Genomic DNA, 975175 nt, shown 5'->3' with positions numbered 1-975175 from the left:
CCACCATGGCATGTGTATACCTATGTAACAAACCTGCATGTTCTGCACTTGTATCCCAGAAATTAAAGTATAATTCAAAAAAAATTTACAAAGACATTTTCAGGATGCTTTATGTTGCAAGTAATGGAGACCAAACTCAAACCAGCTAAAACCATAAAAAATGTTTTTGGTTTACATAAGAGAAAGTACAGCAAAAAGTCAGATTTCAAGAATTGACTTAATTCATCTGTGAATCTCTTTACCTAAATTTTCTAATTCTCCCCTCTACACAGTGTTGGCACCATCTTCAGGCTTTAGAGGAGAGATTAATTCCTAGAATAAGATGGCATCCAAGGAAAACAGTGTTAGCTTTATTAATCAGGAAGATTATTTTTCAACAAATATTGATCTTTTATTATTGATCTCAGTTGGATTACCTATAAAAATTCGAATCAATCAATGTGAAGGGAGAGGAATTACTTCTAGACCAATCAGACTCACCCCCAGATTTGTGGATGGGTTCACCCTGAGGTGTGTGGGTAGGATTGATACTTGAATAAAATCATGGATCTACAAGGATAGAGGAAGAGAGAATAGATGCTGGAGGGAAACCAATAGTCTACTATATGTCATAAAATGAGAAATACAGTACCTAATATCTGTATTTAACATTTACTATATATTTTCCCTTTTTATTTTATTTGATGCTCATGACCATTATTGATGGTTTTTGGAACAGTTACTTATTTCTTTCAAATCTTTCAACTCCTTTAGGCCCACCCTGCATTTATCCTCATTAAAAAAAAAAAAATTCCAATAGAAGCCCATATTCCATTCCTGAAGACAAAATCACCTTGCTCCTGTATGCTTTTCTCTATCTTTAAGGCACTTCATTTATTTATCTTGGAAGTTCTATTGATTTTTTAAGACATTTCTTAGCCCTTCTAACTGTAATTTGTCCCTTTATCATATTGGTCTCAGTGCTTTGTACATATTTCTGTAATAGCATTTTACAAGTTTGTTTTATACTTACATATTTATGTACCTATTTCACAGCTATGATGTGAATCTGGAGGTGAATGGGCAAGGAAGGAAGGGATCAAGGACCTTATTTTAAATATCTTTGCATTTCTAGTAGCTAGCAGTTCCTGGAAGACAGACATTCAATAATCATTAAATGAGTAATCAAGGCAGAAGACTCATAGTTGTGTAGCTTTGGTAAAATCCATATATTTGTCCTTTCTTCACTTTTCAAATGGCAAAAATGAAGTTAATATGGAGAGTGTATAATGAGCATTATTTTCCATGTTTATAAACTTAAAATGAGATGTGTGAGAAAATCTTTTGCAAAAGGAAACTCATGGAGGTAAAATGTAATACTATTATTGTTATTATCATTCATTCACTCTCTATATATTTATTGTTTATTCGGTCTCAGGTGCAGCACATGGAACATACTGCAACCTGAAGGAAATGGTCGCTTACTATTTCTTTTAACATCTCTGCCCCTATTGTTAACTGAGACAAAACAATCATTTGGAGTGTTTTTGTTTTTGTTTTTGCTTTCATTCACAGATGGACCTTCTCCTACAAGTCTTATCTTTGAAGTCTCCAAAGTCTTGGCGTTTTCCAGGCCAAAGACTTAAAGGCCAAGTGGACCCTAGGGGAGATCTAGTGTCCCATCCAGACAGCCAAGCTCATGCATCCCTGGATTTGGATGGATGGTTTCCCATGGGGCCTTGGACAGATTGGACCCAGCACTGGCACAGGGTTGACTTGGAAGAATAAGCTCCTGGAAACCTCGATTAGTGTTTGGTGTATGAACATTAAACAATACTGAATCTGGAAACAATACATCACACAGCAGGTCCAAGGAAATAAGCAGAAGGCTGGCAGCAGGCCAGGGCCAGGGGCCAAATCGCTCCTCAAGGACAATTCTTCATGGAGAAATGACAGCAGGCTTGAGGACAGCAGGTATGACCTAACAAGATAATGATATTAATTACATTTTGAAAATGGAAAGAGGACAAAATGAAAGTGGTTTTTATTTTGCCTATATAATAACAGATTTTACTTCTTTTGCCCAGCTATCTTGAGTCTGAAAGAAATGGATTTAGTTTTAAAAAATAAGGCCATATTAACTTATACTAAACATTATTGCACCCCAGACACTGTTATATTTGTTTGTTTTAAATGTGTATTGACTTAATACACATAAATAACCTTTGGAATGGGTAGAGTTATTATCACCATTTTACAGGGAAGAAAAAGGGAGACAAGAGAGGTTAGGCAACTTGCTCTGGGTCACACAGCTAGCAATGATGGAACTAGAAATCAAACAAAGGTAATGTGGTCCCAGAGACCACTCTTTTAAGCATGATGTTGTACTGCCTCTATATTCTGTCATAATTTAAGAGAGGGTGAAATTCACCTGGATGGACAAATAACCCAATGAAACATAAAATTGAATTCAGAAACAGGCTCTTGCACATACATACTCTTGCTATATGATAGAGGTGGAATACAGATCAGTCAGGGAAATGATTTGACTCTTTAATAAAAAGTGATAAAGAAATTGGTTTTTCATTAGGGAAAATATAAATTTAGGTGCTTACCTCATGCCATGTGCAATAATTAAACCTAAGACTGAAGAGTTACATGTGAAATGCAAAGCTTTTCAACTATCAGAAAAATGTATTTATTGCATTTGAGAACAGAATAATTTTTTAAAGTATAAACTATGTAGGTATTTTAAAAAGAATTAAGTTATAATTTAAATTTTTAATTCAACAAGATACATATTTTAAAATGAAAATACAAGTTTACAATTATAGTAAATATTTGCCACACATGAAATCAACAAAAAATTTGAATCTAGAATATGTAAAGCACTTCTATGAGTCAAATAAGTAAATATATATACAACTTAAAAACTGAAACAAACATATAAAGAGATTTCACAGAAAAGGAAACATTAATGGACAACAAACATGAAGTAATTCTCAAGCTCATTATTAATCAGGCAAATTCAAACAAAGCCATAAAAGCTTTCATTTCACATTCAGCATTTCGGCAAAAGTTAAAATTTATGACAATGTCAAGAGTTGGCAAAGAGGTGAGACAGAGGTGAATGTTATAGACTGCTCTTGGGGTAGAAGTGTATGTTTGCATAATCTCTCTATGAAATAATTTGTCACTACTTGGTAAGCTTGAAGATGTCCAAACTCTAAATTTGAAAGGACAGTTTTCTAACCTCTCTTGTATCTCCGTGTCTTCATTTGTACATTTTACCTAACTCACAAGGCTAGTGTAACGATTTAATGAGTTATACATATAAAGTGCTTTGCTTGGAGCTTGGCATGAAATGAGCAGTGTTATTTTTTTTTTCTGAGATCTTAGTTTGCACATGTCTGTACATCTTAATTGAGATTTAGTAGTCATAGCTTTTAAAATATTCTTTAAATATGGTTTCTTTGTATCACTTGATCAGGATTCCCTCATGTCTATTATATCAGATTGGGACCTTCAGGATCTAGCATATCATCTTTATAGGAGTATCCATTCAGTGGATTTTATTATTAGCTGAAATTTTAAGTATTAATTGACTTAAATTTTCCTTTTGGTATTCCTGTATCTGGTTACTATGAATGGTCTTTGTGATAGAGGATTGCTAGGTGGTTACTTTAGGTTGGATAGTTGAAAAATAGGAAAAGAGCATTCCAGATGGGGAAAGAGCTAATGTAAAGGATCTAAGGGCTCAAGGTGAACTTGTCAAAAAACAAAACAAAATAAAACAAAACAAAGCCAGTGGCTAGAGGGAAGTATATAATCAATTTGGAAAACAAGAACGGGATCATGTCACACTACGTAAGTTTATGTTTTCTTTTGTACAGGTACAAATCCACAAACAATTTACAGCAGAGGTCTATCAAAATATGATTAGCATTTCACAAATACTTTCATGACTGCTTTGTGAAGAATAAATTGCAGATGGACAATAGTGAAAGCAGAGCGACCAGGCAGAGCAATACAGTGATAACCTGGGCAAGAAATGAAGGTGGCTTGAACCAGTAGTTACGAAGCTGAAAGGATTGAATAGATTTGAGATATGTATTGCTGGTAGTCAACAGACGTGCTTAATGATTGAGATATTGGGGAGAATAAAAACAGAAGACTAAAGGATAATGCATAGATTTTTGGTCTAAACACTGGTACCATCTAATAAGATTTGACAGCCCAATGTACTGTTGGGTAAGAGCAGAGGATGGATAAGGAAATCGGATTTTATTTTGGCATGTTAAGTTTGAGATACAAAGTAGATATTTAATTAAATATGTCATGAGGGCAGGTAGATATATGAGTTTGGTATCCAGTGACAGGTAAGGGCTGAAGATAAAATTGAGGAGCCAGCTGATTTAAACTTATATTTTAAATATAACTTGAACTATATTTTGAATCTATGAGTTTAAGTTTCAGTTTTCTTATTAGGTAACTTCCAGAGACATTTTTGAGAGTCAAATGAAGTAACAAATAAAAGTGTTTTGCAAATTACCCTGGGTACAAAGAACAATGGATTAGGAATTAGAAGATAGGAGTTTTAGTCATGGCACTTTCATTGGCTAGTGTTAGCACTTGAGCCAAGATATGTAATTCATTTGGACTGAGTTTCCTTAGTTATAAAATGATGAAATTAGAATCATAAACTTACTGTTCTCTTTCTTGTCTCATATTTGAAAAGAAAAACTTCCCTCTATTGTTGTTAGTTTCCCTCCTTCACTGAGAAGAGCAGGGCCTATAATTATTTAGCTGCAAATTAATTACACATGTAAACTTTATAATCACTTTATGGAAAAAACATTAAGCTCCTAAATGGAACATTACAAGAACATCTTAACTTTGAGCCAGAGAAAGGACCCAAGAAGCAGACTGAATTCAGTGTCTGTGCAATTTTGTACTGAAAGTAATCTTGCTTTTCTTATCTTGATTTGCAATGGCCAGTTAATTTAGGCAAAGTGGATCTGGGAGTGAGGATAAATAATAGTAAGAAAAAGAAAAAAAGTATTGGATAGATCTTTTTTTAAATCATGAACAAACAGAAGTCTTTATTTCTATAGTTAAGCAAAGCCTTTATGGGTGGAACAAACATTTTAGAAAGCATAGTTAATTTTGGCTGCATTCATATTTTTCTGTGACCTTGACATTTATATAATCTGGATGCAAATTTGTTATTAGCTTAGAGGACAGGTGAGTATGAACTGGCTAATGGGCAACAGTTTAGAGACCACACAAAGATATTACCAGTCTCTAAGTTCTACATGCCATGCACAGAATCACAAATTTCCAAAGACTAGTTAACTTAGAGCTCAACTTCTTTCCTTTAGGACCAATTATAGATGGCCTTGAACTGATATCTTATGAAAAAACGGATACTATTTTTGTACAATTCTAAATGATAGGTAGTCTCTTTTTCTTCCTTGCATTCTGTTTTTGTTCTTAGAGAAACAAATAGACAAAGAAGTAAACATGTAAACTTATTTGAATATATTGGGTCTTCTGAGAGCTATCTATTCATCTTCATGTTCTTCAAGTATTTGTTATTCAGCTTTCTGCAATACCTCATTAATACAGTTAATCTTTTTATGCATGAGTTCATTTTAGTATTTTACATTTTAAATATGTTAGCCAGAAAGAACTATGATGACTTAGATATTTAATGACAATTGCAGAACTTCGTGGAATGCACCACCTTCAGGATTGACTCAGTGAGCTTGTGTGATTAGAAAGTCCCATATCTTTCTCTTAAGACTGTTGAGCCAGACATTACCAATTGTACACTTTTATAAAGTTTGAACTTTTTTCAGACTTAAATTTCGTAAGTTTCATATATGGCATTTCCTTCAACCTGACCTGTCTCTTAAAAGCTCTGTGTTCATTTGACTCCCATGATCACTAGAATGCAAATCTACTCTTCCTATTCTTTGTGTTGATGAGACTACTGATGGCCAGCACAGTATTCAAGTCAAGATGTTTTCATTTCAGGGCTTGTCATCAAATACCATTGTGACATATAGTGTCTTTTAATTCTAACCAAACACAAATCAAGCTTTTAGGCTTATTATTTTAATGCATGCATGAGTCGAGTTTTAGAAAACTCTGATCCCTGACAAGCATATTTAATTCTTATTTTTATAACGTAATAATTCCTGTAGTATTGATATCTACTCTTTTTAAAATGATAAAATTTACATTTTCTATGTTACATTTATCCTGGTTTATTTTTGCCTAGGTTCCAGCCATTATATATCATTTGAATATACAATCTGACATCTGTTGTGCTAGCTTGGTCGGTTCTTAAAGTCATACTAAAATGTCTTCTGTCAATCCTTAATGAACTATATAATGAAGAGAAAGCCAAGGAGAGAATTCCATTGACTGTTGAGAGACTTGTCCTTTGCTACTTGGAATCTTTGCTTATGTTCTCAATCCTATTTCTGGATCTTATGGCAGAAGATCCTCGATTCTATGCTTCGTTTTCTGGTTTCATGATGTTATTGTGCAGACACTCTGCCTGGATATGGGTAAATTTACCTGCATATCCCTGAGGTACCATAGGGTTGCATCTCTGATGGAGACTCATTTCATAATTCTAACCATTGAGGAATATCTATCTTTAGATAGCTTTAGGTAACTCCCACCCTGCTCTTTTATTTTCTGTTCCCAGCCAGTAACCTTATGTTTAAAGCCTACCTCTCCTTCTGTGACTAGTGTGCTAGTCTGTCCCGTCATATAGTTCATGCTTGATATTGCACCTTCTCTGATGATACATGAAGAATATGGATACTATTAAGTTGTTATTGTTATCACTTCTTTATTTCTAAAAGATTCAGTCTTATTATTAACATAATGTTCATAATAACATGATTACCATCATCAGCTTGGTAGTAGTAACAGCATCAAAAGGTTTAATTAGAGCTATTATGTTTGCTGTTTTAATGACATGATGAGTAAAAATCACAAATACTAAGCCATTATTATCCCATCTTCTTCAATGTCAAATGAGGCCTTTCTCAAACCAACCATGCCATGTCCTCCATTGATTAGCATCACCTCTAAAGATGGTAATTTATTTGAAATTGATCGGTCATTAATTTAACATTTTTAAATGCCAAGATTTAAATCTGAATACTGAGTCAGGAGGCCAAAAGCTGCATTCATGTATACTGGCTTCTTAAATAAGGTTTACAGATCCCAGAAATTCTCATATTCATATTAGTTGACCAAAACAGGCTTAACTGGCCAATTTGACTTTTTCTACTAGAGAAGAGCATTTACATTTTAAAACTGCTTTCATTGCTTCAGATGCTTTGTCTGTGCTTAATTCTCATTACAATTATATAATTGTATATAATTATATAATTGTTATCTTCATTTTGTAGATAAGGTAACCAAAGCTAAGAAATATTAAAGAGCTACACTAAGGAAATAAAGAGCAGAATCAAGGTGTGCATAAATACATCTGACCTCAATGCCTGTTTTCTTTTTCTATTCTGCCTTACAGGAAGAAAATTTTCCTAGCACTTCACTAGGTATATTATCTTGAAAAACTTCTTTAATTCTCCTAACTATAACATGGGTATGAGAATAGTAACCATCCCTTAGAATTGCCTTGAAGATTTAATATAAAGTTCTTATTACAATTTATATCATGTAGGTGATTAAATATACATTATATGATAATGATAAAGATAATGAAGATAATTCTTGCTGTAGATTAAACCATTCAGAAAAATTCCAGAGGAAGTTATATGGTGTTTTAGAAATAACACTTTATTAGGAATGTACTCAAGGAAAGAAAGTACTACAAGGTGCTTCTAAGATTTCAAGCCTGGTTGAGGGAGAGAATTAGAGTGTCAGTATAAAAGAGAGAAATAATAAAAGTAATGATCTACTTGGGAGTAAAAAAAGATGGGCTTCGTTATTGGCACACAGAGTTCCATGGAGTCTCTATCAGACTGTCAAGATGGGGATAGCCAACTTGGAATTGCATCAGTGGGAATCGTGATAAGGAGAATCATGAGAGCTAAAAAACTATGTCTGTGAGGTCTCTGCATGCATCTCTGTGGAAGCTAATAGAGTCAATAAAATAGATCAGAATGAGAATTTAAAGTGTACAAAGAAAAGAAATGGGAACAGAAACCTCATAGCATCTACATTAAGACCAGAAATAAAGAACACATTTACCAGCAAGAAATGACCGAGGCCCAGGAGTACCTACATTTGTTGACTATAAAACAATCAGAGGTTTTTCTGGGGGGTAAGTGGGGGTGGTGGATAATTATAACTGACTTCTTGCTTGTTGTTTAACTCAGTCATCAAAATACCCCTGCCTGTTTGAAACAAGTTGTGAAGACACTTTTGCCTCCTCAACTTTTTGTCCATACCACAGAAATTTGAAGCTGCAAATTGAAGAAAAAATGACTATTTTGTTTTATTTTCTGCTTTTTTATAGCATCAGGGTAATTTCTGTATATTCCCGTTAACTTTCTTCTATTCAGACACTGCAGATATTAGGACAGAAAGCATAGGGCTGGAAGACTGAGGTAGGTAGTAGATATTATAATCTAGCAATAGTCTTCTTGACTGACGTTAAGTTGTAACTCTACCTACTTGACTGTAAATTTTGAGGACAGAGAATATGTTTTTATATATAAGCAATCAAATATTGTTCAGCAAATAAATACATAACAAATGAACAGCTAGATAAGGGATTTTCACAGATAAATAGCCTTGCTTAGAATTCTAGTTTTTCATATATTTTAACCATTTAGAGAATGAGATAAGCAAGCAATGGGAAGTGAAAAGAATATTACCTTAGCAATGCTGAACTAGATAAATGAGTACTTAGCAGTGGGATTTATAGAGAAAGCTTTGCAAATCTAGCTGTCCTCTAACTGTGGTTCTGGAAAGTGGATTCCTCTATTACCTAAATAGTTGGTGAAGAAAGGCAGGACAAATCCATATGCAAATTCTCTTTCTTTCCTCAGTCCACTGCCAAGTGTCCTGTCATATAATCTTACTTAGATTCAAGGCAAGTTTGAAATGCAGTGTTCTTGTGCACTCACAAGGTTAAATGAGATTGGTGAACATTTAGCTACTGTTCGGTTTTTCAACCTCTGAAACTCAGTAATTACGTGACCTGCTTTAGCAAATATTTTGCATTTAACAAGAATCTCCCCTGGACAAATCTGCTGTATCTCTTTCCTGTCAACTGATGCTAACTTCTAAGCAAATATCAGATGCTTTCGAATTTTGTTTCACTGGTACCTCGGTTTTGATACTAATTTTTGGATTAATTTCAACTATTCTGCAGCATCAAAACACTCCCCACCCCCCAAATCTCATGACTTAACTCAGTTAAAAACTGTCATTACCTCATGTCTCAGTGTGCTATAGAGAAGGAGAAGAATTTCCCTGCTGACACTTCCAAGCAGGGACTCAAGGACTTCGGCTCCTTTTCTAGAGTGGTACCATTATCTCATGCATGTAGATGAGGAAAAGTGAGTAGATGGAAAATCATGAAAGATAGGTATGATCAGTTTCTTTTTGGCTACTGTGTGGACAACTAGGCTCTAAAAGGTAAAGGTAAGGAAGGCATAGACTGGTTGGGAGACTACTGGAATAATCTAGATGAGAGCTGCTGATGATCGAAGAGGGGAATTAGAGGGGGAAGTAGTGAAGAGACAGGATAGTAGATAAAAATTTAGAGTACAACCCATGAGTCCAAGTTATATGGCTAATAAGTAGCAGAACCCAGATTCAGTTCTTGTCTAATGTCTGAGTTTATTGCACTATTCCATGTGGCTTTAACTTTACTCTTCAGCTTATGTGTGGAATAAGCAAATACTTAACAGTCTTTTTTTGTTTGTTTGTTTTTTGTGTCTCAAGATACACAATTCTCCCCTGCTATGATGGATCCTGACTAGCAGGTTCACAATCTAGTCATTTGTGGGCATGGGGAGAGGCTCTCACCCATTGAGACTGCTCATACTTCTTGTTAATGAATAAGCTACACTACTCAATTGCTCAGTCAAGTGTTTTTTTTCCCCCCACAATCCTCGTGGATTTGCTTGTTTCATCCATTTTCTTGTTTACCAAGAGGCAAGTCAGGTGGTCTGGGATTGCTGCTTTGCCTCTAGCTGGCTTCAAGTTGAAATGACTGAATTCAACACCATTGTTGAGACAATGTACAACCCTTGTTCTTTAATTACTCCTACTTACTTTCACCACATATTGTGATTCATTTGCTTAAAATCACTGCAATAGTTGCTGCCATAACAAATGCTTTCCTGAGAGTCAGATTAATGTTCCCCTTTGTTTCCAGTTTATCTGCAGCCTGTCTGCAGTAATATACTCAACCCAAACAAGCGTATTTTTCACTCACAGCCTGCCTTTTATGCGTCCCACTGACAGTTCCTTAATAAATAATGCATTTCTAAATGTTCCTAAGCTTTTCTCCTTATTAATAATTCCAGTAGCTTTCCCATGGCTGAGGGGTTTAATTTGGTCACTGACTCGATTTTATTCTTGCCTGTTTCTCTATATTTTACTTTTTGAAACTAGTGTCTGGACAAGAAGGAGGTTAAAACAGTGCTCTATCGTAGCTGGTATTCAATAATTGTGAGTTAGTACACACTACGCATTCACATGTATAATGGAGACTTTCTTGGGTGTTGTTTTTTGTTTTGTTTTGTTTTTTTGTACCTCTGGTCCTTTTGCCATGAGAACAAAACAAAATCCTTGAATCCCATTGAAAGATACCTTCAGGTTGATTCTCTGGAGACGTATTTGTCACTATGTTTGCAAAATGCATTCAAATTAGCATGTTTAGGTATGAGATGTTTATTTTTGGTGTTTTCAGCAAACTATCTTTCTTTGTGTTTATCTGTAATAATGTGGAATTGTAACTAATGCCTAAAGGAAGTCTTTGATCTTTGTTACAAAAAAAGTGTTGGTTCAATGCATAAAGAAACAAAAATAGTCAATTTGAGGAAAAGAAGAATAAATTCATGTAATTACTCATTCTTCACACTATGTTTCTCTGTTCTGATAACGCTAACTGGGAATGTCCGTTCCATTCTTCTTCCATAAAGCATTTTCTTCATAGCTAAGATCCATGTCTCCCTATTCTGAAATCACCAGTTTATGGCTACCCAGTGGATGAATTTTTAAGTACTCCCCTGTAGTATTCCCTACTGTTTCATCATTATTATTTCTTCCAAGCATATTATGAATTGAAGGAGGTGGGAGCAAGGCTTTGGCTTAGTTACATAGCATTTCATGTGAGATTTATCAGAGAAAGGACACTCAATATATGTGTTATAATTAATTGATTTATTTACTTCTATTTACATGTTATCTTTTGTGTGTGTTTTGTATCTTTTTTTTTTTGTATGCTTGTCAGGAATTGTCTTTTGTGGAAACTACACAAGCCAGCAATTATGTTTCAGTTTTTTTTTTTTTTTAATTTATGCTGACAACCAGATTATTCTACATATAGTAGGAGTTAATAAATGATGATGTACTACAAAGAAAGAGACAGAAAATTTCACCATAATAAGAAAGTTGTTGAGTAAATTCATTTTTCTAGAAAAACTAAACAGTTTTAAATACTAACTGTAACATATAATTTGCTTGATTCCTTGTGCTGTTGTAAAACCAGTTTAGCTCCTACACTATATATACTCAGGTTTTGAAAAGAAAAGTGGTGTTACAAATAAAGGTAAACAAGTTTGGATTCTAAGAAATTTTGATTTGAAAAACAATTCTGATAATCCTATTATGGCATGTAGAACCTCACAAAAGCATTCAGTCTTTGGAGGGAATACACTGTCAATTTCCAACCAGGATTCTCTAGTCCTATCTTTTCAATGCACACCAATCAACTTCCAACTGCTGGCACCTGTGCTTTTTACTTGAACACTTTCTCTTGTCACAGAAATCTCTGATTCTGCACTGGTTGGGTGGAACAATTCTGAGTTGTGTGCCCTACCTCACTCCTACAATTTCCCTGTGGGCTTAATCTCTAGTCTTCTATAGTGGTAGTTGGTTTCTCATTTGCCTTTTATTGTTTACCTTTACTTTGCTGTGCTTCCCTTCCCTGTCCCAATTCCCCACTTCCATACCAGCATTCCTGTCACCCTCAAAATACAATCCTCACACTTGAATTCTTGAATTTGTGTCTATATCTGGGGGAACTCAAACTAAAACACTGAGGTATGCTTCTTATTTCAACAGAAATTTATTTTTTATTTCAATTATTTGAATTTATTTATGCTTTACTGACTTTTTTTAATGGAAACCCACTCTGGACAAATATAGAATTCTTCATGTGATGGCCCTAAGATTGCATGAATATGTACATTTCACTTGAGAAATAGGAAGAAGCACCCTCTTGAGGAGAGCCTGCTGAACGAGCTTAACCTAAATCCTCATTAAAGCATATAGTGTCTGTATTAGTCTCTTCTCATGCTGCTAATAAAGACATACCCAAGACTGGGTAATTTATAAAGGAAAGAGGTGTAATTGGCTCACATTTCAGCATGGCAGGAGAGGCCTCAGGAAACTTACAATCGTGATGGAAGGGGAAGCAAACATGTCCTTCTTCACATGGCAGCAGCAAGGAGAAGTGTAAAGTGAAGACGGGGAAAAGCCCCTTGTAAAGCCATCAGATCTTGTGAGAACTAACTCACTATCACAACCACAGGATGGGGGAAACTGCCCCATGATTCAATTGTCTCCACCTGGTTCCTCCCATGACACATAGGGATTATGGGAACTACAGTTCAAGATGAGATTTAAGTGGGGACACAGCCAAACCATATTGGTGTCATTCGCAGGGATGTTGAGAAAGGCAAATAAAATCTTTGGTAACCAGCTCATATTTGGAAGAAACACTCACTTTGAAATAAAAGGGAAAATTTTAGTTTTTATGTTTAAAGGGAGTACAAAGAAACCAAAGTTCTAATACCATGAGCATAGCAAAACTGAGATAAAAATGCAAACCTATTGATGTACTCACAGTCTCACATCTCGGGTAATGCTCTAAAGTTCCTTCATTTCCATCTGATGGCTAATCCAAAGACGTTGTTTCTCAGGAATAGCTGATTGGTTGTCTGCAAATAGTCAGTCCCTGAAACTACAGTTTGGATGTGAGGCATTGGCTCAATGAAGCAGAGAGATGGCATGAGGTAGCCTGGAACTGATTTTCTCTTCTGACTGCATATATCAGAGCCTGATTTACCACTCGTTTATAATTAGAGTATTGATCAGTGTGCCGATTCACTAAGAACACAAGTTAACATATTATATGCTATCCAAAACGTCAATTGCAAATTCTTATAGCTTGTATTTGGGGGTCAAGTAGTTTTAAGTATGATTTTGTGTGTTGTCCATACACCAGTTCAATTTCTGTAGCTTTGCTTGTGATGTGCCTTCTACCACACACCCTCCTGTTTTGGTATCTACTGAACTTTATTTGCATTGCAATGCCCGAAGTCACATGGAGTCAGATTTCATTGCCCCACAAAGGCTTGTATTATATTCCAAGTTCTTCTGCAGTTAATGTCAAAACCACTCACTGGTTTCTCTTTTGAGGTAATTATTGTTTCATGCCTGCATGCACGTCCTTTCTGATATGATAGTAAGATAGTAAACAACTTGAGGGTTTTAACTTGCTTTTATTTTATTTTCATGATGTCTACCACTCTTTGGGCACTTAGCTTTTCTCTCTCTCTCTCTCTCTCTCTCACACACACACACACACACACACACATTTTTCTTAAATAAATGAACCATTCATTATTTTAAAGAAATTGGTGGATACTTGCTAACATTTACCCTTGCTTTTACTTTCTGTGAACATTCTCTTTAACAATGAAAAATGATTTTTGAAGTGTTCTCAGTCTCCTGAAACCCTTTCGTTAACTTCTACCCTGTTCCTGCCAGTGAGAATCTTGTCTTTAAGTATTTCAAAAACGTTGCTACTAAGAGTGGTCTTCCTGCCCAATATATACAGACATACTTTCATATGCATCCAGAGATCAGAAGTACAGTTCTTCTCTAAAATCAGAGAATGAGGTGCTCAACAGCAACCTTTCCACCTGTGCATTTGGTTCTATGACTGAGTCTCTCATGTCTTCAACTTTTCTAACTGTATTGACTTCCTGTTCAATCCAGACACACTTCTAATCTCTCATTCTATTCCAACTACATACATTTTCTGTCTCTCATTCTCTTCACCAATTACTGGAATCTATTATTAACCCCACTTCTGTACTCATTCTATGAGGTTCTCATCAAAGATACTGAGTGCCAAATGCAGGAAGCATTTTTAGTTCATGTATTACTGGACCTCCTCTACTATATTTCATCTTGTTCATCACTTTCAATTTCATAAAAAATTCCCTTTTTTACTATTCTCCTGCATAGCTCTGTTGCCTAGTTCTGAAAGCTTCTTTCTCTCTGGTGATCCTTTCTCCTCAGTGTCGCATCCCTCACAGATCTGCCCTCAGCTAATTCCTCTTCTCTATGTGTGTTCTCTTCATAGATTATTTCACATTTCTTTGTATCAATTAATAGCAATATGCTGAATCTCAATTACTACCTCTACTAGAGAGCTCTACTTTAAGCTTTAGGTCCACATATTTGATTGCATGTTGGGTACCTTCACAGATATTCTACATCCAACAAGTCCAAAATGTACTCACTAGTTTTCACCTTAATGAAATTGCCTTTTTATCAATCAACAATTGATATAGTTATTCTCCCAAATATCTTTCTAGTCCACTTTGTCTTCTCTGTTTGTGTAATAATTCAAGCTCGCCATCTCTCAGTGGGGCTGCTGCAGCCACCTATCAATTTGTCTACATGTCTACAGGACTGGTTCTTCATATCCAATGTCCTCTTTCACTGAAGCAATTTTTCTAAAGCGTAAATTGGTTCATTTTCTTCTGCTGAGAAAGGAAACATTTGCTCTCTTCCATAATAAAGTGTAGCTTACTTAATGCAGCTTCTAATGATCCACACAGTCTGTTGCCAGCCCATCGCTATAGTCTTATTTCTCTTAACTCTTGTCCTAAACTATTATAGGAACATGGAACTCACTGTAGCTTCCCACATACCTGTCTAGTCATATCTATCTATCTATCTATCTATCTATCTATCTATCTATCTATCTATCTATCTTTCTATCTTTCTATCTTTCTATCTATCTATCTATCATCTATCTCTCTCTCTTTCTATCTAGCTATCTATAAATCTATCATCTATCTACCTATCTATCATCTATCTTTCTATATATCTATGTATTTTGTCCTCACTCTGAACTTTTATTTATTTATGTACTCTGACGTAAAATCTCCACCTCCTCCACCTCACTTAAGCACACTTATTCTCTACTTTAAAAATAGAAATATTTTTAGAGCAGTTTTAGTTTCACAGTAAAATTTTTAAAAAGGTACAGAGATTTCCCATATACTCCCTGCCCCCATAGATACATAGCCTCCCCATTGTCAGTATCCTATACCAGAGTGACACTTTGTTCCCGATGAAACTACATGGCACATCATTAGCAACAAAAAAGCATAGTTTACATTAGAGTTCATTCTTGGTATTGTATATTTTGTGGGGTTAGACATACATAAAATGACATGTATCAACTGTTGTAGTATTATACACAATATTTCACCGCCCTAAAAATCCTCTGTGCTCTGCTGCTTCAGTCCTCTCTCCCTCCCTCCCTTCCAATCCTGGCAACCACTGATATTTTTACTGTTTCCATAGTTTTAACTTTTTTAGAATGTCATATAGTTGGAATCATACAATGTGCATCCCTATTAGGTTGGCTTCTTTTACATAGTAATATGCATTTCAGTTTACTCTATGTCTTTTCATGGCTTGATAGCTTATCTCCTTTCAACACTGAATTATGTTACCACAGTTTGTATAGCTATTCACTTCCTGGAGGACATCTTGGTTGCATGCGAGCACTGGATATTATGAGTAAAGCTACTATAATCATCTAGGTACAGGTTTGTTTGTGTGGATATATATTTTCAACTCCTTTGGTTAAATACCAAAAACTTGATTGATGGATCATATAGTAAGGGTATGTTTAATTTTATAAGAAACGGCCAAACTGCATACCAAAGTGTACCATTTTTTATTTCTACCAACAATGAATCCTGTTGCATCACGTTCTTTCCAGCATGTCAGTGTTCTGGATTTTGGTCATTCTAACAGTTGTAAAGTATTGCCTTACTAGAGTTTTAATTGGTATTTCCCTGGTGACATATGCTATGGAGCACCTTTTCATTCCCCCTTTTTACTTATGTGCCTTCTGTATGTTTTTTATGGTGAGATATCTGTCAAGCTCTTTGGTCTTTTTTGTCTTCTTACTATTGAGTTTTCAGTGTTTTCTCTTTATTTTGGGTAAATATGCTTTATTAGATATGTCTTTTGCAAATATTTATCTCAATCTGTGGCCCGTTTTTTTCATTCTCTTGACGGTGTATTTAACAGAACAGAATTTTTTTACTTTAATGAATTCTAGCTTATTATTTTTTCTTTTATAAGTATGTTGATACCATCATACCTAAATTTCATCACCAAACCCAAGGCCATCTAAATTTTCTCCTATGTTTTCTTCTAGGAGTTTTATAGTTTTGCATTTTTACGTTTAGGTCTGTGATCAATTTGAGTTAATTTTCATAAACCTAAGATCTGTCGAGATTCATTTTTTATACATGAATCTCCAGATGTTTAAGCACAATTTATTGAAAACAAAAAACTGTCTATACTTTGTTGTGTTACCTTTGCTTCTTTGATAAAGATCAGCTGATTATATGGGTCTATTTCCAGGGTCTGTATTCTGTTCCATTGTTTTGTCTATTATTTCACTAACATCACACTGTCTTGATTACTATAGCTTTATGATAAATCTTAAATTTGGGTAGTGTCAGTCCATTCACTTTGTTTTTCTCCTTCAATACAGTATTGCCTATTGTGGATCTTTTACCTGTTCATATAATTTTAGAATCTGTTTTATCAATATTCACAAAATAATTGATGAAGTTTGAATTGGGGATGCATTGAATCTATAGATCAAATTGGAAAGAACTGGTATCCTCACAAAATTGAATCTTACTATCCATTAACATAAAATATTTCTCCATTTATTTAGTTCTTTGATTTCTGTGATCAGAATTTTGCAGCTTTCCTTATATAGTTATTGTACATATTTTTATTTTGTGGAGTGCTAATTTAAATCACATTATGTTTTTAATTCCAAATTCAGCTTGTTTATTACTGGTATATAGAAAGGTGATTGGCTTTGGTATATTAATATTGTATTGTACAACCTTGACATAATCATGTATTTGTTCTAGTAGGTTTTTCTTATTGATTCTTTTAGATTTTCAACATAATTAGTGATGTCATCTGCAAAGTTTTATTTCTTTCTTCCCAATCAGCATATTTATATTTCCTTTTCTTATCTTATTGCATTAGGTAGAACTTTCAGTACAATGTTAAAAAACAGGTGAGAGGAGATATCCTTGCCTTCTTCCTGATCTTATTAGAAAGGCTTCTAGTGTCTCATTAAGTGTGTTGTTAACTGCAGGGTTTTTGTAGATTTTCTTTCATAAGTTGAGGAAATTTCCCTCTATTTCTACTTTACTGATAGTTTTACTATGAGGAAGAGTTGTATTTTGTCAAATTTTTTTTTGCACAACAGTAAAGTGTTCATTGAATATTCTGAAGTTTATTTAGACATGTTCTTTTTTTCCAGCTTTTATCTTAGATTCAGGGGGTACATGTGCAGGTTTGTTATATGAGTATATTGTGTGATTTTGAGGTTTGAGGTGTGTATGATCCCATCACCCAGGTAAGAGAGTAGTATCCAATAGTTAGTTTTTTAACCATTTCCCCTCCCCCCACTTCTAGTTGTCCCCAGTGTCTACTGCTGCTATTTTTATGTCCATGAGCACTCAATGATTAGCTCCCACTTATAAATGAGAACAGATGGTATTTGGTTTTCTGTTTGTGTGTTAATTTGCTTTGGAAAATGGCTACCTACTGCATCCATGTTGCTGCAATGCACATGATTTCATTCTTCTTTATGTCTGCATAGTATTCCATGGTATATGTGTACCACATTTTCTTTAGCCAATTCAACATTGATGGGTATTTAAGTTGATTTCATGTCTTTGCTATTATGAATAGTGTTTTGATGGATGTGCTAGTGCATGAGTCTTTTTGGCAGAACAATTTATTTCTAAGTTCTTTCAGAAATCTCCAAACTACGCTTCACAGTGGCTGAAGTAATTTACATTCCCACCAAAAGTGTATAAGACTTATCTTTTCTTTGCAATGTTACCAACATCTGTTATTTTTTGGTTTTGATATGAATTTCTCTGATGAGTAGTGATGTGAAGCATTTATTTCATATGTTTGTTGGGTGCTAGTATGTCTTCTTTTGAGAAGTGTCTTTTCACATCCTTTTCCCATTTTTTAAATGGGATTATGTTTTTTGCTTATTCAATTGTTTATATTCCTCATAGATTTTTAATATTAGGACTTTGTTAGATGTATAGTTTGTGAATATTTTCTCCGACTCTATTTGTTGTCTGTTTACTCTATTGATAGTGTCTTTTGCTTTGCAGAATGTGTTTAGTTTTATTAGGTTCCATTTGTCAATTTTTGCTTTCATCACAATTGCTTTTGAGATCTTAGTCATAATTTCTTCCCCAAGGCTAATGTTGAGAATGCTGTTTCCTAGGTTTTCTTCTAGGATTCTTACAGTTTGAGATCTTATATTTAAACCTTTAACCCAAATTGAGTTAATTCTTATATATGGTGAAAGGGAGAGGTCCAGTTTCAGTCTTCTACATATGGCTAGCTAGCTATCCCAGCACCATTTATTGATAAGGAAGTCCTTTCCCCATTGCTTATTTTTGTCGACTGTGTCAAAGATCTGATAACTGTAGATGTGCGACTTTATTTCTAGGTTCTCTATTCTGTTCCATTGGTCTGTGTGTCTGTTTGTGTACTAATACCATGCTGTTTTGGTTACTATGTAGCCTTGTAGTATAGTTCAAAGTTGGATAATGTGATGCTTCTGATGACTTTGTTATTTTTGCTTGGGATTACTTTGGCTATTTGAGTTTTTATTTTATTCCATATGGATTTAGAATTGCTTCTTTTCTAGTTCTATGAAAAATGACATTTGTTGTTTGATAAGAATAGTGTTAAATTTGTAGATTGCTAAGAGCAGCATGGCCATTTTAACAATATTGATTCATCAAATCCATGACTATGGAATGTTTCTCCATTTGTTTGTGTCACATATGATTTGTTTTGACAGCGTTCTGTAGTTCTCTTTTTAGAACTCTTCACCTCTTTGTTTAAATATATTCCTAGGTGTGTGTATGTGTGTATGCCTATCATAAATGGTGTTGCTTCAGTTTTTTTCCTCAAATTAATCTATTAATTTAATTAAAAATTCTAATAAATATTCAAGCACTTTTTTTGTAGCACAGGACACAGAAACCACATATTAGAGTAAAAAGAAAATCAAGAGCAACTAAGACAACCTTTAAAAACTGAGAAAGGAGAGGAAGCATGTCCTGTAAGGAGACACGAATTATTATAAATTGTAGTAATAATATCTATGTGTATTGGTACAAAGTTATACAATTTGGCTCTCAGCTCGAATGTTCTTGGTGTATAGATATGCTACTGATTTTTGTACATTGATTTTGTGTCCTGAAACTTTATTGGTCATTTATCAGTTCCAGGAGCTTTTTGGTGGAGTCCTTAGCATTTTCTAAGTGTAGAATCCCATTGTTCCCAGAGAGCTAGTTTGACTTCTTTTCCTGTTTGGATAACTGTTTTTTCTTTTGCCTGATTGCTCTGGCCAGCACTTTCAGTACTACGTTGAATAGGGGTGGTGCATTTTTCCATTTCTTAAGAGGAATGCTTCTAGTTTTTGCCCATTCAGTATTATGTTGGCTATGGGTTTGTCATAGACGGCTTTTGTTATTTTGAGGTATGTTCCTTCAATGCCTACTTTCTCGAGTGTGTGTGTGTGTGTGTGTGTGTGTGTATCATGAACTGTTGTTGGATTTTACCAAAAGCTTTTTCAACATTTATTGAGATGATGATATGGTTTTGTTTTAAATTCCGTTTATGTGCTGAATCACATTAATTGATTTGTGTTTGATGAATCAACTTTGCATCCCATGAATGAAGCATCCTTGATTGTGGTGATTTAACTTTTTGACGTGCTATTGATTTCAATTTGCTGGTACTTTGTTGGGGATTTTTGGGTCTATATACGTCAGGGATATTGCCCTAGAGTTTTCTTTTTCTGTTGTGTCTTTGCCATGTCTTGGTATCAGAGTGGATTCTGGTTTATATAACAAATTAGCAAGGAGTCCCTCCTTGCTATTTTGATTTTTTGGAATAGTTTCAGTAGGATTGGTACCAGTTCTTCTTTGTATATTTGTTACAATTTGGCTGTGAATCTATCTGGCCTAGGGCATTTCTTTCTTTCTTTTTTGGTTGGTAGGCTTTTTATTATTGATTCAAATTTAGAACTCTATATTGGCCTCTTCGGGATTTCAATTTCTTCCTGATTCAAAAATGGAAGATTATTTGCTTCCAGGAATTTATTCATTTCCTCTAGATTTTATAGTTTGTGTGCATAGAGCTGTTTATAATTGTCTCTCAGGGTATTTTATATTTCTCTGGGGTCAGCTATAATGCCACCTGTGTCATTTTTTATTCCACTTATATGGATCTTCCATTTTGTTCTTCGTGAATCTAGTTAGTGGCCAGTTAATCTTGTTCATTTTTTCAAAAAACCAACATTTAGTTTGTTGATTTTTTTTTTTGAATGTTGGTCTCAATCTTGCTTATTTATGCTCTGATTTTAGTTATTCATTTTCTTCTGCTGGCTTTGGGCTTAGTTTGTTCTTGTTTTTCTAGTTTCTTTAGGTGTGATGTTAGATCATTAATTAGAGATCTTTCTAACTTTTGTGGTAGGGTGCTATGAGCCTTCCAGAATCTTAACACTGCTTTTGCTGCATCCCAGAGATTTTGGTATGTTCCGTCTCTGTCTTCCTTCATTTCAGGGTTTTTTTTTGTTTGTTTTGTTTTGTTTTGTTTTTGCTTTTTGCTTTAATTTCACTGTTTACCTAAAAGTCATCCAGGAGCAAGTCGTTTAATTTCCATGTAGTTGTGTGGTTTTGAGAGATCTTTTTGGTATTTATTTCTGTTTTTATTCCACTGTGGTCTGAAAGTGTGATTACTATGGTTCTGATATTTTGGAATTCATTGAGGCTTGCCCTATGGCCAAGCATGTGGTCAATCTTAGAGTATGTTCTGTGTGCAGATGAGAAAAACGTATATTCTGGGGTTGATGGGTGGAGTATTATGTAGATGTCCATTAAGTCCTATTGGTCAAGTGTCAAATTTAAGTTTAAAATCTTTTTATTAGTTTTCAGCCTTGATGATCTGTCTAATGCTGACAGTGGAATGAAGCCCTCCACTATTATTGTGTGGCTAAGTATTTTCATAAACCTGGAAGGTCTAGTTTTTTGAACCTGGGTGCTCTTATTTTGGGTGCATATATGTTTATGGTAGTTAAGTCTTACTGTTGAATCGGTTCCTTTATCAGCATGTAATGCTGTTCTTTGTCTCTTTTTACTGTTGTTGGTTTAAAGTCTGTTTAATCTGAAATAAAAATAGTGATGTCTGCTTTGTTTGTTTGTTTTGTTTTCTGTTTATGTTGTAAATCTTTCTCCAGCCCTTTATCTTGAACCTGTAGGTGTCATCATGTGTGAGATGGGTCTCTTGAAGACCATAGCAGATAGGTCTTGCTTTTTTTCATTCAACTTGCCACTCTGTAACTTTTGAGGGGGGCACTTAGACTATTTACATTCAAAGTTAATATTGATATATGAGGCTTTGATTCTATTGTGAAGTTGTTGGCTGATTGCTTTGTAGTTTCTATTGTGTGGTTGCCTTACAGGGTCTTTGGGCCCTGCACTTAAGTGTGCTTTAGTGGTAACAGGTATTATTCTTTAGTTTATATATTTGGAACTATTTGGAACTCTCTTAAGGATCTCTTTTAATGCTAGTCTAGTGGTAATGAATTTTCCCTTAGTGCTTGATTGTCTAGAAAATATTTTATTTCTCATTCACTTATGAAGCTTAGTTTGGCAGGATATGAAATTATTGATTAGAATTCCTTTTCTTTAAGAATGTTGAAAATAAGCCCTCAATTCCTCCTGACTATTAAGATTTCTGCTGTGAAGTCCACTGTCAACCTAATGAGGCTTTGTACATGATCTGACCTTTTTCTCTAGTTTGCTTTAAGATTTTCTGTTTAGTATTGACCTCGGAGAGTCTGGTGACAATATGCCTTGGTGCTGTTTGTTTTGAATAATATCTCACAGATGTTCTCCGAATTTCTTGTATCTATATGTCCACCTCTCTAGCATATTCAGGGAAATTTTCTTGAATTATTCTCTTAAATATGTTTTCCCGGTGGTTTACTTTTTCTCCCTCTTTCTCAGGAATGCCAATAATTGATAGGTTTGGTCACTTTACATAATCACATATTTCTTGACTTATACACAAAGTATTTCAATTGTATTTTGAAATTCGTTAAGTGAGTTTTTCAACTCCAGAATGTCTGATTGATTTCTTTATAAGATTTTATCTCTTCCTTCATTTTCTGCATTGCTTTAGAATTTTCCCTGTGTTAATTTTCAACCTTGTTTTTGAGCTTGTTGAGCTTCTTTCAAATCCATGCTTTGAATTCTTTGTCTGTCATTCCTGAGTTTCCATTTTGGTTAGGAACTGTTGCTGGAGAGCTAGTGCAATCCTTTGGTGATGCTTTCTCACTCATATGTTTCATGGTGCCAGAATTCTTGTGCTGAATCTTTGTCATTTGGACACATTTGCACTTTTAATTTTTGCAATAATTTTTTTCTGCGTAAATTTTTTTTCTTTCTTTCTCAATATTATTTTCTTTTCCCTTTGCCCCCCTCTTTAGGGGGTGTAACTGTAGAGCATACTGGGTAGGATCTTTCGGGTTAGCTTCCATAAACCCATGCATTTCTTTTGGCAGGTTTTATATAGGATTATGCAGTTCAACCTACAAGCCAGTAGATGGCACTTATGGGTGGGAGCCTGCTTGCTGCGCCGGCGTGGCTGGGTACACACTTGATCCATGTTTACTGGGAGCAGCTCTTTGTGGCGCAAGCTGGAGTGTAGTGGCGCCATCTTGGCTCACTGCAATGTCCGCCTCCATGGCTCAAACGATTCTCCTGCCTCGGCCTCCCGAGTAGCTGGGATTACGGGCATGCGCCACCACGCCTATCTAATTTTTGTATTTTTGGTAGAGACGGGGTTTCGCCACATTGGCTAGGCTGGTCTCAGACTCCTGACCTCGTGATCTGCCCGCCTCCGCCTCCCAAAGAGCTGGGATTACAGGCGTGAGCCACCGCTCCCGGCCAGTGAGCTGCTCTTAGAGTGCATAGTGATTTGAGCTCCCTGCTCAGTCCTGGGAGGAGATGGGGACCAAGATAGATGGAGCCAGACCTGACAGTTCTGCCTACAGGTCCACCAATGGCAGGCACAAGCACCAGCGCCAAGAGAAAATCCAGTGCGTGGGCACCGAGCATCCTGAGTGTGCCTAGGTGTGGAGCCAGGAAACCCTCTCAACCACAAGTTTTCTGCACAGGGATGGGAGATGGCCTAAACTCCTAATCCAGGTGAGAAGGTGCTCCAGATGCCTGGAGATTTGCCTCGGCATGCAGAAGAGAGGCCCCCACAGCACTGTGATCTATGTCCGTGAAGCGGGGGCACAGCTCAGGCCGTTGGTCCAGGCAAGTAGGTGCTCTAAACACCTGGACCTGTGGCCCGAGGTGGAGCAGAGAGGGTCCTGCTGCACTGCAACCTCAGGGGAGCAGGCTGGGGCAAACAGCAATAGGACGCACAGACGGATTACAGGTTGCCCAGGTGGCCCTGGCTGCAGGTCTCACTGTTCAAGAGAAACTGTAGCTGTAGCAACTCTCCTCCTAGGGAGCGCACAATTACAGCAACTACTGCTGAAGTGTTTTCCAGAGTTCTGGCTGTGGAGACCCTTATCTTCGCTCCAGAGCAGGTGCTCCAGTCTCTTGCCTGATACTAAAATGCTTGAATGGCCCTGCTGAAAGGTTGCCAAAGGAAGGCTAACTTTGTATATGCCCAGATTAAAAATAATGTCCTGCTTTTGGTACTGGGTCTGCAAAAACGTCAGCAGCTTTTCCAGTGTCTTTCCCTCAGAGCATTTCTAAGCCTCCCTTCAAGTTAGCTCCAGACCTTGGGAGAAACAAAGTTCTCTCCCTCGGCCCCGGTTGCTCAGGTTCCCAGTGGAAAGGCAAATCACAGAGCGGGGCTCTGTGCTTCTCTCACGTACTGGAGCTTCACTCGGTTTTATCAGCAAGACAGCATTACAGCGGCTGTTTGCCAGCATTCTCGTCCCTGGGATCATGAGGTATCCTTCTTGATTGCAGTACATTCCCATTTTCCTTCTTGAATTAAAGCTCACAGAGTATAGCCACTTGTTACTTCCAAATGACTGAGGCACGCTAAGAGTCTCTAATCTGCCAATTTGGAAAGGAAAAAAAAAGCAAAACCCAATTGCTTTTCTTAATCTATTAGCATTATTATGCAATTTTTCTTATTTAGCCTGTTGTGATGGATTTATCTGGGATAAATGCCACTTGTTTGGGTTTCATTCTATACATTGTTGAATTTTATTTGCTATTATTTTGTTGAGCATTTTCTGTATCTATTGTTTATTAGAGATACTGGTCTGTAGTTCTCTGTAATTGTAATGTCTTTGTCTGGTTTTGATATTTGGGTGATACTGGCCTCATGGAAGGAGTTAAAAAAGTATTTCGTCTCCTTCTATCTTCTGAAAGAGATGGCAGAGAATTAGTATAATTTCTTCCTTAAGTGTTTGGTAGAATTTACAAGTGAATCCATCTGGGCCTCGTGTTTTCTTTAGTAGATATAGACATATTCAGATAGTTTTTGACTCCTGTGTAAGTTTTAGCAGATTGTGACTTTTAAGGGATTGATCCATTTCATCTAGATTTTTAAATTTGTGAACATAGATTTGCTCATAGTGTTTCTCAATACTAAGTCCTGAATGTTTGCGTCTCCTCCAAATTCATATGTTAAGATCCAAATGTGCTAGGCAGTGCTATTAGGAGGTGAAGGCTTTGTGAAGTGATTAGGTTATGATGACAGAACTCTGATTAATGGGATTATTGCTATCATAAAAAAAGATCTAAGGGAGCTCCTTCACCCATTCCAGTACATCAGGAAATTGGGCCACCCTTACTAGACATCAAATCTCCTGATGCCTCCATCTTGTACTTCTCAGCCTCCAAAACTTTGAGAAACAAATTTCTGTTGTTTATAAGTCACCCAGTTTACAGTATTTTGTTACTGCAATCTGAATGGACTAAGATACTTGATGATCCTTTTAATGTGCATGGGCTCTGTAGCAATGTTCACTCTTTTATTTCTGGTATTAATAATTTGTGTTCTCTCCCTTTTTTTTCTTAATTAGCCTGACTAGGTGCTTATTGATTTTATCTGTCATTTTACACAACCAGCTTTTTATTTCATTGTTTTTCCCGTATTGATTTCCTGTTTTCAATTTCATTAATTTCTGCTCTAATTTTTATTTATTTTCTTCTGCTTACTCTTAATTTGCTTTTCTCTTATTTTCTAAAATGAGAATGTAGATTATTAATCTTAGCTCTTTCTTCTTTTCTAATATAGGTATTCAATTCTGTTCCTTTTAAGGAGTAGCTATTTCTTTCAAATTTACTTTTGAGCATTGCTTTTGCTGCATTCCAGAAATCTTGATAAGCTATGTTTTCCTTTCTACTAAGTTCAAAAATATTTTTAAAGTTCTCTTGAGAGTTATTTGACCCATGTGTTGTTTACACATATGTTGCTTAATTTCCACGTATTTGGGGAAATTTCCAGTTATTTTGCTGTTATTAATTTCTACTTTAATTCCATAGTGGTCTGCGAGTAGACACGATATTCTTTTAAGTTTATTAAGGTGTGCTTATGACCCAGAATGTGATCTAGCTTTGCCAGTGTTCCATGTGAACTTGAGAGGAATTTGAATTCAGCTGTCACTATATGAAATAGTATACAGATCTCAGTTTTATCCCAGTTGATTGATGGTGTTGTTAAATTCAACTGTGTCTTTACAGATTTTCTGCCTGATGCTTGTGTTCATTCCTGATAGAAGGATGTCGATGTCTCCAACTATAATAGTAGATTCATTCTATTTCTTCTTTCAGTTCCATCAGTTTTTGCTTCACATATTTTGACACCTACTTATTAAGTACATACATGTTAAAGATTGTTATGTTTTCTTGGAGAATCGATTCCTTTCTTATTATGTAATACCATTCTTTGCAGTCTGCTCTGTCTGAAATTAATATAGCTGCTCCCACGTTCTTTTGATTACTGTTGACATAGGATATCTTTCTCCATTCATTTACATTTGATCTACATGTGTCTTTATATTTAATGTGTGTTTCTTCTAGACAATATGTAGTTGAATCTTGTTTCTTTAGTTCATGATGATAACTTCTGACTTTTAACTGATGTATTCAGACCATTAATGTTCAAAGTGATTATTTATATACGTATTTTATGTATTTTATCTTTGTTATCTTTGTTCTTTGTTCCTGTTTTTGTCTTCTTCTCTTTTTCTGCCTTATGTATGTGGTTTTAATTGAACATTTTATATGATTCTATTTTCTCTCCTTTTTTAGCATATCGGATATACTTATTTCCCCCACTTTCGTTAGTGGTTTCCCTAGAGTTGGCCGTATGCATTTATAGCTATCTGGAGCCCCCTTTCAGAAAACACTATACTATTTTACAGGTAGTGTGAGCACTTTATAATAACTGAGTTAAATTATCAAAGTACATTATTAAAATTGATTTAACCTGTTTCTTTTTACTCTTTTCTGTGGCTTCTAGACAACTTAAAATTACATGTGCCACTCACATATTTATTCTGGATAATGACGGTCTCAAGTATGCTTCCACTTGGGGAGAAAAAGTTATCTGTCTATCTAATCTATCTATAGCTATCTATATAAGCTAGATAAACAATGAACATTTATTTTTATTTCTATTTTTTTTTCTGAGTTTTATATTTGGTTCAGGGAGTACAGGTGCAGTTTTGTTACATGAGTAAATTGTGTGTTGCTGAGGTTTGGTATATGAATAATCTCATCACCCTGGTAGTGTGCATAGTACCCAGTAGTTTTTCAACCCTTGCCCCCTCCCTCTTTCCCCTTCTGGTAGTGCTCAGTGTCTATTGTTCTCATCTTTGTGTCTGTATGTACCCAATATTTAGCTTCCATTTAAAAGTGAGAAGATGCAATATTTGTTGTTGTTGTTGTTTCTATGTTAACTTGCTTAGATAATATCCCCTGGCTGCATCCATTGTTGTGGCAATTGAAATGAGTTCCTTCTTTTTGTAGCTGTGTAGTACCCATGACGTATATGTACCACATTTGCTTTAGCAAGTCCACTGTTGATGCACCTAGGTTGACTTCATGTTTTTTCCATTGCAAATAGTGCTGTAATGAACATACTAGTGCATGAGACATTTTGATAGAACGATTGATTTTCCTTTGAGTACATAACCAGTAAAGGGATGGCTAGGTAGAATGGTATTCTGTTTTAAGTTATTTGAGAACTCTCCAAACTGCTTTTCACAGTGACTGAACTGATTTCAATTTCCACTAACAGTGTGTATAATGTGTTCCATTTTCTCCACAACCTCAACAACTTTTTTTTTTTTTGTACTTTTAAAAATAGCCATTCTGACTGATGTGAGATGATATCTCATTGTGGATTTTATTTTATTTTTTTAATGCATGGAATATATCTGGAAGGACATACAAAAATCTAGGTAACTCCGGGAAGGGAAACTGGGAAGCTGTAAGTCAAAAGTAGAATGAAGATTAAGTTTTAAGCCCTTCTGATTTGTACCCTTTGAATTTGTCTTCCATATACTCACAACCTATTAAAAGTGAAAATAATAAACATATGTTTTTAAAACTAAGATTCAATCCTTATGAAGAGCTTTAAGTGTCCTTCCCTGAGCGGCTTCTCTAATCAAGTTGAAGTGTCCTTATTTCTTCTGTAATTCCCAATTATCACTAACATTACACTTACTGGATTGTTTTATAATTTCCATTTGCATCTTTATTTCACATATACTCTGAGCTTTTGATGCACAAGAACAAATAATTTTATTAATCTTTGCAATCTCACTACCTAAACTAATGCTATGTATAATTCTTAGCAAGAATTTTTTTTTTCATAAACAAGAGAGAATTAACAAATATTTCCTCTTTTTCTCCATTGACCGTAACCCTGATATTCTATGGTCTGGAACTAATGGAGAAAGAAGGCAGAATTTTTAAAGTGTGAGAAAAAGAGAAGTTGAAAGAGGAAAGAGAAGTGAGGTTGCAGGTGGGAGGGAATTTCACTTTCTCATCACTCTCCTTGCTCTGTGGTCACATTATACCCCTGTAATGTCACATTCTTGACTTAATTTATATAAAAGAAGACTAGGTCATGGATGGGCCCACACTCACTGTGGTCTGCTGGGCATCAGGCCCTGGAAGATCCGGAACAAATGCCAGGGGAGGACTGATCCACTCGTTCCCTGGCCGGCTACCTCACTTGCTCTTTCACCTGCAACTCTACCTGTTGGCCTTTTTTCTATTCTGTTTAGCCATGAAGGCCCCATGCAATTTTCCTTTCATAAGGTGGCCCCTTGTACATTGACGAAGTTACTTTAGTTGAAACTGAGAGTTTGGTGGGCTTCCTGAAAATCTTATCCTACCTTCACTTTCAGCCAGAATATAGAGTCTTTTATTTAACTTCTTATAGATAGTTGACCAAAAAGAAAAAGTCTAGCTTTGCTTGGAAGCACTTACCTTATATAAAATTGAAACACCTTATTAAAATATATTGACCTGTGGCAGCTAGAGGCTGTGGTGCTAAAAATATTGTTAATAAAATGAATCACATTTCATAAGAGGACTGGGACAGCTAAAATTCTGAGAGAAATGGCAACTGTTTAAATGCAGACAATGTGTGTGTATGTCTGTATATGTGTGTGTGCACATGTGTGTGAGTGTGTGTGTGTGTGGTATGCTCCCCCCTTGAAAGCTTTTATCATACTCTGGAAACAAATTGGCCCCAGGTCTGGAACCTGTTAACTACCTTTTCAAGCTAACGCAGTGCTAGAAATGTGTGTCATTCTATTTTACTGAGGCAGGGCAGTATATCTTACAGCAAGAATTATGAGTGCAAAATGCTCTTCAAGAAGGATTGTGTTCTCATGGTAGGCTAGGATTAAAGATCGTTAGAAAGAGGTTATGGTTTGTGTCCTACTTGGTCATTGGATGCCAGGTCTTTTGCAGCATAACCCAGTACCTATAATATTCACATCTCTTCCTCTCTCTTTACCAAACTTAGAAAAAAAGGTATCAGAAAATCTATTGTATTGAAGCCAAAACCCACATTTTGTGCAATAGATTGATTCATATTACATCAAAATGCTGGTGATTCTTTTAGACTCAGAAAACTACCATGTGGGCAGAGATGAGAGAACTGTTAAATCTATAACAGACTCAGACATTCTCTCCATCACATCCCCATTTACCGGCCATTCAACTGCTCTTGAACAACCTCACAGAGACAGCACACCATGCTTTAGACAGATCCAAATCTTAAAGCCATTTTCCTTTAATATACCTACATTCTGCTTCCCTGTAGTTTCTAAACTTAGCCTTTGTTTTATTCTTTTGAGCTAAGTAGAACAACTTTAATCTCTCTTTCTCATGGTGTCATGGTGGTCCTTCATACCCTAGGAAAGTTACTTATGTCTCTTTTCTTCAATTTTCTCTTTTGAAAATTGCGGATTAATATTAGTATCAAGTTCTAGCTTCGTGACTGCTACTATCAGTAGAATAAGAAGGTTGTTAATGCTATTACTAAATAAGATCATATGTATAAATAGTGTTTAGTGCAGTGCCTGGAACAGAGTTAGCATTCAATAAATGTTATCTGTTTTTACTATTACTATTATTTGAAGACAACTCTATAGTAGCATTAAGTCTTCTCTTCTCTAGAATACATGTTTTTGTCACCCTCATCTCCATATTAATTTTCTGGAAGGTAGGTATCCTTTTTAATAGAGCAACCAGATGTGAACACACCATCTTGGTTGCAGCTTGAATAACAGTACAGAATGCTTCTAGAAATGCTCTTCTGAGTACTGTAACTCTAGCAAACTGCTTTAACCAACTTTACACTTTTAAACAGTCACTGAATTCCATAAAGCATCCTTTGAATTGAAACTCCTGTCTTCTTCATATCAGCTTCACGTGAACTATTGCAAAAACTGCAATTATGTTTGCACCAACCTAATAGTCTCTAATTTGTACCCTTTGCTGGTTTGTCCTGTAACTTAAGGATACAACTTTGCATTTATTTCTAATAAAGTTCATCTTATTTGATTTCATCCATTATATTTTTCAAATAGTTAGATTTTGGTGTGTATGTAAAAAAGGAGGAGATGAGCATGTGACTTATTTCAAGCATGTATTTCAAGTAATTTTTCATATAAACAGAACCTAAACAAAAGACTTTGAATTGTTTTTGAACTGTGTTCTCCATGACTGCCCTGTTCCTGTGCTGACATGAGAATTTGTTCAGCTATCCAGAGATTGAATTCTTTGCTTCACTATTGGCAATATTTACTGGAATATTGTCAATATGAGGTGTAATAGGTCGGTCTTGACTTTGTAACTTTGATCAATCCATGCTAGGAGCTTAGAATGAAGCAGAAATCAAGAACAAATTATTGATGTGTCCTGAAAGGGGCTCAACCTTGTGTATCAGGGTCTACATTTCTACTTTCTAGGTAATGTGATTTGACCCAGCACTGGGAACTAGGAACACCTGAGTGTAGGTACCAATTTGCTGCAAACACTTTAGTGTCTTCCACAGGAAAATTTGGTTTTTCTTTATATCTACTTTGTATCATATTTTAGCAAATAAATGTCTCTATGCATGCTTGTCTCTAGTCTGGCAATTCAGCACTTAAATTGATTTGCCTTTTTTAAAAAAGAAAAATTTCACTGGGAACAAAGGAAGCGATCAATTTTATGTCAATGAAAGAGCTAAGGTTTCACCTTCTAGTTGGATTATGTCTGCACATCACTTTTGAAAAGGTAATTGGAAAATTGTGCACTTAGGTGGTTAAAGACTTGTTCAGTGATGTGCTCAACCAAAAAGAAATATTTAATACTCTGTCTTTTATGCAAAGAATTTGCTAGAAATTCAGAGAGAGTCTGGCATTGGCCATAGGGATTTAGAAGAAGTAGCTTCTGAAGAGGTTAGGAGAGGAGGTGAATCAGGCCTAGGCCTGGAATTTCTTACTTTGTATGTGGTATCTGCTATAGCTAATTTTTCTCAATTTCTGCAATAGAAGTGAAAGCATTGTAGTTTTAAGAATAAAATTTTCCTTTCATTCTCATCCTTTTCTGCTCTGAATAATGGAATAGCATAAAGATACTACAGTTCCACACCCTGACAGCTCCTCTTGTATGACTGAGCTTTGTAATATTTTATTTCAAGAAAATATTCATAGTTTAACAAGTGATCTCAGAAACTAATCTAATCAATTTATCTCACTCAGCATTTTTAATTGCCTAATAGATCCCCAGACCTGGTATGCGTTTAATACATGCTAGAAGTATAATAATATTCATAGATTTTTCAAGACAGAAAATATTTGTAATAGATGTTATCTGTGTCCTGGTTGAACAACCAAGGACACTCAACAATTGATAGACTCAGCAAGTCTTCACATTGCACTGGTAGAATTTACTCGCATCAGATGCATAAGTGAAATACATGGATTTTATTGAGCAGTTGGTAGGAGAAATGGAAGAGCACTTTGCTTGCCGTGCCCTGCAACATAGTGCCTGATGAATCGCCATTTGCCTAGCTCTTCTTGCCAGTTTTCCCCATTTCCAAGCCAGTAGCCTTGCCTCTTTTTTGTTCCTCCTTCCTCTTATAACATATAATCTTTAGATTTCACTCCAACCTCTTTTTTATGCTAGACACTCAGAAAACAAAGAAACCTGCAGTGACCATTCTTCTTAGAAGTCTGATGAAAATTATTAAGAATAAAAAAGGTACCACAATGCATTTTTTTTTTTTTACATACAAAAATAGAAATTTATGAGATGGTTAAAAATCAAGGTGAACTTATCTAGTTAGAAAGCATTTTAAACCATATCACTGAATTATCACTTTCCCTTTGCAGCCTTTCCACTAGACTTAGTGCTGCAGGGAAAAGGAGAATAGATATCACTAGGTAAATTATGCCATTGCTCAGATATAAATTTCCAACAAGACAGCTTAGATTTTCTAATAAAACAATTGTTTTGGATGCAGGCTTTTATTTCCTGGGAATTCAATACTGAGCTTTTACAGATCAAGAGTAACTACTGGAGGTTTTACCATACCATAGCCAATGCATAGGAAGGACAAAAGAATTAATCATAAATAAGCGGAGGTCATTTCACACAGGGGAAGGGCAATCTTTCCTGTTGTGGGAAGAGATGCCAGGAGAGAGAGGAAGTGATGGACAAGAGGCCAGAGACAGGCCATGTGTGGTGGTTCGCGCCTGTAATCTCAGTACTTTGGGAAGCCAAGGTGGGCGGATCACTTGAGGTCTGGAGTTCAAGACCAACCTGGGCAATATAGCAAGACTGTCTCTACAAAAAGTACAAAAATTAGCTGGGCATAGTGCATGGTGGCACACTCCTGTAGTCCCAGCTATTGAGGAAGAAGGGTTGCTTGCAACCAGGAAGGTTGAGGCTGCAGTGAGCTGTGTTCACGCCACTGCACTCTGGCCTAGGTGACAAAGTGAGACCCTGTCTAAGAAAAAAATGCTGAGAGTTTGGGAAGAATCAAGGACATCATGCCTGATTCTTAGCTTCTCAGGTATAACCAGGGGAGATTTTATACTTCTAAAAAGGTCCCTATTTAGTAACTTGGTATACACAAGCCTATCTATAGCTAACTAAAGTTGAAGCAATTATTAAATTGGAAATGAAAGACTGGTCATTGACTTTAGCAACAGCCTATATAATGTCATGCTCAAAGACCAGGTGGAGCCAGCCATAGCTCAGTGATACTAGTTAAGGGTAATATGGATGGGGTGGCTCAGATGGCACCAAATGCACACAAGAGCCTGAAGGAGAGTCCAGGATCCCTTTAGTGTGATTCCCTCCAGAGTCAACGATTTGAGTCTCCCTCTAACCTCTGAGCTGTAGAAGTTTCTCCTTGTTAAAAGATGGCCCTATTCTTAGAAGAGAGAGAAGAATGGAAACGTCTTAAGAGGATGAGGGAAATCCTGAAAGGTCAAAGAATTTTCCAAATAAGAGCACATTATAAATTGTAAAATGGAGATAACTTGAATTAAGATGAGAGTGGAGATGAAAGAGATGGATGTGTTTAGACAAATAGCTTAATTAGAAAGTATACTTTTACAATCTGATTTATAGTTTATAAATTTTGATCCTGCCAAAATGCTTATAGTTAAGAGTCGAAATGTATTGTCAAAAGAAGCTATTATATGAGCTAGGAGTAAACATACTTTGACAAAACGGAGAAGTAGAGACAAAACAAGGAGGGGAATTGTGAGCTTGAGTTGTCGGTCAACTAAAACTACAAACTCAAAGCACCAGAGAACGTCAGAGAGAAACAAATTAGAAGTCAATACAATGAAAGCAGCAACAAAGTCATGTGAGAGGAGTCAGTGGTTGATTTTGCAAAAATCTCATGAATTTTTGAGCTTTCTTTTTCTTTTGTTTTCCAGGCTTGGATTATTACTCAACAAGCCAGGAAGAAGATTTTTCTTTTGTCTCACTCTGTTGCCAGGCTGGAGGGCAGTGGTGTGACCTTGGCTCACTACAACCTCCGCCTCCAGGGTTCAAGCAATTCTCTTGCCTCAGCCTCCAGAGTAGCTGGGATTACAGGTGTGCTCCACCCCACCCAGCTAATTTTTGTATTTTTAGTAGAGATGGGGTTTCACCACATTGGAAGGATGGTCTTGATTTCTTGACCTCGTGATCCACCTGTCTTGGCCTCCTAAAGTGCTGGGATTATAGGCGTGAGTCACCATGTCCGGCCCAGGAAGAAGACTGTTAAAGCAGCAAGGCCAAGCTTGCTTGAAAAAGATGACCTCACATGAAAATGCCTAACAATTGTTTGTTCTCATCTGTCAAAACGTGGTTCCTTTTCAAAATAAATTCTACTCAATTGAAACATAAATTTTATGTTTCACATTTTCCTCAGTGAGAAGAGTTCTTAAATCATCAAGGCCAGGCCAGGCGCGGTGGCTCACGCCTGTAATCCCAGCACTTTGGGAGGCTGAAGTGGGCGGATCACGAGGTCAGGAGATCGAGATCATCCTGGCTAACACGGTGAAACCTGGTCTCTACTAAAAATACAAAAAATTAGCCGGGCTCAGTGGTGGGACCTGTAGTCCCAGCTGCTCTGAGGCAGGAGAACGGCCTGAACCCGGGAGACTGAACTTGCAGTGAGCTGAGATCACGCCACTGCACTCCAGCCTGGGCGACAGAGCAGACTCCGTCTCAAACAAACAAACAACAACAACAAAAATCATCAAGTCTGGCAAATTTCCTTTAGGCTAAATAGCTTACAAAATATTGAATTAGTTTCTTAACAGTTCTACATAATTGTGTAAAATTATAAGTAATTTATGTGTTAGAAAAAGTTTCCCAAAGTAGGGCTTGTTCAAGGTACTAAGCTGAACAAACAATGGAAAACTATATGCTTGAAATCAAACTAAAAATTGGATTTTAGTCTGCTGACAATGATCATATAACTATATAACAGATTCACACCAAGTAGAAATATGACTCATTTTGTTCACTGTGTAAGTTGGTTTTTGTCACATTGTATCATAGTAATTTCTCCTAATTCTAAGAGAATTGGTCCTTTAAAAATGAGATTATTGTTATATTCTTCATGTTTTTTTTTTTTTTTTTTTTTCCTAAGCTGGTGTTGACTTAGATTGCTGTTGACACTCAATGTACTACTCTCCAAACATAACTGAGTATTCTAGAAGAGCTATTACTGAATGGCTCTCTATCACCAATGGCCACTGTTATCTCACTCTGAGTTTAGCCTTTAGTCTTTGACATCAGTAGCTTTTCAAAATTACCCACTCAGGCCCATTCCCCCCAAAAGGTTTTTATTTTACATTATGGAATTCAAAGGATTTTGTGTGGATTTGTAGGTCTTTGTTCGTTCGTTCGTTCTTTCTTTCTTTCTTTCTTTCTTTCTTTCTTTCTTTCTTTCTTTCTTTCTTTCTTTCTTTCTTTTCTTTCTCTCTCTCTCTTTCTTTCTTTCTTTCGTTCTTTCTTGCAGTAATTACTTTCTTTTGTCTGCTCTCAAGCTGGTTAAAGAGGGTCTTACTTTTTACTGCAAATGAAAAATCAACTCATTTATTTTAGCCATGTCATGGTAGTTTGGTTCAACGGTTTTTCAGAATGATTAATCAATCAATGAGTTGTTGAGTGATTCAACAAGTATTTATTAAAGACTTCCATGTACTACAGTCTACAGTGCACCTTCCAGGGGGAACAAATCAAAATTGAAGCACAGTTTCTGCCCTCAAGGTTGGAAGACCCAAGACTTGCAGTGTTATTATTGGATTGAGACCCTCAGGAAGTAGTTCTTGAAAAATATTTAGGATGTACAAATGTAGAACGGATTGATCATCACAAATTTGGTGACTAGCATGAATAAAAGATTAACTGAGTCTAATGAAGGTTAAGAGTGATGAGAGTGACCTGCAGAAAGTAAAAAATCCAAAACATGTGTTAAATATTGAGGTATGTTAAATATGCATATACATATATGTATATATGCGTATATATGTTTATATGGGGGTGTGTGTATATATGTGTGTGTGTGTATATATATATATATGTGGCTCCCTAACAGATGAACTTTTCTAATTATTCAGACTTTGCACCTGTTAATTCCCTATTGCTACTTCAAAAAAATTACCAAGAACATGGTGATTTAAAATAGCACACAGATATTCTTTACAGTTCTGAGTTCTGAAATCAGTTACACTGGGCCAAAATCAATATGCCAGCAGAGCTGGGCTTTCTATGGAGGCTCTCGGATGGAACTGGTTTTCTTGCCTTTTCCAACTTCTAGAGCAGCAGGCATTCCTTGCATCACTTGGCTCATGACACCTTTCTTAATCTTCAAAGCCAACAGCACAGCATCTTGCCTCAGTAGTTATACAGCTTTCTTCTGTGTCAAATCTCCCTGTGCCTCATAAGGACACTTGTGGTTGTATTTATGGCCCATCTTGATAATCCAGGATAATCTCCCCATCTCAAGATCTTTCACATTGGCAAAGTCACTTTCACTGTGTAAAGTAACATTGTCAGGTTTCAGGGATTATGGTATCTCTGGAGAAATATCCTTGTGGGCCATTCTTCAGTCTATCACAGACTTCCATTGAAATTACTTCATGTTATAGCAGAAAATACTGAGAAAGAAAATGGATGGTGCCTCTTTTGGAAAGAGGTGAAATGTGAGAAACTGTATTCAGATCTGGAAGTAGAGGAGTGGATAATTCAAAATGCATTATGAGAATGTATGTTTGGCCTCCTGTTTATCTCACAGACGCCATTTGTTGCTACCACTGAGGTTGTATAATATTGAGTCTACATATACATATGTGGATCCCTGGGAATACCCTGAAGGCATGAGCTCAGGCCATCTGAAGAGGTTTATTCAAGGAACCACATAATGTCTCTATTTGGCAACAGGAGCTACCTCCTTTGCCGTCACAATGGAGTCCACCAAGTCACAGGGCCATCTTTAGCACCTGGCATGCTGCTCCTTGTCTGTGTCTCCAGGAGTTAGAATAATCTTAAGATCTAGAATTTCCATTTAAACAGTCATTCACTCTGCCTCCTGGACACATACTACTGTTACTACTGTAAATTATTATTTTTTTTTTTCCATGCTGCAGTCTAATTCATTCTCAAAGTGCAGTGCATCATGACTTACAATCTAATTCTTAGCAAAGTGCATCCACGTGATTTTCTTTTTTTAGATGGAGTCTTGCTCTGTCACCAGGCTGGAGTGCAGCGGCACGATCTCAGCTCACTGCAATATCCACCTCCCAAGTTCAACCAATTCTCCTGCTTCAGCCTCCCAAGTAGCTGGGATTACAGGCGCGTACCACCACACCCAGCTAATTTTTGTATTTTTAGGAGAGACAGGGTTTTACCATGTTGGCCAGTATGGCCTCTATCTCCTGACCCCGTGATCTGCCTGCCTCGGCCTCGCAAAGTACTAGGATTACAAGCGTGAGCCACCACACTGGCCATGTATTTTTAATCATCCAGAGCCAGTGACCTATCTTCATTTTTCCATACATGGTATATCAACTGATGGCACCTAAACTGCCACATGCTACTCCTATGATTTCTTATTCATCACTGCTTTCCCATTCCCAGGACTCTAAAAAATTGTAAGTCCTTCAAGTGCAAACATTTTTACATTATATTTTTATGTCTTTTTAGCTACTGACAACCACTTCATAACACCAAGCTGAATGTCACTCCACATCTTTGTATTTCAAATGAGCACCATTGTGAACAGAAACCCAACCTAGGACTTATGTAAAATTTCTGCTGTGTTTAAACATTGCTGTGGGACCTTTGATAAATCATTTTCCCACTTTGAGTTTCAATTACATTATCTGAAAATTCTCCATTATACCTACTGTCCAGGGTTATGGTTAGGGTCAGGGAAGGCCATGGTTGAAAAGGCATTTTGAAAGGTAATGTTAGTGTAGGGTATTATTAGCACAGGAATTATCACCATTAATTAAGTTATATGAATCTTATGAAATACTTCTGTATTAGTCCATTCTTATGCTGCTATGAAGAAATACTCGAAACTGGATAATTTGTAAAGAAAAGAGGTTTAATTGACTCACAGAGGCAGGGCTGGAGAGACATCAGGAAACGTATAATCATGGCAGAAGGAGAAGCAAACATGTCTTCCTTCACATGGCGGCAGGAGGGAGAAGTGCAAGCAGGGGAGATGCCAGAAGCTTATAAAACCATCAGTTCTCCTGAGACCTCACTATCCCCATGATTCCATTACCTCCCACTGGGTCCTTCCCATGACACATGGTTATTATGGGAACTACAATTCAAGACGAGATTTGGGTGAGGACACAGCTAAACCATATCAACTTCTTTAAGTTAAATCACAATACTGTAGCTTTGTATGAGTATTTATAAATGAATAGAATTGTTGAGTAGGAAAGGATCGTAGGTATATGGTCTATATCCCTGAAGAAATAAGATAGCTTCACTATGGTCACAGTCTAGTTAATGGTGAATCTGGAAATGAAGTCCAGATTTTTTTAGTTTAGAGCAATGGTATTCAACCATTCCATAATACTTACAATAAAAATATGGTGACTTCTTTATTTGTTATGCCTACACTCTATGATTAGTGCTCTATCTTTGCTAAGTTTATTAAAAGTTATTAAAGTTTATTACTATTTTATTTCTAAGACCAGATTACTTTGTTGCTTTGCCTTAGCAAATTGCCATTTATAAGAATGTCTGCTTCAAAATCAGGATGTTGTTGTTGTTGTTTTAAAAGGTCAGTTTGTTTGTTTCTTTTATTTGTAATATGTGCGGATGAGAATCTTGAAAATATAGCCTATGTTAGATTTCTTTTTCTTTTGCTTTTTTATTTCATTCATTTAGATTATTTTTTGTTTTTCAACTTTTATTTCAGGTTCCAAAGTTACATGTGCAGGTTTGTTACATGGGTAAATTGTGTGTCACTAGAGTTTGATACACAAATGATTTCCTCACCCAAGTAGTGAGCATAGTATCCAATGGGTAGTTTTTCAATCCTTACCTTCCTCCCACCCTCTACCCTCAAGTAGACCCCAGTGCCTATTGTTCCCCTCTTTTTATCCATGTATATTCAATGTTTACCTTCCACTTATAAGTGAGAACATGTGGTATGTGGTTTTCTGTTCCTGAGTTAACTTGCCTAGGTTAATGGCCTCCAGCTGCATCCATGTTGCTGCTCTAGACATAATTTTATTCTTTTTCATGATTGTGTAGTATTTCATGGTGTGTATGTTTCACATTTTCTTCATTCATTCCACCATTGATGGGCATCTAGGTTGATTCCACATCTTCGTTATTGTGAATAGTGCCGTGATGAACATATGAGTGCATGTGTCTTTAGTATAGAATGATTTATATTCCTTTGGGTATATACCCAGTAATGAGATTGCTGAGTTGAATGACAGTGCTGCTTTAAATTATCTGAGAAATCGCTAAACTACTTTCCACAGTGGCTAAACTAATTTACATTCCCACTAACAATGTAGAAGCATTCCTTTTTCTCTACAATCTTGCCAATATCTATATTTTTTCTGACTTTTTAAGAATAGCCATTCTGATTGATACGAGGTGGTATCTCATTTGGTTTTGCTATGCATTTGTCTACTGATTACTGATGTTGAGAATTTTTTTCAAATGCTTCTTAGCTACATGTGTGTCTTCTTTTGAGACATTTATGTCCATCACGTATTCTTTAAATGGGGTTGTTTTTTTGCTTGTTGATTTGTTTAGGTTCCCTATAGATTCTGGATATTAGAGCTTTGTCAGATTCATAGTTTGCAAATATTTTTATGCTCATGGATGGGAAAAATCAATATTGTTAAAATGGCCATATTGCCCAAAGCAATTTACAGATTCAATGCTGTATCTGTCAAACTACAAATGTCATTTTTCACAGAGTTAGAAAAACTATTTTAAAAGTCATGTGGAACCAAAAAAAAAAAAAGAAAAAAAAAAGAGCCTGAATAACTAAAGCAATCCTAAGTGAAAAGAACAATGCCAGAGACATCACACTACCCAACTTCAAACTATATGACTAGGCTACAGTAATGGAAACAGCGTAGTACTTGTACAAAAAGAGACACACAGATCAATGAAACAGAATAGACAGCTCAGAAGGAATGAGACACACCTATAACCATTTGATGTTTCACAAAGTCAACAAAAATAAACTGTGGTGAAAGGACACCCTATTCGATAAATGGTGCTGGGATAACTAGCTCGTAATATGCAGAAAATTGAAACTGAACTCCTTCTTTTCACCATATAGAAAAACCAACTCTAGATAAATTAAAAACTTAAATGTAAGGCCTAAAACTATAAAACCCTTAGAACAAAATCTAGGACATCTCATTCTGCACAGAGCCCTTAGCAAAGATTTCATGACAATGTCTCCAAAAGCAATTGCAACAAAAACAAGAATTTATAAATGGGACCTAATTAAACTAAAGAGCTCCTGCACACAGAAGAAACTATCAACAAAGCAAACAGACAATCTACAGAATGGGCAAAAATATTTGGTTTTAGAACTGATGACACCAAATTGTTACTCTCAGGTGACTGATTATATACACAGGGAACACCAAATAATTTGGATATAGGACACCTCATTCTCTCAAAAAACAACATTTTTATATGTCAGAACACAAAAGAATGTAGGGGAAATATTACACTTAGCAAAGAGAAAATAGTAATACAAAATTTGCAAGTGACAAGGAAAACATAGTTCTTATGGTCATTTTTGTAAAAGTTTGAGTTCCCACCTGGAATATAATAGCAAGATAAGGGGATGGGCCTCAGCAGGCAGTGCAAACTGATCTCACTGCAACTTAATGCATAATGAGAGTCTTCATACCTCATTGGTCTCATCTGAGGTCTGGTTGAAACAATAATTGTTTATTTTCATTGCTGACTAGAATTCCACAGGATGAATACGCATTGATGGAAGAATGGGCAAATAGGCTGTTTTGTTTTTGTGTCAACTTGGTTAATATTTAGGATTGTGAGGACACAGATAGGTGTATAATGCCCAAAATTTGAATCTGTCTAATCTCCTCTATTGCACAGGATACTTAGCCTAGGTTGAATGATTTGTTTCTTGGGCTCTGTGGCTGCATCTCCTCAACTGAAGTCATGAAATCATGAATCACAGATTCTGAAATGTTGTTTAGAGACTTAGTTAATTAATTGCGGTAATACTTCAATCCATTTGTGTATCAACATACCTAGAAATCCCTACTTCTCTACCTTAAAGACCATACATTTGAACCTATATTTGAAAAATTGCAGTGCCAGGGAGGTGCTAAGTTGTATTATTAGGTCAGAAACATATTTGGGACTGGTGTAAAAATTGTGATGATCCCAGAGTCTTTCAAGGAACTGAGGGGAATGGATAGATCCATTTTTTAATTGGTTTGGACAGCTGTCTACACAGCTGCATCCTGGCTATTTATCTTCGCCCAGTCACATGGTCCAGGACATCTGTCTATGCTACTTTCCACCCCTGAGAAAACTAATGAGGTCGTCAGATACGCACTTTAGCCAGAGCTGGAAAGGATCAGCTAACACTGGGATGACTGCTGGTCTGGCTTTTCATGACATGGTAGGCACATGTTTTGTAAAATATCTCATTATTTTTAGAGGGGCAATTCCAGAACCTGTGACACAGGACACATCTTTTATTTGGAGTGAGCACAACATTTGTTTCTCAGTTAATCTCAAATGCTGGCTACTGCCATGTGAAAAGCTAAATGTTGACAATGAAAGCTGTTGGCTCTCCATCTACTCCTGTTACCTCTACTACTGGCCTTACTCCCTAAGCCTTTCCTGTCCAAATCCTGTTCATTTTAAAATAACCAGTCAAAATGTCATCTCCATTGTTAAGCCTTATTCACTCCCGAAGTTCACATTCTCTTCCTGCAGAGTTTCCGCTGAGCTTTGTTTTTATCTTGATTGGTATTTGTGTTCTGCATGTCTACTTTTCTTATAAAAACGGCTGAGATAATGCCATATTTATCTTTGTGTTTGGCATGTTACAGTATGATGAGTAACAAGGTCCTGATCTTTGTCGAATTATTTTATATTTCTAGATGAGTTATGGGGAATCCACTAAAATTATTAAGGAAGTCTTTTTGTGAATATCCTGAATAAAAAGATAATTAGTGTTGGAGTATCCTTGGGCAGAAGTACACTAAATATTATTGTCTGCAAAATAATTGTATAATTATTATAAACCTAACAACTTAGTATAATATTACTTTATGAATACTGGGGATACATTGCAGACTTAGACCGGGAAATAGGCTGAAAAGGCAAAATTCCAAAGAATATTTATGTAGAATTACATATTCCTAGAGACAAGTTGCAATCCAAGCAGTGTTACAAGGGCAAGATGTTATCGAAAGGTTTCCTGTAGGTGTGTTTTTCTATTCATATGTGAGTTTATTTGGAAAAATTTATTCTGATGGATCTTTTGGTTCTGCACTGGTTCTCTGGAATGGAGTTGGTGTAGAAAATGAGACACTAATATGCACTTCATAATTCTATAAAAAGCTGTCATCATTGTAGCAGGGTGACATGTCAGTGGACTCAGCTGTAGCATAGCCTTGGAGTGGGCTGAAGAAAGTACAGTGAGGTAAGGGAGATTTACCTCCTTACTGGAACTAAAAGAGGTTTGAGGACCTATATTCAGAGTGGAGGAAGAGGTGGTCAGACATACTTCCATCTGTCAAAGGTAAATTACTCCCTCCTCCCAACCTCTCATACATGCATAAAATATCAAACTATGTGGTGTTGAGCAGGAGGATAAGCAAGGAAAAGGCCAGGAGGAAGGCTTTGGTAGGGAAAACCATGGCCAATAGACTTGGGAACTATATATATACACAGATGCCCAGTTGGTTTCATTTTCTTGCATTGTATTTCCCTTATTCCATCCTCAAACCTTTAGAAAGTTTTGCTAATATTTCAGTCTTGTGTTTGCTGTTTTGGGTAAAATAAAAGAAGGAGTATGTGGTTAAGTTTTCAGTCTGTTGTTTGCTGATCTGAGTAGATTAAAGGGAGGAGCTTGGAGTGAGGGGACAGGGGAGAGTCACAGCAATGTGGAGTAGGAAGGCAAGAGTGAGCCAACAAGAGAGGCCAAGTAGAGACACCAAAGACAAGTAACCATACAAAAACTCTGTTATTTAGTAGGAGTTATATCTTGTGGTAACTGGACATACAGTGGCCTGCAATGATAGTTCTCGGATGTTAAAGGTAGGATAATCTGAAGGCTGGAGATGAACTCTGGGAACACTGAGTTCATTCACTTCTTTTCTCTTAAATAGCCAGGTCACAAGTAGGAAATATAAGACTAGCCAAGAAGGAACTAATGTAATAGTATGAACTGTTGACTTCAAGAGGGAAGGTGACATCATAGTGTATATTACTTTGAAAATGACATGGAAATAGACTGGAGTATGGAGAAAAGGGGAAAATGAGAAATATCTTTCTTTCTGGTGGGTCAAGGATAGCACTGGGTGAGCTGCACGCCAGTGAAAATGTCTCAGCCCTTTTTATCACTACAACATGATGTGAAAAAACAAGTAAACCAAAAACAATTTAAAAAACATCAAATATTTAGTCAATAGATGAGAAGATCATTTGTTTCCTTACTGCCTTGCTTTGAAGGATTATATATTTTATTGTTTTAACTAAAGCAGCAGGATTCACTCAACTAGGTAGGAAAATCTCTGATCACAGACTTCCTCCTGACTTCTGTGGAAGCTAATAAGATCATTTACTTCTTTATTGTCCTGTTTTGGGGGATTTTTTTTTTTATTGTTTGACCTGAAGCAGTTGGATTGGCTCAAATGGAAAATATCCAACCGCAGACTTCCTCCTGGATCCTATAGCCCATGTGTGAGCTTTGCTGTTGTATTGTGGAGCTTCCAGAACAGGCCATGGCTGGGGCTTGTAGGCACAGATGCTGTCCCCTGAAAGGGCTTAGAAACATAAAATGAAGGTGGGCCAAAGTAAGAGGCTCCTGGCTCGGCACATATGATGAGCCGGATGGAGGTGAAAAATTAGACATAATTGCCTCCATGTCATCCAAACTAAATGCCATTTAAAAAACTGCATATGGATTTTGTTTCCCTTTTGATTGTTATAATTTTTAGAGACATCTGTGAGCACTTGTGGATATGGAAAGCAGGATGCCAAGGGTGCAGTTTTGTAAAGGTTTTGTCTTACAGGAGAGAAAGCACTGAGTTTGAAGTCTGGATTACCAAGAGCTTAAATGTTGGGTTAGAGTGCCATTTCTACTTAGGAAGTGTGTTACTGTTGACCAGTTTCCATAATTCTGAACTTCAGATTCCACAAATGTAACACAAAATAGTAATACATTTTATAAAACCAACCAGCCCTACTGCTCATGTTCTCATAATTAAAATACTTCAAGACCATCAGGCACCTCCCTGCCTGCAGGACAAAGTCTGATGTACAACACTGATTAATGGGAACTCTCTGGTCCTCCATATCTCTCTCTAATCATATTTCTCACACTTCTTCCACTCTGACCCTTTACAATGCTTCCTTCCCTCCAGCCATCCTTGCTACTTGCATGTGACACTATTGTGCCAACCTGTCTCCTGTCTCCTTGCTTTTGTTTTCTAAAACCAAAAGTCTGTGTCTAAAATGGTACTTTGCTTTCCTAGTGAATTAACCAACTGAGTTTTCCCAGGTCCTTTTTGGAGCTTCAAATGTTAATTATTTTATGTAATTAGCCTCCCATCTTTAAAAAAAATTCCAGATAGAATTAAGCACATCTCTTTTGAGTTCCTTGAGACTTCAGAGTTTTTATGTTCCTAGCATGTAGCATGCAACTTAATATACATAAAATGCTTAATGCTTTTGTTGAATGGATGGACCAGTGAATGAGAAATGAGAAGTCATGAGATTGTATATTCATGATGTGGAAAGAAGCTATACTGATCACCAGTTTATGTACCACCCTCACGCCCCAGCCTTCCACACTCACTATAGCATTTCTATCAAGATTAGAGGTCCAGCACCATCAGAAATGCTCAGAGAAAATTTGAGGCTTGAGTCAGATTTTGAAGGGTGGTATAGGTACAGGGGAGATTTGAGGGAGAACTAGCCAGAGATGACAGCATGAGTTCATGTAAAAAGTCACATAATTACCAGTCTGGTTTTGCTCTAAGGAAAAATTTTGTTTTACTGACAGCTTTAGCTGCTTGGACGTGCCCATCAGAGTTCTGGCCTTGGATAAGGAGTGCAGAGTCTATCACTCACAAAACCCTATGCCATTCAAGCTCTTACCTTTTTCAAACAACCTCCACCTACTCTTCTCCATTGTGGGTAGGATCACTTCTGTTCCAAGCAAACTTCTCCAATACCTGCTTCTACAATCCCAGCTCACTGGTCTAAACTTTAAGGTACATAAATGTATTTTCCTCTGCATGGACTATGAAAATAACAAAATATTTCTCTCCTTTAATTGTGGGAGACTACAAGTCAGGCCAGAGGTAAGCACAACAATAGTGGGGGTGAGAACTAAATAATGCCTGCTACCTACGTATTTTCCCCTAATCCAATGTATATATATGCATCCATGTCCTGCTCACTTTAGGGTTATGTGTTGCCTTCTATGCTTTTGCTGAAGGGGTGGGCCAATTAATGGGAAATGAGGAGTCATGGGATCATATATTCATGATGCGGAAAGAAGCCATACTGATCACCAGTTTAAGCACCACCCTCATGTGCCAGCCTTCAACAGTCGCTATAGCATTTCCATCAAGATTAGAGGGCTAGCACCATCAAGAATGCTGAGAGAAAATTCTTCAAGGCCCAAGAAGGCATTGAAGAATTTGTTTCCAATTTAGAATTTAAAGATCTGAATATTGTCCTTCCAAGGAAGGAAAGAAGGTTGGAGAGGAATAAGTGATAGACAGAGAAAATGAAATTTTCACAAGAACAAAACAAATTGCAAATGCAATGTTCTTGTTACCATTTACACAAAGTTCAAATATATCTTTTTGAAATATAAATTGAAATGTTACAAAACTCCTGGTGCATTTTTTTAGAACTCTAGAGTTTAGATATTAAAACTTAAAATCCAGTTATTTATACCATCTCACCAAATTGAACTCCTCAGCACTTCAGAAACAGACCAATGACAGTGTAAAGCCCTCTCTTCCAGTTGACAATTCCATTTTCTAGGATTTGAAGCAAGTCTTTGTAAAAACTAAGGCTATATTTCCACAAAACCAAAAACAACAACAACAACAACAACAAAAAATAGAAAAAGCTAGTCAAGTTAATTTCCCAGGAAGTCCCTTAAGATATTTACCTAATGAATTAAAAAGGCAACTTTTGATGGATATATTTGAACCCCTCTATCAGCCCTTTGTGTGTTATAAGGACACATCCTTAGGAATTGCTATGTGTGTGAGTTAAAAATTATGCCTGTAGCACCAAATATCAGATCAAGATAATAGTGTCAAGATTCCTGACCTAAAAATCTAGTCAAACCAGGAAAACAAATGATGCATGAAGCACAGTGAATTCTCCAAAGATCTGAAGTATTTGGAAGTATGACCTTGCGTGACCCAAGTCATACTGAATATCTACTGAGGCAATGTACACTTCTTAGTTTTATTTCTGATATTTAGAAAAGAAGAACACAAATCCATCTCTTCAAATGCAAAAATCAGTCATGTAAATAAGACAGCTACTTCCATTACCAAAGTTCACTGTTCTGTTTAGTATGTTCAATGAAAAAATCTTGACTATATTTCAAATCACAATTGCTCTTACAGAAGTAAAGACTGACATGCTTCCATTCAGACTTGGGTTTGCTTTCACATGGTGAGAATACTTTGTTTTCCTTTTTTTTTTAAAAAAAAAAAAAGAAAAAAAACGTGAGCTCCAATGCATGCACACAGCAATTTATTTTGGTTAGGTCCATTTGCTTGTCATTCTTTTTCCTTAAAATGAATGATGCCAGGGATTCAGACCACATATTTCAAGCTGTAACCAGGTTTCACTATGCGACTTTCAGTGGCCTGACATAGGCTATGTGCACACTTCAGTTTTAAGTGACTCGTTTCAGAGTTGGAGTGCCAGCTCGAATACCATAAGTTTCATAGGTATCTGTTAGCCTACTATGGGTAGATAACACTGATATTTTTTATTTACTTGAAGAGTAAAAACTGGCTTTGTGTAAATACTAAAATCTAAGGCTACAAGCATGTTTCATTGATCTTTTATTAGTAAAGCAGTTAGGTGTCAGAGGTCCCCAATAATCCTCTGAGAGGAAATTCATTTAGAGAGGAAGAGGGCATTTTATAATTGTCTAAAGCTGGATATTCCATAAAGAATGGGAATTGCTTTAAAGGGCTGATTGGAAATCTTCATGTCACGGGTTAAAAGACTTAAAAACTAGAGTTTGGTAAGAGAAACTCTACGCCTGGTGAAATGTCATCCTATTTCCTATTCATCTCAGCTACCACTAGGAGCCAGAGCTCTTATCTCTGAGTGGCTTCTGTGTTCTGTTTTTTTTTTTTTTTTTTTTTGATTCCTTACTACTGTGTTTTAAAGTCTTAACATTGAATCTGATTGCCCAATAAAGCTCTGTGGGCTATATGAGTTTTACTTCTGTGTGTAGTGGAAAAGGTACGAATTAGGACTGCAGAGCCATGCTTTGACAGTTGTGTGATCTTGAGATATTGCTCAATTTTTAAAAATAGAGATGTCATAAGATTCAAATAAGCTAAAGCACATAAAAATGCAGCCTACAGAAAAGGTAGAAAATATTTAACATCAATATTTTAGATTGCAGCACCCCATGATAGAAAATGGATAAAGTCCAACAAGGTGACACAGAAAGGAGGCATAGTCAGTGACTTCAGAAATGTGGGATATGCTTTTTCAGGCAACATTCAACTGAAAAGTTGTTCTTTCAATGCCAAAAGTCAAAGCTGTGAAAGTGCTTTTCAAAATATAGTCCACATCTAGTAGTATCTAGACTGGGTAGTATGGCTATCCTAAATGGATGTCAATAGTACAACTATTTCTATTTACAGGGGTCACTTGTTATAAAAGGACATTTAACACCATACACCTCCAAAAACAGTGTACAATGGGATTAGAATAAACATTAATGATTTCATTGAGTTGTAAGCCAATGGTGTTAATCTACCTCCTAGCCCTTCCCTAAAATAAGTACATGCTTTTAAGAAGAAATGTGTTATGAATACTGAAGCATTGAAAATATGATTGCATTTTTTCCTTCATTTTTTAAAATGATTATTTTCAGCTAACAATCTTGTCATCTTTGCATTTCTCACATTGACTTGACTTTTCTGGGAGAGGAGGTGTGCATTTGCGTCAGTGTAGGTGGAACAATTTGCAGGTAGGGCTCCTCAAGATGGTTCATCACTTGGGCTACAGTGGGGCTACTCCCTGTCTACCTTTGGGTTTACCTGCACAACTGGGCAGCCCCTCAGTGGTGATGGTAGGTATTCTATCATTTACTCAGAAATAAGTCTAAGAATGGTAAATTTCAGAGCTCAATACTGTAAGGATGAGACTCAGCTGCATCAGACAACAAAAGGCTGCTTTTGTGCCAGAGTGGAGTCAGGGAGTGGCCATTTCACGGTCAGGCTGCTCCAGTTGTCTTAACCACTGAATTGTGACCAACTTGCAAAGATAAGATGAATTGCTAGGAGGCTGACTTGCAAATAGTCAATTCAGTCAGCCATATAGACACAGGCAGTATAAAATGGAGGTCAGCTATGCACACTCAGCTGGCAAGCGATGGAGGGTTTTGCACCTTGAGGTCATTTATATGAAATGAGTCCCAGGCTGAAGAAAAGAAGAAAATTGCTTCTTAGTCAAGAGCACTGAAATCTGGAGTTTATTCTGAAAAGAGGCTTGGAGAATATCTGGTCTAATCCCTTTCTGTTATATAAGTAAATTGAGGCAAAAGGAAATTCATAAATTGGCCAGTATTACTAGAGTTAAGGAGAGAGCCAGGATTAAAATTCAGGATTCCAACCTCCATTTTAGTGCTTTTTACCGTACCCAAGGGAAATGTACTCCATATTTCCTTTCAAAATGCCTTTCCAAAAAGTTGCAACAGAGGGTGTCTTATATTTTACCCTACTCTAAAGCTGGTGTGAATTCATGAATGGGTACATAAAAGGAGGGAGGATATCAGACTCATTCTTATGATATCCTTGGGATAGAAGGGCAGAAGAGAGACGTGGGGAAGAGTGTCCTCCTCTTTATGATGGGGATGTTTAGTTTTTATTTTATAGTTTAGAATTAGACACTGTTGTACTTCTCTTTCTGCAATTATATATGTAGAGGCTTTCTTAAAAATAGTTGGACCCATGCTTCAAAAGTACAGATGCAACTATTTTTAATATAAGGAAAACAAGTCTTCAAAAGTATCAGGAATGTTATGCTGTTTTTATTTTAATTAAAAGCCACCTAAGTGATATTTAAGTGCTAATGATATTTCTGAACAGTGAATTTCATGATATCCTGTAGGTAGAATTGGGAAGTAGCTGGTTCTGCTCTTTCACCAGGACAAATTAGAAGAAGGAACATTCTTTCCTATTACAAGTCATAGTACATTTATCCCCATAATATTCAACTTGCTTAATCAGCAAATAAGAAATATAAACAAAATGAAACAAACAAAACAAGTAAAAGTTACATACTATTGTCCATGTACCTTTCTTTGGTTATTATATAACATCTACAAACTTCCTTAAATTTTTTAATTGAAAAAAATTGTAAAACATGAAAATATTTGAAATTGCATTTATTTTTATTTACTTTTAGTTTTGCAAAATCATTGGGTGGAACAGATATCTTTTCAACTTCTAACAGCCTATGACTTTTATAAAGCTAGTTCCTCAACTGTATTTATGTTTTTCACTTGCCTAAGAACCTTAATTAAATGTTTACTAAGGAATCAGAAAAATTGATGAATATCTGTAAGAAGAAAGTTCATATTGTCACGTAATAACTACTACTCTTAACTTGGGGTTTTAAGAAGGAAAGAACAAAAAACAGAACAAAACAAAAATCAAGAATATCTTTTATAGTTGTGCTGCCATAACTATGTTTATCGTTAAGTGTCAGAATGCTATCAGTGATAACGTCTTACTGAATAAGCAGGTAGCTTACCTGATCTCCATCTCCACAGCACCTAATAGATATTGTGGGAACACAGATAAATCTCATTTTATGTTCTGCTTTGTCACAAGAAAATTAGACTGTGTTCTTCTAAGGAGCATGAGGATATATACATATTCATTGTAATCATCCATAAAAATTACTTTAAGTTGAGCCACTGTAAGCTTTTTGGGCACATGCAAAATCTGGATGACATGTTTTGGCTCATTTCACAGTGACTTGAAAAAAAAAAAAAACTATACTTTTGAGTGATTTGCCACCAGACCTTTAGAAATAAGACAAATTTGTGGATTTTCTTCCTCAGAAGCATATTGCAAAAGAGAAGTATTGATTTTATTTCATTCAGGCAAAATTGGTTATTTATTTTTACTTATGGCCATTGTAAAATAGAGCTGAGCGGTCTTGTTATGATCAAGTAAGAATGATCTATATTGTTTTCCTGGATATTGAGTAGAATCCAAACCATATTGAGGTCAGCAGTGTTAGACAATTTCCCAGCCTTGAGAGGTGGCGATAGGATGAACGTAGCTTGTGGACAGCATGTCTGAGTCAGAGCAATAAACTCTGGCCGTGCATGCACCTCTATTAGGAGCACAAAAGAATCAGAAGTCTCATTTCAGACATGATAATGATGTAGACTTAGATGGCCATAATAAACGTGTAATTATTTTTCAGTCAGTTGGTTTATTTGATGATCCTGGAATGAAACACTCTAATGGCTCCACATTTAGCAGACACACACATACAGGCACAACTAAATAAAGCAGCACGTTAGTGCCAAATGCCTTTGCCTTTTGATATCCCAAAGGACAACATATCTAAAACTACATAAAAGTAAGTTGCATACATATTCATCAAACATTTGTAGAATATCTGATTTTATAATTCAATACCCTAATATATAGGATGATGAAACTGAGGCCTATTATTATGTCTATTATTTTTTCCTAAGTTCTAAATCAGTACTTAAGCCACTAGGCAGCACTGGTTTGTTCATGGTTCTATTAGAAATATTGTAGGAAATGACTTAGGGCATCTTTATTCACATTGCTTCCTCAGTCGGGTTCAGTATTACTCTACCTTGTTCTCTCACTTCAGGGCTCAGCCTGAATTATACCCCTCAGAAGGAACTGCACTGCTAACCTTGTCATCCTTCTGTCTTTTACTCTCTATTGTGTCACTCTGCCTATTTTTCTCCCAGCATTTAGAAAAAAATTCTAATTATTTTGCTTATATATTCATCTGCAAGTGTATTTTAATCTTCTCATTGTTACGAAAGCTACCCCAGGTAGGGTCCTCATCTGTGTTGTTCGTCACTCCCTTGTTAGAACACGAACAGTGCCAGGGGCAATGTTGTGGCTCCATTCATATTTAATAGTTGCATAAAAACGAGGGAGAATGGGGAAAAAACATTAATAATGTTTAAAGTTCAGAGGGGAAGGAGTCGAGGAAATTAATGGATGTAATAGTAAAATATTCGTGCACACTGTAGAGACATTAAAAAATGCTTTGGGGGTCAACAGGTGGTAGATTGAGGAGAAATTTAGAATGTTTGGAATAAATCAGAAGAGTTTGATAAAAGGGGGTTTGTGGTAGGTGGAATAAATAGCTCTCAAAGATGTCCACATCCTGATCTCTAGAACCCGTAAATATGATGTGACTTTCATGGCAAAGGGAATTTTGCAGATATGATTAAGTTAAGGATCATGAAATAGGAATCGTATCCTGGGTTATCCAGGTGGGTCATCCAGGTGGGTCCAATGTAATCACAGAGGCACTTACAAGAGTAAGGCAGAGGCACGGCGCGGTGGCTCATGCTTGTAATCCCACCACTTTGGGAGGCCAAGGAGGGTGGATCACCTGAAGTCAGGAGTTCAAGAACAGCCTAACCAATGTGGTGAAAACCTGTCTCTACTAAAAGTACAAAAATTAGCCAGTCATGGTGGCATGCGCCTGTAGTCCCAGCTACTCAGGAGGTAAGACAGGAGAATTGCTTGAATCTGGGAGGCAGAGGTTGCCGTGAGCGCAGATCGTGCCACTGCACTCCAACCTGAGCGACAGAGCCAGACTGCTCAAAAATAAATAAATAAATTAAAATAAGGCAGAGGACAGTGAGAGAAGGAAATGTGATTATAGAGGCACAGATTGGAGAGAAGAAAAGAGAGAGACAGAGGGAGATTTGAAGGTGCTACCCTGCTAGCTTTGAAGGAGGAAGAGGCCGTGAGTCAAGGAATGTGAGTAACCTATAGAAGCTGGAATAGGCAAGAAAATGAATTCTTGTTTAGAACTTCCAGAAGTAATATGACCCCGCCTATCTACTTTGGACTTTTTACCTCCAGAACTGTAAGATGACAAGTTGAATTGTTTAAGCCACTATGTTTGTGGTAATTTCAGCAATAGGAAACTAAGATTACTCTTTAATCCCAGTACCCAGAGAAATAAGTACTTCTTGACATTTAACATTATTTGTTTCCTTTTCATAAATGGACTTTTGATCAATGAAGACAGTGAAAGAGAATATTAGAGCTGACACTAAAAACCCTTTGTTATATTTGAAATAAATAGTTTATTTCTAAATTGCAAGTCATATTTAATTTAGCATTATATTCTTAGCTCTAAATATAATAGAAGTTAGTGTGATAAAGAAAAAGTATTAGGGCAAGCCCATATCTACTGCCCTCTTGCATATTTGGATAAATTTCTCTTTCTAAATTTCAGGGACAGCAGAGATGGCATTATCTGCTTTGGTCACCTCATCCTCATGTCCAGTCTCAGGGAATGTGGTGAGTACCAGTCCAGAGTTTCAGAGTGAAGCCGCAGGCTTGGCGCTCAGCTCTGTCTCTAACAATCTATGAGACTCACAAGTCCTTTCTCTTTCCTGGTTCTCAACTTATGCATAAAATGTGTGTTAGCTTATGCTCAAGGCCCCTTCCAGCTCTAACTTTCTAGGCCCCAATTTAAGCTCTCTAAGAACTTGTGTTCTTTCCATTTTTGTTAGCCTTGTGTTGTTTTCAAGGAACTATAATGAACATTCATCCGTTTCTCCAAATCACATGGTAGGTGGATTTAATTTCTCAAGGAGTTATAGAAAGAAAATACAACTTTCTGGGAGACATTGAGGAGTCTCTGAAGAAAGAAGGTATACCACATATATTTGTCAGAGCTGACACTTTCATCTGATTATGAACTGGACACATTTTCAAGTAATCTTTCTGTTTTTATGATTTTGTTCAGAGAGTCAAACCAATGTCAGGATAAATGTTGAATTTAGTAACATTTCCTTTACTTACTATATTACTTAAGTTTACAAATGTGGGTGTGGCAAAAGAAGTGTTAACCCACAAATCATTCAGTCTTCCAGTCTTATCTGCGGAGGATACAATCCAAGACCCTCAGTGGATGCTTGAATCCATGGATAATAGCGAACCCTGTATATGTTAATTTTTTTCTATCCATATATACCTTTGATAAAGTTTAATTTATAAATTAGGCACAGAAAAATATTGACAAAAATAATGGTTAATAACAGAACAGTCATAACAATATGTCGTAATAAAAGTGATGTAAATGGGGTCCTTCTCTCCCTCTCTCAAAATATCTTCTCTTACTGTAGTCGCCCTTATTCTTGTGATAATGTGAGATGATAAAATGCCTACATGATGAGATCAAGGAGGTGAATTACATAGGCATTGCGACGTAGTGTTAGGCTACTACAGATGGTTGCCAAACATATGATAATATGATTTATGATTTTTTGACTTTAACATAGTGCAAAAGCTATATCATTCAGTAGAAAGTAGTATAATACTCTGTAATGCGGAACAGCAGCAGTGAGACCCAGGTTCTAGTCAAGCATGCCCTCATGAGGCAACCAAAACTCGACAGGGTGCTGTGTTGTCAGATGATTTTGTAGTCTTATGCAAGTGTTCTGAGCATCTTTAAGGTAGTCTAGGCTAAGCCAGTAAGTTAGATGTATTAATGCATTTCAACTCATGATGTTTGCAATTTGCAATGGGTTTATTCAGAAGTAACCCTATCTTAGGTTGAGAAGCATTTATATTGACCTTCTGACGATGTGTCAGGAGAATTATCTGCTTTAGGTGATCCTGGATCATCAGGCCATAGCTATATAAATAATTGAATGTCAGGAGCAGACAATGTTTATGGTTGGGGATCCATGATAGTTGAAAGCTTTTTGCCAAAACCTTTTGGAAGGACATTGTAACTGAACATTGTTCTCTCTTTTTAACTTGTCAAAGTGCTGCTTCATAAATTGTAATCTTGTGATGATCATAAAGTTGACTTTATTGCTGTGCTCCATTGGAAGATTGTATTCCAAAATTTTGTCCTTTAATGTCAGTGCAATTCGAACCACTTTGGCAAATTTTGGTAACGTTCACTTTACTGGTTCTCCTTCGGTCTTTTCTTCTTTATCTTCCTCTTCCTTTGCAGATGACTCAACAGTTCTCTTTATTACTTATTTGTTAACCATTCTTAATGGCCTTCAATACGTTCTTCCAATTCTTCATCAGACATTTTGACAAATCCTTCTCTACCAACTTGTCTTGCTGCATGAATGGCTTTTCTGACTTCTTCCTTGATTCCTGGGAAGCCTTTAAAGTTATTCACAACTTTATAAGTTCTTTCAGCAAGCACTCACAATTTCTGGTTTTATTTTATCCATTGTCACTTTAATGAGTCATTGCATCAACAACAGTGAAGAATGATTTCCAGCACTACCTTATGCCAGCTCAGGCTCTGCATCAATTGCTGATCAAATCCAATCAAATAGATAGTGTGGGGGCAGGGAGAGGGCATACATGGCCTTGAGAAATTGAATGTTGCCCTGGTGAAGGAGGTAAAGTAATGTGGTTGTATTTAAAGATAAAAATACAACCTTGACATTTTTATTTTCATAGCAAACAGATTGAAGATGGCCAGGTGCATTGTCTGTTATTAATACAACTTTAAGTTCCAATTCTTCCCCTTCCAAGTATTTTATTTTTAACTTCTGAGATGAAACATTGGTGGAACATAAACAAGATGGCTTTTACCGATGTTTTCTGATTATATTGCAAGGACACAAGGCAGATAATTTTTGTTTTTGTTTTTGAGGGCTTGTGGGTTCTTTGTTCTGTGCACTACTCCAGGCTTTATTATATCTTCACAGTGTTGCCACATAGTACCAGAGTTATTTGGGGCCTTCCATGGTTTATGCTCTGGTGCCCTGTTTGCACTTTTATTTTTTCTTTTTAAGCAACTATAGGTTCTATTGGATATCATTTTCCACAGCAGCCTCGTTTAAGCACAGTTCAAGACATACTTTGTATGGTATTCTTTCTCCTTAATCGAACTCTTCAATTTTGGCAGAAATATGGCAACAGCTTCTCATTGGCAGATGCAATCTCTCCATTAATTTTTATGTTTCAGTCCAAAGTTATTCTTGAATATGTGTAACCATCCCTTATTTGCAGTAAATGGTTTGGTGTCACTCAGTTCAGGGAATGCCTTCCTGAAGTCATTGTATAGGCACAATGCGTCCTGATGCAACACAACGCCATACATCTGGACACACTTTTCTGTTCATGTTTTTCATGCGCAAATGTAATGCCTTTTTCATCTTCACCAATCACCTGTCACACACTGTGACTGTAACTATTGCAGTTTAAGGTGTGACAGCAAAACTAACACAAATTTCTTTTTTCTTTTTCAACGATTTCATGGCTAGAAGATTTGTTCTTACTGTAGATCTTAGCAACTTCACAAAATGTTTTTTCTTACCTTATTAAGCCAAGGACTTCCACATTTTCACTTAAAGAAAGCACTTTATGGCTTCTCCTTGGCATATCTGAATCACCAGCATCACTTCTCTTGTGTTTTGGTGCCATTGTTAAGTGAAATAAAGTTTCCTTGAGCACAAACATTGCGACAGTTGATCTGATAACTTAGATGGCTACTAAGTGACTGATTGACATGTAGAGTGTATAGTGTGGATGCATTGGAGAAAGGAAAGATTTATGTTCTTGGTGGGACAAAGCAAGGTGGTGTGGAATGTTATCACACCACTAAGAACAGCACACAATTTAAAACGTACAAATTGTTGATTTCTGGAATTTTCTGTTTAATATTTTTGGACTGTGATTAACTTCAGGTAACTGAAACTGCCCAAAGCAAAACCATGGGTAGAGGGGTACTACTGTACTTGCTTTTACCTGGGTTCCCTAAAATGAGAACTCCCAATGTAGATGGCCCTAAGCTTCTAACTCACATTCCAAGTCTACAAGGATAGAGAGAAATTTGAGAAACCAAACACATTTAGGTTGTGTCCACATATACAAACTGGTTTTGGGAGAACTAGTGATGAAACTAAGTTAAGCAATTATTTAGAATGGGATTATCAACATTTAATTTCTTACTACTGGAACTTGCTGAATCAACTCCTCCTTCTCCGAATTCTGTGTGTGCAGACTGTGACCTTAAAATTAGTGCTAACAGCAAAACCCCTTTACCCCTTGCAGATTTTCCTCTTAAGTCTTTCCTGGGAGAAGAATTGCTCCCATGGTGTGGCAAAAGGTAGATGAGTGTTTTGAAGAGCCATTCAGTTCATTATTTTCAACAAGAATTGAAACATTGAGTTGAATAGTTTAGAGACCTGAATGAATCATCAGATTCAAAATCAGAATCTGAACAGCAACTATTTACAATTGGAACAACCCTAAGCTTCAAAATTTCTAGCTTGACTGGGTAAACTAGGGCAAGTAAAAAGTTGAAGGAGTGATACAGCTATTGGGAATAAAATATTTAGAAATCTGAGAGATATTCTTTGAAACACAGACTTTTATTTCATGGGTAGATAGATAGATCAAGGATACTGCTGTTTGGGAAGAAAAAAAATTCCCTTGAAGTACAAGAAGGACTAACTTACATTAATCATCTTCTTATATTGAACGACTTAACAACCACAGCACTGGATCAGTACATCTATGATTGAGTTTTGATGATAATGCTATTATCTGTGTAAGATCAGAAAAAAAATGACTTCACTTTTCTTGTTTGTACAATGGGGATAATAGTAGCACATGATGGTCTATTCCTGGAAAGTTTTTGGGAGGATGAAATGAGATAATGCCTGTGGTTCTTGAAAAACACTAAGGATTCAGTGATGGTTAGCTCTTTGTATTATTAGTAGTATTTATAAAATATGTCTTAAGAAATTCTTCTAGGCTAGCAGTGAGCTAGAATTTGAAGACAGAGTGCCACTGAGTAGCTCATAGTTTAATGAAACAATAGCCACATAATAAATAAGAGCATTATAATGTGACAAGAAGCAAAGACAGGCATAGGTAAGGTATATTGACTGTATGGAGGAGGAATTAAATAGTGACATCAGGTAAATTTAGAAAACACTGTTTATGGGAGGTGATACTTGAACCCCAATTCATATGATAAATTGAAGTTTCCTAGGAGGGAAAGTATTGTGAGAATGGGTTGTCTGGCTTTTAGTTTTAACTGAAGCTGAATTTGAGAGTGCTTCAATGTAATTTTGTGATCAATTAATGGTACATGATTTTATTTATCTAGTTGTTACCATTCATGGATGTGGGAGCGGAATATAAGGGTATCCATTTGGACAGGAAACAAGTGTGAGATTTTGAAAGACATAATGTAGCACTCTCAGGATTTCGGATTTAATCTTTTAGCCAACAGTCAGCCATAGAAACTTTAGAAAACTGAGGCGTAACATGATGACATATATTCTGACATTTTAGACAGATCACTGTAATAACATTGTTGAGAAAGGATTTTAGGTCAAAAAGACAATATGTAAGGGGAATGCATAAAAGAGTCTTAACTTTAAGTCTATATAAGAAATGGAAGGAGTTTTACCTAAGACAGTAAAAGCATGATGGAAAGAAAAATGTAAATCTAAGAGGATGAAATTTAGTTTCTTGGAAACATGTGAGATATAAAGGAGACACAGATGTCCAGAATGACCATATTGATGGTTATAAATTGAATTAGCCTATTTAAATACTGACACTGTTGTTACAGGACAGGGGTCCTGATCCAGACCCCAAGGGAGGGTTCTTGGATTTCGTGCAAGAAAGAATTCAGGGCAAGTCCGCAATGCAAAGTAAAACTAAGTTTATTAAGAGAGTAAAGTAGCGAAAGCTACTCCATAGACAGAGTAGGAAGTTCCCAAAAGTAAGAGGAGGAACACATCCATCCTAGTTACAAAGCTTGTATATGCGGAGAGATATGTTCTGCTACAAGGGTTTGTGATAAAGGATTAATTTTCTGAATGACTATATTTTGCAAGAATCGATGTTATTATCTTTAAAGCAAAATTAGGAAGGCTTTTGTTCTCCAGATATGAGGATATTTGGACACTCCCAAGTCTGGGTCTGTTTAGTAAACATTATTAATTTGTTCCCTTCACCATAAACATCTAGAGGGTAGGAATGCCTAACTTTCTGAGAATGCATCCCAGTAAGCCTCAGCCTCATTTTTCTAGCCCAAAGTGCCCAAATGGAGTCACTTTGGTTTGAAAGCCTCTGACACTATTAATAAAGATAGGGTATACAGATGTGGCTCGGATTAACAAGTAGAGAGAGAGATTATATTCCATTTTGAAAATGATAAATGTGAGGTGCTTAGCTTACCTTGGAGTAGAAAGTCAGATGCCAAGTGTTATAAATGAGAGACTGAGGGGAGAGGTCTTGCATGACCATGCTTGCCTGGGGGTTGTCGGCCTGCAGGAGTTAGAGGAAACCTAGACAGCCACTGTACTTCCCCAGAGACAGACTTGAAAAGAAAGATTAAGGAGTGAGCATTATCTTTACCCTTAACTCAAAGGGGGTGCCTAGATGCTCCACCTACGTTTAAACAAACAAAAGAGTTAAGTTGGTGAAATGTAAAACAGTTGATGAATCTCCATAAAGAGCACACAGGAGCTTCTTGTACTATCCTTACTTTTTTTTTTTTTTTCCAAAGTTTAAATTATATCAAAGTAAAAATTTTATCAAAAAAGTCTTTGCAACTGTGTCAACAGAAACACTATTAAATAATTACTCTAAAAATTGGTGTAGAATGAAACAGATTGACAGGGTTGATGAGATACTTTTTAAAATTAGATTTATTAATTATTTTGCTAATGTTACTAGTATAAGACTTTTACTTCAATGTTAAGTTCTCTGATATGGATTAATAGAAATTTGCCTAATTCTGTGATACTGTGAAACTTCCTGGTAATCCATAGTGAGGAATTAAGTGAATGTGTTATCATTCCCATCAGTGGGTAACAACCGGACCAGAATTCTTCATGAAAATGTAGGAGGGAATAGAGGGGTCAGTTATCCAGGAAGTGCAGTTATAGGAATCCAACTTCAAGGCTGTAAGTTTGACATGTGGGATGAATGTTCATATTAACAGAACTCAGATAATTTACAGTCTCTGACTTGGGGCTCTTACTTGGTGAATGCCATAAAAAATGACATAGTACATTTTTATTTTGGTAACACTTTCCCATTACCTTTATCTTGAGAAAATCTATCGAAGCCCAAGGGCTTAGAAAAACACCATACTCTTATCTGTTTTTTGGGGGAGGATATGTACAGAAACAAGTTATTTTAGTTCCTTGAATGTGGTCATAATGTACCAGCCAGGAGGGCTTTTTATGAGTCTTCCAATACAAGATAGAGTGGATTTTGTTATTAGAATATCAGTTCCAGTAGAGATACCTCCTAAAACCAGCCATTTAACGGTGTCTCTGACATTTGGCTTTTAAATGCAAATATATATTTGAAAAAAAAATCCACAGAATTAATTTTTAACGATTTAAAACATCCAAAAGAAGGCTTTCTTTTAAACTAAGAGTCATCAAAGAAAATTTTGATAATACAATTTTTATTTTATGTGAAAAATATTTATATAATTTACATTGGATCTTACCTTTCTTGTCAATAACCTTGCTGTTTGATAATTGTTTTGTGTACAGTTTTTAGTGACATTCGAAGGTTGCATATACTAACAGTGTTCTCTTCAGCTACATGACCTTGTGTGAGTTATGCTACCGTTCTAAACCTCAGTTTCCCCAAAATGAAGATAATAACAGAGTATTTATCATCTGCTTATTATAAATATCAAATGAGATAATGCATATGAAATGTTTAGCATGGTGCCTTATCTATTCTAAGTAGTCAATATATGTAAGCTATTATTATCTTAAGATGAAAACTTTAATCATTTTGTTCTTTTGGACTAATGTATCTATTAGTCTATTGGCACAGAAAATCAAAACATTCATATTCATTAGTGGTCTGAAATGATCATTTGTTTTTTATTATCTGGTCAATTTAATTAAACTCCCAATGTCATTTTGTATACTAATCAATGAATTATATAGTCAGTCAATATTTGTTTTTGAAAACTTACTGTATGTCCCCTGTCTTAGCCATTGGAGAGGATACAATATTTATACGTCTCCCCAGGGTTATTCTTTAGCTAAATACTGAAAGCATGCCTAGTGTTTGGGTGTTTGTGATGAACTTGTACCTCTTAGTTATTTCAATTCTGTTTAATTTAACAAATAGACCCTGCTCTACTTTCACAGAGGAAATACACAGATTATACAGATAGTAGGGAATATACGGATTACAAGGCTCAGACTCTATCCTTAAGAATCAGTCTAGTGGGTAAAACAAATGATCATAGTATAGCGTTTTATTCAGCACAATAAGTGTTCATAAATGATAAAATGCTAACAGACAGTAATGGAGAAAAAAATGATCAGTTATATCTAGCAGGCTTGAGAGGACTAGATTGAAAATGGAAGCTTGAACTGGGATGTGAAGGATGAGTACACACTCAGTTTAAAATTCCAGGCAGAGTAAGGAGCCTGGAATACCTGGAAGAATGAAAGAGCTGGCATGTAAGAAAGAATTACATGTTATTTGGTTGAAGAAGAAAAGAATTAAGTGAAAGAAGCAGAGGAAGTGGGAATAAATGGTATGGGCAGAATCACATGATACATCTTGGTTATTTCAATTCCTACCACATTTTTCATGGGAAATCTAGTTCCCCCTTCTCTTTGGGCTTAAAATAAAATTCAAATGTATTTCCGGTATGTTATTTCCTTTTCCATGTGAGATGATAATGTATATATTTCATCATGGGTGATTTCCTTGCGTGAATAAATGAGAAACTGGAAATCTCAAAACAATAAAACATTTTTTTCCAAATGTCTCACTGCTGATCCTTAATGGAACTTCCTTCCATTATTCCAAGAGCTGTACTGACTGCTCCTACAGGACCCTGAGGGTTTCTTAGTCCCTTCAACAGCACCAAGTCAACTCTTGATTCTTCCTGAAGGGGTCACTGAGGAGCCCCAGGTAGCAGCTGCCTGCTACCTGTCACTTTTTGAGAAATTATTCAAAGTCTCCTATTCTTGCCTCTGGGAAATAGGCCTATGAAATAGCCCATGCTGTCACACTTCTTGTTGATTTTTAGGGTTTTTTTTTTTTTTTTTTTTTAATTTCTTGGCTGTGTTTCCAGTTAGGTCATTTTACTGCAGTAGCTAAGGGAAAGTTCTAAAGTTTTCTAGAAAAACCTGCTGAGATGACTTCTTGGCAGCAAAAAATTCAGTGTTTTAGAGTGCCTGGCCAAAGCACAAAGTTCACTTGTAAATAGTAATCTCCCCATTCACAGAAGGCAGATGGTCGCCTGTGTAAATACCTGGAGTAATCCTCAGTTTTCCTAAATTGGACAGGGAAACAAGGGCAGATTTCTGGACCTCATTCTTTCCTGACTGAATCAACATCTCAAGTGAGGGACATGGGATCTGCCTTTTAAGGCAGTGCCTATTCCATAGCAACTTTTTTTCTCACTAAAGTTTTAAGAGCTTTGATATAAACTAAAACATTTGAAGACACTGAAGGATTTTGAAAGTTGTGCTGCGGGAAGATTAACCTACTAGCGTAGTACAAGATAGATTAAAGCAAGGAGAAATTGGAGGCCATGATGTAGTTAGAAAGTTATTGCACTTCTAAAACAGGTCGAAGGGCATGAGGACAGATATTAATCTGGTATTTGGGTGAATGTGTGGCTGTAAATCATGGTAATATGTAGAGAAGATTGCAGTATAAATGTTTTCTTTCGATGTGCTTAAAAGACATCTTCTGGCATAACAAACTCTGCCTCATCATTAAGAAATAGTGAAGAGATGGGCATGTGCTTTAACTTAAAAGGGCCAAATGTTCTCCGTGAGTGTTGACATGAAACTGGGAATTAAATATGACCATCCAACTTCTCCAAGAAAGACATGCACTGAATTAATAAGCTTGAGAAAGCTTCATCTCGCCCTAGTTGTGAATGTAACCAGATGGCCAGTCACACATGCCACTGAGAAACACTGAAGTGGTTTTGTCTTTTTTTAAAACAAACTAGGTTTTGATTATTCCAAGATGAAAGCTATTATGGAAAATGTTCATTGAGATAGGACAACAATGAAGCCGACAAAAATAGCACAAGAAACAAATAAAAATGAGAGGTTTTGTGGGGACAGGCACAAAGCAGGTTTCCAATTCTGCTTTAGTTACTTAGGTAAATGGAATTTTATAGTAAAAGAGCTGGACAGGACTACTGAGGCTCCAGTGTTCTTCACTATACAAATGAGGAAACAACAATTCAGAGATGAAGACTTTCCTGTGTCCTTTAACCTACATCACCAAAGCATTTTTATTTATTTCAAAACTGATGCAAGTCATGCCAAAATAAACACATGTATGTGTGCTATCTTACTGATTTTTAAAAAATAAACTTCTTTTTAAACTGAAACATAACATAGATTCAGAAAAATAACACTCACATTGTCAATATTCTAATTGATGAATATTTACAAAATGAATTATGTAAAAATGATGCAGTAAAGAAATAGGACATTATCAGTAACTCAAAGTTCCTCTTATCCTCTTTCCCATTTACTATTTACTCTAAGCTTATGAGCTCAGGTTGTTTTAAGTTTAAGTCTATTAAAAGCAATGCTATTTTGAAATATTTTTGTGCATGTCTTTTATAAATATACATGCTTTCCTAGAAGTATAAATCTTAGATTGTAATACATGTATACAATTAACTTATTAGATTTTACTAGTTTCCTGGCAGATACTTGCATATGGACATTAAATTTAAAATCAAATTAGCACTGTCAAGCTTGGGGAAAGAAGAGTCTGTTAATAAACTTTGCTAAAAATAATTAGATATATATATATTTTTTAATGAACCTTGATCCCTACCTCACAATATAGACAAAAGTCAATGGCAGGTGAATTGTAGTAAATATTAAAATTTGAAAAATACAGCTTCAAGAAGTTATATTAAATAATATTGTCATAGGCCGGGCGCGGTGGCTCAAGCCTGTAATCCCAGCACTTTGGGAGGCCGAGACGGGCAGATCACGAGGTCAGGAGATCGAGACCATCCTGGCTAACACCGTGAAACCCCGTCTCTACTAAAAATACAAAAAACTAGCCGGGCGAGGTGGCGGGCGCCTGTAGTCCCAGCTACTCCGGAGGCTGAGGCAGGAGAATGGCGTAAACCCGGGAGGCAGAGCTTGCAGTGAGCTGAGATCCGGCCACTGCACTCCAGCCCGGGCTACAGAGCAAGACTCCGTCTCAAAAAAAAAAAAAAAAATAATAATAATAATAATAATAATATTGTCATATACTCTGATGACTTTTGGGCAGAGAAAAAAAAACTTTTTATAAATTGATGAAATGGAGCCACATTATCTCTAAGACTTTCTCTTAAGAAATAAAAAGGTAAACAGAGTGAAAGATACTTGCAATACATGCAACTGGTAAAGGGAATGAATTCAGAATATATAAAAATCTCATACAACTCAAAGACAGCCCAGTAAACATTGTGCCAGTCTGGAATGGGCATTTTAGGAGATAAAATATCCTAATGACCAATTAAAATAAAAAATTAGCATTAAACTTAGAGTTAAATACTACCACACACTGAGTTGGTTAAAATTCACTGGAGAGGAAGACAAACACTGGGTTTTCTCACACACTGCTAATGGGAATGTTAATTGCCACACCTATTTTAAAAACTGTTCTACATTATTTATTGAAGTTATAAAGACTCTCCTGAGTTTACACCCAACAACATATATCCCATGAGACAAGTACTAGATTACTCACAACAGATTAATGCATAATATCCCAACATGAAAACAATACAATATTTTATCCAAAATAGAACTGATTATTAATGTTATATATCAAATTATGGAATACAATAATTAGTATGGTAGGGGTACGCAAACCTTTTTTCTAAGAGAGAATAGGGAGTGGTGATAAAGAAGAAACATTGTTCAGAAGGTATTGGTGCTCTGCTTTTTTCCCTGGATGATGGTTATCCAGTTGTTTGCTTTGCGATTATTCATTGAACCATTCACACATTTTGTACACTATTCTGAAATACATTTTTATTTAACAGTAAGAAAAACAGAATCAACCAAATTTGATAAAGAATTCTTATACTAGAAATAGAAGAGGAATATTGTGGGGTAAAAGCTAAAAAAAAAAAAAGAAAAACGTAGCTCCAATATTAATCAGAGTCTTTGGTTAAATTTACATGGTATTTTCACAGTGCCTTAAAGAAATCATTATAGCACCCTGATGAAGTAACAAGATTGGAGGTGGGAGCTCTCTCTGCAAAAGCCCATTTCTTAGTAATAACACAACTTGTTTTAAACAGTTGTGGGAGCTCTCTCTGCAAAAGCCCATTTCTTAGTAATAACACAACTTGTTTTAAACAAGGGATTAGGGGCCAGAGGATCTTTTTGAAGGGAAATTCAAAAGACTAAGATTATTTGAGGTTAACTTTTCTAATGTTGACATGTCCCAAATTGTATTTCCTCTATTTCTTAAGGTGGCAGCTTAAGTTAATAAAGTGGGAAAATACATGATTCTTATTCAGTATTTTCAGAAGGAATATTCTTATTCAGTATTTTCAGAAGGAATATTCCTTCTTGTATGGAATGCTCCTCCTCCTCTTAGGAGTGCTGGATCTACTGCTGAAGGTCATTTGCATATGAGATAGTCTCATCCAAAGCTGGCTGACTAGTATTCTAGGAGGATTGCAGTTGAGACTGGGGCAGAAGAACATTTAGCATCAGGAACTATTCTTGCTGTGAACTTTTCTGGAGCCATCAGTATCTCTGATTCTTTCTGCTTCTGGAAATACCTTTACTGATTATTTTAATAAGACTTTCTACCATTCATCTTTCTCTGCGGTCGTAGACTGTTTTCATGGACAATTGACTACTTGACTTGCTCTCTTCACTATGTAGCCTCATCCTTATTGTTTTCATATTTGTTTACATGAACTCTGGTATGCTCATTTTGTGTGTACTCAGCTTCCTGAATTTGACTTTTCACTTGATCATTTAAACTTCTGTTTCTTCTTACTTAGCATGAGCACTGTAGATTAACATGGATATGAATGTGGTAAACATGAAGTTTGAAAATAATGATTTTATAATAAACAGCAGAGAGAGAGAGAGATAGGAAAGAGACAAGAAAGGACTGGGGAGAAAAATAGCCAGAAAGGCATGTGAATAAATAATGAAACAAGTGAAGAGATATTTTAAAAGGAGCTTGCTTAGAGATGCAATGGAATGAAGAATACTGAAGAAGTGTTGCTCACTAGAGTAGCTACAGGAGATGAAAAGAGGAGCGAGTGTTAGAAAGGATAGTTTGCAGAAGGGTAATACATACAGCAAGCATTTAAAGATGAATAAATTGGTGTAGTATAAAGCCAGGTTCAATATCTATTAAGAGCAAATAATCTACTTTTGTCCTAAAATTCCTTGGATTTGGGACCCAGAAGTAAATGGCAACAAGTCTTCAAATACTAGATCAAAGCATCATTTCATTGTATGATGTGTGTTAATAAACTGATTTAAGTATATGCTGTCATGATTTTACAAACAATAATAGGAGTTGCGTGAGAAGTGCAGAGCAGCAATTTGATAGAAATTGTCCGTTGGTTAGGTGGTGTGAGAAGTCCTGCTGAAGATGAAATGAAATAACAGGTTGTGGACTGCTCATGCTGAGACAAATCTAATAATCTGATTGAAATCAGTGTGTCACCGTTGATATCCCCAGACCTCATGGGGAGTAGTCTTCATTCACTTCCCTATGCCATCACCTGCATGACTCAACATCCCCACCATTGTTGCTTTCTCTTTTTCTTCAACAAGTATAAAGCTCTGCAATTAGATACACACAATGACTAAAAGCATGGAACTTGCAGTCAGATCTAATGGTGACACAGAAAACAAATATGTAGTTGGTCAGTTAATTCTTTAAGTAAGTGCTATAAAAGAGAAATGCAGCTTGTTAAGATAGTGTACAATCAGGGTGGGTGTGGTGGCTCATGCCTGTAATCCCAGCACTTTGGGAGGCCAAGGTGGGCAGATCACCTGAGGTCAGGAGTTCGAGGCCAGCCTGGCCAACATGGTGAAACCCCATCTCTACTAAAAACACAAAAATTAGCTGGGTGGGGTAGTGGTGCCTGGAATCCTAGCTACTTGGGAGGCTGAGGCAAGATAATCGCTTAAACCCAGGAGGCAGAGATTGCAGTGAGCTGAGATTGAGCCACTACACTCCAGCCTAGGCGACAGAGCAAGATTCTGTCTCAAATAAAAAACAAAATAAAACAAAAAAACTAAAACAAACAAGACAGTGTGGACTCGGAATTTGAGAAAGGTATTTATCCACAAGTAATGTTATTTATGCTGAAATAAGCCTACTTTATGCTTTTGGCATACGCAGAGTTACCCCCTTCTTTCACATCTCACCCAGTCCTTGCCCTTCCTGTCCTCTACATGAAATTCTTCCCAGGGTTCCTCATGGTACATTGCCTGGTAACCGTTTTTGAAACGTTTGACTATACCTAAGGCTTTGAATAGATTGGAAAGGCCCACATCTAAGTGTTTGTTAATATATTCCCTAAGAACACACCGTTTACTGTGTGCTCTCAAATATATCACATAACATTAGAGTAGAATGTTTTAGTCAAAAAAATAAAATATAAAAGCTTGTAACATACAATTGAAGACTTGAAGACTTGAGGTGGAGAAGATTGGGTATCACCTGTCGCAATCATCAATGTGTGGTCTAAATGACTTTTAATTTAATATAATAGCTGCAGCTAATGTAACTAGCAGTGAATTTTAAATATTTTCTCATTGAAGACTACTTAGCAAAATTTTTCTGTTCTTAGCATTATAGTGATTACTCAACAAGACTAAAGAAACAGCATGTGTAAAATACAAGGTTGAGCACAACATACTCAAATGGTGCCAAGAAGACTCATTTTGGCTGACATGGGGCACTGTCTCACTACAAGGAAAATAGAAGGCAGTATGGTATTGAAGTTGGGAGACTAGGCTTTTGATGCTGGAAACTGAGTTAAATTCTGGCTCTTTCTCACACTGCCGACATAAATGTTCATAGGTTACTTATTCAGTCTCTGCCTCAGTTTCTTCATTTGTAAAATAGTGATACATATTATATCATCACAAGATTGCTTTGAGGATTTAATGGAATATTGCAAGTGTAACAGCTCAGAACAGGACTCGACTAATACAGAATATTACTGCTACAAGTGATTGAAGCCCAATTTAAGTCGGCTGAAACAAATAAACAAATAAAATATATTTTTGGCTCAGATAAAAGAGAAGGACGGGGGTGGGGTTGAACTTCAGGTCTAGCGAATCTAGGAAATCAAATTACCTGTCTCACCTTGTGCCATTGAGTCTCAGCTTCATTCTTTCCTACTGCAGACAGATCTCTTCTGCTTTTTGGAAGACATGACATGGATTCTTTTAGACTTAATCCCATCTTTCCTTGTCAGTTGTTAGGAGTGGCTTATAAATGTCCATGCTTTAGCAATATATAGATCTCCAGCAGGATTTTGTTTCCCCAATTTTGGGTCACAGGTGCACAATTCTGGTGGAGGAGTTTAGACTGGAATCCCTAGCAAAACAATTTACTGAAGTGGAGAAGGAGTAGTATCCCCAGGAGGAGCAGGAAGGTATAGTCCTAGAGAGGAGAAAGCAGGAAGATTGATAAGTGATATAAAGTGCTACTAGAAGATGAATGTTGAATAGATGTTGAGTTTCTGTTATGGCACAAATGAATTACAAAGTTTGAGGATCCTTGAGTTGGCAAAATGGGACTTACGGATGACTTCTTTGGATTAGAAAGGAGGAGTGAAGGGAGAAATTTCCAGCCAGTTCATCCATCCCTCATTCTCATTTCGTAATTCACAATTTCCCCAAAAAGGAAGGGTGAGAGAGCACATCTGTGGTAGGCAGAATAATGGTTTCCCCCAAATTTTTGTTTCCTAAATTCTTGCAACATATGCATATATTATGTCTCAGGGTAAAGGGACCTTGTAGCTGTGATTAAATTAAAGACCCTGAGATGGGAAGATTATCCTGGATTATCTGTGTGATGCCATATAATAACAAGTGTCCTTACAAGTGAAAGAGAGAGGCAAGGATTTAGACTCAGTAAAGAAGATGCAATGAAAGCTGAGGTAGCAGTGATGCAGTTGCTGGCTTTTCAGATGGAAGAAGGGGCCCCAGCCAGGAAATGCATCTAACCCCTAGAATATAGACAGGGAAAGGGAATAATTTCCCCCTAGAGACTCCAGGGGAAGACATACTGCTAACACATTGATTTTTACCCTTGTGATATTCATTTTGGACTTCTGATCTTCAGAACTGTAAAGTAATATTTTTATTGTTCCAAGCCACTAAGTTTATAGTACTTTTTCTACAGCATCCATAGGGAACTAATACAACATTTATACACTTACTCTAACTTCTCTGTTCCTTCTCCCACTCTCCTTCTCTCTCACTCTCCCCAGTTTGCTAGTTCTTCTTTGTAATTAGTGTGAAATTCATTGACTTGTATTCCCCTAGAGATTGGGGCAACAACTTTAAAATATGACCTCATATTTTAATATGAGGTCCTCAGAATAAACTGCTCTGTTGTGCTGTTTTACTTGTAGCACCCAGTAGTGGTGGGCTTCTCCTCCTTGTGGTAAACATCTCTAGACAGAGCCCAGGTTAAAGGCAAGTCATAGTTGACTTTATATTATCAGTTTATATAGCTCAGATAGGTAAGTTTATTTTGAGTTTTCATGCAAGTGTATCTAGAGATATCTCAAATCATAATTAGTTGAAATTTTTTTTATTCGACTTGCAATTGGCTTCTCTAGTAGCAGAGGAACTTGTGGGAAGGAAAGGATGGTCTGCTACTGGCAGAAGAATGAGAAAGAATCACACTGGAAAGAATTACAAGCAGATGTGGATGACGTGGGCTATTCTTCACCTTCATCCATCTCAAGCAGTCTGCTCTCAGAGCAACCCTTAGATCCCTTCAAGCCTCTGTTTTCTGTTACTCATTTGCACGTAACTGGTGTATTGAACAAGCAAGGCTCATTAGAGCAATCAGAGTACGCATTTATTTTCTTTGCCCATTGTCCCAGTTACTTTACTTATGAGATAGGGAGCTGTTTGGGTTTTTTTCCCTTACTCTGGAGGAATATTCAAGGCAGACCCATAACTTTTCTGATTTTTTAATGTATTCAACATCCTACAGTTAATTTGAGTCACAAAATAGATATCTCAGCACTCAAAATGTTCAGTTCCATGGAATCGTCAGATTTATTCACAGTTACAGCTACTTTACCTACTTTCTCAGCTGATGATTACTGCTGTGGGTGGCAGAGGTATGGCAGCTTCTTATTTCTCCCCTCATTGCTCCTCCCAAACTTGCAATTTATGAGTCTTTCAGGGTTGACTCTTAGTAAAGGAGAAATATTAAGGGGAAAATGTTTGTACTTGGGGCATACAGTCACATATGGATTTTATGCTGAGTCTTGCTAGTGTCCAATGCTGATGTGAGTTTGCAGAGAGACAATGCCCAGTTACATTTGAGTTTTGGATGAACAGCAGATTTGTTTGTTTGTTTGTTTGTTTGTTTGAGACAAGGCCTCACTTTGTCACCCAGGCTGGAGTGCAGTGCTGCAGTTATGGCTCACTGCAAACTCAACCTCCTGGGCTCAAGTGATTCTCCTGCCTTAGCTGCCCCCAAGTAACTGGGACTACAGGTGTAAGCCACCACACCCAGCTGATTTTTGTATTTTTGGTAGAGACAGGTTTCTCCTTATTGCCTGGGTTTGTCTCAAACTCCTGGGATCAAGAGATCTGCCAGTCTCAGCGTCCCAAAGTGCTGGGATTATAGGTGTGAACCAGCAAGCCCGGCCAAACAGCAAATTAAAAAAAAAAAAATACGTAATGTCTCATGCAATATTTGAGACATATTTAGACTAAAAATTGTAGATAAATTTTTTACTTATCTGATTTATTTATCAATAAATTTTTATTAATGGGTTCTTTGTATTCTGACAGAAATACCTTGAATATGTTGCTGGGCTCTATCTTGCTAGCCTTTGTAGTACCTTATTAGATAAGATCTAAGACAATGCCACATTATTGTTCTATCATGCTTAACCCACATTTGAGCTATAAAAAATGCTTGTGCAATCTTTGTCCTGGTTAATGCTGAGAGTGTAGGTCACCAATTTCCCCACCTCGCTTTGTTCCCACTATTTGTCTCTTGTCTTTAGCATTTTCAGTCTGTAGTCTGGCATGAGTTCACTGCACTCTTTACCTGCAGGTGACACATATTACATATTCAGAGAAGTCATATTGGATTTACATTCTCCAAGCCTGAGGTAAGAAGCAGACACTCTATCTCTACCCTTAGGAGAAGAAATTCTCAGCAAGGAAACACCTCCTTCCATGAAAGTGTTCTCCAAATTCTTTCCATCTCCAAACCAAATCCTTCCATTCTCTATACTCCTTTGATTTTTTTTTTTTTAAATTTGCATTGTGTTGGGAAGCTCACTTTGGTGCAATTTATCTGTTCTATCTTGATGCTTTCAACAAAGTTCCTAACTTAATATCCTGTCCATATGAAATAACACATTAGAATACATAATCTCTAAAATGTCTTCTTTCACTACTTTTCTACATTATCTGGGACAGCTTTCTCCTGTTCTGTTCTGAGTGATTTTTGTCCCCTTAAATGTTAGATGTCTCATTTTTGCTATACAAATTTTTTCTGGTCTTGAAGTTTATTTGCAAATATTCTTATTGTAACATCAGAGGAGTTGTCACCTAGTAACTATAAGATCTACAAAGAAACACAATTATTTTAAAAATATACAAGAGCATGTGTATCCACAGTGGATGCATCTTTCTAAAAAGCCATTTTAAAAAATATAACCTTCCTTAAAATTCTCCAAGAACCCCTATCGCTTACCAGATAAGGTATAAAATGCTAAATAGGACATGCATACATTCCATGATGTTGTCCTTGCTTATTTTTCTCAGTTTTACCCTTACCCCTCCTCAGTGTGTACCTTCTTTGAGGCCATTATATTTAAATGCTTTAAGTCACTCCATGACTCCATGCCTTTGCTTACTCTGTTTCATTGTCTTAAATGCCTTTCTTGGTCTTATTCAAGTGACAAAACTAGGCAGATTTTAAAACACAAGTTGAAAAATCATCTGTCCTAAATAACTTTTGTTGAGGTTCTGTCACCCCCTCTCTCAGAGAACTGTAGCCCCCTCTTTTCTGGTCTGTGGACCTCATTGATTCCTGCAAACACTACTGGGATGACTTTAAAAAAAAATGACTTTAATTATTACTTACTTCTATTTGATTATAAATGTCTATCTTCCTCTATCGGACTCTTAATTCTTTGAGCCAGAATCTATATAATTTTTCTCTGCAACCCTAACAGCTAGTTCAGTATCTTGCACATGGCATATGCTCATGTAATGTTGTTCAGAGAGTAAATTAATAGTGTGTGGGATCCCCTTCCATGTGGTCACTTTGGGATGGAACATCATGCTTCTGCTAATGTGCCAGTAGCCAAACTATTTGGGGAAATTCTATTTTGAAATTCAGAGCCACTTCAGAGCCATGCAAGAAAGCAATGTTGGTCTTAGATAGCTTTTTGTTGTTGGAGAGAAAACAAAATATACTAAAATAAAAAAAAATCAAGTCCACCTAGAAGGTAAGAATCGACAACCTTTAAGAAGATTCAAGCAGGCATTAAACAAGAATTGTTTGAAAAGGAGGAAACAGCAGAGATGCCTTTAAAGACAGCACCCCACATTATATAGTGGACTACTGAGAATGGTTTTCCAATGAAAAGAGCAATATTTGTTTCTACAATTATAGAGTACTGATTTAATTTTGTTTTCTACATTTTTTGAGTAATGTTTGAGAATATCTTAAAAGGTTACATCCATTTTCCACTAAGTATTATAGGATCTGAGTGCATCTTAATATATTACCATTTGCTTCTTGTGGAAATAATAAAATCAACTATAATTTTTTAATAAAACTTAAAAATATTGTATTCGTATTTTATAATCTCAATATATGAGAGAGATTGAATATAAAAATGGAATAATAGCCAGACCACATACAAAACTAGAACTCTGACTCATTGCCTGCAGGAATCTGCCTAGGAAACCAACCCTTTATCTACAATAAACAACCAGAGAGCCAACCTGCTATAAATCAGACTTGCAGGTAGCCAGATTGCTATCACTAGCAACAATACAGGAAGCTAAACAATGGTATCTATAACAATCAGCCCTGAATGGCCAGTCCTTGATTAATAACTGACAACTTCCCTGACTTTTGTCCCTGCTTCTAACTTAGGGCCAATCACAGAGAGCCATATATGTAGCTCCAAGCAATCACGTAGGTTGGCTCACGTGTATTTGGCCTGCATACAACTTCCCCATGCCAATAGCTTCCACTGGGGCACACTGGAAGCCTTTCCCCTTGTTTCACTATAAAGCTTTCTTTCCCCCTCTTCTATCTGCCTTTGAATCTCTGCCAAAACACAAGTAATAGTGACTTACTCCCTTGCTATAGCAAGGTCTGAATAAATAGACTTTGTGTTTCTTACTTGGTTGGTTTTCACTTATTTCTATATATATGATGTTCATATTTTTTTTCTCCTTCAGAACGTGACAAATATTGGACAACTTATGATTATTCTACACATTTTTGTAATGAAGAAGTGTGTGGAAAAATGACCACAATTAATAGAATGCTTCCTTTATTTTTAGACTACAGAAAATTATATTTAGAATCTGGTTGGATTCCGATTTAACATAATAGCTCTTCTCAGTTTCTTCTTTTGTCTTTTCACTGCTCCTGATTATCTACTTGCTAATTACAGTTTTAATTATACTCTCATCTCCAAGGATCAGGAACCTTTTTGACAGAAGGAAAAAATAATAAGAGTAGTTAATATCCTGTTCACAAGTGAGCCTCAAATGTGTTGCATTTTTTTGTGAATCAGCAGTTACCAGTTCTTTCTTTCCAGCCTACATTTGAAAATTTACCTGACAGATGAGGAAACTACAGTGAAGAATATTTTAATATGCAAGACACTAGTGCTGATCGATGGGAAATTACTGGGTAAACTGCTGTGATTTGCAATCCGCAAGCAACAGCAGAATAGAATGCCATTCTGGCTTAATTGTTCCCCTTGGTATATGGTGTCCGTGGGATGCTACTCTAGCTGTTTGAAATCACCTTATTCCTGGGAATTATGATCATGAGATCTCTTCACAGCTAGTCTGCTGACTTGTATATCATGTTTGATCAAACAAAATGCTGTAAATGCTAGCTAGGCTGGGGACTCCAGGCTGTTTGTACTCAATTACAAATGCTATATGAAGTTTTATTTTTCTTTCTGAGAATGTACTTAAGAGGAGATAAATACTCTTCGAACTGGAGTTGTGTAGCTAAGACCTACTATGGTGCTTAGATTATACTTCTATAGGTTTGGCCCTTGAGAATCTGATGTGGGCTATAGTCAACAGATTTTATATAAAAAAAGAAGTGAAAGAAGAAAAAGAAAAGAAAGAGAGAGAAAAAGAAAGAAAGAAAGAGAAGAGAAGAGAAGAGAGGGAAAGAAGGAAGGAAGGAAGGAAGGAATTATTTATTTTGAATCAACAATAATTTTCTAATTCCATCTGTCAGTGTGCCTTTTTGCTATGTCAGGTCATAAAGGAATTGAAAAAAGTTTATTCTTTGAAGAAAGTCACCTGCAAATGAAACAAAGATAGAGGGCTGTATGTATTATATCTTTATGCAGTCTCCCCTCTTTCATTTTGACTCTTTAGAACACCTGCACATGCCCTCCAGAAACAAGCACCTCTCTCTCTTGAGATTTTCCCTTCACTGTTCTGGCAACTGAGTCATTCAGTACCCTGACCACAGTGCTCCCTCTTGGGCAAGGCACCAGACACCAACACGTTTTTTCCTTCTCCCCGAACCAAAACTTAACTCTATTCCTTTGGGGGCATCTCCTCATGAATTTACTTACAAATCAGTTTATACTTAGGTGTTTAGAGATAATCCAAGTTTTACTCATTATACATTAATATATATTTTAACAATGGACTCTGGAGAAAGGCCATGGTTCTTCATAATGGGAATTTAAAGCTCTATTGAAAGCCAGAGAGGGAGATGTAAGAGGCTGTTGGCCTCCCCTGAAATGACATTTTGATGGGCCTTCTAACTTACCTGTGCAAAGCCCACCCTTGACCATGATGTCATAAAGAACCAAATATGATTCCAGAAAGTTTGAAGCTTTATTCTTCAAAACATAACCTGCCAAAAAAAAAAAACAAAAAAAAACAAAAACCAAAAAACAAAACAAAAAAAACCATCGAATACCCGCCATGATGCTTTGATGTGGTCTTATTCTCTCTGAGTTGTTTTTTCTATCTCAGGTACTCCATCTCTCAGTACTTCTTCTGAAGATAGGAAATCGTTCCAGATAGGGACTCCCTACACACCCTCAGCAGGAGCTAAAATCATGTGCGTTCTCTGTTCCCAACACATTTGAGAGAGCTGAGGCCTTGGTTGTAGAATTAGGATTCGATTTAAGTGTTTCTGTTTTTGGTCCATCCCTGCTATTTTTGCAGTGTGTACTGTACAGGAGACTAAGAGGAGATTTCAGATGCCTCCTGCTCTGGCTCTATACTGTTCTTTTTTTTTTTCTTGAGACGGAGTCTCGCTCTGTCGCCTAGGCTGGAGTGCAGTGGCCCGATCTCGGCTCATTGCAAGTTCCGCCTCCCAGGTTCACGCCATTCTCCTGCCTCAGCCTCCCGAGTAGCTGGGACTACAGGCACCCACCACCATGCCCGGCTAATTTTTTGTATTTTTAGTAGAGACAGGGTTTCACCGTGTTAGCCAGTATGGTCTCGATCTCCTGACCTCGTGATACGCCCATCTCGACCTCCCAAAGTGCTGGGATTACAGGCTTGAGCCACCGCGCCCGGCTATTCTGTTCTTTGTGCTTTCTATTCAGCACCAGGTCTATGGGATGCAAACCTTCCTTTTAAGCTAGGGTTGCTGCCATCTGCCTTCCTATCACATAGGGCTTTGAGTTACACAAAATTGAGATCTGCAGGTTCATGGTGTCACCCTGGCTAGTAGATTGCTTAAACATTTTCACCACTCTTTTGTTTTTATTGTTGATTTTCAAAATGGAGCTAACAATAGCTACTTTATAAAAATCTTTGCAAAGATTTAGAACATTGTAAAATGCATAGCCTGGTATATAGGCTTGGTGCTCATTAAAAATGTGGCCCTCCTGGCTCTGCTTTTCACCTTGCTAATCTCTTTGATTCTAAAGACAGATAAAAATTAACAAAGCATCTTTCTTATGAAACTAAAAGCACATAAGGTTTAAAAGTGTTAAGAAATTATAAAACCAGGTCAAAGAATTACTTCAATTTTTCTGAGTCATTACTGAAGGACTTAGGATACATGAATATGCTATGATTGAATTCATAGTTGGCATCGAAAGGATACCTGATCTTGCAAAAATGACCAACTATGTGTTGAATTTTGAGGAGTAAACATTAAACCACTAGATGTGAAGTTTTTCCTTTACTGATTGTGAATCAGCTAAAGTCAGGAGTCGGTAGACTTCTGACTTACTGACTTCAAAGTTATGGAATTGGTGAAGCTTGTCTTTGGTATCTCTTCCTGATTTCTTTTCTCCTGCTACTCTTTCTGTTTTTTCATATGTACAATGGCCTAATCTCTCCTCTGTTTCTCCTTAAAATCTCAAAAGAAACTGATAACAGTTACTCAAATAGCAGTCATCATAAATCACTAGTTTTCATCACTCAAGGACCTTTACATTTTCAACATTATACATGGGAGTAGAAAGATTGGTCCCTAATTGAAGGAATTTGAGCATTTTCAAGTACAGTAAGAAAATACTTAGAATAAAACAGAAGCCCTTTCCCAAATTCCTGAAATAAACCACCAGTAATAATAATATTTGATTTTTCTTTTTTAAAAAACACTGATCTTTGAATCTGTCCCATTGAAAATATTAGAAGATTTGAATACAAGCATGGGCGCTTTAAGATCTATGCACGTCCCTGAAAAGATTTAGAGAATAAAGTCCAGGACCTGTAAAAAGAACATACTGTTATACACAGCATGTCCAGATATAAAATAGCACAGTTATGTAACAGTTTCAGTAACTGTAAAATTAGGGTAAAATTATTAAATATAAAAACATAGGACAAAAAAAGGGGATATGCTTTAAAATCATTTCACGTCTATGGGACTGAAGCAATGGAGATTTCATGAATCAGATATGAGCATGTCCAACTCATATGTGGACTTTTCAGGACATAGGAATAGCTCTTCCATCTTTTCACTTGAAAGTAAGTAAAAAGATAGTAAGCTTGTGTTTTTCTTCAATAAATATTATTTATTTGGTAATTTATGTAGTGAAATTACACAGTAACAATAATTGCTCTAATGACTCACTGTCATTGTTTTGACACAAAGAAATCAATTGTTTTCAATAAAAAGAAATGCATTAAATAGAACTCAGTATTTCTAGATGAGCTCATTTAAATAAATTTGTATACAATATTTAGAACAAACTACACACACACACACACACACACCCCACATCAGTTTTTGTCCAGGATAAAGTTTGTATGACTGAAATGATAAATCCTGAAATATGATTGAATTGGATTTCCTAGTTGATTTAAGGCCTTACTGTTGGTTTAAGTACAGTCTTTTACTTTGATTGGAATTGTGCTTATATGCTTATATGGACATATCTGGTGCATATGCTTTTAGGTAGGCACACAAGTCTTAAAAAACTAAATTATATTTCAAAAATGCAGAAGTACTTTTATTTATAAATGTATGTGTGTAGCAATAAGGCAAAGTTTCTTAAATAGATAATTAGCCTAGGAAGTGGATATGTAAGAATATGAATATTTATATTAAATTTCTCACTCTTTCTCTGCAATAGACAGTTGGCCACTAGCCTTAGATAGCCAAGACTATTTTTATACTCTATATTCTATACACCAAAGAGGTGCAAATATGGGAATCTTGAATTTAAGACAGCAGGTAAGGCTACTTATAAACCCATGAGATTTTAAAGATTTTACTCTGTAATTATACAGACTTCTCCACAAGTAATTGTTTACATAAAGAGAGAGTTTCTTAGTCCATTCCTGCTGCTATAACAACATACCACAGACGGGGTAATTTATAAGCAACAGAAGTTTATTTTCACAGTTCTTGAGGCTGGGAAATCCAAGATCAAGTCGCCGGCAGATTCAGTGTCTGGTGAAGGCTCCATCTCAGCTTTTTTAGACAGCTCCTTGTTTCTGTGTCCTCAGATGGCAGAAGGCAGAAGGGCAAAAAGACATAGCTAGTTCCTGCCAGCCGTTTTATAAGAGCGTTAATCCCACTCAGAAAGTCAGAGCCCTTATGACTTAATCATCTCTTAAATGTTTCACCTTCTAATACAATCACTGTGGGGCTGAAATTCCAACATAAGAATTTGGAGGACACATAACTTCAAACCATAGAAGAGGGTTAGTTATTCACTTACTCAGTATGTGTTGAACATGCTATGACCCAGGCACTGTGCCAAATATTCAGAAGTCAATGGTGACTAAAAATCCAATTCCCAACAATAAGGAACAGGATTTAGGGAAAGACTGATGAGAAAGCAGTGGTTACGGAAGAGATCAATGTTCTGTGATGATAAATAATGAAACATATAATACAGCTACTTTAGGGAGTCATTGAAGACATTCAAGAAGAAACAAAGGATAAAATGAAAAAAGAATATGGTAGAGGGGTGGAGCAAGATGGCCGAATAGGAACAGCTCCAGTTTCCAACTCCCAGTGCGAGCGACACAGAAGACAGGTGATTTCTGCATTTTCAACTGAGGTACTGGGTTCATCTCACTAGGGAGTGCGGCACAGTTGGTGCTGGTCAGCTGCTGCAGCCCGACCAGCGAGAGCTGAAGCAGGGAGAGGCATGGCCTCACCTGGGAAGCACAAGGGGGAAGGGAATCCCTTTTCCTAGCCAGGGGAACTGAGACACACAACACCTGGAAAATTGGGTAACTCCCACCCCAATACTGCGCTCTACCAAGGATCTTAGCAAACGGGCACACCAGGAGATTTTATCCCACACCTGGCTGGGAGGGTCCCACGCCCATGGAGCCTCCCTCATTGCTAGCACAGCAGTCTGCGATCTCCCGGCAAGGCAGCAGCCAGGCTGGGGAAGGGGCACCCGCCATTGCTGAGGCTTAAGTAGATAAACAAAGCTGCTGGGAAGCTCCAACTGGGTGGAGCTCACAGCAGGAGTCCTGCCTGTCTCTGTAGACTCCACCTCTGGGGACAGGGCACAGCTAAACAACAACAACAAAAAAAGCAGATGACATGATTGTATATTTAGAAAACCCCATTGTCTCAGCCCAAAATCTCCTTAAGCTGATAAGAAACTTCAGCAAAGTCTCAGGTTACAAAATTAATGTGCAAAAATCACAAGCATTCTTATACACCAGTAACAGACAAACAGAGAGCCAAATCATGAATGAACTTCCATTCACAATTGCTTCAAAGAGAATGAAATACCTAGGAATCCAACTGACAAGGGATGTAAAGGACCTCTTCAAGGAGAACTACAAACCACTGCTCAGTGAAATCAAAGAGGACACAAACATATGGAAGAACATACCATGCTCATGGATAGGAAGAATCAATATCGTGAAAATGGCCATACTGCCCAAGGTAATTTATAGATTCAATGCCATCCCCATCAAGCTACCAATGAGTTTCTTCACAGAATTGGAAAAAACTGCTTTAAAGTTCATATGGAACCAAAAAAGACCCCGCATTGCCAAGACAATCCTAAGTCAAAAGAACAAAGCTGGAGGCATCACGCTACCTGACTTCAAACTATACTACAAGTATAGTACAAGGCTACAGTAACCAAAACAGCATTGTACTGGTACCAAAACAGAGATATAGACCAATGGAACAGAACCGAGTCCTCAGAAATAATACCACACATCTACAGCCATCTGATCTTTGACAAACCTCAGAAAAACAAGAAATGGGGAAAGGATTCCCTATTTAATAAATGGTGCTGGGAAAATTGGCTAGCCATAAGTAGAAAGCTGAAACTGGATCCTTTCCTTACTCCTTATATGAAAATTAATTCAAGATGGATTAGACACTTAAATGTTAGACCTAATACCATAAAAATCCTAGAAGAAAACCTAGGTAATACCATTCAGGACATAGGCATGGGCAAGGACTTCATGTCTAAAACACCAAAGCAACGGCAACAAAAGCCAAAATTGACAAATAGGATCTAATTAAACTAAAGAGCTTCTGCACAGCAAAAGAAACTACCATCAGAGTGAACAGGCAACCTACAGAGTGGGAGAAAATTTTTGCAATCTACTCATCTGACAAAGGGCTAATATCCAGAACCTACAAAGAACTCAAACAAATTTACAAGAAAAAAAAATCAACCCCATCGAAAAGTGGGCAAAGGATATGAACAGACATTTTTCAAAAGGAGACATTCATACAGCCAACAGACACATGAAAAAATGCTCATCATCACTGGCCATCAGAGAAATGCAAATCAAAACCACAATGAGATACCATCTCACACCAGTTAGAATGGCGATCATTAAAAAGTCAGGAAACAACAGGTGCTGGAGAGGATGTGGAGAAATAGGAACACTTTTACACTGTTGGTGGGATTGTAAACTAGTTCAACCATTATGGAAAACAGTATGGCGATTCCTCAAGGATCTGGAACTAGATGTACCATATGACCCAGCCATCCCATTACTGGGTATATACCCAAAGGATTATAAATCATGCTGCTATAAAGACACATGCACACGTATGTTTATTGCAGCACTATTCACAATAGCAAAGACTTGGAATCAACCCAAATGTCCATCAGTGACAGACTGGATTAAGAAAATGTGGCAGATATACACCATGGAATACTATGCAGCCATAAAAAGGGATAAGTTTGTGTCCTTTGTAGGGCCATGGATGCAACTGAAAACCATCATTCTCAGCAAACTATCACAAGAACAGAAAACCAAACACCGCATGTTCTCACTCATAGGTGGGAACTGAACAATGAGATCACTTGGGCTCGGGAAGGGGAACATCATACACCGGGGCCTATTATGGGGAGGAGTGACGGGGGAGGGATTGCATTGGGAGTTATACTTGATGTAAATGACGAGTTGTTGGGTGCTGACGAGTTGATGGTTACAGCATGCCAACATGGCACAAGTATACATATGTCACAAACCTGCACGTTATGCACATGTACCCTAGAACTTAAAGTATTATAATAAAAAAAAAAGAAGAAGAAGATGGTAGAAACAATAAAGTCATGAAGAAGACTTTAGGCAGAGAGTGAGGATATGCTAAGGCTCTGAGAATTCCAGGGGATCCCAACATACTGAATAAATTGTAGAGTAAAGGGCAGGTGGTAAACAGAGACTGATGAGGAAAATAAGGGCAGGGTCGTGGAAGGTCTTTACACTGACCTAAATAATTAAGATTGCATGCTGTGACAATAGAAACCATGGAAAGATTAAACAGGAAAATGATCTGACAAGGCTGGACCCTTAAAAGATCACTCAAGCTACAGCTTGAAAAATATTATTGAGAATCAGGAATTGGGGTGGAAGATACGCTACTTTGAGATTTTGTAATTTTCAAAAGAGTGTTGGTAGTCTGAAATCATTTTACTTGTAGTGAAAGAAATGCAAACATTTCAGAGGTACTATATATGGTGGTAGATTCAAAAAGGCTCTGAGATATTAAGTGAAGGGAATAAAAAATGGTAAAAGTGAAAACTGATGCCCGTTTTTTTGATTTAGGTAATTGGTTTTATAGTGGCATTGTTTAATGGAATAGGCGGGATTTTAACAGATACTATTTATTAGTCAGGGTAATTAATACTAGCTGCTTATATTAAAAAAACTTAAAGTCCAATTGCGTAAGAAAATTGAAGACTTGTTTTTGCTTATCTCATAGTTTTGATAAAGAAGACAGAGTTTTCCTTTGGCCACTCAGGAAACTTGGCTCCTTTCATTATTTGCTTATTCTGTATCAGGAACTTTTGATTCTATTTGCACTGGGGAAAGACAGAGAAAGAGACATTTTAAAAATACTTTTATGCCACTGTTTTTTAAACAGTATATATTGTTATCCTGACTAATATAAAAGTGAGATCCTGACTAATATAAAAGTGGGATCCTGACTAATATAAAAGTGGGATGATACCTTTGAATAACACTTTAAACATATGACAAATTTTAGTGATTAGGGAGCAAGCAGGAAGAAATGTGGCATCAGATTTTGGAAAAAAAAATGCCTATACATGTTATACAGTGGCAAAAAGATTGGGGAGAATCAAACATATTCCCTTCAATAATGTGAGAAGTGAACCATATGCCACAAGTAAACTGGCAGCTTTAGGTAGAGTTTGTTACATAGAACCTTCCTTGTATACATTTGTTGTCTGTGGCTGCCTTGAACAAGAATGTACAATGCAGAGGAGACCTCAGGAGACGCTTGGCCATGTTTTAAAAAGAGAGAGAACAGAGAAAGACCAGTAATTTGGGGGCTTGCAGGGTTGAAGAACTTGACTTCTTATAGACCCCAAATAATAAGACATGGAGTTTTAAATGGTATTAGCAAAAAGGACTAGTTATATTTCTCAAGTGAATATTGAGGGTCTTAGAACAAAGGTAAAACTAAAGATTTGTACTGCTCACTCAAGGCTAATATACCCTCAAGATGGTCACCATTATGCTAAGAGAAATACATGTAGTCAACAAATCAAAGATATAAAGCCGATCTTAGAACTATGTTTTAAAAAAATCATAAACTGAATCTAGCAGTGCATCACAAAGCTAATCCACTACAATCAAGTAGACCTTATTCCTGGGATGCAAGTTTGGTTCAACATATGCAAGTCAGTAAATATGACTGTAAACATAACTACAAACAAAAGCATACTGTCATCTCAATAGATGCAGAAAAGGCATTTGATAAAATTCAACATCCCTTCATGTTAAAATCCCTCAACAAACTAGGCACTGAAGGAATATACTTCAAAATAGCAACAGCCATCTACGGCAAACCCTCAACCAACATCATACTGAATGGACAAAAGCTAGAAGCATTCCCCTTGAAAACCAAAACAAGACAAGGATGCATTCTGATGCCACTACTGTTCAACACAGCATGGGCATCCTGGCCAGAACAATCAGGCAAGAGAAAGAAATAAAAGGCATTCATATAGTAAGAGAGGATGCCAAACAATCCTCATTTGCAGACAATATTATTCTACACCTAAAACTACTAAAAAGCTCCTTAATCAGATAAACAACTTCAGCAAGTTTCAGGATACAAAATCAGTGTACAAAATCACTAGGATTCTTGTACACCAACAATATCGAAGCTGAGAACCAAATCAAGAATGCGATCTCATTTACAATGGCCACAAAAGAATAAAATACCGTTGGGCGGAGCAAGATGGCCGAATAGGAACAGCTCCAGTCTCCAACTCCCAGCGCGAGCGACACAGAAGACCGGTGATTTCTGCATTTTCAACTGAGGTACTGGGTTCATCTCACTGGGGAGTGCCGGACAATCGGTGCTGGTCAGCTGCTGCAGCCCGACCAGCGAGAGCTGAAGCAGGGCGAGGCATTGCCTCACCTGGGAAGCGCAAGGGGGAAGGGAATCCCTTTTCCTAGCCAGGGGAACTGAGACACACAACACCTGGAAAATTGGGTAACTCCCACCCCAATACTGCGCTTTAAGCAAACAGGCACACCAGGAGATCATATCCCACGCCTGGCCGGGAGGGTCCCACACCCACGGAGCCTCCCTCATTGCTAGCACAGCAGACTGTGATCTACCGGCAAGGCAGCAGCCAGGCTGGGGGAGGGGCGCCCGCCATTGCCGAGGCTTAAGTAGGTAAACATAGCCACTGGGAAGCTCGAACTGGGTGGAGCTCACAGCAGCTCAAGGAAACCTGCCTGTCTCTGTAGACTCCACCTCTGGGGACAGGGCACAACTATACAACAACAAAAGCAGCAGAAAACTCTGCAGACGCAAACGACTCTGTCTGACAGCTTTGAAGAGAGCAGTGGATCTCCCAACACGGAGGTTGAGATCTGAGAAGGGACAGACTCCCTGCTCAAGTGGGTCCCTGACCCCTGAGCAGCCTAACTGGGAGACATCCCCCACTAGGGGCAGTCTGATACCCCACACCTCACAGGGTGGAGTACACCCCTGAGAGGAAGCTTCCAAAGCAAGAATCAGACAGGTACACTCGCTGTTCAGAAATATTCTATCTTCTGCAGCCTCTGCTGCTGATACCCAGGCAAACAGGGTCTGGAGTGGACCTCAAGCAATCTCCAACAGACCTACAGCTGAGGGTCCTGACTGTTAGAAGGAAAACTATCAAACAGGAAGGACACCTACACCAAAACCCCATCAGTACATCACCATCATCAAAGACCAGAGGCAGATAAAACCACAAAGATGGGGAAAAAGCAGGGCAGAAAAGCTGGAAATTCAAAAAATAAGAGCGCATCTCCCCCGGCAAAGGAGCGCAGCTCATCGCCAGCAACGGATCAAAGCTGGACGGAGAATGACTTTGACGAGATGAGAGAAGAAGGCTTCAGTCCATCAAATTTCTCAGAGCTAAAGGAGGAATTACGTACCCAGCGCAAAGAAACTAAAAATCTTGAAAAAAAAGTGGAAGAATTGATGGCTAGAGTAATTAATGCAGAGAAGGTCCTAAACGAAATGAAAGAGATGAAAACCATGACACGAGAAATACGTGACAAATGCACAAGCTTCAGTAACCGACTCGATCAACTGGAAGAAAGAGTATCAGTGATTGAGGATCAAATGAATGAAATGAAGCGAGAAGAGAAACCAAAAGAAAAAAGAAGAAAAAGAAATGAACAAAGCCTGCAAGAAGTATGGGATTATGTAAAAAGACCAAATCTACATCTGATTGGGGTGCCTGAAAGTGAGGGGGAAAATGGAACCAAGTTGGAAAACACTCTTCAGGATATCATCCAGGAGAACTTCCCCAACCTAGTAGGGCAGGCCAACATTCAAATCCAGGAAATACAGAGAACGCCACAAAGATACTCCTCGAGAAGAGCAACTCCAAGACACATAATTGCCAGATTCACCAAAGTTGAAATGAAGGAAAAAATCTTAAGGGCAGCCAGAGAGAAAGGTCGGGTTACCCACAAAGGGAAGCCCATCAGACTAACAGCAGATCTCTCGGCAGAAACTCTCCAAGCCAGAAGAGAGTGGGGGCCAATATTCAACATTCTTAAAGAAAAGAATTTTAAACCCAGAATTTCATATCCAGCCAAACTAAGTTTCATAAGTGAAGGAGAAATAAAATCCTTTACAGATAAGCAAATGCTTAGAGATTTTGTCACCACTAGGCCTGCCTTACAAGAGATCCTGAAGGAAGCACTAAACATGGAAAGGAACAACCGGTACCAGCCATTGCAAAAACATGCCAAAATGTAAAGACCATCGAGGCTAGGAAGAAACTGCATCAACTAACGAGCAAAATAACCAGTTAATATCATAATGGCAGGATCAAGTTCACACATAACAATCTTAACCTTAAATGTAAATGGACTAAATGCTCCAATTAAAAGACACAGACTGGCAAACTGGATAAAGAGTCAAGACCCATCAGTCTGCTGTATTCAGGAGACCCATCTCACACGCAGAGACGTACATAGGCTCAAAATAAAGGGATGGAGGAAGATTTACCAAGCAAATGGAGAACAAAAAAAAGCGGGGGTTGCAATACTAGTCTCTGATAAAACAGACTTTAAACCATCAAAGATCAAAAGAGACAAAGAAGGCCATTACATAATGGTAAAGGGATCAATTCAACAGGAAGAACTAACTATCCTAAATATATATGCACCCAATACAGGAGCACCCAGATTCATAAAGCAAGTCCTTAGAGACTTACAAAGAGACTTAGACTCCCATACAATAATAATGGGAGACTTCAACACTCCACTGTCAACATTAGACAGATCAACGAGACAGAAAGTTAACAAGGATATCCAGGAATTGAACTCATCTCTGCAGCAAGCAGACCTAATAGACATCTACAGAACTCTCCACCCCAAATCAACAGAATATACATTCTTCTCAGCACCACATCGTACTTACTCCAAAATTGACCACGTAATTGGAAGTAAAGCACTCCTCAGCAAATGTACAAGAACAGAAATTATAACAAACTGTCTCTCAGACCACAGTGCAATCAAACTAGAACTCAGGACTAAGAAACTCAATCAAAACTGCTCAACTACATGGAAACTCAACAACCTGCTCCTGAATGACTACTGGGTACATAATGAAATGAAGGCAGAAATAAAGATGTTCTTTGAAACCAATGAGAACAAAGATACAACATACCAGAATCTCTGGGACACATTTAAAGCAGTGTGTAGAGGGAAATTTATAGCACTAAATGCCCACAAGAGAAAGCAGGAAAGATCTAAAATTGACACTCTAACATCACAATTAAAAGAGTTAGAGAAGCAAGAGCAAACACATTCGAAAGCTAGCAGAAGGCAAGAAATAACTAAGATCAGAGCAGAACTGAAGGAGATAGAGACACAAAAAACTCTCCAAAAAATCAATGAATCTAGGAGTTGGTTTTTTGAAAAGATCAACAAAATTGACAGACCACTAGCCAGACTAATAAAGAAGAAAAGAGAGAAGAATCAAATCTACGCAATTAAAAATGATAAAGGGGATATCACCACCGACCCCACAGAAATACAAACTACCATCAGAGAATACTATAAACACCTCTACGCAAATAAACTGGAAAATCTAGAAGAAATGGATAATTTCCTGGACACTTACACTCTTCCAAGACTAAACCAGGAAGAAGTTGAATCCCTGAATAGACCAATAGCAGGCTCTGAAATTGAGGCAATAATTAATAGCCTACCAACCAAAAAAAGTCCAGGACCAGATGGATTCACAGCTGAATTCTACCAGAGGTACAAGGAGGAGTTGGTACCATTCCTTCTGAAACTATTCCAATCAATAGAAAAAGAGGGAATCCTCCCTAACTCATTTTATGAGGCCAACATCATTCTGATACCAAAGCCTGGCAGAGACACAACAAAAAAAGAGAATTTTAGACCAATATCCCTGATGAACATCGATGCAAAAATCCTCAATAAAATACTGGCAAACCGGGTTCAGCAACACATCAAAAAGCTTATCCACCATGATCAAGTGGGCTTCATCCCTGGGATGCAAGGCTGGTTCAACATTCGCAAATCAATAAACATAATCCAGCATATAAACAGAACCAAAGACAAGAACCACATGATTATCTCAATAGATGCAGAAAAGGCTTTTGACAAAATTCAACAGCCCTTCATGCTAAAAACGCTCAATAAATTCGGTATTGATGGAACGTACCTCAAAATAATAAGAGCTATCTATGACAAACCCACAGCCAATATCATACTGAATGGGCAAAAACTGGAAAAATTCCCTTTGAAAACTGGCACAAGACAGGGATGCCCTCTCTCACCACTCCTATTCAACATAGTGATGGAAGTTCTGGCTAGGGCAATTAGGCAAGAGAAAGAAATCAAGGGTATTCAGTTAGGAAAAGAAGAAGTCAAATTGTCCCTGTTTGCAGATGACATGATTGTATATTTAGAAAACCCCATTGTCTCAGCCCAAAATCTCCTTAAGCTGATAAGCAACTTCAGCAAAGTCTCAGGATACAAAATTAATGTGCAAAAATCACAAGCATTCTTATACACCAGTAACAGACAAACAGAGAGCCAAATCAGGAATGAACTTCCATTCACAATTGCTTCAAAGAGAATAAAATACCTAGGAATCCAACTTACAAGGGATGTAAAGGACCTCTTCAAGGAGAACTACAAACCACTGCTCAGTGAAATCAAAGAGGACACAAACAAATGGAAGAACATACCATGCTCATGGATAGGAAGAATCAATATCGTGAAAATGGCCATACTGCCCAAGGTTATTTATAGATTCAATGCCATCCCCATCAAGCTACCAATGAGTTTCTTCACAGAATTGGAAAAAACTGCTTTAAAGTTCATATGGAACCAAAAAAGAGCCCGCATCTCCAAGACAATCCTAAGTCAAAAGAACAAAGCTGGAGGCATCACGCTACCTGACTTCAAACTATACTACAAAGCTACAGTAACCAAAACAGCATGGTACTGGTACCAAAACAGAGATATAGACCAATGGAACAGAACAGAGTCCTCAGATATAATACCACACATCTACAGCCATCTGATCTTTGACAAACCTGAGAGAAACAAGAAATGGGGAAAGGATTCCCTATTTAATAAATGGTGCTGGGAAAATTGGCTAGCCGTAAGTAGAAAGCTGAAACTGGATCCTTTCCTTACTCCTTATACGAAAATTAATTCAAGATGGATTAGAGACTTAAATGTTAGACCTAATACCATAAAAATCCTAGAGGAAAACCTAGGTAGTACCATTCAGGACATAGGCATGGGCAAAGACTTCATGTCTAAAACACCAAAAGCAACGGCAGCAAAAGCCAAAATTGACAAATGGGATCTAATTAAACTAAAGAGCTTCTGCACAGCAAAAGAAACTACCATCAGAGTGAACAGGCAACCTACAGAATGGGAGAAAATTTTTGCAATCTACTCATCTGACAAAGGGCTAATATCCAGAACCTACAAAGAACTCAAACAAATTTACAAGAAAAAAACAAACAACCCCATCAAAAAGTGGGCAAAGGATATGAACAGACATTTCTCAAAAGAAGACATTCATACAGCCAACAGACACATGAAAAAATGCTCATCATCACTGGCCATCAGAGAAATGCAAATCAAAACCACAATGAGATACCATCTCACACCAGTTAGAATGGCGATCATTAAAAAGTCAGGAAACAACAGGTGCTGGAGAGGATGTGGAGAAATAGGAACACTTTTACACTGTTGGTGGGATTGTAAACTAGTTCAACCATTATGGAAAACAGTATGGCGATTACTCAAGGATCTAGAACTAGATGTACCATATGACCCAGCCATCCCATTACTGGGTATATACCCAAAGGATTATAAATTATGCTGCTATAAAGACACATGCACACGTATGTTTATTGCGGCACTATTCACAATAGCAAAGACTTGGAATCAACCCAAATGTCCATCAGTGACAGATTGGATTAAGAAAATGTGGCACATATACACCATGGAATACTATGCAGCCATCAAAAAGGATGAGTTTGTGTCCTTTGTAGGGACATGGATGCAGCTGGAAACCATCATTCTTAGCAAACTATCACAAGAACAGAAAACCAAACACTGCATGTTCTCACTCATAGGTGGGAACTGAACAATGAGATCACTCGGACTCAGGAAGGGGAACATCACACACCGGGGCCTATCATGGGGAGGGGGGAGGGGGGAGGGGGGAGGGGGGAGGGATTGCATTGGGAGTTATACCTGATGTAAATGACGAGTTGATGGGTGCAGCACACCAACAAGGCACAAGTATACATATGTAACACACCTGCACGTTATGCACATGTACCCTACAACTTAAAGTATAATAATAATAATTTAAAAAAAAAAAAAAAAAAAGAATAAAATACCAATGAATATAGCTAACCAGCAATATGAAACATCTTTACAATGAGAATTATAAAACATTGTTCATATAAGTCAAACATGACACAAACAAGTGGAAAACATTTCATATTCATTGATAGGAAGAATCAATATAACTAAAATAGTCATACTGCTCAAAGCAATTTACATATGTATTGTTATTCCTATCAAAATATCAAAAACATTCTTCACAACATTAGAAAAACTATTTAAAAATTCGTATGGAACCAAAAACGAGCTAGAATAACCAAGGCAATTCTAAGCAGAAAGAACAAAGCTGGAGGCTTCATGTTTCCTGATTTTAAACTATACTACAAGGCTAGAGTAGCTAAAATAGCATGGTACTATTACAAAACCAGATACATAGACATATGGAACAGAATAGAGAACCCAGAAATAATGTCAGACACGTAGAACCATCCAATCTTCCAAAAAGTCAACAAAAACAAGCAATGGGGGATAGGACCTCTCATTCAATAAATGGATCTCAGATAATTGGTGGACCATACGCAGAAGACTAAAGCTGGACCCCTTTCTTTCACCATATACAAAAATGAACTCAAGATGGACTAAAGACTTAAAGGTACAACCTAAAACTATAAAAACACTGGAAGATAATGTAGAAAATACCATTGTGGACCTAGGGGCTGGTAAAACTTTCATGACAAAGATGCCAAAAGCAATCATAACAAAAACAAGAATTCACAAATGGGACCTACTTATACTAAAGACTTTCACACAGCAAAAGAAACTGTTAACAGAGTAAACAGATAAACTACAGAATGGGAGAAAATAATTGTAAACTGCACATCTGACAAAGGTTTAATATCCAGAATCTATAGGGAACTTAAATCAACAAGAAAAAAAAATCTAATTAAAAAGTGGCCAAAGAACACGAAGAGACACTTTTCAAACAAAGACATACACACAGCCAACAAGCATATGAAAGAATGCTCAACATCACTAATTATTAGAGAAATGCAAATCCAAACTGCACTGAGATACCATTTCAGCAGTCAGAATGGCCATTATTAGAAAGTCAAAAGATAACAGATGCTAGCAAGGTTGCAGAGAAAAGGGAATGTTTATACACTGCTGGTGGGAATGTAAATTAGTTTAGCCATTTTGGGAAGCAGGTTGGTGATTTCTCAAAGAACTCAAAGCAGAATTACTATTCAACTCAACAATCCCATTATTGGGTTTGCTGAAGAATTAAGGATTATAAAAAGGAATACAAATTATTCTACCATAAAGACACATGCATGTGTATGTTAATTGTAGCACAATTCACATTAGCAAAGTCATCAAATCAACGTGAATGCCCATCGATGGTAACCTGGATAAAGAAAAAATGTATATCTGATCTAATGATTTTGCTGTTGTGAATGGTCATGTTGTGAATATGTATTGTGAATATATATACACACATGTATATTGTGTGTGAATATATATTTGCTATTGTAAATATATATACACACACATATGTATCACATGGTGTGTATATCTATATATAGATACATATGTCTATGTAGATATCTATATATAGATACATAGACATATGTATCTATGTGTCTATATATATACACACACACATAGACATACACACCATGGAATACTACAGAGCCACAGAAAGGAACAAGACCATTTTTTGCAGCAACATGGATGTAACTGGAGGCCATTATCTTAAGTAAACTAACATAAGAACAGAAAACAAACACTACATGTTCTCACTTATAAGTGGGAGCTAAAAACTGAGTACATATGGATGTAAAGAAAGAAGGGAACAACAAATACCACGGGCCACTTGAGAGTGGAGAGAGGGAGGAGGCTGAGGATCAAAAAACTACCTACCAGGTACCATGCTTATTACCTGGGTGGTAAAATAATCTGTACCCCAAACTCATGTGGCATGCAATTTACCTATATAACAAACCTGCACATGTATCACTGAACCTCAAAAAAGACAACAAAAGAAAAATATTTGGGTATAATTATTGGTACATGGAGCAGACATAAAGCAAATTAATCAGAAGCATAGTACATTTTTGAGATAAATGTATTGACAAAGAAACCATAAAACTAATATGAAAAACAATCCGCTTGATTGTTTGAAACAAAAAATGATCTTTAGGCTTTCTACTTTCCAGAAGAAGGCAGGCTTTAAAGTCCATACAATATCCAAGTATGTGTAAAAGGAGGAACCTTTTGGGCAGACAGAAAAAAACGTATTTCTCCTTCCTCATTGCATCAGAATGGGACCACGTGACTGAGTTCTGGCCGCTGGATTGTGGCCAGAAGTTGTGTCTGCCTGTGGCAGTCTAATCGCTAGAATGTGCTACATGATGTTTAATGTGTGTGCTCTGACTCAGTTGACCATGTGACAGAAACTAAAAGACCACAGGATGGATGAAGCTTACACTGGGAGAGCATTGATGTACATAAGAAAAAAAACTTCCAAGTGTTAAACCACATGTATCAGAGGTTAGCTGTTACCCTAGCATCAATCATTTTTTTCCATCAGTGTAGGCTTAAGAGAGAAATGATGCTTTCAGTTTAAAATATTTTGACTCAGCCACCCCTTTGGGATGTCTAGAGTCTGACATTTAGGTCTATTAGAAATTGCAGGAGTAGAAAACATTACCCAGGAGTTGAGTATGTGGTGAGAAGAGAAGGGAGCCATGGGTCTTACCCCTGAGGAACTCTGTCATTTACAGATGGTCTGAAAAGGGTGGTTACTAAAGGAAGCTACTAAGAGTTGATCATACATATAGAATGAAATTTAGGAGCCTGTATTGTCACTAAAAATACAAAAAGCAGGTGCTTCAAAGAGGAAGCAGTTCACCATGCAATACTGTGCAGAGACATTAAAAAAAGATAAGGGTTGAAAGATACCCATTGGGGTCTCATTGATGATTTTCAAAACCAGCAGTTTTATAGGAGTAGTGAGTGTGGCTCCAGATTTCAGTGGGTTGGAGCCTGAGTTGAAAGTAAAGAAGAAAAACGTGTGTAAGTGATTTCCAAGAATCTTGGATGAAGGTGAAGAACAAGATAATAATGTAACTAGAGGAATGTATAGGGTGAAGGCAGGATTTTAAGACATAAGAGGATAATAAATGGGTGAATGATTGACAGACAGCTATTCATCTCTACTGGTGATTACAGAGAATCCCATCTGACACACATTATAGCTCCACTTCTAATTCCAGAACAATTTCCCGACTTTTCCTACATTCCTGTGAAGTTAGATTGTAAAGTTCTTCAAGTCAGGGGATGTCTTTTATCTCTATGTTTTCTCCAGGGCTAAATGGACATTGAGCGCATAAGAGTGTCATAAATATTTTATTGATATTCAACCACAATAGATATTGTCACTGCTAGATGAGAAATCAGATTCTGAAGAAAATTCATGGTATTACATTTCAGAAATAGGAATAGAATAGGAATTAGAAGAGAAACAAGATCCAATTTTCGAGAATTTTGATGGAATTTACTAGGGAGTTTTCAGAACATTCTTCTGTAAACATTTTTAATATTAGTTTGCCACTAGCAATTACTATAGCTTCAAATATAAAACTGCATATGTATGTTATAAAATACTTACATATTCCTATAATTGTAGTTTTAATGTGACCTTTCAAATTTTTGTTTCATTTATTAATCATATTAATGCTAATAAACTACTACTAATAAACGCACCTTCACTTTTGTCTTATTTAACTTTCACGTTAGGTAAATCTAATCCTGATGACATCTAGGAAGGTAGGCTAGAAGATATATTTCTTTCTACTTCGTGACAGATGGGATTCGAATTCAATTTCTTTACTTCCCAGTCCAAGGATTTTGCGCTATACAAGCTCAATACATGCATTTTTGATATTTATGTCTCAAATATTTGGCTGCATACACCTAGTCAGTTTTTGTGTCTACCTTCTTTTCCCTGGGTTCTTTGATATTTGATATGTTTGAAATGAAGGATAATTATTTTATTTAAGTTGAAATGACTGTTTAACACATCCATCAAACACATGTTTGTTAGATGACTTATAGATCATGAAGATTTGAGGACTACCTCCATCTGAGAAGCCCATTCAGGCTGCTAGAAACCTTTTTCATCTTACCGGGCTGGCACTTAAGATCTTGGCTCTGTATCCAATCTTAGGGTACTCAGAGAACAACAATACACTTGCTCGAATTCTCCAACTCTTATTAATAACGTTGCTCAGTGGATAAGTAGAAACGAGCAAATAGGGTAAGAATATTATCTGTGCCTTTGAAATAAATTAATGCTTTTTGTTATCCATAACCATCTACATGTGAAGGTTATTCTGGCCACAGTAGAAAACTGATACCAGTAAAAGCAGTGGATCAGGAATGCAAATCACTTGAAACTACAGAACATTTTAATGTTTAAAGATTATCTCAAAAATACATTTAGTTTAAAAAATGGCAGCTCATGCTACTAGCTGAAGTTATAATATGGTAACTGCACTGTGATTATCTTAGCAATGGTCAATCCACATTTTAATTGTCTCTTTGTCAAATTGCAGTTAATGACCTTTCCTTCTCATGAAGATGGAATAAAATATGCCTTTGGAAACAAACAGAAGGGAACATAGTCTAATGAGAAATTCAAATGAGTGATATGAAGCTGCCGAGCTTGCACCTAGTACTGTACTCTGAATGGCATGTTCTTAGTAATCATATATTTCTGAAAATTATTTTAAAATTATGAAAAAAGATAATTAGTTGTCAGCTGGAGACATTTCAGAGTTTTGCAAGCCAATTTTGAACTAAGTTTTATACCCAACTTCCAAATACTTTGAAACTGTGCTTAAATTGGAGAGTTAATCTCTCTGAGAAAATATTATCATTAAATTTCCAAGGGAAGAATGCCCCTTAGAAATACAGACATGGTTTCAGTGAAAGAGATCTGGACTGATTAATTGTGCATTTTATGATTAGGTTCACCAACAGATAGTTATATATACATATAGATATTTTGTAGACAAGCCATTTAACTTCTCCATATGTTAGTTTTTTTCCACTTATAAAATGGGAGAATAATACCTGTGCTTTTTGCAGTAATTCTAAGGTGTAAAATGTGTATATCCAAAGGAATAAGTATTTAGAAAATATCTATCATTTAACAATGCAAGGTTTATCATTAGTATATCCTAAATTCTGTATAATACTATAATTCGCTAGCCATTGTGGACCTATAGTACTTCAAAATATGATACGCTTTTCTTTTCTTTCCTTTTTTTTAGATTCTATTTTCAAAATTGGCTCACAGCTTGGATATATTTGAGTAAAGCAGCTCTTCCTTATGTCCCCAATCATATGGCTCTTGAGCATATAGGAAAGAGTGTGAAAGGAGAGGGTGGGAAACATTACATTAAAGATTCAAACTCCAGAGTTTTTTTGATTTTTAGGATCTTTACAAAAAAAAGGGGGAAGAAAAAGAAAAAAAAAAACAGTCTATTAAGGCATCGTCTATGGTCAGATATATCTCTCTATTTTTTTCCTTTTTTTTTTTTTTTAACTTTCAATAAGTGCCACTAAAAAATTAGGTTCAATTAAACTGTATTAATCTCTGCTGAATTTTGATTGAGCGTATATATATGTATACACCTAGCTTAAAGCAGGTATCTGCCTTTAAAGATAAGAGACCTCCTACATGCTTTCTTTTATTAGTTACCCTGTTTCAGATTCAGCTTTGTATCTATATCACCTGTTAATGTGTGTGGACTTACGTAAATGATAATTGAGGGAACGCACCCTGTTTGGGTGTAAGTAGCTCAGGGAAGCAAACCTAGCAAGTAGCATTTGGTTTCCTAGATAATGGTGCCATCTTTTTGGCACTGATGGAGACAATGAAATATTCATGAGTTTCTTAAAGCCTTTTGGAAAGAATGTGTGCTGGAATGGAACATTAATGAGCCAGTTTCTTCTGGTTTCATGCCAAGCAGGGGCTGTTAAATAATTAAGGTGTGACAAGCCAGAGTCTACACAGGAGGAGGTGGGAAGAATCAGTCGCTCAGCATTGGAAATGTTCCCCTGCCATCTTGAAATGAACACCCATCTGGTCCAAGTTATCTTACATTCCTTCGGGTATTCTCTTTAAAAACCTTATGGTATCCAATGCATTAAATTGTTTTGATAAAAACCTGCTTGAGGAACATTGAACTACTTCTAACATGTTTGGAAATCATTTAATTAGCCTTTATTGAGTGTGATCAGCATTGTGTTAGGCACTGGAGAGAAAAACGAGACAATTGTGCATCAAGATTCCTACCCTCTTGTATCCCCAAACTAGTTGAGCAGCTATGGAAAAAGTTACTCTGTGAGCAACTGTTTAATTTTTTAGAGGTTGCAATGCGTTAGGGAAAGATGCATTGACCGTTGAGTCAAGGAAGTTTTCATAGAAGATGAATGAGCTTGGGCCTTAGTGGAGATATTAGACATCCACGAGCAGAGGAGAAAATAAGGTTTTATCTTAAGAAGAATAAGCAAATGAACAAAAGTATAGAGGAAGAAATGCACAAAAGAGGAAGAGCAAAAATATTGTGTGATGGCGTATTAATAGCCCTACAGAAAATAATGTCCTTGTTCTTCACACACTAAAATATATAAATGGTACAAGCGTATGTTCTACAAAACGTTGACTCCTCAGGATATACAACCTCTGAAAGCGAAGGTGGGTTCCCAACAGAGATTGCTTTAGTCTTTCAGTAAAGTAGGCAAACTGAATTCTGAGGAGTTTTTATGTGTACAGATCTCTTATATCAGTTCATGAAAACAGACATTTTCACAGTCTTGCATTAAATATGCAAAATCTCATGGTTCTTTCATAATAGAAAGTATTCATGCTGCTTTCCTTGGTCATTCATATGTTATCCCCAGAATTGTCAGTCTGCGGCCTTCTCTGCAAGGCTGGGCTTTGCAGATCTTTAATGACTACATTTGCCTGTTTGTATTTCTGCTTTCCCTTAAGCAACTGTTACTAAGCACCCACTGTGCATAGAATAAAAGGTTTTAAAAATGGTCTCTCTCTCTCTGACTTACAATCTAGTTTAGAGGAAAACACAAGTAAGAACATTTATAAACAGTCACCCAGAATCTTATCAAATAAATCTTAGCTAATATCTTTATGAATTTTCACTTAGCCTTTTAATCCTATATGGCATGTATAGATTATTTGTTCATTTTCTAGAATTATAATTCTGTCATATATACAGTTGATATCCTAATTTAGCCCCCTTTGTGGTAAGTTAAAACATATCCTATTCGCTTGTAGAATCTGCTTTTAAAATATTTTTTGAGTCAGGGTCCCTCTCTGTTGTCACGCAGGCTGGAGTGCGGTGTTAACATCATAGGTAAGATCATAGCTCACTGCAGTTTCAAGCTCCTGGGCTCAGGTGATCCTTCAGCTTCAGTCTTTGAAGTGGCTAAGACTGTAGGTCCATGCCATCAAGCCCAGCTAAGGTTTTTTTTTTTTTTTTTTTTTTTTTTTTTTTTTTTTTTTTTTTTTTTTGAGACAGGGTCTCACTATATTGTCCAGGCTGGTCTTGAACTCCTGGCCTCAAGGAATCCTCCCACCCTGGTCTGGCCTCCCAAAATGCTTGGATTCCAGGTGTGAATGACTGTGCCTGGCCTTTATTTGTAAAATAGACTTAATTGCCACATAGCATAATACAATTTATTAAAGTATTTCTTATTCTTGCACATTTACATTGTATGTTTTATTACTATAATTAATGCTTTGATAAACATTACATAAATCTATAATTCATTCCTTATATTCACAGGGTAATTTCCTAGATGTGAAATATTTGTTTCAAACTCTATCAGCATTGTTCGTGATTTTGGCACATACTACCAAACTTTCCTAAAAATACCAATTTATTATTCATTCAATATATGAGAAGGCCCATTTAGTTCATAAACAATTCCTTGTCAATTTGTATATGACCTTTTAAAAAGGTCTTTGTCTATTTCATAGATGAAAATCATGACATTGTTTTTACTTGTATTATGTATAAAGTTAAAAATTTTCTCATTTATTTAACGGATACTTATGTGGGATTTTTACTTGTGTGTGTGAGTTGTTTCATTATAACATTTGCCCACTCTTTTATTTCTGTAAGTAAGCTTTAGTAACTACTAACAACAATAGTTATTTTTAAATTCTTCATAAAACTTTTAATAATTATAAATTTTATTTGAAAATTAATAAAAAATTATAGCCAGGGCTTGTTTATACCAAATGCAAGTATAGAAAGAAAATTGAAATCTTATGTCATATTTAAGAATAGGTTTAAATTACTAGGCATGAGCTTTAGAGGCTGGTCATTTTCTTCTAATAAGTATGTCTCATTTTCAAACCTAAGGTCCACTTGTTAGCCTTCATCACTTGATAACACACAACCTCCTATGGGGTAGGAGTTATTGAAAATCAGACTTGGATTCTCAGGAGATGATGTAAAGAGATCAAATGGTATATTTTATTATAAAGGGTAAACTTATCTTTAAATGCATGGGAATATTTGCTAACCATTGTTCCGATTTGGGGTTTTTGAACTTGCTCATTTATCTCCCTGGTTTCTGCCAGCCAGAGGTAATAGCATCATTCTTGTTAATAAGGTATAATTTCACTCCTCCATTACATTCTTCTTATTTTCCCATCGTCTTCCATAGCTGCAGTCCTTTTTTTTGGTGCTAATCCTCCCATGTAAAAATCATGTTACTTGTTTTTTATATATAACTTGCAGCTTTAAAAGTATTATTTCCTCAAAAAAGAGAAAAAGTGGCTCTGCCCTCAAAATACTTTGCACAATTTTTAAAAATTTAAGAACAGCTAATTTGTAGAGTTAGGAAAAGGGAATCTTATTATTTTAGAATGTGCTGAATCATTCAATATAATGCAGCACAGAAATTCCAATTTCACCCTCAGACTAATTGTCCAGAAAGAAAAATAAATATACAAGAAAGTTAGCTATGTACAAAGTGCCCAGATGGTTAATAGATAAGAGAGGCATTTGGGAGATGATGTATTTATCTGTTCTTACCCCATCTCATTCTATTAATTGAGGCAACTTAGAATAAGAGAGTGACAGCAGTAGTGAAGGAAAAAAAGATAAATAGAAAACAAGACTAGAAAAGGATGAAATTAGTACATATAACTGCAGGCAGGGGTTACACATGTAGCTTTAATCATCTAAATACTAAAAGCAAAGAGGGAATACAGATCAGTTTAAGATTCACAGTGTCCGTGGCAGCAAACAAGCTGATCCAAGAAGGAGGGCATTTCGTGATACTGAGATGTACACACTCTATCCTGATGGATTTCATTGAATATATATTTTTAATATAATAACAAAAACACTTGAATAAAGGGAAAAGATGCCAGGAGGACACACTGATCTCAGGCAAAGTAACTGGGAATACTAGTATATGATTTTCTAGCATTCCATATTTTTCCCTATCAAAGACTTTTACACTATAAATTCTTGCATAGTTTCCTGTTTTCCCTGCCACGTGGTATACTCAATGATAGTTATTCAACTATTTTATTCTCATTACCTGGTATGTGGTATAGCAGCAATAAACTTTGAGAACAAAAATATAAATACATATATTTTTTCAATGAAAGTAAAGACATTTTAGGACCTGGATTGAGACATGGTACATATTGGAGCTGGCTATAGTGACCAAAGAAGGTCTGCACCAGGTTTTGTTTAATGATGGGTATACCTACAAGTTGCAAAGACAATAGAGGTATATTGAATGAACCTGTCAATCAAATGACTTTCTGTTCTGTATTGCAAGTTGCGCTAGCTCAAGGGCAGTTCTAGTTCTAAAGGTTAGTACATTGACATGAGAGAACTGAGTGCAGGAGTTAAAGTCAATAAGCATTGTTCTTAAATTATGGAATTCTTGGGCTCATTAATGTGTTCATGTACCTGGTTGGTGCCTATCCTCAGAAACACTGCCTTTGGGCCTAGAATGGGTATCTGCATGCCAACTCTGAATTTTGTCCTCTGCCTCTCTTGAACTTTGGTTACCTTCTTTTATTATTCCTTTATTGAGAACCTACCTTTTATCAAGCATTTCCTGAATGCTTGGGATAAAGTGGAAGAGAAATCCCCACCCTGCTTTCACATAGCTTGAATTCATAGGGATATAGACATATAAGGTTGAAGAACTGAAGTGTTCCTATAGTATATGGGATAATTTCTTTGGAAACCTAGCAGTCGTCCAGCCCTTGCCACCGTACAAGGATATTTTGTTTTCCACTTTGTGTTGCTAAGTCAAACCGGAGTCTTACTTGCTTGCATTTAAACTTGTCACATCAGGTTCTTGAATACTCATCGTGGGAACCAACCCCCTAGTCAGGTGTCCTACCAGTCCGAGAATCAGTTCATGCATTCCAACCACTGTCCTAGTCTAGGTTATTTTCCAACCCTCCTGGCCTGCTCTCTTCTATTGTTGCAGAAGGCAGTATGGTTTACTGCATTTGAAAGCCAGGAAGAATTCAGAAGAATTCAGCTCTGATACTCATCAGGAGTGTGACCTTGCAAAATTATTTAACCTTCTGATCCACAGTCTGTGAATAGGAATAATAATGCCTTTCTCTAAAGGTTTCTGTGAAGGTCAATGCAGATGAAATATTATTCTCTCTCAGTGTCTGGCGTGACAGCCCTTGTTTCCTATCTTAGTTCCCGAGAACATAGGTATAGCCAGTAAACTATGCCTGAAGGAAGGAAGTAGAAGTCTAGGAAACTGAAAAACGATTCAATGAATTTATAAGTTGGGATGATTTCCCTTGACAGTACCCTTAAATAATCCATTGAAAGCTGTAATTTATTAGTAATGTTTGGGATAAAATAACTTATCCTTTGGGAAATGTAAATGATGATGTGGTTCTCATAATCATTGTTGTTTATTATCTTGTATTCATTTCACACTTCAAAATATGGTGAGTTAACTCTATGTAGAAACAAAATAACAATAACTAAGAATCCTCAGGATAGGTAATTGTTTTGTATTCAAATCTGTTAAGATGTTTATTATCTTATCTTTGCATGGAACTTTTTAAAAATATTTAGTGATTAAATTAAAAACTTCAGAAAAAAGTTTGCTGTAAAGGAGAAAAACATAGTTTCTCTCATTTTTTGCAATAATGCCAATTTGTGTGTGTGTGTGTGTGTGTGTGTGTGTGTGTGTGTGTGTGTGTAGTTTTGAATAGCAGTAAAGTTTAGAGTGTCATTGTACTTTCTAAGTGTTGATTTGTGTTTTAAATCCTCCAGCTGGTCTAGTATAAAGCGGCAATTTAGTTATATTTTTATTCAGTCAATCCCCCACACCTGCTCACACTTGCTCACACTTGCTCTTCCTAGGGCTATGAGCCTTTATTAAGGTTATAAAATGCTTCGACCTTCATCAAAGGCACAGTGACTTCCCTTGAGGTCCAAAGCATTAATGATGAGGTAAAATGCAAAATCATTATCTGAGGGCAGCATCTCTCCTACCTCAGTAGCTATTCAAATCATCCAATTGAAAGGCAAACCTATCCAAAAGCTAATAAAGAATTCTCCCTGGCAGTTGAAATATTGGACAAATTGCTTTTTAACTCATGATAGGATGTTAACTGGTTGACAGCCCAATGCTGCTTGTTCACTATATTCCACCTCTGTAAGCTGGGTAATTGATGGTCTTTAGGTCTAGAGGTCAATAGTTGCTGTTGAGTTTGCCATGAGAAACTTCACCATGGAAATGGGCCAGTGGTGAATGTTTATGACTTGTCATTGTTTCAGCATCAAAGTCTCTATGAAGAAAGCCATACTCATTCAGGGGTAGTGTCACATTTGCATTTGACAGTTTATGAAAACTTGTAAGTGTATTGGTGGAAAATTGAATGCTGACAACATGAGAAAATGTTATTTATGTGAAAATCAGTTTATAAAGACTGGATCTCATTCCCTTCCCTTCAAAAACAAAGCAGTTTGCACCAAAGTATGTAACACTCATGGGTGATAGTGGTGACAAATAAGTGTCTCCAGTAAAATTAATCTGTTTATTTCATCCCAGATTTGAAGACTATATTAAAAAGGCTCATGTATTTAAGAGCTAGAATAAATCATGAAAGTTCATCTTGACCAGTTATTATCCCACTTTCCTATATATAAAGTTACTCATTAGTTACATGGTTAAAACATAGGGGAGTTCTTTAGGAATATATCAAAATTTGGACTCCTTACAATGATCATATTTATAGTGAGACAGGTGTTCTTGGGCTTCGATTGCATAATGCAACCATTTGATGTATACTATCAGAAAGACAAAATATGTCCCAGTTAAAAGGGATCTAAATAATAAACTAGTTTAGGAGTATCCATCTAGTTCCTGTGTCCACAGAGAACCTGGATGTATATAGGTGAAAATGTAAGTTGATAATTATTGTCAACACATCATAATACTTGCTTGAAATAATACATTTACTGATAGATGTAAAGATCAAATTTATTTGCTTTTGATTGTTTTGACATAAACAAAGAGAAACAAGAGAGAAGCTATAATTGGGCTAAATTTGAGCTAAAAGCAAGAATCAGAAAGAGTAGTTCCACTCTAAATCTGAACACTAAAAATGTATCTTGGTAGGTCAGAGCATACCTAAAAGTAAAATGAGTTGTGGAAAGTATATAAAATCTCAACTTTTGGTTAAGGTTAGAGAACTAAATTTAACCTCTAATGTTCGTGTAGGTCTTGGTACTGCCACAGCATTTCCTCATATAAACTAGGCATTAGCACATAATACACAGAGCACTGGACTGAGAATCAGAAGACCTGGCTTCTCAGAATGACTCAGACAATATCCATGACATACTTAAAATGTTATTTTATTTGCCAAGGTCCTTAATTTTTTTATGATACCAGATAATCTTTAAGGCTTCTTCTAGGTTCAAACTTCATGATGCATGTACGTTCATTACTGTTAAATGTGTTGTACACAAGAAATCCATTAGGCCAGTGTGACTCGAGTTACGTACACTGGGACTTTGGGCATCTTGAAGGCAGGAGGTCTGCCTCCTAAAGACTCAACCATCTGTTTCCTCACTTTTGGAGGAGGAAACATTTTTAAGGTAGCAACTGAAAAAAAAAAAAAGTCTAATAAGGAGAATTTTAAGGTAAATTTACCTTGGACCTAGTTAGCCTAGTTAGGACCTAGGTGCCCTACATAGAGTTAACTTCAGACTGGGCAGCATTGGGTAACGCCTTCTAAAGGCTACCCTACTCCAGACAGTGTTTGGACTCTGGTTTCTCATGGAAAACAGGAGTGAAAGGAGCAGCTGAAGAACTAGTGGAACTTGTGTCTGTGTCTTCAGTATTTCCTATAGATGAATACAGAAAAAGAAGCAAGAAACAAAACTACGCCAAGCAATGCATTCAACATACTTGAAGGTAGAATATGGCTTAATTTTTAAATAATTGTAATCACAAAAGAAAGACAAATGAAAACAAACGAGAAAACACCAAACTCTGGGAAGTTCTTTTATGAGCCTGCACATGGCACAAGACTTTGAGATCAAACAAGAGCAATCTGAGGAAAAGCGGAGGGAAGAAACAAGAGGGAAGCTGTGATTGGGCTAAAGTTGAGCTAAAAACAAGAATCAGAAAGAGTAGTTCCACTGTAAATCTGAACACTAAAAATGTATCTTGATAGGTCAGAGCATATATGGTAGGGAAAGAATTTAACAGTGCATGTCACTTGACATGGCAGTCCCCCAGAGCTCCCGACAAAGAAAAAGACCAAAAGTGAGAGAGAAACATCTTTCGTCAATTAAGTGGCAAAAGAAAAAGCAAAAGGGGAGATAGCAGGGCTATGCAAGATAAAAGAGGACAAGAAAACAAACAAACTGGAGGACACCAATTTTTCCCTCAATTGTAAAAAGTAAAATGAAAATCACTAAAGATTCTAGATTTCGATACCGTGACAGAAGAATATGCCATTAAAAGTATTAATCTCATAAACCACCCCAAATGCACAGAAAAAACAGAAGACAAATAAATCTATACAAAATTACTGTAACATATCAGAAAATATGTTTTACCACACTTCAGCTGATAAAGATTATTTTTTTCCCTGTAGAAACATAAAGCAGGACTTACAGTCTACATTCTGGCATGAAAGAAGCTTGGAAGTCACTGCTCAGTTCTAACAAGTAAAAAGTTAAAAAAAAAAAACAAAAAACTGAAAAATCAACTCTTCTTAGATCTGTAAGGGTGTTAAGGTCATAGGGCAAACTACTGCTCCCAAAATTGGAGAGACAGACAGGCTGGATACAGAAAATCACAACTTATTAGGAGCAGAAACCCATGAACAGAAACCTCCATTGAAACTAGAGCAGGGGTAGAAAAGCAGGAACTGTAACTGATGAATTGCTGGAGGCTGAGTACTGAAGTCGAAAGTAGAATAAACTTATTGATTGTTGTATAGGCAATAGGTAGGATTTAAAGTGTACCATTAAAAACCAACAAACCAGAGAGTAAAGTGTTAAGAAAGCAGGGGACAAAAGAAATAAAATAATAAAAAGAAGTTAACAAGTTAGATTATATGAAAACAGAAGTTGCATGTGTGTATGCGTGTGTGTGTGTATGTGTGTGTGTGTGTGTGTGTGTGTATTGCCTGAGAGTATATTGGGGCATACTTGTAGGGGGTGGTTCAGTGAGACTGAAGCAATGTCTTCCTTCAGACTTGAGAAAATGCTGTTGAAAGCACAGGTATCACTAGTATAGAAAAATATATGAGTGTATGTGCACATATAAGTATATATACACATATATAAATTTATCTCTGCAATGCATTGCTTTTCAACTTGGAATTGAGAATGTATGTGATTTTTATTACATGAACTGTTGTTGCTTTGACAGAAGTGGCAAGTGGAACTAACACTGTGGAAAGCCTAAGCACAGTTGCTGTGTTTATCTCTGTAAGAGTGATAATATGATTAAGGGAATACAAAATATGTAGGATATGGACTAGCCACAGTGCTGGTGGCAAAAGGGAAAGAAAGGACATGCTCTTGAGCAAATGAGAGATATAGTCAGTGTCGGATTTCTTCTGGTATGTTTGGGTTTTAGAATTATATTCTTATAGCTTTCTTAACACCCACTATTTATTAAAATTCTTTCAGAGGAAAAACAATAAATAAGCCTGAAACACTTACTTTAGCCTCACACCCTCTTTTCCATGAAATGCCTTCATAAAATGTTTTATTATCAAAACAATTGCATCTTAGCAGAATAAACATTTTAATTGGATGGGTTGACAAAAGGTGACTCATTATCTTGCAGAATATTTTCCCAATCAGAGTCTGTGAACAGTTGCTCTTAGGGTTGAGCTCTTCTCTTACATATCAGAGCCCAACATATTGCATACTTTCAAAATAATTACAAAATAAGTATACAAAAGTGTGAACTATTTTTTATTTTTAACAATTTATATGCAGATCCAGTTTTCCCTCTTTTAGACACATTACAGGTTGTCAATTCCCTTTGTTGTTTATAGCTCCATAAAATTTCAACCCCCATGAACAAAGGAATATGCTAGTCTACAGAACTAAGCTTAAATTATTTTGCTCCTACTCAGAAAAGTAGTTTATTTCATAAACTTCCCTCATTTAAAACGAATTTATTTTGTCTTTGATGCTCACTATAAATTGCAACCATGCTTCATTCTAATATATTCTATTTGGATCCTCAGAAGATTTAAAGGATGCCAATTTCCTGTACAGTTTATCAGAAAATATTTAGCAATTCTGTTCAGAGCAAACTTACAAAAACACAAGTAACAAAAGATTTATTACATTGTTTGCATTTTAGCATGTTTTCAGAATTGGTAACCTAGTTCCTTCTTGGTTCCTTTTGACAAGAGTAAGTTTAAAATTAAATATTAACCCTCCTCTCCATAAAAATACACATATATTATTTATTTAGGATGCACCAGTTATAAAATTATTGAGAGATTTTCATATTTTTCTGCAATGCCTACATAAGGATTATCCTTCCTTATTTGATTTGACTCTCTTTCCTCATCAATTTTATTTAGTAGCCCCGTCACCTACTCTTGTCTAAAAAGAAAATGAAAGACACTATTCCGTGGGTAGAAGAGGGAGGGTTAAACTTTCTTCTAGCATTTCTTTTTTTCCAAGAAAAAGGTACCTAACTAATCTGGTGGATCGAATCCCAGAGCATTGACTGGACCACGCACACTCAAGTGTTAAGTTTCTGTGTGTTAAAAGGCCATTCATATTGTGATGGTCAATTTTATGTGTCAACTTGACTAAGCCATGGCGCCTAGTTGCTTGATCAAACAATATTCTACATGATACTGTGACTATTTTTCGGTTTGAATAACATTTAAATCAGTAGGCTTTGAGTAAAGCAGATTACTCTTGATAAAGTGAATGGGTCTCAGTCAATCAGCTGAAGGCCTTTAAGAGCAAAGACTGAGATTTCCAAAAGAAGGAATTCCAACTCAAGACTGTAACATCAGGCCGGGCGCGGTGGCTCAAGCCTGAAATCCCAGCACTTTGGGAAGCTGAGGCAGGTGGATCACGAGGTCAGGAGATCGAGATCATCCTGGCTAACACGGTGAAACCCCTTCTCTACTAAAAATACAAAAAAAACTAGCCAGGCTTGGTGGCGGGCGGCTGTAGTCCCAACTACCGGGAGGCTGAGGCAGGAGAATGGCGTGAACCCGGGAGGCGGAGCTTGCGGAGAGCCGAGATCAGGCCTGGGCAACAGAGCGAGACTCCGTCTCAAAAAAAAAAAAAAGAAAAGAAAAGAAAAAGAAAGAAAAAGACTGTAACGTCAATGATCAATTCTTAGTTCAATCTCCAGCCTGTCAGGAGCGCTCTCAATCTCTCTCTCTCTCTCTCTCTCTCTCTCTCTCTCGTCTCTGGAGAGCCTTGACAAATGTACCTGCTAGTGGGTCTCTCCTACCCATTTTCTCCTTGTGTTTGTCTGGTGGAGTCTTCTAGGTACCTGGCTAACACAAAGTGATCCTTCCCCTAATGTGTGCGGCTCCCTTAGGACCACAGATAAAGCCAAATATCATCCAGTATAATAATAAATCTTACCTAATACGCCAACATATTCTAATGCCTAAATTTGTTGGAGATCGAGAGGGAAGCTCTATGTTGTCTGAATCTGTCTAAATCTTGTTCTAACATAATGTAGAACCACTCTGGGCAGAAGATAGAAAAAAGAGTGGCACAAAATCTCATCTGTTGAGGTCTCACTTTGCTTTCAACCCAAGGCATTTGTTTTACATTATTATATTATTTAACATCATTACATTCACACCATAATCCTGTGAGGTAAACATTGTCATGAGAACACTCAAGATCACAGAGCCCTTAAGTGTCTGAGCTGACAGCCACTCCAATAAAGGAACACCCACTCTCATAGCTGTTACTGTTTGCTCATCTGCTGACTAAGGTGATAGAGGTCCGTAAACCCACAACAGAGGAGAGGAGTGGCCTTAAATGTTAATTTTCTGAAGGTATTTAAATTATATTCTTCTATAAATTTTATTCTAACCACATAATGAAGACTGTTGTCCACCAAAATCCATGTTCTTTCACAATTATGGAGTTGGACTAAGAGTCAGCTGTCTTATTGCAGACTGCATATCTTAGCCCTCTTAGCAACAAAGCATTGCCATGTAAATGAATTGACATGTGGCCTTTCAGATTTTGGATATCTTGCCATACTCTTTTTTCTCTCCCTACTGGCTGAGATGACCAGGGCATGGCCAATCATGAAGTCATTTTCTGCAGATGGCAATGCCACTGTCCACCTCTGTCTCTGCATCATGACAAAAAGGGAACAATCCACTTGCCAAGAACACCTACCCTGGACTATTACATGAGTAAGAAACAGACTGGTATATCTCTTAAGTCACTGAATAATTGTTTGGTGTCTTATTGCAACAGAATACCTTAGTCTATCCCAACCAGGCATATTCTGCTTATATTTTTAGTTATTTAGTTAGCATATAACATTTTACTATGTAAAAATATAGTACCCTAAAATATTTCATTGGTGAACTCATTGAGATAATTATATAAATATATTTATGCATGACCAAAATTAACTGTCAAGTGAATCAATGGGGGAACAAAGAAGATTACGTCAAATTGGTTGAAGGTCCATGTATTAAAAAACAAAAAAAAGTAATTGGTAATATTTGACTGTTTTTTCCTTTCCAGTGTATTTTAAAAGTAATATGTAGATTCAATGCCATATCAGGTGTGTGCTCACTCTATCATGCAGGAGTATTTTTATTTCTTTGCTGCTCTTCCTTATAGCTATGTCCTAAGCTTATCTCAAGCAAATTGTATTTTCAAAATCATTAACAACAAAAAATGAAGACAGTGTCTCCACCATTTGCTTGTTCATTTAAATGATATCATTGACTCAGCTTCTCTGATGTCTTTTAATATGGCAGACCTTTATTACAGATGTTTGGTGAAGTCTTACTGAAAATTGGGCAATGGGATAGATGAATTCTCATAAGCATTTCTAACTTCCTATAACATGGTTACTTTTATTAAAAAATTATTACAGAAAGATGCCTTTCCACACTGACTAGTTTTTACTTCCTTAGATAACAGATCAATTTAGTGTCCTAACAATATGCTTCAATTTGTTTTCATGATCATGGAACAGGTGAGCACATATAAGAAATGTCAAGATTCATCAGTCTGGCTGAATATGGATGTTCCATGTGGTGATTTTCAACATGGTAAAGGGAAGAAAAAAAATTGATCTAGCAACATAGCAAAGGCAGTACTAGATAATTTCAGTCTTCATATCCCACCTTAGCCCAACTATAAACTTTTTTCTCTTTATTCATATTTTCTACTCTTATCTTTCTATGGTCCCTAAATTCTCATCTGTGAGATATAATTTATGAAAACATGCATTGGGTCCTACAAATATTTTTAATAAAAACCCATTACACTTGAGGAAAAAAAATACAAAATCCTTAACTTGGCTTCCAGTGAACACAATTTTTCCCCTGCTGGCATGACTTCCAGTTGCTCTATATATTTTCATCATTCCTAAGCCACAGTGACCCTTGTGTTTTCACTGTTTTTTAAAACACTGAGTACTTTTTTCCCTTAAGGCTGTCTCACACACTGTGTCCTTGGCAGGAAAACTTTTTTTATCCAGTCTTCTTTCTGCTTTAAGTTAAAAGACACTTCCTCAAAAAGGCCCTTTCCAACCCAGCTTCTGTGTTATAACTTAGCACATACCGGAATTGTAATTTACTTTTGTGTCTGATATTAATTATAGAAAATCTGTCAATTTTCTGTAGTGAATGCCTATTGGTCTGCCTGCTTAGTATTTCTTCCTATTTTCTATGAGTAGAAATATCTTTCTGGAAATTTCTTTCTTCACTCAGCCTTTGTGAGATATCTCCTAAAGATGTCTTTTCTGTTATAAAATTGTAGCCATCAACTACAATTTTCTAGTAGAGAAATGGACACCTAAATATAAGACTTTTCTGCTAGTCACAATTGATTGAAAAAAGACCAGAGTTTTTCCATAGGATTTTTAAAACATAGTTATCACAGTCAATCTTCTCTCAAGAACAACTCTGGTGCTCTTAGCAGCCTTGTTTCTACAATTTGAAGAAATACTAGATGTCTACAATAGAAGAGAATGAGGCTAATATGCAGAAATTAGATATGAGAAGGACACTGAGAGCAGCAGTAAGTGAGTTCCTGGGACTAGTTCTCCCGGAAACCAGGTTATAGCACTGACCTTCTTACAGATGGACTGATTTTATGAGGCACTCCAGTGTCTAGGTAGCTTAAGTTGGACTGCTGTTATTGATAATCAAGATTGCCCCAGGAGCTGTACACTTGACAAAGTCATGGTGTGTCTCTCTTAAAAGGATGCCCAATCTTTCTCTTTTCTTTGAAACAGATATATTTGCATAATTTTACAAAGGAAGCTCTATCTGTTAAGGCCTATTACACTACAAAGGACTCACATACTAATAAGTAGGTTTCCTTATTTCTATTTAGACCTTCAAAGGTTGTGTGAAGGGCTTTCATTTTGTTTTAGGTTGAAATCCGAAAAATGTCCGAAGTTTGGAACTTTGTTTAGTACCTTAATTAAAGCCAACTATTCTAGACTTTTTTTTCCCTATTATGTTCCTTTCTTTCTATTCTCCCAAAACATAAACTCTTATTTAAAAATGTATTTAAAATTGTATTTTTTTTTTTTTTTTTTTGAGACAGATTTTCGCTCTTGTTTCCCAGGCTGGAGTGCAATGGTTTGATCTTGGCTCACCACAACCACAGCTTGCCGGGTTCAAGTGATTCTCCTGCCTCAGCCTCCTGAGTAGCTAGAATTACAGGCATGTGCCACCATGCTTGGCTAATTTTGTATTTTTAGTAGAGACGGGGTTGCTCCATGTTGGTCAGGTTGGTCTTGAATTCCCGACCTCGGGCGATCTGTCCACTTCGGCCACCCAAAGTGCTAGGATTACAGGCGTGACCACTGCACCAGGCCATAAAAATGTACTTTTAATAAAATGTATTTATCTGATTTGTAGCATTTAAGACTTCCTATATTTGGTTAGCTTAGGTATGGTTGGGGTTGGGAAGGAACGCAGCTATTTTGGTACTTTTTCCTGAGACTATTTTGCTAATGAAGGTTCCATCGATCCAACTGAGTGGTGATGTAAAAATGTAGGCTCCCTTTGTCTCTCAAAATTCCCACCCTGGGACCATACTCTTGCCACCTCACCATATACTTAGAATATTTCAGGGAGTAAAGTCAAGTTGAAACAGCATTTCCTACTGTTTCACCATGATTGTTTGTACAACAGATGCAGGCAATCCATCAACGCCAGGAGGAACTGAAGGGAAAATGTTCTCACGACCATAGACACCAAAACACAATCTTAAAATGCTGTTTTAAAAAGCAACAAAGAGCAATATTGGGCCCTTTTTAAGAAATAAGTATATTGTTAATATTAAAATATTTAAGTGATCCATTTGGAAGTAGATTGAACACAAGCCCTATGGAAATACAGATTGGATAATTGGATAGGTGAATAATTGCAATAATGACAATGATAACACATAACTAATTGTAGATTACAAAACGCTCTCTGAGCCAGGCACGCATTTAATGTGTACAGCAGTTCACATGAGGCAATGTTTTTAGAGATGAGAAAAATAAAATGTAGTTAGGGGAAGTGATAGAACTAGTGTTGTCAGATGAAATACAGGGCATCCAGTGACATTTGAATTTCAAATTTTTTTTAAGTTTAAATGTGTCTCAAATCTTGCGTACTTATCTGCATTCAAATTTAGCTGGGTGCCCTGCATTTTTATTTCCTGAATCTAGTAACCCTAGATACGATACAACAAGATCACACAGTTAGTAATTGGTGAAGCAGGTAATCCTTAACAACTTTAGCTGGGTGCCCTGTATTTTTATTTCCTGAATCTAGTAACCCTAGATACAATACAACAAGATCACACAGTTAGTAATTGGCGAAGCAGGTAATCCTTAACAACCAGTGGAAAAGTAGCTGACATGAACTTTGAAGTCTGTAGTGTACGCTCAGGTGGAATTATTGTCATTGGCAGGGCATTGCATGAGACGTGACTTCACACCCCAGATTGCCAGGTGAGAAGCTAGTCTGAAATTGTCCCTGACCAGGCACATATTCTATTGAGCCTTTTTGAAATATGTGTGGTATGTTGACACAGATAGGGATATACATTAATTATAAAGGTTTCTTCAGTGACTACCACATCCACCAATTGTTGAGGGTTGAAGATCTCTTCAAGTACCGTGTGTGCTCCGAGATATTCATGAAAAACTAGCACATAATTAAAAAAATACTAATCAATGGGTTTCAAGTCTGAGCTTGGACTCTGTTAGGAAATAGATTCCAGAAAGGACATTTTGTGGACAATATAGAAACAAGGCCCTCCACTTTTCTGAACTTGTCAAGAATCACTGTGGCAAGTCAGTGAAGACTTTGGTGGGCTTCTTGATTCAATCTTCAAGGCAGACACTTATGGATCCTACTAAGTACTATGTATTGTTCCACTAATCACAGTTTTTAGGTTCTTGAATCTACATATGAGTGCAAAGACAAATAGGTAAGAAACCTATAGATTTTGTCAATAGAAGTTCAAAAATTTAAGTTGTTTCAGAGTGAGCAATCAGAAAAATTTCAGAAATGTACATATGATTTTTTTCCACATGTGGCCAAAACAAGAGTTCTATAGCTTATTTTATAAAAAATAAAATTTAGTTAGGGGAAGTGATACAACTAGTGTTGTCAAATGAAATACATATCAAGCTAGACAGAAGTAGTACATATCAAACTAGACAGAATTGGATAGTGGTAGCTGGTTAAGTTAACTTGACTGTAATAAGATGCAATTTATAGGTTTGGGGTTAGCACAAATTTTTTTCCAGTGGACATATCTATAGAACACTAAAAATAAGTTCCCCCATAGGGAGTCAGAGTCATTAAGAATCCTAAGAAATGGGATCTTCTCCTATTTAGGCAGCAGAGCTGAATTCATGGTGCTGTCTCCTAGGAGGAGTTCAGTTGAAAGTTATATAATAAACTAGTACTACTCTGTTACATTTTGGATATAATCGCCCATTTGAGTATTTCTTGACTAAAGTGGCCTTCAAGTATCATTCCAGGAGTATGCCTCCAGTACCATGAGAAATGATGACATAGACTTCTACTGTGGAGTGAATTATACAAATGGGGGATTCAGCAAGCCCCAATCTGTATGTGTTCAAACTAGGCAAAAAACATTAAGAGGCTTAACACTTGACCACAACGACAACACTAAAAAGCCATAAGCCGCAGTATTGTGTTCCAAGGCAATGTTAAAATGTATAGATTCTTTTAAAATATAAACGTATCTGAAAGGGAGAACACCACTTATATCTAAAGGAAACAGCCCCTATAAGTGATGATGGAAGAGCAGATCAAATTCCATATAGAAAATGATGCAGATTTAATTAAGGAGAGACACAAACATCACTGTCATAAGAGTGATACGGAAAGTTTGGGGAAATCTCATTTGAGCCATAACTTTTAGAGATTTGGCCATGTGGGTGCTTTTCCATCTTCCTAGAACAACAAGATCAATAAATTATGACCTTTTTTGGAATCAAGTTGCTGTTTATTCTCCCCAAATTGTGTACAGTGCACTATGAGATAATGAATAACATTTAAGCAACTTAAGCTTAAATCTTCTTCTTTTAGAAATTGAGATTATCTTTTTGATGCGGTGCTGGATTCGGGTTGCCAGTATTTTATTGAGGATTTTTGCATCAGTGTTCATCAGGGATATTGGTCTAGTGGGCTTCATCCCTGGGATGCAAGGCTGGTTCAACATATGCAAAGCAATAAATGTAATCCAGCATATAAACAGAACCAAAGACAAAAACCACATGATTATCTTAGTAGATGCAGAAAAGGCCTTCAACAAAATTCAACAGCCCTTCATGCTAAAAACTCTCAATAAATTCGGTATTGATGGAACGTATCTCAAAATAATAAGAGCTATTTATGACAAACCCACAGTCAATATCATACTGAATGGGCAAAAACCAGAAGCATTCCCCTTAAAAATTGGTGCAAGACAGGGATGCCCTTTCTCAACACTCCTATTCAACATAGTGTTGAAAGTTCTGGCTAGGGCAATCAAGCAAGAGAAAGAAATAAAGGGTATTCAATTAGGAAAAGAGGAAGTCAAATTGTCCCTGTTTGCAGATGACATGATTGTATATTTAGAAAACCCCATCGTCTCAGCCCAAAATCTCCTTAAGCTGATAAGCAACTTCAGCAAAGTCTCAAGATACAAAATCAATGTGCAAAAATCACAAGCATTCTTATACATCAATAACAGACAGAGAGCCAAATCATGAATGAACTCCCATTCACAATTGCTTCAAAGAGAATAAAATACCTAGGAATCCAACTTACAAGGGATGTAAAGGACCTCTTCAAGGAGAACTACCAACCATTGCTCAATGAAATAAAAGAGGACACAAACAAATGAAAGAATATTCCATGCTCATGGCTAGGAAGAATCAATATTGTGAAAATGGACATACTGCCCAAGGTAATTTATAGATTCAATGCCATACCCATTAAGCTACCAATGAGTTTCTTCACAGAATTGGAAAAAACTACTTTAAAGTTCACATGGAACCAAAAAAGAGCCCACATTGCCAACACAATCCTAAGTCAAAAGAACAAAGCTGGAGGCATCACACTACCCGACTTCAAACTATACTACAAGGCTACAGTAACCAAAAGAGCATGGTGCTGGTACCAAAACAGAGATATAGACCAATGGAACAGAACAGAGCCCTCAGAAATAATACCACACATTGACAACCATCTGATCTTTGACAAACCTGACAAAAACAAGAAATGGGGAAAGGTTTCCCTATTTAATGAATGGTGCTGGGAAAACTGGCTAGCCATAAGTAGAAAGCTGAAACTGGATCCCTTCCTTACTCCTTATACAAAAATTAATTCAAGATTGATTAGAGACTTAAATGTTAGACCGAAAACCATAAAAACCCTAGAAGAAAACCTAGGCAAACCATTCAGGACATAGGCATGGGCAAGGACTTCATGTCTAAAACACCAAAAGCAATGGCAACAAAAGACAAAATTGACAAATGGGATCTAATTAAACTAAAGAGCTTCTGCACAGCAAAGGAAACTGCCGTCAGAGTGAACAGGCAGCCTATAGAATGGGAGAAAATTTTTGCAATCTACTCATCTGACAAGGGCTAATATCCAGACACAAAGGGTAATATCCAGAACCTACAAATAATTCAAACAAATTTACAAGAAAAAAACAAAGAACCCCATCAAAAAGTGGGCAAAGGAAATGAACAGACATTTCTCAAAAGAAGACATTTATACAGCCAACAGACACGTGAAAAAATGCTCATCATCACTAGCCATCAGAGAAATGCAAATCAAAACCACAATGAGATACCATCTCACACCAGTTAGAATGGTGATCATTAAAAAGTCAGGAAACAACAGGTGCTGGAGAGGATGTGGAGAAATAGGAACACTTTTACACTTTTACAGTGGGACTGTAAACTAGTTCAACCATTGTGGAAGACAGTGTGATGATTCTTCAAGGATCTAGAACTAGAAATACCATTTGACCCAGCCATCCCATTACCGGGTATATACTCAAAGGATTATAAATGATGCTGCTATAAAGACACATACACATGTATGTTTATTGTGGCACTATTCACAATAGCAAAGACTTGGAACTAACCCAAATGTCCATCAATGAAAGACTGGATTAAGAAAATGTGGCACATATACATCATGGAATACTATGCAGACATAAAAAAGGTTGAGTTCATGTCCTTTGTAGGGACATGGATGAAGCTGGAAACCATCATTCTCAGCAAATTATCACAAGAACAGAAAACCAAACACCGCATGTTCTCGCTCATATGTGGGAATTGAAAAATGAGATCACTTGGACACAGGAAGGGGAACATCACACACTGGGGCCTGTTGTGGGGTGGGGGGATGGGGGAGGGATAGCATTAGGAGATATACCTAATGTAAATGACGAGTTAATAGGTGCAGCACACCAACATGGCACATTTGTATACATATGTAACAAACCTGCACGTTGTGCATGTGTACTCTAGAACATAAAATATAATAATAAAAGAAAAAGAAATTGAGATTATCTGCCATTCAAAATGTAAGTTCCCTTAGCTAGTTGAGTGGAGATTTATGTCTTTGATGAGAAAATTTTTGATAGAAAAGCAAAAGTTTTAATAGGGTTCTGCCAAAGGTGGAGGTATAACAGGAGGAGAAAGATTGTGAAATTTTACCATAGCTTCTCTACTCTTTATCCTATAGGAAGTACAAAGACATCCTTGCCATTTGTTGGAATGCTGTGCTGCTGAAGGCCATGGACACTGGGGTTGTTTGTCCCTAATCACAAGGGAGCAATACCAGATCTATTATCTCAGGTTCAGAGAAGTGAGGTGTCTGACCTTCACACAGGATCAAATGAAGAGTAAAATAATTCCAAATATGGTCTGGTCATTGCATGTAATACAGAGTAAAAGTTATTGTAAGACACTTTCACCAGTTTCTGTCACTTGGTTCCTCAAATGTTTGGTTCATTCTAATTACATAATCAGCCTTCTGATTCAATGAGACTGATAGGATTGCTGACTTGCCACCCTGGAGTTGGCAGCAAGTAAGGGAAAAGGTGAACTGCATGAACAAGGTTTAGAAGCCCTTCTTTTCTTAACTCTTTATAAAACAGAGAAGATGAGAAAGGAGAAAGGCACTGTCATTAAGCTCTTAGCCAGGAAATCACACATACACACACGTGTGTGTGTGTGTGTATGTGTATATCACTCAATGTACAAGGACTTCTCAGCCCATAGCTCCTTTGAACACATTGTTTATCCCCCATAGCATGAAGGACTAAAGTAACCGGAGATTTCATAATCTCTGGCCTGTAACGTTTCTGCTGAAATATCTGCTGTTAGTCGAATGGGGTTTCCTTTAAAGCTGACTAGTCACTCTTCTTTTGCTAATTAACTTTTTTTTTCACTTTGACTTCAGACATTCTGAATATAATATGCCATGATGAAGCACTTTATGCAATGTATACTCCTGAGGATTGCTGGGCCTCCTGCAAATGGATATCTGACTCTCTTGCTAGATGTGGGACGTTTTCATCAATTATTTTCTTAAACAGGTTTTCTAAGCTTTTAAATAATCTTTCTTTCCCATCAGGAATACCAATAATTTCTAATTTCAGTCACTTTATGTAGTCCCAGACATCTCAAAGGCTTTGTGCATCCCCTTTTATTCTTTTTTGCTGTTGTTATCTTTGTCTTACTGGATTATTTCAGAAGACCTATCTTCAAGTTCTGAGATTCTTTCTTCTGCTTGATCTACTCTGTTATTGAAGCTTTCAAATACATTTTGTATTTCCTTCAATAGATTTTTTTAGGTTTAGAATTTCTTCTTTTGCTTTGTGAGATACCTAGCTCTTTGATACATTTCTCATTAATATCCTGAGTTAATTTTCTAATTTCTTGAAGTTGACCTGAGGGTGGGATGCAGCCCAGTGTTAAACTCTCAAAATTGTACCTTGGGCCTGTGACCAGAGAGAGCAGGTTTCTTCTCAGGTAAGTAGCATAGAAAAGAGAGATCCAAATAAACACAATCATAAATGAAAAAGGAGACATTATAACTGATACCACAGAGGCACAAAGATCATCAGAGACTATTATATATAAGTATATGGTCACAACCAGAAAACCTAGAGGAAACTGATAAATCCCTGGAAGCATACAACCTCCCAAGATTAAAGCAGGGAAAGCAGAACTCTTATACAGGCCAATAATGAATATTGAGATTGAAACAGCAATTTGAAACTCTCACAACAACAACAAAGCCCAGGATGAGGAGGATTCACAGTGAAATTAAACCAAACATGCAAAAAGATCTACTACCAGTCCTCCTGAAAATTTTTCCCAAAATCTAGGAGAAAGGAGCTCTCCCTAGCTCATTCTACAAGGCCAGTGTCACCTTATCCCTGATGAATATAGATGCAGAGATCCTCAACAAAATACTAGCAAACCGAATCCAACAGCACATCAAAAAAAAAAAAAAGGTACACCATAATCAAGTGGATCTTATCCCAGGGATTCAATGAGGGTTCAACATACACAAATCAATAAGTGTGATATATCACATAAGCAGAATTAAGGACAAAAATCATAGGTCATTTCAATAGATGCAGAGAAAGCATGTGACACAATTTAGCATTAGTTTATAATAAAAATCCTTAACAAACTAGGCACAGACAGAAGATACTCAACATAATAAAGGCAATATATGACAAATCTCCAGTCAACATCATTCTTAATGGAAAAAAGTTGAAAGGATTCCCTCTAAAAACTGGAACAAGTCCAAGATGCCCACTTTCACCACTTCTATTGACTATAGTTCTGAAAGTTCTTGCCAGGGCAATCAGGCAAGAAAAAATAAAATAAAATAAAAGGCATCCAAATTGAAGAAAAGAGGAAGTCAAATTATCCCTGTACAACCTCTACAAAAATACAATATGGAGATTTTTCAAATAACCGAAATTAGAACTAGTATTCAATCCAGCAATTTCCCTACTGGGTATATACCTAAAGGGAAAGAAATCATATCAAAAAGATAACTGCATTTTTGTGTTTGTCATAGCACTATTAACAATAGTAAAGATATGGAATCAACTTTTGTCCATCAACAGAGCATTGGATGAAAAAAAGGATATACATGTATCATGAAATACTACTCAGTTATTTTAAAAAACGGTGTATATGTACAACTTTTTTTTTCCATCTTATTGTTGGACATTTAAGTGGATTCCATACCATTATTATTGTGAATAGTGCTTTTTAATAGAACAATTTATATTCCTTTAGGTATATATACCCAGTAATGGGATTGCTAGGTTGAATGGTATTTCAGTTTTTAGGTCTTCGAGATATCACTACACTCTGTTCCACAATAGATGAACTAATTTACACTCCCACCAACAATGTATATGCATTCCTTTTTCTCCACATACTCGCCAGCATCTGTTAGTTTTTGACTTTTTGATACTAACCATTCTAACTGGTGTGAGATGGTATCTCATGGTTTTGATTTGCATTTCTCTAATGATCAGTGATGTTGAGGTTTTTTTCATATGATTGTTGGTTGATGTATGTCTTCTTTTGAAAAGTGTCTGTTCATCTCCTTTGTCCACTTTCTAATGAGGTTGATGTTTTTCCTGTAAATTGGTTTAAGTTTCTTATAGATGGAATACTATGCAGCCATAAAAAAGAATGAGATGTCCTTTGCAGGAACATAGATGGAGCTAGAGGCCGTTATCCTTAGCAAAGTAACACAGGAACAAAAAAACAAATACCACATGTTCTCACTTAAAAGTGGGAGCTCAGTGATGATAATACATGGACACATAGAGAGGAACAACACACACTGGAGCCTATTGGAGGGGGAAGGGTGGGAAGAAGGAAAGTATCTGGAAAAACAGCTAATGATTACTAGGCTTAATACCTGGGTGATTATATAATCTGTACAATAAGCCTGTATAATGTTTATACAAATTTACTTGTGTAATGAACCTGCACATATACCCCTGAACTTCAAATAAAAGTTTTTAGAAAACAAGAATGAGAAAACTTTCTCTGTACAACAAGGAAAGATTCCCAAGACATACTGTTAAGGACAAAAAGCAAGTTACAAAACAGGTTATATAATGTGCTACCTTTCATGTACATGCATATGAGAGGAGTAAGAACACGTATTCACATTTGTTTTCATTTACATAAAGAAACACTGGACAGATATATAAGAAGCTATTAACGAAGATATATAATAAAGAGCAGAGTTTCTACAGGGTAGACCAGTCAGGAGTGGAAAATAATACTACTCAACCTGCACCTTTCAGAATTTTTTTTCATGTTTTTAATTTACCTTTACTACCTATTTATTTGGTTCAGGATTCCATTTCCTTCACTTTGAGACCAAGTAATCAGGCTTCAGACTTCTTACTTCTGCCTGCCAAAGTCACTAACCTCATGACAGCCATAATTTAGGTTAGAAGAATACCAAAGTTCTTACTCAACTGTTTCCTTAGAAAAGAACAAACTGATAAAACATGTGGGCCCCTAAAATTTGAACATCATCTGTAAGACTGAGTTAAAATGTGTTATAAAAACATCTTCTAAAAATGTAAAAACAGAGGAATGACCATTTGCTAAAAAAAATACGGCCGGGGGACACTATGCTAAAAAATATGTGTGGAAAAGCAGTATGGAGAGTGGTCCTCCTTCTCTACTCCTTCTATAATTTTGATTTCATTCTTGAGTTTTCATAATGGATTTTTGTAAAGAGGGGAGATTTGCATTCAGGTCTAAGATTACAAGTATTTTAAGGCCACTTTGAACACAAGTATTTTTTTTTACTAATCACTTCTGTGGTTCCCCTGCCGCAGACAAGAAGAAAAAAGAGAAATGGAAAGGGAAAGCTACGTTCAGGGCATGTAAGGGTTTTATCTAGCTTTAAGGGTTAAAAGAATTGGCACAAATTTTTAAAAAGTTAAGCCACTTGTCTAAAAAAATTAAATAAAATCATGTCTTTTGCAGAAACATGGATGCTGCAAAATGGAGGCCATTGTCCTAAGTGAAATAACTCAGAGACAGAAAGTCAAATACTTAATGTTCCTATTTACAAGTCAGAACTAAATATTGGGTATACATGGACACACAGAATGGAATAATAGACACTGGACACTACAAAAGGTGGGAGGGTGGAAGAGAGATGAGGTTTGAAAAAAATACCTGTTGGGTAAAATGCTCACTGTTAGTGTGTCAGATACACTAAACGTCCAGATGGCACCACTACTCAACATATACATGTAGGAATCTGCACTTGACCCCCTAAATATATAAAAATTTAAAAATAAAATACTCAAAAATAAAAAAGATATCTGGCATGGACAGTGAGATACGTCTATTAGTAGTTTAAGTTTCAGCTGCAGGACTGGTTAGCCTCACTGAGAATCCACACTGCAGGGGTGGTAGCCAACAATGTATGAAAAAGTCCAAATTCTAGAAGCGGCTATGCCAAGGTATATTGATCTACACCTCATTTTATGCAAGTTACATTGGTGAGTGGTAGAAACGTTTTCATTAAACAAATTAGTTCTTCGGTAATTATGCTGGTAAATAATAAAAATAGATGTTATGGGTAAAATTGCAAGGTATTCAAAGTATATGGTTAACCAAAAAAATATGGAATCACTTCCCCTGTTTAAAAATAGAGCATAGAAATTCAGTCAGAACGATAGTCTCTATGTTAGGAAAGGAACTGGAGGCTATTTGGTTCTGCCATTAGTTTCTGAAAAGGGATAGTTACCTGATGATGGTGATAAGAGTAACAGAATCCTACCTCTGGAAGGATGTGTGTGTTGTGTGGACCTTTTCAGGCAAGCTGATAGAATATCACAAAGAAAGTGAGGAACTGCAAATTTACAGAACATGAAAAGGAAATAGTGTGTGCCTGCTTACAAATAAAGGAGTTTTTGTTTTTTAAATAAACATTGTTTATGTGGCAAAATTTGGTCTATAATTGGTTCTCAATGTAATTCTGATTGAAAGGTTCTGAGTGGAGCTAACTGTCACAGGGCATTACATAGTTCAGTAGCTCTTTTTGCCTCCAAAAAGAGCCCAAGAGTTAGACACAATCAAATTGGCTTGAGTCAGTTTTCAATGCTTAGGAATAACTTTTAGTGGCTACTTTTAGCACTTTAGCTGACCAAGAGAAGAGAGATTTGAGGAAAGGGACCAATTTTTGATGCTACTTAGAGAATGAAGCCAGTGTCTTAAGGCATGTATCCCCAATGTGTACCAGAGCCCCCACTAAAAAGGTTACCTTTCTTCAACAAATACGCAGAGTTGAAGATGGGAAATTTAAGGGAGGTTACTGAAAAAAAAGAGATGTTATTAAATGAGAATATGGATTTGAGGTGATAACAGTAAAGTGCTTTGGAAGCACTTTTGAGAAGCTCGTTTTTGTAGGAGGAATATCAACACCTGGGAAAGTTGCATTAAATAAATAATGCTGCCAAAAGCACACCAGGAGCGTAGATGCGCTATGAACACAGAGACACAGAGCTGAATTAATGAGGACATCTTGTATTAAATCATTTGAAAACCTGGATGCCATTTGTCACTGAAATGCAACTAAATATACATTTTATATACTGTATAATGCTCACTTTCAGATAGAGTGTATTACAATGTGAATATATACACCATGTGGATGGATATATTTTTCTTTGCCTAATTCCCTGTGGGGATATGTGCTGTCAGAAGGATGCACCCTTAGATGCTGGGTAGGGAGGGCAGAACAATTATAGGCCTCCTGCAAATGGCACCTGGCAAACTGCTAAAGAATTCATACTCATGGGAAGGCCAGAGGGCTTTTGTGGAATGTGGAAACACTTTAACTCACTCCCTCCTCTCCAGGGTCCATCAGTACACTGTTGCCAGCTTCATCTTCTTCAATCTCCAAATTTATCATATCTGTCTCTGATGTATAACCCTTAAAAAGTATTTATTTCTCACAGATGAAATCCAAATACCTACACTTGGCAGTTCAGATCTTGCAGGGTATAGCCTATGGAAAGAAATCCTGCTTCGAATAAGCTGGGGATTTTCATGTTTGCTAGACTTACCTTAAACTAGATTGGCTGTGCTTTTCTCAAGCTTTTTCACTCTGTTTGCGTTGCCAAATTTTATTCTGAAAAGAATCAAAGGTTTTGTGTTTGGGGGAAAAAAGGGTGGGGCTCTGTTCCCAGTTGATTCTGTAGGTAGTTCTAGGGAAAAAAGAAAGAGCACAACAATAAAGCCTTCCTTTCCATGAGAAAAGATTGCTTGCCCACAAACTCTGTCTAGGCATTCATAAGCAATTTACATAATCAACGTGGATTCCAAGTATCTCTGCACTTGACTGCATTAGATAAAAACAGTTTGTGCAATATAAATTAACTTGGCTTTCCCAACTTCCTATTTATAGTTAAGGAAACGCTCTCTTACCTTAAATGGAAAGAGGATGTTCTAGGATCAGAAACTTGTATCAATGTGCCAAGGCAGTAACACTGCAACTTGCCCCTTCTGAAATTATTACTTCTCCAGGCCTTCATTTCACCACTGGAGTGAGAGGCATCTAAGGAAAGTATTAAAAGAAAGAAATGTCCAAAGAGTGGAGCAAAAGAGATTTGTGTAAGCCCAAGTGCAAAGGAGTCTGGCCCTGTGCCCCATGCCTGGTGCCAGTCATCCCAATCCTAATTGACAAGTTTGTTTTTTAATGTCTTGTCTGCTGGTGTCTTATCTGACATCTCTTTGCTTAATCACATCACAGAATATTGTCTTATGTTTTCTTCTAGAATTTTATGATTTTACTTTTTATATTTACATCCATGACCTATCTTATTTAATTTTTATATAGTTTAAAAGGTATAGACTGAAGTTCATTTTTTTGCATGGAAGGTTTAATTATTCTAGTATCATTTGTTGAAAAGAGTTTTCTTCTCTTCTAAATTTACATAGTTATTTTTAAAAGTCAGTTGTACATATATGTGTAGGTGTGTTTCCGAATTTTCCATTCTGTTTCATTTATCTATTTATCTGTCTTAATGGCAGTATCACACAATCTTAAAAATCTTGAACTCAGGTGATGTTAGCCCTCCAAGTTTGTCCTTCTATTTTAAAGTTTTTAAGGGATATTCTAGGACCTTTCCATTTTCATATGAATTTTAGAATCATTGTGTCACAATTTATACAGAAAATGTCTGCTAGAATCTTGATTAGGAATATGTCAGTTCAATATTACAGGTCAATTTGGAGAATATTTAATATCTTAGCATTATTGAGTCTTCTGACTCATACAGAAGGTTGCTTCGTTTATTTAGATTTTCTTAATTTTTATCAGCAATGTTTTATTATCTTCAGCATGCAGGATTATCACTTTTTTATTTTTTCTAAATATTTCAAATATGTTGAATTTATTATACATAGTTTTACTTTTAAGTTTCAAGTTCTGATTGCTTATTGCCAGTATATAGAAATCCAATTGAATTTTTATGTAGCCATCTTGTATTCTGAAAATTTTCCAAATTTTCTTATTGGTTCTGGCAGCCTTTTAATGGATTCCAAATAGATAGATATGGTGTGTGAATAGATAGATAATAGATAAACAGGTCTCTAAATAGATGCATAATATTGTGTGTGAATAAAGAGAGTTTTACTTCCTTGATTTCATTCCTGTTTCCTTCCATTTCTTTTTCCTACCTTATTGCGCGGAATTGACCCTCCAGTACATCTTTGAATAGAAGTAAGGAAAGTAAACAACCTTGTCTTTTTTCTGATCTTAGAGGGAAAGTATTTACTTTACATTATGAAGTATGATAATGAGTGTTGATATTTTTGTATGTGCCCGTTATCAGGTTGAGGAATTTTTCCTACATTTCTGGTTTGCTATGTGGTTTTCTCAGGAATAGATGTTGAGATTTGTCAAATACTTTTTCTGTGTTTATTAAGACAACCATAATGTTTTAAAATCTATTAATATGGTAAGTTGTATTAATTGATTTTCATATTGCAATCAACCTTGCATTCCTAGGATAAACCTTACTTACTTTTAATCATAATATACTTTTTACATATTGTTATATTCAAATTATAAAATTTTCTTTGGAATTTTTTAGTTAATTTCGTGGGGATCTTGGTTTATAGTTTTCAATATAATAATGGCTTTGTCCAGTTTTGGTATCCAGGTTTTGTGGAATGAAAGGTGATCCTCAAAAGGATATATCTTCATTCTAATACCCAGATTTTATGAATAGCATCTATACAGTAAAAGAGTGAATAGCACCTTTTATGGGAAAAGATGATTAAGTTAAAGATCTTTAGAAGTGATGCTTATCTAGGATTATCTGGTTTGCTCTAAATCCAGTGATGAGTTTCTTCATAACACAGAGGCAAAGGAATATTTGAGACACACAGAAAAGTGAAGGCAGAGACAAAAAAAAAAAAAAAAAAGAAGAAAGCAAAGTCATCACAGAGGCAGAGATTGAAGGGATGTGGTCACAAGCCAAGGAAAACTTGGGAACACCATAATTAGAATTGAGATTTCAGGAAAGACACTAGATAATGAATCAGAAAATAAAATGAAGTTGTTGCAAGAAAAATCAAGCACCTTGGATAGGGTAATGATGAACTAGAGAATCCTTCTGACATGTGACTGTAATCATCACCCCACTAAGAAGAGAGGCATACTGTGGACATTATCCCTAGGGATTGTGGAAGACCCACAGAAAAGCCTAGACCAGAAATTAGAAAAAAATATCCATAGGATTTTTCCACAATACTTTTATAATTGATTTCATTCACCAATTATTTCTGTCTACGTATTGGAGTTTGCTAAGTGGTTGACATGTGAGGTTTAAAAGACAATTAACTAAGAAAATCGAATTCAATTGACAAAGTTTTAAGTATTCTATAATGAAGTCTTTTATGAGAGTATGAAATGTGTTTCATGAAAAGAAATAAAAACTTTGAAATTAACCATTTCTTCAAAAATCAATGGTCACTCTGAAATTGATTGTTTAGGGTCTTTCTTTGGTCTTAGATATGCTACAGTCTATGGTTGATTAAGCCAAGACCTTGCCTTTTTCACGTGTTCTTAAATATTTGTCTACTAGAATACAAACATGTCATGATAGACTAATGTAAATGGAAAGCTTCACCTTGCCAAATGGATTCATTGCATGTAAATTGCTACCCCTGAATTCTTATAACTGATTTTAATTCTCAGAAAAAAATCCTGGCTTCATAGTTTAAAAATGATAAGCTCCTAGAAACATTAATTTTAGTTTATTTTTTTCTCAGCTAATTGAGTCAAATGACCCAAGTGTAAAATTTGCCAGCAGCATTGATTTTATTTAATATAAAAAGCTTTCTTATCTACAGAGAACAGCAAAGAAAGCCTTGGGTATGCACATTTGTCTATGAAGCAGCAGTATCTTCACAGGCCTTGGCCTTTGGGGTGAAAAAAACGCAAAGAACAAAGAATAGTCATCTTGAATTTTGAGTAGATAGACATTTAGTTGCAGTTGTAGATTACCTACAGGCAGTCTATAATTCTTTCCCGTTATAAATTCTAATTTGTCCTCCTGGGATTAAAATAAGAACGGATTAATGAACATTTTCAGGGAAAAAGACCAGACATACCCACTTAGCATCTTTCTTTGACATCTCACATATCCTCTCAGCATCTTCCTCATATTTCCTGTTTAATTTAACGTGGTAATTTTTATTAAGGACAAAACCCACTAGAGAAAAATGTAAATAAAAGGTCAGAGCTCAATCTACTTTGTTATAAAGCCATTTTTATGATTTATTGTTTTTTGAGGGCATTCTATTCTCTCAAAATTTAGTATTTAAGTTTTGTCTGTCTCCATAGAGAACAAATATCCTGCATTCATCTCTACAAATGTTTATTAAGTACCTATGTGTACCAGACATGTGCAAAATTCTGCAAATACTAAGATAAATAAGACATAATTCATTTCTTCAAGAAGTGCTCATCCCAGTTGAGGTGACAGATATGTTTACCATTAACAAAATACAGAATAGAAAGAGCAGTGTATGTAGTGTGAAAATTACTGTGGAATCTCAAAGAAACACTTTTCCTTTGCAATCTTTGTATTGCAGTTCACCACCACTTAACAACAACAACACGAAATCTCATGAGTAATGAACTTGAATGTAAAAGACGGCTTCAGAGACAGTGAGTGGCTATTTCACAATTTGCCCTAGGAAGGTACCCTAAGTTTGATTTATCCATATTTTGAAAATACAACCAGCCAGCACAGCCTTGACAGATGCTATAGAGCAAGCGCAGTGGGAATCTGAAGTCAGCCTCAATTCTAGGCTGAAACATGTTTTTTTTTCTTCACACATCTTTGCACCTACATAACTTGGTGCAATTTTAGAAAATTTATTATCTGGACATTATCAGTTTTGCTCTGAGAAGAAGTTTACTGTGAGTTTTTGAGAGAAGAAGATATCGCAATTGATGACAAATGACTACAGAGAAGATTTTAATCTACTTTATTTGTTTCTTACATATCCTTTGGTGATGGTTACAGAAGTCAAAATGCAGGTGAGCAAACGTACTTTTTTGATGTTCCTTTAGTTTTATTGATTTTTAAAGAAACAGACAAGAAAGGAAAACATGGCTAGCTAATGAATTATTTGTTTCTTAGGTATACTTCTATATACTGCATTTAACCTATTTAAATGCATCTAATTCAGATTTAAAATAACAGAGCAATTTGTCCTCTATTTATGTGGGATTTATTGATGAGTGGAGTTTTACATAGTTTTGGAAGGCATTAGAGTAAGGGTTCAGGGTATAACGGCTTTTATAATAACAAATGCTCAATACCTTACAATGATTGATATTTCTGTGGTTGAAACAGCAGTAACAGCAGAAGGTTTTTATAAGAATTCCATTTTAGCTTCATTAGAGATCCCCAAATTATTAGAAAGTGATAACAACTGCTTCTGCAATTGTTATAAAACAGATTATTCTAGCAGTTCTCTTTATTTTAACAATTTATTTGAAAAGAATTTCAAATTCACAGAAAATCTGCAATAGAACATAGAGCCTCTATATGCCCTTTACATCGTTTCCCTCAATGTTAACATCTACCAGATTTGCCTTAGTGTTTTCTCTGTATATTGCACTTTTTCTCTACCATGTGAGAGTGAGCTGTGGGCATGACACACTATTAGCCCTCAGTGCTTCAATGTATACTTGCTCAAAAGAGAGACATTCTCTTCATGATGAGAGTACAACCATCAAAATAAAAAAATTATCAAACCAATGTTACCATCTTTTCAACTGACCCCGTTCAAAGTTTACCACTTCTCCGAATTATATTTACAATCTCCTGAATCATGTGTTGCATTTAGTTGTCATAAACACTTAATCTCCTTTGTCCTTGAATATTGCCTGCCTTTCCTTGTCTTTCACGAACATTGATGTAGTATATGTTTTATATACTTTAAAACAGTATAGGCCTGTTTTAAAGAGTATAGGCCTGTTACTATGTAGACTTTCCTTCAATTCACATTTCAGTGGGTTTCCTCATACTTTATGCATAACTTATATGTAAACAAATAAAAAATTGGGAGAGGCAGCAATTCATTACAAGTGATGCTATGTTTTCTTCATTGCATTATATCAGAAAGCACATGATGTCAATTTGTTCCATTACTAGGGATATTAACTTTTATTACTTGGTTAACATAGTGTCAGCCTTGTGTCTCCACTGTAAAGTTAATTAGTAATAAGTATGATAAATTATTAATTAATAAGTGATAAGTATTTTATGAGAAGATACTAGGACTTATGCTGTAAGGTAGAGCTGTCTCTTCTCCATTTATTCAATTTTATTCATTTATTGATATCAGAATAAAATGGTGGGTTCTTATCATGTGAAACTATTTATATATATATATATAAATACAATAAAGCCTCACGTGTATGACGTTTTTACATATATATGTACTTGAGGTTTTATTTTGAAGGCTCAATTTATTTTTGTTTTAGTCAATACAATAAGAGTCCCCTTCAAGATGGCTCCTTTGTCTTTTAGGTATATGCCCATCATTTTCTGAGTACTTTCCTACTATCTGGTACCATTTGTTCTGGACTAATCTGCTATTTTTTGTGGCCTCAGTTTTGGAGTCAGCCATATCTCCAAGGACCTTTTTTTTTTTTTTTTTAAATTTATTTATTTTATTTTTTAGTAGAGAAGAGTGTTTAGAAATCAAACACACACACATAAACACATACATATATTTGTTTCATCTATTTATCTAGTTGTCTATCTGTCTGCCAAATATAAGTTCACCCCACTCCCCCTAATTTCAACTCAACATCACAGTGCTTATTCTAGTATTCACCTTTTCATGTTTGTATAGTGAGGAGTCTAGATGAAATAATTATCACAGTTTTTATATATTTGCTAGTTCTCCCCTGTGTATGAACAGTTTAACAGCCACAGAATAGAAAGTTCAGTGCTGGGCAAGCTTCATGACCTGCACTCTGGCACACCTTTCAAAAAAACATAACCCGGAAGAGGAGGAAGGGAAAGAGAAAGGAGGAAAGAAGAAGGAGGTAGGGAAAGGTACCGTACTTATTTTTTTACATTAATGTATGGTTTGTATTTATGTTATTTAGTGTGTGTGTGTACATACACTAAATTATATATACACACACACATATATATATTATATATATATACACATATATATTTTATATATATATATAGAGAGAGAGAGAGCCAGTTTTTAAACACAAGATCAATTAGGAATCAAACCCAGGGAGTGGTGGTAAGTCATGAACAATGAAGAACTCAGTAGATTTTTGTACTCTATGCAGGCAACAATACAGATTGTATCAATGTTTTAGATAGTCTATGTATGTAACTATATATATATATATATATATATAGACAGAGAGAGAGAGAGAGAGAGTCTCACTCATTCTGCCACCCAAACTGAAGTGGAGTGGCATGATCACAGCTCACTGCAGCCTTGAACTCCTGGGCTCAAATGATCTTCCCACCTCATCCTCCCAAGTAGCTGGTACTACAGGTGTGCACCAACATACCCTGCTAATATTTTTATTTTCGTTTTTGTAGACATAGGGTATTTATGTTATTGAAGCTATATTTGTGGTACTTAATGTCAGTAACAGTATAGAGTATGGATATTTCATTTAAATTATACTCACTTGACCCACTTTTATAACCAAATATTGTCATCCTGGAAGATAAAAAGAGGGTATCCATGTTATGCCATAATTCTATTTGGTTTACCCCAATATTTTATAATTTGTGTACAAATTATAGCATATGTAAGAGGTAAGAACTACTACAGAGAGAGAAGTAATCATGTGATGATAGTGTGTATGTGTGTGTGTGTGTGCTTGCATGCATGAAAACATTTTTTATTTTTCATTTTTTAAATTTATTTTTATGAGACAGAGTCTGGCTCTGTCATCTAGGCAGGCGTGCCGTGGTATAATTTCAGCTCACTGCAACCTCCACCTCCCAGGTTCAAGCGATTCTCCTGTCTCAGACTCCTGAGCAACTGGGATTATAGGAGTGTGCCACCACGCTTAAGTCTTGTATTTTTAGTAAAGGTGGAGTTTTGCCATGTTAGCCAGGTTGGTCTTGAACTCCTGACCTCAGGTGATCTGCCTGCCTTGGCCTCCCAAAGTGTTGGGATTACAGATGTGAGCCACCACACCCAGCGGAAAACAGTTTTTATTAATTGTTGAGGAAGGCTGACTGACCTGGCTAATTGAGTCATGAACAATAGCACAATCTTTTTGGTAAAAATAAATACTGGTAAAAAGCTATACATAATTTAATAGCACACCTTTCTTCTCCCACAACTATGGGGAAATGCAGCCTCACACTAAAAGGTGTTTTATTAGCTCGGAGGTACAAAGTAGGCATATAACCTCTTTGTTAGGCACGATGAAATCTCAGATCTGGTTCTCTGTGAGTTCTAATGGCCCTTATTAAGAAAAGTGAACTTAGAGTAAATGTGACAACACATTAGGGGCAAGTTGCAGCTAACCATAATAGTTACCAACAGCCAGTTTTTAAACACAAGATCAATTAGGAATCAAACGTAGGGAGTGGTTGTAAGTCATGAACAATGAAGAACTCAGTAGATTTTTATACTCTATGCAGGCAACAATACAGACTGTATCAATGTTTTAGATAGTCTATGTGTGTAACCACCGTTAATTTCACCAAAAAACTTACACATTTTACATGTTTATGCTAATTAACAAGTTGCTAATTTTACTAGTGCAAAGATATTTCTAGGATTCATTATTCTAACTCGAGGTACAACAAATACACATTTTAGCTAAAATACCAAATGACTGAGTGTTAAGATATATTTACCAAAAGCCAAAAGTGAAATTGTATCATTATTTGTGGTCAAGAATTAAATCAATTGACCACATTGCTATGTAAGACCAAAATGAACACCAATCTTCCCTTTCCACACATACTAATGCCTATGCCAAAGTATTTTAAATAAATTTTAAGCCAATTATAGTCATAATAAAAATTCATCCTTAAATATTTCAGGGTGTTTTTCTACAAAATAAGTCATTTTACATGGATAAAATGATAGAATCAACTTAGCAACAGTAGCACTAATTCTTCAACAACCTGATAACTAATAAAATGCCTCCCTCTGTCCAAAGATTTCCTTTGTTGCTCACCTCTCCCAGTCATAATCCAACTCAAACTGTGCACTACATTTTGCTATATACAGTAAGATTTTTTTTTTCAATCTTCAACAGTCTTTAATGCAATGTCATTCTGCTAATTGATCTGTAAATTGCTCATTCTGGTTTTTTGTGATTACTTCCTTGTGGTATCATTTGATGTTCTCTTTATCCTTGTATCTCCTATAAAGTTAGTTCTAAAGAAAGTTAATTCTAAAGATTCAATTAAATTCAAGATTTTTATGTTACATAAGTATCAGAGGTAATTTTATATCTTGCATATTATTTTTCATGAATTTGAGGATCCTTAGGAACGAATTACCTTTCATTGATTCAATACATTTCAATCAATACAATCATTCTTATCTTTTCAGTGTTCACATTATCACAACATTATTCTATGAAACCTCCTTCAAGCTAGCACCTTTGTTCTTTTGGCATGATCAAATGATGATTGAAAGCTTTCCTCTTTTTTTTTTTTTTTTTGCGCAAGGTGTACCATACACCCCTTCTACTATTCCTGCCTTACACATGGAAACAAGACATTTTCCCCAGGAACCCAGTATTCTTTTAGTTGAAAATTATATTAGAAACAAACGTCTAGATGCTTAGGGTATATATCAACTTTGGATAACATAATAGCTCTTTGTCAATTTTGTTGGATTAGTAAAGATGTATTTTTTTCAAATCATGAGTTCAAGTTGCTATTTCTAAGTCAGCTGTAACATCACAGTGTGGGTATGATTAGGAAGTAGAGTTCCTTAAAAAAAAAAAAAGAGTTTTCAGTGAAGTCCTTCTAGAAAAAGTGACATGAAAATTGTTAATACAAGCTAATGTATTCATGTTAGCTTCCTGGGAAGGACATTCTAGTTAGATGGAGCAGTACGTACAAAAACCCTAGGTAGAAGCTTGCTTAGGGTAAGGAAGAATGAGAGATCTACTGTGGCTGGAGTAAATCCCAGTGAAAGAAGAGAGAAACCAAAGAGACAAAGTCAGCATGGATGTGGAGAGTGGGGAGATGGAGGACAGCATTGGAAGTATTTGAAGGGATTTGCATTTTGTGTTAGGTAACATGGATGACAATAACAGGACATTTTCTTTTGTTTTGAGATAACCAAAGGTTCACTGAACCCTGGAAAATGTGAGAAGAAATAACAGCTTAAGCACTTCTTTGTACGTTGGGAAGAGTGTTATTTGCTCCGTATTTCTAGATAAATTTTTGGTAACATGCATTAAAAGCTGAAATGTATTCACTCTGATTTTCTAAATCAACTTGCAGGATTTTTTCTTAATAAAGTAGTAGAACAAGTATTCAGAATAATTTACAATAAGAAAAAATGAGAAGCAATCTATTAGAGAAATTATTATAACTATGCTAAATTATTTTAATGAAGTATTATACAGCCATTAAAAGAATGACATGAAGCTATATTTTTTTACGTGGTGAGTGCTATGTCATGTACACTCAAGGGAAAGAACAGCAATAAACTAGGAAAGATAGGAAGAAAATCATAAACCACTTCTTTGAAAAGATCTCTTAGTTCTTTTAATCTTAAATAGATAAATTTTTGATAAGAGAAATAATCAGAAAACAGATGTAATTAAAACAAAATTTAAAAAACCGGTTAGGTATAATAAAATGTAAAATATAATAAAATATATGAAAATGAATTTCCCAGAAAAAAAAATAAATTACAAACTACAAGCAAAAATAACTTAAAAAATGGCAAATTGGCCAATAACTTTTAGGGATGGTGACATTTTTTTATTTAAAAAAGCTACTTTCCTTCCTTAACCAAATATAAAAATTCTTGGCCTAAATAGTTTTGACACGCCTTTTACCAAGCTTTTAAAGAAATAGATATTTTATAACATATAATATTTTCCAGAAAAAGAGAAAAGGAGAAATGATTATTCAGTTGTTTTGAGGTTTGTATAAGTTTTATTCCCAATCCATTATACACAGGATGAGAAAATTAAGTGTAAAACTTCAAAAGACAGTATTATCTAATAAAAACATTATGATTAAATAGGATTTTGCCAGTTTTCTAGATGGTTCACAATAAATTACCATAATAACTCTTATCATGGCCTATAAACTTTGCATAATCTGGCACCTGCCTATGCACTTCAGCTTAATGTGTGTCTTTCTCCATTGTTACTAGATTATAACCTCACAGATTTCTATTTCTTTCTATGGAGCATCAAGCTCTTAGTTGTCTCACAGCCTTTTGCTTATAATTTCCTTTTCCTGGAATTATTTTTCAAAATATTTCCTATTGACTGTCTTTTCCCTCTCCCATCTCAGGTTGAAGACTTGCCCCTCAGAGAGAACTTTCTTGACTACCCTCTCTCAAAGAAGCCCCTCTGTCTACCTTCCTTTCCAGCAACTATCTGAATATCTTACATGCTATTCATTTATTTGGGCATCAGTTCCCACTTACTGAAACACAGGCTGCTGAAGGCAGAAACCTTCTTTGGAATATAGGGCTGGACCACAGGACTCAGTACATATCTTTACATAAACTTCACAAATCATGAAAGGGAGCATGAAAAACATATTTGGTACCTCAGTTTCCTCATCTACTACTTGGCCTGATAATCAGTGCCCTACTTACCTCAAGGGATCTTTATGAGAATTCAGGAAGATATAGAAATGTGAAAATGTATTCTGAAATGGGAATAGATATTATTTTTATTACTATTCTTGCTCTATTATCTTAGCTGTTACCACCATTTGAAAAATAATCAAAACTGCAAAATAAATTTTTCTCCTAGTTCTCGTCAGCATCATTTATGTGAGGTGGGTCATACGGCAGCTGGATGTTGTAATCATTTCTAATGTCCTCTCTTCAGGGATAGAGATATACCATTCACTACTTGCCTGAAAACCAAGATTATTACTGTCGTATTTTTCCACCACTGAGCTGTGCCAAGGATGTTTATGTCTGTTTTGTTGCCTTGTAAACAGATGAACAAGATCCAAAAGGAGAACCACGGTGACTGTGCTGGGATAAAGGGCTGGCTTGCTTTTTAAAAGCCATCAATAAGAAATATGGGGATGCATGAGGACTGGTTGTAAATGGAAGACATCTATCTGAGACAGAAGCAATCAGTCCATGAATGCAGTGGGCTTTCCCTAAGCCAGCAATAAGAAGAAATGGGTGTAAGGCACAGGCGACACATCAAAACATTATTTTTTAAGAAAGTTGAAAAAAAATCTCATCTTTAAAAAGGATTCCCAAGGTAGAATTGTTTTCAAAATTTTCTATTTGGTCAACATTGCATGAATTTCTCATGGACTAATTATTGATTTAACTTGAAATATTAATGGGAGTACTCAGTAGGTACCATGGCTTGTTCTGGAGGCCAAAGTATAATCAACCATACTTCAAACTTCAAGTACGGAAAATGGCACAAAGCTATTGCATATACCTTTAGGTACTTTGTAGTTTAGCAAGTGGTTTTGTGTGCATTACCTTATTGAACTTCCAGAATAAATTCTGCAGTCATATAAAACAATCAAACCAAAGTTATCTAGGCAAAATGACTTCCTCAAAGTCATTCAGTTAATAGATGGTGTAGCCTAGATGTAAATCAGGTCATCTGCCTCTTAAATCAGTGCTCTTTTCACTCCATCACTCAAGTGCTTGTTATCTCAAAGTGGGTGGCATTAGTAGCTATAACAGAGGCCATGATGTAGTGTTTGCTGTGTGACAGCCACACATCAAATGCCGGAAGAAATAAGAGGTTACCTGGAGGAATGAAGTAAGAAATTACCTGGAAGGCATGGCATTTCTACAAAGACCAAATATATGAAACAGAATTTCTGTCAAGAAGGAGCTCATGACCTTCTTGGTGCGTATGATATAGTTGATATCTGAAATCATTGTATAGCTGTCAGCATAAACAGCACTAGGAATACAGAGAAAGTAAGGTGATATCTGAGAAAGTGCCAATGACAGATACAGTTAATAAATAAAGAAAAATAAGCAAAAGCCATAAACAGGAAATCTTCATGGCACTGTAACTTGGAGAACTGGCCACTTGAATTGGAAGGTTGTCTGTATTATAGGATGGGCAGCAGCATCACATGCTGTCAGATCTAAGGTCTCGGGGATGAGCAGAGACTTGAGTGGAGCAGAAACTGAATTGAGGATTAATAATAGCTATTTATTTAATTATCATTTGGTTTCTCCTGAAATAACCACGCTAAAAAGAATTAACCAAATAAACTTTATGATACTCTAGTGTGAGGCTAGATTTAATTACTGCATTTTAATGGCTTTTCACTTTGTCAGGTACCTCAGGCTGGTTTTAATGCAGTCAAGTGGGAATTTATAATGGATAAGGTCTTTGGATATTGTCAAGTTTTCTCTGAAGATGCTACTATCTAGGTGGCTATGTGAATACAGACTATAGTCAGTATTTAAAATATTATTTGTTTCTTCTAAATACAAAATAAATAGATGCCAATTATAGAGAATTTAGATAGCACTGACATTAAAATGCTTTGTAATGTTAAATTTTGGATATAAAACCCCACTGTTAAAATTTTAAAGTACTAAGTTTTAAATTGTTATTATTTGTATACAGTATTTATATACTTATTTGTATTTTTATTATTATAATTATATATGACATATGTCATATATACATATATGTAACATATATATCTAGGTATACATATATAACATATATAAACGTGTAACACATATGTGAGGCATATGAGACACATGTACAAAATTATTTTATCTGTCATATAATTATAATCATGTATATACAACTTTATGTGTAGACAAATTACCTATTTATATATAACATGTATATTGTGTGTGTCTGTGTCTGTGTATACATATAAGCAGAGAGACAACACATTTCACTTACATTGCCATTATACTATGTATACAGTTTTGTGTTCCGCTTTTCTCCCCACTTAACAATTGTGAAAATTGGAGTGTATTATGTAACCCTGTATATTAACCTCATCTCTTTCATCAGTCACCTTCTCTCAGGCATTTGTGCAAAGGATGGTTTGCCAGACAACTGTGCCTGAGTCATTTCACTTTGCAGATGATTTTTGCACTGCTTGCCGCCCTCTTGGTGCCACTGTTTTCTCTATGGAGGCTCAATAACTGGGAATCCAGGGCAAATTCCCCCGATCCAATTTAGCCATCACTGTGCTGACCTCACCAAAGGGGTCATGCAGAGAAAAGTATACCCATCGATGGCCCTATCTACAAATTTTACTAAACATCACACAATGAACACTGTGCATGCTTGTACAATCCACTTTCCTAAAGGATGGAGAATGATCAGAGGTGATTAAGGCTCAGGGCACGAGAGGCAGGGTGGAAAATCACCTGGATGCTGAATAAGGCAATTCCTGGAATCTAAGGAAAAGAAAGAAAAATTAAAAGCTTTCTGCATCCTCATTGCTTTGATTTGCTGTACTGTCTTAAAAATACACTCTCTGACCCTGCTACTTCCTCTAAAGGACACAATACTTTTGAAGCAGCTACAGTTGTCTGGGGTAAATACCCAGGGTTCGTCTGGTGCTAGGAAAGTTTAGGACAGGGACACACACGAGTTTAGGAGCGGAGGTTTAATAGACAAAAGGAAGAGAAAGAAAAACAGCTCGCTCTCTCTAGTGAGAGAGAGAGGGGACTTTCAAGAGGAAAAGGCTGGCTGGTGGTGAATGTGCTGGATTTCATGGTCAGGTTTGAGGAGGTGGTGTCTGATCTGCATAGGGCTCACAGATTGGTTTGATGAAGTGTGACGCTTGCATAGGGCAAGGAAGGCTGGTCACCCCACCTTGAGCTGATTATGCAAATAGACTTTCCCAGGCCTGTGCCATCTTGTCTGCTCCTTACTGTACCGGTGACTGACAGAGAGAAGAGAAGGTGGAGCCGCCATCTTGAGCATGTGTGGTCCTTAGTTTCTGCCGGCATTCACCCGTGCAAACTCCCAGCTTGCTTGTCTGTCTGCAGCTCAGCTTTACAGGCTGCTCTTTGTTAGAAAATGATTTGAGTCTGCTTTTCATTAAAAGGAAAACCTTACCGAAGATTTCCATACCCTCACTATCTGCCTAAGTAATTCTTCTTAACTCCTGTGTCACCTTCAGACATCATATTTCCCACAGTCTGTGCTGTGTGTTTTCAGAAATACACACTTTGAAGTGGTTTGAAGGTTCAGATGAAGAAGGGCTGGTGTATGTTTCTCAGAAGACCAGCTCTGCCTCAGGATAGTGAAGGCCCATATTTGGTACACTGTGAGATATTTACCAGTGTGAAAACATAAGCCTTTGCCTTTCTCATACTTCTGCAGTCTTCATGTGGGAAAAAATTAGATGAAAGTCACCTTGATACATTTAGGCACATGGACACATATACATACTCTATACAAATAATAATTCTCACATCAAGGACAAATCTAAATACATTTTATAAGAGGCCTTTTTTTTCCTAATGCAAATAATCCGTACAGCTTTCCTTACTCGATATGTAGAAAAAGCTTTCCATGGTTCTGTAGAAAAGTATCAGATATCGTCTCTACTTTTTACATCTTCCTCTACTTCGAGACATATTCAAGGCCTACTGATTCATAAGAAATGAAGTCTAGTAACTATAAATGTGAAACAATTGGTGATACCTCCTGAAATTTCAGTTTTTCTTTACCTTGAGATAGAAAAATGTCTTAAGCATGGTATGTTTCCTTTCTGAGTGCCACTATTTGCTTAATTACTCCACAATTGTTGACTCTTCATGTTTTTATCTATCTTGTTTATAAACCTATCAACCTTTAAGGATCCTTTCACTTGCTTCACAAAGAATCAGACATGTTGGAGTGTATAATAAGCTAAATGGCAAGAACAATGAACAAGCTTTCAGCAAGTCTATGTTCTGATCTTTACTATTTCATTGATGACCTCAGGATCACTGGACAAATCACCTAAACTTTATGTACTCCAGGCTTGCTCTTTTCAAAATTATGGAGAAAAGCAGAGCAGTCTTTAAAATCCCTTCAAACACTAATCTATGGCTCCAGAAATATCTGAATCAGTAATTGCTAGCTCTGAGCCAGATTATTTCCAAATGCTTTCAACTATCTCTGATATGTAACAAATTATCAGCCATAAAAGGAATTGTTTTTGATTTTAAGTAGAATGGCATCTGTCGGGGTTATTTAAGACAAATAATAATTGTTTAAAGTAAAGAAAGGGGAGATAATTGTGGAAAAGTTGGTTATCAGTGAGTGTCTTACTGACCTCGGTCATTACATAGACAACGCTCTGTAGGTTTTCCATCACTTAACATTCATTATTGAGCTCCTGTTATAAGCTAGGCACTGTCTTAGCACAAGGGATCCATTAATAATCAAAACATAATGGTCTCCATGCCAGAGATGTTAAATTTGAGGCTTAATCATTACAGAATAGACCAAGAGCCTTGTCAGTGGCAAGCTAGGGAAAGTATAATGCCCTCATGTGGGGGGAGGTGTGAGAGTTTAGTCCTTATGTGGAGCTTGAGGGAGGACAGGGTGCAGAAAAGAGGAAAAAGATTCTTTCTATTAAAACAAAGTAAAAACTTGTCTAGTCCAAGCCTGAATAGATTTTATACTGCTTGCCTCGTTTTGGGCAACAAGATACCTGGCCTGAGCGATCTCACCTCTTAAAATATCTCTAAGTTACTCAACTTTTTGACTACGTCCTAAAATTCTGACTAATGAACTTTGGCCTCTGTCACTATTTCTTCCTTAAAAGCCTTCTAAGTAGTTCTCAGATTTCATTCTGAGAGAAGTAATGCTAAAAGCCTTCCAACATGCTAAGCTTTCATTTTCAGCTACTATCCTCTCCCTCAGAGCAAAGGTTACATAAGATACAGCACTCATGTTGAAATCCAGACTGTGGATGTATGCTCCAAAACAAAGTGTAGGTGTGCTATCATTTCTATTCAATATTAAACTGTTTCCAGACCACCATTGCCCTCGCCAAAAATGACACAGTAGGAATTATAGGAGTAATAGATTAAATTTAAAATAATTGCGATTTGAGAAAGATGAAGAAAGAAATGAATAGTTAAAAAGCACATGAAATGACAATCGGATAAAAGTGAAACAGATGCAGATCCTAATATCTAGTCAACTACTATTACCACAGATTGGGTAAATTGTGTTACATCTTTGCACTTTAGTATCTTCATCCATGAAATGAAACAGATCAGAAAATCTCTAGGGTCTAAATATATCTTTCTGGTATAGTTTAAGCAGTCTTATTGAGAGCAGATGATCCCTTGACTTTTCCAGAGCCACAATCCTCTAATTCTTACATTTCCTAGGATGTATTAATTCTAGAGATAAGAAAGCTAAGATGTGAATTAACCACTTTTTTAAAGGACAGGAAGTACTTACATAGTAAATACAGGATTTTTTTCAAGTACCTGAGCAAGGAAAACATGGTCTAAGCTTTTGAAGCAGGAGTGTCTTGGTCTCAGAGAAAAGAAAAGGGTTGTCAACAAAGATAGTTAAGAATATAATAGACAAATAAGAGTCTTGGATGGTTATTATTCATCTGATATAAAAGTATATATAGGGAACTTCTGATGATTAAAAATTAATATTTGATACTCTTACCTTCAAGAATAGAATATGGCAGGATTTATGGTCTCTTCTTATTATAAAAGGTGAAGTCTTTCTCTCTCTCTCTCTCTCTCTCACACACACACACATACACTCTCTCTCTCTCTCTCTCTCTCTCTCTCTCTCATCACCTGTTCTAAGGGATGCCAGCTTCTATGCCAAAACTGAGCTATAGTAAGGTCCATGTGATAAGGTGCTGAATTTGTCTCTGGCCAAAGGCCAGTGATGAACTGAAGCTCTCAGTTCAACATTCAGCAAGAAACTGAAGTCTACCTACCAGCAGCCTCTTGATTGAGCTTAGAACTGAACTGTTTTCCAGTCAAGCTTTCCGTTGAGATTGCAGCCCAGATGACAACTTGAGTGCAACCTCATGAGAAACTTTCAATACAAATCATCTATGTAAGCAACTTGCAGATTCCTGACCTATAGAAAATAGGAAGTAAAAGAAAATTATTTTTATGTACTAAGTTTTGAAGCAATTTGTTATGCAGGATTAATACCAAAGTGAACCACGGTCCCTCTCGAAGGGGTCTTCCACTTCTTTGGTATCTCCATTTGCTACAAAGTAAACAGACATTTCCAAGTCTGATCTCCAAAGTCCATTTTAACCTATTTCTTTCAAGCACAACACATTTTATACAACACAACATTTCTGTACATATTTCCTGAGTTGCAGTCTAACTGGAGCTAGGCTTTTCAATGGAATTATGCTTTTAGGATGCTGAGGCTTGGTATGTGGATTTTCCATGGATTAAAGTAAATAAAGAAAAACAGTCAACCCTTCCCACCAAACTATTCAGCTTTTAAAGCACATCCCTTTTGCAGTATAATTTCAAGTTTAAATATACTGAGTCTGTCTGAAATGGAACTTTCTGAAATTGAGTTTGAGTTCTAGTTCCACTCATTAAAGTTGTGTGATCTCAGGCATGTAACATTCTCACTTCTAAAAAATGTGCGTCATATTTCGCTACATTAAAGAATTAATATATGGATTAAATCAGACAGTATGTGTGAAAACACTTAACAGTGCTTGATGTGTAGACATTAGATAACTGTTTCTTATCATTATTATTGTTATTCTCTTCCTTATTCATAGAAGATCACTGTGTTTAATTCAGATACACTCTCTTCTTTTTAAAAATCTAATTGTACCTTTTTTGTTCTTCTCTAAGGGCACTTATTATATTTATTTTATTACAGTTCTTTCTACATTCTAATCATTTTATGCAGGGATGCTATAGTTTCTCTCTTCCCTGAACTGCCTTACATATAGCACAAAACTATAAGGAACACCACATGTGTTTGTTGAATCAAGTCAAACTGTAACCTTTAAAATAGTTTTTAAAAATAATATTGGCTTCTAACTTTTTTCCTAATATCTACAACTCAGATGACTCCAGGTAGATGGATATTTACCATATTCTTAATATCTCCATTGAAGGATTTCTCTGTTCCTACTAAGAGTAATGGGCATCTTAGGCTTCATAGTTAGATGTGATCTAAATATAGAGCACATCAAGCCAGTCCACTAGTTGAGCTCAGTTTCTTCACCTTTATTTCGAGTCAAGATATTGAAAATCCCTTCCAATTCTAACTTCTGAAAGACACACTTTCCTTATGTATCATTCGTCTTTTGTTTGGGTTTAATCTACAGGTAGACAGAGAGATTGACTTTTTAGTACTCCAGTCATTATGTACCTTTCTGGTCTGTATAATAAGAAGGCATTTCCTTTTGGGCCAAATAAAATTGACTTTTTAAAATACTTGATTTGGTTTCTTTCCTTCGATTTTACAACTTGAGAAGTCTGATGTGAATTTAATGATTCACATAAAAGCCTAGTGTATTCATACAAAAACTACTTTTATGTGTGTTCTGGTTCCTGAGAAGACTGAAAGCATATGTGCTAGTCTGAGAAACAAAGAGGAAAAAAATGACCAAATGAAAGGTAGTAAAGGTTTATTTTACATCCTAGTTGCATTTATGCCACTAGCTGTGATTACCTTAAAATCTTTATTTATATATATATATATATATATATATATATATATATATATATATATACACATACACACACACACACACACACATATATATGAGATAATAAAAAGCAAAGTAAAAGTGTTTTTTGTCCCTAGCAAATTGTGATGTTTATTAGCCACATAGGTGTATTGATAAACTATATTAAAATCATAAATTTTTTGAGAGCTAAAAGAGAGCATGGGAATGATCTCATCTAGTCATTCCTAATCTGGGGTTCCTAAAGAGCTACTTTCAAATATTTTTAAAACCTAATATAAATTATCCAATGATCTATGATATAAATACGCAATAAATTATTTCACAGAATATTCAGATCAGAGGAGTGAAAATAACAGTAGATGTTTGAGCTGGTACTTTCTTGCCCTGTTTTTTTTTTTTTTTTAATATAAACAAAGAAAATGAACCTTAATGGTTTATTTTCTCAGGGTGACTCAGAACGCTGGTGTCAGGACTCATAAGCCCTTTGCAGATTTCCATTTAGTATTCTTTTCATCTTACCTTCTGATTACAAATCATTCTGAGACTGAACTAATTGTCTGTGGTCTCACTGGTAAAAGCCGTATGGCTCTATCTATGGGCCAAATTGTACCCAGGTAAAAGCTTTCAGAGAAGCAGACTCTTATTTTAGTTGCTGGCTTAACACTGTCATTTTTGAGAGTCTCTGTGATGGCCACTGCCATCTATATTTTGGATCTGACTTCTTTGGAGCTCTGTGTTATACCTGTGCTTTCTGTGCAATTAGAATCTGTCCAGTTTTGGTCCCACTTACTCACATTAAAAATCATTTTGACAATATTATTGTAATAACATTTACTGAGTATCTACTATGTAATAGCTATTTTATTAAATACATTAGACATATACTTCCTTCAAAGCTAATACCAACTCTGTGAGGTTCCAGTAAGTAAGATTTATATAATTATAGTATTTGACCATGCTCGCTTAACTTCTAAGTATCAGATCCAGGGTTATTATTCAGGCATTATGGTTATAAAGCTGATGTATTCTCAGTCCAGAATGCAAAAACTTGGATGTCAAAAAATCGGTTTTTTTCGCCCAAACGGGAGCTGCAAGCTAGTGCTGCCTCCTATCTGTCGTCTTAATCTCATTGTCCATTTGTGTTTATATAATCAAGATGAAGTTTCTTATAATTAAAAAATAGATAAAAATTATTCTTATCATTTTCTCACTCAGCCTTTCCTCCTCTTTTACTAATTTACTGTCCAATATATGAGGACCTTGTCTAAGCAATGACCTACCTTTCCATCATGGCTTATCTATTTATCACAGCTTTGGAAAGATGCTCATAGAGCTGTCAGGTTGAAGAGGATCCAACAGTTTAACAATATTTATCAATGGTTTACCAATTAATGGCTTACAATAACTTCATGAACATTTCATGAAAGGTTATTTGTATGTTAAAAAGGGTAAAACATTAACTCAAAAGCATGACTCAAAAATAATAAAATTTGTGGGGGATAAAATTACAGAAATTTATATTTCAAGTGGGGGAAAATAGTTAACAGTTAACCCCAAGTCACATGATATAGGCAGTTTTCTCATTCCTGCTTACAGCCAGATATATATGAGATACTGGGGAAAGAGGTATATATGAGGTGCTAAGAGAGTTTCATCGCATGGTACTATGGGTCCATATTCAGATTATCTGGGCTGTGGAACTTAGGTTTTATTTTTTGTTGTTAATTCATTCAATAATCCGACGTTGGTTGAGAAGCTAATAATACACACAGAGGAACCTTAAAAGTCTATAGAGAGAAGGATGCAGTCACGACCCCTGTGCTCATAGAGTATACAGATAGTTTCAGGTGGAAAACAGACTGACTGCACACTTACATGTTAAGTAACTCACAGTTACACTTGTCAAATGAGGGGCTTTGAAAAGATAGACCAGAGGAACTTATCCTAGCCTAGGGTGTCAAGGAAGAGGATGGGAAACCACTGAAGGGTTTGACTGAATGAGTGACAAGAACCAGATTTGCATTTGATTTTGGATGTATCTTCTCAACCAACACCCTATTTACCCTCTTCTCTTTGTAGCCAAACTGCCTTAAGATTTTTCATTACAAAATAATTTTTTTCTTAATTTTCCATTTACTTTGTAAACATTTCATACTATGAAATATACCATACACACAAAATGTATATCAAATCCACATACAATTTAAAAGTGAACATGGTTAAGATACATTACTATACCATAAGATATATTACCGAGATTACCCCCACTTTGGGATACTACAGTATTTTTGCCCCTCTACTTCCTACTTATCTCCTATATGAAACAATTCTGAATTTTATAATGAATCATGTCTTGCTTTTCTTTATTCTTTTACTAAATACAACTGCTTTCATCAGCAATATGTTGCATATTATTGCCTATTTGCAAACTTTGCAGATGTGTGTGTCCATGTGTGTATATAAACACATGTCATGAACATGTATATGTATATATAGCATATACATGAACATATATAGCCATGGGCAATACAACTCTAAAAGAATTTAACAATTTGAAATAATTTTGCATCCAGATTACTTTGCAAGTATCTTTTAGTTCTCATGCCAATCCATCAATCCATGATCTTCTTTTAGAAAAAAGATAAATAGAATACATCAAAGGTTGGTAGACAAATGTCATATATGTGTATATTAATTAAAATATTATGCTAGGCATGTGTGACTTTTTAAATACACTGGTTTAACCAATGTTTTAACCTAAGTTACCAACTATCGCATGGGATGAAATGTGCTCTATTATAAATGAATAGAATTATTAGCAGTGTGTCCATTTACCTTAAAACTAGTGCATACATTTGTGTTAAATTGTTTTTATGTTATGCCATGTAATATCATGGTACTAAAGTGCTCATTTTTGATCTTAGAGTTACTTAGATCAATTATTACCAGATTATTTTTTAAAAAATTCTAACTAATATCTAGAGCAGAGTAGAAGTTCATTTGTCTAGAAATCTATAGACCAACTTCAGGATGGCCCTGAACTGCATGAAGTTGTTTACGTACATGCGTAAGTCTATCTGTGGGTATAGTTGTAAGTGTAGTTGTGGAAATGAATATCATTCTTGCCACTCACTCTTTGTTCTTCACTCCATTTCAGCTCATTCTTAATCCTTGTAAACACTTTATAATCATTTCTCCTTCCTGTTCCTCCCCTCAAAAAACTTGCTTATCAAGGATTATTATGCATAATAATTAGATATCCAATCAATTTCTCATAATCTGGGCCCTGATTGCATGTTTCTTCTGTAGTAATAATTGCCTCTTGGTGTTTCTGTCCATTTCTTCTCCTATAGTGCTGTCATCTTGCATTGGTGTCCACATAAAATTCTTGACAGGTTATATGAATCTAAAGAATATGATACCAAATTATCCATGAGATAACTTTTTTATTTTATTTTGTGATAGGACCTCTCGCTCTATCACCCAGACTGAAGTACAGGGGCATGACCACAGCTCAGTGCAGCCTTGAACTCCTGGGCTTAAGCGATCCTCCTGCTTCAGCCTCCTAAGTAGGTAGAACCACAAGCACATACCACCACACGTAGCTATTTTTTAAAAATATATATTTTTTTATAGAGATGGAGTCTCACTATGTTTCCTAGGCTGGTTTTGAACTCCTAGGCTCAAGTGATCCTCCCGCCTTGGGCTCTCAAAGTGCTGGGAGTATAGGTGTGAGCCACTGCACCTGGCATATATTATTTTTTACCTCGTATTTGTTCTCTCATTTGATCTTCACAACAAGGAAATTGATAAGGGTCACTATTCCCGTTTTTACAAAGAGAAAAACAAAAGCCTAGAGAAATGTCAAATATTTTTATGATCAAAAATTCAATTACTGATACATCAGAAAATATATCCACATCTGTTACTATTAATCTAGGCCTAATTGCAGGCTTCTACTTAGCTTAGTGACTACGTAAAACCAAGTAAATCTCTAGTACTAGAAAAAACAATATGCTTGTAATAAGATAATCTAGATTTAAGTCTTGCTAAATACTAGATTTGTTACTAGCATTGCTAAATACTAGATTTGTTACTTTATTCAAATAACTTCTCTCTGGATCTTATCTTCTACATTTACAAAAAGTAAAAATAAAAAAGATGAAGGGAGAGGGTCATGTTTGAGTTTATCTTGTCCCTTCATGCTCTAAAGTATGTAATGGTTTGTTATTTATTGGTAATAATCATGCACACTGTATGAATAACTCTATCCTGCTCTCTGGCATGGTGGGTAAGAGCACTTGTAGTTCCTTGAAGGAAAGAAGGAAAAATCTCCTACAGAATGCCTCTAGGACGGATTATAGCCTTAGGCTCATAGGACCCCAAATATAACAGCACTCAGCTTTGTAAGGAGCAAAGGAAACCAAATGACTTGGAACAGGATTTTGACATGCCTGTCTTCGCCAATCCCTGCTAAACTGCTGATGCTGTTTCTCCTTGTGAATCACTCGACACTCACTCAGTTGTGCCATCACCAACTGCTCTTCTTGGCAGGGCTCTCTGAGGGCTTCGCAGGCCACTGCCTATGATACAGTGCCAAATGGATTGTGGGATGGATGATTGACGATCAAATAAGCATCCTGCCTTGTGGCAACACAAAACGTAACTGTTATTATTACGTATGCAGCCTTTCAAAACACCATGTTAAATAGCCCATGTGAAAGGAAATTAAACAAATTACTATTAGGAGTTACTTTTAAAACAGATGAATTGAGGGGCCAACGATGCTCACTTCTAATCAATCACAAAGGTTTTTCTCATTTCCGTCTTTTTCATGCCTTGTTTAATTCAGTTACTCACCATTTAGTCATTAACTTGCTGCAAGAGCCTTCTTACTGGACTTTTTGCTCTTAGTCTTGTCTGTCTCAACCCATTGTTCACAGTACTGCTTTTTTCAGGAAGGTTCCCTATGTCCTTTACAACAAAATCCAGCTTGCTTGGCATTGCATAAAATAATTTTCCTGGAATAGACCCTTCCAGGCTCTCTAGCTCCATTCTTTGTCACATATCACTGCTCACCTTATGTGTAGCTCTGTCAGCCTATTGGTAGTTCTTTTGACAGAGGCATCCCTATTAATGATGAATACTTAAATGCAAACTTTTAATGAAATAAATCATTTACCTTGAAGAATGACAACTTTCTGATTGCTGCGAGGGTTATTTTTGGTAGAGCCTGAATGTTTGCAGTTGCTCTCAAACATGGAGCACATCTCAGAAAGAAATAATACATATTGAGTACGGCATTGGGCCAAATGATAGCCCTGCAAAAGATATGTGCATGCCCTAATCTTCAGAACCCCTGAATATTATCTTATTGCAAGAGTAAATATTTCTGTATGCCTTCATTTGGGTTGCTGTAACAGAATACCATAGACTGGGTGGCTTAAACAATAGAAATTCATTTCACACAAGTCTGGGGACTAGAAAGTCCCAGATCAAATTGCATGCAGAACCACGTCTGATGAGGGCACTCTTACCGGTTTGCAGAAAGCCATCCTCCTGTTGTATCTTCACATGGCGGAGAACAGAACAAGCAAAAGCCAGCTTTTGTGTCTCTTTTTATAAGAACACTGGTATGGTCTGAATGTTTGTGAAGCCCTCATGAATGGGATTTGTGGCTTATTAAAAAAAAAAAAAATAAGCCCAAAAACTTGCCTCACTTCTTCCACCATGTGAAGATGTGAAGATGCAGTTAAAAGATACCATCTGCAAAGAAACAGGCTCCCACCAGACACTGAGTCTGCTGGAGCCGTGCTGTTGGACTTCTTATCCTCCAGAACTGTGAGATGTCAATTTCTGTTGTTTAAAAGTTACCTAATCTATGTATTTTGTTATAGCAGCTTGAACAGACTAAGCCAGGCACTAATCTCATTCATGATGCCTCTATCCTAATGACCTAATTACCTTCTGGAGACTCCATCTTCTAATACCTTCACAGTGAGTATCAGGGTTTCAACAAATGACTTCTGCAGGTAGGGTGGCACAGATATTCAGTCAATAACATTGTATATAGTAAAAGATGTGATTAAGATGAGGATCTTGAGAGTAAGATCTTACTTTGGATGATCCAGGTTGACCCTAACGCCAATAACATGCAAACTTGTACAACAGAGGCACAGGGAGTTTTGAGATGAAGAAAAGAAAGCAATTTGCCTATTGAGGCGGAGACTGGAGTAATGTGACAAGCCAAAGAATTCCTGGAGCCAGGAGAAACTGGAAGAGGCCATGAGTTCTCCCCAGGAAACTTTGGAGAGAGCAAGTCTCTGCTGACACCTTAATTTCCAATTTACAGGCTCCAGAACTGTATGAGAATAAATTTCTGTTATTTTAAGCCACTGAGTTTGTTGTTACTTGTTACAACAAATTAGTGGCCACAGGAAACTAATACAAGCACTTTAGTGAGAAGCATAGGTAGCTAGGAGTGCACAGAGTCTAGCAGGCAGGATTAACTGAAGACTTGCAAAGCATATAAATAAGTGATTTGCCCAATGTCAAGTCTTCATCTTTACACTAAAGGTAACTAAGAGAGCATTGAGTCACACATTTTGTCTGGTAGATAGGAAAGCTGAGGACCACTGAGGTTCCATGGCTTTTTACAGTGCGTGTGGAGAGTGACAGGGCCATGGTGAGAGTTTATGTATCCTGAGAACCCCCAAAGCTCTCTTCATCAGTCATCAATGCCTGTCTGTTGGAAATGGCGCTTTATTCACTGTAACTTTATTTGTAATCATAAAATGTTGAAACATGACTAGGTCTCCACAACAGAAAATTGGTTTAGATAAATTATATTACATCCAAATGATGGGATACTGGTAAGCCATTAATATATTCCAGTTATTCAAATGGATACTGTAGAAATTTAAGAATATATACTGAAACAAATGTATGATATATATCAGAGAAAACAAGGAACTCACAAAAGACTATCGTGAGTACAATTTTCTTTTTATAAAGAAATCATTTAAAAATTTACCAAATGTAGACTTGAAAGGTCATACACCAAAGTGTTAATTGTAGTTGTTTGTGATAATAAGGATTATAGATGACTTCTTTAAAAAAATTTTTATAATTTTTCTGTAATAAATACATATTGATTTTACAATTAAAAGGATTTTTTTTATTTTTTTTGCTTAAATTTCAAAGAACAGTCATTGTGTGCCAGTCCCTAAGGTGCTGTTCAGGTGACCAGACACAGATATCTAATCTATATTGTAATTAAGAACTAGGTTAGGAGTTTGGGATTCAAGGCTATCACAAGGCAGAAAGTACAGTAAGAGTGAACAACAAAGAAGCAGGAAGAAATGTGGATGGAGACAGTGAAAAGGGGATGCAGATGCAGATACACTGGCTAGAGGATGGAAAGTTTATAGATAGACTTTGGATCTCTACTATGTTAGCTAGCTTAATTTTATGATTTGCATTGCCATTATTAATTGTAACATATGGATTATTTTGAAGACTCAAAGTTTTCCTCAGTGTGAGATCTCAGACAAGGCAGTCTGTGGAACATCTGGGCAGTATAGCCTGAATATCGTAGAGATAAACTTTCCATTAAGACTGGAGTCAGCTGAAGCCTGACCTACTAGAGAGGGAATGCCTGGTGATGAGAGTGAAGAGTTAGGAGAGATTTAACCTGAGAACAGGAGAAGATTCAGGCAAAAAGCAGGGGTGTGTATAAGTCTATGTCTCTATTTGTGTGAACATCAGTCCTGAACAATCCCACTGGTCTTAGAAATTTAGGGAGATTAATTTTTCAGTGACAATGGACTTTTGAACAAAGAGAGAAAAGAATAAAAAACTGCCCTATCTGACACTAGAATGATAAGAAAAGTAAATCTTTTAAAAATTAGTGATGTTTTATATCTTGTCCTGTAACAAGTTCTAGCTGTGGTTACAGATGAAACATCATTATTCATAGCACCTTTTGGGGAGTATAAATTACTATAACCTTCCTGAAAAAAAATTTGACACTTTTAATAATTTGTCCTAAAATCTTGAGGAAATAATTTGAAAGGTAGCAAAAAAATTGTGTATAAATATGTCATTCCTGTGGTATTCCTAATATTGAAAACCCAGAAACAAATTAAATGTCCAAAATTAGATGAATGATCAAGTAATATATAATACATACATATGATAGACTATTCTGTAGTCATTAAGAATCATATTTATAAAGAATTGAGTGAAAAAGGAAAGACATTAAATTGTAGATACATTACATTAACTATACATAATTTATATACATACATGAACATTTTACACACACACAATACTTTGAAGGACATTTTTCATTCTGCAAATTTTAAAAAATAAATTTATGCATGTCACTTTTCAGGAACATATCTACTATGTAATTAGATATATCAGTACTGTCATATACGTCTTTCTCTTTGCAAAGTAATTAACATCTTACTTTCTTGATATCAAAAGTTTAAATTATTGCCTTTTAGATATAAACTATTTTAACTGGGATGAGATAATAACTCATTGTAGTTTTGATTTGTATTGCTTTGATGATCAATGATGTTGACCACCTTTTCATATACCTGTTTGCCATTTGTATGCCTTTTTTTGAGAAAAGTCTATTTAAATACTTAAAGGAAATCAGTATATCTAAGAGATATCTGCACTCCTATGTCTGTTGCAGCACTGATAGCAATAGGTAAGCTTTGGGAGCAACCTAAGTATCCATGGGATGAATGAATAAATAAAATGTGGTACATATACACAATGGTGTACTATTCAGCCATAAAATGAAGGAGATCCAGTCATTTGCAACAACATGAATGGAACCGGAGATCATTAAGTGAAACAAACCACACACAGAAAGACAAACATCACATGTTCTCACTTCATTGTGGTCTGTAAAAATCCAATCCATTGAACTCATGGACATAGAGAGTGCAAGAATGGTTACCAGAGGCTAGGAAGGGTAGTGGGTAGTTGTGAGGGAGATAGGTATGGCTAAAGGGTAACAAAAATAGACTAAATAAGACCTCCTATTTGACAGCATAATAGAATGACTATGGTCAATAATAACTAATGGCATATTTTAAAATAACTTAAGAATGCTATTGGATTGTTTGTAACTCAAAAGGTAGATGCTTGAAAGACAGATACCCCATTCTCCATGATGAGCTAGTTTCACACTGCATGTCTGTATCAAGACATCTCATGTACCCCATAAATACGTACACCTACTGTGTACCCACATAAACTTAAAAAAACCAAAAAATTAGCAACTTCAGATTATATAGAACATATAGATACAGACTAATTGGAAAATTGGGGACCAGAAAATATTAAAACAATATTTTTTATGTATGAAAACAATGGTGTGTACAGATAGACCTCACTTGTTTCTTCTGTATTTTAGCAGCACATAGAATATTTAGTTCATTTATAGGTAATTTTCTGAATGGTAGAGGAGTTCACTGTTGTTCTGGATCCATGAAGAGATAAGAAATAAAATTCACAAAGCTTATTCACCATTATCAAGTCAACTTTATCCCTGGGATGCAAGGCTGATTCAACATATACAAATCAATAAACATAATCCATCACATAAACAGAACCAATGACAAAAACCACATGATTATTTCAACAGATGCAGAAAAGGCCTTCAATAAAATTCAACATCCCTTCATGCTAAAAACTCTCAATAACTAGGTATTTATGGAATATATCTCAAAATAATAAGAGCTATTTATGACAGATGCATAGCCAATATCATACTGAATGGGCAAAAGCTGAAAGCATTCCCTTTGAAAACTAGCACAAGACAAGGATGCCCTCTCTCACCACTCCTATTCAACATAGTATTGGAAGTTCTGGCAAGGACAATCAGGCAAGAGAAAGAAAGAAAGAGTTCAAATGGGAAGACAGGAAGTCAAATTGTCTTTGTTTGCAGTTGACATGATTGTATATTTAGAAAACCCCATTGTCTCAGCCCCAAAACTCCTTAAGCTGATAAGAAATTTCAGCAATGTCTCAGGATACAAAATCGATGTGCAAAAATCACAAGCATTTCTCTTCATCAATAGTAGACAAGCAGAGAGCCAAATCATGAGTGAACTCCCATTCACAATTGCTACAAAGAGAATAAAATACCTAGGAATATAATTCACATGGGATGTGAAGGGCTTCTTCAAGGAGAACTACAAACCACTGCTCAAGGAAATGAGAGGACACAAACAAATGGAAACAAATTCCATCCATGCTCATGGATAGGAAGAATCAATATCATGGAAATGACCATACTGCCTAATTTATAGTTTCAATGCTATTCCCATCAAGCTACCATTGACTCTCTTCGCAGAATTAGAAAAAAACTACTTTAAATTTCATACACAACAAAAAAAGAGCCCATATAACCAAGACAATCCTAAGCAAAATGAACAAAGCTGGAGGCATCATGCTACCTGACTTCAAACTATACTACAAGGCTACAGTAACCAAAACAGTATGGTACTGGTACCCAAACAGATATAGAGACCAATGGAACAGAACAGAGGCCTCAGAAATAACACCACACGTCTACAACTATCTGATCTTTGACAGACCTCACAAAAGCAAGCAATGGAGACAGGATTCCCTATTTAATAAGCTGGGAAAACTGATTAGCCATATTCAGAAAACTGAAACTGGATCCCTTCCCTACACCTTATACAAAAATTAACTTGAGCTAGATTAAAGACTTAAATATAAAACCCAAAACTACAAAACCCTAGAAGAAAACCTAGGCAATACCATTCAGGACATAGGCACGGGCAAATACTTCATGACTAAAACACCAAATGCGATTGTAACAAAAGCCTAAATTGACAAGTAGGATCTAACTGAACTAAAGAGCTTCTGAACAGCAAAATAAACTACCATTAGAGTGAACAGGCCACCTACAGAATGGGAGAAAATTTTTGCAATCTATCCGTCTGACAAAGGGCTAATATACAGAATCTACAAGGAACTTCAACAAATTGACGAGGAAAAACAACTCCATCAAAAAGTGGGTGAAGGATATGAACTGGCACTTCTTAAAAGAAGACCTTTGGAGGTTCCAAGATGGCTGAATAGGAACAGCTCCAGACTGCAGCTCCCAGTGTGAATGACACAGAAGACGGGTGATTCCTGCATTTCCAACTGAGGTGCTGGGTTCATCTCACTTGGGCTTGTCAGACAGTGGGTGCAGCTCATGGTGTGGGGTGGGGCATCATCTCACCTGGGAAGCACAAGGGGTCGGGGAATTCCCTTTCCTAGCAAAGAGAAGCCATGACAGATGGTACCTGGAAAACTGGGACACTTCCACCCTAATACTGCGCTTTTCCAATGACCTTAGCAAATGGCACACCAGGAGATTATATCCTGCGCCTGACTTGGAGGGTCCCATGCCCATGAAGCCTCGCTCACTGCTAGCACAGCAATCTGAGACCGAACTGCAAGGTGGCAGTGAGGCTAGGGGAGGGTTGTCTGCCATTGCTGAGGCTTGAGTAGGTAAACAAAGCAGCCAGGAAGCTCGAACTGGGTGGAGTCCACCGCAGCTCAAGGAGGCCTGCCTGCCTCTCTAGACTCCATCTCTGGGGGCAGGGCATAGCTGAACAAAAGGCAGCAGAAACTTCTGCAGACTTAAACGTCCCTGTCTGACAGCTTTGAAGAGTAGTGGTTCTGCCAGCACAGACTTTGAGATCTGAGAATGGACAGACTGCCCCCTCAAGTGGGTCCCTGTGCCCCGAGTAGCCTAACTGGGAGACATCTCCCAGCAGGGGCCAACTGACACTTCATACACCTGGGTGCCCCTCTGAGATGAAGCTTCCAGAGGAAAGATTAGGCAGCAACATCTGCTGTCCTGCAATATTTGCTGTCCAGCATCCTCCGCTGGTGATACCCAGGCAAACGGGTCTGAAGTGGACCTCTAGCAAACTCCAACAGTCCTGCAGCTGAGGGTCCTGACTGTTAGAAGGAAAACTAACAAACAGAAAGGACATCCACACCAAAACCCCATCTATACATCACCATCACCAAAGACCAAAGGTAGATGAAACCATTAAGATGGAGAGAAACCAGAGAAGAAAGGCTGAAAATTCTAAAAATCAGAGTGCCTCTTCTCCTCCAAAGGAACACAGCTCCTCACCAGCAACGGAACAAAGCTGGATGGAGAATGACTTTGATGAGTTGAGAGAAGAAGGCTTCAGATGATTTGTAATAACAAACTTCTCCGAGCTAAAGGAAGATGTTCTAACCCATCTCAAAGAAGCTGAAAACCTTGAAAAAAGATTAGAGGAATGGATAACTAGAATAAACAGTGTAGAGAAGTCCTTAAATGACCTGATGGAGCTGAAAACCATGGCACGAGAACTACGTGATTCATACACAAGCTTCAGTAGCCAATTTGATCAAGTGGAAGAAAGGGTATCAGTGACTGAAGAATGAATGAAATGAAGTGAGAAGAGAAGTTTAGAGAAAAAAGAATAAAAAGGAACAAAAAACCTCCAAGAAATATTGGACTATGTGAAAAGACCAAATCTACATCTGATTGGTATACCTGAAAGTGATGGGGAGAATGGAACCAAGTTGGAAAACACTCTTCAGGATATTATCCAGGAGAACTTCCCCAACCTAGGGAGGCAGGCCAACATTCAAATTCAGGAAATACAGAGAATGCCACAAAGATACTCCTTGAGAAGAGCAACTCCAAGACACATAATTGTCAGATTCACCAAAGTTGAAATGAAGGAAAAAATATTAAGGGCAGCCAGAGAGAAAGGTCGAGTTACCCACAAAGGGAAGCCCATCAGACTAACAGCAGATCTCTCCCAGCAGAAACTCTACAAGCCAGAAGAGATTGGGGGCCAATATTCAACATTCTTAAAGAAAAGAATTTTCAACCCAGAATTTCATATCCAGCCAAACTAAGCTTCGTAAGTGAAGGAGAAATAAAATCCTTTACAGACAAACAAATGCTGAGAGATGTTGTCATCACCAGGACCGCCTTACAAGAGCTCCTGAAGGAAGCACTAAACATGGAAAGGAATAACTGGTACCAGCCACTGCAAAAACATCCCAAATTGTAAAGACCATCAATGCTAGGAAGAAACTGCATCAACTAATGAGCAAAATAACAAGCTAGCATCATAATGACAGGATCAAATTCACACATAACAATATTAACCTTAAACGTAAATGGGCTAAATGCCCCAATTAAAAGACACAGACTGGCAAATTGAATAAAGAGTCAAGACCCATCAGTGTGCTGTATTCAGGAGACCCATCACATGTGCAGAGACACACACAGAATCAAAAAAAACGGGCTGGGGAAGATCTACCAAGCAAATGGAAAACAACAAAAAAGCAGGAGTTGCAATTCTAGTCTCTGATAAAACAGACTTTAAACCGACAAAGATCAAAAGAGACAAAGAAGGTCACTACATAATGGTAAAGGGATCAATTCAGCAAGAAGAGCTAAGTATCCTAAATATATGTGCACCCAACACAGGAGCACCCAGATTCATAAAGCAAGTCCTTAGAGTCCTACAAAGAGACTTAGACACCCACACAATAATAATGGGAGACTCTAACACCCCGCTGTCAACATTAGACAGATAAATGAGACAGAAAGTTAACAATGATATCCAGGAGTTGAACTCAGCTCTGCACCAAGCAGACCTAATAGACATCTGCAGAACTCTCCACTCCAAATCAAGAGAATATACATTCTTCTCAGCACCATGTCACACTGATTCCAATATTGACCACATAGTTGGAAGCAAAGCAAATGTAAAATAAGAGAAATCACAACAAACTGTCTCTCAGACCAAAGTGCAATCAAATTAGAACTCAGGATTAAGAAACTCACTCAAAACTGTGCAACTACATGGAAACTGAACAACATGCTCCTGAATGACTACTGGGTACATAACAAAATGAAGGCAGAAATAAAGACATTCTTTGAAAACAATGAGAACAAAGACACAACGTACCAGAATCTCTGGGACACATTTAAAGCAGTATGTAGAGGGAAATTTATAGCACTAAATGCCCACAAGAGAAAGCAGGAAAGATCTAAAATCAACACCCTAACATCACTATTAAAAGAACTAGAGAAGCAAGAGCAAACAAATTCAAAAGCTAGCAGAAGGCAAGCAATCCTCAATAAAATACTGGCAAACCAACTACAGCAGCACATCAAAAAGCTTATCCACCATGATCAAGTTGGCTTCATTCCTGGGATGGAAGGCTGGTTCAACATATGCAAATCAATAAACGTAATTCATCACATCAACAGAACCAATGACAAAAACCACATGATTATCTCAATAGATGCAGAAAAGGCCTTCAACAAAATTCAACAGCACTTCTTGCTAAAAACTCTCAATAGACTAGATAGTGATGGAATGTATCTAAAAATAATAAGAGCTATTTATGACAAACCCACAGCCAAAAGTGTACTGAATGGGGAAAGACTGGAAGCATTCCTTTTGAAAACTGGCACAAGATAGTTATGCCTGCTTTCACCACTCCTGTTCAACATAGTGTTGGAAGTTGTGGCCAGAGCAATCACACGAGAGAAAGAAATAAAGGTTATTCAATTAGGAAAAGAAGAAGTCAAATTGTCCCTGTTTGCAGATGACATGATTGTATATTTAGAAAACCCCATCATCTCAGCCCAAAATCTCCTTAATATGATAAGCAAATTCAGCAAAGTCTCAGGATACAAAATCAATGTGCAAAAATCACAAGCATTCCTATACACCAATAACAGACAAACAGAGAACCAAATCATGGATGAACTCTCATTCACAACTGCTACAAAGAGAATAAAATACCTAGGAATCCAACTTACAAGGGATGTGAAGGACCTCTTCAAGGAAAACTACAGACCACTGCTCAACGAAATTAAAGGACACAGACAAATCGAAATAAAAGAGGACACAAACAAATGGAAGGACGTTCCATGCTCATGGATAGGAAGAATCAATATTGTGAAAATGGCCATACTGCCCAAATTAATTTATAGATTCAGTGCCATCCCCATCAAGCTACCGATGACTTTCTTCACAGAACTGGAAAAACTACTTTAAAGTTCATATGGAACCAAAAAGAGCCCACATTGCCAAGACAATCCTAAGCCAAAAACAAAGCTGGAGGCATCACGCTACCTGACTTTAAACTATACTACAAAGCTACAGTAACAAACAGCATGGTACTGGTACCAAAACAGAGATATAGACCAAGGAAACAGAGTAGAGCCCTCGGAAATAATACCACACATCTGCAACCATCTGATCTTTGACAAACCTGACAAAAACAAGAAATGGGGAAAGGATTCCATATTTAATAAATGGTGCTGGGAAAACTGGCTGGCCATATGTAGAAAGCTGTAACTGGATCCCTTCCTTACACCTTATACAAAAACTAATTCAAGGTGGATTAAAGACTTAAATGTTAGACCTAAAACCATAAAAACCCTAGAAGAAAACCTAGGCAATACCATTCAGGGCATAGGCATGGGCAAGGACTTCTTGACTAAAACACCAAAAGCAATGGCAACAAAAGCCAAAATTGACAAATGGGATCTAATTAAACTAAAGAATTTCTGCACAGTAAAAGAAACTACCATCAGAGTGAACAGGCAGCTTACAGAATAGGAGAAAATTTATGCAATCTACCCATCTGACAAAGGGCTACTATCCAGAATCTACAAAGCATTTAAACAAGTTTACAAGAAAAAACCCCATCAAAAAGTGGGCAAAGGATATGACCAGACAGTTCTCAAAAGAAAACATTTATGCATCCAACAGACACATGAAAAAATGCTCATCATCACTGGCCATCAGAGAAATGCAAATCAAAACCACAATGAGATACCATCTCACATCAGTTAGAATGGCAATCATTAAAAAGTCAGGAAACAACAGGTGCTAGAGAGGATGTGGAGAAATAGGAACACTTTTACACTGTTGGTGGGACTGTAAACTAGTTCAACCATTGTGGAATACAGTGTGGTGATTCCTCAAGGATCTAGAACTAGAAATAACATTTGACCCAGTCATCCCATTACTGGGCATACCCAAAGGATTATAAATGATGCTGCTATAAAGACACATGCACACGTAGGTTTTTTGTGGCACTATTCACAGTAGCAAAGACTTGGAACCAACCCAAATGTCCATCAATGATAGACTGGATTAAGAAAATGTGGCATATATACACCGTGGAATACTATGCAGCCATAAAAGAGGATGAGTTCATGTCCTTTGTAGGGACATGGATGAAGCTAGAAAACATCATTCTGAGCAAAATACCGAAAGAACAGAAAACCAAACACCACATGTTCTCACCCATAGGTGGGAATTGAATAATGAGGATACTTGGACACAGGGTGGGGAACATCACACACCGGGGCCTGTTGTGGGGTGGAGGGAGTTTGGAGGGATAGCATTAGGAGATATTCCTAATGTAAATGATGAGTTAACAGGTACAGCACACCAACATGGCACATGTATACATATGTAACAACCCTGCATGCTGTGCACACGTACCCTAGAATTTAAAGTATAATAATAATTTTTTAAAAAGCTCAGATAGGAAAAAAATTAAAAATAAAAGAAGACATTTATGTAGCCAACAAATATATATAAATAAACTCATCATCACTGGTCATTAGAAAAATGGCAATCAAACCCACACTGAGATACTACCTCATGACAGTTAGAATGGCGATTATTAAAATGTCAGGAAGCAACAGATGCTGGCAAGGCTGTGAAGAAACAGGAATGCTTTTACACTGTTGGTGGGAGTGTAAATTAGTTCAACCATTGTGGAAGATAGTGTGGCTAGATTCCTCAAGGATCTAGAACCAGAAATACCAGTTGATCCAGCAATCCCATTACTAAGTATATACCAAAGGATTATAAATCATTCTACTACAGAGACATATGCACACATATGTTTACTGCAGCACTATTTATAATAGCAAAGACTTGGAACCAAGCCAAATGCCCATCAATGATAGATTGAATAAAGAAAATGTGGCACATATATACCATGGAATACTATGCAGCCCTAAAAAGAAATGAGTTTATGTCCTTTGCAGGGACATGGATGAAGCTAGAAGCCATCATTCTCAGCCAACTAACACGGGAACACAAAATCAAACACTGCATGTTCTCACTCATCACTCATAAGTGGGAACTGAACAATAACACATGGACACAGGGAGGGGAACATCACACACTGGGGCCTGTTACAGGGTCGGGGGCAAGGAGAGGGAGAGCATTAGGACAAATACCTCATGCATGCTGGACTTAAAACCTAAATGACAGGTTGATAGGTGCCGCAAACCACCATGGCACATGTATACCTATTTAACAAACCTGCACGTTCTGCTCATGTATCCCAGAACTTAAAGTAAAATTTTAAAAAAATCAAATTTCCCCACATAAACATATACAGTTACAATGTGTCAGGAAAAAAAAAAAAACCCACTTATAAAAAAAAATAAAATTCAAAAACACCATAGCTGATATTCCCAAGAAGCTTGCCTTGGGAACTGGGAGTTTTGTTTTTGAAAAGTCACAAAGTCAACTGGGAAAGTTTTGAATTTGAGATGCAATTCCCTGAAGTTCAAATGATGATTTGTATCTTTACCTTCTCATGGGGTCTACCAGGCATATACCTGGCATATAGAGGGTATTGCAGCTTGTGTCTGTGGCCTACTCCAGAGACATACTCCACACTTTTGTCCCCCAACACCTCCTTGCTAAGACAACTTTGATTTTATCAGCTAACCACTCTCTTCCACAGGGCTCTGTGCTTTTTACAAAAGTCTGAACCAGTAGACAAATCTCTATTTGTCTAAATTAATCATTGTAATAACATTAAGAAAGGCAGAATAAAAGTTCAAAAGTATGAGTCCTTCCAGACACATTCGAGATACTGAATTAACAAACCCAGAGCCACCTTGAAGCAATCCTACCTTGTTTTACTCTTTGTTATATGCAGTAACAAAGCCCTTGTGTGGTTTAAATCCTTCTGAGTTGAGTTTTCTGTTACTCAAAGCTGAAAACATTTCCATTGATAGAGAAGGTAAAGAAAATGTTTGTTGAATTGAATTCACTTAGAAATACCATGTGAGATTCATAATTAGACACAAAGGGCTAGAAGACAAGGTAAGAGACTTACTCAGGGGCCTGGTCATGCAGAAATTTAGGATCTGCATCAAAGCTTTGCAGTGATGAGAAGCTTTCAGTGATTTTGAACAAGGAACTAATAATATTTCATTCTACCATTTTAAATTCATTTTTTATGCCTTCAACATTGTTTCCTCTACCCTATTACAAATAATTCTTTATATGTAATAAAGCTGTTTTGCTTTCATTCTTTCTATCTTTTCCCTTAGCCATTTGTCTTCTTATTGATCTTCTACAATTCTTATGATTTTAACATTAATGCTATTAATCCAGCTCTGAACTTTTGACCTTCTTTCTCTTCTGTGTTTTCTTCTATTTGCCCCTTGGCTTTGTTTTATGCTTTTCAGGGCTTTTAGTCTCTCCAAAAAGAAAACTCTTTTAAATGTGTGGAGTTGGGGCCAGGGCTACTTTTACTGAAGTGAATATAAATAAAATTGAAGAATCTCTTTGCAAAGTAAATCATTGGTCTTGAATTAATATTTCAGGGTAAATTAAATTTCCATACTTAAGATAGACATTTGGAAAGGCTGACCTACAAGTAAATATGTTGTTTCCCATTATCTCTTTTTAATAATGTGGAACCTTTAGATTTTTCTTTGAAGGTATGAGTTTGCTAGTTTTGCAGTTGAGTGAAATTTGGAATTTGGGTAAAATATAATTTATTTGAAATTGAGATGCCCTTTCCCATCCATTTTCTTTCAATTATGCTGTGATTTATCTAATATTCTCCAAAATATGCCTGCTTAAACATTTAAGCAGTGTTTATCAAAGACTTTCTAGACTTCATTTCTTTGATCAATTGAAATATAATTGTCTGCATCACATGAACATTTGGTTTCAAACTTGTTAGCTATTCTATATTTGGGAAATTATAAAATTGTGTTGTTGAATATTAGTTGAATTATAAGGCATTCAATAAGCATACTGATGTGATAATATCAGTGGGAGAAATCCTTTTCCGTGAAGGCTTTGATTTATTAAAGTTCAGTGACTTGATTAAGAAATGAGACACAGGAGACAATGACCTGACTTTTAGTGGACTAGGATGTACCTTCTTATCTTCAAATACTTTATTGTCCTTTTTCTGACCATGAGGTTTTAGCAGTGGTTCTTTCCTGTAGTCTGAAGTGTTAGTGGGAGAACGATCCTTTTTAACATTTTTTTCTAGACTGCAAAGGCAAAAATAACAGTTTTCTTCTCTCCTTATTTTAAGAGTCATAAATTATCTTTGTTTTGTTTTATCGGAGAACCCCCTGCTGATCAGCTTCCAGAAGATAGAAGGCAAATGTTTTCTAAATGAATTCATATATTCTCTGCTAAAGTACATATCAGTAGAGTTATAGTAAGATTGTCCCATCTTTTCCTTCTTGTTTTATTTATTTACTTATTTATTTATTTATTTATAATGAAGTCTTGCTTTGTCATCCAGACTGGAGTGCAGTGACACAATCTCAGCTCACTGCAACCTCCACCTCCCAGGTTCAAGTGATTCTTCTGCCTCAGCCTCCCAAGTAAGTGGGATTACAGGCACACACCATCATACCTGGCTATTTTTTGTATTTTTGATAGAGACAGGGTTTCACCATGTTGTCCAGGCTGGCCTCGAACTCCTTAAGTGATACACCTGCCTCTGCCTCCTAAAGTGCTGAGATTACAGGCATGAGCCACCACACCTGGCCTGATTGTCCCGTCTTTTCTAGGGGAAGCCCAGAGCACAGTTGTGTTACTTCCACAACACAATATGTTTATTCATTTACTTACTCATTGATTATTCACTATATAAGACCCTGTGATGTATTTTAATGTGCCTAATCTCATTTATACTTTATACCAATTTGTGAAATAGGCCTCACTGTTATTCCCATTTTACAGATTAAGAAATGAGAAGCTCAGAGCTCAGAGAGATTGTAGCTTGCGTAACATTTTACTGCTTATTTGGTTGTTTAAAACCATTCATTCTGAAACCAAGGAGCATAAAGCTATAGGCAGTTTTGAAAGAACAAAATGAAGGGCACCTTCAATAGTATTAAAATGATGAAGAAAACACACAAAATGGAGGAAGGAGATAAGTCCCCAGGAACATTGATTTTATTATCTTGCCATGCCCTAGCTCATGAAACAGGCTTTTCCAAAAGCCATGCCCTGTGCAGTCTTGTGCTCAGAGAAAACGGTACAACTGGGAAATCGACACACATAATTTTTCCCCTTCACTTCCATACTATCACCCTAGACCACACTTGCCCATCTTCGTACCAAGGTTATAGCTGGTACCTGTCAAATTAACATCTAGCTATCACTGTTTTCTCATCTCAATCCATCTTACATTTAGTTGCCAAATAAAGTTACTCTACGTCAAACATCTGAAATACTGCTTTTAAAGAAGTCTGAATAACTTCGTGGCCTGAATAAAATACTTGAACTATTTGGAGAAGGGCTTTGTAAAATTTGTTGTTAAGTAGAAAGAATGGGTCATCATTGCTAGTAATGTAGCCTCACATTTCTCTTAAGTGACCAATTCTTTTAAATTTTTATTCAGTCCTGAGTAAAGTATAGGTATTAGATTACATAATTGCTCATAAATAAAATACAATTATGGCAAGCTCTTTTCTCCTTCCAATCATTTCTCCAGAGCAAGAATTACCATTTTAAAAGGCAAATACTTGTTATTTCATCCCACTGTTTAAATTCCTTTAACAGCCTCTGGTTTCTCTCAGCTCTTACTCAAATGGACACACATGGTCTCATTCCCAACTTTTCCCTCCTGTCGCATCATTTCATAGATTTTTTTTTCTTTCGTTTCCTGTAATATTGCTCTCCATTACTTACCATTCGCCCAATTGCCACAGGGATGATGCCCATGCTGATCTTACTGCCAGAAACCTCTTAATACCTTCCCTTTCCTCTTGGTCTAGATAATTGTTGTTCATTCTTTATATGACAACTGAATCCTCCTATCTTTAGGGAAGCCCTGACCTCCTCAATTAGATCAAATTCTCCTATTATGGACAATATTTATGTACTCAAACTCTCCTTTATTACATTGACTGCAGTCGCAAATTTAGAATTACAAATGTAACTATTTCATTGCCATCTTTCCCTGATTAGACTATAAGCTCAAAGACAGCAAGGACCGTGACTGTTTTAGTACAATTTTATCCCCAAGCTTAATGCAGTCCTTGACACAGAATGGGTTCTCAGAAAATGTTTTCTCACCATATGGATGAATGGTTTGGCTCACTGTGTTGATTACTGAGGGGTTAATAAACAATGCTGTGTAGAGTGTGTTGCACACAAGAGTTCAAAATATTAGTAACTGAATGAATACATGAATAAATTGAATGATTTGTGAGCCAATTATCTACTTCTGAATTTGTGGTTCACGTATCATTTTAGTTTGACTGTTGAAACCATACATTTACTACCTTAGAGGTCCGCTTTCTTTCCACTGATAACTGAAAGGATATGAGTAATTTCTATTGTTAACCTATAAAATCCTAATGAATTCAGAAGATATGATATATAGTGTATTATACAATATGTTCCAGAGGCCAAGCTAAAGCATTCAGGGAATGTCGATCTTTCTATATCCTAATTCCATTCCCACTTTATATAGTAACTGCTTAGTGCTCAGAGAGGTGAAGGACTTGACTGACCCAAAGTCACAGAGTCTATGATTCTGGCACGAGGCAAACAGAAAGCTCTTGAGTCTATAACTGATAGAGTTTTTCAGCTTACTAAACATCTGCAGGGTACTGACACATTAACAGTGCTTTTATTTCTCACTTTACCTGTTCTACATTTAAACGTATAGTCTAATTGCTGTAAATACAGCATTTCTCACCAGTAATAAATTAAAAACCTTTGGCAAACTTCTCTTAATTGATGCTTTCACTCCCTTGTCTACTGTACTACCCTGAAGGGAGTGACTTTCAATAGCATTGCTTTCAGTGTCTTATTTGTCTTACCTAGAAAGGAAGGCAAACAGTCCTCATATTTTTAAAGGAATTTAGATTTTAAAGAGACACTATGGATCTGTTCCAGAAGCCATATTTTAAAACGTATTTATTATATGGCTTTAATTACACCTCCGGAGAAGACTGAACAATGCAACACAGACAGTTCACAGCATAAATTATTGTTACAATCTTAATGGCATAACAGGTGCACAAGGAAAATATGGTTGTTCCTTCTTTTGAGATTAAATTTACTAAAATATCTACTTTTGAGATTATATTTACTAAAATTTTACTAAAATGGAAAATATAATAATCTAAAGTCATTCTAGCAAAATTTGATGTCTGAAGTTTCACTCAAGCCTAAAGTTGTCACGTCTTCTTTCCATTTGCCTCTTCCTTGAGTTTTTCATCACTGGCATTTTTACACTGGATTTTGCCATATTAAGTCCCTAAATGGCAGTGAAGTGTACTTCAAGGAGCTTGACTGACCTCACATACCTCGGGACTTTCCCTTCCTTGGGGCCTCAGTTTCTCTCTCTATATGGGAAGACTGGGTTGAAATAATTTATGTGGTTTCCTGAAACACTGTTTATCTGTTATGTAATTTAACTTTTTCTTTAAGAAACAAGGTTAATTTATATGGAATATTAAAAAAGTGGATGGGATACAAATCACATTGACATTATCATTAAAACTATGCACCAGTTTTTTACAGGGCTAAAATGTTGATTTATTAATGTACTCTTTTGTCCATAAGAATTTATAATTTGGGCAAGTATTTTTGAAGGAAGGCAGAGACACCAGGTTTCATATATCGTGGGGAATTAAAGGTTGAACTAGACTGAAGCAAATGGATGAAAAAAGTAGAATATGGTAAATCCAGGTGTGTTTTGCATTACATTCTTACTTCCCACCCTGCTTTGTTGTTCCTCATCCATTTATTCCTCTTAGTAATCCTTTTATCCTGTGGCCCCTGGTTACTTTGTTCTATCCCATAAATCCAAAGTCTTAGGTACAATAGATGATTTATACCTATTACCCACAAAATGATGAATGGTCTACGTTCCCTTTCTCATGTTCAAATTTCATGTGTTCTTTGATCCTTCCACCATAGGCCCCTTTGCTCAGTTTCCAAAAATAGCAAGTAGATCCTATGACAAATATATTTATGTTGTTGATATTTTAATGAGATGGCTAGATTTACTATTTTCTTAACATTTACATTTAATAGTGGGTCGGTGGGCTGAAAGAATGGCTGCACTTCTGCTATCTAACCCCAGATAGAAACTCTAAGAGAAAAGCTTCAGGCCAAGTAGAAGTGTTTAAGCACAAGCTGAAAATGGAGGATTTAAGGTAGGTAGGTTTTAGGGCTCAGTCTTAAATCATGTAAAGACTCACATCAGAAGAGCTATGACATTTTACACAAAGTTGGTCAGAAGGCTTAGTCTTTTTTTTTTTTTTTTACCCTTTTTTTTTTATTATTATACTTTAAGTTCTAGGGTACATGTGCATAACGTGCAGGTTTGTTACATATGTATACTTGTGCCATGTTGGTGTGCTGCCAACTCGTCAGCACCCATCAACTCGTCATTTACATCAGGTATAACTCCCAATGCAATCCTTCCCCCCTCCCCCCTCCCCATGATAGGCCCTGGTGTGTGATGTTCCCCTTCCCAAGTCCAAGTGATCTCATTGTTCAGTTCCCACCTATGAGTGAGAACATGCGGTGTTTGGTTTTCTGTTCTTGTGATAGTTTGCTAAGAATGATGGTTTCCAGCTGCATCCATGTCCCTACAAAGGACACAAACTCATCCTTTTTTATGGCTGCATAGTATTCCGTGGTGTATATGTGCCACATTTTCTTAATCCAATCTGTCACTGATGGACATTTGGGTTGATTCCAAGTCTTTGCTATTGTGAATAGTGCCACAATAAACATACGTGTGCATGTGTCTTTATAGCAGCATGATTTATAATCCTTTGGGTATATACCATTTAAAGCAGTGTGTAGAGGGAAATTTATAGCACTAAATGCCCACAAGAGAAAGCTGGAAAGATCTAAAATTGACACTCTAACATCACAATTAAAAGAACTAGAGAAGCAAGAACAAACACATTCAAAAGAAGGCTTAGTCTTAAGTGTGACATATGCAATGGAGATCTATCTGTCATCTATCTGTCTGTCTGTCTGTCTGTCTATCTATCTATCTATCTATCTATCTATCTATCATCTATCTTTTTGTTTGTTTGTTTGAGACAGAATTTAGCTCTTGTTGCTCAAGCTGGAGTGCAACGGCAAAATCTCGGCTCACTGCAACCTCCGCCTCCTGAGTTCAAGCGATTCTCCTTCCTCAGCCTCCTGAGTAGCTGGGATTACAGGCGCGCACCACAACACCCGGCTAATTTTTTTGTATTTTTAGTAGAAGTGGGGTTTCACCATGTTAGCCAGGCTGGTTTTGAAATCCTGACCTTAGGTGATCTGCCCGACTTGGCCTCCCAAAGTGCTGGCATTACAGGCGTGAGCTACTGTACCCTGCCTATCTAATCTATCTATCTATCTATCTATCTATCTATCTATCTATCTATCTATCTATCAATCATCTATCTATATCTATCTATGTATCTATCTGTCTGTCTATCTATCTATCTATCTATTATCTATCTATATCTATGTATATATCTGTCTATCTATCTATCTATCTATCTATCTATCTATCTATCTATCTACCTACCTACCTACCTACCTACCTACCTACCTATTTAAGATGAAGTCTCGCTCTGTTACACCCAGGCTGGAGTGCAGTGGCAGAATCTGGGCTCGCTGCAAACCCCTCCTCCAAGGTTCAAGAGATTCCCCTGTCTCAGCCCCCGAAGTAGCTGGGATTACATATGCATGCCACCATGCACAGCTAATTTTTGTATTTTTAGTAAAGACAGGATTTCTCCATGTTGGCCATGCTGGTCTTGAACTCCTGACCTCAGGTGACCCACCTGCCTCAGCCTCTCAAAATGCTGGGATTATAGGCGTGAACCGCCACGTCTAGCCAGATCATTATATTTTTAAATTTTTAAAATGTGTTTCCATATCTTGAAAGTTGTATTGACCCATCATTGTCTCTCTCTCTCTCTCTCTCTATATATATATATATATATATGTGTGTATATATGTACACACACACACGCATATATTATATATATGCATATATATACATACACACACATATATATATGTTTTTTAAGATATATAAATATATCTTTATATATATTTAGTGCTTCAGTGGAAGAACAGAAGCCCCCTAAAAAAGGGCATCATTTCACTACTTTGACTACTAAATTCTGTTTTGTTTCTTATCAGAAGAAGAGCAATCTTGTCAGATTACTTAAAAGAAAAGTTCGAGCTTGCAGTGAGCTATGATCACACCGTTGAACTTCAGCCTGGAAAACAGAGAAAGACCCTGTCTCTAAAAAAATTAAAAAAAATAAATAAATAAAGCAAATGGGTCACTCACCAGAATCTTCTTCTTAACTCACCACTCAAAGTCTTTCAGGCTGAATATGGTGTGAGGTTGCTTTGGGAACACTGGAGCTACTGACAAACTTCCTCATAGCCGTGAGCACACACAGTATTTTCAGGCAACCTCCATTCCCATTGGTCTGTGCTTGTATATCACTTTTGCCAAGGAATATTAGGAATAAACTGGACTCCTTGGGGCATCCACACATGGGCTAGACCGAGGGGGTGCAGAGAGCTAGAATAGCCTCACTGAAGCAGTACCCAGGGATCACAGTGCCCTCTTCGTGCATGCCAGGGATCCAAAAGGGAGGCAGAGGTGCTGGGCAAGGTGGACTAGAAGGACCTGGGTCAGAATAAAGACACTGTGTTGGAAAGGACCTTGAGACCCATGGAAAAGGGACAAGATCATTGGCTCCCGTAGAGACTGGCTGTTTTTCATGACACACTTTCCAACCCCTGACATACCTCACAGTCAGCCCAGTAAACAGAGTAAGACAAGACCTTGAGTTTAAAAGATCACAGAAAATACGGGGGATACCACAGGGCATAGAAGATAAGAGAAAGAAACTACTACCATGAGGTCACTAAAGCCACACCTTTCTCCTATACTCAGATGCAATTTGAAAAGGAGAATAAACAGAGAAGAACTTTGAATAATCAAACAGTGACCCAACTGCACACAGCAGAGGTTGGTTAGTTAAAGAAATGCCTTAAATTATTGTCTCAGATTAGCACTAAATTACTGGCATGAGCTAAAATTTAGTCCCATCTACCACCAGCTCCCCATTAGTCAGGGGTTCATGAGAAATAACATATGAATTATAGGGAAATAAAGCAGCTATCTGTTCCTTGTGCATCTGAGCATCATACAAATGATGTGCAGCCCAACTGCCCATGTTTTTTCCTCATTGATATTTTCTACAGAAGTTTGCAGGTTCAACTAGTGCTTCCTGAACAAAAAATATAACATCTTAGGCTCTCATCTGAAAAGTTATTTAATCATGTGTGTCTATAAGATAAATTAATAAAGAAATACTCTAACATAGGTAAATGGTACTTTTCTGAGGGGCAGAGATTGTATTCAGAATTTCCCAGTACCTTTTCACCAAATACACACACACACACACACACACACACACACACACACACACACACACACGCAGTATCCAGAAAAGTTTTTGGTACCTAGTAGGCATTTCATTGCTATTTGATAAATTGTGTGGGGTGACTACACATTGGCCTACAATGAACATTTATGCATATTGGGCAAAAGCTTTCAGAGACTTGCTTGGCAATGAAGGCGTATGCACACTGTAGTTCTCTGAGTTTTTGGAATTACTTAGATGTCCTTAGTCTGGTAAGACATTTTCAGGGATATGATTAGAAACAAAATCTTGATAATTTGTCCTTACACAAATTATCAATATCAATAGCCCTTGGCATAAATATCTAGGTTTTATTATGGGACACTTTCTTTTGGTTCATTCTTTTGAAAGAAAGACTGGTTTAAAATAATGCTCAATGTCTGCCTGTCTCTGCTGGTGATAATTACCTTATATTCTTTTAGCATGTGGGTTATAATTTATAGAACTCCTTTCTACTATAGAATAAAATGATTGGACTTTGTATTTGTTCCCCAATCCAAGCCTCACTGACGATTTCTAAGCTACATAAATATTTTCCAGGACTCTAGAAGCATAAGGAAAGAGATAGAGGAAAGGAGAAATGAGCTATAGAACTCTAGAGCCAAAGGCAGAAGAGTTGACAATGAAAGATAAAAGTTAAAATGTATGAAGATTTGATTGTGCTAGAAAATGTGCCAAACACTATCATTTATGTATAAGGCAATCAACAGGTTTTCAAAAATGCAGGCTTATCATTGGAAAATAGGTGCCAAGTATTATTTCCTAGATTGCATCTTCTGGTAAACAGGAGAGTCACTGATGGAGGGCAGGATTCGTAGGGCCTTCCCAGGTTTGGAGGGTTCTGGGGCCCTGTGCTGCAAAAGGCAAAGAATGTACTGGAGGTGAGTGTGCCCGTTTAATGGGACAAAAGCAAAGGATTAAACAATCCAAGGCCAAGAAAGGAGAAAACAATGACCTAAGACTGTAAGAAAGAATCTTGCTATCTTAATGTCTTCATGTTGTCTCCATGTTTGTTATTATTATTTTTTTGGCTTTCCTCCTAATACAGTGGATCTGGTTTTAGTGGCAATATAAGATGTGGTAATATAAGATGGGGAAAACTTGATTAGTTTGTGCCTCACTCCTTAGAAGATGTGGCTTGAGTAAAACCCTAGGGATAAAGTGGCAGTAGTTACTAGCATAAGTACATGAAAATGTCCTTGATCCCAGGGTCTAAGAGAAAAAAAGTGAAGTCTAAGTGGGTTTGAGAGACAGCTTTGGCCTCAAGCAATAAAAGGACCTGTAAGTACAATATCGTGAAAGGCTAATTTCCAGTTCAGCATCTAAAAAATGATATTCCCTAAATTCTCTTTTAGCTGTATCTGTATCACAATGTAAAATGTCTTTTTCTTGTCTGAGAATTTGTAATCTCATTGTTCTCTCAGTGGAGTGAAACTCATAGGTAAATGTTAAGCTACAGGGCCCATGTTTGAGTGATTCATTTCTGAATTCTCAGAGTTTAGCAAGTACCAGAGGCATTGTGAATAATGAAGAAGAAGTGAATGAATATTGAATGATAACTATGCCCCTCATCTCTCTTTTTCCCTAATTAATGATTAAAAACAGTCCTCAACCCATGAAGATGGGCTTGATAGATTCCATCGCATGCTTAGCTTTATGGTTTTCCTCTTCACGCTTGCCTATTAAACATTCAGAACTGTGCTCTCTGGTAGTGTATTTTCTGAGCTTGAATTTAATAAACCCATCCACACTATGAGAAAAAAATGAGTCATTGGGCAATTTCATTTTACATGATGAGTCATTGTAAAACAAACAAGAGAAAAGCCTCTGGTAGCATTTCATGTAAGGGAAGAGAGGAGATTTTGGCAATATAGGGAGCTCATAGGGTCTCTGGAGCCCTCAAGTCTCATACCGTGCAAATGGTCCTGATGCGGGTAAAGCAACCCTAAGAAGGACTTCTCAATGAGGGGAGCAAAGCGTCTTTTAATGAGCTTATGAACCACCAAATTCATAGTAGGTTCTCTCTTCCCACTACAGAGACAACATCCTTTTGCCACAGCCCAGTGCCTTCACTGTGATAATTTTGCCACAACTTAACTGGGGCAGAGCACTGTAAATATGTAGATATTTTATTTCAGCTCTCCAATGACCCAAAACCAGTTCCTATTATTAATAATTCCTGTAAGGTTTATCTCTGGAGCATTCAAGAAGAAGCACCATGACTTCTACAATAAGAAAAGACCAGGCTGCAGATTTCTGCCCTGAATTATATCCTGAGCTTCTTCATTATTTACTGAGATTCCTGAAATGCAAACAACCAGAGTGTTATCAGGCAAAGGCAGATCCCCTGAGCCTTTTATCATTCTAGCTGCAATTTTGCATATTTCCTTTATAACCAGACAGCATACCAAATGAAGCTAGACTCTTTAAAGGGAAATGAGGCAATTGGAATGTCAATTTTATTTAGTAATATATTGTAAAAACTAAACAGCATATCCAGCTGATTGACAAAATCCATCCAACTGTTAAAGGCAAAACAAAACTATCTCAAGAGGTACAGTTATGCAGATCTTGCTTTTACCTACAGGCAGATATTTAAAGAGAGAGAGACACACACACAGAATATTGAAGCAGAATGCTACATATGGAATTGTCCAACTAATAAAATTCAGAGAGAGTGAGGAACTCAAAAGCAGGGATATCATGTCATATTTTCTCTCTTCTTCTTCAAAGAGCCTTTTAGCTTCTTCCACAGGCTGTCTTTTCTCTTCAGTTTCTTTTCCATCAAGGATGGCATGGACTCCTTCTTGCGAATTTCCCTCACTAAGCCATGAAAAGCATCATCAATACAGAATCTGAGGGCTGCGGAGGTCTCAAAAAAACCACAATTATATTCTTGGGCCAGATTCAAGCCTTCTTCTGTAGAAACCTAAGGAAAAAACAAATAATATTTAAAAGACAGAAAGAGAAAGACTCTTCAATTAAAAATATGTTCTCTACTAGAGCTGTGGACCCCAGTTACATTTAAAATATATAGCAATGTGAGAATTTGTTTTAAGAGAGAATCCTAGAATTTTAGAATTTGAAGGACAAATGAGAAGTTAGAATCCTTGAAAGGATGGCTGATTTAAAAATTGAACTAGAAATTAGCTCTCTGGAATTCAAAAAAGCAACATAGCAAAGTGGTCAAAGAATAGCTTTATATTAAATCTGCTTTGTTTCAAGTACCAGCTGAACTACATTTCAGCTTTGCAAACTTGGGTAATTTTTTTGACTTTTTCCTCCCCCGATTTCCTCAGTGTAAGATATTAATATCTACCTCAAAACCTCTTTGTTAGGGTTAAGTGAGATCATCTAGAAGAGGCACATGCTGGGCACATGTGTAAAGCTCTATAAATGTTAGTTGTTATTATAGTCCAGAGCTTTCACTTAAGAGTAAATTGAAGAGATGGAGTTATCATAAAATTTAAAAAATAATAATCTATCAAAAGAAAATGAAAAGCAAACACCACCATTACGGGTAAATAAGCCCCTCTCTAGCCAAATATTCTGGAGCAGGTTTGACTCTCCATAAGTTTTGGTGGCACTTATCCAGACTGTGGTTCATGCTGTTGTAATGGATCTCTAGAGATCATAGACTGACTGAGGCCAGGGACCATGTCTGTCTCACTTGTCATTCCTTTAGTATCTACTACAACTCCTGGTGCCTACATCACCATTAGAAGTATTGGAAGAGTTTAAAGAATGATCAACAAAATTACCCAAGGTTGAATAAATATTAAGTAAAATATAAAGATAAATTATACACATATATTAGCACAGTGGATTCTATGTTCCTGTAGCTGGTACTAACATTCCTACTCAAAATTTAGTGCTCCCATGAAGCCCTACCAGATTATCAGTCCAGAATCCTGAGTTACCAGGACTCTGAATAATAAATAGAACTCCTAACTCACCCATTTTGGATGTGTGGTATAACTAAGAAAAAAAAAACAAAACAACACACACACACACACACACACACACAACTTTATTCTTTTAAGTTGTTGACATTTTGCGATTGTTGCAATCAGGGCAGAAACCAACTTTTAAAACTGTTACAACACATCATATGGTTAGTAAGTGGCTGAGCTGGAATGTAAAAATCTATCAAGTTTATCTGATCCCAAAGACAGGTTCTAGATTGATCTCACTACTGGCTGTTAATCAGAGATGAGTAACTTGTTACATTTTAACCCTATGAGATAAAACATGTCTGGATTCTCTCTCTTTTTAAATTTTTTTTCATTCCTGCTGGTAAACATACCAATTTTTTTTAGCTCATTTCTATCTTAAAATAACTTAAGAAATGCAGTGAAAACAATCAACTAAAGCTAATAACATTCTGAATTGCCAGCAATTAGGCAAAGTTGTTTATTAAGTAACTTCCCTGATTTTCAAGTTATCACAAGTGATAATCTTACCAAATGGTATGACACTGTATAATGTGGGTTACCATTTATTTTCAGTCACCTGTAAGAATTTTCCCCACCCAGAAGCTAATGATGCATATTTTACGTTTTTTTATAGCAACACAACAGTTCTGGAATTATTTTCTATATTTATTGGCCTTCATTAGGTTACACTCATATTAATACAGCCTAAATGCCTCTGTGACTTGCAAAATATTTTTTGTTTTGTTTTGTTTTGTTGCTACACTGCTTTCTAGCAGCCAAGGAGTAGATTTTTGACAGCTCAGCTCCAGGCTGTCAGGTGGGTTCTGGTGTATTCCTCTTGTCCTCTTATTTTGGGACTCAGGCTAAGAGAGACCCTCTTATCTTGGAAATGATATTCCAATACTATAGAGAAGATTCACAGGAGGCAGAAATTATTTTACCTATATCCCAGGGGCCAAATGACACATGGAGAAACGTAAAGTCAATGAGGCGGGACATATGCTCAACTCACATTGAAGCATGGCCAGAATGGAGAGAAAACACAGAATTTCAAAAGAATGATTCAATTGATCACAGTTAATATAAATGCATTACAGTCTCCAACTTTAAAAGACAAAGACTGTCCAACCAGATTTTACAATAATCACTTGCAGTTGCAGTACATTATATGTAAAGATATAGAAAGTGAAATTTGAATGGAAATTTACACATGAAAAAAGCTACTGTAGTTTAAATATCAGACAAAGTAGACAGTAAGTAAAAATAGAGCATTATTTGAGCAAAAGGGAAATATTTTATAATAGTAAAGGAAGATATTATACTAATTAATTATTATGTACTAAAAATATAGTCTCAGTTTAAATTTTAACAGTTGACAAAATAAAATCCAAAAGTTTAGTGGGATATTTTAATGTATCTCTCTCAGCAATTGAAAGAACTGGTAACAATCCTATTGACACTACTCCACAAGATAAGGAGAGAATCCTCTCTCCCTAAATCATTCTATGAAGCCAGTATCACTCTAATACCAAATCCAGGAAAGGACATAACAAAAAAAGAAAACTACAGACCAATATTCCTGATGAATATAGATGCAAAAATCCTTAACAAAATACTAGCTAACAGAATCCAACAGCACATCAAAAAGAAAATCCACCACAATCAAGTGGGTTTCATACCAGGGATGGTTTAACATATGCAAGTCAATAAATATGATACACCACATAAACAGAATTTAAAACAAAACTGACATGATCATCTCAATAGATGCAGAAAAAACATTTGACAAAATCCAGCATCCCTTTGTGGTTAAAACCCTCAGAAAAATCGGCATAGAAGGGACCTGCCTTACTGTAATAAAAGCTATCTATTACAAACTCACAGCCAATGTAGTACTGAATGGGGAAAAGTTGAAAGCTTTCCCCCTGAGAACACAAACATGACAAGGATGCCCACTCTCATCCCTTCTATTCAACATAGTACTGGAAGTCCTAGCCAGAACAATCATAAAAGAGAAAGAAATAAAGGACATCCAGATTGGTGAAGAGGAAGTAAAAATGTTGCAGTTTGCTGATGATATAATTTTATACCTAGAAAACCCTAAAGACTTATCCAAAAAGCTCCTAGATAAATGAATTCAGCAAATTTCAGGATACAAAATTTATATACACAGATCAGTAGCTCTGCTATACACCAACAGCAACCAAGCTGAGAATGAAATCAATAACCCGTTTTACAATAGCTGCTAAATAAATAAATAAAATACTTAAGAATATACCTAACCAAGGAGGTGAAAGACCTCTACAAGGAAAACTACAAAACACTGTTGAAAGAAATCATAGATGACAGAAACAAATGAAAACACATCCTGTGCTTGTGGATGAGTAGAATCAATACTGTGAAAATGACCATACTGCCAAAAGCAATCTACAAATGCAGTTTCCATCAAAATACTGTCATTCTTCACAGAACTAAAAAAAAAAAAAAAAAAAAAAAAAAATTCCTAAAATTCATATGGAAGCAAAAAGAAGAGCACATAGCCAAAGAAAGACTACGCATAAAGAAGAAATCTGGAGGCATCACATTACCTGACTTCAAACTATACTGTAAGGCTATAGTCACCAAAACAGTGTGGTACTGGTATATAGGCATATAGATAAATGGAATAGAATAGAGAACCCAGAGGCTGGGCGCGGTGGCTCATGCCTGTAATCCCAGAACTTTGGGAGGCCAAGGCGGGCGGATCACAAGGTCAGGAGATCAAGACCATCCTGGCTAACATGGTAAAACCCCATCTCTACTAAAAATACAAAATATTAGCTGGGCATGGTGGCGGGCGCCTGTAGTCCCAGCTACTCAGGAGGCTGAGGCAGGAGAATGGCGTAAGCCCAGGAGGTGGAGTTTGCAGTGAGTCGAGATTGTGCCACTGCACTCTAGCCTGGGCAACAGAGTGAGACTCCATCTCAAAAAAAAAAAAAAGAGAGAGAATAGAGAGCCCAGAAATAAAATCAAATACTAACAACCAAGTGATCTTTGACAAAGCAAACAAAAACATAAAGTGGGGAAAGGACACCCTGTTCAACAAATGGTGTTAGGATAATGGGCAAGCCACGTGCAGAAGAATGAAACTGCATCCTCATCTCTCACCTTATACAAAAATCAACTCAAGGTGGATCAAGGCCTTAAGTCGAAGACCTGAAAACATAGAAATAATAGAAGATAACACTGGAAAAATCCTTCTAGACATTGGCGTAGGGAAAGACTTCATGAGCAAGAACCCAAAAGCAAATGCAACAAAAACAAAGATAAATACTTGGGACTTAATTAAACTAAAAGTTTCTGCACATCAAAAGAAACAATCAGCAGAGTAAATGAACAACCCACAGAGTGGGAGAAAAGCTCTGCAATCCCACAGAGTGGAAGAAAACCCACAGAGTGGAAGGAAATCTCCACAATCTATCCATTTGACAAAAGACTAATATCCAGAATCTACAAGAAACTCAAAGAAATCAGCAAGAAAAAAACAAACAATCCCATCAAAAAGTGGGCTAAGGACATGAATAGACAATTCTCAAAAGAAGACATACAAATGGCCAACAAAAATATCAAAAAATACTCAACATCAATAATGATCAGAGAAATGCAAATCAAAACCAGATGCAATATCACCTTACTTCTGCAACAATGGTCATTATCGGAAAATCAAACAATAATAATAGATGCTAGCATGGATGTGGTGAAAAAGGAACACTTTTACACTGCTGGTGGGAATTTAAACTAGTAAAAACACGGTGTAAAACAGTGTGGAGTTTCTGTAAAGAACTAAAAGTAGAACTACCAGTAGATCTAGCAATGCCACTACTGGGTATCTATCCAGAGGAAAGTAAGTCATTATACAAAGAAGATACTTGCACATGCATATTTATAGCAGCACAATTCACAATTGCAAAAACATGAAACCAGGCCAAACAACAAGTGGATAAATACACACACACACACACACACACACACACACACACACACACCATGGAATACTACTCAGCCATAAAAAGGGACAAAATAATGGCATTTGCAGCAACCTGGATGGAATTGGAGACCATTATTCTAAGTGAAGTAACTCAGGAATGGAAAACAACCAAATATTGTAATTCTCACTCATAAGTGGCAGCTAATGCACTATGATAATGCAAAGGCATAAGAATGATACAATGGACTTTGGGGACTCAGGGGAAAGGGAGGTGGGGGATAAACAGCTACACATTGTGTCCAGTGTACACTGCTCGGGTGATGAATGCACCAAAATCTCAGAAATCAACATGATAAAACTTATTCATGCAACCAAATACCTACTGTTCTCTCAAAACCTATTGAAATAAAAATAAGAAATAAAGAAAAAATTAATAGGCAAATATTCAGTAAGGATATAGGAGACTTGAACGAAACAAACTCAACTGATCCAATTGACATATACAACATGCTATAGCTAACAAATGAAAAAGTCACATTCTCTTCAAGTTAACTTGGAACATTTATAAAAATTGACTTTATCCTAAAGTGAATCTCAAAACATTGCAAAGAATAAAAATTACAACATAGTCCAAAATAAATGAAAATGATCTAGAAATTAAAAAATAAACTCTACTAAATTCCCAAATATTTGAGAAAAAGTATATATGTAAATAGTCAATAGGTCAAAAAAGAAATTACACAAACATTTTCAAAATATTTGAAACTAAATGCTAGTGAAAATGTACTGAATCAAAACCTAGAGGACTATCTATAGCTTTATTCATAATGATGCTTATAGCATTACAAGCATGTTTTTAAAAAGCATAAACACTCAAGTTTAATGATCAAAATATCAACTACAAAAACTAACCAGAAAGCTCAGCAAATTAATTTAAAGAAAGCAAAATCAAAGAAATGATAAACATAGAAATAGTTAAAAAAAAACAAAACAATTATGCAATAGAGAAGACAAAATCCAACATGAATTCTTTTTATAAAGATGTCAAAATTTATAAAGCCCAGGCAAGACAGATTAAGGGTGATGAAGAAAAATAAGTCATAAATAAACAATATTAAGAATGAAATAGCATATATCACTTCAGATACTACAAACATAAAAAAGATAACATGTGAACATGATGTTTGTCTCAGTATATCAGAAATATTCGGTGAAGGAGTAATTTCTACCAAAATATAATTTTCAAAAGCTTAAATACAAAAAAAAATAGAAATTCTATATTGTCCTAAACATTACACAAAAAATTAAATTTGTGATTAAAACCTTTCCTACAATTTAGTCTCTATGACCAGAAGCCTTCTTCAATGAATATGTGTAGATATATGCAACAAAGACATGCAAATTGTTTACAGTAACATTATTCACAATAGCAAAAGCAAGCAAACAAAAACACTGAAAGCAACACAAACCTTATTACCAGGAGATTTGATAAATAATTTGCTATATATTAATACAATGTGATGCTGTTAAATGTAAATAAATGACATAGTATTATATACAACTTACATAAATCTTACAAACATAACAATGCTGAGTGAAAGAAATCGGACCTAAGAAACGTTGTTAGTAAATTTTTAATTTTAGTATAGTTTTCTATTTACAGACTATGGCAACATATAATTCCCATTTACCCCACATCTAGTTCTCTCTATTGTTACATTAACACATTACACAATTACATTTTTCGAGAGTTTAAAAACAGAAAAACTATTGTTTAGTGTTAGGAGTCAGTATAGTGTTTCCTTTGGGAGGAGATACTAGAAAGTTTTCTGGGCGCCTTTAATAATCTTCCATTATTAACCAATATGGTGATTTTAGGTGAGTTCATGTTGTTGTAATTTATAAAGCTCTATAGTTATAATTTGTCTGCTTTATATGAAATTGCAATTAAACACTCAATTAAATAAATGCATTGTAAAACATGCAGCACTCCCTTTGAATTTGGAGCATAATTTTGTACTCTAGTATAGTAATATTTCTGTAGCTAAATATTGCAACATTCACAGCAAAAAGGATATGTAAGATCTCCAAATCAACTCAAATCACATCAAATCATGCTTTGTCACAAAAATTAGTTGGGTCTGGTTAGGTTACACTAACAAATACATTAAGAAAAACTTTTATTTATCATATTAGTTTGGATTTTTATCACAATCTAACCAATCAGATGACAAATTGTAGACTTGTATTAGTTTTGGGTGCGAAGGTTCAATATCATAAAGATAATAAATCATTTCAAATTAGTGTATAATTTCAATTAAAATACATTAAAAGCCTGAAAACTTTTGAATCATAGGATGTCATACAATGATACTAAAATTCATAGAGAAGAATAAAGGCACAAATAGAGAAGAAATATTTGAATTCTAATAAGAAGGAGGTAGGAAGAAGAATAGTAACAATAATGTTGGTCTCACCTGATTAAGGCCATCTGTAAACCTATAATGGTTCAGGCAGCGGGGCATTAGTTAAGGGTTAGACAAATGATCTTATTAATGCAATAGAGAACCTGGAAAAAGATCAACATATCTATGAAAGCTTTTCTATTATTAGGATATCATTCCAAATCAGTGGAGAAATGAAGATGCTCTCAATGGCACCCTGACATTGAGTTATCATTTTGGATTATTTTTGACCAAGACATATAGAAGTTATTTCTATCAACATAGAAAGGTAATTTTTCTTTAAGAAGAGTAGAAGTAGAGAAGGATTGAAGTTAAGTCTTTAGCTAAATCCATAAATTTTTTAAGTATTTGAAAAAGGTATGTTTAGTTGTATATATATAGTACATATATAGATATACATATGCATATTTTATACAAACACACACTTACATTTATAAAATATGTTCTAATGGTTAAAATGTAAGCATCACAAATAAATCATTAGGGACTTCAAAATTCAGTTAAAATTCCAATGTGATAATCAAGCTCGACTAGAAATAAAATTAGTAAACAAATCCCATGCAAATGTTCTTGTTGGAATGATATACAGCAAAACAGCACCTTTAATAAATGATATAACTGAATATTTTATTTTTTGTAGGAGGCTGAAGTATATTTAAACTGTGCCTACCCATTACTTTGATACGTAATGTAGCAATCATGGATCACCTAATTCAAAGCATAAAATGTAGTTTGCATATGATCTTAGATTTATTATCAAAATATTAATTCTGTGTTATCTAATGGAAGAATAACATGAATTTTCACATTTGCTATAATATCTAAATGGAAATTAAACTTAGTAAAACATTTAATCTTTTCTATATTTCCTTAAAAATTATTATTAGATCAGTGACCTAAAGTTTTTATGTTTTAAGAAAAATACCAAAAGTGAAAGCATACTTTAACAATAAAGTTTTATGTTTCAAGAAAATACATTTTCATGTTTTAAGAAAATTTCATGTCATACTAATACTGACAAACCATACATTTGTCATACCTATCTTTGACCTTGAAATTTATAGGCCATAAATTTAATGCAAGAATTTGAGTTCAAACATGTCAAAAAAACAAGCCCCAAAATATTAATTTTTACATATTTCTGGGTTTTATTCTTTCTATTATGGTCGTTTTGAAGGTCCATTTGTAGGCCATATTGTAACAGCATCATAGGGAATAATTTTTAGGACCACAACAATCCACTAGTGGTGGTCTGACTGGTTTGGAACTAGAATGTATTACGAGAAGTAACAGCTTCCATATTAGAATTGAAAACTAAGGTAATTAACATATTCTTTTAGCATAAGATATCTTGTCTATCTGAATTTTAAGTAAAATTAAATTTTAAGTAAAATTAAATATTGAATATTCATCAATATTCATCTACTTGATATAGTAACTCCTAAGAAAGAAGCACAATGGTAGAAAGGACTTAAATTTTCTTACTTTTCAAATGAGGAGTTTCAGGCTCAGAAAGGTTAAGCAGTGGTTAAGAAATGGTTCAAGGTCACACATCTAATTAAGTAAAATGTCCATCAAGTTCTACTATCTTCCATTAAGCACCGCTTCCCTTCTTTCTTGCTGTCTCTCATGGGGAAACCTTTCCAGTTCCCTGTGCTGAGATTCTATACATATTTAGTTGATCTGATGTGAGGTTTTACAACTTAAGATCATTCTTAAATAGTAAACAAATGGCACACAATATTTTATATTGCACTTACATGAAAAGTTAAATTTTAAATAAATATAGAAATGTGGGGGATGGGGAACAAATGTTGCAGAGAGATTATTTTAGGGGTAAGAAGCAATTGATGCAGATATCATTATACCACAGTGCCCCTCAATTGTAAAGAAGGAAAGTTTTTGATTTAATGTGCCACCTGGAGGCCTTAGAAAGCAATGGCAGAAAACAAAGAATAAAGAAAAATGTCTCATATAAGTAATAGAAAATTTCAATAACCCAGGGGTGCCATCTTTTTAATATATATGACCTTTTTCACCAAAGAAGATCACCATGTAATATGCCAGGCACTCCCTGAAATGCCATTTCCCATCTGCCAGAGGAGGCATTAGAACACAGCCACAGCTGCATGGGGGGTTGATGAGATCACTGGGGCAAAAAGGCAGGCAGAGCCTGTTCTAGTCCAGCCCAGCTGCTAGTGGGAAGCGGCAAGCATCCTGGCCAATTAGACTTTCAGTCCCAACAATACGCTGACTTTAGGAGCTTTCTAGCTCTCTGCATATTTTTATCTTTTACCCGAGCTCGGTAAAAATAAAATACAATAAATTAAATTATTGTGAAGGTAGCCAGAGTAATGGTGGTTGCCTCATCAGCGATATAATTCTTAGCAACACAAAAGGAAACTCTGACACTGCTTTGCTATGATTGCTAACCTTGAGTGAAGGAGATTGGCAGAAAGATGGGTCTGGCTCCTCCAACAGAAGCTTTGCAAGCAAAAATCTTAGTGGTTATGCCTACTGGGTGCTGTTAAAATGCTTAGTGCATACAGCAAACTCTTTGGGATTTATTTTATATTTTTAATATCTTCTTGTAAGTGTTTCACTCCATTATTTCCCATGGAGCTATTAATTTTCATTATGCAGCCTACATTGTCAAAGTAGCAGGAATCAAAATTTCCTGGGAAACACATCTTATTTGCTAACTTGAAGGAAAAGTGGCCTGAACTTGAATTTTTCTATTTTAGTTTGTGTATAATTGATTTAGATCAGTTTTAATGATGTTAATGGCCTTGCCAGTTTTGGCCAGTTGTAGTGAAAGTGCTTTTGATTTATTAAACTTGATTTATTCACTTATTTAATATGAGAGTTACTTTTTTAAAAAAGAGATCATCTTCCGTTTAAAGGTAAGTGCTTAGATGTCATCACAAACTCCTTCCGGGAAAAGCAAAACAAAGCAAAGCATTGGCAAGATGTCCCACGCTTAGCTGCAGTCACTGAAACATGGAAAACCATTCTTGACAGCTCAGAGTGTGCTCACACGGTGTTCCTTCCAAGAGTACTCTATCTGCTCTGCTATTTTTCCCAATTATCTTTTTTAGATGGGTGAGCAAGTCTGCAAACTAAGCAAAAAACTCAACTGGTGAGGAGATGTCTGTAACTTCTTAGCACATCCCTCTTTTAGGAGGGATTATGTTGGAGTCTCCTTCTCTTGTACTGTAAATGAAGAGGGCAAGAATCCTCCTTCCCTTCTTTGCTGCAGGGAGAAGGAAAAGAACTCCTGGTCTTGGTATCAAAAACTCAGATTTCCACCTGGGTTCTTAGACTGGGAAGGGGTGTGGATTGTGGAAACGCAAGGGTAGGAGTCAACAGAGGCAGTTTGGTTGTGTGCTTGTCTGTAGGTCTCTTTAGAATGTGGAGTACATTTTACACCATAGAGCCCATCATTCCTCAACACATATTTTTATGTCTTTACATATGGCTTTTTTTCCCCCATCTGGAAAGTCTTTCATTTTTCTTCTCTCTCACTTCTTCCTGACCTACTCAAGGCTTTACAGACCAGTGCAGTCAGTCGACGGTGACCTTGGTGGCCTCTGCTTTGCTGTGCAGCTTATCTTCCTTGAGGGAAGTTCATAGGCCTTAGTTGTTTTATCTCACCAACAAAACTGCAAGGCAGCTGGACAGAAATATTTTGTCTTATTTTAATCCTCATTGTGCCACACATTAAGCAAGCCACACACTTTGCAGTGGCGGGTGCTCATTAAATATTTAATTTGGATGATGATGAAAATGACACCAAATAAACAGTCACTGGAGACCACAGAGTCCATTATAATGAGATCATAAAATTGAAATTTCAGAGGCCAGGATATTGCCCTCGACTGTATTTTTGCTATATTGTGGGCTTCAGCAAATGCCTACAATTATGCTACACTGGGTAGGTTCTGGAATCAGATTACCAGGATCCAAATGCTGGCTACACCACACTTTAGCCATAAATTCTCAGGGAGTTGCTTAGACTGTGGTTTAATTTCCTCATAAAACTCTACTTCATAGAATTGGTAATAGGATTTAATGAGCTATTACATGAAAGGCACTTATATAGTTCCTAGTATACTGTATACTCCCAATAAATATTATTTTTGATTTGTCTGTTTGTTCACTGTCTGAAAAGAAGACAGGAAATTTTAACTTTTTTCAGACCACATTGTAGCCCGTTTATAATTTTTTCTACTTGTCACCATGACCTACAAATTCTACACGATGTTATCTCTGTCTGTTTCCCCAAGTCCGATTCATACCACTCTCCCTCATTGATTATATCCCATCATATTTGATACATGCCCAGTACAAAATCTTCTTGCCTTCAAATATTTACAGTTGTTGTTTCCTCTGCCTGAAATGTGCTCCCCTACAGGTCTCCTCCTGACTGTTTTCTTCAAGTCCCAGCTGAAATATCAACTCCACTGAGACACCTTGCCTAACCGTCCTCTCAAAAGCATTCTCACACATCCCCACTAATGCAATCCCATTACTCTTATTTTATCGATAGGAAGGGTATTTAATTACTATCAATAGTAATTAGTGAGATGATCTCACAAATTTGCCTATATGTATTTTTCATCACCCACCAGTATAAAATAAGCTTAGTTATTGCTGAAAATGTGTCTGTTTTGTTCACCTCTGTACCTGATCTCCAGCAAAGTGGCTGGCACTTAAGAGGGCTCATTATTTGTGAATGACATCACTGGAACCCAGGCCATGGGAATACAGCTGAGGCTACAATAAACAGAGGAGTTGGTTGTCGATTGAGACAAATAGATAAATTAAAAAGAAATCTCAGATCAATGACAGTGTTCAGCACAGGGTACAGCACTGTGGTGGCATTTACAAGTAGTGCCCAGCCCTGTCTTAGTGGTTCTCAGCTTCCTGAGACAGGGAGCCTTAATCTTAGACCTGAATGGCAAGTAGTAATTATTTAGGTTGGTGAGGGGAGGTGGGATGTTGGGGGAACAGGAAGGAGTCTTGGTAAAGGGACTAAGAAAGGCCTAAGGCAAAAGTGATCATGGTGCTTTTGTGGGATCATCAGTAGTTAATATGGTTTAGACCAGAGCACAAGGGAGAAGAAGTGAATAAGAGCACAATCAGAGGAAATTAGTGAGTTTAGATGTCTAATTTATTCAGATCTGTATGAAATATATTAGGAACCCATCAAATAAGTAATTTTTAAAAAGCCTATTTCTTGAGTGCCTACTCCGGAAATGTAATAGGTTTTCTCTCTCTTGCTGTTCTGGAGAAATATTGATTGAATGGAAAGAAAAGCAGGACATAATAAATTAAATGGTGTAGCCAGTCGTTCTGAGAAACGGGATGGTAATGGCTCTAGGGTAAAGGGTTTTAGACTGCTTTGTACAGGAGACATTTGAAGTCTCAAAGGCCTTGTGCTTTTCATCCCAGAAGCTCTGGTGTGCAGGGTGGAAAGGTTGCCATGGCAGCCAGTAGTTGCCATGAAGGGAAAAAAGAGAAGGTTGATGCTAAATATTTTGCTAACAGCAATATCTGCCTTCTTTTTTGAATTTTTCTCCTAAAGACTTTGCTTTTAAAAATACCTTGCTAAAAATACAAATCAATAAACTTGGGAGGTATGTGCAATATATATAAATGCAGGACTATGCACGTGTAAATATACATACATGTATGTGCATGCTTAAGGATATCTTCACGTGTTTGCACTAATAAATAAATGTGTGTATTTGACGTATATTAAATCAATGGCTCTTCTGAACCTTCAGGGGATTGGTTATTATGAATAACTAAATTTTCCATTTTAACATGGCCTAAAAATGTACTCTTTAAAGACCAAAGAATTTTATTATTTAATCTATTATGTTAACAAATTTGTATTAGGTAAAAATAGAAGAAAAAAAGTTATGTATTATACTTGTAACACATAGAACAATTATAATTAAATAATAAATTGTATAACTCTACAATGTCTGGATCTCCTGCAGAATATAAGACCAAGAAGGCAAGGGATACTATATTGCCAGCAACACCTCAATGCTTTACAAGTGAACCATGTTCAATAAACACCTTTCCTATCTCTTCACTGAATGGAGACTGAATAAATGGATAGGAAGCTGAGCAAAGAGGAACCAACCAGTTACTACAGAAGAAACTCTCCGTGAATTAACTAAAGAATTGGAAGCTAAAATCTCACTTGAATTACTTAAGGTTTTAACTTATTTTCATTAACATGTCTATGCAATTCACTTAAAGTGTCAAAATCCTTGATTACATATGTTGTCAGGTTAGAACATGACCCTGCAGAATCTCTGGACAGAAAAATAAGAAGACCGGGTCTTCACGCCTTCTTGAATGAAATCTAGGGACCACAGTAGCAAATGACTTTGATGAAGCCTAGAGGAAAGCTCAAGCCTCCCCAGAGGTATCCTGGGCTCCTTCAAGCTCACAATCAACTTGTATATCTTTTTGGATTATATTTGGGTAAAGCATGCCATGAAAAGAAGGATGAACTAGAACAAAATAAATTTTACAAAAGTTCTAACCCCAGTATCTACAGAAAACAAAACTGAACCAACATTCTACATTTTCTGGCCTTACACACAGGGAGCCAGGTATTGTTTGAAAATGTAGGTGCCTGTGCTTATTGGTACCACTATACATTTATATTTCAATCTTAACAGAGTCATCAGTGCTCTTGTCAATCGTTCTACTTATTATCAGCCAGTTCCCTTTCCTATTTCTCATTTAGTTCTTCAAATCCTTCATTTTTTGTCTCAGGTCTCTGACCCCATCCTTATTTTAAGCAGATGCTCTCACCCTCCTATTTCACCTCAGTGAGGAAATAAAAGCATCCCAAAAGTATGATTTCAACATCCTGGACTAGCACCTGGAAACTCATCTGTATTATTAGACATCTTATCTTACTCTTGTCTTTGTTCTCTCAGGCAAAGAGAGGTTACTGATTCTTGTCAAGTTTGATACTGCTATCTGGGCTGAATAACCTTTTTTTTTTTAAATCTATTTCAATCCTGCAGTACTAGTTGTCCCACCTTTTTCCCACATTTTCAGTCTTCTTCTGTAACAGCCCCTTTGGTTTCAGAAAAATATTCAAGTCTCAACTATTTTTAGTATTCAGTTCATTTACTCTCTTATATCTGCCCTTTTTATAAGATTATACAGAGAGAGGATAGGGCTGGGGAAGGAAAGGGTTAGAAAAAAAAAGATGTACAATTTCAAAATAAAATACATTATAGGTTTATGTGCTGGTTTATCTTAATCACTTCTAATTTTCACATTAATGTTCACAATCTGTATTCTATTTAACCTCATTCTTCTAACGTGGTTTTGCAAAGGTATCATTCTTACTGTCAAATCCAATACATGCTTCCAGCCATTTTTACCAACTGCAATATTTGACAAATTGCCTTCCCTTATTTCAATTTTTCTCCTTTGAATTGATGGTTTCCTCCTTTCTTGATTTTCTAGTCCTTTTTTTTGATAACCCTTATTTTATTGTTTTTTTATTTTTATTTTGAGAAGGAGTTTTTCTCTCATCACCCAGGCTGGAGTGAAATGGCACAATCTTGGCTCACTGCTACCTCTGCCTCCTGGGTTCAGGCAATTCTCCTGCCTCAGCCTCCCAAGTAGCTGGGATTACAAGCATGTGCCAGCGTGCCTGGCTAATTATTATTATTATTATTATTATTGTTGTTGTTGTTGTTGTTGTTATTTTTGTATTTTTAGTAGAGACAGGATTTCACCATGTTGGCCAGGCTGGTCTCGATCTCCTGACTGCAAGTGATCCGTCTGCCCAAAGTGCTGGGATTGCAGGCATGAGCCACCATACCTGGCCTGATTACCCTTTCTGAATATTCTGTCTGAATATTCTGATGTTTGACTCTTCACTCAGGCTTTTCACAATTATGTGCCCATTGATTCTGTCCTTGATTCTGACCAGGACTTAAATCATCAACTCCTACAGTTCCCATGCCTTCAGGTTGGACTGGAACTATATAAATGGCTTTCCTGAGCCTCCAGCTTGCAGATGGCAGATGTGGGACTTCTCAGCTTTCGCAGTAGCATGACTCAATCCTTCATAATAAATCCCTTTCACTGTATCTCTGTATATCCTATTGGTTCTGTTTCTCTGGGGAACCCTGAGTTATACAATCCTAAAAGCAAAAGAATTCAGGATTGCAATAATCTTAAGGATCATCTTTCAGGCCATTAAAACATTACCTATGTCTCTTCCACGTCTCTGTTAATGACTGTTTAGTTTCTGGAGGCACGCACTTACTGCACATTCCTCTGTAAAATGACCATTTCCGTCAATGTTTCTTACATGTAGTCAGAAGAAGATTTGAATTTCTGAGCTAAAATTGTTCCTGGTCATCAGGTACTTCAAATTCCATCTTCTATGAACTGAAAAAATGAAAACAGTTTGGGAATACCTAAATTTCCAAGATAATATAGTTCTTCAATATTGGAATTGGCATTAAAACCCAGGACTCTTTTTATTACCCTGTCTCTACACAAAGATAATGCGGTTAAAGAGATGGTGCATAAGACAAGAGCATTTTAATATAGAGTAAAACGAAAGAAAAGGTTCAGGAAAGAGAATTCCTGGGGCAATCAGGCTTGCATTGAGATGTGGGAGACAAGGATTACAGGCTGCTGCCAGTTTTTACAGTTTTTGTCAGAAAGCAGCTGAAAACCTTAGACTGCTAGAGCTGGGGCTTTCACTTTGTTAAATCAAAATATATATACATATATACACACATATATGTATATATATAACATGAATATGTATACTATATATGGTATATATAACGTATACATATCTCTATATACTATATATGTATATATAACATATGTATATGTGTATATACTATATATGTATATATAACATGTGTACATGTGTATATACACATATAGGTATGTATATATACTATATACGATATATGTATATGTATAACATATGTATATATGTATATATACTATATATGTATATATAACATGCATATATAGTATAGATGCTATATATACGTATGTATATATGTATATACTATATATGTAAATATAACATGTATAGAGTATATTTACTGTATGTATATATCATGTATATAGTATATTATATGTATATATAACATGTATATATGTGTTATATACCTTATATATAAATACATATTATATATGTATATATAACACTTGTATATGTGTGTTATATACCATATATACATACTATATATAACATGTATATGCATATATACTATGTATGTGTATATATACATGCACATATATAGTATATATACATATATACATATGTTATATAGAATACATATACACTACATATTATATATAACATAGTATATATGTTATATAATATAGTATATATACTATATTACATATCTAGTATATATAACATATATACTGGTATATAACATATATACTAGATATGTTATATATAACATGTATATATAGTATATATAGCATATGTATATATAACATGTATATAACTATATATAGTATACATGTGTATATATACTATATATAGTATATATATGTGTGTGTATATATATAATTTTTTTTTTCGAGACCAAGTTTTGCTCTTAGTTGCCAAGGCTGGAGTGAAGTGGCATGATCTCTGCTCACTGCAACCTCCGCCTCCTGGGTTCCAACAATTCTCTCACCTCAGACTCCTTAGTAGCTGGGATTACATTCATGTGCCACCATGCATGGCACATTTTGTATTTTTAGTAGAGACGAGGTTTCTCCATGTTGGTCAGGCTGGTCTTGAACTCCCGACCTCAGGTGATCTGCCGGCCTCGGCCTCCCAAAGTGCTAGGATTATAGGCATGAGCCACTGCACTTGGCCTATACTTTTAAAATGTACATTCTCTGTCTTGATAATAGACTATATGTCTGCAAGTCTCTATCCCCTGGATTTTCGGAATATTATATGTAGATCCAAGTGACTGCACAGATGACAGCTTTTAACTGTTGCAAGAAATCCCTCTGTGGCCTTAGAAACTCCTTTCATTTGTTGCTTCCCAAGCCTAGTTGCTTGATCATTCTTCGGGTGAACAAAATGACCTGCCTCAGTGGCCGGACACACAGCATGCTGGCGTAAGGAAGGTAATCTTGACAAGTTTGTTAAGAAGCAGCAGCCTGAGACTGCATTTCTAAGTCAGTGACACCTGTTTTCTCTTCCAGATTCTGGTCATGTCAGAGCACCTGGCAAACAACACTATCACTGCAATGGCTTGTCAGCTCACTGACATTATCTGTGCTTTATCCTCTACAGAAGCAGCTGAGAACATAGTTTGTGTTAGTCAAAACAGTAAGTCTCACTGAGATACAATGGAAAAAAGCATCCTATTTAAGAGGATGGTTGCTGAAATCAAACGGCCTGGGTTCTAGTCCCATTTCTGCCACTTACTAGTTGAGTGACCTTAATTGAATTACATATAAACTCTAATACTCAATGTCCTCATCTTAAAGTGGGTTAAGAGACATGATTGATTTAATAAACAGAAGGCCATTTGCTTATTGTATACTAAATGTAATGATATAGGGACTTTTTGCTTGTTTCTTCATTTAACGCATGGCTTGTCTCCCTGCATGCATCATGCATCCTGATATGAGTGATGAGTTTGATTCTTGTTTTTATGACCACCATGAGAGGGTGAGGTTGGGACTCCTATGATTAGATATTCTAATATAGTTGACTTTATTGCCATATCTGTCCTCATAGTAGTAGACTCTTCCTTTGGGCATACTTTACTGAATCAGACCTAAAAGCATTTTGCTAAAATCACAAGTCTTCGTTTGCAAAAGCAATCACAGTTATGTTAATCAATGCAGGCTAGAGTCACTTTTCTCTTCAATCTGTTGAGAGACATAGATATTGTTTCAGTTTCCTAGTTGTTTTCCCACACTTTTCTTCCGCATAGTCCTGTAAATTCCTTGTTTTCCTTCATTATCCTGTTTTATCACTTTAGCTTTTCTCCTTGGACTTGTCTTTTTTTACATCTTCACTAGTCGATATCCTGCTAATCCTTACAGGTTTTCTAAAGTAACTCTCAGTCTCCACTTCAAGAAGTGTTTGTTGATCTCTGAGACTAGGTATAATTTTTTTTTTAAATAAAGAAATCCATAAGCATTTGCTGCTTATCACTTGTCTATTATTACAAGTAATAATTTTTTCTTATTCTTTTTTTTAAATTTATTTATTATTATTATACTTTAAGTTGTAGGGTACATGTGCATAACATGCAGGTTTGTTACATATGTATACTTGTGCCATGTTGGTGTGCTGCACCCATCAACTCGTCATTTACATCAGGTATAACTCCCAATGCAATCCCTCCCCACTCCCCCCTCCCCATGATAGGCCCCGGTGTGTGATGTTCCCCTTCCTGAGTCCAAGTGATCTCATTGTTCAGTTCCCACCTATGAGTGAGAACGTGCGGTGTTTGGTTTTCTGTTCTTGTGATAGTTTGCTAAGAATGATGGTTTCCAGCTGCATCCATGTCCCTACAAAGGACACAAACTCATCCTTTTTTATGGCTGCATAGTATTCCATGGTGTATATGTGCCACATTTTCTTAATCCAATCTGTCACTGATGGACATTTGGGTTGATTCCAAGTCTTTGCTATTGTGAACAGTGCTGCAGTAAACATCCATGTGCATGTGTCTTTATAGCAGCATAATTTATAATCCTTTGGGTATATACCCAGTAATGGGATGGCTGGGTCATATGGTACATCTAGTTCTAGATCCTTGAGGAATCGCCATACTGTTTTCCATAATGGTTGAACTAGTTTACAATCCCACCAACAGTGTAAAAGTGTTCCTATTTCTCCACATCCTCTCCAGCACCTGTTGTTTCCTGACTTTTTAATGATCGCCATTCTAACTGGTGTGAGATGGTATCTCATTATGGTTTTGATTTGCATTTCTCTGATGGCCAGTGATGATGAGCATTTTTTCATGTGTCTGTTGGAAAAAACTGCTTTAAAGTTCATATGGAACCAAAAAAGAGCCTGCATCTCCAAGGCAATCCTAAGTCAAAAGAACAAAGCTGGAGGCATCATGCTACCTGACTTCAAACTATACTACAAGGCTACAGTAACCAAAACAGCATGGTACTGGTACCAAAACAGAGATATAGACCAATGGAACAGAACAGAGTCCTCAGAAATAATACCACACATCTACAGCCATCTGATCTTTGACAAACCTGAGAGAAACAAGAAATGGGGAAAGGATTCCCTATTTAATAAATGGTGCTGGGAAAATTGGCTAGCCGTAAGTAGAAAGCTGAAACTGGATCCTTTCCTTACTCCTTATATGAAAATTAATTCAAGATGGATTAGAGACTTAAATGTTAGACCTAATACCATAAAAATCCTAGAGGAAAACCTAGGTAGTACCATTCAGGACATAGGCATGGGCAAAGACTTCATGTCTAAAACACCAAAAGCAACGGCAGCAAAAGCCAAAATTGACAAATGGGATCTCATTAAACTAAAGAGCTTCTGCACAGCAAAAGAAACTACCATCAGAGTGAACAGGCAACCTACAGAATGGGAGAAAATTTTTGCAATCTACTCATCTGACAAAGGGCTAATATCCAGAACCTACAAAGAACTCAAACAAATTTACAAGAAAAAAACAAACAACCCCATCAAAAAGTGGGCAAAGGATATGAACAGACATTTCTCAAAAGAAGACATTCATACAGCCAACAGACACATGAAAAAAATGCTTATTCTTTACTAAAGGTAACTTTCATGGACATTAGAGCAGTGTTCCTTTTATCTCTATGTCTTTTGCAAGTGGAAAAATCATCAAACTGACTTGAAAACCTGACCTCTATTTCCTAATATTAAATATTACTGAACTCATTGTTTATAAAATCCTTCTCTTCTTCCAATTAACACAACTCTTTCTTTAGTAATTTCAATTCTTAGTTCATCCCCCTCTCATAATATGTGAGTATCAAAGCGACCTGAATTTGCAGTTATTTTTTAAAAATTATTATTATTATTATCATTGAGACAGAGTCTAGCTCTATTGTCCAGGCTGGAGTGCAGTGGCACAATCTTGGCTCAGTACAACCTCTGCCTCCCAGGTTCAAGCGATTCTCCTGCCTTAGCCTCCCCAGAAGCTGGGATTACAGGAATGCACCTCCCTGCCGAGCTATGAATTTGCTCTTGAGATCAGCAATTAATTTTTCTCAGTGACACCTAATTCAGCAAAAGTACCAGTTCCTTTGACCAACTGTAATTTGTTTAAGTGCAAACTATGCATTGAGATGGAGGAGGCAGGGATTAGAGGCTGCCTGGTAGAGATGTAAGCCAAGAAATCATGGAATCATTGTCATTAGAGACACTGCCAGAAATAAGTTTATTCACATGTGAGAGAACTCCAGGCCATTTGTATAGGTCTCACTGGGAAGAAGTTAATAATATTAAGAGGAAAATAATTATCTGTTAATTTTATATCTTTTAGACTTATGCCTGGCGTGTATAAACAGATCCAGAATAAACCCCTCCCATTTCCTTCTGTACAATAACTCTTCTAATATGGAAAATATAGATCATGTCTTCTATTAATTGTTTTACCACTGAACTGTATTCAAAAGACTGTTTTGTCTTATTTTCAGAAGACAGACTTTAACCTGCAGAATCTTAAACAAAAATGACGCAGAGAGAAGAAAAATGAGTATATGGTTCTCTTTCTTTGTTCTTATAGCAACCAAAAATAAGTATCCACAGAACAAATAAATATCAACAACAACGATGAAATTTTGGTTGCAAGATCATTACATTTCTAACAAAAAGGATGCATAACTGCTTGACCACACCAGATATTAAAGGTTTTTAAAACTATGGTTGATACTCCCTCTGATTGGATAAGAGTAGAATTTCAAGTCTTAGTTTGTCCCCCTCTCATAATATGTGACTATCAAAGTGACCTGAATTCACTCTCAACTTTTTAAAATTAGTTTTTAGTTGAACCACTGCACTGAAATTTATTTGTCATATTAGAACTTTCTGCTTTCTAGGAAATAGCTTCCTTCAATGACCTATTCCAAATGCATTTTCCCTAGCTTGCAGCCTCTTAGGAACATTGGATTAGCAATGTTTTTGTTGATCTCAAATCAACCAATGCAGTGTATACGTAACTAGTAGACCCTCCATAAATATTTTCTAAACTCTAATCATTCAGGTGAACATTAGCAAGATGAGTTTCATAATGCTGCCATGCGTCACTTAATGATGGGGATACATTCATGAGAGATGTGCCATAAGGCAATTTCATCATTGTGCAAACATCACAGACACAAACTTAGATGGTACAACCTACTATATACCTAAGCTACATGATATAACCTATTTTTCTAGGCTGCAAACCTGTACATCATATTGCTATGCTGAATACTGTGTGCAATTGTAGCACAATCGTAAGTATTTAAACAAAAGAAGGTACAGTAAAAAATCAATATAAAAGATTAAAAATGGTACACTGGCCAGGTGCGGTGGCTCACGCCTGTAATCCCAGCATTTTGGGAGGCTGAGGTGGGGGGATCATGAGATCAGGAGATCAAGACCATCCTGGCTAACACAGTGAAACCCGTCTATACTAAAAATACAAAAAATTAGCTGGGCGTGGTGGCAGGCACCTGTAGTTCCAGCTACTCAGGAGGCTGAGGCAGGAGAATGGCGTGAACCCAGGAAGCGGAGCTTGCAGTGAGCCAAGATCACGTCACTGCACTCCAGCCTGGGTGACAGCGCGAGACTCCATCTCAAAAAAAAAAGGTACACCTGTATGGGACGCTTACCATGAATGAGTAATGAGTCAATGTGAAGGCCTAGGACATCTCTGTACATCACTGTGAACTTTCTAAACACTGTACACTTAGGCTACACTAATTCAATAAAAGCATATTTTTCTTTCTTTAATATTAAATTAATCTTAGCTGACTGTAGCTTTGTTGCTTTATAAACTTTTTATTTTTTATAACTTTTTGACTCTGGTAATAAAACTTAGGTTAAAACACAAACACATTGTATAGTTGTACAAAACATTTTATTTTCTTCTATTTTAAGTTTTTTCTATTTTAAAGATTATTTTATTTTTGATTTTTAAACTTTTCTTTTTAAAAGTGAGACACAAACACACACATCAGCCTAGACCTACACAGGGTCAGAATCATCAAGACATTACTAAGTGATAGGAATTTTTCGGCTTCACTATAATCTTATGGGACCACCATTGTAGATGCAGTCCATCATTGACCGAAATGTTGTTTTGCAGCACGTGATGGTATATCTGCTTTTCTGGGTCTAAGATGAGTGACACTGAATTGTTGAAGGATGAGGAAGATGTTCTGGATCAAATAAATAATGCTGCAGAGAAGATTAAACCAACAGAACTCAGAAACAACTGTTACACGTGAGTTTCATTCCAAAAGAGATAAGCTAAGTTAGTGTTCTGCAAAGCAACATCGTGGTCACACTGATTTGGACACTACTTTTCTGACCTGTAAGATCAATGGAGAGGTCTAGAGGATAACTGAAGTTACTTCTACTCTCAGCTTTTAATGATTTCTTAAATTTGTTTTTCTTTGCCTCCCTCCTTGCCTGCCTATCCTTTCCTCTTGAATCAATCTTTCTATGTTCCATTTCCAAGAGTATAACCAACATTCACCCAGATGCTAACCACTTCCCAACTTCCATATGCTACACCCTAGCTACTTAAAAGTACTTGCACATTTTAGAATGTATCATTACCTCTACCTAGATGCATTTTCCAGGAACATACCCCATCTCTTGAAGGTTCAACCTCCACTGTCTTCGAAGTGAGCCATTATCTTTATCCCTTAAACATACATCTTTCCATGTATCTTATAGATTAGATGTCCTCTTTCCTCCATAAATAGCAGTTCTTGAGGAAGAAACTATCAAGTTCACCTTTTATCCTCAGAATTTAACTATAGCAGAGTTTTAATAAATATTTTTTGAATAAATTGGATTCACAAATAAAGTCACAGCATCACATCACTAATGTTATCCTCTCATCGGCTAACCTTATTTCACTAAGCATGTGCCATCTCTGAGAAAGCTATGAAGAATTAGCATAAATAATTAAAACAAAAGTTTACTTTAAAAACTAATTTGTGATACAGCCTTATTTAGTTTGTAGTGTTTACTTGCCAGCTGATTTGACACATTTGAGAGTCCATTTATCTAAGCTATCTTGAAAAGTCACGGTGGCTTATTGAAGCCTTCATATTTAGGCACTCAGTGTATCCTTCATCACTAAGCTTCTCTGAGGCTATATTTTCTTCTCAATGGGGCTTGGAATATCCATTAATTTTGCCATTAGTTTCTGTAGCTGATGCTTGGAAGGCGTAATAAATACATTTGCAAATTGGTAGGGTGAATATTTTGCAATTATAGAAGCAATTAATATTTAGTTGTGTAAGAAAAAAATCTTTTAAGAATCATGCATCCAATAACAAGAAGTGTATGCCAATGCCTAAGCTTTAACTATATGTAGAGAGAATAATATCAGAACAATAATGCAAATGACTCAATTCATGGACAATTTAAGAACAATACACTTTAACTTGGAACATGTCATTTTCTTCTCTGAGACTTGTTGACATACAGCCTGTCCTCATGAAAGAGGAAATATTTACCGTCTCCACAGGTATTTTACAACATTAAAATTCTATTTGTGGCTTTCTAAACCTCCCTGGAAAATTACAAGTGAGATTAAAAGAAACTCTGACAGCCTAGGGAAGAATTGATAGATGACCTGCCGTATTTAAGACAGCCAACTTTCTGCTAAGGTCAGCCCTCACATACTGAGAGGACAAAAGCAAAACACAAGCCCCAGGGAGACCAGAGAGGCTGAAAGAACAAAGTGTGTCAACATCAGTGACCTCTAGCCTTAGACTAACAGGAAAGACTATTCTAATATGTATGTTTATATCATAGATGCATAAATGTTTACTTTCATATTTTTATGTAGACACATATAATACATAATATGTTTTGGCTGAAACCCCACCCAAATCGCAACTTGAATCGTATCTCCCAGAATTCTGATGTGTTTTGGAAGTAACCCAGTTTTAGGTAATTGAATCATGAGAGCTGATCTTTCCCGTGCTATTCTTGTGATAGTGAATAAGTTTCATGAGATCTGATGGGCTTATCAGGGGTTTCCATTTTTGCTTCTTCCTCATTTTCTCTTGCCACCACCATGTAAGAAGTGTCTTTCACCTCCTGCCATGATTCTGAAGCCTCCTCAGCTATGTGGAACTGTAAGCCCAATTAAACCTCCTTTTGTTCCCAGTTTCAGGTATGTCTTTATCAGCAGCATGAAAACTAATATAGTAAATTGGTACCAGTAGAGTGGTGTGTTGCTGAAAAGATCTCCAAAAATATGGAAGCGACTTTGGCACTGGGTAACAGGCAGAGGTTGGAATAGTTTGAAGGGCTCCGAAGAAGACAGGAAAATGTGGGAAAGTTTGGAACTCACTAGAGATTTGTTGAATGGCTTTGTCCAAAATGCTGATAGTGATAGACCAATAGAATCCAGGCTGAGGTAGTTTCAGACGGAGATAAGGAACTTGTTGGGAACTGGAGTAAAGGTGACTCTTCCTATGTTTCAGCAAAAAGACTGGAGGCATTTTGCCCCTGCCTTAGAGATTTATGGAACTTTGAACTTGAGAAAGATGATTTAGGGTATCTGGCAGAAGAAATTTCTAAGCAGCAAAGCATTCAAGAGGTGTCTTGGGTGCTGTTAAAGGCATTCAGTTTTATAAGGAAAGCAGAGCATAAAAGTTTGGAAAATCCACAGCCTGACTATGTGACAGAAAGAAAACCCCAGTTTCTGGGGAGAAATTCAAGTCAGCTATGGAAATTTGCATAAGTAGGAAGGAGCCTAATGTTAATCCCCAAGACCATGGGGAAAATGTCTCCAGGCCATGTCAGAGACCTTCAGGGCAGCCCCTCCTATCACAGGCCTGGAGGCCCAGGAGGAAAAAGTGGTTTCCTGGGCAGGTCCAAAGTCACTGTGTTGTGTGCATATGAGGGACTTGGTACCCTGTATCCCAGCTGCCCCAGTCATGGCTGCAAGGGCCAACTTAGAGCTTGACCTGTGGCTTCAGATGGTGGAAGCACCAGGCTTTTGCAGGTTCCATGTGATGTTGTGCCTGTAGGTACACAGAAGTCAATAATTTAGGTTTGGGAGCCTCCGTCTAGATTTCAGAAGATGTGTGGAAATGCCTGGATGCCCAGGCAAAAGTTTGTCACAGGGGTGGGTCCCTTATGGAGAACCTCTGCTAGGGCAATGTGGAAGAGAAGTGTGGGGTTGGAGCCCCCACACAGAGTCCCTATTGGGGCACTGCCTAGTGGAGCTGTAAGAAGAGAGTCATGGTCCTCCAGACCCCAGAATGGTAGATCCACTGACATCTTGCACCAAGTGCCAGGCAAAGTCAGAGACACTCAACACCAGCCCATGAAATAAGCTGGGAGGGAGGCTGTAACCTGAAAAGCCACAGGGACAGAGCTGCCCAAGACCATGGGAACCCACCTCTTGCATCAGCATGACGTGGATGTGAGACCTGGAGTCAAAGGAGATCATTTTGGAGCTTTAAAATTTGACTCCCTCGCTGGACTTTGGACTTGCATGGTCCCCATAACCACTTTGTTTTGGCCAATTCCTCCCACTTGGAATGGCTGTATTTACCAATACCTGTACCCCCATTGTATCTAAGATGTAACTAGCTTGCTTTTGATTTTACAGGCTCATAGGTGGAAGGCACTTGCCTTGTCTCAGATGAGACTTTGGATTGTGGACTTTTGAGTTAATGCTGAAATGAGTTAAGACTTTGGAGAACTGTTAGGAAGGCATGATTGGTTTTGAAATGCGAGGACATGAGATTTGGAGGGGCCAAGGGTGGAATGATGTGGTTTGGCTCTGACCCCACCCAAATCTCAACTTGAATTGTATTTGCCAGAATTCCCACATGTTTTGGGAGGAACCCAAGGAGGGGTAATTGAATCATGAAGGCCAGTCTTTCCCATGCTATTCTCATGATAGCAAATAAGTCTCATAAGATGTGATAGATTTATCAGGGGTTTCCACTTTTGCTTCTTCCTCATTTTCTCTTGCCACCACCATGTAAGAAGTGCCTTTCACCTCTCACCATGACTTTTGAAGGGTCCCCAGCCATATGGAACTGTAAGTCCAATTAAACTTTTTTTTCCCCCAGTTTCAGGTATGTCTTTATCAGTAGTGTGAAAACAAACTAACACAATATATATGTATATACATGTATATATGTAGTAATATATGCATAATATAGTATATAGCATATATATAGCCTCATGAGAATAAAAATAAGATGCAGGGATTTTTTAATATCTTTGATTTATCATTATAGATTTCTGCTTCTCACCCTCACTGATCTAGTTATCTTTCTGAATAATTTTGTCAGAATGATACTGGGATCAATGCAAGATAGATTTTGATGAGGAGTTACGCTTAACAAAATCATCTAAGTCAGGATGGCAGGCCCAAGTGCTGGTCTCAAGGTAGCCAAGAAATAAATTACCCTCTGGGTGCCTGAGCCAACCAACCACCAGTCAGCAGATGTTCAAGGTTTCCATGGATACCTCATCCTGGGCACAGGTGAAGCGATAACTCTTCAGAAGCTCTTTGCATAACTATGATGGTGGAGAGTTCAGTGGAGGTTAGCCTAATTAGTTACCAAGGTGAAATTAGTTTCTATGACAGTTTCTAGAGCCCACTTTAATCACAGGACAAATAGAAATGAAGAAATGTAATTGTAAAAGAAAATAGAGATTTAAACTTATATCTGTTTTTATTGTTCCTCTAATATTATTGAATGATTTCCTGTTGCTTATAACAGAAATTCCCAAATTTATGTTTTAGGAAAGTTATCCCATTTCCTAGCTGGATACTAGATGTTTTATGAATTGCAGGATATACGACCATGACCAGATTTCTGTTTTTCATGGATAAGGTATATTTTATAATTTGGAGTAGATTGGGCTGGATTCTACATACATTTCAATGATAGATTTTTATCATTGCCTGCCCCGAAGGCCTTCTCCCACATGTTTGAAATGATATCCCAACTTCCCTTTGGATCAATACACTTCTGTTTCTCAGCTCAATGGTTTTTATGGAGTTGACCCTATTTCTGGCTTCAGGGGTAGGCAAGTAACCCAGGCCAGGCTATTCAGAGAACTACATCTCTCTATCCAAATACTGGTTCTGTGATTAGCATCTAACCTAAACAGGCTGATATGATCCCTCTGTGGGAATTTTGCTAGCATTCTTGGGAAATCATCATGTCCTTTGATAGTAGAAGCTAAGATTCTGAAGTGTTTCTACCTAAGAAAAACATCAATAGAAAGGTAAGAAGAAGAAAGAGAAAGATATATTCTGATAACATCATTAGGGGCTCTGAGTCTACTTATACCTGAAGCCAACTGAATTGGATTTCCCGGTTATAGGAGCTAATACATTCATTTTTGTGACTTTATTTTTTTAAAACTACTACATTGGTGTTCTGTAACAACTGAATGGGTCCTAATATAGTTATCAAGGGTTTTTTTCCAGCAAATAATATACAATTATGTAAGCCATTGCCTGGGACTCCTTTCTCGTCATCTGGGGTTGCCAACTACTATGTAGATATTACTGTGAAAAGATCCCACAGTTGAAAACAAGATAAATTTTAAATGGCCAGGTTCAATGGGAGCCTGATACCCTTTACTAGATCTTCATATTTTGTACCAAATTTCAAGAATTGGTTATGTATTGTTTGAAACATAGATGTTTTAAAATAGGCTAAAAGCAAAAACAATTTTTTTTTTTTTTTTTTTTTTTTTTTTTTTTTTTGCACACCAGAAATTGGTGAGCAGCATACTATCACTTCCTCTCTCCATCTCATGGGACTCAGAGGGCCACTCTATCTATGATTCCCTGTAGAATGTGATTATATTTATAAGAAAGATGTCTTACTTCCTAACTGGATATTGAATGTTTTCTGAATTGCAAGATATACCACCATGCCTAGAGCCACTGGACAATGGGAGAATGAGTGAACCTTAGGAAAAGGGCAGAGTGTCACAGTGAGTTGGAAGAACTCCAATATGGGTTTCTACAGATCCAAGACAGTCATGGTTGAGATTCCTAGGTTTTTTGGTAGCCTAGGCTGGGTTTGGAAAGAAAGTGCAGTTTATGACCGTCCACCCAGAGACTGCTTCATAGGGCCAAGAATTGATGCCTGGGGTATGCACAGAGATCACTGAATCAGGAAAGGAAGAATGTGGAATTGTCCTGTGGTTTCTCCAATGTCACAGATCATTTGGGTCACCTAGGCACTGAAGGACAAGCTAATATATCACAGCTTGGACCGCTGTCACTGCCAAAGACCAGTTGGTAGGATAGTCACACCCTCCAGAGTCAGCAGAAAAGTCACAATGACCTAGATGCATAGCTTCCTATCTGAGTAGAACATAACAATCCTCATGTCTCCCTCCATAGACTACACACATATATACCTGCAGTTTCTGCAGTGAGAGAAAGTTGATGGAACAGGAAGAGAGAGTGAGAGGAAAGTGAATTAGTGTTCCATTTCCTTGGCATGAGTCTCATTCTAGTTCTCTGAAAGTTCAGCCCAAGCTCTTGAATATGGGACTCTGAAGCAGACAGTGACAAACAGTAGCAACTAGACTTTGTTAAATATTTACCAGATATGGGATAGCTGTAAACTGGAAAAGACTGAAAACAAAAAGGCACAACTGATACCTTCTTGGTAAAGGATAGAGATGTTGTTGTTCGGCAATATTACATTTTCTACTTTTGCATGCCAGTTCACAATGGGTTGGAACTTAAAACAGCAAAATATATTTCAGTTATGTCTCAGAGTCGAGACTGTTCAATACAATCTATCCGTTGATACTCAATGAAAGAACAAAGAAAAAAAGGAAAGAAGAGAAGGATGGAGAGATGAAAGAAAAAAAAAAGGAAGGACTCAATCTATTACTACCATCAATAATTATAGTATCAAGACAGATATGAAACATTAGTTTCATTGTGATGCCATTTTCTCTAATGTTTCTTGTACCTTCTTCTATGGTGATATTTATCACATTTCTCTTTAATATTTGTTTTTATGTTGATATATTTTACTTAAAATTAAGCTCTTTGAGGGAGAGGAAGAAGTATACAGTAATAGTTAAAAGCATAAATTATTATACTTACATATCTGTAATGAAACCTCATAATCATGAATTCAAATCCTATGGGGCATCAGGCAAACTATTTTACCTCTCTGAGCATCAGTTTAGCTGTTTTTGTAACTTTTTTTCTCAGAATTTGGTATTACCATACAGTATATATGTAATACATGTTTGATTATTACAATCATGAATGAATTGATTTGAACAAATACATGGAGGGTGTTAAGACAGCCTTCTCCTTTCATAAGGGAAAGAAGTCACTAAACAATTTAGATTTTTTTCTAGTTTATTTTCCAGATAATTTCTGTTATATCTGTTGGGATGCAGCCTAATTAACTTGTTTGGTTGCTTATTGACTGGCAATGTTATTCAGGGTATGTTTCTTTCCTCAAATATGAGCAATAGAGTAGTTCAAAGAGTTACAGTGACCTTTCAAGTGAGGCAGGAATTAGAAATTTTGCCATGCTGCCCTTTGCAACATTTTTGATGGCTGTCAGTCCATGCATGACTTGCTGATATGACATTTATCCTATGTCCAAAAAGATAAAGAATCGCTATAATAGGGTCAGGGTAATTGAATAGTGATGGCAGAAGCAACTCAGATCTGCTTCTTGAGTTGGCAAGAAGGGGGTTAGTTAAAGAATTAGAGACAAATATAGATGAGAAGTTATCCAATGACAGAAGTTGGGATCTCCAGAAGTTAAGTGACTCATCCTAGGGTACAAAGCAAATTAATAATAAAACTGGCATGAACCCCCAAGTCTTCTGACACCAAATCAATGCTAGAATGACATGGTGAGTGCTTCCTCTTCCTTCAGAATTTCTCTTTGAAAGCCATTGTCTTTGGATGCATAAAATACCTGACATTGGCACACACTTGCCCGCTGTTCTCAACGGCAATATTTTGACCTTAATAGTTTTTATCTCAAAGTAAGCATCTTTCTCCTGAATTCACTTTCTTTCATTCCAAACATAAACCTCTAGCTTAATTTCATTAAGAATTCCCTCAGCAGTGCCTTCAACCCTCCAACCTTTTGTTCTCAAACACATAAATCCAATAAACTTCTAGGTCTTCCTGAAGTATAGGAATCAAGGCTTTTACATTGTGACATAATAAAAAATGTATATTTTGTCTCTCCTACCAGTTCCTGACAAAGAGCTACTAAAACCTTTGTAATTTCTTGAGCAATTAGGATGCTAGGTACACCTATTTTTCTAATATTTGCTCTTTGACCATGGTTCCTGATGCGGAGCTCCTAATAAAATGTTCTCGGTGATAAAATTGTCTTTTGCTCTAATGAGGTGACTTTTGATTTTCTTGGGCTCCTGGGTGAGAGCTGATCACCAGAAAGGCCAAACCATGATTAAAAACTTGAACTTTTCAGCCTCACCCCCAAAACTCTGGGAAAGGAGATCCTGGGGTAGTTGGAAATGATTTTTGCCCTTACCTTTGGGAAGCTCTTTATACATGCTGCTGCTGCACAGCAGGTCTAGCGAAACCTTGGAGAGCCATGGGTCTGGGAGAAGGGTCAAGAATAGAGAGCAAACATGTGTTTATTTAAAATTCTCCTCTCATTTGAGACAACTTACCTTCCAATGAGAGCCATAAACTTAAGCTGTATTAAAAAGGCTTGTTTCTTTATTCATCCACGGAAAAATAAAATTGTTTTTTACCCCCTTCTGTGCAAGGCAAAGACTAAATATTGGTGTTTTCTTAATAAATATTTATGTGTATGTAAATAAAGTGAAAGTCTTTAAAACTCCTGATAGTTGTGAACTGATCATAAAGTTTGATGCAGAACTAACATCTCTGACTGTCTGAGAAAACAGATTGAAAGGAAGTCAATTCAAACCAAAAGTAATGGAAGGAAGCTCTTTGTACATGCTCGGAATAAATAATAAAGCCAGAGTGATAGCCTTGAGAAACAATTTAAGGTAAGAATATCGGGAATAGAAACTGACGAAAAAAACAGTTTATTTTCTAGATCATGGGTGTGGCAAACTAAGGTTATTAACATGGGTGTGGCAAACTAAGGTTTTTAACAACAGTGGACTTGAATAGTCAGCCAGTACAGAGACCAGAAGACTGAAATTATGCCCTCCTTTAAGCAAATTTGTTTTAAATAATTTATTTGGTGGTAGGACTGTACTACATGCTGGGTGAGCAGTATCTAACATAGTCTCTGTCCTCAATTTCTGAGTGTATATTTTAGTACTGAAATGCATAGTAATTAGTCAATTTAATATACAATAGCAATTACAATAAATGCTATGAAGGATAATTGTATGAGGAATTAATGAGTATACAAATTTGAATACATTCAATTAAGGAAGTCGGAGAAAGGATCCTCAGGAAATAATAATTGATCAGAAAGATGACAGAAGAGTTGCCATTAATTAGATTTACCATGTCTATCTCTATAACACAAAAGCTGGACCCTTCCTATATTTTATTCTTTAAAATAGTAATTATTTAAAATGACTAAAAGGAAAATATTTTCCTCTTTAATTTACTTGGTTTTCCTCTAAATTCTAAGTGCTACACAAAAAGGTTTGTAGAAAATGTTGGACTAAACGTGAATGAGAGCAATGGAATTGACAGTTTTACCAATGCTGTGAAAAGCAATTAATCAATGTCACTAGGGGCCAGTAGGTTAACACTTCTTTTAAACAAAAAGTATTTTCACATCTGTAAAAGTTAAGAAAAGGAAAGCAATTCAGACCTTTTAAAAAATGTTTATTTTTCCTCTTCGAAGTCTCACTGTGAGACCAGTATTATTTTAATGACTACATATTTAAATGGTAGACTCAATGGTGGCTTCTTTGCTTTGCTTTGTTTTGCTTTGCTTTGCTTTTTCCCCTCCTCTCCTCCCAACTTCACAGGCGATTTTTCCAGACAGGATCTAGTAATTTAACTATAGGGGGAAAGTCTCTAACAGGCAGAAAACCATGAAGGGTAAATCCACTATGTGTCTTCCTTGGAGAATGACATACTCTCTCATTGCTGCCCCACAAGTTGACTGTATCAGTGTATCTATGAAAGACCTGTCCTCAGATAGAAAAAGAAGAAAAGGTAAAACATAGAAATATTATCTATCATTTCCCCAGACAGTATTTATGTAACACAGAGAAATCAGGTCAATCAGGTAGCCAGGCAATTTTTTTTTTTTTTTGAACATTATCAATTGTTCAAATTTACTAGACATTTTTCTTAACTAAACCAAATGAATAATTTGACACCATGGAGAGATAGCCTTACTCAATTTGTTTATTTATTTTAAATATTAATATTATTGTGAAATATTAGAAGGAGAGCTATATCTAATGTCTTTTATTCTTATCTTAGTTTTCCCAAAAGTAAAACATTTTTTGAATGAGAAGTTTATACTAGATTCTGAAATTCCATGACCTTTAATACATAGTGATGGAAACACGAGGATGACCATGACCACCTATATGTTCTTCTAGTGACACTTCATACGCAACAGTGTGATAGCAGAGATTGAGACTTAAAATTGTATTATGCTTTTGAGCACATTACACCTTATCATCTATACTTTTCTCATTGCAAAATAAACAAGAGGAGTAGAAAATGATATTTCGTTGAAAAAGTCAACTTATGTGTTTATCAGTTTATATTGATATAACAGGGAGTCCAAGTCTTAGTGGCACAACATAGCAAAAGTTTCTAACATACATTAAATTTATTTCTGACATATGCAATCTTCACCACAGTTTGGCTGAGGGTTCTGTTCATTGTAGCCACTCAGGAATCCATTGTATTGTAAGAGCTGCCATCTTCAATAAGGCTAATCACTATGCTAGAGAGAAAAGACATTTCTGAAAAGCCTTGCAGTAATAATTAAATATTTGGGCCCAGAAGTGACATACATCATCCCACTTACAATCTACTGGCCAGACCAACCACATGGCTTCACACAATCATAAGAAAACCATGAAGGGTAAATCAACTATGTGTCCAGAAGGTAGAAACCCAGAAATATTTTAGGTACCACATTAATAAATGCCATACCCTCTTAGGAGTAAACAGTGATGTCAGGACCAAAATAGATTGCTCATAGCCATCTATGGGTTTCCTCTTTGCTAGATTTCCCCAAGGCAGTTCTGAGGGCAGAAGAAACTAACACACACACACACACACACACACACACACACAGAGATGTAAATACACATATATACACACTTTCATACTTTCTTTTCTCCTTCCCAGTACTATTCAGTTTAAAAAAAAAAAAAGTATCTTGCTTAAGGCAATAAATTGATGTGATGAGATCATGAGAAATGCTGTAAAAGCTCGAAGATGGGTTCAACTTACTTTGTAATAAAAGTTGGCAGCTGCAAGTGGTCTGGATTTTGGCTCAAGAGTGTCACAGTGTAGGAAAAGGGCATAAACACAAAGGGAAGATACAGTGATAGGAAGGATAGAATCTGAAGAAAAGTATTTCCAGGTCTTAGACAAATGGAAATATATAAACAATTGGAAAATAGATGATCAAAAGAGCAAAGACATCTGAGAATAAAGATAGACGACAATTTTATTAGATTCATTCATTCACTTATTTATTCTTTCAGCAATTACTAACTGATGGCTGACACCTGCTAAACCTGTAGTTGGCTCTTGATACAGAAAGTACAAGATCAACACAGTCATTCACTCCATGGAACTCATAGGCTTACACATAAAAGGGTAATATTATTATCATAACTAATTTTTAACCTTCACTGAGAACTACTACAAACACATGAACTCTGTGTTCATTGGAAATTATACCAAAAAAGTAACAAATGTCAATTTTACTTGCTTCTTAAATCTATCAATATCAAAAATCTTATTTTTCAGCCTGCTTCTTAAATTTATCAATATCAAATATCTTATTTAATTTTAATAAAAACAAACTTATGAAATAGTACTAGTATCATGTCCATTTATGAACAAGGACACTGAGTCTCAGAGAGATTTAACAACTTGCCAGAAGTTTTGCACTAGAGCCTAAATTCAAATTTGAGAATTGTGACCCTGTTTCTCACACTCCCAATTATTGTTCAACAACAACAACAAAATAATAAAATAAGTCACATGCAGGAGATTCTGTGCAATGAGAAGCAATGGGAAGGGCATAAAGAAGGGAAATAACATTATCAGAGTTAATTTTCAAAATGTGATGGTCAACATGTATCTAAAATAGACTGTAGAAAGTCTAGAGTAGAAGAAAAAGGAAAACAAAGAAATTTATTGAAGTATTTTAAAGACATGAAATTGGATTAGGGTGGTGGTAGAAAAGGTGGAGGAAAATGGTCAGATTCTGCAATACCTTGAACATACTGTTCCCAGATTGCATGTGGGTTTAGGAAAAGAGGAGAGAAAGTTGTTCTTAGGTTTGTGTCCTGATCAGTTGGGTGAATAATGTGCTATTTACTGAGATGGAGAAAAACATAAAAGTTTGGGGGCAGGAGAAATAAAAAATTCTGCTCAGAAATCTTTCAGTTTGAAATAACATATTAAGCCTTCCAGGGGAGAAGAAGAAATGTCGGTCTGGCCATTGGGAATACATGTCTGGACTTCCAAAAAAAAAAAAAAAAGAGAAACAAACAAGACTGGAGGCACAAATTTGGGATTCAATAGCCTACAGATGGCATTTAAGTCATAGTCCTGGATGTCTGAGTATAAATAAATCTCTGGGACTTTCAACATTTTCAGGTCAGGAAAAGGAAGAGGAACCAACAAAGAAGACTTAGAAGCAGCGGCCAATACAACAGGAAAATAACCCGGGGAATGTAGAATCCTGAAAGCCATGGAAGGAATGCCTCCAGGTTCAAAGGAAAAAGGTGATCAACTGTGTCAAAAGTTGCTGCTGATATGTCAAGTAAAATAGTGTTTAATATGTTGGAGTTCATTGTCAGTATACATATTGTCATTTAGATTCAGGTCAATCTTCACTTCTGATTTGTTAGAGATTTTAGTAACATAGCTGTAGACCACAGTTTTATTTTTTCTTTGGAAGCTACTGTTACCAAAACTTGAATTTTCAAGGCTTACTCCATTGAAGAGGCTAGTTGTTTTCTCCTAAAAACCTATGTTTAACTTAAATAGCTAGTATCAGATAAGCAGTAGTGTCTGGAACTTTTAGCCAGTATAAACCATATAATCTCTTGCTACATGATAAAATAATCATATATATTTAAAAAACATACTCATAAAATGATCATCAATAAGTAAAGAACAGTTGCACCATAGTAACTCCAATTTGGCACACCATTTATCCTATTGGTCCTCTTTGCATATTGGTTTTCAGGAAAACTTTTTTGTGTGTGTTCTGCCCTACAACTGCCATTTGGAAATTTGCTGTTCAAAGCCCTCTTGCTGCCTGTGGCTGGCTGCTATGCTTTTAGAGCAAAGGCACAGAGTAGGACTGATCTATACAAGTACTCTAAAATAGTGTCATTAAGCCCCTTAGTTAATTAGGTCTGGACTGCTCCCTTCTGCAATCAGAACAGGAATTATATGCTCATTTCCTCTCTTACAATGTCACCAAAAGAAAAAAAAAAATCTTTACAGAAAATATGGCAGCTCCAGATGGTGACTTTCCATCAATTAAGAAAACAGATAATTTTAGTTAACCCTTGGAAATCTTACTGTCATCATTTTTTTCTCTTTTTTAAATCTATTAACTCTATAAATGATCTTACCATATGTTTGCTAATGATTAATTATCTATAAATACTGGACTTTATAAACACTTATGCTCCATATAAAGTTAAAAATTAAGAAAAACCAATACATTTTCCTAGTTAACACATTAAATATATTTTAACAGAAAAATGATAACCCATGTACATGGGATTATCTGTCATTTTTAGATGTCATTCTATTGTTCACAGCACCAGGCACCCTGACAGCACCAGGCCAGCAACTCTGCAGTCACCATTACCAGCTCTATTACCCACCACATGATGCCTCTATCCTTTCTCTTGAGCTCTAGCTGCTAAGAATTCCATGTAGATTAAAACATTCCAAATGTCTATATCTGAACAGCTAATTTCTTATTTTACATATTTTCCTTAGCTATTTTGCAAGCATCTAAATGCTCTTGAGCACTTCCATCCCATAATGGGCAAAGACAGCACACACACAAAAAGAGGCAATCCATTTGACTGCTTGTCAGTTGCAGTTCTGAAAAATGTATTTCCCTCTGGACAAGAGATTGGTTATGATTCATTAAACTCATTGACTTACTATGAACTCTTTTCGATTTCCCTAGTAACCCCCTTCCCCAGAAAAATGGTAATTGAACCAACACATTATACAAATCAGAAGTTTCACTAAGATCTTTTTTGATTCCAAAAAATAAATTTAGTGAAGATACCGTGATTTTCATATTGACCAAGATGTCCTTAATATTGTCCTCAGCTTAACTGAGTTTTAGACAGGCTTCTTCCTGCCTAGAGGCCCCTGACCTCCCTTTACTTAGAGCACTTATTTTATTAAACTTGCCCTTGTTTTTTCTTTTCTCCTTTGAGATGTAAATCTTCAACGCAGGAATACTTTTTTAAAAAGAATTTGTGAGTCATCCCATTGAAATGTAATTGTCAAAAAAGATAGAGCCCTGTCTCTCTTCCTCTATTGGAGGGTAGGAGGCTTTTTTTCAACAAGTGATCATTAACAAACACACAACCTGACCACATGGAGAAAATTCCCTCATAACATCCTGCAGTGCTTTTCCATTAGCTCACTCCAGTGGTTAAAAAGTCTCCCAGCTTTTTTTGCAGGGGGATTAAATTCAATCTCTCTCTTCTATTGCAAGTCTTGACCCTTACTGCAATAGTCTTGAATGAGATCTTCCTTTCCATTTTTAATAAGTACCTGGTGCAATTATTTTTTATAATATCATAACAGGAGCTGTGAGAGCTGTGGTCACAATATAAATGTAATTCTCATCCTACAGAGCTCACAGTCTGTTCAATAAATAGAAATGAAAATGCATGAGAGAATTACTGAAAAAGTCAGGGGAATAGAGGTTCTATGAGAGAAGTCAATGTGATTTGGAAATGGCCTACAAATAAGATCGTTAGTTAATACCTGTGTGAACGCAAAGGTAATGCTGTTCAAAGAGCAACTCTGATTTTGCCACTAACTGCTCTGTGACCTTGAGCAGGTTACTTAATATCCATGGATCTTGGATTTTTTCATACATGAAATTGAGACAATCGTTGATTTTGCTAGGTGATGAAAGTTAAAATTAGCAACTATGATATGATAGTTGTAAATTTCTAAATTTTTTATATATATTAAATTACTCGTTTATATATTTATATTAAATCTTTAAATCAAATGCCCGAGTCAAGTCTCAATTTAGAGTTGTTTTTTTTGTTTTTTTTTTTTTGGCCAAGGTTAGGGATCATGGCCCATGACACAGTCTCAAGGGGTCCTAAGAACATATACCCATGGTGTTGGGTTACAGCTTGATTTTATACATTTTAGGGAAGCAGAATTTATAGTCAAAGACATAAATTAATACATTGGCTTGGTATAATTGGTTCAGCCCCAAAGGCAGGACATCTGGAAGCAGGGGGCTTCCAGCTCATAGGAGGATTTCAAGATTTCCTGATTGACCATTGGTTGAAAGAGTTAAGCTCCGCCTGAAGACTTGAACTCAGCTTGAGTTAAGGTAAGGCACGAAAGGGTTGTGGAAGCCCAGGCTTCCTGTCATGTAGATGACACCTCCAGGTAGGAGACTTCAGATAGAATAGATGTAAATGTCTCTTCTCAGATCTTAAAAGGTGTCAGACTCTCTGGAAAAGACCTAGTAAGAGAAGATTCTCTACATAATGTAAATTTTCCCTATAAGAGACTTTTGAAGGACCATTTCAACATATGTCAAAGAAACATATTTTGGGGTAAAATACTTTTATTTCCTTCAGGGTCCACTGTGTATCACATGATTTTATACCAAAGACAAGTTAGAACTTGGTATCTTCTTTGCTACAAAGAATTTGTTTTGTCAGTCTTAATATCTTTCTGCATTAATGTTGATGCTGGTCAGTCGTGACTGAATTCTAAAGGGAGGAGAGTGTAATGTCTGACTCTCCCTTTCCCTCATGGCCTGAACTAGCTTTTCAGGCTTTTTTGGTTTTTTTATCCCATTGGCCAAGAGGTTGTCCAGTCAGTCAGTTGGGGGGGCTTAGAATTTTATTCTTGGTTCACACATTCAATTCTCACAACAACGTTAGATGGTACTATTATCATCTCTATTTTATATATGAGGAAACTGAGGCAAAAAGAAAGTAAATATCTTGGTAAAAATAATCATTTCCTTTGTGGTTGACCTGCAGTGAAACTTTAAGCACTATACTTTACTGTTTACTTCACTCAAATAATATCTGTGAAAGTGTTTTCAAACTGAAAAAAAAAAAAAAATCAAATGCACTGAAAATAAGTATAAAAAGAAATCCACTCTGAAAATAATGAAAATTGGTTCACCTTTAAATTTCTGATTTTATGCATTCTAGTATGTAAGGAGTAATAAACAGAAACTCTGTAAATGATGTTTTCCTGATAATTCTTTTCAGTTTCTATATTCTAAAAGATCAAATATTTGTCTTCCTCTTTTGTACTTATTTAAAAAATTCTGCTTCAATTTCTACATACCTAAATCAGCAGCATAATCCCTTGATAAATGCTTTTCTTCATAATGCTAAGGACAGACTGAAATTGATGCTTTCTCTCAACTGCAAGCAAGGGAGAGAAAATCTAAGAGCTGCGAACTTTCCCTTTTGTTTATTCCGCCTGGCTAACCACCCAAAGCAGCCTCTCTCATCTGCCTTAACTGCTGCTATTGGGAAGGTCAGAATTGTGCTCCACACATCTGTCACCATATTCCTCATGACTTTTAGGCACCAGAACCCAGAGGAATGGTAGAATTGAGCTAGGTTATTGATAAATATTGAATTGATAGCACGTATTAAAACATACTAGTGCATATTGGCTAGTTCTGCTATTTGGGGATTTTTGTTCTCTGACTGTCCTTGATCTTGCCCGTTGCTTTTCAATTATTTTCACACTTGCGTTAATGTATTCTGAGACATAAGCAAGGATAAGGAGAGTAATGCAAACTTAAATGAATCCCTTCCATTGCAGTTGTAAGCGAAAGTCTGATGGGGTAGAGCTGAAAATGACAGACATTTGCCATGTGACTTTCGCTCTTGGGAAAATGGGTAATTTCATCCACCTTTTTGCATTGCTCTATTTCTGGCATTTTTTCCTACTGAGAAAAGTTTTCTTATGCAACAGCAAATAAAATAAATATTTATAATAACTCCTTGAAAATATATTAAAGATTAGCTTCAAGTTTCAGAAAAAATGTAACTCTTCAATGTCTCTCAAAGCACAGGAAAATGTATAGTTTCTTTGTGTGTTCAGCATTGATTCATCTGGATGTAAAGACTGGCTCAGCCTTAAGAGTCTGGGAGACAGCTAATTAACAATCCATTCAACTGATATTTAGTTGGGCTGCTCAAAAATTGTCCCTTGCTACGATAGCTAATTTATAAAATTAATAGTTAGAGATTAGTGTTCATGTATTTTTGAGTAGAGTATTTATTGAATAACTGCTATGCTCTTATTCCTTAGTGTTATATAATATGTTATTTGGCTCTTTCTAAATTGTTACACCGTATAACAGGCAGCAGGATAATTTGCTTAAAAAATAGAGATGTTTATAATATATTTACACATATCATATAAGATATTTATAATATATGATGTGTTCATTTATGCACATATTTGCCTGACTAGCAAGATGATTAGTAGAAAGATAGATGGATAGATTAATAGATATATAGATAGGTAGGTAGAAAGATAGGTAGATAGATGCAATATAAGACAATAGTGCTCTGAAGTATAAGACAATTTAGACAAAGAAAAGAATAGCATACAAAACATTATACAGGCTAGAAAATAAATGCTCTAAAAATATTGTAAGAATTCTGGAGGTCAGTTTTCATAAGGAGAATCATAGAAACTGAAAAAGCAGATATGCTTTAGTAATTATGGTTTTAAGCCCAAGCTTAATGTGGCCTAGAATCCCCTTGGTGGGGAATCTAAATGTTTCAATGACAAGACAGAGAGCTCTAAACATGGACAACAAAGGCAGAATCTTTTATCTACTGGGAAAATTTTAAGTTAAGTGCCAGAGACAGGCAAAGAACAAGCAAGATCATTTCTAGGGAGTCTGGAAAGGTAATGGTCTTAAGAATCCAATAACAGAGGAAGGTGAGAAACAGGATAATCGTTGATAGGTACAGTTACACATGCACAACCATAGGCTAGTGGACCTACCAGGATATTCCAGAAACTCAATTTGTACTACAAAGTCTACAGATGCTGTGTTTAAAATACTTGTAAGTCTAACTTATGTTATTGTAAGTATCAGTGTCTTACCAAACATGTTTGTGCAGATTCTGATGCCATGAATGGAATTAATTGTGTAATGTGTATATATTTCACTCAAAATAATAAGGAAACTGAGGCAAAAGTGAGGATAGTGAGGACTGGAGTGGCTACAGAAAGCCACTCTGAAAAATGGAACCTAAGCTGGTCATTGATACGTGGGCAGAAATGGACAGGCAGAAAGTAGTAATGGAGAAATTAGGGCAGAAAATAAAGGTATGGGAGAAGTAATGAGAGGATTTCAAGATAAGTGGAAGGAAATGAAGATTTTACATGAGTTGGTCCAAATTATATTTAGCCTGTGCAATGTTAAATGCAGTTCTGAATACCAGCTTCAGGAGTAATAAAAAATTAGGTGGTTTTCAACTGAAATAACACTTAAATTTTTTTTCTATTTTAAACAAAAATGTTGATGTTTTTTAAGTTTGTAATTTTAAAACAAGTTCCAGAGGACACAAGGGGGCACACAGCCTAAGTGAGAGCTGCATATGAAATGTCTATATTCATAGTTACATTAAGCACTACTTAATTCTACTTAGAGGAGTGAGTTGTGAAGAGAGAGAAAGGAACATTTAATAGCTCATTTTGCCTGAGTTTCCCAATCAGGTAAGTACCGTGGACCATGACATCATAGTTATCAGTGTGGATCTCACTTTAAAAATAATTTATTTGTAAACATTTGGTGGACATGAGAGCTGGATTATAATTCTAACAATCTGATAGAAAGTAAAATTTGTATCAATTCCATTATGGCAAGGTCATTTATTATTCCTTATTGGGTAACATATTACGTATATTTTTTTTCTGAAACCTTCAATTAATCACCATAATTCAGCACTCATGTACTTCTTGATATTAAAGGAAAACTTTCAGGGGAAGAAATTTTCAAAGAATTAACAATGGCAAAACCATGCTTTCCTTGTTCACTAGTTATTTGGAGTGAGTATAGTTGTACACACTTCTCATTCTCCTACCACAGTTCTACCATAGTTCTATCATTTTATTCACAATATATATTTGCCCATCTCTCTTTTACATATCTAAATTGTGCATATTTTTCTTTTCTTTTCTTTTCTTTTTTTTCTGAGGCAGAGTTTCACTCTTGTTGCCCAGGCTGGAGTGCAATGGCACAATCTCGGCTCACCGCAACCTCTGCCTCCCAGGTTCAAGCAATTCTCCTGCCTCAGCCTCCCTAGTAGCTGGGATTATAGGCATGTGCCACCAGGCCCAGCTAATTTTGTATTTTTAGTAGAGACGGAGTTTCTCCATGTTGGTCAGGCTGGTCTCGAACTCCCGGCCTCAGGTGATCCACCCGCCTCGGCCTCCCAAAGTGCTGGGATTACAGGCGTGAGCCATGCACCCGGCCTAATTGTGCATATTTTTCAAGGGCAAACTCAAAATATGGTAGCTGCATAAACCCTTCCTTGATGATTCTAGTCTTCATTCATCTCTCCCTGACACTTAAAAGAAATTAATCTTAAAATGAAATGAAAGATAAAGGCAAAAGAATGCCATGGTTGATGAACTAAGATTTGAAAATACTTGGGTTTCAACCACTGTGCTACTATTTTCTTTTACCTGTCAGGCAAATTACTTACTCTTCATTTTCCTCAATTTCTTCTGTTGTAGAATGGGAGCAACAGCAATGTTCAGGGCAGTTACAGGTATTGAATGAGAAGATTTTCCAACATGCTTTACATGGTACTTGATTGTAAATTCTCAGTAAATGTAAGACATTTCTGCTAGTAAAATATTAGAATTATTATTATTCCACCATCAGAGAAATTTTTAGAAATGGAACAACTCCATATTTTGTATTCACAGCAACTGCTATGTTTTTTCTGTCAATAAAAATCTTAACTAGCCTTCTATATTCAGTTCAAATCTTATATCTATCATTAACACTGTCTCAAATACTTTAGTAATCATTAATCTCATTTGAATTACCCTAGTATTCTTAGGGAGTTACATAATACTTTAACAACATGATTTATAGAACTTTGAATGCACTTTGAATTCAAACAGACTGAAGCTTAAATCTCTTCTCTGTCATTTCCTTGCTATGTATCATTAGACGTGTAACTATAACTGATCAAAGGTAAGGGATTTTACAAGTTCCATATAAGAAGATCTAAAAGAATTGTTCTATTTTCCAACTATGTGTCACATATTTAGATGTAATATTTAATTTTAAAATTTGGTTATACATAAAAAAGCATTTGTTAAACAACGTATTAATTTAGATATAGCATTTTTTCATATTTCATAAAAATTATTTATCCATTCATCATCATCTTTGGTATCAGCATCTCATAAGTAAGTCATTTCTAAGGTCATCAAACCCTATTTTCCAGAGCTAGTTGAGATACTGCATTTTTGAATTTCTGAAGGATGCTGTCTATGGACATTTTACTTTAAGTCTCAAGTTTCATTTGCATAACCTTGGCATAGTTGATTACTTTTTTCATTTGCTCTGTAGGAATAGCTGTGATCCAAATTGTTTACTGCTTTGGGCTTTTAAATGACTTTAAAAGTCTTGTTTATAATCATCCCAGTACATGGAGGTGAGAGATTATATCTCCCAGGAATCATTATTAAATCCATGTTAAGTTTCTTGGCCTCTCTTTTTTTTTTTTTTTTTTTAATTTAAATTCTATTTCTAGAATCATCCAACTCCAGCTATGACTGAGAATGTTTCAAATTAGGATGTCTCCATCTTACGCTATTTTATTGTATAAAATAAGGTAACTGGGGGTAGCCCAAATTTTGAGCAGTACTAAAGGACTCAATCATGAGGTTATTCTGTTGATGAGGGATAGTTTTGTATTTGAGCATATGTGGAACTCATCCCCTTTGTGTGTCAGCAATCTCACTTATAAAATAGTATTGTCTGTGTATATCTACAGTTACAGAATTGTGGGGATGGTGAACTAAATGAGACGGCAGGGAGCACATGGGGTATCGTGCCTAGCACACTTTGCATCTTTCATACGTTTTACAGTTAGAAAGAGTCACTAAACTCATCAGAGAATACTGATGCCAGGGTAACTTGCCCAAAGCAATGCAGCTAACGTGAATCTGTACACAGTTTATCCTTGAGTAGGCAGTTAAAAATACCTTTCTTAAATTGAATATACTATACTATATTATGGTATATTATAATTTCTTAAATTGAATACACTATAGATGATAGTAAAAAACTTCAGAACTAGATGAATAGAACATTAATTCATAGCAGATTTAAAGGGTGAAAAAACGAGGTGAATGGCTCAAATTTTTGGCACATGAGAAAAGAAAAAAAGGAAATAAAAATCAGTGACTGGAAAATGGTCCTAGAGATATAACTGTCAAGGAGGCTCAATGTATTGACAATTATGTTTTCCAAATTAAGACTTTTGGTTTGGTAGTAGATTGGTTCATATTAGTGTGAGTTTTAACTTTCCTGTACACAAAGGGTGTGAATTTATTCCAGATAGCTGTCACTTTGTTATCTATCTTCTACTTTCTGTGTGTACTCTTATTTACTCAAGGCATTTAAAAACTGACACAACACATTGTTATTCATGAAGTGAATATATTTATAGAATAATTTTATATCACTACCATTATACCTTTATAACTACTTGGTGTATTTGTTTTTGATAGAAATTAAAATAAATTCACTTATTAAAATATATATGCAACTATTAAAACACAAAGATACTGAAATACAAATGTATACTTACTTAAATGGCTTTGCCTTTCTGTTAGTTCACATAGTACAGTTTGGAGCACAGTTTGGCAATTAGATAATCTTAATGCTTGGGACTGACAATCATCTCCGGTTTCATCCTATTGTCACAGTGGTATTTTTCACTTGTCTTTTATGCGAACTCTTTGCTCCAGTCACCTAGTGTGCCTCATTTCCACCCACAGACCCTACATAATAAATCTCAATGCTGTGACTTCGTGTCACACCAGAAAAACCCATCACCTTTCTTCCCATTTATCAAAACTCGTTTCTCCAGATCCAGTCTTTTTGCTCCAGAGAACTTCCCCGTGATCCTATGTTGTTTTATCCTCATCCTGTTCAGAATTTCTACAGCTCTGATTATCATATTAGACCATCGTAGAATTTCAGAAATACTCAAGAGGTGACAAAATTTATAGACAGGAAAAGTGGAGTCTTTCAAAGAGCAAATGAAATCTCCAGGAAAAAGAAAATAACATCAGCATGCTTCCAGGAAAGATGAAGAGCTTCCTTACAGAAACTCCATTATGCAATCTGCCATAAAGAATATAATAAACACTCAACGCAGAAAGAAATATTTCTCAGTACTAAAGAAGCACCTATAAAAATCTGGAGCTCAAGCTATGTTTTCCGAACACGAGTTAGCAGGTTCAGAGTCAATGCAGTTGCTCATTTATGGTAAGTTCTTTGATACCATGCACTTTTGTTTAATGAATGTGAGTGTATCTTGTCTCCCAAATTAAATCGGCTTATAGGAGACAAACATATGTCTTTCCTTAACTATTTTTATCATTATCATCTGAATACTCAGTAAAAACTTTTAGAATTATTAAACATGAATCCTAATGGTTTAAAGCAAGAGTTTTCAAACATTTTAGATCTCAAGATTCCACTCTTAAAAATTATTGAGAATTCAGTGGATCTTTTGCTTATCTTGGTTACATGTGAATATTATTTACTTATTAAAAATTAAAACTGATACATTAAAAATATGTATTCATTTATTTTAAATGAATTTATTTTAATTTAGTAAACTTTAACAATTTAAAATATGAATATTAATAAAAGTTTAAAATTTAAATTATCAAATTTTAACTTGAAAATTTGATAATTTATTAATTAATGTAAAATAGCATTAATATGCCTTTTATATGTTAACATAAATAACTTTTGAAAAAAGTAATTATAATTTGCAATCAAAAATATTTGTTGAGAAGAGTGTCAGTTTTATATTTTTCCAAATGCATCTAGTTTAATACAAAACAGCTAGATTCTTATATCTGCTTCTTAATGAAATATTTGCTAATATATTGTTTAGTTAAAATATATGAAGAAAATCTGAGATCACACAGATACTTAGTTGGGAGAGGGAAAAGTATTTTAATAACTTCTCCGGGTAGTTTTGGATATTTTCTTTTGATACTACACCAACTATCATACACAAGATGATCGTTTTCAAAAGTTCGATTGCAATGCAGAAATCCAGAACCAAGTTAATAAATGCTCCACATTTTGTTACACTTAGAATTCATTGGTCAATCTTGCGATTTGAACAAATCTTCTTCCATGGATTGTTTTGAAAAATCCTGCATTCGTCATTTGAAATCATGGTTTACTCTCAAGTGAAAGTTTTAATGTTGATGTGTTTTATTATGTAATATCAAAAATGAGATTCACTAATATCACCACCAATTTCATCAGAACAATTTTTAAGTATTGGAAACCTGTCCAGCTCCATGTGGTAGATGTAAATTTCTAAAATTCTAATTACTATTTGAAAGTTTGATGATGTTGTCATTTATTCTTCAAGTAACAAGCTAATTCATTCCTTTCTGAGGCAACATCTATCAAATACCCAAGTTTGAAAAGTCATAGTTTGTCAGTTGGTCATTATAAATAAAAAACAGTACTCTAAACAAAGTGGCTAATTTTGCATGCTACTCAATTGCCCAAGTGCTTTTCCTGTGGACAGCCACGTAACATCAGTATGGGGCAGAACTGTTGGCTTATGTATATTTACCATTTCTTCATACAGAATATCATAGAGCTATGTAGTCAAGGATAGAGATTTAATAAAATTAATAATTTCTAAGAATTATGCAAAGACATTTTTTGAGTTTTGTCACTTTGTCAGTGTGAATCAAAGACATTCTTAAGTGAAACTGGCATATCTTTACCGTGTGTTGTGATCAATGATAAAATGCCTGCTAGTAGAATTGGGTGCCACTATGTTTATTCATTCCAATGCACCAGCAATTTTATCTACCATAATTTCTGTAACATCAGTACAAATGTCAACAGAGTGAAAATGTAAAAATGCTCTTAGTTGTATTATAAAAAGAGTGTTGACATTGTAGATTATTTAAACAGGTCTTGATTATCACCGTGGTCCGTAGGCTACACTTTGAATCATTGGTCTAAGGTTATATCTAGGTTGGACCACCAATGCCGATATTTAGGCTAAACTCTTTTCTTCCTTTGCATTGAATCTATAGATTGCTTTGAGCAGTATGATCACTTTAACAATATTAATTCTTCTGGTCCATGAGCATGTGAAGTATCTTTGTTTGTGTTATCTACTATTTATTTCATTCATGTTTTGCAGTTTTCCTTGTAAAGGTCTTTCACCTCTTGGTTAAATTTATTCCTAAGTATTTTTTTAGAGATACTGTAAATGGGATTGTCTTCTTTTAGTTTTGTTCTAAGCAATATCACTATTGGGGTGTAGAAAGGCTAGTGAGTTTTGTACATTAATTTTTTATCCTGAAATTTCACTGAATTCGTTTATCAAACTTAAGAATTTGTTGATGGAGTCTTTAGGGTTTCCTAGATTTAAGATCACATCATCAGCAGAGATAATTTGACTTCCTCTTTTCCAATCTGGATGTTTTTTCTTTAGTTATCTTGCCCAATTGCTCTGACTAGGACTTCTAGTACTTTGTTGAATAGGAGTGGGGAAAGTAGGCATCCTTGTCTTGTTCCAGTTTTTAGAGGGAATGCTTTCAACTTTTCCCATTCAATATGATAATGGCTATGTGAGTTTATAATACATGACCCTTATTACTTTGAAGTATATCCCTTCTATTCCTGGTTTATTGAGAGTTTTTGTCATGAAGGGATCCTGAATCTTATCAAATGTTTTTTCTGTGTCTTTTAAGATGATCATATAGTTTCTGTCCTTAATTTTGTTTATGTGATGTAACAGATTAACTTTAATTCTTTCACAAAAATTCTTTACAAACTAATTTACACATCCTCAATTTCATATTTCTTAGCCCCACTCCCACACATTTATAATTTCCCTACAATTTGAAAACCCTCAATTTAGACAACCTGAGATATAGCTAATCTTTCCTCTTGTATTTCCTATTCAAATAACATCCAACTGAGCAGATGGATCAATAAGCACATACATCTTTGCCACTAAACACGTTCCTCCTGCCTATTTTAAGGATGTAAGGCCCTCTAGTACAGAAAAAACACTGGATGAGAAGACCTACCTACACCAAAATGCCTTAATTTACTTTCATTTATTTTTATTTTTTTTGAGACAGTCTCGCTCTGTCGCCTAAGCTGGAATGCAGTGGCGCCATCTCTGCTCACTGCAAGCTCCGCCTCCCAGGTTCAAGCAGCCTACCCAGGAGCTGGGATTTCTGGCGTCTGCCACCATACCCGGCTAAGTTTTGTATTTTTAGTAGAGATGGAGTTTCACCATATTGCCAGGCTGGTCTCCCACTTCTGACCTCAGGTGTTCCACCCGCCTCGGCTTCTCAAGGTGCTGGGATTACAGGCGTAAACCACTGAAACCGACCCTTACTTTTTTAAATCTCTAACTTAAAGTTTTTAAATTCTTTTTATTTTGATAATGTGCCTACAGGAAGAAAAGTTTAATGATGTGTTCTCATTTTACAGATAAGCAAACTTATGCTCAAAGAAGCTGAGACATTGTTGACTCTCTTCTACCTGCCCCTCTGGTCTGGCCCAATCTTCCCAGTGATAGCAAGAACAGAGACAACGCCATCAACAAGCTTCCTGGGTGATTCCATTCTTGGCTGCCCATCAGACACAAATCTAGGGGAATTATGCTCCACCCTTTCCTGGCCTAAGGGTTTCCTCCCTACATGTCTTTTGTTGTTAGTAGAATAAGCAATCTAATGTGACAATAAACTTAAAATCTATATTAAATAAACTTGGGAAGCAGCAGGACTGTAGGATCCCAAAATTATTAAATATGCATGTTTGAATTAATATAGTCATATAAGATAATCCAATTTTCTTTTTTTAATTACATAATTTTTACTCGATATGTTTGTCAGCTGACTATACCAACCCCAGACAAATCCTAAAGTGTTGCCTTGACCAAATTAGATATGTCTTCAATTATTTGCTTTGTCATTTAGTTACAATATATGGAAAATGAGTTTGTGTCCCAGACTATTCTGTACGCGACTGGGTAGCTCACCTTCTTTTGTCAATAACCTTAGTAACTGTTTTTGTTGTATGTTAATGAAATTATATTATGCTTTCATAATAAAACTTTTGCAAGTAACCAAATATTTACTTCATTGCAGTAGCTTGTTAAGAGCTATCTATTGGTATCCCACTGACTTGTTTCATTATTTTTCCACTTCCTTTATACAATTCATTGTATTTTGGTGAAGTGTGTTTTTCTAAGATTGTTAAATCTTAATTTTGAAAAGCTAAACTAGACTTAGAAAATATGAATACATTTTATTGACAAGTTCAATTCGTATTGTTTTAATCTATTTTTGTGGTAAACATTTGCTGATTTCTGCTCTTTTGATCTATTCCTGTTTCTTTTCTTAACAACATTTTCCTCAATGGTTCAATCTTTCTTCTGTGCTTGGCCTCTGCCATTATAGTACTGTTTATTCCAGCTATGATTTCAGGGGCACTTATCAGACTCCAGCATGACCAGTCAGAGTACTGCCTTCTACTGGCCACAGTAATTTGTCGAAAGATTGGAATGTGACCCAGTCATAGCTAATAATACATTGTAAGGATTTTGGTAGACTGCTGGAGAAGAAAAATGTGTTCTTTTTCGCTGGCCATGAACTTGGAAGGATATGACTTTGGATCTGTTGTAGTTTTCATGACATCGTGATGGAAAAACTGATCCGAAGATGGAGCCATAACATAGAAAGTAGCAATGGATAGAGAAAAAATAAATCTCATTGATATATATTTAACATTGGTTCCATCTATATAAAAAAATCTCATCTATGTCTTGCAACTTTTGTTTATTAATTCAATGAATTTACCTCCCCCACTGTTCTCCTCTCCTTAATTCAGCTTTACTTGGGTGCTCTTTGATTTGCAGCTGATGTAATGCATACTTGGACCAAGTGTGCATGGTACTCATGACATAAATGCTTAAAGGCATCAGAGCTTAGTACGCGGGGGAAATAACTTAACTATAATTTAGTCAATTTAATTGACTTCTTGCTATTTACAATATCAGTCATTGCAAAGTAACTAGGCTCAACTCACAATCCCATTGCTATTTTCCAATCTGTTCTAGTTGACGTATATATGATATTATTTATAATAATAAGAGTAACCAAGTTTCACTTCCATTTGCCTTATATTTTATATATATCAGAGCATTTTCATATTCATTCTCTAATTTAATCCACAGAGAATTCAATGAAGTAGGGTAGGTAGTATTTACATTTTACAAATGAGAACAATAAGAAATGTATAGATTGCATGGTGTGTCGAAGCTCATATACCAAGTCCATAGTGAAACCAAGCAAGACCCCATTTCTAGTTGAAGAGCTTTTTCATTTACTGTACTATTCCACAGGTTGACTTTTTTGTTTAACCATAAATTCATTTGTAAAATAAATACAAATGCATCCCAAATCTATCTATTTTTAGTAATATGTCATTGAATAATTGCCTCACTAATGTCAGCTTTACTGAATGGTTAGGTTCCACTCTTTCTGCTCTCCTGTGCAAAACTGTAGTGAGTCATGTTTTGTTAACTTTATTTTTCTCTCCAAAGTAATAGCTGATTTGCTAGTATTCTTATCCAGATACCAAGGGAAATATTGAAAGTTAGAAAATGCTCCCTCTTCACAAGCACTCTCACTGTTAACCCAGAGCCCTCAAAAAAATGTGTGTTTCAATAATAATGTATTTATTAGTTTTAACTACTTTTCTTTTTTTTTTTTGTTTTGAGACGGAGTCTCGCTCTGTCGCCCAGGCTGGAGTGCAGTGGCCGGATCTCAGCTCACTGCAAGCTCCACCTCTCGGGTTTATGCCATTCTCCTGCCTCAGCCTCCCAAGTAGCTGGGACTACAGGCGCCCGCCACCTCGCCTGGCTAGTTTTTTGTATTTTTTAGTAGAGACAGGGTTTCACCGGGTTAGCCAGGATGGTCTCGATCTCCTGACCTCATGATTCGCCCGTCTCGGCCTCCCAAAGTGCTGGGATTACAGGCTTGAGCCACCACGCCCAGCCTTAACTACTTCTTAAAATGGTTTGAATGGACTAATATAAGACCTGCTAGTAGTAATACAAGTGGCTCTGTTAAATATGGAGGATATAGGAGGAAGCAGCTATATGTAAAATGAAATTTCATCTTTTGAGTTTAATTTTTATCTATAAAATGATACCAGTCAAATTTTCTAAGCTTTTTTCCCTATGCTGCCCAACAGAAATTATTCATTTAAACTTAACTGTTTCACTTCTTGGTCTGTTGAACAGTACACGGGCATTTTTAATCATCCCTCATACATCTACTCTTCTTCTCTAAGAACCTATTCTATCATTTTAAATCAGCTCAGGTTCCATATAGCTATTACATAAATCCTATTCTGACTTCTCAGTCAGTCATCTTTCTTACCTGGACTTTTTGTTCTTGTTTAAGGAAAAGGTCTCATTAAGAGAAATAAATTTGGGGAACTTCAACATATGAATACCAAATAAAGCATGAAACTGAATGAGATCACCCAATAAGTGAGTACAGTTAGAAAACAAACAAACAAACAAAGAAGCCTGAGGACTGAGACCTGGGCCATCCAAATTTAGAAGTTGGAGAGATAAAGAGAACCCAAAGGGAAAAAAAAAAAAAAAGACTAAGAAGGAGTAGACAGAAGGTTCAAAGTAAACATTCAAGTGAAAGCAAGAAGTATTCTAAGGAGAAAAGAGTGATCCACTGTGTCAAATACTATTTTTGAATCATGATTAATTTTTACTTCTCTACTTCTGTTGTTTATTACCTGATAGAGGAAGATGGGTATCAAGATTAACCAACAAGTTTCTTGACGTTTTTCTTTTCACATTTTCTGGGACAGCCTAATGACTTTTGGAAAAGCCTTCTCTCATATCCAAACCCCTTAGAATTTCTCATTAGCCCCCTACAATTAGCACTTTTTTTTTCCTGAGACTGTCGTATACATAAATATTCTGTGCTCCCCAGTTCAGTATTTAACTAGAGTATAAGAAAGAATACAGTTATCTCATAAGCATACATTCTATTTTCCTCCAAGAAAACAGTTCACTCTTTTTGGTGAAAGTAAGGCCAGGCATTCCTTCTTTTCCTCCTTCCAGAGTGCCCCACAGGGTGCTAGGCCACACACTGCCTAGCAGACACAAACAATCAGAACTTCCCCAGGCATAAGTAGTGCAATGTTGTAGCCATGGTTCTTCCCTGACTTGGTAGCATCAGACAAGCCACTAATCATTTCAATCATTGGAACCTTCATTTTTAAAGTAGGAATATCAACCTAGGCCAAATCAAATCAGTCATTTATATGATACACATTGAAAGGTATAGATCATTGGATAATCCAGGTTTGACTAATTAGTAAATCAGTTTTGCATTAATTCTAATGCTTGCTTCTACAGTACGTCTTCCAAAATTCTCCTAACAGTGCTCTTGATTACAAAGCTAGAAGCATAAGCAAACACGAGCTTACTTTTTTTAAGGTTAATACAGATAGTTAGATCTCAGAGACACAGTTTATATCTCTGATTTCTACTTCTGATTAAAAAATATATTTCACATGGATGTCTCTGTGCAAACAGCTGAAATAATTTTTTTTAAAACCCTCAGAGCTAATAAAAGTGATGGAATTATTGTGCATATTTATTATAGGAAACAGTTCATATTATGCAGTAAAAGCTGATTTATATCATGTTATTTATCAAAAGAGGAACGAGAAATCTTTGAGGACTGCCTTGCTAATTTTTCTTTTAGCCTGATGAGAAATAATACACAATAAAAATGATAAAAATAATTGCCAGGGGGGCGGAGCAAGATGGCCGAATAGGAACAGCTCCAGTCTCCAACTCCCAGCGTGAGCAACACAGAAGACCGGTGATTTCTGCATTTTCAACTGAGGTACTGGGTTCATCTCACTAGGGAGTGCCGGACAATTGGTGCTGGTCAGCTGCTGCAGCCCGACCAGCGAGAGCTGAAGCAGGGTGGGGCATCGCCTCACCTGGGAAGCACAAGGGGAAACGGAATCCCTTTTCCTAGCCAGGGGAACTGAGACACACAACACCTGGAAAATCAGTTAACTCCCACCCCAATACTGCGCTTTAAGCAAACAGGCACACCAGGAGATTATATCCCACACCTGGCCGGGAGGGTCCCACGCCCACGGAGCCTCCCTCATTGCTAGCACAGCAGTCTGCGATCTAACCGCAAGGCAGCAGCCAGGCTGGGGGAGGGGCGCCCCCCATTGCTGAGGCTTAAGTAGGTAAACAAAGCCGCTGGGAAGCTAGAACTGAGTGGAGCTCACAGCAGCTCAAGGAAACCTGCTTGTCTCTGTAGACTCCACCTCTGGGGACAGGGCACAGATAACAACAAAAGCAGCAGAAACCTCTGCAGATGCAAACGACTCTGTCTGACAGCTTTGAAGAGAGCAGTGGATCTCCCAACATGGAGGTTGAGATCTGAGAAGGGACAGACTGCCTGCTCAAGTGGGTCCCTGACCCCTGAGTAGCCTAACTGGGAGACATCCCCCACTAGGGGCAGTCTGACACCCTACACCTCACAGGGTGGAGTACACCCCTGAGAGGAAGCCTCCAAAGCAAGAATCAGACAGGTACACTCGCTGTTCAGCAATATCCTATCTTCTGCAGCCTCTGCTGCTGACACCCAGGCAAACAGGGTCTGGAGTGGACCTCAAGCAATCTCCAACAGACCTACAGCTGAGGGTCCTGACTGTTAGAAGGAAAACTATCAAACAGGAAGGACACCTACACCAAAACCCCATCAGTACATCACCATCATCAAAGACCAGAGGCAGATAAAACCACAAAGATGGGGAAAAAGCAGGGCAGAAAAGTTGGAAATTCAAAAAATAAGAGCGCATTTCCCCCAGCAAAGGAGCGCAGCTCATCGCCAGCAACGGATCAAAGCTTGACGGAGAATGACTTTGACAAGATGAGAGAAGAAGGCTTCAGTCCATCAAACTTCTCAGAGCTAAAGGAGGAATTACGTACCCAGCACAAAGAAACTAAAAATCTTGAAAAAAAAGTGGAAGAATTGATGGCTAGAGTAATTAATGCAGAGAAGGTCATAAACGAAATGAAAGAGATGAAAACCATGACACGAGAAATACGTGACAAATGCACAAGCTTCAGTAACCAACTCGATCAACTGGAAGAAAGAGTTTCAGCGATTGAGGATCAAATGAAGGAAATGAAGCGAGAAGAGAAACCAAAAGAAAAAAGAAGAAAAAGAAATGAACAAAGCCTGCAAGAGGTATGGGATTATGTAAAAAGACCAAATCTACGGCTGATTGGGGTGCCTGAAAGTGAGGGGGAAAATGGAACCAAGTTGGAAAACACTCTTCAGGATATCATCCAGGAGAACTTCCCCAACCTAGTAGGGCACCAACATTCAAATCCAGGAAATACAGAGAACGCCACAAAGATACTCCTCGAGAAGAGCAACTCCAAGACACATAATTGCCAGATTCACCAAAGTTGAAATGAAGGAAAAAATCTTAAGGGCAGCCAGAGAGAAAGGTCGGGTTACCCAAAAAGGGAAGCACATCAGACTAACAGCAGATCTCTCGGCAGAAACTCTACAAGCCAGAAGAGAATGGGGGCCAATATTCAACGTTCTTAAAGAAAAGAATTTTCAACCCAGAATTTCATATCCAGCCAAACTAAGTTTCATAAGTGAAGGACAAATAAAATCCTTTACAGATAAGCAAATGCTTAGAGATTTTGTCACTACTAGGCCTGCCTTACACGAGACCCTGAAGGAAGCACTCAACATGGAAAAGAACAACCGGTACCAGCCACTGCAAAAACATGCCAAAATGTAAAGACCATCGAGGCTAGGAAGAAACTGCATCAACTAACGAGCAAAATAACCAGTTAATATCATAATGGCAGGATCAAGTTCACACATAACAATATTAACTTTAAATGTAAATGGACTAAATGCTCCAATTAAAAGACATAGACTGGCAAACTGGATAAAGAGTCAAGACCCATCAGTCTGCTGTATTCAGGAGACCCATCTCACACGCAGAGACATACATAGGCTCAAAATAAAGGGATGGAGGAAGATTTACCAAGCAAATGGAGAACAAAAGAAAGCAGGGGTTGCAATACTAGTCTCTGATAAAACAGACTTTAAACCATCAAAGATCAAAAGAGACAAAGAAGGCCATTACATAATGGTAAAGGGATCAATTCAACAGGAAGAGCTAACTATCCTAAATATACATGCACCCAATACAGGAGCACCCAGATTCATAAAGCAAGTCCTTAGAGACTTACAAAGAGACTTAGACTCCCATACAATAATAATGGGAGACTTCAACACTCCACTGTCAACATTAGACAGATCAACGAGACAGAAAGTTAACAAGGATATCCAGGAATTGAACTCATCTCTGCAGCAAGCAGACCTAATAGACATCTATAGAACTCTCCACCCCAAATCAACAGAATATACATTCTTCTCAGCACCACATCGCACTTATTCCAAAATTGACCACGTAATTGGAAGTAAAGCACTCCTCAGCAAGTGTACAAGAACAGAAATTATAACTGTCTCTCAGACCACAGTGCAATCAAACTAGAACTCAGGACTAAGAAACTCAATCAAAACTGCTCAACTACATGGAAACTGAACAACCTGCTCCTGAATGACTACTGGGTACATAACGAAATGAAGGCAGAAATAAAGATGTTCTTTGAAACCAATGAGAACAAAGATACAACATACCAGAATCTCTGGGACACATTTAAAGCAGTGTGTAGAGGGAAATTTATAGCACTAAATGCCCACAAGAGAAAGCAGGAAAGATCTAAAATTGACACTCTAACATCACAATTAAAAGAACTAGAGAAGCAAGAGCAAACACATTCAAAAGCTAGCAGAAGGCAAGAAGTAACTAAGATCAGAGCAGAACTGAAGGAGATAGAGACACAAAAAACCCTCCAAAAAATCAATGAATCCAGGAGTTGGTTTTTTGAAAAGATCAACAAAATTGACAGACCACTAGCAAGACTAATAAAGAAGAAAAGAGAGAAGAATCAAATAGACGTAATAAAAAATGATAAAGAGGATATCACCACGGACCCCACAGAAATACAAACTACCATCAGAGAATACTATAAACACCTCTACGCAAATAAACTAGAAAATCTAGAAGAAATGGATAATTTCCTGGACACTTACACTCTTCCAAGACTAAACCAGGAAGAAGTTGAATCCCTGAATAGACCAATAGCAGGCTCTGAAATTGAGGCAATAATTAATAGCCTACCAACGAAAAAAAGTCCAGGACCAGATGGATTCACAGCTGAATTCTACCAGAGGTACAAGGAGGAGCTGGTACCATTCCTTCTGAAACTATTCCAATCAATAGAAAAAGAGGGAATCCTCCCTAACTCATTTTATGAGGCCAACATCATCCTGATACCAAAGCCTGGCAGAGACACAGCAAAAAAAGAGAATTTTAGACCAATATTCCTGATGAACATCCATGCAAAAATCTTCAATAAAATACTGGCAAACCGGATCTAGCAGCCCATCAAAAAGCTTATCCACCATGATCAAGTGGGCTTCATCCCCGGGAAGCAAGGCTGGTTCAACATTCGCAAATCAATAAACATAATCCAGCATAGAAACAGAACCAAAGACAAGAACCACATGATTATCTCAATTGATGCAGAAAAGGCTTTTGACAAAATTCAACAGCCCTTCATGCTAAAAACGCTCAATAAATTCGGTATTGATGGAACGTACCTCAAAATCATAAGAGCTATTTTTGACAAACCCACAGCCAATATCATACTGAATGGGCAAAAACTGGAAAAATTCCCTTTGAAAACTGGCACAAGACAGGGATGCCCTCTCTCACCACTCCTATTCAACATAGTGTTGGAAGTTCTGGCTGGGGCAATCAGGCAAGAGAAAGAAATCAAGGGTATTCAGTTAGGAAAAGAAGAAGTCAAATTGTCCCTCTTTGCAGATGACATGATTGTATATTTAGAAAACCCCATTGTCTCAGCCCAAAATCTCCTTAAGCTGATAAGAAACTTTAGCAAAGTCTCAGGATACAAAATTAATGTGCAAAAATCACAAGCATTCTTATACACCAGTAACAGACAAACAGAGAGCCAAATCATGAATGAACTTCCATTCACAATTGCTTCAAAGAGAATAAAATACCTAGGAATCCAACTTACAAGGGATGTAAAGGACCTCTTCAAGGAGAACTACGAACCACTGCTCAGTGAAATAAAAGAGGACACAAACAAATGGAAGAACATACCATGCTCATGGATAGGAAGAATCAATATCGTGAAAATGGCCATACTGCCCAAGGTAATTTATAGATTCAATGCCATCCCCATCAAGCTACCAATGAGTTTCTTCACAGAATTGGAAAAAACTGCTTTAAAGTTCATATGGAACCAAAAAAGACCCCGCATTGCCAAGACAATCCTAAGTCAAAAGAACAAAGCTGGAGGCATCACGCTACCTGACTTCAAACTATACTCCAAGGCTACAGTAACCAAAACAGCATGGTACTGGTACCAAAACAGAGATATAGACCAATGGAACAGAACAGAGTCCTCAGAAATAATACCACACATCTACAGCCATCTGATCTTTGACAAACCTGAGAGAAACAAGAAATGGGGAAAGGATTCCCTATTTAATAAATGGTTCTGGGAAAATTGGCTAGCCATAAGTAGAAAGCCGAAACTGGATCCTTTCCTTACTCCTTATACGAAAATTAATTCAAGATAGATTAACGACTTAAATGTTAGACCAAATACCATAAAAACCCTAGAGGAAAACCTAGGTAATACCATTCAGGACATAGGCATGGGCAAAGACTTCATGTCTAAAACACCAAAAGCAACGGCAGCAAAAGCCAAAATTGACAAATGGGATCTCATTAAACTAAAGAGCTTCTGCACAGCAAAAGAAACTACCATCAGAGTGAACAGGCAACCTACAGAATGGGAGAAAATTTTTGCAATCTACTCATCTGACAAAGGGCTAATATCCAGAACCTACAAAGAACTCAAACAAATTTACAAGAAAAAAACAAACAACCGCATCAAAAAGTGGGCAAAGGATATGAACAGACCTTTCTCAAAAGAAGACATTCATACAGCCAACAGACACATGAAAAAATGCTCATCATCACTGGCCATCAGAGAAATGCAAATCAAAACCACAATGAGATACCATCTCACCCCAGTTAGAATGGCAATCATTAAAAAGTCAGGAATCAACAGGTGCTGGAGAGGATGTGGAGAAATAGGAACACTTTTACACTGTTGGTGGGATTGTAAACTAGTTCAACCATTATGGAAAACAGTATGGCGATTCCTCAAGGATCTAGAACTAGATGTACCATATGACCTAGTCATCCCATTACTGGGGATATACCCAAAGGATTATAAATCATGCTGCTATAAAGACACATGCACACGTATGTTCATTGCGGCACTATTCACAATAGCAAAGACTTGGAATCAACCCAAATGTCCATCAGTGACAGACTGGATTAAGAAAATGTGGCACATATACACCATGGAATACTATGCAGCCATAAAAAAGGATGAGTTTGTGTCCTTTGTAGAGACATGGATGCAGCTGGAAACCATCATTCTTAGCAAACTATCACAAGAACAGAAAACCAAACATCGCATGTTCTCACTCATAGGTGGGAACTGAACAATGAGATCACTTGGACTCGGGAAGGGGGACATCACACACCGGGGCCTATCATGGGGAGGGGGGAGGGGGGAGGGATTGCATTGGGAGTTATACCTGATGTAAATGACGAGTTGTTGGGTGCTGACGAGTTGATGGGTGCAGCACAGCAACATATGTATACATATGTTAGTATACATATGTAACAAACCTGCACGTTATGCACATGTACCCTAGAACTTAAAGTATAATAATAATTTTAAAAAATAATAATAATTGCCAGATAAGTCGACACTGGTGAGAGGCATACACCATTTACTTATGGCATTTCTTTTCTGTGAAAAAAATCTTTAATATGTCAGACAGTAGAAAAATTGACACTAACATTTTAAATGTTTTTCTTGTTTTGAAACTAAGGGGAGAGACGGACAAGAAGGCCCCCATCTGCTCCTGGTCGCACTGAGCTGAGTGCTGTGCCCAGGGTTTTACATCGGTTTTCTTGTGGGTCAACTCCCTTTAGGCATTCCTGTGAGATGGACAGACTAATAGTAAATTCAGCTGAAACTCTCCCTTAGCCCTGGCATTTTCTTTTAGTAATTTTCCATCCACCACCCTCCACTGCACGTCTTGGCTATACATTTCTACCTGCCCGTGCTGTATTTGGAATTGAGCCCACTTCTATACTGAGGTTTGTTCCCACCATGGAAGAGTTTCTGAATAAATCTGATTTCACCACTTTCCTGTCCAGCTCTGGTTTTCCTTTGACAGGTCTTCCGGAAGACTCAATTACCAGAACTGCATTATAAATTCAGAATGGAATAAATTGCAAATATTACTTAATACCTACCTATAGTTCCTGCTTCCTTAATTAAAGACAGAAAAAGGACATCAGAATAGTGAAGTAATTCACTTGGTAAAAACAATAAAAATAAGTTAAAAATCCTCTTTTTCCTGAATTTACCTGCTAATCTTAGATGTCTCTAAATCTGTATGTACCAATTTGTAACAAGGAATAAGAACTTCATAAGATTATTAAGAGAATTACATAAAATAAACTGTGTCTACGGAAAGCATCTATACACCAGGCCCTCAGGAGATGGCCTGAGCAGAGGAAACCATAAATATTAGTCTCCTTCCCTGCTCCTTAGCTTACTTTGTAGGAGAAATGAAAAGCACTGGAAATCAGGCATATAATCTAAAAAGAAACTCAAAGTCCTAAGAAAGGTCATTTAAAAAATCAGAGAGTCCATGGCTGTGAATTGTAGTACTGAAGAGGAGGAAGAGATGTGTTTACTCTTGTGGTGGTCACGCTTTTAGTCACTCAAAGCACATGAAGAGCTTACATTTCCATGTGAAATTCTGGGCTCTATGACCAAAAGTTTCTCTCTTTTTATCTTTAAAAAAAAAAAAAAAATCAAAAGACTCACCATGAGAGTGATCATATTATGCAGTTTGATTAAACTTTTCAATTTTATTTTGTTAAAAATAATTACTTGCAAACTTGGGCATGTTACTATTGTTTGTTGCAAAACATGAGAAAGGGACCTCACAACTAACCTCAAGCACAGGCAAATGCAAGACCCCGAAGATCTAGGACCATTCCCTGAGTCACTATTAGGGCTTGAAGCAGTACTGCCTCAGAAGTTTTCATAATATGTTTTCCTCGTTAGCCGAGTTCCATAATCATTACCTTGCTATGAGCTGGATTTACATGGATAGAAAGCATGGAAAACAACATATAGGTCACTAGTGGGAAGAGCTAAGGCCTTAACTTATTTATAAGGCAAATTTAAATGTTTTACAAAATACTAAAATGGCAAGGTATACAAGGGAATACAAGACATACAATGCCTACAAGATGACAGATAAATAAAGGGAAACATGCCACTATTCTTGGCTGATTCTCTATACCCTTATTTGCCAAATATCAGGTTTGTGTCATCCTCTCTATTTCCTTTCAGATCTACAAATTCTGTTATTCTAGATCATGAAGCTTAACTTCTTGAAGATATGCAGGCTATCATATAATAGCATGAAATATATAATTTTAATTTTCTGATCTTTTAAGCCATTATACCAATAGAAATTTTGCCTGCCTTTTCAGCATATATGCATTGAGATTGTGGTGTTTTGTTTTCAGTTATTCAAAATTCATCACTGAGTAACCCCTATGTTTCAAGAACCATTCTGAATTTAGAAAACCCTGAGCAATTATCTCAAGAAGTTTTCATTCAGATCCATTTATGTTAATTCTGGGAAAAACAAAAAGGTTTAGGATTTGTGAACTTAATATTAGGGGAAATGTTACCCCCACAGTCATGCAAAGTTAAAACTAAAAGCATTTCTGGCAAGCAACCGTCTCTCTTTGTTTTTTAAGCATTGAGATTATGTATATTTGATGAAAGCTAATTCACTTTAATTCAATTTCCAATAGTTTATAATAATATTGCCTTTTCCCTCCTAATGTCTATTGAGTTAAAGTGTTACAAAAACAAACAGAATACAGCACAGAACCAATAGATATTAAATTGGAAAGATAATTACACATCTTCAATCAGACTGTCCCTTCTGATGGGACTATAGGGAAGTAAACTTGTCAAGGGACATTACATTGCACCTTATGTTCTATTCTGGCTTTCTTCCCCCCAACCCCTCCTTTCCACCATTGGCATCTGGCCAGTCAATGGCTACATTGCATGTTGAAAATTGGGTTGCCACTAATTTCCAGACAATTGCTTCAGAAAAGGGTTCTGTCTGTATTCACAAGGACTTAATTGAAAATCTCTTGTCTCTCTGTTAGAGGAAGCCTGGTGATAACTCTGGTGCAGATGGAGCCATAAAGAACCCTCCCCTCAGGATCTCAGCATGCTGGAGAATCATTCCAGAGGCTTTTCACAGGTCTTTAATCATAATCAACCCAAGGAACTGCAGCCAGTCTCATTGAATAAACTGTTTATTTTAGTTTTAGTGTTTGTTTGTAATTACTTGTTATCCTCAACTACTGTCACACTGTCAACATATTAACTTCAGCAGTTATCAAGAGGGAATTATTCTGAAAAATAAATAGGGCATCTCTGTCAGGACTTCAGAGATAGAAAATAGAAAAGTAGAAAGAACCAAATGAAATTCTTTTCCCTACCCCACAGCCCCCAGTGGAGTTGGAACAATGGATTCAAAGGCAATCCTTTCATGAAATTGCAATATAAGTAGCTGCAAGAGTGTTACGGAATAATAAGATTATAGAATTTCTTGGAATGGGCTTTAGAAATAATCTAGTGAAACCCTTTATCTAAAGTAGAATTTCTCACTATTGCATTTCTCATAAATAATCATCTTTCATATCCATTTGAATGCCCAAATAAATAACTCTAAAAATATTTCAAATTAACTTATTAATCTTCACCGCTCTTCCCATAGCCCAAGCTACCAATGTTTCCCAATTGAGCTATTGCCATCTAAATAACTCCTAAATGTTAGTTTTTTTTCTCTCTTTCAGCTTCCTTAATCTATTTTCCTTTCAGCAACTGGAGTAATCTCCTTAAAGAAACAAATCCAGGCCTCTTCTTTTCTTCAATGACCACTTTCTTATAATACAATGAAGACTAAAATCTCACAGAGCCCAGCATGAACCGGATCCTGCAAAACCTTCTAGTTTCATCTAAGAACATGCTTCCCCATATTTTACGTCTTCATCCATATTGGTTTTACTTTACTTTCTCATTTACAATGAGCAACATTTGTATTTAAGTTCCCTGATTCTGCACTTTCTTAGCTTTTCTTTTGACAATCAGGTCTCAGCTAGAGTTCACCTCAACACCAAGCAGCCTTCTCAGAACCTCCCAGAGTAATCGAATTCTCCCACTATTATTATAGATCTTGCACTTTTCTTTCATTGATTTTATTATAATTGGAATTTAAATAATTATTTGTATATGGATTTTATGTCTTTTCCTCCATGAAGCTATCGGCTCCATAAAGTTAGGGAATGTGCCTGTCTCAGTCACCACTATATCTCTGGCACTTTGAAAAGCAGTCTGGCTCAATAAACATTGGTTAATCAAAAGAATGGATAATAAATGGCATTTATTTTTTTTAAAAAAAATCATTATTAACTACTATTTTGTGAGCCTGTTCATCCCGTGAATAGGACTACAAATTCAATCATTTCTTTCTTATTTTGCTTCTTTGGAGCTGTACACAGCTGGTCCTATACATGTTTGAGGACAGCACATCTCCCTGAAGCATTTATTGTTATTTTTTAAGATGATATTGATTTGTAACTTTATTCACTGTATACAGAATCCGGTTTCAATCTTTAGCTGCCCTCCTCTAGATCTCTAGATTTCTGTGCTACTTCAGGGATTAATATTTAAACCATTATACATTTGAACCTGCTCAATTCGCATGTGGAAGTAAACATCAGAGTTGATCTACTCTTAAGGTAACTGTTCCTCCATTTGTTTGAAGCGCATTGCATTCTTTCTTCTCCTCCAAACTCTCTTATGTTTTCCCCTTAGTTTCCTATATTGGAATTATTACCTCTGACTGCGTCCACAATTCTGTTCTCTACTTCATGCTGTTAATTTTGCATGTATTCCCTTGGTAGTTTTGTTTTCTCCCATAGATTTCCGTAGCACTAATTTTTTAAAATTTACTATTAGTCTTTAATGGAAAGTAGAAACAATAAAAAAAGCAAACTCAGCCTCATGTGTCATGATTTGTCAGCTATAAAGCATCATACAAATGTATGTTAGTGTTGATGATGATGAAGTAGTGATGATGGTGATGGTGAAGAAAAAGAAAAAAACAGTTGTCATATCCGCAGAGAAGCACCAAGCTTCACCTCTAGTCTTTAATTTTTAATTACATAGACAATCATCCTTGACTAATCCCAAACTAGTTTTGGAAATGTTAGAGTATAAAATGGCTGGCTCCTTGGTCTGAAAGTGTAAGCTCCTGACTGAATGTAAGCTGACCACATACATGTATTCTATTGGATTAACAAGAGCTCAGTTATGTATCTATTCTCTGATGTTGAAATTTATTGAAAGGCAGAAAGATCCAGAATGTCATGAACTCTAACTGGAGATACCCTGGGAATAACTTGTTCTTTTTTCAAGCATAGGATACTGACAACATCTGGGTCCTTTTCAGAATCAGAATATCCAAAACCTTGCCGTGATTTTAGCCAGGTACAAAATGTGAAAAATTTGAATTCAGATTTAACCCATTAAAGATTTCCCACCTGAAATTCTGCAGCAATAGTGAAAATAAGCACTAACTTATGTACCTCAGGCCTAGAGGAAATCATTCCAATATTCTACAAATAGCTAACTCCGGTTTCTCCTTTAGTCACTAGCACCAATTACTGATGACTGTCATTCCTTCTTTCTTTCATACCCATCTCCTGAGTTACAGAGGGAATATGATGTATTTAAACAGCTATTTGAAAGTGTTTCCCATGATGCTGTTTTACAATACACAAAAATGTTAACTGGATGCTAGTGCTACCAGATGTTTCTGCGGTTTGTTGAACAATGTACTCAGAGCATGGAAACTGGGCTTCTGTTCAATGTCGTTTTGGCCACCCAAATGCCAGGAGTCATGGGACTTTTTCTATAACCACACTGATAGCCCTATTTATTTATTTTATAATTTTTATCTGACTTATTAAAAGATTACAAAGCAGGCATGAAGACAATGCAAGAAACACAAATCAGGAAGCCCGAATGCAGAAAATATAGGATATCATAGTCAGAATTAGACAGAGTTGAAAATAGGGTCAGAATTAAAAGCATGAATTTTAATTAGGATTATAATTAGGATAAATGTGAAGTCTTTTACTTGGGTCCAAACAATCAGTAAAAATGCCAAGATGCTTGAGATTTTATCTGTAAACCAGTTTATACAAAATGGGAAAGCAGTTCATTAGATTGCACGCTCAGTATGAACGAACAGTGATATGGTATGGTAGTTACAAAAAGTAAATGCAATTTTGAGCGGCATAATAGAAAAACTAAAAATAAGAAAGTCAGAAATTGCACTGTTCTTGGCCTTGATAAGATAACATCTGTAGTCTTGTGCGCAGTTTTAGGCATTGTGTTTTACGGAAAATATTTATGGAAGGATGCGCTGATATAGAAGACCAATGAGCAACATTGCCTAGTATCATCATTTCCTGTTTGCACATTGCCAAGATAAAAAATGAAAAACTTTGTTAAAAAGAATAATGGCTAAAAGGATGGAGGCATTATTTATTTTGTAAACAATTCCTGGGACTTGGGACATGATTTTTCTTAAAGTGGCTCTTCAAACCACATACGAAAGTCTTCTTGCTGAACCATCTTTTTCTTTATTCGTTTTCAGGATTAATTCTACTGATACTGCTGATTACATGAATATTTTCATACTTCCTCACTTTCTCTATATTGGGTGTCCTAGAATCTCAAAATCATGCTATTGTCAGGCATTTTGGAATGTTATGCCCTGTTTATTTACAAAGCAAAACAAAATAAAAATCTCTAACATTTTATTTCCGGCTTTTGTGTGTGTGTGTGTGTGTGTGTGTGTGTGTGTGTGGCAGTATACTATATGTGTTGGAGTGAAACAGGCTTTAGAGAATAATGGCTCTGCCCTCTACCAGAAACTGGCCCTGGGCAAAGCCTTTACCTTGCTAAATCTTAATTTCCACTTCCGTAAGTTGGAGACAATAGAGCCACTCATTCCTTCATTCACATATAATTTTAATTAAATATTCATTAACAACCACCATAGGCATTGTACATCTACCAAGATAAAACATCAGCTTATCTGCCTATCTATCATCAGTAAATTCCAATGACTTCATCATCCCAACCTATTTTTTTATTCAAATATATTGGTGTTTTTGTTAAATGAAACTGAATATGCCAAATTTTCTCAGTCTCATATTATCCACAGAAAGGAACTGAGATCTACCTTATTTAATACTAAAATGAATTAAGAATATGAAGTAGAAGTTTGTTATTTGGACCACTTGGAGCTCTTATATTTGTTTGAGATATCTGACCTGGTTTGATTTGATATTGTTTGTCACTGAATACTATATGATGATGTGAGTGTTTGATCCGATATTGTTTGTTCCTGAATACTATATGGCCATGTGAGTATGTTTGGGGTGGATTGTAAATAATGGGAGATCTTCATTTCTGTCCAGCTTTCCTGTTAGTTTTCTGTAGGTGGAGCAGATATTTAGCATGCATTCTTTTGACTATTGCGGTATTATAGGATGCAGGGGTTTCCATGGCAACTCCACCTAATTTAAGCAGTATAAAATAATAGAGCATGTTTTGTGGGGCAATTAATACATGTTTTGGTACATTCGAACCTGATGCTGTTTGCTGCCCACGGTATTTATTAATAGTCCTATAAAGCATTTTGCAAAGAACATTGCTTTGATAAAAATAAAACATTAATTTAAAAAATTAAATTCCAGCAACAACTCTGTTTTAATTAACTTTCAAAATATGTTTCCTCTTTAAGAAACAGAATCTGTTATATTGGCTAGCATAGAACTGGATCCTGAATAGAACAAAGTACAGGTAAGTATTGAGATGTTGTGCCACTGTTAAGAAAGCCTGTTAACATCTTAATTTTTTTTTTACATTCAAGCCCAAAAGGAAAACATGAGCTGAAAGGACTTGATACATACTTATTAGTAAATGAATCAAGCCATTTATAAGTGAATTGAAGAATAGAGCCACATCTGGTGGAGTATAAATCACACACACACACACACACAAATGAGAATAAGTTTTTAAAGTCAGGAAGTTTTTACAAAGCATCAGCACTTTCAGGATAACAAAATACAGATCAAGCATAAATTGTACAAGAAAGACTTGTACAAAGACTTGTGGATTAAGACTTATTTTCTTAAGAAATTAAAGAGGCTGGGTGTGGTGGCTCAAGCTTGTAATCTCAGCACTTTGGGAGGCCAAGGCAGGTGGATCACTTGAGGTTAGGAGTTCGAGACCAGTCTGGCCAACACGGTAAAACTCCGTCTCTACTGAAAATATAAAAAATATAAAAATATAAAATATAAAAATTAGCTGGGCATGTTGGTGAGCACCTGTAATCCCAGCTACTTGGGAGGCTGAGGCAGGAGAATCCCTTGAACCCAGGAGGCGGAGATTGCAGTGAGCTGAGATCGCGCCACTGCACTCCAGCCTGGGCGACAAGAGTAAAACTGTGTCTCAAAATTTAAAAAAAAAAAAAAAATGAAAAAAAAAGAAATTATAGATAAATCCTTCTACGTATCCCCAAGGGTTTTCCATATTTAACACGATAAATGATTAACTCATGGCCTTGGTCCTGAAAGTAGATGTCAACTGTCACAGCCCACTGTGACTGTGACCAGAGTATGCTGATTCAACTCACTTGAGGGTCTTCACCGTCATCAGCTTACCAGAACTGATAACCTCTAGTTCCTGTTTTAATTTGCGGATAGGGACAAATTTTAAAACCTGGATTTTGTCATTCTCTGTTTTCCTAGATATTCCCTAATCAGGCACACATGAGATAGTGTGCAGGGCAGTGTCGGGCCACTGGAAAGAGAACAAGGATTTTTAATGGTGAGGCTTGAAGATGATTTCAGTTTTCATCAGCAAAAATTCTTTTAAAAAGCAAAAGCACGGTAAAAAGCAAAAGAAAACACCCACCTTTCTCTGAATACAAAAATTTAAGACTAAAGACCAAGGTTCTAGACCAGTGGTTCTAAATAGTTTATGTGAATTACATCTATTGACTTTTACCATATTAAAAACTAAAATTAAGAATTTTTGTCACATGTATTAATTCATGTTAAAATAACAATTATAGATCTGTTACGAGTTAACATAAATAACTTTATGAAAAATATATTTTCCAAAACAGAGCAAATTTGTGAGAACAGTATTGCTTTACATTTCTTCAAATCTCGTTAATATCTGACCCAACATAAGAGAATTGGAGCCTGATTACCTATTTTTGAAATGTAATATGTTGCAAGACATTATTTAATTGAAATACATGAAGACTATCTGAGCTCACAACATTGAAAAAGAGAGTATTTCAACAGCCTTTCCAGGTGAATGTGGATATTCTTTTTTGCTTTTATACCAAAATTGACTAAAATACGTTTTAATGTAGAATCTAAAATCATATGAGTAAATGTCATATATTCTATTACATTTAAATTTATTTCTCTAGCTTTCATTTCAAATGAATCTTGTACTGATGCCTGATTTTGTAACATCACGTATTCATCATTTGGAAAATACTGGCTCACTGAGCTATGCTGATCTTAAAAATGTTAACACATTGATTATATAATATCAAAGAATCACATTTATTGATGTCACTACCCAGTTTATAAGACAAATCTTTATGTGTAGGGAGGCTGCAAAGTCAGGATGTGGATAAAAGCTTTCAAAATTTCTAACTATCCCTTACTCAAACGTTATTGCTGACTACAAATACTGCTTGTGCTTTCCCTTCAATGGACAGGCTTGCTTTAATAAAATTTTGAGAAACTGTCTACCGTCTAAAAGTTAGACAGTTTGAGAAACTGTCTAAAAATACTGTCTACTACTACTTTGTACTTCATGTCACAAAAGTGTTTTAGGTGCACCTCTCATTTCATTGACAGGTTAAAGAGATAGGTAATCAAAAGTGGAGATTTAATAAAATTAATATATATATTACATTATTATATTATTTTATAATATATATTATATTATATATATAAATATATATATATATACACACACACACACAAATCCATTAAAGGCATTTTTAAATAAAACTGACTTTTTAAAGTTTATTTTGGCCAGGCACAGTGACTCATGCCTGTAATCCCAGCACTTTGGGAGGCTGAGACAGGAGGATCACTTGAGGTCAAGAGTTTGAGACCAGCCTGACCAACATGGTGAAAACTCATCTCTACTAAAAATACAAAAAATAGCCGGGTGTGGTGGCGCACACCTGTAATCCCAGATACTTGAGAAGATGAGGCAGGAGAATCACTTGAATCTGGGAGGCAGAGGTTGCAGTGAGCCACGATCATCCCATTGCCCTCCAGCCTGGGCAACAAGAGCAAGACTAGATCTCAAAAAAAAAAAAAAAAAAAAAAAAAAAAAAGTTTATGTTTACTTTTATTTTTTTCAGGCCTGCATGACCATGAAGAACACAATGACAACAAATGCAACTTGTGGCACTGCATCGATTTGTGCTGAGAGGCCACAACTTTCACCTCATTTGCTTTTATGTAATCAGCTTAAATGTTCACACAGTGAAATAAGCTAGTAGCAACTTACTATTATGAAAATAGTTTTGACTTCATAAGATCTCAGGGGTCTGTGGACCACACTTTGAGTGTAACTATTCTAGATTAACACTTTGCAAAGCAATCAGCCTAAATTTGCTTGACTTTAGAAAGTAAATGATTACTGCATTTGCAAAGGCAATAGTTATAAAATTTTTAATATTTCTCTAATAGCTGAGTCCATACTTAAGCAATACTGAGAAAATTCAGGAGAGTAAATTATAAAGAGGATTTTCTAGGCTAGCAGGTTAGAAGAATTATTATTCTCTGAAGGAAATAATTTTTTATCATGGTAACTTTAAAGAATTACTGCTGTGATATATTTATGAAGAGTGCATAGCTTTAAATTATATATTGTATTAATTGTAACTGTTCATATTTTCTTTCTTTCTTGTCTGGACTTCATTATCCCTATGGTATTGGCCTTTCAAATTACGTACCTTTGCATCTTTCAATTTATAAATTTGTTGCCTTAAATTTCAAAAAAGAAAGCCATTTTAATCTGGGTAATTTCTTCCTTTCAATATTCTTGACAAGACATGGACCTTAGGCTCCTCTGTTTTCTTGGTGAATAGGTCATTCATTTCATACATTTTAAGCAGCCTTGAATAAAGTCTTGTGTTCTGAGAACACTTCTGATATTTTAAAATATGGTAGGCTGGGTGCAGTGGCTCATGTCTGTAATCTCAACACTTTGGGAAACCAAGGCGGGTGGATCACCTGAGGTCAGGAGTTCGAGACCAGCCTGGCCAATGCGGTGAAATCCCATCTCTACTAAAAATACAAAAATTAGCTGGGCGTGGTGGCAGGTGTCTGTAATCCCAACTACTGGGTAGGCGGAGGGAGGAGAATTTCTTGAACCCAGGAGGCAGAGGTTGCAGTGAGCCAAGATCCCACCACTGCACTCCAGCCTGCACAACAAGAGCAAAACTCCGTCTCAAAAAAATAAAGTATCTGAAACTGTTAATCCTGAGTGAGAATAAAAGCATAAAACAAAACATTTATAGTCCTTGTACTTTTGTTATTTACGAGAACCCTTGTCCCTTAGAAGCACGGAGCCCTTGTCCCTTAGAAGCACAAAGTCTAGAGGCAAGATTACTTTAATACAAAGTGAATGTGTGTGTGTGTGTGTGTGTGTGTGTGTGTGTGTGTGTGTGTGTGTGTGTAATCTGAAGGAAAAGAAATTAGATGTGAGTTTTCTTGAGAACTTCAGCAGGTAATGGTGTAGGTAGCAGTCAATGCTAAAGATGTTAAACAAGGCTTTCTGATTATCCTGGCTTATAGAGAAATGAAAAGCAATTCAAAGCTGGTTCTTTTGGCATATGTGGATGATGTGTTCGAAAGAGCCCCACAGATCCTAATGAGCTGTCGGTTGGCCAGCTAGTCAAAATTCTCAGTATGCCAGAATAAATACGAACAAAGGATTAATGAATTCCTAGAAGACTTAGCATGGCATCTTTCAAGGTTGTTTTGCTCAATGGAGCAAAAGCAAAATCATTTAGCATCCATTCTCTCGCCTCAGAGTTGCACGAGATAACTAAGAAGAGTGAGTTACCACTGAGAAGAACTAAAATATTAACATGAAGGTCTGTATCACAGATGCTGGATATTTACCATACTCAGAGGTCTGCATTCTGCTAAAACACATCAAGAGGATCTGGAAAATGATGTGCTTCATAGAAAAGAGAGATTATGCAATCATGCAAAAAATACACATAGAGGACATGTAAAGTCATATTTTTTTGTAGAGATTTTACTCCCCCATCCTACTGTTAAAGGGAAGATCCACAGTTCTGTCTTTAAAGACAAAACCTGATTCTATATCTTATTTCAGTGTATATTTCATGATATAAATGTCTAAAATTAAACAAGTAAACATCATTTGAATTAATAAGTTGGCAAAAAAAGAGAATTCAGGTGTTTTTTTTTCATGATGAGTAAGAGGGAAAGGAATAGTTAACACATTATCAGTTAAAAGTTTGATTAAACTGAAAAGTAGGTCATCTTTGTTCAGCAGAGTTTCCTCTTTAAACTACTTTTGCCTTATTTTGTAAATATCAGAAAAAAATGGTAGGACATGTAATTTGTTCACGTAAATCATCACTGTGTGGAACAATTCATCAAAGACTGGGCTCAATAAAAGATCTTAGCTCTAAAAATAGCCACAATATAATTATACTGCTCTATTTAGACAGTCTCTCTACCAGTAACAGTTACTAAATTTAAAATAATATTGATACCAGAAATGCTGGCCTCAAGCTTTACAGTAAAGATCTGGATTTCCCAAGCTTTCTAGCGATGTTACAATAAAAAGAGAGCTTTAGAATATATGTACATTGGGTGAAATTTTGGATTAGAACTGGTCTTGTTTTCAAGGATTTCATCATACTGTTGAGATAGGATAGGCAAAACAAAATGTAAAGGTCATAGATACTTATTGCATTATGTGATTAATAGAAATATGAAATTCAAGAAATTATTCTGACTATATTGTGTTTTGAAAATCATCTGATCTAAGTCATAAAATTTTAGTGAGGGAAGGAAATTCAGAGAATATCACAACCAAATGCCCTACTCAGATTAAGAAATAGGGGCACGGTTAAAAGACTTGACCAAAGTTCTATAACTATAGCAAGATTTAAACTCAAGCTTCTGATATCTCAGTATTATTTGCTCTCCACCACACTAAGCTGCCCAATCATATGTGTTGTGTAGTTTCGTTAAGTAAGTCTTCATTTTGAGCCATGAAACTGGGGAATTTCAAATAAATTCCAAAGTTACCCTGAATATTTTTTTTCTACTTAGTCATGAAGAGCCAGTTCTAAATGAAATCTTGTAGCACTTACCCACTTGGATGAATGTTCAACCTTTCCCATCTCACCTGTATGAGGCTACTTTGTAGAACTGATTTCTAACAGACTTGAATACAGTTTTGTATGAATAGATGTATCATAAAATAACTATCTAATATAAGGTTTGCTAGAAGAAATAAGACCCAATGTTAGATAGATCAGTAGAATGACTATAGTTTACAATAATCTATTACATATTTCAAGAGAGCTATAAGACAATAATTCGAATGGCTCTAGATTAAAGAAAACACACATATTTAATGTGATAAATATCCCAAGTAAACGGATTTGATCTTTATAACTTATATATGTATTAAATTATCAAAACTATGTATATCTATTATGTATCAATTTTTAAAAATCCAAAAAAACTCAAGAATAACTGTCTAAAGAAAGAGATAATAAGAATTGTAAGGTAACTTTTAATGAGGTGTTTTGGGGCCATATTAATAAATAACAGGGCTCATTGTTGTGGGCTATTACCAATACTGTCAAAACTAGTAACCCACAGAAAAGTAATCACTACTTGCCTTTATGGTAGTACTCCTCTAACGCACTTGCAAAGTAATCTCAGAAAGACATGCTCATTAGTGGCTCATTACTTAGCTGTCTAATTGCTGTTCATATCAGCAACACAAATCACAGAAAAAACTTATTAAAGTAAGCTATTAATTTTTTTTTCCTGAAGAGCTTCATTATACAGTATCTTCTCCTAATTAATGTAATCAGCACCATAAAAATCCAAGATGAAAGAGAACCATTAGGTCATCTGCATTCAACTACCTGGAAATAGAGAGGCTATTCTCTACAATGACCAGTTCATTAATAATCTCAAGCAAGGAATCTCACTGACCTCACTATAAATAACTGCTTCCCTTTTAAAAACCCCTACCTATGACGTTAAATTTCTTTACTCCATAGAAACTTTTCTTGGCTTTCTTTAAGAGGAGAATAGGTGCTAAATTTCAGAGTAATTTCTCTACATGAACCTTCTAATGCCTTCTCACTAACTCCAGTATGAAGCCCATAAACCTTCAGATACAAAATCTAAACTTTTTATTTTGCCTGGTTTTACACATTGTGACTCCAGACTGCTTTCTAGTTTCAGCCTCCTAGCATTGTCTGCTCTCTGAATCTGAACTTTAAACTGCAGATAAATCTCTTCAATTTTTATCTCTCTAAAAAGTGGTATAATTTTCCCTATCTTTGCCTTAGTTTCTGCCATTCTCTCAGTTTGGGATGACAGACTCATTCCTTTCAACTTTAGGAATGCACAGAAAATTTTAGATTTTGTCTGAAAAGTTAGAGTAGATGACCTCAAACGCCTCTTTTAATTCTTAGATATGGTTGTTTCTTATTCATCCCTGAGGGATCACCTAGCATTAAGCTGCAGATCAAATAAAAGATCTAGAAAGAGATGATTACCACAGACTTAAAATTACTTAAATGCTATTCTTGATTCTTGAGTATTATCCATAGTTTTCCACTGAATATTAAATTGACAGCACCATCTAAAGCCAATAATAACATTTTTTAAGTGTACAAATTTTCACATTGAAGTCATATTTGTAGAAGATATGTAGATGTAAGGATATGTAAAGTAGGGTCACAGCCAGAAAACAAAGGACTACACTAGTGTTGAATGGTTTTACAAATGACCAAGATGAGAGAGAACCATATGTTAGTGATCCAGGAAAGTCTCCCAGATTGTAAAGACCTGACAAGAGATCCAAACTTACATATTGTCAAATGGTTGAACTCCCTGTTTAGCTTCCTTAATAATGAGATCTAAAGTTGTTTTGAAAGAAGTAAATTTAAAAATAAATAAAATTATAAATATCTAATAAATAAAAATAAATATTGCTGCATTAAAAAATCCATGTATTGTCATGTCTTAGTTGAAAAACATGTCATGTCAATCCAAATATTGTCATGCCTTAGTTGAAATGGAATGGAAGGATTCATTTGCAAAGCATGGCAAGGTGCTAGAATGTTGAGTATATAATTACTGATTAAAAGACATCAAAGCCAAAAGAACATATATAAAATGATGAAGAAATAAATGAGCAAGTACCATGAAAACTAAGTTATTCAGAGAATGCAAAGCTCTAGATCTATCGCAAGTGAGCATTGGGTGAATAAAGTAAATTTGAGCTACTTATGTATGAATATTGAATCATTCTTCATAAATATGAGAGTCGTGGGGAAACAGTACATAAAGAAGATACTTGGAAGCAGAAGAAAACACAGCTACCTGTAAATATGCAAGATGTATGGTAAGTGAGATAGGAGCAACTCTTCATAGTAGATTGAGTTGGTACAGAAGTTATTGGTGCTGTTCACCGACTATTTCTGGCTCTCTAAAACCAGGACATAACAGTATTATACATCCTAGAGACCTTTGAAAACAGCTATGACTATGTGACTCACTTTGGTCAATGACATGTAAGTCGCATTTTAAGGGCTAGTGAACAAGTCTCCATATTCTGATTTTCCTGCCTTGAACATCACAGAAGTCCAGAAAGGGAGCTTCCCTCAGTTTGTGTCTCTTAGTGAGGATCATGGGAAGTAGAATTCTCTGCCAACTTAAGATTGACAAGAGAATAGACAAATAATCAAGTTTTGTTAAGTCCTTTAAAGTCATTATAAGAACATTTTCAGCATAAATTGGTTCATACTGAATGACTAAAATGGCACCTTTGGCTTGGAGAATTTTGTTAGAATGTCCCCATTTCTTTACTATACCTCTCTTACGCGGTAATACAGCAAAGTGATTGATTTTAAGTGTTCTACTCCTAGGAACTTTCCTCTCTCAGAGACAGAATGCATATCTTTATTTTATATCCTTAGGGTTTAACACAACTTCTGACAGTTAGCAAGATCTTCAATGTGTTTTGTGGAAGGAGAGAAAAGGGGAAAGAAAAGAAGAAATTAAAGAAAGGTGGATTGATGCAAGTCTCCCAGGCCGTCCATGCTGATTGGAGACACTGATTTATTCAAGAATTTGTGACTTATATTTATCCTGCCCAGAGACAAATCCACTCTTAAAAAAGCCCTTCATTAGCTTTAATGTTGCAATCATACAGAGTATTTCTCAAAAAGTAAATGTTGTAATCCTTTCGGCCTTTTCACAAGTTTTACAAAAAATTAAACTATTAAATTTCCAATGAATGTCAATACGTGCTTTAAAGCATATTCCGTTTTGCTTGTACAGCCACCTCAATGAATATTAGATCCTGAAGTTAGTATCTGGTTCAGTCCACATGAAAGTAGCTTTATGGCAAGAGAAAGTATAGACGAACAGAATTAGTTTTTGTTTGGCATATACAAACTTGCAAAAAATCAGTGGCAGATAGTAGCTTAGTAAGAATAAAGAGAGAGTTTTTACTAAAGTTTATTTTTACATACTCAGTATTTTCTTTTGAAGGTGCCTATTTAATAGGTTCTCTTATTAAAATAATCACCATTGGTTGAATTGACTTTATTGTTAACAAAGAAGAATTAAGAAAACAATCAATTGAAAGAATTCCAATAATAGGCCATGCACTTTGAAAGAAAAAGAAAAGTAGTGGTGGAGTTATAAGTGTAGATGGATTTTTCTAGTATCAACAGCTTTAGAGAAGTACCACTGTCCATTATTTTGAATTTTTTGGCATTACAGTTTTATGTTTTATTCCTTTAATAATAATACAAAAATTAGGAAAATAAAAATTCATGTCTAAACTTATATTTGTACATATTTTCAATATATCCAAAACAGCCATATAAGTCAATACTGAGCCATTTAAGTCAATACTGAGCATCTACAAAGATAGTCTCTCTTTAGAAAGATGCTATGTATTATTCAAATTTGACAGAAATGTTCAGTAAAAGAAATAAATTCATTTAGTAATCTTCTGGTGAAAGTTAGTACTCCAAAAATAAAAATAAAAGTCAAACTAGTGGGGATCAAGATTAGATTGCAGCTCTCATGGGCGGACAGAGCAGCGTGTGGAGGCTTGCATCATGATATTTTGCTACAGAAAGACTGTAAAAATAAATCAGGACACCCAAGAGGACCCACAGACCCTGAAGGAAGCAGATTGCTCCTGCAGGACCAAGAAGACACCACAATACTGTGAGTGCCCAAACTCTGGAAGTGGGAATGGGAGATCGTCCAGTCCAGAACACACATACCCACTGGGGAAACTGAAGGTCTAGATTATGGGAGAAGATTCTAACCCTACCTGGAACTGAGTCAATTGAGAGAGCTGAGTGAAATACAGGGGTAGAGGAAGCAGCGGGGTAAGGCCTGTGAGCTCACTGTGTCTCCTAGCAAACCATTTATGCCTGGCCTTACAGGGGTCCTTTGGGAGGGCAGTCAGAGGCACTGGGAAAAGACCACAGGGAAAAGGAAATCTCCAGCTGAACTTCGTAATAATTTGAACTGATTGAGAAATCTCCTATCCCGAACTTAGGGGAGGGCATTAATCTGGTGTGCAGACTCCACAGGCAGGGGAAGAAGAAAAGTCACACTTGCTATTGCAGCTGAGAGGCAAGTAGCCTGGGACAAGTTCTCAGCCCTGCTCACCCACTGCCTGGAAACAGACTCGGTGCTATTGGTGGGGGCACAGTGGAAGTGAGATCAGCCCTTTGGATTGTGTGGGAGCTGGGTGAAGCCTGTGACTGCCAACTTTCCCCCACTTCCCTGACAATCTGCATGACACAGTAGAGCTAGTCACAATCCTCCTGGGATCATAACTCCAGTGACCTGGGAACTTCACCTCCATCCCCTACAGCAGATGCAGCAAGACCTACCCAGGAAGAGTCTGAGTCACACATGCCTGGTCCCGCCCTCACCTGTTGGTCCTTCTCTACCCACCATGGTAACTGAAGTCAAAGGGCACAAGCTTCTGGGAGTTCTAGGGTGCTGCCCACCGCCCGTTCTTCACCATACTACCATAGCTGATGCTCTCTGGAAAGCTCCACCTCCTGGCAGGAGGCCAACCAGAACAAAAAGAGTCCATTAAACCACCAAAACTAAGAACCCTCACAGAGTCCACTCCCCTCTCCCCCTGCTACCTCCACTGGATCAGGTGCTGGTATTCCACCCCAAGTACCAGTCTGGAGCCTGGTAGACTTGCTAGGTGGCTAGATCCAGAAGAGAGATAACAATCACTATGGCTCAGCTCTCAGGAAGTCACATCCATAGGAAAATGGGGAGAGTAGTACATCAGGGGCATGCCCCGTGGGAAAAAGAATCTGAACAACAGCCTTCAGCCCTAGACCGTTCCTCTGACAGAGCCTACCCAAAATAGAAGGAACCAGAAAACCAACTCTGGTAATATAGCAAAACAAGGTTATTTTACATCCCATAAAAATCACACTAGCTCACCAGCAATGGATCCAAACCAAGAAGAAATCCCCGATTTACCTGAAAAAGAATTCAGGAGGTTCGTTATTAAGCTAGTCAGGGAGGCACCAGAAAAAGGCAAAGCCCAATATAAGGAAATTGAAAAAAAAAATGATATAAGAAGTGAAGGGATAAATATTCAATGAAACAGATATCATAAATAAAAAACAGTCAAAACCTCAGGAAACAATGGAGACACTTACAAAATGCAAAATTCTCTGGAAAGTATCAGTAATAGAATTGAACAAGTAGAAGAAAGAAATTCACAGCTCGAAGATAAGGTCTTCAAATTAACTCAATCCAACAAAGACAAAGGAAAAAGAATAAGACAATGTGGACAAAGCCTCTAAGAAGTCTTGGATTATATTCAACGACCAAACTTAAGAATAATCACTATTCCTGAGGAAAAAGAGAAGTCTAAAAGTTTGGCAAACATATTTGGAGGAATAACTGAGAAACATGTTGCTCTCTATATCCAATATGTGTACAGAATTGAGGAAATTGACATGTTCAAAGAGTGGAGAAGAATGAAATAAAGTAGGTAATTATTTGATGAATTTTAGTAAAATAGCCCTGTACTAGTATGAATATAGAAATTAATAAGGTTGAGGGTAAGGCCTTTCTTATGAAGGGGGGAAATATACTTTTCAGAAAGTTCTCCAGGGTATCCAAGGCAATCAGAAAAATACAAATCACTCAAAATCCAATTATGTAGCAATCAGGGATATAATAGTAACTACATTTTATTTAACACATTAAAGTATGTTTAAAAATCTAAAAATCTTCATGATAGCAGGGGACAAACGTAACAACATTAGACTATACATGTTGAAAACATCATTAATTAACGACAAGAGACAGTTGAAAGACTTGGCTTTAAGAATCCAGTCTACACAGAGAGCATGACAGCATAATCTTTTTCCAAGAACGGCTTCAACTTTGATCTTTGAATCAGCTGATACGTCCTTTGGAAATAGCAAGCTAGTCAGGACAATGGTGTGCCAGTAAATATTTAATAATCAGACTTCCAAGCAAAAAAAAAAAAAAAAAAAAAAAAGTTTGATTTGTAGTTTGCCAATTTCCATGGTATAAATACCCCCACTATGGCTGATTTCAAACTGCTGATTTCATGATGTCACTGAACACAGACTTGGGAAGAGATGCTTGTGCACAATTGGCTCTTGAGAGTTAACACAAGTCAGTGGGAGCCTACTCCAACACACCATGGAATCAGGTGCACTCTCATGTCCTTCTGCATCTAGGGGAATGAATTCACCAAATGGTTCACCTAGGAAGGCTAGATATTACCATCATTCTCAAATAGTATTGTTATTGAAGTGTGCATAGATAAGTAAAATGCAACACTGGGAAACAGAAGATTTTGAGTTGAGATGTATTATCTAGTCCTTTCTCTGCCAATAACTGCCTGTGATACTTAAGCAAGTCTGCTCAATTCTTGGAGCCTCAGTTTCTTACGTGTAAATGAAAGGCTTACATAACATTGTTCCCAAGAACTCTTTCTATTCAAAAATATATAATCCCACACAATAACACAATGTAAACAGCAAGGCAAGGCCCTATGACTACTGTATCTAAGCTAACAAGGAATGATAATACATCTGATAATTAATTTTCAAAAGGCTGTACATTCGAATCAACTCCATTGTCAGATCAAGGAAAACCAACAATAAAAAAACAGAAGACCCTGATTTAGCTAGGAAGAGAGGGAGAGGACCCTCTTTATTTTGGTTCCACTGCTCACTATACATCAGATAGTATCAGCTAGAGAAGTGCCTCACATACTTTGGGTGCATAAAAAATAACTGGGGATCTTGTTAAATGCAGATTTGGATGGAAACATTCTGGGGTAGGGTTTGAGAATCTGCATTCCCAACAAGCTTTCAAGGGGAAGCTATACTGCTGGTCTGAGAATCAGACTTCAAAGAGCAAAGATTTAGATGGAAGTAAAACTTTTTTTTTTTTTTTTCAGTTTCTCAGACTCCAATCTGGCTCTGGAAGAATTTCAGGGGGAAAAAAGGGATTTGAATCACATCAGCTATTTAAACAGATCTGAATTCACTTTGGGAGACAGAACATCCACTATTTAGTTGAAGCTAAATTGATTATTTGATTCACTGTGTTCTCAAAGTTGATTCTCTTTTAATATTTTTCATCTAGTTAAAAGGTTTCACAGAATGTAAGACAATGGATTAGATTTGCAGAGTTTTGTTGGCATAATGAAAAGAAAGTCCATTTTGTGACCAGTCTGATCTGTAATAATTAGTTTCACAATTATTATCCAACAATGTCTTTGAATAATTAATTGGATAATGTTCATGTAGGTTTGAAATTACTTCCATCAAAAGGTTAACGTTTATTAGATGTCATAATTATGATATGTACTAAAGGAGTTTAAAATAACAGATTAGCATAGCTTTTGAAGGCAATTGCATTATAATGGAAGTAAAACTGTATTGTAATTCAGTCTATCTGCATTGAATTTTTGATGAGTGTCGCTTATCTTTAAATGGAGATGGAGAATTGGAGTTTGGTCCAGGGGAAGGAGGGAGGACTTTAGGGCCAATGAAATTTGGGTTTGAAATTTTGGTTGGCCAAGTAATAATTGTGCAACCTAAGACAAACCACATAACTTTTCTCTGCCTCAATTTCCTAATACATAAAATAGGGAAACAATATTTCTCTTTCAGGGCTGTTGTGAAAATAAGTGATAATATTTATAAAGTACCTAATAGAGCACATGCACAAACCAAGCATCCAATGAGTAGACATTTGGAATCAATAATTTTAATGGCTATTGAAAAATTATATTATTTTTGTGCTATATTTTCTGTTAATCATAATATACAGAATTTATTTAGAGATACAAATTGCATTTCTTCATAACACACATTAGAGTAGGTATTATTAGAGTAATATATTTGTCATGTTATTTTGATTTTACAAGATGAATTTTTATTAAACAGAGTCATCATATCTACTAATAAGACATCTACTTAATATGCTTCATTGTTAACATAAAGTGAAATACCACATAGGAGACTTCTTTGAAAACAATAAGGTATATTATAGATATGAGTTACTAAATATTCCACCAGAGAAAATGATCATGCATTATCTGACCCCCACAGTTAAAATACTGAGGCCTAGAATGGGCAAAATTAAGCAAGATGGATCTGTAAAAGACCTTCATAATTCCACTTTTCCCTGTTTGTGCTACCCATTACAACTGGTACTATGGAAAACACTTTAAATGTATAAAGTGGGATGCTTTTCCTCTGAGAAACTGAAAGATAGGATTCACACATGAAGCAATTAGAACCTTAAATGATAGAATGTACAGTGCTAACCCTTTCTATATGTAAATATTGAGAAAAGAATGAACTCTGGATAATGGAATCATCAACTAAGTCTTCGCAGAGGTCATAGATTCTAATTTTTTGACCTTGAATGTTAGGTGGATGTGGAAAAGTTGCTACAAGCATTAATGGATCACGTTCACTTAGCTGAGGATCTCAAGAAGCACAGAAACAGAGCAATGAGCTTTGAGCACAAAATCCTGTATGCATGCTACTAACTGTACTAAAAAATGAATCCTCAGAAGACATAGTCAATACAACTGGTTAAGTAGAGATGCGTAAATTATGGAGCATCTGGACTACAATACAGCAGCATTTGAGAACAATGTGGTAGGGTGAACAGTGACATAATACAGAAAGTATATCCAGTTAACAGTTAGAATTTTTCTAGGCAGAAAGAACTGAAATGGAGAAACATTCAAAGTAGAAAGGATATAGTTGTCTCCAAAAGGCTCATATATATTGAGTCTTTAAAATATGTTCCTATTCCTTATATCTGTTACAAATGCTAAATGTTATAAACATATAGCACAGAATTAAGGAGATGACAGATCAATGCTATATCAAAGTTTAGATCAGAAAAGTCATTTGCTCAGGAATATGAAATACAAATGAAGGCAGCGGTGGTAAGAAACCCAGCTTGTGAGCAAAAGTGAGATACTCTTATCTAAAATAAATATTTCTCTTTCTGCCTTATATAATGAGATGTTACAGTTGAAATTGGAGGAACTGATAGCATCCAAATCATTGGAGTCACCAAATTTGTATTCACCAGGTAATAGGATTATGCAAAAACAATGTAAATGCCACAGTCCTTGCATTTTTATCATAACACTTAATACTGAAAACTCTTAGTTCCATTTCATTAAAATCACCAGAGATTTGAAATAACATGTAAGCAATATGTCAAACATAGAAAATATTGCCATTCATAAACTGTTCATTTCCAAAGAATATTGTGTTGAATCCTTATTATTTTAGGTGTGGTTTTGTTTTTTGTTTTTTCCTTCTAAAGCAAGCCTGACTGTGTCCTGGTGATGTATTCTCCAACAAAGTGGGTTTTATTGTATGTTTTTATATTTAAATAAAGTACATCTTTATGTGTATCTCATTGTACTCTACAAATATCAATTAATTTACCCTGCTTATGTTATCCCCAATTCTTAAAAGACGGAGTGCTTGCCTTTCATTACCTAGTAAAACAATGACTTTACAAACATGTACAACTGTTCCACCTGTATTCATTATCCCATTTTATTCGCCTGTTAAATGCATTCAAGTCAACAGAGAATTCAGTAAAAACAGCAGTAAAAACAAAGATCAATATGTACAAAAAACAATGGATGTTTTCTATGTGCTACTAATATGAGTAGAGTACACTCGTTACCATACCTGTTAACATACAAAGGATTCGTTTCAGGATACCCTGTGGATACCAAAATCCACAGATCCTCAAATCCCTTATATAAAAGGCCAGAGCATTTGCATATAACCTACACATATACTTTTGTATACTTTAAGTAATCTCTAGATTACTTACCAATATAATGTCTACATATCATTTTATTCATGTGGATTCAATACAGTACTCAGCACAGAATAAAGTTAAGTTTCGCTTTTTGGACCTTTTGGAAATTATTTTTTCCCCAAATATTTTGATCCACTCTTGGCTGAACCCCTGGATAATGAACCCACAGATATGAAGTCAATTCCATTTTCATTTCACTACTGGCATTCACCTTTAGTTCAGCATTGACTGAGAAATACTCATTCATTTGATCACTACATTTAAAGCATCAGAAACTATTCTTGGAGCTATAGATATACAGATGAACATCATCATGACCCTGACCTCAAACAGAAAATGAGTGTTTAGGTAGAAGGCAGAAACAAACCAGTTTAAAAAAAAAAAAAAAAAAAAAAAAAAAAAAAGGGTGAACTGAATTATCTTTCATTCATGGCTTTACATTTAATATTCTTCTCTGGTCTCTGTCCCAGCAGTTTGACCTGCAGGGGCTACATCAATAGGCTTTATAACTCTCTGCCCTCCTGTAAGATTCAGCCAATGCGGAACCATGAAAGGGATTGGAATGAAGAAGGGTGACATCACACTTTTTATTCCCCTGGCTTTCTTCTTAATGGTTCACCTTGGTTTTGAGAGACAGGACTAGCCGGATTTCCTAGGCCAACTGAGAATCCCTGAGCCTTGCTGGGAAGGTGACCACATCCACCTTTAAACACAGGGCTTGCAACTTAGCCCACATTCGACCAATCAGAGAGCTCACTAAAATGCTAATTAGGCAAAAACAGGAGGTAAAGAAATAGCCAATCATCTATTGCCTGAGAGCACAGCGGGAAGGACAAGGATCAGGATATAAACCCAGGCATTGGAGCTGGCAAAGGTAACCCCCTTTGGGTCCCCTCCCCTTATATGGGAGCTCTGTTTTCACTCTATTTCACTCTATTAAATCCTGCAACTGCACTCTTCTGGTCCGTGTTTTGTTACCGCTGAGTTTTCGCTGCTGTCCACCATTGCTGTTTGCAGCCACCCTCACAGACCCACTGCTGACTTCTATCCCTCTGGATCCAGCAGGGTGTGTGCTGTGCTCCTGATCCAGCAAGGCGCCCATTGCCACTCCCCATGGGGCTAACGGCTTGCTGTTGTTCCTGCTCGGCTAAGTGCCTGGGTTCGTCCTAATTGAGCTGAACACTAGTCACTGGGTTCCATGGTTCTCTTCTGTGACCCATGGCTTCTAATAGAGCTAAAACACTCACTGCATGGCCCAAGATTCCATTCCTTGGAATCTCTGAGGCCACGAACCCCAGGTCAGAGAACACGAGGCTTGCCACCATCTTGGAAGTGGCCCACTGCCATTTTGGAAGTGGCCAGTTACCATCTTAGGAGCTCTGGGAGCAAGGACCCCTGGTTAAAAGTTTGCCTAGGCCCTTGTGCTGAAAGTCACAGAGCCTATTAAGGTGGGTCTCTCTACAAGATTTCTTGCCAGATTCTGCTAACCATTTCTTCTCTTTATCCTTTCAGGTCTGGAGATAGAAAAAACTATGATATATTAACCATCCTTTCTACACTCTGCCCACCTTTGTATATAGTCTTTTTCTCCTTAACTGATTGCCCTCCATTTCCTGCTAGGACACTGATATAGTTTGGATGTATGTCCCTTTCAAATCGCATGTTAAAATGTGATCTGTAATGTTGATGTAAGATCAGGTGGGAAGTGTTTTGATAACAGGGGTAGATCCTTCATGAATGACTCTCCCCATGGTATTGAATTAGCAGGAGAGCTTCTTGTTTTAAAAGAGTCTAGCTTCTTTTTGCTCTCTCTCTTTCCATGTGACACACCTGTTGCCCCTTCACCTTCCCCCATGAATAAAAGTTTCCTGAGGCCTTCGCCAGGACCAGATGCCAGTGTCATGCTTTCTGTACAGCCTACAAAACTCTAAGCCAAAATAGGCCTTTTTATCTTAGTAAATTACTCAGTCTTGGGTATTCTTTTATAGCAATGAAAAACGGACAAATACAGACCCTGACTGATAGAGAAGACTTTATGTAACTAATGGGAATTAGAACCAGACCCTGTATAACAAAGAGGATTTGAGGAAATGATGTAGCATGGTGAAAAGATTTAAAGAAGGGGTGATGAACAAAAATACCACCTTAAACTGTGGCATCAGGATGGTACAAGGTGGATTCACATGACTGTAAGTGGTTAGTTTTGATAGAGTAGACAGTTCATGCTGGGAAAATATGGATGATAAGGCTGTAACTGTTACTTTAAAGCAGTAGTTGTCAACCAGGGGTAATTTTGCACCCAGGGGATATTTGGCAATCAATATCTGGAGACATTTATGATTATCAAGACTGGAAGAGAAGAGGAGGTACTGGAGGTGCTACTAACACCTGGTGAGTAGAAGGCACAGAGCCGTAGACATCCTGTAATGCACAGGTAGCCTGCTCTTAACAGAGAATTACTCAGCTTAAAATGACAATAGTTTAGTTTGGAATATGTGTACTATCCTTTGACTACTTGCCCTTCCATTACAATGCTGGCAGGCAGGGAAGTTTCATGCATTCATTTAGCAAATACTTACTAATTACAGATTATCTGCATAACACTGGGTGAAGCCCTGTGATACAAAAGCATATAAAAAGGAACACGGTGCCTAACCTCACAGAGCCTGGAACCAAATGGAGAAAAAAAAACACATTAATCAAACTATTAACAAAAGTTCATGTAAAGTAGAAACTGGGTAACTGTGGCCATTGAAAATACAGGAACTTAAAATGGGAGAAAGGGGAGGGAGTTGTTCTATATAATGAGATCAGAAAAGACCTGATATAGGACCCTAAAATAGTTTGGAAGTGTATCCCCTCCTGCAGGAATCCAGTAGGAATTAGGTAAGGCAAGAAGAAAGATAAATGCAGAGGAGACAATATGTGCAGAACTTGGAGATACGAGACGCTGGCTAACTCCATTCATGCTTGTAGAGTATTTTTACTTTAGGATTGCATTTGTGTTTGAAACTGTTTTATTTTTCCTCCAATTAAAGAATAAGTAGTTCAGAACTCAGAACTGTTTTCTATTCCTTTTAAAGCTTCTACACCTGTAGGGAATGCTTTATAAATGACCCTAATTATACTTGGCTCAATGGCTAATCATGCATAAAACTTGAGATCCAAAATTTAGACCCTGAAGTTATTTGGCGATTTCACTCATGTTGAAGAAAACTTATGCACATGTTGTTGGCGACAGTTGATGGTGGCAGTTTAAAAAAGAGCTGCCCAGGTCTCTTTAGATTTTCTACTCTAGTAAGTTTCATCTGCAATGGTTGGTTCCAATACATTGTTGTACAATATTAATAGACACCAGAAATCACGGCCTCAATCTGGCACACGGGTTGAAAGCACACTAAATGGAGAGTCAGGGGACCCGCACCGTGCTTCAGCTCTGATCTAATTACTCCACAATAATCAGAACCTTCCGAAAACTATGCATCCTGTTTCTTTCTGCTAAAGGTTTATCAATAACATCTTTATTTTACATATCTGAAGAAACAATGACACCATGTCTTTGAAACCACACAAAAAATATATAAGGTACTAGGCAAATGTAAAGACACACACACTTTTTGAAAATAAGAATTGGGAACTCATAGCATAAAAAGCATCTGCATGAAATTCAAAATGCAAAACGCTGGCCAACATCCAAAGAGAATAACAACTACAATAAAGTTGGCAACCAAGGCATGTGCCCTTGAAAGCAGAGTTTAGGCAGGAGAAATAAACTAAGTGATTCCTACTGTTGATACTGTGCCCAAGAAAACTATGGTGGAAAGCCTATCTGTGGAGCATCCCCAGAGGTTCTAGTAAATAAATCAGCACTGGGGGGCAACAAAGAGGCATGAAATTCCTGATGTGGCTGATAGCCTCAAATCAGATAACTCTAAGCCTGCTTTGTGATGGGTAAAGACAAAAAATACCCATTTTCATTTTTAGTCAGAAAAATGTCTCTGAGTGCTCCCTCAGCTGTGGTATTTTACAAAAATAAAGCCTCCGAGCCAGCCAAATTTCACTGCAAGGATATTCATCACAAAATATTTCACACATTTGTTTCAAAACTATGGAGATGGATATGGCCAATCCCTAACTGATTATTTAAGTTTACCTTTATCCAGCTTGGATAAAAACTCAGTGAGAGGAAAATGACCTTGTTATTTCCATGCATCTGCATTCCACAAGCATTGATCAAATGCATACTTGCTGCAGTGAACTTTGATAAAAACTGTGGAAGCAAAGATTAGGTGATTAAATAACTGCTAATATAAAAAGCATACTTAGGTGTAAACGGCGTTACAGGAGAATCAAGAGATCAAGCTTCTGCTTTTAAGTTCTGCCTAATATGATTGTACCTGTGGCTGGCAATTTATCCCTGCATACTTGTTTCTAATTATAAAAAGAGAATGTGGATTGGAATAAAATAATACTAGTAAGCACATCTGTAATTTATTATATGTCTGTTATGCACCAGTACTACACCAGAAGTTTTACATTCACCATTTTATTTAATGTTTACAGAAAATGTTTGAGATAGATACACATATTTAATGGATAAGAAAATGGGCTCAATTAACAGAGTGAAGTTAATAAATGAGAAAGAGGCAGACCTGAGATTGAAGCTCATGTTCTCCCTATCAGCTTATCCTTTTCCTGTTCAAGCATGGGGAAGTTGTTTGAACAAGATGTGTTCAACCTTACTATTATCGGGAAACACTCTTCACATGTACGGCATAATTCTGTGTAAGTCGTCATCTTTTCAAATGAAGACTTTTGGTTCATCTTCAGACAGTTTCCACTCATTTTCTTGTTTATTTAAATCAAACACTTATTCAGTAAATGATGGTTAAAAAGAAACATGAGAAAATATTAATTTCACTATTACTAATGGTTCTAGATGCATGAGTCTATAACTTTGTGAGAAATATTTGAACTTTCAACTCTTCTTCAAAAGGTACCATATTTTTAACCTTGAATGTTATACACTGAAAGAAGTGAATGTTGAGTTGATAAATTCTCTTGGTTTAATTTCATACATTTACAATTTAAAAGCCAAAGAACAAGGGGAAGGTTGTAACTGACACAGTAAGTCAATTAGACTGTTACAAAGATTAGTCATAAACAAGGAATGACTTATGGAGATGTGTTCCACTTTCATTACCATTGTCCATTCTTTCTTGGAATTAAGTCAATATAAGAGTGCAATATTCATAGCTATTTTTGACACTCCATTGACAATTTTAACACTATGCACAAGATTCATTTCCGTGCTACTTTTCAACCTTTTTTCTCAAAGATGCATAAAATTATATGGTAATCTAAGTATTAAGCTGAAGAGATAATAACTGACATTTCAGATCTAATAATGCATGGTTATAAATCAGATAATTTTATATCTCTGCAGATATATTAATCTAAAAATCCATTTGAAGCAGTGGGATTTTAATAAGGATATTCATATCAAATTATTCTCCTAGGCAAATCTCTAGCTATAAGCTAGTTTAAATCCTGTGTTTGTGTGTGTGTGTGTGTTTAAATTATGAGAGAAAAAAACTAAGGAGAAAAATTTTGATAATGAAGAAAAATGCAGAACACATACTATCAAGACTTTATTGATAGAATTTCAGCAAGTTATTCTATGCCTGATAAAAGGTCATATTCAGAGAGCCATATTCATGAAGTTGAATTAACTTCTATTTTCAAGCTAACAAAATACTAGATTGGACCATTCCCATCAACTCCATTAATTGCAGGAATTTGACATTTTGCACATATAATCAGTTCTACAATTTTGGCTGAATTCATCAATCTGTTTAGTCAAATAAATTTGATAATTTAGTCAAACTTATGTTATTTAATTTAATGAAAAATAATGGTCACCTCGGGTTTTTTAATAACTGATGAAAATTATTTCCATTAATACACATAATCTCTAAAGACAAAATAAATATTAGTATAAGTATATGGAGAATATGGGACAAAGAAAAGAGTAGAAAAAATACATGAAGACAAATTCATTCCATAATGTATTCAATATAGGCTAGAGATAAAGAATTTAGTTCTAAACTTTTAACAGATAGTGTTAACCAGGAGATAGGACCAGCCACATAATTCAATGTCTTTATGGTGTAAGTTAATTGATTGCCTGATTAAAACAAAATATTTCTAGTACTAGGACTAATAACAATTTTTCTTAAAGGAATAATGCATCCATAATGTCCCCCAAAACATCTTTAAAGTATACATTTTTTGTATACTAGAACATACCTGATTTAAAAAATTTGTAAACTAAGCATTTTACACAAAACTATAGCACAATTTTACTAATGTACATAGATGTAAAAATGTGACATAAAATATAAGCAAATCAATTCTAATAATATATAAAATAATATCAACAGGAATAACAGTAGCAAAGATTTCATGCCTGGTACTGTTCTATGTGTTTTATGTATATATGTATATTAATTTACAATAATCTCTAGGAAAAATTATAATCAGTTTTAAATGGATCAAAAAATATATTCGGTATGTTCAATTGAGAACCAGGGTTTAGCTAGTATACCCTTTGAGCTTAAGTCCTCTGTGCAATCTCTATGCCTTTCACTCTTTTTCAGCTATTTTACAACTCTGTAAGTTGTAGAAAACTGATAACAATGCAAATAATTCTTGACTATATAAATGCATAAATTTCATCGGGTGGAATGCAATTAATTATTGCCCTGTGGATAGACTCATTTGACATCCCTTTGTAAATTAATTTCTGCCTTGCTTGTTGTCTATATGTGGAGCACTTCTAACTCTCCTTTGAATCAGTTGTGACATCTTGCTAAATCCCTCATTAATTAGTCAATTAAAATTATTGGCAAATGTTCATTGGATATTTATTTGAGAGTGAGAATTCTACCTTTTTCACACACACAAAAAATCCTAATTGGGTTTATACATATTTAATCTCCAGGAGAAGCAGGCACACTCTTACATCCATTTTACAGAAGAGAAAGCTGAAGCATATAGATGGTAGTAACTTTCCCAAGACTGTTCACGTAGTAAGTGGCATGGCCAGAATATGAACATCTGGATTGTTAGGTTTATCTCAACATGATAATGTTTAATATTGTAACTGATAGAGAAACAGATTAAGAGAGAACAAAGATTTAATCACTGCAAGATATGCAAAAAAAATTCCATAAAATTTTATATTTATATCTTCCCACATCAATCAACCAAACAACCAATCTCTCCCAGCAAATGGAGATAAAGAAACTGGGAGCTAGCATCATGTTTTAATGTTTACATATTAGAATTATTTCATTAAGTAAGAATGTATCAAAATCCTACCATCACACAAGTTGACATTATGCAAGAATATACAGGCAGTACATTCAGATGAAAAAAATAATTTAAGGGTTGGAATAAAAATGTTATTTACTGACAATTTGAGATCTACATGGACTATTCTAAGGTTTTTCAGAAATATGATGTAAGAATTAGTAGGCGAGTTCAGCAAATGTGACAAATACAAGGTACATTTTCAATAATTAGTAGCATTTTTAAATATAAGTAATGAAAATTAGAAAAATAAAATACTAAAAGCTAAAATCTATGTTAGCAAAATAAAATACATACTTATAAACAAATCTAATAATAACATCTGCCTCTATTAAATTACCAAATATTGAAAACATAAAAAAAAAAAATCCAGGTTATTGAAGTTATTTGGTTACTTAAAATATATGTCAGTTCTCTAAATTCATGTGGAAAAGTCCAAAAATGAAATTCTTAAAACAAACAAGCAAACAAAAACAAGGAGAGAAGACTTTGCCTAATGTGTTTGAGGTTTTGTGTAATGCTATTTTTTCTATAGTAATGAGAACCATACAGTATTTGTGCAAGAAAGAACAGAATACAGGGTTTAGATGCTGACCAGCATAAGACTGTGTTATATTTTAGAGGAAGTATCAGAAATTGCTGAGAAAAAAAAGAATGTTAATAAATATTGTTGAAGTAATAGGTTTTCTATCTGAGAAAAATAAAATAGCATTAGATATCTTCATTAAATCACATACAAAATAAAGTAAAACTGTAAATTAATTAGTAGAAAATATGAAAAAGACTGACTTAAAGACCTCAGGATAGTAAAAGATTTCTTAAATCAGGCTCAAAAGGCAAAAATAATGCACAAAATAATGAAGATATTTGTACAAAAATAATACACTTTTTTTTTTTAAACAAAAGACTGCAAAAATAAAGTCGAAATTCAAAGACAAGTAAAAAAACTAAGGAAGATATTTCCAGCATAAAAAAGAAAAAGGGAATGGGCAAGGAACTCACATAAAAATCAGTACGAAAAGGTAATATGGCAAAATATAAAATAAACGTAGGATATGTCTAGGCAATTCACATAAGAATAAAATGGAATGGTCAATAAACATATAAAGATGTTCAATGTCAAGCATTTAGAAAAACGTAAAATAAAACCACAATGAACACCACTTTATTCTCTATCAGGTTGGAAAAGGAAAGGAAGAAGTTTGACAATAATAAGTGCTGCCAAGGATATGCATTGACAAGAAACTCTCAGACTCTGCTGGCAAGATCATGAATTTTTACAACCACTCTGGAGAAAGATTTGTCAATATTTTGTATGTAATACATATGCAATTATCAATTCAAAAAACAGTTATAAAAGATTCAGTGAAATTACTATCGAACACTTACATTCATCATTAAAATGAAAATAAACCTCATAGTTGAGTAACGATAGAATAATTCACTGTGGCCACTACTTGGAGCATCAGCATAGATAATTTGTTTGTAAAACATCCACTTAGGTGACTACATTGTTTAAACTACCTGTCGATTTTGAAACTACCATTCAGTTACATAATGCAAGGCTATTATTTAGTGATAACTTTGGTTTTAGAATAGGTGGCATGCAGCCCTTCATTTTTGCAGAAAATAATTAACAAAGTCAGTTGGCTGTTAAAGCAATTAAGTTGGTTGAGTTAATATAAGAGAATCAGTTAGGTTAGGCAATGGTGACCCAAGACCTTTCATGGAATGAAAATTGAACCTTGGTGGTAACTTGAAAGGAGACTCACCATTAATTCCAGGGAAAGAAATATGGAAAGTCAAGGGAATTGTCACATGGCCTGGAGTGTAAAGATTCATAGTATCTTCTGTTCTCACATTGAAAGTAAGCAGGGGACTGACTGAAAAGGCTTAGACTCAGCCTTATCATGCTTCTCTTGTTGCCTAAAAACTAAATTCATGTACTGGAAGTAAAAATTAGCATCCCAGCCAGGCGCGGTGGCTCATGCCTGTAATTCCAGCACTTTGGGAGGCCGAGGCGGGCAGATCACGAGGTCAGGAGATCGAGACCATCCTGGCTAACATGGTGAAACCACGTCTTTACTAAAAATACAGAAAATTAGGCGTGGTGGCAGGTGCTTGTAGCTGAGGCAGGAGAATGGCATGAAGCCGGGAGGTGGAGCTTGCAGTGAGCCGAGACCTCACCACTGCACTGCTCCCTGGGCGACAGAGCCAGACTCTGTCATAAAAAAAAAAAAAAAAAAAATAAGGGGCGCTTCGGACAGGGCACAGGTGCTGCCCTAGACTAGTTTTCTGACTAGTTTGTACCCTTTTCCGGCAGGGCACAGGTGTTGCCTCCGTGACCTCTCACCGTTGTCTATGAGTAGTGGAACACTAAGAGAAATTCCTGGGATCCTTCCTGGATCATTGGAAGAACCATCTGGACAGGTGGAAATAAGTATATTTACAAATGGATTTGAGCCAGAAGCCTGACTATCCTCTTTACATGGTTCTTTTTTGTCTTATGGTTCATGAGTACAATTAGAATAGCTCATCCAAAATCTGATGCTGATGTCTAATATATATATATTAGATGATCACCTTATATATATATAAGAATAATATATATATTCTGATGTCTATCTATATATATTAGATGATCACCTTAAAGACATATATGATTATCATGGCTTTTTCAAACATGATTTTGAGAACCAGAATTACAAAAGTAAAAGTAATATTAATGCTATAAAACACACATCTCTTCATATAAAATCTGGAAAGTATGACACACCAGAAAGTAATACTTTTACAAAAGGTTAAACTCTACTACCTACACAGTAATAATTATTTCTAATTGGAGGGTGGCTCTGTGAACTTCCTGTGTCTCTAGGTTGAGCCTAAATTGCAGGGAGATGTTCGGAGGGACAGGAGGAGAGCCAGGTGTGACGTCCAGTACTGGAGAGCATACAATGGCAATTAAAGGACAAAGAAAAAGTCCATTACCATCTGTTGTTATTGGGATTCTCTCGAATTAACACCACCTTTCTGGCTATGTTTCTTAAAAGTCAGCATAAAGGGTAATCAAATTCAAAGAAACTTAAGAAAAACTCAAGGATAACAAGGAGCAGAGAGAATATAAGTAGTGTGTGAGGTTAGGAGATGCAGATTAAAAAGTAATTAAAAATAAAATAAATAAGAGTAGAAATAGCAAAAGCAAACAAAATGTCATATAATAGATATGTTATAATTTAGAGGATTAAAAGAACAGAAAATAAATCAATGGTAAAGTTGAAATGAAAAAGTTAAATATAAAAATAAGTGAATGTAAAGATCCATGGCAAGGATTTAAAAGTATTAGAAATAAAGAGGATTGAGGAAAGCTGTATTTAAATTATCATTCAAACAGTGGGAAAATGAGATACATAGATGACGAAAACAGAGAAATAAAAAGATTACCAGAAGCAAACAAGGAGTGAGAATTTCTAAAAATTCTTGCAGCTGTCCAGTTGTTTTTCTTGACAGATACCCTCACCCCTAATGTAACGGGCAGAATTTAGAGACCATAACCAGCCAGCTGCACACACTGAACTATCACTTCCTTCAAGGTCAGGCTCATAAAGTCACTATCTGAAGTGGTAAGAACATTATGTTTTTAATACAAAGCCACAGGTGCAGTTTCTGGGTTACAAAAGCAACCATCAACAACTCAATTTGGTGTTGCCTGGTCTTCTGTGTTCTATTCACAGTAATTATTTGGAATGGCAGTTTGAACTGCTCTTTACAATAATAAGATGGTCAACATGGTCAGGTTATCACATGACTCACAAATATAGACAGCAGTGAGAACGCCTTCCTGAAAGGCTTCACTCAGTTGCTGAGCAATTTTCTAGGGAGGAAAAGCTTCCATGAATAACCCAGGGGAAATTATATGCTCCCCATTCAACAGACTTGCTGGATTAAGAAGATTAAACTTTGGATCCATAAAGTGTATAGACCCAAGATCTACAGGAACTAAATAAAGACAGAAATTTACTAATCATCTGTAGCTGAAAACAGGGGTGCCAAATCAGACTAGAACTCAGAGGTCCTTCCACATCACTCTTTCTATACTGTCTGACTGCCTTGTAAATATAAAAACAATAGATGCTACAGGAATTTAAGGCAAGATAGTGAACAAGTTCTGCTTCAATCATAGATAGGTTTATAACAAGTGCTTTTTGGTGGAAGGAATCTGTTCCTTTCTGAGACCATTAAATGAATCAAGACTGATCAAGGTCTCCACTTAAAAACAGAATCACTGGGTCACCAATTTGACTTTCTTCCCTAATTGGTAGAAACGGATTCTTCTTCCCATAGAATTTTCGAATTTACTCTTCTAAATACAGGCACAGAACAAAGATGTGGGAACTGAAAGTGCTTTTTCTTATTGCATAATGAAATTCAAGTGTGTTGACCTCCTGACCATGATGTATAAGTCTAATGATTTTAAAATTACTTTTGCCTGCTGAGTTGTATATTCTACCCTGGGACTAACTAATTATCATTTTAAACTGAACAGATTATGTAAATGAGTGTGCTTGATAGTTTGTTCTTTTCTTTGTGTATACTATGAAAGGCAGGAATAGTTTCTCAAATAAAATGAATTAAACAGCTGTGCTTAGGATCGTCTCAGTGTTAAAACACTTGTTTTCTCATAAAGATAGTTTTATATCTAGACAAGCAAATACTTCAGAGGAAGAGTAATTTGAAGGATGGTAGGAAACTCCCATTCTCCGTAAAATTAGCTTTGGTTTTTATTGCTTTCTTTTCTACCAGATTTGTCCTTTGTTGCTCAGAATATTTTTCATTATTATTATTATTATTATTTTAGTTTAAATCCATTGATAATTTGGGCACATTTGCCTTGGCAGTGTGGTCAGTTCCTTTAATCAAAACACAGATAGAGGTGTGGTCTGTGTGAGGATGGACATGGGGCTTGTTTGAGGCCTTAAAGGAGAGTTCCAAAGAGCAGAAAATGTGATGGAGGGTCTAGGAAGAGGAGAGAGAACTGGAGGCAGAAAGAACTGTCATGAGGCTGACATTTGTGAATAAGAAGTTCTACATTTGATCTAATTGTTGCAGGTATGGAATGCAGGTAGATAAAACATACACTTAACTAGGAAATGGATGTTCAAGTAAGATTGACTATTGTTCCTCTCCCACTCCCTAGTGTCAAATATACATCAAGGTCAGGGAAACCACCTGAGTGATTAACCCTGCTCCTAGCCCTCCAGGCCTCTTCCCTTCCCTGCAATGGATGTGACCCTACATTAATCCTCTAGCTTCTAGAGCAGTTACTTGGAAGATCAAACTTTATATCCACTAGATTTTCTTCCAATCCTACAAACATTCACACAAACCCAAGCCACAAATGATCATGTCTACTGTTTTTATACTTGATTTGCTATTCCTAGGTTAAAGGCAGACTCACAGGAGAAATCTTCAGGGCAGACAACAACCAGAGGAAAAAATTTACAAAATAGGCTGAAAATGGGAAAGAAATGAAGAAGCAAGACGGAAATCGATAGAGAGGCAGCTTATGGTCCAGGGTGTGTCACTAGATTTGGCTTTTAATCATTTAGTATATGGTCAGAGTTAAGATGAAACCAACCATTACATTTAATCTTGAGCCTGTAGCAGTAGTGAATAGCTAAGTGGTATAATAAATATGTGATTAGTTTCCAAATACTGTAAATACCAAGTGAAAAGTGTTGATGAAATAAACGTGTAGGCCAGTCAGTTGATCCCACCAATGATGAAACCATGAATTTTTTTTCTTAGATTATTTCACACAAAACCTGATTTCCAAGCAATTCCCACTGTCAGAATATACCTAATAAATCATTCTGTAAAAAGACCCTGAATGCAAATCTTATCTTTTATTTATTGCTATTGATGTACAATTTTTGTACATATGTATGGAGTACACATATTTTGACACATGCATAGACTGTTTAATGACTAAATCAGAGTAGGATATCCACTACCTCAAACATTTTTCGTGTATTTGTTTGAAAGCATTTCAAATTTTCTCTTCTAGTTAATTTGAAATATACAATATATTGTACTTAATTATAGTCACCCTATTGTGTTATCAAACATTAGAGTTTATTCTTTCTGGCCAGGTGAGGTGACTCAGTCCTGTAACCCCAGCACTTTGGGAGGCCAAGGTGGGCAGATCACTTGAGGTCAGGAGTTCGAGACCAGCCTGGCCAACAAGGTGAAACCCCATCTCTATTAAAAATACAAAAAATTAGTTGGGCGTGGTGTTGCATGCCTGTAATCCCAGCTATAGGGAGGCTGAGGCAGGAGAATCACTTGAACTCCAGAGACAGAGGTTGCAATGAGCTGAGATCCCGCCACTACACTCCAGCCTGGGTGACAGAGTGAGACTTCATCTCAAAAAAAAAAAAAAAAAAAAAAAGGCTTATTTGTTTTATCAAATTGTATGTTTGTACCTATTAACATATATTTATTCATTTCTCCTCCCCCAACACACACCCTTTTCAGCCTCTAGTATCTATTATTCTACTGTTTACCTCTATGAAATCAATTTTTTCAGGTCCTGCATATGAGTGAGAACATGTGATATTTGTCTATTTCTGACTTATTACACTTAGCATAATAACCTTCAGTTCCATGTTGCTGCAAATGACAGAATTTCATTCATTTTTATGGCTGAATAGTATTCCATTCTGTATATATATTACATTTTCTTAATCCATTCCTCTGTTGATGAACATTTAGGTTGTTTCCATACCATTGCTGTTGTGAATAGTCTTCCAATAAACATGGGAGTGCAGATATCCCTTTGATACACTGAAGGTCTTGTCTTTTTAAAAGAGAGGATAAACTCTATGGGCAAGAAAGCTGCTTTAATCTGTACAGCATTTTACATTACAAATACATGTATATATACTATCTCATGTAATTGAATAAGTAAAATAACTTGCACCAAAGATCAAGTAACTTCAAAGTTACAGATGGACTCAAACTAATTCTCTTGAGTCAAAATCCCAAGTTATCTCCATTTCCTATTCAATTAGAGGAATGACTTGTTCAATACCTTTGTATTGGTTGATTCAGATCAAACTGGGTAAATAAAAAACAAGTATTTATTGAGCACCAACTCTGTGCTCAGCCTTTGGTACGTATGGATAGGAAGAAAAGCAAAGAAAAATAAAATAAAATAAAAGACACAGTATTGTTCTCAGGGTACACTCTTCCTGTGGTGGAAAGGATTAGCTTTGTGAAGAGGGGAAGGAGAAGAAACATTATGTTGTTATTATTGTCTGTTAAGTATGGTGCTATTGATTTTAGTCTTTTCAATAACCACTAAAAATACAGATTGCTTCTGTTTTACACAGAGGACTTCAAACAAAGAGACATAAAATAACTTGCCCTCTCCCCAAGCTGATGTGGAGTGGACTCAATCAGACTGAAGTCTTTCCCTACCATGCTTTCCTCCTTCCCAGGGATTATAAAGAAACAAACAAAAGGCAAAAACTCATTTACCATGAAGTTCACAAAGAGAGGAACATAGGACTGACTGTTTTGTCCAAGATTCTTGCCTGGTTTGTTCATGGTATAGTTTCAAGTTTTGTAGACTGAGAATCCAAAAGTCTGCAGTCTAGATTTGTACTTGCTTTAAACTCATTCTGGGGACTTGGACAATTCATATAGACTCCAAGAGCCTTTATTTTCTTACCTGTAACTGAATGGAATAAGACAAGCACAAAGTTTTGTCTTATTTCCAAAATGATGATTTGACTAAGTTTGATCTACATTAACTATATGACTGGATATTTGAAACTCCATTATTTACACATGCAATGGTGGGGGTCGGGTAACATTTTGTTATCATTCTCTCTCTGTGTCTCTCTCTAACACACACACACACATACATACGCACACACACACATACTTCTACAATAGTCTTGAGTAGTTTCCAAAATGTTTTGCAGAACTAAAATAAGGTTATCTATATAAAAATTAATTTTTACTGAGTAGCTAGGGAAATGAATTCGAATTACATGAATAAACATTTTAAAACAGTTGAAAAATATTTAAATATGCAAGTATACAGTGAGGCACTATACTGCTTTTTCAAACAATATCACAGTCCAATAAATACATTCAATATTTTGCACACTTAAATATGTACCTACAAATTAAGCTAAAAGTAGGTCATGCCAGAGTGAATTCATTGCATCCTTTAGGATGTTTTTGACATGCTTGACATAAATTAGTCTCATAACAGACATGATTGTTAAACCATGCAAGCACAAAACAAAATACATTTAATTTTGCTGAATGAGCTGGTCAAGCAGGAGTCCTCAAACTGTCCTCACACTGCCCTTTGACATAAGAAGTCAAATGTTTCTACTTAAAGAATCATACACTTATAACCTGTGAAGCTTCCAGTTACAATATTTCACTTTTAACTATTTCTAATTAGAGTGAGATTTCAGGTCAAAATGTTTCAGACAAGTCAAAAGATATATTGAACAATATGAGGACTACTGTTAATAATTGTATATTATATTCAGGATTTTTGCTAAATGTGTAGATTATGGCAGCTCTTGACCCAGCTATAAAAAATGTATAGCTATGTAAGATAACAGATATATTAATTTGTTCCACTACAGTAATCATTTACACATACATACACACAACTTATAACATCATGTTCTGCACCTTAAATATACATAATAAAATTTATTGTAAAAAATATTTCTGGAAACCTATGTTCTACATTGGCCACACTCAATGCCCTTGTAAGGAGATTTCTCCAAAGCTTACATTAGTCCATTCTATTTATATAATATTATCTTCCAAAAACTTCTCCTGCTACTTGTTTATTAAAAGATTTATTGATGCAATATTTAATAGCTATTATAGCAGGATATGTATAAATGATGTGCAGAGAAGTACACATAAAGTTGGAATTGTACCTCAGAATGATAATCTTTAAAGGTAAGGTTTTCAATGTAAATAAATTAATGCGTGTGAAGGCAGGAATCAGTTTTAGATACCATGAGCACCAGATACTTTCAGAATAACTGGAGATTAAATAAGAGTTATAAATAAATAGATATAAATTAAACTCTTTAAAGAGTTATACATTAATTTTACTAAATAAAATAAAAGTTATAAAATCAGACTGTTTTCTCAATATGACATCATTTAAATAAATATAGTAAATTGGTATTTTCCAAATATAAAATTGTTTATCTCATTATCAACAACAATGCATTTGTTTATAGTAAAGTATCCAAATCATTTCACTTCTTTGGGCTTCAGTTTTCTACTTTGGAAAGTGGAAAATGAGGTAATCTTTAAGTTCCCTTTCTAGATGTGAATCTTATTTCTTATTTAAGAACTTATTTCTTACACACTTCCTACTCCCATTTCAAAGTTGTGGGAAGAAAGAAAATTTGGACAGTAATAATCCATAAGGGCAAATGTGACACAAACTTTCATCAAACCAAACCAACCAATATTAAATAAGAAATCTTTCATCTCATACTTGACTTTCTTTTTTTTTTTTTCTCGAGTAAGTGTCCTTCCTTTCTTGTCTTGGAGGTCACAGTGGGTTTAACGCTCCCTGGAAATAAAGATCTACAATAGATTCTGTATCTACTTCAGATATAGAATCATCAGTGGCTAAGCTAGGCTGAAGGAAATGACACAGAGTAGGATGGGGAGAGTAAAGCCGAAGTTCCTCCACTCTACCTCTGCTTAGGAGCCCACCTGTGTGGAATACTCAACATACTAGAAAAGCAGCATGAAAGCCCTGGACATGGAAGACCGGAAGGCAAGAAAATAGCAGAAAAAAAGGAGGTGAGCAGGCAAAGCAACCAAATTTTACTTCTTTAGAGCTTTATCTCAAAATGAGAGAGGAGAGGCTTCGTTTGGGAATACTAACATACCTTTTCCTCATTGTCGGTTAATAAAGACAAAGAAAAGGAACATTAAGCCCCATAGAAATGATATGAACAGTAATAGAGAAGAAAAATGCCACCAGCTCTTTTAGCCTCTGCTGAGTAATGTTCACTTTACTTTGAGATTACCAAAATATTCAGAAATGTTATATCATCCTGTTTCCCATCCCCCTTCAGAAGGAAAAGAGCTCTGAGTTAAGTACATCACAGTTTTTAAGATGCTTTCTGATTTGCATAAGAATTTAATTAAACCTTTCCCCAATACAAAATCTCTAAAGAATACAGCTCCTGATTGATATGATGGGAAGGACTCTAGTTGTCTTTACCAATATCAGACAGACCTAGTGGGTTCACTAATGCATCGTTTTTCAAACTATCTATGGAGACAGCTGTTTGTTTTCTTTTCCAACTGTCATACCTGGATACACAGTCCTAATGTACACCCACACCAAGCCCTGTTTAATAAAACAATTCAACTGATTATGCCCTTGAATATCATAGTAATGTTAAAGTGCTACAAATTTTTCTTTTATTTCTTTTATTTATTTATTTATTTATTTTGAGATGGAGTCTCGCTCTGTCACCCAGGCTGGAGTGCAGTGGCGTGATCTCAGCTCACTGCAAACTCCACCTCCCAGGTTCATGCCATTCTCCTGCCTCAGCATCCAGAGTAGCTGGGACTACAGGTGCCCGCCACCACGCCTGGCTAATTTTTGGTATTTTTAGTAGAGAGGAGGTTTCACTGTGTTAGCCAGGATGGTCTCGATCTCCTGACCTCGTGATCCACCCGACTCGGCCTCCCAAAGTGCTGGGATTACAGGCGTGAGCCACCACACCCGGCCTCTTTTTTAAAAATGTCATTTACTTTCAAGTTCTATACTTATCTCATGCTAATCATACGCAGTTTATGGGCTGGCACCTGTTTAGGGAACTACTTTGAGCAAAAATGCTATTCAAAGCTGCTAGGAGGTTCGCAAAAGAATATAGCCAAATCCTTCTCCAATAACACAGTTCTTTAGATAAGACAAGCAAAACTACATGACAGAAAGATGAGCAAAGAAAGTATTGGGATTTGGGGTAAAACCTGGTCTTTCCATAGTCCCAGTTTGAGCCATTAAGCCAATTTCCCCAGGTTGTGTTGTTTATTTTTGTTGCTTTGTTTTTATTTACATGTAAATTTAAAAAATCTTTTAATTTATATTAAACCAGGCATTTTGGAAGCAGAACATTCTCAGTTTCTGTCTACACAGTACCAAGGAAATTAGGTAAATATAGGACTATAGCAGTAAAACATGAAGTAGAAAAATAAATGAAGCATATGAATTAATATTTTCCAGGAAGGGAAATACCTATATAGTGAATTTTTGGGGAGAAAAAGATGTCATGGCAATATAAAAACCTGACCAACTCGACCCTGATTAACTCCTTCTTTAAAGTGCTGAAATTCCCAGATGCCACTACAAAATCGGATTCTTCATTACACATTCCACTGCACTACTCTTTAATTGCTTTATATATTTTATTGCTTTTTCATTTCTCCAAGCGGATTAAATAAGCTTACCAAAGGCAGAGTTTGTGCAATATGGTTTTTTTTTTCCTTTATATAACTGCATAGGACTTATGTGAAGTTCTTCTCCACAAGAAAGAGTAAGGTTTCCAGAAATAGCCCTTCTACTTTTTCAGGCTTTTTGGAAATACTTCCCCAAAACTTTATTCTGCAATATCATTTTTGGTTAAAAAACATGATGGACTGGAGTCCTGATGGATTTTTTAAATAACTTCTAGAAGTTCTTCTTCATTTTCTAATAATAATTATAACAATGAAAATTACTATTATTATTAGTGTATGTTGATGCCAAGATCCCTGGCTATATGTCATGTAATACTACCTCTAATCTTCCATGGCAATTAAGGGGCATGAAGCTTAAATTTATAGGTGAGAAAACTGAAATTCAAGAAGGTCAAATAACTCTTCCCTGGTCACATAACTACTAAGTGGCAGCATTAGTACAAAGCATCAAAACAGCTTTGTCTCAGTCCAAAGCCCCTTTTCTTCATATTGCTTTCTTTTTCCTATAGACATGTTGCCATTTTAGGTTTACAATATCTTCTTGATTACATGCCTCAGAATTTGAAAACCAAAATCTGTGGGTTTACTTTGATACCCTAAAGCCCATGAGTCCGGATTAAGCACTAGAAAGTTTGCTTCAGCTGTTATTTACAACCGAAAAGAACAAGCATTAGAAACAGCTACATATGGTATTGAAACTGGCATGCACAATTTTCTCTCACTTGAGAAGAAGGAGCTTGCCAGAGCTAGTGCATGCCTCACCTTGCAGAGCAACTTCCGACAACAAGACGTTCAAGCCAGATGGGTCCTGGCAATCGGCATCACAACACCCAGCCCATAATGACAAGAGAAACGCTAACATGACAGAAAGCTAGTAAACATATTAAAAATCTTCCCTCATCCTAAACCAATCCTTTGCACACTGGAAAATGAAAAGAGCAAAATCTCAATAAACCAAATTAGCAAAAATTAAGAGAGGGCGAAGCTCCATGTCTGACTTCAGCTGACCTCCATTAGAGGGCCATTTCTTTAGGATCAATACCCCTAATGCATAACTATAGACACCCATCAATCAATGGGAAGTGATAAAGGAAGCAGAATCAATAAACATTAGAAGAGCTAGAGAAAGCGAAGAAAGAAAAAAAAATACAGTGAGAATACTGGACTTTGCTTAAATGAGATGTATGGGAATTGCTTGAGAGCCATGTGTTTTCTCACTAATCTAAACTATTTCCCTCAACTGAAAAAGCTTATATCTTGGCCTGAGTTGACTTTATGTGCAGATGGTTAATATCACAGTGTGATGTGAGGGCTTGATTGACTTAAATGATTTCCTCAAGAAAATTCCATAGTATGAATCATATGAAACTATAATGTGATACTGTAATGTAACAAAGTCCTGTCTTCATGGTCTTCTTATAAAATGTAAGTGCTCCTAGGAGACTAATACATCATGTCATTATCACTGTAACATCAATTATGTAGTATCTACCATTTAGCAAGTACTTAATATTACTGTGGCCAGATAAAATTCAGAAAACCATGCAATATTTAAGACTGAGAGAATGAACATACAAATGGACAGTGGTCAGACCATACCTAAAAATAAAATGCTGACCCACAACCTTCCATAACTTTCCCAGGAAACCAACTTCATATCTATAATAACCAGTCCAGGAAGCCATTCTGCTCTATGTCAGACTTGCAGGAAGCCAGACTGCTATCTCCAGAAACAATCCAGGAAGCCAAACAATAACTTCTTTAAAAATCAGAATGGTTAGGTCTGGGTTAACAACTGAAAGTTTCCCTAATTTTCGTGTCTGCTTTCAACTAAGGGTCAACCAAAAAAGGTTAAATGTGCACTCTTAGTCTATCACATAGGGTGTCCCGTTCAGGTTAGCCCGCCTACAAGATTCTGTATTGCAAAAACCTTCAATCAGGGCAGAGCTGAATCTTTTGCTTGCTTCCACTATAAAGCTTTCTCACTTCTCTGCCTGCCTTTCGGTCTCTCCCAGAATACAAGTGATGGTAGCTGACTCTCTTGCTATGAATAAATAGCCTTTTCTTATTCTCATTTTTTTCTTTCATTTATTCCCACAGGACATAAAATATTAGAAAATTATTTACTGTTTATCTAAAATTTAAATCCAACGGGGCATCCAGTGTTTTCATTTGCTATTTCTGGCAACAAATGTCATATTTACTATATGCCAATAACTTACTATACGGCAATACTTACTGTATGCCAAGAACTTACTGTATGGCAATACTGAGAGTATGCCAAGAACTGCCATAAGAGTTAGACACACATTGCTTTTAACTTTTTTCTTTTTTTTTTTCCCAAAGACGGAGTTTCGCTCTTGTTGCCCAAGCTGGAGTGCAAACTGCGCAATCTCGGCTCACCACAATCTCCGCCTCCCAGGTTCAAGTGACTCTCCTATCTCAGTCTACTGAGTAGTTGGGATTACAGGCATGCGCCACCGTGCCCGGCTAATTTTGTATTTTTAGTAGAGACAGGGTTTCTCCCTGTTGGTCAGGCTGGTCTCCAACTCCCGACCTCAGGTGATCCGCCCACCTACGCCTCCCAAAGTGCTGGGATTACAGGCGTGAGCCCAGCCTGGCTGCTTTTCACTTTCACAATATTCTGAAGTAGATATCATTCCTAAATGAGCATCTGTGGCTTAAAGACATTTAGCAATTTGCTTGAATCCTAAAAGGGCTCAAAACCATGACTGTTATATGGTAAATCCCATGCCCTTTACCACTAGACTACCTTCTGAAGTTAGGACTGGCATTTCCACAGAGAAATTTGCACAAAATTTCTGTTTGGCAAAACCTGAATGCTAACCTCTAAGCTAGCGAGCGGGCAGAAATTGGTACCTAAGGATACTAAGTAGAAAGAACACAGAAGATGTGCTAGATTACAGAAGGAAAGAAAATGAGAAAGAATGAATGATATCAATGATACGTTTCAGTAAATGCTTTTATGAAAAACCTCATCTTAAAAAACGCAAACATGCATGATCATTATAATAGGTATATCAGACAAGCTCACAGATATTTTCCTTTCTCTCCAATCCCTTGTATACCATAAACTGTTAGAAAAACAGCCTTCAGTTTGCATAATAACAGCTTTTCATCCATAAAGCTTAAACTAAATAAAATTTGAGGCTCCTTTTTGAAAATGTGCAGTTTTAAAGTTATAAAATCATAAAATGTTACTGCTTTCTAATTTTTCTTCTATAAAGAGCTATGATAAATAGGTGAAATTCAGTTTCTAGAAAAGAGTATTTCCTCTTGATGGTTTACTTCTTTCATCTAACAATGAATATGTACCACCCATAATTTTTCATTTTTATATCCTGGAGACCTGAAATTAGAGTCAATATTAAGACATTTAAATGTTGCTTTCAGTTTGCATACCCTAAGCTTACATCAAATTCTGAACTTCTCTGTATACTTCTACAGCTACCATTCAATAACTATATTATACCAGTGAAATACGTTTATTAATTTAGGTTGTGTCATGCTTCCTATTTGTGGATGTTAATTTTTACTTTTAATATTATAAATAAGTATATGCTTCCATGATTGTACAAGGGAATTATCTCATTATTATTTATTAATCCAGCCCAGAATTGTCCAAGCTCTGAAGCAGCTTATGCCATAGTTTATATTGATCTCTCTTCTCACTCAGCCCTCAAGATCTTTGTCATAAAGCTTATGCTACCCACGTCTGGCACATTCTACATCCTGCATTCACATAATGGATTCTTTTAGCCATAAGTTGAAGACATCACGTTATTTTTCACAAAAATTCTTTGGTGGTATTTTCCCATTGTTCCAGACAACCTCCAACCAGTTGAGGGAGGTAAAAAATTTGCTGTGGGCTGATATGCAACTAATTTGCCTATTAATGATATTTCTCCCCAGGGGAAAACATTCTTTTAATGTCTTTGCCAGGCTCACCTGTGTTGATGCAGGTCTGATTACCATTTGTTAATTTTATTTGCATTCATTGATCCATTTATATCAGTCACAATTTGACTTAATTTCCATTTGGCAGAAAGCATACATGGATGTTATCAAACTGTCTAGGAAATAAAATAGCCTTGATCCTCGTATTATCCAATGTCTGTCATTTTTAAACAAAATATATAAATGACCTGGTCTGAAATAGAAGGTGCAAATGTAAATTACTAATGTAAAATATTTTATTTCCACAAAGTATAATTTTATTGAATATAATAAATACATTCAATGTATTTTTCTCAGTATACAAAAATGTATTAATGTAAATATACATTATAGAAGATGGCGGGTCTAGAAGTCTAACAAATATGCTTCTCAGATATTTACCAAACACCATAAGCAGAGCTAAGACTTTAATAGGACACTAATCTGTGTCTTCCTACCTCAAACTGAGATAAAGTTCATTACAGATTGAGCATCCTAAATCCAAAAATCTAAAATTCAAAATGCTCCAAACTTTGAAACATTTTGATGTACCAACATGATGCCACAAGTGGAAAATTCCATACCTGACCTCATATAATGGGTTGCAGTCAAAACACAAAAAATTCAGTCATCCCAGAGGAAGTGTGATCCAGAAATAGAGTAAAGCAGGTCCTGATGACTTCAGCTGAGCCTCTTAGCCTTATCATTTTTCAAAGCTGAAATAAAATTAGAAAATAATCTCTTCCAAAATTCTTCTACAGAATAGAGAGCTGAGGCCCAAAATTGTTTAGTGATTTTATCAGATTCCTATTGATTTCTAAAGCCAGTAATATTTCTATTATTATGTTTTTGTTAGAATCAACTCAAGTCGACATTTTTACCTAACACCTGCCTTGCACTAGATATTCTTCTAAGCATTGGGAATATAATGGGGAACAATGTGAAGTCTTTGTAATTAAATAGCCATGACTAGCAGACAAAGCAGTAGGTAAACACTCACCTCACATAGAATGTGATGAGTGCTACAGTTGGGGTGAAAAATGGCTATAGTGATTCCAAGTAGGGACACCATACTTGTCTTGTGGAGCATTATTCCAAAAAACTCCATATATTAATGAGTATATGGTTCAAACCCATGAGTTTTAAAACCTGCTATGTCATCCTTTGAAAAATCTCCAGCTGCGTCTAGGCATCTCTTATAATTTCCTCCTATTTCCCTACTAAGATATCAAAAGAAAGCAATGAAATACTGATCTCAGGATCATAATTTAGAGATCATGAAATACATACTTATAAAACTCTGATGCTTTGGCCAAGATCCCTTCCAGGGTGTGACCACCTGTCTGGAAATTTGGTGCACAGGACTCAGACACATAGAGCCACAAAAGGTAAAAATCAAAGTAGGAGATTTTATACCTCTCTCCAGAACTCTGGATTCAAAGCACAAGTCTGTTCATTTATCATTTTATTGGTCTTAGTGACATTGGAATAAAGCAAGAAAGCTCAAGGGAGTTCTCAATTTAGACAGTTATTGTGACCTATTTCTATAGATTTTTGGCAAGTGTATAACAGACTTGGATATCAGAAAAATGTTGATGTTTGTAGCAATGACTGGAGAGATAGTGATGAAACAGGGTCTGTCAGCTCAAGAGAAGTCTCAGATTGATTTTCCCAGAGAAACTGATATCTAAGGAAACAATTGAAATACAATTAAAATTATTTTGGTGAAGACAAAAAATAAAAAAATAAAAACATTTGGGTAAGAGAAAATATGTTACCTATTACAGGAATAAAGGAAAGAGTAACTTAAGAAATACAAAAGAAATAGAGTCTAATTGATAATTAAAGTGATGCAGGATTTTCTCAGACCCTTTTTGGACTCGTAACAGGGGCAAATGTTTTCTCAGCCTACCATGTTCGACTCCTTGTGAGAAGGAGCATGTGAGCAGGTGAGTGTGGGACTCCCCCGGCCTCTCTGGGCACTGACATAAGAGTAAGCTCTGTGTGACTGCCCAGATGGGGATGCCTGCAACCCCAAAGCCCCTGGGGCATGTTATAGTACTCTCTTAGCTCCACCGTCCAAGGACAGCAGTGTATCAGCTCAGTTGGCCACTTGCATTGTTGCATGGGGCAGCTGCCCTCCACCGGTGAGGGCAAAGGGACAATGTGACAGACTCTTCTGGGTGCCTGCACATGGTGGGTCCACAGCTCTTGTCCAGCATCCAAGAAGAATGAGGTCACATAGACACTTGAAGGATGATGAAGGCAGAGAATTTTATTAGGTGATGGAAGTGGTTCTCAATGTTGAAGGAAGCTGGAGAAGGGATGGGATGGGCAGGTAATCTTTCCTGAACTCTGGCCAGCTCATGAAGTCCAGCAGGCTCTTCCCTGAAGTCATACTGTCTCGCTGAAGTGAGGCTGCCTCTCTGAAGGAAAGCTGCCTCTCTCTCCCCTACTGACTGAGTCTGGGGTCTTTATAGGCTCAGGATAGGCAAGGGCAGGGCAGGCAGTCTGTAGTTTTGGAAAAGGCAACATTTGATTGGTAAAAAGACATTATTTAGGAAGAACCAATCAGGAGAGAGTGGGCAAACAGGAATGGAAGTTCTCACTTTGGGCCTCAGATTTCAGGCTACCTTGGCTTGAAGGTGGAGTTTTACAGGGGACATGCTCCTATCTGCCTATAATTTCTCTGCCTCCATCCTCTATTAAAAGTAGTGCCAGATACATAACAGGTATTCAAGAAATATGTGATTATTAATTGTACAAGTGGACAATGAAGTAATCAAGGGTAATATTTAAGCTTTGGGGTAGGGCATTTTATTAGTGGACCATTATTGCCATAAAAATCTAAAAATGGGCCGGGCGCGGTGGCTCAAGCCTGTAATCCCAGCACTTTGGGAGGCCGAGGCGGGTGGATCACGAGGTCAGGAGATCGAGACTATCCTGGCTAACACGGTGAAACCCCGTCTCTACTAAAAATACAAAAAACTAGCCGGGCGTGGTGGCGGGCGCCTGTAGTCTCAGCTACTCGGGAGGCTGAGGCGGGAGAATGGCATGAACCCGGGAGGCGGAGCTTGCAGTGAGCCGAGATCACGCCACTGCACTCCAGCCTGGGAGACACAGCGAGACTCCGTCTCAAAAAAAAAAAAAAAAAAAAAAAAAATCTAAAAATGAGGGCAAATGTGTTCAGTTTTGAATGCCTTAGAATATCAAAATTAAGAAGTTGAGTATATGGGATTGTAACTCAGTGAAAAAAATCTTGATGATAATACAGATTTAGTAGTAATTGGCATATTGAAGACAACTGGAAAAAATAAAATGGAAGAGATTTTTCAGGGGTCATGAGTAGAGAAAAACAAATGAGGAAAGTCAATGGGGTAGTAAAAATTAAAGGCCAAAGTGAAGAGATTACAGATACTAGACAGTAGTTAAATTTTTCAAAGAGTGGGAAGAGGTCAAATATGTTTCCAAATGAAGACAGTTGAAATATATAGATTTGAGGAAAAAATATATAGATTTATATGTTCTTATATATGTATAAATTACCTATATATTTATGTACCATATAATCTTATTTTTATTTAAGGGAAAAATATATAGCTTTATATAGACAGTATAAATACAGATTTGAGGAACATTATTGACAAACTTGACCTAATTAGTATACATTGCAGTCAATAACTGTAGAATGCACATATTTTTCCAGTACATGTGAAGCAATTATAAATATTGGTCATATATTTGCATAATGCAAAGTTTCTTACATTCCAAAGAATTTAAATTATAATAGAAATATTATATATTATATAAATATTGCAGAAATTATAGAGTATATTGTCTCACAAATGTCCAATTAAGCTAGAAATCATTAAATACAAAAGGTAATTGGAAAATACTTTTCTATGCAGAGACTAATAAATAGTTGTATAAAAAAACAAAGTATTAAAGAAGAAATCATAATTAAAATTAGAAAATACTTCAAAATATTTAGAATTAGAAAAAAATATTATATCTTCAAACTTGTGGGTTGCAACCTAGAGGGAAATTCAAAACTTTTTTTAATGCATGTATAAGAAATAAAGTTTTAAAATCAGTATGCTACGTATCAATGTTAAGAAATTAACCAAACAACAAAAAATTCTGACTAAAAATGTAGTAGGTAATAGGAAGAAAATAACAAACATAAGAGCAGAAATTAGTCTAATAAAAAGCAAAGCAAAACAGAAGCTCTTAAAAAACAGCGATTTAATTGTATTAATTCCTGGACATACGGAGCAAAAAAGAGAGATAGCAGAGAGTAACTAAAATCAGGAAGAAAAAAAGGGGTGTAATGTAACTTCATCAGACACTGAAAATATCATAAGCAAGTACGATTAATTATAACTCAGCAAACTTTACATTAAATAAACTAATTCCCAGAAAAATAATACATAAATGCCATATACAAAGAAAAAAATCAGAATAATCTTTTTTCTTTTTTTTTTTTTTTGAGACAGAATATTGCTCTGTCTCCCAGGCTGGAGTGCAGTGGCCCGATTCGGCTCACTACAACCTCTGCCTCCCAGGTTCAAGCGATTCTCCTGCCTCAGCCTCCTGAGTAGCTGAGACTACAGGCGTCCACCACCACCCCCGGCTAATTTTTGTATTTTTAGTAGAGACGGGGTTTCACCATATTGGCCAGGCTGGTCTCGAACTCCTGACCTTGTGATCCGCCCGCCTCGGCCTCCCAAGTGCTGGGATTACAGGCTTGAGCCACTGCGCCCGGCCGTAGAATAATCTTATAATTATAAAATAAATCTGTAACTAAACACCTCTGCAAAAACAAGTTTTTCAAATCATGAATTTGAGTATTTATTACAAACATAATCTTACATAATTATTCTTGCTTGGTATGGTATCAGCTTTGATAAAATTTAACAAGAGAGTTATCACAGTAGAAAATCAGAGTCCAGTGTCACAAACATAGATGCCAAAATCTTAAATAAAATAGTGGCAAACCAAATCCATCAATATAGAAATGAACATTAAATCACAAACTGAGGTTATTCTGAGAATTAAAATTTGGTTTAATATTCAACAAAAAACCAATGTAATTACTTTTGGGAACAGAAGAAAGAAGAAAAAGTACACAATTATATCAATAGATGCAAAAACTTCAATGTTATTATACATTAATATAAAAATATTTAACTAACAAAGGATAAAAGGGAACTCTTCAAAGTTATAAGAAGTATTTATAAAAAATCCAGAGCAAACATCATACTTCCATTTTAATGTTAAAACTTTATTTTTGAGGTTAGGAAAATGTTATGAATAGCCACTGATAACACTGATATTTAATATTTTACCAGAGTGTTAGAACACTTGATATCTTGAACTGAAGTGCAATTTTATGGGTTTTCACTCTGGTGTAACCTATTGAGTTGTGCATTTATGTTTTGCACTTTGCTGTATGTAGGTTACATACTCCTCTTCCTCCTACAAATTCAAATGTTGACAACAAACTACTATTGTTTGCCATGCGGTAAAAGGTCTTCAAAAAACCTATATTGAACTGTTCCTTGCTAAGGAAAGTGGTCAGTACTTGTTAAATTCAATTGAAAAAACCTGAACTAAATCACGATTTTTAAAAACAAAGCATACACATTTTAACTTGAGTATTAAACAAAGAAAAATGTGGTATAAAAAGGTGTTGCCTTAGAGAAGCAACTTATTAGACTATAGGAAATAAAGAACTAAAGAGAAACAAAGATATCCTGACCACCATAATCATTCATGTCCTGGGGCTCTACTTAATGCTCTTCCTGACTATATCTCCATGCCAGGAACACTGCAGAACTAAGTTGTCTTACTTGAAGCAATATTCTCTATCATTGGATCAACACTCAGACTCCACGGGAAGTCATTTTAATTAAAAAAAAAAAATAATAAAAGTAGCAAAATTACCTTCACTTTAAATATCTTTTTCTGCCCTAAAAAAATTCTAGATAGTTCTTTTAATAAATCTTCATGCACCTCAAGATGGTTGCATCATCTGTCATTCTTCATGTCTCCAGTCCATATAACGATAATTTCTAATCTTTAAAAACAGTTATCTTTTATTAAAGAGATTTAAGTCTTTTACATTATATTTTTACTGCTGGAGAGATAGTTGGAATTATTTGTAGCTACATTCTAGATAGGCCTTTGGGGAATAACAATTATAGTTTGCAGTATAATTTTCAGTGTTTCAAGAAGGAAGACTCAATATACATATATTTTAAAAATAAAGTTAAATAAAGGATAAGAGCATTAGAATTTGAATTAACAGATTGCTATAATTTTTGCATAGTCAGTTGGATCAAGGTAAGACAACTAGATATGTTACCAGGCTGGCTACTAGATGATAAATCTAATGTATAATGAATTTAGTAAGTATTATGACAGACACTGTGATAGGCCTCCTAGGTCCCCCTATAATAAGAGACATTACCTAGCTGCTGGAAATGTAGTAGGCAGATAGTGTTCAGTTGTCAACTCCTTTAGTCATTGCCTGTCTTCTGGGAGCTGCCTAGCCAAGCTCATTCCAAGGGTGGTTTTCAGCAGAAACTCTTCAATGTTGGCTATGTTGACATGTTGACCCAATACAGAACAATGCTGAAAGGCAGTTCTATCTCCAAAACTCTTTCCTAATAGATTTGGCTGAGACTGTCATTGGGTTTGCATTGCAGAGCTGAACTTCATTTTAGAGTCTACATCCTACAGAACACAACCTATTACAAGGCTCACAGACTTAAAAGGACTATAGCAGTATAACATGTTCAAGACTATGAAGCCTAAGTGGTCTTTCTCAATACAAGTTAAGTGAGTAGATATATCAGTGTACACCTATCTTCCTGTAGTCACAGGCTTCAGTAGTCCTAATTGAAACTTGGCAGTTAGCATGGAACAATAATGTAGCTACAACTTATACAGCACTTATTCTGTGGCAAATTTCTGCAGGTTTGTGTATGTATTTATTCCATAAAAAATGTTGTGAAGTAGGAATTATTATTATCATAATTTATTTTACAGAGAAGAAAATGGATATCATACATACTGACGAGCTAGCCTGGGTTATAAAGACAGAGAATGACTGACTCAGGTTCAAGCTGCTGCTTGGCTACAGAGTTCTCTCTCGTTAGCATAAACGGCATGTCATTTACAGAAAGCACATTGTGAAGTTTTCTTTTAGTGAAAATATGTTTGAAGTACTGTTCTAAAATGGTTATTCAACTTTAGGAGTTTATTAGAATAGTTTGATGATTGAAGCAATGTTTTGGTGCTTGAAATTGTCTAATTTTAAGAAAATGTCATTGATTATTACGGTTTATCTGAGATAGATCTGTAAACATATTGATCACTATTTCTAGGCCTTCTCTCCACTTCTACTTGTGAAACTAGATCACAAGAAACCAAAAGGAATAATTTAAAAGAAAACATTTTATAGGCATTAGTTTATTTAATCCTCCTAATACTCTTTGTGTTACCTGCTATTTTCAGATGAGGAAACAGACCTAGTGAAGTAAGCTGACTTGTCTACAGTCACATAGCCACAGGACATCTAGTGTAGAGCTGAGATATGAACCCAGGCCATCTGGGCCCACATCTGAGTGCGTAACTACTCTATATACTGCCTCTGAATATGATCCAGTCTAAAATTCAATATTTATAGGCCAAATAGAGATTCTCCATCCAGACCACAACAATCCCTACTATATAGCACCTAAATCTCCTCATACATGTTGTGCGCCAATAGGAATATTTTTTGATTTAGTGTCTATGTTTGCAAGTGCATCTAAATTTATTTTAGAGTCAGATGACCTGGGTTCAAATTTCAGTAGTGTCACTCATGTACTGTAAATGACTCAACTTGTGGAATCTCGGTTTTCTCATGGGTAAAAGTCAACTCATAGTCTTTTTCAGGCTAAGTGTGAAGATTAACTGAGATGATGCAAATAAAGTGTTCAGTATAGTGCATGGCATATAGTGAAGACCCAATATAGTCATTGATTATTATTAACATCTGTATTAGTACAACTGAAGCACCAAGTTATCTTCAAGTTTGAGAGTGGACTTCAACAATAAGAAAAATGTGAAAAACCTTCTATTCAGAACTTTCTAAATTATGTAGTGAACTGTGGAACATTTATTCATCATCACCTCATATAAACCTAAACAGAACAATACTGTATGAATTAACTGTTTCTGACCTAATCCAGCTTGATGAGCTGGAAAACCCTAAGAAGGCAGGAAAACCCTAGGGAGCTGTGCTCTCAGCTCAATCAGCAAGAGCTGTCTGACAAGGGAAAAGCCATGTCACCCTCTTGGTCCTCAATTTTCTCATCTATATAATTAGGACTGCATTAGATACACTCTAAGTTTCCCTTAAACAATAATAGTCCACAATTCTTATGCTAAGTCTAACACAAAGGTCCAAAGTTCATGTCCCTCCAATTTTTAAATACACTAGAAAGTATAATTTTAATTTAAGAAAAAATTACACGTGTGTGTGTGTGTGTGTGCGCGCGCGTGTGAATATATATAACAAGATTAATAAAATGTTAATGAATCCATTCTGGGTCCACACAGGGACATTTAGGGAAGAAAAATATCTGGCAATGATAATTCTTTGGAATGCTCCCCTCTTTATCTCTTTATGTTTAATTTGCTATCACAACAATCAGTTAACATCTGGACAGGAAATTCAAAACGCCACCAGTTTTGAAACATTTTTCCCTAGGGCATGGCTATCACTCTGTTTCACCATTACCCACATTATCTAAATTGCTTGAACATGTTTATGCACAGTTAATGGATTGTATTGTAAAGAGCAAAGTTGGCCTGGACATAAATCTGGTGGCAGACCATATTTGATGATGACTGTGTTAATAGCCTTTACGCATGAATTCCTTTTACGCATCAAGCTGACTCACTGACAAAGATACTCCTGAAAGATGGAGTGATTTCAAAGGCTTGGGGAAGACTATTGAGAATGGATGGAAAACACTTACACTTGATTTTCTAGTGAGAAAATTCAATGTTTATGGAAAATGTTGAAGATATGTAAATAAAGAAAAAAATATTTCATGAAAGCAATATGTAGAAGATGCAATATTTACCTTATTATTTTTCTTTGTTTTTCATGCAAAATTCTTAAGAGTGGGGTTTTCAGGGCCCAGACCTATTCTTTAGTGTTGGCTGCAAGTCCTACTTTGTCCAAAGTGCTTCCCTAACTCCCGGTTCTCATACCTAGTGAGCTCATCCATTTCTGAAATTACTGTCACAACATATTAGGCATTCTCTTTATGACTTTGTTCTGTCACCATCACATACGTTGTTTTCTCAACCTACTCTATAATTCCCAGAGGCTAGGAGCCAGATGTTATATATATTTCACATCTTCCACATTGCCTTTTACAGTGAAGTATACATAAGAGGTGCTCGTGAGAAAATAAAGTTAATGAATTATAATGAATTAATTGGCAGTGCCAATGACCAAACTTTACTTAATCTTGTCAAACTGGTGCCACTTTTTCATTCAGATGATGCCAAAAGTCTAGCCAAAGGAAATTGCTATTACTCCAAAAACCCTATTTTGAGGTGGATTTTTCTCTTTTCCATCTCTGCAGAGCTACTTGATACTTTACATTTGTGGTGTGCTTATCATTTTAAATGTAACTTTTCACACAGAATCTTGTCTAATTTTGACAATAAGCCAGTTGTGTATTCAATAATTTAATTTTGCTGATAGATTGTTTTAGAATCAATTACTGAATAGAACATCTAGAGATATGTGTTTAGGAAGCAAAACAAGACAAAAACAACAAACACAGAAAAATGTGGAGGATTCTCAAAATATGTGCTCAATGTTGCCTATCACATCTTATTTCTAGAAGCAGTCATAGGCATAGGAGCAAAAATTGAAAGGCAAAGGTTTTCAATATTTTTTTAACCCTTAAACTCTTAAAAGATAGGTAAAGGGCCGGGACCGGTGGCAAACGCCTATAATCCCAGGACTTTGGGAAGTCGAGTCAGGTGGATCACAAGGTCAGGAGATCGAGACCATCTTGGCCAACATGGTGAAACCCTGTCTCTACTAAAATACAAAAAATTAGCCAGGCGTGGTGGCATGCACCTGTAGTCCCAGCTACTCCAGAGGCTGAGACAGAGGAATCGTTTGAACCCAGGAGGCGGGGGTTGCGTTGAGCTGAGATTGCTCCAGCCTGGAGACACAGCAAGACTCTGTCTCATAAAAATAAAAAGTAAAATATAATAAAAGACAGGTAAGGGTTTCGCAGCAGTGCACTGTAACTCCCATGGGTAATATTTGCTCTCTGAGGTATCTGCAGAGGCAACAGGTTGCAGGATACATGGGATCCCACAGATGCCTGCAGAGTCCTCCCTGATTTTTGTCTGCTTCCAGACACCAGGGTAGTGAATCTGATCTCCAGTTCAAAGTGCACTACAAGGATATAAAAGTGCTGGTCACCATCTATTATCACCCTCAAGACTCGACCATAAAATTCTGTTCTCTAAATTAAGCCATTAAGTCCTGAAGACAGCTATTAAAATACAAAGTGTGCCTTAACACAATAAAATGGTAGCAGATTATGATATAATTCTCTCTCATTTATAGTTTAATACATTTAGATGAATTAATCAGGTTCTTTGCTGTTGCTTTAAAATCTATGATTACAGCTTTAAAACTTAGGAAAGGTCAGTTTTGAAACAAATTGGAGGTAGTAAGAAAGGCAATAATGAATTTAGCATATAGGGAATCACAGATAAATGTCCTATTGAGTTAGGATACACAATAAAATATTAATAAGGCCCTGATTGAACTGATGTGTCTAAATGTGAGATTTAGGATGGGTTGATTAATTGGAATCTTATTTCATGGTATTCAGGCTCTGGGACTTTTTCCTCACTTTTACCATTTATTTGTTCCTCGGAGATGTTGTTGAGAGACAGGGAATAGAGTCAAAACTAAATGGAAATGGAAGTCCATTTCCAGATGTTCTCCTTTGAACAGATTTTGCCCTCTTCTATGATCACATGTCCTTTATAACCTTGTCACCTCTGCCTTTATAGTTTCTAATTTACATGTCTGTAAAATTAAGTGAACTCAACTTAATTCTCTTCTGAGACTTTCTTTTCAGAATTTCTTTTCTTTTTTTTTTTTTTAGACAGAGCCTTTCTCTGTCTCCCAGGCTGGAGTGCACTGGCGCAATCTCGGCTCATTGCAACCTCTGCCTCTCGGGTTCATGCAATTCTCCTGCCTCAGCCTCTCAAAGAGCTGGGATCGTAGGTGCCCACCACCATGCTCAGAAAATTGTTGTATTTTTAGTAGAGATGGGGTTTTACCACATCAGCCAGTCTGGCCTCGAACTCCTGACTTCAGGTGATCCACCGGCCTTGGCCTCCCAAAGTGCTGGGATTACAGACATGGGCCACCATGCCTGGCCTCTTTTCAGAATTTTGTAATGATTTGAAATAAATCTGTGATATCTGTCTTGTATGCATGTTTACAATTAGTTACACCTTCACTATTGACATAAAAATGATAAAAAATTAGGTCTATCTGCTAAGCCATTTGGCAGTATTTAATGAGAGTTGAGTTGTCACAATTGACACTGCACAATTTTAATAACAAGCTACCCTATATCTTTTAAAGTCTGACTACGTACAAGTTAAAATCCCATCCTGGTCATTGGCATAAGCTCAGACTACGTTGAAACATAGCAACTGAATTCATCATTTGGAATAAATTAATAAAATATTCCTTGCAGAATTTCTAACATTTTGTCATGTGTGTTTATTTTCTAGCCTTTGCATGTTAAAAGCATAAAACTTGAAATAAAGACTCACAGAATATTATAAAGGCTGTAAGTATTGGAGGATATAGTTCTCACATATAAATTTATATTTTTGGCTTCTTTATTCATATTTTAAGCTATTATTATAATTTTAATTTGGTCTCTACAGCAGAATTTCTCAGAATCTGAGGATTTGCCCTTTTAGATCTCTGTCTCTCATTCAGCCTAGTAAACTCCTGTGTACATGTTCAATAATTTTCAGTAATTGTATGGATTTTCCAGCTATTTTAGGTTCTACAAAAAGGCAATTCAAACATTTGTTTTCCTAAATCTCTGACCTGTGTCAAACCTAAAAATAAGTTGCAATATATGTTTAGAAAAAAACTCTGGGTTTATGTTCCAATCAAAGGATTAAACTTATTCTATTCAAATAAAACTTATTTTCAGCTTGTAAATTCTGTGTAAACTAGATTCAAGGGAGATAATCTATTCCTTCTCTGCCTTCTCTTATTTCTTATTACTGGTAGCTTATTACATTGCTTGATCCTTTAACTGTTATCATGAAATTAGTAATTCATTGTGTAACTTTATTATTATTCTTTAAACATTAGCTCTGTCTCTGTAAATATGATGTGAACTCCTTGAGGACAAGGACCATGTCTTACAATACTTTGGTTCTCTGCATTCTATAGCTAAGATTAGCACAAAGTGGTGTAGTACATGTACCTTTATAGTTTTATTACTTAATAAGGTTTCCAATTCTCTAATCAATAGGTCAGAGAAGATGATATAACCTTAGTTTGATTGTCAGGGGCATATGTATTATTCACATTATATTCCCATAGCTCTTTGCCTTGGATCTTTAAGATAGTAAGCTTATAATAAGTAACTAGCAAGTGGGAGATCTTGCATGATTATCCAGGAAGGCAAGTGAAAGGCAAAATTCCACCTCACTTTTCCAATTAGCAGAGGGTGAAGCATTCTTGTGTGGGGAGGTTTTTAAGCCTCCTTCCGTACCCATGATGCTCTGTTGTTAGTTGAGCCCCTACCTTTCTTTTAGGGTCTTAAGAGTAACTGTGAACTTAACTTGACCTTTGGAGCTGAAACAAACAAGTTTTATTTCTCTGCATATTTCTCTATCTGTGAGACCAGGCATACAGTTGAACAATACTGAGAATTAAAAACAAATAGCTGAAGTACTTGTTCTAGGAAATATTTGCTCCTAGAAGATAAGACTGTGAACCAACTAAAATAGCTTTATATCTAGATTAACAGCTTGATCATAAAAAATTACATTAAGACCTTGGCCTTGCTGTATCCATCAATCTAATACTAGTATGTCATAAATACGGAGTAATCCCAACCATTTGCCCTTCCTGCAGGACACACCTTAAAATCACACAACTGCTACCCAGACCCCAAATCCTACAACTACTCTTCTCTAATCTCCTCCTTTTCAGATGCTACTAAGAGGCTATAAAAGTGGTATTCTCCCTTACTGGAGTAGGTATAAAAAACTTGGATTTATCTTATTAATACATTTCTATGATAAAATTTAGGGAGAGTCAACATCCAACAATTTTCTAAATCAGGTGGAAAATCAGTCATCAGAATTACATAGTATAAATGTTCTCATTTCTAAAAACCAGCAAAATATTTTGCACAGCTAAGACATATCTCTATCAAATGTTATTTGATGAGATCAAAACAGTTTTTACATTCTTGAGATAACAAGGCCTGGTGGGATCTTGGTTTTTTTTTTTTTTTTTTTTTTTTTTTTTTTTGAGGTTAGATTATTGTATAGAAACTTTTCATCAGGGAAATATTTTCTACCCTTCTAATGATTTTACTTAAGAATTACCATTGTGAAATTTATAAGAGATTAAGAGGTAAATTTTTATTCCAGAAGCATTTTGAAAGGGCAGAATAGTCACTCAAGATATACAATTATAAGAGAGGTTAACCATCTCTGCTCACTGCTATAATTCACTAAATGTATCACACAATAAAATTCTGTGATAACTCACTTTTCCTGACAAAACCTGTAATGAGAACAGAAAATGGAATAAATTCATCTATTCACTTGACCCAACCTGTAAGTAGAAAGGGGGGAAATGCCACAGAATTATACCTTCTAAAAGTCACCATCCAGCTGTAGTCTATGGTTTTCCTTAGATTACTTAGCTATATATCTTTTATAAATCTTACCTCTCATTTCAAAAGTTCACAAAGTCTAGTCAGCATTTTAGGTAATAATTATATAATGTAACCTAGAAAAACATTTTGAATCCTGTTTTTTCTATTTTTGTATAGCATATAGCTTTCTAGCTTGCCTCAGAGTTACTAATTACATCAAATGCTACAAAAGGATGATGATATGCAAACATTTGATAAACATCTACTATACATAGGTAACTCTGCTAGCTGAATTTTAGTATTTTTTTTAAAAGGCACTATGTCTGTTCTGTCTTTATTGAGAGTGATGTTGGGGCTCAAAAAACACCCCAAAATGAAGCCCTCAGGAGCAGCCTCAGAAGTAAAAGTTTTTATTTGACTTTCTTCTGCCCTCCTGTTTCTCAGGCCCATTCTTTCTTAGGACTAGCCATAGAAACTAGAATCCTTCTTTCCAAAGGTGGATCATAGAGACCAGAATCCATTTTCCTCAAACCATCCATAAAGCCTAAAGATAATATTCTAACTTTTCCTCACCTTTCTATGTCAAAACAGTCCAAAAGAAATTGTATGTTATCTACTTTATTTGACTATAGGTCATAAGACCTTTGTTCAGGAGAGAGTCCTATCTCATACCTAGAAGGAAGGAATGCATACTCAGAGAGGCCAAGAAGAATCTAGGTAGACACGCATTGCTGGTTTACCCTACTCCATCTAGCCGCATTAGATCATACCCTTTTTGCCCAATCGTATTTCTATACAGCTATCCATACTTTGTTGAGCCTAACATAAAACTAGACAATTTCTCTTGAATCTTTTCATTATGAAGGCTTCTGTGTATACACATTCAATACATTTGTATGCCTTTTCTCCAACTAATCTTCCTTAGGGGTTTGATTTTTCAGTAAAACTTCAGAAGGCCAAGGAGAACTATGACCCCTATAGTGATATCAAGAGGGACACAAGACAGTCACAGTACTGTTCTAACTGGATTCTGCCCTCAATTCTTCCAAGAGCAAGCTCCTTAAAATCATCCATGTTCAATTTTTCTTCTGAACATGAAGGGATTAGACTAAAAGAGTGGTTCTCAAATAGTAGGAGAGGGGAATTTTTCCCATCTTTCCCAAGAAGACATTTGGCAATTCCTGGAGACGTTTTCAATTATCACAACTGGGGTTAGGGGAGATACTGTCATTTAGTCAGGAGAGGCCAGGGATACTGTGAAACATCCCACAAACTACAAGGTCACTTTCCACAGCAAAACATTATCTGTCCTAAAATATCTGTAGTTTCACAGTTAAGAAATACTGAACTATAATGTCTCTAAGATCCCACTTCAAATTCTATAAATCTTTGTCTAACTCTTTTTTGTCTATGTGATTCTTTTCAGCTCATTTTTATATGAAATACACATTTATGGACAACAGCATTGAGTTATTTGTTGGAAGATACAAATTTTAATTACCCTGGTATAATTTTTTTCCTGAACTAGTCTAATAGATCCTTAGCATAAGAGCTTATAATTGAATACACAAACAATTATACAAATAAATTACTAAAAATAAATTATTATAGAACAAGATAAGTCAAGACATTTTTGATAAAAGAACTGAATCCTGCTGGTGTCATTTACAACTACATCCCACACACATCATAGCCAGCCCCTGAAAAGGGCCTGTATACATCACAAAGTAAGAATTGTGCAATGGTGGCTATGCCCTGGATGTTTTTGCATACATTGATATGAAGGGGATCTTTATTTCTGTAACTAGATTGTACAGGATAATTTGATCTGGGACAGGTTGCATGCCAAAAGTGATTTATGGAGGGAATTACATGGTACTTGGTAATTCTCAAGAGCTAGGTACTGGAAAAGAGTCTTGGGCTACGTAGGTAAGACCAAAGGTGATTTAATAACATTTGCAGATGACTCAACTTCCCCTTTTCTCTTTTGCCTTTTAGTCTCATTGGGTACTTATTTCAGACTCTCTAATCCACATCTCTGTCATGACATCACCAACTACTCCACCACTGTATGCCCCATGGGAGGCAAGCTGGTTCTCAATGAAATATTCACATGACAGCAAAGTCTAAGGATCAGAAATATAACAGAGACCCCATCTCTTTCTGACCATGCTGTTCCACTAGATTAACAATTTGATACTCTTCTTATGTTGGGTTTGGGTCATCCATTTTGTTAAGAGATTCTGCAGAGCAATATTCTTTTAGAGTTTCCAAAAATAAATACATCAAGAGTCTATCTGTCCTCTATTTTCATCAAATTATCCAATACACCTCCTCTTCTCCCTTTCACTAGGCCTATGCTAAACAGGGGCTAACCAAACCTAGAACACCTTATCTCCTTTAAATACGACTGACTTTTATTCGTATTATTTCTGAGCATACTATTTAGAGTGCCACGAAATTTTTAGATCTCTCTGTATTGTGACTATCACAATCCTAATCCCACCTTCTCCCCCGGATGTTTGATATTTAAGCCTGACAGAGGAGAATATCTGGTATATTGAAAAACAAAAGAGAAAAGCACTCTACTTTTTTCTACTTCTTAAAAATTAATAATTGATATGGTTTGACTCTGTGTCCTTACCCAAAATTCATCTCAAATTGTAATCCCCATGTACCAAGGGAGGGACCTGGTAAGAGATGATTGGATCATGGGGGCTGGTTCCCCTATGCTGTTCTTATGATAGAGAGTGAGTTCTCATGAGATCTGATGGTTAAAAAGTGGCACTTCCCCCTTCACTGTCTCTCTTCTGCCACCATTCGAAGAAGGCCCTTGCCTTCTCCTTGCCTTCTGCCATGATTGTAAGTTTCCTGAGGCCTCCCCAGCCATGTGGAACTGTGAGTAAATTAAACCTTTTTCATTGTAAATTACCCACTCTCAGGTAGTTCTTTTATAGCATGTGAAAATAAACTACAATAAAATACAATAATATTACACACATCTGTAATATCACCCAGGGAGACAAAAAGATGCTCTGACTGATGAAGCCAAACATATTGCATTATGGTAAATGTTATTTGATAAAATCACCTTTATCCAAAAGCAGAAATCAATAATTTGAGGTTCCTGGTTTTAAATAATTACAGTGCCAATTTCATATTTGTGAGTCAATTAAAACTTGAGCTAATTCTCACAGGTTCTCCCTTTATACATTTATTACTAATGTATTTTATTGTGTGCTATGCATCATGCATTATACTTCACAACTCAGCATACAAACTGCCTGAACTGAAATATATGTTGGTTAACATCAGTGTTTCAGCCTCCTGACGAAGTGTCATTTTTCATTGCAATTCAACTGTCTATTGTGGATTTATATAACCTTCCTAATAAGATTATGAAACTCCTGAGGAGAGAGAACAACTCTCCCAACTTTTTGTATTTTCACTGATGCCTATTATTAGGTAGAGGATAATGTTGGGAAGCATAAAACACATACTGAATAATCTATTAGTACTTACAATCTTTGAGTTCCCACAGATACCAATTTAGGATTCACATGCTTCCTGTTTTTATTTTATTTTTTCTCTGTCTTCACTGTTGTACCTCCAACAACAAGATGAGGCATTTTATCCAATGAATAGAGCAGAAGCCTCAAATCTGGTAATGATAGACTAATGTTTATAAACTGTGATCATCCTCTGGGCACAGATTATAGAATTTACTGTGTTGATATGCCAGCAAAATAAACTATCCATCACTACTGAAAACTTTTAGACAATCATATCTAATTTGGCAGAATCTTCCTTTTGTTGGCTTTTGGAATTCAAGGGTATGTAGGTGTATATATGCATTTATCTTAGACTTCTCATCATTCAAAAGGACACTTTGAAAAAGCTTGACAAAATCAGAGGACCCTTAATCTTAATGATCAAAGCTTACCTCTACCATTATTCTTCCATTAAATATACCAATATTTAACTCTCCCTGATTTTCTTTGTGGTATTTTTACCAGTGAAGAAGAAAATTCTCCCACTACATCTTTCCTGGTATATGTAGTCCACTAAAGAAAAATGATCTAGATAAGAGTAAACAATGTTATTGAACTTCTTATAAGCAGTAACATAAATATCTTTCCAATTAAACTTGGATGCCACATATGCTTTCTTGGAAATTCCGGAAAATGAACTCTCCAATTCTTTCTTTGAATTAACTTCTAGTATATTCAGTGGAACCTTTCTCATTTCCTCAGCCCTGTTTCCACTAGTGTCAGGTGAAGTATTCTAGCAGTGCAAAAGCTTTGAATATGGCTACAGAACACCTCAACCCGAATCTCAAGCCATATTACAGAAAATTCTAGAAAATCCCTTTCAAGTGGTCAGCAAAGGGTGTGTATTTCAAGAATAAATCTAAATAAACTAGTCAGAACTTGAAATAAATAATTGGGGCACTGAAGCCAAACTAATTGCATCAGATACTGGGTCTGTAAAAAAAGAAAGAAACAATGATGGGATGTCATTAAGAAATTGTTCCAGGGAACTAGCAACTCTATTCACAAATTGAATAACAAAATTGTATAAGGAAGTGGAAAAGAAACTATATGATGTTGATACTGTTAAACAGAATCAATCAGCTCTTCCAATAACTTCCTGACTCAGAACACACGGCATAACACTTTCCTATCAATCACTCACATCTACCTGTTGGTTGCCATGCCTTTCTCCTTTTTGTTTGGAAAGTTTAAATCATCACAGGAGAAGTTGAACCAGGTATCAACATTTTAAGTACTACACCATTAATGAGATTTTCAATTTTCTTTTCAATTTCATCTTTTTCCACATTATGCCCCTGAATAATTGAAAACAAAGTTTTATAAATTACAAATCCACATGAAACCTCTGTGTACAATAGTCATTTAATTAGTCAAGCCTTTCTGTTGTTGTTACCGTTAATAGAGTAATTGGTGTTTCTACTGCATGTTCTGCACTCTGGTGTACTCTGACGGGAAGTCAGAGCTGCCGTTCTTTCATGGGAAATAGCCAGACATCTGGACACTGTCTTCTAACGAGAACAGCACAGGAAGGGAATTGAAAATTCTGTCTTCATTATTTTGGCAGTTTTCAAAGAGACTCGCTCATATTGAAATTCTTGAGTTTTTAGGGAGAAATTCTGTGCTATTTACACCATGCCACTCAATCTGTTCTTCCATTTATCCAATGTAAAGAACCAGATCCTTTTTCACAGAGCCTGAGTTACACTACTATCTTCATTTCTGCCTAGCAAGAAATATGCCTGACCTTAGTTCCCTCTCTGGCATCTCCTGACTGATTTGAGCAGCAGCAGCAATCTATATTTTTGTACTCTATCACAGAGCCTGAGTTACACTACTGTCTTCATTTGTGCCTAGCAAGAAATTCCAGTGACTTCAACACACAAGCTTAACAATTTTCAGTCCTCCACTAAGCCTTGCCAAGGCAGGTTAATTTTTAAGAGGCTCCATATACCCTGAAAGGTGGGGATTGCTATAGACCCAACTCACCATGTGCCCACAGTCTTTGCCTATGTATGGAAATGTATGCCTTGTATGAAATCCCAACCACCTGCCTTACTTACTAAATGGACATTCAGCTGCTCTTTGGGAACCTGAGCTTCAGTCTGATTGACAAGAGTCCATACCTTGTGACTCATTCTTATCAGCTCTCATTCCCAAGAGTTTAGACTCTGTACTTCACACCCAGAACTAGTTATAGCCCAGTTACTGACTCAGCATATCACCTCAGCCATGAGCATTATTATCTATTCTTTGTAACAATCCCTCAAAATAAACTCTGGCATTCTAATGCAATCCAATGCAAGCTGATCCTAATCCATTGCAAGTTTTGATGACTGATTGTGCATAGCTGGCCATCCCAATGTGTCCCTGGGCACACTATGCTGGGCCTCAGTCCCTGAAGACCTGATATGGAGTCCCTGTGCTCTGCAAATCCAAGCCTATCTTCTATTGTGATTATCAGCACAGATAGATTGAATTTAATTCTTTGACCAAATCTGGGCCTCAGGTCCACTTACTTTCCTTGAGGACCTGATGTGGAGTCCCTGTGTTCCACAAATCTGAGCCCATCTGCTATTGTTATTACCAGCACAGATAGATTGAATTTAATTTCTTGACCAAATTTCCCTTTGTCCTTCACATGGTATATTATGGCATCTCAAATAAATAGGCACATGGCAATGTATAAATGTATTACCTTGAAGTCTAACATAAGAGGCTCTCCACAAATTTCTTATACTTTCTAGATATGAATCACTCATTCACTCAATAACATTTTCCTAGGCCCTTTAACAGGAAAACAAGCAGCAAAAATATCAAGTATTCTATCTTCCAGTATTGGATTTAAAAAATACGAATAAGAAATTGTAGTTTTAAGAAGAGAAATGAGACATTTAGTTTTATGAACTTCAGAATTGTCTACTTGAAACTTTGGTTATGCAGATTGCTTGGGTGACTGCTAATATGTTGATGGTAGAATTTAGAAAGACTAAATCTAACTCTGAGCCTCCCCCACCATTCCCCCATGCAACTGCAATACACTCTGCGTATATTCCTAGCCCCATGCAATCTACATTCTAGAAAAACCAGATCACATATGTCTTCCCAAATGTTTTACCAATGTTTTCAGGCTGCATCCTCTGCCTGGAATGTTCTTTCCATCAATTTCTACCTAGGCAAATTTTCTCCTGGCACTTCTTTTTCTGTGATACCATCACCTCATAGAGGCTTATTAGCAAATCCAGTTCCTCAAGCTTGGTAAAACCAGCACCATCACCTATCTATTTCTTTTGTGTAAAGCCATCTCACAATACAGTCCATAGATAAAGCAATTGACAGAAGATGCCCTGGACCTGGGTAGGTGTTGATTATGGTTTTGAAACAGTTGACATGAGAAGCTGGTTGGTTATTTTCTTCCATCTTCACTTACTTATGCATTCAAGTTACTAATGGATACCTTAAACTAATGCATATGTCTTGTTACCAATCCTTAAGAAATATTTAATGTTCAAAAAGGAACAAATGTACATTTATCCCAAGACACCTATAATGCTGATCAATATTTGTAAAAGAAATGAAAATATACTCTCTCACAGACAAGTGGTCTGTGAACAGAATCAATGCTATACTAGATAATAAAGAAAGAAAAGATTATATTTCTCTCTCTTTCAGTCTCTCAGTTTTCCATTAAAATGCCTTCCCCAAGCTCTGATACCTCTCTGATCTATCACTCCCGTAATCAGGCATCTATTCCTCCATTATTCCTACTGAAAATGGCAGAATTATTTTCCATGTGCTAGGTCTTATGCCCTTGGGAATTGGTCTTCAGTGTCATTAACTCTGGCAATTATTTCAATATTCGTCTCATCAGGAAGAAAAGAAAAAAAGAAAAAAAAAAGAAAGCACCCTCTTCTCCTAGGGTCACTCTTTTCTTTCAGATATTATATGAATGTTATTTTTAGCAGTTCTTTAGAAAATACGTCAATCCCACTTTATTCTTAATATTTAACCTCAGTATTATTTAGCTCCGTTCAGTATGAAATAATATTTAAATGGCTCTGTTTTTGGTATTTAAACATCTTTAGACAGCTCAAAAATTCTCATTATAGAGTCATAGTTTTGCTATTTCTTACATGGCTTTTGTTCTATTTTGTTTGATTGCACCTAGTTCTCTGTCACCAAAGGGCACTTGCTAATTGAATCTCCTGCTTTAAGTTTAATACCTTCCAAAGTGAGTAAGCTTTAAAAATCTCTATTTTATATCGGCAAAATTGAGCCATCATTTGTTCAATGTGAACTATTCTTTACTGTTCTTCTTAAGACTGCTCTTTACCTTAATTGGGAGGGAGGGTTCTTTATAATCTCCCACTGATTTGCTTTGACTTTTTTTAGCACTGTCAACTCTACTAACATGAGAACATTAATTAAATGTGGCTGGTGACAACAGGCTTTGTGGGGATTCTGTAAAATTCATATGTCCTATGTCAATGATTGACAAGTGAGAGTGCATTAGAATCACTGAGCAAAACTCAGTTTGCTGGGCCCTATTCCTGTATTTCTGATTTGGTAAGCCTGGATTTGCTCTAAAAAGCTGTATTTCTGACAGACTCCAAGCAGATGCAACTGGTCTGGGAACCACACTTTGAAAACAAATGTCCATAGAATCCAGTTTCAATACACTCTAATTAACTAGCCCAAGAGGCAGTCAATATCCTAAAGAGTGCAGGTGACTGGGAAAAAAAAAAAAAAAACCTATTGGAAGGTCATAGTGGCTCATGCCTATAACCTCAGCACCACTGAGGCGAGTGGATTGCTTGAGCCCAGGAGCCTGGTGATTGCTTATGACCAGCCTGGGCAATATAACGAGGCCCTGTTTCTGCCAAAAATTAAAAAAAAAAAAAAAAAAAAAAAAAAAAAAAAAAAAAAGCCGAGTGTGGTGGCACAAGCCTGTAGTCCCAGCTACTCAGGAGGCTGAGGTGGGAGGATTACTTGAGTCCAGGAGGTGGAGGCTTCAGTGAGCCAAGATTGCACCACTGCACTACAGCCTGGGTGGCAGAGCAACACCCCACCTCTATGGGAAAAAAAAAAAGTGCTATCACTTCCTTCATGATTCTCAGCAATTTCTGTACACTATAATAATCTGGGGGAGCTCTTAAACCTCTGGAATTCCCAATCAATTAAATCAGAATTTCTGGGGTTGAAGCTCAGGCATTAGAAGTTTCTGAAATGTGACAGGCAACTCCAAAGTGTAGACAGTGCTGAGAACCACTGCCTTACTTTAAGGAGTATTTTCCACAGGTAAGTCAAATCAGTAAGTTTGGAAGTTGAGGGGCAAGTTAGTGTTTGTCTTAACTTATACTATGTGATTTACCAATAGAAAAAGTAGACAGAAGCATATTTTTCTATACATGCTTTTTTAACTGCTGGGAAAGTAGATCCATCACTTTCCTGCGAATTCATGCACATTGAGAAATGTGATTTAAATCAATGGTCCATTCAATTGTCTATTACTGTCTTTTCTTCCTCAGTGGGATCTCTCATAATTGCTCCTTAGTTTTCATTTCCATACTCAATAAATTATTAAAAATGATAGCTCATATTATGCTGGTCTTATGGAGGAGGGAGAAATGGCTAGGTTCAGCTGTGAAAACCCAAGTTTAAGCAAACTGAGGAAACCAAACCTGGCTTATCAATGTTACATAATTTGCTCAAGATCTCATGGCTAGTACATGATGGATGAAGCCAACATTATTTTTAATTTCACACATTATTTCATTACTGAAAATTAAATGAGTGCTTTTTATATGCTAGGCAGCAGTGTAGACACTGTGGATGCTCTTTACTAAATCAAAAAATACTTGTTAAATAATGCTCAACTCTATGGAGGTGGAATATGCATGAGACTCATGCAGAAATGGCACCACCTTGTTAACATCAATCCAAAGAACGTGTACAGTGAAGGTTCACCAATGACTTAAAGATTTTCAGGCACAAGAATGCCAGTCTTTAATTCATTATTTAATTTGTTATTCGTAATATTCAAGTGGAAATTGGAATATCAGAATCATCATAGAATCAGGAACCTCAATGGCTTTTCCCCCAGCCTTTCTCCTAATTTAGTACAGCAATTATAAAACGTCTGTGACAGATGAAAGTTCGGACTGGGCTTGAATACCTTGAATTAAGGGGTTCTCACTTCTGTACTAGACGGACTGTTACATGACTGGAAGCTCTAGTTGGTGAATTCTGCACCAGATGGAATCTCAAATATATTTACATGCAAATTTTTTCTTTTAAATTAAGTTCTAACATCGTTTGTGGAACAAATTGCATTATTTCTTCTACATCCGTAGTCCCCAAACTTATTGGCACCAGGGACCAGTTTCATGGCAGACAATTTTCTACGGATGGTGGTGGGTATGGTTTCAGGATGAAACTGTTCCACTTCAGATCAGGCGTTAGTTAGATTCTCAAAAGGAGCACACAACCTAGATCCCTCACATGCACAGTTCACCACAGGGTTCGTGCTTCGATGAGAATCTAATGCTGCAGCTGATCTGATAGGAGGTGGAACTCAGGCAGTCATGCCTGCTGCCCCACTGCTCACCTCCTGCTCTGCAGCCCGGTTCCAGGCCACGGATCAGTACAGGTCCATTGCCTGGGTTTTGGGGACCCCAGTTGTGCATGACAGTATTTCAATTCTGATTTCTTAGATAATAACTGCTCAGAGACTACTTGCCTCAACACTTCACTAAGTATTGGAAAATATTGTTTCTCTTTATATGGTCTTGCCTTTATCATCTTGTCATAAATTTTTATTATAGTTGCTGCACCAACATTAATTTTTAGTCCTGATATAAAAGTTGTTTGAACCCCAGTTGTACCCTGTCCCCTTTGGTCTGGTTAAAATTTTCCATCCTTGTGTGGTTGTTTGGGATATAGCCCATTTGTCCCTCATCCCACACACCAAAAGCCCAAAACACTTCACTGCTGCTGATCACAACAAAACTTGTAATTAACAACAGAATCATGTAAATAAGCTCTCCCCTTTGTATGTGTTTTCTTTAAACTAGTGAATCCACAGTCATGAGGAAAAGCTTAAAGGATAATGTTCTTGGACCTTAATAAAGGTATCATCCCACATATCCTTTCTCTACTCTCTGCCTGTTGGTTGAGTTCCCTGCCACCTCCAGACTTCCCATTGACCCTCATGGGCACCCCTCTTCTCTCTGGGATCTGTAAGTAATATTTTTCTTCTGTTTTATTTGTTAGTTTTATCTTCTTATTGTGCCTCACATGGCAAACACACACTAACCTAACTTTCTCCCTGGACATTGGTATCTTGGAAAGTGGCTACTTGTCTCGTTTTATGGCCACTCATAAAGATATCAAAATCAAATTAAAGAAAAATCACAACACATCTGGTTCAGATTTATATATTAACAAAACTTAGATAATTAGAACTCTTCTTAATAATAAAATCAGCTGAGTTTCTTCTGAAGCTATTGTAATAAAATAACAATAGCTATTGTAATAAAATAAAAATAATAAAATCAGCTGAGTTATCTTCTGAGGCTATTGTACCCTTTTTTTATTTGAGATGCAGTCAGTGCAGTGGTGCGATCTCGGCTCACTACAACCTCCGCCTCCCAGGTTCAAGCAATTCTCCTGCTTCAGCCTCCCACGTAGCTGGGACTACAGGTGCATGCAACTATGCCTGGCTAATTTTTGTATTTTTAGTAGAGACAGGGTTTCACTGTGTTGGCTAGGATCTGCCTGCCTCAGCCTCCCAAAGTGCTGGGATTACAGGCGTGAGCCACTATACCTGGCCTGTACCTTCTATAATTCTTTTCTAGGATTGAATTTTGTTACCTAATAATTAGAAAGCAACATTCGCAAAAGGTATGAAAACCTTTTGAAACAAGGACTCATCTTTAAAATGCTACTATTGAAGATCCTATACGTAGGGAAATTCTAGGCAAGAAAACAACCAATAGGCCAAGAAGCAACGGCATGTCACTGCATTTCATGTGAAAGGTTTCCTATAAAGTTGGGCAATATGGCAGCCCTGCTCAGATGATAAAAAAACAAAAAAACAAAAAAACAAAAAAAAACCTTATGTGATAAGAACATTCAGAATAGAAGTTTGGCCTTAAATCTTAGGAAATTCACTTTTAGCAGTTTTGTCAATATACCTTTCAATAACTTTATAGTACACAAACATTTCAAATCCTTAACAGCTTAATTTCCTACAAAAGACTGAACATTTCACTTTTGGAGATTACCTTTCTCATCAATAGGAACAACTCTGTTATTATTATCACCATTATGATGTGGACTGCAATGCCCTCAATTATTGACTTGTGGTCTATGTTCTGACGGTGATGACCTACATCGTGCACTGGGCCACTCTTGCAACAACTAACTCATGTTGAGATATTATTATTCAGTTCATGTTTGTAAAACATCTCTAAGATTAAGTCTTCTATAACTGCTATAGCTCATATTCATCACCTAAACTCTCTTAACCCTGTTGCATTCATCAGCAACATATGTTTTAACACTTAATATTTTCTAATGTTTCCTTGTCTGGTATGATTTTATATCTCAAAAACTACACTTTAAACTATATTTAAAACATTCTGTAGAAGTCATAATCATTTACATAGTCACGTAAAATCATTTACGTGATGTGAATTTAAGTGTGTGTGTATACAACCACTGATTTATTATGAATAAAGTATAAAGTAACACCTGGACACACAACTAATCCATACTGAATCTGTTTAAGCCAGATATTATTTGTGCCTCTAGATAACCAAATGTCATGGACGCATACTACTGAGGAAAACTTAGAATTTGAGCAATAAGAAAGCAAACACAATCACCAAAACTCATTATTCCTCAGCCTGGGCCAACCAAGTGTGGATATTCTGTATGCCTCATGGCCAAAGGTGTAGAAGGGTAGAAGCTGCCTTGGCCAGTGTGCTGGGCTTGCAAGTGGAAGTACTCTGAGGGAAACAACAAACTTTATCTTGTTACTTTACAAAATATTTACATGTCAACTTAAGAGTGGCTAAGAAACACTTAGCTTCTCTAAGTAACAAGACTTATTTCAAATGATCTGGGGACACAGGAACCATGGTAGGGAGTGTGTACAAATGCCCTGGTAACATCCTATATGCCAGGGATGTGAACATTAGCCAATGGCTTTGTCCCATAGACTCACTCAGTCTCACCCTTTGCCAGGCTGCCAAATTGCGGAGGAAAGTGAATATCCAGGGCCATCCCCTTGTCCTTCATCATCGTGCTTTAAAAAGTAATTCCTCTATATGTGAATTTTTATATTAAGAAAAAAACAAAACAAAAAACCAAAAAGGATTTGTGGACTTTTTTCTTTTACTGTAACACTTTATTTTAGTTACGAGTGACAGGAAACCCTCTCAAACTGGCTAGGCCATTGAAGAAAATTGATTGGCTGATATGGCTTAAAAGTCCAGAGACAAAACTAAATCCAGATATGTCTTGTTTGTTGCTCAGATGTGGTCAGACCTAATTTTTCTCTCTTTCTTCCTGTCTATCCATTGAAGGTTCATCTACATTGTAGACCTGTGCAGATTCAGACACCACCTCATGATGTCAAAATTGTTGCCACAGGGAAAAGGTCTTCTCTCTACAACAGTTGAATGGAAGTCCTAGTCCTCTCATTGCCTGGATTTGCATCCTGTGCCCAATACTGAATCAATTGCTGTAGTCCATGGAATCCTAAACCTTCTCTGTTCACAGCAATCTGGTGTCTCAATAGTCTTTTTCATGATATCTTAGGTCAAAATAAATGCTTTATTAAGTAATTAGGTCCAAACAACTTGATAAGCATTCATACCTTAACAACATAGTAGCTGCTTGAATATATACTACACACACACACACACACACACACACACACACATATATATATATTTAAAAACACTTTTATTTTTAAATAAATTTAATTATCTAGTAATGGGATATGTGGGCTACGGCAAAATTTCTCAAATATTAGAATCAGAATAGACACTTCCACTCTTATTTCTTGTTCCACATTAATTTTTTCACATAGCACTTGTTGTTTTTATCATGATAATAACTGAAAAACCAGCTTCACAAACATATGATATCATTTGGAACATCACACAATCCAATGCTGTTTGTAGTGTACTATAGATGTATGACAATGAGTATCACCGTGTGTGAGTATCACCGTGGCTCTCTTAAGGATTTACAGTATCTCATGATCCACACTCCGAAAGCCAAAGATGTCATTAGAATGATGGAAGATGCTGCTTGGACTTAGCTGTCCTAACCTAGTCCTTGACCTGAGGGTGAGGCTGACTTCATATGACTGGGTGTGGAGACATTCTCCAAGGGGAATTCAAGATGCTGTTTAATAAAATGAACTGAGAATGTTCATTTTATTAAAATGGCTGGGCAGTAAGATCTCCATTATATCCAATTTGTTTCTCCTTATTATTGAAATGTGACTATATTTATTTGCTTTTTGGGTTTTATCTATTGAATGAGACTTAAAGTTCCCTAAGGGCAGAAGCCTTTCTATAGTTGAAAAACATTTCAAGTCTATACTTTTCATATAGTAACATGCATTAGGTTCATATCATTAGTTCCCCTCTGAGTAGAGAAATGACAGTCACATAAAAGATGATATTTAATAAATGATTATTGACTGGTTGAGAATGTGAGAGAAAATTTTATGAGTAAAAACATAGAAGACACATCTAGGAACATTTTTTTTCCTAAGTAATATTCCCCGTATTTATTTTATACACTTTGATTTTAGAGTTATTTAACAGTTCTAGTAATTTTACTCCCTTTTGTTCTTCTCCTCACTGTTCCTTGATGAGTTTTTAATTTTAAAAAAGATGAGAATACATCAACAAGCAAGAAAGAGCATTTTTCTTCTGCCAAACAGAAGGAATATTCAAGATGATAAAAGTAGATATCAGAAACTTGTTAAAGCAAGTCATCAAAAAGAAAAGAACGCCACACTCCTAAAATTCATTTATTTTCAGGAAGGAGGGGGTACATTTTCTAAACTTACATAAGAAAATTAACTTCTCTGTCCTTGGAAATAGTTTTGGAGCAGAGAGAGGCTACATGGCATAGTGTAAACAGTACTGAACTAGGAATCAGAGAACTGGGAATCAGTGAACTGTGACCCTGGGGAAACACAACATCACTTTCTTGCTGATATTTCCTGAGTTTAACGTGGAGAGCACAGCTTTAGATACAGAATGGGAAATAAAGGCTGATTCTCCATCACAACATCATTCCACTGAGAGATGGAAGGGAACAAATTATGAATCAACATAACCCTGCTCCCATCCCTGAATTATTGAGTATGAAACTAAAACCTTGGAGAGGCTTAAACAATCTATCAGCTGCTAAGCTTTCGTTAGAAAATTAGCTCATGATATGTAATGGTCTTTCTTATACATTTTAATTCCTTTTAACAGTTTAAATAGAGCTTGAGTAATAGTTTCTTAATGTTCACTACAGAAGGTAACTAAATCTTTAATGGACTCCTGCTACAGCCTGCTTAATATTGTAATTTAATTGAGGTCTTTGTAAAAGAAGTTTTCTTCACTTTTTTATGTATTTATACTTGCAGATTTGCTGAGGATCCATGTTTCAGTTAAACTGTTTTGCATAAACACAACTAGTATTTGTATGTGACTGACATGGAAATCTTTACAATAGAAGAAATTTGTTTACATCTGCATTGTTGAAATCTTTAGATTAGAAGATAAATTTTAATTGAAAAAGTAAGAATTGGCCAATGCTTAATTTCTATTTATGTATGTGCAGGACCAAGGATCTGTCTTGTGTTTCCCAACCATGTACTGTGAAACCACCATTGTGCCTGTTTCTGATATGTCCCTTTAATGAGGTTCTGGTCTCAGAATCTTCATCATACCATGTTACGAATCAAGAGAAAAATGGAAAACCAACTTCCCTTTACTAGAGGATTTGACTTTTTTTTAGGCACCAACATGTTAAGCTGAAGGTCTAATGATGTAATTTTGCACAGTTGTCCATAGCTGGGGAAAGGGAGTGAATCCATATGAGAGATGGTTTGCAAGGAGTCCAGATAAGGTTCACACAGGGCTTCCTGGTGCCATGAGAATCATACTGCAGAACCAGGAATCTATTCCTCTGAAATTGAACTAATCATGCACAGGCAGCATGTGGTTTAAAGTTTATTTACATAGTTTAAAACTAAGCAGGGAGAAAAATTGAGAACCAGAATAGTCAGCATGTCATGGTGACTGGCACCCTCATCTTTTCTACATATTGCTTTCCTGTCTCTCAGCTCTCCCTACTACTAGAGTGTCTGCCACCTCTTTTCCCCACTTCCTGCCATTCATTTAGTTTTTCATCCCATATTTTCCTTTATTCTCTCTGTAGTTTTAGCATGACATTCTGGTCTTTTGAGATAAGTAACAATGGATACACTCTTGTGTTTCATTTTGTCTCAGATTTTGACTTTACCCCTTGGGCATGTTACTTTATATTTTCTAAGTCCCAGTTGCCTTCTCTCTGTCTCTCTCTCTCTTTTTTTTTTTTTTTTTAAAGGTAATGTACCTACTTCACAGAATTATTGTGAGGCTGGAATGGGAGAAAATATAAAGAGGATAGCACTTTCCATAGTGTAAAGTACTAGTAAATTGTGTTGTATTGTTGCTGTTTTTATTTCTCCATGACTAGCAAACCTTTGAACACGTGGAAACAGAGATGCTTGGTGGTATGCAGGCAAAATCTTTAGTCAATGCCAGATCTGCCCTCCTTATTCAATATGCTGAACTATGGTTTAAAAACATGTTTTAGGAGTTTTGCAAATAGAATATAATTGGAAACCAGGAATATTTTTATTACCAGTATAAATAGCTTCAGAAAAAAGGAAAATGTAATAGACCTATCAGTGAAGCCAACCTTTTTGTTTTCTTTACCCATCTCCACCCAAATATTTTTATCCCGTGTTTTTCCTGTCCTTCTTTCTGGTGAAGAGGGTGATCTGATCTTTTTAATTTTAACAGAGTTCTAGGGATACAGCACATTGACTGGCTTAGCTGTTTGAATGTGAAAATAGCATAGAAGGGAAGAATGCTGTACACAAAGGATTTAATCTTAGATAATGTCATTTATCACCACAGAGTTTGTGAAGGAGATGGTTTGGAAAGGACTTCCCTTAACCTATAATACCTCCTAAAGCATCAACAGATTTTTTAATGGAGGGGTAGGATTTGTGAAGGTCAAATCATAAATCCAAAAACAGAAAAGTCAATTCATTATTCAGTTAGTCACTGAACTTGAACTATACACACTCAGAAAGTTTAGAGCTAGAAAGGTCTTCACAGATCATTTGGTAGTTCAGCGCTCTAACTTTTAGTATAGAAATTAGATCTCAAAGAAGTGAGGTGATGAATATATTTCTCATTACAGTGACCGATATTACATAATTCACGTATTCTCTCCCCCAGTGAAGATATTTTTACCACATATTCAAATAATATTAGTACATTCTGAAACCGAACATTAAACTGTGCCTGAAACTTTTTTTTCAGAAAACTACACTGATTAGTTGAGAAAGTATGTTCAGGTGGAGTTATCATTTTTAGGGGCATAGAAAGGGAGTATCTAAGATGAGACAGAAAAGGAATGAGGTCTTAAATTAACTTTGTTTTCAATTTCATGCCTCTTTGCTCTCTTTGGTCTCCACCACTTGTGAGAAAAGTAATCACATGCGATGAGAAAATAAAAGCAAAAACCATGAATAACATTATTACTGAAATCGTAAAGTTAGTAAATAACACTAGAAAACACGTTCCCTGGTAATTTTGAAAAATGTATCCTTTTGTGTTCATGTATTTAAAGATTCATATTAATTTTAGTACAGGTTTTTTTTCTAATAAGTAATAGCCAAGGAGTAATAAGTAATAGCTAAGAAATACATTGTTAAATGCCAGCATTATGCTCCTATGGGTGCATTTAATTCTTTGTTCCCACATAATTTGATATTTTGTGAAAATGAACTACTATCCCATGGTATTAAGATATTTGACATTAAGTTCTTATGAAATTCAGGGATGTCGATTTTTTAAAAATCCTGCTATCCCTGGTAAGAGTAGTGGAAAATCCAAATCCTCACAGTTTTAAACTCCATTTTCAGTAGATGGACTACTCCCTGTACTAAAGAATGGCATGGGGAATTAGCTACAGAGAACATTTATTCTAGTTTTCAATGTTCTGCCTCTTCTTTACCTTCCACTACCCTTGGGAAATACCATTTTTATAGTTTCACTTTCTGTGACAGACACTGACATTTTTGAAACTAAAGAAGAAAACTACCAAATTATTAAAAGAATCAAGACAGCTCAGATATAGGTAGAAGATATATGGTTAGGGTATATATTATATAAATATTCACATAAAATTTAAGTATTCAGTTATGTTTTGATTAATGTTTTATTCCTGCTCTATTTTTGACCTGAGAGAGATCTTTGTTATTTTCAGGTGACTTTGAAACTGTAAATATTTTTTGTTGTTTTTGTGGTTATCTTATGAGGATAACTTTGTTCTGCTAATTGCTGTTGTTATCTTTCCATCAATATTTTTTAAATTTCCTACTTTGTGCTAGGTTCTGGTCTAGATTCTCACCATTCATGAGTAAACAACCAAAAAAAGAACCCTTATCTCTGTTTTGTGTTTGTATACACTATATATATTTATATTATATATGCATATACACACATAGATACATATCTATATACAAATAAAGATATATGTATATATGCACACACATATGCATAGATAAATATGTATGTTTATATACAGCTTGAGTATCTCTACTCTGGAAACCTGAAATCTGAAATACCCCAAAGTCCCAAATCTTTTGAGCACGAACATGATGTAACAAGTGAGCAATTTCACACCTGACCTTATCTGACAAGTTGTAGACAAACCACAGTCAAAATTTTATTTCATGCACAAGATTATTAAAAATATTACATGAAACTAACCTCAGGCTATATGTATAAAGTGGATATGAAACATAGGTAAATTTTGGGAATGTATATTCACGGCAAACTAAATCTACGTCTCTTGAGTTGCAAGAAATATTTAAAAAATAATGAATTCTGTGTTTAGACTTGGGTCTCATTCCCAAGATATCACATTATGTATGTGCAAATTTTTCAAATTTCAAAAATCACTGAAATCCAAACACTTCTGGTTCCAAGTATTTCAGATAAGAGATATTCAACCTGTGTAAGTATATTCATATACATATATATATTATATATATAAATACATATATATATATAAAAATATATAGTTGACCTTTGACCAATGCAAGAGTTAGGGCACTGACCTCCTGTGAGTGGAAAATCTGTGCAGAACTTTTGATTCTCTAAAAGCTTAACTAATAGCCTGCTGCTGACCAGAAGCCTTGTTAATAGCATAATTAGCATGTATTTTGTATGTTATATATAATATATTGTATTCTTATAATAAAGTAAGCTAGAGAAAGAAAAACATTATTTAAAGAATCAAAAAAAGAGAAAACATTTGCTATTTATTAAATAGAAGTGAATCATCACAAAAGTCTTCATCTTGTCTTCAGGTTGAGTAGGCTGAGGAGGAGGAGGAAGAGGAGATGTTGGTCTTGAAAGAGGTGAAGAAAAAAGTGGATCCATGCATTTCAAACCCGTGTTGTTCAAGATTCAACTCTGTGTGTGTGTGTGTGTGTGTGTGTGTGTGTGTGTGTGTGTGTGTAAGTTATATAATCAAACACTACAATTTCCTGCCTCTCTCTCCATCTGCTTCCAAACTTATTCCCCATTGGCAACCACTTTCAAAACATTTAGTTATTCTTTTGGCGTAAATCTCCATGTCACTACGAACCATACTTACATTGCAACCTCCTGATTTTTCTATGTTAGGCATTTCTCTTGACTTTCTCTGTGGAAGGTGAGAATTTAGCTTTTTGTACCACCCCCCCCCCCCACCACCAATTGTTACTCCTACTCACCTATTTTCCTCACATCTTTATGGCGTATTTTGACTAGAGTACTATGTGCTATTCTAAGTAACCCTTGTAATTTCTCCACTACTTAAAAAATCTTCCCTAGGGTTTATAACTATTTTGGTCTTTGTTTATGTTTCTATGTACTTATCACTAATTCAATGTCAAAATCTCTTCAAATTACTCTCATTTTCTCTCAATATATTTAAATACATCAGGTATTTTACCAAGTCAATTTTTTTACAGAATCCTCTACTAGAAACTTCTGACTGGTTCCAATCTGAATGACTTCTTTCCGAACCTGTGAACAGCTTTCATCATGGGACACTATCACCATCTTCCTAGAAATTTTCTCTTTATTTTGAGTCAAATCCCTTGTTGTCTGAATATTACACTTTCTCCTGTATTGTTCCACTCCTTCATTGTAGCAGAGAATATCTTCCAAAAGTTTGCTAACAAAAAGTACAGGGATGAAGTATATTTGATATCTTGAATTCTGAAATATCAGTCTTATTTAATAAGTGAGCTGGATATGAATTTTACTGGGATTTATCTTCAGAATTTTTAAGGCATTGCTTCACTATTATTAAAATTCATTGTTGCTATTATGTCACAAAGCAGAAGCTATTTTCATTTACGATCACTTGCATATCACCTGACTTTTTTGTTTTATTTGTTTTTGTTTTCTCTTTCTGCAAGCTGATAAACTGTATTCTTTATATGTTCTTTTCATAATAGTACATTTTGTTACATTTTTATTTTTGAGTTTTTTCTTAAGTTTCCTCCTCTATCTCCTCCAAATTATATTTTAAGTGTTGTTTGTTTTGGTTTCTAGTTTTTCTAGTTTTCATGTTCCTCAAATGATAGGTCATCCAATATTGTCTGCTCATATTTAAAAGTGAAGCATTAAAAAATTTTCAAAGTTAATAAACCTTAAGTGGTTGGGCAGAACTTGTCAATTGCAGGCTTCAATTGTGACAATTTGGGATTTGATGACTGAGTTTTAATCTTAATGTATTTATAGGTATTGCATTCTCATAGGCTGCTAATTTTCTTCTGGAAACACTAACTCCAGTCTCTTTATCTGACGGCTGGATTTCTGGGAGCTTAGTGAAAGAAGAGGGCTGGCTTGTAACATATAGTCACCCAATGTTCACTTAATTTCTCTCTGTTGAGTTTAGATCCGTTTCCCTTAACTGATCTAGTGTCCCTGCTAGAGACACAGTTTCCTCTTTCCAAATCCAATCTTTTCATACCTGGGAGAGGGATACTAATATAGTTGTGTGGCAAAAAGGACTGGATCTCGTACTATAGGTTCTTCTTATGCAGACTTCCCAGCAACTCTCCTGTCTGTGCCCTACCCTGACTCCATCTCTGGAAATACCTGGGGCTGTTCGGGACTTCTAGAGCATAAATCAATTTCTTTATCAGTTTTCTCTACTGCTAGCTGAAGATGTGCTTTCCAACTTCTGTTTTCTTGATTTTTGTTTTACCTCTTAAAAAAATCCCCTTACTATTGCTTTAGTGGGGTTTCAAGAGAGTTGAAAATATATATGTATATTCAATCTACTAACTGTAGCAGGAACTAGTCTGTTACTGTTGAAACTTTTGTTTTGTTTTGTATTTGCCTTTGCTTGTGGCATCTGCATTATTGTTCTTGCCTTGTTCTTATCTTTTACATATGTAATCTTTCTCATTTTTTCTACGTATTTATGCCTTTTTTGTCCCCAACATAATTTTATTCCTTAGAGTTTCCTGTCTCCATATCTTTTATCCCTTCTCCGTAACTTCATCCTACTTTAAATACTTCATATACATTGATTACTTTGAAATCAGAATCTTGAACCAAGACTTCGCCCTTCTGTTTCAGAATGGTGATTTTAACAGCAGGGGCATGTGTTCAAAACAGAATTCTTCCTCTTCCTACCTCTTTTTTTTTTTTTTTTTTTGAGACGGAGTTTTGCTCTTGCTGCCTAGGCTGGAGTGCAATGGCATGATCTCGGCTCACCGCAACCTTCACCGCACAGGTTCAAGTAATTCTCCTGCCTCAGCCTCCCGAGTAGCTGGGATTACAGACATGTGCCACCAGGCCAGGCTAATTTTGTATTTTTAGTAGAGACGGGTTTTCTCCATGTTGGTCAGACTCATCTTGAACTCCCAACCTCAGGTGATCCACCTGCCTCGGCCTCCCGAAGCTCTGGGATTACAGGCGTGAGCCACTGCACCCGCCCGTCTTCCTGCCTCTTTTAAACATCCCACATCCTGCTGCCTTTCTGCCATTTGGAAACTCACTGTTAATGGTATCACAACCTAGCCATTAATTTAAAACAAACAAACAAACAAACAAACAAACAAACAAACAACAAAAAAAAAGAGGTTGTTTAAACATCTGTCACTTGTTTTCCATATCCAATTGGTCAATAATTCACATTTTCTTTGCTATCCCAATTCTTATTCAACAATGCTCAATTTTTGCATGTCTTCCCTTATTCTAATAGTTCAGATTTTTACCCCTTCAATTGATTCTTTATTCAACCTTTAAAATCATATTTTCTAACACATATATACAACTAAGCCATTTCCTTGTTCTAAACATCCAGTAATACCTCCTTGTGTCGATTCCCATGGAAAAGTACAAGGCTCTTTGTGATCATGCATCTTAGTCATCTTGGCTTCCTTGCTGTCCTCGCATCTTCTCCTCTCCGTATGCATGAGGTGTTGTAGCAAATGACTTGAGATTCTCGAAATTGTTCATGCTTTTTCCCTCCTCTGCATACTCTGTTATCTTTATATCTTTATCTGTCAGCTCTTTCTTAAAATCTCAACTCAGATCTAAGAAGCATTCTCAGCATGGTCATGTTGGTTATGTGCCTCTCTTCTGTGCTTCCTATTTATAACTATCACTCAGCACTTTCAACATTATGCTCATTATGGCCTATTAGATCAAGAGTTTTCCAAGGTTCAGAATTATATCTTATTCATGTCCAGTAGTAACACCTAGATAGTGGGTAAAGAATGTTTATTGGATTAATGAATTCCTGTGTTACATTTTTAATTGTTATCTCAGGCAAAGAGGTGGATCACTCCAAAGCATATTGCTCATTTAAATTTAACTTTTTCCACATGATTGTACAAATCTTAGTCTTGCTTTTCTATAGAATATAAGCATTTCATGCTTTTTTCAAAGTAGCCTCTGGTTATGGTTTATACCTCTTTATTTCACATTGGGCTCTTGCTTTCCACTTGATTATTTTTTAACTATTTATTTTCTGCCACTCAAGTTTATAGCTGGGTAGTAAAATACAGGCTTAATGGATCAGTATTCAATGATGGAAAATCATCCAGCTACGGAAGCACTGAAGATATCAAATTAGAGGCAGTGCTGGTTCATTCCTTCCCCATATGATATCTGCCTGCAAATGCTTGCTGGCTATAACATGAGGGGTCTGGATCTTAGACTGCATCATGCTACTACATATCAGGAGGATGATAATTTTCCATTTTTCTGTGTTTTCTGTTTAAAAATAAGTTATCTTTGTAGCAGTCTTTGCTAATTTCAGTGATGACCAGTTATTTATATCTGACTGGCCATACGCTTTAAAGACTTTGACCTAGAAGGAACCATCAGTCCAGTTAAGCAACTAGTATTTCACACTGATGCTTTACACTAAATCTACTGGTTAGCTGGTGGAACTGACTAGGTAATTCAGTCAAAAGAGGTGAATTTTTCATGTCAGCATAAAAAGAGGTCAGAAGTTGGTATCAAGATCACTGGGTCTAGTCACTGTCACTTTTTAAGTGGTTTGACATGGGTCAATCAGTGAAACTCTAAGCATTGATTTCTGCTTCTGATAAATGGGGTAGTAGAAGGAGTATGGTCTTCTCCAGAAGAGGACCACAATAAAATATTAAGAACAGAGCTCTATTTGGATGATTTCCTCTGGTCTTGGAATTGCTCCTACAGACTATACGAATGCTGCTTTGTAGTTATAGTAAACTATGAAAAATTAGGCACATTTGTAGATTTATGATATGCCTTCCCCCAACACTTACATAATGTCTGGCAGTAAGTAGGTAGCTTGATAGCATATAATGATTATATATTCCATTATATATTTTTATATATTATATATTTATATTAACAAAATCTTTAAGAATTAAAGAAAATTTCTCACTGTATATCTAACAACCAATAGATAAATGTTTACTAGTTACCAAATAAAAACACTTTTGAATTGCAAATAAAGAAATAATTTGGAGTTTGAAGTGGTGTGTGTGTGTGTATGCACAAGATTGTGTGTGTGTGTGTGTGTGTCTGATCATATTTCAGAAGCCCAGGCAGACCTGGTGTGCTAGCATATGTAAAATTCTAAATGCTGCGCAAAACACTACTAAGGCTAAGTTAGTTTTGTTCCTGACAACAAAGCCAGGAACAGAGGAAGCTGGTGATCTAATATTGCTTAATGGACTATTGCACAGTGCACAATGTCATTGTAATTGCTCTGTAGTTAATTTGTGGTACTCTGTATTTGTTCCATCTACGACTGTGTTAATTTTCTTGCCAAACATTATCATAATTCATGAGTAAATCCTCTGTTGAAGAAATTGGACATTAGAGACTCAGCAGGACGCAGATTTCAGATAGCACTTTTGCAAATTGGTTACTCTAGGTGAATGCTTCGGGTTTCTCAGATTTCCTTTTGCTTCATCCAACATATGAGAGGACAGGCAAATCTTTTCTCTCAGTGGGACGCCCCCATGCTATTTTCAGAAATATATGAATTTGTGATTATGTAAATAATCCTTTGAAGTAACATTTTATGATTCTAGATATATAAAAATGGAAAAGTTTCTCTTCAAATCTTGGGTAACTCCAGCTATGCAGAAGTTTGACTTATCAGAGTTCCTCTGTTCAGATGACTGATTTTTCTTTTTAAAACAGATACTACTTCTAAAAATGAGTCTTGAAGATCATGAGTCTAACTACTATTATTTTCTGATTAGAATCCCAGAAGTGTTAAATGGCAACCCTAAAAGGATATAGACCATTAGCAGCTGAACAATGTCTTCGTAATGCTATATGTTATAAAAGTTTGTGGGTTACTCAGCCTTAAAAAAGCTTAAAACATTTGCAAGACAATAAACTTCTATGTAATAACCCAAATAAACCCAAGTTATAGATGTCACAACATTAAGGTTTGCCATATGCTAAGAGTTAGCAACCTAGAAAGATGTGCTTCAGGAGAAAAAGTCTGTCAGTTTGAAAACAGAGCATAGCAGTGGGTCTCAAAGGCTTTTCTAAGAAGATGTGAGTAACCCAGGAACTCAGCAGTCTCTCCCAGGAGCTGACAACTCTTGAACTTTAAATATATTCTAAGGTTGCCTGTCCCCTTTTGGATTCTCAGTTGATTTCTCTTAGCCCGGAAGGTTTAGACCCTCAAAGGAAATTACTCTCTCTCTTTTCCTTAATGTCATCAGTTAAGGTCATAGCTATGAGAAACCCTTTCACTATGATTGATAGATTTCTATCACTTTTTCTCCTCATCATGGCTGTTCATGTTATATAGACCTGTTAGTTGTGTCATTCCAGAGATGCCAGATAATTCAATCACCCTCAATATTCATTCTCCAGTACCACTTTCATTATTAGAGGTGTCCGTTTGAACCCACTGGAGAGTGAGTGTATTAGTACGTTACCTTGAGTAATAACCTGGTAACTTGCTATTATCCATAGATCACAGGTTAATTTGTCAATTGAGAAACTGCTACCTGACAGGCATGGGAAAACAGAATGCAGAATAGATAAAACTTTAAGTGAAGTGAGAGAATTTTAAAACTTACAGGGAGTGATCCTTGTTGGTTATAGAGCAATTAGTGGATATCACATAAGGCCACCACCATTGGTTTCCACCTCTACTATTTTCCTTCATTTTCCAATCAACCTTCTTTAAAGGTTATTTGCACTTAAAAAATCCACTCTGTCACTCTGGTTCACTTTTTAACCACTTACAAAAAGCTTCTACTACAGCTTCCCAGTGAAACTGTTTTCACCAAGGTTACCAAAGTGAAAGGCTTGATAGTTGTCAGCTTATACCGTTGGACTAACTCAAGTCAGTTTTGATATTAAAATGCTTCTGTCGTGAATTCATCTTAAATCAAGGTAACAACTGGCTCTCAAAGGTATCGCTGGCAGCAAAATAAAATGAGAGCATTAGAAATAAAGAAAACTCAAAAACTTTATGTGCTACTTCTGTAACATTCATTTCACAGATGATAAATTAAAATCAGTTATACCCCTAACAAAAACACTGATTACTAACAGAAATATTCTCTAGTTAAAGAATAGTCAATTAGGTTCCAAAATATACTGGAAATAGTACAAATATATTTTCATGGATCTTTACTATTAGAGGAGAGGGCTGGTGGAATAACAGTAATATCTAATTAGTTTTCATATTGTAGGACTTTCCATATGGATATTACAGACCATTAACCAAAGTCACTTAAATGCAAGACATTTTCAAAAGGTTTAACACATATTTGCATATATAATTTCTGTGATTCTGATTTAAAAATTAATCCAATAAATGTATGATATTAAAGCTCCTATTTTTTATTAAATTTCACAGATCTGCAAGGGCCTAGTCATAGAAGTATACTGATTACATTCATTCTCTGACATAACCATGAAGGGGCCTGAGTCCAACAGCTCAGTGTCTTTTCCTTAGGAAGTGATTTATTAGTAACCAGGATGTGTGATTATATTAATTCAGCAATTGTTTTTCTTCAAAAGGAATTCTTCTCAATTTTTTCCTTTAGATGAATTGGGAAATAAAGGCCAAGTGATAATATTAGACTTACTGCGGTCTATGATTTTCAATGGTAAGCTGCTGATTAAAGTATACATTTTTGAAGTGTAAATTTTGAAATACATTTCTACTTCTGTCAGTTTTATATTTGCTTCCTATCAAAAGCATCATAAAATCTTCATCAGACACCAGAGGAATGAATACTTTAAACAGAACTTGGAAATTGTATTGTGTGCAGAATAACAATATAAATGAGCATAATAACAATTAGTAGGGTATAAATCGATTGATAAAAATTATGCTAGACATGTTAGATATGCTAGAGAGCACAATGGGAAGAACTAGAACATTAATAAATTGAGATAGTTGGATTGTATGAACTAATAACTCAACTGCTTTGTTTCTGGTATGGAATAGAGAGATTCCAATGCTAGATTTCTTACAGTCTTTCATGGTCAAGGAAGTCTGCCAGAACATTTGGGAAATTATGCAAACTGGTGTAAGTCTTAGAAAAGTGAAGATAACTGGGCACATAAGTTGTACTGCCTTTTCCATAATTTGATGACATCTGTATGTTGTGTGAGAGGATTGGCAGATTATTTTGTAGCACATAATGAATGCTAACATAATTTGGGGCATGGAGTATTAATATAATAAATAAACCAACACAGAAAATGACAGAAGGGAAACGTGAAAATTAAACAGAAATGATAGTAGTAAGATTGGCTGTTTTCTGATTATGAGATAAGAGGGATGCCTTGTTGCCTCCAAAATTCTTTGGATTAGATACAAATTATCTAGAAAAGCTCATAACAGAATTCTAATAATTTTCTTTTGCAAGACCACAATGCTACTTTCATTCAGGAAGGATGACAGAGTTGAAGTTCCAGGTCATGTAAGATTGTTTCTAGAAAGAATAAAATAGAAATTGGAAGGCCAAAGTCCCCCCAAATTATGAGGTAGATAGAGTATTTTTAGTAACAAAATAAATCATTTGTTTAAGAACAATTCTTTGTTTCATTTAATTCATTTTGAGGTGTGACTTTGGAGATAAAGATATGCTGTTAAAATAAATCAAACCTAAAAATATATTAGGCTAAATAAAAGTACCCAAGACTTTAAAGGTCAATTGTAGGAGTTATTAAGAAGATAAAATATACAAAAAGTAAGTAATTAATAAATATCCCTTAGTTATCAAGAGAGAAAGAAGTAGTTTGAGAAAAAATAAAACAGTACTTTCAAAAAACATCATGTTATCTAAGATTTTATACCGACACAATGATTTGCATATGTGATTTCATGGTAGGTAATCTCTCTTGGAGTTTGACAAGTAGCATGAAATAGAAAATTTCAGACTTCAGGCTTTGGTAATGTATCACTCCATACATAAAAGAATTGTGAAAATCCAAAACACTGACAAAAACAAATGCTGGCAAGGATGTGCAGCAACGGGAATTCTCCCTCATCACTGGTGGAAGACGGGGGAGGATGCAAAATGGTACAGCCACTTTGGAAAACAGTTAGGCAGTCTCCTAAGAAGTTAAGCACACTCTTATCATGCAACCCAGCAATCAAGCTTGTTGGTATTTACTGAAATGAATTGCAAATTTATTTCCACACAAAGACTACCTACAAATGTTTACAAAAGCTTTGTTCATAACTTCGGAAACTTGAAAGCAACCTAGTTGCCTCACTCAAACTGAGGTACATTCATACAATGGAATAGTATTCAGCATCAAAAAGAAATGAGCTATTAAGTCATGAAAAGACATGGAAGAAGCTTAAATCTCTATTACTTAAGGGAAAGGAGTCATTCTGAAAAGGCTATACACTGTATAATTCTAACTATGTAACATTCTGGAAAAGGTAAAACTATGGAGACAGTAAAAAATCTGTGGTTGCTGGAAGTTAGAGGAGAGAGAAGAATGAATAATCAGTGCACAGAGGATTTTTAGAGCAGTTATATTATTCTGTTTTATGCTACATGAATTATGCTACCATGGATTTGTCAAAATCCATAGGAAGTACAACACTGAGAGCAAACTCTAATGTAAACTATGGGCTTTGGGTGGTAATGGTGCATTAATGTACGTTTATAGATTGTAACAAATGTACCACTATGGTGGGGGATTTTAATTGTGTGGGGGAAGGCAGAAAGTATATGGGAACCTTCTATATTTTCCACTCAGTTTTGCTGTGAACCTAAAACTTCTCTAAAAAAAACAAAGGATTTTGTTTGTTTGTTTGTTAGGTTGTTTTTTGTTTTTGTTTTTTCCCAGTAATGGTAATGCTAGGTTGAATGGTAGCTGTTTTAAGCTATCTGAGAAATCTCCAGACTGATTTCCACAGTGGTTGAATTAATTTACATTCCCAGCAGCACTGTATAAGCATTCCCTTTTCTCCACAGCCTCCTCAGCATCTGCTTTTTATTTTTATTTTTCTTTTATATAATAGCCTGGGTATATACCCAAAAGAAAATAAATCACCCTATCAGAAAGACACACGCAGTCATATATTCATTGCTGCAGTATTCACAATAGCAAAGACATGGGATCAACCTAGATGTGCATCAATAGTAGATTAGATAAAGAAAATGCAGTACATATACACCATGGAACACCACAGAGCCATAAAAAAGAATGAATTCATGTCTATTGCACCAACATGAATGGAGCTGGAAGCCACAATCCTAAGTAAATTAAGGCAGGAACAGGAAATCAAATACTGTATGTTCTCACTAGTAATTGGGAGCTAAGCATTGAGCACATGTGGACATAAACATGGAAACAATAGACACTGTGAACTTCTGGAAGAAGGAGGGAGGAGAGTGGGTTAGAAAACTACCTACTGGGTACTATGCTTAGTATCAGGGTGACAGGGTCAACACTCCAAACCCCACCATCATACAATATTCTCATGGAACAAATCTGTACATGTACCCTTCTCTTTCTAAAATGAAAGTCAAAATTTTTTAGATTTTTTTTTAATGTAAAAACATTGAAAAAACTAAAATGGATTTTAGTATAATGGACAATATTTTGATCAATTGTATCTGTTATATAAATAAGTTAACATATACTGTTTTAAAAATAAATGACATATCCTCTTTACAAACCACCCAGGCTATCCAGCTTTCCTCAGGTATTCAAATATGAAGAGATTCTGTTGATCCGACATTACTTAATGTATCCACCAACATATAGGTGTAGTATTTAAAGGGATATAAATTACCTCTTTAGAATAATTCCTTATCTTTACCACATGCTAAACTTTCTGATTTCACTCCACCTTAGATGAATTATATTATATATATAACTATAGGAAAATCGGGTTGTGTTGCTTTCTTGCAAGAAAATAAAGTAGAATTACCATTGACTATTCAATATCATAGATATTTAATTTCTTGACATTTCTGTCATGGTAACAGACTTATATTCCTAGATATTTTAATTAACTGGGGTTTCTAACTGAAGAAAGAAGCCAGTTTTCTAAACTGAAAAATCAGTGATTTTTTTTTTTTTTGGAATGGTTTAGTGATGGCAAATATGCCCTAAAGCTAAGGAGAAAAGTCATTTTGTGATGGACACATTATTGACAAGCTTCCTTTTAAAAATGTATACCACTATCAAACATTTATACATATAATCACAGAAGATAAACATACATACTCTATCTCATGTAACATAAGTAGGCATGTGTGTTGACAATGAAGGTTCAGAGAAATGCAGAAAGAACATTAGATTTTTTTGCTATTTATAATCCATTACATCAAATACTTTCAAGTAGGGATAAGAATCATCATTCATTTAACCAGACTTGTCCTTGTGCTATGAATTTGTTTAGTTTTGTTTTTCACAAAGGACATGCATTAAAGAGATAAAACCCCCTCCCATCTCCTACAAATGTTGAGCCTCTTTGAATGACTAAATATATTTATATGTTTAGGCAGTATTGTATTATGCATTATGTTGTGATATAACAAGCTGGATGATTTGGGCATCATTTCTGGCTACCACTGAGATGACCTTAGGAAAATCATTTGACTTGAGTGGGAGTTCAATTTATAAAATGAGAGTTTCAGGATACTTTATAACTATATTACCTTCCAATTCTGTTTCTATATTCTTTATGGAGGATAAAACATGGTTACTCTTTATTTGGACTATTCCTATCATCATCCTATTATTAAAAAAAAAAAAAACCCAAACAGAAATTGTCATGAAAGTTATCAGTAGCAAAAAAGCATTCAAAGATATAACCAAGAATGAGAATTTTAAAGTAGTTTTTATCTTGTAGATAAAATTTTTAATACTATCTACTACACAGCTTGAACTCTATTTGGCAAGATTCTTAATTTTTTCAGTTCTTTAAATGCCACAGAAGGAAAGAAGGAAAAGAGGGAGGGAAAGAGGGTAAAGAGGGAGGGAGGGAAGGAGGGGAGGAGGGAGGGAGGGAAAGATGGAAAGGAGGATGAAAGGAAGGAAGTGAAGATGGAAAAGAGGGAGGGAGGGAGAGAGAGAGAGAGAGAGAGAGAGAGAGAGAGAGAAACAGGGAAGAAAGAAGGGAGTGATGAAAGCATAGACGTCCTAAGAGCCAACAAAAAGGTCCAGAATAATCTTCTTGTTAAATTTTTAGTAAGTAATGGCCAAGGACATTAATGTAGCCTGCTTTTAGACCCATTTAATTGGTTTCACATTCTTTCAGCTATGTTGCAAAATCTAAAAAAAAATTATAAACACTGAAATAAAAGAATAATAAAGATAAATCAACGTACCTCTGCCTTATTAAGCTTCCATAAACACAGAGCTATATTAGGGAATAGGACAGTTGCTTGGCGTAGAATTCTAGGAGCAATGCTAAACTATCACCGGAAATAGATACAACAAAGAAATTTATATTTACCGGAAGTTATATCAGGGACTATTTAGTTTATAGTTGAAGAGAAGGTTTTGATGAATTATTTGGGTGAAGGAGAAGTTTGAATCCTCCAACAGACATATTAAACTAAAAATAGATCATCATTTAGTGACTGAAAAAGAGGAAGTTCTGCATAATTCCAGAGCCTGTATTTGTTGAAATCCAGAATATAAGGACAGAGCTGAACAGAGTAGAGATGCAACCCTAACCCCAGCAATTTTTCTTCTCTGCCTTTCCCTAATGGTGCACTCAGCTTCAGTCCTAAATAACTACTGTTCTCATATTTTAAAAATAGCAACTTGAAGGTACGTCAAACCATCTAGATATTCACATTCTTTCACTGAACTGTCATATAGCCTTCCATCTCCATATTTAAAACATACAAATGATTATTATGATCTCTACACAAGTTTCTGAAGTTATTAACATATTTTCTCTGTATCTTATTTATATAGAAAGTAAAAATGCTATTCAATGTCCACAGAAAAACCTGCACACAGATTCATGGTTGCCAAAATTTGGAAAGAACCATGATGTCCTTCACCAGGTAAATGAATAAACAAACTACGGTATATCCAGACAATGGAATATTTTTCAGCATTTAAAAAAATGAGCTATCAAGCCAGGGTAAGGCATGGAATAACTTCAAATTCATCTTATTAAGTGACAGAAGTCAATCTGAAAAGGCCATATGCTATATAATTCCAACAATATGACATTCTGGAAAAGGTACAACTATGGAGACAATGAAAAGCACAGTGGTTGCTAGGGGTAAAGGGCGAGGAAGGGATGAATAAGCAGGGCACAGGTGAATTTAAGCAGTGAAACTATTTAGTATGACACTATAATGATAGACATATGTTATTATCTTTTTCAAAACCCAGATAATGTAAAACAATAAGAGTGAGCCCGACTATAGAACATGGGCTTAGGGTAATAATGGTCTGTCAATGTAGATTTATTGATTGTGACAAATGGACTATTCTGGTGAGAGCTGTTGATAATGGGAGAGGCTTTGTGTGTGTGAGGGCAGGGGATATGTGGAAACTTCTGTATTTTCTTTTTCAATTTTGCTATAAACCTAAAAAAACACACACTCTAAAAATTAAAGCATATTAACCACAACAAACCTGTCCAGGGTAGAAGGCCCAGGTCAGTGTTACCTTCTGCCAAAGTTCATGTTTGCCTCCTCTAATCTACATTATAATCTTTTGCTTTTGAACTCTGTAGCACTTCTTACCTGGAGTACTAATTCAGCTCTAAGTATGCATTCTCCCTTGCACTCAAAAAACCTTTCATATGTGTAGGCCCCATTTTTCCAGCTTAAGTGAATGTCTTTTCTTTAAAATTTGTCCCAGAGCTGGACTTACTATGATTAAGAAGTTCTCACAAATTAATGTATTTTAATACTACCTTAATTGGGGTGTATTGTATTATACAGATTCTTAAACTATGACTAAAAAATAATAAACTCTGTTCTCAGAATATCTTGATGCTTCAGAGGAAATAATCCTGCTTAAGAGGCTGAGGTCTGCATTGCTAAATTGTTTTGCCCATATTAAATCTTATCTGACATTGTGCTGCCTGATTCACGTTCAGAATCTGGAGTTGCTTTGAATCTATGCAAAACACAACACTTGAAAATATAGTTGAAGAAAATACCCCAGTCATTTGACAAATAAAGCAGATTTAAGATTATGTACATGTACATAAAACACGTGTTAGTGACAAAATGCCTATAAGAAAACTAAGAATATCTATTTTTCTTTGAGTTAAAAATGGATAAGCAGAATTACCTGAAATCCTGGTGTCTTATAGAAAGATCACCTACCTACTGCTCTTTGCCTGGGAATGAGTCTGAACACTGAATTCAATTCACAGTGTTCTGTTAGCAGTTCTCTGGATGGTCCATTTCCAAAGTGGTCTGAATTAGGTCTACTGAAGTGAAAGAACTAACACTTTCTCTCAACCTCTAACCAGCTTTGAATCGAAAAATTATTACTAAAGCATGGAGGCCATTTTTGGAAATTATATCACAATAGATGGTCAGTAGGTCCTAAGATCCAAAGCCCACAGGAATTTGGAGATCAGTTGATCATTTTAAAAGCTAACTCTCCTGGGCGTGGTGGTACGTGCCTGTAATACCAGCTACTCAGGTGGCCAAGGCAGGAGAATCGCTCAAACCATGCAGGCGGAGGTTACAGTGAGGCAAGATCGCGCCACTGCACTCCAGTCCAGCCTGGGCAACAGAGCAAGACTCTGCCTCAAAAAAAAAAAAAAAAAAAAGCTAACTCTCTGAGTCCATGCTGTGCTGCTATAATAAAATACCTTAGTCTTGTTAATTCAATATAATAAATATTTATTTCTCACAGTTCTGGAGGCTGGAAAGTCCAAGATCAAGACATAAGTAGATTTGGCGTCTGATGTGGGCTTCCTCTCTACTTCTAAGATGCCACCTTCTTGCTGTGTCCTCAAAAGGCAGAAGGGGTGAACAACTCCCTTAAACCTCTTTTATAAGGGCACTAATCTCATTTATAATGGCAGAGAGCCTTGATGACTTACTCATCTTCTAAGGGCCTCAGTTCTTCATCTTTTTACATTGGAGGTTAGATTTCAATAGATATTTTGGGGGGACACAGAAATTAACACTGCAGCACTTTCTAATTTTAGGATCTTAAAAACATGGAGTTGGTCATATTAGGACATGAAACCCGTAAATGAAACACCACCTTTGAAACAGTTTTTTACATGTTCCTGTTCATATGAATTTCCAAGTATCTATAATGAGGATAGAAGGCAAGAAAAAAAGAGGGAGTCAAAAATAGAACCACTGACTTCATTCTATCATGGGCTGGTATACCCCTCATTCCTTTGATTACTCTTTGGTTATTTTTCACCCTTAGTTAAAACTCATTTTTTTTTTAAGTAGTTTAACTCACAAGATTAAAACAATTGAACTGAAATGTGAATGAACAATAGAAGTAATCCCTTCACAAAATTATTACCTTTAAAAGATCAAATTTTAGTAAAAGTAATTTACCAATTGAGAGACTGTAAAGTGTATTCAGGACAGCAAGCATGATAGAGGTCTTTGTCTATGTCAGAATGCTGATGGCGCTCAGCAGAAAGAGCCAGCTTAGCTGATCCCTTGCAGCTGTACATCACTCCTGTCACCTCCCTGTATATCCTGTGGTGGCAATGACACATGAAAATAGAAAGAAGACAGGATGTTGGCATAGTCAATGCAGTGAGTGCTTTGAAGGCAGCTGGTGAAACAAAAAGATTGTCCATAAAACATGCACTGATGTCACAAACTATGAGTTTCTTGGAGACCAAATTCTAGCAGAAATCAACAGAAAACTGAATCCAATAATCAGCAAGACTCACAAAACATTTCAAGCATCAGTGAAGAGAAACTTATCTAAGAGGCAAAGAGTATATAGTGATCGTAAAAGAATCTCACTAATTCCTGGATGGATAATGAAAGAGCAATGTATTTAACAAAATAATTATTAGTAGAACAACACTTAATGTAAGTACATTTATAATACTCAAAAAGTAGCAGTCTGATCAGTATAGGCTATGCTATGATAATTAAAGGCTATGCTATAATCAGTCAGGCTATGATAATGAAATAAATAGATCTTGATATGTCTGATATTGGTAAATAGTAGACTGTGAAATCAACTTTAAAAAGGAAATAATGAGAGCAGTTTATAGAGTCAAAATTGAGACACTTTACAGCTACAATTAATTTATAATTAAAATTAAATTGTGCTGTGTGGAAGAAATTATACTGTAGTAGGATAGGCAATCACATTGACTGACTTTTCTGTATATAGATATACTTTTGAATAATTTGTAGAATTCAGTCTGTCTGAAAAAGTTCAGCACTAACCATAATTGCTCTATGCATAGAGAAGTAGTTTTAGCAGAGGGATTAAATGCCTTTGGACTTTGCCCCTCCAGGTAAATATGATGAACATAAACGCAGGTGTTAATTTAGTCTCTTCTCAAGTTATGAAGAACCTAGTTTGGAAGTGGAAGCCTCAAGTATTAGTAGAGGGAGGAAGAGGGCGAATTTCCCTCTTATCCCTAATTAGGAAATCTGCAGATAGTTTTATGATAAGAACTCAATTAAACTTTGGCATTTTAATCTTATGCAATCAGATATAAGATATTAATTGGAAACTCCTTTCAAAACATTTTATCCTATCAGTCTTTGTTTTTCTTCTAGCAATTCTTGTAGTGACTAAATTGCCCTGTGCCGGATCTCAGCTCACTGCAAGCTCCGCCTCCCAGGTTTACGCCATTCTCCTGCCTCAGCCTCCCAAGTAGCTGGGACTACAGGCGCCCGCCACCTCGCCCGGCTAGTTTTTTGTATTTTTTAGTAGAGACGGGGGCCCTGTTTTATAATACTCAGAGCCTCAATTATAACCTTTTGCATAGCTTACAATGATTACTAGTCATTACCAATTAAAGACTTCGGATCAAATAGAAAATGTTTCCTATTTTCTGACATTGAGAACAATACACATGTATTTTAGATTCATGGTATTAGACCAGAATTCTCTGAAAATGAAACATTTTATAATTCTTCCACATAACAATCTTAAGAATTCTCATTAAATTCCTTTCAAATACGTATTCTTGTTTTTACTTCCTGTTCTATCAATCTCCAAATTTGAATGTTTTGGGGGCAGTAAGACATGTGAGCATAGACTTCAACATTAAAGTTACAGTGCTCACGGTCAACACCAAAGTAAAAAGGCCACTATGTAAAAATGTGATTGGATTAACTCGTTTGAAGACATATGAATTGTAAATGGTTTTAAGTGAAATTCAAGAAAACTGGACTATTGTCCAGGATTTTCACTCAATAGTTTTGTGATCTTAGGAAGTATTCGGTAAGACACTTTCCTCTCTTGCATAGAGTGCAAAATCTGACATCTCTATTAACGGACATAAAGGGATCTCTCAGTCACAATGCAGAGCGGAAGGAGCAAGTTGCACAGCAATGCGGGCTTAGTAAAGCATGAATAGGCATTCAAAAATCTATAAGGAAACACATCAAACTGATAACAATGGTTTTCTCTGGGATAGAAACCAGGAAGATGGGGGATGCGGCAGGTACAGTAGAAGGCAATCAAAGGCAGACTTTAGATTTGCTGGTACAGTTTTCGTTTTTCATGCCTGTAATCTCGGTACTTTGGGAGGCCAAGGCTGGCAATCACCTGAGGTCAGGGGTTCGAGACCAGCCTGGTTAACATGGTGAAACCCCATCTCTACTAAAAATACAAAAATTAGCCAAGTGTGGTGGCAAGTGCCTGTAATCCCAGCTACTGAGGAGGCTGAGGCAAGAGAATCATTTGTACCTAGGTGGTGGAAGTTGCAGTGAGTTGAGATCGCACCATTGCACTCCAGCCTGGGCAACAAGAGTGAAACTCCATCTCAAAAAAAAAAAAAGTTTGTTTTCCTCTATTACTTGTGAGAAGGTGTGGATTCAACTTCCACTTCAAATTTAATCTGTAGAGACAATGACAGAAATTTTTCTTGCATTCTCTTGTACAGTATGTCTCTCAGTGGCCATTTTTCAGAACATTATCCTGACTAACTGATTTTTTAGAGAGAGGAAAGTTAACTGCCCATCACATTTTGAAAGAAGTTTATCAATATTGTTTAACGTGAGTGTGGTATTCTCTTTACTTTCTGTTTCAAACTATGTCCCTCTGTCCACTCTCTCAACATTGCAATACAATCTTGGATTCTTCTTTGAAAAATGTTTTCTGTCTTATGGTTAAGATTCTGCATCCTCTTTTCAGTCAGAGGAATGTGCACATATTAATTTAATCTATTGCGCTAAGAAGTCTAGATTGTCTGGAGGAACTGATATTATATCAGAAAGTATTCAGTTGACTCAGGCTTTTACACACTAAACTACCTTTGCTGATCATGGTGACCTCCGGTATGTTTAATTATTATTTACCGTGTGAATACAACATCATAGAGTGAGAAAACCTGTTAAGTAAATGCCATTAGATGGGTATTCCAATCCTGGCTTAGGTAACAGTTTTGTGACCTAAGGAAATTGACCTTACTATGTGATTTTCTTTCCTTACTTGAACTTGGCTTATCTGGTTTTCTTCACCAGGCTTTGGCATTTTTAATGATGCAGTCCTCTTCAATGTACTCAGACAGGTGTGACTTCTTCTCTATACCCATCATAATTCTCTATCTTTTGTGAGACCAGCCTGTCAACCATATAATCACAGCAAGGTTCCGCAAGTACTACACAGTCATTGGAAGAAAGCAAAGAGACAATGTATCATTTCTCATTTCTTTTACTTCTTTACATAAATCCCCTGATAACTTACTCCGTTTTTGCTTTCATTATCCACCCTTACCTCCCAATACACTAGTTACAGTGTCAGACCTGAGAGAGAGAGACTTGCTGTGTTAGATTCTGATCTGATGGCACTGGGCAGTGTCACAACTGGCAGCTGCTTGACAGTGGGAAAGGTTAGTCTAGGGCAGGGGTAAATGGGTTTGACTTGGTGCCCAGAGAGACTGGGAAGAACAGTGAAGGTAAACAAAGTAGCTGAGAATGCCTTATAACTTTACGATTGAGAAATGTAGGGAAAGAAGAATAAAACATTTGCATAGTTTACCACATGCATTCCTAATGCAGTGACCCCAAAGGGAGCAAAAAGTTGATTTTAGGGGGCTAAAATGTCATCCTTTGTTTATGTATAAAGCACAAATGTATAAAGTACATAGCACATAAACAGATACAGTATACCTATGATATTAAAGTTTCATGGTGGATGTAGTTAGGGAAAAAATGTGTAAAACTCCTACTTAGGGGAATTAAAATAAATTCAAATATAAGTATAAATTAAAACTCAATAGATATAATTAAAACTCAAACATAATATAACTAGACATATAATTTTTTTAAAAAAAGGATTAGAAACACTGGTCTAGCATCATTCAAAAACAGGCTATCAAGTATAGAGATGCCTGAATGTAAATAATTAGCCTTGGGGATGGAATGAGATTCCTGAAGATAACTTATGTAAATAAATAAATGCTTCAGTCTTTGGGTTATACCACAAGTAAACCAAAGTTTATACAGTTAACATCTCTGGCAGTAGCTGGTAATTGTGGGTGAAAGATGGAATTAGAGGCAGAGAAGGGTGAAATGGTCAGGATTTCCTATTGAGACTCCAAAGAGAAAGAGGCCAGGGTTCAGATTCTGTCATTGCTTTGTAGGCTCCCTAACTTGGGAGGAGAGTATTGAAAAGTGTGGGCGGCTGGGCACAATGGCTCATACCTGAAATCCCAGCACTTTGGGAGGGTGAGGCAGACAGATCACATGAGGCCAGGAGTTCCAGACCAGCCTGGCCAACATGGCAAAAATCCATCTCTACTAAAAATTAGCTAAGCATAGTGACGGGTGCCTATAGTCCCAGCTGGTTGGGAGGCTGAGGCATGAAAATTGCTTGAACCCGGGAGGCAGAGGTTGCAGTGAGCCGAGATTGTACCACTGCACTCCAGCCTGGGTGACAGAGTGAGAGTGACCTAAAACAAAATCAACAACAAAAAAGAGAAGTGTGGGAAATTGTATAGTCTTCTTCAGAAAGATTACAGGTTTAAACATTGAGGACCAGGAAGTCAAACCACGAAAACAAAAGAAGCAAGCATGACATTATTACTGTAACCATGTAATAACAAACTCCAAAATAACTTCGAGTGATAAGCACTAAAATAATGAATATTATGTTATTATATAATTTGTTCAATTAATATAGAGTCCATATTCAAATTTCACTGTTTGTCCCCAAAATGTCCCCTAAACATTTTGTCCTGCTCCAGAATCCAATTCTGGTTTACAGATTCCATGCAATCATCATGTCCTTTTAGTTATTTTCAATCTTGCCTGTCTCTTGGTATTTGTCTATTATGATAGACAAATTGTAAAAAGGATGACCAATTAGTTTACAAAGAGTCTCTCAATTTAGACCTCTCCAATGTTTTCTTGTCATTAGATTCAAGTTATGTACTTTTGAAGAAGAATACTACATAAGTGATATGTCCTTTTCAGTGCCCCTCATTGGAGCACAAAATATTATTTGTCTCATTACAAATGATGCTCACTTTTATCACTTGGTTACAGTGTTGTCCTTTAAGGGTCTTCACTGTGATAATTAATACTTTTTAAATAAATAATTAATTTGTTAAAAGTTATTTTGCGACTACATAAATATCCAGTTCCTCATCAAAATCAAACATTCACCAAATAGTTTTAGCATCTATTGGTTATTCTTTTTAAAAGTAATTGTTTTACACTTTGAAATATGTACTTACTAATAGAGAAGTTACTTCACTACATTGGTAAACTTACAAAATCATTCGATTCAAAAACTATTTTAAGAAACATAGTCCTCGTAATTATTTGAGGAAAAAACACTAAACTGCTCTAGACGCCAGAAAAAAAAAAAAAAAAAGAGACACAAATTGAGATTGTGCTGGATAAACTGAAGGACACAATTACAGTAGATATACATTGAGAACAAGAAGGAACCAGAACAAGTCAAAAGTCACTTTGATGGAATCTACAGTAAGGTGTATGAAGTCAAAAACACCACGATCAGTGAGTGGAAGAAAGCATTGTAAAATGTCACCCCATAGCAGTTAATTCTGCAGTTGTGAATGCAACTAATTTATGAATAAAATTTAGGTCCCGCTTTTCTTATTTTTTAACGTGTTCATAGGGCTGCTGTAACAAATTACCACAAACTTTGTAAATTAAAACAAGAAAATCTCTCACAATTCTGGAGGCCAGGAGTCTGAAATCAAGGTACAAGCAAGGGTCTCTCCAATGACTGTAGGGGAGAATTCTTCCTTGACCCTTTCAGCTTCTGGTGGTTGCTGGTGTTCCTGGGTATGTGGCAGCACAACAGAATCTCTGCCTACATTTTCACATGGCCTTTTTCCTCTTTCTGTATGTTTCTCTATCTTTGTCTCTTTTTAATAAGACATCAGTCATTGGATTTAGGGCCCATCCTAAGTTCAGAATGATCTCATCTTGAGATGCTTATTTATGCCTGCAAAAACCCTACTTCCAAATAAGGTCACATTTTTAGGTATTTGGAATTAAAGCATTAACATATATTTTTGTGAGAAATTATCAACCCACTACAAGATGTTTGACATCTAACCAACCAAAAGATAGGTTCAGTTGTTCATGAAGGAACTTAAGCCTTTGTCAGTACACCAAGACAGTGACAAAGAATAAGCAGTTGAGTGAGTAGAAGGTGAATAAGAAAAGATCAAGTGACTTAATGGGACATAGAAGTTGACAGGCTGGTTAAAATGAAGTGGTCAAGAAGCTCATGAGTAGAACTGCGGTGCTGAGTCACAGCATTTAACGGTAAGTCTGACTGGGTAGCTATTGATTCATAGATGTAATATTGGTCAAGTTTGAGTTGCGCAATGTTTCTCAAAAATGGTTCATGGACCACCTGCATTATAATCATCCTGAGTGCTCGTCAACCTACAGATTCTGGAGTTTCCCACAGACACAATTAATCTAAATATTTGAAGATAAGGAATAGGACACTTCAAAATGAGTGTTTTCCTTGGTTAACTCTTATGCCCACTGAGATGTGACAACATTCAACATAGTTGAAAAATAAGATGATTCAATTATTGAGATCAGTGAGTGAAAGAAACTCAAGGGAAGGGAGAGATCAAGAGTTGAGATGTCCTGTGTGGCAAGTGAGTCTTTATTGTCTACAGTGTCCCATATGTCACCTCAGTCATCCCTGATGTTTTTTCATTTGTCCATTTACTCACTGTACCTGTAACAGCTTTTCTCTAGTAGCTGCTTATGAAAAGGCCTCCCATCCTACAAGTCTTAGTTCATATTGGTTCTTCCTATCAGATCTATAGTGATTACCTTTATTTCGATTCATGTCAAAGTGTGAGGTAATGCAAACCTGAGGTGCATTAAAAGCTCAGCTTTGGGACATTCATTTCCTTCTGAAAATATGCATTCAGTCACTAAAAATATAAATGTTTAGCATGTGATTGGCTGAAGCTCAGCTGTAGTAATTGACTGAGCTGTAGTAATTTTTTTTATTAAAAAAATCAGCTTTTTTTTTTATAAAATATCCTGTTAGACTTTAAGTTTGTTTATGTATTAAATAAACTTGTAGTTCCTTACCTGAGGAATCAAGGTAAAGAAGCAGCCTCAGGCCAAATTTAGTTTAATTTAACACATTTTAAAAATCTTCATAAAAGTACATACTTTCTCAACATTGTATTACATGTATAATCTCATATATTATTAAATTGAGCAAGTTAGTTTAATAAGTATAAAACCATATAATTTAAAAACAATTAATAAAATTTAATTAATGAAATTAATGAAAATGAACCACCAGAAACTAATTATTAACTAACCTCCAGTAATAATACTTAATGTCAATTAGAACTTAGAGTGTGCATTATATGTCTTAATTCACCTAAATTGAATGTATGATTAAGAAATTTAAGATTATTTTTAATAAGGTGTTTTTCATTCTATAAAATTTAATGCTGTATAATTTTTGAAGAAATTTCTGCTTCTCTTTGGTGGAAGATATTATTATAAAACCTCACATGTGACAGATATTGTATAGACACTTAATGAGTTTTAAAATTAAAATAATGTCTCTGGGGCTTTTGAGAAAACCTACCTTAGAGTCAGGAATATAAATGAAAAGTCAGGTTATGAGTCCATTTCATGACAGGCAGACACAGTCACTTGTTAAAATGAAGTGAATCCCCATCTACAAATAATTAGATTTAGGATATGCCAGGTTAACACTGTATAGCCTCATTGTACTATGCCTTTTTAAAAAAGAGAGAAGCTAAAGAGTGCACATGAAAATACTTTTAGTCAAAGAATTTCTTTTGATGGTATTGGCTATATCTAAAGTCAAAGTATAATACCATCACAACCCTGACTCCGTCTTCTAATATAGGCTTCCCTAAAAAAATAAATGTACCCTTAAATAATTCTCTCTCTCTTTTCATTAATATCAGTGTTGATAGCACTTTCAGTAACAAGATATGTGAGGGATAACAGAGATTCAGTTTTGTAGGCTGAGGTAGAAGGGCTTAAGAGGAAAAACTTCTATGTTTGTGAAAGGGGAGAAATATGAATTATATCACAGAGAAGATAGTAAGAGATGGAATCTGAAAGCAGGTAAAGCGGGGGTGAATCTTTAACGGTGGCTCTCAAAATGTGAAACACAGAACTCTAGGCATTACCAAGACACTTTTAGGAGATCTCTGAGGTCAAAACTATTTTTATATCACTGTTAAAATTTTATTTGGCCTTTTCTACTGTGCTGGCATTTTTACTGATGGTGCAAGGGCAATATTGGATGAAACTGACGGTGCTTTAGTATGAGTCAAGGTAGTGGCATCAAATTGAACTAGTACTTTTCTATTACTTGCTGCCAACTGCTCACAGTATACAGAACGGCAGTTTAAGAATAAATTTGATGACACAATAAACATTATTAATTGTATTAGATATGGATGCTTGAGTTCATATAAGTTTAATATTATGTATAAGGAAACGGGAATGATGCTTAAGGCAGTTCTGCCAATGTACAATTGTTGCCTTGGATTAAAGCACTTGCACAATTGTTTCAGTGAGAAGTTGAACTAGCGATGATTTTATGGAACACCACTTTTGCCTGAGAGAATGATTAACAGACAAACCACAGTTATTCAGACTTGAGTACCCAGCAAACATTATCTTGACAATTAAAGAAGTAAAGCTTTCATTGCAAGGGGAACTGACAATACTTGTTGCCAGTAACAAAATTTGAGCTTACATGCAAAAATTAGAATTTTGGAAAATGTGCATCCTCCACCATGGGCTTAAAATCTCCCAGTTATAAAAGACTTTTAGATATATTGGAGTAAAATAAATGAATATGATATTTTGATATTGTACAAGTAGATGTGTCACCATTTAAAATATATATATAACTCATTGAACCAATATTTTTTAAAAGTCCAATGCATGATATTACAAAACCAAGCTGTTTTGCTAAAAGGTCAATTTAAAGTGCAAGATAGCCCAATAAGTTTTGATGTAGGCGAATATAAAATTTTATTGATGTGGCTTTAGATAGCAAATTGTAACTATTTTTTAAGCAAATACCACTTGTTGAATTTTGCTGTACTGTCAAAGGAGAATATCCAAAGTTCTCTGGAAAATATATTAAAATATCTCCCCTTTTCTGAAATCAGATTTTTTTCATATACTTTAACCAAAACATGTCTGTTGCAGATTGAATGAAGGTGCAGATATAGGAATCCAGCTGTCTTCTTTTAGACCAGGCATTAAGGAAATTTGCAAAAATTATAAAACAATGTCACACATCACTAATTTTGAGATAAAATATAGGTATTTCCCATAAAGGTCTGTTACTAATATGATCATGTAATGAGTTCATTGTTAATTTAAATAAAATATAAATATCATTAATAAATTTAAAAATTATACTTTCATTTTTAATTTGATAAATGTCAAAAGGTATGAACAGATAAACAGAAGCTCTTTGGGGGGTTCTCAGTCAGTTTACAAATGTAAAGGGGACGTTCAGAATTACTAGTATTTATGTTTCTTGCATATAACATGTTTATTAATTTGTTATGATGGTGATTAGTATATTGGCATATTGTAAAACCCTAAACTAAAGCAAATTATTAAGAATATAAATTCAGAAAAGGACAACAGATTGCAACCACTGAAAGTCCCATAGGGAGATTCACAGTTATTGAGAATATTCTGTTTCTAGGGTATAATGTTTACATGTGGTCATTCTATTACTGTGTACTTTATAATTTACACATAGTATTTTATATATTGTTTAATCAAGTATTTCAAAATTTTAAAAGGTGCAAATAGAATTCTAAATAATAATTTATTGGAAGATGGGAATGGAAACAATTGAAGGGCCATTGAGGTATACAAATTCATTATTTGTCAAGATAAAAACACCTTCAGAAATAAAACAAATATGTTTGTGGAAAACTGGAGGCTAACATAATAGAAATATAAACTGTAACTTTCAAACAACAAGAGAGATAAAAAAGAAACAAGGAATTGTTAACTAATATCAGAAATTAATTAAAAGAAAAAATCATGAATAGGAAACGCCAAATAAATATAAATGTATCAATAATCAGAGGCAAATGGATTAACATTGACTTTAAGTAATTTCATAATATTGGATTTTAAAATTGAATTCTATAAAATTAAAACAAAATTTATTTATATATTACTTACAAGAAGCACAATTTAAATAAAATGACAGAAGATAAAGGACTAGAAAAGATAAAAGAAAAAAGTCAAAAAGATGGAGGAGGCATAAAAATAGTAGAAAAATAAGTAATTCTGGATATTCAAATATAATATACTAGTGTGCTTTTAACAAAATCATAGTGAATATGATACCAACTAAGAAAATTATGAGGAAAAAATGGACAAATTTTCATTCACACGAAGGTGTTATATTTTAACGTGCTTCTTTCAGAATCTGATACCATAAATAAGCCAAAATAAACTCTATGTAATACATTTATTGATAGATAAAAGAAAACAGGTTAATAGGTTGATAGATAGCTACACTTGTTTCTAGAGCCCCAAAATATAGAAGATATTTCATTCTTAAGCACACAAAACATTTTGCAGAAATCAATTATCTAAGAGCTGCAAAGCAATTTTCCATTTTAAAGAGCTGATTTCACAGAGACTGTCTTGTCTGACCACAATACAGCTTAATCAGAAATAAAATATTTAAGTATAGATATAGTATAAATGTATGTTTGCAAACTAAAAAAAAAAACTCTTGACACAATTTGTATACTATTTAGATGAACATATGACATTTATTTACAAAAATATAAATTATCATAATTGCCTCTGGAATAGAAAACCCTCACCTCAGTCCATGACTCCTACCACTACCCAATCCATACCCACAAATAGAAAGATAAATCAAGTCCAGAAACTCTTACAAACCTTCATGAAACAGATAATGCTATCTATCACAGAAGCACAGATCAAGAAGGAAGGCTACTAGGCTTATTTTATAAGTCATTCTTACCTTGATGCCAAAATGGACAGGAAGAATACAACAATAGAAGTATAAGCAAATCTTACTAAGGCATCCTAAGTGAAAAAGCAAGCAAATCAATCAAAGCATTTTTAATCAAAATCAAAGACGAGTTTTTCCTGAAACTAGGCAAATTAATTATAAAATGCATGTGGCAGAAGAAACGTTCAAGAATTTAAAAGACAATAATAAAAATTAGGAAAGGATATGTGCCTACAAAATAGCAGTATACATTGTAATGCTATATTATTATAATAGTATATAGGAAGATAAATAAAATGTATAGTGTTCCTACAAATAGACCTAGGCACACACAAGAATTTCTTTGTATGACAGTGCCAATTAATATCTAATATTTGATCAAGTAGATTTACATAATGGAAAAAGTACTCTATTTCTATGTTGCATCGTACACAAAATAAATGATTAGATAAGGCTTAATTGTCTAAATCCAAAGTTTGAGAGTATTAGAATAAAATATAAGAGAATATTCCTGTGGCATCAAGCAAAACCCTTATCAGCAGACACACTATGGGTAGCAATGAGTCAGGACAGATGCCGGCCATGACACTGGAATAGGGTCCCATAAGTCTTTGTGGTGTCAGATATTAGTCCTAAGCTACTGGATCTTTGGGAATTTAGGCAATGTCCCAGGGAGGAGCATGAGAGACTAGAGCAGCAGTGGTCACTTGAGCAAGAAGGAGGCCTGAGGTCTGGGAGATAACTTTAAATGAGAGCTACAAGAGCATTTTATAGTTTAACAATGGATGTGCTGTTTCAGTGTGCCCTAACTACATTAGTTCTGGTCTACTGAGGAAGAAATTTGTAGGCAAATAACAAAATACAACTCACGAAAGGAAATTGAAATAATAAAGTGGATAAAATATATGATTGATTGGCATATACATATTTGACATACAAATAACAAATAATTAGCTGGGATATATAAGAAATTTGTATTCATCAATTCATACACATAAAGCAGATAATAATAGAAATTTGGGCAAAATATGTAAATAGACAATACACAGAACGGGGTGTCAAAAGAACATGAAAAATTGTCCCACCTAAGTGGCAATCAGAAGAATGAAAGTCAAAACAGAAGGATGTGATAAAATTTAACATTAGCTGGATAAGCCAAAATTGTAAATTCAACAACTAGGACATAGTAAGATGGATTTTTATTTATTCCAGAGGATGTATACAAAAATTAGTGAAATTGTTTTGGAATAAAATTTGCCAATATTCCATAAAGCTTAAAATCTTCATGCCTTCACACAGTTTAATTTCCCTTCAAGCCATGTCTACAAGGGAAGCTTTTTCACTTGTATTTGAGGAGATGTGCACAGAAACATTCCTAATGGGATTGCTGGTAATGCAAAGAACTGGGGAGAAAGTTTAATAATAGATCAATAGGTAATTTTAATATATTCATCATTTGGAATATTATTGTATGGTCATTTAACAAATAAATTAGATTTGTATATGTTAACATAGATATCAAAATTATAACAATGTGTAAAACAAGAGCATGGTAAATACATCTATATGGATATACCTGTATACCTGTAAGACTTGCTGTATATATGTGATGTATTTAAATTTACTTAAACATTACAGTAGGTAAAACATTCTGTATTATATCTAAGTTTACATGCTTTTTAAGTACAGAAAAACATGTGTTTTTTGTTTGTTTTTTGTTTTTGAGATAGAGTCTCACTCTGTCACCCAGACTGGAGTGCAGTGGTGCAATCTACACTCACTGCAACCTCTGCCTCCGGGTTCAAGCGATTCTCTTACCTCAGCCTCCCAAGTAGGTGGGATTACAGGTGCCCGCCATCATGCCTGACTAATTTTTGTGTTTTTAGTAGAGACAGGGTTTTACCATGTTGGCCAGGCTGGTCTTGAACTCCTGACCTCAGGTGATCCGCCCACCTTGGCTTTCCAAAGTGTTGGGATTACAGGCGGGAGCCATCGTGCTCAGCCAAACACATGTATTTTTGATGTTGACTATATCTGCTCTAAACGAACCAGAATCTAGGATGATGATAAAACTGATGAGATAAAACAGAGGTGGCTGGATTTAGCAGAACTAGGGATAAGTGCTAAGGAGGAAAGAAATACTTACAAGCAACATTTTCCCATTTATCAATTAAAAGTAAGTGAAGCAAATTAAAAAAAAAATATATATATATGCCTATACACATATTTTTCCAGCAATCTTTTCATTTTAAGCCTTATATCTCTCGAATGAAAGTTTGTTTTTTCAATATTGAACACCAATTTTAAATAGGCTGGAGAGGATATGTTCCTCTGTTTGGGGCACCCAGCCATCTTGAATTCCCAAGATATATGCAATTATATGTTCTGCCCATTATTATGACTTTATTTGCCATATGGCAGCAACAAAATAATACAAATTTTCTTTTCTTCTCAAAGTAAAAACCAAATCTATCTCTCACGGGGTCTCATATATACAGACATATATCATACTGAATATGCAGCAAAATAGAATCATAAAACTGCTTAAATCATATTACATTAATGTTATTTATTACTATGCAGTTTTCTTTATAAGAAATGTTCCCTTTGATTACAATAAAAGGGTCTTTTTTCTTTGATCCCTTCTAATTCAAACACATTTTAGAGGGAAAAAGGGTAATTCTTAATTTATAAAGTAGCATGATACACTTAAGACACTCTGATGATGCTTTGGAAATTATTGAATTCTGAGAGAAAAGCCACCTTCTACCCAGCTTCTGTCCTGCTGTTCCTAACGATAATTTTAATGGCAGATTATTTTCGTTTTTGGAGCATTACTGACAGATTGGAAACAGATGACATACATCATTAATTTCCATTTATGGAATGCTGCATTTCAAAACCTGTCTTGCCTGCCCCAGATTTGTCTGATAATTATGAAAATAGCTTTGTTTCCCTTATTAAGAGAACCAGTAATGAAAACAATACAGCTTTTTCTATTATTCCTTGTCTTTGTACACAACACTCAAGGCCTAGGCTAGCCAACCGTCCTACCTATTGTCTTTCTCTCATTCCTATCATCAACTTCAGAATCTGATGCCATAGGGGAGGCACTCGATAATTTTTGAATTGCCTTTTCCTAGCATGGTGATGTTCTGTGGGGTCATTATCTCAAACTTGTTGTTTTGCTTATACCTCCCTCAGTGTGTGTTTCATAACAAAAAGAAAAGCAAATTATGTCTCTATCTACTGTTTTTTTTTAAATCTTCTTTTAGAAAAGATTTGTTTCTGATTTTGTGTAAGCTAGTTTATCCCTTAATTAAGTGCATACACTAGTCGTGTAGGCAGATGTGTCAACAGATGAATACAGTGTGAAAAGTGCATAAGGAAAATCATTGACAAGTGTAGAGGTCACAAGAACAGGGCACACCAATGTTTGATATTCAGTGACTAGCAAAAGGTACAGTATGGCGATTGTTTAAAATTCAAAGGGATGATAATTAGTAAAATCACTTGGCATGATGGAGATGGACAAGGGTCATGCTTAGATAAAAGAAGACATTGTAATTTACTTTGTAGACTATTGAGGGGGTTGAGCACAATGATAAAGACATTTTCAGTTTTTAGACATGCATTTGGAGAAAAACAAGCACAAAGCTCAAAGCAGAAACCTACCAGCGGTGCTTAACAGAGGCTGGGAAGAATCTAGCATAACCATTATTTCATCTGAATGACACTGACTCCATAGTGTTGAATTCATAATTTAAAAAACTTTACAACAAACAGTAGGCCCATAAAAATTTACCAGTGAGTCTATTCCAACATTTTAAGTAAATAGTATCATTCTTACATAAAATATTTCAGAGAATAGGAAAAAAAAAAGTTCTGAATTTTTTTTGAGGCCATAGTAACATTGCCTCAACTAACAGTTGACCAGGATATAACAAAATATTAATCTAGGTCAATCTCATTCATAATCAGAGATACAAAAAACATCCTAAACAAGGTAACTGCAAACTGAAACTAGCAATATGGCATCAAGACTTGAGTTATTTTCAAGGAAATATCTGGTAGACTTACTTCATGAGTAAAAATTAATCAATAAAATTCCCAATTTAATAAGATAAATTGATGAAATTCCTAATTATAAGATAAATTGATGAAATTCTCAATTTAATAAGATAAATCTTATGATTCTATCAAAGGAAAATCAAAAATATTCATAAAATGTAATATTCTTTTATGATAGACACTCTTAGCAAAGAATGACAAAAAAATCAATTTTATAAAAGAAGTGTCTGTCACAGTAAACATAGCTAATGAATACATATTTGGAGCTTTTTGTTTAAAATCAGGAATGGGGAAAAGATGCCCAACTTAATTTACCTTTTATATTTAGATCTATAATTCTATTGAACACTGCAGGAGAGAACTTAGACATAATTCAAAAAAGAAATGAGATAGGATTAAAAAGTAGAAAGGAAATAAGATAATGTTCATTATTTATAGATGACATCAGTGTGTATATAGAAGATGCTAAAGGTAAATCATCAAAATTAATGAGTGAATTTTTTAAAATTATACTTCAAGTTCTAGGGTACATGTGCACAACGTGCAGGATTGTTACATATGTATACATGTGCCATGTTGTTTTGCTGCACCCATTAACTCCTCATTTGCTTTTAGTGAGGTTTTTGGATGTGGCAGATTGTGTTTTCTAAGATGGGTGCAACAAGATCTTCCATCTAGCGTGTTCTTATTATGGGATGGTGACAATCCTCCCATTGAGAGGTGGAGTTCACATTTCCTCTTCTTCAACCTAGACAAAGTTGTGACTATGGAGAAACAATGCTATAGGACTGGGTCATCATATGTGATTCAGCTTCTGTTTGGTCCTCTTGGGTTGCTCATTCTTGGGGTTCAAGCTCCATGCTGTGAGTAAGGCCACAGCATATGGATAGAACAAACGGTCTCTCTCATAAACAACTGCAGTTGATACTTCAGTCAACAGCAAGCATCAACCACCAAACAGGTGAGTGGGGAAGTCTTAGATGACTCTAGCCCCAGAAGCCATTTCATCTCAACCAGATGGGAAATTTGAACAATAACTGCCTAGATAAACCCAGTTAATCCCTAGAACCCCAAATAAGTAATAAATAAGAAAATAATTATTGTTTTAAGAAACAATAATTTGAAATGATGCATTGTGCAGCAATGAATAGGTAGGTAAATATATACAAAAAATAGAAAATAAAATGTAAAAAATGATTTAATCCTTCAAAATTGTGAAAAACATAAAACTTAATGAAAGATGTACTAGTCTTCCTTTAAAAAACTCTAAAATATGATGGAAAATACTAAAGATTAAATAAATAGTATTTACAATGTTCATTGATTAAAATATTCAACATTGTAAAGTTGTCAGCTCTCCCTAAGTTATTGACTATAATTCAATGAAAATGTGGATAGGTATATGTGTGTATCTATTTGCATGTGGAATTGACAAGCCAATTTTAATATGTTTATGAAAATGGAGAAAATCAAAAATAGAAAATTTCCAGGTAAGAAAAATAAATTTGAGGCCTTTCACTACCATATGTCAAGTCTCATTACAGAACTACTGCAACTGGGATATTATGTTATTAGAGTGGTTGTAGACAGACAATGGAACAATGGAACATATGAGAGAGTCTCCAAGTGGACTAACACACACATGGTCAGGTGCTTTATCACAAGGGTGACCTTGAAGAGTAACAGAGAAAGCAAGATCTCTTTCACAAATGGCACTGGGTCACACTGACTCTCATATGCACAAAAAAAAAAAAAAAAAAAAAAAAAAATTCATCCTTACCACAGGAATTCTAGTAGGACTACAGGTGTAAATACATAAGGTAAAATAAGTAATCTAGAAGAAAACAAATACAACTTTCACAAGCTTAGGTAGAATAAGATTCCTTAAAATAGTTTCACAGAAATCACCCACTATAAAACAAAAGACTGATAAACTGTACCACAATAAAATTAAGAATTTCTTTTAATGAATGGTATACTCAAAGAATGATAAAAACAAGCCAAGTGGGAAAAACATGTACAACATGTATTTCTGACAAATGACCACATCCAAACCAATTGTCAGGACTCCTACCTACTACTGGGAACAATATAACCTAATAGAAGACTGGCAAGGGACTTGAATCAGACTCTAGTGAAAGAGGATATGGAAATTACCACTCTGCATTTGAAAAGAGGCTCCTCTTCACTAGTATCCAGGGAAATGCAAGAAAAACCACAAGGAAATATCATTACATGCAGAATGGAATGTTTAAAATTAAAAAGACTGACAAGTTGGCGAGGATTCAGAGTAGACGGAATTCTCATACACTCCTGGTCGTAGTGTCAGTTTAAACAACCACATTGGAAAACAGTTTGGTAAAATCTACTGAAGTTGAATATATGCACATGTTATGACCCAACAATTCAACTCCTAAATATAGAACCAGTAAAAATAATGAATATGTGATTCAAACAATAAGAGAAAGAACATTAATAGCAGCAGTATTCATAAATGCCTCAAACTGGACACTATCTAAGTGTTCATTAATAACAGAACAGATGAATAAATTGTGACATATCCTAACACGGGAATATTATTCTATTATGATAATAATAAATGAACATGTAAAACCATGGATGAACCTCATAAATACACTATTGACTGAAGTCAGAAACGTAAGAATACTCTCATAAAATTTCATTTATGGCTGGGCACAGTGGCTCATGCCTGTAATCCCAGTACTTTGGTAGGCCAAGGTGGGTGGATCATGAGGTCAGGAGTTCCAGACCAGCCTGACCAATATGGTGAAACCCCGTCTCTACTAAAAATATAAAAATTAGCCTGGCGTGGTGATGGCACACACCTGTACTACTTTGGAGGCTGAGGCAGATGAATCCCTTGAACCTGGGAGACAGAGGTTTCAGTAAGCTGAGATCGTGCCACTACACTCTAGCCTGGGCAACAGAGTGAAACTCTGTCTCAAAAAAATAAAATAAATGCATAAATAAAAAATAAATTCTTTTATTCTAAGTATAAAAAAGGGTCAACTTGTCTGATGTTAAAAATCAAGGTAGTGGTTTTCTTAGAAGAGAAAGGGGATCATTTATATAACACCCTTCAGAGGAGTTAAACTTTTAATGTGTCAGATTCTATTTCTTGACCTGTGTGGTGGTTATACAGCTATATTCACTTTTTGATAATTAATTAAGTTGTACACTTATTATTGGCATACAAATCTGCATGCGTGTTAATCTTTAATACAAAAAAAAAGTTTCAAAATACATTGTACAAACCTAAGACAGCTTAAAAAGAGATTACTCAAGAGTCTCTAATGAATACTTTCATTCAGAATTTCTTATAGATGTGGCAGGGTGCAATCCTCTTTAGCGGGCCAGATTTGGTCTCTTAATTGCACAGCTATCATTAGTCTCCTCCCCTGTCTTCCTGTTGAAAAGGAGGTGTAGTGAATAAAAGCATATAAAAGGGGTCCCCTTTATAGAGAAGAGGAGGGTTTTGTGGGAAATATAGCGGAGTGATTGTTGAAAATCCTGATGAGGATTACTCTCCTTTTTGCTCTTAGCCATATTTTGACTCTGTGTCTTTTCTACCTCTTGAATTCTCCTGTTTAAAATGAGGTGGTCTGGATTAAATTATAGCTGAAATCCCTTCAAACTCAAGCTCTTGTCTCTCCCTCAGAGTTGTTCTGTGCATTTTGATAGATTAAAAGAGGTCAGCACCACCTGAACCTCACTTTGCAATCAATCAATCAATGGCCATAAAATACCCCATATATACCCAAGACAGTGCTGGAATGTGTGAGGGATTTAAGAGAATTAAAATAAAGAGAGACTGATTTTGAGGGACTTATAGCATAATTTAGAAGAAAATAAAAAATAAACATTCCCAGAACAAACAATAATTAATAGCATCAAGGTGAGGCATTTGATATATATTGAAGGAAGTCGTAAAACAGAAAATTCTCTCCAGAATAACTTTGGTGAAGTCATGAAAGAAAATGCATGTTTTAACCCGGGTCTTGAGGAATAGAGAAAAGTGTTGAGACTAGGAAGGCATATTTAGTTGTCCAGTGTGAGCACAGGCAGGAAACATAATGAAATATGCATGGACAAATGTTTGCTAGAGGTCGGAATAGCTGCCTTCTAGTGATAAATAAAAAGTAAAAATATTTATTAGCTGAAAGCCCATTGATAGGTGTACTCATTTTACTTCTGACCCATTACTGGATTCTACAATTTGGAAACAGATTGGCCTTAAAATGAGATGGATACAAAATTTCAGATAGGAGAAATAAGTTCAAGAGATCTATTGTAAAACATGGTGACTTTAGTTAGTATATTATATAGTTAAAAATTGCTAAGAAAGTATGTTATGTGTTCTTACCATGAAAATGATAAATTTGTGAAGTAATACATGGGTTAATTAACTCTATTTAGCTATTCCACAGGATAAACAAATTTTAAAACACCATGTTGTATATCATGAATATATACAATTTTTATTTGTCAATTAAAAAGTGAATATTTATTATTTATTTATTTATTTATTCATTCATTTATTTATTTATTTTTGAGACAGAGTTTCGCTCTTTCACCCAGGCTGGAGTGCAGTGGCATGATCTCGGCTCACTGCAACCTCCACCTTCTGGTTTCAAGCAATTCTTCTGCCTCAGCCACCTGAGTAGCTAGGATTATAAGTGCCCGCCACCAAGCCCAGCTAATAATTGTATTTTTTAGTAGAGACGGGGTTTTACCATGTTGGCCAGGCTAGTCTCAAACTCCTGATCTCGTGATCTGCCTGCTCGGCCTCCCAAAGTGCTAGGATTACAGGCATGAGCCAACAGGACCAACCGTGAATAATTAATTAAAAAAAAAAAGATATAAACCAAGCTCTGACCTGCGTGAGTAACAACAGCAGAGAAACTCCAGCCATTCCAGTCTCTACTTCACATGTGATGCAGTGGCAGGCAGAACAACCCACTCTCAGAGCCAGCATCAGCAGAACCCTGCATCCTCCTGGCACCAATGGACTAGGAAAGTTCCTATTACTACTGCAGACAACTTCAGAGGTTGAGCAGGAAGCCCCAAAGGCGTCAAGGAACAAAACAGACTAGAAAACATTGCAAGGAGAGGAACAACTAAATCATTATTGGACCCAAAGCCCACAAAAAGTAGTCCAGAACTCACATACAAACCCTAAACAGAGCAACTTGCTGCCAAAACAGAAAACATAAGTAGGATTAAGAGTCTCCTAATGTAATGACTAAAATGTCTGGGATGCAGTAAAAATCACTGGTACCAAAAACCAGAAAAAATCACAATATGAATGACAAAAGACAATCATTTGATACCAATACCAATACTATCCACATGTTGGAATTATCTGTTAAAATTTTAGCCAGGCATGGTGGCTCATGCCTGTAATTCTAGTGCTTTGGGAAGCCAAGGCAGGAGGATTCTTGGAGGCCAAGAGTTCCAGACCAGCCTGGGTAACACAGTGAGACCCTATCTCTATAATAATTTTAAGAACTAGTCAGGTGTGATGGCACGTGCCTGAAGTCCCAGCTATTTGGGAGACTGAGTCAGGAGAGTTGCTTTAGCCCAAGATACAGAGGTGGTAGTGAGCTATGATCATCACTGCACTCCAGCTTGGGTGACTGAGTGAGACCTAGTCTCAAAAAAAAAAAAAAAAAAAAAAAAAATTAAGGCAACCATCATAAAATACTTCGATAATCATTATAATTTACTGTAAAACAAATTTAAAAGACATGGAAAATCTCAGGACACAAAAAGAATATATAAAACAAAAAGAATGAAATAGAAATTATGGAAGTGAAAAACAAAATAACCAAACAAAGAAAAAAACAAGCAAAAATTTCATTGGATGTTATCAACAGCAGAGTGGAAAAGACACAGAAAAAATCAGTGAAATTGAAGACAAATTAATAGAATTTATTCAGTCTGAACAACAAAGAGAAAATAGACTAAAAGAAAAAATAGGCCGGGCGCGGTGACTCAAGCCTGTAATCCCAGCACTTTGGGAGGCCGAGACGGGCGGATCACGAGGTCAGAAGATCGAGACCATCCTGGCTAACACGGTGAAACCCCGTCTCTACTAAAAATACAAAAAACTAGCCAGGCGAGGTGGCGGGCGCCTGTAGTCCCAGCTACTCCGGAGGCTGAGGCAGGAGAATGGCGTAACCCGGGAGGCGGAGCTTGCAGTGAGCTGAGATCCGGCCACTGCACTCCAGCCCGGGCTACAGAGCAAGACTCCGTCTCAAAAAAAAAAAAAAAAAAAAAGAAAAAATAAACAGAGATCAAGGGATCTGTGGGACAATAACAAATATCTGACATTAGAATCATCATAATTTTGATGAAGAAGAGAAATGGAGAGGAGCTAAGAAAATATTCAAATAAATATTGGCTGAAAGCCTCCCAAATTTGGCAAAACACATAAAGCTATGGATTCAAGAAGCTGAGTAAAACTCAAGTAGGATAAACCTAAAACTACACCAATCACATTATAATTAAACTTCCGAAAACTAAAAACAAAGAATAAATCATTAAAACAGAGAAAACTGCTGCATTTTCTATAAAGAAAAAAGCAAGTTTAATGACAGAATCTGCCATCTGAATCCACGGAAGACAGAAGGAAGTGGTACAAGTTTTATCAAGTACTGAAAGAGCAGTCAATCCCGAATTGTGTATCTGGTGAAATAATCCTTCATACTAAAATAAAGACATTCTCAGTTGAAGGGACACTGAGAGAATTTGTTGCTAGCAGATTTATCATTAAAGAGTAGCCACAGGACTGCTGGTGGGAATGTATAGGTAGGTAAGTTGGTGCAAAAATAATCATGGTTTTGCATTGCTTTAAATGGCAAAACCCACAATTACTTTTGCTCCAACCTAATAAATTAGTACAACCACTATGGAAAATGGTATGGTGATTCCGTAAAGAACAAAAACTAGAACTACCATTTGATCCAGGAATCCTACTATTGAGTATCCAAAGGAAAAGAAGTCATTGTATGAAAAAGACACATACCCACACATGTTTATGGCATCACAATTCACAATGGCAAGCATATGGAACCAAACTAAGTGCCCACTGACTGAGGGTATAAAGAAGATGTTGTATATGTACACCATGGTATACTACTCAGCCATAAAAAGGAATGAAATAATGTATTTTGCAGCAACTGGGACAGAGCTTGAGGACATTATTGTAAGTGAAATGACTCAAGAATACAAAACCAAATATCATATGTTCTCACTTATAAGTGAGAGCTAAGCTATGAGGATGCAAAGGCATAAGAGTGATATAATGGACTTTGAGGACTCAGGGGTTGGACTGTTAGGAGTGGGGTGAGGAATAAAAGAGTACACATTGGGGACAGTGTACACTGCTCAGGTGACAGGTCCACTAAAATCTCAGAAATAACCACTAAAGAACATAACCAGGTAACCAAAATCCACCTTTACCTAAAGATCGCTGGAATACATTTTAAAACCCTCCAGTTTTCAAGTTTATGTTTCGCAAATCTAAAAATCAAATCACCCTAATACAATAAAACAATTTACTTTCTTAAAATACAGATAGCTGAAGGAAACTCTAAACTAAAAAAAAATTATAAAAGATGATGACTGGGATCTTTAGAAAGTAAAGAACAGAATGAGTAAAAATTGCAGTAAACATAATAAGACCATCCTTCATTTCATGAGTTTAAAAATTATATTTTATAGTTGGAGTAAAGATGAACACCATCTAACATGGTGTTCTATGTATGCAAAGGAAATGATTGAGACAATTATACCTGAAAGCGGTTAAGGGGACCTAAATTGAAGAAAGGTTTTTATACTTAACTTGAAGCGGTAACACAATGACACCAGCAGGCAACTACTAAGAAAACTATATAAACAGCTATAATGAAAAACATAAATACATCAAAATAGAATTCTAAAACTATTTTCAAGTTATCCACAGTTAGGCCAAGATACATACAGACAAACAATGGATAATTGAGAAAGAGAAAGTGAAAACAGAGAACAAATAATAAAAAGGCAGACATAGGCTCTAAGCGATCAATAATTATTTAATTGTAATAATCTAAACCAATTAAAAGGTAGTGATTTGCATAGTGGAATTAACAAACAACACCCACTTATGTGTGGGCTGTAAGAAATCTGCTTCAAACACTATTGATATAGACAGGAGGCAGGGAAATACTGGGTAGAAGAGGTTGGTTTCCTGGCAAAGGCTCCGTTCTCAAGCCTGGAAACCCATAACCCTAAATGGGAACAGGCATTCCTTTTTTCCTGCCCAAATGTTGCATTTTGACCCACAACATCCCGCTAACCTGTACATATATAAACCCCAAACACCAGGCTCCAAGAGCAGATGACCAGAGGAACAGAAGAGTGGCAAAGTGGCAGAGCAGCAGAGTGGTGAGGCAGAGAAGGAGAGAAGAGAAGCAGTACCTGAATGTTGAGAGGAGTTCAGCTGGGGACAGTTGGAGAGATTGGCTATGGGATGACCATACTCCGGGGGATGATCATCTTCCCACTCCATCCCCTTTCCAGGTTCCCATCCATCTTACTGAAGGCACGTCCATCACTCAATAAAATCCCCACATTCACCATCCTTCAAGTGCAAGTGACCTCATTCTTCCTGGATGCTGGACAAGGATCCAGGAACCAAGAGGGGAGGGTGTAAAAGACTGTCATCTGACTCTCCACTGAGCTGGTTTAACACTTAGTCATCTGTGGATAGCAACTGCTAAAAGGGCATTAATTGTAACACACCCCTAGACACTACCGTGGGGCCAGGGTCCAAAAACGCTCATCCTTGCTCCTGCACCTGCCTATCTGCCTGCTCCCCTTCCAGTAAGGGATTTGAGCACATGGTGGCAGAGCCACATCCCTGTTGCAAGTCCCAAGAGGGGTCAAGGAACTCTCCTGTTTCATTATGACACAGATAAGTTGAAAACCAAAAGATAGAAAAGATATATCAGGCAAATATTAATTTTTAAAAAGGAGCAACTATAATAATACTAGATCAAGGAGACTTAAAAGCAAACAAAATTACTACAGACAATAAGGACATCACAAAATAATAAATGGATTAATTTGCCAAGAATATAGCAATCCTAAATGTTTTTGGACCAAACAACAGAACTTCAAAATACATAGAGTAGAAACCATTAGAGGAGAATGAGAAAGAAATCCATAATTATAACATGGGTTTCAAAATCCCATTTTAAACAATTGATAGAAATCAGCAAGGAGAGCGAATAATGAAACATTAATCAACAAGACCTACTGTCATTTATAGAACACTCTAACCATCTACAGCAGAATCCATATTCTTTTCAAGCTTACATGGAACATTCACCAAGATAGACTATATCATGGTAATAAAATAAACTTTAACAAATAAAAAAAACATAAAATCACACAGAGTATGTTCTCTGACCACAATGTATCAAAGAAGAGTATACCAATAACAGAAACTCAGGGAGAAATTTTTCAACACCTTGGGGATTAAAAATATACTCCTAAATAATGCATTGGTCAAATAGGAAATATCAAGGGAAAATAATACATAGAGTAGAATAAAAATAGACACAAAATATATTTTTAAGAGACATAAAGAAGAACAAAATAAATTCAAAACAAGCTGAATTAAGAAAATAATACAGATAACATCAGAAATCAATGAATTTGTAAACAAGAGAATAGGAAACTAATAAAACTAAAAGCCAATTAATCTACAAAAATCAATAAAATTGGTAAACTTTTAGCAAGATTGACAGACATAAATTGAGACAAGACCCAAAGCATAAAATCAGAAATGCAACAGAAGACATCTCAACAGATCATCACATGGGTAACCATATAAGATAGTGGATATGTTAATTTGTTTCACTATAGCAACCATTTTACCATATATACATATCTTACAACATTATGTTATATGCCTTATATATATGTGAAATTTTTATTGAAACAAATTTTTAAAATGATTACAAGGAAATATTATGAATAACTTTACATTCATCAATTCAGTAAGGTGGAAGGAATAAACCACTTCTTGAAGACCACAAACTCCTCAAACTCAGCCAAAATCAAATAAATAGAATAGTTCTATAACTATTGAAGAAATCAAATTTTTATTTTAAAAGCTTCTGCTCAAGAAATTTCCAGGCTCAGATGGTTTCATAGGAAATTTTTCCCAAATATTCAAAAAAGAATTAACACAAAGTTTACACAATTTCTTTCAAAACCAGAAAAGGGAATACTTCCTAATTCATATTATGAAGCCAGTATTAAACTGATACCCAAACCCAACAGGGATCACATGAAATGTAAAAATTGTAGACCAATATATCTCATTAACTCAGAGGAAAATAATTCTCAAAAAAATTTTATCAAAATATTATAGAAAAATATATATGTATAATAATGCATTATGATAAAATGTGATTTATTCCAGGTATGTGAGACTGGTTAAATATTCAGAATATATTAATGTAGTCCACCACTTCAATAAGCCAAGGAAAAAAACTTATCATATCATTTACTACAGATAAAGCATATTAAATACCCATTCATGAAAAAAAAAATTCACTTTCAATACATTAGGAATATAGATGAATGTCCTCAAACTTATAAAGAATACCTATTATAAAAACTACACCAAGCATCATAATGGTGAAAAATTGAATGCTTTGCCTCTAAGATTGGGCACAAGGCAAAGATGTCTTTCCTTACACTTACAGAAATAATCCTGGAAATTTTAGCCACTGCAATAACGCATGGAATGGAAATTAAAGATATACAGATGAGAAAGCAAGAAGTAAAACTCTCTATTTGCAAATCGCAAGCTTGTCTGTGTAGAACACCCCAAGTAATCTACAAAATACTTTGAGAACTAATAAGTATCTCTTGTGTTTAGTAAGGTTACAAAATACCACATGAATACACAAAATGCAAATGCATTTCAAGATACAGACAAGAAATAATTGGAAACAGAAATGTAATAGCAAAAATTTAATACCATTTTCCATTACTCCTAAGAAAATTATATAGGTAAGAATCTAACATCGACAGTTTTTGCATAATTAAATTTATAAAATGTTGATGAAGAAATCAAAGAAGAGCTAAATACTTGGAGAAACATATTCATAGATTGGAAAACTCAACATAGTAAAGATGTTAATTCAACATAACTTAACCAATAGGTTTAATTTAATTTCTTTCAAAATGTCATTGCAGTTCTTTGTAAACATAAAATTACTCTAAAATTAACAAAGAAACATTAAGCATTAAAATAGCCAAAATATGTTTTAAGAAGAAGAAAAACAAGGGAGGAATTATTGATGCTAAGACTTATGTATGTATGCTGAACTAATCAGGTCAGTCTGGTAGCAGCAGAAAGATAGACGGATCAAAGGAACAGAATAGAACATGCAGACATAACTCCACATGAATATGCCTAATTAATTTTTTATGAACGTGTAAAAGCACTTCAATAAATAAGGAAAAGACTTTTCAATAAATAATGCTGAAGCAATTAACCATCCATCAGCCAAAAAAAAAACACTTTATACAAAAAATAATTTTCTTTTTTTTTTTTTTTTTTTTTTTTTTTTTTTTTGAGACGGAGTCTTGCTGTGTCACCCAGGCTGGAGTGCAATGGCCAGATCTCGGCTCACTGCAAGCTCCGCCTCCCGGGTTCACGCCATTCTCCTGCCTCAGCCTCCCGAGTAGCTGGGACTACAGGCACCCGCCACCTCGCCCGGCTAGTTGTTTTTTTTTTGTATTTTTTATTAGAGACGGGGTTTCACCGTGTTAGCCAGGATGGTCTCGATCTCCTGACCTCGTGATCCACCCGCCTCGGCCTCCCAAAGTGCTGGGATTACAGGCTTGAGCCACCGCGCCCGGCCACAAAAAATAATTTTCAAAATGGATAATTGATATAAATGTGAAACAAAATGATAGAATTTTTAGAAAAGAACATAGGAGAAACTCATGTGTACTTACGACTAGGCAGTGTTCTTAGATTTGATACCAAAATCACAATTCATAAGAGGAAAAAAAATCAATACATTTAGTTCATCAAAATGTAAAACTTTTACTCTGTAAAAGATCCCATTAAAAGACAAACTACTGACTAAAACCAAATATTTCCAAGTCACATATCTACAAAGGCCTGGAATCTAGAATATGCAAAGAACTCTCATAACTCAAACTTAAAAAAAAAAACAATCCAACCAGAAAAGAGTCAATGGACACAGCGAAAATGAAAATAAGCATTATCTTGGTGAAATAAGCCAGGCACAGAAAGACAAAAACTTAACGATTTCACTTATACATGGAATCTAAACAAGTTGGGCTCATAGAAAAAGTAAAAAAGTGGTTACCAAGGACTGCAGGGAGGGGTTGGTAAGATGGTAAAAGGATACAACACTTCAGCTAGTTAGGAGTAATAAGGACAGGTGATCTATTCTACAATATGGTGGCTATAGTTAATAACAATATGAAATTCCTTGTGAATAACTAAGAGTAGATTTTAAGTGTTCTCACTACAAAAAATAAGTATTTAAGGTAATGCGTATGTTAACTAGTCAATTCAGCCATTTCATCATGTATAATTTTACAAAACATCATGTTGTACCTGATAAATATATATCATTTTACGTCAATTAAAAAGGTAAATAAGAAAATAAAATGGTCAGAAGTATGTACAGATACTTAACTGTAGAGGATATTTAGATGACAAATATACTCATGAAAATACGTTCAATATCGTTAGTCATTAGACTAATGCAAATTAAAATCATAATGAGATATCACTATATGCTGATCAAAATGACTAAAATGAAAAATAGTGATAATATCTAATGCTGGCAAGGGTGAGAATATAAAATAATAGAGCCATTCTGGAAAATACTTTGGCATTTCCTTTCAAAACTAAAATGGACTTATCATAAGTTCTAGCAATTGTGTTCTTGGGTATTTATTCCAGAGAATTAAAAGCTTATGTTCACACAGAAACTTGTCTGTGAATGCCCATAGCAGCTTTCTTCATCATAGCACCAAACTGGAAATTACCCAAATGTCCCTGAAAGGGTGAATAAACAAATTGTGGTATATCCAAATCTGAATGCTATTTGGTAATAAAAAGAAAACACACTACTGATAACAAACACTTGGACATAATTCAGGAAATAATGCTGAGTGAAAAACAATCTCAAAAGGATGCATATTAACTCATTTCATTTATATAATAATCAAAAAATAAAATGATTATATAGATGAAAAAATGACATGGTAGACTAGTAGTTGCCAGAGGTTAGGGGTTGGGATAGGAAGGGGATGGACAAGGAGCAACACGACAGGCCTCAGAGTAAAGGCAGAGTTGAGTGTTTGATTATGCCGGTGGTTAAGGAGGCTACACATGTGACGTAATTGCATCAAATTATACATATACACACACACACATGCATGAGTACGTCTATAACCGGTAAAATATGAATGAGCTTTATGGATTGAATCAATGTCAGTTTATTATTTTTCATATTATTCTAGAGTTGCATAAGATGTTAACATGGGGAATGCTAGGAGAAGGATGCACAGGGTTTTTATACACATTTGTTTGTAACTTCTTGTGCATCTGTAATTACTTCTAAATAAACAATTTGTAAAAGCTGGATTATGTAATTCCCTAAGCACGTGGTTGAGTTAAAGTAAAAAAAAAAAAAAAAAAAAATAGTACTCCATGAACACACAGCTAGTGCTCCTGATTCTGAGTATCTGTAGTTCAATCTATGGATATCATTCTTTCGGATTTACAGTATTGTCTTGAATTATCTAATGCACCTACAGCTATACTTATAACTACACACACACACACACACACACACACACATACATAAACACACACCATACACTTGATTATTAAGTATAGCCAGAGTCTGACTGCTGAGTGTTGAGGAAATTTTCCACTAATGTTAGGGTTTGGGCAGGCAAGGATACCTACGAAAGGGAATAGAGACCTGAAATCTTAGACAGGATCATAAAAAATTAAAAAAACTTTACCCACTCAGTATTTATTTCCTTTTTGGCATCTCTTTTAAGTGATTGGTTTTAAAATTTACAAAAGATTAGTTAAGAGTGGTATTGTAATACTGGATTTCATTTCAAGGAACCAATCCAATTCCCTAACAGCTTTGCTTTCTTTCTTTTCCTTAAAAAGAAACAAGCTTATTTCCCAAAGCCTTTTCTGGCTTGTCAATTTTACAAATGCAGTCAATGATCCATGAAAACCAAACAATTCAGTGAAAGACAATTTAAATAAAGAGGGAAAGCAAACAGTTACAATGTCAGTTCAATCTGAGGAAACACAAGCTCTGTTCCAATGGATCATGAAACTATCAAGTAGAAGTCTATTGAGGTGTAGATGTGCAATATAAACAGTGAAATTTAGATTTTTCTAAATGACAAATTTGCCTGGAAAACGACATTGAATCTGTAACACTTTCAACATTGTTGTTTTTAATATAAGCATTAGTTAATTTTTATGTTTAAAATTATTTTATATTTTAAACATTTGTATACATGCATGTGTATATATACATATGTTTGTATATATGTGCATATGTAATATATATATACACGTATTATTATGTATATATTACACTGTATGTGTATATATATTTTTTCTTTCAGGTCTCAAATATTTCATTTAAGGTCTTTAAAACACTTGTAGGTTCTATGCTCTTATAGTGTCCCCAAATAAAATTATCCTTCATGTACTTCATTTTATATTCTAGCCCACTGGCTCTCTAACTTTAGCATACTATACTCTAGAATCACCCAGACAATTTGTTAAAATAGATTGCTGTGCCCTACCCACAGAGTTTCTGATTTATCAGAACTTGGATAGGGCCTGATAATTTGTATTTCTAATGAAGATCACAGGTGGTACTATCTCTTTTGGTTTCAGGACGTTTTAAGAACCACAGTTTTCGTCCAAGATGAGTTTTTCCACACATTTAAAAATTAGTTTAGGTTTTCTGGAATGGCCAGTAATCTTTTGTGTCTGTTCTCTAGCTCCAGATTACTTGCCTTTACTTAGCTCATAAACTACGCAAAAAAGCAGTAATTTCTTCAAGGCTCTCCTAGGCAGATTTCAGTTATTAAAGAATTGCTACTCTATTTTACAGCTGAAAAGTTGGGAAACAATTTCAAAATTAATTTTGCAAAATCCATGCGCTGAAGCCTATATCAGAAAGCTCCCTGAGCCTTCACCCAGATTAGTTACTCTTACTTTTCACACAATTCATATGCACTTGATTAGCTACTTTCTAATTTGTAAGAGAGCTTATTAGAAGAATACTAACCCAAAGACTATTGCAATAATCCAGAGGAGCGACAGCGATAGTAGCACCCAGTATTTATTGAGGCGCTGCTCTGTGACATACACCATGCTAGATAACCTATTGACATTATCTCATCTGTCCCACCCAAAAAAACTATGACAGAGATACTATCATCCTATTTTACAGAAGTAGACACTGAGACAGAGTCTGAAGCACAAGATGTTTATTAGGAATCAACATTTGTGAAAGGAAGGAGAAGGAGGCAGGGTTGAGCAGAGAGAGAAGTTGAACGTTAATGCAAGCCCAACAGAGTCTTTACCAAACTAGTGGGGGCTCTCTAGCAAGATTTGCCTGTCAGTATCTCACATTGGGCTGAAATGGCTGGAAATATATGCCCACACTTAACTTGAAATGAGTTTGCCCAGAAAGGGTGTGACATCAGTAATTACTATGAATTATATCTTCCCACCCCTGTGCTGGGCAGGAAGTACTTCTCTGAAGAACTTACGTACGTATCTTGTGTCTGTTACTGATTTGTCCAAGGACACAGAAATCATCTGAGTAACAATTCAAACCCAGGACTATCTGATTCTTTCAATTACATAATCTGTTAGTTTCTGTATGCTGCGTACATTTCTTAACAATGTCATGAGGACTCCATCATGGACACCCACTGGATTGTGTGATAAAGCAGTGATGACCTCAGGTGCCACTGAGGAATGTAGAAGATTTTGTTGCTACATGAAAGGTCTCTAAACCTCACTATAATCTTGTCACTTGCCATCCTGTCAGTGTGCAGTATGAGTATGGAATTCGTGAACAGTTAGCACTATCCCTTTCACTCAAGCTACCATCATTTCTCATTCTGATGACTGAAAGAGCCTCCAAATGCATCTCACTGCTTCATGGTTGCTCCACGCAATGTCAAGACTGACTTAATAGAAATGTATTCATACCACAATTCTGCTCAAATGTTTTAAACAATTGTTCACACCTAAATAAAATCCGAATTCTTACCGAAGAACTTTCAAGCTCTGTATAACCTGATGCTGTCTCCTCACCAGCTATTATGGCTCTCAAACATGCTAAGCTAAATCCAGCCATGAAGATTTTGCAAGTGCTGTTTGTTCTGTCTGGAATGCTCTTCATCCAAGTCCTCCCCACACTCTAGAGTTGTGCTCAATGCCATCTTTTCAGAGAGATCATCTTGACCACCCTAGAGAAAATACAGCTCCGATTCTTACACTCCACATGCCAACTCCTTCCCTTGCTTCATTTTTCTCCTTTGCTCTTTTCACTGCTCAGAATTGTGCAAATGTGTGTATGTATGCATGCATATTTGAGTATGTATAATTTTATTCCTAGTATCATTTTTGCATTGTGCAGTTAGAATACACATACCCATACTCAAATTGTTCATTATCTGTCTCCTCCACTGTAACTTCACATTATTACCTATAGAGATTTTAGCTGTCAAGTTCATCTGTGTACTCCCAGATTCTAAAAGAGTGCTTGTTACCCATTAGGAAAATTAATTAAATTTAAAAAATGACAGTAGTGAAAACATATATGTGTAAGCTAAGGTAAGTCAAATTCCAGTTCTACAACCAACCAGTTTGGATAAATCATGTGAAACTCTAAGCTTTGTTTTGTTTTGTTTTCTGTCTCAACTGGAGTTAATACATTCACATTTATTTTATTAAATTTAATAACATATTACAAAATGCTATGGAAAAGATAAATTGGGCTAATGAATAGTTAATTGAATTTGAGTATCTATCCCAAAATAATGAGTAAATTACTGAAGCTTTTTTTCTCTTCAAAAACTAAGCCCTCATCATTTAGAAAATATGTTTATATAAATTTTCCAGTGCACTGACAATGAAAGATAATGAAGCACTACTCTTTAATTTTTAAATTTGAGTGGTATTTGCAATTAATTACTGCATTATACTATATCCAATATGCTCTGCTACATATTTATGCTTTGCCTTTGATTACATGTGTCTTTAAGGGAGACTCTATGAAATTATGCTTAGGATGCTTGATATGTGTGTACTAGGCAGACTGATCTTCCAAGTTTCCCACTGATCACTCTACTGCTTGTGTACACTCATAAGACCCAAGGTTTCTTCCTTCCAGCCTAGATTGATTCTTTTCAGTCCTTCCTAAAATAACTGTCACCATTCACCTTATCTTTCTTACTTGGTCAAGATATTCATTCATTATCTTTGTTCTTCAAATGTGCTACCCATATGGGTCTTTCCTGGTTTTCAAAAAGCATTGCACTTATGGATTGTGCCATATTGTTCAACATTTACCTGTGTTGTTTAAGGAGGCTTTCTCCCTACATCATATGCACAGATCCTGAGGAGAAGAGAAAGTTCTTGAGGACAGGGACTGGATTACTCATTGCTTTACTATATTCCGAAACCATCACCACTCTCCAAATATAAGTAGATGCTTGATATAACTCTAAATAGATAGTATGCTTTTTTAAATCCAGTAATTCCTAATTCTCACAATTCCAAATACCCCCTAAGTAAAGAAACTATTTTAATTAGATATCTCACTAAAGAATAAATAAAGGCGTTTCATGATTTCAACTCAGTACTTCAAGAGTTATGTAGACTGTGGGAAGCACAGTTTCAAGGCCTAAAGCTGAGAATTATGCTGCAATTAGGCTGTTGGGACCAAAAGGTTTGTCTACGTTCAGGATAAAACAGTTTGGCCGGGCGCCGTGGCTCATGCCTGTAATCCCAGCACTTCGGGCGGCTGAGGCAGGCGAATCACCTGAGGCCATTACTAGAGACCAGCCTGGCCAACATAGTGAAACCCCATCTCTACTAAAAATACAAAAATTATCTGGGCATGGTGGTGGGCACCTGTAATCCCAGCTACTCGGGAGACTAAGGCAGGAGTTGAACCTGAACCGGAGAGGTGGAAATTGGCGTGAGCAGAGATTGCGCCACTGCACTCCAGCCTGGGTGACAGAGTGAGAATCCATCTCAAAAAAAAAAAAAAAAAAAAAAAAAAGTTTGTGGTCTGCAATTGACGTAAAACTTTCTAATCTAGCTCGCGGATCCCTGAAATTTACTTCATTCATAGCCTACTTCTGCTTTGCACAGCCGGTCAGGGTTTTGGAAAAAGAGAAATCGGGGATTATCTCCTTCTACTCTCCAGTGGGAAGACAGAAGCCTGCATGAATAGGGACAAAGACCATGGGAGCTCAAGGCCCTCATGTTGTTCAGGAATTAAGACAGGCTTTAGAATAGCCTGGATAAACTTTGGACAGAATTTTTTGGCTGTTATAAAACAGAACTTTCCAGTAATTTTGAAACCCATTTCCTTACTTTTATTTTTCCTCACACCAAAAGGGTAAGGAAACCAACTTTGGGCTATTACTGGCTTGTCCATGGCCTGGAACTGCCCACTCCAACCCCAAGAATTATTATCCTGATTCTTCCTGCTCCTCCTTGTCCATAAGATGCTATTGCTCTGAGAAGCATAGTATCTTGAAGCTGACATAAAAAATAAATTCATGATAAAATGACGATGGTTTGTAGGCCAACCATAAGACATAGTGAGATTTCAAGCCAGAACACACTGGGTTTTGTCTCTCAACTCTAAGTACCTGTGTGACCTTGAACAAGTTATTGAATGTATTAGAGATTCAGTTGACTCATACGTAAATAGGTATACAGGAGACTACTTCATGGTCTTGTGGTGAGGATTAAATAAAATCTTATGTGTTAACGTGCCCAGCACAGAGCCTTGAAAACACTAAATGTATCCTCAGTAATATCACCATCAAAATGAATATTGACCACAGATTAAATACTATCATTTGAGTCCTTCCACATTAAAGCTCAAGGAGGTGAATAATGATAAACACATAATACACTAAAACTCGTTGTCTCTTTATTTTTTATCTTTTTTAGAAAGGGCTCTGGGATTTCCCAAAATGCATTAAGAATACAGGCACCTATTCTTACCAAATATGAAAAGAAGCAGCTTCAACCATCAGAATTCTTTCCTTCCAAAACTCTTTCAGGGTAGGGTGATAAGGAATAAGAGTTGCTTAGTGAGAATCCTACTCCTTTGCCACCACTAAACAATAGCACCAGCGTAATTTCACCTTTCAGAGTTTAACTTTATCACTCTAGGAATCCTTACAGAATTCTTTTGAGCTGCAAACCATCTAGGTGTCAGCATTTTTATTTTTCTTTGAGTTTCCTTTTTTTTTAATGAAGAAATAGAGATGTAACCTTTCAAATACTGATGAACAAAAAGAATACAATGTGATAGTGTTTTAGTCTTAATTTTGTCACTAGCTGCAATAGTTTAGTAAAGTCAATTGCTATCAATATATTCATTTGTCAGATGTCCTCATTCTTCAAATGATTGGCTTACAAATACACAGGGCAGTTGCAAGATTAAAATAAAGTACGAATTGAAATCATTTTGCTAAGAAAAAACCACTCTGCAGTTTTAAGAATAATTATTGCTATCACAACCACAGCCAGAAGCCAAATTTTTACATCAACATTTCATTATTGGAGACAGTGGTACACGAACATTTTTACAAAGATTGCAATTTGTGTTTTCATGGTTTTTGCACTTTCTGTGACTATCTTGTTTACAGTACTTGCTTTTATCTACAAGGAAAAGACTATCAAATCTGCAGTTACACATCTTAATATCTTTTCCTGGGTTTTTATTTCAGTGACATTTGTAATGCTTGTGATTCACTTCACTGCTAATCTGAAAGGAGCAGCTAATTATCCAGGCTGGGATAGGGGTTCTGATAAACATGCCTTTGTGAGATCCTAAGGATCACCTTTGAGCCTGGTAAGACAGGGCCTGGAGAGGGAGGGAAAAGTAAATGTCAGCCAGCTTTGGAGTCATGAAGAGTAATCATTGTAGAGAAAGTTTAGTTGATTTTTCGCCTGAAAAAATGTTACCTGAATGTTTTCAAATTCACTAGTTTTTCAGAGTCACTTGTAGCTTTCCTAACTGAAACCCAATCAGAGGTTTTTGTTCTCCAGGAATTCTTAGAAGTGCAACAAAATGGGCATATGTTCACTTGATGGTACATTTAGGGTGCTTTGTCACGCTAGTTCCTAGAGGCCCTAAGAAAAGTAGAGCACTAGCACTCTTCAGAGGAATATAGGAAAGGTTCAGCTACTAAGCCTCCAACTGTCTTCCTTTGTGCCAAGTATCTAAGAATAGATTCATATTTAACTGATGAGATAAACTTGAATTCTATCCCATAGAAATGCAACCATATTATGCTGAACATGTCTTTGGACAAAGAGAAACAGCAAAGTAAGATAGCAGAACAGTTGCAGAAGAGATGAACAAATAGTATAGTTCCTAAAACAATAATTAGCTGCCATTTTAAGATGCTTAGATTCTCAAGTAGAATATACAACAATGTCATCACAAAAATGCATTGCACTAAATCATAGAAATACGTTCCCTGTTAAACATCAACTTGTAAACATGGACTCTGTATGAGATCTTTTCAATTTAAGAAAACTTAAAACGTATTAGGCATGAAAATCCATATTTATAATATCCTTAAGATAGGAGACAACTATTTGTTTTAGTGAAGATTCCTATGTTAGTAAAAGGTTTTACTAGTTGACTACTTTAAATAGGCTAACAATAAATCATTAACTGGAATAACATGAACTATTAAAAGCCAGTTTAAACTTAAGGTCAATGAAAAGAAAGATGAAGCATCTCAATTTATAACAAAGCAACTCAATTTACAGAATTAGATTTACAAAAATTTGATTTGCATGCCACTTCTCAGTAATATTACTTTGTACAATGTGAGTCATGGGAGTGGAATTGTGATATGATTTGCCTGATTCTTGAAGCAGGGCAACTGATTTATCATTACTATCTTGAGAACTCAGGGAGGAAGCCATCATAGTTCGATCATCTGTTATTGCCCAAGAAGTAGTGTCTGACCAGATGAGAATAAAACATAATGAATGAACTATGTAAGTTATGGTAATGAATCTCAATCTAAGCTAGACATAGTTTCTTCCTTATCAATTTTGTTTGTTTGGAGAAGTTTTGAGACTGTCTATTGATCACATAGATATAGCAGATGCAGCCTGAAGGAAATGGATGGTATATAAGAGTAATTTCTGATGCAACCTGAGAAGCAGTGGCTTGTTGTAATTCTGGAAGGAGGGAAAGATTCTGTTTTGATCATCTATTGTTGCTTGAAAAATTACCCCCAAAACATGGTAGCGTAAACAATTTCATTTTATTTGCCACTGATTCTCTAGTTCACAAATCCAGACAAGGCTTACCTGGGAGATTTCCTGTTCCATGTGGATTGGCTTGCTATCTTATGAGGTTACAGTTATATGGCAGCTAGTGCTGAAACATGCAACGTGTCTTTGCCCACATGTGTAGTGTCTTGGCAGGGACAGCTGTGAGCCTGAATCTCACTTTGTCCACATGACTATCTTCTCATGGTTAGCTTGGGCTTCTTTACTTGTACTCAAGGGTGAGCAGTTAAGTGACAATGGCAGAAACTGCAGAACTCTTAAGGCCACACTTCAGAAGTCAACAAGAATCACTTCTACTATATTCAGTATATAATCCCAGATCCTAGGGGATGGGGCACTAGCAAGGACACTCTACAAAATAGCATATGTGATCAAATATATTATGGAGGCCAACACAATTTACCATGTGACCACCATGACTTATTAGAAAAATCATGTGCATAATTTCTTTCTCATAATTCTCGATGTGAACCTTGGAAAGCAGCCATATTTTGTACTATGTATTCTCAGAGCAAACGACAGAAGCTACCAGATAAAATTGGCACTCACCTGGCGGAACTGTTCCAGGTCAATTTTGTTACCCACCAACACCAGGGGAATTTCATAGGTATGGCGGACCTGAAAAATGAGCTCTTTAAACTTGGCAGCCTCCTGAAATGATTGACGGTCAGTGACGGAGTAGCAGATAATGAAGCCTTCCCCACCTCGCATGTACTGCTCCCGCATGGCTGTGAATTCTGCCTGCAGGAAAAAAAAATAAATTTAGTTATGGGCTGTCAACATAGCTAATTAATAGGAGGTTTAAATGTAATCATTATGAAATTTGAATGTTTTAAACTATTAAGAATATTGATATTTAATCATAGGAGATTTCATTTATGAGATCTTAGAAAAACATATTAAACAGCAATTTTTACTCATGGACTCTTAGGGATTGTATAAAGATGATATATATATATATTTTATTTGTAGTGACCTCACTTTAAAAAAATGAATCTAAATGTTTATACTCCAATCATTACATTTATTTGAACCCAGGCTAGATATTCTTTAAATTACATATTTCAGATATTTTTGGAACCAATTTTCTTTTCTAGAAACATTGAAGAAAAAAGCGTATTACCTAAGGAAGTTGGCTTCACTTTGCAAATGAAAGTAGGTTTGTATAGGGGATTTGCCATAAGTCTGCCAAGGAATCTGGGGGAACAAATTTTTCTACTCAAAAATATGAAAATGAATTAGAGTTAGACCTTGGTCTTCCTTGTGAATGGAAAAAGTTATTAGCATTGATAATTCCAGATCCAGTTATTTATTTGGGTGTTAGATTTGTCTCATGAAGGTACATAAACAGAAGGATCTAGATTGCTGAGGGATGGATCAATTTCTACATTCCGCTGACTCTTTCATCTTCTTTCAACTACAACTTCTCGGTGACTGAAAATTCAATATTTGGTCTGAATTACAATTTGGAAAGTTCCTTTAAGTCTAAAATATCTGTTTTTATTCACTTTTATTCTGAAACTACTGTTAAAATGGCAATGGCTACTTAGATAGAAGCAATGGAAAATATAAAATTTAATTTCTGTCTGTGGAATAAGCAATGAAAGAACAAAAGAGCATATTGTGACTTGGACAATTCGTGCTATGAGTAATCAAAGAAATAAAATTTTTGGTGGGTTTTAACTGTGTTTGAAGAATTTGAGAAAATGGGACTTCTTTACCTAGTAAAATGTTTATAAGAACTCACAAAATGCCCCACTCAGAGTAATTGTTTAAATAAATGTTATTTTGATTTAAGCTAGCTTGAAAGATGGGAGCATTTACGTAGATCCAGGAACGTTGGAGAATTAGGGTGGTTGCAAGTCCAGAGACTGATAAGGTTAATACATTTCTGAGTTAATAAGTGAATTTCACCAATCATTTTCAGTAAATATGGAATAAATGTAAACAGTGTTTGCATCAGTTTCAGCAGTCATTTCTAAGTTGCAAGAACTGGATCACAGAGAGGACAAGAGACTTGTCCAAAGACCGACAACAACATGATACAGAGTTGGTTCAAAAAACTCATGTTACCTGACTCTCACTATATCAAATTACTTAGCATTAAATTTTATTTTAACTCAATCCTAAATTTCACTATGTGAGTGAAATGTACTAATTTGGGAGAAAAAAACATTCTATTGGATCCATGTTTCATTCCTGAACCACGATTGAGTAATAAAATATCTGAGATCCCTCATAGTTCTGATATCTGATGTTTCTCAAATTCATAATTACATTTCTTTGGGAAAAAAATGATAGGATCATCTTAGAAATATGTTTGATCTTTAGGAAAACATAATTTGATCTGTTATATCAGTTGTGTATGATTAAAATAATAAAAATGCAAGCTAAATTGGAAAAGATCTATTTTACAATTTAAAGTTTATGCTATTTTCTGATTATTATTTTCAGTACTAAAGTTTTTGATTTTCAATCGTCTAGTCCTTTTTGAAAATTAACAAATACAAGTGTTAGCAAAATATTTAAATGGTACAGATGTATCTAGTACCAATTTAGTTTTCTTCCCACCTCAAACTTCTAGTTTTCCTTTTCAAATGCATCAGCTAATAGCTTCTTTAACTTTACACTACTGTCTGTGTACATACAAGCATATACATGTTCCTTTTTCCTTTACATATCATTCTAAACTCAATGGGGAAAAAATATATATCTTTAATTAAAATGTAATAGCCCTACTATACCTTGGAAACTATTCTATATAAGTATATATAAATATTGCTTATTCTTTTTTATAGAGACATCATAATTCTTTTTATACATGTACCATAATGAATTTAGCTACTTATCTATGAACAGGCATTTAGATGGCCTCCTTTTATTCTTATTACAGAAAATACTGTGATATATATGTTCTTAAACATTGCACAGATTTATCTATACCTGAGAAACAGTATTTCTAGACCAAAAAGAACATATATTTTACTTTTGAGAAATATTGCCAATCTCAATGCCAAAGACATTGTGTCAACAATACTTTCTCCAGCGTTATATAAATGTGACTATTTATCCTCATTTTCAATGATGCTGCTTATCAAATTGTTCTACTTTTGCAAATCGTAGAATTGAAACATCATGTTCCTTTTATTTGTATTTATTATTTATGTGTTATGATCAACATGTCCTATGTTTTATATTCATTTGTATATTGTCTTCTACATATTGATTTTATTTTGTTGTGAAGAATGTAGTAGTTTTCTTTGAAGGGGGTTGGTTCTTTTTGTTGTTCAATTGTAGATTGTTTCTTAAATTTGAACTGAAGGAATATATTTCTATGTGAGACATAAGAAAAAGAGCAATGCATTTGACGACTTCAACAAAAATATGCCATAAAGAAATGACTAACAAATTTGATAAAGCGTAACAACCTGTTAGGAAGATAAGCAAATTACAGAAGGCAAAATTCACAGAGAATATTGGATGATTGAATGAATAAAGGTCCAACAGTGCTTGTTAACCAGATTCAAAGTTGCACACATATCACATTAAAAATAGATATGTCAAGGAATAACATCTGATCTAAATTGGAATCTCTAGGTATAAAGTTCCAGCATACATACTTTAAAATTTGGATGATTTTTGTTTTGCACCTATCTGTATGAATACATAACTGAATGTATGCTCTAGAGTGGTCTTTATATTCTAGAAGCAGAGAAAGGTAGTCATAGTGCATGACCTCTAGGACTGCTACTTAAAGCATGTCTTCTGACATGTCACATAACCTCTCTGGGCCTCAATTTCTCCTTTTGTTAAAGATGGATTAGGACATACACTTAACTAGTCTTACAGGGCAGTAGAAAAGCTCAGATGAGAGAAGAGATGTGAAAATGCTTTGATGAATTTTTTAAATACAATACAAATCAAGCCTATTATTATCTCTGGTACAAATCTGGCAGAATAGAAGCTTTCACTGGGAAAACAGGCATGAAATCTTCTTTTAGCTGCATTAAATATAAATGTGGCAGTGTTTTTTATATAAGCTTCATCAGAAAAGTATTAAGCTTTTTTTTTTTTTCCCCAAACAGAAAATCTTTCCACCAATAAAACAGATGTAATGAAGCTATCATAATGAATGGGGAGGATGTTTTATCTTAAATGACCTTTTCTATACCAACTCTTTACACAACATGTACACAAGTTTCTGTGTGGGGGGGTGTGTGTGTGTGTGTGCGCGCGCGCGCACGTTTTACTAGAAGATGCAGTAAAGGCTGATGGGACACAGAGATTTGAACAAAATCTCTTTACTATGTATTAACTTAATAATATATGATAAGGAAATCACTTTAAAAGGAAAAATGCCGTGTTCACCATGTTGCTTCCGCCTTCATTCACCCATGAATTAAAGATCCCTATACTTTCTGTTTGGTGTATCCTGAATGTTAATACCTTCTTCGTTTGCTTCCTGCTATAAATGAAACTTGTTGGTTAATTATTCAGGAACATTTCTAGATTCCATCTGCTATCTATAAGTAGCAACATATTTATGTAATAGACCCTTTGTATAAAATGCTACAAATATAAGCATTTCTAATATTTTCAGAGCTATTCTGAGTACAGCATTCCAGTTTGATCAGTTGCCTTTGATATACTCCCTTGTACTAAAATTGTGTGATAATCTTTCTATATTCAGAAAATGAATACAGAATTTTTGATGAATCTCATATTCCAGCTTCTTGATTATCAGAGTAAGAATTTTAAGCAGGTATTAGAACATGTAGGAATTGGGCCAGCTCCCCACTGCATTCAAGTAGCAGTACTACAAAGATACGAATGCCTCACTATATTTAAAAAGCACTAGCACTATATTCAGACCAGCTTATTAACCACTCCCAGTAAGGGCACACAGATAGCATTACATATATTGATCTGAATCCCTTTTGGCCATCTCTTTAATGAACCACATGTCCATATTTGTTCTCCTTATGGAAAAAAAAAGTAAATTAAAAAGTCAGTCATATACCTAACACTGTACCAAGTGGTAGGAGATATATATATATATATCTTCATTGGAGAAACACAACCAAGCCAAGATAAATTGAATGAATAATAGTTAAGATCTAAATTAACCTTGGGGTTGAGAAAATGGCAGGAACAGTTTTCAGAGGGAAGGCAAAGAGGGCTTGGTAGGGAAAAGGATGTGATGTTCTTCCTTAACTTTATTATTTGTACAGAACTCCTCAACTTTCGGGTAACCTCACTTCCAAAGATTATGTATTCTCACTCTTAAATAGCCTTTCATAGTCCAAATTCATCATTTGCATAGTAGTTAATCATCTAGGACCTGCTTAGCCTTCAATAGCTGAATTTTTGGAGGGTGGCATAGCACAGAATCATGTGATTGTTGTTTCTTTTATTTGCATCTTTTTAATGAAAGTATAGAAACAATTCTAAAGGATTAAAGTCTAGGTATCATAAATTTACTATAACTTATGCAAAGCAAAAGGATTGCAATAAGTAGGAGTGGTGGTTTCTCAGTCTCAATCTGATGCCTTAAACTGGTTATGTCAACTGAAATGAAAATGAACAAACAGATTTTATAAATGCCGATAATGTGAGGTCAAAGATTGTGCCTAAAAGTCAAAATATAATTAACAAATACCATTTTACAGTTTTCAGAGAAGATAAGCTATCATTTGTTTTTTGGTATTTGACACATATTTTTAGGAATGCATTTTATCATGGAATACTGCTTGTGCTGTGCCTAACTCATTCATCAAATATTTATTGAGCACTTATATATGACAGTTGTGTAAGATTTGAGATTGGTAAAATAAATACATATAATAAAACTAAAAAATGGAGATATATATATTTTTATTTGTCATTTATATATATATGACAAATAAAAATTAGAGCATCAGAACCAGGATAGAGTGAGGAGACAGAGTTTGATTTACAATTTGACTCTGAACATCTAAACAACCCAAGCTACAATGAAAACATGATCAATTATATCACTTTTGTTATCAATAACAACATATTAATTTGACACAAATCTCCCCTAAGCACTGAGAGCTGAAGGCAATTTCTCTTCTTGGGGTTGAGATAAGAGACAACATCCCCAGTGTCAACCCAACTAGATCTGTAGTATCAGGTTCTCTAAGACTATTCTGTGATTGTGTTTTTCAATGTAAGCCTTGTCAAACATTTCATAGTCATACTCAATAATACTGATGGAAGCTTCAAGTAAGATAATAGAAAATTATTCCATAGAAAATGATTAGTGTGTAATAATTGATAATGATGTTTAAAATCTTTTTAGTTTAGTTGTTGGCATTGAAACTGGAGGCTTGAAGAGTACTTGGAATCCAACTATAATGATGACTCCTGGAAAACTCTTAACTAAATACAATTTGAATAAGCATTAAAGTTGTAATGCAGGAATAGCTGCATAATTTGTAGATCTCCATGCAAAAATGAAAATGTGAGGCTACTTGTTCAAAAATAATTAAGAATTTCAAGACAGCAAGAGTAATACATTAAAACAAGTGCAATGCACTTCTGGGCTTGGGACCCTGGGCAGCTGCAGCAATTGCCGGCTCATGAAGTCAGTCCCATTGCAATGAGATTAGCACAAAATAACAGCCAGGAGCACATGTGAGCGGAACTAGAACTCAGGAGATTTTTGTCAGGAGGAAAGTAACAAGCAGGCAGCCTTATTGTAGTAGGATTGGTTTGGCAATGGTGAGAGTCACAGTGGAGGAAAGGGCCATTGAGAGCAGGGAGAAAACCATGAAGGCTTTCGCAGTAATTCTGAAGTGAGGTTTCACAAAAGGAGAAAGAAAAGGGGGGGGGGGAATTCTTGAATGAGAGGTCACAATAAAGAAAAACGGAGAGAAAGGAATTATCAAAAATGACATGAAAAACATATCTCACATTAGATATAAAAAAAAAGTATAGAGATATTAAATGAGATGGCCGAAGTCCTGGAGCTATCAAGTAGAAAATCAGAGACACATTGATACCACTGCCTCGCCGAGGAAAGAAAGAATTAAATTAAATTAAATATGGTTCCAGTTTTTGTAGCCCTGGATCTGGTGGTTATAATGACAGAGATCAGCTGATTGAGAAAGTAAATAACTTAAGAGCCATCATGTCCCACACAGAGTTCTACTTGTCTAGTTAATATTAGACATCCAAATGGAACTATCCATAGATGATAACTGGAAATACGGCTTAGGTGAAAGATTAGAATCTAAATGGGGTAGTTGTGACAGACTCAGGGGACAAGCCTTTTGGATTGAATATGTGAGTTGGAAATAGGGCACAAATCAATTAGTCTGGATCAGTTTGGGGGGACAAATTCTTTTTATCCCTTCTTTTTGAGAGCTGGAGCTTTGCCTCCATTTGAAGTATTTTATCTATTTTAAAGGAGATTTTATAGAAATGGTTTCTGACAGCTTTCTTCTAGTTTTGTTCTCTTTTGCCAGGCATGCTCAGTACTGAACTGTCCTCAGATTTTGGCACTTATGCCTCTTTCTTTTATTGTAATTACGTGTGTTTTATACACATTCCCATCACTAGACTCTAACCTACCTGAGCATCATATTCTCCAAAGCACTAGGGACAGTGTCTGGATCAAAGCCCAACAGATAATTATATTATCACTTGGTTAATTACTTACTTTAAGCTAAATGTTTTAAAATATGTTACTATTCCCTGGATGATATGCACTTTAAGGGGAGTGAGGATTGGGGGCAGGAGGATGAAGATAAAAGGGAAAGGGAATCAAATCCTTAAACTAAATGGATAAAGCTTTTAGTTACTTATTCATTCCTGTACATGTAAGGCCAGCTCTAGTTTAACTTTTAGATAAACCTATATCCCATTGAAATCCACAGCAATTATAAAGCAAGTTAATGTTCCTTATTTCATTGTCTAGCATTAGTCATTTGTCTTACGCTAAGAAGGGAGGAGGAAAAAGGAATCTTACTGTATTTGGATCAAATTTTGCACCAAAATTTCTTTCCCATAGAAGTCTGTTTGCCTTTCCTCCTTCTATTTGACTTGTATTTTGTCAAAGATTTAAAGTTTCATGATCGCCTCTGGGTGGTACAAATCCACTAAAAGATATTTCTAATCACAGCTGGCTTCCTGTTTATCCTGGAGGTCACTCATACTGGGAGCTGTTTTCCTGCTGATAAAACCTACAGGAATGAATCTTGGAAGAAGTCAGCATAACTGTGTTGTGAAAGGATTTCATCTACTGCAGTTTAGTCATTCCCAATGTGATACTGAAAGGATGATTTCAACAAAAATAGAGTGAAATAAGAAACTTCACATGACAAAGTTGCAGTTGCTAATTGATTTAGAGTACCTGATAGGATACTACTATAAAAGAAAAATGATATGGGACTCATGCACACACAAACCCACACATGCTTTCTCTAAAAAAGCTTCACCATCCACAATGAAATTCATATTTCTAAATATTAAATAAAAAATTACTATTTGGTTCCTCCTTCGGTAAAAACCAAATAATCTTGTTTTGCAATATAAAGAATAATTTGTCTCCAGAGAATTACAAAATTTTAGAATTGTATTGACAGTCCAACACTCCCTCATCATACAAGTGAGGAAAGTGATTATTGGAGCAGATGTTTGTCCTCTATGACATCAGAAGTACAACCAGGAAGAGGTTACAAGGTTCTTGACCATCATAAAGTGCTGGATATACTTCATCCTCCAGCTTAGTTATACCTCCTGAGTGGCTGCTCTAACCCCAGGGTCTCCCTTTTCCAATCAATCCATCAGTGGGGGGAAATCCATCCATTTCACTATCTGATTACTCTTCTTTAAGTACTGCATTTATTCTGCAGCTCTTCTGTCTCCAAAGGTCCAGTGGTTGCACATTTACTTTCACATCAAATCTATACTCATCAGCCTGATTTTAAGACCCTATATAATCTGATATCATGCTACCAATCAAGCTTTGTCTCCAGTTAATATTGAATATGCCCTCTCTAATGGGGTCACTTCTCTCATGGCCTGATCATAAAAGTTGTCTCTCTTACCATTGTGCTTTCATGAACATTATTCCTCATACTTGAACCTTTTTTAGGGAATCAAGAATTTAGTGATTATCAGGTGCAAACTTTTTACTTTGCAGATGAGAAAATCAGAGCCCAGAAAGGTAGTGATATCATTTTCTCATAGCTAATTAAAACACAGCCAGCTCAGAAAGCCCAGTTTTCTAATCCCTTCTACGTCACATGGGTAGCTTTCTTTCCTTTGCTGTGATCTGAATCCTGTGCATGCTTCTAAGTCGATTATATTCTTCCTGTGTTTTTTTTTTTTTTGTGTGTGTGTGTGTGTGAACCCATACCTAACAAATCCAGCCTTTATTGAGAATTATTTTTTGTATATTTTCATCACTTATGAACTTAAAAAATTAGCAATTAATTATATATTTCTTATTTTCTTTTTATTCAAGGAATTAGACTTGTGTCACCAAGCAAATGTTAAACATTAATTAGAGGACAACATCTATGCTTAAAGTGTTTTTAACACTTATGTTGCACTTATATTGCTTCATAGATTTTTAACATTAAAAAATTCAACTAAATTGCTGCCATTTGAACAAATAAATGCCATTTAGAAAAATATTTTGATGTGCTAACTCTATGATAATGTATGTATTCTGGAACACAGACATAATAAGCAAGCTTCTAACAGTAAAGGAGTTTGTGAGTACTAATAAGGAAAATCATCCTAGATAAATCTTTTAAGATAATTGGTAGAAGAAAGTTTTAAAATTTATATTGTTAAGGGACATGCCTGTACCATCAAATTCAGCAAAATTTTTGTTCCCAAGTCAGTCAATATCTTTCTCTCTTTAAAAAATACATTTGTAATCTTGTGAAATGGTTTGGCTGTGTTCTGGCCAAAATCTCATCTTGAATTGTAGTTCCCATAATTCCCACATCCTGGAAGGGACCTGGTGAGAGGTAATTGAATCACGGAGGTGGTAACCTCCATGCTGTTCTCATGATAGTGACTGAGTTCTCCTGAAATGTAATGGTTTCATAAGGGGCTTTCCCCCGTTTTGCTCATTCTTCTCCTTCCTGCCACCATGTGATGAAAGACGTGTTTACTTCCTATTCCACCATCATTGAACACTTTGTGAGGTCATCCAGCCACACTGAACTGTAAGTCAATTAAACCTCTTTCCTGGCCTGGTGCCATGGCTCACGCCTGTAGTCTCAGAACTTTGGGAGGCCGAGACGGGCAGACAACGAGGTCAGGAGTTCGAGAGCATCCTGGCCAACATGGTGATCTCTACTAAAAATGCAAAATTAGCTGGGCGTGGTGATGCATGCCTGCAATCCCAGCTACTCGGGAGGCTGAGGCAGGAGACTCGCTTGAACCCGGGAGTCAAAGGTTGCAGTGAGCCAAGATCACACCACTGCACTCTAGCCTGGTGACAGAGCAAGACTCCATCTCACAGAAGAAAAAAAAAAAAGAAAACCTCTTTCCTTTACAAATTACCCAATCTCAGGTATGTCTTTATTAGCAGCATGGGAACAGACCAATATGCCTTCCATCTTGCATAAAAATATATTAGGAAAAAATTTAAATATATTGAAAAAAAAGTCATTGTTTGTTCCATATTATTTCAACTCCCTGCAGTAACTGTGGTCAAATAATTTGGTTATTCAAATATAATTGTGTTTCATTACACTTTTAAACTCAGGTGAGCTGTTCCATAATACAAAAACATCATCATATCAGTTTGGTAATTTTGGAATCATTTTGATCTAGTTATTTAAAATATAATAATTTTAAAATTGCATATTCGACTACATTGGAAAAAATAGGATTTCATTATTAGGTTAGGGCCAGGAAAAATATGGGGATAATGGAGAATGATGAGATAATGATGATATTTGAGTTTTAAAATTATCAAGGCTGGTTTCTATTATGGTATTGTTTGTGAGATGCCTCAAGATGGATTCACTCTGGAAGTTAATAGTTTTTGAAATTGTTAGTAAGTTGTAGTAAATATAAAAAGTATGGATATATGAATATCATATTAACATAGAGCATAGATATTAACATCATAAGATATCATATGCATACATATAAAATATAAGCACATATATTAATATTGTATAGCATATGTTTTATTATTTTAAAATGTATTTTGGTGGCTAGGACATATGATAATTTTAAACAATGCTTTTCTTAAACCCTTTCCATTGCAGCAATATTTTAAAATCAAAAGCTTCCTGTTCAAGAGAGTGGGCAATTTCTCAGTCTCTTGCCCCTCAAAATGCAATTGAAATCACAGAACTATTGTTATTATTTGATATCTATACTACCATTGGAAAACAAAACGATAGCAACAGTAACTCAAAATTTCTGGAAAATTAAAAGTGAAAGTAGAAAAAAACGATAAATAGAAAGAGTCCTAATGAAGTCTTGGGAATTGTCAAACACAACATCATCAACAAATAGAAAAAGTCATAGTGTCTGCAGGTAGTGATCAGGGTAATTAAATAAAGAAACGGCTGGGATTTAAAAAAAAGAAAAGAAAGAAAAAAGAAACACCTTTCCCCTACATTATCAGTTACTGCCTTTACCACTTGTTCAAAAACCCTGCAGACCGTGTTGAGGAAGACACAAGGTCTAACTGTGGGATAATCTGGTGTTAGTGTTGGGGCCTCAAGAGAGAGAACTGAGCAAATGCTGAGATGATTCCGAATTGCTTCACTAGAGAGTGGAGTGGGGCAGGGCTGAATGAATGCACAAGGACACTTCTCAGTTAGGAAATGTGCTAAGGGAATCCCCTGTGTCACCCTACAGCAGAGACACTCTCTCCTTCACGTTTTGTGGCAGTCTTCTGCCTGCAAGTCTTTCAGATTTTAGGAAACACGGATACTGCAGGGTTGGTTAACAGCCACGAAGCTCTGGACTCATCCACCCAGCCCTTGTTAGATGGTGTCAGTGCAGTTACATGGGGTGCCCCTGCTGGATCCTAAGATCAAAGAGAGCCGGGAACTTGTCTAGTTCATCCTTATACAGTCTTTGTACAGTGTCTGCTATAAGATATTAGACATATTGTTACCAGAAGGCAGGCCTAGAGTATGAGATGTCCAGGTTCTTGGCATGTTGAACAAAGAACTGAACAAAGTGCACAAAGTAACAAAGGAACGAAATGGTGAAAATAAGGATTCATCGAAGCTAGAGAACGCTCCACAGGGTGGGAGCGGGCCCCAGCAAGCAGCTCAAGACCCCGGTGACAAAGTGTTCTGGAGTTGAAGTGCCCCATTTTGAGGTCTGGATTGGCTATAAACTACGTGGATGAAGGATTTGGCCTGTGGCCATTTAGAGGCCAGAGTGGATTTGGTGACCTATGCAGATGAAGGAATGGCCTGCACTTGGCCCGTGGGCAATCAGAGGCACTTTCCTTTTACATTCGAGATGCCGTGGGAAAGGGGGTGGTACAGGGAGTAGTTTTGGATACTTTGTTACTGGGGCTTAGCGAGAGAGGGATTTTCCTTTCCCTCCAGTTTTAGGAAGTGATCACAAGTTGGCCTTAGAGTGCCTGCCTCCAGACCCAGGTGTTTTCCTTTTTGATCTAGCTTTAGGAAATTAGCTCCAATTGGCCTTCAATTCCCTGTCTCCAGACCCTGTTCTCCTGCCTCAATATCATATGCTAAAAACCAAATAAATAAATACACTTTGTGTATCACAGTATCAGGTGCACTATCATTTAACTGGTGAAATTGCCAGAACACACACACACTTCCATTTCCTAACCAGCTTTTGCCATAACAAAAGTAGAACCCAAACTTCCGTCACACTGGACAATGTTAAGTTTCCATTTGAGTATGTGAAACAACACAGAGAAGTGCAAGAGGTTGTTGTTAACGATGTTGTTTCAGTTTCAGAGAACTCATAAACAAGAACCAATCTGAGAAATGTTGGACTACTGAAGTGAAGAACCAGAGACATTACACATTTTTCTAACCACTCAGAAACTTTTCCTGACTCCTGCTCATTCTGTGTTCTCTATCTTTTATGCATTATCATACTTAGAACACCAATTTAACCCTTAAGTATATATACTACATATGGCATTCTTTACTCCTCCTTCATATCAAGGTGAGTACATGTGATGTAATTATGACAATGTGGGCCAGGCACGGTGGCTCACGCCTGTAATCCCAGTACTTTGGGAGACCGAGGCAGGTGGATCACTTGAGGTTCAGGAGTTCGAGACCAGCCTGACCAATATGGTGAAACCCCGTCTCTACTAAATATACAAAAAATAGCTGGGCTTCGTGGTGCATGCCTGTAATCCCAGCTACTCAAGTAACTGAGGCACTGAGGCAGGGGAATCGCTTGAACCTGGGAGGTGGAGGTTGCAGTGAGCCGAGATCGTGCCATTGCACTCCAGTCTGACAACAAGAGCAAAACTTGACTCAAAAAAAAAAAAAAAAAAAAGAAGAAGAAGAAGAGAGAGAATGTGACTTGAGGGAACCACAAACATGACATTAGATCTGCTGGGCAAATATCTTGATTTCTCTGGCCATCTATTTTCTCATCTGGATTATGGAAAATCAATGCCTTTCCAGTATCACCAATGTGAAGATTAAATAATATAATGTATGAAAAATGCCTTCCTCTATGTTGGTTCTAACATGGTTTGCCTCTGAAAAATACTAGCTATATGGTTACTGTCATTTTTTTTATTCCTATCCTCATGAAACTCACTAAAGTAAAATCCCTAACTGCAATTTTTATTCTTGAATAATTTGGCCAACAATTTAGTCTTTAAATGTCCTTAAAAACATGCCTGCTTCTATGCAGTGCCCATGAAAAGAGTACTCTATTATCCAAGTGATTCAAAAATTATTTTTTATGCTAGTTGAACCTCAGAGGTACAGCAGAGAAGGTGGTAAACAGGATAGTAACAACTTGACTGTGCTAGCAACATGGTAAGTAGGGCAGCATGCATGGTTCCTATTTTCTATTATTTCAAATAGGAAAGAAAGAGAAAGGAGATGTGCTCTGGAAAGCATCAAATGCAACTGCAAAACTGGTTTAGTTATCAGCTAACCACAAAGCTTCCTGATCTATATTGTCTCAGGGCTGGATCTCATTTGCTCAAATTTAGATTGACTGGAAAAGACAGTAAATAAGACAGGGATGGAGTATTTCTGGGAGTTAACGTAAGTTGTAAACAACAGAGATAAAATTCAATGGGGGAACATAAAAACTAACCCAATCTTATCAAACTGAAGAACTCGGAAAATAATAATTGCAACTATTTAGGGAGATAAGAGGATAAATACAACTCTTCAGGAGGCAAGGGATTGGCTATTGCTCTTTGAGAGACAAATGTAAGGTAGGGTCAGGGCACTGGTAGTTCTCTCCCTCTGACTGAGGACTCCAGTGGCTATGGGGGATTACCTTGAGCTAAGGAAACTTCAGCCTGAGGCAGAGTAGATAAATAGAAGGATATTCAAATATTGATCACCAAGGTATTCCAAGGATTTTTGTAAAGAGGAAATATGATATCTAAGAAAGAAAAGAGAGTGGAAGAGTAACTACATTTCACTTGATTCAACAGATGTTTAAAATTGGGTATTTGAAAGTTTTAAGTGAGAAAGGAAATAAGCATAAAATAGTATTGAGTGTGGCCAAGGGGATAAAATAATGGCATAAAACAAAAAAAAAAAGGGACTGTCAAGCAATGGATGCAGAAAGCCTGGTGGTAGAAATGCCAGTTCTGGAGATATCCGCAATGAGACCGAACAAGTTCGAACACATCTATTTCAAGAAATTTTGGTCTTGAATGAAGAAGAAAGAGCAAAATGATACAATAAAATAATTCCTTCTCACCTAATTTTTAAGATTCACTAAAGTTTAAGACATATGGTGCATACTGCCAAAATTTGGTACTTCCTTTCCTCCTCTTCCCTAAAAACATTGTCCTTCAAAGCTCTTGAAGGAAGACTTCACAAGATAACCAAGTTTCAACTTTAAAATATGCTTTAAGACATAATTTTGCTTCCAAAATAGCAAGCTGCCCACTCCAGTGTTAGAATTGAAGAAATATTCAAACATGGAAAACATTCTATTTTCATTTAGTCCAAATGCTCAAGAATTATTAACTTACTCTGATAAGAGAATTAGTAGTAATAAAATTATTAATATAGCACACATAATACACTACTTTTTTAAGAGAGAGCATCTTGCTCCATTGCCCAGGGTGGAGTAGAGTGACACAATCATAGCTCACTGAAGCCTCAACTTCCCAGGCTCAAGTGGCTCTCCCATCTCAGCCTCCTGGGTAGCTAGGACTACAGTCATGTGCCACCATGCTCAGCTAATTTTTTTTTTTTTTTAATTTTTGATAGAGATGGCATCTCACTATGTTGCCCAAGCTGGTCTCAAACTCTTGGGCTCAAGCCATACTCCTGCCTTGGCCTCCCAAAGTGCTAGGGTTATACTGGTGTGAAGCACCACCCCCAGCCAATAGACTACTTATTTACTTAGAAGACATTAAACAAAACAACCAACTTAATAGAATTTTTCAAATACATTTATTGAGAACATAAGAAAGCGGATGATTTGAACATGAAAACTGTCAAAGAGTTATATCGGCAAGAGGCTGGTGAGAGGGATTAAGCATGGGGTTCTGGAGCTATACTGCCTGGGTTTGAATTCTGACTCTGCCACTTCATAGGTCCCTAGGATTCTGCTTTTTCATCTGCGCAAAGCAGTTAAAAAGAATACCTACCCTATAAGGTTGTTGCAAGACCAAGTCTGTTATTACAACTAAAGATGGGTAAAAATTTCCTCCTGTAACCAGCTTCCAAGACTACCTGGACATAGTAAGAACCAATATACTTTAGCAACTATAAATGTTGCTTTGTTTACTAGGTCTGTTTCCTCTGCTTAGCTCAAGATAGAACTAATAGCTCTATTTGTCATAAATGATCAGGAATGAGATGTGGAATTGTGGTTTGGACTTGCCCCTTTTAATCACCTTTTGTTAGGCTGACAGAGCTACAAATAAGCCTAAAGCCACAGATAATTACCCACAGGAAGAAATTCTACTTATCTCCTGAAATAGTTTACTAATGCTTAATCTGGTATGACTACTAAAAGAAAATACCTATTTCAAGTTTTAAAATTTTGTTCTTTATTCCAAGTCAAAATATGCCTACACAATTTTTTTGCAAAAAAAAAAAAAATTGCTACTGAAGTAACATTAGTATTTATATCTAAAACTTGGACTGCAAGCCTGATTGCAAACATAGGTCTCCCTTCCAACCTAATACTAGAAAACAATATAACCCTTGATAGCTCTTGGCACATCATATAATACAAGAAACAAAATAAAAATATGCCATTTAAAAAAATTATAAGTACAATAATAGTATGCAAATAATGACTAGAGCCAGAAGGATTTGCTTGAGAAAGTTTCATACATGTACACGTCAATTTGCATTAATGTGACCATTCCCCTATTGCTCGTCTACCTGAATGAAGACCTGATAGGGATAAATCATATAGATTAACACCTGAAAAGCAGCCAACACTGGTGTTTTAATGTAGCCAAAGCCGAATAACAATAGTCCAGGAAAGATACATTTTATGCCCCCATGCATTTGTTTATGCGGCTCCCTGTGCCTTAAATTTCCTTTCCATTCGTCAAGGTTCAGTTTAAATGTTGCAGGTCACATCTTCTCCTACTTCTCTTCAAAGGAAAAATCCTCTCTCAAATTTTGAAAGGCTCATTATATATATATATACACACACACACACACACACATTTCATATATATTAATATATTTAATATATTAATAATATACATTATATACACAATATAAATAACATTATTATTCACTAACATTATATATAGTTAAATATATATAATGTGTATATCTACACACACACATATATAGACACACACACACACATTACACACCCTCTCTTCACAGGGGCACTGTGTTACCCTTGATGTCTACTTGTTGGCCTATCACACGGTACGGCTGGCTTCCAGGTCAGGTGCTGTATCATTACAATGTAAGTAAGAACGTATTAGCGGAGGGCTGCACACAGCACTTAGTAGGTCCCCCACAACTATTTGTTAAGTGAATGAAAAAACACGTCATATAAAGTCCTTAACAATGTATATGCCTCTTTTGTAAGCTTCATTTTATTTTTCAAAATGAATCGTATTGAAAGGCATCACTATTTCCAATTTATAAATTAGGAAAATGAAACTCAGGAATATTTAATATTTTGACCAATGTCACACAGTTAGTGAATAGGGAGATGAGACTATTAATTTAACTCCACTTAACTCTTAATTCTGATGTACATTCCAAAATAGCATGCTGGTAAGTTTTCTGACTCTTAGAGCAGCAACGTCATTTGCTTTATGGTACAAAGTCTTCCTGGTCTAGGAATTTAAATGCAACTGCTCTGATAGTATAAATGAAAGTCCTATTTATTCATAGTTGATATCTTGGAAAATTGTGTTTATTCTGTCAGGCTTGACACTCAGGCTTCTAATACATGTTATTTGGCTTTCTGACATTATTCAGCAGAAGAGAGGCTTTAAACAGCATTTAAGGGAAAGGAGCAATAGTTTGATCTTGAATGGGGCAAAGAAGGGATATCCAGACAGAGACTTTACAAAGGCAAAAAGAAATGAGCAAATGGTATATATCATTTTAAGCAGATTTGCATGACTGGAGCCAAGAACTACTGTCAAGGAAGAAAATAGACTGGCTGTACATAGAATTGGGATAAGAAACTGTCAAGATAGTATGATTTGAGGAACACTAAAAGCTATTCCCTTGCCTAGAAGTACTTTCCCTGCTGACCGCCCCCCGCCCCCCACCAATGCCTAATATTACTTATTTTTCTGAGTTAGAGCATCAAAAATTTCTGTTCACAGTCAAGTCTGTTTTCTAGGAGGGATGAAAGTTTCATTGTTTGCTGTCCATAGATACAATGTGAAATGGTTGATCAAATTACCCAAGGTTAATAAATTCCTTAAAACAATGCAAGTAAATCCAGAATAAGGCATGTAAACAAACATTTTCTAGAGAAGGTGATAATAATCCCTATTCCCCTTACCAAATAGTGTTGTTGTGGAGTAGAATTAATCACATCAGTTTTCTATGGGGAAAAATGCCAGATACTTTAATGTATTATTATTTGCTTTAATATCTAACATGATAAATTTAAGTAGAATTAATAACATTGATTTTACAGCGCTGTTGGTTAAGTATTGTTCTGTTTCATATATATGTATATATATTTGTATGTATAATTAATATGTATATTTTATTCCAGTTAATTTTATGAACAACCCTATAATGAAGAGACTAAGGAACTAAAAAGGAGACAAACTAAGGAACAGAGAAGTTAAATAACCTGTCCAAGATCACACAACTAGTTAGTTGTAGAACTGGGATTACTGTGATAGGTAAATTTGTTTAATCTCTGTCATTTCCATTATAGCAGTTTATGCAAGGATAAGTGATATTCAAATTATCAAGGTATCACTTATGTATGACTCATCAAAAAAGTTGTTTTGTAGTTGTTATCTTAACTGTTCAAGTAAAAAAAAAAAAAAAAAAAAAAAAACAGTGAATATGTCAAACACACTGATTTGCCCTTTGCCTTTTCACAGTAGAAATAATCCCTTAGAACTTAGAAATAACAATTGATCACCCCCAAACCTCTGCATATGGCTTGGCATAAGGACTGCTTTTTTCTGGCACACAGAGTGGTTGCTTCTGCCAGGACTCAACTTCTATAATTTTCAAATTACTTGAAGGCATGCATGTACATTCACCCTCTGGACAGTGAAGGAGAAGTGGACTCTCAGTATCGGAAGTCTCTCTCCACTCAGGAGTCCAGTGTCTTGCCTCCTGGAATATTTAACATTAAATCAACTCTCACAGCTACGTGTGGTCTTCCTCTTCCTTTAACTGTCACCTTACCTTCAACAGTAGGTCACAAATAAAATCATTTTTATCAACGTTGTTTCGTTACACATTGATGAGGAAAAAATATCAGGCCACTGTCTGCGTGGAGTTTGCACATTCTCCCCATGTCAGCGTGCATTTTCTCCGGGTGCTTGGGCTTCCTTCCATGTGCCAAAGCTGTGTCCATTAGGTGAATTGTTAGGTTTAAATAGCTCTATCCTGAGTAAGTGTGGGTGTGAGTATGGCCTGCAATGGGATGATGTTAGTACAGAGTGGGTTCCCACCTTGTACCCTGAGCTGTCAGGATAGGAAAATGAGTAAATGAATGAATACCAATTACTGTAAAATAAAAATTCACCAAATCTGCATAATCATATAAATGTATGACAATAAGTGATGTGACAGGAAAGTGCCCATCGAGCCTGCCATGCTGGTGATTGATGATGTTTGAACTGCATGGTGCTAGTGTGTCCAGAGTTGGTTTCTTCCAGTGGGTTGACAGTCTCTGACTTCAAGAACGGAGCCACAGACCTTCATGGTGAGTGTTACAGCTCTTAAAGATGGCATGGACCCAAAGATTGAGCAGCAGCAAGATTCACAGTGAAGGGGGAAAGAACAAAGCTTCCACAGCGTGGAAGAGGACCCAAACAGGCTGCCACTGCTGGCTGGTGTGGCCAGCTTTGATTCCCTTGTTTGTCCGCTCCCATGTTCTGTTTCTGTCCTATCAGAATGCTCTTTTTTCAATCCTCTCTAGAATTGGCTACTTTTAGGATCCTGCTGATTGGTACATTTTACAGCGTGCTCATAGGTGCATTTTACAATCCTCTTGCTAGCTACAGAGAGCTGATTGGTGTGTTTTTGCAGAGCACTGATTGGAGCATTCTACAATCCCCTTGTAAGATGAAAAGTTCTCCAAGTCCCCACTGGACCCAGGAACTTCAGCTGGCCTCATCTCTCAGTAGGAGGTACTCCTGACAATTTTCAATTTGCAAATACTTATTGTTTGATTTAACCCACCATCACTATGACCGTTGTCACCCCTGAATCACCACAAATTGGGTAAATAATTCTTTTACATGTTTTTATTAATCTTTCCTAAATGTATGCATATCTCACATTTATTTCTTTATTTTTAGAAGTGGTTTGGGTCTTTATTTAGAAGTTTGATAATTTTTTGCCCAGAAATAGGTCATAGGAAGTTAATTCTTGTTTATAAATATTAGCTTATGGTAGAATCAGTTTTGTGATGTCATTTTATGTAAAATCAAAGTGTCCAAGAACTTGTCAATGGCATTAGGACATTAGGTGAGGACTTACTGTACTTACTTTTGTCCTAAATTATGGGGTCATCCTTCTTTTTTATTCCCACACCTCACATTGAATCTATTAGCAAATGTGGCCAGTTCTACCTTCAGTGTATCTCCAGAATCCAACTACTTTTTTCTTTTGGAAAGGACACCACATGGTGTAAGCACCACCCCATTCCCTTACTTTATTGCAATAGACTCCTAGCTGCTTTTCCTGCCCCTACAATGTCTGTTATCAACACAGCATTCAGACCAAGTCTTTGAAATGTAAGCCACGTCAGGTCCCTTCCCTACTTTGAACTGGCTAATGGCTCCCAGGTCCTTCAGTGGAAAATACAAAAAGTCTTGACAATGAGCCCTGGGGCCATATGCAGACTGCCCCCTACCCTAACTTCTCTCTTCCTGTCTCTTACTGAGCCTCACTTGGTCATCCCACTCCAGCCACACTGGCCTTTCCTGTTTCCTAAATGTGCCAGGCAAACTCTCACACTTCTTTGTTTACTTTTTCATTATAGTTCTTATGCCATCTAGCAGACCATCAAGTTTGGTTGTTTATTTATGTTGTTTATTGTTTGTCTCTCCCACTAAAATGTGAGCTTCATGAGGTCAAGGATTTATGTTTCCTATATTTGCAGCAATGTCCCCTAGCCTGAGGCATGCCTGGCACAGGACAGGTGATCACTGAGTCTTGGGAAGGACTGATTGGCCAGATGGGCCCCCGTGATTTCGAGAGAAAGTGTGCATCTCAATGAGGTAGCCTCTATTCAGCTGCAGTGCACCATTTTCACATGGGAGAGAGGGCCAGGAATATGAATTTTTATCAGGTATCTCCCAATTCTCTCTAAGATTGAGAAATAGTTTTAAAAATTCCATTGTTGTTGTTGATGATGATGTTTTGATTTTAGGTCTTCAAACTAAGCAAATCATGTTGGTAGGGACAGGTTTGTCTACAAGTCATTATTTTGGGGCTCTGTCCTGAAACTGTGAGATGCTAAGAAATTTTTAGATGTAATACTCAAAGATTTCCTTAAATTCCATTTTCCAGATCACACTTATTTCCAAGAAAATGTACAATTTATAAGAGCCAATGTTTTCAGCCATCCTAGGAGAGAGATTTTATCACTTCTGGAAAGTCTTTCCCCATTGAGCCATCTAGGAGAGACAAGAGGGCAGTTGCAATGATTAAAGGAGTTCCGAGGGTGATTATTTTAATTATTGCATACTAAGAAAACTCAAACATTAGTTTTTGGTTTACATTCTCTTTTGTTTATAAAATAATATTTCTCAAAAATTTACTTAAAAATTACATTAATGACATAAATTAATTACATTAATTTCTATCCAACTTTATGTTACTCTCAAATATAATTTATTTATGTCTGATAACTTTAGCACTTGTACTTTATGAGATATTTTACAGGTATATTTTGTCATTGGCAATTTAGCATTCAGTTAAACTGCTCATTGATGTTTATTCCATAAGAGTCTTTCTGCAAAGGGCAATTACATTCTACAAATATGCATAGGCAATAAGTACATCTAGCTATTTAAAAAAAAAAAAAAACTTCTTTATTCATCCCATGTGAGTGAAAATGTTGAGTTATCAGTTTAATATTCATTTAGGCACAGGGATCTTCTCTGAAAAGGCAAAACATAGACTGGCAAAGATCCATTCCGTTAGAATGTCACAGGCTGAACATGCCTCCAAGACTGTGGGCACCAACACTGTGAGAATTTGGTGTAGGTTTTTGATGCATAGGCAAACATTATGGGTGTTGTTGTTGAGTGTTTACCCATGACAGAGGAAGCATTAGCTTATTTCAGTTAGGCAGTGATAAGGTTACATTTGATTTGGTTACTAATGTCATCATTTTGTACTGGGTGTGGTCTTTTTTTAAACTTCTGTTCTCTTATCCTTTTTAAAACATGCATGCATTTTATTTCTTTCTCAGACTTGTGCAAGGACACATCATATCTGTGAAGGCTTTTATTTACAAGATGTGCAAGCTACGCATATCAAATCCAACAGTCAGACAAAATCACCTTATCAAGAAATAACAAAAAATACTAAAACCAGTATCTGATAAATTTTAAGCTAGTTTTATCATTTGAAGTATTTGCATGAGGAAAATAAGAAAACAGGAACATCAGATCAATGGTGTTGGTTGAAGAACAAGCACTAATTGGTTAATGTTTTTTGTTGTTTAATTTCTATTTTTTTAAAAAAGGTCATACAAAGGCAAATTTTAAATGCTGTGAATACTTTGGGTGCATATTTTAGGCACCTGTTTGCTATCTTTTAATACAAAACTAAAATTTCTCAAATGTAAAATTAAGTGAACTAACCATAATATGTACACCCTATGAAAAAATAGTTTAGTCTAAAGGAATACAAACCTGCATGCTAATACAGCATTTTTATTAAAAAAAAGTTGCACTTGTAATAATTTCTTAAGGTAGGCCAGTGGTTCACACAGGTTGCTGAACCTCTAAATTTGCATTTCTAACAAGTTCCCAGTTGATAGTGATAATGCTGTTCTGAAAACCACACGTTTAAAATCATGGGTGTAGCTTATGTTTTTCTTCATCTCTCCTTTGTGGTAGGTCTGCTACAATTCTATTAAAAACAACACAAAATTCTTGTGTTCAGGAGGCAGTCTACACTCTTTTAAACTACAGTGAATCTAATGTTTCCTATCAGTTAATAAATTACTATACAGGTATATTTTTAAAATATTCTAATAATATATACTATACCTACAATTCTGAGAGATTTCAAGGATTAAGGAGTAATTACTTTTCTGATTTGCTAATAGGAACTAAACAGTATATACTATCTAAACTTTGTTAGAAGTTATATTATCTAAATCTTGCCAACTTTGTTCTTATTAAGGGTGCTATGAAAGACCTAGAAACTAGGAATTATCGAGGGTAAAATTATATTGCCTAAAATCTCAAAAAAATCATTTTTGCTACAGGAAATTTAAGGTAAAGTACTCTCCTATTTCAGCAGAGATGTAAATGAATGTGAAATTTAGTGAGTTAGCATCCAAAGATAGTAAAGAAAAAAATATGAAGGTCACTTTCAGCTCTGAAAATCTTATTCATGGTAAATTACCAGACCTAAGCTTTTAGAAGTGCAAAAGATTTTTTTTTCTTTTCATCTTGGTTCCAGAATTTCTTTGCCTAGCAAGAGATACTATGGACCAGTAGCAAAATGGGTCAAAGAAGAGAAGTGCTATCTCTCTTTTCTTTTTTACACATCTTAGATGAAAATTATAACTATGAATATGTGGATACACTATAGAATTTCCAACTAAGCAATTGGCAAATGATTCATTGAAGAGCTAGATTTGTGTTAGTTCTTAATCCAAGCATTTAGACATATGGATATGGGGAAAACTGACCTTCAAGAGCACATAAAACTATCAGGAAAGAGAAGGATGTTGGAAATTGAGATGCAAACATAGTGAATAGCTAGCGGTTCCATTTGGAGAGAAAGTTTAACTGAGAGTGGACTGAATTCCTTTGTCTTGAAAACACAGTTGACAGCTGGATTGATTAATTCATTTGTGGAGTCCAGGTTAAATTGTTTGTGGATGTTGTGATCAGTCGATTATTTACAATTCAATGAGTGAATCTTTCATTGCCCACGACTGAGCACATTAAGAAAATGGAATTGAGTTCCTTCAGTGTTTTGCTCTGGATTTCCTGTATTAACCTTTGTTACTGCCTGTGCTATTTCATGTCTCTGATTTTGCAGCGCATATTAGAGGGAGCAAGCCTTCTTAGAAATCACTTGATAAGGACTGAACTTAATAAGGACTTTAAATGTTACAGTTATAAACGTGAAGGATTTTTTATACAGAGAATAAGGCCATGAATCAGCAACACTGCTACTATCCCAACATAGTAAGCATAAGGTGGGCAAAGGAATTAGAAATGTGGGTCAGTAGCACATGGACTATGAACAGCTTGAAACAGATCAGCACAGAAAACTGCAGAGGAAATGCGTATTGATATAGAACATCCTGCTCAATGTTCATAGTAGCTGTATATAAAATAGATTTAAGTCAAAAGAAGAAGAAAATGTATATATTTCTTCCCCTAGAGAGTAGGTGCTATTACTTTAAGATATATTTTATGCTTTACCTAAAGATATGAACTAAAAAACTTCTCCAAGTATAATTTATACATATTTATATCTATGTATGTAGCTGTATGGATTAGATGGATTGTACCTAAGTAAACAAAGTTAGCAGAACTACTTTTGGAATGCAGTTTTCAGCAGACTTATTTCTGTTTCAGTATGATACACCATACCTCCTACCATTCTAAATGTGGCACATATAATATGCTTTTAATTGGAATGAATTACATTTAATCTTATGCAGAGGATACTGAGACATTTGTGACATCTTTAAGCATAATGAGGAATGGAAAAGAAGGAGTGAAAATAATTTTCTTAAATAGTATAATGTCCTGACATGTTGTTCAAATGTTCAAAGATATTGGCACACTGAAGTAGTTAGAGGAGAGAGGGGAGGTGTGGCGCTTCCAAGTTGACTCCCAGGGTCTGATCTCTGATATTTGGTCTTCCTCAGTGACACTCTGAGTTCTCCAGGAGCAAGGAGGAGTTTATGATTCAGGGTAATGTACCAGTGTTCATCCTGGGGCCAGAATGAACACATGTCTTGTTATAGAATCAGCAGTCTAAGAATGGGACACATCAGATGGGATGACAAGAATTGAAGTCAGGACATAAAATACAAGTTTGGAAAGTGCACATGTATTCTAGAAAATGGACCTGAGCAGAATGCAAACCAGGGAACCTCCCAGTTTGCCCAAGGAGTCCTAGATGATATCTGACTTGCCTGAGGTATTTGTTAATACATCCTTATCCTCTGAAAAGTGTCCTATTTGAATAAGTTGTATGATCATCTTAATTAGAGGAAACTCAAAAGAAATAAACTTCAGTTGGGGGGCATTACTCCCTCAGCTGGAGCAAACGCAAAGCATGCAAAACCCTGCGATGGCAGGACCCTACTCCCAAGTCACCCTCAAACCACCCACTTTCCTCTCCATTATACCCCAAGAAACAAGTTAAATCCCAAAGTATAGGAAAGGAAATGAGAAAGTCAGAGAATCCTGCCCACCTGGGAGCTTAGAACTCTCCGAGCAACTCTGCTCTTGTTAAAGCTTCATCGGTTTTTCAACTTACTTTTCAGTCCTTCTGATTTCCCACAGCTCTACTTCCCATCTGTGTTTCAGCCAGTCACACAGCTGGGAAGAAATTAAAATAGAGAGTGCTGCAGCAATGCTTACAACTTGGAGCTCTAATTAGATGCCCTGCCACATAGACCATGGCTGCCAAGCCAAAAAGCTCTGAACTATACCACATATCTTCCTGCTCCAAAAGGGGCACATGTGTGGTGCGGGGTGCCCAGTGAAAAGCCAATAATTCCCTATTGATGTGAGGATGACGGGGAACTCACTGAATAAAGGAGTCAGCCTAAATCACAATAGAGAGAGGCTCCCTAACAGAAATTTATTTGGAAATAGGGCATTACAATGGACATATGCATACCATAGTAAATTACGTGTATATTCAGGGAGGCAAAGGAAGACAAAGGTTTTCAAATGAAAAAATGAGGAACATTACATAAATGTTTTAAAATAATTATTCTTGGCTACAAAGATCAATAACAGGGGTGATGCCAGTCTGTGGTTAGACAGGCAATTGCTGGGCAGATATCCTTGCAGAAATATGTTTTGTGTAATGTCATGATGGCCTTTATGCAAGGTTGTAGTTTTTGCAGTTTTTTTCAGTATCAGCTATACAAGTATGAGAAATCTCTCTTCATAGCCTTCCTCAGCTCTATTTAACTATTTATTAGTTGATTCTGACAACTTTCACAAAGAATATTCAGAGGGACAGAATTACATGGGGATTTGGGATTAATAATCTGAGACCTGTCTCTCCAGTGATGAAAACAACTAAAGAATAAATATGGTTGAATAAAAAAAAATAAAAGTCTCAATGAATCTGTACCCCAATTGATCTGCATTTTAATATGTTCCTGAAGGGAACACCTTTAGGGCTTGGATGTTACATACACAAGAAAGAAAGAATAAATATCGCTACTCATTTATATCCACATAATGGGAGAATCATCTCTTATCATCTATAAGATTTGACTTTGTGACAATTAAAACAGCTCATGCACAAGATATAACATATTAAATCATATAATGAGGCTTGTACCCAAAACTAGAAGTTGGCTATTTTACTTCTTCCAACAGTTTGTGCTTCTGCATTAATTTTCAGTCAATTATTCTACACTCAACTGCTTATTTACTTCTAGTTATTTAAATATATATTTTATATATTATAAAATAATATATATTTTATATATTATAAAATAATATATATTTTATATATTATAAAATAATATATATTTTATATATTATAAAATAATATATATTTTATATATTATAAAATAATATATATTTTATATATTATAAAATAATATATATTTTATATATTATAAAATAATATATATTTTATATATTATAAAATAATATATATTTTATATATTATAAAATAATATATATTTTATATATTATAAAATAATATATATTTTATATATTATAAAATAATATATATTTTATATATTATAAAATAATATATATTTTATATATTATAAAATAATATATATTTTATATATACACACACACACATACTATAAGGCTACAGTAGCCAAAATATTATGGTACTGGTACAAAAACAGACAAATAGACAAATGGAACAGAATAGAGAGCCCAGAGATAAAGCTGCACACCAGCAGCCATCTGATCTTCAACAAAAAAATAAACAATGAGCAATGGACTCCCTATTCAATAAATGGTGCTGAGAGAGCTGGATAGCCATCTGCAGAAGAATAAAACTGGATCCTCACCTTTCACCATTAAAAATTAGCTAAAGATGGATGAAAGATTTAAATGTAGGACCTCAAACTATAAGAATCCTACAAGAAAACCTAGGAACACCATTCTGGACATAGACTTTGGGAAATAATTTATGACTAAGTCCCCAAAGCAATTGCAACTAAAACAAAAAATGACAAATAGGAACTGACTAAACTACAGAGCTTCTGCACAGCAAAAGAAACTTTCAATAGAGCAAACAGACAACTTATAGAACGGGAGAAAATATTCACAAACTATGCATCTGACAAAGGTCTAAATATCCAGAATCTATAAAAAACTTAAATAACTCAAACAAGCAAAAAACAAATAACTCAATTTTTTAAAATGGGCAAAAGACATGAACAGACATTTTTTTAAAAAGTTATAGAAGTGGCCCCCAAACTTGTGGAGCACGTGAAAAAAATGCTCCACATCACTCATTATCAGAGAAATGATGATTATCAGAGAAATGCAAACCACAATGAGATACCGTCTCACAACAGTCAGAATGGCTATTATTAAAAAGTCAAAAAAAATAACAGAGGCTGCAGAGGCTACAGAGAAAGGGGGAACACTTACACCCTACTGGTGGGAAAGAAAATTAGTTCAGCCACTGAGGAAAGTCCTTTGAAGATTTCTAAGAGAACTTAATATAGAACTACCATTTGACGCAGAAATCCCATTATTGGGTATATATCAAAAGGAAACAAATCATTCTACCAAAAAGACACATACCCTTGCATGTTCATCATAGCATTATTCACAATATCAAAAAGTCATGGAATCAACCTAGGTACCCATCAGTGGTGTAATGAATAAAGAAAATGTAGAAAATGTAGTGTATATATACCATGGAATATTATGCAGACATAAAAATGAACGAAATCATGTCCTTTGCAGCAACAAGGGTGCAGCTGGAGGCCATTATCCTAAGCAAATTAACACAGGAACAGAAAACCAAACCGTATGTTCTCACTTATAAGTGAGAGCTAAACATCAAGTACTCCTGGACATAATGATACCAACAATATATACCAGGGACTGCTAAAAGAGGAGGGATGGACGGGGGTAAGCATTGAAAACTAACAGTTGGATACTATTCTCTGTACCTGGGTGATGGGATCATTCATATCCCAAACCTCAGCATCACATAATATACCCAGGTAATAAACCTGCACATGTACCCACTGAATCTAAAATAAAAGTTAAAAAAGAAAATATGTGTATATATATAAACATTATATGATCCAGTAATTCCACTTCTGAGTATTTAACCAATAGAATTGAAATCAGGATCTCAAAGAGATATTTTCACTCCCATATTCATTGCAGCATTATTTACAATAGCCATAACATGGACTGTAAATAATGCTTCTACTAAATGTCCATTCATGGAATAATGCAAATAGGAAATGTCGTTTATATACATACACTTTGTATTAGTCTGTTCTCATGCTGTTAATAAAGACTTCCCTGAGACTAGGTAATTTATAAAGGAAAGAGGTTTAATTGACTCACAGTTCCACATGGCTAGGGAGGTCTCACAATCATGGCTAAAGGCAAATGGGGAGCAAAGTCATGTCTTACATGGTGGCAGGCAAGAGAGTTTGTGTAGGGGAATTCCCCCTTTATAAAACCATTGGATCTCCTAAGATTTATTCACTATCACAAGAACAGCATGGAAAAGACCCACCCCCATGATTCAATTACCTCTTACTGGTTCCCTCCCATGGCACATGGGTATTATGGGAGCTTCAATTCAAGATGAGATTTGGGTGGGGACATGGCCAAACCATATCACACTGGAGTATTATTCAGCCTTCAAAAGGAAGGAAATCCTGCCATTTATAACACTATGGATGAGCATTGAGGACATTATACTAAGTGAAATAAGCCAGACCCAGAACAAATACCATGTGATACCACTTATGTGAGGAATCTGAAATCGTCAAACTTTATAGAAGCAGAAAGTAAAATGGTGGTTTCCAGGGGCTGGAGAAAAGAGGAAATGGAGATTGTTAGTCAAAAGGTACAAAGCTTCAACTGTACATCATTAATAAAGCCTAGGGATCTACTGTATAGTATAGTGACTATAGTTAGTGATACTGTATTGCATACTGGAAATTTTTCTGAGAGGGTACATTTTACATTAAGTGTTTTTATCCCCCCTAAGAAAAGGGTGTGGAAGGAAATTTCTGGAGGTGATGAGTATGTTTATGGCATAGATTGTGTTGATGGTTTCACAGATGTATACTATACAGCTTTTTATATGTCAATCATACTTCAATAATATGGTTTAATAAAGAAAATAAATGATACTACAAGTAAAAAAAATTTCCAATTGTATTAAATACAAAAATATATATGCCACATATGTACACATTCAGATATATATAATGTATAAAGAATAATTTAGGCCACCACCAGCTTTAGAAATAAAATATTACTAGAGCTATTAGAATTTCCTGTATATCTATCACTGAGAATAAGGCTTGTATTCTTGAGGTAAACATTATTCCGCATTTTTTTGCTTATCTTCTCTTTCTTTTCTTTACAGTTTTATACTCCTGAGGTGGGTTATTTTTTTTTTTTCATATTATACCATCCTTTCTCAGCTTTCCCAGAAAATCGACAGAATAAATCACGTTTTTTTTTTCATTGTTATCTTCCTCTGCAGAAACCTACATTGTAGTTTTCTTCAATTTGCAAAATCAGTCTCATTCATTTGTTTATTTTGTTTCTTCCCATAATGTGTAGCAATCTCTCATCCATTGTCTTCTCTTTTTGTCTTTGTGATTATGAAAATTTTAGTATTTTCAGATCATTTTAATATGTTTTAAAAGAGAGAAAAGAGACATATGCTGACATTCTGCCATGTTTGTTTCTAAGTCACTGTACACTATTAAGACATACTTTTAAAATTTCTCCTAAAACCTTATCTTTTATTATGATACTGACTTATTTTAAAGGAATACTAAGAATCAATGATTAGAAAGGAAAAATATTTGATGGAGAAAATGAGCCATCTCAGTGGCACCCTAAAAGTGAGCGATACAGAGGTAAGGCCAGGAACAGCTGTTGCTTTGGGACTATGGGAGAACAAAGAGGACATTATAAAACTCTAGGAGGCCTTTGTAGACGAGCCAGTGGTAGTATGATTCCCATGACCTACCGATTCTGGCCTATTAGGGGCAAGGATGCTTAAAAGAATAATAGGAACCAACAACACTGTTGAAGCTTGGGATATTTCCCAGTTGCTTTCCCCAGAAAAGTTCTTTCAAATTTAGTTGTGATGCCCAATGCTATTCTTAAAATATTTCAGTTATTATTTTTATAAATAAATGTTTAAAAGAAGTGTGGGATTTTAAAATAAACTACTTTAGAATAACAGTAGAGACTAGATAATATCTAGAGAGCCCTTCCAACTATTATGCTCCAGGCTGAGCTGAGATCTCAGGCTTTTCTTATCTTCTAGAATGAATACCATTTCTCATCTAAAACTTGAAAAGAAACAAGTTTGCTGAAGAGGATATTTCTGCAAATTGTAGGGTTTATGCTCCTGAAGTGTCTGAGGTTGCAAGAAAAATATCTCACAGAGAAGAGTATAAAAGCAGAAAAATCAATAAAAGTAGCAGTGTATATTTTAAAATATAGTACATTGGGCACAGTGGCTCATGTAATCCTAGCACTTTGGGAGGTTGAGGCGGACGGGTCACTTGAGGTCAGGAGTTTGAGACCAGCCTGGCCAACATGGTGAAACCCTGTCTCTACTAAAAATGCAAAAATTAGCCCGGCATGGTCGTGGCACCTGTAATCCCGGCTACTTGGGAGACTGAAGCAGGAGAATCCCTTGAACCTGCAAGACAGAGGTTGCAGTGAGCCTAGACTGCTCCATTGCACTCCAGCCTAGGCAACAAGAGCAAAATTCCAACTCAAAAGAAAAAAAAAAAAGACTGTAAATACATTAGGTTGTGGCAAATGTAATTGCTGTTTTTTCCATTAAAAGTAATGGCAAAAATAGATGATGGTATCACCTTCCAAAAGAAAATAAAGAGTAATCAATTTGATCTAGTCCATGATCCTTCTGAAACACGTTCTTCCTTATTCAAGACAGACAGCCTCACAAGCTCCATATAATGTAGACTTGATCAGATTTTAGTTTTTTGAGCCATCTCTTACTTGCTTGAAGCTGGAAAAGTTTTGAATTTTTATTTTCTTTTTTTTTTAAATTTTTTAAAGTCTTAATGAGATTTGTACGTACAACACGGCCTTTAGATGATTTTCTCAGTGCATGCTTATGTCCCTGATCTCTAGCCCATACAGTGAATTGGTGCTTTCTCTATGTTCTACCCACCACAAAAGCATTTCTATAGTAAATTTCCATCATGGGATGATGGAGCAATGATTATTGTCACCTTCCTTATTTTAAAAGGACAGATGTGAATCTCTATACATATTTTGCCTCTATTATCTTCATTAATTTAAAGACTTCTATTATCTTTCTCCTCAGCTTTATCCTTTCAAAAATATGTCACTTTACATTTACTACCTCTCTTACTGTTCTCAATTATTACTTTTCCTTCTCTGCATAGCAGATTCAGGTCACAATAACTGGGAAAGCAATAGGCTGTATGTTTGCTTAACAATACTTGTGTTGTTGGGCATTTCAAAGTATTTTATATCAGACAAGCTATGTGAAGCTTTGGGAGGTCAGGAGGACACACTGGTGTCTCCATGAAGATATGAGGAGGCCAGGGGAGAACACATGAGGTCATTTTATAATATATTTCTGAGGAAGTCAGATAAGCAGTAATTAAATGATCAGAAAAAATAGTTGACCATGATAATTCAAGCTGTTTCAAAACTGTGACCACAAGAGCTGTAACCATAGATTGAAATTGTTCAATAGTACTGTTGTCATTTCAGCCAAGAGTTATTGCTGTTGGAAACCAAATTGTATGCAGAAGAGCAGACACCAGAGAGTCCAAGGATTCAGATACAATATTTACAGGCAGAGGAGTAGGATAACAAACCAAACACACAAATGATACCAGACTGATATGAAGGCAGAAGCCAGCTGACCGAGGTGGCACATGAAGAACAGTGGTTTGATTATGAACTGGCCTTGCTTTGGTGTTGAAGATGTCCCAACACTCTCTCCACTTAGTTTTAAAGAGGGTACTGTCAGGTTAGGACTTAAACAAAAGGGTCACAAGGGCCCTCCCCTTCTGACGTTTTATGATTTCATGACTTTCCATGAGAAATAGCGAGTCAATATCAGAGCAGACGCTAAGATCTTATTCTCTAGTTATATGTCTGAGTCTCTACCCCAAGTATTCTGATGTAATTTGTTTGAAGTAGCCTGATACTCATGATGTTTTTAATTATAATTGTCCTTTTTATTGAGATTTAATTCATATAACAAAAAACTCACCATTTGAAGTGTGCTGTTCAGGTTTTTACTGTATTCACAAATTGTGCAATTATCACCACTAAGTCCAGAACATTTACTTCACTCTGAAAAGAAATCTCAAATGTATTCCTTGTTTCCTCTTTCCAACTCCTGGCAACCACTGTGAGACTGTAAATACTCTGTATGAATTTACCTATTCTGGAAAATTCATTTAGTCTTTTGGATGTAATTTCTTTTGCATCTGTATGTAGTCTTTTGCATCTGTCTTCTTTCACTTAGCATAATGTTTTCAAGATTAATCACCTCGGGGTGCTTAAAAGCTACCCTAGGTGATTCAAGTATGCAGCTAAGATTGAGACCACTACAAAAGGAACCCTCTCTTTGCAGAAAATTCAGGTAAAGACTGAGTCGCTGGAGGATCAGAAGGTTTGGGTTTACTCTGAGTTCTGAAGTGATTCTTAACATCCAAGGATAGAACTACCTCCCTTAGCACCATAAGAGCAATGCTAATCTCTACCCACACTCCACATCTCTGCTAGAGGATGCTCATGATTAAAAGAAATAGGTCAAACCCCCAATAATCTAGCCAACCCTTGCTCAGTGCCCCAGGAATAAGTGCTGATTGCTAAATAAGTCCTTTTTATTCTCTCTGTGTCCTCCTTTGCTGTCATTCTGCTAAATCTTTGATCACTTAGGCATGGAGATAGTGTATCTGTAACCTCCATGGACTATTTGGGCTTTGTGGAATGAGATGAAGGTTAGAGATAAATGAAACATGTACTTGAAATTTGATTTCCTCTCTGCTCCATTTCATCGGTTTGAGAGACGGTGAATCTAATCACAGATTGATCTTATTAAGTCTAATGACCTGATGATTAACAAGAGAAATGCATCTGTGGTCAAATTGCCTGTTTTAATTATTCTAAGGAGCAGTACCATCAATGGGCAGCAGGAAGCAGTCTCTTAGATGTGGGTTAGCTTGCACATCGTGTTGTCTCAGTTATTACTCTCTTGTTACCTAGCAGAGAAATTACAACCAAAACACTCAGATGTACTCAATGTCTCACAACTTGCAATAGGCAGTGTGAGGCAGAGGTGAAAGGTTTGATCCTGATATGTTTCACAAATTATAATGGCATCCTGATGTCCCAGAAGGCTGCTAAGAGAGGAGATGAGAACAAGGTGGAGAGGAGTCCATTGGTAGGAGATAAACAGGAGACTGTTGGAACACAAGGAAGCCAAAGTCTAGCCCAGGAAAGTCAAAGATAGAAAGGACAAAATGTTTAATGATAATTCAGGCAAAGACTGTTTGGTGTCTGGGCTGTTCTATGGCAAAGGCCTCTTAGAGACAACAGAAAAACCAGACCTGACTTCATACTATTAATCACCATCAGTTAAAAAGTGGAATAGTTTTAAATGATACATACATTAGGCATTACATATTCACTTAAAACACAAATGTATATTCAGTTTCAAATCTTTGATGGTGAGCCAACACACTCCCTTTTGGAAACAAGTCTGCCAAATGGAGTTATATTTTTGCACAAAATATCCATAATGCATCCTTCGTGTTTTAAATTTTGATACCATTAAAGTAGAACAAGAATTTAACACACTTTAGAGTCTAGAATCTATAAGAATTCAGAATTATAGATTTTTAAATGACAAATTTTAAACTGTCTTGCCAATCCCTGTTGCAACAATAATTTGGGAGGAGAGAGAGGTGAGACTCATGGTTAACATACCATTTCAAATCACTCAACTTGGTCTGCATGTTGACTCTCTTCTAACAGTAATTTATCAGTTCATGCAATTTACATAAATTAAATAGTTCCTGTAATCCCAGCAATTTGGGAGGTCGAAGCAGGTGGATCACTTGAGGTCAGGAGTTCAAGACCAGCCTGGTCAACAAGGCAAAACCCTATCTCTACTAAAAATGCAACAATTAGCCCGGCGTGGTGGCGCGCACCTGTAATACCAGCTACTTGGGAAGGCGAGGCAGGAGAATCGCTTGAATCCAGGAGGCGGAGGTTGCAGTGAGCTGAGATTGTGCCACTGCACTCCAGCCTAGACAACAGAGTGAGACTTCTTCTCGAAAAATTAATTAACTAATTAATTGATTCATTCATTCATAATAATTTACTTAAAAATTATGTACAACTGGTATAAACTGGTTTGGAAGAAAACATTACTGACTCTTCGTAAACATGTTGGAGAGAGCTTCAGTTCAGGTATAGCAGAGTGCAATCTTGCCGGCAGGATTTAGAAAATTTGAGACATTGATCATTAAGATTTTGAGAGGAAGCGGGGACCACTGGTTAACCTGGTGGGTGAGTTAAAGAGGAGGCTGGTTAAAAGAGTTCCTACTGTAAGAGCTGATAAGAACAGAGTGAGGTATTCTATCACAGGCTTAGGAAGCCATGGAATGCTCACCTTTGCAAGGCAAGAAACAGTCTATAAAAATTGGTCTCTTATCAAGACTATTTCAAGATCAGCAATTTGAAAATATCCAAAGTTTATAAATTTGCTATAGATTTCTGTTTTAAAATGTAATTTTGCATTAGCATCCAAGCATTTATTATCTATTGTTCTATATAAAATGTAGAGTCTTGATCTGTTATGTTACAAAATATATAAAAAATTGTTGACTATATAAAAAAAAGATGTGTACCCTTCTGGTGCCTACATATGCATTCAGCAGCTAGAAATGTCCTTCCAGCTGGCTCTAGGTACTGGGATAAGAATGATTATCAATTCTGATTAGTATAGAAGCTTCAGGCAGCCGCGAATTAGCTAATATGATAATACACTTCATAGTAATGGGACATAAACTAGGGGTGCTTTTGAAATTCAGGGAACAATGTTTGTAATAACAAAATAAGGAGATGAGGACAAGCTCGACAGGAATCTGTTGGGAAGAGGCAAAAGAATGATCAAATATAATATATAATTTGATCATGAAAAATACTAAAATGTCAGGCCATGTCCAGACCATCAATATTGCCAAGTGCAACTCCTGAACATTTCCCTAAATCCTCTCTCTATATCTGAAATGACTCTGGAATGTGCCCCCCTGTCCATTCATTCACAGAGCCAGACTACCACCCTTTGCTTGAAATTCTGTAAAGGCGTTTTAATGATCTTCCTACATGTATTGTCTCCTTACATTTCTTTCTCTATACTATTCCAGGGTGAACATTTAAAAAGACAACCCCACTTTATTACTCTCCATCAATGACATCTCATTACTCCTGGAACAAAATTCAGACTGATTAACCTGGCTTGGTATAATTAGACTGACCTGCTTAGCCCTATTTTGGCACATGGTCCCCCACACGCTCCCTGTCTGAGCAGTACCGGGAATCTCTCAATTTACAAACTTGGTATCCTCTCTCCTGCTACAGACGTATCCATATGTCAGTTTTCATACCAGCAAGAGTTTTTATTTCCTCCCCTATCTGCCTCCTGAACTCAAGATCATGTCTTAAAGCCTTCATTGACCTTAACCTTCCATACTATGCCAGGTTCCCTGTTCACAGTTTCAATTGTATACAATAGCTTAGTTTTACATTTGTCTTTTGCACTAGACCACGCTTCATGAAGGGACTCCATCTCTGCCTTGTTCCTACACTTTCTTGTGTCCAGCTTCATATGTAAACATCATATGCTCCTAATAAACGTTTTCCGACTATATTAACTATTTTTACTGCTTACAAAATAATTTGAAGTCCTATTATTTGACATTTTAATTGCCAGAGCTAAAAACTGTAGGGACACTGCCAATATTAAAACAGTCATTTTAAGACAACAAAAATGCTTTTTTATAAGACTTCTTTAACAAATTAGAGTAAAATTTATTTACTGAGTTCAGGAATTACAGTATATATAATGATAAGTTTAACACGTATTATACTAATACTCCTAAATTCTACAATTAAACAGTTACATCTTCCATTCTAGATCCTAAAGAGATACTAACTTTAAAAAGACAGTTTTCTCACTAATTGAAAATTTTCATTTATCATTCTCCTTTTTGGAATTTACATGTTAAGAGACTTTCATTCAATTTTGAAGTAAACGGAATGGAGGGCCCAGGCTAGTATGTTACTCTTCTCCTAACAGGCTCTGGGGACAAGTCATTTGTCAGATTTAAGCCACTGTACTCCATTTAGACTAATCCACATGATAAAACTGTAGCATTAATAAAAGTTCATAATTTAATTGCACTATGAACCATTGCTTAGAGGCTTATCTGTCCCATAGGGGATCAACAGCCTGGTGAGGACATCATAGCGTATGTAAAATAATGCACCCATTTATTATGTGCCTAAACTTGAGATATTTCTGAGATGACGACTAGGGAGATGACCAGGCATGTGGAGAAGCCACGAGTTTGTACCTCTTAACTGAAGTAAACTTAGTATAGGTAAAGTTGGAAGAAAAGATGAATGAGATTATGTAACACTACCAAACAAATACTGAGGTAAAAGAGGACATTTTTAAAAAGTAAATTGTATCGTCAATTACAAATAGTCAGAAATTTCACCTCTGTAGGGTAATTGAAATGTCTTAGCACTGTTCAAACTTCACTTTTTTGTCCTTCATTCCTAAAGACACAGGATCTTCATAAAGGGCTACTTTTCTCAGCACCATCTTAGAAGAGAATTAAGGAATTGTCACAGAAGTCTACATTACCTAACATTAGAAACATATTTTCATGGTCAAAACCTCTACAGAGCATGTAAACTTGAGAAGATTTGGAAGCAATTCTTTGAGGATTGTGATCCTGCCAATGTTTTTGTTTGTTTTTTTTGTTTTTCTTTTGAGACGGAGTCTTGCTCCATTGCCCAGGCTGGAGTGCTGTGGCGCGTTCTCGGGTCACTGCAAGCCGCCTCCTGGGTTCACGCCATTCTCCTGCCTCAGCCTCCCGAGTAGCTGGAACTACCGGCGCCCGCCACTACGCCCATTTAATTTTTTTGTATTTTTAGTAGAGACGGTGTTTCACCGTGTTAGCCAGGATGGTCTCGATCTCCTGACCTCGTGATCCGCCCGCCTTGGCCTCCCAAAGTGCTGGGATTACAGGCGTGAGCACCGCGTCCAGCCTATTATTTATGTTTATAATATTCCCCCTTGTGTCTTGGAGTGTCTACTTTGTAAAATTAAGAATGTGGTGGCGCATTTCAAAACTATTATATCTGTGATAAACAGAGGGGGATTATTTTAAAAGTCATTCTGATTTACAAGGTTTGTACATAAAAGAATAAAAAGTAGAAAATAATAAATGTTATAGTCACTATACACCCAGCTAATAGGTATCCTAATCTTCTACTGTAAAAGCCATCCAACAACTTCAGTTTTTTTCTGAAGTGACACAAATTCTACATTGTCTTTTCATCTCTGAGTTTAATAAATATCTGATTAGAAATACTACTAAAGTTGTAACCGGTTACCCCAGAAGTAGAGTTTTGACAAAGATTGGACAGCAAAGCTGGACAACTTATTGCAGGACGCATCAACTCAGGTTTAACACAGGAGTACTGAATTCCGAATAGGATTACACTCAGACTGTGAACTCTTATCAAGACTCAGCTAGAGCTATTCAACCAAGCTTACTCTAATACTATCCTCTGATAACTGGCTTTCACTTGTAACCACACATTTCTCTGAACTAGAGTGTAAAATCAAGGTAGGAGTATACATGGCACCTAAAGAACAAGTCAAGAGAACAGCTGTGCAGTAGTAAAATAATCACATTGATCCATTGTGAAGATGTGTGACCCATATTAGTGAGTAGACTTCACAGTTAAATTTTATAATCATATCCCTTGAGCCACTGGGTGTGTTGCTATTTAGGCTACATTTTCTATGGTCTCATCAGAGCCATATGAAAACAGCAATACTTTTCCTTTAACCACCACAACTACTAACATGGAGTCATCTGGCATTCTAACATCAATTAGTGGAAATACCTCCCAAAGCGGTATTCTCTCAGAGGAGAGAGAGAGTACACATTTTACATGGCACAGTTCGTAGAATCTTTATAAATATATTGGTTTTATTGACTTTCTGTAGTTTAGTGAGAAAATGATGTTTGGCTGTACCTCACCTATCTCACCTGTGTCTTGCCTATTTTTTATTGCTCCATAACACAACATCTTTTCTGTAAATTTCAGATGTGAGAATAAATGAGAGAAATGTTTAGGGGTGAAAGCACTGGTAACTATGAAAGCAGACTACTGCCATACTCACACATGAAATCTGCCTGATACAAAATAGTCAATCATTCCACCAGAAAGAACTTTGGATTTCCTGGGATAGCAACTTTATTTTAAAATCAAAGTTGCATATCTGCAAATAAAAGTAATAACACTTTGCATTTTACTATAAATGGAGCTTTTCTGTATTATAGCAGGAAAAATGAGAAAACAATTTAAAAAATGGGAAGAGGAAGCCCATTTAAAATGGTTTTAAAACTATTTTTATCCTTTGAGGGCATCAGTTTATAAGCCCATTAAAATATTGCCGATGAAAATGCATTTTTAATTCCCATTAGATAAGATTATATTTTAACTTTCATTTGAAACTTGAATTGATTCAAGATGAGAAAATAGCATTTTCAGATAATAAGCTGAAATATCCTATATAACTGCCAAAGCCACTCACAGACGTGTGTTTAGGGAATGAAAGTGTGTTTATCTGAACAGGCTTTGAGAGTCAAACAGTTTTGCTTCAAAGGAGAAAGCAGGATGCAACATTTTTGGCTTAGGAGTCTGGCAGGAAAAATCCGTCTTTTGATTTCTTAGTGATATCAAAGATACTTATTAGCTTAGTGGAGGGACTCCATTCAGTTTCAAACCATCATACTAACAGATACCCCCTCTTTCTGTGAGTAGTCTTTGAATGAGATGGTCATTATCGTTATCATTTGCATTAAATATAACTCAGAATTCACAGGATGCTAGTATACAAATAAACTTAACAAATGGTCTCTGGAACAACCCTATATAAAGTGGCTCCTCGTCAAATTCTATTGATCAGAAGACATTTTTACTTACTTTTGAGGGCACTTAAAGGCTCTGGGACAATACATTTTCCAACTCTTTTGGTCACAGTGTGTCTCCAGTTGCTCGTTAAAGTCAAAATCAGCATGCTATTTACCTATCCATGTTGCAAGGAATAATCCACGTTCCTTGAATAGGAGCATTTAAGCATCTCTGCTTCTTCATTGCAGAATCAATTTCTAATGGAGAGATTTGGTTCCCCAAATACCATTTTTTCCTGATTTTCAGATGAAATGCAACATACTTATTTTCCAGGGCCTTCGAAGATTCTTAGGAATAAGAATAGGTTTAATAGAAAATAAGCTTACCAATATTCTTGAACCAGAAAAACCCAGTATATATCATTTTCTTCTGCAATTGATTGAAAAAAGTTACCTAATTAAGCTACACCTATATTATAGTTATAATTATCACCTACAGTGTAGCTTAGCAAGACCCCAGGCATAGACAGTGACATGGGAACATCCAGTATATCTGGAAATCCATGAAGGGTCAAGACAATATTTAGAAGCAAATAAATGGAAAACTGGGTTCTTGGAACTCATTCAAGGCTTGAGGAATCCCTCTTACTCTTTGACTATATTTCCCAAAGAACAGAGAAACAAGTTTTAATATCATAATATTGCTATATTCATGGGAAAAAAAGAAGGAAAAGTTTTTATAATATCTTTCTTTGGCTTTGTGATCAAAATGTTGTGAAAGGGAAATAAATCCTGGCCGGGCACAGTGGCTCACACCTGTAATCCCTGCACTTTGAGAGGCCAAGGAGGGCTGATCGCTTGTGGTCTGGAGTTTGAAATCAGCCTGGCCAACATGGTGAAACCCCATCTCTACTAAAAAAATACAAAAATTAGTTGAACATGGTGGCAGGCGCCTGTAATCCCAGCTACTGGGGAAACTGGGGCAGGACAATCACTTGAACCCAGGAGGTGGAGGTTGCAGTGAGGTGATGTCAGGCCACTGCACTCCAGCCTGGATGACAGAGTGAGAATCTGTATTAAAAAATAATAATAGGCCAGGCGTGGTGACTCATGCCTGTAATCCCAGCACTTCGGGAGGTTGAGGTGGGTGGATCACGAGGTCAGGAGTTCGAGACCAGCCTGGCCAACATGGTGAAACCCTGTCTCCACTAAAGATACAAAAAAATTGCCGGGTGTGGTGATGAGCACCTGTAATTCCAGCTACTTGGGAAGGTGAGGCAGAATAATTGCTTGAACCTGGGAGGCGGAGGTTGCAGTGAACCGAGAACGTGCCATTGCACTCCAGCCTGGGTGACAGGCTGAGATGCCGTCGCTATTTATCTCAATAAATAAATAAATAAATAAATAAATAATAAAATCAATCAATCTTGGGGCCTCAAACTCATTAAGCCAAAGGGAAAAGTTAAACTGGGAACTGGGCCACGCAAACCTTCCTCCCCATTTTGGTTTCTCAATAAGACAGCTACAAGATAAAAAGCTACATGCCTCCCCCGTATTTTGCCCACAAGGAAATTCCTAGTGAGCTCCAAGATCTTTACCCTAAAGTGTTTGTGTTAAAATTTTACCATGGCCATGTAAATTGATAGCTTGTCTTGACAGGTGCAGTCACTACTCCATCCCCACCTGACACAAATGCATATTTGATTGTTCCCCTGCCCAATTTTGTCTGTTATCTAATGTAAAAATACAGATTCACTACTGAGCCAAACAAAGGCGTGAACGACTATGTTTTTCTACCCCCACTCATATAAAAATTGTATACTTCTCAATATCTTGCCCTTTCCCCTTTAAATTTGAAGCCCTCAAAAATCATCTTCAGAGAAAGTCATAAACCTGTCTCCTCAGTGTGCATCCTTAACTTTGGCTAATAAACCTCCTAAAATGATTGAGATGTGTCTCGCCATTTTTGCTGACTGACAATGTCTCGTTCCTAAAAGACTTGTAATGGTAGCCATCACTATTCATGTGTTTTTCTTTTCATAGACTAGTATTTTGGAGGTTGCACGTATAAATATACTTCTTCAGAGATATTAAGTTTTTTGGGAGAAGCCCTCCTGATTTATCTTTCTCTGGTTACCATTTTGCTTGAACAAAAACAGTTGATTCTCATTCTTAAAACTTAACTGAGAGCTACCTTAACAACACATTAATGACATTTTCTCTTAACTGGTACATCTTGGCTAAGTTGCAAATTTCATGAAGGCAGGAACAAATGTTTAAATTTGTTTGAATCTGTCATAGCTATTAGTAACGTTCAGAGAACATAATCCATGTCCAATACTGAATAGTTCACTGTTAAATGAATGAACAAACCAGTTTTGATCATGATACAATGTTAGAGCACAAATTCCTTCAAATAACATTTAACTCTTTGTTTTAAAAATGGGAAGAAAGTGAATCACAGACACAATAAATATTTTGTCTTACCTAATGCTACACATCCCATTTGAGTCAGATGTGGAAAAAATAGGTCGTATGATCTATATGTTTCGTTCGTTTTTATTAAATCTTATTCTTAACTGTGCCTCTGCTTCATGACACAACTGTACCGTAGTTATGGCAAGCGGTATGGGCTAAAGCTAACGTCCTCACTAATTTGATCATTCATATAGATACCAAATAGAATGCAATATTGTCATTCATTTATATAATCTAAATTCTTTCCCAATTGATCAATATATGGACCGTGTAAATCAAGGAGAAGCTGAAAACAAATAGCCCTCATGTTTAGAATTAGGGAAGATAAAACTTTTTGTACAAAATATTATGAAGGATGTAAAGAACTACAAAAATATTAAAATACAGTGGTAAACAAACATTTGTACTGATGGTTTTTTTTTTTTTCCAGAATTCTCCCACAATTTTACCAACCTGAGTATTTGATTCATTGTTCAAAGTTTTCAACTAGGTGTCTTTTGATTATATCACTGATATTCTCAAAAAGTGACACGTTAATAGCAAGCACTACCACTCAGTCCAGTCGTATTCACCTTCACAGAGACAGCTTTTAGAAGAGGTAATACAGCCATATCACTGTAGGATTTCAGAAATGATTCAAGAGCATAATGCTACGATCGATCACTCCAGTTTGGCATTCAGAAGCCATGTGACCTTGGATAAGCCACTTTTCTGAGTCCCAGTGTCTTTATTTGTAAACCAAAGAGACTGAAATATGTGACCTCCTGAAGCTTCTTCTAATTTTTGATATTCATAATGATAGAAATTTTCATGGATATTAAGTAGAAACCTTTGTAAACTGACTTCAGAGTTTCTGCCAAGAACTATCCTTAGTGAAATTTCTGTTGGCACAGTGGCCCAGCAGTGATTATAGGATACAAAATTCTGTCACCGTCCAACACAAAAATGAAATATTGAAGGAAATGCTTTGAATTAATGGTGACCAGTAAGCTAAGAAATGATGAGATCATTGAATAACATTTTGTTTCTCAGCTATTTCTATCAAAAGTATACTTTAGGCAATCTTGGTAGTCATTTTATGTAGTTCTTTTATGCCAAGTATAATGTTTTTTTAATTTGGCAAATTTAGTCTTGAAATTGCCAAGTTTTAGCTAAAAATATAAATGATAAATATAAATCTAAATGTTCTACATATCACACTGATGAGCAATTAGGTGCTTAAAGCATATTTTGGTAAAAACATTCACTATTTGTGAAAGTTAAAGAGGTGATATGATAAAATATGTAGTAATGAAATTTGATATTTCTTTCTTCAGTTTTAAGTCTAAATTCTTTCTTAATATGTACAAAAATCAAAGTGTAAGTTCTCCAAAGTCAGGGACTACCGTAATTTTATTTCTTTTGTATCAAAATGAAATAGTCAGCATTATAAATCTGTGGATGTTCAATTAATCATGTTGAGAATGTGAGATAGACACATACAGAAATATATATACATATATAGACATATGTACACATATATACGTATACATGTATATATGTCTATGTATATACATATATACATAGTATATGTATATGTATATATACATACATATGTGTATATATACATATATATATGACAACATATAAGAGGAAACATAGTTGCCTCTTAAATACAGGGAAATACTAAGAACTTTGTAATTGGATTCTATAAATCTTTTGTAAATCTTCCAGAGTTGATGGTCTAGGTAATTTTTTTTTCCTGAGTCAATAGAGATATTTACCCTTAAAACATACTGTGGAAATGGTCATCTTGTAAAAGTTTTTTTCTAAAATTTCATACTTTGTGCCTTCTTTAGCAAAAAAATCCAAATCATAATTTGTAATATATTGAGAGTGTAATCATGTTATTTATTAATATTATTATTGTACCTGGCTGCTTGACTTTAGAGCAAATTGTTCCAGATTTACATATTTATAAAATAATTTTTAAGTTTTGTCTTACATTTTAAAATAATTTCATCTTTTTCTGTAGGTTGTCAGTTTATTTTACTATTAAAATATTTGCTTCTAGAAACCCAGTTTTAGCTCTAAAAATTATAAACAAAATAAAACTAGGTAATCAGCATGTTATATCTGACACTAATATCAAATGGACTCAGAATGAGAACATGATAGACTCCCTTGTCGTGAAAGAGTTTATAAACAATATATGAATTTTATTTTATGGATTTTTTTGACATTTGCTTGGGCTACTAAAATCATTTTTATTTGGTTTCTATTTTCTGGTCTTGTTCAGTATAGTGACTGACTTTTCCAGTTTGCATGTTTAATCACAATTGGTTTTATAGCCATGTACTGTACAGAGCCACTGTACTGGAGGAGAGCTACTAGTTTGTGGTTTGGATGACTATATAAATTAATTCAAACTGGAACACTTTCGAATGAAATGCAATGCCACCAAAAGAATTAACAAGCATTAATTGCTATACAACAGGAGATACTAACTTGGAATGTCCTGGGAAAATCAGGATTCATGGTAATCCTATTTCTAGTAATGTTAATAGTGAATTGTTTTCAAGGATCTCAGAGCCAAAACAATGGATCACAATGAACTTGGCCCATTTTCCCCAAGATCAAAGGGTATGCCTAGCTCTATCAATTTGAGATGTGAGTATAGTTGTAAACATACTCTGTCTTCTCATAGTTAAAGCTAGATTGGCATTTGTTGATTATCCTAATGACAAATGCTTATGAAATCAGTTTGTACTTAAATATCTGGCTATATTTTTAAATGTTATTTTTCAAGTTTTCTTTTACCTTTTCCTCATATATTTCTGACTATATGGCAAGTCCTTCAGGTTAAACCTTATTTCTAGAGTTTTTAAAAATGTGCCTTACTTCTAGATGGACTACGTAATACCAGCATGGAGTGATTTAAGAGGTATGTGAATGGAATACACATTTTAAGATTATAGTTACAGCATACCTGTATTAGAGTCTAGTGTTGTGTAGGTAGCAGTGAGGAGAAGTACATTGGAGGAGGTAGTAAAAGGAGAGTAAAAATCTCTCCACTTTTTCAGTGTCACATCCTAAGGATAATACATAAATTTGAAAATTGGGAATGTTCTTAAAGCCTACCTTCTCATACCTTTTCACTTTGATGCTACATAGCTTGCATTGACTCTTAGTAAGTTAGTTAGCATCTATCAAATAATCAAAGCTATCAAAATATAGTAAAAGCAGACTGGAGAGTTTGGACACATATATTGATTCTAGAATATAAGTAGTGAGGAAATGTCCTAAACATCATTCTAATAGAAGCTCTTGATTTGGAACTTTATTTCCAGTTTGGGAACAATTCTAGCCCAAGTTTTGTTCTTTTGGACCTTAAAATATCCACAATCATTTGTAGAATAATAGGATTCCTTAAAGAAGGGGTAATGTCCTAAAGTATTCTCTTTAAAGATAAGCCACAAACTGGGGAAGAAAGGAAAAAACAAATTTTTTGTGGCTAAAAAGCAATTTAAGCTTTCAGAGAAGAATTATATAAACATTAGGCTAGTAGTAATTCAGAAATCACAGGGCTTTATATCTGGAAGACACTTTAGAGATCAAGTCTAATTTCTTCATTTCCCAGATGAGTAAACTAGGTCGAGATTGGCTACAGGACTTGCTTTGACTGCAGAGTTGGTTAGGGACTAAACCTAATACCAAACTACAACTCTTTCCCATTGTTCCAGAATGACTTAATCCAGTCCAAAGCCAGGTATGGGGCAAGACCTAGGTCATGGAATTGACTGGATATGTTAGCATGCCAAAAAAGATAAATAAATAAAGTAACAACAGCAACAAAAAAGAAGGTATTTGGAGAATTACTTTTATTGCTTCTAATAAGAATGAGAATTATTCAATACATTTATAATTAAACTTACTACATATATTTTACTAGAGTTTCACCTAAACTTGTAATTATCTTTAAAATATCTTATCTTTAACTTTTTATTTAGATCCTTAGATATCAAAGATAACCCAGTATCAAAACTTGTGCACTTCTACCATAGTACTTATCATAATTTGCTGCAATTTTTAATTTAGTGTATCTTCACTTCCCCAAACCTCAAGCTTTTTGAAGACAGAGCCTCAATTTTATTTCATTCTGTATTTTCTTGACCTATTGCAGTTCTTGGTACACACTAAGTCCATAAAAAAGTGAAATAAGAAAGAGCTTGAGTGGAAATGTAAATGGATTGTAGACACAGCTGACTCAAGAATTTGCTGTACTATCTTAGATAAATCACATTACCTTTATACGAGCCTTGCATTTTCCATGTATGTAATGAGTAATTTTTTTTTTCAGGAGATAGATCTGGAACCAATAGATGGAAACTATAAAGACATTCTCAGCTCATTGCAAGAAAAACTCTTTCTAATAAGTTAAGTTTTCCAAAGCTGTGCTTGTTTGTTTCCTAAAACAGAATTCTTAACAAATGGAAGACATCAATCATAGGCTTAATGAGCATGTAGCGGAAGAGTTAAGTATTAAAACAATTAAATGATGGAAAGATGCTTGGGGTACAACTTCTTTATAATCTGAGATCTGGTGATGCCATGGGATTATTGTGGCACTGCAAGATTATGTGTATAGTGTGATGAACTGCAGGACATGCTACCCCAAAATATAGTACCTTGGAAATGCGGAAAACCCCAAAAGCAGAAAGGTCTGTCTGAACTTCTATCACCCCTGCTCTTTTGAAGACCCTCATGGGACAGGTATCCAGCCCTATACCCAGAGCAAAGGCATATTGCACAAAAATGCCAAAAGGAATTTTTGATCCTTTATGGTGTGGTAATGGTTTGGTTTATTACCACTACTAATGGTTAATATTAGGTTATATTCATTTTTATTCAATCATACTTGACACGTCTGTTCATTCTTAATCAAACCTGAACATAAAAATACACATTTTTTCCTGGGTCTTTGAGTCTTCCTTTTGGAAAGCTCTCACATTATGTAAAGCTCTGGTTAAATAAATAATTATGCTTATCTATTGTTAATGTCTCTGTCTTTTGTTATAGGGTGTCAGCCATGAAACTTGCGATGGGCAAGAAAAATATATCACTTGTTCTCTCCTAAAAGCACAAACATGAAACACATTGGGACTTGGCCTCCAATAATGCCACCAAGAAAACACCCACTTTACTTCTTTGTATAACATTTTACTCAAATTCTAGGTGATGACATTAATAATAGCTTTTCAATCTACTTCCTGGATTTGTTGTAAGGATAGTAAATTTCAACATACATTGAAAATTAATAGTACCAAAAGAAAACAAGGTGATATAATTAAAAGTATTTCAACAGTATTCTCTCCTGTTCCCTACAGAGAATATAAATTATGTTAAATCAACTGTATAGACCACCCCTTGAATGGAAGGATCTAATAATGGTTTGAAAAACAACATATCACCGTCTGTTTTGCCTGATGTACTCCTGACTATGTTTGGCTGCAGTTGAAATTAGCTTTTAAAAAATTTTATTGATATGAACATGTAATAGCTTTATCTTTTTAATTGTATGTTTGCCAGTTTCTCAGTATTACTAGAGCATAGAATTTCAGATTTATCTCTCATCGCTTACACACTTCACCCACGATGAGGTAAGATTCTCCATCTCCAGCCATATGTAACTAAAAATGTTCTATTAATATTCTGTATTGCTCAGCTATTGCCACAATAATGCTATAAGACAAACCACCGCAAACTTAGTGTCTTAAAGCAACTAGTGTTCATGATTTTTCTAGTTCACAAATCTGTGTGGTGTCTGTAGCAGATCTGTTCCATGGGTAGGTAGACTGGGCTTTCTTTCTTTCTTTGGGTTGGGTTTAGTTCTTTTCACAGGTTTTCTCAACCACTGAGGACCAAGGGCTATCTGCAGTATTCCCTTTTCTTGAGAAGTAGCACAAGTACACTTAATGCTTCTAAAGGCCTTGGACCACGACTAGCAGATTGTCTCATCTGCCTGCATTCCATTGGACTAAACAGTGACCTAGCCAAGTCTACATCAATAGAAAGGAGAAATATATTGGCTATTCATCATTATATTGCCACCACACTTGGGACTAGTAAGTCTACATAAATACTGTAGACTGAATGAATATTCAATAAATGAAAATTTCACTTTCTACTAAAGCATAATTCTAGTTGAGTGTTTCCAATAACACAATTTTGCTATTTCCCAGAGCAGCCATTTTTTTTATTTGAGCATTTTAGTTGCTACAAACCCTCTATTATCATGAGTAAAATTTAACCTACTCAGTGTTCTTCCAATTAGATCTCTAGTTTCCACTTAAAAACAAGTACACTTCCTCTTAGATAAGACAGCCCTTTCAAATAATTGAAATAATTTTTCCATTCTATATATTCCCAGTAGCTTCAACAGTGCTAACCCCATAAGTCCATTGTCCAAATGTTTCTAGAAGCAAATTCATCTGTTAATACATAGATTTCAAATAATCTTCAAATAACTCATAAATATAGAAAGATATCACCTATTTCTAGTTGCTTGTACACTATCAATATTCCAATTATGCAGATATTTTAAAACTAGTAACATAAAGTGATGAAAAAATACAATGTTTTAAAATAATGAAAATCTTTAAGTACAAAGGGAAATAATATAATGAAGATTTGTGTATATATGATGTAGGTCTTCAACTTAATAATTTCCTATATTTAATTAGAACTCTAATAGAGCATGAATCGTGTATAGATAAAATCTACTTTGTATTTCTCCCCTTTCTTAACTTTTGCCCTTTCCCCCATAAGAGGTAATGACTTGCTTAAATATTTTATAAAAATTTACCACATTCTAAGCCACAACCAAAAATTCTATATACATCAAATAATCAATGTTTTACAGACTACAGACTACATTATTTACATTTTGATCTGAAATCAATAAAAAGTTATAAACAGGATGTGTATGTGAAACAATGTTTACTTTTGTAATGACTGCAGTATTCTGTTTAAGTTAAATGTGTTTACAAATCTACAACTACACAGCTTTTTAATCTAACACCAACAGAAGTGCATTAAAACTTTCTACTATATAAAATTTTCTATTTGTAAATGATTTACAGTTCTCTTCATTTGCCTTAAATATTACAGATTAGAATTTTAGAATATTGTGAAGCTTATTTTACAAACTGACACTTCTACACTTTAATAATATTTTTGCATAACATCTATTTGCCTTATATTAATACATTTATACTTGCTTTGACTTTGGCTACTTTTGCCTACCTTTTTAATACCTTATTTGATTTTTCATCTTTCTGTACACTTACGTCTCCTTTAACTCAAATATAGGTTAGTTTTATTCTTTTGTTCAATATGATACTGACGATATTTGCCTATTTTAGGAGAGATTTTTTAATTTTGATTTCTGATGTTTTGACATGTATATATTATACTTCCTTGTTACCTTTTTATTCTTTCTTTTTTGTCTTATATTGTATTAACAACTTTTTATTTTTTCTTCTCTTTTTCCTGTGCTTGCATCAAATTATATGATTTATGTCTAGCACTTAATATATGAGTTCATATTTTTAACACAATCATTTTGAAAGTATGAAGTTAAATAAAATATCCATGCTTCTTCAAAATACATCTAGGACTTGGAGATGTTTTAAATCTTACACCTTTCCTCACAACTTACTTCTAATTGTGATGTCGTATTTTAGTTCTATTTTTATATCACAAAAAATTATTTCTCTTTCTCCTCCTCCTCCTTCATTTTCTTCTTCCCTACAGGTTTGCAAACTAACGTATTAGACCATACTAGATCTTGGTTATGTCCCTTATTCCATCAGGCTCCTTAGCCTTAGTTCCATGAGCAAATCTGCTAAGCAGATCTTCCTTTATATTCACTAAAATTCTCTAATAGAAATTATTATCACATCAGGATCTGTGTCAGAGTTTTATGTAAACCTGAGGAAAAATAATAAAGTATTTTTAAATTTTATAATTTCATTGGCAATATAACACCTACATGGACTCTTTTATTTTTAGAAAATTGAGGGAATTTGGAAATATTCTGGTTGGTAATTAGTAATGGGTCACATTTAATGTTGATTATTTTTAAATTTAATTCCTGACTGTTATCACAAATTTATTCTTCTTCTGCTTGAATAAAGTCATCTTCTCCTTTGTGGTAAATATATTTGAAGCTAAAGCATAAAATAAACTCAGAGATCAGAGAGGTTTAAGAACATCACCTACCTGGCCAGCAGTGTCCAAGATGTCCAAGTAAGCTGGCTCATTGTCAATCCTGACCTGGGTCTTATAAGCATCTTCTGAAAAACACAAGACAACATTTACATTTAAATGTGACAGCAAAGGCATTACTAATTTTTAGATTTCATATAGAAAAATTTCTAAGTTACTAAGTAAGATAATCAGAAATATTACTCAAATAACATATACAGATTGAAAATGATATAAATCGGGAAAATTATAGGAGAAAGTGTTTCTGCTTATGGTGAAACCAAGTAGATTTCTCTTTCATCAGGAAAATTTTATGATCTGCAGTGCCCTAGTGGTGTTACCTAGAGAAAAACATGGAACAAATGTTATTAGTTATTTCCTAACAATGCAGGGCAAAATAGCGTCCTATCATCTTAATGGTAAAGGCCTGGATGCTTTATTAGAAGATCAGGAGTAAGATAAGATTCCCTGCTCTGACCTCCTTTGTTTAACATAGTCCTAGAAGTCATAGCCAGAGCAATTAGGCAAGAAGAAAAAGTAAAATCATCCCAATTGGAAAAGGAGTAAAATTATCTCTGTTCACAGACAACATGATCTTATATGTAGAACCCTAAAGATTACATACATGCAAACCCTAAATGAATTCAGCAAAGTTGTAGAATATAAAGTCAACAAGCAAAAATAAGATATGTTTCTATTGACTAATAATAATATGAAAAGACAATTAAGAAATCAATTTCATTTATAATGGCATCAAAATTAATTAAATACTTAGAATTAACAAAGGATGTGAAAACTTCTACACTGAAAATGGTAAAATGTTGCTGAGAGAAATTAAAGAAGGCACAAAATGTTGAAAGACATTTGATTTTTATGGACTGAAAGACTGTTAAAATGTTCACACCCGCCAAAGGAATCTACAGAGTTAATGCTGGGTTAAACGGTAATTCTGTTTTTAGTTATTTGAGAAATTAGCACACCACTTTCCACAATGGCTGGACTAATTTTCACTCTCAGCAGCAGTGTATAAGCATTCCCTTTTATCTGCAACCTCACTGGCATCTGCTATTTTTTTTTTTTTGACTTTTAAGTAATGGCCATTCTGACTGGTGTGAGATAGTAGGTCATTGGGTTTTTTGTTTGCATTCCTCTACTGATTAGTGATGATGACATAAAGGGATGTAGAATTTTATCAAAAGTCTTTTCCACATCTATTGAGATAAATAACTATGTGGGTTTTGTTTTTAGTTCTATTTATACAATGAATCACACTTATTGATTTGTATATGTTGAGCCAAACTTGCATCCCAGGGATGAAGCCTACTTGATCATGATGGATCCGCTTTTTGATGTGCTGCTGGATTTAGTTTGCTAGGATGTTGTTGAGGAGTTTTGCATATGGATGAACAAACCATAGCTGAGAGTGTGGGATCCAGGTCATGGGCTGCTTTATAGTACACAGCCAGGACCAAGGTCAGTGGGCCTGTTACTCAAGACAGAGAGGACCCTGAGCAGATAGTGATGATGGCAAGGTTAAGGCCAAATTTAAATATAGCTGAGTCCACAGGGAGATGAGGCTGTCTTTGGGTCTATAATTGGGAAGACAGTAAGTGAGCCTGCCACCTGGATTTTGGCCTGCCTTCTCAAAATCTTCATCCTTGGTCTGGGGCTCCACTAGAGTTTCACAACTTCCTACCTAGATCCCCAAGCTCCCACCATGTTCCCACAAAGTCATTTGTGAATGGCTGTCAAATTATTGTTGCTATGGGGGAATATGAGCGGGAGATCTCCTATTCTGCCATCTTGCTGACATCATGTACCCCAATTCAAGATCTTTCTTCTATTTTAACATAAGCATCTACAGTTAGACATTTCCATTTTAGCACTGCTTTTGCTACATCCTATCAGTTTTAGAATGCTGTGTTTTCATTTTCATGCATTTCTGAATATTTTCTAATTTCCCTTGAGATTTCTTCTTGAACTCATTCGAAGTTTGAGAATTGGTTGCTTAATTTCCACATATTGTAAATCTTTCAGTTTTCTTTCAATTGTTGATTTCTAGTTTTATCCCATTGTGATTGGAAAAGATACTTTGTATCCTTTGAATATTACTTCCTACTTATACTTGAAAGATAAAGAAGGAGCACTTAAATTGAATAGGAGGAGTTAAGAGAAAGTGAAGCAAGAGAGAGAGAGAGAAAAAAAAGCAGATCAGAATCCCAAATGTTGAAAAGAGTATTATTGAACAACAACAATAAAAACTTAATTTCAGTGTGGCTAAATCCAAGAGTTTAGAGAAGAAATGTTGACAAAATGTAAGAGATAAATCAGATTAACTTATGAATATATTTAAAAGAGTCATGTATTTGAATTAGGTATCTGAAGTCAGACTGCCTGGGTTTAAACCCTGGTTCCAGAATTACTAGCTGTCAGATTTTAGGAAAATCACTTGACATCTCTAAAATGTAGATGTCTCATTTGTAAAGGTACAATTATTTGTATTTGGGTCATGGAGTTGTTTGAAGGATTAAATGATATAAGGGGAGGAAGTCACCTTATATTTTGTGTGTAATAAATACAAGAGTATCTTGTATTTAAAAAAAATAATAAAGGATAAATATGTTCAGTATTATTAAGAAATGTGGAGTTCATTATAATGCCATCTTCAAATGTGCATTTTAAAATGCTCACTCTGTCTGAAGTGTGGTGAGTGAATTGCAAGGCGGAAGACTAGAGGCACAGAAAGAAGATTAAGTAGATATGTAGTAATCCAGGTGAGAAATAATGTGTAAGATAATGGCATTAGGGTTGGAGGAAAGTTGGCAGATTTGCAAGATGTTTAGAAGGTAGAAACTATAGCATTTAGTGACTAATCAGATGAGAAAACAAGAAGGAGGAAGGTAGAAGAGAAGCTCTCAGATTTCTTGCATTTGAAGTTGGGCAGATGGGCATGACATTTCCTGAAAGGGGAGGCAGAAGGATAACCTCATGTTTAATTTTAGAAATGTAGACTTTGCCTTGCCTGTGACTCATTCAAGTGAAGACAATAAAGAAACAGTTATCTGGGCCTGAAGCTCTGGATAAAGCTCTAAGGCTCTTCTTTCATTGTATTCATTGATGGTCTTATTCATGCCAATCTTATTATACATAGCCGGTTAAATATCTATACTTCTGTAAAACACAGTTTTTACATTATCTGTAAAACACAGCTGGACCTCCTGAAACTGGAAGTCACAAACTCCTAGAGTCTGGCTGCAATCTACATTTTGTTTTATGTAGCATTTATATTATAAGCAAAGAGCAAACTGAATCACTGCTAAAAGATTTTAGAACATCATCTGATTTTGGCACAACTCAATAATTATTCATACTATTGATTGTGAGCCACAAGTAAACAAATGAATTATTTTCAGAAACTGTTGTTGTAGAAAGTAGTAATGATCAACCACAGGAGGCATTTTTCCAATGCATAATGCTGAGTAACTCTCACAAATCAGATTATTGCTAGCTGTGGGAGATATGAAGACACACAAAAACACACATGGGCACTTACAATCATGGTCTCTACTCTCAAGGGGTTTGTAAAATCATGGTGGGAGACATACATATAAACACACATATACAATGAGATGTTAAAATCGCAAAATGTATAAGAGCATAAATCCCACTTCAAGGAAATTCATTCCTTATGACTGTGCTCCAGAAGGCAGGAGTTGTGGAAAGTATGACTTGCAGGGTGCTCCATCTAGTATGATTTTAGCAACTCTCAGCCATTCTAAATGTATTCAGCATATGGCCAACCACACAATTTTTCTATTTTCTATTCCATTGCTCTTTGTACACTGATCTTCCTCTCACAAAAGAGAAATCTTGTGGAATCACTTGCAATTTATTTGAAGATGCATGGGGTTGTTTTTCAATTTCATAGGGAAATAAGAATAGTTACTCTGAAAAGGACTCTGTGACCCAAGGATTATAAGTGAATCTTTCAGATTTTGTGTTTGTTTATTTAAACTCAAAGCCCCAAAGAAGAGCCTGCTGAGGCCAGGGGCACGCTGAGTAATCTAGGCGAGAACTCCTCTGTGTGATTATTTGAGCTCTAGATAAACCCAGCACATGAAACGTATATCAAATAAAAGATTCTCTTGGGATCAGAAAACCCCTTAAAAAGGGACTTGATGAGAATTGGCTCGAAACTAAAGACAGACCTTTTATCCAAGGTTTTTTTTTCTCTCTTTTAAAAAGTGTCTATCAGAGTACACATTTCATTGTGGGGAATCTAGGTCACCTGCCTGGCCTCCATAGAAACTAATCCTTTTCATTTCCTCCCCATAAACAATCTTTCTGTTTCCATTCATTCACTCCCTTTGAGACCACCCATGCAGAAATACACTGTCAGAAATACTCTCTTGAATGCATATAAACACTTCCCTGAATTTCAATCATCTTCCTATAGACCCAATCCTGAAGTGAACTGATTTATCTTCCCAAGCATGAGGCCAAATGTATACAAAGCTTTATCAGGCAGAAATGGTAGCAGCTGCCTGCTATATCATTTGCGCAGAAAAGCACACTGGGACTGCATTCTTGGAGGCACTACTACCTTAAAATTTATCTCAAAGTACTAATGTTTAATTTGAGATCATTTCTTCTCAGGATATATCTTCTCCACTGTCCCTCTTCAGCAGAATTGCGTAAGAAGAAATCACTAAAGTCCTGTATTAAAGCCTCAAATCTATCACTAAATATCTGTTATTGGTAAGCCATGAAACCTTATTTTTAAGATGGCAATAATAGTAAACACTAGTCAATGCATGGGAGTTCTATCAGGATCAATAAAAGTAGCACATAAGATAGTGCTTTTGAAAAAAGAAAGCAAAATTCAAACTCAAGGAATATTATGTTGTGAGTTTTATTTAGCACTGCTTCAAATTAGCCATGAAACTAAATTAAAACAAAATTATTTGTGCTATTTATATTTACCCATGTGAAAATGTTTTTCCCAAGCAAATCATAAACATTTTGGCAAGATATGTTTGCAATAAAAACCAGAAATATAAAGTTTTTGATTAATTAAAAAGTATAAGGTGTTCAGGATAATTTTCCCAAAGCAACTAATATATTTTTTTCAAAATAAACATATTCATTTAAATAATTTTAAAATACTTTAGTTGCAAATATAAAGCTGGGATAATATAAGACCACCAAAATATATAACTAAGAAAAAATACCAGAAATGTAATGGTAAATTTTCATTAAATGACTTTCACATATCTTAAGATGATTGAATACTACTTACATGGTTTGCCTCATAATCTGAAATATGTAATTGGTATTATAATGCAGCTATTTTTCTATAACTCCAAGCTATTATACACCTCCAAGATATTAATCACTGACCCAAATTTTTTAAAGGCAATAAATAGTACAAAGTCTCATAGAATCTATTTATAAGATCTTTCTCAAAGGATTACTTAAATAAATCATCTCAATTGTAGGTACATATGTGTGTGTGTGTGTGTGTACAGAACAGAAGTATCTAGCAACGTACTGTGCTGGACACTTTTTCTTGACCAAAATGTTAAATCATGGATGAATCAGCGTTGATACAAATAATTTGAGTATGTAATAGGTGCTGCACACTCAGAGGGCAATACAGTCTACACAGTTGAAAGGGCAGGTGGTTTCCACCCATACTGAATTTATAATCTTGTGGGAACACATACAAAAGCAATTTCACTATGTTTTAATGAGTGCTACATTAGAAATATTTTGAAGGATGCTTGTTTAGGGAGATGTCAGAGAACACTCAGAGGAACTGATGTTAACCTAAGGTCAGTTCTTCAAGTCATGGATTGAAAACAGAGTTTGGAAGGAGGAAGACAAGGAGAGCTCTGCCAGGAAAAGAGAAAGGAAGTTAAATGAAATCTGATGTAACCCTTCCTTTGAGCCTAAACATTCAATGAAATGTCGTAAAAGTTTGTCGAAATGTTTGCTGGCTGTGAAAAAGGCTTGTAAAACTGGCTGAACTGAGTTTGTGGGATGACTTAGGGTAAAGAACAACCTTTCCTATCATAGAAGTAAAAGCTGAAGACAGGATGCCACAAGGACATAAGCCCTAAACATTCATAGGAATTATAAGGCAGGTCATGCATTTTTTCTCATCCTGCAATATTGATAATTCAGTACAGTTTACTTAAGTGTCTGAGAATAGGTCTCTGAGAAATAGGAGCTTCGAGATTACACAGAAATTGAAATCTTTCCCCCAGAAATCAACTACCCCACTAGCTTCTATTTCTATAGATGGAATCTCCCTAGCATCAGAGGGATGCTGGTTGGTATCAACTACCCCACCACCACTAGGTAGGTAATAGGGTAGTTGATACCAATCAGCATCTCTCTGATACCTCCCAGAGATTCCCAATGTCACTGCTCTGGAAAGTCTGCCCAACGTGGCCAGTCACACACTTTCTGTGGTGTTCACAGGCAGATTCTGCAGTGACCAGCACGCTTGTCAGAATGTCTGTGCTCCTGGACTCCTCTGTAGGAGGCCTTGCCAAGAACAGAAAACCCAGTGAGGAGGGGAAAGCTGGGGTATGTCCTGTGGAAACACAGAACCCTGCCTGGAGATTTGCAGGTACAGAGGACCACTACTGGAAGATGCCATTTTAAACAATGACTTCTCAGATCAAGGACAAGCAGATGGAGATGTACCTGACAAGGAATAATACTCATATTTTGAGAGGTGACATGGACCCCTGGCAGGAGTGTGCAGACGAAACAGCCAAATCACGCTCTTCCCCAAAGTCATTATCTACAGAAAATGCTTCAGGGTGTATCTCATATGTTGGAAATATTTAATCTTTTTCTTTCAACCTGAGAGAATAGAAGGATCCATTGGAAACCTAATTCTCTGGCTTTCTTCTGTCAAATAGATATGAGCAGCAGGACTAGGTCACAGTCACTGATGCTGAATGTCTCCAGTTCTTTGGTTCTGCCTCACTTAATTATTGTTTGGGGATGAAGGGAAAGAGGAAAAGAAGAAGATATTCTTCCTCCCCAGCACCTGGCATCTCGTTCTACCTTTTTTACCCCTCAACATACCCTTGAAAAATGGCTTTATGATCCTAAGACCATGACCTCTGCAATATTTGTCTTCCAGAGGTTTTATATGATAGAATGAGCTTAAATACGTATTATTTCTTCACAGAAAAATAAAAAGAACTTTTATGATCAAGGCAATTGTATGAGTCTCAGAGTCTTAATGACTCTTCATCCTCATCTGATGGACCCTCGGAGAGGATTCCAATGTACCTCTGATGCCCATCGAGAAACTATGAGAACGTCTAGTGACAAAGGTCTGATTTATACTAAGACTGCTATTTCTGGGAAGATAAAATCGATGAAATTTTTCCTATTGTTCCTGCTATGTAAAATTTTAAACCAGGAGCCAATCATAATCCCAAAAGACACAATCCAAAATGCCATAATCTTGAATGTTGAAATACTAGAAGATCAAAATTCCAGAAATATAATTCTGGGAAAAAAAAACTAAAAATATTAAAAATATATTCATTCATATTTTAAGGGAATTGTTTGGAGAAAAATATAAAAATATGACAGAATACTTCATAGGCCTCTTTAAGCAATAAAATAAGCAATAATAACATACATATTTTTGCAAACATAAAACACTCAGGTACATTAATGACAGTCTCAGGAATGTAACAGTTATGAGAAGATAAACTATATTCATAAAGAAATAGGTCAAAAAGTGAAATGTATAAACACATATCACAAAAGTTGTTCATTGTGTGCGCATAGCTTTATAATTACAGTCCACTGAAGCACTGTCATGAACAGCCTAAGTACTGGCTAGATTGACTAGAATCCATGATGGGTCACCACCATGTATGTCTGAAGAGCTGAGATCTCAAGAAATTTTATATTTCACAAATGCAGATGTACAAAAAGGACTTCTCTTCATTGATGGTGGAAGGTTTAACCTTTTTACATTGAGTACCAAGAAAGCCAGTGTTGTAACTCCTAGTCTGAAACCAAAGCCTCAAGACTTGAGGAGCTGCTGGTTTAAGACCTGGAGTACAAAGGCTGGTGAGCCTGGAGTTCTGAAGTCTGAAGCAGCAGAGGAAAAGTCTGTCTCAGCTCTCAGAGAAAGATCAATTCACCTTCTGCATTTGATCTCTGCAGGCCCCCAGCCAATTGGATGGTGCTGCCAACATTGATGGCAAATCTTTCCCAGCTAGTCCACTCAGACTCACCCAGTGTTCTCTGCAAACACCCCCACATACACACCCAAAATAATGCTTTACCAGGCTTCTAAATATTCCTTAATCCAGTCAAGTTGACACCTAAAATTAAGTCCAAAAATCCACTCCTTATCATCTTGACAACCATACACGTTTCCTAAAACCATACTTAATGTCCAAATAAAGATAATTACAAGGTACTAGTTTCAGATAACATGATACAGTTATCCCATACTGTAATTATCAGGATTTTAGACTTTAGGGATTTTAGACTTTTGGGATGTAGATTTAGGAATTTTGATCTTTCAGGATTTCCACTTTTGGGATTATGGCATTGAGGATAGTGTCTTTTGAGATTATTATCCAAATTTACACTTGCTCAAAAATTAAATACGTATGTGTATATTGAACAAAACACATACATAATTTGTATGCTAAAAATTATACAATACTAATGAAAGAAATCAAATATTTAAATAAATATTATTTTTATAGATTGGAAGACCCAGTATAATAAAGATGTTGATTCTGTACAAATTTATGTCATGATTTAACAAAATTCTTATCAGAATTGCAGAACTTTTTTTGTATCTATAGCACAATTTATTAAAATATTTTACGAAAAAGGAAAGGATTTGGAATAGAATATTAAATCCACAATATAATGAATAGAAAGGAATAGGAATTTTGAAAAAGAAAAATAAAATGGGAAGAATCAGTTTACCTGATTTTAGGAGTTATCATACAGTTACAATAATCAAACCAATGTGATGTAGGCAAGGGTTACAGACACATAGAAAAATAGAACAGAACAGAGAATCCAGAATAAAACCCACAAAAATGTGACTGACTGAATTTTGACAAAGGCACAAAAGCAATTTAGTGGAGGAAAAAATATGCATTTTTAACCAGTGGTGTGGGACCAACTAAACCCCCATTGGCAAAACAAATAATCCTAGAGCTAATCTCATGTCTTTCACAGAATTAACCTAAATGAATCACAGAATTAAATATACGATTTAAAACTACAAGTTTTAGAGAAAAATGAGGAAATCTTCAGAATGAAAAACTCTTAGAATTAAATTTCTAAGATGACATATTAAGCATAGACTATAAAAAAAGAACTTCACCAAAATTTTAAAAATCAACATTTTTTGCTCTATGAAAGACTCCATTAACATGAGGAAAAGACCAGCTAGAACAGTAGAAAATGTTTGCAAATCACATATTTGACAAAAAACTAGTATTTAACATATATAAACAACTCTCAAAACTCAACAGTAAAAGCAAACAAATAGGCAATCCAATTACAAAGTGATCAAAAGACGAGAAGGGCAATTTTCACCAAATATTATATATAGATGGCAAATAAGCACATGAAAACATGTTCAACATTATTAGCCTTAAATAAGTGCAAATTAAAATCACAATAAGGTATCACTACATACCTATCAGAATGGCTAAAATAAAAAATGTAGTGACATCACCTAATGCTGGTAAGAATGTATAAAAATTGGATCATGCACACATTGCTGATGGATACATAGAATGTTACAACCACTCTGAAAAACAGTTTGGCAGTTTCTTACAATAATTTAAAGAAAACTAATCATGCATGCATCATACAGAGCAACAATCGCATTCTATATGTATCGTACAAAATAGCAATTGCACTCCTGAGCATTTATTTCAAAGAAATGAAGACATGTTCACACATGAACACAAAGAAAGTAATGTTTTCATGTTGTTTATCTTAGCTTTATTCATAATAGCAAAAAATTGTACACATAGCAAATATTTTTCAGTCAATGAATGGTTATACAAACTGTGATACAACCATATCATGGAATACTGTTCGATAATAAAAAAGCAGAGGAGTGGAGTATCACTAATACAGGCAATAAAGTGTGTGCATCTTTTTCAAATTTTTCTAATTGAAACATGCCAATCTTCATTGGTTAGAGACTGTATGATTCCATTGTATGATATTATTTAAGTGACAAAATTGTCGGTATAAAGAACAGATTTGTGGGTGCCAGGAATTGTGGAGGGAGAAAGGTATGGCTTCATAAGGTAACATAAGGGATCCTTGTGGTCAGTGAAATGTTCTGTGTCTTGACTATCAATATCAATATCCTGGTTGTGACACTTTGTTACAATTTTCAAGAGGCTACCATTAGGAAAAGTGCATAAAGGGATATGAGATGTTTCTGTATTATTTCCGGTTTTTATTTATTTTCATTTATTATAGTTTGACTTCCAAGAAGAAACAATCTGTATTATTTCTTATAATTCCATGTGAACTTATAATTATCTAAAACTAAAAAGTTTAATTAAAAATATCAGTATCCACTTATGTTTTAAAAACTCCAAATTTCCAAAAGCATATTAGAAAACTGGGCAGAGAAAGCATCTTGCTTTACTGATTACTGTCTGTCTAAACAAAACCGAAAGCTAACATCATGATTTAGAAAAAAATACTAAAATTATTCCCTCTGAGAGTGGGTACAAGATAAGAAAAGTCAGTATCAACAATTTTATTCACCTCATGCTTGTGATTCATACCTGCTTAGTTCTATAAGAAAAATGAATGATGTGAAAAAAAAAAATGTTTAGCACAGAAAAAAATGCCACTATTCATGAAAAATATTGTTTGGGCAGGTATGTAGAAAATTCAAAGAAGCTATAGAAAAACTAGATCAAATAAATGAATTTGTTGAGTTTTCTGGAAACGAACTTAGTAAAGAAAAATAAATTGATTTGTGAGTATAAGAAACAAAGAGATGGGAAATTAGATTATTTAATGATGCAATTTACTATAATATAAAAAATTATCAAATTCCAAAGAATACATTTTGTGAAACTTTTGTTAAGACTTCTAGTTAGAAAGCTATGAGATGTTATGAAGAAAATTAAAGATCATCTAAATAAGTGGAAGTATAGGTCATGTTTATGGGTTGGATGATTCAAGATTGTAATGATGTTAGATGTTCCCTAATTGATCTAGAAATGCATATCAAACAGATATTGGGGTGGGAGCAGTGATGCACAAACTGATTCTAAATTTATATGGAAATGAACAGAGCCAAGAATTTGTTTAGAAAATCTTGGAAAAGGACAACAAGCTCTACCATGTATTAAGACTTACTATTAATTCATAGCAGCTAAGACAGTGTGATATTGGCACATGGGTAGAAAAATAAACAGAATACAGAACCTACACACTAATGAATCCTTTTTTAATACTACAGTTAGCATTTCTGAGCAGTGGAAAAAATCTTTCATTAAATAAAACTGTTAATTGAACATAAATATTGTAATTTATATATTGGATATAAATATTGGAAAATAATGGAATTTGCTACCTCACATTATATACAATAAAGAAATTTTAGTTAGATTGTAAATGTAAACATTCAAAAAAACAATAAAGCATATGGGAGAAACTTTAGAAGAATACCTTCATGACTTAGAGTTATAAATCTTCTTAATAACTAATATAAAGCTGCATAAAGTAAATGATTGACCACTTGGAATAAATTCATAAAAACTGGGCTACATTAAAACAAAAAAAAATTTGTTCATCAAAAATTTTTAATAAGAGAATGAAAATACGAGCCATTTTATGAAATAAAGTGGGTGTAACAACAAAATGTTCATATCCAGAATATGGTGGGTTTTTTTTTGTTTTTTGGTTTTTGGTTTTTTTTGAGATGGAGTGTTGCTCTTGTTGCTCAGGCTAGAGTGCAGTGGCATGATCTCGGCTCACTGAAACTTCTGCCTCTTGGGTTCAAGCGATTCTCCCGCCTCAGCCTCCTGAGTCACTGGGATTATAGGTGCCCGCCACCAGGCCTGGCTAATTTTTGTAATTTTTAGTAGAGATGGGGTTTCGCCATGTTAGCCAGGCTGGTCTTGAACCCCTGACCTCAGGTGATCCCTCCCAAAGTGCTGGGATTACAGGCATGAGCCACCTCGCCCAGCCCATATCCAGAATATGTAAAGCATTCCTACAAATCATTCACAAAAAGGCAACTGCCAATGAAGGGCAGGCAAGAGATTGAGGGTTAGCTTTATTTTCGGTTATTGTGATGGTAGTTTTTGGTTGGTTTGTTTGTTAATAATAACAGATAAAGCTGTTTATTTTTATTATTAAAATTATTATTTATTAATAAGTTTATTAATATGTATTATGTATTATTATTTATTCATAAGTTTATTTTGAGATGGAGTCTCACTTTGTCGCCCAGGCGGGAGTGCAGTGGCATGATCTCAGCTAACTGCAACCTCTGCCTCCTGGGTTCAAGTGATTCTCATGCCACAGCCTTCTGAGTAGCTGGCACTATAAGTGTGCACAACCATGCCCAGCTAATTTTTGTATTTTTAGTTGAGACAGGGTTTCACCATGTTGGCCAGACTGGTCTCAAACTCTTGGCCTCAAGTCATCCACCTGCCTTGGCCTCCCAAAGTGCTGGGATTACAGGGTGAGCCACCGAGCCCAGCCAGCTGTTTATTTTTCATAATAAACCAGAAATGTAAATTATTATTTTAGTAAATAAACTTAAAGCTGTATAACCTTATTAACAACCAATAAAAAGCAAATTAAAACAATCATATGATGCAAATGCTAACCTAACAGCCTGGAAATTTAAAAGACTATCAATATCAAATAATGGAGAGTTTGTGGTGCTATGAGAACTTTCGTAATACTACAGTTGGTGTGTAAAATGGTTCAACCAGTTTAGAAACTGTTTGAAACTATCAACTAAAGCTGATCCTACACATAACTTACGTGGCAAGCTGAATTATTGGTTTCAGTTATATATGTACACATATATAAGTGTGCGTGTGTGTGTATGAGAGCATAATATAAGTGTTTATATATGTGTGTATATGTGTGTGTGTGTATACACACACGTATCATGGTCTCATGGCAAGTGGGTGTACTTCCCCATTCTTTGATTTTAGACTTGACCATGATAAAATAACTTGCATAATAAAATAATAATAGGTGTGATGTAAGAAGAAGCATGAAACAGGCATGTGCGGTGCAGCTCATGCTGCTCTGATTATTCCATTGCCATGGGAAAAACGTTCCCTCATCCTACTGATTTCAGAAGCAACCTGGATACCTATCTGAAACAAAGACGTCCCAACTCATCTACAGGTGTATGAGGGACACACAAAAGTTATTGTTACTACTCCGACTTTGTGGCAATGTGTTATACAACAAAAACATACTAGAACACTTTATTACAAGCAATTTCACACATCAGGGCTATATGTACATGTAGAGTTACACATGCACGGGAAAGGCATAAATGAGAATATTTATATCACCATTATTCATACCATCCCTAAATTAGAAACAACCCAGATGTCTTAGTTCATTTGTGTTGCTATAAAATAATACCTGAGGCTGGGTGACTTATAAAGAAAAGAGGTTTATTTGGCTCACAGTTCTGCAGACTGTACAAAAGCATGGGGTCAACATCTGCTTCTGATGAGGGACTCAGAAAACTTCCACTCACGGCAAAAGGTGAAGTGGAGCAGATGTCATATGATGAGAGAGGGAGAAGGAGAGAGGGAAAAAGGGGGCAGGCTCTTTTCAGCAAGAGCCTTGTGGGAACTAAGAGTAAGAACTGTGAGAATAGTACCAAGCCATTTATAAGGGATCCACCCCCATGACCCAAACACCTTCCATTAGGCTCACCTCCAGCATTGGGGATCAAATTTCAACATATGTTTGGAAGGGACAAATATCCAAACTATATCACCAGAGTGTATCAGTAGTAGGATGTATAAATCAGCTCCAGTGTACTCATAGAGTAGATTATCTTTGCTGTGAATTTTTTTTAACTATAGGCTACAATAATGTGTTTCAGTCTTAGAAACATAATGTTGAGTGAGAGAATCCAGACAGAAAATATACTTTACTTTGAAAAAAAATGTTTTAAAAAGAGAATTTTGTAAATTCCTGAAGTGTATGAAAGGATAAAATATTCACTTTCTCTAACTGTTCCTATTTTTATGGTAACACTATATCTGCACAAAATTAACTCATCATTTTTTTCCAATAATTTTCTTATTTTTCTCTAGTCTATAACAATTGCATTTCATATAATGACAATTTCTAGATAATTAGTCTTCACATTGAGTAAATACATTTCTGACAGTGTTGGTGAGTATTGGTTTTGGGGATGAAAAGCAGAATGATGTCGAAGGACCTTTCTGTTTAAAACATCTTTCTCATTGGCCTGGCAAGATGCCCCAAGTTCCACCTCTCTGCTTCATTCCCTCTGGTGAAGATAAGCCATTTTACTTCCAGGAACTCCCTATTAAAATGCAATAAAACTACAGGAGAGGTAAAATATTAAGCTATTATCAACCACAAACAGCTTACCCTGAGATTACTTTTGCACAAAATTAGCTGTCACAAGAGAAAGCGGAAAGCAGGGCCTGAGGGAATGATCAGAAGGAATGATAAAAGGAAAATGGAAGGGGAGAGAAAAACTGCTAATAGATTTAGGAGCAGAGACTAAGAGAGCACTGGGTGAACAGTGGAGCTGCAAGAGGTGGATGGGCTCCTGAGGACCAGAAAGCACCGCAGGTTAGGGCAGCAATCTGCTGAAGAGTAATGCATGCGTGGGAGAAAAAGGTTCATTCTGCTTTCTTCTCAAAACTGATGAACAATATACACGTTTTTTTCTTGTTCCCCAAGCTTGCTGAACACGGAGTTTTAATAAGTGAACCCCATTACACACCAAAGATAAATCTGACAGAGAGGAACATAATGCTTGCCTTTGTGAAGTTGGACAATCCTTAATTTGTCAGCTTCTCTAAGAGCTACAGAAACAAAACTTCCTCTATAGAAGGAGGACAAAATGTTTTGTTTCTGTTTTTGTTTTTGGACAATGAATGAGCTACAGTGAAGCTTAATAAACTTTTCTGTACATACAAATCTCCTGAGGATCTGGTTAAAATGCAGATTCTTTTTCAGTGTTGGGCCGGGACTGGGATTCTGTATTTTTAGTAAGCTACCAGACCATTCCATGCTTCTGGTTCAGAACTTACAACAGCACTATGCAACAGAAATATCATATGAGCCACATATTTTTCTAGTAGCTATACTAAAACAATAAAATGAAATGGATTAAATTAAATGTAATATATGTTATTTAACTCAATTTATCCAAAATGTCATTTGAATGTCTGCAAGCAATATAGAAAAATATTAATGAGATATTTTACATTAATTTTCTTACACTGAGTTATTAAAAGCCATGGTGTATATTACACTTAGAGAACATGTTGATTTGGACTAGTCACATGTCAAGAACATGAAAGTCCAAGTAGCTCATGGATACTGTGTTAGCCAAGGCAGATCTAGATAGAAATGATCACTTGTCGCAAAACCGTAGATCTCCGTAGATTCAAAATGTAGCTATAGAATATTCTTTCACAGCTCTTCGTGGCCTTTTTGATGAGACAAAACAATAATTTAAAATATTATACAAGTGAATGTCATCCCTACTTATGGTTTAAACTACTACTATGTTTTAGGTAACTATTGCATAGTTTACTTTTTGTATTAGGGTTATCCTGAGAAAAAGAACAAGTAAGATAGATGTATGTACACACACACATATATTATGCATTTTCCAGCATATATATTATACCTTCTGTATTTACAGATATATATGTGTGTGTGTGTGTGTGTATATATATATATGTGTGTGTCTCTCTCTCTCTCTATATATGAATTTATTGTAAGGAATACAATAATGGAGGCTAAGTTCTTAGATCTGCAGCCAATGGGCTGGAAAGCCAGGAAAGCCAGTGGTGTTTTTTGAAATTCAGTCCGTCTGAATTTGAAGGCCTGAGAACCAAGAGAACTAATGGTGTAACTTCCAGTTTAAACAAAGGAGAGGACCAGTGACCCCAGTTCAAGAAGTCGGGCAGTAGGAATTTCCTATTACTCAGCTTTTTTAGGACTTCAATGGTTTGAATGGGGCCCATCCACATTAGGACGGGCAATGTGCTTTCCTACATGCACAGATTCAAATATTACTGTCATTCAGAAACATTCTCACAGACACATCCAGGATAACGGCTGACCAAATGCCTAGGCACCCCATGGCCTAGTTGATTTGATGCATAAAATTAACCATCACACTTCCCTAAGAGGGCTTTGTGCATTTGCTCAGTCAGAAACTGTTACACTCCCTGTTGAACTTCTACAAAACCTTGCACATAACTCTGTTAAAGAAACTTGTTCATTCTGCTGTAATTATTTGTCTTAGTCTCAGCAGTATGAAAGCATGAAGCATGCCTTATTCATCTTTGTATATTCATTTTCTGGCATTCTGACAGGTACATAATAAGTGGTCAGTAAATTCAGTTTACTTTCTTCTCACGTTATGTCTAGCACTCTGCTCAGTTTTTTCAGTTGTGATGCTTATTTAATTTGCACAACATGTTGTCAAGTATATATCAATATGTCCATTTTAAATATAAAAAAGAGGTGTTACACTTTACAATCAGAGCCAATAGGCAGTGGTTGGGAGATTAAGTCTGTTAGACACCAAAAGCTGCTCCTATTGTGCTACACTGTTTTTTTTTTGTTTGTTTGTTTTGTTTTTTAAGACTAACCAAAGGAATATAGAGGTTTTCTTTAAAGATTTGGTGTTGTTTCTCAAATGAATTGAGTAAATGAACTAGACTCCCAAGTCTAGTCCAAGCTCAAATTAATATTCAGATATAAACAACAAAAAGCAGAACCATTTCTAAAACCACATTGACTAAAACACAGGAAAATCATGACACTGGACAACTGTTAAGTTTGTAACCCAGAATCTTTCGAGTCCTACCTTCCATGATTGAGACAGAAGCAGCAATGCACTTCCTCAGCCTCCTTTACGTAGAATTTACAGGCTCTTGTATCCAATGAAAATGTTCATTCAAATGTCAGCAATATAAGTATACCTGTGCCATGTGTATTTGAATTTCTGGGAAGAAGACAGTGTAGGCAAACACCACTCCCATACACACTGGTGGCAATGACAGTTTCACTGCTGGGTTTGTGCAACCAAAGCATAATTTAGACCTGCTTCAGGATGTGTACTCTCAAAATTCACTTCTGTGTATCCACTGCAGGTGATGTAAGCAATATATACAAAATTCTTTCCAACTTTGGGCACCTTGAAATCATCCTAGAGAAAGGACTGCCCACACCACTTTACAGAAGACTTGAGTTTGGACACTCAATAGCCTGGTCATCCCTATGAAAATTATTTTTCCTGGACCTAGCTCTTATTCCTTCCTCCTTCTTTAGGCTTCTGCACCATGAGATATTTGATTGTTTCTTCTCTTCCCCAAAGCAGCAATTCTCATTTATAGTCTCTGTGTCACCTTTAAACATCTGGTCTCCATTTACCTTTCCACCACTCAGTGGGAACAGCCTGTTGTTTCAGAGATACGCACCAGAGCAAAAGACAAGGACACACAGCTACTGATTAATTTTTGTAGCACGTAATTCACTCCTTAGTTTTTCTCTCCCTTCTGAGGCAACGAATGTAGAAAATGCCTGCCACATGCGGAGACTGAGTGATTGTCACACGTTCCTTTCTATGGTTATGGGCTATCAGCAGAAACTCAAAGACGTATTTTTGTTTTTTAATTTTTTTTTCCTGTTCCCTTCTTTACTTCCCTTCCTATGTTCAAAATTATGACTGCACTTGGAGAGGAAAAAAAAAGCAATGTTGAGAAACCAAGGAAAGAGAAGTAAGAAAGAAAGAAAAAGAAGAAAGAAAAGGAAAGAAAAAAACATAAAAAAGAAAGGAAGAAAGAAAGACAGAAAGAAAGAAGAGGGGGAGGGAAAGAGGGAGGAAGAAAAAAGGAAGAAAGGAAACTGACCTGGAGTTCTTACCTGATTAAAAGTTTACCTTGTTTCATATTTTTATGCCAGAGAGACACAGCTAATGATGCTAATCTTGTATCCCATATGTGTTGTCATGGATTTCACCTACTCATTCAAAATATATTTTGAGCATCTACAAATTTGTTTTGGAGCATGATATAAACAAAACTGAAAAAAAATCACATCTCTCACATACTATTACGTAAAGGAAGAGAACTTAAAATAATAAAAGGTGATAAATAGTGAAGCACTAGTTTGCTATCTCAAGGTGTTCCCATCAAATCTTGGAAAATAGCCAGTGACTCCAAGAAGCTTTCAAATAATAAAGATGAGGAGTAGGTGTCAACATCTGGGATTTAAACATGCCTGATGATCATTGACATAGAGTTATTTTTCCATGTCCTTGACTACTGTGTTGAGAGAGAGAGAATTTCAATGAAAACCAATGGAAACTTTAGATTGTAACCAAATCATCTAAGCCACAGAACAATGTGGCTTGTTGCACACAGTTTGCAACAAGGCTCTGATGGTTTCACAATACATTTTTCCACTTAACTTCCAACTTCCATCCACTCACTGCTATTTGTCCTATTTTCTAAACACACAAGATTTTTTTGGGTTCTCTTAATAAACCATGGGATAACACACTTTCATGACATTGTTTTACTAGGAATGCCTTCTTCCACCTCTCTATTATGCAAAGTGCTGCTTATTAGCTTTAAGAACCACCTCTAATATTATTTTCTTTGTGAAGATTTGACTTACCCATCTGTCTCAAAATACACAACTACAAATCAATTTACTACATCTCTATAAGAACACTTCGCTCATAAGTAGAGATGCCTATAAATTCTTGCCCATACTCCCTTTTCAGTTTTGGCTCTTCTGTTTGTGAAACATAACCCTCTACTCTCTCACTGCTAAAATGTGTAATACTCTTTTTGCCCCACAAGCTAGGTCAAATAGATTGGACCAACACTAAGCACTTGGTCTTAGATAACAAGTTGAATCTGATTTTCTGGAAATAGGTTTTGGATTTTTTTTTTTTAAAGATCCCTTGGTGATTCTAATGTGCAGCCAGAGGTACAAATCACTGAACTAAAGGAATAAAGCTATACACTACATTGAGTCAATATTCAATGTCTCAATCATGTAAAAAAAGAGATACAGAAATTAAATTACTAGGTATCAAGATCATGTATAGCCAGACTGGGCTCCCAATTTTGCCAAGTGGGTGTGCTAAAGCTTAGAAGGCTGCTCTGCCAGTCTGCAATGGTGTCTGCAATTAACGCCTCTTCATTCTTTTGCAGGGGTTGGGGGAATAATGTCATATATATAATAATAAAAGAGGTAAGTTTATAGGACTTTTACAAGGTAACATAGACTGTAAGTGCTAGATGATTGCAAACTGGGTTACTGCAGGGAATTTGTTGTTGGGAAGACCTAATTTGAGGTCCAGTTCTAAAATATGTCAACTCAATTTTTATCACCAAGGACTACAGATGTGAAGGTTTATTATAACAAAAGAAGAAAATAAATGTCTACCTCAATGTTTCCCTCTACTCCTTTCCCAAGTCTCGAAGAAAAGCAAATTTACAACTTCCTTAAGAGACAACTTTACTATTATTTTCTAACTTCAAGAAGTTCTTCAGTTTAAACTTCAATATCTTTATTTGCATCTGAGGCTGATCTCTGCTTATGCTATGATTTTTTCATAGGCACTGAGCAATAATAAAAAAATATATTTCATTACTTTGATCAGTTCATAATAATCTGACATTCATAATGCAGGTTCACTTTGTTAAAAAGGCTGACACTCATGGCCATACAGGTTACGTAGAGTACAATTCTAGACGGTCCTGTTTCCTTAAACTCCAATGTGAAAGAAACTACCCGGAAGTGTGAAAAATGAAGTCCCTGCCTATGAGAAAAGGCGAGAAGTGACATATTTACATACAAATGTGCATGACCATACATTTGCAGCTAGAGCAAATATTAGGATATTCATGGGGCAAGAGAAGTTGTTTCCACTAGAGAAAAAGGAGTCAAACAATCCAACTTGGCAAATTAACCGAGAGTTCCAAAGACAGAAATGGCCTAGATAATTATAAAGTGATCTGAGAGTAGAAATTGAATGCAAAACAGTACCTGATCCACAAAATCACTGAGGATTTTATCAGGACACTTGAAGGTTTTCATTTCATGACTTTCAGACTCTAGAGAAGTTAAGATTTTCAAAAGATACAAAAAGACAATATATCCAGAAAATAGGTGATAAAAGGAGGAGGTTGTAATGCCAAAGAATGGCAAAAACAACAGACATCTTTAACTTCCTATTTCTTCCTTTAATAAGAGAATTGTATTGAGAATCAAAAGATCACACTAACATTTGTAAAGAAAGAATGAAATCTCAAAGTGTATTATTAGATTGTAAGGGAGTATGTAGCTACTGCAGTGGAGTGAAAAATCTCCTTTTTCAGATTAATGGCATTTTAAAGTTCAAAAAAAGTGTATAAATGACAGTTTGAACCATCACCACACAGGGTAATGTGCTTCATATAGGTAACTGACTTGCAATCTCAGTTGACAAAATGGAGAAGTATAACCTGAGAGAAAAGATAATTGGAGAGATTAGTAAATGTTTGAATTATTCTGTCTAGATTGATAAATGGTATATTGTTTTAGGTGTATAGAAGTTTTCTAATAGTTTGCTATAAATGTTGCCATGTGTCACAATTTGCTTTGCATTTTTATTAATTTTCACAGAGGTACAGAAAAATACATGTTCATATAGGAAGATGGTTTAAAACTGAGAAAGATGATGAATAGTTTAAATGATGTAACTGGTATCCCAAAGGTCCTTGACAGGGTTAAATAATCAACTGCAATAGGACAAGACTTCAATGGAGATTGGTACAATTTTCAAAGGATGTTTTCTTTTTCCTTCTTAATATCTATGGACAGGATAAAGAGATTTACATTCAAAATAGCAGTTATGATAAAAATGAGAATTTTTCTATTGATAAGTGATATGGTTTATCTCTGTGTCCTTGCCCAAATCTCATCTCAAAGTATAATCCCCACGTGTTGAGGGAGGGATGTGGTGGGAGGTGATTGGATCATGAAGGCGGTTCCCCTATGCTGTTCTTGTGATAGTGAGTTTTCAAGAGATCTGATGGTTTAAAAGTGTTTAGCAGTTCCCCACTCCCACCCCCTTGCAGCCATGTAAGATGTGCCTGTGCTTCCCTTTTGCCTTGAAGTTTTCTGAGGCCTCCCCAGCCATGTTGAACTGTGAGTCAATTAAACCTTTCTCCTTTAAAAATTACCCAGTCTCAGGCATTTCTTTATAACAGTGTGAAAACGTACTAATACAACAGGAATCCCAAAAGAAGTCAATGAAGTGAAGTATTCACAAAAGCCAGCCAAACTCTCTTGGGCTATAGGGGGTTGCATTGGGAAAGAAGAAATATCTGTATTTATTTAAAACAATATTATCTACTGATTAGGCTATTTCTATTTCATTCATTCATTTCATATCATTTCATTCTATTTCATTACACTCATTTCGTTTATCTATTTCATTTCATTCATTCAATGAACTATTTCATTCATTGCAGTGGGATACCACTCTGATATTGACAGACTGTGATATACACAGGGAGAGACAAGAATCATTTGTGGATTTGAAGCCTTGTTACAGAAGAGAAATGGAGGATGAGAAATGGTAGATGTTCAGCCTAGAGAGGGGAGGGCCACACAGTGAATGTTTGATGTCAATTTTTTAAAGGGCTTCAATGTAGACAGAAACTTTTATTGTGGCTCTAAGGGTACCTTAGACATAAAACAAAACAAAAATAAAGTATTTGGTGAAATTTCAAGGAAAAATATTTTAGCTCAATATAAGGAAAAAATGTATAGGCAAGTTATTCACATACAGGCCAAAAGATAAGATAGGTTTTATTGAAAGAAGGTGAGTGCCGATAAACATGGGTTGTAGTCAGAAGAGATGTGGTAAAAAGAGTTCAAACATAAGATAGGTGTTTAGATTGAATATCTTTTAAGACTTTTTTTTCCCATCTCGGTACGGAGGAATTATGGAAACAGATAGGGAAGAGCATTATAAACAAATTTGAGACTAGAAATGGAATGACAAATAGTGCTTGTCTTATTAGGGCATTTGGGATTTTATCTGGAGACTTCAAAGTTTAAATTCACTTCTTTTAAACATAATTTTCCTCATTTTCTCTTTATGTTATTAACCCTCTAACTGCACTTTCTAAAGATCTTGTGTCAAAGGGCCATTCATCTGTTAACATAGAATTGAATCCTTTTAAGCTGTTCTGGTTTTTGGAGTAGCACAATTCCACAACCTATAAAGAACTCAATCAAATTTACAAGAAAAAAACAAACAACCCTATCAAAAGTGGGCAAAGGATATGAATAAATACTTCTCAAAAGAAGACAGTCATACAGCCAACAGACACATGAAAAAATGCTCATCATCACTCGCCATCAGAGAAATGCAAATCAAAACCACAATGAAATACTATCTCACACCAGTTAGAATGGCAATCATTAAAAAATCAGGAAACAACAGGTGCTGGAAAGGATGTAGAGAAATAGGAACACTTTTACACTGTTGGTGGGACTGTAAACTAGTTCAACCACTGTGGAAAACAGAGTGGCGATTCCTCAAGGATCTAGAACTAGAAATACCATTTGACTCAGCCATCCCATTACTGGAGATATACCCAAAGGATCATAAGTCATGCTGCTATAAAGACACATGCACACGTATGTTTATTGCGGCACTATTCACAATAGCAAAGACTTGGAATGAACTCAAATGTCCATCAGTGACAGACTGGATTAAGAAAATGTGGCACATATGTACCACGGAATACTATGCAGCCATAAAAAGGATGAGTTCGTGTCCTTTGCAGGGATGTGGATGCAGGTGGAAACCATCATTCTCAGCAAACTATCACAAGAACCGAAAATCGAATACTGCATGTTCTCACTCATAGGTGGGAACTGAACAATGAGATCACTTGGACACAGGAAGGGGAGCATCACACACCGGGTCCTATTGTGGGGAGGGGGTGGGGGGAGGGATAGCATTAGGAGGTATACCTAATGTAAATAATGAGTTAATGGGTGCAGCACACCAACATGGCACATGTATATATATATGTAACAAACCTGCACGTTGTGCACATGTACCCTAGAACTTAAAGAATAATAAAATAATAATAATAATAATAATAATAATAATAATAATAATGATAAAAAGAAGATGAGGAATACCTCCTCTCCTAGCTGGAGCAGATGTGTGTGCTTACCATAGGAATGAAATTTCAGAACTTTAGTGGATTAGTCAGGGTTATCTAGAGGGATAGGACTAATAGGACAGATGTATATATTAAAGGAAATTTCTTAAGGAGTATTGGTTCACACGATCACAACGTGAAGTCCCACAAGAGGCCATCTGCAAGCTGACGAGCAAGGAAGGCGTTTCACATCCCAAAACCTCAAAAGTAGAGAAGCTGACAGTGCAGCCTTCAGCCTGTGGCTGAAGATTCAGAGCCTCTGGCAAACCACTGGTCCAAGAGTAAAAGCTGAAAGAACTTGGAGTTCAATGTTTGAGAGCTGGAAGCATCCAGCACAGCAGAAAGATGAGGCTCGGAAGACTTAATCGGTCAAATTTTTCCACTTTCTTCTGCCTGCTTTTATTCTAGTCACACTGGCAGCTGATCAGATTGTGTCCATTCAGGTTGAGGGTGGGTCTACCTCTCCCAGTCCACTGACTCAAATGTTAATCTTGAGTCCCAGTCCACTGACTTGAGTCCCAGTCCACTGACTCAAATGTTAATCTCCTTTGGCAACATCCTCACAGACAGAACAATACTTTGCATCCTTCAATCCAATCAAGTTGACACTCAATATTAACCATCACATTCAGTAACACACTTTTAAAAACTACCCACATATTAGTGACAATTACCACCCTCTGCCTAAAGCTAAAGCTCTTTAAGGTAAAAGGATAACAGGTACTGGCTGCATGATGCACTAGTCCCTACAAGGTATCCAGATGATCACTTGCAGGGACTACAGCATTGATGAGCCACTGGGGAGGGAGAAGTTTGATCCATTTTAATTATTTACCTGGAGGAGAAATTATAATCTATTATAATAATACCTGTTATAGGAGGAATAATGCTGCCTGCCCCCCAAAGATGACTAAGTCTTAATCCCCAAAATCTAGGACTACATTACATTACACTGCAAGGGGAAATTGAAGTTTTATGTGGATTTAATGTTGTTAATAAGCTGAACTCAGCATAGAGTATTCAGGAACATCCAGGTGTGACCAATGTAATCACAGAGGCCTTTAAAGAGGAAGAGAGATGCAGAAGAGAAGAGGGAAAGATGTAACTACAGAAGGAAGGATGGAAATAAGCTATGTTGTTGGCACTGAAGATAGGGGGCAGGTAAGGAAAAAAGCAAGGCATGCAGGGCAGCCAGGAGGAGCTGGGAAAAGAGCAAGGAAACATTCTCTTCTAGAGCCTCTAGCAGGGAACTCAGGCCAGCTGGTACCTTGATGTTAGTCCAGTGAGAATCGTGTCAAAACTCTGACTTCCAGAATGGTATAACATTAAATATGCACTGTTATAAGTCATTATGCTCCTTGCCATTTGTTATGACAGCAGTAGAAAACTAATAAAACATCCAAGCACAACATTTTTTTCTGCATTCAGGAAACAAAGAAACATATTTAAGAGAACAGAAAAGTAGAATTCTCTTAAAGGCATTTTTAAATGAGAGATTTACCAGTGCTATTTTTCTAGTCCTGTTTGCATATGTGTAACATTTTTCTGAGTGAAAACACAAAGACCCTTATGTTAATTACAAACAGTAATCAGAGTTGATTTGTCTTATCCCTTCAAAAGAAAGCCTCCTATATGGAAGAATTGGTCTCATACAGATTTTGTTTCCTGGCAAGAAATAACTGAATTAAAAATAAATTTATTCAGTGTTAATCACATCTATTTCTTGACTTCTGTTTAATTGACTGTGGTACCAACGTCCATAATAATTACCAAGAAAAGAAGCTACGATTCTTTGATAGCCTATTCTGCTCATCCAGCTAAAAATGGATGACTTGAGATTAAAACTTTTGTCTTTCTGATGCCAGAACTTTGGTCCTCTCCACTCTATCATTACTTTTTTTTTTTTTCCTCCTCAGTGACACACACACACATACACACATTAATATTGCTGTCCTGGTCCTACCCAGGTTCTGAAGAATGGTCAGTATGGTCCAGAATAGCATGTCTCGCTCCTTATTTTGAAAGTAGTAAAATCTCCATTTTCCTACCCCAAAAGATATTCAATATGACCTTCTGTGGCAAAAGGTTCATTCTTTCTCTGCTTTTTCTGTACTCTATTCAAAAAGCCAGAAGTATCTGGGTATGCTCTGTACTGATTTTTCTCCCCCCAGGTGGCTGCTTCACCTGCCAAAAACAGTACTTTAATTATCAGCAGAGATGGCTATTTTGGCTAGCCTGGAGATTTTTTTCTGCTTAAAAGGCTGTGTATTTATGAAAAGGACTTTCATTTCATATTACTGTATTTAAATCTGTCTCTGAGAGTGGGGGCCCTAATGAATAAGGTCTGTATTAAATGTATTTAATTATTACAGAGTTTCCAGTCTCTGTTCCCTAGGCCTGGATCAACATGCCTATCACAGGGAGGCACATTGTCAGCAGGTCAGTTCTCCCTGCTCTGCTTAGAGTGAGTTTAGCTCATTCAGAACTGAAGTTAGAGGTGTTTTACGCAAACATGACCCCTAATCCTTGGCTTACATAAATTAGGGTATTTCTATTTATCTCAAGGGGTGTTATCAACATTTAAAAAGTAATTTTCAAAAGACTTTTTCAAAGTTAGTATGAGCCTCATAGCAGGACTTCCCCATAAGCAGATTTAAATCTACTGGGAGACCTCAAATGCCTCCAGTGTGCCTGACACTTTCTGAGAAGTGCAGTTGGTCCATTCTGCTGACTCTGAGCTTTGCTCCTATGCTAATCTTTTCTCTGGAATGAGTGACCTTGTACCACCTCTGCTTCATACTCATCCTCCAGGACTTGAGCTAAGTACTTCCTCCTCTTCTGTGAGACCGTTCGCTACAACAAAGTAATAATGGCCCTTTGCTACTCTCACTCACAGATTTTCTTTCTGTAAGATTTTCACATTGTGCTTCTTATTATAATTATTGATGTTGGCCTATTATCTACCTATGAGATTGTTAGATCTGCAGGCTCGATTACTATGCTGTGCTCATGTTTGCCTATCTTCACAGCATTGAGCACAGCCTGGCTATCAGAATTGAACCCAACTACCAAAGAGAGAGATTAGGGAGGGGAAAAGTAATTGTGCCAGAATCTGGAAATATTTTTTGTGTAACCTCTAAGACTTCCTAGCTATGGGCCCTTTAAACAAATCGCTGCAGCTAAGAAAGAAAAAGGTATAGACTTAGAGATTATGACATAGAATTTTTAAATTATAGAGAGCCCCACCCCTCAACTCTTCACCTCTAATGCTTTAGCTAATTCTATCTCATCTCCTTCAATCTGGTTTTAAAGCCTGCTGTGATAAACTCTAGGTAATCAAAGCTTGAGAATATGAAATTTGATTTTAAAAAGGAAATACTGTAAACTAGATAGTTATTGTAAAGTTGATTTACAAAAATAAACACTGGCTATTAATTTAAAATTATCATTTATTTCTATTTCTACATATAAAAACAGTTGGTTACAAAGAGAATATTTTAAAAATCTGTAATATACACTTTATCATCTCTGAGATTAGAAGACAATGTTTGGAGAGTGGAAACTAATGTGACTGAATAAAATGATAGTGAAAAAACACTATTAACAACAAATGCATATCCATTTTCCATTAGGAGATCTCACTTAATTACTCTACAGTAAGTCTCCTGTTGTCAGTGACAGCATTGCCCAAATTTGTGGCAATGACAAGATAAAATCACTTAGAAGAAGTGAAAATAGATTCTGGAAAGATGACAAGGGTATAGATTTTGACTCCCTCAATTTCCTCATTTTAAAAAAATGCCCCCTAAGGCAAAACCATCCCTTAAATAAAGTATCCCATAAACCCAAAAATATGATTAGATTTAAGACTTATTACTGAATGCTCCACATTGCATGGGATCAGCATATGTGTAAGAGAAAACAGAAACAGAGGTAGACAACATGAGGTCTGATGGATCCGAAAACTAGTACTCATTCAAAAGGCCAGAAAGCCTCTTGGAGAATAGTAGCTGCAACCAAGGGGTTTACACACTGCAATAGCCAGAGAGGGCAAGAAATCCTCCGAAGAAATGAAGGTGGTGAAGTAGAATGCTCCCTTAATGCTTCCAAAACTAATTAATTAAAATTCTTTTCCATAACAAAAGCCCACGCTGAGAATAAACTTTTGGGAAAAAAAAAAAAAAAAGAATTGAGAATAACAGGTTTAAGAGAGACACAGGAAACAGAATGTTTAGATAAAAGTGGGAGAAGAGAATGAAGAGAAAAGCTCCCAGAAAATAAGCCTTGAACAGAAAATTGTGCTGTAGAGTAGTACAGTAGTTTTTAAGAAACTATCTTAAATGGTGCCTCTGTCTAAAATATCAGGAGAATAAATGTCATATAAAAATGTATAAAAAGGTTAAAGCCATCTTTTGTGCAAATATCAGTAAGTAGAAAAAGAAAGAAGGAAGAAGAAGAAAAAGAAGAAGGAGGAGGAAGAAGAGGAGGAGGAAGAGGAAGAGGAGGAGAAGGAGAAAGCAGCAGCAGCAAAACATCCCTGTAGACAAGAAAATCATGTAGGACAGTTCACCAAACATTTGGGAATGTTACCCAATGTTTTTTAAATGAGTTAAAATGCATTAAGAGCATAATGCAAGATATTAAATAACATAAATCAGAATTAGGAGAATTAGGAAGTAAGGTTATAAAGAACAAATCATGTCAGAAATAAAGGCTTAAGTAGAAAGACCTCAAAAATGAATAAATACGATTGGTGATGTCTTAAGAGTAGTGAAAGGTAAAACTTAAAAAATGTTTAAAAAGGAAAATAAATTTTAAAAAATAAAAAACATTAAAAAGAATTATAAATATATGACAGGCAAAGAAGTTCCAAAATATTAATAAAATAACCTCCAAAGAAGGAGAGCAAAGCTGGAGAAGACAGCAAATATTAAGATCTATAATTCAAGATGATTTTTCTGGAATTAAAAAGAGAATAATTTAAAATTACATTTAAAAAAGTTATATTGTATACTTGAGAAAATCAGCCCAGATCTACCATTATAAAGAGAATTATTGGACTTGATATAAATACAATTATTGGACTTGATAGAAAAACCAAAAAGAAGAAATAATAAATAAATAAATAAATAAAACAGATTGTCATCATACTCTTTATTTGAGAAAAACAGAGTAATATATTTAAGGTGCTCAAGGAAAGAAAATATAAACCAAAGATTTTATACCATGCAAACTAACTTTCAAGTATAAAGATAAGAGACAATTATCTGCATGCAAAAACTTTAGTAATGTTTCTATAAGCCCCTTCTTAATAAAATACTACAGGAGGAACTTCAGATGACTCATACAAGTGATAAGACATTGGCTTAAGAAGGGATAAGCATTAAATCTATATTTATATGTAGAATTAAGACTATATGAGGGAGAGGATGTCGTGGCTATATGCTCTGATAAGATACACTACAACTACTTTTAAAATGTGAAAAGAATGGGGCCAGCATATGCAAAATTTTATTTTTTAACTTTCAACCATTACATTTTCCAGCTCTATTCGCTGAAAAAGTTTAGAAGTCATGAGCACACAGTAGCGATGACTATGGTTAGCGCACAGGTTGTGGTGTTAAATCACCATTTTGTGCTGAGACAAACCAGAGGTTTTTGAGAAATGGCTGAGTACAGTTTTGAGGTGGGAAATGAACAAGAGGAGCTAAGAACATATTTTCATATCAGATCAGAAGAAAGCTATCAAGGCCGGGCGCGGTGGCTCAAGCCTGTAATCCCAGCACTTTGGGAGGCCGAGACGGGCGGATCACTAGGTCAGGAGATCGAGACCATCCTGGCTAACACGGTGAAACCCCGTCTCTACTAAAAAAAATACAAAAAACTAGCCGGGCGAGGTGGCGGGCGCCTGTAGTCCCAGCTACTCAGGAGGCTGAGACAGGAGAATGGCCCGAACCCGGGAGGCGGAGCTTGCAGTGAGCTGAGATCCGGCCACTGCACTCCAGCCTGGGCGACAGAGCGAGACTCCGTCTCAAAAAAAAAAAAAAAAAAAAAAAAAGAAGAAGAAAGCTATCAAAGACTATTAGAGTTGTGTTCATAAGACTCAGGAGTCAGCTTGAAAAATTGCCACTGGAAAAAGATAAGGCAATTAGAACATCACTAAGGACAATGACTTCACTGAAATAATGCCCACCAGGTATGTTTGTCTATACATTCATAATGACATATGGTTACTTTCGGAAAAAAACTAGAGAATCATCTCATTATTTTGAAAACTGGTAAATAATGGAAAGACTCAGCAATTAATTATCTTGCCATTTCTGTACAAACTAAAACAAGGAGTGATCAAATAGTATTGGTCATTTCATTTTATAAAAACATTCCAAAAACTAAGAAAAGTAGAAAAGATAGAGTTGGAATATCACCATTTTGCAATTCTTAATGAATTAAGAAATTAAGCATTGATTATCAATGGCTGTTAACAACACAAAAAGGAGGCAACCAGATATTATGTGTCTTTGGATCAAGGACCACTTTGGATAACACCACATATGAATTTGTGTTTCCACAAAATACCAAATCTGAATGTGACTAGAACTTTAGCTCCAACTAGAAATTCATAGGAATTTCTGAAGGCAGAGTAACATATAAACTACACAATGGATAACAGCAGAGGGCAATTAATATTAATAATAATATTTTTAAAATAAATTGCTCAAAAACAAATAATACATGTAATTTTACATACATGCATAGATATGTAAATATACTCATATAGGTATACATACAATGTACACATATATAAGATTATATGTACACATATACATATATATAAAGAGAGTGGGGAAAATAATGGTAAACTATAGTTCTATTTTTATCAATGGAGTGATAAAATCATAGAGAAAAATTTAAAAGTGATTTCATAAGAGTTATAATTAGGGTTACTTGCAGTGGAGAGAGCAGCGCAAAGAGAGCTTTGGGGTAAACTGGCAAAGTTCTACCTTATTTCATAAATGGCGGTTATAAGGATACTTTTTCTTATACTAACTCATTAAGCTGTACATTACTTTATGTTATCTTCAATAAACAGCAATACAAAGTAAACAAAAAATAAAAGAGCTAAAGTATAATATTTCATTTATTCAGACCATTTATTTCACTATGAAATAAACCTTACATTATTCAATACTAAACCTCTGGGCACATTTTATATTATCATGAGCTGTGAGAAACAAACTTGGGATGGCTTTGTATAAATCTTTCTGTCTTGGAAAAAGATGTTTTTAAAAAGGTTGTAATAGCACCTTGGTAAACAAGACAATTTATTTAAAGAAGTAGTATCAATGTAATGTTTATTACAATAAATACACAAAGGATTCAGAAATTTTTATTTTCTAGCTATAGCCTCTGTGGAGCTCAGTTTCCTAATTGGTTAAAAATACAGGAGTCCATATTTGTCTTGTTAAAGTTATGCTGAGGATCAAGTGAGATACTCAATTGAAAACATAAAAAAGCAACACAAAGAACTATATTCTCATTTGGAAATGTGGCAAACTACCACTACTCTAAATGATCTTCAAGTAGTAAATACCTTAAATATTTGGTATTTATTAAAAATAATTAATTAGAAACCATCCATCAAAATGTCAGTAAAGAATCTAAAACTTACTAAAAATAACCTAAGACATCCTAATTCCCCATGTCTACATTAGAAAAAAGTTAAATATACACATCAGTCACAAACATGATTTTTTAAATTTAAATGTAATTTTGTTGTTTATAAATAAAGAAAATAATACAAGAAATGTGACAGCAACATTTTTCAGCAAGTGGAGCTCAGAAGGGATGGATCATTTAAGATAAAATGACCTGAATGCAATTTGTATGTGGACAAAAGATTTTCTTGTGTACTCGCAGGTCCTCTTTGCAGGGCTAGGAAAAAACATATTTCCTTAAAGAGTTAAAATGCTTCCATTTTCAATACAAATGGAGAAGGAAAAGAGAAGTGACAGGCAACAGAAAGCTGGTCATTGGTGAAGTTTAGAGAAATTAGGCAGCTGGAATATTTTCACAACCCATCCCCTCTTCTTTTTGGAACAGCCTGAATATTTTCATGGTCTTATTAAAGACAATTTCAGAAACGCTTTTGTGCATCATTGGATGCCATTTTTAACCAGACTAAATCTCATGAAAATTTATGTTTAATTCTAAAACATGTTCCACCCACTACCGTATTCCAATTAAAGCGTGACATTGACACATCCCATGTTCCCGTCTGATGCAGTGTCGAGAATGCACATAATCTCACATGCTGGTATCTCTCCAAACCAGGAAGCTTCTTTCACCTCTAATTTGCATGATGCATTCATTTTCAAATTAGTCACGTGATTAATGAGCATCTTGGAGAGTGTCCAGTTTTATCCACTCTGTCATATTCCCCTTATTCCTACCACCAGACTCAATTAACTCTCCCAGCTAGTGCCAAATGATTGCACACAGTATAAATTATGCTTGTTCATTTGTTCCAGAAAACAATCACATCCACTGCAATTTAGAAATTGTTTTCCTTTGGCGAGGATAATTAATTGTTAAAATGTGTATCAGCAAGCATTTTCCTTTACTACATAGACCAAACCTTCAACTATTCAATATTTATCAAACTCCAAACTTGTACTCCACAATCTTCATCCTCAGCCTCTGAAAAAAACACTGCAGGTTTGTAGAGAAATTCTTATAATGAGCTGTTGTTGTCAAACTTCAATTAGGCTGCAGTCCTCTAATAGAAAAGAATTAATGTAAAAATGACTTTATAATGAGGAAACTGAAGACTTAGGATATTGTTTTCTCACCATTTTATATCATTTGTTTCTCCATCTCACAGCTCAGTTGAACTTTGCAAATTTTTGTTATTTGAATATCCAGTCATAATATGAAAATTATGCTTCTCTGCTTTTCTGCCTTCGCATCATCTCAATTTAATTGACATTGTTTTCAGTTCATGCATAATCTAGAAAGAAAATAATTGTATTTCTTCTGCAACAATTGTGTTAAGGTTTGAGTCATTAATAATAATTACAAATTCTTGAAAATAAAGTATAATAGTTGCTTTTTAAAACAGTTGCATTTCACTGGAAGTTCCAGACAGCATTTCTGTTTCACAAAGAAAGAATACTCATTGGGCATCTTGGTTAAAATTATTTGTTTAATTGAAAATCTTTAGATCTTTTATTTGAAAATGCACCCACATGTACACATACCAGAGCTCTAGGTCATGATTAATTTTTACAGGAATAAAGTAAAAGAAAAAAGTTGTAAACAGGTAATTGTGCTGTGGTGGTAATATTTGTACATGTTCAACATTGCATAATTTATTGAGAAACATGGGATAACAATTATTCTGTTACCAGGATATATGGGAGAACATTAGCTGTTCCCAAGATATAATTCTGGGTGCTAAAGACATGGGACCTAAATAGGTAGAAAGAGTCTTGCTTCCTGTGAAAGACAATGGAACAAGAAATACATGTCCAAGAAAAGATATTGGTTAATGATAAATGTTACAGAAAATTTTATAAAGGTAATATAATAGAGTATCTCCAAAGAGAAAACATTTCAGAGGATATCTGAATGACAAAGAGGAGTCAGCCACAAGGTACAAAAGTCTTCTGGGCAGATAAAGCAACTAGTGGACAAAAGCACGAAAATCCGGATCCAGCATGGTGGTGTGATCAAGAGGAGCAGGTAGGTGATACTGGCTAAGGAATAATGCGCAATCAGGAGAGTGGGACAGAGTACAGGAAGAGATCAGAGGAGCAGGCAGAAGCTGCATCATGCCACCAAAGAGGCCAGCCAGCTGCGTTACTCTAAGTGCAATACGAAGCAAAGGAGAGAGATGTCCTCTGGCAGCTATGTGGAAGACAGACCGGAGTGAGACAAGACAAAGAAGTGGAAGGCAAGCTGTGCGATTTCAGGCATGGATTGCACAGTCTACCTCCACCTTTTATTTTATTGTATCTCAAACAAATGTAGATTAAAGAAAAGTTTAGTAGAGAAGAATAACAGAGAAATTAAAATCAACCAAATGGAAGGTTTTATCCTGAAAATAAAATATCCCTAGGCCTAATTTAAGAACTCCATATTAAACTTCACTGATAAGAATTTGAACCTTTGTCTCTGTTCACTTCCCTCTGCCATAAACATTTCTTTCCCTCAACAGTTATTTCAGGGTCAGTTTGGGTTTGATGTGTTCCTAGTGCTTTTTCAGACATCTTAAACTGAAGGGGCCATTTTTTGCTTTCTGAAATTCCAGAGCAATTATTGTAAATGCCATTTCCTTGGAATATTCAATAAAGTTGTAATAATTTCATATTCCTCTTAAACATATTTTTGTATTTTAATAGGGAACATTAATATTTGAGTATCAAATTAAAAGATCGCATAAATTGAATATGGTAAGATATTTAAGGTCAGGAGAGCTTTTTCGTGTTCCTGAAATTATTCCACTGGAAAACTGTCTATTTTTCCCATGTTCAAGTTCAATGAATTCTGTAACCCTAGGACGGCATTAAGAAGAGTTCAGCTATGAGCAGCATAATTGTGAAAGGGGTTAATAATAAAATTCAAGGTTGTTTAGTGCTCATCTCCTTTCTCTTTTTCAGATGGTGTGGCCTAGGAGTACAAATTACTGCAGACTGAGCATTATTGTGCAAAGGTCAAGACTATTTGTTTTAAATTTACTGGATTGCAAAGCACTAGAAAAATACCTTATTGCCTTCAGACACTGCTTTTCTTTTTTTCTTTACCTCTATAAATCAAAACCACATTTTTTTTAAATGGGAAAAGTCATTTCTATATATGAACTTTTCAGCGCTGCATTCAAAACTTGAATTGATATATAATAGAGCTGTCTTGTTTAAAACATAGTAGAGATCATTTATTCTGGGGGATTTGTATATTATACTTAAGAGGATCTAAGAGAAAATTACGAATTTTCACATTTCAGTTAAATTTATGGAAATACAAAGGGTAGTATCTGTATTTCTACCTTTTCTAATTTTTAAGTGTTCTCTATACTCATTTTATTGGTTTTACTTTTCATACTCTATGGTCGAAAATAATGTATCTAAATATATGTATTATATGTTATTTTATTTATAAATAAGGGTTATTACATATTTCCATAGTATGATTATAGAGAGTAATTTTTATTCAGCACTTATCTAAAGTTTATAGTCTGCACATATATTTTCTAAATCAGTTCTTATCATAACTCCACATTTTATGGCAGATAATATTAGCCACATTTTGTAATTGAAGAAATTCTGATCCCAAAAAGTTAAGTGGCCTGCTAAGAAAAAAAATTGGGGGGAAAAATCCATCACATGCAAGGGTCACACATTTATTACAATATTATTGATTTTATAATCACCTGAGAAATTTTTCTGTCCAAAAATTCCAATGTCCATTGATAGTAAGCCATATAAAAGGTAATAAAAGCACTAGCCCATATTATTTTGTGTCTCAGATGCTCTTCTCCAAACCAATAACCTGATTCACCTTTTTCAGAACAAATCCTCTCCCTAAAATTAAGCATTTCGTGTGTAGATACATGTGTTTGTACAATGCACAGTTGAGTCATATTTTGAAAGGTTGCAACATCACTGAAATGAGTGAATAACTGATCAACGTGATGACTTTGAAAAGATTCTTATTTGAATGCCAAATTCTGGCACTTTTGTTTAAAAACTGGTATAGATTTTATGATTAACTACAATGGGTTCTTTATTTTTTTAAACAATGCAAACATGAACTATAGCTTGACAGCTAATAGTTTGCATGTGAGTAATGAATATAAATTTGTGTCAATAATTTTCACTTTCCTAGGGATATTACAGTGTCCAGGAATCATGACTGAGAATTACTGCTCCCACAGTTTCTGATTCTCCAGGGGGAGAATGTTGAACTTTCATTATACACTGACAAAATATATTTCTCCTAGTATTTATAGATGAGCTTAGGAAAGGAAAATATAATTACAACAGAAAAACATGCCATCATTTGGGGTCAAGATTACAGGAGAACTTCTGTATACAGTAACATTTTTTAAACATTCCTATATCATTACTGTTTTGTTCTGCATTATACAATGCTGAAGTATTAGACTTATATGAGTCATGTTTTCTTTCTGAAACTATTGCTGTTGGCACTATCAGAGTAACTATCTGTATGATAGATTAACTCACTGCAACTTTTGGTATCAAATGCTATGAACTTGAAAACTAGATAAATAAGCATCTTGATGTTGTGTGTAAAGACAAAAGGAAAACTGACTTCCACAAAGGCCCTGACATCCTCTCCTGGGCAGTTTTCACAAACTAGGTCCTTTTGGTTTCCTTATGGTTCCCCAGCTCTAAGCTAGAATCACTAAATGCTGCCATCATTGAGTCTTAAGCTTCTCTTAAGGAGTGAAAATATAACATCTAAATGTATTCACTATGTAAAATTGAGTTTCTTCAAGTCTCCACTGCTGGGTAAGGCAATGGAATTTCAAAATAAAAGATAATTATGAAACCAATAATCACATTCATGAAGACACAGTCACTCACAATCCAGGGGACGTGGAGTATCGGGGAACTTATCCTTGAAGAGGTAATACTTGAGCTTATTTTTGGAGCAAAAATAGACTTTAATTAAGCAAAGCACAGAGAACTGAAGGAGAAGCAGAGGTAGAACAAGGCATAAGAATGTACTTTAGACACACAGATTCACTTTTTGAAGAAGCACTGTGGAAAGAGGAGAGGCATTGATATTTAGTACAAAAAGAAAGACAGTATTGCTTAAGTGCGAAGAGAAAAGAGAAGAGAATGGTGCTTACAAGGCTTAAAAACTTTACAGAACAGCCGAAGGACAGCATTGCAAGACATATTACGTTTTTTTTTCTCCTGTTAAGGAAAGTCATTGAAAAATGTTAAGCAGAAAGAAGGATGTGTATTTGTGTTGTGTAAATGTGTGTGAACATATGATCATATCTGAATTTTAAAAAGATCCCTTTGGAGACTTTCTTTTTAAGATGGAGGCCTTTACTCCTATCTCAGATATGTAGAAATAATTAAAAACAAATAAACATTTTAAAAATATAATAAGTAAGTACATAAATTTTCTCCAGGAAGGAGACTTTCATAAGAAAAAAGGAAGAAAAAGTGGGAATAAAAACAAAGAGATCAACATTGTAAATAAAAAACACAAATAAGTTTGCAGGAATGAGTCCAAACATAGCAGTAATTTTTAAAACTGAATAAGTTAATCTATTGAAAAGAAAATTTAACTGATTAAATGGAAAAATTCTTAAACTACATGGATAGATAGCAATAAAATGTTTAATAATCTGTATAGTACCATATCACAGAAAACCAAAAGTTAACAATTTTTATAGCTATGTACAATAACATGAATAAATTTCACAAACATAATATTGAATGTAGAATAGTCAGATGAAGAATAACACAGACTGTATTTACAATTACACATATATATGTGTTACAAAATGAGGCAAAAATGTTTAGGCATACCTGCTTTCTATTAAAACTTAAGAAAAGCTTGGAAAATGTAGGGTTATAAAGAACATGATTGTGGGTAGACAGCATAAGAAGTACTTATGAAATGTTGACAAGGCATACTGTTTTAGCTGTGTAGTAGTTGTATGAGTGGTTACTGTGTAATAAAATATTGAGCTATAGCAGTCAGGAGAGTGAAAATAATTTTAGAAAATATTTTGGAGATAGAATCAATAGGTCAATGGTAGTATAGCTAAGAGGGTTGAGTCAAGGATGACCTCCAATTTCAGAACTTGAATTACTAAATGGATAGCAATGTCATCACTGACTCAGACAACACCACAAGAGGAACAGTTTGGATGGGTGTGAGATCATAAGTTTAATCTGAAGTGGTAAAATTTGAGATAGGCATAGAACATCCAACTAGAAATGTCAAGTAGGTAATTGGATGTTTAGTTTTAGAAGTCAAAAAAGTGATCTAACTTAGTTATTTTCAGGTATATGAGATATAAATTTTGGAGTCTGAGATATGTAGATCGCAATTTTTTAAAAATAAATATGGCTGGCATTATTTTACAAATAAGAAAACAAAGGCTCAGATTGGATCAATTACTTGCAGAGAAGGACAACTAATTTGGACTCTGCTCTGCTGATATTTAATTTAGTCCCTTTCCATCATATAAATTCTAAATGTACAGAACATACTGTAACATTATAAAGGAACATGCTTTGTGACCCCACCACCTACCCCAGGTAAGTCATAAGCACATCAACTATAAATGACTGCATCCAGGAAATATTCAAAGTTAAAGGAAATTACCTATCTTTCTACTAATGAGAATGCACATTATGGGACTGTCTTTAATCAGAGAAAGTCAAATTATAGAATATGGACAATTGACGTATTCAATTTGATTATTTACATGAATCTGACTAACCAAATATTTCTAAATGTCTTTTTCCATGTCCTCACTTCATGCTGAATAAATACGTACTAATATGGACAACTTCAATGTGAAATGTCAAAATGTTGTCTTCCTTGTTCACCAGGAACCATAACAACATAGTAGTTAAAATTACATTAGTTAAATTAAGAGCTTTAAGCAGAATCTGCCATGGCTAATAACAAAGTTCCTCTTTTAAGCGGCCAAAAATTAAAAGGTATTTGTAAACAGCTCTGACACTGGGGTTAAAAATTATGGATTAGGATCCTAGTTTTACCAACTTCTGAATATATGGCACTGGGTAAATGTGTCTAAATTACACTAAATCATTGAAAGTACTGAGAGGTATGTTACAATTTTAAATGTATCCCTAAGTAGAATATTTTACACTCTACATTTTAAAAATGATAATTACACAAATTGGGAGAAGAAAATGCACACTTTGTTAGTTCATTTTAGGTACGCTTAAAATAACTTTTACATCTCAATTTGCTTTCATCAGCAATCAGTCAATATGTAGGTCATGCCTACATGAATACTTTTCTTCTCACTCACAATTATTAACATAATTGGCTTATTAGGAGTCAATAAATAATAAATATATCTTTTAAAATAAGCTATTAAAATAATACAAAGTATAAATATAAGTAAGTTGCTTTCATAACACAATTGGTTCATGTTTGCTTAGTTATTTAGGTTGACCAGCAGTTATTTTAATTAGCTTCTGAATTTAGTCAGCATCAAAGATGGTTAACTAAATATTTCATTGGTTATAGTACTATCTGAAAACGATATTAAAAGAATAATTATAACATTGTTTATCTCACATTACTTAGCAGTAGTAGTTAGAATTTAGAATTAGGAAATGATTATAGTATGCCAGGTTCTAGGCTAAGCACTTCACATTTATTATCTCAATTAACTCTCACAGGAGACTTACGTGGTAGGGAGAGTTATTATTTCCACTTTTCATTTGGAGAAATAGACGTCAGTAAATCATACGTAGAAATGTAGTTGTCTTCCCAGCATCAAACAGATGAGAATCACATGCTATTTAAAGCCGGATGCACCAAACATCCATCTGTGAGCTGGTAGAGCTGGCCATTAGTTTTAGAAGGTTTAGATTATTTACAGTGAATCAATAATATTGGTGACTATAGGAAGAAAATTGTCTTTGTAACCTGATACACACACGTCTACTGCAAGAGAAGACAGTAGACTGCAGTGTTACTAAGTTTATGCTGATGTGAACTTTCTTCCTTTTTTTGTACCACATAAAGAGTTAGTGGAGGGGGGTGCCCTAGTAATTCGGGCTCAAGGTCAAACAGCTTTGTAACATTTGTAAAATTAATCACACAGTTCAGTTCACTGACTCATCCCTGTAACTCCCTTTCCCACATACTGCCCCTAACACGAGGAGTGGTTGGAGTAGCCACAGATGTTTCTGGCATCAGAGAAAGAGGTAGAGGGTATTGCAGAGGTAAATTGACTGTGACACTACTAGAACTGAAGTTTTGGGCTGCTTACTTGCAGAGGTGCCTTCCCAGACCCTATACATAACTATGTATTCAAAGTTATAACTGTTTCCGCTTTTCTTTAAAGATACGAGTATTTCAGAAAACCACATCAAGTGGGCTAGTAAGTTAACTATACATAGAAGTGATTGCATATAAAAATATACACTATTAAAACAAGTTAAATTAAATGTATCCCCAAATCAGAACAGAGACAATTCATAAAACAGCAAGAGAAAAATATCTAGTCACATAGAAGGGAACCCCCATCAGATGGACAGTAGATTTCTAAGCAGAAACCTGACAGTCCAGGAGAGAATGAAAAGATATATTTAAAGTGCTGAAAGAAAAAAAAAAACAAAAAACAAAAGCAAACAAACAAAAAACCTGCCAACCAAGAATGAAATACTAAGCAATGTTATTCCTCATAAATGAAGGACAAATGCAGTCTTTTCTAGACTAGCAAAAACCGAATAAATTTGTCACCACTAGACTAGCCCCACAAGAAATGCTAAGGGAGTTCTATACCTGAAAGTGTAAGGACAATATTTACCATCATGAAAATACAAAAGCATAAATCACTGGTAGAGCAAACACATAAATGAGGAAAATAAAGGGGTCAATATTACCACTACAGAAAGCCATCAAATTACAACAATAAGCAATTAAGAAAGAACGAAAGAAAAAAGTCAAAGAACAAATAATGTACAAAACAACCAGAAAATAATGAACAAAAGACAGAAATAAGTGTTAACATATCAAGATTAATCTTGAATAGAAACAGATTCAATTTTCCTCTTAAAAGATACAGACTGACTGAATAGCTTTTTTTAAATGATGCAAATATATGCTACCTAACAGAAACTTACTTCACTAGTAAATACACATACAGACTGAAAATAAAGGGATAGAAAAAGATATCCCAAGCATATCAAAACCAAGAATAAGCAACAACAAAAGTGCAGGCCAATATCCCCAAAAAACATAGATACAAAAATTAAAAAAAAAAAAAAAAACTAGCAAACTAAATCAAACAGAGCATCAAAAAGATAATACAATATGATTAAGTGGCATTTATTCCAGAGATTCAAGGATGGTTCAACATATGCAAATCAATAAACATGATACATCACATTGACAGCGTAAAGGAGAAAATTTATATGATCATCTCAATAGATCCAGAAAAAGCATTGATAAAATTCAATATCCCTTCATGACAAAAAAAAAAAAAAAAAAAAATCCAAAAGCTAGACATAGAAGGAACGTACCTAATATAATAAGGCAATATATGACAGACTCTCAGCTAACATCATATTGAATGGGGAGAAGCTGAAAACATTTCCTCTAAGAACCAGAATAATACAAGGATGCCCACTTTTACCACTCCTATTCAATATAGTACTGGAGATCCTACCCAGAACAATCAGGCAAGAGAACAATATAAAAGGCAACAAATTGAAAAACGGTAAGTCAAATTACCCCTCTTTGCAGATGACATGATCATATATTCAGAAAACCCTATAGACTCTACTAGAAAACACTTAGATCTGATAAATATATTCAGTAAAGTTGCAGAATACAAAATCAACATACAAAAATCAACAGTGTTTCTATCACCAATAATGAACTAGTGCAAAAAGAAATCAAGGATTCAATCCCATCTTCAATAGTTACAAAAAAAAAAAAAAAAAACCTAGGAATTAATGTAACCAAGGTGGTGAAAGACCGCTACAGAAAAGCTGCAAAACACTGATGAAAGAAACCAAAGAGGATACAAAAATCAAATGGGAAGACATTCCATGTTAATGGGTTAGAATAATTAATACTGTTAAATTGGCCATATTACCCAAAGCCATCTACAGATTCAATGCAATCCATATCAAAAGAGGAATGCATTTTTCACAGAAATAGAAAAAGCAATCTTAAAATGCATATGAGGCCAGGCACAGTTGCTCATGCCTCTAATCCCAGCACTTTAGAAGGCCGAGGCGAACAGATCACTTGAGGTCAAGAGTTCAAGACCAGCCTGACCAACATGGTGAAACCCTTTGTCTACTAAAAATATAAAAATTAGCTAGGCGTAGTAGCTCGTGCCTGTTGTCCCAGCTACTTGGGAGGTTGAGGCATAAGAATCACTTGAACCTGGGAGGCAGAGGTTGCAGTGAGCCAAGATCATGCCACTGCACTCCAGCCTCAGCACCAGAGTGAGACTCTGTCTAAAACAAAACAAAACAAAATGAAAAAAAAATGCATATGTAACCTGAAAAGAGCCTAAATAGACAAAGAAAAAAGAGCAAAACTGAAGGCATCACATTATCTGACTTCAACATATATTATAAGGCTATAGTCACAAAAACAGCATGCATGGTATTATTACAAAAATAGACACACATAGCCCAAGGAAGCAAAATGGAGCACCCAAAAATATATCCACAAATTTATAGCCAATTGATTTCCAACAAAGTTGCCAAGAACATGCATTGGGTAAAAGGTACTGTCTTCAATAAATGGTGCTGGAAAAAACTAGATATCCATATGCAGAAGAATGTAATGAGACTTCTGTCTCTCACTACATACATAAAAAAATTCAAAATGGATTAAGGACCTATTTGTAAGATCTGAAACTATAAAACTACTACAAGAAAACATAAGAGAAACACTCCAGGACATTGGGCTAAGCAAAGATTTCATATCAAATACCTCCAAAGCACAGACAATAAAACCAAAAATAGACAAACGGGACTGCATTAAAAAAGCTTTCTACACAGCAAAGGAAACAGTCAACAAAATCAAGAGACAACCTGTTGAATGGGAGAAAATATTTGCAAACAATTCATCTGACAAGGCTTAATATCCAGAATATATAATGAACTCAAAAAACTCAATAGCAAAAAAGTAAATTAATTTTATAAAATAATAATTTAATTAACAAGTGAGCACAGAACTGGAAAGGATATTTCTCAATAGATGACACACAAATGTCCAACAAGTATATGAAGAAATGCTCAATATCATTAATCATCAGGGAAGTGCAAATTAAGACCAAATGAGACATTATCTTACCCTGGTTAGAATAAGTATTATCAAGTAGTGAAAAAATAAAAGATCCCGGTAAAGATGCAGAGAAAATAGAACTCTTACACACTCATGGTGAAAATGTAAATTAGTATAGTGATATGGTTTGGAATTATGTCTCCATCCAATTCTCAGGTTCAGTTGTTATCCCTAATGTTGGAGGTGGGGCCTGGTGAGAGGTGATTGGATCATAGCCGAGGTTCCTCATGAATGATTTAGCACCATCCCCTGAGTACTGTTCTTATAATAGTGAGTGAGTGAGTTATTGTGAGATCTGGTTGTTTAAATGTGTGTAGCACCTCCCTCATCTCTTTCTCCTGCTCCAGTCATGTAAAAAGTGCCTTCTTCCCCTTTGCCTTCCACCATGATTGTAAGTTTCCTGAAGCCTCCCCAGAAGCAGAAGCCACCATGCTTTCTATGTAGCATGCAGAACTGTGAGCCAATTAAACATCTTTTCTTTATAAATGACCCAGTCTCAGGTATTTCTTTATAGCAGTGCAGGAACAGATTAATACATACAGCCAATTGATTTCCAACAAAGTTGGATTATAACTATCATATAATCCAGAAATTTCACTACTGGGAATTTATCCAAAAGCAATGAAATTATTGTATCAGAGGGATTCCCATGTTTGTTGTAGCACTATTCACAGTAGCAAAGATAAGGAATCAACTTAAATGTCCATCAATGGACGAATGAATAAAGAAAATGTGATATATAAACACAATGGAATACCACTTGTCCATAAAAAAAACAATGAAATCCAGGCATGTGCAGCAACATGGACAGAACTGGACCTCATTAAATTAAGTGAAATAAGCCAGGCACAGAAAGACAAATATCATATGTTCTTGCTTATAAGTGGAAGCTTTATTTTATGGAGGTAGAGAGTAGAATGATATTTACCAGATGCTAGGAAGGGTGTGAGTGGTTGGGAGTCAGGGATAAAGAGAAGTTGACTAATATGTAGAAACATACAGTTAGATTGAAGGAATAACTTCTAATGTGTGGAAGCAGAGTAGGGTAGCTATAGTTAACAATGAATTGTATAATTCAAACTAGCTAGAATATAGGACTTGAAATGTTTCTAACACATAGAAATGGTCAATACTCAGGATGATGGATACCCTAAATACCGTGACTTGACCATAACATATTCTCTACGTGTAACAAGATATCACATGTACCCCATAAATATGTACAAATATTATGTATCAATAAAATATTTCTAAAGTTTCCATATTAACCTCTTGATATTTATTTATTGGTAGGCTTGTATATTCTGTCTCTTCCACTAAAATGTAATCTCTATGAGGGCAGGAAATTTGTTTTGTTCATTGCTATAGCCCATCTCAGAAATAATATTAGATATGTATTAATTATTAAAAAATGAATGAACATGTGTCAGAATATTGATAGGTAAAGCAGACAGAAGGAGTAAGACTTCTCCTAACCTGTAGAACTCAACAATAGTAAGATTATACTAGCATATTTAAACAATAAGTGGTTTATTCAAAAGAGCTTATCATGAATGCTGAGAAAAGAGTGTTTACTCAATTTTTCTGGGACTGAGTGAAATCATAGTCTATTTTGGAGTACAGAATAAAGTGTTATAGTCTTTATTGCAAGACCAATGCAGTCGTGAGAGATGTTTTACACAATTCTTAGTATGACATCATTAAAACTTTCAGTTCTCTTAACTTCCTTGGACTGATTCAATACCAAACAGGCAGGTCGTATATTCCAATGTAAGACAGCTGTCATGGAGATCATATGCTACTCATATCCAGTTTTTCAATAGAGATTTCACATAGTAGATTGGATCAGAATTTCCAATTATGACTTATTCTCTTTTATGTAGTTTTGCCACAGGAAAAATTATGATAATCGTATGTGCTTTGAGTAATTTCAGTCGTGGTGACAGTAATATCTCATTGCAAGTTAATAAATTGACATTATGGTTGCCTTTCCATTCTCTATGAATAAATTCTCTGAGACTTCAAAGAAGAGCACAAAGTCTAGGTTGCCTTTTCCTGACAGCATTCCGTTTCACCATTTTCATCTTAGAGTTCGATTAATTCCTGCTAAGGAAATCAAAATATTCATTTTGTCTTCAGCAGAGTATAAAGTAATTATATCTAAATTATTTCACCTAAAAATCATGGAAAACAATGTCAACACTGCATTTTTATAGATGAGGAAAGGCCAGCAATACATGTTAAATTTTTCAAGGTTGAAGGGACAATAAGTACTTTAGTCATTCACTCAACAATTTATTGATAATCTGCTATAAAGCATACACTGATCATTTTTGGGAGACTCCAATGACTAAAACAGCATTAATTTTTTTATTACACTTTAAGTTTTAGGGTACATGTGCACAATATGCAGGTTTGTTACATATGTATATGCATGCCATGTTGGTGTCCTGCACCCATTAACTCGTCATTTGTATTAGTTATATCTCCTAATGCTATCCCTCCCCACTCCTCCCACCCCATGACAGGCCCCCGTATGTGATGTTCCCTTCCTATGTCCAAGTGTTCTCATTGCTCAGTTCCCACCTATGAGTGAGAACATGCGGTGCTTGGTTTCCTGTCCTTGCAATAGTTTGCTGAGAATGATGGTTTCCATCTTCCTCATGTCCCTACAAAGGACATGAACTCATCCTTTTTTATGACTGCATAGTATTCCATGATGTATATGTGCCACACTTTCTTAATCCATTCTATCATTGATGGACATTTGGGTTGGTTCCAAGTCTTTGCTACTGTGAACAGTGCCACAATAAACATACATGTGGATGTGTCTTTATAGCAACATGATTTATAACCCCTTGGGTATATACCCAGTAATGGGATGGCTGGCTCAAATGGTATTTCTAGTTCTAGATGCTTGAGGAATTGCCACACTGTCTTCCACAATGGCTGAACTAGTTTACAGTCCCACCAACAGTGTAAAAGTGTTCCTATTTCTCTACATCCTCTCTAGCACCTGTTGTTTCCTGACTTTTTAATGATCACCATTCTAACTGGTGTGAGTTGGTATCTCGTGGTTTTGATTTGCATTTCTCTGGTGGCCAGTGATGATGAGCATTTTTTCATGTGCCTGTTGGCTGCGTAAATGTCTTCTTTTGAGAAGTGTCTGTTCATATCCTTTGCCCACTTTTTTGTGGGGTTGTTTGATTTTTTTCTTGTAAATTTGTTTAAGTTCTTTGTAGATTCTGGATATTAGCCCTTTGTCAGATGGGTAGATTGCAAAAAATTTTCTCCCATTCTGTAGGTTGCCTGTTCACTCTGATGGTAGTAGTTTCTTTTGCTGTGCAGAAGCTCTTTGGCTTAATTAGATCCCATTTGTCTATTTTGGCTTTTGTTGCCATTGCTTTTGGTGTTTTAGACATGAAGTCCTTGCCCACGCCTATGTCCTGAATGCTATTGCCTAGGTTTTCTTCTAGGGTTTTTATGGTTTTATTTCTAACATTTAAGTCTTTAGTCCATCTTGAATTAATTTTTGTATAAGGCATAAGGAAGGGTTCCAGTTTCAGCTCTCTACATATGGCTAACCAGTTTTCCCAGCACCATTTATTAAATAGGGAATCCTATCCCCATTTCTCGTTTTTGTCAGGTTTGTCAAACATCAGATGGTTGTAAATGTGTAGTATTATTTCTGAGGGCTCAAACAGCATTTATTTTCTAGCTAAGGAAGACACATGTAACTATATACTAAAAAAGAAGGTAATATGTGCTTTGAGGAAAAGAATAGAAGAGAGTGAGTGTATTCTGGAGGTTCGATGGTGGTCAGTGTAAGCATGTTCGGAAAAAAAGGCATTCGAGTCTTGAAGCAGAGACTTGAAGAAGGTAAGGATGTTAGCTCTTTGAGTATTTGAAGAAACGTGTTCCAGGAAAGGAAATATCAAGTTCACAGATGTCAGTGTAAGATATTATCTGGCATGTTTCAGAAACAAAGGGGATAGTAAGGATATCAAATAAATGAAGAAGAATGCTAAGAAATAAAAGTCAGATGGTCAAGGTATGTCACTCATATGCTTTTATAGGCCGTTGTCAGTTAGCTTTTACTCTGGGTGAAATGAGGAGCTACTGAAGGGTGTTGAACAGAGTGACATAATCAAGCTTATGTTTTAAAAAGATCTTTCTGGTATAAAAATAGACACATAGATCAATGAAACAGAATAGAAAGCCGAGAAATAAAGCCACATACCTACAGCCAACTGATCTTCCACAAAGTCAAGGAAAACATACACTGGAGAAAGGACACTGTATTCAATAAATGGTGCTGAGAAAACTGGATTGTCATATGCATAATAATGAAACTGGACCCCTATCTTTACAATATACAAACATTAACTCAAGACGGATTAGAGACTTAAATGTAAGGCCTAAAAATATATTTAAAAAAAAAACTAGAATAAAAACTGACAAAAACTCTTTTGGACATTATCCTTGGCAAGTAATTCATGACTGAGACCTCAAATACAAATGCAACAAAAATAAAAATAGAGAGAATTTAAGTAAACTAAAAAGCTTGTGCACAGCAAAATAAGGAATCAACAGAGTGAACAGACAACCTGCAGGACAGGAGAAAATATCTGCAAACTATGTTTCCAACAAAGGGCTAATATCCAGAATCTTCATGGAACTCAACTCAACAACAACAAAATAGCTCATTATAAAGTGGGCAAAGAACATAAAAAGACTTTTTTTTTTTTTCAAAAGAAGACACACAAACAGCCAACAAATACATGAATAAATGCTCAGTATCACTCATCAGAGAAATGCAAATTGAACCAATGTGAAATCACCTTACACCAGTCAGAATGTTTATTATTATTAGCCAACAGGCCAGGCGCGGTGGCTCATGCCTGTAATCCCAGAACTCTGGGAGGCCAAGGCAGGCAGATCACTTGAGGTCAGGAGTTCAAAACCAGTCTGGCCAACATGACGAAACCTCATCTCCACTAAAAATGCAAAACTTAGTAGGGCGTGGTGGCATGTGCCTGTAATCACAGCTACTCAGGAGGCTGAGGCAGGAGAATTTCTTGAACCCAGGAGGTCGAGGCTGCAGCGAGCTGAAATCATGTCACTGCATTTTCAGCCTGAGTGACAGAGTGAGATTCTGTCTCAAAAAATAAATATATATTAAAAAAGTAAATAAATAAAAAATAAACAAATAAAGTCAGCAAATAGCAGATCTTAGTGAGGATGCAGAGAAAAGGGAATGCTTATATACTCTTGGTAAGAATGTAAATTAGTACAAACTCTGTGGAAAATGATATCAAGATTTATCAGAGAACTAAAAATAGAACTACCATTTGATTTAGCAATACCACTACTGAGTACCTACTCGAAGAAAAATAAATCATCACAGCAAAAAGGTACCTACACTTGTATGTTTATTGCAGCACTATTCACAATAGCAATGACATGGAATCAAACTAAGTGTCCATAAAAGAAAGACTGTATAAAGAAAGTGTAACATATATTTGACATATCTATATGTCACATGAATAGATATATATCACACACACACCCACACACATATATATATGCCATGAAATACTACTAAACCATAAAAAATAAAGAAATCATGTCTTCCGCAGCAACATGGATGACATGCAACTGGAGACAATTATCCTATGTGAAATACTCAAATATAAATTCAAATATCATATGCTCTCACTTGTGAGAGCTAAATATTGTGTACACATGAACACAGAGTGTAATAATAGATATTGAAGACTCCAAAAGGTGGGATGGTCGAGGGGTGTGAGGGATTAAAAATTACTTAATGGAGACAAGGTACAATATTCAGGTGATGGCTACACTAAAAGACCAGACTTCACCACTATACCATATATCCATGAAACAAAACTGCATTATTACCCCTCAATCTATAAATAAATAAATAAATAAATAAATAAATAAAGGCAAAACCAAAACAAAACAAAAAAACTCTGTTATAGTGAAAATAAGCTGCAAAGTGAGGCAAGAGTAGAAACAAAGATCTAAAATAGTAATCTAGGCTGGGGATTCTTCTGGCTCAGATCAAGATGGTAGCAGTAGAGGTAGTGAGAATAGATGAATGTTGTACATATCTGGAAGTAGAGTCAATAAGACCTCCTGAGCATATATTGTGTGGCAAAAGAAAAAAATCAAGAAATAGTCAAAGGTTTTAGGCATGAGAACCAACCCAGAATGATGAGATTACCATAGAGATAAGGAAGGCTGGCCAGGCACGGTGGCTCACATCTGTAATCTCAGCACTTTGGGAAACCAAGGCAGGTGGATCATGAGGTCAAGAGATTGAGACCATCCTGGCCAACATGGTGAAACCCCATCTCCACTAAAAATACAAAAATTAGCTGGATGTGGTGGTACGTGCCTGTAGTCCCAGCTACTTGGGAGGTTGAGGCAGGAGAATCACTTGAACCCGGGAGGCAGAGGGTACAGTGAGTTGAGATCATGCCACTGACCTCCAGCCTGGCAACAGAGCAAGACTCCATCAAAAAAAAGAAAGAAAGAAAGAAAGAAAAGCAAGCAAGCAAGCAAACAAGCAAGAAAGAAAGACAGACAGAAAGAAAGAAAGAGACAGAGAAAGAAAGGCTGTAGAAGAAAAAGAATTTTCTTTTTTTTTTTTTTTGTAGAAAGAACCAGAGGTCAGCTTTGAACAGGGGAATTTAGGAATGTCTATTAGGCATCTAAATGGAGAAGTTGAGTTGGAAGCTGGAGATATAAGTATGAAATTCAAGAGAGAAATATAAGATGGAAAAATAAATTTTGGAGTTGTAACATATACATTATACACAAGGCCATGACACTGAAGACAATCACCAATGAAGGGAATGTGGAGAGAGACAATAAGAAGACCAAACGCTAAGTCTCAGGGGGACTTCAATATCTAGGTAAACAGGAAGAACCAGACAGTGTCAGAAAAGCTGTTACAGAGGTTAGAGGAAAATCAGGAGAGTATGATATGCTGTACGCCAAGTGAAAAAAGTGGATGAAATCCAAGAGTGGTAGAACATATCAAATGCTGCTGGTAAGTTAAAATGGAGATAATTGATATTGTCATTGGACTAGTCACTAAAGAGTCAAGGTAACCCTCATAAAAGCAATTTCAGTAGAGTGCTGAGATGAAAACATGACTAGAGTTGATTGAAGAAAGTAGTAGAAAGGGAATTAGAGTTTGGTGGTACATTCAGCTCTGAGTAGCTTTATAGCAAAGCAGTGGAGAAATATGAAAGGCACTAGTAGAAGAAGTGGGGTCAAAAATGAATTTTTAATTTTTCTTAATATTTAGAGTACAAAAAACACCATTTTTATGATGATGAGAAGTGATTCATAAAAAGAAAAGATTGTTTTGAGCAAGATTTTTGATTTGGACATGGGGATGGAATCTACTGAATGGAAATGGCAGTACTGGCTTATGCAGGAGCATTGGCAGTTCACCTAAGTTAACAAGTGGCAAGGCTGAGTGTGGACTCAGAGTGGTGGGTAGCTTTGGAAGTATCTTCTGGATGGTAGTCTTTAAAATTTGTCTTCTGGTTGTTTCCATTATCTAAGTAAAGTAGAAAGCAAGGTTATCAGTGAAGATAAGAGAAGTTGGTGATTTTAGGGGAGTGAGAAACTGAGTAGTCTATGACCTGGATATGTATTCCAGGGCACCATTAAAAGCCTATTTAAGATCAAGCATAATACATTTAAAGTGAGACCAGGTTTCATGGTCATACTCAGCTGCTCCAGTGCAATTTCATAAAAGGTTTAGGTTTAACTTGGGTGGTGCTTAGCTTACTATATCAAATGAGAGAGTTAACGGGTCTGAAATTATGTGACCATAGAAATCTAACTTAGATAACAGGGGGAAAAAAAATGACAGTGAATTTGCTCATGCATTCTTTGTATTCCACAAATGTTTTGATCATTCCTAATAAACATGCGCTGTGCGAGGTCCTGTAGGAAAGAAATTCAAAACAAAGCAGGCATGTTTCCTGACATCATGGAACCTACTTTTTGTATGGGAAGATGAACAAAAAATTAATAAAACTTTTAATTCAGAATTGAATAAATATGATTAAGAAAACAAGCTGTGTGCTGATATAGGAAATGCACTTGTATGTTTTGCATTTGTATGTGTGTATGTGTGTGTATGTATGCTTATGTGTGTGTTTATGTGGTAAGCAGTTAATTTAGATAAGATGATCAGAGACCTCTCTGAGGAGATGTATGCAAACTGAGACCTGAAGAATGAGTAAGAACTTGTTCTGTAAAGAGCAGAAGGAAGGTGTTTAAGGTACAGGAGAGTATCTTGACAAAACCCAAAGGCAAAGAAGAGGTTGCTTGGCATATTTAAAGAACTAATGGGAGTCCAGTGTGGTTGGTGCACAGCAAGCAAGAGGGTGTTACAGGATCCATTTGGAAAGAAAATAAGGAGCCAGGATGAAGGCAGAATTCAATATCCAATCTAATTAGTTTCATATGAATTATTTTTCTATCCTATCACATTCAAACATTCCAGAGTCATTAATAAATATAATTATTCAAGTTTAGTTTATAGGCCTTGATTTCCTTCAAGACTTATACTGGAGCACTTATTCTGCCAAGTAGTAATATCCTCCCTTCTCCAGACCCTTCAGTACGTATCCATTCAGTGTTGCTCTGTAGACCATGGCTCTGTGGTTTGCTCTCCAGAATAATTGGATACATTAATCTATGCAAATATATAAATGACTCCTAATGGCTCTGGGCATTAACTCTCCCCTAAGCATTTACATTTTAACAAGAATTTTCTAGTGACACAAAGGAGTGACTCTATTAGTGTACATTTTAGACACAGAACAGGCCATTTTAGTGTAATTCAAACACAGTATTTTTCTAAATTCACAGCTTAAGAAGTATTTTGTTTTTCTACAAGAGATATTGAAAAATGTATACTTAATGTGGTACATTTGTTCCATGCTGGTCTAACAGCCGTTGAGCATGAGGCTATCTGCAGATGACCTGTCTATATTGTTGATGTACTTTGCTGCTTGTATAAAGTCCTTATTTTTTCAAGCTTCCCAAATCATTCAGGAACACTTAACTCTATATATAGCATTTTATTCTTTTTTTGTAGAATTTGTTACAGTCCTTACCAATTGCTCAGAAATAATATTAATCTTTCAGTTGAGAGTATTATGCAGTTTTCATGGTTTGTAAGTGAAATTGGAAGTCTAAAACACTAAAAGAGGAAAAGCATTCTCAGTTGAGTCAATTACAAGAGGATGTGTTCCTTGAAAATAGAATATGTAAGTATAGTTGGAAACTTGTTGGTCTTGTGAGTTTCTGGGCACTGTGAGAACCAAATAAATGGATGGGCAAATTAGATAATAAAGTAATAACCGATTGCTCAGTTGTTAAAGTCGAACGCAACCCTAAGAAAAAATTGGTTAGGTCATTAAGGCCAGTTTTTTTGTAACTAAATTGTGTTCTGTATTAATGTAATGACCTTAAGTCATCTTAAGGCAATGAGACAAAAAAGAAAAAAAGAAAGAAAAATTGGACTCTAGACAAAGAGATATGATCAGCTCTCAAAGATGAAATAAAAGTAGGCAAAGAAACTCAATGAAAAAGGAATTCTTGCCTATCATTGTGCACCTTTGACTCCTTTGCTTTGAACAATGCCTGAAACATAAATATTTGTTAAGGAACTAATATTGAATAAAGAGGAAGGATTAGGAGAGCAGAGGAGTAAGATGAGAAAAAAATAAGACTGATTGGCATTAGCACAATACTTTTAATTTGTCACGAAAATTTTCTTTTGCTAATCATTTTAGGTCAAGAAATAGTAATTAACAAACAGAGAATTTTTATAAAAGACTGCTAGAACACCTTTGATTAGTATTAGTTTAGTTGCTCACCAGGACTCTAAAGTTACTATAGCAATATCTAAAAATGATTAATGCTTTCCTAGAAATGTATTTGCTTATTAATTTTCCATTTAATGAATATTTTATAGCATCTGCTATGTGTTTAACATTCTGTTTAGGTCCGGGATACACTAGTAATAACATATTGGGCGTTTTTAACCTTTATGATACTTTAATTTGACAGATAATTATCTAAACAATTATTTAATTTCTTAGAGATTAGTGATATTAAAAGTATTCAAGATTCTAAAAGAATGTATAAAGGAAAGGTTTATTTTTGGGAAGTCAAAAGGGGCACTCTTGAGGAAGCAATATTTAAATTTAAGTTTAACAGAAAACAATGAGTGAATAAAGCAAAGATGTAGGTGAAAAAGTGAAGAGCATTCTGGGTAAAATATGGGTGAAAATGCCCTAAGAGAGAAAAGGGCTTGACTAGTCTGTGGATCTAAAATAAGGTGGATGTGGTTAATGCCCAATAAAGAAGTGGCAAGTGTGGAAACTGAAGACATAAATAATAGCAAGACCATGAGAGTCTTCACTTTGTTCTTAGAATTTGTTTATGCTAAAAATAATACAACACTAGGGACCATCAAACAGAGATTACGGTAGTCCAAATTTAAATTTTTCAAGATATTTTTTGGTTCTGTGTAGAAACCAATTTTAAAACAAGTCCAAATTGGAGATGGGTGTGGCTTAGAAAAAGATCGCAGAAAAGGTTATAGAGAGATGGGAACAGTGTTAAAACCTGTGATAAAGGTAGAAACAACAGAATTTTGTGAGTGGTTTAATGTAGAAGTTTAAATAGGTATCATGAATTATTCATGGGTTTCTGGCATGAGATGCTGGTGGGTGGGGTGCTTTACCATGAGAAAGAGTCCTGGAAAAAATAAACATCTACTACAGAAAATCAGCTATTAGTTAAAGTTGAGGCATGTTTAGATTTTCTGCCTTGGAACAATCAAATGGAAAAGTTAAGCAGGCTGTCAGTAATATTCATCTTTCTCTCACAGAAGAGTATAAGACTGTAGGTATCTAAACCCTTAGCCAGACCTGCAAGATCTTCAAAGATCTGGTGCCTGGTAATGTATTTAGCTCTCGCTTTCCATCCTACATATCATGCCATTTACACTACCCTTGGGCTTCTGGTTCCCAAAATGCCCCAGCTCTGTCACTTGTTGTGCTGTCTTGTCTCGGTGCCTATACTTTTTGTTTTAGCAATCCCTCCTCTTCACTGGCCTAATTCCTATGCATCTTTCAAAAATAAGTTTGGAGCAGAGAGTATCTGCTCTAACCTGTCAAACAAAATTATGACAGGCAATTGTTTTGGACTGAACTCCTGCCCTGGGCCTAACACATGAGACCAAACCAAAATGAAGTCACTCACGCTAGATGCCACAAAACCAAACTGAAATTTCAAGCTAGCAAATAGACCTGTGAACAGACCAATCCTTTCTGAAAGCAAGAGATTCCATTCTATCTGAATCCGTGTAATAAAGAAGTCTCCTCTGTTTTAACCCTTTCAAAAACAGTAATGTGAAGTAACCTGATGTTAACCAATCAGCTTTTCCTTTCTATTGTTATAAATTCATTGGTTACTGATGTTGAAATTGTTGCCAATAAATAAGGGAAACAATTACTCCTTGGGAAGAACAGTGATATCAAATATTGTATCTAACTGTTTTCAGTGATAAAGGGATCTCACGTTTTCAGAATTGAGGTATATTTGAAAGAAGAATAACTCTAAGCTGAATATAAGGGAGAAAATAAAGCCATATATATCCCTCAAATATTTCAGAGAAAAGGCTATTTAAAAGCCTCAATCAGTAGGGTAACAAACAGATCTAGAGAAGGATCGAAAAATATTTATTTCCTATCTCAATTGTGAAAAAAGTATCTTTGATAGGTGTTATGCTTTTATAATTTGTATGACTTTCAAACTGTACTAATATGAATTTCCTCTTGAGAGGTCATTAAGTCAGCCACACTGAGTTATAGTTATGTAGCAGAAGTAGGTGAAAGGTAAATTATTTTGGACATTTACCTTCTGCAAGCAGGATACCAATGGAAAATTGTTAACCAATATTCCCACTAGAAAGGCCAAGAAATGAAATGATGGGAAAATCGAATCAAAAGTAATAAAGTACTCTATGTTTCCATTTTCAAGCTTCTTCCTCTAAAGCTGTTTTATTTATAGCCAGATAAAGGTATGATTTTAGTTATCTGTTAGTACTGAATGTCCAGGTATCTTAATCTCAAGTGATAGATGTGCCTCATGGATAACTAAAGGAGGCATCATCATATACTTCTTATTTCTTCTTTTTGAAGGAGTCATTTATGATTTATTCACATCTACTGCCCTATTCAAGCTGTTAGATGTGACAGGCTGGTGAACAAGAGGCTGGTTTTTGAGACACCAATACATACAAAGTTTAAAGAACAACAGAAAATAATAAACAACTGAGTGAATTTCTGATTTCATAAATTATATATTATATTATTGAATTTTCCAACAAGATAAAAGATTCAGAGATTTTCCCAAAGATTATGCCTCTTCTGTAACTTACAGTGTGTGGTATGAAGCTATTGGCATTCTAGAATTTCTAAGATATTTAGAAAATTGACTTAGAGAATTATCAAGCAACTGTTGCAGCTAATCACTTCTAAAACTTTGCAAAGTAGTTACTTTCTCTTTAGAAACAAACCTCAACTTAGTGAGGAAGTCCTTTCCAGTTACCACATACTAATTGCATGTATTTAAATATAATCAATTTACTTCAACTGATGAGGTGGTCTTAATAAACAATCAGACATTTAAAAATAAGTATGTTTTATATTTGTCAGCAATGGTATGCAAGCTAATATTCTGGGGCCTTTCAGGGAAGAATACAGGAGTATAATTTACAGGATGATATTGAATATATCAAGTTAGATCTTGAATTAAAATTTCTTGATGAGCATAAAAGAAACTAGATGATCTTACCCATGGGTGGGGTGAGGATAAGAGATATTCAGACTGAGGGAACAAATAGGGTAAGTAATGGGGAGTGGTTAAAGGAGCTCACCATCCAGACAACCAGTCAGCCATGAGGCTATATGCCCCCATCTCCGGGAAATAATGCTTGATGTGTTTTTAATACCAGTGTGTTTCTAAGCAAAGAGTATTATGGTGGACTCTGCTTGAAAATTTCCAGCCAATTCTTTAAAGTAGGTTTTTGAATCAGTAAAGCAATTTTAAAGACATCTTTTGTGCTTTGAAATAGGAAGAAAACGTGTTCCCCAATGCAAAGCGTCTACAGTATATTATGACAGAAAGACAACTGGGTAGGAGGAATAAAACATGAGTGGTGTTTTGGCTCTAGCAATATTTTTACACCTTAAACGTCAGTTTCCTAACCTTCAAGATGAGAATGATGGATAATGTTATGTCTATATCTAACGTTCCAAATGCACCATTAACATGGTTAAATAACTCAGCAGTAGAAAATTCAGAGACTGACAGAAGGGAGTAAATGATCAAATACATATATACTCACATCAACTTTACTATCCAGAGTACAATTTTATTATCCAGAGAAACTTCTCAAATCAGATAGCTATCCATTAATAGATACTGAAATCACTTAATGGATTCCAACCACCATTTACCAGAAAGAAATAAAATAGAACAGATAATACTAGGATACCCGGGGAGAAGTAAGGACAAATATTGTCTCTTGAAGCTTCTGTTGTGGTAGTGAGAGACAGGACTAGCTGGATTTCCTAGGCCGACTAAGAATCCCTAAGCCTAGCTGGGAAGGTGACAGCATTCACCTTTAAACATGGGGCTTGCAACTTAGCCCACACCCAACCAATCAGAGAGCTCACTAAAATGCTAATTAGGCAAAAACAGGAGGTAAAGAAATAGTCAATCATCTATTGCCTGAGAGCACAGTGGGAGGGACAAGGATTGGGATATAAACTCAGGCATTCAAGCTGGCAAAGGCAACCCCCTTTGGGTCCCCTCCCCTTAGATGGGAGCTCTGTCTTCACTCTATTTCACTCTATTAAATCTTGCAACTACACTCTTCTGGTCCGTGTTTTGTTAAGGCTAGAGCCGAACTTTCATTCGCCATCCACCACTACTGTTTGCGGAGGTCACAGACCTGCCTCTGACTTTCATCCCTCTGGATCCAGCAGAGTGTCCGCGGTACTCCTGATCCAGTGAGGCACCCATTGCTACTCCCGATGGGGCTAAAGGCTTGCCATTGTTCCTATGCTGCTAAGTGCCTCAGTTCGTCCTAATCGAGCTGAACACTAGTCACTGGGTTCCACGGTTCTCTTCCATGACCCACAGCTTCTAATAGAGCTATAACACTCACGGCATAGCCCAAGATTCTATTTCTTGGAATCTGTGAGGCCAAAAACCCCAGATCAGAGAACGCGAGGCTTGCCACCATCTTGGAAGTGGCCCACCTCTATTTTGGAAGCAGCCTGCCACCATCTTGAGAGCTCTGGGAGCAAGGACCCCCTGGTAACAGTACGTTACGTATTATAGATTTATGTGTATGTGTTCTGGGTAATAGAGTAAATTATAATTATTTTCCATCAACATTGCTAATATTTTCAAGCCATTAGTAACAGTGTCTTTATTTGAGCTTACAGAGAAAAGAGGTTTCTACTTACCTATAGTGGGGTCATGATAATCAGGAAACTGATGACTAATAAACTGCATTGTCATTGCTGAAAGAAAGAAAAACGCATTTTGTTTAATAAAAATTCACCAATTAATCAATAAGTTATTTACCAACATAGTTCACCAATCTTTTAAAAGGTTCTGGTGAATAAGTTAGTTATGTGAGTGACTAATTTAATTTCACACAAAATGAAAACAGTAAGACAAAGTTCTAGAGGGAAAAATGTGTCAGATAATGCCAGATACTTCTCTGAAATAAATATGTACAAATTTTAAGTGTATTTCAATAAAAATGGTATTAGAGTAAAAACAAAGAAGCTCTTGACATAATGAAGACGTAAACCAGTTACAGAATCCCTCTTGACCTGCTATGGTTAAACAGTTGGTAATGATATGTAAGTCCCTTTCACCAAAGAATCTGTACATTCTTTGGAACTCTTAAGTTTTTCATCTTAAAAGTGAATAGATAACCTCTGAAGTTCTGATGAACTATAAAATATGTAATTACATGATTATCTTTAACTGTTCAAAATTAAAATTATTTCAGTTACTTTTATTTTGCCTAATAAATTTATGTTATTGACCACCTTTTTCTCATTACTTTTTTTCTGTAATTCTGTATTCTCCACATTATTTCCAAATCTATGATTTTGTAAAACATTTGTAATATTTCTATTGTAGAGTATTTCCTCATGTGAATTTCCATTATTAGGAAGCAAAAGGAACTCTGACGCAAAACAACAAACTTATATAAAAATAGTGTATAATAGCTCTTCTCTTTCTTTTTTCCTTACTCTTGCATGTGTGTTTGTTAACAGACTCTCTCCCTGAGCAAACTTTAGGTAAGATCCTAAGCCTTCTTCTCTACTAGGCCTCAAACATGGACCTTGTCCTTGCATTCTGACTGGGTCTGTATAGCCCACTTGTAGTACAAATCCTGCTAAGTCAGTTTAGAGAGAATCCTCCCCTGACATCTGATCACTCTGTCCTACCTTCAACAAGAATCCTGCTAAGTCAGTTTAGCAAGAATCTTCCTCCCCTTGATGTCTCCTCTTACGAATTTTCCATTCATGGGTGTAACTCCTCCCCTCTCACCTTCCTCCTCCCCTGTACCTTGCCTATAAATCTCCACATGTCCTTTCTGTATTTGGAATTGAGCCTAGTTATATACTGAGGACTCTTTTCCCTTTTGGAAATAGTTCCTGGATTAAATTTATTTTTATTGCTTCAACTAGTGTCCAGCTCTGGTTGTTTGGTTGTTTTTAACAGTGTATACACACTTTAGCAAATGTTCAGGGCAGAGAAGACTCAGTTCCATTCAACAAACATGTAGAATGCACTAGTCTGACCCTGCTGAGAAATGCAAAGAAATGGAAACTGACCCAGTGGAAGAGAATTTCTGTTTTATGCTTTAACAATTGCTTACTTCCTCTCTTTGCATTGACAAAAGAAGTCTCTACATGAAAGTATTACTCAATTTGACAGCCTTGGGCAAATTTTTGAAATGCAAATCAACATTCCTTACAGATAGCCTGAGGAGTTAGAATACTTCAGGTAAACACTGACAGCAACATGTTTATTAAGTGGATATGAAGAAGCATTTGGAAAATGTTTTCCTGAGTTTTAAAATGGCAGTTGTCTCCCTCTCTTTGTTCCTGACTGGTTTGCTCCCAGTTAGAATACAGAGGTCAGAGGCATGGCTTCATGTGAGCAATTAGCTATGGGTAGTCAGTCATCTCAATTTCAATAATAGCTTAGTTCAGTACACTTAAAACTAAAATGAAGATATTCCTAATCCACTCAAAACAAATGGATATACACTTAATTACTAATGTGATTAACAGCCTCAACATCCATCTTATGATAGTCAATTATTTACGCTAAAATCTCACAGATGTCTTTGCATCCCTTCCCTCTCATATCCTCCATACAAACATAAATTTTAAGTTTTCACTCCAACAAATTTTTCAAACATCTGGATTCTGCTATTACTCTAGTTCAGAATCTTATATTTCTTTTGAAAATCTCTATTGTATTAGACTAAAAACTGTTTCCTCCATAATTATTTTATTTTCTTTACATTAGCTCTTTCCCAATGGTACCATCATCATCATTAAAAAAATTATGTCACTCACATGTCAGCTGCTATTAAAATAAAGAACATAATCTTCAACATGATATGCTAATATATGTGGTCTTTCGTGAACCACATTCATCTTTCCTTTTAGTCTGAACTTATACCACTGCCCAAACAGCTACTAGCCTTGTTCTCAGACTTAGTGTGCTACTTTCCATCCATGAGAATGCATTTATCCTATGATATAAAAATGACCTTTGCCATCTTCATTTTGATATCAGAATGATGAAGACTCACTCCTTGCCAAAACTTCAGTCAGGCTTCTCAGAACCCTCTTCTCACCTACACCTAAACTTTTGTACTTCCATATTCATCTTTTCATAACCCAGATTTAGCAAAAATACTGCTAAATCAGTTTAGAGAGCATCCCTTACCTTTGATATCTGATCATTCTCAATACCTGATCAAATTCTTCATCCCCACCACTCCTCAAGAAATATTTTATTTCCCTGCCTTCAGCAAGAATCTCATTAAATTTGACCAGAATCGCCCCTTCTGGATATTTCTTAGTAATTTTTCCATCCACTGACCCCAATCCTGCTTCTTGGCTATACATCTGCCTTAGTGCTTGCTGTATTTGGAACTAAGACCAGTTCTACATGCAGTTCTTCTTTATCCTTTGCCATAGTTCCTGAATAAAATCTGTTCTTACCAATTTAACTACTCTCTGGCTCTGAAATTCTTTAATAATGTTAATAATGATTGATATCTCTACCAAATGTCACACCATTCTATCCACACATTTAAACGTTCCTCTACCAGGTATCAGTACATGACACTCATGGAAGCTATCAAGAAGCAATAGAATGAACTGTTACGGGCTAAGTTAATAGCTATGCAATTGGGAAGGAATTATGGAGCCTGAAGAAGTTTTGAACAAATTTAAGAGAAAAGATGTGAAAGCATTTTAATAATAGAAATATTTAGATATAGACTTGAGAAACAGACAGCCAACATCAGAAATAAATGAATCAGTCAAGGACTTACCTGTTACAGTTATTTATAAGAACACCTAGGCCAGGAGCAGTGACTCACGCCTGTAATCCTAGCACTTTGGAAGGCCAAGGCGGGTGGATCACCTGAGGTCAGGAGTCAAGAACAGCCTGGCCAACATGGCGAAATCCCATCTCTGCTAAAAATACAAAAATTAGCCGGGCGTGGTGGCGCATGCTTGTAATCCCAACTACTCCGGAGACTGAGGCAGAAAATCACTTGAACCTGGGAGGTGGAGGTTGCAGTGAGCCGAGATTGTGCCACTGCACTCCAGCCTGGGTGACTCCATCCTGGAGCCAGACTCCATTCCCCACTACCCGCCCCCAAGCCCACACCCTGCAAAAAACAAACAAACAAACAACAACCAAAAAAACCCCAGCATATATTTAGATGATGGAATTTGTGCTGTAATGGAAACCTGCTGCTTGTTGTATAATTGAAAAAAGCCCTTTACGTGTGGAATCTTCTGACCCACAGCTGAGACAGACAGAATCAAAGCAAAAGGAGCCAGCTGAGCTTTGTTTCAGAACTCAAAGGATAATTTCAGAAAGATTGATTTGTATAAGTTTCTTCTGTGTTTTACAAAGTGGATCCCCTATGGGACATCTAACAGGCATTTCCATTTGGGGGAGATAATTTATAAAAAAACAATTTTTGAAAAATCTCTCCTAAGTACCTATCAAGCTCAACCTATTATCACACTGGAGAGAATCTGCTATCAGTCAGACTGGAAATTAAATTTTATTTCATTTTATGTTACACAGTTTTACCTCCTCAAAAAATTGGCATTCTATTATTCCTTGCTAAAGAGCAACTTCATAAGAAACTCAAACTCATAATTCTATCCTTTTTTCAGATATTTTAATTGTATTGACTTTATAATATCTTAATACATTGGTTCTAAAAATCTAATAACAATGGTCTATCTTTTACTCCCAAAACATTCGTTTATATACACACAAGAACACAATATTGAGAAATGAGTAACGATCAACCAGTCCCAAGTGAGAACAGTTGTCCTAGAAAATACCAGCATAAGTCAGAAATCAATATTTTGATCAGAATGTTACTGTATAAGTGAATAATTGAACTGTGAATTGTGGCTTTTATTATTAAAAAGTTTCCCTTATGTAATTTAATTATTTTTATTGTTTTGGTCTGATCAAAGTTATAATCACTGCCTTAACTTTGTTTCAATTTTGGGGGTTTATTCCTAATTTTTCTTTGAATTTACAATTGTAAATCACTGTGTTTCAAGGGGTTTTTGGTATACTATAGTGCTGGATTTTTTTGTACCAATTTAAAATTTGTTTTCTTTTAATAGGCAAGTTAAGTACATTCACATTCTTGTACTCATGTTCTTATTCTTGTTTTAGTCTAGGTTTAAAATTGAATATAATAAATCTTCATCATTACCTATTTTTTTCCAAAATTTTCCCAATCTTCTCTTGATTGGAGGAATACATATATATATATATATATATATGTAATTAATGGGTACAATATTTCCAGTGTTCTTGCCTATTTAAAACTATTTTTCTATAGCCTTGATACTTACAAGACAACTTAGCTGGATATAAAATACCTGTCCTGCACTTTTCTAAACCATATTAACTGTTTGATCTGTTTTCCTGGAGATACTAAGGATTCTTTTTTCCTTATAGTCCACTAGTTTTACTAAGTTATGTCTTGAAATTAATAGTTTCAGGCCAGGCATGGTGTTTCATGCCTGTAATCCCAACACTTTGGGAGGCCGAGGCAGGCGGATCATGGGTTCAGGAGATCGAGACCATCATGGCTAACATGGTGAAACCGCGGTCTCTACTAAAACTACAAAAAATTAGCTAGGTGTGGTGGCAGGTGCCTGTAGTCCCAGCTACTCGGGAGGCTGAGGCAGGAGAATGGCATGAACCCGGGAGGTGGAGCTTACAGTGAGCCAAGATTGCGCCACTGCACTCCAGCCTGGGTGACAGAGCGAGACTCCATCTCAAAAAAAGAAAAAAAAAATAGTCTCAGATTTTTTTTTCAGGTACAAGTGGGTCTTTTCAATAAGTAAATATATATTTTCTTTAATTTCTAGAACTTTTCACTAATTTTTTTTTTTTACATGTTGTTTTTATTCTTCAAGGATTTGACTTTTTATACTGTTGAATATTTTTTGCCTGGTTTTCATTTCTACCAGATTTTCTCTGACTCTTTAGACCTTGTAAAAATTATTATTAATCACATATTCATTCTCTTGATTGTTTCCCTGCTCTTCAAATGTCTCATTTTTCATTCTAAGCTATTCTCCCAAGAGTACCCTGTGATTTGTCCATTATTTCTGAGATGATTTTGTCTTTTCCTACAATTTCTTTTTTCTCAGTATATATCTTCTTTAAGTTATTTCTGTTTCTTAGTTTTTGAATTTCTGATTCTGTGTTTAAATTCATTTACACAATATTATTTGAGGATATTTAATTCAGTTAAGCTTCTTGTAGTACATGTCAATGCTCTGTTAAATTTTGGAGGAGAGTATTTATTAGCTTAAAACAGTTGATTCACTCTTCTTTTTTCTTCTTAGGGTAGTTTTGTATCATGTTTGTTTCACCTTTTTTTCTCTGTTCTTATGTGTTACATATTCAGTTATTACGTCAAGGGTGTTGTCTTCTGTCAGGTTAGTACAGTGCAGGGTTTTTATTTTTATTTTTTTTCAAATTATGTAACATTGACAGGTGGTGGGGATCATAGAAGTAATTGTCTTATCTTGTTTCTCTTTCTTTTCAACAGAATCTTTAGTTTTATTCACTACCTTCCTACCTTTTCCTTCACTGCCACATCTTGAAGGTGAATAACTCTTTTCTAATTATTTCCATCTCCCTGAGAAGCAGATTGTCAGTTCTGGTTCTGTTTACTGTCAAGCACATTATCACCTCTGTGAAACCTAAAGTTCCAGACTAATTTTCAGTATTTTGGCAATTAGAGTTGTATGGCTTTCTTTCGAAAAATGATTTTACCTATATTTCATTTGAGTACTTGACTTTCCTTTCCTCTTTTTCTCAATCTTTTAAGTCTTCCCTCTGTCCATCCTCTACAACCCCAACCTTGTAATGGCACCAGAATTTCTGTTGACTTTTTTTTTTTTTTGAGACTGCATTTCGCTCTTGTTGGCCAGGCTGGAGTGCAATGATGCAATCTCAGCTCACTGCAGCCTCCACCTCCCGGGTTCAAGAGATTCTCCTTCCTCAGCGTCCCGAGTAGGTGGGATTACAGGAATGTGCCATCACGCCCAGCTAATTTTGTATTTTTAATACAGATGGGGTTTCTCCATGTTGGTCAGACTGGTCACGAACTCCTGACCTCAGGTGATCCACCCTCCTCGGCCTCCCAAATTGCTGGGATTATAGGCATGAGCCACCACACCTGATCTCTGTTTTACTTTTCTACCTAGAGGTAATTTGGCATTCATAGTGTAGATCACATGTGATTTAATTGTACTTCTTGTTGGTATTTTGGCTTTGTGGAAGGATATAGGGAGAAATTCAGATTCAAGAGGCCAACTATATTCTCCTACTCATTTCTCACTGACCAGTAAATCCTTATGTGTAAGATAGAGCCCACAAAATTCTTGTAAGTATAGATCTTCAAAACTTGATGCTGAAAATGAGCAATTAATTTTTTCATGGAGAATTTATGTCAAATATGACCTAAACACAATATATTTAGTTTCTGTTCTTATCTATGCATCAAATTACTTCAATTAGATGACTAGAATTTATTTGTCTAAAAAGGCCGAGAGAGAAGCGTAAGAAAGACTGTCACTGGATCGCAATTCGGTCATGACCACTTAGAATAAGAAAAATCATACTGTCCGTTCCAAAAGATTTTAAAGTTCACCTATGAAACACCTATTGAGCACCTACTGTGTGCTAGATAATGACAATACCAAATTAATAGGTGGAACCCTTCAAATATAGTGAATTCTAGATGTGTTTTAGACCTCCTGAATCAGAAAATTAAGCTGCATGCATATGTGAGTGTGAGTAGGGGAGAGATTGATGGAAATAGGTGCCCTGGTATAAGTAGAATGTATAAGAACACATTTCCTAGCTTTGTCTTACAAAGCATTTATTTATTTATTTATTTATTTATTTATTTATTTATTTATTTTTTGAGATGGAGTCTCGCTCTGCCACCCAGGCTGGAGTGCAGTGGCGGGATCTCAGCTCACTGCAAGCTCCGCCTCCCGGGTTCACGCCATTCTCCTGCCTCAGCCTCCCGAGTAGCTAGGACTACAGGCGCCCGCCACCGCGCCCGGCTAGTTTTTTGTATTTTTTAGTAGAGACGGGGTTTCACCGTGTTAGCCAGGATGGTCTCGATCTCCTGACCTCGTGATCCGCCCGTCTCGGCCTCCCAAAGTGCTGGGATTACAGGCTTGAGCCACCGCGCCCGGCTACAAAGCATTTATTAGTGCAAAAGGCAAATAGATGAACAAAGCTTTTGGTATCTTTGCTGCAATTATTTTTCACTCTTGTCAAATGCAACCTAAAGGAGGCTGGAAGATGACGGTTCTGTTCCATGGAGTCTTTCCCAGATCCTCTCATCAGGTGGTCTCCCACCCCTCAGAACTTCAAGGCCTCCTCTGAGTTCCTTATGACAACTTGGCAGAAAAGTGAAGTAAGAGAATTCACAGAGACTGGCATGACAGAATGTTAAGGAGAAAAAGTGCCATAAATATTGTACATTACTATATCCACAGTCTATTATCAAAACTCAGTTACTTGGCTCCTCCTAACTACTATGAGGCTGGGGTGCATGTTAGGAAGAAAAGAAAATATGTTTGGTGAACACATAGCAGGCTTCAGCATAAGGGGGAAAAGGATATTTAAAGGAAAGGTGGAAATGTCAAATGAAGGAAAATGAAATGTTATACTTTCCCCCCAAAAAGAAAAATCATTTTCTGAAAAACTAACTTTGGCCTTAATGTTACTCTGTATCTTACTAGCTTCTATAAGGAATGCTTCTAAATTATCTGAATAAATTATCTGAGATATCTTTTAATTTTTGATGAATATTACCAGAAATTATTATAAAAAACCATACTTTTAAAATTTTTTGTAGGGTGCAACAACTTACGTGCTAGAAATATATGCATAATTGTATTTATTGCTTTTAAAATTAATTATCTAGATAGGAGTACATCTGAAATAATATGTGATGCGTTTTTTCAGGTTTACTATGTGCTTATCATAAAAATATCTGGGAAAAGAAAAAACAATAGGAGGTTTTTTCTACTGTATGCACATAAATGCTTCTTTGAAAGTTGGTTAGTGGCTTTATGGATACAAAGAAAGTGAAGAGTGTATATGAGTAGAGAAGACATTGGATTAGAATACTTGCAATCTTAATAAAAGTAATTAGGGGTGAAAATAAAGAATGCTTAGTAGACTCAATAGCCCTTTGCTTCGACTTCTAATATTATTACAGTTAATTTATTACCCTTGTATATCAATTAAGAATACTATCCTACTGTAGAAATGGACATTACTGAATAGTAAGCTCTGGATACTATTAGGAAGTACCTGATGGATTTCATATCAAAGACCCTTTTTCTTTATTAGTGGCCATATCATTAACATATGTTATGTAAATGTAGTGTTTCTAAGGACTTTATAAAATATTCATTAAGTACATATAATAAATAATGGCCAAATGCATATTAAATGTTCATACAATGGTAGTGGTGAGAGATTAAAAACAATCATTTTTTAAAGCAAACACATTTTGTGTGGACTTCTTTTTTCATGCGCATATTTTTATTTAAATTTCCATTTTATTATTTATATATTCCCATAATTTACTATTTAATTTTAAAGTTAAATATAAGTCAACTGCTTCTTGCTTTGCATAATTCAGTATTAAATCATCAAATTTACTTCTTTGAAAATCTGACAATATTATATATCACCCTCCTTGGAATGTCAGTGGTATTTAGCCAGAGGCAGAGACTGTCAGTTATGAAAGAGGAAAATTATAGAAAGGGGTTATTTTCCACAAAATTATATATATACATATATATATATAGCATAAGATCATACAACTCATTATTACTCCTCCAACCCACATCTACTCCTCCAAAAAATACTTGATATTTATGCGAAGTACTAAACTAAAGCAATTTAGAGAATGATACAATCTAAAAACTCAAAGACAGAAGTTGGCAAATCACTGCTTTCCCTTTGAGAATTGATGTCCTGTCAGTGAAATGGGAAAAAGGAGACTGGGAGACAGGTCACTAAGATTTAGCCCCATTTCTCTTGGTTTTTGGGACCTTGAAAAAATTACTCAAATTCTCTGACTTAATTTTCTCATCTGAAAAATGAGAGGAGGGAAGAGAGATAACTTAAAACCACCTCCAAATTAAGCATTCTGCAATGCGTCTTTCTTCATTTCATTGTTACTATTGTCATCATTCCTTCCTCGTCTATTTAGAATCTGGTTATTTCTCTTGTACTCCAATCCTCTATTTTAGTCATTCTGTTTCCGTCACATTGACCTTCAGAGTTTGTCATACCTTTCAGTAACCCCCTTTCCCAAGGAGCATCTTTGTTGGTGCTTCTACCTGTGCCTGGAGAACTCTCCTCCAGATACCTGCATGGCTTGCTCTATACTTCTTTCAGATTATTACTCACTTGGGCCTCCTCTGGGAGGTGTTCTCTCATTACTGAATTTAAATCGAAACCCATTCCTCCTCCTTGGAACTCCCTATGTTCCCTTGCTGGCATTCATTCATTCAAAAATACTGTGTGTCAGACAATGTTTAGATAGTTGGGATATATCAGTGGACAAAACAGATGAAGACCCTTGTCTTCTAAAGGTTTACATTTGAGAAGAGGATGGGGAGTTGTGCAGGAGGACAGCAGTGAAAATACACACACATTTCCTTACACAGTAATAATATGTTTAATGGTGACAACAGCAACAAAAAATAAAATTATGATAGCATTATTTTAAAAATAAACATTTAGTATGGTAGTTGGGATAAAATTCTATGGTAAAATTAAATAAATAGACCATTTTCAACAAGAATAAGAACCATGTACCATTTTCCACTATTAAATAACTTGTTCATATAGTTTATAAAAGTATAATAATGAGTATTAAATTATTATCTTTTATGTCCCAATAGATACATTTACAAGAAATTATGGGATTTTTATTGAAGACATCATTATTTAAAATAAGGCAGAAGTTATGTCTTTTAAAAATTTAAATTTAGGATAATATTTTATATATCAATTTAAAATTATTTAAGTTTGATTTATAATCTTACAAAATTCCTTGAAGGAACAATTTAACAAAATTGTTTTGAGAGTCATGCAGTAATGTGGTCAGGTTACAGAGCTATATCAAGGAATCAAATTGATTGGGCCATAGGACCCCAAAGCCAGACTCTTTCCGTTGTGCTAATTGGTTTTCATTAATTCTTTCCTCTTACCTGAAAATTTATGCACCATGTGGGCCATTGATATTTGTCGACTAATAGCATACACGTACACTAAATGTTTATTTTTGAATGAATAAATAAATGCATCTAAAATTAACTTTTGACTCAAAGTCAAATTAAGGTAAAAGCAGGGAGAGAGGACTGGGCCTGGTCGCTCATGCTTGTAAACCACCACTTTAGGAGGCCGAGGCGGGCAGACCACCTGAGGTCAGGAGTTCAAGACCAGCCTGACCAACATAGAGAAACCCCATCTCTATTAAAAATACAAAATTAGCTGGGCGTGGTGGCACATGTCTGTAACCCCAGCTACTTGGGAAGCTGAGGTAGGAGAATTACTTCAACCAGGGAGGCGGAGGTAGCAGGGAGCTGAGATAGCTGAGATAGCGTCATTGCACTACAGCCTGGGCAACAAGAGCAAAACTCCATCTCAAAAATAAATAAATAAATAAATAAATAAAAGATAAATAAAAGAAAGCAGGGAGAGTCTTCTTTTATTTTCCCCTCAGCACACATATTTACAAACATTTTGTAAATTGCATTGAGTTGAAGGTCAGAAATAGCACTATAAAAGTCCATAGCACAGGATCATTCGCAAGGAGGATATGTCCAGAGGAAGCATGGCAGAATAGCACCCAACACTCAGGCAGTCACGCTGCTGAGCACGGAGAATAAGACTGAGATAACCACCAACCTGGAATGGCCCCAACCAGGAGTGATAGGATCTTTTTAAAGACAAGGTAAAAGGGAGGTACTAAGAATAGTAAAATAGGGTCTTTGTGGGGTTTGGTAAAGATCTCCTAATTCTCTTTGCAGCTTTTAATACTGACAATGTTGATCTTCCGTACTGAAATAATGTTGAATCAGAAATTGGGTAAGAGGTATCCCGATCCCTCTTTAATGACAGCTTTCATTTTTTTCTAATTAATGCATTTCTAAAATGAAAGAGGTTCTCCTCTGTTTTCTCTAGGGATACTACAGGTTCTAAGTTTCTATAAAATTAACATTTAAAAAGGGGTATTCAGCACTGGTGGTTTGGTGCTTTCCAAACCAAAAGCATAATTCCACATATTTATATTAGGGTAATGAAGCTCATTAATGCAGGCTAATACCAAACCTACACTTCCCAGGGTGAGAATTTCTGAACCAATTCTTTTCTTAGAACAAATCCATCACAGTTCAATGGTGGGAAGGGAATCTGACATTGTGGTTTAATGTATTTAGTCATAAGACATTTACTGAAGGGCTGATATGTCTACGTTTCTATGGGTCCTGTGTGGTTATAGGATATGGACAATCAAGAAGAAAAGGACTGAGATTTGGGGGTTGAGGGATAGATTAGAAAATAGCATCATTTGGTTGGGGGAATGGTGTTCAACTGAGCAGCTGGATGGGAGCAGCACCTTTTGCAAGTCTTCATTTCCCTGAGTGTTTTTCCTTTATGGAATGTTCCCCTTTGCTTTCTTGACATTTCTCCACAAACTCACTGCTAATGGAAAGAAATTGTGCTTTCCAGGACTTTAAAAACTCTATTCATCTTCACTGACTGATTTTCAAGGATGATTGATGAGAAACAAAAAAGCAAAGAATATTAAAACTAAATGTCATTACTTGCTACGTGCTGACAGTTTATTTTGAACTTAAACGAAGAAGAAAAATAGACATTTTCACTAATATTTTCTCAAGTATTTTATCATTTAGGATAAACCTCATCTCCTCAGGTAAATAAAATACCTAAGGAGTATTTCAATATGCAGTGCCCTGCATACCTGTGCATACAACTCTCTGTGTAGTGCCATTCTTATAGCATAATAACTAATGGAGACAATTACTGGAGTCTCATCTACATGAATAGGTGGTAGTGACTACAGACAATTCCAAAGCATTCGCATTTTAAAATGTGTATAATTTGCCATAGGAATTATCATAGATGTTAATATCTAATCCATATGAGAATTAATATTGTTATCATTTGCCGTAATAAGAATTTACTCTGTCTTGACACCCTGATCCTGCAGTGAAAACATTTTTTGACATTTTAGATAATCATGTTTGTAACTAATAGACACCAACATATACCTGGGGCTGAAGGTTTTACTTTCATTGGTTTAGAAGATTATCAAAGTATTAAGGCACCCATGATTTAAGTGTTGCTGTAATATCTGCATACATCCTAAGCATTTTCTTTTGTTTGATAAATCTCTATCCTACTTGTAATAATTTTGTAAAAACACTTTGAGAATAGATCATAGAATAGTCAACTGCCTACCTTATCAGAAGGGCACTGGAGGGCACAAATAATATTTTTACCTCACCTCTAATATCTTTTTACCTCCTGCCTGGATCTTCCCATTTTGTGCCTTGTACCATGAATGTGTTTGGCTTCCTAGACTCTTTTCTTAAGACATCATTAGCTTCCATCAGCTTCCACAGTACTTTATGAAAAAAACTGAAAATGGAGGATGGACCATATCCTGAATAAAAGGCATACTCTTTTATGGCCTTATCCGGATCATATGTATTTAAATTAATCATGGTAATAATAATAATAATAATGGTGATAATCTTTATAATATTATATTTTCACAGTGTTCTTTTGGTTTACGTATTATTTTAACCATATTTTTCTTTTCACAGCATATGTGAAATGACATCAATCTAAAGGCAATGGCTGGGTCTCAGATGCAAGACAGGCAGTCCTGATAGGCTGGAATGATGAGACAAACCCAGAAAGATAAAATGTAACAGAATCATGCAAAAATCTTGTATTTTAGTCAATAATCAATGTGACAATTACAAAACTACAAGAATGAGTCAGTGCTGGTATGACATCTGTTCAAATGAAAAAAAGACGTGGAGGTTAGGATCAGATCTACATAATTATCTGACAAAAACATAAAATTCGAAGGATTTGCACAGTTTTAGAGCAGATTGTGACCACATTATTAATTTTCAACATAACTTGTTGGTCCACTGGGCTAGATTTGTTATGGTGACACGAACACATCCACTGACTAGATCAGTCCCTGGACTGGATTTTATCTTGCCTCATAGTAAACATGCTTTGGCTCCACACAGTACCCTGAGATGAGCTCTGCCTAAAGCTGGGCTGCTTCTGCTGCCTTCTAGTCATCTGAGAGGCAGAGGCCTTGGCTCCCTAGAGACTGGGAACGTGGCGTCTGGCAGACAACACAGGGTCTTCAGCAGTCAACATTTACAGAATTGAATCATGCCTATTCTCCCTAGGGCAGTGATTCTTAGAATATGGTCAAATAACCCTTAGGGTCTGAGAGGCTCTTTCATAGGGTAAATGAGGTTCTCTCTTTTCCCACTTGTCTGTATAAAACCAGCTTTCCTTATGTACTCAACCAAAACAACATACTTTAGCATATTGAACACAGAAACAGATAGACAAATGCAATTATTTTTTAAGCTATGCATCCATGGAGAATTTAAAACAAAACTTCAGTTTTAATTTATAGTATGGTAGATATCAGTAAAAATAATTCACATAAACAAAGCTCTTCAGGGTGCTCAGTAATTTTTGAGTGTTTAGTGTGATCCTCAGATCAAAAAGTTTGAGTGCCACCGATCTAAGGCAAAACTTCACCCTTCCAAATAAAAAAAAAACAACTATAATTATTCATACATCAAGTAATAAATATTTCAAAAGCCTATAATCGAAGATGACACAATATGAAAGCATACTTGGACAAGTTGTCTATATGACTCCAGATCATTTCTTTTTTCTCATTTCCTTTTATTTTTCTACCATTTCTCCTTTCTCAATGTCATATATTCATGGCTATTGTGCTTATATGTCTCCCTTTTTTCTTATAATCTTTCGGTTTTTCACTCATTTTGTCCTTCTTGCCATATCCAACTATTTCTCTCAACACTCTTTCTCTCTTTCTAGAACTTGCTGTCAGTTTTTGTTTTTCCACTTCACCACTATCTTACCTGTGCATAATATCAAATTATAGAATTAAAAATTAATGCTGTGCTTAATCAATAAAGTTTTAGGAAATTTCCACCAAATCACTCCCTCTACTCTCATCCCAAGACAGTTAATATTAAAATTTTGGTGACTAAAAACCAAAACAACACCAAAAATAAATTTATAAGTTATACTTAAATGTAATGCTTTCATTTTTCTACAGATATGCTTTTTAATATTCTTAGGAAAATATAAAGAGAAAATAAAGTTAAAATAAAATTATTATATTTATAAACTAACATATGAGGAGTCTACAAATGAGAAGAGTGAGCAAAACGTGAAGAAAAGGGGAGAAGCTGCTTTGAAAAGGTCTGAAGCCAGGGGCTCAGAAAGATGGAACATACCAGGGAGCCATGCAATGGAGCATGGTTAGAAAATTTGGGACAATTTAATAACAGATGTCAAATTTAAAGTTTTGCTTGCTTTGTGGTGAAATTATACTCCTTTGTTTCTCCTCTTTAATAAATTATATGACACAAAAATATGAGGGGAGTTCTACTGTTTAAACCCATCATGGAGTGGAGGCTGACTGGTCAAAGAGGAGGGCAGCCTTGGAAGCTGAGAGCAAAAGTTGAAGCACATGAGGCCAATGAAATGGCTGCAGGTGTGGGCTGACTCAGGGATAACCCATAGGGATCTGCGATCTATCAAATTTGGAATCACTAAAGATACAAAGAAGGTATACTGTCACAATGTATGTTATGCTGGGACTTGAACCATTCCATTGAGACCTTTTCTGACTTTTAAGCCAGTGCCTTTAACAACCTTTTATTATATGATTGTATTATATGGGTTCACTAAATTCAAAGCTAACTGATGTCAGGCTCCTGTTTCTTTTGTATATCTATAACAATAATGTTAGTGTTAAACATGACATTAAGTGTAGCATGTATTCATTGAAAATTGGTGACTGGCTCACTGCTGATATAAATAAATGCATCAAATATTTTAAAAACCAATAATTCCAAGAATTAAATATTTAGGTTGTGAGATTACATGAAACTGTCAGTCTGGGAAAATGGCTAAGGAAACAAGTTCTAGAAGTTGAAGACATTTCCTGGATACTTATACATTATGTGACTTTAGGAGAGTTATTAAGTAATTAGTTATGTTTCTTAGTTGCCTCATCTGAAATGTAGGGTTAATAATAATACCCACTATGGGGTTGTTATGAAAAGTAAGTGAAACAGTATATGTAAACAACTTAAACTAGTGACCAGACAATTGTAAGCTCTTGGTAAACATTTATTGAGATTTACTTTTAAACTGTTTTATTTGGAATGATTCAAACGATTTGTTTTTTTCAATGTTTCATCGTGGTCTCAGGGTCTATCTGGCTAAAATATGATGTTTTTTATAAAACCACAGCTCACATATGTTCATATGATGTTGTCCCATCTGTTTGAAATATTACATTTCAATCAACTGTTGTTTCGCTTTAATGAATATACCTTGTTTGATGTTCCTTATATTATCACAGGAATGCCAGTTGTTCATTTTTCTGTTGTTTAATTAATGAATTAGTAGAGAAGAGAATATAACCAATAATCTGGTTTCTAAAATTGTTTCAATCACACGTTAGACTGAATTGAAAAACAGTTTGAATCTAGAGTAGTCACTTCACTTATTACTTGGTTAGGGTTGTTTCTGTCTTCTTAATACATACATTGTAGCATCAATAGCATGGCACTCCAACTCTCTGGAGCAAAAGTTAAGTGAATTATGGAGAGAAAACTGGCAAACCAGCATGGACAGACATGATGATAGTGAATCTTGGCTTGTGAAATTCCAAAGACAGCCTGTAGTTCCCTTTCATAAACAATGGCACAGTAAGAACTTCCAGGAAGTTGTCCAGGGTTTGATAGAAAGATCATTGAGCAGCTAAATTCTCATAACATCAAATGCTAGTTCATTAAATTAATTCAGACAAGTCACAATGACAGCTCTAGCTCAATTTCTTTACTTCTAAATCGCAAGCGCTGTACTAGAAATGTTCTTTTTATTTTCTGTACATTTAATCAACAAACAACTGCACTACAGCTAGGTCCTCGGTAAGTTTTAGGGACACAGAGGTAAAAGGGGTAAATTCTATCTTCAAGGAACTCACAACAGAATAAAGGATAAAAATTAAAAAGATAATTACATCATTGTGCACTAAATGTTATGATAGTTAATTGCAGGTTCTAATTTAGGCAAAGAAGAGGGAATGCACTCTAACCTTGGGGAGAATTATTTCTCTGAGAAGGCAGGGCATCCTGAATCTTGAATAGTGAATATGTATTAATAGTTAATGATACACATGGGTAAGCAATAGAGGAGACTTACAGGCAAAGGAAATAGCATCTGCCGAAGTTCCAAAGGCTCAGGCAACAAGCGGTATTCGGGCATTTCTGCTAATTCAGTATAGATGGAGCTCAGAGTGAATGTAAGGTGTACAGCTTGCAGATGGAGGCTGGAGAGAAAATCTAAAGTCATATCTCCAAGGGCCCATTGTGTCATTAAACATTTTAAACTTTCTTCTGAAAGCAATGGGTAATTGAGAAGGGATTTTTTTTTTTTTTTTTACATGAAGGAGACATACTCAGAATTGCTTTTTATTTGTTTGTTTGAGACAGGATCTTGCTCTGTCTCCCAGGATGGAGCACAGTGGCACAATTATGGCTCACCGCAGCCTTGAATTCCCTAAGTGATTCTCCCACCTCAGCCTCTCTAGTAGCTGAGACTGCAAGTGTGCACCACCAGGACTAGCTAATTTTTAATTTTTGTGTGTGTAAGGACTGTATCTTACTATGTTGTCCTAGCTGGTCTCAAAATCCTGGAGTCAAGTGGTCCTACTACCTTGGCCTCCCAAAGCATTACGATTAGAGGTGTCAGCAACCTTGCCCAGCAGAATTGATTATTGAAAATAAAATCTAACAGCAAAAATGAAGGAAACTATATAAATAGACATTTCTGGGGGTAGGAATACCTGTTAGGAATCAGCTGTGTGAAATCTGAATGGGAAAAGGTGAAGGCTACACAGAAGACTCCAGCAGTACAGGTGGTGTGGTGTTATGGCGTTTTGGTACCAGTACAGGCGGTGTGGTGTTATGGCGTTTTGGTAGCAGTACAGGCGGTGTGGTGTTATGGCGTTTTGGTAGCAGTACAGGCGGTGTGGTGTTATGGTGTTTTGGTAGCAGTACAGGCGGTGTGGTGTTATGGCGTTTTGGTATATATTGATTTGCGTCCAGGGTTCCTGGTTCATAACTCCCACAGTAATGTTGGTTTTAGTCTTTTGTTACCATGTTGGATGTATTGGGCCTCAGGGGCAGGCCTCAGGAAACAGAATCCCCTTCTGTCCTCCATCTGCCCCAAAGTAGGACTCTAATCTCTCCTGCCTTTCTGATTATGGGTTTTAAGACCCTCCCCAGAGAGGATCCTGCCCAATACCTGAGGGAAGCAATGCTAACATTGTGAAGCTTCCATGAAAAACCCAAGAGGACAGGGTTTGAGGAGCTCAGGACAGCTGAACACATGGAATTTCCTGGAGGACAGCACTCCCAGGGAGGGCACTGAAGCTCCACGCCCCTTCCCCTATACTTTACCCTGCGTGTCTCATCATCTGTATCCTTTTGAAATATCCTTTTTAATAAACTGGTGAACATAAGTAAGTGTTTCCCTGAGTTCTCGGAGCCACCCCAGCAAATTAATCCAACCTAAAAGGTGCTAGTGAGAACCCCAACGTGAAGCCAGTTGGTCAGAATTTCTAGAAGCTTGGACTTAACAACTAGAGTCTGGCGTGGCCGGGGGGAATATTGGGGGCTGGGACTCCAACCTGCAGGATCTGACACTATCTCCAAGTAGAGAGTGTCACACTTGACTTAGAGGAGACCCAGTTCACTACTTGATGGGTGGGAAAACAAACAACAACAACAACAAAACACTTATTTGGCCACAGAAGTCTTCTGTGTTAATGATTGCTGTTGTGGTGCCATGAAAGTAGAGGAAAAATTCAGTTAAAGGGGAGAGATTTTTCCATTACAGATAGGAAGTTTTGTAATAGAATGAATAGATATTACAGAAGAGAACTTGGAGGAATTGGAGGCTGATCAAATAGATGAGGTATGAAAGATAGTTATTTTTTTCTGAGTGGATGGGACGGTGACCTTTGCTAAGGGAACACAGAATAGTAACAGGTTGAACAAGATAAAAAATTTCCATACAGGAGAGGTTCACTTTAAGGTGCCTGTGGGCTTATAATGAAAGACATTCATAAATTGGACATATATGTCTAGAGATCGGGAGATGATCCCTCAAATCTTTTCATATACTATAACTTAAATTTATTGAAAAAATTAACTATGAAAACATTTTTAGTGTTAACTGCCTGCTAGCCATTGGTCTAAATCTAAATAATTAAATGAGTGCATATAAAGTACTTGCAATATGCATTGCTCTTGCTTTGAAGTAGCTCATTAACTCAAGAGGGATATAAGCCATGTTGTCTAACTTACCAAATAGAAAATCAAAATGCCAAACAAAATGTTTAACTTTTAACCTTTTAACTTGTTATGGAGACCCCTCAATCAGATCTTCTCAGATAAAATTCCTACTTGTTCAAGTTAGAGGTTCTCTTGGACCCTTTTCCACTCCCTATCTCTCTTGTCTTCCTACCTGAATTTTGGATTATCACAAGCCTGTTCATATCCTGTATAACACAGAGTCAGAGAAAATACCCAGGACTTCACCAAAGTTTTAAGAGACATGCCAGACAATAGCTTGCTGAACAATATCACTCCACTCTCATGAACGTATTTTAAGCCTTTACTCCTCTTGCTACCATTGTTCATCTATTCAACGGTGGCTGATAAATAAAGAATGACAACTTATTTTCCTTCTCACAATGTCAACCTTTAATTATGGAATTACTTATGTATATAACTTAAAAAGTTAAATAATACCATTGATATGTGTATAAAAAACCTGAATTTAACTCATTATAAAACTAATGGCTGCTCTGAGAAATTTAATTAGGATTATGTAAAGAATAAAGAGCTATTTACAGGAGTGGATTTATTAATTGGGCTTATATATTTCTATTATTTTATCCAAGGCAGTTTTTAAGATGTAAAATATAATTTGAAAAGAAATGATGAATATTTCCCAACTCTATCTTTTTGAATACTTCATGTGCTTTATCATATAACCTCCCATATAAAACTCTCTAATTCCTATTACATATAGGATCAGTTCCAAACTCCCTAGTTTGAAATTCAGAAAATCTTCCTAATCTGTTAGCCCGAATTTGAACAAAAAAGTCCAGGGGCTGGTAACCTATCAAACTGCTCCTTTCCACACTGTTGACATTGCCCCAGTCATGCCTCTTACCTACTCCTCTTTCTTCTCTATTTAAACTCATAACATTTAGCTCAGTTTCCCTTTCCTAAGAACTTACCTGATCCTCCAAGTCTTTAATGGCATCTGATTATCTTAAGCACTAATTCTCTGCCTTCTCTCACACTCTAATAATATACATAGGTCTGTGACTTCAAGTAGCCTATCAAAGCAAGTGTAGAGAAAGTTGCCAGGAGTGAGCAGGAGATAACTGTTCTATCTTGCCCACCAGAAAAGTCATATTTTTTTCAAGTCTTGGAGGCACTTTTTGATAGATACTATTTCATGTGGATAATTAAATGGGGTCCAGAGAGGTTTGAAAACTTGCCAAAGCCCTCTCAACTTTTAATGAGAACCTCTATTTGAATCCAATACTGTCTGGCATATGTTCTTCATCCTCTTACCTATGGCCACATTGTAGGAGTATAGGCTTTGAAGTCAGGGTATTAGGATTTAAATTGCAATGCTCCTCATTTTAGCTGTGTGGATGGGTTTAGGAAATGCTATCTATGCTCTTTGCTGAATAATTTACATACTTACTAGTGGTAAGTTTGTGAGCAAGAACCCTAGACCCTGATACGTAAGTTGTGCTCACTTCATAAATAGGGAAATTGAAGCACAGGGAATTTAGGAAACTTGTCCAGAGCCATATAATAAGATACACGACTGGATTGCAATCCCAGGCAGTCAGCCCACACTCTGAACTATTATACTTATTATTATGATAGCTTCTATGGAAAGCTATCATAACCCCTTTAAGCAGCAGGCGATTTCTTATGTATAAAATGGGTATAGGATTGTTTCGAGGATTAAATGGGATGATAAGGAAAAACTAAGCATAATGACTGGCACATAAAGGAACTAGATAAATATTTTTTGTTATCTTCATCATTTTATTATACTGTCTGGAGGGCTGGGAGGAAGAGATTCAATATTTTTAACCCACCCAAAAGTGATTCTAAGCATATTTAAATGTTCTACCTTGTATTCATTGATTTGATCATTAAAATGTTAGGTGTTTTAAAAGATGGTGAAGAAAGTAAAGGCACTATCAAATATTGGTAGATACATGGATTAGTAAAATATTATATTTAAATCATAATAAATAATGGAGCATTGTTTTACACTTTCATATACAAAGTAGTTCCTTGTGGAAGAAATTTCCTCTTTAGATCTTATATCCATTTAACAGCAGGAACCAACAGTATAATCTGCTGCAGAATCTAAACACTTGCTTTAATCATACTTGCCTATAATAGAGTCATACAAATGTATTTGGACCCTATCACATCCATTTCTATCATTACCTCCTTAACTAATATCTAAATGCTCCACGGGCAGAGTTCTTGGCAGGATTTGGACACACTGTAACTCTTTGACCATTTGCAATTCCCCACTGAGAGGGGAAATCAGTTTTTTGTTGAAAGTTAGCTTTGCTTTGTCCCCACCTCCAAATTTGATCCAGCCTCTCAGTAAATGTCTGTGACTGTAAGGATGTCAAGGCTAGAGTGTACAGCTCAGTCAGTATCAATATCCCTTCTGACAAAAATGAAGGACCTGAAGGTAAACAGGATTATGATGGCCCCCAGGTGAGGACAGAAAGAATTTCAAGATGAGGTTAAAAGGTGTCTCTTTGAGGCAATATATAAATGTGTTACTAATAAGATTAGGAAGAGTTCTAAATCTCACAAAGCAGACTAATCTTTAACTCCTAATAGCTAAATTGGACTGTGTCGAGTAACATGTTTAAATAAAAAAAGGGCATAATAATGAAAGGTGGTCTATATGGACTGGAGAATATTAATTGAAGCATAATTACATGCCAGAGGGTTCATTCAGCAATGACTATGAAGGAGACAAATGATATCTGGAAAGTAAGTATTTTAACAATTAGAAAGACAGATTTAGGACACGCCGAGTAAAATTTTCCATAGCTCTTTTCAATTCATTATATGCTGTTTCATGTCCAAAAACCCATCTGCTTTCCTAGTCTGTTTTATTGATATCTTGATAATAGAAAGATTTCTTGAAATAGCAGAAAATAAGGTGATTCACCAAAAAAGAACTCTTATTGTAAATTGGCCATTCTGCTTCTTAAATTGTTGAAATTTGATCAGAATGAATTAGTCACACAGATTTTCTTACTCCCATGATGCGTTCATAAAAGTTTGTTTGTGAACCTGCAAAACCAAGAAGAAGTTCTGAACCTGTAGAGATGCCCTCATGGTGATATATGTGGTTTTCAATCTGCTGATTGTTTTCATCTACACTGGAGTTTTCAAATATAGCTGTGCTTTGGATTCACCTTGGTTTCTATTAAATGCATCAATTCATGGGTGACCCTTCAGGCTTGTGGAAGTAGCTAGGGCCTGATACACTGTTATTTAAAAAGCTCTTGAGCTGATCCTGGTGTTATATTTTCTATGCTTTCTGAAAATATGGCCATAGAATAAGGCCCTATTCATGAGAGAAGAGAAACCTGATAAATCAGGGATTGCTTCTCAGTTATGTATATAAATAACAATCTCAAAAAAATTGAGAACTAGCCATATTCTTACAAAGAAAAGCTGTGTAAGCAGCATAATTCTCTCAGAGCTCCCCATGGGGTCTCCTCCAGAGACCTGGCCTCTGGGAGAGCTTGATGGATGTCTGGTGATGAAAACAATGATGAAATGGCACTAAGACACTAAGATGGAAATTATAGTTGTGGGTGCTTGACAACTCTGTATCAAAAGCTGAATTAGAGCCAGATTAGTTAAGACAATCTCTCAACTTCAAGTAGATCTACCCCTAATTCAAAAGCGGGTGCCCATGATATCCTTCAAGTTATCCAGAAAAGAGTCAAAAATGATTAAATAAAATAGATTCATCATTATCCACAAAAGGGAGGATTCATACTACATTTTTGGTAGCTCCTTTAGTAACTCCTGAACACAAAGACAAAAGGAATTTTTCACTGTGTTTGGAAAAAAATATGTCATTTAAAATATAACACAAAGATAAAATCCATAGGTGTAGCATTAAATAAATGACATTATTTAGAACCAAGGATGGTACTGGAGGTTTTTGCACATGTTGTTGGTCTAGGAGAAAAGGATGTGGATTCCAAGGAACATAAAACTTCTGAGGTATACCATGGGTCTAGTAGGCAAGGATGTGACTGCAGAGAAGTAAGCTAAATGAGCCAGGGAAGACAGGTACCCTGGTGTTGGCAGGCAGGACTTTAAGGTTATAGGTTAGCAATAGCAACCTAAAAATTATAATTTTATAAAGGTGAATTCCACACCTAAGTCCTCAGTTTTTCTCTGAATTTTATTGGCTTCCATAGTGTGTGTGGATGATCTACACGAGAAGGTTTATGTAGAGTCCAGTCCTCTTTGCAAAAGTAAGAAACAAGTGAGGGCATATAAATAATATGCCTAGATCTGCTCTTACTGGACAAGCAAAAATTGTCTCTTATTATTGCACATGCAGAAGCCTAACCTTACCAGGAGATTTTTGCACAATACTATATTTAATATTTAATAATACAAATTAGTATTTACACTTTAAAAAGTCACTGATAAAAACAAAGTCCAAGGTATTGGAGTCACCAGTGCTCTCTGGAAAGCTAGGCCAACACAGTGAAACTCATCAATACTACAGCACACTGAATCTAAAAAAAACGATGAAAGTAATATTCCATCCAAGATTGTGCAGACACTGTCATCAAAACTAATAAACATTTATTGTAAAAGATTATTGGGAAGCTTCCTGGAGCTGTTTTCTCCTAGGGAAATATGAATTTACAGGAACTATGGTTTAAAGGAAATTCTATCACCCATCATATTTTAGGCTGAGAAATGACCAATAGGGTACAGTGTAAGTGGTGGCACTTATGAAACAGGAAGTCAGCACTTGACAGCCATTTTATTACACCTTGAACATATTGAAGAAATAAATCATAAAGGTCATAAAGAATTTGGGCTTTTGAAATCTGGGCTTGGGAGCAAGAGCCAAAGTCTATGGAGATTACGGATATGTATTCTAGGCACTGTACACATTTGAGTTGCTCCAGGCATTAGTAAGGTCCTGGCAGTCAAGCATCCCCGGGGCTTCACCAGGGAGGAATGAGCAGGACGATAGCTTTGGACTTAACAGAACTGCCACGATCTTTGAATTGCCCTCAGCAAACAAAGCAAACTGCCTGCTTCCTTACTCTTGCCCCGATACTTCAAATTTCCACAACAAACATTGATTTAATTATAATTATGGGATTTTGCTTTTCCCTGGTGTGAGTTCTGGAAAAAATAAAATTCCTTGTTCTTGTTCTGATGATGAAGGGTACATAAGCAAGTCTAACCATTCAGCGGGCTGGAGGTGGGGGGGAAGTATATAAATGTAGGTTGCCAGAGGAGACTATTTGTAGATATCGTACATTGAGTTATATATTTCTTTAGGCAGGAGGACTAGCTCACAGTATGAAATGCTTATTCATATTTGTCATATCCAAGTTTTCTTTTTCCATGCCTTCTCTTGTCCTATAATGTATTGTTCTAATCAGCAGACCTATTTTCTGCCCTCTGTGAAACCACGATCTTACTTATTGTTTGAGTTAAATCACAGAAGCCTCTAGCCCTTGGCTTTCTCAAAGTGAAGCACTATATATAAAATGAGTTACTGCAAATAAGACAAGGGCCAGTGCCATAAACCTGTCAACCTCATCTCCAGGATTTTCATTCCAAATAGCACTACGTACTTTCTTAAGATTACTTCGCTTTGAAAAAGGACAAGCTTCCATTAAAGTTAGGCATCTGTGAATCTCATGTTTCAATACATTCCCAATAACACAAAGGAACTGGGAATATTAAACATGGATCATGCATGCACATGCATTAAACTGGCATTCAATATTTAGTTACCATGAGAAGCAGGTGGCATTTAGTGTGGGTTTAAGATTAGGGGTATAGCACCTTACAGTTTTCCATACTCCACCCAGGAACATCAAATAATTATGGGGCAGCAGATCAATATTTTCTCTGCCAATGCAGCTAATCTTCCAAGTGATTGACACTTTTGTTTTTATTTTTATTTTTTTGTATATCATCTAAGGCAGAACCAGATGTAGCAAAGGGCTTGGGCCAAGAAACCAAAATGAGCTCAGAAGCCAACCATCCTTGGGAGGGTTTTGGTGTGTCTTGCCTGGGCAACATATAATAGAATTTTGGACTTTCTGGATCTGTATGAGAAGAGGCAATGTACAGTGAACAAACAAAGCAAACTAGAAATGTATCAGGTAGATTTTAATTTTGGCATAGCATCTGGTAAATGTATTATCTCTAAATTAAAGTGGTAATTAAACTAAGATAGCTGAGTAGTGGCTTAGCAGCCAAGTAATTTGCTGCCATGCTACATGGTTTAGAAGCACAAGTTTGGTTGTAACTTTGTTGATATTATGTTGATGTGTCCTTTTTTTATGTATTTCAAATATCAAATGATTCAAATCACTTGAATGTACAGTGATACAAAAATTACCTTTGAATCCATGAAAGGATGATCAACGAAGTGACTGGCATGAGAAGCCCAGGTGTGAATTACTGTTCTCAGACATAAAGATCCTACATTATCTGCTATTCAAGGAATAATCCAGCTTTAGAGTCACCAGGGAGCTTGCAAGAAATGCAGACACTAAAGACTCTGTCCCAGACCTACTAAATTAGATTCTAATTTGAACAAGATAATTCAAAGGTACATTGAAGTTTGAGATGCACTTATATACTACACTCAGAAGATTTGATATGTCCTTGTGTGTGTATGTGAGTGGGCAGGACATATACACAAAAATCATTCATAAATTCACCACACTGTCATTGAAAATTCAAGTCTATAAAAAATAACTGTTGCTCGTCAGATGCAGTGTCTCATGCCTGTAATTCCAGCACTTTGGGAGACCACGGTGGGCAGCTTGCTTGAGCCCAGGAATTTGAGACCAGCCTGGGCAAGATGGCAAAACCCTGTCTCTACAAAAAATGCAAAAATTACCCAGGCAGGGTGGTGTGCACCTGTAGTTTCAGCTACTCAGGAGGCTGAGGTGGGAGAATTACTTGAGCCTGGAAGGTCGAGACTGCAGTAAGTTGTAATTGCACCACTGCACTCTAGCCTGAGGGTACAAAGTGAGAACTGTCTCAACAACAAAAAAATAGCTTATTTTTCAATACTTTGAAGCCTTGAGCCTATTACTAATATTGTTCCCTGTCTCCTGGTCCTCAGGAACCACTCATCTCCAATCTTCAACACAGCTGCTCTTCCCTACTGGCCCCACAGCAAAAACAAGCTTGCACGGGGGCCATAGGCTTGAAGAATGCATGGAAATGAAAAGAGGAATGACATGACCATCTTTTTAAGATAGTAGAAGTCACTGTTAGTATTTATTGAGGACATACAATGTGCGAGTCTTTCTTGCAAGGATTTAATATACATCATTTCATTTATCCCCACAATGTCACTATGACATGGGTATAATTATTTATCTGTTTTATGGATGTCAACAGTGAGTTTCAGAAACATTAAATAATTAGCTATGGGCATAAAGCTAACATAAGGTAGAAGCAGACTTCATTCAAAACCACAATGTTATTCTTGCTTTGGATAGAGTATTCAAATTTTACACTGGTTCAAGCTTGAGTGATATCAGGAGTTAATAGCAGTTATCATAGACAAGATATACATGAGAAATTGGACTAGTGTCGCATAATTAGGTTAGAAATAGGACAGCAAACAGAATGAAAAGTTCACTGATCTCTCTGCCTCTCTAAATTAATTCAATTTTTCATATTGCATACCAAACTTCCAGCACTTATAACTGATGGACAATTATGAAATATCTCCTTTCAAACTTCAGCAAACACTTATTTGATGTAAATTACTTTGACCACTTACTAACTTGACTTGTTTTATTGGTCTATGAAATGCGAAATTTCTCCAGTTAAACTGTGACCTCCTTGTGGGGATGAGAATCATTGCTACCCTTTTTCTCTTTTATTTTACAGAAAAGACAGCATATGTCCTGGCTTTAGCTTTTGTTTAACATGTTTATGGATCAATTGCCTAGCAGATTCTAGACAACTCTTGATTTTAAGGGATGTCCTAGAGTGGGTCCAGGATTTACACATGTGCAACAAGTGGGAAGTAACCCCACCTCGGAGGCTAAGAAGGCCAGGAAGTTCCAGGAAGTTTACGTCAGGGACAATTAGGCTTGAAGCACAGTCTTTATTCTGTTTGTGATCTGAAGTTCATCCATGACAACACAGCATGTTAACTAAATAATTAACTTGAAAAGATCTGAGAGGTATTTTATAGAGAGCAGTAGAATTTTAGATCTAAAGCAAACTTTAGAGAGGATAGCATTTCAACTCCCTGAATCAGAAATCAGAGTTCATAGAGAATAAGAGAGTTATCCAATGTAGCAAAGCAAAACTCAAAATAGAATCAAGGTCTCCTGATACCCTGTCGAGTATTACTCTGCCATATGATGCTATCTTCACAGCCAAGCACATTTGATGTTATGACTGAGTAATAAAACTTCTTTATTAGAAGGGAGTCTGAAGGCCACTAATCTTGTAATGAAACACTTGATTCCAAGTTCCACAATACAGTCACAATGACACCAGAATAATCCAGCAGATAAAATTGCATTTATAGTTAAGGGTCCGCATGGTTAGCAATGGGATTGGGAGATGTTATGAAAGAATTAGTTATGCCTTCATATTATTCCAGAATGTGTCGGGTCTGGTGTCCATTACCAAGCCGGATGCCAATGATGGGATCTAGCCAATGATGCCAATGATGTTAACTCCATTGAGGAAAGGATTACTTCACATTGAAACTTTCAAAATATAGACACATAAAAACAAATTGAAATGCACCCCAGTCATCCAAAGATCATTTAGAAAAAAAAAATAAGTAGATGAACTAAAACACAATGACTACAGATTTTCTCTGGTGTACATAGGAGAAAACAGATCTTGTGCCTTTTATACTGACAATCAAAATTGGCCCTTATTTGGCTCTGTTACATGTGAAACCAGGTATTTTAGATCATTCCAACATGAGGAAAGCATCATTGTTATCCCTACAGTTTATAATGACTATAGTAGAGAGCAGATGCCCAGTATTTTTTTGAATGCTTCTAATAGCAACTAAATATTTGAGCATGGCATACCCATAGTGAGTGTTTCCATGCACTCATTTAATGTATTATAACAATCCCTGTGACCAAGCTATTATAATATCTACATTATATATAAAGAAATTGAGGCTCAAATATACTGTAAGATAAGTAGTACAGTGTAACATAGTTGATAAATGATCAAGACAGAATTTGATTTCAAGTTTGCCAGATTCTAAAACCAGTCCTCTCAACCGTTTTATGATGGTTTATTTATTGGCTCTCTAAGACATTTCGGTTTTCTTCATTTTTTCATAATATTGATTTTACAATTATTTTCACTAGAGTAATGTGTAATAATAATCCATAAAATAGTCTACCATTTCTCAGTATTTTCTCAAACTTCTTTGATTCATACATATTAACATAGTCACAGAAAGCTCAGGGCCCTCTTATCCCTTGCAAACAATAAGCAACGGATATCAGACTCTTTTTCAGGGTTCAGTACGCTACAGATGATAGCAAGAGGAGACAGACAAATTCGTAGGCAGACAGGGACAAGTCCCCTGTGAAACCTGACCTTCAAGCCAAGAACAGTCTAAAGCCTAAAAACCGAACTGCCAGTTCTGCATAGAGGCCATGACCTGAGGGAGAACTTTCATCTGTCTTACCCACTCTTTCTCGATTGGTTCCTTCTGAATGATGCCTTTTAACCAACCGAATGGTGCTTTTTCCAAGACCACTCATGGACCAATCAGCAAGTAGTGCCCCATTCTAAGCTCACAAAAACCCCCCACTCAGCTTCACAGAAGGCAGCCCACTTTCAGGTTCCCTCTTCCTGCTGAGAGCTAGTTTTCTGTTGCTCTATAAAATTATACTCTGCCTTACTCACTCACCAGCGTCTGGGTACCTCATTCCTCTTTGTTGCAGAACAAGAACCTGGAACTCGCTGTACTGAGGGAGTGAAAAAGATGCAATGCTCCTGCCCAATGAGGTGTGGGCAGTGAGAGTAAAAGAGCCATCATTCTCCCTCCCACTCACCAACCAATGGGAAAAAAGAAGCTGTTGGTGGCCACTCCCTCTAGCCCACCAAAGAGCAGGAGAGAAGAAGCCACAGGATGGCTCTCCCTCCCACTTGCTGAGCTACAGGAGTGAAGAAGCGAAGCTCCTGGCCACTACTTTCTCCGGCTCACTGAATTAGGGGAGCAAAAACGATGCAACATAGGGAGGTTTACATGTATTTAAGGTTTTATATGAGCTACTATGCAGATATTCAGGACATGGATAGATGAAAAAAAAAAAAAAAAGACATTTTTTTTGTGTGAAGTATTATGACAACCCTCACGATTTCCTAAAAAATTGAGAGTAAATGTCTATGCTTTACTTCAAGACAAAAAAGAGGTAATTCCTTAGGATGGGCAGTTGTGACCCAGTTACAAATAAAAACATCACAGTTCCTCCTCATCTATACATTCTACATATTCCCATACAGTACAGTCTGCAATCCATTATTCTTAGTGGCTGAAAAGATTTTGATGAGATTTATTTTCTATAGCTTAGAACATATGAATTATGAATATTAATGTTCCAGTGAAGATAAATATTGGATAATAGTATTAAATATGAATTCTCAAATTACATGCATAGCTTCAGAGACTTTGATAAGCTACCCTTTGTCCTCAGGAGAACCACTAAATTGATGAGCTCCGCAAGACCAGATCACTAATTTAAATAGCCTCTCTATCAGTCTGGAGTATCTAGAACAGAGCTGGGAAAAGTTAACATACTTTTGATAAATACGAGTCTTATTTGACAGGATAAAATGACCACCTGTTTAAGTATGGGCAAGTGATATAATATCAACCGGGCACATAATAAGAAAAAAGTAATTCCGACATGCAATTGGGGATTCAGAGTGAGATATAACGCTTTAATTAGAAAAAGGCATTCTAACAGAAATATGATATGGAAAACTTAGAGCGTGTGTGGCTATCAATACAACTGGACTTTATTAATAAGAATTAGAAAATTATGGTTATATTTTAAAAAGGAAAGTTTAGGGACATACCAAAGTGATGGACATGGCAAAGAGATAGCTATGGTAGTTATATATTTTCCTTGAGGGTTATAACCATAGAAAGAAGCTCACAACAGAACAGATTTAAATCAAACTATGCAGATTAAATTATGCCTGGACTCATGCCTTTCTTTAAAAAGTTGTTCAGTAAATATTAGTAGATTTGAGTAAAAAAAGAGATAATACATCTTATACATTTCAATATGGAATCATTATATCGTCAATTTATCCTGGAGAAGGGGTGGTTTAAAACAAGATTCACCATACTTGTGTCAGGAGTTTTTCTCACAGCCAACCATCAAAAGCACAGAGTTCTATGCCTGTAGCCTGGTGTGTTGACCAATATTGGCAAACTTACTTGGCTCCACTGGTGACGTTGGGGCTAAACGAGTAGCCAATTTCTTGTTTATACACAGGAATGTAAACCCAATAACTTTCCATTTGTGTAAGAACATATTTGAGGACATTGATAACCCTTATGCATTAACAATTTTGACACAAATCATTTATTTTACTCCCCTTTTGAAATTAATTTTAAATTTGTTGGAGTTTTATGGATTCTTCTTTAGTAATATGTTCCATTCAAGAATCCAGTGAAATGCCTTTAAACTTCAATTTTGAGGCTTAAGTTATTTTCTTTTATTTAGGATACAGCTTTTTCTGGAAATCTTAATTACATAAAATACAGTTCTTATGTGACAGCTTAGAAGATTCACAAAAATGAGAACTAAAATATTTTTCTCAAAATCAAGGATTGCATACTTCTTTCATTTTGTTACTAAGCAGGTCACCAGGCATGTTATGTCAGTAAGTCAAAAGTGGGCTGTGAGAATGATTATGAAAATGTTTATTAGGTACCAACAAGAGCTGAGAGGTCATAGGGAGGAGTAAGACCTCATCCAGATGACAACTCCTCATTAGAGAATTCCAGTGTCTTAAAGTAAAAGGCGTGTTAAAACTTCAATCATTGGTTTTACAGATGAAAAATTTATGTCCAGAGAAAATAAAGGATTTGGTTAGGGACTAACAAGCTCAGCAGTGACAATACTGGAAGCAGAAACAAGATTTCATGGCTTCCTTAACATTTATTCAATAAAGTCTGATAAAGTAATAGATGGATGCCCTCATAAGGTGATCACAAATTTCAGAACAGAAATAAGTAGAATTCAATCTTGGATTTGTTGAAGGAAAGTGAATTGAGGTAGGAAAAATGCTAGCATCTTCCTTACTACAGAAATCTCAACTCACCAGAAAGTTATATACCAGAATATATAATACACCAATAAAAACATTTATTAAGCATTGGTTTCAAGTTAGAGTAATGCATAGCCTTTTCAGAAGAGAGTTAAGTGCATTTATTATTGGTGAAAATAGCTTATTCCCCTGACTGCAGTAGCTCTAAGTAATGTATATTTTGGAGGTGACAAATTTCTTTTTACATCCTATTACTAAGCAATAGACATTTCACTCAGGATAACACAAGAATTAAATAAAGAGATGCAATTTCAGACAGAGTAAAGTACTTAGGATCAGTAGATGGCAGGCAGGCCCCCGTAAAACACTGAAAGAACACTAGAGTAATATGATTTGTTGAGCAATTTTTCTTCTGGGTTCACGTGATGTGTTTTAACCCTTAACAATGAAGTTCTGAAAGAACAATGGTCCCTGTAAGAACACTTTTCAAAATCGATCATAGTTAGAACATCAAATTCTCATTCTCAGTAAGATGACTGGCCAGAAGTCACTTTACCTAAAAATTTAACCAAAAATGTTATATTCTGTATTCCTCACAATAACTACTGATTTATTCTTATTATTTGTTTATTATTTATTTATGAGACCGAGTCTTGCTCTGTCACCCAGGCTAAAGTGCAGTGGTGCAATCTCAGCTCACTGCAACCTCCACCTCCTGGGTTCAAGCAATTCTCCTGCCTCAGCCTCTCCAGTAGCTGGGATTACAGGCATGCATCACCATGCCCGGCTACTTTTTGTGTTTTTTTAGTAGAGACGGGATTTCAGCATTTTGGCCAGGCTGGTCTCGAACTCCTGGCCTCATGATCCACCCACCTCAACCTCCCAAAGTGGGGTGATTACAAGTGTGAGTCCTAGCCCACAATAACAATTTAAATAGGTATAGTTTAGTGAGATGTATCAGGTTTTACTGGATTTCCACATTATAAGCTCTGTTTAGCCTCACTTTCACTTTTTTGAGTTTTTTTTTTTTTTTTTTTTTTTTAATTTTTTTAGAGACATGGTCTCAATCTGTTGCCCAGGTTGGAATGCAGTGTGGCACAATTGTAGCTCACTGTAGTCTAAAACTCCTGGGCTCAAGCGATCCTCCTACTTCAGCCTCCCTAGTAGCTGGGACTACAGGCCTGAACCACCAACATCAGCTGTCATTTTCACTGTTTCTAAACATGCAAAGTAAATCACAAAATAGCAACTTATTTCATTTTAACTAAACTTTTTTTTCTGTTTTTGTTTTTATTTTTCTATGCTTTCGTTTGGTGTGCACTCATCAGTAGAACTTTCTGAGTCACAGGGAGCAGATCTTCAACCATCTGTACATGCATAAGTATTTTAACAGTAATCAAAGTGTTTTATCTTCTTTAGTCACTTGAATTAATGCTATCTCATTTTCACTTTCTTTCATTTTACGAAATGGAAGCAATTAGACAGGTATTCCTGCATGCTATTGAAAATTGTGTGGTAGCAAAACTAAGACAAAGAGAGTAGAACTAGGTAACTCCCACTTATGTGATCATGGAAGGTTTCATAGAGAACATAACATTTGAGTGAAGACATGAACAATAAATACAATTTAGAAAGGAGGAAGTGATAGGTGGAAAACTTCAGATATATAAATAATGGCTTAATCCAAAGCAAGTAGTTGGGATAGAAAAAACACATGGTGAGGGTCTGTTTAGTGAGTAGCATTTATACTGAGGCTATGAAATTATGTCCACAATAATATTTAATTGTGCTTTAATTTTATGACAACGAATTTTAATTTATAGGTTTATTTCTCAAATTTGAGACTTCATGCATTCCCAAAAATTATTTCAATGGTTTCACACCATAGATACCTGATTAGAATCTATGAATTAAAACCTAGAATTTAAGCTAATTCTAGATTAAAAGTTGAGTGCTATCTATTTAATTAAACACTTGATGCATCATCGTCGTTATAAAAAATGTAAGCACATGCACTGAAACCAAGTGGTAAGTCTGGGTTACAAAGTGCCCATCTAGAATGATCTGGAATATGCTTACAATGATTTATGACTGGTTATTTAAGTTAATTCACAAAATTTACAAAGAAAATCCATAGAAAAATTTCCTACTCTGATAGCAAGGGTCTGTAAACCACCATTTAAGAAGCGCTGTCTTATAGACAATTGTACACCATTAGAGTTTAAAAGCACAATCAAATTGGTATTTACAGAAGAAATATTCTAGAAGATTTCATCTTAAGAGACAATTGGGAACATTTGAAATAAAATGTTCATTTAACTAGTCTATCAACTAGCATATAGATAAGGCTCTAGGTTTCACCTAGATGATAGACGCTAGAGAGACAAAGATAAACACATGGCTGTGTCATAAAGAAGCTCATGATTTAGTTAGAAGAAAGTCCTCTTGACATATAAGCATAGTAAAATATGGAGATTCAATGGTAGAGAAATTGACAAGGAAGCGCCATCTAACCTAATTTGGAGGCCAGAGAAGACTGGTTAGGCTAAGGATTAAGCAATGCATACAAACTGTATTTAAGCATGTGTTTGGACAAGCATTTAGAAATGAGGTGGAGCTTTTAAAGAAGAAAGGACAGCATGGATCAATGTTCCTCTGATGTTTCTAAAGAGAACAATTGGAAGCAGGGGTTGCGTAGGAATAAGACTGAAAATGTAGACAGCAACTAGATCCCTGCGATTGTAGTAAATTGATGTTAAGGAGTTGATTTTGTCTTTAAGCAATAGTGAATTCTAGGATCCCGGGAAGCAAGACATGACATAGTTGACTTGGCATTCAGTAAGATAACTATAAGGAGAAGAATAGCAAAGAAGATTCACAGTAATGATAACTTTCTGGGATACAGCATGAGTGATAGAGATGAGTAACTGAAGAATAAAAATCATATTCAAAAGGTAAAACTAGTTAGTAGGACACCACACACACATAAGGAGTGACTAAAAGGAAAAAAATTAAGCATCAGCTATTATATTTCCAGCTTATTGGGTACATATAAATTGAAAACAAAAATGTTGACAAAAGGAGTCAAACTCTGTAAAATATTTGAAGAGATTATTCTGAGTCCACTATGAGCGACCATGCACATGACACAGCCCAACATGAGTGTCTGTGTGCATGATATGCCCCTTGGGAAACCTGAGAACATGTTCTCAAGGTGGTCAGGGCACAGCCTAGTCTTATACATTTTTGGGAGACATGAGACATCAATCAAATATATGTAAGATACACATGGGTTCAGTGCAGAAAAGTGGAATAGCTCAAATCAGGGCTGAGAGGAGAGAGTTCATTCAGATGTTTGGAAAGAAGAGGGGCTTAGAATTTTATTTCTGGTATGCAAGACTATTCTGAGAAGAGAAAATAATTAAGAAAATAAAATGATCAGTTTAGTTTTTGACATGTTGATTGTGTAAGGCCTGTGAGATATCCAAGGCTCTAATGGGAGACACAATACAAACTTGAAATTTGGGCAATGCTGCATGACCTGGAAATACAATTGTAAGATTCAACAAGTATTAGTACTTGACTAATATGATGAGGATATATAAGATAGCTACAATTTATTGAGTAATTACAAGAGGCTGGACTCTCCAAAGTCCTTTAAATGAATTATCTCATTTAAGACTCAGAATAAATGTGTGGAATAGGTACAGATGAGTAAACTGAAGATTTGATGTCAAGAGGTAAATTGTCCAAGATCACACAGGTAGTTAGGGTTAGAGCTCAGACTCAAGCTTGGGAAAGCTGACTTCAGGGGATTTACTCATAATAACTAGGTTAACCATCTGAAACATGGATTATCTGAGAGAGTGTATAATGGAGCTTTGGACAACAGCAGAAACCTATGGAACAGCAGCAATTTTGTATTTTATATTTATTATTTTATTGGAAAATGAGCCTATGAGCACGTAAAGAACAGAGAGATCCATAGCAAATCAGGAGGCATAGTGTCATGGGCATCAAGAACCTAGAGAAGGATGCAGTGGTCAATTGCATAACTGCATCTCAGAGGCCAGTAGAAAGGTAATATTGTTTTGGCAATTGAGAGAAGATATTCAGGAAATTCTGCACAATGCCTTCACAGTCTAGCTTCAGTAGATTTTGAAATTTAAATGATATTGCAAATGGTAAGGTAGTAATTGATTGATGTGACTACAGCTACTTTTTTAAAAGTTCATAAATAGAAAAGAGAGACACAAATAAGAAGACAAGAGGCTTCAATTTCTGTTGGTACAGTTTACATGTTTGTACGATTTTGGAACCTTGCTTCCCTAAACTCAGCATATCAGAGGCATTCAAACCAGGGTGACTCCATCTTGAGTGAGGGTTGGGAAAAATGAGGCCGGGACTTGCGGGCTGCATTCCCAGGAAGTTAGGTATTCCCAGCCTCTAGATGTTTACGGTTAAGGGAACAGTTGATAATATTTACTAAACAGACCCAGACTCAGGAGTGTCCTGATATCCCGAAATCTTGAGAACAGAAGCATTCCTTATTTGGCTTTAAAGATAATATCAATTCTTGCAAAATATAGTAATGAAGAAACTGAATCCTTTATCACAAACCCTTGTAGCAGAGCACATCTCCCTGTGATTTTTGTTGTTGTTTTTGTTTTGTTATCCTATATATAAACAAGCATTTTACCTAGGGTGGGTGTGTTCCTCCTCTTACTATTGGGAACGCCCTACTCTGTCCATGGAGTAGCTATTCTTTTTTTTTTTTTTTTTTTTTTTTTGAGACGAAGTCTCGCTCTGTCGCCCAGGCTGGAGTGCAGTGGCCGGATCTCAGCTCACTGCAAGCTCCGCCTCCCGGGTTCACGCCTTTCTCCTGCCTCAGCCTCCCGAGTAGCTGGGACTACAGGCGCCCACCACCACGCCCGGCTAATTGTTTGTATTTTTAGTAGAGATGGGGTTTCACCGCGTTAGCCAAGATGGTCTCGATCTCCTGACCTCATGATCCGCCCGCCTCGGCCTCCCAAAGTGCTGGGATTACAGACGTGAGCCACTGCGCCTGGCCGGAGTAGCTATTTTTTCCCCACTTTATTTTCTTAATAAATTTGCTTTGGCTTTGCACTGTGGACTCGCCCTGAATTCTTTCTTGCGTGAGATAAAAGAACTCTCTTTTGGGGTCTGGATAAGGACCCCTTTCCTGTTACACTCTGAATTGCTCTAAATAAGTCTTCGTGTTATCTCTGTTAATTTAGAAATACAATGTTATCATCATCACTTTAATTCCATCTAGACTTGGCTTGTCTCTACCATGTAACCAACCTCCTTGTTTTTGTCTTTACCCACCTACAGTCTATGCTTCATACAGAAACCAGAGTGACCATGGAAAATATCAATCAAACCCTTTTATATCCCTGCTCATAATTTTCTGATGGCTTCTTATGACACTTAATATAAAATCTGAACTCCTTGCCAAAGACCTACAGACTTCTGGGTTTGGTCCCTACTACATCTGTGACCTTAGACCTTAATGATGTCTCTTTCTGGAGTATTCTTTCACCAAATATTCACAAAGCTTTTTTCCTCTCACTTCCTTCAGTTCTCAGCACAGATGCCACTTCCTCAGAGAAGATACCCTTAAGAACAATAAAATAATAACTTTCTCATCTCTCTCTACCCCTCTTGTGCCTTATTTTTGTCACATTACTTCTCATTACCATTATATTATATTGTATCATATTGTAATATACATTTCTTCTAAAACGTAAGTTCTCTAAGTCCCTGCAGCTAGAAAAGAGCCTTGCACTGAGAAATGCGCAAGTATGTATGCCAAATGAATGAGCAAAGGAAGGAAAGCAGGTTTATGGCAATGTTGCATATTGTTAGGAAAATAAGAGCTGGGGGACTTATTACTTTAGAAGTTTTATTCAACTGGAAAATAATTTTTCATGGCTCTATTTAAGGAAGCATATCACCATACTGTCAAATAGACAATATGGGTTAGAGGAATTGGTAATCAACAGATTACAATCCTTTCATCAGGACCTGAAAGCTTAAGAATGTAAAGAAAAGCTATAATCACAATTTCTCTTTCTTCCCTTCTGCTTTTAGAAATATTTCAGGAGACAAAACCTATGGTGATCCCCTATTTTCTTCATTTATATTAATGGAAAGCTATAATGGAGAAAGTGGTAATAAGGACGATGATTTCGATTCAGCTCAGTAAAACTACAGTGAATCCCCGAGTGCCAAGGACTGTGCTAGAAACAAACAGCGAAGTGCCATTTCAAAGAAAGAAACATGATGAGCTGAGAATCACATTCGTTCACAGGTCACACAGGATGCATTTTTAACCAGACTGAATGCAGTAGAGGATAAGGGAAGCAGCTTTTATTGATCTTGTTATTTATATGAAAACATGATGTGCCTGTTTAGCACAGTGCTCATTAAGTGCATCAGCTATTATGTAGTGAATTTTTCCAACACAATGAATATATTCAGCCGAAAATTACCAAAGCAACCATCTTATAGAATGATAATGCCTGTGAGAAACACAGCAGCAATCCAGTCAGTTAAATGTCTGCCCATAGATTTGGGTATTGCTATAACAGTCCACATGCTTTTTGCAATTACAAGCCAGCTCCATATTTATCAGTTTATTTTCCGTATACAGCCAGTTTTGTCATCCCTTAGACCTTGTAAAAAAGCTGGTAATTAACCTTTTCTGGTTACACTTGTATAAAATGTGACTGAAACAACCTAATACAGGAACAAAAAAAGAACATTGGCTTTTCTTGGTGTTTTCACGGGTTCAAAGTGAAATGTGTATTTTTACCAATAATTTTTGGGTTTCTCCATCTCAGCGATATGCATCTTGCAGACTATTCTGTTGCATCTATAAGCAAGGGAAATTTTTAATTGCGAGGTTTGCTTTAGTGGTTCAGTTTTTCTGAAAATTAGAAGTAAACATTTTTTAGAAGTCCTGAATAGTCTCCCTTTTCAAAACCATCTTGGTGTCAGGCTTGTTTTTATGATCACTCCGAATTGTTAGAATCTGATGCTTTTATTTCAACTCTAACCTGTATATATCAAAATAAATGCAACTACATCCCAGGTTCTTAACTGGCAACTGGCGGTGGAATGTGTGTGTGTGTGTGTGTGTGTGTGTGTGTGCGCGCGCGCGTGTGCCTGTGTTGGTGGGCGGGGGGCAAGGCTCAGATTTTGAATGGGACAAAAAGAACATCTTCATTTCTAACTAACAATTGGAGGATACCCTTTCCAAATGAATCTCTGATTGACAGTTGGCATTTTCTTCCATTGTTAATATACCTACCCTACTGGAGTACCATTAGCAGTATCCGTGGCTTTGTTACCGATGTATATATGCGCTGTTTGAATCATCTCCAGGTTGTGCAGATATCTCAAGGTGTTGCTAATGATTATCAATACCTTAAAATTACAGTAGTTATTTTCTCTTCTGATAGATCTTATCCAATGTGTGAGTAAGGAAGTATTTATATTACTGTATTACATTTATTAATAGTTTGACAAATTTTTTTAATACAATTGGTTTTCTTTAAAATTCTACCTTCTTTATTTTGTGTTTAAAAGCATTATTAAGAGGAGAGGTTCTATAGATTTCATCAGACTCCTAAAGGTATCTATGACTCAAAACGTGACAGGCGAACTGGAGGCATACGATACCTTTTTTTGTTCACTTATTCTCCTTCTGAATCTCACTATTATCAAAAGAATGATCAGTTTTCAGAAAATTCATTCATGCCTCTGGATATCCTAGTTTGTGTTTGTTGTTGTTGTTGTTTTGTTTTTGAGATGGAGTCTCGCTCTGTTGCCCAGGCTGAAGTGCAGTGGTGTGATCTCAGCTCACTGTAACATCTACCTCCCCGGTGCCAGCAATTCTCCTGCCTCAGCCTCCCAAGAAGTTGAGATTACACATGGGTGCCACCACGGCCAGCTAATTTTTGCATTTTTAGTAGAAACGGGGTTTTATCACGTTGGACAGGCTGGTCCCAAACTCCTGACCTCAGGTGATTCACCCACCTCAGCCTCCCAAAGTGCTGGGATTACAGGAGGGAGCCACCGCACCTAATTTGTGATATTTTTATTCCTGAGCAGTTCACCAAGAAAATTCCAGAATTGAGATCTCTCTTCTAAGTCCTTTTCCAAATCAATTTGCTTATGACACTGTTGGCAGAGTTAATAATCAGCCAGTCATTTAGGGCTCAGAGTTCTTTTTAGCTTTTTATGACTACATAAAATTGCAAAAAGAAAAAAAGACATCACTCTCAGAGATAAATTGGGAAATTACACCTGTAATGTTTCAGTGAAAAACAAAACAGTCAATTAGCAAGCTAGTCATCAACTCTAGCTAAGTAGCTAGGATGGATTGCTGGTCTAGTTCTTGCTCAGAGGACTTCAAGGTTTCTTTATTTTTTCCCCCATGCCGATTTCTTCCACAAATCTTTACCTTCTTACCATCTCTACTCTGCATTTCATCTGCCTGTTCTGAATTTCATTTTTCAGGCTTTTTGCAACTTCCCATATCTTGCAAGGTGGTAACTAATTAGTCTCTTACTGGAATTGACACTAAAGGAAAAACAAAGATACAAGAAAATTTCCTCACATTCTATTTCTCTGTTATTCAACACTTAACACTTACTAGGTGTGGGATGCTGTAGAAAGGAGAATAAAGCATAATTCTCCTCCTCAAGCAGCCTTACACATCCTAGCTCCCTCTTCTCTCTGAATCATGTTCCCCATATACCCTTTCGCTATGTTTCAATGGATCCCACGTGTCTGAATTTAAAAAGTGATCTTAGGGTAAATTGCTATTTCTAACTAGAAATGTAACAATAACTTAACAATGAGGGTGTAGAACTCCTCGGGGGCCACAGTTCAGCTTTCTGAAAAGTGGAAGAGCTGCATCATCCAGAAAAGTTAATATTCCTATTCCCCATCTTCTTAGTCAGATGACAGTTCATCATCTCATTGGTTAGCATGAGATCAGTCCTCATTGACCCTCTGAAGCTTCCTCCCCTTGTTTGCTTATGTTGTTTATTTTATTCTGACAGTTTGTAGAACTCACAATACAGCTTTCGGAAAGGGTGCTATCATATGCTTTGACTTTCACTTCTTGGTTATGTTCTTCTTATCACAACATAAGAGCAGAAAATGTGAAAGAAGTTTAATGTTGCCGATATTTTGTTCCTTTGGATGTATCTGGTGTGGCATTTAAAGGTATAATATCATTCTTTCTTTGTGATGCTAGCTCCAAACATATATTTACATGTAAATTATTACTGATCTCCACTATGCACTGTCTTCATATAACTAAGGCCCTCATCCAAAGATAACCCTGCCTGATTATCTAAGCCTTTAAATTAAAACCTTACTTCTTTATACATGGATTCACTTTTGCAGATATCTTCATATGTGAACTGAGTTAGAGGTGGATGCGGATACAAAGATGAAAATAAATATGGACCCTGTCATCCAGGAATGGCAATTAGGAACCCTCCCCTCCAGCAATCCAGACTGGTGGACTGGACATACCTGGTTTCCACTAACCATAAAACATAAGAGTCCTATAGTGGCATTTAAAGAAATTTTGCTGTGCATAAGAAAACAATTAGAAATAGTATGTGGGTTCTAGGAATGCCTTATGAAAGAGGTAGCAGTTTTAAATGAATGTGAAAGTATGGAAGGGTATTTGATAAGCAGAGATAAATGAGAGAAAATGTTGCTATCAATGACATAGAGGGAAGAACAGGTAGATTGAGTCACCTGGTATGCGTGGACCATAATGTATGTGAAGGAAGGTGAAAAAATGAGTAGTTTTACAAAACAAAATTAGATTGCTTCAGAAATGGCCTTTTTGTTTTTTAGATACACAATTACATATAGTAACTTTACTAAATAATCTTTTGCTGTTTAGAAGCAGCATAAGAACAGTGGCAGTATTTAGAAAGTAGAGATCAACTAAAATAAACTCACTTAATATTTAAGCAAAAATATTTCAATCAAACCACCCAGCAATGAACACACTATCTCTTAACATATTTGTCTATATATCTTCAGATTTTTCTTTGCATATGTTTGTAGGCATGCATTTGTGTATTTATACATATGTGTATGTATTTATAAGTAAACACGAGATTACACTGTACATATTGTTTTGTAACTTACTTTTTTTTTTTTTTTTGTATTTTTAGTAGAGACGGGGTTTCACCGTGTTAGCCAGGATGGTCTCGATCTCCTGACTTCGTGATCCGCCCGTCTCGGCCTCCCAAAGTGCTGGGATTACAGGCTTGAGCCACCGCGCCCGGCCTTGTAACTTACTTTTTTAAACTAGTGATTCCCATCTTTCTACTTCAGTAAATGTTTGTGTTATATAAAATTCCGACTATGTTCAAAGTTCCCCAATGAGTCCCCAAATTTTATGCATACCTAATTTACCCAAACTGGGATCTCATCCAAAACTGTGCATTACCCCTTATTTTTTTATGCATTACGACTTTTTAAAAGATACATTTACATGTATGTTCATTGTAGCCGTATTCACAATAGCAATGACATGGAATCAACCCAAATGCCCATCAGTGATAGACTAGATAAAGAAAATGTGGTACATATACACCATGGAATACTATGCAGTCATAAAAAGGAATGAGATCATGTCCTTTTCAGGGACATGCATGGAGCTGGAAGCAAAGTAATGCAGGAAGAGAAAACCAAATACCACATGTTCTCGCTTCTAAGCAGGAGCTGAATGATGAGAACACATGGATGCAGGGAGGGGAACAAGACATGCTGGGTCCTATTTTGAGAGGACAGCGGGAGGGAGAGCATCAGGAAAAACAGCTAATGCATGTTGGCTTAATACCTAGGTGATGGGTTGATAGATGCAGCAAACCACCACTGCACACATTTACCTATGTAACAAACCTGTACATCCTGCACATGTACCCTGGAACTTAAAATAAAATAAAATAAAATAATTAAAAGACTCTTTTAAAAACACAGTACTAAGATGTGCCTTAAATTATTTATTATTTTTAGTTTTGTTGTTATTCAATTCAACTATATCCTGTTTTGGTTTCATGCTTACCAAATAAGAATACTTATATTCCCTGCTATATTTAAAGTTTAAATCAGCAGCTCTTCCTTTTTTTATTTCTAATATGGGCACCATTAGAAATAAAAATGATTTTTTTTTCACATTGATCTATATATGATACAAGCAAAAGAAAACTAGTTTTCTCTTTCATAAAGTGGCATGAACAGAGGTTATGCTGAAAGAAGTTTGTAGGCATTTTCTTTTCTGTGTGTCCATGATTAACTTCCTCAATAAGAAATTGACTCCTTTGTAAATCTTCCTGTTTAATTAGTTTAGAAACTGTGAGAGGCTTAGATATAACCAGTCCTAAGCGCACTCAATGCATGCATACACATCTTTTGCTTTATAAAGAATGACTTTTTATAGAAAAATTGAATTCTGTCTTAAAACACAAAATTTAAAGTATGAAGTTCCTGTGAATTTTTCTTAAATATACTGCTTGTTTCTGAGTCTAAATATACATGCATATTATTTTTAGGATCATTTAATTATAGTTGGAATTGTGGTTGCAACCACCTTTTCAATTTGCTGCCATTTTGCCTCTTGCTACAAAGTATCATTTTGGCTCCCCCTCTTTTTGTCTAAGAACCCTGTCAATCTCATCAGATGAGCAAAAAATGCCCTTGCTTTTTTCAAGCTACACTAGACAAAAAGGAAAGAGAAGAAAAATGGGCTTTTGGAAGATGATTGAATTTTGTATGAATCCAAAGCTCATTTCCTTTCTGGCTTTAGTGAATAAAAGGATATTTTTGAGATCCTGCAATACCAAGTATCATTTTTTTTTTTTTTTATCATTTTAACATGGGGAGTCATTTCAATAGAAACAAGCTGAGATGAAGGACAATTAAGCAGAGGCCCAACTTTAGAGTGCTTTTGGCATTCCTAGACAGGTTCTTTTTTGTGATAATATCTAAGTTCTATTCAATTTCCTCAGCTGTATACTGTGGTACTTAGAGCTTCACATTATTCGGATTGTTAGAATATATTATTTATTTCTTCTAGAAAGCTTAAAACAGTACTACTGAAACCTGGATAAACTGAATGGTGATGAAAAGAGGGCCGTCCCCAGAATGTGTGGACTGATTTCTGCAGTTCATTAAGTGCTTATGAAATGTTCGTCTACTTAGAGCCGCATAACTATAGCATTCTTTCCATTAAATTGATCTTTTTTTTTTTTTTTTTTCTCTCAGTAAGTATTTATTGAGCATCTACTAAATGTCAAGCTTGGGATACAGCTGCAGTGAACAGGAAAAAAAGCAAAAGCAAAAACAAAAATCATCCTGCCTTACATAGTTTATGTTCTAATAAGGTATATGTTGTGTTGTGAGGAAAGAGGAGTGTAAGGGTGACCAAAAAAAAAAAAAAAGTATCATATGAAATATACTGAATTTTGGTAAGTGCTAAAGTAATACCTAAAAACTGTGTAGGTATTGAGGGTAGGAAGTTGCTAGGATGGTCTAATAAAGAAGGTAATGTTTGATTGAGGTCCATAGATACGTCTAGGAACATCTCTCTCTAGCTCACGATGCTGAAGAAGGCAGAGAAGACTCTTGTCACCAGATGAGCTAGGAATAAGTTAAATCCTAAGAGACATTCAGATAGCAATGGCAAAGACTGTGTTGTTTCTTTTTAAGAGGTTCAAACACAAGCCTCGGTTGAATCCAATAGGACCTATAATTTTCTGTTTCTTCATAAATAGTGTCAGAGCAATCATAGGTATATAGTGCCAGGAAATAGAAAAGATGCCTGAGTGTTTTCCATATATAAGTACTGAGAAGGCAAAGTTTTGCTTATGCATGTGAGATTGTTTATTATAGAATCTTATCCAAAAAAAAAAAATCCATCTATTAGGTAGCTAATAGAGACTCATTCAAACTCCCAACTGGGGCTGAAATTTCTTGCTTGTATCCCTGATGACATGGCCAAAGTACTCTTTTCTTTTTTTTCTTTTTTTTTTTTTTTTTTTTTTTTTTTTTTGAGACGGAGTCTCGCTCTGCCGCCCAGGCTGGAGTGCAGTGGCGCCATCTCGGCTCACTGCAAGCTCCGCCTCCCGGGTTCACGCCATTCTCCTGCCTCAGCCTCCCGAGTAGCTGGGACTACAGGCGCCCGCGGCCACGCCCGGCTAAGTTTTTGTATTTTTAGTAGAGACGGGGTTTCACCGTGTTAGCCAGGATGGTCTCGATCTCCTGACCTCGTGATCCACCCGTCTCGGCCTCCCAAAGTGCTGGGATTACAGGCATGAGCCACCGTGCCTGGCCCAAAGTACTCTTTTCTTGAACATTTTTCTCTGGGGCATTTTGTTGTTGGGTAGTTTCTATTTCAAGGAAAAACATCTTCATGTTGAGTTTAAGCCTGGCCCTTTGTAGCTTGAAATCTTATCTGTTTTTATCTTTATTACATCTTTAGTGAGAATCCTGTAACACCAGGAGACTCCAGTTGTTGTCCAGGATTAAGTACTAACTGACTTTACGGCTATGATGATTCATGTAACATCTTTTGAATTCAAATTGTAACATGAGCAATGTAGCAAGCACTTTTATAACTGACAGCCCATCACTTATCTGACAGCTATTGTGCCCACCACCTGTCACCATGTCTATTTCTATAGCCTGAACAAAGTCTATGTGCATTTACCCGTGTATTCTTTATTAGATGTTATTAGAGATTAAAACAATAGTGTCTACAGCAGGTAGTATGTAGCATTTTTTTAGGACATTGAATTTTTTAAATGTATTATGCTTCCATTTTCTGTGTAAGGTGAGGCAAAATTACCTAGATGATTACTTCTCTTCAGCTAATTCAGGTTAATATTGCCATCAAATTCTCAAATTTAGCAAAACATTAATATTTTTCTAACTGACATGTCTTGCTTCCTCCAAAGACATTCTGTTTTGAAAGGGATGCTAAAAAAAGAATCTTCCTATGACCTGGCCCAATTTCATAGTCCACCCCAGCATACTGCATACCATGGACAGCTAAGCTTTCTGCTTTTTATTACTGTGAGTAATGACATTGTCAATGTTTAATTTTCTAATTTTAAACTCCCTGGCTGAGATGAGAATTCAAACCTCTCAATGCTCTCCCACTTGACAATTCCTCTAACCACATCTCCATTCTCTGCAAATCTAAACTCTCCACAGGTTGAGCCTGTCCCCACTCTGACCTCTCTGTGTGCCACGTGCGTTCTTACCACTGTACTTTTGCTCAAGACTGGAGGGAAGGGTCTACTTAGTTCCTTCCAGCTAGTCTTCCTTCCCGGTGTAGCTAAATTCCCACATTTACGAGAAAGCCTTTCCTGATCACTGCCACATGTATAAATCTATACAGCCTCTGAATTCCAAAACATCTAGAATCTCTTTTTATGGATATATTCAACACCTCCAAGTAGTCTATAAGTTCCTTTAAACCTCATGGATCCTTGCATTGCACACTTGCTAAACATCACTGGCTCTGTGTACTACCTAGCATAGTTTACATTCCTCCTGGAGCCAGCAGTGAAAAGAGTATGGCCACGGGGTGCAGGCAAAATAGGGAGAAGGCTAAGGAGAATCCCAGACTCCCGCTTCCAGGGACGTTTTTGGCCTCAGATATGGAGCTTTGGACGGAGGAGAGTTAAAGGCATTGTCTCAGATTATCTTTCTTAATCTTCTTCTGATTTGTTTCTCTCTGACTGTGGTTCTTTTATCTCAGCTGCATCAATCTTCTGTACAAGAGCATCTACAGAGTCCAGAGGGCTAGTATACATCCCAGAGGAGCAGGAAAATGAGCAGGGACACTGTAAAAGATGTGCCCTGGCTGGACTGCAGGATCCACACTGTAATTAAATATAATTCCAGTGACAGAGCAGAGCCCTGTCAGATAAATTACATTCTGTTTGAATACTTAGCACTTTTTTTCTTGGGCAAACATCAAAGATAATTTGTTTCATTTAAAAAGAAAACAATTGCAATAGCTTTATAAATATTGTTCCATGTAGCAGCAAAATAATTTATAGAAATACAGACCCTTACAAATCATCTAATTCAATTTTTAATTTTTCAGATGAAGAACCAAAACAAACTAAAATCACAAAGACTTGTAAAACTTATTCATGATCACTCTTCAGGGAAGGCTGGAGCTGAGATTTGTGGGGTTTTTTTGTTTTGTTTTGTTTTGTTTTGTTTTACTAATAAGACTGGAAATAAAACAAAGACTGAACAGACAAATCAGAAAAAAAATACTGGAAGCACTATAATGAATATTTCTAATCCACTATAAACATTTTTGTGGCCAAGTGAACAGAAACCAAGAAAACATATTTTTCAGATATTTTCATGTATATTAAGACACAATTAATTTATGAGTGAAGAATTCCCAATTTCTCCTATAGGACTAATGTAATCCCCAAAGATAATCGTTAACTAGGGCTCTGATGACAACTAAAGACATCAAGAGGGTTCCCTGGAAAAACCCCAAGCAAGGGAAATCTGACTTATGACGGGTGAATACAAAGGACAATTTTCTTTTCCCATAATTGAAGTCAGTGTCATTTTTCCATTTTATGTTTTAAGCGTCAGCAATATGTCTAAGCAAACTGGAGACATACTACATTTGAAAGTAAATTTGGAGCCTATAATCTTGGTTTCATCAGACTCACTGTCGGTCAGTGAAGTTCGTCATGATTGGACTGCTCTCCTGTAAAGAAAAGGAAGCCTCTGGCCTTCGAATTTCAAATTTGAATATGAAAAAGGCACCCGAGCTTCACTGCACTACTTCAGTCAGTAAAAGTGCCTCCGTCACCTACCTGGGTTCTGCCACAAAATCTGCAAATCTTACTCACTCATTACATGTGATGACAGTTGCTATTAAATACTGGTTTTATTAAGATGTTGGTTAATTTTCATATTCAAAAAGTAATTAAAGTCTTAGGATTGTCTTGCCAATGCGGGCACTTTTCTGATTCCATATGAACTTTAAAATAGTTTTTTCCAATTCTGTGAAGAAAGTCATTGGTAGCTTGATGGGGATGGCATTGAATCTATAAATTACCTTGGGCAGTATGGCCATTTTCATGATATTGATTCTTCCTATTCATGAGCATGGAATGTTCTTCCATTTGTTTCTGTCCTCTTTTACTTCGTTGAGCAGTGTTTTGTAGATCTCCTTGAAGAGGTCCTTTGCATCCCTTGTAAGTTGGATTCCTAGGTATTTTATTCTCTTTGAAGCAATTGTGAATGGGAATTCACTCATGATTTGGCTCTTTGTTTGTCTGTTATTGGTGTATAGGAATGCATGTGATTGAACAAAGCAGGAGGCATCATGCTACCTGACTTCAAACTATACTACAAGGCTACAATAACCAAAACAGCATGGTACTGGTACCAAAACAGAGATATAGACCAATGGAACAGAACAGAGGCCTCAGAAATAACACCACACATCTACAACCATCTGATCTTTGACAAACCTGACAAAAATAAGAAATGAGGAAAGGATTCCCTATTTAATAAATGGTGCTGGGAAAACTGGCTAGCCATACGTAGAAAGCTGAAACTGGATCCCTTCCTTACACCTTATACAAAAATTAATTCAAGATGGACTAAAGACTTAAATGTTTGACCTAAAACCATAAAAACCCTAGAAGAAAACGTAAGCAATACCATTCAGGACATAGGCATGGGCAAGGACTTCATGTCTAAAACACCAAAAGCAATGGCAACAAAAGCCAAAATTCACAAATGGGATCTAATTAAACTAAAGAACTTCTGCACAGCAAAAGAAACTACCATCAGAGTGAACAGGCAACCTATAGAATGGGAGAAAATTTTTGCAATCTACCCATCTGACACAGGGTTAATATCCAGAATCTACAAAGAACTTAAACAAATTTACAAGAAAAAAATTAAACAACCTCTCAAAAAGTGGGCAAAGGATATGGACAGGCACTTCTCAAAAGAAGACATTTATGCAGCCAACAGACCCATGAAAAAAATGCTCATCATCACTGGCCACCAGAGAAATGCAAATCAAAACCACAATGAGATACCATCTCACACCAGTTTGAATGGCAATCATTAAAAAGTCAGGAAACAACAGGTGCTGGAGAGGATGTGGAGAAACAGGAACACTTTTACACTGTTGGTGGGACTGTAAACTAGTTCAACCTTTGTGAAAGACAGTGTGGCAATTCTTCAAGCATCTAGAACTAGAAATGCCATTTGACCCAGCCATCTCATTACTGGGTATATACCCAAAGGATTATAAATCATGCTGCTATAAAGACACATGCACACATATGTTTATTGTGGCACTATTCACAATAGCAAAGACTTGGAACCAACTCAAATGGCCATCAATGATAGACTGGATTAAGAAAATGTGGCATACACCATGAAATACTATGCAGCCATAAAAAAGGATGAGTTCTTGTCCTTTGTAGGGACATGGATGCAGCTGGAAACCATGGTTCTCAGCAAACTATCGCAAGGACAGAAAACCAAGCACTGCATGTTCTCACTCATAGATGGGAATTGAACAATGAGAACACTGAGACACAGGGTGGGGAACATTACACACTGGGGCCTGTGCTGGGGTAGTGGTAGCGGGGCGGTATAACATTAGGCGATATACCTAATGTAAATTGTGAGTTAACGTGTGCAGCACACCAACATGGCACATGTATACATATGTAACAAACCTGTATGTTGTTCCCATGTACCCTAGAACTTAAAGTATAATAATAATAAATAAATAAATAAAAAAGAAAAAAAAACTAACCTAAGAGATAACCTTGGAACATAAAAAATAAATAAAAAAGTAATTAAAGAGAGGGAACTGAGGTTTTAAATTTCACTAAGTAGTCACCGCACTCAGTTCTTAGTTTCTTTTTATTTATCGGTAGCTAAGACCTCCGGGTCTAATAGACTTTCAGGCCACCAATCTATATTCAGTTCCTACCCTGTGCCAGACCGCTTTTCTCTGTTAGAGAACGTATGCACATCACCTAATTCCTCACATCAACTTATCAACCCTGCAAAGGCAGGCATTTTCCTTCCCATTCTAATTATGAGAAAAACAAGGTCAATACAGGTTATACACGTTCTGCTCTCCAAGGTAAAACACACCTGATTAGTGATAGATAAAGGAATTGTATCTGAGATTTTCTGATTTCTCACACCTTGCTGTCTCCTATTTAATGTTTCTAAATTTAACCATTAGGTAGGGCTTTAGTGCAACATTTGGATGTTTGATCACATTGACTTAGACATTCAGCCCATGGCAACCTGAAGCTAAATGACAAAAAAACCTACCTCCTTACCTCACACCTCTGCTTCTCCCTTTTGCCACCTTAGTGCTTACCTGCTACTGTTTTTGTTTTGTTTTGCTGTTGTTTTTATTTACATTTAGGCTTGAAAAATTGGCATTGACCTTAAATAATTTTTTATTTTCCAAAACCCACTGTATGCTTATTTCTTTTGATTCTTTCACAAAGCAAGGTAAGAAGGGAAATTCTTAAGTGTCCCAATGTACTGCAGAAGACACCAAATCCGGAGGTCAGGGACTGGCTTAACGTCCCTTGCTGCCACTCACTTGCTCTAAGAACAACTTCTATTCCTGTTGGTCCTGTATGCTTTGCATAGGGTTCATTCTTCTTAAGAAGGATGACCATGAAATTTACTATCCAAACCAGGACACTCTGAGGATAGAAAAGGATTCTGTTTAGAATAAAGCAAGGATAACAGAGACAACCCAGGATCCTGGGGCGAACCTTATCAGATGGTCACCCCAGTCTAAATGAACTTGAAAGTTTTCTTTAAAACAATGATCCTTATTAGCAAATTGCCAGGAGTTTTGGTGACAAACGATAGTCTCTGTTACGTAAGAAATTAATCCAGTTTTTCTCAGTGATTGATATACTAATTACACATATAGGTCTATTAATGGATATACATGAACAATAGTAAAAAGGCCCAAAAATATTTTACCCTTTGCATGTTTAAACTTATTTATGTTTACATAATAATGCTTAAAAATAATCATTATGTCGCTTGTGTTACAGCACTTTATAATTTATATACTGCTCTTGTAAGCAGCTAACATCATTTATTATTTTTTAAACTTCATAATAACCATAACGATAATTATCATAATGATGGTTAATATTTATTAGCAACTATGCATTCTCTCAATCAGTCCATCTTCTCAGTAAACTATAGAGTAAGTATTATTGTTTCTCTGTATTAGAGAGAAAGAAATTTAGGGAAAGAGAGGTTTGGTAACTTCGTTGCCATGATGCTGCTAAGTCTGACTTCATATGTGCTCTTACCACTGTTCATCAGGAGTTCTCCACCTTGAGATAAATGTGCATGCCTCATCCTTCCTGTTTCTTTCACAGAGAAGCAAACAGGGTATCAAGAGGCTGAGTTCCTCCTAGAAGTCTCCTGATTACTAAGAGGGAGAGCTATATTTAAAACTCAGGTATTTTTATTTCCTGTTTGTTCTGCCCTCTTTTATCACACAGTGTTTCATGAATAACAGATTTATTTTTAATCAACACAATAGCTTGTTTAATTATGTTCAGAAACTTCAATATAAGTTTCAAAGACTCTATCAATAGCATTCCTTCTCATGCTGTTTAACTTTTCTTCTTTCCTTCCTTTCTTCTTACATTCATTTTTTTTCCATTCTTCTTCCTTCATGACTACCAACACCAAACATCCTCTGAGTAACTGTTTAACTCTTAGCAGTAGGCTAAACACAGGTTACTGTAAAACAACATAACCTGTTTTGGATAGTCATAATCTAGCCCTGGGCTTTTTTTGGTTGGTAAGTTATTAATTACTGCATCAATTTCAGAACTTGTTATTGGTCTATTCAGGGATTTGACTTTTTCCTGGTTTAGACTTGGGATGGCGTATGTGTCCGGGAATTTACTCATTTCTTCAAGATTTTCTAGTTTATTTGCATAGAGGTGTTTATAGTATTCCGTGATGGTAGTTTTTATTTCTGTGGGGTCAGTGGTGATATCCCATTTATCACTTTTTACTGTGTCTATTGGACTCACAGCCAAATTCTACCAGAGGTACAAAGAAGAGCTGGTAACATTCTTTCTGAAACTATTCCAAACAACAGAAAAAGGGGGACTACTCCCTAACTCATTTTACAAGACCAGCATCATCCTGATACCAAAACCTAGCAGAGATACAACAACAACAAAAAAAAAATTTTAGGCCAGTATCCCTGATGAACATTGATGTGAAAATCCTCAATAAAATACTGGTAAACCGAATCCAGCAGCATGTCAAGAGGCTTATCCACCACAATCAAGTTGGCGTCATCCCTGGGATGCAAGGCTGGTTCAACATATGCAAATCAATAAACATAATTGATCATATAAACAAAAACAAAGATAAAAACCACATGATTATCTCAATAGGTGCAGAAAAGGCCTTAGATAAAATTCAACACCCTTTCATGCAAAAAAAAACACTCAATAAACTAGGTATTGATGGAATGTATCTTAAAATAGCAAGAGATATTTATGACAAACCCATAGACAATATCATATTGAATGGGCAAAAGCTAGAAGCATTCCTTTTGAAAACAAGCACAGGACAAAGATGCCCTCTCTCACCACTCCTATTCAACATAGTGTTGGAAGTTCTCGCCAAGGCAATCAGGTAAGAGAAAGAAATACAAGGTATTCAAGGCGGAGCCTGGTGGCTCACGCCTGTAATCCCAGCACTTTGGGAGGCCGAGGCAGGTGGATCACGAGGTTAGGAGATCGAGACCATCCTGGCTAACATGGTGAAACCCCGTGTCTACTAAAAAAATACAAAAAAACTAGCCAGGAAAGGTGGCGGGCGCCTGTAGTCCCAGCTACTTGGGAGGCGGAGGCAGGAGAATGGCCTAAACCTGGGAGGCGGAGCTTGCAGTGAGCTGAGATTCGGCCACTGCACGCCAGCCTGGATGACAGAGCTAGACTCCGTTTCAAAAAAAGAAAAAAGAAAAAATACAAAAAATTAGCCGGGTGTGGTGGCGGGCGCCTATAGTCCCAGCTACTCAGGATCCTGAGGCAGGAGAATTGCGTGAACCCAGGAGGTAGAGCTTGCAGTGAGCCGAGTTTGCGCCACTGCACTCCAGACGGCTTGACAGAGTGAGACTCCATCTCAAAAAAAAAAAAAAAAAAAACCCTATTCAAATAGGAAGAGAGGAAGTTAAATTGTCTCTATTTGCAGATGACATTATTGTATATTTAGAAAACCCCATTGTCTCAGCCCAAAATGTCCTTAAGCTGATAAGCAACTTCAGCAAAGTCTCAGCACACAAATTCAGTGTGCAAATATCACAAGCATTCCTATGCATCAATAACAGACAAACAGAGAGTCAAATCGTGAGTGAACTCCCATTCACCATTGCTACAAAGAGAACAAAATGCCTAGGAATACAACTTACAAGGGACATGAAGGACTTCTTCAAGGAGAACTACAAACCACTGTTCAAGGAAATAAGACAGGACACAAACAAATGGAAAAACATTCCATGGTAATGGATAGGAAGAATTAATATCATGCAAATGGGCATACTAGCCAAAGTAATTTATAGATTCAATGCTATTTCCATCAAGCTACTGTTGACTTTCTTCACAGAATTAGAAAAACTACTTTAAATTTCATAAGGAACCAAAAAAGAACCCATATAGCCAAGACAATCGAAAGCAAAATGAACAAAGCTGGAGGCATCACGTTACCTGACTTCAAACTATACTATAAGTCTACAGTAACCCAAACAGCATGGTACTGGTACCAAAACAGATATATAGACCAATGGAACAGAACAGAGGCCTCAGAAATAACACCACACATCTACAACCATCTTATCTTTGACAAACCTAACAAAAACAAGCAATGGGGAAAGGATTTCCTACTTAATAAGTGGTGTTGGGAAAACTGGCTACCCATATGCAGAATACTGAAGCTGGACCCCTTCCTTACACCTTATACAAAAATTAACTCAAGATGGACTAAAGACTTAAATGTAAAACCTAAAACCATAAAAACCCTAGAAGAAAACCTAGGCAATACAATTCAGGACATAGGCATGGGCAAAGACTTCATGACTAAAACACTAAAAGCAATTGCAACAAAAGCCAAAATTGACAAATGGGATCTAATTAAACTGAAGAGGTTCTGTACAACAAAAGAAACTGTTATCAGAGTGATCAGGCAACCTACAGAATGGGATAAAATTTTTGTAATCTATCTATTTGACAAAGATCTAATATCCAGAATCTATGAGAAACTTAAAAAAATTTACCAAAAAGAAAAAAAAATCAAAAATTGGGCAAAGAATATGAACAAACACTTCTCAAAAGAAGACATTTATGCAAACAACAAACATATGAAAAAAACCTCATCATCACTGGTCATTAGAGAAATGGAAATCAAAACCGCAATGAGATACCATCTCATACCAGTTAGAATGGCGATCATTAAAAAGTCAGGAAACAACAGATATTGGCAAGGCTGTGGTGCAATAGGAACACTTTTACACTGTTGGTGGGAGTGTAAATTAGTTCAACAATTGTGGAAGACGGTGTGGTGATTCCTCAATGATCTAAAACCAGAAATACCATTTGACCCAGCAATCCCATTACTGGGTACATACGCAAAGTATTGTAAATTATTCTCCTACAAAAACACATGCACACGTATGTTTATTGCAGCACCATTTACAGTAGCAATGACTTGGAACCAAACCAAATGCCCATCGACGATAGACTGGATAAAGAAAAGATGGCACATATACACCATGGAATACTATGCAGCCATAAAAAAGAATGAGTTCATGTCCTTTGCAGGGACATGGATGAAGGTGGAAACCATCATTCTCAGCAAACTAACACAGGAACAGAAAACCAAACACTGCATGTTCTCACTCATAAGTGAGAGCTGAACAATAGGAACACACGGACAGAGGGAGGGGGACATTACACACCAGGGCCTGTCAGGGGGTGGGGGGCTAGGGGAGGGATAACATTATGACAAATACCTAATGCATGTGGGGCTTAAAACCTAGATGACAGGTTGATGGGTGCACAATGGTTTATGGCACAGGTAAACCTATGTAACAAACCTGCACATTCTGCACATATATCCCTTAAAGTATAATAATAAAAATGAAGTAAGTCATAATCTATTGAAAGATACAGACCTATCAATTGAGAGTTTTTGTAGCCTGCACCATGGCCATGTGTGAGGAGCAGTGGGAGTATCTTATAGTTCTGTGGATAAAGGTGGGATGAGGAGGAGGTAGGAAAGAGAAGGAAAGAGAAGAATGAGAAGAAAGGAGGAGGCTTTTTTGAAGAAATGCTGCAGTGGCTTTTTCAGAAGGAAGGGAGAAAATATCTTTCTAAAATTATTTATTTACTTCTATTATACAGAAACAAAAATAAAAAGAAAAATATTTATTAATGTATTAATTTTTATTTAATAAATAATAATTGTATATCTTTGTGGGGTACAATGTGATATTTTGACCTATGTATACATTGTAAAAAAATTAAATCAAACTGATTCACATATCTATTATCTCACCACCTTATTAGTGTTTTTTGTAGTAAGAATGTGGAAAAAAAATATATTTTTAGCAAGTTTGAAATATACAACATGTTATTATTATTTTAGTCACTACACAGTGCAATAAAATACTAAAAAGTATTCCTCTAGTCTAATTTCGTACGCTTTGCTCAGTTTCTTCTCTTTTTCCATTCTTCCTCTTTCCTCCCAGCCTTTGGTAATCACCTTTCTACATTCTGTTTCTATGAGGATTTGTTTAGAGTCTACATACATGAAGTTGTAGCATTTGTCTTTCTGTGCTTAGCTTATTTAATTTTGCATAATGTCCTCCAGTTCCATCGATGCGGTTATAAATGACATAATTTCCTTCTCTTCTTAAGGTTGTAGAGTATAGGGTTAGTATGCCTTATCCAGAGATATGGTTTTGCCGTGTCCCCACCCAAATCTCATCTTGAATTGTAGCTCCCATAATTCCCACATGTGGTGGGAGGAAACTAGTGGAAGATAACTGAATTATGAGGGCAGTTTCTCCCATACTGTTCTCATGGTAGTGGACAAGTCTCACAGGATATGATGATTTTATAAATAGGAGTTCCTCTGCACAAGCCCTCTTGCCTGCCACCATGCAAGACATGACTTTTGCCTTCTGCCATGATTGAGAGGCCTCCCTGGCCACGTGGAATTGTAAGTCCATTAAACCTCTTTTCCTTTATAAATTATCCAATATGTCGTTATCAGCAGTGTGAAGATGGAGTAATATGTTCAGAATACTTGAGACCAGAAAAGTTTTGGATTTCAGATTTGTTCAGATTTATGAATATTTACATTATTCTTAAATATTATGTTGAATTCCTAACCCCCAAACCCAAAATATGTCATGCTTTAATGAGCATATGCTTTGAGTGTCATGTTAACACTCAAAAAGTTTTAGAGTTTGGAGCATTTTGGATTTTGGGATTAGGGATATTCAAGTTGTGTAGACATTACAACTGATACAACAGCAATACAAAGAATCATAAAAGACTACTATGAACAACTATACAGCAAGAAATGTATAACTTAAGGGAAATAGATGAATTCCTAGAAACATGCAACCTACCGAGACTGAATCAGGAAGAAATACACATGATAGAATACCACACAGTCTTAAAAGAAATAGTGCTTTTAGAGGGAGGTGTTGGATAATTTACATGTGAATAGCAGGGTAAAACGTAAATGCAACTGTAGACAAAAATGGAGACAGAACTTGAAGGTGGTGTATGCCCCACTGTGGGATTCACATTTTAACATGAGGGCTGGGGATTAAGAACACATCTCACTCCACAAAAGGCACTGCATGGCTGGCCAGAACAAGGTCCAGGGGCTCCCCTGACCAGTGTAGTAAAGCATGCAAAGGGAGCCACAGAAAGAGCTATGGGCACACAGCAGGAAGCCTGGGGATGCTAACCTTCTGGACGAAAAGATCATGCTCTATCTGGCACACTACTGTGGAGAAGTAAGAGGGCAAATACCACACTAAATAGCTTCTCAAAGACAATTTTGAGAAAGAGCAGGGCTAAATAGAGTATAATAAGAGTTCAAATCTTCCTGCAGGACAGGGACTGTGTCACACTCATCTTTGATTCCCAGCAGGTGGTGCAACTGCTGGTCCAGAGTAGGTATTCATGGCTGGGCATGGTGGTTCACACCTGTAATCTCAGCCTTTGGGAGGCTCAGGAAGGTGAGTCACTTGAGGCCAGGGGTTCGAGACCAGCCTGGCCAACATAGCAAAATCCTGTCTCTACTAAAAATACAAAAATTATCCTGGTGTGGTGGTGCATGCCTGCAGTCCCAGCTACAGGCGTGAGTCCCAGCTACAGTCTGAGGTATGAGAATCACTCGAACCTGGGAGGTGGAGGTTGCCGTGAGCTGAGATCACACCACTGCAGTCTAGCCTGGGCAACACAGCAAGACTCTGTCTCAAAAAAATAAAAAAGTAAAGAGTATGTATTAATGACACATTGAGTAGATAGAAATAAGAGATATGATCTTTAAAATAACCATAGTAACACTTGGATGTGTTTGAATATGTTCTTATTAATAGGCACTATTTTGAGCATTTTATAGACATTAATATAACTAATCTTCCAGATAATCCCGTGAGACACATCAGCACCTGTGTCTCCCTTTGAGACTCAAACAAGTTTTTGGGCTTTGATTACTTTTAACTACTCATGAATTTACCTTATTTGGTCTTACCAAAAAGTCGCTGTGTGATTTCCTTCTCTCTGTTCCTACAGTATCTGTATTCAACAATGTTGTAAATAAAAACCACAGGTCATTTTATTTCAAAAGTGTCCTTCATCAAATACCTATCTTGTATCATCTTTGTCTTCTTAATTTCAAGTAAGGGTCTGAGGGAATTTGTGTAAGTGCTCCAATAGTGCAAGAATACTCATAAGTTTATTAAGCAATATTTCTTTTTTAACCATTCCTGTAATGAAGTTACTGAAGTTGCTTGGTGGTCCTTGGTGTGGTTGTCCAGAGGCCAACTCACCAGCACAAACTGCACTAGCCTGGAAATACAAGTGACAATGATGTAAGCGATACATGTAGAAGCCAAAGCTTACCTCTACTTACACATAATTTCAGTCTTTGCTATTATTATTAGTCTGTTGTTTCTTAATAATTTTACTGCTTTAATATTAGCCTAGTCTATAAACAAAATTACAAAGCCTAGTAGCCCAAAATCAGAAGAGCTGACATCTAATCCCATTCCTGTCACATAATAGCTGTAATAGTCTTGAGCAAAACTGTTAAAATGTCTCAGTTGCCTCCTCTTTGAAGGGCATATTACTCCTTACACCATTTTTTAATTGCTGTTAGAGAAACTATGTAAAAGTGGAATAAAAACTTTGAATACTTTCAAAATGTTATTAGCGGATTATTAATGACATTATCTGAAGCAGGTTTGCTGGGAACTTTTGCAGTTGCCCAACATTGACAAAAAGAGAATGTAAGAAAAAATGAAGCTCAATTACAAGTTCTTCCATGCTCTAATATTTCTAATACATTGCATTTTATGAATAAGCAGTCCATTAAGAGTAGTTTAGTAAAAAATTGAAGCCAACTGAAAATTTGTTTAGTCTCTATCTTGAGGAACGTAACAGGTGGGCTTTTATGGATACCTCTATTGCATAAAATTTTCCTCACAGTGAAAAAACAGGTGAAATTCAGGGCAAGAACTGAAACAGGATACAGAGGAAAATATACAAAGTTGTAGCACAATATTCTATCATAAATCATTTCATGATTTTTCTTAACAGAAAAATTCAAAATGAATTATTCATGAAATTTGTCCACAAATATTTTCTTCAACTTGAGCTTAACTTTGATGAACATAGTGCATTTGGTCAGACTTATTTATCATCATTTTCACAGTCTCCATTCCACTTTACTTGGATTTTTATAGAGCAGCAACAGTGAATTAACTGAATCCATAGCCACCAACCCCAAGGGGGACCTTACTAGAACATATCTATGTTCAATATTCTCCTTCATGCAATATTTGTTCCTGACAGAGACAATCTAAGGAGAGGTATGTAAAAGTGTTAATTATGGAAAAAAACATGAGACAAAGTTTTTATCATTGATTATTTTGGAAAAATATAAACTGAGAGTTCACCGAAAATACATTTAATTTAAAAAATCTAAGGTTTTTGAGATAGTTATGTGTGTACACGTGTATGTTTTAAATAGAGTTTTCCTGGCAGAAGATAAGGATGCCCTTTCTCACCACTCCTATTGAACATAGTGCTGGAAATCCTGGCCAGGGCAATCAGGCAAGAGAAAGAAATAAAGGGCATCCAGATAGGGAGAAAGTCAAACTATTCTTGTTTGTAGATCCTATACCTAGAAAACCCTATAGTCTCATCCCAAAAGCTTCTGAACCTGATAAACAATGTCAGCAAAGTCTCAGGATACAAAATCAATGTTCAAAAATCACTAACATTTCTATACACCAACAACAATGAAGCCGAGAGGAAATCAGGAACACAATCCCATTCATAATTGCCATAAAAAAGAATAAAATATCCAGGAATAAAGCTAACCGGAAAGGTGAAAGATCTCTACGATGAGAACTACAAAACACTGCTCAAAGAAATCAGAGATGATATAAACAAGAGAAAAACATTCCAAGGTCATGGATAGAAAGAATCAATATAATTAAAATGACCACACTGCCCAAGACAATTTGTAAAAAACTATTTTAAAATTCATATGGAACCAATAAAGAGCCCAAATAGCCAAGACAATTCTAAGCAAAAAGAACAAAGCTGGAGGTGTCATGCTACCCAGCTTCAAATTATATTACAGGGCTACAGTAACCAAAACAGATTGGCACTGGTACAAAAACAGACACATCGACCAATGAAACAGCATGGAGAACCCAGAAATAAGGCTTCATACTTACAACTATCTGATCTTTGGCAAAACTGACAAAAAACAAGCAATAAGGGAAGGATTCCCTATCCAATAAATAAAAGGATTCCGTATTCCCTTCAGCCACATGGAGAAGGCTAAAAATTGGACCCCTTCCTTTCATATACGAAAAGTAAATCAAGATGGAATAAAGATTTAAATATACATCCAAAACTATAAAAAGCTTGGAAGACAACCTAGGCAATTCTATCCTGGACCTAGGAATGGGCAAAGATTTCATGAGGAAGATGCCAAAAGCAATTGCAACAAAAGCAAAAATTGACAAGTGGAATCTAACTAATTAAAGAGCTTCTGCACAGAAAATGAAACTATCAACGAGTAAACGGACAACCTACAAAATGGGAGAAAAATTTTGCAAACTATGCATCTGACACAGAAGCTATAAAGAACTTAAACAAATTTACAAGAAACAAAAAAAAACTAAAAAGTGGGCAAAGGATATGAACAGACACTTTTCAAAAGAACACGTCCATGTGGCCAACAATCATATGAAAAAAAGCTTAATATCAGTGATCATTATAGAAATGCATATCAAAACCACAATGAGATACCATCTCACACCAGTCAGAATGGCTGTTACTAGAAAGTCAAAATATAACAGAGGCTGTTGAGGTCGTGGAGAAAAAGAAACACTTATACACTGTTGTTGGAAGTGTAAATAGTTCAGTCATGTGGAAGACAGTGTGGCAATTCTTCAAAAACCTAAACATAAAACACCCCATGATCCAGCAATCCCATTACTGGGTATATACCCAAAGGAATATAAATCATTCTGTTATAGAGACACATGCACATGTATGTTCATTACAGCACTATTCACAATATCAAAAACATCATATCAATCTAAATGTCCAATAAAAGTAGACTGGATAAAGAAATTGTGGTACATATACACCATGGAATACTATGCAGCCATAAAACGAGCAAAATCATGTCATTTGCAGGAACTTGGATGGAGCAAGTTTGCTAAGGTCATTATCCTTAGCAAACTAATGCAGGAACAAAAAATCAAATACTGTATGTTTTCACTTATAAGTTGGAACTAAATGATGAGAACACATGTACACATCTAAGGGAATAACACCAATGGGGTCCGTTGGAAGGTGGATGGTGGGAGGAGGGAGAGGATCAGAAAAAGTAATTAATGGGTACTAGACTTAATATCTGGGGGATGAAATAATCTGGACAGCAAACCACCATGATACAAGTTTACCTATATGACGTTTCCCTATATGACAGACCTGCACATCCCTGAACTTAAAATAAAAGTTAATAAGAAGAAGAAAAAAAGAAGAAAATTCTTTAAATAAATTAGAGTTTTCAAATTTGTCCTCCTGAATTTAAAAGTAAATAAAGAGAATGTGTTTTCATTTACTATTTATTTTAATATATATTATATATTTCATTTACTATTTATTTAATATATATACATCAAACACTTACTTTGATAAAGATATTGGCCTTTGTGCCATTATTTAAGACAAAGAAAATAAAATTGTTGCCCTCACAGTGTTTATACACTCACTTATAGAGATTAGACAACAAATGGCAATCTTAAGACAGAGACATGTTTTATTTTTTGTTTTTGTTGTTCCTTTTCCAACCGATACCAATAAGATTCATTAACAGCTTTGGGCAGAAGCTTGATCATCAGTTCTAACATTTATATTATAGATTTTCACTGGGTGATAATAGAATGCTGAATAATGCGGTCTTTACCATGGTCTCATTTGGAAACACCTTGCTTCTGACAAATATGGCCATAAGCAGCAGGTCATGATTATCTTCATTTGGACCCTCTTCTGTGGCTGGGCCTGTAAGGCTGTTTTCCTATGAGCCACCTGTGCCTCATATTCCTTCACTTTAAACTGGATTGTTCTCCGGAAATTAAAACAAAATTGGATGTTCAGTTACCTAGCAGAGAGAAGATGTGCTACAACAGAAATTGCATTATATGCTCCAAAGACAAAGATGACCTTTGGATTATGTGTTATTTAGGATTCTGAATGCTCCTGGTCTCTTCTCTGCCTGCAATAATTGAGGGAAGATCTCATCTGTTTTATTTAACCTTTCCTTCTTTAGCAATATTTAAAAAACATCTGATGTGTCCTTGGCCTCAGCTACATCTAGGTTTTTAAGCACTATCTACACATATCTAAGTAAAATGATTTCAAGCTTTGAAAGAATTCAAAATAATTATATGCTTAATCATTTATCATTCCATATATATTATTTCATGGATAATTTAAACGGTAACTGGGGTCAAAACGATAATAGAAGTTTTCTTTTGATGACATCACATACAAACACATTATGAAAAATAGTCCTACTTTCCAAGGTACTGGGACCTCTACTACCTTTGAAAAATTATCAGAGGGTCTAGAGAGTGACTCTTTAGCTTGTAGATGCACATGTAGTTACCTCTCCCCAAGAAACATGCTTTTAGCAAGGGCTCTGTAGAGCTCTGACTCTGTAATCCCCAAAATTGAAGCTTACGGAGATAGAAAACACACTCTAGCACATTTGCAATAGCCAAAATCAAAGATTTGGTTTTTCCTCTTTAAAATGGAGTAATCATACCTGCCTGACCAGGTCACAGAATTATGAGGTTTGAATATCTTAAGACTGCTTCGTGTAAAAAATGCTTTTATTCCCTAAAATCTGTTTAACTAAAATCAAGTTTGTCATCTCTTCATATGAAAATGGCAGAATAGATTCTCACTGAATACGGGGTGTGTTTTTGGGGTTGTGAAACTTAAATACAGTCTCAAGATTAACTGAGAATATTCTAGGAGCATTTTAAAGACGTACTAAGTCCTTCAGATCAAAAACTAATGTGATTACAAGCTGAGAGGACCATGGTTGCCAATAGGAGCCCCATATTGACTGTTATCAAGACAGAAGCTCAGCTTGAAGGCAGCATTTTATGTCAAAACAGTTTCTCAATATCAAGTAAATGTTGAAGGAATGACAGTGAGGCAAGATAGTATTATGTAACTGCAAGCAACATAATATTATTAAAGCAAGAAATCATGGCTGAAACTTAGGTTCTATAAACAGTCTCTTATTTTGCCTCTCTTGGGCCAGTCTGGAATAGTCAGGGGAAGTTTCTGTCTTTTTGTTAGTAAAAGTTACACCTTAAATAATGTTATTTTTATCACTAAATATTAGCTAATACAAGCTTTGGCAAATGCATAGTACATTCTTATATGTAAGCAAGATTATAATTTCTGCACAATAGCTATTATAATTTTTTTAAAGAATAAAATTACAGTGTAAAACCACTAACACTAATTTTATTAGCATTGAGTCAAACAGAGAAACTTCTTGAAAAGAATATGTGAGTAGGTGGGAGAATTTATTTAAGAGCTGGAAAACATCTTGAGTTAAACTGATTCAGTGCTTTCACTTTTTAAATGAGAAAATAGAGCCCCAAAGTACTGAAGGCTACTGTGGTATTTCTTGTTAAATTGTGTCACTGTCAGTCAAGGAAAAATGCTCATTTCCCCGAGTCTATAGGGAGTGGGCTGTACCTCCTTCCCTACTATCAATGGCAAAGCATAACAACTAGTTTTCATTGAGGAGATGGAAATGTGCTTTCCTGATTTTCTGTAGCAAAAATCACACTTACTTTGGCTATATTTCAGAGAAATGTGTTTTTTAAAATGTTTATTACTATCAGCAATTTATTGTTATAGACCTGGCTCTTTTATTTATTCCCCTTTTGTTTTTTGTAACTGGAGGTTGTTGGGAGATTTGCTTCCCCAAAATAGCCATATTTAAATGTATGACGAGGGAGCTAGAGAATGAATATCCTGGAAGTGATGAAACCTATCAGCATGTAGAAGGTAATGCTTTCTTCTGAGTTGAAATTTCCAAAGAGTCAGTTCTCTGTGAGGTCAGTTAAAAAGAGAAGACATGAGCTAACTCCAGCATTTTGGTTGCTGGGAGGTGTAGGATCTAGAGACAACTGGGGAACTGGTGAAGGTCATGAAAACTGTTGTGCCTCTCAGGTCAGTACTGACGCTGACTTGCAGAAATGCTAAAATTTACCATCACCACACTATCTTCACATTTCCATATTATATTAAAATAGTTTATGCAAGATGAGCTACCAAGGTTTGGATTGCATAAGAAACATATGTGAGAAGCAAAGTTGAAAATGAAAGCCAGGGCTGGAACTGAGGTGAGGCAGGCACAGAATTTGGAGAGAGGAGCAGGGGAGCAAGCACCAAAAATTCAATAATCTGGAAAAATTACTTTTAGTGAATATTTAAAAATTCAAAATTAATGCAAAAATCCTTGAAGAATATTTCAAAATTGGTATTCGTGTTTTTTTGTTTTTTTTTTCACTTTGCCTCAGGCTCCAATATGGTTCGGCATGGCTCTGATGAAAGATATGGAAGATCAAGGGAAGTCAGAGAGAAACTAAATTATTATTTTATTCATGGAATTGAATATAACAGAAGTAGTATTATAGAAGATGGGTACTTACAAAATCTGAGTTGGAGATGGAAGTGAAATCCCAGCTTATAGATTAGCTTCAAATCCACCTCTCTCTTGCTTTTAATCATCTCATACTGTGGATCAGTGGTCATACATTGTTCAATGTATTTTCTTTTTTCTGGTTCTTGATAGGATCATGGATTGTTAATTACTTTGAATTCAGTGAATTGGCATTAGAAAGGTTAAAAAGACTTTCAAGAAAACAGGATCTTTATGATACAGAAAATGGCATTGAGTTTCATGGCAAAATGTATTCAGGGAAATTGTATTGAGAACAGGCCCACTTTGTTTGTAGAAAGACTTCAAAATTAATTAATAGAATTAATGTAGATATTATGGAATAACATATGGAAAGATAACATCAAGGAATTAAGAATGAGAATAAGTCAAAATATTAGACATAAATCAATAAACTGTTGTTTCCATCCATTACAAACCTCAGGTGGTACATTCTGTTTTAAAACATAGACAAGTGTTCTTATTGCTCAGTTCCCACTGATGGGTGAGAACATGCGGTGTTTGGTTTTCTGTCCTTGTGATAGTTTGCTGAGAATGATGGTTTCCAGCTTCATCTATGTCCCTGCAAAGGACATGAACTCATCCTTTTTTATGGCTGCATAGTATTCCATTGTGTATATATGCCACATTTTCTTAATCCATTCTATCATTGATGGACATTTGAGTTGGTTCCAAGTATTTGCTATTGTGAATAGTGCTGCAATAAACATACGTGTGCATGTGTCTTTATAGCAGCATGATTTATAATCCTTTGGGTATATACCCAGTAATGGAATTGCTGGGTTAAATGATATTTCTAGTTCTAGATCCTTGAAGGATCACCACACTGTCCTCCACAATGGTTGAACTAATTTACACTCAGTGTAACTTACAACTAATTTTACAATAGTGTAAAAGTGTTCCTATTTAATGATCACCATTCTAACTGGCATGAGATGGTATCTCATTGTGGTTTTTATTTGTATTTCTCTGATGACCGGTGATGATGAGCATTTTTTCATGTGTCTTTTGGCTGCATAAATGTCTTCTTTTGAGAAGTGTGTGTTCATATCTTTTGCCCACTTTTTGATAGGGTTAAAAATTGACAAGTTGATGGGTGCAGCAAACCAACATGGCACATGTAAACCTATGCATCAAACCCACAAGCTGTGTACACGTACCCTAGAACTTAAAGTATAATAAAGAAAAACAAAAAAACATAGACAAGTACACAAATAAATTTAAAGCTCACTACTTGGGAGAAAATTTATTTAAATTACTTGATCTTATGTAAAAAAGTAAACAATTTTAAATTCAACATAATCATTATATCTAAACACAAATGATGTAGGATTATATCTTTAATACCTATCCACTTCCTTATCTGCATTATAACTGTACTCACTGGTTTGATCACTTGAGCAACAAATGCAGATTCTAAGTATTAACTCAAATGACATGATAATTTGATTAGACAAGATATTTAACACTATTATACCTGGAAATACTTATGTGAAGAATATGGATGTTAAAAAACTCTACATTTTTCCTTTACACTAATATTAAAGGTGAGGAATGTAAAATCAAGAGAGGTTGCTCTCTCAGCTCGCTACTGAAAGATTCTGGCTTACTAGGAGACAGTAGATATTTATACACAGTAATGTCTACATTTACAGTAATTAAAACTTTGCAAAGGTGTTAATAATTAGAAGAAAAAAACACTTACATAGCACATGTTCAAGAAGCAGAACAATCTGGAAAAGTAAGAATATTTCACATTGGAGTAGAAAAAGGAAGGAAGGAATGAAACAGAGGAGTGAATATAAATCCCAACTTGTAAACAAGTATTTCCTCAGAGTCTGTTAAGAAATCCAAGAAAGCACATGTGCTAATGAAGATGGTCTAGATTAGCACCAGCAAACCAGACACAGATAAATTGAATGGAACTTTAAAATTTGGCCTATCTGAATTTCTCTGGTCCATATGTTAGTAATTCATAGAATTTAGCTGGAAACGATCTTCTTCCTTGTCAGGTTATTAAACAGTATCCTTTGAGATTTAGAGGGGTGACAGATTTCCTAAATCTAAAAATGAATCTACTTTTCAAGAAGAGTAAATCATGTGTATAATATCACAGAAGATTATTTTTAACATGGGAAGTTTCCTTTCAGGAGAAAATATGTAGTTATATTGCCTATAACATTCAAAGACACATACTAGCAGATACATGGGAACAGATTATTTACATATTATATTTTGGTGACTACTAGAGAGATACTCTTGCTTTCACATTTCTCTTTTATCAGTGTATAATAATAACTAAAATGGTTTTAAAATCATGTTAGTATATTTGTTTGGTGATTAAATATACTTAATAAAACAGCTAAAATTACTAAGTTGAGTGGTGGGGGTTCACAAGTGTTTGCTTTATTCTCAATTTTTCTAGGTTAGATTTTTTTTATATGTATCAAGAAATTCATACTCAAAAAGTTATATAAAGCTAAAATTCTAGGGAAATAACATAATTGATACAATCATTTATGCCACAGTTTCTTGAATAAGTGTCTTTTATGCTAAATTTTGAGTTCTTTGAGAAAGTACGATGCTAAAAACAAAATCTAATGGACTGAGAGAAAAATGTAATGAAGGTATAAAGTGGAGAAACAAGCTTGATGCTTAGAAAGAGGTGTGTCTTTGATCCTATCCAAAGCGTGTTAGCTGTAGTTTAGAATCAGAAGAAACTAATTTTAACTAACAAATATGCAAGTGTCCAGTATATCTTGAGTCCTTGTTATCATGAGAAAGAGAGAAAGTAGCATAGTGTAGACTAGGGATTCTCAAACTGCTGTACAATATAATTATATGGGGAAGTTTGAAAACACACCTTAGAGTTTCTGATTATGTAGGTCTGACGTGGGGTGTGAACATTTGTGTTTCTAACAAGTTCCTAGATGCTACAGCTGCTGAGGACCAGGGAGTGACAATTTGAGAAGTACTGGCATAGGGTATAGAGCATATAAAACTTAACTTATGGGAGTTTATATTATAGAGAAAAGACAGGACATACACAGAGAAGGTTAAATATACAAATCCGAATATGTTAAATGTTAAATAAATAGCACAGACAGCAAAAAATAGAAATACTGAGAGGGAGAATAAATTACTGTGGGTTTGGATATTTATCTTTTAGTTCTTGAAGAACGAATGAAATTAAAATAGGCAGAGGAAATTCCAGAAAGCTTTTGGAAAAGAGTAGAATATCTTATGCAAAAGTTATGTATAGAGATGTAAGGTATACTTGGGAGACAATGGAAAGGTCCTTTTGTCTGGAGCAAAGGGTTTGTATAAGGAAACAATAATTCCCATTGGGTGAGTTTTATTGGAGACTGACGCTAGAAGGTCTACATAGAAATCTGAATACAAAGTAACTTTATCCACCAGACAGCTTTTAAAGACCTGAAAAGTGTTGCTACAGAGCTCTTTATTACAATGATCTCCAAGGGTAGTTTTTCCAGCCAGACTCCAGTGAACTCGCTATTACATAAATCATAACCAAAGTCTTGTCCTTTGGAAGACCATCCATCACTTTCAGGAAAGAGGCATTTTTAATATCAGCATATTAAACACAAATTGATATTAAAAACTCCAACAGATGATTAATCAATAAAGGTGGAAGCAGAGGACCTTATTAGTTAGCTAGATATTAGCTGGTGTAGCTCAAGTGTTAGCTATAAAACTTGAAAATTAAAAATGATAGCACATGCTGGGAGTGATGGGGAGAGCAGCTCAAAGAGATGTAAAATGTGTGACCTTCCAGGATAAGCTCAAATTGAACAAAATACTGAAGCTATAACCTGGTTCCTTAAATTCTCTTTTGAATTCACTTGTGTCTAAAGGTTTTCTGCATGAGAAACTTGCAGTGTTGGAAGTTGTATTAGAAAGTCCTTTTCTGAGGGATCAGAATGATTCTAGGTAATAACCTTTTATCATCAGAGTTTTCAAAAATAGCAGAAACATGTCTCTTCCTTTTTGGGAAGAACCAGGAGTTTAGAAATCAGAAGGCACTTTCTTTCCTAGAAAATCTTTAGCAAACGCATTCTTTGGTTCCCCTCCTTATAGGCCCATTTGCTTAGGATTGCATGAATCTTTTCACCCTAGATAAAGAGAGAATAGTTGTAACACATAGCAATGTAAATAATAAATGCTTTTATTGAAGTAAGGGAGAATAAAGTCATCTCAGTCTTAGAGAAAAATGTAGAAAACATAATTATCAGCCTGGATAGGGCAGAATAGAGTTTTTTGCAAAGACATAATGGTTACAATAACAATAGCAACAATAACAACCACAAGGACAATAACTAGTGCTTATGAGGAAGTACCAGGGACTGTTTCAGGATTTTATTTACATGAATTCATTGGAAGCCTATTCATTAATTGATTGGAAGGCCATTGTACTACCAACTCCATTTGACAGAGAAGAAAACCAAGATTCAGAGATGCTGAGTGATATGCCCATGATCACAACATTACTGCAAGAATTGACCAGGATTTAAATGCTGGTAGCAAGATCTTAAATCTTTGCTCTTAAGCACATACTATACAAAACAAACCCAACCTCAGAGGAGTGAACAGTCATGTCAATATTTGGGATGAAATAGAGAAACAGGATGGCAACATCTGGCCTATGCTCCTAAGAAAACCTCCATGCTGTTGGCATATAATTTTAAGGAAAGAGGAGTTGCAGTCTTCTGATTTTCTATTCTGGTTCTAGGTAAATCATATATAGCAAATTTATGTGGAAAAGATAATCAGAAAAAAAGAGCACTAACAAGATCAGCTTTGATGCTTTGGTAATTGTAATTTCCTTATCATTTGTCTCTCTTTGCCTTTCTGAAGATGTGGGCTTGGGCTAGTTCTATGACTCTAGCATCCAGAATGATGGCTGGAAAGCTACAGAACTCAATCCATCTATACTGTATATTAAATGAATGAATGATTCAGTTTAAACCTCCTTAATAGAGTGTGATTTCCAAGGTTAAAAGATCTATAAACAAGTTTTTATTTACTCCCCTTTCATCTAAAATACTTAAATGTAAGTTTGCATTTTTAATCTTATATATATATTAATGTATTTCTTCCTCACTTTAACTATCATGCTTTTTATTAATATAAACTATCAATCTTTTCATTAATATAATAAAAAATAACTTCAGACATTTATCACATACCTATATACAGATGACACTTGTTTATTTGGATTATTAAATTTAATCTTCATATTTCCCCTACAGCATAGGTTCTGGTTCAAAAAGTCTTAAACTCAATGGGAGTATAAGCATCAGAAGACCATAAGCATGTGTATTTGTGTATTTTGTCTGTGTATAATATCAAGAGCCACGTATGCTCTCTTTTGCTGCATAACATTAAAAGAACAATCTTGCAGGGTTTTTTTCCTGACAAATTTGCATACAATAATCCATTTCTATTGATGGCAAAATCATTTTTGGCTTAGGCCCACAACACTCTCCTATCAATCACTAAATGCTTTTGGCATTTCTTTCAAAATATAACTAGAGTCTTATCACTTCTCACCTCTACAGTTACAGCCCTAAATCTCATAACCCATTGGCAAGGCTGGTATTATTTTCCATACTTTAGAGATAAATACATTGAAGCTTCACAAGTTTAGGTAACTTCATTTCATTTATTCACTAAGCAGTTGGGAGAATAAAACAGACATTCTAGTGTTGGGGAAGGCCAACAATAACTAGTAACATAATCAGTTATTACATTGGAAAGCAATAGGTGCTATAGAAAGAAAAAATTGGACCAAAGAAAGGGAGATTTGGATATGGTAGGAAGGTGAGGTTTTCCAATAGATTAGGCCGGTGCAGACAGGTCCGTTGATGCGACAATAGGAGAGAGATGCTTGAAAAAGATAGAGTAAGCCAAGCAGCTATCTGGAGAAAAGTATCCCAGGCAGAGGGAAAAGCTAACACAAAAACCCTAAAAGGGAAGTGTGCCTGTCTGGCATATTTTAGGAACAGCATGGAAGCTGATATTTCTGAAGTAGAGACAGCAAGAGGGAGGTTAGTAGGACATGAGATCACAGAAGTGACATCGGCTGTTAAAAGTGCTGTGAGTGAAGCAAGAGCCATGGTAGAGTTTAAAGCACAGTAATGACAAGATCTGACTTGCAGCTTAAAAGGACCACTCTGGCTGCTGTGTTAATAAATGGTAGGAGACAATTGAAACATGCAGAAGGGTTAGTGCAAAACTATAGATACAGGCAAGAAAGGATGGTAAGTTAGAATTCAATTCACAATTGAGTGTTGAAAAAAGGATACCTCTGGATATACAAAGAAGACAAAACCAAGGAAATTACTTATGAATTGGATGTGGACGTATGAAGGAAAGAGAGGAGTAAAGCATCAGGCCAATGTTTTGTGCCCTTGCAATTGGAAAGATGGAGTTGCTATCAGTTGATCTGTGGGAGGCTGGTGGTAAACAAGTTTGAAAAGAAGATCAGTGGTTTAGTTTTGGGCAATTTTAGTCTGCATTTCTGGACTTCAAAATCCCCCAGTGTCTCTCTCAATCACTGCCTCCTCCCTCCCTTGAAAGGAGTCCACCTAGGTGACCTTTTCCTTTTTTGTGTGTATGTATGTATATACACACACATGCACAGACATATATGTGTGTGTGTGCATTCACACATGAATATATGCACATATATATATTTTCTATGTATAATTAATGTGTGTATATATATATAAAAATTCTAACACAATTGATTCACTCATAGTAATGAACACGTAGACTTTTAATTGAGGACTATTAGGAATAATGCCACTGTAAATATTCTGACCATGCCTCTTTGTTCATACATATGTGAATTTCTTTTGCGTATATATAGCTGGGAGTAGACCTGTTAAATCATCTGATAAGTTACATATTTCTTCATCTTGGTACAGAGTGTCAAATTATTTTGTATGGTGACTGTATAAATTCATACTCTCATTATACCCTGCCTCTCCGTTAGCATTGTAGTCTTTTTAAATTTTTGTCATTTTAATTATGTCTAATTATACAGATATAAATGTAGTCTAGATATAAATGTAATTTAATACAAAGACATAAAGGTATAAAAATTACATTCAAGTCATGTGACTGGATAAAATACCGTAGGAAATTAAAATGAGAAGAAGCCCTGTGTCCTGCAACATTAAGAGATCTAGAAGAAGAGGAAGAATCAGCAAAGTCACTTGATTTATTAGTGGGAGAACTGAATTTCCATGCATGCCTGTCCCTCTTAAAAGTCCCTGCTGTTTCAAACATGCCAAGCTGTCTCAGAATTACACTCAAAAAATATATAAATAAGCTAAGAGTGGCAGACCACTTGTATTCTTGTCATAGCAAAGTGTTTTAGGTAAAAATGTTTTCAATTTGCTTTTCTGTGATGAAGTGGAAGGCAAATTTTTTTAAGGGCAGAAAAAATATAAAAGGCTTTTGTGGGGTGGCTCTAAAGAAAGTGTGAAAGCTGGTATTAGATCGTTTAAGTTCATTCAGTATGACGACGCAAGTAGAAAAGAGTAAGTAGCTAGCTAAACAAAAAGTAGACAAAATAGGAAGGAAAACTTTTTAATCCTAGAGAGTAAAGTTGTTTTCTGTATGTTTATTTGCTTTTTCTTTTGTTATTGTTTTGCTTGTTTTCTAAAAATGGCAACAACTTTGCCTATGAAATAGGTTTTGCCTTCTTGATTTTAGAGCTTCCTGACATCAGGGAGAAGTGATGCTTTGATTAGAATCTAGTCCTATTGGAGATTCTATGGTCTTCTCTTCTTAGGATTTCCTCTTATCAAAATTAAAATTAAATCTTATGCAGAATGACTTTTACCCTCCCGGGAAACATATGTAGAAACTTGTGGCTAATTCTGAATTCATTGTTTCAACTACAATCTACCTCAGTTTTTCTTAGTGTTGACCAAGAAACAATTGTTCTTTGTTATGTTAGTAAACATTTTGAACTTAGAACCATGGGGGTAAACAATGTTCTGCAGTCTTATTTGCTGAGATCTTCTCATAACATTTTATAAAATATTCTTCTGCCCACTCCAACCCTCAGGAAACCTTCCCGCCACCCCACCCCCCACCCCAAGAGTAGTCCACAGTTCTGATGTGCAGTGGGAAAAGGTTTGGGAAATAAAATATGAGTTACTTTCATTGATTCATATGTATTTGACTGTCAGCTATCATAATCTTTGGCTTTCAAGGAATGTGTACACTGCTTCTGATTCCATCTGTTGGTGCATGCTCAGTTCTTTTTAGTTCAGCGTTTATTTATTTATTTATTATTTTTCTTTTTGGAGACAAAGTCTTGCTCTGTTGTCCAGCCTGGGACTACAGGAGTGCACCACCAAACCCGGCTAATTTTTGTATTTTTGGTAGAGACGGGGTTACACCATGTTGGCCGGGCTGGTCTCAGGCTTCTGGCCTCAAGTGATCCGCCAACCTCGGCCTCCCAAAGTGCTGGGATTACAGGTGTGAGCCACCGTGCCCGGCCCTTAACTCAGCATTTATATTTTACTTGTTTGTGACTATCTGCCATGTTTTGATGGATGAACTTCCTGTGGTCTATTTGTGTTTCTGAACATCTTAAACACTGGGTGGGCTTATTCGCCTTCAAATCCGTTGTCACCAAAGACTGTTAACGCTGGCCTGAGTCTAGGTTGTTCCCAAGCCACACCCTTACCCTATACTCACATACCTGCCTCTTCTCTCTTGGTGCCAGTTTCTTTCTCTATTATTCATGGCTCTATTGTGAACTTTTAGGATATTGCTTAGTTTTATTTTAATACATATGCTTGGTGTCTTACTCTCTGAATTTCCTCAAAGATGAAAGAAGGGTATTATGTTTATAAATATTTTTGAAGCTTTACTCCCATAAGTATCATGGGAAAAGGAAGACAATATAAAATCTATTTCCTACTCTTTATGAATTTGCTATTAAAACAGGAAAATTAAATATAAAGAGATAACAAATTAAATACAAATTCAAAATTTAAATAACATCTAAGACCACAAGCCAGATGCTCAAGGAACCTGAATAATTGTAAATAGTTATTGGAAGGGATAATAATCAGAAAGAATTTTAAGTGTTATAAAGAAGAGAGAAGATATTAGACTGGAGTAGACAGGGAAGATATTAAAGAGCAAGAAGTACTTGTGCGGAATCTGAAAGGAGAGATCAAATTGAACAAATTGAGGCAAAGAGGAGAGAGCTTATTTTAAAATAACTTTGTAAAGAATACAAGAAAAAAGTCCTAAGAATTTGGGTAACAAAAAGCAAAATAGTTTGTCTAGAAGACAGATGACAGTGATAGAAGGACATATCTGGGTCTATTTCAATTCTAAAACGATGGTGTTGGAATAAAGTAAGATATCTTAGTTGTTAGAGGAGGAGAAGAATCAAAAGGGTATTGCAGGACAAACTGACAGTGGTATGAAGATCAGGTAAGAGTGAGATAAGAGGATTTAAAAGATGATAGAAGAAATCCCACTACTGGGTATTTATCTAAAGAAAAGGGAGTCAGTATATCAAAAGGATACTTACACCCCCAAGTTTATTGCACTACTATGCCCAATAACTGAGATACGGAATACACCTGAATGCCCATCAACAGATAAATGGATAAAGGAAATGTCATATACATACACATGGAATGCTATTCAGACATGAAAAAAGAATGAAATCCTGTCATTTGCCGCAACATGGATGAACTTGGAAGACATTACGTTAAGTAAACTAAATCAGGCATAGAAAGATAAATATCAAAAGTTCTCACTTGTAAGTGAAATCTAAAGAAGTTGATATCATAGAAGTAGAACTGTGGTCATTAAAGACTGGGAAGAGAGAGGGAGGGTAGGATGGGGAGAGTTTGGTTAACAGATGCAAAATCACAGTTAGATGGGAGGAATGAGTTCTGGTGTTTCACAGCGCTGTATAATGAATGTGGTTGGCTATAATTTATTGTGTATTTTCCAAAAGTTAGAGAGGATTTTAATGCTCACAGCACAAAGAAGTAATAAATGTTTGAGGTGATAGATATCCTAACTACCATTATTTGATCATTACACATTGTACACACCTATCAAAATAACACATAAATACATATGACTATTACTTGTCAACTAAAAATGAAAGAGGAAAATAAAAGACGCTGAGGTGTTCCAGAATTCTGTTACTCAGAATTTGCCCATATAAAATCCCTAATGTTTTTCCACTGATTTCAGTCCTAAGATAATGATGTTGGAATAAAGTAAGATATATTTCTAAACAGCAAATAAATAAATAAATAAATAAATAAATAAATAAATAAAATAGGCAAGAACCAATTAGCTAAGGTTTTTATAATTTCAAATAAAAGATGTGTCCTTTTTGCTACTAAATAAAGAGCCTGATTTCTTCAATTAAACAAAAATCTGTATCCATGTAGCTTATTATTAGCTTTTCCTGCAACCATTAAATATGACTCTTTCCCTTTAAATGTTCAGTGTTGCTAATATGGACAATGGAAGACATGTCATATTACTCAAATTTTATTAAAACAATACACATATTGGAAAAATTAATTTCAGTCTCGATTCAGGCAGAGGTATGCTCTGTTAAAAGCCATAGCCCCTCTCATCAGGCCCTTTGTGGGCTACTGTAGCAGGCAATTGTCCTCCAATCCTTTCTCTAACAGGCAGTGCACTCTGTGTGTGTCTGTGTGTGTGTGTGTGTGTGTGCATGCACGCACGCGTGTGTGTGTGTTTGTGTGTGGTATGGGTCAATTAGGACGAATAAAGGGATTGTTTACTAAGGTAACAAGTAAACCACTGTTATTACTGTCACTGAAATTACCACTCAAGAGACCAAAGCAGAAACTAATCAATATAAGGATCTAGAGAGCAAGAACAGGAATAGAGCAGGTGCATATATACAATGGCAGTTTTACAATATTCAACACAAATTGTATTTTCCTAGGACCTGTCTGAAAGATGTGTCACTACTCTTCCCTATATTACAGAGGTAAACTGCCTTAGGTGGAGGCATGGAAAGAAGGAGGAAGGAAGGAAAAAAAAAAAAAGGGGAGGGAGGTAGGGAGGAAGACAGGAAGGGAGGAAGGGAGGGAGAGAGGGAGGGAACGAGTGGTTTTAATTAAGGTGTAATATTGGGCACTATGATCTATAGTTTTTATTTAATATTTTCCAATGTCACCTACCCAGCAATTCTCTGAGGATATTTTAATTAAAGCCTTTAATGAGGAAAACGGGGACTCAGCAAGCTTAAGTGACCTGTGCAACGTCAAGTGCTATTAAGGGTAAATAATTAAAAACAAAGCTATCCATTTATGTTATAAACATTGTCCCACAGTTTGTGCCAGGCTATGTCATTAATATTCTGAGTATGAACTGTTTTCATAGTTATTATTGTCATCCCCATTTTACAGATGAGAAAAGACAAATATGGATTTCCTAGGTTACCCAAACCCCCAGTTCACATCATTATGTCATCACTTCTGTGGTAGGCCTTCATTCTACAGATCAAAGGTTGATCAAAAGAATGCATGATGAGGAGCACAGTGCACAATGGTTAAGGACCTCAGCTCTGGCAGTGACTAAATTCTGTGTAGTCACCTCAGGCTCTGGGTTCCTGAGTGAATTACTCACCGTCTTCAAGCTTTACTATTCTCATCTATTAACTAGGGATATTAACCACATCCACACTGCTGGGTTTACTGAGATTTAATAAATTAAAATATTTAGTGCATTTTGAAAAGGATCAGGTATATGCAAAACTAAGAAATGTTCACTTTTATTTTGCCATTCATTGCAGGAAGAAATTGAAAGAATAATAATTTGGACGAAACAAGAAACATTCCTCTTTTGTGAATGCACACAGATGTGTGAACACAAACACGCTTTATTGCTCATTTTAAAGCATATTAAGAGGAACTGTGAACTGGTAAAGTGTCTAAGGACTTCTGATTCATTCAATAAGTAACTACCCAAACATTGACTTTCACATATCCAAGAAATCTTCTGATAAAGGACTTCCGTCATCCACCACCACAACAACTTCTCTAACTATAATAGTTAAAAATCTTTATTCAGTGTTCCATTGTTAAGACCACAAATTATCTACACTATCTCATTTCAGTTCAATTAAAGATTTTTTCCTGGGACTGCAAATCTAGTTTTCTCTCTGATTTCCTTTTCAATGCAACATCTCCAGGCAGGCCCCATCCCCCACTGCCCCTTCAGCTTTACATCCTTCACGCATACTTTGACGAGAATCAGGTTTCTATCTGCCCAATACACTTGGCAGTGGCAGGATGCTGAAGTGCTTGGAGTGTATGGGGACTAGAACTATCAATATTCTCATGCTGACGTTGTGGTGCTAGCTGAAGTAGAATTATAGTAGGCAGAAAGGACAGAAATGATGGTCTGGCAGAGTGACTAGCAATGGCACTTAACTGGTCCCTGCTGAGCAACGAGAAGGACGGATGGCACTGTTTGGTCAGGGTCACCAGAAAACTGGTATTTATGAGCAAAGCCCAAGTGATTGAGTTGATATCATTGATGGGCTTTGCAAACAGCCAGAGTCATTGATAAGAGTGTACCTTGCAGGTGTGTGAGCAGTACAGAGGACCACCGTCTGTCAGTGTGTACAGTTGCAATCCCACCACACTGCAAACACACATACACACAGAAATAATCAGTCATAGACAGCAGCTTGATCTCCAGTGAGATTTTATGCTGGTTTATGGGAGGCGACATGGCCTATTGGAAAAATTCATGCTCCAGAAAGGAGACTCTAGTCCCAATGCTACAGATGAACAGCTGAACATTGTATGGTAGGTCATTCTAACTTCCTAAGCCATAGTTCTCATTGCTTCCAAAATACCTCCCATACATCTCTATCATTGCCTCACAAGTCAGTTTATACATCTTGTTTGTTACCCTGGTGGACAGAGCAGAGGCTGTGTCTAACTCTTGGTCATATCTGTGGGCTTTTCACAGGTCTAGGTGCATGTGCGTGCATGCATGGTTGTGCGAGCGCACACACACACACACAAACACTTTTTTGTCAATTTCTATTAATTATTCCCAAATGTATATGTTTAAAGAAAATATGCTTCCCTAAGTAAATTAGCACCTAATTTCAAAAATCTGTGTGGTTTATTCAGCACCCTGTTTACTTTCTTTGTTAGCATGATCCCAGGTTTCAATAAATTTCTATAATTACTGGGTTACTTGGTTTTCTCAAGTTGAAAGGAATTGTCACCTTCTCTCTATGTGGTTGAGGCCCCCAGGGGTCTCTGAATAGACAAGAATAAACCAGTCTTTGGTATCTCCACGCTAAAATGTTTAGTCAGAGCTCCTCATGCCACCCACTATCCCATCTAATAAGGGTAGCACTCTCCATTGTTTGTGTAGAAAATTAAAAATATTAAAATATTTTCATATAGATGATTTTGTGTGGTGTTTAAAATACATGTATGAAAATGCAGCTGAAGTTAGAACTCAGGTTCACAGCATCACGTCTTCAAAAAATAAAAACTTTCAGGTGAGAAAATAAAAATAATGTAAACATCGAACTTAGACATCCATATGTAGGCACATTAGGTTCATCATTTAATATCTATGTGCCTCGGGCCATATTACGTGTGTGTGTGTGTGTGTGTTTGTGTGTGTGTGTACCTCAGTTTTCTCATTTATAAAATGCAGACAGTAATGCTTTCCTCACAAGATGAAGGCAGGGCAAGGGGTATAGGAAGGCAGGGGAATGTGACAGACCATCAGCCATCAGAACACCAAAGTAAATGCGTGAACGTAAGGAGCCTAGCAACATGTGGGCTCATTGAGGGACCATTACATGCTCGTTCATCTCCAGTCATAGATGGGGCAGACATATCATACAGTACTCATACAGAGCTGTAGTAACTCTCTTTCTTCAATTTAAAATCTACAGAACACATATAATCTTGGAGATGTTGTCAATCACAGCCTTTTATCGCTTGAATTCTGTTTTCAATCATCACTTGAGTGAGTAGATACCAATTTACTCTTTTGCTGAGCCTTATTTAGACCTCTTGTCCAGTGCTTCCTGACAGTATTGCAGTGAGTGATGGTCTGCAGTATAACTGAGGTGGTAACAATTAAGGGTGAGAACAGAAGGCACTGGAATCTTAAAATCTTTTTACTTTGCCCTTGTTTATTTTTTTTCTTTTGCCTTGCAGTGCACAGGGTTAGGATAACGCATGGCCATGATGTGACAATTGTTCAGCTTTGTCAGATTCAAAGTTCTGTTAATGAAGTACAACACAGAGGCTCTGGGACATGAATTATGCACTTGGTTGATTGCCTTGATTTAATTTATCAGATAAAGGCTCAACTTCCTACCTGCTTTCCTAATTCACTGAGGTTGAAGGAATTGGTTGTGTGTTGCTTTCTGCTTACCTCAGAAATATTGTTACTGCTTTCTCTTTATAAAATCCTGGTACATGGCTCACGCCTGTAACCCCAGCACTTTGGGAGGCCGAGGCAGGCGGATCACGAGGTCAGGAGATCGAGACTATCCTGGCTAACACGGTGAAACCCCGTCTCTACTAAAAAATACAAAAACTTAGCCGGGCACCGTGGCGGGCGCCTGTAGTCCCAGCTACTCAGGAGGCTGAGGCGGGAGAATGGCGCGAACCCGGGAGGCGGAGCTTGCAGTGAGCCGAGATCCAGCCACTGCACTCCAGCCTGGGCCACAGAGCCAGACTTGGCCTCAAAAAAAATAAATAAATAAATAAAATAAAATAAAACAAAATAAAATCCTGGTACATGAAACTGAATTTACAGAGGCAACAAATTGCAAATGGCCGTGGGAGAGAATATGTTTGTTTATTTTACAAACGAGTTTTTTCTTTACAAAGAATTCACAATAGAAACATTTTAATAAATTCTGAGTTCCGTAATCCTTTTGGTGTTTTCAGTTTATTTGTTTTGGTCAACTTTTTCACAGTTAACTAAGGCATCTATTGAGCAAATCTCAAAAGATATTTTTTCAACTACCCCTTAAGGACACTACATTATCAAGATCCTGCCATTAAAAATTGTAAGCCTTCACATCCCTTTGTGCCCCTGTATACACTGTTTATGTTCAATTCTCTTCCTCGTATCTCCCTATACTTTTCCTCTTCTGCATCAAAAAAATTCTCCTCATCCTTTAAGACACAATTTAAATATCATCTATGCTGTCATATCTTCTCAACTTTCACATCTCTTATAGCCATCCCTTATCCTGAGTTTCCAAAGCTCTTACATTAGAAGCCTAATATAAACTTATTGTTTTGTATTACACGTTACAGCAAAGTTTCTACCATGAGATGGTGCACCCCCAGAGGTCAGGAATCACCTGAAATCACAGTTATGAATAACACCCCCTCCCTTCTCAATGACTTGCATAATGTTTTCGTACATATTTCACACTTGAAGATGTATGTTAAGACAACATTTCACCAAATAATTCCAAGATGTGTCCTAGGGACCAGAGAAGGACATTCAGTTCTCATCTGACATTGGGAACCTTTCTCTAATTTTCCCACACAACTTGATAGAAGAACAGCTTAGATTTAGAAAGCCTGAGTTCATGTCCAGTCCTTACTTTCTGACTTTCCCACTTCCGTTACTCTTAGACAAAATCTTTTGATATTTCTGTGCTCAGATACCTCTCCTACTTGCTTTCTTATCTTATGATCAAATAAGATCATACTACAGAATAGGTAAAATGTTATTTTTACCCCAATTTTATGCAATAATATCTTATTTTGCAAAATATGATCATTATGAATCTTAAATTCTTTAAATCTGAAAACGTGATTATTATCGTAAGTGTATGCCTGTATACACATATCTCCTGTACTCCATAAATACATATACATATACCTACTAGGAAATCATAAAAATAAAAAAAGCAATAAAATACATATCTACTAACTTAGCATAAATCCCAAATGCAGGCATTTTCCAAAATACCTGGAAAATAAGATATTATTATTATTGGATAAAATCTATTGAATAATTTGATTCTGAACTTGGAGAACCAGATATGAAGCCAATGAAGGCAATATTTCATCATGCTCTGACACTGAGGAACAGTCTTGCTGTTTCAAACCACAGTGACAAAGGTCAATATTTAAAACTCGTAAGGATTGTTTAGACTCCATAAAACTTTAAAACTGTAACCATGAGATAATTTTTATTTTTTTTACTTTTTTGAGGGTAGGTGAGTGGATGGGCAGTGGAACAAAATGAGAAGGATAAAAGAACATACTGAACTTTATTGGATAATTGGTCTTTTTTTGCTGTTTTCTTTTGTTTTTAGTTGTAATCACCGTACATATAAGTTTCTATTTTACTGTCATTTATTGTTATTTCACTGAATGTGTGTATATTTATATGTGTGTTGTTTCTTAAGTAGTTTTCTTATCATGAATCTTAACTTCATTATTTTTTAAATAAACTTTATTGTGTATATTTAAAGTATACAATATGATGTTGTGAGATAAGTATAGACAGTAAAGTATTTACTCTAGGAAAACAAATTAGCATATCCATCATTTCACACAGCTACATTTTATAGGGGGTGGTAGTAAGAGCAGCTAAAATCTACTAATTTATGCAGCACTATTAACAATAATCAAGATTTGGAAGCAACCTAAGTGTCCATCAACAGAAGAATGAATAAAAGAAACATGGTACATATACACAATGGAATACTATTCAGCTATAAAAAATAATGAGATCCAGTCATTTGCAATGGCATGCATGGAAATGGAGATCATTATGTTAAGTGAAATAAGCCAGACACAGAAGGACAAACTTTGCATGTTCTCATTCATTTGTGGAAGTTAAAAATTAAAACAATTTAGTTCATGGAGGTAATAGAATGATGGCTACCAGAGGCTGGAAAGGGTAGTAGGAGGAGGGAGTGGAGATGGTTAATGGGTACAAAACTGTGGTTAGATGGAATGAATAAGACATAACATTTGATAGCACAACAGGGTTATTATTGTCACCAATAAATTATTGTGCATTTTAAAGTAACAAAAAAAAGCATAATGAAAGATTTATAACACAAAGAAATGATGAACGCTTGAAGTGATGGATACCCCATACCCTGATGTGATTATTACACACTGTATGCCTGTATCCAAATATCTCATGTACTCCATAAATATATATATATAAAATATATACACCTACCATGTACAAACAAAAATAAAAAAATAAAATCTACTAATTAGCATAAATTCCAAATAAAATATTATTACCTATAGTCCTCATCCTATACATTAGATCTCTATACCTGTTCCTCCTAAACGTCTGCTACTTTGTATACGTATCTGTTACTTTGTATAGTGCAGTTTTGATTCAGCTCACTCTGTGTGAAAATTGGGGAGTGATGGAAAAGCAGCTTCAGTGGTGTCAGAAGGACTGGATTCTGGATCTGACTCTGCCACTGCTGTATAAATGACCTTTGCAGGTCTCTTCGACTCTCAGTGCCTCAGTTTGGCCATGGTCCATATAATTCTTGTGTATCCCTGTTTTCTCTGCAGTTAGTAACACTCTTGGACAATATTACATATAATTTTAATTATAAAAATATAAATATAAATTATATATTTATACAGAAGTGTTATGCATAGTGTCCAATTAGGTTAAAGATTAAAGAGGCATAGATGTATAAATCAAAGTGATAGCCTACACGGTTAAGATCTCTTCTAAATATAACATTCGAGACCTAGGAAATGCATTACCAATGGATCTGTTTTCTTCTTAATAGTGAGTGATGCAACTCTGTGTTCTTCTCAGAGCATTAAACATAACGTAGTAAAGTTAGATAAAACATCGCCGAACTCTAAATTATTATCCCCATGACCAGGCACAAGTCATTTTTCTGACTTCTGTTTTTCTCATCTGTGAAATAGAAATACCGACTCTGACTGTGGTTAGGACTGAGTATAAGCATGAAATACATGTAACCCATGCCTGCCATGCAATGGGGGCTGTATAAATGTCTATGTCTTTCATTTTTCCTCTCTATAGTAACTAGCATAGGACTGTGCATAATACGTGCTCAGTAAACTTTATTGATTACTTGTGGTTTAAAATTCCTCACATAAAGTACATTCATTACCTGACATATTTTCAATCTTGTGGCAATTCCTATTTCAGTAAAGTTGCAAATTCTTTAAAAGTTTATATTCAAAAAATATTTTGGTAAAACCTGGATAAAAACATTTCTCAGGCCAGGCACAATGGCTCATGCCTATAACCCCAGCACTCTGGGGGGCTGAAGTAGCAGCATTGCTTGAGGCCAGAAGTTTGAGACCAGCCTGGGCAACAGAGTGAGAACCCATCTCTACAAAAAGAAAAAAGAATAAATATTAATACACATAGAAAATCTCCAAGATTTTAAAAATTATAGTCACCGTAAATTGAGTTTTTAATCCATGTTTAAGGCTGACTTGGACTTGACTCTCAGAATTGGAAACAGAAAGCAGCTTGATGTACCTTCTTTAGTTTCTTCAGAAGAGCAGATCTCTTCTGCAAATCTCTTCACACAACCCATGGTAATGGGGTTATACAACCCCTTCATATACCTCTGTTGATCTAAGTCTTCAATATGAAAAGTAGCTTTTAAAACATATTTTAAAGCCATGATCATGCAACTGCACCCCAGCCTAGGCTTAAATGAAATAAAATAAACAATGTATATTTTTAGTTCATTTGAAAGCAAATATTTTAACCTTCAATAGAAGGTTAATATTGAGAATCAGTGCTTGAGTGTTTATATTCTGATGTAATAACATCAGATAAGTCACAGAGGAAAAGTCCAAGGACCGGATGATTTTATCACTGTGATTTCAAACATTTAGTCATAAGGACAGCATTTTTCAGGTGTGAAACTGTAGTATGAGAAATATTCTCTGGTTTGTAGCCAAGGTTGCCATTTATATATAATCAATACAACGGAACTGTTTACACCCTTTATCCTTAACTTTCTCTGAGAATGAGCCTGTCATTCCTGTCTTTTCATTTCACTGGAAAAGTTTTGTTCAAGTACTTAATTATGAATTGAATTCTATTGTACAAAGCAAAGATGAGAGCAAGACAGGCCACTCTGTAGGCCATGTGTCACATTGAAAATCCATAGTCATTGGAACAGCAACAATGATCAGTCAGCACAAATAATACTTGGGAGAGATCAAAATAGAAGACAAAACATCACCACTATAATATCAGCAATATCACAAGAAAAGTACGTTGCTGAAGGATGTTCCTGTCCAAAAACTCTTTCTCCAAGTTTCATTACCATGGAATAAAATGAAGTAGGCTAAAAACCAGTCACTCTGTCCCCACATCCCCCAAGCTCCTGGTGAAAAAGCAAATACCTAACCAGCAGACAGAAGCAATACGGAGGCACATTATTGCGACTATTTCAGCATCTCCCTGACCTCAAAAGCTTCTGGTGGCATTTAATGTGAATTGACCTTTTGCTGGTTTTTTTTTTTTTTTTTTTTTGATCTGTTTTTCTCTCTTCTTCAGTATTTTATTCTCACATTGCTTATTTCTTTCTTCCTCACTGTATCCGACTGGATTCTTAAAAAGTATAACTTCATTTTATATAGATCATGTTGTCTGTATCCTTCCTCCATCCCTTCCTCTTTCCTTAAATCCTCCTCTATTTTGATTCCTTCCTTCTCAAATCATTACATTTAGAGGAGAAAGCTGTGTAAAAATTCCTCATTTATACACAATTGCAAAGCTTTTCTTTCACAGTTTTGCCTCCCCAGGAGAGATGAATAATTTTTTTCACTCTGATTTGAATTTTGCTACTGACCACATTCAGATGTACCTAGTTCTTTTATCTTTTATGAGAATTCTCTTTTGTAGGGGAGAAGAGGTAGGGGTGCTGAATTTTATGTTTCTTGCTATCTTTAACTTTGCTGTCCACTAAAGTCATAATCTCCTTCCTCTTCCTTCACTGTTCAGTTTTCTTATCCCTTGTGGACCCATCCACCAAAGTTGTCAGCTTTTTGGTTTCTTCTGCCAAAAATGTTGTCTTCAACTTTTAATTTTTTTGTCAACACTAAAACTATTGAATTGTCCATACTAACTATAATATTTCTTCTGCCTTTTAGCATTCCCAAAGATATATTCCCAGTGGAGATATTTCATATTTATATAAAAAGCCGTATTTATTTATTTTCTAGTCACAGCCATAGCTCCGAGCTATCTAACATTTGATCAGCCTGAAAAACTACTATGTATCTATTTTTTAATTTTTTTTATATTTGGCCTTTTAGGCTCCTCGAGAATCCCAACAACTGACACTTCTTTATGTACCAAAACAAATTTATTATTCTTCATCTCTATTATCACCTCATCTTTCTCCTTTAATTGACCATGAAGTTTAGTTTGCTCACCCTGCACAGGACTCACAATGGATATCATTCCATAAATCACTGCCACTTCCAAAAACCAACTTTCTTTCTGATATTCAAAGCCCACACACACTATGTCAGACTATAGATGAGGAAAAAGAACCTCCTAACGAAAGAAACAAACACAACAATCAACACTGATCATCCTGAGTATATGTCTGTGTTTGTAACTGTTTAATTGCATTTTCATAGCACTTCTTTCTTTATTTGAAGATTTTTGAGAATAGGAGCACATTTTTCTCATGCCATGACAATTTCATACATATTTTTATTATTAAAAAAGACCTATACACTAAAAGCAAATATCACCCAGCATGAAATCAAAGAAAACAATTATCCTCTTAAAGTTCTGTGGATCATCACTGGCTATCTGCATTCTCCTGACTCATCAGCATAGGTTTAACAGTCCTGACACTTTGGAGCATCCTGCCAGATGCTCAACTGCCACAGTTCACCTCTAACAGCATCAGCAATATCATTCTTGTTTCACTCTATAGAGTTGTCTCTATAGAGGCCCCTCCTTCCCCAGCATTTGGTGTGAAAACTTACCGCTTTTACCAACTCCCCCTGCTCCCAGCATTACCACCTTGTACTCTCTGGACCCGCCTGATGCGCTGCCCGGGGAGCAGCTGGCTTCATTTTCTACCTCCATCTTACCCGAGGGACTGGAGGAAAAAAAGAAGGAGAAAGTCACCCGTGTCAGGTGCTTGCTCGAATATTAAGCAACTCTAAAACTGTGTCAAAGCAAAGGTTTTAGTACGAGGTAAGAACCATCAGCGTCGGGCTGGCTGCTGGTCCTCCGCTCGAGCGGGTCTCATAGCAACCACTTCAATTGCTTCCAATAAAAATCTGGCTTTTGCATCCCCCACCCTTCCTTCCGATCCTTCACTCTTTCACGTCTCCTACAATCTCTCTCTCTCTCTCTCTCTCTCTCTCTCTAATTTTTATTTCCTCCCTCATCTGATTCTTTCTGCATTTCCCTTCCTCGCTATCTGTCTCTCTCCTTTCTCTTTCCTGCCTACCTCCTGCACAGTCACAGCTGTTAGTGGCACACACACATTCGACCCCTTTTCAGACTGGGCTGCTAGAATGGAGTGAATCTGAGACCTCACAGGAGTTGCTATGTCTCACAGGATGACTTCTGTAGGTACAAATTCAAAGATACTATTTTCTTTTAAGGATTTCTTCTGCTTATAGTCTTGCATTTTATCACTCTTCTATTGCAGTTTTCATTCTGGGAAAATGGAAAAGCAAAACAAAAACAAAACAGAACAGTAACTCAGGGCTCATCAGGATGGATCTTCAGTGTTATTGAAATAAAGCCGGCTAACAGGAATTGTTCAGCTCACTAGACAGTTGCAGGTTTAACATAGGGAGGTAATTGAATTAGATCATTGTCATGTTTGGACAAGGCTCATGCTTGTTTACATTACATTAAGTTATTAGAAACAACCTAAATCACAAGGACTTTATCAAGCATGAAAGAGATAATTGATAAATATTTTTACTGACAACTATACTAGCATAAAAGATTGTAGAAGAATTTTTTAAATGTCTAAATTATTATTCCCTGTTTGAATTCTTACAAAGCTTTTGCGGTCTTTGTTTTTCTCTAAAGAACTTCTAAACTACAGAGGGTTTAGAATGTTTTCAATAATTCCTAATTATCATAATAAGATCCTGTCTTTCAATCAACATGATGATGTCCAACATGTTTATTGTCTATTTTCTAAAGCTTGAATCCTTACTAGATGCAGACAAGTGTTTGGTGTGCATAGGCTTGTCTTTCTATCTAGATTTTACGCTCCCCTAGGAAAGGAACTGTATTTAATCTATTTCTTGTGATTCTATAGTGTGTGCACTGAGTAGGCACTCGATATATACTTGCTGGTTTGTGGAAAGGCTTCAAATTGTTATAGCCAAGAGCACAGGCTCTTGAGCCAGATTGCCTGTGTTCAAATCTGGGCTTAGCCACTTACCAGCTATATGACCTTGGGAAAATTCCTTCACCTCTCTGTGTCTCAATTTCTTTATCACTGAATAGTTAATTAAAACTCTACTTTATTAACTCATTACGTCAGTTAATATTTATATAGTGTTTAAAACTGTGTCTGACAGGTGATAAGTACCACACAGGTATATGATATGAAGATTATGTTATTATTTTGAATCTGTGCTGCTGTTAGTCTACTGTTTATAAACACTCGCCCAAGAAGAGAAGATTATCTTTTCATGTGTTTATTGGCCATCTGTATATCTTCTTTGCCAAAGTATCTGTTCAAGTCTTTTGCTTATTTTTATACCAAGGTGTTTATTTCCTTATTGCATTTTGAGAATTCTTTATATATTCTGGATATAAGTCCTTTATCATATAAATATTCTGCAAATATTTTCCTCTAGCATGTGGTTTTTCTCAACAGTATCTTTCAAAGATCAGCAATTTTCAACTTTTAATGAGTCCAATTTGTAAACTCTTTCTTTTACCGATCATCCATCAGGTTTTAAATGAAACTTTGTCCAATTATTTTATTCCCACTTTTTCTATATTTTTTACTCTTTGATTGTGAATTCACTCAATGTCATAGGTCTATTTATCATCTTTCTATAGGTAACTGCCAAATTTGTCATTCTGGACCCAATTTTTTCTTTGAGCTGCAGAATTTATTCTAACTGTTTCTTGGTTGTCTCCATCAAACCCTGATTATACCTTAACCTCAGTATGTCCAGTGGTACAGCACCCTCATCCTCACTAAACAAAGTCAACAGTGTTCTCTACCTTTGTAGGGAGCATTACCACCCTCCAGGTCCTCGCTTTAGATTTACCTCTTCTAGTATTTGACCTCCTTAACTGAAGCAGCTCTTTAACTTTTTCTCCCTGAATCCAAGTTCTCTGCCCTTTGTTCCTTTTCACGGCCCTCAGTTCATCCTATACATTGACATCAGAGAAATCCACATAAAGTGTCAACTTGACAAACCCTGTTGTAAACATATTCATATATCAAATGCCTAAAAAATGCAACCCAGTAACTCAGGATGGCACATGGAGACACAAAGCCTTTGTTCCAGTCTCCTGTTCCAATGCAGCCCTCACCCTCCCTACAATAGAGTCAGTCAAAGGACGCTACCCGCCTTTCTTCCAACAAAACTATGATTTCCGTGATTGAGTTTCATAAAGAACTGGGACTATAATTATCCTGTAATTATTTAATTGAAACTTTATTCCTCAATGAAGTGGTATATGTAAACAATAGCATTTAGCTTCAAGGTCGGGGATTTTTTGTTCGTTTGTTTCTAGTTGTGTTGCTGAAATTCTTGTGACCTTGAGCAAATCATGTGCCTCTCTAGCTATTCCACCATCTGTTACTCTGTTTTCCACATCAGCCTTTCTGATTTGGTGAGAAAGCACAGAAATTGTCATGCCGGCTGTGTCCTTGGTTCTGTTCTTTACTTACCATATTATTTTAATGTTGATTAAGGGAAAAGAATGCATGGAAATGTCCCTTCATGATAAGTAGGTGAGTGCCTTTCCAAATAATAGACACTGTGAGATGTGAAAAGGACATATAGGTAGTGAATTGGCTTACTTCGCAATTGTTAATGTATCTGCCCGTATTCCTCCTATAAAAAGTAGTAGGTTTTTTCTTTTTCTCATATTTACATGGAAAAAAAAACATGAAGTACAGGGAAACTTTCCTAGATATAAAGCCCCCTTTCTTTATCTCTTCTTTGAAATTCAAAGGCACTCCGCCCTAGATCCTTCTCCTGAAGTACTAAGGGCCAGAAAAACTTCTGATTGATAATGCAGAATTTTGAAGCATTCTGGTGCTAATGTTTTTCAGTTTTATTCAGTGACTTTTGTGAGTTTGCATTTCTCCTCCCTTGCCTTGACTAGTACACCCAAAAGTCTGTGTTGTGTGTTTTTGTGTGTTTGTGTGTGTGTTTGTGTGTGGTGGTATATCTCCTAGTTGTATAAATGATGATTGAATAGAGTCCTTAAGTAACCCAAATCATTTCCTAACAGATGATTTTGCACTTGGAAACATTATTAAATGATCAGAGTTTGCATTCAGTTCCTCTACCCTTCCCTGGAAGTTGCCATTCTTTTTGGATGGCATATCATTTCCTTTGAGTGCTGGTCTCCATTAAATTAAGATGCAGATGTTCAGTGTTCATTCAGAGCCACTCAACTCCCTAAGCAGGCCCAAGCCCGCTCCACCTTGCGTCTGTGTGCTACTGCTGCTCACCATTCCAGTCTTTCTCAGAGGACAAAAGGGGAAGCTAATTTAACAAGCAATTCCCTCAAAAGCAATGTATTTGCTTTTATTTATATTGATACAGTTCTAAACTCCCTTAAAAACTGCCAAGGCATCCAGTCACTCTGATAGGAATATAGGGGAGAAGTCTGGAGTTTTGAGAGTTATTTTCTCACCTTTCTGGTTATTGGTAGGTAATTTTTCATGCCATTGTATGCAAAGCCACCTTTCTTTTCATTCTAATTTATTGTATGTTTTACAATGACTTATTTACATTGCAGTCCACCTTACTAAGATGTTAAGACCTCGTCTGCATTCAATTAACTCTCTAGGATGTTTCAGTGTCAAAAACACAAGTTTAACAAAATGAGTTTTAAAGACCTAATTAGCTTTTATTTGTAATTCATGAACCAGGCGTCATCCAGTCCACAAAATAGACAAAAGGTCCAGTGGGCATGGCAGTCTAGTCACTTTCTGTAAAGCAGGTTGACCAAACACAAGAAAACAGAGTAGAGCAAAAGCACATTAAATAATATCAAGTTCTTCAGGTTACTATTACCAGATAAAGCAGAGGGGATTTTCTTACCATGCTGGGTCAGGTTAACTGAACCCCTTTTGATTGGTTGATGTGAATCTCCTGCTTTGTTTTTTTTGTTTGTTTTGTTTTTAAATTGGCAGCTTGAAGATTTGATTATCAACTTTCTCCTGGTTTTTTGGAAGGTCAGATCTTACAAAGCTGTTTAGCTTAGGTTTTGGTATGGTAACGTGAAAGTTTAGCATAAGTGACTCCATTTTGCCTTGGACTGCTGGGGCCAAGTGTAGGGCCTCAGTCCAGATCAATGGGCTGTCATAAATTTTATTCAATAGCACAGTGCCTGGCATATGCTAGATGACTAACACATTTTTGTTAAATGAAGGAATTTATTGTACCAACTGAGTGACCATATATTGCTGCTGTTAATTAAACTAACCTTTCAAAGTGTGTAATTTACTATGAATACTCTAATAAAAAGACAAATCAACTTAGTTGATAATCTCTGAATAAATGAATGTTTGGCATGCATATTCTCACCATGAAGTGTAAGACTATTGTACAAACGGGAAATATCAAAGCCAAAGCATGAAGAAGAAAGAGCTGATTTTGTAAATAAAGAGCAGAGCACAGACTTCTTTGCCACACACTGACCTACTCACATTCAGTAAAACTCAAGGTCAGTGTGAACACTTCGGTTTGAGGAACTTTTACCCCGAAGGCTTACTTTAGAAAAAAGGAACTTACATGTAATCTCAGTGACTTGCGTATATTTATTCAACATGTATTCATTTATTAAACGTAGATTAATTTGCTCACTGTCAAATTCATTCATTCCACAACTGTGTTCAGCCTTTCAGAGAAACAAAGGAAAACACAATATAGTTCATGAGTTCAAAATTATTATAGCCTGGTGTGGGAAAAAAGGCAGCTGTCCACTAGGCCTTGGAATAAGCCAGTATATGGCAAGTCATTGAATAGATAAATGGGCAGAGTATGGCAGGTTGGTGGCAGAAGGGGAGACTGACTCCAAGTAGGAAGACAAAGTGAGGTGTCAACAAAGAGGACTGCCTTGGGCTAGGACTTAAAGTAAATATCCGAAGTAGGAGATTACAAAAGCAAGAGTGTTCAAAGTTTAGAAAATAAAATGTATTTGGTAAATTATAAGTTGAAAACATAACTGATGCAAAAGAACATAGGAACATATTCCAAAACTGGATTATAGATGAATCACAGAGAGTTAAATTATAGCATATAGAGCTTGGATTTTGTTGTTTGTATGTTTGTTTTTTACCTCTTTTCTTTAAGCAAAGCACAAAACCAACTGTGAAGTAGAACAGCGAATAACACAGGTTTCTGATTAGAGAAAAATCAAGGTCTGGCTCGAGTTTACTTTTTATCCATTAAACCTTTTTGACTTTCTCAAATAGCAGTGAGTTGGAACTCAGCTAAATTTCTATAATATTTATTATTGTTTAGTCACTAGTTTGACACTTAGCATTCCGTCATTTTCTAAATTACAACCTATTTGAAAGGAGCCCCTGTTCCATTTTACTGTATATTTTTTATGGTCTTAGGTCCAGGCCCTGATGTAAATGATAAATAAAAAATTGTTCAGACTTTTTTTATCAATATACTTCATAGTAATATCTGATATGGATACTACTGATTATAATTTTTTCATCTTCAGTCAGTCAAAGTTGACTTTTACAATGTAAATGAAATAATATTAGGCTAACGCTACAGTGAAACATAGACAAGCTAAAGATGTGAATATTTAAACCCTATAAAAACAAAATTACTTTATAGTGGTAAATTTCAGAGAAATATCCTGCAAATTTCCATCTGCATTTTATTGCTCAGAGATTTCAATCATTTTTTACTTTCCTCTGTTTATGACAATTATAATTAATGTCTGCATTAATGACTGAGGTCATGTAAGATTCTGCAATATAATGTCCAAGATATGTTTAATTTTATTCAGCATAATTTTGATATAATCTGTTTGTTATAGTTTCATCTTGTAGTAAATGCCATCAGTTATCAACTTGAGTTGTTAAATATTAGAATGTATTATTGTGTTCAAAGTCTGGATAAGGAGTTACTATAGCTACCTCAGTGCACAAAATGGCTAAATATGTAACCAAGTTTTTAATATTGTGTTTGAATAATTTTATATTCCACTGCAAATACTACCACAGAGCCCTGCTATTAACATTAAAATAATTGTTTTCTAGTTTAAGAGTTAAGACAATATTACATTTTTACCAATGTTATTTGTGAGACTGCTTTAATTTCTACTGAGAGATAAGAAATTAAAATTAGAGGATGTCTTAGATACATTTAGTATAGCCTTTCATCTGAGAAAATACCCCATAATCAATAATTATTGATCTATGCTTTGAATACTGAGTATAAGAAATTCACTACATTATAAAATTGCCCAGTGTGATCTCCTATGATAGTGAAAAACCTCAGATTTTAGATTAAAGGAAGCCTCATTATGGACTGACCTCTCTTACCAATTTACTAACAGTATTATAATGAACAAATATTTTCATCTCTCAGAGCTTTATTGTCTTTACCTTCAAAACAGAAACCTAACATAGGGAGTTTTTGTGAAATTCAAATGAGATGATGTAAACTCAGTGTCTGGGAACACCATCCACAGCAAACAATTAGATATTAGAAAGTTCACATGAAGCACTCTCTAGACTAAAAATACAAAATTAGCTGGGTGTAGTCTAATCCCAGTAACTCAGAAGGCTGAGGCATGAGAAGTCCTTGAACCTGGGAGGAGGAGTTTTCAGTGAGCCCATCTTGCACTTCAGCCTGGGCAAAAAGAACAAAACTCCATTAAAAAAAAAGAAAAAAGGAAGGAAGGAAGGAAGGAAGGAAGAAAGGAAGGAAAGAAGGAAGGAAGGAAGGAAGGAAGGAAGGAAGGAAGGAAGGAAGGAAGGAAGGAAGGAGAGAGGAAAGAAAGAGAGAGAAAGTTCACTCATTTGTCAAGTACCTTTCAAGTAAGAGAGAAATGGAGCTGGGGGTCTTGGTTATTCCTGTCCCATGAAATTTGGAAACTGTGTTGAGTCTGGGACAAGTCAGTGTGGGAAACGCACAATCTTTTCCAGAAGCATGGAGGAAAGGACAGGTAATGCTCAACATTATTATGTCTAGTAGGTGCTAAGTACAGAAGGGTGGCAGAAGAGAAATCTCGAAAGACAGCTTAGAAGTAAACTATGATAGTTTTTTGTTTGTTTTTGTTTTCGATTCTGAGAATTTTGGAATTACACACCAGGTGATGTGAAGCCAACGATGGCTTTTAAGCAGAAATGTAATATGAATAGGTTGGTGTTTTACAAAACTTACAAAGCTCTCTCTAGAGGTAATGTGAAGAGGGGATTACAATGAGGAGAAGCTAGGCAGCAATAGAATGTCTGGGTGGTTCTTTTGGTTCTGTGCAGAAAAAAGATCATAATCTGAACTAGGTTAATTAGGTCCATGGCTGAGGAACTGTGAAGGTAAATGTGACCCATGTCACATGACTGGAGAAAAATTGGCAGGTGGTGGTAATGCCTGGGACACACGGACTAAGAAAGGAACAGGAATCAAAGACAGCTGAGGTTTTCTGTTTAGATTACTGGTTACCATAGACAGGTAATAGTATCACTTCCAAGGTATCTCAAGGTACAGAATTGGCTGAAGTAGACAGGGAGATGTCCAACAATCCAATTTTGTTTGTATTAAGATTGATGTGCATGGCTGGGCATGGTGGCTCATGCCTGAATCCCAGCACTTTCAGAGGCGGAGGCAGGCAGATCATTTGAGGTGAGGAGTTCCAGACCAGCCTGGCCAACATGACAAAATCCTGTCTTTACTAAAAGTGAACAAAGTAGCCAGTAGCCAGGTGTGTGATGCACGCCTGTAATTCCAGCTACTCTGGAGGCTAAGGTATGAGAATCACTTGAACCCAGGAGGCAGAGATTGCAGTGAGCTGAAATCATGCCACTGCACTTCAGGCTAAGTGACCCAGCAAGACCATCTCAAAAAAAAAAAAAAAAAAAAGAAAGAAAGAAAGATAAATAAATAAATAAAAATAAATAAAATTGATATGCTTTTGGAATATCTCATTAAATGTATAAAGAAAGCAGTTTCAAACCATGGATTTGCAGTTCAGAAGAGAGGTTGAGACTTATGGATAAGAGATCTTCAGTTTATTCATGGTAAATGAAAACACAAAAAGAGATGAGATTATCTATGGAGTGCTTGCTCTAGAAAGAGGAAAGATCTAAACATGCCTTTATGAATGGAGAGATTAACTAAAATTGACCAAGGTAATATTTTCTGTGTTCTCTCTTCAAGGTGCTTTGCTAAGAAATTTTTTGTGCTTTTTTTTTTTTTTTTTTTTTTTTTTTTTTGAGACAGGGTCTCATTGTGTTACCCAGGCTGAAGTACAGTGCATGATCATGGCTCACTGTAGTCTCAAACTCCTGAACTCAAGTGACTCTCATGCCTCAGCTTCCTGAGTAGCTGGGTCTACAGGCATGCTCCACCACACCCAGCTAATTAAAAAAAAAAAAAAATTGTTGTAGAGCTGGGGTTTTTCTATGTTGCCCAGGCTGGTTTAGAACTCCTGGCTCAAATGATTCTCTTGCATTGGCATCTCAAAGTGCTGAGATTATGCATGAGCCACTGCACCCAACCTTGCAATTTTTTTTTTTTTCATTTGTATCTATGCAATGATCCTTTAAGGCTTACATCCATATTATTGAAAGGATAAAGAAGAAACATACAGAGATTTAGGAAAGCTGTGAGGAGAATAGAATGCAAACAAAAAGAGCCTTGAAGAAACAAGTGTTGGTCAATACCATCAAGTGCTTCAGATTGGTCGTGTAAAAATAGCAGTGACAGTATGTCATTCCATTTGAAAAGTAAGAGCTCATTAGTGAAAACAGAAATCCTAGCAGAAAAGTAAGAGGGGAAATCAGATAGCAAGAAATAATGAAATGAGTGGAGTCCAGGGGTTTAGTACTGAGATATATGCTTTTAATTTGAAAAGTTGATGGTGACAGAAAAGAGTATGATAAGATCATATCCTTGTCAAGGTTATGACTTGAAATGGTTACAGAATCAATGGAAAATCATTTTAAAGATATGATTGGAACAATATTTATAAAAACAATTGATGTTATTCTAATTACACATATTTAAAATAGCTTGTCAAAGACTCTACAACTAGGGAGCAGAAAATGCCAAGATTTCGCCTTAATTTTTACAATGAATATTTGACAATCATATGTCTTTTAAATGTATATGCATTTCTTGCCTATTCCTGTGAGTTTTTTTAAACTATATTTTACCCTCCAGTCTGTGATAGATCTTAACTTTTGTGTTAGTTTTATTGTTTGGTGTTTTGCTTTCAGCTAAAAGTCTTTTTATAACCTATTGTAAACTTTCCTTCACTTAGATTCAGGCAATCATTCTTGTCTTATTATCTTTTGTGACTGTAAATAATTTGCTTTGTTTATTTTGTTACCTTGATGATATTTATAGATCATGTCATAGAGACCCTACCTTGGAGACCTCTCTTTTGTAGACTGTATAAATTTCATCCCTTATATCTCAACTCATAGGTCTTATTCTCTAATCTTGGGATATATTTTGTTGACCTTTTGATTTGTCCTTTTTCTCAACTCACCTCTACAGCTTGTCAGTATTGCCTAGAGAAATTGGGGTGGAAAGCTAATGGTTTAAAATGCTACCTAGCAAAGAGTTCAGATATACTTCCCAACATTCTAACCAGAATACTCATGAAGATGGAGAAAATAGAAAAGCAAATTCACTGAGGAGAAAGCCAAGAAAGAAGTAAGGCTAACTGGAGAAAAAAATAATCACTGACATTTCTGTTCTTGACTTGGTGAAATCTACCAAGTCTGCTGTCCCAAATACCCAAAGAGAGACACATGAAACTCATGCACTCTCTGCACTCTCCCCTGATTTACAGATGAGCGTCTGCACCAAATATATAACTGGGCATGGATTATTCCACTGTCCAAGTGCTGATTTTTGAGATTTTTCAGGAGCCTACTTTCCCATCATATCTTTTTAAGCCTATCCATAATTGTAACACGGTGTCACATACATAAGAAGAGTGTGGATAGTTATATTTTGCACTCTGGAGGTTAGTCTCAATAGAACAAGAGAAATGAATAACCTAAGGAAAACATCGTTCTATATATTGTAAATTATCTAAGCACTCCTCTTCAGGGAGCTAAGAGTGGGGACCAGGCAGCATGGGGAAACTGATACTCAGACAGATTCACGCAGGTGCAAATAAGCAACCAGAAAAGAAGCTTCTGAAAAATGTTGTGGCACAAGAAAAAGAATGTTATCATAGTGACAAAGAGGAACAACAGACCTCTGAAAAATCTTATAATTCTATGATTTTTGCTCCAAAAATATTTACATAAAATATTTACAAGTTCTTAATAGTATATAAGAGTATGGCCTCTACAGAAAAGTAAAAACTGTTTTAAAACAGAATTTTTATAGAAAAGTAGAACGTGATATAAAGAAAAGGCTCACAGATGAAAGTACAATAGTGGGAGAAGGAAGATACAGCGTAACACTCATAAGTAATACTTGTTATTTATTTTAGTGTCTGGATTGGTATATATGATTCTCAATAAATATCAACTTTTATATTTAATAAAAGATTTAAAATAGGGTGTACTATTGGAAAATGCAAAGAAACCTCTGTTGCACTAATGGAGTTTAAACTCTAATTGAAAATGGGAAGATATATTTGACAACGTTGAAAATTAAACCAGTGGTGTGCAGCAAAAACTTAAAAACATTTCCCAGGATGCAGAGGAAAAAGGCAAGTTGGTAACAGTGACGAGAAAAATGATAGAGCTGAAGGACATTGCACTTTCACCCAAATCATAAATGATGATTGTTCCCTCCATTCCTCTTAGAGAAGAGGAGAATGAGCACAACAGACATAGTGCCAGATTTGACACGAAGCACCAGCTAAAATCACCAAGTCAGAGGCATGTTGCTGCAAGAGTAGGTATAAGGCAAGCAGGATGTAGTTTTTTTTTCTTCTCCACCTAACTGCTATGTTTGTTCCTTAGGGAATAAATATAAGGAAAATCATCTTGGAAAGAAATCAAAACAGAGCTAAAAGGGACTACAAAGACACCAATAATGTGAACACAAACGAATACTAGCAAAAATAAGGAAACCAAAATCAGACACTGGGGGCTCAGCCCAGGAGAAATTTTCTGAATTGGTGAATGTCATGTTTAATTAGTTGTCTTCAAGTGTTATACTGAAGGTAGCCCTTCCAGGAGCTAACCCTGGCTGGAGAGGACGTGATTTCCAGAAAATATATTATTTATCTCAGTCCAAAATGTTAACTTACATGTCAGTTAAGGTTTGAGCCCACACATGAGGTCTTATTGTGTTACTGAGCATAGCTTACCAAGATACTTAAGAAAGGGTCTGTTGGGCTAAATAAAGACGGCAGACTGGGAAGGAACCTAAAATAAAAGTGAAAGTCAGAGGAGAAAGAGTTACCAGAGATCAGCCTGTGAACTTTATGTATCAGCTCAGGAGCTCCTTCCATTTACTTGAAAAATCTCCCCTGTCTGAGAGAAGAGCTCGAGGACACGTGGGCTGCTGTTTCCTTAAGCAGTTGGGTCGTGTTAATTATGTGCCCATCAAGCAGCATTCTGCACTAAATTTGGCCTTGCAGGAAGATAATATGAATCCTCAACTCAGGCACAAAAGGCTTTGGCAGTCGCCTTGACCTACTTCCCCATCTTTCAGCATCCCCCTCTACTTTCCAGATTTGCATTCCTCCAGGTTAGGCTCCGTACATCAGGGATTGCAAGCTCAGGGGGAGCTAATTCAGTGTTTTACTGTTATAATTAACGATTTATGTTGAAATAGAATATTTCTCTTTTTATCTTCTGCTTATCCTAGTTCTGCCTTTGGAATGCAAACAGTCTAAACACTGATGAAAAAGCCCTTTGCATCCTTTTGCTCTTTTTTCCAGGCACAATGCTAGTTTCTGTAACAGTTTTGTGTCATTGATTAAGACTTTTCAGTATGCGTTACCCTCATATAAAAGCCTTCTAAATCATTCCTGTTATATCTTAGAAAACTCATCTATCTCTCTTTCCACTCAGATAACTAATCTAATCATAAGCCACCTAGCAGTAGGATGAGAAACTCATCAAAATCTCCTGCAATCAAGGTATCCAGCAAACATCCTGCACTGTTAGATGCGGCCCTAAATCCCAACTGAAGTACTTATCGGGTTTAATTGCTGTTTTACACATGTATGGGTACAACCGATACTTTCTTTCTTTCTTTTTTTCTTCCCCCAAATGTGAATTTGTGCTTTGATGCAGAAATGCTTCCACCAACTTCCTGGACTGCAAAGTCATGAAACATTTAGTAGCTGTTCATTGCTCCTTGCTTTCTGATGCACTTAGAGCATCTCATAAGCACCCCAAAATAGACCAGGAATGTAAAGTGTAGTGGATTTGGGTGGTTAATCTCAATCTCCAACGGGAGAAGGCACTGGCAACTCTAAGAAAATAGTGTAGGCTAAATATTAGACAAATTAAAAAGTAAGACAAAGTCCTTATTGAGATTGGTAGTTATTGATTCATTGTGAGTCTAAGTACACATGTTAAGCCTCTAAAGAGTCAAAAGCGCTGCTGATGTATTATTGGGTTTGCAGAAAAATGATCAGGATACAAGAGAGAAAGAATTACTATCCCAGAAATTACAGCCTTCAGTTCTCTTCAGGCTCTGAAAGGAATGATGTTGTCTAATGACTAAGGCAGAAATATCACTAAGTGTCTATTAGAAACTTAAAGTAAGGAATAAGTCTACCACCTTGAAGCCCAGCTGGACTTCTTACAGACAGAAGTACTGGAAAACTCGGACTTTCAAACGAGGAAAGGATTCACCGAATGTAACTTACATAAGTTATTGGCCATGAACAACTTTAACGGAAATTGTCTTATGAATTACTTTGAACATTCTACAGTCAACATTTTTTTTTAAAAAAGTCTTAGAGCTGCAGGAGTGTTGAGATATTGTTCCAGCAAAATTTCCTACCCAATTAAGAACCCCCACAGCTGGGCCTGCTGTGTCTTCTTGAATTCCTTCAGTGACAGAGAGCAAACCTCCCCTTTAGCATGAATCCAAAGTACCAGTGATGGCTCAATTAAGGATTTAGCACCAGAAGACATCGTTTAATTCTTAGTTCTGCCATTTACTACAGGGATGAAACACTATGTTTTAGAAATTCTGTTATATATTTTAAAAATCTATAAAATCAAATAATACTCAACACAGACTATAAAAATGTAGCTGGTTGTTTTTAATCTAAAATATGAAACAAATTTATGGTATATAGTTTTGCTATTAGTTTTTTGAAAGACTATAATATATTGAAATAAATTTGGTTGATTTGTAGTTTCTTCCCATTTGTTTTAGTTTTACTGTGTGCAGCAATAGAGAACAATCTTTCTCAAAAATAAATATTTAAATGATTGGCAGCAGTTATCCTCCTTCAGCTTAGTTTTGTCACTTGGAGGCCAAGTGCCCTCGGTTTCTGCCAGGTTTCCTCTTTGGAGACACACTCCTTGTCATATTGCTTACCCTCCTTTGTGTGTTTCATATCCAATTTGTCAGTGACACTCAAAGTGGGGAGCTGGAAGGAAGCATAACACTTCTGATATCACTGAGCACTCATGGATACAGTGAGATGACTCTTCTTGAAGCCAGAGTATCATGCTTTTATAGAGCCATCTTTAGCATATTCAACCACACATTCATTAAAATACAGCATTTTTTCATGTAATTGAATGTTCACTCAAATCCTCCTTTTACTGTTTATTTTGTGACTATGCCTTATTTCACTAAATGGATGGTCAATCTCTAGGGGCAGAGGTTACTTTTTTTGATGCTAATGGCACTTGGCGTCTGCTAGGCTAAGTGTTAGATGTTCAAAGAGAATATGTATTAAATTGAGTCAAATTAAATGGTATTTAAAACTTCAACAGACAGCAGGCTAACTACAGTCCCAGAAACCTCCTAGAACCATTATTTGGGTATTCTTTTCATATAAGGTAGGAAAATTAGAATCACATGAAAAAAAATGTGAAGAGGGAATGGCAAAGATCTCAGCCTCCAATACAAAAAATTAACCTATGTTCAATAACAGACTGCATTGTGAATATTGATAGTGTCCGTATAAGCCACACAACAGCAGAGGATTGCAGCAGATAAAAACTTAGGACAGGCTATCCTCTGTTTTAGAAAATGAATACCCCTTGATCAGAATTTGTTAGTGCCATGTGTCAGAAAGTAACTTTTTAAAAGTCTTTTAAAAGTCCGCTTGGCAAAGTGCCCCTTAATAACATCCAGTCTCCCAGTACCTTTAATTGTTTTCAGATCACTAACCATTTGATGGAGAGAGCACAGGGGATGGGGTAAAAGGGAAAGTGAAACTGAAAGCTAAAGGGTTTGGAGCCACTACTAATCGAAGGTCAATCAGGAAAGTATTGAGCATCTGACAATGAACATCTCAGTCAGAGACAAGCAAGGGTTTGCATTGCAAAGGCTGTGTCTGCTGGGAGCACTGTTTGGAGAGGATTGTGCAGGAGGCACTGGTTGCACCAGGTGGAGGTGCTCATGCCCTACCCAACCCACCACGGTGCAGGGCTGCCCCAGAACATTTCAGGGCCCTGAGTGGATCTCGGCGAAAAGCCTGTTCTCTATCCTGACCCATGCTTTCCATGAATGACAACTATTTTTCCCAATCCTCTGTTTATATATTATATGACTCAAAGCCTTCCTTCTCATATTCACTCTTTCCTTCTTTCTTTCATCTTCTTCTCAGCACTCTTAAGTCCATGTATTTCAAATCTTGAATATTTTTCTTTTTTTTAACTTTTGAAGTGATTTTAGGTTTTAGATTTTAGATTCTGGTAGAAGAATTAATGAAATTTTCATCTAATCAGTGGATCATTTTTAAACAGTTGAGGATTTTCTTTCTGTGTGTTCTTTTTTCTCTCTCTCTTATGTCATGTCCTGTAAATTTGCAGGGGGTATCTTTAGAGTAAGATGAGAGTAGGTCAGCTATAAAACATTCAAGGGATAACCCCAGCTGCCCCCTTCCATCAGCAATGGCAAGGAAAGCGCTTAGGGTTTCTGCCTCAGTGGAGCATCAGACTGCAGTTGCAGCCGAGGAAACACGTGGCTTTCTGAGGCAAAAGTTCAGGTTGGATCCTCTGGATTGCGACTTTGAGATTAATAAGCCCCTCCCTCCCCCCCTTCCCCAGGGAGCTCCACTGGAGATGATTTTGGCCAAAGGCAAGTTTTCTTTAAATCAGGAAAATAGGCTTCTTAAAGTAAAGCCATCTCCACTCAAGCTGTCACTATAACAGAAAATAGACTGTCACTTCCAGCTGCCAACACAAGGCTTTGGGGGAAGACTCCACATTCAGAAGTGTGTAGATTTTCAGTTGAATACGGTTTTTTTTTTGTTTGTTTGTTTGTTTTTTTTTTTTTTTTGAGACGGAGTCTCGCTCTGTCGCCCAGGCTGGAGTGCAGTGGCCGGATCTCAGCTCACTGTAAGCTCCGCCTCCCGGGTTTAGGCCATTCTCCTGCCTCAGCCTCCGGAGTAGCTGGGACTACAGCGCCTGCCACCTTGGCCGGCTAGTTTTGTTTTGTTTTGTTTTGTTTTGTTTTTTTTAGTAGAGACAGAGTTTCACCGTGTTAGCCAGGATGGTCTCGATCTCCTGACCTCGTGATCCACCCGTCTCGGCCTCCCAAAGTGCTGGGATTACAGGCTTGAGCCACTGCGCCCGGCCGGTTGATTTTCATAAAGTGACCACAATCTGCATGCTGTTCTCTCCCATCCTGTACTTCAAAAAACCGTATAAAATAGTTAAATAAATAAGCAAAGAAAATATAAATTAACCCTATGTGCAAACAGGTCTAATTGGAATTCTCCTTTCCTGTCCTTTTTTTCTTCAAATAAAACTACTAGCTCTTTAAAAATTAATCAAAATTATACTTCTACACAGTTTGCAGATTTGAATAAGCACAGAAAGTTTAGAACATAAACAAAATCTTAAAGTAAAATAAAAACTTACATTTTGAAGAGGACCTTGAAAATTCATAACACTAGATAGGGCTGTGTTTTCCCAAAGCTGTGTATGATGCAAAGTGACAATCAGGCTAGAAAAAGTCTACTTCACACTTCATGGTAGCATGTGCCACAGGTGAATGATTTGATTTTAATTTAAGTACTTCATTACCATTTCCAAATAATGAGTTGATAAAGTGTACATTTTAATTAGAATGAAAAACAACAATATTTTACTGTGATTTACAAAGTATACCAAATTTTGATTACAAATTTGCAGATAGAAAATAATTCAAGGACATTCTCTAATTTAAAAAAATCTCAGATACTTCTCAAGGAAGACATTTATGCAACCAACAAACATGAAAAAAAGCTCATCATCGCTGATCATAAGAGAAATGCAAATCAAAACCAAATGGGATACCGTCTCACACCAGTTAGAATGGTGATCATTAAAAAGTCAGGAAACAACAGATGCTGGAGAGGATGTGGAGAAATAGGAACACTTTCACACTGTTGGTGGGGGTATAAATTAGTTCAACCATTGTGGAAGACACTGTAGCAATTCCTTAAGGATCTAGAACCACAAATCCCATTTGACCCAGCAACCCCATTACTGGGTATATGCCCAAAGGATTATAAATCATGATACTATAAAGACACATCCACACATGTGTTTATTGCAACACTATTCACAATAGCAGAAACTTGGAACCAACTCAAATGTCCATCAGTGATAGACTGGATAAAGAAAATGTGGCACATATACACCATGGAATACTATGCAGCCATGAAAAAGGATGAGTTCATGTTCTTTGCAGGGACATGGATTAAGCTGGAAACCATCATTTTCAGCAAACTAACACAGCAACAGAAAACCAAACACTGCATATTCTCACTCATAAGTGGGAGTTGAACAATGAGAACACATGGACACGGGGAGGAGAACATCACACTCTGGGCCCTGTCAGGGGATGGGGGGCTAGGGGAGGGATAGCATGACGAGAAATACCCAATATAGATGACAGGTTGATGGGTGCAACAAGCCACCATGGCACGTGTATACCTATGTAACAAACCTGCAAGCTCTGCACATTTATCCCAGAACTTAAAGTATAATTTAAAAAAATAACAATAAAGACTGCACTTCCCACTTCTAAAAAACAAGCAAACAAACAATCAAACAAAACTGGTGGCACTGAACAAATATGGAATAAACTACAGGGATTTGGATTTTTAAGTCTGTTAATATTTTTACTTTGCTCCCTTGTACCATTCACCAAGATCTTGGTTATATAAGAACATAAAATTAGAGGCCAAGATGGGCGGATCACAAGATCAGGAGATTGAGACCATCCTGGCTAACACGGTGAAACCCCATCTCTACTAAAAATACAAAAAATTAGCCAGGCATGGTGGTGGGCGCCTGTAGTCCCAGCTACTCGGGAGGCTGAGGCAGGAGAATGGTGTGAATCCGAATGGTGTGAACCCAAAAGGCAGAGCTTGCAGTGAGCCGAGATTGTGCCACTACATTCCAGCCTGGATGACAGAGTAAGACTCTCTTTAAAAAAAAAAAAAAAATTATAAAATAGAATAAAATAGAAAAAAAATCTCTTAAGACATTTCTCAGGCACTTTGAATGTGCAGAGCACATTCTTTCAGTGATATCACTTAAAATATCAACCTGTATCGTGTTACATGTCCACTCATAAAATCATGTATGACTTTGCATACTTGCTTAGGACTATTAGTTGAGATTTTGTAGGAATCTTGTGTGAACTAGTCTCACATAAACAGAGTATATGGTCACCTTGATAAAGGATTTGAGAATGCTAAAAAGAGACTCTTACCTTGAAATGTCTACTTCACATGACATCATTGTGTTATGATGTTTAGTGATTTATAAACTTACAACATCTTTGAGCTGAGAGAGATTTTTTTAGAAATGGTTTATGTGTATCTCCTCATTTTAAACATTACAGAAGAAAAATCTAGACAGATTGGGTGACTTTGACAGATTCCTCATCTATCTTCCTAGAAACTGTGTTGCGATCCTGAACGCAGGTGTCTTGATTCCAGTCAAATGATTACTGGACCCAGCTTTGCCCTTCCTCCCTAAATTCTACTTTTAAAATTCAATGTTTCCTAGAACAAATTAATGATATGGTTTGGCTGTGTCCCTACCCAAATCTCAACTTGAATTGTATCTCCCAGAATTCCCATGTGTTGGAGAGGGACCCAGGGGGAGGTAACTGAATCATGGGGGCTGGTCTTTCCCATGCTAGTCTTGTGACAATTAATAAGTCTCAGGAGATCTGATGGGTTTATCAGGGGTTCCCGCTTTTGCTTCTTCCTCATTTTTCTCTTGCTGCTGCCATGTAAGAAGTGCCTGTTGCCTCCTGCAGTGATTCTGAGGCCTCCCCAGCCATGTGGAACTGTAAGTTCAATTAAACCTCTTTTTGTTCCCAGTTTTGGGTATGTCTTTATCAGCAGGGTGAAAACGAATGAATACAGTTAGGTTCAGACATCAGTTCAGGTTTTGTTTTCTTTTGCTACTTTTCTAATTGTGGGCTTGCTAGTGAGGTCTACCAGGAGCTGGAAATTGAAAACTGGAAGGTGTTCCAATTAGAGAACGAGGGTGTGGGATGGAAAGACACTAAGAAAACACGGGGTGTGGAAAATCACCGAGACAAAGTTTATTGTGCCATCTAAACCCATGGTTGTACTGAAACAACAGCTAATGAGAAAATATCAAACTAAATATTGAAACTATTGTAGTTCTCTCAAAACTGCGGATTTTCTGATGATGCCATTTCTTTTTGATAACGGTCCTGCCATGCCCAACTCCTATTCCCTAGGAAAAATAATACTATAAAGAACATGAGACCAGGTGTAGTTCTTCCCAATTCCATTCCTCATTACTTTGTTGAAAGAGGTAGAAGTAATTATTATGGAATTTAGAAAGGATACCTAACAATATCCTTAGATGAGCGATCACACCTGTAATCCCAGCACTTTGGGAGGCCGAAGCAGGTGGGTCATGAGCTGAGGAGTTCAAGACTAGCCTGACCAATATGATGAAACCCCATCTCTACTAAAAATACAAAAATTAGCCGGGCATGGTGGCAGGTGCCTGTAATCTCAGCTACTTGGTAGGCTGAGGCAGGAGAATTGCTTGAACCTGAACGGCAAAGGTTGCAGTGAGCTGAGATCGTGCCACTGCACTCCAGCCTGGGTGAGTGACAGAGAGAGACTGTCTCAAAATAAAACAAAAAACGAGAAGGGCAAGGGGTTCACAATCTGGTTCCATTCATATGCCAAATCTAGTGGAAATGACTTTCCTATAAGCTGAAAGGCAGTTCAGAGGAAGATGACACAGGTGGCAGATGTGTGTCTCTCATTTTTTGATAATGAATAGATCCTCCCCCACTAATTTTATTAAGTGCATTATAATTTTTCCTCTTCTGGTAAGTAATATAAAACATCATATGTTTGATTAATGTAAATAGGAACATGCACCACCTGATTTTTGATAGGTCAGAAGTTGACTGGAGACAGAACAATAATTTCACTGACAAATGCACTGGATGTATCCAGAGAGCAAATTCCAAAAAAGGTAAGAAGGACTGAAGATCTGAGCTGAAAAATACAAAGAGGAAGAAAGCAAGCAAAGGAAATGTAAATTAATTTGTCAGGAGCTAGCTTGTGCCTCTATTATATGCAAATTTCCATCCTCCTCATTTCACCAAGAAAGAACTTTGACCGAATGGAGAAGTGACTGGGGACTGGCAGTGGGTGTGATTAGAAGGAGGAGGAAATTGGCTGCATGACAAGGATTTAACAGCCCAGAAAGGAAGATGGCTATAAGAATAAGTAACTCAAATAAAATAAATCTTGACAATGCTGTGAGGAGACTATTCATTGCTCTCCCGAGAGAAAACCCCTGAGACTTTGTGGAAACAAAGATGTCATCATGGAGGATAAATTTGACTGGAGGCATGCACATGTACAAAAACTAAAGAAAAGTTTTCCAGACAAAGAACTTGAAAAAGTGGTGATATGATGCACATCTGGCTCTCAGACAGATACGGCATCTACTGTGTCATTTAATGCTCACTTACACAGGCATGAGGTAAGGATTAACATCACCATTTGTCAATGAAGATGCTGAGGTCTGTAGATGTTTAGTAACAGACACAAGACTATATTGGCAAGGATAGAACTCAAAACTTGTCTGTAGTCTTTCAATTATGCTTCAGGGCTTCTCATCCCTTTCTACACAGGCATATTATAAAAGGCAAAGGAAGACCACACATTTTCTGAGGTGCTCCACTATGTGCTGTAGCCTAGTAACAGAGTAGGCACAACATTGCAGAGTTATGTTCCTTTAGGGATCTTGCCTAGAACTTGGAAGATAAACCAGAACGACTCTGTTCTCAGGATCTCTCTACTCACTAGGATACAATCCTTCCTCATAAGCCTGGCACTGATTCATGTAGGTGAGAGAGACTCCCACTTTCTCAGCTAATAGAAAATTTATTTTTGAACTCTTTCACACACTTACTCTTCTGCCACAGGGAGCCTACGCATTAATGTGATCTCTCACTTCGCACCTAATTAAATGCATGTAAATTCAGAAGTACATCATGTCGTTGTACTAAGAAATAGATGTGCTGGATATAATCTAAAGCCTACTAGGAATTTAAAGTTCAGAAATACCATGGTAATTGCTTTCAAGTTTGAGTGAGTGTTTCAAGTGTTGAGGCTGAACAGCCATCCAAAGAAAGGACACCCATGCAGTCACCAAGCATATGGTGCTCAGAATGGCCTTCTGTTCTTCCCAATTCCATTCCTCATTACTTTGTTGAAAGAGATAGAAGTAATTATTACGGAATTTAGAAAGGATACCTAACGATATCCTTAGATAAGCGATATCGAATCCATTTGAACATCATGATTTTTGAATCTTCTATCCACACCTCCTTATCCGTAGTCCACTTCCGGCAATATTATTTAGCATAGTACTTTGCAGGAGTTTCTCAGAGGCCATTTCTGATCTACAGAACTTTGAAGTTTGAATACTGAAGCCAAATTTGGGATCATTTAAACTTTTAAGATTTGCAATTGCCTTAGATATAAGAAGTCCATAAATACAGCTTTAGCCTTTTAAGATGGAAGAAAATGATTTCTAAATTGAAAAGGAAAGACACATTTTTTTTCAATATATTTGCCTGCCTCTCAATCTTATAGCCTCATAATCATATCTGGTATGATTATAAATTGATTGGATTTACATTCTTATAAGCAGATTAAAACCCATTTACTCTAGTGAACATTATTCTTTAAAGTGGTCTCCATAGAACACTATTATAGTTATTATAGTTATTCATAAGGTGCACAAATATTTCAGCACACTTTCTTTTGGATTAATCTTCAGATCCAGTTCACAAAGTGCAGAAACCATGAGTTTTATGAATTTACTGTGTCCCATATTGCTTATCACCCTACCCTATTTCAAACAATGTGCTTATTGTTTCCAAATAATATATCTAATATTTTGAGGAGATTTCCATAGAGATTATCTGATTTTTTTTCATCAAAGTGAAAAATTATCTTTGGACTAAATATACAATATAATGGTCCTGTTGGTACTAATTAAGAGCATCTAAAGTGAGGAGTTTCATAAAAACAATTCAGAGAAAGGAGATCTCAAAAAAGTATGGAGTTTATTTAAGATCTCATTCACAATGTTTAGTTCCTGACAAAGTTAGAACATGGCTGAATTTAACCTTGTTCCTGAACATTGTGTTTCAGAGCTCTCTACAGCACTCTGAACCCCTCTGAATTTCTGTTACTGAGACTCTTGGCCCTCCCCAATCTGGCAATTTGCACATAGCCTGTCTCCTTCACCATGCAGGTCCTGCCCCAAGCCATTGGTCTTCCCATTTTTCTCCCAACACTCCAGAAGTGATAAGTAGTTTTCTAAACACCTCATTTGAAAAAGAAGAAGAACGAAGGACGAAGACGAAGACGAAGAAGAAGAAGGAGGAGGAGGAGGAGGAGGAGAAAAAGAAGAGGAAGAAGAAGGAGGAAGAGGAGGAAGAGGAGGAAGGGAGGGGAGAGGGGAGGGGGAGGAGGAGGACTTTAATTGGGATACATGAATTGGTTTGACTGTGTCCCCACCCAAATCTCATCATGAATTATAGTTCTCATAATCCCTACATGTCATGGGATGAACATGGTGGGAGGTGATAGTGAATAAATCTTATGAGATCTGATGATTTTATAAAGGGCAATTACTCTGTACACTATCTCTTGCCTGCCACCATGTAAGATGTGCCTTTGGTCCTCCTTTGCCTTCTGCCATGATTGTGAGGCCTCCCCAGCCATGTAGAAATGTGAGTACGTTGAACCTCTTTTTCTTTATAAATTACCCAGTCTCAGGTATTTCTTCATAGCAGTATGAAAATGGACTAATACAATATATAATTCCAATGTTTGTTCAAAACTTAATCTCATTACTTGGAACTGTTAATAATTATTTGTCTTAAGAGCTGTAGTGGAATTAAATTCATCCCTTTCCTTATTTTACTTTCTATTTGAATACTTAGAATACTTACCAAAGTCTCTGAGTTGAGGAGAAAGGGGCAAGTCTTAGTTCTTGAAGCTCCCTCCAGTCTGTCCATGACTTGAGCTGAAACATGACTGGAAAAGCCTAAAGTCTTAGGGAAGATTAAGGAAGCAGAGGAAGTCCACAAGATGGGAGCACATTGCTATGACTATTGACAAGGAAATATATAGTGATTTATTTTATTTGAAAATTCTGTCTATGACAATTGCCTGTGACATTTGCAATCGATGCTATAGTTAAAGTCCTAGAAGGCAGGGTCATAAGTATACAGCACATGTAAGTAGGAAATGTAGGGCCCAAAAGACAAATTAAAATTTAAGTAGAAATAATGTTAACTCTTATACTTAGATTCTTTTACGTATCTGAAAGTACATATCAGCAGATCAGATTGGAAACAAATGTCAAGACTTTTGCTAACTACAAGTCACACAATATGACTGTTATGTAAACCAGCATTAATTTACATTAATAAAATACTACCTAAGTCAGGCTTTCCTATTTTCTATATTCATCTGCTCACATCTGTACTACAGTGTTCAGTTCTGGATAAAGTATTTATAAGAATATTGATATAGTAAGTCAAATCCACAGGGGAATAGCCAGGATGATAAGAAGGCTAGAAATCAAGTCTCTTCATTAAAAGTTACTGCAGGTGATAATGTCAATAAAAGAGAAAGCTAAGAAAAATAAAATAAAGAGGACTTCTTCAAATATTTGAAGCACTAATATGTGGACAGTGTTGTAAAAGCTACTGCTAATCCATGTATATTAAGAGAATGTTCAGCCAAAGAGTGGTTGCCTATCAAACTGAGCTGTACACATTGGGATCAAATGACTCTGGGGTTAGGGACTCCCTCTTAGTCAAGTTGTTCAAACAAGTATTGAAGAAACACCTGTTAAGGATTCTTAGAAGGGATTCTAATACTATAGACAAGGTAACCATTGAAGTTGTTTCTCCCATCCTGAAATACACATGCAACGATCACATAATCAGAGAATGGATTTCACTTCCAAAATAAAACTGAATTTATCATTAAAATAGTCAATGGTTTTGAAACATTGTAATTTTTTAACATGTAAAAATGTTTGAGGTCTATGTACAACCCAGAGCAAACTGTTAGAATGGAAATGAGATCCTCTTCTATGGTGTTTGCCCTCACCACACAATAACTATATCACACTCTTTGGCTACGGAAGACAACATGGACCATTGAGATGATTGTCAAGGAGGGTTTTTAAATGAATTGATTTGGAAATAATGCCTGTGTTTCTCTCCTTGCGCATGTGCTGTGCTAAGCACATGCCATCAAAGCCAGGGAGATAAAGTGACCTTTATTTGTTGAAATCACAAGCAACGTTCATTCTCATATAGCTCCTGAGAATGAAAGGAGAAACCTACCATTTCCCACATTTGTTTTTATTTTACAAATGTGCATCTAATTTAACATCCACCTGACTTTTATTTTCCTTCATGAAAGGATGTCAGATATGATAAGGGGAAATCAGTTAAGTTAAAAACCACTTTCAGCCTCATTGTCCCTTTGTGTTAACAAAACCTCATAAAAGCAGATGGATAGCCCAAGCCAGCTTCTTTCTATGACCATCCAAAGATAAACACTCTGTGCCTTATCAGCTGAAAAGGGAATTCTTCATTTTTATCAGAGAATGGACTTTAGTTGCTTGCAACAAAATTTAGTTTGAAACAAAAATCGATGGCCTCATTTGGCATTGTTTAAAAAGAATCTTTTTAAAAAATATTATTAAACCACAGAGAAACAACTAGCTCTCCCAAGAATTTCTTTCCTGTATAAATCCTGAGTTAAACAGCAAATGCTAACTTTTGGCTAACTAACTGAATGAAGATAGAAGTGTAGATTCTATACAAGCTATCAGGAATTTTAATGAGATCATAAAACTAAATTCCCTCATTATAATTATTTCAAATGAGTAATAAAAAGTTTGTATCCCAAGTTTATACCAAATGTCTTACCTCATAAATGTATTTTACTAGCTCACAATATACTCTTTCCCAGACCTCAGAGAATAATTCACAGATTTCTCAGATCCTATCTCTATAATCCTTCTGTTCATATTGATCCTCTATCCTTTTAATTACTATATGCTTTTACCAGTCATTTGAGAATCATCTATTGCATCGCCCTAGCATTTGACTTTTGACACGGGCTCATCTTCATTTTTTGAATGGGCCTTAATTTTCTCAAGACTGAAAGCCATGCTAGCCCAGGCACCATTTTGCACCCAGAGGTGCTCTATGTATGAGCAAATAACATTAAAAGCAGTAAAAGCATTTGGGAAAAGTTGTCTACTAAGGAAGTGGGAGTCTCAAAATTAGAAACCAAGTTGCCTCACCCACAGGCCCAGATTCTTTCTTCTTTATCATCTACCTCCATTGCATTTCACTCCCAAGTATTGGTCACTTTAGGGAACAACTGGATAACTATTTAACATATGTATTAACTCACTTTCTCTCTCTTTATTCTTTACATTTTAAAGGGTTGGGGGTGCAGAATTCATCATGTCCTAGGACAAAAATCAATGGTGAAATTTGAGGTGTTATAATTATTGGGGAGATGTTTTGATCAAATCTGAACTTTCTCAAATATCACAAGTTTTATAATAATACGAAGAACTGCCAACTCTGCCTATATAAAGTCAGTCTCTTCAGGGAGTATGCTGGGAGCATGACAATGTCATTTTCCAAGCAAACTGGAATCTTCTGCATCAGGACATCCATACATGGATAGAAAATAAGTGTCATCTATATAATGTTCATCATTCTTTCTCCCAAAACCAAGAAGTGCATTCTGGCTTGCTAGCCCTTGCAGTTTGGTTTTATCTAATATAGTATAGTGAGAGAGAAACTTTCAGACATAAAGAGAAAAATCATCAAATTCTCTATTTGATCAGTAAGTATTACTAATGCAATGGTATAAGTTATGATTGCTAAACCTGAATTAGTGACATAGATATAAATAATCATTATATAAATTTTATAATAATTTTCTCTTTACTCACTTCCTGTGAGTTTACAAGTATAATTTGTGCAAACCCTCCATTCAACAACATAAGAGAAACAAAAAGGAATGCAAAGGAAGCATGAGAAAAAGCCCAGCATTTAAGGAAATAGCAAATTTGAGGACATCTCTAGGCATTAAAATACATAAGAGAGATGAAAAGATAAGGTAAGGTAACATATCATTCCATACACAATTTTGTATATGTATAATAAAATCAGAATAGTTGAAACATAGGTGACATTATTTTGAACCAAAGAAAAAGTAGTATGGCTGGGGGTGGTGGCTCATGCCTATAACCCCAGTGTTTGGTAGACCAAGGCAGAAAGATCGCCTGAGGCCAGGAGTTTGAGACTAGCCAGGTCAACATAGCGAGACATTGCCTCTAAAATATAAAACACATAAAAATAAAAAAATAGTGAAAATGTCTTAGAAAATAAGAGTTTCAACTTTCACTACTAACCAATTTCTAGCCAATTATTTTCTATAATTATTTTATTAAATATTGGTAATAATGAAAATAGTAACAATTATAATACTAATAACTGTCACGTTTGGAGCTTTCTATATGACTGGCACTGATATAAGTATTTTACATACATTAAAAGATTTAATTCTTCCAACAATTCTATGTGCTAAGCATTTTTATAAGACCCAATTCACAAATGAAGAAATGGAGGCAGAGAGAGGTTAGGTAATTTGCTTGTGTCTATTCAGCTATTCAGAGTCATAATTCACTATACAATATTACCTCTCTCATCTACCTAACACTTTCCCCTTTCTTTGACACATACTTATTGAGTGTATACTTAATCATTTATTTTTATTTATATCCTGTTAGTCAAAAAAATTAGAGAAAAATAAAAGAGAAGCTAACAGTGGGAGACCTTAGAGTGTAGTCAGGCATTAAACAATTATACCACAAATGGCCTGGCTTTATCAATGACAAACTATATAACAGAACCAATGATTCTTCCAGGAACCATCGCTTGTGTGCATGAGCTTGTGCCAGCATGATTGCCAGGCATTAGTCCACCTCTAATGTTCCTCAAGTTTCTGAGAGTACCCACAGATGCTACCACATGTAGACTCAAGACCCGTCTCCTGATGTCTATATGTTTTTGTTGTTACCTCTTTTGATGATGACTGTCTTAAGTTTGCTTTCTGAAACACAGTCTTGCTCTGTCACTCAGTCTGAAGTGCAGTAGCACCATCTCGACTCACTGCAACCTGTGCTTCCCGGGTTCAAGCGATTTTCCTGCCTCAGCCTCCCAAGTAGCTAGAACTACCGACACGCGTATTTTTAGTAGAGATGGCATTTCACCATGTTAGCCAGGCTGGTTTCAAACTCCTGATCTCAAGTGATCCACCCTCCTCGGCCTCCAAAAGTGCTGGGATAAGAGGTGTGAGCCACAACGCCTGGCTAATGATGACTGTTTTAAAATTACTTTCTCTTGGTTACAGCCATCCTTCAGTTATCACCACTCCACTGGACTACAAACACCTTCATTCACCTCAGTGACCTAGTATGACCAGACAATTCCATTAGTCCAACAACTTTTTTGGTAAAATCTTGCTAAACAAAGTGGGCTAAAATAGAGAACTATTGCTAATTGAAATGGGAGTATTTGGATTTTCCAAGGATGCCCTCCACTGTAATACTGCCATCTATGTAAATTCACCTGAAATGTTTACAAGAAATGTCCAGGATCTATTATGCCTTATAATCCAGGCCCACTGAACATGCATAAAGAAAACACATTGTATCTCCTTCACCCTTATCTAAGTCCCATCTCCAAAGTTTTCATTTCCCTTCATAAAATTGATTCCTCCTGCTGATAATGAACAGTAGAAACTACCATCGGATTATTAAATTGGCCTAAAACTTTCATTAGGACAATTAAATTACATTAAAATATAATAATACAGTATATCTAATACATTACAAATGTCAGTTTTATAACATAGAACATCATAGGCTCAATCCAGCTACTTTTTCTGACTCTTCTCCTATGTGACATGAGGCCCATGACTTTTTACCACTTGGAGGGATTGGAAATGGATAGACAGAGATGTCAACTCATTTTCCTTCTCAAGCAAATAAGAACTCACATGTATATGTCAGACACAGGCAACAAAGAAATAGAAAATGCAAAAGAGATAATTAAAGAGAGTTTAATAATGAGACTACTTAGCCAGATTAAGTGAGGCCAATAGGAAATAGTGACATTAGCGATAGCCAGATAATCATTGAAAGTGGAGAATATTATGAGCCCAATGAGGCCTAGTAGGTAGAAGACACGCCTACCTCTCAAAGGATAAAAATCCAACCATCGCTGCACCACCACCCATCTACAAAAGAGTGTCTCATTTTTATGAGGCAATAAAAATCTCAAATTCTTTTATCCTTGTCCATCTGAACTCCTGCTGGTATGTCCCCTTTGCTGAACCCAACCAGAATCCAAAGGCAAGGGGGCACAGTTATGAAGTCTATAGGGGTGAGTACTGAAAGAAGTCAGGCAAGTGGGCCTGAAACAGCCAACAGAGAATGTCCACTAAAACACATAACTCAGTTTGATGAGTAGATACTTTATAAAACACAGAAGTATAGATCTATACAGATGCAACTTTCGGTTGCCAAACAGAATTAAGGTCCACAGAGGAATCGATCTGCTAAAAGACTTTCTGAGAATAAAAAGCAATAGTTTACCTAAAAGTAAATTCTCCTGGGCACAGTAGTGGGTGCCTGTAATCTCAGATAGTCAGGTGGCTGAGATAGAAGGATCACAGGAACCCAGGAGTTTCAGATCAGCCTAGGGGACACAGAGAGACCCATCTCAATAAATAAATAAATAAATAAATAAATAAATAAATAAATAAGTAATATTTCACATTTAAATTAAATCTGCTGAAGAAGATAACGTCTCTTAGAAATTTTAATGGCAATCATTCTTCTTCTTGTTCTTGTTAATCTACCAGATTTCACAAAGGATCTTAGGTTTAACAACAGCACATTCTTGCACAAGTACAAAAATAGAAAGTGCCAAAATGAAAGTGGGTGTGGTGATTTAAACAGAAAATCTCAGCTGAGGACACTTCTTGAAACTGGGCATGGATTTTAGTTCAGGGCATGCTGGGAAAGTAAAAATATGATGAGTTATTGTTCTGGTTTTATAATAAGTGAATCGGTTTGTCATGAGAAACACCATTTTGTCAGAGGATCCTTAATCTGGAGCAAGATCAGAGCAATGATTTAGAAGAACAATCTGGTAGCAATGTTTTAGACTAATTAAAGTAGACAAGATAATAGAAAGAAGACCACTGGGTTGTAGGCAGGTAGAGAGGGTGAAAGGCTTGTATTAGTGATCCATTTGATCAAGAATAGTGTAGGGGCAGAAAAAAGGGAGAGGTACTGGGTAAGGTGATGCACTGAATGGGAATAGGATTTAGTGATTTAGTGAAAATTGGGGATGATAGAGGGGGAAAAATTTACACATACATATATTTAGGAGGCAGGATAAAGAAATGATATAGCAAAGAGGGAAAGAAATTCTCTGCAATACAAGAGGTAGGTTCATTTGGGAAAGTCAGCAGCTTACATCTATACTTACCCACTTCTATTTAATAACATTGATGCAAGGACCTGGCAAATAGTTCTATCTTGGATAAACAGATGTCTAAAATGCGTGTATCTGTGGTGTCAGAGATCAGGCTTTGGATAGACATCAATAGTGGCACTCACCCACTTCCTTTTACCCCTATTCAAAACCCAGGAAGAAAGGGATCTAGACTTAGCATTGACATGCAACAGGGGCTCATACAGTGTGAAGCCATTAGAGTCATACTTGCCTTTCACCTCCCTCAGGATTAGGGCTAGAATTTTTGATGGAAGTGTGAAAACACTTGCAAATTGTGAGTAACCAATAAATATTTGAATGAATAAATAGATTTTCAACTGAAGAGGCCTAAAAAGACTGTCAATATAAGTGGTATGAAGATAGCAATAACAAGTCTGCTGTATTAAACAAATAGTTACTGAGGATCTACTGTGTTATAGGAACAGTCTCATGAGCTAGGAATACTGTATAAACAAGAATGATCTAATTATTGCCCTCTTGGATATGGGACTGAATAGATACACCTTACTTTGCAGGGGCCTCAACTCTATAGAGCTGAAAGTTACAGATGAATGGACAAGGTAAAAAAGATGAAGTAGGCCTGATAAATTCTAGCTCTGATTAAGGCTTGAAAGTAGGAGACTAAAATAATACTTGGAAGACTTCCTCAAGGTCTGGCCTAGTGCACCGCAAAAGAAACACCAATGAGACTTTGGACAGATGCCTTAGCCAGGAATATACACAGTACTACACTATAGGTTTGATGAGAACAAACCACATATGTCTTATTTACTAGGGCTAGCACTTTGTAAATCCTCAGTTAATATTTCTGTTTCAATAAAATAATGAAAATGGTTTTGTGTGAAAGAAGGAGCAGTTAAAACATTTTAAAAAATAAAAATCAATAAAAGGTGACATTTTTAAAATAAAGATTCAAATATTTTATATTTCCGTGATAGCTAAAATAACAATGTGCAGGCTGGGTGCAGTGGCTCACTCCTGCAATCCCAGAAATTTTAGTGGCTGAGGCAGGAGGATTGCTTGAGCCCAGGAGTTTGAGACCAGTGTGGGCAACATAATGAGGCCTCATCTCTACTAAAAGTATAAAAAAAGAAAAAAAAATAGCTGGACATGGTGGTGTACATCTATAGTCCCACTTACTTGGGAGGCTGAGGTGGGAGGATCACTTGAGCCCAGAGGTTGAGGCTGAAGTGAGCCATAATCAGTCCACTGCACTGCACTCCAGCCTGGGTGACAGAACGAGACCTTGTCTCAAAAAAAACAAAACCCCAAAACCAAAAAACCCAAGATGGTACTTGGGTAAGAATTGATAGAAAGTTTAATGGTACAAAACAAACAATCCTCTGTGTGTGTGCATATGTGTGAGTGTGTGTATGTACACATAAAAATTCATATGTATACAGAAAATTATGAAATATATATATATTAAGAGAAACAGCACATTACTTAATACCTAACATTATTATGGGATACTTATCAAGTTATCACCTCATCACATAGACTGAAGAATTTTAAGATAATTAAAAAGTCAGAGTGAAAAAAAAGAAACCATAAAATACAGAGAAAAAATGCAAGTGAATACATTAACATGCTTGTTCTTAATGGGTCACATTAACCCAGGGCCCCTGTGAAACAGACCTGACTTTCACAAATTACCTTTTACTATTTCAATTTTGCCTCTGGCTTATAACATTAGAAATAAGTGATATGTAAGAGTTATGACCACCAGAGGGGAAAAGCATAAAATACTCTAAGATGTCCAAAACGTTAGATTCCTTTTGTCTAAGTTAGCCAAGAAATCTAAATCATTTGCAGTTGGGTTTTGAGAAACATATGGGCCATCAGACTTCCCCTGAAATAGAGTGAGCAAATTTAGAGCTTGACGGAGTCAAGTTCATTTTGGCATAAGACTTTTTGTTGTTTTATTGAGAAATATTTTCACTACTTTTTCCCCTGAAAACTTCCTTAAAAATTCACTTCAAAAGAAATACGTTATTTATTGATTAAAAAAATACTTAGCTTCTACTGTGTGCAAAGTTCTAAATTATTTGCTGGGGTTATAGAAATAAAATGTAGGTTGAAACATCTAAAAATTCCTACCAAAAAAAATTTCGAAATCCAGGGAGGGTTTTTAATCTTTGAGACCCTGTCTAGATAATTGCTGCCATCTTCTCAGATAATTGGAGAAAGAAAGTAAACACAGCTTTCAAACCAGCCTTGCTTCTAGTACAGCTTTGGAAACAGCCTCATCGTACCTTGAGTAGACAACTCAGACCTACTGAAACCCACAGCTATATATTTGTGAGTCCTTCCTTCTATGGAAAACCCTCGAAAGCTGTTCCTTTGTCAAGTTTTATATTTGAACTAAAATAATCCCTAAGAATTTTTCAGTGTTTTATATCTTTGATGTGACAGTTGTCCAATTTAACTTGTACTTTCTCTATGAAGCCTGTTGTGTTTTAAATCACCTCCAAACAATTTAATAGTTGGCTTTTTTTATTGTGTAATTTATGCTTTTTTGTTCATTCTTTTGTCAAACATAGAGTCTTGTACTTCTATATTGTAACAGAAATACTCTGCTACAAATTAGGATTTCTCTGGGATTATATAGTAAAAGCTTAAATATTTGTCAGTGTAGTGAGTAAAATTGACCACAAAAATTTATCAACCACCAAACTTTTATTAAAGGAAGACTCATGATTATTTTTTTACATAGCTCCAGATAGAGCTATAATTATGTGATGGCTTTCCAGAAACATTTTATTGAAAATGAAAGATTGACGGAAAAAAGTTACAAAGTTAGGAGACTCTATAAAGAAAACATGTATTTACCCAAAGCCTTTCCAAACTTCTCCTTTCCTTTACCTCACAAACATGAGTCCCTCTTTTCTCTTCCTACTTCTGTTCATTCACTTATGTTTTTGAGCTACTCTTGTCCATGGTATCATGAATTCTCACCTTCATATGTTCTTAGATCATTGTTTAATACCCACTCCCACTTTGATGGTGCTGGACACTCAGCAGTATTTTTAAAAAATAATTGTTGAATTCAGAACCATCTTTATATGTTCTTTCAGGTTTCTGGATTGGCCAGCAGTACTGTCTATACTTAAATCAGAACAGCTAAGCAGTTTAGGTGTGGAAATGCCCTGTGTTTGAGACGTGGGTGTATTTATTACATTTCCTCCAAAAAACAACTCACCCGTGTATCCTAGAGCTACTCATGAAATATTCACAGCAATATCACAGTTTTATTATTTAAATTAAATAATATATTTGACAAAGCACTCAGTACACAGGAAGCTCTCAATAAATGTTAAGCTCTGTATTTAGCTCTTGCTCCTCCTCTAGACAAAGTGTGTTTTATAAAGCATAACTGAAACATACTGAATTTTAATATAAATTATTGGCCCTGTTTTCACCAATTGTAACAAGAAACAGAACAAAGATCTTGGAAATTCTGTGACATAAACTGAAAGTGTGAGAATTAGATGGCTTACGGTATGAACATAAACTTAGTTATAGTTTACCTTCCAGGAACAATTCATGCTCGACTATGATGGCTTTTCGGTCACCACAGTCAACTTTCTGGACATCACTCAGCAGTGACAGACAATTCATCACATATAACAATAAATATGAACTTATAGCTGGAAATCAGGATGAATGTTATCCCAAGCAACAGTGGTTGAATTGGCAAATTACTCTTCACCATAAGTACGGTAACCTTGGGAAGTTGTTGAGCAATAAAATGCACGTCACAAAGACATCTGATATTTGAAAAAGAATCCTGAATTAACCAGCAAAAAGGAGTCATCAGTCTTTCTGATAGATGGGTAGAGATTAATCCTGTTTGCTGGTTCATAGCAAATCATGTAATGCCTATCTTCTCCTACACCAAAACGCTGCTCCATACTTGTCAGACTTTCTCTTTAAAACACAGATTAATATTCGTCCACCTTCTATAGCTACTCATAGTCTCATTCTTCCTTCAGCTGTAATAACCACACCCTATTTTTTAATACGTCGTATTTAAGGCCACTTTAAGAGGACTGCTGTGTATTAGAACTTAGAACATCTGTGTGAATTGCATTTACAATTTATTTATGCTTGTGGCAAATGTATTTACTCTCTGATATATTTAACAGATTATATTAAAAATGCTAGGAAGTTTAGCCCAATATGAGGCAAAACAAAAATTATTAGCAACCATTTTTCTCTGGATTGATTAATAACATCAAAAAACTATCAAATTTCATTTTTCATTTTCTTAGGTTGTGAAAGTTATTATTATCCAACAGTCATATATCATACAAAAATGATATCACACTGCCAGTAAATATAAATAGAATACATGTTAATTAAAATTATATATGCAAGATCATATATTTTAGACTCAATTCTCATAAGTAAACACATGTATTGGCTTGAGAAAATACTTTGACTAGTGATTTATTTAAACATCCTCCAAACAGAGAAATCATGTCTTATGGTTTTTCTTTGCTATATGAGCTCTATATATGAGCTTTCAAAACCTGAGCAAATAAGGTTATCTAATGTATTTCAAAGGGTTTTCTAAAAGAAACCAATAAAATTAAAAATTGAAATAGATTTTTACATTTTTTCTTAGTGTTTTGGAAATATTTTCACTTCTCTTTGAATTGTTTGCCACAGAAATATCTATAGCATTTATTTGATAATGCGTTTCATATACTATTTGGCATCTGTTATATTGTCTCTAATCAAATAAAGTTTTCTTTAACTTTTCTCTTTACAAAGGCAAGTACAGTTTACTTTGTTGCATTTGGTGGGAAAACAACCTTAAAGATTCTCAAATACCTTCATTAAACAGATAAGGTTCAAAGAGTTTAATGACTTGCATAACATGTACATTTTAACAGTTCCAGAAAGAAAATGGGTGTTTAGCTTTTTGACTAATGTTCTTTCCTGTTATTTCTTTGTTAATACATATATGAGTTGCGTGATTAGCTCCACTTATAGAGACCTCAACTTACGTTCTGAGCAAAAGGCACTCAACCCAGGCATATATCACCTGCCCTTGCCCAGAAACTTTGCCTCTTTCCTTTTTGCCTCTTTCAGCACTACTGGATTACATGAAACATGCACACACACCCCATACCATAATAACTTATTGCCATAAATTATTTATAAATTGACCCTCCAAAAATAGACTCCCTGGCACAATATAGTTACCAATACCCAAGGCATTTTTGTGAGCTCACAAATCTTAAGTTTACTTTGTTTCTATTGCCTTGTCATTGCTCAGTCTCTAAAGCTTTCTAAGTGGCAGTAAACAAGTATAGTCAAGGTAAAATAGTACACCAAGTTCATCATGGTCAATTCCAAGGATAAAGAGGGTCATAGCAGATAAGATCGTCTCCAAATTTGTCATTTTCCACAGTACATAATGTCCTGACCATGGTAGATATTCAAATATATTTGTTGAGTTGGTTTCATTTATATATAAAAATAGGATTGCTAGCAAACCATTAACCAAGTGGTTACAATTGTCCATTAGTTGCTCACTGACTTAACTTGACCAAACTTTAGTCAGGCTTCTCTGCTCTCTGCAGGTCCCTAAACTTTGGCTGGCCCTAAGTCTGAGGAAGCACTAAAACACAAAAGATCCCCTATTAATAGCTCATTTTAAGAATCAGCGGACCACAGCTAAAAATACTTTCTGTGAGACCACCCTGACCATGCTGTCTGTTCGCCTCCACTCACTTGCCAGTTTTTCCTCGAAAGCTCCTACTAGCCCTGCCTGACCTTGCTTATAAAGAAAAGCCTTTTTGTGTTTGATTTTGAAATGCTTGTAAATCCTAAGCTTGGAGCATTGTGATAGTCTTTTTGAATAAAGTTTCTCCTAAATTTAAGTCTGGATTTGTTTTTATTTGACACCATTATCAGACATAGATCACACAAGGAGGAATTTCCTTTACTCAGTGGCATATCATTCTTCTACAAAGGGAGAAATCTAATAGCATTATATTTTAAGTGTTAGCATTCCCTATAACTTAAACAAATCTACATTTTTATTCTTTATTTATTTGGCATATTCAAGCAGTAGTGTTGGTGTCGGTGGGTTTGTAATAGAAAGTGATGAGGTATTCTGAACAGCTGTCAATAATGTCATACCATTAACCATATACGCAGTGACTAGAGGGAAAAATAATCAGAATTCATATTTTATATCCATATTTTATTTTTGAACAGCAATAAGATAGGCTATCTCAGGAAATTCAGCATAACTGAAGTCAGTATAACTTCAGTCTGGTGTCTTAATACCATCTGAAATGCACTAAAGATAGCTGCTTCAGAACGATAAGGCTTGAAATATGGTTGCTGGTTTGAACTTAATGTATGAAGAATAATAAAACCATTTCACAAAGAAAATAATGTAACATAAAGTGAGATAAGAAAAGAATATCAATGTATCTAGCACTTAGATTCCACATGTCAGGAGATTATTATTAGAACAATTTACTATTATATCTTATTTAAATACCACATTATTTCCAATGTAGTTACCACCAGATATGATTTTCACTTTTTTACTGACTCTATTCCAAGACTTCAAAAGACTTAAGAACTGTTTTATAGAGTTATCTTCTTTGAGAATTAGAAAAGGAGGCATGGAAAAGTTAGGCTGCTCAGGAGGCAGTGTTATAGATTGGTAAAGGGCTCCACAGTCCTCCTTTCCTTTGCAAAGAAAAGCCTCAGTTTCTTGGGGTTCACTCAATTGAGTCCTCATTTTAGTGAAATCTGATTCTATTATACATGGTTTGGAGAAAGTAGTATATTCTAAAGGTGGAGGACTTCACACGTTAGCTATATTTTTATTATGTTTTAAGAGAAAATAGCCAAGGAATACACTGAAATCATTATAGATGTATTTCAACTTCTATCACTATAATTTTGGAAAGGCAGTCTTGGCACGAGGAAGTATAAATGATATTGTTTTGTTTTTAATTGTATTAATTGAGGTATGATTTACAATAAATAAAATGCATGGCTATTTGGTGTTAAAGGTTACAGACTTGTGACTCCCTCTCTTTTTCTCTCTCATCACATGTATATTATATATACAGCAGCATATAGTACATATATAAAATGTACAATGATATAATGCACAAAAACATGGAGACAGGAATACACAAATTATGTTAAGGATGCAAGGGAAAGTTAACTTTGATGGATCAGACAGGATAAGCAATTCCTGAGAGGTAAAACTGAAGGGAAAGCACAGGACTAAAGAATGGAGTCTCTTAAAATCAGGTTAAGAAATTTGTACTTTCTCAGTGACATATATTAAATGTACTGCTCAAATGTCTGGGGTTAGGAAAGAATTGGATAGGCAGATTGGCTGATCTTGGCTGGGTCTGCTCACATGTTTGGCTATTGGCTGGCTGGTTTGTGAGGCAAATGCTGTGACTTGGCTCTGCTCCAACTGTAGTGATATGCTGGTAAAGTGTTTTTCAATGAAAAAAAAAAAAAAAAGAGTAGTGAGAGTGGAAGCCCTGATTTGTAGCATTTGCTCATTTCTCTGGTTTCAAGCTACCAGTGGTTTAACAGCTGTCTCATGAAATTTGTGAATATTTAACAATGAAGTCGTGCAAGCCTATAAAAATCAATTCAAGCACACTGCTATAACATACCTCTCTCTCCAGAAGACTAGCTCTAGGGTGCTGTCATGGTGATGGCAGAGGTACAAAAGGGATAGCTCCAATACACAAGCCCATTTCAACCTTGGCTTGGGTCATGACTGCCACTTTCCACTAGCCAAAGCAGGTCCCATAGTTGATCCCCGTGTCAAGAGGTATGATGAGTTTCTCTTCTCATGAAGAGGGGGCCATGCAAAGTACACATGGTAAAGGGTTTAGATTCAGATTTCAGCACATCCCTGTAACCCATCATACTGAAGATTCTCATATTTTATTTAAAGAATGTGCTTTTGATACTTGTGTATTAATTTCAAAACTGAGGCAAAACATACCAAAAATGATTTCATTATTTGACAATGGATACTCTGAGAAATCAGTATGATTTGCTGACTCTTGGATTTGGTGAAATCAGCTTGTCTGAATTTTCATTTTGATTAGCACATACTTTCTCTTACTGATATGTATTTGTACACATGCAAGAAAATCTACAAGTAACTTAGAAAATATATCTGCTATTTTTTTTTTTTAGCCTGAGAGAGTATAATTTTGTTCCAGGTTTGAGAGAATCTTTCTTGGCAGCAAGTCTTCTTGTGATTGATTAGAATTCAGGAGAGATAGTGAGAATGTTGGCATATCTAATAAAAAGAGAGCGAATCTGGGACTGCTTTCAGAGGAATAAAAATAGTGATGGTTCGTGGAGATGCTGCTTGTCCTCATTTAGGGTTGGATTATCTTCTGGTGTTTGTAAACTTAACAACCCTTGATCACTCTGAAATTCTAATAAAATCTAGATTTTCCCCCAAATGTGCTAATGATGCCAATGTCACTTTTACCTGGCAAAGAACCAGGAATTAATTCTGAGAGGAGAATTTATTTTCTGAACTGAGACCTAAAACATATAATCTCGCCATTAAGTTTGAGGGTACATTATCAATTACAAAAAAACATTCTTGCTGCTGCTGTGACCCTAACAGATCCGTAAGTATTTGAATGTGGATTTTTCTTCACCTTTCTGCTCCTTTGATCCTACTTTTCAACGCTTAAGAAACAGAGAAATTTCTTCCTGCAATGCATGAGGAAATCAAGGCTTTACTTTATAATATGGGTTTAACTGAAGGACTTGTCAAACTGAATGGAATGTAGAGTGATTCAGATGTTCTGACAAGGGCATAGAAAGCAAAGAACAGCCCTCTGTGGTTTGTCAAAAATTCATCTAAAGAACACTTCAACTACTCCTACTTGGAAAAAAAAAGTATATTATAAATCCCAAATCCCTTCTGTTTATATTATAATATAAACCTCCTCCAGATGAGAGCATAATGAATTAAATAAGCTCTCTTTTCATAATAAATAATAGGTTGATACTTAAAAGATGTTTCCATCAAAGCATCTTAGGAAACTTTATTTGCATTAATTGACTCAGCATTAGTAACACACAAAAAGACTGGTGCTATTACTTTTCTTACTCTGTGTTCCCGAATTTTATTTCTTCCCCAATTGATGCATTATATTTTTGTAAGTTCCATCAGAATCCTGATAATTCAATAATAGAATTCAAAAGATATAATTGATATAAAGTATTTAATTAAATTGCAATGGCAGAATAATTACGGGATTTACAATATGAATCAAAATTTTTTTCACTAGGTATTCTTTTCTTCCCAAGATTCCTTTTGTTTCTTTGTCATTTTATTTAATCATGCTATTTATGAAATAGTTATTATTGAGTAATTGGCTCCAAGTGACTCTGACTATTGAGAATTCTACTTTTCTCTCAAGATCAACAAAGGTCTTGCATCCTTTAGGAAGACTTCCTTGTGTAATTCAATCTTTATTTTGTTTCATTTGTGAGACTGCAACTATGATGGGCCTTAAAATTATATTTAATTTATTTCAAAGGTTGAAATATGTTAATTGTTCTTAAACTAGAGTGTTATTTTATAAAGCTATTCCAGGTAGTACTGATTTTTGCTTTTGGCTTTGGTAGAAGCTCATACCTGACTCTTGTTCCCACAGAGAACTACAATAAATTGATAAAATATTCTGAAAAAACTTTTTTGAAGGTATTAGAAACCTTCCATTTCTCCAAGATCGGAAGGGCTAAACTTTCTGACAGAAGCAAAGTACAGATAGGGGAACCTGCCACTTACTGTATTTTTCCTGGCAGCATATTCAAATTCTACCTTAATGACTCAATTGCTGAGTAGAACTCTGGGCAGTCTAACAGGATGTGGGAGACAGCAGTTGGAGTTCAGATCCTGCCCAGGCAGGGGAGCCAACGTAAACATCCAAAGATTTCATTGAGGAGTCTCTAAAGCCCTTCATTCATATATTAATTATAAAAAAGCATTCCTCAAGAGTATATTCAATTTTTAATTAGTCCAATCCTTGAAAGAAACTATAACAAACTATCCCTAGTTGAAGTTTATTTAAGGAACAAATTCCTACAAAACAACAATAATCAAGAAAATATGGTGCTGGCATAGATGGATTTATAGGCCAATGAAATAGGGTTAAGATTCCAGAAGTCTTTACTTATTCCACAAAATGAAACAGCTGAGGAGGAGAGTGGCAATCTAAATAACATATAAAATAAAATATCCAGTCTGAAGCAGGGGAGATAAGAGGAAACAAAACATCAAAACGTGCACAATAGAACAAACACATGTGGAAAATCAAGGTCTGAGATAAGGCAAAAAGCAGTGTTTTCCTGCTGTCACCCTCAATACAACTCAGAATACTTCTGTTACCAGATAATGTGGGGGTTTTCCCTACATACCAAGTAATTCTTCCACAGATTCTCCAGGAGACATTATCCAAGTGTCCTCTAATTCAGTTCGATTTTGATTCTGACACAACCTATATAGAGATAACATCAGATCCTAGATTGAGGACTTCATCCCCCAAAACTGCCCCCTGCTGAGACAGCTAGGTGGGAAGGACTCCATGGCAAAATTCTAACTGGCCTGAGCACTCGGGTGGAGCCACAGAAGTTCATGCCATTTGCAGCAGGGAGGAACCTGGCCCCTCCTCTTCCTGTGTGGAACCTGGAATAAACTGCGAGGCAGGAAGTGCACCAGCAGGAACTCTGGCTTTGTGGAAGGTCTCTGTTCCCCCTTTTCTTTCATTTTACCCAATAAACCCTGCCCTGGTCACTCTTCAAATTGTCTGCAAGCCTAAATCTTCATGGCCGTGTGATAAGGACCCAGTCTTTAGCTGAACTAAGGAAAAGTCCTGAAACATTTTTGGTGCCCAAAGTGGGACTTGAAAAGTAGTGAGTGTAATGGAGACTCAGAACCTCTCACTGTCCCTTCTAAGCCTTTTCATTCTCGGACTTCTGAGGGTAGGGGAAATAGTACCCCCATCCCCATTGCTCCCGGGAGTCAGGAAGGTCAACCTCAGTCTCCATGGCTTTTCCTTCCTTTTTCAAGAGTAACCTGCAAGCAGCGGCTCACTATCACCATCCCCTCCCTGCTGGGACTGGGCCACATGGCCCAGGGAATCCTGGGTGGCTGGTTGGTAGTCCCTACCATGCACTGCTCAAGATTTCCTCTTCTACAGCCAAGGGGTTCAACTCCATTGGACAGTAATTAATCTCCCTGGTGGAGGAACCACTTGCATAAGAATAAGAGGTTCTTTCCCAGGCATTTTAAAACTGTTCTTCTTTACTTTTCTCTTATACACTGCATCAGCAGTTAACTTTTAAAGCTTTTTTTTTTTTTTTTTTTTTTTTTCCTTTTAGAAGATGGTTCACTAGGCCAGGAAAGATAAGGATCCCTGTTTATATTCTCTGTAAAGTTTTGGTTGTGAAAAAGGGTGTTCTGGGGACTGGGCTTTCTCTGGCCTATGTGTTTTGTATGATGTCTGTAAAAAAAGCTTTAATTAATTTGGTCTAAAGAAAAACAAGCACTTAGATCAAATTTTTTTTAAAGGGAAGATAAAAGCTGTAATACCTTTCAGTTCCCATGATTTTAACCTTTGAGAAATAAAAACCACCTTAAAAAATATTGGTGGCCGGGTGCGGTGGCTCAAGCCTGTAATCCCAGCACTTTGGGAGGCCGAGACAGGCAGATCAAGAGGTCAAGAGATCGAGACCATCCTGGCTAACACGGTGAAACCCTGTCTCTACTAAAACAATACAGAAAACTAGCCCGGCGAGGTGGCGGGCGCCTGTAGTCCCAGCTACTTGGGAGGCTGAGGCAGGAGGATGGCGTAAACCTAGGAGGCGGAGCTTGCAGTGAGCTGAGATCCGGCCACTGCGCTCCAGCCTGGGCCGCGACAGAGCGAGACTCCGTCTCAAAAAAAAAAAACAACAACAACAAAAAAAAAAACTATTGGTAAAATGCAGGTGTCATTAAAATATAAATAGTTGAACTAAATTCTGCAGGTCAGATGCAAGGTTTGCTAATTGTTTTAAGGTTACAAACTGTGTTTTTTTTTTTTTGGTTTTGAGAACTATTTGATTTGCCAGCTTTACAATTGATAAGGCCTATGGACATATGAAACTAACTACACCCTTAATTATGCTGGAAAAGTTAAACCTTGGCTACACTTATGACACAATTAAAACAAACTTCCAGATTTTACATTAAAGTTAAAAATTTCTAGGAGATACCATTATAACATGTAATTGAGACTACTGGAAATAGATTTACATGCATGGTATCTAGGAACAATAAAATGTGTTTTTTTGTAAAAGGTTATGGGAAGGCATGGAAATGTAAATTTTTTGCCTAGGGTTAAAGGATTATTTTGAGTTACATGTAAAACACTGGAGGTTCAAATAAGTGGTGGAAAAATTGTGGAAATTAATCTTGCAAAAGAGGTTCTCTATGTGAACATATTGACTAAATCCTGGAAAGGTATTGTATTAGTCCATTTTCACACTACTGATAAAGACATACCTAAGACTGGGAAATTTACAAAAGAAAGAGGTTTAATGGACTTACCATTCCACATGGCTGAGGATGCCTGAAAATCATGGCAAAAGACAAGGAGGAGCACACCACATCTTATGTGGATGGCAGCAAGCAAAGAGAGAGCTTTTGCAGGGAAATACTACCTTCTAAAGCTATCAGATCTCATAAGACTTTTTCACTATCATGAGAACAGCATGGGAAAGACCTGCCCACATGACTGAATTACCTCCCACCAGATCCCTTCCACAATACCTGGGAATTAAAGATGCGATTTGGTTGGGGACACAGCCAAACCATATCAGAATTTTTTGGTTTATCTGTAATTGAGCATTGAAATAAAAGCACAATGAGGTTTGCTTAAGGCATGAATGTGCTCTGGCAAAATTTATTAAGTGTTATAAAGGTTTTTGCTTCTTTAAAATTTCTGAGTTATCGTTTTGGCAAAATAAATAAGTTATGGTAATCTGGAGTTCTATTTCATAATAGCAAGTGCTTTAAGCATATTAAACAGGTTTCCTAAAATCAAACTTCAGTTTCCAAATTGTCTTTCCTAATGCCTGGATTTTTGGATAGTTCCGAGGGCCCCTAAAACTTCCAGAAAAGAGAGGTAAACAGGATTATTTGACATATGTAAGTATGTGAAATTGCCAAAATGATGTACAATCTTTTTAGGTTATATTTTTGGGAATAATGCTAATACATGTTCCAAAATTTCATGGGATTTCTAAAATTCTAATGTCTAAGTATAAGCTATCAATCATAACTAAGGTTGTTATGTTAAGTTATTGTTAACTGCAAAGGTAACAAGACTTCTTTGTCAATTGTGTTTCTAACTGTAACTACCTTGGACATTTTGTTATTCATGGACAATTGTTGTCTTGTTTTAATCCTTTTCAAAAGATGGTGTATAATAAGCTACAGGACTCTGACAGGCACTCTCAAATACAGGTTCTGATAACTTTGAAAATTGTAATATTTGAATAAAGAAAAATGTACAGGACTCATGAATAGCTAAAATGTTCAGGAATAGCAAGCAAAACAATGGTTAACTAAATAAACTGAACTCAGGAAACTGAAGCAATTCTTTTTAATCTTTGCTTGGATTATTTCTGATTCTTGTTTTGTTTTTCAGAATCAAGGAAACTTATTTTGAACTGTTTATGGCCTTTAATAATTGAGTAAGGTATACTCCTGTGAACAAGATTTGGAGTATATTTGCTTCTCTCTGCCTAGTTTCTCCAGAATTTGGAAACTATGAGTATTCTTAACTTATAGCAATATGATTGTTCGCATCAGTGCAGTAAGAATTTGTCTTTTGCAACAGGACACACACAATTGGAGAAATTGTTTATTTTACCAAGGTTTTAACTGGAAGGGTTTATTTCCCTTTAAGGAGTCAATCTTGACTTGCAGAGATGTTAAAAGCCCCATGGGAGACTGGCCTCATATGTTTGCCTAAGCAGTCCTTGTACAGGGTTTCTGATCTGTGGTCGGTAAAGAATGTCGCTTTCTAGGAGGTTCAGGATCTCCAAGTTCATTTTGAGACCGTAAGAGGAGAGGATCACCCAACTCACAGGTATTTGAGGATACAAACCCATGGCCGGACTCAATTTTAAAGGTCTTATTTGAGATTCCTTGTGGAACAGAGTTCCATCAAAGCCAATCCAAAAGACCTATGTAGAAACAATTATTCTTGTACTTTATGTATATAATCAGGCCTACTATAAGACTAAAGTCTATTTTGCAAACAACACAATCTTATCATGATTTGTTTTTTTAAATCAAAATTAGGACTAGAGAGACAGAAATTATGTTCCAAAACTTAATATAGATTTTTCATTAAATTCTAAATTCATTAGTTGTTCTTAAGTTTTTGCCTACATTGTTAGACTAACCCTGCTTGTTCCTGTGAACCAACCAGCAATCTCCAGCTGCAGCTCAGATAGAACAAGAGGGATGGCTAATGTAAAAAAAATCTGGATCAATATTGTAGTTCTGAGCAATTATCTTGCAAATCCTGCCAGGTAATTGGAATAAATAGGGTGCCCATCAGCCAGAGGTTTCTTTTTCGGAAAGTAAGACCAAGGGAAATAACCACAGCTAAGCACAATACACCAAAATTCTAGCAAGGATAACTATAGCCACCAGTTATCTGATTATGTCACAACTTATCTTTTTTTCTCCCTTATTAGAAGAGGACTCAGTCCCACACCTTCACCTTAGCATTCAGCCATAAGGAGTCCATGCAACCCCCGACACACATTTTTTTTTTTTTTTTGTCCCAACCTCAATTCCAAGCTTTGCCTCGAAGCCCTAGGAAGAAAACTGGATCTGAGGGATCCAGAGGAAGATGATAACAGAAGTTAAAAAGCACAGTGCAGGTGAGTGTGACTGATTCATGCAGATTAAGCCAAGCTCAAGCTTCCTGTTTCATGGATAAAGGCCACATTAGTATCCATGTCATAGGTTAAGGTCTAGGGAACTCCAAGGCTACTGACAGTAGGTGGGAAAGAGACATGATGGGATTGGATAATTTCTATACCCTAAGTCCTCTGCTTCATGGGTGCAAACCACTTTGGTACTCATGGCAGCACCTGCCAATGTCACCAGGGCTCAGGAATGCAAAGATGGAAGGAAAGAGGACACTCTTCCCTCTCTCCTTCATGTACCCCAGGTATCTGCTAGGAAGTAAAGGGAACCAGGGATTCCTGCTCTTCTTTTTCTAGATAAGTAGCCATTCATCTTCAGTCTGTTCCCTTTTTGAATGCATCGTGAACTCCTCGGACTCCTTTAAAAAAACACCTACTTTTTTCCTTTCTCCTCCTTGGATCTGTCTTCACAGATAATAAATTGTGTCTCTGTACTACAGGACACTCCCCTCAGATGCATCTTCCAAACTGGGAAAGGTTAATTTCTCAAACCTTAAACTGGTTGGCTTAGGATTGGGCTCAGGGAAAAGGAACTCAGAAGTCCAACATGCTGGCAAAAGGGTAAAGTGTTTTGCCAGTTCGGCTTTTGGCCCCCTTTCCCTGCACAAACTGGCAAATGTCCTTGGGATTTTTGAGCTGTCCTTACCCCTCCCCTTGTCTCATTTTGATACATATTTTCTAATAACCAGATTGGTGTGTTCTTTCCTTCAGTCCATCAAACTCTAAATGGTCAGGCAACTAGAGCTGCTGACGGTGGCACCTTCTGCACTTCTGCTCAGATCACTTAAACAGGCCTCCGAGGGAGCTCTGATTGCCGTTTTCCAAAACAATGCCCCTTGTCAGCAGGAAGCAGTTAAGATTCATCTTCATCCCTATCCTTACTCTAACTGCAGTTAGATGTACTTTTTTTTTTTTTTGAGATGGAGTCTTGCTCCTTTGCCCAGGCTGGAGTGCAGTGGTGCAGTCTTGGCTAACTGCAACCTCTGCCTCACAAGTTCAAGCCATTCTCCTTCTTCAGCCTCCACAGTAGCTGGGATTACAGGCGTGCATCACCATGCCCAGCTAATTTTTGAATTTCTAGTAGAGATGAGTTTCGCCATGTTGGCCAGGCTGGTCTGGGACTCCTGACCTCAAATGATCTACCCACCTCGGCCTCCCAAAGTGCTGGGATTACAGGACTGAGCCTCTGTGCCCAGCCTGTACTTCTTTAAAGTGGGAAATGAGACAGCCAGGAAAGGATCACTGGCAAAACTCCAACTGACCTGAGCACTGGGGTAGTCACAGAATTTCACATTATTCGCAGTGGGGATGAACCAGGCCCCTCCTCTTCCTGTGTGGAACCTGGAATCTCAACTGCAATGCAGGAAGTCCAACAGTTGGGACTCTGGCTTTATGGAGGGTCCCTGTTTCCCCCTTTTCTTCCTTTTCACCCAATAAACCCTGCCCTGCTCATACTTCAAATTGTCTGTGAGCCTAAATTTTTATGGCCATAAGACAAGGACACTATATTTAGCTGAAATAAGGAAAATTCCTGAAACACTACCACTTCAGATGTCAATTATAAGCTCCAGGTTCTGGCTTGTGCTTTCAACTGACAGGTTATAAATTGGGTTCTCACTACCTCCTCCTTGGGCTTGATTAATTTACTAGAACAGTTCAGAAGACTCAGGGAAACACTTTATTTACTTTTTTTCATGTTTTCCAAAATTGATGGAAAATATCAAGCCATAGATTAAAAAAAATTACTGTGGACCTTAAGTAGGAAAATCACATCTAAGCATATGATAACAAAACTGTCATATGACAGAGAAAAAGAGAACATTTAAAAATGACAGTGGTGGAGTGAGGGAACATTACCTTCAGCGTAAAAACAAGAAGAGTTGGCTGGGCGCGGTAGCTCACGCCTGTAATCCCAGCACTTTGGGAGGCCAAGACGGGTGGATAACGAGGTCGGGAGATCGAGACCATCCTGGCTAACACGGTGAAACCCCGTCTCTACTAAAATACAAAAAAAAAAAAAAAATTAGCCGGGCCTGGTGGCAGGCGCCTGTGGTCCCAGCTACTCGGGAGGCTGAGGCAGGAGAATGGTGTGAACCTGGGAGGCGGAGCTTGCAGTGAGCCAAGATCACGCCACTACACTCCAGCCTGGGCAACAGTGCGAGACTGTATCTCAAAAAAAAAAAAAAAAAAACAAGGAGAGTTACAGTTGAGTTCTCAACAAAAACAGTGGAAGCAAGAAGCAACAGTATAATATTTTAAAGTGCTAAAAGTGGGCCAGGTGTGGGGACTCACACCTGTAATCCCAGCAGTTTGAGAGGCTGAGGAAGGATAAGTTTGATACCAGCCTGAGCAACAAAACAAGACCCCATCCACAAAATAAATAAAAATGAAAAATAAAATGCTAAAAGTACATAACTATTAACCTTGAATTCTATACGAATTACAGATATCTTTGAAATGTGAAGGAGATTAATTCTCTAAAGTCTAGGAGAAACTTGGAAAACTGGGAAATACAAAATACTATACCTTTATAAAATCTGCTGTTTTTGTGTCTGTCTCTATGTCTATATGTGTCATGTGTATGTGATATTTCATTACCAAATCATATAATAGAGCTCTAATCAATTGGCTTAAGGAAAAATTGAGTGCTTAAATCAAATGTTTTATCCGAAAAATAAAAGTTAGCTCAAATGCCTTTTGGTTCATGTGACTTTGGTAATCTTTGGTGATTAAAACTAGCTTCACAATTCTCTTCAGTAAATTTAAAATCTTAAGGTCATGTCATTTTAAATGAAGAAATTATAGGGTTTTTACTAGATATTAGGGTTACTAAGAGAATAGTAGCTAATACATGTAGACAAAAGAAAGTCAAAGGATTCATTCTAGGAAGGTAAAAATGTTTGAATCGTTTTTAACAAATAGGGTAAAAAAATTGATAGGGGTGAAGCTAAGAGGAAAAATAAAAGGGGAAAGTCCTTTTCCTTTCTCAGCAGGGTGGTAATCTAGATTGTTTGAACTCCAAAATCTGAGACAGTTTTTTGTCAATTTACAATGTTTATATGCCAAAGTTATAGAGATGCACCCATGACACAACCTCAGGAGATCCTGACTACATGTGCCCAAGGTGATCAGAGCATATCTTGGTTTTATACATTTTAGGGAGACATGAGACATCAATCAACATGTGTAAGATGAACACTGGTTTGCTCTAGAAAGGTAGGAAAACTCAAAGCAAAAGCGGAACAACTCAAAGCAGGGAGGGGCCTTCCAGGTCATAGGTGGATAAAAGACAAATGGTTGCATTCTTTTGAGTTTCTGATTAGCCTTTCCAAAGGAGGCAATCAGATATGTATTAATCTCAGTGAGCAGAGGGATGACTTTGAATAGAATGGGAGGCAGGTTTGCCCTAAGCAGTTCCCAGCTTGTCTTTTCCCTTTGACTTAGTGATGTGGGGGCCCCGAGATTTATTTTCCTTTCACAACTGTTATTGAGAAATAGAATGAATAAATAGAAATTAAAAGGGTTAAAACAGAAGTCTTAATACAACATTATTGAGAGTTGGGTGAACCAAAGGGAGCTCCTACTGGTTCCCCAATATTAAAGGGACCCAAATCAGTTTTCTATATTTACCCCAGTTTGGAGAAATTTATGAAAAGTTGGAAGGCAAAGATCCCAATTGTTTTAATTTAATTTAATGTAACTTAATTTAGGAGAGCTAAGTAATTAAACATGAGGCCAAAGTACATAAGAAAGTGGCAGTCTTTTATTGCAAATATGCACACACTCTCGGGCGAAGTTCTCTGGTCCTCAGGTGTGGGGGGCCAGGGAAGTCGCGCCCGGCGCTCTCGGGTGATGTTCTCCGGTCCACAAATGCGGGGGCCGAAGAAGTCACACTGGCTCCTGCCAGTGGCAGACTTTTATGCATTGGTACTGGAAGGGGGAGGGCAGTGGGCAGGATAAGGGCGTGATAGGGGCGTCTCCATAGGCGTGGCCGGGTAAGATTTGATCTCTTCGGATTGACATCACCTGGCGCATGCTCAGTTGATCTGCATCTTCCCGCGCGCGGGAAAGTTGGTGAGGAAGAACCCGGAAGCAACATGGATTATGCCTTCTTGTTCACCTTCCTCCATCTTGTCCTTTCTCCTTCACCCAAACAGTCCACCTCTTATTGATTATAAGAATTTAGGGCACTGTGGTCTGTCTGGCTGCCTCCTGCTGTTAAGGGGCGTAGTTAGGGTCTGAGGTTGGCAGTTGGGTGTAGGGATGCAGGAGCATTTGGTTGAAGGTGACTCGGGTGATCTCTTGAACCTTGGCTTGGAGAAATTTTATTAGAATGGGAGCAAAACATAACATAAGGCAGAGGATTAGTATGGGAATTAGGAATGGAAGCATCTGCTGTACTACAGGCAGTATCCATACCGGTGGTCCGGGGGTTAAGGGGGCATTAAATTGTTGAAGCTAGGGAAACCCCGATAATTAAGGGAAGAAAAACAGCCCGCTTTTGGATGTTATTGCTGGAGCTGAGCTGGGAAGCTAGTTCAGACAATTCTCCTTCACTATATAGGGTTAAGCTAGGCACTAAAGATACCGGAATGCAAAGGGACTGGGTGATGGAGGTATGGTTAAGAGTTTTAGATAGAGTTTGGTTACACCAAAAGTAGCCTCCAACAGGGGCCGTCTGGGTCCTGCTGGGAGCTTATGTGCAATTACACCATGAAGAGTTTGGCGTAGAGTAGCAAAAAGGAATCTCTGTCTCACTCTGTCTCTCTTCATCTCTGTCTCTGTTCATCTCTGTATCTCTTCATCTATCTCTCTCTGTCTCTCTTCATCTCTGTCTCTCCTCATCTCTGTCTCTATCTCTGTCCCTCTCCATCTGTCTGTCTCTCTTCATCTCTGTCTCTCCCCATCTCTGTCTTTGTCTCTCTCCACCTCTGTCTCTCTCTCTGTCTCTCTCCATCTCTGTCTCTCCCTATCTCTGTCTTTCTCCATCTCTATCTCTTCATCTCTGTCTCTGCCTGTATCTCTTTGTCTCCGTCTCCGTCTCCCCACCACCCGCTCACCAAGGCTGCTCCCCTCACCAACTCCCCTACCTCCTGGTTTCTCCCTATCTCTGGCTCAACAGGGACTGAGTGCCGCAGAGGCCCTTGGGGAGGTCTGGGCTTTCTACTGCCTTCTGGTTACAGCCTCTCCTTCCCTGTATCTGTCCTTCATCCTGGCCTAATGAGTCCACATTTTATTTAGGGAGAGGGCAGAGTGACAACCCTGGGGGGGGGGGACAATCTGCAGTGCCCTGCATGACTGAGTGTATCTGGTTGTCTGTAGGCCAGGTTTAGAATCTCCATACAAAGTTAGGATTAGTAGGAGTAACTAGGGGAATTAGAGTGAACCATAATAATGATGACAAAGGTGTAGAGGGTAAGTTCAACATTGCCGAAATCACAAAGGGCACCCTGCCAAGCTAGGTCTTGTATGAGAGTAAAAAGTTGGGAAACCTACTGGTTGGGGGATGGGTCGGAAAGGAGGGTGTCTATGAGGTTTATGAGGGAAAAGTCAGTTAAGTTAAGATGAAGAATGGTGAGGAAGCGGGAAAATTTGAGGAGGGTGTTGATCCTTGAGTACAACCTGGTCACCTGGAGAAAGGGAAGGGGAATAGATGTTTTCAGTTAGGTTAAGATGTCTCGTCCCAAGAGGGGGTGGGACAAGAGGGTATGATGAGGAAAGAGTGGGCAAAGCATGCATAGTCCAGGCAGTAATTTAACACTGGGGTCTGGCGAGGGTTAGACGGTTTACCGTCTACCCCAACTACTGAGATAGTGGATGGCTGGCTAGGACCTCCATAGGTTGGCAAAGCAGAATATAATTATAAAATAGAATAGGTAGCCTCCGTATTGATGAGAAAAGAAATTGGCTTACCCGCTATCTGTAGAGTTACCCTAGGCTCGGTAAGGGTGACCGGGGTCTCCAAGTGTGGGCACCGTCAGTCGTCGTCCAGGTGTAGGAGCTGGAAGGAGCCTTCCGGCCTTTGAGGAGAGGCACCACGTTGAGGCGCAATGCCTGCCCTGCTGGCGGGGCAATCAGACTTCCAATGTCCTTCCTGTTGGCAGGTTGGGCACGGTGTGGTAGGCAGGCGAGGATTTGGACACTGTTTTGCCTAATGCCCAGTTGTGCCACACTTAAGGCATGGACGAGACGGAGTGGCCAGCTTGGCCTGGGGACACTGGTTTGCCTAGTGTCCTGGGTCTCCGCATTTATAGCAGGAGCCCTTGGGAGACTTGCTCTGTGTCTTCCCTGCCGGCAGAATGGGCAACGCAGGTTGGAGGGCAGCCACTAGAGCTTGCGCTTGAAGCACAGCCCTTCTTTTCTCCTTGTCTAGCTCTGCAGCCTCAGCTGCTTCTTCTCTGGAGTTAAAAACTTTGAAGGCCAATTTTCCTGTATGGGAGTCTGAGGCCCATCTTCAACCTTTTTTGTTTTCAAATATCTGAGGCTGACTGGGAGATAAAATAGGAGGCTAGGACAGCTGCCCCAGCTGGGGAAGTGGGCTAGCTGGGTAAATTGGGCCAGTGCCTCTGTAAGGCGATTTAGGAAGGAAGCCGGGTTCTCATCTGGGTGTTGGATAATTTCCTTTAATTTATTACAATTGACCACTTTGTTAGAGGCTGCCTGCATACCGGCTGAGACATTGAATCATAATGTCCTTCCTACGGCAGCCAGGCTGCTGCGGTTGGTAATCTTAATCTGGTTCTATGGACGGGACAGCCACCTTTCCTAACAGGACGGTGGCGTTGGTTAAATGCCATTGATCTGCGTGTAGCCTGGCGGCTGCAAGAATGCACTCTCTTTCCTCTGGGTTAAGAGTGGAAGTAAGAATGACATGTAAGTCATGCCAGGTAAGGTTATATGCCTGGCCTAGGTATCGAAACTCTTTGGAATATTAGGTGGGGTTGGCTGAGAAGTCGCCAAGTCGTTCTTCAGTTTTGGAAAGGTCAGCCAGGGAAAAGGGGACGTGGACTCCAACCATGCCTTCGGCTCCGGCAACTTCTGGGGGGGGCGGGGGGCGGCCAACAAACTAGCAGGGGAGGTTGGAACAGACTGACCAGTAAGTTATGTTAAGACAGGCTGACTGATAGAGGGCTGACTAATGGGAGCCGCTACCGCGGTCTTGGAGCGAGTGTGGACGGAAATGGGAGAGGTAAGAGGAGTGGCTGAGGGAGGAGTGTCGGGCGGGGCGGTGGGAGCTCCATAGGGAGGGGTGAGAGGAGTGGCTGAAGGAGGAGCGTTGGGAGGGGTGGTAGGAAGTCCATAGGAAGGGGGGTTGGAAAGTCGGGAGTGAGGTCGCCTGCCGTCAGCCCCATCTGAAATGGAGGTGGAGTCCTCCTCAGTTGCTGAGGTGGGGGCCAAGGGCCGGGTTTAGGGGTTTAGGCTAACAAGACCTGGGCCATTTAACACCAGGCGCACAGGTCTGGACGAGAGCGCAAGTCCTAAAAGCCTTGAACATAGATAATTTCTGACCACTTTCTGAGCCTCTGGCAGAAATTAGAGAGATCTAATAGAATGTTATAGTCAAGTGTGCCGTCTGGTGGCCATTGAGATTGGTTGTCTAATTTATACTGCGGCCATGCCACAGTGGAGAGGTTTCGATTGTGAGGTTCCCATTGTTTAACCACCAGAAATGGAAACCGACCTCACGCAGTGGCAAAGCGTCCTTTGCCGCTGCTAGAGACCGGGGGCTCCTGGAGCCACTAACGGAGAATTGAGGAACTTCAAGACGGACGTCTCCGGGTTGAAGACCTCACTGCGCCACAGGGTGGCTACGTCCTTGGGCGTAGGAACGACTCCAGGCCAAGGACACGGAAACGGACGGAGATGGTTAACAAAGGGGAGTACTCACCGAAGGAGAAATTCTCAGAGCGGCACCAGTGGGAGGCTGGAACACTTGTTTGGTGTTCGTGGCTGGTTGGGTTGGGAGCCGGTTCGCTGCGGAGGAGGTTCTTTAGACCCCTAGGGGATGTTGAGGAAGGGTCTCCTCCTGGGTCGGGTTTCGGTGCCAACTGTTTTAATTTAATTTAATTTAATTTAATGTAACTTAATTTAGGAGAGCTAAGTAATTAAACATGAGGCCAAAGTACGTAAGAAAGTGGCAGTCTTTTATTGCAAATATGCACACACTCTCGGGCGAAGTTCTCTGGTCCTCAGGTGTGGGGGGCCAGGGAAGTCGCGCCCGGCACTCTTGGGTGATGTTCTCCGGTCCACAAATGCGGGGGCCGAAGAAGTCACACTGGCTCCTGCCAGTGGCAGACTTTTATGCATTGGTACTGGAAGGGGGAGGGCAGTGGGCAGGATAAGGGCGTGATAGGGGCGTCTCCGTAGGCGTGGCCGGGTAAGATTTGATCTCTTCGGATTGACATCACCTGGCGCATGCTCAGTTGATCTGCATCTTCCCGCGCGCGGGAAAGTTGGTGAGGAAGAACCCGGAAGCAACATGGATTATGCCTTCTTGTTCACCTTCCTCCATCTTGTCCTTTCTCCTTCACCCAAACACCAATGAGAATAGCTGACCAACAATTGCCTAGGGGCAATGTTGAGGCTGGTAAGTAAAGATAAGAGTGAAAAAAAAGGTTAATCCTTTGGCTTAACACCCTGCTGGAAACCCAAAGTCTTTTTCACAAGAGAGGATAAAATGATTTGGGTGTGGAATAAAGTTCCTGGTACCTAAACATTAAAAATGTAAAGATTGATAGGGTTATGAAAGTTGAAATGTTTAAACAGACTTTACATAAAGTAGTTGTGACTCCTTTATTTAAATGTTTTAAGAAAATTAATATTGTATCTAACTGGGGTGTTCCCCCTACATAGTACTGTAAAAGAGAAGGCATATAAATCTGCCCTTGGAGCAAAATGAATTGGACACGCTAAATGGGAACTAGTAAGATTTTCCTGAGCCCATAGACTGTAGAATAGATGCTGGAGTGCTGGTTGGGACAAATCCTCCACTTGACAGCCCTTTGCAGAATGTTTACTGGGGCATCTGGCAAAAGCCTGTGAGTATCTTCCAGTGATGACTACTGGAACTTTGGACTAGAACATTTCCATCTGGGGGGCATTTACTGCCTTGCTATGGGATGTTAACTGATGCTGCCCCTAAGGCAATGGAAATAGCAGTGCCCAAAAGAGTTTCATGATAAAATAGAAATGGTATACATAGGATTATTCTACTTAGAGAGTGTATTTCCTCATGAGAAAATACTCATGAGGCTAGAGCCTCTTTTTCCCTTCGGACTGACTTTGGGACTGTGTAAGAAACTGCTGAATTCTACAATACCTAATGAACAGCTTTCACCTGACTGATAAAGAAAGGCTTGACTTGTGGATGGCAGTTCCAGTGTGAATGGATAACATCCTATTTGGAGGGATGCTACTCTGATTGAAGAAGAGTCCAGAAAACCATCTTTGTTTGGAGCTATTTATAGCTTAGAGTTGGGTAAAGTGTATTTTTGTGAGCAAATTGATCTTTCTCTCTACATGAGTTCTCCAAAATTTGAAAACTATTCATGAGTATTTTTATTTTGTGGCAATATAGCTATTTGTATAACTTCAGTAAGAATCTGTTTTTGTTTTTTGTTTGTTTGTTTGTTTGTTTTAATAGGACACCATTGAAGACACTGGTTATTTTACCAAGTCTTTGACTGAAAAGACATATTTGCAGATATGACCAGGTAAGGAATTAAGGTTGACTCTATGAAGCCATCAAAAATCCTACTGGAAAGACTGGCCTAGTATCTTGTCTAAATGGTTCCCTTACAAGGCTTCTGACCCATGGTGAGTAAAGAATGTTACTTTCTAACAGGCCCAGACACCTCAAGATATTTTAGGACTTTGAAAAGAGATAAATTAGTACAGTTATTACAAGCATAGTCTAATGGCGAATCCTTGACTTGTCTTGTCTTCTGGCTTTGAGGCTTTGAAGAAGTCAAGTCCAAAATTTCCTATATAAGTTCCAGCAAAGCCAATGTAAAAAGGAGCCTATATAGCTAATCACTATACTTGCTACACTTTATGTAAATAATCAGGCCAAGTAATAATGAAACTAAAATTTATTTTGCAGATAAGTTGATGCTGTTATGATTTATCCATGGTAAATTAGAGAAACTGAAGAAAGAAAGATTTATATTCTAGCTCTGATCATTTTTATCTTTTTTGAGTTTTTATTTTTTGCCTACTATTTGGGCTATTTCCTGGATATAAGAGGTCTGAAAAAGAGCTAGGTTTTAATTTTATCATGCTTCTTAATGGATGGCATACAAACTATCTTTTGATTGTAATCTTTGTGTGCATTATGTATCTACTGTTCAAATGATCAATGTTATGCATCTTTTGTTGTTTTACTTCTGTGAAAATGAAGTCATGATATTCTGAAGACTAGAAGTGATTCAACAGCCTGTGAATTTTCCTTATTTTGGAATCTCACTGTGTGAGATCGCCAAGTAAAAAGGGTTCCCCAGAGTATCTCCATTCGGCCTGCACACAGGGAGGACAGGGGGGAGCATCAAGATGTTCACGCTGTTTACTGAGGGGAGAATCCTGGCCCCTCCTGTTCCACGGTAGTAGGATTTAAGGTGGAGAGACTGTTAGCAGGACTCCCATCTCGCTTTGTTGTGTTGTTCTACCTTTTTCCTTTTTTCCCAATAAATTTTGTCCCCCTCACCCTTCAAAGCATCTGTGAGCCTAATCTTTCCCTGGTCTTGTGAGAAGAACCTGAATTTTTTATGTTTTGGAGCCCAACATGGGGCTTGTAAAAGGGTGAATGAGATGGAAACCAAAAAAATATTTTTCTCTTTTACTTCTAAGTCTCTTTTCCCTTGGACTTCTTCTGAGGGTAGAGCAACTCCCGTTGCTCCTGGAGGTCAGGAATATCAGCCTTGATCCAACTCAGCCTTTCCATGGCCTTTTTGTTCCTTTTATCAGGATGCACAGCAGCAGCTCCCCATCACCTTTCACTCCCTGCAAGGGTTGGGATGCATGGCCCAAGGCCCCCACTTGGCTGGATAGCATTCCCCACCAGACACCCAGGAGTCTCCCCAACACCTGACCAGGGAATCCAGCTCCATTGCACAGTAATTAAGCTATTCTCCCTAGTGGAGGAACCACTTGCATAAGAATAAGAGGTTATTGCCCCAGACATCCATTTCTCTTCCCTGTCAGCAGGTAAGTTTTAAACAAGGTTGTTTTCTTTTCTCCTTTTGGAAGAAGTTTTGTTGGGCCAGGAATGATGGAGATTAGTTTATATTTTCTGTAGAGTTTTAATTGTTAGAAAGGAATTGTGAGGTTGGTCTTAAGCTGTAGTCAATCTGGTGTGCTTCATATGTATTTCTTTATGGTCCATAGCAAACTTTGCTGCAGGACTCTATCTTGTTTTATGTCCTTGGGATAATAGTCTGTAACCCCATGGCTAGGCTTTGTTTAGCTTCTGTGAGGCCCAGATTCATCCTGGCTTGGGGAATGAGTCCTTTCTGGTTTGACATCTGCATGACCTTTTGCTATTTGTTTATTCCCCTCCCCTCCATGAACCACTTTGGATTTTCCTTTCTCTAAGCCTTTAGTAAAATTTGAAAGCCAGAAATATTGGCCACTTGGCATGGCTAAAGTCAGATAATAAGGGGGTTAAAAGAACTTTTTTAAGAAGTACTCAGCTTAATTAAAATGTGGATATCCAAGTTATAGTTATATTTATAAGGCCTTTATATTTTCCTTTCCTTTTACCTTGCTTTGCTGAAAAAAGTGTTTTTTTTATTTTTCTTCAGTCAACTGAGTTATTTTTCTCGATTTTGCCTTGTCACTTTTAATGCACACATGAGAGGGGAGAGACCTCTGGTTTCCTAATGGAACCCCAGGAATTAAATGCAGATAGGTTTGTCACCCCATGACAGAAGATCTTATGGGTTTTCGTCTGCCGGTCTGTGTACTTATATATGTGTTGTTTATGTGATGTTTGTCAAATGAACTCTAATTAATTTGTCCTAAAGGAAGATAAGTGCTTGGATCAAACATTTTTTAAAGGGAAGATAAAATCTGTGGTACTTTTTGGTTCATGTGACTTTAATCTTTGTGAAATAAAAAGAGTCTTAAAGATCATTGGTAAAATGCAGATGTCATCAAAATATAAATAAGTGTACTAAATATGCAGGTCAGATGCAAGGTTTACTAAGTGTTTTAAGGTTTTAAAGTGCGTTTTGGTTTTTGATAATTGTTCAATTTGGTAAGACCTGGGGACATATGGGATTAACCACACCCTTAGTTATGATGGAAGGAGTCAAAACTTGGCTGCACCTACCACATAATCAAAACAACTTACTAATTAAAGTTAAAAGTTGCTAAAAGTTACCATTATGACATGTAATTGAGACTACTGGAAATAGATTTACATGAGAGATATGTAATAACAGTCAAATTTTTTTTTTTTTTTTTTTTTTTTTTTTTTTTTAGACAGAATCTCACTCTGTCACCCAGGCTGGAGTGCAGTGTTGCGATCTTGTCTCACTGCAACCTCTGCCTCCCAGGTTCAAGCGATTTTCCTGCCTCAGCCTCCTGAGTAGCTCTGGGACCTGTTAGAAAGTGAAATTCTTTACTGATCACAGGTCAGGAACCCTGCATGAGGACTGTGTAGAAAAGGGTATAAGGCCAGTTGCTCCAAGGGGCTTTTATCGGTTCTTCAAGTTGAGCTTGACTCCTTAAAGGGAAGTGTACCCTTCCAGTCAAAGCCTTGGTAAAACAACCAGTTTCTCTAATTGCATCCTGTTGAAAAATGAAATGTATTCTTTTTGCACTGATGCAAACAATTGTATTTCCATAAGTTAAGAATACTCACAGATAGTTTCAAAATTCTAGAAGAAGCAGGCAGGGAGAAGCAAACATGCTCCAGATTTTTATCTTGGGGCCTTAAGAGGAGAGGATCACTCAACTCACAGGTATTAGAGGACACAAACCCAATCTTGGGCTTGGCTTTAAAAGGTCTTATCTGAGATTCATTGTGGAACAGATTTCCATTAAAGACAATCCAAAAGGCATATGTAGAAATAGTTATTTTTGCTGTGCTTTATGCAAATAATCAATGGATGTATAAACTAAAGTCTATTTTGCAAACAACACAGTCCTATAATGATTTTTTTTAACAAAAATGAGACTAGAGAGAAAAATTATGTTTCAAAAGTTATCATACATTTTTCATTAAATTCTAAACTCATTAGATGTTTTTAAGTTTTTTTCCTATATTTTAGACTAACCCTGATTGTTTCTGTGAACCAACCTGCAATCTCCAGCTGCAGCTCAGAAAGAACAAGAGGGATGGGTAATGTGGTAATCTGGATCAATATTCTAGTTCTGAGTAATTATCCTGCAAATTCTGCCACATGATAGGAACAAGTAGGGTGCCCATCACCCGGAGATTTCCTTTTTGGGAAAGTAAAACCACGGGAGTTAACCAAAGCCAAGCATCTTGTAACAAAATCTTAGCAAATATTACTACAGCCACCAGTGATCTGGGCATGTCAGAAGACATCCTTTTCTCTCCTTTATTGGAGAAGAACTCAATTCCAAGCTTCAGGTGAAAGCCCTAGGAAAGAAAGCTGGATTTAAGTAATCCAGAGTCAGATGGTAATAGAGGTTGAAATGCACAGCACACGTGACCATGGCTAATTCCTGCCGATTAAGCCAAGCCTCCCATTTCATGGATGAAAGTCATGCTGGTATCCGTGACATAAATTAGGTCTTGGAAACTCTAAGGCTACTTACAGTGGAGAGAATAGAGGCATAGGTAAGAGTGGGTAATTCCTATTGTCTAGGCCCTCTCTGCTTCATGGGTGCAAGCCACTTTGGGACCCATGGGTAGCACCCTGTCACAGTTGCTGGGAGTTGGCAATACAAGGATGGAGGAAAGAAAGAGGAACGTCTCATTTTTCCTTTCTCACACACCCTGGGTATTTTCTAGGAAATAGTGTAACCATCCATCTTCAGTCTGTACCCCTTTCGAATGCATCCTGAACTCTTAGAACTCCTTTGAATAAAATGCCTTCTTTTTTCCTTTCTCCTCCTCTTCCCTTTCTTCACTGATAGGATTGTGTCTGGGTACTACAGGATATTCCCCTTAGATGGATCCTCCAAACTGGGAAAAGTTAATTTCCCACACCTTAAACTGGTTGGCTTAGGATTGGGCTTAGGGGAAGGGAACACAGAAGCCTGACATGCTGGCAAAAGGATAAAACTTTTTTACCAGTCGAGGTTTTGGCCTCCCTCTCTCCATGGCAAAGTGATAAAAGGCCTCAGGATTTTTGAGCTGTCCTTACCTCTCCTCTTGTTTCATTTTGATTCATGTTTTCTAATGACCTGTTTTGTCTCTTCTCATCTTCAGGCCATCAAACTCCAAACAGTCATGCAACCAGAGCCTCAAATGATTGCCCTTTCTGCTAGGGACCCTTAGATAGGCCTATGAGGGAGCTCTGAATACCATTGTCCCAAAAACAGCGCCCCCCATCAGCAGGAAGGGGTTAAGACTGTTCTTTATTTTTATCCTTATCCTTATTCCAATTGGCAGTTAGATGTACTTCTTTAGAGGGATTAATGAGACTGCCAAGTAAAAAGGGTTCCCTGGAGAATCTTTAGCCAGCCTGAGCACTGGGAGAATGGGGTGAAGCTTTGGAAAGTTCACACCATTTGCTGGGGAGAGGAGCCTGGCCTCTCTTGTTCTTGGGTGGTAACTTGGGATTTGACCAGTGAGGTGGAGAGCCTGTTAGCAGGAACCCATCTCACTCTGCTGTGTTGTATTTCCCTCTTTCCTTTCAACCCAATATATTCCATCCCTTTCACCCTTCAAAGTGTCTGTGTGCCTAATCTTTCCTTGTCGTGTAGTAAGAACCTAGATTTTCCTACAATATATGCACTGCCAATAAAGCTATACAATATTAAGCACCCTCCCTAAAAGCTCAGAGACCATCACAGAAGAGAAGAGCATGTGACATTGTAAGAGCTGGATTAGGAGGGTGGAGTGTAGTGGTCAAAGCAACTTCATCTTGGAAGCTACTATGCTGTGTTAACTTCTGGTTAACTCCTATTCCAGAAAGTCTCTAAAATTTCCAGTTTATCTATTTTTCCTTATGTAAGAACAAATTCCTACCATAAATCCAGTCATTAGGTCAAGGAATCGCTCTGTTATCATAGTTCAATTGTCCTACAAATCCCTTCTGAACCACTCCTTTCCTTTGGTATATTCTGGTGGGTAATGATACAGGGATCCGCCATCTTGTCTTGTGTCCACCTGAGACACAAACATGACTTCTATTCATAAGTCCCTAATAAATGTTTCTAAGAAATAAAAGAATAAGAAATAAGATAAATATATCAAAATGATAGATGAATAAATTTAATAAGAAGCTATAACAATTCTTCATTCTGTGACCTAATAAACCTGGTATTAGAATTTGTTGTCGAAAAAAATGAGATAATTAATAGAAAACATAGATTTATTATCTAATTGGGAGATTTTAGCATATCTTCTTAAATAAATGATACAATAAGTCAACAAAAATTCAGTAGGGAAACTGAGTAGTTGAATAACAGGTAATTAAACTTAAACTAATTGATCTAACATTTGCAAGATACGTATTTATTTAAAGCTTACATAAAAAACTTGCCAAAATTTACTATAGCCTTAGGCAAAAAGTAAATCTCATCAAATTTCAAAAGGTCAAAGTAATTCAGAAAATATTATCTGAAAACAGAAATAAACTAGAAAGAGAAAAACCAAAAACACTTGGAAATTAAGCAAAAGATTATTAATCCATCACCAAGAAGAAACCAGAAAGGAAACAAGAAATAATTTGTGATAATAATAATAAATGACTGTAATGGAAATATGACTTCAAATTTTTGAGATGTAGCTTAGGTAATGTTTAGGGGAAATTTCATGATCTGATTCAAGGTCGATATGAAAAATTGCATATTTTTCTTACATAAATAGAATGTAAAAACTATTATGTAGATTACATTTAAAATGTCAAAAATAAATTTAAAATAAAAATATTTACATGAATAAATTCAATGAAAGATATGCAAAATTACCCCCAAATTACTAAATTTTAAAATAAATTTAAATTGTATATTAAATACTTCATGTTACAAAATGTCAGTCTTGTTAAATTGATCTCAATTAATTGCAGTCTTGATCAACATTGCTGCAGAAATTTGTTGCAGATATTTACAAGCTAATGTTACAGTAGGTAGATAGTCAGATGTAAGCCAGGCAGGAGAGGGTTCCCCCCACCCACACCAGTAATGTCGGGTGACCATCAGGTGATACTCAGGAAATTTTTAACTGTCTCACTAAAATAATGATTGGTCACAGCCAGGGAAAGGCAGTGTCCTAATATATAGAAAACATCTGAAACTGGTGATCAGCAGCTTCCTGTTATGGTCTCAGGAGTTGGGTGAGTGGGCTCAAGCATGTGCATTAAGAGAAAAAATGGTCGAGTTTAATTGGTATATGATCTTCTAGAAACATTCAACTGGTAAGGGAAAAATGCATCAGGGGAACATACGGACAGCTCCAGTAAACACACTTTGCATGCTTCCCTCCCAAGCACTAGCAGGCCACTGAGCATGTGGACAGCCTACCCCAATGGAAGAATCAGGGGAGAAGGGACACAAGACCCTGGAAGCATGCCTGCCAACATATAAAACTGCAAGTCAACAGATCAAATTGTGCACTTGATTTCTCAAGTCACCCGCTTGGCCCTCTTCCAAGTGTACTTTACATCCTTTCATTCTTGCCCTAAAACTCCTCAATAAGCTTTCACTCCCATTCTAAAACTTGCCTAGGTCTCTCCTTCTCCTCGTCAAATTCTTTCTTGTGAGGGGGCAAAAATTGAAGTTGCTGAAGACCCCTATGAATTTGCTGCCAGTAACACTAATTCTAAAATCTGTAAGAAAACAAAAACGAACAAGAAAACATAATCGGTGTTGGTGAAGAAAAATGTTAAAAGAATTTAACATTTTAATTGAAATAATAATAAAAACACGTTAATTAACCAACATATGAAGGGAACAAAATAGACCCACACATATATTAAAATAAGATTTACAACAAAGGTGATACTGCAGAGTAGTGGAGGAAAGACGATCTTTTCAGCAAACGGCATTAGGTCAATTGAACGTCCATATAGTAAAAAATAAATCTTGAGCCACCTTCACATTATAAAACATGATTAATCTCATGTAGACTGCATACATAATCTTAAAGTAAAATAATACAACTTCTAAAGAGTAATACATGAAAATAACATGATCTTTGCAAAATATTTTTTAACAGGGCATAAGTAAGTACACATGAACAAAAGATTGAAAAATGCAGACAATCTTGAAATTAAGAAAAATATATTCCTGAATTTCAAGGATGAAAAGTTAATATAAATAACATGAAAAAGAATAATCATAGGCTCATCTCCCTAGATTCAGAACAAACTTCTCTTGAAATTCAACACTAATTTATAATAAAAGTGCTTTGAAAACAAGAAATGCAGGGTAATTTCTCTAATATAATCAGAAATATCAAAAACAACAAATATTCATAATAGTGAAATATTAATAATGTTGTTTCTGGCATTGGAAATAAGATAAGAATGCCTGCTTTCATAAGAGAATGTATGTCTGCAACCTCCACTTCTTTTCAACCTTATACTGGTGATCCTAGTCAGTATACTAGCCAAAAAATAAAAATAAAAATAAATTTTTTAAGAATTGCAAAAATAGAAATAAAACTACCACTATTATCAGAAAACATTTGAATGCACCAAGAACATCCAAAATATTCTACAGTCAACCTCTTAGAATTCATAAACAAGCCAGCATCTGGAAAGTCAGAGCCTTTCCACATTATGACAACACTTCCATTCTTCTTCCCAGTCGCTTATTACACGAAACACAAACGCCATCTCTCTGGATACCTCATTGACCTAAATTGTGCCTTGCCTTTTTCACATTGAGCATGCCATATTCACTCTTTGGGGCCATCTAATCTAACCTATGTCTAAACTAACATCTGTGTTCTCTTTATCATATTGTCCCTAAATCCATCCACATACCCATGTGACTCTCTCTTCTACCCTGTAATTCTTTATCGGATCATTCATGTGACACTAGATTTGTATCAATATTTTCTATCTTAGCAATAAGCTGGAAACTCCTTGAAAGCAGGGAACACCTACTGAACAAATTTGTTTTAATTCTGTCTTTTAAGGTTTATATACTCAAAAGATATTGACCAAATGAACAAACAAAACAACTTACTAAAAAGAAGTGCTGTAAAATGACATTTTGACATTTTTTTTTTTTGTACTGCAGCTTTTTCTCTGCTTGAACAGCATGTCTGACAATCTATATAAATACCTTGCCTCAACTCCTCGTTCCTAAATCCAGATAGCTAGTCATGGACAATCCCTTAATGAATTTGCAACTCAAGCAAGTCACAATCTGGATGACCTGAAAGAAAGAACAAAATGGGCTTCCCCTGGGCACAGCTGGCATGATATACAGGGAGTCGGAAGGTGTTCTTCACTGTAATAATTATTTTGACTCCTACCGAATGGCTTAAACTCCCTAGATATCATTTGCAATCTATTTTTGTCTGTAAGAATTTTAGCATTACCACCTGTGAGTGAGAACATGTGGTATTTGGTTTTCTGTTCTTGCGATAGTTTGCTGAGGATGATGGTTTCCAGCTGCATCCATGTTCCTACAAAGGACACGAACTCATCCTTTTTTTGTGGCTGCATAATATTCCATGGTGTATATGTGCCACATTTTCTTAATCCAGTCTGTCACTGATGGACATTTGGGTTGATTCCAAGTCTTTGCTATTGTGAATAGTGCGGCAATAAACATACGTGTGCACATGTCTTTATAGCGGCATGACTTATAATCCTTTGGGTATATCTCCAGTAATGGGATGGCTGGGTCAAATGGTATTTCTAGTTCTAGATCCTTGAGGAATTGCCACACTGTTTTCCACAATGCTTGAACTAGTTGACAGTCCCACCAACAGTGTAAAAGTGTTCCTATTTCTCCACATCCTCTCCAGCACCTGTTGTTTCCTGATTTTTTAATGATTGCCATTCTAACTGGTGTGAGATGGTATCTCATTGTGGATTTGATTTGCATTTCTCTGATGGCGAGTGATGATGAGCATTTTTTCATGTGTCTGTTGACTATAGGAATGTCTTCTTTTGAGAAGTGTCTCTTCATATCCTTTGCCCACTTTTTGATGGGATTGTTTGTTTTTTTTCTTGTAATTTGATTGAGTTCTTTATAGGTTCTGGATATTAGCCCTTTGTCAGATGAGTAGATTGCAAATATTTTCTCCCATTCTGTAGGTTGCCTGTTCACTCCGATGGTAGTTTCTTTTGCTGTGCAGAATAGGTGGGAATTGAACAATGAGATCACTTGGACACAGGAAGGGGAACATCACACACTGGGTCCTATTGTGGGGTGCGGGGAGGGATAGCATTAGGAGATATACCTAATGTAAAAGACGAGTTAATGGGTGCAGTACACCAACATGGCACATGTATACATATGTAACAAACCTGCACGTTGTGCACATGTACCCTAGAACTTAAAGTATAATACAAATATATATATATATATATATGTTGAAGGAATAAATACTTTTCCTCCATCAAAAAAAAAAAATTAACATTCCCTTTGATTGAATTTCAGGTATAGTACAACACTGGATGAAAATCAGTAGGAAATTAATATTCAGACAGCTATTAGGGATGTTAAAATTAACAGCATTATTATTAAAGTGGGCATGATAATTTATATCTAGGCCTGTAACTACATTTTTGCCTTTCCAGCTGGATAATGTTAGGACTCACTTTGGATTTCCAGCACAGAGTATTATGTCATCAGCCCTGAGTCATTCAAAAACACCTGATGAGTACTTTCTATGTCAAGGAAATATACAAGCACTGTTGGGACACAAGTGAACAAGGCAGACAGATTATTTGACCCCATAATGTTTACAATTTAGTGCTATAAATATTTTTATAAGTTAATAATGGGTCCAAGCTATTTATTTGCCCCTACAGTGGTTTATCATCTGAGACTGTATTTTTCAGTCTGTACTGTGTCTTAAGAATATTACATTTCATTATTTTACTTCTCAAAATGCTGAGGAGAGATTTCTTATTTAATTCATATTTTTCTCCTTGTCTCAAAATATATTCAAAATAATTTAAATATCAAGTTAAGTTCAGCGATTCCAGAATATCTATAAATGTTTTTTACAATAAACAAACTCTTCAATTTTGATTTGAGGAGATTATTTTACAAATAAGAAAATTATTTTACAAATAATTTTTTTCATAATTATTTTACAAATAGGAAAATTGATTATATTATATTCCATGTTCCAACAGAATACCAACTTTGCAGGAATTAAGAATTGGGTGAATGTTTATTAAAATAAAATGGAAATTATATTTGTAATTCGAAGCCATGATTTACCTCTGAAAAGGTAAATAAGAAAAATATATAGGAAGGAAAATGTAAAAGGGACTAAGATTCATTGGAAAAGTTTTAGTTGTCAAATTACTTGAAGACCTTTCATACTGTATTTTTTTTATTATATCATTTGTTCTTGCATTTTATGGTGCATTTGACACCACATAATATGACATATCAAAAGCAATATCACAAGTGGAAAACAAAGACAAGGCTGAGTTAGGGCCTCTCAACTGCAGGATTTGTGTGTGTGTGCATGCGTGTACTACATTGTTTAACATCTTCAATTTTTTAAAATATTATCAACAATAATTTATTAACTTACCTCTAAAGTTGTTTTTTGATTTTTTTATTCTAATTCTTCTAATTTTACAAAAGAGACTGTAGTCTCTCTTGGTTTGTAATCATCCACTGGCTCATCTTGCCCTCTGCCCAAATAGAGCCAATTTATCAAGACAGGAATTGCATAGATAAAGAGTTTAATACATGCAGAGCTGGCTAAATAAGTGTCTTGAGTTCTATTATTACTCAAAACAACCTCTCTAAAAATTTAGAGGCTGGAGTTTTTTAAAGATTTGGTGGGCAGCAGGACTAGGGAATGGGAATGTCTATTGGTTGGGTTGGTTGGGGACAAATTCATGGTGAGTAGAAGCTGACTTCTTGCGCTGAGTCAGTTCCTGGGTGGGTGCCACAAGACCAGATGAGCCAGTTTACTGGTCTGGGTGTCACCAGCTGATCCATCAGAATGCAGGGTCTGAAAAATACCTCAACTACCAACCTTAGGAATTAAAATAGTAATGTTATCCACAGGAGCAATTGTGGAAGTTAGGAATCTTGTGGCCTCTGGCTGTATGGATCTCAGGCAAGGAGGGGGTTTGTTTTGGGAAAGGGCTGTTATCATCTTTGTTTCAAAGTTAAACTGTAAACAAAATTACTCCTATGGTTAGCTGGGCCTATATCCAGGAATGAACAAGGGCAGTTTGGAAGTTAAACACAAGATGGAGTCAATTAGGTAAGATCTCTTTCACTATCATAATTTTCACACTGTTATTTTTGCAAAGGCAGTTTCAGCTTGAAAAAAATTAAGAAGTTTATAAAATTTACATTATCTTAGTATGTGACCTAAGAAAACCTTCAAATCACTTTTTAAAATGTAACTTTAAACATTTTCAAAACGTTTTAAAGTAAGTAATTTTAGTATGTGAGAGAAATATGTTGTAATTCAGTTTCCACAGGCTAAATTATTTCACCAAATTATAACTAGAATTTCCGAATGGATTGCTTCTCATCTTCGCAATCAAATGGATGCCCAAGCATATTCAGAAAGGGTGTTAATGTCTCTAAACTTTTAATCAGTGCTTTATTTGTAATTATGGCATATATTATGAGCATAATCTGTATTGTCTAGGCACATTTGTAACACAATACAGTCACTCAGTTTTAGTACATTTATTTGCATCTGGACCTGGGACAACATTTTCACACAGTGAGACCTCAATCATCTCAGTAGTAGAGTATCTGATGGTTATAATAAACTTACAAGGAGAATTGCAGTGCGTATGGTGGTATGGCTTACCCTGGTAAAGGCATGTGAAAATAAGGAAAAACCTCCATGTTTCAGGTAAGTAAGCTTTTGGACTTTCTTAGCAATACTTTCTGAATATTTAATAAAATGCTTATGCTTCTAATGTTAGTAATTTTATTATATTACCATTCATTACAGATTTTAATAAAATTCCAATATTAACAACAAAAACAAAAAAATCACAGAGTTATAAAGTCAACTTCATTTAAAATGGCATTCAGGAATAGCTTACTGGTAGAGTTTGGTAAAATCTGACATCTGATTTTTTTCTCAACAATTAAACAAAGCCTTAAAGTTATTGGTAATATCTATACAAAAAAAAAAAAAAAAAAAAAAAAAAAACAACTTTCCCACTCTCAGACTAGGTATTCTTGATATATTTACATTTCAAATTATACTACAAAGCTATAGTAACTGAAACAGTATGCTACTGGCATTAAAAAAAAGGAAAAAAAAAAACAGACACATAGACTGATGGAAGAGAATAGAGAACTCAGAAATAAATCTATACACTTCCAACACATTCAACAAAGGCATCAAGAGCATACACTGGTGAAAGGACATCCTCTTTAATCAATGGTACTTGGAAAACTATATATTTATTGCAGAAGAATAAAACTCAATCCCCATCTTTTACTCTATACAAAAATCAACTAAAAATGAATTAAAGACTTAAATGTAAGACCTGAAACTATGAAACTACTAGAAGAAAACATTGAAAAAATGCTACGGAACATTGATCTGGGCGACGATTTTTTGAGGTAAGCCCTCAGAAGCACAGGCAACAAACGCAAAAATAGACAAATGGGATTAAATCAAGCTACAGTATCTTCTGCACAGAAAAGGAAATAAGTAACAAAGTGAGTGGACAACACTCAGAAATGCTTAACATTACTAATCATCAGGGAAATGAAAATCAATACCCCAGTGAAATATCATCTCAACCCAGTTAGAATGGATATTATTAAAAGAGAAGAAATAGCAGGTTCTGATGAAGATGGGAAGAAAAGGAAACCCTTGTACACTGTTGGTGGGAACATAAAGTAATGTAGCCACTATGGAGATTATGGAGGTTCTTCAAAAAACTAAAAATAGAACTGCAATATGATCCAGCAATCCACTGCTAGGGATATATCCAAAAGAAAGAAAATCAGTATATTGAAGAGATATCTGCACTCTCATATTTATTGCAGCACTATTAATAATAGCTAAGATATGGAAGCAACATAAGTGACCATCAATGAATGAATGGATAAAGACAATGTGGCATGTATACACAATGGAATATTATCCAGTCATTAAAAAAGTGAAGTCTCATCATTTGCAGCAATATGGATCGAAGTGGAGGTCATTATGTTAGGTGAAATAAGATAGAGAACAACAAATATCACATGTTCTCACTCCTCCATGTTCTCATGTGTTGGAGCTGAAAACGTGGATTTCATAGAGGTAGATAATAGAATGGTGATTGTCAGAGGCTGGAACGGAGTGAGAGAGGAGGTAGCTGAAGAGAAGTTGCTTAATTGGTAAAAAATACAGTTAGAAGGAATAAGTTGTAGTATTCAATAGTACAGTAGGGATTACAGCTAATAATAATTTATTGAATATCCCAAATTAGTTAGAAAAGGAAAAGTTGTAATGTTCCCAACACAAAGAAAAGATAAATATTTGAGGTACAGATATTTCAATTACCCTAACTTGATCTTTACACACTATATACAAGTATTGAAATATCGCACACAACCCCAAAATATGTACAGCTATGACGTATCAATAAAAATACAAAAAAACCCCTCCAAAACACAGATTCAATATAGAACCTGCTTCAAAGTTGCATTTTCCCCCCATTAGACCCAAAATACCATGATCTCTGACATTAAATATTTGTTATTAGAATCAATTTTGCCAGCTAGCCTTTATCTTATTTGTACATTTATTTTGTTCACAATATTGTATAAGAATTATAAGCATTGGTTGATTTTACTTACCTTTATTTTGCATACCTTACCTTTTATTGTTTTTTTCTCAACAATATCCATAAATAGGGCATAAATGTGTGTATTATGTATTTATTATGTATTATTGTAATTTATTATTTCACTGAGACACTTCTGAATGTGAAAGGGAACAAAAATAATATTTTTTAGGTCAGGCCAGGCATAAATCAGATCTCTCCTGGGAAAACTGGGATATATGGTCATTCAACATAGATAACTCAAGTTTGAAAATCATTGATTTAATCCAGCATTTTGAAATAATCACAATGCATGTCTCTCACCAACTTCCAGCTGGTTATAGAGCTAGGAATGGTTAAAAGAATGTAGTACAAGCACCAGCATTGATTTCCATTTTGTAAAATAAACTTCCATTCACTAGTATCCTTAACGAATTGAAAGTGTTACACATTAACATTGGAGCTAAATGGTAAAAACATAGGTTAGTATTACAAATATATTTGATCGCTCACGCATGCCACTTGAACATACAATTTCTGAGGTAACTGTTGGACTCAGAGCAATTTAATCTGATCACCAATAGTTTGTCTATTTCTACTTTAATCTTTGATAAAAATCTGATAGATTTCCTCAAACAGTAATTCAATAACGTTTATGACACAAAACTTCTTAGTCCAAGAAAGGAATACGTGCACTTTAGAAGCTATTTCAACAAGTTTGAAAGCAGGCAGAGAATTCAAGGTAATCAATGACAGACAAGGAAATTCAGGTGGCTGAGACACTTTTCCTTCTTCAATAGCTTTCCAGATGATGGAGGTTTTATTAGAATGTGCTTCACATTTGCTAATGTAGGTCTACCAATATCACATATTCGAAAGTGATATTTTACTCCTCCTCTCTGTTCCCTATGCATGCCATCATTAGACACCATTGATACAGAGCCACCTGTGAATACAGCACTCAACCATGCATGGCATTTCTAAAGTAATTTGGAGAGCGATGACAGCAGGTAAAATTGGAACACTCCCAGAGGATGCTCATTCTGCATGCAGAGACATTCCAGATATATTTGAAGAGTTTCTCTAATTTGCATTATTTCTAAATACATTTCACATACTTTTCCAAGTTTGCTAGCTGTATTGCAATATGCACATTAATATTTAAGCTTATGTCAGGCTTAGATATATGAATTAACTAAGAGGCATAAATTAAGTGCACATTTATGTGATATTTTATGGAAGACATGTTATTGTGGCTCCCTTAGCTTTGGAATGAGACAAAGACACTCACACAGCTCTTTCCTTGTTGACGCTGACATGCGCTGGAGTACCTCTTGCACCTTCCTTAGGCTGTTCATGACAGTAAATAACTATGAGTGGATTTCAACAAATAAAAAATTCAATCAGTTAATAGTTTAAATCACAATTACCTAGCAGGTGGTTATTTATTTTCAGGACTGGGAAAAATATGGGCTTCAAACATTGTTGTCTAAAATGTCTCTGCTTGAAAACCTCCAATTACTAGATAATCATTACTACTGAAAGCTGCTAATTCTGTCTTTGTACAGTTCTAGAGGTCCTTTGAATATCTCTCTATCTGTCGTAGGTAAAATTTTGGTCCCATAGTCTTCGCTCCTTAGTTTTACTCCTGTGCTTATGTTATGTTACATGAGAAAAGGAACTTTGCAGATATAATTAAAGGCAAAAGATGAAGTCAGAGATTTAAAGCATGAAAAAGGTTCAATGCGCCATGTCAATAAAATAGGGACTTCAGTTCTGCAATCATAAACAATTAAATTCTACCAACAATCTGAAGTAGATTATTCCCCATAGTCTCTAGATAAGATTCCAGCCTTGTCAACACCTTGATTTCAGTCTTGTGAGACCCTGAGCAGAGAACCCAGTTGTGTTATGCTGTGCCCAGACTTCTGTTTGACCTCTGAAACTACGAGATAACAAATGGGTGTGGTTTTTATTTTGTGATAATTTCGTAAACAACAATAGAAGAACAATATCTATTAGAAGTATGCGGGAACTTAGAGAGCTTCTTGTTCAACACTCGTTTAGTCATAAGGAACATTGCTATAGTTTGGTTATAGTTTGTTTAACCACTCCAAATGTCATGTTGAAATCTGATACTCAGTGTTGGAGGTGGGGCCTAGTAGAAGGTACTTGTGTCATGGCAGGGGACACCCATAAGTAAATTAATGCCCTCTCTGGGCAGCCAGTAAAATGAGGAGATGAATAAACCTTGTTTTCTTTATAAAATACTGAACAACAGGTATTCCTTTACGGCAACACAAATGGACTAAGACAAAAATGAAATCCAAGGAAAGTAAAAGATTTGTCCAAGATTATAGTTCATTTATTTATTTAGAGACAGGGTCTCACTGTGTCACCCAGGCTGGAGTGCTGTGGCCCCATCATAGCTCACAGCAGCCTTGAACCCCTGGGTTTAAGTGATCCTCAAGCAGTGTACCACCGTACCTAATTTATTTTTTTTTAATTTTTAGTTTTTGTTGAAACAGAGTTTCACTATGTTGACCAGGCTGGTCTTGAATTCTTGGCCTGAAGAATCCGCCTATGTTGGCCTCTGAAAAGCACTGGGATTACATGTATGAGCCACTGTGCCTGGCCAAGGTCATAGTTTATAAGTGACTATCATTTACTGGCTTCCTAATCTTTGATACTACCTTAATTTGTTGATTTGTTCATGAAACTATTATTTTTAAAACTTTTTTTTAAGAAATAAAAGGGGAAAAGAGTTTGAACGTCCTCCTGCACATAGTATCACTGTTTTGTTGAGCTACTCCTATGTACTCAGTACTGTGTTTGATGCTTTAAATATATTATTTACTTTATACAATTCTGGTATGATATGTATACAAATAAAAATATTGCAAAAATATCTTAAGTATCAAATTATGATAGAAATTATTCGCTAAAAGTGAGTTCAGAAAAATAAGTTATTACCTTATAATAGAAGGAATCAAGGAAAGTTCTATGGAAGTGGTGACACAGTTCCTGTGGATTAAAAAGTGGGGAGAATATGTTCCATTTCAGCTGCCTTAAGTAGTCTTGAATGCTGACATTTGGACTCTGAGCAGCATGAAAAATGTCAGCAAGAGCAACAGATGCTTGGGATCAGAGCACTTGCCTGAGCCTTCTATTCTCCAGCACTTTAAAATGTCTTTCTTGTATTGGTACTCTAATTTGCCTGGCCCTTTAACATGAAACCCATATGCTACCTACTATTGCTTAAATTCCATAAGTAAGATCATTAGGGCATCTTTTGTTCTTTCCTGATTTCCTTTTGGCATGCCTTCCTCTAATGATTTAGACTAAGTATGAAGTTGCACAACAAGAGGCAACAGCAGTATTTTTGTCTGGGCCAAGAGTACCTAGCAGGGCTCAGAGGTCCACGAGGGATAGCTAAAGACAAAATTCACATAAATTAAAACTGAGGAATGAGTCAATTTCTGTAGGTGCATGGAAAAAAAAGAGGATATCATGAATGATGTTTTTACTACAATAGTTTTATTGTTCTATTCAAACTGAGCATAGGGTGCATGAAGATGAAACATGTATGTTATAAAGTTAAGTTGGCATTAGATAGTAGAAGAGCTTAAATAACAAGTTATGAAATTTGAGAGGTTTTAAATTTATTTATTATAGATTTGGACAGTGTTTGAATCAATTGCCAGAGAAGTGTGAATCATTGGGAAAGCTACTCTATTCGCTATATATAAAAGAGTTGCCTCTTACGGGAAGTATAAAGGAGGTATATTTTCATGGCAAGAAAGATAGCTGTTATTTATTTGCAAACCTATTGTGGCAGAAGCTATCAAGTATTTCACAAGATCAATTTTCTCTTCAATCAGTGAGATGTGACCATATGATTAAGTTTCAGCCAATGAGGTAAGTTAATATTGTGTTGCTCTCCTAGACCCTGCCCGTAAAACCTTGCCATTCTCAGGTATTCACGCTCTTCCCAATTCTACATGCTTTTAAATCCTAAGTAAAATGACATTGGAAAACATATATTGAAAAAGTAGGAGTCACAAAATGATCCCTGAAGGACAGCTGCCCACTAATCATAAACACTTGTTATGGACTATGTGAAGAAAATAAACTATCACTTAAGGCTTTCTACTAGTCAGATTTTTCTGAGGGGAAACCCCAATATCTCAGTGTCTTACAAGAGCAGATATTTGTTTTTCACTTACATTACTTGAGGACTGAGGTTTAGTGGCAGTTCTGCCCCAGGCAGTGGTTGACTCTGTATTTATTCAGTGTGTCTTTACCACATGGGGCCGAGGTTGCAGAATACTTTACCTGAGATATGCTGTTCTCTTGGCAAAGTGAAAAATTCAAGAATCCTAGACAATATAGTTAATCACATTCATATTTGTGTAGCATTCATCACTTCCATTCATGTTCCACAGGCTAAATAGTCAATGAACAAGCTCCACGTCTAGGCGTGTGTGTGGAGGTTTGGGAGTGGTGCTGTCATATCCTTCAGGGAAGGATTTCCTAGAGTGAGTAATTGAGAACAATAATACAATCAACCATAGAATTTTACATTTTGTGGCTTATTTGTTACAACTTACTCATTCTAACTAATACACTTACTATTAATATATACACTTTCTGGATTAAAGACTTTTTCATATATGATCCTGACCTTCCACCCCATCCCAACCTGTGCCCAAAATGTATTTTAGATATAAAGAAACAGTTGATGAATATTCCCAGGGATGTTTACCATATGGAGTAAGAGGCAAAATTCAAGTACAGCTCTGCCCGTTTTATTTGTTCTAACTAAAAATTTCTGATGCTACACACCACCATAATTTTCTAACACTGGCCAGTCACCAGGCAGCCTCAGTGTTTCACGTGTAATTTGTGATTGTGCTAGATGATTTCTAAAGTATCTTCCATATGTCTGAGTCTGTGTCACTCATTAAGATGGAGAACTGCCAGTATGAAATCCTATCTTCTAAGCTTTGTGGATAACTGTTCTGTAACTGATACATGATGTACAGTTCAGTTGCTTACCCCCCAACATATTATCCAATTTATTTTGTGAAAGATATGAAACATGCAATGCAGCAGACAGCCAAAGGTAAGTTGCAGCAGCAAAGATGCAACATCTTGTCCTCTCAATTGCACAGGGCATGCTAGAATCCAGCAACTTTTAAGCAAACGTAACATAATAGCAAGGAAACAAGACAGAGGAAACAGTGAAAAAAAAAAATGTCTGAATGCTACCATCTATTACACTTTCTCTGTGCCCGGCACCATTCTAAATCCTCTTAATCTGTTCTATTACCCTGTGATGTAGGCATTTATATTACCTCTTATTTCACAAAAGAGGCCATTGATGAGTAAATTGCTGAAGTGACTTGTCCCCATTTATAAGGCTAGGATTGAAATTCAGGCAGTTTGCCTCCAAAATTTATCTCAGACCACCTTGCTGTGTTGCCAGATGAACATAACCCCAAGAATTTACTGTGTCTTCCCAGATGCTGCCTTTATGTAGCACAGCAAGAAACTCCAGAGTCCAGCATTGGAAACGTTTTCCTATTTTGTTTCCCAAGATTTTTCCTTCAAACTTATTTTAGTCCACTGTCAGATCATATACATGTATTTGCTTAAGTTAAAAAAATTCAATGTCTGCTTGTGAAATGCAAATACCTTTAGTCAATGCATTAAGCTTTTGTCATATAGAAGTATTTTTCTGTGTAAATGCCATGCCATGAAAAATGCTAATGTCAGATAATTTAATATACTAGTTGGTATTCAACACTCTTCTCCCGTCACCCTCCTACTCAGAACCATCTTCCAGGTAAGTGCTACATCAAAAAGGAAGCACTTGACCTGAGAAGTCAAAAATAAGTGGATAAGGAAGAGGAAAGAGATTCTAGTTAGTGAAATGGTGAGTAAACTGACAGAGGTAAAGCTGTGGAGAACACCCATGGATGTATGAGGTCAGTAGGGTGGAAATGAATCAAGGAGAGTCTTGTTAGGGGAACACTGTATCTCTGTTCTCCAGCTGAACCTAAACCTAAATGAAGTTTTGCTGAAGCTTTGAAATGGTTGGGTACTCTTCTACATCTTCCTCTCCTGTTAAGTTCTTGTGAATGTTCTTCTTGTGTACTGGAGCTTATTAATAATTATATAACTAATATCTCAAGAAGCCAGTAAAATAGTGACTTGAAATTTGACCTACACTCTTACTTTTGCTCTTTAGTATTCTAACTGCATAATCTCAAATGGCTAAGTTAGGAAAAGCTTTAGTTTTTCTATCTAGATAATAAATGTAATAAAATTTTCTTGAGAGAATCAAATAAGATATAGTAATTGCAAATTCGAAAGCACTATTGCCAATAATTAACAACATTAATTAAAAACATTATTATTGAGTGATGTTTTTCTTTTAAATTTTGTTTTAAGTACTCTTGCTTTTGACCATCATAAAAATCAGGTGCAACAGGGGAGGGGAGAGCTTTTGATATAACATAGTTTGAAAAACTAGTAAATAAACAAAATTACATTTTTTGGTTCTAGAACTTCACACAATACATCATAATATAAGTAAACAAACACTTAGAAGGCAAGTCTGGTGCATTTATATATTCCTAAGTGGACCTACCACAACAGGCTTTTTAAAATGTTCTTACAAATTTTAAGAGAGAAAAGAAAAGAGAAACTTGACCAGAGAAATAGTTTTATGTATACAAATATATATGTATATATGTGTGTGTATACATAAATATATGTACATATTTAAACTATATGTGTGTGTATATATATATGAACTTTAGTAAGTAGAACTAAAGTTTGTTTGCCTATTTATTGGCTAGATAATATATTCACATCTTTCAAAGACTTGAAAATATAACATTTTCAGTGAAAATTTCACCACTCATTTTTTTCCTGTCCACCTAGTTCCCATTCTCCAGCATGTAAACCATTACTTCTAGTTTTCTGTTTATGCTTCCAGAATTTTTATACACATGCAAGTGTGTGTGTGTGTGTGTGTGTGTGTATTTTTTTTTTCTTCTTCTTCTGTCTTAGAAATATGGGGAAATAGTTTTCTGTGTACTTTGGAGTGCATTCCATATTAAGATGTAAAGAGATTTTCTGTTCTTTTCTATTTTGGAAAGCTACATTAAGACATTGAATGATGCTAAATTTTTGTTCTTACAAACAAGAGTGAAATCAATAGTACCACAAACCTATTATTTTGAACATATATAGTATAGCTGAAGAAGCATTCTGATGAAAGAAATGGCTGTATCAGTGGTTCCTGTCAGGGGTTGTAGTATTATAGTTTGAATAGCTGAATACTTAAATATCTATATATTAAATGAAAAACATCATCACTACTGTATGTATCAGATATTATAGAAAAGGCTTCGCTTCAAAAATTAAACATTCAGATAATAAAAGCTTACACACTTACATGCCAATATACCAACATTAAAGTGAATCAGATTGAAAAGCTTTCCAAAGTATATCACATATTTTGGTGCTTCTGAGAGTAGACTAAAACATTCATAAATATTCTGCTTACAGTCTATTGTCTCAAACTCATCACCAGCAGCCCCCGAAGCGCACACACACACACTCACTCACACACATGCACACACCCTCCTATGTGCTGATTCTCTCACTTTTGTTTCTAAATTAAGGATATCTGAAAGAAAACTTAACTGAGTATTTGGCAGTTAGGAGTTCTGATTTCAATATCCCAAATCTTCTTTTGACCATTTGGATCCCTTGAGTCAGTCATTCAATGGCCAAATATCTGGATCTGAATCCTGAAGCCAGGTGAACTCTAACATTCTTCCTATTTCTGTACTACGGTGATTCTGTAATGCCCCCGAGTCACTCAGTTCAGAATACAAAATTAACTTCATCTCCTTTCTCTTCCGTACACACATATCCAAAAATTTCTAAAAATTTGTTAAAGTCTGAATTTTTAGTATTTCTTAATTTGTGCTTTCTTTCAATCCCACTGCCACTGGGCTAATTTAAGCCCACATTATTTCTTATGTGTACTGTAATAACTTCCTAAAAAAGTGCACATTTGCCTTCTGGGATTATCTGTGTATTTCTTTTTTTTTTTTTTTTTTTTTTTTTTTTTTTTTTTTTTTTTGAGACGGAGTCTCGCTCTGTCGCCCAGGCTGGAGTGCAGTGGCCGGATCTCAGCTCACTGCAAGCTCCGCCTCCCGGGTTCACGCCATTCTCCGGCCTCAGCCTCCCGAGTAGCTGGGACTACAGGCGCCCGCCACCTCGCCCGGCTAGTTTTTTGTATTTCTTAATAGAGACGGGGTTTCACCGTGTTAGCCAGGATGGTTTCGATCTCCTGACCTCGTGATCCGCCCGTCTCGGCCTCCCAAAGTGCTGGGATTACAGGCTTGAGCCACCGCGCCCGGCCATCTGTGTATTTCAATTATTCTTTGTCACTCTTGGTCCCTCAGAACAATGAGTAATTGGGGTTTATTTATATAGATGATTTTATGAAATCATGCTTTCTACTCTATATGATATGGATTGTGATAGTTAATGTGAAAACAATATTATTTTCAACATTTTAGATTACTAGTAGTCTCCAAATTTGTTAAGTTGATAAATGAAAGTTAATGGCAAGAAGATATCACTGAAATACATGCTCTTCACCAAGAATAAAGAACATATTATTGTTAGTGCCTCAGGAGAGAAAAAAAACAATATTATATTATGAAAAAATTCACCTTATAGAAGAAAGTCAGTGGGATAGAAATGAAAGTCAGATTAGTTCATATGTGAAAACAGCTGGAAGGCTTCTAGTCAGCTGGATTCTGTAATTTCTAGGTTATTCTTAAATAGATGTCTGTGTATTTTAAGTTTTTTTAAGTTGTCTCCCACATAAGGCAATATTAGTGTGCAATAAATGGCTTTACAATTTGAATAGTTGTATCTATATCTGAAGAAGTAATTGTGTTTTTCAAAATGGACAAAGTGCCTATTATACTGACAATGTCTAGTTATAATCTGGGTTTTCACTACCTATTTTTCAATAAAAATACATCACTAAATGTTAAAATATAGCACTCTTCTCATTTTAAACAATAAATAAACAAATAATGCAGAATGAATAAAGTTGTATTGGAGTTGTAGAGTTGAGCTAGAATGTTAATAAAATATTTGTTTTTGATGAACATGAACTGAGTTAATTCCTTGTCCTACACTCCCTAATTGTGTGATATAGGAAAAATTACTTTATATCTCCAATCTTCAGTGTCCTCGTTGGATAACAATAACTGTAATACAAGCTTTATTTTGTTGTTTTGAGGATATCCAAAATAATGCGAAACATTTCACACAATGTTTGGCACAATGCTTGTACCATCATTATTATCACCATCATCATCATTTCCTGTATGTTTGAATTATGGAGTTCCATGTCATATATTCTTTATGATGTGTATTATGTATCCATTCTGAAATATGGAAACATTTCGTGTGTGTATGTGTGAATATATGGCCCTATAGCGCTGTGTTTGGCCTTTAGAACCATTTTAACAAAAGTGACAATTCATAATATTCATTTTTACTTTTTTACATTTCTATCTTACCCATTGTTTTGGTCTCTTATGGGTAAAGATCATGTATTGTTCATAGTTAAATCTCAGATAAGTAAAAAATGAAAATATACCGGTATTAACAGCATCTACTCTTTGTCATACATTGTGTTAAATATTTTACAAATATACTGAGATGAACGTTCTTAACTTCTCCTGAGGTATGAAAGGTTTAACTAAGTAATTTAAATGATAAAGAGCTGGTAGGTAAGGTTCTGGGTCACACACACAGGTCTCTTCCTTCACAGCATAAGGATTTTCTACGACACCCTTTGACTTCTCCGTGGGATAGAGAGTAGAGCCAAGTACACAGTAGACATTCAGAGAAAATGTATGGGATAGACAAATAACCTAAGGAATAAAGCCTGAGCTTTATTTGTGTTTTGAATAGTTATAAACATAGCTGAATAAGAAATTATATTTCTAAAAATGTACAAAGTCACTGTCGTATTGACAATGTCTACTTATAATCTGGTTTTCATTGCCTATTTTTAAATAAAAATATATTGCCAAAGTTAAAATATAGTCCTCTTCTCATCTTAGATAATAAATAAATCAAAATGAGGAATGGATGAAGGGTAAATTCTATACTTTACAAAAACAAATCTTTCACTTGTGCTGTTTCTTCCACCTGCTACATGCTCTTATGATTTCTCCATGTCTAAATTTTTCACAGGTTTTTTTTTTTTTTTGAGACGGAGTCTCACTCTGTCACTCAGGCTGGAGTGCAGTGGCGTGATCTTGGCTCACTGCAAGTTCTGCCTCCCGGGTTCACACCATTCTTCTGCCTCAGCCTCCTGAGTAGCTGGGATTACAGGTGCCCGCCACCACACCCGGCTAATTTTCCTGCATTTTTAGTAGACATGGGGTTTCACCGTGTTAGCCAGGATGGTTTCAATCTCCTGACCTCGTGATGCACCCACCTTTGCCTCCCAAAGTGCTGGGATTACAGGCGTGAGCCACTGTGCCCAACCCCTCACACTTTTAAAGTTGATTAATCTTTATGAATTAAAGTTAGGTTCATTTTAGGCAAATATTTTAATCCATATTTTTTGACTTTTCTCAGGGAAAATGGTTCTTTGGTCTGAACTGGAATTTTGATTCATTTCAATTTTTATAGAAATTTCATAGAAATATATTTATGCATCATTAGTAAAAATCAATTGAACTGGGAAACTAATTTGACTGATAACATCACAATATGTCCCTAATTCGCTGTGATAAGGTGTTGTGTATGAGGAAGTTGACTGTACCTGTACATTTTATTATAGCTGTTATTACAGAGTTTTATTCTGTAGATTTTACTAACAGAGCCAACAAATAATCCCAGTGGTAATTTATGAGTGTCTTTTCCACCGTAGGTGGGGTCTGGATTAAATTTGCCACCTAAACTCAGTAACGATTGCGCCAAAGACGAGTCCTGAGAAAATGCCTATCTACAAAACTGGAAGCTATATTTAATATGAAACTTTCTATTTGCTAGTTCGTTCTCATCATTTATTCAGTTAATTAGTCATACTGGTTTCCAAACAAGCAAATTGGATTATTGTAGTAAAATGAGAAAATATTAGCAGATATTGCTGCTTAGAGAATTTTAATTTTACATTATAACCTGGAACTGCTTAAAATGGCATTCCTCACTTGAACCAACTGCCCCAACCATCAGGAGGGACTGAAGTTACATTCAACCATTGGCGATCACTAGGAGAGAGGGCCAATTTAAATTAAAGACATTTTAAACTGAAAAACAATTTTACTGAAAAGGAGCTACTTTTCAAAATGCATACTGAGATACAAATGTAAATATATATGTAGACATATAAGCTAATCATTGGAATAGAATGGCTATTGATTCATCTAATAAAATTTGGGGATTTATCTGGTTTCCTGAAGTGGCTAAGCTTAGGGTCTTTCAAATGACTTCAAGCTACCTTAGGCTGTTTTTTCCTTTTTGTATTAATTTGTTTAGTGTCCGTTATTTATATACCTGAAATTAAAATATATATAATTCAGGTATACAAACACACAGAAGTATCATTAATATAAATGAATAAAATTGGAATTTAGATTGTGGCAGACCCCTGGAGACACAATCACTAAATCAACATTCTTAGAGCACCTGTTTTTATTGAAAATGGGTTTCCTCACATTGAAGTTTTGTCTCATGCCCAAAGAATTGAAGCAGGTCACTTCACCGGCGTATTACACAGTTTGCAAAAAACAAAATATCTCTATGAATAAATGTCTTCTCCCCAAATAGGCATAGCTCTCTCATGAATCTCTAAGTGTCAAAGTTAAGCCGCTACATAAATAAAACAAGTAAGATAGCATTCCAAATTAACTGTTCATTAAAATTTATTGTATGAAATTCTCTAAAATGACCAGTTCATATGGTATATGAATATTTACCTCATGGAAAAGATCATTTTTGAATCTAAGAACTAAAGCTCTGAGAGTTGAAGACGGACAAAATAATCAAAGGGTAATGAAGAGAGGACCATTACATGAGAAGGTGCCTGTGCAGGCCTTTGGACATTATTACAACTACTATTATTTTTATCTTTATCATTGCTGTTATTATTTTTTTTTCAAAAAAAGTTTTGACAATCTGGAAAATAGCACCCTCAGTTAAGAGAACAAAACCCAAAATCGTTATACCTGATTGCACGTTTAAATCTCATACAGCTCCTGGTCAAAAAGGCAAATATCAAGCGTAAGAATGAAGCATAAGAACTACTAGATCTAGTTCAAAGGAATATGAATAACTACAACTTTGCTCAAAGTAGTACATTATACCACTTCGTGCTTACTTACACAAAACAGTACATTAAAGAAAAATCTTGTTTCAGCTTGTCCATAGTGTTTCATGCCTGGGACATTCTTTCAAATGATACTTGGTTCCTCTTCTCATTCTGACCTTTTATAATCTCCTTCTGCCTTAATCTTGTCCCACTGTATTCATTCCAATGACAATCTCCGACAATTATCAGGTATCAGACATCAACTTTGTGTGGGAAATCTCCCACACCTATTTTAGTAGTTTTAGTCACTTTCCTCTGACTAAATTCTCCCATTTCTAACGTTTGACTCCTATGCATTCCAATGCAGATGTTCTAAAAGCACCTTAGGAAGAAATGTTTAATCAGAGTTTCTAATTTTGGACAATCTTGGTAACAGCTACTTTGAAAGAAGAAAATAGAGGCTAATGAAGGAGGCTCACTGAATGCTCAAAATGATGAACCAAAACCAGCTAAACCTGCTCTTTTCATGAAGTTCTCTGCTTTGGTAATGCTCTCAGTCCTTTCTTAGTCTCCCACACTCAAACTTTTGAATATCTTTGTATTAGTCAGGGATCTCTAGAGGACATAACTAACAGGATAGATCTGTGTGTGTGTGCGCGCGCGTGCGAGCGTGTGTGTGTGTGTATATATATATATACACATATGGGAGTTTATTAAGGAGTATTAACTCGCACAATCACAAGGTGAAGTACTAAAGGCCGTCTGCATGCTAAGGAGCAAGGAAGCCAGTCCGAGTCCCCAAACCTCAAAAGTGGAAAAGCCAACAGTGTAGCCTTCAGTCTGTGGTCAAAGATCCAAGAGTCCAAAAGCTTAAGAATTTGGGGTCCAGTGTTTGAGGGCAGGAAAGAAATGTTCAGCATGGGAGAAAGATGTAGGTCGGCAGACTTAGTCAGTCTAGTTCTTCCACGTTCTTCTGCCTGCTTTTAATTCTAGCTGAGCTGGCAGCTGATTAGATTGTGCCCACCTAGACTGAGGATGGGTCTGCCTTTCCCAGTCCACTGACTGAAATGTTAATTTCCTTTGGCAACAACCTCACAGACACACCCAGGAACGTTACTTTGCATCCTTCAATTCAACCAAGTTGACACTCAATATTAACCATCACATCTTTACTCTTCCCTCACCCTTTTCACATTAAAAATGTAATTTTGAAAAAAAAAAACCCACAATCACTTGGAAGCAAATGTTTTCCTTATACACCTCTCATGCCTAGCCCTCATTTTCATTACCGATGCCACTGTTCACGTACAGACCTCTCCTCTTTCTCCTGGACCATCACAGCAATCTCCTCCCTGGCCTTGTGTCTTTGGTTCTCTCCCCACTTCCCTACAAGTCTCAATCTGTCTAGTACAGTCATGCCAGAGTTATCTTCTAAAATTACCACTTCCAATTTCCACTAGTATGCTTAAAAAATACCTCCTCCAAATAAGCCTTCATTCCATTCCATTCACTCTATACATCTCTCCGTGACATGGCCTCCCATGAACTTATTTCTATGCAATTTTCAAACTTTACTTCTCAGTCTTACACTCTATAGTATAGCAAAAATGAATGGCTTACCGAGACAGATGCGTATCCTATAATTTACAAGAACAATGCTTTCATCTGTACCTTTTCTTTCACCAGCTATGTGTTCCTGTAATCTCTCCATGTCTAGATTTTTCACACTTTTTGTTGGTTCAAATTACACCTTTTACAGAAAGCCATTTCTGTTGCACCCAGTCAGAACTAAGTTGTAACTTATTTTGTCTGTATCTTTTGTGAATAGAAAAATCAATCTCCATAAAATATTTTAAAGAGGCTTATTATGAGCCAGTATGAGTGACCTCAGTCTAGGGAATCAAAGTCTGAAGGAGTCCTCATGAAGTGCATCTGAGGTGGCCAGATGACAGTTTGGTTTTATACATTTTAGGGAGGCAAGAGTCATAGGCAACGACATAAGTCAGTGCATGGAAGGTTGGTTCAGACTGAAAAGTTAGCATATCTTGAAGCAAGGGCTTGCAAGTCATAGGAGGATTCAGAGATTTCTTTAACTTGCAATTTATTAAAGAAACAAGACTTTGTCCGAAAACTTGGAGTTAACAGAAACGAATGTTTAAATTAAGATAAGGATGAGTCAGCCACAATATGACCTGTTTAGCAAGACTGAGGGCCAGCAGGCATGACTTACCCCTTGCTTGGAATGGCCTTAGCTCTTGTTTATAACTTGTTATTTTGTTGCCACAAAGAGTCTGCATTGTCCATCTTATGATCTCTATTTTAACATTAATGCTGACCAGTTGTGCCTGAACTTTAAAGCGGCAGGGGCTATAATGAAGGATGTCTGACCTTCCTTCCTGTCATGGCTGGGGACTCAGTTGTTTTTTTTTTTTTTTTTGAGACGGAGTCTCCCTCTGTCGCCCAGGCTGGAGTGCAGTGGCGCGATCTCGGCTCACTGCAAGCTCCGCCTCCCGGGTTCACGCCATTCTCCTGCCTCAGCCTCCCGAGTAGCTGGGACTACAGGCGCCCACAACCGCGCCCGGCTAATTTTTTGTATTTTTAGTAGAGACGGGGTTTCACCATGTTAGCCAGGATAGTCTCGATCTCCTGACCTTGTGATCCGCCCGCCTCGGCCTCCCAAAGCGCTGGGATTACAGGCTTGAGCCACCGCGCCCGGCCTGGGGACTCAGTTTTAAAGGTTTCTCTGGGATCTCCTTGGCCAAGAGGGAGTTTGTTCAGTCAGTGAGAGTTTAGAATTTTATTTTTAATTTACGCTCTATTATGACACATACTTTTTAAAAGTAATGGCTCGTGTGATGCAATTTGTCTTTTACAGAGAACAAGCTAGATCTATGTTAAATAGATAGCCATAACATGTTGTCGTATTCTAACTTGCTATTCTAAGCAAGTTACAATGTAATGAGCAAAGTGCGATCTAATTTTTCTCTAAACAATCAACAATGAAGCATGTCTGACCTTCCTTCCTGTCAAAAATATTACGACACATACTTTTAAAAGTATGTCACTTTATTTTATTAACATAAAATTTTAATGTTAATTTATTTTATCATATTTTATTAATAATGTATGATTTATGTTTAGTGGTGATGGAGGAGGAGAAAGAGGAAGTGCAAAAACAAGAAGAAAAAGCAGAAACAATAATTGAGAGAAGAAAATTAGGCACCTGCAATGCCAGCACACAGAAACAAAGGCTGTTAGAATTTTGATGTATCCCTTTGGGTATTTTAGCAGTGTATATATAGTAACACACTATATATGCATTTTTAAATGTTTTATTTCTTAAGTTACTTTTAGAACCAATGGTTTTAATTTTTTGAAATGTTACTCTCTAAAAATTACAAAATTGACATGTGCTCATTGCAACCAATAAAACAATGCCCCGAAAAGTTCAAACTGTATAAAATACATATTTGAAGATATACAGAATTACATATGCATATGAATAAGCACAAAAATATAGGACCTATTGTTGATTGTTTAGAGAAGAATGAAATTGTACTTAATCACATTGTAACTTGCTATTCTAGCAACAGTCTGTTATGGGTATCTATTTACTTTTACTAACATAGATCTAACTTGTTCCCTATAAAAGGTGAATTCCATTGTGTGGGCCAATATCCTTCTTATGTAATTCTTGTTACTTTTAGTTTCAAACTATGCTGCAATAAACATCCTTTTATACTGAATCAATCAGATCTCAAAGATAATTTCCAAAGTGAAACTGTATGGGAGCCAAAAAGGACATACCTATGACTTGGAACTACTAGTATAAAGTTATCATCATCCCTAGAACAGAAGGGACATAGAAAGGTAAATGTTACCACAAATTGAAGAAGAGATTCACATAAAAAAGACTGCTTTAAGATGACAAATGACCTGTGCTTGATAAGTGTAGCCAGCCTCAAATTACCTCTCAAAGGAGTCAAGAAATTAAATATTATGATCTGACTTTTCTACCCAACTCTTCCCTGGCCTCCTCCTAAGGTTCCCCAATCAGAAGTTAAGTGGCACAGGAGACCATTCACATAATCTCTACAGATTAGTCTGGTGGGGAGGGGGAAAGGAAGAGAATGAAGAAGGGGCAGTATGGATTTGATGGAGAAAGTTAAAGACATACTGCACACATAAAGATTTATATACTGGCACTTTCAGTTCTATAAGCTGGATTTGTAAGAGGTAGTTTGTTAGGTATACATGTCAAACCTAAACATATAATACTAAATTGCTTTTTAAGAAGACTACAGCAATTTGCACTTCCATCAGATTGCATCCTGCTTTTACCCATAAAATTGTGTCATTTTCCTTTGAATTGTATTCTTCTTCGATGTCAAATTTAGTGATTGCATGGTGTCTAATTCTTTTGATGTGTCATAAGTCATTTAAATCCTTTTAGTGTATTAGATTAAACACAAAGCAATAAGATCTTTAGTCTATTTGTTACTGTTATTTTTTTTTTTTGGATAAATTTCTAGAAGTAAAATGTTATAACTTTTTGGTCAAAGAATCTGCCCAATTTCCCACATTTGTATGTGGTAAATTATGTTAATGAAATGTTTACCAACAAGTACTTTTCAAGCTATCCATTGATAACAGAACAGAAAAACTAATAGACCAAATTAAGTTACTGAAATTACACATACATATTAAATTGATTTAACACATACAGCATGAAGGAATGGGAAAGAGGTATTGTGAGTAAATATTTATGGGATCATGTATATGTTGGTTAAAATACTACTCAGACTGTGATAGACTGTGTTCATTCCAAGTTCAGGTGTTGAAGACCTAACCCCAGTGTGCAGTGGGCTGTATTGGAGATGGGACCACTAAGGAGGTAATAAAGGTTGAATGAAGTAAAAAGGATGGATAGGGCTCTGTTCCAATCGAATTCATATCTTTTTTTTTTTTTTTTTTTTTTTAAGACAGGGTCCCATTCTTTTGTCCAGGCTGGAGTGCAGTGGTGTTATATTCACTCACTGCAGTCTCAACCTCCTTTTGATAGAAATGAGGTCTCACTATGTTGCCCAGGATGGTCTCAAACTCCAGGGCTCAACCACTGCACCTGGCAGATTAGTGTCCTTATAAGAGGAGACACCTGAGAACTCTCCCTCCACCCCTAGCTCTCTGATTTCACATGGAAGAAATGTCATGTGCCCTCACAACGAATGCAATCAGCCAGCACCTGGATCTTTGATGTCACAGCCTTCAAAACTATGAGCAATTAATTTATATCATTTAAATACCCCAATTTGTTTTATTTTGTTGTAGCAGCCCAAGTGTACCAATGCATTGCCTGAATCCTCTGTCATGAAATTGTCATATGTCCTGTCACTCTGCAGCATCAGGCTACCCTACAGATGGTGTGGTTACAAGGACCAGAGTTAGGACTTAGGACAGGAGTTTAGCAGATGGAAGGTGCCTAGAGTCAACATGACACACTTGATCTATTGCAGAAATAGACTTACAACGACACTTGCTACATATGTAGCTCCCTGACTAATGTGCCTAGCAGCTCTAAGGTTTATCTATATGGGGCCAGGATAGATTATAATGTGTATCATCAATTTATAAATACATATTTTCCAGATGAAATGTAGACACTAAGATAAATCTGAATTTCATATAAACAATAACCAATATATACACATATATATGCATATATATAGAACAACAAATATATATACACATATATGTGTATATATATAACACACATATATATATACACACACACATATATATAACATATATATATACACATATATATGCATATATATAGAACAACAAATATATATACACATATATGTGTATATATAAAACACATGTATATATATAACAACAACAAAATATATACATAAGTTGTCAATCTGGAGCTGTCATAATCTGCTCTCTATATTTAAAATTTGCTTGGCATTTCTATTCTTTGCCACATATAAGATATTCTTGATTGTTCCATTATTTTTGTCTGTATTCAAAACACATGTGATCCATTCAGTCTATGTATGAGCAATGTGTCTCACCAGTTAGTAACCTACCTATTATCTATTCTTATCATGTCTCCTGAGTTTCCTCCATCCTACTGTGTTTTTTCCCTCTGCTAGAGTTGAAAAAAATACTCCTAAATAATACAGCAAGCACATAGTGAAACAATTTTTACCAAATATTATTATACATGTATACATCATTTCCTTCCCAACTCATAATTAACTTAGTAAAAGTATACATTTGATCCTTTTTAGGGGAAACTCTTCCCTACTTCATCCTCACTCAGATATTGAAACTGAAGTTTCCTCCCAGGATTCAGCCTACCTGGATTTTGAGCCAATACTTGCAGAAGCAGGTGAAATCTTTTCTTGTTTGGGGAAAGAATAAGGAAGCATGGGATTAAAAGCTCTATTGAGTGACCCTGGAGCCTAACAACTCATCAAGCTTTTGTCTTTTCATGGTTCTTGATGAGGGACATATTTCAGTTCCTTGAATACACAATGCTTTCCAAAGGTAGAAAATTTGTTTATGATTTATTTCCTGGTAGATTTTGTATTTGTTTTATCTCAAGCCTTCTCCTACATTGCAAAGTTATCTTCTATATTTTAAATATAATGGCACTTTCCTCATTCTGAATTAAGTCTATCTATTACATGCTTTCTTACCACTTTGTACTCTTCTTTACAGGGTTTATCATGAAAGAAGTATAGGGCTTGTTTTTATTAGTTAATTCATATAGTTTTCTGCCAATAGAATGTCAGTTTTATTGTAGCTTTATTTATGATCATAAAAAAGCATTCAGAAAATTTATTAGTGTACTACTTGGCTTGCTTTAATATCCTCCATAGATAAGACCAGTGATGGTATATGCATAATGATTTTTGTTAATTAACTATTGAACAATCAAAGCTGGATATATTTGTATTGGACCTGACACAAAGTAGAAGTCTAAGTAAATTAGATTGACTTTTTTATACAACTCACAGTCTTATTTTAAAGATATTCTTCAAAAATGCCACCAAAATGGGCTTTGGAAAGCAGCACCAATGGAATAAGTATACTCTCTCATAGGAGGTACTTTGAAGGCTTACTTTTGTTTTAATTTAGCTTTGGCATACCTATTTAAAAATAGTATTGATCTTTGGTAATAATGTATATAAAATTATGATTTTTGTTTTTACGTTTAGTCTAATTTTAATTTTTATTACACTAGAGACCTGAACTTCAGTGGAGTTTATTTTTGCATTTTGGAGTACTCTAATTCACTGAGGATGCTCTTCTATAGAAAACTCTAATTTAGGCAAGACTGTATGAAACTGGAAGCCTTAACTACTATGAGGCAATAACAAAAAGATATGCCACATGCAGGTAAAACTGGCAAATGCTTCAAAATTACATGAGAAGACAGGTGTAGTCAAGCTATGTCATCTTCAGTTCCCAAGATATTTTACATTTTTCTGGACTTTTCTGCCTGAGACATAAGTTAGGAACCAAATGATATCATTAAAATTCAGCCAGCATCTCAGGATACAATTTTACTCTGTTTAACTCAAATGCTTGGTAAAATTTTGGATGCAATTTTTGCATAATTTCCAAATGTTCCTTTTTGCTCTGAGCTGTATTTTTGTATATTCTACTTCCAAATCACTGCTAACAACAAAACAGGCAATAAAAAATTAAGAAAAATGCACATTTGAAAGAAAACTAAGTTATTATAATCCTCATACCAGGTAATAATATTCAACAAAATTTCCACACCTTCCATTAGATTCCATAATTGGGATAATCAATATAAATAGACAGAGAGGGGTGAGAAAGTAAATGTGGGCTACATAATATACAGAGAAGTGGATGGGGATGGGGAGAGAAAGTGAGACAGGCAGAGAGAAAGAGATAAACTATCTAAACTTCATGAAAATCTATTATAATAATCTGTACTCATTTCGGAGACACCTAGATGATTACGAGGAGACCAGATTAGTTGAAGGCTTCTCAGCTACCAAACCTTGTCAACAACTCATGGATGCTTTCCACAGATGGTCTTGTTATTACTCCTTTGAGAACTATATAAATCATTTATCCTCCTGCAAACAACCTATCAGTTGGATTAAGGAACAGACTGATAAACTACTATGTTCTGTGACAGGAAGCCATGTCTTTAGTAAGCAGCGTCCAAACCAAACTGCGTCTCTACTTGAGTACAACTATTATAAAGAAAAACTATTAAAAAGAACCTCAGCAAAGACTAATAAAGGGGTACAGTGTTGTATGCAATAGCACACGCATGCGTGTGTGTGTGTACATGCATGTGTTTGTGCAGGTGTTTGTGTACATCTGTGTAAGAAACAGACAGACGTAGAGTGACAGGAGGAAACAGAAACCAGAATAACAGACAAGGGAGTTCTTCAATGGCAAAGACCTAACCTACTCATGTTTTATGCCAAGCATTGTTTTGGTACATATGAGATTTTCGATATAAAATATGGCTGGAGTGATAGGCCAAAATATAATTTATAGGACATCAGAAACATTACTGGGTCAGCAATTTAACACAGAAAATCACATCCTAAGATAACACGGTTTTGTAGTTCATAAAACGTACTTTAAAAGCCAAGAGATGAATGCTTTGAGTCTGCAAATTGGGACTTTAATATGATGTTTAAGTTTCTTTGAAATTAGGCTCCAATAAAAACTGTGTAAAATGAACATAACATTTCAAGAATAGTTACAAAGAGTTATTTTAACTTTAAGCTGTCTGCAATTCAGTGAGAATTCCCTTGTTAAACAATCAGTCCTAGTTTAAGTGATGCTATTATCACTAGGAGCCTCACAAATGAGTATAAACAGGGTATTGCCCCTCAAGACTGCTTTTTAAAAACCTGTCAAGTGTTCTTTCTTTCCATCTCTTCACCGAGTGAGTTATTCTAGCACTGAGCAATTTGTGCATCGTGTATCTTCATCTCTTGTGCTCAAAAAAGGTAATAATTTTCTGATTTCAGCTCTGTGAAGAAGTATACTTAATGTGTCAGGTGTTAAGTAAATTGATGAACATTACCAACTGTGGTTTGTAATTATTAGAAAATGATCATAGAATCATCGAATCTTAGAGTTGGAAAATGATCTATAGTGATCAGTTTCATTAGGAAAACAATTTGTGCAAGCAAAACTTTAGACAAGATTACAACACATAAGAAGATGGCTATTTGGGTGGAATAAATGCATTTATGTTTAATTGATAATTACTTATTTGTTATAAGGTGAACGATAAGAAGAGTGTTTTGTGAGGAATACTGTGCTATGGTAACAGACAATTTCTCAGTCTCAGTAGTTTAACAAGCAGTTTATTTCTCATCCACAAAGCTTGTTGCATTTCCAAAGAATCTCATGAGCAACTTGTTCCAAGTAGTGACATAGTGGCTTTGCTGCTTTGCACTTTCAGTTCTATTATATGAAACACAGGTCAAGTCCATAATCACTACAGCAAATCAAGAGAAACTCAAGAATAATATCAACAATTAAATGTTTCAGTGTGTGATTCTTGTCACTTCTGCTTCAAATACATTGGCCTCATCATTAGTCTGCCTAACTACTAAAGGATGCAGAATTTTAATTCTCGTATTCTTCCAGAGGAAAAAGAGAGCTAGATAGGTGTTGCAAGCAGAATATACCACAGAAAATTTATAGAATTGGTATTACTAGTTAGCCAAAGTGCATGTTTAGGTAACTCTAATAGATACTAATGAATTATCCTGCAAAATGATGTTAAGTATTAAGACATTAAAATACATTTTAATATATGGGCTAATATTCTTCTTAAAAATTTCTGGACACTTTTACATATGTATTATTCCTCATGAAATTTGGTTTCATTTTATTAATTTAAAAATGTTTTTGTTGACACTTAATGACATTGTATTAATTTAGTAATTTAATTTAACAAATTTTCTTAATATTTTTACTACCTTAGAAACAACTATTTTTTCAAATATTATTTATATTATTCAATACAGTTTAATTGCCTTCATAGAGGTAGAATAATTTTTATAAAAATATACAAAGAATGGTATATATTGCTTATACAGTATGTAATTGTATGCTATTCAAACTTAATTATACATCATTTAGTGAGAAGGATACATTCAGAGAAATAAGTTGTTCACACGACTTTATTGTGTAAACATCATAGAGTATATTTACACAAACCAGCTGGCATAGCCTTCTACATGCATGGGTCATATGGTATAGCCTATTGCTCTGAGGCTATAAAACTGTGCATAATGTTACTGTACTAAATGTTGTAAGCAATTGCAGCACTATGGAAAGTGTTTGTGTATCTAAATATATCTAAAGATAGAATAGGTACAGTAAAAATACAGTATGAAATGTTTTTAAAAAGGTACATCAGTGTAGGACACTTGCCATGAATGAATCTTGCAGAACTGGAAGTTGCTCTGAGTGAGTCAGTGAGTGAGTGGTGAGTAAATGTGAAGCCCTAGGACATTACTGTACATTACTATAGACTTTATGAACATGGTACACTTACACTGCACTACATTTATTAAAATATTTTCTTAATAATAAATTAATCTTAGCGTACTGTAACTTTTTACTTTATCAACTTTTTAATTTTTTAACTTTTTGACTTTCTGTAATAACACTCAGCTTAAATAGCAAACACATACATCTGCATAAAAATTGTTCTTTATGGATTTCTGTAAGCTTTTTATTTTACATTTTTTATTTTTTATTTTTTTGTTTATTTTTAAAACGTTTTTTTTGTTGAAAACTAAAACACACACATTATCTGAGGCCTATAGGCTTAGGATCATGAGTATCATTGTCCCACTGGAAGGTCTTCAGGGGTAATTATGCGCATGGAATTGTCATCTCCTCTGCTAACAACGCTTTCTTCCGGAATGCCTCCTGAAGGACCTGCCTGAGACTGTTTCACAGGCAACTTTTCTTTATTTAATATGTCTAGTGTGGTAAATACATAACTCAGGAACATATTATCATTATCAAGTAGTATGTATTGTACATAATCATATATATTAAACTTTTACATGACTGGAAGCTCAGAAGGTTTACTTACACTAGCATCATCGCAAACATACAAGTAATGTGCTGAACTACAACATTACAATGGCTATGACATAACTAGGTGACAGGAAGTTTACAGCTCCATTCTAATCTCATGGGACCATCATATATGTGGTCTATCAGCGACTGAAATGTCACTGTGAGGCACATGACAGTAACTATTTATCATACTGGATAATAAAGGATCTGGTTTTGCATTAATTTTTCCATAGATTATTATTAATACCCTGGAAAGCGAATGATTTTTGTGTCATATATTTGTTATTTGATTACATTACTAAACATATTATTATTTCAATAGCTCTTCAGTGAGATTTTTCAAGTTTCCCAGGTGAACAATTATATCACCTGAGAATAATGGTTATTTAATCATTTTCTTTTTCTCTTTGTGCTTTTTCATGTCTGGTCACATTGACCTGTCCACTAGAATGACAAGTAATATTAAGCATACTTTTATTTTTTCTCTGATTTTGGTTATTTGCCTGCTCATGAGTGTAACTATTGGTTTGGGTTAGGCACTCTATTCATAATAGGAAGACATTCTCTTATGATTAGATTTGAAAGTGGTATGAATGCTGAAATTATCAAATATTTTTCTAGCATCTATTATCATGATCACTTATTTGTTCTCTGAAGTTTTGATATAATGAATTATAACCATATGTTTTCTAATATTCAGTCTTTATTTTATTTTAGTAGTAAACCTTAATTGATCATGTTATATTATTCTGATAGATTTAATTTACTAATATTTTCTTTATGAAATTTGCCTAAGTATATGCAATGTTGGAATCAGGTGTACTGAGCTTAGTAGAATAATTTGTGCAGTATATATATTTTTTCATTTTTCAGCTTCTAAAGCAACATAAATTCTTAGATCTTTAAAGAAAGTGGAGAAAGAAAACTTACCTTTATACTGTCTAGTTCATTTTTTTAAAACTATGTTCTCAACTACTTGTTCTTGTCATTTTGCTTTTTGGAAACTCCTTTAATCAATATTGGTCGTTTGTATATTTTTATAAAATTCATAACTCTATAAGTATTTTCAAATTTATAGCTATATCTATCTATATTACATAGATTTGAATATGATGATCCTTTAAAACTTACCTGCCTTTGCTGCATTGCCATTATCATGGTGTTCTAAACTGTCCCTCTTTGCATTTGTGTCTGTCTTTTCCAGCACTGGCTCTTGGATTGATTTATAAAGTCTGCTTATTGTTCTGTTGGTCAGATAGTTAATCAACTAGGTATAATAATATGTCCAATTATAACCGGCTTATAATAATTAATAAGCTAAGAGGGAAAGCTGATTTTACAGTCTGTATTCTTGTACTGGAGCTCTTATATAAACTCACGTCACTCTATTCTACATTTTGTGACCTTTCTTTCTTATCCACCTTGCTCCAAACAGAAAATAAAAAATAATTTTGGATATTTTACCTATCATTTACAAACTTTTGTTCAGTTTTATCCTTTCTACATCAATTTTAAATTTAACAGATGTATATTTCCTGTGATTGTTTCTTTTTTGTTTTTATATTTATTTTTATTGTTTTCTTAGATTAGAGGTTTTCACAGAGCTTCTTTAACAAGACAATTCATAGTAAAAACTAAGTCCATTGCTTTTTTGCTTTATTGATTTATTCACTCAAATTTAGGGTGTTTATTTTTAATCAAGTTTATTTAGATATAATTTGCATAAAACTAAACACACACACTTAGATGAGTTTTGACAAATATATACCACCTTGTAACTACCTCCCATTCATGATATAGAACCTTTCCACATTTCATTAATCAAAAATGTTTCACATACAGCTTTCAATCTCACCTCTATCCCCTCATTCACTCAAACTCAATACTGGTTCTGGAAGATCACAGATGAATTTATATGAGTATCTATTAATTTAGTATGTCCTATAATGTAATATAATTAGAATTATACTCTTTTGTGACTTATTTTTACTCATGCTTTGAGTCTTATCCATGTTGCTGTATTTATCTACAATGTGTGGAATAATATTCTATTGTATGGTTATACCATAATTTATTTATCCATTTATCTACCATGAACATTTAGTTTGTTTCCAGGTTTGGATATTATAAGTAAATTTACTATTAAAATTCACAAACACATCTTTTTGGTGGACAGATATTTTCATTTGGGGGTAAATGCTTAGGAGAAAAATTGCTGACTCATATGGTAAATATATGTTTAACTCTTTGAGGAACTGCCAAACTGTGTTCCACATTAGTTGTTTAATTTTATAATGTTACTACAGCGATGTATAAAACCTGTAGTTGCTTCAAATTCCCACCAACATTTGCTACTGCCAATTTTTTAAAATATTAGCTACTCTAACAGTGTATAGTGATATCTCATTGCATTTTAGTTTTCAATTGCCAGGTGAATAATGATATTTTTTGCACCTTGTCATATCATTTATATGTCTCTTTTCATAAAGTGCCTCTGCAATATTTCAGTCTATTTAAGAAAGTACTTGGTCATTTTCTTTTTATTGAAGTCTAAATGTTCTTGACATATTCTGTAGGAAAATCTTTTGTTAGATATATGTATTTGAATAGTTTCTTCCACTCCATGAATTGCTTTGATGTTTACAATAGTATGTTTTAAAGAGATTTTTATTTTGATGAATTTTAACTTATCACTTTTTTTTGCTTGTTTTTTTCGGTAGTTTTATGTCTCCATTTGTATATCTAGATCTATTATCTATTTGTAGTTCATATTTTGTTTGTGCTATGTGGGTAAAATTCAAAATTCATATTTAGACATATACAGTATGTCAGCACCATTAAGAAATAACAGCTTAAAAAAACTGTATCATTTTTCTCATTGAATTACTATAGTGCTATGGTTGAAAAATAGTTGATAATATAAATGTGAATCAATTTCTGGACTATTATTTTGTTTCATTATCTTGCATGTCCATTTCTAAGTAAATATAAACATTTTTTAAAGAATTTCTGAAACTTTATAGGAAGTCTTGAAAGTTCTTTTCTTCTACATACATATTTTGTATTGTTTTTGTTAGAGCAATTTCTATTTCTAAAGCATCCATTTTGTTCTTTCTTATAATTTTATTTGTTTTGTGAGTTTCCTGTTTTCTCATTTAAATCATATTTTCCTTTAATGATTTAAGCACATTTTATAATATCTATTTTAAAGTGCTTGCCAAATGTGCCAGTGTCTGGGGTATTTCAAGGTCAGTTTTTATTGACTATCTTTTTTTCTGAACTATGGGTCAAATTTTTTAATTTTTGTGGCATATCTAATTTTTATTGCATACTAGACAATGAAAATAATATGTCATAGAGATTTTAGGTTCTGTGACGTATTATAGAATCTAATATGTCTATATTAGGTTCTATATACAATTCATTGTATTAATATTAATTCATGTACAAAATCAACTTCAGAGGAAGAATGTTGATTTTGTAGTAGGAAGTATAAATACTAAGTGATTATCTTGAACTGTTGTGGACTTAATACAACGAATTTTTAGGGTGGAAAACCTAAAATACTTCTCAAATCTAACTAGATGATATTCAAACACCAAACTCTGTCTTTAGTGTATTTTTTTTTTTTTTTTTTTTTTTTTTTTTTTTTTTTGAGATGGTGTTTGGCTCTTGCTGCCCAGGCTAGAGTGCAATGGTGTGATCTCGGCTCACCGCAACCTCCGTCTCCCAGGTTCAAGAGATTCTCCTGCCTCAGCCTCCAGAGTAACTGGGATTACAGGCGTGCTCCACCACGTTCAGTTAGTTTTGTATTTTTAGTAGAGAAGGGGTTTCTCCATGTTGGTCAGGCTGATCTCGAACTCCCGACCTCAAGTGATCCACCTGCCTCAGCCTCCCAAAGTGCTGGGATTACATGCGTGAGCCACTGTGCCTGGCCTACTGTATATCATATGAGGGGTTGGTTTAGATTTGGTTTCAGCCAATCTAAAGTAGGTCCTGATAGGAGTATGATTTGCTCCTGAGAGAATTTTCAAGAGCCTCAACTGGATGCCTAAAATGCTAATAGAGTACTATTAGTTGTCTCCACTGTGTTTGAAAAAACAATTACTTCCAGCATCACTAGACCATTGTTATCTCTGTTCTGCTCACAACTTTATAAGCTATTCTTTGGTAACCCTCAAGGCTGCACATGTGCTGCCCAGCTCTCAGCTGAAGACTCACACAGGACCCAAACAGGTTTCCAGAGAGCACCTTGCTTAATCCCGTCCTGCCCATTGCACTGTGGATCCCAACAGCTTTAGCCTCCCCTCATAACATACTTTTGCTTCCTCACCCCAGTGTGACAGCTGTGCTAGTCCTGGATTCCAGCTCACTGTGCTGTAGTCAATTAGCTTTTCTTCAAGAAAATAACTGAAACAATTTGGGGGTCTATCCCCTCAGTTTTACTTCTCTCAGGATTTGTCATCTTATTGTGCCTGTTTTCTGTGACTTTGGCTTTTATTCTCTGGTACCTAGGTTTCTAATCTAGAAAATGAAAGCTTTAATACTAATTAAAATTTAAGTTCTTTACCAATTCTAATCTTTCATGAGTCCAGAATATATGCATTACCTTGTTTGCATATGTAACATTTGTTTTCCAGACTTTTCATTCCCTAAAGGGTTTGCAATAAAAGAATAAAATATATTTATCATGACAAACTATTCACAAACATATATAATCAACTTACATAAAATATGAGGTAAAGTAATAGACCACAACTCATTGAAAGCTGTGTTTAAAACTAATAATTGAAGAGGAAGTTACTTTAAAAAATTACAAATTATTTCTGCTGACAATATCAGTATTCAATGTTTCAGGCCATTATTCAGAAGGCATCGCATCTAAGAGGTTGAAGAAGCTTCTTCCCCAGTTACTTGAGTGCCCTTAGAATGGAATAGCAGAAAATCTCATAATCATAGTAATTCAGCCTCATTTATCCAAGAGTATTATTATCAGACATGTTTCACACCTGGATTCATACCTGGTATTGGACTCACAATGAAGAAAATACCACCTAAATTATTCAAATATAATGACTTAAGCCATACATCAAGATGCACTATCTAGAAAGACTTCTTGTTTTTACTGCTGTTTCTAGGCAAAAAAAAAAAAAAAAAAAAAAGAAGAAACCCAAAGTGAAATTATTTTTAACAGTATTTCAATTTTAAAAATGTAATTAATTTTATGTGTATATAAAACTGTTTTACTACCATATGATGAAGTGAATATTTTTATGAAATAAAAGCATTTAAATACTGCTGATTACCTTGTTGAATATGGGAGAAATTCTTAGCAATTTCTGAGCACATACAGTGAATACATTATAAATACATAAAGAAAGGTTAAAATGGTTGTATTTCAATTTGGATGATAACAAATATGCTAACTTTCAAGAAAATTGGCAAATTCCATTTTAACCAAGCTCCTTTTTCTATTTAATATTCAGTTAATCACAGCATGTAGTTAACAAGATCAGCCTCCTCTCTGAGTCAGTTCCATATTTGTGGGCTTATTTTTTTTTTTCCAAGAGTGTTGACTATTTATTTACTCTATAGAAGACTGAGTAAAATAGATTGCATTACCTTTCATTCTAAATGCTAGTGTGTACATTCCATTAGAATGAAGATTCCAGGTCTGGAAAAGCAGTAAGGTTTTCAAAAGATAAGAAGTCTCTGGAAGATTTGGAAATCATCCTAATCTCTCTTTGCAAAAGGATACAGTCCTTTTTCCTCTGTAATATAAATTAGTTGTAATAAAGTTGTCCCTCGGTATCCATGGGGGATTGTTTCCAGGACCCCCTCAGCCTCCTCCCTGTGGATACCAAAATCCATGGATGTTCGAGGCTCTTATATAAAAGGGCATTGTGTTTGCATATAGCCTAAGTACATTCTCTCATATACACTAAATCATCTTTAGATTACTTATAATGCCTAATACCATGTAAATGTTATGTAAATAGTTGTTATACTTTATTGCTTTTTATTTGTATTATTTTTATTGTTGTATTGTTATTTTAAAAAATTTTAAAACATATTTTTGACCTGTGGTTGGATGAATTCAGTGATGCAAAACCCAATGTTATGCAGGATATGTATTCAAAATGTGGACTAAGCAAAGGTATAGACAAATAAATTAATGTGACAAAATAGAGCCCATAAGTAGGCCCGCATAGATATAGTAAATTGTTCTTTGACAAAAAACAAAGACAGTATACAATGACGACAAGGTAGTCTTTTCAAGAAATGGTGCTAGAACAACTGGACATCCACTTGCAATAAAAAATGAATTTGGACATGGGTCTTGCAGTTTTCATAAATATTATTTCAAGAAGAATCGTAAACCTGAATGTAAACACAAAGTCATAAAATTCCTTGAAGATAAAATAGGAAAAAAATCTAGATGACTTTGAGTTTGTTGGTAACTTTTTAGATACAATACCAAAGGCATAATCCATGAAATAACTAAGTTGACAAGTTGGACTTCGTTGAAAGAAAAATATCTGCTCTGTGAAGGAAACTGTCAAGAGAATAAGACAAGTAATGGACTGGGAAAAAGTATATGCAAAAGACATACCTGATTAAAAAGTTGTTGCTTTATATGTACATAAAACAATTTAAACCCAACAATAATAAAATAAACTTTAAAAAAATGAACAAGGGATTTGAATAGACATCTCATCAAAGAAGATACACAAAGGCAAAGGAGCACATAAACAGTTGCTCAACGTCATATATAATTATAGACTTATTAGCTGAAACAACAATGATATACCACCATAGAATGATCAAAATTGAAAATGTTGACACCACCAAATGCTCATGAGGACGTACAGCAATAGGAACTCCCATTCATTGCTAGTGTGAATGCAAAATCATACAGCAACTTTAGAGACAGCTTGACAGTTTCTTACAAAACTGAAGATATTCTTATCATATAATTCAATAATCACACTTCTTTCTACCTAAATAAGTTAAAAACTTGTGTCCACTCAAAAACTTACACACAGATGTCTATAGCAGTTTTATTCATAATTGATGAAACTAAGAAATAACCAAGATGACCTTCAGTTGTTGAATGGTTAAAAAAACTATGATATATTCAGACAACAGAATATTATTCAACACTAAAAGAAATGAACAATCTAGTATGAAGAAACATAGAGGAAATTTAGATGTATATTTCCGAGCAGAATGAGTCAATCTGAAAAGGCTATATTTTGTGTGATTTCAACTCTATAATATTCTGGAAAAGGTGAAACCATGGAGATAATAAAAAGACCAGTGGTTGCCAGGGGCTGGTGCGGAGGGAGGGATGAATAGGTAGAACTCAAAAGGTTTTCAGGGCAGTGAAACTCTTTTTTACATACATTTGTAATAATCCATAAAATGACCCTAATGTAAATCTTGGATTTGAGTGAGGGCGATATGTTAATTTTGTAGCAATGTACCATTCTGGTGTGGAATGTTGACAGAAGGGGAGGATATGGGTGTTAAGGGGATAGGAAATATATAAAAACTCTTGTACTTTGTGCTCAGACTTGCTGTGAAATGGAAACCATCCAAAGAAGTAAAACCTATTTTTAAAAACCTGTATTAACTCTTAAAAAGAAATGGGTAAAAATACACATTGTGAGATAATTGTGAAAAATTTATTTTAACCACAATTAATATTAATAATATGATAGACAACTATGAACCTAACATGAGCTGAATAGATAAAAAGTAATAGCAGGTACTAAAAATGTTCCATTTATTCTTAGATTTAATTATTTGAAAAATGTTTGTCAAGTATTAAAGTAGATAATAGTTACAATATAATATGTGCTAGTCAAATCGTATTAGACGTATGTCACTTTGAACATGTTCCTGCATTTTCACATGAGAGTGAGAGAAGACAAAAAGTTCATTATAAAACTCCTGGGCAGAGCTGACACTTTAGACTTTGTATCACCAATATCATTTCACTTTTCAATATTAGTCTGACAAAAACATTCACAAGTGTATCCTGAGATAAAAGACATTTCTAAAATGTTCTTGGAAGATATATGTAATTAGCAATATATTAATCCAAATTTGATAAGCTATGCTGTAATAACAAATAAACCCCCAATAGAAGTGGTCTGCCATAACAAAGTTTTATATCATTAATATATAATGTTTAACATGGATGCTGCTGATAAGGTTCTCCAGGACCACTCTCTTCTATGTGGTGTTTCAGAATTTTTGACTCTGGCTTTCACAGTTCTTTGCTTCCAGGTGCATGAAGGAAGTAGTGAAAGCCAACCTTTGAGAAGCACCATTTTCTTACTAAACTATTTATTTATTTTTATTATAATAATTTGGCTTTGTACAGTAATTGGTTCTTACTTTCATATCCAAGTCATCTTTTATAATAATATTTATACTCAAAATAACTTATAAAAATCTTTAAAGTGTTTCATTTATATTATCTCAATTACCTTCACAACTGTACTCTAATTATTACATTGACATTTCAAAGATGTCTTTAGCCGTTTATAAATACACAGATGATACAAGTCCCCGAAATGGTGACATGTACTAATGCTTTTCAACAGTTTAGGACCTTTCTTACCGTACAGATCTTCTGGGTTTTGCTAGTTTTCTTTGTTTTGATGTTCAATGCTCTCTAGGAGATTGCTCTACAAGACCTTTTGTTATGTGGCGTTCACTGAGATTTCTTCAGGAGACTTAGGTAACAGTTATTTCTTCAATTGACTGGTGTTTGACTGGTTCTTTCTGAAACTTCTATTTTCCCATCAGGCAGGTATGAAGTGCAATAGTTTAGCATTCCATTATGGCCATTTTCTCTCAGAATAAATGTAGATGCATCTTAGCAGGATTGCTTTGAGTTCATTTGAATTTTGGGGATTATTCGCAGTTCATTTGGCCCACAGGAACTCATCCATTTGTTGTATGACACACATTTTTCATGTCTTTTCTTTTTTCTCCTCCCTTCCAGCCTACACATTCCCTTGCTTTTCCTCAGCCTATTGTCAGATCCCGACTTGACCTTTGTGAGCTGGTGGTCCAAAAGTTTTAATGTCGCATGACACATAGGTATATTGGGATTTCTACCTTGTCACCTTAAATTTTCATGCATTATTCTTATTGTGTTAATCTTTCTAATTCCTTCAATTCCAATTTTCTATCTATGAGGACCTTTCAATTTTCTGGGGCTGCTCTAGGGCAAATTGTAACGTAAATGAATATTTTATTCAGTATTCAACTATTTGCTCCTACAGTTCCTTAATCTTAGTCTGTAATTTTTTTTTTTCTCTTGTTCCTCCTTGAGTCCTTGGGATTCCATGAGCAAATCTATTCACCAGCCAAGCCTGAACTTACCTTTACTAGAGATTTGAATCTAAATAATCTAAATAATCACTAGCATCTATCTTGTGTAATTCTGCAAGAATCTTCTTTGTAAATTATATTACACGTTCTCTGTTTTCAAAAATAAATTATAGTTAAGCAGGGTAGACACCACTTAATTTTACTCTGCTTCAACAGATGTTCTTTCATAAAACCACTCAGTGAATTTAGTACAATCAGGTATTAGCACAGTTCAATCAATGGGGGAAAAAAATTATTGGTCTTAAACATGGAGATGAGGGCTGGGTGCAGTGGCTCACGCCTGTAAGCCCAGCACTTTGGGAGGCTGAGGCAGGCAGATCAACTGAGGTCAGGAGTTTGAGACAAGCCTGGCCAACATGGTGAAACCTTGTCTCTACTAAAAATACAAAAATTAGCTGGGCTTGGTGGTGGGTGCCCGCAATCCCAGTTACTCTGGAGGCTGAGGCAGGAGAATCACTTGAGCCTGGCAGGCAGAGGCTGCAGTGAGCAGAAATCATGCCATTGTACTGAAGCCTGGGTGACAAAGCACAAGACTTTTGTCTCACCAAAAAAAAAAAAAAAAAAAAAAAATCATGGAGATGGTTAAAGACCCTTTTCATGGATGTGGACACCTACAGTCACAAGAACCAGTAGTTACCATTTTTACATGACTTCATAAGCAAAGTGATCAATAGGATGTAGGGAGAGGAAAACAACAGAAATATGTGTGGATACTTATGTAGTATACCTACAAAGGACCTCCTCCCAAATAGTGGTGAGATTGGTGGATGAGTGGCAAGTGGAAGTTCCACTTGGACTACAGGGGCAAACCAGAGAAGTACTACTTATTGCTACTAATGTGATTCCAAATTGATCAAGTCTGATGTGAATTAAAAAATATATTTTTACCAATAGATGTGATCCTGGCACTCAGATTGTTTATATAGTCTGCAATATTATTTAGCTACTTAGTGATGCTTGTTTCTTAACGTTTATACCACTACCTCTTGGTTTTATGATATGCTGACGCTCAGCCTCTTAACTCTTTTTTTTTTTTTTTTTTTTTTTTTCCCCAGGACATCATCCTCTAGTAGAGGGCCAACACAGGAGAAAAGGCTTTTATTTATGAGGATTGGTTTGCAATTTCCTAGACCTGTAGATGTACTATGTATTGCATAGAAGGTTCCCATTGTTGTCCCAGCCTTTGAGACTTGTATCTGGAGTTCTGTTTCAGGAGCAGCATTAAAAAAAAAAGAGCATAGCACCTTCAGAGATAATGCCAGGTTTCCATATGAGAAGCCCATCATTAAATAGAGCAAGCAGTGACAAACATTTTTCTGATAACATCATTGCAAAAATTAGACAACTTTTATCATTTTTCACTGTCTCACAGGAGCTTAAAGATGTTCTATATACACATAGATCCAGATAAAATCAAGCAGATTTGCTGTCTCAGCTAATCTCTTCCTCTTACATAATTACTGAAAAGATAATCTTTGGTCCCAGCAATTGCCAGTGAGAGGTAACAACAGACAGGGCGGGTCGCAGTAATGAGATGGGCTTTGGAGTAGGATTGAAAAGACTTGAATTCCGATCAGCAGATCACTGATTTTTGAAGAATCATTTAGTCTTTGGGAACCACAGCTTTCCCATCTTTAAATACATCTACTTTCTAAGGAATAAATACATCTACTATGTAAGGTTGTTGTGAATTGAGGATGTATATGAAATGCCTGGTTTAAAGTTATCTCACCAAGTGTTTGTTTCGTAAGTTTTTCTTCTTAAGACTTTAAGACATCTCCTTGTCTTTTCCGTGCATTAAAATATTTCTTTTGGATATGTGCAATGATTCTTCTATCAATTTTCAAAGTCTGTTTTGGATTCCACGATTTCTTTAAATTTTTTTTTTCTACTGTACTTATTTTTTCTTATTTTCTAAGGAGAGATAATGAAGTCATTGTAAGCTGACTGCATACGTAAGTTTTATTTTTCAAATATAAACTTCCATTGTTCTATGAATTCCTGAGAAGAAAACACAATAGCAGTAATAGCAAGATTTATTTACAAAATTATATTTTATTTTAATTAAAGAAAATGAAAATAGCCTCAGAATAGTATGGAGAAGATATTCCTGATAGCAGGAAGGGGCAGGAATGTATTGAAACACAGATTGAGAGAAGAACAGGTAGTATATCTTCATGTGATCTCCGAGTAAAGTAAGTTTGTTTGAATAAAATTATCAACAAGCATGGTTTGAATCGTCATTCTTGTTCAATAAAATTAGACACTCTTTGATGCACACTTTATTCGACTAAGTCAACTACTCTGACCATCAATGAGTTAGGTCAAAAACAGTTATGTAGAAAAGCGGCAGTGATTAATGACCTTTCTTTTCTGATGTAAAACTCTAGAAATAAATAAAATCCCCAATTTACACAGAAGTCAATGGACAATTTTTTTTTTCTCAGGAAAACCTAAGTTCCCTGTTGCAACATTAATAGCTTGGTAAAGTTTTTGTTATTGTTTTTTGTTTTTAAATAAAAACAGAAACTATCATCAGAATTTTGCCTCTTATATTCAGTAAATAATTCATCATTCAATATTATGTTTATAAAAATAAAATAATTTGATTAGAATTAATTGTTTCTATAAGCCTTGGGTGGAGATTTCTCAAAGATTATTCTTTATCTATGTCATAACTTTCTCACTGTGAAGCACTAATCAGACAGACTACAGTGTTCCTGACAGTCTATTTATTGCTTAATTTTTTCTTCTTTCCCAACAAGACTTTTATTTCAAATAGTCACTATTGAATAATATATCCTCTAAGTAAAATCTTCCTTCCTGATTGAAGGATAATTATTTTAATATAATGACTGCAAACAACTACCACTTACTCTCCAACCATGGTGGGTTTTGTTTTGCTATATTGTGCTTTTTGGTCTGTGTGTCTCAAACCTGTACATTGGCAGTTATATTTCTTATCAGAAAACAGGCCGCTGAATTTGACATGTGGTGATGGTTCAGAATATGAAACTTTGGCACGGTGAACAGTCAGAGTTGCCCAGAGCTTTATCCATAATCTCCTTCTCTGGTCTCCTAACGGGTTAGAAGCTCCAGGGAAGAATTGTCTGTATGTCGTTTCTAGTCTCTAATTATGTCATTCTAACACAGGTGAAATTTAATGAATGTGTTTCTTTTTATCAAATTTTTTGAGGATTAGACTGAATAATATAGGTTATGGGATCATCCCTGGATTTCACTATAAGCTACTTAAACTTTGTTAGTATGGGTAGTTTTATCGAGAGGCCAACCAATCAATCAATGAACAACAACAACAACAACAAAAATAATTGCTAAGAATTGATATGCTCAACATTGTAAAAACTGCCACAGAAGGAACAATCATTCATCCACTTTGAAAAGATCTTTGTGAATAGGAATCAAATTAAGAGTAAGGCCAACTTCATTGCTAAAATAATTAGAAAAATACCCTTGTGAAGCAGTGCTGAGGAAGGCAGCTGTGTAAATTGCAGTAGACAAGTGAGTAATCTAATGAGAGGTGGTTCTCAGGAGCTGTGTGAGAGAAGGGGCAAGAAGGTTAGGGAGAGATGTGGAATAAGTACAGTCATTGAAGTTGAGAGTTAGTTGGCTTTAATTGTGAGTAAGCAGTAGAGACAGTTAGGGCTTTCTGCATAATTCAGAGATACTTATAGTAGAATAGGAAGTGATATTAAGATTCCCTAGAGGCCTTTTAATTGGTCCAGAGGGTTTTCATTAAGTAATCAATTAGCTGGACTCCATACATGGTATCTAAACCTACATCTCACAGAATAAGATGTGCATCTCTTCAAAGTGGAAGAATTATTTTTCCTTATGTGACAGTTTTTACATCCAATCTTAACATGAAAACTAAAGACATTAATTATGATATGACTGAAATAAAAGTAAGTATTATGGGGTGAAGTGATCATTAGTCTATCAGAAGAAAACACTGAGTTTTTATCATGGTTCTATTACTAACTAATTCTGTGATCTTGGAAAAGTTTACTAATATTTTATAACTTGAATTTCCTTAACTATAAAATTAAGAAATTAAAAAGAATAATCTTTGATATATGTCCTAACTGTAAAAAAAAAAAAAAAAAAAAAAAAAAAAAAAAAAAAGAACTAGTGTCATGTTATCTGACTGACTATCCTATGTGGAATAGTGAGTTTTCAAACTAAATTACCTCTTTTTGTTCCCCCAAAAAAGGTAAGATGTGAAGTTGTGTTTTTTTTTTTTTTTTGGAGATGGAGTCTCACAATGTCACCCAGGCTCTACAGTGCAGTGGTGTGATCTCGACTCACTGCAATCTCCACCTCCCGGGTTCACGTCATTCTCCTGCCTCAGACTCCTGAGTAGCTGGGACTACAGGCGCCTGCCACCACGCCTGGCTAATTTTTTGTATTTTTATTAGAGATGGGCTTTCACCGTGTTAGCCAGGATGCTCTCGATCTCCTGACCTGGTGATCAACCCGCCTAGGCCTCCCAAAGTGCTGGGATTACAGGCGTGAGCCACAGTGCCCAGCAGAAAATTTATTTTAAATTAAAATCATGTGTTTGCTACCTGATTTTCTCACAGGAAAACTTTCCACATTTTCTGCCTTAGTCCATATTTCTCTCTTTCTCTTTTGAAATGTAATTTCCTTTAGATGGTTTCAGTCTATGTTTTGGAGGATAATGATTGTATTTATTTCTTCAAAAATGAATGACTACTATGCAACAGAACCTGTGTAGCATTTTGACAAAATGATGCAAAATGTACGTCTGGTTCTAACTAGAGGATACAGGTTTTCACATATGGGAAAGCAAAACAAAATTAGATACACAAATAATATAGTGAAATTAAAATTAGGAAAGTACTCTGAAGCAACTAGCAGAAAACTATAATTGACTACATGTTGAAGCCGTGTATTTGCAGAGAGTGGTCGGGAAATGTCTGCCTGGGTAGACAATATTTGAGGGGACATCTGCATATTGACAGGGTCCAACCATGTAAAGCATCATAAAGGGGGAAATTCAGGCATATGGACCACATGTGTAAAGCTGGGAAATAATTTATAAATATTGACAGGGGCCAACCATGTTGTAGAAAATGAAAAATTCTTTGGGAAACAAAGGCGGGTAGATCACTTGAGCTCAGGAATTTGAGACCATCCTGGGCAACATGGCAAAACCCATTCTATTAAAAAATACAAAAATTAGCCGGGCGTGGTGCCATGGGCCTGTGGTCCCAGCTACTCGAAAGACTGAGATGGGAGGATAGCTTGACCCTGGGAGGTGAAGGTTGCAGTGAGCCAAGATTGCCCCACTGCACTCCAGCCTGGGTAACAGAGCAAGACCTTGTCTCAAATAAATAAATAAATAGTCATGAAAAGAAAAAAGAGCACAAAAAAGAAAACAAAAAGTTAGTGTGATAAGAGCAGAGTAAGCAAGTAGAAGTGTTTCGCCCTCACAAAAGGTTGAAACATAGGCAACATAATGATCCAGCAAAGACTGATTCATGTGGGTTAAATTAAACTCTTCTTGGTGTAAGTGTTAGAAATGTATCTCAAACCAGGCAAAGTGCTGAAAGGTAATATTAATTCACTGAACATTCCAGAGTGGAAATGGCTTGAAAGAGCAGCAAGATATAGGAATGCAAGAAAGTTGTGAGGACTTTGTTTCTCTCTACCTTTGTTTCTCAGGCCAGGTTTCCTTTCTTTCTTCTTAACCATGCCATTCATATATAATGGGAAAGATGGCCATTAGAAACTCATTTTACATCTTCTTTGCATTCTCAAGCCAATTTCATTCTCAGATGAGAAAGTAATCTTCTTTCCTTTCTCTCCAATAAAGATGTTCATTATTTAATCTTTGTTCACATGTATATTGATAAAACATTTAATTTGGCCACAAAGCTGATATGCACTGACTCAAGTGGTGATGGGGATAAGCCACCCCTGCTCCAATCACATGAGCTGACATGGAGGAAGGCGTAGATTTCCAATAAGAGAGAGAAAAAATAATCATAGAAACTGTCATAGATGGTCACTTTATGAAAAGGAGATCAGATCTCTTTGTATTGAAATGGAGAGATAGAGATGAGTATTAAGCTGAAAAATGCAATTTTTGCAATCATGTTTTCAAGTTCACTTCATTGGTTTCAGTCTGGGAAACAGATCTCCGAGGAAGAATACCTTCTATGGTGTGGACCACTGTAAATTAGATTTCCATCACTGCCAACCATGTAGAAGGTAGCAAAGCCCCATGATTCCCTAAACATTTCATTCCTAATACCAAAAATATTTTCAAGTACAATTCAAGATCATTCTTTGGCTACTTAGTCCACAGGAGAAAATTTTCCTTGGGTCCTAAAGGCTGTAGAAATGCACACTGGGATGACAGATGAGTTATATTTCTTTATGCATTTTAAATTATGAGAATTTACCTGTACAAAAGTTTCATTATTACAAATAAAGTGTCTACAACTTGTGTGGAAACAGCATCCAGGAAAGAACATAAACAAGAACTAAGAGCCTTAAATCCAAAAGATAGGGGAAATACACTGTCTCTAACTAGTTAGGAATCTTAGGTATCTTAGTCAGTTTTCTGTTGCTTATAACAGAATACCTAAAACTGAGTAATTTATAAAGAAAGACATTTATTTCTTACAATTATGGAAGCTTAGAAGTCCAAGGTTAGAGGGCTGCATCTGGCGAGAGCTTTCTTGCTGGTGAGGGCTCCCTGTAGAGTCTCCAGGCAGTGCAGGGTATCACATGAAGAGAGGGCCGAGTGCTAATGTGCTAGCTCAGGTCTCTCTTCCTCTTCTTATAAAGCCACCAGGCCCACTTCCCTGGTAATCAATTAATCAATTAATGCCTTAATTCATTCATGAGAGCTCTGCCAATCACCTCTTAAAAGTCCTACCCTTCAATTATGCCTCATCAGGGATTAAATGTCAAAATGAGTTTTGGGGGACACAAATATTTAACCTATAGTATTCTGCCTCTGGCCCCTCCCCACACACACAAAAAAACACTCATGTTTCTCTTACCTACAAATCCCATCACATAGCTTCAGAATCTTAACTTTTTTTCCAGAACCAACTCAAAAGTTCAAAGTCAAGAGGGTCACCTGTGAAAATGTTGAATCAAAACAAATTATCTGCTTCCAAGGTACAGTGGCTAGAAAAGCATAGAGTACACACTCCCATTTGAAAAGGGAGAAATAGTAGTCAAGAAGAAAAGAGTAACAAATTCCAAGCAAATCTGAAGCCCAACTGATCAGGCATTGAGTCTTAAGGCTCCAGAATATTCTCTCTTGGCTCCACATCCAATAATTCTTTTGTACCCTGGTGTAGGGATTGAGCCTTGAGGCCTCAGGCAACCCTGAAACTATGGCTTTGTTGGGCTTAGTTCACCCAGCTCTCACAGGCTATCATTGCATTCTGATAGTTCTGAAGTTCTGGGGGCTCAGTGGCAGTCCCGCTTCCACAGCTCCCCCAGGCTTTACCCAATGGGGACTGGGTGGTGGTCTTGCTTTCATGGTTTCACCAAATATTACCCTGGTGGGGACTCTCTTTAGCAGTTGCAACCCCACATTTCCACTGGGCAATGCTCTAACGGGGGCTCTCTGCAGTGGCTCTGCCCTGTGATGAGTGTCTATCTCAGCCTCCAGGTTTTTGACAACATCATTTGAAATCTCATTGGAGGCTTCCAAGCTTTTATAGCTCTTACTTTCTGTAAGCTTGAAGAATCAGCACCACATGGACAAATTAAGATTTCTGACTTGTACTGTCTGGAGCTGCTGCATGAACCACACTTGGGGCCATTAGGGTCTTGGCTAGGGTGTCCCCAAAATGCTGTGCCCAGATGTAGGGAGGAGAGTCCTGAAGGAGCCCTTGGTAGCAAACTCATAAAGAACACTCTGGGCCTGTCCCCTGAAATCATTCTGCACTCCTAGGCTTCTGTGCCTGTAATGCAAGGAGAAGCCTCAAAGATCTCTGAAATGCTCTCAGGACTCTTTTTTCCCCATTGTCTTGAAAGTTAGCACCTGGCTCCCTTCTGTTAGTGCTAATATCTTTAGCAAACCCACACCTTTGGTTTATACTCCAGAACATATTTTTTGACTCTCTGTGTGGCCAGGCTGAGAATTTTCCAAATGTTTCCACTCTGCTTCCTTTTTAATTATAAATTCTGTATTTACATTATTTCTTTACTCCCCCAATCTTAGTTTAAATAGCTGAAAGTAATCATGCACCTCTTTCCATAGTTTGCTTAGAAATTTCTTCTGCCAGATAGCCTGGATCATCACTCTAAATTAAGCCTTCTATAAAGCCCTCAAGCATGGACATGGACACAGTTCAGCCAAGCTATTTGCCAATTTGTAACAAAGATGGGCTTTATTCCAGTTCCCAATACCTTGTTCCTCAGCTCTATCTGAAACTTGATCAGAATGGACTTTACTGCCTGTATTTCTATCAGCATTCTGGTTCTGAAATTTTAACCAATTTGTAAGGATTCTGAAATTTCCCTAGTCTTGTTGTATTCTAACTTCTAACCACAATCTAAGCTTTTTTAACCTGCTCCTCCAAATTTTTTCAGCAGCTGCCCAATCCCTCATTCCCAAACCAATTCCATATTTTTACATATTTGTTAACAGCAACACCTCACTTCTCAGCACCAATTTTCTGTCTTAGTCTATTTTTTGCAAATTTTGTGTAATTGACTATGCCTTCTCTTACAGTAACAGAGGCTGAGAAGTTCAAGGTTTAAGAGCTGCATCTGGTGAGAGCATTATTTTTTGTTGTTGTTGTTTCTTTTTCTTAAAGACAAAGCCTGGCTCTGTTGCCCAGGCTGGAGGGCAGTAGTACGAACACAGCTCTCTGCAGACTTCTCCTGGACTCAAGTGATTCGCGTGCCTCAGCTTCCCACATAGCTGGAACTACAGGCATGAGCCACCATGCCTGGCTAGTTTTTTTTTTTTTTTTTTTTTTTTTTTTTTTTTTTTTTAGAGACAAGGTCTCACTGTGTCCCCAGGTTGGTCTCAAATTCCTTGGTTCAAGAGATCCTCCCACCTTGGCACCCCAAAGTGCTGGAATTACAAGTGTGAGCCAATGCACCTGGTCTTTATTTATTTATTTATTTATTTATTTATTTTGAGACAGAATCTCGCGCTGTCACCCAGGCTGGAGTACAGTGGTGCAGTGGTGCGATCTGGGCTCACTGCAACCTCTGCCTACCGGGTTCAAGCCATTTCCCTGTCTCAGCCTCCTGAGTAGCTGGGATTACAGGTGGCCACTACCACGCCCGGCTAATTTTTTGTGTTTTTACTAGAGACGGGGTTTCACTGTATTAGCCAGGATGGTCTCAATCTCCTGACCTCATGATCCGCCAGCCTTGGCCTCCCAAAGTGCTGGAATTACAGGCATGAGCCACCGCACCTGGCCTCTTTTTATTTTTTTTTTTTAAAGAATCAGGATCTTACTCTGTTCCCCAGGTTGAAGTGCAGTGGCATAATCATTCTTGTGATTATAGGTCAGTGCAGCTCTGACCATGTAGGTTCAAGTGATCCTTCCACCTCAGCCTCCTGAGTAGTTGGAGCTATAATACACAACCACACAACCAGCATACCCAACTTTTTTTTTTCTTTTTTTTTTTAGAGAGAGGTAGTCTCACTATGTTGACCAAACTTGTCTTGAACTCATGGCTTCAAATAATCTTCCACCCTCAGCCTCCCCAACTATTAGAATTACAGGTGTGAGCCGCTGCTCCCAGCTAGAGCCTTCTTGTTAATGGGGACTTTCTCTGCTAAAGACTCCTGATGTGTCATGGGATATCACATGAAGAGGGAGCTAGGCATGCTAATCTGCTGTCTCAAGTCTCCCTTTCTCTTCTTAATTCATGAGCCATTAATTCATTAATACATAAATGGAGTAATCCATTCATGAACTCTCTCTCTTACTATCCAATCACCTATTGAAAGCCTCATCTCTCAATACTGCCACATGGGGATTAAGTTTTAATAGGAGTTTTGGAGAAACATTCAAACCATAGCATCAGGTAAGATGCTTAAACCCCCTAAATCCATGTTTCCCTAATGATGAGAGATGAGGTGAGAATTAAATGTGATAAAGCTTTTATCATGGTTAACACAGTAGTGAGCACAACATAAACAATTAACAGATGTTCCCCATCGTTACTAATTGTTAAATAATATATCTGTATTTAATAACCCTGAACATCTTTTTTTTAGGACTGAAGTAATGGATTTTATGTTATTTATTCATTTTCTGTGACTCATCACCCTTTTGAATAACAATTAGATAATAACTTTTATTAACATAAAGTACTACAAAAGAAATTACTACAAATAACTACTGTATATTCAAAGAATGTTTTGGAAAATATCGAATTATTATTACAAATTTTGTGCAATTGACTATGCCTTCTCTTTCCTTTTAGAGTCCTTTTGTCACCTCTAAGCTTTACCATTAATATACACTGTGTACCACAGAAATCATAAAATTGTATTACATAAAATGAGATTCTATGAATGTGATGTAATGGAAAAGGTGTAGGATTTAAACTCTTATAGACTTAGTTTTCAATCTGTTCTACCACATATTAGCTGTGAGATTTTGAATAGATTACTTAATTGCACTATCTGTAAATTTTGTTTAAAAAAAAGCAGGAATAGGGATATAGAAGGTGAATCATATCTTCTCTGTAGGAATGGCATGGGGCTTAGAGATTTTTTTAAGTCTGTAACAAAAATATTCAAAGAATGATAGCTATTAATATTAGGAATTAAAGAATTTTAGGCAAGTAAGGAGTGATTCATTGCTGTAAGGATATTTATTTATTTTTTTGTGACTTTTAAAAAAATTTTCCATAAGTTATTGAGACACAGGTCATATTTGGTTACATGAATAAGTTTCTCAGTGGTCATTTATGAGATTTTGGTGCACTTATCACTTGAGCAGTATACACTGTACCACATTTGCAGCCCTTTAATCCCTCACCCTCCTCTCACTCCTCCCCCTGAGTTCCCAAAGTCCATTGTATTATACATATGCCTTTGCGTTCTCATAGCTTAGCTCCCACTTATCAGTGAGAACATGCAATGTTTGGTTTTCCATTCCTGAGTTACTTCACTTAGAATAATAGTCTCCAGTCTCATCCAGGTCACTGCAAATGCTGTTAATTCATTCCTTTTTATGGTGCTATAGTATTCCATCATATATATGTGCCACAGTTTCTTCATCCACTGATTGATTGATGGGCATTTGGGTTGGTTCCATGATTTTGCAATTGTGAATTGTGCTGCTATGAACATGTATGAGAAAGCATCTTTTTCGAATAATGAATTCTTTTCGCTGGGTAGGTACCCAGTAGAGCTATTGCCAGATCAAATGGTAGTTCTTCTTTTAGTCCTTTAAGAAATCACCACACTGTTTTCCATAGTGGATGTACTAGTTTACATTCCCACCTGCAGTGTAGAAGTGTTCCCTGTTCACCACATCTATGCCAACATCTACTGTTTTTTGTTAATTAAAAAAAATTTTTTTTATTATGGTCATTCTTGCAGGAGTAAGGTAATGTCTCACTGTGGATTTGATTTGCATTTCCCTGATTATTAGTAATGTTGAGCATTTTTAAATATGTTTGTTTGCCAGTTGTATATCTTCTTTTGAGAACTGTCTGTTCATATCCTTAGCCCACTTTTTGGTAGAATTTTTTTTTTTCTTACTGATTTGTTTGAGTTCATTGTAGATTCTGGACATTAGTCCTTTCTCAGATGTATAGATTGTGAAGATTTTCTCCCACTCTGTGGGTTGTCTGTTAACTCTGCTGACTGTTCCTTTTGCCATGCAAAAGGTCTTTAGTTTAATTAGATCCCAGCTATTTGTCTTTGTTTTTGTTGCACTTGCTTTTGGGTTCTTGGTCATGAAATCCTTGCCTAAGCTAATGTCTAGAAGGGTTTTTCAAATATTATCTTCTAGAATTTTTATAGTTTCAGGTCTTAGGTTTAAGTCGTTAATCCATCTTGTCTTGATTTTTGTATAAGGTAAGAGATGAGGATCCAGTTTCATTCTCCTACATGTGGCTAGCCAAATATCCCAGCACCATTTGTTGAAAAGGGTATCCTTTCCCCACTTTATGTTTTTGTTTGTTTTGTCAAAGATCAGTTGGCTGTAAGTGTTTGGGTTTATTTCTGGGGTTTCTATTCTGTTCCATTGGTCTATGTGCCTATTTTTATACCATTATCATGCTGTTTTGGTGACTATGGCTTTATAGTATAGTTTGAAAGCAGGTAGTGTGATGCCTCCAGATTTGTTCTTTTTGCTTAGTCTTGCTTTGACTATACGGGCTCTTTTTGAGTTCCATATGAGTTTTAGTATTGTGTTTTCTAATTCTGTGAAGAATGATGGTGGTATTTTGATGGGTATTGCATTGAATTTGTAGATTGCTTTTGGCTGTATGGTCATTTTTTACAATATTGATTCTGCCTATTCATGAGCATGGGATGTGTTTCCATTTGTTTGTGTCATCTGTGATTTTTTTTCTGCAGTGTTTTGTAGTTTTCCTTGTAGAGGTCTTTCAACTCCTTTGTTAGGTATATCCCCAAATATTTTATTTTATTTTTTGCAGCTATTGTAAAAGGGGTTGATTCTCTGCTTGGTTGTTGTTGGTGTATAGAAGAGCTACTGATTAGTGTACTTTGACTTTGTGTCTGGAAACTTTGCTGAATTCTCCTGCGATTCTCCTGCCTCAGCCTCCCGAGTAGCTGGGATTACAGGCATATGTCACCACACCCAGCTAATTTTGTATTTTTAGTAGAGACAGGGTTTCTCCTTGTTGGTCAGACTGGTCTCGAACTCCCAACGTTAGGTGATCTGCCTGCCTTGGTCTCCCAAATTGCTGGATTACAGTTGTGAGCCATCGTACCCAGCCTGAATTATTTTCTCAGTTCTAGGAGCTTTCTGGATGAGTACTTATGGTTTTCAAGGTAAACGATCACATTGTTAGCAAACAGTAACAGTTTGACTCTCTTCTTACTGATTTGGATGCCCTTTATTTCTTTCTCTTGTCTGGTTGCTCTGGCTGGAACTTCAAGAGGAATGGTGAGAGTGTGCATCATTATCTACAAAAGAAAAAGTCCAGGACCAGATGGATTCACAGCAGAATTCTACCAGATATTTAAAGAAAAATTGGTACCAATCCTTCTGACACTATTTTACAAGATAGGGAGGGAAGAAATCCTTGCTAATTCATTCTATGAAGGCAGCATCACCCTAATACCAAAACCAGGAAAGGATATAACCAGAAAAGAAAACTACAGACTGATATCTTTGATAAACATTGATGCCAAAATCCTTAACAAAATACTATCTAACAGAATCCAACAACATTTCAGAAAGATAATCCACCATGATCAAGTGGGTTGCATACCAGGGATGCAGGGATTGTTTAACATATGCAAGTCAATAAATGTGATACACCACATAAACAGAATTTTTTAAAAATCACATGATCATCTCAACAGGGGCAGAGAAAGCATTTGAAAAAATCTAGCATTGCTTTATGATTAAAACTCTCAGCAAAATCAGCATACAAGGGATATAACTTAATGTAATGAAAGCCATCTATGACAAACCCACGGCCAACACAATACTGAATGGGAAAAAGTTGAAACCATTTCCTCTGAGAACTAGAACAAGACAAGGATGCCCACTCTCACCACTCCTCTTCAACTCAGTACTGGAAGTCCTAGCCAGAGCAATCAGACAAGAGAAAGAAATAAAGGACATCCAAATTGGTAAAAACGAAGTCAAACTGTCACTGTTCGCTGATGATATGATCGCTTACCACAGGGATATTTAAATCTAGAGAGAAAATAAGAGCATATGCTCCTCTCTCTCCTACATCACTGATTGAATTTCGGACACTAGTCAGACCATTGGAGGACTGCTAGAATCAAGCATCATGTAGAAAATAAATAGTATCATGCTTGAAGTTCTTCATTAGTGCCTGTAGCTATCAAGTAATAGGAACACTGTAATGGTGCTCTGAGCTTAGTTACTATGATCTCTGGGGAGTTCAAAGTAATTTGCAGGTGGAAAATTAAACGATGCAGTTCAGGATAAAATTGAATTCCAAATAATTGTTAGAGAATTAAAATGCAATCGAACCAGAAATCCTAATCAGATTTGAATCAAAGCATATTCATACTGAACTGTGATGAAAAAATTCAATGTATACTTTGGATATCATTTTTGTCCTATAACAGCCTTCATGACATATATTTATAGCTTATCTTATTACAATAATTTTGGAATGTGGCAATAGAATGAAAAGCAGTGAAAGCTTTTCCACTGATAAGTTCTGTAAATCTTGAGACTGCCTTTTCCTCATTGGGGCCTAATCCTTACATATGACCACCCACCCTTTACTCAGTGATACAATTTTTTTTTTTTTTTTTTTTTTTGAGATGGAGTTTTGGTCTTGTCACACAGGCTGAACTGCAATGGCATGATCTAGGCTCACTGTAATCTCCGCCTCCCAGGTTCAAGTGATTCTGTTGTCTCAACCTCCCGAGTAGCTGGTATTACAGGTGCCCACCACCATGCTCGACTAATTTATGTCTTTTCAGTACAGATGGAGTTTCACTATGTTGGCCAGGCTGGTCTCATACTCCTGACCTCTGATGATTCACCCACCTCAGCCTCCCAAAGTGCTGGGATTACAGGTTTGAGGCACCACACCCAACCTTCAGTGATACAATTACAATCCTAATCAGATCTCTAATGTTCCATTTCACTCTCACATTTAACAGACTCTGCTACTATGGTGCAAATAGAAACATTAATTTAAGTGAACAGATACAATAGACATCAGAAGCATTGTTCTCTTTTATTTTGAAAAATAGAATGGACAAATGGCTGAATACGTACAACCTCCACCCCACTACCCTTTATAAGACAGAGCATTGTGGAAATGACGCTCCTTCAAAATCCACGAGGCAGAATTGACTGGAAAGAGATGTCTCACCTCACCCTGTGTCCCATTGTCTCATTTATTCTGCATATCAGAATGCAGGCTATTATGGCACCTCTGCAATTGTGGCTGGACATGTTCAAGGGCAAGAATTCTTATATTATCTCTTTCCTCGGCACCACTAATTTCAGTAGCACTTGCTTTCAACATGAGCCTTCATCCCCAAGGTACATGATTCACTGCTAAGCAAAAGCACTCTGTGACTTATTATAGTTTTTGTAAGTTAAAATATACACATTCCAGGAACTCCTTAAATGTGAGGACAGAACAACACAAAGACTGCCCTTTTTTCTTCATCTTCTTCTCAGAGGTTACCATAGATACCAAGATTGCAATGGCAACTGCTGGCAAATTCACCTAATTGGATTTAGATAAGGGTAAAAAAAGTACAATTATCAACCTATGGGCATGGTGTTTTATTGTGAAATATTTGATTGCCCTCAATTATTAGCAAGCTTTTCTATAGTACCACGCGTTGTTTGGAAACAGCTTTCCCATTTATTTTTTCTCATTATACTTACAATGACTCACAGTGCTATCTCAGAAAGATAAATGTGTATAGAGGAGATGAGAAGTGTGCGTGTGTGTGTGTGTGTGTGTGTGTGTGTGTGTGTAGACAGAGAGCAAGACCATGAGGGTCAAGCTTACAGGAAATACTCCAAAAAAATGAAATATAGAGAAGAAGTGCAAGCTACAAAATACCTTTGCCATCGTTGACAATGCACACTCTGCTTTACTCAGTTCAATTTTCTGGTCATTTGTTGGAATCTCTATACTAATGACATATGTAAACTTAAACACTTACCTCTTTTTGAAAAGGAATAAATAAAAATTTGGTGATTCCAAGAATCACAGTATGTTTGGGCTTTAACTTTTTTTTTTTTTGTACTTTCTTTAGTAAGGGAGCATCTTTCTCTGACAGATATTTCAACCTCTCGCCAGTAAGAATAAAGCAGTTAAAATGCCAGAGTTTCCACTATACCCCGTGAAGTTTCTGTATAAGAACCTTAATAGTTTTCATTCTTCAATGTATCTTTTTTCAATTTCTTCACACTATGCAGTTACTTAATTTTACCATTTTTAATCACAAATAATTCAGTTTTTTTCTCTGGTATTTACACCTGTAGAGACTTTTAGATTTTTCTCTTACCTTTAAAGTCAATGGTCTTTCTTCCCTGGACAAACAAGAACATGTTTACCATGAGGCTAAGTCCAAAATGAAAGTAATTTGTTTCAGACTGACCCAAACACAGAAAAGTGAAATTACAAAGGAAAAGTTAAAGAAATAATGTAATATCTTTCATAACAGAGTTCTTTTTTATTTTGTTTTGTTTAGATTTCTTTCCACATTGACAACCACTTTTAAACCATGCTACAAAGATACGTGGAAGAATGTTATTTTAAATATAATGGTTTACAACAATTTGCATAGAAAAATAGGTACAAGAAGCAAAAAACTACTGCATATAATTTAGTGACAAAAGATTCTTATTATGGCCATGTTTCCTTGCTTTCATGTTTGCTTTAATAAATTGATTTTTCTGGGCTTATTTTTGAAAATCTAATCCCAAATTGAATCTAAAGCTCAGCATTAGATTCAGAACTGTCTTCTTTTGGTAAGCAGTACCTTCTCTCAAGATCTGCCATTCAATTCTCCTTGTTCTCACTAGTTTCTAGCTCCTCCAGCTAATCCAATTGCCTCAGGATTTGGTTCAGTTGTCACCATGAAGTATAGTATACACCAGGAAGCTCTGGATTCTACCGTTGTTAGGGGATATTACTGACTACTGACAAGTTATGTTAATTTTATTTTACTGTTTTCTGAATTACATTCCCCCTTTTTACTCACATAATATTGTAGACTATTATTTAGACTTTTGCAAAAGTAATTGGAGGTTTTGCCATTACTTTCCATGGCAAAAACTGCAATTACTTTTGCACCAACCTACTGTAATTAACCCTTACCTTGTCTTCTCACTTCCACATTCTGCTTCGTTATTCACATGGTTATTATCACACATAGATAATCATCATAGTAGTGTGGGTGTGTATGTCAATAATGAAAGAGCTTTCTAATGATTCCCTGATGCCTTCTGGTCTAATTTCAAGTCCACCTACAACAGCATGACAGAATAAAACTTCCCTATAAAAATGCTCTTGGTTAACACCATTTCTTATGGTTATACTACATTTAATTTCCAAAATTCCACTTTAAATTCAAATTCATATCAAAGTCTGTTTTTGCAAATCCTCCTTTAACTTCAACTGGAAGCTGATCACTTTATTCTGTGACTTTTCCCTAAATTTTGTACCTGTCTCAGAACAGTATCTATCTGACTAAATGAATCAATGAATTGGTGAATTAAATAATAAATAGGTTTGGGGTACAAAATATTCGCAGTCACTTGTACCTCTAACATTCTACAATTCTTGACATCATCGAGATACGGGGGGAAGCTTAGATAATGAAGGATAAAAAAATTTGATATGGTTTGGTTGTGTCCCCATCAAAATCTCAACTTGAATTGTAGCTCCCATAATTCTCACGTGTTGTGAGAGGGACGCAGTGGGAGATAAGTGAATCATAGGTGTGGTTTCCCCCATACTGTTCTCATGATAGTGAATAAGTCTCATGAGATCTGGTGGTTTTATAAGGGGTTTTCCCTTTTGCTTGGCGCTCATTCTTTCTGGCCTGCTGTCATGTAAGATGTGACTTTCACCTTTCCCCATGATTTTGAGGCCTCCCCAGCCACGTGGAATGGTGAGTTCATTAAATCTCTTTTTAAAAATAAGTTATTCAGTCTTGGATATGTCTTTATCAGCAGTGTGAAAATGGACTAACACAAATGCATAGAACAAACTACATGAAAACATTTCTAATAATAATAGTAAACATATTTTTCCTCAGTACAAATGTTATCTTATTTTGAGCTTCACCTTAAAAGCCTTTGACATAGGCAAAATTGATGTTATTATTACATTACAAAATTTAATAAAAAGGCAACTGGTATGGATCACCTGCATCAGAATACTTGTTAATAATAAAGCAACTAGTGTGGATCACCTGAAATACTTGTTAAAATGCAAATTTCTATGCCTACTTTGTATCTACTGAGTCAACTTTTAAGAGTATAGATTCTTGAAATCTGCATTTGAACATTGTTTTTCCACCTAGGTAATACTTACACATACTAATATCTAATACCATTGAAATAGAATATTTTTGTTGAATAAAGTAATTAGATTTCATACACAGATATGAAATCTCCTCACTCATAGGATGAGAATTCTTGTAGTTGACAGGGGCTTACTGAGAGATAGATGGGGTTAAGGGATTAACAAGGGAAATCAGAGATTAAATGTAGGTAGAGAACACTGAGGGAAAAAAAGTTAATGCTCAAAAAAATCAGGAGGTTGGAGTCAGAATCTAAAGTTAGCTTATCAGACCTGATACCGATAGGCAGAGTGAGAAATTTGAATGTCACTCTGAAGTTAATATTTTGCATATTTAAGTTACTGTATTGGAGATCATTGTCTTGATCTTTACATGTTGACAATAATATTATTCTTAAGGAGTTTTTTTTTTTAAATGGAGACTTCAAGAAAATAATGGGCATTTCTGATAATACAGAAATAATAGTTAAATCAAATTATGTGAGAATGTAATCCTTCATGGGTATATTTTAATTCATACCAAAAGAAAACAGAAAATAGATGGTCTATGTTACATTTCTTTGCTTGTTTTTAGAAGCAACTTCCTCAATGAAAGCCATTTCTTGCTGAAAAGAACTTTCTACCTAACCATTGGCCAGGGAGAAATTTTCTTTACTGGTTACTATTCAATCCTCTGAGAAGTCACTACAATAAGTCATTCTACCACAGATCTCCTGAGACAAATCAAATTTAACAGAGTCATGGATGTAATATGTGTATGAATCTCTTTTGGAAGAGAAAACTATTTTCTTAGGTTGAAATGATTTTCGTTAAATCCCAGCTATTTATCTTTGCTTTCATTGCATATGGTTTTGGGTTCACTGTCATGAAATCCTTGCCTAAACCAGTGTCTAGAAGGGTTCTATGGAAAACAGTGTGGAGATTCCATAAAGAAATAAAAGTAGAAACTAACATTTGATCCAGCAATTCCACCACTGGGTATCCACCCAGAGGAAAAGAAGTCATTTTTCAAAAAAAGACATTTGTGCACACATTTATAGCAGCACAATTCACAATTTCAAAATTGTGGAACCAACCCACATGTCCATCAGTCAACGAGTGGATAAAGAAACTGGGGTGTGTATATATACAATAGAATACTCCTGGGCTTAAGCAGTCTGCCCGCCTTGGCTTCCTAAAGTGCTGGGAGTACAGGTGGGAGCCACCATGCCCAGTCTGCAAAAGCTTTTTATCTTGACATGATCCAATTTGTATACTTTTGCTTTGGTTGCCTGTGCTTGTGGGGTATTACTCAAGAAACTTTTGCCCAACCCAAAGTCCTGGAGAGTTTTCTAGTGTTTTCTGGTAGTAATTTCACAGTTTTGAGGTCTTAGATTTAAGTCTTTAGTCCATTTTTATTTGATTTTTATATGTGGCAGGAAATATCAGTCTAGTTTCATTCTTCTGCATATAGATGTCCAGTTTTTCCAGCACCATTTATTGAAGAGACAGTCTTTCCCCCATTGTATATTCTTGGCACCTTTATCAAAACTGAGTTCACTATAAGAATTTGGATTTTTTTCAGGTTCTGTATTTTGTTCCATTTGTCTATGTATCTGTTTTTTATGATCTTTTGAATTTTTTTTCAAATTCATTTATTTTTGATATCATATTTATTATTTCTTTTCTTCTACTAATTTTGGATTTGCTTTGCTTCTGCTTTTCTAGTTACATTCAATATTATTATTGGTAAGGAGGGGCTTATTCCTGCCATTGTATTATCTGTTTTCTGGGTTTCTCTTCCTTTCTTCTTTCCTTCCTGTCTTTCTTTTAGTGAAGGTGATTGTCTCTGGTGGTATGATTAAATTATTTGCTTTTTAATTTTGTGTATTTTTCAAGCGTTTATCAATTTGAGGTTAACACAAGGTTTGTAAATACTATCTTATAATCCATTATTTTATATTGATGACAACTTAACACTAATTGCATAAACAAACACACAAAAACTAATATAAACTCTACACTTTCACTTCTTCCTCTCACTTTTTATTTTTTCTTGTTTCTACTTTGTTTTGTTGTACTGTCTACATCTTGAAAATTATAAATATTATTTTTGATTGGTTCATCGTTTAGTCTTTCTACTGAAAATATTAATAAGAGTAGTTTACACACCACAATTACTGTGTTATAATATTCTATGTTGTTTTGTATACTTACCAGTAATATTTGTACCTTCGCATGTCTTCTTGCTCATTAAAATCTTTTTCTTTCAGTTTGAAGAACTTCCTTTAACACTTCTTGTAGGACAGGTCTAATGTCAATGAAATCTTTCAGCTTCTGTTTGTCTGGGAAGGTCTTCATTTCTTCTTCATGCTTGAAGGATGTTTTCACAGGATATACTATTGTATGGTAAAAGTTTTTTTCTTTAACATTTTAAATACCTCATGCCACTCTCTCCTGGCCTGTAAGGTTTCCACTGAAAAGTTTGCTAACATATATATTGGAGTTCCGTTGTGTGTTATTTGTTTATTTTCTCTTGCTTCTTTTAGGATGCTTTCTTACTTTCTTTGATATTTTGCTTATTAGATTCTCTGAAGTATGCTTCTTTGGGTTACATCTACTTTGTATTCTGTATCCTCTTGTTCTAGACTGTTCATATCTTTCTTTACATTTGGGAAGCTTGCTGTTATTATCCCTTTGAATAAACTTTCTAGCCCTCTCTTTCTCTACCTCTTCTTTATGGCCAACATCTCTTAGAGTTGCCCTGTTGGGGCTATTTTCTAAATCTTGTAGATGCGTTTCATTGTTTTTATTCTTAAAAATTATTTTGTCTTCTCTTACTGTGTATTTTTAAATAGCTTGTCTTCAAGCTCATTGTTTCTTCTGCTTGATTAGTTCTGCTATTAAGAGACTCTGGTGCATTTTTCAGTATGTCCATTGCATTTATAAACTCTAGAATATCTACTTAATTTTTTTTGATTATTTCAATTTCTTTTTGAAGTTTATCTTATAGGATTTTACATTTCTCCTCTGTTATCTTGAATTTCTTGGAGTTTCCTTAACATAGCTACTTTGAATTCTCTTACTGAAAGGTCACATAGCTCTGTTTCTCCAGGATGGATCTATGCTTCTTTATTCAGGTCATTTGTCGTGGTCATGTTTTTCTTGATTGTCTATTTATCTATTTCTTGATTTATCTATTTCTGGAAATTGGAGAGTATTTATTGTAGTCTTTGTAGTCTGAGCTTGTATGTGTCTGTCCCTCTTGAGGAAGCTTTCTAGGCATTCAGTGGGACTTGGGCCCCACACCCAATAGCACTGTTGTTTTTGCAGACTCATAGAGGCACTCCCTTGGTGATCTTAGATACGATCCAGAAGAATTCCCTGGATTACCAGACAGAGACTCTTGTTCTTTCCTCTTTCTCCCAAGCAAATAGAATCTCACTCTCTGTGCTGAGCAACGCAGAACTAGGGGTATGGTGATGTAAACATCACTGTGGCCACAACAACTGGGACTGTGCTAGATGAGACCTGGGGCCAGCACAGCCAGGGTCTCACTTAAGACTCGCTGTAACCAATACTTGGCTACCACCTATGTTCACTCAAGGCCATAGAGCACTGCAATCAGCAGGTGATGAAGCCAGCCAGGTTTGTGTCCTTCTCTTCAGGGCAGCACTTCCCCCCAGGCCATGGATAGATCCAGAGATACTCCCTGGGATACAGGGATTAGTCAAAAACCTCAGAAATTTGCACTGTGTTCTATTCTTTTGGGGGTAACCTGGCACTCAAACCACAATACAAAGTTCTTCCTATTCTTCTCTCCTTTCCCACAGGCAGAGGAGCCTCTCCCTATGGGCATCATCACCACCGGCCCACGGGCATTCTGCCAGACCACCCCTGATGTTCACTTAAAGCCCAAGGACTCTTTAGTCAGCTTGTGATGAATACTGCCAGGCCTGGGACTCAACCTTCAGGGAAATGACATCACCTCTGGCCCAGAGCAATTCTAGAAATGCTGTTAAAGATCCAAGTCCTGAACTCAGGGTCCCCTAGAGCTTGCTTGTTGCTCTATTCCACGGTGGTCAAGCTGGTAGCTAAGGTGAAAGACAAAGTTCCCTTTACTTTTCCCTCTGCTTTTCTAAAACAGAAGGTGTCTTTCACCGTAACCACCACAGCGGCAGCGTGGAGTCACACCTGAAGTCAGTAAGTCTCAGAGCCCAGGGCCCATGGCATACTACCTGCGTGTTGTTCCTGGTTATTCTGGGTCCAAGGGCTCTTTAGTCAGTGGGAGATGAGTCCTTGTAGATTTCCTTTCAAGGCAGTAGGCTCTCTTTCAGCCCAGGGTATCTAGAAATGTCATCCATGAGCTGGGGCTTGCAATGATGGCCTTGCAACTCTACCCAGTGCCGTATCCTACTGTGGCTAAGCTGGTATAGTTCTCTTTACTCTTTGATCTCCTCTCCTTAAGCAGAAGGAAGGAGTTACTTTCATTGCTGCACACTGTGCAGCCTGGGGTTTGAGTATGGGTGGCACAAGCCCTTCCTTAGCTGCTCTGGCTCGTGTCTCCTTAGGTCATGTGCCACCCTAGTCCTCTCTCTCTGAACCCAGTTCTGCACCAGGAGTTGCCTAAAAATTGCTATGCTTGTGTTTTAGACTGCCTTTCAAGTTTACCTAGGACCCCAGAGCACTTTGGTCTGTAGTAGCAAGGCTTGCTGAGAAACTCAGTTTCCAACTACTGGGAGGGGTGATTCCCCTCAGGCTAGGGCTTATTCAAGTGCTCCTTTCATGCACGGGTATTGGCTGAGTCCTACACGATTTTGATCTCTGCTATGACCAGGCAGTGCCAAATACAATATAAAGTCCTCCAGTCACTGTGTTGTCCCTCCCCAAAGTGCACAGAATTTCCACACCACAAGGCCCCTGCCAGGGAATAAGGGAGGCACGACATTGGCAATTCAAGTCTGCCTCTCTGACCGTATTCATTTCCTCTTTTAGCAATATGAAGGTAAGACCAGACACTGTGATTGTTCACCTAATTTTTAGTTCTTGAGATGGTAGTTTTATGTGTGCAGATAGTTGTTAAAATTTGATATTCCTGTGGGGGGGAACAAATGGTGTAGGCTTCTATTCTGCCATTTTGCTCCACCCTTCTCATTTTAATTTTAATTTATGATATTGCTTTAGAAACCTTAGTATTTCATAAATATCTTGTTAAGGCTTTCAGTGTTCTACTCTTCTCATTTACAAGATACTGAGGTAAACTTTATTTCCAGTGCTAATGACTGACATGTAAATTTGGTTGACATTTTGGATAGAAGGAACCTAGATTTATCTCAAATATATTCAGTTGTGATTAGCAATTTTCCATAACAGGACAGCCTCAAAACAACAGCAACAAAAAGCCTACAGAATACTGTCAAAGCTCTAAGGGGAAAAAACCTTGAGAAAGTCTCATTAAATTCATTCCACTGGTTTTAAGGTAATAAATAAAAAATAATGAGACGGAACCTTTTCAAATAACTCATAGTTATTATAGGATTATTAAAAAAATAAAATGGTATCCAATCTAAATGTATCTCATCTATTTAAGCTAAACTTTTCTGTTGATACGTATACACACGTACACACACACACACACACACACACACACACACACTCCCTTACTATCTTAAAATGTTGGTCATCCATGTTTTCCTATTTGTCCATTTGCTGAGAGGGGTGCTCTCTTTCTATCTGATGACTACTTAGACTGTTCATTGCGGTTGTTTTTGTTGAATTAGCTCTCATCAGACCAATATGGTATCAGTTCTCTTCAGTATGATAGATTTTCTCTTTTTGTGATTTAGGACAGCTTGCTCTGTTGACTAATTGTTTTTCTCTCTGTTTTTGAGTTAAGATAGGTTTTATTGATCTACAAAATTTGATGAAACTTACCTTTGTCATCTCCATTCTTATGTAACACTTGTCTAATTCATTAATTTGTCAATGATTGACTATATTCAAAGTGTACAGTGTGATAATTTTATATTTGTATATATTGTGTAAGGATTACCACAAATTAATTAGTATATGCATTAGCACTCATGTTAAACTTTAGATCCCAAGAATTTTTTTTCAGTTATTGTACTTTTCAGTTCCAAAATAATTCCTATCCTGCTGCTAAAATTTATTCTTTTTCTTCATTGTTAACATATTTTTCTTTCATCCTTGAGCATAGTTTTAATAGCTGACTTAAAACCCTTATTTGCTAATTCTAACATGTTGGTCATCTTAACTCAGGCCTTGATAGTCTTTTCTCTCGAAAATGGAACATGTTTTTATGCTTTTTCATACGGTAAATGATGTTGGATTATATTCTTTAGTAAAGTATAGTTGGAGGGGAGGGAATAGGAATGAAAGAAAGATTTCTCTGCCTATGCCTTTTTTTCTTTTTCTTTCTTTCTTTTTTTTTATTTTTTATTTTTTTTTTGACTGAGTCTCGCTCTGTGGCTCAGGCTGGAGTGCAATGGCACAATCTCAGCTCACTGCAAGCTCCGCCTCCGGGGTTCACACCATTCTCCTGCTTCAGTTTCCCAAGTAGCTGGGACTACAGGCGCCTGCCACCACGCCTGGCTAATTTTTTTTTTTTGTATTTTTAGTAGAGATGGTGTTTCACCGTGTTAGCCAGGATGGTCTCGATCTCCTGACCTTGTGATCCACCTGCTTCGACCTCCCAAAGAGCTGGGATTACAGGTGTGAGCCACGGCGCCCAGCCTCTGCTTATGCCTTTTAAATTTAGTTTTGAATTTTAATTGTATAAGTATTTCACATATTCAAAAATAGAAAAGGAAAGAGGCCGGGCGCGGTGGCTCAAGCCTGTAATCCCAGCACTTTGGGAGGCCGAGACGGGCGGATCATGAGGTCAGGAGATCGAGACCATCCTGGCTAACACAGTGAAACCCCGTCTCTACTAAAAAATACAAAAAATTAGCCGGGCGTGGTGGCGGCGCCTGTAGTCCCAGCTACTCGGGAGGCTGAGGCAGGAGAATGGCGTGAACCCGGGGGGCGGAGCTTGCAGTGAGCTGAGATCTGGCCACTGCACTCCAGCCTGGGCGACAGAGCAAGACTCCGTCTCAAAAAAAAAAAAAAAAAAAAAAAAAGGAAAGGAAAGAAACAAGGCTTAATATTAAATAAGATAAATAAATTAACCTATATAGACTTGTATGTATATGTATGTGTGCATGTCTATGTGTGTATATATATAATATTAATGATAAAATCACTTCAAGTGACTTTTCAGCAGTCCTTAGAAGAATGCCTTCAGAAATTCAAAGTAATTTTCTTCAAACATCGCAAAGTAATTTTAAACTTTCCTGAGCTTTACAGTTAATAATATTAATGAAATTGCAACTGTGAAACTATTTTGTGTATATTGCAGAACGAACCACATAAATATATTCATGTTATTATGAAACCAAAGAGAAAGTACATTTTGTTAAAATTTGATAAACAGTATCTCTATATATAATGTGTTTCAATAAAAAGTGTCTAGAAGCTGCAATATCACAGCAGCAGTGAGTATATCCAGTATCCAGATGCTAGTTTCTTAAAAAATGTAACAACTCCTTGTAAAAATAGTTTATTCTAGGTCCAAGGTAGGAAAAATATAAAATAAGCCTGGTAATACTGTGGTAAAAAGTAAAGAAGCATTCAAAGACTAATGGAGGTGTTTTAAAAGGATCACTGGAGCCATGTTGAAGGGGTTCTAGATTGCCAAATTTCTAAAAACTGGAGCATAATGAAGAATTATAATATTAATCAACTGTACCAATGTGAATACATAAAAATTCATGAGACTATAGCATTACTCAAAAAAAAAAAAAAAAGAGAGAATCAATGGAAAACTCATTTACTATCATTGGAGTAGTTCATTTTATCAAGTCCTTACTGTAACAATTGATCACACACACACACACACACACACACACATACACACACACCATATTGCTTTTTATATTCTTACTTGCTGAGAAAAAGCCATTCTACTATAGAAACATGCCAGCAAATAAACATACAAATAGGGGTAAATTTTTTAAATTACTTTTTACAGTTTCCAATAACATCATTTATTCAAGTAAAGATCATCAATTGTTGCATTAAATATTGGGAGTATTTTATATTATTCTATTTGGTGTCAAAGCATTATCTTGTAAATTAGTAGCTGATTCAAAAGAAAAAATATGTACCTTTATGGAAAGTTCTGACAATCATCACTTTAATCAAGTAAGCAATATTAGAATACCTAATACCTACAGCAGGACAAACTGATGTTACCTGTCTCATGATGTGATGCAACAGAAAGCATTTTGCATCAGTATGATTCATTCTTGCTAAAAATATTGATCTAATCTAATCAAAACTTTAGGCCTATTTTTTCATACTAAATCTAGAGGGGGAAAAAAAAAACCAAGTTGAAGGATATCTAAAGGAAATAGATAAACTGACAATAGCAGGACCCCCTGAAATACAATTGCTCTCCTTAGAAAGTCAGTTTTGTAAAATACAAAAACTGTAAAGAATCCACTTCCAATTAAAGAGATTAAAAAGGTCTAACAACAAAATACATGAGTAAAACTTGATTGCATTCTCGTTCACTACAAAAATAGAACCAAAAATAAAATATATGCAAAAGTAAATATGGGCTGATTATTGGATATTAGCAAATTATTAAAGTTTTCTGATATGAAGGTGGTGCTATATTTATGCCTGTTCTTATTTTTATGAGATGCACACTGAAGCATTTAGAGGTGATGTATCACGATACCTGCATCCACCTTCCAGATACATCCAGATACATCCATGCATCAGTAAATAAACAAATAGAAATAGGATACATTTAGTCAAAAGTTGATTGTTAGTAGCTCTTGGTAGTGGGCATATGGGCATTCATTGTATTATTTTTTGACTTTTTTATATTTGAAAGTTTTCATACTATATTAGAAAGTGAGACAGTTATAAATATCTGTAGGATTTTGAAATTTCATAATACTGTATAAATGTGGTTTCCTCATCCCACATTTCTTTGTAGCAGATAACTTCACTGTTACATGTTCTTCTCATTTACTGTACCCTGTAGTTTCTTCTGTCAGCTTATCTCCTCTTATGTCTCTAAACACACCCGTACATCAATGAAATTTAATCACTATTGTTAATATACATTCTATCCACATCTTTGCTGTTCTTATCTGTCTGCTTTTCATAGACATTTTCTCTTCCAGATTATTAAAATTCTGTCCATTTCAAACAAAGCCTTTCGTAAAGTCTTTTCAAATTCCTTAGCCAGATGTTCATTTCTCCTTTTTGAATTCCATTCCAATTTTTGCTTCTAATTCTCATTGTAACTTAAATAGCATTATTGTCCTATGTATGTGCATTTTTTCCTGGCCTTTTCACATCTTCTATTTTGTTTACATGCTCCTAGCTCCTAGAGTGCTGTACACTAACTAATTATAATCAATTCATTATTTCAATGATATTTTTTATTGTCTGACACTGTGCTAGAATGTGAACATGCAAAGACGAATAAAATTTTTTATAGAGTAGAAATTGTTGAGAGCTCCATGAGGTTATATATATTTAATTAAGACAAACGTGAAAAAAAGGGGTTTCTTTTCTTTTTTTCTTTCTCATTTTCTTTTATTTTTCTTTTGTTGTTGTTGTTTCTGAATTCACTGAATTGCCTTGGTATTCCTAAGTTTAAAGCGACTAGTGTGCTGTCATTATCTGACTTGTGAGGCCGGACTAAATAAGATTTTTTCTGTTACTCTCATACTGTCTTATGTAAACAGGCTTGTACTCAGAAATTACTGTTTTTAATATTCATCTTGTCAGCTTCTTACTTGTTTCTTAGCTACTTGGAGCCCAGAGTATGGAAAAGAAAAACCTACTAGAATATCTACTTTATCTCTTCCAGGGTTCTTACCAGAAAATATTTTCGAGTACTTTGACCTACTCTACTGTAAATGACCTTAGTGATGACACTTTTAGATTGGCTATTTACTACCACAGTCTGGTCTCTATATCACAGCCACTTTTTAATTTAATTTAATTTAATTTTTTTGAGACGTAGTCTTACTCTTGTTGCCCATGCTGGAGTGGAATGGTGCAGTCTCAGTTCACTGCAACCTCCGACTCCTGGGTTAAGGTGATTCTCATGCCTCAGCCTCCCAAGTAGCTGAGATTACAGGTGCCTGCCACCATACCTGGCACATTTTTTCTGTATTTTTAGTAGGGACAGCGTTTCACCATGTTGGCCAGGCTGCTCTCAAACTCCTGACTTCAAGTGGTCTGCCCACCTCAGCCTCCCAAAGTGCTGGGATTAAAGGTGTGAGTCATGGCACCTGGCCCCCAGCCAATTTTTACCCCATTCACTATTTCATCAAGGTTGTGTACATGTGAGATTTATTTTTACTTTTATATATTGTACTGTATCAAATGTTTTATTAAATTCCAACTCAACTCTTCTACTCTTCTCTATCTGACATTTATTGTCACTTTTTCTGGAAAATCTGTCTACTTCTTTGGAGTAAATAACTGATCCAGAAAACCATGGTCAAATTTTATGACTTGGGCACTTCTGGAGCTTGAATATTATCACTAAATTCAGACATCTGGTTTGCTGTACATCCTCAGAAATTTCTCAAAAAATAAAAATTTCTAAATTAATTTAGAGTTTAAACTAATTTGGAAGAACTTAGAAAATATACTGCCACCTTTACTTTTGCAATTCTATTAGTCAATGGTTGACTAGTATATCCACCCATCACTATCAATGCAAGAGCTGACTGAATTCTTAGTCATCATCTCAAATTTTGTGAGGTAGGCACCATGTTTTTCTTTGCTTTTATACAGAAAATGCATTGCCTCTTGGATTCATCTACAGGCTCAGAATGCTTCAAAATGTGTAAAACCTTGAAGTAATGATGCCATATCAAATGAAGAGAAAATGAAGTGGAAAGAAGCTATCGCCTTGTGAATTTAAACACATCTTGCCTTTTTAATTTTATTTTTATAATATTTTAAATAGTGACTGTGAATTAGTCACTTAATCTCTCTGTCTCAATGTTATTCAGTGATGACGTTCTATAGTCTGTTTTTATATATTAGTTATCAAGATAATTTAAACTTAATTGGCTTCAGTATGAAGTTACCTTTATTTTTTTCTTGTATAAAATTTAAAACGTCCTTTAAAATGAGTTTAATTCTCCAAGCTATGGAGCTGGGAGGAGCAATCATAAACTCATAGATAAATTTCTGTTTAGTCCTTTCATATTATGGGTGTAAGTGTAGCAACTAATTAATTACACCTTTCATAAGATCTTTCTCCAAAATTTGAAAAGGAGTAACTTTTCTTTACCTCTGAGGGGAAAATGTTCTATGTTTCTACATCCAAAAATTTAGGAAACAGAATGATTAAACAAATATCTGCAGACCAAGGCTTTTCCAGCATGTGAAGATTTATGAGTACTACTAACACTGCCAGCAACAAGCAGGGAAACCATACTAAAGTGGTTTCCCCGATATGTCCCTGTTTTCTGGTTCTTTCTTATTTTTTTTTTTTCTATAACATTGGAGACTTATAGCTTGACATCTCTTTGTATCTGTTCAACCTGAAAATTCTACCTTCGCAGATTGACTGATTTCCTAATACTAAAGAATGAGAATAGATGTTATTATAGTACAAGAAAGGGATTATCATAAATTAATCAAGTAGCTCCTCTGCACAATTTCCTTGAGTATCTGCCACATGCTCAAAACAAAATGACAGATCAACACATAAAGAGGCTTGAGATATAACCAGACATTCAAGATACACCCGTAATAAATAGGTTAACTATGCAATATAGAAACACAACTACATATTTATTTATGTGCTTTATGTTATAAATAAAGAATGGATTCAAAGAAGTGGAAGAATAACAAGAGCTTCAAGAGCTTTAAGAGCTAGCGGTGGGTGGCTTCACAGAAATGCTCCCTCTTGATCTGACATTAAAGGGCCGTGTTTAATATAAAAAGAGACAAGGCCAACTGTAGAGAGTACTGGGCAGGTTACAAAAAGAAACAAAATAAAGATCTTGTGTAAAAAGTAAGATATAAGTGTCATAAAGTAATAACAATGTGAGAACCGTGTGTGATTACAGACATAAAACCAAGCTGTCTACACGCAGTTTCTTTCTCACATTGTAGAGCCTTGTATTGTTCTTACTTCTCGCCATAACAATGTGAAGAGGCAAAAAAACAAACAGAAAAACAAACTTCCCCCACTGTCTGCCCATCTCCATCCTAGTTACTCATTTTTATTTTTTACCCAATCTGTTTTATCCTATAAACTACTGCTAATTAGTTTATCTAAGCATTGCTTAGATTCTGTCAGCACCCCTTCTCAAACTCTGAAATACTTTTATTGCCTATGGTATGATGTCCACAAATCTTATTCTGGTATTCAAAATCCTCAATGGGATCTATCCCTAATTTGGCTCTCCTGGAATAATTCGTACTTCTCCCTAACTGTTTCCTAACCTTCAGCTCAGTCTGTTGACTTTACTTAGAGTACCTCTCCGGTCTTCCAGTCACCAAAATTCCTCCAGAGATTCAAGGTGCACTTTGGTTTTTATCAATTCTGCTCTTTGGATGTTCCAAAAGGAAATGATGGCTCACTTTTCAATATGCCTATGTTAATTTATTGCATTCCACTAGTCTTTAAACATGTATTTTAAACTCTAGTTAATTTTGGTATCTTAACTTACTCTTTAGTTCAGGTAGAAACTATATATTACCAGTAGTCCAGGAGTAAAGATTTAGTTTGTGCTCAACAAATGGATGTGAACTGAACTAAATCAAGTTGAATATACCATGCATGAACAAATGTCTTGGCCTGTAGGATCCATATACATGCAAAGGGAAATTGCAAGGACTATTGGTCATTTCATAGAAGCATTGTTCTTAAGCTCAACGATGGTTTGAAAATTTACTTTAGCACATTGTTTCCAACAGAATAGCATGAAAGGACATTATTGTCTTATTTTACTGTTGAGAAAACTGAAACTCAGAGTGGTTATGTGCTTTGTTGAAACTGTCGCAATTAGGGAATTCCCAATCTAAGCTTCCAAAGCAATGTCTACTCATTTTAAGACTTGGAGTCATTCTAATAGACGGCTGTGAAACGTTCTTATCAAGTCATGGTTAACTAGCGAATTCATGCACATATGAATGACTGTAATTTTTTTTTTATCTCTCCACATCTCCCATGATCCAGTAAATTAGGCCACGTATTTAACAAATATTTATTGTACTCCTCCCCAACACACACACCTGCAAGCAAGTTAGATAGACACCGGTATGCTCAAGAAGGCCTAAGCACACTCCACATGGAGTTCTCTATGATTCTGGGGTATGGAGAGGGTAATGGCAAATGCACTACTTACCCAGTTGCTTCTCAAAACATCCAGGAATTAGATTTTTGTTGTTGGTTTTAAATTTATCCACAAATATTTGAGGTCACAGTAAATACAATCTCTTTTTTCATGAACATGTACCTAATGGGTTTAAATTACACAAATTCAATGGCAGGATTTGACTGAAAAAGAAGTAATCAATGAATGAAAATTTAACACAAAGCCAGAGAGTTTTCGTTGAGGTCAAAATAGAAACCAGACCTAAAGTCTGTATGTTAGGCATACCAAAATTATAGTGTCTCTTTTGACATTATGGATTTTGATAAACCCTCACAGATCAGGGGCTCAACCTTGGAAAACTTCTTATTCAAATGATGTACAATCTTGAAGTTGCTGAGTGAGCCATAGCTCACCCTCTCTGTGAATATTCCCAGGGCTTCTCAGGCTGTTCTCAGATGGAAAAGTTGGCAGAAATGCTCAGCGTGCAGTACCCTACATTCCATTTGGATCAATTCCTAGATGGAAACAGGACCTAAATTATGTTGAATCATCTAAGCATTTGGGGAGTGGGAGCAGTTGTAGCATGAGCCTCTAAATATATAAGGTGAAGAGAAATTATTTCATAATTTAATTTACTTGGTCCATTTCTTATGTTTACATTTTTAATGAGTTTTTACTCACAGTTGAGGATCCATGACTTTTAGTCTGAAGTTTTTATTTACCAGCATCACTACTAAGCTACTGGTAGCAGTAAGCAAGTTCATACAGGATGGACTAGATGTGGATTTATGGCTGTGAGACAGTGCACTCAAGGATTTCCAAGGAGAGTTAATAAAGCAAGAACGTTTGTACAGCTAACATAACTTCATGAGGTAAAAATTAGGTGAAAGCTTAAAAGTTTCTATTCATAATAGAATAAAGGAACATGGCAGATCCCATGTTGGTATTCAAGAAGGGTCAAAACACTGACACAGAGTGTGACTAGATAGAAATGCTGAGGTTGAGTCAAAAGAAACCAAATATAATGAAGACACGAGACAATATTCATAGTCTATGAATTTTAAAATACTTTTGTTTCCAAAATATGATGAGAAAAAATATTAAACATAGGAAAAGAAGATCAGATAGGAAGACTTGTTTAAATACTACTGAACCCACATTGCTTTTTATGGATAGGCTCATAAAAAAGCATAGCCATGGCAGGAAAAGATGACCCCAACCAGGTTTTATTTGTTCTTAACCTTGATTTATACACCCTTGCAGTATGAGAAAAAAATGAAAGGAGAGTAGATGACTATGCAGTATTTTCCAAAGAAAGCCAGCCTTGTAGAAGCCAGGCCTGTGAGTGCAATATAGTAGAGGGCAGATTCAAATCCTGAATATCTGTGTTTTATCAAGCACTTTACATATACTGTTCCATGAAAGCCTTCAAGGTAGTTATTCATTGCACAAAATGAGGAAACCAAGTTGCAGAATAACTTGCTCAATGTCACACAACCAATAATGGAGAATGATGAAGATCAAATCATGATGTGTCTGTTGGCAAAGTTTGTACATTTTCCAGCCATGCTAAGCTGCTTCTTTGTTGGTAAAATTCCTAGTTAAATGAATAGAGGTCATTTTCTGAAGTTGATGAGAACTTGGAGTAAAGAAAAAGAATAAAATATTATGACAGAAATGATGCTTACATAAAATAAGGGAGCTGTCTACACAGCAAGATTAACTCATCAAAGTATAATAACAATGAATAAGAAAAAGGTTTGAGAGAGCGATGACACTGCTAATGACTAAAAGTGTGACTGCTGTTACTAATAATATAAAAAATTTACTCTGAAATTTCTAGATTTAGCATCTTCTCAACAATATAACCAGAAAAACATGCTCAAACATTTGAAGAACTGAAACATCAATTTCTTCCCCTATCACAATTAAATGTTTTACTAGTTCATTCTTTTCTCTGTTATTTAGTATTCTCAGACAATTGTGCATACATTTTTACTCTCTGGAATACATTTCAGCAAAACATGTAAAATTTGAATTGCATGGTATCTGATCTGGAAATGAATATGCTTGCCAAATACTTCCTGAGCTTTGTTGCCAGTTGGACTTTCAACTCATGATTCTAACATTTCCAGGTTTTCCTTTCAACATTATCCTGTACAAATGAATTGTCTTGAATTTGTGGTTTAAAAAATGGTATTTGGTTTCTTCACTCATGTAAGAATGAGACACCCTTTACAAAAATTCATAGCATCCTAAAATTAGCTTGAAGGGAACACATTTAGTAGAGTTAAAGGAAGGCAGTTCTGCAAAAGGGAACACAGGTAGAAAACTTGAAAAGACTAAAGGTATGAGTATAATAGTTCCAAAAAGGAGACCCTACATGAACAGAGTTGCTAAAAACAATGTTAGAATTTAATGCTGGGAGAAGAGCAGAGCGAAAAAAATCACAGAATTGGTCATCAACTCTGATGTACTGGGCTTCCAACCAATTATGTGATGTTGAGAAAGTCATCCTACCTCTTAAATGAGCTGTTTTAGGACTTAGGGAATAATATTAGCAACAAGCAAATCACAAATTTCAGTGACTTCAACAACAGTGGATTAGCTGGGAGCTCATCTTCATATCATGGGAGTGAGGGTGACAGAGCAACAATTCTATCTGAAACATTTCCAAACACCAACATAATACAGGAAAAAAAGAATGTCAAAAACCATTCTTGGCTCTCAAAACTTCCACATAAAATGACAACATTACTTTTCTATACTCAAACAAATCATCTGCCTCATCCACCTTCCTTTAGTTGAGGTGAAGTGTGATCTTTTATGTTGCTAGAGTAGAAACAGCTTGGGATTTTGGATAGTCCTGCTAATATAAAATTTATCTTGTAACTTGCCTGTGAAACATACTGTTGGGAATGTACACATAAGAGTGAAGAGGCGATGTTGTGCACGAATACCTTCTTGTTCAAAAAGAGTTCCTGCAACAGCTATTGTCAATGCCAAAAGTAGTGTTATCTCTTGGAAGCCTCCAAAACATATTGATTTTAACTTAATCAATCCCTCCTGATGCCAGGAAGACAGCACAGACCAGCCAATGAAATTGAATAATTCGGATTACAGAATTAACTCATGAATGTCCATTTGTATCACTCCATGAAACAAAGCTCAGTCCTAAAAAGACATAGAAAAAGTATTTTTTTCATAAGAGAGAGAGAAAGATTTCCAACATGAGCAGCCAATGTCCAGGGCTGCAATGCCTTTCCAAGTGGCAGAAGGCAGTGAAAGGTTAACCCTGAAGCACTGAGTTTGAGGAAAGAAGGATAAGGTGGAATTGCTTCTCAAATGAATTATCTTTTTTCTTCTTTATTAACAATATTTTAAGGCACAACTGATATACAAAGAACTGCACACATTTAAGGATACAATTTCATGAGTTTGAACACATGCAAGCAGTTTTGAGATCATCACCACAATCAAGGTTATAGACATGTCCAACGTCTTCCAAAGTTTCCTTTTGTTCATTTGTTTTTATTTTACTCTTTTATCTCGTTTAGTGATAAGAACACTTAACATGAGATCTACCTTCTTAACAAATTTTGAAGTGCACATTACCATACTGTTCACTAGGGGCACTTTGTTGTACAGCAGATCTTTAGAACTTCTTCATCCAGCATAACTGAAATTCTAGTCATTGAATGACAACTCCGCACTTCCTCCTCCCACAAGCCCCTGGCAACCACCATTGTACCCTTTGTATCCATGAGTTTGACTACTACAGATTCTTCATATTAGTGGAATCATGCAGTATTTGTCATTTAGTGACTACCTTATTTCAAATAGCATAATGTCCTCCAGGTTCACCCATGTTGCTGAAAATAGTAGGATTTTCTTCTTTAGAAAAATACTCAATATTATTAGTAGTATTAGTAATCATTATAATAATTATAATCTTATTTGTGGAAATGTTATGCATTTATATTTATTATCCCATTAGGTCTTGTAAAAAAAAACAACTGTGTAAAACTGAACAAGTTACTTTCTTGAAAATTCTTAGAAATTTTACGTTACGTGCCCATATGATTAACATATGTTATAGCCCCAAGAAGCAATACACTTCATACAGACAGAAAATAAAGAACTAAAACATGTACTTTAGCAAAGAGAGAATGGAAGGAGGGAAATTCTATGATTTAATAGCAATCATTCATCAAGACATACTGTCACTGCACTATTTCAAATTCGTAACTAAGCCTGAAAAAGTATATGATATGAAATTTAAGTTTCAGTTTTAATTTTTCTCTCTACATGCTTAGAACCAGAGATGCAAATTTCAATGGAAAGATCATTTTTCAGCAGTCTTTTGAGTTTATGTCTTGTTGGGGGAAAACATACGTACATATATACATACATGCATATCTGCATATATAAAATAAAACCACCTGGTATTTGAAACTCCACATCTGCCACCATGATTCTTTGGTTAAAGATCAGAACCCAAAGGAATAGAAAAATAACAACAAACAATTTTTAATTTAGTTAGTATATACAGAAATATTCAAATGCCTTAGATCATTCATTCATAACCTTCCAAAATCTAGCTAAAACATGTATTTGTAACTCTCTTTTCTCCAACACGTTGTCTTCAATAACAATGAATTGGTTGATATTGACAATCTACAAGCTTTATCAGTATTTTTTCTTGTATAAATGCCTATAAACATTCAAATGTTTAAGTTTGTCTTAAAGTCACATTTGCAATGAATCAGCAAATTTGTTGTTATAATTACTCTTTCCATTCTCTATAATCCCATTTTACTTCATATCACTATTATGGCATGTAATACATTTTACCCCGTGCTTTAAGTCTTGTACATACATATGTCTATTTCTGTGTGTGAGAAGACCTTGAGGGCAGGTATTGTGTTTTATTGATCTCTTAATCCCATCGGTTACAAATTCTACAAGCATTTGTGTGTCTGATACTTTTCCCTGATTTGAAATAAATTCCCATTGCTCTTCTAGTACACCACTTGCCTTCAAAGTACCTAGCCATTACACAAATTATCACTGCTACCTTCAAAACATCCCTGGATCTTTTTAAGACCAAATTGTCTGTTTAGATCTAGGTAACTGAGCAATTTCAAAACGTCAGAGCATTAGTTTAGATTCTCAAATAGTAATGTATCAGGGATGGAGGAGAGACGTGGGGTGCAGAAAAACTGTTATTACCACAAAGGATAACTCACTCACGTTACTTTCCACTGCAGTATCTATGGGTTTATTCCTGAGCACTGGCACATATAACTCATGGCTATAGCTAACTGGCGCCATGCAAACTGGAAGGACTCTGAAAAGAACTATCTTTCTTTGGAAGCAGGGAAAGGAGAATCTCTAGGACTCATGTAATTTGACACAAAGTTAGCAGAGAGGAAGTTCTTCCCAGTTCCATGAAAAAGAGAGTTGTAGTGTGACATTTGGGCTTTAGAAAACACCACACTTTCTCATCACTGATAATGCTGGTGGTTTGGACCTATGAAACACCTGCAAACAGAGAGTCACTCATTAACTGCAATGTGGGTACTTTCTGCAGTGTTGACACATATCAGAAGGAATCTCACTGTCACTTTATGGAAGCATTACTTGAGGCCTTGAAGCTTCCAGAGCATCACCACAGGGAGGGATGCTGACCACTGAGTGGAAGAAAATGACTAGTACACTGAAAACTGTACTTGTGTGCATATAGGTGATGCTCCCTTAAAGGTGTCGGAAATAGAAAATTGTATGGAGTTGGGAATCGATGATAGGGGATCAACTGACAATTCTGGAGCCAGAAGCATTTGAGGAAGAATTCCAACTACTGATTGTGACTGTAAGTATGGTAGTTGTCATCTCTAACCGGATGGCCAGACATGTAATAGCTTTTTAGAGATGCGGAAACACAAGTGAAGAGAAATGAATTTTATACGACCAGTAAATGTGAACTGTTGCTTCCTTATTTAGTCTTTCTGCATTATTTTCTAGAGCTCTTATTGTATACCCTCACTTTCACAAGGCATCAGCCATTATGCTGTCCTTCAGCTGGCCAAGAACCTGACTTCTGATTCTCAGTAACGCACCTATTTCTGAACCTCCAGCTCTATGTCAAAACAAACCATACACTAAATCAGGATCTTTATTTGTAATAATGCAGAGGGCAAAGGATAAGTTATTCATATAGTCTGAAATGTGAAGTACCAAAAGACTACTTCAACTTTGTCTGTATGCCAGCCCTCCTGTGTAAAATAGTATATAGTGTTCTGATCTATATGCCAGCTAGTTCTATTGTGATACTGTTAGGTACCAAACACCTCACCAAAGTCCTGTTATCTATACAGGGCGGTCATATGGTTAATTAGATCTCTATTATCTTTTAAGTGTTAAAGTTCTATCATTCATAATCTGATTGAAGTTAGAGATTTTTTAAGAAAGCCCTGCATGTTTGTTACCATTTTGGGGAATTTCCTGACTGCAGGATGCCACAGTGGGAAGTGGCCATTCTTTACAGTAGAGAGGAGCTCTCTGTATTTAGCCACCTTTAAGCTCACAGACCAGAACCCCCGTCTGTTGACTTGTAAGCCTGTATGGAACACACCATGTTATTGGTAACATTTTCATCTCTCAGAGGTTATTTCAAATCACAACACAACAAAAGGAGGAGTCTTGTGTTCCTTGAGTGAAATTTCATTGCATCCCACTTTGCTTCTAGTGCACTGGTGACAAATTTAGCCTTTTTATTTTCATTGTAAGGGGAGAGCTGTCAGTTTAAAAGAGATGGCAGTCATGTTCCAAAGGTCAGGCACAATTTCTGAGAGTACTGTATGCTTAAGATTTAAGACAGAAGATCCTGAATGTAGTTTTCTTTAAGCTATTTTTCTCCGGTTGGGGCTTCCTAAATTAAGAAATGTAATAAAAGCTAAAATTAGAGTCCAAATTTGGTTTATCAGCTGTTTATTCACATTTTTTGATGTGTTTATGACTAATTAGGGATGCAGACCTTGAAAATGCCCAACCATTGAATTTTTAAGTACATTTATGAAAGGCATTCCAGATTGAAAGCAGAATGACATATGGAAATAATATGTTGACTGGTTCTTCCCATTTACTATTGGATGGTAGAAAATCCAAATAATTTCTTAGAGAGTTGTAGGGAATCTTATATTCTAGGTCTATTTTCCCTTATTCTAAGCTGCAAAAATAAAGGAATCTTGACTGAAGGGGCATAAGTCATCAACACCTAGCACAGTTTCAGAAAGTTAGCTTCTGGCATTTGTTTTCCTGATATCTTTCATTCATACATCAATTTAACACATATTGACTAGGTACTCAGAACATTGTTCTAGGACTGGGCAATAGATACCCTAGGTCATGGCTATTACGAGGTCTATATATCAGTGGTTGGGAGCAGAAAATAAAACAAATCTATAGTTTCTCAGAAAGAAATAAGAGCTATGGGGATAAATAGATTGAAGGTGGAGATGAGGCAGAAGCTAGGGTTCAACAAAGTTGCCTTATAGAAAAGGATACTGAAAAGACAGAGGAAATGAAACAGCAAAGCCTGCTGGAATTCTAGCTGGGAGAGCATCTAAGACAGAGGGGGAGTATCTAAGACAGAGGGGGAGTATGCAAGAGAGCAGTATACTTCATGTTTCTGATAAGCTGCAAAGCCTATAGTGGCTAAAACAAAGTAAAGGAGAAAGCAAAGAGCAGAAGTGATCAGCGAGTCTCCTGGAGGACAGCATGGAGGTCTTGCTGGTCATGTTCAGTTGGGAAGGGTTTGGAAGGTTTTTAGCACAAGAATGACATAATATGGTTTATGATTTAAAAGAGTAATTTATTAGGACTGATGTGTAGAGAAGAGTTTTTTGAAGAATGCTTCAAGGATGGAATTTGGGAGACTATTAAGGGACTATAGAAATAGTCCAATAAAGAATTGGTGATAACTTGAAATAGAATGGTAGTAGTGGATACGGTGAGTTGTTTTCAGTTAAGAGGGTGGAGCCGAAGAGCTGATGGAGTGGGTTTATTGTGCGTTCTGCTTTGAGTATGTTGAATTTGAGATACCAATTAAGTATCTCAGTGGAAATCCAGAATAGATCTATAGAAGATAATGTTGATTGAAAAAAAAATCTATATTCTTATGTGAATGAGAAGACAATTCTTCAAATCTTGAATATAATTTTTAAAAACACCCTCTGTACCATGGTATTAAAGGATAAATATAAAATATAAAATAACTTTTCTAAATAGTTCACATGGTAATTTTTTGAAGATTCAATGAGTTATTGCATAAATGTACTTTATAAATTCTAAATCAATATTGCTTAAAAGTTTCTGCTGATCAGAATTGCCTGCTGATGTTTTGTTTGTTTGTTTGTTTTGATTTTGGCTTATTATTTGTACGTTTGCTTTTAAACCTTATTATATGATTTTACCTGAAGTTTACTGGGACAAAAACTTCAAGAATGAAGCTTGTTAATCTAGTGTTCTAAAAAAATCAAGACCCTCAACTTTCAATTTGCTTCTGGTTTTAAGACTCTCTGATCCAAATCTGTAACAGTTAGTATGTTTTAAAAATTGTATGTCATTATACAAACAGCTCTGTGAAGTCAAGCCAGTATTACATCAGATTTGATATGCAAAACTTTGCTTTGTTTAAAATTTTCTAATGGGGACACTCTATGGGATAACAATTCTGTGACAACTCTAAAGCCAGATCTCCAGGATAATTTTAAAGAACATCAAGTTTATCTTCACAGCCTATCATTCTTCTTCACATTCTTTTTATTTGTTCACCTTACATTCACACTTAAGAGCTCAGTTCCTCTTGGCTAAAGTAACCTGATTGAATTACATGCATTCACTTCAGTTCTTAACAACTTAGTGTGTTATTACATTATGCTCTGAAATATCTTAAATAATCTTAAGCAATACATCAGCATACTGTAAAGTAGACTTTTGGAAGAGGGACTATTGAACACAAAAGAATAAACAGCAAAATCTGAAGTATTTCCAGACTGACATCTATTTAATAAAAAGAACTTGTAAAGATTTTTTTTTCTTCTTCTTTTTTTTTAACCAATTTTGGAAAGCAGTTCCTTTCACCTGCAGAAAAGATGAATCTCAATCAGTCTGAAGGAAGCTACTGAGGGAACATCGCAGCAGCCCAGGTCCCAAGTTAGTTATTTAAGAAGTCAACTGACTCAGTTACTTTTCATCTGACATGGATGCAAGATTGTGTGAAGGCGATGATACAGAAACTGAGAAAGAACAAGCAATGGAAGAAAAAATAAGGTCTATATTAACCAAATATAGATCTTGGTTTCAACATTGTTGTTTGAAAAATCTCTTTTTTTCAGACTGTTAATCTTTATAAAAAATATGGTATGGAAGGACTAAATTAACCAGATGTGAAAATAGAACTAAGTAATCTTGGGTCATATAGAATTATGAAACCTTAAAATATTAGAACAAAATTGACTTTCTGTGATAATAGCAGAGTTTAGACTGGGACCTTGATACCCTAACTGCCAGTCCCTTCTCAATAAAGCATGTCTGTCCCTTTGTGATTTTTTGCAATGTACTCATTTCTATGATAGCAAGATGAAACTATGGAAATAGTTTTTTTTTTTAATTTCATGGCAAATTAATTATCACTTTTTAAGTCAAAAATCAGGCCTATAATTAATAAAAATGGTTTTTCTATCTGTTATTGCAGTGAAAAAAAGCCAAGTAACATGGTATGTGTGTCTCCTTTTCTATTTTAGTAAAACTATATATAGCTGTATATATATATATATACACATATATACACATATAAAAAACATAAAATTTAAAAATTTAGTGAAGGGCTTCCTCCTACTTTCTTCCCATGAAATATGTTTTCAGAATATGGTTACAATGTTTATACTATCTCTCTTTGGAAATTAATGACTTTCTGTGGCTAGCTGGAGTAAGGATACAGATTCTGTGGTCCACATACATCAAAGAGAGGAACAAATAGAATAAGAAAAACCTTGATATCCTGGTGTCCAAAAGTTATATATTGAATATAAAACAACATGTCTGTCTGCATCTGAAGAATTAAATTTCTTTGTCATTCTCTTTCTCTCCATGTGTTATAGCCTAATTTTTTCCCCCACAAAATGCATCTATTGAAGTCCAAACCCCTAGTACTTCAGAATGTGACTGTATTTAGAGATAAGATTTTTTAAAAAGATAATTAAGGTAAAATGAGGTCACAAGAGTGGACCCAATCCAATGACTGGTGTCCTTAGAAAGAGAGGAAATTAGTACACAGTCACACACAAAGAAGATCATATGAAGATAGTGGAAAGAGACGGCCATCTACAAACCAAGGAGCGAGGTCATAGAAGAAAGTGGCCCTGATGACACTTTAATCTTAGACTTCTAGCTTCCAGAATTGTGAGAAATACATGTCTGTTTTTTAAGTCCCCCAGTCTGTGGTATTAGTCATGGCAACCTTAGCAAACTACACCAACACCTGTGTTTTTATTTTTTTAACATTCCTCAGCATGCAAGCCTATATTTGTTTTTTATATTGTAACTCTGTAATTCTTCATATTGTTTTCTGTGTGCTTTCCTTATAATTACTTGAATAGAATTATCATGCTATAATACTGGTTTGTAGTCATGTACATCTTTGCAAATGTTCCAGCAACTTTTGCCTTAGTGCGATTCCTTTTATAGCTTTTGAAAACTCAAGTTGAAAATTTTGCTTTTGCAGCTAATAACATGTTTGATATTTAGTTATATAAAAAGCATCCAGAATTTGGCAGGCATGCATTAATATGCATGAATAAAGGAAGATCTGCATCAACGTAGCAACACAGTTCGTTAACCAACTAAAAAATTGGTTACTACTTCAAAATAAAGCATTTTTTATACAGGTGGAATTATCTGCTTGGCCCCTCTGCCTCATCGGATCTCCCCATTATTCATGCCAGGTCTTCATGAATTTCTTGCAGTTCTCAACTAGGTTTCAACATGAATTTTCTCTTTCTCATGAATTTTGGTTCTGTCTGACCTTAAACCTAAGCTCTCTCCGTAATTCTTACTCCCTCCAACCATGCCCTTTTTTTTTTATCCCCAAGTGCCTTCACTGATAAAATGCAAATGTTAACCTCTGATAAATTGTCAAATTTCCAAATGATAAAAATCAATATCTTTCCTACTTTCTTCATGAGTGGATTTTTTTTTTTTTGGTAAGGATTCTTTTTACTGTGATGTAAAATATAGTTGTGAACTTCTAGAAGCAGTTGACTACTAACAGATATCAATACCTATTTTAAAAGTCCTGCAGTTTAATTTACTAGATTTTCTTTTTCGCCTCTGTAGATTCAAAGAAATTCAATACACATTTTCTGAAAACGCATTTCCACTCAGAACTAATCACTGTTCTACCATCCTCTCATGCAATCTCCACATTTTGCTGCAGTGGAATTATTATCAGCCCTTTTATAGAGAGGAAGAAACTGAGACACTTAAATATTTAATAACAAGGCAGTCCTCACTCAGCTAGTGAGAGATGAAGCCAGGATTCACACCGAGAGAATCTAAATATGGACCTCATGTTTTTATCCATTAAGATACAGGGAGAATAAAAAATCTTTTACATAAAGAGAAGTTGACCTAATAAAGCAATTTAATCAATTCACATTTCATCAACAAAAAGTCTAGAACTATGGAATTTTACTTACCAGAAATGATTAGAAATGTTTCCTTTAAAATAGGTAAACCTTTCCCAGTTCATAAATAATCAAGCCTATCCATTTTCTATTAAGTTGTGATTTGGCCTCATAATCCATCTCCATCTCAACATGATGCTCCACATAGTTATGATCACTAGATTTTCATCAGTATTCAAGATGACATCAAATTGTCACCTCTGTACCAAACACTCAAATATGCATGTTCAGAGAAGTAGATAGTAGTTCTTAAAAATGTTCAGTGGAAACACAACACACATTGTTTCATGCATGTTCTTTTTGTTTGTTTGTTTGTTTAATTTAGATGGAGTCTCGTTCTGCCACCCAGGCTGGAGTGCAGTGGTGCCATCACAGCTCACTGCAACCTCCGCCTCCAGATTTCAAGTGATTCTCCAGCCTCAACCTCCCGAGTAGCTGGGATTACAGGGGTGTGCCACCACACCCAGCTAATTTTTGTATTTTTAATAGAGACAGGGTTTCAGTATGTTGGTCAGGCTTGTCTCGAACCCCCAACCTCAGGTGATCTGGCCGCTTCAGCCTCCCGAAGTGCTGGGATTACAGGCATGAGTCACTGAGCCCAGCCACATTGTTTTATTTCCTACTAACTGTGTGTAATAGACCTGTGTTAAAAACAAACAACCACCACAGCAACAAAAAACACTGGGGAATCAATTCAATTAGTACTTCTCATTATTTTCAATCTATGCTATATATTAATATCTGGCATTATCATAGAAACTGGGGGTCATAGAAGCAAAACACACAATACTGTGTTAGCTTAGAAGCAGCTCAGTATGATGCACACAAAGCAGAGACTTTAGGTTCAGACTGCCCCAGGTTGCATCTCTTTTTGTCACTGTGGGGTTTTAAATTAGATAACATTCTGATACTTATCTTTATCACCAGCAGAACTAGAAGAATATTGCAGACATCTTATGTAGTTCCATGAATTCAGTGAGGTAATATAAATTAGAAAATGCATTGTATAGGTTAGATTTAAATGTGATACAGTATATGTTTCAGGTAGCTGCTACTATGAACAGATACTGGATAGGAACACGGAAAAGAATGTCACAGAAAGATTCCTCATTAAGTGACAGTATAAATTTTAAACAAGTCATTCCAACTATAAGGTGATGGTATTAGTACTAGAGGTAATAAGGCAGCAGCGACACTAGTGTCACAGTTCTATCTGCGACCTGGATCGGGAAACGATTTGAAGATGAGAACTAGGCATACCTCTTATCCAAGGATTATGTATCATTATGGATTCTCCACTGGATAAATGACATACGAATATAACGGAAGCTAAGGCAATACTTTCAGTAAGCTCCTCCCTTTTCTCTGTGAGTCATGTGGAGTAAATATTTTTTCTAATACTATTTCTAAATTTGATTCAAATCTGACATTTATAGTGTCTCAAACTTTCATTAACTAAATATATATTCACTGAGCTTACTATATGCAAAATCCTGACCTAGCTACTATGAAATGTAAAGATCAATAAAACACATTTTTTTAAATGATGGCCTTTAAAATTAAACCATCATGCATTTGAAATTGATGCTTTAAGGGAGTAGTATAAAGGTTTATAAAGGAAGACTGTCCCTATATGCAATCAGCGAATTATTTCTGGAATATATTGTTATGTAAAAATATAAAGTAGAAAAAACATGTATTTCATGCTTCCATTCATCTAATAAAGAGATATATGTAAATATACAAATACTCATATTTATTTATGTTAAAAATTAGAAGAATCAACCCAAAACTTTTAAAAGTATGGGAGAGGAGGGAACAGCTTGAGTGTATAAAGATAGGCTTTAGTTAATATATTTTTGTTATAAATTTGAAATAAGAAAATGGAAAAATTCCATCACCATAAAATAGAACTGTATTTAGAATGAAAAATTTTTAAGTAGAAATAAAAAGCAAACAAGAGATATACTTAAATAAATGAGTTGATGGCATAAATACACAGAAACTATCTCAAATTACTTTAAAATGTAATACATTTAACATTATATAAAATATAATATTTTACATATATTTAAACATTCTTTTAAAAATATATATACTTTAAATTCTGGGGTACATGTGCAGGGCTTGCAGGTTTGTTACACAGGTATACATGTGCCATGGTGGTTTGCTACACCCCTCAACCTTTCATCTACATTAGATATTTCTCCTAATGCTGTCCCTCCCCTAGCCCTCTACCCACCGACAGACCCCAGTGTGTAATGTTCCCCTCCCTGTGTCCATGTGTTCTCATTGTTTCACTCCCATTCGTGAGTGAGAACATGCGGTATTTGATTTTCTGTTCTAGAGTTAGTTTGCTGAGAATGATGGTTTCTAGCTTCATCCATGTCCCTGCAAAGGACATGAACTCATCCTTTTCTATGGCTGCATAGTATTACATGGTGTATATGTGCCACATTAACTTTATCCAGTATATCATTGATGGGCATTTGGGTTGGTTCCAAGTCTTTACTATTGTGAATAGTGCCACAATAAACATACGTGTGCAGGTGTCTTTATAGTAGAACGATTTATAATCCTTTGGGTATATACACAATAATGGGATTGCTGGGTCAAATGGTATTTCTGGTTCTAGATCCTTGAGGAATTGCCACACTGTCTTCCACAACGGTTGAACTAGTTCACACTCCCACCAACAATGTAAAAGCGTTCCTATTTCTCCACATCCTCTCACCCAGCATCTGCTGCTTCCTGACTTTTTAATGATTGCCATTCTAACTGGTGTGAGATGGTATCTCATTGCGGCTTTGATTTGCAATTCTCTAATGACCAGTGATGATGAGGTTTTTTTTTTTTTTCATATGTTTGTTGGCTGCATAAATGCCTTCTTTTGAGAAGTGCCTGTTCATCTCCTTCACCCACTTTTTGATGGGGGTGCTTTATTCTTGTAAATGTTTTAAAGATCTTTGTGGATGCTGGATATTAGCCCTTTGTCAGATGGACAGATTGCAAAAATTTTCTCCCATTTTGTAGATTGCCTGTTCACTCTGATGACAGTTTCTTTTGCTGTAAAGAAGCTCTTTAGTTTAATTAGATCCCATTTGTCAATTTATGGCTTTTGTTGCCATTGCTTTTGGTGTTTTAGTCAGAAAGTCTTTGCCCATGCCTTTGCTATGTCCTGAATGGTATTGCCTCGGTTTTCCTCTAGACTTTTTATGGTTTTAGGTCTTACGTTTAAGACTTTAATCATGTTGAGTTAATTTTTGTATCAGGTGTAAGAAAGGGGTCCAGTTTCAGTTTTCTGCATATGGCTAGCCAGTTTTCCCAATACCATTTATTAAATAGGGAATCCTTATTGCTTGTTTTTTCAGGTTTGTCAAAGATCAGACGGTTGCAGATGTGTGGCATTATTTCCAAGGCCTCTCTTCTGGTCCATTGGTCTATATATCTGTTTTGGTACAAGTACCATGCTGTTTTGGTTACTGTAGCCTTGTAGTATAGTTTGGAGTCAGGTAGCATGATGTCTCCAGCTTTGTTCTTTTTGATTAGGATTGTTTTGGCTATGCAGGCTATTTTTGGTTCCATATATAATTTAATGTAGTTTTTTTCTAATTAAGTGATGAAAGTCAATGGTAGCTTGATGGGGATAGCACTGACTGTATAAATTACTTTGGGCAGTGTGGCCATTTTCACAATATTGATTCTTCCTATCCATGAGCATGAAATGTTTTTCCATTTATTTGTGTCCTCTCTTATTTCCTTGAGCAGTGGTTTGTAGTTCTCCTTCAAGAGGTTCTTTACATCCCTTGTAAGTAGTATTCCTAGGTATTTTATTCTCTTTGTAACAATTGTGAATGGGAGTTTACTCATGATTTGTCTCTCTATTATTGGTGTATAGGAATGCTTGTGATTTTTGCATATTGATTTTGTATCCTGAGACTTTGCTGAAATTGCTTATCAGCTTAAGGAGATTTTGGGCTGAGACGATGGGGTTTTCCAAATATAAAATCATGTAATCTACAAACAGAGACAATTTGACTTCCTCGTTTCCTATTTGAATACCTTTATTTCTTTCTCTTGCCTGATTGCCCTGGCCAGAACTTCCCATACTACGTCAAATCAGAGTGGTGAGAGAGGGCATCCTTGTCTTGTGCCAGTTTTCAAAGGGAATGCTTCCAACTTTTGCCCATTTTGTATGACATTGGCTATGGTTTTGTAATAAGTAGCTCTTATTATTTTGAGATACTTTCCATCAATACTTAGTTTATTGAGAGTTTTTAGCATGAAGGGGTGATGAATTTTGTCAGAGGCCTTTTCTGCGTCTATAGAGATAATCGTGTGATTTTTGTCATTGGTTCTCTTTATGTGATGGATTATGTTTATTGATTTGCGTATGTTGAACCAATCTTGCATCCCAGGGATGAAACCAACTTGACAGTGGTGGATAAGCTTTTTGGTGTGCTGCTGGATTTGTTTTCCTAGTATTTTATTGAGGATTTTCGCATCAATGTTCATCAGGGATATTGTCCTGAAATTTTCCTTTTTTATTGTGTCTCTGCCAGGTTTTGGTATCAGGATGATGCTGGCCTCATAAAATGATTTTCTTTTTTTTCTATTGTTTGGAATAGTTTCAGAAGGAATTGTTCCAGCTCCTCTTTGTACCTCTGGTAGAATTTGGCTGTGAATCCATCTGGTCCTGGACATTTTCTGCCTGGTAGGCTGTTAATTACCACCTCAAAGGAATTTATCCATTTCTTCTGGATTTTTCTAGTTTATTTGCATAGAGGTTTTTATTCTCTGATGGTAGTTTACATTTCTATGGGATCAGTGGTGATATACCCTTTATCATTTTTATTGTGTCTATTTGATTCCTCTCTCTTTTCTTCTTTATTAGCCTGGCTAGTTGTCTATCTATTTTGTTGATATTTTCAAAAAACCAGCTCCTGGATTCATTTATTTTTTGAAGGGTTTTTCATGTCTCTATCTCCTTCAGTTCTGCTCTGATCTTAGTTATTTCTTGTCTTCTGCTAACTTTTGAATTTGTTTGTTCCTGCCTCTCTAGTTCTTTTAATTGAGATGTTAGGGTGTCGATTTTAGATCTTTCCTGTTTTCTCTTGTGGGCATTAGGGCAATAAATTTCCCTCTAAACACTGCTTTTGATGTGTCCCGCAGATTCTGGTACATTGTGTCCTTGTTCTCATTGGTTTCAAAGAACATCTTTATTTCTGCCTTAATTTTGTTATTTATCCAGTAGTCATTCAGGAGCAGGTTGTTCAGTTTCCATGTAATTGTGTGGTTTTCAGTGAGTTTCTTAATCCTGAGTTCTAATTTGATTGCACTATGGTCTGAGAGACTGTTTGTATGATTTCCTTTCTTTTGCATTTGCTGAGTAGTGTTTTACTTCCAATTATGTGGCCAATTTTAGAATAAGTGTGATAAGGTGCTCAGACGAATGTATATTTTGTTGATTTAGGGTGAAGAGTTCTGTAGATGTCTATTACGTCTGATTGGTTCAGAGCTGAGTTCAACTCCTGAATATCCTTGTTGATTTTCTGTCTCATTGATCTGTCTAATATTGACAGGGGCTGTTAAAGTCTCCCACTATTATTGTGTGGGAGTCTAAGTCTCTTTTTAGGTCTCTAAACCTTGCTTTATAAATCTGGGTGCTCCTGTATTGGTTGTATACATATTTAGGATAGTTAATTCTTCTTGTTACATTGATCCCTTTACCATTATGTAATGCCCTTCTTTGTCTTTTTTGATTCTGGTTGGTTTATAGTTTGTTTTATCAGAGACTAGGATGGCAACTCCTGCTTCTTTTTGCTTTCCATTTTCTTGGTATATCTTCTTCCATCCCTTTATTTTGAGTCTACGTGTGTCTTTGCAGGTGAGATTGGTCTCCTGAATACAGCACAATGATGAGGCTTGACTCTTTATCCAATTTGCCAGTCCACGTCTTTCATTGGGCATTTAGTCCATTTGCATTTAAGGTTAATATTGTTATCTGTGAATGTGAGCCTATCATTATGTTGCTAGCTGGTTTTTTTGCCCATTAGTTGATGCAGTTTCTCCATAGTGTCAATGGTCTTTACAATTTGGTATGTTTTTTGCAGTGGCTAGTACCAGTTTTTCCTTTCCACATTTAGTGCTTTCTTCAGGAGTTCTTGTAAGGCAGGCCTCATGGTGACAAAATCTCTCTGTGTTTGCTTGTCTGTAAAGGATTTTATTTCTTCTTTGCTTACAAAGCTTAGTTTGGCTGGATATGAAATTCTGGGTTGAAAATTCTTTTCTTTAAGAATGTTGAATATTGGCCCCGACACTCTTCTGGCTTGTAGGGTTTCTGTTGAGAGATCTGCTGTTAGTGTTAGGGGCTTCCCTTTGTGGGTAACCCGACATTTCTCTCTGGCTGCCCTTAACATTTTTTCCATCAATTCAACCTTGGTGAATTTCATGATTATGTGTCTTACGGTTGCTCTCCTCAAGGAGTATCTTTGTGGTGTTCTCTGTATTTCCTGAATTTGAATGTTGACCTGTCTTTCTAGGTTGGTGAAGTTCTCCTAGATAATATCCTGAAGAGTGTTTTCCAACTTGATTCCATTCTCCCCATCACTTTCATGTACACCAATCAAACGTAAATTTGGTCTTTTCACATAGTCGCATATTTCATGGAGGCTTTGTTCACTCCTTTTCATTTTTTTTCTCTAATCTTTTCTTTCTGCTTTATTTCATTATCTTCAACCTCTGATATCCTTTCTTCCTCTTGATAGATTCAGCTATTAATACTTGTGTATCTTTCACAAAGTTCTTGTACTGTGTTTTTCAGCTCCATCAGGTCATTTATGTTCTTCTCTAAACTGGTTATTCTAGTTAGCAATTCGTATAACCTTTTTTCAAGGTTCTTAGCTTCCTTGCATTGGATTAGAACATGCTCCTTTAGCTTGGAGGAGTTTGTTATTACTCACCTTCTGAAACCTATTTCTGTCAATTTGTCAAACTCATTCTCCATCCAGTTTTGTTCCTTTGCTGGCGAGGAGTTGTGATCCTTTGGAGGAGGAGAGGTGTTCTAATTTTTGGAATTTTCAGCCTTTTTGCACTGGTTTCTCCCATCTTCATGGATTTATCCACCTTTGGTCTTTGATGCTGATGACCTTCAGATGGAGTCTCTGAGTGGATAACCTTTTTGTTCATGTTGATGCTATTCCTTTCTGTTACTTAGTATTCCTTCTAACAGTCAGGTTCGTCTGCTGCAGGTCTGCTGGAGTTTGCTGGAGGTCCATTCCAGACCCTTTTTGCCTGGGTATCACCAGTGGAGGCTGTAGAACAGCAAAGATTGCTGCCTGTTCCTTCCTCTGGACACTTCATCCCAGGGGGGCACCCACCAGATGCCAGCCAGAGCTCTCCTATATGAGGTGCCTCTCAGCCCCTACTCAGAGTTGTCTCCCAGTCAGGATAAATGGGTGTCAGGGACCCACTTGAGGGGGCAGTCTGACCCTTAGCAGAGCTTGAACGCTGTGCTGGGAGATCCGCTGTCCTTTTCAGAGCTGTCAGGCAAGGACCTTTAAGTCTGCTGAAGCTGCGCCCACAGTGGCCGCTTCCCCCAGGTGTTTGGTCCCAGGGAGACGGGGGTTTTATCTATAAGCTCCTGACTGGGGATGCTGCCTTTTTTTTTTCCCTCAGAGATGCCCTGCCCAGAGAGGAGGAACCTAGAGAGGCAGCTGGGCCACAGTGGTCTTGCTGAGCTGTGGTGGGCTCCACCCAGTTTGAACTTCCCTGAGGCTTTGTTTACACCCTGAGGGTAAAACTGCCTACTCAAGTCTCAGCAATGGCAGATACCCCTCCCCTGCCACCTAAACTTGAGCGTCCCGGGTCGACCTCAGACTGCTGTGCTGGCAGTGAGAATTTCGAGCCAGTGGATCTTAGCTTTCTGAGCTCCAAGGGGGTGGTACCCGCCAAGCCAGACTACTTGTCTCCCTGGGTTCAGCCCCCTTTCCAGGGGAGTAAACGATTCTGTCTTGCTGGCATTCCAGGCACCACTGGGGTACGAAATAAAAACTCCTGAAGCCGCTGGTTTTGTGCTTGAAACCTAGAGCCCTGATGGTATAGGCACTGGAGGGAATCTCCTGGTCTGTGGGTTTCAAAGACTGTGGGAACAGCACAGTATCTGGGCCCAGTACACCATTCTTCACAGCTTCCCTTGGGTTGGGGAGGGAATTTCCTGACCCCTTGCACTTCCTGGGTGAGGCGATGCCTCACCCTGCTTTGGCTCACCCTGCATGGGCTGCACCCACTGTCCAACCAGTCCCAATGCAATGAACCGGGTACCTCAGTTGGAAATGCAGAAATCACCCGCCTTCTATGTTGATCTCGCTGGGAGCTGGAGACCAGAGCTGTTCCTATTTGGCCATCCTGCCAGCAATCCTCTATTTAAACATTCTTAAGACAATGTACCTTAAGAAAGAGAAAGAACTGCTCTTAAAGTAGGTTATATAATATTATTAATTTTGGAGAATGATATTTTTGACAGTGATATTAGTATTGCTTTCTTTTTTTGGTTTGGTTATAGTTGACTTCTATTTCCCATTAAAAAGCTTTATTGAGGTTTAATGTATATATAATTAACTGCACACATTTAAAGCGTACAGTTTGGTATACTTTGGTACTTACTGTGTGGATGTTTTGGTACTCGTTGTATGTATCAAGGGCTCATTCACTTTTATTGCTGAGAAGTATTCCATTTTGTAAATATACTACATTTTACTTGTTCATTCACTTGTTGATGAACATTTGACTTGATTCCAGGTTTTTACTATTACAAATAAAGCTGCTACGAAAATTCATGTGCAAGGCTTTGTGTAAACATATGCATTCATTTGTCTTAAGTAAATACTTAGGAGCAAAATAACTGAGTGACGTAATAGGCATATTTTTAACTTCTTATGAAAATTATAACTTACTTCCCAAAGCAGTTGGACATGTTACATTCCTTTTAGCAGTATACAAGGGGTCCATTTCCTCTATAACATTGTCAGCTCTTGGCATTTTCAAAACTTTAATTTGTGTTACTATAATTGGTGTGCAGGGTATCTTACTGTGGTTTTAGTTAGCATTTCCCTAATGACCAGTTTCCTTGGAAAATCTCCTCCATATCTCCAGTTGCTTTTGGCAGGTACGTTTCCTTAAAATATATTTGAATTCTAAAATGTAATGACTCTTTTAACATGCCTGTGTACACTTTTACTACAATTAATACAATTTGAAACAAAATAAATTAGCAATAAATTCCAGTTTTATTCCATTTGCAAAATCATTTTTTTTCAACATGTGATTACCGTAGAATATTTCTGTAAAGACTAGAGCTGTGAAAAATGTCTGATTCTCTAGATGGTGGATCCTGTTGTTCCCATTTGCCTTAGCTGGTGTGTAATGGTAATATAATATATTATAGATGTTCTGGTCTGTTTTCCCTCCTTATTTAAGAAAAAGTAAGACATCCAGTTCCACATAATTTTATTAACCAAATATTTCTCAGGATGTGAAAAAAAATGAAAAAGGAATATAAAAGCAGTGATATAAAATAGGTAATGAAAGATGTTAAAATAAGAAATGAGATAAAGGAAAAAAAAATAGGAGAGTAAATAAAGAATGGTGGCTGAAAATACTGGTGAGAAAAGTAAATGAAATATAGAAAAGTGAATAAAATTTAGAAAAATAAAGAATGTGAGAAAGAGCCTAAAAATCTAGCAAAGTCAGTTGATGAGGTCCCCTTGAGGAGAGTGGAATGGTATGGAGGGAAGGGCAGGGCAGGCCATGAAATCCTCTTGAGTACTACTCCTCCCTACTTGATTCCATTGTCTATGCTCCTTGATCCTCAAGTTTTGCTTCTGTTTGATAAGGATAATGATATCTGCTCCAGATGATTGTTATGAAGAGGTTTTTAAAAGGTGTATTAAAGATTTCGGTGCTCATTAATTAATGTTCCCTAACCTATGCAAGGAGATCCACTAGGGAAACTTGAAAATTCAGACAGCAATAAGAGAAGCCTTAGTACAGAATCCATTGGCAGAAAGTCTGCATTGAAATGGGTTGGGCAAAAGCAGCAATTTATTCATGTCTTACAAACATGGTCTTACAAACATCATACAGAGCTGGCACAAAAGAACAGACACTGTCTCGTACACCATGCTTCCTTCCAAAACACTTCTATTGAGTTACAACATCAGAACAAGTCAATTACTGAGTTACACAGTTCTTCAAACATGGATACCTCCCCATTTGGGTGGTGAGATTGGCTAATCAGACAAACAATTAATTTACATGTTTAATACAGTGCAGGATTTGTAACAGGATTTAAGATATTCACATTGATATTGTAATACATTCTAAAACAGTACATTTTTTCAGAAATGATGAAATTAGGTATTAAGATCTCCCTGCCTGTTTCAATTCCTTTGTTGTTTTTCTTCTTTCTTTTCTTAAAACCAGTTGCAAATAGTTTTACTCAACTTTTCACACTCAAAAACACTTCAAATTTTAAAAGCTAAAAACTATTTACAAATTACCCATTTTAATTTTAAAAGTGTTTGTTGTTGGTTTCATTGTTCCATATTAAAAAAGAAAATCCTTCTCGTCCAACAACCATACCTCAGCTGCTACCACCATTAACTTCTGGCTGCTGTGAAGAATACTTAGAATTGGCCCCTTACAAATTTTCAGAGGTCCAAAACATATTCTGTTCCATGGCCCATGATACCAAATGCACATGTATAAAATGGTCATTTGACTTCCCCAAGCTACACACCTACTACAGATCATTTCATGTTGCTTTCACAGAAATGCCGAGTGGAGCAAGATGCCGTGAGGTGACTTTGTAGTGAAATGAAGACAATGATTGGGAAATATGCTTTTTTAATCCCAAAGTCATTTTAAAAGCACAAAAAAGAGGTTGATTTTTAATCTTTGTACATACAGAATGTAATACATTTTCTTTACATTAGGCATAGTCATAAAAAGCATGTATAAGTTGTTTGGAAAATGCATTTTTCATAGAATTTACAAACACTGTGATATCAAACACATTCTCAAAAACTGCTAAAGTACTGACACAAAACCTGACTCAAAATGTAAATTTTTCAGTAGACTTAATTTCTAACTTGCATATTTAATAATTCAACTGTACTCAAGTTCCACTCATACTTCTCTAAAAACTCAAATATAGTGACATTGCTCTCAAGTTAATTCTTTTCAAATAATCACAGGGTGCAGCTTTAATCTAACAGGTTCTGAATGAATTTCAGAACACTGGCACTGGAAAATGATACAAGACACAAGTCTGTAAACTGCTCTATAGACAACAGCTCAGGACAAATTAGCCTAGAAAAGATAGTGAAACACATTCTTTGTTGTGCTAATTTGACAGCCTAAGTATATTTTGCATGAACATATGTAAATTACATTAGAATTGCTCTTGAACGATTTTGTAGTCTTACATTTGTTTGTTGGTTAAGTAACACTTTTTATCTGGCAATGTAAAAAATCTTCACAGTCTTTTCTGGGGGACAATAAGTTAAATGAAGACTTCGGTGGCCATGCTGACTCGGTACAAACCATGGCCTTAAAAGTACACTTGCACACTATACCTATTTCCTATAAGAAAATTGCGCTTCTAACTGGATTTCTAGTTGAAGTTTATTTCTTTATTCACTAGCTAATTCAACGATTTCACGAAGGTACGTAGGGGTTTCTCAGGCCACACTAAGGCTTGTGACAGGCAGTGAATAATCCAAGGCCATGGTTCTTATGTGAGGCTATATTTTACAAAATTTTGACTCACATGTAACCTTAGCGGGGAGAAAAATTATATTTCAGCCACAGTGTTCCCAACTCAGCCCTTTGACAAAATCATTTCTCAGCTTGTTCACTGTCCTTTTGAAATGCATCTAAGTTACCCTTATGATAAAATTGCATCAAATAATTACAAACCAAACTGAAATGACCAGATACTTTTATATGCAGGACAACCATTTGCACATGACATAATTAATAAATACAAACTGGAGGACATTTTTTTAAGTATCTTTGGAATTAAAGAAAAAATGATTTCCCCAACCTGAAGATAAATGGATAAATTTTCACAAGGCAAGGCATACTTTTCATTTTTAAATCTTAATAATCACATTAACTTTTTGTGACATGTTCCAATGAGATTGTCACATTTTTAATTTGGGATTCTGGCACAGTATTCATAAAATGTCTGATTATTCCTAGTTATATCACTGGTCATCTGAAGGAAAAATTGAATATCTTATGAAAATTTATCCAACTCTTCTAATAAATAGGGAAATTATCATGAAACACATTTGAAGTTACTTTCTGGTCTACTAATTCAATCCATTTCTAGCAACAACAACAAAAAAGGTAGCTTGATTTCCCAAGCTTGCAATCCAATATCGAAAGAAAGAAAATTTCTCCTTGCCTAGTAAAAACCTTTAAGTTCCAACTCATGGCTAGGATGCTAACCATCACAGAGCACGTGCCACTTGGCAATTTGTCTCCTGGGGTAGTCACAGATCTCTTTCCAGTGCTCTCCACCAGTTCCTTCTGCTGCTGCACCCAAGACTAACTGCCCGATTACCTCGTTTCGGGACCCCCTTTCAGAATCCAAAACCAAAAATTCAACACTTATATCTTCAAGGCCCTCACAAGGAATATCAAAGACAAACAGCTCATTGAACACTGCATTGGGGGTGCATTTCTTCACATGAGTCTTCTTCTTGGAGATTCTCTTTTTGGCATGGTACAGGTTCACTTTGACATAGGGATCTGCAATGGAACATAACAGGCATTACAATGGCATAACTGGGCTAGAGAGCTGATATCAAGATAACAGTGCCCTTAGAGAACATGGCATGCCAATGACATGTGGTTACCAGAAAAATAAGTAAAAACAAAGGAAAAATATGGATAAAGCTTGGCCTTTCTCTTGTCAACAGAACTGAAAATAAGGAAGAATATGGAAAATAAGAGAAAAAAGTTCTAAATTAGAGAATAAGGGAAAAAATTAATGATAGGAAAAGAGGTAACACAAAAGGAAAGAAAATAGAATGTTCTATGGACCCATTCTGATTATTATTAACTTAGTCCAAGAATAGAATAGAAGGAAAAAAATATATATTAGACAACATCTAGCTTTACTGACTTGTGTGACTTTGGGTAAGTCTCTTTCCCTGACTTTTGGCTGTGTTTTCCATAGAATGAGGATTTAGAGTCCACAATGTCAATGTTTTTTTTAGTTTTAAGTTTTATGAATTTCTTTAGTCACAGGCTGGATTTGCTTTCTATTTCCTAGTGTTGAGCTTCTCTGTGTCATTGTTAGTATGTAGATTTTAAGTTCATGCCACTTTATCACAATGCTTTTGCCTTTTTCTGGTGGCAATATATGAGTCAATTTTAGCTTCATAATCTAATCTTTTAAGACCATGTTTTCAACTTCCATCATTAAATAATACTAGTAATAACATTAGATGATATTTGAAGAAGTGTGTGTTTCTAGTTCTCACAATGCCCCTCAGGATGAGCAGTATTATGGCCAGTTTGTACAGAGGTTGAGAAACATACCCAATAATATTTTGTTAAGGAATGGAAGGGTTAGGATTTGAACTCAGGTAATGTTAAACTGTAGCTTATTTTGTTTCTCATTTCTATACAACAAACAATTAGTGTTTTGTTTCATTTTTTTGTAAAGTTAGTCACAAAACTAAAAGCTAACTTTTACAGTAGATAAACAAGGTATTAGAGAAAAGATAAAACATAAAAGAGTAAGAGTAGGTGGGCTCATTTGCAGTAAAATACATTCCACTCATACAGTGAACCTGAGTATTTCAGAAGCATTCTTACCTGAAAGTCCGGACACATCAGATTTAGGCAGATGTCGAGCTTTTAAGACAACCACAGTTAGAGTATTTGTGGTGGACTGATAGCAGAGGGAAATCAGTAACTCACCCCGTCCTGAAGACTTCTAAAGAAAGAGAAATGTGATATAAGTATTTCTATCTTTTTAGCTTTGAAGTTTGTACTTTCATTAAAGTTTAAATAACATTGTCATTTAAATGTAATCTTCTTACTTATTTTTATTTTTATATTCTAAGGAATCGAAGAGTAAAAGCTTTTGTGCAGGACCATCGCTGCTTGAAAAACCACTGCCTGCCATCTTGTGGTCTTGTTTGGTACTACAGGATGTTAAAATTCGCAATAAATTGACCACACCCATTACTTAGAAATGTTTAAAGCATATTTAAATTATATCCTACACAGGATTATTTTTGGCTTTTGGTTTTTAACAACATCTATAATTTTCAAAGTTATTACTAGTAACAAAGCTTATCTAATTATTTGCATGAGTATGTGTTGGGTCAAATGACTGCACATACTCATGCAAAAAATTAGATAAGTTTGATTTGATTTCAAATTCTTTACCACCGACATGTTGAAATTTGAACTCAGTCCCAGTGAGATTTATTCCGACCCCAACTACCTTCCTGGCACAGAGGGATAATGGAGTTAAAATTCTCTGCCTCTTTAACAACAGCAAATTTCCATTCAAGCCAAGAAATGAATTGATTTTAAGTACTGGAGAGAATTGTTTTGGGACGGTGTCATAGCGTCCTTCTTTGAATGCTACTTAGATTTCATTTGTACTTTAAAGACAATAGATAACATATCCAATAATTCAAAGTAAAATTTTTGACTGAAAGTAACAAGATATTAACTTGGTGTTTGTTTGCAACTAAGAGTGATGGCTGACACAAAACTAAAACTGCAATATATTTATACAAAAACTAACATGGGACAGCTGTATAAGTAGGCACTCTAAGGAGAATAAGAGTAGAAGAAAGATCCTTATTCCCACTGTGCCACTAAATCAGCCGGGTGTCTCAAACAAGCTGTGCAATGTCTCTGAACCTTGACCTTCATTAATTTCACTAGGAGAGGAGACAGTCAAAATGAGCTGTCAGGTTTTCAGTTCTGAAACACTATGTTGTTTCAAAAACGTAATTTAGTATGTTTATTGATTTTTATAAATAATTCTACTATAGAGAGAAGTTATTCTGAAATACTACTGTTGAAATCAATTGAGTTTCAAATTTAAAGTGAAGATGGGATTAAATTTGTTTAATTGATGCCTTATTTTTTCTAATAAACCCAGAACTACCAGAGTAGTATAACTACAAAAATAGAGGAACTCATTTCCTAGTATACAATTTAGAGATAGGCATTGATAATTGAATATGACGTGATACCTCCTCCTTGAAAAGCAGTTCCATTGAAAGTCAATACAATTTCCAAATCTTCAGGAAGAATTGATTTAATTTTAAATTTCCATTTTAAATTCAATTACGTTGACCTTGAAACCTCTTTGTTAACTTGCCTATGAATAAGAAATATTCACCTATATTTTAAAGTAGCAGTGTCTGTCAAAATATTTATGATAGAGATTAACAAAAGTATTTACATAAGTGATATCTAAATATCCATAAAGAATGCATATTTATTTCATATCATTAAAACACTTTGAGTATTTCAGTTATGGATTAAATTTTATTTCATCTGTTCTATTCCCTTGATCTCCATTAGATTATAATTAATAATAATTAAACATGGTAAGGATGACATGTACAAGCTTATCATATTAATGAAAATTCCTCAGACACCAAAAAGCTACATAAAAGATTGTTTATAAATACTTTAAGGACTGAAAATAAATTACCCTAACATTTCTCTTGATGATCTCTCTGTTCATTAACATTTTTCCTTCAGATAATTCAATTCCCGAGAGAGGAATTAGAACTTCCCCAATGATATCATCTCTTGAAAACCTGTCAAAACTCAAAATTGTGAAGTGCAAGGCCAATTCTTGGATTTGGGTGTAGGGGATCCCATAGAATGTAAAGGTCTCATCAAAAGCTGGATCCAAGGTTTTTCTCAGCACTCTAGTTTTCACTTTATGCTTCTTCTCTGGGAGGATCGTCATTTTGATATATGGGTCAGAGGTCATCGACTGCTCGTCCATGGCTGGCAAGCCACGGGCTTCCTTGATATTGACCACAAATGCTTTTTTCTCAAAGTTGTATTCTAAGGAGAAGAAGAGAGTTCCCAGCTTCTCTTGTTTCTCTTCTGAGGAAAGGGAAGTGCTGGACTTTAAACTATCAGGGGAAACTGCCTCTTTTTCTCCTTCTAAAAAGAGCTTCGGGGTTGCATTCTCCAGATCAGAAGGGCTGCCAGGTTTGAGGTTGGTTTTGGGAAAATTGCCATTGAGATCTCTCTTTTCAAGATCCAGATGCAATGAATTCTTTGGCACAGTTGGCTTATTCTTTACTTCATTTTTGTCATCTGCTCCAAACTTCTTTTTGCTATTTAGGTTTTCAGGGTAAATATCAACTCCCTTAAGCACATGCACAAACTTGTATGGAGGAGTCTTGTTAGACTTGGATGATTTTCTCTGACAGCAGATCCATGCAAAGAGAGAGACTGTGAAGACCAGGCCAAATGCACTGAAGATCCCCACCACTGTGGGGATTTCATCTGAAAAATCAAATGACCAATAATATACATTAAAGAAGCAGAGCTGGAGATACGAGCCTTTTGAAAAGCCTAATAGAGCTAGCAATTGCTATAGGTTGAATAGATTGAATTACTTTCCAACTGATATATATATCACACTAACTTCAGATACAAACACATCCCCACAGGAAAAACATAAAGTATAGTAGAAACTCCTTCATTTCAGTAGTTTTTCATTAGTGAAATGAAAAGACAAAATGGTCCTGGACAGATACGGGGGAATGCTTAATGACTCTGACCTATCTTTGTTTTCTCAGGTAACATGAGACAACTACGATATGATGGATGAGTACTAATTTCATTATTTTTTATTGTCATTTTGAGGCTTTCCAGAGCATCAAATTTTACTGGAATTCTAAGTAGTTCTTTACCCAGAATTCAAGCAGCAAACATTTAGGGACCCAGTGGTTCACTTAATTGTAGGAAATTCTGAAACAGTATTTGGCATTGCCACAAACTCATTAGTAATTTTCATCCCAATTATGGAACAGTGGTAAAAGAAATACACATATATTAGAGAAAAATAAAACAAAAACCGAAGAGTAACAGGGTACCAATATTTTGTAACTTGTAACACTACCATCCCTCTGTATGACAACCCCAAATTTCTCAAACACTGAAATTTTCAAAGTATAAATTAATTAAACTTAAATAAGATAAAAACAGAACAATAGGTATAAGTGAATCAGCATTCCTTGACGTATAATGAGAACAGTGAAATTTAGAGTTCAATCTTATCTATAACTGTTTCTTCCGCTAGCACATGGCATGGCAAATGATAATCAAACTGAAATTGTCATTATTTTCTTGAATAATGGCACATTAAATTACTGACATTAGGTAATATCGATTATGCATAAGGCTTATCCTATTTTATGTGTAAGCATCTTTCTTAAACAAATGGTTAGTAACACTATGGAAGCAAAAGCAGTATTATTACATCGGTACATAGTGAATCAATAGAGTCAAGGCTTAATATCATCAAAGTGAATACAACTAATGTAATATTATATACATTTTGTTCCATTGCAATATGCTTTTTATCCTAAATAGTGAATAATAAAGTTATAAGTTCCAGCCCAGAAAGGGTTAAAACTTTTCTAAATAACCACAAGAAATCCAGTCTTTTGTTACTTCCCTTCCCCATCCCCCCAAATCTTCTGCCAATCTACTTCATAATTATAAAACTGAACTCAGAGAATGTAACTCAGAGAATGTACTCAGAGAATGTAAGGTTAAGAAAAGACAAATGAAGTAGAAGGTAAAAAATCCAATAAAACCACAATAAAAATCCTGTATTTTAATGTATAGAAACTGAATCATGTAAAGATGAAATAAACCTTTGACTTCTCTAGGTAGAAAAAAGAAACAGTGACTACTATAATATAAAGCAAGAGCTAAAGATAATCTGCTAAACTTAGTACCAGCTTTTCAGTTTTTGCTTCTATTCAAGTCTTTGTGGAAAAAAAAATGCACCCACATTCCTGGACTATAATAACCCAAAGCTAGGGAGCAAAAGCAAAGTCATGAACTGAGACAGTTCTTTAGTCAATGTAAAAACAATAAAAACAGCAGAAAATCATTTTTATAAGTAGACTGATAGACCATGCTAGAACATATTTTCACTAGTACAGTCTCTAAAAATTCCTCCGTTTTAGAAAATCATTCAGGTTTCAAATGAAGAATTGGGAATAAACGTCATACCAAAATAAACCCAATAACCCAAAAGGAAGGCTGGGAAAGAAATTCATTTATGAATATAATATCATAAATTGTCCCTATTTGATATTTATGTCAAATGACAAACATTTTATATAACATGGAAACACTTATCTACTCCCTATGTATTCTCTACTGATAAGGTCTTATAATCTTGAAAGCCAATATCATGGTTATTTTATTCAGTTTAATAACAATTATCATACATCTCTAGATATCACTCCTCTTCACAAACTTCTATGAAATTTCATGATTTACAAAATACATGTAAGTAAAATTCTGACCTTTTTCACTTGTAATACATTGGATTCTAAAAATAGTACTTTTTTATCCTACAAATTGCATCTAATTTTATGTACTGAAACCAAAAACTTGGTGTAAGAAAAGGAAAGCTGAAGGGGAAAATTGGAGCCCTAATTCAAGTTTCCAGCAGCTTTCAGCTAATTGTGCAACCCACAATACTTCCCTCATCTCTCTAGGTTAGCTCAGCAGTGAAATGAAATAGGCTGAGCCAGTGCATTTTGAAACTCCCTTTAACCCTACTACCATATGATTCTGTCTTTCACTAGCAACATATTTCAAAGATACTAGAAAAACATAGCAGACAAAAACACCCATATGGAACACCCTGTAATAAAATATACATTGCCAAACCCCAATAGACAAGTTGCTTTCTTTAACCAAGATCAAGCCCCAATGTAACCAGAGATATATTTAGCTTCTCCTAATAAAATATAGATTTACCTACAAAATAGATGAAACCAACACGGGAAAAACAAAACCCTTTTTCTTTACTCAGTGCGTGCTGCAATTTACAGAAGTACCTGAAAATTTAAGAACTTCTTGAAGGTAAATTCTCTCTAACAGAAGACAGTTTTAAGGAGAGAGATACCAAGGAAGGGAGAGAAGCCGCAGAAGTAAGCCACAATTACCTGACTGCCATTCTCATTTTCCTTTTAAATTAACTACCTAGGAAATCTGTATTCAACAACCAGGGAAAAAATAAATGAATAAACAGCCCACCCCAGAATATTCAAGGAACAACCGCAGTCAGAAGTTCAGTAACTTGCTTACCAAATTCTTCCCGGCTGGTGGTGATCGGAGCCATTTTTTACTGCGTGTTTCTGTCCGAGGTGCTGAAGGAAAAAACTGCCTGGCTGGATTCACTTGTCTGGATCTGAAGCGCCGGCTTTCCGAGCGCTGAAAACAACAGCGCAGAGCCCAGGGGACCAGCTCCTGGAACAGGGAGGAGGCAAAGAGGGAGGTCCACTCGCCCTCGCACAGTGATTTGCCACCTCGGTTCCTGTTTTGGCTCTTCTGAGAAGCTCGTCTCCGAGCCTCCAGACGTGGCTGGAACCCGAATTGACGCAATCCTGACGCTACAGGGCTGAAATCAGCACCTGCCCCCCTCCCCTCCTCCCTTCAAGCTTTCCTTCTTGCTTCCTCCCTCCTCTCTTGAGGATTCAACACACGCTCATCAATTGTTTTAACTGTTGGACCACTAGAGATTAGCTTTGCTGTTTTGTGGGGGCTCAGAGGCTTACCGAGATGAGCCCCGAAACTGATCCCTGTCAGTTCCTAATATAAAATCTCCTGATCACCTAGATGAATAAAATTGTGTTTCTGAGTTATCAGAATAACGTGACTTACAGAGGAGAAATTTCTGGTTCAAATGACTCATTTTAAGATGCAAAAACGTATTTTCTTGCTTTTTAGTTTTTTCTTTGACATGTTATACATATGACACTTACTACATTTAGAAAAGATTCACTACAAATTGATCCATTTGACATAAGATAGTTTCTCCACTATAATCCTTTATGTTCTAATAAATTATTAGTCTAAATATTTTGCTGGTACAGTTGATCCTTCCTGATCTGTCAGTTCTCTTCCCTTTAATACCTGACATTTGACCAGTTAAAGCACTTAGGAACAGATGGAAATAATTCCTTGGATATTCAGACTCACTCTCAGTTATGACTTTTGCATATAATGAGACTGCTTCTGAAATGACATTTATGGTTAAAAGGCCTGACTTCTAGTATGCTTGTACAAAATAGTTCCAATAATCAGGCCAACATCTGAGGTAACATTGGTAGCATTGGTTATTTCAAAGGAAAACATTCCTTTTTCTAAACTGATGATATTCTCGAGGTGAAAAACTGGGAAAAATATGGTGTCAGATTCTGATTCATTTGAATCTGAAGAGTGTGCCTTTCTAAAACAAATGCTTAGCAATTTTTCAAAGGAAAGAAGTCAGGCTGTAACTCCAACTGTCAATTATTGCTCTGCAAAGAATTTCTTTGCTCTGGAGTTAATAAGCAAATGACATTCAGTGTGTGCTGGGATGTGGGAGAAGGGATACAGGGTGAGTCTCAGAAAGCTGCTGTGCAAGTGGCAGGTCCCTGCACATTGGCTAGCAGCAACCCAGAGCATCAAGGCTCTGTCTGGGGAGAAATTAGCTTCAGTTCTTTGCATCATGGAAAATTTTATAAACCAGTCTTTTTTCTTTGCCATTCTATTTGCTCCCACATACTTGGCATTTGAATGTTCCTCTGACACATTTTTTTAAACTTTCTATCTTCATGCTATGAAAACACACAAACTAATTTGCTGTATTTAATTTTTCCACTGGCAGAGTCTGTGGTTGTGTCTTTATCATTTCGCTTTATTCAGATTACCTCAATTATGCATGCATAATTGAGGAAACCCCACCCGATGGGGTTGTCCCTAGAAATAAATATCTATTAGGTTAAAGAATAAGTGGCATTTATTTGTGATGCATATCACAGGTGGACTAAATACATGGTGTGATGTTTACTAAAGTGTATATTTTCTAGCTAAGTTATTGCTAACATATGTTTAAGTTCATTTTTTGTAAATATAAATACCTTATGTGCATGTTCTATATAAATTAGTATCTCATTAATTTTACCTTCAGATAGTAAAATGCTGTTATCTGTAAACTGTACAGATTGTTTAAACTCTATTTCTATGAAACCCACTCCATCCTTTGCTGTCTGACATCTGAGGAAGCATCGTGATAAGATTACCTCTTGCCCAGAGCTAATGCTATTGTGGACTAAGTAACTATTTCATTGCTTGCTTTATAAGCAAACTGAAAAGAACTGTTATTAATTAAATGTCTGAAGTTTTCTTCACTTTCATTTGATGAATAGCATTTTAGGTATTATTCAGTCTCTTTAGACAAGCTTCTAGCAACACCAGATGAGGAGTGGGCAGTAGACAGACCCCACACAGAGAAAAACCTGTAAGATTTTATGATTGAGATTCACACCCTACCACATTATTGAATTATTCTTTTTAGATCCGTCAAACAAGTAACCAATTTACTGACGTGCAAAATACTGCTCTAGAAGGGGTGACTTGGGAGGAGGAGTTGTTGCTAGGCAACCACTTTTTCACCACCCAAAACACACAGCCTCAAACAAGTTCTTGCTTTGGCAAACACAGACCATTCTGTGCAGGCGGCAGTATTTACTTCAGAATGATTCTTTCACTGTTAAAGTGGTTCAACTTTTACATTACTTTCTTTTCCAATTGCAAATGTCTATATATAATTTGAGAAACAATTAACAGAACACTTGAATTTAGTTTTAAGCAATTTAGTTTAATCTGAAAGCTATTGATGACTAATTACATGATTGTTTTTGTTCTATTTTGTAACAATTTAATTTAGTATATATTTTGATTTTTAAATTATTGTTTATGTTATTTATTAATTGCATAGTTCAGTCTATATTTTCTCTGTTCCCTTCTTTGAAAAATATTATTGGTGAATGTATTTAGAAACTCATGCCAAGAAAAATATAATTTCAAAAGGTTATGAAAACATTACCATGATATTCAGTAATCTTTAGTAATACCTACATTAGTAATAAAATATCATTTTACTAAAATATCATTTTACCCACTGGTATGTGGGTGGAGTAGACTGAAGTATCTGATAACGGGAAATGGATAATTGTTTCAATGTTCCGTATTATTATATTATGAATGCTGACTCTAATGCTAATGGAATAGATTTATATTACAAACACACCCAAGTAAAAATACTGCAAGACAAATGCCTCCTCATTTGGTATCACAGAAATCCCTTTACTACATTTGTTTTTCTTTAACACATTCAACATTTACTATGTACATTTAATAGTTCACATGACAGTGAATCCAAACCACCAAATAAATACATACATACATACATACATACATACAGCTTACATTCTTTTCTTTATTTTCTTTCAACACATATTAGACATGTATCACTACATTTTTGCAAAGTGAGGGATTTATATTTGTCAAAATAAAAAAAATGATCTTTTTCTTCATGGGGCTTATACATTGCAGAAGAAATTGACAGCTTTTTCTCTAGAACTAGACAAAATTCTTATCAGATCATAATTACATACATATTTATTTTGCCTTGTTCTTTCTACAAACTCTAGTCAACACTATTCTACAGCCATCACATTTATCTTATGCAGTCTATTCTTATTGACCTTTCCCCCTCACTATGGATTCATTATGATTCTTACACAGATTGCATTCTTTGTTTCCCTGTATCTCTCTATAAATTCTTTATCCTTTAAGAATCAGTTGAAGTTTCATTTGTACTATGAAGTTTCTGACTTATCAGCACTCATGGATTTCTTCTGATTTAAATTCTTACAGCACTATCTCTAGTGAAGTCTTTTAAGCCAAGTTGACATATCCTTGATCTATATACCAACAATTCCCAAAAAGACAAACCAAAGGCCTTCATTAATGCAAACACCCAATATTCCACAAGATTCTTACTTTTTTTATCTTCTATGAACTAATTTTTTTATGACTCCTGTATCCATTTTGTTTTTACTTTTTAGACCTGCCTTCACACTGTGGCCTTTGAATAAACTTCACAAATTCCTAAGTCTTGATATCTCAACAATAATTTGATCTAGAGTCTTCCTAGAAGATTTTTGTCTTTCAGTTTATCTTGAACGTATTTCTTGCTAGCTCCTCTCCCTCCTTTTTTCAGTCTATTCCTAAGTAAGACCTCTCTTAGTCTTCCATTATCACTAAAAAACTGGGATTGGGCAGAGCAGAAGTATAGTAAATTATTCATTTCAGGTAATGGAGATGTAACAAATGTTTTATTATTAGACAATATTTATTTTGAAAATATAAAGATAAACACTGGTAAAACTGGCATGGATTAAAGCTCAAAAATTACTGGATTATATATAGTCTTACATAAAATAGACAGATATAAAAAAACAGGAAGCAAGAGTAAGGTTAAAATGAATCATAAAAATGATAAAAAAGAAAAATAAGCAGATAGCGTGAGTAAAATCTAATCATCTAAGTAAGCATGGAAAAGTGACAGATTCCAAGGTGAAAGATCTTACACTGAGTTAAAAAATAAAGTTTAACCATATGCTGCTCACAGTAAAAAAACTGAAATAAAAGTGGCTAAAACACTGAAATAACAGAATGCACAATGAGTTATTAAACATAGATAAATGAAAAAGATTAAGTTTAATTTAAAAAGTCAAAAATAAAACTGGCCAGGTTTGGTGGCACGCCTGTGATCCCAGAAATTTTGGAGGGTTGGGCATGCTGGCATACTTGTGATCCCAGCATTTCAAGAGGCCGAGACAGGCAGATCGTTTGAGCTCAGGAGTTCTAGACCAGACTGGGCAATGTGGCAAAGTCCCGTCTCGGCAAAAATTACAAAAAGTATTTGGGTATGGTGGCATGCGCCTGTGGTCCCAGCTATTTGGGAGGTGAAGGTGGGAGGATCATCTGAGCCCAAGAGGCCAAGGTTGCAATGAGCCATGATCACTTGCCTGCACTTCAGCCTAGGTGACAGAGTGAGACCCTGTCTTGGGGAGGAAAAAAGTCAAGAATAAAACATCAAAAGAAATAAAATACACAATTTTATAATGTGAAAGTATATACTGACAATAAAAGAGCAACCTTTTTTAAGGCTTATGCTCCAAATAGCTTACCATCAAATGCATAAAGCAAAATTGTGAAAAATATTGATGAGAAATATACAGCAACATAACTGCTAATTACAGACATTATCACTTCTTCCAACCACTTACAGACCATTTTAATTCCAGGTTTGGGCCATTTATCTGGGATGACAAAATTTTACCATCATTCTTTAAAAATTCAAACTGTAAAATTCAAGTTATTTTCAAGGCATGAAAACTCTTTTAGAGAACAGAGATATTTCCTCAGATATTTATCATAGGATTACTAGGAATTCGAAGAAAAGTGAGAAGATATTAAAACATATGCTATTTTTTTAAAAGATATGGACTTAAAATTAAGAAACTATAATCTTCGATGATTATGTAGTAGAACACCATTGAAAGTATATATATGTGTGTATGTAAGTGTGTTCATGTGTGTGCACATCCAACAAGGCAACAAACCAACAATCTCCTCACTAACACATATAAATAACAGAGAAAGTTTTACACAGGGCCAGGAGGTTCCATGTTTGATAATATACTTGGCAGCATTGTAATATCAGGAAGTTGAAGGCAACCTATAAATATCCATTGTAATATGAACGAATAAATTGAGTTAGGATTCTGTAATTCTGAAGTTAAAAGCAATCAATTATATCTGTATCTATATCTGTACCTATATGTATATCTATCTATATCTAAAATACATATATATTCCAATACACTTATACCTTATAAAATGTTATGTTAGATAATTAGAGTTGTAGGAAAACACCATTTAGGTTATAGTGCATTTTATTTGTGGCAGACCTGCCAAAAACAATTAGAAAGCCATAGGAAATGTGTTTGAAAAACTTTGTATTGCAGCATTTATGAATTGATGAGGCAACTAAAGATTCTAGGGCCAAGATACAACGGAAACTATAGAGAGGTGAACTGAGATTTTGCAAGTTACTTTTCCTCTCAGGAAATTTTCTGATTCTTAAAAGAAAATTTAAAAAAACTGAGAAATCAGGAAAAGAAACAGAGCTAAAAAATAGAAATGCAAGCAGGTATTTTACTAATCTCACAGGACTGAAGAAGCAATAATTAGAGTCAGGGAATTCCTAGGCAGGTAGGACAGAAGGGGCTGGAATCCTCAAAAGGAAGAAGATACAGAAATTGTCACTGCCCTGAGTGATTTTTAGACCCAAGACAATTGCTCAGTATTTCAACTTTCAGGCGAGAGGTTTAGACGCTAAGCAGAAAACTACTGAAAAACAAAATGATGGCTTCACCTGATTCATGGTGCTGAGGATATAAAATGTATGCCTTATTATCCATCAATGAAAATAATTCTTGGCCCGGAGCAGTGACCCACGCCTGTAATCCCACCACTTTGGGAGGTCGAGGCGGGCGGATCACGAGGTAGAGAGATGGAGACCATCCTGGCCAACATGGTGAAACCCCGTCTCCAGTAAAAATACAACATTAGCTGGACATGGTGGTGCGTGCCTGTAGTCCCAGTTACTCGGGAGGCTGAGGCAGCAGAATCATTTGAACCCGGCAGGTGGAGGTTGCAGTGAGCCGAGATCATGCCACTGCACTCCACCCTGGTGACAGAGTGAGACTCCATCAAAAAAAAAAAAAAAAAAAAAAAAAAAAAAAGAATTCTTAGTAATCTCCACAGGCTCTAGTTGGGACTACTGAAGAACTACACCAAGGAGAACAGATAAATCGTCTGTAGAATGAACCCTATAGAAACATAACTCTGGCTCCATGTATCTTAGTTCTTGAGTGGATACACCCAGGGCTGCTACAATTTTTTATACACAATGTCCAGCATAGAGTTAAACATATCAAGTAGGAAGTATGCAATAAAAATAGGTAAATAGAGTAATGACATAGACAACTGTCATTAATATTGATAAGAGATAATAAGATGAAGTTATTTACCAGATAATTAGAATTTAGAAAACTGAGACTAACATTCTAGACCTAGAAAATACAGTTTTGCCCCAAATAAGGAGTAAATGAACATCATGATTGAATAAAGTAATAGAGAGGATTTGTGAACCAGAAGAAAAGTCTATAAATAATATCCAGACTAAAATAGAGCAATGAAAGTGTGGAAAATTCAGAAAAGAGGTTAAGAGATATAATGAAACATGGTGAACAGTAGTAGCAGAAGTACAATTTGGCAACCCAGAAGTGAGGGAAAGACAAAATGAAATAGAAGCAATATTTGAAGAAAAAAAAAATGGCAATGAAATTTCTCAACACAATGAAAAAGATCAACTAGTATGTTCTAAAGACACTAAAAACTCCAAACAGGATTAAAATAAAACCACATAAAGTCTCATAGTTAAATGACTAAGACCAAAAGGCAAAGAAAAACATATTGAAAACAATTAGAAGATAAGATAATAACATTTAAAATGCAGCAATAAGACTCATCCAACATCTTAATAGAGATGACAGATGTCTGAAGACAGTAGAATAGCAACTTTAAAATGCTACTGCCGATCTAAAATTTAATGACAGCAAAAGTCAAGGTGAAAGAAAGAACTTTCTAGAAAAGTGGAAACTTAGAAAATCCATTGATGGCAAATATTGACTAATAAAAGGAAAGTGATCACAGACAAAACCCAAATGCAGAGCAAAACAAAAAACATGGAAAAGGGTAAAACACGTCTAAGTATAAATTAATATTAATAATAAATATGCATGGTGTGAGCTAACATATAGAGGGATTTCAAATATATGGCCAACAATAATTTAAAGGGTAAAATGGAATAAGTTTGGTTCCAATGTTTTAAAATCCGGCAAATGTTAAAAGTAATAACTTATAGTTGAGTTGTAATCTCCAAGATAGTTATAAACAACAGCAGGAAAAATATACTTAAGAAGTGCCAAAAAGCTAATAAAAGCTAAAAGAAAAAAAGAATAGAAAAGAGAGAGAAATAAGTGGTTTAATAGAATATAAGTAACAATTTGGATTATATTAACCTAAAAGTATCATTACATTAATTAATTACTAAATATTCCTTTTAAAAATAAAATAAAAGTTTGTCAGACTAGGAAAAAGATAAAAACCGAACTCACTAAATCTATACTGCTTATGAGACACAAAATTTAAAAATGAAAAAACAACGAAGTGAAAAGAAAAATATCCTACCTCTTGTACACTCACCAAAGGGTGGAAATTATATATATATATATGTATATATATATATGAATATATATACCATATATAAAATATATATTCTGTTAGGTTGGTACAAAAGTAATTTAAGTTTTTGACATTACTTTTAACCACACAAGCCGCAATTACTTTTGCACCAATCTATACAACTGTATATTCTGATAGACATGTGTGTGAGAAAAGTAGATTTTTACTTCAGACAAACTGGAATTAGAAAAAAAAAACATTTTATCAGAGCGATATAGGTTAGAGTGATAAATTTCTCGCTATGTAAGGAAGATATAAAGCTTTTAAATTTGTGCCCATTAATATAGCTTTAGGAGATATAAAGCCAAACATGGAAGAACTATATGAGAAATTAAAAAATCCACATCATAAAGAAAACTCACCCAAACTTTGTCATAACTGATACAAAAAGCAAGCAAAATCAGTACAGATATAGACTTTTTAAACGAATTAATAAATTTGACCTAATTATCAACTACCACACCCAATAATCTTTACAAGAGAACATTGAACATGGATCACAGAAGAATCTCAATAGAAATTAGAGGAAAATATTGTGAGCTGAATGATAATGATAACATGTCATATCAAGATCTACAGAAAATAGCTCTAAATGTGCTTAGAGAGTATATGGTTTATACTCTCCAGGTATACAATTCCTGATAACATTGACAGGAAAAAAAGAGGGAAGAATACAGATTACAGATGACTTGAGAACAAAAAAGGCAAGCCACAGAGTAGAAGTTAGAGGGTATATTTGCAATGTATAATCCTGATGTAGGAATTGTATCCAAAATATTTAAAGAAAAATCAATGTTTAAAAGACGGATATTTCAATTAAAAATGGACAAAAGTCTTGCAGAGACACTTTACTATGAAAGATATTATATCCCAGGTAGACGATCATAGGAAAGTAGCTTGGCATCAGCGGTCACTAAAATCATGCAAATTAAAATCACACATAATGGATAGTGCTACACACCTACCAAAAGGATCAGTGGAGTAGATTCCAAGTTTTGCAAAAATATAAGACAACAAGAGCCTCTGTCTTAGGTTGTTTATATTAGTACAAACATTTATAGAAAATATTTTACAGTATTTAGTAAGCAGAACATAGTCACACATTAAGGCCCTCCAATTCCTCCTATTGCTAAATTCTAAATTTAAATGACTGGAGTGTTCATAGTGGCATTATTTGCAGTTGCCAAAAATTAGAAACAGCTGGCTTTTCCTATCAATATTAAATTGGATAAATAAGTGTATTCAGTAGAATATTATACAGAAATGAAAAAGGAAATACTGCTACATATAACAAAATACATTTAGTAAATACAATGTTAAATGAAAGAAACCAAACAGAAAAAAGAGTGCATAATATGTGATTCCACTTATTTAAATTTTATGAAACAAGAAAAACTAGTCAATAGTGGTAAAATTCATATAGTGATTATATTTGTAGGGGTCAGTAACTGGTATGGAGCACATAGGCGGTTTCAGGGTTGTTGATATTCTCTATATTGATCGGGGAGAGGATATAAGGTTTTTTATTTGTTTTTAATTCATTAAGTTGACATGTTATAATTTGTGTACTCTGCTATATATATACACATATATATGTATGTCAAAAAAGTTTACCAAAAGTTATGTGTGTACATAAACGTAACATTGCTACATGTTTTACAAGGGTAAATGTATTTTCAACCACATGTTAATAAATGCCTACACATGCTTATAGATGCCTATAAGAGAGAAGAATGTGACTGGCAATTGGACTTAAAGAATAAAAAAAATAAGTGAAATTAGAGATAAACTATGCATAGATTTAAGATGCATCTATGGGTCTTTTAAAAATAAAACCTGAGTATTATTCTGAGTAATCTTTAACTTTTTAACTATCTACTCACTTTAAATTCTATCTCAAAGATTTGCACTTACCCTTTGTATTTACAGTAACATATTAATTCTGAGCTGTTTCTTTTATCGCAGTATACATATTGAAAAAATAGATGGTTAGTAGGAAGAAAGAAGAAAAAGCTCTGCATAAAGATTGTATGAAGACAATATATATGAAATGTGAACTTCTTGAACTTTTACGTAAAATGAATATGCATTTCCAAATGTTCTTCACCATGGTCTCAGCCTTAGCAAATGAAACGTAGAAGATACAAGTCCCAGATTTCACTTGAGAATCCTAGAAGCTGCACAGCATATGAGGAGTCCAATTATATATATATATATAACTCAGCTAGGGATAAAGTTCAAGGGGCTGGAATAATTATGTAGTGTCAGAATAGTGGAGTAGGGATTGGAAAGTATAGAACTCCCTGACCTGCAAGATTCCTTTCAATTATTAGATGCTATAACCCTGTTCTCTACCCCAGATAAAATACCTCTGACTTCCACATCACTGAACCCTGTATCGGGTGTCACTTCCAATGCCAAAAATCCACATGTAGCAATCAACATGCCCAGTCTCCCCACAAAAAGATGAACTATATCTTTGCTTCCTCATCCTTGCTTTATATAAACTTCCCTGACTTCACTGTAGCCATTTCGTCACAGGAATTTAACATTCATCTGCTTACTGTTTTTCTCCTCTTCCTTTCACAAACTCATATCTACTCTCAAATGAAAAACTAGTAACAGTTTCTTATAGCACATATTGAAATAAAATATTTTTGTGACTTCTCTTGAGGATATATGTAGTTTAAAGACTTACCTCTGTGAATGGAACCAAATACCGTTCTATACTCCAGGGAGTTATGAAAGGGGCAAAATCACCTGTGTCCTTCCCTGAGCATCTGAAATCATATAATAGTCATGCTGTTTTGTCTCTTTTTAGAGTATATTGCCTTAGAAAGCAGGACACACACTCATAAGCAATGGTGGAGAAATTAAGATCAAAGTTTAACAATATGATTTAATAGAGGCAAGGAAGAAAAAAAAATTTGAAAGGTTAACTTAGGAAATAATTCAGTATCTGAGAAGATAACCACCAATAAAGAAAGGAAAAGTCAATGATAGCTTAGTGAGTCAAATCACAACTATTAAAATGTTATTTTTTAGGTAACAGTGGATAATCCCAGTTAGGAATTACTGAAATTAATTTAGTCTTGTTTGCACATTTTTCTAACCCCTTTCATCTTTTACTGAAATTAATTATTTTTAATTGAACTATAACCTACTTATTCACTTTTGGCATACAGCCATATTTAGTGAATTTGATGCACAGTCATGGCTTTCAAAATTGCTGATTATTTCTATTGAAATTGTAGAAAATTATTAAATGTCATCTAAACATCTAAGGTTAAATTTTTGCCAATATCCAGGATATAGCATAGGCCAACATATAAAGACAGAAAGGAAGAAAAAGCAAAAACAGATAAAATGGTAAAGGAGTAGGGAGATGGGAGAGAAGATAGCAAGACTATGGAGAAAAGGAAGAAGCTAATCAGAAAGATGATTGAGAAAGCAAGCAAGAAAGGAAAGGAGGAGGAAAGAACGGAAAAAAAGAGAGAGCATAACTGGCAACAAACCAAATGTCCTTCATTGAATGAAAAATAAACCATCAAGTCTTGTAATAGGTTTGTGTATTGTTTGATAAGAAATTGCCAGGCAGGGCACTGTGGCTCACATCTTTAATCCCAGTACTTTGGGAGGCCGAGGTGGGCAGATCACTTGAGGTCAGGAGTTCGAGACCAGCCTGGCAAATATGGTGAAACCCTGTCTCTACTAAAAATACAAAAAAATTAGCCGGGCATTGTGACGTACGCCTATAGTCCCAGCTACTTGGGAGGCTGAGGAAGGAAAATCACTTGAACCAGGAAAGCAGAGGTTGCAGTGAGCTGAGATCAAGCCATTGCACTCCAGCCTGGGTGAGAGAACAAGACTCCATCTCAACAAAAAAAAAAAAAAAACGAAAAAAAAAAAAAGAAAAGAAAGATAAAGAAAGAAAAGAAGGAAAGAAATTGCCAAACCATTTTCCAAAGTGACTATCATTTTGCATTCCCATCAACAATGCATGAGTGTTCCATTTGCTCTGTGTACTCATCAGCATTTGGTATTGTCTGTATTTTTAATTTTGGTCATTTGACTAGGTATGCAAAATACGTAGTGATGCCTTATTATGGTTTTCATTTGCGTTTATTTTATGGCTAATGATATTGAACATCTTTTCATGTGCTTACATGCCATCTATACTCTTTGGTGAAGTATCTCTTTGAATTCTACATCCACTTTTTAAAATAGAATGTTTCATTTTATTACTGCTAAGTTTTGAGATTCCTTAATACATTCTAGTGGACTACAGATATGTAGATATCTTCTGTTGCATGTGTGATTTACAGATATTTCCTAACAATCTGTACCTTGTCTTTGCATTGTCAAGAGTAAAATTTACCATCTTTCTTCTTTATGGATCATGGTATTGGTATCAATTCTAAAATCTCTTAGCCTAACCTCAGTCAGAAAGACTTTATTTTAAAAGTTTATATTTATTTACATTTACACTTAGATCTGTAATTCATTTGGAATTAATTTTAGAATAAGGTCTGATGTTTAGGTTCGGGTTCAGTTTTGTTTACATATGGATTACCAACTGCTCCAATATCATTTGTTGAAAAGACTTTCCTTTTTCCGTTTAATTGCTTTTGCATCTTTGTCAAGATGAAATGACCATATTTTCATGGCGGTATTTCTGGACTCTCCATTCTATTTATCTATGTATGTATAACTTTGCCAATACCACACTGTATTTATATCTGTAGCTTTATATTAAGTTTTGACTCCTATTAATGTGATTCCTCCAACATTTTTTCCCCAAAATGTTTAGCTGTTCTAGTTCCTTTGCCCATTCATATACATTTTAGAATGAACATTTTATATCTACAAAACTCCATCTGGGGTTTGGATTGATATTACATTAAATCCATAGATCACTTTGAGAAGAATTGACATCTTTACTCTGCTGAATCTTCCAAACCATGAACCTGGTAAGTCTCTGTACTTATTTAAGTTTTCTTTGTTTTATTTTTTTTAATCCACATTTTGTAGTGTATCAAATACAAACCCAGTACATATTTTGTTAGATTGATGACTAAGTATTTTATTATTCGTAAATATATTATATTGATATTGTGTTATAAATTTGGGGTTTTAAATGTTCATTATTTGTGAGGAGAAACAAACAATTGAGTTTTCTGCATTGCCTTTATATCCTATGATCTTACTAAGTTCAATTATTAGTGCTGGAAGATTTATTTTTTATTATTCACTGGGATTTTCTGCATCAAAAATATGTCATCTGCATTTTTGTAGAGAAGAACAAAATTCCATTTTGGAATATGAGTTTCCAAAATAAATTGTTATTAGTGGGCTGATTTATGCAGGATCAAGCAAAAGAAAGTGTAAACATGTCTCTGCATCATATAACTGCAATAAAAGTTTCTTTGAAAAGGAAAGATTTAAACAGATGCAGTGAGTACAGAAGGTAAATTTTAGTAGTGTTTGTACAGGACAGTAGTGTCTAAAATATTGGAAATAGCTTAACAAGAGTTTGTGGTACAGCCTGGACACCAACATAATGGGCTTGTACTTGTTCGAGTTCTTCATCCAGTAAGCATCTATTAAGTATCTGTCAACCCATGGACGTTCAAGTATTGAAAATGAAAGGATGAATTAAAATATCTGAGTCTATATTTGAGGAGAATATATTCCAATGAGAAAGATAAGCTTATTAACAACCAAAAAGTACAATAACATGTCATCAGTGCTATAAATGTATATGGACATTGACTCATTCTAGCCTATTGATGATTTGAAAGCATTTCATGCTTTACAGGGATAAAGAGTGACATATTTAATGTAGCTTTAAATTAATATAACCCCATCTTGAGAGTAAATAAGTTTTATTTCAGTCTATTCTCAATGTCCTTCCAAATTCAATCATTTATGAATTATGCTTTATCTGTCCAGAGATTATTGATCCACACCAACCAGGCTTGATGTTATTATTAGCAGCATTTGGGACTATCTCAAGTTTGAGTCAGGTCCTCATTGAACTTTTCATGCCATTTGAATCTAGAAACCAAGCTCATTTCTGACATCGTAAACCTTCATTAGTCTCCTGTCTTCTGTTGTTAATGGTATTAACAAAGACAATCAATATCCATCTGTGGAGCATATATAGCAACATAGGTATGTTTTAGAAAATGGGACTAAGTGATCTCATCTCCCCTATGAAGTGAGATTGACGGTTCTTTTGTTTTGTTTTGTTTTGTTTTCAGAAACTCATTGTATTGGATAAGCAGATTTTATTACCACATTCTAGATTAAAATTACTAAAGAAACTTAGAGAAGGGAGAAATCCAATTCTGCAAGCTTCTCCTCCTGATATTGCATTTTCATCTTTTAAACTTTATATTAATTTCTTCCAAACTCTTTCTAAAGTTTCTCTTTTACTTATGTCTTCCAAAGTGAATGATGAAGAATTAAAGGAGCTAGAAGATGTGAAGGGCGGATTCAAACTCTGTTCCCTGTTTTTGCAGCAACATTCCCCTTCCATATGGCCAGCATAAAAGCATTACTCGAGGGTGGTTGTTGGTTAAAAAAAATGAAGAAAGAAAAATTTTGTCTTCAGCATTTCTTTATTCATTGTCTACATTTTCTCCCTTTTCTTTTCTTTCTCATCTTTCTGGCATTCAGGACTCCTAGAATTTACCACACGGTGCCTCACGCAGAGTAAGGAATTTACCCACACCCAAACTTCATTTCCCCCTCACTTTTTCATCTCTATTTTCACATTCCTGGGCTTTTCCTTCTCCTTGCCCAGATTTATCTGATTAATTAGATTCAATTTAGTATTAGGTCATAGTGGCTTTCGGCATAATGGCTTTCTGCAGTTACTCCCCTCAGGTACTATTTATAACTTTTTTTTGTTTTTTTGTCTGAGACAGGGTCTCACTTTGTCATCCAGGCTGGAGGACTGTGGTGTGATGTCAGTTCACTGCAGCCTTGACTTCCTGGGCTCAAGAGAGCCTCCTGCCTCAATCCCCCAAGTAGATGGGACTATAGGCATGCACCACCACGCCGGGTTAATTTTTTGTATTTTTGTATTTTTGTTTTTGTAGAGTCAAGGTTCTGCCATGTTTCTCAGTCTGGGCTCTAACTCCTGAGGTCAAGTGATCCACCCGCCTCAGCTTCCCATAGAATTATAGGCCTGAGTCGCCGGACCCAGCCTGGCCCTATTTATAACTTAATAGTCACTGTATCTGCAAAACCATCTAAAGAAGTAAGCGCATGAACCTTGTAAGAAAAGGTGGGAAAACAACTCAGTGCCATGGTGGGGGCACTACGTAAAACATCACCTTGGCAATTTTTTTTTTTTTTTTTTTTTATAAAACACTTCCCTGCCTTGAAGTTTCCTTGAATCTATCATTTAACTCACTTTTCTTTATGATCAGGCATATGTTTGTTTGTCTGTTTTTCTTTATGTCAGAACATTTTGAATTCATGGAGCAGCTAGAAAATATTCAGATAAATCTTGAAAACGAGTTCCATCTAAGAAGGCAAGGATAAAGGTAATTTTCTTTTGTTGCTTTTGCACTACCTTCAGTAACTCCGGAATCAAAACTAAAATCTGAAGACAGATACCTGGAAAGAGGAAATAAACTCTCAGACATAAATTAGGAATTTGCAGTCAGGATAAGAATTTTAAAAATTCTTGTGTGCTGCTTGAAATGTGCATAATAGTTCTGTGAATTTCTACATGCAATGGAAAGTAAGTACATTGACCTAACTAAATAAAAGTCATTGGATTGAAAGCACTACATACAATAAATGAAGTACCTGCTGAAGTGACTCCCTTTTCTCTAGGGATGCTAAGTTATTGAGTTTTCTTCAGAACTGATTACTAAATGATTACAGGGTATATGCCCAAATCCTTTGAACTGCACAGTTTCTTGTAACTCTTCCTAAACATGTTTCAGGATCAATATCCAAAGTGTTTCCTTGCCAAGGACTCCTTATCTGTCATTCTTGGCACTAATTCCCCATACAGATAAAGGTGCCTTTATGTAGAGACCCACAAGCTAATAACATTCTCATCCACTCAAAAATGCATTCTGAAATGGGAAAGGCAGTTGAGAATTCTATCTCTTTCCAAAGCACATCTGTACAGGAGTATGTGCATCGCAGTGCACTTGCTCTATGCAGTCTTGCATTTTGGCTATTTCTACATTTCAAATGGCCTTTGTGAGCTTATGAATAATGTTTCCTTGCCTGCCTGGGCAGCAGCTTACATGTGTAATGTGGTTCTTTGTCTGTATCTGTCCATGTTCCATGAATGTGCATGCATTTTCTCCTCTCAAGTCTCTGTATGTTTAAGTACAATCATCCACTCTTTGCATCATTCTTATGGCCCCCTGTGATGTGATGATGTTTGCTTTCACTGACCTCTTGTCAGTATTCATGGGAATTTCACACTAAAGCAAAGTGTTAGAAAAATAAAAATATTATTTCTACTTTAAATATGTTCTTTTTATTTTACTGAATCACTAAATTTGGTATACATGGCACTTACATTCCATCCGGGATCACTTTTGTATATGTAGAAACTATTGTGCTTCTAACTTACTCTTTTTATTTTCATTTAATTTTTATTTTATATGCAGTGTCTTTTTTAACCAATAAAATACATTACAGACCAACATATTAAAAGCATTATACTGTTGTCTTGATTGCTTCAAGACCCTAAACGAGTAATCTAAAATAATCTTTCATTGAAGTTGAAGCCTAATATATTTATTTGTGATGATTCCATCAAACTAAAATGAACAAACATTACATGTACATAAGCAAAACTTTCCAAAACATAAAACCTAAGCATTGTTATTACAACTAGATGGTAAAAGGAGTTTGAAACATCTACTGAGGACAGTGGGCACAATATTTTATCTCTAAATGAAATAGAAAAGGATAAAATGTAATACTGAAAGTAACATGAAATGAAATTAACCTAATTCCATTAACTGGCAAAACTTACTCTTCATCATATATAATATTTGTATGAAAATGTTAAAAATTTTATTTTATAGATAGATATATTAAAGCCTAACATGAGAAGTAGTAGAGGTTTTCTCTTTTGTTGCTTGCTTACCCCTAGAAAATAAGTTACTCCTAGAAAATGAATCCTATAGTGGTTGAAGGAATTGATAAGTCCCTTGAGGCCATACTGTAGAAACCTGATAAAATCGAGTAAATTGAGTTGATATTACAACTGCATTCATTTGTGTTAATCCTCTGACCTTGTTGAAATCATGTGCTGTATTGCTCTGCTTGAACTTGTCTCTAACCTGGCACAGGCATTCCAGTAGCAAACCAAAATGAGAAATAAAAGAAGAGAAATAAATCAAACATTCATTCTTTAATTGAAAACCCTACTGCAAAATGTTTGGAACTCCTTGAAGATAAAAGCGCTGTGAAGGGATTATCTGTTCTTGATGCATCTCACACACTGTAATGTCCCAAAATTTTTTAATCAAAATGGTAACATCAGGGCACAATATGTTTCAAAGCAGTTAACAAATTAGCAATAAGAATAACAATCTATTTATGTATTTTTAAAAGAACAGTACTCTTTCTCTTTAATATAAATGTTTTCATTATTTATTGTCACCTCTAGCACCTTTAAATTCATGACTCATAATTGAGAGATAGTCCTTCATACACGTTTCATCATCTGATTGCTGTGATTGAGGATGATGATGCAGAATGTGAAAGTGTCTGTATCAGTCAATGCATCTGCAGATGAAATGACTGGAAATGTGTGAATCATCAAGTGTAACCTGTGGATTCTATGAGCAATATGTTTCCCTTTGTACTAATGCAACTTTCTCTCAAATAGCTGTGGACTTTAATAATATAATAGAACCATATAATTTTATAGCTGTTAGAGATCTCAGAGATCTTTAAACCCTCCTTTTTAAAATCTAGGTGTGGGCACAAATACTCAGTTTAGTTAAGAATTCTGATACAAGGTCACATAGCATGGTAGTGGCCAGTGTGAACCACAATTAAAAAAAATCAATGTTATGTCCTTTTCAAAATAACTTTCAGTTTCTGTAGTTGATGAATGCAATGCAGCTTATCTGTCTCTTTTATTGATGAGCATTCAAGAAAGCTAAAACAATTTTAAGTTGTTACCGTGTTTAAAGTTCTAAGAAAATACTGAGAAACCCAAATGATTTATTTTTTTCATTTTTCAAGATATTTGAGTCTACCATTGATAATTAGGTACTTTGGAAAATTAGATACAATTTATAATTAATGTTTATTATTATGAATGGAAAAATAAAACATTTCCTATGTGAAGAAAGTCAACTGGGAGAACCCAAACCTCTGCCTGATGTTTCATTAACAACTGCCCCTATTATCATCTAAAATTAAAATGCTTCTAGTTATAAGCATTCTTCTCATTGCTTCTCTGCATGTCTTGATGTTTATGGGATCAATATGTAATTTAGTATCAGTAAGTTTAATCATAATCAGCCAGAGTGCTGTGTTTAGCTGAACCTATAAAATGTACTATAATGATTCTAAAATGTTTAATTTAATAATCACTGCCTCTCTGCATATGAATCAGAGACCTGTGTTTAATTATTGATAGCAATTAGTACACAGAAGCAGACAAACACCATCTGGTGGTAGAAATGCTTCTATGGCTGTCCTCCTTTCACTCTTGGTTCTAAAGTCATGCATCATTCACTGGGTTCCCCTCAATGGAAAAATTGGGTTTCTTTTCATACCCCAACTACTGGAACTTCTGTTGCTTTAATCACCATAATATCAACAGCTACTGTTCTCAGAGCTAAGAGAAAGCCATCAGTCAACTGGGTTTTAGCATCATAATCAGACCCCAAAACAATTTTTCAGTGAAAACTCATCCTGAATGCATCTCATGAATAATAATAAGAGTGGTGTTAAAGTGATAGAACCTCAAGGTCAGATACTCAGAACAAAAAGCAGTGTTCAACATAAAACCTATAGCAAATGCCAAATGTTAACTAATTAGGTAAATACATTATTCAGAGACAAACAGGTGCACCTGTACGTATGTGTATGTGTGTGTGTATAATTAAGGTAGACAGCCTTCTTCTATATTATACAGTTTAAAAGAGTTTCTGAAACGAGGGTGGAGGTAACTACCAGGAATACTCCTAAGTGACCCACCATTGTTATCTCACCAGGGCATAAAGTGCCTTCGTATACCTACTGTATCCTCAACACAACTGCTTAAGCCCAATGTGGGACTATGTCATCAGGGCCCCAGAGCTGACACCTTTTTATTCCTTATGCTTCTCACTGTTTATCCATGGTCATATACTCTAATGTCACACATTGGGCAAAGCTGAATTATATGTGTACCGAGATCTAATTCTGCTCAGTCCTCTGGTTATGGGGCAGAGACAGAGGCAGCTCAATCTCTTAGGAGGTCACCTGCAGCATCAAGTAGCCTTGTCCAGGTATTATGGTTTGTCAAAACATCCCTACATGAACAGACATACTATGTAAAATTAGTGCCCCGTATGCCATCTCATGAAGCAGAATGCAGCCCAAAAGGGAGTTCTGCCACCTAGACACATACTTCAGTAGCCAGTGACAAAATGCTTAATAGTCCTTCATGAGCAAGGGGCCTAAGGAATTGCTAAAACAACTTCTGGGTCAGGTACAAAGAATATTGTATCCTAATCAAAGTGAAACTAGGGTGGAGAATGATGATTTAAGGGTAGTCTCAGGCAGTGTTGCCAAGGCTTAGACTATGTCTGATTTGGATATTTTTGTCTTTGCATGTATTGGTGATTTCTATCCATTTAAAGCTAATGTGTCTTTTGGTGGAGTTCAAGCTGGAGGGATCAAAATAAAATTGAAACAACATGAGTGACCTACAAGGTCAAATGAGGTAGAGAAGGGGCTGGTGGCAGGACATTTAAGGTTGCATTATAGTTCTGTGTGATTTTAAATTCACAATGTGAGGCCCTGGTCCACAACCCAAAGGACTGAAGAAGGACTGAAGGGAATCAGATCTTGCTACACGTATAACTCAGCTCAGCCCAATATATGTCATAGAGAACATGAGCTGGGTTAAACGATAAGAACATGAAGGAGGAGTCAGCTGTAAGGCCCTGGTGGTATACTGCCATATTGGGAGTGGGCCATGCAAGAAGCCCAGGAGCCCCATCCAAGTTATTAGGGATCCATATTAGATATTGGCCTGAAGAGAAGTCTGGGATATCAGAAAGAGTGCCTGAGAATTTAAAGATAAAAGGTGGAAAAAATGCTCAAGCCCAAGTCTTTGGAGTAGGCCAATGCATCTAAGTCACATGCCTTAAAGTCCTGCGAGCCTATGGAAATGTTCCAAGCACCACGTGCAAGGTTGTAGCTGAACAAGGGAAATCTGAGTGTTCCACACTGGGTTCTATCTACTTTGTTTTGCATAGCAAGAATCTCCTATCTGTTTTACATAGTAGATTTCCATGAAAAATTCCATTTGAAGAAAGTATTCAATCAAAAAGCCTCTAAAAGTTTACTTGACTAGACAATAAGGGTGATAAGAATGCAGCATCTCAGAAGCCAGACTGTATTCTGATCTGGTGAGCATCATGTTTTGCCCCCAAGGATGTTTGATGGCACTTAGGCTTCTGTGCTGTTATGGCAGGTTAAAAAACAGATAGCGCTTAAAGAGGTGGCTGTCTGGGAAAGTGATGGGTAAAAAGACAGGCAAGGGCAGCTGAGATCTGTATAACACTCTGCAGTGTAGAATGATGAGTGGGTTGAGTACATGCACTGGTGTCTGCTGTACTCTCAGAAACTGAGGTTGGAGAACAGATTCCTGTGCAAGACCTCTGCCAGTGGCAGGAGATTTGATCAGACCTTTGATTTTACAAGAGAAGATACATGGGTTCTTCATCCAATCCACTGATTTAATCAAATTTGTGAAGAGGTTAAAAGCATCACAGATCGCTGTATTATTTTCTTTATACATTGCCCCTGAACTATAGATAATTGTGGCTACAGCTGTTCATGAAATATTCATTCATTCAAGCATGGCTTAAGAAAAGTCAAGAACAATGAAATAATTTCAGTGGGGCAAACTTGTTCTAAAGGTCACCCATATATTTCTTCCAAAAAATATTCTGGCAGAGAATCAGGAAAGATAATGATTTTATCATATAAAAATAACAAAGTGAGCCAGGTTATTCACTGGAAAAAAAATCTAGTTATATTGTTTCAAAAAATATGCCAAAGAGGACACATTTATACCTTGTACAAGCGAGTCCTTCTTGGTTTTGCCTACATTGCATGACAGAGCCCACTCTATTAAAAATTTTTCCCCAAATTCTTACTGCTATAACTATGGAGGAGCAGGAATTTGGAAGGTTTCTATATAAAATGTATGGTAAATATTTACTTGAGATATGTCATTTTTCTATTCAATTCCTGTCCCTTCCTTCCCTGACTCTAGAAGTTATAATTTCCTCAGTAAGAAAGTTTGTAGACAGGTTGGCGAAAAGTAAAAGAGTTTATCTGATTAGAAATGTGGTAGTTCATATGAATACTTAAAGTTTGAAAGTATGTTTCAAAAAGTCATATAATGAAGAATTTCAAAACCTATATTTGAGGGCTGAGGTCAAATTGAGTTCCAAAAAAAGAGGTCAACTTAGTATTTGTAATTCCTAACCATGCGATTGTGCATGGCTCCCAGAAGGTCACTAGAGATATGTACCATGAATGAAAAGCAAACCATAGGATCTGTGGTTCTCAGTAAATGATAGCAACAAAATCCAGAGAAATTCATGGTATAGATTTTTGTAAAAGAGGCTTAGTAAAACTGTTCAAACTTAATGTTTTTACATTGTGGTGAAAAGTAAATAAACATTACAAAAGAAATAGGTCACAATGAAATCTAGTTAAAATATTGAGAGCTTATAGAAAAATATGCTATCATGTTAGGAAAATTGTTAACATTTTAGCTACAAATGTACTATAATTTATACAAATAAGAGAAGCACTCTTGAAACAACTGAATTTTAAGATTTCAAGGAATTTTAAATGTCATTTAGCTTAGTGATTCTGTTTTTAAATATCCAAGTAGGAACCCATATAGAAGACCATTGGTTCCTGAACCTACCAATGGGACCATGAGAAAATGGCATTATGATTAAACTCACAGTCTCAAGAGTTAAGCAGACCCCTTACCAATAATACAACTTTAGCAAGTGGCTTCACCTCTCTAAGCCTCAATTTCTGCATTTGTAAAATGGGTATAAAAATAGAACAGTTGATCCTCCTTATTCACCAGTTCTATATTTTGAATTTACTTACTCACTAAAACTTATCTGCAACCACAAAATTGATACCCCTGGTACTTCCATGTTCATTTGTGGTCATGCACAGAGCAACAAAAACTTTGACTTGCTCAATGTGTACATCCCCAGCTGAGGGTCAAACAAGGCAATTCTCTGCCTTCTTGTTTCAACTCTCCTACTACAAACGACTGTAGTTTTCATCATATATTTAGTGCCATGATGTATGTATTTTTGTGTTATTTGTTGCTGTCTTCACCAATTAAAAATGGTCCCCAATCTTACTGCTGAAGTGCTATCTTGTATCCCTAAGCATAAGACAGCTGCGATATTCCTTATGCAGAAAATACGTGTGGTAGATAAGCTTTATTCCAACGTTATACTGCTATTTCCTGTAAATTCAATGTTACTTAATCCATATTTTATATTAAATAAGATGTCTTTAAACAGAAATGTTTATAAGACAAGGTTATGCATTTATTGGTTAATAAAAATGTTGTAACCAGAGACTCACAGGAACCTAACCCTGGATTTTCCCTAGGAGCATTGGTTCAGTGTTTGATAACTCATAACAACATTATAGAACATAACTACCATAAATAACAGTAATATACTCTACTTACCTCTCTCAGGAGATAATACATTTTAATCTGCTCAGTACTGGACTCAATACTTGGTACATAAAATATATTTAATAAAAATAAACACTATTATTAAATGCAATATCATAAGGAAGTCTTTTCCATTTCCAGATATTTCACATTAACTAACTTTTACTAATTTGTGGCACCTGAAAAATTGGTGTGTGTGCTATCTTTATCTTTGTTCAGGTGACCATTGCAATGCAAACCATGGCAAGTGTCTTAGTTTGTTCAGGCTGCTATAACAAATTGTCATAGATGGGGTAGCTTACAAACAACATAAATTTTTTTCACGCAGTTATGGAGGCTGAAAAGTCCAAGTTTAAGGCACAGGCAGATGTGGTGTCCGATGGGTGTCCCACTTCTTCATAGCTGGTTGTCTTCTCACTCTAACCTGACATGGCAGAAAGGGTGAGGCATCTCTCTGGAGTCTTTTTTTTTTTTTTTTATCAGGACACTAATCACATTTACAAGGGCTTTGCCCTTCTGACCTAATTGCCTCCTAAGTTCCCTACCTCCTAATGACATTATATTGGAGGTTAGTATTTTAGCATGTAAAATTTTGGGGAGAATATACATTCAGTTCATTGCAGTAAGGTTGACATGAATTTACTTTGTTTCCTTATTCAAAACTTCCTCTTTGATCTGCATCAACAAACACATTCGTAACCCTCATTGAACATGGTCATTTGACCTGTTACAGAGAAAATACTTCTCAATCATCAGCGTTTCCTGACTTTGGAGGGAGATTTAGTTATAAATATATCTATAGGTATGGATGTACCTACTTGGCAACATGTTATTGTGGGAATCATGCTTTACTAGTGTGGTGGGAACAGCCTTGTTCACTGAACTTGTGAACTATCTCTTCCCCTGGGGACACAACTAGGTGACATTTCCCAGCCTTTCTTGACATTAGACTGAGTTTTACTAATGTAATGTGAGAAGAAATTATGCCACTTCTGAGTCTGGCCTAAAAAACATTCCACGTTCTTTCTTTTTACACGGATTGATGCAGGCAAAGACTGTGACTTTGGAAGCTGCTGGTAAAACCTATGTGTTTGAATCACACTTGGAGGAAATAAAACATCAATTATGAGCACGTACTTTCGACTTTATTTGAATGATAAACTTCTATTATTTTGAACTATTATATATTTTGGCATTTATAGCAACAACCTTACTTATATAGCTGGGATTCAGAAAACTTAAATTTTGGTATGGGTTCTACTATTAGATGATGATGAGGTTTAAACTTAGATGAGGTATTTAATTTTGTCATATCTCAGTGTTCATCTGTATACTGGAACTAATAATGCTTTTTCAACCCATCGTACAGGATCAGAAGAGACTCCTAATAAGATAATGGATCTGAGAGTACACTGCAAGGCATGATATATGATAGGAATGCAAGGCACTATAAAGTAATTTGGGGTGCCCATGTCTCTCAAGTGACCAGTAAATTGAATTAATACATCCACTCTGTGAAAAACAAATCCTGCTTCTTCTACATATGAAAGATTTCCTGCTCAGCTTTTGTAATTCTAATTAGCATAGATGGAGCATCATGATACTCTGATGACAGGGTTAGCACATAGCTTCATGTAGCCCTGCCTCTTACACCACAATGTGGAAATACTCCCCTGTGTATCATTGTCCAAAGTGAAAGCACTAAATTACAAGTAAAGGTCAATTATAATCTAGTCTACAACTTCACTCAGGTCTAAATCACATTAATCTCATACTCTGCAGTAAATGAGTAAGTGAAAAATACACCAAAGTGTGATGTAAGCACTCGGGAAGATGATGCTAATGGTTCATTTTTGGAAACCCAAAGAAGCATTTCAAATTCATTAATCCATTTTTTCATTTTTTTCTATTAATTACTGAACATATTGACTTTCGTATATAAAGTAAAAGTATGTGTTTTTAACTTAAAAACATGTTGATTTAAATTTTTTGAGAGATGTAGAAAATTTTTCATATCACTCATCATCAGCAGATTTAAAATCCACACTGCTAAAAATTATCTGATGGAGCAAGACACCTGTTTGCTTACAAGCTAAGATACACCTGGGGCACTACCATAGGTGCTTCAAAATTTCACTTCCCTCATCCCAGTCTCCACTCCCCACTCACCTCTTTCTACAACACATCTACAGGGCCCCAAACTATCATTTCTAGAATTCTTCATTTGTAAAGTATATAAACTTTTAAACTTTTTTCTTACTTTATAAGAAGGAGATCACAATATGTATAATCTTTTGAGGATGACTATTTCCACTTAATTGCTAGGGTTCATCCAGATGATGCCACATCACTGCTGTTTATTTGTTTTGATGGTTGCATACCGTGGGAGGTAGGATTATGGAAATCAAAGATATTCTGGTCCCATACTCAGAACATGGGAATGGGTTAAATTACATGGCAAAGGAGAATTAAGGTTGTAGATGGAATTGGTGGGGGTAGATGTGGAGATTATCCTGGATTATCAGGATGAGCCCTATGTAATCACAAGCATTCTTTCAAGTGGAAGAGGGAGGCTAGAGGAAGCATTTCAGAGTAATTCTATGTGAGAAAGACTTTACTAGGCATTGCTGGCTTTTAATATGGAAGGGAGCAATGGATCAAAAAATATAGAAAACTTCTAGAAGCTGAAAAAGCAAAAAAATTAAAAAAGGATATCTGAAAACACAGCCCTGCTGATACCTTAATTTTAACACAGTGATACTATCTCAGACTTCTGAACCCCCAGAACAGTAAAATAATCAATCTGAATTGTTTCAACTCACAAAGTCTGTAGTAATTTGTAGCAGCAGCAATAGAAAACGAACACATTACTCTTTGACTCTCCCATTTAGGAATGGTTTGTGTTGTTTCTAAGCTGTTAGTACTGTGAACAGTGATTCTGAGAACATTCCTGTACACATCTCTTTTTGTACATGTGCAAGTTTTTCTCTTTGGTATTTACTTAAACATGAAATTGCTGTGTCTACGGATGTGCAAACGGCCAAACATAAGAGATAAATTAAAATTATATCCAAAATGGTTGCACAAATTTATATCCCTACAAACTATGTATAATAAACTATGTAATTTTACATCCTGTTGACATGGTTAAACTTTTTAATTTTATCTATTTTTTCTAATTGCATAGCCTTATAATACTCTCTTACTGAAATCTTGATTTGCAATTCCCTGATTACAAGTGATAATGGTCATATCTTGTTTGTTATCTGGTTAGCGTGCTGTTTCCTATAAAATATTTATTTGTTTCACTTATTTTAAAATAAGGTTATTGGGTGTTTTATTTGTTAGAGTTTTTATGCATTTTTATACTAATCCTTTGTCAGTGATGTAGACAAAAATATCTGAGGACTTGCATGACTGAGACTAATTTAATATAACAGTATTTCTAAGTAACTATTTAGGGTCCTTCAATACTTTGAAGGCTATGTTACATGTAGCATAATCTTAAAAAATATTCTTTGCCTTTGAATATGATCTACAATGTCTCTAAACCTCGGAAATTTTCTTGGTGTCTACAGTATTAGTATATCTCATTATTACGTCTAAGTGTCTTCGTTGGCACTTTCTAAGCGCTTTCAAATTGTTGTATATCATCTTTTTTTAAATTGTAGAAAACGTATCTCCATTATTTACTCAAGTGTTTGTTCCTTTTATTTTTCCCTCTTTCTAGAACTAGCTGCATGCCAGCATTATTATTTATAGCTTCTATATATCTTAGCTATGTTTTGCTATTTCTTTATATTTTCCTTTTTTATTGAGGGCAAATTTATTTTTTAAATCTGATCTTATAGCTTGCTAATTCATTCCTCAGATATACCTCATCTTTTTGTTTTTAAAATGAATTGTAGGTATTATATTCTTCATACATTTCTGTTTAGTTCTTTTATGCTTTCTTGAGTTTATTTTATGTGGCTAATCTTCACACTGGCATTGTGAAATCACTAGCATTTCCAAGTGACTAGCTGAAATATAATTGCTTGACTGAATCAAAACACTCTAGGTTGTGATTCAATTTTAATCTTAACATTTTCAAAGGTATATTTGTAATTTAAAAGTAAGACACAAATAAACTTTTAATTTATAGGATATGTGGGCTAGTAGATTTTAGCAAAAGGTATTTTTAAATTTCTCAACTAATTTCTGAGTCATCTGAGCTCTCCCCAAGAGGCACAGCATAGTAGGAGATATTTAATACTAACTTCTTAAAGGCTGCTGGATTTAGGGCCTGATTCATTCAGAGTCAGTCCAGAACAGTGCCTGACTCACACACAGCAGGCACCCAGTAAATATTTGCTTAATCAACAAATAAGTACCTTGTGAGGATAGCATAATTTAGTGTTCTGCACTTCTTTAATTAATCAGAGTAGAAAACTCCCAAATGAAAATAGACACGTATGTGTCTGATTTGCCTGATATTTCTAAAGCAGTGTGGGTGGGTCACAACAGAATAATGTGCACCTTAGTCAGATTCTATAGACTGTGATGCTTTTTAGAAGGTAATGTGGTGCAGAATGTCTCTGTTACATCGTTTCACTGAAAATTCTCCACTGTGGATCTCAGCAGACTAAATGTATGCCTTTAATAACTACCAATTAAAGTATTTCTTCCTTGGACTTGGATTTTTTCTTGAAAATTTTTAAAGGACTTTATAAAGTTGAGGAATAGCACCCTATAAAAACAACATTTCCTGCCTTCTAAAATCCTGTTATGGATCACGTTTCTCTAGTATTTATAGGATTGATTTAGACAAGAGGTAGGGAAGCAATTTCACTACAGGGCCAGAAAGTAATTATCATAGGATTTGGGGGCCAAATGGTGTCTATCACCATTTTTTCAATTTGCCATATAGTGTGAAAGCAGTCACAGATAATATGTAAATGAAGAGGCTGTGGCTGTATTAAAAAAAAAAAAATCCTCATTTATGGAAGCCAGTGGCAGCCTGGATTTGGCCTGCAGGCTAAAGTTTGCAGTTCACTGACCACTGATTTAGACATTTCAAATAATCAAAGACATATACATGGATAGTTACATCAGATCATTCTGAAATCCAAGCCAGCATGGTGTAAATTAGGGATTTCATATTTAGATGAAGCTCAATAGGCAGCCAAGGCCCAAATCTTGAAACATTGTTATGATCAATTCCAGAGAATTTGAATTGTATCAATGAGAATTTGTTACTGAGTTTCATACAGGGCAATAATACAAACAAATCTTTATTTACAGATCCATCACAGGAGCAACAAGAGGGAGGTGAAGCTGCAGAACAATCAACTAAGACGTCATTCAGCAACCAGGTTAAGAAACTATGAAGGCCTAACTCAAGAGAAAGTGATTGTGGTAATTATGAGGAAAGTTGGTTTGAATCTTCTAAGAGGTTTAAAATTTCCAGGATGCAATGAATCTAATTAGAGGTGGAAAATAAGCAAGTGAAAATCTCCTAGAAAGATCCAGAGCTTTGTTTCGACTTGAGCCTCTGGGTGAATGCTGGTGCCCTTTACTAAAAGAGAAGACATAAAAGGCATATCTGATTTAATAGGGCAAAATGATGAGCTCCTTTTAAGAAACTGATAGTTTATATTGTCTGTGAAGTATTAAAGTAGAAATGTCGAGTAGGCTGTTGGTCATTTGCCTCCGAGCTTAAGAGGTAGGTGTACATGTCAAAGAACAGTGAACTGAGCATGGAACTCTGTGAGCACCAGTATATAAGGGAAGGATGAAGGAAGATGGAATTAGAGGAAGATCTGCATTACTGTTTTTCTCATTACCTTTTTCATCTTCCCTTTGAACCTTGAAGTTTTCCAGGTTGCTGTCATTCTTCCCCCCTTTCTTTTGTCATTCTGTGAGTTTTTTCTCTGGACAGTTTTATCGATTTATACATTTGGCTCCAAGTTTGTGAAATTTCCATACACTATTTATTTTCTGAAACTCTAATGTATTTCCAATTAAATATAAATAGGTCCATCTCCAGACAACATAACCTTAAAATGTCAAATATTCATCTAATATTCCCAAACCAAGCAACACCCTGACCTCTGAACTCTCAAGAAAAAATAACACTGTGAACATCTGTGCAGTATACTTCCCTTATCTTTCACACGTAGTCAACAACCCCACACGTGGCTTCTCCTCAGGTGTTTCTTCCTCTCCACTGATATGATCCATAACTTTACCACCTCCTGCCTTAGATAATTGGACATCTCATCTGGATTACTCTGTTCCAATGTCTACCAATTCCAGTTCATGTTCCACAGTGCTGTGGAATGATCTGACAGAAAAGGAATCTGGTTGTTTTGCATACTTAGAATGATTTAGCCCATGATGCTCTCACCACCAACAATCATGTATGACATAAGATTTGACAACAACTCTTTATGGACTCTTCAAAGGAGTGTGTTGCCTGTCATCGCAAGGGAGTTGAATACTAATTAAGACCAAAGCCGCCTGAGCAACAGAGAGAGAGCCTTTCACAAATATTTTACCATGTTAATTTTCCAAATAATCTTCCTGCAATAATATTATCCTCTTATAATATAATTCTCACATCTCTTTGATAAGAGGAAATAAAAGAACTTCTCAGGAGAAGTTGCTACTATAATGTCATATTTTTTTGTTTATTCCAAATATTAATAACCCAAATTCCAGACTTCCTATTCTAGTCACACTCTTTTCCAACATCTTTGATTAACAAGAGTTATGTCTGGAACCAGTCTGATGAGCTGGGAAAAGAAAAGACAAGGAGTTAATATAATGAACATATCTGATTAGTATTCCAAGCAATTTTTTCTTAAGTTAAAACTTAGTTTCTCCATTTACTCCTCCACAACACTGCAGCTCACTGTTGATTCAATTTAAATATTATGTCTTTAGTAGTAACAACAAAAATAGTAAAATAGTAATGATAAAACTAACAATTATACATTGCTTCAAAATGTCTGGCATTGTAAATCCTATACATATGTTAACTTATCCAGTCTCCAAAACCAACCAAGGAACTAGTTGTCCTTGTTTAGAGATAAAGAAACTGAGATGTGAAACTTGCTCAGGGTGATGGAGTGTGTAAGTATTTGAATTGAGTATGTATCATAAAATCTGATAAAAGAGTTTAAGTTCTTACCCATTGCCCAATAGTGCCTCTCTTAACTATATGCTCTACCAAAATCATATAATTAACAATATAAATTGATATTATTCTTGCCACTTCTATCACTTCTTGAATAAAATATAAACTCCTCAGCTTAGAATACAAAGAAGTTCAAATGTTTCTGTATCATATTTTGTCTCCAACTTCCCAAGGGTTCTTCTGACACTGAGTCTGGACACATAATGCTCCCACTTCCCTGGAAAATCTCTACATGATTAGATTAATAACCTGGTGATAACTGGAAGGATCACAATCAGATACAGGAAATTTGTTGGCATTAATGTCTTCTGTAAAGTGCGAATTAACAAATTTTGGAGTGCTGTCTCAATTACATTTGAATCCTTAGAACTAATAGGAATTCTGAAAATGCATGGATAGATAAATTTCAAAGAGCATATTATAATCTCTAATTACTTAAAGCCTTACCTTTTAAATATAACTTGTTTGGTTGTGTTCTTAATTTACTAATGCTAAATTAAAGACAAAAATAAACTTCTGTGTTTAGTATGTCTCATGGTCCCTAACTATGGAACCACATGTAACTTTTGATTATATTTTGAAAATTCTTTAAATTATTTACCTATCCATCCATCCACACACACACACAATATGGTGAATCTTTTGATTATATGAGAAATACGAAGATGCTACATTGTCCTGCATTTTATTGTGAGCATTTAATGTTGCAATCCCTAAGGCAGTGCTTTAAAATAAGCTACTTTCAGAGAAAAGTCTCCTTAGGAATTTTTAAAATGAATTTCTTCTGCATAATTAGTTTCATTTCAGAAAAACATTACGAATTGTTTAATACATCTATTTTTGCAAATTTTTGTTGTCTACGAAGTAGCAAAATAAAGCAGAAAAAAATCACTGGGTTGGTTCTAAACTGGCTTATTCCATGCATTTCTTAATTTAATATGCATTTATTGAGTATCTTTTTGTGTGTTAAATTTGTCTTCAGGAAGTATACAATCTAATGGAAGATACTCATTCAATAGCAGATTTATTCCATGAGTATTTATTCTGTGTGTAGAACATGCCTTGTATATTCTACACACATAAACAATGAACTGTAATAAATATTGTATGTTTTCTGAGGTGGTCATGTATTGTGAGTGGAGATGTTGTTTAATTTAGTGCATTGTAACAGTTCTGGGGTGGGATACCTTCTTGCCCTGGGAGACTGGATATAGGAGCCAGAAATAATTTTTAAAAGGACAGAATTTACAGGATGAATCCTTATTCATATGACCTTGGAGAACTAACTCAACCATTCTGAGCCTAAAATAATTTATAGGGAAAAGGATAAGATTTAACACATACAAGTTCTCTTATGAATTCAAAATATAAATTTTATAAATTTATGAAAAAAGAAGAAGTATAGCTAATAAAAATCGAGAACAACATTTTCTCTTAGGCTCAAGATTTGCAACAAGGGCCTAAGTTTGAACTCTACAGAGCCTCAATTAGAAACTAGAGAATCTATACCATGTATACCATATATACAGATCATATTTATATCATGTGTAGATCATATATAACATATATAGATCTTATATAACACATAGAGATCATGTGTATAATATATATAGATCATCTATATACACACCATATATATTATTATGATCTATATACACACCATATATAGATGATATATAAAAGACATCATATATCGATATTGTATATACACACACCACATATAGATCATATACATACACACCACATTTATAGATCACATACATACACATCATATTTATAGATTATATACATACATACACATCATATTTATAGATCTATATATATACACACCACATTTATAGATTGTATACATACACACCATATTTATAGCTCTTATACACACACACCATATTATAGATTATATGCACACACACCATATAGATCATATATACACACACACCATATATATAGATCATATATCTATATAATCCCCAAACTGTTTCAACATCTATTCATCATTAAAAATTAAGTATACTCACCAATATGTAAATATTTATTCATTTATAAATTACATAAACATGGAACACATAATCAATATACTTGTGCAGAATCTAGACAAAGAGGGAATACTTTCCAACTCATTTTCAAATTTTGATATCTAAACCTTTCAAGAAAAGGAGAGAAAAAAAAATATGGTCCAATCTTGATGAAAAACATAAATGTCAAAATTTTAAAGAAAATGTTAATGAAAGGAAACTGGCAATATATTTTAAACAATGATAATGATAAAGTTGAGTTAAGCTGATAAATGTAAATCTGATTTAATATTAAAAAATATAATAGTATAATTTACATTAAAGGATTAATAGAGAAAAATTACGTTTTCAAGTCAATGGACATAGAAAAGGCTTTTGATAGAATTCAACAACCACTGATGATTTTTTTAAAATCCTAAACTCCTTTTTAGTGAATTTGAAGTGAAAGAGGAAAAGTTTTCATCTGATAAGAGGTATATACAAAATTGCCCAAGGCAAATCTCATACTAAAAGGTAAAGTGTTTTCTTTATAAATTAGAAGTATGACAAACACGCTTCTTATATCCTCACTTGGTTACTAACATATTAGAGGTCTTGGCTGTTGCTTTACGGCAAGGAAAAAACAATAGAAATATGACTATAGAAAGGGAAGACATTAAATTGATATTTCCCTTTAGTCACAATTGTGTATGTAAAATTTCAGCTGAATGGTATTAGTTTAAATGGGTTACATTATGCTGTGATAACAAAGACATATTAAATTCCAGAAATTTAAAATAGTAATAACCTATCTTCTGTTCACACTACATTCTAACAAAAGTGAACAGGGAATTCCTCATTGAATTCTCTCAAGGACCGCAGATGATGGTGGCCAAATTGAGACACATGATTTCATCATAATCTTGAAAGTGAGAATGAAAATTAAAATCGATCACCAGCAATTAAATTTTTCCACCCCGAAGTGGCCTAACTTCAAACGGGTGAGAAAATGCAGCCCTCCAGATGGTCCCAGTAACTGGAATATTTGTGAATAATCAAAATGGCCAACATTGGAATCTGCAGATCAAATATGATAACTAGTAAAAGTTCAACAATGTTATATGATGTGAAATATATATATATACACACACAAAAAGCAATTGCACATTCACTAGAATAAATAGCTAGAAAATATAATTTTAAGACTCTTAATTTAATAATGTGAGTTTGAATAAAACATACAAAGTTCCAGAAATAAATCTAAGATGCAAGACTGAAACGGACAAAAGTATAATATTTTATTAATAAAAATGAAAGAAAATTTAAATAAATAGATATAATATGCTCCCAGAAGAATCTATAAATTTAATGTTACATCAGTCTACCTAAATTGATCCTCATGTGTGCTTGTTTTCATAAAAAAACAAATTCACTCTATAATTTATAGCAGAGAGCAAGGAGCAAAGAATTGTTGAGAAAATTAACCAGGTAGAAAGACTTGTCTTATCAAAGTGCATAAAGTATTAATAGAGCATGAGATTAACACTTAGGCCAAAGCTATAGAATAAGAGCCCTTGAAAGACCCATAGCTATACGGAAAATTCATTTATAAAGTTGCTAAACTAGTATTAAAGATTATTGAGAAAAGCATGGATTCATTAATAAATCATGCTTAAGTAATTGGTATCCACTTGCCAAATAAAGAAATTAAAATGTGATGCCTACCTCACAGCATACACTCCTGGCCTTTCACCCAGGCCCCACACTCACCTGTATCATTCATCCTCCTTTCTTCAACACGCCCTTCTCCCAGGTCATAGATATTAATTATTTTGAGGGAGAAGGTAGGCTTTCTTCTGAAATTGATAAATCAAAAGTTTTTAAAATTCTATTGTTTCTGCCATTGATTTCTACAGTCTGTTTTGGAAAAACAAAACAAAACAATTACTTTCATTGTTCTCTTTTCTAGCTGTGACATATATCTGTAGAGGTAGGAGAAAGAAAATCATCCATTAGCCTGTGCATACTAGGGTACGGGAAGGCCACAAGTGTAAAAAAAAATCTTCGAAATGAAAACACATCGTCTATTATATGCCCAGAAGAAACTGGAGATAGAAACACATTTTGGAAAACTTTTATAATATTATAATTTCTATTTTCATGAGGGATGAGATTCATGCCTTGGGCTGAGGGGCAGTGGAAATAGGCAAGAACGTATATACTCAAGTAGTACTATAAAGCAAGGATTGCAGCAATGTCACGTAGGTGGCACTGGGAGGTGGGAACATCTCCAACATTTTCAATGCTGATTGCTGGTAGACTCACCTCATTAGTGACACAAATGGGACCTATGGTAGTCATAGGGGAAGTGGTTTTAGTGGTAAAGGTGATGGTAAGTGTTAGAGAACAATATTAAATGCAAATAAAAGTACCTACTACATCTTTTGAAAGGTAAGGTTGTAATACAGGTTTGAAGTTGCAGTTCAAGAAAAAAAAATCTATGAAAAAATAGCGATTTAGTTGATTACTAAGTTCAGTATATACTGCTCAATTCTAGGCACATACATGAGCCAAGGCTACTGATTCAAATTCTTGGACTCCAAATCCTATGTTTTTATGAAATCTTTCCTTATCAACATTATAGATTATTTACACAAAGTAAATCTGACAGCAATTCTCCATTTTTCCCTCTCTCCCAATGTCTCTCCCTCCAGATGTTTCTCCCTCCTTCCCTTTCTTTCCTTTCTTCTTTCCTTCTTTCCTCCCTCCCTCCTGCTTTTACTTCCTTCCTTCTTTCTTTTCTTTCTCTCTCTCTGTTTTATTTTAGAATGGAAGGAAAATGCAACTTGGCCACCTCAGAGGCCATATAAGGCTAGACAGAAATTTTTTCAATTTTACTCATGTCGGAAGTCTGAAAAAAATAGGCATTGTGATTAATAGTATTTGTGTTATTAAAACATTGTGACTAATAAGAAATAAGTATTACACTTCAATTTATTTATTAGACATTTATCCAAACTCTCCTTTGAATATTACTGTTGAAAGAAAACTTAAACAATAGACTTTTCATCTATAAGACCACAGCCAAAATCCCAGACAAGCAGGAAGACTAAGAAGTGCAGGGAGAGAAAACAGGGAGAGAATATTCTGAAGGTGTATCAGAGAGCAGAGTGGAGAGCTTGCAAATTCATTAAGAAACAGAATTATGAAATACCTTCTAACATACTTGGATATGGATGTAGGTTTATATTATGCCATTCTATCCATGGATTTGTACTTACATGAAGTTAAATCATAAGTGGATAAAGTTATTTTAATTGAGCTACTTAGAAAAATATCTAGAGCAAAATCAAAAGTAAACTATATGGTGGATTCCACTTTCTGGGGCACTCTATTATAGTGAAAGCATTTTACCTTAAATTATCAAACACATGTTTTATGAATAAGATCCTATAGCACAATGCTTGGTCTACTTTGTATAAACATAATGATTTTCTCCCATTCTTAATACAGAACGAATGTTTTTGTCCTTATGCAATTGATCTTGTTCTTATAGTGGCTGATTCAAAATATTGGGTCTGTATCTGGGGTATCATGGCACAACATGAGTCATCCAGTAATAATTTTAAAATGTGCATTTTCTTTGATTTTGTTTTTTTCTACTGTCCAGTTTCAATAACTGAACATTCCGTTAGCTAGCTTTCAGTTAATTAAAAAGCCTGTAGCAGAGTACTGAATGTGCCCATAAGAAAGCCTCAAGCAGTGCAGATGGCCCCACCTCTGCACTCAGAAGCAGAAAAGTAGTCCTCTGAAACAGCTGTGGGCTGGGAGGCTCTGAGTGGGCTCTGCCTTCTGGCATGCAAATAAGCAAAGTGTATCTGACTTGAATCTCCAGTGCTCTAACAGTGTATTGCTGTGATAAATATCTTTTCAGCTGCAGGAGTGTTCAAAATTTATTCTCTGCAGCTCGATTTCTTTGCTGAGGTTGTCTGCTATCTGGAATGATGTGTATGCTACATATTGCCAAGAAAGCTGTGACTGCATGTAGGTAGGTATAGAGAATGTACGCATTGGAGAAAGCAAAGTCAGTGATACCACAGACGTTTTCTGAGCTCCCATTTGATCTCCACCAAGAAACTCTAAGATGTGGGATTAATTATACCTTTACTCATTTTTCCTCCAGTTGCTCATATATCAGAATTTGGGAAGATTCTAGCATTGTACAGCTTAATTGCGACCAACCCTTACCTCACCATATTGAATAAGCAGTAAATATTGATTGAAACTAAGTACATTCCAATGTATTCCCCTGCCCTCAAATCCAAACACAAAAAATCAAATTACCAAAGGGCACAGAACTCAATTCCCTCTTTGTGAGCATGAGGAATCTTGCTGTAAAAGCAAACTGAAAATCAGTGACCCCATGATATTCCCAAAGGCCTGTTACAGGAAAAAGGGTCTCAGTCAGAATCAAGGCATGCAAAGCACTTTGTGGTACAGTGTCTACATACCAGTGATTGCACTATGTTTTGGATATCACTTTTAAATTAGTGAGGAATTACACTAAAACCAGAGGAGATTGTTCTTATGGTTATTACATCTTTGTATAGACAAGTTACCCATTTACATATTAAAAAATAAACAAAATCAGCACATTAACAAAGAATAAGCCAGCCTGGCCAACATGCTGAAAACCTGTCTCTACTAAAAATACAAAAATTAGCTGGATGTGGTGGCGTGTGCCTGTAATCCCAGCTACTTGGGAGGCTGAGGCAGGAGAATCACTTGAACCCGGGAGGCGGAGGTTGTGGTGAGCCAAGATCGCACCACTGCACTCCAGTCTGGACAACAGAGTGATACCCTGTCAAAAACAAACAAACAAACAAACAAAAAACCAAACCAAAAAAAAAAAACAAAAACCCACACACAAAGAATAATTCCAGATGCTAGATACTGCTCACCACCCAAGTACAGGGACTAACAGTCATTCTGAATCAATTAACTCCTAGGCTTCTCCTTAATACTCTAATTAACTGACTTTCTGTTATCTGAGTTATTATGCATTGGTAGAAAAGGAGAATTCTTTGGGGCCAAAGAATGCAAGCAATGTTAAACTCTTATCTCATAGAGCGTGGCGTTAATATACTCTGTATAATAAATGACTAAGAAAGTGATAGCAGCAAAATTAATTTTTGGTTTTATGGGGCAGAATGTATTCATATCTATAAGAGAACCTCTTCTGCTGACAGTGATTATTATACTTCATTTAAGAGCCAACAATTTAGTTACAGTATTTATCTATCACTTTAATAAGAAAACCACATCAGCTGTTGTCCCTAATTACAATTATGGTGCTTTTTATTCAAGAACCAAAAACAGATTTTTGTTTTTAAATTGCCTTTTTTTAATGCTTATGCATTGAAATACAAGTCACTGTGTCAAGATTCAGAGTGGAAATGCAATCAAGATTTATATAACAAATGAGCAAAGACATATTATCATTACAGTTGTAACAAGAATACACTTTGCTAAATATCATATTCTCATTTCATTTATGTACGTATTACAACTTTGCTTTTCTGAAATTTAAATCTGAGGTGAAAACTCCATGAGCCATTCAAGATATAGGCAAATTAAGTAACTATTGTCCAGGACATGGTCTTTATATCTGGGTACAAGGAAGCTACCCAGGAAATGCCATTGTGAAAGTAATACTTTATCTTGAATCTAACACAAATTTGTTTAGCAAGAAAAAATCTTGCTCTACTTCTCTTTTTACATTAAAAAAAAAAAAAAACACACACATACACACAGTTTCACAAAGACATTACATAAAATTCCACTGGTAGATCTCCACTGAATTGTTAGGTAATGTTAAATAAAAATTGTGAAAGGCCATTGTTTTGGACTGAGCTCCTGCAATAGACCTTAACAGACCAGATCAAAATCAAAATGACGTCACTCAGGTCATATGCCACAAAATCAAACTGAAAATCAAAGGAAGGAGATAGATCCCAAAACAGAACGTTTTCTTTTCCTAAAAATAGAAGCTTCTAGTCTACCTGAGTCAGTGTAATAGGAAGTCTACTCTGCTGTAACCCTTACAAAGAAAGTAACCTGAACAAACCTGATGTTAACCAATTAGTTAATCAGTTTTTTTTCCCATTATTCTGTTTTCTTGTTTCCACCTTAACAAAATCCACAGTTCTGCCATTATCAAGTGGGTGCTCTCATTTAATTTTGTGGAACAGATACTGCCCCCATTCATGAACTGTGAATAAAAGCCAATTTCATCAATAAGTAAACTTGTAATTTTGTCCTTTGGCAGTAAGGATATTCTTAGTGACATCCTTACCACTTAAAACATATTTTCTCAATGGTAGTAAACTATGAGGTTCTATAGAAAACATCCTGATTTTTCTTCTAGGTCAAAAATAAGCTCCTTGGTTAGAGGTACTTCTGACCAATTATTAGGTTAGTACATCAGCTCTTAGGATCTCAAGCCCTGCTTATAAATGTTTTCTAACTTTTAAAAGTTTGTTACAATTGTATTAATTTAGATTCCTAGGTATAAAAATATAAAGTTCAATTCTAAGAGATGATACAACTCATGAATAGATTTTATTTAACTATACTAAAAAATTCTACTGAAATTTAAAGCTAAGAACTCAGTGCACAATGTGCACATTATAATTAATGAACTACACTGTTTATCTACATTTGGGACCAACTGTCAGAATGCTGACATCATGGCTATCCATGCCTTCTTAGTCAAAAGGAGGGATTCCTAAAAACTGGCAATGTGCTGAAGAATATCATTGACCAGCGCACTTGGTGCTCATCTTGGGAGGGAAGGAGTACTGGAACCTGACCAGTGGACAAGGGAGTGCTAGAACTCTAGAACACTGACTTGCAACACTTCTGGAGCTGGTGAGAAAAATACACTTGGTTGCAGACTCTACATTACATATCAAGCATATATATGTATCATAAAAAGGAGTTACTCTATTATAACGTCCATACTGGACCCAAAGTGGCAATGGCAATGACTTTACAAAGGCAAGAATTCTTAATCTTTGCTTCAGGTTCTCTTGTGAATGCTTAAAAATTGTATACACAATTGTGTATGTGTGTGTGTGTTTGTGTGTGTGTGTGTGTCTGGAAAGTTAATAGCTTTGATTTGTTTCTCAGAGAGAACTGTCATAATCTTCACAACTATATACCTCTGAATTGAGTACAAGTCATTGATACAAAAGCAAACACTTAGCTTTTTATATAATGGAAGGAGCATCACTGGAGGCAGACAGAACTTGTTTTGCTCCATTGGCCCAATGTTTGTTAGTGCTAGAAAACTGAGCTAATCACTTCAGCTCAGAGAGTCTCCAGCATAGGGGCTGCTAGGAAGTAGGGTATCTTTGTGACTATCACACAAAGGAATACTTTTCTCTTCCAGGTTGATGCAACCCACATCAGGCACAGAATGCAGTTCAGCCCCTGTGGTTGTGTAACTTCATGAAGGTACAGCCTACATGCTTCTTATTAATGTGAACTCTGAAAATTTGAGACAGATCTCAGTTAATTTAGAAAATTTATTTTGCCAAGGTAGAGGCGGTGTGCCCATGACACAGCCTCAGCAAGTCCTGATGACATGTGCCAAAGGTGGTTGGGAAACAGCTTGGTTTTATACATTTTAGGGAGACATGAGACATCAATCAATATATGTAACACATAAATTGGTTCTGTCCAGAAAGGCAGGGACAACTCGAAGCAGAGAAGGGGCTTCCAGGTCACAGGGAGGTGAGAAACAAATCGTTGCATTCTTTTGAGTTTTTGATAAAGCTTTCCAAAGGAGGCAATTAGAATATGCATCTATCTCAGAGAGTAGAGGGATGACTTTGAATAGAATGGGAGGCAATTTGCCTTGACCAGTCCCCAGCTTCAATTTTCCCTTTAGCTTAGTAATTTTGGAGGCCCAAGGTATTTTCCTTTCACACTAATAACACAGGAATAATTCGTGCAATACACTTTCACTTATTATGAGAAATAAGGACTGAGTCCAGTCCTATGCACTGAGGAGGCAGTTATCTGTCAACAAATCCAACAAAACCTCTGCTCTCTTGGAACTTATATTCTGGGTGTTGGTAGTTGTTTGGGGGAAAGGAGTGGTAAAGAGGTGATAGTTAATTAAAGATGATATTTAAAGGCATTTAAAAGATATCCGGGAAATGAGACAGAGAGATAAAGAAAGTGGGAGAGTAGAAAATAAACTATATGATTTATTAGAATTCTCTTTGACATATAAGAGGGAATTAAATAGGCTTTTATACATGGAAATTGTACTATGGAACATTATTGGAAAAAAGGCATGTTTCAATTCTAGTAAGTTCAAAGTGTTCTCATATGCCACTACATTGTTAATGGTTTTCAAATCATTAAAAGGACGCACTGCTTCAAATTATGCCTACAAACAATTCAAACTGACAGTTTTTACCCTTCATGCTTGCTTCAAAGTACCCAAGAAAAGATCTGAGGGTCTAAAGTTAGCTAGCCCCACCATACGAAATGAGACTCAATAACTGTCTGCAGAAAGGAGGAAGGGACTGGGATTCTAACAAGCCACCTTCCTCATTCAAACTGACAGCATAACCTAGTAGACAAAGGTTTAATGTCTTCTTGTATAAGCAGTCTCTGTTGATAAAACATTTGTCTTTCTGGTTAGTCAAGGGGCTATTTAATAGAGCTGTCAATCATTTTTGGAAGAGAAAAGATAAAAAATAAAAAAGGAAGTGCATGGAAGAACTTGTTCATTTTACCCCCAAACCATAATTTCCAGCCCTATTGTAGAGAACAGATTTGCCTGTTAGCAACTTGACAGGCTGAGATGGCTACTCATTATTTATTTTTCAAAACAAAAAAGTGGGTGAGACTGTCATTACTTTTATTTTCATTTCTTCTAGAAGCTCTAAGAAAAGAAATTCTCCCTGGAGACTCATACAGGGTTAATAAAACCACAAACTTTTCTCTACTGCTGAGCCACAGTTGCAGAAAAAGAGAAAAAGAAGAAGAAAACAGGCCTGTCCTTGTTAGCTTTCTGTTTTGAAGCCTTAGATGTAACCTGACCCCTTCCTGAGAAGGAAGAGAGCATTACTGCACTTACCCTCACTCATTGAAGATGGAGATACTGTGTTCACAAAATGAGGCTTTATTACTGTCTCCATTTGATGTCCAAATCCCAGAGCAACAATAAAATGATGATTGTAGATGTGCATAGGCCTTTCTGCTGACCTTCTGACTTCCCAGCACAACTGACTGCATTTTTTCCTGCATAGTAATAAAAATCCTCACCCCATCTATTACTGCAAATGTATCCTTTTCAATTCAGAAATTTTAATTTTTATCCTATTATCATTTTATAATATATTTAAGAACTCCTAAAATCTAGGCTGTCTTAAGCTCTTCCCTCGGGGTTTGTTCAATTAAACAATATTTATTGATTGCCTATTATGTGCAAGATACTATGAGAGACAGAGAGATAAATGTATGTGGCCTCAGGCCTAGAAAAGCTAACAACCCTCTCTTTTGTTCCAAAGTTTCAGAATTCGACCAAAATTTTAATAGCCTATTCCCCACAATAGGCGAGGTAGAATACAGTATTCGCCTTATTAAAAATGTAAAGCATATGGTTACATTTTTCTTGTTTATCAAAAAATATGTCATTACAGCGACACTTTCAGAAATCAAAAGAATAATTCAGTATTTACACAAAATCCCATTATTTTGCTATCCCATGCCTACTAATTAGATGCAATGGACCATATTGACTTCTCTTGGGAGTTTTAATTTTTCAAACAACTGTATGAAGTCAAATGCAAAGTTAAAAGTCTCTGCTTACTGTTAGTTTATTTGGAAGCTAAACAGAAAACATTTGCTTATTCAGTCAACAGTGTATACTGAGCCTCTCTAGAGTGCTAGGAACCGTGCAGGCACTGCAGATAGAAAGACAGCAAGCCTTTGAGGAACTTTCAAGATGTGTCCATTGAGAGCATTTTTTTTCTGAGATTAAGTTGAAAACACAGAAAACTAACTTCGAATATATAGGTGTTAGACTTTCTTTCGAAGCTTTCTCTGGCATAGCCCAAAGTTCTCTTTAAATTCTATTTTCAACCATAAGTATTTGTAGACATGCTTCACCCAGATTCAACCACTTGCCATTCCCTACTTTTGCCAAATGGTCCCACCTTATATTTTTGTGTTTTCTGTCTTCCACATCACTGGCCATTTCCTTTTCCTGCATCAGTAGTTCCACAGCCCATTCATCTATCAAAGTCCTAATCGATCGCACTCCTCTATAACGTTTTAATAAGCATTTTAGTTGGAAATAATTTGTGTATCATGTAATTGTCCATTCTGCTTTGTCTAAATTTCTTATGAAAATATCCACTTATATATTTTCTACTACTAATGCATTTAGTAGTGTTATTTGTATTAGTTGTCATCTCTACTAGATAGTGTGCTTTCTCAGGAGAGATTCAAATCTGATGATTCAGAAGAGCTTCCTGATTTGGAGAACACTCCATAAATACTTCCCAAACCAGTCAATGATACAAAATGAAATAAAAGCATGACTTTTCAAATGTTAGTGTGCACAAGAATCACCTGGAGAGGCCTATTAATATAAGGACCTCTGGGCCCTCCAAGAGAATCAAAACCAGTAGGTCATGGATGGGCTACAACAATGTTGATGGTGCAGGACTATGGGCCCTGAGTAGAAACTCTACCATCACCACACTCACAATATTAGGGCATAGTCAGTTTATTAACATTTTTGTGAGAAAATAAGCATGAACTGTAGACTAAAACTAGCTCTATTTTAGCAAGAGGTTGTTAGGTAGATGGAACGTCATAAACAAAGGTATTGAGGTGAGAGAAATAAAATATTGGCTTGATTGTAACAAAACAGCTAAAGTGGTATTCTCTGAAAAGTGAGTAAGATTACACAGTACTTTTCTTTTTAATACATGTTTGGGATGGGCACGGTGGCTCATGCCTATAATTCCAGCACTTTGGGAGGCCAAGGTGGGTGGATCACCCGAGGTCAGGAGTTCGAGACCAGCCTGGCCAACATGGTGAAACCCCGTCTCTACTGCTAATAAAAAATTAGCCAGGCATGGTAGTGCACACCTGTAATCCCAACTACTCTGGAGTCTGAGGCAGGAGAAGTGCCTGAACCTGGAGGCGGAGTTTGCAGTGAGCTGAGATTGTGCCATTGCACTCCAGCTGGGTGACAGAGTGAGACTCTGTCTCAAAAAAACAAAAACAAAAACATGATTGTTACTGCAGCAGTTGTTCACCATTATCATGTATTATCCTTGCCATCTTGAACCTATCAAAAGGATATTAATACATTCTATTAATTATCAAAAAAAGCATGAAACAATGAGAAGTTATAATATATTTTCATATGGCATATTATCATAAAACAAAGAAAATGACCTTAAATGATTAAATCAATTTAGGGAAAATAAAAGCATGAATCACACATGTAGAAATACACTGAATCATTGAAAAGATGCATTAAATTCTCACATAAATTCTCAGAAAGTTGGTCTTCATGATAACTGGGCTAAAATTACCCATCCATGTATTTTATTATAAGAAAGCAAGAGAGCTGATATTAGAGAAATAAAAAGTAACTAAGTTTTCCCAGTTCAACTAATCATTGTCTAATTATTAATTGAAATTAGGAAGGAAAGCAGAAGGAAGTTCCTTTTCTTTACAAAGACAACATTTGACATTGACACATAACAAAGAGGTAGAGGGCAAAAGAGGTCTGACCTAGCAGACCAGTATATAGTTGATAAGTGCTGTCTGTGAATTTACTTCAATAGCCTTTAGCATTTACATTGGGAGTCTTTATTAATGAATAGGATGCTATTTACTCTACCAACAAAAGACACTGTGATGGTATCCTCCACAGCCAGAACGTAATTCATATGTGTTACAAGGTTCATTGAATTTATATGTGCAATAGCTTCATATAACTGAAATAATGGAAATTCTAATCTGGTAGGCAATTTCTTACTTGCTATTTCTTGATATCCTTGTAATTAACACAATTTATTAATATCCTTTGAACAACTCAAGGATGGCAATTCTCATTTCTAGTAGGTAGTCTTGGATATGCTTACTAAGTAATGAATGCTGCTGCCGTCCACTCTTGTTTTTATATTTTCCAGAAGAAAATGGAAACTCCTCATGTCTTACTAGAATAAAAATTAACAGTGTATTACAAAGGCACAAGCTTAGTTTTTCAGTTTTTAGTGGTAATCATCTGTGATTTGGTCTCTTTGTAGAAGGCAGTCTCAGCTGGAAGCAAAGGCATGTTCATCCTGAGAGCTTACCTGCCTAGGCATGTGGGGAGGGCTATTCATACATGCTCATTTAGAAATAGATGATGAAGGGCAACCTAAGGGAAAAGCCACCAGAAATGGTCAAAGAAAAAAGAAAGCTGCATTCTGAGAGCAGGATAGTATATAACTCAGGTGATTATGCAGCAGAAAGCCCTTGAAATCTTATTAGAATTTGTTAGGGTTGTAGTAGATATTTGACTGATTAAAAACCATAATAATGGTCAAAAGAAACCCTGAAATTACTATAAGTTCACAGGACAAGACAATACCACTTCTTAGCACAATGGAAAACTACACAATAAAATGGTGGAAGAGACTTTTCTCTGTTTGGCAAGATTATTAGCTCTGCTTGTAAAGAGCATGAAGGTGGAGCATCCTCCACTGGGATCAGGTAAGAAACCAAGAAAGTCATTTCATGCTGGTGCCCTCATGGTGATTATTAGGGATACTAGGCACTGAGTATGATAGTTTCCTGTTCAGCTTATTTTATAAACTGCCAAACTCTCTCTCTCTGTTTTGTTTGTTTGTTTGTTTGTTTTTTCTTTCTTTCTTTTTTTTTTTTTTTTTGAGACGGAGTTTTGCTGTTGTCACCCAGGCTGGACTGCAGTGGCACAATCTCAGCTCACTGCAACCTCCCCCTCCAGGTTCAAGTGATTCTCCTGCCTCAGCCTCCAGAGTAGCTGAGATTACAGGTGCCCGACACCATGCCCAGATAACTTTTTGTATTTTTAGTAGAGAAGAGGTCAGGCTGGTCTTGGACTCCTTACCTCAGGTGATCCACCCGCCTTGGCTTCCCAAAGTGCTGGGATTACAGGTGTGAGCCACTGCTCCCAGCTGTAAACTGCCAAACTCTTTTTTAGAGTGCCTGTACTATTTTACATTCCCAACTAAATGAGTGATTCAATTTCACCAAATCCTCACCAGCATTTAGTGTTGTTATAATTATTTTAGTCATTCCTATAGGTATATAGTGATATTTTATTGTCATGGTAATTCTCATTTCTCTGATGGCTAATAATATTGAGAACAGTTCCATGTGCTTACTTTCAATTATTTAGCCTATTTAGTGAATTTTCTCTTGATGTTTGGGGCCATCTTCTAATTAGATTGTTTCGTTTAGAGACTTTAGAGAGTACTTTATAGAGTCTAGATATTAGTCTTTTGTTAACCAGTGTGAATGTTTTGTTTGCAAATAGTTTCTTTTCTGTCACTCTGTATCTTGTCTTTTCATATTCTTACTAGGATCATTGGCAGAGCAAACTTTTTATTTTCCTGAAATCAAATTTATCAGTTTATTCTTCATGAATTGTACTTTTGGTGTCAAGTCTAAGAACTCTTTGCCCCTTTTATCCAAAAGATAGTTTCCAGTTTTTTCTAAGTTTCATGGCTTTACATTTAAAAATGTCTGTGGTCTGGTTTAAGTTGATGTTTATATAAAGTATATGACTCAAATCAATGTTTTCATCTTCCTTTTCTTTTTCTCACTTATGGATGTTTAATTTCTCCATCACTGCCTGTTGAAAGAACTATCTTTCTCCCATTGAACTGTTCTTGCGTGTTTGTCAAAAAGCAGTTGAGTATATTTGGGTGAGTTTGCTATTGGGTTCTGATTCTGTTTCATTGTTCTATATGTCTATATATGTTCCTATTAATACCACATAGATTTGAACACCTATATTCTAATAACACATAAATTTGACACATGTAAATTGTGTCAATTTTTAAAGTGTTAATTGATATGATCATATAATATTCTTTTTTAGCTTATTAATATGGTGGAATATATTGATTAAATTTTAAATATAGAGCCAGTCTTGCATTCCTAGAAACCCCATTTTTCATGTTATAGAATTATTTTTATATATTGCTGAATTCTATTTTCTATTATTTGTATAAAGATTTTGTATCTATATTTACAATAAATATTGTTCTTTAGTTTTCTTTTTTGTACCATCCTTTACTGGGCTTGGTATCAAAATAATGCTAACTTTATAAAATAAATCGGGGAGTGTCCCATCCAGTTAGAGATTCTGAAAGAGATTGAATATATTTGTTGTTGCTGTTGTTGTTTTATTTTTACCTGTTATTGGGGTGCAGGGGGTATTTGGTTAGATGAGTAAGTTCTTTAGTGGTGATTTGTGAGATTTTGGTGCACCCATCACCCAAGCAGTATACACTGCATCATATTTGTAGTCTTCTACCCCTTACCCTCTTCCCACTCTTCCCCCCAAGTCCCCAAAGTTCATTGTATCATTCTTATGTCTTTGCGTCCTTATAGCTTAGCTCCCACATATCAGTGAGAACATAGGATGTTTGGTTTTCCATTCCTGAGTTACTTCACTTAGAGTAATTGTCTCCAATCTCATCCAGATCACTGCAAATGCTGTTAATTCATTCTTCTTTATGACTGCATAGCATATATATTTTATATATATAAAAGACATATATGAGATATATATATAAGAGATATATATGTCACAGTTTCTTTATCCACTGGTTGATTGATGGCCATTTGGGTGCATTCCACAATTTTGCTATTGTGAATTGTGCTGCTATAAACATGCATGGGTGTGCAAGTATCTTTTTCTAATAATGACTTCTTTTCTTCTTGGTAGATATGTAGTAGTGGGATTGCTGGATCAAATGGTAGTTCTACTTTTAGTTCATTAAGGAATCTCCACACTGTTTTCCATAGCAGCTGTACTAGTTCACATTCCCACCAGCAGAGTAGAAGTGTTCCCTGTTTACTGCATCCATGCCAACATATACTCTTTTTATGATTTTTTTAAAAAAATATGGCCATTCTTGCAGGAGTAAGGTGGTATCACATTGTGGTTTTGATTTGCATTTCCCTGATCATTAGTGATGTTGAGCATTTTTCACATGTTTTGCTGGCCATTTGGATATTTTCTTTTGAGAATTTTCTATTCATGTCTTTAGCCCGCTTTTTGATGGGACTGTTTGTTTTTTTTCTACTGATTTGTTTGAGTTCATTGTATATTCTGGATGTTAATCCTTTGTCAGATGTATAGATTGTGAAGATTTTCTCCCACTCTGTGGGTTGCCTGTTTACTCTGCTGACTGTTCCTTTTGCCGTGCAAAAGCTCTTCAGTTTAATTTGGTCCCAGGTTTTATCTTTGTTTTTATTGCATTTGCTTTTGGGTTCTTGTTCATGAAATCCTTGCCTGAGCTAATGTCTAGAAGGGTTTTTCCAATGTTATCTTCTAGAATTTTTATAGTTTCAGGTCTTAGGTTCAAATTCTTAATCCATCTTGAGCTGATTTTTATATAAGGTGAGGGATGAGGCTCCAGTTCCATTCTCCTACATGTGGCTAGCCAATTATCCTAGCACCATTTGTTGAAAAGGATGCCTTTCCTCACTTTAAATTTTTGTTTGCTTTGTTGAAGATCAGTTGGCTGTATTTGGATTTATTTCTAGATTCTCTATACTGTTCCATTGTGCCTATTTGTATACCAGTATCACACTGTTTTGGTGACTATAGCCTTATAGTATAATTTGATATCATGTAATGTGATATCTCCAGATTTGTTCTTTTTGTTTAGTCTTACTTTGGCTATGTCGGCTCTTTTTTGGTTCCATATAAATTTTAGAATTGTTTTTTCTAATTCTGTAAAGAATGATGGTGGTATTGTGATGAAGATTGCATTGAATTTGTAGATTACTTACGGCAGCATGGTCATTTTCACAATATTGATTCTACCCATCCATGAGTATGTGATGTGTTTCCATTTGTTTGTGTTCTCTCTGATTTCTTTCAGTACTGTTTTGTAGAGGTCTTTTGACTCCTTGGTTAGGTATATTCTTAAGTTTATTATTTTCTTTCGGCAGCTATTATAAAAGGAGTTGAGTTCTTGATTTGATTCTCCACTTAGTCATTGTTGGTGTATAGAAGAGCTACTGATTTGTGTACATTGATCTTGTATCTGGAAACTTTGCTGAATTCTTTTATCAGTTACTTTGCTGAATTCTTTTATCAGTTCTAGGAGCTTTCTGGAGGAGTCCTTTGGGTTTTCAAGGTAAAAGATCATATCGTCAGCAAACAGTGACAGTTTCATTTCCTCTTTACTGATTTGGATGTCCTTTATTTATTTCTCTTTTCTAATTTCTCTGGCTAGGACTTCCAGTACTATATTGAAGAGGAGTGGTGAGAATGGGCATCCTTGTCTTTAAAAAAAAAAAAAAATGTCCAGGACCACATGGATTCACAGCAGAATTCTACCAGACATTCAAAGAAGAATTGGTACCAATCTTTTTGACACTATTCCACAAGACAGAGAAAGAAGGAAGCCTCCTTAATTCATTCTATGAAGCCAGCATCACCTTAATACCAAAACCAGGAAAAGACATAACCAAAAAAGAAAAACTACAGATCAATATCCTTGATGAACATGGATACTAAAAATCCTTAACAAGATACTAGCTAATGAAATCCAATGACATATCAAAAATATAATCCACCATGATCAAGTGGGTTTCATACTAGGGATTCAGGGATGGTTTAACATTTGCAAGTCAATAAATGTGGTACACCACAAAAACAGAATTAAAAACAAGCATAATGTGATCATTGTAAGAATTAAAGAAAGAGGAAAGAAACAGAAAAGGTGGTTTGACAGTCAAGTATGTTTTTATTTTAGAGAAAACCAACCTGAGAGGGGCTTCTGGCCAAGTTAGATCAGAGCCCACTCTCTTACAGACTAAGAGTTTTTAAGGATTTGGGGTGGGAGAGTTTATCAGAGGCTTGGACTGCTTCTGTGTCTCTTCGCTGTGCCTATCTGGGAGGGAGAGTTGTGTGTCTGTTCCCATACATCTTACTGCAGCTAAAGGTATACCCTGTGAGTCTGCTCTTTGCTTCCCTCTCTTAATTCACCTGAAGGGAAAGAAATGTGCTTATTAAGGCCCACCATCTTACTGGGGCCCATTGTATGAGGGTGAAGTGTGGTAGTTATACCCAAGAGACTTTCTCTCCCGTCCCTCTGTGCATGAGCTGTCTTACCTGTATTTTACTGTCTGCTCCTTTCTGGCTGCTTGTTGTTAGAAGAGAAGTGATTTCCTTGAAATGCATAAGCCTAGAAAGGGAGCTGGAACTTAAAGTGGCAGTGTTTGTCTGAGATGATGGTGCTCCTGCTCTGTCAATCATCTCAATAGATGCAGAAAAAGCATTCAACAAAATCCAGCATCCTTTTATGATTAAAACTCTCAGAAAAATCAGCATACAAGGGACATACCTTAATATAATAAAAGCCATCTATGACAGACCCACAGCTGACATAATACTGAATGGGGAAAAGTTGAAAGCATTCCCTCAGATTGTATATACTTGGTCTTAATACTTCTTTAAATGTTTGGTTGAATTTTCCAATAAAACTACCTGGGCTTAGATATTTCTCTTCTTTGAAAGATTTTTAAATTATAAATTTAATTTTCTTAATAGTCATAGGGCTATTTAAATTATCTATTTTATATTGGGTGAGCTGTGGTAGAATTTATTTATTTTACATAATTGATCCATTTCAGCTAGGTTGTAAAATGTGTGTGTACATAGTTGTTTTTAGCACTCACTTTTTATTCTTTTGATATCTGCAAAGTCTGTAATAGTATGTCTTGTTTTATTACTATTATTGGTAATCTGCAGCTCCTTTGTTTTTCTTTGTCGGTCTTACTGGAAGTTTATCAATTTTATTGATACAAACACATTCAAGATAGTGTAGTCTTCTCAATATATTGACTATTTAACTATTACATAATGTACATCTATATCTCTAGTAATTTTATTTGTTCTGAAGTCTACTTTATTTGATTGCAACATAAAACATATAAAACCCCTGCTTTCTTTTTATTAAAGTCTGCATGAGATACCTGTTTTCAACTCTTTACTTTCAATCTGTCTATAGCATTAAATTTGACATATGTTTCTTATAGATAGTATATTATTGGGTTGTGTTTTTAATACACTCTGTCAATCTCTTTTAATTAATACCTTTATATTATTTACATTTAATGTAATTATTTGTTAGGGTTTACATTTGTCTTTATATGTTTTTAAATTTTCTGTGTATTCTCTGTTTTTTCTTTCTCTGTTTTTTTCTACCTTCCTGTGACTTACTTAAGCCCTATTTTAGAATTTCATTTTTTTAAAAAGTATTTTTAGTGTACTTTTCTGTACATGTTTTCTAGTGTTTATTCTATACGTTATGTTATATACAGATTATTTATCATAGTCAACCTGTGTTGTCACTTTGCCAGCTTTAGTGGTATTGAAGACATACCTCTTTATGTTCCTTTATTTTTCCCTTTTAAAATATAATTGTCTTAAAATTTTTTTCTATATTAATTTAGAACTATGTTAGACAATACTATGCTTTTGCTTTAATCATAAAACTAATTGAGATAACTCAAAAGAAGGGAATCTGATGTATTTACTAGTATTTGTGTGTTTCTCCTTCTTTCTGATATCACAGTTTTCTTTTCTTCATAATTTTTTTAATATTTACAAAGCGTCTTTTTGCCACTCTTTTGCAATAGGCTCATTGGTATCAAATTCTCTTAGTTGTTCTTCACCTGAGAGAATCCTGATTTTTACCTTTATTTCTGAAAAAATTATTATCACTAGACATATAATTCTAGATTAATCTTTTCTTTCAGCACTTGAATGATGTTATTCCATTTCTTCTGGCCTTCATAGTTTATGATAACAAATCCATATCATCATAATTCTTTTTCTTTTAGGTAAGATATTTTCTCTTTCTAATCGTTTTCAATATTTTTTTCTCTGATTTTAGTTTTCAGAAGTTTGGCTGTGTTGTGTCTTGATGTAGATCTCCTTAGACAAATCTTTAGGGATTTGCTCAGCCTGTACAAATTTACGTCTTCTGTCAAATTTTGGAAGTTTTCAAACATCACTTTTTCCAAACATTTTTTCAGTCCTATCTTTTTTCTCCTCTCTTTCTGAGATGCTAGTGACACTTACTTATTTTTTTGTAATCTCCTGAGTTTCTGCTGTCCTCTACTCCTAAGTCATTTTTCTCTGTCATCCAGATTGGGTAATTTCTATCATTCTACATTTCAGTTCACTGATTCCTTCTTCTGTTCTCTCCACACTGGTGTAGGGACCATCCACTGAGCTTTTTATTTCAGTTATGATAGATTTCGGTTGTAAAAAATTCATTTTATTCTGCCTTGTAATTCTATTTCTTTGCAGACTCTGTTTCTTAATTTTTTTTCAACCAGTTTTGTAATTGCTAACTGAAACATTTTTATGATGGCTGCTTTAAAATTTTTGTCAGGTAAATTTGACATCTCTATTATCTCAGTGTTAGCATATATTTATTGTCCTTTATTCTTCTGTTTGAGATCTTCCTGCTTCTTGGTATGATAGTGATTTTCATTTGAAAACTGGCTATTTAGTGTATTATGCAGAAGATACTGGATCTTGTTAAACCTTCTGTTTTAGTTTGCTCTTTCTGACAATACATACATACATACATACATAGATAATACATATATAGATGACAGGAGATTTATTAGAGGAATGGGCTCACACAATTTTGGAGGCTGAGATGTTCCACAATAGGTCATCTGAAAACTGAAGGTCCACAGATACCAATAGCATGGCTTACTCCAAGTCTGGAAGTCTCCAAACCAGAGAAGCCAATAGTGTAACTCTCAATCTGAGGCTAAAGGCCTGAGAACCTGGGGTCCACTGGCACAAGTCAGAGTCCAAAGGCTGGAGTTTCTAGCATTCAGACATCCAAGGAAAGGAGAAGAATGGCATTTTATCTTTAGGATTGAGAGAGGGAGAAGGGGGAAGGAGAGAGACAGAGAGAAAGAGACAGAGACAGAGGGACATAGAGTTCACCTTTCCTCTGTCTTTTTGTTTTATCTGGGCCTCCAGCCAATTAGAGGGTGCCTGCCCACATGGAGGGAAGATCTTCCTCACACACTAATCTCTGGAAACACTCCCACAGGCACACCTAGAAACAATACTTTACCAGCACTCTAGGTATTTTTTAATATTTTGAATTGACACCTAAAATTAACCACTGATCTCATTATTACCATGTGAGATAGAAGTCCAGGTTCTCCACTGAGCCTCTGTTGACACCTGAGTGGAGAAGGGGCTCCTGTTATTGATTGTTGAGGGTGAGAGTTGTGGATCCTCACTGGGCTTTCACTGATACATGTGGAAGAGCTTCCTTATGGCTGTCTGCATGACCTCTCTTGACACTCTGGAAAAGGTGGCCTTTTACCACTGGGTAAAAGTCCTGACTCTCCACCCAGTGTCCTTTGACACCTCCTCAGCAGAATGGGTGAGAAGTACCTCATTACTACTGGATAGGGATGATACCACTTGGGTGAGGCAGGTGAGTGCACTTTGTTACTTATGGGTAGAAGTGGAAGTCCAGAGGCCACCTGACATTGTGGCAGAGGGGACCTCATTACTTCCTGGTGAAGATGAAAGTTAAAGACCCCTACTTGGCATTCTCTAGCAGCACCCTCCAAAAAATGTAGGGCACTTTGTTAAAGCCTGGCAAGAGTGGAGGCCTCAGCTCCCCAGTCAGCCTTTGTTGGTGTTGGGACCACAGTTTGTTTTTGTATTAAAAAAAAATTTAAAAGGCCGGGGGTGGTAGTTTACGCCTGTAATCCCAGAACTTTGGGAGGCCAAAGTGGATGGATCACCTGAGGTCAGGAGTTCGAGATGAGCCTGGCCAACATGATGAAACCCCGTCTACTAAAATACAAAAATTAGCGCATTCCTGTAATCCCAGCTACCTCGGAGGCTGAAGAAGGAGAATGGCTTGAACCCGGGAGGTGGAGGTTGCAGTGAGCGGAGATCACACCATTGCACTCCAGCCTGGGTGACAAGAGCTAAACTCCTTCTAAAAAAAAAAAAAAAATGTGTTGTTTGCCTAGAGTGGTCATTGTCTAAATGTTTTCTGTCTTGCTAAGTTGCCCCATTCCTGATCCTTTCTCTAGAGAGAGCAGCATTCAGGTGCTTTACTTTTCCATGCTAATTATTGTTTTCAGGTTGCCAGCTCCTTCAGCTCCAAGTCTGGTATATACATGGCAAAAATAAAATAAAATAAAATAAAATAAAATAAAATAGAATAGAATAGAATAGAATAGAATAGAATAGAATAGAATAGAATAAAAAAACGAAAATCCAGGGAATTCACCAACCATTATAATCCTTGAATTCTAAGGTCTCTAGATGGAAATTTTTGGGTGTTTGTTTTGTATTTAATGCCCAGGGTTTTTCGTTGTACTTAGCAGTAAGAATATTAAAAAGCATGTCTATTTCATCTCTCAGAAGTGTTAACTATTTTTACCACAGCATGATGTGGCCAGGAATTAAACAATCATCATATAATCAATTCATTTGTACCTTCATTTTTCTAACATTCATTGGAGAGCCTCTTTGAGCCAATTACCGTAGGTTATACTGGTGATATGGAGATACACACAATACCTGTCTTCAAGGAGTCATATTTTGTGGGAGAAGCACAATAGATGAGCAGAAATTAAACACAATGTAAAATGTGTTGAAGGTGAGATATGCATGGGGCACTCTGGAAAGCAAATTCAATACAAAGGAGTGAGGCAAAAAGGAAGAGTTATTTTAGACTCTTAGAGAATCTAAATGAGAATTATAGGACAAATATATATTAGTTTGGTGGCCCAGGGTCAAGGCCACCAGGATCATGAAGGCTATCTTTCCACATAAAGATAAAGACCTATAAAGCCACAATGTCATGAAAGAACACAGTGCAGTTGGGAAATGGAAGTGTTTGCTGTGATGTGGGGGAAGGGTATGGAACAATAATGTAGCGGGGGATAAGATAGAGCTCTCATAAAACAAGAGTAATTGTTACATGTCACACTATGTGCTTTGGGTATAAATGATAGCAATAAGAAATGTCTAGACAGTTTTAACCATTAGATCAACTTGATATTTCTAAAACAAAAGGTACACAAAAAAGCATAAAAAATTACGTGTTAATCTAAGACCACATCTGTATACAAGAGCAACCACTTACATATCAGTGATTATAGCTTCGTTTGTCTCCTTTTATTACTATTGCAATTCATAAAATTTACTTGTTGACTTGCAGGTGGTTTACTTGTTTACTGCATATCTCCATGGACTATGACTGTGAATGACATGAATCGATGCTCAATAAACACTTGTGTTCTGACATACAGTTAATTGCTGGCAACCATCATTATAGAAATAAAATGCATGGGACCTCTGTGTTAACTTGTTCAGGTTTCGATTACCATCTTTCCACGAGGACCACAGTGTTCTGTGTTTCCACCTGAGCAAAGTGACATATACCTCTCCTTATGGTTATATCATGGTAACTAAATGTTAATTACATAAATGCATTGGCTTCCTTGCCTCTTTATTGTATTCAGAGGTCTTTGAAGAAAATACCTCTAGCTTATTTGTTGATCTAACAACACATGATGGTGCAGTACTAAATGTAAGTTTCAGTCATTGAATAATTAAATTGTTTTAGTTGGAAACTACCTGAAAAACCAAACTGAATCGTATAAGCAAATGTTATTTGATATTGTGCCTTTTACTTTTTCCTCTCAATTCTTCCTCCTTCTACTTACTCATCTTTCACGGTTAGTTCTAACCAAGGAGCCAGGAAACTTTCTGACCTTAACAATTTTTCTACAAATAACAAAGGAACATTTTAATCTTTAATTGAATATATCTCCAAAATCACGATTTTGACTCATAAAAGGGGTCTCACATGGCTGAAGAACAGAACCAGTTTTCCCAGAGATAGAGTGGGCTCCCAGTATTAATGAGGAACAAATCAGTTCCTAAAAACAAACATATAACTTCTCTGGAAAGGTCATACCTTCAGCTAATATTTTAACATTGGTGCCCCTTTTATAAGTGAATAATTCAAAATAACTTTGAAAATGTTATCATTCTTCTGGAGAAATAACCCATTAAATAAGCAATTCTTAACAAATGGATTAGATCTCAGTTCTTTTATTTGAGGATGGTTTTCGGGAACTGTGTGGTTAAGCATGTGTGTGAATGTGTGTGTGTTTATTCACCTGCGTATGCCTAAAGTTTAAGTTCTTCCATTATTTATCCTAAGGCCATGATCTGTGAATACTTTTCACCAAGTGCTAACTATGGACAAATGCTTAGAACAGGAAATGAAGAACTTCTTTTTTTTTTTTTTTTTTTTTTTTTTTTGAGACGGAGTCTCGCTCTGTCGCCCAGGCTGGAGTGCAGTGGCCGGATCTCAGCTCACTGCAAGCTCCGCCTCCCGGGTTTATGCCATTCTCCTGTCTCAGCCTCCCGAGTAGCTGGGACTACAGGCGCCCGCCACCTCGCCTGGCTAGTGTTTCGTATTTTTTAGTAGAGACGGGGTTTCACCGTGTTAGCCAGGATAGTTTCGATCTCCTGACCTCGTGATCCGCCCGTCTCAGCCTCCCAAAGTGCTGGGATTACAGGCTTGAGCCACCGCGCCCGGCCAAGAACTTCTTTAGTGAAACTTCAAAACCTAAATGTAAAGAAGAACAAAAGAATGGAAAGAAGGAAGGAAGGGAGAAAGAGAGAAAGAAAACAGAAGAAAAATCACTCTTCATTTTAAAAATTCAGAGGCTAGGCCTGGCGCGGTGGCTCACGCCTGTAATCCGAGCACTTTGGGAGGCCGAGACGGCAGATCACGAGGTCAGGAGATCGAGACTATTCTGGCTAACACGGTGAAACCCCGTCTCTACTAAAAATACAAAAAAAAATTGGCGGGGCGCGGTGGCGGGCGCCTGTAGTTCCAGCTACACGGGAGGCTGAGGCAGGAGAATGGCGTGAACAACGGAGGCGGAGCTTGCAGTGAATGGAGATCACGCCCCTGCGCTTCAGCCTGGGCTACAGAGAGAGACTCCGTCTCAAAAAAAAAAAAAAAAAAAAAAAAAAAGCAGAGGCTAAAACAACATGTTATATCATTTTGAATTTAAAATAGTGTAAAGCATAGTTCTTATTTCATTCCCAGAGCTGACTTGAATCATACAAAGCAGTCAGTAGCCTTTTACTTGATTTTCAACCACTGCCCCTGGTGGTAAGAACACAGGAAGAGAGAGTGGCTACAGTGGAGAAAATCTATTCTGTTCTCAGATAGCAAATAACTTTTGTGTTGCTTAAAAAAAAAATTGAGGCTCAGTAATTTATAAAGAAAAAAAATGTTTATTTGTTTCACAATTCTGATGGTGAGAAAGTTCAAAATAGGGCATCTGCGTTTGGTGAGAGCCTCGGGTTGCTTCCACTCAGGGCAGAAGGCTCACGGGAGTGGGCTCGTGCAGAGATCACATGGAAAGAGAAAGCAAGAGAGACAGAAGGGAGAGAAGGGGGATGCCAGGCTCTTCTTAAAAACCAGCTCTTATGGGAACTAACAGAGTGAGAACTCCCTCACCCGCAAAGGGAGAGCATTGATCTGTTCTTGAGGGATCTATTCCCATGACTCAAAAGCCTTCCATTAAGATACACTTTCAACATTGGGAATTAGGTTTCAACCTGAGTTTTGGAAGGGGACCAACATCCAAATCAAAGCAGTAGAAAAAAAAAAAGGATGACCAAACAGACTCCAAAGCCCAAGATATTCCACGTATAGTACAATAACCTCCACATATTTTAAAAAATGATAGCTTACCATCTTCCCTAAGTATGATTCATATCTCCATATATCAGTGGTTCTCATTGTGTGGTCCCTGGACCAACATCATCAACTGCAGCTGGGAAATGGTTAAAAATACAAGTTCTCAGTTCCTCCCTCAAATCCACTAAATTAGACACTCTTGTGGTGGCATCTGGTAATATGTGTTTTAACAAGCGCTCTAAGTGACACCAGTGCATGCTCAAATTTGAGAACCTCTGCTACAAAAAAATCAAGATTTTTTTACTTCTGTAGCACTAAAGATTTCCATAATAAGGTTTCACTTAAGGTAAATGGTATTTTTCATGACACATTTGGGTGGAAAGAGCCAAACATAAAATATTTTAACAACCCAGCACTTTGAGAGGCCAAGGTGGGCGGATCACAAGGTCAGGAGATTGAGACCATCCTGGCTAACATGGTGAAACCCCATCTCTACTAAAAATACAAAAAATTAGCTGGGCATGGTGGTGGGCACCTGGCACCTGTAGTCCCAGCTTGTCTGAAAGCTGAGGCAGGAGAATGATGTGAACCCGGGAGGTGGAGGTTGCGGTGAGCTGAGATCATGCCATTGTACTCCAGCCTGGGGCAACAGAAAGAAATTCTGTCTCAAGAAAAAAAAAAAAAAAAAACTTTAATAATAACCATGATAATTTGCATATATCACATTCCAAAACAATCACGAGACTTAAAAAATTATTTTTTTCTGCCCCAAATTTGAAAAATTTTTCTTCTCAAGCATCTGAAATAGTGACATGATGACAGTTACTAACAGGCCCTGGATCAGAGCAGAGTCCACATGTACAGGCCATATGCAGGCGCCTTGAGCATTAGGGTTTTCTGGCCTGTCTTGGCTAACGTGATAAGCCCAATAGTGAGCCATCTTTCTACTGTTTCTATAATTGGACAGCTGCTGCCACTGAGATGAAGGATTTTTCCTGGAGGTAACTGGATGAAGCTTTCTAAATCCACCTCTGTACTAAACACGCTAGTGCAATAGACACATCTCTGGCTGTCCTGAAACTATGTCATGCATCACATCAATCTAAGAATCCACAGTGGGTTTTATTGTCTTTAGAAAATGTCATTAGGAAGCTCCTCCTGCTAATGCGATCCTGTTTTCACTGCTCTCACAGCAGTGGCAATCAATGGGAAAATTCAACACTGGAAGTGCTGTTCATCTGAAGAACAGGAAAGGTATAACAAACAGTTTTTAACTGGAAAATCTCACACTCCAGTTCCTTCATCATGGCTGTCCTTTGGTGGTGGAAAGTCAACTACAGCTCTCAAAATTGTTGTTTCCATTTAGGAGATGTTAGTACTGATAGGGAGTTAGCCTGGACACCAAACATTGTCATAATTCACTTTCACCTATTTCAGTCTTAGTGTCCTCCCAAAAGGATCATGGTGAATTTAAGCTAACAAAGTTTTTATTCATTTGTGTTATCAATAGAGAAATGTTGAAATAATTAGGAAAAGGTCAAAAAAGTACTGAAGGTTGGAGTTTAAGCATTGTTTCAAAGCACGCTCTTACATTTATGTCTGAATTTTATCCCTACAATAACCGTCTATGCTATACCATTATTTACCTGTAATAATACATCTCTAAAAAATTGGTGCCAAACAGAATTGAATTTCAGCTATTAATACATCCAGAATATTGCCTATTGTTCTCCTAGTATTTTCACTGCAAAGGTGTGTGGTCTAAAAAAAGAACTCACTGATCTTTATATGGCAGGGGTAAGGGAAATCGTTTTCAAATGTTTCTGTACTCAGGCATAGTTTCCCTTTCTAGGGAAGAAGAGCTAAACTCACCACTCTGTTGAAACTTGCCAATTTCAGCAATTTACCTCCATTGCATGTATCTGCTTCTACCATACGTGCGCTTCTCACTTATTTAGTTAAACATGCAATCCATAAATTTATATTAAATACCAATTACCTCAAGGAACTGGGTTAGGTGCTATAGAGATGAATACAGAAAAATAAAATTCATGAAATTTATAGAAAAAAAGTACATTTCTTCCCAATCAGTGGAGTCTTTTATTTTCTCAGGAATTTATATCTTTTTGACAGTGAATTCCACTGTTATTTTTATATGTCTGCTACTGGATTCTGGAAATAAGTACCCAAGTTTATTAAACTAATTTCACTGAAGATTCTCTTATGATATTGCTCACTTGCCCTGGCTACATCATTCCTGTATGTATTTAGTCCAACCAGCTAGAGAGAAGTTACATAGTGTTTAAACCACACAATGCAAATAAATGCCCACAATATTTTATGAAACTAACTCAATTTCCATTTGTTTACAAATCATTCTTACATATTTTAAGCCAAAGTCTGAGAAGAATACAAAGATAAGTAAGAGTCAGAACTTGTTGTCTAGGAAACTATAGTCTGAATAAAGATGTAGTCAAGTAATTTGGGAGGTATACAAATAAATACTATTGGAGATCATTGTTTCTTGCTCATTTTGTGGTGGTGGATTTTTTGAGATCCTGAAAGACAGACATCTGGAAAATTGAATGCACACACAAATTTTTAAATATATCTGGACATTTCAAATGAAACATTAAGTCCCAATCATAATCCTGCGTTAGAAGAACAAGAGAAGTGCTAAAGGATCATGACAGACAGATACTAATTCTATTGCAAAGACTGCAAAGATTTTGTACTCTAATATATTTAACGTGATCTGAATGAAATGTTAGGATTTTCTCAGGAAGATAATAGAAATAGTGGAACATATTTACAACATTTTCAGGGAAAGGTGACTGAACTTCCATAGAACGTAATGAACAAGGGGTATTTTATAGGAGCAATTACCAAAATTTTATGTAAACACCATATCTTATTAGAAGTTGGATACTAGGAGTTGAGATGATTCTAAAGGTATATGGAGACATTTAAGGTTTTCCAGTTGGTGTCTAACCTAAGCAAATCTATAACAGAGGAAACTTCTTATGGAAACAATGTGGAAGAAAGTTTAGAAAATGGAGACTACAGGTGATTAGGTAGGAAGCTACTTGCAAAAGTAAAAGTGAGCAACAATGATATCAAGAGATCAATAACGAGGAAGTGATAATGACGATGAAGAGGATGCTACTACTACCGAGGATGGTGTTAAGAACAGCTATATCAGTAGGAGAACAGTTCTGAGGTACCAACAAGCAAGGGTCATTGTATTGAAAGATATGAAGCAAATCAGAATAAATTGTCCTCATCTGGCTTCCTTGGAAATATAAATGCCCAATGCATGACAGCTATTGCTTCAGTCCATTATAATATTGTCTTTAAGATGAAAGAGATATTTCAGTACAAATTATTAATTACTTTAAGTGGTAAATTACAACATATATTCATTAAGTTTAAAGTCTCTCAACTAAAAACTATAAGTCCCGTAACACCATAAAGATGAGTCTTAAAAGACAGACGTAATTATGTTTTTGCATAATGGATGTCTTTGGGCCAAAAGTTCAAGTTGCTTTTCCAGACAAAAACCACAAATCATTTCCTATAGAATGTGTTTAGAACACTCTTTGTTTCTCTAGCTTCTTCGGGTAAATCCACTTTATTTAAATTAAATAGATTATTATTGAGGTTTAAATATGGAAGGCATTTTGTTTGCTAGAGATAGGGCAGGAAGAAAACAAAAATGAGTAAAATGTAGTTTCATTATACAAAAGTAATGGGAAAATTTTTTGACAAAAAGCAGCTGGTAATGAGATGAGGAATTATTTTGATGTGGTTGTTCTCAACTTTATCTACAAATTGGAATCACCCGGAAGCTTTATGAACTACTAATATCTGATCTCCAGTCTCAGAGATACTGACTTAATTGGCACAGGTTATAGGCAGAATGACAGGACTTTAAAGGTGTTTTAAATGTACAAACAAGGCTGAGATCTGCTCCTTTTTGATATAGTTGATATTTGAGATTAAACCTTGACAGATGGATAGTACCTTGACAGGCAGAGATAGGAGTGGAGATGGGGAGGCATTTGGAAAGAAAGAAACACAAGGAAGCCTTACGTAGCAAGTGAGTGGGAGATAAACTGAAAATATGTGAGGTAAGGCTATACTCTGGAATGCCCTGTAGAACAGACAATACAGAACCAGAAAGAAACAAGAAAACCTAGGACACCCAGATTCAAGTCCTTAATGTGCCCCTTACTGGTTGGGTAAATTTAGACTCCACCTAACTTCTGAATACAGTTTTCTTCATTTGCAAAATGGAAATAATAGCTATTTCTCAAGTTATATAGAGCTACTAAACAGTTTTGTTAGTCAGAGTCCTCCAGAGAAGTACAACCAGTAAGATACACACATGATTTATTGTAAGAATTTGGCTTATGTAACTTACATATTGTATGTTATCTTATGTATGGAAGCTCAGCCTCAATAGCTGAGAAGTCCTATGATTTGCTCTCTGTCTGCAAGCTGGAGACTCAGGAAAGCTGGTGGTGGTGTAGTTCTGAGAACCAGAGGGACAAAGGTGTAAGTCCCAGTTGAGATCAGGAAAAGGTTAATGTTCTAGCTCAAGTAGTCAGGCAGAGAGAAGTGATTTTTCCTTCCACCACCTTTTTGTCTTTTTATCTTTTTAGATCTTATTGGCCCCCCTACTTTCCCTGGAATAGGCATGAAAATCAATGTTTTATCTTTCCTTGATATTAGAGAGTCTCCCAACTCTTATCTAACCTAAATATCACTGGAAAGTGGAAAATTTGGAAATATTATCTGAAAGAGTGAGTGATGTAGGTAGGATGTCAGTGTTTAGGTGGATGGAAGATTTCATCTTTTTTCATCCCTTCTAAGAGGAATGGCCCAGAGTCAAGGATTTTAATGTAATCAACAAGGAAGAGAAATTTTGCTCTATGCCATGTACATTTTATTGACCACCGTGTTTTAAATGTAAGGAACAAAGAAGTCAAGGACAGATGGATGCGGCTTCTCTTCTCCTGACACTTCTTGTTCCTCTTGCGATTCCTGCCAAAGTGAGGATCAGTAGATGCTCTTATGCTGTAAGCTGATTCTCCTGAAAATATTTGTCATAACCACGATGCTCTGGAGTGAGGGCGCAAGAAAACCCACTGAAGGGGTGAAATCAAAATCTAGAGCTTCCATTTACTTTGATTTTATGTCATTTTAAAATCATTTCTAGTTTTTGGAGATCTTTCAGAAGTGTTTATACTACACAATATTTCATGTGCCTAATGTCAAATTAAATAAGACAGATATATTAAAATGTAGGGTCCACCCCGTCCACTCCCATTTCAAGTGACATTGGTGCATATTAAAAAGAATAAAACATTTTCTCGTTTGAACCAATCCTTCTTTGGGTTTTGGGATCAGCATGTTTTTATTTCTTCTCTACCTCCTCTTGCTGGCTGGCATGTTCTGGACTGGCTTTCCCTAACCCAAGAGGTTCGAATCTGATTCTTGTGTGAAAGCTCAGGTAGAATGAGCACAAAGGAAGTCTTTCAGTTTGCTCTTCGTCTATGTTTATCAGGTTTACCAGAATGAGACCAAAAGATTCCTTCACTAGAGATGTATTTTGGAATTGAAGTGAAATCTTTAAAGCAATTAAGATTGATTTCTGCTTGATCATTATTGTTTTCATCCAGGGCCTTGAAGGAAGACAGTGGTTTACTCAAACCGAAGCAGCCTCGTTCATCTGGGGTCATACCCGAAAGATTCATTGTTTCATGGCCATGGAAGACTAGGACGCAGATACACAAACAGTGAGCTTAAGAGCCGAAGTTTAATAAGCAAAAGAATGAGAAGAGCTCTCTGTAGAAGAGAAGGGTCCCATAGAAATGGGTCGCCAGTTCTGTGGTGAAATGCAGAGGGTTTTATAGATAAGCTTGAGGACGCAGTGTCTGATTTACATAGGGTACAGAAGATTGGTTGGGCCAGGTGTGCCATTTGCATAGGGCACAAAACAATGGTTAGGACTAGGTGTGCCATTTGCATAGGGCTTGAAAAGTTGGCTGCCTCCACCCTAATCTTTTATTATGTAGATGGGTTCTCTGCCTGACTGGCACCATGTTGCCCGTTCCTTTATTGTACACATGGTAACCAAAAAAGGGAAGATGGAGCCTTCACGTTGGATGTGCTTGGCCCCCCCAGGTAACCCTTTTCTATGGGCACAGCTGCCGTCATTCACCCGTGCAGGCTTCCAGCTTCATTATCTATGTTTGTAGCTCAATATTTCAGGCTGCTCTTTGTTAGGAAAGAAATTATTTTGGGGCTGCTTTTTGTTAGAAAGGAAGCCCTGCCTAGGACTCTTTTACCCTCACTATCTGCCTAAATAATTTCTTTCTATCTCCTGTATCAAAAGTAAAATAGAGTTTAATGAGGACCTATTTATAGATATGGGTTAAGGGAATCAAGAGAGCTTGTGAATCACCCAGGGATGAAGAAACATGAGAAGCTGGTATAAGTTAATTGAGGGTATACACGCATGTTCAGGATTCTGCTCTCTTGACCAGAAACCTTCTTCACCTCATGAAGATGGTTGACATGAAGCACAAGAGAACTCACCATGTTTTCCCCCTCTAGGTCCTACTTTACTGTGAATAGAGAGACTAATTTCTAAACTCTTAGAAACTTATCCTTATTATATTATTAATTTTGCTATAAGTAGCACCTAAAACTTTGATTAATGTCCACACTAGGAAAGAGTTGCATTTTCCCTAAATAAAATATGAAAGTTATGCATGTTTCTTGCATCCTAGTGATTTATTTTTCCTTGATCTAGATGAAAAGATCCCTAGGGCTATTTAAAAAGCTGTACATTAGTGATACAAACATCTTGAGTCTTTATATTAATGACAACATTTTAATTAATTACATATGGATTTTATATTACATCTTGAGGAATCCTCCACCTTTAGACAACAATGTCTTAGATTAATCCAAATTGGTTAGTCCAAATTGCCTCATAGTTGTCTCAGCTCAGGCCAAATTGATTTTAAACATAACTGTTCTGAGGCCAATAAAAGGCTATATTGGACCCCATTTTATTAACATCGTAGGTATGTCTTTCTATGGTTTAAGCTAAGGTATACCAGGAAACCCTTTTCCCCATTTTAGAAAATAATTATCCCATTAATCTGTGTCTTAGGCATACCAATACACACTTAAGAATTAATTGTTTCAAGTAAGACTACTTCCTATTAAAACAGAAAGTTTTTCAAAGAGAATAGCATGATACTCTTTACGTTAGCTACTGGCAGAAATCAGAGCCCCTTGGGAGACTGAGAAAATCAAAACAGTATATTTAGAGTGAAGGTACTGAGGAAAAAACTTTGGGGGCACCAAGAACTGGAAAGGAAAAAACAAAAAGAAGCAACAAAGAAGGAAGAAAGGAGAAGGAGAAATTGGGAGAGGTTAGGGATAGCACACAGCCCCAATCCCCCCCTTTTCCCATATGTGCTAACCTCAGGATCCTGTGTCACTGAGCTAAGAAGCTAAGATAAACAACGTTTCACCATAAATCATCCCCAAGGCAGGTGATCCTATGACCCACATGTGCATGAGACTCTGGAATGACTGCTAGGCAGCTTTCTTGGGGTGGTGGTAGTGAGCAACACCATCATCTTGAGCCCACTGAGGATAACCAAGACTTTAACGTGGGCCAGGCATGTATGGACATCATAACCAGGAAGAATGGAAAGATCACCTCCGGAGGCAGAGATCCCTGACATCAAACCCCTTACACAGTCCAATTAAAGGCCCAGGCCAGCCTCTTTTGGAGAGCCAGCTAGAGAACTCTTCCTTCTGTGCTGTCTCCCTTGTGCTCAAGCATAAGTCCCAATACATTTTGTGTGAAAAAAAATTTATGGCCTCATGTTAATTTCTAGTGCATGAAAAGCCTAAGAACCTGTGTACAGTAACATATTTCCAGGTGACCACAAAGGGACCAGGGTAATATCTCCCTTCCCCTCAGGGACTTAAGGGCCATCAGGGTGGCTGAACACAACTCTTATTGCTGATGAGTGGCTGCTTGAACCTTTCATTCAACATCACCATGAGTGGTGTGTCTTCCTCCAGCCTCCCAGGGCTCCTGGCTTCACCTTGGCAGAAAACATTTTTCTTTCTTTTCTATTTTGTCTTTTTTTTTTCCTTCTAGTGCACCTTTTCTTTTTCTTTTTCTCACTTTACCTTAGTTTTACTGGTTTGAGTCACCTTAATAGACATCCATGGAAAATGGGTTGAAATGATTGATTCCCCAGGATTGATTAACCCAGCAGGCAGTAAATGGGTGGCACCCCTCCCTGGCTTAAGTGGTTGGAGAAACTCTGGCTCTCTGGATCTGAATTTTTCAACTCTAAATAAAACTCCTTACTACTTGGCTTCCCTTTGCAGCTCCTTGTAGGGAGGGGAGGCTTGTGAGCTTTTCACTGTTTGTCTTTTTGAATGTGTAGTCCTCTCAGTTCTGTGTGTTGTCTTTATGAAAGAAAAAACAGTATGTGGGTCTAATCCTCGATTAACTATGCCCTAAACCATGTTTTCTTTTTACTTGTATGATAACCAATCTCATCCACTCTCACTTGGTCACCACTGAGTACAGGCTCCAAACAGGACTTGGACCTGAGGTAAGGTCAAGGAGGTAGAGGGAACTATATAAGCCTGCATTCAATTTCAAAAGAGGATCAGTTCTCTCTCTTCTTTTGCTACATTGATTGGTCCTCTTATGTGATTTATACTACCACACTGTGTGGGATCAACAGTCCTCCTACTTCCTCACTGATGCCGCTTCTCAGGGTCTACATCCAGCCCATGTTCCTCTGACTGAGGGAGACAAATGTATAGTAGTGGGCACTGCTCTCAGCATACTCTAAGGTTCCATGCTGAAATGCATCATCTCTAATTGGGGCAAATTTATGCTAGATGGCTTGAACAAAAAGAAGTTAATTTTATTTTGCAGCATGGTCTGGTCCCAGTACACCCTAGAGACCATAAGAAATGGCCACTGAATGGATTCCTTAATTTTAATATCATTTTGCATGTGGACCTGTTTGGCAAAATGTTCCAAAAATATGGGATGTATCCTATGTACAGGTTTTATAAAACTATATCAGGATCCAAAATAGTGGGATTCCTGTCAGGTATGTGTGTGTGGCCTCCATGCCTTGGCCACCACCAAATAAATCTAAACCAGACTTGCTAACAGATCTGCTCTTTCAGTCTCTGATCAATCCACCCAGTGAATCCCAACTCCACCAACCCATTTGGTTCCTGAACTGACACCATACTGTAATCAGACCTCTGAAGGTATGCAGGCCCCAGCACATCATCAGTGGGGTTCCAATCAGGTTCCAAGTTGGCACCTACTTTTACCCAGTCACCAGCCCTGGGATATTCTCTCCTTAGAGAAGTGACTGAGGAGAGAAGATAAATTACAAGAGTTCATGCTCCCTTTTTGGTGGTAGATTGGGGATATGAAAGCAAAAGTTTATCAGATTTTCAGAAGATTATGACAAATTTAGAGATGAGTTTGTTACATCAAACCTAATGTTCTCATTGACATGGCAGGATGTCACTGCTTTTGACACATTGCTGACCTTTGATAAAAAGGACCACATACTAAGAAAGGCCAGAGAGTATTCAGATTGCCCAGTGGCCATGAACCACCACAAGGCTGTCATCTGAGTAGGTTGATATGAAGATGCTACTGACAAAGCTAGAATGGGTCATTTTATTACTTTCCTAAGGCAATGGACAAGTGCATAGTAAATCTCATGAACTATCATAAGGTTAGAGAGATTACTCAGGAAAAAGAGGAGAAAATTCCAGCAATTTTCCTCAACTGTATCATGAAGGCTTTCAGAAAATACACCAATGCTATCCCAGAGTAAGCAGACAGGAGGGCACTGCTTGCCTCACATTTCATTATTCAGTCTGTTCCAGACATCAGGAGAAAGCTGAATACAGACAGGACCCCAGATCCTACTGTTGACCCTGGTAACAGAGACTTTTAAGGTTTTCAATAATAGGGACAGGAGAGAGAAAGCTAATAAAGAAACAAGATTAACCAAGAAAGAGTAGCTTTTGGCTTCCCTGATTCATTTGCCATCTAAGGGTGACCCTAGGAGACCCAGAAGACCAGACAACTGAATGCACGCAGCCAGCACTGAACAGAACCAATGTGCATATTTCAGGAAGGAGTGATATTGAAAGAGGGAATGACCTAATCATCCTAAATCAGGATGGCTAGCCACAACCCTAGCCAATCCCACCCTCATTGTTAACCTCTCAGATGAGAGGTATACTTTCACTGAGTAATGTGACTCAAGATCCTACCTGGATCTGACTTTAACTTGCTCCATCATCATCTTTCTAGCAGAGCCTTAAGTCACCTTCTACATGGCAGGTAGAAGAACTGAGTCCCTTGTGGACACTGGAATCACCTACTCTTTCTTTACCCTGTCTGTCCACCCACTTTCCAATTGTAGCTGCATAACAGGGATAGACAGGTGGTCTAAAGTAAGACAACTTACTTTCCTTCTTGCTTGTGAGGCGGGGTCTACTATTACTACTCATTCATTCCTGAATGTTCCCAAATGTCACAATTTATTGTTAGGTAGAGACTTATTAAGTACAATTGGAGCCACCATTTCCTTGGAAGGGATCAAAATTCAATTAGAAATGGGGCTAGAACAAGGAATTCACTTATTGGCACTCCTGAACAGTCACAGTTTGAAACAAATGCATTCCTGAAGACAACAAGAAACAAGTGGACCCTCAGTATGGGAAACTGTTGTCTTGGGATTGGCCAATAAAAATAGGCTTGAAACCTGGTGTGTACTGTCCATGGAAAAAATAATACCCCCTCAAATCTGAAGCACTACTAGGGAGCCCACCATTGCTATGCAAATTTTTGAAACATGGGCTAATTAAATCCTGCCTGTCCCCTTGCAATATTCCAATTCTCCCTGTTAAGAAATCTAATGGAGAATACCATTGTGTATGGAACTTGCGGGTTGTTAATGAGACAGTCATTCTAATCCATCCAATGGTTCCAAACTCATACATTCTGCTCATCTAGATACCCAGGGATGCTCAGTATCACACTGTGCTAGACTTAAAAGATGCCTTTTGTGTGCTCCTATGCCTAGTATTCCAATATTCTTTTGCCTTTGAATGGAAGAACCCCAATACCCAGAAAGACACCCAATATACATGAACCATACTTCCTCAAGGTTTTTGAGACAGTTCTCATCTCTTTGGAAATGTGTTGGCAAAGGAGTTAAGCAAATTAAATTTGAGAAATGGGATTTTATGTCAATATGTTAATGATCTGTTAATTGCCAGTCAGACATGTCACGATTCAAATTTTAACATCATTAAAACCCTACATGTTCTGGTTGAACAGGACATAAGGCATCCCCAATCAAGACCTGGATTTCCTTACAAAATGTTCAATATATGGGATTTACTCTGACTCCAGAAGCTTGCATACTGGCCACAGGTCAAAAAAGGGCAATCATTTTATTGCTGATTCCACAAACCAAACAGCAACTCTGGGACTTCTTGGGAATGGCAGTTCTCTGACACATCTGGATTCCAAATTATAACCTAATGGCCGAACTGCTGAGGCCATAAAAGGGAAAGAAAGATTCCCCAAGCACTGGGATAAAGAGTGCCAACAAGCTTTTGAAGCATTAAAATCTGAGTTAGGTCAAGCCCCAGCTCCAAGGCTACCAAATTTAGAAAAATCATTTACCTTCTAAGTTTGTGAAAGATTGGTAATAGCTCTGAGAGTCTTAACCCAGAAGCTGGGCTCTTCCCAGAGGTCAGTGGCCTATTTCTTAAAACAATTAGATCCAGTCATAAAAAGATGGCCTACCCTGAGGGCGGTAGTAGCCTCTGCCCTATTGGTTAACAAAGCCTCCAAGTTGACATTGGGGCAATATATAGAAGTCATCACTCCTCATCAGGTTCAAACTGCATTGGAAGTCAAAGGACACCATTGACTCACTGGAGGGAAGTTGACCAAATACCAAGCTCTTTTATGAGACACCCCTAACATCACTCTGAGGGTATAACAGACTTTGACCCGGGGGACCCTATTCCCATCTGTAGATGATGAGGCTTTATAGCATCAATGCATAAAAGCCATAGAACAAAAATACTCCAGCAGACCCAACTTACAGGATAAGACCCTTAATAATCCAGAGACAGAATACTATATTTATGGTAGTAGTTTTATGGGAGAAGGGACTAGGAAGGCAGGATATGCAGTAGTGAGTCTAAATGAGGTTATAGAGGCAAAAGCCCTTTCTTCTCATACCTCAGCATATAAAGGAGCACCGACTGCCTTAATCAGAGCTTTAAATTGGGAGAAAGCAAAAGGTTAAACTTATGTACTGATTCAAAGTGTGAGTTTTTCATGCTGCACACCCACACAGCCATATGGAAGGAGAGGGAAGTATTAACAGCGAAAAAATTCCCCAATCAAGCATCAAGATCTAATCTTGCTTCTCTTGGAAGCAGTGCAGATTCCTCACCAAGTGGCAATCATTCACTGTAAGGGCCATCAGAGAGATGGGTTCCTCATTAGCCAAGGGAACAATAGGACAAATAGGGCTACAAAGCAGGCAACTCAGCCTCAAGAACCTAAGAGTGCCCTGGCCGTAATAGTAATCCCCTCTAAACTCCCCAGTTGCCTGCTATCTTCACAGCAAGAAGGGAAGAATTCTGAGAGATGGAGATATAGGGAGATATTATTGGATGACTCACAGACAATGGTAAGATCCGTATCCTTGGATTTGAACAATGGAAGCTCATCAAGCGTCTCCATGATGCCACTCATTATGAGAGGGATGTTCTATGAGACATAGTCCATAGAATAATTACTGGACAAGGACTTAGAAAGACTATAAAATGGGTGACCTTTGCCTGTGAGTTGGGTACCTAACCCTTAAACTCATCCTATCCCTCCCTCTTTAAGTAAGTTCAGCAAGAGGAACCTATTCAGGAGAGGACTGACAAGAAGATTTCACTCAACTGCCCTCTAAGTCAGGATACAGGTACCTGCTAGTGTTTGTGGTTGAGCCAAGCTTTTTTCACCCACATAGAGGAAGCAGTGGAAGGCTGTAAACCTTTGTTAAAGAAGATAGTATACCAGTTCAGACTTCCCAGTTCTCTCCAGAGTGATGGCTGGCCTTCCTTTGTTGCTAAGATTACCCAGCGCCTCATAACAGCCTTAGGGATAGACTACAAACTTCATGCATCTTGGCATTCCCAATCATCAGAGATAGTTAAAAAGATGAATCATCTTAAAAGGATCCTAGCAAAGCTTTTTCAAGAGACCCATAAACTGTAGAGGACTACATGCTCGCAAACGAGACATTCCCGTTAAGTCCTGCTCTTGCAAACGAAGCAGGGCGTTCCTGATAAGTCCTGCTCTTGCAAACGAAGCAGGGCATTGGAGGCTTGTTTATGTGTAAACATCTTGAAAATCCAGAAAGTCAGGGAAAGGTCAGAAAAACAACAATGTGTCTTGTGACTTGGCAACATTCTACAAATGACTGTATAAAATAAAGCAGAGCACGCCATTCGAGGCGGCCGCCATGTTTGTCTTGTCTTGTGTTGTCTTGTGTGTTCATTCCTTTGTTTAGGAAACACGTGGACCCCAACATCTGGTGCAGCGAGCAGGGTCCGTGGCTCCACGAGAGCAAGGAACTGGAGGGGGAACACTCCGGGCAGGTAAATAAAGAAAGGGGGACCCACGGGAAAATTATGGGGAATTCCACCTCTCTGGCCTCTGAATGTTTGCGGTTACTCCAGGGAATGTTGATGTCTATCGGAGTAGAAGTTAGTTAAGGAACATAAGACTTTGAAGTGATTGTTTGCCCATGTTGAACAACGTTGTTATTGGTTTCAATATCAAACCAAAGTGCAGTTAAATCAAAAGGAATGGTTACAAGTGGTTAAAATCCTGCGTTGAGCTCACCAGAGAGGGCAAACAATGCCTCTGACTTTGTGGACTTTGTGTAGTTCCATTACTCAGGCATTAGAGTTACTTGAAACTGACTCAGAGCATGGCGATACTGCCACAGGAGGTGAGGCATCTGAAGCTTTAGAGAGGAATGATCCTAGAGAGGAACATATTTACGCCCCGGTTGTTGAGGACAAGGAATTGGAAAAAGGGCTAATGCCTCCTTCATCTGAAGGAAATTCTGATTTGCAGCGCATTTTAGAGATGTTACAACAGTTGTTAAAATTGCAAGGTACCGCTGCTCCTGTTTCTCCTATCTCTCCGCCATGATCCTTCACAATTGCTTTTATTGCCTTTTTTTTTTTTTTTTTTTTCCTTTCTTATCTAGAGATGTGTCTTGTCAAGGAGGTTTCAGTAGTATTGGGAAAACTGTTTTCTGAGAAACTTTAGTTTCTGATCAAAAACCTTTATGTTCATTGCAAATTAATGGGATACTTTTTGAGGGATTAGTCGACACAGGAGCGGATGTATATAATAATGTTTGACTCAATGGCCTGACCATTGGAAAAAGAAACAAGTATCAGTTACTCTATCTGGCCTAGGTACTGCTTCTATAGTCTACCAAGGTGTCAAGCCCCTGAGCTGTGTAGGACCTGAAGGACAGCAAGGAAAAGTGTTCTTTTATATTGTTCCCATTAATATTAACCTTTGGGGCCATGATCTTTTACAACAATTTGGTGCTTTTTTAAGCATTCCTCATATTTCTTCAGCTGCCAAAAATATGATGTTCAAAATGGGCTACAATCCTTTAAACTCTTAGCCACTGTCCACAAGCCTCAAACTTTACAATTGAAGTGGAAAACTACAACTCCTGTTTCGGTGGAACAGTGGCCATTATCTAAAGAAAAACTTAAGGCTTTAAAGAATTTAGTTAAGGAACAATTGGCCGAGGGGCATATTGAACCAAATACTTCTGTATGGAATTCCCCTGTGTTTGTCTTGCCAAAAAAAAAAAAAAAAAAAAAGGAAAATGGCACTTATTAACTGATCTTAGAGCTCTAAATACTTGTATTCAACCTATGGGGACTTTATCCCCCGTAGCAAAAGAAAAATTGTCATTTGTAGAAAATAAAATTAGTGAAGCTCACCTTCATTATATTACACCCAATCTTCCACTTTCGTTGTGTCTTTTTCATACTCCCCATTTGCCAACGGCCGTTTTACACCAAGATAATAATATTCTGGAGTGGCTGTTTTTGGCTAATAAAGCCATTAAAAAAATTCACCAATATATTGATAAATTGGCTAAATTAATTATTAAAGGACAACATCGAGCTCGTCAGTTGCTTGGTGCTGACCCTATAAAAATTATTACCTGATTATCTAATCAATACATTGAATCTCTGTTGGAAATTCATAAGGGTTGACAAGTGGCTTGCGCTGAGTATACTGGTTCTTTTTCTCAAAATAAATTATTTGCTTTTCTGCAACAATATTCTTTACTGCCATATAATCCTATCTCTTACACTCCAGTTAAAGGTCCCACCTTTTTTACTGATGCTTCAAGCAATGGAAAGGCTGGATACTGGACTTCAGACAATTCAAAAATTTCTCACTATCCATTTGAATCAGTACAACAAGGAGAACTTTTTGCCATTCTTATGGTTCTACAAGACTGGCCTATATGTAACACCATTATTTCCTCAAACTCCTTTACAAAAATTATTTTACTCTTACTTCCTGCACTGCCCCCCCTTTTTTTTTTAATCACTCATATTCGTTCTCATTCAGCTTTGCCAGGACCTTTATCTTTTGGCAATAGTCAGACTGATTCTTTACTTATTGGCAGTGTCCAACGGGCTCAGGATGAGCACCAACTACATCATACTAATAGTTTAGGATTACAACGGCGATTTTCTATAACACGCCGTCAAGCCCGAGCTATTTTCAGAGCCTGCCCATCTTGTGCTCCTATTATTGCACCTTTTTTAAGTCGAGGCATTCAACAAAATCACATTTGGCAAATGGATGTAACTTATGTTCCTTCCTTTGGTCGTTTAAAATATGTTCATCATACTATTGATACGTGGTCACATTTCCAGTGGGCTACACCATTACCCTCTGAAAAGGCTGACTCTGTTATTACTCATTTACTTATTTGCTTTGCAGTTATGGGAGTCCCTGCTGAATTAAAAACTGATAATGCCCCTGCTTATTGTTCTCGCAAATTGGCTGCCTTCCTCTCTTTATACCATATTCATCATTCCACTGGTATTCCATTTAACAGTCAAGGTCAAGCAATTATTGAAAGAGCCAATGCTACCTTAAAATTATAACTTTTAAAACAAAAAGGGGGAGATGGGCGAGATTCCCCAAAACATCAAACTCTGAAAGCCCTTTATACTTTAAATTTTCTCAACCATTGGCGCCAATTACAGCCATCTGCAGCGGTGAAACATTTTCAACAGCCTTTAGAAAAGCCACAAAACAGTAATCTGTTGGGTGTATTATCCTTCATTACAAGGAAAATATTTAAAAGGAAAAGTTTTACAGTGGGGCCGAGGCTATGCTCTTGTCCATACAGGTGCCGGAGACGAGTGGTTTCCATCTCGAGGGTTGAAACAGTGCCATGGTGAAGAGGAGCCGATCCGAAGAGTTCCTGAAGGAATTCCAGGAGCTAAATCTGAGCGCTCAGAGAACATTCACCTTCGGAACTCGACGTGCAGAGCCCCCAACACGGGGACAACTGAAAAAGTTAAGAAGCCGAAGGGGTTGTTCAACAAGCTGGGCAGCCCAAAACCCCACTGACTTTATTCCTGGCTATGCTGGCCATAGTAAATTGTCAGGTAACAGCTGGAGAATTTGCATACTGGGCTCATATTCCTTTTCCACCCTTATATCAAGGTGTGGCCTGGGGAGACAGAGAAATCCCAGTATTTACTAATGATACTGCTTGGATGCCATTGCCTTTTTTAAAACAGGATCCTGAATTAGACACTGGCACAGTAAATAGTTCATATCAATTTGGGGTTGAAGGGTTACCTATATGTCTTGGGAGTAGTCCACATTGTCTGCATCTTTCTCATGAGGCTGGGGCTGTTCGCTATAACCATAGTCATATCTCTGCCTTTACTATGATTATTGTGGCTCAAAGTTTTAAGTATAATCATACTGCAGTACTTAATGAAACTCTGCCAAGTACCTTATCTTTATGCCCTATCCCTGATGTGTCCGGAGGTGTTTCCCAACTAGAGTGGACTAGATGTACAAGTAGTGGGCCACGATTTTGTTAGAAGTAAAAAGGAAGAGTTGTAAATACCTTGTTACAGATTGGAGTGTACATGGAGATTTTCAGACTAAATTCAGCCATGTCAACCTGCGTTGGCATAAAGGTAATCACAGCATTTCTGCAGATGGCAATGAAACTATTAATTGGCATGATGGTGGTCTATCACCCCCTATGCCAAATTTGGCTAATACCTCACAAATACAAGGTCATATTTGGAAGTTGCTAGCTGCTGGTAAACCAATCTTCACTTTCACGGGAAACATGTCCTTAAATCTTACTAATATTGCTAACCTTTTCCATATATCTTTGCATTGAAATAGTTCTAGATATGTTTTTGCATGTGTAAGAAAGCCTTACTTGTTGTTGACAGGAATTTTTAAATGGGATAATAATACAGGGGTAGTTAACTGTACAAACAATTGTACATTCTTAAGTTGTATAAATACTACTTGGTGGAATAATAATTGGAATGAGTCTCATTCTGATTTATATATACTAGGAGCCAGAAAAGAAACCTGGCTACCTATAAACTTAACACGTACTTAGAGTGAATCTGCTGGGGTTACTCAAATTTACAAGGTTATGCAAGATCTTGTCCACCGCAGTCGGAGGATGGTTGGAATCGTCGTGACCGCGGTGATAGGACTTGTAGCAATTGCTTCCACCGCCGCTGTTGCTGGATTAGCTCTACACCAGAGTATACAAAATGCAGAATTTGTGCAACAATGGCATGAACAATCACATTTGTTGTGGCAGCAGCAACGAGACATAGATGCTCATTTGACTGAACGAGTGGATAATCTGGAGCAAGTGGTTTCTTGGTTGGAAGATCAGCTAACAGTGTTGAATACCCGAGCTTTGTTGAAATGTGATTGGAACACTACCCAATTTTGTATTACTCCTGTTCTTTTTAACAGCACTGTACATAACTGGACTGAGATAAAGAGACTTTTAATTGGTCGTAATAATCTTTCCCTAGAAATACAAGAATTAACACAGAACATTTCTGAAACATTTCGCAATCAGTTACCATTGCTGACTGGTGCAGATTTGATGACTGGTATTGCACAAAGTTTGACGTCTTTGAACCCTATGAGCCCTGTAAAAACTTTGCTGACCTCTGTTTCTAGTAATGTATTGATTGTTGTTCTTGCCTTTGTCATTTTCACAGTCTGCTGGAGACAGTGCCAAAGGGCAAACACCGAATCCCAGCGAGCCCAACACGTAATGATGGTTTTAAAAGATATTCAAACTTGTAAATAAGGAAAGGGGAAATGTAGAGGACTATGTGCTCACAAATGAGACGTTCCCGTTAAGTCCTGCTCTTGCAAATGAAGTAGGGCATTCCTGGTAAGTCCTGCTCTTGCAAACGAAGCAGGGCGTTGGGGGCTTGTTTATGTGTAAACATCTTGAAAATCCAGAAAGTCAGGGAAAGGTCAGAAAAACAACAATGTGTCTTGTGACTTGGCAACATTCCACAAATGACTGTATAAAATAAAGCAGAGCACGCCATTCGAGGCGGCCGCCATGTTTGTCTTGTCTTGTGTTGTCTTGTGTGTTCATTCCTTTGTTTAGGAAACACGCGGACCCCAACAATAAACTGTGGATTAAATGCTTTAGTCACACTTCTCAGAATCTGCACAATCCCTTATGTAGACCTGAATCTCAGTCCTTCTGAAATAATTTATGGGATGCCCTTTCTCACTACTAATCTTCTGTTAGATGGAGAATTGGATCAAAACCTACAACACCTAATGTTTTCAGGGCAGGTCCAGAAGGCACTCTTAGAATAAGGAAACAACATTCTGCCATCCCCTGCCAGAACTGGGGCAGCCTCTATCCAGATTAACTCAGGAGATCAGGTCTTCCTTAAGACTTGGAAAGTGGGCTCCCTGGAGGACCAACTATTACTTAAATGACAAGGTCCTTACTGAGTGATCCTGGTGACTCCAACTACAGTCAATTTACAAGGAATGCCTAGGTGGGCAAACCTTTCCAGATTAAAACTCTTTTCTGCTGAATATTTTCAGGCATGCTTGAAAAGCCCGTCTTATTCCTGCGAGCCAGTGGAGGGCCTTAAGTAGCTGTTCAAGAGGGTTATCTCACAAACAGATAAGTAACATGGTGGCTGGGCCTGAGACTGATAGCTTCTTTTATGATACTGGTTATTTTGCTGCTGCTGTTTTATCACTTTGCTTAGCCCCCTCCCCTGGTAAATATCTCTTTTGTCCTTGCTGAATATATGGAACTGACCTTGCTACTTCTTCTCCTGGTGCTTGCATTTTCCCCTATGGTAATATGGAATAAACAAAGCTTGGGAAATTCTTTGTTCCACTTTACTCAAACATTGTCTCAGCCCACACCAAATATTTATCAGACTATTGCATATGTCATTAACAAGTCAATGGGGAGGCATATAAAAATGTCTGGTGGGAGCAACCAGCAGAATGGTCCCTGGTCCAAAAGCACTCTATTTACAGAGCCAATAAATCTCTTGTGAACCTAGTCCATCTCATCCACTCAACATCCATTAACCTGAGAATTATAACATGTTTTAATCCATCAGTCGTGACCTGGTATGCCAATGTAGATCCCAAGCTACCCTAATATAACAACTCTTGTGCTCTTTACAGGATACCCATCTGTAACTATACTGTAACTATACCAGAGGGAGCTACATACTCAGTATCCTTAGCCGCACCTGCTCACTAAAAGATGTGATTAACCTCACCCCTGAGCTCTGTCCCTTTTTATGTGCATGATTTCCAACTGCAATTGGGACATGGCATGAGTTCCAGAGGGTACAGCCTTGGTGGCACAGCTACCTGGGTTGTGTTAGGTTATTCTTACATTGCTATAAAGAAATAACTGAGATTGAGTAATTTATAAAGAAAAGAGGTTTAATTGGCCCATGGTTCTGCAGACTGTATAGGAAGCATGACATCAGCATCTGCCTGGCTTCCAGGGAGGCCTCAGGGAGTTTTTGCTCATAGCAGAAGGTGAGGGGGAGCAGGCACATCACATGGTTAGAGCAGTAGCAAGGGAACGAGAGGTACCACAAACTTTTAAACAACTAGAACTTGTGAGAACTCACCCAGTATAATGAGGGCAAGCCATGAGAGATTTGCCCCCATTACCCAAACATCTTCCACCAGGCTCCATCTCCAACATTGGGGATTATGTTTATTTTATTTTATTTTATTTTTTATAATTTATGGGGTCTCACTGTGTTGGCCAGGGTGGTCTCGAACTCCTGGCCTCAAGCAATCCTTCCTACCTCAGCCTCCCAAAATGCTGAGATTATAGGCATGAGCCACCATGTCTGGCCAGGGATGATATTTCAACCTGAGATTTGGCAGGAACAAATATACAAATTATATCATGGGTTGTCACATGGGATCACAGATACCCTTGTCTTCTGACACTGAAAACCAGGGAGACAATGACAAGTACTTCTTATGGCGGCCTTCTAATCACCCATCCTTGGGTCCCTTAGTTACCATCTCTTCTTACCCAGTACTCTTATGCTTAGCTAATGGACTGATGTTCTTGGGAATGGTAAATGGGAAAGGGATAAAAGTTTAATGTCTTGATACCAATCATATAAGTAGCAATTGAACTGTGGATTAGGTCACACTCCTCTTCCTCCTAAGAATATCAAATTATTCTTCAATAACCCCCATAGCACTCAGCTGTCATCAAGAAGGTACAGATGAGCAATGGAGCTGCTGATTGCCAGAATAGTCACCTTAGTTGATTCACTGGTGGGACTAGCCGGGAGAATAATTTACAACAATGTCATCATATAATATGTCACAGCCATGTCTTCATTGTGGCAGCCACAACAGGACAGGATTTTAAACTCGTACAAAAGTCATTAGGTTATCTGGCTTTGATGGTCTTAGATGACTGATTATCCTTGGATTACCTACTGGCTGAAAAGTAGAAGTATGTGCTGTTGCAAATACCTCTTGTTGTTTCTTCATTAATGTTTCTGGGGAGATGGAACAAAGGGCTGATGTCATCCTCCAACAGGTTACATGGTTACATAACTTTAATAATCCCACTGCTCAAATTGTCTGGGGCTCCATTGAAGGGTACCTACCAGATATTACTTCATTTTTGCCTTTCTTTATATCCTTAGTGAACATTCTGTTGTGGTTATGTGGCTATGTGGGTCCTTTTAACCTTTTGGTAAAGTTTGTGTTTGCCAGGCTTCAACAGTCTCAAGTCAAGCTAATGGTGACACAAGAATTCTAACCCATACCATCCCAGGAAAACCTGAGTCCTTAATAATCTAAATCAGTAGGTCAGTCAGCAAGGGGTTTTTACAACCTCCAAAGGTAGGTGGAGATGATTACTCTTTTCAGCAGAAAGCAGCTCAGAAGATGAGACCTCTGACCGCCCCCCACCGCTTCCCCTTAAGAATAAGGAGAATAAGCTGGGCACAGTGGCTCACACCTGTAATACCAGAACTTTGGGAGGCTAAGAAGGGCAGATCAGGAGGTCAGGAGATCAAGACCATCCTGGCTAACACGGTGAAGCCCTGTCTCTACTAAAAATACAAAAAAATTAGGCATGATGGCAGGCACCTGTAGTCCCAGCTATTCGGGAGGCTGAGGCAGGAGAATGGCGTGAACCTGGGAGGCGGAGCTTGCAGTGAGTCGAGATCGCGCCACTGCACTCTAGTGACCCACGCCTGGGTGACAGCGTGAGACTCTATCAAAAAGAAAAAAGAAAAGAAAAAGAAAAAGAAAAAGAAAAAGAAAAAGAAAAAGAAAAGAAAAGAAAAGAATAAGGAGGGTAATATCTCTCAGAGGGAAATGAGACATAGTAGGGATGGGACTAGCTCCCACCCTCTGTCCCCCATATTTGTCAGGGTTCTCCAGATAGAGAACCCTGTCTTACTGTCCTATTGGTCAGAACCAATAGAATGTATGAATATATAAAAGGGAGTTTATAATGGAGAATTAGCTTGTGTGATTACAAAGAGAAGTCCCATAATTGGCTGACCACAGTTGGGGAAAGGGAGAAGCCAGTAGTGGCTCAGTACATGTCCGAAAGCCTCAAAACCAGGGAAGCCGACAGTGCAGCCTTAAATCTGCAGCAGAAGGCCCAAGAGCTCCAGGGAAGATGCTGGTGCAAGTTTTAGGGTCAAAGTCCGAAGATCCTGGAGTCTGATGTCCAAGGGCAGGAGGAGTGGAAGGAAGCAAACATCATGCATGTGAAGAAGAAAGAGCCAGAAGACTCAGCAAGGAAACTTATCTCATCTTCTCCCGCTTTCTTTGTTCCAGTTGCGTTGGTAGCCAATTGGATGATGCCCACCCACATTGAGGTTAGGTCTTCCTCTCACAGTACATGAACTCAAATGTCAATCTCCTCTGGCAGCACCCTCACAAACATACCCAGAAACAATATCAGCCATCTAGACATCCCTCAATTCAATCAAGTTGACCCATAATATTAACCATCACACACCCCCCAACATATGTTCCATACTTGTTAACCACAAGATCCTGCATTCCCAGCTAAGAAGCTAAGATAAGCAACATTTGAACAAAAGTTTTCACTAAGACAGTTGATTCTACCACTCACATGTGCGTAAGACCAAGAATGATCCTTATACAACCTTCCTGGGGTGGCAGTAATGAGCAACACTGTCACCTTGAACCCACTGAGCATGCATTAAGACTTCAATACCACATCCAGGAAGAAGGGAAAGATCACCCCAGGAGGCAGATCCTTGACATCAAACTCCTTACTCTGTCCAATAAAAGGCCCTGGGTGGCCCCCTTTAGAGAGCCAGCTGGAGAACCCTTTCTCCTGTGCTGTTTCCTTTGTGCTCTAGCATAAACCCCAATGAACTTTGTTCGGGAAAACTTGCTTGGCCTCATGTCAATTTCCATTGCATGAAGAGTCTAAGAGCCAGTGGTCAGTAACAAAATATCCAAGAGGGTATAGAAGGTGATATCCCTCATTGCAATGGTCTCCTTGAAGACAGGGTATGTGACCCTGCCAGCTTTAGGACTCCAGCAGCAGCAGAGGGCTCAGCAAGTGGCCATCCTGTCAGTGCTTATTGGATGAATGTAGAAACTAGGTACTGCTAGCATTTCACGTAAATACGTGTTTCTGTCTTCTTATTTAAAACAGCACTGCATCTTGGAATGTTCAGAAGTAAACTCATTCTTTGTGTTCATTACCTTCTAATGAACATTAGAACAAACACTGAGAATTCTATATGCCATTCTCCTCCCACCATGCCCCCTACCACATCTATTTCCTATGATTGTAATTACCTTCTTTATATGTGATAAATTCTGATCTATTCCTATTTTCTATTCTATTCTATCTTTTGTGTTCTATTCTGTTCTGTTCGATCAAATTGCATTACACTTCAGTAAAAAAGCAATACTGTTTTAATTCACAAATTGATTTCATATGGGGCCATGGGTCACTCAAACTCTGTCTCGTGGATCATTCAAACCTGCAGTTTGAGAAGAATTGCTCTAAAAATCTCAGTGTGCCCTTTGGTTGGAAGTATTTATTCTCTGAGAAGCTTTGATTGAACCTCAGAAATGTTAACTAACTGAAACTCAAATAATGATATTTTTCCTCATAAAAGTAGTATAGTTATAAATGCTAGTAAAATTGGAGCATTCTGGACTCTGAGCTTCACCAGAGGGCTTTTAAAACTAAATCTGATGTTCATACGAAAGATCTATTACTATTTAACTATTTCGCCTAGCATGATGAGAGGACTTTCAATAAACCTAAATATGTCAAAGAAAATCAGCTGCTTCTCTTTAAAAATGTGGCTGATTCCTCTAAAATGAGATTTTTCTCCATCTTACTGGAGTAAATTGAAGAACTGATAGGAAAGTATTAATATTCTATATGCTGTACTTGTGAAAAGCCTCAAGTACTTTGCTCAGGTTTCAAGAGAAGAAATTTTCTTTGAAACATAGATCAATCATTTTATAAAAAGTATTTCATATTGCCACCTTAGAAATTCACAGTTGGATATCCTACTCTCTTGAATGGTTAGTGAAATCTTAGTCTAGGACAGAGCTTGTTCATGTTCTTTCTTGCTTGGGCTATCTACAGTGATGTATTCCTAGCCAATCCAGTCTCACAGAGACTTAGGATATTCTAATTTAGTAAAATGTTGGCATAATATGACCAAAACGGCATAATTTACTTTAAATGAAAATTTCATCTTTGAGTAAAAAGAATTTTTGCTTTGGTGGAGGTTTTGTGTTTTAGTGTCTGAACTAAACAGGTTGAGGCAAAATATACTTTCATCTCTCATTTACCTACAAACTTTAGTGTTTGACTAACTGAAACTTACTATGTGTGCCATCCCATTTGCAGAGCGTCATTTTTCAAGGAATTCAAAAAGGACACAATATAGCTATGAAGAGTACTTTTTATATCATTAATTATGGTTCACTGTCTCAGAAAAGGAATAGAGCATTAATCTATCATCTTTTATTCTGACAAAATAACTTACCCTTTCATCTCCTGCTTGCATGCCCTAATGTCTTTTGCTCTAAAGAGGTAACAGCCTTGTTCCAAAAAATGCAGTTGTGCTGCACATTCCTGCCTGACCATCTCATTCCCACGCAGAGTGATGACACTAATTGGCTGTACCTGAAGTGTGGATACTGGTTAGTACTTCTCACCAGTGTTCTGTCAGGTCCCACCTCAAGGAGTTTTTGTTTGTGTGTGTGCGTGTGTGTGTGTGTGCATGTAATGGGAAAGGATATCAGAATGTTTGTTTTCTAAGCAAATAGCATCCTTTAAAGGTAGTCCTATTTTCTAAGGTAGTCCTGTTTCCAAGGACCCAGACCACAGGACCACAGTCAGAAAATAGGACTATCTTAGAGTTTACTTATTTATACAATGTATTCTGCATTTCTCTTCCAGACTGTAAGCACAACGTGGGTATGGATCTTAGTCTATTTTATATATTTATGTATTCCACAGATGTAAAATAATCCTAATATTTATTTCTAAATTATTGATATTATTTCTTTATGTATATAAATAATATTTAAAATTATTTGTCTTATATGTAGTTAATTTTTCTGTTCACAATTTGACTTAATTATTATTATTTTGGGGTACATTACTTTTTAATTTTCATAAAATTAAATCTATCAATCGTTCCTCTTATGGTCTCCTTAACTTTTAATTGTCTACAGGATCCCCAAAGAAGTGTAAAATCGTGGCTCAGCATTTCTTATTTTATTTCTTCCTGAGTGTCACTAATGTGTGAACCCAGTCAGCTTCATAGACAATCAATTATCCTAGGCCATAAGCACTTATTAGGTGTTGCAATGTTGGCGTTGCACTAGGCATAGTGGGACATATATATATCAGGTAGAAATACAAATTTTTCTGTTACATAAGCAAGGAATGAATATGGAAAATGATAATATGAAAAAGACTTAAAATTGACAACCTTGATAGCTGATGATGGGTTGCCAAATATAGATTCTTAGGTTCTGTGAGTTCAGCATACAAAAAAGGATAACAGTGACCTAGAATGAGACGCAAAGTTTAAATTAAATCTTAAAATTATCGGAAAGGCTAACTTAGCAAAGAAAAATAATAGTTTCAGTGCACAAAAGCAATAAACGTGTAGTCCTTAAAGTCCTAGAAGAAAAGTTCATAAAGCATGGTGCTCAATGTCAGTGTCTGAAAATTTATTTGCTTATTTACCCTTTCAGGAAAGGAGGGAGGGAAGAAGAGAGAGAGAAAGGTAGAAGGAAGGGAAGAAGAGAAGAAAGAAAAAAGGGAAGCAGAAAGGAAGAAAGAAAGAAAGAAAGGGAGAGAGTGAGGGAGGAGGGACAGAAGGAAAGGAAAGACAGCAGGAAGGAATGGAAAGAAGAAAGGACGATGAGAGAGGGAGGGAGGGAGGGGACCTGGGATGGAGGAAGAAAGGTGGGAGGGAAGAAAAGAGGGGAAAAGAAGGGAAGCAGGGAAGGATGGAAGGAAGGAAGGGAGGGAAGGAGAGAGGAGGAAGATAGCATCCAGAAAAGCGCACTAGATATGTAGTAATTTCATGTATGATTTCCTGAATGGCCCTCACTGTACTGCATATTCTAGCATAAGCAATGCATATGATCTGGTAATAATTATATTTTCCTTGCTTGCAATCCTTGATTTGAAAGTATCATTTGTGTTTATAAAGAATCACACATCATGCTCACTTACCCTCAGAAATCTGAGTAGTTATGCTAGGGAATGAAGTTGTTCTATCTAGCTCAGAATCGGTAAGAATGTCTGAGGATCCAAATTGTTATGGGCTACATCTTAAAGGACAAATGAGTATCGGTCAATTGGCTTTTTTAAATCTTCTTGCAATGGTTCTTAAATGCTTGCTTGCAGCAGTTGCTAAGTTACAGAAAATGTCCAGTCTTACTATGCACATTTAAGGTAATAGATTCTAGGGCTTACAAACAACATAAATGATGCAGTTGATAGAGTACAGGCAAAATTTTTGTGGAATTGTACATCATAATGCTTTGTTAAGTGTGTAAGTCCTATTACGGTGATTAGCATAGTTTAGTGATTGACTTTTTATGCAAAGAACAACCAAAATGAAGTTAATATTTCTCATTGCAAGTTATTTAGCAATTAGAGAGAAAAAGTGTAAAAGTAAGAAAGAAACAGAGAATAGGAGTGAGCAGGGGGTATGCTCTATTGCTGAAGTTGTGCCTGTTGAAACCAGCAGGTGCAAGATGGCTCCCTGTGCTCTTTGAAGGGGACTATAACACAAGCATGAGCTCCTTAACCCTATTTAGCTGGGAATTTCTCCAGCTCTGAGGATCTTGGTGGAGGTCCCGCTTGGTGGGGTGTGTAACCTCTTCACTTTCTGTCCTAGCTCACACCATTGCCTTGACCTCCTGCCTGGCTCCCCACCCTCCCAGAGCATGTCTGACTACCTGCCCCTTCTTTGTGGCTTATTCATGCAACAGATTTAAAGTTGACTTATCTCCTTCTCTCCAGTTGACACAGCAAACATCTGTATGACATCTATAGAGGAAATGGAGCCAATCAGGAACCTGCATTGTTATCACTAGTAGTCTGGGTTCCACATATTAAGCAAGCTAAGAAGCAGTCACAGTGACTGTATTACTCATCTGAAGATCTTATGCTAATTAGCTATATCTGAAAATTCATAAAAAGGTTCTTAATATAAATCCCAAAAGCTCTTCTGAGAAATAGTAGTGAATTGAATGTGAATTGTATCCTTTTAGGAGCAACTTGTGAGCAGACAGCACAGACCCTAGTCACTTGAATTGAATATCCTTTTTATGTCCTCCTATAGCTATTGGAGAACTGTAAGATAAAATGGACCACTCATCTCTTTATCCCACCAAAATTCTGGAGGAAATTTGTCTCACACATGCCATTTTGATATTGTTGATTTGCCTGTTTGCATCAAGGGAATATGCTTTACCAGTTACAGCTCAAACTTTGCCATTATGTTGTCCCCAAGAGTTAAAGATTTAATTCATTTATTTATTATTTTATATATTCACCATTTATTAACTTGTTATAAATTACAAGATATTGTTCTAGGCAACAGAGAAATAAAGAAAAAGAATGTCATATGCTGTCAGGCAACTTACATACTTGTGAAAAAAATTAAAAGAAATATTTTCCTTATTTTTCTATGAATACAAACAAATATCACATACATTTCTGTGTAGTAACTCATGTTAAATTATATATGTAGCAGAAAGTTACAAATCAATTTTTGGAAAATTTTTGAGACTCGTTGGATTTTTTTTTATGCAGAGTTTTCTCAATCCCTGACTGATGTTTCTTTGGTTGTTATAACACTAATTCGATTCTTATTTTTTTAATAGCACAACTTCTGAAGCTCATCTTTTAAAATTACTCATCTAACTAGTTTTGACTCTGCATGACTAGTCTTCTTTGGCATAGTTAAGAAGCTACTCATTTCTAGAACCATTGATTTTGATGTAACAAAGAAAGAATGGAGGGCAACCTGGCTGCTGGTTTCTTTCTGTTTCTACAGACACAGGAAAAAGCAAGAGCTACTGAGCAAGATGTAGTACAAAGGTATACATGAAAGCTCCAAGAGACCACATCTTGTTTTGATAGGACAAGAAACTACATTTTTTCACTAGAAGGTCTTCTAATGTGAAGTTACACCAGCTGCTGACATGCCTTCTCTTCCAAATGAGTACCAATGGGTTTATCTCCTATTCAAGTTGCAGCAAGCATTAAAGGTAATATTTTCTTTTTTGTTGTTGTTGTTGTTTTGAGACGGAGTCTCACTCTGTCGCCCAGGCTGGAGTGCAGTGGAGCGATCTCGGCTCACTGCAAGCTCCGCCTCCCGTATTCACGCCATTCTCCCGCCTCAGCCTCCCAAGCAGCTGGGACTACAGGCGTCCACCACCACGCCCAGCTAATTTTTTGTATTTTTAGTAGAGACAGGGTTTCACCCTGTTAGCCAGGATGGTCTCGATCTCCTGACATTGTGATCTGCTGCTTCGGCCTCCCAAAGTGCTGGGATTACAGGTGTGAGCCACCGTGCCTGGCCAAAGATAATATTTTCTAATTTAGGATTAATGTATATGCCCTACCTTCTTACAAGAACCCATACTCAATTTTGTGTATTTATTTACCCTTTCTTAATTATTTTCCAGCTATTCATTAATTTTGCTCTGATTTTGTATTTGGCTCTAAGAGTGAAATTTAGGAAAGTGACATAGATTCTTAAGTAGTTGTTTTTGTTTTCTATTTTGATTAATTTCTTATGTATTCCTTTATGATCAAAGAATATGGTCCATATTATATTCTCTCTCTCTTTAGATGTATTCTTTCTGCCTAACACATAGTGAGCTCTTTTGAGTGTTCTGTGGGCATGTTGAAGAAGATATAGATCATGTGTGGAGTAGGAAATTTAATAGGTACTGTGTAATTATGAAATAATCCAATTAATATATTACTTAGATTTTCTTTATCCTTATTAAGTTGGCTCTTCTTGATCTGATTAAGAGCAGAAAAGATGCACTAAAGCCTCCACTGCTTATGTCCTCTCAATTTTTCTTGATTTACAAGACTTTTCATTTAATACATTTTAATGCTTTGCAGTTTGTGACATTCATATCATCATTGTAGATTTTACATTTTACCAATAAAACGTGACCTTCTTTGTCCTATTTAGCTCATTTTACCTTGAATTCTACCTTACCTCTTATTAATATTGCAGACATGCTCAGTATTTGTTTGTGTATGCTAGAACTACCTTGGCTTATCCTTGTGTTTTAAAAATTTCCAAGGTTTTTAGGTTTAAAGTTTTTTTGGTGCCATATATTTAGACTGTTTTCGTTTAAATAAACCTGAGAGATTTTTCTAGGTGAGAATTTAAGGACTTTCCAACTATAAAATACTCACTTGCTAGCTCTCAAGTCAAAAATATATATAAATATTTTTAAACATTGTCCAGTTTGAAGAGAGTATCATTCTGCCAATACTGTTTACATTTGTGGATGCAGTTACTTGTTTAATTTATGTAATTTACTATAACTGTAATTTTATTAAACCATTTTTGGGCCAAAGATACAATGAAAATAGATTGTCTAATTAGATCATGTGTTTATAGGTAACTGGGGATGTTTTTATTATTTATTATTATTATTTTTTTTGAGACAGGGTCTCACTCTGTTGCCCAGGCTGGAGTGCAATGGTGTGATCTCAGCTCACTGCAACCTTTGCCTCCTGGGTTCAAGCAATTCTCATGCCTCAGTCTACCAAACAGCTGGGATTATAGGCATGCACCACCATGCCTGGCTAATTTTTGTATTTCTAGTAGAGACGGTGTTTCGTCATGTTGGCCAGGCTGGTCTCAAACTCCTGACCTCAAGTAATCTACCCACCTGGGCCTCCCAAAGTGCTGAGATTACAGAAGTGAGTCACCATGCCTGGCCAGTAACTGGAGATTTTTAAAGTGTCTTCTCATTCTCTCACAATCTTGTCCAGACAATGTGGCAAATAGTGATTAGGCTTTATTTAGTTTAAGTTTCTTTCTTATATGCGTGTTTGTATTCGTGTAAGAAGAAAAATAAAGAACCAGAGAATAAGTGATATTTGAAGAGCAGTTGATATAGGTAAATAAGTGATTGTTTTAGTTAGTGTATTTCATTTGACAGTATCAGGAACATTGAAAATTATCTATCCATTAGCCTGCCTGGAGTGAACAGACATTGGCCTATCCTGGGCTGTATGTTTGAGTGTGCTCACATGCACACAAGACATAGCATGTAGGCATTGTTCTTGAACATAATAAAGACATTTTTGGTAATTCGAACATGTTTATATCAAATAGGTAGTTTTTTATAAAGTGTTCCACAAAATGAAATTAAAAAACTAATATTTTAGACTATCAAAGTGAAAAAGGAAATAGGAAACAATCAGATAAACAAGAACAAGCTACATCTTAAGAAGGCCAAATAAAGATTTGAAAAGGGAGGTTTTCCTCTCTATCATTTTCATTGAGACTACACTGAAAGGATGGGAACTGTGTCCACTATTTCCTGAGTATTATCCTGACACACATAATGGGAGTATTTAGTGTCTGAGTGAAGCCATGAAAACTACACTGCATGCGAATTAAGAAAACGCTTGTTCCTCAGAATGTCTGACCATTACATTTTCTCTGCATCAACTAAAGAGTACCAAATACAGGATCCTATGTAAGAATCAACCCTTTATTTTTACCTTTAATCATAAATAGGAAGAAGTCACACGTGAACCAGGCCATGGAATACCTCACCCAGTTTAGGGCTATTTTAACTACTACTTCTTTACCCAGCTGAAAGGGAGATAATTCTGCTCTAGGTTTCTGGGGATGGCTGAATATGTGACACCTGACACCGAAAAAAATGAGAACAGCAGCAGTTTATTGGTCACATATATTCAAATTGTGGGTAGAAGACACTGCATACCATTCGGGGCCACACAGTGGTTGTACTCGGGAACAGAGTGAACAACCAGGGGCTGTGGGAGACAAGTTTTGTAGTATCAAGAGGGTAAGGTGACCTCTTGTTCCTGCTGGAGCGTGTGATTGGCTTGTTTGAATAATTTCATGGGCTGGCAAGGAACTGAAACCTGCTACTTGGGGATAAGCAGGAACTGTGCCTGGTCCCCTTGACAATGAGGGTTGATCTGTGCAGACTTTATCTGTGGGAAGGACAGCTGTGGTTAGGCCTTGTGATGCCCTCCTTGTTTCAAATGTCATGGGATCACATAATAGTGAGTGTTAATTTTAGGCCTTACACCACAGGGGCTGAATGATAAACTCTCTGATGACCACATTTACTCAGAATTGGTTTTCACTGCAATGCCTGGGCTAAACAGAGATCATATGCATATGGAAAGCTGCCTATATTTCTAGGTTCTATGTTTTGTGAGGAATCCTTTATCTATGTTTGGACTTTCTTCACTTTCAGCCTGGCTACCTGGCTCCCCAGCTGGGCTCTGCTTTCATTCGTTGAAATAACACAACCTGCTCATTGCCTAAGTTTGAGGCCCATCTCCTCGGGTTCTTTGCCTTCCTGGCTTCTGGCCACTGTGATAAACTACAGGCTTAAACACTATTATGCATTAACTTCAGCCTTTAAAACTACCATCTCCCAGCCACAGCTGCTTGAAAGAGAGCATGACTACAGTCATGCTCACAGTTCCTTCTGAAGAGACTTCTCTTAGTGACCTTTGTCCCCTTTACACATACTCTCATACTTACCCAGTTAAGATCCTGTCCTTGGGGAGAGGAACAGCTGGCAAAAGTCAGTCTCAGATCTTCTAGATCCAAGTTCCTCAGAATGCAGATAAATCTGGGGTGAGTTTGAATTTCGGGAGCCAGGTAAAACACCTAGAGAAAAGGTACTTCCATCTGAACAGGGAAGTAGGCAGACAGTGGCTTACCTCTCCACTCTCTGAACTTTCAGAGTATATGGTATCTGTGATCCATTCATTTTCTCAAAAATACTGTCTTATGCAAATAAGCAAATCAAATTTGGAAACATAATTATATCCAATACAACACAGAGTCAACTCCTTATTTCTAAATGAAAGGAGAAAGCTCCACAAGGAACAGAAAAAAAAATTAAACAATTTAAAAATAGTATGTATTCCCTTTCAGAAATGATTTTAATGACTACAGATATGGCTGAAGACACAGAACAGACATCTCTCAGAATTCTGACACAAATAAAGTTTGAAGTCTTTTCTTGGTAACTGAAGCATGGTAATTTGACCACCTATTGTAGAAACCTTTTTTGAAAAGGCTGAAACAAAAAGAGCTTTCAGTGTCCTCTGTAAACTACAAAATGCGATCGTTCAGTGATGACCTTCTTATTCACTAATCAACCTGCTTTATCGTGACTTCACTGTAACTCACCCTTTACTAAGATCTTATTGTTTTACTTTATTTCTCAGGCTTCAAACAGCTACTGTGTATGCCTTATCAGTGTTTGTATAAAGACATGGAGTTTTGCTCTAGTCCTTCAAGATGATGAGGAGTTAAGTAAGTAATTTCAATTGTACCTCTTTTAAAAAAGGCTTGAAGCACAGAGAAAAGGAGCATTTCCCAGGACCCTGAAAAAATTCAAAATAAGGCTAGTGGATATAGGTATATGCAAAAAGAAACCAAATTCTCCACCCAATCTCAGTGTCCTACAGTCCAACTTCAGGTTGCCACTTGTTAGTGGTTAGGCATGTTCATTCCAATAAATTATATATAAATGCCCCCTAATTTCAATTTTTGTGCAAAACTCTTATCTTGCTGAGATAGGAGGCAAGACTTGACTCTGGAGGTGGGACTCAGACATGGACCAAATTGTGGACTAGGTAAAACACAAATGGAGCAGAAGCAGCTTTCCATAAGACACGCCCACCAGTGTACCACGTCAGTTTACTGTTGTCATGGCAACACCTGGGCGTTACCATGCTTTCATGGTAATGACTTGACAACCCCAAAGTGACTACCCTTTCTCTAGAAATTTATGCATAAGCTACCCCTTAGTATACATGTAATTAAAATTAGGTATCAGTATGACTGAAAAACTACCCTGAGTTGCTACTATCAGCACACTGCCTATGGGGTAACCCTGCTCAAGCAGGAACAGTCGCAGAGCTGTAACACTGCCAGAGCTGTAACACTTGTGCTTTGATAAAGCCGTTTTCTTCTACCCTACCACTGGCTTGCCCTTGAATTCTTTTCTGGAAAAGCCAAGAACCCTCACAGGCTAAGCTCCACTCTGGGGCTCACCTGCCCTGCGTTATTACTACATTTTTCAGTCTTCTGTCTATGCATCTGTCTCCTTACTGAAGTTAAGAGTTCTAGACATCAGAACCTATGTAACTAATGCTTAGCATTCAGGAGGTATACGCTCAAATGTTTAACTAATGGGTTAATAAAACAGTGAAAATTCTCTGATGATAAGGGCATTGAAATCTCATTAAGAACAGTCTGTGCTGAGGTATTTTCTGCTTTATCGATTTTAATATGTGCCTACCAAATTAAAAAATAGGAATTTTATTTTTCTACTCCTAATTAAACCTTGAAGTGCTATGAAACCACTGCTCAAAACTGAGTCTAACACTTAAAATGGCTGTGGTTCTCCAGACACTTGATTTTTACTCACATTTCTTAAAAATTGCCATAATCAGAACACATAAGACAGTGACTGTCACAAATAATTACCTAAACAAAGCAAAAAATATGCATTGATGAATCTAGGACTTTGCTATTCAACCAGTGGTTCTCCAGCAAGCAACATCAGCATCTTAGCATTGCTTAAAAACTTGGAAATGCAGCCTCTCAAGTCTCATTTATATCTGCTATATCAGAATTGCATTTAACAAGATCCCTAAGTAATTCAAATGCATATTAAAGTTTGAGAAACACCACTAGGATTCTTCTCAATTTCATAAATACATCTTTAAAAAATGGAGAAAAGTATATTTTTCAAATTTTGTTAAGTGGATTGTGAAGGAAGTAGCCAAGGACAATTTTTTTAAATAATAGAGTGTGACAAAAGGACAATTATCTACATTGGAGCCTAAATGAAAGAGTCACCAGAACTGAATTGTCAGAGTGCCTTGAGCATTTTATAGCAAAGTATGTAATGCTTAAATTAACATAACAATGATTATAATCAATACTAAATAATTATAGATATCACTATGTAAAAAAAGTACTCATAGATTATAGGCTACCACATCAAGCTAGTCTATTTCAAGGAAGTAATTCTTTGATTAAAACATCCGTTGGTTTACTTTAAATCTTATAAAACAAATTATTTTCCTTAAGTTTGTCAGTTGAAACGTTAACATGGAAATGTCCTGTTATTTCCCAGAGTTAATTCCATTAATCATGTGATTTCGATTAGTGTGACTAATTTCCTTAGAGCCCAACGAACATAGATCGATCTGTTGATAACTGTTTTCTGAACCTACAAAACAAATTCTGGCCTGTAGTTTTCTTCTTAGGCTCTACCTCCACTGTCAAAGATCCTCAGCACCCCCGACCTCACCAGTACCAGACCACAGCTAAGCTCCATATAAGGCGGCTAATCACTGTGTTTTTTTTTGTTGTTGTTTTTGTTTTTTTTAATAATAATCATAGTAAGCTTCTTTTTTAGTTGTTTTTATTTTTATTTTTTAAACAGGTATCACTCTGTCTCACAGGCTGGCAGTGGCTCACTGCAGCCTCAAACTGTCAAGCTCAATCAATCCTTCCACCCCAGCCAGCTGAGTAGCTGGGACTATAGGAACGTACCATCACACCCAGCTGTTTTTTTCCTTTTTAATTTTTAGCAGAGATGGGGTTTCACAATGTTGCTCACGCTGGACTCAAACTCCTCAGCTCAAACAATCCTCTTGACGCAGCTTCCTAAACTGCTAAGATTATAGGCTTCAGCCATGGCACCCAGCCAGTAAGTTTCCTTATGATATTTAATTTTATATTTGATTTCCAGGAGCCTTTTTTTTTTTTTTTTTTGCTTCACCTAGATCAGTGTTTTCAAATGGTAAGTCATGATTTTTTGGAGGATGAACCAAAAAAAATTAATAGGTTGTGACTAACACATCAGAATAGAATAGAATAGATCATTGTGTATTGTTACATAGTAAGGATATATTCATTACTATTTTATAATACTTCTGTTTCATTGTGCGTCTGTTTAATGGGTCATCATAAAACATATTTCCTATGTTAGGTCTTGTAGTCTGAAAGCCACTGACTTCTAAAATCCTACATGGTTGGCATGCCTCTGTATTGTATAAAAATTACCTCAAAGGTTTTTCCCTTCTGGCCTACATTGTGCAGTGGATACCATTGTTTCATCTGCTCCACCTTCCTCCTATCTTATGAAATTGTGGCTGTATTCTCCCCACTCTATTCACACTGTTACTAAGTTGTCCAGTTGGAAAATCATAACCTTCACCCTTACCACACATCTGTAGCTCCAGAAATTGGCACATAATCCAAGTGAAACCAATCAGGGTTCTTTGCAGAAATTTTTAATTGAGAAATGAGATCCAGCACACTATAGCTGCTTCTCCAGAAAATATCATAAACTACAGAGCTGTTCAAAGTAACATTCTGTCATAAGACCATGGAAGAGAAAGGTAATTGGTAGAGAGAAAGAAGAAAATGATATCAAGAGAGAAGAAGAAAAATGTAACAATAAAGACTCAGGGTAGCATTTGAGCCCCTCCTTGGTTTATATTTTTCTCCAAGTGACTGGTCCTTGGGTGTCATAAAACATCCCAGTATACCCCCTTATGGTCAAGTGTTCATTTTACTTAAGTTAGTGTAAGGACATTAGAATAAGTAAAGTAATAAATACATAGTAGATATAGTATGTATGTATATAAAATACACATATATAGTGGCGATGTGTGTGATATACTGATATATTTATGATATATGTGCATGATATATATGTGTATATATGTCACACACATATATACACACGTATATGTATATATATGCACACATACTACTGGTGTCTTCAGTTAAAAAGTATATATTGTTCGGCACTCATTCTTCTGGGCTGTTTTTGGGCTTTCATTTTCTTTGAACTATCTAATAACTCTGAAAGTTGTAGGTAACTAATAGTAGTACAGATCAGTTTTTGAAAATTAAATGCTGTTTGGTGCAGGGGCAACCACCGGCTCCCCAAAAAGCTACTTTTGTGTCCATTTGCAAGTTAATTTAAATATTTCTGATATATAATAGTGTTTGTGTTTTGAACTTTCATTTCAATTAATTATAACATCTTACCAGTTTCCTCATTAATAATGAGTTAAATAAAATTTTAACAGCTGTTTATTTACTTGTTTTAAGCATTATATATTTATTGTTAATAACAAAGTTTATTTTTAATTTTTCTAGCCTTTTAATTGTACATGATATGGTTTGTCTGTGTCCCCACCCAAATTTCATCTTGAATTGTAGTTCCCATAATACCCGTGTGTCACGGGAGGGATCTGGTGGGAGGTAGTTAAATCATGGAGGTGGTTACCCCCATACTACTGTTTTCATGATAGTGAGTAAGTTCTCATGAGAGTTGATGGTTTTTTAAGGGGATTTTCCCCCTTTTGTTCATTCTTCTCCTTGTTGCTGCCATGTGAAGTAAGATGTGTTTGCTTCCCTTCCTACCATGATTGCAAGTTTCTTGAGGCCTCTCCAGTCATGCTGAACTGTGAGTCAATTAAACCTCTTTCCTTAATAGATTACCCAGTCTAGGGTATGTATTTATTAGCAGCATGAGAATGGACCATACAATATATATTTAAGGGGCAGAACATAATATTTTGATATGCATATACATAGTGAAATAATTTCTACAGTCAAACAAATTAATATATTCACCAGCTCATATAGTTCCTTTGTGTGTGTGTGTACATCCTGTGTGTGTGTGTTTGTGTATGGTAAAAGCACCTAAAGTCTACTCTCCTAAAAAATTTCCGGTATACAATACAATATTATTTACTGTAGTCTTCATGCTATTCACTAGTTCTTTAGACTTATTCATTCTACATAAGTACAAGGTTGTACTCTTTGACCTACATATTCCCATTCCTCCCCACTCCCAACCCAGGTAATCATTATTCTATTTTCTGTTTCTATGTATTTGACATTTTTAGATTCCATATATAAGTGAGATCATGCAGTATTTTTTGTTTTACATTTGGGTTATTTCAGTTACCATAATGTCCTCCAGTTTCATCCATGTTTTCGCTAATGGCAGTGTCCTCTCTAATAACATTCTATTGTGTGTATATGTGTATATATAATTTTCCTCATCCACTTATATGTCAGTGGACACTTAGGTTGTTTCCAAATCTTGGATATGTCATGAATAATGCTGAAATGAACAACGGATTGAAAATATCTCTTAAAGGTGCAAATTTCATTTTCTTGGGATATATACCCAGAAGCAGGATAGCTGGGTCATATGAGAGTTCTATTTTTAATATTTTGAGGATCCTTCACAACATACACTGTTTTTCAGTGTATACCAAAAGTAAAATTCGAAGACCCCCCCCCCCCCCCCACCGCCTCCAGCTGACTGAATGGACCATCCTCCTGGCGAAGGGGATCCAACTAAATCTGAAAATCTAGTACAGACAATGACAGGAAATGGAGGGAGGTGTCAGATGGGCCTCATTACACTCTCCTCCCTTTGGAGTTCACACTGACTAACATTGATGTTAAAACAGAGGTCCTAAGACTGACATAACAGATTTTTTGTAGCAATAAGATACCAAATTCCAACCAGATTCTAGTATTGAGTCACTTGACAGTTTGCAGGGGCCTGAAAGAAACCAAAGTAGTTCACTATATATATCTTTAACATATTTTGAAATGGCCCTGCAAAGCTGTCTCTTGTTGGTGAGATTTGCACTCTATACAGAATCGCCTTCCCTTTCCATGTTGTGTTTTGTTTTGGATCCTGAAGAGAGGCTGAGAGTGTAGCACCTTTTAAGGGTCTCAATATGAAATGTCTGTCATCTATTGCCTCTGGGGGTGGTTCCCTATGAGATTTCATCTACATAATAAGATCCTTGGTCTCCACAATCCCTTATCTTAACCAGACACTCCTTTCTATTGACTCCAGGTCTTTAGATAATAACTCTTTCAACCCATTGCCAATCAGAGTATCTTTGAATTCACCCATGACCTGCTAGAACTCCCCTCCATGTCACACTTCAAGTTGTTCTGGTTTTCTGGATCCAACCAATGTATACCTCACATGTATTGATTGATGGCTTATGTCTCCCTAAAACATATAAAACCAAGCCATAATCCAATTACCTTGGGCACATGCTCTCAGGACCTCCTGAGGCTGAATCATAGGTCATGATTCATAACGTTGGCAAAATAAACCTCTAAATTGATTGAGATTTGTCTCAGGTGCCTTTTGGTTCATACCACAATGGCTGAACCAATTTGCATTTCTACCAACAGTGTGCAAAGGTTCTCTTTATAATCTCACATGTTATCTCTTTTTTTCTGATCATTGCCATCCTAATAAGTATAAAATGAAATCTCACTGTGGTTTTCATTTGCATTTCCCTGGCAATATTGAGCATCATTTAAATACCTGTGGGCCATTTTGGTGATATTGAGCATCATTTTATATACTCATTGGCCATTTTTATGTCTTCTTTTGAGAAATGTGTATTTAAGTCCTTTTTTCATTGTTTAATTAGGTTATTTGTTCTTTTTAAAATTCCTCCTGAATTGTTTGAGTTACTTATCAGGAAAAGGCTTCTTGACATTGGCATTAGTAATTTTTTTTTGGATATCACACTAAAAGCTCAGACAACAAAAGCAAAAATAAACAATTGAGAGTGGCCCAATTTTCCTAAATAACTAATATTTATAGATTTTTAAAAAATAAACACAGAAATTGACTTCCACATCTTAAAACTTGCAACTTACTTTTGTCTTATCTGAGCTCTTCCTTAGGAAGTCAAACCTCATTTAGATCACCACACCCAGTCAATGAGATGCCAGACCCTTCCTAATTCCTGTTTACCATTTTCTCTTTTTAGCCCCTACCTATTTCCTGTTTTTTTTGCATGTAGTTACATTTCTTCCCTGCTACATACAACCCCAATTTTAGGTGATTGGAAGAAATGAATTTGGGTTTTGGCTCCCATCTCTCCAGCTGATGTCACCCAAATTAAAAGCCTTCTCCTCTGGTAATATTTGTATTGGTGATTGGCTTTCTGTGCACAAACAACAGAGCCTAGACTAAATCCCTGATGTTCTGGTAACACAAGTGAGGCTACATCAAACTAAAAGGCTTCTATACAGCAAAGGAATCAATCAACAAAATGAAAAGACAGCCCACGGATTGGGGGACAATATTTGGGAACCATGCTGATAAGAAATTAACATCCCAAAACTTTAAATCTCAATGAGAGTCATGATTTTACCTCTTGTTAAGAAAAGAAGTATCCTTTAACATTAGAGCTGGCTTTTCATTTTGGTCATTTGGAAAAAGATTCAAATTAGTGAGAAAACCCTTGGGCCGGGTATGGTGGCTCACACCTGTAATCCCAGCACTTTGGGAGGATGAGGCTGGTGGAACACGAGGTCAAGACATTGAGATCATCCTGGCCAACATGGTGAAACCCTGTCTCTATTAAAGATACAAAAACTAGCTGGGCCTGGTGGCACGGACCTGTAGTCCCAGCTACTTGGGAGGCTGAGGCAGGAGAATTGCTTGAACTGGGGCCATTGCACTCCAGCCTGGTGACACAGTGAGACTCCGTCTCAAAAAAAAAAAAATCCGAATTAGTGAGAAAACTCTTCACCTGAAAATATCTGTGGAATTAAAACTACAGGTCAACTGAGGACTGTATCTGCATGAAGCCCACCATGAGGAAGAGAATAGCAAAAAATGCAGGGGATAGATTTTTGGATCTGGTACATTTGCTTCTTTTCTTTTTTTTTTTTTTTTGAGATGGGGTCTTGCTCTGTCACCCAGGCTGGTGTGCAGTGGCACAATCTTGGCTCACTGCAATTTTCGCCTCCCAGACTCAAGTGATTCTCCTGCCTCAGCCTCCCAAGTTGCTGGGATTACAGGCACACACCACCATTCCCAGCTAATTTTTGCATTTTTAGTAGAGACAAGGTTTCCTCATTTTGGCCAGGCTAGTATTAAACTCCTGACTTCAAGTGATCCACCTGCCTTGGCTTCTCAAAGTGCTGGTATTACAGGAGTCAGCCACGGCTGGGTACATTTACATTTTATTCTTCGCTTCACACCAGCTTCTTCATGATAGGAAACTTTGAGAGTCTCAAAAATCTTGATCAATCTTGAGACTATGAAAGATTCTCAATTTTCTGCACACAAACAGAAATAATTCAAAACATACTTCATGTGTTACTATGGCAATTGCCGGTGCTGTACATATTGAAGCTTCTTATATTACCCAGAATTAAACGGAAACTCAGTTACTCTTAGTGGTTGTTTTCTTAACCTATGGGATGGTAAGGGTCTCTGCTTCCACCTCCATCTTGCCTCTGTCAGATCTATCATTATCTAAAATGCATGCCATTGTCCAATTGGTCTGTCCTTCCTCCTGTCCTCAACACAGACTACAACCATTCCCAGCTTAGTAGAGTCTTACACAAATCTCATTAAAAAGATTTTCAGGCCGGGCCCGGTGGCTCACGACTGTAATCCCAGCACTTTGGGAGGCCGAGGCAGGTGGATCATGAGGTCAGGAGATCGAGACCATCCTGGCTAACATAGTGAAACCCCGCCTGTACTAAAAATACAAAAAATTAGCTGGGTGAGGTGGCAGGCGCCTGTAGTCCCAGTAAGTCTGGAGGCTGAGGCAGGAGAAAGGTGTGAACCCAGGAGGCGGAGCTTGCAGTGAGCCGAAATTGTGCCACTGCACTCCAGCCTGGGAGACAGAGCGAGACTCCATCTTAAAAAAAAAAAAAAAAAAAGGATTTTCGTCTTTCTTCTGTAGTTATTCAATCCTACTTGCAACCACAAAATTATAAGATTTTCAACAATCATGACTAAGACTTATTTATTTCAGCATACAACAACAATCTTTCAGTTATTCCAACTTTCTGCAAAGATGATTAGCACAGATTCATTTTAGCCACACACACTAGCCTCATCCACTTCCTTCTCGATCCACATAATCAATGTATCTTATCAAGCACCATCAAGGGTGTTTCTCCTATTAACTTTGCCTTATTTCACTAGGCTGTTTCTGTAAAGACAGACCTTACAAAGACAATCATCTTAGGCTTGTGTTGTCAAAGGTCAGGTGTGTTGACGTAAGTTGAGTTTAGATCTCAACTTCAATACGTCCTAAAAAATGCTAGTGCGGTGTCTCACACTCATGTGGATTCTTGTACTCTGATCTTTGGCTCCCTTTTCTCACTCCTGCCTTAGTTTCTTTTATTTATTTCCCACATCTTATTAAGTAGAAAAATGTATACTGTTTACTATGTGCTGGGTCACAGAAATGTAATTCTAAAAAGAATCAGTTTTCACCAAAGGGCCAAAGTATGGTGAGGGGGATAGGAATACAGATAAAAATCATAATTTAATATTTTAATATATCTAAGACATCCTCAGCAGGCTGCATTAAATTAACTCTAAATAAAGAATGATGAAATACAATCAAAACATTCCACAGGAAAATGAAATTTTGAGCTGAGTTTGAAAAATAAGTAAGCTTTTACCAAGTGAGAAAGGAGGTACCAAACATTTCAGGATAGGAAATCAAGCTATAAATATGTGCTGTGAGAATGGTCATATATCTCTTTTGGCTGAACAGTTAATGTGAAGAGAATTTAAAGTTTAGGTGCCTCGTTAGCACAGTAGGTAGTGCTTCAGTCTCATAAAGTCAGAGGGACAGACAATTAGAAAGATAGATTAAAGAGGGACATAAAGCTTGGAGGTTTGGTTCAGTCAATTACTTTGAGCAGTAATTTTCATTTCAATAGAAGTCTGTACATTGTCCTGACTGATTTTCTGCTTTATGCGTATCACTATTGTTGCTGGCCATCACCCCCTTTCCTTGGAACACATGTCTCCATGTTGCACCTTGAGAGCCCAGTGTTGCTCACACAACACACTTACCCAAATCATCTTACCTGTCTCTACTCAAAGCATAAATTGCATGTGTTTCACCTTTATTTAGATATGACTATCTTATTTCTGGTCACACTTGAAAGCATAAGTAACTATTATAATCTTTGTGCAGGAAGCAATAGAGATTCCTGGCCAGATTCCTGGCTCATGCCTGTAATCCCAACATTTTGGGAGGCCAATGCAAGCAGATCCCTTGAGCCCAGGAGTTGGAGACCAGCCTGGGCAACATGGTGAAACTCCATATATATTAAAAATCCAAAAAATAGTCAAACATGGTGCTACATGCCTGTAGTACAGCTACTTGGGAGACTGAGGTGGGAGAATCAGGAAGTTGAGGCTATAGTGAGCTGTGATCACACCACTTCACTCCATCCTGGGCAACAGTGCAAGACTCTGTCTCAAAACAACACAACAACAACCACCAAAACAACAAAAAGGAGAAGCAATAAGGCACTCCTGGAGACAGAATGGAAATTCAAATCCATGGTATGGCTGAAGGATGTAAGGAGTGTCAATGGACAAAAACGTCTTGCTATTCATGCATACCTTTCTGTGACTGTGGGGTCTTTTGTTAAAAATCCACTCTTTTTAATGCAAAGTAACTCTTGGCGGGTATCTGTGGTAAAATAACTCACCTGACAATTTCCCCACTGATCAGTAAATTTCTGCACAAGTGGAAACCAACTTCCATACATTGTTCATGCTTTTCCATCTGCCTGGTATGCTACCTCTGGCATATTTCTTAATGTTAAAAGCTTACCATTCCTCAGGCTTAGGCACCACATCTTCACTGGGGACTCTACATGGAAATGGGGCTTTCTCTTCTTTAAAGAACTTCTCTTATATTTAGGTACTTAATTATATCCTGCTCTGGGTTATAAGTTCCTTCAGGTCACAGACTGTTTTCCTATACATCTCACTATATCTGTGGCATCTGGCACTGGGCCTTGAAGAGTCAAATAACTCAAATGAAATTGAATTTGGTCTTAGTAGGGAAAAATGGCAAACAATTCCATATTGAAGGAGAAAAAAATGTTCCTAATCCACCAATTATAAATTCCCATGCTGAGATTTAACATTCCTGTTGCACTCAAAAATACACATTTCCTCTGCTGGTCTAAATCTTTTCCTGCTTAATGACTTGAGAATGATTCAGAAAGAAGCTTCATGTTTTTTAACCACTAAACATGGTGACCACGTGGTTATTATGCCCCTTAAGCCCATCAGTAGCAATAAAAGAAAACACAGATGCTCAATAAAAAGAATTCCCTAGCCAAGCTTTCTGGGCTTAGAGATCTTAGATCACAAATTAATGTTTTGCATGAAGATTTTTTCTTATAGTGAGAGGCACAGTTTGTATTTTTAAAGGTCAATAACCCTTCACCAAGATTCCCATGTCAACCTCAGAGCAGGATAGACAAAGAACAAAGCTGAGCACAAATTCAGATCACACTACGGGGTCATGAATTTAGTTCTTTTATGCCTTCTGCATTTCAAAGATGTGCTAGTCATTAGTATATTTCTGCACTAGGCAGTGAGACTGGTATGCTACAATGTTTTTCTACCAATAGGTAAGAAAAGTGAACTTTAACCAGCAATAAACTTTTAAATGAGAATACAGCATTCCTTTAATTTAAACAGCCAGCTAGCAGATTGAACTATCTTAAAATTGGTCATTATATTCCCATCTGATAGAGTTTAGAGTCAGTTTCTTAATATATAAAATAATTACACAATATCTACACAGTGAAGCTCATAAAAAAGGAATGCCTAGTTTTTCTTATACTTTTACATTTCGGGATTCTTCATTTTTTTCAGTCTTGTTTTTAATTCCTTGTTTGAATGCATTATTATATTTTATCTGTATCATAAATATGATGGGGCTCTTATAGTTAAAAATATTGAGCTTTTGTGCTTAAAAATGTTCAGTTTGCTCACATACTTGTATTTGTTAGAGATAGACAATGATTAGACAGTGATGTACTCAATTATAGTGGATACATAATAAAAGAAGAAGTGATGAGAGTTTGTCTATCTTCAAAGCTGTGTCATCAGCTGAGGTCATGGAAAACAAAATTATTGAGAAGGATAAGGACAGGATGGAATAATTTAGATTAGTGAAAGTTTTATTGGCAACAACTCCAGGATAACTTTGAGCATAAAAAGTAACATTACAAATAACATTAGCTTCTGTTAATATTTTTTGGGGGGAATGGATGTTATAGACTGTATGTTTGTGCCCCATTTCCCCAAAGAAATTCATATGTTGAAGTCCAAGCCCCAATGTGATTATATTTGGATATAGGACCTCTAAGGAAATAATTAAGGTTAAATGAGGTCCTAAGGGTGAGGCCTTGATCCAATAGAATTAATATTCTCATAAAAAAGGACACCAGGAGCCTATGAGGTCTCTGTCTGTTTCTCCAAGTGTACACAATGACGTTATGTGAGAACATACTGAGATGGTGGCTACCTACAAGTCAAAAGAAGAGGCATCAGAGTGAGAGCTACTTTGATGGTCCCTTGATGTTGGCCTTCCCAGCATCCAGAGCTATGAGAATAAAAATCTCTGTTGTTTAAGCTGCATGGTATGTAGTATTTTGCGATGGCAGCCTGAGCAGACTAAGATGGTGGTGAGGGTGGGTTCAGGGAGGGGTTAAATAATAATTTCCAAATGTGCACAATATCAAAAATTTGTGTGGGGTAAATTAGACAGGCATGGTGGAGAGTGCCTGTAATCCCTGCTACTTGGGAGGCTGAGGCACGAGAATCACTTGAACCCTAGAGGCAGAGGTTGCAGTGAGCCGAGATCACACCACTGCACTACAGCCTGGGGGGCAGAATGAGACTCAGTCTCAAAAATAAATAAATAAATAAAAATTTATTTATATATGTGTGTGTATATATATGTATATATATTATTTCAGCACATAAAGTTCAAAAAGAAGCAGAATTTATTTCACAGGGAGGCATACCCAAAATAAACCTCATAAATAAAGGAAGTAAATAACCATATGTAATCAAAATAGTGGTTACATATAAGACAAAAAAAATTCCTAATCAGATAGATGGCATTACTTTATTTCTCTGGGCTCAGTTTTCCCATCAGCTGACTAGATTAGATTAACTCCAAAATCTGCTTATAATAATGTGAGTTCTGATCATATCAGCTGTATCTTCTCATCCTTGTGACAGATTATACTTTCTAAAAATGGTTGCAGCCATATCTCTCATCCCACATGCTTTATTTAAAATGTAACTTTGACACTTTTCCATCAAGAAATAGGATCTATGTTCCCTTGCCATGATTCTAAGCAAACTTTTATTTTAGCCAGAATAATCCTATGTGATTTTCAAGGTGAGATCATAATAGTTAATACAGTTTCCATCAGATTCTCTCAATATGTTCTTTTAGAATCCAACTGCCATGCTGTGATGAAGCTCAAATAGTCACCCAGTGAGGCTACACATAGGTGTTAGGACCAACAGGCTCAGCTCAGGTCCTAGTCAACAAGTATCATTCAGCGACATTTGAGGGAATGGACTATCAGATGGCCCAAGCCTATTGCCATTAATTGTCTTCAGCCGCAAGTCTTCCTAGTTGAGTTCTCAGACATTGTGAAAAGAAAAGTCATCTCTTCTGTGACCTTTCCTAATTCCTAAACCAAAGAATCCAGGAGATATATATATATATATATATATACACACACACACACACACACACACACACACACACACAAGGAGATATATACACACACACACACACACACACACATATATGTATAGTTGTTTCTCTACAGCACTACATTTGGGGTGGTTTGTTATGCAGTGATGGTAACTGAAACATTCATAAACTTCAGACATGATAGAATGTTGTTTGTTTGTTTTCGTCATTGTTATTGCTGTTGTAACTATTGAGGTGAGCAGAATTTGAAAATTTAAAGTAAAATCTGTCCAGCAATGAATTATGATGGTGATTTATGAAGCTGTAAGTGTTTATCACTAGAAAATTTCAGGTTGGATCAAAACGTCTGTCTTGAACGCTGCGGAAGTCTCTCTCCGGCACAGAGAAGGTGACTTGGCTTGTCAATGGTTTCTTCATTTGTATATTTATGGTGTCTAGATATGTGTCTGGCACTGTGGTCCTTATTTGCCTACTGAATGAATGCTTGACTCTAAAGATATCTCCACACTGTATGGGTTCATGATAGAAGAGATGGCAAAATGTGGATTTATTTAAAACAGCAATAATGACAGTAATAATTGTTATTATAAGTAATGTTTCCTGAGTGACTCCTGTGTGCCAGGCACTAGCTAAGTGTTTTATACAAATTTCCTATTCAATCCTGATAAAGATCCCTCTGGGATAGCTACTATTTATTCTTCCGGATTTATAGATGAGAAAAAATTCCCCTAGATTAGTGATTTCTCCACTACCACTGATAGAACAAGTAGTAGCTGGATTTGGAACCCAGACTATCTGACTCCAGAGACCCTGCTGAATCTCGAGGTAATATGCTGTCCACTAACTAGTGAAATTGAGTCATAAGGTGAGAATGCCAAACTGCACCCTGCCAATTTTAAATTGCAATAGTGTTTCACCTATTCCTTTTGCTATGTACATACCCCATGGACATAAAAGCATGGATTTCCAAGACGGTGACATCAGTCTAGAGTTTCAGTGCTTGGTGACCATGAAAAATAGTGAGATTAACCAGAGGTCCACCAGAAGATCAAATCCATTGCCTCAGTCAGCTGAGAAACCTGTAAAACAAACTCAGTTAATGATCACCCACCATAAAAGTAGTAATATTTTATACTCATATGTTAATTCTCCCCTCAGCCTTCAGCCATTCTGAAATATAGTGTACCCATAATCTGCATAGCATCCTATGAAGAATTGTGTGTAAAACAGAAAAAAATCACTTGTGAATTACCAAATAAATGCCATGTCATTGCAGTGGCTAATTTAATCACATCTCTTATTTAGTTTCTCTAATAAAAATGAATAATTTCTGTCAATTATGATTTAAATTGATTGAAATGGAAAAGTTGAATTTTTAAGACTAAAAGCATTATTGGATTAAAACAAACAAGTAACAGTCAAGATATAATGGCAATCTTTTAAACAATATCATTATGAATCTGAGGAATAATTGGCCAAAATAACAACAGAAAAAAAATTAACTTATTGAAAACAAAGAGAAAAATAAGTCCCAAGAATTTCACTGCATTAGCGGTTGGGGAATAAGAGACAGGAGAGTGAACAATGACATAAAAACCATTTGACGCAGGTCATATGCCTAGCTATGAAGTCAGCTTCCTAATTATCGATGAAAAAGTCACTTATCATTTTTGAGTTTCAATTTTTTCATTTGCAGAGTGTAATGGAGGAGATTTCTCAATGTTTTTTCTCAATTTTTTGAATATGAATAAGTTTATTATATTTAAAATGCTAAATCTTTATGATCTAGGTCATATTCACAACGAATTGTGTTTTAGGATAATAACTTTTTGCAATGTAATTCCTTTTCTACTTGATGAGTTAAGATAATGCTAATGCTTATCCATTCGTCAGTAAGAATCTTAAAGCAGGGCTTAGGAAACAAAAGTTTTGCTATTTGGAGACAGCATACTAGAAAAGAGTTTTTCTGAAAGAAAACTATTAAAGTTTCATTTTTTGCCTTCTGAAAATATTTTGAGAAATTAGAGATAATAAGTTATGGAGCACTCACTCTATTGAACAATGACCTAAGCATTTGACAGGTACCAGTTGATTAATAATTGTAACACACACATGAAGCTGATTATACACTTGTCCCCAGTAATAGTTAAGAATATTAAGGCTTCAAGATGGCAAGTCATACAGCTAGCAAGTAGAAAATGTAACATATCAGAAAAACATTCCTGAGGAAACAGATTCTTCTATCTTTGAGTTTATGTGTTTTGGGTTCAACTATTTTTATCGTACCTAGAAATTTTGTGCTATGTATCTTGTATCTGACTGTTCATCTGTATCCTTTCTAATAGTCTTTATTAATACACTTATAAATAGATGTAAAATGTTTTCCTGAGTTCTGTGAACTGCTCTTGCAAATTAATGAAACCTGAGGAGAGGGTCTTGGGCACTGCAATTTAGAGCCATTCAGAAATATCGGTGACAACTTACTACTTCCTATTGGCATCTGAAGTGACGGGCAGTTTTGTGGGACTGAGCTCTCAACCTGTGAGATCTGACACTATACCAAGGTAGATAGCATCAGGGTGAAATTGAATCAGAGGACATCAGCTGGTATCCGTTGGAGAACCTGACAGAGAATTTCTTGGATTTTGGGGAGATATCTCCACACATCTAGGTTCAGAATTATTGAGTGAGTGAGAGTAGGAAAAAGGCACTTCAGTTGATTTTTTATATATCTTAGAGTTTCATATAATTTTATTGACAAAAACAGTCGCTTACTCCTTTGGGCCTGCAGGTTGTAGTTTGTTGGATTCCTGACTTAAACTGTATCTTTCCCTCCAGACTTAATAATGTTGCTCTTCCTTTGATAATTTTGTCCAAAAGTAAAATAATAGAATTGTTAGTCTGCAGTTTAAGCAAGAGTAGACTAATTTATTTTAAGTGAAATATATAAAAATATAATATATATTACAGTCTGTGGTGGCCTGAGCAGATTTTTAATGACTCCCCATTGTGTTGCCTCTTTCATGCTTTTGTTGACAGACTACCCATGGAGAACATCCCAAGTGGGAAGCCAAGAAAAGGATCTCTGAGGTTTCTTCTTTGATGAAAGGTGACACAGTGATCCATAAATCTTGGTCTCATATTTTTGGGGTCTGTTTTATATTTTTTTCATTGAATTTAATGATTTTAACAAAAATGGCTTCTGGTTGCTCATTTATCAGTAAGTCCAAAGATATTTTTTATTCTACTCCTTTCATTATTGGCAAGAAAGAAGACAGAGCTAGAGTCAATTACTGGCTAAAATGTAGGTTGTAGAAAAAATTATATTTGTGTCTTTCATCACATTGATTGCAATGAAAAGTGATAATTTATGATAATATTACCATACAAATAATTCATGGGATTTAGAGGAACATTGTATCCTTATTCTTGGCAGTTTTGCTGAGACATTTTTTAATATGTTCAGAAATTAAACAGGGCCATATTCTTGTCAACTAATGTTACTCTTATAAAACAAGAAAGATTTCTGTTTCTGTCTATAACACAGTAGCTGATATTGGACTAAGTATCCCACTGAGAACAATTATAAAAGCTGGATATTATACATACAACAGCTGCTCAGAAGCACTGGAAAACAACCAAGGCAGTCAGGACTGGGGAAATTAAGATTCCGGGGAGAAGGAAAATGCATTGAAGTGAAATCAATATTCTCTGCTGCTTCTCCTTGGGATGCTTGCCAATTTCCTGCAGGTTAGAGGATGAACAGAGCAGTTGCACACAAAAATGAAGTTCAGGGCTACTAAACCTACCAAACTGAAGGAGCCAAGGTGGGGAAAAGAGAGCTGCAGAACCCAACATCTGTGCATACTGTTCTCTCAGGGCATTTGCTGACTCCTAAGTGAAACATGCAGAATGAACCACAGTGAAACCAAACGACAAGCAGCTGCTAAGCAACTAAAGACTTAAGTAAAGCATGCTGGCATCTCATGGTTCTAGGAAGATAAGAAATGGATTCAAGTTTTCATCAAGTAAAAGCAGGTCAGGTAAGGACTTTAGACTTTTAGTTGTCAACCTAGAGTAGCTAAACCCAAGGAACGGGAAAGACTGAAAATGGATCACCCTGTTCTTGATAAAGCACATACTCTGTCATTACAGATGATGAAGAGAGAAAACAGAAAACAAGCAGGTCAATATTTAAAGTGATATTGGATATACATTTTCCAAAACTGAGGAAAAAGTTCAGGTCATAGCTTTGAAAATTTTATCAAAATGGAAGAAGTATACAAACTCACAACAACAACAACCACCACCACCACAGAACCCTATCCCTAGACATGTCAGAGAAAAATCGACTGAACTAAAACCAAAAAAGAAATCTGGAAAGCTACCAGAAAATAGTGCACTACATTCAAAGCAGAAATAAGACAATGAAAGCTGACTTTTTAACACAAAGGAAGTAAGCCAGAAATAAGGATGAAATATATAAAGTGTGGAAAAGTAAACAAAAAAAAATTTCTAACCTTGTAATATTTCACTAAAATATAAAAATAAAATAATGATAAATTTTTCTCTAGGAGGTGAGCACTGAAATTACTACTGTAGGAGTGTTCTGGGTAGATTGATAATGATCATAAATAAAGCGTGGTTATAAGATTTAATGAAGAACAGTGATATGGTAAATATAGGGGAAAGCTTAAATGAATATTCACTGCTTTTAAATTTGTGTAGGATTTAAAATGTATATGACAACAGTTTGTAGAAAGAGTAAATGAATTTAAAGTTTTGTGGGGTCTTTGTATTATTTATGAAATGCTTAAGGGCTAACTTAAAGGAGGCTCCAATAAGTTAAAATGCATGCTAGGAGCTCTAAAAGAAACTTGAAATAATAACCAAAGATGAAAATTAAATACTTAAGTATTAAGTTAAATAATATAATACTAGCCAAATAAGCTAATTTTATACAAATAAATGGCCGAACGAAGGTAAGAACAAGAAACAAAGAAACAAAGACTAGATGACATAATAAAAGGAAATGAAGAGCAAGATGTCAGATTTAATCCCAGCTATAACAGCAATTAAATTTAGCATAAACTAAATACTCCAATTAAAGCAGAAATATCAGATTGTATAAAAATAAAGGCATTCATAAACAGGTAAAAATAAACAATCATTTGACACTTCAAGGAAGTATAATGACACAAAAGGTTGAAATTAAAAGGATCAAAAAGATACACCATTCAAATAAGAGAGTTCCATATAGATTCATTGACTGAGTAGACTTTAAATCAAGAAGTATTATTGAGATAAAAATAAACATTTCATAATAGCAATTCCATAATGGCTACTTTAGTGAAAAAAACTATCATAAATCTCTATGTTCCCAATAGACTCAAAATATAAAGTTATCAGGAATAAAAAGAATAAATAGAAAAGCCTAAATTACAGTGAAAGGTTTAAAAATAGCTGTCTTACAAACTCACAGACAAGTTGACAAAAAATTAGTAGATGTACAGAGAAATTGAGAAACATTACAATCAAAACTGTTCTACTTGAAATATATATGTGTGTATATATGTATATGTGCACGTATATATATTTACATATATATATAAAGTGCCTACAAATGAATAAGAAAAGTACTATAAAGACAATTTCTCCAAAATGGATGTTCTGCATAAGTATTTCCCAAAAAACAACAGTGAAATATAATGAACTTTCAAACAGGTGGTAAGCTTCATTAGTAATTTTAGCAAATGAAGATCAAAATGTGATACAATACAAAATAAACAGAATAACAAAAATTAAAATACATCAATAATCTGGAAACATCAAGCATATACATATACATACATATATACATATACATATATATACACACACACATATATATGCTCCTAAACCTTTACTACTAGGTATATACCCCCCAAAATGTGAATATATGCTCGATATACATGTCCAAGAAGATTGGACAGAATAATTCATAACAGCCTCAATCTAGGACTAACCCTAAAGTTCATCAACACAAGAATAGACAAATGTAGTATGTTCATAGAACTGAATATGATAGAGCAATGAAAAAGGACAAATGACAGCTATGTGAATCTCAAAGACACAATGTTGAAGAAAGTAGATACAAAAGAGGTACATTTCACAAAATCTCATTTATAGAAGTTTAAATGCCATCAGAACCAATCTATGAAGAAAATAGATGCAGAATATATGAGGGTGGAGTGACTTGTGGAGGCAATTAATTAGAGAGTCTTTCATTAGGTTTCTGGAAATATTCTGAATCTTTATGTCAGTGGTGATTGCATAGGTGGTTCAACTTTTCAAAAATGCATTGAACTGTACACTTTGGATTTGGGTCTTTTATTGTAGATATGTTATCCTTCATTAAAAATAGTTTGGAGTAAAACACACACACACACAAACAACAACAACAAAAGGAAAGGTAAGTACAGTTTTCTTTGTACCATTCCTGGCTTCTCCCTCTCTACTTATACTGTTATTGAATTCCTGTTTGTTGCTTTTATATTTTTTCCATTATCTCATTTTACTTCTCAAGTTATTTATTTTCCTTATTTTTCAAAACGATCTTGTAATTTGTGACCTGTCTTGCCCAGTTCACAGCAGCCCCAACAAAAGATTCTTCTCAATATATATGCTATAAAATGTTTAATATCCGTGTTCACTTAGCCCAAGTTTTTATGGGACTGTTAGCATAGAAAGTATAATATAAGCCCACAGTATGATTAACCTCCATTTATTTCTCTAGTTATGTGGATTTCACGTTGTAGTCATTTTAAAAGCTTGGAGGAGCCTCATTAACTTTACAAGGCAAGGCTGGATTTACAGATCCAATATCTATGTGGAGAAAGCAACGCTGCAGGTTCTGTTTTTATTGGAGGTTCTCTGTTGCCTTTTCTCCCTAATATAGATGTCTTTTATAAGATTACTTTTTATGGAACAAAAGCAACAGGCAATTTCCAATGAAATGCATATGGTAAGGTTTTTCTTTCTACAGGCACTCAGGTACAAGGATGTGCCCCAAAGCCTTTGAATTTTATGAGGGGTTAATACAGTTAATGTTTTTTACATTATTTTGAATATTAATTACAGTATAAACATTGCCCCAGCCCATGTTTTAGTTAGCATATTTTCAAAACAAATTCACCTCTTATATTAAGTAACCCTTCAAAATAAGTATAGGAAGATTATTACCAGCTCTCAATTATTTTTCTCTTCTGCTTTAACTAGCTCTGTTTTTCTGGGACTAGACAGTGAAATAATTAAATTCGGTGCTTCTTATTGGTATTCAGCTTTGACTAGTGCTTATCTATAAGGCTTAACTATTTACAGCATATGATGAAGAAACAACTTGGCTCTATAATGCAGTTATCCTTCAGTATTAGCACGTCTAATAAATATTTGATCAGTAGAAGGAGCAAAACATACTTAACATAGAATTAAATGCCAGTTGATTGAAAATATACAAGATGTTTCAATACTACCCACTATCATGTGCAAAATTAGTAATTGATATGGTAAAGAGATAATTGGGTTATGTGGAGAGGTTTCCTTTTGATCAAGTTGAGGTAGTGTGTGAAACGTATACCTCTGTTGCATCCTATCTGCTCGCTTTACCAAATATTTCCATTTAACTTTTGGTGTTGATGGTGGAATTGCACAACTCTACAATTGTCTTGTAAGTTTTGACCATTTGATTTGTTTTGCCAGTAAAATGTGAACAGAAGTGCTGCGTATCACTTCCAGGTGGAATGCATTAAGAGTCGGTGTGAAACTTGCCAACTTTTCTCTCTGCCAAGAATGAAGCCCTGTTCCAGATAGCAGCTGCTGTAGAAGCCTGGGTCTGGGAGTGAGCAGTTTACCCAGACACTCTGTGATAATCTACTTGCTTCTGTGAGACAGGAACTTTTGTGGCTTCAAGCTGCTGGGATTTGAGGGTTACGTATGAGCAAATTATAACCCAGTACATCCTGATGATGACACACTTTGAAACTCTAATGATGCCTGCTTTCAGTAATCAACAAACCTTAACTGAACAGTTACTGATAAAATTAGAAATATACAAAGAAATAGCATGAATTTGAGAAAAGCCTACAGAAAGTTAAATGACAATACAAAATCACAAGTCAAGAGATGCTACCGGGGGTGCTTGCTTGGTCACCAAACAAATGGCACATGTAATAAATGGCGCATAAAATAAAAGTTAGAATCTCAAAGATGTGAGAAATGACTAGACACAAGCTCCGCAAGGCTCACTGGGAATAGAAAGGCTTAAATTTGGTCCTTAAACATTGGTAGATTTTGAAGAGACAAACATAGTATTCCCAGTGAAAGATGAACTTAAAGAAATTAGGTCATTAAGTTTAAGTAGATTCAAAGAGTAAGAAATAGATATATTTGGAATAAACCAACAATACATAAATTCAGGAGATTACAGGGAAATCGATCTGGAAAAAAATATTTTAGGACTAATGGTGGCAACTCTTTAATGAGGTTCAAGGAATTTGAATGTAATGGTCTAAGCAGGAGTCATTGATGTTCATTATCATGAGAACAAGAGATAGAATTGGTGGCTAGTTTGTCAGACTGATGAAAGCTTGAAGAGGGAGTATATAGGGAAAGTAGAATAAAAGTAAGGTGTTTGGGATACATTTCCAAAGTACTATGAAGATGATCCTCTCTTGTCCAGTGGCCTTTTAGCTAAAGTTTGGTGATGAGGAAAGGGAAATACAGAACAATAAAAGAAAGAAAAAGCGGGACTTCATACTAAATATTAGCTAACAGACTGCCAAATAAAACAAATGCCAATACAGCTAAAAATTCCACAGCTGAGTCAACTTTAACTGTGCCAAGGGAGGAAATACACATCAATGATTAAATTCACTAAGTACTTCCATGAGGGGAAAGCTCGAACATCTTAAAGAACCAAAAAGGAGTTCACAGGCATTATGATAATTGGGAACTGAATCTAGTATAAGAGAGAGGACAGAATGAGTTCAGCGGTCTGTATACAGTTGGTTAAAATAATTTCTTTGATCCCTGCTCAGGAAAATCTTGTTAGTTCCAGTAAGAGTCTGGTGTCTCAGGGTCAAAATTTATGACCCAATATAAACTTCAGCAGATTATAATTGGTTAGGATGAAATCCAAAAGAAAGTTTTGATATCTCAGGTAAAAGCTTCTGTAAGGGAAACATTTTCCTTTTGAAGTGTTCATACTGTCTTAATATAAATTTTGTGGTTTTTTTAACTGACTTTTTTTCTTAAGTTTCTCCTGTCACCGTGTAATGAAAAACTAGAAATACCATTTGACTCAGCCATCCCATTACTGGGTATATACCCAAAGGATTATAAATCATGCTGCTATAAAGACACATGCACATGTATATTTATTGCAGCACTATTCACAATAGCAAAGACTTGGAACCAGCCCAAATGTCCATCAATGAAAGATTGGATTAAGAAAATGTGGCACATACACACTATGGAATACTATGCAGCCATTAAAAAGATGAGTTCATGTCCTTTGTAGGGACATGGATGAAGCTGGAAACCATCATTCTGAGCAAACTATCGCAAGGACAGAAAACCAAACACCGCATGTTCTCACTCATAGGTGGGAACTGAGCAATGAGAATACTTGGACACAGGGTGGGGAACATCACACACTGTGGCCTGTCCTGGGGTGGGGGCATGGGGGATGGATAGCATTAGGAGATATACCTAATGTAAATTACGAGTTAATGGGTGCAGAAAACCAACATGGCACATGTATACGTATGTAACAAACCTGCACGTTGTGCACATGTACCCTAGAACTTAAAGTATAATAAAAATAAATAAATAAAATTAAATTAAAAAAAAAGAAAAGAAAAACTAGTCCCCTTCTTTGAAAGAGGTTTCTCCCAATATCCTTTTTACTTGAGGTCTGGGCTCCTGAAACTTTGTCTCCTAGATTGTCTGTGGAAAACTAAAATTATATTAATTTATTATATATTTCTTGATCATTGTTTCTCCCCTGCCAAGTAACTATAATTTATTATATATTTCTAATATTTATAGTATATTTTTCTTCCTTATAAACTAGCTCCAGACTTCACCTTTTAATAGCAAGAAAATTATTTTTCCTTTAGAAAAAGGTTTATAGGTTTGAAATGATTTTTTTCTCCCAACCCCTTTTTTCAGGAAAATTACCAGCAAAGAAATTTGTTTTATTAACTTTTAAAACTACAAATGTTTTCATCCTGCCTTATATATTCATAATTGTGGAAATTATTTTTGATAAAGAATACCAAACAAGAAAGGAAAGTAGGTGTAGAGAAAATGGTGGAAGAAGTGAGAAGTAAGGAGAAAAATTCAGCAGAAGGAAGAATAGAAGGAGAAGAGGGAAAGATAACAAATGAAATGCATCCTCCAGCTTTAAGCTTATATATATATGATACCTATCCAGTCCATTAAATACTAAGTTACTATAGAAAATGTGTGTTTAACTATAATCAAGGTCTTTAAAAAATACGAGTTGGATTTTTGTGGTACAATTTCAGGTATACATGGTCCACAAGGAGATAATATATTTGCATTCTCTGGTACCTTCCTTTTTTGCCTAAAATAACATATTAGACAAGGAAGAAGACAGACGGTTGAGTTGATACAATTTTGTTGTGGCTATTAACTCTCTATTACATTATCCAATTGGTTTAAAACAATCCAAAGATTGTTTGTGCAGTAAAGAAATTCTAATGTCTCTTAGACATGAAAAAGGGAAAGCTTGTTTTTCAAAAATGATTTTGTCTTAGATTTTCCTTGGGCATTTGCAGGCATTCTTTCCTGAACAAGTCTTCAGACTGCTGCTGCCACCTAGAGAACTAATTTGATATTTGTCTACAGCCAATCAAGAAAACAACAACCAGGCATTTTTTTTTTGTTTGTTATTGCAATGTGCTGTGTGTTGGAGAGAAAAGTAATAATCTATTGTGTCACCCCTTGCAAGGTTCATGGTTGAGACCTCTATAACAAAAGATGGATTAATGATAGAAAATCGTGTAAACTTATTTTACATAACACAGGAGGGTTCCGAAATGAAGACCTAAAGAAACAGAGGAATATGTGCATTTTTATGGACAGTCTTGTAACAGAAGGATTGAAGGACAAAACAGTGTAATCTAATGGTATTAAACTGAGGGAAACTTACCAAATCCTGTTTGTTCAGATAGTTCTCTGTGTTTCTGTGTCTTCAGAGATAAAAATGTTCCCTTTTTCCTAGTATAAGGAAGATACCTGTGGCTTGAGGATCTTATGACATGCTTCAAGGGAAGGTCAGCTAGGTTTTATCACACCTTTTGGGAAAGAAGAAGTGAGAGAAGGTCAGAGAGACAGACCTTCCTGCTTTTGCTGTTTCCTCAAATGCCCAGGTGCCATATTTTGAGGCAGATGTTCTAAACTTGGTCATGTGCGTTCTTATCATTTCACATTAATTATTAACCTCCTCATATTTTTATTGTAACATTGTGTCTTAAAGTTAAATCATTTATATCTTAATGCGTCTTAGTGTTAAATCACTTATTTGTTACCTGGATCCTTTATATGATGTGGAGAATTGAAAACTGGCTTTCTGGGTAAATTGCTGCATAGAATTTCTCTGCAAATGAAAAGTAGTCTTACTCATTCCATCTAACAGTAAAAGTAGCTCATTCAAATAAATAGTAAATATTAATAGTTATTTGCATGATAATATTTTCAGAATAATATAGTTCAAATGCGTTAGTATTTTCCAGTGTTTATATCTTCCTGCACTCACTTTACTTGTCTTATGTCTTATAAAGGAGGTATTTAATAGACTTCATATGTAACCCAAGGCTAAATATTCTTTGCATTAGAGATATTCAAAATCAAATCTTATAGGCAATGATATCTATCTAAATTTATCATCACAGTAAATAATAGCGAATTTATCTTTGAATTGTTTTAATTCAAACACAATTTAATTATCTTTAATTGTGAAGTTAGCTACTAATGTGGAATATCTTCTTGAGCTCCATTTCTGTAGTTTAAAAAAAGGTGATATATTTTTGTCAATAAGCATCCGCCTATTGAGAGACTTCTATTATTCACAGAATTTTATGCCAATCAACAGCTGTATTAGTCAACTTTCTCTAGAGGGACAGAACTATCAGAAGATATATATATATATTTTATATATATATATATATAAAATATATGTATACCCACACACACACACACACACGTATTATATATGTGTATATATATATAAAAAAGTTTATTGAGTATTAACTCATGCAATCAGAATGTCCCACAATAGGCTGTCTACAAGCTGAGGAGCAAGGAGAGCCAGTCAGAATCCCAAAACTGAAGAGCTTGGAGTCCAATATTCCAGGGCAGGAAGCATCCAGAACAAGAGAAAGATGTAGGCTGGGAGATTAGGCCAGTCTAGTCTTTTCACATTTTTCTGCCCACTTTATATTCTAGCTGCACTGGCAGCTGATTAGATGGTGCCCACCCAGATTAAGGGTGGGTCTGCCTTTCCCAGCCCACTGACTCAAATGTTAATCTCCTTTGGCAACACTTTCACAGACACACCCCAGGGTCAATACGGTGCATCCTTCAATCCAATCGAGTTGACACTCAGTATTGACCATCACAAGCCCACCCCTTGTCAACTTGAACCTACACAACATCTCCTGAGATCACACATAATCTTCAAATAAAGACAATAAGTTCATAATTACACCTAACATAATACAAGTATCCTTCATACAACCAGCAATGCACTAATACTGAACCAAAATACTATTACAAAGAGTTAACAATAATTAAATGCTAATACAAAGTCAATAAATTATATGTCACATGATAAAAGAAAAAGGAAATAAGATGAAGATATTTTCTTAGTACAAGTGTACACATGCACAAACATGTTTTCAACAAAAGAAGGAGGAAATACTCATGACTATTACAGTCCTGGTTTCTGTATTGATGACTACCTTCTTCTACTACCCATTCTGTATTCTCTTTGCCTTCAGCAAGCACTTCAGCAGGTCTTGTTTTTTTTTCCTGGTGAAGTGACACAAACCTTCATTCCTAAAGAGTTTGGGCATTTGTAGTCCTGCCTGGATTTGGTTGTTGTCGTTTCCCATTGACCTTAATCACAAGGCATGGTAACACTAAGAGACACCCTAATGTATCTCCTGTATTCCATGCATTCTCTTCCTTACCTCCACCGTGGACCAGTAGACTGACTTGATCTTGATAGTCCAGGTCAATCACCCCAGCCAACACTGTAACACTTTTCTTCGCCTGTTGACTTAAAGGTAAGAGGAGCCCAAAGTGTCCAGGTGGCAATCTTAACTTCCAGTTTAATGGAATCGTTGTGTTTCCTGGTGACAGCATTCCTCCCTCTGGAACTAAGACATGCAGGCCAGCAGAATGTAATGTCACAGAAACAGGAAGTAAAAATTTTTTTCGTGGATCACTAGGGGTGATGGTGAGTGGTGCCACTTCCACTTTCACCCCTCGATTCCTGAACCCGTGAATGCTGGCTATGGGAGAAAGAGTACCATACATGGGATGCTGATTCAGAACATACATGGCCTTCTGGATAACTTTGCCCCACTCTTGCAAAGTATTGTCACCTAGTTGACATTGTAGTTGGGACTTCAAAAGGCCATTTCACTGTTCTATCAATGCAGCTGCTTCAGGATAATGGGGAACAAGGTAATATCAGTGAGTTCCATGAGCATGAGCCCACTGCCACACTTCTTTAACTGTATAGTGAGTGCCTTGGTCAGAGGCAATGCTGTGTGGAATACCATGATAAGGCATTCTGTGAGTCCACAGATGGTAGTCTTGGCAGATAGTCCTACATTTTCTAGTTAGAGGCAGCTCTAATGGCTTCTATTTGGCCTTTCCCACCATAGTAGCCCACAACCTACCAGTCAGGGAGCCAACGTGGGGGTTCTGCCAGCTGCTAATATGTCTATGACAATTAAGCATTTTGGCACTGGGTAAATGACCACAGGATGAGTCCATCTTACACTGCACCCACTGTAAGTTGTACCTGAGCAAAACTCCATTAATTACTTGACCTTCATAAGCCCCTATTTTAAATGGAGGACCACAATGACGTTTTGGGTCCCTTGAACTCAATGTCAGCTCAGAGCCAGTATCCAGTAGTCCTGAAATGTCTGATCATTTCCCTCTCGCCAGTGCACAGTTATCCTACTAAAAAGCCAGAGTTACCTTTGGGGAAGTATGGGAGAAAGATTAACAGCATAAATTGTCAGTAGTGCAGTAGGGTCATTCCTCAAGGGGACCCAGCCTTCCCTTCATTCAAGGGGTTCTGGGTATGCAAACTGGCTCAAATCTCGAAAATGATTGAGGGGCCATGATTTTCTGTCTTTATAATTCAAATTAGTCTTTTGTCAGTTTACTGCTTATATAAATTAAGTAGGATTAAGTAGGAATCTAATAGGCTTCCTATCAATTTCCTCTAGAAACACCATAATTAGCCAATGCCAGAGCTTTACATGAGTCAGACTATTCTGATTGATACTTTGCCTCTGCTGTCCATTACTGTAGCTAAGCACACCTTGCCTTTGATAGTTGAGTGCCACCACTTTGCCTCTGCCACCTTGGGATCCAATTGTTCCCATTTTATTTAAATTTTGTAGTTGAGTGACTGTGGTTCCCTCTGTTAGATCTGACATACAGAGAACAATTACAGGGCTCTTCAAAGATGCAGGTGCTGCCCTCACAAATCTATTTCACAAGGCTTTGGTCAAGTGTGTATCTTCTGGACCCTCCCAGCTGGGATGAGTAGGTATAAAGTGACTAATCCACTCCACCATCCCAATCTGCCTAAGCCTTTGGGTCCCTTTCTCTACATTAAACCAAGGGAGATCAGACATTTACAGCTGTCTCTCAGGGGTCCATCTTTTAATCCATTATTTTAGCTAACCAGGCAAATAAACTATTAGAAGCTTTTAAAACTCCCCGAGCTGCCACATTAAATGCAGAGTACCTACTTAGTAGGCCCAAATCAATAAATTCAGTCTGATCCAACTCTATGTTCCTTCCACCATTATCCCATCCCCTTAATATCCATGACCATGCCTGTTCTCCCAATTTTTGCTTATATAAATTAGAAAACTCAAGCAGTTATTTTTGAGCGTAGCACACTTCCTCATGAGTCACACTCTCAACCTCACCTCTAGGGACCTGCTGGGACTTTAATGTAGTAATAGGTCTAGAAAAAATGGGTGTTAGTGGAGGTTCCTGAGGAGAATCAACATTATCTTGCCTGACAACTACCTCAGGGAAGGAGGCCATCACTGTTGCTTAAGGCAGTGCCATGTTTATCTCGTCAGACAAAGGTGGAAAAGCTGATGGCAGCATGGGTTGGGGAGGGGATGTTGCCACTACTGGGGATGGGAAGCTTTCTGGCAAAAACATTTCATCAGAGATTACAAACTTGGTGTCCCCAGCTTCAACAGGGTCCTCCCACACATCCCCATTCCAAGTTGCAAAGTCCCATTCTATTCCAATCAACAACCTCACTTTAACAGTAGACACCTGACAAGGCTGTGCATGCACCTTTCATTGCAGGTCAGCCGCTCACGTGATAAGAGCTTGTGGCTGTTTTTCCACAATTTCAACTCTTTCTTTACAGAAGATAAGACTCTCACTCAGGGCAATCTTAGTAGATTTGAGGCTCAATATCCACTTCTGAAGCTGGGAAATAGAATCCTTGAGTTCATCATTTTCTTTCATCACTTTGTCCACTGAACTTAGGAACAACCAACCAGCTTCATTATGTTCCTTGGTTCTCCACATATGGTCAAAGGTATTATGTATAGAATCACTAAACTCCTTGCCTCTCATGAGCAGTGAATTAGGAGTGTTAAATTCATTTATTTTGCATAACACTGTAAACAGTTCACACCAAGGATTATCAGTGTTCTTCATACTATTGAAAGTAGATTCCTTAGCATTTTGGGGTTTAATCATATTAATCAGCCAACTCCAGAAATTCAAAAGGCAATGAAAGAACTCCATCCTTAATATTCTGTTTCTATAGAACCACTCCTGGCACCAAAATCTGTATTAGTCAGGATTCTCTAGAGGAACAGATCTAGTAGTAAACATATATATATCCACACTATATATATATCCTATATATATGTGTGTGTGTGTGTGTGTGTGTGTGTGTGTGTGTGTGTGTGTGTCTGTGTGTGTGTGTAAAGGGGAGTTTATTAAAGGGCCCACAATAGGCCATCTGCAAGCTGAGGAGAAAGAAAAGCCAGTCAGAGTCCCAAAACCGAAGAGCTTGGAGTCCGATGTTCAAAGGCAGGAAGCATCCAGCACAAGAGAAAGATGTTAGGCTGGGAGGCTAGGACAGTCTAGTCTTTTCACATTTTTCTGCCTGCTTTATATTCTAGCCACACTGGCAGCTGATTAGATGGTGGCCACCCAGATTAAGGGTGGGTCTGCCTTTCACAGTCTACTGACTCAAATGTTAATCTTCTTTGGCAACACCCTCACAGACACACCCAGGATCAATCCTTTGCATCCTTCAATCCAATCAAGTTAACACTTAGTATTAACCATCACAACAGCCTAGGAGTGTAAATGGAGAGTCCATGACATTACATGGAGGGCTTGTATTTCAGAAAGTGTGGGAGAGCTAACCAAGATGTAAGCTCTACAATCCTGAAATGCAGAGTCTGCTTCTTACAAAAAAGCTGCTTGATACTGGTGAAAAGCTAATGCTTCTTAAACCACCTAATCCATGGTGAAGGACCAGTTTATTTATATTCTCAATCTGTCATGATGGCTAGTTATGAAAAGTGCAATAAAAATCAATATAGAAAAATGAAATGCAAAGATAACAGACCTACAAAAGGAAATCAAGCATCCATTTTGAATTACTATATTTAATAGTAACAAATTTAATCTTAAAAATTGATCCAAATATTACTGCTCACTCTCATTTCCATTGTTCATTGCCAATTGGTATCAAACAGTTCCTGAACTGATGTAGACCCACAGACCACACTCTGAGGAGCTTTGCTCTTGACTTTCCTGTTTCTGAACCCAATTTCATGGTGTGATGGCTTTGGAAAAAAATAAATCGATTCCATGAGAGCAGTGGCTGTTATCACTCTTGCTCAGACTTAAAAGATATGGAATCAAGTCATCCTCTCTTTTAATCCAGATTTCTATTTTCATATTTAGCCCCAGATCTTTTACAGTCTGAAGAGGATGCCCGTCCAAAGGCTGACAGGCATAGTACAACAGGAGGCAAGTGTGTACCACAGCAGTGACAGGAAATGATTCATACAACAGTTGTAATGTAGGATAAGAAAAAAAGTAATCCTGTTCAACTCCTAGAAAATAACAGCACACCCTGCTGATAACTCATTTTTCTCCCAAGTCTTAGCCTTTAGTCTTCTAATATTTGCACTTAGGCTTTATTGTTCCTACACTCACACTCTCACTTCCACACCAGTGCCTCTGCTGTCTACTCAATATTTCAGATCCCTTGCCACACCTCTGTTATTCATGTAAAATCCCCTTTAGACTTTTGTTCATTTATTTTTTTGTTGTTGTTCTTGTTCACCTAGACTAAAATATAGACATTTTTCTATTGACTACCCTATCTCTTTGGAAGCTTCCATTTCTCTCTTCCTATTGATACCCTCTGAATAAAATATGTTTAAATGTCTACCACATTTATAAGTCCCCATCAATCTTATGATTAACTTCATTCTTCCACCCATATTTGTTCTTCCTTTAATATATTAGTCTCCTACTGATCGAGTAGTCTTCACTCTCTTCTCTCTCTCATGTCTCATTTATTCCCTAACCAATGTGCAATAAGTTCCCCAAATGACGGAAATATGTCACATATTATCTTTCTTGATGTTGATGCTTTGTCTGCCTGTTTGTTTTAATGCACACATTGTGCTATATCAATGTGTAGTGACTGGTGTCACACTTCCACCAAGTAGAATCTGACTCCATCTTGGATGATGTAGCATGCACATCACAAAAATTAGCTTATTTATGCACTGAACTCCTCAGTTTATATAATTTCATATTTTTCTTACTTTTTTTGTATATATTATATTTCCCAAAAAAAAAAAGGATCTACTAGAAAGAATCAAGGAATAAGTTTGAAAGTTGTCTCTTGTCTGCCTGGTCTGGTGCCTGCTTGCCTCCCTAGAGCCTGTTTTTTATATTGCTCACTCTGATCCAATCCCACTGGTCTTCTTGCAGTTCAGGCATGCATCATGTACTTTTTCTTCTTTCCTCTGTTTGAAATTGTCTTCCCCTGTAGTTGGCCTTTTATCATTATTAGTTTTCTTTTTTTTCTTTTCTCTTACTTTTTTTTTTTTGTTTGTTTGTTTTTTGAGACAGTGTCTCACTCTGTCACTCAGACTGGAGTGCAGTGGTATGAACTCAGCTCATTGCAACCTCTGCCCACCTGAGGTTCAAGCAATTCTCATGCCTCAGATTCCTGTGTAGCTGGGATTACAGGTGTGGGCTACCCTGCCCAGTATTTTTAGTAAAGATGGGGTTTCACCAGGTTGCCCAGACTGGTCTCAAACTCCTAACCTGAAATGATCTGCCAGTCTTGGCCTCTCAAAGTGCTGGGATTACAGGTGTGAGCCACCATTCCTGGCCTCATTATGAATTTTCTTTGTAGCATTTATAACTATCTGAAATTATATTACTTTTTACCTATGTATTGTCTTTAATAACCAGAACATAAGCTCTGTGAGGGAAAGGGTTTGCCTTCTTCATAAGTGAGGGGCTTGAGCCCTGTCTGTGTTTTCAGAGGTCAATTAATCCACTCTTTATTTGACAGGTGAAGAAGCTATAGTCAACAATAATGAAAATATTTATGCTAGGTTTTACTCTTGGTAAAATGTGCTAAAATGATTCACAGACATTTTTCTACTACAAGTACTTCTACGTATTTCCAGTGAAGTATCACTAAAGGCAGGGGGTAGTGAATGTATAAAGAGGAGGATTTAGAATCAAAATCCAAAGCGACTCCTGTAGGAAAAAAAAAAAAAATTGAATTTATCCTAAGAATTAGAGCATATTTGGTGTTTTAGTTCATAACATATCTGTGCTAGATATAATTGAAACATTAATCATTGAGTAATGATTGTTTTCAATTATGATGCATCACCTGTATTCTGAAGACACTGGCATTAAATAATATGTTGTTCAAATCCTGGTTCTAAGATCTGCTAACTGTGAATTGAGCAAATTGAATAACCTTAGTATGCCTCATTTTTCTTGTATTTAAAATGAAGACACTTATGGTTTCTAGTTCAAAAAGTTTTATGAGAATTAAAAGAAATAGCATTTGTGAAACCCTTAGAACAGGTGCCTGACACATGGAAAATGGCCAATAAATGTAAGAGATGATTGTGATCTTCACTGTTAGGGAAACATAACTGTGGGGTAAGGTCTAAAATCTACAATATTATGTGCAGCCTTGTCAGCGAAATCTGAGAAAGCCTTGGATGACCTAACCCCAAGTTCTCCCTGTCTCTGTCCCCCTGGATAAAGTCCCCTAGCCAAATAACCCTCTTTGTCAAGTGATCAGCACAGTTCTGGCTCATCTCTGAAGAGTGGGTTTCAGTTCTCTGCTACCCCACAGAATTATTCAAACAAGATAAGCATGTACTCCTGTGAGAATCACCAGTCATCTCACCCTCTAGACAATACAATATCTTTTCCCCACAGCCCATGGTTGTTCACTCTGTTCCCAGGTGCTACTCCTGTGTGGCTTATATAGTGTCTTCCTCCCCTGGGTTGTGAGTGTATGTGACCAATAAACTGTTGTCTATCTTATCTGTTCAGTAACAGATGTCATACATTTGGCCATCCCCGTAGCCAGGACTCGCACTCTCACTAAGTGGGTGACTAGCAGGTGATTAAAATGGTAATAATATACCCCGATTCTGAGACCTGTCCTCAGGCCCTTTGATCAACTAGTCTGCAATCTCATCTGACAATGGCATTTCAACCTATATCCAACACAAAAACATATGCTTCAGTTGAGCTTTCCTGGTTTGCTTCACAGGGACTTGATAATGCACAGTATTATATATAGATCTAAAGCCATTCATATTTCTGCCCTATAAGTCCTGATGGGTCTTATCAGAGAAAACAAAACTGCTTATATTAAGATATATTGTGACCTATTTCCTCTATCATATCTACCATGCACTTTATATTTAAATACCATCAAACTACTCCTATAATCTTCTTCCATGTTTTCAATTTTTGTGATATTATTCTATCTTCTTAGAACAATGTTCTTGCTTTTCTTTGGTTGAATAACTTTGGTCATATTTGAAGAGTCAACACACACATAATTTTTTCTTAAAAAATCTTTCTTGAATTGAAAACTTGGGCCAACATCCGTCATTGCTAGCCTTTAATAAACATTATGGATTAACATCTTCTTTCTCCTCATCTTCTTTCAGGGAGAAACTGTGTCTCATTTATCTCTGGATTCCCAGGGCCCAGAACAGTTCTCAGAATGAGAAGCACTAAATACCTGCGGTGAAACTGACCTGATCCACGATTTTCCTCTTTTTGTCGGAGCACTTTTCAGCCACACTACTCTCCACTCTGTTAGTCCATCACTTCAGGTATATCTAGACTAAGCTCAAACTCAGTCCCACATTGGACTTCAATTCACTCTGTCTCCATATTCTATGTTCAAAAAGAATCAAATATTTTCTATGAGAAAACACAAGTATAAATACAATGAAAAAATTTTACTATACTCTATCATAGAATAAGAAGCTACTTTTAAGACAATTTATATCAAGACAATGTGGCAAAGTTACTTTATACTTTTTCCAATAGCTTTAAAATAAGGTTCGGTATATGAATAGACTCCACATAGATATGACATCAGGAATACTGGGAGTCATTCAATAAATATTTAGATTGACTAATTTCATTTATTCTCACCACCTCTCTACTTGCTTGCCCTGGCCTTGGTAAAACTATTTGGAAAGAGAATCAAACATCCTAAAATAAAATTAAAAATTGATTTTTAGTAAAGTTTCATGTATTAAATTACACTCAGTATCAGAGAAGTGATTTTTTTTTATGTTTTCTCTGGGAATCTGACTACTTATAACTGTATATGTGAGTGTGTATATAAATGGTGGGTATATATACATATCTATTAGATTTAATGTAAAAAGTCATTGCAACTATTTAAAATAAGTGATGGGTTGAATGATCTACAGAGGCAAAATAAAATAGATAATTTCAGAGTGAACATTTCCATGTTTTAGTCCTGCTTAATAGTTTAAAAAATAAGTTTGGAGACAAATTGGTTTACTAAAGAATCAAGAGTTTGGGGTGTTAAGAAGTAGCCAGTCATCTTATTTTGGCAATATTTTTATTTGCTTCATCTTTCCCCATGAACATGTGGAGTTAGGTATGGCTGATGGGAGTCTTTTTCAACTTCTTAGAAACTCCATTTCATATCCTCAATCTATCATTTATAAATGTCCTTTTTTTATCTGTCTTCAGATCATTCATGTGCTTTACAAGAATTAGACATTCATTTTCCCCATTTGAAGAAACACCGTGTTGACTGACACATCCACAGTTTTAAAATTACATGGTTTACTTTATATAGGACAGCCTGGTGTATTTGTAGAAAAATAGAAGCAAAAACTAAGGATGGACTGTATATCCAGTTTTTGCTGAAACTACTCAATGTTGACATGTTCCCATGAGAATGTGCATTGTTGTTCAAACTCTAGAAAACCAGTTATTTCCCAGAAGAATTTAATTTTCTGTTATCCTACCAAGCAGAAACATTTCTTTGCTCTGGAGAATTCAATCATGTAAGACTATTTGTTGTTTTTCTTCAAGAGTCACATCTGGAGAATAACTGTCTTTTACCCTCTGACCCTTTTGATAGAGATAATAATCCAAATTCTTTTTGTTTGTTTGTTTGATTTTTTTTTTTTTTTTTTTTTTTTTTTTTTTTTTTGGGATATGATGTCTCTCTGTGACCTAGACTGGAGTGCAGTGATGCAATCACAGCTCACCGCAGCCTCAATCTCCCAGGCTCACGCAGTCATCTCACCTCAGCCTCCTGAGTAGCTGGGACCACATGTGCATATCACCACACTTGGCTGATTTATTTTTATTTTTATTTTTATTTTATTTTGTACAGACAGCATCTCCCTATGCTTTACAGGCTAGTCTCAAACTCCTGGGCTCAAGACATCCTACTGCTTCAGCCACCCAAATTGTTGGCATTACTGGTGTGAGCCACCATGCCCAGTCTCCAAATTCTTTTCACACAAATTCATTCTGTAGAATGACTTCTGATTATTCTTCCAGTAGCATCATGCTTATCATATTTATGCAATAAGCTAAAGTAATAAATGATGCAAGACTGAATAAATTAAGGTCATGAAAGACAGAGTACAGGCTGTCCAGCAGGGCTATGGAGGTCCAAAGAAGTAAGAACGACTTTTCACTGCTTTCATGAAACAAGATTGTACAGAAGACTTTACATGGACACGTAGGGAATATATACATACATACATATATATGTGTGTATGTGTGTATATATATTATTTATATATTTTTTTATATATGGACACAGAAATCCCAGGAGAAAATATATAGTTAACCAAAAATATTGAGGAGGACAACAACATCTAATTTGGTAAAAGGAAGTTGAAAATTTGGTGCTCTGATGGAATTTTTAATCTTTATTGATGTATAATTAATATTCAATAAATTGCACAACCATAAAGTATACAATTTGATAAGTTTGATACACGTGTACACCTATGAGACATTATCCCCATTAAAATAATAAATAGATGCATTGACTGCAAAAGTTTCCTCACACCTCTTTATAATCCATTTCCTCCCCAGTCCCAAGCCAATCAGTTCTACGCTTTCTGGAACTATAGATTAGTTTGCATTCTCTAAAATTTTATACAGATAGAATCATACTTTCTGTGGACTGGCTTTTTTCATCTATCATAATGACTTTTAGATTCATTTTTTGTTCATGCATCCAGGGGCATGATGATAAATATTTAACCACCAGCTCTCTGGTGGCATTGTTGGTAGGGGTGGGTGTAAGCCATCTGTAGCATTTATTGATTTTCATGGTGCAGATTCCCATCATGATGGATTTTAAGCTACAAACATGTTGTCTCTGAACTCACAGTAGGAAAGAAATGCATATGATCACATCTTGTGAGCTAGTTCTAGACAAATCCAGCCCATCACTATATGCGTCACTGTTTCATTTCTTGTTATTATTGAGTAGTATTGTATTGTGTGGTTTTATCATAATTTGTTTATCTATTTACCTGTTAATGAACAATTAGGTTGCTTCTGGTTTCAGGATATTACAAATATGTAGAGATGTTGTGAATATTCTTGTGCAAATCTTAGTTTGGACATATCCTTTCATTTCTCTTAGACAAATTCCTAGGAATGAAATGGATGAGCCATATTGCAGGTAAAATATTTCCGAGGTGGCTGGATTATTTTAAACTCTCGCCAGCAGTGTGGAAATGTTGTGGTTGCTCCACACTCTTGCCAATACTTAGTATCATCAGTGTTTTTTATTTTTTCATTCTAATGGGAAAGTAATATATCCCATTGTGGTTTTAATTAACATCTCCCTAATAATGAATGATGTTGAATATCTTTTCACGTGTATTTTTGCCACCTATATGTCTTCTTTGGAAAGTGTATACTCAAATATTTTGCCTGCTTGTTTATTGGGTTGTTTGCTTTCATATTATTGAGTTGTAAAAGTTATTTATATATTCTGTACAAAATTCCTGTGTCAGTTATACATTTCATAAATATTTTCTCCAAATCTATGGCTTGGTTTTTCATTTTCGTAAGCTAATAAATCTTTACCAAATTTAACATCGCTAAGATTTTCTCCTTTTTTTTCCCCTAGGAATTTTAGAGTTTTAATTCTCAAATTTTGTTCTATATTTCATTTTGAATTAATTTTTGTATACGATGTGAGTAGATGATCAACGTTCATTTATTTGGATAAATGGCTAACCAACTGACTCAGAACCATTTATTCAAAATATCGTCCTTTCCCTGTTGTTCAACAGATTTTATTTTTAAATTCAGGATACTCATATATGACTCCAATAAGTTGAGAAATGCTAAACCTTTATCAATATTTTTTAATTGTATTCATTCTCCATCTAGAGATTTGTGTACACTAGGTTATGAAGTACAGAACAGTATCTATTAATTTAACACAAGAAAGTTCAAATTTGAGGAGATGGACTGATACGTGTCCTAAGAAGTCAGGCTGCTTAATTTACACTTCTCTATTGTATAAGGGACAGGGAAGAAAGCGTGTGTGCTTGGGAGAAGCAAGGATGTGGGAAAAAATTGATCCATAGGGTTGCAATGAGTGCTGCACTCCAGTAGCACTCAAAGAGGTCTCACAATATGATCACGATTGTTCCAACAAGTCTTGCTTGACTTCTGCGTCATGAAACTCAACCTACAGTTCCTCATCTCCCTATACTTCTCCCAATTCTGCAAGCTAGTCATTAAGAATATGCAAAGTAATTGCATATCAAAAGCCACCTATGAAGTATTAAAGACAAAATAAACCAGTGTAAAAATCCAAAGGAAACAAAGATATTATGATTAGCTTTTCAAAACATTTTGAGGTAATTGTTTAATTGAACAGACATCTGTTTGGTACCAGCAGTAACACAAAACAGTTTTATTTGGTAACCAAAAGAAAGGTAACATCAAAATCAAAGCAAAGCAAAACAGTTAAGATGGTTGCAATTTACTGCTGAAATTATTGCAACTCTGCTTACCTCCTTCCCTTAGAGAAAGTGAAAGTAAGCTAGCTTTTTATTTATGCTGGTTTCAAATATCCTTACCTATTTTTCTCGTACACTATAGACATTCCCTGAAAATTTAAATATCATAACTAGAATAAAAATAAATCATTTATCTTAAAATATTTATTTTGCAGACTGAGTTTTCAACATCTGTATCAAAAAGCACAGTAAACCATGCAATTGGTTTACTCATTTTAGTGATTATTTTATAATGTAAGTATATGAGTAAATGTGAATTTAATTTTATAAAAGTGTAAGAATTTTCATATAAATACATCATTTATTGGAAGAATTTTCTTTGCTAGTCCCCATGTTTTGGTTTGCAAATTGAAGTTACTGTATCTGAATAGGTTGTCAATTTGTTCTACATCTTTCGTAGATCCTAATTAAATAACTTCCAATCAAAGGATAAGCTACAGAAAGAACCACTACTTCTGAAATAACAGAAAACCAATAAGACATGGAGCTATACAGCAAGAAGAGGCTGAATCAGTAGATGAGAAATAAAACAGTAAATAGCGGGTAACAATAGATATGATATATTCTTGAGTGTATGGGGAGTATTTTCTGCACATTCATAAATCGTTCAGTGAAGAGGAATGTGACAAGGAGCTGGGTTTTGTATCTACATGTGAGGGTTACACAGTAATTAGTGCTTGCCCCAAAGTAGAAATAGCCACAGGATATGTGCTTCCAGGACCAGCTTTACACATTGGCATGAACTGTTAAAGGATTCTAGACAAGGACCTGACGCCTGCTTCCTCCCATCATCACACCCATGCACAGGCATGCTCTATCCATCGCGTTATGCCTGAAACTATACTCCTACAGTTTGTTTTTCAGCCTTTCTCCACCCCCGTCCTTCTCAACAGTTATCTCTCAGCGTAAACAGATCAGAAAGCAGACTTTGAGACTCCGAAAGTGGTGATGTTGGGGATGTGGGTGGCGAGGCTCTAATGAGGAAAGGGAGGAGGTCTCCCTGAGGGGCTCCCTCTCACCTTATGTCTACGGCTTCCGGAATAAAGCCCCGTTAAAGCATTTGCAACTCTGCTGTTTTCTTCAGTGCAAGTTGTTTACCCGTCTGTCTCCTCTTACAGCCTGTAAACTCTTCTAGAGTAAGAAATATGGCATATGGTGAGAGCCTGGCTTAACCAATAAATTAATTTTAAAGACTTTGATTTCCAAGTTTTAGTGAGGATCATTTTAGAATGTCCTTAGAAGACTCATAACTATCCGTGTTTAATATTAGACATTTGTGGGGAAGAAGGGAAGAAGCTCAGGAATTTACTGTTCAATATCCATAGTTGTGTTATCTTCTTTTGGTTGTATGTGGTTGCAGGTGTGTGTGTGTGTATGAGTGTGTGAGTGTATGTGTGCGCGCGCGTGCACGTATGTGTGTGTTGCAGTTGGGGCAGTGGTTCTAAAGAATAGAGAAACAATCTGAAAGACAATTTTTGTGTCCAAGGTATTTCAGTATCCAAATTCCTTATTTCGGAATGTTACTTGAAAAATCTCTCATCTTGCCATGAGAAAAATTGGTTCAGATTTAAAACACCCCCATCTGGAACCAATGTCTTTCTCTGTGTTTAACTATGTAATTGTCTGCTCAAAAACAGACACCCCTAATTTCTGTGAAGAAACCTGCTCTTCCTCATGATAGATTCTGGGCCACAAGTGCCTCAAAGCTTCCAAGGGACTCGTAAGCACACATTTGTTTTTTATCTGTAAAACATGTCGAAGTGGTTTCTTCCCAGCTTAATGGAAGGTATGATTTACAGCTAAAAGACTGTAATCCACATGGCTTTTAAATAGGTTATTTCTTTGTTTTGCTTATTTTGAGAGTACATATGTTTCAGCTCCTGAGTAAATTACAGGCTTTTAAGGCTTCACATAGCTATTTTGCTTTTAAGCAGACAGGATTTCACCTTTATTCCTCCTGAGTTGACTTTCTTATTTACAAATGAAAAACAGCAGAGGGTAGCATTTATTTACTTTCTCCTGAATATCAGTCACACAATATGCACAGGAAGCCTATAGAGGTGGGACACACGGGCCTCCCTTCTTAGATGCTAGCCTCTGAAGCTCCTGTCTATATCAGAGCAAGTGCGTAAGAAAAAAGGCCTGCAGAAGAGATGGCTATGAGATGTGAATGATAGTTCTGCTATGTCAGTGGGTAAAAAAGTAAGTGGATAAAAACCAAAGGAAAACAAATAAAGGGGCTGAAGGAAGAGATGATGAATTTTCTGTGATATCTTGTCCAGCTTTTCCTGCTTCAAGATAATAAAAATTAAGAAAGTAATAACAAGAAGTCTACTCGCCTATTCTTTACATGGTATGTATTAGGAACACTGTCACGTGAATCTAAGGAGCCATTTGATTGAGGAATAATAAATAAAAAGCAATTACATCCATTTGTATAATTCCATCTAATTGATGCTGGCAAATAAATGAGGATATGCAGAGAGAAGATTTTTCTGATGGTAGAGGTTGAAAATGGGTAAAACGGGAAGCACTGAGATTTTTCAATCTTATTTTTACTTGTAGTCATTTATCTCAGTCTTATCCTTTCGTGGTGCTACATGACCTCACGAGGCTTACCTTCTCAGTGTGACAGTGACATCTTGGGGAGTCTTGTCTCCAGGCGTCACGCTGGTAGTCCCCTTGGTCTGAAACATTCTCCCACCCCTTGCTGCTCTTCAAACTCAGTAGCATATGAGTATATTAAAATCCCAGTTTCTCATCAAAGCCTCCCTTCAGTTCTGCCACAAAGAAATTATAGAAATTTGGGAATGTCACTTCTCTAAGCCTTCATTTCTCCCACTTTAAGATTAGCAAATGGAAGTGATCTTTAATATCACTTCTGCTTCTGGTCCTTGAGTTAATTCTGCAAGTGTAACAATGTCCATGCTTCTTGAAAACTCCTACCTCTCCTGATTTTCTAGGTACATTTTCTAAACTATTTGTGCATAACTTACACCATGGTTAAGTAAGAATTTTGCAAGTATTTACTAAACTAACTTTTCCCTTCACTAGAATGTGAATTCATTTTGGTTGTACCATTTTATAATTTTAATTTTTTTGTTCTCTGACATTGTAAATTTTTAAAGTCTCAAATGTTCTGGAATGAATGAGATACCTAATTAGTTTTGAGATTAAAGACTTAGTAGATACAGTGATGTGTCAGCACAAGGCCTTAAGTTTTAGGTGTACCTGGAAGGGAGAGCAGGTAGGCAGAAAAATGGCTGCTTCAAATATCTTTATATTTCAGCCATAATATTATGGTTTTGAACAGATGAACAACTAACATTTAAAACTGTCTTACCTTGGGAAATAAAACAATAAACGTCTGTCTTTTGAGAGGCTTCATCAGGGATTATATGACCACTTTGTGGAGTCACACATGAAATAAGTGATTTCTATGGCCTCTTTTTACTACAATTCTTGCAGTCTATGACTCTATCGTGTTTCTTAGAGTCACACACACCCATATGAACATTCTTCCCTGTTGAATACACAGAGAAGATGCTCTCTAATGGATATAAGAGTAAATGTAAGTGAATCCAGAACCATTTGGATATGATTGCTCATATCAGGGCATGGAAGGCAAAGGTGGTTATGTCTTTGTACCGGTCTTGGTAACAGAAGCTTGAACCCAGTTCAGGCTTTGCTAATAAAGAGCTGTGAGCTTTGGGCAAGCCGTCTTACTTTCCATTGTTTCAGATTTATCCTCAGGAAAATGAAAGAGGTTGAACCAGATAAGTTCAAATATTATCATTAACTTTAAGTGATTGTATATCAGTAGAAACAGATATATACTCCATTTCTAAAAATCCTAAAAGATGATTATCCAAGATCATAAACCACAAACCATTCATTTACTTCACAAAACTAAACTTTGTTTTATAAAGGATTGAAAAGGCAAGCTCATCTGTGTTTATTTATGCCAATTATATATTTACACAAAGCTCTGTTATCATGAAACAAAGTTGGTCAGCATAGGGTGAGGATGAGGAGATTATAAACATTATCATTTACCATTATTGTATGATTTACTATTTATAAACTTTAGTAATTAAAATGATTTTACAACTCTTCCATTAGTCACAGAACTACTGATTCATTACGGAGTTTATACCTGCTTCATGAAAAATCCTGATGACTGAGAAGAAGATGAAAATATCGTGGATGCTTGGAATGAGCTCTAATTGAAAGGGTCGGCTTCAGTGATCTTTATGCTTTGAAGAAGGCATTCATTTTATAGCTTGCTTTATTTTTTTCAGGGATAAATTTTACTTCATTTCTCTTATGAATTGCATTTTGTCTTAAGAAGTAAAAAAGTCTCTATCAGGATAAAGTACTAAATGACAGACTTGGGATAGAGAGAATATGCAAAATCATGGACAGATCTCAGAAAGATTGGAGATCAGAAGGTAATCCTTTCCACCCTAGGTCTACTTTCTATACCTTTACAAGCTTCCAGTATCCCTACCTCTTGCTCAATTGTCCAAGGCCTCAAATTATCCCAGGTTTCTATGTCATTGTTAAAAGTGGTCTTATAAATTCACACTTAGCTATTAATGGTTTAAATTATTTAAAATAGCAAATCCATTATCCACCTAGAACTGAACGAATTATAAACAAATTAGTAATATTTGCATTAATCTCTAGAATTTACAAAGTGCTTATACACACATACACACACACAGTGTAATCTCATGATAACTTTACAACATTGCCTTGAGGTATGGTACATACGTTAGATATTATTCATACCACTTATAAAAGGTGAGGGAAATGATTCACAGGGTTTAAGTGACCTATCCACAGCCACTGAGCTGTGGATATCAGGGGAAGAAGATAAATTGAAACTCAAGTTTTCCATTCTAAGACCTAAACCTTCAAAAAATGTGTTTCCTGTAGTTATCTATGCAAGCCATAAATGATTCGTTTCAACTTATCTTCTCAATGTTGTTTGACTTTTTCTTTTTTATTCATTTATCACATTAGCCTCCATCTTCAGGATTAGAAAAGTCCTAAACTAGAAGAAACATACACAAATAATGTTTGAGCCGAACATCTAATTTTCAGCAATAGATGACTGAAACACCCAGCATGTCACTATCTATGCTGTTATAGATTTCGTGAAATATTACAATAAAAGTGACATCTTATTGCTACCAATGTTTAACAGATTAAAAAAAATAAACAAGCCCAAAGTTTCCAAGTGCCTTTGGGGTACAAGGTCAGACTCATTTCTGGAGGTGAGGCTTGGACTCCAGGGCAGAATGAAGACTAGCTGAAACAGGGAAGAGAAAAAAAGAACCTCTCTATAAGACATGTTCACCTGTGCCATGTTGGTTTGCCATTGCAACACCCCTTTCCATGGCAGTGACTTAGGAGTACCACCCTTTTTCTAGAAATTTCTTTGTAATCTGCCATGTGATTAAAAGTAAGTATAAATACAACTGCACAATTGCCCCCGAGTTGCTTCTCTGGGTACAGTGCCTATGGGGTAGCTCTGTTTCACAAGGAGCAGTGCCTCTGCTGCTGCTGTGCACTGCCACTTCAACAAAAGTTGCTGTCTAACACCACTGGCGCATGCCTGAATCCTTTCCTGGGTGAAGCCAAGAACCCTCCTGGGCTAAGCACCAATTTGGGGACTCACCTGCCCTGTATCACTTTGAACAATGTCATCCATCTAACCCATAGAACTAAGGCAAAAACTGAAGTTGCCAATACAAAATCTTATAGATGTTTTTAGTTCTTAATAAAAAACCATTACTATCCTTTCCCCTTGAAGTTCTCTAGAAAAATAATTTCCACCAAATTCGTTAGTATCCTGTTTGATTGTGTTTTCTCACTTGAATCCTTTTTGTCTGTCCAGTGAAACTGAAAAAAAAAAAAGAAAAAAGGTATTCTAGTAGTAACTAAGTTTGTCCTACTCAGAAACCAATCGAGAATTTCTTCAGGGCTTCCTGAGTGTAACACTCTTTGTGTAATGACAGTGTATAGTTTCTAAGTGCTCTATTGTGGGGAATACACAATGTAAAGGACGATTTCTGTCTGTTAAATTTACAGTTGAGTAACTAGACAGCATGTGAATAAAATCAGCAGCTGTGGAATAAACATACATCCATGAGGACAAGAAAATCAGAGTGTGGCAGACATGGAGATGCTCCACCCAGCTCTTTTTTTGAGGAAAGACTTACTGCCACCTGCGGAGTGTGGTCAGCTGAGAGTCTCCTGTTAACCTTTCTGGATCAGCCTTAGCTCCATCTCCATTAAGCAAGAGCCATCTTTTCTTGAAGTTATGTTCTTTCCACTTCTGGGGAAAGCCCGAACCCTGTGCCTCAGTGAGGAGGGAGTATGAAGGTGCCTGCTGGGGGACAACCCTTATGGATGATCTGGCTCCACATCTCCCAGCTAAGGTGGATAAGGCCCTGTTGAGCATGGCTCACAATTCAACATTTTTCATCTGCCCAATCCTGTTTTCTCCCCATTTCCTTTGTAGGTGATTCCTGATAAATATCTTGTATCCCAACTCTATTTTAGCCTGCATGTCCCGGAAACCTAACCTGCCACAAAGAGCTTCTGGGCAGAGAGACTGGAATATTGCAGGGACAGGCAGAGAGAGACAAATATCAGAAAAAGAGCGATGATAGCTTTGCATTTTTTGCTGTTATTCTCCTGGACCTGGCTATAATTTTTGCCTTTTTGTTCTGTTTTCCAATCTTGCAAATTACAATAAATTGCTCTAATTATTGTTAGTATTAGTGTATCGCTTAATTTAATTCAAATCAATTTCTACTTTTAACAACCATAGTCATAACTGTATGACCAAATAAAACAAAGTGCCATGTTTTGCAGAACTGATACAAAGTACAATAAAATCAAAGAGAAAGAACATATTAGTATGAGTTTATAACAGTAAGGAAATAAACATGAATACCAGAATTTTAACCAGTTTTTCTTCAGCCCCCTTCTTTTCTTTTCTTTTTTCTTTCCTTTTCTCATCTCTTCCCTCCTTCCTTCTTTCCTTCCTTCCTTCCTCTGTCCCTCCCCCTCCTCTTTCTTTCTTCCTGTCTTCCTTTCTTTCTTTCTCCTTCTTTCTTTCTTTTCTTTTTTTTCTTTTTCTTTCTCTTTATTTCTTTCATTCATTCTTCTCTTTATTTTTTATTCCTTCCTCCTTCCCTCCCTCCCTTCCTTCTTTCCTTCCTTCATTCCTTCGATTCTTTTTCTTTCTTCCCCTCTGCTTTCTTCCTGATCTTTGCAACTCACTGTTCCTAAACAATAGCCTGATGAGATTGCTATGGTGCCAGATCAACAACTGGAGTTTCTAAGAGTAGTATGTCTATCTAGTCTGGGAAATTATAACGGACAAATAGTGCTAGAATTTTAGCAGATTCTGTAAGGTATGGCAAGGGCTTGTATTAGAGAAAAGGAAATAATCATAGACAACAAAATTCAGATTCTGCCACTTTTCCTTTCACATAGAGAAAAATATAGTCTACATCTTTTTAAGGCAGCCTGATCTTTCATGTTGTTAGCCTGCATTCTTCTGTTCCTCTATCTTCCCAGCTCAGTGAAATTTTTCTCAACCTCCAGATTCCCAATTTACTAAATTGGAAGCTCCAAAGAGGGATAAGTATATCTATCACTGTTATATCAGTATCCCGAGTGTGAAACATGGGTAATAGGGGACATTTTGGTGTATATTTGCTGAACAACTAGGTTTATTTATTAATTAGCCAATGTTTAGTCTTTTGTTATTATATTTTATAGAAGCTAAGTGATGTACCCTTAATAACGTGGTTCACTGTCGGGTAAATTAAGACCCTGAAACAGTTCAGCCCTTAGGCATATTAAGAGCATAAAGCCAGTGGAGTCTTCTGTGTTAATAGACAGTTAGCTTTCAATAACACACTGCATCCTTGTGAGCAAAAGCAGTAGTGACTGTGGAGCAATTTCCTCCCTCATTCGGCTGTGTCTAAGAGTGAGTGGTATGTGTGATACAGCAAAGCTTCCTAGGATACAAGCAGATCAAAATGACAGGCTTCTGCTCCAAAGATTTAGCTTTGTTTTACTAACATGCAAATGAATGAAAAACAAAGGTAGTTCTTTTCCTTGGAGTAGGGAGTACTGAAGACACCATCAGAGGCCCCATTGAAGGTCTCAACTTCAAATGCTCCAGGAGATCTGTAGTCCCTTGGAAACCAGTTAGGTTGGTGGACTACCAGGGTCTCGGGCAGCTGAATGCAGCAAATGATGAGTGAATGGTTAGGGATGAGTAAAGAAGACATCTAGCGTCCTAGAAAGTACAAAATATCAATTGATCCTTAAAACTAATTTATAACCAGAGTGCATGATTCACCAACTCACAGAAAAGCAGTGCAGAGTCTTTGACCTCCTGTGGTGTCTCCTGATTGGCTGACACATAGATTTTATTTTATTTTATTTTTTTAACTTTCAAGCCCATGTGATAGGTTTGCTCCAACCAGTTTACTACTCCTCTCTGCCCCCTCAGTGAGTGAGCTGGCCACTGCCACAGTGCTCACCCCTGCTGCCATGCAGCGCTTTGAGCTCTCCTCCCTTTTTTGTTTAAAAATAATAACTGTCTTCTATTTAGTCTATGGTTTCCCTAATTACTACAGCTTATACTTGTAAGAATCGCACATATCACCTGAATGACATATAGCTCAGCATTTTCATCTGTACTGCTCTTCTCTCTGCCCATTTTTCAAGAATATGTGTCTACAGTGTTTTGAAGGACAGAAGTTGCATCTTTTAATTCCTCCAGGTGAATCAATATGTTACATGGGTCACTAAGACATATCTAGTATAAAGTGGCAGGTTCATGTGTTATTAAGCATTGTATATGTAAAAATAATCTGCTCTTCGACACTTAAAAAATGTCTGTTCCTTATCTATTTACAAATAAATATCTTTTGGCATTTTCAAGATAGTGTTCAATATGAAAAAGGTCATGCTCTAAACATGAGTAAAACATCATTGTCATCAATAAAAAGACACTGTAAAAAAAACGAAGCCCCCTAGTGAATGCAACCATATTTAAATTTTTCTGTAGATGTGGTACATTATCAAGCCTTTTAATGCCATCCTTTTCATGTTAAAGTTTGCACATTAGTATAAATGCACTTTTCAAAGTAAATTTGCTGAATAATTTTACCTTATGCTTTTCTTTCCTAAACTTTGCACTCAGATTGGTATGGTTTATAAAACAGGTTTTAAATGAAACACTTTGAGCTGCCTTAATGTAATGGAACTGCATGAATGGCAGGTTGAGTGTGAGCTGGGAGTGCAGCAGGATCTTCATCTCCTGTTACTATGCCAATGATGTCTGACTGCACCATGACGCAATGAGAGTTATCTCATTTAATAAAAGACGAGTTCTCATTCAGTACCTCAGAAGAGAGATTTCAATCAGCTTGCAGTCTGGGGCTTACAGTCTACTTGCAGGTTGAAATCATGCTGTTGACAGTATCTCAGCTGGCCATGAAGAGTGTTGTTGAAAGCATGTTTGCTTGGACAAGCACCACACTGAGAAAACCCTTGGCAAAAGATAAACTAACAGGCAAGGACAAGGACATTTTCCAAATAGTGATAATTCCTGACTGCATTCTTAAATTCTTCATCCTCTCTTTGAATATGGGACATATGGACTTTCATGTAAAATCAGTCCAACTCCCAGAAGACTGATTTGTAGAGAGAAGACTGTCGACGTGATAAACAGCAATTCTCCATCAGTTCAATGCAGATCGAAATTATCTATAAAAAAAAAAGTATGAAGAAAAGAGAAACTGTACAAAGAGGATACCCTGTGCTTGACTGAGAGTCTTGCTGACTGCAAAAATGCTCTAATTTCTCCCCATGTCTGACTCAGGCTTACTTGTGCTTAATGCTGGTAGGTACTTCATCATCTGTCTTTGAAATATCTTCTCATCCCTGAAATGACAACCTGGGCTGCCCTATACTTGCCATGCCTTTTCCAAGTTACAACCCTATATGGGTTCCTTGCCCTGGGTGAGAGCCCCGACATTCAAAGGAAAGAATCACTCTTCTTTGAGCCTGTGAAAGCTCACCTCAGAACTTTGTTGTCACAAAGCAAAGGGATTATTAGTCTCTACAATTGCCCATCAAATCCTCTTGACAGATCAGAAGACCAAGGCAGCCATTCCCAGGATGCTGGTTCTCTACTGAAGCAAAGACATGATCATTGAAGCTGATGGGCAACAATTTCCTTGCTTCTCCTACATGTTGCCCCATGGGGTCTGATGGTTGTCATTTCAGGGATGAGAAGATATTTCAAAGACGGATGATGAAGCCCCTACCCAGCATTAAGCACAAGTAAGCTTGAGTCAGACATGGGGACAATAAAGTTTACATACTACAAAGTTTACCTGAAGAATTCTTATTTCGTGTATCATAAGGGATTCCACAGGGCCAGCCGTGCCATTTTCCCCCCGCATCTGGGCCATTCATAATATCAGCCCAGTAAAGAGAGATCTGCAAGCTTGCTCTAACCAGAAGGGTAAATCATTGATAAAATATGTAATTCTTAATGTGTTTAACTCAGTTTAGTTCCATTTTGGTACTATCATCAAGACCAGTAATTTTTCTTTGAAAAGTATGATTAGCAGAGAATTCTGCTAGAAATACTGAAAGCTCTGACTCAGTGTTAAATGCAAACTTATAAACAAAACCAGTTAGAGAATAAAAGCAATGGTCGATCTCTGTGCCCATGATAACAATGATTTAGCATATTTGTAAATACATGAAAGACAATACAAGAAATTAGAGAAAATGAGCATTTCTATGTTTACCTGCCATCTTCGTTAAATGTTTTTTCTGGATCCACACAATATGTAATTTCTACTGTGATATCAAGTACATAGGGTTCTATGTCTATGTGAATACACACATTAATAATTAATTACATTAATTAGTTTATCAAATGTGTTATTTGTTCATTAGGTAATCAAATTAGGTTTATCCTTATGTAGGTATCATGTGCCTATGTATAGGAAACAGAGCATTGGTAATCGTTTTTATTATTTTATAAGTCTTTAGAGGTTTGCATGCCTCTTTTGCTTGGCCAAGATATTTTGAATAGTGGGCTCAGCTGGGTTGCTGTACCACCCATATCATCTGCAACTGTTAAAATGAATAAAAAAGTATTTTCTCTTTTCAAGTTATTTTAGTGTTGTTTGATTTTCTAAGTGTATGGTGATAGAAAACTACTGATATGCTCAAATAAACAAGAAATTTCCAAAATCTCTCTGAGTCCAGCTCTCTGTGGGATGCTGTTGCTGGGGAAGGTTAAAGAGGTACAGTGTATAATCAGTGTCCTTGATGAATTCGTCATCTACTTCTAGTGATAAAACTCATACATAAGAACCCAGTAGAAATCAATATAGAAGCGCATATATTCAGCCTTGGGAAAATAATAATACTATCTTGACATGGGAAATTAATTACCTATACTTGTTCTTGAAATACAATATGCCAAAGTGCTCAACACAAGAATTAGAAAGTTGAATGGAAAATATTCATCACCCATCCCCAGAATAACCTAGAAATGTGAGGGAATTTAAGTGTTTTAGGTCATCACTGTAATAGAAATGTAAGTGGCATGCTAACTTTTTCAGTCCAAGTTAGATACAAATTATCGAACTAGCGCAGATTAGGTGGTATATTGATTTTAACTTTTTCATTTTTTTTTCTTTTTTCTTCTTCTTCTTTTGTTGTGGACATAATATCATGCAGAATTTCATTCATTCTTTAATAAATCAGATGTAATTAATAGTTCTCTTTGAATCTTTGTTTTAAACACCATTCTACAGGAATTTATAATCTGATTTACTCTACCATCAAGTAGTAAGAAAGAGAAATATTCATTCAAATTAAACATATTAAGCAAATCTAAAAGTATCTAAAATTTTAAAAAATGTTTAGTTTTAGGGAACAAACTAAAAATGATATCTTTAAAAATTAAGGAAAAAAGCATGATTGGCTCTAGTCTTTTTGTTATTGAGAACAAAAAGGATTTTATCTTCATAGAATGTTCTTTTTCCACCACATGAGAAAACTGAGTCTGCTTCAACGAGATTACATGAATCAGTAAAAGTCATACACTTGTATGTCCTAAAATTAGGACATTTGTCTCTCAAATCAATGCTGTTCCAATTACAGTACGCAATTTTAATAGAAAAAGAACATATCAACCAATTAATCAAATTCATAAAGTAATAAATCATATGGTAATTAAATAACTTCTAATGGGGTATAGGAAAAGCTACCCCAAAACATGGCCTTTTGGTGTTCTGAGTATTTTAAGATGAAATTAATTGAGGACCTTCTTCCACCTCCCTCTCTCCTGAAACAGGCCATTGAAATGCTGTAGGAAACGCTAGCATTCCTTAGGAAATGGTACCCCAAAACATGGCCCTTTGGCGCTCTGAGTATTTTAAGTTGAAATTAATTGAGGACCATCTTCCACCTCCCTCTCTCCTGAAACAGGCCATAGAAACTGAAATTCCCCACTTCTTTTTCTTTCCTGAAGCAGGCCACAGCACCTAGGAAGATCCCTTTCTGACATTCTCCCTCCTTTCTCCCCTGAAGATCCTCATGTTACAGGTATCCTGATTTACATTTGGACAAAAGAAATATCACATAGAGAGGCCAAGAAGAATTAGCAAATTCAAGATTAGCAAATATATCTTGCTAATCCTCTCCTGCCTCCTCACACTCAGTTTATTATAATTAGATCAAATCCTTCTGTCCTTCAATCATACTTCTGCATGACTCTCCATAAAAATACAGTTTTCCCTGGTCTTTGGGTCTTTATTACTGAAAACTCAGATATCATGTAAAATTATATTGAATAAATGTATATACTTTTCTATTGCTATTCTATGTTTTGTTGTAGGGGATTCAGTCAGGAACCTAGCCATGGTTGAAGGAAAATAAATGCTACCTTTTCCTCCTTACATTTCCGTGAAAATGAGTGTGGAATAAAGTTTAGATCTAAAGGGTTGCATGTTTGGGATAAGCTATTGTAGGGGACACTGCATATCCAAGGATATGACAGCAGCATCAAAACTAGGAGGCAAGAGGGAAGTGAAGGCGCTGAAGGCAGATGTAGAAAGGTAGAAAATAAAAACAGAGGGCCAAGCACAGTGGCTCATGCCTGTAATCCCAGCACTTTGGGAAGCAGGAGGATCGCTTGTGTCCAGGAGTTTAAGGCTACAGTGAACTATGATCACATCTGTGCACTCCTGCCTTGGCTACAAAGTGAGAACCTGTCTTTAAAATATAATAAAATATAAAAAATAAAAACACAAACATAGGCCAAGTTTATAATTTTTCTAAAGACTGGAAACAAAATCTGTGGTTCTCTAGGGTTGTAGTGCACTATAAACAAAAGCCAGTGCCCCGTGCTGCTTGTGCTAGCACACATGCGCTGTCACATTTAGTAGGTGTGACCTTGGCTGTTGCTCTCAGTTATTTTATGTAATACTAGTGTCCCTGCCGCTGTGAGGGCATTTTGTTGATGTGATGAGAATCTACAATCAGTTGACTTTATTTAAAGGAGATTATTCTCAACAGTTTGTGTGAGCCTCCTTCAATAAGTTGAAGGCCTTAAGAGCAAAAATGAAAGTTTCTCATAGAAGAAGGAATTCTGCCTCGGAACTGCAACACTGACTCCTGTTTGAGTTGTCAGCCTGTTGGTCTGCCCCACAGAGTCTGCACTTGCAACTTCTCAGCACATACAATCATATAATCCAATATCTTAAAAATAAGTCTGGGAGGGCAGGGTTTCCCTCACTGAAAGTCAGCTGCACGTGCTTCTCTAGCACTTATGCATATTCTGGCCTTCCTATTAACTACAGGGAAGGGGAAATGTCACCTAAAACTAATGTTCAAAGAAACAAGGATCCTTTCTTACAATATCTATGTTTACAGCATACCCAGTGACTTAATTGTCATCTTTATTCCATTACCTTTAGACATGAAATAGTGTCAACAGTCTGAATCCTAAACCTTTGAACATAATGTCAAACTAAATATTAACAATAATCAAGTCAGTATATTTCATTATCACTAAATGGATTTCAGATACAGTATCTCACTGAGCCTCATGATAACTTATGAGGTATGTGTTATTATTGTTTCTATTTTATGGATGTTGACATTGTTAATTTGGTTTCTCAAGATTTGAACTTGAGCTTCCATTCATCAAAGTCCAAGCTCTTTGTAAATTTAAGGGATTTATTACCAACCACGATCTATTAGTAGTTTCTAGATTCTTGTATCTTACACATAAGTACTTCTTTATAGCATTGACGGAAAATTCCTAATTTGTATGTTTTGATTCATAATGGTATGAATAACATATTAATTTAATCTAATCTAATAATTATTTTCAAAAAAGAAGCATGCTACCTCAATGAAGTGCAAAAAAAATTAGAATAAATGTTTAAATTATTCTAATATTAGCTTTTTTCCCCTTGTATACCAGTGAAAAGTGTAAAACTGTTGTTGCATATAAATATTTGGCACTATTATTTGTAGATAAGCTTTTCACAATTTTATACTGTTTTCAAATAAGTCAGTTATTTTCCGATCAGAAATTGACTGTTACCTCTCTATCACCTCAGCACCATTCTAATTTTTATAAGATATGAAAAAGAATGTCCAAATGGAACGTCCTGGCTTTAAAGTTAATAATGAATTCTAACAACCAATGGTTAATGAACACTCACTTTTTGCCTGGCACTCTCCTAAGTGTTTTGCAACCATTATCTCCTTTAAACCTATAATATAAGTGTTTTTATTGCTATTCCAGGGAAGCTTGCAACAATAAAAAGACTTGCTCACTATTACATAAATAATAAGCAGCAGTGCAAGGACTCAGACCCTGGCAATCTGACCCCAAACCTTGAACTTGTAACCACTAAGCTGTATCAACACCCTGAAGAAAAATTAAAATAATTAGAGATGCATAAAGTAGCATGAGATGCAAAACTTTAAATATTCAAATGCCAATATTTAAATGAGGCCAAGGAAAAAGAGACATACTTAGACACAACTCATCCTTCACTGGAACGAAGACCACAAGAACAGGAGCATTTATCTGTCTTGTTTACTGTTATAGGCCTAACCCCTAAACAATAGCCTGACGTATAATAGACACTCAATAGCTATTTCTAAATGGGTTATTTTAGAATAATTAGAAAATCAACAGAGCAATAGACTGTGAATGTATAGAGAAGAGGAAGAGATCATTACTGGTGGTGGAAATTACTGGTGGTAGAACCAAACAAATTTTCTTTGGTTCTTCTATTCAACTAATAAATATTTATTGAGTTTCACTATGCTAGTGGCCCATGAGAATAATGAGAAAGTTAGTGTGGGCACTCAGCTGTGCTTGGGCTCACAGAAGGACTCGAGTTATCCAAGGTTTTGGAGGAAGTGATTGATACATACAAGTTTTTATATGGACATCTATAGACACAGCCTGATCTTGCTTATATCCTGAGCAGTACCATCACTTGTTAGGTTATAACTTTTAAGGATTTTATGTTTCACAATTTGATTTCATATTTGCTGAAATAAAATTCTAGCTAGAAATCATTTTAAAAATGGACCTATGATTGCCACAATTGATGAAAACTGAATATAGACTATGGATCAAATGCTCTTATTTTATCAATGTTAAATTTCTAATGTAGATAATACTAATATGTTTATGTAGGACAATATTTTTGTGTTTAGGAAATACAAATTTAAATGTTTAGTGGTAAAAGAGTACAATACCTTCAATTTATTTTCAAATTTTTCAGAAGCAATATGAATATAGAATAAATTCTAAAGTAAATAGGGCAAAATGTAAACAATTGATGAATCTGGGTAAACCATATACAGGATTTCCTTGTACTACTTATGAAGTTTGCTTTAAATTTAAAATTTTATAAAAACAAAAAGCTTAAAATGTAAAAAGACATGTAGATAATATTTTTCTACCCAATCATTCGCTTTGAAAACTTGTTTGATGGTTAAACAGTCTATGCATTAACAAATCATCATTCACGTTATCATTTTGAAACTGCTTGTAGCCTGCATGGCAATTTTTTTTTTTTTTTTTTTTTTTTTGGTCATAACTTCTGCTGTGACCATCAGGTTGATTAAGGGAAAGTAAGACATTGTGTCAGATATATCGCATATATTCTCTTTAAAACATTAGAACTATGTATTTAAGAATTAATATGTAGTAATCATTTAAGTAAGAACAATTACTCCTATTTTTAGCTGGGTAAAAAGCTGAAAGCTAAAAGTGGCTAGCTACACTGCATCCATTGGCAATTATCAGTAAGTCATAAATTAAAGCGTCTCAAGGTTGACGACACAGAAAATGCTAAAGATAAATTTGAAAAATTACCATTGCCCAGGTCCCAACCTGAAAATTCTGACTAGTTTTTCTAGTGTAGGTCTTGAGTACAGTTGTCTCTAAAGGTTTTGTAACCACCCAATAGATTCTTCCTGCCCACTGCACAAAGACTATGGCATTGCATGGTTTAGCTTAATTGGTTTGAGGCTATCCACACCATATCCAGGATGAAGATATTACTCGAATCAATCTCATCTAAACTCATATGTTAAGAGTTTTTCAAAGGCAGCTTAGGAGAAGGGGTGAGGATGACATAAAAATGGGTGCTTACTACTGATGGGATGGGGGAGAGATGAAATCACAGAGGGTCAAAGCTGTCCTCTTAAGCTGAGGTGCTTCCTAAGTGGAGCCACAGGAGGTATGGTCAGTGGGTCCAGGTGGAGTCATGGGTGTCAGATATGTGAAAAACCTGAAAAGATACCTCAAAAGGCCAATCTATAATAATGATGCAGGATATATCTCATGACAACTTTACAACTTTACAACTTTACACCTCAGCAGAATTCAGGTTCCTCTTCTCCCCCTAGCCTAGTAGCATTTCATTAGCCTTATAAAAGTAGTTAAGTTTTAGGGAAGGACAGTTATCATCTAAACTATAAACTAAATGTCACCAAATACAAAATCCCAAATAATAAGATCTTTCAACTACAATATGTGCAAGACACTAAATTAATAATTACAATTTACCTAGATAGAGTTTATAGTTCCACATTCTTAATAGTTTGGATGCTGACAAAAACATAGGAAGCAACACAAAAACAGCTAAAAATTGTCATAAGACCTATGCACAATAATTATTGCAAATATTCCTCTCAGGTTATTAGTTCTTTTTACTTTATTTTATTAGGCCTAAGTCCAGGAATAATTAAGGCAACTTGAAAGCTAAAGACAAGTATAGGGGTGGGCTACATCACATCTCCTTCACTGCCGCAATTTTCTCACTGATACAATTTTTGCACAGGCAGTTTCAGTTTCCAGGTAACTCTAATGTACACCTTGTATTGAGAAACCTGGGAATGCAGTCCAGTTGGTCTCAGCCTTATTTTACTCAGCCCCTATTTAAGTTGCTGTGGTTCAAATGCCTTTGACAATTCTATGCCTGAAATCCCTGCTTGTGTCAGGTTTTGAAATAAATCTAAGATCTTTATATGATCACTAATTGCCTATACTCTTGTTACATTGTAGTTCCGAATATGTCCTAAAATGCCCCACAACCATGGCCTTCACAGCTGCACACTCATTCGCATCTCCTAAAATTCACTATCCGCAAAATGGCTTCTTCACCATCCTCTTTTCTAAAATATCTCTGACCTTCTTGCTCTAACTGAAGTCTGGCTGTTCTATGACCTCTGCTTCACCATTCTCCTTTTTACCTGGTATCTGCTTCCTCCCTCACAAATCTTGAACTGCTGAGCTTATTATATGCAAAATCTAAATGTCAATGCCCTGTGATTATTAAGGATAAAAATTGTTCTGGTACTTGTTAAAATGGTAAGAAAGACTTTATGAAGAACATTTGCAAAAGGTGTCAAGACTGTTGCATTAGAAGTAAGAGACTGAGTTCAACTGTGAATAAACAAAGACAGCTGGAGAATTACATCCAACAGTGAGGCGGTCAGTGGATAAAAAGTTACTAAGAGGAGACTTCAAGAATAAGTGAGTTCTTGCTAAATGGACCTAACAGGATTCTTGCTGAAGGCAGGGCAGGGTGATGAGATATCAAGCGTGACAGATTCTTAATACTAAACTGACTTATCAAGTTTCTTGCTAAACTGAAACGTGTCAAGAATAGGGACCAGGCATATTGACTCATTTAATCACCATTAAAAAAAATTATATACAAGAAAAGTGAGGCACAGAGACGCTGAATAACTTGGCACAGCTAGGGAAAGGCAGTGCACAAATCCAACCCCAGGCCATCTAGCTTCAGGCTTTGAACTCTTGACCACTGGACTGTGCCGACTTTTTCTGGTAGTATGACTTCTTGAAAGGATAACTGACCACCGTGCTTGAGGAATACTTATGGGGAGTAATAAAGGTGATTTTATCAGTAGTTTTTAAGAGCTTATCTGTTTGTAGATTAATATGGGGATTATTGTTTAACAACCCCCCAGGGGATCAGAGTTTCCATTGGGTATACTGAAATTTGAAATTAAATAAAAACTCATGAATAATTTTGATGTAGTGCCATATTTGCAAATTACTTAAGGGTTTGTTCCTGTAAAGCAAAAAGAGGCTATTCATTAACTCCCATACCAATAATAGTACAGTAGAAAATACTTTAACACAATAAATATCGTCATTTTAGAGTGGAGTCTTAGTTCTTGCCAAAGAAACCTGTTTCAGTCATGTGATGAAGCTGAGACATCCCAAGGATATTGATTCTCCTTCTTGTTAGCTTATGAAAATATTAAGACTATACTTAAGGACATGTAAAACTCCAAGGAGAATTATCTATCATATTTATTACATTGTTATATTATTTTTTGAGATAAAATAAAAAATTATTATGTAAATATATATTTATCTTTACCAATAAATGTTCTTTATTCCAGCTAGCATATAAAATATTTCAAAAGAACCCTAATGTGTTATTAAGTGAATGAAGACTGAGCAGGTACTCTTAACAATGGGATAATTTAGTTCAATAGACTTAATTACTATCTACATTATTCACAAAGGCTTTGTGTTAACCTGCCCTCCAGGAGCCTTAGGTGTCACTTATATATGGTACTCAGTTTAGCATGGTCACATACTAATACAACAATACAGCATATTGTCAGTTCTAAATGGACATATTATAGAGAAGCTTACACAAAAATTGAATAATAACATAGGTGATATCAAAAGTCCCTTTTACAATTCAGTGCTAAAACACTTCATTAGCAAAACATGCAATTCTGAAAAAAGAGATAAAATATACACACCTGGTGCTGGCATTTCTACATATACATTTACAAAATGCTTCCAATTAGCATGAAGATGATAATATGACCAGTCTACAGGGCTGTATAATGAATGGTGTCGTTTCAGTTAGGAATAATTGATGTATTTATATGCATTCCAGGTGTAGTAGAGCCCCACTAAAGAGTCATTGACTCCATATGACATACTCTAATCATACCCCAATGAAAGCTAATGGCATTCATTAAAATAAAACAGCCCTCATAGAAAGACATTGAGAATTCAAATTCTCTACTGTAATAAAGGATGTGATTACTGGATCACTTTAGCTACAGAGTGACAGGACAGTAAATATGCATATTTGGAGGAAGGAAATGTAACACTTGCTTCTTTGTTTTATTTCTTATCCATCCACATCAAAATTGACCTTATTATAGGGTTTCCTCCATGTCCACATTCTCCAAAGCTCTAGAAAACCACCATCAACCTTGGGAATAGCTTCAAATTCATGCCATCTTCAGTATTCAGAAGCATGAACCCTATACTTCTCTATAACTCACCATCATTTTAGATTAATTTCTCCTTTCTTGCATCCAGACAGTCGTTGTGTCCTGTGTATTCAGGGTTACTGGAGTAGTTTCTGATCAGGTTCTCATCATCCCTCATCCTGGAAATTGCGGCAGTGGACTCCTGACTGCTCTGTTATCTGTTATCTCTCTTGTATAATCTTTCCTTCTCACTGTGGTCCAATTTATCTTGTTAAGTCTCAAGTCAGATAACGCCTGCCCCCTATAAAAGCACTTGGAGATTCCTTGTTTTCTACAGAATAAAGCCAAAAATACTATAGTACTCAATGGTCATGGGATTTCCTTTTTACTTTCAATTATATCCAAAACTTTTCACGTTCACTTCCTTGCACATCACTCTACCCACTTCCTACTCAAGAAAGAAAGAAAGAAAGAAAGAAAGAAAAGCAAATTTCAGGTATCTCTTTCTAGCCAACATTAGAGGCAACTTTAGTTATAACGACAAACACTGTAATCAATTTGTCAATCTATAGTTATACACTGACCATATACTACTCAATTATTTCTAATCACGATTTCATAAAAGAAATAATTAACTGCCATTACTAGGGGACACCTTTCGTAGTTCATTGGGAAAGGAAAAGTTAGGATATAGTTACACACACTAAATGGCAGGCAGTTTCTGTTGAACAGAACCTGAGCAAGTCATAAAGTGATTGTGATAGGGAATACACTTAGGACTGCAGGTAGCTGAGATGAGAAGCAAGAGATGGAGGGATATGAGGAAAAATAGTTCACGCATATGTTCTTCTACCCTTCATCCTTTGGTATCTGTGGAGAATCAAATGCCTGATATAAATATATGGTTGACCCATGAACAACAGGGGTTTGAACTGCTCGGGTCCACTTATAAGTGGGTATTTTTCACCCAGAAATACAGGATTCATAGGATATAAAACTTGTATATGCAGAAGACTGACTTTTCCTACATACCATTCCACGGGCCAACTTTGGGACTTAAATATGCATGGTATATGTGAAGATTCTGAAACCAATTTCCCTTGTAACGAGGGATGATTGTATTTACATAAAATTATATTTATGTTTTAGTGGCTAACAAGGTTCCATGGTGCAAAGAGGATGAGAATGTCCCTATGACAAGAGGAATGGATTATATAATGTTTCTGTGAAAACAACATGGAGCACATGGAACTATCTGGAGTTGAGTATTCCAGGGCGGCTTCCAGAATCAAAGGCAATGAGTGGAGGAAATACAGTCCCAAGACTATGAAGTAAAACTCAAATCTAGAGGCCACTGAATAAGGAGAGTATTGGGTATATTCATTACTTATTTTCATAGTCTAACACCATTAATTATCTAATACCAAATTCATAATACCAACCAGGTTACCTACAATTCAATTCTGCTCTAACGCTACCTGGAGTTAGTGTCAGACTCCACAAGACGAAGGGCTCGGTCTCACAATATTACCCTCAATTCAGATGCCAGCCACAATCCTCGGGGACCATCCAAACTTTTGACAAGACTGGCTATAAATGTGGGGGTTTCTATGACTCTCTCACGTTTGACAATTCTCTAGAATGACTCAAAGAACTCATTGAAAGTGCTATGCTTACTTTCTCAATGTTATTGTAAAGGCTACAAATAGGACATGATTTGGAAGGGTTTTGAACACACAGGTTCTATGCCCCTTCTCTGTAGAGTCAGGGCATATCACCCTCCCTGCACATAAGTGTATTTACCAACCAATTAGGAAGCTCCACCAAGCCTCAGAGGCTTTTTGTTTGTTTGTTTTATTGGAAGGACACGCCGGCATGATAGATTAGATTAAATCTTGGCCATGTGATTGAGTTCAATCTCCAGCACCCATCCCAACTTCTAATCACATAATTAGCTTTTCTGGGGACCAGCCCTCATCATGAAGCCATCCAGGGAACTCACTTGTCACTTCATTAGTATATCAAAGCCACTCACTCCTATCACTCAGGAAATTCCAAGAGCTATAGAAGTTCTGTGTCAGGAATCCAGTGGAGAGAAAGATAAGATGTATTTTTTATTATATCACACTATTGTTTCATCATAGAACTTATTTTGTTATGTACCAAATTTTGCACTACTTTAAAAACTTTAAAAAAAAGTGTTCAATGCACATAACGTGGCAGAAATAATAGTAGAAAAAACATCCATATACCCTTTATTCAGTTTCATCTATGGTTAACATTTAACCCCATTTTTTCACTGCATCATTCTCTCTCTTATTCCCTCTCACTTCTTCTACACACACGTGCATGCATGCACACACACAAACCAATGCACATATTTTTGTCTCTGAACTGTTTAAAGATTCATTACATCTGTCATCTGCACTATTCTTAAGGTTAATATAAAAGGCTTCTCTACTTTCCTTTCCTTTTTGTCCTTGCAACTGTGGTTATATTTATTAAAGAAAATATTTTTCTTCATTTTGTATTTTTGGTAGTTATTTTAATTTTCTTCTTACTCATGGTGGTGGGTAAAGATGTTAACATTTACACATAGATCTCCAAAACCCACTTCCTATTATTCTGCATTGGGGGTCCCTGGGAGCCAAGGTACCTCTGCTTTAAAAGAAATACCTCCACGTTGTCTTGACCCAGGTAATCTTTAAAAACATGCTTTGAGGAAGTTAATGCTTTTAAATCATCCCTACATCTTTTACCAAGCTTATAAAGTTTTCAATAAAAATTTTTCTAAAGGAAAATATTTTATAGAGCAAACTATTCACTATGCAGCCATTAAAAAGAACGAGATTATGTCTTTTGCAGGGACATGGATGCAGCTGGAAGCCATTATCCTCAGCAAGCTAACAGAGGAACAGAAAACCAAACACCACATGTTCTCACTACAGTGAGAATACATGGACACAAAGAGGGGGAAAATGCACAGAAGGAGGGGAACAATGCACACTGGGACCTGTTGAGGGATGGGAGAAAGGACAGAATTAGGATAAATAGCTAATGCATGGAGGGCTTACTACCTAGGTGATGGGTTGAGAAGTGCAGCAAACCACCATAATGATAGCAACGGGAGGCAGCCAAATGCCTAGGCAGATAGGAGAGGGTCCCCGGTGAAACACCACCTCCAAGCTGAAGACGGTTTAAAGCCTGAAAGCCAAGTACAAGTTAAATCCTCAGACTGGATTGAGAACTTGTCTTCCTGTTTGGCTTGCTTTCCTCTGATTGATCCCCACTCTTCACCTATTTTACATATACATACGCTTTCCTAACTATTTTTCTACACTGTTGTGCCCACCTATGAATGGTGTCTCTGCTTTAACCTTTTTGGCATACTCACAAACAAATCAATACACATTCCCCATTCTGAGGTCATAAAAGCCCGAGGATCCAGTCACACGGGGATTTTCCCACCTTTAGGTAGGGGAACCACCCACCAAGTCCCCTCTTTGCTGAGAGCCTTCCTTTCACTTAATAAATTCTTCTCCTCTCACTCTCTGGTGTTTGTGTACCTAATTTTTCCCGGTTGCGAGACAAGAACTTGGACCTAGCTGAGCTAAGGAGCAGAAAAATTGCAACAATGACACACATTTACCTATGTAACTAAACTGCACGTTCTTCACACGCATCCCAAAACATAAAATAAAAAAAATAAAATAAAATAAAATTTTAGAAAACAGCATGCAAATGAAACAAAAAGTAGGAGCAAACAATTTAATGAAGTTCTTTTGGCCCTTTATTGTGGAAATATCAATAAATTAGGTTATATCTACTGTATATTTCTCTCATTTGATGAAATATGGCAGTTTCAGATACTACAAAGTTTAATGGGTATTCTCTATAGTAAAAAATACTGTACACAAGTATTTTTAGTTTAATCCCTGGCTGAGGCTGGATTTTCTGGAAGAAAAACTCAAGACAAGGATTTGATTCCATGTGATATTTTTTTAAAGTAGTGCTCTCCGTAGGCAGAGCTTGATGGAATCAGGACAGGGAAAGAAACTAAACCTGTGAGTGTTTCAGCTGGAGTATAGCTTCAGCCTGATCCCCATGATAACTCCAGACAATAAATTGTACTGCACAGAGGGAAAATCCAAAGCAAAGAATCTGGGCTTTTGTAATCTCATGCCAGTTAGTCATTTGATACCACCAGTTACAAGAGTAAGGGACATAACTTCTCAAGCAAGGCAGCTCCCATTTGGCAGAGGGAAATTCCTCAGAGATGAGTGCAGCTGTGTGAGCATTAGCAAACAATAACCATAGCAGCTGGGGGCAGGTGCATCAACTCTATAAAGGGGATCTGGGAAAAGCACCACCTGTGTCCACCACAATCTCAGTATCCCAATGATTATTTGTCAGATATTTAGCAGAGAACCATCCTGTTCTGAACACTGTGTTATCACATCATGTGCCTAGATAAACGTTTAAATTAGGCATCATAATTTTGGGTAGCCCTTGAAATACACCTGTTTGCATGACTTTAGTAATTAAGCTTTAAAAATGAGCATATAGCTACTGTAAGAGCATTTTTAAGGTGATGCATGCTGTAACGCGACGTTCCAGAGTGGAAACAGAAGGCTGTTAATCTATATCCTCAATGTCACCAGACACTGCTCCTTCTCTTTCTACTCAATATCTTTCGTTGAAGGGATTTATTCATCTCTCCTCGACTTAATTACACTTGCTTGGTATTTTATTCAAATTTATATGTTCCTGTTGCTTTTCTATTCAGTAAATGCTCAATTCATGGTTAATGAGCAACTAAATATACATATGAATATACCCATGTATATTACAAATATGTATATTACAAATATAGATATATGTATATTACTATAACTGTGATACGGTACTTGTGTCCAACATTTCTTTTATGCGACAAAGAAAGAAGACAGACATATAGAACAGTGATTAGTTTAAATAAGATACAATTTACTGCTAGAATTTGTTAGATGGACTGTGACTAGGAAACTAATGAAATGAAAAGCAGTCAATCTTGGTGAAATATTTTTCTCACTAAATATCAACAAGTACTAGAAATCCTGTTGTTATCTAAATAAAGCAATACATTCCTACTTGGAAGAAAAAGACAGAAATGAAGGGAAATTGTTCATTCATAAATTCAGTGTAAATACATATTTTCAGGTGGTGGGCTAAATATGGAACTGGGAGAAGAATCTGTTTTGCTTCTAAGCTAACACGTTCGCACATCTTTTTTTTTTTCTCCAATTTTTCAGATTCTTAGTACAGATGGTATACCAGGTGGTTTAAAAATCTGCCTGACAACAACAACAAAACTCAAGTAATCACTCCTCTTCTGCAGATGTTGATTTTTGTTCTCATGGCAGCTACCAAAATCAGAAACTTCTTTTCCCCTTAACATAAAAACATGAATTTTATTTTTAGTTTATTTATGCTCAAACCTTAATCCAGAAATAATTTCAAGTGGCTTATAATGATATCTAAAAACGAACATTTTGTTCACTTAATTATGTTCTGAGTCTGCGTTAGTTTCTATTTTCTGAATATTTTAGCGGTTGTCTAAATATTCATTGTAGAAACTGGGTTTTGATTTTTTGTCTCTGAACATACAGGGATTCCCATTTTCTATCTTGTTTCGTCGGTGGCCAGAGCTTAATATTTATTGCTCATCATTTAGAAATAACATCTCTGATGCAAACAGATGACATTTATAGAAATGGTGTTGGGGATCTCTGCCAACACTGGGAACTTACGTAGCAAAGGAAGCATGTCAGGCACAAGCATGAAAGTTAGAGATGAGACAGCCCAGGTAAGCATTAAATTGGACATCTAGACATGTTGATGAGACAACTAGGTACTAGACATGATTGGAAGATTATGGAAACATGTTACCAATGACAGTCAATAAAGTACTGCATTCAGCCTAATTAATCTTTTTTCTTTAAATGCTATGACCTGTTTACATTTCTAGTACCAAACATTATCTTTTATAGAATCATAATTTGATAAATGCTTATTAGCAGTAAACATAGACTAAATATTTTAACCAGTCAAAATGATCTACTTTTATTAAGTTGGATGCTGCAAATGCTCATTTGAAATGTACTAGTACATAAACTTGGTGTTCCAAAGAGCTTGAAATTCGGAGGATATAGAGAAGAATAGTTAGTTTATTAAGCTCTTATTGCATGGATACTTATAAGGGATGGGTTTTGAGAATCCAGGAGGAATGCACTAATGGCAATGACCTCCATCAGTGTTTGCTAAATATAAAGGAAAATTAACTTGAACATGCTCTACTCAATTTAAAAAATATTTAATATCTAGTGGTATATAACATAAAAAATTGAGCTAACAGTAGGATAAATCCTGCTGTAATAAACAGAGAGCTCCTTCTGTATGGCTGATTCTACACTAGTGAAGTGGACTCAGTAATGAAAGAGTAAGACATGGTCTGTTGCCTGGCTTCATGGGGCTCATAGTCATGTGGGTCTCAGCCAAGGGTGATTAGCTTCCCTAGGTAGGATGTGGACAAGTGTCAAATAGTGTATGTGTGTATGGGCATGGGTTGGGGAAAAGGGGTGTGTGCTACTGATTGACATAAAGACTGAGCAGTACTGTAGGTCTTCAATAGGTAAGGTCCAGGCATGGTAAACATCTTGTGCTGCCTGGGAGAGACCCATGCAATGAAAATTGCGTCCCCAAAGTACTCATAGTGTCCCTTTTGAAAAATACTACAGGAAAAAAAGACAATGTGCACTTAAAATATGGTATACTCATATAAAAAATAAAATACAGAATTACAGCACAAATGAACATTACAGCATATATTAGAAATGTCTAATCCAACCTTAGAGCTTGAAAGGATCAAGGATGGTCTTTCTAAAGAAAATGCAACTGAAGAAAGAATAAAATTGAATCACATGAAATGTAGTTGGAGGGAGGTAGCTACAGTCTTGAGCAAAAGTCTGCAGGCAGGAGAGAAGATGTTCCATATAAGGAACAAAAGTGACATGTATAGCTGTGATTAGACTGCCAGGTAGGAAGTGACAAGAAACGAAACTGGAACAAGGACCAGGGCCAGGTTTTTCAAGGTCTTACAAGGTGTGCTACGGAATCTGCAAATTCACTGGAGGGAAACAGGAAGTTATTGAAGGAATTTCATTCAGGAAACAACATGATCCTAGCCGAAGTCTAAAATTGTTTCACTTTAATTTGGAGAAATAATGGGATGATCTCTCAATATCTTTTTATCTTTGCACTAAATTATTTCTGCTACTGCTGTCAATAAGCATTAAAAGTTAGGGATGCAAAAGAAAGTAGAGAAGAAGAGATAAACATTGTATCAGAACACCAATTGGAGGACTAATGTGGATGGAGCATTTGTACATCCAGGACTTACACTGTTTCATATGAATAAAATGCAAGCCACCTATGTAATCCTAGATTTACTAGTAGGCACGTTAAAAACTTACAAAGAAATAGGTAAAATTAATGTTAAAATATATTTTATTTAACTCAGATATTTAAATGTGATCTCAACATGAAACCAATATAAAAATTTGCTGAGATATTTTACTATTTTATTATTTTCATACAGAATCTTAGAAATGCAGCAAACATTTTACACTTGTAGCATGCCTCTGTTTGGACTACCCACTTTTACATAGTCAACTACCACATAGAGATAGTGACTCTCACACTGGACAGCACAGGCAGAATGTTTGTTCGTGACGACCGAAGAGAAGAAAAAATTTTGATTATTTGCCATATAACTGAATAAAACAGACTTTTCAAATGCGGAAGCAGGAACTGAGCAAAAGTAGAATCCCTATTTGTATCAATTGATTAGAAGAGAGCAAAAGGGAAAACATCATGACTCATTGTTTTCTCTCTGCCTATGGATAACTATCAGGTGACTTTATGTAAACACAGAAGATTGTTCTCTTCATAAATCAGGGCATTGTAATTTTTTTTTCTTTTAAACCAAACAGCTACTATAAAACTAAACAATAAGTGAAAATTTATATTTATTATAGTGCTTTGTTTGATGTGAATGCTCTCATGCTGAGATAAGCATAAATAGGTTTGGAAAAGTATTCATTCAGAACCTAATAGCCTGATAAAAATTCAAATATTACCATCATTTTAATTCAAAATATTACATACTATTTGAATTCTGGCTGTGAAAAACAGAAGAAAATTGCCTGTTCTATGCTCTGTCACAGTAACTGAGATATAAAACGGTGACTAGAATGTAATAAAAATATCTAAAGTTTCAAGAGATTATATAAGGCAATATAATCTCAATATAATAAACATTGAGATTAAATATGTTAATTCATTTAATCTTCATAACAATTCTATGAGATGGACATTGCCATTAAAGTCATTTTATGGATGAGTAAATAGCAGTTCCTAGAGACTAAACTATATATGAACATAGAGACAACTTAATAAAGATCATCAATCTTGTAGGTGGGAAATTCAGGGATTTGAACCCACAGAGTCTAGTTCTAAAGCCATTTTCTTCATTATTACTGAATATTGCCTTCAATAGCTATTTTTTGAATGCGTGAAGCACAATTTCCTCATGAAATGTGTTGTATTTGAGTATGACACACAATGATTTTAAGGTTAAGAGAAGGAAGTAATACAGTTTGGTCATGAATGACTTCAAGGGAAAAGTAGGACTTAAATGGAACATTGCGGGATAAGGAAGATTTAAACATGCGGAGTACCATATCCAGTGTATTTTGTGTATAAAGAAGCATAGAAGTAGAGCATGAAGCAGGTGATTAACTTGGATTTCAGGCAACAGTGCAGTCACAGTTCAGAATGGTTCACATGAAAGATTAGACTTAACAGTGGTTCAGATGTGGGCTTTGGAAAATGCAGTGGTTCCCTTCTGTCTTCTCTGTTTAGTTCAACCTAAAAGACTATTTCAAGGGGAGAGTGTCCTCAATCTATGGATCTCCTTGTTGTATAGAATATGTTAGCCTGGCAGTTGTCCCTTTTGGGTTCGTATGTTTTTGGTATGAATCTTTCCAATATGAAATGCACAGGCACATGATACACAAGGGAAGATTGAGTAAATATTAGGGCTCATAACTTGTAAAGTATCCAAGTGTTCCAGGAATTCTTCTTGCATGTTCCAATCTCTTTCCATTGTACCACCCCTAGATTCGATTTGATGTTCTGGCTTCTGTGTTCTGGTCCATATTTCACCATAAAATCTTATCTACCCAGACAGATATTTTGCTGCGATTGAAAACCCTGTCATAAGCATCCTTGTATCCCCAATGCCTAGCACTGAAGGTGGCACATTGGAATAATTAATAGTACCATAGTTATGAGCAAAGACTCCATGCTCACCCTATACAGCTTTGACTCTTGTCACTGCCACTTATCAGCTGTGTGACCTTGAACAAGTTACTTACACATAGAGTTATTATGAGAACTAGGTGAGTTAAATATATGCAGTGCCCTAGATCAGTACGTGGGTCATGTAAGTGTTGTATAAATTAACTATTATATTCGGTATTGGTTTTGAACTGAATTTTAAGTGGTAAAAGAACTCTCTTTTATACAGCGACCTGCCTGCCTTACCCTTCCCTTATGCAGAATTTTTTTTTAATTTTTATGCTAAATGTAGTAGACTTTTATTCTGTAGTCATTCGTTTCCCTTATTAGGACTATAATTAGAGGAGAAACACCAAAATGGTTGTCTAGAAGCAGTTAATACACATTGATACAGATTGCTCTCATGGAGAAGAGACAGAGTGGTGAGTAAACACTAGTTCTTCAAGTTGATCATCCAGGGGCCCACACTGGGATTCATCAAGGAAGCAGTGGTGACCCGTGGAGAGCAGAGACCAGTGAGACATGACGGCCACCTACCTGGGATTAGCATAGAGCCAGGAGAGGCTCCCTACTGGAAGGGAAAGTGTGAGTAAACAAGAGCCCTTGGGTACCCACACTTCTGCCATGAGCCTCTACAATCCTTGGCATGGGAGATCCCCCTGACCCTCTGGGACTCCAGAACAACACGGAAAGCTGCCTGGAGTCTGGGGAGAGCCACTGGTCAAGTCCACATGAAGCTCTGTGGGTCTTAGATCCCTGAGAATCCGGCACCAGCTGCCATAGCTCCACAAAAAAGGAAAGCCAGGCTCTCTCACACATCCCTAGGATAGGGACTGAATCCATGAAGCTGGGGAGCAGATAGACTGCAGGCCCCGCCCCCGCTACACCTCACCAGGAAAGGCCTACTGGCTGGAGCCCCAGTGCAACTACTCCATCCTTACCTGAGCACTCCAGCTGATTGCTGTCCTGCATTTCTCTGGACTTGAACCCCCAGAGTAAACACAGGCCTGCTGCAACTACTGCTGTCATTGACTTCCAGCACACTGCAGCTGCCATCCGTATGGCCAGACTGTTTTCCACCTAGGTGCCTGTCTCTGCTGCTCCTCACTGGGCAAGACCTCCTGGTCTGGACCGCCAGCACAGCTGCCCTATCCCTGTTGATGGCAGCTGTGCATTTCTCTGGGGCGGAGCTCCCAGAGACAAATGACAGTCTCTCCACCATTACCACTCTTGCTCACATCAGGCTAGGGAGAGAATAAACAGCCTGATTGCTTTTGCATGCCTAGAACATTCAGAGGCCATTCTATGGAGAAGAGGCCAGACTATCTTTTGCATGAACTCCTGATATTCTTCCGTTTCACCAGGAAGAGTCCCCCAGCTTGGAGCTTCAGCATGGTCACATTATGCCCAGCTGATCATCTCATTAGCAGAGAGTCTGCATTTCTCTCAAGTGGAGTTCCCTGAGGCAACTGACAGCCCCTCTGCCACTACCCCTACTGTGATACCTGCCCTTGCTGCTTCTAAGCATTGGGAGGGCACAAAAATCCTGATTGCTTTACTCACACCTTCAGCATGCCACCATCAACCTACAGAGAAAAGGACAGGCTGCCTTACCAGTAAGTCCCTGTCCACTACTCTCCACTAGGCAGGGACCCCCACTGATGATTCCTAGTATCGGAGGTAGGGCCTGAAGGAAGTGTTTGGGTCATGAGAGTGGATATTTCATGAATAGCTTGCTTCTGTCCTCATAATAATTAGTGAGTTCCTGCTCTGAGTTCACACAAGAGCTGTTTATTTAAAAGTGTGTGACACCTTCTCCCACTCTCTCTTGTCATGCTATGTACCTGCTCACCCTTTGCCTTCTGCCATGATTGTAAGCTTCCGGAGGTCTCTCAGAAGCAGATGCTAGCACCATATTAACTATAGAGTCTGCAGAATGCTGAGACAAAATAAACCACTTTTCTTTATAAATTATTCAGCCTCAGGTATTTTTTTAATAGCGATGCAAAAATAGTCCAACACAATACTTTCCTGACTCAATTTCCAAATTTTATGTAACACTTAAAGAGCATCATATAACTGAAAGATTTTCCTTGTTCACTAGTACATATCTGTATTAGTCTGTTCTCATGCTGCTATAAAGAAATACCCAAGACTGGGCAATTCATAAAGAAAAGAGTTTAATTAACTCACAGTCATGGCTGGAGAATCCTCAGGAAAGTTACAATCATGGTTGAAGGCACCTCTTCACAGGGCGGCAGGAGAGAGAATGAGTGCAAGCAGGGAAAATGCCAGGTGCTTATAAAACCATCAGATGTGAGACTTACTATCACAAGAACAACATTGGGAAAATCACTCTATATGACCTAATTACCCCCACTTGGTCCCATCCTTGACAAGTGGGGATAATGAGAATTATGGAGATTAAAATTCAAGATGACACTTTGGGTGGGGACACAGCCAAATCATATCACCATCTCATGGCATTTTTAATTTTGTGGGTCTTGACATAAATCAATCTTTAGGCTTACCTCTCTAACACAGTAACAAAAGGCACTGTATTTACACCAACAGGGCACATTAAAAATAAATATATCATTACTAAATTTTAGAATAGAGAAGGGGCTTAGTCTTTGTCAATTTATGTTGATCCAAGTATTAATTAAGATTGTTGTTTCCTTTTTCCGAGATTTTTCAGTTTCACAAATTATTTACTAAACTTTTTGTATGAGCAGAACTATGTTATTTTGTTTGTGAATCATAAGAGCAACTTGAACAGGTAGGAGGAAAAACTCACATATAGTAATTAGAGGTTAAAATATAATAGCACATAATAAAGCATCAACATGAATTCTAAACAGTAAAAACATATCTGTATCTGATGCAATTATGAAGAACCTTGGTCAGTTAGTGGGGAAAAGTAAATGAGGATTTCTTTAGCTCAAAGGCATGGGGAAGCAAAATTTTATTAGACCTTAAGCATTATAATGTCTAATGTATGTAATCTCATGTGTCATAAGAATTTAGATGACAAAATTAAGTCTGAGACATTAAGCAAGCCAATTCTACATAACACAATGTGTCCACAATCACTATTTGGGCTCTGCTCAAAAGGATAACTTATTTTAATTGAGTCTTTGGTTTACATAGATATGAGGACATTTAATAAAATTTTCATTAAATATTTCTCTTAAACAGAAAAGACAATTGAACTTATGAGATGATACAAGTGTTATCATAATAAAATTAAGTTTGGTAGTTGAGGTCACTGTTTTCCCACTGTGAAAGTAGAATTATTGAGGATGGCATAAACAGGAATCAATGTCCCACCTTCTCTAGGGCTTCTGATTATCTTTTCCCCTCATTGATCTCTTTTTCAACAGGATCGATGTGGGAGGTATGCATCATGGAGGAGAAGGGAAGGGTGATTGGAAAAGGGAAGGATGTATTGTTTCTTCTGATTTTTTAAGTTATCTATCTGTGTTTTCTTGTAGCTCTCTAAACTTCCTTAAAAGAGCAATTTAAAATTTCTTCTCCGGCAATTTGTAGATCACCAATTCTGAATGGTCAGTTACTAAATTATTACAGTTTCATTTGTGGTGTCATATTTTCTTGATTGTTCATGTTTCTTAAAGTCTTGTGTTCGTGTCTTTCCATTTGAAGAACCAGTTACCTCCTGTAGTGTTTACTGACTGGTTTTAGGAAATAAAATCTTCGACTGATCATCCCAGCTAGGAATTTTTTAAGGGTACCTTGAAACTTTTCTATGAATGTACCCATTCCATACTTCTTGTTTGCTCTTGGAAGGAATACTTAAATTACATGCCTTCTGTAGATTCCAAAAATCTAGGTTGGTATAACTTCTCTCAATTCTACAGAGTTGAGCTGGCTGCAAAAAAACACTGATATATACATATATATATATATATATATACACACACACACACACACACACATATATATGCCAGAATATATATATATTCATATTTAAGAAAATATTAATTAAATCATAGCATTCATGAATCCAAGTGAGTAGTTCTTGACACATAACATTTTCCTAACTTAAATTCAATTGATATGTTCTAAGAAGAGAGCTTAAATTAATCTTTGACATGAAGATGAAATTTTCCCATTTTCAGAGGAACTGGTGCTCTAGAGCCATGCTCCCTCCTGATACCTAATTATCTTCTCTCTCACCTGAATGAAATTAATTGTCTTGGTCACCTACATTCAAATGATGTGTGCACTGTGTAGAAGAAAAGAAGATAATAAATCTTTTTTCACCACTTTCTAATTTATGTTTCTTGTCATTGATCAATTCTGCTGGTATATGGGTGAGTATAAATTTCTTATTTGTATAGTACTTGAAATTTTTTTTGAGTAAAAAAGTAGCTGCTGGCACAGACTTTGGGAGCTCTTTGAATGTGAATTTACTTAAACCAAACTACTTGTGGACACTCTCCCCTCTGGATTATTGAGGCCAAGAGGGAGTCCTTGTATGAATTTGCTGAAAACATTTCTGAGAATGTTCTTTACAATGTTAATATTTAAAGACAACATGGAAAATCTCATATAGACCCTTGCTTTTCAGAACAAACACTTTGCTTAAAGTGTATAAGTGGGGTCCAGCAGAGGAAGCCCTCTGATGACCTCTTTTGGAATTCTGGTTCATTCTATAAAGTAAAGCATATTCTACAATTGGGTGAAAGATGAAAATTATAACCTAGAATTCAAAGTAAATCAGTTTGTGAAAGTGCACGATTATTTTGGAGATAGTGATTAGAAATAGTCAAGGACTATTATTTGTTTTATTTTCTTCACTTACCACTTCTTGCTATTTACCATTTTCATTTTTTGTAATTAAAAGTTTATTACAGAAATGTCCAAATGCTACGATAGCAAAGGTTCATATACATACTCCTCAGAACAATCAAATATCAATATTTCTAAAATATTTTATATTTTATATATTAATAGAATATATAACTTGAAATGATATCTGAAATTTGTTACAAATAGTGTAGGAGAGAAAACGGGTGGGAGTAGGGATGTAACAAATTGACTAAAGCTTGACAATTGTTTACTACCAATTATGGATGCGTGACTTTCCAGTGGAAGTTTTTGAATATTTGAATTTTTTATAATAAGAAGTTTTTAAAAATTAAGTAGCTTCATGTTTTTGCTCTTTTAATATATATATCCTACTTTGTTTTTAATAATGACCCCATTTAATTGAACTTTGTGTAATTTGCAGAAAAATAACATCATCAATATACCTAAAGATACCTGATTTTACTCATTAGTGCCATATTCTCTTTTCCCAGTGCACAAATATGATTTTGTTTTTATATCAGTCCATACATTTTTAGTTTTATTACATATTGTGGGGATCAGAAAATGATACCTCAAAATGAAGGCCTCATAAGCAGCCTCAGAAGCAAAGCGTCCCTCAGACCTTCTTCTGCCCTCCTGTCTCACATCCCTTCCTCCCCTAAAGCAAGCCATAGAAGCTAGAATTCCTCTTCCCCAAGGCTAGTATAAAGACAATAACCTGTCTTCCCCAGTGCCAGATATAAAATGTGAAATATTAATTTGACTTTTCCTGCCTTCTGCCTAAGAACTGGCCATTACAAAATTCTCTGACCTACCTTCTTTGATTGTAGGTCATAAGATCTTCATTCTAGAAAGGGTCCTGCCCCTTACCTGGGAGAAAGAAATGCCGCATGGAAAGACCATTTGGTAAGTTTCTCCGCCCAGTCTATTAGTATTAGATCGGACCTTTCTTGCTGAATCACAGTTCTACAAGGCTATCTGTACTCCACTGAACATGAAAATGGATGATTTTCCCAGTATCTTTGGGTCTTTATTCTGAACATTTCCATGTCATTTAAACTATGATCAAATATATTTATATATATTTTCTTCTATCAACCTGCTTTTCTTTGTCAGTTGATTTTTCAGCAAACCTTCAGAGGGCAAAGAGGAAGTTTTCCTTGTGCCCCTGAACATACTTGTATATCCGGAAATAGTATATTATTTTCTGTATTTTAAAATTTTACATAATGTTACATTCTGCCTTATGGAACTTATTTTTTCCAATTAATAGTTTACTTTTAGATTTATCTGTACTGGCACAAATAAATCTAATTCTTAAATTTTATATGATGTAGGATAGGCTATTACTAGACATAGCCTCAATTTATTTTTGTAATATTGCAAATACTGCTGCAACAAAAATTTCAGTATATAACTACCTGTGAATCTTTGCAAGAATTCCCCTTGAGTACACACCTAGGGGTAAAATGGTTGAGTCACAGGCCATTTCATATTCATCTACACTAGATATAGCCAAATTGCTCCCTGGAGTAATTGGGAGAGCTCGCAAAGTGGGAGAGCTCCTGCTTTTGGTACCTTTTGCTCAATATCTAGAATTGATTACTTCTAACTTTTTTTTTTTTGGCTCATCTCATGGTATGAAACATCACATCATCATTTTTGTTTAATTTCTCTGGTTATTAGTGAAGATATACATCTTTTCAGATGTATCTTAGCCATTCAGATTTTCTCTTTTGTGAATTGCCATTTAATATCTCTTTTTTTCTATTACACATTTGATTTTTCTTACTGATTTGTAAGAATTATTTATAGGTTCAGGATACTAAACTGGGATAATTATAATGTAGAGATGATGAAGATGAATGCAGATATGTTTCATTGCCAGTCCAAGGTCACTCAAGTGGTAACTATACCCATTAACTATACTTAACTATCAACCCTTTTACTCCTACACTATGCCGCCTTCCAAATATCAAATTATAGCTCTAAAAAATGACTTCTAATACTATTTCTATTTCTGACACTTCATGGTTTTTTCAATTGGCAAGTTCCTGAAAAAGTAATTTTTCTTCTATGTAAAATAGTACCTTGTTGATATCGACGAATGTATGAGGATGCCATCAAGAAGAGCAGAAAATTCAACACCTGTTTTTTGGACAGAGACATCCTCCTGGATTTGTAAGATTTTTAACAATTTAAAATATGAGTCACTACATTTATCATGAAATTATTATCCTGCAGTGGGTGCAGCTCCAGCAGTGTAACAGAAAGGATGCATTTAGGGAGAATGTTCATAAAACAGATCAAATTGCTCTGGGTTTCCTGAACCATGTTTGACTAAGCATAAAACAGATAAATTTTAACATTGTATTTATTTTAAATATAATAATATTAAAAAGTTTATGCTTATTGACATCACCTGGTAAGCAAACCATGTAACATATTAATGAAAAGTTTAGATTAGAAGTTTGGTACAGGTGCAAGTTGCCAAGCAATAGAACTCTTCCTGTTTCTCCTCTTCTTGTCACAGAATTTTTCTTTTTGTAAAATAACATGATCCCTGTATCACTTTAAAGACTTTGAAGCATCATCACAGGACAAAATAGTATTCTTTGTTCTCTGAGCAACTGGTACAGACACAAAGAACTCTGAAGAATGGCTGGTCCCATTTGGTTTTGCCCTGAGGCAGAAAATAAACATAAGTGTTCACTCCAGGATTTATCTTTTCTTTTCTTTAAGTATTACATGGACCTTTATCATTCTTACAGATCCCTAAAGATCTCTGATGTAATGAGCAGCAAGGGGATTTCTAGGAGGAGTACAAAAAGTAAATGACAGAATATCATAGATATTCAAGTTTAGGAAATGGAAGAACAGAAAAAAAGTTTTGAAAGGCAATAAAGATCTTTTTGCCCTTAACAGTCCATCTTGTGTCACTTTACACGTAATCTGTAGCTTAATAATTCCAAGTATGCTGAGTGCTCCTTAGAGCTTAGGCATATCCATATTAAATAATATAAAAAATTAATATATCTATAGACCTATAAAATGAACAAAGGTTTCTGATGTCACACTGTTTTTTTAGAATTTATCAGTCTGGTGTTTTGTTTTATTCATGTTGTTGCATCAAGGAACAGCTAACATCACTTACTGCTAATGATGAGTTCATCTAAATATCCAAAATCAAACCAATGAACCTCTACCTCAGGTCTGCAATTATTTTTCCATTTGCTTATTACGTCAATGACTTCTACCATTTTTAGTTATCTAGGCTTAACAAAAAAAACCATAAAGTTAGTAGTAAATCCTTTCAGTCTTAAATTTTCTATATCAGATTAAATGTAACCTTTCTTCTGAATAACTATAAGAGGATTCAAAATTTACTCACACTGATAATGTGATGTATAAAGAAAATGTAGCCAATTGGTCCAGTACTGTTTATTAAGATGCTATCTGTTTTATCAGAATGACTCTGAGGTGCCAACATTGTCAAAAATAAGGTAGTCATATATACACTGGTCTTTATCTGAGCTATCCAATTTTCTGTCAGTTGGTCCATCTTTGCAACATGATCTTATTTTAATATATCTTTACAACAGGTCTTATATCTAGTGTTGTGTGTCCTCCAGATTTTCTCTTCAAAATTGCCAAGAAATTTTTGACCTTTCACAATTCCAAAATAACTTTAGAACTCACTAGTTATATTTTGGGGAAAATACTTAGATTTTAATTGGGTATATATAGCTTAATTTGGGGAAAACTGACATTTTAATAATGTTAAGTATTTCAATATTAATTATAATACATACCTAGTTTTACATTTTACCCCCCAAAATTTCCAAAGAAATCACTGTAGAGGTATTTGTACTTTCATTAGGTATTCAGACATAATAAATTTTAGATAAAAGAGAGTTTATTCAGTAACAAAATAAAGAAAAATTTGGGGAATGTATTAGTCCATTTGTGCGTTGCCATAAAGAACTACCTGAGACTTGGTAATTTATAAAGAAAAGAGGTTTGACTGGCTTCATGGTTCCACAGACTGTGCAGGAAGCATAGCTGAGGATGCCTCAGGAAACTTACAATTATGGCAGAAGATGAAGGGAAAGCACATCTCATGTGCTGAAGTGGGAGGAAGAGAGTGAAGAAGAAGATGCTACAGACTTTTAAAGAACCAGATCTCGGGAGAACTCATTATCATGAGAACAGCAAGGAAGAAATCTGCCCCCATGATTCAATTACCCTTCACCAGGCCTCTCTTCCAACATTGGAAATTACAATTTGACATGTCATTTGGACAGAAACACAAATAAAAACTGTATCATTCTGCTCCTGGTCCCTCTCAAATCTTATGTCCTTTTCACATTATAAAATACAACCATCCCTTGTCAACAGTATCTCAAGTCTTAACGCATTTTCTCATTAACTCAGAAGTCCACAGTCCAAAGTCTCATCTGAGACAATGCAAGTCCTTTCTGCTTATGAGCCTGTAAAATCAAAAACAAGTTAGTCACTTCCAAGACACAATGGGAGTACAGGCATTGTGTAAATACACCTATTCCAAAATGAAGAAATCAGCCACAACAAAAGGGCTACAGGCCCCATGCAAGTCTGAAACCCAGCAGGGCAGTAATTAAATCTTAAAGCTTCAAAATAATCTCTTTTGACTCTATGTCTCATATCCAGGCCACACTGATGCAATGGGTGGTCTCTCAATGCCTTGGGCATCTCTGCCCCTATGGCTCTGCATGGTACAGCCCCCTAAGCTGCTTTCATCAGCTGGCATTGAGTGCCTGTGGCTTTTCCACGCACAGAGTGAAAGTTGTAAGTGGCTCTAACATTCTGAGATCTGAAGATTGGTGGCCTTCTCACAGCTCCACTAGGCAGTGCCCCAGTGGGGACCCTGCATGAGGACTTCAACCCCATATTTCCTCTCTTCACGGCCCTAACAGAGGTTCTCCATGAGGGCGCCATCCTTGCAGCAGATTTCTGCCTGGCCATCTGGGTATTTTCACACATCCTGTGTAATTCAGGTAGAGGCTTCCAAGCCTCAACTTTTGCCCTGTGTGCACCCGCAGGCTTAATACCATGTGGGAGCTGCCAAGGCTCACGGCTTGCACCCTCTAGGGCAGTGGCCTGAAATGTATCATGGGCCCTTTTAGTTACAGCTGGAGTTAGAGCAGCTGTGATGCAGGGAGCAATGTCCTGAGGTTGCTCAGTGCAGCAGGGCCCTAGGCCTGCCCAATAAACAACTTTTCCCTAGTAGGCCTCTGGGCCTGTGATGGGAGGGGCTTCTACGAAGGTCTCTGAAATGCCTTTAAGGAATTTTCCCCATTGTTTTGGCTATTAACATTCAGCTCCTCTTTACTTAAGCAAATTTCTGCAGCTGGCATGAATTCCTTTCCAGAATATGAGTTTTTCTTTTCTACTACATGATCAGGATGCAAATTTCCTAAACTTTTATGTCGTGCTTCCTTTTTAAATATAAGTCCCAACTTCAGATCATGTCTTTGCTCATGCATATGACAATACATAGAAGCAGCTAGGTCACAGCTTCAACACTTTGCTTCTTAGAAATTTCTTCTACCTGACACCTTAAATCATCTCCCTCAAGTTCAAAGTTCCACAGATCTCTAGGGAAGGGGCAAAATGCCTCCAACCTCTGCTAATGCATAACACAAGTGAGTTTTGCTCCAGTTCCCGATAAGTTTTTTATCTGTTTTTGAGATCACACCAACCTGGACTTAATTGTCCACATCACTATCAGCATTTTGGTGATAACAACTTCACAAGTCTCTAGGAAGTTCCAAACTTTCCCTCATCTTCCTGTCTTCTTCTGAGCCTTCCAAAGTATTCCAACCTCTGCCTGTTACCCAGTTACAAAGTCACTTCGCCATTTACAGGCGTCTTTATAGCAATGCCTCACTTTCTGATACCAACTTTCTGTATTATTCAGTTTTTGAATTGCTATAAAGAACTATCTGATAGTGGGTAATTTATTAAAAAAAAAAAAGAGGTTTAATTGAGTCATGGTTCTTCAGGCTGTATAGGAAGCATGACTGAGGAAGCCATGTTTATAATCATGGCAGAAAGCAGGGGAAGCAGGCATGTCTTACATGCTGGAGGAGGAGGAAGACAGTGAAGGGAAAGGTGCCACACACTTTTAAACAACCAGATTTCATGAGAACTCACTCACTATCATGAGGACAGCAAGGGGGAAATACAATCCCATGATCCAATGACCTCCCACCAGGACCCTCCTCCAACATTGGGAATTACAATTCAACATGAGATTTGGGCAGGGAAACAAATTCAAATCACATCAGGGAATGACCAAATTGAGACAGAAAGAAAAACAATCAAAAGCAAATATATAAGTTCAAAAAATTCAGAGGTAAAATAAACTTTTTTGTATGACTAGCTATGAAGAATGAAACAGTCAAAGGAACTCATAAGGGTTCAGAAATTTTGGGGGTGAGTTAAACTTGGTAGATTAAGAAATGTGTTTGATTCAGCTGTAAAGTGTCATCCAGATGATAATTTCCAATTAGGGGTCGTGTATACAAGTCTGACTATATAAAGTGGTCACTTAATATGTAAATTTTATGAGATTAGTGAGTCTGTCTTGTTCACCATGATACCCCCAGCTTTCAGTGCTTGGCATATAACAGTTCTCAATAAGAATTTGAGAAATGAAAGAAAGACAAATGTATTTTTAAAAGAAGGCAGGAAGGAAGGGGAGATAGGACTGGATATGGAGAAAAGAAAAAAAGAAATAGAGAGAGATAGAGAGAGACAGAGAGAGAAACAGAGAGGTAGAAGTGGGAATAGAAAGGGAAATGAAAAGAGAAAAGAACTCTCAGTATATCTCAGAAAAGAGGCAGGCCCTTTTCCAGTAACATAAGTTATTTTCTCTTAAATAGTCTCATCCTCACTACTCTGATCACGTTGTTCATCTCATTTTCATCTGGAATGTTTAATATGAACATAGTGTAAAAGGGAAATTTAGATGTCTTTATTATTGTGAAAATCCTAATAAAAACGAAATGTGATCATTCAATGAATATTTATTTTTTCCAGGTTAGTAAGTATAATGATAATAATTTTTACATTGCAATAAAGCAAGGAATTAGAATGGGTTATTGCTTTTATAGCCCAACATTTATTTCACTTGATTCAGAGGCTTTCACATTATTGCATTTAAGAAACAATTACTGTAGTATCAGGTTGTCATTTTATTAAGGTAAAGTGATCTTCAACTATGACAGTTAAATGCAAATTTTAAAGTAGAAAAATCTCAAATTTAAATGGGACTAAGTTCTAAAAGTTGTAAGAATACCATTAGTTTCTCTAAAATAAAACATAATTTTGAGGCATCTTTTCTATACTAGGAACTAGAAATAGAATATAAGAGGTTTTTTAGGTCAGCCTCTCACCTACAAGCAAAATAAACGCTATTTTATTGCAGAAAGGTAAAACCCTATTTTATTCTTGTATGATATTTTCCTTTATTCTTGCCTACACCAGGCTCTAAGTATCCAATGGACCTTTTGTACGTATAATGAACTGAGTCCAAACATTTTTAACACACAACAATTTCCCAGGCCAGTGACAGAATAGAGAAGCCAGTAGGGAACAAGAAAGAGAATGGAGGCCTGAGTAAATCAGGGGTCATTTTAATGGCAGTCAACTATAGTTGTGGCTAGAAGTGATTATTAGGGAAAGTTTTACTATAATTACATCATATTCTAAGTAACATGGATGGTTTGGTAATGTGACCATAATAACAAAGATGAAGAAAAGTTATCTATAACATTTTAACATGGTAATCAACTTTTCAGAAGGGTAAAACCAAAATAATGGATACAACTGCAAAAATAGAGAGTATTTAGCATTAGTTCAATCCCAGTATATTGCAAAAGAAAATCCAAGAGTGAAGAAGCAAATTAATGTTAAAAAGAACATGCTATGTTACCAGTACATTATCTATTAAAGTTGTTATATGGGTTATCTGATTTTTCCTTTAATCCTAAAAATGTGACTTTATCTCTGTATTGGTTTCTTAGGCCTGATACGAGGAATTACCACAAGTTTCCTAGGGCTGCTGGAATAAATTACTGCTAACTCGATGGCTTAAAACAACAGAAATTTCTTGTCTTACAGTTCTGGAGGCCAGAGTCCTGAAATCAAGGCATAAGCAGGACCATGCTCTCTCCAAAGTATCGGAGAAAGAATTCTTCCTCACCTCTTTCAGCTTCTGATGGCTCCAGGTGTACTTTGGGTGAGGCCTTCGTGACTTTAATCTACTCTGTCTTCTTAATCTACTCTGTCTTCACATGGTTTTATCTTCCGCATCTCTCTGCCTTTTTCTTTTTGTCTTCTCTTGTAAGAACTTGTCATCAAATTTAGGGCCCATCCTATTCCAAGGTGATCTTATCTAGAAATGCTTTAATTAATTACTTCTGCAAAGATCTCTTTTTTCAAGCAAGATTATATTTTAAGATTTTAGGATTTAGGACATATATGTAATAGTTTTGAGGGTCATGATTCAATCTTTTGCAATCTCCATTTTTAGCAGTGAGAAAAATGTAACCACAGAAGATAAATGTCTTCTCAAGAACATATTAGAATTTCCCAGGGGGAATTTAAACTGGTGTGTCTGAGACCAAATACTTTATCATTCTACATGACCCAGATTGCAAATTTCAATTGTGATTATACTGTCACATCTATTCTATGAAGAAAATCAAAACTGTACTTTTCAGAATACTTTAGTGAGCAAAAATATTAAAATACTACTTAAAACATAAATAATAAACAAAACTAACAGTATATCATAGGTTATCTAAGATCATGTCTAGCAAATAATGCCAAGAAAAATACAGAAGACCTTGGAGCCATTAGCAGAATAAAAAGTGTAAGAATTTTCAGAGAAAATGAAGAATTTTTAATAGATTACTTAAAACCTTGAATCTTATTTAACCTTTGGATTTTCTGTCACGGAAAAGAATCTTTGAACTGAAAGGGGGAGAAAAAAGAAATAGAGAGAGGACACTGAAGCCTAGGATAGATGAAGAGTTTGAAGGAGAAAAATTAGCTTTTTCAGGTTTCCTCACACAGGTGAATTCAACTAAATATTTAATGTAACTTCTGGTTGGTAAAATTACTAATCTATGTTGGTCAAGTTAAAAAATGATGAGCAGTTAGAGTTCAACTGGAAGAAGAAAGTTGTGTACATCATGACAACTTTTAAAAAGGAAGAGATCCACAAATTATGTATATACTCTAACTTTCTATCAACCTCTGGGGATATTAGAGAAACAATGATTAAAGGATTGCTATTAAGACCTAGAGCCAAAAGGTCATCATTATGACTCACAATGAAGTCAATAAAGGCCATTCATTCTATACTAGGATTATTTTTTAAATTGGTATGCAGAAAGAATCTTCAAAATATATTTAGGCTTGAGAAGTTTTAATGTCCCCCCATAACACTGCAGTTCTTAGTCAGATATCAACAACTAGTTGAATCATTTTAACCAGACTACTGCTTAACACATCACTGTTTTCCATACATCCACTTGTCTGCACCAGTTTTTACTGACTACCTCCCATTCCTTTCACTAATTTTATAGCCTTCCCTGTCTCCCAGATTTTAGTATCTACCTGCCAATTCATTTGCCGTATTGCTGTCAAGGCAATATACTAATCTACAGAATTGTTCATCTGAGTCCTTTGTAACCTGATTTTATTCTTATTTTATTTATTTTCGTCAATTTTTCCTTATTTTTTTTAGTTATTTATTTTGCTAAATGAGCCCTGAAACATTGATTCTATGACTTTGCTCATTTTTCCTTCTGATAACAACCTAGTTGTGCTTTAAGGGTCTAGTACAAATGTTATGATTTCTTAAAGCTTTATTTTTCTGGTTGTCATAACCATCTCAGGTCTATGAATAAATTATACCAACATCTGTTCTTTCACTCAAATTGTATAAATGCATCTATTAAGAAGCAATGACTTTTTGATTTGTTTACTTTTTATTTTATCTTTCTAACTAGACTCTGAACAATTTTAGAATAAACCTATTTTAACCATATCCTTAGTATCCAGACACTGGCACTTAGCACGTGCCAACTAAACATATATTTTACAACAAACATAAAGGTTCCTTGTTCATTGGAAGAAAATTAATCATCTAATTGTCTTGAAGGCATGAATCATTTCTATGAATAACAGCATTCCTTCACCCAGTATGGGTTTAGTCCTTGGCTATATATCCACCTGGAAGAAATATTATAAAAGAAATTTTAGTATGATATAGTGGCTAAATTACTCCACGTGTTCAAGTTTTCAAGTCTGAGGTCCTATTTTCACTAAATTCTTTCAAAGATTAAATATTGTCACTTCCTTTCTAACAAATTTGCCTATATTTACAGTGTATAATTGTTAATTTTTAATTTGGTTAATACACCTACAACTAAAAAATAATATTATATGAGTATTCATAGCCCTCTACATTTTTCTGAGCGTGAAACAGAATTCTGTTTGCCTTTCACTTTAGCCTCTAACTCATCTGCAAAGAAAAATATTGTTGCCTATTCCAGCTTCAGGTGTCTTATTTTTAATTAAAACTTTTATTGTGATAATTGTAGATTCACATACAGTTGTGAGAAGTAATATAGACAGAACACTTGTACAATTTGCCCAGTTTTTCTCCACAACATTTTGCAAAACTATAATAAAATATTAAAACTAGAATACAATATTAAAACTAGAATATCTACATTGATACAATTTATGAATCTTGCATTCATAAATGCAAGACTGGTTTTACTTGCCAGTCTTTTGATGCAGAATCTGAGCAAAAGATAAAAAAGGAAACAAGGGGAGGGCCTGTCATTGAGGATTTGCATCAGAAAGAGATTAATTTGAGATTTCACATGAGTGAGAAAAATTAAGGGAAAAGCAAGTGGAAGAGTAGATGTCCGTGGATGGGGTTATAAGGAAAGAGCCTCTTAGTTTGAAATAACGTTTTACATGGAGATAGAAAATGAGGGAGAATTTTAGGACTGTATGTGCCATATTGTGAAGAACAGTGAGATAACTGTAATGAACAGTGAGGATTCAAAGATGTTTATACTTCCCACTTTTTTGTGTTTCAAAGTCTGGGTCAAAAAAATGAAATTGATATTATTTTTATTTTCTGTGAGATTGATGTTTCTTCCAGTCATCACTGATGGAGCCAGAGCCAGAGAAAGCCCTGTGGAAACAAACCAAGACCACACAAACGAGAAAAATAAGAGGCTATTTAATCAGAGCTTGCTGTAGCAAGGGAGTCAAGCACCATCATCTGCGCTTGACAGAGACTCAGGCAGGCAGGGGAGTGGGAAAGCTTTCTAGTGGAAAAAGGGAAGGCTTCTGGTATTCCCTGAGTGGAGGTTGCTGGCATGTCATGCAAAGCATTTTATTAAATAAACATTATTACTTCAACAACCCATGCTCTCACTTTTCAAAAGTTTAATTAAAAAAATAAAGAGTTGCCATTCATATTTCCATGATCCCTTTGATTGAAATCAGAAACATTAGTTCATTTAGATTGTCTCTACATTTTACTACACCAAATGAAGTGAAAACTGAGGTTTTCCCTTAGGCAATTCTCCCAATGTTCCCTCAAATATAAAAAAATACAGATATTTGTATACATATTCTCTGTATTAGCTTCTTAATTCATAAATTATCCACTGTTTCTAGCCCTTAGTTTATAAAAGTTTCCTGGTAAAAATGTTTTGTAATTCCAAAAGGTTTATTCTACAAATATTCTCCTTAAAATATGAGATTTTGAAAATGCATGATAAGAAACTTGGTAGTAGTCTTTCTGAGATTGCCTCAGGTAAAAGCATAATAATTGAATAATAACTTGCCTGCTTCTTGTAAATGGAAGAAAAATACATGCAATCATTTTAACACCTTCCACGTGCCTGATAAGAATCTATGGCTATGTTATTTTCTAAGCATTCTAATTATCGGCAAGGGAAAAAAAAGCTAAGAGAAGCAAGAACATTAATATGCTTTTTTATTCTCTTCAGAAATACAAGTAAATTCAGCGTGTGATAATGACAGCTAGTCATGCTCTTCTCACGTTTATATTAATGACCATCAGTGTAAATGCCTGAGGCATTGCCTTCAGGTTTTGATGGTTCTGAAAGCCAGCCTAAGAAGTGGCTTCCTTTGCTCTATAAAGATTAGAGCTGATATTTAAGATAATGCCACAGGTACATAGCCAATAGCTTCCTCCAATCTGGAAGCATTTCAAATGAATCTTTCTCTTAGGACTCATTAATAAAACATTGGATTCAGCTCATCTTAGAACAATCTTTTAAAGGAGGCATGTTTAGTATAGAGCAAATATTATAATACGAAAACCAGCAGAACTACATTTTGCAAAGAAAAATGAATGACAAAGAAAAAGAAGGTTACATGTGATAAATTAAAGACAGGAAGTTATATTTTAAATATGGGGGTTGCATTTTTTTAAACGAAGTATTAAAATATTCAGATAAGAACACATTTTTTAAAGTCAAACTTTTGAAGCAAATGACTTCCTTTAAAGCAAATAAACCCTACCACTTAAAACTATAGATCACAAAGTATATGTTAATTGAATCTAGATGGATTCAGAAAAAATATAAATATACATTTATTGAATAAATAAATGAATAGATTAGGTTTGAGAGTGAGTTATATATCCACATGTATAATACATATAGAATAATATGTATTATTCTAAAATATTGAGGCTTTCACTGAATGAGTTCACACATCTAAGTGTGCATGCACACACACACACACACACACACACTTAGAACTCCTGTTATAGAGAAAGTGATTAACACTCCCTTCCTTCTAATGATAAATGTTAAGTAATTTGGTTTCATAACAGGAACTTGTATTGTCACTAATGTGGGACAAACCTAGGTGGCAAAGTTCTAAATCTAAGTTTATAGTCAGAGTATTTGGAAGTATGCGTTTGGTAGTCAGAAAGCAAGCAAACAATAATAACAACAAAAACAAACTTAAGGCCAAGAGAATAATCTGAGAAGAAATTATATCATCATGGGACAGATAATAAAATTCCAAATGGGAAATAATATAAATTGAGTGAATCTAGGGTGCTATTAAAATGGATTTGGGCAAGGGGACAATAAAAACCCAAATATTGACTTATTTACATATAAAATTGCTCTATTATTAAAACCCAAATATTGGCTTATTTACATATAAGACTGTGCTATTATTAATTGGATTTTTGCAATTCAGGCAGCTTGTAATTTGTGTTGGATCAATGGAGCAGTGCTTTTCACAAGACTGCATACCCAGGTGGCTTTGGTCTTCTCAATTGTAAATATGAATTTTTAAAGCTGTAGCTTCAATGAGATGCAGAACCAATACTTTATTAAGTCAGTGTAATTACCCTGGAACTTTCTCTTATGTGAAAGAGAGATTTAAAAAGAGAGAAAAAGGACAGAGACAGAACTACTCCATGCTGTAATCACTCTAACTACATGAAATTCACCACTGCTCCATTAGAAAAAATATTTATCAGTTCCCATGTGCCAAGTACTTTTGTAGGCACTATGATTATAGCAGCGAAAAACTAAATTAGCAACATATGAAGTTCATGGAGAAAACTGCAGAGATAATTCAGGGCAATGGAAACAGCAATAAACACAAATAAGTATGTTATAGTGAAAGAGAGAACTGGGTGAAAGTTTCCATTTCTGACTAAAGGGCAGATTTCGTATGCCAACCAATGTCTCAGTTGTGTTGGAAAAAAACATAAAAATATTTTAAAGCAAATTTTTAAATGTTTCAACATATTAGATAAAAAAGAAGGGAACTTCACAAGCTAAAATTAAGGGCGGGAGAGATCCAGAAAAGTCAGAAAAACACCGGGTCTGGCTTTTGTCTTGAGGATATTTGTTGAAGCCAGTGAATATGACTTTTAGGTTTTCATTGCCTCACAGGACTCATGGGAGAGGAGAAAAGTAAGGTTTGCCCAAAATGGAGAGGCTAAGATAAGGTTTCTGCATATAATGCTAAGACCCTGAAAGCCTATTCTCTTAGTAAGTGCAACCGAAATAATCCTGCCATTCTTTAGGAGAGTGCTGGGAATTTTCTGTGGTGAACTTGTTGCTGCATAGAGAGGGGACAAATTCCTATTTACAACTTGAGAAGCTTTCACCACAATCAGGCTCTTCTGTGATTATTGCTAAAATTGTGTTATCTGAATGGTCTTGGGGGGGAAAATAAGAAACTAAACCAATAAGTTGTCATAAAGTAGTCCCTGAGACGTAGATCCCCCAAAATTGGCAGAAGCAAATGTAAATCCTCTCATAAAGAACTCAGCATGAGTTTAGTCTTAAGGACTTTTTATACTTAAAATTATAAGATTTGCGCTGCATAGACTCACAAAATACCCAAGAAAATGGTGCTTATAAGCTAGCTAACACCAACTAAAGAAACCACACACACACACGCACGCGCACACACACACACACACAAACACAGAGAATCAGATCTGCAAATACCTCGGATATCAACATTACAGATTCAGGAAAAAAAATAATTATTTTTAATATACTTTTAAAAAGAAGTATCTAATTAAGTTAAAGAGCTTCTGCACAGCAAATGAAACTATCATCAGTGCAAACAGACAACCTACAGAATGGGAGAAAAGTTTTGCGATCTATCCATCTGACAAACGTCTATTATCAAGAATCTACAAGCAATGTAAGCAAATCTACAAGAAAACAAACAAACCCATTAAACAGTGGGCAAAGGATATGAACAAATTCCTCTCAAAAACAGACATACATGCAGCCAACAAACATGAAAAAAAAAAGCTCAACATCAGCGAACATTAGAGAAATGCAAATAAAAAACACAATGAGATACCATCTCACATCAGTCAGAATGGGGATTATTTAAAGGTGAAGAAACAACAGATGCTGGGGAGGTTGTGGAGAAATAACACTTTTACACTGTTGGTGGGAATGTGAATTAGTTCAACCATTGTGGAAGACAGTGTGGTGATTCCTCAAATATTTAGAACTGGAAATACCATTTGACCCAGCAATCCCATTACTGGTTATATACCCAAAGGAATATAGGTCATTGTATTATAAAGATACCTGCATGCATATGTTCATTGTCACGCTATTCAAAATAGCAAAGACATGGAATCAACCCAAATGCCCATCAATGATAGACTGGATAAAGACAATGTGGTATATACACACCATGGAATACTATGTAGCCATTAAAAGGAATGAGATCATGTCCTTTGCAGGAACGTGGATAAAGCTGGGAGCCATTATCCTCAGCAAATTAACGCAGGAACAGAAAACCAGACACCACATGTTCTCACTTATAAGTGGGAGCTGAACAATAACACATGGACACAGGGAGGGAAACAACACTTACTGGGTCCTGTCAGGGGAGGGCATGGAGTGGGGAGAGGATTAGGGAAAAAAGGTAATGCATGCTGGCCTTAATACCTAGGTGATGGGTTGTTAGGTGCAGCAAACCAGCATGGCACATGTTTACCTATGTAACAAACCTGCACATCTGCACAAATACCCCAGAACTTAAATTGTTTTAAAAAGGGATTGAAAATATAATTAAGAGACTATACAAAATGACCAAGAAGTATTTTTGTAATTAATAAGAACTTAGAAAAATAATACAAAACATATAATGATAGAAATTTAAAACATAGTTGAATGGCTTAATAATACATTAGGCCTATGTAATAAGGGAATTCATTATTTGGAATATAAAATTAAAGAAATCATCTAGAGCGTAACACAGAGAGTGTGAGATAAATTAAATGAAAAATATGAATAATAGGCATGGAAGATATAAGAAGAATATATAATATAAGACCAGAAGGAAGAGAATGGTATAAAAGGAACAGCAAAATACCTAATAACTGTGAAGCTTTAATAAAAACAATTAATACATTTATAAAGTCCAAATAATTTTAAGCAAGAAAAAATAAAGAGATAATTATAAAAGTCGGTAATACATTCAGATAAGTACCAGTAAATCTCTCGAAGGATTCATAGCATATACATCATGTAGTTTTAGCAATATGGAACTAAGTTACATGTAAATAACAGGGAGCTAATCATCCAAATGCCACAAACTTTGGAATTAAGCAATGATCTTCCATTAATCTTCTCAATAAAAAATTATAATAGAAATTGAAAACGACATGCAAGTGAGTAATAAGAAAAATGCTCATTATCAAAGCTTGTCAGATGCAGCCAAAGTAAAATTTAGATAAAAATTTATAATCTTAAGTACACATATTAGTAATAAAAAGTGCTTAATATTAATGGATAAAGCATTTATCTAAGAATTAGGAAAAATAAGCTAAGTAGAATAAATCTTCAAAAATGATGGAAAATAATAATGAACATGATAAGCAAAGAGAACATAAAATAATAAAATAGAAAACAAAGGCAGTTCTTGGTGTTTACTCACTATAAAAAATCATGAAAAGTGAAACATGCAAAGTAATCACAATAATCAGTGGGAAAATTATGATTGTTTCATGGCTTTCAAATTTTTTGTCAGGATAATGAAAGCCGTTGCTGTTGGTTATAAGGTATAAATGAAAAATAAAGCCACACTAAAATTAATATTCATTTAGAACATTGTAATTTAAAACATTAGACATAATGAGAATTTTATTTCTTTGTAGAAAATCATAGTAAGAGTAGTCTGAATATGCTTACCTTTTTCTTGTTGAATTACTTTTCCACATTTTGATGAATCCAACTTCTTTCTAAGTTGGATTGGCTTCTTACATTTTATGCCTTGAACTTTTAATGTTATAAAATATAAAATATTTCTGAGAGTTTCTTTAAAGTCAAGTTTTTGCTGCATTACTTTCTCTGAGACATTATCCTTTTTGTCACAACTGTTTTTCTTATTTACTTCAGTAAGTTCACCTTCATTAAATTCCTCTGACTGCATGTCTAAAGTCTCTTAGAAAGTGTCAGTGTCAATGTCAATGATATTCTGTCAGTTTTTTCTACTACAACTCCTTCTACACTCTATTTGATTTCTGCAAAATTATTTGCACAATATGGTAAAAGTTTCTACCATACTACATACATATTACTCATTGTTCATTCCTACCATTATGTCTTAGGGTCTTCAGTTATATTTTTATGTCATATTAGCTGTCAAAACTCAGCTAAAATAATCTCATAATCTCTAATGTTTTGTAATTGCTGTTTTCTTTAAATGTAGTAAGTACTTCCATTTTTTGACCTAAATAGGATCTATTATTGGAATTTTTTTATTACACCTGTCTTCTACCTGAAATAGAAGTAAATGTTCTATTTTAATCACAAACAGATTTCCGTTCTTAGTAAAAAATAAGCTAAAAGATGTTGAAATGACTTGATCTTGATTTTTAATCATTAGACTTTTTCAATTCGGGCCAAGACTTTTTTATGTTTTGTTTTGGGGTTGCAATTTTCAAATCTTCTAATCACTTTTAAAATTACTTTCAGTTTTTACTTTTTGTTTATTTTATGTATTTTCATTTTCGTTGGCTGATTCACTCATTTGACTATCAATTTCTGTGAAATGTCATGTTTACTACTGAAAGAAAAGGAGGCAACACAACTATACACTTTGCTGTCTGTGCATAAACTGAATAAGATATAAAGTGACTGGTCATGAACAGAATTTGTAAAAAAAAAAAAGTGACATAATTATGCAATTACTCAGCGTTATTATACCATAATAGCTGAAATTTTAGCTGTTTTCTTGAGGGCCTGGTGTTTTTAACTAAACCATGAGAACTGAAATCCATATATATCGGAACAGTATAAAGCAAAGACTGCCTACATATCAATAGTGAATATTAATAAATCCAACACTGACAAAACTCCAGGGATATCGGCTAAAATAAAAGAAAGCTAACACAAACACATACTCACACACAGAGAGAATGATAATGGTGACATTATATGTCATAGGTGTTAAAAATACTAAAATGATATTCATAGCAATGGGTTGAAAAGCTTGTACAATAAGATCAAATTCCTAGAAGCTGAACCTATCAAAATGAAACCAAAAAGAAAGAAAATACCTGGAGAGTCTCATAATCTTTTAAAAGTTGAAATAAAAGCTTAAAATTTCCTTTAAATACATCACTAGATACAGAAAGTTATGCTGCTATATTCTACTGAATATTTAGGGAATAAATTACAAATACACCATCAACTAGTCCAGATTTAAAAACTAGAGAAAATAGTGTCTCTTCTCAATTTTAATGAGCCTATCGTAATAGGAATATCAAAATCTGAAAAGGAAGTATGAGAAAGAAAAACCCATACTCCACTGTCACTCAGTAAATTAAAGAAAAAAGTTCAGTAAAATTCAGTATTGGCACATCAAATTCCAGCAAGGTACATCAAGACCACATTAGTTTTACAGTATGAATAAATAAATAACCTTAGAAAAATGATAAACTAAATTAATAAAATAAGGGAGAAAAACATTACAATCTTTTCAATCTGTAGAGGTTGGAATGTATTTTATAATTATTTTGTAAATAAACATAAATAGAACATTAGGGATAGAAAATTTCTTTTAAAACTCATAGCAAATCAGCTACTACATCATGAAATGTTAATGCATTCTCTTTAAGATGATAAAAAGACAGTGTCCCTCTATGATCACTGATATTGATTACTGTACTAAAAGTCTTAATGAGAACAATAAGGCAAGAAAAGTATAAGGTTTAAAATGAAGAAATCAAATTCAATATAATTTTCTGCATAAAATATGTAAAAAAGATCTACAGGTAAAACATTAGAATTAATGAGTTAAGCAAATTGCTGACTACAAATTATTAACTTATCAATTTTGTGTGTGTAAACTTACTATACACATCTAAGCAGCAGAATGTCATTTAAAAATTACATTTATAGAATAAATTATAAATTAGTTAAGAATCTAAAGTTGCACAATTCATTAAGAGTAAAGCTATAATATTTCATTGAGAGATATTTATTGAGACCTACATGTATTTGGGAAATACTATGTTCATGGATTAGAAAAATGCCAAATTCATATCTAGAGTCTCACAAATTCATATTTAGAGTCAATAAGTTCCAATTAGAAACTTCATGCCTTATATATTGTTTTACAATTTGACAACATAATTCTATAATTTACATGAAGGAGAAAAACTCTATGAATAACCAAGGCCATTCTTTAAAAAATGGTGTGGAAGGGTGTGCCTTATTTTCAATTATAAGATATTTGTACAGAAATAGGCAATATGATAAATTTCAGTCCATACATTTTTGGAAATGGGATTTATGAAAACTCTGTTATTGACAATAAGTAAGAAAATTGTAGATCATTTTAACATGATTCTGGGACAACTGGCTGTCAAAAAACAATGAAATTATAGCATACCTAAAACCATGCACAAAAACTATGTCCAGGCTATTTGAAGAGAAAAAAATAAAGCCATTTTAGGAGACAACGTTGCAGAAGATTGTTATAATTTTTCTGAGGAAATGATTTCTGAAACAAGCCACAAAATGCAAAAGGCATAAAAGAAAGAGATATTGAAAGACATTAAAAGGCAGACACCATAGAGAGTGCCAGGCATCATAGTGGGCACTAGAGAAATAATCAAATGATTTTCAAATCATTTGTGAGACTGAGCCAAGATAGAGCCTGTATGGGTGTACAAAATGAGGTTAGAGGGATGAGATGAGATAAAACAGTTTGGAACATAAATCAAGGCTTACCATCATGTCAACAGAGTTAAATAAACTTAAATTTGAATTCTGCTCTTGGATTCGCTCATGGGAAAACTAACCAAAAGTTCCCTAATCCTTTGAACCACAATTGTCACACCTGAAAAACAGGAAGCATATCAGCCGTTTCATAGACTTTTTATAAAGTTTAGAGGATGCAATAATAGACCTAATACCCATAGAGTGTTGTGTCTGTGTCAGGAATTGCTCGTGTGTTAACCAATTTCGTTCCCACAATACACTATGATATAAGTATTCATATTATTTATTTTTTGCAAATATGAAAACTGACTTGCTTAAGGTCACATGGTAAGTGGCAGAGGCAAGCTTAAGATTCAAAGCTAGAGGATATGGATTCAGAGTCTGAGATCTTACCACAGCCAAATCTACCTTTCTATCTCTGTAAATAGATTTTTCTGAAGTGTACATGGATAGTGCAACTTAGCAGACGCTATTACTATTTTCCAAACAACCCTACAAAATACATATTAATCATCTTTATGGCTAAGAAATATGGTGCTAAATTGTAAAGCTGGGAAGAAAATTTACATTCATGATGTGATTAAGGAAAAAATATATATATATATATATATATATATATATATATGACTAATAACATTGCAATAATGTTTTTATCTGTCAGTCTTTCCCATTATATACTGTGGGCTTCTCAATGTCAGGAACTGTGCTTTATTCACTTTTTCATTCTACATGAGTAATAGATGTCAGCACATAAGACATGCTTGGAATATGTGTAATGAGTAAATAAGTGACCACGAATTACAGAACTAGCTAGCTAGTATTAGTTTGGAAATCACATTTGACTTTGTGTAAGTTATATATTCCCTGAATCTCAGGCTATTTAACCATATATGTTAATAAAAATGCAGACAAAGTGAAAAGTGGGCCGAATTGGAACTCACATGCTGTCACCTATTTGACATCTATATGTATATCTTGCCTTCTTTTGTCCCAAAAATCTTCACAAAATCCTGGACACGCAAAAGTCATTTTTAATTTTTTTACTGAATTTTCAGAAGGCACATTGTTTTTCTGAAATTAATACAAAGGTATATGGCAAATTAAAAACTATAGAGATGGTGAGATATCCAATTTTCTGGATTCCTTTGAAATTATTTTACTAATCATGACATGGGAATGTCTAGCTTATTGACAAAATGTGCTAAATCAAGGTAAAGAGACTACTTAGGGATTCTATAAAGAGGTATTTCTTACATCTCAAAAAAGTGTTACCTGAAGCCTCAGAATAGTGCAGCATGCATTATTTTATTTAATCTTTATAAACATGAAAGTATATAAGAACATTCCTTCAGCTATTTGAATAGTGAATGATTTTGGAAGAAAGATGGTAATGCTAGACCCTCAATTCTCTGCTTTCACAAGGGTCTTTCATTTGCTCTTGGGAGTTACACTTTCTTTTGTTTCTCTTTCTCTTTTACTTCATTTCTTAGCCAGACTTACCAGAACAGCAGCTGCAGCATGATATCATTATTTTAATTGTTTGCATGCTATAAAGCTGTTAAAAGCAATTTTAATTTTTACTAGTAAATAGGTTTTATTACAAAGTTATATTGTTGCTCGTAGCTATCCGAAGTAATAGGTACTTAGGAGAGTATTTTAGTCTGAACTGTTATGTCTCCTTTATCCACTGTATGCCTAGCCAAGTGTTACAATTCTGCCCACAGGATAATAACAAAAAAATGCTAATAGGAGCAATTAAAAGATATGAATAATACTGACACCTCTTTATTATCTTCCAGGTACCACTGGAACTGCCAGAGACATTAAATGGTAATGATGCGGTTACAGTTATTTGCCAATTGAAGTGATTCCTAAAGAAATACAGAGACATTTATTTCCAAGCTTTGAAGGGTTTTGAACTTCATTATTAGATTTAGAAAATAAAGCAGTCATCTATAGAATTATCTATATGGTAACTGATGATGCCAGACTGCTCCAAAAAATTAAGCACACATGGGCTAAATTTTTATACCAGACAATGAAAATTAAACTCATGGTTCCTGTATTGCTTAATAATGTCAACTTGTTTTGGTTTCATTTTTCTTGTTTTTTTTTTCTTTTCTTTTCTCCCCTTTCCTTTTTTCTGTTGTTCATTCTCTTTCTCTCTCTCTCTCTTTTTTTTTTTTTGCTGTGATTTTCTGTGCCTCTCTACTGTTTTTGCTGCCTTTTTGCTTCTGCAGTTACAGGCACACCCCATTTACTAAACGATGAATATCGCCATATTCATCAATTGATTTCATCATATTCATCAATATCACCATATTCATCAATTGGCGTTGTCTTAGAGTATCTGACCTCATCAACTATTCATATGTGTTTCAGTGATGAAATGTGACTTTCCTTAACTGGTCTCTTTCTCATGTTTCATCATTAATCTTAATGCCTAATTAAAGTGTAAGCATGATAGTCTTCATCCCTTTGCTTCTTTCTAATTTTTCTCCTATTTTTATTTTAATCCCTTCTTCTACCATACTCATGTTTTCCAAACTCCAATTCATTTGGAACCTTCCTCGAAAATCCCTAATGTGAGATATTCGGTTTGCTTCTGCTTAACCTTCCTCTTATCCATTGTCAAACACACACACACACACACACACACACACACACACAGACACACACACACACAATTTATAAATTTGTAAAATGAGAGGAGAGTTTATTTCTTATAAAAGGTTATAGCTTGCAAGGTGGCCATTCCACAGGCTGGGGACCATGCCTCCAGCAAAGACCAGGAACAGGCCCTTTGAAAGAGGACGGGTTGGGGTAGGAACTTTATGCTAAACAGTTTGGCTAAACACAGATATTCACCAGCCTACAGGAAGAGCTACTAATATTCCTGAAGACACTCCTGACACATGCATATTGAACATGCCTGTAACATATGACGCATGTTCACTTTGGGGGGGCGCATTAGAGTAAACACACCTGATAGCAATAATTTAAGTACACCCTTAAATGACCCGCTATAGTAGATGCACTTGAATGTGGTCCAAGCTAGAGAATCCAGGAGTAGCCAATCTGAAGATTCTTTCCTTATCAAAGAGGAAAATTTGACCCCCCACCTCAAACCACCCAGCCTGTCCCATGGAACAGATGCTGTATAGGGGATTAACGTCCTGAGTTTTAGGTTTAATGAAGGTTGCCAAATGTAGGTCGTTAGAAGGAGGGTGTTAAATAGAAATGCTATATGATGTTTGCAGGAACTTGCACGGAGTTGCAGTTTTCTTGCCCAGGCCATCGCCACTGGGCCCTGTGGTTATGTTGTCCAACTCACAGGCATTGGACTCTCTTCCCTGTATGTAAGCCCCTAATCAAGCCCCATGTCTCATTTGCTGGCTCTGGGTCTCTTCTTTGGCCTCTTGAATCTGGTGCCTTCCATACTGAGGTTAGTAGGAGTTTGACACAATAGGATGGAGACATAACATGTAAATGTATTACAGTTAGGCTCTATATGTCAAAAGGTCTTTTCAGGACATAAAGGCCTGCAAGCGCACAATCTCTGTATACTGGCCAGGAGCAGTCCATGGTCACTAGTGTTCTTATAAATAAAGAAAATTAAAAGTTCTTATAAAAGTTACCAAAATCAGAGTCTTGGCCAATCAAAGCTCTAGTTGTGGCTGGTAAAACAGGGGATCTGTCAATGTCTGTGAGCTGGATGAACTGTAATTATTTTAATATTGCTTATCTCAAGACCAGTGCTTGTTTAGCTGCCACAGTGAAAGAAAAACCTTGTGGCAGATAGAACATAGTTGATTCTTTAAGTGTTGGGGGCCAAAGTGTGGGGGAGGGGTGCCGTGCATTACTTAACCCTTGCCTGGCATTTAGCTCCTGTTTGTAATTTGGTATCTTATTGCCACAAAGAGTGTTCTGTCAGTCTTAAGATCTCTATTTTAAGATTAATGCTGGTCAGTTGTCTGTAAACCATAAAGAGGAGGGGGTATAACAAAGGCTATATGACTTCCTCTAGCGTCATTGCCAGGAACTCAGTTTTAAGATTTTTCTAGGATCCCGTTGGCCACAAGAGGGTCCATTCACTTGGGGTGAAGGGTCCTCAGGATTTTAAGTCTATATCGTTCATCTTATTCTGAACTTTTGTGTTTCATGTTGGAGCTTTCCAGTAAAAACAAATGGATGGGCCAGAATTATTTTTAATTTTCTTTCCCAATTTCACTTAAAAACAAACTGAATTCATTATGCTGCAGAATCCTATGTTGTGTTCTGTCCCTGGCTCCTTTTATCTTTTTGCCATTTCCATCTCTTGGCAGAAGATTTTCTCCTCTTCAAGTGAGAGCTCAAGAGTGATCTCTCATCCAACCTGCTCCCTTCCAGCTTGAAGTCATAGATCTACTAATTTCAGTTCTCCTCCTTTGCAGAGTCTGTATTTATCTTTTATTATTCTGCCTAGGGACTTAAGACTTAAACATTTTTTCTCAAATAAAATAAAAGAAGTACATTATTTCATCTACACACTGGCCTCCTTGAGGGCAGTGTTTACAGGTGAGAATTCCTGTATTTCCCACACATATTCTGGTCTCAAACAAATACATGGTTATATAAGTGGTTTATGGCTAATTAAAAGTTATCTTTTCTGCCCACATTGATATTGATCAGTAATGAAAATAAAATAAATCCCAAGTAAAAGGTTGACAATTGGAAAGTTATATTCAGTTATCCTGAATTTGAGACCCAGGTGTCTCACTTACTAGTTTATCTCTCAGGACCTCAGCTAATTCATCTGTAAATGATTTGTCTTAATTTACCTCAGAGTTTTTAAATTCTATATTTTAATCTATTATTCTATAGCCAAGAGATATCAGTTGACTTCTATTTATTTATATTTAAAGTTCATAATAGTTAGTAAACAAATTTTACTGTATATCCTTTATGGACCAAGCTTGTTCCAGGGATAGGTAATACTATAGTTAACAAGACAGAAAAACTGCCTGAATTCTAGCAAACAATGTTTTGAATGAGGAGAAAAGCAATAAATACTTCAAAAAAAACTTTTTAAACAATGAATTAAAAAATAGACAATAAACACTTCTTTTAAAAATATCTAATTCAGATTTGATAACTATTAGGAAGAAAATAAAATAGGGTGAGGGGACACAGAACGGTAAAGCTACTTAATCAAAAATCAAAAGGACAGCTGAGCTGACTTAATGATGAGCCATGGAGTCATTTGAGCTGAGGTCTTAGTAGTGAGAAGTAGGGAGCCACATGAGAATTGAAGCAAAGGATTCCAGACAGAAGACACAGCGAGTGCAAGAGAGGAAAAACTGTCCCTGCCAGTGTGGCAGTAAAGTAGGGGCAAGTATTTGGCATTTACTCCAGGTGGGGTGAAAAGCTGGTAGAAAAATTTACATGGAGGAGGGATGTGCTTACATTGAAAGAAAAAAACATTTCACTCTGGTCACTATTTGAAGTGCACCTGAACGTTTGTTCCAAGCTAGATAATCCAGGAGTGGCCAGCTTGGAGACGCCTTCCTTTTATAAAGAACAGCTGAGTCCTCACCCCAACCCACCCACTGGAATACAGGCTGTAGAGGAGATTGAGGCCCTGAGTTTTGAGTAAAGTAAAGGTTTCCAGATGGAGGTTATTAGGGGGATTGTGTTAAGTGAGAATGCCGTATCAGCTGCATGATGTTTGCAGATGGTTGCAATTTTCCTGGCCAGAGTATACGGTGTGTAGGCACTTTAAGATGATGTGAAGCAAGAGGGAAACCAAGGAGAATATGTTGTTTTTATTTTTTCCTGCGTACTGGGAGAGACAAGAATAGATTAGCGTTAATTACTAATGGACGTTTGAGACATAGTTAAGATTTACTCTCTATATATACACACACATACATGTATATACATATTTTTAAATTTTAAGTTCTGGGATACATGTGCAGAATGTGCAGGTTTGTTATATAGGTAAATGTGTGCCATGTTGGTTTGCTGCACCTATCAACCTGTCACCTAGGTATTAAGCCCTGCATGCATCAGCCATTTGTCCTGATGCTCTCCCTCCCCTAGCCACCCCCAACCCCACAGGCCATGTTGTGTGTTGTTCCCCTCCCTGTGTTCATGTGTTCTCGTTGCTCAGATTTACTAAATATTTTTAAGGTAGAACAGTCTGGACTTACTGTAAGGAACATGGCTGTGCAAGCATAGGCCTAGCCAAGCAGGCACAGGCCGAGGTAAACATCCTGCATGACTCAGCGGAATTGGAACACAGGTGCACAATTCCATGCATATAATTATAGCCATGTAGCCATAACATGGGAAGGCTTATTATCTGACTCTGAGCCACTATTTTATGTGAGTTATATAAATGTAGCACAGACACTGTGAGAGAGCTGCTGAATAAAACCATATCCCATCCAGCTGCTGTCTCTTGATTGTTCTTTCAGCTCCCTGCTGGTCCACCCACTCCCCTTAGACCTCAGCTGGGGCTCAAATGTAACATTTAGCGTTGTCAGCAGGATAAAGTGAGTGGATCTTCAGTCCCCTAGGCTCCTGGGCAGGCTATGTGGCCGCAGCATGATGGGCTGTGGTACCCAGTGGCAGCGGTGCTGCTGGGATAGGCCCCAGTGAAACATGGGAGGTAGTGGGCGGGTCTCCTGTGAGTGTGGAGAAAGCACTAAAGCAGCTGGAAGAATACAGTGCTGAGAAGAAATGCAATGCACCTTTGCCGGCAGAGTTGGATGGGCATTTCTGACTGCCCTGCGGGAAGTACACGCTCAGTCCCTGCGGGATGCTGCACAGGTAAAGGACCTCTACATGCAAGCCACATGCCCGGGGGCCCAAATGCACAGCTTGGAGCAAAACTTGGAGGTAAGGGACCTCCAGACACAAACAGGGCATTTAGAGGCCCAGATAAACATCCTGGAACAGGAGTTAGAGACTGCCGTCAGTGTGACCTTGAGCCCATGCTCGCTGCTGGAAACTCCCCTTCATGAGCAGCCGATGGCGCCTCAGGGGCGGGCTTAGGGGGCCCCTACTGTGGTGGAACACACTCCGTATAGTGCCTATACCTCCGCTGAGCTCCGGGAGTCAGGCAAGCATTGTCGGCAGCCTCCCGGGGAGCCCCTTCTTGCTGGTTACTCAGACTTTGGGGTGAAGCAAGGGTGTGGTGGAACAAGCGGCCTTATGAAGGCCGAGTTCTGGTGGACTTTGTGTCCCTGGGAGTTTATGGGTCTGTGGGGAAACAGGATGGCCATGTCTGCCAGAAAATTGAACTGGGCACTGTACTTGGGGATCCCCTTATGTGTCTGCCACTGTGTTCCCCACATTGCTTAGATGCCCACACACCTGGAAGGTGCTACATTACTGGTTTTTGTGAGTGTGGCAGGTCCCCTGGTGGCTCTACCACTTAGCAATAATGATCTCTGGAGCAGGTGTCGTCACTGTAGAAATGCAGCTTACCGCCTTTGCAGAACACACAGCTGGGGCCCTAAATTACACCAAATTGCCCTCCTTCTGTTAATAAGCTGGATCTCTACCTAGAATAGAGAAACATAATAGGAGAAATAGTACAACTGAGTTATCATAAAGCACAAGTAGTAAATGCGGCCAAACTTAAAAGACCCCACATCATAGCATTTAGTCCATATGCAAAGGGTAGGTGGAAATTTTGGGTCAGCTAAACATCATATACTAATTTTGTTAAATATGTTTTGAGTTTTGTTGGAAATTTTTCTGTGCATTTGATTTGTAAATGTGGTTTTGGCTGTTATACGAAGCATAGATAAAGGGATACTGTAACTTATTTTTTGCATCTCATGTTTTATGATGAAAAAGTAACTATTGATCCATCAGATTGTTTTCCCTTTAAAAGGGTTTAATGCATAAATGAATTTTGGAAAACACTGATTTTGGAGCAGGATAGAATATGCATCTATTTTCATGCTACCGTTAAACAGAACTGTTATCCCTAACTTGTCAATAAGAACTCTGAGACTCCAAGTAGAACGTTAAAGGGATGTGGCAATTAGGGATAACAGTTGTCTCATTAGATAATTGTCAGATTTTTAGAATCATGTATGTAATGTTGCCTTATATTTTTATTTCTCATCCAGAGTCTCTCTCGAGCTCAGTAGTCAACATTTATTCTGCACCCTTATGACTATATCCATTTGGGTATCTCAAACGCAGTTGCAAAGCAATATATCTAAAACTTGCTATCTCCTTCAACCAGACCTTCTCTAGTATTTCCTAACTTGTGAATGACACCATCAGACACTAAGTGGTAAAGTTGTTTTTAACCAAAACTTCACAATTGACCTCTCATTCTCCCTCTTGCTTCATGTGTAAGACATCCTCAGGTCTTTGCATTTCACGTCCTTAAAAGCTTTTAAATCAGCATTTCTCTATATTCCATTTGTGACTACCTTAGTTCAGGTCTCAACCCGTATTTTCTGAATTAGTTTCTGATAGTAAACTTCTGGTCTTGATTTTACCCAATTCATTCTCCATGATAAAGGCAGATTGGCTTGCTGAAAAAAAAAAAAAAAATCACACCTGCTTATAAACTTTGGAAGCCATTGCCTTTAGAAAACACTAATAGCTTAATTTCTTAATATGGCTTATATGTTTTTCATGTTACAGTCTCTGCATATATCTACAAGTTTATCAGAGTAATTTCTTGGCAATTTTTCCTGACATCTTTAACTATTTGTCCTAACTGCAATTTTTCAAATGTGTCATTTTTGTCTTTTGCACATAATACTCTTCTGATATCTGGAACACTGATGATTGCTACCTGCCCTCCCTGATTTTTTTACCTGTTTCATATCTTTTCCTCATCTACAAAGACCAGATTAAATGCCTCCAACATTTAACCCCCACTTTTGAATGGTGTACAATTTACCCCATTATATCCTAATTAATTGCTTACTGTTTTTTTTTTTTTTCCATCTAACTGTGAGCTGCTTGTAAGAGGTTCTTATTTATTTATAATTGTACTCCTAGTGCCTTTCACAGTAGTTTTAAAAATTTTTGGTTGAATGCTTGGTAAAAATTAAGTGCTAACTGAATGTAAACAAAACAGGTGTGCTTCAGTCAAGAATAGGTCGAAGTAAACATTTCATCCAGCATGACTCAGCAAGTTTGGAGCACAGGCGCACAACTCTGTTCACTCTGTAACCTGTTTGTGTAAACTCATACTTGGCTCTAAGCTACTGTTATCTGTAAGGAGTATAACTGCCCTGCCACCTTGCAGGTGGATAGAGGGAGAGAGAAAGAATAAAGCTGCTGATGATATGAATAGCACTGCTGCTGTCACTACATGCATAATAGAGCTGGCAGCCTTGCAAGTGGACAAGGAGGGGAAGCCAAGAAATGACGAGCACACCAGGCAGTGCAGTTACAGGCGTGGGAATGGCAGGAGCCTCAGAACCAGCTACCAAGAAGGGCTGCAGCCAGGGCAGGCAGCCAAGACAAAGGCTGACAGAGCATAATAAAGCCATATTTCACCTGCCTAAAGCCCCTCGAGTGTCCTTTCAGCTACCTGCCACTCAGCCACCAACTCCCCTTGGACCTCAGCAGGGGCTAGAACCTGACACTTGGTGTGATACTTGGTGTAGTTGGCAAGATACTGAGGTGACTGAGTCTTCGGTCTTTGCTGATTCTGAGTCAGCCATGTGGCTACAACATGGGTTGTGGTACCTGGTGGCAGCGGTGCTGCTCAAATGAGCTCCAGTGGAAACCTGGGTGGTGGTAGATAGGCCCCCTGCAAGCATGGAGAAGCTACTAAAGCAGCTGAAAACACAGAGCACTGAGAAGGAGCAAGCTTTTGCCAGCAGAGTTAGATGGGTGTTTGTGACTGTGCTGTGGAAAGTGCATGCTCAGTCCCTACAGCATTCCACATGGAGCTATGAGAATTAAAGAAACAGTGCCACTAGCGTCCAGAGGAACTTCTGCCCACCTGGATTCTTTATCTATGGGATGATGGAGCAAATAGTATCTCCAGTTTCACCTCTGGAATAGACAGGTGACTTCCATCATGACTCATCCCTCCCTCCCTCCATCAACAGTTGCATGTGAGCAGGCAGTTAGCAGTGGGGTGAGGCAACTATACTTTAACTAAATTGCTAATGGTGGCCATACAGACAGTGTGGCCTGATGTCTGTGAAATACCAGAAACTATCAGTAGATGGCAGTCGTATACAGACTTGGTGCAAGTCATTCAGAAGGATAATGCTTTGAGACCCAGTCCTGCCCAGGTGCTCCAGCTCAAAGACTAAGTAAGTGCTGCAGCCAGGTGAGGGTGTAGAGCCTTTTCTGTACAGTGAGTGCTCGTACTAGTAGGTACTGGTGCAGATTGAAGCCTTGTTTATGGGAACCCTGATAAGTTTCCCGGCAAGACTGTGTGTGTGTGTGTGTGTGTGTGTGTGTGTGTGTGTGTGTGTGTGTGTATCTATCTATCTATCTATCTATCTGGCTGTGAAAGCCAGTCAATGGAAGTGAAACCTGTATCTTTGCACTTTGGCATTGGCCACTTGGCTCCCTGCTTATACACTGTGTATGTTTCTCCCATACCTGAATACATTCTGGGGGTGAATGTTTTACATGGCTTAGCAGCTGTCCCATCTATCACGGATTTGATAGACCACTTGACAAAGGAGTTGAGACAACACAACTGTGTGGTGGACTTGACTAATGAATTCTTTTCCAGAGAGCCAGGAACCGTTCGCCTTGATGGGAGGGCGACAATGGACTTTCACAATGTGGCCACAGGGCTAAATGCATACCCCACCATATGTCATGGTCTCATTGATGATATTATGTTAACCTCTGATTCTCTTGCAAATTTAGAAGCAACAATGCCCCTCTTGACTGGGATTGAGATAGTGCAGCTGAGACTTCCTTCCTGGCAGCCAAGCAGGCTATTCAGCAAGCACAGGCCCTAAAGCGATTGGCCAGGGGCACCCATTTAAACTTAATGTGCATGTAACCACAAATAGTTTTGTTTGGGGCCTGTGGCAGCACACAGAGCACTTGAGAACACCTTTTGGTCCCAACTTTAAAAGGCAACTGAGCTCCAGTATTCATAAGAGAGAAGCAGCTAGCAGCTGCATATTCTGCCCTTCAGGCTCATGAGAGTATGATAGGATGGGTACAGTCATCGTGTGGATAACTTACCCAATAGCAAGATGAGTGCGTTCATGGGTAATGACTCCCCAGACTGGGACAGCACAAAATAAACATCCATTTCAGCATGACTCAGCAGGTTTGGAGTGCAGGCACATAGATCTGCCCATTATGTAACCTGTTGATGTAAGCTCATTCTTGGCTCTGAACCACTGTTGTCTGTAAGAAGCATAACTGCCCTGCCACCTTGCAGGCAGATGCGGAGAGAGAGAGAGAGTAAAGTCACTGTGAATAGTGCTGCTGCTGCTGCTACTGCACACATAATAGAGCTAGCCACCTTGCAGGTGGACAGGAAGGGGGAGCCAAGAAATGGCAAGTGCACCAGGGAGTGCAATTGCAGACACAGGGGTGGCAGGAGCCACAGAGCCCAGAACCTACTGCTGAGAAGGGCTGTGGCTAGAGCAGTTAGTCAAGACAAAGGCTGACAAAGAGAAAGAGCATAATAAAACCATATTTCACCTGCCTATGGCCAATCAAGTGTTCTTTCAGCTACCCATCATTCATCCACCAACTCCCCTCAAACCTCAGCTTGGGCTAGAACCTGACACTTAGCATGACACCAAATATTTGTTTTTTATAAGGCTTTTATTCTATAAAATTATTTGCAATAATTAATATTTTATTCTATTTTCTTATTTCTTCATTTGTATTTTACCTACTTGTGGGAAAATGTTACTTTTCGTATTTTTGAATATTCCATGGTCTCTGAGGTAGTTTGAAACTCATAGTAGGTGCTGAAAATACTTACTGTTTAACTTAGTAATCAAATTATTTAAAATGCCAGTGAGGCTATGGTTTATACATCAAAATGATTACCTGAAGCTTTTCAGACAAAGACACTGTTTGAGTGACTGAATATTTAATCATCTGATTAAATATTTTTGTACAATTTCATTTTTATGGTTTGAGGGACATGAGTTCTTTAAGCAAAAAGACCCTGACCTGAGAAATTAGACTTAATCAGTCCCAAACCATGTTCAATTAAACAAACACCAATTTGGATGCTATTAATAACAATGTCCAGAAAACAAAACAAAAACATGATTTTTGAATAGTACTTTCCCTTGCAGTTTTTTGCTTATCTATTAAAGAGATTGCAAAAGAGAAGTCATAATGAATTCTCATTACATTTATCTATAGTGATAAAGAATAGACAGAAGGATATAAAAATAATGACTTTAAAGGTTATATATGTTAACAACTGGACCCCTGTTCTTAACTAGTGACCTTTTTTCAGACGAATCAAAGAAAAAATTAGAGAAAAGAAATGCCAGCTGATTATTTTTTGGACAGAGAAAGCTAAGTGATGATATCTAATTATAATTAATATCTGGGAGTTATACTGTATTAAAAAGCCACAGAAGAAAAAGTGATCAGAATATCAATTTCTTTTTCATTTTCATGCTTTGAACATAAGAACATTTTGAAATAACAATGTGCATAGGATTCTGCATTGCTTAGAATAATAAATGAAAGACATAAGACTATAATGATTATTTTTCATATGATTATAAATTACTTACAATTAGTTATTTCTTTCCATGTTGCAGGTATGGAACTCTATTAAATGCTCATATATTTGTACATAATGTAATTTATGACTAAAAATTGTAATGTAAATTCTAAAGTGCTTAGAACCAAATAATAAAAGTGTCAAATTTCAAACTTAAGAGATATGTCAGACACAGTAACTGAAGGAAATCTATCACATTAAAAGTTCATAAAAGAAATAAGAGGTTAAAATTAAAAATTAAAACATTAAGCTTAAGACACAGAATAAAAGAGAAAAAAAACTGCCCGTAAAAGAAGAAATTTTTTTTTAAAAAAAGAAATTACTAAAAGTTAAAATAACACATAGAATAAAGAGGATGAATTAATTCAAAATTTTGCTTTGGAGAAGTTAATAAAATAGATTAAAATTCTGTCATGATTAGTCAAGAAAAATGGGACTAAATAATAGGACATAATTATAGATACACAGAAATTAGGAAAATAAATAATTTTGAAAAATTTTATATGACTACATTTGAAAATAGATAAAACATAAATTTCAAGACAGATATAACTCACTAAAAATTATCTAAGACAAAGTAGACAGTCTAACTAGTTCTACAATTATTAAAGAAATTGAATCAATGGTTTAAAATCTTTCTGCATTAAAATTTTAAAAAGTGATGATATTCAAAAGGTTTAAACTTTCAAGGAGTGGATAATGCAAAATATCTTAAATACTCCAAGGAAACAAAAAAGAGAAAATTTCCAACACATTCTACAAGGCGCTTATGAGTTTATAAATATCAGACAAGAAGAATATTAAAACAAATGATTAGGTTTCAATCCATTTACACTTGTCAATGAGCCCCCAGCACTTCCCACTTAAGGCAGATGTGTATAAACAATAAAGCAAGATTTCTGTGTACCTCAATCTTTAAAAGCTATTTTCAGAGAGAAATATAGGTTGTGTTTCTCCTTTTGTTTTAAGCAAATAGACATTTGGATTTCGATTGTAAATGAAAACAATGAATCTATGGGGGAAAAAATGAATGAAAAGGAGACTAAGTGTGGTGGTTCACACCTGTAATCCCAGCACTTTGGGAGGCTGAGCCCAGGAAGTTGAGACCAGCCTAGGCAACACAGGGACCCACTGTTCCTTTAAAAAAATTAATAATAAATAAATAAATAAATAAATATAAATAAATAAAATTGTAGCCGGGCATGGTGGTGCATGCCAGTGTTCCAGCTACTCAAGAGGCTAACGTGGGAAGACAGCTTGGGCCCGAACAGTCGAGCCAATGGTGAGCCATGATCATGCCAGGCACTGCAGACTGAACAGTAGAACTAGACCCTACTAGAAGGGAGGGAAGAAGGGGAGAGGGGAGAATGGAGGAAAGAAAAGAAAACAACACGCAGTGATGGAGAATTTGCCGGCTAGAAACTGACATGGTGGGCCGTAGCGAGTCTTGCCTATGAAGTGATGACCTAGTGCTAAGAGTGCAAAACCAGGTTCCAGAGCTTGGTGTAGGGCTCAGGTTGGTCCTGGGCTGAGCTTGGGGACACACTTAGGAATTTCTAGGCAAATAAGCAATGGAGGTTAGGGGCTGATAATAGAGCACAAACACACCATAAGAAAAGAATTGCTTTTGGAAGATGGGATGAGGAGAAGCCCTAAGATTTTAACTCTAGTCTGGAAAGCAGGTCTCAGGGAAGGCATGTCTGAAGTCCAGAAGACCAGGGGAAACCTGAATGCAGAAAGTGCAGCTGGTTACCATGTCATGAAATACAACAACCAGGGAACACCCTTGTGGATTGTGAGCTGTGTTGCTCAGGAAAAATTCATCATTCTACACTGGGCAGTAAATTTATGAACGTTGTTATGATAAGGCGTGTTTCTAATAATGTCTCTAATAATGGCAATATCCTTAGAATAAGCCTTTGATTTTCTGGAATGTTGAGAGATTTTAGTTACTAAATGCATAAGCTATAGCCTTCTGTTTTACAGGTTAAACCTATTATCTATTTGTTTCCCACTTACATAATTCAAGTAAAACAATAAGTAATAATTTTATAAACATAAAAGGAAACTAAGAATAAATAAAATAGAACATTGGCATTTAAGCAAAGGTAAGCAATTGTGAGATCCAAAGAGAGAAAAAAATGAATGTTTATTGAATACCTGTAATATTCCATATAATGTTCCAGACACAGTAACTATGATCTCATTTAATTTTCAGTCTTGTATGATGAAGACAATTAATCTTGTTCTATAAGTAGAGAAACAAACTTATAAAGGGTATATTATTTGCCTAATATTACCTAACCTGTAAGTGATAGACCTATGATTCAAATTGAAGTAAATTTTGGCTTCAAAACCCATACTTATATTGTGCTGGATTCTTTATCTAAGTATCATAAAAGATTTGGATATTGATACTAGACAGGAAAGAGCAGGTTTTCAGTATAGTGACACTAACCAATACTAACGATTGATCAATCTTTGCCTTTTCTCTAGTCTGTGATATTGAAATTATATAACCTAATAAACTGAATAAATTTTTAATATTTTTAAAAAAAATTTGGAATAATTTTGAATTTACAACAAATTTGCAAAGATAGTACAAAGATTTATCTTATATTCCTCAATCAGTTTCCTTTTATTTTAACCTATTATATTATTATGGTTTATTTATTAAAACTAAGAAAAAGAGAGGCATAAGAAGAAAAGGCACACATTTACCAGCATCAGGAAACATAGAAGGGATAGCACTACAGACTCTGCAGACATCGCAGATACTTAATAAGGAAATAATGAATTCTTCCTCAAAGGTAAGAAACAAGGCAAGGATGTGTGTGCAATGATATGCATTGTACCACAACACCTAGCTCTACTACATTGTCAGTAAACATTGACAAAAATTATGCAAATTAGAATTAAACTGTTTCTATTTATAAATTATATAATTTTTTTCTTCATAGAACATATAAATTAATATATAAAACAAGCAAGATATTCTAGAACTAAAAAATGAGTTAGCAAGGTGACAGAATGCAAGGCCAACACACAATCACTGATTGTAATTCTGTATACTAGCAATGAACAACTATAGAACAAAATAAAACTAAACAAAATAGTAATATATACAGTAACTCCATAAAAAATGTAAAACTTTAATACAAATCTAAATAAAATAGTATCAACTCCGTATGCTGAAAACTACAAAAGGCTACTGAAATAAATCATAGGAATTTGTGCAAATCACATGTGGACCTGTGTCTAGACTATTAACAAAATTCTCAAATTTTAATAATCTCTTTAAAAGTTTTGTAAAAACAGGTAGAATATCTAAACAGAAACTTCACCAAAATAGACAGGCACATACAAATAAGCACCAGAAAATATGCACAAACTCATTAGTAATTAGATACATGCTAATTAAAACCTCAATGCGATGCTATTATGCACATATTAGAATGGATATAAAAAGTAAATAATGGCACATTCTGGAAAGGTTGCAGAAAAACTACAACTCTCATACATTGCTGATGTGATTGAAAGTTGGTATAGCCACTTTTGGAGAATAACCATTTCTAATAAAGCTATATATACACTTAACAATATAGCCTGACATCTCGATTTGTATTTATCAAAGTAAAATGAAATCTTCACATATCAATCCTACACAAATGTTTATAGAGGCTTTATTTTTAATTTCCAAAAACATGACAAAACTCAAAGTTCTCTCAACTTTGGAACTGATAGATTAACAGCTATACAAAGGTGGTACATCATTTAATGAAATACTACTGAGCAATACAAAGAATCGTACTACTGAAACACTCAACAGCATAGAGGAGTTGTAAATCCATATGCTAAGAGAAAGAAGCTGGACTGAAGGCTGTGTACCCATGTAATTTCATTTTTATAGCATTCTAGAAAAGGTAGAAACTTGAGATAAACAGGTCAGTGATTTCCAGGGATATGGGGGCGGAGAACAGTGGGGAGAATTTGACTAAACAATGAAATGGGGGAGCCTTTGGGTGATGGAACTATTCTATGCCTTCATTGGTGTATGTTTACATGACCTAATGCATTTATCAAAACTCAAAATTGTATAGTAAGAAGGGTGAAATATATGTACATTTATTTTAATGAAAAAAGAAAAAAAGCAAGATGTTATTTTTAAAAAAGACAAGATTATTTTCTACTTATCATGACAAAAGATTTGGCGATCAGATAAATAAGATATTCTGTGGAGATTTTTCCAGTCAACCCAGGACTCTCTAAGTTCACTGTAAAGGAAAAGCAGGTAATAAAGAGTGAGTGAGTGATTTCTTTAAATACCATGAGAAATATCAGTGTTCTGAGAGTGGTAATTGAGTAGAGACTTGCTAGAATATAAGGTCCAGGAGAGCAAGTTCTACTTCCATTCACTGATATATCTTCAGGGCCTACAAAGATACTTGACATTTAGTAGGTGCCATATAGCAATGCCTACTATAGATAAGAGAAATGGAGTGAGTTTAAATCAGATGATAGTTGTCTTTTCAGCAAAGTACACTACGTAAGCTTAATAAATAGGTAGAGTTTGGTGTTGGAGACGTGAAAATAAAAAAAATCATGTGTTTATTTATATTCCCACTTAGAAAAAAAAGGGACAGTGGTTTCAGTTTGTATTTCTAGCTAGGGTCTAGCAAATGATAGGTGCACTAACATTTTGACAACAGAACAGTCATTGAAATAAGGTATAAATATTTATATTCCCATTCATTCTGACCACATATAATCCATTCTCAATAGTATAGACACAAGGAACTTTTTAACTATAATTCTGGTTATGTTTCCCCCTCACTTAAAATTATGTATGATTCTTCATTTTCCCTAAGCTAAAGACAATATCCCCTCAAATGATTGACAAGGATCTGTGTGGTTTGACCTTTATATCCCTGCTAAAATTATCCTTCATACTCAATACTTTAGAGTAAAGCTGACTTTAATCTTAAAAAACATATCAGATTTTAGCTAACATTTTATTGAACATGTTTTGTAGGCTTTTCTACTAAGATCAAATGGCAGTTCCTTTACTTACTCCCCTCCCATTAGAAAAACATTTGTTTTTGCATAAACATACCAAACAATAAACAGAGAATAAGGGAACAAGACCAAAGGCTTAGGAAAAGGAGAGACAAATAGCTATATTCACAGTATACAAGTGGAACAAAGTCTATTATCCACTCCTCTGTTCTTCTCCCACTTGTGCCCCATGGGGAAAAGGAAAACGAGGACTCAGCCATTATATCCATGGCTTTCAGAAATCTAATCAATCCAATATTTTGCCAAACACAAAATCTAATTGAAAACATAAATTATTTTGGATTATAAAGAAGATTATTTTGAAAACCATTTGTATACTAATTAAAACTCTAATTAGTTTTCTCTAATGAGAAATATGTGATGAAAATTTTATTTCTCCAGAGATTTTCTGAGAATATTAGTAAGAAGTTAGTTTAGAAACAAGTCAATTAGGATGACTTCTTGTCTAGAAAAATAAACCTAACAAGCATTTTACCTTGCTAGCTTCTTAGAAGTAGAATTAAAGACAGATTACTACAAAAAAATTAGAAGTAAAAATATTGCAGAAATTTTGTGAAAGTCCTAACCTCTGGTGTTTTGTTTGGAACTAAGGTATTTGCAAAGGTAATAAAGTTAAAACAAGGTCATTAGAGTAGGCCCTAATCCAATATGCCTGGCATCCTTATTAAAACACACACACACACACACACACACACACACACACACACACACACACACACACACATTATGAAGACATAGACACAAGGAGAACGCCATATGATGTCACAGGCAGTGACAGCTGCAAGTGCTCCAGCTGCAAGTGAAGAGGTGCCTGGCACTGCCAACAGCTGGAAGAGGCAAGAAATAATCATCCCTGGAGGCTTCAGAGAGAGAGAGCAACACTGGCAATGCCTTGCTTTCCTGTTGTTGAACATGAGATTCCTTGTTCTTCAGTTTTGGGACTCAGGCTTTCCATACTCCTCAACTGGCAGACAGCCTATTGTGGGACCTAGTGATTGTGTGAGTTAATACTTAATAAACTCACTTTATATATATGAATATATATTTATATAATATATATGAATATATATATCGTAATATTTATATATACTATTCCTTTAGAGAACCCAGGCTAATACAGATTTGGTACCAGGAGTGGTTCTAGAGAAACAGAATATTAAGAATGGAGTTCTTTTATTGGTTTTGGGGTTTCTGGAGTTGGCTCCTTAATATGATTACACTCAAAAATGCTAAGGACACTACTCCCAATAGTATGGACAACACTAATAGTCCTTGGTGTGAACTGTTTAGAGCGTTATGCAAAATAAATGCATTTGACAATCCTGATTCACTGCTCATGAGAGGCAGTTTACAAACCCAGGACCCCTTGAATGAAAGAGAGGCCAGTCCCCTGAGAAAGGACCCCACTACATTACTGAAAACTCATGCAGTGAATCTTTCTCCCATCCTTCCCCAAGGAGACCTCCAGCCTTTTACCAAGATGACTGTGCATTGGGGAAAAGAAAATGATCAGACATTTTGTGGACTGCTGGATACTGGCTCTGAGCTGACATCCCAGGGGACCCAAAATATTATTGTCATCCTCCAACTGAAGTAGAGGCTTATGGAGGTCAGGTAATTACTGGAGTTTTAGTACAGCCCCAACTTACAGTGTGTCCAGTGGGTTCCTGGACCCATCCTGTTATCATTACTCCAGTACCAGAATGCATAATTGCCATAGACATACTTAGCAGCTGGCAGAACCCCCACATTGGATTTCTGACTGATAGGTTGAAGGCTATTATGGTGACAAGGGCCCAGTGGAAGCCATTAGAGCTGCCTCTACCTAGAAAAATAGTAAATCAAAAACAATATTGCATATCGGAAGGGCTTGCGGAGATTAGTGCCACCATCAAGGACTTGAAAGATGGCAGAGGTGGTGATTCCCACCGTAACCCACCCTGTTCAACTCTCCTATGTAGCCTGTGCAGAAGACAGATGAATCTGGAGAATGACAGTGGATTATCATAAGCTTATCTAAATGGTGATTCCAGTTGCAGTTGCTGTACCAGATGTGGTTTCATTGATTGGGCAAATAAAAACATCTCCTGGTACCTGGTATGTAGACATTGACTTGGCAAATGCCTTTTTCTCCATTCCTGTCCATAAGGCCCACCAGAAACAATTCGTCTTCAGCTGGAAAGACCAGCAATATACCTTTACTGTCCTAACTCAGAGGTATATCAACTCTCTGGCTTTGTGTAATAATCGTATTCAGAGAGACCTTGATTGCTTTTCACTTCCGCAAGATATTCTGATTGGATTCAGTGAGCAAGAAGTAGTAAGCACACTGGACTTATTAGTGAGACATTTGCAAGCAGAGGATGGGAAATAAATCCAACTAAAATTTAGGGACTTGCCACCTCAGTAAAATTTATAGGGATTCAGTTTTGTGAGGTATTCCTTCTAAGGTGAAAGATAAGTTGCTGCATTTGGCCTCTCCTACAACTAAGAAAGGGCACAATCCTGAGTGGGCTGGGCCTATTTTGATTTTTGAGGCAATGCATGCCTCATCTGAGTGTGTTACACTGGCCCATTTATCGAGTGATCCAAAAGGCTACCAGTTTTGAGAGGGGTACAGAACAGGGGAAGGCTCTGCAAAAGGTCTAGGCTGCTATGCAAGCTTCTCTGCCACTTAGGTCATATGACCCAGCAGATCCAGTGGTGCTTGAGGTGCCAGTGGCAGATTAGGATGCTGTTTGAAGTTTTTGACAGGCCCTCATAGGTGAGTCACAGTGGAGGCATCTAGGATTTTGGAGCAACATGCTGCCGTCTTCTTCAGATAACTACTCTCCTTTTGAGAGATAGCTTTTGGCCTCTTACTGTGTTTTGGTGGAAACTGAACATTTGACTATGGGTCATCAAGTCATCATGCAGCCTGAACTGCCTATCATGAACTGGGTGCTTTCTGGCTCATGTAGCCATAAAGTGGGTCATGAACAGCAACATTCCATCATCAAATGGAAGTGGTATATACATGATCTGGCTCAAGCAGGTCCTGAAGGCACAGCTAAGTTACATGAGGAAGTGGCTCAAATGCCCATGGTCTCCACTCCTGTCACCCTACCTTCTCTCCTCCAGCATACACAAATGGCCTCATGGGGAGTTACTATGATCAATTGAGAGAGAAAGAGAAGATTAGGGCCTGATTCATAGATGGTTCTGCATGATATGTAGGTACCACTTGAAAGTAGACAGCTGCAGCACTACAGCCCCTTTTTAGGACATCCCCAAAGGTCAGCAATGAAGGAAAATCTTCCCAGTGGGCAGAACTTCGAAAAGTGCACCTAGTTGTGCACTTTGTATGCAATGAGAAATGGCCAGATATGCGATTATATGCTGATTCATGGGATGTAGATAATGGTTTTCCTGGATGGTCAGGGACTTGAAAGAAACATGATTGTAAAATTGGTGACAAAGAAATTTGGAGAAGAGGTATGTGGATGGACATCTCTGACTGGTCAAAATCTGTAAAGATATTTGTATACCATGTGAGTGCTCACCAACAGATGATCTCAGCAGAGGAGGATTTTGATAATCAGGTAGATAGGATAACCCATTCTGTGGCCATTACTCAGTCTCTTTCCCCAGCCACCCTCTCATCACTCAGTGGGCCCATGAACAAAGTGGCTATGGTGGCAGGAATGGAGGTTATTCATGGGCTCAGCAACATGGACTTCCACTCACCAAAGCTGACCTGGCTGTGGCCACTGCTGAGTTTCCAATTTGCCAGCAGCAGATACCAACAAGGAACTCTTGATACAGCACCATTCCTCGGGGTGATCAGCCAGCTACCAAGCGGCAGGTTGATTATATTGGACTTCTTCCATCATGGAAAGGGCAGAGGTTCATCCTCCCTGGAATAGACACTTACTCCAGGTATGGGTTTGCCTATCCTGCATGCAATGCTTCCCCCATGACTACCATTTATGGACTCACCGAATACCTTACCCACCGTCATGGTATTTCACACAACATTGCCTCTGACCGAGGCATTAACTTTAAGGCTAAAGAAGTGAGGCAGTGGGCTCGTGCTCATGGGGTTCACTGGTCTTACCATATTTCCCATCATCCTGAAGGAGCTGGATTGATAGCATGATGAAACGGCCTTTTGAAGTTACAATTATAATGCCAACTAGGTAACAATACTTTGCAGGGGTGAGGAAAAGTTCTCCAGAAGGTTGTGTATGCTCTGAATTGCATCCAGTATATGGTACTGTTTGTCCCATAGCCAGAATTCACAGGTCCAGGAATCAAGGTGTGGAAGTGGAAGTGGCACCACTCAACATCATCCCTAGTGATGCACTAGCAAAATTTTTGCCCCTGATCCTGCGACATTACATTCTGCTGGCCTAGAGGTTTTAGTTCCAGATGGAGGAAGGCTTCCACCAGGAGACACAACAATGATTCCATTAAACTTGAAGTTAAGATTGCCACCTGGACACTTTGGGCTCTTCCTACCTTTAAGTCAACAGGCTAAGAAGGGAGTGACTGTGTTGGTTGGGATGATTGACTATCATGATGAAATCGGTCTACTACTCCACAACGAAGGTAAGGAAGAGTATGCATGGAATACAGGAGATCCATTAGGGCATCTCTCAGTATTACCATGACCTGTGATCAAGGGTGATGGGAAACTACAACAGACAAATCCAGGCAGGACTAAAAATGGCTCAGACTCTTCAGGAATGAAAATTTGGGTTGCTCCACTAGGAAAAAAACCATGTCCTGCTGAGGTGTTGTGGAAGGCAAAAGGAATACAGAATGGGTAGTAGAAGAAGGTAGTCATCAATACCAGCTACGATCATGCGTCCAGCTTCAGGAACCAGGACTGTAATTGTTATGAGTATCTCCCCCTTCTTTTGTTAAAAACATGTTTGTTCATGTATACACTTGTACTAAGAAAATATCATCATTTTGGTTCCTTTTACCTTTATTGTGTGACATAGATTTATTGACTTCATATCATCATTTGAGTATTGTTAAATTTGTGTAGTGGTATTTGGCTTAGGAACTGGCGCATTTCCAGTTGTAGGAAAGATAGTTGTATTATATTAGGTATAATTATGAGCTTATTATTGTCTTTATTTGAAAATTATGTACGATCTCAGGAGATGTGTATGGGTTCAAGTTGACAAGGGGTAGATTTGTGATAGTTAATAATGAGCGTCGACTGGATTGAAGGATACAAAGTATTGATCTTGGGTGTGTCTGTGAGGGAGTTGCCAAAGGAGATTAACATTTGAGTCACTGGGCTAGGAAAGGCAGACCCACTCTTAATCTCGGTGGACACCATCTGATCAGCTGCCAGCATGGCTAGAATGTAAAAAGCAGGCAAAATAATGTGAGAGAGGAGACTGGTCTAGCCTTTCAGCCTACATCTTTCTCCCATGCTGGATTCTTCCTGCCCTCGAACATCGAACTCCAGGTTCTTCAGTTTTGGGACTCGGACTGGCTCTCCTTACTCCTCAGCTTGTAGATGGCCTATTGTGGGACCTTGTGATTATGTGAGTTAATATTTAGTAAACTCCTCTTTGTGTGTTTGAGTCTGTGTATATATGAATATGTGTGTGTGTATGTGTGTGTGTACACACACACACGTATACACACACACACACATATATATATAAAAGTTCTGTCTCTCTAGAGAACCTCGACTAATATACTCTCCCTTCTCATCCACCCTTCTCCCAATATTCACTTGTCTGCTTCTCTGGTACATATAGTGCATTAAAAGTGCTCTCCCCACAGCTTTAAAATGCACATATTTCACCTCCAACTCATCAAAGAAAATGAGAATCTCTGTTGTTCTCAGTCTGAATTCCAAAATTCCTGCAGAGATAATCTAATTGGCTACACTTACATAAGGCGCCCACACTGGATTGGAGCTACAATTACTAAAGATCAAGTTCACATTGTCTTTATATTAAACATATTTTTAAATCCAGCTGTAAAAATTAATATGTGTTTACCAAAAAAGAAAAAAAATGCAGAACGATCTAAATATATAGATCAACCCATGATTCTTTCTCTAGGGTGAAGTGCTATTAAACTTCTAGTGTTTAACTTCTGCCGTTAACAGCTTAACACGGATGTATTAATATGATTTCTCAAGAAGAGCAAGTAAATACCCAGGGGGAGGTTCAGAGTATAAGGAGTTCTGCTTATAGAAGTTACAAAGCCAGAAAAAAAAATGTTCTGAGCAAGGTTTACTTCTGAGAAGTGGTGAGAGTAGGGAGTTCTGCAGAGAAGGCAGCATGTGCGGAGGCAGGTGTTAAGTGAGACAGGGCAGGCAAGCTTTTCATAGCACTTTATAAAATACAAAAGTGTCCTGCAAATGTCAGCCCATGTGATTCCTGAAAAAAAAAAAACTAGTGAGATGAGCATGGTTGCATTTAGCTCTTGTGAAGAGACGAAGCCTAAGAGGTATATAGTGACACAGCTATTTCTGATTTTCAGTGGATTCCACATCCAGTATTTGCAAGTCAATTCAGCACAATCTGGCAGGGACATCTACTTGATATGGCATTGAGAGAAGTATATGACAATATACATGGAAAGCACTTAGAAAGTGTCTAGCACACTGTAATCATCTCCATAAGCATAAACTGTTTTGAGGCCTTATAGTTTTATCAACGGTTATCAAATGTTTGCCTTATAGGTTGATGGTCAATATCATGGACTCTAACTAAACTTATGGGTGTATCTTGCATCTGAAAACTGACTGTGTTCTCCCCTGTATATGTCATTTTCCTTATCACTAAAATAAAACAATAATAGAAATAATCTCATAGGTTTCTTACTTTTAAAAGTGAAGATTAAATAAGTTAATATATGTAAAACACTTAAGGTACTGTATGTGTTACTATTATCAAAAGACATTGCATCAACCATCTTAGTTGATGCAATTGAAGAGCCCAGAGTTGGGTGAGTTATAGAGATGGTTGGTCCTCCATCTCAATATGTGATCCAAGAACCAATTTCTTCCCACTATCTCACTCTGCCAGACACTGGGGCTTCATTTCAGTGCTGGAGGTCCTTGTGATTATTTTAATTAACTTAAGTAAGTCTGTATATTCCTAGATCATTTTTATCTTGTTGTCTCTTTTTTGGCCTGTTTCTATTTGTAAAAATAATTAGTTATCCTTTTTAAGCATGTAATGACTAATTTTTGAGTTTATCCTTGTAATCAATGGTGAGAGAAATGGTTAATTTTAGTACTGTAGTTAGGGCAGACTTAGCAGGTGCCCAAGTGCAGCAATCTGAATGTTCAGTTTTACCAACTCATGTGGTTCATGCTATTCCACAGAGTCTTTGAAGTTAGCTTAAGATTAAAAAGAAAGAAAAAGTCATATAAAGAACCCTCAGTGGCAGTTGTTTTGTTTCTGATTAGAAAAATACATCGATTCCCACAAATTGGGTCAATTTACATATCAATGATTCACTCAATCATTTTATTTACAATGATGCGATTATATGTAATGCCACTTCTCTGATAGGACAAAATTCCTAAAACTTTCCTGATTAAAGAGTAATTTTAAAATTTATATTTTAAAAGCGTAAACAATTTTGAATTTAACACAGATCAGTTTGAAATAAGAAATTTGAAGACAGATTGAAAATAGTAAAAATGGAAAAGTTAATAACGGGAAATTTAGAAAAATTGAAATCCAGGCACTTAAAAACAAAACATGGAAAATGTGATAGCTAAAACTTCCAACAATGAAGCATGCAGCAAAGAAAACAATGGAATTACTCCAACAGAAAGAGTTGATTAGCTGACAGCAGAAGTAGTCAATCTAAAAAGTGGAGAATTGCCAGGTGCAGTCGCTCACGCGGTAATCCCAGCACATTGGGAGGCTGAAGCGGGCGGATCACGAGGTCAGGAGATCGAGACCATCTTGACTATCACGGTGAAACCCCATCTCTACTAAAAAATTAGCCGAGTGTGGTGACACATGCTTGTAGTCCCAGCTACTTGGGAGGCTGAGGCAGGAGAATCTCTTGAACCCGGGAGGCGGACGTTGCAGTGAGCCGAGATCGCGCCATTGCACTCCAGCCTGGGTGACAGAGCGAGACTCCATATCAAAATATAAATAAATAAGTAAATAAATAGTGAAGAATTTATCCATAGAATTACTTAAATAAGAGTTTTGTTAATATAGAAATTCAAAAAAGCCTAAAACTTGATATCTCATGGGAAAACCAACCATGAAGTTACCACCAGACCCCTGCAAGCACTGGTCTTACAAACTGTCAGACATTTTCGAAACAAAAACAAAAAAATTATAAACCAAGAATTGTACGGTCAATCTACAGACCTGCTTGAAGAACACAGACAGCACAGACCCCGTAGCAGGAGATGAACAATGGCTTCCAAACTCTACATAAGACTTTTTTTCCACCTTTAAGGAATTTAGTCGAGTTAGAAAGAATGTGGTCTTGGGGGCAAAAATAATAATAATCTGATTAGTTGGCAGAAATTCCTGGCAACCCAACCACAGCATTGAAAGTGCTGTTATTTTACTGTACTGTTCAGCCTGATTTTTATGCATGTCATATTTGAAAAATATATGCCTCCTGGTTCTTTCATACTTTTGAAATGAAAAACAATATTTTTATCTGTACTTTTTTTCTGACCATTTAAAAGGAAGCAAATACTTTTCTTTGATCATCTCAGAAGATTCATGGACAACAACATCATTTAAACTCAAATCATGAGTACTTCCCTAAATGCTGATCAGGGGAATTATTTTACATGCATCTCACTTTCCTTAGACTTGATTTGTTAACAGCATCAACAGAAAAGCAACAGGCACAGAGACTCTAGGACAGAAGGCTGGGGGAGAAAGGATGGGACAGATGATGTAAAAGGGCTGGGAAAAAGAGTAGGAAATACCAGGAATCAGACTACAAGGCCTGCACGTATGGACAAAGTTGGCAGTTTCCATGGACAAGAAAGTCTTAAGTTTCATTTCTAATAGGAAACTTGAGGCTTAATCAGAAGATTGCAATGAGGACCAGCCTGGCAGAAAAAGCAGGCTCCTAGTTGAACTTCAGGAAGAGTTCCTTGAGGCATGAGCTATAGGAGAAGCTTTTAGAGATTTCTGTTTTCTAGGGCAGTTCCTGTTTCTGTGTCTTCCCCATTGACTGGAGTTGGACCACACAATCTAAGCTGACACGATTGGCTAGGTTTTGAAATTGAATATGGCTAATTAGGCGGGAAGGGAGAGGCTGTCCATTGCTAAGGTAGGAAGGGCTGTTTACAGAAAAAGTACAAGGCATGTCTGGTAATATCTGGGTGTGGCAATGGCAGGAAGAGCTTAGGCTGTTTACGGAGGAGGAAAGAACAAGAAAGCACAGGGGCATTTGAAGAGGAACTTATTCTCAACAACCATTTAATTGTCAGAAATTAATTTTATTTTTCCTTCATTTATGAAGTCTAGTTTGATAGAATATAACATTCTTGGTTGGAAATTCTTTTCTTCAAGAATGCTGAGCATAGGGCCCTAGTCTCTTCTGGCTTATAAGTTTTCTGCTGAGAGATCTGCTGCTAGTCTGCTGGGATTCCCTCTGTAAGTGACCTGCCATTTCTTTGTAGCTGCCTTTAAGATTTTTTTTCTTTTGCATTGACTTTGGTAAATCAGATGCTTTGGGGATGGTGGCCTAGTATAGTTTCTGGATGGAGTTGTTTGTATTTCTTGTATTTACACATCACATTTTCTAACACGATTAGGGAAATTTCCATGGACTATGTCCTTAAATATATTTTCCAAGTTACTTATTCTCCGTCCTTCTCTCTCACAAATGCCTATGAGTTGTAGATTTGGTCTCTTTACATAATAACATTTTTCAAAGGTTTTGTTCATTTCTCTTAATTCTGAGGACTAAGCTCTGATTTTTATTTTGCCAAAATTCCTGTCTAAGGGGTCTGGGGAGTCATGTCCTACAAACCATAAATCCTCATCAGATGGGTCTTATTAAACCCTGTATATGATGAATTACTTTCAAATCTGACTCTGGTATAACATTAAAAGACAAGGAATAAAATCAAAATATTTTACTCCAAAACTTGTTTCTCTGTCATATCTTGAAAAGGCCCTTCAAAGCCATGCTTTGTTGAGGATAATCTGCATCTGTAAAGAATCTCTATTAACATAGCTAGATCTTTTTCTTCCAGGCCCTCCCAATCCTGAAGAGAATAACTAAAAGTCTAGCACTGTTTAAATATCTGAATAGGAAACATTTGTCATCGATTGCCTCTAAGGGCAGCCACTATAAGAATTCAAAAGAACCTTGGTCTCCACAATATTTTACTTAACCTGAACATTTCCTTTCTATGGATCCCAGGCCTTTTGACAAACTCAACCAATTGTCAACAAGAAAATGTTTAAATTTACCTATAGCCTGGAAGCCCTCTGCTTTGAGTTGTCCCACTTTTCTGAACCAAACCAATGTATTTCTTAAATGTATTTGATTAATATCTCATGGCTCCCTAAAATATATAAAACTAAGCTGTACCCTGACTACCTTGCACACACCTTCCCAGACCTCTTAAGGACTGAGTAATGGGCCACAGTCACTCATGTTTGACTCATAAAAAATCTCTTCAAATATTTTACAGAATTTGACTCTTTTTTTATCAACAGTTCTATTTTCTTTATATTTATCTGAGTTGATTTGAAGAACTATTGAGTTTTCAGATTCTTTCCTGAGCTTGGTCTATTCTGCTGTTAATACTTCCAACTGTGTTAGGAAAACCTTGTAGTGAATTTCCTACCTCAAAAAGTTCAATTTGCATCTTCCTTAAAATGAGTATTTTGGGAAAATGGAGGGATTCCATTCCAAGATAGCCAAATAGGAACAACTCCAGTCTGCAGTTCCCAGCATGATCAATGCAGAAGACGGGTGATTTCTGCTTTTCCAATCAAGATTTACCTGGTTCATCTCATTGGGACTGGTTGGATAGTGGGTGCAGCCCACAGAAGGTGAGCTGAAGCAGGGCAGGGCGTCGCCTCACCCAGGAAGCACAAGGGGTTGGGGGATTTCCCTTTCCTAGCCAAGAGAAGCTTTGATAGACCGCACCTGGAAAAATGGGACACTCTCACCCAAATACTGCGCTTTTCCAACGGTCTTAGCAAATGGCACACCAGGAGATTATATCCTGCTCCTGGGTCAGCAGATCTCAAGCCCACGGAGCCTTGCTTACTTGCTAGTGCAGCAGTCAGATCAACCTGCGAGGCACCAGCCTGGTAGGGGGAGGGGCGTCTGCCATTGCTGAAACTTGAGTAGGTAAACAAAGCGGCCAGGAAGCTCAAACTGGGCAGAGCCCATCACAGCTCAGCAAGGCCAAACTGCCTCTGTAGTCTCCACCTCTGAGGGCAGTGCATTGCTGAACAAAAGGCAGCAGAAACTTACTCAGATTTAAACATCCCTGTTTGAAAGCTCTGAAGAAAGCAGTGGTTATTCCCGGCACAGTGTTTGAGTTCAGAGAATGGACAGACTGCCTCCTCAAGTGGCTCCCTGATCCCCATGTAGCCTAAATGGGAGACATCTCCTAGGAGGCGCTGAGTGACACCTCATACGGGTGGGTGCCTCTCTGGGATGAAGCTTCCAGAGGATGAATCAGGCAGCAATATATGCTGTTCTGCAGTATTTGCTATTCTGCAGCCTCTGCTGGTAATACCCAGGCAAATAGGATCTGGAGTGGACCTCAAGCAAACTCCAACAGACCTGCAGCTGAGGGACCTGACTGTTGGAAGGGAAACTAACAAACAGAAAGGAATAGCATCAACATCAACAAAAAGGACATCCACACCAAAACCCCATCTGTAGGTCACCAACATCAAAGACCAAAGGTAGATAAAACCACAAAGATGGGGAGACACCAGAGCACAAAAGCTGAAAATTCTAAACACCAGAGAGCCTCTTCTCCTCCAAAGGATTGCAGATCCTCACCAGCAACGAATGGAGAATGACTTTGATGAGCTGACATAAGTAGGCTTCAGATGATCGGTGATAACAAACTTCTCGGAGCTAAAGGAGGATGTTTGAACCCATCGCAAGGAAGCTAAAACCTTGAAAAAAGATTAGACAAATGGTTAACTAGAATAAGCAGTGTAGAGACTACCTTAAATGACTTGATGGAACTGAAAACTATGGCACTAGAACTGCGTGACGCAGGCACAAGCTTCAAAAGCTGCTTCAATCAAGTGGAAGAAAGGGTATCAGTGATTGAAGATAAAATTAATGAAATAAAGTGAGACGGGAAGTTTAGAGAAAAAAGAGTAAAAATAAATGAACAAAGCCTCCAAGAAATATGGGACTAAGTGAAAAGACAAAATCTACATTTGAATGGTATACCTGAACGTGACGGGGAGAATGGAACCAAGTTGGAAATCACTCTTCACGATGTTATCCAGGAGAATTTCCACAACCTAGCAAGACAGGCCAACATTCAAATTTAGAAAATACAGAGAACATCACAAAGATACTCCTTGAGAAGAGCAACCCCAAGCCACATAATTGTCAGATTCACCAAGGTTAAAATGAAAGAAAAAATGTTAAGGGCAGCCAGAGAGAAAGGTCGGGTTACTCACAAAGGGAACCCCATGAGACTAACAGTGATCTTTCAGCAGAAACTCTACAAGCCAGAAGAGAGTGGGGGTCAATATTTAACATTCTTAAAGAACAGAATTTTCAAGCCAGAATTTCATCTACAGCCAAACTAAGCTTCATAAGTGAAGGAGAAATAAAATCCCTTACAGACAAGCAAAAGCTGAGAGATTTTGTCACCACCAGGCCTTCCTTACAAGAGCTCCTGAAGGAAGCACTAAACACAGAAAGGAACAACTGGTAACAGCCACTGCAAAAACAGGCCAAATTGCAAAGACCATTAATGCTAGGAAGAAACTGAATCAACTAACAGGCAAAATAACCATCTAACATAATGGCAGGATCAAATTCACACATAACAATTTTAACCTTAAATGTAAATGGGTTAAATGTACCAATTAAAAGACACAGATTGGCAAATTGGATAGAGTCAAGACCCATCAGTGTGCTGTATTCAGGAGACCCATCTCATGTGCAGAGACATGCATAGGCTCAAAATAAAGGGATGGAGGATGACCTACCAAGCAAATGGAAAGCAAGCAAGAAAAAAAAAAAAAAAAAAAAAAAAAAAAAAGCAGAGGTTGCAGTCCTAGTCTCTGATAAAACAGACTTTAAACCAACAAAGATCAAAAGAGACAAAGAAGGTCACTACATAATGGTAAAGGGATCAATTCAACAAGAAGAGCTAACTATCATAAATATATATGGACCCAATACAGGGGCAACCAGATTCATAAAGCAAGTCCTTAGAGACCTACAAAGAGACTTAGAATCCCACACAATAATAATGGGAGACTGTAACACCCCACTGTCAATATTAGATAGATCAACGAGACAGAAGGTTAACAAGGATATCCAGGACTTGAACTTAGCTCCACACCAAGCAGACCTAATAGACATCTACAGAACTATCTACCCCAAATCAACATTCTTCTTAGCACCACGTCGCACTTATTCCAATATTGACCACATAGTTGGAAGCAAAGCACTCCTCTGAAAATGTGAAAGAACAGAAATTATAACAAACTGTCTCTCAGACCAAAGTGCAATCAAATTAGAACTCAGGATTAAGAAGCTCACTCAAAACTGCACAACCATATGGAAACTAAACAATGTGCTCCTGAATGACTACTGGGTACATAACGAAATGAAGGCAGAAATAAAGATGTTCTTTGAAACCAATGAGAACAATGACACAATGTACCAGAATCTCTGGGACACATTTAAAGCAGTGTGTAGAGGGAAATTTATAGCACTAAATGCCCACAAGAGAAAGCAGGAAAGATCTAAAATCGATACCCTAACATCACTATTAAAAGAACTACAGAAGCAAAAGCAAACAAATTCAAAAGTTAGCAGAAGGCAAGAAATAACTAACATCAGAGCAGAACTGAAGGAGGTAGAGACACAAAAAAACCCTTCATAAAAATCAATGAATCCAGGAGCTGGTTTTTTGAAAAGATCAACAAAATTGATAGACCACTAGCAAGACTAATAAAGAAGAAAAGAGAGAAGAATCAAATAGATACAGTAAAAAATGATAAAGGGGATATCACCACCGATCCCACAGAAATACAAACTACCATCAGAGAATACTATAAACATGTCTATGCAAATAAGCTAGAAAATCTAGAAGAAATGGATAAATTCCTGGATACACATACCCTCCCAAGACTAAACCAGGAAGAAATTCAATCTCTGAATAAACCAATAATGAGCTCTGAAATTGAGACAATAATTAATAGCCTACCAATCAAAGAGTTCAGGACCAGATGTATTCACAGCCAAATTCTACCAGAGGTACAAAGAGGAGCTGGTACCATTCCTTCTGAAACTGTTCCAATCAATAGAAAAAGAAGGAATCCTCCCTAATTCATTTTATGAGGTCAACATCATCCTGATACCAAAGCCTGGCACAGACACAACAAAAAAAGAGAATTTTAGACCAATATTCCCGATGAATATCCACACAAAAATCCTCAATAAAATACTGGCGAACCGACTCCAGCAGCACATCAAAAAGCTTATCCACCATGATCAAGTCGGCTTCATCCCTGGGATGCAAGGCTGGTTCAACATATGCAAGTCAATAAGCATAATTCATCACATCAACAGAAGCAATGACAAAAAACCACATGATTATCTCAATAGATGCAGAAAAGGCCTTCAACAAAATTCAACAGTCCTTCTTGCTAAAAACTCTCAATAAACTAGGTATTGATGGAATGTATCTCAAAATAATAAGAACTATTTATGACAAACCCACAGCCAATATCATACTGAATGGGGAAACACTAGAAGCATTCCTTTTGAAAACTGGCACAAGATAGTTATGTCTTCTTTCACCACTCCTATTCAACATAGTGTTGGAAGTTCTGGCCAGGGCAATCAGGCAAGAGAAAGAAATAAAGATTATTCAATTAGGAAAAGAGGAAGTCAAATTGTCCCTGTTTGCAGATGACATGATCATATATTTAGAAAACCCCATTGTCTCAGCCCAAAATCTCAAGATGATAAACAACTTCAGCAAAGTCTCAGGATATAAAATCAATGTGCAAAAATCACAAGCATTCCTATACACCAATAACAGACAAACAAAGAGCTAAATCATGAATGAACTCCCATTCACAATTGCTACAAAGAGAATAAAATACCTAGGAATCCAACTTACAAGGGATGTAAAGGACCTCTTCAAGCAGAACTACAAACAACTGCTCAACGAAACAAAAGAGAACACAAAAAAATGGAAAAACATACCATACTCATGGATAGGAAGAATCAATATTGTGAAAATGGCCATACCGCCCAAAGTAATTTATAGATTCAAAGCCATCCCCATCAAGCTACCAATGACTTTCTTCACAGAATTGGAAAAAACTACCTTAAAGTTCATAGGGAACCAAAAAAGAGCCCACATTGCCAAGACAATCCTCAGCAAAAAGAACAAAGCTGGAGACATCATGCTACCTGACTTCAAACTATACTACAAGGCTACAGTAACCAAAACAGCATGGTACTGGTTCCAAAACAGAGATATAGACTGATGGAACAGAACAGAGTCCTCAGAAATAATAGCACACATCTACAGCCATCTGATCTTTGACAAACCTGACAAAAACAAGAAATGGGGAAAGGATTCCCTATTTAATAAATGGTGCTGGGAAAATTGGCTAGCCATAAGTAGAAAGCTGAAACTGGATCCCTTCCTTACACCTTATACGAAAATTAATTCAAGATGGATTAGAGACTTAAATGTTAGACCTAATACCATAAAAACCCTAGAAGAAAACCTAGGTAATACCATTCAGGACATAGGCATGGGCAAGGACTTCATGTCTAAAACACCAAAAGCAATGGCAACAAGAGCCAAAATTGACAAATGGGATCTAATTAAACTAAAGAGCTTCTGCACAGCAAAAGAAACTACCATCAGAGTGAACAGGCAACCTATAGAATGGGAGAAAATTTTTGCAATCTACCCATCTGACAAAGGGCTAATATTCAGAATCTACAAAGATCTTAAACAAATTTACAAGAAAACAAACAACCCCATCAAAAAGTGGGCAAAGGATATGAACAGACACTTCTCAAAAGAATACATTTATGCAGCCAACAGACACATGAAAAAAAATAATCATCATAAATGGTCATCAGAGAAATGCAAATCAAAATCACAATGAGATACCATCTCACACCAGTTAGAATGGTGATCTTTAAAAAATCAGGAAACAACAGATGCTGGAGAGGATGTGGAGAAATAGGAACGCATTTCCACTGTTGTTGGGAGTGTAAACTAATTCAACCATTGTGGAAGACAGTGTGGCGATTCCTCAAGGATCTAGAACTAGTAATAGCATTTGACCCAGAGATCCTATTACTGGGTATATATCTGAAGGATTATAAATAATGCTACTATAAAGACACGTGCACACGTATGCTTATTGTGGCACTATTCACAATAGCAAAAATTTGGAACCAGCCCAAGTGTCCCTCAGTGATAGACTGGATTAAGAAAATGTGGCACATATACACTATGGAATACTATGCAGCCATAAAAAGGATGAGTTCATGTCCTTTACAGGGACATGGATGCAGCTGGAAACCATCATTTTGAGCAAACTATCACAAGGACAGAAAACCAAACACCGTATGTTCTCACTCATAGATGGGAATTGAACAATGAGATCACTTGGATATGGGGCAGGGAACATCACACCCCAGGACCTGTCGTTGGGTGGGGAGCAGAGGGACTGATAGCATTAGGAGAAATACCTAATGTAAATGACGAGTTAATGGGTGCAGCAAAGCAACATGGCACATGTATACCTATGTAACAAACCTACACATTGTGCACATGTACCCTAGAACTTAAAAGTATAAAAAAAAAATGAGTGTTTTGTCTTTAGCTCTTGAATTGTTTTACTGGCTTGCTTTGGATTCTTTGAATTTCAACTTTCTCCATCTCAATGAGCTCCCTTGCCATCTACACTCTGAATTCCATGTCTGTCATTTCAGCAATTCAGAAATCATTGCGGGGGTGCCAGTAGGCTCATTTGGAGGTAGGGGACATTCTGGTTTTTTGAACTGCCAGAGTTCTTGTCTGGATTTTTCTCATCTGGAAGGGCTGTCATTACTTTAATTATGCTGTAAATTGAGTATGGTCCACTGGCTTTGTTTTTGGAAGTTTTTCGAGTACTAAGGTTCTGTACAGAGTCTTTGTTACAGAATGATTGTTCCTCATGTTGCAAGGGAGTGAATTAGTAGAGCAATTTAGGACGTTGTAGTTTGGGATAGGAACCAGTAGATGGCACTTGAGAGCAATGGGCAGTAGATAAACTTAGTCAAATGTTTCCTTTGTGTATCTTTGCGGCTTCCTCCCTCTTCAGCCTCAGTGACTGCATCTTTTCTCCTGTCACATTCTGCATTTTCTCTCTGAAGATCTGTTCAAATTATATTGGTGTAGTTGAAATCACCTCTTGCTGTAGGAGTAGCACTTCTTAGATGCATCTAGTTGGTTGTCTTGGAAAAAGGCCTTTTCATTTTTGATCAACAAAAATAACTTACTTGTTTTCAACAGTGTAAATGCTGCTGTGCCAGTGAGTAATACTGATAATAATGATAATAATAATAATAATAGTTTTAAAATACACATGATTTAGATTCTGCCAATGAGATGCATCCCTTTGAGATATAAAAATGATTCAGAGTTGGATTATTCGGGAGAATAAATGAAAGATTTGAAGGGACCATCATTTTTGCTTCTGTGAATTGCCCCAGAGCCAACCTGGTTCTTTACCATAGCTTTCTAATTTGAAAGCTTCCTGAATATCATTAAGGTTGCAATTCTCTTGTGGAGCAGTTTTGCAATGTAGAATAGCCTTTTTTTTTTTTCTGGAAGCTTGGCCTAGAATTAATGTATTTAGCCTTTCTCCATGCTTCTGTACATTATCTACAAAACGTTTTTCTTCTGTATTAACTAGTTATAGTAAATTTTCTTGTCAAGAACTCACACCCACAAAGATTGTTTCCTGCTTCTTTGTTGTAACACCATCAGCTAGACTTCTCACGTTCTGTTCTCAAATTGAGGTAAGTTTTAAATTACTCTTGATCCACCAAGATTTTCCACTTGTTTTAATTGCAAATTTATGTTAGTTCAACAAAAAGTATCAAGTCCTACTCTTTGAACTTGCTGGACTTGCTTTAAACTCTGTTGGATCCAATACATATAAAAATAAGTACAACAGATTTCTTATATTCAAAGTTTTTGCTTATGAAAAAAATACACATAAATTAAAAACTAGATTTGACAAATGTTTTTCCATGATAATTTATTATATAATTAGTAATGCATAATTCTGGAAGAATGCATCCTCTTCCTTGAGCCCATGAAATGGTTGATTGACTTGTACTTCTGCTGTAGTATTTATCACATATCTTGGTAGTTGAGTAGTTGAGTGTGTGTACATGTCGGTGTGTGGCTCTACATGTACATATTTTATGTGTAAGCTCTTTGGAGCAAGTCTGATGTATTATTTATTTTCTTTTCCACTACTACCATTAGTATATAGCTGGTAGTCATAAATTGTTATTGAATGAAAGACTGTCCAAAATAGGCAATGTGTATCAGAAGGAATCTTAGAATTCTAGAGAAAAATCAGGCAGAAGTATATTTGTCCTTTATGCAATTCTTCCCTCAATGAAGCTTCCCACACTCTGCAATATATTAACTAAAATTAAGAGGTAATTTATTGTTGTTGCTCTTGTTACTGCTATACAGGTACAGTACTAATGAGCCAGACTGTCCTATATTCAGAGAACTTGTGGCATTAACACTTTCTACCTCTGTTTATTTCCCATGCCTTGCACTGGATTTTGCCCGCCTTAGCTGTGTTGTGTAGTAATAATGAGATTTTTGAAACCAGTTTTCTCAAACACTGGAGCTGGGCAGCTGTTAAAATTCCTGATATCTAGGCCAATATACTAGACCAAGTAAATGCAGAGCTTTGGGAATAAAGTCCTAGGCATAGGTATTTTGTAAAACTCCTTGGGAATTCCAACATATAATCAAAGCTGAAAACATTGCTCTAAAGATGAAATATACTCTAATCGAATCTATCTCTATGACAGTCTTAAGGTAAAAGTTGTTTAGTTTTACTGTTATTGAATCTCTCTGAAAGAGTTTGCAATCTGACTAAATGAATAACTAAGACATCTTTAAAGTATCCCCAAAGCAAAAAACTTAACTCCTGGTCATAATATATTATGCTAATCATAGGCTTTTAGTAATAAAACTTATTCTAGTCTGACCTATTCTAGTCTCTCTACTGTTCTAAATCGAGGATATGTATTGTTCCATTGATCACTATTTTAGATTTTATGAAAGTTAAATTTCCCAGCTAAAACAAATGTTTAATATATTCCAAGTAGGAACAGAATCAGTTCTTTTAATAAAAATGAAATATATCGAAAACTAAACAGAACCTTGCTCCTATTTTAAATTTCTTTTCCTCAATTAGAGTAATGTGTTTCTTCTCACTGAGGAAACACACATTTTTAATCAAGCTAATTAGAAGTATAATAAATCTAACTCATGATTAAATATGTTCCCTGAGTGCATCCATATGATCAAATTTATATACAGTTACAAGCCAACAGCTAGGAGAAGACTGAGGCGTAGGCAGGTGTCTTGACTGCGAATTCTGGTACATCTTCTTAAGCCTTAATATTTTTCCTGTTCCACAGACATTTTCCAAACAGTTATTCCTTCTTTTTAGCAAATCATTCCAAGGAAGGAGAAAAACGGTAAAATCTTTTAATAAAACGTTCTGCTCTACCACACATTTTTATTACATTTTTTACACCCAATTTGATTTTTAGATTCTTTTCTCCCACTTATTTCTGTCTTGTGTTTGTTTTACTTCCTCTGAATTTGCTGATTTCATTCATTTCTCAAACTCCCAAGGTTATAAGAACAAAGCCAAGAATGCTAGAAAGAGTTCTGGGTGTGTTCTGCTCTGGCCCCCTGTGAACTAATCATGAAGGTGAGTTTACTTCCTATGCGTCTGGAAAGGCAGGCTGGACTGGCTCATACATTTTCAGATAGTCTCCATTTCATCCAGTCTGTTTTTTTTTTCCCATGCGCTGGTTGTAAAATGTGTGTGTAAGTAAAAACCAGAGAAAATGTTCTTCAAAAATGGAATCTAGAAGAGGGGAAAATGTCATTTTAATAGCCAAGTGATTTCAGGCAAATTAACGTTTATGCGTCATGATTCCTGATATGGTTTGGCTCTGTATCTCCACCCAAATCTCATCTCGAATTGTAATCACCATGTGTCAGGGGAAGGACCTGGTAGGAGGAGGTGATTAAATCTTGGGGGTTGCCTTCCTAATTGCTGTTCCTGTGACTGTGAGTTCTCGCAAAAGATCTGATCGGTAGAAAGGGTGTGGCACTTCGCCGTTCACTTGTTTTCTCTTCCTTGCCACCTGTAAGACTAAGCCTTGCTTCCCCTTCCTCCATGATTGTAAGTTTCTTGACATCTCCCCAGCCATGTGGAACTATGAGTCAATTAAACTTCTTTTCTTAATAAATCACCCAGTCTCGGGTAGTTCTTTGTAGAAGTGTGAAAAAGGACTAATACTAGTTCTAAATATTTAATATGGGAATAAAAATATTTTTTCTTTCAGGTCTATTATAAATATTGTAGATGAGTTATGGAAAGTACCAGAAAAATATCTGGCACATGTAGACTCTCCTCAAAATATGTTATTTATCATTTTTGTGGTGGTGTTAAGATTACTAGGATAAAAAATGCGGGATTGCATGATCAGAACAAATTCTTCCTTTATAATATGGGTATAAAAGTATCTACTTCTACGGTTTTGTTATGTGAAACAAATTAACTAATGTAAATGAAAACGAGTTGCAACATATAAGTCTTTGTGAACGTCAACTATTATTTGTAGCTTATATTATATATTTTAGACAATCTGAATTATCTTCATTTTTAAAAGATAATTTTACTAATTAAATTCCTGGAAAACATATAAAGATGTTGACTAAATTAAAGCTATAAAATTGAACAGGTACAATTGCCATAAGGAAATTTATTTCATAAAGCTTTTAGAGGAATGCCAAATATTAAGACCCTGGAGGGGACATTGGAGATGTATCCAGCTTCCAATTTCATAAGGTCTATTTCCTCCCTGAAAGTCCAATAAAGCACTAGAAATCCTGAAGCCAACATAGGTTTGTTTTTTCAATTAAAGATTCTGTTGTTTTTATTCTCACTCCCTCAGGTTATCTCATTTCATGCTCTCTGAAGAAAAAAAAAAAATCCCCTTTGGATTAAATTTCTAATGCTGACATTTTGATGTCAATCCATGTTATATTGGCCACTCATTGAATCCTGTCAATATTGGAGATTAAATGACTTTAAACTTCAACTGAACTCAAAAAGAATTACAACTGGAATAGTTGGAAACTGTGAAAGTTGTCAGAATCAAATTTGTCACTTGTGTTAAAAAAAAACAACAACTAACAAATAGAGCTGGAGAATGCTATGAAGAGATAATTCTCATTTATAAATGCTTGACCAAAAAAAAAAAATTGTCATAGGAGACTATGCAAAAACCAGGAGCGTGCACAAAGGCCATTGCAATCTTACACAAAAAATCCTTCTTCCCACTGCAATATTCTATTTCCAAATAAATATCATTTTCTATTAAGAGAGCCTCTCTCTGTTTGTAATTTAGGTTGACAAGATTGATTCCTATTTGTATTCCTTTCCTGAAGATAACAGACTCCAAATCTGACTATAGTCAGTGTTGTTTACAAGTGATTTATGAGTTGAGTAATAAGAAGTTATATTTTAATATGCAAATTTATTATACATGTTATCAATGTTTAGTACAAAAATAAAAAAGAAGAAAATAAAATTACCTATAGTCAAACTATCTTGAGATAACCATCTGCAAAATACTGTTATTTACCATCTTATGTATAATATTTTAAACAAAAATATAATCAGTATAATTATCTTGTTTTTTGAAAACTGATTGTTAAAATGTAATATGTTTCTATAAAATTAAATACAATATTAACATTTCATTATATTTGTTTCCAAATACTGGCTATTTAGAATGTTTTAGAAGTTTCTTTTTAAGCACACTTTGTTGGGCAAACATGTATATTGATCTCTATATCCTTAAGACTGATTTCCTGGAAGTGGAATTGCTACACCAAAAACTAAACATAAGTTTAGAGATTTTGATGCACATTACCAAATTGGCCTTCGGATACTTTTTAAGTTAATTATTTTTACCAATTTCTCATACCTATAGCAGTTTGAGTTCATCACAGTTTCTCTTTGACATACCAGCACTAAAATTATCATTACTTCTAATCTTTTATTTTTTTGGAAAGTTTTACTCGTATTTAATGAAGGAAAAATATAAATGCCCATTTCTACAAATACACAGAGCAACTTTAAGAACTCATCTTTCATCATTTTTTTCCTTCAGATGCTGGAAAGTTTTATATTTTAATTTGTTGAAAGATTTTCCAAACTTATTTTTGTTATTATACTTTATGTTCTAGGGTACATGTGCACAACATGCAGGTTTGTTACATATGTATGCATGTGCCATGTTGGTGTGTTGCACCTATTAACTCATCATTTACATTAGGAATATCTCCTAATGCTATCCCTCACCCCTCCCCTCACCCCACAACAGGCCCCGGTGTGTAATGTGCCCCTTCCTGTGTCCAAGTGTTCTCATTGTTCAATTCCTACCTATGAGTGAGAACATGCGGTGTTTGGTTTTCTGTTCTTGCAATAGTCTGCTGAGAATGATGGTTTCCAGCTGCATCCATGTCCCTACAAAGGACATGAACTCATCCTTTTTTATGGCTGCATAGTATTCCATGACATATATGTGCCACATTTTCTTAATCCAGTCTGTCATTGATAGACATTTGGGTTGGTTCCAAGTCTTTGCTATTATGAATAGTGCCACAATAAACATACGTGTGCATGTGTCTTTATAGCAGCATGATTTACAATCCTTTGAGTATATACCCAGTAATGGGATGGCTGGGTCAAATGATATTTCTAGTTCTAGATCCCTGAAGAATCGCCACACTGTCTTCCACAATGGTTGAACTAGTTTACAGTCCCACCAACAGTGTAAAAGTGTTCCGATTTCTCCACATCCTCTCCAGCACCTGTTGTTTCCTGACTTTTTAATGATCGCCATTCTAACTGGTGTAAGACGGTATCTCATTGTGGTTTTGATTTGCATTTCTCTGATGGCTACTGATGATGAGCATTTTTTCATGTGTCTGTTAGCTGTATAAATGTCTTCTTATGAGAAGTGTCTGTTCATTTCCTTTGCCCACTTTGTGATGGGGTTGTTTGTTGTTTTCTTGTAAATTTGTTTGAGTTCTCTGTAGGTTCTGGATATTAGCCCTTTGTCAGATGAGTAGATTTCAAAAATTTTCTCCCATTCTGTAGGTTGCCTGTTCACTCTGATGGTAGTTTCTTTTGCTGTGCAGAAGCTCTTTAGTTTAATTAGATCCCATTTGTCAATTTTGGCTTTTGTTGCCATTGCTTTTGGTGTTTTAGACATGAAGTCCTTGCCCATGCCTATGTGCTGAATGGTATTACCTAGGTTTTCTTCTAGGGTTTTTATGGTTTTAGGTCTAACATGTAAGTTTCTAATCCATCTTGAATTAATTTTTGTATAAGGTGTAAGGAAGGGATGCAGTTTCAGCTTTCTACTTATGGCTAGCCAGTTTTCCCAGCACCATTTATTAAATAGGGAATTCTTTCCCCATTTCTTGTTTTTGTCAGGTTTGTCAAAGATCACATGGTTGTAGCTGTGTGGTGTTATTTCTGAGGACTCTGTTCTGTTCCATTGGTCTATATCTCTGTTTTGGTACCAGTACCATGCTGTTTTGGTTTCTGTAGTCTTCCAGTATAGTTTAAAGTCAGGTAGCATGATGCCTCCCGCTTTGTCTTTTGGCTTAGGACTGTCTTGGCAATGCGGGCTCTTTTTTGGTTCCATATGAACTTTAAAGTAGTTTTTCCCAATTCTGTGAAGAAAGTCATTGGTAGCTTAATGGGGATAGCATTGAATCTGTAAATTACCTTGGGCAGTATGGCTATTTCCATGATATTGATTCTTCCTATCCATGAGCATGGAATATTCTTCCATTTGTTTGTGTCCTCTTTTATTTCTTCCGTTTGTTTCTGTCCTTTTTTATTTCGTTGAGCAGTTGTTTGAAGTTCTCCTTGAAGAGGTCCTTCACATCCCATGTAAGTTGGATTCCTAGGTATTCTATTTTCTTTGAAGCAATTGTGAATGGGAGTTCACTCACAATTTGGCTCTCTGTTTGTCTGTTATTGGTGTATAAGAATACTAGTGACTTTTCACATTGATTTTGTATCCTGAGACTTTGCTGAAGTTGCTTATCATCTTAAGGAGATTTTGGGCTGAGACGATGGAGTTTCCTAAATACACAATCATGTCATCTGCAAACAGCGACAATTTGACTTCCTCTTTTCCTAATTGAATACCTTTTATTTCTTTCTCATGCCTGATTGCCCTGGCCAGAACTTCCAACACTATGTTAAATAGGAGTGATGAGAGAGGGCATCCCTGTCTTGTGCCAGTTTTCAAGGGGAATGCTTCCAGTTTTTGCCCATTCAGTATGATACTGGCTGTGGGTTTGTCATAAATAGCTCTTATTAATTTGAGATATGTTCCATCAATACCGAATTTATTGAGAGTTTTTAGCATGAAGGGGTGTTGGATTTTGTCATTGAATTTTTGCATCTATTGAGATAATCATGTGGTTTTTGTCGTTGGTTCTGTTTCTGTGCTGGATTACAGTTATTGATGTGCATATGTCAAACCAGCCTTGCATCCCAGGGATGCAGCCCACTTGAACATGGTGGATAAGCTTTTTGATCTGCTGCTGGATTTGGTTTGCCAGTGTTTTATTGAGGATTTTTGCATGGATGTTCATCAGGGATATTGGTCTAAAATTCTCTTTTTTTGTTGTGTCTATGCCAGGCTTTGGTATCAGGATGATGTTGGCCTCATAAAATGAGTTAGGGAGTATTCCCTCTGTTTCTATTGATGGGAATAGTTTTAGAAGGAATGGTACCAGCTCCTCCTTGTACCTCTGGTAGAATTCGGCTGTGAATTCATCTGGTCCTGGACTTTTTCTGGTTGGTAGGCTATTAATTATTGCTTCAATTTCAGAGCCTGCTATTATTCTATTCAAGGATTCAACTTCTTCCTGGTTTAGTCTTGGGAGAGTGTAAGTGTCCAGGAATTTATCCATTTCTTCTAGGTTTTCTAGTTTATTTGCATAGCCTAATGGTAGTTTGTATTTCTGTAGGATCAGTGGTGATATCCCCTTTATCATTTTTTATTGCATCTATTTGATTCTTCTCTCTTTTCTTCTTTATTAGTCTTGCTAGTGGTCTATCAATTTTGTTGATCTTTTCAAAATTACTAGCTCCTGGATTCATTGATTTTTTTGAAGGATTTTTTGTGTGTCTACCTCCTTCAGTTCTGCTCTGATGTTCGTTATTTCTTGCCTTCTGCTAGCTTTTGAATTTGTTTGTTCTTGCTTCTGTAGTTCTTTTAATAGTGATGTTAGGGTATCGATTTTAGATCTTTCCTGCTTTCTCTTGTGGGCATTTAGTGCTATAAATTTCCCTCTACACACTGCTCTAAATATGTCCCAGGTATTCTGGTACGTTGCATCTTTGTTCTCATTGGTTTCAAAGAACATCTTTATTTCTGTCTTCATTTTGTTATGTACCCAGTAGTCATTCAGGAGCAGGTTGTTCAGTTTCCATGTAGTTGAGTGGTTTTGATTGAGTTCCTTCGTCCTGAGTTCTAGTTTGATTGCACTGTGGTCTGAGAGGCAGTTTGTTATAATTTCTGTTCTTTCACATTTTCAGAGGAGTGCTTTGCTTCCAACTATGTGGTCAATTTTGGAATAAGTGCGATGTGGTGCTGAGAAGAATGTATATTCTGTTGACTTGAGGTGGAGAGACATCTGTAGATGTCTATAAGGTCCGCTTGGTGCAGAATTGAGTTCAATTCCTGGATATCCTTGTTAACTTTCTGTCTCATTGATCTGTCTAATGTTGGCAGTGGGGCGTTAAAGTCTCCCATTATTATTGTGTGGGAGTCTAAGTCTCTTTGTAAGTCTCTAAGGCCTTGTTTTATGAATCTGGGTGCTCCTGTATTAGGTGCATATATATTTAGGATAGTTAGCACTTCTTGTTGAATTGATCCCTTTACCATTATGTAAAGGCCTTCTTTGTCTCTTTTGATCTTTGTTGGTTGAAGTCCGTTTTATCAGAGACTAGGATTGCAACTGCTGACTTTTTTTGTTTTCCACATGCTTGGTAGATCTTCCTCCATCCCTTTATTTTGAGCCTATGTATGTCTCTGCACATGAGATGGGTCTTCTGAATACAGCAAACTGATGGGTCTTGACTCTTTATCCAATTTGCCAGTCTGTGTCTTTTAATCGGACCATTTAGCCCATTTATATTTAAGGTTAATATTTTTTATGTGTGAACTGGATCCTGTCATTATGATGTTAGTTGGTTATTTTGCTCATTTGTTGATGCAGTTTCTTCCTAGCATCGATGGTCTTTACATTTTGGCATGTTTTTGCAATGGCTGGTACCAGTTATTCCTTTCCATCTTTAGTGCTTCCTTCTGGATCTCTTGTAGGGCAGGCCTGGTGGTGACAAAATCTCTAAGCATTTGCTTGTCTGAAAGGATTTTATTTCTCCTTCATTTATGAAACTTAGTTTGGCTGGATATGAAATTCTGGGTTGAAAATTCTTTTCTTTAAGAATGTTGAATATTGGTCCCCATTCTCTTCTGGCTTGTAGAGTTTCTGCCGAGATATCTGCTGTTAGTCTCATGGGCTTCTTTTTGTGGGTAACCTGACCTTTCTCTCTGGCTGCCCTTAATATTTTTTCTTTCATTTCAACCTTGGAGTTGCTCTTCTCGAGAAGTATCTTTGTGGTGTTCTCTGTACTGAATTTGAATGTTGACTTGCCTTGCTAGGTTGGGGAAGTTCTTCTGGATAATATCCTGCAGAGTGTTTTCCAACTTGGTTCCATTCTCCCCGTTACTTTCAAGTACGCCAATCAGACATAGATTTGGTCTTTTCACATAATCCCGTATTTCTTGGAGCCTTTGTTCATTTCTTTTTTCTCTTTTTTCTCTAACTTCTCTTCTCACTTCATTTCATTCATTTGATCTTCAGTCACTGTATACTCTCTTCCAGTTGATCGAGTCAGTTACTGAAGCGTGTGCATTTGTCACACAGTTCTTGTGTCATGGTTTTCATCTCTATCAGGTCATTTATGGACTTCTCTGCATTGGTTATTCTAGTTATCCATTCATCAAATCTTTTTTCAAGATTTTTAGTTTCGTAGCACTGGGTTTGTAGTTCCTCCTTTAGCTCTGAGAAGTTTGACCGACTGAAGCCTTCTTCTCTCAACTCGTCAAAGTCATTCTCTGTCCAGCTTTGTTCTGTTGCTGGTGAGGAGCTGCATTCCTTTGGAGGGGGAGAGGCCCTCCAATTTTTTGAATTTTCAGGTTTTCTGCACTGCTTTTTCCCCAATTTTATGGTTTTATCTACCTTTGGTCTTTGATGATGGTGATGTACAGATGGGGTTTTGGTGTGGATGTCCTTTCTATGTGTTAGTTTTGCTTCTAAGAGTCAGGTCTGTTGGAATTTGCTTGAGGTCCACTCCAGACCCTGTTTGCCTGGGTATCAGCAGCGGAGGCTGCAGAAGAGAGAATATTGCTGAACAGCAAGTGCTGCTGTCTGATTGTTCCTTTGGAAGCTTTGTCTCAGAGGTGTACCTGGCTGTGTGAGGTGCGAGGTGTCAGTCTGCCCCTAGTGGGGGATGTCTCCCAGTTAGGCTACTTGGGGGTCAGGGACCCACTTGAGCAGGCAGTCTGTCTGTTCTCAGATCTCAACCTCTGTGCTGAGAGAATCACTACTCTCTACAAAGCTGTCAGACACAGACATTTACATCTGCAGAGGTTTCTGCTGCTTTTTGTTTAACTATGGCCTGTCCCCAGAGGTGGAGTCTACAGAGGCAGGCAGGCTTCCTTGAGCTGCTTTGGGCTCCACCCAGTTGGAGCTTCCCAGCCACTTTGTTTACGTACTTAAGCCTCAGCAATGGCAGGCGCCCCTCCCCCAGCCTCACTACTGCCTTGCAGTTAGATCTCAGACTGCTGTGCTAGCAATGAAGAAGGCTCTGTGGATGTGGGACCCTGCAAGCCAGGAGCAGGATATAATCTCCTGGTGTGCCGTTTACTAAGACCCTTGGTAAAGCGCAGTATTAGGGTGGGAGTGACCCGATTTTGCAGGTGTTGTGTGCCACGGTTTCCCTTGGCTAGGAAAAGGAATTCCCTTCCCCCTTGCACTTCCCGGGTGAGGCGATGCCTCATCCTGCTTCAGATCTTGCTCTTTGGCTGAATCCACTGTTCTGCACCAACTGTGTGACATCCCAGTGAGATGAACCCAGTACCTCAGTTGGAAATGCAGAAATCGCCTGTCTTCTGTGTCGCTCAATGCTGGGAGCTGGAGGCTGGAGCTGTTCCTATTCAGTTATCTTGGCACCCTCTCTAATCTTTTTTAAAACACAATGACATTACTTTTACATATGTTTCTTTGATGACTGGTATGATTCAGCATTGTTCTACAAATTTATTGCTTTTGTTTTTGTACTTTTGTGAATTATCACTTAGAGCTTTTCCTTACATGATCATTTGAGGGTGTTGTGCTTATTAATATTTAAGTAATTTATTTTGATGAGGTCTGCCCCTTGGTATGAACAATATAGTGCAATCATTTCCTCAGTTTATTTGCCTTTAACATGACTTTATGGTGTTTTTGAACACACAGAAAACCTGTAATTGTAAACAATAAGTATATAACCATTGTATTATTTATATGTTTTATGTCAGAAAGAAATTCTCTACTACACAATATATATAATCAATTTCCCTGTGTTTTTATAATCATAAATAATTGTAAATAATGACACAAATAATACAAGAAAACATTCTCATTGTGAACAGTTCACACCCAACTGAAATATCTTGTAGAGTGGAAGTTTCCCTTCAATATGAACCTCCTTCCATTCTATTGGCCACCCTAGAGAAAGCCACTGTACAAGAATCCAGATGGGTATGTATTCTTCATGATGAATTGCTATATATTTACATACATACATACATACATACATACTTTTTTCTGGAGACGTTTTGATTTACATATGTGTGCACCAAGAGGAGATAGAATGTAGTAACAAATCTTTTACTTTGGAGAATATACATGTATAAATTTGTTATCAACTTTGTCTTTGGTAGAGTAAGTTACCAATCTCTCATGAAACAATAGCTACAATGCATAAAAGAAAGGTAAAAGATAATATTTAAATGAATTTTTATATTTTTACTAGTATTTTTATATCTATTTTCTCATTATATAACAATAATTTTTGTAGGTGGCTAGGTCTTGCTGAGTTCTCTTCATTACATTTCTTTCATCATTTAAAAGTGTTTCTATGGCTTAGCACCAATATATATCTAGTAATTGCAAAGAAAAAATTGTTAAATAATTAAACCCACACATTTTATTTACTATATTTTTGCAAGCAATGTTTTCACACTTTAATATACAGACAATCTTCAATTTAGCAATTGTCCAACTTAAATCGTTCAATTTTTTGATGGTGCAAAAGTGATACACATTCAGTAGAAACTTTGAGTACCCATACAACCATTTTACTTTCAGTACATCATTTAATAAATTACCTGAAACATTCAACAGTATATTACAAAGTAAGCTTTCTGTTAGATGATTTTGCTAAAGTGTAGGGTAATTAAGTATTCCAAGCACATTTCCCATAGGCTAGGCTAAGTGATGATGTTCAGTAGGTTAGGTATATTAAATCCGTTTTAGACTTATTATATTTTCTACTTAGGATGCATTTATTGTAATGTAACCCACTAAGTTATGTAAGTCAAGGAACATCTGTATATTCTAGGTGCAATTATTTTTTTAAAAGTCTCATTAAACACTTTAAAGGAAAGGATATTTTTTCTTTATTCAGAAGAAAGGCACAGAGAACAAACTATATTCTGCACTTGAAACTTCTACTCAGATATGTGGTGTTTTGCATAGGTCTTATTCATTATGAGTAGAAAAATCACAAGGACAAGTCTCCACCTTGGCAATAATATGCCAAATTTACAGAAGCATTCATATTTGTTCTCCACAACTCTAATCTCTTTCTGAAGTCTTTCTCATTTTTAAAAATTATTCACAAGTCAGTTGATTTATCAGTGGTAGATACAGACTAAAGAGTAGTGAAATGAATGAAGGCTATTCCTACGATCATTAAGCACCTGATAAATCTTTCCTTCCAAGGGATGAGAACATCTTTGGTATAGTGGTATAGTAGTTACTTGCAGGGGAACTTTGAATATGTGCTATTAAAAAAATAATAATAATAACTCACGATGGATGTTAAGGCATGTTTGCTAATTCTGCTGTAACAAATTACCACAAATGGGGTGGACTAAATAAAGAAATGCCTAGTCTTTCAGGTTTGGATGCTAAAATCCAAGATGAAATTATCAGCAGGTTTAGTTCTTTGTGAGAGCTGTGAAAGAGAGTCTGCTCCACATTTCATGCCCAGCTTCTGGTGGTGTGCTGTCAATCTTTGCCATTCCATGGCTTACCGACTCATAACCCACATCTCTACTTTTATCTTCACATGGCCTTCTCACTGTGTGTGTGTGAACTCCATTTGATAAGGACATCAGTGATACTGAATTAGGATCCACCATAATGACCACATCTTAATTAGTTACAGCAACAACAGTATTTTCAAATAAGGTCACATTCTGAAGTACTGAGGGGTAGGACCTCAACATCTGAGTTTTAAGGGGACACAATTCAATCCGTAAGAGTGTTTAAGAGTATTTCCATATATTTTACTTGTACAATATTTTGGAGCCCTTTCCTTTTCAAGGCCCTCTTGTATATCTGTTGTTCCTGTCTATTCACCTTACTAAGTGTTTACGATGCACATTAAGAATTCTGTTAACCACTATGTTTTGGATTGAATTCTAAACAATAAAGAAAAAAGAGTCCAGAGTGATTAGGGCTCTATTCCCATTCATACAACTAATTCAATTGTGCTTTAATATATCTTTTATTCTAAATTTCTGTGTAATAAGTAGTTTTAAAAGGGGTTTCATTGCTTAAAAAATTGAGAAATAATAACATTCAAAATCAAATTTTAACATTAGGGGATTGGTGGAGATAAAATGTTCTGGAATTAGAGAATGATAATGGTTTTATGATTTTGTAATAAACCATTGAATTGTACACTTTACAGAGTGAATTTTATAGTATATGAATTATATCTCAGTTTTAAAATACTTTTAAAATCTCAGGAGAAAAGCAGGATATAAAAGTATGTACAAGTAAAGTAGTCCTCTCTTATATGTGAGGAATACATTCTAGGTCCTCCAGTGGATGCCTGAAACCATGGATAGTACTGAACCCTGTCTATATTAGGGTTTTTCAAACACTATACATACCTATCTATGATAAACTTTGCTTTATAAATTAGGCACAGTGAGAAATGAATAATAGCTAATAATAAAATAGAAAAATTATAGCAATATATGATAAAAGTTATATAAATGTGATCTCTGTTTCAAAATATGTTACTGCACAGTACTACTTGTGATCTGTCAATCTGATAACTAAGACTGCTACTAAGTGACTAATGGGCAGATAGCATAGACACTATAGATACAGTGGACAAAGGGATCATTCATATCCCAGGTGGGATGGAGTGGGATGGTGTAAGATTCCATCATGCTACTCAGAATGACATGCACCTTAAAATTTATGAATTGCTCATTTCTGAAATTTTCCATTTAATATTTTCAGACCATCGTTGACCATTGGCAATTGAAACCACAGAAAGTGAAACCATGATTAAGGAGGGACTATTGTACATTGTAAGTCTAATATTGTCCCACTTGGAAAGAAAAAGAAAAGGCAAAAACCACAAACACCACCAAAACCATTAGTTACTGACCTTTAACACATCAAGTACTATCCTTTAGGCTAGATTATTTAGATTCCCTTAAAAGCTGAATCACATTTACTAAAATTCTTACCTCATTCTTACATCATTCCTTGTTAGACTTTCATAGATTATAATCTTCTCTTCTTTGAAGAAGATATTGTGACTTATCTTTTCATTTCTTGGAAAGCCTTAGAGATTGACTGAAACATAACAGCTATTCAATAAATATCTGTTAATGAAAGTCACACTAGTGACTTAAGAGTCTAAAGAGCTTAAGTTTTAAAAGTTGCCACATCTGGATGCAATTTGAGCCCAGTCACTTTGTGCCCAGGTGACTTAAAAAGGTTTTTTAAATCTTATTATAAGGCCTAAAAAAACAAAGCCAAAATAATATCACCTATTTCAGAGAGTTTTGATAAGGATAATATGTAATAATTTATGTAGTGTCTGCTATTATATAGTAAACATTCAATAAATAATAGCTATGTGTTACTACTATTAATGATAGAATAACCATTGGTTATTATTAAATTGACTATCCTCCTTCATGAATTATGTAATTTTAAATATTATTTCTTCACTTTCAAAGCAGATGCTCTTTATTGAATTGATTGGCTTAGCTAGATAACTCTTCAACATTCACTCATTCAGTCAAGTAGTCAATTAATATTTCTTGCACATTTGTAGCTTCACTACTGGGCAAAGTCAGATGTCTGTGCCCTTGTTCTGGCATCAATTTTTGGCACTGTGTCTGTTCATTCTGGTTTCTCACACTAAGCCAGCTGTCTCTGTTCCCAGTGACATGGGCTTCATGATTTGTTCTGTCTCCAACTTTGATCTATTTGTTGTGAAGCCCTCCTGGCTTATATGTCAGTTTGCCTTATCACCAGCCCCAGGGTTTATAGTTTTTTGTTTGCAGTTGGTATTAATGAAGTGATTTGGAGTTCAAATCAGGTGCGAAGCTTCTTGATCCAGTCATCTATGCTCTATTGACATAAACCTTGATATCTAAGGTTTATTTATTCTTCTATCTGGTAAATCTGTTAGCACAGTAGCCAAATACAATTAATTTTATAGTCCCAAATTCTGTCTTCCAAAGCAATAGTACCATCCTGTCCTTTATCTCTTTAAGGAACTATTAAAACAAGCATCTTGTTAGTCCAAAGGATACAAAATTGCAGTTAGATAGGAGGAATAATTTCAAGAGAACTATTGTTCAGCATGGTGACTACAGTTAATTTGAATATATGGTATTCTTGAAAAATGCTAAGAGAATGGATATTAAGTATTCTCACCACAAAAATAACTATGTGATGTAATATATTTGTTAATTTGCTACATGTAACTATTTATGATGTAAATATACTTTGAAACATGTTATACATAATACATACAATTTAATCTGTCAATTCAAAAAATAAATTAAAACTTATAGTAAACATTTCTTATTTTCACTAATTTCTGTATGGTAGTAGAATATGATTTCTAGTCCTCATTTTATTGGTCTATCCACCTATTCATCTATTCATCAGTGTAAATATCTTACCTATTTAAATCCAGAAGCGAATTGATGTCCCTAGGAACACCCTAGTCATTAAGAGTAGAAATGGTTCAGACCCTTAATCAGCTGATTCAATCTTCTGTACATTTGCCTCTGGCTCATACTTCCTATAGCCTCACTGAGAAGAGCAGTGTCCATATTCAGATACCAGATTTAAAATTCTGATAATTTTAAACTCATCACTGGAGTTTAACAACAAATAGTTAAGAATTGAGGTTTTTGTTTTCTCCTTGCCATCCTTTTTTACTTTTTTCCATCTTTTCTTCTGCAGATGTTAGATTTTATAAACATTGTCATGGGAACAAAGTCAAAGCTCAGTTCTTCACATTGCTGAGAAATAAATGACTGGGAGTGATTATCACTGGCCTGGGACAAAGAGAAAAACGACACTATTAAATAGAGTTTCAAAACATTTTTAATCTGCTATATAATATATTATACTTCCTTTTATATAATTATTCAAGCCCAGTGAGAAAAAGATAAAAACATTCAAAAATACTGTCTCTGAAATGTCAAAGTGCACAGAAGTGGTACATCTGTTTCCACCAGTCTGAATTGGCTTGGATGAATCTTTTCATGGCTCTGTTTTCTGTGATTCGTGAACTATACCAGCTGCTGGCAGGCATTTTATACCCAATTCTGCCATTCCGGCTTAAATGTTATGACAGGACCTTAATTCCCAAGCAGAGCTTCCCAAACATTTCCATTTCTTTACCTCCACTTGAGTCTACATGGAATCAAGGTCAGTAGCAAAGAACTAGCAATTGTGAAAAATGTGAGCCCTGTTTGCACCACAGGGTGCTTGAGTATCAACAATGCTAATTATTATGTTCTGTGTCCCCAACGAGAAGTGCTTTCAATTGAACAATATCACTGTATTGGTTTCTGACCCCTGCTCCCCAAACATTACATAAATTAGGCTCATGTACCTGGTAAAGAATAGGAATATGTTCCAGGTGTTTCAATTAGTGGGGTTTAGGGAGATATATATGTGTTTGTGTATATATATATTTCTCTCTGAAGTCTATTTGCATTACTTCTGAATCCTTTCTTGTTCCGTCTATCTGTCTCTCTCTCTCTCTCTCTCTTTCTCTCTCTCTCTCTCTCTCGACCGAGAAAGAGACCTAGAGAGAGACCAATAAAGGCTTCAGAATAATGCAAATAGACTTTAGAGAGAAATAGACAGTAATTCAGGGTACATCAATGGTTTTGTTAGGGTGACACAAGCTGTCAAGTTTTAACAGTGATTCTATGAATAATCATGTCATCAGAAGCAGACATTTGTTGTGTTCTAAGCCCTAGAGTCTCTTTTTATTTTGGTTTCTGACAGCTCCATGGAGCAAATCAGACTTATCTGGGGTGTTATGCCACTGCAGGTAACACAAGTCTGTTGAGTTCTCATTCTGAACTACCAACCCAGTTCCTGGCCAGCCCATGGGTGCTGTTCCAGTTAGCGCTGGGGGAGGGTCCAGTCACATGGTACAAAACATGATAACCTATAAATAAGAAACCTTGCTAAGAAGCCACACCACAATTTCTATGGCAAGTCTGAAAAAATTATATCAAGTGAAGAGACAGTATCCATGAGAGTGATTTAAATTTTATAGCACTAGCAATAAAAAATGATTTATGCTCTAGTTTAAATTAAGGATGCCGACGTTTTTCACTAGGAAAACTGTGATATAGGTATAGAATATCTTAGACTCTTTTTCCTGCTATCTGTTCTTTCTTCTACAAGCTTCTAGAAAAAATGCCCAAGTCTTTTTCTGACTGAACATCACTAAGCACATCAAAAATTTAACTTAAAACAGATTTTCTAAAAACTATAAAAATTATACATTTATGGAAAGACTACAATGAGAGTATCTGATGAAGCTATAAATAGTGGGGCCATTTGTAGGGAGTAGGGACCCCGAGGCAATGTATGTGGTTATGTTAAAGGGGTTAGGTAAAGGCAGAAACTGTGTCTATATTGGGTTGTGTTGGTGGATCAATTCCAAATACCTCTTTTCTCTTTTGTCCTATCATTTTGTTCTATTAATATCTCTAGATTCCATGGCTTTGAGATTATTTGCCTGTGGTGTTAATAATGTGTTTATCTTCTTGGGCTTCTCAACATAGTTGAAGTAAAATCTGGAAGGAACAAAGTACTTTCGATCAGGATACCAGAAGGCAGTTAATTTTGCATCCTTATTCATGTTAAAAAAATAAACAAAACAACAAAAAAACAGGCTGGGCATTACGGCTCATGCCTGTAATCCCAGCACTTTGGGAGGCTGAGGCAGATGGATCACCTGAGGTCAGGAGCCAGCCTGGCCAACATGGTGAAACCCTGTCTCTACTATAAATTCAAAAACAAAAACAAAAAACCAGGCATGGTGGTGGGTGCTTGTAACCCCAGCTACTTGGGAGGCTGAGGCAAAAGAATCACTTGAACCCGGGAGGAGGAGGTGCAGCGAGCTGAGATCGTGTCACTGCACTTCAGCCTGGGCAACAAGAGTGAGACTCGGTCTCAAAAAAAAAAAAAAAAAAAAAAAAAAAAAAAATAAGACCACACAATTTTCCCTCTATGCTGTGATACATAAAAGAGAATATGAAAAGTTTTCTTTAAACAAATATTTTCTCTGTCTAGGTTAAACTTAACAGTTTAACCTTAATATAGACAGGAATAACTATGAAATTCTTGTTTAACATAATAGGCTGAAAATATTTTTCAAATGTATATTATCTGTTGCATATTCTGTTGGATTTGGATGGAAACATAAGCCTTTTCTAACGCATAGGATTCCTTCTAGAGATGTATTAGGGAAGCGTTGGCACAGAGACTAACATGATATATGGCATGCAAAGGTAGTTTCCAAAGATGACTTTAAAGTAACCCACAGCAAATCACACTAGGTGTCAAAACTTTCTCGTGTGTTCTATACATTCCTTGCTAAGAAATGACTTTTGTCAGTCAAGGGTAGGCAGGAACACCCTAAAATTACTAAGGGTTGTTTTCCTCTGAATTTCTGCATGGTCTGATCCCAAATTTAACAGATCTCTAAAACCCCATTGGATATTAGAATACAGGAAGAACACATTGCATGTGCTAACTGGATGCAGTGTCTTCAACTTCAAGAAATGAATGATTGACAGATGAAACATGTTGTTTTACAAACTTTTTTGTTGTTGCTGTTTAGACGGAGTCTCGCTCTATCATCAGGCTGGAGTGCAGTGGCGCCATCTCGGCTCACTGCAACCTCTGACTCCCTGGTTCAAGCGATTTTCCTCCTCAGCCCCTTAGTAGCTGGGATTACAGCACACACCACCACATCCAGCTCATTTTTATATTTTAAATAGAGACAGGGTATCTCCATGTTGGCCAGGATGGCCTTAATCTCCTGACCTCATGATCTGCCCACCTCAGCCTCCCAAAGTGCTGGGATTACAGGCATGAGCCACTGCAACCAGCCTTACAGCATGTTAACAACAGAATTGTGCTTCACTATTTCCAACTTGACACTACTCCTGAGACAACTCATGGAACACCTCTAAAAATGTCAGCATCTTCCTAAGTACAATTGTCTTTGTTTCCTGTTGAACTACTATTAAACCACTCTTTCCTGGACAAAGTATGAGTACATGGGTTGATACACCAATATCAGAATTTAGACAACAGGGTAGAAAACTAGGTATATTTTGATTTGTATTCTTAATGGAAACATTCCTCATGTGCACACAAACACACATCTTTTGTTTGCGTATCAGTCATATAATTATTTTATGAAAATTAGTGGAAATGTCTCATACTTCAGATTTTTGAAGCAGAGCAAAAGTACAATATAAGGGAAACCAAACAAGATTTGATTGAGTAAAAGATTAATGCACATAAATAGGTGGCTAAAGTTGATAAATCAGATAATTTTGTCTTTGACTTAGGTGATAATCTGAGGAGAATAATAAGCCTTTTTCTGGCATCAATAGTACTGTACTTGGAAAACTCACTTCAAATGGAACCATTTAAGTGGAATTTAAAATTATATTTTAAGTGGGACATTAAAATGGAATGAGAGTTCAGCTAGGAGAAAAATATCTTGATTGTGGGAGCCCTTGAAACCATGCCCAATTAGGAAAAGTCAACTGAAAGGAGCATTCTAAATGAAGCAAGAAAAAGATGTAGAATAGGCATCAGGGTTAGAAACTAGGTTAGAATCTAGTTTAATCACTTTTTTGAAATATTGGAGAAGAAGATTAAATAATATGAAACAAAAATCACAGCAAAGTAAGTAATGAAAATTATGGATACATAGACTGGCTTAATAGTGAGTGGAATTTTCTAAGCATTAGAATTGTCCCAGTGGAATAAATTGTTCTAACAATTTGAGAATTTGTGAATTCTCTATCACTGGTGCTGATTAAAGAGAAATTACTCAACAATATTTTGGAAATATTGCAGAAAATAGTGATGTTGTAGAAGAAATTAGTAAGTAATAAAAGTAGATAGTAGTAAAAATAGATAGTAAAACTTAGCATTATTTCTAAGATTTTATTTTATCTTTATGTTAGATTTGTCTATAGCTGGACTGGGAATTCTTTGAGATTAGTGTCTGTACCCAGTACATTTTAAAAATTTTCTTCAGCCGGGCATGGTGGCTCACGCCTGTAATCCCAGCACTTTGGGAGGCCGAGGTGGGCAGATCACGGGGTCAGGAGATTGAGACCATCCTGGCTACTATGGTGAAACCCTGTCCCTACTAAAAATACAAAAAAATAGCCGGGCGTGGTGGCGGGCACCTGTAGCCCCAGCTACTCGGGAGGCTGAGGCAGGAGAATGACCTGAACTCGGGAGGCGGAGCTTGCGGTAAGTGGAGATCTCGCCACTACACTCCAGCGTGGGTGACAGAGCGAGACTCTGTCTCAAAAAAAAGAAAAAAGAAAATTCTTCAAAATTGCTTAAAACTGTGTGCTTTATACATAAGCACTTGACTCTTGATTGGTTAATCTGTGTTAGACAAAAGTTGATACTAATTACAAAGTTTCACTACGGTGCCTCAAGTTTGTGCATGTGACTATATCTTAGGACCGTGCTTTGGGACCTTCTAGACGCTTCTCTGGCTTTAGTCATGCCTTTCATTTTTTAATCAAGCTTTCCTTCCACTTATTGACTAGTGTGTCCTTTAGGAATATGTTGTCATTCCTCTACTTTAGTTTCATGGCCCAACCCTTACTGCAACTGCACTTTTGGAGTGAGACTGTGATCACGTCCTTCATTACTCAGCTTAGCTCCTTAACCTACCATTGTTTCCTTCCATTATAAGAAATTGTGTACAGAATTAATCCATTTCAATTAGTGGCCTGTCAATTCAGTGATGGCTATTTAAAATAAATTAGTTCTAGAACTACATCCGCATATACTTGATAATTTGAATCCAAGTATAAGAGCAACATCATAAGACAGAAATAGAAAACCATTTCTAGTAGTGAAATCATTATACAGTAATATGGATTGTAAGTCAGTCACTCCTTTTACAGTGTATTTTGGATTGTTATTTTGTACTTTTGACAGCAAGGAAAAATTGTGAATTTCTTTTTCAGAGGCTGCTGTATAGTCAGTCCTTTGGTTTCTGTTTGTTGAATCTATTTGACTAGTTGGTTGCATGGAGACATAAGAAGGCTCAGCATCCATGTGCGGGTGGCATTGCATAGCAACACTTAGCTGACGCTATGCCGCTTATTTGATCGGTTCCCTGGTACACCTTTAGAAGTCTGGATTGATATTAAACTAAAAATAATGTTTATATTTACTTAGTTTAGTTTTTTTTCACTTTGTTAGATTACTTTGAAAATATTTCTTCTTTGAGTCATTATAAGATATTTACTATGTCCAATAATAGGATATATGAATAAAGTGTCTGACTATCTTATTACTTTACAGAGTAAGAGGTTAAAAAAAAAAGTTTGGAATTTCCATCAGATTTCTGAATAAATGATAAAGCATGTTGACCATCTCATGATGATGTTCATGGAAACAATTATGATGAAGGTGATGCTGACCACGATAGGTGTGCATACAGACCTGAGATAAGATGATAAGTTTCAACCATTTTGTGGCTTTGTGCTGCACACTTTCAAGCTCATCAACTAAATTTGCCTAGAAAAGTCAAGCCTTTTAGAAAACTTAAGTGATTCTCAGTCTATGAGGCATGAGAATGTCCTGGTGTGTATTTTCAAAACATTCCTAACTTTTCATTTCTCCCTCATCTGTTTTATATGCAAATGTTTCTCTATAACTGATAGAACCTTTGTGTGAGACTTGCTGCTGACTGAGAGGCAAGAAAAAATCTTCCTACAATAATAGATTTGCTTTGTTAATTCAAAGTCGAGTCCCATATTGAAAGAACCTTGAGCAGAAATGACATATAATGCAAGTGAAGTAGGATGCTCCACTTTGGATCAGAGTCCACTTACTAAAATCCAGTCAAGTTCAAGTGTGCTTGAGAGTCTGGAGGAATAGTTTAGCAGAAATCTGTTTGCATCAGGATCTAAGGAGCTTCCTGGGAAAAGAGGTCTAAAAAAAGCAATCTTGAGTCCGTAACAAAGTTAGCTTCCTAAAGAGAAGTCCATCCTTCTAAATACATAGTGTGAAATCAGGAATGTGCCGATGACCTGATCCACTGCAATGTATAGGATTAGAAGGAGAGGAGCCACAGAGTCACAATTTAGTAATCAAATCTACTAAGGCCAAGATTCTTAAATCTTAACATGCATGTGAATGACCTAAGGATTTTGTTAAAATGCAGATTCTAATTCAGTAGGTAGGTTGGGCCAGATGACGCTAATGACTCTGTGTTTGAGAGAATCCAAGTTCTCCAGTGTTAGGATCTATAGCTCTCCTGAAGATCTAAAAGATAAAGAAAGGTTCAAAGCAGTAATATTATAGTGGTTCTTTCATAGTGTGACAAATTAAAGAGCAGCATTTCCTATGCATTGTCGCCAGACACTGAATATATTTGTAATATCATAGTCATCAGTCCCAACCAAGGCACCTGGATGAGCCAGCAGTGGCACTAGAGCCTGCAGATACTGAGAATGGGCTCCAGGAGGAGCAGCGGGCCACTCATCTTGGTTACAGCAGGATGGGCCCCAAATCCTAGCACAAAAATGAAGACTTTGCAGAGTACAAGGCCATGGGGTGCTCTAGGAAAAACAAAAACAAAAAAACAAAAACCCTCCTTAGCAGAGGGGAACCAAACAGGAAAAAAAAAAAAAAAAAAAAAAAACAGAAAGAGAAAACTGACAAAGGCATAGAGTGGTAACTGGATGAACTCAAGTGTACTTTCAAGAATCATTGCCTTGGATATGCCCATAAATACAGCGGGTTGTCAGGGTTGCACTTGGGGAATGTGGGAAGCTGCTATAGCAGGCAGGGTAGAAATAAAATGGGAAATCACAAAAACTTTGTTTATAATAATGCTAGAAGACAATTCATTAAATTTGATAGTTTCAATGGTAGTTCTGCTTACAAAGCCTCACTATTAAAAATCACATTTTTGTGACTGAATATAACTTAATGTACAGTGTACTAGAAGAAGGTTAAATGGCCTCTGAAGGAGGAAAATACTTTTCCATGGATAGACTCTGAATTGGTATTTCTTATAAATTTTGTTTGTCCACACAAATAAAAAGGTAAGCCACACAAACCTTTTAGAAAACTTTTTACAAGGTGATTCTCAACTGAGAAGGTATATCACAGTGTCCTGGTGTAGAGTTTAGACAAATGCCTATCTGACTAGCCTTAAACTTCTCCCCTACACAGTGAGGTACTATTCTAAATAGCAACATGGATATGCTAGATCTTGAAAACCTCAAAATGATGCCAATTGCAACAGCCAAAACTCACATATTGTCTTCACAAGGAAAACCCCCTGGGAGATTAGAGTCTGATTCAATATCGTCAATCCCAGGTGATTTACTTCCAAAGAGGAGTCTCTATACTAGATGTCTGAGTCCAGTTTGTGCTGCTATAACAGAATATTTGAGACTGGTTAATTTTAAAAGAACAAAAATTAATTGTGTCACAGTTCTAAAGTCTGGGAAATCAAAACCAAAGTGTCAGCAGGTTTGTTGTCTAGTGAGGTCCAGTCTTTGCTTTCGAGAAGCATCTTGAATGCTGAGTCCTCCCATGGCAGAAGGCAGAGGGTAAAACAGGATAAACTGCCTTTGTAAAGTCAAGCCCATTAATAACAGCACCTAATCCAACTTAGAAGGGGAAGATCCCTCATGACCTAATCACCTCTCGAAAGCCCCTTAAAAAACTTAGAAAAAGGTGTTGTTTTGCCAAGGCCTGAATTTAGGAGGAGATACATTCAAATCATAGCACTACAATAAAAAACTAAGATAATATTGTTTTAATATCATAATTATTGAATATTCTGTAAATAACAATACCAATAATACACATGAATTTAATTTCCCATTGATTAGCTAACATATACAAGTACTTTTTCATACATAATTGGAATTTAAAATTACAACATACAAGAGACCTGAGCACAACTTTTCAGATATGAGCTGACATTGAGATGACTTACCTCTCTGGTTTATAATTCTGCACTTTTATTAAGGCAACTTAGTGTATTGGGAAGAATACTGGCTGTAGTCAAGTGACGTAGATTTAAATCTTCATTCTAGCATTGTGACCATGAGCAATTTACTGACCACTTTAAGACACAATTAAATTATCTGTAACATGAGAATAATTAACTTACTCATTGAATAGTGAAGATTAAATGGGAAAACATGTTGGATATCTAGCACAATGGATGACACAACTGTTAATTTGTTGTCTCCTTTCTGGGCTCTTGATTCCTCATCTGTAGAATGTGGACAGTATTACAATAGCTCCCTATATCACAGAATTGTGATGAGGATCAAGTTAACTAATAGATAGGAAATGGGCTTCTGTAATATTTTTGGACAACTTCCTTACATTTTGGTAATTTTCTATTTTCCCAAGGAAGACAGAAAACTGTCATTTATAGTCTTCAGCTAGATTTTTCTGCTTTAACTAGTTAGACTGCATTCCATTGCTTGCAAATAAGAACTTTACATAGTATAGGATATATCATATGCTTCATAAATTATTTACATTTCCCTTGAGTGTGTGTGTGTGTGTGTTTCCAGGAAGTGGGGGTTATAGAGGTAAAGCCTCATATTATGACAAAATAAATATGTCCTTAACCAAATCTTAGGAAAACAGTGTAACAGTTAAACTTCAGGGTATTTTTACCAGAGTTTTGTTCAGCTAAATATGCTCATCAATTCCCCTCCAATGGGGAAGCAGCATTGTACATCTGAGAGATACTCAAGGTATCTTAATAAAGAATTTGGGACAATTGGGCAGTCGTATAGAAAAACAAAAAGTAAATTTCTTCTTTTCTTTCTCTCTCTTTTTTTTTTTTTTTTTTTGAGATGGAACCTCGATTTTGTCGCCCGCTGGAATGCAGTGGCATGATCTCAGCTCACTGCAACCTCCGTCTCCTGGGTTCAAGCAATCCTCCTGCCTCAGGCTCCCAAGTAGCTGGGATCATAGGTGTCCATCACCACGACCAGCTAATTTTTTTGTATTTTTGGTAGAGATCGGGTTTTACCATGTTGGCCAGGCTGGTCTCAAACTCCTGTCCTCAGATTATCTGCCTGCCTTGGCTTCCCAAAGTGCTGGGATTACAGGCATGAGTCACTTTGCCCAGCCTCTTACTTTCTTTTTACACCAACATCAAGTGTAGATGAAGCAAATATTTGAATGTAAAATAAAATTAATACAAATATCTTCTAAAATGTTAATTGAAAAACAAATCCTAGAATGAAGACATTCTTCAAATTTGGACATGCCACCTAAAAACAATAAATGAATGTTATCTGTGATTGCATTAAAAAAAATCGGACAGACAAAAAATTACCAGATGCAAAATTAAAGGTAAAAGAAAAACTGGGGAAAATATTTTCAACACAAATTATAATACATAAAAATCTCATTAAAAATGCAAAAGAACAAATCAAGAACCTAACAGAACACTGGACATAAAAATTATTCCAACAGAAAAATAATTCCCTCAGGCACTCCATCCTGTGGCACACTCCTGAGCATTCCAAGCTTCTTGGGAAGCTAAGGCAAGAGGATTGCTTGAGCCCAGGATTTCCAGTCCAGACTGAGGAATATAGCAAGATCTCGTCTCATAAAAAGAAGAGAGAATTACTGTAGTATTTAAACATAAAAAATGACCTAATCTATTGTAATAATGTACAGCATCGTTATAAGATGCTATTTTTATATCAAATCAAGTAATTTGATGCCACAGTATTTTGGTGGGGTGGGGGTACTGACACTCAAACATTACTGATGGGAGTATAAGTTGGTGTAAATTCTATGAAAGAATATTAGTCATAGATATTAATGTGCTTTGCTTGCACATATGATTCACTTTTTAGGAATTCATGCTCCAAATATGATACTAGTGAACCTAAAAAATTATAATAAGACTATTTATTACAACATTGCTTAATGTAGGAAAACACTAGAAGTAACCTAAGTGTTCATTAACAAGGAATTGATTAAATAAATTATGGTAACTCCATATAGTGAAATTGAGTGAATATCAGAATTAGGGTTATGATTAATGTGAATGCTGAAAAAGAATCCCCAAGACTATTTAAGCAAAAATTATCAAGCCATGGAACAGTGCTAAGTAAGTGCTGAGACGTCGCTTTTACATATTTCAATGGATAATACTGAGTTTCATATCCATGCCTTGTGCATGTAAAGTGTCGCTACAGGAATACATAAGAAACTCCTAACCATGGTTGTCTCTGAGGAAGAAAACTAGATAACCAACAGACTGAAAGTAGTCTGATATTTTACTTTGTATATATCTGTACCTTTTGACTTTCGTGTGATGGGCACACATCATTCTTTCAAAAAACGGTGAATTAAAAAATTAAGAAAATAACAGAATTATGATACTTCAGTTGTACGTGACTTCTCTTAGATATTAGTGGAGGAGCAATGGCAGAAAGATGTTTGAAGACAAGATTTTCTAACTCTAAGATCACAGTCCTTTTCCTGATGTTGCATTCACATTTTAAACAATTCTCCAGGGATTACAGAAGTAAATTAAGTAACACAATTTTAAACTAACATGAACATTTTTAACATTCTATTTAGATGTGAAAAAATATATCATATTACGTTTTTCCTGAGGAGAAACAAAAGTGTCACGAAGCCATGTACATCTGGAACTTATTGATTTGTCCGGTTGAAATTTAACATCATGCACATTGTACATTGATTTTTTTCATGCATTTTCCCTCGCTGAGTCTGCAAACTTCCTGTTAAAATCAGTACATTGTTTTGAATAAAGTTCCACTAAAGCTCAATTAGATTTAAGTGTGAGTTAAAATCAGGTGACCATGAATCCATATTTACAAGTTGCTAACAAGCATTAACTTGAAGTCATAAACTAGCATTTTACAAGCTGAATGAAAGGGACTATGAATCACAGCTTCAAATATTGCCCATCTTAAGTGATGCAAGAAGTTTACATTCCTTGTGCTAGAAAAACATCAAGGATGTCCTTTCAAACCAAAGCATTTTAAACCATGAAAAGGTCAATAGAGTCTCACGTCTGATATCTTCAATTTCATACCTATAAGGCAGTCTGAAACACTTAAAAGGCTCATAGAAGAAAGCACTTGTCAATTTTAAAGCAAGAACGCAGTGAAAATAGCTAAAAAAAAAAAAAACCCACATTTTAAAAATGTTGCTTAAGAAAATGTATGTCTCCAAGACATTTTTTTCTAGCAATTTCTTCAAATGACTACAAGTTAACTTACTGTCTGAATAGTCTGAATAACTGCCTCAATTAGATTATACCATAACAATCGTAATTTTTATTGACTGATCTGATATTTTAAGTAAAATACAGATACTATTTTTGAGATACTAAATTATTTTTGTTTTTCATAATGTAAGGGTCTTACTTGTTCCAACAAGTGCCCAGGCTGGATGAGATCTATCTCAGGGGATCCACTAATGACCCACACAATTACGTGAGGAAAACTGGGTTTCCGTCAGATTGTGTTTGGGAAAAAGAGGGGGAAGAGGAACCTCTTGGGAAAAGGGACACAGCCTTATACTTAATGGTACGGGTCCGAAGAAATATTGTAATACCCAACTTCCACCACTAGAGGGACTGAATATAAGTAACTGATTATTATCAATGAAGTCATACTGTTTTGCATTTCCTATTCAAAGCGTGCAAAGGTTACCTCTAGAGCATATGCATTTTAGTATGAATTAAGTTTAAAATTGCTTTGAAAGTGAAAGAACACCACCCCCAACAAATGTCTTAAACATAATAGATATTAAGTTCATTCTTAGGTAAACAAAATATTGTGGAAAGCAATCGATGGATAATTTGAGAGCACCATGATTATTACAGACCCAGATACCTTGTGTCTTGCTATTTGTCTATTCTTAAATTGTGATTTCTACTCTATGATCTAATATGGAAAAGAAAAGTAAAGAAAGACTTTCTTACTAACCAAAAAAACTTCCTGAAAGTTTTGCATTTGTACTTTCATCAAATTGGAAAGAATTAAGTTACATAGCTTTTAGACTGGGCTTGAAAGGAGGTTGCAAAATGTGTTTTTTATTATATAAAGCCATGTGGCTAGCTAATAAAGATTGGGGCTGTATTCCTAAGAAATGAATATTGGGCAAAATATCGCAATTCCAACTGCAGATCCCCAATTTAGCAACGAAGAAACTACATCAAGAGTATTGGTACGACCACATTTCTTAAAAATGTGTCTTAGATTGCCTCTAAGAATTTCTTCTAAACTGCTTACATCAGGTCCTCAGGTTACTCTGGTAGTGGTCATTCTCAACAAGCGCTATCTCCTTCATAATTATCAAATGTATACCCCACTGCTCTATTTCCATACCTTTCTGCATAGAATTTTTATTTCAGTGTTGAATCAGTGTGAACGTTTTTTTTTTAAAGACAGTTGAAAAGACAATCAAAGATGCATAGTGGGAAATTGCATGTATATCAATTGAATGATGACAAATAAACAGCTTAGTTTTCACATAAAAACGGGGTAGTCAGTCGCAGTGGCTCATACCCGTAATCCCAGCACTTTGGGAGGCCAAGGAAGTGGATCATGAGGTCAGGAGTTCAAGACCAGCCTCACCAACATGGTGAAAATCTGTCTCTACTAAAAATGCAAAAATTCAGCATAGCTGGGGAGGCCTCAGGAAACTTAACAATCATGGCAGAAAGGGAAGCAAACATGTCCTTCTTCAAGTGGCAACAGCAAAGAGAACAAGAGCTGAGTAAAGCGAGAGCCCCTTATAAAACTATCAGATCTCATGAGAACTTACTATCAGGAGAACAGCATGGAGGAAATTACCCCCATGATTCAATTACCTCCCACTGGGTCCCTCCCACCGCATGTGGGGATTATGGGAACTAAAATTCAAGATGAGATTTGGGTGGGGACACAGCCAAACCATATAAGTGGATATGTATGTATGGTGTGTGTCTATGTGGGTTTTTATGTATGGATGTACATCTGTGTTGGGGGAAGGTGGGAGCCTGGGTTTGTACGTGTGGGATGGTGTGTGCATATGTGTTTGTGTAGTGTGGCATATGTGCGTAGTGCTTGTGAGTAGTTTTAGATATAATTGTGGAGGGTTGCAGTGGGGGCTGGTAAACCACAGAGGACTTCAGGCCAAGGTTGATAGAGTGGATGCCATGTGTAAACACACCAAAGTGACTGAGCAGTATGTCCCAGTGTTTCTAAGTCAGCCTGAAAAATGAGACCACACTGGAAAAGGGGAGAGAGAAGAGAGCAGAGAGGGAGATGTGCGGAATTTACAATGAAGGTCTCTATTTTCTGCTGCTACAGCGATTTCTCTCTGGACTGGACTCTGGGATCTGACTCATTCAGGAGAAAGGAGAAAGGGAAGAGGTATTCTCTAAATTCCCTTGCTTTTTCACCTTTGTCAATTTGTATGTACATATGTTGATTTAGATAAAATAAAAGGATATGTCTTCCAAAACCAAAGTGACAAATTTAGTACGCTAGAGAGAAAGGTATGAATGATAGAATCAAGGCCCCAGTGGTGATTTGTGTGAGCAGGGCTTTAAGAGCACGAGAACATAGAATTGGTAGCTTGTTAGGTTTCCAAACTATACATATGGAATTCAGAAACATTTGTCACATAAGCACTATTTCCTCAGTGATTTATAAAATAGAGTCATGTGGTGATTCAGAAGACATGTTAAGTAATTTGAGCTTTAATAAAATATGTTAGTAACATTTGTAAGGAACTGATGTAGTCAATAGTAACATTAAGTTAATTAGGGATAAGCAAATTCCTTAAGTCTAAGGTATATATATGCTTTAAAGGTATTTTAACTCTTCTGTGTCCCATGCCTGATTCTGCTTCAGTACCTCATAGGTAGGGCTCTGGAATTACTATTTTCATGCAGATTATGGACCACAATTTTTGGCAGACTGCACCAAATGCTGACACTGAGAGATGATCAGAGGTTACTGAATATTGTAGGTTGAATAATATTCCAGAGATCCCCACACTCTAATCCCCAGAAACTGTAAATATGTTACCTTACATGGTAAAAGAGACATTGTAGATGTGACTAAGTGAAGGATATTGAGATCAGAAAATTATCCTGGATTTTCTAAGTAAGCCTAATGTAGTCACAAGGGTCCATAAAAGAGAGAGAGAGGGGGATCACAATCAGCAGTTGGAGATGTGACAACAGAAGCAGGAGATAGGAGGAATCCAAGGAGTGGTCAAGAATGAAGGAATGCAGGTGACCTCCAGAATCTGAAAAAGGAAAGGAAGTGCGTTCTACACTCAGAGCCTCCAGAATGAACCTGCCCCGAGGATACCCTGATGTTAGCCAACTGGGACTTATTTTAGATCTTTGATCTCTATAATAATTAGATGACAATGTCATGTTGTTTTATGTTTGCAAATACACTGAACATCCATCTTAGGGAAGCCAGTTTTAAATGTATTTAAACATAAATGTAAATATAGAAAATCAACATAGGATAAATATGAGATGAAGAAAGATAATTAGCCTCACTTGGAGTTGGGGATGGTAAAGACAGATACAGAAGATGAGGTGCAGGGTGGGTGGGGGTGAACATAAGAGTGGAATAGAATGATTAAAGAGCAAAGAAGCTCAGACTGGCTTGTAGTCTGGATGAAGAATGAGGATCTCAGGGAACCCCTGATAATATGTGGATAAAACTGCAGCTTTGTATAGGAGAATAAGCACGAAGAGAGGAAGTTGTAGTAAGAAAAAAATTTTTTTTTCCAAAATAATTGTATATGCTGTAATATAAAGACTAAGATTAAATCACAATGTGCTAAACAACAAATACAGAGAATACCTTCCTCATTATCATTATTTATTATACAGTTATGAACCAATTTATTGTACTAAGCTGTCCTGTGGGTTTTCTGAAAAATAAATCTCATTTTCACCACATAAAGATATTTGCCTGTATTTGGTAAAAATAAGATTTCAGAAATATCAATGCATTTAAGCAATGATTGAGTTCCAAGACTCATCTAAGGGATTGTGACCCAAAGATTACTGTTTATTTATTTATTTGTTTATTTATTTATTTAAATTATACTTTAAGTTCTGGGGTACATGTGCAGAACATGCAGGTTTGCTACATGGGTATATATGTGCCATGGTTGTTTGCTGCACGCATCAACCCATCATCTACATTAGGTATTTCTCTTAATGCTATCCCTCTCCCAACTCCCCACCCCCTAACAGACCCCGGTGTGTAAGCTTCCCCTCCCTGTGTCCATGTGTTCTCACCGTTCACCTCCCACCTATGAGTGAGAACATGTGGTGTTTGGTTTCCTGTTCCTGTGTTACTCCACTGAGAATAATGGCTTCCAGCTTCATCCATGTCCCTGCAAAGAACATGAACTCACCAAAAAAAATAAAATAAAATAAAAATAGAAAAAAGATTCTTCAAAGCTTGACATATCAAATTGACTTTTAAAAACATTAACCAATTGTCCATTACAGACCCAGCTCTGTATTTGCTGAAATAGAAAGAAATGGAAATTCTGGAATGGTTTACCAGCATTCACACTCTTCCCTTTTAGACAAATTTAATGGAATCAGACACAGATTTCAGACTCACATGATATAAATTGCATGTGGCTTCTGTTGTGGATTTTGTAGGAGTAGATATTTGAGAGCTGTAAATTTCAACTTTGCGCAATTTTAGTCTAAGAAAAGAAATAGCTTGAATACAGGTCAAATAAGTTCTAGGATATTTTCCAAAAGAACATGCTAGATAAAAAAATATAGAGAGATTCAAAGAATAATAGAGCTGGAAAAGACTTCATAGATTATCCAGCTCCTTCAGTTAAAAAAAAATTAACAAACAGATCCAGAGAAAGGAAAATGCATACCAAACTCACACAGCAAATATGCAACAGACATAGTAAAACCAGGATCTCTTTTCATGTAACCAATAACATTCCCATCTTTTTATATTGGAAATCAATTCGTGAACTTGAAAAGACAATTGCCTACTTGATAAATTAGAAAGAGTGTTGAATGACATTTCTACAATGAGTGAACAAAAACACTTTTATCAGGTCCTAGGATTCATTCTAACAATGAAACAAGAATTAATTAATTTCCATGTGCCAGACACACTGCTGACAATCTAAAGATAAATAGGACACACTGCTTGTCTTGAAACAAAGACAGATATGTAAACATCTATGCATATAAAAGCATGCCAATTTCGACTCTAAATTGTGTCAACATCTGGGATTTAGACATTTCTCAAAATATCTTTCATACTAGTAAAAAAAAATCAGAATTATTTGAATGAGTAAACAATGACTGTCTCTGGAATGCTGAGGATCAGCAACCAGGCACGTGGGATGGGAAATAAAATAATTTTTCATTTCATATCCTTTCATTCATCTGGATTACTTTTACTATGTTCTTGTCATTTTTAGTGAAAAATGTGAGTACAAAAATATTTTTACAAAAAATGCAAAAAAAAAAAAACCCTATAATAATGCGGTTGCTTTTTACAGAATCATATCCATCTTCCACATTAATTCCAACCAGATCTAGAGGTCTAATATTATGGAGAAATATATATCTCTAGGAAAATTAGTATGTTTGTAGATATTGTATGTAATATCTGTACACATTGGAAAACAAGCCAGAAATGCATGCATACCTGGACCAATGGGAAGAAAATCCTATCTTTCCCATTCTTGCATAAACATAGTGTGTCTTAGGCACATTGGAGTTCTCTAGTGAGGACCCAGGGCCTCAGGGCATTAGCAGCAACCCAACCTGGACACTTGGAGGGACTGGTGTTCAGTAGCAGTGCTCAGGGGCAGCTTGCTGAGAAGACTCAGGTGGTGGTGTGGAAAGAGCTCATAGCTTCTGAGGAAAATGTGTTCACCAAATAGGATCATAACAATAAAGAAAAATTCAACAAAGCCACACAGTAGCAGATGAAATGTGATTCAGAGAAATGCTCTTCATTAAAGTTAACATTATCCTTATTTGTATCCCACAATCCATAGGACCTTGCATTTAATATATGAAGCATGGATTTACTATATAAAGGTAGCTAAAGAGATTTAGACAAATAATAGAGGTAATACTCGCTATAATAGAGAATTATTCAAGATATAGAAGGTTTTACACACATGTATGCACACAAGTGGCCAAGTGTGGGTCATAAATACCTGTACATTTATGTCCCAAAATGCACATTTTTCAAAGGGAATACGTCCTCTTTACCTGTGGAAAGACTACTAGAAAATTAAAATTGTTTTAAAAATGTGGCCCATGTCAAGTCATAATGACTTCACCTGTAATAAAAGCTTTATTAATATGGATGAGTTAAAAATGATCAAGTTAATCGGTTTGAGACATGATGAAAATCTATCAGAGCAGAAAAAGAACTAAAAATCTACGTCTTCAAAAGCCAAGAACAATTAAATTCTCTCAAGGAAAATGTCCAAGGGAATTTCACGATTGCAGGCAAGTGATGATGAAGAGACTCAAAGATATCACTCAGTTAATTCCCTGCCACAGCAAGATTGCTTCTTGTGATGAGTGTGGAGCTCCAAATATACCTTCTTTTCCCAAGAATGAATGTTACTAAAGGGATAAAAATCTTTTGTTTCCTATGATCTCCATGGTGGTTAACAGAGGACAATTGTTTTGCAGTGTGCCTTGTGGGATTTTTGTACATAAGTTATAGCATTATTTCTAAAATTGTTTGTTAAGACCCATTAGCAGATTTTGCAATCGGTTTGGTGTTGCAATATGTTTGTAAGGAAATAGACTAGACTATAGGATGATACGTGATATTAAAGGTACCTCTTACTCAGGAAGGGTGACTTGTAAAATACTTGTTTTATTTCTGTGCATTTGTCCTGGAGCACATCGTTAAAAGTGTATATTAGAGTACATCATGGAGAAAAAGAAGTTTCAATGCACTGAATAAAATGAGTGAGACTCACATTCTCACTTTCTTCCCAAACAGGAATTTCTACAGGCTCAACATAATAGAAGGAGGTGGTTGTAGGTTTCATTGAGTTCCCCAAAGAGATTTGTTGAAGTTCTAACACCTGATACCTTGGAATGTGACCTTACTTTGAATAGGTTGAAGATGTGTATAATGAAGTTGAAATGGGAAGAGTTCCCATATCTTTCTTGCAGAGCATGCAACAGGGGTGTGGCTCGCTTCTTGGGTGCCCCCCGCAGCTCAAACCCTTAGGGGGAACATGCAGATGGGCAGGTTGTGGGAAATGTGGGCTCCAACCCCATAGCAGCAACTAGGGATGAGTGTTTACAGCTCCCAAAATCCCAGTGGGTGTGTGTTAGAATGCGCCCTTTCAGTTTATCCTCAGGCGGCTGAGTTAATCAGCTCAATTAGACCCTCTGCCTTATGGCAAGGACAGAGGGCTTTTTGTATCCTAGGGTTCTTATCCTGGTGTATCAGAAATATCGGATAACAGGTGGGCCTGGAGAATGAGTAAAAGGTTTTATCCAGTGGTAAAAGTAGCTCTCAGCAGATGAATGGGAGCCAGAAGGGAGATGGAGTGGAAAAGTGGTCTTCCCCTGGAGTTGGGCCACTCAGCGGACTGTCCTCCCACCACCCCCAGCTGAATTCCACGTCATTCACATCATTTCGCGATTAATGGCTTACCAGAGTCTGTTGGTGTGTGCTTCTGCTGGTGTATTCCTCTCAACGTCCGGTCGTTTGTGTGTGACCACTAGGGTCTGGGGGTTTTTATAGGCACGGGATGGGGGCGTGGAGGGCCAGAGTGGTCTTGGGAAATGCAACATTTGGGCATGAAAACAGGAGTGCCTATTCTCCCTTAGGTCCGTGGGCACGGGCCAGAGCATGGAGCCCTCCCCAGGGACCGCACCCTTTGCCCCCAAGCACTTCCCTGCACCCCCTCCCATATCAAAGTTACAATGAAGTCATACTAGAGTAGAGTGGGACCTAATGTAATATGATTAGTGTGTTTCCAAAGAAGAGGAGAAAAGACGCGGAGACAGACACAGCCGGAAGACAGTCATATGAAGACGGAGGCAGAGATTGTAATTATGCTGCCACAAATCATGTAACATATGGGGTTACCAGAAGCCAGAAGAAGCAAAGAAAGATTCTTCTGTAAAGGATCTGGAGAGAAAACAGTCCTGCCATTGCCTTCATTTTAAACTTTTCGTCTCCAGAACTGTGAAAGGATAAATTTCTGTTACTTTAAGATACCTGGTTTGTGGTATTTGTTAAGGCAGCCTAGCAAACTAATCCAGAGGGAAATCTGGAGAAGCAAAGAGTGAGGAGAAGATATGGAAGTTAAGAGAAAGTAGCACCTGGTGCTGTGAAAATTTGGACACACCACCACATAACTTACCTTACTATATCTCAAATTTTAATTAAACTGTGCCCATATATAAATACCTTAAAAGAAAATTTCTTATGAAAGCAAGTTAAACATTTGTTTTCTACATTCAGTGCAATACGGAGATAGTAGAAATAGGAGATCTCAAGCCACAGAGCATACAGGTAAGGAACGAGCAGAACCATTTCTGAGATCTGCAGACTCTCACAGAATGCATGGTTCTTGATTTGGCTGAGTTCAAGTGAATTAGAGATGAATATCTGAGCATCAAGTGGTCCCTAAGTGAATTAGTATGTCCTGCATTAGTGTTAATGGTGTATTTCTGGTACCCATAGCAGCCAGTTCTGTCATAGGCTCTAAAAAAGAATTGCTGATTGCTGAATGAATGAGTCTGCAATAACCACAGCAGGAGGAATGGAATAAGTGGCTTGCAAATTCTCTATCTAGTGAAAAAATTTAAAAAGTAATATACTATGATTTTGTGTGCAAACATGGTTTCCGGCCTTTCATAAAATGCTAGAATGAACAGTGACCTAGCTATTGTGATGTGAGAGTCATTAAAAGACTTTCATTCCCCAACATTAACCTCATTTACAGACAGTGTCTAACATCTCAGTGTCATTCATTTTTTTCCCAAGACATTGCTGCTTTAAAATAATCACAGCTGAATTCCAAATGAATCTGGTGCTGAGAAAAAAATAGAGATTAAATTTTAAAATAAAATTGATTTTTTGACAAGGAGCAATGAGAATGAGAAAAGAAGTCATAATGTTCACCTACCAGTTCAGAACATACCCAGTGAGAATTACCATGACATTTGAGGATGTGACCAGTGCCCCTAGTTAGTACTTAGAAACAGTCTTTTCCTGGGTGGATATGCAAATTGACATATGTTTTCAATCAAGCAAACACCCATTAAATATTGAATAAAATTTAAAATACAAAAGCATTATTTGAAAATAATTTTATAGCATGCTTCTCCACAAAATGATGGCATATTTTTTAACATTATGCAAATATCTTTGCAAGAAACTTAATGTGATGGTGCCTCATTTCAAATATACCTATCTTCACAAAGGATACCTCTTGCTAATAATTGTCTAAACCAGCTTCAGTTTCTAGTATGTACATCTCTGTTTGCTTCAAGATAGTAATTCTAAATTGTGTCTCATCTCAATTTTCTTATAGCATTTTCCTCAATGTATTTTAGCTTTGTATCTCAATATCTTCAGATAATTATTTTCAAACTATGTAATGAGAATTAGGTTCATATTTTATTATAACAGAGTTTGAAACATATTAAATGTTCAATCAATTGAAATATAGTATGCCTAATGCTGAGAGATCTGTGTTGCAGGGTATAATGATTACTTAATGTTTTACCAATCTAGAAGGAGAGGGAAAACATGCAAAAAATCTCGAGAAATACGATATATTATGTAATTAAGGACTAAATTGTGTGGCTGGTACAGATTATAATAACTATAGTAGTTCAAGAGAGAAATTGATCAACAAAGATGAAAATATCCTAAGGAACATTTTAGGGAAGATACAAAATGAGAGTCTATCACTAGTGACTAAAGATGAATTAACAATCTTCCTTTCCTCTGGGAATACTGGGAAAATAATACAATGAGAGCTTGTATGGCACAGAAATGAAAAGGATGGTGGTAATCCTGGAGCATGTTATACCAATGGCATGAATGCCTGGCTGAGATTTATTCTGACGGAGCCCTGGGAATCCAGGGGAATACCCAAGAAGGCCTCAGGAGGGAGTGGGCATGGGACACACAGGTGAGATCACGTTAAAGAAAATCCAGTGCACTTGCAACTTTTCCCAAACCAGCATGTAATAATCTATAATAAAGCAGAAGGTGAAGAA

The 975175-nt window shown here is 36.2% G+C and overlaps 2 protein-coding genes and 1 long non-coding RNA gene across 8 annotated transcripts; 1 reads left to right on the top strand and 2 right to left on the bottom strand.

Annotated features, from left to right (window-relative positions):
* The first annotated feature begins 23310 nt into the window (after nt 1-23310).
* Nucleotides 23311-224750, top strand: LOC105499376 (uncharacterized). Of its 2 annotated transcripts, none has more exons than XR_011616925.1 (7): nt 23311-23819; nt 53100-53164; nt 193934-194071; nt 206627-206754; nt 209469-209594; nt 216448-216782; nt 220017-224750. It is a non-coding gene; the product is annotated as an uncharacterized lncRNA (long non-coding RNA). The 2 variants fall into 2 exon arrangements; XR_011616926.1 differs by lacking the exon at nt 23311-23819 and adding an exon at nt 23826-24583.
* On the bottom strand, nt 170654-555034 carry LOC105499326 (Ras like without CAAX 2). 4 transcript variants are annotated; one of them, XM_011771904.3, is made up of 6 exons: nt 554689-555034; nt 469508-469564; nt 412339-412412; nt 362455-362646; nt 202356-202424; nt 171074-171145 (listed from the first exon to the last, which is right to left on the bottom strand). In XM_011771904.3, the coding sequence occupies exons 1-5, from the start codon at nt 554789-554791 to the stop codon at nt 202398-202400; spliced, it is 453 nt and encodes a 150-aa protein (XP_011770206.1). In that variant the 5' UTR covers nt 554792-555034; the 3' UTR covers nt 171074-171145; nt 202356-202397. The 4 variants fall into 4 exon arrangements, with proteins under 4 accessions (XP_070941543.1, XP_011770206.1, XP_070941544.1 ...); XM_071085442.1 differs by lacking the exon at nt 202356-202424 and having other exon boundaries at nt 170654-171145; XM_071085443.1 differs by lacking the exons at nt 171074-171145; nt 202356-202424 and adding an exon at nt 186930-187028.
* Nucleotides 555035-709899: 154865 nt separating this feature from the next.
* Nucleotides 709900-719515, bottom strand: LOC105499394 (synaptotagmin 4). Of its 2 annotated transcripts, none has more exons than XM_011771950.2 (4): nt 719231-719515; nt 715590-716398; nt 713714-713834; nt 709900-712639 (listed from the first exon to the last, which is right to left on the bottom strand). In XM_011771950.2, exons 1-4 carry the CDS (start codon nt 719262-719264, stop codon nt 712332-712334), a joined length of 1272 nt encoding a protein of 423 aa, XP_011770252.1. In that variant the 5' UTR covers nt 719265-719515; the 3' UTR covers nt 709900-712331. The 2 variants fall into 2 exon arrangements, with proteins under 2 accessions (XP_011770252.1, XP_011770247.1); XM_011771945.3 differs by having other exon boundaries at nt 715584-716398; nt 719231-719512.
* Between the last annotated feature and the right edge of the window lie 255660 nt (nt 719516-975175).

Source organism: Macaca nemestrina, chromosome 19 (assembly GCF_043159975.1).
Source record: "Macaca nemestrina isolate mMacNem1 chromosome 19, mMacNem.hap1, whole genome shotgun sequence".
In the NCBI taxonomy this organism is placed as follows: Eukaryota; Metazoa; Chordata; class Mammalia; order Primates; family Cercopithecidae; genus Macaca; species Macaca nemestrina.
Note: the sequence above shows the minus strand (reverse complement) of the source record. Positions and strands in the feature narration are given on the sequence as shown.

Excerpts from the sequence above, each read along its gene's own strand:
- LOC105499394 (XM_011771945.3), bottom strand. The coding sequence starts at position 719,264 with ATGGCTCCGATCACCACCAGCCGGGAAGAATTTG. Across the intron at positions 716,399-719,230 it reads CACCAGCCGGGAAGAATTTG|ATGAAATCCCCACAGTGGTG; the intron begins GTAAGCAAGTTA and ends TTGATTTTTCAG. Across the intron at positions 713,835-715,583 it reads TCATCAAGAGAAATGTTAGG|AAGTCTTCAGGACGGGGTGA; the intron begins GTAATTTATTTT and ends CTCTTTCTTTAG.
- LOC105499326 (XM_071085442.1), bottom strand. The coding sequence starts at position 554,791 with ATGGAGGTAGAAAATGAAGCCAGCTGCTCCCCGGGCAGCGCATCAGGC. Across the intron at positions 412,413-469,507 it reads TTATCATGACCCCACTATAG|AAGATGCTTATAAGACCCAG; the intron begins GTAAGTAGAAAC and ends TGTGTTTTTCAG. Across the intron at positions 362,647-412,338 it reads TCTTGGACACTGCTGGCCAG|GCAGAATTCACAGCCATGCG; the intron begins GTAGGTGATGTT and ends TTTTTCCTGCAG.